This window comes from Drosophila rhopaloa, unplaced genomic scaffold (genome assembly GCF_018152115.1).
Source record: "Drosophila rhopaloa isolate 14029-0021.01 unplaced genomic scaffold, ASM1815211v1 contig_167, whole genome shotgun sequence".
Classification (NCBI taxonomy): domain Eukaryota; kingdom Metazoa; phylum Arthropoda; class Insecta; order Diptera; family Drosophilidae; genus Drosophila; species Drosophila rhopaloa.
The window spans coordinates 2,138,147-3,236,387 of record NW_025335047.1 but is presented as its reverse complement, the minus strand read 5'-3'; the positions used below and the strand labels follow the sequence as shown (position 1 = coordinate 3,236,387).

At 40.8% G+C, this 1,098,241-nt stretch overlaps 157 protein-coding genes, 2 long non-coding RNA genes and 3 pseudogenes across 223 annotated transcripts; 74 read left to right on the top strand and 88 right to left on the bottom strand.

Annotated features, from left to right (window-relative positions):
• Nucleotides 1-23,417: 23,417 nt before the first annotated feature.
• Nucleotides 23,418-27,339, bottom strand: LOC108046815 (protein fork head). Its single transcript, XM_017126724.2, is given in 2 exon segments — nt 23,418-26,518; nt 26,521-27,339. Coding segments are annotated over 2 exon segments (2,094 nt in total). The 5' UTR covers nt 26,635-27,339; the 3' UTR covers nt 23,418-24,538.
• A 14,291-nt stretch (nt 27,340-41,630) lies between these two features.
• LOC108046807 (zinc finger protein 330 homolog) lies at nt 41,631-43,059 on the bottom strand. The gene is made up of 2 exons (XM_017126704.2): nt 42,492-43,059; nt 41,631-42,220 (listed from the first exon to the last, which is right to left on the bottom strand). Exons 1-2 carry the CDS (start codon nt 42,981-42,983, stop codon nt 41,759-41,761), a joined length of 954 nt encoding a protein of 317 aa, XP_016982193.1. The 5' UTR covers nt 42,984-43,059; the 3' UTR covers nt 41,631-41,758.
• A 1,429-nt stretch (nt 43,060-44,488) lies between these two features.
• LOC108046814 (heterogeneous nuclear ribonucleoprotein A1) lies at nt 44,489-49,828 on the top strand. 2 transcript variants are annotated; one of them, XM_017126722.2, is made up of 6 exons: nt 44,489-44,611; nt 45,212-45,689; nt 47,482-47,669; nt 47,731-48,028; nt 48,314-48,404; nt 48,773-49,828. In XM_017126722.2, the coding sequence occupies exons 1-5, from the start codon at nt 44,555-44,557 to the stop codon at nt 48,385-48,387; spliced, it is 1,095 nt and encodes a 364-aa protein (XP_016982211.1). In that variant the 5' UTR covers nt 44,489-44,554; the 3' UTR covers nt 48,388-48,404; nt 48,773-49,828. The 2 variants fall into 2 exon arrangements, with proteins under 2 accessions (XP_016982211.1, XP_016982212.1); XM_017126723.2 differs by lacking the exon at nt 44,489-44,611 and adding an exon at nt 44,892-45,055.
• A 1,141-nt stretch (nt 49,829-50,969) lies between these two features.
• LOC108046799 (protein C12orf4) lies at nt 50,970-52,793 on the top strand. The gene is made up of 3 exons (XM_017126693.2): nt 50,970-51,250; nt 51,312-52,611; nt 52,672-52,793. Exons 1-3 carry the CDS (start codon nt 51,064-51,066, stop codon nt 52,790-52,792), a joined length of 1,608 nt encoding a protein of 535 aa, XP_016982182.1. The 5' UTR covers nt 50,970-51,063; the 3' UTR covers nt 52,793.
• A 1,060-nt stretch (nt 52,794-53,853) lies between these two features.
• On the bottom strand, nt 53,854-83,036 carry LOC108046798 (ankyrin repeat domain-containing protein 50). Its single transcript, XM_017126692.2, has 6 exons — nt 82,346-83,036; nt 55,527-61,075; nt 55,136-55,446; nt 54,886-55,072; nt 54,572-54,827; nt 53,854-54,498 (listed from the first exon to the last, which is right to left on the bottom strand). The coding sequence occupies exons 2-6, from the start codon at nt 61,018-61,020 to the stop codon at nt 54,315-54,317; spliced, it is 6,432 nt and encodes a 2,143-aa protein (XP_016982181.2). The 5' UTR covers nt 61,021-61,075; nt 82,346-83,036; the 3' UTR covers nt 53,854-54,314.
• Nucleotides 64,041-65,555, top strand: LOC108046800. The gene has a single exon (XM_017126694.2). It carries the CDS (start codon nt 64,045-64,047, stop codon nt 65,491-65,493), a length of 1,449 nt encoding a protein of 482 aa, XP_016982183.2. The 5' UTR covers nt 64,041-64,044; the 3' UTR covers nt 65,494-65,555.
• A 432-nt stretch (nt 83,037-83,468) lies between the features above and the next one.
• Nucleotides 83,469-84,057, top strand: LOC108046769. Its single transcript, XM_017126647.1, has 2 exons — nt 83,469-83,858; nt 83,896-84,057. The coding sequence occupies exons 1-2, from the start codon at nt 83,469-83,471 to the stop codon at nt 84,055-84,057; spliced, it is 552 nt and encodes a 183-aa protein (XP_016982136.1).
• Nucleotides 84,058-84,843: 786 nt separating this feature from the next.
• On the top strand, nt 84,844-85,410 carry LOC123037499 (annotated as a pseudogene).
• Nucleotides 85,411-85,615: 205 nt separating this feature from the next.
• On the top strand, nt 85,616-88,478 carry LOC108046821. The gene is made up of 3 exons (XM_017126734.2): nt 85,616-86,801; nt 86,862-87,156; nt 87,209-88,478. The coding sequence occupies exons 1-3, from the start codon at nt 86,338-86,340 to the stop codon at nt 88,472-88,474; spliced, it is 2,025 nt and encodes a 674-aa protein (XP_016982223.2). The 5' UTR covers nt 85,616-86,337; the 3' UTR covers nt 88,475-88,478.
• Nucleotides 88,479-88,562: 84 nt separating this feature from the next.
• LOC108046822 lies at nt 88,563-89,933 on the bottom strand. Its single transcript, XM_017126735.2, has 3 exons — nt 89,812-89,933; nt 89,354-89,749; nt 88,563-89,294 (listed from the first exon to the last, which is right to left on the bottom strand). Exons 1-3 carry the CDS (start codon nt 89,855-89,857, stop codon nt 88,654-88,656), a joined length of 1,083 nt encoding a protein of 360 aa, XP_016982224.2. The 5' UTR covers nt 89,858-89,933; the 3' UTR covers nt 88,563-88,653.
• Nucleotides 89,934-91,502: 1,569 nt separating this feature from the next.
• Nucleotides 91,503-92,952, bottom strand: LOC108046775 (annotated as a pseudogene).
• A 1,516-nt stretch (nt 92,953-94,468) lies between these two features.
• Nucleotides 94,469-96,189, bottom strand: LOC108046770. The gene is made up of 3 exons (XM_017126648.2): nt 96,141-96,189; nt 95,144-95,536; nt 94,469-95,079 (listed from the first exon to the last, which is right to left on the bottom strand). Exons 1-3 carry the CDS (start codon nt 96,187-96,189, stop codon nt 94,469-94,471), a joined length of 1,053 nt encoding a protein of 350 aa, XP_016982137.1.
• A 1,864-nt stretch (nt 96,190-98,053) lies between these two features.
• LOC108046783 lies at nt 98,054-99,691 on the bottom strand. Its single transcript, XM_017126661.2, has 3 exons — nt 99,649-99,691; nt 99,181-99,588; nt 98,054-98,676 (listed from the first exon to the last, which is right to left on the bottom strand). The coding sequence occupies exons 1-3, from the start codon at nt 99,689-99,691 to the stop codon at nt 98,054-98,056; spliced, it is 1,074 nt and encodes a 357-aa protein (XP_016982150.1).
• Nucleotides 99,692-107,126: 7,435 nt separating this feature from the next.
• On the bottom strand, nt 107,127-107,659 carry LOC108046780. Its single transcript, XM_017126658.1, has 2 exons — nt 107,544-107,659; nt 107,127-107,463 (listed from the first exon to the last, which is right to left on the bottom strand). Exons 1-2 carry the CDS (start codon nt 107,599-107,601, stop codon nt 107,276-107,278), a joined length of 246 nt encoding a protein of 81 aa, XP_016982147.1. The 5' UTR covers nt 107,602-107,659; the 3' UTR covers nt 107,127-107,275.
• A 23,248-nt stretch (nt 107,660-130,907) lies between these two features.
• LOC108046810 (ABC transporter G family member 20) lies at nt 130,908-152,697 on the top strand. 9 transcript variants are annotated; one of them, XM_017126712.2, is made up of 11 exons: nt 131,522-131,536; nt 142,427-142,647; nt 146,668-146,874; nt 148,819-149,335; nt 149,398-149,546; nt 149,701-149,842; nt 149,904-150,191; nt 150,625-151,073; nt 151,139-151,199; nt 151,336-151,667; nt 151,728-152,697. In XM_017126712.2, exons 2-11 carry the CDS (start codon nt 142,634-142,636, stop codon nt 151,900-151,902), a joined length of 2,334 nt encoding a protein of 777 aa, XP_016982201.1. In that variant the 5' UTR covers nt 131,522-131,536; nt 142,427-142,633; the 3' UTR covers nt 151,903-152,697. The 9 variants fall into 9 exon arrangements, with proteins under 9 accessions (XP_044314382.1, XP_016982199.1, XP_016982198.1 ...); XM_017126715.2 differs by lacking the exon at nt 131,522-131,536 and adding an exon at nt 138,368-138,868 and having other exon boundaries at nt 149,737-149,842; nt 149,904-150,185; XM_017126713.2 differs by lacking the exon at nt 131,522-131,536 and adding an exon at nt 138,368-138,868 and having other exon boundaries at nt 149,904-150,185.
• Nucleotides 152,698-153,096: 399 nt separating this feature from the next.
• LOC108046801 lies at nt 153,097-192,951 on the top strand. Its single transcript, XM_017126696.2, has 29 exons — nt 153,097-153,253; nt 153,515-153,772; nt 153,827-154,043; nt 154,105-154,234; nt 158,143-158,856; nt 159,240-159,806; nt 163,290-163,601; nt 163,658-164,583; nt 166,168-166,941; nt 167,900-168,493; nt 168,599-168,782; nt 171,699-171,967; nt 172,369-172,899; nt 173,441-173,598; nt 173,727-174,348; nt 176,265-176,960; nt 177,843-178,010; nt 178,106-178,395; nt 178,932-179,013; nt 179,131-180,012; nt 180,095-180,279; nt 182,292-182,540; nt 183,423-183,753; nt 184,011-184,148; nt 184,607-184,869; nt 186,106-186,280; nt 187,375-187,621; nt 190,746-191,014; nt 191,772-192,951. Exons 1-29 carry the CDS (start codon nt 153,180-153,182, stop codon nt 192,186-192,188), a joined length of 10,722 nt encoding a protein of 3,573 aa, XP_016982185.2. The 5' UTR covers nt 153,097-153,179; the 3' UTR covers nt 192,189-192,951.
• A 4,263-nt stretch (nt 192,952-197,214) lies between these two features.
• On the bottom strand, nt 197,215-205,311 carry LOC108046820 (allatostatin-A receptor). 2 transcript variants are annotated; one of them, XM_017126732.2, is made up of 4 exons: nt 204,005-205,311; nt 201,323-201,601; nt 200,644-200,802; nt 197,215-197,747 (listed from the first exon to the last, which is right to left on the bottom strand). In XM_017126732.2, the coding sequence occupies exons 1-4, from the start codon at nt 204,557-204,559 to the stop codon at nt 197,652-197,654; spliced, it is 1,089 nt and encodes a 362-aa protein (XP_016982221.1). In that variant the 5' UTR covers nt 204,560-205,311; the 3' UTR covers nt 197,215-197,651. The 2 variants fall into 2 exon arrangements, with proteins under 2 accessions (XP_016982221.1, XP_016982222.1); XM_017126733.2 differs by lacking the exon at nt 197,215-197,747 and adding an exon at nt 198,764-198,885.
• A 3,494-nt stretch (nt 205,312-208,805) lies between these two features.
• LOC108046776 (putative polypeptide N-acetylgalactosaminyltransferase 13) lies at nt 208,806-212,477 on the bottom strand. 2 transcript variants are annotated; one of them, XM_017126653.2, is made up of 7 exons: nt 212,237-212,477; nt 212,016-212,173; nt 211,512-211,687; nt 210,983-211,446; nt 210,670-210,842; nt 210,358-210,537; nt 208,806-210,022 (listed from the first exon to the last, which is right to left on the bottom strand). In XM_017126653.2, exons 1-7 carry the CDS (start codon nt 212,366-212,368, stop codon nt 209,626-209,628), a joined length of 1,680 nt encoding a protein of 559 aa, XP_016982142.1. In that variant the 5' UTR covers nt 212,369-212,477; the 3' UTR covers nt 208,806-209,625. The 2 variants fall into 2 exon arrangements, with proteins under 2 accessions (XP_016982142.1, XP_016982143.1); XM_017126654.2 differs by having other exon boundaries at nt 212,016-212,170.
• A 3,831-nt stretch (nt 212,478-216,308) lies between these two features.
• Nucleotides 216,309-216,971, bottom strand: LOC108046772. Its single transcript, XM_017126649.1, has one exon. It carries the CDS (start codon nt 216,969-216,971, stop codon nt 216,309-216,311), a length of 663 nt encoding a protein of 220 aa, XP_016982138.1.
• A 91-nt stretch (nt 216,972-217,062) lies between these two features.
• Nucleotides 217,063-218,564, bottom strand: LOC108046777 (seminase-like). The gene has a single exon (XM_017126655.2). It carries the CDS (start codon nt 218,562-218,564, stop codon nt 217,593-217,595), a length of 972 nt encoding a protein of 323 aa, XP_016982144.2. The 3' UTR covers nt 217,063-217,592.
• A 174-nt stretch (nt 218,565-218,738) lies between these two features.
• On the bottom strand, nt 218,739-219,901 carry LOC108046779 (kallikrein 1-related peptidase b21). The gene has a single exon (XM_017126657.2). The coding sequence runs from the start codon at nt 219,899-219,901 to the stop codon at nt 218,825-218,827; it is 1,077 nt and encodes a 358-aa protein (XP_016982146.1). The 3' UTR covers nt 218,739-218,824.
• Nucleotides 219,902-240,098: 20,197 nt separating this feature from the next.
• Nucleotides 240,099-240,983, top strand: LOC108046784. Its single transcript, XM_017126662.2, has one exon. The coding sequence runs from the start codon at nt 240,099-240,101 to the stop codon at nt 240,900-240,902; it is 804 nt and encodes a 267-aa protein (XP_016982151.2). The 3' UTR covers nt 240,903-240,983.
• Nucleotides 240,903-241,879, top strand: LOC108046773 (seminase). The gene has a single exon (XM_017126650.2). It carries the CDS (start codon nt 240,980-240,982, stop codon nt 241,877-241,879), a length of 900 nt encoding a protein of 299 aa, XP_016982139.2. The 5' UTR covers nt 240,903-240,979.
• Nucleotides 241,880-254,161: 12,282 nt separating this feature from the next.
• On the top strand, nt 254,162-254,935 carry LOC108046781. 2 transcript variants are annotated; one of them, XM_017126659.2, is made up of 3 exons: nt 254,162-254,407; nt 254,472-254,642; nt 254,710-254,935. In XM_017126659.2, the coding sequence occupies exons 1-3, from the start codon at nt 254,162-254,164 to the stop codon at nt 254,890-254,892; spliced, it is 600 nt and encodes a 199-aa protein (XP_016982148.2). In that variant the 3' UTR covers nt 254,893-254,935. The 2 variants fall into 2 exon arrangements, with proteins under 2 accessions (XP_016982148.2, XP_016982149.1); XM_017126660.2 differs by having other exon boundaries at nt 254,186-254,407; nt 254,472-254,646; nt 254,710-254,770.
• A 1,486-nt stretch (nt 254,936-256,421) lies between these two features.
• LOC108046819 (serendipity locus protein H-1) lies at nt 256,422-259,812 on the bottom strand. The gene is made up of 3 exons (XM_017126731.2): nt 258,562-259,812; nt 257,288-258,498; nt 256,422-257,134 (listed from the first exon to the last, which is right to left on the bottom strand). Exons 1-3 carry the CDS (start codon nt 259,563-259,565, stop codon nt 256,749-256,751), a joined length of 2,601 nt encoding a protein of 866 aa, XP_016982220.1. The 5' UTR covers nt 259,566-259,812; the 3' UTR covers nt 256,422-256,748.
• Nucleotides 259,813-260,164: 352 nt separating this feature from the next.
• On the top strand, nt 260,165-265,635 carry LOC108046804 (pre-mRNA-processing factor 39). 2 transcript variants are annotated; one of them, XM_017126701.2, is made up of 8 exons: nt 260,165-260,232; nt 260,471-260,562; nt 260,779-261,628; nt 261,692-261,894; nt 261,957-262,082; nt 263,384-263,658; nt 263,715-265,037; nt 265,099-265,635. In XM_017126701.2, exons 1-8 carry the CDS (start codon nt 260,193-260,195, stop codon nt 265,415-265,417), a joined length of 3,228 nt encoding a protein of 1,075 aa, XP_016982190.1. In that variant the 5' UTR covers nt 260,165-260,192; the 3' UTR covers nt 265,418-265,635. The 2 variants fall into 2 exon arrangements, with proteins under 2 accessions (XP_016982190.1, XP_016982191.1); XM_017126702.2 differs by lacking the exon at nt 260,165-260,232 and adding an exon at nt 260,271-260,414.
• On the bottom strand, nt 265,617-268,184 carry LOC108046805 (DDB1- and CUL4-associated factor 10 homolog). Its single transcript, XM_017126703.2, has 3 exons — nt 267,627-268,184; nt 267,199-267,568; nt 265,617-266,917 (listed from the first exon to the last, which is right to left on the bottom strand). Exons 1-3 carry the CDS (start codon nt 267,917-267,919, stop codon nt 265,757-265,759), a joined length of 1,824 nt encoding a protein of 607 aa, XP_016982192.1. The 5' UTR covers nt 267,920-268,184; the 3' UTR covers nt 265,617-265,756.
• Nucleotides 268,185-269,708: 1,524 nt separating this feature from the next.
• On the top strand, nt 269,709-274,820 carry LOC108046802 (RE1-silencing transcription factor). The gene is made up of 4 exons (XM_017126697.2): nt 269,709-270,010; nt 270,062-270,208; nt 270,278-270,489; nt 270,547-274,820. The coding sequence occupies exons 1-4, from the start codon at nt 269,831-269,833 to the stop codon at nt 273,989-273,991; spliced, it is 3,984 nt and encodes a 1,327-aa protein (XP_016982186.2). The 5' UTR covers nt 269,709-269,830; the 3' UTR covers nt 273,992-274,820.
• On the bottom strand, nt 274,170-282,501 carry LOC108046803 (neural Wiskott-Aldrich syndrome protein). Of its 3 annotated transcripts, none has more exons than XM_017126698.1 (7): nt 282,310-282,501; nt 281,072-281,239; nt 277,232-277,459; nt 276,496-277,128; nt 275,963-276,127; nt 275,709-275,906; nt 274,170-275,501 (listed from the first exon to the last, which is right to left on the bottom strand). In XM_017126698.1, the coding sequence occupies exons 2-7, from the start codon at nt 281,186-281,188 to the stop codon at nt 275,250-275,252; spliced, it is 1,593 nt and encodes a 530-aa protein (XP_016982187.1). In that variant the 5' UTR covers nt 281,189-281,239; nt 282,310-282,501; the 3' UTR covers nt 274,170-275,249. The 3 variants fall into 3 exon arrangements, with proteins under 3 accessions (XP_016982187.1, XP_016982188.1, XP_016982189.1); XM_017126699.2 differs by lacking the exon at nt 282,310-282,501 and adding an exon at nt 281,854-282,303; XM_017126700.1 differs by lacking the exons at nt 281,072-281,239; nt 282,310-282,501 and adding an exon at nt 277,562-277,641.
• Nucleotides 282,502-282,915: 414 nt separating this feature from the next.
• Nucleotides 282,916-284,259, bottom strand: LOC108046774 (solute carrier family 41 member 1). Its single transcript, XM_017126651.2, has one exon. The coding sequence runs from the start codon at nt 284,257-284,259 to the stop codon at nt 282,916-282,918; it is 1,344 nt and encodes a 447-aa protein (XP_016982140.1).
• Nucleotides 284,260-284,533: 274 nt separating this feature from the next.
• LOC108046788 lies at nt 284,534-298,546 on the bottom strand. 3 transcript variants are annotated; one of them, XM_017126672.2, is made up of 4 exons: nt 298,405-298,546; nt 290,588-294,507; nt 288,780-288,918; nt 284,534-288,719 (listed from the first exon to the last, which is right to left on the bottom strand). In XM_017126672.2, the coding sequence occupies exons 2-4, from the start codon at nt 294,445-294,447 to the stop codon at nt 285,447-285,449; spliced, it is 7,272 nt and encodes a 2,423-aa protein (XP_016982161.1). In that variant the 5' UTR covers nt 294,448-294,507; nt 298,405-298,546; the 3' UTR covers nt 284,534-285,446. The 3 variants fall into 3 exon arrangements, with proteins under 3 accessions (XP_016982161.1, XP_016982162.1, XP_016982163.1); XM_017126673.2 differs by having other exon boundaries at nt 298,479-298,543; XM_017126674.2 differs by lacking the exon at nt 298,405-298,546 and adding an exon at nt 298,262-298,369.
• A 429-nt stretch (nt 298,547-298,975) lies between these two features.
• On the top strand, nt 298,976-300,110 carry LOC108046795 (60S ribosomal protein L27). 2 transcript variants are annotated; one of them, XM_017126685.1, is made up of 2 exons: nt 298,976-299,031; nt 299,601-300,110. In XM_017126685.1, the coding sequence occupies exon 2, from the start codon at nt 299,615-299,617 to the stop codon at nt 300,020-300,022; it is 408 nt and encodes a 135-aa protein (XP_016982174.1). In that variant the 5' UTR covers nt 298,976-299,031; nt 299,601-299,614; the 3' UTR covers nt 300,023-300,110. The 2 variants fall into 2 exon arrangements, with proteins under 2 accessions (XP_016982174.1, XP_016982173.1); XM_017126684.1 differs by lacking the exon at nt 298,976-299,031 and adding an exon at nt 299,081-299,105.
• Nucleotides 300,111-300,306: 196 nt separating this feature from the next.
• LOC108046791 (isocitrate dehydrogenase [NAD] subunit gamma, mitochondrial) lies at nt 300,307-303,331 on the bottom strand. 2 transcript variants are annotated; one of them, XM_017126678.2, is made up of 7 exons: nt 303,136-303,331; nt 302,961-303,038; nt 302,116-302,895; nt 301,855-302,041; nt 301,714-301,789; nt 300,709-301,012; nt 300,307-300,621 (listed from the first exon to the last, which is right to left on the bottom strand). In XM_017126678.2, the coding sequence occupies exons 1-6, from the start codon at nt 303,190-303,192 to the stop codon at nt 300,985-300,987; spliced, it is 1,206 nt and encodes a 401-aa protein (XP_016982167.1). In that variant the 5' UTR covers nt 303,193-303,331; the 3' UTR covers nt 300,307-300,621; nt 300,709-300,984. The 2 variants fall into 2 exon arrangements, with proteins under 2 accessions (XP_016982167.1, XP_016982168.1); XM_017126679.2 differs by lacking the exon at nt 300,709-301,012 and having other exon boundaries at nt 303,136-303,330.
• A 220-nt stretch (nt 303,332-303,551) lies between these two features.
• On the top strand, nt 303,552-304,949 carry LOC108046793 (S-adenosylmethionine mitochondrial carrier protein homolog). The gene is made up of 4 exons (XM_017126682.2): nt 303,552-303,761; nt 303,816-304,082; nt 304,146-304,561; nt 304,717-304,949. The coding sequence occupies exons 1-4, from the start codon at nt 303,666-303,668 to the stop codon at nt 304,829-304,831; spliced, it is 894 nt and encodes a 297-aa protein (XP_016982171.1). The 5' UTR covers nt 303,552-303,665; the 3' UTR covers nt 304,832-304,949.
• On the bottom strand, nt 304,846-305,524 carry LOC108046796. The gene is made up of 3 exons (XM_017126687.2): nt 305,301-305,524; nt 305,036-305,221; nt 304,846-304,980 (listed from the first exon to the last, which is right to left on the bottom strand). The coding sequence occupies exons 1-3, from the start codon at nt 305,427-305,429 to the stop codon at nt 304,954-304,956; spliced, it is 342 nt and encodes a 113-aa protein (XP_016982176.1). The 5' UTR covers nt 305,430-305,524; the 3' UTR covers nt 304,846-304,953.
• A 2-nt stretch (nt 305,525-305,526) lies between these two features.
• On the top strand, nt 305,527-307,326 carry LOC108046792 (zinc finger protein 431). 2 transcript variants are annotated; one of them, XM_017126680.2, is made up of 3 exons: nt 305,527-305,598; nt 305,658-306,670; nt 306,732-307,326. In XM_017126680.2, the coding sequence occupies exons 2-3, from the start codon at nt 305,658-305,660 to the stop codon at nt 306,901-306,903; spliced, it is 1,185 nt and encodes a 394-aa protein (XP_016982169.1). In that variant the 5' UTR covers nt 305,527-305,598; the 3' UTR covers nt 306,904-307,326. The 2 variants fall into 2 exon arrangements, with proteins under 2 accessions (XP_016982169.1, XP_016982170.1); XM_017126681.2 differs by having other exon boundaries at nt 305,547-305,606; nt 305,712-306,670.
• LOC108046790 (relaxin receptor 2) lies at nt 307,319-319,489 on the bottom strand. The gene is made up of 9 exons (XM_017126675.2): nt 319,402-319,489; nt 315,964-316,245; nt 315,676-315,856; nt 315,233-315,517; nt 314,403-314,474; nt 313,261-313,332; nt 308,881-308,952; nt 308,218-308,661; nt 307,319-308,137 (listed from the first exon to the last, which is right to left on the bottom strand). Exons 1-9 carry the CDS (start codon nt 319,487-319,489, stop codon nt 307,324-307,326), a joined length of 2,310 nt encoding a protein of 769 aa, XP_016982164.1. The 3' UTR covers nt 307,319-307,323.
• Nucleotides 318,527-319,269, top strand: LOC108046794. The gene is made up of 4 exons (XM_017126683.1): nt 318,527-318,589; nt 318,653-318,808; nt 318,873-319,040; nt 319,114-319,269. The coding sequence occupies exons 1-4, from the start codon at nt 318,530-318,532 to the stop codon at nt 319,267-319,269; spliced, it is 540 nt and encodes a 179-aa protein (XP_016982172.1). The 5' UTR covers nt 318,527-318,529.
• A 2,058-nt stretch (nt 319,490-321,547) lies between the features above and the next one.
• On the bottom strand, nt 321,548-325,324 carry LOC108046818 (putative mediator of RNA polymerase II transcription subunit 26). The gene is made up of 5 exons (XM_017126729.2): nt 324,678-325,324; nt 324,250-324,614; nt 323,318-324,062; nt 322,946-323,256; nt 321,548-322,887 (listed from the first exon to the last, which is right to left on the bottom strand). The coding sequence occupies exons 1-5, from the start codon at nt 324,747-324,749 to the stop codon at nt 322,542-322,544; spliced, it is 1,839 nt and encodes a 612-aa protein (XP_016982218.1). The 5' UTR covers nt 324,750-325,324; the 3' UTR covers nt 321,548-322,541.
• A 1,072-nt stretch (nt 325,325-326,396) lies between these two features.
• Nucleotides 326,397-334,992, top strand: LOC108046808 (poly [ADP-ribose] polymerase tankyrase). The gene is given in 7 exon segments (XM_017126705.2): nt 326,397-327,028; nt 329,558-330,340; nt 330,709-332,586; nt 332,657-332,814; nt 332,873-333,165; nt 333,251-333,407; nt 333,469-334,992. Coding segments are annotated over 7 exon segments (4,557 nt in total). The 5' UTR covers nt 326,397-326,832; the 3' UTR covers nt 334,561-334,992.
• Nucleotides 334,993-337,932: 2,940 nt separating this feature from the next.
• Nucleotides 337,933-350,871, bottom strand: LOC108046816. 5 transcript variants are annotated; one of them, XM_017126725.1, is made up of 6 exons: nt 350,691-350,871; nt 341,894-341,955; nt 340,811-341,092; nt 339,069-339,307; nt 338,684-338,996; nt 337,933-338,622 (listed from the first exon to the last, which is right to left on the bottom strand). In XM_017126725.1, exons 4-6 carry the CDS (start codon nt 339,280-339,282, stop codon nt 338,139-338,141), a joined length of 1,011 nt encoding a protein of 336 aa, XP_016982214.1. In that variant the 5' UTR covers nt 339,283-339,307; nt 340,811-341,092; nt 341,894-341,955; nt 350,691-350,871; the 3' UTR covers nt 337,933-338,138. The 5 variants fall into 5 exon arrangements, with proteins under 5 accessions (XP_016982214.1, XP_016982215.1, XP_016982216.1 ...); XM_017126726.2 differs by lacking the exon at nt 350,691-350,871 and adding an exon at nt 350,294-350,674; XM_017126727.1 differs by lacking the exon at nt 340,811-341,092.
• A 12,817-nt stretch (nt 350,872-363,688) lies between these two features.
• LOC108046823 (succinate-semialdehyde dehydrogenase [NADP(+)] GabD) lies at nt 363,689-366,068 on the top strand. Its single transcript, XM_017126736.1, has 3 exons — nt 363,689-363,856; nt 363,935-364,236; nt 364,707-366,068. Exons 2-3 carry the CDS (start codon nt 363,943-363,945, stop codon nt 365,940-365,942), a joined length of 1,530 nt encoding a protein of 509 aa, XP_016982225.1. The 5' UTR covers nt 363,689-363,856; nt 363,935-363,942; the 3' UTR covers nt 365,943-366,068.
• A 260-nt stretch (nt 366,069-366,328) lies between these two features.
• Nucleotides 366,329-382,300, top strand: LOC108046812 (nuclear protein localization protein 4 homolog). 2 transcript variants are annotated; one of them, XM_044458509.1, is made up of 8 exons: nt 366,329-366,407; nt 367,547-367,780; nt 367,843-367,997; nt 368,059-368,587; nt 368,651-368,849; nt 368,911-369,071; nt 381,163-381,578; nt 381,833-382,300. In XM_044458509.1, the coding sequence occupies exons 1-8, from the start codon at nt 366,393-366,395 to the stop codon at nt 381,990-381,992; spliced, it is 1,869 nt and encodes a 622-aa protein (XP_044314444.1). In that variant the 5' UTR covers nt 366,329-366,392; the 3' UTR covers nt 381,993-382,300. The 2 variants fall into 2 exon arrangements, with proteins under 2 accessions (XP_044314444.1, XP_016982209.1); XM_017126720.2 differs by lacking the exon at nt 366,329-366,407 and adding an exon at nt 367,219-367,480.
• Nucleotides 370,873-373,301, bottom strand: LOC108046811. Of its 3 annotated transcripts, none has more exons than XM_017126718.2 (2): nt 371,593-373,301; nt 371,394-371,528 (listed from the first exon to the last, which is right to left on the bottom strand). In XM_017126718.2, the coding sequence occupies exons 1-2, from the start codon at nt 373,198-373,200 to the stop codon at nt 371,502-371,504; spliced, it is 1,635 nt and encodes a 544-aa protein (XP_016982207.2). In that variant the 5' UTR covers nt 373,201-373,301; the 3' UTR covers nt 371,394-371,501. The 3 variants fall into 3 exon arrangements, with proteins under 3 accessions (XP_016982205.2, XP_016982207.2, XP_016982208.2); XM_017126719.2 differs by having other exon boundaries at nt 371,394-371,525; XM_017126716.2 differs by having other exon boundaries at nt 370,873-373,301.
• On the bottom strand, nt 377,755-378,867 carry LOC108046813 (putative uncharacterized protein DDB_G0291608). Its single transcript, XM_017126721.2, has one exon. The coding sequence runs from the start codon at nt 378,399-378,401 to the stop codon at nt 377,979-377,981; it is 423 nt and encodes a 140-aa protein (XP_016982210.1). The 5' UTR covers nt 378,402-378,867; the 3' UTR covers nt 377,755-377,978.
• Nucleotides 382,301-382,891: 591 nt separating the features above from the next.
• On the top strand, nt 382,892-400,579 carry LOC108046787. 2 transcript variants are annotated; one of them, XM_017126671.2, is made up of 6 exons: nt 382,892-383,169; nt 383,237-383,276; nt 383,343-383,413; nt 399,472-399,636; nt 399,691-399,766; nt 400,325-400,579. In XM_017126671.2, exons 1-6 carry the CDS (start codon nt 383,107-383,109, stop codon nt 400,351-400,353), a joined length of 444 nt encoding a protein of 147 aa, XP_016982160.1. In that variant the 5' UTR covers nt 382,892-383,106; the 3' UTR covers nt 400,354-400,579. The 2 variants fall into 2 exon arrangements, with proteins under 2 accessions (XP_016982160.1, XP_016982159.1); XM_017126670.2 differs by having other exon boundaries at nt 382,893-383,169; nt 400,114-400,579.
• Nucleotides 385,496-491,629, bottom strand: LOC108046785 (heterogeneous nuclear ribonucleoprotein D-like). 5 transcript variants are annotated; one of them, XM_017126664.2, is made up of 7 exons: nt 491,411-491,629; nt 487,976-488,442; nt 441,605-441,652; nt 421,006-421,044; nt 396,911-397,421; nt 392,234-392,937; nt 385,496-392,157 (listed from the first exon to the last, which is right to left on the bottom strand). In XM_017126664.2, the coding sequence occupies exons 2-7, from the start codon at nt 488,080-488,082 to the stop codon at nt 391,692-391,694; spliced, it is 1,875 nt and encodes a 624-aa protein (XP_016982153.1). In that variant the 5' UTR covers nt 488,083-488,442; nt 491,411-491,629; the 3' UTR covers nt 385,496-391,691. The 5 variants fall into 5 exon arrangements, with proteins under 5 accessions (XP_016982153.1, XP_016982154.1, XP_016982155.1 ...); XM_017126665.2 differs by lacking the exon at nt 491,411-491,629 and adding an exon at nt 489,236-489,364; XM_017126666.2 differs by lacking the exon at nt 491,411-491,629 and adding an exon at nt 489,297-489,313.
• On the top strand, nt 411,714-413,710 carry LOC108046786 (lipoprotein lipase). The gene is made up of 2 exons (XM_017126669.2): nt 411,714-412,441; nt 412,862-413,710. Exons 1-2 carry the CDS (start codon nt 411,936-411,938, stop codon nt 413,649-413,651), a joined length of 1,296 nt encoding a protein of 431 aa, XP_016982158.2. The 5' UTR covers nt 411,714-411,935; the 3' UTR covers nt 413,652-413,710.
• A 10,156-nt stretch (nt 491,630-501,785) lies between the features above and the next one.
• Nucleotides 501,786-503,803, bottom strand: LOC108041126 (NEDD8 ultimate buster 1). Its single transcript, XM_017118932.2, has one exon. It carries the CDS (start codon nt 503,743-503,745, stop codon nt 501,898-501,900), a length of 1,848 nt encoding a protein of 615 aa, XP_016974421.1. The 5' UTR covers nt 503,746-503,803; the 3' UTR covers nt 501,786-501,897.
• A 543-nt stretch (nt 503,804-504,346) lies between these two features.
• On the bottom strand, nt 504,347-505,107 carry LOC108041125. Its single transcript, XM_017118931.2, has 2 exons — nt 505,033-505,107; nt 504,347-504,919 (listed from the first exon to the last, which is right to left on the bottom strand). The coding sequence occupies exons 1-2, from the start codon at nt 505,093-505,095 to the stop codon at nt 504,347-504,349; spliced, it is 636 nt and encodes a 211-aa protein (XP_016974420.2). The 5' UTR covers nt 505,096-505,107.
• Nucleotides 505,108-505,409: 302 nt separating this feature from the next.
• LOC108041127 lies at nt 505,410-506,252 on the bottom strand. The gene is made up of 2 exons (XM_017118933.2): nt 506,165-506,252; nt 505,410-506,108 (listed from the first exon to the last, which is right to left on the bottom strand). The coding sequence occupies exons 1-2, from the start codon at nt 506,225-506,227 to the stop codon at nt 505,533-505,535; spliced, it is 639 nt and encodes a 212-aa protein (XP_016974422.2). The 5' UTR covers nt 506,228-506,252; the 3' UTR covers nt 505,410-505,532.
• Nucleotides 506,253-508,450: 2,198 nt separating this feature from the next.
• LOC108041128 lies at nt 508,451-509,082 on the top strand. The gene is made up of 2 exons (XR_001769114.1): nt 508,451-508,775; nt 508,828-509,082. It is a non-coding gene; the product is annotated as an uncharacterized LOC108041128 (long non-coding RNA).
• Nucleotides 509,083-509,258: 176 nt separating this feature from the next.
• Nucleotides 509,259-509,787, top strand: LOC108045933 (probable salivary secreted peptide). The gene is made up of 2 exons (XM_017125427.2): nt 509,259-509,447; nt 509,508-509,787. The coding sequence occupies exons 1-2, from the start codon at nt 509,259-509,261 to the stop codon at nt 509,703-509,705; spliced, it is 387 nt and encodes a 128-aa protein (XP_016980916.1). The 3' UTR covers nt 509,706-509,787.
• A 9,447-nt stretch (nt 509,788-519,234) lies between these two features.
• On the bottom strand, nt 519,235-521,023 carry LOC108045943 (fatty-acid amide hydrolase 2). The gene has a single exon (XM_017125437.2). It carries the CDS (start codon nt 520,915-520,917, stop codon nt 519,346-519,348), a length of 1,572 nt encoding a protein of 523 aa, XP_016980926.1. The 5' UTR covers nt 520,918-521,023; the 3' UTR covers nt 519,235-519,345.
• Nucleotides 521,024-523,549: 2,526 nt separating this feature from the next.
• Nucleotides 523,550-527,904, top strand: LOC108045935 (dihydroxyacetone phosphate acyltransferase). The gene is made up of 3 exons (XM_017125428.1): nt 523,550-524,120; nt 524,713-525,992; nt 526,056-527,904. Exons 1-3 carry the CDS (start codon nt 523,565-523,567, stop codon nt 526,386-526,388), a joined length of 2,169 nt encoding a protein of 722 aa, XP_016980917.1. The 5' UTR covers nt 523,550-523,564; the 3' UTR covers nt 526,389-527,904.
• On the bottom strand, nt 527,741-529,738 carry LOC108045936 (putative GTP-binding protein 6). The gene is made up of 4 exons (XM_017125429.2): nt 529,500-529,738; nt 528,958-529,408; nt 528,446-528,886; nt 527,741-528,387 (listed from the first exon to the last, which is right to left on the bottom strand). Exons 1-4 carry the CDS (start codon nt 529,736-529,738, stop codon nt 527,935-527,937), a joined length of 1,584 nt encoding a protein of 527 aa, XP_016980918.1. The 3' UTR covers nt 527,741-527,934.
• A 32-nt stretch (nt 529,739-529,770) lies between these two features.
• Nucleotides 529,771-530,237, bottom strand: LOC108045937 (transmembrane protein 141). Its single transcript, XM_017125430.2, has 2 exons — nt 530,023-530,237; nt 529,771-529,967 (listed from the first exon to the last, which is right to left on the bottom strand). Exons 1-2 carry the CDS (start codon nt 530,135-530,137, stop codon nt 529,771-529,773), a joined length of 312 nt encoding a protein of 103 aa, XP_016980919.1. The 5' UTR covers nt 530,138-530,237.
• An 11,745-nt stretch (nt 530,238-541,982) lies between these two features.
• Nucleotides 541,983-547,055, top strand: LOC108045939 (transcriptional regulator ATRX homolog). 2 transcript variants are annotated; one of them, XM_017125433.2, is made up of 4 exons: nt 541,983-542,110; nt 542,400-544,415; nt 544,500-545,384; nt 545,549-547,055. In XM_017125433.2, exons 2-4 carry the CDS (start codon nt 542,438-542,440, stop codon nt 546,637-546,639), a joined length of 3,954 nt encoding a protein of 1,317 aa, XP_016980922.2. In that variant the 5' UTR covers nt 541,983-542,110; nt 542,400-542,437; the 3' UTR covers nt 546,640-547,055. The 2 variants fall into 2 exon arrangements, with proteins under 2 accessions (XP_016980922.2, XP_016980921.2); XM_017125432.2 differs by having other exon boundaries at nt 541,984-544,415.
• Nucleotides 547,056-550,524: 3,469 nt separating this feature from the next.
• On the bottom strand, nt 550,525-551,307 carry LOC108045942 (mediator of RNA polymerase II transcription subunit 28). The gene has a single exon (XM_017125436.2). The coding sequence runs from the start codon at nt 551,192-551,194 to the stop codon at nt 550,625-550,627; it is 570 nt and encodes a 189-aa protein (XP_016980925.1). The 5' UTR covers nt 551,195-551,307; the 3' UTR covers nt 550,525-550,624.
• Nucleotides 551,308-551,387: 80 nt separating this feature from the next.
• On the top strand, nt 551,388-556,244 carry LOC108045941 (neugrin). Of its 2 annotated transcripts, XM_044458512.1 has the most exons (2): nt 551,388-552,291; nt 555,943-556,244. In XM_044458512.1, exons 1-2 carry the CDS (start codon nt 551,461-551,463, stop codon nt 556,198-556,200), a joined length of 1,089 nt encoding a protein of 362 aa, XP_044314447.1. In that variant the 5' UTR covers nt 551,388-551,460; the 3' UTR covers nt 556,201-556,244. The 2 variants fall into 2 exon arrangements, with proteins under 2 accessions (XP_044314447.1, XP_016980924.2); XM_017125435.2 differs by lacking the exon at nt 555,943-556,244 and having other exon boundaries at nt 551,389-552,593.
• LOC108045940 (vacuolar protein sorting-associated protein 33B) lies at nt 552,735-554,968 on the bottom strand. Its single transcript, XM_017125434.2, has 4 exons — nt 554,861-554,968; nt 554,705-554,805; nt 554,332-554,650; nt 552,735-554,279 (listed from the first exon to the last, which is right to left on the bottom strand). The coding sequence occupies exons 1-4, from the start codon at nt 554,903-554,905 to the stop codon at nt 552,834-552,836; spliced, it is 1,911 nt and encodes a 636-aa protein (XP_016980923.1). The 5' UTR covers nt 554,906-554,968; the 3' UTR covers nt 552,735-552,833.
• A 136-nt stretch (nt 556,245-556,380) lies between the features above and the next one.
• Nucleotides 556,381-558,611, bottom strand: LOC123037494 (vacuolar protein sorting-associated protein 33B-like). The gene is given in 5 exon segments (XM_044458511.1): nt 556,381-557,930; nt 557,983-558,301; nt 558,356-558,425; nt 558,428-558,455; nt 558,511-558,611. Coding segments are annotated over 5 exon segments (1,908 nt in total). The 5' UTR covers nt 558,556-558,611; the 3' UTR covers nt 556,381-556,484.
• A 1,058-nt stretch (nt 558,612-559,669) lies between these two features.
• LOC108045648 (furin-like protease 1, isoforms 1/1-X/2) lies at nt 559,670-698,376 on the top strand. Of its 5 annotated transcripts, XM_044458737.1 has the most exons (14): nt 559,670-560,239; nt 596,027-596,113; nt 604,468-604,532; nt 619,304-619,334; nt 642,301-643,129; nt 685,438-685,683; nt 685,881-686,009; nt 686,074-686,948; nt 687,012-687,185; nt 687,245-687,363; nt 687,526-688,662; nt 689,587-689,753; nt 693,468-693,543; nt 697,202-698,376. In XM_044458737.1, the coding sequence occupies exons 5-14, from the start codon at nt 642,383-642,385 to the stop codon at nt 697,948-697,950; spliced, it is 4,419 nt and encodes a 1,472-aa protein (XP_044314672.1). In that variant the 5' UTR covers nt 559,670-560,239; nt 596,027-596,113; nt 604,468-604,532; nt 619,304-619,334; nt 642,301-642,382; the 3' UTR covers nt 697,951-698,376. The 5 variants fall into 5 exon arrangements, with proteins under 5 accessions (XP_044314672.1, XP_044314670.1, XP_044314673.1 ...); XM_044458735.1 differs by lacking the exon at nt 596,027-596,113; XM_044458736.1 differs by lacking the exons at nt 559,670-560,239; nt 596,027-596,113 and adding an exon at nt 597,810-597,924.
• Nucleotides 638,993-641,686, top strand: LOC108045646 (mucin-2). Its single transcript, XM_017125028.2, has 2 exons — nt 638,993-639,008; nt 639,078-641,686. The coding sequence occupies exons 1-2, from the start codon at nt 638,993-638,995 to the stop codon at nt 641,684-641,686; spliced, it is 2,625 nt and encodes an 874-aa protein (XP_016980517.2).
• Nucleotides 654,195-656,614, bottom strand: LOC108045653 (collagen alpha-1(I) chain; the record flags this gene model as incomplete). Its single annotated transcript, XM_017125039.2, has 1 exon — nt 654,195-656,614. A coding segment is annotated over one exon (765 nt), but the record flags the coding sequence as incomplete, so codon positions are not given.
• On the top strand, nt 657,640-659,320 carry LOC108045652 (carboxypeptidase N subunit 2). Its single transcript, XM_017125038.2, has one exon. It carries the CDS (start codon nt 657,730-657,732, stop codon nt 659,128-659,130), a length of 1,401 nt encoding a protein of 466 aa, XP_016980527.2. The 5' UTR covers nt 657,640-657,729; the 3' UTR covers nt 659,131-659,320.
• LOC108045651 (NADH-quinone oxidoreductase subunit D) lies at nt 683,331-685,408 on the bottom strand. The gene is made up of 2 exons (XM_017125037.2): nt 685,071-685,408; nt 683,331-685,010 (listed from the first exon to the last, which is right to left on the bottom strand). Exons 1-2 carry the CDS (start codon nt 685,261-685,263, stop codon nt 683,629-683,631), a joined length of 1,575 nt encoding a protein of 524 aa, XP_016980526.2. The 5' UTR covers nt 685,264-685,408; the 3' UTR covers nt 683,331-683,628.
• On the top strand, nt 691,193-692,666 carry LOC108045655 (protein Diedel-like). The gene has a single exon (XM_017125040.2). The coding sequence runs from the start codon at nt 692,040-692,042 to the stop codon at nt 692,382-692,384; it is 345 nt and encodes a 114-aa protein (XP_016980529.1). The 5' UTR covers nt 691,193-692,039; the 3' UTR covers nt 692,385-692,666.
• A 334-nt stretch (nt 698,377-698,710) lies between the features above and the next one.
• On the top strand, nt 698,711-700,879 carry LOC108045650 (myogenesis-regulating glycosidase). The gene is made up of 2 exons (XM_017125036.2): nt 698,711-700,508; nt 700,574-700,879. Exons 1-2 carry the CDS (start codon nt 698,735-698,737, stop codon nt 700,771-700,773), a joined length of 1,974 nt encoding a protein of 657 aa, XP_016980525.1. The 5' UTR covers nt 698,711-698,734; the 3' UTR covers nt 700,774-700,879.
• LOC108045649 (cytadherence high molecular weight protein 2) lies at nt 700,794-705,735 on the bottom strand. Of its 3 annotated transcripts, XM_017125034.2 has the most exons (7): nt 705,612-705,735; nt 705,347-705,532; nt 704,843-705,288; nt 704,612-704,683; nt 704,204-704,552; nt 701,130-704,139; nt 700,794-701,068 (listed from the first exon to the last, which is right to left on the bottom strand). In XM_017125034.2, the coding sequence occupies exons 2-7, from the start codon at nt 705,459-705,461 to the stop codon at nt 700,909-700,911; spliced, it is 4,152 nt and encodes a 1,383-aa protein (XP_016980523.2). In that variant the 5' UTR covers nt 705,462-705,532; nt 705,612-705,735; the 3' UTR covers nt 700,794-700,908. The 3 variants fall into 3 exon arrangements, with proteins under 3 accessions (XP_016980523.2, XP_016980522.2, XP_016980524.2); XM_017125033.2 differs by having other exon boundaries at nt 705,347-705,700; XM_017125035.2 differs by lacking the exons at nt 705,347-705,532; nt 705,612-705,735 and having other exon boundaries at nt 704,612-704,714; nt 704,843-704,944.
• A 1,865-nt stretch (nt 705,736-707,600) lies between these two features.
• Nucleotides 707,601-712,624, bottom strand: LOC108045661 (zinc finger protein Xfin). Its single transcript, XM_017125049.2, has 5 exons — nt 712,360-712,624; nt 711,975-712,294; nt 711,839-711,919; nt 710,079-711,621; nt 707,601-710,022 (listed from the first exon to the last, which is right to left on the bottom strand). Exons 1-5 carry the CDS (start codon nt 712,486-712,488, stop codon nt 707,782-707,784), a joined length of 4,314 nt encoding a protein of 1,437 aa, XP_016980538.2. The 5' UTR covers nt 712,489-712,624; the 3' UTR covers nt 707,601-707,781.
• A 24-nt stretch (nt 712,625-712,648) lies between these two features.
• LOC108045662 (zinc finger protein 271) lies at nt 712,649-716,444 on the top strand. The gene is made up of 6 exons (XM_017125050.2): nt 712,649-712,862; nt 712,936-713,438; nt 713,499-713,756; nt 713,934-714,783; nt 715,194-715,742; nt 715,813-716,444. Exons 1-6 carry the CDS (start codon nt 712,743-712,745, stop codon nt 716,344-716,346), a joined length of 2,814 nt encoding a protein of 937 aa, XP_016980539.2. The 5' UTR covers nt 712,649-712,742; the 3' UTR covers nt 716,347-716,444.
• Nucleotides 716,445-716,562: 118 nt separating this feature from the next.
• On the top strand, nt 716,563-718,298 carry LOC108045665. Its single transcript, XM_017125053.2, has 5 exons — nt 716,563-717,012; nt 717,065-717,561; nt 717,616-717,790; nt 717,851-718,042; nt 718,106-718,298. Exons 1-5 carry the CDS (start codon nt 716,838-716,840, stop codon nt 718,294-718,296), a joined length of 1,230 nt encoding a protein of 409 aa, XP_016980542.1. The 5' UTR covers nt 716,563-716,837; the 3' UTR covers nt 718,297-718,298.
• A 443-nt stretch (nt 718,299-718,741) lies between these two features.
• LOC108045664 lies at nt 718,742-720,270 on the top strand. The gene is given in 5 exon segments (XM_017125051.2): nt 718,742-718,917; nt 718,976-719,166; nt 719,169-719,492; nt 719,546-719,912; nt 719,981-720,270. Coding segments are annotated over 5 exon segments (1,254 nt in total). The 5' UTR covers nt 718,742; the 3' UTR covers nt 720,178-720,270.
• Nucleotides 720,271-720,576: 306 nt separating this feature from the next.
• LOC108045619 lies at nt 720,577-724,711 on the top strand. Of its 4 annotated transcripts, XM_044458649.1 has the most exons (5): nt 720,585-720,662; nt 723,274-723,409; nt 723,461-723,954; nt 724,032-724,398; nt 724,459-724,711. In XM_044458649.1, exons 1-5 carry the CDS (start codon nt 720,627-720,629, stop codon nt 724,650-724,652), a joined length of 1,227 nt encoding a protein of 408 aa, XP_044314584.1. In that variant the 5' UTR covers nt 720,585-720,626; the 3' UTR covers nt 724,653-724,711. The 4 variants fall into 4 exon arrangements, with proteins under 4 accessions (XP_016980490.2, XP_044314584.1, XP_016980509.2 ...); XM_017125001.2 differs by lacking the exons at nt 723,274-723,409; nt 723,461-723,954; nt 724,032-724,398; nt 724,459-724,711 and adding exons at nt 720,851-721,344; nt 721,412-721,778; nt 721,835-722,136 and having other exon boundaries at nt 720,577-720,798; XM_017125020.2 differs by lacking the exon at nt 720,585-720,662 and having other exon boundaries at nt 723,174-723,409.
• A 938-nt stretch (nt 724,712-725,649) lies between these two features.
• Nucleotides 725,650-727,187, top strand: LOC108045629. Its single transcript, XM_017125011.2, has 4 exons — nt 725,650-725,877; nt 725,938-726,422; nt 726,485-726,851; nt 726,909-727,187. Exons 1-4 carry the CDS (start codon nt 725,670-725,672, stop codon nt 727,091-727,093), a joined length of 1,245 nt encoding a protein of 414 aa, XP_016980500.1. The 5' UTR covers nt 725,650-725,669; the 3' UTR covers nt 727,094-727,187.
• Nucleotides 727,188-727,878: 691 nt separating this feature from the next.
• LOC108045630 lies at nt 727,879-729,542 on the top strand. Its single transcript, XM_017125012.1, has 4 exons — nt 727,879-728,099; nt 728,221-728,705; nt 728,768-729,134; nt 729,193-729,542. Exons 1-4 carry the CDS (start codon nt 727,898-727,900, stop codon nt 729,375-729,377), a joined length of 1,239 nt encoding a protein of 412 aa, XP_016980501.1. The 5' UTR covers nt 727,879-727,897; the 3' UTR covers nt 729,378-729,542.
• A 300-nt stretch (nt 729,543-729,842) lies between these two features.
• On the top strand, nt 729,843-731,449 carry LOC108045631. Its single transcript, XM_017125014.2, has 4 exons — nt 729,843-730,045; nt 730,100-730,590; nt 730,712-731,084; nt 731,148-731,449. The coding sequence occupies exons 1-4, from the start codon at nt 729,856-729,858 to the stop codon at nt 731,336-731,338; spliced, it is 1,245 nt and encodes a 414-aa protein (XP_016980503.2). The 5' UTR covers nt 729,843-729,855; the 3' UTR covers nt 731,339-731,449.
• Nucleotides 731,450-733,050: 1,601 nt separating this feature from the next.
• Nucleotides 733,051-735,911, top strand: LOC108045699. 2 transcript variants are annotated; one of them, XM_017125092.2, is made up of 6 exons: nt 733,051-733,153; nt 734,173-734,384; nt 734,464-734,954; nt 735,128-735,310; nt 735,374-735,557; nt 735,612-735,911. In XM_017125092.2, exons 2-6 carry the CDS (start codon nt 734,180-734,182, stop codon nt 735,797-735,799), a joined length of 1,251 nt encoding a protein of 416 aa, XP_016980581.1. In that variant the 5' UTR covers nt 733,051-733,153; nt 734,173-734,179; the 3' UTR covers nt 735,800-735,911. The 2 variants fall into 2 exon arrangements, with proteins under 2 accessions (XP_016980581.1, XP_016980582.1); XM_017125093.2 differs by lacking the exon at nt 733,051-733,153 and adding an exon at nt 733,189-733,379.
• Nucleotides 735,912-736,017: 106 nt separating this feature from the next.
• Nucleotides 736,018-737,600, top strand: LOC108045700. 2 transcript variants are annotated; one of them, XM_017125094.2, is made up of 4 exons: nt 736,018-736,944; nt 737,026-737,209; nt 737,265-737,437; nt 737,502-737,600. In XM_017125094.2, exons 1-3 carry the CDS (start codon nt 736,099-736,101, stop codon nt 737,435-737,437), a joined length of 1,203 nt encoding a protein of 400 aa, XP_016980583.2. In that variant the 5' UTR covers nt 736,018-736,098; the 3' UTR covers nt 737,502-737,600. The 2 variants fall into 2 exon arrangements, with proteins under 2 accessions (XP_016980583.2, XP_044314422.1); XM_044458487.1 differs by having other exon boundaries at nt 737,265-737,600.
• A 1,357-nt stretch (nt 737,601-738,957) lies between these two features.
• LOC108045620 lies at nt 738,958-741,010 on the top strand. The gene is made up of 4 exons (XM_017125003.2): nt 738,958-739,027; nt 739,452-739,678; nt 739,786-740,652; nt 740,715-741,010. The coding sequence occupies exons 2-4, from the start codon at nt 739,453-739,455 to the stop codon at nt 740,909-740,911; spliced, it is 1,290 nt and encodes a 429-aa protein (XP_016980492.1). The 5' UTR covers nt 738,958-739,027; nt 739,452; the 3' UTR covers nt 740,912-741,010.
• Nucleotides 741,011-741,998: 988 nt separating this feature from the next.
• On the bottom strand, nt 741,999-744,000 carry LOC108045640 (transmembrane protease serine 9-like). Its single transcript, XM_044458601.1, has 7 exons — nt 743,802-744,000; nt 743,698-743,743; nt 743,428-743,573; nt 742,783-743,373; nt 742,668-742,716; nt 742,489-742,604; nt 741,999-742,436 (listed from the first exon to the last, which is right to left on the bottom strand). The coding sequence occupies exons 1-7, from the start codon at nt 743,929-743,931 to the stop codon at nt 742,057-742,059; spliced, it is 1,458 nt and encodes a 485-aa protein (XP_044314536.1). The 5' UTR covers nt 743,932-744,000; the 3' UTR covers nt 741,999-742,056.
• A 1,057-nt stretch (nt 744,001-745,057) lies between these two features.
• On the bottom strand, nt 745,058-746,790 carry LOC108045626. The gene is made up of 3 exons (XM_017125009.2): nt 746,209-746,790; nt 745,461-745,986; nt 745,058-745,398 (listed from the first exon to the last, which is right to left on the bottom strand). Exons 1-3 carry the CDS (start codon nt 746,761-746,763, stop codon nt 745,217-745,219), a joined length of 1,263 nt encoding a protein of 420 aa, XP_016980498.2. The 5' UTR covers nt 746,764-746,790; the 3' UTR covers nt 745,058-745,216.
• A 331-nt stretch (nt 746,791-747,121) lies between these two features.
• LOC108045634 lies at nt 747,122-748,966 on the top strand (annotated as a pseudogene).
• Nucleotides 748,967-749,807: 841 nt separating this feature from the next.
• On the top strand, nt 749,808-751,475 carry LOC108045622. Its single transcript, XM_017125005.2, has 4 exons — nt 749,808-750,079; nt 750,225-750,727; nt 750,789-751,158; nt 751,217-751,475. Exons 1-4 carry the CDS (start codon nt 749,875-749,877, stop codon nt 751,423-751,425), a joined length of 1,287 nt encoding a protein of 428 aa, XP_016980494.1. The 5' UTR covers nt 749,808-749,874; the 3' UTR covers nt 751,426-751,475.
• Nucleotides 751,476-752,728: 1,253 nt separating this feature from the next.
• Nucleotides 752,729-755,569, top strand: LOC108045701. Its single transcript, XM_017125095.2, has 4 exons — nt 752,729-753,278; nt 753,992-754,491; nt 754,694-755,057; nt 755,112-755,569. Exons 1-4 carry the CDS (start codon nt 753,074-753,076, stop codon nt 755,303-755,305), a joined length of 1,263 nt encoding a protein of 420 aa, XP_016980584.2. The 5' UTR covers nt 752,729-753,073; the 3' UTR covers nt 755,306-755,569.
• Nucleotides 755,570-756,448: 879 nt separating this feature from the next.
• On the top strand, nt 756,449-757,971 carry LOC108045684. The gene is made up of 3 exons (XM_017125076.2): nt 756,449-757,306; nt 757,369-757,585; nt 757,645-757,971. The coding sequence occupies exons 1-3, from the start codon at nt 756,464-756,466 to the stop codon at nt 757,836-757,838; spliced, it is 1,254 nt and encodes a 417-aa protein (XP_016980565.1). The 5' UTR covers nt 756,449-756,463; the 3' UTR covers nt 757,839-757,971.
• Nucleotides 757,972-758,126: 155 nt separating this feature from the next.
• LOC108045681 lies at nt 758,127-759,611 on the bottom strand. Its single transcript, XM_017125074.2, has 2 exons — nt 758,378-759,611; nt 758,127-758,317 (listed from the first exon to the last, which is right to left on the bottom strand). The coding sequence occupies exons 1-2, from the start codon at nt 759,531-759,533 to the stop codon at nt 758,133-758,135; spliced, it is 1,341 nt and encodes a 446-aa protein (XP_016980563.2). The 5' UTR covers nt 759,534-759,611; the 3' UTR covers nt 758,127-758,132.
• A 98-nt stretch (nt 759,612-759,709) lies between these two features.
• LOC108045683 lies at nt 759,710-762,031 on the bottom strand. Its single transcript, XM_017125075.2, has 3 exons — nt 761,441-762,031; nt 760,854-761,382; nt 759,710-760,220 (listed from the first exon to the last, which is right to left on the bottom strand). Exons 1-3 carry the CDS (start codon nt 761,993-761,995, stop codon nt 760,036-760,038), a joined length of 1,269 nt encoding a protein of 422 aa, XP_016980564.1. The 5' UTR covers nt 761,996-762,031; the 3' UTR covers nt 759,710-760,035.
• Nucleotides 762,032-762,477: 446 nt separating this feature from the next.
• On the bottom strand, nt 762,478-763,993 carry LOC108045636. The gene is made up of 3 exons (XM_017125019.2): nt 763,403-763,993; nt 762,817-763,345; nt 762,478-762,761 (listed from the first exon to the last, which is right to left on the bottom strand). Exons 1-3 carry the CDS (start codon nt 763,949-763,951, stop codon nt 762,577-762,579), a joined length of 1,263 nt encoding a protein of 420 aa, XP_016980508.2. The 5' UTR covers nt 763,952-763,993; the 3' UTR covers nt 762,478-762,576.
• A 1,087-nt stretch (nt 763,994-765,080) lies between these two features.
• LOC108045632 lies at nt 765,081-766,576 on the bottom strand. Its single transcript, XM_017125016.1, has 3 exons — nt 765,974-766,576; nt 765,384-765,912; nt 765,081-765,315 (listed from the first exon to the last, which is right to left on the bottom strand). The coding sequence occupies exons 1-3, from the start codon at nt 766,520-766,522 to the stop codon at nt 765,131-765,133; spliced, it is 1,263 nt and encodes a 420-aa protein (XP_016980505.1). The 5' UTR covers nt 766,523-766,576; the 3' UTR covers nt 765,081-765,130.
• Nucleotides 766,577-766,727: 151 nt separating this feature from the next.
• On the bottom strand, nt 766,728-768,389 carry LOC108045628. The gene is given in 4 exon segments (XM_017125010.2): nt 766,728-767,123; nt 767,191-767,359; nt 767,361-767,735; nt 767,793-768,389. Coding segments are annotated over 4 exon segments (1,284 nt in total). The 5' UTR covers nt 768,348-768,389; the 3' UTR covers nt 766,728-766,938.
• Nucleotides 768,390-768,876: 487 nt separating this feature from the next.
• On the bottom strand, nt 768,877-770,457 carry LOC108045623. The gene is made up of 2 exons (XM_017125006.2): nt 769,287-770,457; nt 768,877-769,220 (listed from the first exon to the last, which is right to left on the bottom strand). The coding sequence occupies exons 1-2, from the start codon at nt 770,401-770,403 to the stop codon at nt 769,021-769,023; spliced, it is 1,317 nt and encodes a 438-aa protein (XP_016980495.1). The 5' UTR covers nt 770,404-770,457; the 3' UTR covers nt 768,877-769,020.
• A 1,992-nt stretch (nt 770,458-772,449) lies between these two features.
• LOC108045633 lies at nt 772,450-773,941 on the top strand. The gene is made up of 2 exons (XM_017125017.2): nt 772,450-773,549; nt 773,607-773,941. Exons 1-2 carry the CDS (start codon nt 772,514-772,516, stop codon nt 773,813-773,815), a joined length of 1,245 nt encoding a protein of 414 aa, XP_016980506.2. The 5' UTR covers nt 772,450-772,513; the 3' UTR covers nt 773,816-773,941.
• A 999-nt stretch (nt 773,942-774,940) lies between these two features.
• LOC108045621 lies at nt 774,941-776,522 on the top strand. The gene is made up of 2 exons (XM_017125004.2): nt 774,941-776,030; nt 776,103-776,522. The coding sequence occupies exons 1-2, from the start codon at nt 774,962-774,964 to the stop codon at nt 776,300-776,302; spliced, it is 1,269 nt and encodes a 422-aa protein (XP_016980493.1). The 5' UTR covers nt 774,941-774,961; the 3' UTR covers nt 776,303-776,522.
• Nucleotides 776,523-777,628: 1,106 nt separating this feature from the next.
• LOC108045702 lies at nt 777,629-779,041 on the bottom strand. The gene is made up of 2 exons (XM_017125096.2): nt 777,942-779,041; nt 777,629-777,882 (listed from the first exon to the last, which is right to left on the bottom strand). Exons 1-2 carry the CDS (start codon nt 779,005-779,007, stop codon nt 777,686-777,688), a joined length of 1,263 nt encoding a protein of 420 aa, XP_016980585.1. The 5' UTR covers nt 779,008-779,041; the 3' UTR covers nt 777,629-777,685.
• A 699-nt stretch (nt 779,042-779,740) lies between these two features.
• LOC108045697 lies at nt 779,741-781,282 on the bottom strand. The gene is made up of 2 exons (XM_017125090.2): nt 780,099-781,282; nt 779,741-780,029 (listed from the first exon to the last, which is right to left on the bottom strand). The coding sequence occupies exons 1-2, from the start codon at nt 781,153-781,155 to the stop codon at nt 779,833-779,835; spliced, it is 1,254 nt and encodes a 417-aa protein (XP_016980579.2). The 5' UTR covers nt 781,156-781,282; the 3' UTR covers nt 779,741-779,832.
• A 95-nt stretch (nt 781,283-781,377) lies between these two features.
• Nucleotides 781,378-782,787, bottom strand: LOC108045696. Its single transcript, XM_017125088.2, has 2 exons — nt 781,730-782,787; nt 781,378-781,664 (listed from the first exon to the last, which is right to left on the bottom strand). Exons 1-2 carry the CDS (start codon nt 782,784-782,786, stop codon nt 781,468-781,470), a joined length of 1,254 nt encoding a protein of 417 aa, XP_016980577.1. The 5' UTR covers nt 782,787; the 3' UTR covers nt 781,378-781,467.
• Nucleotides 782,788-783,243: 456 nt separating this feature from the next.
• On the bottom strand, nt 783,244-784,564 carry LOC108045644. The gene is made up of 2 exons (XM_017125026.2): nt 783,494-784,564; nt 783,244-783,440 (listed from the first exon to the last, which is right to left on the bottom strand). Exons 1-2 carry the CDS (start codon nt 784,548-784,550, stop codon nt 783,244-783,246), a joined length of 1,254 nt encoding a protein of 417 aa, XP_016980515.2. The 5' UTR covers nt 784,551-784,564.
• Nucleotides 784,565-784,898: 334 nt separating this feature from the next.
• Nucleotides 784,899-786,348, bottom strand: LOC108045695. Its single transcript, XM_017125087.2, has 2 exons — nt 785,221-786,348; nt 784,899-785,163 (listed from the first exon to the last, which is right to left on the bottom strand). Exons 1-2 carry the CDS (start codon nt 786,275-786,277, stop codon nt 784,967-784,969), a joined length of 1,254 nt encoding a protein of 417 aa, XP_016980576.1. The 5' UTR covers nt 786,278-786,348; the 3' UTR covers nt 784,899-784,966.
• Nucleotides 786,349-787,000: 652 nt separating this feature from the next.
• LOC108045694 (serine/threonine-protein kinase rio2) lies at nt 787,001-789,114 on the bottom strand. Its single transcript, XM_017125086.1, has 4 exons — nt 788,826-789,114; nt 788,392-788,770; nt 788,144-788,335; nt 787,001-787,971 (listed from the first exon to the last, which is right to left on the bottom strand). Exons 1-4 carry the CDS (start codon nt 789,031-789,033, stop codon nt 787,104-787,106), a joined length of 1,647 nt encoding a protein of 548 aa, XP_016980575.1. The 5' UTR covers nt 789,034-789,114; the 3' UTR covers nt 787,001-787,103.
• Nucleotides 789,115-789,585: 471 nt separating this feature from the next.
• On the top strand, nt 789,586-792,054 carry LOC108045691 (probable glutamine--tRNA ligase). The gene has a single exon (XM_017125084.2). The coding sequence runs from the start codon at nt 789,650-789,652 to the stop codon at nt 791,975-791,977; it is 2,328 nt and encodes a 775-aa protein (XP_016980573.1). The 5' UTR covers nt 789,586-789,649; the 3' UTR covers nt 791,978-792,054.
• On the bottom strand, nt 792,027-792,591 carry LOC108045692 (peptidyl-prolyl cis-trans isomerase NIMA-interacting 4). The gene is made up of 2 exons (XM_017125085.1): nt 792,438-792,591; nt 792,027-792,375 (listed from the first exon to the last, which is right to left on the bottom strand). Exons 1-2 carry the CDS (start codon nt 792,511-792,513, stop codon nt 792,059-792,061), a joined length of 393 nt encoding a protein of 130 aa, XP_016980574.1. The 5' UTR covers nt 792,514-792,591; the 3' UTR covers nt 792,027-792,058.
• A 598-nt stretch (nt 792,592-793,189) lies between these two features.
• On the top strand, nt 793,190-794,638 carry LOC108045678 (3-ketodihydrosphingosine reductase). The gene is made up of 3 exons (XM_017125071.2): nt 793,190-793,522; nt 793,594-794,162; nt 794,245-794,638. Exons 1-3 carry the CDS (start codon nt 793,306-793,308, stop codon nt 794,455-794,457), a joined length of 999 nt encoding a protein of 332 aa, XP_016980560.1. The 5' UTR covers nt 793,190-793,305; the 3' UTR covers nt 794,458-794,638.
• Nucleotides 794,639-794,921: 283 nt separating this feature from the next.
• On the bottom strand, nt 794,922-796,797 carry LOC108045680 (protein RER1). 2 transcript variants are annotated; one of them, XM_017125073.1, is made up of 3 exons: nt 796,538-796,797; nt 796,257-796,466; nt 794,922-796,198 (listed from the first exon to the last, which is right to left on the bottom strand). In XM_017125073.1, exons 2-3 carry the CDS (start codon nt 796,323-796,325, stop codon nt 795,656-795,658), a joined length of 612 nt encoding a protein of 203 aa, XP_016980562.1. In that variant the 5' UTR covers nt 796,326-796,466; nt 796,538-796,797; the 3' UTR covers nt 794,922-795,655. The 2 variants fall into 2 exon arrangements, with proteins under 2 accessions (XP_016980562.1, XP_016980561.1); XM_017125072.1 differs by having other exon boundaries at nt 796,257-796,797.
• A 1,031-nt stretch (nt 796,798-797,828) lies between these two features.
• Nucleotides 797,829-807,583, bottom strand: LOC108045657 (E3 SUMO-protein ligase RanBP2). Its single transcript, XM_017125042.2, has 6 exons — nt 807,210-807,583; nt 803,366-806,387; nt 800,272-803,309; nt 799,478-800,216; nt 798,372-799,418; nt 797,829-798,305 (listed from the first exon to the last, which is right to left on the bottom strand). Exons 1-6 carry the CDS (start codon nt 807,279-807,281, stop codon nt 797,959-797,961), a joined length of 8,265 nt encoding a protein of 2,754 aa, XP_016980531.1. The 5' UTR covers nt 807,282-807,583; the 3' UTR covers nt 797,829-797,958.
• Nucleotides 807,584-808,028: 445 nt separating this feature from the next.
• Nucleotides 808,029-809,226, bottom strand: LOC108045635 (nucleoporin Nup37). Its single transcript, XM_017125018.1, has 3 exons — nt 809,006-809,226; nt 808,538-808,946; nt 808,029-808,485 (listed from the first exon to the last, which is right to left on the bottom strand). Exons 1-3 carry the CDS (start codon nt 809,147-809,149, stop codon nt 808,076-808,078), a joined length of 963 nt encoding a protein of 320 aa, XP_016980507.1. The 5' UTR covers nt 809,150-809,226; the 3' UTR covers nt 808,029-808,075.
• Nucleotides 809,227-809,486: 260 nt separating this feature from the next.
• Nucleotides 809,487-810,888, top strand: LOC108045698 (40S ribosomal protein S27). The gene is made up of 3 exons (XM_017125091.1): nt 809,487-809,598; nt 810,401-810,620; nt 810,690-810,888. Exons 1-3 carry the CDS (start codon nt 809,593-809,595, stop codon nt 810,716-810,718), a joined length of 255 nt encoding a protein of 84 aa, XP_016980580.1. The 5' UTR covers nt 809,487-809,592; the 3' UTR covers nt 810,719-810,888.
• Nucleotides 810,889-811,712: 824 nt separating this feature from the next.
• Nucleotides 811,713-813,859, top strand: LOC108045687 (protein bag-of-marbles). Its single transcript, XM_017125080.2, has 3 exons — nt 811,713-812,294; nt 812,360-812,730; nt 812,802-813,859. Exons 1-3 carry the CDS (start codon nt 811,819-811,821, stop codon nt 813,263-813,265), a joined length of 1,311 nt encoding a protein of 436 aa, XP_016980569.1. The 5' UTR covers nt 811,713-811,818; the 3' UTR covers nt 813,266-813,859.
• A 36-nt stretch (nt 813,860-813,895) lies between these two features.
• LOC108045689 (protein takeout) lies at nt 813,896-814,976 on the bottom strand. Its single transcript, XM_017125082.2, has 4 exons — nt 814,893-814,976; nt 814,593-814,830; nt 814,263-814,402; nt 813,896-814,200 (listed from the first exon to the last, which is right to left on the bottom strand). Exons 1-4 carry the CDS (start codon nt 814,960-814,962, stop codon nt 813,896-813,898), a joined length of 753 nt encoding a protein of 250 aa, XP_016980571.1. The 5' UTR covers nt 814,963-814,976.
• A 700-nt stretch (nt 814,977-815,676) lies between these two features.
• LOC108045690 (protein takeout) lies at nt 815,677-817,093 on the bottom strand. Its single transcript, XM_017125083.2, has 4 exons — nt 817,005-817,093; nt 816,697-816,937; nt 816,308-816,447; nt 815,677-816,249 (listed from the first exon to the last, which is right to left on the bottom strand). The coding sequence occupies exons 1-4, from the start codon at nt 817,063-817,065 to the stop codon at nt 815,945-815,947; spliced, it is 747 nt and encodes a 248-aa protein (XP_016980572.1). The 5' UTR covers nt 817,066-817,093; the 3' UTR covers nt 815,677-815,944.
• A 1,331-nt stretch (nt 817,094-818,424) lies between these two features.
• Nucleotides 818,425-820,368, bottom strand: LOC108045688 (protein takeout). Its single transcript, XM_017125081.2, has 4 exons — nt 819,719-820,368; nt 819,419-819,656; nt 818,838-819,083; nt 818,425-818,775 (listed from the first exon to the last, which is right to left on the bottom strand). Exons 1-4 carry the CDS (start codon nt 819,783-819,785, stop codon nt 818,574-818,576), a joined length of 753 nt encoding a protein of 250 aa, XP_016980570.1. The 5' UTR covers nt 819,786-820,368; the 3' UTR covers nt 818,425-818,573.
• Nucleotides 820,369-822,146: 1,778 nt separating this feature from the next.
• LOC108045670 (nucleotide exchange factor Sil1) lies at nt 822,147-824,369 on the top strand. The gene is made up of 2 exons (XM_017125062.2): nt 822,147-822,418; nt 822,482-824,369. Exons 1-2 carry the CDS (start codon nt 822,283-822,285, stop codon nt 823,636-823,638), a joined length of 1,293 nt encoding a protein of 430 aa, XP_016980551.1. The 5' UTR covers nt 822,147-822,282; the 3' UTR covers nt 823,639-824,369.
• Nucleotides 824,370-825,581: 1,212 nt separating this feature from the next.
• On the top strand, nt 825,582-834,654 carry LOC108045668 (protocadherin gamma-B4). Of its 4 annotated transcripts, none has more exons than XM_017125059.2 (6): nt 825,582-825,792; nt 827,579-827,781; nt 830,620-830,921; nt 832,236-833,279; nt 833,396-834,119; nt 834,284-834,654. In XM_017125059.2, exons 2-6 carry the CDS (start codon nt 827,721-827,723, stop codon nt 834,505-834,507), a joined length of 2,355 nt encoding a protein of 784 aa, XP_016980548.1. In that variant the 5' UTR covers nt 825,582-825,792; nt 827,579-827,720; the 3' UTR covers nt 834,508-834,654. The 4 variants fall into 4 exon arrangements, with proteins under 4 accessions (XP_016980548.1, XP_016980549.1, XP_016980546.1 ...); XM_017125060.2 differs by having other exon boundaries at nt 825,768-825,796; nt 827,556-827,781; nt 833,399-834,119; XM_017125057.2 differs by having other exon boundaries at nt 825,768-825,796; nt 827,556-827,781.
• A 110-nt stretch (nt 834,655-834,764) lies between these two features.
• On the bottom strand, nt 834,765-837,248 carry LOC108045669 (alpha-1,2-mannosyltransferase ALG9). Its single transcript, XM_017125061.1, has 4 exons — nt 837,010-837,248; nt 836,589-836,951; nt 836,048-836,525; nt 834,765-835,990 (listed from the first exon to the last, which is right to left on the bottom strand). The coding sequence occupies exons 1-4, from the start codon at nt 837,165-837,167 to the stop codon at nt 835,118-835,120; spliced, it is 1,872 nt and encodes a 623-aa protein (XP_016980550.1). The 5' UTR covers nt 837,168-837,248; the 3' UTR covers nt 834,765-835,117.
• A 191-nt stretch (nt 837,249-837,439) lies between these two features.
• On the bottom strand, nt 837,440-839,643 carry LOC108045643 (synaptic vesicle glycoprotein 2B). Its single transcript, XM_017125025.1, has 9 exons — nt 839,555-839,643; nt 839,330-839,491; nt 839,104-839,266; nt 838,859-838,980; nt 838,374-838,788; nt 838,188-838,314; nt 837,839-838,122; nt 837,652-837,779; nt 837,440-837,596 (listed from the first exon to the last, which is right to left on the bottom strand). The coding sequence occupies exons 1-9, from the start codon at nt 839,625-839,627 to the stop codon at nt 837,550-837,552; spliced, it is 1,521 nt and encodes a 506-aa protein (XP_016980514.1). The 5' UTR covers nt 839,628-839,643; the 3' UTR covers nt 837,440-837,549.
• A 624-nt stretch (nt 839,644-840,267) lies between these two features.
• LOC108045639 (synaptic vesicle glycoprotein 2B) lies at nt 840,268-843,663 on the bottom strand. The gene is made up of 9 exons (XM_017125021.2): nt 843,518-843,663; nt 843,290-843,451; nt 843,018-843,180; nt 842,596-842,717; nt 842,232-842,538; nt 842,069-842,176; nt 841,875-842,007; nt 840,439-840,850; nt 840,268-840,378 (listed from the first exon to the last, which is right to left on the bottom strand). The coding sequence occupies exons 1-9, from the start codon at nt 843,615-843,617 to the stop codon at nt 840,344-840,346; spliced, it is 1,542 nt and encodes a 513-aa protein (XP_016980510.2). The 5' UTR covers nt 843,618-843,663; the 3' UTR covers nt 840,268-840,343.
• A 1,303-nt stretch (nt 843,664-844,966) lies between these two features.
• Nucleotides 844,967-845,986, top strand: LOC108045660. Its single transcript, XM_017125048.2, has 2 exons — nt 844,967-845,184; nt 845,246-845,986. The coding sequence occupies exons 1-2, from the start codon at nt 845,041-845,043 to the stop codon at nt 845,639-845,641; spliced, it is 540 nt and encodes a 179-aa protein (XP_016980537.1). The 5' UTR covers nt 844,967-845,040; the 3' UTR covers nt 845,642-845,986.
• A 114-nt stretch (nt 845,987-846,100) lies between these two features.
• On the bottom strand, nt 846,101-861,738 carry LOC108045658. Of its 2 annotated transcripts, none has more exons than XM_017125045.2 (6): nt 861,518-861,738; nt 849,909-850,291; nt 849,736-849,847; nt 849,537-849,676; nt 847,996-849,229; nt 846,101-847,616 (listed from the first exon to the last, which is right to left on the bottom strand). In XM_017125045.2, the coding sequence occupies exons 2-6, from the start codon at nt 850,222-850,224 to the stop codon at nt 846,503-846,505; spliced, it is 2,916 nt and encodes a 971-aa protein (XP_016980534.1). In that variant the 5' UTR covers nt 850,225-850,291; nt 861,518-861,738; the 3' UTR covers nt 846,101-846,502. The 2 variants fall into 2 exon arrangements, with proteins under 2 accessions (XP_016980534.1, XP_016980533.1); XM_017125044.2 differs by lacking the exon at nt 861,518-861,738 and adding an exon at nt 850,887-851,131.
• Nucleotides 852,603-864,137, top strand: LOC108045659 (tyrosine kinase receptor Cad96Ca). Its single transcript, XM_017125046.2, has 11 exons — nt 852,603-852,801; nt 853,759-853,939; nt 856,369-856,616; nt 856,683-857,489; nt 858,949-859,207; nt 859,994-860,082; nt 862,619-862,758; nt 862,821-862,926; nt 863,065-863,204; nt 863,267-863,408; nt 863,468-864,137. The coding sequence occupies exons 2-11, from the start codon at nt 853,804-853,806 to the stop codon at nt 863,690-863,692; spliced, it is 2,292 nt and encodes a 763-aa protein (XP_016980535.1). The 5' UTR covers nt 852,603-852,801; nt 853,759-853,803; the 3' UTR covers nt 863,693-864,137.
• Nucleotides 864,138-865,433: 1,296 nt separating this feature from the next.
• LOC108045656 lies at nt 865,434-866,216 on the bottom strand. The gene is made up of 2 exons (XM_017125041.1): nt 866,051-866,216; nt 865,434-865,981 (listed from the first exon to the last, which is right to left on the bottom strand). The coding sequence occupies exons 1-2, from the start codon at nt 866,214-866,216 to the stop codon at nt 865,434-865,436; spliced, it is 714 nt and encodes a 237-aa protein (XP_016980530.1).
• Nucleotides 866,217-868,240: 2,024 nt separating this feature from the next.
• Nucleotides 868,241-898,871, top strand: LOC108045685 (coiled-coil domain-containing protein lobo). Its single transcript, XM_017125077.2, has 9 exons — nt 868,241-868,753; nt 868,825-868,953; nt 896,373-896,732; nt 896,798-897,512; nt 897,565-897,746; nt 897,810-898,025; nt 898,084-898,305; nt 898,359-898,553; nt 898,609-898,871. Exons 1-9 carry the CDS (start codon nt 868,337-868,339, stop codon nt 898,864-898,866), a joined length of 2,694 nt encoding a protein of 897 aa, XP_016980566.2. The 5' UTR covers nt 868,241-868,336; the 3' UTR covers nt 898,867-898,871.
• Nucleotides 869,677-878,004, bottom strand: LOC108045686 (protein distal antenna). Its single transcript, XM_017125079.2, has 2 exons — nt 877,231-878,004; nt 869,677-872,447 (listed from the first exon to the last, which is right to left on the bottom strand). Exon 2 carries the CDS (start codon nt 872,392-872,394, stop codon nt 870,361-870,363), a length of 2,034 nt encoding a protein of 677 aa, XP_016980568.2. The 5' UTR covers nt 872,395-872,447; nt 877,231-878,004; the 3' UTR covers nt 869,677-870,360.
• Nucleotides 898,872-931,131: 32,260 nt separating the features above from the next.
• Nucleotides 931,132-932,924, bottom strand: LOC108045625 (protein distal antenna-related). The gene has a single exon (XM_017125008.1). The coding sequence runs from the start codon at nt 932,803-932,805 to the stop codon at nt 931,546-931,548; it is 1,260 nt and encodes a 419-aa protein (XP_016980497.1). The 5' UTR covers nt 932,806-932,924; the 3' UTR covers nt 931,132-931,545.
• Nucleotides 932,925-935,417: 2,493 nt separating this feature from the next.
• LOC108045617 lies at nt 935,418-941,274 on the bottom strand. 2 transcript variants are annotated; one of them, XM_044458503.1, is made up of 12 exons: nt 940,565-941,274; nt 940,054-940,205; nt 939,529-939,890; nt 938,634-939,466; nt 938,367-938,533; nt 937,960-938,306; nt 937,731-937,892; nt 937,471-937,659; nt 937,235-937,364; nt 937,076-937,174; nt 936,869-937,019; nt 935,418-936,770 (listed from the first exon to the last, which is right to left on the bottom strand). In XM_044458503.1, exons 3-12 carry the CDS (start codon nt 939,885-939,887, stop codon nt 936,640-936,642), a joined length of 2,568 nt encoding a protein of 855 aa, XP_044314438.1. In that variant the 5' UTR covers nt 939,888-939,890; nt 940,054-940,205; nt 940,565-941,274; the 3' UTR covers nt 935,418-936,639. The 2 variants fall into 2 exon arrangements, with proteins under 2 accessions (XP_044314438.1, XP_044314437.1); XM_044458502.1 differs by having other exon boundaries at nt 940,777-941,274.
• A 154-nt stretch (nt 941,275-941,428) lies between these two features.
• LOC108045671 (nuclear export mediator factor NEMF homolog) lies at nt 941,429-945,138 on the bottom strand. Its single transcript, XM_017125063.1, has 5 exons — nt 944,894-945,138; nt 944,105-944,831; nt 943,111-943,988; nt 941,923-943,050; nt 941,429-941,735 (listed from the first exon to the last, which is right to left on the bottom strand). The coding sequence occupies exons 1-5, from the start codon at nt 944,947-944,949 to the stop codon at nt 941,537-941,539; spliced, it is 2,988 nt and encodes a 995-aa protein (XP_016980552.1). The 5' UTR covers nt 944,950-945,138; the 3' UTR covers nt 941,429-941,536.
• Nucleotides 945,139-945,451: 313 nt separating this feature from the next.
• LOC108045677 (molybdopterin synthase sulfur carrier subunit) lies at nt 945,452-945,727 on the top strand. The gene has a single exon (XM_017125070.2). It carries the CDS (start codon nt 945,455-945,457, stop codon nt 945,725-945,727), a length of 273 nt encoding a protein of 90 aa, XP_016980559.1. The 5' UTR covers nt 945,452-945,454.
• A 6-nt stretch (nt 945,728-945,733) lies between these two features.
• Nucleotides 945,734-947,208, top strand: LOC108045676 (molybdopterin synthase catalytic subunit). The gene is made up of 5 exons (XM_017125069.2): nt 945,734-945,862; nt 945,924-946,230; nt 946,339-946,614; nt 946,670-946,938; nt 946,997-947,208. The coding sequence occupies exons 1-5, from the start codon at nt 945,734-945,736 to the stop codon at nt 947,120-947,122; spliced, it is 1,107 nt and encodes a 368-aa protein (XP_016980558.1). The 3' UTR covers nt 947,123-947,208.
• Nucleotides 947,166-949,628, bottom strand: LOC108045675 (translation initiation factor IF-2). The gene is made up of 3 exons (XM_017125068.2): nt 949,593-949,628; nt 948,963-949,446; nt 947,166-948,299 (listed from the first exon to the last, which is right to left on the bottom strand). Exons 2-3 carry the CDS (start codon nt 949,432-949,434, stop codon nt 947,437-947,439), a joined length of 1,335 nt encoding a protein of 444 aa, XP_016980557.2. The 5' UTR covers nt 949,435-949,446; nt 949,593-949,628; the 3' UTR covers nt 947,166-947,436.
• A 1,077-nt stretch (nt 949,629-950,705) lies between these two features.
• LOC108045667 (tubulin polyglutamylase TTLL13) lies at nt 950,706-961,821 on the top strand. The gene is made up of 5 exons (XM_017125056.2): nt 950,706-950,819; nt 958,523-958,568; nt 958,664-959,458; nt 959,515-959,728; nt 959,786-961,821. The coding sequence occupies exons 2-5, from the start codon at nt 958,531-958,533 to the stop codon at nt 961,499-961,501; spliced, it is 2,763 nt and encodes a 920-aa protein (XP_016980545.1). The 5' UTR covers nt 950,706-950,819; nt 958,523-958,530; the 3' UTR covers nt 961,502-961,821.
• On the top strand, nt 950,707-957,152 carry LOC108045666. The gene is made up of 2 exons (XM_017125054.2): nt 950,707-950,819; nt 953,209-957,152. The coding sequence occupies exon 2, from the start codon at nt 953,342-953,344 to the stop codon at nt 956,990-956,992; it is 3,651 nt and encodes a 1,216-aa protein (XP_016980543.2). The 5' UTR covers nt 950,707-950,819; nt 953,209-953,341; the 3' UTR covers nt 956,993-957,152.
• A 502-nt stretch (nt 961,822-962,323) lies between the features above and the next one.
• LOC108045624 lies at nt 962,324-966,027 on the top strand. The gene is made up of 11 exons (XM_017125007.1): nt 962,324-962,477; nt 962,546-962,899; nt 963,400-963,796; nt 963,854-964,146; nt 964,211-964,378; nt 964,435-964,518; nt 964,576-964,851; nt 964,908-965,164; nt 965,225-965,280; nt 965,342-965,726; nt 965,788-966,027. The coding sequence occupies exons 2-11, from the start codon at nt 962,657-962,659 to the stop codon at nt 965,885-965,887; spliced, it is 2,259 nt and encodes a 752-aa protein (XP_016980496.1). The 5' UTR covers nt 962,324-962,477; nt 962,546-962,656; the 3' UTR covers nt 965,888-966,027.
• A 1,034-nt stretch (nt 966,028-967,061) lies between these two features.
• Nucleotides 967,062-968,533, top strand: LOC123037498. The gene is made up of 4 exons (XM_044458536.1): nt 967,062-967,166; nt 967,230-967,318; nt 967,373-967,521; nt 968,520-968,533. Exons 1-4 carry the CDS (start codon nt 967,062-967,064, stop codon nt 968,531-968,533), a joined length of 357 nt encoding a protein of 118 aa, XP_044314471.1.
• A 426-nt stretch (nt 968,534-968,959) lies between these two features.
• Nucleotides 968,960-971,741, top strand: LOC108045618. The gene is made up of 8 exons (XM_044458534.1): nt 968,960-969,062; nt 969,142-969,264; nt 969,319-969,716; nt 969,833-970,582; nt 970,640-970,893; nt 970,956-971,138; nt 971,187-971,450; nt 971,511-971,741. Exons 2-8 carry the CDS (start codon nt 969,176-969,178, stop codon nt 971,739-971,741), a joined length of 2,169 nt encoding a protein of 722 aa, XP_044314469.1. The 5' UTR covers nt 968,960-969,062; nt 969,142-969,175.
• A 78-nt stretch (nt 971,742-971,819) lies between these two features.
• Nucleotides 971,820-973,081, bottom strand: LOC108045647. The gene has a single exon (XM_017125029.2). The coding sequence runs from the start codon at nt 972,813-972,815 to the stop codon at nt 971,820-971,822; it is 996 nt and encodes a 331-aa protein (XP_016980518.2). The 5' UTR covers nt 972,816-973,081.
• Nucleotides 973,082-973,328: 247 nt separating this feature from the next.
• On the bottom strand, nt 973,329-975,341 carry LOC108045673. The gene has a single exon (XM_017125064.2). It carries the CDS (start codon nt 975,339-975,341, stop codon nt 973,722-973,724), a length of 1,620 nt encoding a protein of 539 aa, XP_016980553.1. The 3' UTR covers nt 973,329-973,721.
• An 840-nt stretch (nt 975,342-976,181) lies between these two features.
• On the bottom strand, nt 976,182-977,840 carry LOC108045674 (alpha/beta hydrolase domain-containing protein 17B). 2 transcript variants are annotated; one of them, XM_017125066.1, is made up of 5 exons: nt 977,767-977,840; nt 977,043-977,656; nt 976,805-976,984; nt 976,613-976,745; nt 976,182-976,296 (listed from the first exon to the last, which is right to left on the bottom strand). In XM_017125066.1, the coding sequence occupies exons 2-5, from the start codon at nt 977,504-977,506 to the stop codon at nt 976,213-976,215; spliced, it is 861 nt and encodes a 286-aa protein (XP_016980555.1). In that variant the 5' UTR covers nt 977,507-977,656; nt 977,767-977,840; the 3' UTR covers nt 976,182-976,212. The 2 variants fall into 2 exon arrangements, with proteins under 2 accessions (XP_016980555.1, XP_016980554.1); XM_017125065.2 differs by having other exon boundaries at nt 977,043-977,836.
• Nucleotides 977,841-979,030: 1,190 nt separating this feature from the next.
• On the top strand, nt 979,031-987,433 carry LOC108045642. Its single transcript, XR_001769350.2, has 3 exons — nt 979,031-979,227; nt 984,680-985,188; nt 987,007-987,433. It is a non-coding gene; the product is annotated as an uncharacterized LOC108045642 (long non-coding RNA).
• Nucleotides 980,288-981,383, bottom strand: LOC108045641 (fork head domain-containing protein FD5). Its single transcript, XM_017125023.2, has one exon. The coding sequence runs from the start codon at nt 981,295-981,297 to the stop codon at nt 980,470-980,472; it is 828 nt and encodes a 275-aa protein (XP_016980512.1). The 5' UTR covers nt 981,298-981,383; the 3' UTR covers nt 980,288-980,469.
• Nucleotides 987,434-991,708: 4,275 nt separating the features above from the next.
• Nucleotides 991,709-993,670, bottom strand: LOC108045645 (fork head domain-containing protein FD4). Its single transcript, XM_017125027.2, has one exon. The coding sequence runs from the start codon at nt 993,059-993,061 to the stop codon at nt 991,955-991,957; it is 1,107 nt and encodes a 368-aa protein (XP_016980516.2). The 5' UTR covers nt 993,062-993,670; the 3' UTR covers nt 991,709-991,954.
• Nucleotides 993,671-1,003,171: 9,501 nt separating this feature from the next.
• LOC108042932 (U3 small nucleolar ribonucleoprotein protein IMP4) lies at nt 1,003,172-1,004,840 on the bottom strand. Its single transcript, XM_017121436.1, has 2 exons — nt 1,004,610-1,004,840; nt 1,003,172-1,003,954 (listed from the first exon to the last, which is right to left on the bottom strand). Exons 1-2 carry the CDS (start codon nt 1,004,794-1,004,796, stop codon nt 1,003,245-1,003,247), a joined length of 897 nt encoding a protein of 298 aa, XP_016976925.1. The 5' UTR covers nt 1,004,797-1,004,840; the 3' UTR covers nt 1,003,172-1,003,244.
• A 391-nt stretch (nt 1,004,841-1,005,231) lies between these two features.
• Nucleotides 1,005,232-1,007,257, top strand: LOC108042939 (glucoside xylosyltransferase 2). Its single transcript, XM_017121445.1, has 4 exons — nt 1,005,232-1,005,492; nt 1,005,556-1,005,674; nt 1,005,987-1,006,290; nt 1,006,346-1,007,257. Exons 1-4 carry the CDS (start codon nt 1,005,490-1,005,492, stop codon nt 1,007,012-1,007,014), a joined length of 1,095 nt encoding a protein of 364 aa, XP_016976934.1. The 5' UTR covers nt 1,005,232-1,005,489; the 3' UTR covers nt 1,007,015-1,007,257.
• A 7-nt stretch (nt 1,007,258-1,007,264) lies between these two features.
• Nucleotides 1,007,265-1,008,861, bottom strand: LOC108042940 (trypsin-1). Its single transcript, XM_017121447.2, has 3 exons — nt 1,008,342-1,008,861; nt 1,007,848-1,008,234; nt 1,007,265-1,007,735 (listed from the first exon to the last, which is right to left on the bottom strand). Exons 1-3 carry the CDS (start codon nt 1,008,598-1,008,600, stop codon nt 1,007,380-1,007,382), a joined length of 1,002 nt encoding a protein of 333 aa, XP_016976936.1. The 5' UTR covers nt 1,008,601-1,008,861; the 3' UTR covers nt 1,007,265-1,007,379.
• Nucleotides 1,008,862-1,009,149: 288 nt separating this feature from the next.
• On the bottom strand, nt 1,009,150-1,010,739 carry LOC108042941 (zinc finger protein 830). Its single transcript, XM_017121448.2, has 2 exons — nt 1,010,565-1,010,739; nt 1,009,150-1,010,232 (listed from the first exon to the last, which is right to left on the bottom strand). The coding sequence occupies exons 1-2, from the start codon at nt 1,010,648-1,010,650 to the stop codon at nt 1,009,554-1,009,556; spliced, it is 765 nt and encodes a 254-aa protein (XP_016976937.2). The 5' UTR covers nt 1,010,651-1,010,739; the 3' UTR covers nt 1,009,150-1,009,553.
• Nucleotides 1,010,740-1,011,153: 414 nt separating this feature from the next.
• On the top strand, nt 1,011,154-1,014,078 carry LOC108042934 (dolichyl-diphosphooligosaccharide--protein glycosyltransferase subunit STT3B). Its single transcript, XM_017121441.2, has 5 exons — nt 1,011,154-1,012,637; nt 1,012,695-1,012,885; nt 1,012,940-1,013,410; nt 1,013,463-1,013,661; nt 1,013,715-1,014,078. Exons 1-5 carry the CDS (start codon nt 1,011,246-1,011,248, stop codon nt 1,013,784-1,013,786), a joined length of 2,325 nt encoding a protein of 774 aa, XP_016976930.1. The 5' UTR covers nt 1,011,154-1,011,245; the 3' UTR covers nt 1,013,787-1,014,078.
• A 40-nt stretch (nt 1,014,079-1,014,118) lies between these two features.
• On the bottom strand, nt 1,014,119-1,015,092 carry LOC108042937. Its single transcript, XM_017121443.2, has 2 exons — nt 1,014,931-1,015,092; nt 1,014,119-1,014,851 (listed from the first exon to the last, which is right to left on the bottom strand). Exons 1-2 carry the CDS (start codon nt 1,014,992-1,014,994, stop codon nt 1,014,199-1,014,201), a joined length of 717 nt encoding a protein of 238 aa, XP_016976932.1. The 5' UTR covers nt 1,014,995-1,015,092; the 3' UTR covers nt 1,014,119-1,014,198.
• A 33-nt stretch (nt 1,015,093-1,015,125) lies between these two features.
• Nucleotides 1,015,126-1,016,694, top strand: LOC108042938 (protein lin-7 homolog C). The gene is made up of 4 exons (XM_017121444.2): nt 1,015,126-1,015,250; nt 1,015,312-1,015,578; nt 1,016,057-1,016,190; nt 1,016,314-1,016,694. The coding sequence occupies exons 1-4, from the start codon at nt 1,015,214-1,015,216 to the stop codon at nt 1,016,461-1,016,463; spliced, it is 588 nt and encodes a 195-aa protein (XP_016976933.1). The 5' UTR covers nt 1,015,126-1,015,213; the 3' UTR covers nt 1,016,464-1,016,694.
• Nucleotides 1,016,695-1,016,922: 228 nt separating this feature from the next.
• Nucleotides 1,016,923-1,024,702, bottom strand: LOC108042933 (protein unc-13 homolog 4B). Of its 4 annotated transcripts, XM_017121437.2 has the most exons (16): nt 1,024,603-1,024,677; nt 1,023,967-1,024,222; nt 1,023,202-1,023,481; nt 1,020,660-1,021,000; nt 1,020,553-1,020,600; nt 1,020,081-1,020,240; nt 1,019,200-1,020,020; nt 1,018,917-1,019,131; nt 1,018,576-1,018,853; nt 1,018,425-1,018,515; nt 1,018,289-1,018,362; nt 1,017,860-1,018,225; nt 1,017,539-1,017,799; nt 1,017,309-1,017,478; nt 1,017,077-1,017,255; nt 1,016,923-1,017,018 (listed from the first exon to the last, which is right to left on the bottom strand). In XM_017121437.2, the coding sequence occupies exons 2-16, from the start codon at nt 1,024,047-1,024,049 to the stop codon at nt 1,016,927-1,016,929; spliced, it is 3,459 nt and encodes a 1,152-aa protein (XP_016976926.1). In that variant the 5' UTR covers nt 1,024,050-1,024,222; nt 1,024,603-1,024,677; the 3' UTR covers nt 1,016,923-1,016,926. The 4 variants fall into 4 exon arrangements, with proteins under 4 accessions (XP_016976926.1, XP_016976928.1, XP_016976927.1 ...); XM_017121439.2 differs by lacking the exon at nt 1,023,967-1,024,222 and having other exon boundaries at nt 1,024,603-1,024,702; XM_017121438.2 differs by lacking the exon at nt 1,024,603-1,024,677 and having other exon boundaries at nt 1,023,967-1,024,519.
• A 257-nt stretch (nt 1,024,703-1,024,959) lies between these two features.
• LOC108042935 (transforming growth factor beta regulator 1) lies at nt 1,024,960-1,026,470 on the top strand. Its single transcript, XM_017121442.2, has 2 exons — nt 1,024,960-1,025,075; nt 1,025,226-1,026,470. The coding sequence occupies exons 1-2, from the start codon at nt 1,025,013-1,025,015 to the stop codon at nt 1,025,982-1,025,984; spliced, it is 822 nt and encodes a 273-aa protein (XP_016976931.1). The 5' UTR covers nt 1,024,960-1,025,012; the 3' UTR covers nt 1,025,985-1,026,470.
• An 18-nt stretch (nt 1,026,471-1,026,488) lies between these two features.
• On the top strand, nt 1,026,489-1,027,647 carry LOC108043274. Of its 2 annotated transcripts, XM_017121893.2 has the most exons (4): nt 1,026,489-1,026,597; nt 1,026,657-1,026,834; nt 1,027,033-1,027,179; nt 1,027,251-1,027,647. In XM_017121893.2, the coding sequence occupies exons 2-4, from the start codon at nt 1,026,691-1,026,693 to the stop codon at nt 1,027,524-1,027,526; spliced, it is 567 nt and encodes a 188-aa protein (XP_016977382.1). In that variant the 5' UTR covers nt 1,026,489-1,026,597; nt 1,026,657-1,026,690; the 3' UTR covers nt 1,027,527-1,027,647. The 2 variants fall into 2 exon arrangements, with proteins under 2 accessions (XP_016977382.1, XP_044314537.1); XM_044458602.1 differs by having other exon boundaries at nt 1,026,565-1,026,834.
• Nucleotides 1,027,648-1,028,503: 856 nt separating this feature from the next.
• On the bottom strand, nt 1,028,504-1,031,075 carry LOC108043275. The gene is made up of 2 exons (XM_017121894.2): nt 1,029,831-1,031,075; nt 1,028,504-1,028,865 (listed from the first exon to the last, which is right to left on the bottom strand). The coding sequence occupies exons 1-2, from the start codon at nt 1,030,179-1,030,181 to the stop codon at nt 1,028,713-1,028,715; spliced, it is 504 nt and encodes a 167-aa protein (XP_016977383.1). The 5' UTR covers nt 1,030,182-1,031,075; the 3' UTR covers nt 1,028,504-1,028,712.
• Nucleotides 1,031,076-1,031,653: 578 nt separating this feature from the next.
• On the bottom strand, nt 1,031,654-1,033,363 carry LOC108043272 (thioredoxin domain-containing protein). 2 transcript variants are annotated; one of them, XM_017121890.2, is made up of 5 exons: nt 1,033,158-1,033,363; nt 1,032,763-1,033,087; nt 1,032,525-1,032,686; nt 1,032,340-1,032,468; nt 1,031,654-1,031,839 (listed from the first exon to the last, which is right to left on the bottom strand). In XM_017121890.2, the coding sequence occupies exons 1-5, from the start codon at nt 1,033,288-1,033,290 to the stop codon at nt 1,031,677-1,031,679; spliced, it is 912 nt and encodes a 303-aa protein (XP_016977379.1). In that variant the 5' UTR covers nt 1,033,291-1,033,363; the 3' UTR covers nt 1,031,654-1,031,676. The 2 variants fall into 2 exon arrangements, with proteins under 2 accessions (XP_016977379.1, XP_016977380.1); XM_017121891.2 differs by lacking the exon at nt 1,031,654-1,031,839 and adding an exon at nt 1,032,223-1,032,251.
• A 1,396-nt stretch (nt 1,033,364-1,034,759) lies between these two features.
• On the bottom strand, nt 1,034,760-1,036,062 carry LOC108043266. The gene is made up of 3 exons (XM_017121880.2): nt 1,035,845-1,036,062; nt 1,035,009-1,035,485; nt 1,034,760-1,034,948 (listed from the first exon to the last, which is right to left on the bottom strand). The coding sequence occupies exons 1-3, from the start codon at nt 1,035,954-1,035,956 to the stop codon at nt 1,034,872-1,034,874; spliced, it is 666 nt and encodes a 221-aa protein (XP_016977369.1). The 5' UTR covers nt 1,035,957-1,036,062; the 3' UTR covers nt 1,034,760-1,034,871.
• A 1,179-nt stretch (nt 1,036,063-1,037,241) lies between these two features.
• LOC108043279 (inositol polyphosphate-5-phosphatase A) lies at nt 1,037,242-1,041,992 on the top strand. 3 transcript variants are annotated; one of them, XM_017121899.1, is made up of 9 exons: nt 1,037,242-1,037,422; nt 1,037,622-1,037,852; nt 1,038,123-1,038,302; nt 1,038,370-1,038,542; nt 1,038,598-1,038,685; nt 1,038,740-1,038,895; nt 1,038,952-1,039,191; nt 1,039,755-1,039,791; nt 1,041,550-1,041,992. In XM_017121899.1, exons 1-9 carry the CDS (start codon nt 1,037,345-1,037,347, stop codon nt 1,041,825-1,041,827), a joined length of 1,461 nt encoding a protein of 486 aa, XP_016977388.1. In that variant the 5' UTR covers nt 1,037,242-1,037,344; the 3' UTR covers nt 1,041,828-1,041,992. The 3 variants fall into 3 exon arrangements, with proteins under 3 accessions (XP_016977388.1, XP_016977389.1, XP_044314527.1); XM_017121900.2 differs by lacking the exon at nt 1,039,755-1,039,791 and having other exon boundaries at nt 1,041,550-1,041,726; XM_044458592.1 differs by lacking the exon at nt 1,041,550-1,041,992 and having other exon boundaries at nt 1,039,755-1,041,374.
• On the bottom strand, nt 1,041,984-1,043,209 carry LOC108043280 (transmembrane emp24 domain-containing protein bai). Its single transcript, XM_017121902.2, has 5 exons — nt 1,042,940-1,043,209; nt 1,042,756-1,042,876; nt 1,042,470-1,042,540; nt 1,042,281-1,042,407; nt 1,041,984-1,042,219 (listed from the first exon to the last, which is right to left on the bottom strand). The coding sequence occupies exons 1-5, from the start codon at nt 1,043,117-1,043,119 to the stop codon at nt 1,042,098-1,042,100; spliced, it is 621 nt and encodes a 206-aa protein (XP_016977391.1). The 5' UTR covers nt 1,043,120-1,043,209; the 3' UTR covers nt 1,041,984-1,042,097.
• A 246-nt stretch (nt 1,043,210-1,043,455) lies between these two features.
• On the top strand, nt 1,043,456-1,048,975 carry LOC108043269 (YTH domain-containing family protein). 4 transcript variants are annotated; one of them, XM_017121887.2, is made up of 10 exons: nt 1,043,456-1,043,597; nt 1,043,662-1,043,695; nt 1,043,841-1,043,862; nt 1,044,002-1,044,097; nt 1,044,159-1,044,266; nt 1,045,955-1,046,049; nt 1,046,184-1,046,327; nt 1,046,389-1,047,056; nt 1,047,119-1,048,025; nt 1,048,117-1,048,975. In XM_017121887.2, the coding sequence occupies exons 2-10, from the start codon at nt 1,043,678-1,043,680 to the stop codon at nt 1,048,156-1,048,158; spliced, it is 2,100 nt and encodes a 699-aa protein (XP_016977376.1). In that variant the 5' UTR covers nt 1,043,456-1,043,597; nt 1,043,662-1,043,677; the 3' UTR covers nt 1,048,159-1,048,975. The 4 variants fall into 4 exon arrangements, with proteins under 4 accessions (XP_016977376.1, XP_016977374.1, XP_016977375.1 ...); XM_017121885.2 differs by having other exon boundaries at nt 1,047,119-1,048,058; XM_017121886.2 differs by lacking the exons at nt 1,043,456-1,043,597; nt 1,043,662-1,043,695; nt 1,043,841-1,043,862 and having other exon boundaries at nt 1,043,870-1,044,097.
• On the bottom strand, nt 1,044,583-1,045,779 carry LOC108043270 (purine nucleoside phosphorylase). The gene is made up of 2 exons (XM_017121888.1): nt 1,044,865-1,045,779; nt 1,044,583-1,044,806 (listed from the first exon to the last, which is right to left on the bottom strand). The coding sequence occupies exons 1-2, from the start codon at nt 1,045,696-1,045,698 to the stop codon at nt 1,044,771-1,044,773; spliced, it is 870 nt and encodes a 289-aa protein (XP_016977377.1). The 5' UTR covers nt 1,045,699-1,045,779; the 3' UTR covers nt 1,044,583-1,044,770.
• Nucleotides 1,048,976-1,049,716: 741 nt separating the features above from the next.
• On the top strand, nt 1,049,717-1,053,616 carry LOC108043271 (telomerase-binding protein EST1A). The gene is made up of 10 exons (XM_017121889.2): nt 1,049,717-1,050,005; nt 1,050,076-1,050,440; nt 1,050,496-1,050,945; nt 1,051,002-1,051,378; nt 1,051,489-1,051,631; nt 1,051,687-1,051,822; nt 1,051,880-1,051,975; nt 1,052,070-1,052,867; nt 1,052,926-1,053,062; nt 1,053,119-1,053,616. Exons 1-10 carry the CDS (start codon nt 1,049,825-1,049,827, stop codon nt 1,053,259-1,053,261), a joined length of 2,826 nt encoding a protein of 941 aa, XP_016977378.1. The 5' UTR covers nt 1,049,717-1,049,824; the 3' UTR covers nt 1,053,262-1,053,616.
• A 240-nt stretch (nt 1,053,617-1,053,856) lies between these two features.
• On the bottom strand, nt 1,053,857-1,057,855 carry LOC108043276 (nuclear hormone receptor HR96). Its single transcript, XM_017121896.2, has 6 exons — nt 1,056,903-1,057,855; nt 1,056,788-1,056,844; nt 1,055,887-1,056,716; nt 1,054,662-1,054,871; nt 1,054,393-1,054,605; nt 1,053,857-1,054,335 (listed from the first exon to the last, which is right to left on the bottom strand). Exons 1-6 carry the CDS (start codon nt 1,057,567-1,057,569, stop codon nt 1,054,135-1,054,137), a joined length of 2,178 nt encoding a protein of 725 aa, XP_016977385.2. The 5' UTR covers nt 1,057,570-1,057,855; the 3' UTR covers nt 1,053,857-1,054,134.
• Nucleotides 1,057,856-1,057,911: 56 nt separating this feature from the next.
• LOC108043278 (ER membrane protein complex subunit 6) lies at nt 1,057,912-1,058,458 on the top strand. Its single transcript, XM_017121898.2, has 2 exons — nt 1,057,912-1,058,133; nt 1,058,187-1,058,458. The coding sequence occupies exons 1-2, from the start codon at nt 1,058,001-1,058,003 to the stop codon at nt 1,058,393-1,058,395; spliced, it is 342 nt and encodes a 113-aa protein (XP_016977387.1). The 5' UTR covers nt 1,057,912-1,058,000; the 3' UTR covers nt 1,058,396-1,058,458.
• Nucleotides 1,058,445-1,059,675, bottom strand: LOC108043277 (beta-1,4-galactosyltransferase 7). Its single transcript, XM_017121897.2, has 3 exons — nt 1,059,455-1,059,675; nt 1,058,775-1,059,393; nt 1,058,445-1,058,715 (listed from the first exon to the last, which is right to left on the bottom strand). The coding sequence occupies exons 1-3, from the start codon at nt 1,059,549-1,059,551 to the stop codon at nt 1,058,466-1,058,468; spliced, it is 966 nt and encodes a 321-aa protein (XP_016977386.1). The 5' UTR covers nt 1,059,552-1,059,675; the 3' UTR covers nt 1,058,445-1,058,465.
• Nucleotides 1,059,676-1,060,077: 402 nt separating this feature from the next.
• On the bottom strand, nt 1,060,078-1,097,827 carry LOC108043267 (titin). Of its 3 annotated transcripts, none has more exons than XM_017121883.2 (8): nt 1,097,798-1,097,827; nt 1,096,421-1,096,676; nt 1,081,405-1,081,511; nt 1,071,329-1,071,367; nt 1,070,264-1,070,461; nt 1,069,943-1,070,197; nt 1,061,718-1,069,821; nt 1,060,078-1,061,646 (listed from the first exon to the last, which is right to left on the bottom strand). In XM_017121883.2, the coding sequence occupies exons 3-8, from the start codon at nt 1,081,496-1,081,498 to the stop codon at nt 1,061,544-1,061,546; spliced, it is 8,793 nt and encodes a 2,930-aa protein (XP_016977372.2). In that variant the 5' UTR covers nt 1,081,499-1,081,511; nt 1,096,421-1,096,676; nt 1,097,798-1,097,827; the 3' UTR covers nt 1,060,078-1,061,543. The 3 variants fall into 3 exon arrangements, with proteins under 3 accessions (XP_016977372.2, XP_044314639.1, XP_016977370.2); XM_044458704.1 differs by lacking the exon at nt 1,097,798-1,097,827 and having other exon boundaries at nt 1,061,718-1,068,400; nt 1,068,509-1,069,821; nt 1,096,421-1,096,778; XM_017121881.2 differs by lacking the exon at nt 1,097,798-1,097,827 and having other exon boundaries at nt 1,096,421-1,096,778.
• Nucleotides 1,097,828-1,098,241: the final 414 nt, after the last annotated feature.

The window sequence follows — 1,098,241 nt, the reverse complement described above, 5'->3', positions numbered from 1 at the left end:
TTTGGTTAAATATTTTATAATTAAAAAGCTAACACCGACTAACACCGTGCGAGGTGTGTGTGCAAACAATAAACAAACAAAATCCTTTTCAAATATTTACCGTTGGCATATAGCAAACGTTGACGGCGACGGCAACGGCGACAGCGACGTTGACGTCGAAAGCTGCTGACCCCTTTCGACACCCCCTCTCCCCTCCCCCACTCTATCCCCTCTGTCCCACAAGCCCCAACGGGCTAAAATTTAAAATTTCTATTTAATTTCATTTTGTGGCGCTCGAAGGAAAGTGACAAAAAAGGAGGTCGGGTCGTGTGTTTGTGCGCCTTTGGGTCATTTAATTTTGCATAGTAATTTATTTAAAGCAAAAGGAATATTTTATTGTGCTTTATGTTTTAATTTTTTAGCACGCCGCTGCCGAAACAATGGCAATCATGCCCGTAGTCTATTGGCATTTCAATTGTATTGCTTTTTGCTCCATTTGTTTTTGTGTTCCTGCCAGCCGTTGTGTGTGTGTACGTCTATCCTTTATTTATAACTTTAGCCAGGCACACTCACCCACACACGTCCAGCCTGTGTGGGTGTGTGGGTGTGCGAGAGGAAGTTGCCAACGCGGCAAAATCCTGCGCATGTGTCACATTTTATCGCAAATTTTCACTGCGTGATGAATATTAAAAAAGAAGTTTCAAAGCCGAACCCAAAAGAGAAGGAATTCTATATGTATGCATAGAATATGTCAAGGATTAGGGCAGGATGAATTATATATGCTCTAACATTGAATGACCAAAAATCTGGGAAAAGATTAAAAGTAACATAACTAAAGTAAAAGATAGAAAAGCTTAAAGTTTAGAAAAGATTAAGGACAAAAACAATTAAATGTTAGTTTATTAGAGTAAAATGACCGAAGACTAATATTAATAATATTTAATATTTTTTAAAAATATGCAGGACTTAAAAAAAATTCTAATATGTATTTGAAACAATGGTTAAAGGTTTCAATGATGACTTAAAGATAATTTTGTATACTTTGCTATCATGCTTCACTGATTTTCGAACCCAAAACAACTCTATTCGTTTGATTGTAGCGCACATGGGGCTGGTAAAATTCTAATAATTTTTGCGCACTCCAGGCACAAACCGAATCCATCATAAATCTCGGCCCGGCTCGATGACAATGCATCATCCGTGTGCAAACAGAATGCTAAATCTCTTATAATATCCTTTATGTCCAGGATGCGCCATATGCGTGTGTAGGCTAAGGCATGAGCACACACTCATGTGTGTATGTGTACACATGTATTCGAATAGCAGAGAACGATTTTCATTTTAAACTTCGTTATTAAATTCCTGCAAAAATGAGCGCTTTAAGCGGAACTGAAATAGAGGAAAATGGCAAACGTCTTTGTTTCTGTGTTCTTGGCTCTCATTGTGTATCTACAAGATACAATAACTTGGTCCACTAGTGCCCCTTCAAAAGTAGCCGAAAAGTACCGACAAAGTATGTGCAAACAGGAGGCCAAAAAGGAGAGCGCATAAAACAAATGAAACTCTTGTAGCAGCAGCCGAGAAAAGCACAAGAAAATTTCAAGAAAAATATTAAGACAACAACAACGAGGGCAAAAGCAGCAAAGGAAAATGCTCGAGTGTCTGCCTCAGAGTTGGGCGGTAAATCAGGCGATGGAGAAGCCTGGGCAGACTGCCAGCCATTTGTAATAGTTGCCTGGCTGCTTCCTGTTTGGCAGCCAGGCATCCTGCTCCAGGACCTCGCCACCCAACCCAATCCAATCCCACACCCCGAGTCCTAGCAGACAGCAATAAAATGGTATAAAAGTAAAAATCAAAAGTGTAACAAAGGGAGGGAGGGGGTGGAGATAAAAAGGGAGCCAGTTCTTGATCTGGTTGCTGTATAGCTGCTGCTGCTGCTGCGGGCGATTTCACGTAGTCGAATCAATTCAAAACAACTGCGAATGCAATTTAATAAAATCCGTGCACGGGCGAAATTCTTTCCAAGACGAGAGGAGAAGAGTGGTGAAGTCCGGGTGGTTCCCCTGCCGATGGTGGTGGTGGTGGTGGTGGTGGGTCGCGTACGCCTGGGTTGGCTGAAGCTGAAAGTCCGGGGCAAGGAGTAAAGCCAGCCCAGCGCAAAACAATAAAGCGAGCTTGTGTACACAAGGGATATGCTCCTGTCTTTCAGCACACACACACACACAGGCACACACATTTACCCGTCGTACACTGGCATGTGAGTCCTGTGTAACAGTCGCCATATTGGCAGTCCTCGGTCGCTTTCTTTGTTTGCCGAGCGTTGTTAATTTGGCAATACCCGCTTTCAATTATCTTATAAATATGAAAATGCAGCAGCAAACGCTGCAGGCAACACCCTCAGAATCGTAATGAAAAACGTTTCATTTTTCATTAAGAATATACAAAGACCAACTGCGCTGTGTGCCTTTCAGATCAATCAAAAAATCATGACGTACACTCCTTGTCCAGATTGTTTGGCCAAGGACCAAGACGCATGGAAGTGGCAAAAGTCAGCGAGTTTCGCGTACGTGCCACCAGCAACATTCATTGCATGTTGCCGGTGTACGCCGCTGTGACGCAATTGTGGGCATTACCTGGACGGGATTGGGAAACGGCCGCTCACGCACCTTTACTTCTAGTACAGCAAAAAAAAAAATAAAAAAATATACGGTGGCGGCGGACTAGGCGAGGTCGCCACTTCGTTGCGCATCTCTGGCAATGCGCAAATATGTGCACACCAGCAACATCCACATCCACAGCGACAGCAGCAACATCTACACCAGCAACAGCCACGATCACCGCAGCGACACTATTTCAATTAGCAACTGCATTGCACGCGCTAAAATATGCAAAGTGCCTGCCACTCGCGTCATGCCAATACCGATCGATCCTCCTCCTGCCCTCCGAGCTTCTCCCTCGATCGATTCAGCACTTGACCCCGCCATTTGCGATGTTGTTGCTGGCACACTTTGCACCGCACATTGCTTATTGGGCGTGTACCTCTCCCATGTAAATATTTAACGCGAAATACCGCGAAATGGCCAGATACCCGAGTTGCCAGATACTCCAGCTTTGCCAAGGGGAGCAGCCATGCGAGGCTGCGACGCTCCTGCAAAAGATCTTGGGCAATCTCCGGAGCATGCGCATCGATCTGGTCAATTATCGGTTTTGTTTGCCATCGGAATACCGCAACCTGCCATTGGATACTATTTCTTACTCGAGATCGGGAGCAGACTTCGGACTAACGAGATTTGCCCACTCGATGGCGTATTAGGCCTATTTGCCTTGACCGAAAAGCATTTGCTTGTACAAAACCTGTCCTTCTCAGACCCAAAAAAAAGAAATCATTAGAGACTGGATTTTATTGTCACGACTATGAGTTACCCAGTAGTTATTCTTTGGTAAAAAAAATACATTGCAATAATATATCACATAAAGCTAACGTAAACTTCATATTAAAACTTGTCGACATTTTGTTCTCATTTAGATGATTTATAAAGAAACTATGTATTGTAGATACTCAGTATATTTTTTAAGGAATATTTTAATTTATTAAATAATTTATATCTTAAAATCACTTTAATGCAATCTCTAATAATACTATGTATATTTATGTTTTGTGTATCTATGATTTTATTATTTTACATGCTTTTAAGGTTATCGATACCATTTTCATTTAAAAAAAACATCAGGTTATAAAGACCCTTAATAACTAATCGAGAATGCATATACCTTAAGGTCTCTTGAGCGTTTTCTTCCCCTGTTACAAAGATTTAAATAAATTTAACATACCCCTGGACTCCTCGAGTACCGTTTATAAAAACAGAAAAACTCTATCCACCATTTAGAGTCAACCGAGCGCGGCATTTTTGTAGTACGAGTACCTCGTACTCGTTTCAAACACTCATTATAGATCCGAGATGTGCTTGTTTGCGGCGATAATGACGCTTGAGCAGCGGAGCAGCGGAGACCAGAGGCCCAGCAGTCAATTCAACGTTAATCACGACTTTTACTTGTCTTTAATTTTTTTGGCAAATAAGCCGGGACCGACGGGGAAAGAAGGAGAAACGACTCGAAACTCTCGAGCGACTGAGAAATGGGCGCGGACGGATCGGCGGCGTCAGTCGATGGATCGAGTTAACATATACAGCGAAATAGCCATATGAAAAGGTGGATATTTCAGGCTAAGTATATCCAAGTGGTATGTGTAAATTTTCACTGTCGCTTGCTTATTTTTGGTGTTATTGTTGTTGCTTATTTTTTTTTTTTGTTTCGTGTTCGAATTCAATTTAAAATGCACGTAGTTATGTCTGTTTACTTAAGTTTTTGACGGATATTTTAACGATGTGAGCTCAACACAAATTCACTTTAAACGTTTTCGTGTGACGCGGGGGTGGGGAGGTATGGCAGAGGCATGGTCAAAGGAGGGGGGTTGGAGATAATAGGGGGAGGGGGGTTGGAAATGGTGATGGGGCCAAGACAGCGACAAGCATTCGCGTTCGCATCCGCACCGATGACGAACGACAACGACAAACATGTCGAGATATTCACGTCCGAGTGATAATGAGATGCGCGCCTTTTTCCAGTGGGTTTCTCTCTCCTTCTCCGTCACATTTTTCTTCTCCTCGCTGTATTTTCGCTGATAAACAAGATGGAGTTACATTTTTAGGTTAATTATGTGCTAAAGTGTGGGACGGCATACGAAAAGGGGGAGTGGAGTGGGGTAACTGTTCTCCTTTCGAGAGGAGAAAACGTCAAGTTATATAAATATGATATCATAGCCTGAATTTGTAAATCCACCGCATTCTGAATCGGAAATTGGATGCATCAATGGGTCTGACATTTGGCCAATTACAAGGGATGTAATTTTAAGTCAGTCCACTCAGCAACATTCAAGGCCCTCCACCCTCTCAAATACACAAATCTTGTTTGCTCATAAATACATGTACGGACGCATATGCACCTCATAAATTAAGTATGGGTTGAATTGGGCATGGGCAACAGCTTCAAAGTCCAGTTCTAATCTATTCTGTAAAGATTATAAAGTCAGGGGCGCTGAGATTAAGCTTTGGTACGTCTTAACGAGTTCTAAAAATAATATAATATATTTATATAAACAAAAGAATCCACATGTCAAAATTAAAAGTTTTTAAACTAAAATAAAGAAATAGCACTTTGAAGTATAAAGCAAGGAAGTGACCCAACGATTTAATAAAAATGTTATTTCATTTGAATAGCTATACTTAAAAATCGGGGTCACCAATTGCCTATTTCTAAAGGGGCAAACAAGGCCCGACTTTTTTTTCATATACATAGTTATCTTTTAATGAGTCAAATTAAAAGTTGTTCCTCTTTATAAGACATTTTCTAGTCTGAGTTTTAGGACCGCAATCAAAATAGGTACTAACAAATTCGATCAGCTCCCTAAGGATATATTTTAGGCCTTGATTTGGTATCTGCTGAAATTGTGCTAATTTATCAAAAATGACCAAAAACCAGACATGGTTCAACATGGCACAAGACGTTTGCTGATGCGGCAGGTTGTCCTGGAAAGGGAGACCAGATCGCCTGGCCGAGACCCAGAACCCGAAGTGGTCGAGCGCTGGGCTGCTGATTCATTAAATCTGTGCTGGGAAAATGCCTGTTGTGTTGCCTAGTTTATGGACACGGACGAGTCCTCAAAGCGAGGGCAAACCCACAGCAGTAGAAGCGGCAGCAGCAGCAGCAGCAAAAGCAACAACAGCAGTGGCGTTGCACTAGCCGAAAGCTGTGCAAATATTTTATGCAAATGTCCGGGCCCGTCGTCATTGCACGGACCCGGCTATATGGCCATAGCCATACGGCTATGGCTACGGCTTTGGCTACTACGGTTGGGGCCACTGAAACGAAATTAATTTGTGTTTATACATAATATGTCTGGGTCCGGGTGTGTCCTGTTTTCCACTCAGCGCACACACGCACACACGCTGCTTGATAAGGGGGTGGGGGTGTGTGAGGTCCTGCCGCAATGAAATTTCATTATGAATATGCCGGCCAGCATCATTATCAAGAGCGGCAAAACAACGCAGTGCAGCGCACACAGCAAAGGATATGCATACACACAAGGATATGCGAGCGCTTTTATATGAGCTACTGTTGCTGTTGCTGCTGTTGCTGCTGCATTTGTTGCTGCTGCAAATGTTGCTGCTGCTGCTGCTGCTGCGGTGGCTTTACCTCCGACTGTTTGTTGTCGGCACTGTTGTTGCGGTCGGATAGAGAGCGTCCGCCAGATAGGCAACAATAATGCACATGTGTCTAAAATTGAGTTTAAATATACATACAACCGTGGGCGGCTTAAAGAGTTTGCCACAAAGATACATTTGCCCCAAGGATATTACTACAATAAGTAAAATTTTTATTTGTAATGTCTAGCCTGACAACGGATAAGCCCCCTAAGCAAGTAATTTATAACTATTACCCTTATCACAAACACAACTTTAGCTAATTTTATTTTCATTAACATATACTCAACACTCATTGGTATATTGAATTTGGTTTTCATAGATTAAGGCCTGTTTTCTAGTCCTCATATTACGCTAAATATAAGTGTTGAGCTAAGATTTCTTTAAGAATTTCACCCCGTTTTAAGAAAATGGTATTAAATTAGGTTTATAAAGAGAATTTTTAAAACTTTGTACATTTTGAGCCAAATTTATAATCTGCTTATGTTCTCAACCCCAATCATTTTTAACAAATTTTGACCACCCATCTATTTTTAAATAAAAGTCTATTTACTATCTTTACCAAAAATACTACTAATTGAGCTTTACAATAAGTGCAAAGGATTTTAGAAATGCACCGTGTTACTGCTAACCTTTGACCAATCCCGCAGAACTCATGGGTCCATCCTCTAACTATATATACATAGATATTTAATGTCTGTACATATGCAGGCAGCCTGACGACCAAAATCTGAAGTTAAATATTTCGTGTTGCAGCGGGCCAAACTTTGTTGAAGTTGTGCGGGCGACAGCCACGACGCACAATGGCCACCCACACACACTATAATTTGTTGATTCTGCCACTTAAAGTCAGCTACAGTTCCCAGTCCAAGTCGTGCACCATGTGCAGCTCCTTGAAGAGCCATGTCCTGGCTTCACCTCACCGGGATCTGTCTTTTGCGGAGCGGGTGTGTACATTTTTTGGAAATTATGCCGGCACAGCAGAAATCGTTGATTCATACGGTTGACTCCGCTATGCAAACGCAACTGGCTGTAAATCGGGTAAACTGTTGATGCATGTGGCAGTGGTACCCCGGCAAATTCAGTTACCACCCCACGGGAACTGGCCAAGTCATCAGCCCAGGGCCGTATGCATATGCAGGCAACTGCGATATTGCTGCTGCAGTTCCTCGCTACTGGCAACTGGACTACTGCCTACTGCCTACGATTGCAGCAGCAACTGCCGATGCTGCTGTTGCTTTTGAGCAATCAATCAGCGAGCAAAAGTCAAACATTGACTTACAATCCAATCCACGGATTTAAATTGACGTATTTACCTGCGCAACGACTGTGCCGGGGCAGCAGCCCCAAACTGGAGAGCTGGAGAACCGTAGAGCCGTAGACAATGGCGGCAGGTTCCGGAGTTGCAATGGCCTGCAACTTGGACTGCCACCCACCCACTCTCCCCCCGCCACCTTCCTCGTGCTGATCCCCCGCATTAAATTGGGCGATTCGACAAATTATTGAGTTGTCGCCGGCAGGAGCTCAACCAATGGACGGCAAAAGAGGGAGGGAAGGGGAGTGGAGTGGAGAGAGGAGGGGAGGGGGTCGAGAAGGATTTCGAGGGGTCAACTTTCGAGAGGGGTTGCAACTTTGGGCCTCGTGTGCGGGCACGCTGTTTGGCCATTAAAGCTTCATATTTGACTTCTGAATAATTCAAATTACTAATATTGATTCGGGCCACGAGAAAAAATGTAAACGCATTGTTGTTGCCACCGGGCGGCCTCGTTGAGCGACATTTCGGGCATTTTGCTATGCAGGAGGAGCGGAAAACACAGCAACAGCAACAGCAATAGCGACAATAAAACAGTCAACATGACAAACGTCGCGTCGCTGACGTTGACATTTGGTTGATTGGCGCCCCAGTCGTATACGTAATCAACGGAATGTTGACCACGTCCACCACGCACACGCCCACATTGGGCGGACATATAGAGCATATAGGGCCTGGCCTAGCTACAAACGATATATGCTTGATTGGATACGCGCGTATACGGAAAAATGCCAGGCTTCAGCGGCAGCGGCCAACGGTCATCAAAATCGAAATGGAAAATGGAAATGGGTCTAGAGGAACGGGAGGCGACTGGCCATGGAAATGGCTGCTTGTCATGCGAGTGTCAGCTCCATTGGGGCCCCGAGTTCGGGCCTGGGTCCCCGGATCCGGATTCGGATTCGGTATGGATCCAACTGCTTATTTCCTTTTTATTGACAACCCCCAGATGGACGGTGGCGGGGGGTTGTTGGCGGAGTCGTAGCTTTTAACTAGTGTAAATAACGTCCTCATCAAATTGTCATAAGGACTCGCCAACACATCGGCACACACACACAAACTCAGGCGCTCAGAACAGACAGTTGCAGGCGTAATATGCATGTGGACAGGAATGGCAACCAGACACGCTAAGCAGACCCGGTTCAATAATTGAATACACTACCCCAGATGGTAGTTCTAACTCTGTGATTTAATATGAGTCAAGCGTTGGCTTAAAACTAAGTTTTTAAATCAAATGATCGGAGTTAAGGCTGCCTAAACTCTTAACTTTATATGTTTCTTGGCCATATATTACTCCTTTATAATGCTAACATATATTTACATTAACCAGGATTCCTTATAGGTTAGTCTTATTACAGCTTAAAGTTATATTAGGCTCTCATGTATAACATTTTTTCAGAAATAGTTTTATCATGAAACAATCTGCATAAATATGTAGATTTTCAATACCTTGAGGATTTTAGATAAATATATATATTTTAATTTTAGAGTATTCTATATTATGATACATATATATGTGATATCTTTATTCTTATTAAAAGGGAGTTCTTTACTATCTTCTATAAGAACTAACTGATAATTAATACAGAGTGTTATTTACTATCAACTATAAGAACTTTTTAAAATCTGATGATTTTATACAAATATGTATTCTTTTTTACTACCTACTTTAACAACTATTACTTTGAATTCTTTTTTCAGAGAACTGGATCAGAGTAGTGTACCTTACACTATAAAAACTTGGAATACTTAACTATTATTCGAATGCTCACTCATTAGAAAATCATTTTCGTACTTCAACTTGGGCTTGTCATTCGGGTCGCACTTACTGTGGTCGATGTCCTGCGGGAAAGTGACTGACTCTCACCGCCCAACACCCACCACCCACCACCCCCTCACCCATGACGCCCACTGATAGGGCGCGATAAGCAAGGCCAACTATTTTCATTGTCTGTCATGTTTGCCAACTTGTTCTTAATTAAGCCAGGTTGGAGAGCCAGGTAGACCACCCCCCTCCCCCTCGACACTCGCTTGGGTCAACAAGCTGTTCACATATTCCCCAGCACAGAGCCAAAGCGGCCACCATTTTGTATTTCTTGCCTTAATCAGCAGCCATATATAGAGTGTGGGGTGCTCGGCTGTGGACTGGCCGATAAGGGCCGGAGCTGGAGATCGAGTCTGCCGGAGAGGAGGCACCAGACCCGGGTCTGAGCCAACGCTCTATATATAGCCGTGCACACAGGCCCGACCTTTTCGCCAGTGTTCGCCTTATCTGCGCCGTTGGCAGAAGAAAGAATTTGCTCTGTTCTTGGGATTGTTTGCTCGGTGTCGTGTCGTCTCTCCGGATGCATTCTCCGGCGGGCTTATCGCTAACCTCGACAACTGTCTCATTATACGGCTGGCGGTGCCACAAGTATACCAGCGGTGCGATCGTAGCGATCGTAGCCATCTTTCGTTATTTGCATTTATGCAGCGTCAGATTAGATAAGCGATACAGATACAGATATACGAGTGCTTTGTGCGCCGTCTTCCTGTTCTCAGGTACCAAACCTGATCCAGATAATGAGGTGGCTTCCACGCGGACCGCGACTTTATCGTTTGCCCAGGCCAGAGATAAACGACGGGGTCTTAGCGCTGATTCTCCGCCTTGCCTTGTTTACAAAGTGCAATTTACAACTTTTCCGAGAAGTGTACAAGAAAAGTATGCCGCCGCGCTGAGGTTTAATAAATGCCGTAAACTCCACCCAACCCACCTGAGAAAGTAACGAGGGGCTAACTCCGAAACTTCACATGGGCAATCCCCTTAATGCTTTCGCAAATAGTCCCCAAACATCCGGCGAACGGTGTCGATCTTGGACACATTCGAAATCCCCAGTCCCCATTTGAATAACCAAATTATTGTTTGACTTGCTGCGGCTTTTGTAGCGAAAATTAAGATCATATGGACTGGGACAATGCGTCAAAGTAACCAAAACCACTCAATTGGACAAACAAAGCCAAGGCTGAAAAAAGGCTTGACCGACTGAGTGTTGGAAGCTCGGTGTGAAAAGCAAAAGCTAAACGATTCCAAGAAATTCCTGCACTTTTACATGGGCTGGCCATTAACGGCGATTCCACTCGTTCGTGGAATGATAATGCTTCAAGATGGAAGAAGCCAAAAAGTTTCCATAAGAGTATCCCTAAAAGTTTCTGACTGGCTTAAAATAATTAACATAACGTAAAAGGACACCAAGGAGTGTTTATTAATGATCCCAATATCTAAGCACTCACAACTAACATCAGTAGGATATTGTATCATAGGAATGCCACTGAAGTAATAGTTTTAAGATAATAGTTATAGTATAATGCAAATCTCCAGCTAATTTCTAATTCCCAGTAAAATACTAATCCCCAACTATCCCACTCGTATCTTATCTATGACGTTATAGGATTTTCTAAATCCCATGCATCTCCTTGTCTTATCAGCCATTTTCCAACTATCAAGCTAGAGAAAATCCCCCTGTGTAAGACATCACTTTGCTCAACTGAGCTCAGACAGCTGACTCTCCCTAGAGTCTCCAGCTAATTGTAATCCCCATATTTACATATGCATATAGTATGTGTACCTGCACCTCCCACAACCCCCGGAATCACTTCGATTGGCAGTCGTGGGCGTCGTGTTTCGATTGTTTATTATTATCACCTACAGGTGTCGTTCCATAAACATTTTCAAACATGACGACAACATCACAGGCAGCAGCAGCAGCAACAACAATATTCCACTCCAGCCAAAAGCCAGGGAGCTGTAGCCCAAGTTGGAATCGGAATCGGTATTGGAGACGCCGTCTCCAATGCCTGTATGAATTGAACAATTGCTGCGTTCGTTTGCGCAAAGCAAATATTTTACAAATCAAGCGCTTTTCTGATTTTGTAAATGTGGGCTACCAATTTCCCTCGGCACACACACACACTCCGTGTACTCCGTGTGTACACATGGACGAAAGCGCAAGTCATTGGCAATGTGGCGTGGCCTCCTTCGGAGATCTACATATCCACCAGCACCACCACCTCCAACACCACCACCACTCACACTTTAGTGGCAATAAAAAGCAGGAAAAAGAAGGCTCGTGCCGCAGCAAGTTGGCCCTGCGAGTCCGCAAGAGGCATTCTACTAACAATATTTAACTGAAAAATATTTATTATTTACCAATTTGTTTGCTCGACTAATAACAATAATCGTAGCAGCACAAGAACAACAAGAGCAGGCGCAAAGAGAAGCCACAACAGAAAAGAAAAAGTCATTCATAGAGAGAGCTCCCCAGGCTTCCCCAATGCACATAGCCCCACCATCGCATCGATATACCCACTTCGATTCCAGCCAAGGACACTGCACCGCTATGAAAATCGAATACGAAACAATCACAAATATTGGCAGCCAGCAACTGCAGGCGGGGATTCGGAGGAGCTGGAGGAGCAGGAGCAGCAGGTCGCCCCCATTTCGCACTTGGCAGACATGCGCTAGACGGCGGCTTGTGTACACTCTGCCCGCCATTTGCCTGTGACTCCAGCTGCACTCGAAAAAATATCCACAAATGTCACAAAATTCAATAAACAAAAGAAGTAAATATTACTATGATTCACTAATAAATTCCTCTAGTTGAAAATTAATTTATATCAACTATCTCACCTACAATTAACATAAGTTACGACAATTTATTAGAATGTTAAACTCTATTTAAAGTACAATTTTGCATTTTCTAAAATATATTTCACTTTCTAAATAAAAAACTAATTTGTTGATCATGAATTTTAAAAAAGGTATAAAATTAAAAAATCTTGGACATATAAAAAAAAATCTTGAAAATGTTTGAACTAATAAAAGATCTTTAAAACTGTTCAATTAATTTACGCAATTTGGATTAAGACAATTTTCGAAATATATTAGAAACTTATGTTACTATGGAATAACCATAAGGTATTTGATGTTAATGAACAATGTTCCCGAAATAATTGATGTAACTTTAAATACATAGAAATCCGTTTGTATTTATTTTTAAATATATTGAAATCATATACACATATATTTTATATTATATATATTTTAAGGAAACCTATTTTTAAGTGTACCAAGGGAAATCGTAGCGTTATTGCCTCTCGCCATCGACATCCTTACTGGCACAGCGGCATTGTTTTTGTTTGCCTTTTTGTATTTCTATTTACTCGCAAGTTTAGTTTGAGTTTAAATTTATTCCCACCGCCGTCGAATCGTCCTGGTTTGAACTGGCATGCGTGGGCGTTCGCCGGTTGGATTTCTTGTTGATTCCGCTTTGCGATGCGAGGCGACTCTCGCTTCGATCCAATTGGAACGGCCTTGCCCCGCCCCTTGCTCCCCCCTCGCCCCTCATGCCCGGCTGCATTAGAGCCAAAGTTGTTAAGCAGCGCTAGATAAGTGCTCGAATAAACATAAATAATAAATGACATTTACTAAATAAAAATATTTGCGTTCGCATAATATTTGAGCAGCAAACTCAAACTCGACAGCCAGAGCTCCAGAGCTCTCTTCCATGGCTCTTTGGGTTCTGGCTGGGTTTTGGATTTCCCTGTGTGTGTGTGTGTGTGTGTTTTTGGGATGGCCAACACAACATGGCCGACACACACACACTATGTCGCTTTTAGCTTTGGTTGATTTCGGAAGCAATTTTGGCACCAACGACGCGCTTTCCTCTGCCGCTTTTCGTCTGGCTTTGGCTATTGCCATGGCCATGTCTACTATGAAAGCGGAGAAAAAGCAGTAGTGGTATCCGAAAAAAACATCGCAAAATTTGTGCTTTCACTTTCATTTGTTTGCTGTAATAACAAGCGCAAGGTAGCGAGCGCATTTGAAGACTGTATTGTAGTTGGGCTTGGGCACACAAATGCGATTCGGAAGGAGATGATGATGATGGTGCCGCCGCGTTCTCGTTCGCCTTTGTTTATTTTTAGCTTTGACTGTGCATTTGTCAATGCAAATATACACAAAATTAAAACCGTAGTACAGCAAATGCAGGAGGGAGAAGTCATTGACATTGACACATCGAATAGCTGCAAAGTTGGGCGATTTAAATGCGTACTTTCGGGACCTTGTTCCACTTTTATTAGCCCAAACAAACGGCGATTAATATGCAGATTCAATGACAATTAGCCACGCTAATTATGCAAAGTCAATTAAGAAAAACTTCCAATGAGTTTCTCTCCATCGAAAGCGAAAAGGATGTAAATTCAAGCGGTTTTTGAGCCCTCAATTATAATTATTTCCAGCGATTTTCCTTTGGGCCAAGACAGACAGTTGACCCGTCCGTGCAATTAAGCGGAATCGAAAGGGCAGACGAAAGATTAAACTGCAATTGGCCGGGCCCATCAACTGAAGTTGGTTTGAACCCACTTTTTCTTTTTGCCCCAGATTAATGCAGAAATGCCTGCAATTAGCTTGAAGTGTATGCAAGCAATGTGGAGAGCCCGTATTGCAATTGGCTTATCCTCCCGGCAGGCAAACAAATGTCGGAATAAAAAAGCAATCACCAACTGCAACAACTTTGCCTCCTAAGCCGCAGCAACAACCCAAACAAAAAAGGCTAAACGCCGTTTTATATTAGCCCATTGCTGGAATATCAATTGTATTAACGTCGCCGTAATCAAATCAAGATCATCGGGCGGGTGTCAGTCACCCTCCTCCTTTCATTCATTCGGGAAAATCAAAGTTCAGCCCGAGAACCAAACTATTAACTGCTAAAACGGCAATGTGCATGAGAGCCATGAAAACCGAGCACAGTTGGATTAACATCCGTTCAGCACCACCCCTGCAATCAGTGCCGAGCCGTCACCACATCTACAGCACTCCACCCCCCCTACCCCTCCCCCCGAAGGACTTTTCCCGCCTCCCCCTGCACCACTTCAACACCCCTTGCACCACCCGGTGGGTCGACCTGCTCACAAATTGCTCGCCCCTTGCAGTCACACAAATGAATAATGAAACGCTTATTGTCGCAATTATTTTATTGCCCTGATATCTGTAGCCTCAAAACATACACCAAAAACGAGAATACGAGACCAAACGGCACGGAATGGGCTGAAATGTCGACGTCGATGGAAATGACGATGATGAAGAGGAATCAGGCATCGCCGAGCTAAAGCGTCCCTTTCTGGAAAAAGGTAATAGTATAGGAAACTTAATAAATACCCTTCAATTCAATTATTATAATTTTAGGGAATACAAATAATTAGATTACTTATAAATAAACTGCTAAACAATGCGATCCCATTTTTAAACATTTTATTTGTAAGACTACCCAAAGATAAAAAAAGTAATTCCAGATTTTAAATAAGTAAATAAAATTAAATTATTTGGGACCCACAGACTAAAATTAAAATTTATTTTATTGTAGAAATTGCATGTACCAAATAACTATATTGTCTCCAAATCAAATTTGGCTATTTAAAAACATAGTATAAAATAATTAAAATCAAAGTGAATTGATACAAAATATTAAAGGTTTACCTTGGGAAGAGTATTTCCGCTTCCTCACTAAAACCTTTAATTTTTCAGTCCTGCCAGGACAATGCACTCTGTCTCTATCGCTCCTGCGCCCCGTTTTCGCCAGGACCCAGGACCTTCGAGCACGAACCCAAGTCTGAGTCCTGATGTATGGCATAATCCTTGCTATTATTTGGGGTTGATTGTTCGTGAATCGGGAGTGAGCGCAGACGGGCGATTTGTTGTTGGCCGCTTTAGGGGTTGTCCTGGGCAAGAACAACAACAGTGCATTAGCACTTTAATGCGGCTAGTGAGCATAAAATGTAGAAACAAACGCTCGCGCCCATTTCAATTAAATGCCACACGGGGCAAGGGTCTGTTCGGGGGACAAAGACAAGGAGCAGGGAACAAGAGCAACAACAGCATCAGCAACAATAACAGCAACATCCTTCGACATCCTTCCACAACCCACACAATACACATCGCACACCCACCCACTGCCACTTTCATGTCGTGGCAATTTATTTCGAGGGTGTTGATGGGCGGTTTTGTTTTCATTGGATTTCTGTTGCTGTTATTCTAATGCCCAACCACGCCGGCATATTTCCAATCAAAAGGCGTCAGCCACCACCGGACGGATTCTGATTCTGATTCCGGGGCTTATTCTCCGGAACCCAGAAACCTGCGTGTTAAATGCCAGCATATGTGAAAATAAGCTGTGACAAATGGCTTAATTTAGTTGTCAGTCGAAAGGGCCCAGAAAGGGCCGCGACAATTGTTAAACATGTTTTGAGGCATGTAAAAATATTGGCACATTACGCAGAGATAACAACAACCTGGCCGTGGGGGCGTTCTCGAATTGGCCCTAAATAACTAATAAAAAATAATATTTAGAGCTTGCTAGTTGACCTGCTGTTAGCATTTGACCAGAGTTCAAGACTTTTCGATCTGACCCGGGGACTTGCACCTGTCGCTAGAGCACTGACATTTATATTTATTTGCATGTCAGTCAGGTTTAAAAACGTTTTTTGGCCCTAGGACATCTGCCTGAATTTTCACTCCATGATGGGGTTGCTGCTCAAAGACTCTGGCGACGTTTGGGTTCGTTCTTACCCGTGATTGACAGTAGTCGCCTTATGAATGGGCGCCCATTGTGCCGTAGCAGGTACTTAACCGGTATACAGCAGCATTACGGATTTTTATTGGGATTGCACCCGCGGCGACAGTCGGTAAGCTTCGCTCCGTGGGCCGATCAATTACGGAGGATTTGCCAGCTCTGACATTTACATGTGCTATGCGGTGAGCTTTAGCGCCGGGGTGCCCTCTTTTCCCTTTTCCCCCTCAATGGATGGCTTCTGGTTGCTAGTTTTGAACTGCCGGCAGCATTGTTGTGGGCCCTGCTCAATTGGCCAGAAAAACTGTTCGAGCACTCTCGAACACATGACTAGAAAAGTGCACTTCCCACAATTCAACAATCCAACATGCTGCTCATTTGATGTTTTGCGGGGAATTCCGCCTGCTTAAATCTTTTTGACTTGCAATTCGGAAATGATGGCTTATCCTGTTTTCTTTATTGGTTAAAGATGCCGTGAGTCGTCGCTGTCTCTGAATGGGTTTTGTTTTGATGGCTTAGCTGGCTAAACAATTACAGTAGGATCCCTAGGCTGCTCTCATGCCGAATTGATTCTGTTGTCCTGCCCGTCCTGCTCATCTGCCTATCCATTCAAGAAGGACTCAATGAATGAGCCTGCCGGGCAAAGGGATGCTATCGCGATCACCTCTGAGCCGACGACTGAATGTATCTGATCTGCCGGCGAAAAACCTTCACAACAATTTATTTTAATTGAATAATGGTACTTATGTATGTAGTCAATACAATAAGTTTAATTCATTTACATACGTGCTGTTTACTTACCATCGTAAAAATAAATTAAAACTTAGACTTTAGTTCTTGAAAAGATTACGTTATTTAAATTTCAAAATATGAAACCAAACTTTAAAAATATATTTTTTGTTTTAATCGGAATACCCTAAAATAAATAAATTTAAAACAAATTCGAAAGTTTAACATTTCAACAAAACGTGTTCAATTTATTGAGTAAGAGGGCTACTAGAAAAAAAGTTGGAAAACTTAAATCGTATAAAATTAAAAAATAATTTCTTGTCATATTGTAAATTATATGATTTACATTTTAATTTGTAATATTGTTTAACACGTATAAATGTATTTATAACAAAAAACTGATCGTATAAAATAAATTTAGTTTACAATTGTGGCGTACCGATATCGGTGAAGGTATATATCCTGACCAAGTTGGCCAACTCGGATGTTTTTCAGAGTCAAACAAGCAGTGGCTCACATGCGATATGCCAGGAAAAACCATGGAATTAGGGCAGCCGGTTTGTGTGTCAGCCGGAGTCGCCTTTTCCCGGGGCTGTTGCTCAACGGCACTTGAGCAATTTGAAGGACACACACATGGACCCTACGATTGGAGCGGTTCGTTCGGTTTGGGGCCAGTAAAGAAGCCGGCTGTCCTGCTCTTGCTGAGCTATGCAAATCCAGCAGTCCAACAGAGGGATGGTGAAATGGGAGGTGGAGCAGGAGGAGGGGGAGAAGGAGGATGCGGAGGATGAGGGTGTGGCGCCCACTTGACAAATACCATTTTCGAAATTGAAAGACAAACTTTTGAACAGTCGACGTCGGCGTTGCTGAAAATGGAAATGAGACACAATGTGCACCAGCCAGCAGTGGCGACGGCATCCGCATCCGCATCCTGCTGACGAATTTGCTGAGTGTGTTGATTTGTTGATTCGTTTCGCCTAATCGCACCATCACCACCACGGGCAGCAGGAGCAGGAATGCAGGAGAGCCGTAGAGTCGCAGTCGGGCAGCCGGGCAGCCATCCTTCCGTCCGGATGGACGAGAAATGGCAGACAAACTTGTCCAGTTGGCGAGCACATTGTCCCAAGTTGGAAGCGGGCCAGCAGCCCGGCTCCTTTGGTCCTTCGTACGCAAATGTGTTTGTCCTGTGCACGGACATGTGTGAGGAGTCGGAGTCCGGAGGAAAGTTTGACTCTCTGCGTGTGGAAATGTGTTGAAAATTTATTGACATTATTCAATTAATTATTGTGCAAATATTTTCGCTTGCAAACACAGATACACTCGCACACATCGAGACTCGTAAGTGGCAGGGAATTTGTCATTAATTGTGAATTAGATTGCATGAAACTGTTGCCTGTGCCAAATTTGTTTATCCTTGTTTTGTGCCCGTTGTTGTGTGGATCGCATTCAATCACTCACTCGTCCATTTATGCAGTGAGGCGTTTTCCGCAAACAACGGATCGGATGGGAAACATGTTCATGTCCATTTCCGCTATCCGCTATCCGCAATCCGTAACAGGAACTGCCACGCCCACTTCCACGCCCGATTTCACATTAATTTCGCCTGCGTATGCAAATACATTTTCAAACAAATCGAATTAATTTAATACGATATTTTGATTTGATTTTTGCCAAATGTTTTTCCCCTGTTTGTGATGATGTTTGGGCGCATTAACTTAATTGCATTTAAATGAAAAACATAGCAAGTGCATTTCGTGCGAGTTTTAATTAAAACAAAAATAAATAATCAATCAGCCGGAATATTGACCCCTTTCCGGAAACTCTTTTCCGTGGTAGCATATCCAATAAGACTTTCTGCCGCTGGCCACACAGGATCCGCTGCTCTGTGTTCATTCATCATACTCAGCTCCTAATGAGTTACCCCATTCCCTAGATCCCATTTTCCACCCACCACTCGTTGGCCTGTCAAAACGCAATTTGATTATTAGATGCCATCCATGTGGTCGTCTGAAATTTCATCCAATCGAATGGGCTGCTGCTCCACGATAAAGGTGTGTTCGAACTGCCAATCGATAAGCCGCCTTCCCTGGTACATCAGTCACTGTCACCCCACCACCCACCAACCACAAATGGGCAACCACCAACTCCCCCATCCCCATCCCCATCCCTATACCACCTCCACATGCCGAAACGTGATTAATGCGTTGACGTTGCAGCTAAGCCCGCTGTTGCCGGCCATCAACAGCAGATATAGTCCAAGATATCGGCCGAAAACGTATGGCAGCAAGCTTTTAGATAATGCCCACCAGATTTCACACCCAGCCCACAGAGATTTGTAATGTTTTGATTGCCGAGAGGACGACGACGACGCGTGTCACGACTTTTGGTCCATGGCAAGGAACTCTTTACGGCGGACACGTGCCAGCAGTTGGGAGCGTAAGGTTTCGCGGATTAATTTCAATTTGCTAGTGGAAAAACCGGGGTGGAAGTGGGGGAGACTGCAGAGCTTTGCTGCTAATTATGTGTGGAATGTTTTAGATAAACAAAAAGAGTGAACAATGCAGCAAGGAAACAGGCTGCAGCAGGAAAAAGGACAACCGGGGCCACTTGGCCGCTGGATGTTGCTGGTGGGTGTTGCTGTTGCTGGCGCTGTGTTGCTGCTGCTGATGTTGCTGGCCTAATCCGTAAGTGTCGTTCTCAAGCACGCAGCAGCGGCAGGCGCTGATAGAGCACACACACAGCACGGCCGCGCCAAAAGGACACTAAGGACATCGACCCCCCCCCCATTTGCCCATTTCCTTCATAATGATGTGGCGCTGTCGACATCGACGTGTCATCGACAACCGGCAACGGTTTTGGGTGGGGTCACAGTCACAGTCACAGCAGAGCACAGAACAGCACAGCACAGCACAGCACAGCCACAGCCTGTTGGTCAGAGATAACAGCAATTTATTTTCAAGTCATCATTTTAATTATCCCGTTCGCAATGCTGGCATAACCTTGCGTTCTGGGCGCGGCTGGCATTAAAACGTGACAACACCAACACAGCGGATGGCAAACCATCGCATGGATGGCAGCCATTTTGCTCATTAAAATATAATATGTATTTTTTAATTTCAGAGAAATGTTTGCACAAAAATTTTCTCGAAACAAAGTTGAGAGCCACACCGCCACCGCCGCCGACGTTGTCTGTTCCTGCCCTCACGGGGTCCTTTTCCTTTTACCAGAACGTTACCCCCCTCCCCCACTTAGTTTTTCCGGGCCTTGTACATTTCCATCTTTTATTCCCTGTCTGTCTCTGGCTGCAGCTCAACTGGAGCCCGAAAATCCTTTTTTGTTTCATTCCCTTTTTTTTCTTTTTTCTTTTTCCATTTGCCTGGTCCTGGCCCCACCCACCGGGCCTAACCCCAAAAAACCCCGCCATTCCAACGCCCACTCAACCCATCCGCCATCATGCGTTTTTATAACCGGAAGCGTTCATGAGAAAGTTTCCGCTTTCATAACCGAATTTTAATTAACTTTCGAAAACCTAATTACAAAGTATTATTATAATGAAAAAGCAGTGCACAAAGCGAGTGGAGCGCCGAGAGGCGGATGAGGGTCCATGGGGTTCCACGTAGAGACGGCACCATCCAGCCAACCCAGCCAACCGAGCGAGAGCTGCCCCTGCAGCGACATCCACGACTACATCCTCCGCTGCTCCAGCCTGCGACCCACAAGATTTATACACTGAGACAAAGAGGAAGATCTATCCTTAAAGATCTAATTTGTTAGCAAGTAAGACATAGATCACCTTGAAATAGTAATGAACTTTCTATGTTGTTGTATATATGAACTTATAACTTTCATGCAACTAAATATTTAAATTATCTTTACTTTCTGAAAATTAGAATATAGAGGTTAAAATATAAAATAGTAACTTTTTACGTAGGTAGGCAATGTGCATGGAAGACTTAACTTAACTTCTAAGCAATCATATTTTGTAAGTTGAATGTTTAAGTACACTTTAAGTATATATCACTATTAACACGTTAACGTAACCGTAATCACCTTTTTATCCCAGTGTACGTGCGCTGTCTTTGAGAGCCTTGGTTTACGGGGAAACGGGAGAAGGATGATGGAGCTCGGAGGATAGCAAAGGCACTACTTCCTGTGTATCCATCCGGCATAAGCTCAGGAAAAAAGGGTTGCCCGACCACTTTTTCTACGCTGGCAGAGATTCTCCCCCACTTTGTATGCCCCAACTTGGCAGTGTCTCGTTTTAAAATTAAATATTCCATTAGAAAATTACTACAAGATTGTGGTTCTTTATTAGCAGCAACAACAGCAGCCAGGACTTTTGGTTGGAAACTCAACCGAATTCAACTTTGTTGCCACAATCTCTGTGCGGGAAAACCAAGCGAAAACTAAAATTCGGTTGCTTTATAAAATGCCCCGAACAACTGTCTGAAACTTTCGCCTCTGAATGCAATTTAAACTCTGAATTTTTGGTAAATTTAGCTTATGCAAATAATACATTTTATCAAATAAAAGCATGCACATAATATTGAATGCGGGGGTTCACAGACATGCGATGACTTCCATGGCACTGTGGCCATCATCAATTTTTAATGACCAGGCGAATGTCAGGACAATTTTTCCTATTTGCCAATATTCCAAATGGTTTTGTTTTGCAAGTTTCGCATGCAGAGTTTAAGTCGAACTTGTTTATGAAAATAGAATTTTAAATCTGTCCTGGGCAAAAGTAATTGCAAATTGATGGCGGATCGGCAGCTTAGTGAGTGTCTGTGCGACGGGGCATTTATGAATAGATATAGATATGGAATATAGCTGGGCCGCCTTGTCTAGCGAGCTCAACAAACTCTGGAAACCCCGTCATACACACTCCCGTGTATTTCAGCGTCTTCAGCGCGCATGTCTGGCATTAGGGCATCGATATATAAATTGTGGGCAGGCTCGGTGGGGGTTCGAGTGGGTGGTTGGGCGGTTGGGTGGTTGGGCGATTGTCAGTTTAGCCGAACCAACCCCAAAACACAGATTTCCTAAGCCAGCCCAGATGGGGTTGTTTGCTAGCCGGGGCAAAATGAAGAAACTCCGCCACAGCGCTGACAGTCACAATGTCAAGGAAAAATCGAAATTGAAGCGACAACAAACCCAGCGCCATTTTGTTGTCGCTTTTAGAGACCGAGACCGAGACCCAGACCAAGTCCCCAGTCCCCAGACCCCAGACCCATTTCCAGTCCCATTCCCCAACCATCCCCAGGCGAACAACAAAGCGAGCTCTTTATGGAACAGCTCCAGTCGGGTTGGAGGCTATAAAAAATGTATTAAAGCCAGTCGTCCGTCGCCCACATGCACATGTATAAATAAAATGTCGCTTATAGATATATAGAAATGGTGACCTTCCTGCTTAATTAAAAAAGACAACAGCTCGTCAAACATGCCCCAACTCTGCCGTTTCTCCCGATAAGTGAACTCTAATGTCGACGGAATGTCCGAGAATCATAGGACCCGGGATCGTGGATTCTTCCAAATGAATCACACCGATGTTAATCAACGGTGGATGGTTACTGGTTACTGGTTCGCCAGGGGGAATTGCGTCGGATCAGGCTCCGTGGGTTGTTTATACTGCGGAGATAAGGTCCACGATAGGGAAGGCACTCCATACTCGTAGTCGTACTGCTCCATGAATATTACTAGAAAGCAAACAAAATGGAATAGTGGCGGGCAGAAAGTCGACTTCCCTCCCCGTTTTCGGGAAGAGGGCAGGGTTGATGGGTTGTTGGGCTGTTTGGGTTGGGCTGAGATGGGTTAGTCAGTATGTCAGGTCCGGGGGTTCCATCCATCCCGATGTTGTTTACCTTCTTGTTCCGTTGCAATTTATGAGTGCGCTGCGATAAGGGTTTATCATCGGGTCGCATACGAGTGCAGTATAGTGGAAAACTGCACTCTGCATCTGAGTGACACCGATAAGATAGCGTCTCCTGGAACTGTTTGGCTATCGGTCGTTCAATTCGAATTCGTTGCATTGATATAGTCGTCGATGTAGATAGTGGCTAGGCCCAGAGAGGCAACCCAATCAATATATAAATGATTGTTGGAGGTCAGTTGTTTAAATCAACAAAGGTGTCCCCTATGATGGCTGGGAAATGAAAACTAATTTATGATTTCTTTTTTTTCCTTTTTTCTTGTATTTCAAACATTAAAATAGTCGATTTTGTTGTCGTTGACGTTGTGTTTGTGTTTTGCATGATTTATAATAATATTAATTTTTACTAGCTTTAGAGTTGGATTTTAATTCTTGCATTGACATTTATTGAATTTTATATTGTGTATTTTACAATAATTTTCATTTGTTTCTGTGTCAGTGTGTGTTTATATTTAGACTATTTTTTATCAAGTTTAATTAATTAGCTTAGCTCAATGTAAAAATGGGTCTTTGTTTTGTGTTTGCATTTCGTTTTTTGTTTTTTTCATTACGCACAATATAACTAATATTAAAAATTATTGAATAATAATTGCAGTTTTTTCGCTTTTTATGTGATTTTTTTTTCCTTTTGTGTTTTGCTTTCATTATTTATGCTAATTAAATGTTAAATGCTATACAATATTTATATTTATATTATATTTACTTTCAAGTGGTGTGGCATAATTTCATACAATTTGATTAATTCTCGAGTTAGTTAAAAGTTGCAAGTGGGGCCTTAGTTATGTTGGTTTTTTTTTGTTTTTTTTTTGAGGGGGGGAGGTTGCTTAAAGGTATCTATTTATAGATTATTTACAAAATGCCTTAGCCTAACGAATTCGTACAACAACAGAAGACACACAATGTAAATGAAATGCGGGATTTTGCGATACATTTGGCGTATATCGATGCGCGTATATATATAAATGGGATTTTGATAAATTATTCAATAAAAACGTGTCGTTTCCTTATGCATGGCCAGATTTTTGTTGCTTAGATAGTTTGAAGATTCTTAGGGTGTTTGCTGGGCTGCTGCTGAATATGATGATTTAGATTTTAGATTTCTTTTTGGTTTTGATCATTTGCGATTCGAATTCGATTGCGATTGCCTTTGGATAAAGGATTTAGTATTTGTATCTCTCTTTTTGGGACTGCTTTAGTTAAGGTTTTTGTATTCTGAAAGAACATTACACACGATCCCTTCTCTCTCTCTCTCTCTTTCTCTCTCTATATATCTCTATACCTTTCTGTTCTCCACTCGGTGTTACATTTAAAATGTTTAAATTTTTAGTTATAACCGCTTTGATTGTTATTGCTTGTTTCGAAACAACGAAAACAAATGGCACGGAATTATTATTTTGTATTTGTATTAGCAAAACGTAAAAATGTTAACAAAAGTTCTGCTGCACTTACAACTACATCACTTTTTCTTTCGCTCCTCCTCGAATTAACGGATTAACCTAAGCCCCCCGGGAACAGAATGGTGTTTTGTATTGGAACTGGACAACTCAAAAAGGCAGCGTCTCGACCCCTCGGCCCCTCCATATGTACAAGTGCGAGTCGCGGCCAGAACTTGAGAACTCACGTGCTCAAAGGATGCGACTGGGCGGTCGACCAGGTGCTAAAAGCCACTGGCACTGCACTCGCTAATTGGCAGGCCAGCGACCAAGCCGCTGCCCGTCGATCCCTACAGCTACAGCAGATTCTGCAGGGCGGCGGCCCCGTTGAAAGTCAGGCTGTGATTCCAGTTCCGGTAGCCCGCCGCCGCGGCATATTGCTGGTAGTTGTTGTACAACTGCTGCTGCGCCGCCTGGTGTTGCTGCAGTTGCTCCTCGCTCAGATCGCTGGTGATGTTCGAGGAGTCCTCCTGCTGCAGCTCCTGCAGCAACTGTTGCTGCTGGTGGTGTTGCTGCTGGGCCTGCTGTTGCTGATGCTGCTGGTGTTGCTGGTGCAGCTTCTGTGAGTAGTTAGATCCTGAACCCGATCCTGATCCCGATCCCGATCCTGAGCCCGAGCCCGATCCCGATCCCGCCTTGCCGCTGGCCTTGGCTGCTGATGTTGCTGGTGTGTTGGAAGCGGATGTCAGTTGCTGCGCCGCCTGCTGCTGCTGCTGCAGCTGCTGCTGTTGCTGCTGTTGCTGCTGCTGCTGCTGCTGCTGCTGGTGCTGCTGGTGTTGCTGGTGCTGCTGCTGCAAGTGCTGTTGCTGCTGCGAGCGCAGCATCTGCTCCGCGCGTCCTTAAGCCAGCGGGTATTGGTGATGTCACAAGCTCGTGGTTCCGGCGGGCGCATGGTAGCCGAGGCTCTGGTAGTAGGAGTCCTGGCCTAAGGCAGCGTGTGAGTTGGTCAGCGGACTGAGGGCGTTGTAGCCGGCGTACTGGCTCATGTCGTACATCTTGATGTCCGCCTTCGACTCCGTGGGCAGCAGGCGGTTGATGGAGAACGGGTGGCTGGAGGGCGTGTAGCCGGAGGGCTCCTGCTTCAGCGGATGCATCGAGGAGTGGTAGTCGCTGATCAGCGACGGGTGGCACCGGTTGGCCATCATCGCCGTCAGCTCCTCCTGCTGCAGTTGGTGGTGCTGGTGGTGGTGGTGGGTGGGCACGTGCTGCGGCTGCTGGCTGAGGCACAGCTCGGCGTTGGCGTGCAACATGGCCAGTGCCTCCGCATCCTTGCTGTGCGCCGCACTCAGCACATTCACCCCGGCGATCGATGCCCCGCCCGCCTCCTTGTGGTGCTGGTGGTGGTCCAGCCGGCTGTGGTGGTGATGGTGCATATGGTGCGAGTCCTCGTGATCCTTCTTGCCCGGACTGGTCGCTTCCAAACTGCTGTGCGACGGACTCTTGTGCAGCTGCCGAATGGCCTCCTTCTTCTCGTCCTTGAACCGCTTTTGCCGCCTCAGGTAGCACCCGTTCTCGAACATGTTCCCCGAGTCCGGGTGCAGAGTCCAGAACGATCCCTTGCCCGGCTTGTCCGGCGTCCTGGGGATCTTCACGAAGCAATCGTTGAAGCTCAGCGAGTGCCGGATGGAGTTCTGCCAGCGCTGCTGATTCTGCCTGTAGAACGGAAACAGGTCCATGATGAACTGGTAGATCTCCGAGAGCGTCAGCATCCGGGTGGGGTTATTCTGGATGGCCATGGTGATCAGCGAGATGTAGCTGTACGGCGGCTTGGCGTGCGTGTAGCTTCTCCTGTAGGTGGTGGGCTTGTCCACGCGCGATCTGCCCAGCGAATTGGGCGAGCCCGTCTCCATCTCCCGCGATCCCGGCGGCATGGCCCCGTAGGTGCCGCTCAGTCCCGCCGCCGACATGGCCATGCAGCCGCCCATGTTGCCCAGCGGAGATCCCATGCTGGCGTAGCTCATCGAACTGGGGGTCATGCAGTTGCCGCCCATCGAGTTCATGGCCGCCGCACCCATGCTCCCGTTCATGCTGGCGTTCATGCTGGCGCTCATGCTGGCACTCATGCTGGCACTCATGCTGGCGCTCATGCTGGCCACCGCCGCCGCCGAGTCCAGGACGCTGGAGCTGAAGGTGGCCGCCGCCTGTGGCGAAACGGAGGACATGCCGCCCACCGGCAGGCCCATGCTGTTCATTGTGTAGGCGGAGCGGGCCAGGGGACTCATGGTGCCGCCGTTGCTCGTCGGATTCGGGTTCTGGTTGCTGGGCGGCGGGGGCCACCGCCTCCTCCGCCGCCGCCTCCCCCTCCACCGCCCCCGCCGGAGGGAGGACCGCCCGAACTGGCCATGCTCACCGGAGCACTGCTGGGCGGCGGCTCCGCGTAGAGCTTCTGCATGATGTCAATGGTGGTCTGGTGGGGGCTACCCTTCAGAAAGCTGTTCAATAGTTGCGCCGTTATGTTGCCGGCTTTTGGACGCGCTGCCCTCTGGTCGATCGATGGAAAAGGCAACGCGTTGTGCACAACGCGTTATTATAAACGAAAAAATGAAAAGTGTGCGTGAAACGTGGCTTTGTTTTCGATATATAAATCTCAATGCACTAACACTGCCTCAATGGATTTGCATTTTTCTGGCATTTTATCGAGAGCACTCGGCGCACTTGTTTGTCACTTGTTTGTTTTGGGCTGGCGAAAGTTCTAAGCTTTTGTTTGTGCACACTCGAACACTGCGATTAATTTATTTGTGCGGGATATATAAAATAATGCGGCTCTATATATATTATTTGCTATTTTGATTTTGATTCTTTTTCTTTACTTTTCTTTGCTTTATTTTATTTTTGTTGTCTGCCGCACGGCGCGGCCACAAAACACCGACGCACGAACGTGGATATTTAGCTGGCTGTTGGCCACTGAAGTCTGAAGCTGGGAGCTGGAGCACTGAGGTTGCTGTGTGCTGGGTGCTGCTGCTGTTGCTGCTGTTGCTGATGTTGCTGATGTTGCTGCTGCTGCTGCTGGTCCGCTCGAGTGTCTCTTTGGCTTGAGCTCTTGAATGTGACTGTTTGCAGAGGGGAACGCTTGTCTACTATTTGGCTTGCGCTTGCTGCCAACAAATATTGTTCGAGCCGCGCTCAAGTGCCGACGTCGGCAGCGAGCGACGCCGACCGAGGCAGCGGCGGCGGCCGAGGCAGCAACAACTCCGACTCGTTCTCACCAATGGCCCGCTGGATAGTGCGTCTCACCACCGGCGAGGAGTTACCAATGACAGGCGGCGGTTCTCTTACGTACACAGTGGTGCGTCGGCGCAAGCGCATTGGTCCGTTGGCCTCTTGTGACAACAGAGCAGTGCCGGTTGCCAGGCAACTGGCCCAGAGGGGGCGTGGCCAATGGCCAGTGAGCAACGCCCTCCACTCACACACCCTCACAGATGCAGATACACAGATAGGCATACGGATAGAGGCAGAGATACAGACACACATACAGATACAGTTATACTCGGCTAATGCTGAGCGACGCCATGTTACAGTTAACGATTTTCCCTAATGCGATCAATAATCGCTCGCTCTCGTTCTCGCTCTCGCTCTGGAGCGGTAGCCGAAAATGGAAAAAAGTGTAGGGAAAATAGAAGATAGACGGGGTCTGGAGACGGGAATCGGAATCTCTGGGGAGACTGAGACTCCGACGACGCTCTGTTTTGCCAGAGAATGTGAGAAACAAAAAGTACGCCTTGGCTCCCAAAGAAGACATTTAATAATATGTGTGTGCGGTGTGTGTGTGGTGTGTGTGGTGTGTGCGGTGTGTGTTTTTTGTTCTGTCAGTTTTTTCCGCATTTCAGCGCTCGTTCGTTTGGCTTTTTTTGAGGTTAAGGTATGCCAATGTCACTCTCATTCATTCCCATTCGCATTCGTGGCGAGGCATCGCGACCGGCAGCAGCAGCAGCAGAACACAGCGGCGCAGTTCTCCTTTTTGGCCAGTCATTGCGAAAGTGACCCAGTTCTGGAGGCCCAGGTCCAGGTCCACATCTCAGCCTCACATCTCACACATCCTACCTGAGTGCCCGAAATATCCGCAGTTCATTGATAGCGCGTGCTGGCGGATACTTCCTGGTACTACACTCACCCATCCATCCATCCACGTTTATGGCCACGGATAAAACGCATTTTAATTTCGGCCATAAACCAGACGCCTTTCATTGTGCATATTCTCCGCTTAACCCTTTCGCCCAGCCAAGTGTATTTGTGTGTCTGTGAGTGTGTATGTCCTCTACAGTGTGTGTGTGTGTGTGAGCCAGGCTCATTATTGCGGCCATAAACGGACAATTGTCTCGTTTCTCAATGAAAGTTTTTACTCAATTAAGATCTACCTGAGTGGGAGGAAATGCGGGGAATTTCCGCAACACGCTTCCATTTCTCAATGCAGCAGTTCCATTTCCTCTCACATTTTCATAGTCTACATCTAGGCGCATGGTCCTTAGATTCATAACATCGTCTTAAACGCGATTCTTAAAATGTTCTATTTTCATGTAAATACATTTTCCAATTACAATCAATAAGTATTTATGAATTATTATTATTTAAATTTATTATAAAAGGAAAAACCGTTCTGGTAGTCAAATTTTCTTTGTTTTGAGTCTTCGAGTTAGAAGACTATATTATAGTGTTGAGTACTTTCAAATGTATTTACAAATGAAATCACTTGGTAATATCATCTTTTTTCTAGTAAAAGATATGATTCACGATCACGTTAATAAAAACCATTTCCGTTGTACATTAGATCTACTGAGAAATCATCCTCACTATAATGATACAAATATTTAAATAACAATCTGATAATTATTATCAGATCCAAGATAAGATAAAAGGTAAATGAAAGTGATTCAGAAACAATCGCTTTTAAAATCCGAATGAATTACAGGAATCCCCGTATCTAAAATGTGTTTCCTTTCCACTTCATCTGACCTGCCCCATTCGGATATCTATATCCCATCATCATGATCATTAGACACCAAACACTTTAGGCGACTGAACACATATGTACCCAAATGTTTATGTGCACTTCTAATAACCGTAATGTGCTTAAATATTTAATATTTTTATTGTATTTCACAGGCAATTCAAGTGGCTTTGGCTCATTAATGTTTGCGGTGTGGGCGGGCGCATCAAATGTGTGCTTTTTTTGGCGTAGACTCTCTGCAAATAGTAATGCCAGGCAGTCCAAAAATTGTGTATTTATTTACCTTTTAGTCATTTATCTATTTATTTATTTGCTTTAAAAGCGCGCCACTGTAGGTCGGATCCGTTGACGTTTCGGTTTGCGTTTCGGTTGCGTTTTGCAGCGGTACGATTTGATACAGTTGGTTCGGCTGCACTCGGCGGCAAATCGGGTCTAAGCCATGCTCAAACTTTTTAATTCGTTTCAATTGTTTGGCGCCCCAATGGCCCCCTGCATCCCCAGATGGATATTTATGGAAAATATTTGCTTTGCTACTTTTTTCCCGACGTTGTTTTGATTTTGTTGGTGGTGGAGTTGTGTGTTGATATGGCTTTAAAACGCTGCGCTTTCTGTTTGTTTTAAGCATTTGTGTGACGCATGCGCCGTGTGGCAATGACTTTACAAAAATATATCTATCAAAGCATTTGACCAACATTTCTCAAATAGATGACGTCCAACGACCGACGGTGGCATGTATCCGTATCTGTATCTATATCGGTGTATCGCCGTAATATGTATAATATTTATTTTTATTGTTATTATTTGTTATTGTTGATTTATTTGTTTGAACAATATTTTCACACAAATTAAAATACCCGGCCGCATATGAATCCACACCATCGCACATCGGACATTGGACATCGGACGACGAGCATCAATGTCGTTTAAACGGTTTTTCGTTGTTTTATTTGTTTTGTATTTTTTGGCTTAACCCAATTATCGGCGCTCATTAGTGATTATTAAATCATTTGCAACAGCAGCAGATGATCACAACGTTCTAATATGCAGCGCAAACAAATCGAGATCTTGCATTCGTTTACTTGGCGTTTCTCTTTGGGATAATTACATGATTTTACCATATAACGACTTAGATAACAAATGCAAAAAAGGAGAGGGATTTTCCATACATTTCGTTTGTCCCATTTAACATATACACATGTCGACTAGCCGGTTTTGATTAGCAGTTGAATCTTGTTTCTGCTCTTTTTAACTAATTATTCATTCATTTGTATCAACATTTCCATGAAATTGATTAGAGAAAAGTTTTTAAATATGTTTTTAAATTGTCTCTTTTATTGTAAAATATAATTTTTCTCAAATTCATTTTCAAAATTGTGTTCTTTAAATAAGAATTATAATTTAGATTTTTACTTATATTGCATTGATTATTTTACTTGAACATTTTTTATAAAAATTCCAAAAGCAAAAAATTTACCAAGTGTTTCAGATAAGAAAAATATTATTTTCTTACGACTTTGATGTTTAATTTGTATTTGCAGAGTTTATGGGCATTGAGAATTTGAGGTGTATCTGCTAGGTATTTCGCCATGGGTCTATGAATCGGTATCCGTATCTGCGGCTGCGTGTGTATCTAGGTCTTTGCACTGCGTGTGCCGTAATGAGCGTTACCATAAAAGCGTCTTTTGTTTTACGACCGCATTGCGCGCGTGTTTACCGTAGAAACAATGCCAATTTTATGGCTGCCCCTGCCACGCAGACAATTGCTGGAGAACCGCATCCCGGCAGTCCAGCATCCGCCGATATGTATATAGTATATAGTACATACTATATGTTGTAGGTGTACCTCACCCAAAGGTGAAACGAAACTAGAGCAATCGGTTGGGAAAAGGGTGATGGCGAGCGGGACGCTGCATTAATTAGGTTTAAGGATCGGGATGGAATGGGGTGGCGATTACTTTCTTCGGGGCCATAAAACTCGGATGGACTCAACTGGCGGCTCTTATCTAAATTAGGATGTTGCTTGTTTGCGGCTGTGTCTGCACATCGTTGCCACTATTTGCGTAGGTGTTTCATTTCCGTTTCACAATTTATCTGGCGTACTCAGCAGCGCACCTTTTGCCGCCTCGAGATTTTCCTTTTCCCTACTTTCACATGTGATTTTCTTTGTTGTCTTATCAGTTTTTGGCGCGTCAGTCGTCAGCCGTCAGCCGTCGTCGTCGTGATTCACATTTTCCCTGGCTGCCTCGGTGCTGTTTGCCTTCAAAAACTGCACTTCCTCAGGGGCCAAAGACGCGGGTCGATTCACCCGATGCAGTTTTTCTAGGCGAGGGAATTTGGCGCATTTGGGGTGCGTGCCTTATCGGAGACACTACGATATCGCATAAATCACAGCCTAGTCGCGGTTTTGCTTGATTATTTCCATTTTTATCTATTTCGCTGCGGTCGGCTATAAAGTTTCTGGTTTTTATCTTTGTGCAAACACGGGAAAGCTGCGCTATTAAGGCCCTGGCGACCTTATTTCCTCTGGCCCCAAGAAAACAGCAAATTCTATTCTTTTAATTAAAAGACTCAGGCGGAAAAGAGCCCCTCCCACAAAATCCAAACATTGAGGTCAGCACGGCAACGGATTTTAACGATAAAGTATTAAGTTTTTATGGATTAAAATCTGTATTTACCAAAACTTAGAAAGAAAAAAACAATTTTTTAGGATTATTCGATTTTTTCCCTTTCTCACAATTACTATATTATTTTTTCCTGTTCTCCGATCTTTTTCGAAATTCTTATCGTTATATGTAAAATATTTAATATGTTCATTGAACTTCATTTAAACTATGCTAAACAACTATTTTTAAAGAATAATAACAGATAAATAAATATAATTAAATAATAGTCTATTTAATAAAACATATTTCACAAAACCATTTTGAAATCCAGCATAATTACATAATTAATGGATTTTATTGACAAATATTTATATATAATTTTGACCAATTTTCTAAATTTGTTTACACAAAATGAACGGGAACTTTGCACTTCCCGTTTATTCGCTTTTTAAGTTATTTTCCAAACAAATTATTTTTTGGCACAAATCGACTGGAGTGGCTTAATTGATTAGGAGCCGGTTTTCTCCCACCAAACCAGTTTATGCAACCCCAAACTACGGAGGCGATTTCGAGAATGACCAAATGACCACCACCACCGCCCAAACTGATCATGCGAAAGAATGTTTTGTTCAGCTCCCGGCCGAACATCGAGATTTGTTTTTGTGCGCTCCCCTCAAAATACTCATGCAACTTAGCACATGGCTGCTAATTATTTATTCGTTGCCTGAAAAATTAACTTTCCAGCGCTGGGGCATTGTAGTACGCCAGTGGCGACAACGAGACTGCTGCCAGTTTTATAAAGCCCAAAAAATGTGTTTTTTATCTACCTATCTATCTAACAATGTGTTACGGACTGAGCCTGGGCCCAGAAGCCTCCCGTGTTCAATGACGAGCGTTGCGGCAGCCGAAAAGCTGTCAAATTGTCGAAAAATTATTGTTATCGTGCTGCCGCGTTATTGAGTGGCCGTGTTCACACGAAGCTCCAGCTCAAGATACAGATACAGATACAGATACTGCGACAGAGATACATTTGTATCTACACATGTCCGTACAAACAATTCAATTAATTGTTGTGGAGCGGAATATGTCACGTCGGTTAGGGATATGGATGGATGGTTGGCTTTGGAAGGGGCGTATTTCGGGGGAGGTAAGCCCGAAACTTTTCGGTAGTTTATTGATTTACAAGCTCTGGGGTCCCCTATCGCAGATAGATGCAAGTTTATGGGTGGCGTCCACTTCGGGAACTGGAACTGAAACTGAAACTGGAACCGACTTATCGCGGCGGCGTTGTGATTTTTGGAGTGTCGAAACGCCAAAGCAAATATGATTGGAGTTTTATTTACTCAGCCCCGTCCGATTGGGTCTTAATTACTTCCGAAAACAATGACAACCGATGACCAGTGGCGATACGAGCTGTACGAGCCAAGTCCCCGAGCATTAATCAATTTACAACGAGATTTAAGCAATGGCATCGGTAAATAACAAAATAAATACAATTTGAATACCGGTTTGTCATTTTCTGGCTATCATTCATAAACTTTTGCCCGGCTGACATGAAAATTAGCTCTTCAGCCAAGGCAGACAGCGCAGAGATCGCTGAGTCTAAGGCTGGAACTCCGAGGCTGAAGAGCTGCAGACTGTGGAGTTGGAGATGGAGTTGGAGACGGAGTTGGAGTTGGAGATGGCGATGGAGACCTGAAGAGCACCCGTCCCCATGGCTGTTGATCATGGTGATGACTGCGTAAAAACGAAAAGTAAAAACACCAAACTGGCACAGCTTTAGATGCTTGAGATGTGTTGGCCGTTTGTGTTAATCCCATCAAGACCCAGCACATTATGAAGTAGCAACACCAGCAACAATAACAGCAGCACCACCAGCATCGGCCTAGCATAAACTGGAGCTGCACTGGAGAAAAATTGATGACCAAAGCCAAAATCAAATCTCAAAGTTCTCTGCTTAATTTTATTGCATAAAAGGAATGTGGTTATTTTGAAATAATACCACCCAAAAATAAATTTAAGATCTAATAACTTGAAGTAAAATTCTAGATTATACAAAAGAAATAAAACTATTTTATTGATGGAAAAATCAATACAATATATGGATTATACTGTGAGTAAAATTGGGTACACTTTTATAAAGTGAGAAAATAAATTTAATTTATATTTACATATATATATCCCAACCTGTTTCTTTTTAATATTCACAAGTATTGTTATTACTCCATATTGTATTGTAATTTCTCCAAGTACTTCGTTTTTTTCTCTGTGTGGAACCTGAAGCTGCGACTGGAGCCCCAAGTTGGAGCTGGAGTTGGAGCTGCATGTGGTGAGTGCTCATGTGCTCCATTGGAGGCTCCATCTCTACATCAACGGCACAAGTGACATAAGTGGCGCTTACCCGATGATGCGTGCGCATCCAACGAGCAGCCAAAAGTCAGCCCAGAGCTCCGAGCTTGTCTTCATTGTTTTGTAAGAGTCATCACATCGCCAACACGACGATCATCATCATCGTCGGCTTGGTCGTCGCCATCTGGGTTCGCGGTTCCTCCGCTGATAAGAACGTGTGATGTGCCACGGAGTTGTTAAATGCAGCACCACTGCTTCGTGTGTGGTCCATCGATGGCGATTGATAAGAGAATTTTGGATGTACAACTGCTCCATGGATCTGGTCGTCTGGCTGCGACGACTGGCTCTCCTGGTTTTTGGTTTTTGGGTTTTTTGGTTTTGGCCTGGTACGCATGACGTGACGGCCCGCTGACGTGCCAAGTGCCATCGAAAATGGCAAGTCATTGGCATTTCAACTGGACATGCGGCACCCTTGTTAGCCCGAGCTGTCTCTGGGGTTCCAGCTCCGACTGGGACTCTGAATATCTGGCTGTGCGGCGGTGACTGTTCCCGAACGCACATCCTTCGACGCATAACGGGCTGCACAGGATAGCCAACTCCATCTCCACCAAGATGACGCAGCAATCGGTGAAAGCGTTAATTTAATAATGGCCAAAATTGAAACCCAGTCGGTTACAATAATTTGGTGCAATATGGGAAGTATGTGTGGCACCTTTCCGGCACGGGAGGTGTGTTTGTTTTCCCTGTCACTGCTGCCCATAATTGTTACACTCGGCTGCACCAAAGTCAAAGCTACAAAGTCAATGACATCCAGAGCAAATAGCCCAGGAGCCATGCCCGGCAAAACCGAAAGTTTAAATCAATCGATAAGTGAAAGGGAGGGAAACTCAAGGAAAAACTCCTGAGCCAAACTTAGTTACGTTTAAGGAACGGAAATAAAAGTTCTACAAGGATAGGGAATTTTTTGGAGTAAGAGAATGACAATTTTATATTTTGTAAATTTAAGTAATATTAATGAATTCATAATATGTGAGAACCAAGTCTTTCTCTATGACTTTTGATTATAGAACAGACGTCCTGCAGATCTGAGAAATATAGGAATATACATTATGAATATGAGAATGTAATTTTAGGGTGGTGGAAAATAAGACTATAGGTCCTTAAACATTAATTTTAAAATATTTTATACAAATCAATAATTCTTAAAAACGAAATATGGTCAGGATGCAAATTTTCCTTTCGCTAAAAATCAAGTGGCAGTAAAAGCCCGCGACTTTTATTGCCGGCCACAATAATTTGCTAGACAAACAAAGTTCGTCGTGGTGTGGAGCACAACACTTCATAAATAGTTTGCACTTGACAGCTACTGCAGCAGCAGCAGCCGCTGATTTGATTCCTGCCCCAATCCCCTGGTCCCCGGATTTCTGGTGTGAAGTTCTTGTGATTCACTTGGTCGGTGCGAAATCAAAGAGATCTCCAGCCAAGCGGCGGCCAAAAGCATCATAAAAAGATGGTATCTTGTGTCCACCAGAAGAGTTCATTGATTTTCTGTTGGGCAACTCAATCAAAAAGACCAAAAAAGAGAGGTAAAAGAACAAGAATCTGGAAACATAAAACCAAACGAAGAACTTGGGAAAACGCACACGGCGGTGGCACTCTATTAGCACCTTTAAAGCACAATTTACAACAAACATTTACAACTGTCAATTGGCAACAAAGCAGCCGAACAGAACAGATCTGAGCCAAGGCGGAGATCGGCCAAGACCAGCATTGAATTAAGGATACAGGTCACACCGGACGAACAAAGGGACCGCCCGTTTCTGAATCGAAATGGAGATGGTTTTTCGGGAACTGGCCGCTGACGAATCGCCGGCAATTTGTTAGCATTAAACAACAACTAATGGGTGCCATTGATGAGAGCGTGCATCAAGAACCTTTTAATGCCAGTATATATGCACACACACAGTCGTATCTGTCACATGTGTGTGTGTGGTGCAGTTTAAAAACGAAATTAATAAAAATTTCACTTGAATTGACAAAGTGCCCGAACGCCGTGACGTTCAACTGACGACAAGTGCCACTTGACAAGCTGCCGAACTTGAAATTTTTTTTATTATTTCCCTCCGCAGCTCAATATTTCATTGTTGGCCGGCGTATATAGAAGTCTGACTCCTTGTCTGGCTCGATTCGCTGGCTGATTTGTCGACTGGTTGGATGATGTTACCTGTCCCACAGCTAACCTCGTCCCACAGCTGGCGATTAATCTTGACATTGAGTCGCTGTGCGCGGTACACAGATGCAGATGCGGAGACAATAACCCATTGGCATATATAAATTCGATGTCAATAAATAATTTAGCCATCCAATAATGGGGCTCTGATGAGTGTTTATCCTGTGAAGAGGCGACGACGCTCTCACAGTTTGTCCGAAAACGATTGCATGTGAGATCATTATCGTGGGAGCTCACGTGCAGAGCACGCGGCCGATATAAAAGACAAGTGCCAGGACTCGGCAATCCAGGACATGTAAAGGGATGTACAAATAGATTCCCAGGCTGGCGGTGCTGGTGCTTCACGACAAGTGCAGGTCATCATAATCATCGGCATCATCATCGACATCATTACAATGAACCGCAACTACTTTAATTACACTGTTAGCCGCAGGCCAAACTACACTGGCATACACACTTTTTCAAGGGAGTAAATCACAAGTAAAATGTTTGGGCAGCAGTTGGTTGACATGCAGTAAGATTCTTAATATTTACGTTCCTAATTAAAATACCTTTAATTTATAGTATTACAGAACTCAGAAACATCAATTTCAAAAAGAGTTCGAAGGACGTTTATTTATTAAATTATTTCTAAGGACCTATTTGAATATTTCTGTTATATAAAACCATAGAAAAAATCTAATTTAATGTGGAACAAAAATTGTAAAAGTTTTTTGATCCTTGAAGATGTATGTGATTCACAATATCTTTGGCTTATCAATTGAATAAACATTTTAAATGAAAACAAAATCTCTTTTAAATTTTGATAAAGGGTAACATCACTTATTTAAATTAAATTTTTTTCCTGTTTTCAACTTTTAATTTTTGTTTTGTAAGCCCCTAAAAAATACATTCAAATGAACATTTAAATAAATTTCCTATGTAGTCCAGTGTAAGCTGAGGTTAATAACTGTAGCATGCCGTGGGCGTAGGTCGAAGGGGTGGGCGTGCCCCCGCCCGACAATTGTAATGCAAAGCGCGCGCGTGTGTGTGTGTGTGTGGAGTGGACTTCGAACCAGGATCCCCTCGGGCGTATTGCAAAATTCAGTTTCGTTCGATGGCAAAGTTCAGCGTCTCGCCGCTCAAGTGCCAGCCCGCCGGGCTATTGACAGAAATCAAAACGGACCAAGCTGGGCGGGCTCACTGGGATCAGGCCAAATGGCAAGCGTTGCCCAGATTTTTTTTTTGGCTGCCCCCTTCTTCCTTTCCAGATGATGACGTCGTCGTAGTCGGTTGGCGGCTTATCACGGCATCAAAACAAATTCGTTTGAAATTAATGCGGAGATTTGCTTTCATTAGGCGGCTTGCCGGGTGCAAAATGTAGCTGTGTTGGCCAACACAATGGAGAAACCACCAACCCAACACGCTGACGCCCTGAGCTGCGGCTAATCCCTAAGCTAAACTTTTGGCTGGTGGAAGAAGGAAGGTCGTTCCAAGTTTCAGGACCAACCAACCACCCACCCCACCAACACGTGACCCTCGATGGTTAACATGCCACCCCCCCGCCACCCTATTTCGATTGTGTTCCGGAATCGCTTTTTGGGCTGCGTCATCGCTTTGCATTTCGGTGAAGAGTGGCTCTAATGTGACAGTTTAATTGCAGGTGAGGCGCATGGGTCGCGTGGCCAGGGAAGAGCCGCTGATGCAATTAGACAGCCAACGACTTTCCCATTGTCCTGCCGTGACTTCTCCATTGGATCGGTTGTGTGCGGGCGGTATCCTGGTATCGGTTTTCGGAATCCGGTAGCTTCTGCTCTCATTGTCCCATTGTGCGGGTGCAGTGCGGCGTACCTGGATGAAGCTCTTTTCTGACTCAATAGAGATGACTTTCTAACAGCCATTGGTAAGGGTTATTGGAGGTGTTGGCACCACAGGTGGGATTTCAAGTCGTCCAGTTTGGTTCAACCTATTTTCTTCCTTTAAACATTAAAAAAAAATTATTACCTTTTTATAGAGTAAAATACTAAAACAAAGGGTGCATTTTATTCGTTCAAAAGTATTTAATAAAAATGCTCCTAAAACATTAATAGATTAGAAAATATTTTATAAAAATAAATCGTTTGCTTTTTCACCCATTACCCATTGTACCAAATTCTACTTCGATCAGAACAACTTTTTCAATTTCTTTTTTTATTTTTTACGAATCTGGGGACGGGTAATTTGTATTCGAGGTACATCACTAAAGGTTTCTTACATTTTATCTTTGGAATAACACCAAAATATAATTAACAGTTTAATTATTCCTTAAGAATTCCTTGGTGAGAAATAAAACTTCTCATAACTTAAATACTACAAATACTATTAAACGCTTTTAAAAACCGTATGAAACTTATTAAAATTTAGAAAATGATTTAAAATATCTTGTTAAATTTAATAATGTTCCAAATATTTGCCATGCAAAACACCAGCAATCTTCAATAAGTTATAAACCAGTCTGTGACACTTTTCCCTCGGGAAAGCTAAGGTCAATTAACCCGTCGTTATTTTGAGAACTTATTCTCAGGGACTCGCCCTCACGGCCAAATAGATCAAAGGCGTTCCCCTGCGCCGAAAACCCCAGAGCTGAACTCTTCTACCCACCATTCCTATTCCTCCTGCTAGAAACTCGAGCAACGAACGAAAAAAAGTTTCTCACATTACATCACGGACCAGCGAGGACGGTTGAAACAACAAGGACAACTGGAGCGCTCTAAATGGACACCGAACAACATCGTTTAATATTGATGGACATTGTTTGAGGTCTTTATGATGGGAAAGTGAGGCCATCGCTCAGCCACTGCCTACGCTGGCTGTTGTTGGTGTTGCCGGTTCAAGTGAATATTTAATTAAATTGTTTTCTAATAACCACGCGCAACTTTGCTGGACGCGAAACACGCGTCCGCAAGCGGCGGGCGGCGGCAGGACACGCGGCAATCGGGCCGCTACTGGGCCAGGACACACCTTGTTGTGCCAACAACATTAGCAGGGGCCGAAATAAAAAAAAAAACGAGAACGAAAACGAAAACGAGAGCCACCCCTTTTTTGCTGCGTATCCTGGTTCTAATTTTCCAAATTACGCACCATCAATCATCGCAAGCTTTGACGAACGTCGAAGTGGATGATGTTGATGATGACGTTAGAAACTACCATCCACCCAATCCGATCCCCTGGCGCAATCACTTGAAGCCAGCGACGTTGCGGCAGCCGCAAGAAGAAATTAAATTAAACTTCAAGTGGCCGCAAGGACCTGCTGCATCCTCCATTGCGAGTCCTGAATCCTGATACCCGTAACCATGGGAAGCCATGCCGCTCCTGCTGTTTTCCATCGTAATTAACGCTAATTGCGTTTGGCCATAAGCCGGACTTTTTGACTTTTCCACGTGTTTTTCGGATTGTCCACAGGATTTTCCCACCTTAATCCTTAGCCGACCCGTGTTTTTGTTATGGCTTGACTTTGGCTGACAAAAATATTTGCGTTGCATAAATAAGCAATAGATAATGCCGATCGGAAGTGATTACTGTTTATGCGTTTTCTTGGGAAACAGTCTGCCGCACTGTACTGATCCCAAAAAAACTTTAAACTGCGGACTGACCAACGTTAGATAACTCACGAACCCTCCATCTGGTAATTGAGAATGTACTCCGGCTAATGAAAGCGGCCATTGTGATGGGAAGTGGCCAAATTGACTGGACAGTGGGATGTGGGAGGATGCGGAGGGAACGGCTCAAGGATTAATATCGCAGTGCAATTAAGAGCTCAATCACAGTGACTCGACTCGGGCCTTGTTTGCCTCTCTCTGATTACATTTATGAAATTATTATTGATGTTTGGCAGTGACCACCACTGCCCAGTGTCCACTCTGCCCGGCCCCATCATCCACCCCATTTCTAATTTTGTTGAGTAGCCCTAACTCCGATGGCTTGGACATTGCTTTGACCGGCCGGACAGGCCATTTTGATTGAAATGCAGACACAAAATGCTGGCAGGCAGCCATTATATTTAAGCTGGCCCCGATCTATACATAAGTATGTGCAAGTGGAAAAGCACAGAAAAGGATACGTTATTAGACAAACGAATTAGAATTTTAATTATTATAAAACCCCATATTTTAATAAATCACATTAAACTAAAAGTATATTTTAAATATATGCTCCAAGAACAACCAAGCCCACCAATAATTTTTTTTAATGATTTAATACCTTTTGGTCTAAAAGGATTATGCAGATTCGTTTAGCACTCCTTGTCACAAATCAAATAAAATTTTATTGATAAAGAAGTAATTAGTAAAAAATAAATTACTGTTCGTATTTTTCAACCAGTGAAGTTAAATTTTAAGTCAAAAAGAAAATGGCACTTTGACCTTATGACATTATGATAAATTCGTGATCGTTCATTTTACGATATATGTACATACTATATTTTTGAAATATAAGTTAAATGTTTTTTCATAACTAATTTGTAAATACTATTCAAAGGTCCTTTTAATAACTACTAGATGGTTGATAAAGTTTCAAAGAGCTATTATTCCTTTTCGCTCTCATGGTATGCAGATGATGCTTTCCATGCTATTATTTTGACCGCAGCTGTATGTGCATCCCATATCCTCTCACACTAATCTGTATTATGTACACAGTTGATTTGCCTGCCACTCACCCACTCCCATTCCGTATAGATCCCCGACCAGGACTCCCCTACATAAGTAACGCCACATATGATTTCATTCATATGCAGAAGAACTATGCTCCACCCTCCCAACAAGCAGCTCATTGATTTGCAATGCCTAAAATGTTTCAGCCTGATGGTGGGTCTGCCCCAGCCCACATCCCACGCCCCACATCATATACCCCATCATCACCCATTGCTGTTGCTGTTCCGCTCTGCCTAACTGCCAAACATTCCCAAATGCCGAAGTGCGTGTCTCTCTCGCTGTGTGTGTGGTGTGTTTGCCATCGTTTTTGGAAATATTATATGCTCATACCTCCGTTTTCGAGTAAATTGTGTAAATATTTGCGCTCGTAAGTGGATTGGAGATGGATGAGTCTATCAACAGAGAAGTCGGCGTCGGCAGCGCCGTTGGCATCCCCATCATCATATGCGTATGGGCTGGCCCTGCTCTGCCATTCGCATAACGCACCCTTAGTTCCCCAGTTATCCTCCCTCAAGGAGGTACTTGGTACTCTAATTTTGGCCCAAAGCCCAGATGCAGCTTGTTGCATTTTACAGAATTGGTACTCTTCAAGAGCTCTTCAAGAGCTCTTCGATATGACAAAGAATTTATTTCACTATTACATTGAGAGCAACGAGTCCACAGCCCAGAACTCACTTACTTAGTGGGTCGAACAAAATGCCAAGACAAAAACTAGTTCAGCCTTATTTAGAGGCCTTCTTGTCGGTTTCCTTCTCCGGCTCACTTTCCGTGGTCTCATCTTCGTCTTCATCATCATCATCCTCTTCATCGCTCTCATCCTCGTAATCCCCATCGGATTCATCATCATCATCATCATCGCCGTAGGAGTAACCTCCACTGGCCGCACCGCCATAATAGCCACCGCCACTTCCACCGGCTCCAAAGTAGCCACCATATCCCTCCTCGTCGTCGCTGTTGCCACCCTGTTGCTGGCGTCCAAACTTGTGCGAACGCGTGGACATGCTGAGGTCCTTGGTCACTGAGGTGTCGTAGTTGCACTTGGGGCACGGAATGGCCTTGTTCTTGTCGTACTTGAAGCCCTTGCGGCGCACATGATCCTCGCAGTAGCAGGTCTTGCAGCGCAGGCAGGAGTACTGACCCAGTTTGTTGCACGACTGGCACTTGTAGTTCTCCGACTCCAGCACCTGGAAAGGATTAAAAGCGAGTTTTAGTTGAGATCAACAGAGGAGTAACTCAATATAGTTGTAAGCCGTGCAGCTGGAGTCTTGATACAAATGATGATACTAACACTAAATTAACTTATTACAATCAAGATCAACTGGACGATTCCTGTTTCGGAAAACTCTTCGAGACTAAAAAGTTGTCTTAAAGTATGCAGTGAGAAATAATGTATACAATGGAGCTAAGATGCCCCACAACCGCTGCATCGTTTACAAAATGGAAGAGGTTACCCACCTGGCAGCTAGCCTGGTGCTCGAACTGGTCGTCCTCGCAGAGGAACCCGTTGCAGAAGGAGCACTTGAAGATGCGTCCACCGTGCTCCCAGACTCCTCGCTCGCACTCCAAACATGTTGCATTCTGCAGGGGACACGTGCAGGCGTGATTCTGCAGGCACTTGCGACCGTGGCACACCCACGCCTCGCAGAAGTCGCAGATGGCGCCCACCATTCCAAGTCCTGTGGTGTACACCCCAGGATGCTTCACCACACAGTCTCCGGTCTTCAGCATGCACTTGATCTTGCCGCACTGGGCGCAAATGGGCAATCGCTGGAGGCTCTGGCAGAAATAGCAAAAGGCCCGCGACTTTTGCTTCTTCTCGCACTTGTCGCACTCCATCGGCGCGTTACAGGGCACATCCGCCAAGGGCGTCTCCCTGCTCCGGATCTCCTTGAGCCGGAGCTTCTGCTTCTCCGCCTTTTTGCGCTGCCCCGTTTTCTTTTTCGGCATTTTGGCTAAAAATTTCAGAAATTAATTTCCTTACGTGTGCAGCAGTGTGGCTGCAGCAGGTGCGGCGAAAAATACGATAAAACTTTCGAAAGAATCGTCAGTATTTTTCGTTGGTATTTTTCTGACTGCTAGATAACATTTTCCAGAGTACCCTTAACCTTTTAATAACCGTTAAATCAATTTTAACTTGAAGCAAACTGGCTAAAAAACAATACAAATCTTTGTATTCTGGTCGACTTTTCGTAATTTTTATGATGTACCCCCTTTCCAAATTTTCGAAAAATGGATTTGCAGAAAAGTGACCTAAAACCTGCACTTCTCAGCCCATAACTTTTCTTAGAGACGTCCGAATTCAAAGAGTCATACATCTAAATGGTTGTGGTTTAATCCTCTAAAAAACTGTGTTCTCAGCTTCGTTTGTATTTTGGGGTCGATTTTTCGTCATTTTGAGAGTATTACCCCTTTCCAAATTTTAGAAAAATGGCTTTGCAGAAAAATGACCTAAAACCTGCACTTATCAGCCCATAACTTTTCTTACAGACATCCGATTTCAAAGTGGCATACCTCTAAATGATTGTGGTTTAATCCTCTAAAAAACTGTGTTCTCAGCTTGGTTTGTATTTTGGGGTCGATTTTTCGCCATTTTGACAGTGTTTCCCCTTTCCAAATTTTCGAAAAATGGCTTTGCAGAAAAATGACCTAAAACCTGCACTTCGCAGCCCATAACTTTTCTTACAGACATCCGATTTCAGAGTGGCATACATCTAAATGATTGTGGTGTAATCCTCTAAAAAACTGTGTTCTCAGCTTGGTTTGTATTTTGGGGTCGATATTTCGCCATTTTGACCAATTTTCGAAAAATGGATTTGCAGAAAAGCGTCAAAAAATCTTCACTTCTAAGACCATAACTTTTCTTACAGATATCCGATTTAAAAAAGTCTTTCTTCTAAATGATTGTGGTTTAATTCTCTAAAAATCTGTGTTTTCAACTTGAATTGTATTTTGGGGTCGATTTTTCGTTCAAATTTTTGAAAAAGGGCCTTGCAGAAAAGTGATCTAAAACATGCACGTCTAAGCCCATAACTTTTCTTACAGACATCCGATTTCAAAAAGGCTTATTTTTAAATGATTGTGGATTAATTCTCCAAACATCTGTGTTCAAATCTTTGTATTTTATTTTTGGGTAGCTTTTTCATTTTAGCATATGAAAGTAAAAACAGATTAGCATTCTTCATGTTATAATAATAAGTGTATAAGTGATGTTTCACCAATTTAATTAAAATTTTACAATACTAAATTCAATTTGTTCGTGCCTTTTAAATTATATACCATTAAACTATAATAATAAACAAGTATTTTAAATGATTGCGCCTTAACAGTTAAGTGTAACCGTATTCGTCATGCCGGTTTTAAGTAAACATTGTGCAAGGGTCCCTCCCAAAAAATATATATACATTTTAATGTCACTTTTCATTACTTGTTAACTTTTAAAAGACGAGAAGACCTTCCCCAGCTTTACAAAGAAAAAAGGATTTAATTGCAGATATTAGGAAACACTAAAGAACAGTGAAATGGGCGGTCACGACAACTGGAACCACAAACGTAATTCCAACGACGAACACGACGATGTAAGTACCACAAAAATGCAGATATCATTCTTATGAATGAGATTTATAATAACAAAAAAAGAGTGCTTGTATTGTGACTAACTAAAAGTACGGCCAAATATATATTTAATTTGTAAGAAATGTACATATTTAGACCGGTTAAGCTTAAAAATTAATATAACTTACTGGCCAAATCTGGACAACAACCGCGAATGTGGTGTGAAAACTTGCTAAGATTTGTTAACGATAATATCGAACACTCGTCGGATTTTTTGTCCAGCTCTAGTTACTTTTTGACCGTAGGTCACACCGCATTACTTTTCAATTTTTCGACGCGTGTGTATGTGTCAGGGCACTTTCTCCATTTCGAGAAGTGAAAAATAGTAAAAGTACAGCTAATTAAACGCCTAAAATATTAAAATGGTGAACTCGAACCAGAATGGCAATTCCAACGGTCACGATGATGTAAGTACTTGAAAAACAGAAATAAGAATCCTAATGCGTGCTGGTGTCTCACCTCACCGGCCGCCATTTTGAAAATTACGCATGTGTCTCATGGGGGCAGAAAAAGTGAGGTTAGGTCATTAGGTGAAAAAATCAATAATTTACGATTTCTCTTAGGATTGTATCACCGAACCGGAGCATATGCGGAAATTGTTCATCGGTGGGCTGGATTACCGCACCACCGATGAGAACCTGAAGGGTCACTTCGAGAAATGGGGTAACATCGTGGACGTGGTGGTCATGAAGGATCCACGCACGAAGCGATCCCGTGGCTTCGGGTTCATCACCTATTCCCATTCGAGCATGATCGACGAGGCCCAGAAGTCGCGTCCCCACAAGATCGATGGCCGAGTGGTGGAACCCAAAAGGGCCGTGCCGCGCCAGGACATTGATTCCCCAAATGCCGGCGCCACCGTCAAGAAACTGTTTGTGGGCGCTCTCAAGGACGATCACGATGAGCAGAGCATCCGGGATTACTTCCAGCACTTTGGCAACATCGTCGACATCAACATCGTCATGGACAAGGAGACGGGCAAGAAGCGAGGATTCGCCTTCGTGGAGTTCGACGACTACGATCCCGTCGACAAAGTTGTGTGTAAGTACAAGAATTTTATAAAAACTAGACCTAGTATTTCGTCTATTTTAAGATTCTGTTGTAGCATAGAAAACATCCTCGTAAGATAAAGGCAACATTTAAAAGATATCCTTTTTTCGAGATTATCACATCGAATAGAGAAAATAGTCTTTGAAAATAGTCTGTTAGGAAAATAGGCTGTTAAGAAAATAACGCGCCATTTTTTATGAGTAGTATGCAGTCGAACTGGCATAACTCCAACAAATATTAGAGTAGTGGAGAGTTGTTTCATAGTTTACTTATAGAACATATAAAAAGTATGCTTTAAGATACATGGCATAGTTTACTTTAAATAGAAACAATGTTCCTACAGTCCCAGCTCCGCATAGCAATGTTTGATGTGTTCATGCGGCGTTTGCGACTGTTAGATAAAACCGGCGCGTATTATATCTTTGTTGACTGCTCACCGTGCCTTTGTAGTCGATGAAAATGTATGCGCCACAGTGGCCTTCAAGTTAAACAACCCCTAATCTATATACTCGGACAGCACTGACAAATTGTCGGGCTTCATGTAAACGCCCGGGCAGTTTTCTTTTAAACGCTGTTAGATAAATCAAAGCGTCGGCTAAGCTATGTTATGCGAATGTAAATTATAACCCAATTTAGTGTAACACGCAGCCTCGTTACAATAGCATTAATCAGATTAGATTCACAGTCCCAGCTCCGCATAGCAATGTTCAATGAGCTCATGCGGCGTTTGCGACTGTAAAATGAAAACCCAGCCAGTATTATATTATTGTTGTTAGTGCTTTGCCGTGCACCAACGATGAAAGAGTATATGGCACAATACCACCTGGATTAACCATTTAAATAATATCTAAAGAGACCCCCAGATCACAGCACTGACAAATTGACAGGCTTGAAACAGACGCCTGGATAGTTTCCTTTTAAATGCTGTGAGATGAATAGCAGCGTCGGCTAAGCTATGTTATGCGAATGTAAATCTTGACCCTATTCAGTGTAACACGCAGCCTCGTTACAATTCCATCCATTAGACTTGATTCACAGTCCCAGCTCCGCATAGCAATGTTCGATGAGCTCATGCGGCGTTTGCGACTGTAAAATGAAAACCCAGCCAGTATTATATTATTGTTGTTGGTGCTTTGCTGTGCACCAACGATGAAAGAGTATATGGCACACTATTACTTGGATTTATTAACCAGGGTATTGAATGACATCTTAGGAATGGTTAGGAATCGAAAGATCTTCCATATTTTTAACTTCACAGTACTGACAAATTAACAGGCTTAAAAAAAATGCCTGTTTTTCTTAAATACTGTGAGATGAATTAAAGCGTCGGCTAAGCTATGTTATGCGAATGTATATAATAATCCAATTCTGTGTAACACGCAGCCTCGTTACAACTTAGAAAAGTTCTCATTTGAGTTCTTCATTGTTAAAATAGTTTAAAACGAACTAAATGAAACCAATCTATATGATATAAACTTCAAATTGATCTACCTAGATACAAGAATGGTTGATAACAACTCTTTAGATTCTTAATAATAATAGGCACTCACAAAAATATAAACCAATATGTAATTTCACAGTCCCAGCTCCGCATAGCAATGTTTGATGTGCTCATGCGGCGTTTGCGACTGTAAGATGAAAGCCCAGCCAGTATTATATCATTGTTGTTGGTGCTTTTTATGCTCCAACGATGAAAGAGTATATGGCACACTATCCTCTGGACACAGCAGCCGATGTATTTTATTTTTGGACCCTTTTAATAGTATTTATTTTTTCTTTACAGTGCAAAAGCAACATCAGCTCAATGGCAAAATGGTGGACGTGAAGAAGGCCCTGCCCAAGCAAAATGATCAGCAGGGAGGCGGCGGTGGCGGTGGACGTGGTGGTCAGGGAGGACGTGCTGGTGGAAACCGGGGCAACATGGGCGGCGGTGGCGGCAACTACGGAAACCAGAATGGAGGAGGCAACTGGGTAAGTACTTTTATTTGGCCTCCCATTTTAATTCTTATAAACTGGTTAATTGACATTGTAGAATGGCGGTGGTAACAACTGGGGCAACAACCGTGGAGGCAACGACAGCTGGGGCAGCAACAACTTCGGTGGAGGCGGCGGATACGGCGGTGGCAACAACAGCTGGGGCAACAACAACCCGTGGGATAATGGCAATGGCGGTGGCAACTTTGGCGGCGGCGGTGGCTCCAACTGGAACGGTGGTGGCAATGACTTTGGTGGCTATCAGCAGAACTATGGCGGCGGTCCTCAGCGAGGAGGCGGCAACTTCAACAACAATCGCATGCAGCCCTATCAAGGAGGTGGAAACTTCAAAGCAGGTGAGCACCCGGATTTATTATCTATTACCACCAGATAACGACACACAGTACCCTGACACCTAACTGTTAGAACGTCGATAGAGTTTGGCAGTTAGCTTATTGAAATGCTGTGAGATTAACTGACGATGGCCATCGCTATGTTATGCGTATGTAAGATAAACCCAATACAGCGTAACACGCAGCCACGTTACAGTTGTAAAATAGTCTTCCACCAGTGTGGATTAGTTGTTAGAGGAGAAAGACAAAGATTGGATGTTTTCTTAACGATCCTGGGTTTTCTTTTAGGCGGTGGCAATCAAGGCAACTATGGCGGCAACAATCAGGGCTTCAATAACGGTGGCAACAACCGCAGATATTGAGAGACATACCAGACGAGGTGAGACATTTCTTTTACCACCATTAACACATAGTTATAGTCCAAGGCGGAGTCAGACCATTAACCAACCAACTAACCCGTATGACCATTAAACTTTGGTTTGTTTTGACAAACGTTTATCGCTTTTTTTTTGTTTGTTTTTAATAGCGCCCCTATCGGCATTTTTTTGGTAGTCTGTAACAGCATCTGGGACTGAAAAGCAAAACCGGCTCAGACAGTCCGACCCACTTTACTCAACAACCCTAATTAAGCCTTATGTATTTACTCTTAAACGTATTTAGCGAACAAAACCCATCATCCAATTAAGAACCCTTTTTTTGCATACCAATTGTTTTAAATAACGTTTCTCATTTATCGACATTTTATAGGTGATAAAGTAAGAGTCGCTCAGTATAAGCCCAAAATTCAAAGTCAAGTAGACGATACGCAATTCAATGATCAATAACGAGTATGAACGAACGTTCATAGACCTAAGAAGTTTTCCGAGCACCACAAACCAAACCAAACATGACAGAGAAGAGAAGATATTGATCAGGATCAGTGCAGTGCAGTGCAGTGCAGTCGTAAGGAGTTTGGTTCAGACTTGGATTAGAACAGAAAGAGAGATCAGTACCAAACCAGACCAGACCAGTGCAGTACAGTACAGTACAGAGCAGAGCAGTGTGTGAGCTAAGCAAAAAGACTTACAAATCATTCAGAGAGATCGCACACAGCAAGTGGCAGTACACGTACACAGAAGCTGGCCAGGATTCCGTTCGATTTGTGTTTGCACACGGTGATTGATTATTAAGGCGCATCGAAAACTATCCAATTACCCATAGAATTGTAATCTAATTTCACATTGTAGCAACCAACTTAAGTAACATTGTAATTAGCAACAGGCCGACAGGCCAAACATTTGTATCTCCACACAACAAGCAACCTATATAACCGCAGCCATAAATGAATCAGAATGTAAAACTTCAAGGCGGCAGCCGAGAGATATGTTTGTTTGTATCTAGACAGCTCCAGCCCATCGGCCGCTGACAACTTTTGATAATCAGTGCAGAAAACACAAAATATAAAAATATGTATTACATTTTATGACTTCACTAGACTAAGTTCTCATAGATTTAAATCGAGTAGAGCGTGCGGCGATCTTCAGCAGCCGCACGCTGCCCTAGACTTAATTATTTACTATTCAAGTTCTAAGCAAACTTGACCGTGTGTGGAGGAACCTAGATACTTAGATTTCTTTGTAAGTGTCGACATGGAATTAACCTATCCCCGCTGTTTAGATGTAATCGATCAAAAAACAACACTTAATGTAATTTATACCTTTTAGCAAGCAGTCTGTCTGAGGTCAGCGCAATTATATTTAACAAAATTTACATTTTAATGTAGCCAAAAAATACAAGATTCAAATATACACAAGTGTCCAGCAATTGATGTAAACTCCAAACGACCGAACCAAAACTATTTAGCTTAGCCTAAGCCTCGTAGTTTTGTATTATTTTTGTATCAGCAGCGGCAGGCGGATCGGATCGATCAGATAAAGAGGAGGAGTATATTGGAGAGGTAAAAAAGGAGCAGCAAGTAGGACCAAGTCCAAAAGCCAGCCAAGCAATTGTCACTGTAGCGTTTGTTGTGGGCGGGCCATTAACATCCTTCGAGAGCTTTCTTGTTACTCGCTTAACAGGTTTTATTCTCCCCGTTTATTTGAATTGCCCACACCATCTGAACACCATGTCATTTACAACCATGTATATTATTGTAATTTCTGTTGCAAGTTGGCTGTGAAAAGTATGCGGAGCGCTGAGAGACTTCCGCCGCGCTACTAAGCAGCCACGGATCTTCGCCTCCGCACTTGTTTGCAACCTCCGGCGATGGGATTTGGTTCTTCCTGTCCCTCTTGTCCACGGGTAAGTTATCCTCCGCAGATCCCAAAACTGGCAAAAGTTGTAACTTACAGATGGTTTCCGGTCGTCTGGCTTCACTCGAGGATGGAGGAAGTGGAGCGCGTTCCCCTTTAAAGCGGCGTAAATATACGACTAATCCTTATTTTTCATTTTGTTTTTATTTTTCATTTAACATTTTTTAATAAAGAAATTACAGAACGAAAGTATGAATGTTTTTTAATTAAACAGTTTGGGATTTTGTTTTCAAATTTTAACGGGTGGCAGTGTGTGCACACCGGACCATAATAACAGTGTTACACTACCATTACCAGTGACCATGTAACAGCACTAATTTTGGTTGATAAAATAATTCAAATATTTAGTATGCCGTATAATGAAAATGTATTGCCACATAAAATGGCATTAAGTATTAAATTATGGATATAAAAGTGACAACATTTTGGAAGGCTAATTTGCGGAAATACATCAATCTGACGCCGTTAAAATGTGCAACAAAAAGGCTCCAAATAATACGTTAACATTTCAATGCAGATTAATAGGAGTTCAAAGCGCAAAGTGGAGTTTGGGTCACCTTTTTGTATAACAGAATGGGCAGTGTATAACAGTTGATATGGTTGGAGTCCATGATAAATAATAATAAATTATGTGGTATATTTAAGCGGTTGCAGTGTGGTCATACTGTTTGCATTTCTTTTGGGGAGGGGGCGTTAACTTGCGAATTAATGACTCTAACTAACTAAGAGACCACCTAAATCCCCAAAATGGACTCTACTGCCACTCGCACGCTGCCGTTTGTGTATAAATACAAAAACCACGAAGGCCAAGACTGCGAGTCACGGCTGGACATCACTTTTCCGTTCGACCAGGAGAATTTGGAGGAGTGTATCACCCAGTTGATGGCTCCATCCCAGATGGATCCCATGATGCGGTATCTGGACGAAAATATCAGTGAGTACTTGGGATTACGGGCTTAAAGCAACCTCTTAAAGAGATATCCATCCCAAATCAGACCTAGAGAAGCAACTCCAGGAGTTCGTGGACACGGAGCAGCAAAAATTTCTGGACGACCACGCCGAAAAGCTCCTCAGTCAGGCGGCCAACGAGGAACTGGACATTGAGGCCATTGTGCGGGACACGGAGCGACTGTACAAGGAGGAACTGCTGCAGTTTGCCGATCGTGTGGGTCCCAGTGATGCGGATATTTTCGCCCAGAGTTTCCACCGGCTGGTGCACTCCTCCTCGCTGGAGGACATCCTAAAGCGGGAGCGGACCTATGCCAAGGTCGTGGCTGACATGACCGAGCTCATGGACAGCGAGGTGGAGACGCTGAATAACTCCCAGCAGCAGGAGATGGATAGCCAGATCAGCCAACTGGATATCACCACCACCTCGGAGGACATCAATAATCTCCTGGCCCGCCAGTACACCACTCAGAATTTCGTTCGCAAGCGCTACGAATCGGAGTTGGAGGCGATGATGGGGCATCAGAAAAACGAGTATCGCGATTGGATCACCAGCCAAGTCAGTCAGATGTTCCAGGTGTCGCCGGTGTCCACGCCACTGGGCAACCGGTCCTCGATGTTCGTCTCACAGCAACCATCGATGGAGGAGAGCTTCACCATCCACCTGGGATCGCAGCTGAAGCACATGCACAATATTCGCATCCTCAGCGCCAATGTCACGGAGCTCTGTAGTCCCCTACACGCCGAGGAGAGTCTCAATGGCCTTAACATGGCACTGGGCCTGTACTCCAGCTCCCTCTGCGGCGTCGTCGTGTTGACCCCATCGATTCAGGCCCAGGCCAACAAGAATATCATCAAGAACGCCAACAAATCCACCGAGTTTCACTTTGAGCAGATCGATGTTCAACTGGAGAAGATCGAGAAGCAGATTAAGAACCTAAGCACGGGGGATTCTAGCGGCAGTAGCCATAGCAACAGTAGTGCCGAGGGCAGCGCCACACCCTCGCCGACAAAGAAGAGCCTGCCCAGGCTGAAAACGGGCGACTTCTTTATCACCAAGCACTCGAATCTCTCCCAAACCCATGTGATATTCCACCTGATTTCGGACGAACCCATCAACAGTCCCAGTGAGATCAACTCGCGGCATCCGGTGATCTTGGGCTTGCGGAATATACTAAAGACCGCCAGCAGGCATGACATAACCACGCTGACCATTCCGGCTCTGCTGCGCCACGAGATGAGCGAGGACATGACCGTTCAGTGGTGCATTCGAAGAGCGGAGCTGGTTTTCAAGTGTGCCAAGGGATTTATGATAGAATCTGCATCTTGGGGAGGCGCTGAATTAAGGTGGGTTATTGTAATTTTGAATTAAATGTTAAAGGATTGTAAATATATTGGTTATTTCAGCACCTTGCAATTGCTACTGCCTGACGACATATCGGAGAGTCTGTTCACCACTCTGGCGGGAATGGTCCCCAGTGTTTTCCATGTGGCCAATCCCAAGATACTGGTGGACACCAGCAAGTAGACTGCGTCAACATTCCTCAGAGAATATTCAAAAAAGACTTTAAACTTATTTGTATGAATATACAGTTTATTCAGATTCAGAGTTATATATGTATGTATATGCTTCGTTATTCGTCGCTTCGCTCAAAAAGTTTGTTTTTAACTTCAATACACTCAGAATTTTCTGTAAATGTTCCTGTATCAATTTTTGTCAATAATTCATCGCAACCTTTTTCAAAACTACAACACTACGATGTATAAGTACATATTCTCATATATATAGTTATATGTTAGGTATAGGTATCATGTGTATATTACCTCCAAATGTAAATGTTTATCTTTGGTTTCGACCCCTCATGCATTCTGTGTAATGTGTGTATCTCTGTGGATTGTATTTTAGTCTGTTCGGTTATCTATTATGATTATAATTATGATACTTTGAATAACTCTGATCGGTAACTTGTAAATATGCTTTTGAAATATATATTTATGTATATCTAAACAATTGTATTCTGCGGTATTTTTAGGTTTTGTTAACAATTAATTAGGTTTTTTTCTGTTCATTAACATTTCGCTGTTCAACTTTTCTTCGTTTGTTTTTTCTTGGATTTAGCCCAGTGCGTTGTTTGCTGCGTGTCTGTGATTTGCTGCTTTGCAGTGGGGAGTAGAGTTTCAGAAAATATTTAATTAATGCTTCAGTTGTGTATTTGATTGGTTGTCCGGCTTAAGGGTTACATAAAATTAGTGACAAGTGTTAAGGTACAGGAACGGACCGTTTTGAGTTTTAGGTGCGAGCAATATAATACACATATATCGTTTCTCTTGGATCTTTGTGTGCCATTTAAAGCACTTGATGGGAAGGGATATTGGGTTTTTGGTACTTTGGGGAACTGCATCTGAAGGAATTGACATAAACAGCGTAAATAAGTGTTAAAGTAGCACGTATAAATAAATTACATTTCTATAGCCGTTCGCCAAAAAATGCGCATTGGAGTAGTATGGCTTTCAGAACTCGATCCCTTCTGTTTGGGAAGCTCTGTTTCAGCATAAATTATATTATCGTTAAATTATAAGCCATTGCTCTGTCTTATGCAAGGTTATTTAATAAATACTTTTAAATTAATTCTGAGAACAGTGCTGTGGTCTGAGCTCTCTTAAGTATACATTCGTGTCGTGATCTGTTTAAATTTCGTTAGTTTTTTCGCTACATTGAAGAAGAATCTGCCTACAATTCGCATGCCAAAAATGTAATGAAGTATTCTATATATGGGTTTTTAGCTTAATACTTGGCTCGTGCCTTAAACTACTTCGTATGGGTAGTATGCCTAAATATATTTAGTTAAATCAGAATATATGTTAAAAAGTTTACTAAAATTGAAACTATCACAAAAAACAAATACTTTATCAAAAAGTACAAAGGTATATAAACTCAAATAAATTATGGTTTAAAGGTTGAGTATGCAAGTGGGTGTGTTGGTGTGTAAAAGGAGTGAGTTGTAAAGGAATACATTAATATGTAATCCGGTAATTCCCCGCGCTTGCGTTTACATTTGACTCTCCTTGCGCCACTGGAAGGTGCCCGACTTGACGCCAATGCTGGAGGAGCCCTGATTGCTGCTGGAGGAGAGTATGTTGTTGGTGCGTCGGATCAACTGGGAGGCGGCATCGAAGCGACTACGGATGAGCCGCATTGCTGGATTACTGGAAACTCCGCTGCGCTTGCTTTTGCTGTGGGTGAAGAAACAGAATAACCAATAAGTTATTGCGTTCTGAAAACAATCTTTAAAAGCATTCTACTCACCCCGAGGAGCTGGGCTGGTTTTCCTTGAGGTTTCCCAAAATAATACGCATGTGCGTGTCCCGGGCGAAATGATTATCCGGCAGCTTGGCACCTCCGCCACTGCTAGTTCCGGCTCTCTCATCGTCCACGAAGGCATTCAGACCCGGAAGTTGGCCGGGTGAGCTCAACTCGCTGCTGGGCGAATGCGGGGGCGTGGCATACAGCGGCGACATGCACTCCATGTCGTACATGTCCGCCTCGTTGGTCATGTTGGATGCTATTTGGAGACAACTCAAGTTAGCACAAATTGGAGTAGTTCGATTAAGTGGACCTACCAAGCTGATGCTCGCTGAGATCGGGCAGAACCTGCGAGTGCCGCTGGGCACCTCCGCCTCCACCACTAGACTTGTGTCCTGCTGCTCCTCCCGAACTGGAGGCGTGCTTCGAATTGACCATCAGATTGTTGCGTGAGCTGAGTTTGCTTTGTCGCTGCAATTGCTGCGTGAAGGTAAGCGGCGCTTGCTGTGGTGATAAACAAATATTAAAGATTGTCTTACAGAGTCTTAATCTTAAGTGAATACTCACATCATTGCTGCTGCCCGTGGATTGACTAGAGATAACGCTCTTGCGCTTATGCAAACTGCTCGTGTCCGACTGCATGGTGTTCTGGTAGAAGTTGTTCGAGCTGTGCGTGGAGCTGGAGGCATTGAGGACGTGCAGGTGGCTGCCGTTGTGCACCGTGGCCGTGGTGGCGGCCGAACAGACCGACGTGGCGGAGGCGTGCGCCGGATAGGGAGCCAGATTCTGGTGCAGCGGCAGTGCCGGCGGCTGGTCCGGGGACCTCAACATGCTGGCATGGGCATGGAACTTGGGTTCGTTGGGATTGCTAGCTTCATCTAGTTGGGAAATGGGATAGGACAAAAGGGAAAGCGTTAGTAACAGAGCAAGAGGCTTCTCCTGCGTGATGGACTCTTACTTTTGGTGTAGCTCTCGAAGATCTTCAGGATGCTGGTGCGACTCGACTTGGCCGCCAGCTTGATGGGCGTTCGTCCGCAGTGGTCCGACTTGTAGGGATTGGCTCCGAACTGGAGCAGGGCGATCACACACTTTTCGTGTCCCTCCTGTGCTGAGATGCCCAATGCAGTGGCTCCCTGTTTGCAGGCGTGATCCGCCAAAGCTCCGTAGTAGAGAAGGATGTTCATTACGTCGTGGTTGCCCTGCCAGGCGCAAGAGTGCAGTGGCGTTCGGGCCTCCAGGTCCATGGAGTTTACATCCGCTCCTGCCTCGATCAGGGTCTTGACCATATCCGCATGTCCCTGCCAGGCGGCCACATGCAGAGCTGTACGTCCCTCGCTGTCCGGAATGTTCACATCCACGTTGGTCATGTCCAGCAGGTACTTGACAATCTCCAGTTTGTTCTCCAGCGCCAGGATGTACAGGGTGGTGCGCGAGTCCGCGTCCTTGGAGTTCACGTCGCAGCAGAACTTCAGCAGGAACTCCACGGTGTCCATGTGACCCTCCAGGCAAGACAGTCGGAAGGCAGTCTTGCCATCATGGGCCTTTTGGTCCACGAAACTGGAGTGGATATCCAGCAGAGCCTGGACGCAGTGAAGCCGTCCCTCCTGAGCGGCCAGATGCAAGGCGGTCTTGCCCTCATTGTCGCACTCATCGATCTTGGCCCCCGACTCCAGCAGTTGCAGGCACACCTCGTGGAATCCTTCGAAGGCGGCATAGTGCAGTGGCGTCCAGCCGGCATTATCCCGATGCGTTTCATCCAGTCCGCGGTCGAGCAGTTGCCTCACCGTCTCCACATTTCCCTGGGCTGCGCCAATACTTAGCACTGTGCGTCCCTCAGAGTCCATGCAATCGATGCCGCAGCCCCAGAAGAGCAGCAACTTAACCACGGTGGCATGTCCGGCCGTACAGGCTGCCCACAGTGGAGTACGTCCCATAAAATCGGCGAGATCCGGATCGGCGGCGTTCTCCAGGAGCAGCTCGCACACTTCGGCATTGCCCTCGAAGGAGCTTACTAGCAGTGGCGACATGCCATCGTTGTCCAATTGATCCGTGTTGGCACCGTGATCGAGGAGCGTAGAGATAACCTTACTGTATCCGGAAGATCCACACAGGGCGGCCACGCACAGAGCACTGCGTCCGTCGAGGTCCAGATGATTGACATTGGCACCGTTCTCCAGTAGGATCTCCACGATGTCATAGTGACCCATGTAGGAGGCGGCAATAAGCGAAGTGCGTCCCTGACGATCCACAGAGTTGACATCCGCTCCCGACTCGATCAGCAGCTTCAGGATGTCCTCGTGACCGCTCCAGGCGGCGGCCCTTAGAGCTGTGCGTCCCTCCTTGTCGGCGAGGTCAATCTTACAGGCCGGTTGGGCGATCAGTAGACGCACCACCTCACTGTGTCCGCCCCAGGAGGCGGATCTCAAGGGAGTCCAGCCATCGCGATCGGCATGGTTGACATCCACCCGCTTCATCCGGCCAGTTCCGTCGTTGCAGGGCTGGGAGAAGCTCAACAGCAGTTTCACCACCTCAAGGTGTCCGTTCCTCGCGGCTATGTTCAAGGCAGTCTGGCCATTGTAGTCCTCAATCTCCAGGTCGATGGGACTCTTACAGGCATTGAGGGCCCTCTCCAGCAGCTGGTGATTGCCGTCGTTGGCCAGGATGTGGATCAGAGCCTTGCCCTTGTGCAGCTCAATGTGGTGGGAGTCGGAGAGCTGGTGCAGCGTGCTCGATGCATTCTCATCCTGGCTCTCAGCTGGCGGCTCACTGTGCTCCGAAGGACTTCCTGCTCGCTGGGTCTCCATCAGACAACTCTTTTCGCTGGATAATAGCAGATCCGCCAGCTCAAAGTCAATGTTTTGCGATTTCTCAGAGAGTTCCGGCGACATAAGGGAGGATTCACAGGAATTCTGGGATTCGGCATTGTTGATGCCCGTCTCAATGAGCAGCTTCAGCATCTTGGCGTCCGTGGGCAGGCTGGGCTTGAAGAAATCGCACAGGAACTGGGCGAATGGTTCGCTCAGTTCGCTGGACAAGAAACGCTCTAACATCGCACGCGTCTTCGGCAGGAAGTTGACGTCGTACTTGAAGTCATGCTCGCACTGGGCACAGCAGTTCATCTGGTTCGTGTAGAAGCAGTCACTCAAGTTAAGTCGTGATTCCAGCAGCATCAGGATGAGATCCAGGTCAACGTGGCGGCTGGTCAGATACTCTCCCGATCTTATGAGATGGTAGGCAAATCTTCGAACCGTATTCGCACAGAGGGTATCCGCCACCAGCAGGTAGTACATGGAGATCATAACATGGCCCTCATTCACGTCGCAGATGAACTTCTTGGTGGCGAACTTCACGTCCACCAACCAGTCGGCAAAGGAGTTGTGGAAGATCTTCAGGCGCTGGGCATTGGAGTCATAGGCCAGGATGTTCCGCATCAGCTGCAACCGCTTCTCGAACTCCTGGCAATCGATTGTGTAGTTGTGAGTGCGCAGGCAGTTGAACAGGAATAGCTTGTCCACGTATCCAGAGGAGGCCAGCAGGACATTCAGCAGAGGTCTGATCTTCATATACTGCTTCTTGTTGAAGGACTTCTGGCAGATGTACAAGTACAGGCCGTTTAGAGTGCAAGGGATCAGCTTGATCTCTCGGAAACTGAAGAAGTTGTCCTTGATGCCATGCAGCACCTTCTCCAGGTAGAGTATGCAGCCATTCGACTTGATGTACAGCTGGTGCAAGGATTCGATTATCTCCTTGGTCAGCATGATGCTATCCTTGAAGTCCGAATTCAGCCGGTTGATAATGTACTCCTGCACGTCCTTGACCACGTGCGACTTGCGCAGATCGTCTAGGGTGATCTTCTTGAAGCCGGTAAACATCTTGGTGATCTGCTTGGTTTGCTTTTTGGTGGTGCACACCAGAAAGAGCCATTTGGGAAACAGGTGGATGTGATTCGAGAGGAGCTCTGCTACATTACGGCTCTTGTGGTTGGTGACCGTGCCCCTTCCTCCCTTCAAAGTGGAGATCAGGTTGCCCTCGTTAATGTAGTTCTCGTCGATGGAGTCGATCAGCAGGAGTAATGCCGTCTTTGGAGGAGTGAGTTCCAGGAGGGGAAACAGGAATGCCTTCTTGAAGCACTCGTCGGGATTCTTCTCGATGTTGTCCACGCTGAGGCACTCCAGGATCTCCGGATTCGACAGAAGCAGTTCGTAGTAGCCATCAGCTATGACGGTGCGGCAGCTCTTAGTTTTCGGCAGCGGTGGGGGTAGTGTGTTGGTGCTAATCCTCGGCTTGTCGCCTGGTACTGGCGGTGGCGTCTGCCCCTCCTCCTGTTTGCCATTAACTTTGGTATCTGTGAAATCAATGAGGGGCTCAGTGGTGGTATCAGCCGCGCATTCGCCTTGGGGTTCCGCCTCCTTGGCTTCCTGACTGGATTTACTCAACTCTTCTTTTAAAATCTCATCTAAATCCTTATCCGCCTCGGGTTTATCCTCCTCATTCTCTTCGTTGTTGGCTTGTGGTTCTTCAACCTTGTCATCCTTGATGGCCGCTTCGATTTCGTGCTTCTCCTGGTCAGTATTGAGATCGGCTATGTCCTCGCCACCACCTTGCTGAATGGACTGACCTCCGTTGCTGATGGTTGCCAATTTCGAGGGTGAAAGCACACCGCTGCCGGAACGACCGCGCTTGACGGGTATCTTTGACTTGCTTTTTGCGGGACTCGACTTGACGGGCTCCTTCTGTTCCTGAGATTGCTTCTGCTCCTTTTCGCTGCCCATGTCCTTGTCCTGCTCGGGATCACCTCGTTCCCTGGAGGCGCGTTTCGGTGGATGTGTGCCGTAGTTACTGCCAGTCTTGTCATCCGGATCCACTGCAGCAACGCTTTGTAATGGAGCCGGCTCCGATTGCTGGCGCGTGAGACTCGTCCTGGCCGCCTTGTTCACCGTGGAGGTGCGCTGCGACTGGAAATTGTCCAGCTCCCTGGTGTCGCACTCGCTTGCTCCCCTTTTGAGCTCCTCGATCAGCAGCTCCTCGGCATTCTCGCTGAGGCTTATGTTGTTCATGGCCTCGTCCAGCTTGAACTCCTGCTGCTGGGCCTCTTCGCGCAGGAAGGAAAAGCCCTCGTCGATGATTCGCTGGCTCTCATCCCGGCTGATCAGCGAGGCATGGCTGAGCAGCTGCAGCACAATCTTCCGCATGAACAGCGACAGGCTGTGGCACTCCGGATTCTGGGACTCGATCAGATAGCAGGCCAGCAGCTTCCGGTTGAGTATGCCCTTGGTGCCGGAGTTGCCCTTCATGATGGCCTGGCAGATGGAGGTCTTACCAGACCCATTCGATCCCAGAACCAGGCAGCCATTGTAGCTGGAACTCGATATGGCCGCCGCCTTGGCCCTGGCGGATACATAGCTGGAGGAAGCTGCTCCCAGGGCCACAGGCACTGGCTTCTTGCTCGCCGTTCGCTGCTCCAGACACAGGGCAATCTTCTTCAGCACCCACTCGCGGTGAATGTAAACGGTGCTCACAATGCGATTGTTTGGCTCCAGGCCTCCACTGTGAACCAATCCATTGACCTCCTTATCCGGCGACACCTTGCGTTGCATTAGAGCCTCCAGGTTGCCATCTGTATCCTCGGCACCCTCGGGTTTGGCTCCACCTGCCGCCTCCTGGCCATCTTCCTCTGCCTTGGTTTCACCATTCAACTGATGACCCACATCCTGTGGGAAATTCTGCTGCACCAGATTGGCAAAGTGCTCCTCGCGCGCAAGGTTGGAGAAACTTGCATTCGGGCAATCGCGTCCCGTGATCTCCAGCTTCTTCTGCAGCTGTGTGGTGTCCTTGAGGAAGTTGAGGATGCGTCGATCCTCCAAGTGCTGGTTGGCCGTTCCGCCCGGCGGTTGATTGTTGTACTTGGAGCCACCCACTAGGGCGCTAGTTGAGGCACTGATGTCCACACCGTCGCCCTTTCCATTGTCCTCATCGGCATCTAGGTCGGTGATCTGAACGGGATTGCCGTTGCGAGCACTGGCCAAGCGATTAGAGTCCCGATAATTGGACAGCTTTGTCTCTGGGTTTCCTGTGTTTACATGGCGACTCCGTTCGCCGCTCTTGTAGCGATCGGATTTGCGCAGAGGTGTGGCATACAACATCTCCTTGGGCAGATTGCTGGCGGGCTTCGTAATCGGCGGCGTGGAGTTGCAGTTGCTAATGGAGTTCGCATTGGGGTTATTGCCGGCCGTCTGCGTGGATGATTTCTGCTGCTGCATCTTGCGCACCGAATCGTTGTACATCGCCTGACAGGGCAGATTTTCGTAGATGTCATTGCGCAGATTATCGTTGTCCGTGTGCTTGGACATTGTGGCTGCTGCTGCTGCTGCCGCCGGCTGGTTCGTGCGAGAGAGCTCTGCAGGATGTGCGTAATCCGTTTGCCGACTGTCTGCTCCCAGAAGCGGGTTCATTGGCTTCTCGCTCTGTGTGTCTGCCTGCCGCCTTTCACTTAAGCCGCTCAGTTGACTGCAAAGAGAAGACAGGGGAAATGGGCTTAGTTTTATCACTTTAATATGCAAGCAGCTCTCAAAACTAATCGTACGAAGCGAACGCCAAATGGTTTAATTGCATTTTTATGCGGAGATCAGTTGATGTTGGGTAACTCGTTGGGTAGTTCGGTAAATTGCACTTTAATTTGATTACCAAATGTTAATTAAATTTATTAACTCAATTTCTTTGACTATCAAATACTAAGCTCTTCTTAAATGAAGTAAACTGGTAGCCTTACAATCATAAAAATCTTATGAATATGCACTAATCCTAATTGAACTCCTTCTTGTATTGGAGTATTAAAATTGGCCTGTCCAACTGAATTCCTAAGAGTAATGACAAGATAGTTCGAAAAACCACAATATGTAATTTCAATCAGCCATTAAAATAATTAAAATAGCTTCTTCCTCGTTAGTTCCATTACATCCTTAAGATAGCAGAAATTACCTTGCTTCCCTCCTCTTTCGACTTTTATGTGCCTTTACTTGAACTTAACTAGCACTTTCTTCTGCCATGTTTTCCAGTGGCTTCACTTTTTTTAACATCCTGCAAACAATTGACCTGATTTCTATACATTTTAACCCTTTGGCAGCTGGTGGCCTCCTCCCAGCCATTCACCTCGTCCACGCCCACTGCCGCCCTCTCGCTGTGCACACAGAAATACATATACTTGTCATCATTTCTCCTGCGCTTGTCTTTACGCGCAGTGTCTTTTGTTCTCGGGGCTTTTGCCATATCTAAGCTTATATGCCATTTATGTGCGTCGTTGAGGATGACTGTGGGTTGGTGGCTCAGCTCTGTGTAAATAGTGCTCTTCATGCCACAAAGTTTTTATTTTAAACTTCAATTTACTCGTCGAGTCTTGGTCGGCGGTGTGTCCATGTCGGGGGATCGAGGCGGGGGCTTTGCAATGTAACTAATGATACGTCCCAGCACGCTTGTTGTGCAACTTTTAGCCGGAAAATGGAGCAAATTCAGCACGTTCTCTTGGTCCGCTGATGGCGGGGCTGCAAAACTCTTGCCCGTAAAAAAAAATCCGGGCCAAGTGAAATGAATGATTTACGCCTGTGCTGTAAAGGGGAAAACCATTTCCAAAATGACAGCGAGGAAAGGACCGACGACGACGACGGATTACCATAATGTTCAGCAAGTCAGCTGTAAAAACCAGTGATTGAACGGGTGACGGGACGCTTCAGGTGAACGGGATGACAGGAACGTTAGCAGGAGCAGGAGCGGAGGAGTCAAATGGAAATGGTCCGGACGACGACACATCAACTTCCTGACCGCGAAGGCACGTGAGTGCTTTTGCCTCTGCTTTTGGCACTGCGGCCGTTTAAGCGTAATTATTGGATGGATGCCCGTATTGTTAACCCCGGTTTGCCGCCATCGCGGTTTTCCACCAACCATCCACCACCCACCATCACCAAAACCCACAACAATACGGCACGTACGAAGTTGCATTTGACTTTGCCACATTCGAGTATCGCCCCGTTTGCACGTTCTCCGTGATTCTCCTCTTTTATGGGACCAAATTGATTTGCCATTGTAAACGAAATGGAAATGGAAATGGCAACGGCCTCTGATTTCTTGTAGGGATTTTAAAGATTTTGAACTGTGCTGAAATGTGCTAATTATGCAAGTTTAATGGCTTTTCCGAGACGAGTGCGTGTAGCAGGCAATCCAAAAGGAATAGAAAGGGGAGCAGAGCACACAGAGCCCAGCTAATTGGAATTTCCACAGCTCGGCATAAGTTTTCCCTTCGGAACTTGACAAACTGGCAGACCGTGTAACTCTCGATAAAGTTTCCTTGGCTATTACGGCTTCCCCTTTTTCGTAGTTTGCAAAGTTTAATTGATGTTCTGCTGGCAATTATGCTAATTAAACGCAAAGAGCCGATCACGCATTGTAATTGAACCAATTTTCGCCCATGATTCAGACGCTAGGAATTTCCGATATGTTCGCACATTGTAAATGCCAAAAAACAGAGGAAAATGTTAAACAAATAGCGGAAAAGAGATTTAATGAAATGGGCAATGTTTTTATTGCTCTCGGAAAAACACACACGTTTGGAAGTAATCACACAAGTACGAAGACAGACAGACAGCCAGTCGGCAAGCCACATGGGGCATGGTTCCACAGACATCTGGAGCTTGAAATGTATCTGCGGCTGGCAGCTGGGTGAACTTGAGCCATGGCGGCGTGGGAATATTTCGCCTGCTGCCGTGGGCCCACAAAAAAATGCAAATGGAAATTTTTCGCCTGGAAAAACAGCTCTGATGCCTGGCCCCGCCCGAAAAAACCAACCGAAAAGCCAAAGAAAAGGAAGCCAGTGGTCGGTTCGGGGTCGTAATTGAAATGTTGCACCCACAGACAGGGCGTTTAATGCACTTCACATTTACATTTGCATTTGCCGCCTTCCTGGCATTCAAAGGGATGCAGACAGGAAGTACTCCATTAATTTGTATTTACATATTTCGGTTTCGCATTTTACTCTTTTCTGGCCTTTTTATACCCTTGCAGAGGGTATTATAATTTCAGTCTAAAGTTTGAAACGCAGTGAAGGAGACATTTCCGACCCTATAAAGTATATATATTCTTGATCAGCATCACCAGGAGAGTCGATCTAGATGTAGATATTACTGCTTAGAAAAATATGAAAAGACTTTATTTTGCAATACTTCATATGATGCCAACCAAATTGAATTAAGACTGAAATGGATTGACGCGAAACGCAAACAATAATCCGATGAAACCATTGACCTTGGATTTCATCACTGATTGCCTTGACTATTATGTAAGACGTCTGTTTCACTCCAATGAACTGTTGTTTTTTAAATGATTGTGTAGGTCTTCCTGCTTAGTTGATAAGCAGTGCTTAATCTCTGAAGTATTTTGGGGCCTCAGCAACGAAAATCTCTAACAGACTTATTAGTTAGCTATTTGCGATGGCGAGAATTAGACCCCTTTTTTGGATTAGCTGCGTGCTGCTACTTGGCGTGGATCTTAAACTTGCCTGGGCCGATCCCAATGTCGCGCTCTTCAACCAAGTGCTTAGTTACATGGATCAAAGTCTCGAGCCCTGCCAAAACTTTCAAAACTATTCAACCAAGTACGCAAAATGGATAAAGCCACCAACGCATGCAAAGTTTCATACCATGCTCGCCGAATTAAAGGATCAGGACTTTGAGGAGGGTAGCCTGGAGGGAAAAATCCAGCGATTCTATAATATCTGTCTGGCAAGGACGCCAAGACCTTTTTTCATGGAACCAGTGCAACGATTGACTCTCCAGGAACTGGAGATCCAGCATGGGATATCCCTGAGCAAATATCTCGAGTTCAATTTCGATCAAACCGTTCCGCCCAATGCCACTGTACATGTTATGAGCCAGGAGATCTTTCAACAGTTCAAGGAACTGTTGAAAAACTTTAACCCGGATGAAACGCGGAATACTATCCAGTTATATGGTTCTTTTCAATTCTCGCTAAGTTTTCCCGACATCGAAAGGGTTTATGAATGTTCCACATTAACGTCCACTTACCTGGAGTTAGCTTCCAACCTACTTTATGAGGAGCGTGTTTTGGGACCCGCAAAAGTAAGTCAATACCAGTCCCAAGTTCAACCAATTTTCAACGCGATCCGCCATCAAATAATCACCCGACTCAATAGAAACTCAGTTAACTGGACGACGACTGAGATTAAGGATCTTCAAGATAACTTAAAGAGTTTGACCCTTAGAATTGGACACCTACCAAAGAAACACAATCACCGTCAGTTTGTAACAAACCGCTATAAGCACTTAAATTTTACCATTGAAGACGACTACGATTCTGCAGTTCTTAAGGCTCGGCAAGACCTGGGTCTTGAAGAAGAGCGCGAACTGTTTAGCGGTTTCTCTAAAATTCATCGATCTGGAAATATCATTGCGGTGCCTTACAATCTATTGGAAAATTTAGCCTTTGACCTCGAAAGCCATGACTTATTTAAGATGACCCAGCTGGGGATTCAATTAGTCATAGCTATGGTAGATATTGACAAAGGAAAAAGTTGTACCCAAAAAAACATTGATTTTCTAAAAATGTTGGACGGTTTTCAGTTTAATGTACCAATGTACCACCAATGTACAAACCGTTCGAATAGCGATAATTTATTAGCTATTCAACAAATTGTCCTAATCGCCCTGAATATTGTCCATGAATCCTACTTTGCACCAAAATCAAAGTTTACACAGATCCAGCCCAGCTTCACCACAACAACCTTGAAACAGCTCTCTTTCTTGAGGTTGGCCCAAAGCTATTACATCGAATTAACTGGGTTGCCTTTGGACGGAATGCTTAATCAATTGACAAAGCTGCCTTCATTCGTCCAGGCCTTTAACTGTCCTAATTTAAGATAGGATGACAACAAGCTACCTCAAGAGTAATATTCAAAATTCAATATCAAAATTGAATTGAATAATTTATCAAAAAAAACATTGTATACTTAATAAACAAAATTTGATACAATAAAGAATTTGGTTTACTTATTATACCCTTGCATAGGGTATTATAATTTTGGTTATAAAGTATATATATTCTTGATATATTATCCGTCTTTAAAACTAGTCTCCCAGTTTCAAAGATATCGAATTGAAACTTTGCACACAGTATATAAGTCGGAACGGCCGGGATCGGCCGACTATATCCTATAGCTGCCATATAAGTTAGGAAGTTGGGATTTTTTGAGTGTTAAGAATGCATCATATGAATAATTTTGGAGAATATAATTTACAGAATATTCTGCAAGGGTATTTCAACTTCGGCTCGAAGCATATTTTTTTTAATTTTTTATGCTGTTGATTATGATGGGCTCTGCTCATGTTTAAATAATAACTCTCCGGACTTGTTGACTTGCTCAATTATTCAGGCAATAACTTTTCGTAAACAAAATATATTCCATGCATGGCAAACAGTTTGCAGGCGCAAATAAATGTATGCAAACCGAGTTAGATAAAAACATATATTTATTGCATGTCTGGGTGGCTGCCGAACCGAGTGCGACGATTCATCAGTGCGACAATCGAGTGCGCAAATACAAAATCAAATATTGCATCAAATTGTTTGCGAGCCAGCGAATGGAAAAAGGTAAAAAATCAGGCGAAATTCGCTGTACGTGCAGAATCATGTGAAAAACAGCAGCACAAGCAGCTTAGAGGCAACCAGAGTTTGCGAAACTCAGGAGCACTTCCGTATCGATTTTCAGGCTCCCTCGACTGCAAGCCATGACAAACGATGCTGAAAAGAGGGCAAAGTCTGCATACTCTGCCACAAAATCCAGACGGGAAAAAAAGTAACTTGAACAATGATCAATGGGCTAATAATTCCGTGAAAAGAAACTTTATCCCAGGCTTTTCCAATCAATAACCTATGTTCTATACTGATTTTTAAGAGCAAAGCTATCTTTATTATACCAACAACCATTGACCAAATTTATCCCTGTTTAAATTGATATTGTTTTGTAAACCGAAAGGCGTTTTCAACTTTCGGTAATGTATGCTTTATAGGTTATTCAATCCTTAACCGATTTTCCAGGTAACAAGACCCCGGAGAAAATAAGTGCCACCTTCTAAAGCAGAGAATGGAATCGTTTGAAGCTGAAATCAAAACGAATGCTCTGGGCTCCGCTTACAGATGCGCTTAATTTTGTAATACAATGCCGCTGGAGGCTGAGCAATTCCCCACCTCCAAAGCGCTAAGGACTCCCAGTGGGTTGGGATTGCAGCCTGGAACGTGCCCAAAACCATTGGCATTGTGTTTGGTGGGCTGTGGAATGGCTTTTGGTTCCCAACCAACATTTGCGGCTGCACCGGAAGCGGATTCAATGCGGGCATCGGAAAGGACAATGGTGTGTGCACGGCGATGCCGGTGCAGGAGCATCACAAATGGGAACAGGATGTCACAGAGCTGCCGCCAGGATGCGATGTCCGTGGGCCCTCGGGGTGAACGCTTAATTAAACTTAAATTTTTCATGCCTCCGTAAATGCAGTTTATGCATTCACAGGACATTATGGCTTTATGGAGAATGAGAAGGAACAGCGCGCGTATCCGTTCTGCATAAGGGCAAGCATTAACTCTGACACTGCCGTCATCATCATCATCATCATCATCGTTCTTGGCAGGGATTTTTATGTAATATTGCCGGAATGCCTGGCGGCCTGCATCCTTGCCCTCTTTCGCTCCTTGGCACGCCCATCCAACTTCCAGCCATGCATTTTTCAACACTCTCCAAGAACAGCAGCAGCACACAGCGAACAAAAATTTCGGCGAAGAGCAAGAGTTTTTAAGTGCCAAGAGAACAGAGGGCAAATGCCAGCCATTTCGCTGCTTTTATCTTATGCGTTCTCCACACATATAATACATTTATTTACTTTGAAAAGCAACTCAACTCTGCTGAGTGCTGTATGATGAACTGGAAAACGCCCACTTTATCTTTTATTCCAGCAACTTTCTTCTGCGTTTGACTGTTTTTGGTGCCCAAAATGGCAGCTGGCCAAGGCAAAGTCTGGTTATTGTTTTAAGACAAAGTGGCTACCAATTAAATTCACAAACCATATCAATTATTCGAGTCATGCATTCTAACGACTGAAATCGCATTTGTTTTTGCGCTCGTTTCTGTTATCAGGCAGCTGCATTGTATCTACATATTGAAAAGCTGGCCCCTAGCAACTCTCATCTGGTCTATCTGTGTCAACTGCCTTGTTCGTTGTCTGTTTGGCTCAGAGCATACATATTGACATCGTTTTTTGACAAACACTACATGCCCCCGATATCACCTTTTCATCTGAACTACACCCATCCTCACACGTCGCCCTTTTGCCCGGAAAATGCAGGCACACGCACTTGCCTTTTGGCATTTCCACCGCCCCCATTCCGCCCATTGCTCCCTGTTTCCACTTTTCCTCGTTTCCGCTCCATGTTTCTGTGTTTGTCTTTCAATAACTGCGTGCCTGGCCGTCTTGTGTAAATGTCATCAGAGACACTAAGAAAATTCAGAACATTGACAACCTAATAACACAGGTATTTCAAATTTGAACACATTTTCAATTTTGTAAGTAATTAATAGTTAGGAACATGTTTGTACGTTTATTATTTATCCTGTATTCAAGAAATTTCACCTTTTAAAGATAAATTAACCATCTAAAAGCTTCCGACAAAAATATAGGGTAGTTTAAAGCTCTTTTACACTAAATTAAAAATCACTAAAAATAATTTTAAGAACTTTGCAAATGGCCTAGAATATATTTGTATTTATAAAAAAAAAGATAAGTAAAACAATTAATAACAAGGAAGTTTTTTAAGAAGTTCAGAACAAATAGATATCAACCTTTTTGCCTTATTTGACACAAATATAGTATTCAATTTTTAAACCATCACAACTATTGACATATTTTTCTCCGTGCAAGGGCAAAAACCTGCCAAAGAAGACGGAAAAAGTTGTTGGATTTGGGTTATGTTCCATGTGTGTGCCGAGTAACATTTAATCAAATTAATACACACACCGACAGACGCAACTGGGACAGAAGGATCCGGCTGTCCTGACAGCTGCCTGACATTTTACAACCTTGTCCTTTCCGCCGTTTATTGATGAATGAGCAGGAGTGGCTGTGGATGGAAAGGAGGAAGTGGTGGTGGTGCTGGAAGCATGAATACGAAATTTAATTCATGGCCTCTTTTTTGTGTAAACTTTAAGGGAAAATTGTGTTCCCCTTTGGGACGAGTATTCTCTCTGCAGTTGCCTTTCATTACTTTGACTTGCAATCTAATTGAGCTAAATTCGTTGGGAAACCTGACTGGCAGTCTCCGAAAGGATGAAAGGGCATTGGCAAGTAGCTTTTTGGGACTGGCCAAAGAAAATGGAATTAATTCGATCGGGGGAGCAGCCGAGCATGTCCAGACCAAGGACTTTTCTATTGGCCAGACACAACTTCAGTTCAATTAAAGTGAAATGCAGGAACACGTTGTCGTTGTCTGGCATCCTAAGCTCAGGTTTAATTAATGTTGCTGCTGATTACAAAAAAGTGGCAGAAGGAGCAGAAGGACCAAGTCGCTCCTAAGTATGCAGTAACAAATGACCCCCGTTTTGGCATTGATTTACCCATGTTGTCGCCGTTGTCGCTGGCATTGCTCCACAGCGAAAATGGACGAAGAAAATCACAGCGAAAATGGAGAAAATAGGGAAAATGTGGGCGGTGCGTGTGCACTTTGGGTCAGCTTATTGTCGCTTAATTGCGGAATTTCCGCGGCCACTGAATGCAGAAGTGGTCAAGTGCAAGACCGCACATCAACGGAATTAAACTTGACATTAAGTGAGCTGCCTGGCTGGATTAATTCCGCATAACCTCAACCTAGAACAAACAGACAGCAAGGGACAACTGAAGGGCACTTATAAACAATGAGTGCCATCAATGTGATAATAGTTATGGTCTGAAGGCAGTCTACCACTAGCTCTTTAAATTTATAAGGCAGATAAAACAAACACTGATAGAAATTGAACACATTATGTCATTTTGACCAAATACTATTGCAAACTTTGAAAGATAATTGAGCTAAATGACAGGCAGAATTAGGTTTTATTGTGTATTTACAGTTCGCAAGGCAATTAGTCTATTAAAACGCCTGTTAAGTGCTGCACAGAATAAACATTATACAAATAATTGAATCAGTTTGCTAGGCTTTCAACTCAATTATAAAATTAGTTCCGTTTAATTGTGCACTAATCAGTTGCCACTCTAATATTGAAAAAGTGATACAAACACCGGCCCTAATTGGGAAAAGAGGAATAAACCGATGCCCACATAAGCGGGTGCTTATAAATGATCAACCAAAGGGGTTTGCCCTAATGAAGCATGTAATCATAGCGTGGCATCAATTTGGGCCAGCGATGTGTTAACCAGCTGCCTCCACCTGCGTTGTCTTCCCCACTTATGGGCTAAGTGAACTTTCGTGATGGATGACGCTAATTCCGGAGGCAGGTGGCAGCATCATCAGGTGAACGGGATGCTAATCAAAATCAACAACACCCAAATGAGCAACGCACGCCGCACATCACTAAAGTCCAACGCACGGGCCTTAAACTCTTCTGTAGAAGTTTTCAATTTGCCAGACAAGTTTAGATTGTATTTTGTTGGTTTTCCTGTCAAGCGTAAATTGAATCAGAGCGGAAGCTTTGCCAGGATATACAGGAAGCGGAGGAAAAGGCTTAGGTAGATTGAGGCTTTTGACATGGACTGGATTTTCAGTAGAAATTCTGTGCCAGTTTTTCGACAGCAAAATTGTCTAACGTTTACGAAAATTTAATGTGGAAATGCTTCTATTATTTAATCTAAAATCAATTGCCGGTAGAATGATGTTTAGATAATATGTTCATTTGCTTTAGTCATGCTTAAATGTTGTTTAAGTTTGACTTGTTGATACAATAAGGACTTGGAATTTGTCTGCCGGATAGTTGTATAAAATAAACTTCCTCAAGCTAAAAGGATTTGTTTTTCTTTCTTGAATAGTTTCTATAACATCTTTACTGCGTATTTTTTGCCATTCCGGAATATCTCTTGTCCGGAAGTTGACACAGTTTTGACCTTGAGCACGGCTTAACTCGCTGCGCGATAACAACAAGAGCGGATCGCATAAATTACAGCGCTCCTCCATTAGCATGTAAATGCAGCCGGCAGCGCCAACATCGCACCACCGCACCACCAGCCACGCCCCAACCACTCAGTTTGCCCCACGCAAAAAGTGGATGCGACAGTGACAACAACGCTCATATTTAACTCTGCACATTGCATATTTCATTTAATTTATTGCCGCACATATTTCGATGGCAATGCATGTGGACGGGACACGTGTTTCGGGTTGGGACTGGAACCGAACTTAGATTGTGCCGGATCGGAATTGGAAGTGTGTCAGTTGGACGCAGTTGAGCAGCTGAACAGTTGGGCATGGTCATGGCGTTCCATGTCCGGCGCGTGTTGTTGTCGCTCTTGATATACATTTCATGCGGGGAACCAAACGCTCGACAAACAGCGGTTAAGTATAGGGGAAAAATAAAATACACTCAAAAAATTAAATGTATTCTCTAAGTTAAAAGAAAACCATAGGTAAATAAAGCTTTTAACTCCAAACATTTAGTTTGTGATCTATCCAATGTTTTTTGATATACATACATATATGTCTGGGTTTTTATGTGTCTTGGAAACTTATCACTTGTAATATTTGTATGTTACTTATGTAATACTTTATTTTTAGCCTTAGCAGTACTTCATTTTTTTGTCTGTGTGTTGCTGTTATCGACAGTACAATTTAAATGACAACTGAACAATGTTTTGCCACTGTTCGGCCTCGGAGTTTTACGTTTATTTTTGTGGGGTTTCGTTCGCTGGCCATATATTTCAAAGAAACGACAGCCGTGGGAGCCATGCAAATTGCCATTGCAAAAGCTCGCCAATTGGTCACTTGATACACATTTCGACTCGTTCGTTGGCCACCACAATTGCATTTTCTTCCTGGCTTTTTTTATACCATACTTTGCAGGCAGTGTTTGTCCATTGCTGTAGCTAATTAATGCGAGTGAACTGCAAATTAAAATGCTGTTTAGCCAGTGCCCCTTGCAGCTGTCTCCTCGAAATCATCATCGTCATCCGAATCCTCCACGCGACTTTGGCCAAGCCTACGCTGCCTTCTTGGCCGCCTCAGTCAAAGCCAAAGTCAGTTGGCCAACTCGGTGTTTGCTGTTTGGCCGGTTGAGAGTCTTCTGGCTGGCCAGCACTTTGCATAATGCGAAATGAAGTCTCAGCGGTGGCTTTGGCTTGCAGTTGTTTTTCGTGTCGCCGGCGAATGTGGGTTAAATGCTTTTTGCGGCTTGTGACCGCAGCACAGAGAGCCGGCAGTCGAGTGAGTTAAGATTCCTTCCTGCTTTTGTTTGTCCAATGGAAATTTTCAATTTGCCGCAAAAGTTTTTCATTTAATTTAATTGAAACACTCAACAAATTGCGAATGCAAACGTTGAAAAACACTACGGAAAATTAAGAAATTAATGGTTCAGAGTAATAAACTAAAAATAAAGTCAATTATTTTGCAATTAAGAGCAGTTGACTCTTTGCGGTGGCACAAAATGCAATCGAGAGTGCAGAGTGGCGCCTGTGTGGGTGGTTTGGGGTCAATTGGCGTGGCGAACTAATAAGCTTTTGAGAACAATGTTTGGTCAGTCGTAAAAAGACTGGGCTACTCAAGAGCTGCCATTAATCTCGCCTATTTGCGATGAATAGCCGACGAACCTTATCTATGCGAAGTACAAAAAGAAACCACAGAGATATCAGAACACAGCCAGTATATATAAATAATTGATGTAAACGCTTGCGGCTTGTTGGTTTTCCATATAGCGTTAAATAAACAAAGGAAATGCATTACAAATACGCCCTGTGGTGCGTAATATTTTGGGAAGCATTGCCCGGCTATCGTTGATTTAAATCTGTTTATTTGTCATTTCAATTCGACCACAAAAACAGGCTGTTTTTTCGCAGGTCAGTGGGCGATAGCGGGCTAACTGCAATTGGAATTGTTAAAGCCGCAAACGAGTTTGTTGCTCTCTTTGGCTGGTGAATAATGAAAAGCCTGCGGTGAGACACGCTTGTAAATAAACTTGTTTGGTGCTAAGAACTGCTAATAACTACAATCGAATTTACGCCTACCGTCGACCAGTTAGTTGACTTAACTATGTCAACCCGATAAGATTTGCATTTGCATCACAAAGAGCCAGCCAGAGGAGAGTGTCTCGTCTGTCAGTCAATTATTTATGCTGACACTTTGTGCGGTTGGGAGCTGCATGGGTAATTGGCGAGCCCGAACATGGTTTGTAGCACACGTGGCGTATGCGTAATGCCCCTTGTTGCGCACAGCATGTTAATGCTTTGGCAAACAGCATTAACGCCAAATCAGCGCCGAGAATCGAACAGACATGACCATAGACACCGCAAATACCCCGAAACCCTGCTCAATTAAATGGTTTCGATTGGCGCTGCAGCAATTCGCTGATTTGGAGGTCCAATGCCAAAAGCGCTGCATTTAATTGCAGCACTCTGTGGCAAGGCGAGTGGTTAGCGCCAAACTGCAGTGGCAATATTCTCATAATTAAATTTCTAGTTAAGTGTACATTGTGGCGGAAGCACAGGGTCTGAATAATGACGAAATCAGTCGGTGTAGATAAGCGCAAATAGAAGTGGAGTAAGCGGTGAAGAATGCTTCACGTTGAGTCAACAAAAGGAGGAGTGATAAATACTATTATGACGGGAACAATGAAAAGTTTGCGTACCAAGATTCCTTCCTTATTGGCCATTGTTCTTGCCAATTGCTAAGTAAGTTTGTCGACAAACTTATTCAAAGCTTTTTCGGCTTATCCGTTTCGGTTTAAGCCAAGAAAAACAGAGAAGCCACTTGCCAGCGAGCCGTTGCCACAATCAATTAGCCCAAGTGTCGGCGTCGCAGTCATTGGCATTTTCCGACATTGTGGGTTCCGCTTTTAAGCCCCTTTGGACGACGGCTGTGCATATGGGTAATGCCCGTAAAACCTTGGTAAACAACCAAATGGCGCCGTTTTGGGCGGAGGGAAATACGCACAGAGCAATTCATTCATGGAACTTTTGGCCAGATTGTGGCGCTCTCGTTGCTCACGCTTCATTTGGCTTTTATTTTTTAGCACGCTTCATTTGCTGGCTTCTGTCTCCGCCGCTTTTGGCATTTTGGGGCAGGCGGCGCTCATTAACAGTTGGTCCCAAATCGCATACATTAACGTTGATATATTTATTGCCATAATTGTGCGCTGCCTGGCCATAGTTATATATAGATTAAAGGCATTTAACTATAAGCTTCGATTGCCTCACTTCTGTTTGGGGGAAATAGAAATACAAATAAAAAAGGCCAGCGCAAAAAGTAATGAGTAAACAATTTGAGTACTGTGTTTGCTTTGGAATTAGCGTAGTGCAAAATGTGCTTCGAGCTTGTGAGATGTTTGCGAGGGGCTGCCATTCGATTTTTCTTTGGCACAGATTGCACAATTTAAAGTTGTAGCTGGCCCTCGAATATCATCCTAAAGTGCAGCCATATTTTAATAGTGATTGCTGGAACCCTGCGGTCAGGACATGGCTGCTAGGTAATGGACACAAATTTCCCAAGCATGGAGAGCCGTACAACTTCATTGAGGCAATAAAACAAAGCAATTAAAATGGCTGCCCGGAACTGGCAGACGTATATGGGTCAGGCTGGCAAAAGTTTTGGCCTCTTGTCGGCCGGCTGGAGCAGTGAAAGGCCATTACAATGCCAATCGGCAACTGAAGTGGCAGCTCGGCTAATGCAACCGGGGGATGGGAAGTGTTCCACCAGCACTCTAAACTTTTTGCCATGGATACAATGGAGGTTGCACAAAAACTGCGCAGGGTTGACAGACCCGCTTTTCCCCCCATCCTGCCGAATAACTCTCACTTCAAATTACATTTATAATATGCAATAACGAGGCGGAGCATTTTAGTAGAATGAGTCAGCGTCGCTGTTTACGTAAGGATTTCTCCGGTTTATTGTCAACGTTTTCCCTTTCCTTGTCTGTTGTATTCAGCCAGCGACTGGAGCCGTAAATTAAACAACATATCTGTCACTTGACTTGGGTATTCATTCATTAATCAGGCCTCCCCCGTCCATAGAAACAGAAATTGTCGCTACACAATAAAGCTAAATGGAAATCCAAGAGATAGCAAGTTGGACACATCAGATGCGTAGTCAAGAGTTGGCGCAATGGGGGCAAGTATAGGAAAAAATCCTCCAGCTACGACACTGAGTGGTTCGGTGGTGCAGGGGCATGGCAGACCACCCACTCACAGATGGCAACACTTTCCATTGCGTAAATTGCCTGGGCGCCCATCCAGACGTGCCATTTGAGCTCTGCCAGCGATGATAAATGTTTGCTGCATGTTGCACAAGTCTTTGCAATCGGCTATCGATGATGGACTCCGAGATACGAGGAGGGGAAGCATGGTAGAATGTAACCCATTAATAGCGGACACCCTTTAAAACAGAAAACCATTCGATTCTTAAGTTTACCATGGGGAAAAGAATCATAAAAGTGACTTATGTCTTCTGCATTATACAAATCTGTACATGTTTTTCATTTGGTTTTATTGCTTTTTTCATGTAGTAAGTAAAAAATATATAAAATATTTATTTCGTTGACATATTCGCCTTTTAAATATAAACTATACATGAATAAGCAATTCTGCAGCATTTTTAATACACCAACTATTAACTAAGAAACAGGAAAAGAAAGTTATATAATTACTTTTTACTATTAATGTATAATATAACATTTATTTTTCTGAATGGAACTATAGCTAGTCGAAAGTATTTCAGTTTCAGTAGGTGAAAGGTTAAATTGCTGATCATAATAAATGAGGTTTGTAAAAGTTGTACACATAGACAAAACACAAAAAAATATTAATCACCATTCATTAGTCGGTTAAAGTGCCCTAATGGCTTTTCTCTATACCCCAAGTCCTGGGGAAAACGAATTAAGCAAATTGCTGAATTTATGAATATTTAGCTAAAGCTCTAAATAGACCCGCATTACGAGTATTTTCGCTTTCACCTCACGCCTTTTGAGGTAGACACGAAATCCCTGACCTTTGCGGTTGCCTGCCATCTCCTCCCCGAGTTTTCCCCCCGAGTTAATTACAGCCCGCGATCTCCGGATTTTCCCGGGGCAACTACACACCTTACCTTTCCCATCGCCACACAAAGGGCCCCATGGAATTTCCTTTCTGGCAGCGGCAGCTTCGTTAGCAGGTGGCTGTCAAATTTGGGTCAGGCACTAAGTGCAAGTGAGTGTTATGTAAATTATGGTGCGCTGCTTAAAAGGACCTGCAAGGCCTGCCCACACCATTTACTCGTCCCAGTTTAATTTTTAGGAGTATTTCGCTGCCGTGTTGCTGTGTATTTGTTTGCATTCATCTTTTGAGCAAATGGAAAACTAACTGAAAACCCAGCACAGTCCGTTAGTTAAACTAAGCGGCTCTTGGCGGGCCCTCTCATTTTCTTTTCCTATTTCCTTTTCCCCCTTTTTATACCCCTGCAAACGCAGTGAAAGGCACCACCCTACAAAGTATATCTTAAGATTTGATTCTCTACAAATCTGCACTCAGATTTGCCATTTAAACGTTGTTCAGCTGCAAGGGTATAAAAACTTCGGTTTGCCGAAGCTAGCTTCTTTTCTTGTTAATTTAGCCATTGGTACTGGCTGTTGGCACTGACAAGATGCAATGTGTGGATATGGTGAGTGGTTTGTTGCTTTGGGGATCCCAGAACAAATGATGGGGCTGCCACCACAGCAGCAGCAGCACCATGGAAGTCTTAGAAGAAGAAATATTATTCTAGTTGCTGGGCAACCGCAGATTATATCATAACACAGCTGAAGCGCTCGTCATCGCTGACGCCTTGCCCCATGCCACCAATCCCCCAGCCACAGAACCCCACTTTATGCAGCGGATCGGCCATTGACCATGGCGAAGAGCTGCGCCAAAGCGGAATGTAAATAAAGCACAATAACAAGACGTGCTGCGTAAAAGTGCTCATACCCAACAACACACAGTCGCCGTCAAAGCATTAGCACTAAGTCCCAAAAATAAATTGGGATTAAAAGGAACTTGTTCATAATAGTCATTTCCTTGCACTACACAGTTTATATTTTAAGTTTTACGGATCCTAAATTTGGTATGAAAATATTTTTAATGTAGTTTATAATTTAAAATATTTCTATTCTAAATATAATAATAGAAAATCAACTATGAGTTGATCGAAGTAAAAAACTAACAAAAGAAAATTTTTTATTAAAAATATTAAATATATTCAAAACATTCAAAAGGCCCAAAAATTACTTTTCTTAGTTTCAAACTTTTTTGTTTTTAACTGAAGCCCAAACAAACTTGTTAGCCCAACACTATTTATTAGCTTATCTGAACCCCTAAAAGACTTTACTTTTTAAGACTTCCAAAAGAAAAAGGTCTTAACTTCACAGCGCTCTTGTTGTGACAGTCATTGTATTTATTTATAGCGCAAGCCCCATCACTTTTGTGCCCCTTTCCCCAAACACCACGCACAGGAAGAGAAGGCACACACAAGTCAACAATCTCATAATCAGTTGAATTACAAAAGGCAAAGCCAGCACATGGGCAAATACAGAGGGGGGGCGAATCGTCTTAATGGCAATTTCACTTAATGAGTTGGGCCTGTGGGGCAGACAATCGATAGACACATAGGCTGCAAGTTGCAACAATTTAACACGCCAATAAAACGCAATAACCAAATTTATCTGATTCCAGAGCAAAAGGGCCAAAAGGGCAAATTAGTCTTGCAAGTCCATATTTATGGGCGTGGTTCGGAGAGTGACGCAACATGGGCGTCGTCGTCGTCGTCGTCGCCATAATCATGATCGTCATGAACAAAAGGCAGGAAACCGCCTGCCCGGCTTACAATTGCTGACCCATTTCAGAGGTGAGCTGAACCGAGCCGACCGAAAATTGTTTGGCCAATGCAATGAATTAATTATTCCCCTCGTATCATTCCCTCTTGGGTGCGTCCAGCGTTTGTGCTAAAAATAACAAACTACACACACTTGACGCCGGAAAAAAAATACTCCCAACGAGTTGGGCCTTTGAACTATTTGTCATGCGTTTTTTTTTTCGATTTTTACTGTGCCTGGTTGCAATGGCCACAAAAATAGCCGTGTGCACAAATCTCATTTTTGGGAGTTGCGCCCCGTGTGCTCCATTTGGTCCATAGAAAAGCACGGAAGTGTTAGTTTACAGAGTTGACGGCTAGATGCCCTTTATTCAATAAAAACTTGGAAATAAATATATTGTTTAAAGCATGTTTCATGGGGTTTAGTAGAAGCAATAATTTAATTTGGCTGTCAAATATTTTTAACTGCACCCCAGATTCACCGAAGAGAGATAATTAAGCACTCTTTGGTAATGCCTAATTTTAGCATCTTTTACAAGCCGTTTAATTCTCAGACGCTTTTTGATCGTTTGATTTCCTCAATAAATTCTCATTTCGTGTGATTAATCAGTGACCAATCTGCTGCCTGGGAAAACAAACTGCACGCGAGCATCGCCTGAATCATCCTGCCACCCGGGAAATAAAAAGTGTAAAAGATGCTGGATGAGAACGTAAATCTCTGGGGTTTCAGCTGGCTGGCCGATCAAATTGAAACGGTTGGGCTGGCTGGTTATGCGGCTTTTCGCTGGGCCTCTGGAAGTGTTCCAAAAAAACGTTTGTCGGAGAGGAAAATTTAATGCGGTCACTGGCTTTTTGACATGCCGCACAAACTATTTTCGAATGTGTTCGAGACGGAGTCGTCGCATTCGTTTCTTTTATGCGAGTATTATTCATTTCGCTTTGGTCAGCGCATTGGGAGTTTGTTTTTGTTATTTTTAGCGCCGGCTAGAGTGAAGTGTGCCCGGCCCGTGGAGCATCCTTCAGCGTTTCTTATGTAAATTTTCTGTCGATTTTCTGTTTTTTTTGTTTGCCATAAGAGATGACGAAAATGATTATGATGGCGATGATGATGTTCGTGGCTTGTAGGAGTGCGGCTGCTTGGGGGCCCAGTTGGAAACTAATAAAACGTCAAAGCAATTCTGACAACATCCAACTTGGAGATCTCGAGAAGGCACAGAAACACACAAAAACCTACACAGCATCTTCGGTTTGAGTTGGAACAGCCTGCTCCTCTCCCCAAACTAAAAGTTAGTCTGTAAGTTTTTCATCTTCTGCGGGGTTTTTCTTTGGCAATGCTTTCATTTTGCCATATTTCTTTTGGCCCTTGTTTTTGTTACGGGGCAATGTCTAGAGGGAAATTGGAGAGTTGAGCTGGGCTTAAAGCTATCTAACTGGCATATCAGCCATAAAACCGAGCATTAAAGCCGTGTGAAAATTGCGGCTCGAGAGTTGAACTCTGTGGAACAGAAAAGGAGAGCTATAGGGTCGAGAAGGTGTTCTTGGGGTGATAAGCGTTATGTGTTTATAGAGTTGTCAAGTGCCTATAAAATCGCTGTCTTGTTTGACCCGACGACGACTACCTGCCGGGCGGCATTGGACACGCCTATTTTCGGGTAACATGGGTTAAGTGCGGCGTCATTAGCACACACCCGCAGTGGGCCAAAAACTGAGGATGGAGCGGGTTTAGAGGGAACCGCAGCGTGTTGCCGACACATAAACAATACACTCTGCTACAAGGTTGCGGGACAGTCAAGCATGAGCTGTTTTATGGCAGGTCCTAAACGGCGCTTCACACTCCTCAGCACATCTCCCTCACTCGACTGCGAATGACTCAGACCGGATTGTCCCTGCACTGGAAAAACAGTTGTTTAGTTCCTCAGAGGATATTTCTCCTAAAGGATATACAAAATACTACATTTTTTTTAATTCCAGAAATACAGGAAATATTTTTTAATAAAATAAAAGTATGAACAAATTCAGCAGTTAAAACATAAATTAATATTACCTTCGAAATGAAGATAATTAAATCATGAAGAAACTTGGTTTTTCCGAAAAGAAAAATTATTTAAATCAAGCCAATTCTCTCATTTCTGCAATTGAGGAAAGGGCTTTCAAATATTCAGACTTTCCATACAGGCAATACATTTTTCTTAGTGTATCACTTGCGTCTGTCATGGTGTGCGTGAATACCGAACATTAACTGCCAAGGACCTTTCATTTGCCTGTCATTCCGGTGAATGGAAAAAACTCTCCTAATAAAATTATAAATGTATTTGATGTGCCAGCCAGCCGCCCACAAGAATCATTCCCAAAATAACTTCTCTTTTTTGCGGCCACTCGCAAATGTGTCTCAATTCAATTAATTTGTGCTCGGGGCGGCGGAGTTGGTTTGGGCAAGTGTCGGGCTCTAAAGTGGCCCCAGCCAGTAGGCAATTTGGCCGCAGGACCTGCTGCGTTGTTAAATTTTAATACTGCGGTTTATGTGCCTGCTATATCTCGGGGTTTGGGTGAATTAAATTTTAATTGCTTGTGGTCCGCCCAAATTGGCAGTCAGCGCTGCTGCTCTGCGATGCTTGGTCTGCTGGGTTTACTAGGCATCCTGAATTTATCAGACCATTCATTACTTTTGTGCAATTCCGACAATAACACGAAAATTCAGCCGAAAACTTTGCCAAAAGCTTGACAAAAGTGCAACGAACCGTGCTAGCAGCAAGCCGAAAGGAAAAAATGTGCTGGAAAAATCGGAGCGCGCAGCAAATTATGAAAAATACCCGCTGAAAATACGAGAATTTTCCCGGCGACCGCAAATGCAAATTCATGAAAAGACCAAGGCAGAGCCGGCTGCTCTTGAGCTTGAAAACGGCAGACGGGAGCGAGTTGGACATGAAAATGGAAATAGAAATGGCAATGGAGCCGACCCGAGCCGGGAACTCTGGAGTGGCGGTGTCAGACTGACGGTTCAGCTGAGTAGTGTGTCTGGGCCGGGTCTGACAATTACGTCAATGGCGTAAATGTCGAAAAATGTAACAAACAAAAAACCCGTTAAGCGCAGAATGCCATCGCAATTTATAGGAGACTCATCGTCGGGATCTTTGTCATTGCATTTGATACACTCCGCAACCAATGGGTTATTCAGCTGGAACATTGTTGAGTAAATGTAATAGTTAGTCCTCTTTGCAGAGTTCGAAATCGTTCTAAAAAATTATAAATTTATAGTGTATGCATCCTCTGATTGCAACATTAAGCTCCTCCTATTGTTACTTTAAGATACATTTTATATAAGTTTTTATATCCTCTCTATGATCGCAGAAAAAGGTATAAGGCTACTCGTATTGTTACTTTAAGATACATTTTGTGTGTGTTTGTATAACCTCACTATAATCGCAGAAAAGGGTATAAAGATACTCATATTGTTACTTTAAGATACATTTTGTATAAGTTTGTATAACCTCACTATCATCGCAGAAAAGGGTATAGGGTTTCCAGCTATCACTTACGTGTTGCCCGTTTTTTCTGGTTTTTCCTTCTGATTCATTGCAGATTCTAGTGAAACTTTAGTGCAATTGTTTTTGCCGTTTTGTTTGTTGTTTGTTGATAATGGCAACCAGAGAGCTGGGCAGACGATGCGTCTGCTGACTGTTGCCTTTTGGCGCTTTGCCTCCGCTCTCTGATTAACTCATTCATACATTCTGGCTTTTCCAGTGAAAAAAGCAAATAGTGAGGGAGAAGTGCTGGGGGATGCGAGTGGGTGTGGCATTGTTGAAGAGTCTCCCCTTTTGCTCCCAACCCCTTGATTATGATTATTTTCATTTCAAAAGTTGGCGGCGCAGAAAAAACCCCAACCGAAGAGAATTCTGTGTGTAGTTAGGTGAAATATTTAAAGTGAGCCGCGAGTTGGTGTACTATTGCGAGCACACACACACCCACAAAGTTGCACCAACACTCATGAGACTTTGGTAGCCTTTATACAGTTGTCCTTCTATAACATGAATCATCAAAGGATTAAATAGTGTCCACTATAAATAACTTCGCATCTAGGTTTGAAAGAGTAATATTGAAATGTAAAATTGTTTCCGAGTTGTTTTAAGCGAATAGAAAGATTTTCTTTAGGTTTATTTTATTATGATCAGATAAATAGGGGTACTTTTATAAAATGGTTTATTTTGATCGATATCGATCTGATCATTATAAAATTTGTTAAAAAAAAAGGTTCTGTGTTAAGGTCAGAAATATCTATATCTTAATCCTGTTTTCTCGTCCGCATGGTAAGCTAAAAATAGGTTTTAAGCTCTTTTGAATTTTTAAGCCTGAAACCTACTTTTAATAAAAAACCAGTATTTCCCTTAGAGAGTATCTGATTCAAATTTGGCATATGATCTGTCCCATGGGAAGTTCCACTGTAGTTGACGCGTGGTTTTTGTTGTTTCTTGTGTTACTTGGCTCGTTTAACTTTGAGCAGCTCTGAATTGCAGCAGCCGGCATGCCGGTTTTTCATTTCTTTTTTCCCCCGCTGCAACTTTAATTGGACATGGGTTGTTGCTGTTGGCGTTGGCAAACGTGTTTTTTTTATATTTTGGGTAAATTTGGCATTCGTTTCGTTTCCTACGCGATTTGCAGCGAGGTCAAAACTGATCATCGTTTTGTTAAGTGTATTTTTGAATATGATTTCGATTTACTCACCTCCTGGCTTGCGACCTATGACCTTAGGGAGCGGGGGTTGATGGTGGAGAGGACATCCCCTTGGGTTCGACAGTCACCAGGTCTCTCTGCTTTTTGTTATTGCAAAATCGAAGGAAATTATACGATAATTTGTTGTGGACACACAAACACACACGAACGCACTATTCGAAACACAGATACACCAAACACTCCCTCTCTCCTTCTCTCTCTCTCACTTTGTGTATTTTGTTTGTTCTGACTTTGCTTTTCTTCTGCGTTTGCTTTTGCCCTTGCTTTACTTTGCTTTTACTTGGCAATGCAAGCAGCGCGACGTTGCAACATCGTTCACATTTCACATATCCCTGCGCTGAATGCACTTTTTGTCTCGCTTTTCTTGGATTTCCTCTTGTGTTTTGTGTTTTGACTGCGGCAGATGCGGCTCCGCCTTCTGCTTCTTCTTCTTATCCTGCTGCCGCTCCTTCTCTCCTTCCTTTTAATCCTCGCGTTTGCTTCACACAGCTATCCTGCGTCGGCCAGGATATCATGCGTTTTATTTTTAAGCGGTTTTCCGAACGGCACGTTGCGTATTCGCACAGTTAACTCGGATTTTCACTACAACCGCGTCGGACACTCGTCGCGACTAATTTTCCTAAATTTTCCGACCGCCCATTTCAGCAGTTTTCCAATCGAAACGCTCGGACTGTTTGCTCAGTGTGACCGTGGGAAAGTCTGGGAAAGAAACCGTCCAGCTTCAAAAATGTACAATTTCAACCATACCGAAAATACCAGAACTTTATCCGAGATTCCAACCAAGGCGCACAGTGGTAGCAGAGGTCAAAAGTGTAGATCAATTGATCGAATCTTATTCAGTCGAATTGAATTGTTATTATTATTATTATTAAGATTAAGAACCAATTACATATATTTAAACAAAAAAAATGTGCTGTTCGAAACCAATGCTACTATTTAGCGTTTGAATCGGTCAATCGGAACACTCATACGAATGTGAAAATTTTCGCTAGTTTGAATGTTGAATTTCACTGAAGCGGAACCATTAATGTTTATAATGGGTTTTTGGTGATAGCACATTGAATTTTAAAATCGTAGGAATCAGTAATTCAGTAATATCATACACTTTAAAGTGATGAGGTTCGTATTTATCTTATGGACATTTATTGTCCTTGTATCTGGAGATATAGTAACTCGTCACACGAACATCAAGTGCGAAATTAATGATAAGTCCCTTGCCGAAGTAAAAGTGTGTCGGTTAAAAGTTTTGGGCCGCGGTAAAATCGGAGCTAATATACACTTGAAAATTCTACGCCTGCCAATAAAGACGGTAAAAATTGAATATAGCGTTTGGAAAAAACTGTCCGGCTACCATCCATTCCTGTTTAATATCACTACTGACCTTTGTCACTACATGAAGCACCCGAATCCTTCAAATGTGTTCTTTTACTTTTACCGGGCTCTAACGCCCTTCATAAATGTGAATCACACTTGTCCGATCAACGTGAGTATGGTTCGGAATTCCGTCAAAAAATATCTAATAATACGGTTACTACAAACAGCACGACGTCATCCTGAAGGACTTCGTTCTAGACGATAAGATGTTCTCGATATTTACCGGGCTTAAGGGAAGCTTCATGTTTCTGATTAAATTAATTGCTAATGGTGGGTTGGGAGCAACTATTAATTCTTATTTGGACATTAACGTCGAAAATCCACATTAATTACAAGATTAGACCGCTGAAATGGTATTTGTAAAATAAATTTGAACATCCCTAAAAAATAATTTTAATGGAGGTAATATATGATTTAAATTTAGCAATGACTCGATCCCTATTTGATTTGAAATACATGGTGGAAGTCTTGGAAACTTTTAGTAAGTGTATGTAATATTATAAGTAATGTAATATTATCAGTATAATGGAGAGTATAAGTAAAAATAAAGGCTGGGCAACGATGGCAGTCGTGACGTATGTGGGGGATCGGGGCGCAACTTTGGGGGTTCTCACGCCGGGGGGCGAGGTCGGTAAACTGAGAAATTGGGGAAAAACCAGTAAAGTTCAGTTTGACGGTCTGGCAGCTCTGTATTTTGAACAAGGGTAACACGCGCGATACACGAGTGTATTCGATCACTTTCGACGGAAAACTGATCGCGGCGGCCTGCCCCCACCCCCCGGTTACCGTCGACAGCACATTATTTTGTGGTGCACCAGTCAAGAAGAAATGTATATAATTTTAAAATATACATTCAGCTCTTCAAAAACCAAAGCACCTATTTTTCGTTTTAATCGGTAAATCGGAACACGCTTGCGAATGTAAAAGCAAGGGCTTGCTTCAATATTGAGTTCCACTGATGCGGAAACATAAAAAGTTATAATAGCTTTTTGATGGAGAGTACATTGGATTTAAAAATTATAATTGTCAACTACTTATGAAAAATATTATTTAAATTTAGTAATTAGTATATTATACACTTCAAAGACATGAAGTTCGTATATATCGTTGGAATGATGTGGGCATTAAGTGGATCAGCAGCAGGAGATTTACTAACTCGTCACACAAATATCAAGTGTGAAATTCATGACAAGTCCTTTGCCAACGTAGATGCGTGTCGGCTGAAAGTCCTGGGTCGCGGCATTATCGGAGCCAACTTACAATTAAAAATTCTAAAGCTCCCAATGAAGACATTAAAGATCAATTTCAGCGTATGGAAAAAAGTGTCCGGCTACCAACCATTCCTGTTTAATATCACTGTTGACCTTTGTCGCCACATGAAGCACCCGAATCCCTCAAATGTGTTCTTTTACTTTTATAAGGCTTTGACGCCATTCATAAATGTGAATCACACTTGTCCGATAAACGTGAGTATGGCTCGGAATACCATTAAAAAAAATTAAAAATACGGTTACTCCAAGCAGCACGACATCATCCTGAAGGACTTCGTTCTAGACGATAAGATGTTCGCCCTAGTTCCTTTTCCCAAGGGAAGCTACATGTTTCTTATTAAAATTAAAGCTAATAATGTTTGGATGGCAAGCATTTATTCTTACTTCGATGTTAACGTTGACAAACCATGATAATAAAATGGATCAGACCCTGAAAAGGGTTAACAACAACTGTTTACAAACGTAAAAACACAGAAAAAAATATACTTTTCATTGACACACATGATGCTTAGCTTGGAAAATAGTCTAGCTCTGACAAAAGCCGATTGCTGAACTTCCCAAAGTGTTTTACCTCTCGGAACTTGATATCGTTGATATTTATTTACCTTTTATAAATGATAGAATAATTTATAAGACCAAAGCTAACAAAATTAAATTCTAAACGTTTTTATCAGTTAAGTTTAATGGCTCACATGGCTTTCAAGTAATTTGGGGAAAGGTAGGTTCTTTATCTAAGATACCATACATTGAAAAAATACGTAAATAAGTGTTTTACCAACAATTATCAGGAGCTATCAGATGTGTTTTCATGTTTTACATGTGTATTTATCTACGAACAATTTGAAGAAAGTTAAAAAGTTTCTTTTTTAATGTAATTGATTCTGGAAAAAAAAAGTTGATAACGGCAGAACTTTTGGCTGTTGGTTATTATAAATAAGTTAGTGTGGTTTTTAGTCAGTCTGTTAACGAACTCCGAGGGCTGAGAAGCCATGTTCCACTTATTCTATCTAATTCTGGCTCTGCTTTTGCTCATAGTCGTACTAAGACTTTAGACTTGGGGGTTTTCCCTAATTCTAACTTGCTTCACATATATTTATAATACGAGTGCCTGGAAACAATAGCGTAGGTGTGACTGGGTACAAACTGTTTAAACAAATTAGTGCCTAAAATAGATTGCGTTGTTCCAGCCATAGCAAGTGTATTTGTATACGAACACCTTTTAATATGTTGAAAAGCGACTTTGTTAAATTTTTGGCTCTATAGGTCTTTGAAAAGAATTGATAAAATACAGTGCGCTGTTTAGTCAGTCTGTTAACGAACTTAGAAGGCTAACCAGCAATGTTCAACATATTCCATCCGATTCTGAAATGGCTTTGCTTTTTCTTCATAGTCGTAATTGTGATTCTTAATCTGATAGATCAAAGTATCAATACTCGGTACCTGAAGTTCAGAGTTTCGGAACTTAAGTCGAAAATATCAGATGTTCCTACCACTAGTTCACCTCCTACCATTAAAATTCCGAGCACACCTGTGCCTCGTTTCTTTGTGGAATCCGCGAAGTGCAAAATCCCTTATGTGAACCCTTTCGATGCGGATGCCATGGCTATTTTCCATCCCGAGCATTTCGAGGTCTGTTCCAACGAATCCGCTTTGGTGACCCCGATCTATGACATTAGCCGACAGCGATATGTGCTGTTCATCAACAAGACGTTGGCCTCAATTTCTCTCAACTCCAGCGTGGAGGAGTTCAACTGTTATTATCAGGAGATAATGCGCAATACTTGGAACGACAGTTTCGCTGAGTAAGTGTCCATTGCGATCTTTCCTATAGGGCATAATTTTTGAAAATTGTGTTTTTTTAGGGTGGATCGGAAGTATTTTTCGCAGAACTACGAGGTGCCGCTGCATGTGCAGGGCTTGGTTTTGGCCTGCCATCGTCTGGGAAACGATTCGGACATCCTGCAGAGCGATGCATATTCGCTCGTCCAATATAAACCACTCCCCGAAGGACTTTCACAGGAACCGGATAGACGAAAGCCAAGTGTCCTGATGTTCGGCATAGACAGCCTGTCACGGATCAACCTACGTCGAACCATGCCAAAGGTTTATAACTTCTTAACGGGCAGCGGTTGGTACGAACTGCAAGGATACAATAAGGTGAGTGAAGAGCTTTCAATATCAACGGCTTATATTAAAATCTAAATTGTAGGTGGGCGACAACACCTTTCCCAATCTAATGGCCATCTTGACTGGCTATTATCCGGATTCAGCGTTGGAAAAAGTGTGCAACTGGCACGAGAAAGGATGCCTGGACAAGACCCCCTTTATATGGAAGGACTTCCGGAATGCCAGTTATTTGACAGCCTATGCCGAGGATGTAACTTTCATGAACACGTTCAACTTCCAAAAACCCGGTTTTGTAGAATCTCCTACTGACTTTTACCTCAGGCCCTTCCAGACGGCATTCGAAAAGGTCCTGAATACCTGGAAATGCAAGGACTGCTCGATGAAGTACTGCGTCGGCCGGCGGATCACAAGCAGCTACGTCTATGACATGGCCAAGGAATTTGCCAGGCGTTACTTGGACGAGCGTCCCATCTGGGGTCTGTTCTGGTCGAATAGCTTCAGCCACGACAGCTTTCAGATGCCCTCCAAAATGGAGGAGTATGTGCTGCAATACCTGCTGGACTTCCAGGCAGATGGGGTGTTCGAAAAGAGTATTATGGTGTTCCTCTCGGATCATGGAACTCGGTACGGAAAGATCATGACCCTGCCCAGTGCGTTTCTGGAGGAGCGTCTGCCCTCGATGTTCATCTACTTGCCACCCTGGTTCCGGGCTCAATATCCGGAATATGCGAGTGCCCTGGAGGGGAATCGGAACCGCCTAACCTCCAACTACGATCTGCACAACACCCTGAAGCACATCATCGAACTGGGCAACTCTGCCGACAGCCCCAAGCTTCCCGGATCGGTCGACTGTCCCCAGTGCCAGTCCCTATTCTATCCCGTCGACGAGTCGAGAACGTGTGAAGAAGCCGGAATACCGGAGCACTTCTGTACCTGCGTGCCCTTCAAGAGACTCGAGGCGAAATGGGCCAGGCGCATTCCGCCCCTGGTGGTCGCTCGGATGAACGAGTATCTGGCCGGCAAGAATCTCAGCGACATCTGCTCGGAGCTCACTCTGAAATACATTCACAAGATAGAGATGAAAATTGAATTGGAACACGATTTCCACGGGGAACTGCCCGTTGTAGACGTTGCCACCTATCGTACCAAGTTCAAGGTGAATCAGCACAGCGCCGATTTCGAAGCCACCGTTATATTCAATAATATTACGGAGTCTGTGGAGGTCTCGGTGCCAACCATAAGTCGGTTCGATCGTTATAAGGAAGTTTCAACCTGTGTCGACGAAAAAATCGACAAGATGTATTGCATTTGCAAAAGTGATCTTAAAAAATTGACTACCCCCAAATAGTTACTAAGACTGTATATTAAAATAATAAAATGATATTTAAATTTTGTCGTTGGGTATTGCTTTAGAAATTAAACTTAAACGTTATACGTTCGCTTGCAAAAATATTACGGAGAACAAACATTTTACTCGGGTAAATATTTGATTTCTTTGAATGTATATTAATTATGACAATAGCTCGTTTAGCAAACACCAGTCAAATGTGGAACATTTTTTTGAATAAAATCGAAGGGCCTGCAGCAGATCGAGAAACCCACACCTCTGAGGTTCAGATCGGGGTCACATCTGACTATATTGCAGAACGAACTTGGGTTCGGTTGTGTTCTGGTTAGTCCGTCGTTGTAGGTTAACACCACCCATTGTTGTCCCGAGATGTGACTAACGATTTTGTACATCCACTTGGGAATGGGGATTCTGTTGTTATCCAACAGATACATGGGGGTCATCATACCACTTTTGGCTTGCAACTCGTGCACTCCCAATGCACCTGTGCAGACCTTTAGGACATCGTAGTTTCGGTTGACCAGCAATCGTTTTACCCAGGCCTCGATGTTCTTCCAGTTGCCTATATTCACGTTGGAATATTGGGGGACAACATTCCTCAGTTTGTTGGTCGATTTCTGGAGCTGATCGAAGGAATAGTCGCCATTTGGTGTCAGGTGGCCGTGATCGAAGAGGTTGGGTAATCTGTTTTTCACATAATTCTGTCTTGGACCCAGAACATTTTCGAAACGTTGATAAATTCGTGAGTAAAAGTACGCGAAAGCATCGCTTCCGGTCATCGCTCCATCGGTGGTAAAGCTTGAAGGCTGACGAGTGGCGGCTTGAAGGGGATTATTATAATTAACAATGATTTTAAATAAAATATTGACTTTATCTTACAGTTTCTGCTGGGGTACACCTTGTTGACGGAGAATTGCGCTGCGTATCTCAAACTGTCGTAACAACTTCGGTAGACTTCCATAAAATGGTTCTGGTATTTGTAACCCACGCGGAACATCTCGTAATGACAAGAGGGATCTAGTACCATCTCCACAGTTGTTTTAAACACCTTTGAGCACTGTACATTGGGAAATTGCGATTTAAACAATCCATTGGCTTGACAAACTAACTGAATGGGCTGTCTTGAATCGCCGCAAAGCAAATACACTGCATGATTGGTGGCCACATTGTCGCTGTGCAAAATATCGTAGACACCGTTCTCGATGCTAAAGAATAGGTAGTTGGATGACAAGTCGCCCTTATTGATATAACAGCTAGCCCGGGCATTTCCCAGAACTGAAAATGGAATTGAATCGTAAGTTCTGCTGATAATCAAACAATCTGCTATATTTACTTACGGCAAACCAGACATAGGCCGATCCAGAGATATTTCAGATCGTTCATCCTAACCGCTTCAGTTTTCAGCTAGAACTGACGATCTTAACAACGACTGTAAAGCTATTTATATATAATATTTATACCCTTTTATTGGGTTTTATAAACTACGTGCTCAAGCTTAAAACACAGACATCTTCGAACGTATACATTATTATTATTTAATTATACCCTTGCAAAGGGTATTATAATTTTGGTCAAAAGTGTGCAACGCAGTGAAGGAGACATCTCCGACCATATAAAGTATATATATTCTTGATCAGGATCACCTCCTGAGTTGATATAAGCATGTCCGTCTGTCCGTCTGTCCGTCTGTCCGTCTGTCTGTCCGTCTGTCTGTTTCTACGCGAACTAGTCTCTCAGTTTTAAAGATATCGAATTGAAACTTTGCACACACCCTTCTTTCCCTTGCACGCAGTATATAAGTCGGAACGGCCGGGATCGGCCGACTATATCCTATAGCTGCCATATAACTGAACGATCGGAAATGCCATAACTTTGGTGTTTTTAAAGTTAGGAAGTTGGTATTTTCTATGGGTTTTACATTTGGCCAATCAATTTGACGTACCAAATTTTATAAGGATCGGCCGACTATATCCTATAGCTGCCATATAACTGAACGATCGGAAATGCCACAACTTTGGTGTTTGTAAAGTTAGGAAGTTGGGATTTTCTATGTGTTTTGTATTTGGCCAATCAATTTGACGTACCAAATTTTATAAGGATCGGCCGACTATATCCTATAGCTGCCATATAACTGATTGATCGGAAATGCCATAACTTTGGTGTTTGTAAAGTTAGGAAGTTGGGATTTTCTATGGGTTTTATTTTTATACCCTTGCAGAGGGTATTATAATTTTGGTCAAAAGTGTGCAACGCAGTGAAGGAGACATCTCCGACCCTATAAAGTATATATATTCTTGATCAGGATCACCTCCTGAGTTGATATAAGCATGTCCGTCTGTCCGTCTGTCTGTCCGTCTGTCTGTCCGTCTGTCTGTTTCTACGCGAACTAGTCTCTCAGTTTTAAAGATATCGAATTGAAACTTTACACACACCCTTCTTTCCTTTGCACGCAGTATATAAGTCGGAACGGCCGGGATCGGCCGACTATATCCTATAGCTGCCATATAACTGATTGATCGGAAATGCCATAACTCTGCTGTTTGTTAAGTTAGGAAGTTGGGACTCTCTATGGGTATTATATTTGGCCAATCAATCCGACGTACCAAAATTTCATAAGGATCGGCCGACTATATCCTATAGCTGCTATATAACTGATTGATCGGAAATGCCATAACTTTGGTGTTTGTTAAGTTAGGAAGTTGGTATTTTCTATGGGTTTTATTTTTGCCCAATCAATCCGACATATCAAATTTCATAAGGATCGGCCGACTATATTCTATAGCTGCCATATACATAACTGAACGATTGGAAATGCCATAGCTTTGGTGTTTTTAAAGTTAGGAAGTTGGGATTTTTTATGAGTATTAAGAATGCATCATATGAATAATTTTGGAGAATATAATTTGCAGAATATTCTGCAAGGGTATTTCAACTTCGGCTCCGCCCGAAGTTAGCTTTCCTTTCTTGTTTTTCATTCATTTAGTTTTACACACCCATTTAATAATAATTTATACAATATATAAATATATGTAATAAGTCGGAATATATATTTTAATTTAAATTGAACTAATAAAGTATTCTAGTTTCAGCCACTAGCTTCGACTCTGTCTTTAATCTAATCACTAGAGTTCTGGGAATTCCGACATTCATAAATAATAAGCGGCTGATGTTATTGCACAGCACTGCCTATTTGTGTACGAAGTGATTTATTTTATAATTGAAGTGTGAAAATTTAATTAGAGCTAATCGTCTACAAGCTGGTTTTCCGTTGTACTCAGCAAACACCAGTCAAATGGTCAAGGTTTGTATTAATGAAATCGTATGGATCGCAGCAGGCAGTGTATCCCACCCCATTCAGATTAAGACCTGGATGACAGATGGTCGTATTGCAGATCTGAGTTAGATCTTGCAGACTAGGAGGATTCACGTCGTTGTGGGTTAAAATCACCCATTTATCTCCTGAAAGGTGACTAACTATTTTATACGTCCACTTGGGAACGGGAATTTTGCTGTTCCCCAAGAGGTAAATAGGTATCATATTATTATTATTGCTGTGTCTCAACTCATGTACACCCAGTGCGCCCGTGCAAACCTTCAGGACATCGTACGTGCGGTGGTTATCATAATCACCTTTCACTAGATTGTTTACCCAGGCCTCTATGTTTTTCCAGTTGCCAATATTGACCAGTTTATATTGGGGAACGACGTTCAAGTACTTGTCGGTCGACTTTCTAAGCTCTGAGAAAATAAAACCAGCACTTGGTGTCATGTGGCCACGATCAAGCTCACAAGTTCGTCAAAAGGCAATTTTGCATTTTTTTGCCTTGGTAAGCGGCAGCTTCTGCTCCTGTCATAATTCTATCCAAAAAGAAGTAAGTTAGTGGACGAGGAGCGGCTACAAAGTAATGGAGTCATAAAGATAAAAGATAACAATTTAGTATTACAATATGTTTAACTTACAATTTCTGTAGCGGTAAGCCTTGTAGATGGAATGTTGCAATGCTAAGTGATAACCATCGAAACAGTTTCGAAACAGCTCGATAAATTTGTCATTGACGAGGAAACCCACGGCGTATGTGAGAAACGAAGTAGGACAAGACGAATCAGGTATCTTGAAAACCGACGGTTTGGCTGCCTTTGAGCAACTGGCCGTGTCCAATGACGGATTAAAATTATTGTTTGGCTGGCACACGAATCTATTTTTTTTTATTCCTGTATCGCAAAGCAATTGCAGCGTTTGGCCTACGGGCACAATATCACTGCGCTGAATATCTAAGAACCTATTGCTGCCAGTTAAGTAGAGATTCTGGGAACTTAAAAACTTCTCATGGATAATGCAGTCAGCGCAGGCAGTTCCTACAACTGAGAGTCGAATTTTTGTAGTCGTTATCTCACGATGATTGCCTAATCTACTAAATTAACTCACAGAAGAACAGACTCAGACTGAGCAAGAGGAATTTCAGATCGTGCATCTTCAAGCTTCCAACTAAAACTGAGGCTCGACATGCTCGGCTCATGTCTTATAAATTGCGTAACGCACTGGGAAACTTAATCAGCGCCTACGGCGCAGTCATAAAGCGATTTACTAAGAAATCAATTAAGTTTAAAATTAGTTGATTATACGTATACTCTACCATATGATCCATCCTCGGAAACTCTTTGTTGTCTTCTTATCTCGTTCTGAGAATCCCATTCATTAATTGATAAACTGATAAATAAATTGGGCTATTGCCGTGGGCTTTTCTAGTATTAATACATGCCACTTATATGAAAGGTGTTTTAGTAGTTTATAGCGACATGTATTATTTTAGGATAGATGCACTTTCCCACCCTTTTTCGGTTAAAACTTTCACAGGACATGGTATTTCTTAAGCATTTTCAATTATTTAGGAAACGGTTGATCAAATAAGAAGAAAATCATAAGCCAATTCACTTTGTGTAGAAATGCGTCGATAAAGTTGCATGATCGATTATACAGTATACTTTCAAATATAGTCCAAATACCAACTTGTAAATATGATAACACCAATCGTTCAGCTGCTCTTTCAACTTCATAGCTTAGGCTCTAAGAGATGAAATATCAATGACTAGAGCTTATTCCTTATCTCCCTAGCTCTAAAGATCGCGACATTCATCTGGTCATCGGTGATAAGCGGCAGGGTAACTTGCTCAGGGCTTTTAAGGTGGTTGCATGAGGGGGTTAAGGGCTGTGGTCGTGGGTTGTGGGTGGGAAAAGCCCAGCTCACTTTTCTTTGTGCCTTTCACTCTGTCTTATCTGCGCTTATCATCGCCCATCGCCGTGTGGCTTGTGGACTGCGTTGTTTACCTTGCCAGCGCACGTTTGATAACAAAGGAGTTGCCCTTCCGTTCCTTTCAAGCTGCATCCAATGAACTTTATGTGGCTTGCATTTTGTCAGCAGCACTCATAAAAACGTATCTAAAATTGAATCTAAGGTGCAGCAGAGGAAAATAAAATGAGATTCCGCACTTGAAACCGTTCGCCGGGGCAATCATTAAAGAGCAGCTACTCGGGTTTCATCATAAGATGGGGCTAAGTTTACGTGACTCACTCATCGGAGCGGTAGAGGTTCAGAAAAAATATGGATTTCTCAATTGCAAAGACTATCCGAATCAAAATAATATGAATAATTTTTAAACTTTTAATTTTTTTAATAATTTGCGTGAATAAATAAAAATTTAAAACTTGATTTTGATAAAAATATCAACAGTATATTAATTTAAAGAGATAAAATGATCGATATGGTATCAATAATTAATATTAGATACTGATTTTAATAAGATCAACTTGAAAATGGTCCTTTTCACTAATTATTAAAGATTTTTCGATGGGATTGATAAAAAATTCCTATGAAAACAAATAAAACTGAATGTGATTTCAAGTTATCAGTTTAGCAATTCTGTTCTGTATTGAAAAGCCATTAATATAAGATTGCAGCTCAGGAAATGCATTTATTATTTTGCTGCTCATTCGAATTAAAGGGTGAAGGTGGTGGCATTGCAGCAGTAGGTGTATCCCGCGGCAGCCACATTCTCCAGGGTCATGGGGCAGGGAATACTGGTGCAGAATGTGGGGGCAGCGGGACGGGCAGTCGCGTATATGTTGTTCAGGGTGACGAAAACACTGTGTGGTCCATTGGCCGATGTGCGGACCACCTTGTACAGCCACAAGGGCATTATGTTCTTGGTGCCGGCACCCAGGATAATGCGACGTTGGCGCCTGCGATTGTCCGGCAGGGTCAGGTCGCCATTGGTTCCGGTCTTGATCCTCAGCGATCCTCCAGCACTGATGCGGGTTCGCACCCATCGCTCGATCGTCTCCCAGTTGCGATCATTGATGCTCTTCCACATGGGCGCCACATTGATGTACTTGAAGGTGGCGCACATCTGGTCTCCGTAGAGGTAGTCGCCCGACGGCGTCAGATGTCCACGATTGATGACCGTGTCCCGTTCGTTGGGGATGTACCGCTGGGTATTACCGAAAATGGTCCGGAAGGCGCGGAAAATGGTGCGGGGCAGGAAACTCTGGGTATCCGCCTCGCTGATCACGCCATCCCTGGAGAAATCGGCACAAGGACGTTGAGGGACTGCAAGGTGTAGGGAAATTAGTCAATATTATATCCATTTTTAACAACAACCAAAGGGACTCACAGAAGGTCTTGTGGTACACCAGATGGGTGGTGAACCGGGCCCGAACCGCAGCGCCTTGGTAGCAGGCGCGGTAGAGCTCCAGTCGCTGGTTGTTGATGGTGTAGCCCACGGAGTACATGGTTGCCGGGCAGGAGGCGTCGGTGACCACCGTGGCTGAGGCCCCCATGGGTCTTTGGCAGCGCAGTGGGAGCGGTCGACTGAGGTTGGTGTTTGCCTGGCAGGTCGTCTGGACAATGTCGGTCGCAGTGCAGATCATGTGGAGCACCTCGCTGGCGCGGACCCGTTGCAGGCGCTTCAACTCGTACTGGCCGGCGGCATTGCGGTTGGTGAATATCCGGTTGGTGCCCTCGATCATGGCCCTCGATAGCGGGCAGTCCGCCTCCGAAAGGAGCACTGGAAGGGTAGGAAAGATAAGTTATATTGTTATTATTATAAATAATAAATTATATATTATATAAGTTAAATAAACGTCAAAAAAATTGCTTAAAGATATTAGGTTTTTGCTTATATTAGTGTATACAGGCAGTAGTCTATGATTCTATAATAGGTTTTAGGGGGGCACATTTCTAAAAAAAAAAAACTATATTATCTCCAAACCGTTTTATGAGTTTCAGCTGGTGTCACAGAAATATCTAACAATAATATTTAATTAGTTTCTACAGATTTTCCGCAATCAAAAAAAACTTCTCAAAAAAGTAGTACATCATTAATATAGAAGAACGACATAGTTTGAATGGAGGAGATGGTTGTGACACTCCTGAAAAAGTCCATTTAAATTTAGACGGAATCAATATTTAGGCTAAAAATAATTTGTATTATTAATCGTGACAATTCCTTTAGTAATTTAATACCTTTTATTTTCTCCATTTTAGAAGGATTTCTCATAACTGAAAAGTGCATTTACATTTAGCAGGATGTGAATTAAAGCTAAAGTTACTACTGTATCTTGTATCTTAATTGCCAGGAGCCACATTAATCAGAGTTGTTTTATCCTTACCCAGTCCCAGTCCAATGGCAACGATCAGCAGCAGTTGTTGGGCTTCCATGGTAATTGTTGATCGATGAGCTGTGCCTCTGGTGTTTATATACCATTTTGGCCCGCTCGCTTAAACCGACTTCTTTGTTCTGGCCAACACGTGTGTCCATTTAGACAACAGACTATTTTTGGCTGTGAATATATTTCCCCATTTTCTTCTCACTTAAATGCCTGAAAAGTGTTTTATTGTGGCATTGCATTGTGCTTGCACTTGATGGGCGGCTTCAGCTGGAAATATTTTCCACTTCGGATATACGCAGTAGTCTGTACATATTTTCAACTTCGACTCTGACCGCTGACAGTAACCAACACATATACTGGCTTAGAAGGGAAATGTAAACGGTTTAGGCATGAATGAGCATAAGTGTTGCATATTAAACTGGTATTTAGGTAGGAGTTTTATAGGTGTTGTCTTAGACTGCCAAACGTATGTTCTTTGCGGTGCAATTTGAACGAAATCTAAGCCAGACAATGGCTGAGTAATAACCCCGTTTAATTCGTCTGTCAGTCGTTGTCTGGTCATTGAATTGGCCCTTGTTCGACTGCTCGGGAAATGTGTCTAAGTGGCTATGTATTTTAATGTTCATGTTGCGAAATGGTAAATGCTCGACAAAGTATGCTGGGCTTTTGTCTGTCTTCCGTTTGGCCGCCTTGATTTGGAGTGGGCGTAACGCAATTTCCGCAGCTTACGAGCAATTTGGCGCTATTTGGGCACTTTTAATGCATGCTCACAGGGGCGAACCAAATTATGCCGTATAAAATTTGTGACTCAAATCGTGTGGCATGAGTTCGGGGCCGGCTGCTTGTGTTGAATTGTAATGGTCAATAAAAATAAAAGGGGCAAAGCAGCAAAATCAACAAGCCGGCCACAAAACAGGGCATAAATTAAATTGTGCCGCAGTGCAGGATGGATATGGATGCATAGACTTGGGCAGGATGTGGGTGGTTGGGTGGCTGCAAGTGCTCAGCCCATTCGCAATGCCATTGAGTTGCGTGTTTACAGCACAATTACAACTGTTAGGTTTTATGAGAGCCCAGTTCAACGCATGTCCGGGTTGCTAAATTTATTCTGCACTTTTATGAGCTCCCACTGTCCCTATGTTTCACCCCCATTCATTTCTCCTTTCTCCGCCCCCTTTCTCCTTTCTCCATCCATCAGCTACGGCACACGCACAAAACAATTTCGCAGGCGTGCGTATTTAAAAGCAACGCAGCCATGGCCTGCTGAATAATTTATTTAATGTCTACTTTTAGGCGCAACCCCCGGCCAAGCAATTGGCATGGCCTTTATTGCACTCGCACGCATTGAAAAGCGCTTGCCTTCGCTCCACAATCGCAGCTTGAATTTAAATGGGCCGAAAGCAAGTTGCTGGGGGAATTTATGAGAAGCCGCTGAATGACCATTAAAACAAGCGGCTGGAGTCCATTCCGAATGAGGCATGAATTCGCCGAGTTTTGGATGCGTTTTAAACTGCCACGCGAACTTTTACGATTTATGAAAATTGATTCGCGGCATAAAGACATAAAAATATATTTAATTTGACTTTAATTCGTATTAAGTGCTGTATTATGGGGTTTTAATAAGAAAATGCTGTATACATTTTTATAAAGCAAAATATAAAACAAGCAACATGCATAAAAATTATTTAATTGTCCCTTAACTTTAATTTCTAAAAATATATAATGAAAATGTAACTTTAAATCTATATTATTTAATAAGAAACATATTTAAAAAGACACTAGAAAAAATTTTAAATTGTTTTGATTAAGAGATCTAAATAATGAATTGTAGGAAACTATAGGAAATCAATGCTTTTGATCATTAAAAATAATATTCATGCTGAAAAATTTTTTATTTGCAAGAACTTTACAGATTAGGGTCTGAAAGAAGCGGGATTGCAGCAGAAGGTAAATCCAGCCTGCGCTGTGTTGGCCAAGTTAACTGGGCAGTTAACGGGTTGGCAGAAGTTGGGAGCCCCTGGACGTTGACGGGCGAATATATTGTTGAGGGTGAGGAAGGCCACGGTGGGCTGGTTGTTCGCGTTCCTCACTATCTTGTACATCCACATGGGCACCGGGTTCTTGTTGTTGCTGAGGAAGACGTTCTTGGGTCCAGAGCCCGAGGGCAATCCAGGGGGTGAGGGTAAAGAGAGGACATCCCTGGCTCCTGTCCGCACATTCACGAACGCGTTTCCGGTCACCGAGTTGCGCACCCAGCGCTCGATCGCCTCCCAGTTGCCATCGTTGATGCTCTTGAACTGCGGCACTGCGTTCACATACTTGAAGGTGGCGCACATCTGGTCGCCGAAGAAGAAGTCCGCCGAGGCGGCCAAGTGACCTCGATTGATGACCGTGTCCCGATTGTTGGGTATGTAGTTCTGTTGATTACCAAACAGCCGTCGGAAGGTGCCGTAAATGTTGCGAGTTGTATAACTGGCCTCATCGGCTCCACTGATCACTCCATCGGAACTGAACTGCACACAAGGCCGCGCGGCATCTAAGGTGAGAGCGGAAATATATCATTAAATAAAATATAATATATTGAACTATAATATTTAGAGGTCTTGCAATAATATTTTAACGTGTGAAACTTGTTAATAACTTAACGAAAAGTGCTTATGAAATGAAGTCATTAAATGAAAGTGCCATAAAAATGTTGTTAGCATAGACGAGTATAAAAGAAACTTTATTGCCCAACAAAGGAATCATCAACCATTGTAATATATGTTTAACCCACTTTGAAAATATTTACAATAACAAAATAATTATTTAAATGAAATGTGAGGTCTTCAAGAAATCATTAGAAGTTTAAGGACAGTTGGTTTTTAAATAGATTGAAAATTCTTTTGCAGCACCATGATTTCTATTGTATTCATGGTGTTTTGAAGGAACATTTTGCATAGCTTGGGAAGAGAATTATTTTTATGCTATAATTATAATTATAATTTTGATATTTTTTTTAATTTTTTAGAATGTTGTTCAATTGATTAATGGTACTTACAGAAGGGTTTGGCGTAGACTCGGTGCTCCACGAAGATGGCTTTAACGGCTCTGGTGTCGAAGCAGGCGCGGTAGAGCTCCAGGAACTGGTTGTTGCCCGCGTTGTAGCCCACGCGGAACATTGTGGCCGGACAGTTGCGATCCTGGACGGGCGTGGTCAAGGCCGCAGGAGGAGCTCGGCAAGTCATGGGCAACGCGGGCTGAAAGGCCGGCGGCCGGTTCGGACGTGTCTGACCCGGACGACAGGTGGTGGCCACAATGTCCTGCGGAGTGCAGAACATCTGCAGGACCTCGCCAACTGACGAACTGGCCGTCCGCTTGAGCGAGAGCTGGCCATTCGCGGCACGCTGCATGAAAATGCGGGTGGTCTGCTCCACCTGTTGCCTGCTAAATCGACACTGGGCATTGGCTGGGGTAATAAGAATTATACCTTTGTAATTGCAAATAATAATAATAATACTTTACTTACCCAGGGCACAAAGTGCCAGCAGCGGCAGCAGAATTCTCAACATTTCCTTTAAGATTCAACTAGCCAGCTGATGCAGGTCTATTTATATTGTTTGCAAATCGAGTGCTTTCTTATTAAATGTATGCACATCTGTTTCATTGTCGGATTTTTGTATTTATTTTTGCATTCACTTGCACCTGCGACCCAAAATCAAAAGTATTATTACATCAAAACATATGTATCAGGAGGCAACGAATTAAAAGATGATTTAAAATCTGCCCTGGATTATCATCTATGTGCGGCTTAATTACTTGTAGAACTAAGCCCAGGTAACATACACTGGCCTCATGTGGATAATGTCAACTTTTGTGTGCATATGCTGCCATCCGATTGCAAATGTGCCTGGCAGAGTAAATGAAATTAGTTATTGGCCCGATGCCACAACCTGACCAGAGCCAACCGAATCACTTTCCATTTGCCCAGCACCCCATGATTTCATTATCGTTGTTTGTTCCACAAATAACATTAGTTCGGTTTGGCCAGCATTGATTTTGTCCATGTCCAGTGGCCAACAACCAGTCGTGCTGTGGCTGCAGATTGTATTTGTTGCCCAGCTATAACATGGCCAAAACGGTCTGGCTTTCTGGTTTTGTTTGCGGAAAGGTGCAATAGCATCCGAATGGCAATCTCCCGAACAACACTCGATGTGCTCCTGCTTCAGCTTCTGCTCCTGTCGAATATTTCATAAATTTATATTTGCCTGCTAAATCCCTTAACGACTGTAAGCTTTTACTTTTGTACGGCCACGGCCAAAACTAATACATGCGCATATATAACGCCGACTTAGAGAGCTATATGCCAAAACGTGCAAACTTTGCATGTGTGTATTGGCATCAGCGTGTGTGCCAAGTGGCAAGTAGCAAGTGGCGAGAAAGCTTTTTTGGGGAAAGGCGGAGACATTTGACTTTTACGCGCAATTGAGCCCGAGAAGCTTGAGAGCCCGGGATAGTTTTGGATTTGGAGTAGCTCTTAGCAGCAGATCTAGGGCTGCCATCGACGGCCCACTCAAGTCACGCCCATCGCACCGCTTATAAATATTTATAACAGCCCACTCGACACCCACTAAATTATTAAGTTAGTGTGTCGCGCTATTCGAAAAAGGTATGAACCCACCAACCCCCCTTCCCCCCAAGGGGGACCAATAAAATTCGTAAACCCTGCGTAACTGTGGTTGTGCGGTAAATGCGTGTGTGTGTGGGTGTGTGGCTGGCCAAACACTTTGACAATTTCACGCGACCTTCACTTCAGGATCAAAATCGTGAGCCAGGAGACGTGCTCGATGTTTCTGACTGCGTGCGGGCAACGATTAATAAGCCTGTTAATGTTGCGCGAAATAATCGGGGAAATGGGAAAAGTTTTGCAAGTCCTAGATTTATAAATGGTCCATGTTTAGAAGTGCAATTATAAGGCGGCAAGGACATATGAGCGATGGCACATTAAGCGAGTTAAGCAAGTTAAGGACCATAAATCAGAGATGGGTCTTAGGCGGGCAATCTCGCCGGAGACTTATGAAGTTTCCTGATATCAGGGATCAGAGGGCTGTCTTTCTGTCTGTCCTTGTCCCAAATGTGTCACGGGTCGCATACGTTATATTGCATATCTACCACCGCCTCGTGCGGACAATACGTATACGCCGTGGTTATACAAGTATGCATTTCGGAGTGCCACCTTTTCACTAACATTCCCGAATGCGGTCAACGGCAGGTGCAATGTTTGGTCCGTCGCTCCGTTGCCCCTTCAGCTCTCAGTTTGACGTTTATTAAATTTTTCCGCCCGGCCACAGACCACCACAGGAAGCGAAAAACCAAGGAAGCTGCTGGAAGCGGGCAGCCTGAATCCCCAGCAAAAGGGGTGTGTGCACTTTATGCTCCACTGCGCGGCAGCTTAAACTCTTTTATGGCGAGTGGAGTCTTTAAGCTTTTCTCCATTGACTGCGGCCGCTTGAGCAAACACTCGCCAAGTATTTCACTTCATTTTACTGTTTTCCACGCCGCCAGGCGCTTTATTTGATTCGGTTTCTTTTTGGGGAAATATCATCATTAGGGCTACACATGCGACGACGTTCAAAGCGAAACGGCTCCATTACATTACAGTTTGCATGGCCCCAATTTCTGGGGCAATTATTTGCTTTGTAGCCTGCCAAAAAGGCTGCCAGCAGCAGACAGACAAGGCTTGCCGCTTTTACACAATTTCCTTCCGCTTTGCTTTCGCCGGGAAAGTATTACGATGATTTGCATAATTTTAGCGCACCTACAGCAGCCGCAAAAAAAGAACGAGGCCTAAACCACGAATCCTCCAGCGCATCCTTGTGTGTGCTCCTGCCGCCCCTCTCATGTCCTTTTTCGTTTCGGCTCGTCTTTATCTGCTCTGCTTTCACGGGTCCTTTGTTGAGGTGTGGGGTCGGGTTTCCCGGGTGTTCCACAGCGAGGTGGTGGTCTTGAGGGGTAGCCTACATTTTTGTAACTGATGTGCTGCGTTGGCTCTCTGCTCGAATCCGCTCCTTATCTTTGTGCCTGATCGAAATTGCTTTTGTGTGGTTGTGCCGGGCCTGCTGCTTGCCTCCTCCTGCCCCCCAAATATCATCCGAGTCCTCATCTTCTCGGCAGTTGCTGTTGCTATTTTAATTTCAGTCATGTGTGCAGCTGCCTGCGACCCTTCGCAGCCCCTTTTCTGTGGATTCTTTTTAGGCACTTTTGCAATTTTCTGCCTGTTTTGGGCTAGATATTCATATCAGCTCTATACATATTATAGCTATTTTCCGCTATAACTGTTACTGATTGCCGCTTTGTGGCAGCATTTTTTCCCATTCCTATCCCCTCCTTCCTTCCCCCACACCCCCTTTTCCGTCGCCCCTCGATTTTTGAGCACCAATTGAGATGCAAATTGCTTTTGCCTAGAATGATTTGAAAATAATTCAGTTGGTTAGCATTTTTGCCTTTACATATTTTGCTCCTTTTTTATCTGGAATTTCTGCACTCGAATTAATTTGATTCACTGGCGATAATCTTTGGCTTTAAAGTGGGGTATTAAATTTTCAATCATGATTTTGGCTCAGACTTGTTCTTTGATAAATGCCTTTAGTCTTGGTGGAATCGACTTTCATTGAGGAAAAGCTGATAATGAATTCAATTATTTCTAATAATAATCCTTAATGGTTTTGATATATTTTTTCTTCCCTTTAATAAATATATTTAAAGAATATATTAAAGGACTTTAAATTTTAGTCAGTCAATCTTATAAGATTTTAAAGAATATTAAATTGTGCATTTGATATTTTCTCAGCGTGAATAAAATTAAATCCAATAATGAAAAATATTAATTGGACTTTGAGCACACAAAAAACAGCCGTATATTTTCCACGAATTTGGGATAAGATATTGCGGGAAAACATTATTTGAACTTTGTGCAATAAAAATAGCAATTTCGCCACATTTTTCAGCCGTTGAACAATGCACGATTTTTCCAAGAATTTCCTTTGAGGTATTTCGGGATCAGGGTTGCTGCAAATTGTTGTGTGGCCAAACAGCCGCATTTATTATCGTTTCGGACACATATATAAAACGTTTTAGCGCTTGTCGCTGCCACATGGCGCTTCCATTTCCTTGTTCATTTTCATTTGCAAATATTTATTTGTACATTTCCTCCTTGCGCTATTTACCCACTTCCGTTGCACACTGGCACACACAGACACTAAGGGCTTTCATTTTCACTTGCCAGAAACTTGGGCAGGCACACACTCGCAAATTGCTGACCCAGACTCGAATGCAGTTCTGCAGATGTGAGTGCAAATGCGACGTTTTAGTTTTCATTTCGGTTTGGTTTTTGGTTGGGGCAAATGCCTCCCTGCAATTTGCTAAAACCCAGCCAAAATACCAAGCCTTTCAGGCGATGTAAAGAAGGCCAAAGCCAAAACCGAGCCCCAAAAAACCCAGGCGTTAGTTTTAATTAAATTCTTTAAAACAGAGACTTTTGATTAACACTTAATTGGTCGTCTTCTAAGTGAATCTGCTCAGTGTGGCTGTCAAAAATTCCTTGCTGCCCAATTAAATGCAACTTATCAGGGCAATTGATTAATTGTCTCATGATTCTTAAGCCAGACTGTTGAATTAAAGCTGCCCAGGCGGAAAGTCCTGCGCAGAGCAGGTCGCCAGGGAAATCAGTGGAGCGATGGCTCCAGTGAATCCTGCCTGGAGCAGGGATTCCGACGCTGACATGCACATCATAAATGCTTAATGGGCACACACGCACTGCATCTGCATCTGCATCTGCATCCTCGGCTGACATTCGACTGCAGCGAGGCAAAAATTCGAATTGCTCGATATCGGAGCGGATGTCAGGAATCGCATCGAGATAACTCCATGTGCATTGCGTGTCTGTTAAATTAATAAATAATTGCTCGTTCAATTTCCCGCCGGCTGTCCTCCATTCCGGCGACTTCTTTTTCTCCTCGACGAAGTCCAACAGGGAAACATGGCCGGACTACACCGGTTCCTATGCAGGTTTTTCGCGCACACCTGTCGGCAGTTGAGCCAGATTAATTGCCTATTTACCTTCCCCCGTTGTGGACCCCCAGTCCAATCCAATCCATCTGCTGCGTGGCTTTTTCTTTGTTTAATGATAAGCCGTGGCCGAAAATCTCTGACACTGACATGCTAATTAATAAATTATTTTGCAACAAATTAATTAGATCGTTGCGGCTGGTGAAAGTGATTGGTCATGTTGCGGCAAGTCAAAGAGAGTTGGAATACGGAATTTAACGAGGCGATGTGGTATTGGTCTACTGATTGATTGGTGACTGACGTAGGTAAAGTTTCCAGTGGATTTTCAAAAGTAATGAAAGAAAGATTGAAAATATTTTAACTGAGTTTTGCTATATTTTCATTTATATAGTACTTTTTGTATTAAAATTATACCCCGATTTCTCCACATGTTGGCAATTTCACTGGTTACCTGTGAAACACACTTGGCCCGGCTTTTCTTGGCTTTTGTCCTGGCACGCACAGGTCCCTGAGTCGTCGTCTGTTGTTATTAAAATAATTTATCATCCCTGAATCTAGTACCCTTTCCCATACTTTTTTGTCTTTCCCATATCTCTTATTTAATAATAAATATTTTAATTAAAGGAAAGTAATTATTGGCCAATGCTTTTATCGCATGCTCAAGCTTTTGAGTTAATTAAAATGGGTGCTGTTGTTTTTGGTTTTTATTTGTTTCGGCAAAAATAGTTGTTAAAGTTTTATGACAGCCGCATAAAATATGAATTCCGTCTGCTTTCAATTACAAAAGCAGAGCAGCAAAAAACAAAGCAATTTCTGTTTAAATATCGTTTATTACTTTGCGCTCAACCATTAATTAAGGGCAAATGCCGGGCGATTATTGCGTGCCGGGGCGAGCAACCTGCCGCACCCGTGACCAAGCGACTGCCCACCTTGCCCCCTTGACCCCTGACCCCAAATACCCCCTCCTTATGAAAAAACATCTGGCATCTTGGCGAAGGGCGAATGAATGCGGAGACAATTAATTGTTGCGCTGTGTTCAGTTCGCGCTTTCAACATTTCATCTGCAGTTGTCAGTTACTTTTGTCGTAAGCCTCAGTCCGCTCCAGCCCCCCTCCCCTTCCCTCCCCTCTTCTTCTCTTCTCCAGACACCCCCTAACCCCCCCTTCATCCCACTGCACCGCGCTTATGATAAATGAGTTGTTTTCACAATGCGGTGGCAGTCCGCCGCCTTTGTGTGTGCAGCGAGCATTTAATCCTTTGGGCTTCAAGGCATTTCAAGCGGCCATTCATTTAGTTTCCATTCCCAATGCAGGAGCCACTTAGCGCGGATACCCTCGGCAATGGGCATAATGAGCACCCGGTCAGCAAAGGCTGCTCTCAGCCAGCATTTTGCACTCACAAAAAGATCATGACACTCATTAAAATAATTTTATGATTTTGTATATCAATAAGATATATTTAGACATTTTTATATACTTTTTATCATTTATTTTTGTAATACAGATTAATGCCAAGACATTTAATTTCAAATAAATCGTTGCTTGTTTTGTTAACACCAAACTTATTAAGTATATCTATCTAATGTTGTGTACAATAAAGTTTTTATTTTTGAGGGCAATAAAACTATTCATAACATACACATACTTTGAAGTAGCTTCTTCATTTAAAGTTTAAACTTTATTTCTGCAAGTGTGAGTGGTTAGTCTGCCGGTGGCATAAATAGGGACGCTTTAAAGCGATCCACAACCGAACAGGAAAAGTTTGCTGGGCCAAGTTCGCGCCCAGTTGGCCAAGTGGTGGGTGGCTGAATGGCAATGTTGCAACTTGCATGTGCTGCCACATTCAGAGGAAAGTTTACCACTTCGGCTTTGGCCAGTCCTCAACACACCTGGTGGCAGCATAAAGCACATGGCCGTATATTTATTTAATACTGAAAATGCACGCTGCTAAAGGAGCCCCTCAACTTTGCCGTGCACTTGGCCAATTAATGTGTCAAGGGCCTGCATACGATGATGATGATGATGGGTCAGTGGGGAATTGCGATTGGGAGGGCGGCTTATATCCCCTTTGTGTGCATATTCGATTAACCAAATCCCGGCGGAAGCGCGTGCCACAACTTTTGAAATATATTATTTTGCTTATTTTGTCAACAGAACTTACAAATCCCTGCCCCCCGGACCAACAGAGCCCTGACAAGCCGCCGCAATGCGACCAAATCACATATAAATTATTGCGTCAAATTGAAGCTGCTGGCCGACCCGAAAGCCGATTTAAAACTTGACACTGTGACAGATATACACATGTGTATTTATCGCACGCGGCCAGGTCGAATCGAAATCCAGCACATAAGCCGAGGGCATTAAATATTTTATTTTTTTTAACTCAGCGCACTCTTTTTCCTTCTCGGAAATCCTGGAAATAAGCTGAAGTGTGTTCTCGGTTTCTATGGCATCCTTTCTATCGGATACGCATAGTAAACTTTGCCACAAGGACCTAACATTCCAGTCATAAGTCCCATTGAGCTTGGGGGTAATATGATAATTTTGAAAAAGTTTGTTGAGAAAATTCTGACACCAACACACAAACATTTTAGAGTACAATATACACCAAAAGCTTGAAAGAAATCATATTTCGACTTATCAGATTAGCGCTTATGTGATTTTTAAGTTAATTATATTATTTTTATATTGAGCATTTCTTTATTTTCAAATATATTATTTAACTAACATTCATATTTTAATGTTTAATTTTTTATTTCGTATAATAAAACCGAAACCCATGCTTTGTAATAGACCCATTAGATTACCGATTATGTGATTTTCTTGACTGATCCTCTTTATTCTCAAATACATTATTTAATTAAGATTAGAATTAAAATGTTTAATTTTTTATTTGGTATAATAAAACCGAAACCCATGCTTTGAAATAAATCCATTGGACTTCTGGTATAAAAATATATATTTTTTCACATGTCGTGATCTAGTATCAAAATGTCTATTTTAGCGAAACAGTTTTATTCCATTTTATTGATTTGTCACACATCTCTGCGAGCACCCGAAAAGTCGTTAATTTTGGCACGTCACACACTACTACCAAGGGGGCAACAATTTGATGGGTGAAAGAGTTCTTCCGCCAGCGCGAGTCCAATGCACGACGAGTTCCGCATCGCTCTGTCGCTCGAGGAACTGCAGTGGGTTCTTCGCCTCAACAGGTTGCTCCCTCGGCTGTTGCTTGATGGCAACGCCACATTTACCTTTGGGATCCAATTTTGACTTGCCTGCGGGTATGGTACATATATACTCGGCATATACAGTATGCAGTTTATGGCTCAATCAAAGAGTTTCTGGGTGGACTTACGCAGGCATGACTGCTTGGCTGGCTCAAATCCGTAGCGTTCAAGTACTCGACGAGGCATTTTGTTTAACCGAAATCAAGGCACATATATATATGTACTTAACAAATATTTATACACTTTTACACTACGAATATGTTGGGAGTGACACGTAAGTCGTAACAAATCGTGTGCATTGATACAAGCACGTGAATAATCCCCCTCAATTGTTGTGGGGATCATGACGCCTTTGGGGATGGAGGTGTACGAATAACACCCATCCGCAGTGTTGTCATCGTTCCTCTGATAAATCTAAAGAGATTTGTTGCGCATCCGTCAAAGTGAGCATTCTTATTATTCAAAGTACTTACACTTGGAACGTTGATTCGGGCAAGTGCGTGTCCTGTTTGAGCTCCTGTTTGGTGTTGGTGTTGCCTTCTGATATGTTAAGGAGCAACAGTGGCAAATCCAAGGCGCACAGATAAAAAGTAAGCGCCACAAATAGCACACTCACACACACAAAATCCATTAACTAAAGTGTCAATTTAGTGACAGAGATAAAACGTCACACGCACAAAGACTTGGACTTGGACACCCACACACAAACAAACACACACATATGTCCTGGCAATGTGGAGAAAGGAGAAAGTAGAAAGCAGAAAGGAGAGGGGAAAGGAGGGAGGGACAGCAGAATGTCAGTGGGACTGCCTTGCCTTGGCAAATAGCACAGCACAATGAATGACAGCACTTTGTATTTTTCCACGTTTTTTCCCTCTGTATTTCCATCGCCTTGCTCCTTTGGCTGTTGCGTGCTTTCTTCTTTATTTGTTTGCTCATGTCAAAAGATCTTGGGATAAGTTATCGTTATCGGTTTTTTTTGCCATTGTCTGCGTTTGCTTGCCTAGGTCAAATCACCTGTTACGTGTCACATTCTCCTATCTCCTCTAGTCTAAATTACGCATACGCCGCATGGTCCTTGGGTTTCTTAATAAGCGATTTCAGGCTTACATTGCGCTTTGAATAGAAGAATGATTTTTTATCAAAGGTGTACAAAAAGTGACCGGAAAGTAGAGAACTACAAGATCAACATTTAATTATTAGCTTTGATTGTTAAACAAGACCAATGAGTCTAATAATTGAAAACTTACACGACACTCGCTTACTTTTTTTGGACCAGTGTATGTTATCAAAAACATTACACTGGGTTTACAAGCAGCCCAAAATGGAGTGCGAAAACAGAACAAAACCCGTAAGCGAAATGCGCTCAAAGACGAACCGCAAGTGAAAATGGTTTTTGTATCCTTTTTCTGCCACTGACGCTTCCTTTAGCGAATTGTCTTGCAGGCATTTCGTATGCGCCACGCAACACCGCAAAGCGCCACAAAGTGCAAGTCAATATAAGAGCCGGCGGATCGGGGAGCTGCCGTTCCCGATGCAACTGGAGCGGCTTCTTTCAATCCATTGCCTGCCAATCGAGAATGCGGTGCGTGCGTGCCTCTCACGCTGCTGCTAAATTTTCACGACTAAGCAAACACACATACACATAAGCATGGCTCGGAAAATGTTTCAATGGCGGGGAGAGGCAAGCATTTGCTTTTATGCAAAGTACGGCAAATTGTATAAGCTGCATTGAAATTCAAGAGCAGAGCCACTGATAAATGACAAGCTCGTGCAAATGCAGCTCCAGTCCGGGCACTCGAGCTATTCGAATGGGGACAACAGGAGTGCCATAACGATGCCACCTTGTGTGGCAGCAAAAAGGAAAAAAGTCGAACTGGAGGCGTGTAAATTGAGAGAAATTGCCCGACACGTTTTAATTATTGGACCCGCTGGGCCAGCCCATCGGGATGTGAGCACTTCATTAGGCCTCTGGCGCGGCTCTAAGTAAGACACGCATATTTTTCATACTTTACCAAATCCACAAACAGAGCGGGGCTCGATTATTCAAAACAGCTGCACAGCCCCGAACCCAAAAATAAAAGAAAATTCCGAAAAAGGTATTTGGCTGAAGCCACGAATAAAAGACACCCTTTAAATAAATATGTATACAACATAGGAATAGTAAGTGCGTTTATTATTATTATTAGTATTATTTATATGCTAACGCTGAATGTTGGGAACTTATAATTTAGTGCGGTAGTCACAAAAACATAAATATATTTTTTATAAAAATCAAGGGGCTATTACTTAAGATTCCTTTTTGGCACAAGGGTCTACCAAACATATCTATATATAATAAAATTCTAAAAACTATATGGATGAACTATCTCCTTTCCTAAATCTAAATATTCCCGAATGCAATATACCCTCTACCTTACCGATTAACGGGTATGCAAGAAGGGAGATATGAGGGCCTAGACACGGGTACTCCCTTACACGACATTGACTAATGTTGATATGTCGGCGTTTTTTGTTGTCGGTTTTTCCCAGCCTTGGCCTGATGGTTTATTTTTGATGTGTGTGCAGTTGAGCTTTGGCGACGTGCGTCTCCGGTGCCGAAGGATGTTCGGATGCTGGGATACGGTGGAAACGGGGGATGTTGGGGATACTCGGATACTCGGATTCTCGGATACGGGCGGTCGTCCCTTTTGTAGCAATTGCTGTCGTTGCTGCCAATTTGCTGCTGTGCGTTTTGTCCTGTGACAGGAAGCGTAGGCTTCTATTGCGCTCCTCCCTGCGAGGATGTGGATGTGACTGTGTCCTTCGGAGAGAAGCAAGTGGGTGGCGAGTGGGTGGAGGAGTGGGTGGTTGCGTTTTGACGTGACACATGGTCGTAAAGGATTTTCTTTGATGATGTTATCGTTAATGGTGCATGGTCGCAGCTTAGCTCAACTGGGTTCGGTTCGGCTCGATTTCGCATCAGTTTCAGAGTTCAGCTTCAGCTTCAGCTCGACATTGGCAGATCGTTAGCGCTCCCCGAGAACTTTTTCCCAACGTCCTACTGCCTGAATAATGATGCCGTTGATGCCACACCACCACTTCATCGGGCTGAAGGAGAGTCTTTAAAAGCACGCCGGCTTAATTCATCCCACCGGATTGTGCTCAAAACAAAACAACAAAGCAATACATTTTAATTAGCCACCCGGGCCCGAGGACTAAAACTCGGTGCTAATTCAACTGCTGACCATTGCCAGGCAAATAAGCTTGGCGGCTTGTTGTTATGTCATGTTTTCGGTTGGCGGCTTTGTCACAAGAGTGTCGTAGTTGTTATTGTTAATTACCTGGCGGTGGACGTGAGCACTGGGACTGGGATAAGAAGGCCTTCGTCTTCGCTTGCTCCCTCTGCCAACTGGAATGCTAATTAAAATTGAAGGGCCAGGCTGGCAGCAGCCACCCAAAGTTGCTATTTGCCTTGGCAAGTTATTTGGCTTAGCCGAGCCGGTCTTAATTCTTGGCAAACTGATGCCAGACCAACCAGATGGAACAGAATGCACTCAGCTCGGTCATAATGCAGCACTTAATGTCTTATTTAATTTAGCCACACAACATAAATTCATCATGAAACGAGGCAGGAATTCAATTTCCTGCTGGAATGTGCACTCCGTGCCGAGCGTCTGCATTAAAATTCCTATTAAATGATATGCACTGCCCACAGACATTTCCTTCTTCTTCGGGCCAGTCTTAACAACCATGTTTGGCCACAATAATGCAAAACACATGGCAACATAAATATCAGGCGATGTGGGCTTGGGCTTCCTAGCAGCTGGAAGCCACAAAAACCTATGTTGACCGCACATTAATTAACTTGTGGGGGGCTCGGAGATATTCTGTGTGCCCAAAACATAATACGTATACGCAGGGGTGAGTGCGTGTGCATAAATCATTTTAAAATTGGCAGCAGAGCACCTCAAATTTGCAATGCAATCCATTACGAACTCTCGATAGGTGTAATTTTATTGGGTTGATGGCGTAATTTATATGCCCGCCGCGGCACGCCCCTTTGCTGTTTTTCCAGCTAATTAGCCGAGTGAGGGGTGCGGTATATATTGTTTCTGAAAAAGAAAACAGGTACCAAAATGGTTACAACTGCAGTTTGGCTTTCGCTGTCTAGTCAATTAGCTCAAGCGTTTGGTTAATTCGAAACTTGGCTGGTTAAATGGAAATTGCGAGGCCTGTTCAACAATTCGCAGTCGTGTTTAGCATTGCTGTCATTGCTGTTGTTGCATTTGCTGTTGCATGTACCCCAAACAAGCGGACTGCACGAATAACAATTTCGGTTTTACATTTTACATGCATGCATAAGGAAGCACTCCTGGGGGGAAAGTACTCCATTGTGCTTAGTGCCGAATATCGTAAGGGTAGCTCTTAGGGGTTGTAATTTTCTCTTAGCTGGTTTAGAACAGGCGAAAGCTCTCTCTTTTATGGCTAATACTTTCTTTGAGCTTCGTATGGACTCGGTTTTCGTGTCCTGTGGCTGCCCGATTCCTAGGACAACGACAGTTCAGTTGCCTTTTGCCACTCCGTGGTTTGCTCTCGAGCGTTTTACTAGGAAATTATGCCAGGACTTAATGCGTAAACTATGTAGTTTATTAGTTCGGCATGGCCCGTGGGCCAAGCGGAGATTTCCCCTTGTAGTTTCAGCTGTTGCTAAACATCCATCTTGCCAGATGTAGTTGCATCTCCACCCCCCTCCCGAGATGAACTGATTTCATTCCGGACACGTGACAAAATGTTAGTAGTAACCCCAATAGTTGAGCCACCCGCTGGCTGTGCTCGTTCCCTTGTTAAGTTTTATGATATTTTGCTTATAAATAATGAATGCATATCGCCCGGCTCCTCGCAGGACTTAGCTTGGTGTCTGCCGAGCAGTAGGGGTCACGTTCATTGCAGACGTTTCACACCAATTACTCGCAATTTGCATACAACAGAACCGCATGCAAATGACACAATGCAAAGTTATCCACGTCCCGGTTACTGGTTGCTTGTCCCCCATTTGCATTGGCCATGCATCTGAAATGTAATCAACGAAAGCCGAAACCAGAGCAAACTTTGCTCCCTAACCGCCAACCCAGGAAGCCCAGGAAGCCCGGGAAGCCCATCCAGCCATCCAGTCAGTCTGACGTTGACTCTATTAAGTAATGAATTAAGATGCGAATCGAGATCAATTGTTCGAAAAACGCCGCAGCGTCGAGTTTTGGGGCGAGGGTGTTGGAATGGCTGCAAAAATGCATTCGGCAAATTGCAAAAGTTTCCACTTTTCATTGGTTTTGCATTGGAGTTAGAGAGTTCCGGTCGCACTTATAAATTAATGATTTCCCCAAAAACTTTCTGCCAGTGTCAGTGTGGCAAGGACTCTGTTGGCCGATTGCCGTGGCTGACAAGTAATCAATGCCCCGAGTTCCTCGACTGCTGCTGTCCCATGCTTAATGAGGTTTAATTGGGTCCCCGTTAGTTGCGTTTAATTAACAGCCGCATCATATGCACGGGGCGTATAAGTAACTTGTCTTTGGGCCCCCCTGTCGTATGCGTGACGTGTCATTAGCCAACCTATAAATACGAGCGCAGATAACATGGCTCGAAATTAATTTGTCGAGCTGCTGAACTGGTGTAAGTGGCGTTTCAATTTCACTTGAATAATTTATAAAGACGAATCGTTAATTGGCCAAGCCGGAACCATATGCGTGCGATGTCATAAGCCAAGGTTCAACAAGTGCCAAATGAAATTTGCCGCCGATTTTGCTTAGCGTCGTCTTGTTTGCAAGACAAACAGGCGAAAAAAATTGTTGTGCTGTAAACAAGCAGATAAGCCGTTGGTATAAAGCCCCACATACATCGCCTGTACATATAATTTAGAATGCAAATGGAAATTGGCATCGACGGGGGAATACTTTGTACGGTGAGGATGGCCATCTAGTCAGGCCAAGATCGACCACATAAATGCTTAAATCATTGTATTTTATAAATTTAATTGCTTTAGATTTAATTTATTCAGTAATAAAATGAGCCTTTATATGTACTTTTATTTTATAATATTTTTATATGATTCCTTTTTGATATAGACCCCATATACCCTTCCTAAAAAGGGTATCGTGAGGGGTTTCGGGATCATTTGCATACACGATATGGCGGAAAGGCTCGCAAGGAGGAGGAGAATTGGTAGCTGGTTGCTGTTTGCTGTTTGCCGACGCAAAGTCGATTGTCGATATACCAAATTGACGTTTAGTATAATAAATTGTGTGCCATGCCTCGCATTGTCCTCATGTTGTTTGTTGGGGATCCTGGGATCTGGATGAGCACAAGCAGTTGCCATTTCGTATTGTAAATTATATTAAATATGCAAGACAATGCTTTCATATAAATCCTCTAAATGAATTTCAAGCACGCAAACACACGCGCCACTGAGCACAGATACACTCACCCACACAGCGGCATGTGTATAAGTGGGTGCTCTTGTTGTGCTACACACACACACGCACATACACAGACGCACTCGTATTGGGGGCAAATCCTGGACGATTTTCTCCGCCGTTTTGCACGCGCGTCGCTAAAAAACTTTCGAGCTGTTTATTGGAAATTAGTTAAAGCACCCCCCAGGACACAAGTCCTGCGTGTCCCGTTGCCCTGGGCTAGTTAAGCTGCTCTCCGAGCTGCTCAGTGGCTTAATTTCTAGCGGACTCGTAAATCTCGGCAAAATGCTGCAGACTGTTTAAAAATTACCAAACCCGATCACGTTCTGCCGCGCAGAAAGTTTCGACTTCCTATAAACACTTGAGTTGCTTTGTATTGTGTCGTAAACGGAAATGGGAAACAATTGCATAAGCGTTTTTGGGGGGGCAGAAGGAGGATTGATGCGCCTAGCAGCTTGTGCGAAATGCACATGTTGCCAAGGTGAACCGCACTACAAGGCGTATACTTAACCCCGCCAACCCCCAGCTTAACCCACTGGCTGCCTGGCATTCCCATGGACCGGGCTTAACCCGACATGGCATGGCCCATTTGTTGCTGCTGCTCTTTGGCACGCTGTCGCTTTGAATGCTTTACGCTCGATTGAGTATTTATTTGATTTCTCATTTGTGTCTGCCAGTTGACTATTTTTTCTTTTGCCCCCCCTCCCCCGTTCTTCACCCATTTTCTCGACTTTTCTCTCTATTTCTTGGCTTCTTCGTGTCGCATTGCTGCGGGGCACGCCACCCCCTCTCCACCTCTTCCCCCTGTTGTAATTCAAGTTCTGTGGCCAAAAGTTAGCCACAGTTGATTGGTTAGACAGGGCTTTTTGTTCCTGCGAACTTCGATGGCTGTTTCTGGCTTGTCGGGCGCTTATTTTGCCAGAATCGGACGGCACCAAGTTAATGAAACTTCTGCCATGTAACAGTAAACTGCATTAAAGACGCCGGCAACTGCAGAATCAGGGGTGAATTGGCGGTGCCACGTTTCCACTTTGCACCCGCACTCTGTTCATTGTATATTTTTTCCCAGATATTTCTTTCGTGAGAGAGTGGAATATATATGGCCTGCCATTTGTCGCTGTTGCCCCGTTGTTGTTGAATGCACTAAATATTTTTTCAGTTGATATAGTGAGCAATATTGCGCATACGCCACGTGGCCATAAAATACTCAACAAAAAGCCGCCAAAACATCAGCAACAGCAGCAGCATCAGTAGACAACGTAGCAGGCCAATCGATGTTGGGTAACAACTTTAGCGTTCTGCCTGCTCCGCGGCAATATCGTTTAAACGGAACACGTGTCCCGGCTGCCAATGGCCATTGGGTAATTGCTATCGTCTCCGCACTGCCATCAGATTATCTTGGCCATGGCCAATAGCTCTTCATTCCGCGCTCCAGGTTTCAGTACCTACAGTTTAATGTGCCGCCAGCTGAATTCAATTCACTTTGATTGGCAAAGCGATTCCTTCAGTCGACGCTTTTAAGTGGCCCTAAAATCAGAAGATAGCGATAATTATGCCATGAAAGTTTGTCCTGCTCTGACAGCTTATCTCTGCGCAGAGTTGGTAAAGTTGTTTCCGATCTGTCAACGGCTGAAGTTTGGCCCGTAAAATATAGCCTTAATAATCCGGCGAATCCGAGAGCGATCTGTATTAAAAAATGCCTTCTGCCAGCGCAACATGACGCTGGCAAAGTGTGTGACAGACAACATGCCATCACCTGTCATCTCCTGAGCGATTCTCACAGACGTGTCTACTGCGGCCAACCATTGACACTGATTTGCAACTGCCACTCAGAGAAGGTTGAGTTGAAAGCCCCCTTTAAAAAAAACCATTTGGTATACCCGAGCTCAAATTATAGATTCCGTTTTAAAATTTTAATAAAAATGAAGCAGATTTTTTGTAAGCAATTAACATGCCAGCATTTCAATTTGATAGAATTATAAAAGGCTTTCGGTTGATGTTGCTGTTGCATTTTATTTCACCCACAGAATAAACCATTTTCCGTTTTAAAAATGCATTCAGCAGATTTACTGGTTGATTTCATCGAAGCGTAATCTTTTTTGCAAATATACAGTCATGTTCGGAACAATAGTGGTGTTTGTATGCTTTTTTTAAAAAGGCAGTTACTATAGGATGTTTTGTTTGTACTAAATTTACCACAAATTCCAATAAGTAACAGAACTTCCTACTCGAAATATATAAAAATATATAATGCATATCTGTCAAATAAAAGGGATTGCATAGTTATTGACTAAAATATATTTTCAACATTTTTCCGACACTTGCTCATATTGCTTTGAAGACTTGCGTAAATAGAGGGTTTATGTAACTGCTCGGCCAGAGTTCATTGCAGTCGAGTGTGCAGCTGTATGTGCTCACTGTTCTCATTAGACTAACATGGGTTTTTGGTAAAGTTAGCGAATCCCACATAATCATCCTGCCAGGCAGCACCACAAATGTCAAACAAATCTGACAAATTACTCGAGGCGCAGCTGGATGACACGCACAAATTTATATATTTTACGTTTGACAGAACTTGTGCGAGTGCAGCTCAGGATCAGAAACGTTGTCATTTATTTGCGAGCAGCTTTCTTGCGGCAAACAATGCGAATGCAAATGAATGCTGGATGCAAATGAAATGCAATCAGTTTGTGTATTTTTCATATCTCGGCAGTAAGCAAGCTAAATTACAAAAATTCCTGCCATTCCATTTGAGATTCCCAAGGAACTGGGCTCAGTGCAGTCCGAGCATTTGAATATTTAAATTCGATTAGAATGAAGGCAGGCAGGCAGGCAGCAGGCCATCACGTCGAATGTCGAATGCCCGATGTCCAGTGGAGTCCACTGTCTGATGTCCTTGCCCAGTGTTTCTGGGAGATTGGTCCTGGGGCAGCTACACGTGTGTGCATTACCTTTTAGCATCGGCGCCTCTGGGGCTTTGCTACGATTTGGTAATCTGCTTTCGAGCTCCTTGTTCCCGGATACCAATCGACTTTTGTGGGGTTGCTGGTTGCTTGGCTTTGCTTTGAGTGCGCCCTGAATACAATAAAATGTTCCCTTACTGCGTACAATCAACAAATACTTTTCAATATTTAACTTGCACATTTGCGGATTTCCGCCCCCGAAGGCGTGGCACACATCCTGAGTCCTGAGTCCTGGATCCTGGCTCTTGGATCGACTTGCCCGGGTGAGTTGTTTAACTTCTGGGCCGAAAACCCTTTGAAACTCGGTTGAGTGGCTCTCATAAATTTCAGTTCGGCCCCCGAGCACGCCCCCCTATTTACACTCGCCATATAATTTGGCTCCGAATTTATGTGCCATGTGCCACGAGTCGTTTTTCTTGGGCCCTCCTAACTACCAATTTGTTGTCATAATTCATTGACGATATTATTAGGAGACTGGCAACCGCTTTGAATTTAATTGGCACTCTCCGCAAAAGTGGTAAAACATTTGGTCAATGGCCCGATTCCAGTTATTCCGGTTCTTGTTAACTTTTTGCTTACACTAACTGGTGGCCTAGGGGTTTATTCTGTGTATGCTTCATAAGTGGTCTTTATCTCGCATGCAAGCTTTTGGAAAAAAGGAATATAGCTTGTTTAATCTGACAAACAGTTGCCAAACTTTAGCATAGAAGTCGTCGCCCCGAAGCAGTTTGCAAAAATTTCCCCCATCTGTGGGTTTTTCCTCCCCTCCCCCCTCCATCCGGATCCCCCCATCCCCCTCTATCTGTAGTTTTAAATGGCTTAGCAGTTTGGAGTCTCGTTTCGAATGGATCACAAAGACACAATGGAATACTTGCCTCAAGTTTTTCGCGATAAGCATTTGCATCTAGTCGTGCTTCAGTCCCACTTGCAGATGAAATTAGCTGCAGTTTGGCAGGGAAAACTTTCAATTTTTCATTCTGGCACAAAGCTTTGAGATCCGAGAAGCTCTTGCAGCTGAATATTTGAGCTATTAGCGAGCAGAGTGAGACAATGCCGGGCGGCTAAACAATGTGCATCTATTTTTCCCTAGTTTTTCATAAATTATTCACGACAAAAGGACTTTCCAGCTACTGCAGCAATAAATGCAAAATAGTTGAGCATGTTTTATTGCAGTCAGCTAAAAAGATGGCGTACACAGCTAAGTGGGACATGCAGACATTCGGCGGAAAGGACCGGATTCCTGTTGTTTTCACTGGTTTTTCTTTTGTGCCCAAATGCACCTAAAACTGGGTGAGTGGATAATTTCTGAAAAATAGCACTATGGTAAATATACATATTTAATGTTAGGTGATTTATTTATTTATCTGGCAGAAAATGTATAATTTATATACTGCTGAGGAACTAAACTATTAAAACTTATTAGAAAGCTTAAAACTCTTAATAGAATAATAATTTTTCCATTTAGAGCTATGCTGCTAAAAGCTTTTATTCTCTAGAGTTTCTCGACTACGGTAATATATTATTTATAATAAACAGCAGTTAACTTTAGTAAGTGAGATGAGATTTTTTAGTAAGCATACAATTTATAGATTAAATACTGCTAAATTCCAAATTATTTATTTTTATCAGAAGCCTATAGCTGTTTATTATACATTTCCTAAGCCTCATTATTAATTTCTTTAAAAAGTTTTTCCATTGTGAGGTGAAAAAAAAGGGGAAATCTAGTTTCTACCCTGACTTGGCATTTAGAAGTTTTTATCGTCTGGACTTTTCCGGCTGCGGTAATGCATTAACAGCAGGTTGAGACTGGCACTGCACACATATTTAACCAAATAAGTGCATTCATGAACTCACCCACAGGCGTGGCACACATGCTGCAAGTCTCACCATTTGCAGGTGCATAATGACCGCAATAATGGATGATGCGTCTCCGTTCTGCCAGTTTGGGTGCAAGCTTTGGCTTAGCCCACATTCCTCCTATTTTCCTTTTTGTTGACTCTCTCTTTGGTGTTCGGTGTTTTTTTTTTGCCGCAAGTGGGTTAAGTGATTTTCAGCTCAATTAAAATGGCTGGAAAAGTCGAGCGGGCAATGGGGCGTATGAGCGCTCTCACCGCTGACCGGCAAACAAGGCTCTAAGGCTCTGTCATATTAACTCGACACTCCAGCCAGGACATAGAGCCCGACAAGCTGACAGCCTGTCAACCGTAAAACACTAAAGGCCACTTGCGGGTCGGGTCGTTGCTGCTGGTGAGTCGCCTCCAGTCGACTCTACTCGACTCGACTCGACTCGAGTCTCTCTTTGCAAACTTGAGCGTGAATTGCTACTAAATTGCAACATCACAGTTAACTGCTCTAAACTTACGTGACATAATTATGCGTTTGACTAAGGAGTACCAACAACAGTCCCGGAAAAGGGGAAGGGTGGGGGGCAGTGGGGCAGGCATATGGCCGCCCAGGAGTGTCTGATGTAAGAGCGTGTGTGAGGCTGTTTACACAATTACTACGAAATGCATGCACCACGCAGAACGTGCAGACAGCAGGACAGCAGACAAGCACACCAACATGCACACTGGAAAGAAAAAGGTATTAAAAAGATGTGATTTAGACACCATAAATAATTTAAATTCAATTTTTTTAAAATATTTTCAAGCATATTTCAAGAAGCGCGCTGCGGCGGGATAAACACTGTTACAGTTCTCATTTCCCAGCTTGAGAAAAACTTAGCATACTTGTTGTTGTTCGAGAGTGGTAAATATGAAAGAAGGCAACCAAAATTATGATTTCCCATGTAATGTAAGTAAATAAATAAAGTAGAAAATTAAATGTTATGTATTCAAGCACTAGAAATACATTGTTTTTTTAGCCAAGGCATTCCTGTAAGAACTATATATTTATGTAAATACGAATGATGTACCTTCGCAAAGTTGGGCAAGTTGAATTGGCAAGTTAGAAACACAAAACAGGTGTCTAATTTTGTTCAGTGCGTAGGAAATAAACAGCAGTAGCAACCCCTCAGTTCGTGCCTGGCTACATTTACATAAGAGTGCGCTTATGGCCCCCGGAACCCCCGTTGTCTATGCCAAACTCACACATTCGCAGCTGTTTGCCAGCGGAAGATGCTTAATGAGCAGGCACACACTCGGCGTCATAAAACAGATTTTTATTGTGCCAGAATTAACTTTGCAGCACGCACATCCAGACACCCAAACAGAAAGACAGACGGACGGGCGGCGATTTCAATGAAGTGGGCCAAACATTTGGTTGGCCAAAAATCACTTCAAGGTCGCTAAATGGAATTCCCTGGCATGTCATAATGCCGGGCCTGTCTGTGTAAGCCATCGCCATCTCATTGAATTAGTGTAGGTGCGTATGTAAGTGGGTGGGAATGTGGGTGACCCGATGTCGGCATAGGTCGCATAGCTCCCATTCCCAACGAATCACCCAGGCATTGACATTCGACACATGCCAGGCATTAGGCTGCCAGTCGGCTGGATGTGTTGGATTCGGGATACGGGATACGGGATTCAGGATACGCGAGTCTGGCTGCTGGATACTTGGACTCGAATTGGCCCAGACTGGAAAGCATTTTGATTAACGACATTGTGCACTAATGTCAAGAGTCATTCAATCAGCTCGTGCCGAGAGTAAAGCAAAGTCGACCCTCACCAAATGGAACGGAGCGCTCCAATCCAGTTAGACGATGCTTCATTCATGGCTCCGTTGGCATTGTATTTTACGCTGACAGTATCGATTGATCATTGGCACGTGATTGAATTCAATTTGATGAAATACTTTAGCCAATATGTCGTGGCGTTTCGCAAATTTTTAACGATGTGGATTTTTATTTTCCCCCTGAATGAGCGAACAGAAATAATAACAAGAAAGGAAAGCTAACTTCGGGCGGAGCCGAAGTTGATATACCCTTGCAGAATACTCTGTAAATTATATTCTCCAAAATTATCCATATGATGCATTCTTAATACTCATAAAAAATCCCAACTTCCTAACTTTAAAAACACCAAAGTTATGACATTTCCAATCGTTCAGTTATATGGCAGCTATAGGATATAATCGGCCGATCCTTATGAAATTTGGTAGGTTGGCTGGCCAAATATAACACCCATAGAAAATGCCGACTTCCTAACTTTACAAACACCAAAGTTATGGCATTTCCGATCAATCAGTTATATGGCAGCTATAGGATATAGTCGGCCGATCCTTATGAAATTCGGCATGTCGGATTGATTAGCCAAATATAAAACCCATAGAAAATCCCAACATTCTAACTTTACAAACACCAAAGTTATGGCATTTCCGATCAATCAGTTATATGGAAGCTATAGGATATAGTCGGCCGATCCTTATGAAATTCGGCATGTCGGATTGATTAGCCAAATACAAAACCCATAGAAAATCCCAACTTCCTAACTTTACAAACACCAAAGTTATGGCATTTCCGATCGTTCAGTTATATGGCAGCTATAGGATATAGTCGGCCGATCCCGGCCGTTCCGACTTATATACTGCGTGCAAAGGAAAGAAGGGTGTGTGCAAAGTTTCAATTCGATATCTTTAAAACTGAGAGACTAGTTCGCGTAGAAACAGACAGACGGACAGACAGACGGACAGACGGACAGACGGACATGGCTATATCAACTCAGGAGGTGATCCTGATCAAGAATATATATACTTTATAGGGTCGGAGATGTCTCCTTCACTGCGTTGCACACTTTTGACCAAAATTATAATACCCTCTGCAAGGGTATAAAAACGCTCTAAATAGATGATGATGTTCGGTTTTAATGGCTGACACTTGCCAACCGTGATGACATTATAATAAAGCCCTGACGTTGGATGACAAATGTGTTTGTGCGCGGCATTCCAATGTGAGTGGGCTCATCCAAAGTTATGCCGCACATTAGCATTCCTTCCGGCCGATCCATTCCAATTAGAGTTCGTTCTCGTTACGCATCGATGGGCGGTTCGATTTAAACATTGTCCTGGGCCAGAGCTCAACTTTCGGTTCTCATTTGGACGGGGCACATCAGCATTCGCCAAATCAGCGAAAATGTTCAGACATTGGCATTGCAAACTAAAAACCAATGGCCGCATAGCCACACCCACCGCCAAAAACCATCTGCCCCGAAATGTTCCAATGCAAATCAATTAAAATGGACGAAGCGGTCGATCCTGACCAAAAGTTGACAGCCAGCAGAGCGAAATCCGCTTAAAATGTTGTTGCTGCTGCCCTTGTTGTTATTGTTGCTGCAAACAACGAACAACCAACAAACAGACAAATGGATATTATCTTTTTATCTCCTGGGTTTGCCATTATTGTAACTGTTGTTCTTCTTGCTTTTTAGTTGTTGTTGCAAATGGGGCAAAGCTTTTAGGGCAGCAACAGCCGATGGCTAAAAGTACGGATCCGGATGGCTGAGAGCTGGCAACTGGAAACTGGGAGCTGGGAACTGGGAGCTCGAAACTGGGAGCTGAGCTGAACTGGAGCTGTTAAAAATGCCTTAACTTGCGCAGACAGACAGCGAAAGGGAAGTTTTATGTGCCAGCAACGTGGCGTATACGTAATGTGCTTAAGCCTCGAAATTTAATTTGATTTTCCAATTAAACCAGCACCAGGATTCACAAGTTAAAATGTGTAAACCTGTGCAGACTCGCGTCGACAAACACACACATATATATATGTATATATATAAATGTGTACAAAAATATGCAATTCTTAATTGAAAATTGATTTCGCCTGGAAGGCAGAGGCAGCCTCAAGTGCAAATTGCTTCATTTGTATGCAATTTGCGGGTTTGCCTGTGCGTTTCGGCTTTTGGGTTGCTTCGGTTTGGTTTTTCGGTTTGCAAGTGCATTTACGTTCTGCTCTGTGTTTGTGTGCGGTATTTTTCTCGGATCCCCGTTCGCTCTTACCTGGCAGCTGTTTACTTTGCCGTCCCGACGTCGACCATTTAATTTAATGCATTATTTAAGGCAAACAATTTGGGCTCTGCAGGCCGATCCATCTGCCTGCCAACTGGCCAACTAACTAATGCCCAGCGACATGGCCTAATTCGTGACATGCCATGACCCCCGATCCCGATTCGGCCGTAATATCAATCATTGCATACATTAAGGCGCATCCGCTGATTGCACGGCAGATTGTGGGTATTTCGGAATTCCGTATTCCGTATTATTATTATTGTTATTATGGCCAGTGACATGAGACCAGCAACCGCATGACAGGACTCTTCTCCATTCCCGATCCTCCATCCATACTTGATAAGCAGTTAAATGAGCGATGGCTGTGGGAATATGGAATCGACCGACTCTGGCCGTGTTGACGTGGGGATTAACATGTTGCGGCTTGTCGCATGTAATTTATTCAAGCAACATGTCGGGAGTTTACCAATGGACCCATGGACCACAAAAGATGTTAATTAAGAAGCCAAAGTTAATCGATTTGCGGGCCAGCATGTTGATAGCTGTGGCTGCCTTTAATGTTGATTTTGAGTCGAGGTTCGGGGGCCAAAACCAACTGTGGCTGATACCATTGACTCAACTTGGCCAGCTGGCCGGGACAGATTCCATTTTTGCTGGATGGGAAACGCGGCTTATCGCAGTCAAAGCAAAGTCCTGCAAGCTTTGCTTTTCGAAAAAAAAAATATAACTCAGATGCATCTATCTGTCCAGCAGTCAGTGAAACAAAAACTAAGACTGAAAGCACACAAATGACCAGCAGATAGATGGAGCATTTTCCCTTTGGCCTTTACAATTGTTGCAATCTCGGTTGCGATTGCTGAAAAAATAACGAAAACAGAATTAAAAACATTTCTAGCAGTTACAGTTGTTGCCACCGGAAATTCACTAATTCAAAGATGGAGTCCGTTGCTGCAAACTTTAACTTGCACTGTTTCCGTTTCCCCCCCGTTCCGTTTTCCTGCTACAGTTTTCCGCCTCCTCAGCAGTTTTCTGGAGGGGCCAGCACCTCCTCCTCCTCCTCTTCCTCCTCCTTATCCTTCTCCTCCTTCTCTCCTTTTTTCCCCCTCAGTTTCTCTTTCTTTCGAGCGATTGCTGTGCCATTTCTTTCGTGCTACTTGGGGAGCTTTTAATGTTTTATGCCTGATTGAGTTCTGCTTTCGGGTTTTTGCAGACTTTTGTTCTGTTTGCCTTCGCTGGACATTTCTATGAGATTTCCGCCTTTGTGGCTTATGTTTTGAGCATTGCTGTTATTAAACTTACAGCCACTTCAACTGGCTTTGTGCCCCCGTCCGTTGCTAAGTAATGAGATCGATTCTCTTTATTTTCCATTATTTATCCCGCCGCCCTTTGTTTTCCCCTCCCTTCCCTTCCCTTCTCCACTCGCTCCATATTCTGGCTCAGTGGTCACTTTTTAATTGTTGTTCTGCGCTTGATGAATTGGAATTCATAGATGGTTGGCGTTGGCTTTGGCTTGTTTGAGCCGCAACGCTTATTGATTTCGGGGATTTTTTCTGGCCTCATGGAAATAACAATTTCAAAAAAGAATGCAGATTATTCCAGCTAAAAATGTGGATCAAGAATTAAATGTAAAGATTCAAGTGTAGGTGGCCTATTAACAAGCCTATTTCACAAGAGTGGAACCTAAACCGATCGTACGTGCGAGACCGAGATAGACATAGTGTTCGGTTGACAATGAGTTTTGCACAAGATTAAGAGAGACATATATAGGATATAATAACTGTGGAACTTAGCTTATAGTATGTATGTATAACAGGAACCTTAGTTCTTAAGTGTAGGTGTATATGTAAATGTGTGTGTGCTACACAAGAGATCTTGTTGCTAAAAAATAAAGTTACTTTAATATGTTAGTTTTATTATCTTGCTGTTATTACAGCCCATTCCATTATTATTAAACTATGTTATGTCAAGGATAAAATGATTGCTTTGGGCGGACATTCCTGTTAAAGCCCGCGTTGCATGTGAACATATCGTGTACTCAATTAGTCATTACATTAGTCGGCTCCTATGTATCTAATTGATGTATTTGCCCGCCAACGTTTTGTTTCAGTCGTGGCTCGACTTCGCCCTCTGGTTTATTCATTGTGTTGTGCTAAATAAATAAAGCAATTTGTAACTGAGTCACGTAAATTGTAATCTGGCAAATAAATTGATTTGTTTGTTAAAATCGCTGCAAGCCAGCACGAAGGACCAACTGTACCGACTGTCAGGCAGCTGCCGCTTTGATGGAACCGGAACCGAAGCATCCACAATCCTCCATCCTCCATCCTCCATCCACCATCCCACCTTTGGCCCAACTATCTGAAAAATATCGATATCCATTACGGATAGCCTGTCAGCCTGTATTGTTTTGCCGTTTTGCTTAAACAGGTCATGGCAAAGAAACTGGGATCTGGGATCTGGGGGTTCCAGCAAAAAAGAAAAGAAACACAGGAAAAAACCACACAAAGCTCAATGGTGCTTTGTTTGTTCCAGGTTGAGAGTCCTGAATCTGCCAGAGGCATGTTTTTCCTGCCCCTTGCCTTGCCTTTCTGCAGATTGAATTGTATGCCTTTCGACACCTGAGACAGGTTGGCATTTGGCAATGCCCAAATTGTATCTAAATTATTAACCGGATTGCAATTAATATAATTTATGACTGTTAATTTGTTGCATACCGTTTACAAGCGTTTATCTTATTATTACTGATGTACTTCGAATTGTGGCTGCTGCATTTGGACGGTAAATAATTCAATGCAAAATGCCTGGGCTGAGCAAATATTTGCCTATCTGACGTGCGACGTTTGGGCCTGCCAAAATGAAATTTATCTCGGAGAATTTGATTTTAATATTAAACAGGTCTGAGCGTCGGCAGGATGGCCACATACTCCACTCCATTCTGAATCCAGGAGACACATGCAGGTTGGCCGAGGCGAAGCCCATGGACCTGAGGCTCAACTATTTCCAGCTCACTTTCCGATGCGAACTTTTTGGTTTTGGCCCGGCTTGAACCGAACTGAACCGAACTGAACTGAGCCGTCTGTCTGCCTGTGGCTTTGACTCTGATTTACAAGCGTAAAATAGCAGTGGCATAAAATATTTAACTATTTTGTATCGACCGAGTCTGTGAGTCTGTGGCGTTTCTGTCTGTGGGTTCGGAGTTCGTAGTTCGCCGGACTGCCAGTTTGTTTCTGCGGCTGCTGTGAAGAGGCTTCATTTTTGCGGGGTCGGTGGTTTTTTCTCAGCTTTCTGGTCTAATCCATTCGCACGTGTGTCTGTGTTTGCATAAGGGCTTATGTTCATTTTTAATGACTTGTTTTTGCTGGCAGTGTATGGTAATGCTCGCCATTTAAAGCCACAGCACCATCATAATTGCTTCAAATTTCAACGCTAACAATGCCGCCCAAAAAGTCCCTCTCTGGCCGACGCATTTATTAAATTTTCATTAAAATTTATAGTTGCCTCGCTGTGGCCTGGGCGGTCATAAATCAGCAAATTAATATTAGGTTGTGGCAATGCCGACGGAAGGTCGGCTAGCCATTGTGCATAACACGTGGATAAGCATAATTCATGTTCGCCAGTGGGCGGGGTTCTCCACTTCGTTCTCATGCTCCTCGTCTGTGTAAAATTTGTGACACATTCGAAAATATTCCGTCCAAATATGCGGTACCCTGGCATGTGACAAATTGAATGTACAGCATCTAACCCATTCCATTTAAAGGGCGAGAGTGCACTTTAAAGATGTCCCAGCTTCTCATCCATTAGGCCCTTTCTGCCATCGGTATCGGTTTGGTCATGGCTGCCGGCTGGCTTTTGGTGCTCGGTCCTTGGTCCTTCGTTCTGCACCCAGAGATCCTGGGCTCTGAACTCTGGCTGCCATGTAACGTGCAAATAACAAATAAATGGCCAACTAAAACCAACATCAATCAGGTCATGTTTATGCGGGCGTGATGCGACGAGTTTGCCCGATTCTCTGACTCGGAGCACTGATGCAGTTGAAACTGGCCAACAGTTTGCTTGTCCAAATGGCCCAAGCCAGACATACATATAATGGAGTGAGCGTTAGTTAGGCCGACAGCCAAGTTAATATCAGCCAATAACATTAAAAGCCAACTTATTTCAAATTATATCCGAAAAGTATGCATCTAGTAAATATGACCATGAAATGGTAAAGAGAAATGCTCTTCCAGTTCAATATACCCCTCTTCTCAGAGTATCAGGTATCTCAACTAAGAGCAGAGCAGAAGGTAAACAGGAAGAGTATACCTAAAGTCACCTCATTTCTTAGAATCACCGGAATGGATTAACCTTATATTAATTTAGTTTAAATTGAAAGATAAGATATTAACAGATGCAATTCAATTTTGTTGATGGAGTGATTCAGTTATTATCTTATATCTTATTATAGTTATTATCATTTTAAAAAGATTTTTAGTTCTAGTTAGTTTTTCTACAACACAAGCTGCGATTATAATTATTAGTCTAAGTCTGTTCCCAAGTGGGCATTGAGAATACCATTGCAGGTATCCAATATGACCACTTCGTTTTCAGTAAGTGGCTCTTACAGTGTAAATTACATAGACCGATAGCATTTTTAACCGAATTAATAACAATAGCTAAGAACTAAATCAGAAAAAATCGTTTGATATCTTTATTTTTAAATAAAAAAAGTATTGTTCTAAAATTTTTAACATAAAATGCAAATAAGGGCTTTATTATAATATAATAAAAGTGGCACATTTACTTGCCAATATTATAATAATAATAATAATAATAAAAAAACGCTTGCAAACAAATGAGGAGATGAGATACTGTGTGCAAAACCACTTGCCAGGAAGACGGTCAATTTTAGCCACCGCTGCCCAGGAGCAACTGTAGAGATGTTTGTAGAGGTTTGCCATGGCTGACTTATGTTAATATATCAGTTACCCACAGTGTTAACCCATATTCACAAAATTTAAACAGCTAAAACATTATTAATTATTTCTTTATTTTAAATTTATTATTATGAAAATATTATGTTTTATTTCTTAATCATTTTCAAATTTTAGCAAAAAATTTACTATACTTCACTTCCTATACAAATATAAAATAAATATAAAATATTTCTGCATTTTGTATGCTATAAACTTTGGTACTCTTTCTGGTTTTAACATTTGCCGCACAGATGGCGCCTTAAAAAAACATCCAATAGGGGTAGGCATAATTTGCTGGCGCCATCTACCGGATTATGTAGAATGTTGTGCGAGGGAGTACACTATATATACAAATTGAAAGAAAGAGAAGCAACTATGAGCGACTGAATACACCACATAAGCAAAGAGAGACAACTATATGCGCAAGTGCGCGCTTTTTTGAAAAAGGGAAATTTACCAATTTCAAATCAAAAAACAAATGTAACGTAAAGAATCGACTGCATAGGGGGGTTAATTTAAATTTCTTAACAATATTATGCTTTTTATTTTCATTAACCCATTTGGCTTACAAAATCCTCAATATTAAGTCGAAAATTGAGTGGGAAAATACAAGTATTATCTTTGAATAGTAAGCAACTAAATGTAAAGTATATAAAATTAAAAATCCAAAATTCTGTTAATCGCTGACTTATGCCATTATTGTTATCCTACACACAGCTTAATATAAAAATGAATATGTTTCTAAATTTCTGACAACATTTGGGTCACGAAAACAAACGCGGATGCAGTACGTTTTAAAAGCAGGAGTGAGTTTTGTCAATAAACTATATTGGTTAAAAATGATACACGAATAAATATGATATTATGATGTAATTGAATCATATTACCGGCTTCAAATCAAGTCATAATTTCTTTGCACCTCATTTACACTTTAAGCCACTTGAAATTGTTGACAAATAAGGATTTTAAATTAACTTTTAAGTGGCTGTAAAGCTGCAGCGCCATTTAGATGAAAATCCACTTCCGATCCATGACCAACGACCGCAATCAAAGCAAACAGCAATTGATGTTGCTTTTGGCCAATTTACTTATTGGCTTACTCTACATACACCGCCACTGGACGTTGGCCATGTTTGAAATCTGCACGCATTTTTCCCGTCTGCGTCAAATTTATTCAACTAATTTCATGCTCTTGGAAAACCGATTTTCCCCTGGAACTATGTTTTCCCGACTTCCGTCAAGGCGGCTCTGGCAAGCCGGTCGCCCAGTCGTCGAGTCGGCTTATGTAACGTTTGCAAATTGCAGTTTTACTTCTTCGGTGGTGTGGTATTTGTTCGCCATCGCCATCACCATCGCCAACTCGTTGCTCATACGCCGTGTGTACGGTGGTCTGGTGTGTCGGCTCTTTGGGCATTGTGCAACTTGTGACACAAATTCTTTGGCGCAGTCGGTGGTGGTTTTGTAATTTTGGTTATTTACCCGGCATCGACGGGAAAGGCAACCGACCGCGCCACTGGTCGCCGCCTTTATTGAATCACCCAGCTCGAGGTACTCTCGTAATTATCAAATGCAGTTTTACCCATTCGCAGCGTTACTGCCACTGCGGCGAGCACACACACACTCAAACGAAATTCGAATTCAAAACCGCCAACGAAACGATATCAAAAAGCGTGGATAAAAATGTGTGCTTTAAACTTTCTTTTCATGCGCCACTTTTAGCATTCATTTCTTTGGGCAAACATTCGTAGTTGTCTCGATTCGTTTCTTCGTTTGTTAGCCGCTTCATTGATTTTCATTTACGCCGACAACTCGCCGTCGTAATTGTTGCAGTTTAACGACGCCCGCCGATGAGGTAACCCATCCTCCGATTTTTGCGGCGAGTGAAAGAGTATTTTTTGTGGCTAAGAGAGCAGCCCGACTCGCATTTGCATTTTGGGAAATGCTACGACAGCCTGCCCGCCATTTGCATACCAATTCGGCCTATTGTAAACGACATAAATATTTAGATAAGTTTTTATTTAAGTCTCGGCTATTTAGCCTGTGCTGCAATTTGCGCAAGACCTACCTCCGCTTTCACTGACCCCGTCGAACTAGCCGGAAACTCGAAATCTGACCTGGGATCAGGGAAACTGCCTTGTTTTGACTTGGTTTTAATGCATTTGATTGGTCTTAATGCCTGACTAATGCAGCGTGAAATTCCATTGTTATTCGAAATAAATATCTTAAAATATGGTCTCGACTATGCGATTTTCTAATTTGATCGCTGTCACGTTGACGGAAATGTGTGAATTATACAAGTCGTATGTGGAGAAGTTTTCACCGACTCACTTTAATTTCGCTTTTTATTAGCGCTACTAATTAAACTTCGTTTAAGTCGTACCTAAATTTATATTTCACTGGTATAAAGATACCTTTCCGTTGATGGGTAAATGGCCAAGACTTGATAATCGTCTTAAAAGTTCATCACTCTGCTGTGTAGTTCATCATTTGTTGTGGCGCGTAACGCGACAGCAAGAGGTTGTTACTTAGGACGCTCAGGGGGACTCTTAACGGTATCGTGTAAGGTCTTAATTAAGCCGCAAAAAATGCCGTGAAAAATGGGTAAATGAAGCCCAGTGGGCGTAGCCGAAAACTAACTGAAAATATGTTATAGGTATGGCTATAATTAAGCCTCTTAATGTAGAGATTTTCTACGATTTGTTGATTGATGTGTTGTGGAAAATTCGAGGAGGAAGTTTGGGGGCATTCCGTTTGATACTCTTAAAAATAAGAAAAAAAATATAAATATATTTACAGATCATTATTTCATTGATCTCTCGTTCTTGTCTCATACAAATACAACATTATATAAATACTACACAAATGTTGTATATTTAATTACTCCCCCAGCTCATTTATCTCATTAACTGTCGGACTTACATTCCCTCAGCAAGTTCGTTGGCTTGGACTGTTCGATTTTTTGATTTTTGCTGCCCCATGTGCATGTCTATAACCGTGCATGTTTATCTATATGAAAAAAACTATATCAACGCCGAATAAAATACAATCTCCCTCGCTCACGATCGGACTTCGAGTCGGTTTTTATTCCAGCTCTCGGGGCTCTCTTGTTTTGCAGGTTTTGTCGCATTTCGGCAGCTCTTGCGCCTGATGCGCGCGTCTTGAGGTTTCAGTTTCGTTCACGACTTCGGCGCGTTAGGCAGCAGCAAAATTAGCAGCAGCAACAGCAAAAGCAACAGCTAAAGCTACAGCTATAGCCACAGAAAACGATATCACTTTGTGCTCTTTTATTACGTGTACCTTATAAAAAGAAGAGTTTAGCTATAAATCAAATTACGTGTTTTACCTGCACTCTGTGAGGCCTGCTGTTGTCATCGCGCCGTCGCAGTTGTTGTCCGCGTCCACGTTTTAGCCCAAAAACTCGAAAACAGCTGTTGGAAAGACAAAGCTAAAAGGCAAAAAAACGCTCGCTCGCGCCTAATATGAAGTCTTAGTTCGTTGCCTAAGTCTTTTGTTTTGTGCGGAGGCGCACGCGAATTTCTGTGTGAGAAACCGAGCGAGCGGTGTGTGTGTGTGCAGAAACAAATTGAGATAAACAAGACTATTTACTGGCAGCCGCGGCAGCAGGGAAACCAGTTGTGCAACTGCTATTCGCATAATCCATTGAACCATTGACCAGTAGTGCCCAGTGCATCCCTCTGAGAAACCTAAAAATGGCGCCGAAGAAAGAGGCAACCTTGAGCCAGCAGCAGCCGCAGCAGCCCGTACTGGACCTCGAAAGGATAAAGCGTCACTTCAGCTGGTCGGATCCCAGTGCCATGTGAGTCACAGCCATTCGGCCATTACATCTGCCTCACAGTCCCCTTAATGGTCCATGAAGTAGTCGTTAAGACGAGAGAGGCCGAAACGGAACTGCTCAGTTCGGTTCAGATGCGATATTCATCTACTAATCACCTGTAGTTCGTTGCCGAAGTCTTTTGATTGTTTTCTGACTTGAGTTTTTCCCTAGGCAATAACAACAAATAGTGGTTGGCTTCGAGGCCGCAACTCAAGAACATAGTGTCTTCGATTCGATTGAGTAGAGCTGCGACTCATAAGCCAAAGCTTTGTTTAACACATTGCATAACACTCACACGTGCTATCTGCTATTTATTTTTGGTCCAACGAATCGAGAAAGATATTTATCGTTGGGACTCGCCGATCAATGAATGTTTAAATAATCACATTCATTACTGTGCGAGCTGTGAAGTATTTATTTGAATTCCAAACGTGAATGACACTGTGTTAGGGAGCCTCGAACATACTATATAAAGTTCGGTGCATTGCCCAAGGCTCACAAGATGGTGGCTGGGTGAAATGCAAATTTAGACAACTCATTGGGAGCTGATCATTATCGTCGAGCCGGGAATTCGTAAGCTTGTCGCCGTGCAAATTCCCGATTTCGCAGCGCGTAATAGTCTGCGCAAATTCCACGTCATGCTTATTAAGCGCTGGGCTTTAATTGCATTTATTCACATGCTAAGCAACTTCAAAAAGTGACGAGTGAAATTTGCAATTATATAAATACGTAGTAAGGTAACAAATTTATAACAAGTTATGGCTCATGCGCATCGCTGGGCCACTGAACGCCAGTCGAAGGCTTATAAATAGAACCCAGGGTCGCTGTCTATGGGGCGATAGTAAAGAAGCGGCCATTTAGCCTTAGTCGGCAACGGCTGGCTGGCTTTCAGCACTTTGAATTTAATTTCACTAATTGCTAATTTCAATAATTTCCCTAAGCAGTCCGCACAATAAATGGCAAACAAATGAGTTTTCGTACAAATTAACGTCCATCACCGGCGCAATCAGTGCCAAGTTAGCGATTTTTGCAGCTGAGTGGATTGTGGCACATCCGGCAATCGGTCGATTTCGAACGATGTGTCAAAATTATCTTGCCTTAATTCAATACAATTGTTGGTACAGGGGAGGTGTGTGCCTGTGCGAAAGTATCGGCTTTATGCAAATACAAATTGGTCATTCATTTATGCTAAGTCTCTTCTTTCGTTTGGTTTTTGAATGACATAATATTGGCAACACATGCGATGCTAAACAGGGGCGTAGCTTTGAAACCTGATCTTTAAGTGTCTAATATAATTTTCATATTTTTATTGACTTGACCCTTTTTTTACAGTTTCTATTTCAAGCTGGTAAATATATTATTAAATATTTTAAAAGATCAATGCGCAGGAGAATTTTTACCGGAGATTTTAAAATATTCTAGGTAGCTTTAAATTTTGTAAGAAATATAAGAACTTTATTTCTCTATTGTAATGTGTAAGCAAATGTCTGATTTTTTAGTTTTGCAGACAACTATGTGTTTGACAAATATCAAAATCTAAGATAAGAAATCAAAATCTTCAAAGACCTTTAAAATATGATACCCCAATAAATCTTTATCACGTTATTTTTAAGTTCGTTAAGGACCCCTTTTTTGGCGACGACTCTGTAGCTCTTTATATGTCAAATATAATCGTATTATTAGCATCCAAATGCGGCTTTAGGTCGGGTCTATAACCGCCGAATCGGTGGTCCAAATGAGTTTGTTTGTTGCTTTTAACGGTGTTTCTCTTTTGATGGCCTTCATTATACAATATCCACCACTCAATCAGCTACGTCACTTCCGCATGAACTAGTTCAGTTGTGAGTGGCATCGAAATATTGGGAAATCACTCCGGTTTCGTTTCTGTCAACATGTTTTAGTCAAACATGTCGCTCCTGGCGTGCCGTTAATTGTAGCTATTGCTGATTAAGGTGATGATTTGCAACCAAAGCACGCCCCCATAAAGCCAGCACCGTTTAAAACAGTTTAAGCACGCTCTAAACTTAGAATTCTAATTGCTCAATATAATGGGAATTGCGAAAGCCATAATGCATAAGGGGGACCTGCCTGTCAAGCTGCGCATTTTATTTAGAGGATAATTAAAATGTTTTTATTTTTATAGCCCTTTCGACAAAGGCTTCAAGAATATTTATTTGACTCCTACAAAACTGAATCTTCCATTAAATATTCTTAGGAATATATTAAGATTTATCGTAAACCATTATTCATGAGCTTGATTGGAAATCTTTATAAAATCTTTGTAAACAAATATCTTAAACTGTGTTGCTTAGTGTTAAAAGCTTGCTTTTAAGCTTTTGTGCATTTCATGGCTACCAGGTTCGTATTGGCTTATTATAAACTTGGCTTAGTTGTTAAAAGCCCGCTCAAAAGTAAGCTTTGAAATAAATTCGTCAACACAGCTGGATGATTTGAAACTTAAGCTCAAGATACAAAAGCTTTTAAATAATTTTTTAAATCATTAACGCTGTTTAAAAAATGACATTAGCCGAAGCTCAATAACCATTTGATTACCCAGTGAGAAGATTATAACTAATGAGTCTGAGAATTTATAAGCTCGTTGATCTACAATAATAGGCTGCAAAGGTCGTAAACACAATTCATAATTCTGGTTTGGCCCCAAACTATCTTTGATAGAACATTTGCGCTCTTTAGGAACATTTTTCCACGTTCTATGTTGAACTTTAAGTCTAGCTATTAAGGTGTATTACGCTTAATTCTATCCCACTCTGGGTGGAGACAGTCGTTTGCCCTGAAAGGCCACAGTTCTTAAAGGAAATCGCCAAGTCAGCATAATAAAAAATAAAAAAAGCACACGCCTGTCATAAGAACTGGCAATTGAAGATTTATTTCCGCAATGTGCAAGTGTCACTGGCTTTTGTTTTCCTGAGTAACCCACCACCTTTGGAAATCTTTAGAGTTATGATAAGTGAGCTAAATCTTAATGAATATCAGCCATATCACGTAGGCTTAAAGTAATTCCCCGAATAAAGTTTGTCACATAAATTTTTCCGGATTCTTAGGGCTTTTGTTATCCGGTCTTTTCTTCGCAACAATGATGTTGTTTTTGATGTGTTTTGCTGTTTGAACTTTTGCCATACCTCTCGAGTACTTTCACCCTTTTAGCCGCGCTGCAAGAAGCCATATGCCATATGCAACTATTTCAGCGTATTTGCTCACAGTATTAACAGCAATTTGGCCAGCCTGCTAATTGGCTCGAAATGTGGTCGCACAGACAGAAATATTGCACAATGCGGCCAATCAACTTGGCAAAAATCTGACTCAAATGCCGTGCATTGTGTGCCAAAAAGTTTTCCTCCGATAATTATAGACATATACCCAAAACGCTGAGCCCAAAATCCCACAACGCTCGACCAGCTTTCGGTTTCCATTTGATTTGATTTTATGTGGCTTGTTTCTTTTGCTCATTTGCCAGTTTACAAGAGACCTTGACACATTTGGGGCGTGTGTTTTTTGATAGCTTTGGCCAAAATCATCACAAATTATTCAACTCAGAGAAGAGTTGAGCTGGATGTTAACCTGACTGGAAGTGGACCAAGCAATTACAGCAAAGGCAGAGAAAAACCAATGGAGCGTTTGCGTTTGCCATTTCGTAGATCATTGTTTATGGGGCGGTCACAGCCTCTAATTGTAATTAATTAAGCTCTTGCATTAGCAGCTCTTTTGCATGTGGCCGCTCGAAAATAAAGCAAAGTAGGCAAAAGGCTTAGCTCCGAGTTGCAGAAATTGCATAATGTTTGGCAAGTCGCGAAAGAAACCACTTTTGAGTACTGAAAAGCTTTGCAGCAGCTGGAGCTTTCCACTCCATTGCTCGAAATGCAGTGAGCAAAACTAGGGAGCAGTTCAACAGGTGCTAAGCAATAATTCCGACACAAAAAAATAAAGTTAAGAAGGTTGCTAGAATTAAATGTATGCTATGTTGTTTTTGCTTCTCATGTGGTTTATGGCTTCTGAATGGTTATGGCTAAACTTTGGTAATATTTTCATATTTAAATTAAATAATTGCTTGCTTAGTTTAGAAGAGTCACCTTCAGTTGTCTTTTAGTTAGTTCTGTGACTCTTGAGCATTAAATATAAATACCTATTTAACCTTTAAGCTTTGAAATATAATTACAACAAGAATAATTTTTAGTGTGTAAGCTTTGATTTAAAGCAACCTGCTAAAATCGAGTTAAAAACTTGTAAAGTTAAGTTAAATGACTTGTACAAAGAAATAAAGTGCTTAAGATTGACAAATATACAAAATTCTAGAGCGAACAAATATTAAGGTATATCTTTTTACATAAATAAAAACAACGTTTTACTTAATTACTTCTTTGTTTAATTTAAACTATAATTCACGCTGCAGAAATAGAGGATTAGGTCACAGGGCGAGTGTTCCAGCAAAAAACGAGTTTCGAGCGAAAGGGAAATTTTATCTTTAATCGTTAAGTGCAATCCGTTTTATGAGCTTGAAACTGCCGCAGCCGTCGTCTCGTGGCTGGATGCAATTAATTTAAAGTCAGGCTGGAGCTTCTGCTGTGCGTCTGGAATTCCAGCCTCTTTGCACCGACAGCTTCCCAGCAAACTTCCTCCTCGTCGCAACGGCGACCTTGTGCCCGTTTTCACAGCAACATAAAAACACAGAGGAAAGAAGAAACTAAGCTGAGATGAAATGGTCTGTCTGAATGGGGAACCCAGACTGGGAATGGCTATAAATGGGATGGAGTAGACAATACGAAAATGTAGATTCAAAATGTGCACATCGCAAGACAAAAGGCCGAAATTGTAAGTGAAGCTGTCGAGAGGAAATTGATGCCATGGCAAAACACCGAAACATTTGTCAACCAATTTCTTCAATATTTCTGTTGCCATTTTCGCAGTTACCACTTGTTGTTGCTCTCGTTTTTCCAAGCCGAAGTCAACAAACTTGTCCAAGGTGTTGGTGTTGTTGCTGCCGCAGAATGACTGGCCAAAAAAGCCATAAAACAAAGAAAGACGTAGTCAAATGTAGAAAATTGCAAGCTTAGTTTTTGGTTTTCGTATTGAAAGCGAACTGTGTTGGCTTGGATTTCTGTTTGTGTGGGCGTTACCCATTAGTGGAAACTAAAACAACAGTTACGACATTTGCAGCTTGTAAGAGCCAAGAGGCTGAAGGCTTTACATGGTTTTAACTGCACATGTAAGTACACCATGACCCAGCAGCTTACTTATTGTAAATTAGCTGGAAACCAGACGATGATGAGCCGAGTGAATCATAAACGTTATAAGTCTATTGCCACATATCCCAGTTAATGATGAATGTGGAGGAGCTGGAGCTGGAGCTGAGTTTTCAGGGCTCATTAGCACGTTGCCTGTCGTCTTCCAAAAACCATGTCAAGTGCGACGGCGACGCACTTCGTTTATTTATTTCTTGATATTCCACATCTGCTCGCATATGTACCTACACCTGCCTGAATTGCTTGTTTTTCAACTACAATTATGTCCATTGCACCGACTACGAGGATGTTTACAGGCCCATCAGTCAGCCGCGAAATCGGTTTTATGCGATTCATTAAATCCGACTGACGTGCCCCGCCGGACAACGCGGCGTATGAGTAATCTGTAAAGGAAAAAAATCACACCGCTTATTAAATACCGATTTGAGAGCTAGATAAGTCGATGTTTTAGGTCTCGGGAATGCATGACGGGCAGATATTATAATGTATAGCAGGCGACCTTGCCAGTTAATTGCCGTTTAATAGCAAAAGAAAAAAATGTACTCCGCTGTCCAAGACAAACCAAAATCCAACTTGCCATTGTATCGCTGTCCATTGACCACTGACCATTGACCACCTGCTTAAGATGTTCGGGCGCGATTTGTTACAACACCCGATTTGATGGCACTTTTGGCCAGAAACACCCACAGCGCTAAGTTGGCTGTGCATTTTCAATGTCAGCATTGCGCAAAACTGGACAGTTTGGTCTGTTTTGGATTTTTTCTCTTCTTGTACATTGGCTTCGTTTTTCCCTAACTCGGCAAACGCCCTTAGTCACGCCCTTAACGTCGGCTTGTTAATTTTTTTTTCTTGAATGACATTGAAATTGTGCAATAGGCAAACAACAAAATTTTTAATACAGACATGTTTATTGATTTTGCGTCTCGCCTGTCCATCACTTCAGCTCCCAAAATCATTCTTTGGCTTGGTAATTATATTAATTAAGGCATTTAAGTTTGCCTTGAGCAGCTGCAAATATTGGTATCTATTAGCGGCGAACTTTGCACTGGTTAGATTGGCATTTACTTATGTAAAGAAATGCAATCTTAATTAAAAGTGCCTGGGAATCTTAATGGAATTGCGATGGCAATTACGACCAAATGAAGCCATTAACCGATTTAAAAGAGAGCTGCAGTGAATGGGTGAGCGGCCCGTTGGGCTTTTGCAATTCTCGGCGAGGAAGAAGACGGCGTCAAGGTCGCTGACGGATTGCATAAGCCGCATGTTGGCCGCCTCAACGTCACAACAACGACGTAAAAAACCCGAAAACCGGGGCCCTTTTTTTTTAAGAGTTTTCCCCGTCGCCGCGAAGGTGAACCGCCGCCAGGAGCAGAGCCAACAAACCTTGCCACTCGTTCACTTGCTTATTTGCCAGACGCATCGCGCTCATTCGCCGCCAACTAGCCACTGGCTCACTCAAAAGTGAGTGGCTTTTTGAGTGGCCTCTGAGGCGCAGGTGTTTGGCGCTTTGCTTGGGCTTCGCCGCTGGCTAGCTTTTCAGTTGAGTTTCTGGCAGTCAGGCATTCGCAGGTCCAACGTCTAGACGCGCTCAAAAGTCGCGCTTCGAACGCACGTGCAAAAGTGCAGTATCAGTCCGCTCGCCTACCGCTTACCGCGCACCGCTCACCGTTCACCACTCACCGCTCACAGCTCACCGCTCTGTACCGCTCTCCATCTCTCTCTGTCTCTTCCATTGACAAAGTGTAAAGTGCAAAGCCAGCAGCGGCGACGTCGACGCAGCGCCAGCGTCTCAGCATCAAGTCGGTTGAGCTCAGGCCGCCTTTTGGCCAGCGACTCGAAGTCAGTCTGGTCCGTACCTTTCAGCGCAACGCAAGTGCTCCGGTTAATTCGCTCGGTCCGCTCGTGGTTTCTTGTGAACCCCCTCGAACGAACACTCGATCGATCGCGTTCGTGCCCTAAGTCTTTCGTTTGGCGAGAAGTGGATTATAAAGCACCAGCGAAACGACTGAAATTGTGTGCAAATAGATATATATTTGCCCCAGCTAGAACGCGCATTGTAAGTGTAAATTTGCTCATCAAACACGAAAGGGAGTTATTTGGAATTTGCCGAGCTTGAATGGCCAGTGCCGCCACACACACGTTTCAGGAAATCGACCAAAAGGCAGGCACCGCGATATTTAAGCAAACAACAGCTTATTCTTCACAAAAACAAATGGCTGCCAGCCGCTTTGTCGTCAATTACTTTGTTCGCGAACTTCCAACACCATCATAATCATCATCATCATCATTGAGATCCACATCATCAATAACAAAGTGGATGCCTCCGCCTGTCGTTTCCTCCTTCCCCCTAAAATGTTCCAACGCGTGTGCTCCGCGTTTGGCATACAAATAATGGGCGTCATCGCCGCCCCAAAACGTTGTTAGAATATGCTTAATCTGATATTACCTGAGCAACTCCATCATGATGTTGCTACACTTTTTCCCCTGTAATGGTTGTGAATTGCATAAAAAAATGTGGCAAATGTGGCCATAATTTCGGTCATTAACTGCATTTCACATCGCCTCGATGTGTCATTCCTGCAGCCATTGTGCATGGATATTATCGCAAAGCACTTTGCTTAATTTTCTTTTTGCTTATCGGCTTAATGGTGTGGTGCCGAAGCCCTTGAAATAATACCTGTTTCATTTTGTTGCCTTATGGAATTTTTTTATTCTAGACAGCGCTTTCCTTGCGCACTAAAAAAAGCTCTTTGTGACCTAAGACCCCCATGAATATTTTGCTGAAAGACTAGTCACTATCTGAGATCAGCACATTACAGCTTAATCCGCCCTGTGGGAGCAAACAAAGTACCGAGTTTCGGGTAACGCCCACCAGCCCAAAATGGGAAGAGGTCAACGGCAATTATAGAGCAGTTAGCCACTTTTTGTGTACACCACAATTTGCACTGGACATTGCAATTCGAGCAAAGTTCAGCGCAATTAGGTGCTGTGACTTTTTGCATTTTGCATTTTCATTGCACAAGTTGAAAAGCGTCATAATAATAACAATTATATCTTACAATAAACTGCATTCATCGTCGTATTTTGTATTTTGTGCACCCAGAGACCTTCGGCGAGGGCCCTGAAATTAGTTGTCAAGGTTCCCCATTCCCCTCTCCCCCCGCATGTGCATTTCCGCGCTGTGCAGCATTTAAAGTTTAAACTTGAACTGGTATTTTCGACTTGGGTTTTTTCGTGCCGTCCAGTATCTGTCTTTCTTTCTTTCTGCCTTATTATTTGGGGTCTCTGATTCTCTGTTTATCACGTCGCGGCTATGCTTCGAGCAGAGTTCAAGGTGCCTCCAATCCAAACCACTCGGCAACAGAGCGATGCCAACTGAGGTTATATCTCGAGCTGTAGGCACTGCTAAGCCATAAAGCGGTGCGACATTTAATTAATACCAAGGCAGCGCCGCTATTAAGTTAAAGCCTTATATAAATAGCCGACAGAAGTCGAGAATACTCGCCTGGCAATCTGATCCGATCCGATATGATTATGGGGATTGTTAAACTAATTGCAAACAATTTGCATTGCTCTAATCGATTTTAAACGAACGGACGATACTTCCCCCTTGATGATTGCCCTGGGCTAAGCTGCATAACCAATGAAATTAGACTTAAACTGGACTTAATGCTATGCTCTGTTCCATGACGCTGGTCACTTAATAACCGATCAACAGGCCCTAATTGCTCAATAAAGTCAAGTGAGATGCTTAACAAGCGGGTCGAGATTTAATCGGTTCGAAACGACAGTTCGTCATATTGATTTTTCAATTGGCCTTTAGGGTGTAGACCTTTAAGGAGCATTTGTAATTCATACTCGTGGACATTATAAATTCAGATTTGGTAAATCATTCCATGACAGGCCGAACATTTGGTGCGGTTCACGTGACCCCGGCTGAACTCCAAATTGTTTTAATGTCTGGACTCGATTGTGCAACTGTGAGACACACAACAATTGAGAAAATTAAATATTAATTGAGGCAATCGGACATTCTCTTTCGAGTTTTCGCAGGAATCGGACTCCAGACTGGTTTGTAGAGCACAACAACTGCCAATCGATACACGCCACTTGTGAATTGATTAAGTTCGGCTGGCTTTACAGACCATCTGGATTATCTAACGCTGGTTTATGGCCAACACACATTTCTAGCCAGTGCGGGTGAGTGCTCGACTATTTATTTTTGGGCTCGGGCCGCAGAAAAGTCTAAAGACCTGTTGCAGAACCAGTTGCGAACCCCCCGACTGGTTTGCCATTTGCAGAAATGGCCAAAAGCCCGCCTCGAAGAAGTTGCAGTCACGAAACTGTGTCGCACACCGCTGCACCGAAAGCCAGCTCACAGACATACGTGCCTGAAATTATGTCATCGGAAAAGCCAGTCGAAGAAAATGAAAACTGGCCACTAGAGATCGAAAGTAGTGAGTGGCACTGGGGAAGATGTCGTCTTCTTCCAAGGCGGTTCTAATTAGTTTGGAGGCCTTATTTTACCCACTTGCTTAATGCCACACACGTAGCCATCAAACCTTATAGTTTAATCACCAACCAAAATGGTTTTTCCTGTCTGCATTGGCTCAAAAAAAAAGTCATTCGGCGGTTGCATTGAGATTGCCCAATTGAAATTTAAATCGTATATGAATAAATTCATCCAAGCATTGTCTGCAGCTGGTTAAATGGTGGTTAAATGCTTTCATGCTCAAGTGGCCAACTGATGGGGCAATATGTTGCCAATACATGGGAGTTTCGAGCGATGATTCATAGGTGGCCAGTTTTCGGGTTCTCTCTCACATTTAACACATTCGATGACGCACTTGTTAGCGCTTAGATAAAACTTTCCGCTGCACCGGAAATTCACGGAAAGCCATTGCATGCCAGCTACTATTGACCTTGGCATCGCAACGCACTCGGCATGCAAACTAGGCATCAGCGAATCGCAATATGTTGTTAAGAACTCGCCTGTTGTTTTGAAAGCTTTAACTTCAGCGCCTTACACATCTCCAAGTGGCTCCGAAAACAACTGAATTCCAATGTCAAATGCGTACATTGCTTTCGGGCTCAATTATTATTATTATTTCTACTACTTCTATTGTTATTGCGGTGAAATAATGAAATAAGCGGCTTTTGGTACGTTCGCTTATAAAATTGACGCAACGTCCAAGAAACGTTCACAGTTTTCTTTGGATCGTTGATCGTATAATGCTGCATGATTCAGCACTATGGCATTATACTGTGATCACAACAACAGAAGCAAACACCGCAAGGTGTTGATTGTATAATGTTTCGAACGGGGAATTCGATTCAGGTATTAGAGTGGTACTTTCCAAGTGATCTAGAAGCTCGTTTGGCAATTCTTTCGACGGCTTTTCCCGCGAATCGTAAGCTCCTTTGGGAGTACAAAATCATTGATAAATTGATCACCCGCGATGACTGCACAAGATTCCAGCCAACGTGACGCATGCGTAATATCGCGCCACAAAAGTAGGCGAAAAGAGCAGCGGAAAGACAAGCTCGGCAAACTCCAGTGCATAAATCAAACAACAATTTACGCTCAAACATGATTATTATTTATACATTTCAGCAATGTGTGCCTGAAACACATAAAACACAGCCTCACATCCACTTGGGCATTGCAAAAGATTGGCCCGGCAGCGAAGTAAAAGTAAACGCTTAACAAAGTAACTAGCATTTAGACAAAGGCAAATAAAAACAAGAAATAGGCAAAGCAAACAAAACAACACCCACCAGCGGCACAGCAGCAAATCCACCAGTAAATCCAACAAATAAAATGCTGATATCAACGTAAGTAAATTCGTGGGTAAACGTGTAGGGATTACGGCCATAAATTGCAATCAAGGTGCGAAACAGACGCAATAACTTCGTTACTGTTTTTTTCCCCACACTCTTTTTTGACCCACTGATGTTGACCCACTTGGTGGTAAGTCAATCGCCGCCTATGATGGCCATCAGTCATTGGCTGGGATTCGGCTTTGTCTTCCAGTTTCCTGCTGTCAACGCCCGATAACGACTTCAACACTTGTCGACCCATTAACGTTGCATAATCGTGTTGCCTTTGATTTGACTTTTCCAGCGCTTCACCCTTTTGTGTCTTTTTTCCCGCTTTTGGCCATATTTGGTGTTTCTTTTGCCGCTTTTTTTTGCGCTTTGGCCGCTTTTGCATATTTGCCAGCCTGGCTGGGTCGAAAAATGCGACCGCATTTCTCAGCGGGGCGAACAAGTTTGTAATTATGTCAAATACCAAAAGGCTCATTGCATAATCCCAGCCATATCACAGCCATCGCGAATTCGTCTTCTTTCGGCCTCAAAACCACTTGATCCGCACTCGATCCATGTGAAGATGAAACATTGTCTGGGTATCTCCCAGTCATGATTTCAGCACTCACCACCAGTCTGTAAATCATGGAAGTTCGCTGATTTATTTGGCAAATGACAAGTCTGTCATTTCAATGGCTTCCTCGTTGGCCCAAGAATAGAAGGCACTTAATTGTATGCGCGCGCGAAAAGAAAAACGAAGCGAACAGTACGACAAAAGGCAATTACACGACATTTGCATCTTCCTCGTGTGTGGCAGCGACTGCTATGGAAATGGCTAAGAGGTGTTTTGCCTGTCAATAATACCCGCTCTGGCCTGGAATTCCCCCGAAGTCTGGAGGCAAGAACCTATTGGGGATCGGCGTGCTTAGCATTCAGCTCGTTGTTCCCATCGATGCGTGACAGACTCCGGCTGAACGGGGCCAGAAACGATTTGAGTCCCCTAATAATGCCTCTCCCTTTGCTGATTACAGGCGATTAGGCGGCTCGATCATCAATGAAATCGCAGCACGATATGCATGCTCTTTAGCTGTTATATAAATAGCACAGACTGAAAACAGAAGCCTCTTCCATATTATTGCGAGATAAATGTTTAAGAAGGAATGATGAAGGAATGCTTACAAATACTATATCAAATTGATCACCTTATCATAGCGACTTTTCTCCCTCTGTAACCGGCAGTCCACATCTTGAGATGACCTCACTGTCGTCTCGGTGGGAGTCCCTCCGCACTTTGCCTCTCCGCATTCGGTTTTATTTTAAACTATTCGCCACGATAATTACACATTCTAAAGTCCGCATTTAACACGGTGAGCAAAGGGCGGAAAGAAAATGTGTCAGTTATGGCAGAGTGGTGCAGTTAAGCTTATTGATGGTTTCTGGTTAAGGGGAAATGACGACTGTTGTGAAGTATTTTTTCCGCCCATAACTCGGTGTGTTGACAAACCCAGTGTCCCATTCTCACGCTCTGTCATCCACTGGGGCGCGTCTCAGGAGAAATCGGCCGAACAAAAATTCCCCAAAAAAATGTGGACCCGTGCTGGGCAAATCGCTGCATGCATAAATAGCGCTCTAATAGTTAATTAAATTATCAATAAGCATTAACAAAACACAAACACCATCGACGGGCCCGAATTTCCAAGCCATAAATGTCAAGCACAAGAGTGCGGAGAAGAGGAAAAATGTCGGTTTGTTGTCATTATAAAAAACTACCTGGCCTGACCTTGTCCATTGTTGACTGCTGGCACAAACACAGAGACGCACCGATTTACGCAACCCGCGATCGTTGGTTGTTGTCTCTTGTCTGTTTTCTGTTGGCTTTTGGCTGTGACTAACTCCATCCAGCGCACGCAAATCGAAAGACTCAGGCAACGAACTTGAAACTTGAAACACATTTCGTCAACCGGCCAGCCGAAATTGCAGCATGGCATTTCTGAGTGCGTTTCGTATTCAGAATTCGTGCGGCCCAGCCCCAAATGTTGTCAACGCATTATGCTAATATTTGATAGGCCGTCGTCGCATAATAAAGCTACTTAATTTTCCCTGCAAAGCTTGGTATTCGAGGATGTTTGCTCGCCACTCGACCATTGGGCAACCAACCCATCTCGTGCCTTATAATAAATGCAAATATTTGCGGCCGATCGAATATTTATCTTAACGAGAAGTAACGCAATCGATTAGCAAAAACACCGAGACATCGAGACACTGAGACACCGAGCCAAAAACCGTAGCCAAATCGTTTTCGAAAGCGACATCGGTGGAGAAAACAACAACAGATCGGCGATCGAATGCGCTCAATCAGTGACCTTGAACTAGTTTCCCCCTCCAGCATGTTATTTATATTTTTGGTCTGTTTGTCTCGCTTCTCGTTTTCTGGTATGACTTGCTCGTTCGCCAGCGCTAATGATACGAAAACCCCCAAAAAAAAAAAGCTGCCAGCCGAAATATGTTAAGGAGGTGCGAATGTGATTAATTGCAGGCAATTATGAACTTTCTTTCCTCCGCGACTTACAGTGCAGCTAGCCTTGACCCAAAACGGGAGAAGCTTTCGGTGGCTATTTTTACACGTTTTCGATGCGTGCCAAAAACTGCATGGGAAATTGCATAATGGGCGCTGCCAATGCAAATGCAAAATGCAAACTGCAAAGTGCGGCTGGCAAATTTGCTCAATGGCTGATGGATGGATGGCTGTTAAGCAATCGGCCAGAGCTGGTCCAAAACCAGACTTGGCCAACTCCAGCTGGACTCCGACTTCGGCCGACCAAGTGGCCAAATAACCAAGTGGCCAAAAAGCGCGTTGGGCAAGAGACGAGTGCGCCGAGTGCCTAACTATAAATATTGAAATGAAAAGTGTTGCCAAGCTTGTCCATTGTGTGCCCGCTGTTTCGCTCTGTTTTATGCTTTTTTGCAATGTGTGCCGCTGACATAGTTTCGAAGCTGAGTGAAGCATACCCCACAAAACACAAACGCGGACTGAGATGCAAATCCGCTAGGCGATCGTTATGCAAATTGCTATATATGAAACATGCGATATGCGACAGCAGGAAGCTGCCTAAAGCTGGCAAATTAAAATACTATAAAATATTCTATCAATCGAACTCAACGGAACAAGTTTCGCCCTGCAATCGTAGCAGATATTCATTATTATTCGTTAACGATTTGTACAATGTATGTTTATTGCTGCTTTTAGTATCCGGACTTTGAGGAATTACCTCAGAAACCGGGCCTACAAAACTGTAAGCACTTGTTGGGTGGTTAAAAATCTAAAGATAGCCGGCACTCAAATTGAGCACTCATCAGGTTTTTTAATTGAAGTGCTAGCTCATTGTTGACTTAAAGACAGCTCTACACCTACTTTTAATTAATTCGTTGGATAACTATACATTATAGCTTATTTGAGATAAGTAGGTATAGTGATCTCCATGTTTTTCTAGTTCAATAACAGCCCGCATTTAAAATGTTAAAATTTATTCAATTTATTCATTTAAATTGCTTGATCATTGTTTATTTTAGGCATTTGATATACCACCAAAGATTCTAAGAAATCAGCTTATAATTACAAGGTTTATTCAAAAAATGAAGTAAAATTATTTCTTTAAACTGCATCACTTGTTTTGTTTTGAACATGTTTTTCATAAGATTTAAAACATTTGTTTGCAAAGGTTTATATTAGTGTGTTAAACAAAGTTTATACTTGTAAATGAATTGACATAGAATTAAATGAAATACAAAAATGGATGTGTATAAAAGAATGATTCAAAAGAATTAAATATTAAAAAGAATATTCATATATTTTGATCTCTTAATTAAGCAGCTCCATACATAAGGTATATTTTTGATCTATTAATGGAGCAGTTCCACCTGTAAGGTATATATTTTAGGTATATATTTTATTAATCATTTATTTTCTATAAAGAGTATGCTTATATGTTTCCGGTTCCTTGCTATTTTAAATTTTGAACTAATTTATTCTTCTTGATCTCCTTGCAGCATTTCCACAGACACCGCGATGGCGGCCACAAACAATGATGGTGGCACACAGACCAATGCCGTGGCAGCTTGGGGAGCTCCGGCCAATGGACCGAGGAACACACAGGCCGCCGTTTCCGTGCGGCATGCCTTCAAGGCCTACGGCAAAAAGAAGAACGCCAACCAGGTGCTGAACAACCTGAACATGACTGTGCCCAAGGGAACAATGTGAGTTCCATCAATAAAAGTGAAATGTTGACAGCTCAATTTAGCGAGTTCATAAAATAGAAACGGCGAAAGTAATTAGCACCTAATGCTGACTGAACTCGAATTCGGAATTAGCACCGAATGGGCAATGCTAAGCGATTTCCTTGTGACTGCGATTCGATTGCACCGATCTGCGATTTGCGATCTGCGATCTCCGATGTCGTCTATATCAGAGGTCACTCGGTTACGCTTGCGTCTAATTGCGGCTATTATAGACGGCAAACCGGTTTAGTCGTTCGACTATCTTGCAATTGAAACGGCATTTTTGCATGATAACTCGAAGCGGCTAACGAGGGTCGTTATTAAAGTTCGTCGTCGTTGCTCTCGAATGCCGGAGATGCCCCGCAGAGCTGATCCCAATTAAGCCGCTTCCCCAACTGACGTCAATGACACGGCTAAGTCCACACGTTGTGGCAATTAATCCAAAAATCCATTCGTATGCCAGACACTCGGGTTATTCGCGATATTCTCGAATATACCGATCGATTATCGTCTGAAAGATTGCAAATGGCTGGAAAACGATATTTATGTTTGTTCGCAGACCGCAACTCATGGCACATGTGCTTAATGGCGATCCCCAAATAGACCCCTCACGGGGTTCACGAATTTTGGCAAACATTTAGGGGCCATAAAAATAAAATCGTAAATAATATTTTTTTTTTTCTTCGCCGACTTTGGCATTGATATGGCCCGAGCAGAGTTGTTATTAAATTTTGTTTCTCTTTTTCGGCATTCTGAGTGATTTATTCGCCGAATTAATGCTGTGTCGTAACGGAATTTTTTTTATCGAATTTTATTTTATTCTCTGCCGAGTGTGCAGCAGTCTTGACCCAGTTAACAGCCCGGTTCGTTCAGCTTTTTGACCTAGGTCAGGTCGCTGGGTTAGTCACTTTCGGAGGCGGCGAGTCAACGAACTGCTTTTGGGCCCTCAAAGTCAGCGCACTTACGATTGTGTCAATTAAAGTTTGGGCCCAACTTCCAGACTTCCAGATTTCGTATCGTTTATTTGGTTAAATGGCGCAGCGCTAATTATAATAATAGATTCAATAACAGGCCGAAACGTGCGACCTACGTGCTGCAATATTTTGTCAAAGGCCGAAGACCAAACGCAAAACGGACGACAAACTAACAAAGCGATAATCACAATAATCACAGCCACCAAGTTCATCATGATGATGGTGATAATGATAGGAGACTAGCCCCTCCAAAAAAAAGAGGCGGAGTCGCTTTTTGATAGAGACTCGCGGGCATTTCTTACATTTCAAGGTGAACATTTCGAAATAATTCAACTTGAACTGCTGGAATTAACATTGACATCGCCGCCGACATGCCACACTCGTATTTATTTACCCAGCCACAAATATAGTCGTGTTTATCGTGGCGACAGTTTTCGTGCTGAATTGGCACAAAGTTTTCCCCCTTGTCAGCTTACTTTTTACCTCATTGTCATGGCTGGCTTTCCAACCTCTGCGATCCCATAAAAATGATCAAGAACTTGCACTTGTTTACCTTTAAAGTCAATGAAAGTTCGTAATATAAAATTGAGTTCCCTAAAAATGTTATTTCCTATACTACCGTTTTCATGCCTTGCCAATTTGCCATTATCGTAAGTTAAGCCAGATTTAATAGCGCTCAAAAAGATATTTCCAGGTTCTAAAACTAAAGTATTTGATTGATGATCGGTCTTTGGCTGTCAGCAGAAACTGAAACTTTTGTTTACATATTTTAATGTAGGTTCTTAACCACTCCTAATTCGACGTTTTTGTATTAACCCTTTACTTTATTACCCTTTCAAAATGTAATTTATTATGGCTTGCTTCAGGAAATGTCAATGGCGAATGGGCTAGATTAACTTGGAAAACTTTATAACAATATTATAATATAACCTAATATTATTCTTCCCAGTTATGGACTCCTTGGAGCTTCCGGATGTGGCAAGACCACCCTGCTGTCCTGCATTGTGGGTCGCCGTTACATGGACGCCGGTGAGATCTTCGTGCTGGGCGGCAAACCCGGCACTCGAGGATCGGGAGTGCCCGGCAAACGAGTGGGCTACATGCCCCAGGAGATCGCCCTGTACGGGGAGTTCTCCATCCAGGAGACCATGATGTACTTCGGCTGGATCTTCGGCATGGAGACCAAGGAGATCTTGGAGCGGCTACAGTTCCTGCTCAACTTCCTCGATCTGCCGTCGGAGAAGCGACTGGTGAAGAACCTCAGTGGTGGCCAGCAGCGTCGAGTGAGCTTCGCCGTGGCCCTAATGCACGATCCCGAGCTCCTGATCCTTGATGAACCCACTGTGGGCGTGGATCCGCTGCTGCGTCAGAGCATCTGGAATCATCTGGTGCACATCACCAAGGCGGGCCAGAAGACGGTCATCATCACAACACATTATATTGAGGAGGCGCGACAGGCGCACACGGTAAGGAGTTGGTAGAGGTATTTCTAAACTATTATATAACTATTTGATATAATATATTGCAGATCGGTCTGATGCGATCGGGTCACCTGCTGGCCGAGGAGTCGCCCAGCGTGCTGCTCTCCATCTACAAGTGCATCAGTCTGGAGGAGGTGTTCCTCAAGCTGTCCCGCATCCAGAGCCAAAAGGGCGACGTGACCCATGTGAACTTCAGGTAAGGACTCCCATCTGGCATGCACCACGTGGCTAACCCGACCACCACTCTAATCACCACTCTGAACTCTCCACCTTGACTCTTCTCCATCCGACACTCGCATGCTCGCAATCTGTGTTCCACCCCATCTGTTTGTGGTTTTGTTTGGGAGTAGTAACAACATCTCGTTGCACGCCATGGCCTTTGGCAGCAAGATGGACAAGCCCAGTTCCAGTCAGGAGGGCGGCGTGGTGGGCCTCAACTTCCACCAGAGCAAGGAAGTGCTGATCAACGACAGCAATGGATCGATTTACACGGTTTGTTTTTGGGTTTTTTCTCTGTGTTTCCCTGTCTGATTATCCACTTTTTTTGGGACAGCTCAACCAGGAACCTTACAGTCCGCCGCCGTCGAGGCGCAACAACAATCCCAATGACGAGGAGAGCTGCCAGGACTGCTATGCCAACCTGTGCAAGATCACCTCCAAGGGCAAGATCCGAGCCCTGCTCACCAAGAACATGCTGCGCATGTGGCGCAACGTGGGCGTGATGCTGTTCATCTTCGCCCTGCCCGTCATGCAGGTGATCCTCTTCTGCCTGGCCATCGGACGTGATCCCCAGGGACTCAACCTGGCCATAGTCAACGGAGAGATGAACGACACGGTAAGGGTAAGCCACACAATTACACACTACTTTATTCAGGCACACCTTTGAAGTTTACTTAACAGAAGCTCTTTTTAATTTTCTTTGATTAAATGGCATTTTTAAATTTAGCTGATATTTGCGTTAAAAGATTTCTTTGAATAAGTTTCTTTAATTAAATAGATTTGATTGGCTTTTTACTTTTTTTAACTATAACGATTTAAAGAATGTATTAAAATGCACAAGAAAACATTGTGATATGTAATGACCTATTATAAATTAGTTAAATACTATTTGGAAGTCTAAAAAAAAGAGACCAATATTAAGATAAATTTCAGTTAAGGTAGCAAACACAAAACAAATGAAGACTTAAATATTATAAAACTTTAAATACCAAGCACAATTATTTTACATAAAATTAATTATAGTCTGTAACTTACTAATCTGTAACTATCCTTAGGAAAACTGCTACTGGGAAGACGGCTGCCACTTTAAGAACCTGGGATGTCGCTACCTGAGTCACCTGAACACGAGTGTGGTAAAAACGTATTATGAGGACTTGGACGATGCCAAAGAAGCTGTGAGAAAGGGCACAGCCTGGGGAGCCGTCTACATAAGCGAAAACTTTACGGACGCCTTCATTGCCCGGGCTAATCTCGGTCGCGACTCCGATGACGAGACCATTGACTCCTCCGAGGTGAAGGTCTGGCTGGACATGTCCAACCAGCAGATCGGCGTCATGCTCAACCGTGACATCCAGCTGGCCTTCAGGGACTTTGCCATGGGCCTTCTGGGGCAGTGCGGCAGCAATCCGAAGTTGGGCGACGTGCCCATTCAGTTCAGGGACCCCATCTACGGCACCATGAATCCATCGTTCACCGATTTCGTTGCACCTGGCGTGATCTTGACGTAGGTTTCGCATAGCTATTTGTTTTATGGGTGTGTCATTAATGTTTTTTTCTTATATTTAATAGTATTGTATTCTTTTTGGCTGTGGCTTTGACGTCATCGGCTCTGATCATTGAGCGCACTGAGGTAAGTCAAGGAATTAATACTTAATTGCCAGAAAAAATATTAATAACAAGTTTATTTGGTATTTCATATTAAAATATAAAAAATAGTTTTTAAAATTAAAATAAAGTTCAATTACTAAACCCCTTGCCTTTTTCAGGGCCTGTTGGATCGCTCCTGGGTGGCTGGCGTCTCGCCCTTCGAGATCCTGTTCTCCCACGTGATCACCCAGTTCGTGGTGATGTGCGGACAGACGACTCTGGTGCTGATCTTCATGCTGGTGGTGTTCGGGGTCACCAACAACGGCGACCTCTTCTGGGTGATCGTGCTGACCCTGCTGCAGGGCATGTGCGGCATGTGCTTCGGCTTCCTCATCTCCTCGGTGTGCGAGCTGGAGAGGAATGCCATCCAGCTGGCGCTGGGCTCCTTCTATCCCACCCTGCTGCTGTCCGGCGTGATCTGGCCCATCGAGGGCATGCCCGTAGTGCTGAGGTGAGTTCCGGAGGGGATTTCCCGTGCTAGAATGGAATGTAATGTTGTAATCTCCCCCAGATACATATCACTGTGCCTCCCTCTCACGCTGGCCACCTCTTCGCTGCGCTCCATCCTCACACGTGGCTGGGCGATACTGGAGTCGGACGTGTACATCGGCTATGTGAGCACGTTGTCCTGGATCGTGGGCTTCCTGGTGCTGACGCTCCTGGTGCTGCGAGCCAAGCGCGGCTAGGTCCTCCAGATATCACCCTATTTTTAGATGCCTACTTTAGATCACGATTAGTCGTCCTCGTCGTCCTAGTTAGTTTACCCCCTACTTCGGCTCCACTTCTTATCCGCTTCCGAGTTTCACTTCCTCTCGTTTCTGCCCAAAATGTCATAAATTATTTAAGCACATTCGCAGCTTTCCTTAGCTTTCTACTCGGCACTCGTTTCCCTGGGCTAAGTTTTGCACATTTCGTAGTTTAAAGCGTAAGGTTTAGGTACCTAAATGAATTGTTGTAAATATTTTTTGTGTCACGAATTCAGTAATCCGTTGCTAGATGTCCATTTCTTTTGCAACCCTCTGTACAAGACCTTTTCTCCATTCCGGAACGGGCGATTTATTCCACACACAACTATTTTTATATATTTTTCAATGGACTGTGATTGTTTTTTCTACATAATTCACGCGAATACACGTAGGGCAAGCATAAAAAAAATGAAAAAGAAAACACAATGAAAAGCGAACAAAAACAATGGTGGGTTTTGTTAATAACATTAAGTAGCTTAAAGCATTTTTGTATGGGTTTAAGTTTTTTAAGGTAAAACATAATTAAATACAATAATGTACACTACCCTAAAGAGTATGTAAAGAAATCTATTTCAGGAAATATTATGCGCTGAGCATAAGTATTTCACAACGAACAAAACAAAAGACAATGAACAACGAACAAGTGAAAAAACGTTCTTATTTAAGTAAACCATTAACTATGTGAACGCAGTTATGTATAAATAATAATAATAATAAAACGTAAATAAAAATCAACGGTTGGTTGTTTTATTTAATCACATAAATAAATTCAAATGAATTCTTGGTTTATTGGATTTGCTATTTAAAAATGTATTTTATGGGGGAGATTTGCTTATCCATAATTTTTTATGCAAATGAGACAGAAGTTTTTGTCTTTTTTGTTTTTGTTTTTAGATTTTTCAAATCTATTTTAAGACATAACGAATTTTTTTTAAAACTACCATTTTGCTAATATTATAAGCAGTGTCACGGTTGACACTTTTCTCAGCAAGCAGTGGATGTTAGCAGAGACACCAACCGCCTTAACATTTATTTTAAGATAACGTTAAATTTTAACATTTAGTGATGGAAAAACAGCAATTCCCTGGCAACCATCGATATAACCGATGCTTTGAGAACAAACAAATCAGCTGGTTAATCATAACAAAAAAGCGATGTTTTTGTGTGTTGTTTTATTATTTTGTAAAAGCGTTTGTTAACGTTTTTAAGGCAGCGAAATGGATAAATCCAGGTCCAGTGTCTACGACAAGTTCGCTGGCTTCGTGGAGCAGCTGCGGAACACAGAATGCAGGTGGGATTTTATCTGGATTTGTTTGTTTTGGGTTGCATCGAATGTTTTGGGGAGGGGACCGGCAACAGTTTGTTGCTCATTACGGAATAATATTGATTAAATAGCGACTGCAAGCCGATTTCCGAAGAGTAATTGACCCCCTAAATGGTCCAGCTATCTGATTACTCTGCCAAAACATTCGTTCAACAAATAACAAGTGCATCCGCTATGACGTCATGCCACATACCCGCATCTAAAACTAATTGCCTGAAATGCCCACAGTCAAAAGCAGAAGATCACCTGCTTCCAGCAGATTGCCGAGTGCATCATGTCGCCTTCGCTGGCGGGACACATCAACTATGCGGCCCACTGCGGCACGGCCATGAATGTCCTGCTGCTCTTCTGCGAGGATGTGGACTCCGTGGTGCGGATGAGTGCCGAGGAGAACCTGAACAAGATCCTGCGGGCTCTGGAGAAAACCCGGGTCAGCCGCATCCTTATGGATCTTTATGGGGAGATCAAGAGAAATGGTAACCAGAGGTAAGCCTTTAAATCATCACAGCATCACATGTTCTAAAAAGTAACTCTTTACAGATCCTTAAGGATTTGCCTGAACCTGTTTTCCTACTATGCCCCGCAAATAAAGGAAAAACACATCAAGTGGTACGCTGTGAGATTGCTGCAATGCATGACCACCATTTCACAGCGCAAGGAGACACTGCTCCAGGAGACACTCTGCGATTTCGTCAAGCACTTTGGCCACTATATACAGCAGGGTCTAAGCGATAGTGAGATTTGCAATCTATTTGAGGTCAGACCTTTGTCCATCGGTCAGCTTAATACATTACTAAACTCATTGTTGGATTTTTTAGACTTTTCTGGACAATATTGGCTCCGATTGTGCCGTAAAGCGACGGTGCTCGGCCCAAAATTGCATCAGTCTGATTGAGCATGCACGCAATAGGAGCCTCATGGCCAGACACGGAGTCAACAAAGTGACGGGTACGTGCAGCGAGAAAAGGAAATGAAGCTTTTGTCGGGAATGCAAAAAAACACTTTTGTTTCTATTTGTTTATTTTTAACTGGAGAGCTCGGCTTCTTAATTGCTAAAGCCTCTAGATACCAAGAAATATTTCTAAGTTTGCGATGATTTCTAAAAATGTCACAAACAATTGGACTTCCAGAGTCCATAACTTTACCAAATCTAATCAGATTTCAAAGTGACATACCTCTAAAGTCTTGTGGATTCATTCTCTAAAAATCTGCATTCAAAATTTTTAATTTAACGTTGATCAAATTTTGGACTCATTTTCATGTTAGATATTTCCAAGTTTCCGATGATTTGTAATGAGTTGACCCAAAATTGGATTTCCAGACTCCATAACTTTACCAAATTTATTCCGATTTCAAAGTGACATACCTCTAAAGACTTGTGGTTTCATTCTCTAAAAATCTGCATTCAAAATTTTTAATTTAACGTTGATCAAATTTTTGACCCATTTTCATGTTAGATATTTCTAAGTTTCCGATGATTTGTAATGAGTTGACCCAAAATTGGATTTCCAGACTCCATAACTTTACCAAATTTATTCCGATTTCAAAGTGACATACCTCTAAAGACTTGTGGAATCATTCTCTAAAAATCTGCATTCAAAATTTTTAATTTAACGTTGATCAAATTTTGGACTCATTTTCATGTTAGTTATTTCCACGTTTCCGATGATTTGTAATGAGTTGACCCCCAATTGGACTTCCAGACTCCATAACTTTACCAAATTTATTCCGATTTCAAAGTGACATACCTCTAAAGACTTGTGGAATCATTCTCTAAAAATCTGCATTCAAAATTTTTAATTTAACGTTGTTCAAATTTTGGACCCATTTTCATGTTAGTTATTTCCAAGTTTCCGATGATTTGTAATGAGTTAACCCCCAATTGGACTTCCAGACTCCATAACTTTACCAAATTTAATCCGATTTCAAAGTGACATACCTCTAAAGACTTGTGGTTTCATTCTCTAAAAATCTGCATTCAAAATTTTTAATTTAACATTGATTTAATTTTGGACCCATTTTCATGTTAGTTATTTCCAAGTTTCCGATGATTTGTAATGAGTTAACCCCCAATTGGACTTCCAGACTCCATAACTTTACCAAATTTCGAAAGTTCGTGTTCGAATTCGAAAAAAAGAATTTATTCATATTCTTGTTATTCTTATTGTTAAACGATTGAACAGTATTAGTTGAATTAATGCAACAATTTAAATGCCAACAGAGTGGTTATGAAAACAATGGTAATTTTTAATCGCCATACGTAAGACCTTCTAATTTGAAAACACTCCCGCTCTCATAAAAGCCTTTATTGTTCGTCCAGTTTTTGTCCAGATTTGGATAAACTAATCCACAAGTCGGTGTTATTGCTGTTAGTTATTTAACGCATTTACGCTTCGAACACGTCCAACAGAACGCTCTTTATATTCTCATCAATAATGAAAGTGGTGTTTAAAAAGCGTGTAACGGCCAAATGCTAAGCCTCACATAGATCTGCATATATATTGTTGGGCATGCTCGCGCTATTGGTAAAAAATATTTTTAATATTCTAAAAAGCCGCAAAATCCATGAAAAATACCTTACCAAAATATAAAGCCATCGAACTGCAAACTACGTGAACGGGGGAAAGATGGTTTAGGGATTTATTCAGACTCGAATAGCGAATGCAATCACAGCCATGGGTTTGTTTGGATGTGGTGTGTGGGTGCAGCACAATAAAAGTAACTAGACAGTTGATATAAATTATATTTCTACATTGTTGTTGGTTACCGCTCGCAATCGATGGACGAGCCATCGAATATATATAAATTTTTTGTAGATCTGTTTTGATTTTAGACAACGATAGCGGAAAGTTTTTATTTTAGCATTTGCTGACTGGCGGACTGCAGCAATAACTGCAGCGGGAAAAAACAAAAGTCATAGCAACGAGTGCCACGTGAAAATGCTTAAAAATTGCAAACACAAATCATTTTTTATTGAATTTTCATGAAAATATTATTGGCAAACGTCGACGAAGAGGTAAATGCACCTTAGTTACAGTTTCCATAGCTTTTTTATGAGCTGCACTGAAAATCGACGTCCAAAAATGTTATAAATAAACTTCACATGAGATGTCTGAGTATTGCATTTGCAAACAATTAAAGTGAGAAGCCTCGGCTGAAAAACTAATTCATTTACTCGGATTACTTTTCATATATGGCAGGCAGTCTAAATTCTAACCTCACCTGAGTTCATATAAATTAAGCTTCGACTTGACTTTACCTTTGCTCTTTTCTTGTCCAAATGTTTACCTTCAAATCAACTCCTTTAGCTCCTGTTCCTGGCCCGACTGCCCCTTTCCCTGCCCCTTCGGCTGCTCTTCTAGTCCTGTGTCAACGTTATGCCACTTCTCGGCAAAGGCACAATGCCAGGCAACTCTTCAGCGCATCCTTATACAGTCTGGCGCCTCTTTTTATGGGCACCCATCACAGCGGCAGTACTTGGGCTGCCTGTGTCCTGGCATCCCGGCATCCCAGCATCCTGGCAGCCCGGCATGCCCCAACAAACAGACACAAAGTACGGCCCTGGTCCTCTGAACAGGGATCCTAGACCTCAGGCCCGCCCCCGCCATCTCCGTTTGTTTGTCTCCGCCCGTAGACGAAATGAAATTTATGCACTTGGACACTTCCATGCAATAATTCATGCGAAATTGAATCAGATATTCATTCCTGTGCAGCTTTAAAGCGGATAATCAACGTTGTAAGCAAATGCCGCCGAACGAGGGCACCAAAGCCAACAGCTGCAAAAGGGAGCATGCAAAATTTATGTTGCCCACCGACTGATGTCAGGCTAAACAAAAAGAGCAAATTATTTTTCATGTTAGCTGTGGCAGCATAAATAGCCAAATGACCAATTCATTCTCTGAAATCGCTGCAGCCCGTTATGAAAATTTACTTTATGTTTGCTGATTGTCCAACTGGTGGAGGATGTCAAAGTAATCAAAGTTGCATCACTTTCCTATTCAAATCATTTGCATTTGGGAAATCTGAGGCAAATATACATTGTTCGTAAAATGCACTATGTGAATGAAAACTTAAACTTTATCCTTGGTTTCGATTTAAAGCGTTTTGAGATCCTTTCTCCAATTACCTACTCCCCAATAAGTAGATCTCGCACTAAACACCTTTCGGAACGTGCTCAGCATGGAGCCTCCTCGCCCATTTTGGGCTCGCCAATTTTGCAGAAAGTTTCTGCGGCTTCTGCCGCAATTAATTGATACACATGGAAACAGGCCGCAAGTTGTGCTCGGCAAAGTCACTTGGCTGCCATGAGGGCCATGTAAAAAGTTTCTCCGGCGAGAAGTGTTTTCAATTTTGCGCCCCAAAGGAAGAAAATGAAAACTAATTGAGTAACAAACTTCCAACATGGCGTTTTGTGATTGGTGGCGTATACGTAATGAAACGACAAATAAGCGGAGACAACAAGAGCAAGAACTGCGGGAGGTCCCAGTGGGTGGGTGCATGTGTGCATAGTCTATAAATATCAGATGGAAAGTTTTCAACGAGATAAATTTAATTGGAGGCAATTTGTTGCAAAACATATGAGGGAAAAGTTGCCAAGAACACGAAAGAAGTATGAACTGCAATTGGCCGGCCAACGCAAAAGTGGGTGAAGGTATTGCTTTGGCATTGCCTTGGGTATCTGGCATTGGTATCGGCTTCAGTATCGGTATCTGAAGCTTGCTTATTGAGCAAATTGGAATTGCCAGCGCACGCTGCGCAAAAAGTTTGAAGAGCGTTTTTAATTTGTATCAACAGCAGCCATAAGTTTCTCTCCATTAACTAACTTATCCCCTTATCCGCTTTGTTTTCATCCCCAGAACTCCTGCTGACGGATCAGCAAACCAGCAGCGTGCTGGGGGCCCTGGGGCTGTTGCGTCTCCTGCTGCCGCAACTCATACGCGGCTACTCCACCGATAGCCACGAGGATTCCGAGTCCTTGGCCGGGCAGCAGCAACAGCAGCAGCAGCAGCAGAAGAAGCAGCAGCAGCAGCAGACAACAACCTCCGACTGTCGGCAAATTATTGAAATTTATGATTATTGTTTGCACCTGCTGAGCACGCAGCATACCACGAATCACGCCATCATAAATGCCACCCTGGAGGTCATCAACGGCATACTCCAGGCGCTGGACGCCCCCACCGATGGCCAATGCCACGGCAACCAGAGTCTGGGCCAAAGTTTGCGCCAACTGTTGTGCAATCAACAACTGCAGCACAATGAGTATTTGCGGCGAAGGAAATCATTAAAGAATCAAATATTCCAATTGAAAAATTACGAAGTGGCGACAAGTCAACAGCAGCTCGAGGATGAGGATGAAGATGAGCTGGCGGATTGGGCCACTGCAATGCAAATGAAAAAGAATTCAAATGCAAAACTGCAGCAGGCAAAGTGTCAACAGCAGCAGCATCACCATCACCATCAGCAGCAGCAGCAGCAACAACAACAGCAACTCGGGGATGACAGCAGCTCGCTGGGAATTAATGCCGGGGAAGATGCCTCGACCGAGGCTGCAAGTTCCGTCGCTGATGAAGGTATGGCAAATAAGGCAGAATGCAAGTCGAGATGGCTTGTGGGTTTGCGAGTGTGTGCGCGCAGTCATGTGGAAATGTGACATGCTGACAGAGGATCAGAGGAGAAACTGGGGGACGGGGGGGCATGGGGGACAAACCAAGCGGCAGACAGACCATGCCGAAATCAAGAAAATTGAGCAATTGCACAGGCTGATGGAGACACCCACACACAATGCACATATGAAAATTATTAGTGCATGCTTTTAGGCGGCACATGCAGGAACGAGGTCAGGCCAAATTTGCATTTGCATTTGCCGCCAGCGGAATCCTGCACAAATATTTACACAAATTGTAAGGCTAACCCATACCCACACCCCCACACCACCACTTTTTGCATTTTCCAGGGGGAGAGGCAGCCAAGCAGCGCTGCCACATTAGGAATGCCGCACGCAGCATCAGCGAGTGCGTTGCCACGGACGAGGACAAGCAGGGGCAAGGACAACACCAGCGGCAGGACGAGGATGATGACATGGAGGAGGATGACGACATGGAGCTGCTGAGTGCCGAGTGTGATGACTTCACAACCCTGTCACAACTAAATGAACAACAGGCGCCGTCAGCGGCATTGCAATTGCCCGCAACAACTGCAACAACAGCAACAGCAGCAGCATCGCAGAACGATAAACTGATTGATGTTGATGCCGATGTCGGGGGGCTGTCTAAACCGCAGCATCAGTCATCTCTGCAGAATCTGCTCGCCGGCAGCGATGACAAATCCCAGCATTTGAGTGACATCGACAATGAATCTTTCAACAGCATCGATTTCGAAGCCGAAATCACAATTGCCGGCAGCAAAGAGCAGCAGCAGCAGCAGCAACAACATCCTTTGGCGACGGATGATTCGGCGGAATCCGGCGATGCAACAGCAATTGGCACATTCTTCAACAATCTGCTGTCGCATTCGAATGCAGGTGAGCCAGCCATAACTATGAATACATACATATATAGCGAACAAATATTTCATTAGCAAAGTTCAAAGTCAGCGAAGCAAGTTCAAAACTATTTCCATTCGATGTTATTGCATTTCACGGTCTACCGCAGTCGCCACCAAGTTCTATTTTCCCTCTCTTTTGATTTTTGTTTTTTTGCGCCAAACAATTTCGCATTTATTTGCAATATTCGGGCGGTATTCGATGGCATTATTTGCATAATTGCGGCAGAACAGCAGACGTGACTCGCAGGCAAGCAGTTCTCGATTGCCAATTGCACTTGCGATTTAATGAAGCGTAATTGTTGCCGCTGCAACTCTCCCCAAGGTTGGTAAGCAAAATTAGGCAATTTGTGCTCAAGGTTTGGAATCTCAGAAGGAGAAATTTTATTGGAAATAGCATTTAGGGCTACAAGATAAAAAAATTGATGTTAAATGATCATCAACTGGCATTTAATTGCTTGAAAAAACATGATGTTAGCTGTATCTTGCTTTAAAATAAATACAAATTATTCAGTAAGGATTTCCCCTTCGTTTTCACATCCGCGTGCCTTAGCAATCTCTTCGTTAGCTTTTAGCCCGTCACTCGACTTGGTTGCGAAAACATGGGCAAACAAAGCACTTCCCTCCAATTGCAATGCTGTTTATTTCCATTTCATTGCATATTGATTGCATTGTCCTTGATATAATTTATTTTAATATTTAAATCGCTTGCTGCTCGACGGGCTGGAGTTACGGGCGCGGGCCAAGTGCATATGTGCCACACTTTTCCCCTGACCTACAAACGAGGAAGGAAGAGTGGCAGACACGATGCCAGACCCATGTCCTGTCGTTAGTTAGTGCGCGGGGGTGGGGGCTAGTAATAAACAAAGGAAATGTACTGCACTGAGCCGGAAGTACTAATTAAGCGAATGAGTTGTGGGCGGAGAAGAGAGTCCTGCGATGGGGGCATAAAGACAAGTGGTCGGACGGTTGCGGGGGGGTGCGTATAAAAAGCCACATCTACTTGACGTAAATGTTGGGGCTTAAATCCGGCATTTCTTCCGAGCGTGTGTCTGTGTGTGTGTGTGTGCGAGGGATGCGGATTAAGCTTGAAACATGGCAATGCATTTGCGCTGTGCGATGGCCCCAAAAGTCCGCCCACCACCGCGCCAACCTCATTGCTGGTTTTCTTGTGCCGCCACTGCCACTTGGCCAAAGCATCACACTGCAAGTTGGCAACAAAGTGGTTAAGACAAATGGGTTACGTGATAAAATGCGGTTACTCAAATTGCATGTATGCAAGCTTACATGTTGTGTCACAGTATACGTGTGTGTTGTTGGCGGGGGTGTGTGTGTGCGTGTGTGCCGTGTGTGTTACGGGTGTGTGTGTGTACGGGTTTATTTAGCATTGCCAGGAACAGTCAGCCAAAACGAGAGGAGCCAGCCATCAGTTGCTGCACTTTGCCTGGTCCGCGTTTAGCTGTTTTTATTTTCGTCCTTTCCATCGCCTGCTGCTGTTGCTATTGTTGTTGCCTTGTTGCTGTTGTTGTTGTTATCCTTTCTGGGCCATATTAGTTGTTTTTGCAATTGTGCACTTATGCGCTATCAGCCTTTTTGCGCTGCTTTGCTCGTCCGTCCGCGGTAGTTATTGCCGCTTGTTTGTTTTTTGTTTTTTTATAAATATGTACATACAAATATGTTGCGATATATATGTGCCTCAACCACAGCCGCAGCCACCCGTCTTTATCTGCATTAGAGCCCCGACGATTAGTGTACTCTAGCAAGGACTCTTGGGACACACTCTTGAGATGTGATCTCTTCGAAGAAATAAAACATATTTTTGACTTTTAAATTTAATTCTTTCCCTGAAATTATAATATTTATTTAATAAACCTTTAATAAACCTTGATTGCAAACCAACAAATTCATTTAGTTAGTTAGTTATTTTTACTAGACTTTGGTACATCACTTTTGCAAATAAAAAATTACCTTTTTAAGAAATCAAAATATCTTAAGATAGTGAATCTAGACTTTCATTGTGTTTAGGTCATGCATCTTACCATATTTTCATAAACAAATTTTTTGCGACTTGCCGTTCTTGTCTTTCCCCTATTTTTTTGTTCTTTCCTCTCGCTACATCCACATATGTAACTTCGGCTGTAAAAACCATTTGCATGTGTGCTAGTAAGCGGAGAGGTTTGCCCGTCTGTGTGGCAGGCATAAAGTAGCAGCCACGAGTCCTTCCCCCATCGGTTTTTCCGACCAGCCCGCGTTTCCTACGCGGTTTTCATTGTCGTCTAGTTTGGGGTTTTGTTCCTTTCTTTGCTTATGCGCTTCAAAGTTTTATTTGCCCATTTTTGTGTGCTCCATTTTTTGTTTTTATTTTCAACGTGATTTTACAATAAAAAAGAAAACACTCGACAGAAGTTGCAGTGCTGCTGCCGTTTTCACTTTTATGGAGGCGAAACTATTAAAGCATAAAATGGGAGCCAAACCCCCGGCAAAACCCCAAACATAATTACTGGCGAGTGTATGAGCGTGAAAGTTCCATAAAACTGCATGCAGGGCTCTCAGATTTCAGGGCACTTTTATGAGCGTTGAGTTTTCGCTAATTTGAGGGAATGCTAATGTAATTCAAATTGTAATTTTGGTAAATCTGTATCTGAAATACGGGATTACTACATGCTCATTACAAGATGTGCTGATTAAAGTCAACTCCGTCATCGAGTGAATTCATGAGCTAAGTCTTAATAATATGGGTACGATTAGTATTGATTCTTCACATGATGTCCGGGTGAAACACAAATTTAGGGAAAGCTAATTAAATGGAGCTTTCGATTTTTGGTAGTTCTGTAAACAAGTTGTTGGATTACCACTCCTAGTTCAAGAATGTGCTGAAACACTGATCAGCCTTCCTCCACAGTTTATCTCCCCCGAACAATACATGCGAGCACTTTGTCCATAAAGTGCTCTGCTGCTTCCGTTGGCCGCAGTCGCAATCGTGGTTGCTCTAATTTTTACAACGCTTGCATGCGGCCGGAACATCCATTAGAACAATAACAAAAAACAACAACAGCGAAAGCCACAACAAGTGCATCTAAAAGATGCAGCCATTTTTAACCCACTTAAGTGGTCAGTGGGGAAAGCGAGTGGCTGCACTAAACTCGTACTTTCCATGAAATTGAAGTTTTCAATTAATTTTCAATACAAGATGGAGAGCCAGGAAGTTTTCCCGCGGCGGCAAGCTAATAGAACAACATAAAAAGCAGCTAAGGAAAATAGTTTTAGCGGTTTTACCCACACACACACACTCTACCCACTTCCTTTGCTCACAAAGTTTGCCCACGATAGACGAATGTGCCCGGTAATTGGCCGTCTGGAGTGGCCGCAAATTAGCCAACGCCATCGCTGGCATTAGTGTCAAACCAAGTTATCTGCTAGACCTTCGACGGGGCGCACTAACTCTGGGCTTTTGTGCTTGCAGCCTCGGAGTCGGTCAGTAAGCTCTTTCGTCAATCAAGCGGCTCTAAGTCCACGCCCTCCAAGTCGGCTCCTGCCGACAAATCGGATGCCGTCTCGACGGCCTCGCTCACGCTTTCGCTGAGCTCCTTGGCCAGCAGCAACATGGAGCCGCTGGAGCGGCAGCCCTCGATTGCGGAGACGCCCACGCCCGTGGAGGACTCCTGTTCGATGACCGCCTCCCACACGGCGTCCACGGCCCTCATGGTGGATACTCCGGCACTGGAGGTGGCAGCTGCTAAGCCCGAAACACCGCAGTTACGAAGCACGCCCAACGGTAAGTCGCTGGCTGCCGCACCTAGGAGCCACTAATTAGAAGCTTTATCTCCGCAGCTAATCCCTTTCTAGTGGAGAACTCGCCGCTTCGACAGACAGTTGTCGGTCGTGCCCTGATCACCGTGAAAATTGGCAGCATCCTGGAGCAGTCGTTGGTGTACTACACGGCTCGAGTGGTGGCAGCCCGTTTTCTGCTCAGTGGACAGGCGGCGGGATTACAGCCGGATAGCATCAGTAGGGTTTCCATCAAGAGCCTCTCCCTGGCCGTGATTGCCCAATGTGTGCGACTGGCGCCGAGGGTTCTCCAACTGGGCCTGGAGATCAGCGATCGGGAACTGCAGTGGCTGGCAGAGACCAGCTCTCAGGCGGTCAGTGGTGACAGCACTCAGGTGTCCAGTCCCCAGAGCAGCGATAACTCGCAGCTGGGCGGGGAGAAACCGTCGCTGGAAAGTCCGCTAATACAGGCTGGTCTGGAGGAGAGTCTGCTCTTGCTGGACATCAAGGACGATCACTTTGGCCCCAGCACCTGCCCAGCTTATCTGCAGCAGGCCACGCCTACTTTAAGCCGCAGCGCAGACGCTTCTATTCTGCTACTTGGAGGAACCTCTTCATCGCAGGCTCTAAAGATATCGGCTAATGAAGAAAAGCTCTCCAAGTCAGAGATCATTGGCAGCTCATTTCGACCCACGGTAGCAGCTGAGGATGTGCCGCCATTGAGTCTGCCGCCACGCCCACCCAAGCGCACAAAGTCAACGCGCAGTCGAGCGGGTTTTACTGGATCATCTTCCTTATCCGGGATTCCTTCAAACCAAAGATGCCAGGCGCTTTCGGATGTGCTGCTCTTTCATGATCACTGCGATCCCATCCTGCGAGGAGGCGTGCAGCAGGTTGTGGGCTATTTTCTGCAATCCAGCGGAGCAGGACTATTTCTGGAACTCCAACGTAATCTGGGCCTGCAACACTTGTTGGCCATTTTGCTGAAGGTGAGTGCGTCGATAACCTCGAACACGGTATTTGCACAAAGCGTTTCATAGCCAGAGGCACTCTGTAGAAAGTTTCTTTAATGGGTACCTCCCACCTGCCGGAGCTCGGTTAATGGTAAGCCACATTACATGTATGCTAACCCGCTTTGTATATCTGGCGCTATATCTTTGTCATGGAACGCCCACTTGCACTCCCTTCCACTTTCGCCATGTTACTCCATTTTCTTTCCTGCGTTTGCATAACGCATACGCCACGTAGAACGACAGAATATTTGCTTTACCCTTTAAAGGGTATGGAGACTTAGTAAGGAGGTTAGTTTCGTTTTAAAATATATATTATAAACTCTTCATTACTAGAGCCATCAATGAGATAAAAAGCTTAAAACTTGGGGTGCATCTAATAAAGCATTCATTTAGGAATTTCGCTTTAGAATTTATAACTCTGAGAGCATTCCAGCTTCGTCTTATAGACTATTATATACCAGTAGCGTAGCTTACCCTCTTTCTTACCCTCTGCGCAAACATTCTATATCTATAAATATGTGCCCCCACCTTTTCGCTGTACTTTTTTCTATGTTAAACCATCAAGCTAACATATTTTAACACATGCAGGCAAACACACACGGACACGGACACGTGTCCATATCAATGGCTGCTGCCTTTTGAATATTTTCCCAGCTCCGACCACCAACTCAAGCCAGTTGCAGTTTGCAGTCGGAGCTTAGCCGGCGGCATTTTGTGTGGTTGGTTGTTTTTCATTTGAAAATAAGAAAGAAAATTCTTATCGCCTTCGCAATGTGCAAGTGCAAATGCCCCTAAAGGGAGCAGCGCATCCGCTGCCATCTTACTTTCTCCTCGTCCTCATCCGCCATGTCCTGCCCTGCCTTCCGGTATGCAGAATGTGCGCATAAGTTGCACATTGATTTCTGTCTGGGGATTGGCCGTGGCAGTAAGTTGGGGCTCCAGTGCGGGGCTGGTTTCTTATTGAATTCAATAATTTAGTGGCCAGCGCTGAACATTTAAATTGCTGCTGGCTTGCTGGCCTCCCCAAAAGTGCAATTTGATTATGCAATGTTGTTGCAGGGAGATGCACGCGCAGATGAGGGCAAAAGGGATGGAATAGGACGCAGGACGTGCTAGCTGAAAATCACATTAGATGCCTGCTACATAATGGCTGCAAATCCGTCTCAATGGCACTTGCCAGCATACCAAAATTGGAGCCAAAACGAGATGGGGAACGGGCAGATCTTCCCTGGAGCAGGCCATGCCGGGCCAAAGGCAAAGCAACTTTGATAACAATAGCCCTTTGGCCGGGTCTTCGGCTAGGAAAAGCTTGTTAGAGATTCGTTAAAAATGCACACACTCTCAGATGGATGCCCGGATAGATGGCTAGATGGCAGGGTGGCGAAGGGATGCCTGAGAGCTGGCCACTGTGTGATTGTGGAAAAACTTTTTGCTTGTGCAAACAATAAAACACAAATTCGCTTAGCCAACGTCTCGTTTTGGCCGTCTTATGCCTGTTCTTGAGACCCTGTATAAAGAAATTTAGCCGAAAAACTTTTTGCTCTTCTCCACTTATTGCAGGGCTTTGAGGACGAGATCCACACAGTGGTTATACAAGCGTTGAATGCATTCGATAAGATATTTCCGCATGTGGTGTCCAAATATTTGACAGAGCCGCCATGTCATTATCATGCTCATCAGCAGCAGCAGCAGGACAAGGAGCACAAGGAGCAACAGCAGGAGCAGGAGCAGGACCTGCAACGACATTCAAGTGGACAACAAAAGCGTCCGGGCCAGGCGCAAACATTTGGCCAACAAACTTTTGCAAAGGACCAGGATAATGCCTTAAGCAGTCGACGGCAGCAACAAAGGGGTCCTAACGATGCCGGGACATGTGCCAACTCCTCGGCCACTGATAATGATGAGCTACTGGCTGCTCTTTTGAATGATTTCCAATTGCGATCGACTGGCATGCAGCAGCATCGGCAGCAGCAGCAAAAGAATAATGGCAGCGGCACTGGACAGCTGGGTAATGAGCCCGATCCCGATCCCCATTCCGATGCCCAAACCGAACCCCAACACGAACCCTTCTGCGTGTTTGCCATCTCGCCCAAATTGCTCTTGAGCAAACTCCGGCTCTGCCATCACAATAAATATTGGCTGGTCCAGAATAAATACGCCGAAGTTATTTCGAATTTAAATTACGTGCTGCTGCGGTCGTACTACGCAAATTTTCGTTGCGGCTTCGACAACAAAAACAGCGGCGCCAAGGAGCAGGACTCGAGGAGCAGGACGAAGGATGCCTGCGCTGCTGGACGGGATGCGGAGGCCGAGGACATTGTCTGCACTTATGAGGTAAGCAGCTAAACCGTCTTATTACAGCCGGGCCCGCTGGCAGTTCGCCGCTGCTCTCCAGCTTGTTTATTGTGCAGATTATTTTGCGAGTGTGTTTTCGCCCAGCTCCCGAGCATCGCAAAGCAATTCGAGTGCCGGGCGCTCCTCTGACAACTCTTATTGAACATTTGTGCACTCAAGTGTGTGGCTGGGGCTCTTTGTGCATTCTGCAGGAGACTGTGGAGCGCATCCTGCCGAATGTCGAATGCCTCGTGCCTCATGCCGCATGCCCCGTGCCGCATGCATCGTCGACTAACGGACTGACTGACAGGCAGCTAGCAGAGCTTCGGGGTTTTCCGTGGCGCTCGCACATATATTTGTTTATTTATTATTTTGACAAAGCTAAGCAATTTACTAAATGGCACAGAGAGGGAAAACGTACCTCAACTCGAGAGTCTGCAAACAATCGAGGAAAAAGACGATTGACGGATCAAACTGAATACGAAGAAAATGTAATAGCATGAAAAGAGCTTAACTGGTGCGCCTCCCTTCAATCGAAATTTAGTATTCCAATCGCAGTTGCAATTATGGTTGACTGTGTTTTCACAAAGTTCAAAACTTAGGCTTCAGTTTGTTCACTTAGAAAAATTGGGTTTTAAATAATAACTATTTTAATTTCTAAATAAATTAATATTTAAAAGATAATACAAATTAAACTTTAATTTATTTGATAAGTACATATTCCTATTTATAAATGCTCATTTAATGAAGTATGGATTTTGATTCTGCCTTATATTGAAAATCCCAGATCAGTGCCATCATATTTCCTCCAGTGTTCTACGTTCTAGGCCAAATCGACTAGGCGAACCGCATCTGCACGGGCATTCGAAACTGCCAAACTGCATAATGAAAACTTGGCTCACTTTTTGATTTACAACGTGCCGTCAACTGACTCAAAAACACTTTGCTCCCCTTGCAGGCGCAGTTTCTGGCTGAACTTTTACATCTGCTCGGCGACGATGATGCGCGGGTGCGGGAACATGCCGCCTGCTGTCTTTGCCGCTTTATAATGCAAACGGCGCGCCAGGAGCCACCGGCGAACAAGGATGCGGACGATGGAGGACGAGGAGGAGGCCAAATCGAAGGCAATGGCAGTGGCAACGTCAACGTGGAAACTCAACAAACTAATTTCAATTTGCTGTGGGATTTTTTCGACTATCGCATATTTGGCAGCATGTCCGTGACGTTGCGTAATTTATTCCGGGCCAGTTCGACGATTGTGCCGCCGCTGGCTGAGTTGGATGCATTGCCCGCCTACGCCTCGGCCTCCCCGGATTCTGGCAGCACGTCCATGCTGGCGATGGGGGGCAACTCCTCGGGATCGGCATCTGCCTCATCGGCATCCGCAGCGGCAGTCTCCGCGGCGTCGGCCTACTTCGAGGCAAGTTACGGCGTCGGCATCGCCGAGGGGCATGTTTTTGCCCGTCAAATCGCGCAGGAGGAAAAAGTTTTGGCCAAAGTTTTGTATCGCTTGACAAATAAATTGATGACGCTGAATGATAAAAATGTGCAGGTAAATATTTGTGTGCCCAGTCCGCCCAATCGAACTGAACCGAATCGAATCGAATCGAAGGGAATCGACCAGACCACACTCTCACCCTCATCCTCCCCTTTACAGTTTGGCATAATTTACGCTCTGCGCCTCCTGCTGAGGCACTTCAATTTCGTGGACTATCAACAGGCCTGGCTGGAATTCAATTTCGTTGAAATTTGCATTAGCTATGCCTACTACAACAATGCAACAGCTGCCGACCTCAGTTGCCAGAACGATTTGATTGATGTGATGGGCAAATTAATGGCAGGTGAGTTGGGGGGCGGACCCGATCGCAAAGGGGTTTTCGGGGCGGGTCACTCTGTTATTTCCTTGCAAGCGGCATACGTATTTCAGCAGTAATGGCAGACATTCGCATTCATACCGAATTAATTCATGGCTGGCTGGCGTGCTTGATGATTTCTCTTGCGCGCCTGACTGCCTTACCGATATTTCCGATATTTATTGGATTTATTTGACTGGGCCTGTTGGGCTGTTGGCGCTTTGTGGCTCGTTTGGCTAATTTAATTTCAATGGAATTACAAAAACAGTAATTTTTAGTCTCAGACTGCATATTTAATTGCATTATGCTGTAATGAATGCTGCGGCAACGTTTGCATAAATCATTTTAATTAATTGTTTGTCATTAAATAGATTTGCATAAATATTTTCATGCTGCGGTGTAAGTGACTGGGCACAGTCTATTTTTTTAGCTGTTATTATTTTTAAATTTAATCAAGAAAAACGGGAAATTAGCATAAATGGTTTTAAATTTCCGTTGCACTAAATCTTTTTATACATAGCCACCAAAGAATTGACAATTAAAAAATCGGAAATTGTGCTGCACATTGTAAATTGGTCGACAGCAAATACACTTTAACGAATTTAATTGTAATATAAATTATTCAATTGATATGGCAAACATTTTGCCACATGTATGTGACATGCAGACAAAAGCATTCTTTATTGGCGCTGTAATAGGCTTTAGTTCAAATTTAATTTGGCTATTCTTTTATTTATAAAAAGAGTTTACATTCATCAAAACCTCTGACCAGCATAAATAAAAGAATGTAAACTGCATTTGGGGTTAAATTTGTTTTCAATGTAGCTGGGTTTTTTTTTAATTTAATATTTTTCAACAGCATCATTAACAAAGTGCATCTAAAAAATACCAGCAACTGTAACAACAGCGGCAGCAGTAACGTAGATAGTGCGCTAATAAACATTTCAATTCAATTTACGAAATGTTTATAGCACGCAACAAAAAACGCAAACACAAAACCAAACTTCAACTCAATTTCATTAGTGCATTTCACGACCGCCAACCATCGAACTCCACCCTTCACCAGATCGCTCGACGTGCATTAGGATGCTATAAATTTTAGGGACATTATGGGGCAAAGAAGGGGAGTGGGGGTTGGGGCAACGGCGACAGGCTCTTTATTATTTATCATGCTTGCCGCGTATTTGCTACGCGCTAATGTAATCCACCATAATCAAAAAGTAATTAAATTATTAATAAACCATTAAATGTTAAACAATTTTTGTGTCAGTGGCGTCGGCTGCTCCCACACCCCTCCACTCACCTAACCCACTTGCTATTACAATTTGCATTTGCATTTGTGCCGCTTGCATGCGTTGCACATTCAACAATTTAATATTTAAGTCGTGTGTACTTATGCGGCTGTGTCCGTGTGCCACGCGTATCTGGACATCGATTTGAAAACAGAATCACCAAATGTTTTCCGACACTCGCGTGCGCTTCATGATAAGTTTTGACAGTTGCCAAAATGTATGCAAATAGTTTCCAATTCATGCCAGGGACCAAAACAAACCGACGAAAATCCTTTAATTGTAGCCTATGTAAATTCACAGTTCACCGATGGCTTAAAGCCACTGAACCTGCATTACCACGAGTTGTAGGCAGGGATGTAAATTAGATAGGTTAGAAGTGCCTACATATATTAATATAAAAATGTCCTACGTTTTATAACTTAGGAACGTAATAATAATAAAGATAGTTTTAAAGTACACCTAAAAGTTAATTTCATTCTTAACTTAAAAATATTTTAGTTGTGTTAAAGTACACCTAATAGTTAATTTCATTCTTAACTTACAAATATTTTAGTCTAAGCCTAAACTTTACCTTTATAATAAACCTAGTACCTTTATCATCACTGGTTGTAACCAATGCAGCATAGCGAATAAAGTCCAGCTCAATTCCTTAATTTTAAATGAGTTTTGGAGTTAATTAAGTTAGATGAATGATGAGAATAGTGATATGAACCTAGTTGAGAAGCAGTGAAGACTTCAACTTCACCAATAATAAATGAATTTGAAATGCCTGGGGGAATAATTTATCATAATTGTCCGTGTATGACTGGTCCTGTTGTTCCGTGTGGTTTAATTCATCTACTTACACATCGTGAGCAGTGCAAATTCACTCCACCTTTACGTGGCATAATCGAACGTTGCCCTGGCGCCAAACAGGGAAATATAACTGAAATGTGCGATAAATAAATATAAATTGGTAACGGAAGAATGGCGGCGTCTCATTGCGTTTTCAATTAATTAGTAAATGTAATGCAAACGGCGATCCGGGGCCGCAGGCATATCCTCGTGCCCATTGTTGCCCCAAAGGGATTCTTTAAATGGCTCCCTTAACACTTAATTTTTATAAATATTTATGTGCATACAATTTAATTTATTTGTAAATAATAATTTTTTGCATCGGCATTTCCTTTGCAATTACAAAATGCAACTTTATATTGCTTATTGCCGCTGTTCGCTGCATTGCAATGCATTGTTGACACATAAATTGAAATGCTGCGTGTCTCGCAGCGCAGAAGGATACACACACCGCACGCACACATTAATTAATGCAGATAAATCATAGCGTACTTTGAAGCGTTTTCCGCTTGTTACCTATGCAATTTTTGTTTTAATTTCACATTATTATCCCGGTTTCATTGCGGCATACATACTCGTACATATATCGCCATGGCAATCCCATTGATTCGTGCATTTTTCAATTGCAAATCCATTAATGCGTTTTTCATTTTGTGAGCTGCAATTACGCCGCATTTGTATAATTTTAAGAGCTCGTTTGCATTTTAACACAATTAGCCCAGGCGGGATCACTTAATTTGCCATTAATAATCGCCCATCCTCCCCATCCTCGTTGCAGGTGCCATGTTGAGCTCAGGTGAGCCGGCTGCCCCACACCTGGACTTTCTGCTGCGTCACAGCGTCAAGATGCTGAACATCTACTTCCACCTGGTCACCAATCAGCGTCCGCCCTCCGGCTCCCATCCCGGCAGCTCCAAGCCGCCCAAGAGCGAGCTCTTCGCCCGCGAACTGCCAGCGGCACCCCTTTCGGCTCTGGGTTACTTTGCCGGCGATTACGTTTACATGAAACTTTACAACATTTTAAGAGGTGCTAATGACAGCTACAAGGTAAGTCAAGCCACGGACTCGCAGATTCGGAGCGAGCAACCGCCATTAAGTCGCTGGTGGCGCCGAAATGGCAAAAGTTGCGCGGCACGTGCACTGAGATTTCCCCAGCATTCAACATTCGGCATTCGGCATCCAGATGGAGTTGCAGGCTCCTCCGTGAGATGCACGTACAGCGCAATGCGCCGTTTTATATGCAACACTTTCTACCGCTGCCGCAATGAGTTGTAAAAATTCAACCCGCGACGAAATGCAACCAACGTAGCATCCTCACTTGACTTTTGCCACTCGCAGCTCAAACAGAAAACTTCCCCGCGCTGAGTAACTTAATGTGCGGGTTGCATTAGGATGCTACTCCTCTTCCTCCTTGTCACTAAGCAACTCTTCTACTATTCTCTCCCCAGATAACCATAAATCACGAGGCCGGCAGCTTATTAATTTGTCTCCTGAAAACTTGCCTCAACGCATTGAGCCTCTGCCTGGAGGCTATGGCGAGTGCCTCGCCCCCGGAGCTCAAATTAATCGAAGAAATTCTCCACTATTTGACCAAGATCATAAATTATGCGCCCGCCGAGTGCGTTGCATGTCTGCGGCAACTGTTGAAATATTTATTCGCCCAAAATTATGCCAGCCAAGTGCGACTGCAGCCAACGGTCGGTGGCCACCACGCCGCCTTCATACGCCCCTACTTTGTGGCCAAGGGCAGGGGTCATGGCGCCGACTCCATGTGGCTGCCAACAATAAATTCAAAGCCAGTGGAGGGACCAGCGGGGGCAGGGGCAGTAGCAGGAGCAGGAGCAGGTCCAATTGATACTGGCCCACTCCAGCCACTGGGCAAGCTCTTTGTGCAGGGCCTGCAGCCGTCCACTCCGCCGGCGGGTGACTGCGCCCGGCTTATAAAGCTATTCGAGCCGCTGGTCATATACTGTCTGACGGTGAGTACACTCCAAGAAACTAACTTCTTGTTCAGAAACCAAAGCTGAAAAATATCAAGAGTCTAATAAATATTAAGAACAAAATACAGAGTTCAACCTGCCCACAAAAGAACACACAAATGGTTAACAAATGCCTACTTAAACCTATTGCTAAGCTAAGTAAAACCAAGAAACATAAATTAAACACTTCAATTTTCGATAAGCGCTTCTCTCCTGTTTAAAATCATAACTAAATTATAACTTATATAAAAATTTATCAACCTTCAATACATTTATTTATTATTATTCGCATTGTTTCGAGTGTAACAACAAAACGGTGGCCAGCGAATGCTAATTAATTTTAGTTGTAGCCAATTTGTTTGATTAAAAATGCACAGACACGAATACCAACCATCCTCGGGAGCAGTCCTTAATCTATTACGTGTGTGTGTGGGTGGGTTCAGAGTGCAACCATTGATCTTTTATTAATGGCAAAAATTTGCCGACTGCTAGTTTTCCTGCATGTTACATATTACCCATCTCCTCTTTTCCTTGTTTTTAGCTCTTCATGAAATCCAATGCGCTGATTCAGGCGCCCATACTGCGACTTCTCTCCCAACTGCTGGACCTGAATGTTACCTACAGCATACTGGACTCCAAGAATGTAATATTCGAGCAAATATTAAGCAACATGGATCTGATCGAAAGTGGCATAGATAGGTGAGTATTTTTATATAAATAAATCTAGCAGTAAAGTATTGGTGGTGGCCTATAAACACCTTGATACTGTGAACTGTGTTACTCAGCTTTTTTATACTTTTTATAATTTTTTTATTTTCTTCTTTTAGAAACGCCTTTATTATCGTACCGCCAATGCTGAGATTCCTGGTCCAGTTGACGCACAAGAGCGACCGGCAACTGATCACGATACCCAAGATCATCAGCGTTACCAACAATCTGCTGGCCAATAGCTCGATTCGCGAGGTGGCCCTGCTGGCCCTCAAGACCCTCAGCTACGAGCTGTTCTTCATGCAGAGCCAGCTGGAGGAGGCGCTGGACACCGAGGGCCATAACTCAGGTCGGACGGCGTGCCAGAGTCCGTTGAGTGCGGCCCCCACGCCGGAAACCAGAGAGGCCTTGCTGGCGCAGCGACGCGAACTGGACACCCAACGGGAAGTGGTGCTGGGCATGCTGGAGAAGTTCATCGAGGCGCGGCCGAGTCAACAGGTCCTGGCCCTGCTGCTCCTCTTCGAGCGCAGTGTCCAGCAACTGGACCCGTCGCCGTGTCGCAGTGGCCAGGATGCGGACGCCGTGTACGAAGCGCTGTGTCGAGGTCTCTGTTCCCGCCAGTGGCGTCTCCACTCCGCCGGGGATCTGCGGCTACTGGAGAGTTGCTTCCGCAACAACGGCAACCATGTGTTGGCCGACAGCAAGGGATTCCTGCAGCTGCTGCAACTCTTCATCGAGCAGGTGAGTTAAATATGCAGTGGCCTAAAACCTGACAAGGCAAGGCACTCAGCCAATTCACAGCTGCCCGTCAGGACCTCAATTACGGCGCACATTAAGACTGCCTGCCGAAGCTGTCCGTCCTCGATTGAACTCATAAATATGCGAAATGCCTACTTAAATATACATGCCCACACACACTTCGAGGCGTCAAGCAATTTGTAATATTTATGAATGCAGACAGAAACTTAAAATCCAGCCCGACATGCAAATGAACACATAAAGTTGTCTATCAGCCGCCGGTTTGGCAAGCTGCCAATGCAAATGACATATGAATGTCCTGAGTAGGTGTCATCGGGCGTGCCTGGCTTCCACTTAATAATATAATTGAAGTGATGCCACAAATTACAACACTCTCAGTTTGGCAACGATGGCCGTGCGACTTAACTGGTACTTAGGGCCAACGCCTGAAATTGCATAAATTGAACTCGCTTCGATGGCAATAAACTGTCGTGCGGCAGCTGTTCGAGTCGAAAGATGACAAGCCATTGCTGCGATGGCTCATCAGTTTGCATTCACTTCTCTGGCTTCCATCAAATGGTCAATGCCCAACGAGTTTTGTGGAATGTTTCGATGTTATTCCCCGCAGCTAAGGCAGTTCAAAAGGTTATCCAAACACCTGTAGGCCCACACCTCGACCCTCGAAGCTCATCAACGATTTGTCATTGCCGTGGTGGTCCGCTTAACCCTTCGCATTTACATACACACGAATGCACTTAGTTGCAGTTACGGGGCAATTTTTTATTTCGCCCTGCTGTTGTTGCCTCTGCTGCCGTTGCTGTTGCTGTTGCCACTGCTGTTGCTGATCCATGTGGCGCTGTAGTTAATGTGGCACATGTCGTATACGTGACATTTTTAATACCTACGCTTCAACGCCGCACATTTTCAACTATTAATGCGCATTTAAGCTACACATGCATTAACTGTCGGGTCTGCCTGTGCAGCCCGTGCCTTTAGGGCCAGCCACGCCCTCCCTGCCGCCCACTCCGCCCCCACATAGACCAGTCAACCGTTATGCTACAGTTAAAACCAACTTAATTACACAGTCTCACTAGCGCAGCTGGGCGTGTGTTGGCTCTCCGGGATCTCGGGGTTTTCGGGGTACTCGGGGTTCTCGGGGTTCTCGGGGTTCTCGTGGCTGCATGCGAGTCGAGTACTTGTCGTAGGCAGTCAATGGCAGGTGAAGACTCAACTCGCCTCCGTGCATCCACCTGTCTAACGCCCTTGGCCGCTGGTCACACAACTCCCCACCCCAACTTCGCCCCAATCGCTCCTATTAATGGCGACCTGGCACTTTACTGCCGCCGGCAATTCAACTTCATTTAACTTGTAAGTTATGCGCTTAGCTCGACAACTTTAACTAATTATCGTTTATTTAATTTGGACATATAAAAAAGATGAGATGGTTAGAGAAATTAACAGGGTTTAATGCATTCTTTGCCGCTCTAGTGGCATGAGTAATTAAGTTGGGCCCTCCTCCCATTTGGAGGGGTGTTTATGTGGGGTTGCAAGCAGGTGACTAGTTTATGGCAGCAGCATTTTAATTGAAATTGAAATTGCGCCGCAACTTAAATAACATTCTGCGTGTAAACATTGACTCGAGGATGCACGAAGCGTTCGGAAAAAAAGCTTATTTAAAATGTGCACCACAGGCAGCGGTCCAAGGCAAAATGGAATTGCATTCGCCACATGTGCAGGATGGGGCTCCTTTCTAATTACTGCCGGAAAATATGTTGATGTTGGCACTGGCAACTTTGTCACACAAATTTATGCAAAGTTTCTCACTTTACTGCACTGGCGGTCAACAACGAAAGGAGTCATCAGCCGGCGAACTTACATCTGATTCCTCTTACTATTTCCCCTTTCCATTCTCGTTGCAGGGCGTCGGCAACTTTGGTGATTTAGCTCTGGCCATGGTTATGCTGGAGAACGTAATCCTGAAGACCGAGGAAATTTATCTAGTGAATCACATAAAACTTTATTTGAAAAATAATCCAACAGCCGAGCGGCGTCTGCAGGCCCTACTGCCCGCCGCATCTTCAGCTCCTGTCTGGCAGGACGAGGCGCCATCGACGTCTTCGGCGGCGGCAGCTGCCAGAGCGGCCGCTTCCGCTTCCGCCTCCTCCTCCGTCCGCTCGGTCATCAGCGAAATTAACTATTTCGCCAAAGTTCTCAGCGAGAAGCTGCTGGCCTGTCTGGATGCCCTGCTGGGCCTGGATTCCGGCTCATCCTCCCCTCCTGCAGTGGGCCACGCCTACTGCCAGCTGGCCGGGCGTTTTGTGGATGCCATGCACAACGTCTGCTGCCGCTCGCGGCACAAGGATGCACTTCAATCAGTTTTCCGCTTGGTTTTGGCCGAGTCTGAATTTCTCTGCAAATACTATAGCCTGCTGCTGATGAGTGCCGCAGGCCAGGGAGGCTCCGGCTCACTGGATGCAGTGCTACTAGCCTGCCTGAGGCTGGTGCTGGCCATGCGGCTGGAGGAGCCGGTGGCCCTCATGGAGCACGCCGCTCAACTGCCGCTGAAACGGAACCTGCAGCGGGCGGTGCTCCGCGAAGTTTGTCGTGCAAATGTGGTAAGTAAACTGACAGAAAAATGGCTATATAAATGGAAATTACTAATTAGTTAATTATTATCTTTGAAAGAAATTTAATAATGGCTTATATCTAAATTTATCTGCAAACCCCAAAATTAAGTACAGATAAATTTACTTGTTTAAAAAAAGATTATTAATATTTTTTTAAATGTCCCCAAATACTCATTTCTATTTAACTCAATTTTGATATTAATTTTAATTTGTTTTGCCATCTAAGGTGGGTATAAAGAGCACCTAATTTAATTTAATTTTAACAAATATAAGTTTGAAAGAAATTTTAGAATTATTACCCAAAAAGAAAAAACATTTTATTTCCAATTAAATTTGCCCAAACTCAAATAAAATAGTTACCACCCCACCCTCCAAATCACTTTGGAAATTGTCCGATCTTTAATGTTCATTTAACAAAAGCCTAACTTGAAACTTGACTTTATTTAAGCTGTAGATTTTCCCCCAGTGTAGCTGAGTAAAGAGAGGGCCGCGGAGTAATGGCGAATCAGACACATTAGTTTAATTTGAATTTGGCAGACGACAGTGCTGCTGGGCCGCCAGTTTCCCAGTCCTCCGGATGCCCAGCCCATATACGACAATGCGAATTTTTCCAGCTGACAGTTGTCGCACTCGCAATTTTGCGGTTCACCGCATCGGGTTTTTGGTTTCGGCTTTCGGTTCACTGTCCCGCCGGCGACAGTGAGCCTTTAAACGGTTGGCTTACTTTAAGCACTGTTCATTGGCGGGCATAATTTTAAATGATTGCCACTCGAACATGCGCCACTTGTTGGCTAATGGGCCACGCCCACACCCACCAATCCAATAATTCACCGTGAATCCGAACAAATCACAATTGTCCACTAATTGCAGGGCTGCGATTGGAGTGCGCAACAAGTGCGCCGCTTGTTCGACGGCAGGTATCTGAATTTCCTAATTGCTGACCACTTGGAATTCCTCTGCGAGCTATGCCAAGAACGTCCCGAGTGCGGCTCATTACTGCAGGTGGCCCTGCTCCGGAACGCGGACCAATTGAGCAGGGTAAGTTGCGAAAGACTTTTGCATAACAAAGCCCCAGCTGCCGGCTTTTGTGTGCCTCCTTTCATCCGCCGCATGGTCCCCTCTTCGCCCCGCAGCAATCCATTCGCATCGTCCTTCGGCTATTGGGACGTCTTTGTGAGTCCGCCGAACAGGACGCCTCTGGAGACGCCGGCAGCGATGCGGATCCCACACTGCAGGCCCTCCAACTCCTGAGTCGCCTGCACCAGCTGCACGAAGGACAGCGCTCGCTGCAGCTGCCCATGGAGCGGTTGGCCCGGCGACTGAGCGCCCAGAGCGGCCCGTCCGCCAGGAACCTCATCTACGACAGGCTGGTGGAGGGGGAGCTGGCCGGAGGAGAGGACCAGGACGCGCTGCGAACCCTGCTGTAAGTAATACCCCTGCAATTATTTATTCGGAGCAATGGCAATTTGTATTCAGTTGATTACGTTGTTCGATGCAAGGGTGGGTCGGTTTTTAACAGAAAATTGTAGGTTTTATGTTGTAAATATACAACTCATTTTAATAAGTAGTGTAAATCCCTTGTATCCCTTGTAAAAATAATAATATCATCACTTATATTTGGTTTTGCATTATTATATATTTAAATTGAACTAAATCTTTCCAATTCTCTAAGTAATACTTGTTCATTGATTCTTAAATAGAAAGGTAGTTGCAAACGTTTGTCTTTCGGATAGAATTTAAACTTTTAAGGGGTGATATAAACCAAGAGTTCCCAAAGAAAACTATCAGCCCTGTGAATAATTTATAAAATACAAATCGACCCACCCTTCTGAAAGTGGTTTCCGTTGCTTGACAAGCGAGTACCCACTAAAAGAAAACCGAAGAGTACTCCAGGTTCGGATCAGCAGACTCTCATTATCCTTGATGCTTTTATTTATGTTTCATTGCTCCGCATCGCAGACTGAAGGACTTGGAGTGCCGCCAGGACAATGAGACTGCAACGCCGTCGCGCATAATTGATGAGAGCTGGCTCTTTGCGCAGGTAAATGGGACAAGCACTCGACCATTATGGCACTGCCACAGCTAATTTGTTGTTCTTTTCCTCCCCATCGCCCCTCGCCCCCTTTCCTTTGACAACATTTTTCCACCGCCACCATAGCTAATCAAATTCGCCACCCAGCATGCGGATGCTCCGCAACAGCAGAAGCAACTAATGCTGCTGCTCTTGGAGATCCAGTCGGAGCCCAAGCTGCACCGCCTGCTCCGAAGTCTGGGCGCCGAGCAGGAGGCGAGACTACTGCGCCACGCCATTGCCGGTTCACTGGTTGCCATGCTGTCCGCCTTTCGCCAGAAGTGCATCCAGCATGCGCCGCACATTAACTACATGCAACCGCCGCCGCTGGCGCGTGTGTCCTGCTCGTTGCTCCTGGCAAAGGTGGCTGCCACAGAGGCCGCACAACAGACGCCACCCAACGGGGAGCAACTGGATGTGGCCCGGGCGGTGGCCACGCTGATGGCCTGCATTCGGAATGTGGAGCAAACAGCACTCGTCTACATCGATGCCCGGCTGATGGAGAAGTTCGTGGTCGAGCACTTGCTGCGCCCCGAGCATCTGGCACAGTTGCTGGGCTACCTCGGCTGGCTTGCCGGGGCGGCCAAACAGATTTTGGCCAAGCCAACACGACAGGAGTCGGAACAAGGCGCCCTGGGCGTGCTGCTGGCCACCGTGGATGCACTCCTGCAGCAGCCACGCGTCTGGCGGGAGCTTAATGCCAGTGCGGATGGCGCTCTGCGCTGCGAACTGCTCGAACTGCTGGACTTGGTGGCCCGACGGACCCTACAGGACACCATTTTCTATCGCCGGCACCGGCTGGACAGAAGCAAGGCGAAGGGAGCGGCACCGCAGGCGATTTTCCTGGCCAAATTGATTGAAACTCAAATTGAAATCGAGTCCCTGGACAGCGGCAGGGTCTTGGCAGGCGCCGAGGATGCTCGACTGCAGTTCGCAGGCCAGGAACTGGCGCAGCTCCAAGTGCCATTGGTAAGTGACATCCGGCTGGTCATTTGTCAGTCCGAGCCAGCAGCACTTTCCATTTTCCTTTCCCTGTTTTCCTTCCCTCCAGTCGCTGGTGGCCTCCATCGGCATATCGCTGCTACGAACGCACCAGTTTTATGCCTACGCGGTGACTCCGCACGAACTCATCCAGCGGCCAGAGGAGCAGCAGAAGCAACAGGCCGATGGCAAGTTGCCCTCCATTCCAGTGGACAGTCTGAGCGATGTGGATATCCTGCGCCAATTTGTCAAGAGGTGAGTGCGGAGTTTGGGTGAGGGATGGGTCAATGGTTAAATTTAAGGTTACTCGCTTTTAAGAAATTCAAATTACAGGCAAAAGCAATTAATGCGGGTGGAAGTAAAGATATGAACTTCAAAATCTTTGACTTTGGTGCTATTAATACAGCTCTGTGATATTACATACATATTTTAAAAATATTTTGTATGTAATATAATATATTTTTAATTTAGTGAAAATTATTACTTTCCATCGTAAAGTCTCATTGTTCTTAAACTCCTCCTTATTGTTATAAACTCCAATTAATATTTTGGTTTATTACCGCACTACTTTAATCGTTGGTGACCCAAATATTCGCATCCTGTTAATCAAATGAGTTTATCTTTCGGTTCCCACCTTAAACCAGTGAAGGAGCTTAGCATCCTGCTAATTAAATGCGTTTATCTTTCGGGTCTCACCTTAAACCAGTCAAGTTGGAAGTCCGTCACCTTGCCCATGGACGCCATTGTCCGAATGGTCAACTGCCGCTTCCCTTATCAACGGGTCAGGCTCTGTTGCATTGTCCTTGCTGTTGGTGTCGCTCCTGTCGTTGTCATTGTGTCCGACAACAACAACCAGAGCGGCAGCATCAACATAGTTGCTGACAATGCTCTGACAGCGTTGACGAGCGCATGGCAGCTACATGGAGCGATGATGAGGACGGCAACGACGACGGCTAAACCGCAACTGGAAACATCAACATCCTGTTGTTCTATTACAAACACAAGCACAAATCCAAACATCCAAACATCCACACATATGTACGAGTGCGGGCCGTAAGACTTCATTGTCATCGTCATTGTCCTTGGGTTGTTTGCCTCGTCCTTGTCACTTGACAGGCTCCCCAAGCCGCTATTGCTATTGCTGCTCTATTGTTTCGATGGCAGTCGTCATCATTACGCCGTCAGCCGAATGCGGAAAGCTGAATCGTCATCAGCCAGGAATTGGGCGGAATAATTGTACACGGCTAGATGTCTGTGGCACTGGTTGGTTGTCCGGACTGCGGAGCCTAAAACTTGACTTCCCCCGTCCCCAAAAGGCATGCATACTTGCACTCGCACTTTGTCGCCCCAGCCACTTCTGGTTGTTGGCCGCACAAACATCAAAACCACATCAGCATCAGCAGGGATGCAGAGGAGCAGGACCAGGAGCAGCTCAGCGAGGCAGCGCGGAAAGCTGCGAGGATGATAACGACAAAATCCCCCAAAGGGCTGACGGAGCGGAACATCAACAACTCTATTAGACGAAACTCTGCGCAGGATCAGCATCAGCATCACCAGCAGCATCAGCATCAGAATAGACATGCATTTCGGGGGATGCAGGGAATAGAGAGTGGAGATTGGGGCATGTGGCATGGGGAATGGGCTAAAAGCTGGCTAAAAGACAGTGCAGCACACAGCACAGCACGGCAGGAAGAGCCGCCGACGAGGCAGCGAGCGATATAAACAAATTATGAGCAGCAAAGTGAGATAAATGCATGTGTGCGTGTTGCAGATGGCTGACAACAAAAGGCACGTCATGCCAGGATGCGGATGCGGATGCGGACGGCTGCTTTTGCTCCAGAAACATTGTTGCTAATTGCACAGAAACCACCACGATGTACAGCAGCAGCAGCAGCACCTCGGGCTCCCTTCGATGGATGGCATGGTGGCCATGGATGGAACTGCTGCTCCTGCTTCACCGGCTGCCTAAAGTAATCGAAGACTAATTGACATTTTAGGCTACATACTACATATATGCGTGCATGTATATTGCATATTTTAAATATTTGAAGAGGCCGGGACTAATTGAATTAAAATTTCAAGCATTGGCTGAAAACATTTTATGCAGAAATTTCAATTTTCAATTAATTACTTACACATACCTATAAGCACAGCAGCCGACTGCCGATTGCCGTATGTCGGATGTCGGCTATCGACTGTCGACTGTCGGCTGTCGGCCGTCGACTGTCGGTAATTAAATTGACACTCATAGCCACTCTGGATTCCAGGCTCTCCATCTTCGGCTTCACCACCCGGCAGCAGTTCGAGGAGTACTTCATGACCTGCCTGCTGCTGATCAATAAGCTGTACGACGAGCACATGGTCGATCAGCAGGAGCAGTTCCAGATCAAGCAGGTCTGCCTGCAGGCCATCCTCGAACTTTTAATGACGTACAAAACTTTTCCCATTGTGGGCCAGGCCAACGGACAGTTCCATCACACGACTCGCTGGCAGCGCATCACTTGTGACAGCATTAGGTGAGTTCCAGTTGTTTCGCTTTGGTCGGTACTCGGTGTTTGGTGCTGGAGTATGGGTAGAAATTTATGAAAATTAAAATTCAGAGAGCAGTGGGAAAAGTTTTTAATGTGTAAATGGCAAAAAGTACAAATTAAATGCGAACGGCAAAAGTTGAGTCTGTGAATGAGCGTGTATATCCTGATTCTGCTGTGCCACATTTTATATCGTCCCCATTACGAAAAAATCCTTCAACTTTAAATGCGCAACTAATTTGTTAACATGGGAGCGGGCAAAAACAATTTGGTAAACAAGTTTTCGGATGCTTTTACAATGTCTGCGTTTTTAATTAAAAGCGACAAAAAGTCTTTGTCGGTGGGACCACGGATATTGCATATATGGTGTGGCGTGACGTGAGTTGAGCACATGAATTATGAAAATAATTTTAAAAGTTAACGAGTGCCAAACTCTTTTTCATGTCTCTGGTCGACGGTATTCAATTGCCTGGAACGGCAAACCCATGAAAAAAGCGGGCGAGCGTCAAGCCAAAGCTGAAATATCACAAAACTCTGTGGGCAAACCCCTAGGAAATTTGCGAAAACACATATTTTCCGTATTGGTCGACCAGCAGCAATGGCTTCTGGGTAACTCGAAACTGGACGAATCCTTGTCGCCTTGTTGTTGACTTTATAAATTAGTTTTTAATTACAAGCAAATAGTTTTTACAAGCAAATAGTTTTTACTTGCTATTTCTGCTGCTCTGTCAACAGTGCGTATGCGCCATTTAATCGATAGAAGTGGCCAGCAATCAAGTAAGGCTCCCTCTCCCTTTATCGCCACCGACAAACCGACTTTTTCCCACACATCCATCAGCTTTGAATGTATATTTTTAAATGCCATTGTAGCCTGAAGAAACTGCACAAGGTGCAGCTGCTGGTGGACGCGTGCAATGTCTTCTATCACCCCAATCTGGAGCGGCAGCTGGCCCACGACAATGTGATTGGCACACGCACCTTTGCGGCCAATCAATACGATCTCAATTTCAGCTGGGCCCAAATGGAGGGCGTGGGCTTATCCGGCGGGGAGCAGGCCACCATGACGAACATTAAGCAGTCCTGCGATGCGGATGTGCCCGACATGGCAATGCGCAACTATCGCCATTTTACGCAGCTGTCGGGAATTGACTTTCGCAGCAGCACGCAGCTGGTCTTTGACGTACTGCAGCAGATGATCGAGGTGGGTCCTGTCAAACTTTTGTGGGAGTCACGTCCTGTGCATTCGTTCAGCCCTCGCACATCGCATGCCCCATGCCGCACATTCGATGGGTTTTAATTTGATTATGCAAGCAGCTCGGCGGACATTACAGTGCAGCTGGCTTGGATTGGGTTTGAGCGATCCTTGGGGGTACGCGGTGACTCGTGATTTGGCAGTGATTTAATTAGCCCCTGCAACTTGCTTTAACTCTTTTGAAATTTCACTCTATCGCCTGACAGCTGAATCACATCCTGGTGCTGCCCAATTTGGTAAAGTTTTGCGAAATCTGCGAGAGTCGCGACCACATCAAATGGATTAAGGAGCGCTGCCTCAAACTGCAGGAGCAGGTGGCCATGGACGATACTATTTCGCATCAGGTAAGTTGAATACCAGGAATAGTAACCAACAAGATGAGCCTTGACCAGAAAACATGGGTCATGTTTCGATTATTCATAAGTTGTAGGTCCTTTTGCCAATCTTTGTGAATTGTGTGTACAAAAACTGAGAAATTTTATTTATTTACCTTGTTATTTAACATGTTTTCTTACTTTTATACTGTATAGATATTTATAAGTGAGATATATAAAAAAGATTCAATAGTTTTAGCATTTCCAGTGAGAATCAAAATTGTTCAATTCTTCTTTTATAAGCCTATTATTTTGATTTATTTTTGAGATCAGTATATATTTTTTCTTGGCCATTATTTTAAATATATTTTTTAAATTTAATTCATATTGTTATATGTAGGTACACCATTTTCAAATTTTGTTATCCTTTCTGTGCACCATTGTGCAATTTCATTGTTTTCGATGCTAATGCTCTCCGCTCTCTGCAGCATATAATCTACTTACTGTGCCGCAGCCAGGCCCTCCTCATCCCCAGCCTGGGCGAGCTGCAGGTCCTGTGCTCCTTGATTGGCAACATCTACTTGAAGAGCACGCACAGCTTCATACGCATCGCCACGCTGCAGGGGCTGCTCTGTCTGCTGGAGTGCTGCAGCAAGACCAACACGACAATGGGGCGGCTCAGCGAGGAGCTGGCATTGTTGCGAGCCCTAATTGTGGGCTACATCAATCGTCATGGCATCATTGATGAGAGGTGAGTCCGGGGCCTGGAAGGAGGAAGTGGATGTGGAAAGTGGAAAGTAGGAAGCCGGAATCTGCCGTCCATAATTTGGCTCTCTGCGCAATTAACAACCCCTCATCCAGCTGGTCGGTCGGTATTATCAGCCTGTTTGCAGTGCCCTCGGATTGAATTGAAAATGGAACTTGCTGGAAAGCTGAAAGCCATACCTGCTACCATCTTCAATTGAAACTCATCAACTCGGCTTGGCCGGAGTTCCAGACCTCAGACTCCTGCGGCTCCCCTGGCATGTCTATATCTGTTCCACAGATCCACTCACTAATGGCAAAAGTTCTCATTTCGCATTAGTTACCTCGGCTCATCGGCATCTGGGCTCTGTGGTCTGATGTTCTGCCGATGCCGATGCCGCTTCCACCTGGCCACCGCCACCCCTTTGCTGTTTAGGGTGTTATCAAAAAGTTTTCAAGGACTGCGCCGGAAGCAGCCAAGCCCAACTCTCGGCAAAGGATATGTCGGCAGCGGAAGTTGCCATAACTCGACAACGTGCAGAACATCGATGAACCATGGCCATTGAAACTTTGCTCCTGCTTTCGATAGATTTTCCAAAGTCAAGCGCAGCCTCTGATCAATGGAGCCATGGTGTTGTTCGTGTTTGTGTTTGTGTTGCATTTGCTTGTTTATGCTCGCCAGTAAATTCTAATTATTGGCTGAGCAGCTGCCTCCTCGTTCGCGGCTTTTGATGGAATTTCATGTACTGCACCTCGACCGCGCTCAAGTTTCTCTGTTCTCTGTTCCTTGACAAGTCTGGGAAATGCGCCAAAACTTTTGCTTTAACTTGCAACCTTGAAAGAAATAACTTGAATTCCTCGCTTGGCTTTGAAGAGCAAACAACTTTTATTGCGCATACGCAGCGTATGCGAAACCAATAAGCCAAAACCTCAGCGAAAATTGCCGCTCCTGCAGCAGCACTGGTCAAAAATCAATGGATGGCCCTGCATTTGGGAACTAATCAGCGAACAGGCAGAGCTCCCACCATCGCCTCGCCCGAACTAATTATTTTGTAATTTTACGCGCAAAAAGCAATAAGAGGGAGTGTTTGCCTGTTTTGGCCATCGGCCATGGCGGATGCAATTCTGTGGTCGTCAGACTTCTAATTAATTTAGATGGAAACATGCCGAGAGCAGCAGTAGCTTTTCGATATCGTTTTATAATCAGCCCGTTGGACTAAGCATTTCTGGTCTATCTTTACAGCCCGCTGCCGTTCAGCGTGGAGCACACGAAGCTGGTGTGGACGCTCAATTACAGCCTGATCGAGTGGACATCGAAATTCGTGCCGCAATGTCATCTGTTGTCGAATACAATCATTGTGGCCAACAACTTCCTAAAGAAGACCGTCGACGAGGAGCTGTATCTGTGCGTTCTGCATGTGAGTACGAAGGCGGAGGACTTAGCATGCCACTTAAATGGTTGTCAGGCTTGTCTAGCCGCCATCGGGCCACTTACTAACTGTCAGCCGACTAGCGGGCCAACAAATCTGACTGCCATTGACCGGGGTAAACGTTCCCCAGCCGGCTGCCTCGATCCCTTGACTGGTGTGGCTTAGCCGGGTTGGCCCACGTTGCGCTTAATTGGTTTTTTGATTGACAATTTTCAAACGGCACTGGCAATGGCACTGGCAAGCGGACCGAGCTGTCAGACGGGCGGCGAATACCAAACCCCGAAGTCCCGCGGACGAACCGCAACGGGTGCTGTCATAACTGACGGAGGAACAGCCAACAGGGCGAATGGCAGGGGCAACAGCCAAATGTTTATTGGTCTGGTCGGGGAGTTGTGCTGGTCAATTGGCGTCCGTTTCCGAATTGAGCTTAATGAAAAAGAGTACAGCATTTTGTTTTAAGCGCTGCCCGTCTGTCCGCCACAATCATATAAAGGAATTCCTCAGTTGGCGAACGTAATTTGCCACCATTTAATATAGAGTTGAGATTTTAATTGCAGTTTACGACGAGAATGGCGAGCGTCAAGTAATTAAAAACTGTTTTTGCCCTGCATACTTCCGCACTACGCTTCGTCCGGACGAAAATTAAATTCGACTTTTTAAGCAATTTATGAAATTTGCACGCAATTCAATTGTCCCATTTTGTTGCTTTCGCTGTGGCTGTTTCTGTTGCGATGATGATGTCCTTGTTGTTGCCGCCGCCTCTGCCTTTTGCTTTGATGGTGGCACTCGGGATCCGAATCAGCATCATCATCATCATTGGCAGCAGTAGCAGTAGTGGAGAAAGCGGAGAAAGCGCAATGGCGCGCAGCGACAACAGCGGCCATAACAATAACAATTTGCCACTCAATTAGCGTGGCCATTACTGAAAAACCCACTTAAGTATGCAATGATAAAAATTCAAAAGCGAATCGAGAGCCGTCGCATTGCTATTTCTATGAGCTGTTGTCCCGCCCCCGTCCCCCTTCCCCATCCCCCATATATATTGCTTATTGTATTTATTTATCTCTTTGTCGTTGGCACAGGGCCTGGAGCGCATGGTGGTCAATAGCGGAGTGCCGTCTCCTGGTGGCCAGCCTATTGGAAAGGACCCAGCTGGAGCCGCCGGAGAGGCACAGTCGGCGGCGGGATCCGAGGCTGGTGGTGTCGGAGTCGTGGTCACACCGCAGATGCGACATAAAATTGAAAAACTTGCACTCGAATTGCTGAAAATGGAAAATGAGAAATTTTCGATTCCGGCATTGAAATTGCTTTTGTCCTGCATGTATGTGGGTGAGTATTCGGGGGCGAAACAAACGGCGTGCGCCGAAGAAAATAACAAAAATAATACCGAGATCAAATAGGGAAGCAAAAGGGGGAAATCGAGGGGGCAGGGGGAAAGGAGAAGGGGGTTCAGAAATATTTTGTAATTTCATTTAATGCCGCATGGGCCGCGAACGGGTTACTCTGTTGTTATAAGAAAATTTCACAAAAGGACTTTGGGGGGCAAAACAGAGACAATTGAGTGCGTTTGGGGGAGCCGAAATTCCCAATTTCAAATACGAGAGGAGCACACTACTTTAAAGGGACACGCCTGACAGAAGGGCGGCATTTGGCATTAGCAGGACACTCTGGCCAAGTGAACTTTATTCTCTTTACGCGCGCAATATCCTTTATTTGGCTGCTGCCATGTCCTTCGTACACTGTCCCATTTTAAATGCGCTCGCTAGCTGGCCATGGCGCACTTTGTGTGTTTGCGGGTCAACAGTTTGGCGCTGATCATTATGGCCATGAATGCATTGGGTGTGCGAGTGCGAGTGTGACTGCGAGTGTGTGCCCTTGCCAGCGAAAGGCTAATTGCTGTCGCCGGCCAACACACCACCGACTGTTGCTGCCGCGTATCTCTGCTGGCGCTGGCCAACAATTATCCCTGTTGCTGTTATTAGCGCAATTCCAGGACAATTATTATCGTTTCCACTGTCGCACACACACACACACGCTTCTGTCATCCGCTCGTTTCTCTTCTGCTAAAATGTTAGTTCACTGGTTTTCGGGGCAAAAGTTCAGTCCAGTGCGCTTAAACAGGATAATTTGCATAAGATATTCGTAAACTCAATGCTTATCAACAACTTAAATTCGTGGGCGACCTAAAACAACATTTATGGTGTTTAAAAGTGGGGAAAGTTGTTAAAGTTTGTAGTTCTTTAACAAGAAAAGCCAAGATTCCTAGAAAAAACACAGATTAGAATGCATCTTCATTAGAATGAGTCTTCATTCTGGTTTAGTTCATTAGGTGTTCCCCTTGTTTAAAGGTTCATACATGGGTGACTATGGAAATCGCCCTGATACGGGTCAATCGTAATCCGCTCAGCCTCGTTTCATTTAACATCCTAAGCCAATCGATTCTCCAATCGAACTCCACAGCGTCCTCTTCTCATTCTCTAACCAGAAAAAATAACAACCGTCAACCATTTTAAAGGCAAGCAAAAAAATAGAACATTTGCCTTTTGCTTTTCTCCTTTTTGCTCTGGATATGCTCCCAGCTGATTCAGCCCATTCAACCTGCTGTGCGTGGAAACTTAGCACAGCTTTCGACTGGGCCACTTCTGGCCAGAAATTATGCAAGTCGCTCCACAAATATGTCGAAGAATGCCCGCGGCTGGTTGCATGTGTAGGTGAAATTGGGAGTGGAGCGTTGCGTATTTGCCTTGCACTTTGTCAGTGCGCAGGATTGCCGACTGCTGAGTCCCTTTTGCCATGGCCACAGCACGCAAATCCTTTGAGAAACGTCAATGTTTGTGTAGCAGGCCATTCGCGATGCTTACTTCTGCCACTAAATGGCGGCGACTGCCTTGATTTTGGGCCCTGCCAACACACAAATCTCGAATATGGCAACCAGGCAGGATCCTGGCTTGGGACCCACCGAACCACCGAACGAACGAGTGAACGCATCCTAGCGGAAGTTGGCCATTTCTGGGCACGCTTTTTTGCTCTTTTTCCGCCTGCCCGCTTTTTTCAAAGCGTTGTGTGGACTCCCCGCGAAAATAAACAAAAGACCGCGTCGCCGAAGACAATACAGGTTGCGCTGCTAACAAAAAATGTGGAGAGCGAAAGCTTAAAAAAAAGGAGCTGAACAGCAAAACAGGGAAAGTCGCAAAAAGCGTATATATATTCGCCCCCAAAGTTGCAAAACGCAATAATAAATATTTGCGGCAATATTGGTCACCCAGTTGTTGGAAAATGCTCGCAAGGCAAAGGATGGCGAATCCTTTACAAGGACACCCTTTAATATGTGGGATTAGTAGTGGCTGGTTCTGTTATGTTTTGTTGCTTACAAAAAATATTTCAAATAGGAAAAGCAAACAAATAACAAGCAAGAAACTGAATAAACATCTGCAATTAAAACATATTCCAGACAATTGATAATGGTTTACAAAACATTCGACTGGGTATAAATTATTCGTATTATCGACCGTTTCTATTATGGGATGGCCTTTGTTTGCTACTGCTCTTACTGTTGTTTTTATAGTAAATACATATTTTTTTCGCCGCACGTTCTTGCCTAAACGAATTTTAGAGTTTGTTGGGTTTTTCGTATTTTTTTCCTGCATTGCCGACGGCTTTCGTGGCGCGCATAATTGTGGCCAGGCGTCAGGCCCTCCCCCACGGTCACTTGGCCATGCTTCATCCCCGTCCAAAGCCAGTAACAACAATGCCAAAATTGGCAACAGCCAGCCAAACAAGCTGCCCGCAGGCCAACAGCCACGACCAACAATGTTAAGCTGCAAAACAAAGGCCAAAGCCAAAGTTGGCGCGGCCAGAAGGCGGCCGAGTTGGGTTAAGGGGTGGCCAAGGTGGCCAGGTGGATTCAGATCCGGATCCGGATCCTCCCCCGCCCTCCCGCATTGTAAATAATTCGATGCCGCTAAACCACACTAAGCAGCACACACAGGCTGTGTGTGGCTTTCAGCGGTCTCTTGCCGCCATCATTTTTCACCTGGCTAAAGGAACGCACATTTATTTGGTGACCTTCCCCGGTTGCGGGCTTAATCGAACAACTTAATCTATGGCCGTGTGGCCAGCCTTTTGCTCAGCTTCTGGTCCTGGTTTTTTGTTTAGTTTTCAATTTGATGGTCATGGGAGAAAGTTTGCCAAAGAGCGTTTGGCTTCAAAAAATCCATAAAATTTAAATGCAAATTTATGTACGTGTGTGTGCCGGGGGAATCAACGGAAAGGGGAGCAACTAAAAGTGACAGCACTGGCGTGTGAAGGACCCCAAGTATGTGAATAATGGCCATCGGCATGTGCCTTGAAGGCTGCTTTGTTAATTAGAAAGTTTCACTTTCTGCCCTTCCGCAATTCGTTGTGGGTGACTTACACATTTCTCTGTTCTGTTCTGTTTTCTACTCCGGTTCAGGTTCTGCTGCCCAGTTGGAGAACACGGAGCTGTCGAACGGAATTGTTCAGGACGATCCGGAGATAATCGCCCAGCAAAACGATAAAGTCGATATACTTTTGCATTGTATTAAATCATCGAGTCGAGATGCCGCCTGGATTTATGGACAAGTGCTGTGCCAAATTATTCGTGATTTAGTGCCACCGAATGAAATATTGACGAAGGTCATAAAGGAGTTTCTGGCCATAAATCAACCGCACGGCGATGTTATTGCCATGATTGTGTATCAGGTGAGTGGTGGCCAAAGATCTAGCAAAGGTAAAGACGCTGGCCATTCGTGCGTGGCTGCTGCGAGCACACATACATGTGGGTTCATTTTACGAGTCCAGATCCGGGACCTCTTGTCCCCCCCTTTTCCCCATCCCCCCTGCCTGTGGCCTGGAGACCGGAACGGAATGGGGCCAATGCAGCGCTAATGTTCGCCTCTGCCACAAGTCGAAAGGGTAAAATACTCGCCGCCGGCTTACAGTTTCCAGCTGCCAACTACCCACTGCCCACTCTGCACCCATATGTGAGTGCGTGTGCGTCTGCGGAATTTTTGGCAGCTTGAAAATTAATGGAATTCATGGCTACAGCTTGGCCCCTGTCCAGCAGGTCCAGCTGGTCCCGCCGGCAGGTGCGACTACGAGTGCGAGTATGTGGGTCAATGCGAACAGGCTAGCACTGTGGTGCCATAAAATTTTTTCATTAGGTTCAAGGTTAGCCAGTGGGTGCGTGCATGGAAATTAATAAAGGGCAGGGATCCCAAGGATCTGGGGATCCCGGAGCGGCACAATTTGCACTGTCATTTGCAGGGCCGGATTCCCAGGCTGCGGAATTTCATTAGCCAACTTTCTGCCACAAAGTATGCTGTGCTGCAGACTTTTGTGGCCCCTCGAGAATGGCACCTTTTGAGCAGCACAATAAAATTAAATTTCCGTATTGTCGGCTTGGCTTTTATTTAAGCATTTCGTTGCCAGCTCTTAACCCGCTCTTCTCTTCTCGCAGGTCTTTCGCTCCGCCATCGACTCGTCCTACCTGCAGATGCTCCAGGACTGGCTGATCTGCACCCTGCCAACGTTCCTCGCCCAGCCGGAGCAGCAGGGTGTCTGGGGTCTCAGCGTCATCTTTTTATCCGCCTCCATAAATCTGCATTTGATTAAACTATTTCCGCTGGTGCTTGGCATCGGAGCAGCCAACTCTGGGATGGCGACGGCAGCGGCAACGGCAACGGCATCGGCAACAACTGAGGCAGCAGCTCCGGCGACGTCCCGAAAATTGGGTCAACACGAAATTGCATTGTTCGTGACAGCTGCACAAGATTTCCATGCGAAATTGAGTGGCGAGCAGCGGCAGCGTTTCCGCGAGGCCTTCAGCAGCTTCGAGCGGAGTCAGGTCTACGGCCGGATGCTGCAGCGCCTGTGATGCTCAGATGCTCAGTTGCTGGATGCTGATGCGAGTGGCGATAGCGTATAATCATGGGTGAGCTCCTCGGGTCCGACTATTTATCTTGCGTTTAATTCCAATCGCGGGAGCGGGCGTGGTCGCGGCTAAGCAAAATGCAATGGACTCCGATTTGGCAACAGCAACGGCAGCGGCTAAACTTGCTCCAAAGACAAGCGCAAGCGTGAATAACTAATTGCCCCGAGCTGCGGATAAAGTTTAAGCGGATGTCCCTTTTCTTGGCGCTCGCACTTCTCCTTCAACTTGGAGGCCCCTGCGCACGACAAAGTTTTTTAATAGTTGGCGAATACAAAATTAATTTATGCTTTACATTATGTGTAACTAATATTTAAATTATTGCAAACGAATGTTCGCCGATCCACCTCCGCGCCTCCCCGCACTTCTTAATCTGGTCGAAAGTTTAACGAGGCCACCAGCGAGCGACCCACAATTAATTCCTGCGGCTTTCGACAAGGACCCAGGACACGGAAATTATGTTCTTGTCAGTTTTGGGTAAAGTTTATCATTTATTTATTATGACGCTGCTTGCCGGGGCAAGAAACAACCTGGACAGAGGACGCTAGTGGGCATTAGTATGCGCCTTAACCAATTGCTGGCTAATTCCTAATCAAAATTACTTAAAAATTCCATTATGCAAACACCGCCCTCTCCCTTTGTGTACTCCAATTGTAATCAAAATAATAACCATGTTGTTTAATGAAATAAAATCACAAGCTAAAACGAGTTTGAAGGTGTGTCGCCGATTTGGGGGGATTGGAAATGGTATGGTTGATTTCAAAAATGCATAAAAGCTGAGCCAAGCACTTTGCCAACTAACCGAGAAATTCGTTTTTTGGATTACTGAACTATATGCAAATCGGTTCGAACTTTTGCGCTTTTACCTGCTGGCACATGTAACGTGGCTCCTGAACGTTTTCTTCGTTTTACCGTCTTAACAACAAAGCGCATTAAAGTTGACAAAATGTTTCTTCCCCAAACTATCGCCGAAGTGCTGGACTGAAAAAAAAAGTTTAACTAACCGGCTTTTACTTGAATAGCGGATGCCCTGGAAAGTAGGCAAGTAATGTTTGATTTTGGCAAACTTTACTTTTAACTATTCAGGCAAAAATACCTACCTTACATTACACAAGTTAAATTAGCCATATCTGCGATTACAGATTCTTATTTTTGCAACAGATTTTCCGTTTTATGTTGATTTATCTTATCTTATCGACTCATAAGACAAAATATATTTATTGTTCCAGGATCAAAGCAATCTCTTAGACATTATACCCTCTACAGGGTATTGAAATCCGCTCAGTGCGTTACCGTTAGCCGCCTGCGTGAGTTTGTGCACCGAAATTGACAGATAAACTTTTGTTTCGAGTGTGTGTGTGTGGGTGTGCGTGCGACAAGGACGGAAGATGGCTTTTGTGTGCATGGAAAGCTTGCCGGAAATTTGCCAGTTCAACGCGAAACGACAAAAAGCCGGTAAAAAAAGGGAAGTTGCAGCACACACCGAAATGAACTGCAAAGCTGTTCAAAGTTGTATTTCTGTTTTGGCGCGACCGCATTATGCAATCGAGGTGAGGTGGGTGTGTCGATTTCGTCCACTCTCCTTTTATATTTCCCCCCGCCTCCCCGCTCTGACTCAGTATCAAGACAATGCGCCCATTGTCGCCATTATGCCGCATGCCAAGAGGCAATTTGGCCAATGCCTGGGCCATAAACTGCAACATTTGGGCTATCAGCATTTGGTTACGCTTCATTTGGCCAGGAAACCCAACCCCCACTTATAGCCACCACCCCCTGAGATTAGCAGCGTGTGACTGACCGAAAAGCAGGTGAGCAGGTTGCGTATCCGACCCGTTGCCAGACGTGGTGCCATGACCTACGCTCCGGTGTCGAGTGACTCGAATGCCCAAGAGCAGACTGCGAGGGCGGTGTGCCAATTCGCTTCGTTTCCCATTTGCTCTCTCTCTGGCACTGTTAACTGGGAACTCACCACTATTCGGAGTCGCTCTCTTTGCCTGCGCTCTCTTAAATCCGTTGAGCCGCTCTCTCGTCCTCAGAGGACATTATCGAGACTAGGTCAGTAGTGTAACAGTCCCGATTCCATTACGTTTCACAGACGCCCACGTAACGATAAGTGTTTGGTATGCAGCCAACACGCCAGGATATGCCGCAATTTCTTAATACTCCGATGGCTTTAAGCGGGAAAGGACGAAGGACGCAGGAGAGGGGCGAGCGGCTGGCGGCGACAACTGTTACACTCACAGTTATGATTATTGTTATTATGATAATGTCAGCAGCATAAGCAGTCGTTGTTGTTGTTCTACTCGGCTTTGGCGTTATTGTTTGGCTATTTGCTCGGTGGAGAAATGGCTTATCCTTTAGGCGAGCGAGAAAGCCAGGGAAACACTGAAAACAAATTAACAAAAGGAGAAGCAATAAAAAAGCATAAGAAACCAATAAATATAATAACTCCCGAATAAAAAAATTGAACTTGACAAAGAGAAAATTAAAGGAAAAAATTCATGCAGTTATTCTTATTATTTTTTAGAAGTTTATAAGAAATTATTTTCATGGATTGGACATATTTTTAAATGAAAATATAAAGATTTTTCAAGTTAAGAACAATTAAAAAATATTTAAAGTTCTTTTCATACTTTCTGAAATATGTTATGACTTCAGATTAGTACTAGCTCTAATAGAAAAGTTTATTTTTTAAATACAAAACCATTTTTAAACATTATTTTCTGAGTGCAAGAACAGAAGGGGAAAGAAAAGTGTGGCCATCGAAGCGTGTGCGTTTATGGCGCCAATACATAGTTGCCCGGCTTTATTTCGCTGACTTCCAGGAGCCTGCTCCCGGGCCCGAATCGATCCATTGATTTTCCCGCCTCATTTGCAAAGCCACTTGGATGCCGGTCGCCATCTGGGCCCGCACTCCTTGTAGCTCATTTGAAATTTTGATTACATTGGCAACGCGCCGAAGAGGAACCTGTCAGCGACTGATACGCATTAATTACGTTACCTGGTGTAAAAAGCAACGCCTCAACGCTAGACGGGCCGCTTATTAAAATTGAATAAATTATGCAAAAGTGCCGGTGGCCTGGCAGCGCGGAAACCCGAGTCAATACTCGTACGCCCATACATATATACGCCCGGATCCGGAAGATGGACACCGCATAATTAATTCCGGTCAGTTGCCAGCGGAGAGCGAAATGCAATCAGCATCTTGAGCCTGCTGCCAAAGTCGGGAACTCGGTGACAGGACCACCAAGTGGAGTGGTACCCATGGACTTTTGTGTTGTCAGCAAGTGACGTACGCAGAAACCTTCATTTCTTAAAAATGTTTATAGCAAATCGAAATTTGTAAGCGCTTTTCCCGGCTTTACCTTTTTTTCCCTCCTTATTCATTATGATTCATGATTTGCTGCTGTTGTGGGCTTAGAATTGCAGGTTTTTGGACACTTATGTGAAAAGCCATTTTTCGAAAATTTGGAAATACCAAACATAGCTGAGAACACAGTTTTTTAGAGAATTAAACCACAATCATTTAGATGTATGCCATTTTGAAATCGGAAGTCTGTAAGAAAAGTTATGGGCTGAGAAGTGCAGGTTTTAGGTCATTTTTCTGCAAAGCCATTTTTCGCAAATTTGGAAAGGGGTAACACTGTCAAAATGACGAAAAATCGACCCCCAAATACAAACCAAACTGAGAACACAGTTTTTTAGAGGATTAAACCACAATCATTTCGAGATATGCCACTTTGAAATCGGATGTCTGTATGAAAAGTTATGGGCTGAGAAGTGCAGTTTTTAGGTCATTTTTCTGCAAAGCCATTTTTCGAAAATTTGGAAAGGGGTAACACTGTCAAAATGACGAAAAATCGACCCCAAAATACAAACCAAACTGAGAACACAGTTTTTTAGAGAATTAAACCACAATCATTTAGATGTATGCCATTTTGAAATCGGATGTCTGTAAGAAAAATTATGGGCTGAGAAGTGCAGGTTTTAGGTCATTTTTCTGCAAAGTCATTTTTCGAAATGACGAAAAATCGACCCCCAAATACAAACCAAACTGAGAACACAGTTTTTTAGAGGATTAAACCACAATCATTTCGAGATATGCCACTTTGAAATCGGATGTCTGTAAGAAAAGTTATGGGCTGAGAAGTGCAGGTTTTAGGTCATTTTTCTGCAAAGCCATTTTTCGAAAATTTGGAAAGGGGTAACACTGTCAAAATGACGAAAAATCGGCCCCAAAATACAAACATAGGTGAGAACACAGTTTTTTAGAGAATTAAACCACAATCATTTAGATGTATGCTATTTTGAAATCGGATGTCTGTAAGAAAAGTTATGGGCTTAGAAGTGCAGGTTTTAGGTCACCTTTTCGACACCACACCATTTTTCGAAGATTTATGGCGAAAAATCGACCAAAATGAAATTTTTAAGCTGTGAATGCTATCTATTAAATTTTTTTTTAACGAATTTAACGAGGTATGATTTTCCAACATCAGACGATTACTTCCCAGTGTTCTTATAAAAAAAAAGATTTATTTTTGCTATTTTTCCATGATTAGAAGTCAGTTTATTAAGTGGTTGACAGGAGAAACCCTTTTGTTTCTGGGTGTTTCGCTGAGACTAGTGCCTTAGAATAAATTAATGCCTGAGTGGTCAAATGAATGCGGTTCCGAGTGATTGCACAAATGCAACTGGCAAATAACGCCGATATAGATGGCAGCGCGGATATTCGACAAGTATTTCAATTTCATGTTTCACGCGCCACTAAATGCCAATTTAAGTGCCGGCAGCCGAATGCGAATTCGCATACATATATGCGTCTGGCAATTGTTCGGGCAATGCCCCATGAGCCGCAGGCTGACAACTGAATGTTTTGTTAACTCATTTCAGTACAAATCAAATACGCATAATGCCGTGTTTGTTAATTCTTTAATGGTTAACACAAATAACAAACTGCGGTAACATAGTCAACAATATGGCCCTCAGCGAGGGAGTTTGTAATACATTACATTGCGATAAGCATTATCTATATAACAATTATTATAATACCCTTTTACACTGCATTAACATTGAACAAATACGACATTCTTTCGAGGTCAGCGAATGTTTATTATAATACTCTCTAAGTGACATAGAAGCGTTTAATCCTAATATTATAAATAACTAATAGACAATCATTTAATGCTAGGTTATCAATTTTAAAAAATCCATTTTATTTACAAAATACTTATATTTAAAGCTAGACATTCGAAGAGCATCACTTAATTGTAGTGATCGTTTGCAGTCCTTTGGTCTATTGGTCCTCTGGTTCCCTGTTAAGGACATGTGCATCCACGACTGCCCTCGGAGATTCACTCGTAGTGTAGGCCTTCCTCAATTGCCTCTTATCCCGCTTTAGGGATAATTTCCTTAGAGTCCTGTGGTGGAGGTCCTGGCACAGGATGTCTTGCGCGGCGGCGGCAAATCAGATGTGTAGTTCTGATACCGAGACGAGCAGTTAATGGCCTGCAGGAACAGAAGAAGAGGGGTTGAGAAATCAGAGGAAGTGGTGGAAAATTGGAAGAATTTAACGCTAAAAATACATAAAGTGCTGATGGCCCAGTGAATTCACAGTTTGGCCACAATATTTGATTAATGATGTGCTTTGATGCAGAGTCACTTCTGCTGGGCGATGGGAAATGGGGCGAAAGCTATTCCCTTGTCAAGGCCTCTGGCTGCGATTGTTGCCGTCGCTTTGCATTTGAATGATTAGATTTGATTCAATATTCAATTATTAAAGTGGTTTGAGGTGTTGAAATGCCGGCAGACAAGCAGCGAATGGCCCAAACGCCTGCCAACTGACTGAGCTGGGAAATGGGAACTGGGAACTGGGAGCTGGGACCACTGGATCCTGGCCGATTGAGGAGTGGGAGTTTGCATATAAATGATTTATGAATTTGCGCTTTGATTGAACTGCCTGAAATTGTTGATTAGTGCCTCGTCACAGAGGCAACAACAACAGAGCAACTCCATCAGTAGCTCTGGGGAAATGAATTACGGCTTTTCAACCGCCGGCAGTTACGGTCTTTGGCTTCCTAGGTGCGCTGTGCACTCACATTGTCTGTGTTTCTGCTCATTATTCGATTATGGCGAATGGGGAAGCAATAGGGGAAGATTTTAACCACAGATTTCTGCTATATTTATTTAGAGTTTATGCTGCTATAATTTATTTAGTGTTACAAAAAAAGCTTTTTGTGATTTAAAAGGAAGTTTATGTGCTTCAAGAACTTGGAAAAAACATGCATTCATTCAATGGCTTTGTACAGCATTCCACATTTTTAAGGGCATTTTTATTGACTTAAAAAAAACAATATCTAGACTAAAAATTAAATAAGAAACTAAATAAACGACTGAAAATTAATTTAATTATATATACATTAATTAAACAAGAAAACAAACTTAACTGCCAAACTATTTAAAAGTAGAATCTAAATTGCTTTGATATTTTAAAAGCGTATACAAAATATTATTAATAAGAACTTTATTGGAAAAAATAAAACTCAAAATTTACTCCGCCTTACAATTTTGTTTAATAGGTAGTTTTCTCTGAACTCACATCCGGATGCGTCGTTGTCCACATATCAAGCCTCTTGGTTTGCAAACTCTTTAGGTATTTCATAGGATTAGGAAGTGAAAAGGGAAGATAGCAATGGAGAAATGGACACATTCGACAGTTGAATAAATGCTTGACTAATAGAAAGGCCAGTCACACGGCCAATTAATCAGATTGACATATTCCCGACCACGTGGAATCCGGAATATATAAACCAAAAGGCAAACACGTTCCAGCTGCCCAAGGAAATAATAGCAAAAAAAAACAATACAGGAAACGGCACGGCAATTTAATTAACGTAATTAATCTAATTTAATGACTTGACAAACACATCAATTAGCGAAAGACAAACCAAGACAGCAGCCGACCGACCAGGAACACAATTTATATGCAAAGTGCCAAAAGCTTTGCGCAAAACAGGAAGGACTCACGCACCGCAGCGGCAAAACAAATTAAAATATTAAAATTAAGCCACAAAATGATTGAAAGGAAATGTTGTACGGTAAGAGCAAAGCCCTCCGATCGATGAGTACAATGTCCCTGTCTTCGACTCCGGTTGCCCGCTGTTTCTTGAGCCGTTTGTGTCTGTTTGTCCCTAAAGTAATTAAAAGTAAGTAAAGCGAAATCACCCCCGCGGTGGGGGCGGCGAGCGGTGGGCGTGGCTGGCCAGTGATTTGCGTCCCGCAACGCTTTTTTCTGTTTATGCAAATGGCCGCTGACCAAAAGAATTAATGCGTCCCGAAAGTGAGTTGAATTGGAATGAGCCGGCCAGAGCCCAAAAAGCCTGCCTGTCAGCCGTCTGTTTTCACTGCGTGGGCGGAACTTCAACGGATGCCAACGACCGTCAACGAATTCACACGGAATGCTATAAAAAGACAGAGCCAAAAAATAAATCTAAAGCCTGTAATTTCCCATTGTCTCAATGCGTTGCTAATTTGGGCATGTCTTTAAATAGCCCAACCACAAGGAATCATTTGGAATTTAAGGCCCAATCATTGTGCAATTTAATGGAAAATTGTGGAATGCAAGACAACAATGCGTAATTCCTGCCATGCCCCGTAAACTACTTCGATGCACTTCATTAAATGGACAACACAAAAGATTTTTACACACATCCCATAATGGAAAATATTTCTTCCATAACAAGAGTTGCGAAGGGGTTCTTTGTTTAAATGCCCGGCAGCTGCGAATCGTCGGCTATATAAATAGAGAAATCGAGATGGACGGCCGATGATGAGCCAGTTTGATGGGTCTGCCCGCCTGCCTAGGCTGAAATTGTTCTGTAAACTCTATCTATTTATATCGTAAATATAAATTTTGATGCTGATGTGGAGCTGAATTCGGCCCACGCGGCGTATGCGCGTTTTTCGCACTTAACTCATTAAAACGGTCGCCGCTCGAAATTAATGGATTCTTTTTTGCTTTCTTCTGTCCGTTATTATCGTAAATTATTTAATTGCATTTTAGGATTTTGATTTGAAGTGGAAACATTCGCTCATTTAAAATCGAATAAGGAATGAAAATGGAAATGTGGTTGGAGCGGTTTCAAATGTTTATAGATCGGAAAATGAAAGCAAATAAAAGAAATAAGGAAAGGGTATGTTTTTTTCAGTCTATTAATCAATATCAAGCCCCACTTAAAAATTATGACAAATAAAAGTGCCATCAAATAAAATGCAAGCGAAAACAATGCTCTGGAAATATTTCAACCGACATTGCCGCCCGTCGAATCGTCGATATATTGACCGAGCACTCAGATGCCAGCCTTTGGAGGACCCTTCACCCAACCACTCGATGGCACCCACTCACCTTGTAGAAGGCCTTCCGGAAATTCTCGGAGAGAAAGGCGTAGAGCAGCGGATTGATGCAGGAGCTGCTGTAGGCCAGTGTCTGTGCGGTGACCTGAATGACGAGTTTAGTGAGGCTGTTCATCTCGATGACATCCAGTGCCTTGAACAGTAGTATGAGCTGTCCAATTAAAGGGAATACATTAGAGTGTACTCAAGATTGGTTTCTTAACTAACCAAATGTTAAAGGAAAATTTGTTTTTTAAGGAATTAAATTATCTACAAAACTTTTGCATGTTTGTAAAATTTATGAGAAATTATTTTTACTACTTTAAGTGGGCAATTAAAAGCCCGAATTATTTGATACATTCACTAACAGAAATGTCGAATCAGTTAATAATATTTAAATGTCTTTTGGTATTAAGAATAACTATATTTTTATGAAGTACACACAATTTGTTTTTAATTCTGACGAATAATTTAAATAATTAAATTAAAATAAATGAATAATTTAAAATATAGAGAGAAATACTTGTATCCAAAACCTATTTATTAAGGTGAACTTTAATATGGTTTATAAAATATAAAAACATATTTTAAACTTTTATAACAAGTGTTTTATTTTCTGGGGAAAAACATTATTCTCTGAAAATCCAAAATGATCTTTTTTGGCTTAAGATTTAATTAGGTCTTCCACTCACCTGAACGGGCAGCCAGAGTGAGGCGAAGGCGATGACCACGACGATGACCAGGCGGGTGACGCGCTTGCGACCCCGCTGCGACTCCTTGGACATCCGGACACCGGTGCCCTGGCGCCACAGCCGCATGATCATCCGCATGTACAGCCCGCTGATGATCATCAGGGGCAGCATGTAGGAGCTGATGAAGAAGGTCACCTGGTAGGTCCTCGAGCCGAGGAAGTCGTTGTTCGTGAACATGCACATGCCGTAGGTGATGTTCTTCTTGGCATCGTAGTCCACCTGCGGATATCGATGATAGAGGGAGGTATTTTCAGAGAATGGGTGTGGGAATCGAATATTGCGCATACGTCATGTTGCCAGTGACAGTTGCATGGCAGCAAAGCCACGTCAGACGGCCAACAGCCAGACATCGTAAATAAAACTAAACTGTCATACGAATAGTTCGGACGTCGACAACTAACTCGCAATCTCACTTTGTTTCTCTGTCGCTGACATTTGGCTGACAAATTGTTCTGCCGAAGTTTTGGATTTGGAGCAGGGTGGAAGGATTGGGATCGGGGACTGTGGACTGGGGAATTTTGGTTCATGGATTGTTCCATTGGCTAGACGAGACTGGTGTGCTGACGCTTAGGAGGGTCATAAACTGCCTGGCCTATCGTAAAAATATTTGCAGCCTTTGTTTACATTTTGTTTACAATCGCTCGACGAATGCGTGTGGAAAATCGTATTTAAAAAATCTTGCCGTTAATGCCAGAAAATGCTTACAAAAATGTTTGTTTATTACCCGCCCTTGTTGCTGTTGTTATTACACTGAACGAGAGATTTTGGCCCACAAATTGAGTTCAAATCTGGGCAGCGTCAAGTGGCCAAGGCCACCGCGGTAGAGAAATCATGGCCAGACCCTCCGCTGATTTATGGGTTAATTTCGTTGGCTTGTTCTCCACCAAACCCAAAGACTTAATAGACTTGACAAGCCATTAATGCCTTTTCCTCGTTCGAGAGAAAGCAGCCAACAGCTGTCAATCAATGCCATGACCTGGAGATCGCATATCTAGTTACGCAGTCAGACATATGCGCCTTTATGATTATTACTTATCGATTTCTAATAAAAAGATAATGGCGCGCGCTCCACAGAGTGGCAATCGCGCCCTCATTACTTGCATGCACAAGTATGTAGTACGCATGTGTGTTAGCCAGGCAATGTAATATGGAAATAATTAATGGCAAACTGTTAATTAACATGTTGATCAAACATGACTTAATTATGCCTTTTTATCGCCTGTTCCTTTGTATTTGCACACGACGGGCAGATAACAAAGCAAAGCACACATATGAGCATTCAATTTGGCCTGTATTTTTCCAGCTTAATCCTTAGACAAAGCAAAGCAAACACATAAGCAAACAATAATGCGACCCATTGGAGCTCTCCCCAACCCTCAACGTAAACAAAGCAAACAGCAACGAGCGAGAAAAAAATAACGAAGCGTGAAATGCCATTTAATAAAATATTAGGTTGCAATAACAACACCAGAGCAGCAGTGGGCCATCTCATAGATAAAATAGCTCATCGTCCGGGTGACGATGGGATTCGCTTAATTAACCGCGACTCTTTCGCTTTTGGCAAGCAAAAGAGAGAGAGCTCGACCGCACAAATAAAAAGTTGGTCGTGTGTGATGTGGGATTCGCTTTATTGGCAGTGGGAAATCAGTGGGGAAAAGCCCCTCGGCTATTTGGTGACGTCAACAGGAAAATAACCCTATGCCTGGCCATGATTAGGTGTAGCAAATGCCCGTGATTGTGAAATGTAACAGGCGATGTAACAATAAACAGCAAAAAAATATTTTCAAGGTGAAATTAAGTACAATAATTACACTGTGCTACAAATCACCTATTCAATATAATGAACTTAAAATACAAAGAACAATTGGCACACTCTATCATAACTGTTAATTTTTGATATCGCCCGCTGATTCTGGGAAAACAATCTAGATCACCGGCGATTATTCCGCAATTAAATTGTTTCTCGCACTTTGCGCATCGATCATAAAAGCCGAAAGGCCAGAAGGAACGCTTCAAGGTCGCCACCCGCAAAGACATTTATCATACGCAGTGTGCGCCCGAAGTTCGGAAGTGCAAAGTTTCCATAATGACCACTTGTTACGACTTACGACTGGCCGTGATTTACGTGCTTTCAGATCAACAGTTGAAATTGAATTTGAAATTGTGCAAGTGGGTGGATACCGCCAGTTGGCAAGTGTTTCTCGCTGGCTATCTGCTCTATAATTAAAAATTTATGAATTCAAAATAGCAAATTAGTAACAAAAACAAATTGGGCGCCGCGCATCTAGCAAAATTTTTAATATAAACACAAAACAGAAAACAAGATAAAAAGGGGAATCTTTAATAGAAGCGGGCATATAGTAAAAGCAAATGATTTGTATCAGGATCAGTAGAAAAGAAGGGGAAGGCAGAGGTCTTCACCTTCTGGATTACGATCTCCGAGAAGGCGAACTATAGAAGAATCTGTAGAAGAGGCAGCATTGACGTGCAGCGAGAGGAATCTAACGAGGTGACGATGATGGAAAGCAATAAATTTGCCTGGTCCGTGTTCTTCACAGCAGATTTAGGCACAGCAGGGAACCAAACTGCTCCTCCTCCTTTTCCCCTCCCACGACCACTTACCACCACATCGTGGGTGAAGGCTACTGGCATCGAAACGACCAGCACCACGATCCACAGAGTCACGATGGCAATCAGGGTAATGTTCTCCGTTCGCAGCATCCGCGATCGAATGGGATGGACCACGGCCAGGAAGCGATCGATGGACATCAGCACCAGGGTGTAGATCGAGGCGAAGGCCGTCACCACGATCAGGTACTGGACACTGCGGCACCAAAACCGTCCAAAAGGCCAGTAGTAGACCATGTAGTCGGTGGCCGTGAACGGAATGCAGAGGATCACGAACATCAGATCTGCGGCGGCCAGGTTCACGATCATCAGGTTGGTCGTGGATCGCATGTTCTTGTTGAAGACCACCACCAGGATGACCAGCAGGTTGCCGAAAAAGCCCGTGATGGCGATGGCCCCAAAGAAGAATCCCACAATCCAGGGCAGAGTGCCGTTGATGGCCAGCCATTCCTCGTCGGTGAAGAAGGAGGTGAGATTCTCATCGTTTCTGCTGGCATTTATAGATATGTTGCCCAGCATTTCAGCTGGTGACACTGTAATGTTATCCATGTTTCTTTTTAAACTTTGATCACTTAGCCACCGGTAATTTCACTTGATTGTCACGGCACATTTTCAATTTCGGCCTCTTTTCTGTTCACAGTTCATCGAACTTAAATAACAAATTTCCAATTAGGAGATTTCCGCAAAGCAGCCGCCACAAAAATTCAATTATCATGCGCAATACTGCGACCGTGGAGCCCTCAAAACCGTAATGCACCCGCTGGGGAACCGGGGTCCGGTCCGGTCCGGAATTGTTCACTCGTTGCGGGTGGCAAAAGCAATTTGGTCCTCGCCCGATAACGGTAATTGTGGCCCAGGTAAGACAACAATAAAAGGACAGCAGGGCACACAAGAAAGGACAAAGGACGAGGACGAGTTCAAAGGGGGGCACGTGAAAATCGGCGCCGACGCAACCAAACTGGGCCGTGTCACACCCTGACGTCGAGGACACCGGAATATATCTGGGTACGGCCCCAATATCCTCGAGGACCACGTCGCTGCACCTACACCATAAATTCAATATGATGTCTTTCTCTTCGCTCCGTTCGCTTTTCGCTTCTGTTTACGTTCCTATTCGCTTTTTTATTGACAAACGAACGGCATAAAATTTGGGGTTCTACCCGCAAAAACAGACGTTTCTAACGATTCAATAATTTTTATTTTCTTCTAGCATTTTCTCCGGCGTTTTCACGTTTTTCTATTTGGGTTTTGTGTTTTTCTGGTTTTTAGCCAATTTGAAAATCCACACTGCACGCGTTCGTTTCCAGCGCCCAACTGATTGCTGGCAGTTGAGCTTGTTCAGGAATACTATACTCTTCGATGCCTCGGCGGCAGCGGCAGCGCCAAACGCCGGCAGCGACGCCAGCCATCCCAGCAAGAATAATGGCAACAATAGCAACAACACCAGCGCCTCCGTCGCCGCCGCCGCCGCCGGTTGTTGTGCGTGAGTGTGGAGCTTCGGGTGGCCGCCGGGGGCAGCTCCTCCTCCGCCACCGCCTTCATTTACTGCCCCTCAATCCTCATCAGCTGGCTGGAATGTTTGCTCTTGTTGCTCCAACTGTTGTTGGCCCCCAATTGAATGGGCAACGCGGCACAGCAATTGTCGGGGCAATCACTACTGCCACTGGGTTGTGGGTCTCGCCCAGCCATTGTCCTGCACAGCGGGATGTCCTGGCTGATGTCGTCAGCTTTGCACAGCTGCACAGCTGGCGTCGCTGCTCTGCCACGTTCCGAGCTTTGCTTAATTTCTCTGATTAACTGCCGGCAGAGAAAATAACAAACAAAAGGCAGCCAGCACGCGCCCCTTTTTCTCAGGGGGGCGTAGATCAGATTCACTGGGTTAGCACCTTGTCACAACGTTATGTAACCGCAGATGCGAGATTTAGCTTTCCAAGACCAAAAGGCCTCATCTCGCCTCGCCTCATTTACATGCTTTTTATTGCCGCTGCCAACGCAATACTCACCTGTCACTTGCAGACGCCGACGTCGACTGAGCAGCCAGCTTCTGCGTCAGCGGCAGCAACCGACCCCTCCTCTCTCCACCAAACCTCCCATCAAATCTGCGGCGGGCTGTCGCTCGGCATTTCCCGCTGATGTGGGGCCATGGTTCACTGCACCCCTGACGAGGACGTCGCCAACCTGATGAGATTAAATACGAATTAAGCGCCGTGAGCAACAACAAAAGCGGCTAAAAAAATAAACCAAGAAATCGCCAACGACAATAGCCAAGGCAAACAGCAAACAGCAAAAGGCACACTGGCCAGGTGGAATTATGTTTATTTAATGTGCAGTACTGCGGATTTAATGAAGTCTTTAATTCTTAATGCCGGTTCATTGCCCATTTAAATGGCCAACAAAGGCGGTAAGTTGCTCGAATTTTGACCGAAAAGCGGAGACGCCATCTTGCCCATTTGCACATCATTGCATCATTGCGGGTGGCTAACTAAATTGACCGGAAGTGCCAAGGAAAGTAAATTGGATAGGTATCTAAACAATTCAATACTATTTTAAAGTGTAGAATTTGGTTTGATTTACCATTTCTATAATTTATAAACCAATTGTTTTACTTGCATTCCAACTAATAAAAAAAGATACAAATACAATATTTTAATATTTGTAAAAGTTTGATATTTTTGGTTATACTATTTCATGATTTAATTAATTCAGTTCCCTAGGCAATATAGATTAATAATAATAATACTAATATATATTTTAACCAATTTCATTCTATTTTTCAGATTTTTACATGCTGAAAATATGCTAAAATATTTGCTATATTTAAAGTTTACATAATTTAAATCCCCCATTCACCCACATGAATAACCATCACCTTGAACCACAATATCTGCAGCGTTTCAACAAAAATTGAAAGCATTATTCCAGGCGCACACTTAAATTAGCATCTAAATAAATGACTGCCAGACATGAGAGTTCGGGACGAGACCCTTCACAACCACACGCCCTCGAAAATACCACTCGGTCTCGCCCTGCACTTTCCCTTTCCCACTGCACAAGCAACAATTTTTGTGATGTCAGAAAACTTTCGACGTGATTGAAATGCTTTTTAATTTTTCATCAAAATCATTTCATTGCGTCAAAATTGTTTTGGGTGCTCCTGAGCGGCATGATGAGCACACACCCATTAATGGGGGATTGGAGACTCCCCATCTTGCAGGGACACCGAGCTTAACCTTTTTCGTGTGCTGCGATGGATTGGTTCATTTTTGGCATAATCATGCGATAGGGATCACAAGTCTCTGCCAGGGACACGAACTTTTGGTGTCGTCAAAGAAACTACAGTGGGTGAGACGGAAACCTTACCTGTTTAAATTCGAAAGGACTTGAACCATGGGTTATTGCTCCCCAATCAATCATGGCATTTAATAGCTTCAGCTTAACCAAAAATATACCTCGTTTAATACATTTTTCCGAGTCGGGCTTAAAGATTGCGCCACTGTTCGTGGGCCGCAGTCAACCTGTGACGAAAATGATGGATTATCGCTTTTTGTGAAAACGTTCACATGTTTTTATTTACTTGTATACAACCCGGCCAAAAGCTGGCCCTTTTTTCGGCAGCTGCCAGGGGAATTAATAAATGTAAATCCGCATGAGAGTGCCCAAAAAAGGAGGCAACGGCGATGCTTAAGCCACACAAAAGACCACACTAATCGCTTTTTTCTCTGTTTTTTGGACCGACGGGCCTTGGATTGGAAATGGTGGGGTTTCTGGGGTCGATCACGGTCCGGCGACACAACTTTTACACAGCTTTCGCTATTTAATCATTCAAATTGACTTTTTTCCTGCCTGATGGACGTTAATTTTGAAATCCCTTTTTAAACGCTGCCCACCCGCGGATACTCCGCAACTTCGCTCTACGCTCGCGGCTTATAAGTTTTTAGCCTTCGCCCATTTGGTTTTTTTCCGCGAATTTCCTTTTTGTTTTTCCGCCGGCGCACTTAGAATGCGCTGAGTTTGCATTTGGCTTTCATTTTACCATTTCGCCGACCGCCATTCTTCTAGCGCCTAGTCCCTTTTTAGTTTTTTAATCAAGATGTTTTAAATGCGGCCACGCTAGTGAATGATGGATTCCATTTTGTCTTTTTTCTTTTGGCCCCCAACAAAGTAAACAGAAAGTTGGTTGGTTGGTTCGGCAAAGATTTATGCAGATAATAAAATGAGTTTTGCATGGCTGGCTGATGGTCCCGCTCATAATTAAGGACCGTCCTTGAGCCCTGTTTTCAGTTACCAGTTACCAGTCCGGTTCATTTTACCGCGGATGATAGCTCAGATTTTTCCAAACCATCCAGCCTTTCAAAGGCAATACAAATTTGCCGAATCCATGTCAAGGACTGAAGCATTCTAACCAAATGTCGCTGGACCCCTTAAAGTGGTCGGCCAACTTAGCCAGTTTAGTTACCTGGACTGCAAACTTTATAGAATATTAAATTTTGTAGTGCTTCGCCGTTTTATTACCGGGACACGCTTTATTGTTACTTGCCATTGCATTCCAGGTGCAGGACAATAACTTTCCGGAAACTAGGAGAGCCAAACCCGATGCCAAAGCCACTGCAACTTGTTAGACTTCCCGGCCACCTAAGGCTTTTTGTTTTTATTAACTTCCGTGAAAAATGCGATTTTTACGCGCAGCTGCAGATGGCGAGCCGCACCGGCGGCGACTTCTATTGTGAGGGAAATATTGCAGTCGCGGACCTGTCAGCCCTGTGGACACACTTGTTGCCATTGTTGAGATACAAAATTAACTTTTACGCTTTATTACCGCAAGAATGGTGAAACAAAACAAATCTTAAGTTGCAACTGCACTTCGCAACTCCCCGGAAACACCAGAATCAGCGGCATCCACACCATGAACTTCTGTTTTCTGTTGCCATTGCTGTTGCTGTTTCTGTAGCTGTTTCTGTTTTATTTGGTCTTGTTTCCGGAGTCGCCGCTTTTTGTCGCCGGCATCCGGAGGCCATCAAAATTGCCGGAAGCGCGAGCCGGGCAGTCGGCGGCATTGTCATCAACTCAATTACATTTGCGACTCCTTGCAGCCGAAGGGAAGCGCAGCTTTTGTTCGCTGACTGATGACAGGGCCTCCTAAACAAGCAGCACAATACGCGCGGCGTCGTTGGCTTTTATCCTGGCCACGCCCCCGGCCTCTACCGCCCATTGTGTCCTGTCCCGTGTGACGGATGCGACAGGAAGCGCTGCGAGTCTTGATAGTCCGACTCCGCAACAAAGGCTGCGCACAAAAAAGCAGTCGTGAGCAAGGAGTTGGGCGCAGCGGAGCACCTTTCCGTATATCTATGGCGCCATAATTTACTGCTTCCCCTCAGCCGCCGCCTGTAATCTATGGCCATGCCGCTCCGGCAGCGGAAATGTTTCACAGAGATTAGCACAACATGTCAGGATTTTGATTTACCTGCATGCCAAGGATTTACCCCATATCCCCATTCCACTCCAAAGCGCAGGAGCTAAGAGGCTCAGCTCCATCGAATCAGTTTCGGCATAGATTCGGGTATCGGGTATTGGGTATCTGGTATCTGGTATTTGGTATCGGGTATCATTAGCCAAGTTTATGTTCGGCTCTCCATTTCCAATGCAAATTGAAACGACTGCGATACGGCTTGCGAGCGGCAGGGGCTTAGCTCCAGTCGGTCCTTGAGCGGATTATCCAGGCACAGGTGCGTCTCGGCGTGGAGGAGGTGAGTGCCGCGGCGCAGCCATTGCTGAGCCATCCTCGCGGTCCCATTCCTGCCACACGGCGCCAGCGCTATCCGCCTCCCGATTGCCACTCCCAGGCAGAGCTCCCGCTGGGTGCTCAGTTGTCCACTGCTCCGCAGCATCCTCCACTGGGTTATGTCGCTGAGGTGGCAGCTCACCAGGATCAAGTCTGAGTCCTTGTGTGTGGCATGCAGGCAGCGATCCTCATTCCGCAGGGTTCCCGTGGCAGCCAGCTCGTCAAAGTGCATCCTGTGGAATGATTCGGGGTTCGTTATTTTTAAATTAATCATAACTCAAATAACTAACAACACAGAAAGAAAAACGTTAAGAACTCGATTCAAAATTTTTGAATAAATCAGCTTAAATTAAAATCACAATTTGTAAATGTTTTTAAATCTTTTTAAGTGGATTTATAAATATTTTTCTACGAAACAATCTTAAAGGTAGATGAATTGGTAATTCCCTATACTTTTTTTAGAATAGGCAACCTCTTTTAATATTGATTTATAAAGAAGATTTATGTTATTTTTAAGGAATATATATATAAACAATCTTATAGATAGCGTTTTCCTCTGTGTACTGACCTTAGTTCGGGACTCACATGCCGCAGATACCATTCGAATGGATGGCACTGCCACTCGCCCCTCAACTGCCTCATCTCGTCGTAGGTGTGAGCCAATGGAATTCGCCTGGCCGCCGGCCTGAGTGCGTAGAACATACTTTTATACTCGTCCAGCCAGGACTCGGCTATGATTTTGGAGTTACTACGGCGGGAGGAGGGTCCAATCAGCATGTGATTGGAATGTTTATATTAAACGGACGCCGTGATGAAATAAATTGAAAAATACCAGAGGCGGTGCGGCCATTTCACACCTAATCCCCGACCTCGTACTCACTGCAGATAGGTTTCCTGGGCGGAGCTCAACTGATGGTCGTCGAGGTGCGGGGGAAAGTCGAAGGCATGGCGCCGGCGAAAGATGTGTCCGATTCGACTGCAGGGCACGATCTCAATTTGTCCACCGCAAAGCCACAATTTAATGGCCAGCTCGATGGACTCGCCGCCCCAGATCTGCAAGGGATAAAGGACAATTGGACAACTGGGGCACTGAAGGAATGCGCTTGGAAAAGTGTCCGATTGGCGGTCGGAGTCGAGTGGCCTGACATTAGCAATTAGTGCCCACTTGACACTGGCTAATTGGGTTTTCTCACCTTCAGATAAGCGTTGAAGCCGCCAAGCTTAAGGAACCAGTCGCGTGACATCATCAGGACACCGCCGGCGAAGGCAGGACTTTTGTATGGCATCTCCGGCAGCTCCTGGTTGGCCAGTCGCCTCCTCAGCCAGTGGAAGTGCAGGGACCAGTCGAATCCGCCCTTCAGCATCTCATTGCCCCTCCGGTAACTCAGGGTCTTGGGGTCAATGGGGTCAAGAATGGGACTCACTGCCAGATTGGGGTCCTGCGCCAGTCGCTCCAGCAGGGGCTCCAGCCAGCCCTCGTTCACCTCGCAGTGGCTGTCCAGGAAGAGCACATGGTGTCCGCTGGCCAGCAAGGCGCCCCTGTTGCGCGACCAAATCAGGCCCATCCGCTCCTGGTTCACCAGGAAGATGAGCCCCAGGCGATCCCTCGTCCCCAGAAAGACGTCCATCCACCGCCTTAGGTCATCCAGCAGGGTCACTGTTAATTGGGCGATAAGTGCGATAAGTGAGAGGTAAGAGGGAGGAATGGGTTCAATGGCCTACCATCCTCACTGCCGTCGTCCACGATGATTAGCTCGTGCAGATACTCTTTGGGGGTGCGACTCAGCAGGGAAACAATGGTGCGCAGCAGCATCGAACGCGCCTCGTTGTGGAAACTGATCACCACACTCACGTTGCAACTTGAAGGCGGTGGCAGGTTTCGGGGCCGGGAATCACAGCTGAATCAATAAAAAAGGCAAAAATGCAATAGTACAAATATCTTAAACAAAAATGTTAAGTAGCAAATAGTTATATTTCTATCATTGCAGCTCACAACTTTGGTATAAACAAATTGTTTGCTTGCCAAAAAAATAAGTATTTTTAATTTCCTTTTAAATTAACCATTTTTAAAATTTAGGGTACATACAAGACAAATAGAAACTTAATTATTAGACACACACTTGTCCTGAAACTTGGCAACTGCAAATGCAATTCCATGCCAGAGTAATTAAGTAATTAATAAGTAATTAATAATAAGTTGTTGTATATATTCACCTATTTTCTTACCTGCAATGCCTTGTTGATGGCAGTTTACGTATTACCCCCAAAGTATCACTCAGGTGAAGATTGTATTGGTAATACACCTCCAACCCTTTGCGGCGATGAGAGATAAACTCACTCCAGTCCAGATAGTTCTTCCCACTGTCATTATTTCGATGTAACTGCTGAGAAAAAGATTCGATTAAGATAATTGATATTTGATAAGAATATTTATACATCTCACTCACCCCACTTGCCAGTAAGTCATCATAGCTTTCGTTGCGTAACAGTATCAGAATAAAAACCAACTGAGAGATCACAAATGCAAAGATATAGAAAATGCAGCGGCGTGGCCGACCATATCTTCTACATGCGAACATGGCAACTTCATAGACCAACTAAATTGATTCCGATTTCGTTTCCGCATGGCGTTTTCCAAGTAGTCACAAGACGGGCCAGAAAGCGCGACTAAATCGCTGTGGTTGGGACTTTACGCTCTGCCACTGAATTCAGTATTAAACCATCTGTTCGCCCGCCTTTCAAATTATCACTTTCTACGAAAAGGTGGGTTTCATATTAAATTTCCGTCTTTTCTACTTAGCTGGTTTTGATAGTGTCGTCACATGCGGAATGAGTGATGTTGTATCCAATGCCCCATTCGTGACTCGCCCGCCACCTTATCATCGCATTCTGTCACACTTGTCACTGATAAATGTTCATAAGTTTGGCAAATATTTGTGTGCAGCTCGCAAGGTGTTAATTGCACCAAACGAAACTATCTATTACCCATGAGCTGTCAGTTTCTGTGGGAAACTGAAGGGAAGGGGGTCAGAACAGAAGTGAGCACAAGCATGTTATCGATGTTATTTCATTCATGGCCCTTGGCGCAATTCGCTATCAAACATTCCCCGGTTTTTATCCAGCCAATTGTGATTGAATGTTATTGATATACCAGAAACTATTTCGTAAATTGCTCCACAGCTAAAAAAAAACGTTTATAAATAATTAATAAATCGACTTTTGCCGCTCATTTGTTTACATTATTTTTGCATTATAATTGCATTATTTACCTTGTGTGTGTACAGGCGTGGAAATATTTTGCAATTCATATTTTTGCCCGAGCAATTAATTGAGTGTAATGATTTGCACAATTTTCCACCCACTCATTATATACTGATTTGTTTTATTTGGCCGCCCCCCTCGAGCATAATTCGATTCGGGGAACATAATAATGTGAGGGACTCGCCAATATAGACTATTTCCTATGTCAATCAGTTCATGGCAAATAAATTGACGCTGCCGCCGGGAGATCTGCGCCGGAGTGAATTAAATTGGCTACCAAATGGCCAGCGCTTTCATTGAGTCGAGATTCAGTGGCTCACTCGCATATTGGCATTGCCTTTTTATGGCCTTTTGTTGCTGCCATAAATATTTCAGAGGCCAGCGTCGCGTCGGTTGCCCTGCACATCCACATCTACAGTCCCTGCATAACAAAAAAGGAAAAATGGAGATGGTAGCAACTGCCATACACAAACACCATTGTCCATATTGGTTAGTGTCCGAGTTTGTTGCCGGGAACGGATGCCGCTCCTCGTGTGATGTGATTTTATTTAAAATTGTTAGGCAAAGCGGAAGTAACTCATTCAGTTAGCAACAAAATCAGGCGCCATGCCTGGTCCAAATTGGAGTGTGACTTCCGCATTGCATTAGGGTTATACTTAGTTGTTAGGTCCTTCGTCCTTGGTCCTTGGTCCTTGGTGCTTGTTCCTGAGCTGTGGCTGCTGCCCAGTTGCTGATTGACTTACGTGCCTCTCGTTTTCCTCTTCACTCTCTGGGTTTGTCGTGTTTTTTTGTTCCATAGCTCTACACAGTTTTTACGTGCAGCGGAAATGCATTTTTCCAGTCACGTCTCCACCGACCAGACAAGTGTGCAGACAGACGCCACGGTGCTGGAGCTCCGGATCCTGCAGCCTCGCCAGCTCCAATTCCAGCTGGTGCCAGGTAAGACATACGCCCCCACTGAGTGGCAGCGACGGCCAAGGATTCTTTTGTTTTCGGTTGCCGTTGCCGTTTCGGTTGGCGTTGGCGTGGGAATTTATTAAGCCGGGCGTGATCTATGCATTCAAGCTCGAACGAATTAAAGTGCTTTGTAATGAATGCACAGGGCAGGATGAGAATGGCCCCGGGATGCCCTCAGGACACCTAATTGTATGCCGGGTCGCGTGTGCAGCTTAGCAATTAAGTGGCCGGCCAATTCAAGGGCGGCCAAGGCAACAAAATTCGATATTCAATATGTTTTCAATTTGCCGTTTTTCTCTCACATCTTTTGCTTCTGCTTCGTTCGCGTCCTATCAAAGGCAATCGCAAAAGCCGTAAAACAAATAAAAATAAAACGAAATTATGCCAATAAATGAATTATAAGGCGCACGCACCACGCGGCGTATACGCAACGCTAGTCAAAGGAATGGGCGACAATGCCTAAGTGGCATGTAAATGTGTGTGATAGCGTCGCGTCTATGTGGCACGTCAGTGGGTGTGAGTGAGTGGCTGTCAGTGTGTGAGTGTCGGCCATGATTATTATACGGCCACTCACACACTCGCACACACACACACACGCATGGGTGTTGCTGCTGTGTGTGCGTTATGATAATGTTAACAGCCCGGCCCAGGCTTCTAAAATTTTATTAGCAAGCGGCTTATGGAACTTTGAAAATAATAACAAAAAACCAGCAAGGAGTGCCCCTGCCCCCTCTCCATCTACCTCACTCACTCCCACTCTCCCTCTCTCTTTCTCTTTCTCCCACTTTCGCCGACTCCTGTTCGCCATAAAGAATATTGAGGAAATTGCTTTCTTTGCACTCGAAATGCTCAGCAGAACCAGCCGCTCAGCAGGGTGCACTCATTTCGAAATTGTTGCGTATTATCGTAAAATTTTACGCACACCCACAAACATACACACACATGCACAGTCGACGGCCAAGGACGTGCGCACACATACAAATGCGTTTTGATGCAGAGAAGAAAAATCTCAAGGATTGCTTTATGAACGGATGTCGGATTGTTCTAATAGATAAGTATAAATACATATATTTGCATACCCTTTTAAGCCGATTTCAAAGTGACCAACTGTTTTGATTCTCTTAAAATCTGTATTAAAATTTGTCACTTTAACGATTATCAATTTTCGATTAGTTGATTTTTTAAGTGTATGGTAGCATTTTTTCGCTAAGCATTGTTTGAGTTTTCCCTCGAGCAGAGGACCGCATTTTTCTTGTCAAACATTTCCATATCCAGCTGTAGCCACATATTCGTGTATGTTGAAGTGCGTGTGTCATATTTGCAAAAACAAAACAAAAGATTGCGAGGCTCAAATTGTGTTTGTTTGTTGTGGCTCATTTTAGTAACTGCGGTCGCGCCCTTGAATTATTTAGTTTAATTTCCAAAGTGCTTTTACAATAAAGTGATATGCGGCTAATTTGCAAGGACCCCATTGCTTGAGAGGGGGACAAATCGCAGCGAGAAGATCAAAAAGGAAAATCAAAAAAGCAAACAGAACACATGGACGGAAATATAATTTCAATGATTTTCCATTTCGATTTTGAGAGTGGGGGCGGGGACCTTGGAGAAAAAAAAAACCATTTTAATGATGTTTACACAGTTTGTATGCGCCTGTCAACATCAACTGTGGCTCTAGTCCCAGTCCCTCAGTCACATTATGTCCTCTATGGCGATTGACTAGAACTTTTCACTATGCCCGACGGAGTACTTTACTTGATGACATTATCGCTGCAATACAAAAGGTTTTTTGCCACTGCCACTTCATCTCGGTGTTTGTTTGTACAGTTTCCTCCCATTCATTCGGCTGGCTTTTTTGTCAATGACACTGAGCCGGAGGACTTGCCCGGAAAATATTGCTAAGCGTCTGCGCGTTTAATGGCTCTTGTTGGGAACTTTGATTCGGCAGCGGCGGCGGCAGAGGCAGCAATTTTTCATTAATTTGATTGAACCTCAGCCAGTCAAACGGAAATGAGGCACAAGAATTTAATGTCATATTTGAAACACACAAAAATTGTTTTTATTTGATCTCCGCAAGTCTGAACTGGGCTTGGGAATCGTTTAATTTAAAAGAAATGAGCACAACAAGGAAGGTGATTTTGATATTAGCATTCTAAACTTGAGCAACCCAAAAAGTCTTAGAAGGAAAACATATAGGTTATCAAACTACGAATTTTTGGTAGAATTATTTTACTAATAGTTCAGCTTATTTTGACCACCGCCATTTTAAACTGATAGTATAAAGCGCTACCAAAATGGTTAAAATCAATCAGTTTTTAGCAAGCGAACAAAAATATCATTTTTTTCGTTCACTTGACAATTGTGTCCCAGGATGTTAATGCCGCAAAAGGTGTTGTGCCACACGAAGGGAATACCGAAATTCTTCACACACCGCTCCGATAAATCCTCGTTTTTCAGGCAAACAGTGTGATTACCAATTACCACACCGTCGGGGTCATTGATGCGCCGCCTGCAGTCCAAGTTCGTCGTCTGCGGCGTGATCCTCTTCCGCAGAGACGTCCCGTTCCCATTCCAGCTCCAGTACTCCAATTCCTCGGTGGCCGGAGGTCGATCCCGACAGATGGGCGGCGTTTGGGAGAACCTCTGCCCCAATGGGGTTCCCAATTGGAGCAGGAGCAGCAGATCACTGGCATCTTTTGCAGTATAATTCTTGGACACCTTACTGTTCGTTATTGTGTTCGTGGAATTATCGGAAAGCACTACTTGAATGCTCTTAATATTTCGATCAGGCTTGCAAACGCCTGCTGTAAGCACTTGTTGCCGATTCACAATGATTCCGCTGCAAATCAGCTTGTCATTGTCCATCAGGCGCACTAGGTAATCCTCTAGAGGAAGTCCAGGGATCCTTACACCTCTTAGAAGATGGACGTGGCCAAAGCAGACCAAAGCCAGGAAAAATATTCCCATTCTTAACATGGCCTCATTTAAAACTAAATTAAGATGACTTAAATAATGTCTTTTCCTACGATTTGACCCGCCCATTATGAAAACGATCCGCTTTGATTGCTAATGGGTTTATTTTGCATTAATTATTTACGGTATTTACATTTGTTTTATCGTAAATCTGGAAGAGTACATTTTAGAAGTGTAAAATGGCTTGAGCTCTCAAAAAGTCATTTGAAAGAAAACACCAGATCCTGGATTCAACCATGACTACTGGCGTAGTGACTTGGCCTATAACCGAAATGTGGACTCCAGTCATCCAACATATACCTCAACCTATGGTGTTTTGGACCAGGACCAGAATCGTTGATTCGAATTTGGTCTTTGGTTATGTACAGCAAAGCCAATAGCAAAAATATTCCCTTTTTCAACATGGCTTCGTTTCAAACTGACTTCTCAAGACTAACTACCTCTACTTAACTTCCCTTTTTATTTCCAGATTTGTAATGGGTTTTTATAATCAATTGTTATGGTATTTACTTAAAGATCTTAGCAGATTTGGAAGAGTATATTTTAGAACGTTACAAAACTGAATTAAAAGTGTTTAGCAAATAAGTAATTTTAATAAAAACATTTTACAACCCATTACAAAATTGTATCTTCTATTCGGGAGTTTTTTATGAGCTCCATGCCACGTATGGAGAAATCCAGAGCATCGTAGATTCGAATGTACAAGTCGACTCCCGTGAAAGCGGGACAGTTGTGGCCCGCCACGTTGATGCCACAGATCATTTCAGCGTGGATCAGGGGATTCCCGATGGCCAGTTGGCATTGGCTCGTAAACTTCATATTCTTCGCGCAGATCATGGTTCTGGTGGCCACATGAGCTCCGGGATCCTTCATCCGATGCAGGCACTCCTGGAGCGGCAGGACAAACGATCTCTGCGAGTGAATGTTGTGGCGACTCCTTATCCAAAGTGGCAGCTCAATGGGCTCGTAATTTTCCAGCTCGGTGCTGCAAAGCTTAACAGTGTCGTCAATGACACTGGAATTTTTCGGTGGATTGGAAAGCTCAATTGCGACCAGCAAAGGGTCTGCGCCCTTCAGGAATGTCTGGTTCAGGGGAATCCTGTGCCCGTCGAGCGCTTCGTTGTTGTACATCTTCATGGTTACCACATCGTTTGACGCATCCTCAAAACAGGTGGAGGTGGTAACCACGAGCTTCTCGGATATCACCGTTCCCATGCAGATGTACTCGTTATGCTGATAGATGCGAACCATCAACTCATGCAGCGGCACTTTCTTCTGAGATTTGGTCATCAAAACCACGGGTTCCTGGGATGTGCCGTACCGGAGTCTCGGTTTTGGGACATCCTGAGCCGGCTGCTCCGATTGTTCCGACTGTTCCCCCTGAACCGGCTCTTCCTCCTGAGCCACCTGATTGTTTTGCATTCCCGTCCCCGTCCGTCGTCGTTTGTAGTCCATCTGGGTCTTTGGATTGTGCTGCGACCTGTAACTGGCCAGCATATAGCGATGATAATGCGTCTTGGCCGACCTTGCCTCATTTGCCAGGACAACGAATAGAAGGATTTGGAAAATCCAGAGAGGACGCTGCATCATCACTCAAAGAAGTCTCTGCTACTGACCTTATAATAGTTGTTATTAAACTAATCCATAAAATCAATTGGAGACGTTTAAAACTGATTTTTCATGGCTAAATGTAATACATTAACATTTTTATTCTAGAACAATAGTTTAAATTTAAGACAACGAATTCTGGGCTAAACACAATTTTGTTTTATGAGTTTTATTTTTGACAAACCTTTTTGGGACTTAAGGAATATATCCCTCATAAAACTTAAATTGAAATACAACATCTAATAATTCTGGGAATATTCCAATTCATTTACCTGTGGACCGCCGTTTCGGGGATCATCGAAGGGAATATAGGGTACATGACTGCCAACGTAAACGTTGGGGGACTTGTCGGCCAGTGATTGGAGCATGGGTGGAAAATTGGCAGGAATCGATTCGTTGAAGGGGCCGGAGCCTGTGAAAGCCCTCAGTGCGTCCGTGGCCATCTGGATGAAGGGAATGACGAGCCTTATCGGCAGGTATATGTCCATGTTGACGGAGTCGTCCTCCTCGTCGCAGTGCCCTCCGTATATATTGATCCCGGCCAGCTTGTTATCCACAACCAATGGATCTCCGGGCCGGGTGAAGCAGGTGGTCTTCTTCGTGTGCCGCCTGTTACGCACGCAGAAGAATCCGTGTTCGAATGTGGACACGTGGAAGAACTCCTTCAGGGCGTAGTACACCCGGCAACGAAAGTAGTTTAGCACCCGCGTATCGTAGAGTGTGACTTCATATTGAGGTGAGGTTATAAAGGCCATCTTGACCACATCCCCCTCCTTGGGAATCTTGCGGTTGAGCGGTATGTAGCGGAACCTATGCCGATCCAGCTTGTTGGACAGGGCGAGCAGAGCCACATAGTTGGTGAATTCATCACGCCGGTTCACCGGCATGAAGAACGCCAGCACCTGGTGCGGAATCGGCTCCGGGCTGAACTCAATTCCAGTCAGTATGCTCATGTGTTTGGCCGTGAACTCGTAGGAGGCATCATGTCCCGGTGCCTGGAAGCAGTGCGTCGACGTGATGACCATCCTGTGCGAGATCAGGGCCCCCGCACAGATCACGGAGCCCTCGCTCAGGACGTTCACGTAGTAGGTAAAATCCGTACTCGCATTGAAGGGCCTCTCGACGCGAGTTTGCAACGGTGGCGGATTGTCCCGATCCTCGAGAGCCTTGCGATCGTAGTTTACGTGATTTAGATGGGAATGGCGACCATTACGGTAAGTGGGACGATGGTAGTTCTCCTCGTACTTTTTCAACCACCTGGAATCACTGCAGTGGAGTCCTATGATGAGCCAAGTGCATGTGATTAGGAGTCGCATGTCGATAGAAAACTGGCACTAAGCTGGCAATTCATCTGGCTTCTCCGTGGCTAAAGAGTTTTTTTTGACTAACTTGATTAGTCTCACTGTAAGCTAAGAAAGAGAAAAGCACTTGAAAAAAAATATTTAAAATCTCAGTAAAAGAACTATTTTCAAAATATTTGTAGTTTTTTCCCACTTGAATATTATATTATATTGCCAAAAAACGTTATAAAAAAGAATCAGCTAAATATTTTTAAAGATGCCAGAAAGAAAGCCATTTTATATATAAAATGCAGAAGGCTTATCTCAAAATAATACCCAATTTCGTTTTTTTATTATTGTGTTATTACAAATTATTTGCTAAATGCAATCAAACAAATAAATGAAAAATTTCTATGGAAGGTAAAAAAAAGTATTTTTTCAATATTCAGTTGTGTTACCATCCTTATTTCATTAGTAAATAGTAAAGCTGTATTTCCTAGTGCGCCTGCAGCAATATTAATTAACAATTTATATGAATACCAAACGGCAGACTCATCTCGCACATCCCTCTAATCCTTCGAATGTCCTTTATTTGCCGTGTCTATCATTGTCTTGGCATTTGCATTTTTTGCAGACGACTTTTGTTGTGCGCGCCGAAAGTGTACGAAAGAAAGGAAGTCATCGCATTGTGATGTGTGCCGGAGTGCTGGAGTACCGGAGTGCGGCTGCACATTGAATTATAAACCAGGCATCAATGGCCGTCATTTAACTCTTGCCTTTTGCTATTTGCGTTTGCCGTTTGCCGCCATCGAGGCAGACAGCTGAGTGGACCTCAGCTGACAACGGCAGACGACATTGTGCCGGACATGAAAGGCTTGAAAGGTACCAGAATATGGGCAAGATGGCTGAAAAAATGCGCCGCACAACGGAGGACATAGATAATTAATTTGCTTTGATTACAGTTGTCTGGTGCTGCAAAGGAGGTCGGAAAAAACTGATTCCGAATCGGGCTTTGACTCCTTCTCCGTCTCCGAAGTGGACTGACTGGCAGACGGAAATTGAAGTGTTTGTAATGTATGCACCGCCTGCGGCAAGAAAACGGATGAGGATGGGGTTGGGGTTCGGGAAAAGGGTGAGGATGAGGATGAGCCAAAGGCATTGCCAGCCGACTATCCTTCTCTGGCGTCGACAGCAAAAAGTGACAGCCATGTCGGCAGGCTCGACGGCGACGAGTGCGTCAAATTGATGGGCGGCCAAAGGCTTTTCCATGCAAATATAGTTCGGGTGGGCTCTGGAACAGCTGCCGGCTGCCGGCTCGGGTTCGCTCATCAATTATTTAAAATATGTTACACTTGGCACATAACTTCTCTGACAAACATGTGTTCTTCATGCCGTCCTGTAAGCCGATCCAACCGGCCGTAATAGCTGGTCATTATGTTTATGGCCCGACTCCAGGGGACAGGACGCACACCTGACTCGGGAAAAAAGGCCATTCAACGGCCTTGTCGAAATTTATGCGTACGTGACGGTTGAAAAACGTGGCCAACGTCAAGCAACCTCGGGTCATTTATTATTAGCTGTAAAATGCGTGCTGGATCCGGTTTACTTCCGCATTCCGTTTGGATTTCACTGCTTCTACGAGCTGTCTGCTATCTAATAATAATTGGATGAGCACCAAATCTGAAACAAAAGACGAGTAGCGATTTGATAAAGGAGGGTGTGAAAATAACCCGTGCTCTATAAACTGTCTGACATAAAGGATGGCATAAAGGAAGTAGTTAATCAATTTTAATTTCATGATATCCTTACTACAACATAAAATAACTATGAGTAATTAATTGCCATTTGAACATACTTAAATTTCAAGGAATTATTTTTAACTTACTTTTAAGTGGCAGCCAAGATAACATACAAATATACGGCTAAAACTTAAGGCCAGTTGTTTACGCAGTTCAAGTGTAGATTTCCGCAGGACGCTGCTAACAGTTTTATACGAACGCTGTCGACGGCAAATTAAATGTCACTCACACGCCATGTAAGCCGAGCAAAGACTTTGCAGCTCATTATGCAGCATGACGCAATGAAAAACACAGAAGGGGGTTGCTGGCTTAGCTTATTTGAATTTACAAGTTGCCAACGAGCGACTAATGGCAAATTGAATTTCGAGCACAGAACGCTTTAAAAGCAATCAAAGGCAGTTGCCGTCTCGGTGGATCTCCAGATGGATCTCTGGCTGGGATTTGGCTGCAGGGTCAGCTGTGCGAGTACATTTGTCTTGTGCCATTTCAGAGATGGACACGGCAAAAGAGTGAATGCAATGGACACGAATTGCCTCCGGCTTCGAAAAAGTGGAGCAGTGGAAAAGGAGCAGGAGCAGGAGCAGGAGCTGGAGCAGGAAAAAGGAGCTGAAGGAGTGATCTCGGCGGTGGCGGCTTCGTCTTTGATTGCGCTGGCTCTCCGCCTGTCTTCTACTCAAGCACAGTTCGTTGCACATTTGAACATACCCTCAGAAAATAAATGCAAATTTAGCCATGGCAAACACACACTCCGGAGCACATTGGCCATAGACAAGAGGACTGCTCCTTTTGTTGCCCTGCCGCCGCTGCACATTTCCCGAACGCCAAAGCGCTGCTCCAGTTTGCCCGATTCCGCTCTGCCCTGCTCTTTCAACATATTTGTATAAATTTTCGATTTTCTGCTTCACCAGTCTGCTGGAGTTCTATCGCTGCTGCTATAGCTGCTGCTCCTCTTCACTTTGTTTACGTCTCGAGAATTCAATATTTTTTCAAACTATTTCTGCTATTTTTCTCGCACTTGCTTTGTTGTTAAACTCGGTTCTGGTTCGGTATATAAGCATTACTACCAAAGGATTGAAGGCGGACAGACACACACACACACACTCTGCTCTGATAATCCTGGGGGCACCTTTAAGCAGTATATCTGTTCGATTTGAGCTGCAGAATTTACTTTTCACTCTCACATTTTATATGCTCATTAAATTTTATTGCTCCTATATAGTTCTAAGTCCTTCACAGCACGCAGAACTCGTTTTGTTTTGGCATGTACGTGCTTAAACGCTGCCTGCTGCCGTTTGCTACTTAATGGCTAATTAGTGGTATAATTTACACCTTAATGACTCTACAACAATGCTCAGGCAGCTCAAGATGGAGCAGGAGCAGCTCCAGCCAAGAAGCCACAGCCCTGAGCCCAAGGAGCTGCTGCTGAGCAGCTATCTAGTTTAATCCCAGCACCTTGTAGGCCACACCCGCCATCCAACCATCCACCCAGATACCCAGACACATTTTATCGCTCGGCTCATATGTATGTGCTTGGCTGTATGTGCAAATCAGCGTCCATTAATAAAGACAGCTAACGAAACGTTACGCATACGCCGCGTTGCATTAATCACAGCGAACGATACGTAGACCTAGACCGCAGCGTGTTAATTTCATCGCAAATGCCTTTTCCAGTATGAAAATTTATGTATGCCATTTTAGACAGTTTGATTTATGACCTCAGCTCGGAAGTGAATCGAGTTTTGGTGAATTTATTGAACGGGGGCTTTAATCGCCAAGCGGAAATCCCTGAAAATAATATGCCTAGTAAATCAATTTATTAGTTGATTGGGAAAACATGTGTATTTATGCCAACTTTTGTGCCATTTTAACAAAACTTTTAAACCTGGGACATTGAATATTTCTGATAACGCAAAGTAAAATTACTTTTCAATATTTCTCGCCACCAGATTGATTGACTTGCATGCGAGGCGGGGCGAAAAATGTTGTCACGCACTCGGAAATTATTCAAAATGACACAGCTCACACAATGTGTGTGCACCTGACAAAGTCGACCCGCCAAAGCGAACTCCGCGGGTGGCAATGCAATTTGCAAATTGCCATAAAGCTGCAATTGTGTCAAATATTTTAATGCAATAAGGGTCGCAGCACGATAGCTGCATGCACTCACCGACTCGTTCAAAGACCACACTAATGGCAGCGACACGCTGCGTATACGCAATGCGTCAGCAATGACATCAGCAGAAGCAGGGTCAGATAAATTCGCGTTAAAGTCGCCTTGCTATCGGAAAGCTTATCGCCCGGGCAATTTCGTCCAGAAGTTCAATTACGAAGGGGCATAAATCCGTTTAGAGCCACCAAATCTAAGCGGCACTCCTAAATAAAATAGACAAAAAACTAAGGCAACCAGTCGGGCTATTCAATTTTTATTCTCTATTTTTTATTTATTGCTCCAGCAGAGGTCCTTAAACCAAAACTCAAAATATATTTTGACCAGAGAACAGCGGCACTGCAGAGCGACAAGGACATTCGGCAGCGCGTTAAAAAACAAGCGAAAATATTACAACATTTTAATAGCGAAAATGAAGATTTATTGCCCACGACGACGACAGCGACGGATGACGACGCCAAAATGCCACGAAAAAAATGGAGCTCAACTAAAAAGCGCGTTTAAAACAAAAGTAAAGGAAAGAGCCACTGACCAGCAAAATCAGAAGCAGTAAATGCTGTATATCATTGAAAGAATCGACTAGGAAATGCTGTATAAACATTACATTCAGTAATAAATTAAAACGTATGGATTAATGGTTTTTTGAACAAGGGAATTAATAAAATATTTGATAACTTGCTTATTTAATGTAATTTTGACATTCATATAAATACACATATCCCCTTTTTTTGCAATGAAGAATTGTAAAATATAAAGCTATGTACTACATTTCCTATTACTGTTAAACTAACATAGTTGATACCATTAGCAATTAAATTACAGATTGTTTTTCGACAGCATCAATTTTATGTATTTTAAAAATGATTGAAAGAGTTTTGCCCATCTCCTCCAACTCAACTACCTTTCATATTTTAAAATGTCCTGGGTATCGGGATGTGGAAAAAAGTGCAAAGTGTAAAAATCGCTGCCGCGTCACGTCACGTCAGCCGCATGATAGACCAGTCAGGGAGTTGACCGCTCCGCCCCGGTCACTGGGCGTGTCCAGCTCCTGACTCCTGACTCCTGGATCCCCATTCCCTACTCCCGATTCCCGACTCCCTTATCGCACCCATAGTTGCCGCCATTGTATTGCTGTTGCTACTGCCACTGCTGTTGTTGTTGCTGCTGTTGCTGCTGCCAGCGATGTTGCTGCTGTGCCTCCTGTGTTGTTGCCGCCGTGGTTGTCTGAGCCTAGCGCACGTCGCAGTTTGTTAGCTGCATGCCAAACCGTCCCAAAGCGTCCCCAGTTTTGCTCGTCCCATTGTTTGCTCGCCCACTGTGCACACACAACTGGGCGTGTCCAATCAAAATATGCAAATGTTTTATCCGTAAAACGTCGCTTTGATGGAATTTCGGCACATTTCGCTCTCGCACACTCACTTGCTCCAGCTGCTGTTGTTGTTTGCTTTGGTTTGGCTTGGCCGCGTTTGCCTTGTTTTGGTTGTTTCGGATTTTTCCTTTTTTATTTTGTGAGGGGAAAGGGGGCTGAGATGGGGCTCTGGGGGTTCGTAGACCCCTCCGACAAATTAGCAGTAGTTTGCCGGGCCTGGCTGACGGGCACACGTCAATCAGCAAGCGCGGCCACGTTGCCTGATTTATATGCATAAATTTTCGCGTGCGGTTTCAGCCAGTTTACTGGCGCTTTAATTTAATGTTGCCAGCATTTGCGCGTCATTTTCGGTCAACCGTTTTTCAATAGTCATTCCCGGTAATGGGGGCGTGGCATCTGGCAGGCTGATGATGAGCTGACTGCCAGGCACCGGGCTCCGGTGAAATGTGAAATGTGAAAGCTCATTACTGCGGCTATGGGCGTGTGGTTATCGGGGGGCGTGGCCAGTTGCCTTGTGGGTAATGAATTTATGATATTACTGACCAGGCCAATAGTTCGGCAATCACACAGGACATACTTTTAAGGACCCAAGCAAGAATTTCGATCCTTTGCTCTCAGTATTAGTAGTTAGATTTGCGGTTTTCATGTTGACTGCCGCTGCATTTGAGCTCAGTTTACCACTGATTGCACTTCTGCAGCAGTGCTGACTACTATTCAAAAAAAGGTGAAAACTTATACGGAAAAAGTTATAACAAAATAAAAAAATACTTTGGTTTTCATAAGACTTGCTTTTTTTAAATTTAAAGCTTTTATATACAATAATAACAAGTTTTTGGTTATTAACAAATGTATTTTTAAGGAGGAACTGGTTTTAAATTAAAACCAAGTCTCATCAGGTATGAAACCTTATTAAATTACTTGTTTTTGTTTTTGAATTTTTGTGTATAAATCCATTTAAAAGGTCGGAAAAGAGACACATTGTCAGCACTGTCCTGCAGTCTCAGGTTCCAAATCCCGACCATGACCACTGGGCCAGAACCAAAAACTATAACAATGTCGGTGTGCCATGGCAATAGCCATTGTAATTATGAAGTAACTCAATAAACATGAATTACTGTTAGGAGAAACTGCATGCAAATTGCAATTAGTTTCTGTTTTGCATTTGCCATTATTATTGAATTTGGACTAATGTGCAAATAGCATTGGCATAGTCGCAGTCGCAGTCCTCGTCGTCGTCCTTGTCAGCTGCCCAGCAACCTGTAACTCAATCAATGGCCAGTGCGGTTAAATTGCGGCTCACAAAGGGGACTTTAAATACTCGGTGTGTTTAAACTCATTATTGATTCACAATGCACACTTTTTGTTTTGCCAATTAGAGTGGGTCCTCCACCCGCTGGAATTTGCGATATCACCTCATTAAAATTGGTAAACCCAAGCGCAGACATACAGACTTCCGTTCGGGCTAAAATGAAATTTATAATGACAGCTACAGCAAACAAACAAACAAACAAACAAACAAATCATGCCTCTCCCATTCCGTCCAACAATTATGGGCAAAGTTGAACGATACAACTAAAATATAATCAGCCAGGACCTCCGTGTGTATGTATGTGTGTTTGTTAATACCGATCCGTGTAGTTCTCACCATGCTGTGTGTGTTCGTTTGTTCGTTTGTTTGTTTTAATTAAAATTACAGAACCATGTCCGTGGCCCTGTTTGTGTCTTTGTTCCCGCCTTTGTTGGCCACTCTCTCACTTGTCCAGCTTTTAATGCTTTTTTAGTAAATAATTTATATTCAATTTTCAAATAAATTACAAACAAAAATAGTTGGCAAACAAACTGCTACCATGGGATGCATACTTCATTGTTATCAGAGATAAATTAAACTGGAGTTGATATGCATTATTTAATTCTATGAATCCCGGATATTTGGTTATGAAAAACTCAACGAGATGGATTTTCCGACCACTTAAAACTGTTTAGTTTGACAATTGATTTTCCCTCGTCCCATTGTGCCTTCCTAAAATGGTGTGTGTTTTCCATGGACATTGTCTGCATTTAGTGGCAGTGGGGATTATTATAATTGTGTAAGCTATTTAAGCATGATAAACACACGGTGTCACACTCATTTGCATGCGTGTGTGTTTGTGTGATGGGGGGGTTAGAAAAACACACTCATACCTGCACAAACCGAGGAGTTTTCCCCACATGCGTGTGATTGTGACGTGTGTGGTCGGCTTTGATATGGAATTTCCCTGTATGCGGCTGGCCCAAAACCGAATCTCTAACTCCTGCTGTCCACGAAAGTTTCGGCTTCAAGTGTCAAATTAGCAGTGCAAGCCGAACTGAAGCCCTTAAATATTAACTCTTACTTAAAAATGTACACAGCTCGCCTGGTTACCAATTAAACTAAAGTGTTGCGTTTTGCCAACCATCCAATCCAGCCATCTAGAATCCCCGCTCGGCCGCAGCATGCACACAAACTTCAAACTGCAGCTAGATAAACAGTCCGCCCTCGCAGGCGCAAATATTGATAGCCTAACACAAAAGTTTTATGCACTAAAAGAACGCCTAGGATCCCTGCAAAGTCCATTTTCACCCAAGTCGACGTTGGTTGAAAAGTTAGCAACACGAAGTAAGGAAAAAAACCAAAAAAAAAATAACGAAAAAAGGAACACACAAAAAGAAAATGAAAGCCGAAACGTAAATTTTTATCTCTGCGCGGTGCAGTGCAAAAAGGTTTCGAGTGCAAAATAAAGTTACTTTGGCAATGCGATGCATCAAACCGCAAAACAAGATAATTTCAACGGTAAATAAATCACAGCCACGAGTGTTGGTGCAGTGGGAGGTGGGTGGTGGGTGGTTGGTAGTGGGTGGTTGGGAGTGGGTGGTGCGGAGGGATCCTACCTACACGGTTCACTGCCTTGCCTCTTTCGAGAGAAATTCTGCTCCCCAAAGTGAAACAACTGAAAAGTTGCAGGTACACACAAAAAAGAATACGGATTGAAAAAACACAAAGTTGCCTTAAACCATGTTATAATCATTTTTAGTGTAGGCCTTTCACATAAAATCAATAAACTTTTTAAAATATATCCTTTTAAAAAACAAAAGTTGTGAAAAATACATCACAATACACAAACTATTTGAATTTTTTAACCATGAGTGATAGAAAAAATATAAAAATACCACAAACGAATGTTAAACAACAGATTCTACGCGAAAAATTTTCACTTTTACTTTTTGCTTGCAACTTCTCGAATACATCATGTTTTTATATCACTTATATCACTTTATAAAGGGTAACACAAATCGTGTTTTAATTTTTATTGCATCCAAGGTAAGCTCTACCTTAAACTTAAACATTTTTTTCGGACTAGAATGTAATCTCTGTTCATAAAGTAAATTGAGTTTTATGAATACTTCCAAATTAATGGACTGATTTTAAATAATTTGATAGTTGTGAATCTTATTTGTACCTTTTTCTGTAGTGTATTTTGGCAGGCAAATCCGGAGCCAAATCATTCTATTACCACCTCGGGCAACACTCGCGCGTGTTGCACAGAAAGCTGATTAGTTGCCATTGTGGCGCACACTGACACACACAGGTGCATTTTGCGTCAGGTGGGAGCAGTGCTAGGTGTTGCAAATACTCTTCCGTTTGCACCCCGAGGATTACCCCCATTCACGCGATTCCCAGCTCACTCACATTTCCCGTATTCTTATGGCGAAATTATAGAATACTTCATCATTAGCATGCGAGTATTTAATTGGTTCGAGTGCACTCGATAAACTTCCAATCCGATTAGATAAACTAATCCCGTTTTATAGTAACATTGCCTTTATAATAAACCAAAGCTCGGAAAAAGGATTATTATCTAAGGACTCAGCAGCTTAGTGGGCCAACGCAGGCAATAAAAAGCTGGTTCAGGACTAAGCACTAGAGTGGAAACAAAGCCCAAAAGAAACTGGGTAGGGTAATAAATAAAACGGCCTTGTTACCGGGAAAAAGGTGTCACACCCCCACCTGGAATTGCAGCCTGCAGCGAGTGCTTAAGCCAAAGTTGAACTTTAAGTAGTTGCCACCTTAAGTCGCTGCCAGCTGCAGGCCAAAAACCGAAACGTAGCATATTGCCCCATATGGACTGCCAGTCGCAACCCTCCACTTTCCCCCCATAGCCGCTCACAAAAAGTGAACCAAACTTTTCCATTATTTTTATCTGCTTCACATTTTCAAGTAGCAAAAACTTTGATGCTGTATGCAAAAATAAAAACACAATCCGCAAGCTGGGAAAACAAAACCAAAAATTAAATACAATTTTTTTTTTATTCGTTTCTTGCTCGCAGTCAAAGCCAAAGCAGATTTTCATATATAGCCCGGCTAAGACCTTCCCCAAACAGTTATTGTGCTGGCCGGGCCAATTCAAGGCCCCCTCGGGCTGGTGTCTCTGACATTTTATTTAGTTTGTTATTTGTTCATACTTAAGTGTGTCGCCAGCGTCTTGTATTGGTTTTATTCGAAAAACTTGTCGTATGTCGTCCTCGAATCGAAGCAGCCAGTCAGCGATGCCCAAGACAATAGCCCACATGCACACCCACACCCACACCCACTCCCTCGGCCGCAAACACTGATTTCAGATCCCCATCCTTGTATAAGCAAAGTAAGTTGTTGAGTAGATTACGTTTTTGTTACGTCCGCCAGCCATTGTCTTTAAGTTTTTGCCGTCCTTTATGGGCAACGAGGTCCCCAGGTCCCCGGTGACCCTGTAAACTTCAAATTGCTACAAGTGACACAGTCCCATCCCTTCGATCCCTCCGAACTCTTCGAGCATCCGCATCTTGTCGAGGACACTGGTCAGGCGGCCAGGTGGGTATGAGTGTGCGAGTGTGACTGTGATTGCGATTCTGCTTGTCTCGGTGCCAAAGCGCCTTCAATGACACAAAGCTGGCGAAAAAATCCAAAGATAAACAAATTCGAACGATGTCATGTGTAATTTAAACACTTGTCTCGGATGTTGCTGCTTGTTTTTGGCACGGCTACAGTCATCTTAGCTGTGTCTATTTTAAAGGGTGAATACTTTTAGGAGTTATATAATAAGTTCGTTTTGTTCTCTTGGATATTACTTAGTAAGTAAATTGGGAGAGTTGTTTAAAATAAGATTAAGGATTATTGATTTAGTTTTAATCTTATCAAAATGTATTATTGGGGCACCTATTATGTTAATACCCCTGCAAATGATATCCCAAGTTTCTATCAATGTCCACTAATTCCCCCATTATTTTGAGCTAACCTACTTTTATATAGGTTTTCTGGTCTGCAGCACTCATCCCAAATAAATATATTTTATCCCAAACACCGGCGACTCGGAGGCAATTCAATATGGGTGAAATTCCGCGGGTAGAGGTGCGGAGAAAGATGTAAATCCCTTGGGCCATACACATGACATGCCATGCCTAAACCATATTTTGTGCCACAGTCATGTAAGTACATAATTCAACAAAATGTTAATTTAATTAAATTATGAATATGAAATTTTCGGTGGCTGCCTGCCGTGTCAGGTGCAGAGAAGGAGAGGGGGAGGGGAAATTTTGGGGTGGGGGCCAATGGCACCAAAAACTCGACGCGCTTCGACTGAACAAATTCATTTATATTTCGCACACGGGGACGACTCCCTTTGCTCCAGCTTTTTGTGTGGCTGCTCAAAATACGCAAACATACACTGGGTAACTGAAAACAGAAAACGGAAAACTGGTAGCCAACTCAATAACGATACGGCCAGCCGTACAGAATGTGGCCCAAAGCCGCATATGACGTATGAGCCAAAAGGCAGCATGACCAACAGCAACAGCAGCATCCATTGCCACATGTTGATTTTGCAAACTGAAATTATATAATGCAATGCCTGGTAAACAAGCCGCGGCACACATGACTGCATAAATAAACTGAAATTCGAAGAAAACAACATCATTAAAGTAGTCTCTGGGCACGGAGCACGGCGGCGTCAAACATGGAGCAAATGTGTTCCGCTCTCGCCACACACAACACACACCACACACACACAACATACACAAGCCCCAAACCCCAAAAGCATATATATTCCGGTTAAAATACACAAATACACGTGTGGACCGCCACAGCCCGGCTAATATCAGCCAAATCCAGAATTACTAAAAACCAAATGTGCAGCCGCATTATAAACATGCAGCGAGCCAGTTACTAAAAATAATGAGCCCGCTGACTGAGTGTTTGGTCAGCAGCAGTGAAAGGACGGAAGGAGTGAGTGCACTTGGAAAAATAAAGGATAACTAATAAACAAATATATCCTTAAAAAAAAAGTCCTTAAACATTTTTTTTACCGCCATATCTCTTAGATAATTTTTGAAATATGGGAAATTAGTTTCGTTTACAAATTGCAACTTTTCTATGCAAGCAATGTTCATACTAAAGTATTTATAGCGAAAACCAAAAACAAAAACAATATTTAAAACTACGTTTTTCCTCAATTAAAAATATTTATATTGGTAGTTGTTTAATTATCGTAAGCATACCAATTTTTAACTTATCATTCTCAAATTAATAAAAAATTGTTAGTAAATATCATAGTTTTTCATTATTGTCTACTTCAAATATTTTTAGAATCTATATGAATATATGGAAACTAAGTATGGAAAGTAAATCATAATAGATACAAGAAGTGCAATCAAATAAACAAAGTAACATTAATGTGCAATTTGAAGTGTAAGAGCAGCGCTCAAATTAATAAAATTTGAGATTGGAAAGTGCGCAACTCACTTGAAATTTGCAATTCGCCAGCTCGGTCAGTTGGGTTCCCTCAGAGATGGAGCTGAAATAAAATCCGTTGGCAGATGAAGAAGCGGCGGCAGCATTACGACGGAATTGAGATGCTGAGCCAGGCCAAAAGCTATCGGTGTAAAATCTGCGTGGCCAGCACAATGCGAAAACACCCAAAGTCCCATCATAAATTCAATTTTTTATGTGGCTGCTAAGACAAAACGCCAAGAGTTGACATTAAGCAGCCGGATGACGGAGACTCCTCGGACGGGCAGGACAACTCGGAGGACTCCAAGGACTCCCACCAGGACTCCTCCTCGGCACCAGTGACAGCGATGACGACAAGTGGGAGAGGACATCAAGTGAAATGCAACCGAGGCTTCGGCTTCAGATTCAATGCGCGTGACAGAAACCACAGGGCTGTCAGCAGAGCAACCGCCTTGGATGGCCATTACCCCAAGCATCTAGCATCCAGCATCCAACATCCTTCGTTTGACATGGAGCTCTGGACAGGATGGGATGGGACCCAGGACCCGGATCCAATGGGGTTTTCAACTGTAGATGGTAGATGGTAGATGTTCGCTGTAACTGCAAATGTAACTATATATGGCAGCGTTCTTATTGTGGGCTCACTGCTCGCTCTGCATTTGTAACAGAGCTTTTCGTAAATTGATCCAATTTATGCTTATTTTATGGCAAATTACGAGCGAAAGAAGCCAGTCTCCCAGAGAGCTCCTCCCCTGACACCACAGGGAGTGCTGCAGGTCCGAGGACCTGATTAAAGGGCTTTAAGGATCCATATCGTCAGCTAAATGATGTACATCAGCAATCAGAAAATTCTTAAATCGAAATTATAGAAATAAATAAGTTATAGAAATTTAAAGGTTCAACTTTTCCTTTCATTAAATTGCATTCCTATTTTAATAAAATAAGCAATGTCATGATAAAAATAAAAGGACACTATTCAAATTTATTTATTTCTTTTCCAAACTCTTTGGGAAAATTTAATTTTGCAATCATTTTCATTGAAATATAACGCAAAATTGTTTTGACTTTTAACTAAGCAGTTATTTCTGTTGGCAAATAAAATGCAGCTAATAAATAAATGCGAGTTCAATAACTGTCAAAACGGAAAGCGAGCGTCATATTTTATTGAAATGCGTGATATGCAGTTGAATTTATAAAACCTGCCTGAGCTCCGCAGTGTGATTTTGTGATTTTCTGGTAGAAGCATGTATGCAAATCACAAATATAAATGTATATACATGTATATATATAGCCGATCCGGCATCCACTTGAGTCGTCGGGCGCCAACTGATGATTGTTCGCCATTTTCACCCACACAATTTGCCTGCTAACTTGCCTTTATTGGCTTCTAAATGCAGCTCTAAATCCTTTGTACAAATTGCCATATTGCTGCCAGCTGCCTCTTATGCGGAATGTCCTTGCTTGTTGCATTGTTTTCGTATAATAAAATTAAACTTATGCACTGGCTCCTTCCCCCCTGCGTTTCTGGGGCAACTTCCCTCCCCGGGGCGCTTGGGTGAGCATTTGTTAAGTGGCAAAAGATTGAAATGAAGGCAAACACACAATTGCATGCAAGCAGGGACTGACGTGCAGATTATTGGCATGTAAGCGTAAGTGTGCGTAGGTGCACTGAGAAAAAATATTAGCAAAATTGGTCATCAATATTGATATTCTATCAACCCATTAACTGTTATTTGTGGCACATATATATTAAAATTCTTAGATTATCTTATCACTTATAAAGACCTTAAATCAAAATACTACTTCAAAAGGGAATTTTAAATATTTACCTATTTTATGTGAGAATATAAATGCATTAAGTAATATAATTTAGTTGTATAATTTAGTTGTTTGTAAACTCTTTTTAAAATAGTTGATTGCAATATAAGACAAATTTCCATTTAGTGCAATAAGTATACCCAAAACATATTTTATCAAACACTTAAGATTGAAGAACAAATTGCACCAATCTTGTTTTTCAGTGTGCGAGTGAGGGTGTGTAAGTGAAATGAAATGGAACGAATTGGTTGCAACAAAAAGAGGGTTCTGCATGGGGCTTACCGGCTGCCAGATAAAGTTAAAAGGGGCGCCAACGCAATTTGCTCGGGGTCAGTTCTCCAGCAATTTCGTTGATAACTTATGTCATTCAACAAATGAAGTTGACGTGCACCGCACACACACACACACACACTGCCCCCTTTTGGGGTTGCATTTAATATTCGAACTTAACTCTGGCCCTGTCAAATGGCCCACTTACACATGACGCACACCCCGGGCACCTGGGCGAATGCAAACCTTAAACATGCTGCAGCCACCGCCTCTCAATTACCTAATTGAAAGCCAAGCCAAACGAGATGGGCACAAAGTCAAAGCCTGATTCGGATTCCTAGGATTCCTAGGAGGAGGTGGACCGACTCTTGGCCTCTCAAGGCTGTGCGCTGCATATGATTATAAGTTCCAGACTTCCATGCCATTTCAATTTGCTCTTTGACATTGCCGCTCTGTGTCGAATGCAAATTGAAAAATCATCGAATGGCCCTGGAAAACACCAACAGCGCTGCCATTTGGCTGCCGGAAGCGTTTTGCTGCCGCCCCAAACTAATATTGGTGCAGGGGAAGGGGGGCTGCAAACTGTTTCCGCTCCATGGCCGGCGAAAAACTGGGTGGAAATGGAAAGCTCGAGCTGAACCCCAAGCCGCTTTTTTGGCACGCAAGAGCGTACAAGGTTTTGGCACTGCTCCGCTGCTCCAGTGCCCCCTCCACTCCTGTTGTTGCCAAAAGTCGCTTGTTAAACAGCGGAAACGGAAACGCCAACAGTCGCACAAAGGGAGCACAGGCTTTGGCAACAAGACGCCCACCGGCATCCACATCCACATCCACACCCACACCCACATCCATCCATCGGGCGAGTGGCAACGCTTTCTGAAAAGTGTAAATCAAACTAATTGAATGTTTTTCGCCGAGCGCACAGCCGGTGCCAAAGATATAAAGCTGCGACACGCCCCGTTTAACAGGCAGATACAAAAAAAAGGCATACTCAAGCACTACTGTGATGATAAGAAATCCAATTCCGTTCGGTGCACGAGCTTCTGGTTGAGTGATGCACGCTCCTTTGACAATTTGATTTGGCAAATATCGCGCATACGCAGTGTTGCAAGGCCAACTAATCAAAGGCCCATTGAATCAAGGGATCAAAGCCAATTTGCCTAATAGTTGCCATTCATTAACCCCTTACAAGGGAAAACAGGACATATCCTAAGGGAATCAGATTTCAATTTCAACCGTAAGCAATGCTGAAAAAATAAATTAAAGGTTCATTGAGCTTGTTGTGTCAATAGGCGCATTTCATCAGCAATCAAACATCACACATTAGCAGAGTTGCATGTGTGCCAAAGATTATAAACTAATTTGTGTAATCTAGTTTTGTATCGTCTTACAAGAGGATTGTTTGCACTCAAATAAATAGGTAGTTTGAACTAGTTTATTCAAAATGAATACGTATTTCTTCAAAAATTAAATATAGTATTTGGAAGACTGGTATAAAAATATATTTCAAAGTTTGTTGAGTCAATACAGACTATTCATTAAACCCTTGCCATATATGAAAAAACATTTTACTAATCGAATCAAACAATCAAAGGTGCATTGTGCTCCAAAGCAGTATTATCAGAGATATTTGAGCTATTCATTGCCTACCAAACCCTCGAATCAATTTGCAATAAACCCTTTAAGAAGCAGCATTCCTAGTGCAGCTAGAATACAGTTAAGCTTGCTCCAGTTTTAACCTCACCTGGATTTGTCTGCGGCTGCAAATTGGCGTTAACTTAACGAGCATTTTAGCCATAAAATCACTTGGCATGGCTCAATTGCCACGACGCTGGCAGCCGGCACAATTTATTTGACTGTTAATTAGAAATTTAAATTATGCGCTTAGCCTTTGCCCTCGAAGAGCCACTTCCTCGCCGCCGATTACTCTCCGTTCGCCATTCAATAGGCGCTGCACAAAATTAATTGCAGGCAACGGCAGCGCCTTGGAGCATCGTTTGCGCCCTGGCAAATTCGAAATAATTTATAATTTGGCACAATTACGCTCAGCCGCAGGCCGGCCCTCCACTCCTCGTCCTTCGTCCTTCGGCGGCAGCTCCTTGCCGCAGGCCGAGGCCATGAACTGCCCTGATCCGCTCCCTTGGTTCGGGTTCGGTTCGGATGGGGTTTTGGGCTCGGGGTTATATGGGTCATTTGCCATGCAATTGCATTTTATTGATTTTGCTGGTCGCTGGCTGGCTGGCTGGATGACTGGTTGGTTGGCTGGCTGACGGAGATGTAGTAAACTTTCACTTGTTTTGTCGCCGTCGCCTCGAAGGGGGAAATCGGAAAAGCGGGAAAGCGGAAATCAGCGGGTGCCAGGGGGAAGCTGTGGACACTGGTAAACACATTGCTCATAGCCAAAACATTTGGCACTCTGCCTCTGCTAGGATGCACTGTTAGAGAAAATGGGGTCTCTAAACCATAACAATTAGTAGTGTAAAACTATTATTAATTGGGGTCTACTGCACTACAATTAGCTACGAATATTGTAATAATTTATGCCAGTCTCTAATACAAATGTCTTCAAAAATAAACCGTCTAAATAATAAATTGAAATGAATGACAAGCAACACTTTAGAGATAAACCCCCTCAAGTCAGGGTTACAATCTTGTATTGTTCTTAATTTACAAATTTTTTGCTGAAATATGAACCAAAAAGAAATGAATATCAAAAATGTAATCCAGCTTTTAATTTAGATTTTTTTTTAAGTTTTAATCACACAAGCTACTGAGATATTTCAAAGACACCCAGAACCGAAATTCGTCCACAGCAGGAATAGAAATACTTCAGTTAAAAACTGAAATACTGTTACTTTGCTAAGCTGAAGCTTAAATGACCATCAACTTTTGGATTACAGGATTAAAGTAAGATTAATCTTGCATTTTTTCTCTGTGCAGCAGGACCAGCAGATCTAGCTGGGATTGTCAAGTGGTTTTTGGCTTGGTCCCGAGATTTGGCTCCGCTTTTGTGATTTCTTTTCTGCTGGTCCATTGTTTGTCCAGAAATTGGGTCAATAGCCTTTTGGGGGAGGTGTCCTCAGCCCGCAGCATTTGATGCTCCTGCTTTTGCTCCTGCTCCTGCTCCTGATGATGATGATAATGATGGGGATGATGGCGATGGCGATTCCTAGCTCGGTGATGAGCAGCAGTGAGCCTGCCCCAGACTTGCAGCCATTGTTTCAACTTCCGAGCGTGTAATTTCCTCCTGCTGCACATGCTGCATACTACTCCCTCCAGTTGGTGAGTGTTGTTGGCTCTTCACTTTTGTTGCTGCCACACTGATTACTGCTGCTTGTTAGTGCGTTTGACTGTGCGGTTTTTATGCTCGTTTACATGCATGTATTTGTATACCAAAGTCCCTGCCAAGCACTAAGCATCAAGCACCAAGCACCCAAACACCCACCCACTGCACTTTTGCCAAAATACACATTTTAGCTTAATTTGCAACTTGTTAGCTGGCAGCAAAACAATCTCCCGTCGGTCTCGCCAAAAACTCATGTGTAAACAAATCAAACTTGAAACTAAAGCTTACCCCGAACATTTCGCAATAATGAGCACTGCTCGGGGGCCAAAAGAAAACTTGGTCTTGGTCTTCGTTCGCCAGCAGGGCAACAAGTGGGGCAACTTTGTTAAATCAGCTTTAAGCTGCAGCTATTTGTAGCCCCTCGCTGGCAGCTCAAGCTGTTTGTCTGCCAAGATATGCCGATGTTTGCCAAGTTCCTTTTCATTTCGATGAAACAAAGGTCCATCCACTCGTCTCCAGTCCGGATTTAACCGACGAGCGTTGTTTAAAATGCGTAACCATATCCCGGCCATGAATTTATGCAGTCAACTGTGTAAAAGGCGTAAAATGTCCAAAGACCATCAGTGGCATTGTGGGTGCTGGCTTGCCGTGGCACTTGTTTTGGTTGGGGGAAACCGCCGCAAGGACTACTTCTCCAGTCGCATCCAACCGGCAGCCTCTTCATTTATTTCATACTCCATTGCATTGCGATATGTGTCAGGAAGCGGACAATCAGACACTTGGAGAAATAAATTATAAGAAATATATGAGGTACACTGATGTTATTTGAAAGTCTAAATGTATTTCTTTTATCTTTTAAAAATACATACAATTTTACAGTCTTACTTTCTTAATTCGAACTTCTTTAAAAGGAAGACTCTATATTTTAAACTAATTTTAGTGGCATTGGAAGGAATACAAATAGGTTAAATGAATTCTATAGCTTCAATTAATATTGAAATTGTTAGATCTAAAAGTAATATATTGCTATATTAGTGTTACTATACAAAGAAGAAACTGTGTAATAAACATAAATCCAGCTTAAATTTATAACTTTTCAAAGCCCGATTTCATTATGTTAAAGTAGCAAATTTTTGAAACAAAATGTATGAATCGAATTCACTTTCACTCTTATTAAAAACTATTTTTTTCCTCTGCATCTTAAACTCTCAGGGCCTGGAATCCACATAAGACACCAGCTTCTTGAGAGACTCGTTTGGCCAGCACAGTGCTCGTACTGGTTGTTTATGTTCAATTACCAATTCGAATTCGAAGGCTGTCAGTGCCCCACTCCAGTACATCGCGAGCAGCTGCAGCCGTTTGTCTTGCCAATTGGCCGGAGCCATCAACAGACCGAACCCAACTGGAGCATTATTGTAATTCAGCAAGCTACCACTCGCTCCCGATTTTAAATTGTTCGGAAGCAATAAAAAGTTTATCAAGTGTAAAAGGGAAAAACAGCGCACGAAGCCCTTGACTTTCGGCACTCAGTGTTAATTGTTTTGAGCTTTAAGTTGCTAGAAATGGTGCGACATTTCAAGGACCTGGCAGAGCAAAGCATCCAGGGCTTTAGGCAAAAGGCAAAAGTAATACAAAACAATGGCCTCTAACACCCAACACACAATCACACACAATCCAGTGAAAGGGAGGCAAAACGCACAACAAATAAATCAATTGGCTTTGCCTAAAACGTTTGAAATTGATTTCAAGTTCTTCGGCCCATTGTTTTTATATGCAACAAAGGGACAATTTTTCATTTCCAACGACAACAATAAAAGCAACACAAGGTCCTTTTCATGGCGGCACACACTGGAATAGACACACACATGCGGTCGATCCCTGGGCATGTAAATTGGCCGCATTGTTTATGAGCCCTGCTCCGTGCTCCTTGCTCCTGGGCCAGCCATCCTGATTCCCTCGTCCTTCCACAGACTATTGATTGTCAATTCAGTTTAAGCGCCGGCCATAAATTCAGTAAATGAGCAGAGGTCCAGTCGAAGCTGCCGCCATTCTTCTTAATTTGCTGAAATGCACAAAAACAATTTTCAAATTGCACGAAAGACGCCCACATCGCGCAAAACCATAGATTCGATTTCTTTGGTTTATAGTTTGATTGTTTTCTGACATCGTGGCAGTTCTTCAATCTGCGGGTATAAATCAAGAGGGTACAAATGGAGAGGTCATCAGCATATTCATTTTAAGCTTGCAAAATGTTCTTTAATGTTTGAAAATTCATTCAACGTCTATTTATTGAAACAGTTGTATTTTTAGCCAAATCTCTGTTAACTTTAAATTGAACGTATTTAAAGTAGGTATTTTGGTAATTTTAGAACACATTGATCTTAGTTATTTTGCCGAATGGTTATTTACTTTAAGAATGGCACAATTTTTTAATCTCTTTAATTTTTTAGAACTAAGTTTTTTAGCCGTCAGTTCAACTACTGAATTTTTTCAACTCCCAATCTATTGGATTGCACTTGAAATGTTTGTTTGCCTGGCGCATGTTTGGTCATTAGACCTGACACATTGTCAACACGCAACAACTGCCAACTGACAGCCGTCAACTGTTTATGTTTGCCATTTACCAGGCAAAACATTTTGATTACGCATACGCCATGTGGATCGAAGCGACGTTTGTTGCTTTGACAGGCGCCTCGAATTCCATTCGCCCATAAATAAAACTCAGCTGCTGGCCATCAGTCGTTTGGAGATGCATTCCCTGCTTGTTTGTGTTTCAGCGCTTTGCTTTTGCCAGCTTTGCGAGGCGGGGAGTCCCCTTTGCCAGGAATGTCGGGTGAATGTGATGTATCCGGGAATGGGGAAAACCAGCCAGCAGTTGTCCAGAAATCAGCGAATAGTGCGCATCATCAATGAGTACCGGCTGGTCAAAAACAGAGGAATCAGGAAACAGTCCCAGGAGTTTAGCTTTATAACCAAGGTAAAGGTGGGAAGTTCCATACGATGCAGTGCAGCCTTGGTGGCACCAAGTTTGGTGGTCAGCTCTAGTTTTTGCCTAAGGAATAAAACGCCGCAACAATTGGAAATCCTCTTCACTGGCGGAAAAACTTTCGCTGTGGATAACTTAGTAAGACCCGAGTTCTGTCCTGAACTTAGCCTACTCCATTTAAAGTCCCCTTCTGCAATTCATCCGATTACCCTATGCCATCAGGACCTGCCGTTGGGTATTAATGCCTCCATGATGATGGCCAGTCCTGATCTGAGATTTTACGGTCGTCGGCACACTCAAGTCATCTCAAATCGGGCCTGCAAGACAACTTTTTTGGAGGACGATTCGGTTTTTATAACTCCCGACATGTTGTGTGCGAAGAACTCCATGAAACCGGAGAAATGTGCCACTTCGCCGGGAGATGCGCTGCTGATAGGAAATCAATTGTGTGGCTTAAATGTTTATGGATTTCGCTGTTTTTCGAATGCACTCAATGGCGATCTCTACATTAACCTAAATAAACTACAGCCCATGATCAGCGATTTGATTCGGAAACTCAACGGTTGAAGCCGGGAAATTCAAAGCGAAGCTAAATCAATCAGAGACTGATGGGTTTTTTATACTAGCTCAGTCTCGCAGCTATTATGCAGCTAAAGTGCCTGACAATCGTACTAGTAATATCCCATGGGATCTGTACACATTTAGACTCCTGGCATTCGGTGCCACAGGTCAATGTGGGTGAAATACCGCCGAATGGTCAGCCCTTTCAAATAGTTCGGGTCATCGAGTATATAGTGCCGTATCCCTATCAGAGACCATCCAAAACATCTGCCAGAAGTCCAGATGCAATCTCCAGGGATCCAAACAGCCTGGAGATAATTCCAGCTGATGTCGAAAGTCTACTTAGGAGGAGTCAGACAACTGGCAAGCCAAAAGGAGTCCAGCACTTTCTGATGAGAGTGCTTTATGAAAACAAAGTCATCTGCAGTGGGGCTCTAATCTCCAGTCGACTGGTTTTGACCTCTGCCTACTGTTTTCCCAGGACTTCGCGTAATCCTCCAGCACATTTATACAAATTGCAGGCCAGCCGGAGTCGGATATATTCGGTGGCTAGTATTATTATTGGCACCATGGAGGACATGGCCCTCCTTCTGCTCAAATCTCCGCTGCAGGATGCGTTCGTGCAGCCAATTGAACTCTGTGACACTGCTCTTCGGCGAAATGACAATGTCACCATGTACATGTCGCAGCAGCATCTCCGCTTTCTGCGCACCAAACTCATCGCCAATGGGAACTGTAAGCGCAGTTATGCCCAGGACGAGAACGCCTTCATCACGAAGACCATGTTGTGTGCCCAGAACTCGAACCGACTGATGGACTGCCAGACGACCAAGGGGGATCTGCTAATCCATAAGAATCGGGTGTGCGGCGTCGACATTTACGGACAGCACTGCTCCGATGGAGCCGTCAACGGAGAACTCTATGCGGACGTATTCAAGGCCAGGACGATGCTGCAGCGATTAATTGAGCGATATTCTAATTAATTTAACAATTATATCTGTAAAAATTCATATAAAACTTAAATTTTTTACTTGAACATATTTCTATCTTTGTTAAAATTAAAAAAATTATAAGAGTGTCAGCTTGATTATTAATTTATGCTAAGTTATGCGTGATATCATTCCTTTGCCAATTTTTAATGACGGTATAGTACATATTGGGTCCACATAATGTAAGATTTATATTTTAACTTCAACCTTAACTTTATTATAACATTTCTCTCGAGCAATGGCTATGGTAGTGCAATGTTTTTTGGCTTCGTAAAAATGTTCATACTAAAACCAACATGAAGAGATGGCAAATACATTTATTGCCGATGCCCAATGTTCGTGTGGTGCCCAAATCAAATCAATCTCACAAAACAAACACTGAAAATAAAAGGGCGAAAGTGGGGCGGAACAAAAAATGGTAAATGAAGGGATGCCGCCTTCTGTTGGTCGCTGGCAAAATTGAAAGTCGCCGTCACTGGCAACAAAATCAGAGGAACACAAACTGGCGATGTTTTTTTAACATTTTATTTTCTTTCAATTTGCGGCTTAAAAAAGTTAACTGTTCCCATCAAAATGCCCTGAACTGCAATGACTATGATGTATGTAAATTTGAGCGAAAAAACAAATGGCGAAAAACAAAAGGAATATTGTGAAAAAAAACAGACACAAACGCTATCAAACCCCCTAAAAACATCATGACAGCAAAAAGGTGTTACACTTGGCTTGAAATTTACACCATCAGGGGGCGTGGCAACAAAGGGGCTTCTGTGGCGAGAGGAGGGGGGAGAGGGGGCGTCAGCAGAAAAAAAAAACCCGAAGCTGTGCCGGCGGCCATGGATCCGTCGCTGGCTTTTGGCTTTGGCTTTGCGCTAAAATATGCAATTTTGTCATGAAATATGCACATGTCCACCGCGCGGCAAGGACGATTCGCCAGCAGCCGACTCAACCACCCAGCACCGACACCCCACCGCCCACCAACAGCACCACTATCAGCGACAGCAACAAAATAAATTTAAAAAGCAACATACATAAATAAATTAAACATTTAAAAAACCCAACGGGAATAATGAAACAAATAAAAGGCTTAGGCTAAACGAATGTGGAAGTGCCCTTCACAAAGCTTAATATAAATAAGTAAAATAAATCTTACGCAGACAAATTAAAAAAAATCCTAATGTAAGGTAATAAGAAAAAACCATTTATATTGAAAACTAAATTAGCTGTGTTTAAAGCGCATCAATGGTATCACCCTGGCCAAATTCATTTTGTGTGCTTTCCCCAGCCACGCCCACAATTTGACATTTAAATGCGGCGAAGCCTGTCGAAAATGTTGCCAGCAACATCAACGCGAACAACTAAATTTATGTACATAGAAATTAATATTAAAGAAAAAACGAAAAGCATGTATTTGGATAAAATAAAGGATTCAAATGCCGATGATGGTATTAGTGCAACACGGAATAATATGGAAACAGAAAAAAGTACCATGAAAAACTTTAACACTCGTGTGATAATAAAAACAATAAAACAAATATATTCCATTTGACTAAAAAATTGTTTCCCCAGGGGTTGGCGGGGATAATGCGACACCCCACCACTTGATCCACTTCACCCACATCACCCACTTTACCAACTTTACCACCCCCTTTTTCAGCGACCCGCTGACCTACCGCAAATATTTATTGTTTGACAATTTTTATTGCCTACTTTCAGGCGATTGTCGCTAACGCAGCAACGGAAACGCAAAAAAAAAAAAAAAAAAACTTTTCAGAAAAAATTCAAAAGGCGTTAAAATGATTTCGAGAAACTTTTGCCTTACGTGACTTTAGCCCCAGCATCGGCGCCCACTCGCCGGGCCTACATATTGTTCAATTTCCGACCGGGACGCTCTGACTGAATCAAATAGGTGGCATAAACAGCAGCCGCGGCGGCAACAAAAGTGTTCGGGGACCAAGCGGCCTGTGATGGGTATAAAATAAAAGTTTTCCACTTAAGGTTTATGAAAAGTTTAAGTCCGGCCGCCCCAAGGAGATCCTTTCCCCACACATTCACACCTTCCCATCGCCTGCGAATGCGGAAACGGAAACTACGGTCGAAAAATGATGAATACCCACTCCGAACTGCGAACTGCGGCCCCTTCGATCCCCGGCCGATACACAAAAACACACTCCAGAGAGGGAAGCCGGCAATGGGCATAATATCCTTGGACCCGCTCGAAGATTTTTCGCAATAAGGAAACGGCGCCCTCCAGTTTCCCCCCAACTTCCTGGCCATAACCACTTAGGACCCTCCAAGTTTTCCCCGACCGAAGAAAACTCCCCGAATGCAAATAATAATGTAATTGCCAGCAATTTTCCCCGAGTCTGTTTACCTTTCGCTTCAGCGCTGTTAAACTTTTATGAGATTTAGACTGAATTTTAAAGCATTTACACCTGGCCCGCAATGACAAATGAGCAAATGAATTGAACCCGATTGCGGCAGGGCGGAGAGCCAATTTAAAATCCGCTCGGCTAATTGCAGGTCGGACCCTTAATTGAGTGCAAGTCAAGCAAATCGCCTAATTAGCAGCGGCAATCTAAGCGGACTACGAGAGCTCAAAGCCGCTGAAAAGGATATGCAATTTGCGCGGCCAGGACACTTGATCTGAGCGAAAGCGGTGAATTGACAGGCTGCCCGCAGTATTCCGGCTTAATCTGTTATTAATTGGCTGTTTAACAGACAGCAGTGAAAAGGCATATTCCTTAATTTCTATAGCCTGAGGAACTGGAAACCAATTAAACAATGCACTCAACATCATATCATTTGTTAACATCAAATCCAAAACCGTTTATAAGTAATAAGCCCATAATCATCCCCCACCATTTTTTATTCTTATCAATAAATTACTGCAAAATTTAGTAAATTAATAGTATACAAATACTTGTGATATCTTTTCTTAGGCCAGAATTTAATCTCTATTTTTATAATTATACATTTAAAACCTTTGGAACTTGTAAACCAATTTAAAGAAAACGAAAATATTCTAAAAATAATTTTAAGAACCCACACGATTTGTCATATATGTAAATGACCGTGCATATTTTTTCAACTCCACTTACAGTCTAAGTGCTAGGCGGAGTACATTTCGGGAATGCTTTCGGATGTCGCCGGGAAGACCACGTGCCAAGGGGCAACCACGTGCCACCGGGCGCAACCACGTCGCCCGTTGACTTTTCATAGATTTAGGAGTACATTTTTCTTTGGGCCACAGCACCACCACCACTTTACCGCTGAGCCGAACGCACCGCACAGTTTTCCGGTGGGTGGAAGTGGATACGTGCCCCGTCCACGTTCAACCACCACTGTCACATGTGTCGGAGGCATACATATTAACTTGAGCTGCGCATAATGAGCGTTATTTATATTTAAGCAGCTGCGGAGCAGACACAAATCGTAAATAAAACGTTTTAATTTATTAGGCAAATGATAATTCCCGAACGCATAGGCACAGAAAGTGCCATAAAACCGCTATGATGATTGCAAAAACGGGTGGCGACACAAAATCCGAATACGCTTAACCCCAGGGCAATCAATCAAATTAACCCAATGCCCAAGGCCAAGTAGCAAAATTCACAAATTGATTTGTTGGCCTTTGGGCAAGGTAGGCGGGAAACGTATCCAGACGTCTAAATTGAATCAGTTAGCGAGGGCGAAGAAATGTTATTGAGCAAAGTGAAATACTAATTGAGCTTAAGGGGATTGACTTTGTAGCTTAAATACATTATTCGGAAAAATAAATACCACTATTATTACTTTTGTGGCCCTAACCTACTGAAACGTAAAATAATCAAGAACATTTATTATATTGATTTAAAAACAATGATATATGGCCAATTGATCAGCTGCGACCCACTTACATTCCTTTCTTATACAATTGCATCTTGAGGTTCCATTAGGACTTAGCCAGCTCCTTTTGCCCTGAAAGCTTATTATGATAATTGGAAATTATATGTAAAAATGATGACTTAGCGGCCAAGGGCCTCGAGACAATCATCTCGGGCCAAACTAGCATTTGTGCCGCATTAATCAGATTATTAATGGCGCATAAAAGAAGGATACAGCGATGGAGAGAGGCAGCGAACAGAAAGTAATTGAATGCTAATGCAATCAATTAAAGTTAAACTCCGGGCACACGTGCAAAGGACGCGGAGGAGTCGGCAGGATATCTTCTATCTGGGAGCGTCTTCAGGCGGCGGATGGAGATGGAGGTGGAGTTGCGACTGGAAGTGCAGTGACGGATGGTCCGATGCTGATGAGTTCAATCAAGTTGTAAACATGATTCCTTCCACATTCCATTAATGCGCCGCCAGTGACGGCAGTCTCAGTAACTCAATACACAATCAGCGGCGTTTTAGAGTTCATTTGCGTGGTATAAAAAGGGAAATCAAATCATAAAAAATAATATGCCGCTTTGTGGAAGTCGGGACGCAACAGGATGTGTGTGAGCGGGGAGGAGTAAAGGGAATCAACATCGACAAGTCCTTACCTTTGGCATGCTAACGGAGACGGGCAAATCCTCCTCTGTTCAACTTCAAATTGATGCAATTTATGAAAACTTTTGTGCGCTCAATTGCAAATACAAGTGTACAAGTGTACAATCTCTGTCATTTTTATGCTCTTCCCCTAGTTATGCCAAAGCAATTTCTCTCTTTTGGCAAGTTTGCTTTCGTTTTCGCCCGAGTTCCCATCTTGATTTCCTAGCCTTTTTATTTTTACCATTTTTTTGTACCTTTGTGCAGTTGGCCCCGGCATTTCGTTGCCCCCTTGCCGTTCGTGCATTGTGCGGCAAATTAAGCGCATTGCAAGTGATTTGATTTGCTTTCATATAGAAAATACTTCAAATGTCCTTTGCCATAGCAGCAATCACTTTAAAGTTGCCAACGATCTGCTCTGCGACTGCGAACGAAAAGTAATTCCCAGCTAATGACTGTCATTTGTATCTGAAAATGAAATGTGCGCCACTCCTGACGGCGTTTATTTATTTTTATGGCAAGGGCACAGCGCGTGTCTGTAATTACCGCCAAGCATTCAAAAGTTCCGGCAAAGAATTATGGCGTTTAATATTTCTGAGTGAGTGCAGCAATGCCGGAGATCCAATGGCTCAAAGTATTCCAGGCGGGAGTACCCAGGCGGAACTGCAACAGAAGTGTACCCAATGGTTTTGAAAACCAATTCAATAAAGTGCTTTAAAAAATTAATTCAAATTAAACATTGAGCATGGAAGCTCTAATTGCAATTATTTATATAAACATTTTATTTATACAAAAATGTATTCTGAGTTTATTTAAAACGGCTTTCTGAACATATTAACTTAATTAAAATAACAAGAAAGGAAGCAAACTTCGGCAAGCCCAAATAAAATATTTTATAAAACGTATATGCATATATTTTAAAACTGAGGCTATGTCGATTTTCTGTTACTTTTTTCGATAGTTCCTAGGGCAGCTATATTATATGTGTTGCAAAAATTTAATTGAAATTATACCCTCTGCAAGGGAATATAAATATTTCTTTCCGTTTCTTGTTAGCCTTTAAGCTTTAAATTTTATTAATTGATTCAAATGTCATTTAAATTACAACATTTTTAAATATATTACACTTAGAAAATTTATAACTTACATTGAAAAGATTTGAAAGTTTAGTGACCTTTACTAGTTTGTGAAATACATTTTACATTTTTTACAATGCAAAGAACACATTTGCCTGACCAATAAAATAAACCTAACAGGAAACAGAGCCGCACAAAACATAGCAGTAAAAGTCCTTCATGAGCCTGAACAGGACTGCCAACAGAGGCAAAATAACAGGACAAAGTGTAACATTCCTTGTACAAACTGGTAAACAGCAGCAGTCGTTAACATACCAGAGGCAAAACATTTCAGTAACAGAAAGGCAACCCCTGAATTTCCCCCTCCTTTTTCGAACATTGTCCCGTCTGCAGGGGCTCGGCATCTACAAAATGCTAAGCGAGCTCTGAAATCGCACTGCTAATGTTAAGTGAAAACATCTGTTAAGACTGCAGCGTAACAGTGAAATGGTATGATTTCGGTCGGGAGGCTTAGGAGCGTATCCTACGCTTTTCTGAGGGGGTCCCAGGGTCGTGGCGGATGTGGGGGAGCGGGGCGCAACTTTTGGGGGCCTCACTTGGACGACGTAAATCGGTTAAAGGATCACGGCAGGTGTTTCTACTTGATGGTAGACATCATACACCTGACTGGGGTGGGTTCCTAGTCTTATGAATATTTTTTTAACAATTTAATTAAACAATTTACGTACCCAGCCGACGCCGTGACACACGCTAGTCATGATGGTCGCTTACACCGAAGTGGTAAGTATCCCTAAATACCTAAAACTCATGCATATGTATTTAAATATATTACATTTACGGCCAAGCAGGTCCGGGAGGCCATCCCATCAGTGGAGTTGGAAAAGCATTTAATTGCTATTATTGTGGACGATTGCCCCAAAAACGCCTTGCTTCATGTCCACAGTGGCTATCCGGTGGTGGCAGACCTAAACCACCTGGCCAAAATCGTCGCCGCGGACATGAAGCATGTGTTAAGTGAGAAGGAAACCTCTAGCATCCAAAAAGGTCCTGTAACCTGATGTTTGAGGTTGTTCTTAACCAACTAGAATGTGAATTTTGCTGCTTTTTTAAATTAACAGATTGGCTTAACCTAAAATAGCCCATTGAAAAATACGTTAATGGAACCTATATATAAAAATTGTTTTAAGGGAGAAGGGCAACCAATTAAGTAACATTCGTCCACTATAAAAAAATATATTTGACACCAATATAGTGTATTTCATATCTTTATTTCGAGCAGTGTGCATTGGAAAGTTGATTTGGCAAATGGATACTTCGCGTTTAGCTTCTGGCTGATGAGGTGGAGATGTGGGTCTAAGCCAGGCCAGTGGCTTTTAACCCCTTTTAAAATAGTTTTAATTGAATTTATTGATATTTTAGAAGAGCACAGAGACAGGCCCTTACACACGCCCTCGCACAAGTCAAATGCAAACCCGAAAACAGAATGAACTGGGGACTGAAGCTCGGGGCCCTGGGATCTGGGAATTGGAATGTGGGATTTTGCCGAATGTGGCCCAAAAAACTAAAGTTTAGTTAACTTTTCATCAAGCTAATAAAGCGTGCGTCTTTTTGGCAACAAAATGGAGGCAGTGGAGACAACGACACCAAATCAATGCTCAAAGTCTTGGCTCTCTAGTAACTATGTGTGCGACTAATGAATAGAAATGTCGTCCTTCAAAACTTTTCGGTTGCCAGGCCAGGGAAAATCTACCAGTTTCCCTCTCTTGCTCTATTTGTGCGGGTTAATGAAAATCGGATTTTTGTTCCATATCCTGCACACAAAGTCACACACTATTACAAGACATTTTATACTTTCAAGTTGACTTTGAGTTTTGCATTTTGAGAGCCCAAGGAAGCGTAGCAGAAGATTTTCAGTTCACTCGGAATGCGAAACTTAAATGCGTGCCATATGAATCGTTAATTGTGTGGGCGTGGTGGCGAGCGGAAACGGAAGCGGGCTGGAAGAGGAAGAGAGCGGTAGGAAAACTCCCAGAAAATCCAGAATAAAATCGAGTTGGCGTGAGAAATAAGAGGGTTTTTCGACACTAGATTAAACAGCTTTTAAAGATTTTAAAATAACTCCACTTTTTTGACAGCCATTTTCAAACCATGAACTGACTCAAGATTTTAACAGCTAATCAGCATTAATGCAATATCTGCTTGATTAAAAAGAGGAAGCTTATTATTTTGTGTTATAATTATAGTCAAATAATTTGTCTAAAATTTAAAAATAGTTTAAAAATAAGATTAAAGTTCTATAAGAGATATGCTGACTTATGATTTTATATAAATAAGGAATAAATAAATACAACTAATGACAAATATTCAAATTCTTTTACTTCAAATGAAATGTGTAAATCAAGAGCTCCATGTAAACAGCATTAAATCTTAAATTGTGGTTAAATAATTTATATAACCATAAAAAACACACCGGCAATATTTCTTAGACATTAATGGGCTTCTCTTCCCCTGGTAAATACTTTAACATCAAATCAAGCAGCTATGGCAAATATTTTCATGCTCATTCATAAAATTTGACATTAGCATATTGCATTTCCATTGCGTTAATGTGACAAAATGACAAATGAAGTTGGTTTCGCTGCCTCAGTCCCATTGCCAGTCGAAAGCCGTCTGTCTCGTTTCATTTCCTCCGTCTGCTTTCCGGTTCCTCGAATGGTATTTTATGCGTTTCGCGGCAAACTGCACTTGAATTTGCATTTGCATTTTTCCGAGCGTGGCAAAAAGCAAAACACTCTGACAAGCGTTTACAAACTCGCCAGTGCGACAACGCCAGCAACAAGCCAAGTAGCGCGGCAACTTTGAAATTGATAAATTGATTTATGCAAACAAAACAAAAAGAAAGAATCTCCCGAGAAGGAGAAACTTGGTTGACTGCGCCATATATAAGTACAAGTTGTTGGCTCCTTTTGGACCCGCTGAATATGAAAAATGACGATGAGGGGGCGAAAACAAAAATTTCTAGCACACCCACAGGCCGACGTGACAACCTCAGGACACACAAAAAGATATAAGCATTCAACCTGAGACTCAGACAGTACTGGTACACACAAAATCAATTAATAAACAATATGAAACGAAATTTGCAATTGTTCGTATGTCCGCTGCAGACTTGGCCTCTCGACGGCCTTTGTGGCTATTTTTGCTCGCAATGAAGGTTTTTTGTGGATGTCTCGCTTGTTTTTCCCCAGCGTCGCTTAAAGTCACTCTTAGAGCTATTGTACTGGGATTTGGTGCCATTACTGTTGCTGTGGTTCCTGCTGATTGACCCACGCCCCCTCACGTTCCAATAGCAGCCATCAACAATGCCAGCCATATTCACGTATCAATTTCCATTTTTTGCAAAAACACACTTTCAGTTGTTGCTTGTGCTAACATATCTGTATATTTATACACCTGCGGTGAAAATGGGAGCGTATTATAACACTGACATCATGATCCTTTCTTTATAATTCCAGGAGCCAACAGTTTTTTATAACTTATTTTTAAAATGTTTTTATACACTGCTTTTACATATTTTTCGAATGAAACTAAAATATTACTATTTAAAATCAGTACTTGGCACAAATTTTGAAATAAAGTTAAATTTCCCTGAAAAGAGCAATACTATAATATTAGACACAACTGTATAAGCCATGATAGGAGATTTTGATCTGAATTTGCGTGTATATATCTTTGCATGTGCACTGCGACATTTAAACCGTAAAGACAAACAATTCGATATGGTAAACAAGTCACGTGCCACGTGTGTTATTGCTTTCCGTTGCCTTTGATTTTGTGCACTGAGAGGGGGGTTTTGGGTGGTAAGGAAAGATGTCGGCTTAAAAGGGCGGCGCCACGCCCACTGTTGTGATGCCCGCCTCACAAACGATTGCCAAAGCAGCTGGCATTATAAACTTAATTAAAATATCGGCAGACAGTAATAAATGACAGCCCCCAAAAGCAGGCAATGTTTTCTTTTAGGAAGGCAAGCGGCAAATATTTAAACTCACACATATTGTGACGAGGCTCTGGCGCATATGCGTGGGTGTGTGTGTATTTATAGACACACATCCCCGAGCACACACACCCACGCCCACACAATGGCGCTACAATCACAGGTAACTGCTACATGTGTAAATATTTACAAAACGCGCCAAGCGTCGACAAACCGACGCCAGGCATCTTCACTTTTGCCGCAACGAGCGGCTCTTCATTGTTGTTGCAGCGCGTAACTCTTTCGCTTTATTCTGGGTCGCCTCTTGGGCGCCAGCAGGAAACGGGGCCAATAAAAAATGTATGATTGTCAATATAAAACATTAGATTAAGTTAGATATTTGGAGCTTTATCTTGTAGTTGTAGTGCCCATAAAATAGTATTCAATACTTAACATTCGATCATGTAACTAAATTTAGTGAATTGTATCCTGAAAATATATACAATTCAATTATCCTACTTACATTATCTTACTGAAGCCAGCCAAGTCAAGATGGGGTAAGGACAAAAGATTCTTGAAGCACACATTGACTTGAAACTAAATTCTTTTAAACTGTTTCGGTTCAAGCTAAGACCATTTTTTGAACTACATTGAAAGCCACCTGAAGGAGCTGCAGTCTGCTCCTGTCTTTTCACTCTCCCACGCAGCCAAACTCAGGTTTATTTATGCCTTTCGATATTTATCGCTGTTGCTCTATTTGTTTTTGTTGCTTCCAGTGCTGTGGATCCCCTTTTGGATGTGGGTAAATGTGCCTGTGTGTTTTATTCCCTTTTATTATTATTATGCTGTCATTTCTGTTGTCGCGACATTGTCAGCGAACGTTGTGTGCGATTCCCTTTTACGGGGATGTGGGCTATGGAACTCGGAAGCAGGCTCACCGTCTGCGTGTCCATGTCTATCCTTTTACGTCGACATCGAAAGGGTTTTAGTTGCCCCATTTGAACAAACCGTTTTATGGGCCATCCTGACGGTTTGCTATTTGTAAGGCCCCAAATCAAAACGCTTTATTACTCCAAAAGCTGCTCATAATACGAGACAGAAATCAAAGTGTGAACTTCAGTTCGATTACCCAATATACAAATCAATTTCGTAATTTGCTCCCAACGAGGCAATATATCACATGACCTCCGACGATGCCTAGAAGCTTTATGTGTTGTCTACTTGATAACACAAGGTTGCCATAAATTTCAACAGATATGTACAATCCAAAACAAGAAAGTAGGACATCATTTTACAGAATGGTTTTTGCGTAATGCAGGGCTTATAGAAATATGTTTTTGGGTTAAGCAGCTATAAAACAATGTATTTGATTGAACATGGTTTTATAATATATAAAAGTCAAAGGGGGTTGTAATAACTTAGTAAAGACCATAGAAAAAAAAAAGTCCCACTCCAAAAAAATCGTTAAGCCAATCCCTCTTTTGAATGGCACCCCAGACTGAAGCCTCAAACCCAAACCGTATATAGTCTCTGTTCGCCTGCTGACTTTGACAAACAGCCATTTGAGTACTACTCAAAGTAATAGCAAAAAGAACTGGAACAACCCTTAGGGCAATGCATGCATTTTGTGCGGCCTGAGTTTCCCCTCTTGCATTTTCTATAGGAGGATAGCAGAACCAATTTAAAAAACTTATATCAATAAAAACTGCTTTATTATTTAGCTTTGGTAGGGTAAAAGCTGTAAGGGTAGTTACAATTTAATGTGTATTTTTTTTTAAATGTTCATAAATTGTGCTTCGAAATAAACATTTTTTTATATAGTAAAATAATACAAATTTCGTGCTAACGACATAAGGTCCAACTACTGTGCGGGTTTGCGGAATTTATAAATAATTATACACTTTAAGTATATAATTAATTTCTGTTGTTTTATAAATGAGGCTTCTTTTATTAATTAAAAATGCTAAGCATATAATTAACAATTATAGAGATAAAGATAAATATACTCTTACAGAACAGCGTTGAATTGCGCAAGCATAAGGGATCTGTACCTCTTCTTAACCCTTTCAAAAGTTTTAACTTTACGAAGCCAGGAGTGATAGTATTAATGTTTACAGGGTGGGTAGGTTTAAATAATATCCTATTAATATGCATTAGTAAACTATTTTTGAGACTATTTGAGCGCTAAGCAATATACTTACTTCACTAACTGTAAAACCAACGTAGTGTTCCGCGCTTACGATTCCTCCGAAACCAAGAGGTTCACTCGCATGTGCTTCGTAGGAATAAAAGGAACTTAATATAATTAGTAGCATGCCCATCCAGCTTATTGTTATGGTTCTTAACTACATTTATATATAGTCAGCTAAGGGGTACATCTTAATTTAATTTAATTTTCTTTTACGCTTTCAGTCTATCACACTATCGGACCCAAACCCCGCTAAAACAGGATGATAAACCAAAGTTAGGAATGTTTATCCGACTATATCAGTGTTAAGCCCTAAAGCAGCAAATCCACGTGCAATATGATAACGTGTTTAATGTATAATACACATTCAGTTATACAATTAATAAATATTAATTACTAAAGATGGAAAACAAACAGTAGAAAACTGGAGTAGGTTGATGATAATTACTATAATTAGCATAAGCGTTGCGAGCTACTAGAAAGTATATATTGGGTTTCAAACTGTCCGATTTACATTTCGTGGTAATAATGGATCTGGCAGTAATACTACTAACGGTGCTCTCATTGTTGAGTATTGCAAATGGAGCGCAGTACGAACTTACGGTATTGGATGAGGAAATATTCAGCATTTGTCCTAATTCTGAGCCCGGCACACTTGACATGAATGGCTTAATGGATTTATCAGAGCTAAAAACCTCCATGAATGCTGAGGGTATAACTGTCAGCGGAAATTCGACTTTGAGATGGGACATTCAGCTGGAGGATCGCGTACAGGTGATTAAGTCCATTCAACAATAAAATGAATACACCTCAAAATATTTCGATTATATCCTTCCAGATGAACGTGAACCTTCTATATTTCGACAGAGGATCCTGGACACCAACAGTGTTCTCACAGGTTTTTAAGGATTTTTGTAAGTCCATGTACGACAGTAGTCAGTTACATTACAAATATTGGTCCGGGCATATTACAAACGATGTTAGAAACAAATGTGTCAGTGTTCCTGGAGTATGTATAAATGCATTTTCAGTCATTTCTTACTTTAAAAACCTATTTCCACTTCTTCGCATTGCAGACCAAAATGATGTATGAGACCTATTCGTTGAGTATGACAGCTGGATCCTTGGGCCCGCTTCGAGAAGGAAGCTACAAGGCCAACATAATGTTACGAGCTTATGATTCCATGGGCGCCGAGAGAGCAACTCGCATTTGCTTTGAAATAAAAGGCGATTTATTCAAGATTCGAAAGAAGCGATAAAAGGTATTACAGACATTATGTTACATCTTTTAAATAAAATTCAGCCGAAAACAAATAATGTTAATTTTTTTAAATTTTCATAAATTGTGATTCGAAATAACAATTTTTTTTATTTATTAAAATAATACAATTGTAGGAGGTATGAGGCATTTATAAATAATTATACATTTTAAGTATATAATTAATTTCTGTTTTTTTTTTGTAAATGAAGGTATATAAGCAATATACTTACTTCAGGAACTGTAAAACCAACATAGTGTTCCGTGCTTTCGATTCCTCCAAAACCAAGAGGTTCTCTCGCATATGCTTCCTAGGAATTAAAGGAACTTAATATAATTAGTAATATGCCCATCCAGCTTATTGTTGTGGTTCTTAACTACATTTATATATAGTCAGCTAAGGGGTACATCTTAATTTAATTTAATTTTCTAAACCAAAGTTGGAAATGTTTATCCGACTATATCAGTGTTATAACCTAAAGCAGCAAATCCGCGTGCATTAACGTGTTTAATGTACAATACACATTTAGTTATACAATTAACATTACTAAAGATAGGAATCGAGCAGTAGAAAACAGGAGTAGGTGTGAGTAATTATTATAATTAACATCAGAGTTGCGAGCTACTGGAACGTATATATTGGGTCTCAAACTGTCCGATTTACATTTCGTGGTAATAATGGATTTGGCAGTAATACTACTAACAGTGCTCTCTTTTTTGAGCATTGCAAATGGAGAATAGTACGAACTTACGGTATTGGATGAGGAAATATTCAGCAGTTGTCCTAATTCTGAGCCCGGCACACTTGACATTAATGGCTTCAAGGATTTATCAGACCTAACCACTTCCATGAATGCTGAGGGTATAAGCGTCAGCGGAAATTTGTCTTTGAAATGGGACATTTATATGTTGGATCGCGTGCAGGTGATTAAGTCCATTCAACAATAAAATGAATACATCTCGAAATATTTCAAATATATCCTTCCAGATGGACACCAACAGTGTTCGACAGTAGTCAGTTACATTACAAATATTGGTCCGGGCATATTACAAACGATGTTAGAAACAGATGTGACTGTGTTCCTGGAGTATGTATAAATGCATTTTCAGTCATTTCTTACTTTATAAACCTATTTCCACTTCTTCGCATTGCAGACCAAAATGATGTATGAGACCTTTTCGTTAAATATGACAGCTGAATCCTTGGGGCCACTTCGAGAAGGAAGCTACAAGGCCAACATAATGTTACGAGCTTATGATTTAAGCGGTGTCGAGAGGGCAACTCGCATTTGCTTTGAAATAAAAGGCGACTTATTCAAGATTCAAAAGAAGCGATAAAAGGTATTACAGACATTATGTTACATCAAACAAATAAATAAAAAGTAAAATAAATACACAAAAGAAAGAGTTTTTTTAAAATTGATTTTAGCGTATAAGCAAACCAACTGCGAAACACCACATTTTGTAGACTTATCCTTGGCTGCCGAACGGCCAACTTGCAAAAGCTTTAACAATAAAAAAATATTGGCCTTTAAATAAAATATGTACGAAATTTATTATTGGTGTGAAGCGTACAAATCAAAGATTTATCATTATGTTTCTATATATAAACGTTTATATATACACTCAAATACACTTAGGCGCTATGCAGAAATCAGCTTAGGTCTATCACTTAAACAAATTTAGCGTCATACTCTTAATAACCTACGGACACTCATCCGAATTCTTTAAACGATTGCCAGTGGTCAGCGACCGCCCAATTGCGTGGGCGCAACAAAGTCCACACTGCTAACTTAACTAAGACACAGGAGATCGTTGAGGCGTTCATGTTGACGGGCAGCAGACGCCGCCGCCTGATCATGTCATATGCGACGTGGCTGCAGTCGCCGACTTCCCCGCAAAGAATCGACTGCCACCGGTCTGGTTGGTAAAGAGTAGCGTATCCACTGATGGCAACATCTGGTTAGATCTCACCAGCAGCGGCACATTCACCATGGACACGGATGGTGTCTGAGCTAAACTAGTGGTCACAGACTGTGCTGCATTCCCCGTATTGCTGAGCTTGCCGTGCGCATTTAGCGTGAAGGCGGGCAGGTAGTAGTTCCCAGATCTCACCGGTATTGCTTGCGTCGATGTGGCGGCACTTGATGAGGAGACGGCGGTCAGCTCCATGGAGGCGGGCGACGAGAACGGCGAAGACTCTAGTGAGGGACAAGCTATGCGATCGCTGGGTTTACAAGGCACTGCAAATAAAGAATAACGTACATTCAAACACTATTTCTAGTAATACATCTAATATATTTAAATTATCTGGGTTGGTTTTACTTTAAAAATGTTTAACTTTTCATGAAACTGTCATTTTTAAAATCAAGATTTAACGATTTTGAAAAACTTACTAAAATCATCATCCGGCAACATATCGTCCGGTAATTCGTTCTTTATCTGGAAGTGAAGGGCAGCAGCCGAGTCTGAGATTGCGTTGTCAGATGTCCCCATTTCAGTGTTCGCATTAGGGGCATCGTACAGACCGCACTCCTCCATTTCCAGGGCCTGCTCCATGATCAGCTCTTCGGCTGAAGTCAGGCTGAGTCCGTGCAAGTCGAGGAATGGACCCTGGTTCTGCACCGGCTCCTTCTTGATTTGTGGCACCGGAGCAATAGGCTCCAGAGTGGACTGCGGTAATTGAGCCTGCTGCAAAAGCTGCGGTGGTTTTTGCTGCAGTTGCTTGGGCGCCAGCTGCTTGCGTTCTCGCTTTGCTTTGGTCTGCTTGGGTGCTGGCGGAGGCAGCGCAACCAACACAGTTGTCAGCTCCTGCTGATGCGGTTGTGCTGGTGGCGTCGGGTGCACCTGCTGCAGGGCTGTACCCGCTGGCAAAGTGATTCCCAAAGCGGCAAGGGTGGCCTGCTGTGGCTGCTTCTTTTTGCGTGTCTGTTTTGTGGGCGCCGGTGCTGCAGTAGGTGCAATATTGGGCTTCACTTTCAGTTCAGCAGAAGCGGAAAGGTCATCGGGATTTACTGCTGCTGCTGTCGCCGCCGCCGCCGCTGCTGCTGCCGCCGCAGCCTTTTGGGCTTTGTTGCTGGTCGACTTTTTCGAGCAATAGGAGGGAATGTTCTCGAGGTGTTCGCCCGTCTTGTGGTCCACCTTGTGGCGTCGTCTCGTGTGCTTTAGCCAATTGGGAAAGTTTGTAAAGTCGCGCGGACAGTAGTTGCACTTAAAAGGCCGCATGCCCGTGTGTATGTTGGAGTGCTGCTTCAGTTTTGAGTTGCTGATAAAGCTCTTGTCGCACACGGTGCATGCGAACGGTCGCTGCTCCAGATGCACCAGGTTGTGGACCTTGAGGCAGCGTTCCGTTTTATACATCTTGCCGCACTTCTCACAGCGGTAGGAACGCGTCTGCGCGTGGTACTTCTGGTGGCGCTGCAGATGGGAGCGCTCCTGAAATCGCTTCTGACACTCGGGACATTCGTAGGGCTTCTCGGATGAGTGAATCCGAGCGTGGTGCGTTAGGTTTATTTTCTGAACAAACTTCTGGCCGCAGACGTCACACTGGTATTTTTTATTATCGCTGTGGATTTTCCGGTGCATCCACATACTGCCCAATTTGAGGCTAAAGTGTAGGTAAAAATAGTTTAAAAAGTGTGAAAGGTTTGAGATCTCTGACTCTACTTACCACTTGCCGCAGTCGGGACACTTCTTCCAGGTGTCCTTGCGTCCCTCTGTACGGTGCGTTTTTAAGTGCTTCTTTAATCCAGCCAGCACCTCGAACTCCCGCTGGCACTCGGTGCAGCGGTAAGTAAGCCTCAACCGATGGTTGGCCGCTTCGTGCTTGGCCACTTCATCGGGCGTCTCCAACAGCATCCCATTGCAGTCGAGGCACTTATGTAGCGGTGCCGGATCCACCTCGAACAGCTTGGTTTCCGAGGCTGCCGGTGGCGGCATACTAACTGCATCTGCAACTGCCTCTGCAGACTTGGCCTGTTGAAAGATGGTGAACGAGGGTGGCAGGAACTCGGACTCGCACAGCTCGATCTTGGTAACCACTTGTTCTGGCGGATGTTTCTCCTCGGGCGGCTCCTCCTTAAATACCTTTAGACGCACCGCCGTTGCTGCCGGTAACTTGGGTTTGCGTTGCAGCAACTGGGGCATCTGGAGCTGCTGCTGTTGTTGGATCTGCTCTGGCGATAGCTTCACGGGCGTGGATGTGCCACTGGAAGAGGTCTTCTTGAAGGGTGAGTTGGTGAAGGCATTCGGCGGCTCGGGTCGCAGGAAAGTCACACTAAACTCAGATCCAGAGTGGTTATCACTGGCCAAACTGCTGGGCACGGCGGAGGAGCTGGTGGCCGCCAGATCATCGCGGCATACATCCGAGGAGAGATTCAGCTCGGTGTTGTTTTGGGCACTCTCATCCAGGACGCGCCAAAAGTCCGTGGAGGAGAGGCTGTTCCCATTAACCAAACTGGCGGAGCTGATGGTCACGCAGGCGGACAGATCGATGTCCAGCGACTCGTCCTTGATGCTCGATATCGAGTCGAAATTGTTGATCCGGAGCAGCGAGCTGAGGATCTCGTCGTGGGCCGCCTTCGTGGGGGTGCACATATCGCCGCCGTAGATTTTAGGCGGCAACTTCTTGCTTGGCGCCTCCTCCTTCATTCTCTTGCCCTTGCCGCCCTCCATTCGCCTTGCCTTGCGTACACGTACAGGTTATGCGGTCGGCGTTTTCGCTCGCCGTATTTTGGCTTAGTTCGCAGCGCCGCTGGCGCTTCACAATCACTGGTCGTCTTAAACCGGTCACTGGGTCCTTAATTCACTCATTGCAAACGGTTTTGCTGGGTTAAACGCGCCGCAATTGCTCGAAAAACATTTAATTATTGTGAAATGCGCCTCGGCTTTGTTGTTTTTGTCACGCTTACAATTCTCGAGTCGCCATTTTGAGAACAGTGTTGGAAGACGCGCACTAATGGCAGTCCCGCCAACAATGATGGTTGCTGGCGGTTTAATAGCTAGATGTATATGCCTTTCCTGATTGGCACTTAAATGTTGTAAATATATCTTTTATTATTTAAATATAATATTTTTTAGATTAAATATTTGCTCAATATTACAATTGAACATTAGACTATTAATTCCATTCATAGCCGGTTTTCCAAATGCAATTTATTAGCTTGTTTTTCGACTGAAGTATATGGCTATTTTACCGCAAAACTAGCTACTAAGTATTTTTCGGTATGCTTAATTCATTTCAAAATACATAGATGGTATGATTTGGTATTTTTCAGAGCACTGCTCGGCTGTGTAATAAATATGGCGTCAGAGGGCGAAAACGTTTTGATGGAAAGTCCAGGTAAAGTCCAAAATTGTAAAAATAACGAGCTTCATTCGACCGGAACGCAGTGGCCGGCGACTAATTACTCAGTTCTGATGGGACTAGTCCGAAACTTGACATTGCCAGTCGTTTTAAATAGGCTTTAAAGACAGTTCGAAAAAACGCGAACATCACGAGGCAGCGAATCCATAACACCGCACGTACAGTTTATGTAAACCACATGGATTAACTAAGATAGTTAATTTCCGTTTTCCAGGTCGCCGCACACGTTCCGGACGTAAGGCCGCATCGCCGGCTGCATCGCTACCAACTAGGAGCACTCGTCGCACATCAAAGCGGAACGCACAGGTCAGTACATCTTACCAGTTAAGCATTTACATTAGACACACATCAAATGATGTAAACGATTGCAATTTCCAGTGCGGATGTGGCGTTGTTCCATCCGCACATGATCTTCCTCCCAGGAGGAGCATGTGATTACATGCAAGGGCCAACTGATGGGACAGAACCCGTTAATCAACAGGCAATACCTTTGGCAACTATTAATCTCCCTTATCCTTCCAGCTAAGTGACCACGAAGAGGAACCCGAACCCGAGCAGGTGGTTATGGTTCTGGAGGAGGAGGAGCCATCTGCGGGAGCGACTGAGGAGGCTCCCGCTTTGGAGCCCCAGTTCGAAGAGACACAGCACCAGCTGGATGACGATGTGGAGATGTTGACGCCTGCCGAAACTGGTGGCGTGGATGAGAAGAGCTCGTCCTTTCCGTTTAGCACGGTGGCGGAGCAGCATTCGGAGACCAGCGATGATATTAAGGAAAGTCGTGGACAAGCCGGCGTAGACACGCTGCTGGCTTCTATGGCCGGCGATAATGCCAACAGTCTGCCATCCGTGGGTGGAAATGATGAGAGTGACAACGCCAAGAAGGCGGACTTTGAGTACAATGTAGAGGCCCTGCAGCCCCAGGCTGACAAACTAAATTCGTCAGAGGACTCTAGCTCACACCATGCTATAGCTGAAGATCTAGCGGATGAGGCGGACACCAGCAATGCCACCATAGTCAACACAGAAATCATCTCAGAGGACGAACTACCTCCTCCTAGCAAGCCGGAGATCAACGATGCCGAGGAAGTGTCCGACGAGGAGCTGCCGGCACCACAGAGGGCCGAGCTTCCAGCGGATGCTGAGGTGATCTCCGAGGACGAGCTGCCCACCCACAACAACAACAATGCCGCCAGTGAGCCCAAGGCTGCAAAGCGAAAGGCAGCAATAGAAACTGATAAGGGTACTGAAAACAATGACACGATTAGTCGTGAAACGAGCGCAAAAGATAAGTCTGAAGAACAATATAATCCGGGAAGTCCAACGTCGGAGAGCAATGATGCACAGCCATCAGAGAAAAGGGTCAAGATTGAAGGTACGAATTTATAATCTACAACTATCTTGATATAACAAACTCACACAATGTTCAAACCCACAGAATCGGAACCCAAGGACAAAAAGAAGGAAAAAGAGCGCGATAAGGAGAAAGATAAGGAGAAGGATAAGGATAAAGAGAAAGATAAGGACAAGGAAAGGGAGCGCAAAAAGCTCCCCGACCTAGACAAATACTGGAGGGCGGTCAAAGAGGACTCCACCGACTTCACTGGCTGGACGTACTTACTGCAGTATGTGGACAGTGAGGTGGGTCCGCAGTCAATATGATATTTCTGACTGAAAATTCATTTAATTTATTTTTACTACAGTCAGATGCGGAGGCGGCTCGCGAGGCCTACGACACATTCCTTTCCCACTATCCCTACTGCTATGGCTACTGGCGCAAGTACGCCGACTATGAGAAGCGCAAGGGCATTAAGGCTAACTGCTACAAGGTGAGTACCTCCCATACATTTGGTCGTGCAATTAAATACCTTTCGCAATTTTTTGTATTACGCTTACAATTACGATTACAATTGATATTCATATATTTGTTGTTAAATACAATTTATTATAACCTAATAAAAACTACATTAAATAAATGCAACATCTACAAAAAAAAACACCAAATTGAGTAGACAAAATAAACATAGCAATGAGACTAGTAAACCTCCAGTCAGGGTCGTATTCTTTTATAGTATTCGTTTCGGTTAAATAATATTTTTTCAGGGAATGAAATTGAAACTGGTTTCGATATCGGATCATGACATAAAATAAGTTTCATAAGGATTTTAACCATGTAATTTTTTCACATTTGACTTGTCAATATTCAAAGATCATTATTACTTGAACTGCAATTAAATCACCTAGTAAATTTGATTTTTGGAAAAATCTTCAATTACAAATAATTTCCTACCTTTTTATTGTGGCTTTTCCACTTAAATGACGTTGCATTTGAATGGTGCAATAATTAATTTTCGTTTCGGTTTCATAACCTTGGTTTCTAACACGCAATTCATAGAACATTAAATACCTGGGAAGAAAATTATATGTACACTTTTTCTATTTTATTTACCACTTGTACTAAGTACCATTTTGTTCTACCTATGCACATTTTTTGGAGATCTTTGCCCCTAAAATGTAACCATTTTCTTCACGACACGAATTGGATGTTAGTATAATCACCCCAGTGTCGCACAACACACGTTGTAGCCCAGACTACTTTAGCTCAGCTCAGTTAACCTGACCCCTTGAACCCAGACCGACCTGAACCCGAAAGCGACTGACTTGTCTAGTCGATGTTCGATCCGTCTACTTTCTGATCTTCGTACGTTTGTATTACCAGTTTACCTCTTCAGTTACGTTACCTCCATCCTTCTTCAACACGATATAAATAGTGAGCTCGCATCTCGTACATTCGTAAGTACAAATGGCGTTTAAATGAAATTTTTAAGTCTTTTTGTGAAGTTTCTTGTATATCAAACACTTAAAAGTGTGTGCCTAAAAAAGAAAACAACTACAACATGTGTGTTATGTATTCCGTGTATTTGTAAAGTCGCTAAGTTAGTCCTTAAGCTCGAACACCATTCACATCAAACGATAGACTTAAGTTTTTGAGCACGTAATTCTTGAAAGATTATTATAAACCATGAACATTTTTATGTTTCTCTTCTGCGATCGATCAACTCAAAATCAAATCGAAAATCAAAAAAAAACGAAAACTTGTACCGAACATACGAATATGACCAAATCCTAGGTGTTTGAGCGCGGCCTGGAGGCGATTCCATTGTCGGTGGATCTGTGGATCCACTACCTGATGCACGTCAAGTCACACCATGGGGAGGATGAGCAGTTCATCCGCACCCAGTACGAGCGGGCGGTGAAGGCGTGTGGCCTGGAATTCCGCTCGGACAAGCTTTGGGACGCCTACATCCGCTGGGAGAACGAGTCGAAGCGCTACCATCGGGTGGTGCAGATTTACGACAGACTGCTGGCCATACCCACTCAGGGCTACAATGGCCACTTTGACAAGTGAGTTGGGGCACATATCTCTTATCGAGGCCAGAATGTAGCTCTTTTCTTTTTAGTTTTCAGGATGTGATCAATCAGCATGCTATTACCAGCACAATTGGCAACGAGGAATTAGTCCGCTTGCGCAAAGAATTTCACGAGCGCCAGCAGAGCAAGTCCTCCAAGTCCTCGTCCAAGCACCGGCGCGACAGCAGCAGCAGCTCAAAGGACAAGGATTTAAAGGAAAGAGAACGGGAGAAAGATAAGGACAAAGAAAAGGATAAGGAGAAGGACAAGGAAAAGGAGAAACGTGAATCTGGCGGCGGTGCTGGTAAGTCGCCAAAGGAAACTAGTGAAACTCATGTCGATGAATCAGACCTTACAACCGATCTGACCGAAAGCGATTCATCGCCTGCAGCTTCAATGCCGGCGCCTCAGATCGATTTTAGTGATCTTAGCACCCTTAATGACGAGGAGGTGGCTAGCATAAGGGATAGGGCGATCTCGGCACGCCGCAAGATCCACAAGGTGACCGTGAACGCAGTGACCGCCCGCTGGTCCTTCGAGGAGGGCATCAAGCGGCCGTACTTCCATGTGAAGCCACTCGAAAGGGCCCAGCTCAAGAACTGGAAGGACTATTTGAACTTTGAGATTGAAAAGGGAGATCGCGAGCGCGTCCTAGTTCTCTTTGAGAGATGCTTAATTGCTTGTGCTTTGTATGACGAGTTCTGGCTGAAGATGCTTCGCTATCTGGAGTCATTAGAGGACCAGACTGGAGTAATAAAACTAATACGCGATGTTTTCAGTCGCGCCTGTCGCATCCACCATCCGGACAAGCCCAGTCTGCACCTCATGTGGGCCGCATTCGAAGAATGCCAGCTTAACTTTGATGCGGCCGCCGAGATTCTGGAGCGCATCGAGCAGCGTTGTCCCAATCTCCTGCAGCTTGCCTATCGACGGATCAACGTAGAGCGACGTCGAGGAACGCTGGACAAGTGCCGCGAGCTGTACAAGCACTACATAGATAGTACAAAGAACAAGGGCATTGCCGGCAGTCTGTCCATCAAGTATGCCCGTTTCCTTAACAAAATCTGCCACGATCTCGATGCGGGTGTGGCCGCACTGCAGCAGGCGCTGGAACGCGATCCGGCCAACACTCGGGTTGCCCTGCAAATGATAGATCTGTGCTTGCAGCGCCCAAAGGTGGACGAACAGGAGGTGGTCCAGATCATGGACAAGTTCATGGCCCGCGCGGACATTGAATCCGATCAGAAGGTGATGTTTGCCCAGCGCAAAGTTGAGTTTCTTGAGGACTTTGGCAGCACAGCCAGGGGTCTGCAAGATGCCCAGCGCGACCTTCAGCAGGCTCTAAGCAAAGCCAAGGAAGCGCAAAAGAAGGGGTAAGAATACCGAATGCACATTGGCCTTCCTTATATATCTAAATAGTATTTTCCCTTGCAGCGATAGCAGTCCTAGTCGCAAGAATTCGTCAGCAGGCAAAGAAGGTCCAGCCCCTTCCGGATCGTCGTCCGCGGCGGCGGCCTACAACAATGGTGGCTCGGCTGCGGCCGCTGCTGGATATAATTATGGTGCGGCCAATGCCTCCGCCTACTACGGCCAGCAGAATACCGGAGGAGGCCCGTATCCCCCGCACCCGCCGCAGCAGCAGGCGTCCTACGACTCCTACTACAATCAGTGGGGCTACGGACCGGGTGGTGCCAGCGGCAGCAGTAGTGGCGGCTACAACTACGGCCAGTGGAGCGGTTATGGGAACTACTAGTGAGACTTTAGCCTAGATGTAACCCACTCCTCACTGTAGCTCTAAGACGCCCAACTCGATTAATTTCGCCTTGCTGCTCTGTTAAGTTATATACGTCTAATTTTAATTTTATATCGATTTCTAATTATACATATGGATATGTAAGACTTGTTTGCGCCCACACAGCAGCCCCTCAATGCGTAAAATAAAAGATATCAGCTTAATCGGTTCACCATAAATATAGCTGCTTGTATTTCGCCAAGTGGTGCTTGGATAATGTCAAACTACGCCTAAATAGAAAATAAAAAATATACATTTTGTCAGCGAGCGCTCGACGGGATTTAACGGCTCAACTGAAGTCTAGAGATTGGGACGATACCAGGTAACCTCGCCCCCATTGCAGCCAGTTACCAGGAGCGGCTCCCTGGGGCTAAACTTGGCGCACAGCACAACGTCCTGATGCTCGGTAATCTTGGCCAGTTCAACCAGCTTTCGCGGTTGCCGCTTTACCTCCTCGAACGCGTGACATCTGGGATAGTCGCAGCAGTCGTCACTGTAGCCAAGAAGTCGCACCCCGTTTCCGTACGGGGAGCATACGATTCTCCCGTCCGCCGAGAACCCCGGCTCCTTAATGAAGCCTGGCTTGGTGTTGGTCTCAGCGGCGTAGTAGAGCAGCTTCTTGGCATTCACCAGTATGGAATGGCTGTTCTCCTTGGACCTTGCCGCTGCCGCATGACTAGGGATAAAGGGTCGCAGGCGCAGCCGATGGCCGATCTCTAACCGCACGGTGGTGTCGCTGTTGGTACTGTTGATACTGCTGCTGGAGCTACTGCTGCTGGAGCTGCTACTGCTGCTCCGGTTGCCCTCTGAAGACGGTGGGGAGCGATTGGCCATCGAGGGCCGCAGCGGGAGGACTCCGCTGCTGATGGCGTACACAAAGTTGTATCCGCTCACATGGTTGTTTGAGTTGCGCGCCCGGTTCTGACGAATGGCCCGCTCCTGGACGGTGACCTCCGCCGCCCAGATGTCCGGTATAAAGGTGTCGGATCGTGGCGAGGCTGGGGCTGTGGCAGAGGCCAGTCGGCCCGTTCCTGGGTTGTCCAAATGGAACACCTGGACAGTGCCCATGCGCAAGGGTCTCCGCGGCTGTCTGGGCGGCAGGCCATCCGTATCCTGGTCTTGTCCCGAGCTGCTGCGGCTGCCGGTCCCTGTGGACACGCGTTTCTTCTTGGGCAGTGGCTCTTCCTCATCCCGCTCTTCCTCGTTGCTCGCCGGCTCCTCGTTGATGTCGTGAATGCAGGTCCACTCGCTCTGCTCGTCGCAGCTGACGTTCCGGGTCAGCATGCAATGACAGTGCGGGTGGATCTGCAAGGCCATTATCATCTCGGCGTCGTTCTGCTCCGGAAAGTCGGTGACCAGCTCCACGCGGTTCTTTTTCTGGCGCTTGGAAAACACATGGTCGTACTTGGCGGCCTGTGGGATGTACTGTTCGCCCAACTGCATCAGTCGGTAGATACCAGGCTGAAAAATTCGGTTAGTTTTTTAATATCGGTTAGTCTGGAGTCTGCACACTACAGGATATTAACGAATTATCCACAGTCTGACTTCGATTTTCACATTCGCGGTTCATTTGGGAGTTAACATTCTCTTTTTTAAAAGTTCTAGTTCTAGTTCTTTTAGTTTTGGTAAGGCTAAGTAGTGTTGCAACTCTAGTGTTAATACCTGCGTGTTTTGATTTGGAAAACACGCAGTGAGACTTGTGGGAATGCGAGTCAAGTGAAAACCGGAGAACCCTTCCTTACCCTAAATCCGCACAGATCCTTGTGTAGCGTGGTGAGGTCAAGGTGATGGATGATCATGATGTAGCCACCGCTGGTGCAGAGGACCAGCTTGTCGCCGGTGGGCGAAATACGGCAGCGCATCAGACCGCTGGCGTGGAAGACGCGCTGCGAGATCAGGCCCTGTTCCGTCTGGGAGTTGATGTCCCAGGTGAAGATGCTGCCATCGAAGCCGGAGCTAACGAGCAGTTTGTCCTTGGAGGAGTACTCGATGTTCTTCACCCAGTTAGAGTGACCATGGAGAACACGCAGTTTCTGTTTCATGTTCCGCAGGTCCCAGAGGGCAACGGTGAAGTCGTCGGATCCCGTGGCGAACAATCGCTCGTCGAAGAATCTGTGCATATAGGTATTCGGATTGGTCTTCCTGGAATGGCACCGTCTCCTCCACTTACTTTATGCAATTGACACTATCCGTGTGCGCGTCGGGGACCTTGAAGATCTCCTTCTGTGTGATGGCGTCAAAGACCAGGACGCACTTCCTCTCGGTGGCGGCCACCACCACGTTGCCGTCGGCATTGAACTCTAGGTTGAAGATGGCCCCGGTTCGACCCGCCTCCGTCTTTTTGCAATTGGAGTGGTAGCTGTTGAACATGTTCATCGAGCTGTATATCCGCCGCATCACGAAGTTCTCGTCGCCCCCGTGGATGTGGAAGCCACTTTCGCGGCGGCTCAAGTACCGCTCCATCTTCTGGATCTCAAGGACCTTCCAAATAAACGGAATCGGATCGGAAAACCTAAGGAAGTGTGTGGGTGTGTGCAGGCCAATTCGCGATGCCAGTTTCCCCCGTGCCTTTCTTCTAAACGAGGGCTGCAAAATGGTGCTGCGTGTAACCGATTTCTTTTTTACAACTGAGCATTTTAAGATTTTCAAAATTAAGAAATTGTTAAGAAACTATTTTTTTTTGTAACTAACGCCGTCGCTATACTTTCTCCTTATTTTACCGATATTTGTTATTTGACACAAAGGGCTCAGTGAAAAAATCGATTTTTTTTAAGTCTACAATAAAAGGGGAGAATTTTTTAATTTATTTAATTATTTTATTTATTTAACGTTTTTTAATAGTTAAACCACTTTAATCCTTTAAAGTTTTGATACAAATTACATTCGACGTTGACTGAGTTTATACAAAGGCCATTTCTAACAAAACTTCATGAATTCAAACTAGTGCAACATTTAAATAAAAGATTTTAATTAAATAATTCACTTTTCAAAATAGTATTTATGATTTAGTTTTAGGTTTATCATGTGTAGAAATTTCTCTATCTCTTTCAAACTATGTTTCTATACAATTGGTAAACGATGTAGCAAAAGAATCTTTCTTAACCATTGAGCTGCTTTTATTTTGATTTTGAAACAGTACGTCAATTAAAAAATACTAAAATATCGAACCTGGTGCTCAATATTATAATAAATATATTATTTAAATATTATCTATGGTTAAACCATTAATAATTGTACTAATCAAAGAAATCACTGTAGACAGCAGGTGTCGATTCGAAAAGCCGAATACCATATGCATATGTACATATGTGAACGCAAAAATGAGCATCTGCTGTGTTGGTTTGATCGGATCGAGTATATACCGATCGAAAGGTATCGCTTTAACTTAGAGGATTACATACCAAGTCTTAGAGGATTACATACCAAGTTAGTAACGGTAGGAAATGAGGCCGTTCAAAAAGTGTTTTTGGTGTTTTTCAAAAATACAATTTTTGGTTGTCGGCTTTACAAAAATTTAAGGATTTATTTTAGGATTCTGGAATGATTTTTAATGTCTTAAGCAGCTCGATAGAAAAAACTTTTGTTCTACTACTGTTTGACAAGCTAAAAAAGATCGCCAATTCGTATAAATAAAATAGTTGAAAACTCGTTTTTCCTTTTTTATAAGGCGAACTTATTAAAATAGTTCGATTTTAGTTCAAGTATATAGATTCATAAAATTTTGACATGCAACATGCATCTGCTTTTAATAAAAAACGGAAACGGCCATTTTATCAGTTCAGATGAACTAACTTAATGAGGAAATGAAATTTCGCCGAAAAGTATGCACCACCAATTTGTATGGAATAAAAAAATGTTTGTAAGTAAAGGAAACCCAAATTACAAAATATTAAAAATAAAGTGGCACAAAGTAAACTTATAATGCAGGAGGTCAGCAAGGTATACGCAAATACCAAAATAATGTAAAACCATTATACTAGACAAAAAGGCGAGAAAATGACTTAAAAACAACGAAGTTTCGAAAATTTCTACCAATTATTGTATTGGCAGCCAGAGGCTTTACTCGTACATTTTTCATTAAGTTTTTTAACAAAGAACATCTGTTCGTAACTCGAGTTATGGAGTTAGTCAAATGTGGACGGGACAATCAATTAAGGAATCGGTAGCCTACTCGATAGGAAACTTAAGGCAGTGTAGAGTGAACCTTAAAAATGAATCGATTCTATCGATACCAGATCGATTTTTCCATTCTCACTTCCAGCACTTTCCAACACTAGCACCAGTGAAATAAACAAAAATGCTTGAGATAAAACCAATAACTATGAGGATTTTTCGTTGATAAAAGCCGTTGATAACGCCTTAAGCCCGGCCAAGATGGATCGGTTCGCATTCAAGATCGACGCGGCGCTGAAGGCGAATCTCTGCAAGATCTGTCGGCTGTGCGGCATCGATAATCCAGGAAAAGTGCAAATACTGCTGCCTAATGAATTAGAGACCATCGACCTGGACGAGCCCAGTATGTCCCAAAAGATCTACGAACTGGTGGGCTTTACGGTGAGTCTTAATTGAGTTCTCCCTGGCCAGGTTTAACAACGCCCTTTGCAGGTGTCCATGGACGATAAAATGCCGCAGACAATGTGCAGCCAGTGCGTGGAGAAAATCAATGATTTTTATGAGTTTCGAGAAATGTGCTACGCCACAAACAAGCAGACGCGCAACCTACTAGGACTAAAGCAAATAGAGCCCACAAAGGTGAGAAACCTTTTTATAGGGCTGTACGTAGGAAATGTGTGTATTATTATTGTATTTTCTTTCGCGCAGCTCATTGATTTTAAGCCCATTTCGAAGGAGGAACTGCACCTTTCCGGGGCAGCTGGAAAGCGGGGAAGAAAACGCAAGGGAGAGGACACCTGGTTAAGAAGTAATCTTAATGCTAAGCCACAGGTCAAGAAGGAGCCATTCGTGTGGCACAAGAAGCAGCGCCTGCAGCCTCCTCTGACGGCTCCCATAAAGCCAAAAACCGAGCCTGAAATGTAACTAAAATATACTTTAATTAAGCCCACCTAATTCCTTACTTTTTGTATGTCCAGCAAAGAGGAGCCGGCTGAACCGGAGACCAGCCTTAGGTTGCCACCGAAAAAGGGACGCAAGTCCATTTGTAGCGTCTGCGGCGAAAAATTTCTTAGCAAGGAACTGGCCGATGAGCACAAGAGTCTGGTGCATGTGCCGTCGATTCCGCGCTACACGTGCAACGCCTGCAACCAGACGCATCATAATCAGAGCGACATCCGAGCCCATCAGCTGTGGCACAAGCTCTCAAAGACGCCTTACAAGTGTCCCCTGTGCGAGACCAGCGTGGCCAATGCCTACGCCTTTACTCGCCACTTACGGGAGCACACACCGCCCACACCTGTTCAGCTGCTCGTGCTGGACCGGGAGTGCCCGTTGTGCAAGAAGACCTTTGTCACGAACTTCTTCTACAACACTCACCGCTGTGCCATTCGCAAACGCAAGTGTGGCGGCTGCAGTCGCGCCCTAAACACTGAGGCCGCCTACATGCGCCACGCCCCCACCTGCCCGAAGATTTACCTCAATCACTCGAAGCACATAATGCCCGAGGCTGTGACTAATGAGGCACAAATGCCTATCAAGAACGAGGTAGAGGACGATTTGTTGGGCCTCCCTCCGGCCATTGCGTTGCCACCGGACTTCGTGATAGACGAGGGAATGCAGCCGATAGTGGTCCTGGAGCGCCTGTCATCGCCTCTGCTGCGGGCTTCGGCTGGAGTAAACCGACTGGGCGCCACTAAGAGCAGAAATAGCGATCGGGTCTCGGCGAAGAACTACTTGAAACGAGTTGATCAGTTGCTCAAGAATACAATAAACACTCTGGTCAGCATCAAACATGAGCCGGAGGTGCACATCAACGACACGGGGCCAGCGGCAGAGGAGGCACAAAGCGAACCCGAGCCAGAAAGGGAAGAGGAACCTTCTTATTTTGGCGATGATTTCCAGGCAGCTAACGATGACAGTGAGGAGGAAGCGCAACCGGAGGCAGCATCCGATGAAGCTGCTCCACCTGCCAGTGATGATCTGCCCAGTGTATCGGTCAAACAGGAACCCGTAGATGATGCCTATGAAAAGCCAATGGGGGTTAAACAGGAGCCACTTAAACTTAAGCTGAAAATCACCAAGAACCACGGCAAGCTAAACTCTTCGCTTATAGACGATCTTGATGAGGCAGGTCAGGCATCTGGCAGGAGCAACAAAAAGAAAAAGAAGCGAAAGCACAAGGAACGGGAGAAGGAGGCATCGGCGGAGGCAGAAAGCTGCCAACCAGAAGCTCAGAATCAGCCCGTCGTTAGAATAAAACAAGAACCCATTGATTTCGCTCCCATGGCCACTGTCATGACCACCATTCCCATGACCCAATTGGAAAGCAGCTTCAATGAAAGCCAACCGGATGAGGAAGAGGAAAAGGATATGGCCCAGCACCAGGAAGATGTTAAGCCCAATCGCACGGAGCTTGATCGTTTGATGCAGATTTCACATGTGGCCAGTGGCGTAGATATGGCAGAAGAGGCAATGACTTTGGAGAGAGCCGAAGAAGCCACTCCCGATGAACAGACAGCAGAGGAATCGCTGACCAAGAAATCCCCGCCCAAATCAAAGTTTGTAAAGTCCACAGCACGCAAAAGTACTGGAGGCGCTATATGCAAGACTCCTACGCCTCCGAAGCAGGCGCCTCTGCCGCAGATCGTGGCCGTGGAGAGTGGCGAGGCGGTGACGTTTAATATTATGCCAAATATTTCCATCAAGTCTGAGCCAAGAAACCGCGGCTATGGGGATGAGCCCGAAGAAGAGGAAGCAACCACAGAAGAGATTAACCACAACGAGAAAATGGACGAGGAGGATGCCTACATAGGCAATTTAGATTTGAGCAAAGTGACCGTTAAGAAGGAGAAAGACCTGGACATTTCCGAGTCAGAGGCCCAGCACTGCAACGGATTAGGGAAGGTCGATGAAAGCGAAGGCGACGACGAGGGCAATGAGGACAGTGGATCATCGGCCGATGAAGCTGAAGAAGCCATGGAGGAGGACGAAGAAGAGCGCATTTATCGTGAAATCGAGTTTCCCCCTTTGGAACCCCAAAACGAGGGGGATCTAGCCTCACATACGGCCCAAGAGGGGCCAGAAAGAATGGACACGGAGGTATCAGCTGCATTACCAGCTGGAGAGAACTCTCCGCAAACTCCGGAAGTATTTGGTGTGGAAAAACCACCAGAGCCTGCTTTCAGTTTGGTCATAACTAATATATGCAGTCAAGCGATACAGAAACCTGCGACAGCTAATGTTGCCTCTAACCTTGAAAATCCACCGCCTATGGCCAACGAGAGCCAATCTTTAATTGATGCTGACTGTAACTTAACAATGGATCTTCCGCCATCTGGAATGGACATTAAAAATTCAATGGAAGAACAGACAGGGCTGTGCTCTACCCCTGAAAATCCTTCTGCAAGTGATATTCAATCATCGGTAGAATCTCATCAGGCAGTTGAAGCTCACTCCCAGTCAGAGGATGACGTTAACCTTGAAAATCCTCCTTTAGCTGTCATAAACATACAATCTTCAATGGATGCTGCCTCTACCTCTGTTGAATCCCATTTTGGTAATCCTTCATCTGGTCCAAATGAGATTCAATCATCTCACCCGAATTGTGGAAGCCAGTCCCAAACAGAGTTTACAGTTGAACTGCAAACTAACCGTGAGGGTGAACACCAATCCGTGGCAGAATTTGGTTTTTATCATCCAATCGAACGTCACTCCTCGAAAAATGATGGATCTAACATTGAACTGCCACGTGCTCCAGTTGAAAATCAACCCCTGGAAATCACCGCACATCGCACATTAAGCCTGGAAAATCCACCGGCAGCTATAAACAACGAGATAGGATTCCTCCCAAGTAGTAGCTCTGCTGCGGATAATTTTGGAATTTCTATTGCTGAAAACCAATCCCCCGCAGCCACAAATTCACCCCTCTCCAACGAAACCTCGGAATCGCCGGAGAAATGTGTCAATGACCATGACTTGGAAGCTTGCAATGCAGAGTCTCTACCAACGGTTTCACTCAACGCTCTTAAAGACAGTGACACTCAGGCTTTGCCGAGTTGCGATGCAGCTTACGTAGATAATAATTACACATGCGACGAGGAGCAGCAGAATGTTCTCAACCATGAGCTTTCCGAGCAGCAACAGGCTTCATTGGAAGATGTACAGCAGTTGGTTCACGAGGAGCAGCCGGCTATACTTGAGCTTATCCCAACGGGATCATCGGCGAGACCAACTGAGGAGACTGAGAACCGCATCAATGAGCAGCAGCAGGAGCTGGACCAGGAGGAGCAACGGCAGCCACGCTGTCAGGCCATTGACGACTCAAATATCAACGAAATAGCCGAAAACAATAACAATGCCAACATTGAGCGCGAATTGCAAGATGATGCTGCGCTCGGGGCTCAGGAAAACGTAAATCCGTAGACTACAATTAGATAATAGGCCATTTCCAATATTAAATTGCATGTTCTTTTCGATTCGGTTTAAAATTGTAAATATGTATGGATGGTAAATCATGCTTTGGTAATTGGATAAAATCGGAGCTATAGCCCCAGCGCATAACTTATACCATAAATTGCGAATAAACTTTTTACGGATAGCATTAGTGTTAAGTTAGATATACACAACTTTATTACATAAATTAATGGCTTATATATTAGCATAAGTAAGTATTATGTATTGAAATACATAAATCGCACAAAACTCTTTTGACATGCGTACATATAATCCAAAATCTGATCCACATAAATTTCCTGCTCTGACAAGCTTATTGGGTTTAGTAGTTTAAAATAGTCACAAAAACAAACATATACGTAATATTGATTTAATTACAAACACACAGAAGAAAAATGACTACAAGTTTGCATTAAATGCACTCAAACTAAATTGAAAATACTTATGAGTTACTAGGTTATTAATCGATTGGGAGTAACTGGATGTAATAGACAGCTTTTAGCGGACGCATCGGAGCCCGAGGAAGCCTTGTCAAAATAAGTTGCATTCATCTCCTATTTGATTGGTTTAGCCACACTTATTACATTAGTTAATTATTATTTTAACAAGTAGTGAATTATTACTGAGCAAATTTAGTATGTGGTTAATTGCGGGCAATTCTATTAGTTCAAACTTGTGTATTTATAATAATTCTCAACTGTGGCTTTATTAAGAGTAGTCACAGTTTATTTTTGTTTGATCCTTTCGTTTGTTATAGATTTATAAAATATATTCACTATAATAAATTTATATCGCTCAGTTTACAGTTGTTCAGTTCGCAGATAAGGTGAATCTCTAATTTTTCACAAACTCGTTTTTCATTTTGGTGTTCTCAAGTTTTTGGCACAGTAGTCTGAACGGGGTTTTGCAAAATCACCCACATATATTACTGAACTAACATACATGCGTATAGTTCATATTTAATTGAGCAGATTTATGGATATGCAAATGTGATTCGGAACAAATGAAAGCGGGCAATGCTGATACAATTTCTTAATTTGTGGTTATCCTTTAGTACTTTTTGCGTTTTGTTAAACTCGTACAATTAAATTAAAGAGGTATGAAAATTCACTAACAGTATTTACAGGGATTTATCTAACGATAAACCAAAATGCCAAAGCACGAACTAAATTATTGCTTATATTTGGAATAGTGTTTGCTGCCCCGCATCGTGTCATCTGTAGCTCCCTTAGTCCCACTCGCCCTCGTTGTCCGAGGATTCGGTCTCGTCCTCGTCCGAGTGAATGGCGTTTCCGCGTGCTGCCAGCGCCCGACGCAGTGCATCGGCCAGGGCGTCGGTGCCGCCTCCATTGTCGCTGTTTCGCTGGCTGCCCAGCTCGCGTTCCTTGGCCGGTTTCAAAACGGTGCCCTGGCGGATATCCTTCATTAAATCACTGCGAGAGTCGGCACTGCCAGTACTGAGTGCAGCCGCATCCACTTTCTATTTGGATTAAAAATGTTATTAGTTTCCCATTCTGATCTAGCTAAGAATAATGGCCTTTTTTTAAGACGGCCGTAGAATAAATCTTGATTGAACATCATTCACATTTCCACGTGATGATTTTATGAATTTGATTTAAATTCGATCTCTTTTTTCTCTACTTATACTTTGTTTGTAATCAAACAAATTAAACTCTCGTTCACTCACCTTCAGTTGGGTTCCCTTGCGAATGGCGTCCATTAGTGCGTTGCGTGGATCTGGAGCCGCTGGAGCTGCTGGAGCGGCCGGCCGGGCTGCTTGATTAGGTGCATGCGTGGTTGTGATGACGGGGATCTCACCCACCGGCATGGGCGGGGGCGGTGGTGGTGGCACCGCTGCCGGTGGTGGCGGTGGAGGTGGTGGTGGCTGCAAGAGAAAAGCAATTATTAGTCTGTTATTTTAATCGATTTAAGATAACTTACCGCTACAACGGGAGCGCTGACTGGCGGCGGTGGCGGTGCGGTACTGATGGGTGGTGGTCTGCTGGGTGGTGGCGGCGCTCGCGTTGCCCCCGGCACAGTGACGGGCACTGGAGGCGGTGGTTGTCTCGCCGGCGGCGGCGGAGGTGCAGTTCTTTGGTTGCCATTCTGCAATTAAAGATTATATTACATTTACGAGGAAACCATTTTTTATGAGTAATCCATAATTAAATTAAAATAAATACTAAGAAACGAACCCAAACATATATGTACATTCCCCATTTGAATTCGAACACAAAATAAAAATTTTTAAATGGAAAAACTGTTAGACTGAAAGAATTCCCTACTTCCACGGATTCTATTCAACAATATACTTCAGCCCAGGCCGCAGGTTCAATCTAATATTTTTCAAACTGTTCTTCCTATCTTGTAAAAATGCCTCTAGGACTGGACCATGAATTCTCCGCAAAGGCGAACATTTTTAAGTTATTTAGGTAAGAGAAGGCATTGTTTCTTCATACTAAGGGAAAACTTACAGTGGGATGACGGGTTGGCACCGGCGGCGGCATGGGAGGCGTTGTTTCCGTTGGGGATTCCACGCTGTCCTGCTTCACCGACGCCAGGACGTTGTTGCTTTGAATGAAGTCATAGATGAAGGCGCGCGTGTCCCGATCCTTAAGCTCCGACTCGGAGACACCGGCCTTGAGGAAGAACTCGTTCAGCACCTCGTCGTTCTCGTTGCCAGTTAGGTCAAAGCCCTTGTCGGCATCCCAGCCCACGTGGCTGACGTGGACGAAGTTCGTCGGCTGGCTGATGTCCGCCTTGGTCACCTTGCGCTTCTTGTCCTTCGCCTGGCTTCCCAGCCCAAAGCTGCTCGACAGAAAGTTCTTCGTTTGCGCCGGCGCTGGCGTCAATGTCACCGAGTTGATCTTATTATTTCGCAGCTGAACGTTTCCGCCATCCGTTGCGGTCATGCCGCCTTGCATGGGCGGTGGCCTTGCCGGCTCCCGTGAAACCGGAGGCAATGGGGCATTTGGTGCCTGCTGGCTCTTCTGGCGGTTGCGCTTATCTTGGCGCTTTCGGTTGCGCGTCTCTATGGTGGCGTCCACAATACGAAAGAACGAGTCGCATTCCTCTTCGGAGACGAAGTTTAGACCTACATGACCATCCTGAAAAAGATTACAAAAATGTTTGAGTAACTCGAAAACAAAGATCTACTTAAGCATTTTCAGTTATTGTAAGAGGTGAAACATAATTAAAGAGGATACTTACACTGCCCTCAAAGGTGAGCAGGAAGGGTCTCGACTTGACCACCTGCATGCCATCGTATATCTCGTGCTCCCAGATCAACTCGTTCTTGATCAGGCAGTAGGCGCGCATGAAGTAGGATCGAATGGCGCTATCCTTAACGAAGCAAGCGACTCCGGTGTGCCGCTTTTTCCAGTGGGCGTGGGCACTGCCCTCCGTCTTGTAGATCTGCACCACGGCGGTGTTCAGTGTCTGAAAGTGGAGCAAGCAGAGATTGCGTTACACAAATTTTGTCATCGATAGAAAGGCCCCAAGGCGATTATCTAATATGGCCGAACAAAAGCCTCCCAACACCTTCAGTTTGCGCCTCATTTGAATGCAGCTCTATCAATCCGACGACCACGAACTCAATGAACTGTCGCGTTCGAGCTGAAAAACTCATCTGACTTTCGGTTTCGCTAGTTTCTGGCCATCGAGTCGATGGCCCCAGTGAGTGTGACTCTTTTGAATACAGATTAGCCTGTCCAGCTCTTGCAGCAATTGCAACCGGGAGGAGGATGGCCAATCCCGCCGCTTGGCATGGCAAGCACGTAGCTTTAGTTGATGGAGGGCGTAAGTCTAGTCGGTGGACATTAGTCTATTGGAGACCTCTTCACCGATCGGTGCGTGTTCTGCCGAAGTTCAACGGAAACCCATAATGTGCACATAAAAAAAATACCATCTTAGGACCTCCTTTTAGACATTATTGGATGGATAAAAATATTATTATTAAGACTAAATAAAATCCTACATTAATTAATACTTCAAACTTGTGGTATAAAAAGGAAACGTCCTAACATGTTTAGGGTACAGCTATTAAATAGATTCTACCTTCAGAATATTCAAAGTTGTTTGCCGTGTACCCATGTGTGATGAAAGACATCGTTTATGACCCAGACAGGAAATGCTGGCGACAAACGAAGAAGTGCAGGATGCCGCATCAGCTTACTTGCCAAAACTATAATATACAATAAGCCATGCGCTTTGGCGCCAGAAAAGTCAAGGCAAACTGTCCTTTATTTGCTGAGACCGTCGTGAGAATTTCCGCAGCAAGGCCACCGAAATTACTTGTGCTTTTAGGTCCGATAAAAGTGAGTGTGTGATTGGCGGCCCTAACATTTGGCATTTGCCCGAGGCCAACGCGTGACCCTCCGCCCGAATCGTTGCTAATTGATTCAACTTGCCGCCCCTGGGCGATGATCCAAATGTTACGTGCTAGCAATTGAAGCACTGCAGCCAAACAGTAATCCAACATTATCAATTAATGGACATTAGAGATGGATGGATGGGTGGATGGCCATGCAGAAACTTTTGCAGCTGACCTTAGGCGCAAATAAAAGAGAAAGAGACATTGACGAGGCAGTGGATTTTATGTGGCTGTGGATGTGGATGCTTTCCAGCCCACACACTCGCACACACAACTTGTATCTGGCAAGTGCGAAATTGTGAACACATTTGAATTTTTATTGATGCTTAGCTGCTGCTTTTTCCCCGGCGAGGTTTGTGTGGACATAAGTAGCATTGTAAAAATGATGTCTTGCCTTCTACGTACAAGCTGCCTGTTTCTTTTTAAAAGCATTAAAATCGATGGAAAAGCAGCGACAACAAAAAGTGGTCATTGCCACCGAACGTTTGGCCAACACAAGGCGGGTTGAAGGGGAGGGGTCTTAGCGGTAAAAATCAGCCCATATGGGCCAAGCGGTAAACATGCTCATACGCCCTGTGGTCAGTTTATTATGTCACTTTATAAATAAACATTGGCCAAGCTATCTATTGATTCCATTTTATTCGCAATATATTTAAAGAATGTCATTGCTATTTATAGTGTTTTATAAATATATGCAAATTTTTCATGTGACTCGGCTAAACACCTTTGCCACTTCCGTTGTTTATAAAATTCTTTAGAAAGTAATCAAAATTAGCTAATTAAACAGCGATCAGCTTTAACAGCTGCAAAAGCAAGGGTTTAAAGCTGACAAAAGCTAAATTTAGACATAAACACCAATTAGAAAGTCCGGCTTTGAAACTGACAATGTGCAGAAAAATGCGTTAAATAAGTGTATACAAATAAATGCGAGCAAATGTTGCAACAAACGACTGCCAAACCACAATAACAACATCGGGTTTACTAAGCTGCAGCTTTGAGTGTTATCACACGATGAATGTGACACTACAAAGGCAGGGAGTATACACAGAAAAAAGAGATAATAAGATGATTGATTTAATATTTTTACCGTTTTATAAAAGCTTGGTCTTGAAAAATATCAAATATTATGTGTATTAATACATGAAAGTGCATCTTATGAAAAGTATTGGGAATGATGGCATAATTCGTAGATCAGTGTGCCGTTTTTGGTACTTGAATTCCATAAACAAATACAAAAAATATTAATAATATCATGGCAACCATGATCGATTAGTTGTTTTTTGCGTGGATTTGGAGGGGCTAACTACCTTAACCAGCGCGTTTGTTGCATTACTTTGGCAGAGTTCAAATGCATTTGGAAATGTTTTGTCAATGGAAAGTTGCGAATTAGCAAAGCGTGAATTGCGAATCAAAATGAGCGATTTTCTCATGTTGTGCACTCCATAATTATCCGCATAACGGCCACCGTTAAATGGCCACATACCAGGTTTCCACTCCAATTTCAGGGCATTCTTATCGCACTTGGCATTGGCCGGTGATTCCCATCGGGCGGATGGTTTGATAAGATAAGATTCGCCTGTTGTTGGCCACAAATACCTAACAACTTATCGCGACCCAATGGGGCGAACTCAACGGCTTTGGTTTCTCTTTCATTTCGCAGCAGAATTGGCTTTGACAAACCACAAACAGGGAAAATAAAAAACAAAATAACTAATCAAGAAATGCAAACAAAGGCGTTTGTGGCCTATCAATGCCGGCTCAAGCCGTTTGCTGATAAAGGTACTAAGCAGTGCCGGGTAAATATTAGAAATACCAACCAAGTCTAACAAATGGTTCTAGCAACACTGCCCAGCACAATTAGGTGCTTCATCTGAAATGAGGTCTAGGGAGAGTCTCTTTCTTCCATTTGTTGATACAAGAATAACTTAAAGTAAGGAATACAAAATACATATTTATATTCCAGTTTTATCGTTTTTCATATATTAACCGCAATATAAGATTATGTGTATAATTCATAGCTTTTCGTATACAATTAAGATTACTACTGATCCTTGGGTTTCTAATTTTAAATTGAATTTTATGGATTTCACCACTTATAGTCTTATTTCTGAACACAAAATTTTTTTTTTTTTATAAGCAATGAATCATACGCTATTTAGGGAAATACCAACGTCATTCAGAAATATCAGCATTGACTCAAGATTTGACTACCCAGTAAACACTTTGGAGATAGTGGCTTTTAAAAAGCGTTCCAATTCAGAAGATTCCAAATTAATAAAGGTCATACATATACATATGTATATATGTATATACTACGACAACGGATTACGGACGAACTAACGAACATCTAGTAACTTGATAAACCCATTTCCCCGAATTTACCCATGGGCAAAGAAACCAAACCATTAGACTATGTTGAGCAGTGTGCAAGTGAAATTGGGTAAATAAGCCAGCGAACAGCAACAGCTGCCTACCGATGATATAGGGTTACAGAAGTTCTGTTCTGCGAAGCGTCGAATATTCGCACATGATGGGCGACACTTGAGCCGCAGGAAGTGCTTCATCAAGCTCTGGGATTAAATCGGTGGCGTCGGGGGAGGGGGGGACGGAGGTGCAAATCATGTCATTGCCTAATTATTAATCACCCAGACGGGCTATTATGCATCATCACTACTCACCTGACACTTCTTGCCCAGCAGCCTGAAGACGGCTTCATTTTCCTCCTGGGTGAGCAGCGAGCTGGCGGCATTGACCTTCGCCCGCGGACCGTCCTGCGACCTCATTCCGCTGCTCATCTGGTCAGAGTCGTTGGATCTGGGTCTGGAGCTGGATCTGGGCTGCTTTCCCTGCACAATACGACACAACACGCATTTATTGTATGGCGAAAACAATACGCAAATGAACAAAAGCTAAATGTATTAATTTAATAACACAATGCACTGGGGACTCGACTCCGAAAAATAAAGATAACAATAAAGGCACGCAAAGTTACAGTTGAACTTCCATAAATCGAACCACATCTGATTTGGCAAGGGAACACATAAGATTTATGGAGTCTTTGACGATTTTCACAGTGTATTGTCATTAACGATTTTTACAGTGTATTGCCAATGCAAATAATTAATCTTTTAGGGAAGTTTGACTTCTGGAAGTTCGATTGTTTTTTTTTAAGTTAAGCAATTGGATTTGTTTTTTTTAGTTTCGAATGGGTTTAACAATAACTGATTTGTATTGATTTTGGCAATGTAATCCGAGTTACGGCTAAGAGCGCGAGTGAGAGTTATATTTTGAGTAAGGGAAGTTTGTCTTTTGGAAGTTTGGCTGTGTTTTCAAGATGCTAGTCAACTGGATTTGGTTTTGGGGCTTCGATTATGTTCAAAAATCGATGGTTAGTATTGGTTTTGAGGTATTTAAGGGGACTTTAACCCGAATTACGGCCAAGAGCGCGAGCGAGAGAGACCTGCGTTGGCTATGACGATATAGCTGGTTATGATGGGGCTGCGAGCGGATCGGTTTGGATCGGATAGGTTGAGTCACGGGTCTCCGAGTCGGAAATCAGAAACAGAAACTGAAACAGTCAACCAGCTGCGTTTGAATGTGAAAAATGCGGGGTAAACTCTTTGAAAAGACCAGAGCCCTTATCTTTTGGCGAAACCACTGATTAGATGTGCGCATGTATGATACATGCACACTGGTCTGGGTTACTTAATATTTGGCATTCGGAAGCCCAGTCGAAGATGCACCTGTCCGTTTCGCCAGGTGGGGTTAAAAAGGGCTGAGCAGACCCCGATGGAAAGTATCTAAGCTCAAGGTCTCTCGGGGCTTGGATTTCTCATGTCTGCTGCTCTGCAAGGGGGGCCATTGATTTTTTGCGTTAATTTTCGTGCACTTCTTCACTGTTTTTTCCCACACACACCACACAATCTCTGCGCGCTGCTTGAAGCTTTGTGGCCTCGCTGACTCCGGTTATTTTTAAGGAGTCTCTACTGTGCGCGCGTCCGCGTCATCCGTTGCATGGTCGAGGTTTTCTCCGGGAAGATTTGCTTGTTCGCGGACGTTCTGCTAGTTTGTTTATTTGGCACTCAATTCATTTGCACGCCCACCCAGAGCTGGAAGTGGTATCGATAACACGTCGTATCGATACATCGAAGTGGTCAAAATATAGGTGATATCGATGTTTGGCCGGGTGCAAACAAATTTTTGTATTCTCTCCAAGTATCGGAAAATTTATTCGCTTTTTATTTAGCTAAATAAGTTAATATAAACTATTAATTATTATTAAGTAAACCGGTTAAGTATATATTTATATCAGTTAATTTATTTTGGTCGTGGTAATTTCGGTATTTTTAGTAAGTATATTTTATACGTTATAACCAACGTAAGGGGAATACGTTACTGAATCAGTTTAAAATTTGAACCGTTATAGCCGTTTAGTATAAATCAATGCCACGAATAAAACTGAATAGTTTAACTTTAAACATTTTAATTTCTAGATTCATAACAAAAAATACTTTCCCCATTATCAGTAGCTGATCTTCAGCCACGGTTGATCCCTGGGCTCGTACTCCTCCTCCTGCCACCTGAGCAGGTGAAACAAGACCGCTAGCAGGCCCGTGCCCAGTGCATCCCCCACGGCGGTCAGATACGGAATCGCGGCTGTGTCCGGATCGATCTTGCGTCGCCACAGCAGATGCACTAGGGCGTGGGCCAGCCACAAGAGGACGAGCAGCTGCAGCAGACTGGTGACCGCGAAGGCCACCACGAAGACCCACTTTACGGACACATAGGACATGTAGAGATAATCGGCCAGTATGACGAGCACCACGTTGCCCGGCACAGAGATGGCGATCAGGATGCGTGCCACCCGGGAGTAGACGGTGCCGCGCAGGTAGACCCGATGCGGCCACTCCAGGATGCGCGAATCCTCGGGCAAGAGGCCCAGGCTGGAGCGCCTGTACAGTACGCTGCCCATGTGACTGGCCTGCACGGACACCAGGTTGCCCCCAATCCCGTTGATGATGGGTGAGAATATGGCGAATGCCCGGAAGTCCTCCACGGACGAGCTGAGCACAAATCCTGCGATCTGGCTGATGCACAGTGCTCCAATCACCGGGATCCAACTGACCATCAGAACGGGTCGGACAAAGGCATTCCGGAGCACCACCACCAGCCAGATGGGCATCATCACGGCCAGGTAGCCGACCATCACGCAAATGCAGATCCACAAGTGCGCCTTGCACAGTTCGTACATGAGGGCGGCGCTAAAGGAAAGGAGACTGATGGTCACCACGTCGCCCAAAGAGGCCACTATCGGTATGGCCATGTAGTCCGGGTTGAAGCTGTAGCGCTGCGAGAACAGTATGACAACCATTACAATGGAGTCCAACAGGAAGCAGGAGGTGCTGGAGGTGATCAGGGCGGCAGCTGTCAGTAGGAAGTAGTCCTTGTAGCTGAAGTCATGTTTGATTACCGCGCTGATCCCGACGGTCAGGGAGCTCAGCAAAGCGGCACAAACGATGGCCTGCAGTTGGACCAGCGCCATGTTGCCAATGATGATCTGCAAAAGAGCTCTTCGGTTGGAAAGGTTCCCCAGATTCGAGTGGGTGGAAATCCTTGAGGCCACGCACATGTCCAGATTCCCCTTCAGACCACATAGCACCGATACCAGGACGAAGAGCTCGTTCACTTCCCGGTACACTGACCAATCCTGCACGTTGCCCAGCATCAGTCCAGCCGTTATCGTTCCCAGTCCGGCCAGGAAAAACGGAATTCCGATTTGAATGAGCGTGGAGTACCAGGGTTCGTGCTCGTTCTGGTTATCACCAGGCAACGTCTTGGGGACCTGGTCCTCCGGTGCATCCGCCATTGCGTCTCCTCCACCAGGATGTTATAAACAAGCAAAGCATTTAAGGCGAAATTACTAACTCTCATTTGACGTTTTACCAACAAATGTTGCAGATTCAAAAGATACATTTAATTTTATTTTCTGACTTTTAAAACTTAATAAAATTTATAAGTTCGGGCTATGAATCACCAAACTAGATATAAACCTCAAAATGTTTTATAAAGTTTATGTGATTTTCCATCTTGCTTTGGTAAAAATATTCCATTATAAATAAGGGGTCAAATAAACTGCAGAATAAATTTCACATTTCTTTTATTTTTTAATTGCTGACAAAAAGCATATTTCGATTTATTAATATTAAAAATTTAAATCGCGTTGAATCGGTAAAAACTAACTCGCAAATGATTGGCTTAATACAAAAGCTGTGTTCTAAAACGTTTGCCCTTACGTATGCTAAATTATATAAAAGAATACTTAAAAAGCTGTGACTACAAAAAGTGGTTTTCTTCTCTCTTCGAAATATTTGGTTTTTGCATAAGGAAGCTAGGGGCGTATTAAACTTAGAAAATATAATCCCAACAGAATTTCACCTCGGGTCTGTTACGTAAAACAGATGTGCAATTAAACGACTTCAATTGATTTAAGTAGTTGCCCCGTTTTGTGGCAACGCTTTCTAACTAAGTGTGAAAGTAAAATGAAAATACATATTGGACTTGGTGAACCCTTTCTAATTAATGCGTCAAATCGAATATATATCAATTACATATATGCCGGTATACATTTTGTATATATAAGAGAGTTGTACACATGTTGAAAGGCCTGATCTAGTGTATATATGCAATAAATTTGGCTACACACGATCGGGAGCCGAAGGGCTCCTTCTCCGACTGTGACTTGGATAAGTTGAAGTTTCTAGGAGTTTGCGCTAACTCTATGCTAGACTGGTTGCTTACAAAGTTTAGGGACTACGTATACGTATAAAGTAAAAGGAGAGTAGTATATTGATTACATAGTGTATATTGCCTCCTAGCCTAAAAACTCTTTGATTTTACCTCTGACTCTAGCTCTGCTTGTGGAAGTGGACCTGTGCGTCTTCTGTTCCAAAAAAATGCGTGTCAAATACAGTCCTGTTCCTGTTCCAGTCTCCTCTTTTCGAAATCGCGTTGACTTGGCTAATTTGTGATTATGACTCCTGACTAAAACACCTTTTATTTCCGCGCTCCCACCACTGGCAACTTGGATTTGACTCCCACTGATCCTCCTCCTGCTGATGCCGCGGGATTGGGGGTATTATCAAAAGTCGAGCTGCGCAGGAGCGCCGGCTTGGCTGCATTTCCGTTGAGCGTATTGGAAGATTTGGTTGTCTGCGACTTAAGGTTGGATGACGATTGCTTGGTCTTCGCCTCGTCCACTCTCTTCCAGATGTTGGCAATGCGACTCTGGGCCTGGTTGATCTTAGCCGCCGCTGCGGCGGCTGCACTGCTTCCATTCAGGTTGGAATTGCTGCGGGATGGCGGCGTTGTGGCCGACACCCGTGTGGAAACCGAACGCGATGCAGCCGTGGATTTGGCTCCTGCCAAGCGCAGACTGGTATTGGCTCTTTGTGGCGTCACCCTACGCACTGGAGCCAGGGCAATCCTCTTTGGAGAGCCAGCCTTCGATGGTGAATCTCCGCCCGCCGTTGCTTTCTTTGTGGGCAGCTTCGAGGCGCGATGGCCGGGACTGGTTTGAGCCGGTTTGGCTTCCACCACGGGCACCTGCACATTGGAGTTCGTGGGCTCGTCCTTGACAAATGTTCCCTGCCGTTCCAAGCGAGCGGGTTCTGGTGGCTGAGTTGGCTTCTTTTTGGCTGGTAGCCTAGCTCCCGCTCCATTGGGCACCAAACTGCGTTTAGCAATCGTCGGCGATAGTGTTTTCTTTTTGGCCGTGGCGGCATTGTTGCCATTCCGTTGACTCTGCATGCTGTAAGGTGAGACATAGGCTGGTTTCTTGCGGCCCCGAACGAGTTTTACGGCCGTCGCGGGCTCCAAAGTTGTGGGCTTAGTCGCAGGAGATTTGAGCTCCACCATGGGCGGAGGAGGAGGAAGCTGCGCTGGCTCCTGGCCGTCGCAGGACTCCGTCTCCGAGTTCTGATCGCACTCCGGAGATTCCTCCAACTCTCCAGCAGGATCCGCCACTTCACAACTCTCCTGACCCTGCCCAATGTTAATGTCTGTAATGTAAGTAAACTGTTGCATCATTGCTCGAATAGAGGAGAGCTGTTCGCTGGGGCAATCATCGGGTTGGGGTTGAATCAAAGCCCGAGGGCACTCAATCAACTGGGTCTTGTATCGCTCGGCACTGCCCCTCCTCCGGCCGTTGGCGCGCGGCGAAGGCGTGGCTAATGGAACAGCCGTCTCCACAATCTCTATCTGCAGGGTTTCATTGACCTCTAGTGATTCCATCTCGCAACTGGTCGCTATGGTGTAGGTCTTGTAGCGATCCTTGCTCAGGCGTCTCTTCTGTTTCGGAGTGAGGGAGCGACGATTCGGGGAGGGAGTAGATCCTTGCTTGGGCGTGGACTCCGCAGAGCTGTAGTCATTCATCGTGGCATCTTCGTCTTCGTCGAAGCAACTCTGGAGGACGGTCAGGGTCTGATCATCGCAAGCGGCCGTCTCGTAGTTGGACACCGAAATAGTGGTGGCCATGCTGCAGTCCTGCTCGCCATCGGCCACCTCCGATTGGATGCTGTCCACACTAATCATGGAGTCCAGCAGCTCGTCCATCAGCGAGGGCGGCTTAATGTTGTCCAGCAGGTTGCAGCTGGAGTTGACGCTCTCCGCACTGCCAGCCAAGTGACCCAGTGCTCGTCGAGCCACCAAATTGGCTGGGAACATTTTCCGCGCAAATCTGGGACTTTTGCTGGGCAACTGCTGGCGCAGCGAACTCGGCTGGGAGTGCTCCTGATAGCAGCTGTTGAGCGATTCCATTCCCGACGGCGGACGCACATTGTCCAGGTCCAAACTGTTCATACTGAAGGTCATCTCCGTGTTGTCCTCATCGCTGGCAGCGGGCTGGAGGAGATTTTCCGCCAAAGCCCGCGCCTCGAACGCAATCATTGTGGAGTTGGTCATCATGGAGGCACTGGTTCCATTGAACAGCAGCCTTTGGGGCTCCAGTCTAACGCCAGCGTTCTGCACCTGTCCACCCAGCTGGAAGTTCAGTCCTCCAGATGAAGATCCCGAGTAGCTCTCGGCATGTCCATTGACCAAAGTTTCGGTTTCGCCTTCTAGCGATGCCGGCTGCTGTTCATTTGTGGGCGTAATCTCTTTCAGCTCATGCAGGGACCTCGCCTCTGTGACATCCTCATCCAAACTCAAGGAGGCCAAAACCGGAGCCGTTTGACTGACACTGGGGAAGCTCACGTCATTAGGACAGGTGTGCTCGTTCCAGGTGTTGTTGCTACTGGTCGTGTTCTTGTGGCTGTTGCTGCTGCTATGATTGTTGCTGCTACTGCGCAACTGCTCCGCCGAGGTGACGAACTCCATGGTCAGTCTCTCCACTGACTTGAGCATTAGGTCTGGATCCTTGTGCTTCTCGCTTGCACCAGAGATGCAAGTTTCGTCGGGCGCAGTGTCCAACCTGACCATGGTCTCCATTATGAAGGACTGGTTTGACTCATCACTAGAGCGATCTTCCGAGTCCATGTCCTTAGACCCAATAGCGGTCTCGAGACCGTTCTGATTCGCGTTCCCGCTCCCTCGATCTGGAGCTGCTAGACTTCTTGCTGTGTCGGTGACGGTGGCGATGGCGCCGATAGGATTCAGGAGGATGAGGGTGCTCGGGTGCGGGGACGACTGCTGGTGCGGATTGCTGGTGGCGTGCGCTTTCTGCTCTACGTCTGGAGCTGCTGTGCTGTGGGCACTTGCTGATGTAGTAGCTGCCATTGGGTGACACGGTTCCAATGCAGCCGCAGACGTAGCCAGGACGTTTTTTGGCACGGTGTTGATCTTCTTGGAGATGCCCGTATTGATGCACTCCTGCAGCAACTTCTCGTCCTTGCGCTCTCGCTCCCGCTCCCTGTGATGATGGTGGTGATGGTGATGACGCTGCCGCTTGGGCTGTCCACCAGATGGCAGCTGCACCGGCAACGAATCGAACTGCTTCAGATTGGGATTTGACTGGGTGGAGGATGCTCCAACAATCGGTTGCTCCTGCAGCTGCTGGGCTCTAGCTCCGGGTTCCGCGGACTTGTACATTCCCTTCAGAATGCACAGTTCGAAGAGCGACTTGGACTGGTTGTCGTTGGAGTCGCTGGAGTCCACGGAGCTGTACGACTCCTGCTGCTGGTTCTTGCGGACTGTCATCGCTGAATTCAGAGAACTGGCCGAGGTGGCCGCATTGATGGCTATCGGCTGCGAGGAGCTCAGCGAGCTGGAGCGCTTGCCGTTCGAGCTGAAGCCAAGATTCGATTTCGGTCTATTGCAGCCAGCGGCAATAGCCTAGAATATAAAATAAATCTTTTGAAATTCGTTGAATTTTGGGTTAATGTTACTGATTACCTGACTCAGTAAATTGGTATCATCCTCCGAGTCAATGGATAGAGAACTCAGCGAATCATCTTGCCAATGCGGCGGTCTTCGGACTTGGTCTTGTCCAGCGGGCTTTGGGTCAATTCTGCGTTTTGGATCCAAACTGGTTCTAAGGGTAAATATAATAAATAAATATAGTTTATCTCTAATTTGAATGCACTTTTCTAACTTAGACCACCATTTCACGTTAAAGCAAAACATTATATAGTCAGACTTATTATCGTAACTTCCTGATATAGCCCACTTGATGTTAATATAAAATCTGACATTTTAAAAAGGCTATTAAAATAAAATCACTAATTTAATAAAAGCCTACTATTTCTTTATATACGCTTGCAGAGGTTGTTAATTATAATTTTGAGTCGATTTTTTGTCATTTTTAGCATGTAACCCACCAAAGTGTCCAAAAACCTGTACGTCTCAGGCCATAACTTTTCTTACAGACATCCGATTTCAAAGTGGCATACTTCTAAATGATTGTGGTTTAATCCTCTAAAAAGCTGTATTCTCAGCTTGGTTTGTATTTTGGGGTTGATTTTTCGTCATTTTTATAGTGTTACCCCTTTCCAAATTTTCAAAAAATGGCTTTGCAGAAAAATGACCTAAAACCTGCAGTTCTCAGTCCATAACTTACAGACATCCGATTTCAAGGATGCATACTTCTAAATGATTGTGGTTTAATCATCTAAAAAACTGTGTTCTCAGCTTGGTTTGTATTTTGGGGCCGATTTTTCATCATTTTGACAGTGTTACCCCTTTCCAAATTTTCGAAAAATGGCCTTGCAGAAAAATGACCTAAAACCTGCACTTCTCAGCCCATAACTTTTCTTACAGACATCCGATTTCAAAATGGCATACATCTAAATGATTGTGGTTCAATTCTCTAAAAAACTGTGTTATCAGTTTGGTTTGTATTTTGGGGTCGATTTTTCGTCATTTTGACAAATCCCTATCCAAATTTTCGAAAAATGGCCTTGCAGAAAAATGACCTAAAACCTGCACTTCTCAGCCCATAACTTTTCTTACAGACATCCGATTTCAAAATGGCATACATCTAAATGATTGTGGTTCAATTCTCTAAAAAACTGTGTTATCAGTTTGGTTTGTATTTTTGGGTTGATTTTTCGTCATTTTTATAGTGTTCCCCTTTCCAAATTTTCGAAAAATGGCTTTGCTGAAACATGACCTAAATCCTGTATTTCTCAGCCCATAACTTTTGTTACAGACATCCGATTTCAAAGTGGCATACATCTAAATGATTGTGGTTTAATCCTCTAAAAAATTGTGTTCTCAGCTTGGTTTGTATTTTTGGTTCGATTTTTCGTCATTTTGACAGTGTTACCCGTTTCCAAATTTTCGAAAAATGGCTTTGCAGAAAAGTGTCCTAAAACCTGCACTTCTCAGCCCATAACTTTTCTTACAGACATCCGATTTCAAAGTGTCATACCTCTAAATGATTGTGGTGTAATCCTCTAAAAAACTGTGTTCTCAGCTTGGTTTGTATTTTGGAGTCGATTTTTCGTCATTTTGACAGTGTTACCCCTTTCCAAATTTTCGAAAATGGCTTTGCAGAAAAATGACCTAAAATCCGAACTTCTGAGCCCATAACTTTTCTTACAGATATTCGATTTTGGCATACTTCTGAATGATTGTGTTCAGACCAATACTTCGAGATCAGAAACAAATAAATATTATATAATTTGGTTGTTGAAAATAATGCAATTAATAATCCATTGACTTAGTGCAAAAGTTAAACAAAGTATGGGATCACTACTCACGACACGGTCTCCTTGAGCTGCACGGCTGGTCCAACGAGACTGGAACCCACGGTGAGATTTGAAAGGCCGGAGACCACAGAGAAGTTGCAGGGGCTGTCCTCCACCAAGAACTTGTTCATCTCATCGGCGGAGGGCAGGTAGCCGGGCAAAAGGTTACCACCTCTTCTAAGCATGGCAATGGGATCTGAAGCTGCTTCGGACAGGGGCTTCTGCATGCCATCCCGGATACACTGCTGCAGCAGGACACCAGCTGCTCCGCCGCAGTCCGAGGCGTTTGAGGATACATCGTCAGATAGGTGGTGCGCGTAGATCTGTGCCTGGCCAGCCAGTGCGTCCTTGGGGTCAATGGAGCTCATAGAGATGGCTGAAAGATTGGTGTTACTGGCCACCTTCGATAGCAAAGCCGGCGTATCCTCGGTGCAATAGCTACGAATGGTCTCCTCAGCCACGTCCACTTCTGTGTTAACAACTGCCGACTTCGCCACCTCAGTTGGCTTGCGTTGCATGCCCATGTTGATGCAGTTGGCCAAGAGCAGCTCATCTTCGTTGTCTTCCTCTGCCACACTAGCTGGCGCTTTTTCGTCATCCACTATGCTCAGGTTGCTCAAACTGGTGGCCGTGGAGAACTGAGCAGGTGTATGCTCTACGTTGAAGCTGCTTAAATCATCCTCGAAGACGCTACGCAATGGTTGCAGGCTGGCCGGGATTGCAGCTGGTGGCGAATCCACATTGGGTCCCGACCCAGCCACACTGTTTCGCCTCGGCGATTGTGGCATGCTTTGCGTGGGGGAATCCGGAATCTCGGATGGGGAAATCACCCCGCTGGCCAGGCGACTAAAGTCACTAACCACCGAGCTCTTGTCATCGCAGTTGGCCACATCAACATCCGGATCGTGGACTAGGGAATCCATGGAACTGCGACGGGAAAACATTAGAGGGGTTTCCAACGCCGAATTAGCCTGGGTGGGGGGTTTGACCAGGACCTGCTCTGTTGGTTGGGCTTCCTGATCCTCCTGCTTTTCTGATTTGGGTTTGATTTCAGCTTCGTTTCCCACAGTTGCCTGGTTAGCTTTACCGGACTCATCCAAGCTACTAAGGGAATCGTATCGACTAAAGTAACCGGGTGTTCCCTCCTCGCAGTAATTAATGGGTTTCTCTGGAGTATACGAACCAGATCCGCACTGCGATAGCTTGGGCAGCTTCTTGGGAGCCCCTTCCTTGGAAGCCACCTCCCTAGCTTCCGGTTTCACATCTGCTTCAGTTTTAGCAGTGACTCGTAGGTCCGTTACGGAAGCTGCATTGGATATAACATAGGGGGTATCCTCGGTTTGATAGCATTTGACACTGTCGTCTAGAATCAGCAGGATCTCTTGGCCTTCTGATTTTACTGGAACTGTTTCAGCAGGAGGGGTAATGGTACTTTTCTGCGCCCCTGCTGATCCTGATATGTCCAGGTCGGATTCAATTTGGTTCTCCGCATAGCGAAGGCTGAAGTCTGTGGGCTGATCGAGGTCCGTTTCCTGATATGTCGAGGTTTTGGTGGCACTCTCGCTGTACTTGACCGAGTAGTCAATGGGCTGTTCCTCGGTTGCCTCTACATCCTGTTCCATTTCCAGATCGAAGTCCGTGATCTTGGGCTTCACTTTGCGATGGGCATCCGAGGCTGATGCGGAACGGATTAGGTGATCGTAAGCGCAGTCCGACTTGGCCGAGTAAACAGAATCCCTGCTCTCGCTCTTCGTTAGCATTGCCGAGCGTGTTAGGCGTGGCGCAGCCGGATGACGTCTGGATGAACTGGAAGCCCTTTCCTTGGCCAGCTTGCCACCCGTGTCGAGATTGTCACACGTCTCCGCTGTGTGCCGCTCACCCAGTTCCTGCTGCAGTGCCTTGGCCTTTCGCGCCTCCAAAGTGGGCAATGCCTTCAGGCCCATGGAACGGGCAATGGGGTCTAGCTGGTGATGATTTTGGACAGCAGGTCGAAAGTTCAATAGGTTCTTCAAGGCCGAGGAGCTGCCCTCTGAGATCATGGCGTGCTTGGAGTGGATCAACGAACGCAACATGGGCACCGCTCCATTGTCCCACAGAAACTTTTGATCCTCGGGCGAACGAGCTGACAGATTCCACAGAGTTCCACAGGAGTTGCTAACCACCGTCAGGCTCTCGGACTTCAGTTGCTGCAGCAGAATGGCCAGACAGTTGTGCTGGCGTAGGATTTGTCGATACGGCTCACACACCGCAATGTGGCTGGACACATTCCGCAGGATGCCACCCGCATTCTCGATGATCTTTAGCGTTTTACTGGGACCCTCGTAACTCAGCATTCCAACCAGGAAGGCCAAAGCTCCATCCACCGCGCAGAATTCCGCCTTGTTGGTGCTGCAGTGCGCCGAGAGGTTCCACAGGGCCGAAAGGATGGCCTTCAGGGTGTTCTCACTCCTGTTTCGCATGGCTGCCAAGGCCAGCGCCGTCACCGTTCCAATCTCATTCAGCACCGCCTTCATGTTGCTGTCCGCCCGCCAAGAGAGATTGCGCAGCACGCTGGCCGTCACCTGTAGCAGATCGTCTGGAGCTGAGTCCAGTTGGGCCACCAGGGCCTCCATAAACTGCTTCTGTCCGCACAGCAGCGCCTTGTTGTTCTCATCCCCAAAGGTCAAATTAGTCAGAGCCATCAAGGCATATCTCCGGAGTGAGTTGCAGCACTGATCCTCCGGCTTTGGTCCGTGGACAGCGTGATCCAGATGCACCAGGTTGGGGATCGCATGCAGCGCGCCCAGCTCGCACATGGCATGCCGGTGCTCCTCGTCGAAGCTAACCTTCATCAGCGATGAGATCGCGGCCAGCGGATGGCGATCGGAGTCGTCGGCAATGGCCTCTCCGCCGCTCTGGAGCAGCGTCTTTAGGAAGGAGCAGTAGTCCACGATCTGGTCAAGCAGACGCAACACCTTGGCTTCCCGCCTTCCGGCTTTCTCGTCCGGGTGACTGTGCACCACATTGTGCAGTGCCTGTCCGGCACACTTCCTCACCTCCTGGTCGTTGTCCGGGGCGTGCATCATCTGCACAAGGAGGGGCATGCAGCCTGATCGTCTTAGGGTGGCGCAGCTTTGAGCATTTCCCGATAGCTCCAAGAACTTCTTGGCCATCTCTAGCGGATCGTTGGAGCCCAGCATGGAGAGCAGTGAATACACACACTCCACCTTGGAACCCAATGTGGCGTCCACTGCCGAAGAGCTGTACCGCTCATCAAAGCTTGTGGTCCAGGCTGCACCTTTGGGCAACCTCGGAGCAGGAGCAGGCGAATCCCCATCCAGGAACCGGGAGAGCGTGTAAGATGGTTCCTTGCTGCGAGAGGGGCGACCTGCGCTGGCTGGAGATCCGCCTCCGTTCCTGGTGGGCAATTCCTCTAGCTGCTGCTGCTGAGCCGACTGCCGCTCAAAGTTTCTATCCAGGCTGCGGTGCTCCCTCATTTCGCGGAGCTCCTGGGCCAGCATATAGTCCGGCGGAATGGGGTTCTCGTCCAGGAAATGCTTGGTCGTCGGCTTCTTGCCCACGGCCCCAGATACTAATCCTGCTCCACTCTGGGTGAAGTGCAGGGTGTTGTCGTCCTGGGTGAACTCCTTCTTCGTGTAGCCACTGGCGGCCAGCTCATAGTCGCTGACTTCGCCATCGCGCTCGTACTTCTTGTCCATCTTCAGTTGCTCTCCGGAGCTGGCCCCGAAGCCATCCTCGTAGTCCGGCGGAGGCACTGCATCGTAGTCCAGGAAGTGCGGCTTGCGCTCCGGCACCGAGTCCACGTCCACATCGTCTAGACTGAGCCCGGCGATGCCCTCCTCCAGATCGGGCGTCAGCGTTGGCTCCAACATGGCCTGGCGGGGATTGGGGATTTCAGATGTCCAGAGTGTCAACAGTCAATGATCCATGGCCTGCGAGGAGGGGAGACAGGGAAAACTAAGTAAGAGGCGCAATTGAGACTATATAGTTGCTATAAATTTAGTGCCGGACCAGGGCGTGGGCTAATTATAGACGCGACGCCTCTCTAGCCGCCAATGCCTGTAGTAATCCGCTGAGCTAAACTGAAATAGAGACGAATTGCCTGGCTGCATGGATACATTTATCAAATATCAGGTGTGGGCAGCGCTCAAAAATGCAACCGGATAAGGCGGAGATAAGTTTGAGGTGCTTACAAAAGAATTACAATAAGATAAATATATTTAGCTTCGAAAGTAAAAAGTTGGTAAGCCACTTTCAATTTCATTACTTTTTTAATTGCTTTAAACAATTGGTTCGCTTTTCTCAATTGATAAACAATTATTTTTTTTTCGGAAAGTCTTTTATGATATATCAACATTTTGTTTTTGTCGGTTTTTAAAGACATCAGGATATTTGGGTTCAAATTAGTAAAACCAAGGGCCTACTGTGACAGTTGTCTATTGTAGCGCCTAAACTTTACTCATCACGACCATATGACTTGTTTTATGATCGATGGTAACTATGTCAGCCTAATGATACGATGATCCTACCACGATAAATGTTATCTGGAGAAGGTGAAGTCATTTTACAAAATTTAAAAGAATGGTCTCAGGTTCCTTATATTACTCCTCCATAAAAAATGAAACCGAGAGTATTGATTATAATTATCGATCGATTGATTTTAATGATAATCACACTTAATTACTTTTAATTGTTCATTAAGGCACTTGTTAACCCCTACTTTCTGAGCAGATGCACAATGTTCTAGTCTTTTTGAAGAATTCGTCTATTGTGGCAGTTTCTTTTGATTGTCTGCTCTATCGCACTGTAACTTAATCATCGGCCAACTTTCTGGTAGTGCCACAAACAATAGCAAATAATCAGCTTAATCATTATCATGATTAGCTGGCGCTGCATCTTTTAGAAAGTTAGCGGCACACGGCGTCGTCTTTGCGGAATTTCCAGTGCATGAAAAAGATACAGATGCGTTTTCAGCAGATATAGTACTGCTGTTATTGTTGTTGCTACACACACAATACGAGTACAAGACATATTTCTCATTTGAGCTACCGTTGAATTATGTGCAAATGCAATTTGGTGCTGCACTTCTTTTTTTTAGTTGTTATCGTAGCGTAAAATTGAGCATGGACAAACGAACATAAATATGTATGCACACCGGGGGAAATAAGGGCGGAAAGCGGCCATAAACTCTAGACTTTATGATATTTAATTAGATTTTTCAACCTTTAAACAGTTCGGCTCTTAATAGAAATATCATTAAAATAATTGTATCGTACTATTAATATTGAACATTTTAATGTCCTGCACACACATTAACGAAACTGTGAGCCAGTTAAATCAATTAAATTTGTAAAGTACATAAACTTAAGCACTGAGCAAACGACTGCTATAAAATTTTAATGGAAATAAGAAACTTCTTAAATTAAAACAACGATGTAAAAGTGTTATTTTTTCTCTGTGTAAACAATACAAGACAGAGATCTGAAGTGGATTTGGATTGGGAATGACCCGGGTCGTGTACCAGTTCTCGCTCCCCACAAGTCAACTTGTTCAAGCTCCAATTGGCAAATTAATCAAATTTTAATTGCGACCAACATAAAGAGAGAAACAGCGAGCAAAAAAAAGTGGTAACCGCAATTTGAGTGGCTGCGAAATGCAAATCGCTTGTGTAACAGCGGAAATGCATGCATCCAATCCATTCGAAATTCGAATGGAATGCCGGACTGGCCAACAGTGTCCAATCATTCATCAACGTCGATTGATTGTTTGTTGAGGCCTTAACCCAAAATATATATGACTGTCCCTATCAGTCCCTTGATAAGGCGTTGCGCTGATTAACATTTAGCAAGAGTTTTACATGTGCCTCCGATATCTGTTCCCTCAAGACGAAAGAATTTAAAAAAGACGAGCAATGCGATGAATCAACGATCAGCGAATTAGACAAATCAGCCAGCATATATGTAGATCCTATATATACAAGTACCACAAAGAATGCGAAAATATGCGTCACTTGTCTAGCCAAGAGCTTCAAAGTCCCCCCAAGAGACGACTCCTCGTGTCATTAACCGGCCACCAGAACACATAAGGGATTCAGCGCACAATGGACACAATTCAAAACTAAACGGTTTGAGTCAACAGTATTTGCAAATTAAATTGAATTGCTTAATAGCAGGCGATATTTAAAAGTATCCCACGCTTTGACAAAACATTTAAAATTGCCGAGAATAACTGTTATGAGTGGGCCATCAGTTTTTGAAAAGGGAATCTGCAAATTGTAACAAACAATTAAATATTTAAGTGCTTACTATTGTTTTTAAAATTATAGAGATAGCGATTAATATGAAGTGTATTAAAACTGGCAATTTGAATAATTGAAGCAAGATGTGAGCAATTCCATTTATAGTAATCTTCATAAAAATGAAGCAAAAACATATTTGTATTTTGATGATTTAATTTATCGTATTTGGGAAAACACTTTCCCTTTTTTGGGTTAATCATATATAAAGACAAAATCAGAGCTGAGATTTTTTAAAATGTTTTTTTTATGAACAAGTATAAATTCATCATTTAAACTGCAATAGTTTCTATGTTTTCTTAGGTGTTACATTTTTTTGGAAAGTAAACGGTATAGAGGAATTGTAGTGAAAGCCACCTATTGTCCAAATTCGAAACTATCGATCCAAGACGTTGACTATTGACCTGTAAGCTAAATAAAAAATGTACTTAGAAGTACTTGAAAGGTTTTCGGGGTTGTTTTCATTCTACCCTCCCCTATAAGAACAAATCATAAAATTGTACGGGACATCTAAAATAAATTACTTTAGCAACGCAGAAATATCCAATGACCCTGCACTTGAAACCCCCTCAAGTAGTTCAGCGATTTTGCCCCCCAATCCTCGAATTCCACCCACTGTGGTGCTTTTTGGCTTGGCACACATTTTGCATACTGAATAACCGCGCGGCAGAATTATCAAAGAAGGGAGAATTGAAGATTTTGGGAAAGAGGGGGAGGAAAAGCCGATGATGATGATGGAACCAAAAGCCATTAAACAGACACACAGGGGAAAATGCGCAAAAATATATAAATAACAACACTACACATAGCTCAACTACTGATATTCATACATACGATTTTTGTATGTGCATTTATGAGTTGGTTTAATGAACGCCACTTCGTTTTGAGTTGTTTTATTTCGTTGTTTTGTTGCTTTTATGTCTTTGCCGCCGCGAGATGATGATTATGTAAATTGTAGAAAAGTAAAAGGGAAACTAAATACGAGCGCATGCAGTGAGGAACTGTGTTGTGAGTTTTTGTAATGTTCATAGGCATGTAAAACAATCGAGCGTGCAGATATTATTGTATTTTCCTTAATGGCCCAGCCAGCCGAAATGCGGTGATTAATTATGCTGCGGTGAAATGGAAGTGGTCGAAAATAGTTATCAATTAGGCGTGCCACAATCACTTGCAGCAGTTTGAAAATAACGAAAAGGAAAACGCACTATGTGGGCTCGATAAAGGAGCACTAACACCCACGCACTCCGCACACCCACACTCAGGCGCAGCCGCCTTCTGATTGGGCCTTTTATTGATTTTTCCTGTAAAAGGAATCTGCAGGAAAACGGAAATTCGCAGTGGAACTATAGGCACACCATTTTACCATTCAAATCTTTAATGCACACACATACACTTCGCTTCTAGATAAGGTAAACGTATATATTAAGTAAACATTCTCCGTTTAATTGTCACGCCAAAAAAGAACAATTCCAATTGGAAGAGGCAGCGACTATACACTCCCACGCACACAGGCAGATTCTCCGATTTGGCGCACCTTGACTAAAACAGTTTCTCGGCAGCTTCTTCGCCCACCAGCTGACACATTTCACGCTTTATCACTTTGTTTACCCACAGATACTGCGACTATTTGATTTCTGAGTTCATTTCGCGACAAAACAAATACAATACGCGCTAGAGGTGGAGGAACATCGATGTCATTGATTTTTTCAAAATATCGCTGATATCGATGTTTGGGCGGGTACAACCGATGTTTTCCCATCTCTAAAGGTTATTGTAAATCTCACTCCACTTCTTGCGCACTGTTAACGATTTTACTCCAACATTTGCGCGCAATCTGTTAGTACCCGCTCACTGTAAAATATTCCGCTCGAGTTTTTGGGCACTGATAACGATTTCACTCCAGTTTTTCTAGTTACCACTCCATTTTTTTGATATTAACATACAGCACTATTTTTAAAAATATATAAAAATATCGATTGCTACCAATGTTTGAAATACAGTGATAGCAGAGTTACCCACCACTCATAGTAGAGTTAACCTCCACACCAGCGTTGTAGTTTTAAACATCGATTGTATCGAATATACACTGATTTTAGTTTTTGACAGCTCCACCTGCCACAGCCACACTAATTTCCCCTTCTTTTCTTTTCGCCCGTTTCCGGTGAGTGGTGTGCTTCGCGTATAATTTTAGTCCAATTTTAACCAAAATATCTTTTTCTGCTTACCGGCAGACTTGTGAGTAGTGTGCTTTGTGGATTTAATGCCTATTCAAAGGGGACTATGATTTGCAACACAAAAAAGAATGCCTATTGACTCCATAAAGTAGAACCAAAGTCGCTACTGTCCGTCTGTTTCTTCAAATACTTCAAAAACTATGTGGATGTAACCTTCCGCATGGTCTTCTAGCATTAAGAGCACTGCTCTGGCCAGTTCCTGTATCTTCTACAGATAAAAACATACATGATTGGACATCACGGTTAAGTCGGTAAACTGCAACTCAAATGAAGAAAAACGTGTCAGTTTGGAATTGAGTTTGTTGTTACCCGTGATGTTTCAAAAGTCACTTCCAACCAATCCTTAAATAAGAGCTTAACAAGTTTTAGAATTAACATAAACGCATTGAATCATTTTGGCGCCAAAAATGATTTAAAAATGTTATCAACCTACTAACTTTGTGTTATTTCTCTTTTAATTTTATGCACCCATCAAAAATCAACAATGGATTTACAGAGCAAGCCGCCAAGATGAGGAAAATCATGAAGCAGGGCAAGATCGTAATCGTCCTTAGCGGACGTTACGCCGGTCGCAAGGCCATCATCGTCAAGACCTCCGACGATGGAACCCCGGAGAAGCCCTTCGGACACGCCCTCGTCGCCGGCATCGATCGCTACCCGCGCAAGGTGACCAAGAAGATGGGCAAGAACAAGCTGAAGAAGAAGTCCAAGGTCAAGCCTTTCCTGAAGAGCTTGAACTACAACCACCTGATGCCCACCCGCTACACGGCGCACGACATCAGCTTCGAGAAGCTGTCGCCCAAGGACCTGAAGGATCCCGTCAAGCGCAAGACGCACCGCTTCCAGACCCGCGTCAAGTTCGAGTCCGTCTACAAGGAGGGCAAGAACAAGTGGTTCTTCCAGAAGCTGCGTTTCTAAGCTACCCATTCGCTACTTGTGGTTACTGGATTGTCGCTCTTTTTAAGGTTTAATAAACAAAGAAGTAATTCTGATAAAACTGACCGAAGTGGAAACTGTGCCTTCTTTTTGAGTGTTCAAGTGGGGCATTTGCCCATGGAATTATGTGAACAAGGTGGCAAAGATCTTGAATACATGCTTGCAAAACAAGTAAAGTCGTTCCATTCAGTTTTGAAGTCATCCATATCCAAATCAAAAGATCGCATAGGACATCTTCGGAACTTTAAAAAATCAAAAACCAATAATTATGTTGTCTTTCTTACTTTTTTTTTCTTTACTAATAAATATTCGAACAGAATAATACATTTTGTTTGAATTAGCTTTTCAATGTTACAATTTTGGAAAATTTTAAATTACTATTTAATATCGCTTCGCTTGACTATTTGTTGAAACTATTTGCTTAGCTTTTTAACAGGCCAAAGTGTGGTATTCTTGTACATCTGTACAATCGTGGATGCCTTAGGATATATAAGTGAAATAAGAGAAAGGAGTAGGGCTCTCAGTAGGGGGTTAAAAAAGAGTCATAGTGCAGAAACATTGGATAGGGCCGGCAAGAAAATCTGTGAAATATATGATAAAAATAGATTAATATCCATACAAACGGTTTAAAGAATGTAGAGCTGAAAAGTAAGTGGAGTTTGCGTTACCTGATTTATCACACTTGGACATCAAATGAACACACATGGACATTTAGCCGGGGTAACATATTTTGTTTGGGTTAAGCAGCGGAATAGTTCGACCTCGATTTAATTATACCAATTTCTTTCTGGGCATCACATTAATGCTTGGGGTACAAGATGTCTCAAATTGGCTTAGTTATGGGTTAATATAATTTTGATTGGTTTGGTATTAGACTTGGTTTGATTTGGTTTATCTTGCTGAGTTTGTTAGCAGTTGGTTGAGTTTCAATAGTGCGATAGTGCCTATTGGCTGAAATAGTTTCCATGGGGCCTGCGGAGCGGGTAAGCGTTTTGGATTTTCGGGGAAAGGAGAAAAAACAGAATAATTTTGTTGATTAAAGCTGCACAAGGACAATTTTGGTTATACGTTCAAAACGAAAACTACATACTTGTGTACTGAATGTGTGTGGTGGTGTGTTCTACTGGAGCACTACTTAGACAAATATACAACAGAAAAGTTCAACGAAGCAATTGCCTTATTGTGGGCTTGGTCAAAGTTTATAAACAATTTTAAGTACTTCTCTGGGAAAATATAATTATCATTTAAAAGTCCTGTCATTTAGAAAACCAAAACTATTTAATTTTTAAAATATGTTTTTTTCCCTAGAATAAAATACTTAAAATTGTTTACAATTTAATTCCCCAAAAAACAAAGTTGTAAAGAAACCGAAAAGTTAGTAGTTAGGTGTAGTCTGTGGGTGTGCTGGTTGGTTAGGACACAGTTAGGCCTTTTTGGCAATAACACTTACAGTTCTGCTGAAGTAATCAGTAAGTAAAATAATACAATAACAGAGCATGAAATTAAAATACAAAAAGGTCCGCATAGGCAGAACCAATCGCAACAGTGAAGTAAAAGGGGTACAAGCGATAGATGTTTGGTTGATAAAAAACTAAATAGATAATACAACACTTGGTTGTGACAGCGCGATAAAAGAACATATAAACTACTCTAAATGCAGACGATTATTTTACCAATTCACGCGCTTGGAACTCAAGATCTTGAGTATGTTTTGAACCACATCGGTACTAGAGTGGGTGCCTCCAACATCTATAAACAACGGAGATTATATAAATGATTCTGCTGTGTAAAAAAACTACGCTGTTCGGGTTCACCTGGCGTGCGAATGGCATCGTTGACAATGGTCTGGTAGACAGCCTCCTGGATGACATTGGCGTGCTCCTTGTGGCCCAGATGGTTCAGCATGTCGATACTGGCACTGATCATGGCCACTGGGTTGGCAATGTTCTTGCCGGCGATGGCGGTTCCTGTGTTGCGGGTGCCCGGCTCAAAAACAGCGTACTAAAAATATAACAAAAGCCATGTAAAAGCGGAAATGGAGGGTATTTAGTTTAAAGAGAGTCAGCTAAACTCACATGATCGCCGTAGTTCCTGCCGGAAATGAGGCCAGCTCCTCCCATAAGTCCGCAAAGAACGTTGGACACAATGGTACCGTACAGATTGGTCATGTTCATGACGTCGAACTGGTGAGGATTGGACACTGACTGCATGCAGGTGTTGTCGATGATCATGTTATTATGCTCCAGCTCGGGGTAGTCCTTGTGCACTCGATTGGCCACCTCCAGGAAGAGACCGTCGGACAGCTTCATGATGTTGGCCTTGTGTATTGTGGTGACCTTCTTGCGATTGTTTTGGCGGGCGTACTCAAAGGCATATCGTGCCACACGCTCCGCATTATCCACGGTCACCACCTTCATGCTCTCCACGATTCCGGGCACGGACTCGTGCTCCAACATGGCGTACTCGCCATCAGTGTTCTGGCGGATAAGCACCACGTCGATGTCGTGATGACGAGCCGGGATGCCCGGATAGGACTTGCAGTGCACCACATTTACGTACAGATCCAGCTCGTTGCGGATAGCCACGTTTCGTGAGACCTCAGACAAGGTCTGCGACTTGGTCTCGATGTTGCCCTTAAGCGCCACTCCGTTCCGCTTGATCGAGGTGATGGCATAGTCCAGATCATCGTTGCCCTCGGTGGAAGGATCGATATCGATCACCTCGAAATCAATGGGGGCACCGCAGTACCGGAAAATCTCCCGCACATAGCCCATCAGTTCAGGACCGATGCCGCCGCCCGGCAGCATTGTCACTGCATGACGACCTCCATACTGTGCCGAGGGAATATCGGTGCCCTGTTCACGAAGATATATACGAATGCTATAACCTCAATTGGAGTGCGTTCCAGCGGTGGACTTACAGTGACTTTCTTCTGCAGCGCCGATTTGGTGTGGGCGACATCCTCGGTCTTCTCCTTGGTCACGAGCAGGGGATATCCCTGGAAAACGAATAGATAAGACGATCAATAGGATCTGACAGCCGCGCATTATGTAATTTCCATTTGTTGGCCAATTTTCCGGTCGCGAAAATCTTACGCGGGTGAGGAACGGTGTCTGCGTCTGCAGCAATCTCTGGGACAAGCGAAGGGCCATGATTTTGTTGTTAGCTTATTGGTTTTCACGCGACTGCTGGCGAGTTTTTATTATCGGTTAAATCACGGCCAATTGCGCTTTATTCCACTTGGCCAAATCGGTGCTGCTGCTCTTCTTCTTTTCACCCAAGAACGACTGCGACCTAGGGTTGTGAAGTACAAATTAGGAATATTAAAATATTCATATTTTGGAATAAAAAACAAGTTTATCTATATGAAATTAAAAACATTAGGGAAACTTTAAGAAAACTATTTTTTATAACTAATCTTATTATAAGTTATAAATATGTATAGTTTTAAACCCTTTGACAGCCCTACGCCGCACAGCTGTTACGAACATCGTTGCCAGATCACCAAAAAGCAGCTGATTGTTACGTTAACAACCATTTCGCATGTTTTTGTTTATCTAATTAATTTAAACGAAAATCCTGGTATAATGACATAAAGTGGTTGTTTAAACCACATTGTAAGGACATGGCAGCGGAACTAGCAATGGATTCGGCTGCAGGGTCAATGGAAATTAGCATGCAAGAGCCCGTGAACAAAATGAAGTTTTTACATGCACTTGTTGTGAGTACTTAAAATATCTAAGTAAGAACTGAAATCATAAATTAAAATCTATAGGCAGGGGGCGTGGCTGGCTTGGTGGTGGACATTGCCCTTTTTCCCATTGACACCGTGAAAACCCGCCTGCAAAGCGAGCTAGGCTTTTGGCGGGCGGGAGGCTTCAGGGGTATCTACAAAGGATTGGCTCCTGCGGCTGCTGGAAGTGCTCCCACAGCGGCTCTGTTTTTCTGCACCTATGAATGTGGCAAGCAGTTCCTCAGCTCCGTAACCCACACCAAAGATTCGCCATATGTTCACATGGCAGCAGCCTCGGCAGCAGAAGTGGTTGGTTCTACATAGAAACTTTATAATTAATTTATAGATTTAACATTCGTCTGTACTTCTCAGTTGGCTTGTTTGATCCGCGTTCCCGTGGAGATTGCCAAGCAGCGCTCCCAAACGTTACTGGGCAACAAACAATCCGGTCTGCAGATCCTGCTACGGGCCTATCGTACTGAGGGGCTGCAACGCGGTCTTTATCGAGGATTCGGTTCCACCATCATGCGGGAAATTCCCTTCAGTCTGATTCAATTCCCCCTCTGGGAGTACTTTAAGCTCCGATGGACGCCCTTAACCGGCTACGAGTCCACTCCCATCTCGGTGGCTCTTTGTGGAGCCGTAGCTGGAGGAATTTCCGCAGGGTTAACCACTCCACTGGATGTGGTCAAGACGCGAATTATGCTGGCCGAAAGGGAGAGTCTCAATCGACGTCGCAGCGCCCGTAGCATTTTACATAACATTTACCTGGAGCGAGGCTTTGGCGGGTAAATATTTAGATTTTAGGTTTTATTTAAACCGTACTTGTCCCATTTTGGCATTTTTAATCATTTGAGAAGTAATGAAATGAGAATATACAAATGCCATTTAGGTTTAACGATTATATTTACATTTTTCAATGTATGTTTTTGTTATATTTCAGTCTGTTTGCTGGTTTTGTTCCGCGGGTGCTGTGGATCACACTTGGCGGTGCATTCTTCTTTGGCTTCTACGACTTGACGACGCGAGTGCTGGGCACCGCCAATACGGATCATTAACATATAACTATTTTCGTAGTACTTGTAGTAGAGGCACTTAGTTTGCAATAGTAACTTCACCGATGACAACCAACGTGGAGACAACGTGGACAATAAAGTTTATGGAAGTCTTTTGAGATTGGCTAGGCGTTTAAGACATTATGTGGTCGCTGTGGATAAAGTGGGATTATAATCGGAATTAGTCGTTGTCCAGACCTCACTCACATCCTGAATTTGCAGCCGGCCGCTGAGCAGACTGGCTTCAATCCGGTGATCCCCCAGTTCATCCTCACCGGCCATGGGCACATCGGAATCCTCCTCGTCCACGTTTATGTACCCACTTCGGGGGGCCTTCCTGCGTTTCAGACATTCCCAGGAAACTCGACAGCGACTACGTGACATTGCGTAGACCTGGGGACATCCAGATGCATAAATTAAACAAATGTAAATGCACTTGAACAAATATCCAGAGATAAGGAAAGTAACGCACCAAAGCTGCTAGAACAAAAATGACAACGAGCACCGAAATGGGCAGCCAAATGTACTGGGCATCATCCGGATGCAGGATTTCCTTTTCAGGATTTTTAGTGGTATTCTCCGGCTCAGGATGCTTCTCCATTTTCAGGGGACTTACAATTAAAACACAACAACTGCGAAAGAAAAAGTTCTTAAAAATTTAAGCGCTGCTGAGCGCTGCCACCCATCCAACTTTCAAAAGGTGGCAACTCTGCGTTTAGCTATGTTTAGTTTTTCTTGGATTTTATTGTTTTGAGCGGGGACTTTCAATTGTAAACAAGTAATTATTATTAGCTTAATTCCGTTTTTATTAACACTAACCTTTTCCCAGATGAATCGACATAAGCCAGAAGAATGCAAAACACTAACTTACACCATAACAAAGCAAGTTGCAGAACTTGTGTCCCGAGAAGTCTCATGCTCGGGGGCTTCTGCTTTTCCAGGGTTAAGCCACTGCTGCCGTTTGTGTTTGGAGGAGCCGCATCCGAACCAAATGCTGGACATGACTGACATCTATGACCAGGAGGCAGAACTGAGCTACTACGACTGCTACGAGATCTGCACCAAGGAGGATCTCCGCCAGAGTCCCAGCAACGAGCCCAGGACCTTGTGCAAACGTTGCGCGGTGGAGCTGCAATGGGCCTATGATTTTCACAAGAAAGTAGCTCTAGCTAATCAGCAGTTGAGGGAGATCTTTGAGATCACAGACACTAGTGAAGAGCCAGAGAAGGAAGAACAAGAGGAGGAAGATGACATCGATGGATTCATCATAGAGGATATTGAGGACAAGGAGGATGACCAGGAAGATTCAGTCACACACGACGACTCGGTTACCATGGAGGACTTCGTGCCCCGTCATCGCCACACGGGCAAATTTAGCTGTCAATTCTGCAACAAGGTGTTCAAGAACCATTCCCGTATGGCCAAACACCGGTTGATTCACCTGGTCAACCGTCCCCACTTTCAGTGCAGCCAGTGCGACAAGGTCTATCTCACCAAACAGGCTCTAAAAGTGCATGTAGACTCGAAGCACCGACGATCCGGAGAGTCCTGCGACACATGCGGAAAGGTGTTTGCCATTGCCAAAGTCCTGGAGATTCACAAACGATACCACACAAGGGATTTTCCATATGTCTGTGATCTCTGCGATCGGCGATTTGCACAGCGATCGCATTTAACAGTCCACCAGAAGGTTAAGCACACTGGATCCCGATTTATTTGCGAGTTTCCCGGCTGTCAGAAGTCATTTACCTCGTCTTCATCTTTGAGGAATCACGAGTGCACCCATACGGCTATGCCTTTTGAGTGTGCTCACTGCCAACAGAGTTTTCCAGCTCGTAACAAGTTTGTTTTCCTCTTTAAATCATATAAAATCTGTATTAAATATTGTCTTATCCTGTTTTAGACTGCGAGTGCACCTTGAGCGCAAACACAATAAGCGAGTGGAGATGGAGGAGCTGGAAGAGATGCGCAAGTTTCACATTGTGCGCTCCAAGTTGGTCATGGCGAAGGTTTACAAAGAGCACAGTCAAACAGACAATAATCGCCAAAGGGGTAGTGCTGAAGGTTCTAATTAAAAAGAATGTTTAGAGTTTGTTTTGAAAAAAGTGTTATAAAAAAAGGATTAATATCTTAGGTTGTGTTAAAACACTTACAAAATATCCCCAAAAGTATGAGTAGAATGTAAAGAGAATGTTAAAAGTATAATGTATTGTCATTTAATATTAGTTTTGCTTTAAATGTTTTGCATCCGAATTTCTGCATTAATATTGAGATTCAGCTAAGTCAATACATTCGCCTAAATTTTTATCCCACTAAAAACCTTTGAAATGCTCTTACAAATATCACATTCAATTTATTTCACACTTTCGTTTGGTTAACTTGCACATATAAGGTTAGATATTCACACACATATACAGATATTCGATATCATAGACAAAATAAATGCTGCTAAATCTGATGGTATACAAGTTTGATCGCCGCCACAAAAATATGCGTTAGTTTGATAGCGTAAGGGCCAGTGGCATGGCCTTAGCCAGTGCCGTGGAGTCATCCGGATGCTGCGAGGATCCGGTGGCCGTGCCCGTCGTGGTGGTCGCAACGTTGCCGTTGCCCGTCTCGGCTCGCTTCCTAGAAGTAATTTTCTTCCAGCCGCGCAGGAATATCTGATTTCGATACTTGGGCGTGGTGAAAGTGTACAAAAGTGGATTTACCGCCGAGTTTAAGGGCAGCACAAAGACCACCAGCCAGGCGTATATGTCATCGGAGATATTGTAGTTGAAGAAAACCCAGATCTTCATAACTATTATGGGCACCCAGCACAGAAAGTCGGTCAGCACGATAAAAAAGAACCTCACTGCAAACTCGCAATCCAAGAGAGTCAGCGGTGTGGCACTCCGCGTCCGCCATATCGAGATGAGGAGTGCCGTGTAGAGCATCGCGATCATCACCAGCAGCAGCAGATTGACGCCAAGGAACACAAACGCCGAGTAAAGCCAGCCCATGGGAAAGGCCTCGTGGATGTGGAGTGGAAAACAAGTGCCAGAATAGGATCCATAGTAGGGCAGAGTACTCGTCCGCCAAAGAAGGACTGGAACCACCGCCAGTCCCACACCAGTAATCCAGATGCATATCAAAGCCAGCCACATCACCCGACTTCCAATACTGCGGTGGCCACGGAAGGGATCCGCGATCAATAGGAAGCGTTCCAGCGACATGAAGGCCAGAATTAACATCGACACCTCGGAGGAGCTCACGGCCAGGGTTCCAATTAACGTGCACTGCCACGAGCTGATCCAATCCAGCACAACCCTTGGAGATTACAGGGTAGGGTACAATTTTGTAATAATTAGTATGTCCTTATTATAGGTACAGATTCATCACCAACATACTTGTAATACTCGTTCCGGTAGCGGTAGTCCTGCACTCCAATGGTTACCAGATAAAAGCCCATCAACATATCGGCCAAGGCCAGATTTCGGATCACCATCGTCACAGCCACGTTCTCGTCCCGGTAGATAAAGCGTCCCCAAAGAACCAGGACATTCCCAGCTATGGTCAGGGTGGCCATCACCCAGGCGGAGTAACGAAGAACGGGTTTGCTCAGGAGATCCTGGAAGGAGCTAATTCCATCGGTGGAAGGCTTGCACATCCTGACCTGCGGCGTCATCGAGCAGTAAAAGAATCGATCGTAGATAATATAGGTGAGATTGCGCATCGCATTGATGGCCCCAAAGTCGATGTGATCATAGCGAATGCCCGTAAGATTCAGGAACGAAATGTTCAGCGGCTCCACCAGACTGCGGGTGATGTGAATGGGCATGTGGGCCAGAGATCTGGTGAGCGTGTAAAATAAAATTTTAATATAATATTTTTGTAGATTTAATATTATATTTTTGTAGATTTAAATTTACTCTATAATAAGTAAGTCCATACTAATTTTGAATACCTAAATTTTTTTTAATAAAGTAAGCTTAGACAAATTTTTTTTTAAAAGACGTATTTTAAGCTTTTTCTGTATTTAAAGCCTTATTATTATATTTAAGTATACTCACAGTGCCTCCAGTCGAGTGTTGTGCAGAAATGTTTCGCCAGATAACTCCTTAATGGGATTACCGACAAGGCGGCTGTAAAAAGAAATGCACGTCTAAGAATTAAATACAGATAACATGTTACGTATACGCCGCGTGAACCGCCCATTATGACTACGCGTTTGGGGCTGATAAGGCCGACACACTTTGTCGCCTTTAAAAGTTATCAAAAACAATTTTCTTTTTGGTGTGTCTTTAAGCTAAAGCCACAACAAGTTGGCTGAAGCTTTTGAAAGTCACATAATAAAATCCTGCTGGGCAGCATAATAACGAAAATTCTTATTTAATAGCTGGCTGAGTATAAATCAGCGCACAAACATTGTCTATCAATGTGTGGGAAAGATGCAACTGGCCGGGCTTAATGTGTTGGCAGGAAAGGGCGCATCATTCATGGCAGACAGGATGCGGCACAGTGGTTCGAGAAACAATCCAAAAGGGCATATAGGTATATGTACAAAAGTCAAAGTATTCAGATAAATCATATTTTCATTGCAAAGAACAGGAAATCTTTTTTAAGCTAAGTCATACTCTAAAATTCTGTGAACCCGCTTTTTTTCTTAGGTTGTTTCCATTATATGATAGAATAATTTGTATAAGTAATAATTTTACTTTTGAAATAATCTAAGTAAAATAATTTAGTTTCAAGTTTTTGTGAGCCATTAAAACATACAATTTTTCTTTGGCTTAGTACTAAATAAATAGAGATTCCGAAAAGTCAGATGAAGTGGTTTAACCGACAAAATTAAATTCAACCAATTAAATGATTTTTTCGCTACACATTTCCTCTGTGTGGAAAAAGCTGTTCTGCTTTATTATGTTTATCGCGTTGGGGGGATAATAACTTCTATATTTCCTTTGGGTCGGGATTGGGGTGCTTCGGCTCCACCGTGTCACGTCCATGGGAATGCAGCAGATGATGTGAGATCTAGGGAACTGAATCTCATGGATATGGTGTTGTGAAAGCTGACGTTGAGCTCTTGGTTGGAGCTCCATTGCTTGCACTTGTCTGGTCAATCAATGCCCTAGCGCCAACTGTTAACAGTTTGTTTTTATGGATTGTCGCCCAAAGACAATGGCCACGCCCCCCGCCCACGCCCACCAGGAGCTACCACAGATTGCTGGTAATTGCTCGCTGGCTATAAAGTTGCAGCGTTATTTTACGTTGCCGCGGCCGGGAAAAGCTTAAACTAAATATTTAACTCGGCCACAAATTGAGCCGTCGAAAAAATGGGTCCCTGCTCGTCGCCCGAATAATTTTTATTATGTAAATTTCTAATTAATTATTGAGGGGCAGGCCTCTCGGATCGACTGGCATCATGATTTTGTCAGCGGTTCGAGAGGCCCCGAAAGTCCGCACTTAATAACTTCATAAATATCCGGCCAAACCAGACGACACACGAGCACAATTAACATATTTCTCTTCTCCTGAAGGGCAACAAGTTGCTGTTGCCCGGCGGTGAGCCTCCAAATAAGCCCCCAGTAATGCCCATTGTTCATGGCCGAGCACATCCTCCTGTCCACACACACGTGGCCATTCCGGAGCACAAAAGTGGGCATCGCAAATGCGTCAGAATCAAAAGGGCTGAGTAAACGATGGAGGGCGGGTTGGCGGTCAATGCGCATTTAAGAAAATGGCAAATAAATGCCTACAGTTGAGTTTGTGCGCTACGTGCAAGGAGCGAAAAACCATGGCGAAGAAATTTCACAAACAACACAGTTCGTTGAATGCTCTATAAAATCCTGGGATAGGAAATCAAATCAGCGACTTGAATTTGTGGGCAGAGTGTTTTTGTTTTCGCTTCTATAAAACCAAAAACCAAAAACTATAAAACGGAAATAAAAAATATGGGCCATAAAATATAATTTGTATTATTCCCTTAAATCTTAACACAAATAATTGCATTTTAATCTATTATAAAAGTGGTAACAGCTAATTTGTCTATTAGAATGTAGTAATGTGATAAAATCACTGTCAAAAGTGATATGAATAAGTTTAATTTCCTCGCAAAACGTTACACAGGAAAAATTTTGTATAGCTGCAAGGCATATAACGAAGTTTTGTCAATCTTAATTATCCTTAACGCTAATTTATCTCTCAACCTATTCAGTATACCCCATTCAACTGTGAGTTCATATTAACCAAATGAAGCTATTTACGCCCTCCCTGCAAATGGCACGTTTCAGTTGTGGATTCTTTTGGGGCAATGTGCTTCGTGGAGGTACTGTGGCATTTGTTGCACTGTTCACTTGTCCAACGGATGCGGAGCGGGGATTATATTGACCATAATTAACGTCACGGCCATGTCTAACGGACAAAGCGGGACTTGAAGGTCTTTAAAGCCGATGGACTTTCCAAAAATCTCTGTAATGACCTGTCCAGTGGCTCAGTGGTGGACAGCAGGAATCAAATTAGTGCAGCGATTTCTCAAATATTTTTGTTTTCGTTTGTTTTATGGCCACGTCCCCACCCTTGAACCCTAGGGAATACCGAAGACAAAACAAATCAGCAGAAATTGCTGGAGGAAGACAGATACATGAGCAGCATTTAGATGCGTATCTGATAGATACAAATACACGGACACAGATACGCTCGCCAAAGGAATTTTTTGCAATTTCTTTGCTGGGTGCACAAAAAAAAACTATTTCAACTGGTTTAAATATAATGAGAAATGCAATCTGAGAACTAACTTTTTCAACGTCAATACATCTTAAAGTACGTACACTGGTAGTTAATAAAGCAGTGAAGAATTTAAAGTTTCTTTCCTCAATGTTATCGAATCACATTATTTTCTGTTGTTGAACTTAAAGGGATTTCTATCGAAACATCAAAATTGATTGATGCCGAATCGATCGACTTTCAAGATCATTGTTTTCGTTCTGTGTGGCCATAAAAGTCTTACACTTGGCATACGAGCTGCGCCGAATGCTGAGAAATTCCTTGCACGCCAGCAAAGGGCAAGTTATTTGCATAGGAGGACGGGAAGGTTACTGGGAGATGGTTGGAGGTGTCATCAACAGGCGTAAAGGATTCGCAACTAGATTGGGGGAGTGGCAGCATCTAATGAAGCAATGACGATTGGGGAATACCGCCCCGAGTCGATTTCAATAAACTCCTTCATTATTGGTCCACAACGTGGCCCGGAGTTGGTTACACTTACTTTTGCCAAGGCTTTGGCGAAATTGTTTTCACATAAAATACAAATTTATTTGCATTTTTATTTGGCCATAATAATGTTTGTTTATTTGTTGCTCTGGCTGTGGCGGTCAGAAGTCAAAGTCCCAAAAGATACAAAAATTCCAGTGCCGAAATTCTGTTAGCTATATGTTTGTATAAGAACCAATCTGGTCAAACACTGTGGCTTCTTCGTTATCATCCTTGATATGCTGATGTATGTAAACATACATAAAAGCTGGATGGGTTTGGTAAATTTATTAAGGCCACAGCTTGATGCTAGACGATGGATGCAGAGTTGGCGGAGACATTTATTGAATACGCCATTGATATATGGTTATGAAAGCCAGAAAGCATCATCCAATTCTTATTTCAGCCACACACAGCTCTTGCTGAACTTATTTACAAGCCATGCTACATGCTTAAAGCTCTCAGTGGTTTTCACTATTAAATATTAAGCATACGCCATGTTGTCTGAGGCTCATCAAATTCCTTCCTCAAAGCGGTAAACAATTTGTTTTCCTTTTTACGACTGCCGTTTATAGATTTGCCCACATTCTTTTGAGTTGGCCATAACTTGCATTATAATAAACTATGACTATAAAGGTTAGATTAGTTGGCCCAAGGGGGTAAACTTTTTTATAGCGAGGGCGCGGTCAAGTTCATAAAAATATTTATATCGTTGCAATTGAAGGCAATTTTACTAAGTCTCAAAATCAAATTCATCGGATAGAAGAGCATCTTCTGGTTAAATATCCCAGACAACTTTCTTTCCCTTGTTATTATTTATCTGTCTGCGGGCATAAAAGTTTCCAAATTTAATTTTTCATGAACAGAGGACATTCCGTATACTTAATTGCGCATTAATGAACTAAAATTAGTATCATTGAATATGATTTTGAATCACAAAGCAAATGTTCAGTTGAGGGCAGGGAATTAGAGGGGTTGGGCTGCTGTAAATCCTTTGCCAAATTACGATTTACTATAGGGACATTCCTGCGGCTTTGTGCGCTGATTCTTTGACCAGAGCTCGAGTTCATTTACTTGTGTCCCGACATTATTCGTATTATTATGCTAATTAGCTTGGTGTCGCCATAACTCATGCTTAGTGTCGGTGTTAAACTTTCAGAAATTCACAATAAAATTCAATCCCGTCCCTTTGCTATACTCACATATCTCGCATATTGGTTAGACTCGCAAAGGCTTGGCCATGGATGTGAGTGATGAGGTTATGCTGAAGATCCCTGTGAAAATATAAATATATTATTTCCATTCTGTCCCCTTAAATTATGTTTTATTATTTACTTAATTTAATTCCAATTTTGAAATCTATTTAATCTACTTAGTCTTATTGTCGGTAAACTAGTCTACTTTTTCGCTTTTCTTTTAACTCCCATATGCTTCAAATCACCAGTTAAATTGCTTACACATATGAGGAGGTGATGGGCACAAATATTGCGACACAATTTATCCATTCCAAATCTCATCGCTCCCATTCGTTTCCAATGTAAAGGTTAACACATTTATTTACGTTGGGCAATTTGGGTAACTGATTTATTTTCAGTTAGCAGCGAGGCGTCGGGCACCCAGACGACCCATTGACTTATATTGTCAGCTATTGATGCATAAATTAATGATTATGTATGCTCCGCCAGTCGGAGATTTCGAAGGCAAAGGGGGTCCCTGATAAATGCTTCCAAATTGTTTTAGGTGTCTGCAGCGCAAAGAACACTTCTTTACTCTTTCATAACAAAATTTAAAATAATATTTCAAATAAAAATTAAATAATAAAATCGATCAAATTTACCTTGAAATTAAGTTAAACTAATATTAAAATTTCGAATTCTAATGTATTCCAAGGGTATTCGCATCTTCGACTCTCATTGTAATTTCCGCTGCCTTGTTATTCCATGTCACTCGTCTTTTAAATATTTGTTTAGCATATGTAACTTGCGTAAACAATAAACGTGCCAATTTATGGTTATTGGTGCATAAATTCCATTGTTTTTGGATTGCCAGTAAAAAGGTGTCGAAGTATCGAATATCCACCTCAGTGTCATGTCAACAGTGCGTATACGCAATGCTCCATCTCTGTTTTTCACTGTCTCAGCAACAAAGTAACCCACATAAATCTCTCAAAGAATACAAGTACAAAAAAAAACCCAGCGAAAACGAAAGCAAAATGCAACGAAGAGTAAAAATTACGCATACGCCCCATAAAATCTAAGTACAACATATTTCAATAGACTTTTCGACACTTGCTGGCTTCTTCTTCCACTTTTTTTTTGGGGGAAAAGTTGATTGTTTTACTTACAGCAAATGTAAATTATCCAATTGGGAAAAAGTTTCCTTGCCAATGTATTCGATTCGATTGAAATCCAAATAACTGTAAAAGTAAAGAGATATTTATGCAGGCATCCAACAATCTGGCTAAGCTGTGGGCCTAGTTTTGTTTATATATTTTTGGGGTAGTGTTCTAAGTCAGCCTTAAGCTTTTCGTGTGTGCTTGTGTGGACAAGTGAGGAATGATTCTTGGGCAAATGTAAGATAAACAGAGTTGATGCAGGGCCACTAATCTTGGCCATAAGGTTGAGATAAAATCTTTCAAGTTCGGAAACTTAAAGAGATTGGAAATTTACTTTTAAGTCCAAATAAGTTCTATGAAATTTAGAAATTCTTTTAATAGATACTTTAAATTATTAATGACCTATTTTAAGTAGCCTTAATTTAAATAAGCAAATCTAAATAGAAAGCTGTATAAATGCATCATTTATTTGTTAAGCAATAAACTTTAAGTCTTTAGCTTGCAACTTTAAAGCGTGAACTTCAAAACTTGAGTAAACACCAGTAAAGGACATCAAACGGATACTTTGAGAACTAAGTGAGTGCAACCACGTTGACAACGTTGTGCCAGTCCTTAACGAAATCACCCAACAGTTCCCAACGGTAAGGACGAGCAATCCAGCAGGACACCCAATACCCGAGTAACCCAATGAGCGGGGTGCACCATCCGCTTTTAACAGCATTTTACGCTTGAATACATCAGCGGAGCTGGATGTGCAGAGACAGACCCGATTTCTTTTCAGTTTTTAATCTAGCAAATAGAAGAGCAGCCCTATAGCCAACCCAATTGGATTTACTCACACTTCGTAGAGCGACGGGATTTTCGGCATCTGCACATTCCGCAGGGTGAGGCGATTCCTACTCAGGACCAACCACTCCAACCTGCGGTTGAGTCGCAACTGCTCCATGGGCAGTTGGTGCAGGTGGTTGTTCACCAGGAACAACCACTGGAGGCTTTGCAATCCGATGAAAGTTCCCTGTGGCAAGTGGCTGATGTTGTTGTGGCTCAATTCCAGGCGCTCCAGTTGAACCAACCCAGTGAAGCTGTTCAGCGGGACATGTGATATGTTGTTGTACTTAAGCGTCCTGTGGAAGGAAAGTAATTTCGGGTGAGTTGCAGTACACAATATTTTATTAAGTGTTTATTAGGTCATTATTTTTTTTATATTATATATATTTTAACTAATATTTGAAATTACTCGAGCTAATCAGTAAGAATATACTAAAAATACAATTTTACTTACAGCTTTCGCAGACCCGTCAAATTTACAAAGATATTGTCTCTCAAGGTCAGGTTGTTGCGAATAATGATCAGATTGGTAACCTCCGAACTGGTCCGAGGAAATCGTCGCAACTTCGCATAGCGACCGCAGAATAAAATAGTTTTCATGCCACACTGACAGCTTTTCGGATATGTGACGATATCTAAGTTATTAAAAGAAATATAGTTGATTAAAAAATGTAACAATCTTTCCGATTGATTTTTTATTAAATACAGCCATTTTCCAAGCATAATTAATTCATCCACTCACCACAAGTCATGTTTAAAGTTAGGCTCTGATTTCGTGGCGCCGCCGGCGCTGGTAAATCCACGCCGCTTGCATTCGAGACGGAGGAGATTAGGCGCTGTTGCTTCTTTTCAATCGCGTTACGCACAATCTTGTCGGCAATCTCCTTGCTTCCATAGAGGAGTCCGCATTCCACAGGATGTTCGTCGCTGCTGTCGGCGCAGTCGGGCCGACTGTCGCAGATTTGGCGCCTTGGAACGCACAGCGTGCCGTTGTCGCAGGCGAAGCTGCCCGTGGGGCAGGGTCCTGCGAAACGGACAACACATCAACCAGAAGCCAAATTAATTATCGCCCAAGGACAGCGGAAAATAAGGCATTAGCTGTGGTTTTAGCGCAACTATTTTACTACGACTTTTTCGTCGAACCCGAGATATCATTATTTCAAATCTAGATTGATGTCATAGGAACACTGCTCCAAAAAAATTTTAAACTTTTTTAGTTTGCGTCAAGACAAACATATCTTTTCTGAGATAAAATTAAATCGAAATTTATAAAGGTGGTTTTGGCATCGAGCCCGTGTAATATGTTCATTACAGATGTGTGTGTCTGACATATTTAATTACAAGTTTATTAACGTATGAATGTTTTTTTTCAGAGGCTTATCAAATAAAATTAACATTCACAAATGGCAACGCTACGTATGAGTAATTATCTTAATCGCTTGCAGACAAACTTTAAATTTTAAAACAAGATGACAACTTATTTTGTGCGTTCCCATCTTCATCTCATCGCCTCTGTTGAACAAAGTATTTCAGTTCATTGTTTGCCCTTTTGTCAAGACATGGCAATTAAACTTAATGTGCAAAAAAGTTTGGCCTGTCTTTTCATTCACTTTTGAGAGGTTTGCTTTGTTAACAATATGTTTTTTCAAGCATTGAAATCAAGTACATGAATCGAAATGGTGGCTTAAAATTTATTAATATGCCATTGAAGCTAATTTAATTTCAAAAGTTGAACTGACCACAAACAATTGATGTTCGAAATAACTTACTTTTCATATTCTTAGATTTAATTTATCCTGAGACTTTTTCTGCCCGAATGCCTATAACTTTTTGGGTAATTGTCGTAAAAAGAGATGACATTTTTGTTTTGCATTTTATCATTTTTATGATTTGTTTGGGTGCCACCAATGCAGACCGAAAATTCAGCAATTCAAATTACGAGATTATGGAACATAGTTCATTAGACAAATGAGCAAATAAAAGTGAAACTGGAGCACCTTGAGCAGCTTTTAATCCAATTGAAGAAATTGCGTCAGAGGATATTTGTGTGTGTTGTTTTCTAATTTCTTCCAAAAAGTGTTTCATCTTAAACATATATTCTTTCATTCAGTAAAAGCAAGAGCATTGATATAAATTAATCAAAAGGAAGTCAATACAAACTACCAGAATGGAAGATGATAAACACATCGTTTAGCATTCTCTTTAAAATCATTAATGAAGCTGCATAAATATATTTTATTTTGTCGCTTCCTTAAAGATTAAATATCTAGATTCATTAGGAAGGAATTGTACACACACTAAGGCATTGTGCATTAGGCGAGACTTTCAATTTCATTGTGTGCACGACAAGGACATATGTTTACACATGTCCTGGCTCGTCCGTTATTCTTCTCATTTTTCCCTCCTTAAATCTCCTTTTCTATTTCTGATTTAAACCTAAGCCGGACAAATGCTCTCTGGCAGATGGATAATTTCTCGCGATGCATGTACTTGGAATCCGAGGCGGGAAAATGGCATAAATCAAACATGTTTTGCCTGTTCGTATGGCAAATCAATACGCAAATTGGCATAAAAAATATAATATTGAGGCAGCAAAAAGCGGCGCAAATTTCTCGATATTGATACTCGTAAAACAAGATAAAAGCTTCGAAAGAGGAACCAAAACAGCCAGGACCATGGCCTTCTATATGTATATACGTATACTTGTCTATGGATGTGCGAAAATTGTTTTGTGCTCAAGACAAAGTTTGCGCCGTACTCGTATTTATTTTTTTTATGGTCAGCCGTTTCTTCTTTTTCCGCCCCGTTTTTTGTTGTCTTATTTTTATCGTATTATACAACAAATTACTTTCAAATACTTTTGATTATAAAATTTATGGCCATTTTGCAGTTTGGAATTTGATTTCGGTTTTTGTTTGGCCCAAAAGAAACCCCTTCTGCCAGCATAAATTGTTGGTGGATGCGATAATTATATCACTTTAAAGCAAGTATTGCTAACTGAGTGTTCGGCATAAGGTATATTACTTTAAAATCAAACAATGTCAATGATCAAGCTATTGGCCCCGAAGCAAATACTTTATTAATACTTTTTTACGGATCAATAAATTTGGAATTTTTTTACCAAATAGTAGCCATATTCACCCGATCATTTAGTGCCGATGTGGACCATGATTAGGTCGCAATTATTCAGGCAACACAATTATGTTTTTTTATAAAATAGTTTGAGTTTGATTAAATACTAATAGTTTTCCACAGTCTACTGATTTTACATCTCTTCTGTTTTCCGGCTTGTTTTTTTGTCATTCGCGATGAGATTTGAAAACGTACAAGCTGTGCCGATCATTTTGATCATTTGTTTTCTTTCGGAGGTAATTAAAAAAAAATTTTTTTGCAAAGCTCAATTTTTCATGCAATATTTATCCATTTCTTAGATCGTCTCTAGAGTGGAGTTTACCAACATTAAATGTATTTCCCACGACCTTGAATTCGCAGAAGTTGAGTACTGCTATTTGAAATCTGTGAATAGGAGTTATAAATATGCTTCCATGAAGACAAAACTTTATAAGACACCCATCAACGATGCCACAGTGAGTATATAAAACATATGTATTATATAGCACATATGTGCTCATTAACAGGTTGTTCTTCCAGGTCAACCTGGCAGTATTCAAGCGAATGAGTGGCTATAAGCCCTTCCTCTACAATGTTACTGTAGATGGCTGTAAATTTTTAAAGCATAAAAAATCCTATCCTGTCGCAAATTATCTTTATAGTTTATTTGGTAGTCACTCCAATATGAATCATAGTTGTCCTTACGATGTGAGTAAATTAATTAATTTTTATTAACCAATAATAATAATTTAAACCAATATTTAATATTGATTTTTCGCAGCACGACATTATTGTGGATAAACTTACTACCGACTTTCTTAATAGCCAAGTAACTAAGGTTTTGCCATTTCCTGAAGGGGACTACCTCCTCAAAACAAAATGGTTTGTGTATGGCATCCTTCGAGTTTCGATAAACGTGTATATAACATTATCTTGAATGGACATTTTCATTAAAGTTACGCAAAATGTAACGTAATTGCTACAAGCATGCTCTAAAATTTTAAATATTTTTATACTGAATTGATTTATAAGTGCGCAAGTTACTGAAATTAAACTGCGGATTACTTACCCAGACTTAGGTAAAATATTCCGGCGGCCAGCAGCAAGACGACGGTCATCAGAACGACGCCCACGGCGATGCTCCTCCCGTAGACCATTGCGATTTATCGGTTTGGTCCTGTTTCCCAAGCTCGCTTATCTAATTACTTGGCCAGCGTGGCTGCACTGGCTCCTTGACCGAGTTCATCATTAGGAGCACTCAATTCCCACTCCGGTCACGCCCCCACAACACCAATGCGGTGCTGACTCATTGAGTTTTTGTGTTATTATTTCTTATATCGTTCCCTCTTTTTTTCGTTAATTTCTTGTCACTTCATTTGGCTAATGTTCGCAGCGCGTCGAGAAGAGTTTTAAGTGCCAGGATTATACAGCAGATGGAGCGGAAGGAGGGCGACGGGGCGGGAGTTCAAAATTAATATTTTGAATGGCAAGTGCTTTCCACTTGGTGGGGTTTCGATTTCAGCGTTGGATAAAATTGATTTGATGTCCATAAAAAATATGCATAAAATGCTATTTTGATAGACGACGAGCTTAAGTTTCACAGACAGATTAAAGTTACCCATAGATTTTAGGTGATTTTCTCAATGAAAATGTATATTTTTAGTGAAAAAAACCTGAACATGTTGAAATCAACCATAAAAATATTTTTAAAATTTTTTTTTAGCAACCTTTTGTCCAGAACACTAAGGCATAATTTTTTCACTTTTGCTGAACACTCGTTCAATCAAAATGAATTGATTATATAAACATATTTTTTAGATATTGCTTGTTTAAGCATTCAGCATTAAATAATAACTTATCGGGAAAATATTGTCCCTTTAAGAAAAAATCAGCAAAACTAAGTGGTGAGAAAGACATAAAACTTGGCCAAATTTATTTCCCCCGCTGAGAGTAAACAATCAAAAAGAATGATTTCTTTGCAAGCAATGGCAAAAATCATTTGGCTCCAGTCATATGGTTCTATTTTTAAGTAGCAACTTTTATTTCCTAATTTATGCAAGGCATTAGGCCAAACTCAAGGTTATAAAGTTGCCAAATGTACTACGAAATGGAAGTGCAATATGTGACCGGCATTAGTGGGCCCTTTTCTGCGACATTTCATCGCTGGCTGATTAAATTTCACTTAATGGGCCGGGGTAGCCCACCCGAGAGGCCTCAAGGTCAGCAGGAGACAAATCATAATTTCCGCAAAAGGTCACATTGTCTCTGCGATGCATGATCCCTAAACTGAAACAGGGACTCTCATTATCGCAATCATCGCAATTGAACAGCATTTGGTGTGGAAAAGGGCCATAAAAACGGAGCGGTTTCGTTCCTTTTTGCTGCCGGGCCACTTAATGCTCCCTCGACCACTTTGTAGATTGTGTCAATGCGATAGGACGATAGGATGCCCCCAAAACAGACCATTCAAATGTGTGTTCCGTCGCCTCTTTATTTGTTTGGGGCTACTTTCACTGTCCCCTTAAGTGGGCAACACTTTTTGAAAAACGAAAGTCGCGCGCGCTTCTCCAGAGAAAGTGTTTTTTGGAGAAACGAAAACCGGAAAGGATGAAAGGACCAAACGCGTCCACGCACAGCGGCCAACTGAAGCTGGTGACAACGTGTGTTGCTGATTTTGTTTTCCTCCGCAGAAGAAAAGCGGCCGAGGAAAACCGGCAGCGCAGTAGCAGAGCAACTTCGGGTTCCTACAGGACTTCGGCTGACCATTGAGTTGAGCTGCTGCGGTTTTCTTTCCTTTCCGGGCGCTTTTCACTACTCACAAGGGTCGCGGGCTCATTCTATTTCTATTCTACATTTTTAATTTAAATATTTTATTTAAGTCAAATTTGGTTTGGTGAATAACAAGTTTATAACCCTTGAATCTTCTAGAGATTCAAATATCGAAAATAATATTTTGGAGACTATTTCAAATAGGTTCCTTAATTCTCAAATAAAAAGCAACTGAGTTCTGGTAATCGATACTAATTTTTTGAAGGGATTGCTGTATTTTAATTTCTTTTCTAAATTTAAGTCTGAGCTAACTTAACACCTTATATATATCTTATTGTTTTTATATTTTGAAACTCCCCACTATTATTTAAGATTTAAACTTATTAAGGTGGTTTTCCAATACCCCAACAGTAAATACGAAATATCTGATTTGAGTTTTAAAGAAAAAAATCATAAAAATGTATTTATTAGCTAATTAGAAATAATGAAATTAAAATTTGTTCTAAAACCGTTTTAGTTTAAAGTTAATAGTACTGTATATTATTTAATAAATTGCATTTCGGTTGGTGTTTTTGTGGTTCACTATCAATTTGTGTAAATATATAATATTAAATATTGCTAATTAAAAACATAATACACAGAAGCGACTTATGAGTTGTTTTTTAGTTGTATGCATTTAACCCTACAAAATAAGCATCAAATACGAATGCGTGACACTTGCAATTATTAATGCTTCGATCTTATGATTCGATATCCGGTGGCTAAGGCTAAGCACTTTATAAGTGAAACTTTTTAACAAAGCATTGCTAATTTGTAATTTCTTGTTAAAGCTGCGCTAATTGCTAAGTACAATAAGTTTTGTGTAATTCGAACTGTGAATTCTATAAAGAATCATTCTGTGGGAGACAAATCACTAAGTGCACTACTTAAATGGTAAAAAGGCGTTTTAAGTTTCGTTACATTCGAATTATTGCAACAATTAAAGTTCATTGTTAAATTAACAACTAATGGCGAATTGTAGAGATTGGAAAGGGCTTTTGTTAACACGTAGACTAGCAACAAAAATTAAACAGAAGTATAGCACACAAAATTAAAATTAGGGGTATGTGGATTTGGACTCCTTTCCTACATTAAAATGCAAAGTACAGTGCAGAATGTGGAGACATTAGTGGGCTGCGTTTCCCAAATTGTAACATATATCATTGCTTATAGAGATCCATAGAGAGTGGTTGGAATGTTAGCATACTAAAACCGTGATCAAACGTGTTGATCATTGTAAATTTGTAGAGAATATTGTGTAAAATTGTGATATTCATATTGGAATCCGTTTTGTGTCAACTCCATTATGCATTCAAGATATGTTTTTCAATTTTGTTCCCAAAAACATCATTTGTTGGAGGAGGAATATGTTTAGAAAAATAGTTTCGATGCCGGTGTGACTTAAACCCAGACGCCGTGAGGATTTTTACTGGTCGGAACAGCAGTTTCCAGTTGCCTGGGCGACCCAATAATCCGCCGACTGCTTCCCTGCTTGTTGGGTCCCTCCAACAAATGCTTGATCTCCTCCGTGGTGGTCACCGTCAGACTCTGCAAATTCACCTCCTTCATCTCGTTGACCAACTGTTCCACCTGTCGCTTTTTCTCGGCGATGGCATGCTCAATCATCAACAACTCCTTTTTCAAACTATCTGCTGTCTTGTTTGAAGTGTCAGTATTGTGCAGGGCCTGGTCAATTTCGCTCTGTATCCGCTCCATTTCCATTAAGAAGTCACGCTCCACAGTTTGCCTAAAACAATAAAGTGTTAAACAAACTAAGTAAAATAAAGATATATATGTTAACCCACCTATTGGTCTGCTGCTGCTGCTGTTGCTCCAGCTCAATGTCGTCCATGAGCAAACGCATTTTATTCTTGCATTGCAGCAGCTCTGTCTCGCAGTTAGCCAACTTGGAGCGCAGCAGAGCAATCTCAGACTTCAATGTCTTCTCCTGCTGCTTGACCAGTTCGTTCTCCTCCTCCACATACTGCAAAGTCTGTAGCTGTTCGCTGCCTTGCCGAAATATTTGATCTGCTTTGGAGATCTCACGCGATATGGCCTCCAATTCGTGGGCGTGATCGCGTTCCTTACTTTCTAAATAAACTATTTCCGTGTCGAACTAGAAATAAACAGAATGCCTCAATCATACCAAATTATTATAGATTATGTGTATATTCTACCTTTTGCAATTCCATTTGCTGGGCTGTGAGTTTCTCCCGCTGAAACTTGATGATCTGCAGCAGATCGGTGTATTGCGTGGCATGGAACATTGTCTCGCCCTCCTCCATAGCCTGGCTATTATTATTAATGCTGTTGTTATTGTGGTTGCTGTGCTGTTCGTAGTCACTGAGGAACGGATTCGTCGAGGAGGAGGCATTTGACATAGTGTCCGCATTGCTGCTGACCAAACGCTGGCCCTGGCACATAGGACTGTTCCTAGGTGGCGGCGGGTCACGATATGGTGGTGGCACTAAGGCACCATTCGCGGAAATCGTCGGTGTTTGTTTATAGAGCTCCGGGGAGTTATTATTGTTACTGATATTATTATTGTTGTTGTAGTACATCTCGTTGGGGCTGGAGCGTCGGAGTTCATTGCTGGATTTGCTCAGCTGGCTGTAGATATGCTGATTACTGCTGCTATTATTGTTGTAGAAGTCGTTGTAGCCATTTGCTCCACCGGCCACAGGTGGAGTGCCACCCGTGCTGCTCATGTCCAGAGGATTCGATAGCGATTTCTCATGTTTTGGGACTAGCGGCGTTACATTGTTGTTATCCTGCGGTGGCAGCTGCTCCTGGAGAACAACTGGGGGACTCATCGGAGCTCCTGAAGTCGGTGATTGGGAGTGCAACTGCTGTTGTTGCTGCTGCTGCTGGGGGATCCCTTTGACTATTCCAATGTTGTCAAACTGCTTGGCATCGTAGCCCCTGAAAAAAATAGAAATAGAATTTTTATTTGTTTTTAATTTATCGTTCATAGGTTGAAGAAAGAAAAAAAAATTGCTTTTGAAGGCTTCGACTTTTGGTCTTAAGGTAATTAATATTAAAGAAGGTTCGACATAAAACAATAAAAGTTAGCTAAGCGATTTAGAAAATATATATGAGAATCACACACCCAAAACTCTTTTTCAATTCCTTAGTGCGGTAGCTGAGTTCGACGTTCGACTTTTGCTTTTGTAATGTGGGCGCTGGCTTATTGTTATTATTATTATTATTTGGGCCCAGCGGCTTTTTCGTTGTCATCACAGCAAAGTTGTTGTTATTGTTGTTCTGTTGTTGTTGTTGCTGCTGCTGCTGCTGGGTTTTGTTCTCGGATCGTTGTAATATAAACTGCACATCATTTGCATATTCCCCCCATTTGAGCAGCAGCTTCATGGGATTCTCGTTGGGGGCCAAATGGCGTTCATTATTGCGCCACCTTTCGATTAATGTAAATCTTCCCACTTTTCCGGTGGCATGGGCCAAAGCAAAGACCACATCCTATGGGAATTAAAAGAATAATTAGGGAAAAATCAATAATATATAGTCGATGTAGTCAAATACCTGACAAGTGGTGCTCACTGTAACGCCGCAAACAATCCGCTGAATGCCCTCGACCCAAACTTTCAGCTCCATTCCGGCTAATTATCTTTGTCTTTCTAAAAATCGTCCAATTATTTCCGTTTCTTGGTGTTTCTGCTACCAGAAAATTGCTTTCTTGTGCCGCTCCAGCTGGAAATGGGGTTCTACGCTAATGGTTTTTGGCGCTTGACTGGCGTTCTGCTGTCGCGCAGCCAGCGAAGCGTGTTAAGTGCACTCCGCCTCTTCTACTTTCCTCGCTTTTTCCGCCCCGTTTTTTCCACGATTTTACTTAATTTTCCGATCGCAGCTTCTGCTTCTTCTTCACTTGCACTTATTTACAACAACACAACTGGTTCCGTACGAGTGTCGTGTCTGTGTGTGTGCTAGACCTGCCCCTGTGTGTGTACGCTGGAAAAATTCTGATTCACTTTTTTGATTTCCGATTTTCTGTTTACTTTCGTGCTTTCGGCGCTGGAGCTTCGTTATTATTCACTTCACTTTATTCTTGTTAATACATATATATATCTTATCTCGTTAATAAGCACAGCCCTTATTTCGAATTTTACGAATTTTCCAACGAATAAAAGCAAAAAATAAACATTGTTGTTGGCTTGCACTTGTACTCGATGCCAAAATCGATAGCATACCAGGGATGGCCAGACAGGTGGATTCGTATTTTATCGATAACAAGGCTAATTGGAAAATTTCTTGAACTGAAATAAAATATACACATAATTTTTTATTTTAAAAATATTATTTTATATAAATTTAAAATAAAAAAAGTTTTGTACAAAATGTATTTTGGGGGATACAAAGTTATATAAGTATTGGCTATACAAATTGTATAAAATTATTTTAAAGAAAAGTTTAAATGTTTGTCTCTAAATGTGTCTGCAGACTTTAAATTAATTTATAAAAAGGATTTGAAAGTAAAATTAATTCGTGCTCCTGTTTCTTTTTGTTGTGTATAAAATTTATTTTTGGGAGTACAAAGTTATATATTGAAGTCAGACTAAAACAAAAAACTATTAAATATAATTATGTAAAAAAAAAATTTTAATTTGTTTGTCTAAATGTGTCTGCAGACTTTAAATACTTTTTTTTAAAAGGATTTGAAAGTAAAATCGACTGGAACATGTTTGACAAATTTACAATACTTCTAAATTGTATGCTACAAAAATTTAAAATGTTTGTATATTATAAAATGAACAATTTTTAAAGTATTTTTCCGACCCATATAGATAGACCCATTCTATGAATTTTTATAATTTTTTTATTCTGTAGAATAACAAATGACTTTACTAACTCCATAAAAATAATATAATAAATTAGTTAGGTTTTTGTATTAATATACCTTTTACGGAAAGGGGTAAACCATATTTAAACTGAGTAGTTATATTTAACTATAAAAAATTAAATTCTGCTTAAAGCACTGGTTTTTTAAACACATGTTTTGGAAAATATGAAAAGTCAATTAATGGTACAAAAGAAAGGTCTTCAAATATTTAAGAAGTTAAGTAAGTTTAAATTGAAGTGATATCATGTGTTTTTATTTAGTTTTATATTGTATATTTTATATTATATTATATTAAGCAAAAAGCTTAAATTTATTGGTTTCTTTCTAGTATTTTTGAACACCGCTGATCGGTTACACTGTAGAGCATTGCCACGGAATATTCGCCATCCCCGCGTACGGTCACTCTGATTCCGTCACAAAACAATGCAAGATTTCGTTTCGCGGAGGAGTGAAATAATTGTAAAATAATCGCTCGTGCCCATTGCTCTGGAGGCCAAACACCAGAGAGTTAGTCCCCGAGTTAATCCAAATCCCAGTCGAAACCGAAATAAAACAGCCGTGAACTTTATAATCAAACAGTGACGGAGCAAGGAAATCCTATTGATTTTGGGGCCTGCAATTTTGTGCATTAAATATTAAGCGCAAATAGTGGGCTGGTCGCGTGGCAGTCAGTGGCAAATTGTTGCTCCTGCGGCACAGGACACCTGGACACAGGATGCGGGCAGACCAGGGAGCGAAAAACAGGAGGATTGCTTAGGATTGGAGGAGAGCAACCCACTGAATCTGCGCTTTTTTTTGGGGCGTGTGTGTGCCAAAGCGTAAAAAACAAAAACCACAACGATGGCCAACAACAGTCGAAGTAGGGCCATTTTGAGTGTTAATCTCGATGCGGTCATGGCCAACGATCCGCTGCGGGAGCTCTTCGAGGCCTGCAAAACGGGCGAGATCGCCAAAGTGAAGAAGCTAATAACGCCGCAGACCGTAAATGCCAGGGATACGGCGGGACGCAAGTCCACGCCGTTGCATTTCGCAGCGGGTAAGTGATATATCTCGAGATTGGATACCACCCTCCCGCCCAAGGACGGGCTAAAATAGGGACCCACCCCCTCTGAAAGGTTGAAGGACTCACCGCCCACCCAGCCCAGCCCCCCGCTGCAGTGCGGATTTGGCCTTGAGCTAGTTGCGCCTGGGTGTGACGGGCGTCATTGTCGTCGCTCTCGGTCGGACACTCGCCTGCTCCAATGGCGTCGAGAGTTGACCTAGTTTCCATGTTGCCCCTACCACGTTCTATATGTTCGGCTTGTTTCCGGTACCCCCTTCCCCCCCTTTCACCACTGCATTTGTGTGCGTGCTGCATTTTAACATTTTCTATTTTCAAAATATATTCATACACCTGCGGTTGAGATAATAGCACTGAGAGCCCAGGTAATTAGCCATTTGACTGAAAGCTTTGTCTGGTTAGACACTGAAAATAAAAATTTCTTACAAAATAAGCCTTCTAAAATGTTCATTAAAGTCCAGTAAACATCCCAATAAGAAACATAATTCTAACTGGTATTCCGTTTTAAAGGTTAATCAAAAAGCATAGCAAACGTATATTGGTAAAAAGGATTTTCATTATCTACTATTAAATAAAAAAACAAAATTAATAATATCAAAATACATTACCGATCTATTTCTTTAAATGTAAATATTTGTTCTTATTATTCTAATTTGAATATTTGTTTGGGAATATTTCGTAATGCAAGTACATATTTTAGCTATTGTCTGAGCTTTTATTATTATTAAGTGGACTGTGCGTGTTTTTAGGGGTCACAGTTATATGGGCGGAGGGCGGGGCAGTGGGTGGTGGGGCGACTTGTTGTGCTGCTGCTGCGTTGCATGCGCCATCCTGCTGACGTCTTTGGCTCAATATTTTCGCGTCTTTTGTTGTGACTTTGGCCTAGTTAGCATTTTATGCATTGCGATTTATTTTGTCAGTCGGCAGTCCAGCATCAAAAGTCAAAATAAACGGCTTTCCCCTCCGCACAGTCGACCCCCAAAAGCTTTTTTTAACCGTTTCACTCGACGCCCCGTGCATATCAATTTCGCCTTTTGGCCATTTGTGACTTCTTTTTAAGTTGAGCACTTTTTTATTATCTGCTGGTCTATGATTCATTCGGTGGGTCTTTCTTTCTACAAACTGGTTTTCCATTATTATATTCGTCTGTCTTTTTGTCACGTTCTGTGAACAAAAAGTGAGATCTTCAAAGGGGCCTGTTTATTGTCTGGTGTCGTTTTAGTTTAAGTATTATTTGGTGGCATGTTTTCACCTTGTTGAACGCATGAAATTTTGAAGTATTTGGTTTTTTTACAATACCTGTTGCGGAGGAAACAAAATCGAAGCTCACGTTTCTCCTTCCTTTCCCGTGATAATCGTGATACATAATAAAACTCTTTTCGACTATCAGCTATTTTGACATTGCCCCGTTATCTCGGCGGGGTGTGTACATAGTCGATAAACCCGGAGATACAGAGACCTTCCCTCCATATCTTGGCCACATTTGAGACACTTAAACTCACTTTTATCGCTGCCCAAAAAGTTAAGCAAATAGACCTTCGGGCCAGTAATGGCAAATCAAGTTGGTGAAACGTACATATATCTCAGGTTATGCATACTATCCACTCAAGGATCTCCTTTATGGCCCCAACAATTGGCGCTTTGTGGCTCCAAGTGCAACAGTTGGAATTAAGTTTTCCATTCTATTAATTTTTAATGCAAAACTTTCGTAATTGTTTGCCCACAGAAAAGTGAACGGCGCAAATGTTTCGCAAACCACTTTTGGTGGGTGGCTCAAGCTTTTGTTTGCAATTTGCTCCGGTTCTCCTTGCACTTTATTATAAACTTAGATATAAATAAAACAGTAAACATTTATGCTGGTAATCGGTTGTGTGACTAATTCCGGTGCCAAATTAAGATGAGTCAGATCTTTGCCATAGACAATTTCCCCATGATAGTGCAAACGTTTCCAAAAGTTTGTTGATAATAGCGGGATCAGATTCCTCACATAAATATTTATTGATGTCATTTTTTTGTATTAACTATAATGCGATTAACGATTTATTTTTAAGATGTTTGTGGTTTTGGTCTTTCCGATTACTTTTATAGCGTACTTATAATTTTAACTTTAAAAAAATCCCTTCAGTTTTAATTATTTTTTTACCATCAGCACACAAATTTATATTAAAAAGGTTTGGTTTATTTTTGAAATAAAATTCAGTAATTACAAATGATTTATGGCTTTTCGATATAATGGAAATAATAATTTAATTATATTAATACATTTACTCATTTAGAAATGCCTCAGAGAAAATAACAGATTTTATACGGAAACCAATCTCTGTCTTGTCTTATTTGTCTACGTGATTTACTCTTTCAAATGCCACGGGCAAGGCTGAAAGAACCCAAGAAAGAACACCCTGAAGGCAAGACCTTCCCGTACATTTCTAGGGCTTGCCATCAACTAAAACACACAGAGCTTAAATGACACTCATCTAATGATTAATTATTTTCTTTTTTACCCAGGGTATGGACGCCGGGAAGTGGTCGAATTCCTGCTGAACAGCGGTGCCTCCATTCAGGCCTGCGACGAGGGCGGCCTGCATCCGCTGCACAACTGCTGCTCCTTTGGCCACGCGGAGGTGGTGCGATTGCTGCTAAAAGCGGGGGCCAGTCCGAACACCACCGACAACTGGAACTACACTCCATTGCACGAGGCGGCTAGCAAGGGCAAGGTGGATGTGTGCCTGGCCCTGTTGCAGCATGGTGCAAACCACACGATCCGGAACTCGGAGCAGAAGACGCCACTGGAACTGGCGGACGAGGCGACGCGTCCTGTTCTGACCGGCGAATATCGCAAGGATGAACTACTGGAAGCCGCTCGCTCGGGGGCAGAGGATCGCCTGCTGGCTCTACTCACACCTCTAAATGTGAATTGTCATGCCAGCGATGGACGACGCTCCACACCGCTCCATCTAGCGGCTGGCTACAATCGGATCGGCATCGTGGAGATCCTGCTGGCCAACGGGGCGGATGTGCATGCCAAGGACAAGGGCGGCTTGGTGCCGCTGCACAATGCCTGCTCCTACGGCCACTTCGATGTGACCAAGCTGCTGATCCAGGCGGGTGCCAATGTGAACGCCAACGATCTGTGGGCCTTCACGCCGCTCCACGAGGCCGCCTCCAAGAGCCGCGTCGAAGTCTGCAGCCTGCTGCTCAGTCGCGGGGCTGATCCCACCCTCCTCAACTGCCACAGCAAGTCGGCCATCGATGCGGCGCCCACAAGGGAACTGAGAGAGCGGATTGCCTGTAAGTAGTCAGTGGGATTGATGGGATTATATTAGATCATGCTTGCTTATCAATTATCCTCAAGCTATCATATTTGTTTTGCAAATAAATATATTAGATAACTAGATACACATATTTGCTTTCTGTGAACAATGGTTTTTCCACCTCATGTTTAATAGTCACAAGGTTTTGTGAACTATTTTTTTATAATAGAGATTGATATCCAAATTAAAAACTATTTATTTTTACTACAAATTGGTTTTTTCATATATAACTCAAAGACAAATTAAAAACCCATTAATTGCATTTAATTAAAACAAGGTCTATCTTTACCAATCCCATGTCATAAAAATATATTTTTTTTCCCTAACATGGTTCGTTTTTTTCAGTTGAGTACAAGGGCCACTGTCTGCTGGACGCCTGTCGAAAGTGCGACGTGTCCCGTGCCAAGAAGCTTGTATGTGCCGAGATCGTTAACTTTGTGCATCCGTACACAGGGGACACACCGCTCCACCTGGCCGTTGTCTGTCCAGATGGGAAGCGCAAGCAGCTGATGGAACTGCTGACCAGAAAGGGATCGCTGCTGAACGAGAAGAACAAGGCATTCCTCACGCCTCTCCACCTGGCTGCCGAGCTCCTCCACTACGATGCCATGGAGGTTTTGCTGAAGCAGGGCGCCAAGGTAAATGCGTTGGATAGTCTGGGCCAGACGCCACTGCATCGGTGTGCCCGTGATGAGCAGGCCGTTCGACTGCTGCTCTCCTACGCGTCCGATACGAACATCGTTTCTCTTGAAGGACTTACCGCCGCGCAATTGGCTTCGGACAATGTGCTTAAGCTGCTCAAGAATCCGCCGGACAGCGAGACTCATTTACTGGAGGCGGCCAAGGCTGGAGATCTGGATACTGTGCGTCGCATAGTGCTTAACAATCCGATCTCGGTCAACTGTCGGGACTTGGATGGACGGCATTCCACACCATTGCACTTTGCTGCTGGGTTCAATCGAGTGCCAGTGGTTCAGTTTCTATTGGAGCACGGCGCCGAGGTTTATGCGGCTGATAAGGGCGGACTGGTGCCTCTGCACAATGCCTGCTCATACGGGCACTATGAAGTAACCGAACTACTAGTCAAGCACGGAGCCAATGTAAACGTATCGGACTTGTGGAAGTTTACACCTCTCCATGAAGCAGCCGCCAAGGGAAAGTACGATATTTGCAAACTGCTTCTCAAGCATGGCGCCGATCCCATGAAGAAGAACCGGGATGGAGCCACGCCAGCGGATTTGGTCAAGGAGTCTGATCACGATGTAGCTGAGCTGTTGAGAGGACCATCGGCCCTACTGGATGCAGCAAAGAAGGGGAATTTGGCTCGGGTTCAGCGATTGGTCACCGCAGAGTCAATCAATTGCCGGGATGCTCAGGGCAGGAATTCCACACCACTTCACCTGGCCGCGGGATACAACAATTTTGAATGTGCCGAGTATCTTCTGGAAAATGGAGCGGACGTAAATGCGCAGGACAAGGGGGGACTTATACCCCTGCACAATGCCAGTAGCTATGGACATTTAGATATTGCAGCACTGCTGATCAAGCACAAGACGGTGGTTAATGCCACTGATAAATGGGGATTTACACCGCTCCACGAGGCGGCACAAAAGGGACGCACTCAGCTGTGCTCGCTGCTGTTGGCCCACGGAGCTGATGCCTACATGAAGAACCAAGAGGGACAGACGCCCATCGAGCTGGCCACGGCGGATGATGTCAAGTGCCTGCTGCAGGATGCGATGGCCACCTCGTTGAGTCAGCAGGCGTTGAGTGCTTCCACGCAATCGCTGACCAGCAGCTCCCCGGCGCCAGATGCAGCAGCTGTTGCTGCAGGCACATCTTCCTCGTCCTCATCCGCGATTCTCTCCCCCACCACGGAAACGGTGTTGCTGCCCACCGGTGCCTCCATGATTTTGAGTGTTCCTGTACCACTTCCTCTATCCAGCAGCACGCGCATCAGTCCCGCCCAGGGTGCCGAAGCTAATGGGGCTGAGGGCGCCTCCTCGGATGACCTACTGCCGGATGCCGAGACCATCACAAATGTGTCCGGCTTCCTGAGCAGCCAACAGCTTCACCACCTAATCGAGCTGTTCGAACGCGAGCAAATCACCCTGGACATTCTAGCCGAAATGGGCCACGACGATCTCAAGCAGGTGGGTGTCTCTGCCTATGGCTTCCGCCACAAGATACTCAAGGGAATCGCTCAGCTGAGGTCCACCGCAGGTTAGTATTTAAAACGATTTAAAAATGAAATATTAACTTAACTTAAAAATGTACTTATTTAACCATCAAGGCATTGGTAACAACGTGAATCTGTGCACTTTGCTGGTGGATCTGCTGCCGGACGACAAGGAGTTTGTGGCCGTCGAGGAGGAGATGCAGGCCACGATTCGCGAACATCGGGATAATGGTCAAGCTGGCGGTTATTTCACTCGCTACAACATTATTCGGGTTAGTCTTTACTAGAAGTGATTTAGTTGACTGGCATTTAAATCCTTATCATTTACAGGTGCAAAAAGTACAGAACCGAAAGTTGTGGGAGCGGTATGCGCATCGGCGCCAGGAGATCGCCGAAGAGAATTTCGTTCAGTCCAACGAGCGGATGCTCTTCCACGGCAGTCCCTTTATTAACGCAATCGTGCAGCGCGGATTCGATGAGCGCCACGCCTACATAGGCGGCATGTTCGGTGCTGGCATTTATTTCGCCGAGCACAGCTCGAAGAGCAACCAGTATGTATATGGAATTTGCGGCGGCATTGGATGTCCCTCGCACAAGGATAAGTCCTGCTACGTGTGTCCCAGGTGAGTGAACATTGCAGTAAAATTGACGGGAGATTAGAGTAAAATTTATTAACATAATTTTACCATTTGCTTTCCTCGCTAACAGACAATTGCTGCTGTGCCGAGTGGCTTTGGGCAAATCCTTCTTGCAGTATAGCGCCATGAAAATGGCTCACGCACCACCAGGCCACCACTCGGTGGTGGGAAGACCCTCGGCGGGAGGACTGCATTTCGCCGAATACGTTGTCTATCGGGGCGAACAGGTGGGTACTTGGTTAAGCTGTTATCCTCCACATTTTATTATTTATTAAACTGTTTTTGCAGTCTTATCCGGAGTACTTGATAACGTACCAAATCGTCAAGCCCGATGACAGCAGTAGCGGGACGGAGGATACGAGATGATGGATGCCCTCTGTCGGCTCTACGCCCACCACCACATCGCCAGCGCTGCACCAGCCACACCCACAGTATCACCCACATCAGCAGCAGCCGCAGCAGCAGGCGCAACCACAACCACAACAACAACAGAAGACACCGCTGCCGTTGCCACCACCACAACAGCAGACCTCAGCTCCAGTTGCCAAGAGGCGTAAGCATGCCAAACCGTCGCTGCAGTTGCAGTACCAGCACTATCAGCCCCAGCACCACTCGGTGGTTGCATCGGCGGCTGTAACCACTACCCAACCAGCGCCCGCTGGCGTCTTTACGCACAGCAACAACAATAACAATACGAGCAGCGGAAATGTGAATAATAACAACAATGACATGTCGCCGGTGTCGAACAGCAATAGCTACTCTTCGGTGGACACCAATCAGACGCTGCTTAATTCACTGGCCAACCAGCAGCGGAACCATCGACAGCAGCAGCAGCAAAATCAGCAGCAACAGGCGAATCGCAGCCAGAAGTATAGTCAATTTATGATCATCACACCCGCCGTTTCTATAGATCGCGACTTTGAGTACGAATCGCATTTGGACTTTGAGGATTTCGCCAATGCGGCCCACAATAATGGGAATCTTTTCCGGCTGGGATTGCGGCGGAGCGACAGCAGCAGCGACGACAGTGGCCACAGCAGCGATAGCAGCAGTTTCCGCTCGAATTACAATCCGTACTTGCACCACAGTCGCCAGCATTTGCTGACCAAGGGTGGTGGAAATGGCAGTGGCAGTGCAGGTCGTCACTTTTACGCCTTCACCTCGTCGTGGCGGTGGTGCAGTCTACTGTGCGCCGCCATGCGCTGCTTTGGAGCCGGTGGGGCCGGGCACGGGAATGCTCCGTACAGCAGCTCTCTGCAACATCACCGACTAAGACGTTGCTCGTCGTACAATGCGGAGAATGCGTACGAGCATTTTGCGGCCCCCTTCAAGGCGCGAAAGACGCGCGATCACATGAACAACATCACCTACGAGTTGTGACTGTGACGGTGGTATGACGACATGCTGGTGGTTATTGATCTCTTTGTCTCCGTTGGCCTCCCGTCTATTTTATTACAATTACTAGCTATAGATGTCGTGTCCTGTGTGTCTCTCTCTCTCTCTCGTTGTTTATTATATTACTCTATAATATATCACGTAGGGGCGAACTAAGCGAGATTGGTTCGGATCAGCAGACGGATCGGATCAGATTGGGTTGGTTTAATCAAAAGTGACAGCACACTTTTTGAGTGATTTTATTCGATGTACGGAATTTGCGATTATAAGAGGTTAAAAGTTCTTTGACGATGAATGCATTACATTACATTACATTACGCTCGCGCGTTTATTTAAGTGTTTAAGCTTAGTTAATTTAAACAATAATTAAAACTCCAATTAAATTTAAATATACAAATACATATACATGAAACTAAAGATGTGATTTCATTAATAAGTCGGCTTTTGGGTCTAATATACGGCATGGTAAGTAATGTTCTTACATTACTTTAGAAAAACAAATAAAAACAGTAGTTCTGATAACATTATTTGTCTATAAAAAGTTAGACAAGCTTAACTGCTCAATGTTAAATGTGTTTTTAAATTCTTTAAGTACTAATCATTTTCTAAGTGTTACACCTAAGTTCAAAATAATAAACTGAACCTTCCTCAATGGTGCCGACTGATAATGATGCTACATGCCTGTACCATTTTACGAGGCTATCAGCGCAAAGATTAAAACTACACTCCGTGTTCTATTTTTAGACCATCCATATGGAAAAGACTTCAGCTCATGTTATTGAAGTATACGTATATAATAACTTTTAAACTAGCAATCTGCTTGGGAATGCATTTTTTATTTTTCTGAACGCATTAAATGTATTTTAGTTTTGAAGGTGACCCCCTCCATACAAAATCCCAGATACGCCACTGCCTGTATTTATTTTTGTTTTTGAATACTCTTTGTAATTTTATTTTTGTATTTTTCATCGCATTATTAGCCTATTTAAAACTATAAAACTTTATATATTTTTCATGCAGACAACAGCATCATTAGCATCAACATAAAACATTCACAAGTTTTTCGGTTTCCAAATTTATACGCACACTGATTATTGTGAAGATAAACGAGTTTAATTTTACGAAGTTTCTGAAGTAGTTATCCGAGTTGTAAGGCACTAATGTATTTCCTAGGACATTCCGCACTGCTGGCCCATCTATTTCGAGCATTTAAATTTAATTTACTTTAAATAACGCTCTTTTTCAACGTTTAGATGAGAGCTCGCCAGTTCTCTAACGATTATTGCGTACATAGCAGTTAGCTTTTAACCGTCTGCTGATGAGCTTGCAATTTGCAACTGTCAAGCCGCCCTAAAAATTCAAAATGCAACCGCATCGGAAGAATAATGATGATGAATGCTAAAGTACGCAAATATCTCTCTTTTTCTTTTTGCAGACAACACACGCAGGCACATTTCACTGTCAAAAAGGCGGCTATAAACCATTTTGAAGCCGCCAGGAGCTGCTGTTGTGGGCACTTTTTTTATTTCTTTGCCACTTATGTTGGCCTGCATTTGGCCATTTCTCAAGTCTTTCTTCCCGCTCGAGTGCGTCTCTTTTTCGGGCCTACGTTTTTTGACGTTTTCTTTTTTGGCAACATATGCAAGTAATTTGATTAAATTATATAATTACAGGGCCAGACAGACGAGATGGCAAGATGAGAAGACGGTGCTGACTTTGACAGCAGCGCTGCACGCAAAATGCCGCACCACATTATGGCCATGGTTATGGTTTCTGGTGGTGCGGTTACCATTAAGTTAACGTTAATGTTAATGCCAGGAAGCACGTAAAAAAAAGGAAGCATTTTGGTTTTGATAGAAGACTAAAAACTTCAAATAAAGAAATCTTAATACATTTAAAGGGGAATTCCCGTTTATCCTAAACAAATTTCGATTCTTTGTTCCTTATTTTTAATCCTATAATATTAAGAGCGTGATATTACAGCTACAAAAAAATGTTACAATTTATTTTACTCTTGCTTTTGCTTAAAGTTTAAATCTTGTTAATATATTTTAATAGTATTTTCCTCCGTGTAGATCGTTGACTGCGACACTCACTGCAGGCCGGGACTAGTGCAATTTGTATTTCCAAACAGCAACAAATAAGCACTGGGCACGGCCTACATCAGGTGACGTTTTAATGTACCACTGCACTCTCATCTCGAATGCACTTCACTTCACTCTACTCACCTCTGCGGTCTGTGGGCCTTGGCAATATCAATAAGCCAAGTCAGCCAGCTGGGAAAAGAAGCCAGGAATGTCCAAGTCCCACATAAACACTGTAATTACTCGCACACACTCACTCCCAAATCCGAGGAGCTGTAATTTAATTAAGAAATATAGACGCATTATTAAAAAAAAAAGAAAACATGGAGAAACGCACATAGAAATGGCCTGGAGGCCCCACCCAGTTTGGTCAAATGAAGATGTGCCTACTCAGACTTCATTTGGAAATGGACTTGCAGGTTCCAGTTTTCCCGGCATAATCCCGCGTACGTTAGTGCGTTGCACGTCCCACAACATTAATCAGCATCCTACTCGGGAACACCTATGATTCTGGGTGGCAAAAAGTTAAGCATAAATGGCCTAGATGGAGAAAAATGTATTAAGATGGCAATTAATCCATTGAATTCTTCACAGCCCCCAGCCAAACTGGTTTGAAGATGTAACTTTTGTCATCCTAAAAGAATTTTTCCTTTAGGATAACAATATTTAAAGTTCATCTCGAGATGTCGTTGAGAGCTTTCAGAAGCTTTTTGTGTGATTCTGGCATACAGAAAGTAATAAAATTTAAGGACCTTTTTATCGTTTACTTTTCCAGGCCCCCAAATCGCATTTTAAATATATATGGACATTGTCTCTCCGATTTACCAATAAACTGAGCTCACAATCCAAATAAAGTCAGGCAAATATTTCGATTGGGTCCATTAAGTTCTCTAATGGAGATCGGTTGTGAAAAAGGACATGATTCCCAAATATTTGTCTGCTTTCTAGAAATGGGTAAAAAGCTTTCATTTTTTAAGGTCCATACCCGGAGTTAGTTTTATAAAGAGTCCAAAAAATGTATTTTGGACAATTAACTGTAGAGTTGCACCTCAACCCATAGACCTGTTTAGATCCGTATTACAGGTGACGCATTAATGAAACCATCAAATGTATTGTTTAAAATATGTATGGTCCTTTATATAGGATTTATAGGATTCTATACCATTACAGATGTGCATCTTACAGATAGAGTACTATGCTTTTGCCGAATCTGAAAATTGATCAATTTGGATTAGTTGACCCGTCCGTTCCCCTGCCTTTAAAACAAAGCAAATAAGTGTATTTTTCCATTATGTTAATAAATGAAATGCTTCGATCTTCCACCCGCCGTTACCGCGAGGCTAGAAGACTTAAAAAGAGTATAATTAAAACATATATGGAGTAATCGAATCTGTCATTAATGCGGCTATATGCTATAATCATAGATGTAGACACGCGTGCCAATATCCCTACCCGTAATTAAAAAGTGCAACTTAAAATCTACTCGTCCTCCTCTTGCGACTCGCTGCTCTGGTCGACCGGATCGACCTGATCGGGCATCCGTTTGCTGCCGCTACCTTCGCTACGAATGGAGGTCTGGACCAGTTCCCGGGTGAACTTCTGCACCAGACGCAAGGCAGTGGGCGCCGGCATGTCGCACAGAGAGTGGCACATGAACTCGCCGAATCCCCGGAACTTGGCATAGGCCGGCGGCAAGGGAGTTGGAGTCGGAGTGGGATAGAAAGCGGATATCGACAGACTGTCGTCGGCACGACGCTTCGATGGATGATCATCCGACAGCTGTGCTCCACGTTTGAACTTGTTGGGATGGTTGATTATTGGACTACTGATGATGTATTCCGGCTGGTTTTGATGTCGCCGCTGATAGCTTTCCGCATAGTGATTGTAGCCTTTGCCATTGGCCATTTCGCCGTTCATCGAGCGCTGGCTCTTGTTGGCTTCGTCGGAGGTGTTCAGGGGAATCCTAAAAAGAAATCGGGCTTTGTCATTAAGGAGCGGGGTATATCGATGGGTAAGAAACTCACCCCAGCACAGTGGTCACGGGCAGTGCCTGCTCGCAATCGAAAATCTCGCAGTCCTCATCCAGTTCGTCCTTGACGCTAGTCATCTGCCCGTTGCTGTCGCTCTGGCAATCGTCAACCTCGTAGGGCTCCTCATCTTCCTCCTTCATCGACATGTTTTTGAAGCTGCGCCTAGGCCTAATGTGATCCCCTAGAAACTGGAGGCTCTCGAACAGGGGCCATTGTGAAGCCTGTGTGGACAGGCCATTTTCCACACGTCGCTTCTCGATGTTATAGCGATTTCTCAGCGTAGTCATGCGCTCCCTTAAACTTGTGGCTAATTAGAAAGGTGGGAATAATCCTGAATTAATCCCTGCCCACTGGAACTCGATTAAGACCCCATCCTCACCATCGTAGCCCAGCTTGTGGGCCATTTGATCCCATATTTGGGCCACATACAGCTTGTCCTTGAACCGTTTGTTGGTGCGATCGTATAGCACTGGATGCGATCGGTATTCCCGGATCAGTCCCAAATCGAATTCACCCGTTTGGGCGTATGTGGCCCGGGGCCGGCCACGCCCCTTCGGCAGCTGCGGGGGATACAAGTGCGACAGGTGTTCCATTCCTCCTCCAGATACACCTCCAACCCTGTTTTTTTTTAAATCAAAAATTAAGGCTTTTTTTTCCATTTTAATAGAGTATTTTTGATTTGTTAAACTTGCTATAGGATTGTTAAGTTCTCTTTTTAAAATGTTAAAAAATACTTGGTACGATACTATCGATTAAAACCTGGCTTACTTTAATAAATAAATTATGGTTTGCAAAATAATGTAACTACAAAATTCTAGAAGAGAAAGTGTGGAGTATAATAATTTTACTTCATTAATAGATCTTGAATTCCTGTTAAGAATTAATGGTTTTGTTTTTCCACTGAATAGTTTCAAGTTTATACATATGTTACCAATTCATGGCCTGCAATCTTAATTCATTTTCAATTGAAGTTTAATGAACATCAACCCTTGGGTTCAAAAATATGTTTACATGAAGCTGACATTGACTGCTTAAACAATTTATTTTGATATTGACCGTTCTTTCTCTATATCAAACGAAAGATAATTTATATTTCTTTAATGTCTTAAAAAGCATAAAAAAGAAACAAAAGAAAGAAAAGACAAGAAAAAGAAATAATTCCGAGGATATGATATACACACATCTGTACATAGTTACCGGTTTTTCAACATAAGGGAGCAAAGGCAATAAAAACAAAAAACAACGTTTGGTAGAAAAGAAGTTTTTCGTTGTGCTATGTGGATAATATAGAAGCCTGATTTTGAAAACCAAAATCTCCACCGATAACCGCTTTCATAAATCGACGGTTAGCCATCCCCATCCCTAAATTGCATCTGCTTCAGGATACACATACATAGTTACCGGTTTTTCAACAAACAATTAAAAAAAAAAGAGCAACAAAGTCTTCAAAGTAGAAGGAAGAAGCATAATAGCTATACAACAATGTGTTTGGACTTCGGTCGGGCGTTTGTTAAGGTGCTTATGCTCACAAAAATAAAAGCAAAGCCAGGTGGATAATGGTAAATCAATTAAACGATAACCGCTTCGATAAATCGATGGTGCTTGCCATCCCTAATCTGCATCCGCTTTCACGACTTGTACATGCTTTTTACACAGTCGCAGGCCGTTTACATGTATATATACGCGTGCGTAGGTGTGCGTGCTCGTGCTAACTGCATCTTCTCTGCTTCTGCTGCCTCTCCTCTTTCTCTCTTTTTTGGTGCTAAGCGAACGACGCGCACTGTCGGCGTCGGCGGCAGCAGCGCAATAAAAACAAAGTCAGCGAATACCGTAAAAATATCAAACTACCTAAAAACAAAAAAGAAAAGTACAGAAACGCGCTCTCAACTGCTTGATATTAATTTTAAGCGACGCCAGCTGCGCTGCTCACACAGATAAACATAAAAAGTCGCTTTATAAACTTTAAATAAACAATTGCAGACTACTACTAATTTATGGTGTGCGAGCGGAATAAATAATAAAGGTAAAAAAAAGAAAGCCAAGTTATAGAGAAATATTATTTTTGGCAGCCAATTCACAAATTATAAAAATTTCTTAATTTATTTTTATAGATTTACTCACCTCGAAATATTTAGATTCGCCTCAGGTTTATTTTGTGTATATAATTTATTTTTATACCTTTTAAGCGCGCGCTCTTTGTCCGCCTCGCTTTGCTTTTGCTTTCTAGCTGGCTATTATGGCTAACTGTAGCTGTTACTTTAAAAAATCAATATAGACGTAAATAAATTAATTAAGATTGCCTGCGCAACACGACGCTCTCTTTTGCTGCTCGCGCTGCTCTGTCTCTGTCTGTTTCGCCTGCACGCACAACTAGTCGCTGCGAGAATTTTTTTTAAACTGAAACTGAAAAAATTTTTTATTTTTATATTTTACGAGCCAAGCGGTAAGAGAGACGCGAGAGAGAGACACCCACCCTCTCTCGCTCACACAGGCGCCGAACCCCATGTAGTAGAGATGCGAGCGTGAGACGTTGCTTTCGCGCGTTACTGGCATCACAGAAAACTAATTTATATAAATATTGTATTACTCGTAAATCTTCTACATTCAGGGTTTACTTTATACTTTTAAAAAGTGCGCCAAAACGCGAAACATTTTGACAAAATGTCGATAAGCATCAGTACTTTCATGCAAGTTGTACTATAAATTTTCTGGACGAATCACTCTTGCACATATATTTTTCACATATTTTGAATGAAATTTTCCTTATGGGAGCCACTGTGTAAAATAATGTACTTTGGACAGATTAAGAGAAGACGTGCAACTGGAATTTGGCCATTATTTCATTTGATTGTTAAACATTTTATTGCACCAATGTGACACTTTTTATTCATAGCACATATAACTCACATGCACATCGCTAATAGGCGACCAACCAGGTGGCAGCTCTGACAATTCGAATTAAAGTGGCAGCCTCGTGGCGGACATTTTCATAAAAATATGAAAAGTACCAAAATAGCGCGCGCGGTTGGGAAATTTTTAAATGCACAATATGTTATGTACAATGAATGGATGACAACTATGAAGTGTGGGAAAAATATGTGCTTGGATGTGTGGTAAGTGTTTGAATAGTTAAAAAACAAGTTTTGTACATGGATTATGGAAAAACCATTTATGATAATTTAAGTAAAACCAATTTAAACATACCTGAATATATACTTTTATATATTTAAAATAACTTATAAGTCTTATTATTGCATAATTGAGATCTGAAAAGACAGAAAAAAATTTATTAGTAAAATGTCAACAAATTGTTTAATAAATAATAAAATTGGCAAATGTAATCTACGTTGTTTATTACAAACCGCCCATAGGCCGGGACAAGTGCAATGTTTATTCAAAATGCAAAACGTTGACACCTTCCCGTCCTACGGGAAATTCATATTCACCAGAAAACTCATCAACTCAAGATCAGGAATATAGAGTTTCAGCAAGTACAGGGAACATCTTGATAAAAATAATAAAATATTATACCAACAGGTACCGGCAGGTAGTCAAACAATGGGAGCAGTGATCAAAGCCTTAAAATCTCATATTTCAATAACAGAGAACAAAAAATAAGCAGCATTTCATATTAAATTTCCGCCCCTACTTGAGTGTCCTTTGTGCGGGCTTAAAATGCCCAACAATAGTCCTGCCGGAGTAGAAGTTTCGGATCTCATAGGATCGAGGGCAGGTAAAACTAAACCCTGGGCAAAATCAAGCGTTAAATGCCTTTTACTTACGCCTCACATCATTTCGCAAGAGGAAGCTTGTATGGTATATGAAAGTATGCTGCGGGGTCCATTAACAGTTGGCTAACATCAACAAAATTTGAAATCCAAAGCGTGACAAATTCGTAGAAACCAGAACCACTCGGAGGCGGAGATACAGAAAAAGAACAAAGCTGCTGAGCGAAAGAACTGCCAGGGCAGCAGAAAAAAATTACAAAAAAACACCCGCGCAACCCCCTTTTCGGACTTTTCCAGAGATTCTACATTTCTCGGACTATTTCAGAGCCTCAGCGTATTTCGCTTATCTGCCCCAAATGAAAACCAGCAAATAATACTAATAATATCGTTTGGGGGGACAGAGGAGCGAAGCTTTGCTCGTATTTGTTTATTTGATCGCTGCTGGGGGCTTTTCGTGGCCCAAGACGGCATTAGGTTTTAATGTTCTACCCTGCGACACAAATAAAATGAAACCAGCGATGAACGAACGCTGCAATAAATTCATATTTATTTACTTTTGTTAGGCAAATACGCCCCCAACGGCACGAAGACTCTCTTCTGACTTCGGGGCAACTGAAAGGAAAGGCCCAGTCCGAGTCTTGCAGATCGGAAAGCGGAAACGCAAATAGACGCACGATAAAAACAGAAACGGGGCTGTGGGATGAGGAGAAGAGTAGAGAAACAACAGCACGGCACATAAATTTGAAATAACTAATAATTCATTGAAAAAGCTGCCATGGAATGGGGCCTTGATCAGGGGCAACTGGAGTGGTTCGGCGGTGGGGATCGGAATGGAGTGGTGCACAATATCATGTAATAATATTTGCTCAAGCCAACAGCTGACAAGTCAGCAATAACACACTTCTCCCGATATCGCGATCGACAAATCCCCACAGGAATTAAACTGGCGCGAGATCGGAAAGAGGCGGTCACTTGGATTTGGGATATCGAAATATATGGGGGGTTGAAAATTATATAGAACAGCCAGTTTGCAAGTTGCCTTGTTCTTCGAAAAGGTTGATTAATTGTTTAAATTGAATGGCAAATTTATAAATCCAATTAATTTGTTTTAAATTTCAAACCACTCTTTCTTCAAGTAATTTATAACTTATAATTTTTCACTAATTTATTTTAAAATCCCATTTATCTTTCTTAAAGTTTTCTCTTTTGCTCATTAGCTCTAAAAAACGAGCTCATTAAGGGCATTTGCAGTTCGGTTAGTTGGCCTTTCTACTGCACATTTATGATGGCTATTTCTCCTCCTCTGCGGAAGAATAGCCAGCTTTTTCGTTGCCCGTTGCTCTGTTCTAGTTTGAGTAGAATCATTTTTAATGATTCGAGAGGCAGCAAAGGCAGCAGGAGCTGCGATGCCAAAGAAAGCATCGAAGGCTTCGATAGCCAGGGATAAGTGAACGGCAATGGTCATGGATGGCCATGACTTCCAGCCAAAAACAGTTTGCATTTCCCATTGTTGATGTACTTGTTGCTTCTCTGAGAGAAGGAGATACAGTGAAACTTGTATTTATCAACATAAGCTACAAAAAATGCAGTTTTCCTAGAGACTAATGAAGGAATTTGCAATAATTTATATATTAAAAAAATACACCAATAGATAAATTCAATATTAAGCAGCCTCCTTCGCATTAAAATCAAACCAATGAATTTGTATTATACTGCTAACGGTCTACTGCTAAATAAAAACTGAAGACGTAAACAGGAAATCTGAAGAACAGGCTAATAAATTATCTAACTCGAAGAGCTAGTAAATGTTTTATTGCACAAATCTCATTAAGAGTTGAGTAACATTCCGTTAAAGTCAGATTAAAAGTGGGTTTAATTGTTGACTTTGATATTTTTAAGTTCTAAATAAAAGCTTCCTGCATTCCGAATTTAACTTCAAAAATAATGTTTCCAGAATTTATTTATAGAGGGTTACAGCAAGAGGAGTTCTCTTTATAGAATTCCCACTGTAGGACGAGCGAGGGCCGCGAATAAAAATAACTGTATTAAATGGGCTCAGGTCCAGTTCTTGGTGGCAGAGAAAAGGTCCGCCGCCTGAGAACCGAACCTCCGCTCTTGGCTGTTACAATTTCTAGGCTCAGGCGGCACAGGCTCTCGGGTCGCCAGACTTGGCCAGCGTTTTGGCCCTGGTCGGAGGAACCTGTTTGGGGTTCGGGACCCAGCCAGCACACAGTGCATAAAAGGCGTTCCAGAGATGCGGACTGGGCCGTGCCTGGCTGTCTCATCTGTTGTCTATTTGGCAGGCTCCAACTTCCACCGATTGCTGCGGGCCTGTTCGCAAGTGCAACATGTTGCCAGCAACATTTGTTGCCTTTGCCTCGCCAAACACTCGCAGATTTGATTTGCTCCGGCTTCCATTTCCTCTAGTTTTGCCAAGTTATTTCTTTTTTGGTCGGTTTGTTTTTTCAGCAGCGTAATCGAAATGCAATTAAGATGCGGCTCTAGAGTGCTGCAGAATTTTTGACTCGCACTCAGTGAGGAGCGAGAACGTGGCTGCAATTTATATTCCCGGACAGATTTTTAGAAAGTAGCAGAGGAGTTTTCCTCTGGTCCAGACCAAGACCAAGACCAACCCAGAGTGCCATTCGAAAGGCGTTGACGTCGAGAGGTGAGTCCCGAGCCCGGCTTAGAACGATCTGGGGGATTGTAGACTCTGTAGATTCAGCTTGTACTCGTATGTGGCATAATTAAAGGGTTACGCCACGGCCACACCAATCTCCATTCGATATGTGGCGATCTCTTTGCGTCCCCGGCTTTCTTCTGTTCTGTTCTGTGAATTGTGTGGCTGATATGCATAACGGTGGTTTAATATGAGTTGGCGAACCAAGAGCGACTGCACCACAAGTGGGCATGTCTCCAGTGATCCGCCAACCCCCTTTTGAGGTGATCTCTACACTGGAAAAAAATCTCTTTTCAATCGGGAATCACTATGCCTTTAACCTAAGTATAAAGCGGTTCAAAGGACGGATATACGAATTCGTTCAAGGCAAAACAAACCTTCTCAATTGCATAAGAATCTCTTCTAGAATCAAAAAACTGTTCCGAAATCAAAAACAACCTTTTTAAATTGTATTGTAATGTACCTAAATACCCAAAAGCCAAATAGTTTAATATAAGTGTCAACCAGAGTTAAAAACGGCCAACCTAATGGATTTCTACTGAAACTAGCTATAAATCCTAAACTCAAAACTTTTCCCTCAATGTAAGAGGCTTCTTTTTAAATCCCAGCTCACTCATTTGGTTGATATCGTTATGGCATAATATGGGCCACTCTCCCTGGACGTGGTGCAGTCATCAGTCCAAATGGTCGGCCATCAGCGCATCGTTTATTGGGGTTCGCTCTGCGAGTTCTCCAATTGATTGCCCACATCTGTTCTGGCTCAGCTCCAAAAGAATCTGCTCCAGACGCACGAGGATGATCAGAAATTATTGTTCATTTCAAGCGGGTTTTGAGTGTTGGAAAAACTTGGTCTTTCTTTAATGGCACAAACTTTAAAACCAGACTGTGTCTTAGCTAAATAACCACACTCAAATGGATTAAAGGCGTCTTTGCAAAATTAAAATTATATCATTTAATTTTACACAGGTGCGGATTTGTTAACAAATTTGTGCAGCAATATATAATATTATCATCTTGATTATAACTCAGTGGAATATCTGGTTTTCTTGAAAATAAGTGTAGAAACAACAACAGCAAATGTTGCCGCCATTTGTTCTAAGAATTCGGAAATATTCTTTAATTTTTTTTATTTTATTCATTCTTATCATGGCATTCCTTGGAAATGATGAAATTCTGATTTGAAGTTTTCCATTGGGAATAGGGAAAAGAAATAAGCAGAGATAAACTATTTAATAATTGCTTAAGGAATTGTTTGAAACTCCTAACAACTTTTTTGATAATCTTTTACTTTCACGACTAAATTCAATATGAAAATTAATAATTCAGCGTTACTTTTTTTATGTTCTGGACGGAATGTAAGTTTCCACCATAAAATCAGGAAGAATTTTACTTCATACGCTATCGCTGCATCTTCGTAAAAAGTTTCTCATTATTTCTCAAATGTGTAAGCAAATGTTATTATCCACTAATTGCCAAATAGTTTGGCGTATCTCGTTAGCAATGGCAGGCAGATTGGAGGCTTTAGACTGAAGACTGGAATTGAAAGAGGCTCCAAACAGCTCAATTATTCCGCGGCTTCAGTGGCTCACAATCTACGCGCTGAAGAAATTGGGCTTGTTGCCAAGGAGTAGTCTAATAGCTAATGATCGGCAAAAAAATATGCGCCATCTTAATCTCCCCGTCGTACCCTGATCATCAGCTTCTTTATCCCCAAAGAAGACCGAATCAAGCAAAGTTCTCACACAAATTAAAATTGCTGTTCTCTTTTTGTTTTTCGGGGAGTATCTACGCAAATGTGTAGGGTATGAGTATGGGGATGCTCCAAATGGAATCTCTTTGAGAAGAATTTAAGCCTCGAATTTCGCAGCCAAGACACCGAAGCTAAGCAAATTTTAAGCTTGTGCTTCATAGTTATATGGGGCACTGTCTATATATGCAAACTGGTATGCGTGTATGGCCCGTGTTAGGTATTCGATAGCGCCAATTTGATATGGCGGCCAAGGAGCACAAATTAAGTTTCCCAGAAACGAAGAATACTACCTGAACTGAGTAGAATCCCCATCCCCCATTCTTCTGGCACTGCTATTTTCCGTGGTCGCGAGTTTTATGTCTGCTCAGATCGTAAAGCAGTTAGCAACGCTATAAGGAAGAGAATCTCTCAAAAAGAAAGCTGGCAACAACGCTATGTAAAATGCCTTCAATGGAGAAAGAAGCCAAAACGAATAAGATGTTGCGGCAGGAACTTAATTTTGCTCAGCAGTGCTTTTTAATGCGCCGCGATAGTTAAAGGAAATTAATGAGTAGTAAAAGCGAAACAGGCGAGAGAAGTCGCCAAAGTGAGCCGCTCAAAGGCCCCAAATGCAGAGAAATCAATATCCAATCATTAATCGTTAACTAATTCCATGAATTCTGCCAGACTCCGGATCCCGGGATACAGCTTTTTGGTCAGGTTCGTCTGTCTGCCTTTGCCCCATTTACCAAGTTCCAAAAACGCAACCAGACATGCCACACTAAAGACATATATTTATGCCCCGAAAGCAACTTTTGGCGTATTTAGAACAGCAACAACAACAAACAGCGGCGAAAAAAACAGAAATATCAAGATAAAAATATTTTTCGGCCGGCCCTTTGTGGCTTTTGGCATGGGACAGTGGCTACACTACAAAAAAATTTGGTACTCGATTTGAAAAAAAGAGATTGGTCAAAAATAACTACCCACAAATTGTACGATAACTTATATTATCTATCTTTGATATTTTTTGTTGATCGAGCTTAGGGATTCTAAACTTACATGTAACCCTTACTAGGCGTTTTAAAAAATATAATTTAAAGTTTAATAAGTAAAAATCAAATGATATCATTTCTCAATACTGTCACCGTATGATATTAAAAATGTATTGAAAAGATAATATTTTAAATAAAATTGAGGACAGTCATCTTAAATATTAGTTTAATTTATTTGCCGTGTATTTGTCCGCCTAAACCAAGTATTTACTGATTGCTGTTTTGTTGTTGTTATCGTCGTGGCGCGTCTGAAGTCTGCAGTCGTCTCCTTGGGCCCTCTTCAGGGATCTTTTTCTGGGATCTGGGATTTCCTCCCTCCACACACGCGTTTTGAATTCGATTTGCCGATTGCCGTTTGCTTCTTGGCGAGATTTCGATTTCGTCGGCAACAAAAGCAACAACCCATCGACCATGAAACAATTTTATATTTTTGTGCAAAAAAAAAATCGAAGATCAATAAAAATTTTACCGACAACTGTATTTGGTTCAGACCGGAGCCCTAAAATTAGTGACCAAATTGGTAGGGGGGCCATCGGGGTATCGGGTCACATTTTTGGTTACAGTAATCAGTTCAGAATCCAAGAAGAAGTTGGATACAAAGCAGCTGGACAAAATTTGAACTCCATCCTATGTGTATTTGGGTTTCAAAGAAGTCGAAAGTGCTACAAACAAAAATGTGTTGGATTTAATGTGTGAGCAGGGGCCGTTGAGTATTAAAGAGCCTACAGCTCTTTGGGACAGATTGATATGGGTTACGATAAATGCTTACATCTTTACTCAACACTTTAATTGGAAATAAATAGAGAAGTGGTGTAGAAAAATGTATGAAAATGGATTTAAATAAACTTATCTTTAAATGCTTTAAAATTTTGGATGTTAAACTTGTGTAATACATGATTTTTAGAGAGAAGTTAAAAGCTTTCAAGCTGTTCTTAACATTTCTGAAGAGTTTGGTTTTCCTTGTTTTTCTATTTAATTAGTTAGCTAAAAGAGCTTAGAAACAGTCAACTGTAAACAGAAAAACCTACAAAAAGAAAGTCACCCGAAGGCTTGAAGCATAATTCTGCAGAAAAGCGAAGAACGAGGTGGTTTTAAAGAGAATAGGGAGTGAGAAGAGAGGGCTCCGTGTGAGTTCCTGCAGAATCTGCTGCAAGAAAGGTGCCCCAACAACAACAACAACAACGACGATTCCCAGAAACGAGAGAGTGTGGGAGGAGAAGGTGGAGAATTCTCCAAAAGACGCAAAATGAGAGGAGAACAGGGGCCGTTACTAATGAATTTGTATGCAGAGACGGCAAAGATTTGGCACAAAAACAAAAGCAACATTAACGGAAATGCGAAAACCGAGGATCAAAAAACGCGGGTCCAACCAACAACAACATTATGCGAAATTAGTGCAGACAGCCGAAAAACGCACCTTTTATGTTTTGTGTAGCCTCTGCCTCTCCACATTTTACGATTGCCTGTTTTTGGTTCGTTTTGTGTGATTTTTGATTTATGCAAAAGCAATAAAAATTATTATAATGAAGGCGCTGACATGGCTGATGGCCAGGGCAAAAAACCTACACAGAACAAAAAATTAAATATTTTTACATATTATTATGAAATAAGAACCAACACTTGTGTATATTCGATAGATAAAAATGTCGCTGTCCCCAACATGATAAATTCATTTTAAAACATCAAAATGATGGCTAAGCTGAACAAGTATAACAATATTTTTAGGGCATTGGGTGCTTTTGTTGTTAGTCTTTTAGTTATTCTGCACTCAAAGATATTACTAAATAAAAATCAGAGCTATTATTCATTTAACATTATTCACTCACTAAAAGTAAAGATAATATACTCAAAAAGAAAATCGGATATATTATAGAAAAACTTTTCATGATTTTGAATAGGGCTTTGGAGCAGTTAAAGATCTAATCGAGCATCGAGCTACTTTTTTCTGTGTAAGCGAAGTACAGAGCTGGCGACACGTGATGGTTGGGAAAATGAGGAGGAGCAGGAAAAAAGGAGGAGAACTGGGGGCGATGACGATGCTGTTGTTCCTTGTCCGTTACTTTAACTCCGGTCGCTTTTTCTCTCGCGATGGGGCACAAGAAATAAGCGCGGCAAAGAGAATAAGTCAGAGTGTTTGTTTGACTTCTGCACAAAGAAATGCTTCTTATTTCTTTGTGGTCTGCCCCCAAAAAGCAAAAGCACATGTAAATAAATCAAAAGGCGTCGGGAAAATCGCCATTTTTCCCGCCTATACTAATAATTTGGCGCAAAAAGCCACTCTTCTACCATTTTGATGGTCAACATAAATTCTGCACCTTTTGCTGTAATTATCTCTGCTGTGGCTGCACCCAAAAACGGTTAAACATAAAAAAACTAACGGCAGTTTTATAACGCTAGTCTGGAGGAGATTACCTTTTGGGAGGCTGCGCCAAAAATGAGCGGAAAATGCCCGCAAAAAGAAGAGTGGGCGAAGGAGTAGAGATCCCCGAAGATGATACACAAGCAATCAAAAGAAATGCAATGGCCTCCTCAGCCTCCTTCTCCTTTCTTCACCCATTACTTCCTGCACTTGCCGATGCACCGTTACGCGGAGTTGAGCCCGGGTTCAAGATCACCGCACCCAGCTAAATGTTTTTTTTCCATTTTTTTTGGCGCATTCTCCGCCTGTCTCTTTGCACTTTTACACAGATTCTTTTGGGGATTTATCGTTGGATTTTGATGTTTCTTTTCTCTTTTTAGAGGGCACTTGGGGACTAACGGTTCTGTTTCTGCAGTTAACAAATAAAAATAGCGCGCGCACTCAACTCACCGACAGACAAACACGAGCACACAGAAATGTTTAAAACACCATCGTCGTGCCGGGGGCTCAAGGCTTTAACTTCTCGATCTGCAGTAACTTGGTCACTATTTACTTTATTCTTTAGAGTCTGAAGTTAAGAGTTGGGAGGGTTTTTCTGAGCACAACCGTCGCCGCCGATGGATTGCGCGCAATTGAATTTCATCCTCAGCGGCGACTCAGCTCGTTGCTTCAAAACTTCAGAATCCAGACTCGGCTCTCTGCTCTCACTCCTGAAGTTCGCTGCCGACGCCAGCTGAAGCAGCGGCTGCAAGAAGGAACGTATCTTTAAAGGGTCTCGACTATCAGTTACCCCCAGCAAACGGAAGCAAATTTATTAAAAACCATCTAATACGGACTATATTTTATTTAAACTATATTTTATTCTAATTATGTATATACATGGTTAAATTTGAAATTCAATATGATATATTTTGGTTTTCAATGAATTACTTCAAAAAGCAAGACGTATTTATAAAAATTATTCAGGCAAAACGTATGCGAATTAGAAATTGCGTAAGCTTACAACACCTGATAAAAAATAAATTATTTATTCAAAAGCAAGAGTATACTTATCAGCATATGTTCAAAATGTATAGTTCTTGAGAGAACGATCTTTTAATGCTATTCACTGATGCTCATTAATATATATTTATTGTATGGGATTCCTTGTGACTTCTTAATAAATACAATATACCCTTATAATCAAAAGTAATGGGCAACACAACGCGACAGCAGCTACAGGGCGACAGCGACAAGCTACAAAGAGCAGCTTGATCTTATTTTTTCTCTCCCTGTGCCGAATCGCTGTATACTCTCTCAGGACTAAAAGGTTTTCCAATCGAGGGATCTAGAATGTCGTTGAATAGGGGGATGTTATGTCATTCAAAAAGGGGCTGTCTATGGTAAATAAGAATGCCTGGACTGATTTCAAGCGATTAAGAACCAAGTCTCAATTCATTTCTTTTAATTTTAAAATTGTTCCTTTATTATATTTAAAATTTACTTAGAAATATAAACATAAAGTTAAAATAAGATTTGAGAAGAAGAGTTCTGAATTTTTTTACTATTTTTTAATTGCTTATGCGTCTTTTACCCATAACCTACATATGTCATCTTTTTTCCAATAAACTTAAATAGACTCATTTGAATTCCCCAAAATATTAAAAAACTAAACCGTAATTTACGAATTTGAATTCGAAGAAACTGCCTTGAACATCTTCCGAGGCTAACTCAACTTTGAATTCCCAAGATCTAGGCTTTTGTATCCTTCCTAAATTGCCAGGGGACCTACTAAATGCACAAAAAAAGAAAATTAAAATAAAACATAAGGCTCGAAAACTGTTGTCCGGAGAGGAGCCCCTCTGTCAGCTAATGATCGCCCAGAGCAGGCTGGTAAAAGTTGCGAGCCTTGGGCCCGGGGACAACTCCATTAGGGCGGCCCACATTCGGTGGCCAGTTGGTTTTAGTTTTGGTAGGAGAGCAGGTGCATCGGCGGCAAGCCCTCGATCGAGAGTCGCGAGGAAAGTTGCGGCGCGTGGCTAGAGATCGATGAAAAACAAACCAGAAGACCCCCGCTGCCCGCATATCGCATCAGGACAATCGGTGAGGCACGAGGCATGTCCGGACACATATGGAATGGCACAGAGTCCCATAGTCACACCTTGAACAGAGCTGAGCGCTCTGGCTATTTTAATTTTGTAAGCTATCACTAGCAAGTATCTCACGATTCAGTTCCGAAGTTTTGGGTCTTTTATGAGTAAAAATCTCATTTTATGTTCATTATTTATTGCATTGTTTAAAAAGATCAAAAGTATCATTATATGATATTTAATTTTATTGTCTTTATTTTCACTATAGTTTTACCAATGAAAAGGAATTATAATCAGCATAAAAATAGTCTATTCATACATATATAAGAAAAGAACCAACAACAATTAAAAAGTATATTTTTCATTTAATGGGGAGCTAACATAATTATGCATTAAAATATCTGAATAAACTTTTCTTAGAGTTTTCGATTACTTGCCAAATAAATAAGATTTATATTTTAATATATTGAATGCAAACCAAAAGTCAGAAATTTGTCTCTTTTATGATTTTTCTAATAAATTAAAGGTTATTATTTTTAAAAATGTTGTATGCGTTTCATAATAAATGTGGCTAATTTTGTTTAGCTTTTTGGCAGTACTAGCCGAGAGTCGGAGCCGCAATTTAGCATAAATGAAAACAGACTGAGATCGCCGATGGGCAAGGCATCATTAAACACATTAACAGACTGCAGACGATGGCGATGGCAGGTGATGCCAACAGAGACAGGTTGGCAAACTGACTGAGTGACTAACTGACTGACTGACTGAATGACTGACCAACTGAAGGACCGACTAAGCGAACGACTTAACGATCGCAATGGCAACTGTACAAACAGGCTCAGGCTGTTGGGGACTTTTAAACGGGCCCGTGCCTCGGGGTCTCTCCTCGGCCGACTCCATCGCACTCCTTTGTTAATTACAAAGGATGCGCCGCAGGACAACATCTGCCGAATGCCAATTGATTCCCCCACCCCCGTGCTTCCTAACCCTCTGTATTTATAAAAGCTCTAAGGACTATCTGTCATTTTACAAATCATTAAAGTTTTAAAAAAATGCTACAATATTTTTCATTTAGTAAATACTAACTATACAAAAATAACGTTTAATGTTAGTTATTAAATTCAAGATAATCAATGTTCGTGTACTCATATCTTATCTTAGTTTCAAATGGGTATTTTTATAAATTACCTTTTAGAATGTTATATTTAAAACAAAAACATACAGATAAGATACAGGAATTGATAGGAATATTATCAGGTAGTTATTTTTTATTCTTTGAAAATGATTAAGGTAAAGTTTATTTTGAATGAAAACCCATCAACCATTGTTTAGTGGGTTAAGCTCAGATCGTTCCCGGCCCAGCTGTACCTTCGTGCTCAGATCTTTGTGATCCTTGATCCTTACGCACTCCGCTTCTTTTTCTTTTTATCCTGCTCTTGTGTGTCTGTATTTCTAATTTCTATTGTCATGCCGGCAAAGGAATCGTGGTTTTCAGAGGCAGCGAAGGCCAGCTACTCAGCTATCCAGCGGCGAAACTAGTTTACCACCATTTGCGTCTTTGAGAACCGGTAACGGTACAAAGGTGCTGCCCCTGTCCCTTTCCTTTTTTTCCCTTTTGCAAGCGTTGGAAATTATGTTTTGATTTTTTTCCGTTTTGGCCAAGCGGGCACAAACCTCCTAACGAACCATATTAAATTGTCTAATCTCGCCGAGCGTCTTCACACCCATTTTGACGAGTGCCTGCCAAAAAAAGGGAAAATCGGATGGCGACTAGGGGATATGTGTAGCATTTTCCCTTCCATTACATTATCGTTTACATGCCACCACCACCCAGATTCGGGAATATATATGCTTCCCTCTTCCCAGCGATCCCCTCTTCGGCTTGCCCTCTGGCCCATTAAATAACCGTCGAACAGCTTTATTAATTTGCTGTAATTTGTTTATGTTTTCTAAGCAATTTGTTTTCCACAAGCGGCTGCCGCAGTAGCACCCAAGGGGGAACAAGGGGTTAAGGTTAAGTGTGGGACACAAAAAAAAGGATCTTTGCAACTTATCACTATCCATTTCTGTGAACAGGGGAAATTCGTATTATGCCATTTGAGGAAATGAAAACTAACAAGACCACTTATATCCAGTGAATTTCATAGAACCCAATTACTCGATTTGTTTTTCTATGAGTCTCAGCCAAAATGTATAAAATTTAAAGTATAAAATTTTGGTTGCATTTCAGTGAATAATATTACATTCAATACCTGTTAAAGATTTTATCCTAGCCCTGAAACATCGTGGTATTTCTTTGCCGTAATTCAACGTGTCAAGGAACATGCACATAAATGTAGGACCTCTTGTATATTTTTAATAAAGTTATAAATCTGAAATCAAAACATAAATGTGACATTGATCTACAACTGCTGAAAAGGGCTGTGAACCTTTTCTTGTTTCTCACCGAAACTGAAAAAAAAATAACCGAACAGAAGGAGATTTTTCAATATACATATTTTTTTTGGCAATCGTTTACCTTTTGGTTTCGTCCAGGAAGGCAGATAAACTTTATGACCACAAAAGAGCATCTAAAATAAAGCAAAGCAAATAAAATCGGACAGGAACAGCATGTGAACGATTGCAAATTACAAGCCCAACCTCGATTCCGCTGCAAATCGTCTTCGTATTTTGCAGTCTGCAGATACAGATACATCCAAGTATCTCGCGATCAGGACCAAAGCACTTCGCTGCTGTTGTCTTGGCCATGTTTTTGGGACGGCAGCTGCTTCTTTCGGCTCTGTCGTCATTACCAAAAGGAAGCTAAAGACAAACGGATATGCGCTGCACATCAAGCAACTGCTTTTTGCTGGCCTGTTCCTTTTTTATTTTTTCGGTGGTTATTGCATTGCTTTTTGGGCTTTTTTGCTTCTTGGGCGAAAAATAAATTGTGCGACAGGTGCGACAACGACAGCAGTCGAAGAAGAAGATCGGGCCCAAACAGAGAAGATGCATTGATGTTGCAGGGGCGAGATGGGAGTATAAAACACTGAAAAAAGGCATTACAAAAACATGGGTTTTATAAAATTGCTTAGACTTTAAGTATATGAACAAAAAGAGTTGATCAAGAATTACTATTCAGTTATTAAGAAAGAAATTTATCTTAGAAAGGCGAAATTTATATAAACTTATAAAACAAATTATATTTGGATATAGCTCATTTGATAAAATCATTTTAGTAGCTTTAGAAGATTGATTCTCTATAAAACTAAACGGTTTTGTTAGTGTTTTTCTCTGTCTACAATTTTCTTGGATTTTTGGCAAGTGCAGAAAGACGACTGAAACCCCAGGAAGCTTTTGTGTGGGAGCGAAGCTTTTGATGTGATTTCGGTATTATGAGTCTGTTGTTTTTGGGGATTTTACAGCTGCAGCGTCGATAATTGCCAAGCCGTCTTACAAGGACCGAAAAGATGCAGATCAAGACCCGAGAAGCAGCAGCTGTTACTTCCGCCCGAATGGATTGGAATTGAAGAAGCGGCCCTGTAAGGGTTTCCACTTCAACTGTCGATCGGCGAGATCCTTGGCGCATTCATCGATCCTTTTTCTAACTCTAATCCGGCAGACGAGCCGCAGACAGAGGATCTCATCGGCCTACCTGTACCTGTTTTGAGCCTGTTTCTGGACCGTTTTTCGATATTTATTTTGATCCGCTGCGGTGATCTACATGCATGAGCGAACCCACGATCCTCCTTTTCGTGGCCTATTGAATTAATGTGCGGCATTAGGCGGACCAACAGGTTTGGCTTAAACCTTTTCGGGTTGATATATATGGTCTTGAGATTTCGTGAGGGAAGATCGCGAGGCGCGATCACGTAGCTAATAGTGTCCTAAATAACAGGTGTGGAGTGATTGGTTCCACTATGATCCTTGCTGCGATTCCTGGTAGAGCACGTAGCAAATTGATGAGGAATGAGTGCAGTCCAATTTCTCTGTGAGAGATCCACGGGTACAGTTGAGTTCACCGGTGTGGAGTGGTCGAAAAACAAGTAAACAGGGCCAAAGGCAGATGTTTGCATATCGCCAAAAGATCGGTCAGCATTTCTTCCTCTCTCCCTTGAGCCTCTTCTTCTTGCTCACATTTTGCATTTCGAAATGCAAACAGTTGGGAAAAAAATAAAAGCCGAAAGAAAAACAACATTTCGAGCACAAAGGCTGAGCCGGAGACAAAAGGACACTGGTCCTGCACATCCTACCGTGATTTACGGTCCCAAAAATGATCGATCTCGAGCGGTAAACAAATTTGCTTGCGGCTTAGGCGAAAAAGGACAATAGAAGGAGCACCAAAAGAACCATCTCGAACCGTAGGTCCCTTCTCTACCATAATGCCATTTTCAGGAATCTTGCGCAAGAGCGAATTTCACGTCTCATTTGAGCCAAGGTGAAAGTATTTTTGATCGATCCGCTGCAATTTGCGATCTTGTTCACGGTGTTGCAATGAAGTTGTTAGCGCGAATAACCCTCCTCGGGCTGCTGCCCATCCATCGATCGATGGTGTGCAAATTTGGCATGATCGCTCATATATGGCTGTAAAGCGGCGATCTAAGCACGAAATCTTCCAGTAGTGAGCCACTCAAGCATTAAATCTCGATGGATTTGCATTGTCAGCAGGGGGATAAGCAGGCAGATCAGCGGGAACTTGATCTTGAGTGTGGGGATTAAAAGCAGCGCAAGATAAGTGCAGGATTTAAGGTGCAATAAAACAATAACTACAATAAAGTACATAGTTTAGACCTCAAAAGGGGTTTCGAATGGGTTAAACTTTAGTTGTTGTTTTAGACAAATATTCTGTTTTTAATATAATATCATTCAGAACATAATTTATAATTAGTTCCATCTCCAAAGAGTACCATTTTAGTATAGCAAATTCAGGTTAACAGCCTTTTTCTTTGATAATAAAAACGTTATTAATATTCCATAGTTTCTAGTGCAATAAATAAATCTATTTAACTTTAACTGATCACAAAATGGTTACTTAGATTTAATTACTAGATTTACGAGTAAGATGTTAATAAAGCTGAGGCGTCAATGATCTTGTCTCACGCTTGGAGGTGAAGTTTTTCCCATCTCAAAAAGTAGAGCCGCTGCCGATCATCCCAATCTTCTCCTGAAGTCCACCGATCTCCGTTGTTTTATGAGTGCTGATTTCGCTGTTTGCAGTTCGATCGCCTCTGTTTGTTCAATATATACAGAGACCAACTTAAGCTCGACAAAAATGTAACAGAATTCGTATTTGCAGTGACTTGAAAACAAATCAAGTGATCGAAATGGGACGCAAAGTTCAAGATCGCCGCAGATGGGATCCTTTTTTTCTGTTTTATTTTCGGTCCCCTCAAGGGCGGTAAATGAGCTGATTTTTCAGCGCATCATCATTAAGAAAAAATGTAAGAATTTATGAAGATTTGCTTGCAAATTAAAATAAAGAGCAAAGGCCGCCAATGATCTGGTCTTTTGTCTTTTAGACAGAGATTTAAAAACTTCCGGTTTTTACAAAAATTCGATCGTCGTAACTTGATATGTTTATGCGTTTCGGGCGATTCGCATAAACTTGGCAAAAATAAGAAACAACAGCTGCCGGGAGCTTTCGGATGATCGCGATCATCTCGTCCTCCCCGCTTCCTTTTCATTATTTTTCCTTTTCCATTCCCTTTAAGCCTGTTACAATCGCAGACAATTAAGCGGAAATGCGATATGAGAAATGTTGCACTGCACCGGATTTGAATGAGAATGCAATCGGTTGTTCCAGAACGGAGGCATAATTATGCCCACAAAGGCGCAACTGAGGCCTACCCAAATCAAAAACACAACAAGCCACCAAGGAAAAGGAAAGGAAAAAGGACCAGGGATCAGGGACAAGTACAAGGACAAGGATAAGGATAAGGGCAGGGCCAAGGACAAGAACTGGGAAAATCCAGCGTGAGAATACCTCGACGACGCAATTGAATCAGGGAGCAGGACTACGCAACAGATTTTTCTGGTATCCACCAGAAACAGCATCAAGCTTACACTTAGAAAAATCAACATCTAAAATGATAGATAATGTTTTTCTTATAAGTTTGGTATATCATATTAATCTATCTATTTATAAGTTAAATCATTCTCTTATTAAATTACACACATTATGATATTTGCTATATTTTTGATGTATGCTTTTCTAATAGTGTTATCCAAATTTTGTTTTGTGTACCATCTTGCCACCGAACTACCCCATAAATGGAGATGCTGCAAAAGGGGAGGGAGGCGCGATAGAGCCACCCCATTTCCGCCCTTTCGATGGCTTTGTGCGTTGGGGTTGCATAAATTATACAAAACAATGCTAGCTCATATATGATTCCGGCAAGGATCAAATCGAAATGCGTAGTTCCTTGGATTGCTTTGAAACTATGTTTTACGCGCTTTTAAGCGATTTTCGGTACAGTTTTTTCCAATCCGAACAGTTGGTGAAGTGTTAAGGTCTTGATATCTTCCAGTTGACGGTGCTTCTCCTCTACACCGAAAAAATAAATGCCTATCTTAGTAAATTCTAAGTAAGTCTAATAAACAATCCAAAAGACTTAATAAACTAAGTAAGAAAGTTTCTTTTTATTTTTTCCTTAACTAATTATAGTTGGGGTAACATTTAAAGTATTAGATAAATCATGATGAACAAAATAAATTGAACCCGAAAATCTTCAATTTCTGCAGTGTAAAGTACTAGTTCAAAATCCACCCCAATATTTTGGGAGTCCAGAACCAGGTTACGAGATGACTAAGTCGCAATAAATGTACCAAATTTCAACTTTGGTGAGTTTTGGGAAGGAGTAGCGAAAGGAATGCGCAATTTAATATTTTTTTTTGCAGAGACAACCGGAGGTCGAACCAAAGGAATATGCGCAGCCCAGGAAAAAAGATTTATATCTGTGAAAAAAGTACGCAATTATGATACCCTGATTCGTGTATCGGGAGTTATACCATATCCATGAGTTTCTAATATTTTAAAATTTTTAAAATTCAAGAATTCAAAGACTCTTTTGCAATAATAAATGTATTTTATTTATTTACCAATTAAAACTTACCATTACTGAAATATAACACTACATTTATTTGCCCTGTGGGGTTCCTTGATCCCACCAAAATCCATTTAATAATCGGAAATAAGAAACTTTTTGACTTGTGAAATTTCCAAAATAACTTTCTCATAAAAATTTAATTTGATTCGCTTGAATCCGTCATAAATAAAGGTTCTTATCACAAAAGCACTCGTTAGGCAATCACTTTTCACTTCATTTCGAAGGGTATTTTACGCCTAGGTCTTGGAATCTTCAATATTCGGGTGTTCCCTTGTTTGAATTTTTGGGGTTGGCAAGGCATTATTTCGTGTATCGAGGCACAACAAAGGATACGGATAAGGGATCGTATCGTTTTTGCGGCTCAAGGACAACGGGATCGAGTTCCAGTGCATGCCAGGACATGCCGGGGAAAGTAGAGAGGCACACAATGGGCGGCGGAATTATGAAATAATAATCAAGTAGGGCATAATCATAATGCCGTAACCTTGATGCAAAGGTAAACAATAATTAAGCCAGGCTGCGGGGATCTTCTATAAAAACGAAAAAAAAATAGGCTCGCGAAGGGGAACGGATAGAGGTATCCTGGTCGGGATCGGCATCACAATCGCACACGTGTTGCTTCCACCCGGACAGAGCTAATCTGCTGACGCATTCAGGACGCCTCGTTTCGGATCTGGATGGGACATTCGAAATTGAGAATTACCGGCAGCTGCTCCGACTTGGCTTCCATCTTCGTCCTCACTCGATTTCCTTGCGACTTGACTTGCGAGCAGCTGCAAAGACGGTCGTTAAGCACACGTGCCAAGGTGAGTCAGCAGGAGCAGGAGCAGGATCGCCACCAGGATCCGAATCGGAATCGCACCAGAGGGACCAAAAACAGGAGCAGCAGCGCTTATATCAGCGAAGCTATTATCCTGCAGCCCGCAGCCATTTTAAAAGTTAACCCTCTAAAAGTTGTATGTACCAAATCGAAAACACTGCCGCCCCTGATTATCTTTGCACTGAGTCATCATTGTCACATCGTTATTAGGCATTTACAGAAACATTAAACTGCCTTTATCAAAAACAAAAGGCCATAACTTTTCTTACAGACATCCGATTTCCAAGAAGCATACTTCTAAGTGATTGTCTTCTAATTCTCTAAAAATCTGTATTCAAATCTTTGTATTTTTGCGTCTCTTTGTATTTTTGCGTCTATTTTCTGTCAATTTTACCAAGTATCCCTTTCCCAATTCTCGAAAAGTGGCTTTACAGAAAAGTTGCCTAAAACCTGCACTTCTAAGCCCATAACTTTTCTTACATACATTCGATTTCAAATTGGCATACTTCAAAATGATTGTGGTTTAATTCTCTAAAAATCTGTGTTTTCAACTTGATTTGTATTTTGGGGTCGATTTTTCGTCATTTTGACAGTGTTACCCCTTTCCAAATTTTCGAAAAATGGCTTTGCAGAAAAGTGACCTAAAACCTGCACTTCTAAGCCCATAACTTTTCTTAAAGACATCCGATTTCAAAGTGGCATACTTCTAAATGATTGTGGTGTAATCCTCTAAAAAACTGTGTTTTCAGCTTGGTTTGTATTTTGGAGTCGATTTTTCGTCATTTGTATTTTTGGGTAGATTTTTTGTTAAATACGTAAAATGAGAAACTGAAAAATGGATTTACTTCTTTTTTTGTTTCCTATGATACATATAAATTAATTTCAAATATTGTATAGCATTTGTAAGTGTTATAAGTAGAAATGGATCTTATTGTTTTCTGAGTCTTTTAAAGGAATTCTGACCTATCCTGCGCAAGGCCTCAATGGGTTAATTTGTAACCCGGTCGAGGATGGTTAATGCCGAGGAGCAGCTGCTGTTGTTGCGTGAGTCGATCACGACATCTATCTGTTCGGCGGCTGTTTTGTTTTCTTGCCATCTTGCCATCTTGCCGACTTGCCACACTGCCAGGACAATTGGCAACCAGTTTGCGCCCTAAGCTTGCGAGTCCTTTGTCCTCGCCAGAAAGCTGCCAGGCAACCAGATCAGATCCCAACCAAAAGAAACCCAACAACAGATGTTTTATTCTCGCGTTGAGGAACGTGTTCCCAAACATGATTTATGGCTCGGCTGCTCCGCGTTAGAGAGTGGGCTGAAATCCCAAGGAAAGAGACGGGGATGTTCGGGATGAAAGAGAGGGCCTCATCATTGTTCCCACTGACCAGCTGCCAGGGCGGCGTCTTGGGCTTCCAGAGGGCCTCCGCCTCGAAGAAATAGCACCAGAACCGGTCCAGGCCATACGATGCGATCCCATCTCTCCAGCTTTGTGTCGTTTTTATGGCGTGTTATGATTTCGTATTACAATTAGCCGGCACAAAAGGCACACGGCTGCCTATTTCTGGGTTGTCAATTGTTTGCATTCTATAAAAACGAAGGCCCCATAAATTCGCAAGACCATGGCAGCGCATTAAAACTGTCAAAATTGTGCAGTTAAGTAGACATTAGATTGGTTTTGACTGCCGACTGGCTCACTACTTCATTAGATGGGTTTTTGATGGGCCCTGATGAAAAGGCAACACTGGCAAAATTTCAAGCTTAACAAAAGGATATTTGATTAACTGGCATTGATGGATACAAACTAAATTCATATAATTTAATTTTAAAATCTTTGGTCACGTATTAAATTTATAGTTTACTTTGTAAGAACTAAGATGTAGTTATTACTTAAAAAAAGAATATGGTTTTCTTTATCATAACACACAGTCTTTAAGGTTTTAATGTTACTATATTAGTATATTTTCCTGCTAAGAATTGATCCAATTTTATCGTTTAAAAAAATGTTCCCATTGAAATTGAAATATTTAATAGTTTGAGCTTAGAAATATTTTGGGGATTTACAAATAAAAGACTATCTTTCGAATTAGTTTCTCATAGTTTCTCAGAATGTCCTTATTATTAAAGAACTGTTGCTTTTGATTATCAATTTGTCCAGCTATAAATATGTTTTGATCCCAGTTTTGTCACTACATTTCTCCAAGTGCAGCCTGATCTCGATCAGTATGGAATGGGACAGGGGCACACACCTCCCGGCAGCACTTAAGACAAATAACTTAAACACCTATCGACAGCAGCCAGGAGCAGCCACGTTTGCTTCCGAGCTAGACGCATTTTCAATTAGTTTTAAATCACAACTAATTGAATTCATTTCGGAGCCCGAGTCTTGGGATCCAGATCGCGATCGGCATCTAGGCAATCTTATCTTAACAGTTATGATGTCCGCATGGCGGCCGCCTGTTTTGGCATTCTTAGCCAAAATTTATTGACAAAATTTGCAACACTGATTGCCAGGCTCCTTGATGAAGGGAGGCCAAAACCAGGTGAGTCGCAAGCGGTGGAAGCTGCATGACCAGTAGCCCAGTAGGCAGAACCTGCCGCTGTCTAATTCAAGCAGACACAATGCGAAAAACTATACAACAAACTTTATAAAATCTTAAAAATGGAGGAATCATTATCCTAAATAACAAATTTAATTGACAATGATTTAAATGACAAACATTTTTAGACCAATATAACACCTTAACAAACTTAAGCATTAAAAACTATAATACATTGTTAGAAATTACTGCGTTATCTTTAACGATCTGTATTGAAAAAGAATATTAAGAAATCCATTTTTGTTTTCGGTGTTCAGGATGGGTTGGGAGACCCACCTTTTGGCAGAACTGCTGCCGGCATATGTGAAATCTATGGTCGTGATGCCTGGCTGGCTGGAAGGCTGACTGCCTGCAAAGTCATAATAAATGGAGCACACTCCGCTCCACGTTGGCGGCGCATGCAAAAAAGATCGGGCGAAAGGCACCGATTGTCCAGAGATTGCCAAGACAAGTGGCGCTGCCTTAAAATCGTTGTGAGGCAACGGCTAAAAATGGGAATCAGGAAGCTTACATGGACTTTCTTTTTTTTCTGCTTCCTTTTTCTTTTTGAAAGTCATAAGGTTGCCGCGCATTCCACTGACAAAAGGTGGTTGCTGCGAAACGGTCGATTTATCGAAGTGTGAGCGTGATTTCGATTGCTGTGAAAGAAAACATGTACTATATTTCTAAAATAAAATATAAGTTACAAAATGAATACATTTTAATCAATAAAAGAAACAAATATTGAAAATATTTGAATAAGTAAAAATAAGTCGATTTGATTGATTAAACAAATTTTTAAACGAAACTGATTACATAATTCAAATCATTAATTTTTTCGCGGCATGCCCACAGCTGTTTTTGATTAGTAAAAGACGAGTTGGCAGTCACTGCTCGTAAATATCTGCCTATCGTCTATCGCTCTGCTGGTTCGGAGCGTAACAAATTAAAATCAATTAAATTTAATCAAAGCCCTTATTAAAGCTACAGCTATAGCACTTGGGAGCAGCGAACCCTACTGATAACGTAGCAGATAAGATAGACCCCCTAAGCTCACTCAGGTGAAAAAAGGTAATAAGAGAGCGGTAGTGTCAATAATCGATTAGTAGCCATTTGTTAATTGGAGTTTTGCTTGTTTATTATTTTTAGCCGGCAGAATGTGGCGACAGCTCAGCGGCGTCGCACGATCAGGAGGCAACGTGAACTTCTGCAGGATGCGAGGACTTTCGGCTTTGGTCCAGGACAAGGCTTTGGTAGATGGAGCTTGGGTGGATTCCAGCAACTCAAAGGCCACTTTTGAGGTCAGGAATCCTGCCAATGGAGCCCTCATTGGAAAAGTTCCCAACATGACGGTGGCCGATGCCCAAAAGGCCATAGATGCCGCCAAGCAGGCCTACGAGTCCAAGGAGTGGCGATCCCTGACGGCCAAAGATCGCTCCAATCTGCTCAAGGTGAGTGCCGGGATCATTCCCTATCAGGGGTGCTCATTCTCGATCCATAGATCTGAATATACTAATACAATTAATACAGTCAAAACCACAGGCCTTAATTAAAGATTATATTTCATGGCATGCTTTTTATAACCTGAATTTCTTAATCCATGTATAACATATAAAGGTTCGCTGATAAATTTAAAAATTAGACTCATTTAATGGAAACTTTATTTTGTTTAGATATTATATTCCTGTAGTCAAATTCTTTTTCTAGTAGATAGTGAATTATATTCATATTATGTTGGCCAAGTAAAGGCATTTATATTGCATTGATAAATCTTAAGGCTACTTGCTTAAAAATAATTATTAATTAGGATAGAAGCCATAATATTCACCATAGTTACAGATAAGTACAACTGTAGGTCGTTGCCAGTTTTACTCTCATTATAAGTTAACCCCTGCTAATCTTATCTAATCTCGGTTTGCAGAAGTGGCACAAACTCATCGAGGAGCACTCGCAGGAGATAGCCGAGATAATGACGGCGGAGTCGGGCAAGCCCATAAACGAGTCCAAGGGGGAAGTGGCCTACGGGAACGCCTTCGTGGAGTGGTTTGCAGAGGAGGCCCGTCGCATCTACGGCGAGATTGTGCCCAGTGCTCAGCCCAATCGGGAGATCATTGTGATGAAGCAGCCCATCGGAGTGGCGGCCCTTATTACGCCCTGGAACTTTCCCATGGCCATGATCACGCGGAAAGCAGGAGCCGCACTGGCTGCAGGATGTACGGTGGTGGTGAAGCCCTCGGAGGACACTCCTCTGACCGCTCTGGCGGTGGCCAAGTTGGCGGTGGATGCGGGCATCCCGAAAGGCGTGATAAATGTGGTTACCACCAACAAAGCGGCCCCCATTGGCGATCTCTTCTGCAAGAGTCCCGATGTGAGGGGCATATCCTTCACAGGGTCCACTGAAGTGGGTAAGCTTCTGTTCCGAAATTCCGCTGATGGCATCAAGAGGATTTGCCTGGAGCTCGGCGGCAATGCTCCGTTTATTGTTTTCGATTCGGCGAATGTAGAAAAAGCGGTTGATGGGGCCATGGCCTCCAAGTTTAGGAACTGCGGACAGACCTGCGTCTCTGCAAACAGATTCTTCGTGCAGGATGGCGTCTATAACAAATTTGTGGAGCAGCTGAAAAAGCGCGTGGAGGCCTTGAAAATCGGCGATGGCCAGGGATGCGATGTGCAAATCGGACCTCTGATCAACGAAATGCAGTTCAAGAAAGTCAGTGGCTTTGTGGAGGATGCGAGGTCCAAGAAGGCGAATATTATCTTAGGTGGAAAGCCGCTGAGTGACAAAGGTGCCCTGTTCTACGCACCCACAATAGTCACCGATGTCCCGCCCTCTGCTCAACTCTACACGGAGGAGGTCTTCGGTCCGGTCGTCTCCATCATCCGTTTCCGGGACGAAGAGGAGGCAGTGAAGAAGGCCAACGATACCAGGAGAGGTCTGGCCGGCTACTTCTACAGCGAGAACCTGCAGCAGGTGTTCCGAGTGGCCAAGCGACTGGAGGTGGGCATGGTCGGAGTGAACGAGGGCATCATCTCCGCTGCGGAGGCACCATTCGGCGGTGTAAAGGAGTCCGGAGTTGGGCGTGAGGGTTCCAAGCATGGCATCGACGACTACGTCGACATCAAGTACATCTGCATGGGCAACCTGCAGTACGATTGAAGTCCAAGGGAGGAGTCACTTCCGCTGCTTTCATATGCTGTCTTCCACTAGAATGCGATTTGTTGACTGTTGTATAAATGTTGTAGAAAAGCACGCCGCTATTTTAATAAATGTGCACAAAGTCTATTTTATGTAAGCATATTTATTAACTAGTAATTGTATGACATTGTAGAATACCTTAATCAACTAAAGATTACTACAAATATAATTTAGTTATGTGCTTTAAATAAGCATTAGAAAGTAAAAGGGAATGTGCTTAATAGTCAAAATAATATTAAACCTTTGAATTTTTATTTTCAAATGACCCGCCCAACTCATTTATCGATAACTATTTATTGAGTTATCGCCAGAAACAGCTCGGTGAGTAATTTTCTGTTAACCAGAAACGGCCACACCTCACCATCGCCACAGCTGTGCGAGAGAGACAGCGACAAAATTACAATAGCCGCAATGTCCGACAAAATTGTAAGTAAATTATTGATAACAAATTAAAAAGCGCGTTTCAAGTGCTAACCGCATAAATGAGGCGATTGTGCAGTGATTGTGGTGCAAATTGGCGGCGGGTCGATTACACGTAGCCGTTAAAAAAGCCGGCAAACAAAGTCGGTCCCCCAATTCGATTGGGTTTGTTGTTGTTGCGTATATATTGCAAAATATAATTAAAGAACGTTTTCCCAATGGAAAGTGCAGGTGAAAATGTGTGTGACATCTATTTTGATGCACTCCCCGGAAGTGTAAATTCGTCCCAAGTTCTTTAATGCGGCTAAAAGTGCAGGCGGTGAAATTAAATGGTACCATGACTTGTAGATTTTCAGCTGAACGAGTGCAGTCTAGGCGAAAAAGTCGACTAAGGGGATTTTCGGGAGTTTTAGACCCGACCTTAAATCTAAATAAATTATTAATAATTTTTGGAGAAATTATTCCGCCAGGGAAATCTATTAAAAGTTCCATTCTTTCAAATCAAACATTTTTTTATAAAAATGTGCACTCAAAAAAATTACCCTATAATTTATTTAAATTTTGTTGATGGTTTCTTATAAAAAATATACATAAATAATTCGATAATTTTAATTTTAAAAAATCAATTTACTTTTTTTTCGTCTTACCAAAGTTCTAAGCCAAAATGCAGTGTATCTTTACGATGCTTTTAGGTAAAAAAGTGTATGTTTATTTAATTTTGCTTGTGTGCAATATATCTCTTTTAAATATGCACTCAATTTGGCAATGAATTGCATTTGTTTTTATTGCGATGCCAACAAATTTTCACAGTCAAGTTCGCGCCTTCATGACGTACAGTCCGAAACACTAAATAAAAAGCCTTTCAGGCTTTGGTAGCTTCATAGCTACACTTGACAACCCCCCACCCAAGCCACCCACCACCCACTCAACCGCCCACTGCACCACCCACCCAGTGACCTATCCGGAAAATCCACAAAATGGCCTGTGCACCTTTGCTGCTCGAGCAGTTCATCTACAGGAAGCGCAATTTCGCCTACGCCTTTGTGCGCCATCGTCTGTTTGTGTTATGCAAACAATCGGTTGGACCAGAAATTCAATTATTCAGCAGCCTAGTTAATAAATAATGTTACTTATTATTATTACAGCTAATTCGCGTTCAGTCTGCGGAGGGCATCAAACGCATCGAGATCTCGCCCAAGTCGAACCTGAAGCATCTCTACGACAGCGTTCAGAACGCTCTGAAGGTGGATGGGTTCGGGCTCTTCAAGGAGCGCAACTTCCTCACAGAGCTCCAGGCCAGTGGCTCCCAGCTGGTGGGCACTTCCTTGAAGCATGGCGACATGGTCTACTTAAAACAGATGGCTGGCACATCGTCGCGCGTAAGTAGTGCTTTCCTCGATAATCGATCTGGTGTTAACCAGGATATTGTACTTCTTTACAGCGCACTAGCACCACTGTCTTGGAAAGTCAGGCGTTCAAGACCAGCACCAGTAACCCAAACAGCGCACGTCCATCCATCAATGTGGTTGAGGATGACGTGGACCAAACTCTGAGCAAGGCGGATGGCACCATCAAGCGCGAACGCGATAGCAAACTGTAAGCTTTGGGCTATATCTTTTTGTTGTCTGCTTAACTAATCAAACTATATATTTTGCAGGTGCCATCACAATGCCAACGGCCGTTGCGTCCACTGCTCCGCACTGGAGCCCTACAATGAGACCTACCTGAAGGAGCAGAACATCAAGCACTTGTCCTTCCACTCGTACATACGCAAGCAGACCTCTGGCATGGACCAGGGCAAGTACTTCGTCTTCGACGACATCAATTGCCGCATCAAGCCAGGATGCCGGGAGCATCCGCCATGGCCCAAGGGCATCTGCTCCAAGTGCCAGCCGTCGGCCATAACGCTAAATCGTCAGACATATCGCCACGTGGACAACGTGATGTTTGAGAACACCAAGATCGTGGAGCGCTTCCTCAACTACTGGCGAACGACGGGCCACCAGCGCATGGGGTATCTGTACGGCACATACGAGCAGCACACCGATGTCCCGCTGGGCATCCGGGCCAAGGTGGCGGCCATCTACGAGCCGCCACAGGAGTCCACCAGGGACTCGATCAATATTCAGCCGGATGAGGGAGCCGATGATGTGGATGCCGTGGCTAGTGCGCTTGGACTAAAGAAGGTGAGCCTTACTCTTTATTGTAGACCCATCAGTAATCTCTAACGATCTTTATTATATTTACAGATTGGCTGGATTTTTACTGATCTCATCACGGAGGATGCGAGCGTCGGCACTGTCAAACAGATACGTGGCATCGAGTCGCACTTTATTACGGCTCAAGAGTGCATCACAGCCGGCGAGCTTCAAAATCGCCATCCAAATCCATGTAAATATGCCTCCAATGGCGTCTTTGGCTCAAAGTTTGTGACCATTTGTGTGACAGGTAAGCTCTGATTGATCTTTCTCGTTATGTAACATATCTCAATGCTGCTTTCACATTTCAGGAGATAAAACCAAACAAGTGCACATGGAGGGCTATGCGGTCTCCGCTCAGTGCATGGCTCTGGTGCGCGATAATTGTCTGATACCCACCAAGGATGCGCCCGAGCTGGGCTACGTGCGTGAGTCCACGGACAAGCAGTATGTCCCAGATGTCTTTTATAAGGTAAGTCTTGAAATTCTTATTAAACGGAAGCTTGGCTCGTCTTACATTGATTAGTTTTAAGGACATAGGGGATAATAAGAAGTTATAACAGTGATGTTCCCCCTTGAAAGATAAAACAATTGTTGGGCAACCTTTATTGAATTACGTTCACACACAAACAACTTCCATATTTAGACATCAATTAAAATGGGTTTACTTTGGTTTCTTACATGCAAAGAAAATCTGGGTTTAATACCAATATGAATTTAACTGTTTACATGTAACATCAAGACGATTACATTAGGTTCCATTCTTTTCCGCGTTTTGTACTTCTCATCATTGCTCTGTTCTCCTTCAGAATAACATTTTTATACCCGTTACTCGTAGAGTAAAAGGGTATATTGTATTCGTGCAAAAGTATGTAACAGCTAGAAGGAAGCGTTTCCGACCCTATAAAGTATATATATTCTTGATCAGGGTCACTAGCCGAGTCGATATAGCCATGTCCGTCTGTCCGTCTGTCCGTCTGTCCGTCTGTCCGTCTGTCTGTCCGTCTGTCTGTCTGTCTGTCCGTATGAACGCTGAGATCTCGGAAACTATAAAAGCTAGAAGATTGGCATTTTGCATGCAGATTCTAGGAGTTCCTACGCAGCGCAAGTTTGTTTCAAAAAGGTGCCACGCCTCCTTTAACGCCCACAATCGCTTATATACGATTTTAAAAATTTAAATATTTCGGAAAAGTAAAAATGCAGTTTTATTGTGTTTATCAATACCTATCGAAATGTAGAAGAAATTTTTCAAATCGGACCATTCGTTAAAAAGTTATGCGTGATCAAAGTTTCTATCTCCATCTCCCTCGCACTCCCTTTAGCTGAGTAACGGGTATCTGATAGTCGGGGCACCCGACTATAGCGTTCTCTCTTGTTTAACATATAACTATGACACACCGATACACAATTGGTGATAAATAGTGCGATTAAAGTTATTTGATATAAATTATAGCCCTTTGAGCAACGTCCAGTCAAACATAATTTTCAAGATTTTTGCCATTTCATTCTTTAACTTATTAATTCATTGTTTTTTTTTTTAACGCTTTCTTTCGGTGTTTGTTCTATCTAATGCATTCTTCATGATATTCAAATATTTCGAGTAACTACAATTTAATCAATAACTTAATTTAATTAAAAATTCCGAGTTTTTTAATAAATATTTCGAATTTCGATTCATTAACTATTTTGATTTTGCTACTTCTATTTTACTTATCCGATTTGATTCCCTTAATTTATTTACGGATGGCTATTCTTGGCATTTTTTTTTTATCAATCACAAACAGGCCCTTAATTACACAAACAAAATGCATATGTAGACATCGAAAAACTATTCCGCTTTTAGATACTTTTGGCTAAGAGATACGTTTCGTGTGGATAATTGAATTGACTATTTCGATTTATTAGCCTATTCTGATTTCACCTCTTTCTTGGTTTTAATTTCCATGAGCTGATCAAGATGTTTTTTATATGGTTCCATATTATTTTTTGTATTTTATTGTATCTAATTCACTATATCCAGGTAACGTCGTAGCGCTTAAACACCAATTGAGTGCCTTTGAATCCTTATGATAAACCTATCAATTATGTTACAATTTCCACCTTTTCCGTGATTATTTAGTTATTTTAGGGCCATTAATAAAGTAGTTTTTTTTATATATTTTAAATAACCTCCAAAACGTTTGTTCGATTTGTAAATTGTTTATAAAAATTTAGTCTGTGTTAAAAAAATTGGCTTCTGTTACTGGCTCTAATTGTATGTTTCGTAAAAAGAATTCCGAGCGTGTGTTTATTTCTACAAAAATTCGTAGCAAGATTAGTAGATTTGTATACCAAGAATTATTATATCGATATCAGAGAGGGTTGTACATTACGTTTAAAGTGTGTGGGTACTTCGAGTTGCTTAGTGTTCGTTGGATTTCAAAGAGGATTTGGCAAGTGGATCAGTCCGCTTGTGATCGGTTTAAATGGTATTCGCCACAATTCCGGATGAAGCTCCTGAGCGACGGTCGTCCCAAGGCATTGCCACTGGCGGCAATCTTATCCACCAACTCGATGCCTTGCACTATGTGACCGAAGATGGCCGTAAAGGAGCGCATCTCGTTGAGCACCATCCGGAACTGGCTGCCCACGAATCCACTTTTGTCCTGTCGCCGCTGTCCCCTTCGCATGCCAACCGTTCCCCGCTGGGCCGGCAATCCAGTTTCATCCGGCATGAAGTATCTGTTCTCGAAGGCCGAGTGTCCCCCGCGTCCGTTTTGCGACTCGAAGTCGCCGCTAATGATGCTCTCGCCTCCCCAGGCCTGGAAAACCGCACAGCCCCGATAGCCGTAGCCACGGTCGTGCCGCACCAGCGCCCCAAAGTTCTCCGCCATCCGGGGGGCAGCATCCGATCTCACCTCGACTAGTACCCGTCCGGCCAGTTCTCCTGCTATTTCCATGTCCAGAAAATAGATGGGGTAACAGTAAGCGGAGGGCTGGCGAAGAATGCTTACCGGGGAACTGGGATGCTCCTGCAAGCGTTCCTCAAAAATCTTCCAGGGAGTCGGTGTCCGGAATCCTGGTTGCTGTACATGCGGCTGCTGCTGTTGCTGTTCCTGCATCCGGAGCTGCGCCTGTTGATCGTACTGCCCTTGCCTCATCATTTCATTGAAATCCTGCACCAAGCCAAGCTGTCCCGGAACCAGAACATATGTGGTCAACTGCGGCGCCGAGATGATGCTGCTTTGGCTGGTGCTATTGTTGCTGCTCTGGCTGGTGCTATTGTTGCTGCTCTGGCCGTAGCTATTGATGCTGCCCTGGCTGGTGCTATTGATGCTGCTCTGCGAGAAGGACGAGCCAGGTGAATCTTCCTCCGGGCCCAAAGCTCGAGTGTACGCGAAGAAGCCGTGGTGTCGTAGCCATTCTCGTTCCTGATCCCGTTCCGCCTGCTGCATGTGCTGCATGTGCTGCCTAACCTCTGCCTCCTGCCGGCGGTGATTGAAATGCGGAGGCACCACCGCTAGTGGCAACAACTCTGGCTCCGGCGGCGGAGTTATGGAGGGCGGAGGAATTATTTGGCGCTGCACCTCGTTCCAGTAGGCGAACACACAGTAATTGGTGAGGATGAGCGCCTGGGGCGGACCCACACTGGCGGGTATGGGACCCGGACGGGGTTGATTGCGCAGCCGCAGGATTCTGTCGTTCAGGTGCTCGAAATCCAGGATCTGCATGCCGTTCTCCTGGACTGCGGCCCGCATTCTGCACTGGAAGTGCACCTCCACTAGCTGGCCATCAAACTTACGCCGCTGGCTTGCCAGCTGAGCGAGCAGCTGCACCATATCGGCACCCGTGAGATTGCCGGCGGATCGATTCAGATCCTGCTCGGCGCGCCGCTGCCAACCCGTCATCGTGGTGGACACCATGCTGGGCTGGTGCTCCAGAATCAGGCGCTTCACATGCAACTGGACGTGGAAGCTGGCCTCGCACATTTGGTGCAGCAAGTCCATCTCGCGGGTGGCCAGTTCGGTGGCCTGGCCAGCAGTGCGCTTGATCTTGGCCAGCTCCGAGGCAAGTAGCTGGCGCAGCAGGTCGTGGTAGTCCACATGGCGGACCAGGCGATGCTCCAGGTGAGTCGAAGCATCCGAGCAGGCGCGGCACAGCAAACGCTGGCAGTTGTGACACCAAGTGGAGTTGGGCATGGCGTGAATGAAACAGTGTTCGGCGCAGGAGGCCAGGAACCTGTCCACACAGATCTTGTCCAACCAGTTCTCCGAGTGGGAGTCGGGCTCTTCGTTGGGCACTTCGATGGGGCTGCCGTTTCCCTTGGAGAAATCTAACATGGCCCTGCCCAAAACCAAAGCGGGCAGCTCACCCAGCAGGTACATGATGGCCCTGGGTTCGGGCAACTTCTGGCCACACAACTGGGTGACGACACCGCACAGCCGGCAGATGCACTCCGTCGCGTTGGCGATGGCGCTCCTGGCCAGGCACTCCTCGCAGAAGCTGTGCTGGCACACCAGCTCCTTGGGCAGCACACGGGTGTCCATGTTGTAGGGACGATGGCACAGGCCACAGCTCAGCAGCGACTCCAACTCCTTCGGAATCTTGATGGACGTGCCCATTTTTCCTCAGCACTAAAAAATAGAAAATTCTACCTAAATTAATTTGTATTTTAGGGGCAACTGTATGTTGCGTGTTCCTATTCCTATGAAGTACTGATATGTCTGGGGTTGTGGTAGAGCTGACATTCGTAAAAGCGTTTTTCAAGGAGTACTGTGTTCATATATTGTGTTATGCAAGATTTTATTTCGAACCCAACAGTGTGATATAATCAAAATCTTAATCTATGTGGTCTGCATCCTCATTTCTGCACTCATTACTTTGAAAATAATTGAATTTTATTTAATAACGAAAGTAACAGCCTCAAGTATCTTTGATTGATATCATTTTCTGAGTGTTTCAGTGTCTGAGCAAAACCAAAATAGTCCCCCATAAACAACTCCAGTTTAATTTGCGGTTTCCCACAAATCATCAACAGATGCCTTCAACTTTGTTTGCACTTAGCTTGAGCCTCTTATGAGCAATAAATAAATAACCAAACTAAACGAAATTGAAAAGTTCTTGCTTTGACAAAATACATTCTCAAAACAAATAAATACTCAGAGCGACAAAGAACAGACTTGAAATTATTTGATTTGAATGCCCCATTAGAAAGTAACTTACTTGGGATAAGCCCCCTTAAGATCCTTTCATTTATTCTTGATTTTTAATCAACAAAAATTTTTGTAATTTTAGAATTGATTACCCTTTGTGTTGATTGTGATTTAACCTTTCACTTCCACCTAAGACCAAAGCCCACTTCTTGTCACTTGGTCATAAGTTGCTGGCCTAATTCTTTGTGAGACCTTTGAAAAAGTTTTCGCCGTGTGGCATTTATTACGACTTTGTTCTAAGCTGTGTAATCAAACTTTTTTTGGCGTTGGGCACCCGAGAGTTGAAACCCCAATTTAATGTGTAGCAAGTGGTTCCGGGGGTCAAGTAAAGGCGGCCATGGCAACGGACAAAAGTCTGGCCGAAAGGAAATAGCATCGCATCCGAGCCGAAGCCAAAACTTTGTGGGCAAGCAACATGCGTGTTCTATTTATGTTGGTTATTTTGGCTTACGTTTCACTCACAACTAGCTTTGAACTAGGTTAAACTAATTAATTAATATTCCATCGAAGTAATTGCGAGCTCTGTTTAGCCGGTTTTTATACAAATGAGTGGTCTGATTGGATCAGGCTTGGATCTTTAATTCATTCTAGTTATTTACCCTTTATTTGGCAGTTTTTTAGTTATAGAGATGAGAAATAACTTGTTTTGGTTAACCGTTTCTATTGAAATGCAGATATTCAAATATACTCCAATATAAATTTAAAAAATAATATCAAGTTGTAAATTTTGTATTTTGTAGCTGGGAATATAAATTACTTGAATTTTTGTCATAAAATTATAATTTAGAGGGAGTACCAATCCTTGTACATGTACATATCAAATTAAGTCCTTTTTTTGAGCCATTTGTCCGGCATACAAAACAAACAAAAAAAAACATTGTTGAAAAATGTACTCTAAACTGACCTTCTATAATTTTTTTCTTTTGTCTGTCATGCTGTTATAATACACCTGTACAACCTGAATGCTTCAAACGGTTTGGTTTTTTCCACCTCTACTCTATTTTCTTCCATGCCATTGAAACACGTTTCAGGCATTCCTTACGCTTATTTTGTTTTCTGTTTATTATTCACTTTTTGTGTATGTTTGCCATTTGCTTCCCCTACGATTCCCTCCCCCTTTTCTCTGCAATTATGCAAATGCCTTAAGCTGTCTGCGAATTCAGCTGCCTCCGGCAATTATAGAGTGGAGTTCGCTTCGCATATGGCGAGAAAAGCATTGCCTACTTTTTACGGGGTTCCGTATTTTTCACACTTTCCGCCATCGAAGCAAATTTGTAAATTGTGAAAATAAATTCCTTGGCAGGCTGTCATTGTCGCCTAGGCATAAATTCATATTTATGCCAGTTGTTTTGTCTTCCAGGAAAGTTGTGTTTAGAATGAAAATGTACGAAATGTGCGCGAATTCGTTTCGGTAATTGTTTACAAGTCTGGAAATTAAGTTGACTACTCGGTGTAATTCATGACAATTGTTGATGAGCCAGTTGTGTCTTTTAAAAGAGGGAAAAGCCATGTCAAGACAATGACAGATTTCTGTTGTTGCCGTTTGCCCGCTTTATTTGCTGTTCTACAATAAATTAACCGTCCGACTTGTGTCAGTATTATTCAGGCTTAAGTCACATTTAGCCACGTTTACACGAGTTTAGGCCATCAGCCCTCGACACCTAGAATGCCCTAATTAGTGAGCTTGCGCCCAACAAATGTTATCGCTTAATTCTGTTTGCGGAGGCAAATTCTGCAACCGCAGTAATTGTTCCTTTTGTTTTTTCAGTTTTTGTGAGGTTGCGGTAATTGGATAACTTTTGCGAAAACTTATTTGCTATTGAGTGTCAAATGTGGGTTTTGTGAGCAAAGTGGTTATTAAATATTATTATCAAGGGGATGTAGGATGGAAATTCTAATTGGACGTTTGAAATGATATTTGAAAGCTATTTATAAATTAGAAGTGGGCTTTTTATGACCTCACCATAGAAACATTTACTATCTGGAACTACTTTGATGAAACTACCAAAATACTTGTTATTGAAGCTTAGAATAAACTTTTTGGCAAGCATTTAAAGCGATTCTTAGGTTTTGTAACTCTAAATGTTTTAAATCGTTTTAATGAACTGACCAGATTTGTTTACCCAAATTTCCATTTTGTATGTATTTACCCATACATTTTTAAAGGCCTGTTGCTCATTTGTTGGTCGGGTTCCGCCCTGGGAATTGTCTCGAAATCACCTTTTGTCTGAAATAAAATGTATGTTGGTGTGTGCCTATTTATTTATAACACTTGCTGAAGCCTTTGGCTTAACACATGCAATTCCCAAATGAAATGAAAAGTTTTTCTTGCCACGAAAAGGAACTGGCTCACTTTAATGAATTTTCATTAATTTTAAATGCAAATTAGTTTGAAATTCTTTTAAAAAGAGTTTCACACGAATTTGTCATTTAAAATCATTTCGGGAAATTTCAACAAATTACTCTTTCAACGGAATTATTCCGAAGTTAATATGGTGCAAGAATTCATGTGCTTCGCACTTCAATCAACTTTTTCCACGGAGTAATTTCGAAGCTAAAAATGCTCGAAGGGCGCATGCATTCCGGCATTGTCTGTTCAATCAATTTTCAGAACTGCGTCAGCAAAATTCAGGCCAAGCATTTGGCTTAAAATCATAAAAAGTGGCGAAGGCAAATCTGCAAATCGATAAGCAATTTGTGGCCTGGTTTGCTTCAGTTTGCGGCCCACTTCCTACTCGTTGGGCTCATTGTCAGTGTCGACCCTTAGGACATCGTCCTGGCTTTCCGTTTTTATGCCGGGCAATAAAAATTTATTGCGTGTTTGTGTGTCACCTTCGATGGTCAGAACGGCAGGAGGTCTATATTTCTGGCCGGACTACACCGCAAATTCCCCTTTGCTAATTGCCATAAACGGACTTCGTCCAGCTCAATAATTGCTTCCCCCACTTTAATGACAGTGCAAACGTGCTGCGAATTTCCCAGCCATATGGCCAAGTCTGCAATTCATATTTGCAAGGAGGAATCGAAGGATTTCGAGAATTTGTGGCGAGGGAGGGAGCTCTGCTAACTTTATTTGAATAACAGCCTGGTTCAGTGTCAAAGCTTCTTTTGGTTTTGTTTTCAATGCTGTTCTACCTTTCTGCTTTTTAAATTAATTTTGTTAGCAAAAAAAGTTCTACAAGAAGTACTAAACAAAGTCTGTCAAAATAGATAAAATAAGATGAACAATAATTTGACTATGAATTATTACTCCTTTACAAACTACCCTTTTTGTAGGGTATGGAAAAACAAGTCCTGAAATCATTTGGACAATTCAATAAATGTGCAGATTAGTAGTTAGAGCTGCTCAGTTTTTGCACACACAACATATGAAGGTTGCGAGTAAAGTTGACAAATAATTAGCATACTTTTGCGGGAAACCAACCTTTTTTGATTGATGGGCGGCCAGCCTTTCCTGCCTGACTTCAATCATGCAAATTAACCTTCAGCGTGTCAAATCATGTGCTAATCAAAGTAAAACTTTGATGGATGCCAAATGAAATGTGTCGAATCTCTGGCAAATAAGTGTGCCTGAAGGTTTGCATCCGTCGAGATATGATAATGAATCTACTGATTGAAATCATCTAAAGACAAAAAAAAAGAATTTGGTTGTAAAAAATAAAATATGAATTCATCAAAAGCAACTCTAGGAAAATTTTAGACTGCTGTCTTAAAAAATAATTATATTTTATTTGGTAACAAAATTAGTTTACTATAAAATAGCTAGTAAGACAATTACGATATTAATTATTTTTGGTTAGATACGTTTTTCGATTGGGTTTTCAGTTCTTTAGAAACTTCTTATAAGCTTTTAACTTTGTTTAAATTAAAAACAGATTTTTTTTGTGTTTTAATCATTTTCATAACTTTTCGCACTGCAGTTAAAGTAAGTGCTTTAAAAACACTTAAATCTTACCATAAAATAAGTGAATTACTCCTGAAAACTTGCAGCCATTAAAAATTTGTATGAGTTTTCTTCACACTTTAAAATGCACAGGAACTTGATTGTTTTTTACCTGTTATTGTTGTAGCATTATTTTTTTGTTTCATATTTTCTACCTTGAAAATGCATCAAAAAATATTTAATTTCGTATTATTTTACGCTTATTATTGTTTTGTCATTTGTACACTCGCACTCGATGCTTCTCCTACTTTTGGGTGCACTTGCAGGAGGTGAAAGCTTTGAATATTCTACTTTCACTCTTTGGACTGATTTTCTTCTTGATGTTCGCTGACTTTAGTTTGGTCTTTTGCCCCACCGCCTGCTTTTGCTCCTTATTTGTCTGCACTTCCTGCTGGGATAAGTCCTCCGATTGCTGCAGTTGCTGCTGCTGTTGCTGTTGCTGCTCGTGTTGCTGCTGTATCTGTTGCTGGTGTTGCTGCAGTAGCTGTTGCTGTTGCAGGCGCGATTTGAATGCTGCATTGCTAAGCTGCCAGCTGCTGGAGGAGGCTCTCAGCGGCGATGGCTTCGTGTGCTGCTGCTGGTAACTGGGCGCCGCACTGGCCAATCCCGCCGAGCTCTCGGCGCTGTTGGACGAGAGCGTGGAGGAGGCTACCGCCGTCCAGAACATGATGACCCAGCTGGCTAACGATTCTACGCATCGGATGGCACTCCTCCAGACCAGGCATGTTAGCCAAAATAAAAATGGAATGGAGATCGGGAGTTCGGGGCACAAATAACCGAGGATAACGCGTGCCGTTTGACTTTCAGCGCGACTCAAAGCTGGGCTCGTCCTGCCCCTGTTGCGATTCGTGGGCAAATGCAGCCTCGGCCCGCCAGGATGTGGCTTTTATAGTCCAGTGAGAGAGCTTGCAAAGCTCTGGACATTCTGGCGCTCTCTTCGCCTCGCTTCCAATGTCAATGTCAAGCTGCTTTTCCCTTCGTTTAACTGCGTTTTCCTGCTCCACACGGCATGCAGACACATTTGCATACAACTCTGCCAGCCATTTTAATATGTTATGCTGCAGTCTTAAAAGCTTTTTTTTTTGGCTGTTTTACAGGCATCATTGACTACAAAATATCTATAATTAGACACAGTAAAATATGCCAATTAAAAGGATGGCAGTTTCAAAGAAAACTTTAACCTGATATGACAAAGCAAAAATGTATATAAGTAAAGTATATTTAGTTATTAAAATAGGAGGAATACATTTATTCAATTTTTCGCTGTATAACAAACTCTTTCAATTTAAAAATTGTCGAAATTTCAAAACCAAATAATACTTATTTTAACTATGAGACGAAAATGTGTTAAAAAGTTATTGAGGTTTTTCCTTCTGTAAATTTAGAATGCTTATAAAGTGTGGGTGTAAAAACTGGAAGCCCTTCATTTTTAAAGGAGTTATGGACACGAATCCTGATTTGATTTCTAGTACATTTTTGTTTTGTGTTTACTTTAAGCAAAAATCGCTCCAGTTATGTAGCTTGGTTTAATGCGGATTTTTTCTACATGAATACATTTTAAGTGCCTACTTGATTTTATATTTTTAACCTGTTGAACGGTTCTTGAAAATCTACTTTAAATTCTTATCACAATCCACGCACTGTGGGATGCACCGAAAACTATTTTATAATTGATTTAAAATAAATAAAGCGTTTTGACCCTTCTACTTCTGACAATTCACCAGGTGGATTAAGGTTAAGCCAATAAATTACTTGAGAGGTTAGTTTTTGGGACGACAAGTTCCTGGTATAATGGAATTTACTAGCAGGATCAGTAACTTTGCAATGTCCAGCGGGTAATCTGTTTATTGGCAAAAACTAAGTTCTGTTGGTACAGCAACCTGTGGAATAGCCACCCAACTGCATGGTGGACTGATGAATTTTCCTGCAATTCAATTTAAGTTGACAAACTCGATTTTATTTCGCTGACGTAAACGGAACCGGAAATTTGTAATACAACAAATTTGAAGGTGCTTTCATGTAATAACATGGTTACCTGCAGGCATCCTGCTCACCGCTTATTATGTGCGTTCATTGATTTCGTGTGAGCATTTTCCGCTTGACCAGGTCGTTTGCCACCTGCCTTTGAAGCTCCTGTGTTTTCCTGGCTCCGAGGCTAATTAACTTATGCATGTGCAGCTCTGCGTGCTATTTCATTCGAATCGGATGACCTGCCAGCGAGTCCGACTTGTTGACACGCTGACGCCTCCGCGGCTGACACGCCCCCGTTTCGACGACCACCCACCCCCCTCCCCCTCCCCAACATAGTGGCAACTTAATTGCGTTGGTCGCGAATCTGCAATTATAAAGGCTGCGTGGGCGAGGTATGTCCTGCGCCTAAACCGCAACATGCCGTCTTTTTTTCCACATTATTAACGAGATTGCTACTTACTGCTGAAATCACATTTTGATTCTATGAAATCTGCATCGAGTTTCTGCAAATGCAGTCTGACATTCCTCCAGTTGAATGCATTTTAATATTAACAGTTCGCTTAGTTATCAATTTCAATAGAAAAGGTCAAGGCTACGCTTCCCAGTTATATGTCAAATATATTTTGCTTAATAATTTAATATTTATCTTGCGCCTTCAGCTTTCTTTTTAAGTTCAACAGTTTTTTGATAGTAATCAAATAACGCTTGAACTCATAATAGAAAAAAGATAGATAGATAATAATAATGTTATCCATTTGTGGTCAACAAATTTGCTCTATTTTATAGTTTTGGTATGGAATATTGTTTGGTGTATGGTTATAAAAACTTTTAAAAAAAATTTAAGATGACCAATAATTGGATTAAATTTGGCAACTGTTTTATAATGCTAAGGACATTGCTACCCGTAATTACTTAATATTTTATCATCAATTAAACAGATCTTTTTGTACTGATTTTGACCCATTTGACTAAGGCATACATCTGTGACCTTTTTGTCGACCATTGCCATTCCGGGGATTCCCGGAACGGGGTCATCTTTGTAGCAGCATACTTTCAGGGGTCCAGTAAGTCGGGCAGGCTTTAGTGGCCCAGTGGCTCAGTGAAACTTTAGCGAGCACAGTTTTCTGTCTGTCTTGAGCAGTGGATCTGGTGACCCTGGGCGTCTTGCAGCCGCTTTTAGCCAGGTCCAAGACCAAAGACGAGTGCCGCCGGCCTTCATAGACGTTGGCAAGGTCATTGCCGAGCTAACAGGTTGCTCGTCAGCGAGCTTTTAGAGAGAGAGTGAGAGCAAAATGGGGGAAAGTACAGAACAAATCAGACGTCAGCAAGCGTTTTTTTCCCTTGCTTTGTGGCCCAAATCAGATGTAGGTCACTGGGCCAAGTCTAGCCAAGCTAATCTTGGCAAAGCTATCCATGAATAACCTGATTTCCACTCTTTTCTCTTCTTTTTCAACCAGGAAAAGGACCAGTACGGCAACGAGGTGCAGCGACTGGCTCGTCCCCTGCCGGTGGAGTATCTTTTGGTGGATGTGCCCGCCTCGACTCCTCTGCAGCCGCAGTACACCTTCACCGAGTACGACAAGCGCCAGCCATTCCCCATCGAAAACCGATACATCGACGGCCACCTGCAGGACTTCAACGCACTCAGCTGCTACTTGTCCGGCTGGGGCGACGAGGAGTTCCTCGAGGCCATCTCCGACTTCCACCTGCTGGTCTACCTATACAAGATGGACATGCTCCCGTTGCGCCAGCACATGGGTCCGCTGCTGGAGGCGGTGCGCAACAAGAACCCCAACCAGGCCGCCCAGTTCAAGATCGAGGATGTGTGGAAGCTGCTTGAGTCGCTGATTCAGGCCAGTTCCGGCGGCAGTGGGTGAGTTTGCAAATGCCCCCAAAAGCTTTCCCATTTCCCTGAATACAGTCCCCCAAATTCAACCATGTTTTGCTTAACATATTAAGTTTAATAAACTAACAAAAAGATTTTTTTTTTAATTATTCTAACCGAAATCTAATCGGACGGGGATTGATGTTATTTGATAAAGATTCTTATATCAAACAATCTAATTACCAGTCCAGTAATAATAAGCTGATTAAATACGCAATTAATTCGTTATTTTTTCGTTGCAGTGGCACCACCAGCTATCCCAGTGGTGGAGCATCGGCCAATTCCGGAGCCGCAGGCTCGGAGGCGATGGATCTGGACGCCAACACCTGGACGTGCAACCACTGCACCTTCATCAACCGCGGCGAACTAAACTCCTGCGAGATCTGCTCGTTACCCAGATAAGGATCCCCGACGAGAAAGTTCTACGATTTGCAGCCTAGATGAACCATTCGAAATTCCGGTGTAAAACAAACTAAAGATTCAATCATACTTACTTATAGCAGCGGCTGGAAGACATGGGTGTCCCTCCCACACACACACATACACATGCACACTTAGAGGCGCACGCACATACACAAACACACGCAGCGGCTCGTGCGAACTTTGCGCATTGTCTCTATGTAATCCTTGTGTAAGAATTTTATAAAATAAAACAAAAAGAAGGAAGGAAAATTTAATTTATTTTTGAATAAATTTCAATTGTTGTGCAAGTTGTGGTTTTTATTTTAAAAGTATCGCAACCGAAATTGCATTCAGAAAATACCTTCCTATTTCAACATTTTTCAGTGTAACCTGTAACTTTCTTTTTGGACGCAAGGCAACCAATTTTTCAGAGAAAAGAAGAGTTCGTAAGTGTTTTTGTGTTATAACGTTGTCAAAAAAAAAACGCGCAGCTAAAGGATAGTCTGTTTTCACAAATTTCAAATAAGTTCTTTTATATTTGTTTAACCTTAAAATTTTAAACCAGGAGGCGACTGCTGAAAATAACTAAACGAAAATTTGATTTAATTTTGAATTGTGTTATTCCTCCTTGCAAGTGCAATATTTTTCAATTACCAATCAATGTAGCTTACGACATTAAAAAATGCAATCTTACCTGTCCGCTGCAAATATTATTTTCAATTACCACCCTTTTTAGAGAAATGCATTTTATTTAAGAATAGTTATATCAGTTTTATTTATTTAGAAGTTTGTCCTCCAAAAGTCATACAAAATATACATTTATAATAAATTAAATTTGTAATATTTTATTTAAAATATGTTTTAATCATTACTCATAAACAAAGTTAAATAGGTTTAAAGTTTAGGTCGCTGTTGCACTGGCTGTTTTTTCAAGCCCAAAAAATTTAGATAGCACGATAGAAAACAACGTCAAAAATATCTAATTGACAAATATTAGTCTACAACCAAATTTCAAGTGGATTAGAACACACTACTCCATTTCGGAAAATCTATTACGAAATTTTTTCAACTAAATTCCAAAAATTATTTTATTGGATTGCCGATTTTATTAAGAATGGCGCTTCGTCTTACAACTCTTGCTCTCCGAAGACGAGCTCCACTACTTCTAGTGCCAAAGGTAAGCCATGTTTACGAAAGGAGGGCCTGTTCAAATCCTTGACCTCTCCTTCTGACCCAATTTGCAGTTGCAGCCACCAGCATCAAGCCGCACTTTACTACTCAGGAGTAAGTACCGAAATAAGGAGCATCCAATTTAGGTCGCGGCGATCTGAAACTCCGTTTCCTTTGCAGAGAACCTCGTACCGTTCATAGATGATGATCCTTGTGTGTTCTCGAAGAAAGCCGTCATGCACCATTGGGGGGTAAGTGATATGATCTGATGTGTATAGTTAGAAACCCCCAGCCCAGACTTACCACATCCAACCAATAACTGAAAGGGTTTATTATTTGTTATTAATCTAAGCTATTTAAAAGTTGTGGCAAGAGGTGTCAATATACTATCTAGATCTATAGAAGATTCCGTTAGTTAATAAGTGCCAAATTTAAAACAAATTCATAATTTGTGTATTTGTTAAAATATTAATAACGAAAGACAATTTTACCAGACTAACTACGCGCAAGATTCATAAGTACAAAATCATATTATGTGTGTAGGGTGTGGAAAATGTACAGAAATTAAGTTGGTTGAAACTACAGAGCAAATTATTTTATGTGAAACATTTATTGTGGTATATATGTTTATATTATATATATATAATTAATTATATTAATACGCTGCAACATTTAAGATGAGTTTGGTTTGAGTTTCGTGTGGGTCAAACAGCAAATTTTTACGCAAATTCAAGATTACACAATACCAACTGATGTTTGTCTTTCTGTGTGAATGAGTGTGCATGTATGTACTACGCTCTAGTCAAATCTATACGTTATCTATAAATACTTTGTATAATATATAAGTTTCAATAATATTTTATTTATACTGCATAAGAAGCTAAGAGCAACCAACTTTGGGAACAGAATTCCGAAAACTTCTCGAAATCTTAGACTTTATCGCTGCTTTTGTATATAATTTTGTATTGCATAAACACTTGCAACGTAAAACACTAAATTTTGCTTGAGATTTTAACCGTATTCTCCGTATATATGCTTTTCTTATTACGACCAACACAGTGTGTATCAGAGTATCATTAAATTGGTTCATATTTCAACTTGGCGCTTAGGATCTAGTGTTAGCTTCTTGGGTCGTCATTTTAATGTTCAAGATCGCGCTCACGGCAGCACATCTTTAAAATACAAATATATATATTTTTATATGTATCTATTACTTGAGTTTGCCTCAACATTAACACATCGGTATCAAAGTTATATATGTATGTATATATATTGCTTATAAGTTGTCCTCGCTCCTATAATATCTGACTGTTAATTGTTGAATCATATGATTTACCTTTTGCTTAGAGGATAATCTCTAATAAACTTTAAGTTCACACAAAAAGGGTATTGTCGCATAAGTATTTATTTAAATACCGTTTTCTTAGCTTTTTGCTTTCTGATCATTGATCTCAGTTAAGATATTTCTGTATATCATAAACCATGCATTGCCTTCTGTGTGTTTAAGCTTAAGGTAAAGCAATAAAAATATAGATTAAAAAGTAGAATCTGATACCTCAGTTTAATTTATATACAAATCAGAATGATGGATATAATAATGCTGTAAGTACTGCACTAAAAGCATGAGTATCATACACTAGAATTAAATAAAAGAAAATATATAGCCGGTTCTCAAATGATAAATTTGGAAAGATCTAAGTAATTTAAATTAAGGATAATTAAATGTTCCTCCATTGTTTTAAACATCTATCTGTAGAATTTGAATCTAAAAAAGGGTTTTTAAATATTCGGAAAATCTAATAAAATAAATATATATATCTAATTAAATAATATATTGTATACATATATGTGTATATCCATATTCCGAACCAATAAATCTAAACCCAATTCATACAAAAATTAACTTTGAGCACCGGATATAAAATTAAAATAACAAACTAAAGTTCAGAGGCTAGATAATAAAGTGAGTTGTTTATAATCAATATCGATGTTACTAAATGAGTAAATTTACCATTACTTTTACGATTACAGTTACGTGGTACCAAGTTCGAAACGACGTGTACGTTATACGAGTACACTTTACAAAGTCTAATATGACGGTGGTTTCTAATTCAACTATGAACTAATTAAGTACGAGTATATATATTTAATTACAGCTAGTCTTACGCTAAACATTAACAATACAATATGTTATACAGACACTTCAGTTTTTGTGCATTATACAGGAAAAAATTATTTCGTGCAAACTACTTTCAAATTACAAACATACTTTTCCAGATGTTATTTAAATCTTATTCCATTTTATTTCAAATCAAATACAAAGGTTCTATTTGTAAAATTTTCTTTCACATTTCGTTTATTCATTTCAATTCAATTCAAAAAGGGTTTATGCCACGAAGTTTTTCAATAGGAAAATTACACAAAGGGTTCACATTATATTTTTTTGTCAGCAATTTGTTTGAATTTTCACGGTTTGGAACTAGGGGTTTTTGGGCTAAAAGAGTAAATACCGTTTACATGTCCTTTGTATATATCGAAAGAATTCTATATTGTGTTTCAGTATAATATATATATGGGTGTCTAAACATCGCTACAAGTATAGAGCGAGAAATAGAGCGACAGCAATTACATTTTACAGTTACAAGATACAGGGTGTTGTATATAATTAATTCGTTTCTCGTTACAAGCTAATCAAATAAAAACCATCTCGTAAACTAATGTATATAAGGTTGGCTGTTATAGTAGAACTGGATACTTTCTGATCTATGGATACGATTCTCAGCCCAAGCCACTCTCAATTCAAAGGGTTCATACTGCTTATGGCCTAAAAGTTATATCGTTTTTTGTATATATATATATATATGTGAAAACTTATGTCTAGCCCTCAAATTGTTTACCAAATCGTTCAATATAATGCACTTGCTTATCGATTATATAGTTTGTTTTACTTTTGCTTGACCCTCATTCCGATTCTTGGAGAAACAAATTTACAACAGTTAGTAAGAAGAGTTTTCCACCCGTCTGTGCTTTTTGTAGTGAAAGGTCAAAGCGATTTTTGTTAGGGGAGCATAATAAGCGGGAGAACCTGAAATCAAGATCCAAAACAAGGCTCTATACCGTTTACTCTTTAAAAGGTTATTTTCGTTTAAAATTCCTCGTTGCAAAAATTGTACTGATTGATTACGTGTAACAAGTATAGCCAAAAGCTGAGCTCGGTCTGCCCCTTGAAATTGTTTCGAAATCATCGGGGGTGTTCGACAAAATATAAATGAATTTCATTTTCCCTAAATTTTATTTCTCCCGTTGTCACTATTGGTGTAAGAACTTTTTTCATGTCAATTAGTTGCTGGAAGACGAGTCTAAGTTATGTTTTCGTTTAGGAAAGTCTTAGCAAGGCTTTCTGCTAAAATTTTACTCACCTCAGTATTTGATTTTTCTTTTATTTAGCCCTTTTAAAAAAATTATCGGTTGTATTTAGTTGAACTTGGTGTTGAATTCGTTCGTTTCGATTTTCTTTTCTCTTCAAAATATAGCTCAGTATAAGTGATATGTTACGAGCCAGTAAAAGAAAACATCCTTCCTTGCTATATAAGAAAACATGTTTCTTCTTTAAATATATATATATATTTTTGGTTTTTGTGAATTTTTCTGTAGTATATTTGAATTCTTCCTGCTTAACACTTAAATTAGGTTTGAATACGACTTGTTTTGTCTTTGATTTTAGCATTTCGTTAAGCATTTGAAATGAGCAAAAGTAGCCATTCACTGTTTCTTATTAATACATTATGCATTTAATATAATTTTTGCAATCGATAAATATATAGCTTGTTCGTCAAAGTATCCCTCGAATACTTTGTACGCATTGCTTCAAAATTATTTAACACTTGGACTTAATGTTAAGCTTATTAACTAATTCTCAATACGATAAATTAAAGGTTTCTTGGAGCATTTTTAATGTGATTTATATGTTTTGTGGTTTTTATATTACCCAGGGTTAGTCGAGGGAAATAATTGCTTTTAAATTTTATTGTGTACGTTCGATTTGTTGGTTTTTATTTTACCTTATACATTTATTGTTGATTTTTCACATATTACTTACCACTTTCTGCATTTGTTTTTAAAGAATTAGTTTGTGCCTATGCACATCAATTGACTAGCTTGTTGAGAGTGTGTTGGTGTGTGTTTGGTTGTATTAGTGTCAGTTTTTCATAGCGCTTGGTTGATAAGAAAAACAACAACGCCAAACAATAAGCAAGAAGCCAAAAATGCCAGTTCAGGAAATAAAAAAGGGTCTAATTAAACTAGTTTAATTGGGGTTTCACTTTTTTTATGATCTAGTAACCTGATTTGTGAATTTAGCTAAAAATTTGGTCCTCATTAGTCACTGAAATCAACACTACTTATGGGATGCAATCGTAATCGGTCATCTAAAACAATATCCAAAATGAAAACTCGATGTTTGCGTGGTTTTCACAATTTGGGTGATTATTTAGGAAGATTTCCTGGAGTATCCTTCAGAAAACCTCTCTATCCACAAGTTCAGTTTGTGTAGTTTTCTAGGGTAAATCTCGAAAACTTCTGGTTTTGACACCATCAAAGTGATATGCGTTGTTTTGTAGCCTTCACAACAACAGTTGATGAAATGTTTACTTTTCCTCCCTGGTTTTTCCTGGGTATACCAAAAATTCTACTCTTAGTATGCAATTTGACACATTTTGAGAGACGCCTCAATATATAATTGATATATACATATAATATATAATTTTTTGTTTTGGTTTTACTAATTGAATATATCACGGTCTTGCTAAATATCATCGTATGTGTGTATATATATGTATCTGTATCTATCTGTATATATGCATGTAAATATCTATAAAGTTTTCGCCACTTGAGTTGCTCGTGAGAGCATATTTCAAGGCTATCTAAACCAACTATTCAAATTTCTAAAACCGATTTCCAATCGAAATCCAAATCCAAAAGGTTCCCTCGGATTGATTTCCATGTCGATTATATAGTATAAGTACTTTGCTCAGTTTGATAGGTAATTTGGTTTACGAATACTGACACTTGAATGCTGAAACACAGTTGATCTTATTGTCATATGATGTATGTGTGTATGATGTAGGTATACGTATGTAGTTAATGCTAATGCCTTGCTAATGGGGGACTTCTGGGATCTCGGCTGGGGAAAGAACTGTGACAGATGATATGGGGTTCTCTCTGCACTATTTTGGAGATTGCCGTTGTATATATAAAGGATGTTACTCAATTGACTACTGTACATGTTTCATCATGCGTTTTGTTTCATAAATGTGTGTATATATGTATCTATTATATAGGAATAAATAACTATGTTTATCTAAATATGTTGTATGTCAATAAGTTGGTAATCCTACGATTAAAACAAAACTAAAAACTTCAATTCGCAGTGTGTAATGTTGGAATTATATTACAGCAAGTTCTTTATGTAGTATTTGGCCGGCTAAATATTGATTAAAAATCAACTATGTATTTTTGCACAGAATATAAAAACTCTTGACGACGACTTTATACGACACGAAAAAAAGATTTTTGGTGGCTGGCTGATAGGCTTGAAATGGTTCGTTCTTCAAATGTAATTGTTTTTTCAATCAACTAAAAGTCTCATTCAGCTTCCGTTTTCGCAAAGATTTCGATTTGGAATTTTCGAATTTCTTACTTTACATATCAACCAGCCTTCCATATTGAGCAATTCAACTATTAATATTGGTAATCAAAAAATAGATATATGTATATGTATATATTTATAGAGAGGGCGCTATATATGTATGTTCGATCTGGTAACTATATTTCAAAATTAGCAAGCTTCTACTTTGGGTATATATCTTTGGTACGAGAATGGGAAACAAAACATTTCATTGGATATAAGTGGTATGTTGTTTATTATATCGAATTCAGACTGTTGCAACTGTTACAAGAACAAATAACTAAGTAATTTCCTTATTTCTCGCACTGAATAAATGTTGAAGCTAACGGAAAAATAATCATAAATTATAATTTTTTCCAAGTATACAGTTAACATAGGCATTTTAAAAGCATTTTTTGACTTCTTGCTTTATTGGCTAGTATAAATAAGTGAAAAATGCAGTAATTAAATATACTTTTTTTATTTGGTTTGTTTTAAAAATTATGTCAATAGAACAAAATGTGTGTACGTAATCAAAAGGAATTTAACGTATTTTTTTTTGGTTTGGCAGGGTAAAATCAATCTTAAGCTAAAAGCAATTTTTCTGAGATCGAGATCTGACAGAGGAGTTTAAAAAATTATAAATATTAATATTGATAAGTAAATGGCACCATAGCATGTGTGGAATGTGTTAGAGTCTTAAGCATAAACAATAAATAAATAAATTAGTTTCTGCATATGAAGATGGTTCCCAAGACTCGAATTCAGCCCAGCAAATGTTAAAATCATTTTGGTTAATATGCAAAATCTTTGGTATACGAAAACGAATAATACATCATCAATACATACTCACCCCTCGAGGCGAAAGTCTACAGGAATTTAAAACAATTCTGCACAATCGCACATTCATTTACTTTTTGGTACTGGCAAATGCATCGAAATTTAATAAAGTCTACACATGGGTGAGAGGAGCAGATAAATAGAGAGAAAGACAGCACAGCACAACAACAGATACAAGAGTGTGGTTTACGAGGTAAATCAAATCAAATAATACGGTATGTGATCAAATATTTACAATCAAATTAATCAAATCATAAGAAAACACAAATGTTTGCTCAACTCATGGCAAAGTTGTTTGTTGTTTTGTTCGTTGGATTTTATTAAACACAAAAATTACTTCAAATGTTTCATTGTTTTCCATATAATGTTTGTATGAGTGTATATAAACTAGATATTTACATACGCAAAAAATTACTTTCCAAATGATAACTAGGAATTAAAATTAAACTTCAAACATGCAAGCGAATTAAATGAGACAAATACATAACTATCCAGGAAGTTTTCACGGGTTTCTTTTTATTTCGACCTCTTTTCTTGTTTTTCAATTGGTGAAGTATTTGTCGAATGCAAAATCAAATGCAAATGCTACAGATAAGGGTAATTACAAAATAATATTAAGAACTAAAATTGTGCCATTTAAAATAATAAGCTACAGTAAAATAATGTTACCTGGTTTATGAGTTGTTTGGATGGTTATGCAATTGAAATACGAGTTGGAAAAGGTTGGAAAATCTAGGGGATTAGTACTGCCCTAAAGACTTGTTTTCACTTGAATTTCTTATAAACTAAAAATGAAGCCGCTAGTCTCAGGCGGTCAAAACTATAATAATAATAAGCAAATGCCAAAATGTTCAACAAATGTTATTAAGTTACTTGCTACAAATGATTGAGATTGAATGGGAACTAAACTAGTTTTAAATATAAATCAAGAGTCGCACACTCAGAACACCACAAAAATTTGTTTTGTTCATTGTGGTTTTCGTATTACTATATTATTAAGTACAAAGAACAGAGTTGAAGAAATACAAGAATGGAGAATGGGAGGGAGTTTCGTGTAAAAGAGTTGGTGATGTCCGTTGGTGATTGGTTAAATCTGTTCTTTTAATCTATGCTGGGTGAATTAAATTCGAACTCAACTAAACTTCTAAAATAATAGTTTCGATTACGTTTAATCGCTTTAGTTGCGTTAGCTTGGTTTAAACATTAATTAATAACTCTTTGTCTTGAGCAAAATGTTTTCTTTTGCAGTTTCATTCAGTTAATTAATACTGCCCTTGCAGGAGTTTCTCTTTCATTTCAGTTGAGTTTAGGCCTCCAAAACAAATTAGAAAATTCTTCGATTTTCAATTACTGAGTTTAGGGCTCCAAAAAAAATTTCAAAATTCTTCGATTTTCAATTAGTGAGCGCCTTTCTTGATTAAACGAGCGTGAATTAGCTTATAAGATGCATTCCTTGCTCTTGCTTTTTATAAATATGTATTTATATTTACTTTTAGTGTTTTATTTATGTTTATTTTAATTTAGTTTTAGGTTTAATGGTTTTATATTATGCACTAAAAATTATATATTAACGGCTACATTTAAACGCAATCACAATCGGTGGTTTTTTAATGTGTTTTCCTTCTTTTGCTTCTCTATCGCTCTGTAATTTTTGCTTTTTGGTTTTGAATTTTGTTTTTCCTTGAATTCGCTTTGCTTTGCTTCCTTTTGTTTTCTTTTTTTTCGTTGCCTATAAGTAGTCCGATACTAACTAACATATAAATGATTTGTTATATATTTATATGTTAATTAGCATTTATTAAACTCGCCCGAGGGCGCCTTAAATATAATACTTAACTTGCCTTCCGTTTATCGGACTACCAACTAAGCCAAACTCAAAGGAAAACCAACTTCGAATGAGTGTGTTTCTGCGTGGTTCTATGAATATTTATGGATGGGACCATGTGGATTTTGAATGGTTCTACAACTAAGGGGTGGTGGTGTGTGGTGAGTGTTTCATTCAAGTTACCAAACAGACCCGTGTCTTAGACATACATGCCCATGCCGTACATGGTGCTCCAATCGACGCCCTGGAAGCTAGACATGTCAACGTTAGCCAGTGCATAGTTGGAGTAGGCAGCCGCCGGATTGGCAGCAGCGGCGGCAGCAGCGGCATTCAGCGGATTGCCGGCCATCAGCCCCGCCTGCTGGGCGGCAGCGGCCAAGCTGTGGGCTCCAGCACCTGCACCATTCGCCGCGTTAGCCGCCAGAGCGGCAGCCGCTGCTGCCGAGTGCGCCTGCGAAGCGGAATTCGAGACGGCGTTGTGGTGGTTCTGTTGCTGCTGCTGGGCAGCGGCCACATGGGCGTTGTGGGTTTGCTGCTGCTGGTGGTGATGCTGCTGCTGTTGCTGGTGATGGTGGGCAGCGGCGGCCACGCTCTGCGCCTGATGGGCCTGCATCAAGGCGGCATTGGCAGTGGCGGCGCTGGCAGGGATCGAGTAGGGTGCATACCTAAAAGGGGGAAAGCCTTCTATTAGTTGGGTTTTCAAAACGGATTGTGCCAGATTTTACCGGACAGACTACTCACCTCACGCTATGCAGCGCTGTCTGCGGATATGTGGTCAGCAGCTTGCCGAAGCCCGCCTGATTGGCCATCGAGGCGGCCGCGGCGGCGTTTTGTACTTGAAACGGATTCTGTGATATGAGCGCGGCCTGTTGGGCTGCGGCGGCGGCTGCCGGGGATTGCAGCAGCTGTGCGGGGTTCTGCAGCATGGCCAGCGGGTTCATGGTGGCGACGCCAGCACCACGGCCTCCAATCAGCTGGCCCGGAGCGGTGGGCAACTGTACGCCCAATGTGCCCAACATAATGCGCTTCTGGAGGAGCTGAGCGGCTGGAGTGACCGCCTCCTTGGGCTGTGCCTTCTTGCACTCGACCTTCTTGTTCTTGATGGTGTGGAAGTGGATCTCGCAGACGCGATCAACCACATCCTCGTTCTCGAACGTGACGAACCCAAAGCCACGGTGGCGCTTCGTTTGCTGGTCCATCAGCATTACCGTCTCCTCGACGGGTCCGAACTGGCTGAAGTAGGCCTTGACCTCCTCGGCGGAGGTATCCTGCGAGACGCCGCCCACGAATATCTTCTTGGTCTTGTTGGCCTGGCGAGGTCGGTTCTTTGGCGTGGCATGCTTGGGATCGATCTTCTTGCCATCGAGTGTGTGAATGGGCACCTTGAGGACCTTCTCCACGGTGCAGGGTTCTTGGAATGTGATGAAACCAAAGCCGCGACTGCGCTGTAGGTGTTCAATGCAGATTTGTGTGTGAGTGGGGAAGAAAAACAAATAAGCACAGATTCATTAGTTGGGATAAATTATCAACTATAAGACACGGTTAGAGGCGTCTAAGTCTAAGTTGCAAATGTTGTAGTTATATAACTAGGATTAATAATCGTAAAATGTCCTACGTAACGTTAGCAAAGATCCAACAAAGTAAGAATCAATCAAGTCGATCGGAACTCAATCTTCCACAAGTATATAAAAATTATATATATATAGATATATGTAAACATAGATACGGATACAGTTTATATGCATGTATGTAGATGGCTTTATCGACTGAATTGGCGTGGCGTTTTTACGCTTTTTGCTCATCAAGTTCGCATTGTCTTTCCTTTTTTTTATTGTGGTGTAAACACAAACAAGTTTTAATTTAAGTCTAAAGAACACAAAATATGTTTTAACTAAAAACTAAAATTTATCTAAGGATACTTTTGCTTTGTTAACAGAATACCAATATTTTTACGCAAGTAGATCGATCGTTATATGGTCATTTGCTAAACTGAAACATACATATATCACAGAAACATTACGAAATATATGCATTCAACGTGTTCTCCATACTGATGCGACACCCCTCTATATCCCAAATATATTTAGGTAGGAGGCATAGATATATACACGAAAACTGGAGGATACCAAAACTTTCGTTCATTCTGCACTGAATGCAAACTCAACTCAAGGATACAAATGTTTGTGGCAATTACATATGGTGTACGTGATATTAAGGCTTTAGTGGAGAAGTGGTGACAGTGCATTTTAGAACTATAGAACAATTATAATCAGATTTTAAAGGAAATCTACATGGTAAATAGTTTGCCAGAATAAAAGATTACTGCATTTTTAAATGTATTTTTTACAATAAATTACTAAAAGATTTATTTTCAGTATTAAACAAGTTGTCGAATAGTTCTAAAACGCATTGTTTTAAAGATAGGTTATTTGGAAAAAGTGGTAATGCTCTAAATGTGTTCTAAAAATGGTCAGAAGCGCACTGTTGAAACCCGTTTTGCCATACAATTTGTTTTCTTCGGTTAGTTTTGCTTAATAATTACTTAATAGATTTTACAAAGAATGAGTCTTCAATGTGTGATATTGTTGCTTAGTCTAAGTATTATTTCTTGTACCAGTTACGTATATTACAGTAATGGGGAATACATTTTTTCTTAAGCCTAGGGCAAAGTACATTCAAATGGCTGAAATACAATTTATTATACATAATTCCAGAGAGAAATCGAGAGACTATAAGACTACCTACCTAAATAAAATAGTAAGAGTAAAATATATAATTTCTAGATTATTAATTAACCCTCAGGTAAAATCTTTCTTTAAACAATGAGCTTCATTTATTGGCGGGGATTGGTAGGGAAACACATCTATCTACTTACTTATACAGGACCTAGGTTATATCCTAATATTTTCGATTTATGAAATTATGCCGATTTCGTGTTCTAATTACTAAGCATAATGGATTTCTTTCAATTAATATGGTTACAAACAGGGTCTCAAGAATAAAAAATCAACAACGTAACACAACTAAAAATATTTGCTCGAGTGATATTCGAACTACACAACTAAAAAATGTTGAGGTACTTATTTGGTTGGTTAATTTATATGATTTGATATGCCAAAGAAAATTAAAAAGCATTAACTAAACACGCACAAACAAAATGTCGCATAATGGTTATTTATAAGATGGTCTAGCGTTTACGGGGTCTTGTAATATGGTAATAAATATTGTATGTATAGGGTAATTTATGCCAAACTAAGGTTCTTATTTATGTTACACAATCAATTCAACAGTTGCCAGGACGATTTTCGGTTCCATCTTACGCTAAAGTGGGAACGTGGGCATTGGAAAGTATTATTATTGGGGGTAAAGCACGCCTCTTAACTATAGTTTGAATTGAAATCTAGGTTTAAAAGTGGTGGAAGATATGAAAGATATACTCGTTAGTTTGATTTGCTTTGAGGCTTGCTTAAAATCAATGCATGGAATTTTATTTTAGTTGAAAACTTATTTTTTTTTGTGGTGAGAAACGCTAAAACAAACCAAGTACGCAATGCGGAGTACAAGTACGATTAGGAGTACAAGAACGAGTACATTCAATTAGAGATACAAGTACAATTATGCAGTTATATTTATTGCTCAGAGTTATACGAAATACGAGAGTTACGATGCGCCAGTTTTGAGTAATTCAAGTACGCTAAACGTTCTCTTTTTATACAGTAGTTAAAGTACTTGGCGATTGCTTTTTGTGGATTTTGTTTTTATAAATAGTACCTAAGCCGTCGCTGGTTCGTCATCCTGTGGTTGGCATCGTGGCTACCTGGGCCAGGTATTCGCTGGTTCCTTTATTGGCTTCCGGCCACGTCCTTGACTCGAGACTCCTCACTTTCAGTTGTGGTTTTATGTTCATCAAAATTATGTTATGTTTAGTAGTTCGTACATTTAGTTTACTACATATGACTAGCTATATAATTGACTGATCTTAGGTTCTTATGGACTACAGTGCTCCCCCAGCTTATCGCAAGGATCGTCTTTATAGGCGATACGAGGCCTGAAGACAGTTGGTAAACCAGTTTTCTTTCGCTTCTGTTGTTTTTCTTCATTCTTTTGTTTGTTTCTTGTTTTGTATACTCTTTCAAAGGGGGGGAAAAGGAACAAAAGGTGTTTTGTGTGTGTATATCTTTCGGGGTCTACTTGAGGGGACAGGACAACCCCGTTAGTCGATCGCGGCGAATACAACTGCCCTATCATGCAGTCGTGGCAGCCCGACTCATTCCGTAATTGCGCAATTGGCTCGGAAACAACCCCAGGTGTGTACCTATACGTATAGAATTGTCCTGTGCCGAATCCAAATACGTCGAACCCTAGCTGCGGAGGTCGCAGGAACAGCTGCGCCGCAGGAACAGGACTCGGAACAATGCGGCAGCTGCTGTTTTATGGCCCAAAAGCAGCGCGCGCTCTTTTTCGTTGGGGAGCCACATTGTACATAATCGAATTGAAATAAATGTGTATGTTCCAACTAAATGCATGAAGGATGTCTGGGTAATGTCCGCTTATCAAGCGGACAAATTGCTCAAAGCATTAAGCATTTCGAAAAGTCAATTTCCGTTGCAATAACTCTTGTTTTTCGGGGGAAGTCCCCTATCGCAAGAAATCGGGAATGTCGAAATAATTTGTCAGCAGACCTTTGACGTTTCTAAGAAACAAGGTGTTCTGAAAAGTATTCAGGGAATGCATTTGTGTGCAATCAGTAATCAAATAAATTAAGAGCTTTCTGCTCTAAAAATAGTATATCTAATAGTTTACCTAAGAACCTACTTACGAGATAAAATAAATAAACTAAAGGCCACTTAGAAGAACTAATAATCAATTATAGTTTAATTGGAAAACGCTTAAAATAGGCAATTATGATATCTTAACCTTATTCCTTGCTTTTTAAGGTGAATTGTAAGGCCTCAAATTTATCAGGAAATGGTGGCCAGCATGTTCAAAGGAAAATTGATACACCCTGCATACAAATTATGACACGAAAATTGGTTCTTAAGTTTGTGTCTCAATAAACAGTTCCGAGTTGATCAACCCCGACAAGCTGATCTACATATAAAACCTGATTTATTTAAATTTGGATTCGGTGGTCCTTTAGTCGCCCTCTCCCTCTTCCCCTCCTTCTTGGTCGTCTTTTGTTTTTGGCACGTAACGCCGAAAGAACTGTAATTCTAAACCTCTGCTGGAAGGCAGAAAAAAGGAGAGGATGCAAAGAGGGCGACAAAAACCTGCAGTTCTGCAGCTGTGCAAAAGGTAAATCACAAAGAGTAGGGACCGATATCAATGGTAGCTGTAAACCCGAAAGGCAGGGGATTATGGAGGTACATCATATATGGAATAGATATAATAATAGAAATAGAGGATATTTCGGCTTACCTGGGTGACGGGATCCTTCATGATGAGCACATCGGTGACGGTGCCAAACATGTTGAAGTATTCCTTGAGCTTGTCGGATGATGTTTGCCAGCTGAGGCCGCCAACGAATAGTTTCCCGGGTGCGGGATCAGAGCCACTGACTCCGCTCAAACTGGGCGTGGATCTTCCGGAGGAACCGCTCTTGTTGCTGCCATTATTTTGCCCCGTCCCGGCGGAGGCATTCACATTCTCCTTGAGCAGAGCGAGGGCCGCCTGTTGGGCCTGCTCCTGATTGGGCTGATCCTGTCCAGCAGATACTACCACTGAGTTTTGGCTCTGTTGTACCGCTTGCTGCGATTGCTGGGCGGCACTTTTCAAGACCGCGGCTGTGGTCAATCCGCCGCCAATGGAGGCCACACCATTGTTGGCTATCGAGGCCACCAGAGCCTGGTGCAAGTCCCGATTGTGATGCGGATCGATGAGGCCTGCTGCTGCGGCGGCGGCTGCTGCAGCCGCATTCTCCATGGGATTACTGCGGACATAGAAGAAACTATCAGCGGTGAGCAGGTGATCCTCGCCAGAAGTGGGTGGCGGCGGCGGCTGGCGGTGCAGCATAGTGGCGCCCTCCTGAAGAGCGTGCATTTCCTGCTTTATCTGAATTTTGAAGCCGTTCAAAGAACAGTTACTCGCGTTAATGGACTTTTTTAGCTGTTTTCCTTTGTGGTTTTTTTTTATTTGACTTTCTAGCAGTTGTACGGCTTTCCCAAAAAAAAAGTAGAGACGTTGCTTCTTCTTTGGTTTTTTCAGACTGCCTTCACCACTTGCTTTGACTACGCTTCCTTTTTTCGGCTTTACTTTGTGTTGTTGCCAATGGCAATGAATAGTGTTTTTCCGGTTGTTCAACAAGCTCGCGAATTAATGCTAAGGGCTAATGCTATAAATATATGCCCAAAACGTTTATGGAAATGTTCTAGCAACACGAAACTAAATTGTATCCTTTATTTATTCTATTTCGTTCTCGGCCTTTTTGCGGTTGCGACTGCGCAGTTTGAAAACTGAATTCGAAATGCTGTTGGCTGTTCGTTTTCAGAAGCAGAGTGCGCAAGGGAATTCAAAAGACTCGCGACAGCTGTCACGCGAACAGGGTTGCCGAGCAGCCGTCAGAGGACAGCTGCAAGGGTGTCGATAGTTTTTGAAAATTTAGGGTACGATAGGGGATAAAATTAATATTTAATATTTATTGCCATCAAATGTTTTGCAACTCTAGCTGTCGAGCCTTAGGTAATTAATTGGAAATATTGTACTACTGGCGCATAGAAACACCCATACATTTTTAAAACTTATGTTTGTATTTTTACTATCAACGGCTTTTAGGCTTTTATAAAAAGGCTATACAAGTTTTACCTATCCAAATCCCGGGAACTTTGACAGTTAAATTAAAATTTAATTTCTAAATAACACACCACTTTAAAATTTTTCTTTGCATACGCGTGGAAGAGTGAGGGAGACAGGTAACAATAAATAATAGAGTGCAAAGAGATGTTGAGATCGTTTTCATCCACTTGAAAAGTATTGAGATGGTATAAATGTTTATGATTTACGATTGAAAGGTGATTCTATTAACTCATTATCACATAAAATCGAACCGAAAATTCAAGACCAGTTGGAGGCACAGAGGTCATTTAGAGGTGTGCCACTTTAAAATCGGATGTCTGTAAGAAAAGTTATGGGCTTGGACGTGCAGGTTTTAGGCCACTTTTCTGCAAAGCCATTTTTCGAAAATTTGGAAAGGGGTAACATCATTAAAATTATGAAAAATCGACCCCAAAATACAAATCAAGTTGAGAACACAGATTTTTAGAGGATTAAACCACAATCATTTAGAGGTATGCCACTTTAAAATCGGATGTCTGTAAGAAAAGTTATGGTCTTGGATGTGCAGGTTTTAGGCCACTTTTCTGCAAAGCCATTTTTCGAATATTTGGAAAGGGGTAACATCATTAAAATGATGAAAAATCGACCCCAAAATAAAAATCAAGTTGAGAACACAGTTTTTTAGAGAATTAAACAACAATCATTTAGAGGTATGCCACTTTGAAATCGGACGTCTGTAAGAAAAGTTATGGGCTGAGAAGTGCAGGTTTTAGGCCACTTTTCTGAAAACCAATTTTTCGAATATTTGGAAAGGGGTAACATCATTAAAATTATGAAAAATCGACCCCAAAATACAAATCAAGTTGAGAACACAGATTTTTAGAGGATTAAACCACAAGTTTTTAGAGGTATGCCACTTTGAAATCGGATGTCTGTAACAAAAGTTATGGGCTAAGAAGTGCAGATTTTATGTCACTTTTTTGTGTTTTTTTTTCAGAAACTAGACAATGATATTTGATTATATTATTATTATTATTATTTTAAGGACTTAAGTTAATACCCATCTTTAATAAAACCTACTTTTTCAATTTGCTTGATTTCTATATTATTTTTAAATTAAAAATTTAAATTGACCGTTTAAAATCTTGTTCGGAGCGTTTTTTAGAGAGTTTCCTGCTAATCTATAACTGTGCGATTTCATCCCAAAGGTCCTTCCCATTTTGTTTATCACGATAATAGGCGGGATAATTAAAGTTGGCGCAATGATTCGTTTGGCTTTTGTTAAGGACGATGTCTGGTTTACCAAGGACTCAGCGTATTACGAGTATTGTGAGACGCGACAGGGACCGTGGTACAAGCATAAGAGCCGAAAGGTGAGTACCTATAGTTGGTTTAATAAACTAGTATATATATGTACTTTTCTACAGTGGGGTGGCCGCGATGATTATGAATGGCCACCTGGACTAATAATGGCCAAGCAAGGCGATGTCAATGGTCCTTCATGTAAGTTAATAATCAAATCTAAATATAGACTGTTTAATTTTCAATTTAACAATTAGTGAAAGAACTGAAATTATACTACTATTAAATTCAGATTTAATTTTTAACTATTTTCTTTGACTGTTTTCTGAAGTTAAATGTAATGCATTCAATTTCAGCGCTTCCCAAAAACTTTTCTTAAAAATTTGTATTATTTAAGGCTTTTGGCTTGTCTTTTCTGTTACCGCGCTGGCCGTTTTTTGGCGTTTTTTGTCACCGAGCCTATTTTTTGAATGGGAGGCGTTGAAAATTTTCATGATCAACGAATTTAACGATAAATAATGAATATGAAAATTGTCCATGCATTCCAGATTCGGAGGACGGTGACAAGAAAGGTGAAGACGGTCCGAGCGTTCAAGCAGTTGTAGGCCATGCAGTTGTTACAGGGGCAGCTTTGGGCTTGGCAACATTGCTTTAAATTACATAAGACGAAGAAGATTGTTTAACAAATTATGGCGCGAGACGCTCTTACTTCCATCAGGGCACTCATTTTTATATTTATTTGTAATGTATCTCCAACAGTCGAGAATGATGACAAAAAAAAGAAGTAAAATTCGCCTGGATTGGAGGTGGCGAAATTAGCATCGAGACTATGTATTTCATAAATCTGAATATAAGGTTACCATCATGTAGTCTGACCATAAGCTTTCGAATTCATTAAGAGGGACTTCCAATGCTGTTGAACGAGCTCTAAAACGAGGTTTGATGGCAATCTTGAAATCGATTTAAACTAATTTTCACTATTTCACAGAGATATATTCAAGCATTCCACTGAGACTTAAGAGTGTCACTGCATAACTTTCAAATTGACAAGAAGAAAATCGTACTATCCTATTTTAGGTTTATTTATATAGAACTATTTTATATGTATATTAAAAAAAATAAATATATTTCATTTAGTCTCCCTATAATTTGTAACATTTAAAAATTTTTGGCTACTTTTTCATTTAATTAATTTTGTTTTTGCTCTTTGCAGTTAGATACAAATACTTTTTTCAGTAAAAGCTGTTAGTTAGCCCTAGGAATATTAAAACCTTAAAAAATATAGTTTCTTAGATCGGGAATATATAGTTTGATGCTTGACACGCCCACAAATATATTTTCTGCCGCCATACAAAGAAATTAGAAACAATTTAATTTATATTTAACAGTTGTTTTTTTTAATTACTGATAATTATTTGGTAATTTAGACATCTTAGGTAATAATAGGTAATTAGGTAATAAAGGACAAACTTTAAAAACGGCGCCAAAACAGTATGACCACCTTGGAGAAAACGCAGAATGTCCCGTAACGCCTTGCGAAAGTGACCAGAAAGCGCCTATACTTGCGTTCAACGCAAAGGTGGTCACACTGCCCAGACCTGAAATCTGTTTGTCGCGAAATTCTCCGTTCCGCCGCCTTTTCCGCGAGAAAAAAATGCTGTCGATTGGAGCCGGGGGGTGGGGGGCAGGTCGCCGCGAACACTTTTCCGTGGAAAGTGATCGAATACACCAGTTTTCCCGTCGCGTGTGTTACCCATGTGCAAAATACAGTGCTGCCAGACGGTCAAACTGAACTTTACTGGTTTTTCCCCAATTTCTCAGTTTTCCGAACTCGGCCACCAGCGTGAGACCCCCAAAAGTTGCGCCCCGCTCCCCCGCATCTGCCACGACCCTGGGACCCCCTCAGAAAAGAGGAGGAAACGCTCCCAAGCCTCCCGACCGAAATCATACCATCAAGACTGCCAGCGTTGCCCCCCTCAAGACCCTCCCCATCCCGGCACTGCCATTTCGCGGATGTCGTATATTTTTACTTATACTACTTTGTTTACATACAAGGTATCGCTGGCGCCCTCATTCGGCAAGAAGCAAAATATCTCACCGCCATCTAGCGTGTAGTAGACGTGGTATGCTAACACCAGATGGAGCATGAGCGCACATCCGCTACCTCGTGCGTATAATGTATATTAATATAAGAGTCGCGAGGTCCGGGCAGTGTGACCACCTCTATGTTGAACGCAAATATAGGCGCTTTCTGGCCACTTTCGCAAGGCGTTACGGGACATTCTTCCTTTGAGGCTTAAATTATTTGCCATGCCGCACCCGCGCGCCCAGGTGGACAAGCGCCTCCCACAGGTGGATGATCCGTGCCGGACAAGCGGGATTTTAAAAAACCTGGACGGCCTAAAACGGTTAAGAGATCACGGCAGGTGTTTCTACTTGATGGCAGACGTCATACACCTGACTGGGGTGTGTACCTAGTCCCATGAATAATATTTAAACAATTTACCTATTATTACCTATTATTACCTTATATGTCTAAAATACCAAAAATGTATCAGTAATTAAAAAAAATAACTTAAATATAAATTAAATTGTTTTCTAATTTCTTTGTATGGCGGCAGACATGTCTTTCCAAAGTAGTTGAGAATATCCTTTAAATGTAAAATCTTTTAAAACGATGTAGAAAATATAATTGTGGGCGTGTCACGCTTAAAACTATATATTCCCGATCTAACAAATTCTTTTTTTATGGTTTTAATATTCCTAGAGCTAAGTTGAAGCTTTTATTTGTATCTAACTGCAAATAGTAAAAACAAAATTAATTAAATGAAAAAGTAGCCAAAAGTTTTTAAATGTTACAAATTATAGGGAGACTAAATGAGCCCTTCATGTCTTCCATATAAATATTAATAGGAGCTCAACGACAACCGGCTGTATCTAAGTAAAACAAAATAAATAACTCGCTCAAATATGAATATGTTTTGATAATGCCCTCAGCAAATTGCTGTACCTTTTGTGTGGACATCCCCTGCAAGTCCTTCCTTCCTTCCCAAATGTAATCTCATTTTCCAGGGCGCCTGCGCCTTTCACCAAGCCAAAACGAAGGAAAGTTCGGGCGAAAAGAAAAATCCCTAAAAAACATGAATTGGTTGCTGCTTGGGACAATATTCAGTCTTAAATTGGGACCATGTTTTTTTTTGTGTGCTAAATGGAACGCATGTGTGTGTGGGCAAAAAGAAATGGTGGGTGCGTTATGTGCGTTATTGATTTTTGGCTCGGGAAATGGGAAATAATGCCAACGGATATGAAATTTATTAAAATAGATTGCCAAATAATTCAATGAAGATGTTGAAAAGCAAGCTTTGATGGTGGGTGACTGGGGGTGGTATTTCGGGGTGGGGTTTTCTCTGCACGTGTGTGGTTTTTCCTCCATCGGTTGTTGAACTTTACGAAGCGACGTCGTCTGCAGGATTTTTTGCCGTGTGAAAGACGTCTGTCAATTTTATGGCTACTGACCCAGAAAAATGGAATGTTAAAGAAGCCTTTTAATGGAAGGAGCAGGGCGTCACAAATACAGCAAGGATTTACTGAAATTTGTGTGGGAAATACCCAAAAATGGTGATGGCGATGACATCAGCAGTCGTCATCGCGATATGTAATTCGATTAGGCGCACTTAACGTCCGCCCTCTTCATATAGAAACCCCTACTGCTCTCATTCTACGCCTCGCATTTTAATTGCGTCAAATAAACAGCAGGGAAGGTGCTTGGTCACGAGCCTTCATCCAACTTTTTATGGCCTCCCCTTCGCGGAGTGATGGCGTACACACTAAATGAAGCACTTAAAGGTGACTTTATATATTTAAGGACGTTGTTCAAGACGGAACAAGCAGGGAAAACTAATCGTTAAGTAGCTGTTTGGATGGGCACAATATGTATAATTTATCTGAACAATCTGTATAATTTATCTTTGATAAAAAAAAACTATTTAGAAATTTTAACAATGTTTTACATTGAACTTGAACATTATAACGAAAATATAGACAGAGAAATGGATCTATAATTTGCAAAAATTAAATTCATCATTATATTACCTGGCTGGCTTTAAGATATTTCATTTTGAATTGAAAATACATTATTCGAAATGCTAAAGGCAAAACATTTTTATAATTATTTAAACATTTAAACAAAATGATCATAAACAACCTCAAGTAAAAGCTGATAAATTGTTGGCTTGCACCTAAAATCTCCAACTGATTATTCAGCTGCCCTTTAACGACTCCCTCGTTCAAAGCCGGTTGTCAGGACGAAATACTTTCAAATCCGCATCGGCGATCCGGTGACAAGCTGCAATCTGAAAGCAACTCAATCTACGAGTGGTTTTCCCCTGGGCCAAAAATTGCAATGCAATTTGCCGGATCCGTTGCCAGAAACAACAATAACAATCGGGGGAAAACATGAAAGGCTTGCTCCAACAATTTCCCACTCTCTCACCTGCCGTTTATCCTTTGCCCTGCATTCTACACCCACCCACCCAAGTGCATCAAATTTGTGTAGACATAAAACTGCAGTTCAGTGAAAAACGAGAGAGAGCTGTATTTTCATTCAGAAAAATGCCACAAAATGAAAATGCGATGGACGGCAACTCTTTTCGGGCTAAAAGCATATGGCGCAACTTTATTGTTTTTACATTTGATTTTGCCAAATGTGTGGAGGCGGAAGCGGGGGCGGGGGGTAAAAGCACTTGCAGTGGGAAAAGTGCAGAGGGCCACGGAAAACGCCGCATAAACTCGGCTCTGGGAAAAGTCTATATATCATATATGTGCGATTTACGGGGGGTGGCTTTCGGATTTGAGCACTGGAAGCAGCGAAGCTGACTGGAAGCAACCACCCTCGAAAAAGAAGCGCCCTCCCGTACACCGAGCAAAAATCTGCTCTAGTAAAAACGCATTTCCACCGGCGGGACATAAATCCCGCCGTGCGAAAGAGAGAGAGAGAAAGAGAGCGAGACAGTCGAACCAACCCCCTGAAATCGGGGGAGATATATTTTGCAATTGGAATGCGCGCGCAACCCTCGAAAGCCGACGAAAATCGAGACGATGGTGGCCGCTACCCTGGGCTGCCTTTCAGTCAACTTTGGGTTTCCGTACGTGCAATTTCTCCCGGACCGATGACGGATCGCACGGACTTCGAAAGCGGGCCAGAAACTAACCCAAATCCCTTTTGGATAGCCCCCACCTAAAAAAGCGACCCCCAATGTGTTTCAGCTAGTGAATAAAGTGCTGCAAAGAAATATTTGCAAAGGCGAAGAGATCGAAAAAGGATATATGTCACGAAATCGGACGCTTGCCATTGATATTGTCCTGTCACAGCAGTATTGTAACACTATATTATAGCTTACTGCTGGGTCGGGGCATTAACATTGTTGAGCGTCATTAGCAACGAGAGGCGGCCAGGAAAAGCCGACGAAAACGCACCAAGCTTTCTTTCCGGCTTTGTGGAAAACACACAAACACACGATGCGATTGTGTGTGTATATGAGCAACCGGAAAAATCAATTTTCCATTTTTAATTCAAAGCTCACACAGCACAGGACACTCGCACACACGCACACAACGCACGTGCATGTATATATACAGATATATATGTATCGGGCCAAAAAGGGATAAGCAGGATGCTGTAAACTGTGCGGGGCGAGCGAGAGGGAGAGAGAGCGTGAAAGGGACAGAGACAGCCAAGGAGAGAGCAAAGAGAGAGCACATTAGCACACAGGGATAAATCGCATTTTGTATAGACAAAAGCTGAGAAAATTAATCAAAATTAGTTTAGCAAAATTAAACGAAATAATAGTTGTTAGTTTAGGAAAGGATAAGCCATGTTTAGCCTTTTATTATAATTCCCAACTCGTTTTTTTCTCTTGAGATTTTGTAAAAATAGAATCCAAAAGAGCGACCACTCCCTGATTTTTCTCGCTGTTCGTGGGAGTTCCTCGGTGGGCTGAAGAAAATCATTAAGGGGATGCAGAGGCGTACACTCTTTTTTTTTCATGCCCGGAAAATTGTTGCCAGCCTGAAAAGCCGGAAAAGTTCAGGGATATGCCCAAAAGTTGGGCCAGAATCAGCAGAGCATCATCAACCCCTAAATATAATCCCACTGCATCCGAGGGGCCGAGGCCTGCATAAGAATAGCAAACAAAAAAATCCAAAAAGATGACAAAGAAAGATGATGAATTGGGAGATTGAGGGCAGGAACAGCAGCAGCAGGGACAGCTGAAAAATGGCATTTAAATGCAGTCCAAAAAGGATGGGGGGAACCTGAGAATCCCTCGCTAAGGGTTGCTCTCTCTTTCTCCTCAAATCTCACGTTTCTGCAGTTTGATGACGATGATAATGGCCTAGCTATGGGATTAGTCCACAAAAAGGGGGGTGAGATTCGAATTTTGCCGGCCTGCGATTGCACATGCTGTTGCTATTTCCCATTTCCCAGTTGCCATTTGCCATTGCCGTTTTGGGCTTATGTTTCTGTCAGCAAGGATCAAAGCCTTTATGGGCGTTTCTCGGCGGCTGTATGCGTCAGTGTGTGTATCTGTGCCTGGGTGCTTTGCCTAAATACTTCGAAATTGGCTAAGCGTTTGTTGTGTCCATCAAATTGACAATGCTTAGCTGTGCTTGAGGTAGCCAAATTGTTTCTACATTCAAAGGGGTCCTCTGCATCCTTGTGCCATGATTAAGGATTAAGGGTTGCTGCATTTAATATGCACCGACGGAAGTGAAGTGTTCCACGCTTGAAACGAAAATGTATCACTTGACAGTCAGGCATTGAGTTCGAATATTTAATTCGAAGAGGATTACTCATCTGCATTTCACAACATGACTTAGAAATTTTCTAGTTGTTGAATAACTGTAAAAATAAAATTATAGAAAATTGTTTATTTATATTATTGGTTTAATGCCGTAATTAATTGGATTAATTTCTGTATTATGCGTTCATTTTGTTTAGATTTGTAAGTATAAACATTTCTTTTAGTTTTATATTTTTGTTTTCATAAGTTATCTTGATAGCATATTTATATGAATTAATGTTTACGAAAATCAATAAAAATATGAAACAAAATAAACTTTTGAACGTTCTGACTAAAGGTTTGCAAAATGAACAACCCTTACCAAATCCTATTTATCTGTGATAAAGGACAAATCTATTTCCAACACTAAAATAAACATGTCAAAAAGTTGACGTTTTAATTTTTCTCCAAACAATGTTTTTTGTGTCGGCCAGCAACATATATTTAAAGGACCCACCATTAACCCTTTTAAATGATTAATTGCCACAACAATACAAAAAATAGGGACAAGTCGGTTATACAAAAAAGAAAAAAACGGAAGCTGGTGATAAAAAGTGCGGAAATTACGTTGACCTAAAAATAAAACTGCCAACCAAGTTTGCCGGCACGGCCACCTAGACACACACATTTAGAAAGGAACGGGAAAAGAGAAAGAGAGAGTAAGAGAGCCAAAGGATACTGGGAGAGACAGCAGGACACGCACTTGCACTCGTGCACTTCAAATATGATGAAAAGGTAAACGTTCCACTCACCCGGACGCACACAATATCAAGGGACTTGACAAGGATCTCGCAAGGATAAGAAGGATAACACATGTATATGTGGGCAAGAGTCCTTTCGTGGCTGGCAGTGCATATAAATGCGTGGAAGAACTGAAGGGTTAAGGTAAGTGGTTCCTCGTAACCACCGACGTATTCCCCAGCCCACAGACATATGCAAATTGTCGGTGCTTTTGTGAGCTTATTAAGTGCTTGAAAGTGCATTACAAAAAATGCACACACACACACATGCAAGGGCCAGGGAGGTAGATGCACGAGGGTTCGAGGGGGGAATGGAGGAGCAAGGACCTGCAGCCGGAAAAATGCTTTCAAGTCAACCCACTCGGAAATGAGAGCCCGGCAACTGCTGCTCCCTTTTCTCGCTCTCTTGCAAAGAGTGACAGCATCGAAATGAGCAAATTCACAGAGAAAAAAACTAATTATTAATTAATAAAACTAGTAAACTAATAATTTTCCAATTTAAAATCAAATTCAGGAAAGCCCAAATTTGTTTAATTATAAGTTTATTTAAACCATGTAGAATTGTAAAAGATATACTTAAGAAATGGTTAAGCAGACATCATAGCAATCAACAGATAAAACTCTTAATTCGAAACTGTTTATAATTAAATACAAAAAATAAATCCTTAGAACATATTTACAAAAATATATAAAAAGAGTATGTTCTGAAATCTAGTTTATAGGATAAGAGTGGCAAGATTACGATTGAGCTAGTAAAGAGTCTCTCCGCTTATTGTCAAGCTCAAAGACCTACTATTAGCTTACCGTAAAAACGAGCTAGAAACGTTTTAAAAACTTTTTCTGCAATGTACCCGACTAAACAATTCATACTCAAAACCTTTGCCCAAACACAGGTATGGCTTACAAAACTTGTCCCGCTTTTGGTGTAATTTTGCTAATTAAAAGGTGTGACCAAAGTGGGGCCAGCGCCCCATAAAAAGTCTCAAATTACCGAAAGCATCCTTCAACAAGTATGTGGCAAGGACAGTTGGCCTGGAGTCGCAGACCGCAGCCTAGAAACTTGCTCATTTGCATACAATATCGTCGCAGGTGAAAGGCAAAAAGGAAATGCTTTCCGGAGGAGCAAGGGCCAAGGGGCCTCTGAAGACGCCACTTGAGGTTGTCAGACAAACCAGACATCGCAGGCAAGTGGCCACTTTGTCGTCTGAAGGACTCTGTCGAGCCGGAAATTCCTCTCGGCTTTCTGTCGCTTTCAGGGAAATTAACAAACAGGATGCTTGTAAATAGAAACAGTTAGCTGGGAAACACAGCAGAGCTTGTTCAGCGGAAGTTTGGCAATTGTCACATTTACATCTAAGGTTTAAGTTCAAATTTCGGGTAAAAACAAAGTTTTGGCCTTGTGCTAACTCTCAAAAATAATTTTATATATCAGGAAAATAATATATTTGCTTTGAAATTTGCACCAATAAGTTAACGATAATTAAGTAGCATTGGTAGTTAAGCTAAAGAATAGAAGGGAGCCTGAAAAAGCTCTGAGAAAAGCATCCTTTTAGAGTATAAAGTTTGTACTTAGAGCTTTTCACTGGCGGTGAAATAAACTTTGGCTAGCTGGACGCGTAGCCAGGACATCAAGTCAATCAGAGCTCGAAAGCTTTATTGAAAGCTCTCACATAAAGCTTTGCTATCCTTTAGCAGATATAGGATACGTGTTAACAGACTGTTTACAGAGGTTCATCTGCTGCGAAATTTAACATGAACTAAATTGTAATTTAAATAATTGACATCTTTAATATAAGTCTGCTAACCAATCAGATATTTAATGTAGTTTTAATGTCTTGACATACTTGAACAAAATCTCTCCTTTTGAATTTTAAAACATTTTTGTAATTCTATTGCATTTAAATTAAGTAGAATTCCTTATCAGAAATCTTCAGAGCTCCATAAATAAGTAATGAGCCAAAAATGCCAGCTAGCAAAATATTTAAAATAGTTTGCACTCAGCTTGAGCAGCCACCATATTTCACATTCTAATAAACATTTTGAAGAGATACTTCCTTTCCCCAGGCCATCAAATTTGATGTCAACAATCTCACTCAGCCTTAACTGATGTAACAAATTCGTTTATGCCGCTCATTGTTTGCCCACAGCAGCAACAACGCCACAAAGGGCATATGAGGCATATAAGGCTGAGTCAGCAGCTTTGAGGCAACGCATCCTGCTTATGCTCACAGGATGCAGTGCGACAAGTGCCACTTGAGAAAATGCTTCTTTTTTAGGGGTACGCAGCGAGGGGGGCGATGGGATAGCCCGCCAACATGAAGGGTGCACACTCGACTGGTAAATGCTGACACCAAAGACCGGCTCAAGTATTTTGCGGGCAAATAGTCCTGAGGACGGGGCACTACCCATTCCCACCATATTCGCACATCCTCAACCCTCAACCCCCAACTGGTCTGAATATCCTCGTAATAAAAGTCACTCGAGTGACATTTTTGAGCTTGCGGCCATAAAGTAAAAGGCAAACAAAGCTCAGACTGCCGGAGTTCCTTTTTCAGTCACTGTTTTTAATCGATTATTGTCGCGTTATTGTTTTTTATCCCCATCTCTCACATAGAAAAAAAAAACAAATCCTGTCTGAGTGTCGCATTGCAACAACAATGGGGAAGCTGCAAAAAATGCAAATGCAGAAATCCCAGCACAAAAGATTGTACATTGAACTTGTGCCGTATCACCATCTCATCTGTAAGGGGGAGGAAGTGCTTTCGCGGGGGCGAATTGAAATGTCCTCGCATGCTTCGTGACATCATATTCAATATTCCATATTATACAATGTATCCCGATAAGAGCGGGGTCTGAGATATGGTTACCTTCGTTTATCTTTCCCTGCCTGAGGGTTTTCTACCCTACAACTCGCTGTTCTCGTTGTTTTCGTCACGTTTTGTGATCAGCGATAAGCGCAAAGGAAAACAGCTATGTCCCGCAGCAGGTCCTTCGTCGTCGTTCCTTTTTTCCAGCAAGAAATGCACGCGCCGGATGTCGTTAAAATGGCGACCGCCACTTCCGGTCGGCGGAATTCGCGGAAATATGTGAACTTACCTGCAAAGTAAACAAAAACAAATGTGCAAATTTTCGATTAGTATGTTATAGCCGCAGGCATTACAAAATTTTATAGGCGAACGAAATTAAATTGGAAGATTGAGATACCTATTGTTTTCAATATAAAGTATACATTAATGAACAAATCTTGATAATCGACATGTGGCTTACATTCTTAATGAGAAGACATATAATTTTAAGCAGTTTAAGAGCTGGTAAAAAGAAAACGAAGGCAGAAACTTTCCAAAACTGTAAATAAAAGTGTGCGAACACAAAATATATTTAAGGAATTTCAAAAATATTACAATAATCTGACAGATTTCCGGCAGCCAAAGTAAACTGCTTAAAATCTCAGAACAAAGATGGCCAAAAAGAAAGTAAAATCAGAACGCGGCATTTTCGGTCAGCTTTATATGCCTGTGGTTACAGTAAAGCTTAAAAAGCTCGAAAGGAGAAGGTTGTGAGAAGCTGTCAATAATGGTCCCCAAGAAGACGAAATTATTTATATATTTTTTAAAGCGCAAAAAATATGTTAAGCCTTTTAAAAAACTCTAAAATCTGAATGTTTTTATATTATTTCCTTACTTAGTTTTATTTAAGACCAAACATTTTGAAAAATATTCGAAGACTGTTGACCTATCCCGAAAAAGATTTAACTTTCAGCTTCGTGTGCTAAATGGCCAGAAACTTGGTCACTGGAACATATTCCCCTCCAGCTCCCTTTTTCCCGCACCCACTCTCTGCCAGAATTTTTGTTGACCCAAAAGATTAGCAGCTAATGGGAGAGCACTCTCACAGTAATTCCCGCCAACTGAGCCATTAACAATTACCTGTTGTTAAGAAGAAATCAATGAAGACGAGAGTGAGAAAAAGTGTGAAGTTCTGCATATTAATACGCCGAAAAGTAAAGTTGGGCAAATATGCAGGTAAATGCTTCGACTTCGTTCAGTTTGGTTCAGTTGTAAATCGCAGTTCTTTGAGGAAAGAGCAGATATTCAGACTATGTGGAATGCTGTGCACTTGGTGGTCATGCTGCAGGCAGGTGACTATCATCATCATCATAAATTGCTGGAGCATCAGTAATGCACACAGTGAAAAAAAGGCCAAGCCAAGTTTTCCATTCCTTTAGTAAAGACTTTTACTGATATTAAGAAAATAATAAAACTTTGTAAAGGTGTTTTAAAGTGATCAAAACAAACTAAACAAATAATTCAATAAACATTATTAAATCTAAATTGAAGAATATTAAAAAAGAACTAATAAAGATATTTAAAATGGAACTGATAAAGTTATTGTGTTTATTGTGATTTTCTTTAAATTAAATACAAAGTGATATTGTAAATTATGAATTGGTAAAAGTTAGAAAAAGCAATCAAATTGAACACCATATAAGGAAAAGTGGATTACAAATTTAAATACATTGTATTTTTTTAAGTTGATTGAGCCCTAGTTTTTCCCTGTGTGCTTCATTTGCGGATTGGTCTACTTGCACAGTTTCGAGCCTAATGCACTTTCGTTTCGTTGACACCAGTTTGTTTGTGGCTCGCTGCAGCAAAGCTGAAAGCGTCTGATTACAGGGTGGGATCTGAGGACTATAATGCCGCTGCAGACAACAATCAATTGCAGGAGGCAAAGACGAATCCGAGACCCGCAGTGCAAGTAAAAGTGACAAATGAAGTGGAAAGTGCCCTCGGAATGAGAACGATGATGATGCGGATGCGGATGAGAAATCGGGGCGGTGAGCGGCGGCAGACGAACTACTTTGACACACAAATGCCACTGCTGTCTGGCCTAATGAGTCCCGACCTGCTGCCAATATTGGATGAGCAGCAGGAGGAGCAGAAGCAGCCGGAGCAGGGACATAACCTGGCCCACGGGCCCAGTTCGGTTGAACAGCAATTACTCCGCCTGCAGCCGGACTACAAATTGCTGTACAATGCCGAGCACCACACCTATTTCCACCTGCACACCCTCGTCCCGGAGGACACAGCCGCCCAGCCAGGACCCTCGAAATCCGAGCAGGCTCCGCATCGCAGGCTGTTCCAGCAGGTCGTGGGCAACACGCTGACCGCCGCCTTTGGCCTAAATGTGATGGACAAGGGGCAACTGGGGGGGCAGGCGGAGGTCACTAGCGAACAGGTGCATCTCTACGATGCCGCATCGCTGCGCCGGTCGCGCTTCAGTCCCTTCAATCCTACCAGGTGAGTGATGCAGGTGGAAAGCCACACGGCAATTATCCACGATTTTTGAAAGCCATTTTCGGTTTTTGAAAGCCTCACGGGGATTTGACACTTTCAGGAGACAGGCTTTAGAGACATGTGATAACGAGATCTTTGTTAAACAAAAAACTCAATTTATAAAAGGAAATCAAACATGAAAGTAGAGTAAAATAAAATGTACAAAATAGTGTAATGCCAAACCCTTGGGGAATTTAGAATATCGTCCATTCTATTTTCATAGCCCTTTTCATTCATATTTATTTGAAGAAACTAAACTATATCACATTCCATACAGTATTAATTAAAAAATGGTTTAGAATTCCCATCAAAATGTATTGTACTTGATCCGTTGTGATTAATAATAATCTATCAATAATTCGAAACACTTATTGTATTCTTTAGAATCCTTATTCACGGATGGCTGGGCAATGCGAATGCTAATATGTACAGTGCCCTATTGCCGGCTTATTTTGCTCTAAAAAATGGCAACTACAACATCTTCACGGTGGACTGGGGACGTGGAGCCATCGCCGACTATATAACGGCCAGTTATCGAGTGAAGCCGGTGGGTCAAGTCTTGGCCAAGTTCGTGGACTTCCTGCATGAGGAGGCGGGACTGCGCTTTGAGGATCTCCAGCTGGTTGGCTTCAGCATGGGAGCCCATGTGGCGGGATTGGCGGGGAAGCATCTGCAGACGGGTCGCCTTCGGATGATCCGGGCTTTGGATCCGGCCTTACCCTTCTTCCGATATGCCAAGGAAAAGGAGCGACTGACCGCCGAGGATGCCGACTACGTGGAGGTGTTGCACACTAGTGTGGGCAGCTATGGGTTCGATCGACCTCTGGGTCATGCCGATTTCTATGCCAATTGGGGCAGCCAGCAGCCAGGATGCTTTTGGCATGAATGCAGCCATTGGAGGGCTTTCATGCTCTTTGCCGAAAGTCTCCTCAGGGATCGGGATACTGGGTTCTTGTCCCTTGGCTGTCCAGCCGGTGAATGGCAGCAGTTGACCCGCTTCCATCGCTGCCCAAAGGATACTGGCATTATCCAGACCATGGGCGGCGATTTGGCCAACGTTTCTGCCGATTTCTTGGCCCAGAGACAGGGTGTCTATTATTTCCAAACAAACGACCAGCCGCCGTATGTTTTAGCACAAAATTCCAGCTCGCAAAAGGGTGGCACAAATAAATAAAGAGAGAAATGGCTGAGAGAACGTAATGAGCAAAATGCAAGTGCAGTTCGCGTTTTTATTTCTAATTAGTAAGTGCATGTTACACATGTGTGTGTTTGTGTTGTCCCATTTCTAAAAGCCGGCTGGCAAAATTAAAAAACGCTGCCATGTGTAAAATGCTTTTCATGCCAGTAGCAGGCAGCAAAAATAGCAAAAAAGGGAGTAAAATTTATGAAAACATCCATGCAGGAAATATAAGGACGAACACAAGAACAAAGTGTAGTTCAGTCTGGAAAATCAACTAGAACTAGGTATCCAAAAAAAATATAAAACCAAAATATAATCCGATTTAAAGAGACAGCTCAGAGGAAAATATACTCAAAAGCAGTTTATTGTTCAACCTCAAAACTCAATGAAATGTATTTGGTTTTTATATATATTTTTTGCAACTCTCTTTTATAGTAACTACACAGTTCCCCTTTTACTTAAGACGAGGAAGAGTGAAACTGATTCTATTTGGTACTTCATATTACAACTGTATAAAACTTTTGTAAGAAAAGGAGGTAAAACAATAAGGAATAAATTCATAAACTTCCTATAAGTTATTTAATTTATAGATCCGGAGAGGAAATTTAAGAAAAAAAAATTAAAAACTTCTCCTGAGTACCATTAAAAATTACTGCCTGCGTACTTGTACCATAAATTCAAAAACTTGGCTTAGCTCCGCAGTCAAGGTTTAATTGGCCAAACAACCAATACACTCCCTCGGAAAATACAACACACTTTGGGGCATTGAGACCTTGGATCTGGCCAAATTGTCGCACGGCTGCCGCTAATGTGATTTTTACGCATCATTTGAGTGAACAGCCAGCAATTGGCCAACGGGCACAACGGCAATGAAAACTTGGCAGATGCGGATGGATGCCATAGAAAATTACGAGAACAAATATTGGCAAAAGCAAAACAAATGTTGCAGCAGCACTCCCTTGAGTTGTTTAAAAGAAAGGGGAACACAATTTAGAACATTTTTATAATAAGTCAAGTCTATTTGAATTCATTTTTCCAAGAAATTGCATATAAATGTGCTTGGCGAAGCGAATAAGCTTGTCTTGAACTTGTTGTTTTTAGGTATTCATTTTTGCTGCCAAACAAAGGGATATGAAAATATTTAAATGAGTTATATGAAGCTTGCACATTGTGTTTTATGTAAAGTTTTGCTTTCAAGTTATTCAAATGCAAACAAAAACTTAAATGTATTTTTACAATGATTTGTTTACAACCACCACACTTCTATTTCATTATTTCATTTGAGGTGTTTATTTTTCTTACCACAAAATGGTCTCTAAATAATTCATATCCACAGTATTTAGTAGTTTTAATGCAATTATAAACGATTGCACTGATTTGAATATTTTCTGTTCACTGGCTGTCCAAAACGAATTTTTAGTCATTCGTTTACACTTTATAACTTGCAGCAGCAATGATTGAATTAGCTTAAGACAAGACGAGATTTACACTTTGAGACTGGAGAATTAAATTCTTTTTCTTGGCTGATGGTCTTGTGATTTCCTTACGGGCTGACAAAAGAATCGAGTGAAAAACGAATCGAAAAAACCCGACGACTGTTGCCAGTTGTGCACTGCAAAGCAAACTGAAAATGTTCTCAGCCAAATGGAAAGACTGCTAAAAAAGAATGCAGAAAAGATGGCTAATTTGTGTCGCGTCTTCCAGCGAAGGGGTGGGAATCGAGGGGCTGTGGGTGGGAGGTGGGTGGTGGAGGTGGGAGTGGAGGTTACTCTGGGAAGCCTATGAAATGTGGCCCGCACTTGAGCCAAAGAGTTGACGCACAAACTGCAGCAATACTGAGCTGAAAACCCGAACGGAAAACTGAGCTGAGCCCTCAGACAATGCATTCCTAATTCCTGCCAGAGGGTTGGAAATTTGCAGGGGGAGGAAAATACCCCCGCCAGTACACAAAAAGAAAAATAGTTACAAGAACTATACAATTGTCAAGCGATTAACAGTTATCTTTATTATTTATAAGAACAATTGTTTGAGTTCAATGATAAACCCATCTTTTACTGAGAAAAAACTTTTGCTTTGGTATTGTTAAAATAATCCTTAAATATATTTTATAACATACCCTTGTCGAAATTACGTATTTATAAATTAATTTTTAGTCGTTTCGTTAACAGAATCTATATTTTTTCTGTGTATAAAGAGTTTTGTGCCTGGCTGTCTGTTCTTTTTTGGACTGGCAGCACATCAAACCAAGCTGAGTGCAAGTCCTTGGGAAGCAGTCATAAAGTGTCGCGTTCCGTGCTTCCGTTCCGGTAACCGCTCTCCTCTCTCCGCCCTTCGCCCCTCCACCCCTCTGCCCACCATCCACCTGTGAGCTGTCCTTTTACCTGTCGCCCATTCCTTAACCCGCAATGGCTTCCGGCGCACGCATTCAAACGGACGGATAAGTTTGCCAGCTGTTTGTCTTCGGCTGAAAGCGCATATTACTTTGGCCACAAGCCGCTCTTCTTGCAGTAATAAGCAGCCGGATTAGCCCTGCTATTCATCTGCTCATCTCTGGGGAGAGGCAGGAGCTCTAAGTCCTGGGAATCCTACAAGTGTATTGGCAGCCAAGACAAAAAGTGGCTGCTTAAGATAAAGTGGGAACTCATCCTTTACAGATATCTGAGAAGATTGGTTTTTAATTAGTATTACAAGACTTTTCATATCAATCTGTTAATAATAATTAGTAAGTCATTGATTTATTTCTTATTTATTATTATGTTTTAACTTCAAGGAGTTACTGATTATATATGCCAGTTTTCTTTATATTATCATTTGTGATTAAAGACATAAAGATTAAGATTAAAACTAAACAATCTGGGCTATTGGGCTATTATTTAATTCTACTTTTGATACAAAAATTCTCTGCTTGTTTTTAGTTTTGAAATAGAGCTATCAATAACCCAGCTTTTTGTTAGTAACTTGTTATGCAATTCTGCCCCAGTATTTAGGACCCAAGTATGCAGCTGAAACCAGTTTTTAACTGAATGTAGGGCAACCAATGTTTGACAAGATTGTGGCAAAAAAAAAAGTGCCTTCCATGTGGGTGCGAAAAGGTGCCCGACGGCAGCAACAGCAGGTGGCCTTGGGCGGAGGAAAATTGTGGGAGCGAGTGGGTGGGTGGGGCTACGCTGTCAACACACACAGTCGGAGGTCCTCTGTTAGGTGACCAACGGAACGTTTATTTAATTGAAAGGTCAGTCTGCAGGATACAGTTGCCTAAACCGTTTTGGGGCGGGATGTAGGAGAAGCACCACAACACTGAATGGAACAAAAGGTTGATTTAAGGGAAAATGAAGACTACAATGGAAAGTGGGGGAAGGATTAGTTGCTAGAAAGGATTTCAATGGCAGTGGAAATAGTTGAATGGACCAAACTCAATGCTCCTAGATATTGTCGGGAAGATGGCAAAATAAGTAAAAATAGTTGTCTCCAGTTAATGAAAAGAAAATAGCGAAGGATTCTGCGAAATTACTATATACAGTTTTATAAAGACTTTTCTTAAAATAGTTTGCCTCCAAGCTAAGGAAGTATTTTTAGGTTTTGAGCTGTAAAGTTTTTTAAATCTTCTTTCCATAAAAACTTTTTAAAATACCTAAAATAAGGATCATCCCTCAACTAAGTGCTTATTTACTATGACGTTCCATAATTCAAATTAAGTTCCGTTGAACTGCCAAGCTGAATCCATGAAAAGCCACCCCGAAAAAAAAACCCTGGCGCACAAGTTGAGGTAACTATCAAATCAAACTAGCAGGTAACAATTACATCATTTTACAGACAATACCGAGTGGAAGAAGGACTTTTGGGTTTTCGAGGGGTAGGACGCTGCACTTATATCCGAAACTCATTCAAACAATTAGCTCAAAAGGCGAGGTTGAGGTCGATGGGGTGTGAGTCACCTCACCGCGCGTCGTCGTCAACTGAAGCCGTATGAAAAAGTTTCAGTTTTTGCGCAAACAAATTGGATTATTCGATTACGTGTTTGTACAAGCGCATTGGGGAGGGGACGAAGGCGGGGGGGTTGGGGGGTGAGAAGGTGAGGAAAACCAGGTAAGTTGCAGGTGGGCGGGGTGAGCTGAGGTTGGATTGTAAAGCGGCCAAGGGAACAAGTTTTTAAGGGCACCTCTGGGGTTCGGTTTCTTTTTTCATAGGGGTTGCAGTTCTTCTTGTTTGATTTTGATTTATTTGGCATTTGTTTGCCAATTGGCAAATGTTTGCAAATCTATAGAGAGCTGAAATGTAATCTATTATAGATGGACTTCATCTCCATTCGATGGTAAATTGAAGAATTTCTGTATTTTTCATTCTTCTTTGAAGTAAAAATTTAATGGAAAAATTCATATATTTAAAACGGTTTGAAAAAGGTTAAATTAAATGTTTATTTAGTTAAAAAATTTTAACTGGACAAAGTTAGTTGAAAAGTTGAAGAACAACATTTGTAAGACCCTTTTGGAAACAGGTTTAATTTAATTTAAAAATAAATTTGTTTTGCTAAAAATAAAAATATTTCAAAATTTCTGTGTCTGTTTCAGAACTAACTCAAAATATGAATATGAAAATATGAATACAATTAACAACTATTTAGTTAATTTTAATTATTATAAAGAGAAACATTTTTAAAGTTTATCAGAACATCTTTTCCATGAACGTTTTGTTCCATTGAATGAGTTTTAAACAACTGCATTGCTGCCCTTTAAGAGGCACGAAAAATAAAACCCAACCAACTGACCGGCACCCAAATTGAAAGTCAATATAGTGAACAGTTGGCAAACACCTCGTGCTACCAGCAACTGAAATTTATTGTTACAAACTGGCTTAATTGCTGGCCAACGGATGGAAGGGGCTTTTCAAATTCTGCTCGACTCTTTTCTAAGCTTTTATTGAACTCCTCGTTCAGAGTGAGTTGTGTGTGGGATGTCTGGGCACTTTGATTGCTTGCTTTTAAAATGAATTTTATATAGTGGCTTTGGCCAGGTGTTTGACATTTGTGCAATATGTGGATAGCGCTTTTATTTATTTTTCTTTTAATTTCTTGTTCGCAATGAGCGGCCCGCAGCTGTCGGTCTGTCTGTCAGATGGTGCGTATGAGTGATTTAATTTAAATTTAAACCAAACATAAGGCAAAAGGCCAGAAGGAAAGTAATAGAATCTTAAGGAAGCCCGCAGCTAGGCAAAGCTCAAAAATCAACAAACTAGTGGGGAAAATGGCGAAGAAAGGGCGTTCGAGTAAAGTGCGAAGCGCAAAAGTTTGGGAACAACATGTGCAAGTTATGTACAATCGATAAACTCGTGCCGAGTATATTTTGCTGACTGGCTGACAATTAACCCCTTACGTGCCAATTGGTTGATAAATAAATTAACCCACACACAACCATGCATCGTTGCCAACAACAAAGTCAGCAGAAATCTTGGCATTTTAATTGGCCCAGCCGACGCCCTGAAGTCGACCATAAAAAAAGTTTTCTCACAGTCAACTTGAAAGGCTTTAACGGAAATATGGCCTTAATGCGAAACGCCTCAAAACTTGGGTAAACTTGAATAACCATGGCAAAGTAAGGTAATTAAATTAGGCCTTTTGTTTACTTTTTCCACAACTCCCTTCTCCCATTGCTTTTCCCCGTAAGGTATTGAAAATTTATTAAGCATACGCCATGGGTAACATGGGTGAAGTGCTGTGTATGGTCGAAAATGGGTAACCCTTAAAGAAATTAAAGCTTACTGTAATTAAATCATGTTTAAAAAAGAAAATACCATACATTTTTAAAAGTAAAACAATTTTACTTAAGTTCCATTTTTAATCGGCCACTAAAAACAAAACAGTTCTTAAGTAATTTTAAATACTTAAATAGAAGCAAAAGCAAATATCGTCAGGCTGAGTATTTAGTTATAAGCAAACATATAAAGTAATTAAAACAGTTCATGCAATTAAACAAACCACTTAATCCCGAAAAAAAAACATAAAAGTTACTTTAGTTTACATTAAGTTTAGCAGTCATCGCCAGATTGTCATACACCCACATATATAGCAGGCTTTTTTGTTTGTACTTTGCAAATATCCTGTATTTTCTGTCCATCGCACAATTCAAATTGAACGGTTCTACATTATAATTCAACGGGAGCAACGCGATTTTTGGCATTCTTAATTGTGAAGCAATTCCCAGGGAGGGGAAAAGAGAATCCCCGTCTCTTTTAACAATGACATTCGCTGACCCCACTTCGTCCCACAATTTTCAACCCCCCGCTGAGGGCAAACATTGTACAAAATGTGCATATGCCACAGGGCTGCTGTGAGTTCTCTGCGCTCTACAAACTTTCCCCACCGCAATTTTTGTCGTTTGTTGGCATTTCAGTTCCCAGCCCTTCTCTGTCGCTTTTTTTATTCACTCTGATTTTTTTAAATAACAGTTTGTATTCCATTTTATGTCGTACGCACACGGTAACAAACCAAACACTTGGGGAAAAAATTAAGCAATTTTTTACGGAAATATTCTTCTTTATTGCTTAAAAAAGAAATAGGTACATGAAATAACCAAATAAACTCCTCGATTTGCACTAATTGCTTGATTGTTTTCAGCTTGAAATGGATGTTTAATTGTTTTCACTTTATAGCCGTAAATTATTTTAAATGTTCTGCATTTTTGTTTGATAACTTTGGTTTTTCCCAGCTGTTAATTACTTTGGTTTCTTTAAAGAAAATCACCTTTAAATTATTCGTTGAATAATACAAAAAACTCTTAATACTTAATACTTGCAGGCAAATGGAGATATTATAAATATTCAAGGCTTTTCTTTTTAATTTTACCTTCGCCTGGATGATAATTACTCTGGAATTCATTAAAGCAAGCCATTTAAATAATATTATGGTTATGACCACTCAAACTTTAAACAAAACTGAACTCAACTTCAATGTTTTACTTTCCCTGGGGAGCTCAGCCAAACTTTTGTTTCTGTATTTTTTATATGCCAATTATAAAGGCCGCATGAGCTGCCAAAAGCGGGAACCAAGTTCAAGCTGGCTTATACCCATCGCATCCATTTTGAAAGCCACTTCACTACGGTTTTTCTCGACAAAAGTTTGATTAAATTTTTATTTTAATTTTGGCTTTTAAAGTTTGCTTTTAAAGTTTTCCCTTAGCCCACATGATGAAACGAAGATAAATTTAATCCGGTGAAAGGAAATTTCATGCAAGGGAGTCAATCATAATGAATAATTCGATCGAGGCTTAAAACCTTTTTCGCGGTCGCTTTCCATGGCCTTTCCCTTACATTAAATAATAAATGGGGATAATAAAGTTTAAAACCTATGGCTTACCCGGCATATAGAGAAGTGGCGTTCATCTCCGATACTGACCTGCAAAAGACAAAGAGCAAAGCGAAAAAGAAAACACGATTATGAAAAGGTCAATTATAAGTTTTTATATCGTCTAATGCCTATTACGGGAAAAAGCTAAAGATAACGATGAAAAACAGCAACACGAGCAACAACTTGAACTACGTTTAACTAGGAAATTAAGTTGTCTGTTTATTTATTTATTTTTTCTTTGGCATAGAGAGAGAGAGAGAGACCAGCATCAACAGCTCACGGGGTAAAGTCAATTTTTTGCTGTAAATTACATTTCCCTTGGAGGGTTAGATGATATCCCCGGGCTACAGGGACAAAGAAACGGATAAAGTGGAAAATCTGCACGGCTGATAGGTAAAGTGCAACAAGACCAGCTTAATAAAAGCGAAGCGAAAAGGATAAATGTATAAAATGTAAAAGTGGTAGCTTAAGTGAAGGTTGCCCAACGATATGGCTCGGAAGTCTAACTGATGTCCATCAAAAATTCGAGATGAAAGCAGCACAAAACAATATCGACTGCCAATTTTGAGTGGCAGTTTTCTTTACAATATCATACAAAATAAGCAATTTATCAACGGAAGTGATGTTTGCACAGTACGATTTCTGCCATTAGATCCAAAAAATCGACCTAGCTTCATTGTTATAGAATATATTTTGAGGGAAAAACTGCAAAGGGTATATAAACTTTGGCTTGTCGAAGTTTGTTTCCTTTCTTGTTTTCCTAAAATAATGTTTTATATACTTTTTCTATTCGCTTCTTTATGAGGACAGCTCTGAGAACGAACTGCATAACTTAAATGCCAACTTTTTACTTAAAACTTAGCCAGTAATGACAGTCTTAGAAAAGATTTTCACTACTAAGAAGTCAATACTTTTCATGACAGAAAGTTGTAAGAGGGCAGTAAAATTGTGTTTGAGGTAATCTCTGTATTCTGCCATTCTGGCGTCTTCTTCCTTCCCGTTTCGACAATCAATATCACACTTTGACACAAGTTTCATTAGAGAACATATTGATCCTTGGACAGCAGAAGTTATCCTTCGGCCCAACAAGCTGAACAAGAAGCAAAAAAGACCTAGTGACGAGATGCACGTGCCAAAAGTCTCAAGTTTAGCTGTTGCTGTGGCTACTCACAAAAAAATTCGCTCAAGGCGCTGACGGAAAAAGTGGGGGGCGGAAAAGCGGAGGTGGTATGTGGAAAATTGAGGAAAAACCCGAGTGGGATGAGCAGAAGGATGACGACAGCTTGTGCTTGTCATGGTAAACGCGACGTGAGCGTTTGCTTGGCCTTTGGCAAAATTCTTATTGCATGTATGTGGTGCACAAAAAGCGGCGAAAGGGAAAACTGGGCAGTGGCGAAAAAAAATGTGTTGCATATTCATGTGTGCACCAACAAACCGACCGTTTGAAGGCTTTTGTAATTAAAAAGGCAAAAATCTTTACCCCATACAAGCAACAGTGGGCTTTACCGAAACCATAAAATAATATTATTAAATGATCAACTTTGAAAATTATTCGAAACTTTAAATATAATTTGTTTATAAATCAAAAAAATTATTTTTGGTTTTCAGATATATTGGAGTCTTTTTTATATTTCAACCAATTAGTTTTGGCTTAATTGCTTAAATTACTTATTTAAGCTTTAGAAATGTCCATAAACTTGCTGTAAGACTTAAAGCTAAACGAAATCCAGCTCAAATTGAATTTAGCTTAGTTTCATGAGTTCATGACAAACATTTTGCTCAGCATTTTAAAGATTCTACAGTGAATCTACTGCCTTTTATGTGAATGAGTTTCCATTTTACGGAGGCGCCATATGGGGGCGGTGGGCGTGGTTGAAGGATGGAAAAGTCGCAACGCTTAAGGATACTTGTGCAAGATTTATGATGTGTTAGTTTTTTTGGAGTGGAGTTCTTCGCTCAACATGCATATGCATATGCTCAAGCATGCAATTTCTGTTTTCCACTGTTTCACCCTCGGTTTTTTCCCTCTTTTCCCTCTTTTCCCGCTTCGCATTTGGCAAATGGCGCTCAATTTTTTAATGAGCGCGGCGGAAATGTGGAAAATGTCTGTATGTCTGTATGTCTGTATGGGTGTATGTCTGTATGAGTAAGCGGGGTGTGAGCATGCGGGTGTCACTTTGATTTATGAACATCGGCCTGGCATCCGACAGATTTTGTCATTTTCAGCTGTCGCTCTTTGTGGTGGAAAGTGCGCTTTTAGGCGGCAGCAAAGGAAAATTATTCTTAATGGTCACAGCCATGAAGTGTCCTTGCTGACTCCTCCCCGTTATGGATATTGATACGTAAGCCCTTCGCTGGAGCACTTAAACTGTATTTACGCATATGCGTCCATTAATCAAACAATTTATCAAAACATGTCATTTGACGGGGCTCTGTGGAGTGGAAGGATGTTCGACTACTTCTTCTATTATCGAGCCGGCAAACAGGAAGGAATCGACTTTTGGGCTCAGATTGCTGGCATCATGTTTGAGCTGTCAATCATGATGATGACAATGATCGTTCATTGCCACACTTCGTACAGCCAATTATCCGCAGCCAAGTGAAAGCAAATATACATCCATTTACAAGAAAAAAAACGAGTATCCAACTAAAGCCTTAAAGTATATCAACCATATTTACATATATAAGCGGCTGGAGCCTCGGAGATGGCTTTAGTTCACCAAAGGAGGCAACAAGGACTCACAAAGTCGGAAGGAGGTTAATAACCAGACGTTCATACACGCTCACACACAGGATAAGAAACGTAGAGAGATTTTTAGTGGGGCCACTCTTGTGTGCTCTCACTTACAGCAGGATAATGCAAAGTTTGTGATAATGTTTGAACAAAAAGAGCACGCAAACAAGACGAACGAAGGACTTTGGACATAAAAGGATATAAGAGTGTAAGCAGGCATTTAACCTCTCACAAGTATAACCATCCATCACAAGATTGGCTTTCACTCTATTGATAGTCGGGTAAATATTTAAAGTGTATGTAAGTGGGTCAATTAGTTTAAGGAGAAATAGATCAAATGGTTGAATGAGTTCATAACTTATCGTTGCCATTTCACATCGTATATATTTTTATATTTTCTTTTAAGCTTTATGTAAATTATTCACTTTGAAGTATACAAAATTAATTCACTTTATGCATAGGTTACTACAGCGTTGTTAATCTTAATCTTTTTATCTTATTTATTATACGACGAAAATTTAAAATGTTTGAGTTTGTGATAGAGTTTTTGTGACCCAAACCCACACAATTGTAAGAGAACTTTTCCCTTTTAACTGAACTTTTGGCTTCATTTTCATAAGAGTATTCCGAGACTGTTTCAGTCCTTCTCCATTTCCCACTTTCCCGGTTTCTATTTAGTAAACATTTCTCCGTCAGCGCCGCCGGATGATGCTTCGCATTTTCCCATTTTCCATCTCTCAGCATCCGCTTTGCATAGTCGGGAAATTTAAAGCGCACTTTTAGGGGCTGCTCAAGAGGTTTCCTACATTTTGGCAATTCTTGTGTCGCATTCGGCATGGTTGAGTGGGTGTGCGTGCTCTTTGCGTATGCATGTGTGTCAAAGCCATGCAAAAAAGTAAAAGATGGCACATTTTTTCGGGGCGCACTCAGACACACTCCTTTTAAATCAGCATTCATTCATTTTTACGGTCTCTCAGGTTTTTTACTTCTTGTGCTAGCACGCCTCCTTCACATAATTGAATTTTTATGACCAAGGCGACAAGCCAAGGAAAAAGGAGCGAAGTAACCGCTAGGAAAAGTAAGAACAATAAACCAAACAGCCATAAAATAACCATAAATCCAAATTTTTGAAAGCGCCTAGGCCGCGTAGCACAATGTTTTTTTATTAGCTGCCATAATCGAAGTTCGGTGTTCGAGGCTCGAAGTTATCCATGTGTCCGTTTACTGCGTTTAAGCATGCGACAATTCCTTTCCCCAATCGCAATACAAATTGCAACTGCTATTGCAATTCGAAATATTGTAACTGATTGTACACAGACAAATTTTATTTTTTAAAACTTTATCTGAAGATTTTGGTATTCAAAAATAAATAATACAAATTAGTGACCTAAACACGTCAGATGATTCTAAAGAAGAAATAAATATAAGAGTTGACAATAAACTTTTTTTTTAATATAACAGGTCAAAAAATACATATTTTCTCTGTGCAAACTATGATTTTTCGCTTGTGAACTTTTCCGAGTAGAAACTTTAACCGTCTAGCCAGAAAAAGGCATTTCCGGGCAATAAAAGTCCGGCGCGTTGCAATTTCCATTGCACAGGAAACAGTGCAATGAACTGGAGGCCCGGAGACAACAGTACGGCAAACTTTTGAACATGGCGTGATTTGCGCCTAAAAGTATGCACCAAACAGCAAGAACAAAGCAGCCCGATAAGCAGAAAAAGCAGATATTCGAGGGGAAAAGGATAATGGTTGGGGGCGGAGATGGTCAGAGGAACAGGTCCAGACAACGAGACAGATGCAAAAACTGACAGCCGTTGTGGAGCAGACTTTGTTTTGTCCAAAAATTCACAGCCAAATGTCTGGTTTATGTTTCACATTGTAGCAATTCATTTTACAAAGACACTATCATGAATGGGTTTTAAAAATTGTAATTAGAAAATGATTACCCGTTACCTTTTTTCAGAAAGTATTTTATGAATTTAATCCACATTATATGCTTAGCTTAGAAGCCCGGTTTTAGGTAACATTTCTGCAAAGTCACATCTTTAAAATGACGAAAAATCGACCCAAAATACAAACCAAGTTGAGAACACAGTTTTTTAGAGAATTAAGTCACAGTCATTTAGAGGTGTGCCACTTTGAAATCAGATGCCTGTAAGAAAAGTTATGAGCTTAGAAGTGCAGGTTTTTGGTCACTTTTCTGCAAAGGCATTTTTCGAAAATTTGGAAAGGGGTAACATCATTAAAATGATGAAAAATCGACCCCAAAATGAAAATCAAGTTGAAAACACAGATTTTTAGAGCATTAAACCACAATCATTTAGAGGTAGGCCACTTTAAAATCGGATGCCTGTCAGAAAAGTTATGAGCTTAGAAGTGCAGGTTTTAGGTAGCCAAAGCCATGTTTCAAAAAATTATTAAAATCGAACCGAAAGTAGAAATTAATCTAAAAGTATAGAGTTTTAAAGAGCTATACCACAATCTTGCACACATACATATATTTCTCTCAAAATGGGAAACATTTATCGCGTTAAGTTTTTTGAGCATTCTGTTGCTTAATGTTCAAGTGTCGACTATCTCTTTCCATCCTTCTCCCTGTCTTTTTCTGTCTCTCTGAAAGCTTTTTCCAACGAATGTGTGCATATTTGTCTGTTTTGTGCAGCTTGTTAAATATTTATCTGCCCTTTTTTATGACTTCTCTAACACCAGACGAATGTTACAGCAAAGGGAATGTTAGATTTTGGAGGAATGTTGGACTAATGAATCTTTTAAATGTCCAAAGGTTAATTCATTAACAATTTTTTGTGTAAATTATATTAAAAAATGTGAAGGTATTTGCTGAAAGCTTTCATTAGTCTGAGTTAAAGGGTGAAAATAATTATTTATTACTTTAAGGCAACTAAAATAACTTCAAGTCCAAGAAAGACTTTGGCATAAATAAATCTTGTACATTTTGTATCTCAATCATAGAGTACTTTTAAGTCAGCTTACATCCGTTTGTTGCTCCTGTTTCATGATCCTCTTGCTATTTTGCCACTTTTGGTATGCTCTTGCTGTACATTTCTTTTTTATACTGTTTTTTAATTAGCTGCAATTAAAAATTTAAGTGGCCTTCCCGGCACAACGACAAAGAGCGTGGTCAAGGAGCTTAAAGCGCGTCTTAAAGCCATGACAGACACATCTGTCTGTGGCCCAGTAAAATTTCATAACCTAATTAACTTGCAGGTCTGTGGAGCGCCCTCAACTCCTTGAATTTCGACAAAGAAATTTCCATTTCACCGGCGGACCGGAATGGGAACTGGATGCTTTGGAAAGTTTTTCTCTTGTGCCTGTTAAGCGGACTCTGCTAATTGCACTTTTCGAGTTTCCAATTATAGTAGGTTAAATATTTATTTAAAGCCAAATTGTGGAGTAAGCTGCAAATGTGAAACGTGGCCAGGGGACCGCCCACAGAAAATGGAATAACGTGACTTGCTATTTGCGTAACCCGGCCAAGGATCGACGGTGGCAGTTTCATCCTCTTCCACAAAATGTTAAACAATGATGCGGGCTGATGGGGTGTTTTGGGGGGTGGTATGTCGGCAACAAAAGTTTAATTGAATTTCCTTCACCTGACCAACGGCTGGTTGACGTCAAATGGTCCACCATTCCGCTACAGTCGTATTTTATATACTTCTCTGTCTTTCAAAAATATCGGTATGTATTCTGATTAATTCAGGTTACGGCAGTCTTAAGACTATTGTGAAAATTTCGAGACGAGTTATTATTATTTTGTATTTTTAGACGTACAAAGGGCTCATTTATTTTGCGGTTTAAGAGTTTGACGAAGGTTAATAAAATATCAGATAATGGATTAATCGATTGTGCTTAAATCAATTAATACAAAATGATGATATAGTCAGTTAAAATGTCCCCCACATGGGGAGGGGATTGAACCCTCTTTTGTGGTCGTAATGAATAAATTAACATAAGTGTAATCGAATTAAGCGGAATACTGCTCATCACGTCTTTGATGTCAACGCCAAGTTAATTAAGCCCGTATTAACTCCAAAACCATTGCATAAAACTCCCCACAGCAAATGCAAATACCAGCCTCCTCAAAGCACCAAATTATGCCGCCAATATGATACGGTTATAGTTATCGTAAATCGAGAATGTGAGCCCCTGGGTCACCAAATCCATCCGCCACGTCCTTGATCGTCCCCAATTTAACTCATCTCCTATCATTTGCCTCCCGTTCCACCCACATGCAACGTGGCCTGCATATTAAGCACTTGACTTGTGAATCCGTGTATCTGTATCTTATATTTGTATATGTATGTCTATGCACTTGTATCTGGATGCGTGGTTTCTGTGTTTGTTCGTGCAATGCAGAATTTATTAATAGCTTTCGCTTTTTGACTCATTTTCATTGACTTGACTTTGGTAGAATATTAAAGTGTTCTGATTTGCGTATCTGTATGATATAACCTTTGCTTTTGATTGTGGACTTGTGGCCTTTAATAAAACTAAATTATATTAACCTTGTTGCCAACTATTTTATGACTTCTTATTTAAAGCTTAATAATATTTATTAATATTTCAATACTTAAGTTATACCTGAAAAGGTTATCCAATTTGTCTGCAATTGTATGTGCAAATTAACTTTCTCCTTAGTGATTCGGTTAAAAAAATTTATTTTTATTTAATTAACTTCACTTATCACTAACATTTCATAGGTTGCACTTAAAATAGTTCACTGCTCCGATCTTATACTTAATTCACTTATATTGGTCTTTTTCTTTCGGATATCAAAAACGGACTGCCGCACTTGGGCTGAAAGATTAATAATCAAACCTCGGCTTAAGAGATTTTATCTTCAAAAATTGATTAAGAGATTGACTCAAGAGAGTCGGAAAAATAGGATGATGAAATTTGGCAATTAAATCTGAAATCGAGATTCTGCCGGAAATCGGTGTTTACATTATCGAGCTTCGAGGGTCGCTTTGGGTCTCCGATGTTTAGAATATCGGCTGAGGATGTTTACAGAATCCGTTTAATGCGGAGTGTGAAATGATATGGGTGGGAACCAGTCGAAGGCGTAGTTGAATGAAATAGCTGACTACGGGTTTATCTTGGAGTCAAATCTGAATTATTTGGAAATTGGGCTGGGCTCAAAGTTGTTTATAAATCGGGTAAGTGGCCCTAAGTAATGTGCTATATAACTCCCCCATCCTAAATTGAATCGTCCCGATTCATTGGAATTGAAGGGTATATTGACTGTAATTGATTAGTCAGTTCGACAATGATATTTTCTTCTAGGGTGTTTTCATTGTCGGGAATATTGGTATTTTCATTTTCGGGTATAATATTTTCTTCATTAATTTCTACATGGGTTTGCCGTGGTTTGAATATTAAAAAATTTCTGTATTTAATTATAAGCATAATCATTAAATATATAAATGTAAGTATTACCAATATTAACGAAATTGGTATTTGGGTTTGTTTGATTTGAATAAAAGGATTTAGTATGTTAATATTATCGAATGAAAGTTCCGAATTATTTGACATTATATATTCGGTTACTAAAAAATTGGTATGTTTACGAGCAGTGATGTATTCCAATATCTTATTTTCTACATTAGTGTAGGTTACATTATTAATTATAGAAGTGCCATTAAAAGTTACTAAATACGACCCTTCTAAATGGGTGTCATTGATTACATTTTTTCCGTTTACAAAAATGGCTCCTTCTTGGATTACATCTACATTTTTATTTTTTCTCTGATTTTTTTACATTTTGTTTTTTCTCCATTTAATAAATTTGTAAAACACGATCCTTCTGGATTTATTGTGCAGTAATTATTAAACAATTCTTTCTTAAAATTAGACATTACATAATACTTGTTTTTACATTTTGCGACGTGATTGTCGATTAATAATTTTCCATCTTTATGTGAAATTGATCTTGAATTGTATACTTCGCAACGATCGGTAATAATGGGGTATTTTATGTATATAATAAAAAGTTCTTGGTGCAAAGCAATTTTAAATTCAGATATATCCAATAGGTCAGTTATAATTACAGGCTTTTGTTCATGTTTATAAATTTCTTGTAGGTCCTCATTGTTTAAAATTTTGGTGTTAAAAACATCAATTTTTGCAAGTGTAATTGTATCCATTAAATTTGTAAGATCGTAAGTAAGCAAACGTAAACGATATTTTCTAAGTGGATTTTCTTGATTTTTAAATGCAGATTTGAAATCATCAGATAACGTTTTTATTTCTTTAAATAATTTAGAGTTAATAACGAATTGATCGTTGTTATTTTGTATTAAATCATCAATTTTATTCTGAACAGCTATGAAATCATCATGATCTGGAGTGCCAGCTAACCATTTCCAAATAGTGCCTAATTCATTAATTCCTCGCTTTGATCTATTGGGTATAATTTGTGCGATAAGTATTTTAATTATTTTTAAATCCTGTGCTATTTCCCAATGTAAATTCTGGTCAGTTTTTATAAATTCAGATTCAAGATTAATTATTTCTTTATAAAAACTTATATTAGTAATATGAAATAAATCCGCGTATGATTCATAAATAAGAGCATCTTTGGTATCCTTGTAAAGGAAGAAATCATGGTTTGTATAATCCATAATTTCGGCTTTGGATATAGCCACCATCAATAATAAGAATGTTAATGATATCATTATCTGGAATTTGAAATTAAATATTTTTTATTTAGCATTTAATATTGTCTTTATGAATCGTACGGTTTCGATTATTAATAATAACCTTATTAGGATGATTCTCCTTTACTACTTGTTTTTTGTATCTTGAATTAAGTTTGTTTCTTTCCCCGTGTTTTTTTTCAAAAATTACCTCACCTACGTGATAGTTTTTCCCTCGTTTATTTTTATTGTGAAAATCTAACATTTTTTCCTGAGCTTGTTTAAGCAGTTGGGGAGTTGTATCATGCTTAATTTTATTAAATAATATGTCATATGGTCTTTGATTAGTAATTGAGTGTATGGTTAAATTATATTTTTGTGCTGCTCTAATAATAATTTCTGAATAATCGACTAAATTAAGCTCGTCTTTAATGCAACGGGCAATTTCTGTCAGTGTCGAGTGTGCCCTTTCAATTTGTCCATTGGAGGTACTATGCCGTGGGTCGGCGAAATATAATGATAACCCATTTCTTTGTGCAAAAGATTTAAATTGGGAAGATGAAAAACTTGGCTCGTTATCTAACATTATAGTTTTGGCTAGTGGAAATTGTTGTAAAATTTCCGAAACTTTATTTTCTATATTTAATTTATTTTGGATTTCTTTAACTATTAAATATTTTGAATAGGAATCTATACAAGTAATGAATATTAAATTTTGAGCATAATATATATCAATATGTAAATTTTCACCCTCTCTTTCTGGAATAGGAGCCTCTCCGATAGGAATTTGCACTGGGTGTCTATCGTATTTATTCTGATTACAAATTTGACAATTTTTAATATATTCTTTAAGTTTCTTGTATAATTTTGGCCAATAATATAATCTACATATTTGCTTATAATTTTCATCAAGCCCTCTATGAGCTCTACAATGAGTTTCCGTGATAATAAGAGCCTGGTCTTCCGCATTTTCAACATCTTGGACAAATATTTTCGTATATAAAAATGTATTAATAAAATTATCTTTAAGTGGTTTTTGTATTCTATATAAATCTTCTAAAGTACAATGAATTCCTATATTTATATTTGGTGGAATATATTCCCTTAGAATTGATACCAAATTTTCTGGAGTATCATATTCTATTATATGCCTTGTATTTCCAAATGAGTTTATCGACTCATGTATTGTATACCTCCCCGTTGCTATTAGCAGTTGTTGCTTAAACTGGTTTAAGGGCTTTCGGGTTTCTTGTATAACATTCTCAAAACTACTCTCTGCTGAATGCTGAGTGTTTTGATCTGAGACCGATTCATTACTTTCTGTCAAGTTATTTATTTGGATTCTTGATAAGGCATCTGCGACAACATTTGTTACTCCTGGCTTATAAATAATTTTTGGTGAATAACTTTCAATAAAAGAATACCATCTCTTCATTTCAATATTTGGGTTTTTTTGAGAAATGGAAAATGATAAAGGTTGATGATCTGTATAGATCTCAATGTTATTAACTCCATATAAATAATTTCGTAAATTTTTAAATGCCCAAACTATGGCTAAAAGTTCCTTTTTATTAGTAGCATATAATTGTTCAGTTTTGGATAAAGTTTTAGAAATAAAAGTAATTGGTTTTCCTTCTTGAGAGAGAACAGCTCCAATTGCTAAATCAGATGCGTCAGTGGTTAAAGTAAATTTTTTATTATAATCCGGTTGTACTAATTCTATTTGTGCGATTAAATTATCTTTGAGCTCGTTAAAAGCTCTTACAGCTGAATCATCCAACTGTATGAAAGTTCTACGTGAAGCTTTTTTAGATACTTTGCCAGTTTCGCCTTCCAAATATTTGGTTAATGGTTTTGCAATTTTGGCGTAATTTTGCACGAATTTTCTGTAATATCCTGTTAGGCCTAGGAAGCTTCTAAGCTCTCGGATATTTTTTGGAATTGGGTATTTTAAAATGGTAGAAATTTTTTCGGGATCGGTTTTGATCACATTGTGAGATACAACGTAACCAAGAAAATTTGTTTCTAATTTAAAGAACTTTGATTTTTCAATAGAAATTTTCATGTTTGCGTTTAGCAAAATTTTAATTATGACAATTAAATCTTTGTAATGTTGTTCAACAGTATTTGAAAAAATAATAATGTCATCCATATAGACATGACAAATTTTACCAACTTCATCTCTTAATATATCATCCATTGCTCTTTGGAAAATTCTGGGAGCGTTAGTTAACCCGAATGGCAATCGAAGGAATTCGTATTTACCATTATTTATTGAAAAAGAGGTTTTTTTAATGTCTGTTTCTTTCATTAGAATCTGATGAAATCCAGATTCTAAATCAATTGTTGAAAAGTATTTTGCCTTTCCTAGGTTTGACAAAATTACTGAAGGATCCTGCATTGGGTATCTGTCAGGTATTGTATTTTCGTTTAATTTTTTAAAGTCAATTACGAGACGGAGTTTTGCAGTTCCATCTTCGTTGAAGCCCTTTTTTGGTACTACTAATACAGGGGAATTATAAGGACTCCTACTTGGTCTTATAATTTCTTCGTTTAACATTCGGTTTATTTCCGAATTTACAAAATCTGATGCTGACAAAGCATAAGGATATTGTTTACTATATATGGGTCTATCATTTTCTGTATTTATTTCACCTCGAATATCAGTTCTAAATGGAATCTGCATATTTATTTTCGAGTGTTCTTTGTTGATAATGTTTTGAATCTCATTCTCCAAATCATTTAATTGATTGGAAGATGATATTTTTATATTGTTAATTAAATCTTTGTCGGATACTTCTACGACGGCGTGTTCAGGATTTTTGTATCCCAAACTGTTTTCACTTTGATTGCCCACTTCAGAATCGGATCTGACTTGAGTCTCTTTATCAAAATATTTTTTTATGATAAATTCTCTTAACGGAAGAATGGTATTTTCTTCAGATAAAGAATGTTGATTTAAAAAGTTCCCATTATCGTAATTCAATTTTTCTTCTTTTCCATTATATTTTAGTATTCCCTTAGCTGTATCGATTACAGCTCCAATTTTCTTTAATAGATTATATCCTATTAATAAATCTGATTCTAGTCCCTCTATTTCATAAAACGTGTATCGCATATTAAATATAGTTATCATATGATAATATTTAATTATTGAATATCCATTCACGGTGGACACCCTTTTATAAATTGGAAGTTCATTCTTATTTTTATATATTCCTGTCTTTATATAACAAGAAGTTGCCCCCGTGTCAATTAATATTTTTAATTTTTTATTAATTGTTTTATCTGTACGAATTAAGTAGGGTAAGCCTACTCCTGAGCTTCGCCTAAAAAATGATCTTCCTCAATATTGTTGAGCCTCATTGTTTTGTTAACCGGTTGATTAACAGTTCCTGCGGGCATTCTTTTATTTTGTACTTGTTCCTGCTGATTGTATGGTTTCCTATTTTGATTCCATTTATTATAATTATTATTCTGATAATTATTTCCCTGATTAAAGTTATTATTGGGCCTATTCTGAATCTGCAAGGATTCGTCTATTTCCATAGGCTCTGGCTTATTCTGAGGTTGTCTGTATGAATTCCATTGATTTTGTTGATTATAAAAAGGTCTTCCCTGATTGAAATTATTATTTCGGTTCTGATTAAAATTGTTTTGATTTTGCCAATTTTTATTAAAGTTATTATTTTCCTGATTAAATCTAAAGTTGTTATTGTTCCTTTGATTATTGTTGTAATTGTTTAGTTGTCTTGGTTTGTTGTTTAAAAATATTATACCGTTACCACCTTGGTTGGGCTCGGTAATTTTTTTCTGTGTAGTTGTAAACGAATTTGCAAAATGTGCTCTCATGCTATTACTTTGAAGTTCCTGTACTATAGCCATAGCATTAGGTAAATCTTGGGGATTCATAGAAAAGATTGTGTCGGAAATTTGACCGTTAAGGCCAGATATAAAAACTCGAAGGGCGGTTTTTCTATGTTTTTCATTCATTTCTTGAGTAATCGGTTTGTTTCGTCCGTAAGTCATAATTGTTTTGTTAATTAATAAAGTCAATTTACTATTGACTGTTCCATAATAGTCCATTATGGATAATTTACCCTGGCTGAGAACACTTAACTCCTGTTCAATAATATGGATAGGACGTTTGTCACTGTAGACAAAGTCTAGTCTGGCCATTATGGCGTCGAAGTTTAAAACTGTACCGTTATGGGTTAAGGCGTCATTGGCCATCCCTGTTATTTTGTTTCTTAATATTGATAATGCTGAATAAAATTTTTCGCTACCTCTGGTATATTGACCCATAGCTATTTCAGCTGATTCCCTCCAGCTAACATATTTGTCTTCTTCACCCCTATACTCTCTAACAGATTTGATGATCTCATAAGATGTTTCGCAATTAATATTTGGATCAACTATTTCTACTTGATAATCTTCAACTTCCTTTATTTTATTAGCAAGCTGTAATTTTAAACTTGCTATCTCTTCTTTTAATGGATTCAATTCACAATTAACAATGTGTTTAATTAATTCTCCTATATTTATCATTGTGTTATTTGCATTTGTAGGCTCTTGAGGGGTAATTACGTTGTGAGGCCTTTTATTACTTGGACCAGCTTGTTCTGGATTCATTTTTAAAATATTTTCAAAATCTTTAATTAACTCTTCCACTTTTGTATTCTTATATTTCTTATAATTTTTCTTTATTAATATATAAAAAAAAAAATATTCTCGCTCACGACTTGTCCTTCTTCTAGCCGATGATCCTTGTTGGGGTCTTCTATTAGTCTTCCTTCTAAATTAATTTGTCTTCCTTTTTTATTTGGCGAGGGATTGCCCTACAGCCTGGTATTTTTTTGTTTTTTCTTTTTGATGATTTTTTGTAGATTTTTGTATTCAACTTATTAGTTGAATTTTTTATTTTGTAGATTTTCCTTTTGTATAATTAATTGTTCACTTTTTTGAATTGTTTGCTGATGTTGGTTCTTTTTTATTTTATTGTTCACTTTTGTAAATTTTTGGTTGGTAATTTTATTTTTATTAATTTTATAAATTTATGTGTCCGGAGCAGTAAAAAATTTTTTTGACAAGCACTACTTTTATTAGGGAGATTTTTATATTTTTTTTTTTTTTTTAAAAAAATAGATTATAGCATTTATTGATTTCTACTTTTAAAGGTTTATTTAGATCAACACTCACTTTTTTTGGTTTTCGTTGGTTGTTTTGATTTAAGGAGGATTATTACATTTACTGATTTCCTGCCCTATTTTTTATAACACAACTTTTTTTATTTTCAGCGGGTTGTATCTGGGTTTTTTTGGCCGCACTAAATTCCTTTTTCACATAAAAACTTTTTTGAACTTTTTTTAATTTTTATGCCTTGCTTTAGAATATGTTTTAACTATGCGGCCCCACGTTGGGCGCCAATTAACTTTCTCCTTAGTGATTCGGTTAAAAAAATTTATTTTTATTTAATTAACTTCACTTATCACTAACATTTCATAGGTTGCACTTAAAATAGTTCACTGCTCCGATCTTATACTTAATTCACTTATATTGGTCTTTTTCTTTCGGATATCAAAAACGGACTGCCGCACTTGGGCTGAAAGATTAATAATCAAACCTCGGCTTAAGAGATTTTATCTTCAAAAATTGATTAAGAGATTGACTCAAGAGAGTCGGAAAAATAGGATGATGAAATTTGGCAATTAAATCTGAAATCGAGATTCTGCCGGAAATCGGTGTTTACATTATCGAGCTTCGAGGGTCGCTTTGGGTCTCCGATGTTTAGAATATCGGCTGAGGATGTTTACAGAATCCGTTTAATGCGGAGTGTGAAATGATATGGGTGGGAACCAGTCGAAGGCGTAGTTGAATGAAATAGCTGACTACGGGTTTATCTTGGAGTCAAATCTGAATTATTTGGAAATTGGGCTGGGCTCAAAGTTGTTTATAAATCGGGTAAGTGGCCCTAAGTAATGTGCTATATAACTTGCATAACATTCAGAAATGCATTAAAACGTCTCTCTGCCAAAGCTTTCTTAGTTTCCAATAAGTTTAAAAATGCTCTAAATACTTAAATCATCAAATTTGGTCGCTCATAGTTGCGGTAGAGATTTATTTTGCAACTTGGGTCTGTTTGTGCAGTTTCGAATAGATAAACGCATTTAAATTGCAAGGAAGTGCAAACTTTGCCACCAGTTCATGGCTGCTGCCCGAAAATTTATGTTGACAACGTGCTGGGCCACCACGTCACCGCTGCTCCACCCAACCACCCCACCCTGCATCCGAAAACCATCCAAGCACCGCCCCAATTTCCCCTTTCTTTTCCACGGCGCCCAGCTGTGAGAGTCGAATGAAATGACCAAACCAAACGGGAAAGTACCGGGCGCTTATTAATGGGTCATGTGTGCATGGCTAGAGACTTTTTTAGCCCCCATCGACACTCAAAAAAAAATCACAAAATCACAATTCATAAATATTTTGTGGAGTTGACATTTTTTAAATATTCTTCTTTAACACAATTATTTAGAGGTATGCCACTTTGAAATCGGATTTCTGTAAGAAAAGTTATGGGATTAGAAGTGCAGGTTATTGATAACTTTTCTGCAAAGTCATTTTTTGAAAATTTGGAAAGGGGTAACACTGTAAAAATGATGAAAAATCGACCCGAAAATACAAATCAAGTTGAAAACAGAGATTTTTAGACGATTAAACCACAATCATTTAGAGGTATGCCACTTGGAAATCTGATGTCTGTACGAAAAGTTATGAGCTTGGAAGTGCAGTTTTAGGCCACTTTTCTGAAAATTTGAAAGGGGTAACACCATTAAAATGACGAAAAATCGACCCCAAAGTACAAATCAAGTTGGGAACACAGATTTTTAGAGGATTAAACCACAATCATTTAGAGGTATGCCACTTTAAAACCGGATGCCTGTAAGAAAAGTTATGGGCTCAGAAGTGCAGGTTATTGGTTCCTTTTCTGTTAAGCCATTTTTCGAAAATTTGGAAAGGGGTAACATTATTTAAATAACAAAAAACCGACCCAAAAAAACAAATCAAGTTGAGAACACAGATTTTTAGAGGATTACACCACAATCATTTAGAGGTATGCCACTTTGAAATCGGATGTCTGTAAGAAAAGTTAAAGGCTTGGAAGTGCAGTTTTTAGGCCACTTTTCTGACTTTGGAATGTACATTTTTAATTATGTTAACTTATTTTTTATTCTCTAATTAAAAATCACAAGTTTTGTTTCTATTTTTTGTTGTTAACATTTTGTTTTATAAAATATAATTTTTAAGAGTTTTAAATATAAAAAAATTTGTTTGAGTGTTTTAAGAGCCGCAGGAGAAAGCGTGATGTGGAGAAGGAGGTGCATCCTATCTTTTGGTACTTGGTCCGTGGGCTGAAGAGTTTGCACGGAAAGTTTCACTGCCCTGTGGTGAAAAGTTTTTTGGACCGATCCCCTGAAAACCCTAGCCTCCACCAAATTCGGCCGCTTTTCATTCTTCTCGTCGTAGTTCATTTTTGGTAATTTCCCGCCTTTGGCTAAAGCAAATTATGAGCTTCATTTGCATATTCGCATTTCCAACGGTGAGTAGCAACAAAGGGCTGAAATTGAAAACGCGATTTGCTCGAATTTACAATCACAATTTACATAAGCCCTTCCCCTCCCCATTTCAAAAGGTGTTGCCGAATGTATAAATCATCAGACAATATACACATACACACGCATCAAGGACATTTGTACAACAGGGCGTATTGTTGATTTGAATTTGGAATTCCATCGGCGAGTGGATCAAAAATGGAAAATGCCAATGTAAGTCTAACAAAGACAGCTGTTGATGCTGCCGTCGATCCACTGCGAGCAATAAATTAACTTTACCATCGAAGGAAATGAAACCAATATTGCGTATACGCAGGGTAGGAAATTAAGTGGTTTGAGTGGACGGAAAGGCAATAAGGAGTGGGTAATAAACACGGACCAATCTCAGGTTTACATTCTATTAATGTTTAGCAAGAGCAGTTCTTCTTTCAAAGTTCTATTCATGGAATTTTCCGATATTGCGTATACGCAGAGTAGGAAATTAAGTGGTTTGACTCGACGGAAAGTCAATAAGGTACGGTTAATAGACATGGACCAATCTAAGGTTTACATTCCATTACTGTTGAGCAAGAAGAGTTCTTCTTTCAAGTAATATTCAGGCAATTTTCCGATAATGCGTATACGCAGAGTAGGAAATTAAGTGGTTTAATAAACACGGACCAATCCCAGGCTTGCATTTTAATAATGTTTAGCAAGAACAGTTCTTCTTTTAAAGTTCTATTCATGGAATTTTCCGCGTAGCTGATAAAGTCAACAGAGTGTTAAATTCAGCTTCTGTCATTGTAATTGTCAATTCAACGATTGGCCCAACAAACCAACGCAACTTGACCCAAAACGTAGTCGAGTGCAAACGGAAAACGCAATAGGAGGAGATTTTTCTGAAAAAAACGAAGAAAAAACCGCTTGGCCCTGACGTAATTAAAGCGTCGGAACAGGCGGATGTTGCTAAACAAAAAAAAAAGGAGAGTCTGAAAAAATTTTAGAATGCGTCGCTCTACCGTAACAATACGCTTCCTGTTGCAGGATGGAGAAAAAGGAGCAGCTTGTTCGACTGGGAAATTAAAAGTACCAGAAAAACACAGAGAGAGAGCCCCAAAAACAAGACGAATAAGCGAATCAGGTGAAAGGGCGACAATAATTGAAACAGTAGAACGAATCCCGTCGAATGTTGTTGCCCCAGTGCAATATCGCGGCAATGTGTGTTGCGACACGGCAGCAGCATTGCAGCTGCTGTTGTGCCACAATAACCGACTAGCGATGGCGACAGCCGCAGAGCAATTTTAATTGATTGTGGCTTGGTTGGCGAAAGTGTGTTCCCATTTGAAAGGCAGCATTAAACGGCGAAATTGTTCTGTAAATACAAATAATTTGACCAACATTGAGAAGGAGATGTGCCATTTTCGGAAAAAAATATGACGGCATAACCTGAAATTGGGCTACTATAAAACTAAACAAATTTAAGAACTGACAAGATGTAGATTTATTTATTATTTTATCAAGACAGAGTGTTGTGAAAATAATTCAATAATTTATCGATTTATATTGAATGCCATTTGAGTAAGAGAGAACAATTAATTGATAGCCTTCTATTTGCATGTTTGAGCACATGAGTCTGTTTAAAGACCGTGTTAAATTTCCATTTAATTAAACCCCTTGTTTATGTAGTATACTTATCCGCGCAGCAGTTGCATTTGCAGCCACAAAAAAACACGAATGCCCAGTGCCAGTTTAAATTTCTAAACATAAATTTCAGTGCAATTAATTTTCCGCAGTTCTCGTTGTTGTTGCGTGTTTCACGCCATTATATTTTGAGTTTTTTGTTTGTACTGAACAACTTTTTTATGCAATGAAATTTTTAGCACCTTTCTCCACGATTTGCTGGCTTGTCTCGCGTATCGCGTATCGTTTGTCAGTTTTAGAATGTGGCAAATGTTCTGGACTCACGCATTCCACTAACATTTTTGAAAATCCTTCTGCCACGCCCCCTGTCAGCCCCTTTCACTTGGGACAATTTTCCGGCGATTGTTATCGCCAGTCGTTTGTTAAAATTGCACCCGCACAGCGGCAAACACAATGGGTAAAATCATGCTTGCACAATTACACCAACAGACACGGCTTAGTTTTCCCGGCTGCCATTTTTCCATTTTCCCCGCTGCGCTATTATAAATAACAAACAAGAAAATTGTTTATAATTACACATTAGCAGATAAAATATTGCATGTTGCCGATGTTGGCAGCCATTTGGCGCAGCCATGTGTGTGTGACCAATTTGTTGGCCCGACTTTCGAAACATGGCGTTTTTTTCTGGTCGTGGTAATTGTTGCAGTTCCAAGTCCACTCTATTTTTTTTATAATGTGTTACATGGCGCTAAAGTGTTGTCATTATCGTCGATTACGAATGCGATTATATAATAATCGCTTTGAGTTGAGCCCAGTTGGCGAAAACAATTACGATAATTTTCCGCTCCAAGGAGTCTATCCTTCAATTGAATTGTTTATTTTTATTTGAGACATATTTGCAGGAGCATCTCTTAGGTTTTTAAAAATAACAAATATTTCACAAATGGCTTATCATACATAACTAACCAATTTTATAAACTAAAATACATTCAGTAAAATCATCATCATTAAAGATGTTTCTTTATTACAAAACTGCAGCTTAATTTTGCTTTAATGTAAATCATAGAATAATATTCAATTTAATTTTCTCCGTGTGGGAATACATACAGAAAGACAGACTATAAACACGTACGCTCAATTGCCGGCACATTAGAGACATTAAAGGTTCCGCTTCTCCCCAGTTAATGTTCAGCAAATTGAGGAGCAAATCTATCGAAATACATATGTATATGTGAGCAATAAAATATAACATGAGCAAGAAAACAATATAATTGCAGCCCAGAGCACAGCAGGCCCATTCAAGGACTCCCGAATGGCGAAGGCTGCCAAATGCAACAGGATTATCCTTCCCTTCCAACTCTCCATCCCCCAAAAATACCACAGGCCATTGTTTTGCCCATAAATGTGTTTCCATAATATGTTTCTAATTGTTTCAACACGAGGTAGGAGGAAAATGGGTTGGCATAAAGTCATGGCTTAAGTCCTAAATATTGCAGAAGTGAAACTTTTCTTATTTCAATTTTCTAAATTAAATTTAAAAACTGTTTCAAGTGTTTCTACAAAATTATTAAAAATTACAAAACCATAAATACACTTTTCTAGGCACGCCGAAAGAAAAAAGTATACAATACATTATATTGCACAAATACTTTTACTGAATATCAACACTAAATACGTATTTAAATTCAATAAAAAGACAAATAATTTAGTTAAGCCTCAACAATATGCACTTATATTTATATAAGCCAATTTCAAAAATAATCAGTTGAAATACCAACTATAACATTGCTAATTCTAATGTCTACAGTTTATTTTTAGTTTTAGCCAATTAAACAGTTAAGGTTTTTTGGTTTTTTGCTTGGTAGAAAGAGCACACACACAACAGCAAACACAATTTAATTAAGATTTGGGGGTATATTTGGATTGTCGTTATTATATTGGTTTTAGGCTGAGTTATGGATAGGATTGATCAGCTATTAGAGCTTACCTTGTGGCTGCTGTCAGGCAGGCAAACGCTTTAATGGGTGTCTGAAACCTGCAATGTAAAAGAAAACCGGAAAAGAAAAGAAGAAAAATTCGCCACTGGTAAAACAATTTTTAAAATCGATCTCGCTTAAACTGCTCTCACATTATTTTGTATTTTTTGCCTTGTTTGGTTATTGAGTAAACACTGGTTATGGTTTTAGGGTTTGTTTGCTTTTCTGTTACTACAAATGGTTGCATCAAAACTAGGTATGTATATAGGGATATAAACGAGTTGACAACTGTATTTTTATTTGCTTTTTGATGGCCGACCACGTGTCAATTAAAATGCATGGATCGTTATTTGGTGGTTTACTCAATAGGGATGTGGATCTGGTGTTTGTAAAATATTTTAATTGCCAGTCACAAGCACGCAAAAAACTATTTACATGGGTTTTCAAAACTACTTCTTTGGTCTGTCAAGTGGAGCATCATGAATTTGAGTTGTTAAAGACTTTACTTTTTGCTGATTTGTGCTTTCAAGTCCACTGTAACAGATTAAGCAAAAAAAAATGAATGCAACCTCAAAAATGTTTTCATCTACATCTCCAACAACAACTACAGGTTAATCTATGGGTATTTTACCAATATGTATGATGTTCAATGCTAGTTTATTTCACTTTATGCGGCTAGAAAACATGTTTTACGCTTATATTACACATACCAAAACCATTTAATCAAGAAAGTTATTTACACAACAACTGAGGACCATGTTAAAATGCATACAAATAATTACATATATTTATATGCCAATGAAATTAATAAACCAAAGTAAGCCACACTAACAACAACAGCAACAACAAGGACAACAGGATTGAGGGGGATGGAGAGGTTACAAATATTCCAATGATGCCTACCAACTCCGATTTTTGTAAAATTTCCAACTTTATTCATATTATTTTTAATTATTAATGGTCTGTTTCAGTTATTTATTTACGCTGTGACAGGGAAAACTATGTATAAAATATACAAGTATTTTGCTGGGCACACGGCATAAATTACACAGCACTACGACATGCCGGAAGACAAACAATAAAATACAAAAACAAAAATTTATGTGTAAACATGTGAATTGTTTATTTTGGACGTGTGTATGTGTGCGAAGAGTTTTTAAGTTCCAATTTAATTGGCACAAATATTGAACAGTTTGGGAGCCACGGGCGTTTACATAGTTTTTAAACTAATGGAATTAAAAAATTAAAAAGGAAAAACTCATGAAAAACTAAAATTGTAGATTAGGAAAATTTATTATTCATTTAACGTCTGAAATTATTTAAGACACGTTTATTTTGAAAAATATATTTTTAATCGTAATCGATTGTGAAGTCCGTATTTTTATTCATATAAGAAAGGCTCAAGAATATTTTGATTTAATTCCTAATCTTCTCAGCAAAAATGTGATTTTTATATTAATGATTCTAATACCCATTCCCTATATATAAAGTCTAATGGAAGAAAGGATAAAAATATGAAATTTTTCACAAGAAAAAAATGGTTTATCACCTATTAAATTGAAACAAAGTATCCCCTAGCGTTCTAATATATCCAACACCCCTTTCACTTTTCGCAGGCTTTTCCGCCATCACCCTTTACTTGTGTATGTGATGGTATTTTAGTTTTCCGCCCACGAATCTAGGCCAAAATGCAAGTTTCGCTCCTCTAGATGTGACACCAAAATGTCAACAAGTCGACGAGGCGTGGAGGCTCGACTGAAAAGGCTAATGAGAGAACGCATCAGGCGGAATGGCCCGAGGGACGTACTCATTTGTAATTAAGAGCAGAGGCTTCCCACATATATAATACTTGGAATGGAAAAATATCCAACGTAATAGAGAGAGAAATGCAGATTTCAAACTGCTCCTAATTAAGCGACTTTCTGTGGCCATTCTAATTAAATAAAATTCAGAGGGAAAGTTAAATGAATATTTGATAAGGCGCCAGAAATGAAGATTAGACCGGTGCAAACACTGCCAGCTAAAAGTCTATATCCAGTGTTCTTTTGCCCTTAAATAGGGATATTCAAAAACAGACAGCGACAATCGGGCGGAAAGAATCTTTGGCAAATTGTCAAAACAACATAAGCGACGAGGAAAACATTTTTAATTTCCTGTTATAAATTGTATGCAAATGGAATAGATTTTTCCTTGATAAAAACTTGCAGGCACTAAGTATTGTTTTTCAATTTGAATTTTCTGATATGTTAATTCGATTTTGTTGGTGTGGTTGGAAGGGCTGAGGTTTAAATGGTTGTTAAAAGCTACTAAATACTAACACAAAAATGTGGTGAATCGATTACAAATTCGTAATGTGAAGAGAATGAGGTGTGGGTTAAACTTACACATAGATATGCTAATATATATGGGGAGTACATAAATACGAAATTAGTGGGTCTACATGGGGTTAAGGCTTACACACACACACAGACACTTCAATAGTATCTAAAGCTATCCCTTTGTCACGATGTTTTTCAGTTACTTTATGGAGGTTGCGCTTACCTGAAAGAAAAGAATAAAGAATTTAAGTTAAAATACATAATGGAAATATTTCTTTCTTTTATAATTTAATAACTTCATATTTAAATAAACTTAAATGCTCATTAGTTCTTTTTTAATCTTAAATCTTAGATATGCACTTCCTTTTTTGCATATACCAACACTTCCCCAACATTTGCATATTCTGAAGCGCTGAACTTCCTGATCCCCTTGCATTGGCATTAAAAATGTACACGCAATCCTTTTAATCGATTAAGCCGTAAAATAAGGGCTGGAACGGGTTGCAAACCTGAGGCTCCGAAGGCGCCATGTGCTCTATAAAGCGTTGGCTAAACGTTTTTGTCGGTTTGTGCATCAAATATGCATATGCAAGTAGCTAAACGCTATGTAATGAAGGCGTTTTCCCGAGTTGTCGTGGTTAATTTCCCGGGATTTTAACCTTTTACACGACAGCTGAATTGAGTGCGTTTATGGCCATGATTAAGTAGCCCATTTTGATTTAAATTAAACTTATTCAACTGATGTGGCTTAGGAATGGTTAGATTTTACGGAATATTCTACATTTTAAGGTTTTGGTAAGTTCTTTTAAGTTTCTGCAGTTTCCTGCAATTTCTCGAAACTATTTTAAAACCACATCCTGTTACACATTTTAAAAAATTATAAAATATTAAATTGTGTTCAGCACGAAATATTTCGTTGAACATTTTGTAGAAGACATGCTGCCCAATTAACAATTCCAGTAACCGCAATCTATTTAAGCCCGTTGGCATGCAGATTAAAACGGAAAAGTTATCCATTTTTTTCAACTTTTTTTTATGACACAAATCGGATTCGGTATATTTTTGCCAACCGCACGTATGGGAATCAGCATCTCACTCACTTTCGTTTTAGCCCGCCGCACCATTTGACAACTCTGTCGGGCCAAATAAAAGCCGTTGCAAATGTTGGCCTATTACAATTTTTCGCTTTCAATTTTTGCGGCATGGCCAAAAGAGCTTAACTCATAAATCTGACACTCGGTCGAAGAAAACGCGAGGTATGGGGGAACTTAAACATTCATCGATATGACGAATTGTAACTGGCACGAGTTTTGCCCTTTTTTTTCATACCGCGAACTGCATTTTAATTGCATTTTTTATTCTTCATTTTTCAAGTCCACCTCTCGTTCACCTTGGGGTTAAATTCCACCCGAGCTCAGGTTGGGCTGAAAAAAACCTTTGCATATATAATAATTCGCTGCCATCGGTCATATACAGTATATAAATTATATAGTGTATGATTTTTTTCTCGAAACGGAAACACATTTATAATTGCACATAAAACCAAAGCCGTTTACAGAGCTTTTGGGTGTGGATGGGCGTCCCGATTTCCCGCCTGACTTCAATGTTTTAATGATTCACTCACTGCCGGCGGGCTCTACGCATTGAGCCCCGATATGCATACGTAATTTCCTGCTCGATTTTAACGGGGGCAGAGGGACTGATGCTCGACTGACTGTCCATTTTAATGGTGACATTTAATATGCGTTAATTATGCCATTTATGGCCCGTTTCGTTTGGGTTTCGGGGCATATGCGCTAAATGGTTTGTCGTTAAAAGGTCTCATTTATTTTTTATCACAAAGCTACCCAATGTCACACCCTACTCATCTCAAATTGAGTTCGACAAGAGTTTATTTCTTGGCTATTTAGTTTAATAAACGTGAATAAAATGTTGCCAAAAACAGATAGCGTCAAATAAAAGTTTTAGATTGTTAAGGGATCCCCCTTTTGGCTTATGCAAATTGATAGCGAAACTCTGATGACGTGCGTATTTCTTTGAACTGTGCCGAGAGTAAAAAGACGTAGATCCAAATGTATTATTTTCGTTTTATACCCTTCAGAGGGTTTCTACGTAAACTAAAAAATGTATTGGAAAATCGACATAGTTTCAGAAACAAGTATTAACAAGTTGCTTTCCGATTTAAGCAATTTATATTTGACACCATGAATCTATTCCTGAATTTTTCATTTTGTATTATAGCTTTATACTAACCTTAAACCATGCGAAACAAAACCTTCTATACAAATCTATATTGTATAGGATTTTGATTTCCTTTTGTGAGTAAGGGATTAATTAGTTGTAATCTGCCATTTAACTGTCAAACAAAGTACATTATCGTTAAAAACCTTTGGAAAGGTAAGAGTTCGAACTCTAAATATAGATCTAGTAAGCCCTACCATGTCATACCAATTACAACGACAATAGTGGCAAATAATTGAAGTGGGAAAAAAATAGAACGTATCGGAAACACACATGGATACAAACGAAACCTTTTGCACAAATAAGTGTAGTCTAGTTTTGGGCAAAGCTTTCACGCTGTCGGAGCTCAGCAAATTTTTATCCAATCCTGAGATCTTACAAATACGAAAATAGTTTCATTTTCCCCAAGCGCACACACAAATATTTTTATACATTTTTATACATACATATATGTACAAGGAGGAGAGAACGGGAACTGTGGGTCAAAAACTTGGGCTTAGGGCGGAAAAAAACGTGAAACGGAACTGGAGGGTGTTTGTCTGTGTGTTTGTCTGTGTGTGTATCCGAGTATTTGTGTGTGGGTCGAGATATGCGAGGCGTAACGAATTGCCGCTGTGCTTTTCTGTTGTTGCTGCTCCCATTGCCATTATATTTGCGGCAGGAGAATAACTGAAATGGCAGTCCCAAGCACAAAAGTTGGCACAGCCAACAACCGCAGGGGAAGTGGCGAGCCCAAATGTGAAATATAAGTAAAAATAGACAAAAACAAGCGAAATTCACACGGACTTTTGATACTTGCGATTTTTTGTATCTATTTTATTAGGTATTTCCAATATTACATGTTTAGGATGAGTCGAATTTAGCTATTAATTCATTTAACATAATTTACTTTCCATATTGAACATAAAGTTGGTTTATCATTTAATGAAAATTAAATTTGCTTACTCTTATTTTCTTTTTTTTTTTAATTCCTGTTATCTTACTTATTAACGTATACTTTATCTTTGTATTTCCTTTACAACCACACGGTATTCCATAAAAATTAAGTTACCTATTTGCCTCGATTTTCTGACAGGACCCCTTTATAACCTCAACTACCCTTCTTTGTAAATCCCCCAAAAATCGTATCGAATGGCAAAAAGAGAGCTGGCGCAAAATTTTCAGCTATTAGAGAGTGCCCAAAACACCAAAAAAGGGTTCTTCACACATTCAGAAGGGCCACATTTTCGTACACTGTAAATATAATATTTTATTGTACAATACATACAAAAAAACGAGCAAAGGAGCTCAACAAAATACTTAGTAAAATGGCGCGCTACTTTGCCTTGGCCGAAAACGGATTCATAACATGAAATTGCTTTTCATGATGGGGCGCTCATACAAAGAAAGGCCCCCAAACACATGAAGGGATAAAGGGTTGTGTCTATGTTAATGGTTTTATTTCTACTGCATATACTTTTCATAACTATTACATTTCCTACCCATAGCCCCCTCCCTCGAAAAAGAAATTGTGTTTGCATCATTTCAACGCGTCATATTACAACAGAGGTCACGAGTGACTGTATATGTGGATAAGCGTGTTTCTATAAACAAAATGTAATACAAGTTAGTTTTCAGATGCAACCAACTTTGCCTATTAAAATTCTTTATTACAAAGTTGTGATTTGTTTTCAAATTGAAAAGAAGAACTTGTAAGGCATGCAATCTATTACTTGTGCCAGCAGAAGTGAAAGTATACGTAGTTTTAGAATTTTTAAGCATTTTACACTATCTTTCCTGCAGTATTTTTGAAACTTAACTAAAATTTGCAAGTCAAACCATTTTTAAAAGCTAAAACAAATTTTGTAGAAATGTGTACTTATATTTAAACCCGAAAAGCATAGAAAATAAAATATATATGTGCTTAAAATTTCCAATTGCCCTTGGGGCAGCTGTCATTTTCGTTTAGTTCAGTAAACAAAAAATTTGAAAAACTTTTCGAATATTTTGCAAGCCTCAAATAAATTTTGGCAAAAGTAATCTAAACATGAAAATTAGGCAAATAAAATCCGTATCTTCAAAAATAAAAAAAGGAAACAAATATGAATTAAACAAAAATAAAAGTAAGGGATAAATAAAAGTAAGCAAACAAAATGCACAATTTGGACGAATTACTTCAAACATTAATAAAAAAGGACAATAGCACGAATAATAAATAAACATGCCTAGAAATATTTTCTTGGCTTTATAAACTTTAAATAATAGCTAAATATTAACATTTACTTGAGTAATCGGTTCAGTTCGCAAAGCATTAAATTAAATTCAATTTTCTCAGTTTTCTTGGTATTTTTTCGGTTGACTTTCATTTTTGTATTTATCCGCAGCTGGCCAACCAACATGAATTATAGTTTATATTCGTTTCTCATCAAGTTGACTGCACTTTGTCAGATGTTACGGTTGCTTTCATTATTGAGCAAGACAACGCGACAGCATACAGTGCGAATGAGTATCGGGGATAACAATGTTGCCTCTGTTAACTGTGGGCAAGCAAACACTTTGCCCACTTAATTGACTGTTTGCGGTGGTTTATGGCAGCGTCTCGTACTCGTTTTAAACACTTTTAATTAATATTGTTACAGACAACTGCACACCGATGCAGGGCGCGTTGAAAAGTTTAATTGAAATTTAATTATACGTAGCATGTGTGAAGGAAATTGTGTAGCATCTGATACCGGACCCCGAGATCCCTCCTCGGTTCTCAGTTCTCAGTTCTCGATTCTCGGTTCCCGATTTCCTATTCCCATTGGGTGAAGGCGTCCATCCAGAGCATCTCGAACTCAAGCCAATTGAGCGTAAACAACAAATTGTTGATATGTTTTGTTTGGCTCGCTCAATTCGATTCAATTCGATCCGATGCGATACGGTTTGTGTTGGTTTTGGCCGTTGCCACTTGAAATTTTATGCCAGTATTTGACTTTGCGCACGATTGATTGATTTATATGAATGAAGCAGACCCACTGACTGCAGGCTCGATTGCCATTTGATCGCATTACTTTCCCATGGATTTTAAATGGAAATGCGGGAGTTTGTGGAATCGAGCCACAAGTTATGTATATTAAGATAAGTACATTTTGTCTCTCAACCCCCTTTAAATTTGCCTTTGGTTGCTAAGACGCACTTTTGTGACCTTTTTGTGTGCAAACCTTTTTTATGTTAACACGCTTAGGTGAACAGCGCTCGGATCGCTTCACTGAACTCAACTTCAAACTCTAGACGTCTGCACAGAAAAATTGAGAGATGAGTCGAGGTGTGCAGAGTTAGACAAAGGCTTCGCATTTAAACTTGTGATTTATGGAGCACACTACCCTTGAAGCCGTGCTATGAATGATCTCATATATCTCTTGGCGGCACGATTGCAAACATTGTTGGGACCCATCGTCTATTAAGTTCATTCGAAATCTGTTTAAAAACCTTTGCATTCCGGAGAACTCAGCTGAACTCTATGAATGATTAAATTGGGCTTTTTTTCTCAGAATCACAATTTGTTGCAATTTGATGACTGATGTGAGACATATAAAATGATTCACTTTGAGGTAACAATTAGTTCGCCAATTAGGATGGAAATGAATTCACTAAGGGAATGTCATATACTCATTTGGGATTGTTCGTTGATGACAGAATTTGAAGATAAACTTAAAACATGAAATTTATTTATGTGATGAAAAAAATTAACTTGAAATTAATCTAGAAAATTCGATTAGCAATGCAGATTGTATTTACTATTTCAGGATTGGTGAATTATTTTTTGCACGTCTCCCAAATATCTTATCTATGCATTAACTTCCAGGAACAACATTTAATTAACCCTAAAATATCTTCCCCTTTCTGGCTTGAATACAGCATTAATTATTTTGCATTACTTGTCTTTTGCTTGCAGTAATTTTTCATTCCCCTTCTTTTTTGGGTTTTTGTGGAGAAAAAGGAGAGCCGTGTAATTATGTGCCACTAAAGACGGCAACGAAGCAAATGGGGCCAGGCACATAAGGAATGGAATAAAAGGAAGCCACAGAGACGAACAAACACTGCTGGTGACATACGAAAAAAAATGCAGAATCGGGGGAATATACCATCAGAAGATGGAGTTCGCAAAGGGACTGCCAGTGGCCGATTCACCTTGAACTCGAAAAATGAACTTATCGAGACTGGTCTCCTCCGCAAAGGCCCCAACTCCTTTTTTCCAGTTCCGCCGTCTTGCCTGCGAAACTCCACTCGTTGGGGCGTTGGAGCGTTATAACTGGGTGAGCGGAACGGGGAGCCAAGCAGGAGGAGCAGGAACTGGTAACAGGTAACAGGTACAGGTAAGTTAAGGTAAGGTAAGGTAAGGTAACCGAGAGCTCCACACCCGTACATTCGAACATGCCTTTGTACGCTTCCCTGACTGACGGACGGACGTCGACTGGCAGCCAGTTCTGCCTTTTCAGCTGGCTTCCTTCTACTCGTTTGTGATACCCTTGCAGAAAGAGTACTCCCGACTAAGGCAGAAGTTGGTAGTGCCCTTCATGATATGTTTTCCAGCCCATTTCACTTTAAGGAGTGTTTAGTTTTGTGACCAAGACAAAGAAACTGAGAAGTAGTTAACCTTACGTCTCAAAAAATGTTTAACATTTATAAAATGTATAGTTGGCTAGAAAAATAAATGTAATTAAGTCTTCAATATACACTATTGTTTATAATAAAAAAATGTTACATAATTTAATTATTACCTTGTTACCTTATTACGCGATTATAAACTGTATAGCAAACCATCCACCATTTTCGATTATAAAGTGTAAGTGTATTCAAATGTTATTTAAACTTCGGTCTCCCCGGTTCGACTTCCCTTCCTGTTTTTTTCACATTTTTCAACTCAAAGTTTTGTGCGTGGTTCCTTCGGTTTTTCGACTTCTCCGCCGCACCACTTTTCCCTGCCTAGCTGTTTCCTCTTGGCTTTTTTCGCTGCCTTTAACAGGTTTTCATTTAAAGTTGGAAAAAGCCACTTCTGCGGAAATTGTGTATGCATGTGTGTGAGCCTTTAGATTTCACTCGTCAAGGTTAGTCCACAGAAAAATGAGGGTGGGGGCGACCCAGTTAATGGCCTTGGTTCCTTTTGAGAAAACTCTCATATTTATGTCACAGACTCTTGATTGCCTTTATTTCACCTCAAAAAGGGGAGGAACAATAATTAAATTAACATTCATTCCACACATCGAAAGTCAATGACTTGCCAATAATACAAAATTAACCCAAAATATATATGTGCATACATTGCAGTAATATTTATTGTAGCAGGTTCCGTGAGGTGACACGTTGACAAAGTCACCCAAGGGGAATGTCACAATGACACTTTAAATTTGCTTTTAAATGTTTTTATGACTTCATCTGCACTTAATTGCAGTTTAATTTCCCATAAAATGATTGCAGAAAAGGGTTTCAGCCAAATTGAAAACGTGCCAAGCATCTTAAAGATGTCGCCCTGTGTTATAAAAAACGTCATCCAGTCTGGATTTTATCCAGTCAAGTCACTGATCTATTCCCTGGATACCAAACAGCAGATGTTACCCTGGTTTTTGGCTCGAGTTTGTTAACCTGATTTAGGAGGAACGCATGCAAAATGAGTTTATTTTTTCAACTTGAGAAATTTACGCAACTGCTGTTGCTGTTTTCGCTCGTTGAAGATATATTTACGGAATTGGAGTATGAGTAATATTTACGAGTTCATAATGTACTGCCTGAACCTGAAGTTCAATAGCCGTGCGAGGCAAACTCAAACTGCAATCGCAGCTTGAATTTAAAAAGATGATAAATGGCGTGGACTGCGAAGGTTGGTAAAATCTGACTTGCCTTGAGTGTGTGGAGCAAACTCAATCAAGGTTCTTGCACTGCAACTTAAACATGGCTTGGAGTTAAACAAACTCGGAGCAAACAAGAGCAGTAATAATAACAATAATCATCATAGTCAATGGTGAAACTGCGTTTTGTGGATTTTCAGTTCCCATCATCGAATATTTATGCCGACAAAAAATGCATTATGTATGAGCGAAAAATTGTAAGACAAATGCCAACCAGTTTGATCTATTGAAAACGCAAAAGAAATATTTCAAGAATAAATAAAAAAGGCAGGCGAAATTCTAGTTTTAATGGTGTTAAAGTCTGCAATTTTTTCAGAAAGGTTTAGGTAATTAATGTTCAGCCTATAAACTGTAAACACCATAAATATAACTACTTAAAGCTCCAACAAAATAGTGATTATTTTTGGGAAAAACACTAATAAATACAGAAAACAAACCATCTGTTAGGGTATTTGTCGAAAATCCGCTAAAGAAAAACCAGTAAATATTGATTGCATAATGCCCAAAACATCACGATGACAGGCCATATATGGCGGCTACTCCTCAAGCCTCTCCACATTCATTTATACAGATATCAAATGTGCAACTGTTGCACGAATGAATGTATGGTTCCGCCTTAAAGCAGACTTTTTGCGATGTTTGCTGGCAAATCGTTTTTCGGCTTTTAAGGAAAACTCATTGCACAATCGGAATATTCCATTTATATGATGCTTGTTGTTGTGCGGCTGCGGCTAATAAACGTTTGGCGGCATATTAGCCGTGGCAGTAAGTAGTCTTTGATTTGGTTTTTGCATTTTTTTTAGCTTTTTGTTTCAACGGATAATAAAAATGCTGGCCAATGGGTTCGGTTTCTTGTTTGCGCTGCTTTCAGCTTTTGTGTTTTGTGTGGCTGAATGCTGATTTCTGCCTTGGCATTGTTTGTTTTGCAATCATAATGCCACACACCCACCACGCCCCTTATCCAGCTACTTGTCTTGCGTACAATGGAATATGTATGTTTCAATTATGGCGCTCAAAAGCCAAAACACCCGCCTCCCGACGAACAATAGTTGTTGGGCGAGGGGTTTCTACATCTGCAGTGCAAATGGAAATTTATATACATCGAAATGAAAAGCACAAAAGGCGCTACAAAAATGTTTTCCTAATGCATTTTTCCACTTTTCCCTTTTTTATTTCATACAGTTGTGTTTAAAAGAATAGTAAAGTGTTTAAAGACATACGAATGCATTGTAGCCGCTTACATTTTTGTTTAAAATGTGAAAACTGATTAAAATATGAATTTCAATAAGAATAAATAAGAAGACAATTTTATTGTGGCTTTTCTAAAACTGCAGGCTCCCCTTTGTTTTTGAGCACAACTGTATTTATTTTAGTACTCTTGACATGGAAAAAAGAAAAATGAGGATAAATGCATGCTGAAGATATTAATGTGTCTGCCAAGTGCTGAACAAAAGAAAGGCTGCAAAGTATGCTAAAAGGAATCGTAGACCATCAACCAAAAAATCGATTCACAGCTCAATCGATGGAACTTATTACAATCCAATGCTGCTTTCGGCACACCTGGCCGAGTCCACCCTGCTATCCGCTACAATGAATTGCTTTTCTCCAAATAACTGGCCGAGTAAGTCCATTTACGCACGACCCAGACACGGGGTCCAAAATAAAGGGTCAGCCCAGCCAACGGAAGTCATTTATTTCGGCTCACGACATAACAATGAAATTGGCATAACAATTATTTGGAAAGGGCGGGTGAAGTGAAAAGAAGCCGAAGAAAAGCACAGGAGCTACTGGAGGAGCAACAAACTCGGCTAAAATCAGACATCATTATGTAGAGGTGCACTAAAAAAAAGCAGCATACATTTTTGTAGAGCTTTAGAATGTTGTTTATAAAATGCATAATATTTCAAGAAAATTTGTTCTACCTTACTTGTGTTTAAATATAAACATACGAATATAATTAAATTATTTGTTTAATTATCAACTATATACTTTTTTGGTAAAGTGTATTAACATTTATTTCATTGGTTTGCTTCCTGGGCGCTGAGTTTCAGCTAGTTGCTATCTAATTTTGCTTAAAAGCCAAAGTCACTCAAAGCGGCCTGGTTTTCAGCCTTCCTTTTTTGTTTTCTGTTAAATATTTCCGACTGCTGCAACCGTCATTGTTTGGGGCACAAAAACATAATTGCAATGGTGGAGAAAAACAGGATGGGGATGGACCGAAATGAGTTTGGATACAACTACTATTTCCAGTCATTAATTATGCAAATGTTTTTTAATATTGCTGAAAACCTAAAACTGTCAGACTAAAAGAACTGCTGCCTGTCAATTTGTGTAATAGTTGCTACTAGCAATATCCATATTAAGGACACTCAAGGAAGCGACTTTTGGAAATATTACCAAAATTTAAAAACATCAATTAACCTACTTAATCGGAAATAACTCGGGTTACGTTTCAGTTGGTTATTTTTTTGTTGGTGGTACATTAACCTCTAAACCCAGCGAATTTCAAAGCAAAACAAAAGCGAAATCCGTAATATGATTCATGCGGACAATATTCGTAATATCTGTGAACAAACCATGGCTTCAGTTTCATATTTATATGCATATACAATAAATATGTTTTGTCTTGTTTCCCCTTTTTTGTTTATATTGTAATTTATTGCGGTCGAAATGCGGGTTGAGGGGGAGTTATTCCCATTAATATAATTTTGGCCAAGTGAGCAAACCTGAATCTGAATGGATCGAGTCACTTCTTCTTTTTTGTTTTGACTTTTTATATAAACTTATTTTTGATTTACAAAGCATTGACAATGGCTAAAAAAACGATTTTGATGGCTTTTGACACAACGTCATCGTCGAATCATCATTGTCAGGTTTTCATTGTATTTTTGCGAATTTGCTGTATTTTGGTTTGGAAGTATTTCAATTTGGCGCAACACATTTTTTTGTGGGTTGCTGACAAGAGGAAATTAAACGTATTGAATTTAAATGAGCGATTTCTTGCTTTTGGAAAAGAAATAATTTAAAATGTGGGTGGAGCTTATAAAATGTCACGTTTTATAAATCTTAAGTGCAAAACTTAAAAGACTTCAAATCGAAATTCTAACCTTAAATGATTTTTTTTGTCAAAGAAGTTCGTTTCGTTTTATCAAACAGTGTAATATAATGTAGCTCCTGTTTTTTATTCGGCATTTTCAACAGTTTTCAGTTCCTAGCAATTTCATGAAAAATATAAAAAACGGATTGACACTTTTTCTCATGCCAAGATGTACTGCGGAAAGTGCAGCAATGAAGAGAGAGCTTACAAAACGATTTTCCTAGCTGTAAAAATGATAGCTGCATTTTCCTACCGTAAATTATTCGACAAAGCGGGACTTCAAATGCGGAAAACAAGACATTGCATTGCCATTTGTTGAGATAGTCGTCAATAAATAATGCATTGCACAAATCTGATGACTTAATCTAAAAAACACCGTTTTATATAAAACCGCGAAGAGATGATAAATTGTGGGAATAAAACTTTCAGTGGAGTTAAAGGGCGGCATGGGAATTCCTTGGCATTTATCAAATGAACTCCGATTGGACCCTATCTCAACACCAACTTGTTGGCCAAATACAAATACGAATTATAACTAATAAGCGTGCTTAATGCCATTGTTAGGCAAATTAGCAGCCATAAGGCAAGCGGAGAAAAATATAGTTTTTATTCGATTTGCCTTCATTACGGTTTTTATGTATATTTTGCCTTTCCACGCTGCGATATCGCATTTTTCACTCTTGGAATTCCCTTTGTCAAATAAATGAGAAAAGAAATATCGCCAGCTACTTTATACGCCACAATATCTGCAGGAGAGTGAATGGAAAATAAATTTGAAAATTATGCAAATTAGCGCATTAATATTTGTGACCCAAGCATTTGTTTGATGCTGTCGCTTTTGCTTAATGATGATTCTCTTTTAGGATAAGCAAACAACTTTGCTTTAATAAGAAAGCCAATTAGGAAGCCGAGTAAACTAAAGCAGAAAATACAAGTGCTTTAAAGGAAAATACGTTTGATAAGATGTTCAAATTTTAAGCAGGTGTAAAACTAATTAATCATAAAACGCTTTGTAGTTACCTACCCTGACATTGAACTTTTATATAGAACCTATATATAGAAACAACTAACTTAACAAAAATTCTATAAGAGAAGATTCCATAACATAAAGCTCTACGAAAAAGTCCATACAAATTTATAATTAAATAAATATTACCTTTAGCCGCGGCACCAAGGTATTTAAACATTTTCATGAAATTTAAAAAAGTTTTTCAGCAAAAGTTCGGTTATCCAATAAAATAAAAATTAATTTTGGACAGGGCTGTATATGGTGGCGTCAATTAACCCAATTAACTTGATATACGCATAGCATGCATATATAATTTTTGGTCCAAGTTGTCCACTCCATAACAACAATCAGAGCGGGCTCAACATTAAATTGCTTTAAAGTTTTTCTTCGAGACTTTATTTTTACCAATCATTTGCATAGGATTATCATAAATTATGCTATGATTTTATTTATGACAGGTGCGCGTGTTGTGAATTTTGTTGCCACGATTGTGATGATTTGGCGTCTCACAAATGTTTTAATTTGGTGTCTGATAGTTTACACTTCTCTGTCTAATTTTGTCTTTTGAGTCGTTGTGGTTTCGTCTAAGTGAGCCAAAGATCTTGGATTGATTGAAAGATTACGCAAATGAATGTCAAGCGGTGAGACGAACTTTTTAGGTGTAATTGTCTAGCCTTTGAAGTGCCGTTAAACCCAAACTTTGTGGTAGAAAGTTGCCGTCAATCAAAACTAATTAACTTTTCGGGCGGAAGTAGGCCGGGAAAATGTATTCTCCATAAGAAGTGCAAGTAAGTGGTGAAATGGAGGTCTTTTGGTCGGCCGGCAAATGTTTTTGTTTCAGCTGTCAAAGTTGTCTTGGGGGTGGCGTCAAAATATTTGAGTTTCCCTATAATTGACAAGGAGAATTCGAGCTGTGATCTATGGGAAATTTTATTGTAGAGTAGTCGGCATTTTCATTTGCGTTTAGTGGTGGTTTAACATTTAAAGTAAAAAGCAGTTTTCTTTCTGAGGTAAAGAAATTGAAACCAAGACAAACGTGGCTTGGGAACCCATTAAATCTTCTTTTAAGGCAGTTAACTTCTGCGGTAGAGAAGTATTTGACCCATAACTTCTATAACACCATCTCAGTTTCATTCTCTTAGACGAGGATGATGAAACCTGGAATGATGATATTTCAGTTCCCTGGAGTATGTTTGGCATTCACTTTATTGCTTCCACTTCACTTTACACGCACAGCCGCTTGACAACATTTTTCCAACCATCTACTCCCTAGGAAAAAAAATCCAGGCGGTACAAATATTTTATAGTTTTTTGTAGCTCAGTTGTGATGGAAGTTATGCGTGGCATAAGCGCCCTCGGCCCGCTCGGCAACCTGCAACCGTTGACAAATGCATCCCCAGTGGGTGGAAAACTCGGTGGCGAGTGGGTGGTGGTGCTGGAAACCTGAATGCGGTTGCGGTGGCTCTGACACCGTTGCAGCTTCACCGACTTACATTTTTTTTGGGTCAGAGATTGCAATATTTCTGTGTGTTTATTTCCAACTGCATTTGGCAGAGGAAAAGCATTTAAATGCTGGTGAAATGAAGAAAAGTGTTGTCCACTTGGATATTTTAAAGACCTACGTTGTCCTTAAAAAGGTAAGAAAGATAAATCTAATCAACTTATATGTGCTTAAGCCAATAATTTTAAGTCCCTAATTAAATTCAAATCAAATCAATATCAAACACGACTTTTAATGTAAAATTTGTCATCGCTATTTTCGGATTTTTCTTAAATATTAGTTACACTTTTTAGTAGTAGTAGTTGTCAACACTGATGATGCGGGTGAAAAGTGGGTGGCTTGGCGCCTTTTGGGTGATGGTCAATTTGCTTCTAGCTGATGTGAAAATTCCGCAACACTGATTTATGCCACCTCGAGTGCGGCTTTTCCCCATTGCCCCCATTAATTTGTACTAACAAAATGCTCGAAAACAAATTAAAATTCGTGCGTGTTTTCCATATTTTAGAGGGCGGGTGGAGGAGATGGAAAATTATTTAGCTCGCACTTTTTTCAAAGATTTATTTCACTTGTCATGTGGCGCAAGGGATGGGGAAAAGGGGGCAGAAGATCTTTTGCCCGCTCGGTTAACCATGAAAATTGATTGCGACTAGCAGCTGTGGACGCTCTTCCTCATTTCCCCCGTTCTTCTGTTAGTGTTTAATGCTTCTTCCATTTTCCATTTTCATGTTTTGCCGGAAGCATTATGTGTACTAATTTTTCTTTCGCGTTCAATATCGTTTTGCGTACATGCAGCTTAATATATCAAACGAAGAAAATACAAAAGCAGGAAAGTTGTTTTTTCCCTCGTTTACAGCAACAAAAGGGCATTGATGTATGACACTTGGATGCTTAAATTAGTTCATTGTTGCCCAAAAGCTGTCAACTGTCAGCGCTTATTTTTTTCCCCTTCTCAGAAAACGCCCAATGAAACACTTATAAATAGCCAAAAAGTATATTTAAAAAGTCAAAAGTAACGGAGCCCCTTAATGCCTATTGAGGATTTAATCTCTCCGAAGATACAACATACAAAATTCAAGACTTGTGGTTATGCCACTTAATTTTTAACAAATTCTTACAGAAAAATTGGCAAGCCCAACTAATTCACTTATTAACTAAGACAAAGACAAGGGGTAAAAGGGGAGGCACGACCCCGATTAAATTGATTTGAGTTACTAATCGCATTTCTGCATTTAGCCAATTAAGGTGATTACTAAATGTTGCTTTGTACACGTAGAAAGTTTTGATTTCAAAGCGTTTGTGGACAAACAATTTAATGCAATTTGAAGACATAATAAATGAATGCAGTGTTTGGCAAATACTTTTCACAGCATATAGATTTCAGTAAGCCTCTTATTCACTCGTTTCGTTGATTGAAAAGATTGGTCGAGTTTATGAAAAAAGCTTCCGCATAACGCTAGCATTACGTGACTACTCGAAAAATGTTGGTAATTAAAGGCAAGCATCTTGGGAGGCAAACCAATTGAATGCAATCGAAACAAACAGAGGCCTCTGTGAACAGCAAATGAAAGCAAAAGTAAGACAGTAAACGAAAAAAATAAATGAGAAATTACGCGAAAAATGGATTCAAAGATACGAATACCCTCTAAAATTGTTAAATGTCTTGTAATACAAAACATATTTTTAACCACATCTTTTTATAAAAAGTATATTTGGAGTTATTTATTATTTAACATTTTTCGAATTCAATTTTATTATTTTATAGGGTATTGAAATATTTGTAAAATAGATAGATAGAAGCACATGTAAGCTATGAAAATTGTTCATATTATGAAGGGGTCTGTGATCCAGCAATGAATCAAAATGTGGCGCATGTAAAATTACTTCCTCGTAGCAATGCGATCCAATTAAAATGGAAAAATAATGGTAAGTAAATGTGTTTGGGCTCATTCTCAATAAAAACAGACTTTCCCGGCATGTTTCCCCATTTGTGAATGCACTTTCAAGTGCATGAACTTACAGCCACTTGAATTTTTGAGGGAGAATAAATTGACACCGAGAGGGGGTTCCCCCACTCGAAAAGAAACATGATAAACGACATTCACAGCGACATATAGTTTCTCAAGTCTCTCGGACGGCAAATTAATTTAAATGCGTGGAACAAATTGTTTGTGTTGGGCATTTCGACTGAATTGGTAACGATTTCTAGTAGCTGCGACGTCATTAACAGCCTTCGGAAATCACATTCCCAAATCGAATGGAATCCGCTTAGTGAAGACAGCAGCCCACACTTGCCACCAAAAACCCAGACCCTCCACTTAGTCGGTCTGTGTGTTTTTGATTTGATTTGATTTCGTTCGGTTCGTTTGATTGAAAGTCTGTCAGTCAAATCAATTGGAAAGAAAATCACAAAATTAGCCACAAGAAAAAACGGACCGACAAATATTTAATTGCTCGCCAAAGAAGTCATAAAAATCATGTCGGTCGGTCGGTCGGTGAGGAAGCAGAAACATTCAAAAATCGTTATAAGTCTCAGGCAAATAGCAAATATAAATATAGTAGCTTATGAATATGCATGAGCTGCCGACCATATTTGGCCCATAAAACACAGCCACTCCAACTGGCTTACCTTGCCCATAGCGTGGAGCAGGGAAAACGGGAATCGGTTTCTGTTTCTGTTTTAATGGTATCAAATTAATCCACACTTTTACTTTTCCCATTCATCAAATCCAAATTGGTTTAAACTACTTTACTCTTTCATTAAAAATTCGCTAGAAAATTATAAAAGGAACTTTATGCAGGTCAAGGCTAGATAGGAAATTGATCTGCAAGTTTAGTTTTAGCTAAAGAATATTGATAATGTTTAATATACCGTAATGATTCTTATCGCCTTCAAATCGAATATACCTATTATACAGAAATTCGTTTTTTTCTGAAAAGTTTTTATCTATTCTTTAGCTCATTTTACATTCATCCACATGTCAGTATTTAAATTTGATACTCAATCCAGTCAAACTCGATTCATGTTTTGACGAATGTAGATCTCTTACCTGAAAGAAATAAATGGCAGAAATTGTCTAATAAGTAAAGCGATAATTAAAATGGCATCATTAAATGGCAAATTTAAATAAGCATTTATAATAAACATTCACAATCAATTTGATTATTTTTTAAATAGCTATTCCCCTTTGTTTTGTAGAAAAACAAACATTTAATAACTAAAAATGATTTATTTTTAAAAGAATTCAAAAATCTGCCCTTGTACAGCAAATTTCTTGACTTTAAATTTTCGTATTTCAATAAACAACCAGCTCATCGAATTAAAGATTTCTGCTTTCAGATTAAAATTAAATGAGCTTTGTTTTCAAACATTTAAATGTCAAAACTAGACTGCCTATCTTATCATCAGCCTTAATTTAATATCCAAATACAAACCAGTTAAATGAAAAAAAACTTTTAGAAAAAAGAGTTAGCAGACCAAAACTCACGGCTCTAATTGCACATCAATAAATTGTACATTAATTTTCCTCTGTGGTATTTTCAATTAAAACGTCAACTACAGGGCACCTCATTAATTACAAATTTAGCGCTAATATTGGCCATATATAAAATGGCTTTACATAGGTTAACGTAAATGTGTGTGTGCTAAACGACTGCGCAAATTTGCTCACATAACTCAGTGTCAATATTTATGGGCGGCCAAACATGCGGTTCGCCTACACTCATGATATTGCAATGGCACTTTAATTAATATATAAGGCAACTTCCAACATCTAGCGCTAGTTGTGGGCGTGGCATCACTGAAGAACGCTGGTAAAACGTTCTTAACCACTCACAACCAATTAAAGACACATTAAGAATAAATATTTATAACCAGAGAACTGGGTTACGAAGTTGACGAACCGCTTTTGGTATTGAATAGTTTTTTCCTTTTGTCTTTTAACTGAGAACATAAACCATATGAACATTTTTTTGAAGAATTGACTGAAGATTATATACTCTGCTTTCGTCTCTAAATACAAATTATTATTAACATAGGTTGATAACAGAAAATATATCCAATATTTTATTGATTTTAAAATAACTATTAATTTGTGACTAATGACTTATTAAAACATAGTCAATATTCCTCGAGTGTTCTAAATAAATAGGAAGTAATGATCAGAACAAATCCTTTAACTTGTTGATTATATCGAAGATCTCAATTTGATTACGTATATATGCATATTTATGCAATATTATGTATCTGGTCTTACCCACAAAAAGTTAATAATGTTTTCGCCTGCGCCATAAAAACTTTAGTGATCAGGTATATAAATAATGCATAAACGAGACTAGACACAGTCGCTAATTTGATTTTTTTGTGACGCAAAAAGCAACTCATATGTTAAAAAAAATAAAAGCCAATACCACAGAGCGGAATAAATTAAGCAATTTAGTTCGTAGCTCAGATTTCAATGTTGTTTAATTGAAATAACAAAATATTAATGACACTTAATCGAAAGCAGATTAACATTTAGCGTCCAGACTCTTAACAGAGACAAAAAATATTCAATTTAATCAAATTATACATATTTCAATTGTTCTTTTAATCGCCACCCACAATGCCATTTGTGTTTCTGGATAATTTCACTTTTTATGTTGAAACAACGCTTTCCCTCCCAACGTTGAATTAAATGCGATAAAATGGATTTTCCCTTCCGACCGCATTTCAATTAAACTATCAAACTCAATCAACCGAATCAAAGCAGATTAAGTTTGCATTTATAGTTTCGACTGGATTGAGTTGGACAATACTTAAAAAGTAATTTTCTTCAAAGTAATTTTTCAAAGAAATGACAGCTTGGCATTGGGCTTAGTTTGGATTATCTGATGTGAATAATAATGCTGGATAGACAGCATGATCTTCAGTAAAATTATAAGAATGGAAATTTAAAGAAAATCTTTTGATGCGTCGCTGTTTGTCTCCAAATATAATAATACAAACATCAATTAATTACCTTTCTTACATACATCGGCCTATTTACTGTTGTACTTTTTTATAATAACTAACTATAACTATAAATAGTTATAAACTTCTCTCGTAATGTCTCTGTTTAACCATTCGAAATCGCAGTAAAGTGTTTATATCATAGCCCCCTCAATAAAGATAAGCCAACCCAAACTCAGACACTTGATTGACAAATAAAACTTAAAAGACAAAGGTGGCAGAAAACCATCCACACTTGGAAGTGTCGGTGATGGGCTATAAATGTTGAGTGCGTAAATAATAAATATTAATCATTAGAGCCCGCACTCGCTCATTGACTTTAATAATTGAATCGACCGGAATCCGAAATAGGCAAAGTGAGACCCGGACTTGGCACGCCACTTTTTTTTTTGTCGGCCCAAAGCTGTCAAAAGTGGTGTCGTATACCTTATAATTTTGAAATTTATAGTTACCTTTTCACAGGCACATACTCGTATTTTGGTTAAATGGTTTGGTAATGTTCTAATTACGTGGGCGCGTGTCTGTTTTATCGCGCCGCCGAATCAGTTGCTATTATTTATGGGAGGGGGTTCAATTCGATGTCAGTTTCGGGACAGTTGTTGTTGGGCATGACAATGGTTCATGTTCATATCGGAAATTAGTAGTTGGAACTTGTTCTCTATTTGATTACCAAACTGTATGAGGCATTTATAATTGCCGTGTTTCTTGTTTATGCCTCAAAATGTGGGGAAATGAAAAGCACTGAAAAATGTAACATACAAAAACTGACTTACATCGCTTGGTTTTACGTTTAAACAGAATGGTTTTGAAAGAAAACATTTTAATAATACAACATTTAATGCTTCTCAAACTGGAAGCCAGTCATTTGCATTTTCGTATAATTGTATGACATTCAGTCAACCCACTTCCATTTCATTTAGTTTATATCTGACAGATACATTATCCCCCACCAGCGAAAACGCTCTCATGTGGCAAAATCCTCCGTCAAATGAAATGCGAAACTTATAGCGAAAACTTAGGTATTTTACCCAGAAGCCTCAGACTTAGTGTAGCAAATGCTCAAAGACAATGGCGTTCCTGTCACATATCATAAAATAGTCGAGCCAAACTCTTTCCATATAAATTGCATGGGCAAAAAAGAAACACAGCGCGAAAACAAAAGTGAAATTTAATACTCTGCCATAGTTTACACGCCACAGAACGGGCTACTTTCCACTCGAATTACAAAACAAAAAGTGCAACATCTGCTGGGGGCCCAAGTGTCGAGTATTGAATTCCCGATGCCATCCATCAAATGCGTGGAGTACGAATCCAAATTACAGGTTTCAGTGATAAATGTGCAAACAAATTGAATGCAAGCTAAGATTTTCCACTCAATTGCCAGCCAAATGCCAAAGTGCCACGCCAAGCCTTGATTGCAGCATTCATGGTCTTTGGCGGCTGCCAATCTGGTCGCAAACAAAATATCAAAGATAAACGAATACTTCAAACTGTCAACGCCGAAAACGTGTCGAGTGCCATGGGAAATGAATGAATTAATAAATATACTTTGGTCTTCCCAAGCAGAAGAAAATAATTGCGTATAAAAATATTTTTCTGCTCCGGTGGGATCCTCTACAAATATTTTCATTACCACCTGCCTTTTACCCCTTGGCCATCGGATCAATTTACGCGAGTTCCGAAATTACCATGACAAAGCTAACAAAAGTTGATTTATTAATCAGTTTCAAAGTCGCACACTTCTTGACAAATTAAATTCAAATTAAATGATACATAAAACACTACAAAAGTAGAACAAACTGGGCGAAAACAATGACATCAATCAAGCTGAAAAACATACGGAACAAACATAGTAACCATTAACAAATGCTGAAGGCAAACTTAAACAGCTAATTTATACATACACGAAAGGAAATAAATAAAAACTTAAAGAAATGCCGACTGAAATGTTTTACAAGTGGCCAAAACATACATAACATATTTTACAAACAAAAAACAAAATATTTATAAAATATTGCACTAATTGATTGTTGAATTTTTGTTCGAATTCGGGCAAAGAAAGAAACTACAAGCAAACCAATTAGTTGGTTTTATGGGGTCAAGGGTTCACATCAACCACAAATACATCACAGGTAGGGGAAAAAGTAGCAATTGGAATGTTTTGAAAACTTTGTGGCCAATCAGGTAAAGTTAAATAAAATGCAGGTTATATGAACATATTTTTTATACAGCGAATAACACAAAAAACTCATTTAAAGCTGGTGCAAAGTCATGTAAGTTTAACGTCGCTTACAAATAACTCCGTTTTAATTAAAACACAAATTGATTGTCCTAGTTTTCCGCTGTTTATTGTAGAATTTACACAACTGTAGATTAATTAAATATTGAGATAGAAATTAATTAAAGCTTTTTACCAAAAACATGGATGTAAACATACTTTTAAACAATGCACCTCCTTTGAATCAAACGACGCATACAACATATTTAAAGCTTGTTTAAAGTATAAACTTAGAAGAAAAGATTTATTATAGACTTTTACACGTATCACTTATTCAGTGTTAAACCATACTTTTATGAAACCTTTTAAGATACTTAAAGTCTCGCATTAACTTAACAGAAGTATTCACGTGGAAACTACTTTGTTTTTACAAAAGATATCACATTTCACTAAGCATGCATTAAATAAATTTGCATTAATTGCCCACTTTAACTGTTATTTGTCATAAACAAATATGTATTTATCTTCATAAAGCTTATTTATACGCATTTTAGTGCAATTTAATAATGCTCACATATTTATCCAAAATAAAGAAAACATAATTTGCATAAACAAATGTCAGTCGAGCTGTTTGGCAAAGGAAACAAAATTTCAAATTAAATCATATAAAACAAACCAAACATGACGGGCTGGCACAAATACACACACAGTTATGTAGATATATATAAATAAGCGAATGAATGCCCGAGGGGGTGGTATATGGGTGCCAGATAAAGCCGCCAAACTGAACAAAGTGTTGTCAAAAGAGACAACCGACGGAATAAGAACAACAGCCAAATCCCCATAGAAGATAGGTAGATGTGCCAGGATGATGGAGCCCCAGCCCCCATTGAACTCCGCCCATTACGTGCCGACAGGGCAATAAATATTTATATATATATATATATATATCAACATATATATGAGGGTTTTTGAAAAGCCGTAAGGCATTGAAATTTAAATGCACAACGCATAGCGGCTAAAAGGAAAACGGAAGGGGATTTGCAGAGGTATGGGTAAAAACACATGCAAAATGAGTGAGCACACGCAGGAAACGTAACTCACCCCGCCACCCCTTTTTTTGCTCCTCCGAACAGGAAGTAAGGTAAGGAAGGTAAGTCATCGCGGCGTATTAGCAATGTAATTTAACCCAAGGGCAAGCATTTCCAGATATAAATGTTTCTCTTCGCCAAATGGCAAATGCAAATTGCGTACATTTTGTAAAATTTATGCCAACATTTGTATTTATTTTTAATTTTATAACCGAATCGATCAAACGGAATGGGTGAATGCCCCAAAATGGGATTGCTTACTGATGTTTGAATGGTGGCCCACAAAATTCGCCGCACATTTCTCACAATACAAAGCTGCCTTGGGACCCACTCACACATAAGTTTTAATTGTAAGCCTGCCAGGATGCATTTGAAATCCTGATGGAAAAATAACTGAAAGAAAAGGAAGGACAGGCAGGCAGTTGAAGTAGCAGGTAGCACTTGGCAAATCCCTCTAAGCACACCTTAAGTACTATGTAATACTCGTTATATATAACCATAAATAAATATGTGCACTTAAAGAAAAAGATTGCCCATATTATTTTCAAAGGGTTCTAATTAACAAAAAACGAGCCTTACAAATTTTTGTTGGAATAAATATAAAGTACCGTTCCGAGTACCTTTAAAAAAATATATAAATTGTAATTTAAAGATTATGAACAAATTTGTGTGCAAATTTGTGTGCATTTTTCCGCAATGTATTTATTTTTTTTGGTAAACTTTACGGGAGCTTACGTCTTTTTTGCGAGAATTTCCCCAAAGATTCGGCCTGAAGGATCAAGTAGCAGTAGCTGACGTCAGAGTGTCAGACAAAAGCCATAGCAGATTCCGCCGACTTTGGAAAAACTTTTATGCTCCCCCATCCTGAGACAAATAAAAACGCATAAAAGAAAATAAAGCAATACGGGGGATCAAAAATCTGAAAACTAGCAGTAGCCAAAAGACGAATCAACAAAAACCAAATCATATACAGTCACCGAAACTAAAATAGCAACTGACAAACAACTGGAGTTACATTTTACGACTTGTTATGATGCCTAAATATGGCCAACAACTGCGACAACACTGTTACGAAATTGCGTCGCCAATAAGTCTGGACACTCTCCCTGGGACTAGGATTGTGTCTCATCCGAGTGGACTGAAATTTATTTGCTTTTTGCGTTGTTCTTGCTGCTGGCGTTGTTGTCATCAGGCCTGAGCTCCTTGAAGTAGGCAAAGAAAAGAACCTTTCAAAAGGGAAAACAAGTTTATGCCATTCACCGACCGGGAAATACCCAATGATTTGTTCGGTTTATATTACATTTGGTGGTTGAATAAATTAAATGAGGAACTGATTTGACGAAAGCCTAAAATCTAGGTTATAAAAAGGTATGGAGACAAGTGCTTAAGAAATCCTATAATTAAATTTGAAATTGGTAAAAGAGTTCGTAAAACATTGTTAAGCTCCACTAACGTATTTAAAATATTTTACTTTTATGACATACGTAATATAATCGATTATCTAACATGTTCTAAAAAACAAAACATTGATTTTAAAAGCGGACTGACTATCTTTATATAAAGTTTGTCGCCTAATAAATCAAGTTGGAAAAACGTTGAATATCCTAAAATTTTCGTAAGCTAACAAACATTGTTAAGAAATTTGATTTCCTTATGAAAAACATACATTTTTTTCATAAACCTTTTGAGAATGGCGTGTTTCCCAACCAAAAAAAACTAATCGGAATTTTTCAAGCTCGAAAAAAACGAAAATCCCCCAAAAATCAACCCCCTAGCGACGATGCCGATGAAGACTACGACGCCACACGCAATCCCCCAGCAGGGAGTGCTCCAACCCCAAACGCGGACCATGCCCACCGCCCATCCTTGTGCTGATTACCTTGGCGTTCGATGCCGACGCCGTAACAGTTGCCGCTTGGTATTTGGGTATTTTACGAGATTTACGGCGGCGGCGCTGCTGCCTAAATGTATGCTAGCTAATTTTTATTCAAATATATATGGTTGTGCCTGGGTGTGTGTGTGTGTGTGTTTTCTGCTTTTGGGAATATTTCGTGTGCGCAATAAAAATTAATGGGCTCGTCTGGCGCTTCTGTTATCCTTCGTTTCGTTTCGTTTCGTTTTGGCTCCTTTTCTGCAGTTGACGTTGATTTTAGTTTCATTCCCCTGACTCCCTTATTTCGAAATGGACTTTTATGGTCGGCTCCTTGAGGTTTAAGTGCAGATAGATAGATACAAATACATGGTAACGGATTTCCAATGAAATTTAAACGTTAATTGCTCTGGTTATGGTGCTCCCTGGAGGTTCTGTCGAAATCACAGGACATGCTAACAGTCCAAAGAATCTCAGGTCCTTTTGTACCCTGTGTCCTGTGAAAATCAATCAATTCACTAGGGGCCTGGGCAAAACTCCTCTAACGCCTTTTCGTGTGCCCTACCGACCAACAAATGGTTCACAAAGCCCTCAGGCAGGATCTCTTCCTCTGACCGAAAACCCAAAATAGTTGAGCCTTTTCTCCTGTCTTTTTATGGCCAGCTAAGCAAGTGCGTAGGAAAGCATTTGCACCTGGTTGTTATTGAATATTATCCGGTGGCCGCCACAGGTTTTCCGCACGTGATATGGTTTTATGTGCCATAAGACATCTCCGTCATAAATTGTGGTTTGAGCTCGACTTCGTATTTAGATTGCACTTGCCCCTTGGGAAACGAAGTGGTTTTAGTTTACTATATCCCTTATAATGGGTATAAACGGGTATATTAAAATGGTTTTCAAACACTGGATTTGGTTTTGCATTGAAATTATTTCCAATTTGTTTGTCAAAGCTTACAGACACATTTATTTTCAAACTCAACAAATTTGTTCCGTAAATCTTAACAAATTCTTTGAATATGTATCCCAACATGAAATTAACTTCCATATCAGTAGAAAGAACACATTACGTAGAGTTCTTAAAAACTTTACAAATTCAAATATTTCTCCCAAACTCCCACTTCTTAACTTTACATCCATAATAAGTAATGCTCAAATTATTCAGAAATAGAGTATGTCAAAGTTGGATAATAAAATAGGTGCTTCCCCGCTATTTATTTGATGTATAAAAAGCTTCCATTGCCGCTTTCTAAGCCGAGTGCACACGGCAAACATTTTATGGCTTGTTTATTGTTCAGTCAGAAACCTTGGTGTGGGGCGGAAAAGGGGGAGGACAGGAAAGCTCTGGAGAGGATCAGGCGACTTTTGTATTTATACGCATTTTCTATGTTAAACCAACATCCCCGTACTTATTTGTGGGCTTTTTATGCTTTTGTTGATTCTTTATATATTTTTTTTATGTCAACGAAATTTGTTTATTGTTTATTTTTGACCCCACCCATAAGCACACGTGTTTCTTTTGACGGTTGCTAGGCAGCGCCACTCGGCCAAGTCCTTGGAAATGAAAATCCTTTAAGTCAGGCGTCAGAAAATCAAGCGAAAAACACGCCACTCAAGCAAAACTTTCGACCTGCCCCTGCAACGCAGATATGCGGAGTTGAAACTCATTAAAAAGAACTTAGACAAGGTCTAAGTGGAAAATAAAAACAAAATCCATTCCCAACTCTCTTGCTGCAACAATGAAAAATTGTTGCCAGCCATATAAGGGCCTTGTAGGCGTGTTCTTCACTTGGCCCGAAGTGCCTTAGGCCATCTAAACTGCGCCAAAAGCCACTTGAAGGCCCCGACTTTGGGTAACTCGAGAGTCGCTGCTGTTTGCGGCTTAAAAGTCCCACTGTAGTGGCCACAGAAGATGCGGCCAAGATTGATTTTATGATCTAAGACCACGGCGTGGGAAACAATTCACAGCTAGCTAGCTAATAAAATACATCTTTAAAAACTGACGGCGGTCTAAATATAACCAAGGCCTTTAAAAAGCGTTTCTGGGCATGAACAAAGAAAGTTTTCATTACTATAAATTATAATATTGAAACTTAAAAAAGACGTTACACTTACACTTACATCCTTCCTTACATTTAACATGTTTCAAAAACTAAGCTCTATCCTGACAGCAACTTAGACAAAGATTTTGTTTTAGTTCCAAAGCGTTTCTCATTACATGAATGGCAAAGAGCTAAAAGTTTACAAGATTTCAAGTGGTTTCCCCTCCAAAAAGCGAAGAACTTGTCGCCGGTCAGGCAGAAGTTCCATGTGGAAAATAATAAACTTGCTTGCTAATAAGAAAACTTGGTGAAAACCTTGGAGCAAACTTTCGAACAAAAGCAGCCAACGCAATGGCAGCAACCAATTTTAGAAAGTATATAAGACAGAATTATCAATGCTGATTTCCTGTTTTTATAGCAAACTGACCCTTGTTAAAAGTGTCAACGCCTACACAATGCCACTCATTAGGGCCGTACTTCATTTGACTATTCATCTCGAATGGAAAGACTAGCAAAATATGTTTTCGCCTCTTTTCGTCGACATGGTTTTTTTTTTCCTTCGTAGTTTCGGCTGCAATTACGCAGCCGGTAAATATTTACGCAGACAGCAGCCAAAAGCTGTTGACAGCTGATGGTCGCCGACGCCTTAATGTCTCCGCTCGAAACAACAAATACACAAAAACAAAATAAAAAATAAATAAAATAACTGGAAAATATCAGACAACTGACAAACTGTCGGAGGTGCTAACCCGCCTCGACGACCCATCACGCTCCTCCGGCGATCATTAATGGCTGATAAAAACCAAGAGACCCGAAACACAGCCACAACCATATATCATTTTAAATGAAAAAACGCTTTTGTATATTTATGTTTGGGTTTGACAAAGTTAAATGTTTGGCATAAAGTTGGCCATAACTCATTTGGAGAGGGCCAAGTAATTCAATGCAACGAATGGGGAGAAAATGCTCTCAAAATATATAACCAAAAAAAAGAAGGTTATTAGACAGCTAAGATGGCCTGAAATTGTGTATTTCATTTAATTTATCTAAAGTATAATATTAAAGTCAATAATTGCAATGCTTATACAAAGTATTATTTGAATTTAATTTTAAAAGACTTAACATTTGAATGATTCAAAACACAAATCTGTATCCACGCTGGCACAACACTTCGTATACGTAATATGACCTTAATCGATAGTTCGCATTCGTAAAACATACCTGCAAAGAGAGAAATAATATGAAAATTAATTAAAGGCTTTTGAAGGTTGACGGTTTTCAAGAGTGCCACGCACTTTGCTAATTAACTGACTGAACACTGCAGCTATCCATACACAACAAATTCGTTACCCCAAAGTAAACCTTTTCGACTGCTCCTGCTTCTGTGTGCCCATTACGTCAGGCTGCCAAAATGCCAAAATTGTACATTTGGAAGAGTTTTGCAACATTCTTGGCCGCCAATCCAAATGATATGCAAATGAAAATTGACCAATTGACCAGATGCCAGATGGCCAGCTCACCGCATTTCCATTTGGCTTGGTTTCGGCATCAAAGATGCAAAACTGCAGATGCGGCTACTTTAGACCAGCCTGCTGGACAGGATTAGGCCAAGTGTTCGAGTCTGAGTTGGCAAATGGTAATTGATTCGCTGCTCTCAAATCTGTCAAACCTGCCCTGTCTGCTTTCATACTGAGACTGCTCGCTTTGGGAAAATCTAATTAAGAATTTTGTGTCTCTGGCCCGCAAGAGTAATTAATTTTTTATATTTTAAATGACCTGCCTAAACGCCTCTGGGAAGCTTCGCTGGAATAATTCTACGATACAGACTAAAAAGACAGTTTTCCCAGTATAATTGAACTGAATTCAGTTTTCCCAGTATAATTGAACTGAATTCAATGTTATTTTCTTTGTTACAAATGTATTAAGACGGATCAACACCAGTGGCTATTTTCTGAGGCCAATATTCAAATGATTTATGTGATGAAAATTATTCATTCATATGTTTTTAAATCAATCGATTTAAATTAATCATGAACTCAAACGAGAATCGAATAAATCCCCAATAAAGTCGTTCTTAAAGCAAACATCTCAAAGAGCATTCAATTTTCGTTGCTTTATCCGAAATGCCATCCATATTTAAAAGCCTGCCTTACCCTTTTGTCTTCCTGGGGGAATTTCCCAAGCAGGCGGGCCAAGTGGGCGGTTGATTGTTCTGGTGGGCGTGGCCGTGGCAGGACATTATGAAAAGACGTCACCTGCCTGGGGGACATTTTGCCTGATTGAGTTCCGCTCTCCATTCTGCGCTCCTTTCTCTACCGACTGTTGGGGGCTTTTTCTGGGGGGCTTTGCATATTTAATTAAAATTGTAATTGATTTTGTGTTATGCACGAAATTGTGGGCCAAAATGCGTCTGTTTTTAATTTGATGCCAGCCCAATGTCCCAGTGTGCCTCATAATTTTTCAGTTTGCTGGCACAGATTTGTTCGCTCTTCTTTTCCCGCCGTCGTTGTGGCTTTCCTAATTTGACTTTAGCAACAGAATTTCATGGCAATCTCAGGTGAGATTGGCCTCGTTGCGGTTGGCTAATGGTGGTAAAAAGGAAAAATGGAAAAGGGGTTGAAAAAATCGAGCGGCAAGGGAAACATTTTGCTCTGTATATTACGTCAATGATTTGCACTTAGATTGAAAATGTATGTAACCGCTTTCCTCCTGCCAAAGTTGCAGCTTAGACCGAGTTCTATATTGATTTTGTGAAACTGAGGACTGAGAGATTTACTTTCATTCTCGGATATTACTCATACGCCACCGGAGCCCACGCTAAAAACTCCTTTTTTCAACAGCAGCCCAGGCTTTCGTTGGTGGAAATCAATTTTCATGTCGCCTGTCAAAAGCAGGTTTTGCCCTTTGTATGTTTGTTTGCGTGGGAAAAGTCGATGGCGCGGAGATTCGGAGGTGTGTGCAAAAATAGCAGCCAAGTTGCTCTTTTTTCTGGCCATTTTTTTTTTGGAGGTTCATTTCTGTCACGTCACGATTTGTGAGTTTTCCACTCGAATCCATTTCGTTTATTAATTATTAAAGGAATGGATTCCGGGCCAGACCAAAGTAACACAGTGAATAAGAGCCACCGAAACGCAAAAACCAATTAGTTTGGCCATAAATTCTGCTAATTAAACCATTAAAACATAATTACAAATAATCTTTCAGCATCTAAACTCGACATATATTTCACGCGAAACACACCCAAAATTAAATAACATGGCAAGATTTTTGACACAATTGACCTTTCCCCAAAACTGCGCATTGATGCATTAAAACGACTAACTAAACAACACAACAAAAATAAAATACAAGACAAATATAACACAAACATATTTGTTTATATTTTACAAAACTAGAAGAGAAACAACGATAGCGAAAAACCACAGACAAAAGCAAACAACATGAGCATTATCAACAGATTTGGGTTTTGGTTTTTCGATATGATAAATTGCAACCCGAAAAAGAGCACCCAACATGTTGATTTTTGTTGATACTAGTACATTTAGCAGTAAATTGTTTTTTAACCGAAGGTTGACATTGTTTTTATATCAGCAGTTTGTGGGTTTATTTTTGTGTTGGCTTATATGTGCGGGTGTGCCAAATGGTTTTGTAAGTGGTTTTAAAAGAGGCTTAATCAACAATCACGAAGGTTATCAAAAATACCACGAAACAGTCCTTAACCTTTTTGTGGCTTATTTTTAACAAGCAAACTATTGGTGAAACATCAAAAAATTTGAAAAACGCCATTAAATGATATAAATTTGATACCTTTATATTGTAGGTGTGGATTTAATAGCAACCATTCTTCAAACATTTTTTACCAGCGAATCATTCTCTTTGAAGCTTTTTAAATAAATACTCATGTCGCTCAACTTTATTTTAACAAAAACCAAACGGCTTGTGAAATTGAATTTCCAATTGAATCACTGGAAGTAAAAACCAGAAACTCCAATCCCATATAAGTTTATTAAGCTATAAACAAATTCTTTCAACTCCCACGTACTGGACCAAAAAAGCTGAAAATCAACTGCACTTTTTTTTGCTTGCAGGAAATGAAAGTTACTTTATGTATGCGAATATATATGTGCACCGAAAAAACCCAACGAAGTGAAATAATTTATTTAATGCGACATTATTTTTGCCACCAAATAAAGACAACGCAAACGGCAGTAATAACAATAATAATAATAAACCCCGGCCATTTACGGGCAGCTTCCATTTATATAACTCTGCATGCCGAGTCAATTGAACGTGTTTGTGGCTGCCCCAGAGTTGTAATGCTTAGATGCGAACCGAATTTTTCATGATCCGCTAAGCGCAGGAAGAGTTTTGGCCCCAGGCCCCGACAAAATTTCAAGATCTCCGGCTTTAATGCCAGGCCAAGAAACAATAACAACCAGGGCAGTTCGCTGCTCCACTCATTTGGTTTTAATTTTGCGCTCGTAAATCGAAATGAAAACGAAACGAAATGGAGAGCTGAGGCCCGAGAGAGCCTGAAACCGGTTGAGTCGTGGCCAGCAGAGACCCAAAAGCCAAGTCAGGCCAACAATTCAAGTTGCCAACCTAGTACAGTGGTATTTCCATAAGCCAGAAAGACCTCTGGGAATTTCATTAACCTGAAGGAATTCAGGTGCAAAGACCAAGAGCTACTAACATTAAATTTAACTGGGTACAAAAAGGGTATAGCCAATATATTTTCAAACTAAGAATAATGATATATATAGTTAAAAACATTTATTAATTTATTTAATTAAATCTATAAGGAACTCCTATAAATATATAACCTAAGTCCTTCAAAGTTAGTTTGTTCTTCTGGACAACATATTAGTTAAGCACCTTAATTTTTAAAGGTTACGTGATTGCTTTAACTAACTTTAAATTTATAAACTTAGCAAAGCCAAATCGTGATATACATCAGTTAATGTTGTAAGTTCGATTTCCATAGTTTGAACATTTTTTACCTGACAAAAAAGCAAGAACTTGAAAAAAAATTTATTTCCATTTCCTTAAAGTCATTTTTATATTTTTTGGGACCTCAAAAAGCATTCCATTAAGGAAATCTGTACTGTAAATACGTCTATAAAGCCTGAACCAGCGACCGGAGATACAGATAGAGATCAACTCCAACGCTGTGGCAGACAGGCAGCAAAAACAACAACAGCGGACACGTTTTGTGGCACAGCCGGTATAACAAAAACAAAGCAAAAGTCTCAGCGGTAACAAATACAAAAAATAAGTAAAAAGTAGAAGTAGACTGGCAGCAAAAGCTGAAACCAGAAACCTGAAATTGTAACGCAATCAATGCGAAAAGAGGGCGGCGCCACGCCTCCATCGCCCAGTCGTGCTGAAAATGAAAATCAACACAGCTGGCAGAGTGCAGGTACACTTAAAAAAGTTTTTATTATTGATTCTTAAGCAAAAACCATTTTATTATAACAGTTAGAAGAAATATATGTTCTATTAATTACGATCTTTTGGTCAAAAATAATTAATTTTTTTCCGTGCAGTGGTTTTGTGGGAAAAGAGGTTTAAGCAGGGGATCGGGGTTCGGTGTTCGGGGTCAGTCGGGGCCAGCAGTCACTTATAAGTTGCAACGGATTTTCGCTCTTTTTATTGTATCCATTTACCGTGGCGTTTTGTTTTTTTGTTAGATTACCACACGCAGTCGGCGGATTACATTTTATTCACACTCCATAAAAGGGGGTGAGAAATTGTGGAATGGATGAATAGTGGGATATCAAGATGGGGTGTTGAATCGGGACGCAACTGTCGATATGTCGGAAATTGTCAAAGCTCGAAAAAGCGACAACGGCGACACGTAATTTCGATTGAAATCGCTTTTTTATACGGTCAACTCGTACAGATAGCAAAATGGTCGTATAACACAGTAGTAAAGAAGGATTTACTTGAAGGTATGGTAAGTGGAAATATGCATTGAAATGCAGCCCCCTAAAAATATATTATCGCATTTCAAGTATTCTTGTAATTTAATTTGCTTTATAAATGCTAACTTAACTACCAGAATTGCTTACCTACATTTCCAGTATATGGCGTTTAGCACGTAAGATGCTACTTTTCAGATGAATATTTAATTGCACTATTATGACGCCCTTAGGACACGGAAGCTATTGTTATTTTTCCAGCGTTAAACCTTTCATTTAATCGATTTCATGTAAATTCATTAGTATATTATTAGAAGCCTTGTAAATAAACAGTTTGTGCCATTTCATTTATCTTGTATGAGAATTTTTTCAATTATTATAATTTACAATAAAAGTGCGATTTAATATTCGGACCCCTAGAATTTTGCTACTTTAATCAGAAATTTAAATTTTCAAGATCTTTTCTTGGGCACAACTTCACAGGCCAACTTCAAAAGCAAAACATTTCGTCGAAACACATTTTTCGTTCGCTCCCATTCGAGCACCCCCTAAAAAAACGTATTAAAAACCAACAGAAAATGGGATTTGACTTGGCGAAAGGAGCCACACCGAAAATACAAAAGCAAACAGGCATTGCCCACTTTCGGAGCCCCTTTGTGTACGTGTGTTTTCGATTGCTCGTGTGTTTTTCACGCTAGGCCGAGTTTTTTGGCAATTTTTTTTTGCAGCTCTGGCTGCTTTGTTTTGTTTTTCGTTTGCATTTACCAATTTCTTTGTTTATGGCCGCAACACGTGTTTTCATTTCAATACACACGCAATGGGAGGCAGGGAAAAATCGGTAGGTGGAAATGGGGAAGTTTTATGTCTATGTTAATGAAATGGTAATGGGCCTTTTGCCCATGGGGAAGCTCTCTTCCCAAGCTCCAGATAATTAAAGTTAAAGCCAACCGGATGATTGTCGTAGCTTTCCAACTGACCAACCAGCTGAAGGTCGTTGACTGTTCAAACATGGAATTGTTTACAGATGCAGACGGGGATCTCGGTCTCAAGTCCCCAACGCCTATCGCCGACGAGGCATCAAATTTTGATTACCACTGGGTAACATAAATCTGTTCCACAGAAAGAAGCGAGCTGGTCGGAAATTAAACAAATAAATAAAACTTGAGTGGAATCTACGATTGCCTGGAAAGGGTTTCCGTTCCCGCAGTTAAGCTATATATCCCAAAAAAAAGAAGATATTTTTTTTCATTTAGTAATAATAGTCTCATAATAGCCTTATTTAATTATTTAATGAAAATCCAATTCTTATATGTATTTATGCCTTTTTAGGACAACCTTTTTAAACTCATTTTCATTTACTTTACCTTTTTCCAATCAGAAAAGCCACTAGCCTGTACTGACCAAGTAATGCATTTAAGCCTATTACAGCAAACTTTTCGCTTTCACGTAAAAGCCTGGGCTTCGGACATCACAAACAAGTTATTTGCCGGCTATCTCAATACGAGGCTAAAATTATGTGGCAATTATGTGAAAGTGAAACCCATTGTTGGACGTTGCAAGAAAGGTGCTTTCGGGATAAGCAGCTTAATTGGTTTCAATCAAATTCAAACCGAGTATAGAGTGTAAAAGATTGATTGCATAAAGGATAAATTATTTCCAGAGTGGAGAATATAAGTAAAATTAATTATTATTAGATTAATATTACACACAAAATTCCAGCACCTGCTGCAAAACATTCAAAGGCCTGCCAAATCTGAATTGGACCCGAACTAATTGCATTTAGCATTTGCCATTGCCTATTGACATCTTTTGGCCAGTTGTCCGTTGGCCATCGATTTCATATTCCTCGCGCCATTTTACAAGTTTGATTTTAGGCAATATTCATTCCGTTTTGCCAATGGGGCAAGCAATAAAATGTATTTCGCACTCGGTGGGTGAGAGGCCTGCAGCTCTCATAAATCCAAATCCGTTCAAGCGAAACAAATAAGACCCAATCCGCAGAAACAGAAAACGAAAAACAAAAAACAATGCTCCAAAGCCAAGTAAAGCGTTCAGTCTAGGTCTGATTTTGCTTTTGACCAAGTTCTTTGTTTTTGATTATTTTTTTTTCCATTTTTCAAGCGTGTGTTTCGATTTTGAAGGGAAACGCTGCTGCTTAGCACTGAAAACTGGTTTCCTCTGCTCTACTCTTTCTGCATTATTCGGTTTAATAGATCAGGGGAGGGCGGAGATTTGCTAAGCAGATTTCTTCTATTTTTAAGCTCTTCTGTATCTGTATCTGTATCCGACACAGTTGACTGCTGGCTATTGCATAATGCCCGAAAAGAAGATTTCAATTATGATTAGACCATGGTTAAGTGACTCGATTGATTTCCCACGGAGCCGCAAAAGATTCGATTTTATGGCAAGTTGTTGAATATTCTCTGTCTTTCGATTGGCTTTCTATCATTTGTTATGTTAGAGAATCAACTTAATGATCTGGCAGAAAGAAATATTTAAAATAAAAAACTTAAGATGTGAGCATTAATTGGATTTTGATTCAATAAAATTGACATTTTATTAAGAATTATAAATTAGCCGCTTGTTAGTCTTTGTTCCTTGATTAAAACTGGTCGGTTTAACATGAACAAATAATATACAAATTATGAAAAATCTATACAAATTATTTTTTCATTTTAATCCAACAAAAATGTAAAACATTTTTTAGGTATACCCACTTACACCAAAAACTTCGCAAAAACATTTTCAATGCCAAACTCTATTGAATTTACATAGAAACGATAAAGAAATGACCATAGCCTTAACTGATATGAAGACATCTCTCCACGAATTTCAATTTCTTAAACTGGTGCCGGAAACTCAGCAAAAACAGCGCGCGAATAAACCACTGGCAGCAACCCGAGTTCGTCACTTATTTATGCATCCGGTCGCCAGAAAAATATATATGCACGAAATAAAGAAAAAGATAAACATATGATGTATACCGGCTATGACAAGATAATATGACTGAGCTGTGATTTTCTCAGCATGAGCTGCTTGAAAGTTCGCGGGAATGTCAAAGTTAAAGTAAATATTATGAAATTATTTGCTTTCAATTTTCGAGGAAAAAAAGTTTTGCAGGAATTTTATATGCACTGCGAGTGATGAGTATTTGCATATTATTATATGGAATCTAAAGATAAAAGGTTAAGCTTAGCATAAAAACTTTTCTGCAGAGAGGGAAATTTGTATTTCGCAATGCAAATAATTTTAACTCCTTTGAGCAGTTCTCCCAACTTTGCGATTAAACCATTTTCTTGGTACTCGCTATTTTATAGACATAATTATCTGAGAATTCTCCCATAGGACAGGCATCAACCGGAAAATGGTGGAAAGCGAACGGAATATTTTCCAACTGTCAGGCAAATCGACACGACAAGCGGGCGGGGAAAAGTTGATCCATCTCACAGATACATTTCTCATACTTGGCTTACTAGATCTGGCATTTGTGGGGCTTTTGGGCATCGCATGTTTCACAATTTTACGGCTGTTTAGATACTCAAATTGTGCAAAAATTCTGCACAATGGCAAGTGGCTGGCTGCCTTTCCGTTCTGGTCTGCATATTTGTTTGCCCAAACGATATTGAGTTCGACTTTAATAGTTCTGATGGTATGAGAATGGACACTCCTCCTTTGGGTTCGTGATATTTGATTACAAATTATCTATGAAATGGGGAAGAATACGGCTCAATTCGTTGGTGGTTGGGTCGAGTTCATTGCATTTGACATGCCAATTTTTTTGTGGCCCAAAAACTAACAAGAGAAGTCAGCTTTTGGTTTGCTAAATTCTATCTGAAAATGTTGGCATTGTCGGAGAATGTTTTTTTTTGGTTTGATGATTTTCTGTCATGGCTAGAATTGAATTATTGTCAGATAATTTAAACGTAAGCTAAATTACAGTTCGGCTTATGAGGAATAAAAGTTCGATGATATCCTTATCAATGCGCAGCACCTAAAAATATCTATACATTTTTTAAACTGCAACCAACCAATCAAATCCTGTCCATCTTGATCCATTTCAGCATACATTTTTCTTTTTTCGTCAATGGCGATTCCCCAATCGAAAGCAAACAAACCGAAATGATATTTATCATCATCAAAATAATTGCACACGAGCGGCTAGCATCAAAAAGCAAAAAAACAAAAATTTCTGGGCGCAGCAGCCTTCAAGCAATCGGTAGATACAGAAAAAGGTTATTTACAAAAACTATATACGTTTTTGACAAAATAAATTGCCATAAAATTTGTGGCTATTGCAAAAACATTTTGCACAGCTTTTAGTACGATCAACGCGAAAGCCAAAACAGAGATCCAAACAAAACGAAAGCCAAATATATATCAGAAGGTGTAGGTGACAAATCGTATTGGCACCAATAAGCTGAATAAGAAATGGAAAACTATGTTGCCAAAAAATTTGCATTTTAAATATGTACCATAAATAATGTTCAACGATCGATAAAGGGGCAAAATAAATAGAATAGATTTCTATTCATTCTCCATATCAACCGCAACGGTGGAATATGTAAAGAAAACCGGTCTTGAAAATTGAGATATTTAAAGCGTAATTATAGGTTTTCTCCTACGAGTCTAGAATCCAATCCCAATGCATTCGAGTCCGCACACAAACGGGGTCAAAGTATTGCAGCAAATGCCTAACGAAGCACACCCAGATGCCATAATAATGCCCCCCATCCAATCGTCTCAGAAATGCCAATCAATTGATTTCATTGTCTTCAATTTATAACCTATCGATAATATAAATTCCTTCAGTCAGCCAGAAAGCAGCAACAGCAGCCGTCGAACCCGCAGTGACTTATGATAAATATATATATAAAGCGGTTCGTATCTGGGCAGTGTGCATATATAAACTTGAAATATATTTGTGCGCACTAATGTAACTGATAGATACGCATGCCAATAATCAGATACTGTCAAAGCACATACATCAAACTGAGATACACTCGTGCATATCTATATGGTTTGGTGTGTGCGCTTGCTCTTGACATTAATTATTTCGAATTGTTTTGTCACAGTTACCATTCAAATGGGTTGCAGGAAATACAGAAGCAACTATTCTATGGGGTGTAGCTTTTGATAGACGGGGGATGTGTCTTTTAGGTGCAAATTGGCTGCGAATGTCAAACAAATTGTACAACGAATTTAAAGCTCCTTGATCTAAGTTCTTCAAATACAAGCTGAAATTATAAAATTTACCTTCTTAAAATGAAAACTGCATAGTATTTTCCAAAATAATATGCTAAAGTTTGGATAATAATTTAAAGAAAAATATGGAGTATTTAGTTGTAATATAGTTTTATTAAACAAGTCTACTGAGAGCCAGTATAAATAGCACGAAAAAACATTTTCTATTCAACGCGATAAACTTGTTACCACCCAAGAAAACTTCATTCAAACTTGAGTTTTATCAGAAAGATTTTTATGGCCGTTGTACGGCTACTGGCAGCTAATTTTAAGTAATTGTTCGCTGTAACCTTCTAACCAGGCTAACAAAAAGCCAGGCTCCGCAGCCGAGGGAAAGCACACGCCCCCACAACAGACTCAAGACCGGAGAGCTCGGTCGCACTTTAATTGGCATATCAGGCCATGGGTAGCAAACAATTTTGTACTTTTTATAACCATTTTGTTAGGCCAACTTGCGGCCAGCCAGTCTCAGCTTTCTTGCTCCCCAACAATGAACTCCCCGAGCGAAAAATTTACAACAATTGTAGTTGGAGAGGTTAATGAACTAAATGCGCAATGGGCCAAACTTATTTACCAGCTAGCAAGCCAGGCCAACACAAAAGGCCACAGAAAAAATACTCTTAATGAGACGCTCATTACTCGTTTCTTGAGAGTTGTTTGGGGGGTTATGGACTGAGGATTGATAGAAAATCGGGGAGTAGTGGAGGCTACGATGGCTTTATTTAGCTTGGCGTGGGCTTTACAATTTTTATGACTCCCAATTTAATTCGCCAACCGCTCTTTTCTCAGTAACATTTTCAATTGACATATTAATGGGAAAAAGCTACCAAAATGTCACTCTCTTTTTGACAAAATCAATATAATTAATTTGCACGTGCCTGCCAGAGACAACTAAAAATTTACACCATAAATAAAAATATTTCATACATAAAAATTCATGTTCAATTTGTTTTGGCACATCTACAGTAAAAACAAAAATTTCACATATCTTGTCGCTAAATTCGGTTTTAAAAATGCCTCAAAATATTTAACAAATTGACAGCGACACGCGGGCCGAAAATTGTTGTGAGATTGACCCAGTTGGAAATAAAATTAAATCTTTGAGAGGGTGATTGGAAAAGGAAATTGATTGTAATTGATTAAGAAAATGTAGGACAAGTCTTCGAGTGTAATTGCCATATGTTCTTCGTTTTTTTTTAAATAATGTGAAATAAGATGAGTCATGTTATTTGATCTGAAAGAATTATAAATGACTATTTTGATTAGTGAGATCTTTAGAGATTAATATTTATCTTTCATTTGTAGTTTATTCCAAAACGTCTTTCTATATTTATTTCTTTCTTTAAATCTTCCTTATGGCTGCGAAGACTGCTCTTCTTAATGTCATATTTAAGTTCTTGACTTGATGTTAATTCATTTCATTTTCACTTGGTGCCCTCTTTCCTTTCTCGGTGCTAAAAATCTTGAGAATGTCATGCTCGGAATTTTCTCAAATGTTTCATTTCAATGGGAAAGACGCCCTTCGTTTGTGCATAATTTAATGCGGCCCTGCACTTGAGAAAATGCAATTTTCCCCCATTCGTATGGCAAATAACAAACGAAAGAGTTTTACTCCGCATATATGTATGTTCTTCAGCGTGCATATATATTCACCCATATACATGTAGTACATATTGGTACATTTGTACATAAGCTGACTGCTGCTTACACATAAGACGAATTTACATAAAAACCTCTTGGTGCTGCATTTGTACGTTGGAAAGAAATTGAGTGTGGACTTGTGATGCATAAATCAAGAAATATATGTGCAGTTGCGGAGTAAATTGCAAAAGAAGTAAACAAAAACAAGTAAATAAATTCGCAAGCCACCTAATGATATCATTCTATTTGAAGGTTGCGTAAAAATCAAATAGAATTCTTTGTAAATAAACAAAAGTATATTTTCCTTTTCAATTTAAATCAATATGCAGTTTGATAGATTTATGAGGAAATAAAACACTAAAGGAAAGTTCACCTAAAGCATGTGTTCACTGTTCGTGGCAAATAAAAATCAGCCATCAAATCACATGCTACTCATCAGACATTAAATTGTTGATAACGAAAACAAACAATTTATCGTTATGCGACTCAAAATTCAAATGGAAAAGCAACGCAAGACACACATTATCAATGTATCTCAATCTCTAATCTTGGGCAAAATATTTGTGCACCAGCTTTCAACTTTGGAGGTTTGCGGTGATGGCATTTCAATTAAAGTGCAAAAACACACGCAGCTTGAACCCGACCCCCTTTTTCCCATCCTTCAGTTAGCAATTCGTGCAAATAATTGAAATACGCCCACATCGTGGAAAACTGAAATGTTGGTGGAGTGTAAAAAATGCTCAAAAGTTGCCGACTGTATACAGGAAAATTCCATGCAGGCAGCTTGACAGCAAATGCAGACTTGGCAACTTTTACAATTTTATCTGCTACAAAAAAAAAACAATATAAAAAAATATCATATGTGCATTCATTCACTTAGCAGTGTACATCCAGCAGTATTTTATGTGAAATCCAAGCAGATGCTCTTACACATATTATGTTGCACAACTTGATCAAAACAAAGTTAAACTAGAAATTTTACATTTCGACATCACTCCGATAATAAGTTAATTCGTGCAATCCTACATTTATAATCAACTAAAAATCAGGGCAACTTTTTTATAAAGGCACACAGAGAAAAATTTATTAATGGAAACAAAAACATTTTTATATTTTTATCATATGACTTTAATAAATTTGTTCTACTCTTGTAGATTTAATAATATAAAAACTAGGAAGATAACTCTAAAAAATTTCGAAATGTCCAATATTTTGTTTTTGGCTTAATATATTCTTACTGTAATTTAAAAAACTAATAGCTTACATTCTTTACTGGTTTAATGGAACATATTTTGCTCTCTGCAAAAATCTAAATCGAAAATATATGGCATAGGAGTCAAGGAACTTTAAGCTGCTTTTTGCCCTGGCAACTTTTACCCGCACATTTTTCGTTGTCTATGTATTCTTATTTTTATTTTGTCTTGTCATGCTCAATCTAAATGAGAGATGAGTTGTCCATTTGTCCGTTTTCTGGCTGGTCAATTTGTTGCGGCCATTCAAAAGGCGAACATGTGAGAACAATTGAATCGAGACTTACAGTTATAACAGTGCGTGTGGGTAGATAAATTACGATGGCCGGATAATGAGTTTGTTAGATACGTTCGGAGAAACCCAGGAAAAATGAGAAATTAGCACAAAACTTTGTTAAACTTGGCTTCCCAGAAAAAACTTGCCCAAGCTCATGGGGATCTCATTGAATTGTTTAAATGACAATTTAATGGAAAAATGCCTACCATTTATGAAAGATATAAAGTAACTTGAGAGTTTAAGATATAAACTTTTTCAAGATTCTTTGAGGTTTTCATATATGATTCAAATAATTTTGAAATCTGTTTTTAATTGCAACGTTTATTGAATCATTTTTAACAACATAAGTTCCGAAACAACTTCCATGGCAATTGAAAACGCAAATGCTGCACAGAAAACACAAGAGGGCTTAATTTAGAAAATTCCCTGCCACAGAAACCCGCCAGATTTAATCAGCTTAAGTAAGTATCCAAAGAGAGCGGTTCGGATACGCAGTTAAATAAATCTCTTATGTGGGTGGTGTGCCACTATCGTCAATGGTGGTGCTGTATTCGGCAGTGGTGGTGCTACCTTAATAAGAACAGCCGTTGTAGCAGTCAGTCAAACGCCCCGGCACAAATCTCTCGGCGAAGTCTTATGAATAATCACTCGGCGGCAGTGTAAAAACTTGGCAAATGTGCGAGCGCACAAAATGAAACGAGACCAGAAAAGAAAAATGTATTTCAAATGCGCAAAACTAAAAAAAAAATTGTTGAAAAGTGTCTTTATGCCTTAAAGATACGTCTTAATAACGCTGGGAAATAAAGGGAAGAAAGCGTGAAAGGGTTGGGGTGCGGAAACAATGCTCACATGTGTGCCCCGAAAGGTTGAGAATTTCACTTTTACACCTCAAAAAGTGTGGCATTAAATTGTGATACCTCAAGCTAAGCACTTAACTCGATTCTATTGAGTGGGAAGGAAGGTCGAACAAATCACCTGCCGACCACGTATGCCAGCTTATTTCGAGATAAAGATACAAATTACATAGGGGGACTTCGAGGGGTTGCCTCGATTAATATGCAAGCAGTGCAGCAAATAAAATATATATAATTGCTGTCTGATTCTTATTTACCAGACTGTCTGTTGCATAAAAAGTGAATGAAATGATCGACTTGGGGCTTGACTAATTAAGGCGGAACTTGAGCGTGGCTTAACTTCAATGTCAACGACAGTGCGTTCCGAAAGTATTAAATTGTCATTTCTGATTGATTGTCAGGTGATAAAGTAGACAAAGGGGAAAATACATTTGATATTATGACACTGAAAAATGTGTGGATAATTTTTAAGATATAACAAATGTATATCAATTCGTATAATATGGTCTTGCAAATTCATAATAAAGTAGGGTTTATGTATGATATCTTTTCATATTTAATAAAATAACAAAAATAAATATATATCCAACACTGATTTATAATTGCGAACCTTACTGTAAGACCCTTAGCTGTCTATTATTCACAGCCATTTGTAAAGCCAACTATGCGTAAGAAGCCCAAAATAATTAAGTTAACAATTTGGCTAATTACGCCTGCACTAAATGCAGTTAAACTAACGCACAATTAAACCACAAGAACGAGAGCCAAGAATTTGAATATTTTTCAATGCCTCATATTACAGTGGGCACTGAATACGAAGAAAACTATTTGCCTGTTCAGGGAAAAAAGCAAACAGAGCAATGAGATGAGTGGAGGATCTCGAGTTCTAGTTTTCCCGGGTCCGCTGCCATTTGTTTCGCCTGTCAGTGTGTCAAACTGAAAATGTGGCGACGATGTCTGTTTATTTAGCACGTTCTTTGGCTTCTCTTCACCCTCGGATTTCATCTCATCTAGTGCAAGTTCAGTCAGCCAGCCAAGTTCTTTTTCCCCAGCAGCATATTTTTTTCCTAGAGTATTTTTAAATGAAACTTGCCTTTGTTGTCATTTATTACTGTCACTTTAAATCCAATCTACGCTTTGTCTATGTTCTGGCAATCGATGAGCGATTTTCCCTTTCAATTTTGTTTGTTTCCTTTGGATATTTCTTCGATTTTTGGCTTTGGCTTTTGTTCTACATCAAGTGTAATTTGAAATTAATAATTTTTTCCAGCATCTTCGGCGGATAAATTCTGTCAAGTAATTTGATCTTGAAAAATATAACAACGTTGGTTTTTCCGCAAGAAATAATATGTTCTTTAAGAATAAATTCAAAGATACATATTCTTAAAGTTCGTTAAGAAATTATTTTGAAAACTGATAAAACTCTTAAGACAATTGATATATTATTTATTAGTTTATATCACCACAAGTTTCCCGAAGCAAACAAAAAAAATTTGGCACATGGCAGAAGATATAATTATGAAATAATAAATAAAATGCTAATTGGTAAAGCACACACTGAGGAAACGAATAACAAAAACTTTAAACTCTTAATTGCCTGGCGCCAGACGATTGTTTTTTAATATCAAAAGCAAAGCATGTCCCAATGACTTTGACGAACTTGATTATTATTTTATTTTTTTTTGCCGAAATATTTCGCTTCTACCACAAAGGTTCCCCTTAAAACTGTTTACTCTCGTTTTTTCTGGCACGAAATGGTTCATTACGAACATCACTTAAGGCAAAAGCCGGGCATTAATAATCCCGCTGTAGCCTACAATCATTTATTACCGGTTTCGGAGAAATTACGGAAAAATACAAATTTACAACACTTAACAATGACTCAGAATGAAAAAATATTGTGGACATTTTGGACCAGAGGACAATTCATTAATTTTAGTTTTTGGTAGAGGTCTTGGAAATAAGGGGAATAAGGTTGCGTGCACTTGAAAAATATGGATAGGCAATATTTTGTTTCTTATTAAAATATAAATATAAAATCTAAAGATTAGTTTGAAGTATATACAAAATAGCTTATGGACACAGTCCCGTATCCAGTGCCGCCCAAAATGAATATTAATACAGTAACTCACAACGTAAACTTCGCCCTCGATCTCATATAATAAATGAATACAATTTAGGGATAGCAACTTAGTGAAATTATAGGTTGGAAAATTTGCCGCGACTCTAAGTGAGGCTTTAGTCAGGCTGAGTGCCTGATGAAAAATTTAAAAACAAGCAAAGAGCAAAACAATTTTCATAAATATGCCACTGAGGCAAAAGTTGGCCAAAAGCTGTGAGAAAAAAAAGAGAGTAAAAACCTCAAAGCGCATTAACGCCTTTAATGGCCTTGAGACGCGCAGAGTTCTTATTTTTTCAAAGGGGAAGTGGGTGGTTGAATCCACTTACAAAAATATTTTAGGACTTTCATAGATTTGAAAGTAAATAAATATTCTTGGAGAATGTTTCCCTTATATATTTACTATGTTAAAATTTTTTTTATTTTTATAGGTACAAGACCCATAAACACAATACAAATATTTCTAGACAAGTTTTGTTCAATAGAATATAAATCGATAGAGTATGTTTCTTAATATTATACCTTGCTTAAGGCTTATAAATCTAAAATCGCAAACTAATATTCTGAACAAAATATTAATAAAATAATATATAATGTTTTTTGGTTTTTTTATGATTACCTATACACTTTCGATAATTTAGATATCGTTGGAAATATTTTCTCCTACAGCTTTATGGGAAAGAATGTCGACTTCAAAAGATACTCATGGCTTACAATAAAGATAGAATACTAAAACTGAATAAAATAATCATAGCGCCGTCGTTTGAAGAGTTTTAAAGTACTGTTAAAGATTGTTTCCTTAATCATTTTTCCGGAGTGTGAAGAAAAGTGAAAAACTCACCTTAGATTTGGAACAGCCGCCGCTGCTGCCGCCGCCGCCTGCAGAGGCGGAGGCACGTTGTACGGAAAGGGCAACTTGGCCGCAACCGCCGGATTCTCGAACAGCATTCTCGCGCTGTTTTGGGGGTGGTGCTGGTGGTGCAGAATCTGGAGGTGGGTGGTGCCGCTGGGGGGGTTGATGGTGCTGCCGGTGTTGGTGTTTATGTTGAAATCGGAGTTTCCAAAGCAGTAAATTTTGCTGGCTTTTCGCTTATCCCACAGACTCACGCTGAGAAAATTACTTTAATGCGTTTGCACCAAATACTTTTGTTTACTGTTTTTTTTTTAATTTTTCTTGCACTTTTTAGTTGACCTTTTAACTATTTTGTTAAAGATTTTTTGTTAAGTAACCGCACTGATTTATTCTTGTTTTTTTAGGTAATACTCATTTTTATAACACCAAGATTTGCTGGCAACGTTTCAGATTTTCTAGAAGAAAAATGTGAGCTTTATTAGATTTACTTAAAACATTTGGGATATTAGGTACAAAATTAAAAATGATTTTTTAAATTGTAAGCATGTGTATTTTAATAAGCTAAGTATTACTTTTATATTCATTACTTATATTTTTACATAAAATTGTATTATGTTAGTGTATTTATCTTTTAAAAAGATATTACTTAGATTGCTTTATTTTTTCATTTTTGTCATTACTTAAACCACTTTTTCATTTTCCATGACTTTGTTTTTATTATTATAGCATTATTTTCTTGGTCTTCTTTCGATTCTTTAGCATTTCTTTGTTTTTGGCTTTATGCTTTTACTTTCGTTCTTTGGCATTTGCTTTTGCCCTTTGCTTCTGGCTTTTCAATGCTGAATTCTGAATTCTCTTCTGCCATTGCCGGCTTTTTCGACACATACACACACGACACACACACAAGCAGCACTCACACACGTGCGTACCGCTCTCAAAATGGTGATAAAATATTGTTGTTTTTGTCGTTGCGGTTTGATAAAATTTCACACACGGCTTTTAATTAAAGTCGCTTGGGTTTTATAGTTTTGTAGTTCTGTGCCGGTTTTTGTTTTAATTTTTCATAAATTAAATCGATTTGCTTGAACAAAAACACACGCATACATAAACATACATTTGTAGCACAACAACAAATTTCTGCGACGTCATTGAATTCGCCGCAAAAGAATATGCGAAAACGTAAAATGAAAAAAAACCAAAGAAGCGTCCCTCAAAAAAACAAAAATGTCTTCAGGTTGAGTCACTTACACACACACTAGTACGTAATGCCGCACACATTCACAAATAAACAACGCGTGACGAAAATTACATGAAAACCACTCGCAAAAATCCGCGAAATTCGACAATCCGTCCGCTCCGAACAAGGAATTTTTTTCAACTGACACTGAAGGAGCAGTTTTCGCCGCAGGACAAAGGACAAAGCTGCGCTGAAGCTCTCACGCTTGCTCTGGGTAGTTCGCTCTCTCTCCCTCTCTGACTCTCTCCCGCAGGACTTGAATAATCATAAAAAAAAACTTGGATGCAACATGCGGCTGAGTCAGTTAATGACGTACCACTATCTTTTCCTACTCCTTTATCCCCTCTTTCGCTATGCCATGCAATGCTCCCCCCATAATCATTTCCGATGTGCAGTTCCATGCAGTTTCCCCAGACAATAGGCCTATATAGTCGCATATAGCCATATAGCCATCAGACGAGCGTCTTTATAGCTCGCTTTGTTCACCCCGATTTACAGTGTTCCCTGACTAGAGGAACTTAATCTTCAAACCAACTAAACTTATCATGGAAATATCTCAGAAATAAAGATACATATCTGATACTAAAATTTTGTTTTGTATATCTTGTAAATATTATATTATTCTATACCCATTTTGCTATCCACATTAGTAATAGTTGTTCATAGTCACTGTTTATACATTAGTTTAAACCAAAGATAATAGAAACTACTTGCTACCTATTTACGAAAAAGTTGATTGACTTTGTGACTTATTTGCGGGCAAATAAATTAAAAGCGCAAGTTTAGCCAATAATACTTTTTCCTGAGCACTAGAAGTTTGATGTTTTAATATATTTTATGAAGCTTTTATGAAAGTTATTTCACTGGGAAAATTCCAATATAGTTCAGCAAGTTTCAAAATTAGAGCAATGACTGTACTTGACTTTCTGTGTTTATCTTATTTTGTTTGCTCAGCTCGTATTTCTTTTAAAGCTCGGCTCGCAGCTGACGCATTTTGTTGATTTTGATTGCTTAAAGCTGAGAAACAAAGAGTAATTGTTTAATTCAGTTGAAGGGAAGGATTGCCAGCTATTTCGCTTTGATTTATGTGAAATTTACAAATCAAATTTATTTCACTTGCGAAGTGTCAAGTAATTTTATATTTTATTTAAGCTTTATTAATTTAATTGTCACATTTGAATATTTGTTTCCCTTTGGTTGTTTAACTCTAGATTTTGGTTGCGGAATTTTGGTGTATTTGTATTCAGTTTCATGTTTCATATATGGAATTTCGTTTAATTCAGAATATTTCGGATTCCTGGGGTATATTTATTCACAATATTTTTTCTATTTCAAGGGGGAACTCAACTCACATCCCCTGATAATATCTAATTACCCACATCAACAGTTTCTCAGAAAAATGTTCAGTTTCCTTCAAGTGTTTTTCGCCTTCTTTTTCTTATCGTGCACAACACATTGTGAAATATACAAAACCGAAACACAAAATTGTAATTGATAAAAATGAGTTGGTCACCAACAACAATAACATTAATTATTATTTTTTCCGCTTTGAATATTGAATGTTTTTGTGTTCGTAATACTTTTTTTTTAATATAGGAAACCATACACCTAAGTGCATAAATGTAGACCGAAATTAATGCGATTTTTTTAATAATTGTATTCCAGTTTAATTGTATATTGCATCAATTTATTAGCAGAACACTTATTTAACTGCACATGTCTTTTTAGTCGACTTACTGGGCTTCGAGCAGAAAGTTCATTGTTTTATATTTTTAATTACACATTTAATTTATATATTTGTTTCATTATTTTAAACTCGTGTTTTTGTTTTATAAGGGGTTTCTTAGTCATCGCAAGTCAAATTGCATTAGGATTCATTAGTTAAACGTATCATTAGTTAATAAACCATGAAAGTTAATATTAGATTTAATGATAAATTTTGTTTATAATCTTAATAGCCATGAAATACATATTTTATTCGGTCGCTCAAGTCATTGATTTAAATAAAGCTTGATGGGTTTTGCATGCACATGTAGAGATTTCGGATCTTATTTTTAATTAATTTGCATGCACTCTGTTTTTTATGGATGCGGTTTGTTCATTTTGCTTAACAATTTAACACGTAATTAATTTCAGTCATGCAATATCTCAGAAAAAGATTTTCTTATATTTTCTATGGGAATTACTTTCAATACGCGGCAAACAAAATTTGAGCTTTCTTTGTTTGTTTATTTTCCATTAGCCGAGTTCGGTTTCGGTTTCGATTTAAGGCCCAGTCGAGAATCAAGTCAAGTCAAGACTAGGCTTTATCTGGATGCACAAACGGAAATCAACGGCAAAACGACGACGACGATACCACGAATCGGTCCGCTTCGAATCGCTTCGAATCAACTGGCTGTTGTAACGGTCGCAAGCAAACTGAATCCGAAAGATACTGCTGAACCGAACCGAAAGATACAGATACAAATACAAGAGAAAAGTTCTCTCGACCGCCTCTCGCTTTTTTATATCTCTCTCTTTCTCTCGGCTATTTGACGTTTGCGGCAAGCATAATAAAATAAAACAAGTGGTCGAGTTTTCCGACTCCAAGATACCCGGTATCTAGATACATTACTGAAAAGATACAAAAAAAAATAAACTAATTAATATAACCGTACACAAAATGTTTCTTCTTAAGAATAATATTAACTTATGCAACTATTTTGGTTTTTAAAAATTATTTCATTGTAAGTTTGATTGAAAACTAAAAATTCTTATTTCATATGCTATAGAAAACCCATTATAAATCAGCACGAATACAATATACCCTGGAAACTCAAAAAATATAGGGTAATCTCCATGTGCTCTTTCGGTTGACATTTTCCACTCTCTCTTTCTTACTCTCTCAACAACCACCCACAACATAAACGGGCCCCTCGCCCCACCCCAACTCAACAACAAAAACAAAGCGAAATGTTTGCTCCCTCTCTCCCAGAGAGAGCCAAGCAAAGAGAATTTGTTGTTTTGCGGCGAAGTCGCTCAATAAACGCCATTTGGGTAGACAGCAACAACTTTTGGCGCTCGTATTGTTGTCCCTTTTACACACACGCCTTGGCTTACTTCCGGTCTTGAATGCTGCGTCCATTTGTTGTTGTTTTTGCTATATCTTCTTCTTCTTGTTTTTGCTTTCTGTGGTGTGTATAAAAATTAGCATCTTCTGGCATTTCTATGGTATTTTTATGGTATTTTAAAAGTACAAATATATAAGATTTATTTTAAAATTTATTAAGTAGAATAAAATTTCAGCATAAAAATCAAAATCTAAAGCAATACATAAGCTCTAAAAAAATAAACATAGTTTTAAATGAATGTTGTTTAATGCTCAAAAATCCGTGTATTCAACTTGTCTTGTATTGTATTTTCGGTTCGATTTTTCGTCATTCGAAAAATGGCTGCAGAAAAGTGACCTCAAACCTGTACTTCCAAGACCATAACTTTTCTTACAGACATCCGATTTCAAAGTGGTATACTTCGAAAAGATTGTGGTTTAATTCTCTAAAAATCTGTGTTTTCAGCTTGGCTTGTATTTTTGGGTCGATTTTTCATCATTTTTATAGTGTTGCGCCTTTCCAAATTTTCCAAAAATGGCTTTGCAGAAAAGTGACATAAAACCTGTACTTCTAAGCCCATAACTTTTCTTGCAGACATCCGATTTCAAAGTGGCATATCTCAAAATGATTGTGGTTTAATTCTCTAAAAATCTGTGTTCTCAACTTGGTTTGTATTTTGGGGTCAATTTTTCGTCATTTATTTAGTGTACCAAATTTTAGAAAAATGGCTTTGCAGAAAAAATACCTAAAACCGGCACTTTTAAATGATTGTGGTTTAATGCTCTAAAAATGCAACTTAATTTGCAGTTATTTACTTTAAATAAAATACTATTCTAAACTATTTTTTGATATTTAAAGAGATTCAATATTTAGTAATTATCGAACGGAAATATCTCTAAAATACAACAAAAAATGCGTAATTCAGTTCCCCATCATTGATGCCTACAAAGCTTTTTAGCTTTTCCGTCGCCTGTTGCACCCACCTCAATTACCAATTGGCGGTACACCCCCGCAAAATCCAAATTTTACACAAATTAAATTTTTTTCGCAAAATCGCAGACCTGCTCTGGCGGCTGGGCGCTCCCAAATTACAAAAAAAAAAGTAAAACAATAACTTCAACGGCTTATTAGGCAGCCTAAAAACATCAAAGGCTGAATCATTCCTAAGCAATTTTTTATGTCATTTTCTTTTTTATTTCTTTATAATTTACAACAAAACGCGCAACAAGCGCAACGAGTTTTCTGCAGTCAAGCAGCTGACGGCGAAAAGAGTTTTTTTCTGTAATGTTTTGTTCCTTTATTTTGTTTGGCTCATTTTTTTCGGTTCCTTTTTTGTCGGGACACAAGAAACTTGTTTGCAGAGCTCCAGGCGATAAAGAAGGAGCAATATATAACAATAGCAACAACTGCGACTGAGGCAGACAGGTCAAAGGAGCAGTTGTTCCCCATGCCACGTCCCCCTCCGTCTATGTCTTAGCCGCTCCCTGACACGCCCCCGCAGCAGCAGCAATAAATTCTACCAGCAAGCGTCTTCGATTAGTTTGAAAATGGCGGGAGAAGTGAGTGAGACAAATAAAAAGAAAATGTTGTGAGAAAAGACGCTCAATGAGTTTCCCGACTAAGATCTACCATTTTTTTTTGCAAAAAGTATCTCAAAAGATGCGAATAAAAAAACAGAGTTTTAAAAATGTAACTTTCAAGTAAGTCATAAATTTTGTTAAATATCTTAATTCATTTAATAATTCCAAATGTTATTTTTATAACAATCAACAATTGTTTGTTTTTTATTTTGGATCTTTTTAGGCAATTTACATTTAATGATACAAATTGAGAACTTGCAACGCCTTATTATGTAAAACTATTCATTTAGCAAATAAATAAAACATATCACTGAAGTGAACTCGGCTTCGGTATCCCGAAGGAGAAGAGAAAATACAGGGTATTTTTAGCAGAAGAGGAACGAACACCAGCCATTGATGGCAATATTTAGTCTGCAACTGATGTTCTCAGGGTTTATTACTGTTCAAGGTAAGAATTTATAGCGAACTGCACATTCAGCAAATTTGGGTCATAAAAGTAATTAGTGAAATCTGTTCCACTACAGATTGGTATTGTGGGTGAATTTTAATTACCGGCCAGAAGTTCATGAAAGTGCCAAGAAGTTTCCCACTCCTCCGCCATCGGCTAATTGATTTAGTTCCCATTTTATTGATCAGCCGAAAGGAGTGAAGCTTTTGGCCCGCAGTAAAATCGACTACGTTGGGCACTGTGGGGTTAAAGGGCGGTTTGGTATTAACCAGCAATGGGCAAGTTGGGGCAACATCGGTTATTGGCCTATTAATGAAACAGCCATAAAATTAAATAGCGATTTATTAGTAGCTGTCGGAGTTTCAGAGATTAAAGGTAATATACAAGAAATATATGCAACTTTGTTCCGATTTTTATAACATTGCGGGGGTATTTATTTCGGTCAAAAGGTTGAAACGCAGTGAAGGGCACATTTCCGACCCTATAAAGTATATATTCTTGATCAACCCCTTTTCAATTCAGAGCTTCCATTATCAAAATTACAAAATACAATTTGCCATTAATCATAACATGTCCTTGAATTGTCTATATAAAACGACACTTTTTCTCTTCATTTTAGTGCTTAGTCATACAAGGATTCGTACAATTTCATTAATGATTACGTAAGCAAATTTTAGTAGGGACACTTTCTTTATTCCTTACAGAGATTAATGTCCTTGGCAAGCCCTTAAGTCCAATTTGCGTCGTAAAACTACTCTTGGATGAAAATTTTATGACTCTGACATGGTCTTTGGTGCTATATTTTGCTATATGTTCGTGCATGAGTATGTAGGTCTGCAAATCACAGTGCTGTTGATGTTCAGTGCTTGCGAATTGTGCGCATAACAATTAGGCAGAGGCAGCTTAGGCTGCTTTTGCCACCGAGAAACTGAGACCCAGACTGCATTTATCCAATGCCATAAAAATATCAGGAACACATGTTGCCTGCCGCTGATTTTCTGCAGATTTAGGGGGACGGTGGGTGATATGGGGTCGGATGGTATTATTCGGGGAGAGGGAGGCGATATTCTGTCGTCTGCCAGGCCTGCCACGTCTGGTTAATGAGCACGTTTGCATCCGTGGGAAAGAGGCGTAATAAGGGGATATATACCCCCTACAAAGGAGTTTTGTTACGCCAACTGATTGTTCGTTAGAGGCTACTTGTATGTTCCCCAAAAACTTTTCTTAATAATCTGATTACATTTGAATTTTTTCCTTACGCGGAATTAAACAAAGCTTATCAGAGGTGATTAAATGAAATATGTTTAAAAACACACATAGAAAAACAGAATTAGATTTTATTAGTCCAAAATTAAAATTTTGTTATTTGACCCCTAACAGAAAGTTTCAAGTTTCTACGAAAATAAGTTAGATTTTGTATATAAAATAAATCACATAATATTTTTATTCAAGAAGAACAAAAATTTTAATAAACTTCTTTGTAAAAAACAAAAATATATATTGCTACGTTTAAAAGCACCTCCCAAGATTACCAAATGCTATAAAATAAAATTAAAACTTTAGACCGAAACAAAGCGAAACAAAAGTATCTTTTCCTGGCAGCCCCGAAGTATGCTACACTTTCCTCGTGTTTTTCCCTACCTCTTTGAAATTCATTTGCCATGTGAGGAAGCCATGAAAATAGAAGTGGAAAAGTAGTTGGGGGACTTTGGCAAAGTGTGGGCGGTTGACCTTAACAAGCGTAATATCATCAATCAGTGCACAAATTTGCATTTTATTTTAGCCTATTTCTGCCCGGTAACATGCTGCCCCCTGTCCCGACATTATCTACATATATCGTCTATATCTTGTCGCCGTTGTCGGCGCATCAACGCGCTTCATCAGCGCGGACTGATATGTAAATCTCATAAATCATGCACACCTGTCGTCGATGGCAGCGACAGTTCAGCTCGGTTTTGCTCAGGTCAGTCAGGACGACAAGGACATTGTCAGCAGACCGACAGGGGGTGGGTGTGGGTGGGTGTGGGTGGTTGTCCCCGTGTATGTCCAGATTTTGTGGTGGTCAAGCCTTTCGAAAGGGTTCCTCGATTTCTTCGCTTTTCAGGCTCATAAGCAGCTTGTACTTTTAATAAGGGGAGCATTTTTATTTATTATTTTATATTGTATTTTAGCTTTGAGAGTGTTATTTTTACTTAAAATTTAAGAGTCCAGAAAACCAATAATTTAATTTGGAAAACATTTTTTTACATTTTGTCAAACTATTTTTAATTTTCCTAAGTAAATCTTGTGTATGAACTAATTATTTATATTAGTAATATCATTTTTTCAAATTAAGAAAGATTTGCCACTGCGTATAAGTCTTGAATATAACTAAATACTAGGAAGGAGAAGAGAACGTGGCACATCCCTTGTCGTTGCCTTGGGGGTATATCCTGCAACTTGATTAGCCACGTGCAGCCATATTCCTTATCCTTTTGACCAAGTCAAGAGTTGTGGCTTGCTGAATGGCAAATGCTTCAAATCGAATCTGATGGAAATTTAGCTTGGGTGTTTTCTTTATTTTTTCCAAGGCTTAGAAGTGGAAATTATTTATTTAAATAATTTTCGATTAGTTTTTTGGGTTGTGAAAAACTAAATCAATAGTAGAATAGTTGTATGCAAGTATTTCAGAAAAATTTCCATGTCTAACTTTTCTGTTTATTAAAATATACATAAGCTAATTTGTTGCTCTATTTTATTAGAATTTAAATATGGTAAAATAAATTGTGTACTAATGTTTATAGTCTAAATTAAATCTAAACATTTTTGTAAAAAGCCAAGCCATAGCTTAAATTACATTTTAAATTTCCTATATTTTAAAACAGATAAATATTTATTATAACAACTTTTCAGGGGAGATCAACATATTTTAAATTAATGAAAACACCTAAAAAGCCCTAAGCTTCCGGTTCCCCAATTCTTGAGGTGGCCATAATGGAAGTGATTCTGTTCCCCGCTTTGAGCATTCACTAATTGCTCGGCCACAACACCTGCTGCCGGCTGTTTTTAAGGTGGCATTTTGTCCAGGAAGTGGAGCGATGTTCCACCGACGAGGGGAAAAAACCACAAATTTACATAAATATGCCACAAATCATAGAGCTCGCCGCTGCCCCTGCAACTTGCGGTCCATGTGACAGTGTCTCTGGTTATTATGAATGCATAAAAAGTGCTCATAAGTTCATTTTTTCAAACTACACTTCCATTGCAATTAAAATACCAAAAAGGATACAAAAAACGATTCGCTTTAAATATATACATATACCTAGCCCATAAAAAATACCAAGAAAATTTATGTGCAGCACATGGCACGCCTGAAACTAAAGGGTTTCCCTTAAATTCTGCTTGATTTTTTTTGCGAATTTTTGCGGTGTGAAACGCACGTTGCATAATAATAAAAGTTGGAGGGGAGTGGAAGTTGTGGGAGTGGCACTTGAATGCCATGGGCTTGCACCCCACCATCGTGGTAAACGGCTGCAATTGTTTGTCATTAGCAAATGTTGCCCTTTTGGGAACTTTACGAGTACATCCCCACACCCAAAATGCTTTTGTAGGCCTTGTACTATAGCAGACAAAATTTGTGACTGCGACAGTTTGTCTGGTCGTCCTTTACACCAACCCATCGAAATGCACCACCTCCGAAGCGAAGGACTCCTCTCATTTTTAACGCACCATTTGACCATTTTATGTAGGTGCAACATTGCAGCACAAAACACGACTAAACATAACCTCAGGCTGTTGCACGAACAATTGGGGATTCAAACGAACATGACCGCAAAATACCGAAATACTCAGCATAATCCCTTTAAATCAATGGCAGTTTGAGATTATAGACTGAACTGAAAACTATTATTTATTGCAGCGAGAAGTAAATATTCAGAGCCTTTCCAAAACATGAAATATTTGAAAAAGAGATCACACTACAAATAATAAATTTAAGAAAACTTTATACTACATATCTTTTAACATGTTTATCTAAATAGATTTAAAATAATTTTGTTTTTAAATATGCAAAACGGTGAAAATTTAAATGTATTTAACTTATAATCAATATTTAATACAATACAAAATTGATTACTTTTATGACAATAGTTTTATGTAGAAACAAACATTTGCCAAAAAATTCCCCATTGAAAAAATAACTTTAGCTAACTGTTCTGGATTGCGCTTGATGAAATTTCATTAAAAGTATGTTTGACTTTTCACTTTAAAAAATTTGCGAACTCACATCAAATTTCATCAGCAGTTTTCGAAATAAAACCCAACCCCCAAACCCTTTAACAACCCCTTGACATATGCAGCTTTTTATTTGACAAAATAACGAACTCTTTTAATGAGCATAGCCAACAAACTGTATTCCTTTTTTCGCCTGTCGGCGCCAAATTAATTTTAGCAGTCTGAGGGATAAATACTTAATGCACCAGAGGCGACAAAATAAAAGGTAGATGGTTTTCAATCCATCTAGCCAAAGGGACTGTCTATAATGTGCGGCACTCGTTTAATTTGTGCATTTTTTTACTCTCTGCTCCGTGCTAAACGGTTGACATAATGAAAATGTAAATTACACAAAAGTTATGGACTCATTTCGAAACTCCAATACGGGACACGAATGGAGATGGAACTTGACTTTATGAGCACATAAACTTCGCCTGTTGCCACATGAGACTTGGGTCTCATCTCATTAGAGCAACTTTTTGCCGGCATCCAGCGAAACGTAAATAGATTTCAACTCAAATTGCTTGGGCCTAAGTACAGCTGAGCTTTGTGGAATGGTACGACTTAAAAAATACAAAACAGGATTTGTTCAATGGCCTTGGCTATAAAATACCTTAGCTCAGATTAGAATAAGAAACCCACCTTTAAATAAGAATATTTTTAAATTAAATTTTTACTTTTTGTCTTTGTTTGAACTTCCTATTCTGATGTACATACATGTTAGATGGTTTTCATTCATTAGGTGAATGCAAATTAATGTATTATTCGCACATACATTTATCAAATGTTTAGTAAGCTTTAAGTAGATGTTATCTTATATTATTATATGGCATTATTAATCTTTTTTATAAATCATTGCCAGAACTTTGTTCAACCCAACTATACATCCTGGATTAAAAGAAAGAAGCCCGAAAAAATATTAGGCTTGTATTTTTGGCTGCGATTATTTGTCGTTTTCTTATCAACGCACTTCCGCATCATTAAATAATTTTATCATTTGCATTATTTTCACTTTCCTAAGCACAGTTAATAACGATGGCAATAAGGATGATGATGAAGCTCGTTGGTGGAAGAAGGTTACAAAGTTCCCAGGGAAAGTTATGGGGTTCGGGGGTTGGTCACAGGCTGATTTCACTAATTTGTAATTTATGCGACACTTTTGCGGCTAAGTTGCGGAAAAAGTTGATGGGAAATCTTTTTTAATTAACTCAAGGAAAATACTAAACAATTTGCATTTTTACCAATTCGGAATGGTTTTTTTTTTCCCCGGGAAACCATAGATATGTAAATGTAAGCACTGGCTCACATTTTAGTGCAGTTCTTAAGACTTTCAAGATTCGAATCTAAGGCATATATATTTGACAAAAGAAGCAGGAGACTTGAGTTCACTTCACTTACATTACAAACACATTAAAGTTGCCCAGGGAACATGAAAAAAAAATAATTTTTTCCAGGCACGGGGTATGCAAATGCAAATGCCAAAAGACATGAGAAGAGCATGGGACAAACGATAATGAGGACAAACAGCAGAAGCAGCAACAACTGCCACTTGCAGCTACAATGATAATGTTGCTGGCTGTTGATGACAACAACATCTAGCAACAGCAGCAACAACTAAAATCACCTACACTGGGAGATAAATAATTAACATTACTGTTGACAAAAAGAGTGGTGTGTTTATTAGGAAAATATAATATAATATAATATAATATACTATAGGAGAAAATGTCTTTAAAAAATCCCTGAAATCCGTTTCAACAGACATGTTTGTTATTGTTTTATGTTTTATTTTTTAATGATATCGTTAGTTACATATTTATTTGTTAAACTTTTCTGTATAATTATCAGTGTAGGTGCAACCACCACTAACAACCAAACAACCAACGGAAATCAGCTAAGGAATGCGCGCCCCAGTGAAGCATTTTCCCTCCATCTTTTTTTGCTTCTACACCCCCCTCCCGCCTTTAAGTCCTTGGCAAAAAACGAAATCTAAACGCTGTCTGTGCCTGCCACTCCCCCGCCTTTTTTCCATAGAAAGGATATGCCTGCCGCTGCTCATTTTCGCTACTAAATAAGACAGGCCGCCGCGTCCTCGAACAACATTTTGACATTTCTTCTTTTTTTTGTGATTTGCCTTACAAATTTTTACATTTTCGTGCCATAACGCGAGGTCTCAGGAAAAAAGGAAGAGAAATGCATAAACCGAACTGGAAGCAATCCTTTAGTAAGAACTATATTTTTTTTAATTTATGGAGCAAAGCAATTTAACTTTCATTGTCTTCTTTATTGTAAATTCTAGAACATAATAAGATCTTCAACCATTAATTTCATATTTTGCGGAATATACAGTTGAAAACTCGAATTTTTGTTTTCTTTAAATACAAATGCAAATTAATATTTGTCAGCTGCCTAAGGAAGGCAACCAAAAAGCTTTCCCCTTATATTAAAATATAAAACAATCTGCGGATTGGTTTCTTAGTATGGACAGTTTTTTTTCTGCATGCTCGATTTAGCCAAAGAAAAACGAAAGAATTCTCAGTCAAGTGAAAATGTCAGCCACTCAAAATGTGTGCGCCATTCCGCATACATAATAAATCTACCTAAACCGAACAAACATGAAATAAAGAAAAGAGCAAGAAGTTAATTTTAGGTTTAACGATTTGGAAATAACGCCACAAAACAGGACGACAAATTATTTGGCCATCATCTCCAGAAGTTTCGCATGGCATTGGCAGATTGGCGAGGGGCTAAAAACTTATTAATTTTCACAAAGTCAGCCACACGCAAAAAGTATACATCCAAAATTGTGAAAAACTGTGACGTTATGCACATGAGTGAGCAAATAACAGCAGCAACATCAACAACACAGCAGCAACATCAACAGCAGAGCAGCAACATTAAAACCCAGCAGCAACAACAGTGTCCAAAATGCATAGCATACTTTGCCGGGCTTTGGTTGAGTTTTGTGGGGGGACCGATTGGACGGAATTAAATGGGTCGGGAGTTGGCAGCAAAGTCAACAAATTATGAGTAATTGTAATGGGAGAGCGCCTTAAGTGGGAAAAATATATACAAACTATGAGTAATGGGGGTAAGAAGAAGATAGAGCAATCTTATGGAAGTCTGTTTAAAAAATCTTTGGAAAATTTACAAATCGGTAATTTTGTTACTTCACAAATAAAAAAAACATAAATGAAGACATTTATATATCAATTATTAAGATAACATAACTGTCCACACAATATTGGCGCACATTAAAACATAACAATGTTAAACGGAAATGATAAATTGAACACTTCAAAGGATTATCGCTCCAGCAGACGCCGGTACTCGCTGAGGATTTGCTCTTCCTGCACCAATGGCAGATCCAAATAGTTGGAACTATTTTCAGAGAGGTCCTCATTGAATCTCTTGAAGGCATTGTACGATTCCATCTCCGATTTTGCCTGACCAAGAACCGATTGGATTAGGGCCAACTTGCTGCTAGATAAGTTTAACAAAGGGGCAGAGCTATTGCTAGTTGTTCTATTTGAACCCGAAGGACCGTGATCTTCCAGTAACTTTGTCATGGCTCCAATAACTGCCATTAACTCCGTTTCATTTACGAAACTTTTCAGTAAGAATTCCACGGATTTTCGGAAATCATTTTCGGTAGTTTCCAAAGCAGATCGAGCGGTTTGAGTCTGAAAGCCCAGTTGCTGCAGTGTGGAAAGTAACGATTCGTCGACGGGAGGTGTTGCGGTTAGATTGGCCCTAAGTTCATCTGAATGGCGCTGTAGGAGGTCCAGACTTCGATCCAGGTTATTCTTGGTTTTCTTCAGAGCTTCCACCACCAAACGCCTTTCGTAGCCCATCTCCATGAGTCTGCAGACACTCCGTGGATCTACCCAATCCCCTCCTGAATTCGCCTCCCTCATCTCTTGGTTTACTTGCCTCAAGGGAGCCGAGTTTCTGCGCTCTTCGCTGACTTTCTCCCTGCGATCCTGGATAAATTGTATAGCTCTGTCAATATTACCGGCACAGGATCTTAGGGCCAATCTGGCGTCCGATTCCCCATAACCCATCTCCACCAGTGTCAAAAGCTGATCATCGTTGACTTTTAACTCATCCAAGGCTTTGGCCGCCTCCTCCAATCTTTCATATGACTCATCTCTGCGATTTTGGTGAAAGTAGAGCACACCTTGCAGAAGGTGTAGTCTCATAATCAAAGCTCTCTCAGGACAACTGGTACCCTTGATGGCATACAATCGATCAAACTGTTCGCCGTAGCTCTTGCGAAAACTCCTTTCGCAAATATCCAAACGTCGCTGGGCATCAGGTAACTGGGTGATATTCTTCAGGCAAAGATAACACCACACAATGTCCAGATTTATGAGGGCATAGTTGTCTACCGCTTCCAGGAACTTGGAGTTACATCGCGAGAAGAGTTCATCGGTTTCAAGGAGCAAGAGTAATGCCTCATCCAAGTTTTCTTTTCGCATGGCAGCTCTGGCTTTTTCATACATGCCCATGGCCATTAGCAAAGTTCGATTTTCATCGGGAGGCAGGAAGATCGGGCGTCCATCTTGATCCTCCATTTCCATAAAGCGATGATCGGCGTCCGCAACTATCTCCACATCCGCTCGAATCCTTTGGATGCGTTCATGCAACTCCTGACCCTGGTTCCCTCCTCCAACCACCACCATTAGTTGCTGATTGGTTTTTAGACCCTGCGATGCCAAAGTTCTCATACCGTTGATAATGCGACCTCCGGAAATGCACTTTACATGACTGGGATCTGCTAAATCCAGTTTCTTAGCCACCTCCTTTTGAAGATCAGCGCCTGAGACTCCCAAAGAGCACTTAATCTCCATCATTTGTGAAGTGCCCCCTTTGCTGTCCACACATCGCACATTGAAAGTGGCCAAGCCCGTGTCATTGAACTCCCTGCGAGCAGCCAGCTTCCTCAGAGCACCATCCTGCATTTCGACCAGCGCACACCTGCAATCGGAAATGCTAATGTCCAGATCTCCACTCAGATCCCTCGCCAAGCGATCCATCTCCGATTCAATACTGCCCACGCCATCGAAGTAGTACGGCTCCTCCCACAACTTTATATCCCGATCCCGCAGTCGAGCCCGCAGTTTAATAAATGTATTGTCTATTTGAGACATGATCCGTCAGCAACCGTGTCAAACTGAATAATTTTTGAATTTATTATCGATAATTTGATGTATTATGCTTGGCCTAAATTAAAAATTTTTTGATATCTTAAACCACTTTTCATTTAACTCTTATAAATGTTTTTTATTTATTAATTTGTCTATTAAAATTCTTTGAAAAAAGAATTTTTTTATCGGCAACCAAAAGCGACTAGTGAACATTTTTAAATCTACCCAAAAAGTAGCAAAACACTATAAAATATTGACGGTTATATATACAATATCTTATACAAATGTATATCAGTAGAATGGTTCAACAACCCTCTCCTATGCTATCAATTCAATTGCCATTTAAGTACCACTTACTAAACCAGAAAGATAACAACTAGCTTAAGTTGTTATCTTATCTAACTCTTGAACTTAAATTTCATTTTATTAAAATATAAGTTCATTTTGATCACAATAACTTGGAAGTAGATAAAACCTTCTAAAGTTAAGATGTTACTAAACACTCCATTATCTATCTTAATCATTTCATTATTAAACTAGGTATATTAACACAAATGTAGCAAATTTATTAATAGTAATATACATTTGACTTTAAAATGTTTTGTTATACCTTTAGGCAGACATTAATGTTGGGCAAAAAGGAGTTGAAGGAGACCTTTACATCATTGGTTGCCCTCAAAAGGCAGGAGCCGGTATTGGCGGGCAACTTGGCGATCAGTCTCAAGGCTCTGGGAATCTGCCTGACCAGCCGTAATGTGGCCCTGAATACTTTCCAGAAGCACTTGAAAGAGTTATAGACCTTGGTGACTATGGACTTTTCCTTGGCACACAACTTGGATCGCAGGTTTATTATAGAATCGCAGATTTGGATAATCTTGTTCACGGACTCAACAACTTTGGCCACATCCTTGGGAACTTCGGTGCCGCAGGCCCTAATGGCACTCACGTAGTTTTTGCTGGAGTTCAGGATATTGACCACCTCCTTAATGATACAATTGGTGCCAAGAAGAGTTCTCAGAGCTCTCCAAAGGATTCGCCTGCAACTACGAATAAAGCCAAGATCCTCCACATCCATATAGTCATTGTCCATATCCAAATCATCCAGCAACTGATCCAGTTCCAATTCATAGGCGAAGTCATTATCCAAACTCTCTTCGGCTGATCCAATGGTGTTGGCCTAAAATCATAGGTGTTATATTATTCCAATAAACATATTCGTTTTAATTAGTATCATTATATGTTTCACAAAATATATATTCTCTTCTTCAGACTTCAAATCCATAAACTTACCCGAGTGGTTAGCACACAAGTGGCCGAAACCAAAACCAGAAACAAAAGCGTAATAGACTTCATTTTTCTTGACGGTTGAGAAACGAATGTTTGAGGCCCTCACTTTATGCTTCGTTTATATATGCTTAGATTATCTTTTCATAACACACAGTAATCAGATCGTGGGTCCACTCGAACTATGCCTATTAGAACACATAAGTATTTCAAATAATAGATAATTTCGCACGTGGGGACATTTAATCGAACCACAAAAAGTACGCAACTACTATCATTATCTACACAGCCCCAAAATTGTGATTTGTGGGAATTATTGGGGAGTTCTAATAAAACATATTAAATGGAACATTATAAAAGTAAGCAAGAGAAATATAAAAATGTAATGTTTTTTATAAAATATTATAAAATGTTTATTGAGATCTAACTCTTTTAGTAATAGAGAAACCTTTTGGAAATTAGCACAGACAAATCGGTAAACAATTGAAAACATTTAAATTAAGAATTTACATAGACTCAATGCAGACATTGATGTTGGGCAAGAAGGAGTTGAAGGAGACCGTGACCTTATTGGTGGCATTCACGAAGCAGGAGCTGGTATCTGTGGGCAACTTGGCGATCAGCTTTAGGGTCTTATTGATTTTCCTGGTCAGTTTCATGGAGGCCTTGAACAATTTCCAAAAGCATTTGGATGAGTTCTCGATGACCGAGCCCACGGACTTTTTCGCAGCGCAAAGTTTCGATTTAATGTGAAGAATGTCATTGCAGATTTTGATAATCTGCTTGACAGAGTCCACAATCTTGGCCACATCCTTGGGAATGGCAGTGCCACAGGCATCGATGGCATCCACGTAGTTGGTGCAGGAACTCAGGATGTTCACCACCTCCTTGATAATGCAGTTGGTGCCACGAACTGTTTTCAAAGCCTTCCGAAGGATTTTTCTGCAGGTACGAATAAAGCCCTGTTCTTCAACATCCATATAGTCATTGTCATTATCCAATTCATCGAGCAGCTGTTCCAGCTCCGATTCGAAGTCAAATTCATAGTCAAGGTTTTCTTCTCGGAATTCACTTGAATTGGCCTGAAATTAAAAATATTTAATAAGGTATTCCGATTAAATTTTACTCATAAACACACCTGAGTTGTCAGTAGGAAAGTGGCCGAAACCAGGACCAAAAGACAAAGTGTGATAGCTTTCATTTTACTGTCCAATTAACGAATGTTTGTGGAGCGAAATCGATGATCAGTTTTTATACAGCCAGTGCATTGCGCATTATCGCAAATTAATCACTTCGTAGAGTGTCCACTTGATCTATCCTAGTCTATTATAACTGATATTTCTGTTAACTATAGTCTTGAAAATTGTAATCAAATTTACTTTATCTGATAAGCAAATCTTAACTTTTCCAAAATCAATTTGATAAGGATGGTTTTGGTATCAATTTGCATTGAGGTAGCTTTATAATTAACTAGAACTAGTTAAGCAACTATATATTATATATGTGGACTGTTCAAAAACAAGAGCATTTTATAGCCCCACTTAATTTTTCACCATCTATAGTTTTCCCCCAACGACACGAAATTGTCCCCCAAAATATGTCGAATTTTCGCTTGCAATTAGCACACCATATCAGGAAATTTCCAGCGTTAAATCCACTTGGGCACCCTTAAGAATCGAGGCTCAGGACGAATTAAAAGCCGTAAACCACAGACAAAGAGGAAAAGAACCACAATCGAATGGTGGCAACCAACAGATTCCGGACACAATAGACGACAAAAGGAAAAAATTGGTTGCCATTGTCAGCTTAACGCGCTCGGTTCACTTTGTCCGGGTTATAAATGGTAACGTGTGGTTAAGGGTTAATAACTCCCACTAAGGGGGCGGGAAAAAAAAGAGGACCAGGACCAAGACATTTCATAGATACAAAAGAAAGTTGGCACCCCGTGACAACAAGTGTGGCTGCTAATGAAAAGTGCCGTAAATGTCTGTCGTAGTATCGCCTCGAATGGCGAATTGCGAATGTCGAATGGATGGGTCTTCGTGTTCTGTCATTAAGTTAGCTGGGGTCTCCCCTTTTCGATGGGGTGAACTTTGTATGTCTCTCCGGGTGATAAACTAGCTGACTGAGTTGTTTAGGGTTTTCATTTCGGGTTGATTCCACAGCCCTAGTTTTTGTTCTGCAATTGCTCTTTTTGACTGGGAATAGGGATGATAGAGAAGAGTTCTTAAAGGATGGATCTTGAAGCAATCATTAGGAGATATAATTGAAATAAGTGTGCGTCATATTATTTATAGTGTAAAACAAACCATCACTTTTCTAGGAACAAATTGTTGAACTATACTAATTCTATAAAAGTTTTAAATAATTACTTGCCAAACATATTGTAGAAGTAAAAAAATAGGTGGTTGATTTTTGCTATATTTTCTTGCAAGTACTCATCCCTCTTTCCTTCCCTTTAGCCTCTCATCTTGTTACTGTCTGCATCCTATCTGCACTTGGCATAAGTTAAATGTCGAGTAAATGTGGCTGACAACCATGATGATGCATCGCTGCCTGCATATGACACTTTCTAAGATCCTTGTCCTGTCCTTGCTTGTCCTTTTTGCTTTCGTCCTGGGCATGCAGCGTGTATGAAATCAATGACATGTTGTCGGCAAAGTTTCCTCGGCACTAAGTGAGTTTTATCCCCCCTTCGGGCATTAGACTAATATGAACTGATTTACTCCAGAACGAGTTCCACCTAAAAGTTGACAAGTGACAAGTCACATTGTTGTACATTAAATTAATGAAATCATTCCGCAACTTTTACAGGTCATGGCCGTACTCATTGCTCTTCTTCGATTACGGGAAACTTGAAGTGTCTGTCCGGACCTGCGGCTCATAAATATTGAGCGCATTATGTCAGGAGCAGAAAAAAGAAAAAGGGGGCGGAAGGATACGGGCCTGCAGTCAATTGTTGGTCATCAATCTTTTAAACAAATGCGGTTCAGTGCCAGTGACAGCGGCTTCATCGAAGAGGGGTGGAATAAAATTAAGAAAAGGGGCGAAACACCGCTGCTGAAATGCTGAAAAAAGACCAACGGCAGGATGAGTGTTGCAAGTCAAGCTGGACTAGGGAAGTACCCTTTATTTTTTTAATAAGGCTTCATTTTAAAAATTGTTTATAACTTTTGATAATTTAAAAAAAAAATACAAAACTGAGTACAGTCTTTTCCCTCCTTCTCACGGTAAGTGAAGACTAGTTTTAAAGCTATATATTTTGACACTATTTCCGAGTTTAAGACCTATCCATAAAGACGAGAAAAGAAAGCCAATAATGCGCTAAATCAAATTTGCATGGTCCAGTTTAAAAAAATATGGGAAGACCTTAAACAAAATAAATTCTTCTAGTTAGTAGAATAACTCTTTTGCCTTTAAAAAGTTGTGATTAGTCAGTGCTGGAAACTTTATTTTCAGATTTAATCTTTAAATGTTATTTAGTTACTGTCAATATTTATATTTAACTTTGTTAAGTATTCAGATATAATTCAGATATAATTTAGATATAAATGATATCCCCTAAATTTCTGTGGCCATATGTTGCTCTGGTTTTTCTGCTGTGTATGACACACCATTTGACCTCTGCCGTACACACTGCAGTCATTGGTAACTGGCTGCCAACGGATACTCTCCTTCTAAGCCAGGATGTATTCGTTAAAGGGAGAAAAAAGGGAAACATCGCACACAAGTTTTATTATACACAAAAGGTGTTTACCAGCTAGTTAACTTTATACTTAACATTTAATTACATTTTTTTAGACCGATCCGAAAGTGATCAGCGCCATTATACTAAGGAACAATCATAAGTCTGCGTTTGGATCCGACGGAGTTCTTCTCGAAGGTGGGCCAAACAATATTTACTGTGCCATTCGACTGTCGGCAAGAAAAAATTATAATATCGACTACAATATTAAAATATATAGCAATAACAGAAATCTTGAAAAACCCTAAAAAAGATAACCTATCTACAAATGAAAAATTATATGAATTAAAAACTAACAATATGTGAGCACATATTTGTCACTACTATTTTTTTTTTTTGTAATACAATACCAATACCAAGTATAATAAAATTATTATTTTTCTAAGTAAGCGAAACCGTGTTAAGCCGTGACTAAAATATATATTTTTGCTCAGAAACTAAACTAGGAATTTCACTTATTCATTTTAATGACAGAAGCTGGAAGACCATGTCACATTTGGTGAATAGTATTCTTGTGGCGATTGCCATTGTGGCAATTGCGAATGAGGTTTGTGGCGGTGGAAGTACGGTATTTGGAGTATTGGAAAGAGGTGCCAAACTATTACATAAAGACGAAATTGTGGAGCCTCACAAGTTGCTGCGAATCGCCCAAAGGAAAATCACATATAAAGCTCCGGTGAAGTGAACTAATTTAGAATCAATATAGCATAATTAATAACATTTGATCCTTTACCAGCATCTCCAAAAAATAGGCGCAATAGTGATCACTGACAATAGCGAAAGTAAAGGTGGGAAAGCTGTTTTGCTCGAAGGAGGTCCTCCTTCCAGCTTTGCCGTGGTCAGGTTCAAATCGGAACGAAATCACGGACTTAACTTTACAATGGAGATATTCGACACTCCGCCACCTTGCGACAGATGTAATCAACTTGGGTAATTGGTTGAATATTGATCTTTCCAAAATCAAAAACGTAATATCAGGTCACTTATAAAAATAAAAAAAAAATTGTCTAGCGAAATTATATTTTAATGTTTTAATAATATTCTTCGGAGTTTGAAGGAATAATAGGGTTTGAAATATTTTTATAAAATACTTCATCAGGAAATTGAAATGAAGCGAACGTATTTTTCCGATCGATATTGGTGGTAATTGAATATGATTACTTATTCAAAAAGTCTTTCTATATTAATATATTTTTAGCTGTGTACTAGCCAGTCATAGTTCCCCATCCAGGCCGAAAAAAACAGCACCAAACAAATTCCCACAGCAGGACGAGTACAGTGAAGAAGAAACCCTCGTCTGGATTTGATGGCCATGGCGGCGACATATTACTTCCTTATTTGTGGGCCGTGCCCGCCACCTTTCACCTTTTCCCCGTCACGCTCCAAAAAGTGAAACATTAGGCACAGAAACCGCATTGTATTCGAAGTGTGCGTGTGTTTCGCATTAAAACAATGACGCGGCGCAAACATTTTTAGCGCTGACAGCGAGCCAAACATCCGCCAGATAAAAATGTCCGCGAACAAGCACACAAATTTGATTCAATCAACTGCGGCGATGAGTCCTGTGTCTGGTATCCCCCTTTCCAAAGGGTCCTGGCCATTTGCTAGTCGTCCTGAAAAGCCCGCCGCTGGGATGATAATGATAAGCGCATAAAACCATTAAGTGATTCCACTCAAATGAGCACGTAGGATGACCGTGAAGCTTGTTCGGAACGAATTATTCGCTAACTTGCTGAACTACCATCACTCTACACACTGAAAAATATATTGAAATAACAAATTTTTTATACTTATTTCCGATTTTATAATAATATTCTTTCTATGACAATTATATCACTGTAAAAAAATTGATACCATCCGATTTTTAAAAATAATCTTTAATAATAATTAATTAAAATTATACTTATTTATTTTATTTTATTACTTATTTATTAATAAGTAATGAAATAATTTTATATTATTATTATCATTATATTAAACCATTTTTTAAATTTCGTTAAGCTGTGAAATGGAAAACATTTAACAAGTTTTAACCAACCAAAACTATTATATCATTATTACATCCATTAAAAAAACTGTATTTTAATATAAAAGTTACTTTTAAAGGGATATAAATGTATGTTTAACTAATTATAATAACTAAATAACGTGTCTAAATTTGTTATTTATAAATTCAGCTAAGTAATTCTGAGTACACTGCAGTGCAATCGACTAATTGAATCGCTCACAGGGGCAAAATCCTCGCTCTGACCCAACGGAAAGTGAATCTATCAAAAAAAAGAAACAAAAGGAACCTTTTTTGTACTGCTAGCGTGAAAAACACGACATGGGAGGTCGAGAAACGGGGGGAGTGGCAGTAACAGTAACGATGACAGCGATGTCCTTAAACCCCCGGCAAAGGGAATACGGCCTGCAGAGATAAGGGGCCGAGGGGGTGGGCCAGGTGGGCGGACCTGGAAGCCGCGATTCAGGAAAGGACGCCCCGTTCATGTTAAATGGCCAACAAGGTGACAATGCAGATATAATGCTCATAAGCAGACGGCATAAAGCGACAAAAGTGATACGACCAACGACCAACGACCATTATGTCGATGATTCGCAGGACGTTTCGCGATTGATAATGCTCACTTACTGGTAACCAAAATGACGCACAGACGACTCTGGGCGGTAAAAAAAATCGCTTATCGCTTGACTTTACGCACAATATAACAGACAGATGTCAGTAGATTGCTGAACGATGTCGTTTAATGCGAATCAATGACAAATGGAGCATTTCAATAAAGTGAAAGTTCATTACCCACCAACGAACGATACGAAACTTAATTGATTGAATTTTATAAAATTACTTTAACTGGGTATCTTTAGTTTAAGGCTACGAAGTAAAATAAGTTTGAGAAATAAAAAATAACAAATATCTTAAATACTTAAGTAATCTGGTAATTGGGAACGCATAAATAAAATATAATGAAACCAGCTGCAGCCTTTTCATTAAAAACAACTATTTATTTTTATTTTAAGAAAACCTATACCTAATCTATTTATGAGTATTACTAATTGTGTCTTCCAAATTTTGACAAAGAAAAAAATAATAGAGTAGTTTTATTTAACAAAATTATATTTTACTTTTGTACTCCGTTGTTTTTGTAATTTTCAGATGTAGTAACAGAGTACCAAAACCGGAAAAAAGAAACCAGAGTCATAAGTTGAAAAGCCACCCACATCTCCAAGCGAAACTTTGCGCCGCTGACATTAGTTAATTGTCAGCCGCTTCAGTTTGCAAACATGCATTTGGCCAAAAGCCAACATGGCCAACAAAAAATAGGGGAAGCCGGAAAGGAAAAAATAGAGAAATGGTTACAATTTAATTAAGTTCTTGGTACGTAATTTGCGCCAACACTTAAAGTTGTTCCCTTGACTTGTTTTCATGGAGCTGCCGTTGTCTTTTTGCTTTAGTTGTAAGCTTTTACACCTTCGGGGTGCCACCAACGGCGAAGTCGCCTGCTAATTACGCAAATGTTTCAACTTTAAAACGGCGACGCCATTTCACGCGCCCTGCGTGTGAAATTTATAAATGTCAACTGCAAAAGCCAGCCGCCTTCACTTTGCACTTTGTTTTGTCTGTTTAACTTTTGTTCATAGCTGGCTGACTTTTGCTGATTGTGCAGAGGTTGGAAACTGGGTGCAAACTGGGTGCAAACCCACTCCAAGTCCATGAAACCTCCAACTCAGTCCATTTATTCGCTATGCACTCGCAATTTGTTATTTTTGCTAGTTTTTAAAAATTAAAAAATTCTCCATGTTCAGAAAAGGGCAAGTAGGCGAAGACTGCAGATAATACTGAAATAGAGACATTATATTTTATGCAAGTGCAACAGTGCGTATGCGAGTTAAAAATTGTTGTACTCCACTGTTGCAATGTCATTTGCAATAATGAAAGTACATGGAATATAAAAATGGTGGTGAGCTTTAAGGCTCTTTAAGGCTCAGAAAATTAGAAGCATTTAGATTTTAGTTTGTTTATAAAAAAATAATGATATCAATTGTTGATATATTAAAATATTTATTTTAAAATGCCGACCTTTAAGAAGTATTGAATTTCTTAATACCAACCTAACATTCTTTTAAGGTGTCCAAGGTGTTGAAGAAAGAAAAACCAATACACTTTGTTAAAAAAAAAACTCAAGGTTTTCTCAAATATTTCCATTCAATTTGAAACTTAGAGCCAGACTTAGATTTACAAAAGGTAAACCCATGCACACGACCCAATATATAAAAAACCAGTACAAATAAAATTGCATTACACACACGATTACAGGGACGTACACGTATAAAACCCCGGAACACATTTGGCAGCTACTGTCAGTCAATCTCCATTAAGTCCATCCCCAACACCTTATTGAATTTTATTGTAAATTGGAAAGAAAAAATTGCACCGACTGCAAAAGACCAAATGGGAATAGGAAAAACAGGGAAAACAAGAGGCAAATGTCAGAGAAAGATGTGAGAAAAAAGCAAATTGAAAAGGAAAACAAATCGAAGGAGACAGAGAGGGTTTTTGGATTGAGGGTGAAGCTTTCAATTAATTTGCATAAACGGCCAAACGATTATGTAATTTGTATTTGCCACATAAATTATCACGCAGTGGAAATAGTTTTCAAATATGCACCCCAGACATAAAGGAATGAAGTGGGTTGAGGACCTGCGAAGAGGGGTCAGCTTATTAGAAGCGAATGAAACTGCCAACTATCAATAAATTACGAACTGGGGCGTGGCAACTGGAGTGTCCCGAAACCACAAAAAGCACAAACACTAGAGTTGTTTTGCCCTTCGAAGAGGAACTCGACTGGTTCAAATGAACGAACACTATTATTTATTAGGTTAAAAGAGATTTAAGGAATTTATTTTCATAAGCAAATAAGTTATGATTTAATATTAAGAATGATTATCATGAAAAAAAGACTTTTAAAGAAATTTTAAAAGGATTGATTATTTAGCCAAAATAACATTTAAAAAAACAAATTTTTTTTAATAAAATATTTATGTTAAATGTATTGGAGACCAGTAGTATTGTATAATAAAGTGTTTTGATTGGCAAACTTAATAACCTTATGTATTAAAAGAAAGAAGCACGTTTTCAATTTTGAATTTATGCAGAGAATTTTTCCCCTAGACTTTTCACAGTTGCCTTGGCTTGTAATAAAAATAATAATATTAACTCCAATTCCGCTCAGTTAATCAATCACGAACCGAACTAGATCCTCTCGAGGACTCAGCTCCATCCGAAATGCCCTTTGACAAATTTTTGGGGGTCTGGCATTGTGGGGCATGGTAGGTGCTTGCCAGGGACCGCAAATTTTATGCACGTTATAAATCACGGCCAAACAACGACGACAGCGTCGAGGACGACTGCAAAACTGTTCACATTAATTGTTGCAATGTCATTTTCGGGCCTATTGTGCTTGGCCAGCACCACGAACCCTGGCGAACCCCACACAAAACCGGCAGAACCCAAACCTCCCAACCGAAAAACCTCACCACATTTGGTGGAGAAGGCCAATAAAAGGCACTTTCTGTGTGTGCTCCAGACGCCTTTGTGTCACGTGGCAATTTTCGCAAAAGGAATTCCAACAATGTAGACGTTTTTCCTACAGCAAATAATCACAGAAAAAAAACAATATAGAAAGTCCAACTAGTTTTTTTTTATTCAGCATAGGCAAATGTTCCTCAGTTTGGGCGGCTGGAGTCCATAAAAACTGCTGTTTAGTAGCTGGATTTGGGGATTTGTCAAAGGCCCGACGACGAAGCGCGGATACTAAAAATCTGCTACGTTTTTTCTGCCTATATTCATAATTTCACATTTGAGACACAAAAGACCAAAGGATATCACATCGAGTTTTTGTTGTCAGCAAAGGAATGTCTACGTTAGGTGGGATTTCCCCTTAGGTGATGTACATAGCTAATTGACAAAGGTACCTTACAATAAATCAAATAAACTTCTATAACTAAATTTAAAAAAATGATTATATTTTGTATGGTTAGAAAAGATAGTATGCTTTCGATGTAAAAATATTTTTGCTTTAAGATTGGCCCATCCTGACCGCTATTACCACTCATATGTCCATATTTACATACGATATGCAATCGCAGCCACTCCATTGTGAAAAGATAATCCCTGCAAATACATAAAATGCAGACAAAAACACTTGAAAGCAAAGTTATGAACGTAGGAAATGGGGGGCCAGTGGAGGGTCCAAAAAACAGCAAAAGGGCGTCGTTAATATTTCAAAAACAGAAACACAACCGAAACGAAAACAAGGCAAAGACATAAACAGAAGTGACAAACAACAAAAGCAGGCAACGGGAGGAATAGTCGTGATACTTGGACAATTGGCACACGCACCCACACTCGATTTTCTTGGGTCCATTCGAAATATTAAGGCATATTTGCCGCTTGGTCAGCGGAACCGGACGGAAAGGTAAATGAGACAGAGCCAACCAGACGAGACAGGGTGAAAAGTCACCTTCGTGTTGCACAAAATTTATGGCCAAGAAGGAAAGAGCTTAGGATAACCAAGCTAAGGATACCCTCGAATACCCTATCCGTTTGGTATTTAGATATATTAAGCTATAAGCGCGTTGCAATTAACAATATTTAATAAAAGTCTTCTAAAAAATGTATTAACTAAGTTAAGGTTTCTTCCTGAATAGAAATTATAATATAAATATCTTCGTGAAATTTAATTAAGAGCATTTCGACTGTCATTAAAATGTATTGTGTGCAGATCAACAATCTGGGTTAAAAAATATGGGAATTTGGAAAGCGTACTTAATAGATGATTACTAATTTAATGCATGAATCATAGTAAACATGAATCATATTACTATATGGGAAATTTTCTTCAAGTTCAGTTCATAATATGTATAAAAAGATAAATGTTTCTGTTAGTTTGTTGCCCACAAATATTCTTAAAAATATTTCATTCAGTTGGTTTCATACGCTCAGAATGATCGCGTCGCAATTCCTGACCGTGGGGATCTTGTTTCTACTGTTTCTGGGACAATCCGTCTCGCAATTTGACCCCTATAAAATGGATCTCACCCGTGAGCCGAAGACAGTAAAATCTTGGCATATCATATATAAAACCTTTCGAGATGCATGGAACGAAAGAGCTCAGCCCGCAAGGACCAATGGACCTCGAAGAACTAGATTAAGGAATATTAAAAAACAGCCATTGAATCCACCAAATGGCACAAATTGATGGTTCAATAGAATACCACTCGGACTTCACTTTTTTCCACAAATCTTCCGTACTTTTGGACTTAAGCCCACCAATCCTCTTCTTTAATATCCCCCAAAGGTGCTATATGGGATTTAAATCTGGGGAAATAACTTTGATTTTGTGTAATTTAATTAAGAGAAGTTCGATTGTAATTAAAAAATATGTGAATTTGGATGATGAATGTGAATTTGCGTGAATCATAATAAACATGAATCATATTACTATATGGGGAGCTAAAAAATCTTGTCTATCCAAATTTCAACCGAAAGTCTTTTCAAGTTCAGTTTAATTTTCGGATATGTCCCCTTCAGTCCTAGCTGTTGGTCCAATCAACAATACCCTTTGCAAGAAGACATCAAAGGGGAGTTGGAAGTCGGGGTTGGGTGGCACCCACATTGCACATATTCCTTTCTCAACTCCCAGAAAAGGGGCTCCACAAAGTTGTCAGTGTGCGTTGTGTGTGTGAGGACAAATTAATTGTTGACAGCGCGACATCTTCGAACCCACAACTAAACTCCCTGGCTACAGGAAGTTTTGGGTTAAGTGTTTCCTGACACCAGATCCATTTATCACAGGGGCTTACAGGTTCTACATGGCTTTTTGGAATATTATTTCAGATTTCTAATCAATACGGAAAAGGAAAGCCACTCATTTGGATTTTGTTGAATTAGTCTGTATTATTTTAATAAACCGTAGCTAAATATATAATCAATTTTTTGATTATAATGGTTTTTTCTGTTTTTATTTATTCATAATTTAAATAAAAAATGTTTCATTACTGTGCCCATAGATTAACAAATATATTCATTTTTTATAAATACAAAAATATAACAAAAAATTTTTCAATTTTTTTTGTGAATTTGAAAGCTTCTTATCGACTCAATTTTATGTTTCTCTCGTTTAAAACATTGCTTTCTATATTGATAACAGCATGTTGAAGCTTTGAATGGCCGTGAACTAGCCTTAAAAAAATTCCATTGACAGAACCACTTCATCAGACATTCAAGATGCACGCTTCGTCTCTTCTGGCTTTTGGGATCATCTTCCTGCTGTTCCTGGGAAATCTTTTGGCCGTACAAAACACGGCGCCACCGGACCTCTTAGCCAAATTTCCCCTGAGGAAGCCGTACCTAGAATGGTTTTTCGTGGTCGCTATGCTAAGCATCTTCCGGTTTATTTCAACAATATAAAAAATTAGACACGAAAGATTATGTTGTACCACACACGTCAAGGATAAAGTTTGATATAAAAAATAAAAGTTTGAAAAGTAATCTATGAAGTTTATTAGTATGATTTGTACTGGTCCGCAGTCTTGAGGTGTTTTGCGTCTTAATCTTAATGCATAGCCTTATCGATCAAAATCTGTGGCTGGATTTCAAGTTCAGAAACAACAAGGATCAGCACAGCAAATCGCCTTATCAATTCACTGCATTAATGATACGTTCATGTATACATATGTTCTATAGTACTATAATAAAAGCAAAACATAGAAAGGTTATAAAATAATTAAAAATAGGGGAATATGACCATAACTAATGAGGTCCTGTACAGGTAAATTGTAATCCTGGGAACCAGTTATCAAGAACCAGTCCAAAATCCCGTGATCGAGATTAAAATTCAAACATTTGAAAGTGATGCTTTTACTTTGAGCCTGAAAGTATGCAGCTCATTTACCTTTGCAATATCCAAAAACTGTTGAAGAGCATGATAAATGCCCCTAGGCAACTCTTTTTCTCATTCTCTCTCATATTTTTATTTCATAATATATAGTCTATTTATTTTATATATTATTTCGATTTATCTGACAGACAATATGGTATAAATTTAATTGATTTATTTATTTTGATATTTATAATCATTTGTTATGTTTGACCAAGTTAATTTTGTATGTACGCATTAACATGTATAAAAAGAGAATTGTTTCTGTTTTTTTGTTGCCCACAAACATTTTTAAAAATATTTCATTCAGTTGGTTTCATACGCTCAGAATGATCGCGTCGCAATTCCTGACCGTGGGAATCTTGTTTCTACTGTTTCTGGGACAATCCGTCTCGCAATTTGACCCCTATAAAATGGATCTCACCCCTGAGCAGAAAGCAGAAAAAACTTTTAAAGTCGATTATGATATAAAAGTTCCGACTAAATGGAACGAAAGAGCTCAGACAGCAAGGACCAATGGACTTCGAAGAACTAGATTAAGACAAATTAAACAAACAAATACAACTTAAGCTGTTTTAAAGTTTCATTATTTTCATTTGTGCATATATCTAAATGTAAAACCATATCGAAATTTTGGTGACTAAGTCAATTTTGTTGAGTCTTGGATTTCAAGTTCACAAATAACATAAAAAGAAACATAAAAATCCTTATCATCTCGCTGGATTATTTCACAATTATAAGTAAGAATTTCTTATTCAAAAAAAACCTTGTTTGATTTTTATGAAATCCCTGCTTTTTAGGAAAATCCCTGTTGCCGCATTACTCTTTCAAACTGTATATTAAAGTATATACAAGAGTAATAAATAAAAAACGAAATACACCGTCTCAAAATAAAAATGTAAATAGTCTAAATTAATTCACTTTTTTGTTTCTTAAAATACAAACCCTATTACATTAAAATTTATTGAATTCCAAACTTTAATAACAAATAAAATGAAATGTTAGATTCTGTAACAATTAAACATTTCTTTTCATTTGCTTAGGACTATTTTAAAACAGATAAATTTAAATAGTTTTTTCTTGATTCCTTTATATAGAAGAGTGAGCATTTTTTCTTGCAATATTTTTGATACATTTTGGTTTTAAGTTTAAATGTTCATTTTACAACAAAAATCGACTAATAAAAATTGTGTTTTAAATTTTCATTATTTGGCGGCATAATTAAAAATATGTTCAGTCAGCCAGGCAACGCTTTCTCAGCGGGTTGCCAGACTACCACTCAGCTGATGTTTGTTATTATTTAAAATTTGCTAGTGCAATTATAATTTCCCTTCAGAAACTTTATTTAACAACGCCTTTTAATTACTCGGTAATATAGTCTATATGAAACATATATGCTTAAAATCTCTTATATATTGTAGTTTATGAGATGCAATCTAAAAACCCCAGCGAATCATACCATTCAAGATCAAAGTGAAGTATTTTGTGGCATCCCAACAAAAACACAAAAATATCACAAAGCAGTTAGAAAGTGAGTACAATTTATTGAATTCCTGTAACAAAGGCCACAAGCGACAGTCTCCAGCGTTACCGACACCTAAAGTAGTTAAACAATTATTTGATCATAGAAAACATCTACTGTTTCAGAGGAAATGGAGGCACCCAGCCGCCGAAAGTTCTCTCCAGTTCCTCCGCCACCGCCAGACAAAGGCGATCATTATTCGGATTGGAGACCACTTGGATGCCCAAAGGCAGCCCCTTGGAGTCGAGGCCCATGGGAACCTGGGTGGCTGGCAAATGGAGCACATTGAACAGACTGAAGTAGGCAAAATCATTGAACTTGATCAGCGGATAAAAGTGGAACGGCGCTGTCCTCGGAGAACTATGGAAAAATAGCACTCCATCGTCGCCGAGTAAATCCTGGACTGACTTCTTACACTTTGCCGTGGCTTCCCGGATCAGCTTCTCCTTTTCCTTCGGCAGCACACTGTCAATTAGGCCATAAATAGCAGCCATGCTATAGTCACTTTGTCCAAGGATTTTCTTAAAGAGCTCCACAAAAGGATTGAGTTCGGCACCGTTTCCCAACAACAGATTAAAGTTGGCCGGTTCCTGGGTCATCCAATAGCGCCACATCTTGCCGGTTATCTTGGTATTGGGTATGTCAGCATGTCGCACATCTTTGCCAGTCAGATTCTCGAAATGTTTGCGAATCTTGTACATAACCCTCTCCGTTTCCTTGTTTATAGGATTGCATTGAGCCATGCCATTGGAGGCCACATAGAAGTAACGCAGCCGCTTCAGATCCACCTGCTCATCCAGTTTAAGCTTTGCCTTAAGCGATGGTTCTATGAGGACCTGCATCATGGGCAGCAAATCCCGAGCAGAACGACTCATGGGACCGGCGCATACCATCGTATCCTTCTCCTTACCGGTTCTAAAGGTACACCCAGACATATTGACTGCTCCGGAAGAGGGTTTGTGCCCGAAGACGCCGCAATTGAAGGCCGGTATCCGTATAGAACCACCTATATCAGTTCCCAAGCCGAAACCCGTGCAACAGGCGGCGATAAGAGCGGCTTCTCCACCGGAAGAACCTCCCACAGATCGTCGCAGATCGTAGGGATTGTTGGTGCCACCAATCAGCATATTCCTGGACTCAATCCACTTGTTCACCTCCGGAACATTACTCGTGGCGATGATAATGGCGCCACTCTCCTTCATCAGGCGAACGCATTCGGCATCCGTGGACGAACGTTCCGATTTCCGGGATAGTAGACCCAAGGTATGGAGCTTTCCAGCCACAGCGGTACTATCCTTGGTGGAAAAGGGAACACCCAGGAAGGGCTGACGCCGGAAGTCCTCATCGGTGTACTCCTTTTTGGCCAGCCTCCGGTCGATTTCGCGTGCCTGATCCAAGGCCTCCGGAAACGGGCCATCCACCACGGCATTAAGGTCCCGATTAACACTATCGATCCGTTCGCAGTAGGCCTTGACAATGTCGTAACTCCGGATCTTGCGTTCCCGTATCTGTTGGGCCAAGTCCACGGCGCTTTTGCTGAGCAGGGACTGCTGTTCCACGCTCGGTGGACCCGGAACCCGTTTGTGGTCACCCAGATACCATCCCAAAATGAACTCCAGGAGGCGATCGCTTAGGATGTGGACCAGTGCCAGCAGGGCATCCAGTACGTGGCTCCAAAACGACATGATTGCCTGCGTTTTTGCTGAGATTTGCACTTTGCGCAATGCAAATGCAAACTAAAACCAAAGACCACTGAGGTTGCGATAAACCCAGACGTTGCCACCCGATATGGGCGAAAGCTGGCAAGAAAAGCTTTCCCAAAAAACCAGTTTCACTTCGAATCACAGTGGGACCCATTTAACTTGGTTATTCAGTAGAAGCAACTATAGATCACTTTAAACCACTCAAGACACTCCTTTTAACATGATATGTTGACAGTTTTAGATGCACTGATACAATTGATTTTTCAGTTCGTCCAAAACTTTAAAAATTGATTTTTCAGTTCATCTTAAACTGCCAGCATCAATTACGCTTATCAAATAGGTAACAATTTGATATGTTTTTTAATCTGATAAATGATATATTCATATTTAATTCATAATTTTTATTTTTGTTAAAACATTTTTTTATCTATTTTTTTATTAACCAATGGTAAGTTTGAAGATGACATGACATGTTTGGTCATAATGAAAACCAACGATTTCTAATTATTAAATATTAAAAATGTATCATATTTTTGAAAACTTTGAAAAGTTTTTGTTACTGCAAAAACGCCACTTGATATTCCAATGTTTAATGTTTTAAATTAATTGTTGAATAAAATGTATACATTTAAGTCCGAAAAATATTTGTATTACTACAATGACCTTAACCTTTCAGAACTTTTCGTAAGAAAGTACGTATTATAAATTATATTTAAAATAATTAAAAATTAGTTCGATAATAAATGCTCAGAAAAAGAATACCGCAAATATGTTGACTATTCGAACATGCGCATGAACAGCTGAGCGGGGAGTCCCCTTAACCCATTGGTCGCGTCGTGCAAAGACCGCCGCTCAAATATCGACCCGCAGCTGCTTAGATGATTTTCGTCAACAAAACAAAACCAAAAAGTCGGTCAAAGATCCGGGATAAATATTGAAAATTGTAAATTAAATGAATTAAAAGCAGAGGCCTCGTGCAGTGCGAAAATAAAGTTATTTAAATTTCTGCCAAGGCAGCTCGAATCAAATTTAAACCCAGTACGTTGACCGGTAATACGAATCTTAGATACCCTGTAAACACCAACGCAGTTCGATCACCCCGATAAAAATCGCATTACTAATCAAAGTTTACCTCTTATCTCCATGGTGAATCATTTTTTAATTGTTTTTCCATTAAGGAACTCTTATCTCGGTCGAAATTTTGTTTATTCGATAGTGTGTGACACACGTAACTATTTAGTCAGCATGCTTTTCAATACCCAAAATGTATATAAATAGAAAGTTTGCAAAAAAAATGTGCATTTGTCCAGTAAATATGCAAGTTTTTGTTGCACTTACAGCGTATTTATACGGAAAAACAAACATAAAACCCATTTACAACCCGTGTTAAATTGCAATTACCGGCTAAAAGGCAAAACCAAGTGTTAAATGCTACCTGTAAAAATTTGGAGTGTGTGTCTGTTTGCCTGGGAGCCGCCACAACTGTTAATACTAAATACTAAGTTTATTATTAATTTTTAATCATATTTAGTTGCCATGCCATAGTCTTGGCCGATTTAAATCGCTATCAGGTGCTTTTCTTGGCACTATCTTTTCCACTTTACTGGAAAGGGTGTGTGGTTTTATGGCTATGCGTTTTTTTATTAACAACACCTGGTGGAGGTGTTGTTGCCCTACCTGAGAAGTGACGTTATCAGTAGAAATGCGAACGTGTCGTGACACGAATTAAATCAACTTTGTCGTGACACTAATTTATTACACGCGTGTCTTCTTCAATTTAAAATTTGAGATAGGTCAGCAATCGGCATATGTATTTGTTTTTTAAAAGGCCAGTTCTGACACCCTGTATTTGTTGATAAGAAAAAATTGATAATTCAAATTTAAAACAATGAGTTTGTATTTGATGAATTCATAACTTCTATTAAGTTCTACTGTTTGACAAATCTTAGTTTTTGACTTCACAAAAAATATAAATATTTCTTCTATTACTACATCAGATTGAGTTGACAAACTTTTCACTTTAAAGTCTGTGCAAATTACATCAATAGACTTTCATTACCTGTAATTTCGAAGCACGAATTTAGGACTCAACTCAAAGTTGAGGTTTCCAGAATTTGAAACAAAATTTTAAGGTAAACACACCTTTAACACGCAATGGCAAGAGTATTTGTCTCTCGTCTCTGGTTGTTGATTACCTCAACCGTTTTGAATCTGTCAGATAATAAACCTTCGGGATAGCTGTACACTCAAAAGAAAGACTGATTGAAAAAAACTAAACTCTATCTCTTATTTTTAATAAAATAATTGATTTTATCTTTTAGAATTGTTTCAAGAATTTGCAAAAAATTTTTAAAATATTTTTACCTAGACTTAAAGTTATTTTTAAGAACTCATTCGTCATTTCTTTGGCAATTTATCCGTAAATATTGTTTCCGAGTGCAAGCGATATCTCAGCAAACAGCGAGTTTATGGCAGTGTGTCTGTGTGTCATGTCTGTTAAGTGGGGCCGACTGCTTGACAGTTGATTCGTCAAATAGCACCGCACTCGACGCTGTTTTTCTTTCGTTTTCAGTTACCTCCAGAGATTCACGCACGTAGTTTTCCGTTTCCACAGGTGAAGCACAACGCGATGGAGCGGAATCCAGTCACGGTAGCCGGTGGAAAAAGTGGTGATTCCAGTAATCAGGACGAGAAACAGTACTCCAGTGCAGCGGATTACATGAGGAATTTCAAGAACATCATAGCCCCGGGAAATGAGGCCTCCATGACCAGGGAGTTCAATCCGCAGGTGGCCTACGAATTCGAAAAGTATCTCAATCCCCTGAAGCTCAAGCAGCATGTTCTCAAGAGTGAGAAACTGCGATCCATTATAGAGCACTATGCCAAGGAATCGGGACAGCCCATAAAGCAACTGGAACGCCAGGCCAGGGCGATCATTGATGAAATCGGTCTGGAGCGGAATATGGCCATTATTCGATGGTGCGGAATCGCCATAACAGCGATCGGCAAAAGGATCTGCGATGGATTCTACGTCAATTCGGCCAGCATGGCCAACGTCCGCAAGGATATGGGCAAGTGCCCGGTGCTCTACCTCCCGAGTCATCGAAGCTACATGGACTTCATCCTAATGTCGTACATCTGCTACTACTACGACATCGAGATACCAGGAATAGCAGCCGGAATGGGTATGTTTAATGTGATTAAAAGAGTAATACAAGCCATAAGGAGGTTATATATTTTTAGTGTGGATCAAAGAGCACATTCGGCTAGTAATTTCGATAAGTTTTTAATCATTCATGATTGCAGATTGTATATAATTATTTTTTGGACAATTGTTTTTTATGAGCATGTTTGGTACATGTTCGTTATAAAAAAACAATTTTAATTTTCCTTTTTTACGAAAGTGCTAAATTTGTTCCAACGGAACTCGTGTTAAAAATATAAATTAGGTTTGCTTTTCTATTAACACATTGTCAACATCTTGCCATATTTTTTCAACGTGAATATTTAACACTCAATGACATGCTACATTTTTAATATGCTAGCATTTCAATTAGTATGAATTAGCAAAAAAAAATGTCAACTTTTTGTTTACCTGGAGTTATTATGCAATTAAAGGTGTTAAAATTCTATAATTGCTTAATACAATACGAACAAATTTTAGAAAAATAATAAAATTGATGAAGTTATAGATAACAGTAAAGTTAAAGTATAAACACATTAATCTGTTTTGTTTTGAAAAGTTTTTTATATAAATATTTCCTTAATTCGTTTTAGATTTCCACTCGATGTTCGGCATGGGCACCATGTTGAGAAAAACGGGAGCCTTCTTCATGCGACGTAGCTTTTCGAACGATGAGCTTTACTGGGACATTTTCCGGGAGTACATGTACGCCCTGGTGGCCAATTACCACATCGGCGTGGAGTTCTTCATCGAGGGCACTCGCTCCAGAAATTTCAAAGCCCTGGTGCCCAAAATAGGACTCCTTTCGATGGCCCTGCTACCGTATTTCACTGGTGAAGTGCCGGATGTAATGATTGTGCCCGTAAGTGTGGCCTACGAGCGAGTCCTGGAGGAGCAACTGTTTGTTTATGAGCTGCTGGGAGTGCCAAAACCCAAGGAGTCGACCAAGGGATTCTTCAAGGCCCTGAAAATCATCGACGAGCGATTTGGCAAGATGTTCCTGGACTTCGGAGAACCGATTTCGGTAAAGGAGTTCTTCGGACACGACAGTGGGCAGCGGATGCAGCGAGCAGGCGTGGGCGGTCACCTCCAGAAGCTCAACCGCCAGGAGGTGGAACTGGTCAAGCAGCTGGCCAACGAGATTATCTACCAACAGCAGCGACGCATTGTGATCACCACCTTCAATCTGTTGAGCTTGTACTACGCGAGTCAATTGTATGCCCAAAAGAGTGTAAACATCGATGAGCTGTCCCGGGGTGTTCTGCATCTAAAGCGGATCTTCGAGCAGCTGGGAGCCCATGTTAGCACTACTCCTAGTAGCATCAAGGCGGATATTATAGATGCCGTGGAGATACACTCAAATATCCTGCATTTTGCCACCGCCAGATTGCAGTTTACGCCCATGGCAGCCAAACAATTGGCGGAACGGATAGATGTGAAGCGCATGAAAGCCCACGCTCTTTGTCCACAAACCATGGCGGTGGCTGTTCCCATGCTGGCCCTGCAGCTCTACATCAATCCCTGCATGTTTTGGCTGGCCAGACCGGCTTACCTGCTCCTGGCAGCGCTGAAGGAGCAGAGGAATCAAAGGAATCAATTGACAGAAGACATCTCGTACGATGCCAGTTTAAGTGCCCTGCACTCGCATGTGACCACCATGGATGCACTGTTCCAGCACGAGTTCATCATTGAGTCGAATCGCGAGGCGGCCGAGTTTGAGACCCATCTTCAACTGCTCCTGGACGAACGGGTGGTGGAGGTGGAGAAGAGCGGTAGGATCAGGGTGCAGGACAATGAGTGCTCGCATGTCATACTGGCTGCCTTGGCGCCATTCCTATGCCTCTACTACCAGCTGGTGGTCACGTTAAGAAAGGTGAGTAAACCTCAATAACTTACTTTAAACTTACCGATTCTAATTGAATTGTTTCCCTTGCAGATTCCTTTGGATTTCGAGTTCAGCAACAAGGATTTGCTTGTTCGCGTCCAGCAGCATGTGGAGCAGCTACTTCAGCAACCCGGAGGATCTGCCTCCCACGTGCATCCATATTGCCTGGCACTGGACAATCTCAACATAGCTATCTACGCCCTGATCCAGAGGAGCTACATTCTGAAATGTAAGGACTCGGGACAGATGAAGATCGCCGGCACTCCAGGAAAGTGCCTGCAGGAGCTGGAACGACAGCTCCTCGAGTACTGTCAATTAATGCCATTCGCCCAATACTCGACGGCGGCCAACCAGCAGGCGCAGTTTCACATAGCCAAGTTATAACTGGCAAATGGCAAGAGGTCGGCGGGGCAGGCGGCTCCCAGGGAAGAGGAAACCGATCTAAATCCCGATTCAGGATCGAATCCCAAACAGTGTAGTACAATTAGCATTTCATTGCCCATGCAGTTCATCCAGTTTGTTGTCGGCCTGCTCAAGAATTGTCGCATCATCTGCATTTTGTTTTTCATTGTGGTGGTGGCGCCGCTTTGGCAGCTGGTTCACTGGATCATCACTTCCTCCCATTCATTCACGTAGGCTTAGGGGTGTCTAGTTAGGATGGATCGAATTAAATAGTCGGAAAGAAATTCTAAAATATTTAATACATCAAGGTACCTACGAAATCTTACGAATTTTTTCACTTTATTTAATTCAATTAAATTCTCTTTTAAAAACAAAAGATATTTGAACAAAAGTCTCTTTTAGAATGAAGTATTGCTCATATATCAATATAATCCCATAGCTATAATTTGACATTCCCCTTTTTATAGTTTTTTAAATAAGTTTTAAGACAAAAGAGAAAATAAATTAAATTTTTGACTTTCCATGACTTAAAAAAAATCGGTCCATCCTAGAAAGCGAGTGTATCTGAGAACTAAAAGTATATATAAGCTTAAAAACTGATATTTATGTCAAGTTTGCCATAAAATACAAATGAAATTCACTAAAACGCCAAAACACAAACTTGCAAGAAATCGAATTTTGATCAAAAACAATTTGTATAGAAAACCGGTTACTGGTAGATCCCATCGAAATATATATTTCATATATTTTTTGCCAAGGACATCTTAAAATGTTTTCCAACAAAACATGACACAAAAATGCACAATTTCAAGATTTTAAAAGATCAATTAGTTAAGATCTTGCAAAGGTTTGAAGATTTTTAAACTAGCAAGAAACATTTTCAATATTTAGTTATATCGTTTTTTATTTGTTCCAAGCGAGATATTAACTTTTTAAATCATTTCGAATTAATAATCTTTTTCACATTTAACATAATTAGGCACAAATTATTTAAACTATTCTTTATTGGCAAAAGTGTGACGGATTTTGTAATTTTAAAATTCCTTTAAATCGTTTAAGTTGTTGTACAATGTAAGCTGGTGTTACGTTTGTGTTTCATTTTATAATCATAAGTTGGTTATGTTCATCATCCCCGGAGTTATTTTTAAATATTCTATTGTGCCAATACAAAAGTCAGCACCTCAAAGAAAAAATTACAAGGCAACAATAAAACTTGCCACTAGATATTTATAAAAAAGGTTGATTCAGACGTGATCCCATTTGCGTTCAAATCCGCTTATTCCTAAAGAAAATAGCACAAAAATGTCCGAAATGTGCAAAACAAATATTATGTATTATGATATTTTTAGACATTGTTTGGTTTTATTTTATATTTATATAGATTTTAAAAAGAGAAAACAACACCGATCCTAACTTCACCCGCTAGTAACTAAACCAACAAAAAAACAGAGCAATAATAAAAATGTAGTCGGTGTCGATTGCACCCCAGAAACTTAAATCATCTGGCTTTGAATTGAAATGTTGAAGGTCACTGGCAGAACTGTCGTTTAAACTTGTCCAAAGTGCGTTGGCTGATTACCACGTGCATCATCAGCCGCTCGGGATTCTTCTCATCCGCTGTCGTTTCCACCACGGCTGCATTTTTATACAGCCAGGCCATTTCGGGTCCACCGCTGGGCACTCTCATCTGAAGTTTTCTTCGCCCAGTTGCGGTCAGAATTTGTTGCTCGATATCATTTAAAAGGGGTTCCAATCCGGTTTGTGCTCGAGCTGATATATGATGCACGGGATCTGATGACGACTGCGCCTTTAAGGATACCAAATCACATTTGTTGTACACATTAATGATCGGTGGCAATTGGCTGGCCGTGGAATCTCCATTAGCAATATTAAAGGCCAGGGAACGGAGCGTGGCCTCCACATGACTGCGTTGAGAGGCGTGACATGGATGAGAAAGGTCCTGGACGTGCACTATTACATCCTGGGGTGAGAGAAAAGGGTAATTTTAAGAAAAAACTAAGGCAGATTGGTACTTTTACCGCCAGCATTGCATCCTCCAAAGTAGCCACAAAGCACTCGAACAATCCCGTTGGCAAATCAGACATAAATCCTACGGTGTCCATGTAAATCACCTGCAGATTGCAAGGTAAACAACCCGCATGTGCCGTCACATCAAGGGTGGCAAACAACTGATTCTTCGGCTGCAGTGCATCCTCCACAGTCAGAGCCTTTATCAAAGACGTCTTGCCAGCATTTGTGTAGCCTACCACGGCCACAATGGGATAATTTTGTTGTTTTCGTTTTTGGCGAAGCAACTGCCTCTGCCGACGCACACGATCCAGTTCCGCTCGCAGTTTGCGCTCCCTGGTGCGCAGAATCTCCTTTTGCAGATCAGTCAGGGTATATCCTTGGCGCCGTGTCTGTGTGACACTGGCATCCTTGGCTTGCGCCCAAATGTAGGGAAGCTCAGCCATGGCCACCTAAAAAAGTAAATGCAATATTCAGTTTATAGTAAAACTTGATAGTCATTTAATTATCATTTAAAACCTACCTGTAGCTTCGCTTCAGCGCTTGTGGCATGCAGCCTTAAAATCTGAATAACCACAGAGTAACGATCCATCACTGGCAGTCGGAACTCCGCCTCCAGAAACCGTTTCTGAGCGAAGGATAACGTGCCCTTGCTGACAAAAAGGCAAGTGAGCTGCCGTTCCTGTCGTAGTTCGGCGACCACTTCCTTAAGTTCCACCAGCTTTCCGCTGCCAAAGAGTGTCTTTTTCTCGAGACTCTCTAGCGGAACTTTGAGAGCCCTGGCGACCTGCCAATTGGGCAGGGAGTGAATCAGGGCAGACGCCTCCGCCAGCTGATCCTCTGGCCGGATATCGACGGGTGAGCTCTGGCGTTTGGCTGCCCACTTCACGTAGGGCTGTAGGATAAGGACTTGCTGGGAACTGGCTATGTCTCGAGTGATTCGCATAGCTCCGCCTGCCACTTCGTCGTAGGCACTGGAATAAAATGAGAAGAAATGAGATGTCAACATAAAACATGATTAACAGCAGTAGTTAAGTAACTTTATACAGGATTCTGAATACCTACCGATCATCTAGGAACCTCATATCTGCCAGGTATCCACTGGATTCCCGCTCCTCCTCCGCCAAGTCCTCAATATCTTCATTCCTTTGACCAGCCTGCATTTGGGCTTCAAAGAAGCTCTTCCTGTTCCGAATGCCCTTAACTCCTTGATGTTGTGTGTATTTCAAGCGTGCAGGTATCTTTACAACCGCACGGAAAGGAAAACTCCTGATCAACCGATTAAATACCCGTAGACCGGACATGACTAAAACTAATTAGGGTTTGACAACTATAACTAAAAGGTTTTCTCGTTCAGCACGGAATGCTTTTCCTCAAAAGCCATCCACGCCGCTTGACAGGATTTCGTGCGCGAGGAAGTCGTTTGATAGGATACTCCCGTTGCCACCAAAGATGAAATCAGTATATTGTACTTCACAGGATATCGAATACGGGATTGAATGATCTTCTGACCAAAGTAGGTGCCGGAAAAACCTGTAATTTGTATAATTATTATGCAATTATTGAAAAACAAAAGAAGAATACTAACCCAAACAAAATGTGGCGAGTCCTGTGAAAAGGGAGCGGGTCATGCAATCGATGTAACCATCGAATCCTGGGTGCTTCTCGCGCTGTTGATCCTTTAAACGCTTGATATCGTTCATAATAATCGCTTAATAAAACGTTTTATGTACGTTATTTTCATTGGCTTTTTGCCGGCGCGCAAGAAAGAACAGCTGCTTGCAAGAGGTGGGCTAATTACTAACAATAGTATCTGCATGCAAGCATATATTATTGCATCCGATAGTAGTAAAATAAATGATTCTATCTTTTAACGCAGCGAATTTGCGAGAAATCCTAACAAGTTGGTTATAACTTACTTATAACCTTCCAAAAACCTATTTTTTAACGGTTTTTATCTAAAAAAAATTTTCATATATTGGGTACTTTGGAACCCCAAAAATTTTAATAGTCGCTCAGTGCAAAAAACACTTTAATTTTTAGTGCCAGCACTTTGATACAATATTAAATCTAAACTACTATATAAAAGTCTTCGAATAAAAAATGGGTCAGTGGTAAATTCCTACCAGAGCGGATTGACATAAAAATCTAGAAAAATCAGCATAATTCTGAAATAATTAGGAGACGTGTGTGAGGTACAAATTAAAACAATAAACGACCCCAAAGTGCCCCAAAATTCGATTCGTTTTTTTTTAAATTCTTTCTTTTGCCATTTTTCTGTTATAAATGTTGTTAAAATGGTTTCAAAAAATTATGATCATAATCTTATGGCATAGCCGCAACTAACTGCATTTAAATTTTTTGGAAATTCAGCCTCCTTAACCAAGTCCCCAATATTTTCCAATTCTCTTATGCGTGACGTCACGGCCTCCACATATGTTTGTATGTATGTTCTGCTGGCGCACTTTGCATTAAGTCGTAAATGAGTGTATGTAGCATTTTAAGTGTGACCGCGCAGGGGAAAAAATAAAAATACCAGTCACAAAAAATTTAAAATGCGCGGTTAAAAAATCGATTATATCGCAAATCTTTTCATTTGTTTTCAAATGTTGAGTTATCTACAAACTTTGGATTTGTAAAAAACAAAAATAAACAATGATTCGCTCTGCTATGTACACACACACGCACGAAATATGTATATCCAAAAAATCAAGATAATACTGATATCCTTTTGCTAAAAGAATATTTAATTTACATTTCCACAACAGGTTTAAGACATTTTGTAACCGATTTTTGTCATTTAAAATTCAAATCGCATTGATAATATTAAAAGAACATTAAATATTCAAACCAATTGATTCTCACGCTCTTTATTACACGTGCCTCATATTGTTTAAACAAATGCAAATGTTTAAACAATTTGATTCACGGCGTCCCCCACCTGTCTTTATCTAATCTAAACTACTATATAAAAGTCTTCGAATAAAAAATGGGTCAGTGGTAAATTCCTACCAGAGCGGATTGACATAAAAATCTAGAAAAATCCGCATAATTCTGAAATAATTAGGAGACGTGTGTGAGGTACAAATTAAAACAATAAACGACCCCAAAGTGCCCCAAAATTCGATTCGTTTTTTTTTAATTCTTTCTTTTGCCATTTTTCTGTTATATATGTTGTTAAAATGGTTTCAAAAAATTATGATCATAATCTTATGGCATAGCCGCAACTAACTGCATTTAAATTTTTTGGAAATTCAGCCTCCTTAACCAAGTCCCCAATATTTTCCAATTCTCTTATGCGTGACGTCACGGCCTCCACATATGTTTGTATGTATGTTCTGCTGTATGTATGTTCTGCTGGCGCACTTTGCATTAAGTCGTAAATGAGTGTATGTAGCATTTTAAGTGTGACCGCGCAGGGGAAAAAATGAAAATACCAGTCACAAAAAATTTAAAATGCGCGGTTAAAAAATCGATTATATCGCAAATCTTTTCATTTGTTTTGAAATGTGTACTGCTATGTACACACACACGCACGAAATATGTATATCCAAAAAATCAAGATAATACTGATATCCTTTTGCTAAAAGAATACTTAATTTACATTTCCACAACAGATTTAAGACATTTTGTAACCGATTTTTGTCATTTAAAATTCAAATCGCATTGATAATATTAAAAGAACATCAAATATTCAAACCAATTGATTCTCACGCTCTTTATTACACGTGCCTCATATTGTTTAAACAAATGCAAATGTTTAAACAATTTGATTCACGGCGTCCCCCACCTGTCTTTATTATTAATATAATCTTTTACTTTTGCATACTTCTTTACGTCCCATTAAATGACCGTTTGCTGTAATTAATTCAAGTGAAACATAACCTGTTGGTCGTGTACAAATACTTCATTATTTGCCAATTGTTTTTTTTTTTTTAATGTGTGGAAAGAAGGTGTGTAAAGAGGGGTTGGGGGCCCAAAAACGCCAAAACTGTAATTAGGTGATACATGGACAGCCTCTTAAAATTGTTAACCAAGATAAAAATAAAGGAAATTGTATTATTGGGGACGCATTTAACTTTTCCTTTGGCATATTTCTTAATTTTTCTTACATAAATATTTGCTTTCCTTATAAGCGTTGTCTACTGTGGATTCTCTTTTAAACTTCTTCTAAATCGTCAACAGTATGTGATTTTTTATTAACCCTTTCGTTACCAATGTGCATAAAATTACCTTTTCTACATTCTTCGGTTGTAATAGTAATAGTACATTAATATTATTTGTCAAGCAATAACATCACTAGAAGAAAGTAAACATAGCATGGCTTAAATGTTAAAAAAATGTATATTTGTTAAATTAAAATTTTAATTCTTTAATTTCAATTTGTAATTAAAAAAAATAAAAAAAAAATTAAAAATTAAAAATAAAGAGTTCTAATCTAAATATAAACAAAAACAATGAAGAGTCTTAATTTTAGATTGTTTTTGAAAAACACTTTGTTTTTATTTTTGTCCTTCAATATAATGTATCGCCCTTAACTGCAAAACAAAAGATGTGGCAAAATAAAATGTAAGCGATCGGTATTTAAAAAAAAATTAAAATTAATATAATTATAGAAAAAGATCCTACCATATTTAAAATCTTCGGCACAAAAAGGTTAAGTTCAAAGAGAGGGAAGTAAACTGATGGAATACGCACACATACATCCGTAATTCGGCAAATTTGGACTTATATATGTTTTTAGGCAGCAATTCTGTCAGTTTTAAAATGAATCCCCATGGAAATGGTGCTGGGCAGTGGGTTGCATGGCAACCCAATTACACGGCAGCTCCAGCTAGCTATTCGTATCCGTATCAAGCTGCAGTTCCGCCTCCAGTTGTGTGCCAACACGTCCCGCAACCCGTACCCGTCCAGCACTTCACGCAGCATTTCCCGCAACACGTTGCGCAACATGTACCGCAACATGCGCAATGTGTTCAGGTGAAATCAATAGATGAGCAAGAAACTAAAAATTTTATGGGAAAAAACAAACGACAACAAAACTGGGTTAACATTAACCAGCAATTGAAAACGCAAAATAAAACCATAAAAACTTTGACGCAAACGTGCAAGAGGATGCAGAACGAATTAAAAACAATGAAGAAGAAGGTAGCAGACCTGGAAAAAACTCACGAAAACGTATCTCTTATGGAAAGGAGATTTAAGAACCTTCAGCAAGGTCGTAGACCTTCAATTTAATCAAAATTGTTAATTTTTTGACAAAAATAAAATTTAAAAATTTAAGTTTTTTGTTTTTTATTCTTTTTTTTTCTCATCTTTAGCAAAATTGCAAGTGAACAACAATAAAACCAACCATTTAATCTTCTCCTTTTGCATACATTTGTACTTCTCATTAAATGATCTTTTGCTGTAATGCATTTAAGTGGCAATATAGCTCAGGTGTTAGAGGTTGTATATAAATGTAATGTGATCTGTAGGTCGTGGGTTCAAACCCACTTTCAGTTCTTGCCAAAAATGATGTTGACATTTTTTTTTTTTGAAAGTGAAATCCAAGATTGGTAAGAACTCGGTTTGAAAACACGACCCTTAAATTGCAAGGAAACCACATCGTACAACAACACCAACTCTTTAGGAATGCTATTACCTAAGACTACTTCTTCATGAAGTGCGGGGACCAACCTCATTCTTATTTCTTAAAACAGTTAATAACATTACGTATGCTACATTTCAATTGGCATGTAAGGCTTTGGGCTTACTAGAAGATGACACACACTGGGAATATACCCTAAAGGAAGCAGCTTTATGTAAATCGCCAATTCAATTACGTGATTTATTTGCGGTGATGTTAGTAAATTGTCAAATGGCTGATGCCGCACATCTTTGGGAAATGTATAAAGAAAGCTTTTCAGAAGACATTTTGTACGAGTTTTCTCTAATAGTGGCAGAAGTCAATCAAGATCTACTGGATAGAGTGTTTAATAAATGTCTTATTTTAATCGAAGATATAACACTGTCCATTGGAGGTACGTGTCTATTAGACTATGGTTTGCCCGAACCGATTAGAGTTAGTAGACCACTTCAAAATAGGGAATATTTAAACGAAATAAATTACAGATATTAATGAATTCGAATTAAGTAAAGACGAAAATTCCCTTAACGATGGGCAAAGAATGGCATTTCAAAAAATATTACAAAGTGTTCAAAATGAAAACGGTGAAATATTTTTTTTGGATGCCCCCGGTGGCACAGGCAAGACATTTTTATTGAATTTGTTGTTAGCAAAATTACGACATAATAATAATGTAGCATTGGCTGTTGCTTCTTCAGGTATAGCTGCTACGCTGTTAAATGGGGGACGCACAGCCCACTCTGTGTTTAAACTCCCATTGGATTTAATAAATGTAGAAACACCATGTTGCTCAATATCTAAACGGTGTAATATGGCATTGGTTTTTCAAGAATGTAGACTTATTGTTTGGGATGAATGCACAATGGCTCATAAGAGTGCTTTTGAAGCGTTGGATAGAATGTTGAAAGATATTCGTGGTAATGATTTTCTAATGGGAGGTATGACGGTTTTATTATCTGGAGATTTTCGTCAAACGCTTCCTGTAGTTCCTCGAGGAACAAGGGCAGATGAAATACAAGCCTGCTTAAAATCATCATTTCTTTGGCCTACTATTCAAAAATTGTGCCTAACAAAAAACATGCGTGTGCATTTAAAAGGCGATACAACTGCTGGAATTTTTGCACATACATTATTGAGAATTGGAGACGGTCTTTTTCCAACTGTCGAAGGAAAAATAATTATTCCTTCAGGTTTAGGAACTGTTGTAACTTCCCTTGAGGAGCTCACATCAAATATATTTCCGGAAATTTCAAAAATCTCAACCAAATCATTAGATTGGTTTTCGGAGAGAGCAATATTAACTGCTAAGAATGATAGAGCTGTGGTAATAAATAACATACTGTTAAAATCATTTGATGGTATTGAAGTTACGTATAATTCTATTGATTCAGTCACTGAAGTTGATGAAGCAGTTCATTTTCCGGTTGAATTTCTCAACCAACAAAATCCACCTGAACTTCCCTTACACATTCTAAAGCTTAAGATTGGTGCACCAATTATGCTGTTGAGAAATTTAAGACCTCCAAAACTATGTAACGGTACAAGATTGCAAGTAAAAGCTCTTCATAACAATTTAATCGAAGCTGTGGTTTTTACTGGCTGTGCCAAAGGAGAAATTGTTTTTATACCACGAATACCCCTAATACCATCAAATCTACCGTTTCAGTTTAAAAGACTTCAGTTCCCTGTAAAAGTTTGCTTTGCAATAACGATAAATAAATCGCAAGGTCAGACCTTAAAACTAGCTGGACTAGATTTAAGGGACGATTGCTTCTCTCATGGTCAGTTTTATGTGGCCTGTTCAAGAGTTAGCTCCTCTGAGTCTTTAATTATTTTAGCGCCAGAAGGAAAATCAAAAAATATCGTTTATAGAGAAGTCTTGCAAAAATGTTAAACATTTCTAATTAAAATGCACTGTGGAATAGGCCTCATGGGGAAACCACAAAAAAAAAACGCGCCAAAACCTCTACCTCTATGGTGGTGTTGAAATGTGGAATGGTTTTAGTTTAAATAAAGTAGCAAATAAAAAAGTTAATCAAAAGTATAGTTTTAAGCGATATAGTTAGGAAATTGCTAATCTTAATTTCCGCAGGCGAAGCTGCGGGCTACCTTGCTAGTCTAAACTACTATATAAAAGTCTTCGAATAAAAAATGGGTCAGTGGTAAATTCCTACCAGAGCGGATTGACATAAAAATCTAGAAAAATCCGCATAATTCTGAAATAATTAGGAGACGTGTGTGAGGTACAAATTAAAACAATAAACGACCCCAAAGTGCCCCAAAATTCGATTCGTTTTTTTTTAAATTCTTTCTTTTGCCATTTTTCTGTTATAAATGTTGTTAAAATGGTTTCAAAAAATTATGATCATAATCTTATGGCATAGCCGCAACTAACTGCATTTAAATTTTTTGGAAATTCAGCCTCCTTAACCAAGTCCCCAATATTTTCCAATTCTCTTATGCGTGACGTCACGGCCTCCACATATGTTTGTATGTATGTTCTGCTGGCGCACTTTGCATTAAGTCGTAAATGAGTGTATGTAGCATTTTAAGTGTGACCGCGCAGGGGAAAAAATAAAAATACCAGTCACAAAAAATTTAAAATGCGCGGTTAAAAAATCGATTATATCGCAAATCTTTTCATTTGTTTTCAAATGTTGAGTTATCTACAAACTTTGGATTTGTAAAAAACAAAAATAAACAATGATTCGCTCTGCTATGTACACACACACGCACGAAATATGTATATCCAAAAAATCAAGATAATACTGATATCCTTTTGCTAAAAGAATATTTAATTTACATTTCCACAACAGGTTTAAGACATTTTGTAACCGATTTTTGTCATTTAAAATTCAAATCGCATTGATAATATTAAAAGAACATTAAATATTCAAACCAATTGATTCTCACGCTCTTTATTACACGTGCCTCATATTGTTTAAACAAATGCAAATGTTTAAACAATTTGATTCACGGCGTCCCCCACCTGTCTTTATCTAATCTAAACTACTATATAAAAGTCTTCGAATAAAAAATGGGTCAGTGGTAAATTCCTACCAGAGCGGATTGACATAAAAATCTAGAAAAATCCGCATAATTCTGAAATAATTAGGAGACGTGTGTGAGGTACAAATTAAAACAATAAACGACCCCAAAGTGCCCCAAAATTCGATTCGTTTTTTTTTTAATTCTTTCTTTTGCCATTTTTCTGTTATATATGTTGTTAAAATGGTTTCAAAAAATTATGATCATAATCTTATGGCATAGCCGCAACTAACTGCATTTAAATTTTTTGGAAATTCAGCCTCCTTAACCAAGTCCCCAATATTTTCCAATTCTCTTATGCGTGACGTCACGGCCTCCACATATGTTTGTATGTATGTTCTGCTGTATGTATGTTCTGCTGGCGCACTTTGCATTAAGTCGTAAATGAGTGTATGTAGCATTTTAAGTGTGACCGCGCAGGGGAAAAAATGAAAATACCAGTCACAAAAAATTTAAAATGCGCGGTTAAAAAATCGATTATATCGCAAATCTTTTCATTTGTTTTCAAATGTGTACTGCTATGTACACACACACGCACGAAATATGTATATCCAAAAAATCAAGATAATACTGATATCCTTTTGCTAAAAGAATACTTAATTTACATTTCCACAACAGATTTAAGACATTTTGTAACCGATTTTTGTCATTTAAAATTCAAATCGCATTGATAATATTAAAAGAACATCAAATATTCAAACCAATTGATTCTCACGCTCTTTATTACACGTGCCTCATATTGTTTAAACAAATGCAAATGTTTAAACAATTTGATTCACGGCGTCCCCCACCTGTCTTTATTATTAATATAATCTTTTACTTTTGCATACTTCTTTACGTCCCATTAAATGACCGTTTGCTGTAATTAATTCAAGTGAAACATAACCTGTTGGTCGTGTACAAATACTTCATTATTTGCCAATTGTTTTTTTTTTTTTTTGTGTGGAAAGAAGGTGTGTAAAGAGGGGTTGGGGGCCCAAAAACGCCAAAACTGTAATTAGGTGATACATGGACAGCCTCTTAAAATTGTTAACCAAGATAAAAATAAAGGAAATTGTATTATTGGGGACGCATTTAACTTTTCCTTTGGCATATTTCTTAATTTTTCTTACATAAATATTTGCTTTCCTTATAAGCGTTGTCTACTGTGGATTCTCTTTTAAACTTCTTCTAAATCGTCAACAGTATGTGATTTTTTATTAACCCTTTCGTTACCAATGTGCATAAAATTACCTTTTCTACATTCTTCGGTTGTAATAGTAATAGTACATTAATATTATTTGTCAAGCAATAACATCACTAGAAGAAAGTAAACATAGCATGGCTTAAATGTTAAAAAAATGTATATTTGTTAAATTAAAATTTTAATTCTTTAATTTCAATTTGTAATTAAAAAAATTAAAAAAAAAATTAAAAATTAAAAATAAAGAGTTCTAATCTAAATATAAACAAAAACAATGAAGAGTCTTAATTTTAGATTGTTTTTGAAAAACACTTTGTTTTTATTTTTGTCCTTCAATATAATGTATCGCCCTTAACTGCAAAACAAAAGATGTGGCAAAATAAAATGTAAGCGATCGGTATTTAAAAAAAATTAAAATTAATATAATTATAGAAAAAGATCCTACCATATTTAAAATCTTCGGCACAAAAAGGTTAAGTTCAAAGAGAGGGAAGTAAACTGATGGAATACGCACACATACATCCGTAATTCGGCAAATTTGGACTTATATATGTTTTTAGGCAGCAATTCTGTCAGTTTTAAAATGAATCCCCATGGAAATGGTGCTGGGCAGTGGGTTGCATGGCAACCCAATTACACGGCAGCTCCAGCTAGCTATTCGTATCCGTATCAAGCTGCAGTTCCGCCTCCAGTTGTGTGCCAACACGTCCCGCAACCCGTACCCGTCCAGCACTTCACGCAGCATTTCCCGCAACACGTTGCGCAACATGTACCGCAACATGCGCAATGTGTTCAGGTGAAATCAATAGATGAGCAAGAAACTAAAAATTTTATGGGAAAAAACAAACGACAACAAAACTGGGTTAACATTAACCAGCAATTGAAAACGCAAAATAAAACCATAAAAACTTTGACGCAAACGTGCAAGAGGATGCAGAACGAATTAAAAACAATGAAGAAGAAGGTAGCAGACCTGGAAAAAACTCACGAAAACGTATCTCTTATGGAAAGGAGATTTAAGAACCTTCAGCAAGGTCGTAGACCTTCAATTTAATCAAAATTGTTAATTTTTTGACAAAAATAAAATTTAAAAATTTAAGTTTTTTGTTTTTTATTCTTTTTTTTTCTCATCTTTAGCAAAATTGCAAGTGAACAACAATAAAACCAACCATTTAATCTTCTCCTTTTGCATACATTTGTACTTCTCATTAAATGATCTTTTGCTGTAATGCATTTAAGTGGCAATATAGCTCAGGTGTTAGAGGTTGTATATAAATGTAATGTGATCTGTAGGTCGTGGGTTCAAACCCACTTTCAGTTCTTGCCAAAAATGATGTTGACATTTTTTTTTTTTTGGAAAGTGAAATCCAAGATTGGTAAGAACTCGGTTTGAAAACACGACCCTTAAATTGCAAGGAAACCACATCGTACAACAACACCAACTCTTTAGGAATGCTATTACCTAAGACTACTTCTTCATGAAGTGCGGGGACCAACCTCATTCTTATTTCTTAAAACAGTTAATAACATTACGTATGCTACATTTCAATTGGCATGTAAGGCTTTGGGCTTACTAGAAGATGACACACACTGGGAATATACCCTAAAGGAAGCAGCTTTATGTAAATCGCCAATTCAATTACGTGATTTATTTGCGGTGATGTTAGTAAATTGTCAAATGGCTGATGCCGCACATCTTTGGGAAATGTATAAAGAAAGCTTTTCAGAAGACATTTTGTACGAGTTTTCTCTAATAGTGGCAGAAGTCAATCAAGATCTACTGGATAGAGTGTTTAATAAATGTCTTATTTTAATCGAAGATATAACACTGTCCATTGGAGGTACGTGTCTATTAGACTATGGTTTGCCCGAACCGATTAGAGTTAGTAGACCACTTCAAAATAGGGAATATTTAAACGAAATAAATTACAGATATTAATGAATTCGAATTAAGTAAAGACGAAAATTCCCTTAACGATGGGCAAAGAATGGCATTTCAAAAAATATTACAAAGTGTTCAAAATGAAAACGGTGAAATATTTTTTTGGATGCCCCCGGTGGCACAGGCAAGACATTTTTATTGAATTTGTTGTTAGCAAAATTACGACATAATAATAATGTAGCATTGGCTGTTGCTTCTTCAGGTATAGCTGCTACGCTGTTAAATGGGGGACGCACAGCCCACTCTGTGTTTAAACTCCCATTGGATTTAATAAATGTAGAAACACCATGTTGCTCAATATCTAAACGGTGTAATATGGCATTGGTTTTTCAAGAATGTAGACTTATTGTTTGGGATGAATGCACAATGGCTCATAAGAGTGCTTTTGAAGCGTTGGATAGAATGTTGAAAGATATTCGTGGTAATGATTTTCTAATGGGAGGTATGACGGTTTTATTATCTGGAGATTTTCGTCAAACGCTTCCTGTAGTTCCTCGAGGAACAAGGGCAGATGAAATACAAGCCTGCTTAAAATCATCATTTCTTTGGCCTACTATTCAAAAATTGTGCCTAACAAAAAACATGCGTGTGCATTTAAAAGGCGATACAACTGCTGGAATTTTTGCACATACATTATTGAGAATTGGAGACGGTCTTTTTCCAACTGTCGAAGGAAAAATAATTATTCCTTCAGGTTTAGGAACTGTTGTAACTTCCCTTGAGGAGCTCACATCAAATATATTTCCGGAAATTTCAAAAATCTCAACCAAATCATTAGATTGGTTTTCGGAGAGAGCAATATTAACTGCTAAGAATGATAGAGCTGTGGTAATAAATAACATACTGTTAAAATCATTTGATGGTATTGAAGTTACGTATAATTCTATTGATTCAGTCACTGAAGTTGATGAAGCAGTTCATTTTCCGGTTGAATTTCTCAACCAACAAAATCCACCTGAACTTCCCTTACACATTCTAAAGCTTAAGATTGGTGCACCAATTATGCTGTTGAGAAATTTAAGACCTCCAAAACTATGTAACGGTACAAGATTGCAAGTAAAAGCTCTTCATAACAATTTAATCGAAGCTGTGGTTTTTACTGGCTGTGCCAAAGGAGAAATTGTTTTTATACCACGAATACCCCTAATACCATCAAATCTACCGTTTCAGTTTAAAAGACTTCAGTTCCCTGTAAAAGTTTGCTTTGCAATAACGATAAATAAATCGCAAGGTCAGACCTTAAAACTAGCTGGACTAGATTTAAGGGACGATTGCTTCTCTCATGGTCAGTTTTATGTGGCCTGTTCAAGAGTTAGCTCCTCTGAGTCTTTAATTATTTTAGCGCCAGAAGGAAAATCAAAAAATATCGTTTATAGAGAAGTCTTGCAAAAATGTTAAACATTTCTAATTAAAATGCACTGTGGAATAGGCCTCATGGGGAAACCACAAAAAAAAAACGCGCCAAAACCTCTACCTCTATGGTGGTGTTGAAATGTGGAATGGTTTTAGTTTAAATAAAGTAGCAAATAAAAAAGTTAATCAAAAGTATAGTTTTAAGCGATATAGTTAGGAAATTGCTAATCTTAATTTCCGCAGGCGAAGCTGCGGGCTACCTTGCTAGTATATAATAAAATTCTTAAGCTGCTTTAGTAAGTTTACTTTAACCACCGAGGAACGGTACTATCGCAAGAGCCAATCCTCCGATAACCACTTATATCGATTGTACTCTGAAGACCTGGCAACCCTGCAATAGTTTAGTATACCCAAGTTGCAATTGCGGCGGCTTTACGCTGAAAAATAACAATTAAATCGTCGGGAAAAGGTGTTAAATCGAGTAGGTGGACGCAATGAAGCGCCTACGCAGCCAGTAGCAGGTGAAACCATGAGAAGAAAGTTGTCTAGAAGCTTTTTTGATCCCAACATCTAAAGGATTTTGGATAAATAATAGATGTTCAAGTAGTGCCGACGCCACACAAAAAAAAGAGACAGACGCAGATTGCAAAAAAAAAGCGAAGAGAGGCGGAAAGAGGAAGAGCGATAGAATAAAAGAAGAAGAAGCGAAGCGACGAACGCGCGGCAAATGCTGACATAAAAAAATAAAAAAAAAACAGTTTTTTGTAGTGCGAGAAAACCAGTAAAGCAACCAAATCGCATTTCTTGCAGATCTTTGACGTGCTGGGCGGATAAACAGCCGGTTACCTATGGGAAAGAAAAGCCCCAACGCCCGTCAATCAGATGCCGCTACACCTTTGACCACAGACGACTCCAACTTCTCACACGTATCTGGAACTGAATCGGAATCTTCAAAGCCAAAAACAAAGCAGTCCAGATCAAACCGAGATGTCAAGGCATCCGGAAGTAGCAGCTCCAGCGATTCCGAGCAGGCATTAGCCAATAGTTCAACGAACGAAGAGGAGCCCGTTTGCAAGATTCGCATTGTGCCGCTGGAAAAGCTGCTGGCCAGTCCCAAAATAAAGGAAAGGCTTTCCCGCAGGAGTCTCAACCAGAGTATTACTACCATCGATTCCAGCGATAACGAAGAGTCAGTGGAAAGGAGCACATCCCTTCTGCCGCCGAGAAGAAGCCGCAACAAGAACGCTTCTATCATAGAACTAAGCGACAGCGAAGACGAGGACGACGACGAGAACCTATTGGTCCCCATCTCTTCGAAAAAGGAAAGGGAGGAGCAGCCGCAGGCCAAGTCTATCAAATCTAAGAACAAGACATCCAAGAAAGTTCAAGAAGAATTAGCGGAAGAATCCAGCACATCCACATCCAGCAGGACAACTAAGAACACCAGAAGTAACCAAGAAAAGAAGCGGGAAAAAGCCACCTCATCCAGAGAAGCACCAGAAGCCACCAAAAACGGTAACGGCAGACGAAGGGGTTCCCTGACCAGCGAGAAATCTTCTAAAGCCAGCTCTCCACGAGCTGAATCACCACCAAGGCCCAAACGCTGTGTGGTGCGCTTGAAGCGTGTCAGTCTGCCCAAAACGAAGCCCGCCCAAAAGCCCAAGAAAATGAGCACGGACTCCGAGGAGGCGGCCACCACGTCCAAGAAGAGCAGACAAAGGCGCTCCAAAAACGAGAGCGAGGCAGACTCAGACTACGAAGCTCCAGCAGCTGAGGAAGAGGACAGAAAGTCCTCCGAGGGTGAGGAAGAGGAGGAGGCGGCCAACAGCAGCGACAGCGAGGTGATGCCACAGCGGAAGCGGCGCCGAAAGAAAAGCGAATCTGATAAGGGCTCTTCCGACTTTGAGCCGGACGAGAAGCAGAAGAAGAAGCGCAAGCGCATCAAGAAATCCTCCAGCGGTGAGAGCGATGGCGATGGTGATGATGAGAAGCAAAAGAACAAGCGCAAGCATATACGCAAGATCATCAAGACCAAGGACTTGGATCTGACTACCAAGGAGGCGGCCAAGGAGGAGGACGACCGAAGGAAGCGCATTGAGGACCGCCAGAAGTTGTACAACCGCATCTTTGTCAAGTCCGAGAGCGTGGAGATAAACGAACTGGTGCTCGACTTCGATGAGGATTCCAAAAAGGCCCTGCTGCAGGTGGACAAGGGGCTGCTGAAGAAGCTAAAACCGCATCAAGTGGCGGGCGTGAAGTTCATGTGGGACGCCTGCTTCGAGACGCTCAAGGAATGTGAAGAGAAGCCCGGCTCCGGCTGCATCCTGGCTCACTGCATGGGTCTGGGCAAGACCCTGCAGGTGGTCACCCTGTCGCACACGCTGCTGATCAACACGAGACGCACCAGTGTAGAGCGCGTTCTGGTTATCACGCCCCTCAGCACGGTGAACAACTGGGCGCGGGAGTTCACCAGCTGGATGAAGTTCGCCAACCGCAACGACATCGAGGTGTACGACATCTCGCGATACAAGGACAAGCCCACGCGCATATTCAAACTCAACGAATGGTTTAATGAGGGCGGCGTCTGCATCCTCGGCTACGACATGTACCGCATCCTGGCCAACGAAAAGGCCAAGGGACTGCGCAAAAAGCAGCGAGAGCAGCTCATGCAGGCCCTGGTCGATCCCGGTCCGGATCTGGTCGTCTGCGACGAGGGACATCTGCTCAAGAACGAGAAGACCTCCATTAGCAAGGCAGTCACACGAATGCGCACCAAACGCCGGATCGTCCTCACCGGCACTCCACTTCAAAATAATCTCAGAGAATGTAGGTTTTGTGCCCTTTTCTAAAGAAATTGGCCAAGTACACTGACAATATGTTCAATTCCCTCCATTTTTTATTTACTTCTAGATTACTGCATGATTCAGTTTGTTAAGCCCAATCTGTTGGGTACCTATAAGGAGTATATGAATCGTTTCGTTAACCCGATCACCAATGGTCAGTACACGGACTCCACGGATCGGGATCTGCGGCTCATGAAGCACCGCTCTCACATTCTGCACAAGCTGCTTGAGGGCTGCATCCAGCGGCGGGACTACTCGGTACTGGCACCTTATCTGCCTCCGAAGCATGAGTATGTTGTCTACACAACACTGTCGGAGCTGCAGCAGCAGCTATACGGCTATTACATGACCACGCACCGGGAACAGAGCGGCTCGGATATGTGCGGCAAGGGGGCGCGGCTGTTCCAGGACTTTCAGGATCTGCGGCGTATCTGGACGCACCCGATGAACCTGCGGGTGAACAGTGACAACGTGATTGCCAAACGGCTGCTCAGCAACGACGACTCTGATATAGAGGGCTTCATCTGCGACGAGACCGACGAGGAGGAGGCAGCCTCCAACTCATCGGACAGCTGCGACTCCTTCAAGTCGGACGCTAGTATGTCGGGATTGGCAGCCAGTTCGGGAAAGGCGAAAAAGCGCAAGACCCGTAATGGAACCGCTGCTGGTGGCGGCGACAGTGATTCCGATCTGGAGTTAGTGGGCGGATTAAGTGGGGGACCCAGTGTCCAGAAGGACGACCCTTCGGAATGGTGGAAACCCTTCGTGGAGGAGCGAGAGCTGAATAACGTGCACCATTCCCCAAAGCTGTTAATCCTGCTGCGGCTTTTGCAGCAGTGTGAGGCCATTGGTGACAAGCTGCTCGTCTTCTCACAGTCCTTGCAATCCCTGGACGTCATCGAGCACTTTCTGTCGCTGGTGGACAGCAATACTAAGAACTACGAGTTCGAAGGTGGGTTGACAGACCAATTTATTTTGGTTTATTAAAGGTTAAAGTGGAATTAAATTCTAATGATATATAGATTAATATAAATGTTCAAACCATCATTGATAGATCATATTATACTATAATTTGTAAATTTTATAAATCGGTACTAATTTTTCTTTATTTCCCAGGTGATGTGGGCGACTTCAAGGGCTGCTGGACGAACGGCAAGGACTACTTCCGATTGGACGGCAGCTGCAGCGTGGAGCATCGCGAGGCGATGTGCAAGCAGTTCAACAATGTGACAAACTTGCGGGCCCGCCTATTTCTCATTTCCACTCGGGCCGGAGGCCTTGGCATCAATCTGGTGGCCGCCAACCGTGTAGTGATATTCGATGTCTCCTGGAATCCCTCTCACGATACCCAGAGCATATTCCGGGTCTATCGCTTTGGACAGATTAAGCCGTGCTACATTTACCGCCTCATTGCCATGGGCACCATGGAGCAGAAGGTTTATGAGCGGCAGGTGGCAAAGCAGGCTACGGCCAAGCGGGTGATCGATGAACAGCAGATCTCGCGGCACTACAATCAGACCGACCTTATGGAGTTGTACTCGTATGAGCTGAAACCTAGTTCCGAGCGAGAGATGCCCATTCTACCCAAGGACCGGCTGTTCGCCGAGATTCTCACCGAGCACGAGAAACTGATCTTCAAGTACCACGAGCACGATTCGCTGCTGGAGCAGGAGGAGCACGAGAATCTGTCGGAGGAGGAGCGAAAATCGGCTTGGGCCGAATACGAAGCGGAAAAGACTCGAACGGTTCAGGCATCGCAATACATGAGTTATGATAGAAACGCCTTTGGCAACCAGGTGATGGGCCAGTTTGGCAATGCCTCCGGCAGCGTGACCTCCAACAAGATATTCGGCTTCCGGTCGGACATCCTCCTGCAGCTGCTGAACATGAAGATAGCCAAGGACCATCATGAGCTTAACCAGAACCAGGTTATTCAGTTGGTACCCACCTATCTGCAACAGCTGTACAATGAGATGAACAACGGCGATCCGACCATGTACAAGGATCTCCTTAGCCTGCACTCAAACATCGTGCATCCCAGCGGGATGTACATGAATCCTCTGCTCTACGCCAACCAGCATCCTAATGCGGCTGGCTACAATCAGGGCACTGGCGGTCCGCCGGGGGCAGCCGGATCGGCGTCCCTCGCGCCAAATGTAACTCCTGCTCCGGGCTTCGAGCCGGACAAGGTTTACGAAATCGACTAAGCACCCGAATCAAACCAACGGCATGGTTACACTCTTTAATTTAATCGTAGGTAATTCGTCGACATTGTCGATATTTCCTTTGGACTAAAGTTACAAATGTGGTTTATCCTATCTAATTACCATTTACCAATTACCCATAACCGAGCGCATTAGATTATATTTTCTATCAATGCAGTTAAGTTCAAAACTGTCCTAATTCATGTGTAGATTTAAATTAGATACAAACTAAAAACACAATTATCTAGCGTATGATTTTACAGATAATTTACACAATATAGACCATGGCTATATACATACATACATAGTGCTAATCCAGCTAGGAGACGCAGGAAGTTATTTAACACGCAACAAGATAACAAAAATAAATGGCACAGATATTATGAATAAATGCGTAACAATTTTCTCCTCCAATTAAATGTTCTACAGATGTGTGGGGCTATCTGTTTTGGAAAAATGGAAAAATTCAAGCCGATTTTAAAGTGGCATACCTTTTCAGACTTGTGGTTTGATTCTCTAAAACTCTGCATTCAAAATTTTTAGTTTACCGTTGATCAAATTTTGGACCCATTTTCATGTCAGTTATTCCCAAGTTTCCGATGACTTGTAATGAGGTGACCACCAATTGAACTTCCAGAGTCCATAACTTTACCGAATTTAATCCGATTTCAAAGTGACATACCTCTAAAGACTTGTGGATTCATTCTCTAAAAATATGCATTCAAAATTTTTAGTTTAACGTTGATCAAATTTTTGACCCATTTTCATGTCAGTTATTTCCAAGTTTCCGATGACTTGTAATGAGGTGATCCCCAATTGGACTTCCAGAGTCCATAACTTCACCAATTTTAATCCGATTTCAAAGTGACATACCTCTAAAGACTTGTGGATTCATTCTCTAATCAAATTTTTGACCCATTTTCATGTCAGTAATTTCCAAGTTTCCGATGACTTGTAATGAGGTGATCCCCAATTGGACTTCCAGAGTCCATAACTTCACCAATTTTAATCCGATTTCAAAGTGACATACCTCTAAAGACTTGTGGATTCATTCTCTAAAAATCTGCATTCAAAATTTTCATTTTAACGTTGATCAACTTTTTGACCCATTTTCATGTTAGTTATTTCCAAGTTTCCGATGACTTGTAATGAGGTGACCCCCAATTGGACTTCCAGAGTCCATAACTTCACCAATTTTAATCCGATTTCAAAGTGACATACCTCTAAAGACTTGTGGATTCATTCTCTAAAAATCTGCATTCAAAATTTTTAGATTACCGTTGATCAAATTTTGGACCCATTTCATGTCAGTTATTCCCAAGTTTCCGATGACTTGTAATGAGGTGACCACCAATTGGACTTCCAGAGTCCATAACTTTACCAAATTTAATCCGATTTCAAAGTGACATACCTCTAAAGACTTGTGGATTCATTCTCTAAAAATCTGCATTCAAAATTTTCAGTTTAACGTTGATCAAATTTTTGACCCATTTTCATGTCAGTTATTTCCAAGTTTCCGATGACTTGTAATGAGGTGATCCCCAATTGGACTTCCAGAGTCCATAACTTCACCAATTTTAATCCGATTTCAAAGTGACATACCTCTAAAGACTTGTGGATTCATTCTCTAAAAATCTGCATTCAAAATTTTTAGATTACCGTTGATCAAATTTTGGACCCATTTTCATGTCAGTTATTCCCAAGTTTCCGATGACTTGTAATGAGGTGACCACCAATTGGACTTCCAGAGTCCATAACTTTACCAAATTTAATCCGATTTCAAAGTGACATACCTCTAAAGACTTGTGGATTCATTCTCTAAAAATCTGCATTCAAAATTTTTAGTTTAACGTTGATCAAATTTTTGACCCATTTTCATGTCAGTTATTTCCAAGTTTCCGATGACTTGTAATGAGGTGATCCCCAATTGGACTTCCAGAGTCCATAACTTCACCAATTTTAATCCGATTTCAAAGTGACATACCTCTAAAGACTTGTGGATTCATTCTCTAAAAATCTGCATTCAAAATTTTTAGTTTAACGTTGATCAAATTTTTGACCCATTTTCATGTCAGTAATTTCCAAGTTTCCGATGACTTATAATAAGGTGACCACCAATTGGACTTCCAGAGTCCATAACTTCACCAATTTTAATCCGATTTAAAGTGGCATACCTCTAAAGACTTGTGGATTCATTCTCTAAAAATCTGCATTCAAAATTTTTAGATTACCGTTGATCAAATTTTGGACCCATTTTCATGTCAGTTATTTCCAAGTTTCCGATGACTTGTAATGAGGTGATCCCCAATTGGACTTCCAGAGTCCATAACTTCACCAATTTTAATCCGATTTCAAAGTGACATACCTCTAAAGACTTGTGGATTCATTCTCTAAAAATCTGCATTCAAAATTTTTAGATTACCGTTGATCAAATTTTGGACCCATTTTCATGTCAGTTATTCCCAAGTTTCCGATGACTTGTAATGAGGTGACCACCAATTGGACTTCCAGAGTCCATAACTTTACCAAATTTAATCCGATTTCAAAGTGACATACCTCTAAAGACTTGTGGATTCATTCTCTAAAAATCTGCATTCAAAATTTTTAGTTTAACGTTGATCAAATTTTTGACCCATTTTCATGTCAGTAATTTCCAAGTTTCCGATGACTTGTAATGAGGTGATCCCCAATTGGACTTCCAGAGTCCATAACTTCACCAATTTTAATCCGATTTCAAAGTGACATACCTCTAAAGACTTGTGGATTCATTCTCTAAAAATCTGCATTCAAAATTTTTAGATTACCGTTGATCAAATTTTGGACCCATTTTCATGTCAGTTATTCCCAAGTTTCCGATGACTTGTAATGAGGTGACCACCAATTGGACTTCCAGAGTCCATAACTTTACCAAATTTAATCCGTTTTCAAAGTGACATACCTCTAAAGACTTGTGGATTCATTCTCTAAAAATATGCATTCAAAATTTTTAGTTTAACGTTGATCAAATTTTTGACCCATTTTCATGTCAGTAATTTCCAAGTTTCCGATGACTTGTAATGAGGTGATCCCCAATTGGACTTACAGAGTCCATAACTTCACCAATTTTAATCCGATTTCAAAGTGGCATACCTCTAAAGACTTGTGGATTCATTCTCTAAAAATCTGCATTCAAAATTTTTGGTTTAACGTTGATCAAATTTTTGACCCATTTTCATGTCAGTTATTTCCAAGTTTCCGATGACTTGTAATGAGGTGACCTCCAATTGAACTTCCAGAGTCCATAACTTCACCAATTTTAATCCGTTTTCAAAGTGACATACCTCTAAAGACTTGTGGTTTCATTCTCTAAAAATCTGCATTCAAAATTTTTGGTTTAACGTTGATCAAATTTTGGACCCATTTTCATGTCAGTAATTTCCAAGTTTCCGATGACTTGTAATGAGGTAACCCCCAATTGGACTTCCAGACTCCATAACTTTACCAAATTTAATCCGATTCCAAAGTGACATACCTCGAAAGACTTGTGGATTCATTCTCTAAAAATCTGCATTCGAAATTTTTGGTATAACGTTGTTGACCCATTTTCATGTTAGTTATTTCCAAGTTTGGGGTGGATTTTTTTGTCATTTCAATGATTCCAAAAATGGCTTTGCGGAAAAGTGACCTTAACCTGCACTTCTAAGCCCATAATATTTCTTACAGACATCCGACGTCAAAGTGGCGTACTTCTTAATAATTTTTGTTTAATTCCTTAAAAATCTGCATTTTTTGCATTGTCACTTTAACGTTGATAAACTTATTCCGATAACTTATCTATCAAATGTAATTGTTTATTAGTTTTTAACAGATCTTCTATAAGATACAGACATAAAATGACCGATAGCTTAATAATTTTCATATATATAATCAGTTTATTTGACTATACGAGATACAGGTAGACTAAGCCGGGTCTATACAAAATTACATGCTAAAAGGAATCACTGTCTGATTATTTTGGAGGCAGTTTGCCCATCATCCGGAGCTGCTGCATCTGCTGGGCCTGCAGCATGTGCTGCGGACTGGGTTGCATGGGTCCCCCGGGTTGCATTGCTCCCGGTGGCATTCCGGGCATCATTCCTGGTCGCGGGGGACCTCCGCCCATGGGTGCCATTCCGCCTCCGGGACCTTGAAGCATCCCAGCTCCAATTGGAGGTGTGGGACGACTGTGGACACCCTGTTGGATGTCCGAGAGGCACGCCTTCCACTCCTCCAGCCGGTTGTAGTGCTTCTGCAGCAGCGCCTCCTTGCGCTGGATCTCGATGCTCAGATCCTGGTTCTCGTCCTTAATCAGCATGTAGGGCTTCAGCGTGGAGACGAGGAAGCGCTTCTGCAGGAAGAACGCCTCCATCTGACGGGCCACGTCTATGAAGCGATTGGTGGTCTTTTGCACCTCCAGTTCGATTTCCTCCTTGCTCGTCCCGGAATTCGGCTCCTCTTTGGTCAGCGAGAGCAGGCAGGACTGGAAGGCTTCCTCGAACTCGTCCATCAGGTTTCCACCGCCGGGCTCGTTGCTTGCCATGATTCCGATGGGATAGGGAATCGGATAAACAATTGCGTATAAACAATTTAGCCGGTCAGCGTAAACAACAAAAAGCAGAGCAACAGAATAAACGCAACAGGGTTGCCACGTTTTGCAAGCCGTGGTTCTCTTGTGATGGCAATTAAACCGCGCTTATCGATAGTTTCCGTTTGGTAGCGATTGTCCAGATAATATCGATAAAATGTAAAGCTGTTTATGTAAACAAAACGATTCTAAAACCAAATGTCCACGGATTTTCCCACGAGATGTCCGCCCGAATGATCCAACGCACTCTACACACGGCTCGCTCCTGTCTTCTGGCCAGAGTTCCACGCCGCGCTAATCCCGGCCTGGGTTACCAACTGCAGCAGCTGCAGGAGCACCCGGCAAAACCGAGCGAAGCCAGTGAGGATTACGCCGATCTGGAGTCGGATTTCATGGGCGTGCAGAAGACCCATCGGCAGTACGAAAAGGAGCAACAGCAGCAGCGCGATCGCATCCGTCAGTTTATGATCAAACACAAGTATTTCCGGGACGCAAAGTTACCCAATCTGTTGCTCCATGCGGAAAAAGAGCAGATGCGCCTGCTCCATGAACGGGATCCCGAAGAGTGGAGTGTGGAACGTCTGGCGGAGAGTTTTCCCGCCACTCCTGAAATTGTGCAGAAAATTCTGCGGGCCAAGTGGCGACCGAGAAGTGTGCAAAGGATACGCTCCCATGACGAAACAGTCATCCAAAATTGGAAGCTCCTAAGGACGGGAAAAGGGGACTTTGATATACCACCCACTTTGCTCCAGCATCTGCAGAAATTCGCCGAGCGAAGGCGGCAGGATCTGCGGGAATTAAGGACCCAGGACTGGCCCACAACACCACAACTTCCCACTCCTCAACGAAACGAATTTCGGAAGCTGCTGGGAAGTAGTAACTCAAATCAGGAGGAGGTGCCTCCACCACAACTGTCCTCTGGCTTTGAAGCTCCTCCTTCAGCCGCCGAAGATGAAACCTATCTACTAGATAAAATCCGCAACAAGAAAAAGATGCGACTCCAGGAGCTCAAGGAATCACAGCTTGTAAAATCCACACCAAAAGTTCCGGAGGAACTGCAGCGCCCTCTTGAGAATCCCAGTGGCACTGGATTCCTGCCCAGCTTCGTGCCCAAATTCGCCAGCAGCGAGATTGTGATCAGTGCAGCGGATCAGCGAAAGTACGAGATAACCCAGGTGAAAACCCGAATTGTTATTCCCCGGAAACTGCATCGCGAGGGAGCCACTTACCGTGTGGAGGATGCCTACTACGATGATGATGGGGAGCTGCTTTACCGCGTGCCTGGAATGACCGGTGCTGGAGGTCAATAATAAAAGATGGCTTTTGTTTTACAAATAAAAAAGGTTGAATATGATGTTCCATACGTTGTTTCGGGAATGGTAAATAGTCATTAGGGATTATTTAAAAGCATATCTTAAAGATTTAAAAGTTTGTTTTGGTTTTACAAACTCAAAAGATGGTTAAGTTTGGGAAATATAAGAATATATTAATATTTGTCATAAAATTTTAAAATTTATTAATCACACTCTTAAACTTTTGTTTTATATAAAAATATATAAAGCATTTTATACACAGATTCTTAAAAAATTCGTGGTCAGTGGGTGAAGGCGGTTGCGATCAGATCGCTGCCTGCCATTAGAGAGTCAGATGCCACGGTTATCTGGGCGCCCGTGAGCTTGGCCACAAAATCGCAGGCGGCGATTTCTGCATAACTGGCCCCTCCCACAACAAAAACAAAGAGATTCCTCAGGCGTAATGGAAACACATCCTGATCTGCGCCTCCATTAACCTTAAGTTGGTTAGCATAGGCCTTGGGCGTGATTTTTCCACCATCCTGATGCAGGTGCAAGCCCTCAATCATGGCCAGCTTCGAGGATAACTCCTCAGCACTATTGGTTTTCAACAAAATCGAGCAGAGCTGCGCTATTAAAGGGATGTAGGTGCCATTGAACACGAAACTGGGGCAGGATTGCACGCCACCAGCTTGGTTCTTTGAGGAGGAACCACCATCCTGACCATCTCCGCAGGAGGTTAGAAGCTTTAGCCGATTAGCATTGGCTTGAAACTCTGTTTGCTGGAATTTGGGCAGCGGGAGATTGGAAAGCAACTTGGCTGGCGCCTTCTTTTCGGCCACAAGTGGTGGAAGTAATCCCGCCTGCGACAACTGCTGGAAAACGCCCAACTCCTGGTGGCCAAATAGATTGCAGTAGTTTCTCGCAAAGATTTGCAGCTCCTCGGGCGCCACACCAGCACAATGATGCAGAAGGCACATCAATCGTAGGGTATTATATCTCTGACCATCGGTGGTCATCAGCTCGTCAATCTCACTCAGCAATCGTTTCCTGGACACATTGTTCAATATGTCCTCCTCAAGGGTTTGCAGCCTTCTAAAATTACCCATCATTTGGATGACAATCTCACTGGCATTCAGATGCCGTAGGACCTTGCTTTTCAGCTCCGTGAGTTTGGGCAGCTTCCTGGCCACATAGTCGTGCATCTCCTCCAGTTGCATGTCATTCAGTTTCTGGAGCTCCAAGCCCAGGGCTTTAACTTGTGCGTGAATCAAACTGCTGACCTGGGCAAAACGCTTGTAGCGATTATCCCCATAAATTTCATCGGAGGCTGAGTTAAGGCGAATGGAGCAGGGTTTACTGGCTGGGTTAATTCCCTCTTTGGGTTTCTTTCCCTGCAGCAGCTCCACCCGCTGGCTGCTGATCTTGTTCTTCAACTTGTCCACCACAATTTCGCCGGAACGCTGGTCGAAAACCTCCAAAAGGAGGCCAGCATAAATGGCAGGCGTTAGCAAACTGGCAGGGTAATCCTTATCCCGATCGATGATCAGCCAACCGCCGTATTCCGGAGGATTCGTGGGTTCCGGGAGTTTGCCCAGGGCCTTTAACATTTGCAGTAGCTGGGCTGAGTGGTTGCCGTAGCTCATGACCAAAGCGGCTTCTCCGCAAATCATCTGAAGCAATCGCAGGCTTTGGGCCACCGCAGGCAAAGGAGAAGTGTTCCCCTGGAGGTAGAGGCACTCGTAGAGCTGTGTGAAAAGAGATTCATTATCTTTGGCCTAAATTTGTAAACCCACTCACATTAGGCAGCTCCAGGCTAAGAACTCCTTGGTCGAAATAGATGAAATCCCAGTTAAAGTGATGCAGTTGCACCAGTCCCCAAAGACCGGCTTGTTCGAGGAGGGTTTGGAAGTAGGAATAGCAACTGGGTACACAAATTATGTGATACATTTTCAAGGATATGTCCGTCGTCTCCTCCAAAGCCACAGGTTGCAGTTGTTTGAGTAAGGTCTGAAATGTTGCTAGCACACTGCGGATCATATAAATGTGCACCTGATCTGAAGATCGGGGCAAAGACTGCTCCGCATCATGTTTGTATATTCTTTGAATACCCTTTAGCCTGGGGAAGGATTATAAGTATATGAATATCCTTAAAATACAATTCAAATCTTACTTTAACCAGGAGGCAGTGAAAACATGTTCCAGTGGCTTTATCAAAGCTGGCTCCAAAATCAACTCCTTTTTTCCAGGTATGGAGCAAAGAATAGAGCAAAGCTGAAGGGGATTTACAAATAGTTAGTGTTCTAACAATTATGACTCATTTTATTACCTTTTCCTGGGCCACCAGTTGAAATCCCTGCAACTTTTTGTCCATTCTTCCCCAAACAACAAAAACAGCTGATGTTGGAAGGTTGCAAAATATAAGGTGGCGCAGGTGGGAAACTTTATTAACGACGTAGTGAGGACTATATTAATATTTTATAAATCAAGGACTATATTAAATTATATATACATTTTGTTTATTTACTGTACCCATTTAATATTTTTTTATTCAACAGATAAAAAATATATACAACTTGTGACGCCAAGAATACGCGAGTCGCTCTCAAACTCTCTTCTTTTTTTGGTCTCTCGAGCATGTTTAAGCCGCACAGTAGAGTAACAGTGGGGAAAAATGGGCGCATGTTAAGCGCTCACGTACTATGTATTTAAGTGTCTGATAACAAACCGTTGGATCTTCTCGGATGTTCGAAGTGTGGTGAAAACAAATAAACAATTTTATGTTTTACAGCGAAATCTTTAAGATAATAGGGATTTTAAATTACCATCGATTTAATACCGATAACCCTGCCCTTTTTTTTTATAAAAAAAAATACATTTTATTTCTTTTAACCCATACACATTAACCCACTTATACACATTTTTGGTATTTCATTTATTAAAAAAATTTTCTCTGGCTTACTAGTGGGTCTTCCAAAGTTGTAAAAATTGTAAGAACAGTCATATTTCTTAAAAATGTCAAAAAGACCCGCTCAATTTTGGAATTCAACCCTCTAGCTGTACTCCTCTTTCGAACGCAGCACATGTTCGAACAGCTGATGTTTTCACCACACCTTGCACATCCATTCTGCTAATGTTAACTTTCGAGCAAAACTCTCTCAGTCGCTGTTACTTACACGAATACATATAAGGACGTCTCACAGTGGGCTAAAAGAGGACGTTTGTGGGCAATAATGTTAAAGTAGAATTCTAACAATTGCGAGAACTGTTGATGCCTGTTTTAAATAAATAAAATAACAATATTATTTTTTTAATTGATCAGACATATTACAATGGCTACCTCATCATACTTGGTTGATTTTATCTAATTTTTTTTAGTATCTGCTACCCCACTATGCGTCGGACAATGAGGAACTGCAGCGCCCTCTTGAGAATCCCAGTGGCACTGGATTCCTGCCCAGCTTCGTGCCCAAATTCGCCAGCAGCGAGATTGTGATCAGTGCAGCGGATCAGCGAAAGTACGAGATAACCCAGGTGAAAACCCGAATTGTTATTCCCCGGAAACTGCATCGCGAGGGAGCCACTTACCGTGTGGAGGATGCCTACTACGATGATGATGGGGAGCTGCTTTACCGCGTGCCTGGAATGACCGGTGCTGGAGGTCAATAATAAAAGATGGCTTTTGTTTTACAAATAAAAAAGGTTGAATATGATGTTCCTTACGTTGTTTCGGGAATGGTAAATAGTCATTAGGGATTATTTAAAAGCATATCTTAAAGATTTAAAAGTTTGTTTTGGTTTTACAAATTCAAAAGATGGTTAAGTTTGGGAAATATAAGAATATATTAATATTTGTCATAAAATTTTAAAATTTATTAATCACACTCTTAAACTTTTGTTTTATATAAAAATATATAAAGCATTTTATACACAGATTCTTAAAAGATTCGTGGTCAGTGGGTGAAGGCGGTTGCGATCAGATCGCTGCCTGCCATTAGAGAGTCAGATGCCACGGTTATCTGGGCGCCCGTGAGCTTGGCCACAAAATCGCAGGCGGCGATTTCTGCATAACTGGCCCCTCCCACAACAAAAACAAAGAGATTCCTCAGGCGTAATGGAAACACATCCTGATCTGCGCCTCCATTAACCTTAAGTTGGTTAGCATAGGCCTTGGGCGTGATTTTTCCACCATCCTGATGCAGGTGCAAGCCCTCAATCATGGCCAGCTTCGAGGATAACTCCTCAGCACTATTGGTTTTCAACAAAATCGAGCAGAGCTGCGCTATTAAAGGGATGTAGGTGCCATTGAACACGAAACTGGGGCAGGATTGCACGCCACCAGCTTGGTTCTTTGAGGAGGAACCACCATCCTGACCATCTCCGCAGGAGGTTAGAAGCTTTAGCCGATTAGCATTGGCTTGAAACTCTGTTTGCTGGAATTTGGGCAGCGGGAGATTGGAAAGCAACTTGGCTGGCGCCTTCTTTTCGGCCACAAGTGGTGGAAGTAATCCCGCCTGCGACAACTGCTGGAAAACGCCCAACTCCTGGTGGCCAAACAGATTGCAGTAGTTTCTCGCAAAGATTTGCAGCTCCTCGGGCGCCACACCAGCACAATGATGCAGAAGGCACATCAATCGTAGGGTATTATATCTCTGACCATCGGTGGTCATCAGCTCGTCAATCTCACTCAGCAATCGTTTCCTGGACACATTGTTCAATATGTCCTCCTCAAGGGTTTGCAGCCTTCTAAAATTACCCATCATTTGGATGACAATCTCACTGGCATTCAGATGCCTTAGGACCTTGCTTTTCAGCTCCGTGAGTTTGGGCAGCTTCCTGGCCACATAGTCGTGCATCTCCTCCAGTTGCATGTCATTCAGTTTCTGGAGCTCCAAGCCCAGGGCTTTAACTTGTGCGTGAATCAAACTGCTGACCTGGGCAAAACGCTTGTAGCGATTATCCCCATAAATTTCATCGGAGGCTGAGTTAAGGCGAATGGAGCAGGGTTTACTGGCTGGGTTAATTCCCCCTTTGGGTTTCTTTCCCTGCAGCAGCTCCACCCGCTGGCTGCTGATCTTGTTCTTCAACTTGTCCACCACAATTTCGCCGGAACGCTGGTCGAAAACCTCCAAGAGGAGGCCCGCATAAATGGCAGGCGTTAGCAAACTGGCAGGGTAATCCTTATCCCGATCGATGATCAGCCAACCGCCGTATTCCGGAGGATTCGTGGGTTCCGGGAGTTTGCCCAGGGCCTTTAACATTTGCAATAGCTGGGCTGAGTGGTTGCCGTAGCTCATGACCAAAGCGGCTTCTCCGCAAATCATCTGAAGCAATCGCAGGCTTTGGGCCACCGCAGGCAAAGGAGAAGTGTTCCCCTGGAGGTAGAGGCACTCGTAGAGCTGTGTGAAAAGAGATTCATTATCTTTGGCCTAAATTTGTAAACCCACTCACATTAGGCAGCTCCAGGCTAAGAACTCCTTGGTCGAAATAGATGAAATCCCAGTTAAAGTGATGCAGTTGCACCAGTCCCCAAAGACCGGCTTGTTCGAGGAGGGTTTGGAAGTAGGAATAGCAACTGGGTACACAAATTATGTGATACATTTTCAAGGATATGTCCGTCGCCTCCTCCAAAGCCACAGGTTGCAGTTGTTTTAGTAAGGTCTGAAATGTTGCTAGCACACTGCGGATCATATAAATGTGCACCTGATCTGAAGATCGGGGCAAAGACTGCTCCGCATCATGTTTGTATATTCTTTGAATACCCTTTAGCCTGGGGAAGAATTATAAGTATATGAATATCCTTAAAATACAATTCAAATCTTACTTTAACCAGGAGGCAGTGAAAACATGTTCCAGTGGCTTTATCAAAGCTGGCTCCAAAATCAACTCCTTTTTCCAGGTATGGAGCAAAGAATAGAGCAAAGCTGAAGGGGATTTACAAATAGTTAGTGTTCTAACAATTATGACTCATTTTATTACCTTTTCCTGGGCCACCAGTTGAAATCCCTGCAACTTTTTGTCCATTCTTCCCCAAACAACAAAAACAGCTGATGTTGGAAGGTTGCAAAATATAAGGTGGCGCAGGTGGGAAACTTTATTAACGACGTGAGGACTATATTAATATTTTATAAATCAAGGACTATATTAAATTATATATACATTTTGCTTATTTACTGTACACATTTAACATCTTTTTATTCAACAGATAAAAAATATATACAACTTGTGACGCCAAGAATACGCGAGTCGCTCTCAAACTCTCTTCTTTTTTTGGTCTCTCGAGCATGTTTAAGCCGCACAGTAGAGTAACAGTGGGGAAAAATGGGCGCATGTTAAGCGCTCACGTACTATGTATTTAAGTGTCTGATAACAAACCGTTGGATCTTCTCGGATGTTCGAAGTGTGGTGAAAACAAATAAACAATTTTATGTTTTCCAGCGAAATCTTTAAGATAATAGGGATTTTAAATTACCATCGATTTAATACCGATAACCCTGCCCTTTTTTTATAAAGAAAAATACATATTAATTTTTTTAACCCATACACATTAACCCACTTATAGAAATTTTTGGTATTTCATTTATTAAAAAAATGTTCTCTGGCTTACTAGTGGGTCTTCCAAAGTTGTAAAAATTGTAAGAACAGTCATATTTCTTAAAAATGTCAAAAAGACCCGCTCAATTTTGGAATTCAACCCTCTAGCTGTACTCCTCTTTCGAACGCAGCACATGTTCGAACAGCTGATGTTTTCACCACACCTTGCACATCCATTCTGCTAATGTTAACTTTCGAGCAAAACTCTCTCAGTCGCTGTTACTTACACGAATACATATAAGGACGTCTCACAGTGGGCTAAAAGAGGACGTTTGTGGGCAATAATGTTAAAGTAGAATTCTAACAATTGCGAGAACTGTTAATGCCTGTTTTAAATAAATAAAATAACAATATTATTTTTTTAATTGATCAGACATATTACAATGGCTACCTCATACTTGGTTGATTTTATCTAATCTTTTTAGTATCTGCTACCCCACTATGCGTCGGACAATGGGAAACTGTAAACTTTTCACTGCTGCAAGACTCCCTCGCTGCTCTGTTAAGCAAAAGAGAAAACCTCTCTCAGTCGCTGTTACACTCGCATAAAAACACATTCACGAATACGCAGAGTCTATATAGTTGTGTGCATCGTATATAGTAGCATGATTCCAAATCGGACGGTTGGTTAAGGTGGCGCGCGCCTTCTTCGTGGTTTTATCGTGATTGTCGACCAAATCATATGTTTTGCGTGTGGAGGCGGTCGAGGAAAATAAGCAAGGAGAGAGATTAAAACCAAAACAGCAACTAAACGGGCGCAGTTTTACAGTGGAAAAATCGAAAAAAGCAACCACACAGCACAGTGATTGATGCGAATTAATAAAATTAAAATATGGTTAGCCATTCGAATTCTGTGGAATAAAATTGTGAAAAAAACAGAAAACAAAATAGTTATCGCTCTCTCTCCTTCTCCATCGTTCTCTCTGCTCTCCGTGTGTTTATGTCTCAGCTGTGCAAGTGTATGAGTGACGTGCGTGTTTGTGATTTTATGTTGTTGTTTTGCCTGCTTTCGCTTGAAATTCAAAAACAACAACAAAGGCAACAGAAACAGGCAACAAAAATTGAAAATTTTCATTTAATCTAAAATTGCAGGCGCCCATTTTCCAGTTATCAGGTGAGCTCGAGTTTTCTTTGTTCATAAATAAGTGGAATTCGCGAATGTGGTTGAAATTCGTGCGAGAATATGTGCGAAAATATCTTAAATAGTTGATCTAATGACAAAAATAACCGAGCGGTCTTTGTTGTTGTTTAATTTTTGTTATTGCAGCTTGTTGCATGTTCGCGGCTTCCCTTTTGTGCCTCAGATTCGTCTCTTTTTACCGCTCTCTCACTCTTTGTTGCATTTTTACATTTTCGCCTTTGTCAATCATTATCTCTCGGCAAAGTGTTGTTGTTTTCGCTTTTTTTTGTTTTTATTTTAATGCCTAACATTATTTTCTTATAGAGTGTCTTTCGTTTGTTTGTGATACCGGTTTTGGCAGCTGTCTCGCTCTGACGCGTTGCAAGGTAGTCGTGCACATAGTTTACTTTTAGATTTTCTATTCTTTGCGCTTCTGTGCGTTTTAATCGTCTCTTCTTCTTTTCTCTAATCTTCCTTATGTTTGTTGTTGCCCCTCCCAATTATCATTATTTTTTTGTTTTTACCTCCTCTCCCCTTTTAAGTTAATTTTGGTTGGTTACTAATAATTTATTTTGTTTTTGCGGGCTTTAAACTAGTCATTTCATTTAAAAATAATTATTTTTGCAAAGACTGTTCAACTCTTGGTAATGGTAATAATCTTTACGATCTAAAAATGTTTTTTAATTCAGTAATTCGTCTCTTCCTTAAACCCGTTTTTTTTAAGATTACTTTCACCATTTTGTTTTCAAAAGGTTATTAATTAGAACCATACTGTCCAATATGAAATTAAAAAAATAATTAAATTAATAAAACTAAATTAAAAAATGACGATAAAATATCATGGAAATCAATTTACATTATTTCATTAAAAAAATGTATTTTCCTTTTGAATTTGTAAATGAATTGCACATATAAATTATGAGAAGGTACTGAAAAGAAAGAATTGTTAGTAATTCAAATTTTATATAATATAAACTTTTTTATATTTCCCTGTAATTGCTTGAGTACATGGTATTCTTTACTGTCAGGTTTCATTCCACCATGAATACTCTATATTATAAAATGGATCAAAAAATAAAATTAAATTTTATAAAATAGTTAAATTTCAAAACTTGTTACTTGAAAATATAGGGCATTAACTACTTTTGCTTGGTAATTGTAGAATATTGCATTCTTAAAAAACTGAGAGTAAATGGACAATGGAGCACTAGCCGTCGGGGTTTCTCCATTCGATTTCTCATCCAATGCGCTTCGCTCGCCAAATAAAAACAATAATAACCAGCAAAGCAAATCGAAATAATTCATTTGCATTTAGGTAAATAAACAATACTGCCCGAAGGTGATTCCAATCACGCCCCCATAAATTCCCCTGCTAAATTTCGGTACTAATTAAAACCAGAAACGATTACACATCAAGAGGGGAAAAAGGAAGTTCAAGAGAGGCAAGAAATTGTGTAAACAGAAATGATTTTGGAAAAAAAAACAAAAAGAATTTTTGCAACCAGCGTCGCTTTTTTCAAGCTCCCCCCCAAAAACGTTCTCGTTTTTGTGCGTTGTGTGAAGGCGTGTGAATTTTCCTCGGTTTGATGTCTGTTTTTGCCCTGCTCATTTCTACGCTCACACATCAAACCCAATTAGTATTGTTCTTCTGTTGGCATATGGCAAATATTTCCATTTGTCTGGTTTGTATACATATAAATTGCTTTGTATTAGCTCCGGTTATTTTTTTTCGGATCTTGTGTTTGGAGTAAGACTTTGGGTAATATGTTTTAACATTTTATTTTGCCATACTTTGCAGCACATTTCTTTTTTGATTCGTTTTTGGGCACACATGTTGAAAATGTTGAGTTTATTACCATTTGCGGAAGTCGGAATTCATTATGGGTAATTACCTTTAAAAAAGAATGACAATATTGAGACATTTGTTATTAGCTGATGATTTTCTCCTTAGATAAGCCATACAAAATACATAAAACTTACTAAGAAACTGTGTTCTTTAATCCAGGAACAATAATTAACTCTATGCTTTTGAAATTCCTTACGTCAGTACTCTCTCAGAATAAATTTGTAGTTTTAAGATTATTTTATTTCTTGTTTTTGTTTTAGCTCGTACCACGTATTTATCGTAGCTATAAAAAAAGCTTAATTTTTTTCAAAGCATGACACAAAGGAATCAGATAGTTTTGTTATAGCAAAGTCATCAAAAAACCACAAACAATCGCGGCATTTCGTACTCATGCGTTTCTTCCCATTAGGGTGACTCACTCGAAGACATGACAAGTAACAAAGAATTGAAGAAAGCATTGCGCCGAATGTTCATTCTTCGGCATTCTTCGTTCTTCAGTTTTCATCATTTTTTAGGGCGGGAGCACTGAGCCATGTTTGTTTTTCTTTCGCCGAAGAAGAATGGCGAAAGTGAACCCTCCTTGGGATATGGGATATAGAATCTGGGATGGATGACTGGGGCTCACCGACTGACGTATAGAAAGTGTGTGTTCGCCGGTGTGTTTGCCTGCCTTGAGCAAAGTATTTTGGCGCGTGTCCAAGTAGAAACAAAGAAAAGCAAAGAAAGGTGCGGCAAATAAAGCGAATAAATCAGCAAATGGTTATTTGCCACTATGTCTGTGTATCTGAGCATGACCAGGCCTACGAAATTAACTAAGAGAAGAGAGCGAGGGACAGAGAGGCTGAGATTTAACGCTCCAGATGAAATAATTTACAATTCATTCTTTCGAAAATTTGTATATTTTAAGAAAACGAATTTGGGGAAGACGCTTCATAAACATGTGTTACCTCATTTTCTCAATTTTTAAGTTTGATTTTTATTCTTTATACTGCAATCAAACTAATTAGTTTACATTTTTCTAAAGTACAAAAGAAGAAACAGATGACAAGTTAAATATGGGGTAAAAGCTTAAAATAAATATCTTTGTTTATCTGAGAGAAAAAATTATTTTTCAAATATGTAAATCAAGATTGCATTTATTTTTGAGCTAAAGTAAACAAAAACACGGTCGATAGATAAACAACTTTGATCTTGGGTATTGCAAATTTTAGACTTTGGCCTTTTTTAGACGTTGGATATTTTCCAGCTAATTTAATGAAAATTCTAGAAATAATATATGCAAAGCAGCTAGTCAGCCATTAAGTTAACTTGTTTCGACACGGGCCATTCATTTGGACAACCCACCTACCTTTTCACACCAGCGGTTTTCACAAGTCCGGGGTTTTTCACATCTTCGTATCAGCCGCAGCCTAGCCGGAAAATAGCGACATTCAAACGGGGAAAAATCGGATTTTGGTCTGGTCGGGTCGTGCAATCTCGAGTTAAGTTCCCTCGAATTTCTCACCTTTCTCGAGGCAACGTGCCACGCATAGCTGAAAAGGCGGAAAAGCGTTTGACGCGACTCCGTCTCAGTATTTTCTCCCAATTCACACCACTCTCCGGCCTTTGTTTATTCGGTTCAGTTTAAATTTCCCGCGATGTCGCCAGCCAAAAAAAAAGAGAAACAAACCAAACAAAAACGGAACCAACTAGTTAAGTTAGCTCTTTTAGAAAGTGCCGACATAGAAGAATAGTGTTGTTGAATTTTATAATCAAAAAATGCTATGAATGCAAATAAACAGGTAGAATAAACATAGTGTATTAAAAGATTTACTCTTAAAAACTATTAATGGTAAACAATTCCTGAAAATGCGAATTCAAATAAACAATATCGGATCTAAAATTTGTACATTTCATATGTAAACAAAAAATTTGGTCCTTATAAAAAGGTTAAAGATACCTACTAAAAATTTTAAGGTCTGCTGTATCTAATAAGTTCTAAGAAATACAATTTTTGCTGAATCCTATCAAAATGAAATATTTATTTTTAGTAAAAATAGCATTGTCTTATAATAATATACCCAAAATGGCAGCTCCATCATACAATTCTTGCAGATGAATATAAGAAACAAAGACGAGAAAAAAACAGGGGCTAGATTTAAACAATTGAAAAGAGCTGAACTCATTTTTTAACACTTTGACTCAGCAGAAATTTCTTTTGTTTTCATTTGTCTAGTTCCTGGAGTCGACTGCCCGAAAAAACCAAATATTGGCAATCCAAATTCACCGGATATTGCTCATTTTGCGCTTTTTTCAATGCAATTGCAATCTTTGATTTTGTACAGCCTTTTATAATATTAATTTTTTTTTACATTTTTGCCATTAAAAAACCATGTTTTATTTTATTTTAAAATTCATATTCATCTTATAACAGCAAAAAATAGTAAATAAAGTCAATGCAAAATCATTGTTGTGTTTTATGATCCAAAATTCGGTTTATGCATTACACAGGATTTTTCGAAAAATACAAGTACTTTATGCCGAAATAAAAAAACCGAAGGAAGCAAAACTATCGATGCATTTTGTTCAGTCAACCGAGTTGACATTTGCTAACAAAATACGCTGGAAATATGAATAAGGAAAACTGTTTATATGTTTGCATACAGAGCCAGTAGTCCCTTTCCCCATTTCTCCGACGCCGAAGAAATGTTGCACACCAAAATATATTCAAAAAGCTTCTGCATTTTAACACATGATTTCATATGCAAATATGAACAATGCGAAGAATAGAGGGGGTAGTAGCAGAATGCAGAGACGAAAATTTATGAGAAATCACAAAATTTATGGCATTTCTTGGTGGCATAGAAAGAGAGGTAGTTATCTGGGAAAACTCCGTGCAGAGTTGGCAAGAAGTTGATGTTGTCTAAGCTGTTTTCCCCGTTCATTTTCCGCTCTCTCTCGTTTTTCACTTACTTTTCTTGTTTGCCAAAGTTATACAATTTTTTGAGTGTATATGTGTGTGTTTGTACTTTTTGGCACGTGACAATAAATTGTTGTTTGTTGTCTCCCACTGTATTTGTTGTTCGCTGTTCGTTGTCTTGCAAGAAAGCAAGAAGAAAAGTGTGTCATAAATGTCATAGTTAATATTTGCTGCTCTGTAAATTTTTGGTTCTTTAGCTTGTCTTTTTTTCTTTTTTTTTTTGGCAACTTTGGGAGCTTACTGCTTTTATAAATAAAAAGTATATCGCAGCGCTCTGTCAACCTTGACCCAGCAAAAAACAAAGGCGTACGCGATAGAGTGAGAGATGGGGATGTAAGAGCGATATAAATTGCAAAGCCAGCAAATTTATGGATTTAACTCAGTGTGAGCTTGTGTGAGCGCTGGATCCATAACCAATAACCCACAAAAGATTCTGACGGGTATATTGTATATTCAATTAGGGAAGCAACTCACTTTCTGCCAGAAAAAATAGGAATACTAATGAAACTTGGATTGAAATGTAATGAAATCTTGAAAGCAAAACCCAAAGAACATAAAAAGTTTTTAGATATAAAAGAGAACAGACTGAAAAAAATAAATATCAGTAGAATATAGTCTTTTAGGTAAAAATTTATGTTCTTCATAACATCCAGGAGAAAAGCCTATTAAATGTTTGGAGTGATACGTTTGGAATGCAATTAGAATTTAAATTAATAAGTTCATTCTTTTTATAACGAATAATTTTTCAGTAAATATGGTGTTTTCAGTAAATATTAAAACTTAGTACATTTATTATGAGCCAGGTTTTTGTTACCGATATCTGTATCTTACAAAATCTTTACGGTGTCTCCAATGGCTAAGAAGAAACTCTTCAAACAATAGTTGCGATTTTCTAGATTGTTTCGAATAATTACGGAGTTCCAAGAGTTTGTATTTTCCTGTCATTACGTTAATGCACTTCGAACATCAATTTTCCCCAGAATTATTTGTTCCGGTTACATTAATACACCCCATGCAATCAACTTAACCCTGACCAACTACAAACTTTTTCGCAACAATTTGCCTCGATGAAAACTACAAAAGCTGAAATTCAATCGACATATTGCCATAGCTTTGGGTTACCTTGAACAATCAGAACGAGCAGGTCAGAGCAAACGGGCTGATAATACGCATTAATCTCTCACCTGCCGAGCACCTGAAGAGCTCCTAGAACTATGAAAATGAAATGTGCTAGTCGGAGGAAAACGGGAGGAAAACTGTAAAACTGTTCACCTTGCGTGGGAAAAGCACTCGCATATAAAAAATGTTGATTATTGTTTTTGTTTCTCCTGTTGCTCACTGACGTTTTTAGTTTTCTGATTGTAGTCGGTTCTTCTTCTGCTCGTTGGCTGTATTTTATTGTTGGTTGGTTGCTCTTGGCCTAAAGTTGATTGCATGACATTGTTCTTAGCCAGCTCCCTGTGTGTGTGTGTGTGCGTGTGGTTGTGTTTTCCTTTTTGTATTTTTCGTGTGGTTTGTTTACATTTATTTTGTTGCTCACAATCAAAAGGTTTCGATAAACCCCACCGACCAACCCACTCACCATTTGCAATATTATTGAAAAACCACTTGAAACGACCACCTACTTCCCTCATTGTTTGCCTTTCAACTTTGATTTCTATTTCGTTTTTCCCCTTTTTTTTGTAGCTTTATTGTTGGGCAGTTTTTGGTTGAAAATACTTGAAGTGCATTTTCATTTCGTGTTGCAATTGATGAATGCCCGAGTAATAAACTTGAAAAATGCCCATTTCAGAAGATTGTCGGCAGTATCGAAGGAGCTACATTTTTCCGTCTCAGTCGGCTTTTCTTCACGTATTTAGGGGGTCTTTTTGTAAACTTCTGGGGGTTGTGAGGCCTGATGGGGCAAGGCAAATAGCTTTTTTTGTGTGGTGTGGGGCAGTTAAAAATAGTTGAAATATTGAATATAATTTGGGCCAGCGGAAAAGCAATAGAAAAATGCTTCACCCACTGATTGGCAGCCGCTTAACAGATGTTTTTCGCTCGGAAATTAGGTGATTTTAAATGAAACTACTGGAGATTTAAGTTTGATTGGGAATGGCATTCAATAAATAGAACTGTCAGTTTTTTTATAATAAATGGAGAAAGAAAAGTTTTCCAGATTTAAATAATATTAAAAGTTTTATTAATATCACTTGTCCTTCAAAACTAGTTGTTCTTTAATAACGTAGCTAACAAATATGTAAAAAGAAACGTCTTCAGCTTGACAGCTATGACTAATAAAAATCCTAAGAGCTGTTAGCAAACTTTTAACTTATGAACGTTAATTGGCGTCTACTCAGCCAATGAAGAGTTCGTTAAAGAAAATAAACTTTTTATGTTCGAGCTATCCCGTTTCGCGTCCAATGAAGTGTCCATATTGCATTAACCTTGTTGATGCAATTTAACAACACTTTTATGCAGACATTGATAGGATACTAACAAATCTGAAAGAGCGAGCTTGCAACGTATTGTGCGAATCGAAAGATCCACAAATGGGCCACATTATTGACAATAATGCGACAAGCTCAGACCAACATTCTCCAAATGGCGTTTGTGATAATAATCGTTAATATGCGCTGATGGAAAACGATGAACATAAATACGCTGAGAAGGAAAAAGAGGCGAATTGCGAAAGAGGATACCGCCATCAACACTTGACTTGCATTTAATACAACCGTTTTCAATATATAAAGAGGTTCGAAGTTGTGAGAGAAAAAACACTGAAAATACTCTTTGAAATAATGAATTTTTGAGAAATTAGAATTATTATTTCTCTAGATAAATAAAGTAATAAGTTGGATTGATTTCCTCTTTAAAGCAATGTGAAAAGAGGCAAATTCCCTATTTATTGCAAGCAAAAATAACCTCTGGGAAAATAACTTTTTTTGCAACTTTTGCGACATTATGCCACGCCCCCGCTCATGGCGGTGTCAAAAGAGTTGTCAACTCGGTAGACTCTGCATGCATTATTATATAAATACATATGTACTTGTATAAACTATGTATATATATACATGTGCATATACCCGCTGGGTAAAGCGTCTTTGCCATTGTTGTTATTGGGTGAAGTGACATTATTGTTGGCTTTTCGGAGGCTGTCTTCTGTCACTTTGTCGCGTTTTTTCCTTATATTAAACTGTCTATGCTCTTTCGAAAATTGGAATTATTTCTTTCAGCAAAAATTTTTTAAAACCCAAACATTTTTTAAGTGAACAATTTCCTGTTCGATTTAAGGTAATATCCTTTTTAAACTTGAGACAATTATGTTAATGTATAAACCTCTCGACTTATGACAGTGTTTCTTCCTTTTATCACCCTTTCTTTCTTTCACATTATGCATTATTTCATTCGGTTTTGATGCTCCTGTCATTTATGTTATTTCCTCTTTACCAAAATTGCTTATGTCCGCTTTTGAGGGGTTATTGTTGTGCCTGTTTGCCGCTTAATTGGAGTGTCATTAATTTGTATGCATCATTATAATTAAGCATAATTACGAATTAAAAAACCAGACAGCACTTTCAGATGATTCGGAGTTGATGAACATTTTCTTGGGCATCATGACATGACGAAATTAAATGCAAGAGTTACCAAACCGAAAATGACCCGCTCCGTTGACCGCCAGTTTAATCTCCTAAACTGAATGAAAAAATCACTGTTTTCCAGTTTTTTTTTCGTGTTGCGCTTTGTTGATTTTCATAGGTTTTCACGGTTTTCGGGAGCTTTGTCTTCGGGCTCCTTCTATATGAGTGTACTTTCTGGTCAGCTGAGTAAAACAAATATAGCGATTGACCACTACCTTATCATTCATTAAGCTTGCCTCACATTCGACAATGACATAATGGGATTTTTTGTTGACTCTGTGAGTTGCTTTAGTTTGTTTGTCAAAAAAATACATAATTTTGTTGGTTGAACTTCCTGTGTTTGGTGCTCCAGTGTTCATGCATTGATTAATGAGGTCATGAACCTGGCCTTGGATTCTTTTTTTAGGGGAGGCAAAGACTGGTCTGTATAGTTGATTAAAGTTTAAAGTTCAATTTAATTGTATATCAGTTAGCCGATAAAAATGTTAATTACAAAGTATATCTTAACAGCTTCTTCATCTCATCTTCTAAGTTATCTCTTTTGCGTTTATCACAATTATTTTTATACCCTTGCAGAGGGTATTATAATTTCAGTCAAAAGTTTGCAACGCAGTGAAGGAGACATTTCCGACCCTATAAAGTATATATATTCTTGATCAGGATCACCTCCTGAGTTGATATAGCCATGTCCGTCTGTCCGTCTGTCCGTCCGTCTGTCCGTCCGTCTGTCCGTCTGTCCGTCTGTCCGTCTGTCCGTCCGTTTCTACGCAAACTAGTCCCTCAGTTTTAAAGCTATCTGCTTGAAACTTTCCCAAAAGTTGTCTTTCTATTGCAGGTAGTATATAAGTCGGAACGAGCCGGATCGGGCCACTATATCATATAGCTGCCATATAACTGAACGATCGGAAATGCCATAACTTTGGTGTTTTTTAAGTTTGGAAGTTGGGATTTTCTATGGGTCTTATTTTTGGCTAATCAATCCGACCTACCAAATTTCATAAGGATCGGACGACTATATCCTATAGCCGCCATATAACTGATTGATCGGAAATGCAATAGCTTTGGTGTTTGTAAAGTAAGGAAATTGGGATTTTCTATGGGTTTTATTTTTGGCCAATCAATCCGACCTACCAAATTTCATAAGGATCGGCCGACTATATCTTATAGCTGCCATATAACTGAACGATTGGAAATGACATAACTTTGGTGTTTTTAAAGTTGGGAAGTTGGGACTTTTTATGAGTATTAAGAATGCATCATATGAATAATTTTGGAGAATATAATTTATAGAATATTCTGCAAGGGTATATCAACTTCGGCTCCGCCCGAAGTTAGCTTTCCTTTCTTGTTTTTATTGTGATGTCATTCAACAAAAGCTCATTTCTGAGATAATTCATTTTTCTCTGTCACCCAATAAAATGTTTTTAAGTTTATCGTTTTGTTTTTTTATTCTGCAAATTCGCGTGCTTCACAGCTCCTCCTTTAGTTTACTCCATATTATACCAACTCCAGTTCGAAGTCACGTACACCAAATTCAAAAAAGGAAGGCAACACAAATTGATTTTCGTGGCTGCTGTCCGTCGACAAGCAAATAATCAAATCAAACCAGCCAAAGTCATCCCAGCCGAGAAACATCCATCCATTCATCGTTGCCTTTTGAAAATATACAAACATTATATACACGTATATAAATATGCTTGCATGGCATATACCAAAAAAACAATCCTTCAGTAAAGAAGAACGCCCCGAAAATTGTGGTCATTAGTTTTCGGCAAAGAATAAAATTGGAATTTTGTGCATGGGGGGCCGTTCGAAAAATGTTCATGACCAAAACGCCAGCAAACTACTTAGCCAACTTGGCAGCCGAGGATTTTGAGGCCATGGCTTTTGTTTAAAAGTCCAGAGCGCCACAATTCCGCTCTCTCGGCGACTTTTGATGAGCGGCATCAATCAGTTGGCTCTCAAAACTACCCATTGTCTGAACTTGAAATCGACTTTTAAGCAGTCAGAAATAGCAGACAAGTCAGTCTGGCTGCGGAACGAAAACAAACGACCGCAACATAAAAGCCTAATGATCTCAGCCAGCGATTGAGTTACATGCATCGAATCTCAGGCGATCTCTGGCTCCTCGGAAGTCCCTTTCCCCTCCGAAAACCCTGCCGATTGTTGGCTCTCCACCTCTCAACAGTTAATCACGAACTGGCCAAAAGAATGCCGGATTAAGGCGGCGTCACTTTTTTCAAGGGGGCCACCACACTGGAACCAGTTTTACGGAGCGCCGGCTTCAAAGTTGTCGATTGTGTGTGATGTTGAAGTCGCTCTGGAGTTGAGGCATATGGGTTCTCTGGGTTTAAAAACATTTACAAAATGTTATCCTTTTATTATAATGTAATTATCGAATAATAAAATGGAGCAAATAAATAGTTTTAGAGATATTTAAATTTATTGAAGAAATATAAGTTAAACTAAAAAGTGATACTTAAATGAAAATAAAGATTAATTTATTTCTCCTACGAGTATTGAACTAATTTAAAATGATTTCACTATGTTAACATTATTGAGACTGTTTCTATTCTGTTCTTATATAGTTTGATGATCATTATTAGTAAGTTATACTGCTTATTTCCCATGTCTACCTCGCCATAGAGCATCTTAAGTTTATTATTGTTTGCCAAAGCATTCTTCCTCTACCCGCTGCTTGTTTTTGTAAATCAAGTTTTGCAGTTTTGGGAGTCGGGGTCTGCCTTTTGAAATGTTTGTTATTCCGCCAGAGCTGGGGAGCAACTCGTTTATGGCCGAAAGGGCGAAGGGGCTACAGGGGAGCCGGAGTCCCTGGATGAGCCTTGGCTCTAGATGATTGTGTCTGGGGCCGCTTTAACTTCTCCGCCTCGCGGGCTCTGGCTTTTGGCATATTTACTGTGCGGGTTGCGAAGCAACACCAAAAGCAGCAACAGCGGCAACGGCAGCAACAGCAGCAACAGCAGCAGCAACAAGCAAAACGTGCAACGCCAAAATATGCAACTGCAACAAGATCTTCTCCAGCAATGCAACATCGTCGTCATCCCGTCTAGCTTGGGTTATTTTCTTGTTAGCTCCCTTTGCTCTTAACGGGTCGACTTTTGGTCTCTCCGTTGGCCTGGCTGGCTATCTGCCAATTGCTTGGCAAATTAACAGCCCAAAAGGAGTTGCCAGTTGCGAGCTATTCGAGGTTGCTGCTGCCGTAGCTGTTGCAAGTGCCACACTGCTTCGCTGACTGGCAGCGTTTCTCTCCAAATGTTTGGCCAGAATAACATTTAAATATGCCTTTGTTTGGCCAAGTCTTTGGCCTTTCTCTCCTTAATCCCCGCTTGCAGTCGTTTCCCTTATGATAATATCAGTGTTTGTCCTCGTTTGTTGTACGTTCCTACATATACCCTTGCTTAAAGTAAGTGTATGAATTAAAAAGTATCCACCCTCTGCCGACCTAATTTTAAAAACTACTTCAAACAATGTTAATAAAATCATATCATATGTCTTTCTAACAATTTAAAAGAACCTACAAGATTTCATTTATTTTGGTTTTTAACGTTTAACTACATTGTCGACCTACATGTTGTTAATGTCAATACCATTCTTTAAAGACTCTTAAGCGTTATTCTTGCAATTTAAATTTAATATTTTTTATAGGGTATTACCATATTCGGTTCAGAAAATGTGTTGTTTGCCATTGCCTGTATTATCTTTGTTTTTGCTACCATTGGATTTATTTATGTATCCATATTTAGCAAAATTACATGTTTGGCGATAAGCACAGAGCCCCACGAAAAAGTTCCATTGGGATCGCAAAATCCTTGAGTACTCTTTTCAACCTAATAAGAGGAGTATTTGCGCCAGTTTGCTTTCTTTTCCAAGAAAACTTTTTCTTGCATTTCTGGGGTACATAATTAGCCAAGCAGTCAGTGCTTTTTCTGCTGTTTTTCATTTGTTTTTATTTCAGCAGCCTCATTTCTAAACTCTTTACTTGCCTGGCTTTTTAATGCATTTTTCTCCTCTTTTTCTTTGCAGGTAAGCTTGTCATTTGCATTGATTGCATCAGAATTGCAGCATTTTCCGGTAAATAGTTTAGTTCTTTAGAATTAGCAAGTCAAGTGTTTTTAATGCCATGATTGCGTGAGTTAGTTAGAGTTTAATGATAAATTTAAAAGTAAACTTGTAAAAGATTTCCTGAAAATGGTGACTAAAGATCACGGAGAAGATGCTCTCAGCAAAATGCAAATGATGTCTAATTGAAAAACTAGCTTATAAAGTGCTTCGAGATGAATGCAAATGAGCTATAAAATCAAGTATTTATTCTGCCTATACCACGATTTTTATCGCAGTAAAATAGTTTAATTTAAGCGCACATCTGATATGCCTCACATGCATAGAACATTTTAGCTACATGGTGCATTCCTTCCCATTTACTGAACTAAATTCCTCGACTTGCAGTCATAAAACAAGACTCAGATGAAGTAGGAGCGACTGGTATAAATTACATAAATATAGAAAGAAAAACGCCAACTGCCACTGCAAGTGCAACTGCCACTGCAACTACAACTTGCAGCGTCAACTGAGCCAAACCAAATGTCAGCAAGTTTAGTTCGGCTTCTTCGACCGTTTTTCTTTTATGACTCTGCCTTGTGCACTCACATATCGGGTTATATATCTGCAAGTGTTCAGATAGCAGTCTACGTTTTATAGGCTAACTGCTTTTCGCTCTCCGCCTTTGGCTGACTTCACCTTTTTACGCTCGATCGAACTGCGACCGAAGGAAATAAATTGCAAAAAATTATACTTTCAACTGCAGTCAAAAATGGGCAAAGGTTAAAAGGTGTTTAGGTCTTGAAATAATTCTAACCCAATCAATCTAAACCGGAAGTCAGTTCCAATGTGAATGGTAATCGTCGGTTCTGTTTTCTCTACTACTTTGTGGTTACTTCTGTGGCCGGTAAAGTTTTGCAATTAAAATGCCATTGAGGTGTTTGAGTTTCGCCAGCCCTAATCCAGTAATCAGTTAATGAGCAAACCCTTTTCCTTGCGTTTCTGACAACCGGAATCAGTGTGATGGATGCGTGCAGAAATCGTCGTCTGATTGGCTGCCACGCCCCTAATTGAGCAGGTGTGTACTCAGCGCGGATCTGACTCACTTAGGCGATTAATTAATCCCCAACAACTGCTGCACCTGGCCTGTCGATAATTGCAGGTTTTTCCCAATCCCAGTGTTTTCGTCACACTTGGAAATTAAATGAATTGCGATTGTTGAGCGGCGACGGGCATCAATAAAAATGCTCCATTTTCAGTTTCATTTTCATTTTCAGTCCCATTTCCATTTCCCATTCTCGTTGGCCGCTTTCCCATTGCCATTTCCTTGGCGTCTTCTGCGTGTGCGGTGTGTGAAAAATGTAACAATAATTGAAATTTAATAGCCACGCCGACAGCCCGCAACCAAATGTCGTCAACAGCCAGCGGCTGCCGGCAAAAAACTGTTGTAAGCCGCGTCGCAACGTCGTTTCCCCATCAGCAGGACTTGGTTTTCTCCTCAGCATAAATGCATAAAGAGTGGTGCAAACGAGGGGAATTGGCGGGGGACAAGGAGCGAAAAAATCGCATTCACTTTTACTATTATATTCATAGGCGAGCGAAGTGGAGAATCGCCGTAAAAAAAGGGTCGACTAGATCGTTCTCAAAAATAGTTGATTTTAGTTGATTTTAAATTTTAAAACAAGTTTTAATTGTTTTAATCTATGTAGTTTTTAATTTTATTAAATTCATATTTATTGGCTAGCTAACTTAGAGGTGAATTGTTAAATTCATTTTTTTATAACCAGTTTTGGTAAAATACAAAAACATGAAAGTAAATTTTTGTAATTGTGTTCAAAAATTAGCTTGTTTCGAGCTATGCATATAATAACTTGTATTAATAAACTTACTGTCATTTGTATTTATTAAAATGTGTAGAAAAATTTCCTTCCATACCAAGTAATTTTAAATAAATACGGTTCAGATTTATTAAATGCCTATTTCATATATGTTTTATTAACTTCAAGAAACTCTTAAATATATGTACCCCACTAACACGGGGTATCAAAATGCATACGTTGCTGATGTTGTCGTCATCGCCGTTGGCGGTTCATAAAAAGGAGCTGAAATAAAAGTGGGTCAAAAACTGTAAATGATATTTGTTCTACTTGGTTTAAGATGTTGTTGGACACACTCCCTGATGGTTCACTCCTTTCAACCCGCGATTCCGCTTACATATCGCATCATATGGGAATGCATTTGGCAAAACGATTTGTTTGCCAAAGTTCGGGGCACAGGCAACAGGAAAAGGGGGACATTTGAACCATTAAAATGCTAAAATGATTTTCTTTGCTCCCAACAAGAATAAAGTGTAAAATTCAACACCAACCGAATCTCACACTCGACTGCCAGTGTCGTCAGAATGATGTCGATGTCGATGAACTTTGTTTGCCTGCGAGATACAGATACAAACACAGTGGCAGATTGAGATACACGTACAGAGGCTGAGAGAGCCGCAAATCTGTAAAGGGCGATAACGTTCACTGGCTGTCATCTGATCGGGCCAGACTCTGACTCCGTTGGGAATTAGCATACATGTGCTAACTGGTGATCAGTTCCTGAGGTGTACAAAAAACAAGAACCAGTGCCCCAAAAATACCGGAATTTCTATAATATATATCTTGTTTATTCGTTAGCTACCGAGAAGGTCTATAAACGTAAGCTGGGGTTTATTATGGCCTTAATAAATCAAGCAAATTATAAAGATAAAATTATACAAAGAAAACGCAAAAACAATTTCTAAATGGCAGCAAAGGAGCAGATAAACAATAGGAGAAATGGATACTTATTTATGTAAAGTACATGAATAAACAAAGCTTTTAAAAACAAATATAATGGTTTAAAGGGAATGGCACTTCAAAAAAAAGGAGCTTTGGAAAAACGACTCCGATACATAAATTAAAAAAATTTGTATATAAAGATGATATCATTAAAGGCTGACAAAAAAGAGAACGTCTTTTATAAATGAGCTCAGATTAGCCACTTAACCAGTGCTAATTAATTTATTTTCGGGACCAACGCAATCTCTAAGTCTTATCATAGCACTAATAAATAATATAAATAAAACATTAAAACAAGTTAAAAGCCAAAAAAAAGTAAAATAATATATTTAAATGTTATAATTTGTTGGAAAGTTTGTATAAAATTATTTTATTCTGGAGAATACTTTGTACTAAACAAAAAAAAACATTTTGATATGGACTTGCTCGTTATATATTGCTCAATTTTTTGTCGTGCCAATTTTCGCTTGACTATACGAAGTTGGCAATTGGAAAATGTTCATCAAAAAGAAAATGTTCCGTCAATATTGAGGAAAGCGGAATTCAACTTTTTAGAGCAACAGAAAGTCTTCCCCCATTAATTGCCGGAATAAATTCAAAATTTAAAGCAAAGATTTTATGAAAGCAAAGGCAAGTAAACACAAATCGGATTTTCCTGTTTGGGCATTTGGCCTCTGGCCAAAATCATCATAATCATTTTCATAATAACGACTAGGTTAATGATTATAACGGACATTAACATCATTATCAGTTTCTGGGCAGTTTGATAATGTGCAAAAAACCAAATAAAGTTAGAAGCAAAAATTTTAATGAGAGCTTAATTAGGGACTTCTAAGGGAATTTATAGGGTATTTTGGTATTTCTAAACAGTTTGCTTATCCAAACACAACGCGAAATTATAGCTAATTAAAAACAGTTTTTAATAATTGTTGGTATCAATTATTTAAAGACTAAATAAAATAATAAACATTAAAGGGGTATAGATTTTATAAACGTTCTAAACTAAAATTATACACTGAGGTAAAATAACTTAAAAATTTGGCACATTAAAAGCTTAATGCAGTTGTAAAGAGAGCTCCGTTTTTATCACGTCAAAATGTTGACCCTTTTTGTCTCATCATAATGAAATCATTATGTGACCCACCTTAACCCCTAACCGCCAGAAGGCTTAGGCTCGAGCCAACTAATTCCTTTGTATGTTGGGGATTTCCAAAAGGAGTCCAGGGAATGGGACGGTCTGGGGCCTTCGGGGCTGTCTGTAAATCATATCAAAAAGGGGTCGCGTTCATTTCGGTCTGCGCTGCCGTTTAATTTATGTGGTTTCACATTGTTTGTTTTTCCGGTTATATTTTTGTTTTTTTTGAACGAAAGGTTTTTGTTGACTTAATTTAATTAATGAACTGATGATTTTCACTGGCTTAAATGCATTTCACGATATAAAAATAATGCAACCATTTTTATACCCTTGCAGAGGGTATTATAATTTTGGTCAAAAGTGTGCAACGCAGTGAAGGAGACATCTCCGACCCTATAAAGTATATATATTCTTGATCAGGATCACCTCCTGAGTTGATATAGCCATGTCCGTCTGTCCGTCTGTCCGTCTGTCCGTCTGTCTGTCCGTCTGTCTGTCCGTCTGTCTGTTTCTACGCGAACTAGTCTCTCAGTTTTAAAGATATCGAATTGAAACTTTGCACACACCCTTCTTTTCTTTGCACGCAGTATATAAGTCGGAACGGCCGGGATCGGCCGACTATATCCTATAGCTGCCATATAACTGAACGATCGGAAATGCCATAACTTTGGTGTTTGTAAAGTTAGGAAGTTGGGATTTTCTATGGGTTTTGAATTTGGCTAATCAATCCGACATGCCGAATTTCATAAGGATCGGCCGACTATATCCTATAGCTGCCATATAACTGATTGATCGGAAATGCCATAACTTTGGTGTTTGTAAAGTTAGAATGTTGGGATTTTCTATGGGTTTTATATTTGGCTAATCAATCCGACATGCCGAATTTCATAAGGATCGGCCGACTATATCCTATAGCTGCCATATAACTGAACGATTGGAAATGTCATAACTTTGGTGTTGTTAAAGTTAGGAAGTTGGGATTTTTTATGAGTATTAAGAATGCATCATTTGAATAATTTTGGAGAATATAATTTACAGAGTATTCTGCAAGGGTATATCAACTTCGGCTCCGCCCGAAGTTAGCTTTCCTTTCTTGTTTTTTTTGGAACTTTGAGTTTTCTACACTTTATTGAAATACTATGCAAATTTATGACCGATCAAGCTTGAACTTACAAATTTTTTGTTTTCATTTGTTTTTTTTCTCAATAGGAATAATTAATAAAAAAAACAATACATTTTAAACCCAATTCTTTTTAAGTATTCCTGAATAATAATATAGGATTTATCACGCAAGAGGTAATATTGTTACTTATAAGTATCAACGTATAGGATTTTAAAGTTTGAAACTATATTATACGGATTAAAAATATATAATGCGATATAACAAAAATAACAAATATTGAGAAAAACAGAAACAGCTTTGAGTTTTTGAAGAAATTAGCTGATGACAAAATACGGCTCATAAAACACGGTTAATTGGGAAGCAACCTAATTGCCTGTATTTCTGGGAATTTTTCCTGTCTCTGCACCATATGCACAGTCCAAATTTTAATTAAAGGAACTTTGTTATCAGGGTGACCAAACCCTGCTTTCCAAGAAAACCCATTAAATTTATGTTGAAATCCAATTAACTATCGATTTTTGATAAGAGTTTATGAAATGACACCAAATGTTCATCACCTCTCGTCTGTTCTAATTTAGCAATTACGAAGAGCCGAAGAAAATTAAGTAGTTTAATCATATGAAGTCGGTGGGGAGTATTTGGAAAAAGGCAATCCCACAGAGCCACCCTTAGTAAATACATCCAAAAAAACCAGAAGGGACGAGAACAGATGACCGGCAGTAAGGTGACAAAAACGGGGGAGTTACTCAAATAGAGGGTGGGACTGGAACGTCCGCCGTTTTCGGACTCAGACAATACGTGCGAAAAATGCGACAAAAAGAAAAGCGAGGAAAAACTGTGGACAGCTGGTTGACAACCGAGAGCAATTGTTCGTCCTGATGAAGAGGGTGCTGGTCGCTTTCCTTTCATTGATGAGGAGCAAAGGAGGCACATACCCACATCACAACGTGACTAGAGAAGTTGGATGTGCATTGCGGTTCACTTAGCCACGTGTTTTTCCCTGTGGTTTTTCCACGAGAACTATGGTCTATCCTCGAACCCCCGAAAGCACCGTGAAATCCTCGACCTCCGCCGGATACACGCGCAGACAGAAAACGGATGTAATTAAGGATTTTGCGTGTGCCCATTGCAAAATTTTGCCAGAGTGTGTGGTTGGAGTTCCCCGGGGCGAGAGAATTTTCCACTAAAGAAGCACACTTCGAATAATCGTTTCTCATGTCCCTCACTCTCTGTTTCCCAATGTTTGATTAGCCGCCTTCGCAAGAGTCTGTCTTAATTGCTTTTGTTCGAAGGGATAGGAGATGGGCTTCTGATTTGCTTACCCTGGTAAATTACATGCTTAGTTGCCTACATCTCAGGTAGGGATAATTATGGAGCAGTAATGAGATGACTCCGAAAAGGGAATCCCAAACCACACACTGAATGTAGACTCAAAATTCCTTGACAAAGTCAATGGCAGACCCAAGTTAAGCGGGCTAAACTAAATTAAAATTCCTCGCCCATAGCCAACACTCATTTCCTATGCGATCCCAAACTAACCCAGAGGAAAATCCTTGGCTAAATTAATTTCGCACATAAAACACGCCGAGACCCAAAACATATTTCCTTTTTTTCCTTGGGAGGGTGACCATAAAGAATCACAAAATCAAGGCAAAACGAAACCAGAATTAATTTCCAAGTCTAAAACCCATAAAAAGGGCGGATGGAAAATCCTAAAAATCCTTTAAGGGGACTAAGAGATATCTACGCTAAATTAACAATTGTTTCGACCAAAAAGGGATTTGATGAATAATGTATTTCGGGTTATTAAAGGAATATACAAATAAATTCGCTATTTATTTAATTATTGGTTAGTAAAAATACTAAATTATGTTTACATAATTTTTCTCATATTACATGACGTTTGTTCTACTGTAAAACTTTTCGCCACTAATTAAAGGCAAATAAAATAAGGGAAATAATTTAATTTGGCGGAGAGCAGCCCAAGAAAATTCATTGGCCACAATTTGGGTAGAATAACAGACCGCATATCCCGCACTCAAAAGCACAAAAAAGGGACAGATGACAAGAAGGTCTAATAAAATAAAAATCAACAACATGCACATCATAAAATAAATAAACAGTTGAAGGGGACGGAACCCCGACGCGACTTGAATTTCTACGCAATTTAACTTTCTTATATAACAACAGCTAAGGGAACTCTGCCAAAATTGGCATAATAAATGCGATAACAGCGACGAAGCATCACCAAACTTAATCGGAGCGAACAAAAAGTTCGGCTAACAAGCGCCTAACAAGTATATAAGTATGTACAGTATACACTCATGCATGTGGGCACACATATAAATATGAATGGATTCCCTAAGTAGTATATCTTTGATGACATATAGAAAGCACAACTGACGAAACCAACTTCGGAATATTAAACCAATAAAGGCCAAGATTTGCTCTTCCTCTTCGGCGACTGGCAGACTTTTAGCGGGATTTTTTGGGCCTTTGTCGTTCTGGCCAAAAACTCATTTATTTGACCGTATGATAACAACAGCTGAAAAGAAGAGGAGCAGCAAACTGTCAGCAGGCACAACGGATTCAAAGCCGACTTGTCTATAAGCCATTTTGGTACCTCACATATATATTAAAAAAAATTGTATCTTTTTTTTTTAATTATACATTATTTTTTAATATTTTAAATATTTTCTAATTATTAAACAAATGTATTTAAATATACACAATTTATTACTTAATTAAAATACGTTTTTCAAAACCCTTGTAAATTTATTTTCTTAAAAACTCTTTCTTCTATGTTTTAAATTGATTAAAGCTTTGTAATAGGTACTAGTGTCTCGAATTTTATTCCAGCACATTCCTACTTAATTTTGTTTTGTCATTTTATTTTATTTTGCAACATTTTGCACATCATATGGCACATAGTTAATGATTTTGTTGTTGCTTGTCGCCATTGTTATGGTTGCAGCACGTTTTATATAGCAATACAAATACATATATTGGCAGCCAAGTATGTAATGTAATCATGATTTTAAGCAGCTTTAATATTGTATTCCGCCCCTAACATTCCACCAACCCCTAAACAAGCGTCTGGAAACGTTAAGAGGTTCGACACATGGGGGAGAAAAGAAAGGAGAGATTTCGGAAGAAAGTGAAGAAGAGTGTAGCGAATGGAGTGAGAGTCAAGGGCCTTACAGGCATGAAATTTTTATTATTATGTTGAAAGTTTTTCTTTCGGCATTGACAACAGCAAAAAAAAGTAAACTGGGGCTCATGTTATTTTTGTATTACTTGAGAAAGATGAACTGGTCAGCAGATGTAAAAAAAATAAGAAGGAAAGAAAGGATGTTCTCCGAAAAAACGGAACAAAAATCTCAGACTTTTTTTCTCCACTCATTGTAATGTGCTGCATTAATCTTTGATATTGCGTGTCCTTAACTTGCTGAGATTTGGCTCTGGTTTTATGGTACTCAGTTTTGTTTTGATTTCCTCTTTTAACGCTCGTCAGAATGTGACAGTAAATTGCCTTTTGACGTGTTTAATGAGCGGCATTTTACCCGTTTACTTTCCGTGACTCCCTTCGTTTTTTTGGGCATAGTTTTTCCGAGATTCGTTCTCGGGCCTTGTCATAAAACTCCCCTAGTGGTAACGATTACCGAAATGGCCAACAGCGTCAAGCTGTAAATATAAATGAAGAGGGCTAGAATTTGGTTATTTGCTAATCAAGGGCTTTAAATTTTATCTAATAAAAATAATATAATAAAGTCAAATTTAATTACAGGGAAAAGTGATACTAAATAAAATTTGATATATTAAATTTTTCAACCATGTTACCAAAAGGTTAAATAAATTCCCTCTTTAATTAAATATGATTACAACTGCATGCTTATTTTTCGTAATTCAATATTTTGGTCACATTTTGGCCTTTTAACAAGATTAAAAATAATTTTAGCTTCCCTTCCCACAATTTCCGCTGCGAATTTTCTTTTCAATTCGAGAAAAGTGAGTTTTCCGAGCTTTCAATGAAAATGTACTTTCTTCCAGCTGGATGCTTCAGTGAACAGATCAGGTGCAATTGCAGTCCAGTCGGTCCTCCACTTAGTTCGTCCATTTATTTATTTATGATTTATTACGAAATTCTCTCTGCGGCGTCATGTAAATGCCACAAAGTGCAAACAGGAACGCAGGTAAACAGCCAGGAACAGACACACGAACTTATCTAAAACTCATTTTCCTCTATCATTAATAATTATGCATTTGTTTTGGTCGCTGGCACAGAACGCAATTAAATGCCATCGCTTATCAAAAGGCAAATACAAACTGTACAAATAAGTTGGACAGATAAGCCGAGCGGAGCTAGTTCCCTTTGTGAGTAAGTAGGTAGGCCTTGACATTATTTACGTAAAAGCGTTGCCGAATAAAGTTTATCGTAAATTGATTTTTTTTTCATCAAAATATTGAATACATTTTATTCAACTCTTTGTCTTTGTTCATGGGAATTATTTATCGAGCTTTTCTTGCATCTACTTGTTTGTTTGCTTATTGATAGTTTCGGTTGTCAAGGCGGTACAAATCCATATCGTTATATCAGTTTGTTGTTTAATGATAAGAGGTTTTTGAATTATTAAGGCGACTATTCGACTTTAAAAGGTATTCATAAAATTTTTGTACCTTATTGATTTCAGCCCAATAGTTTTTTATTTTACTCTTTTATACATTTCTATAAAAGAAAGACCACTCAGTTCATCTTTCCCAATAATTAAATTTAATGGAAAGTATGTGAGCATTATTAAGTGGTAATTTCCTCTTTCCGTCCGATTTTCTACCTTCCTGCTCTACACACTTATTTCATAAAATATTTATGATTGATGAGAAAATCTCATTAAAAGCGAAAATTCACATTTCGCTAATGGAACGATCAATTAAACTTACAATCCCGTATTGATGGAACACAATAAGCTAATTACCTGGCAATCATACAAATTGTGTGAAATAATTAATAAAAATTGTGTACATGTGTATGCGTCTGTTTACGTCCATCGGGCGATAAGATAACGCTCCGTACACCAATTGATTGCAAAAAAAAAAGAAAATTCATTTAGAAACAAACAATGACTAAGAGTAAACAGAAAACAGAGAGAGTGGGAGGACCAGACACATAAAATAACATAGAAGTTGGCGTGACAGGAAAACACTCAGAATTCACTCGAGACATGGTTCCTGTATGAGCAACCCCTTCAAGGTGAAATAGCCAGGATTAAATGCATGCAGGGGCCAACTTAATTAGAGTGGAAAAGCCTTATGAGGAGCAATAAGGAGAGTATGAAAACTCTAGGAATGACAATGAATACATTCATAATGGCCAGGAAAAACCTCGAGTGGCAACAACACACGAAGCTGGCCACGTAAGGATCATTAATCAAATGTCCAGACAAGTGTAAAGTATGAAAGAAGCCACCAGCAGTCAACTGTTGGAAAGTCTTGAAAATAAAATGAAGTATACTCCTTGAAGGCTTTGCGGAAGTACAGTAGACAATGGCAATAGTTGTCTTTAAAGGGATATTTGAAAGATTAAACTATTTTAAATTATAGAAATAATGTAAAATAAAAACTTAAAAAGAAAATGAAATGTATGAAATGTTGGTGCGGTATAACTACCAATGCCGAATATTCCAACAACCCGGCCATGGTTCTTTTGAATTTTAAATTGTCTTTATTAAAATAAATAAGGAAATATGGAATTCGACTTTTAGCTATCTTCATTTATTTACTTGGAGTAAAATATTTCCGAATAAAATGATTAATTCTATATTGGGCTCTTCACTTCTGTGATCGTTTACTGTATTCCTCCTTTGGTTTCGACTGGCAACTCGAAGATGGCGCCCGGCGCTTCTGAACACGTACACTTTTGAAGAGCTTGGCAGGCCCGCAGGCCCAAACAACGTGGCAGACACTCCTATTTCCCTCCCGTGTGCAAAATGCCACTTGAGGCACCTTTGGCTGTTGACAATAAACATTGCGATTTACCCACGACACCGAGCAACGCAGAAAACTCAGACAACGCACTTTGTCAACCAGCGCCTTGTGGAATAGTATAGCGGTATGTGGGCAGAGCTGCGAGGGGAAATCTAATAAGCGGCTGTTGAAAACAATATTAAGCGTTTAGGGCCAGGAACCTGCTCTCCATTCTGTAATTCTCCTGGCCGCCGTACCAAAAACAGACGCAAACACGCACTAGAAATCCATTCAGGGCCAAACGTCCGACCCGCACCGCATTGTTGACATGGATGACATGTTAGTGTCCCAGGTGGGATTAATTCCCGTATTGTTTGTGGTCGCACGCAATTTGGTACGCAACACTAACATAAAATAGAATTAATTTCTGGACTTGAGGTTACTTCAATCTAAAATTTTAAATCTTTTATAAGTTAAGAGTTAAAATAAAAATATATTTTATTTTAATTTTTAATTGAAATTTGAAAAAAAAATGTTAAAATAGTTTCTTTAAATAATATTATTTTTCTAAGTGTTTAGAATGTTTTGGTAATTGAATTTTCATGGTGTTTTTATGGTCTCTTACTGAATGCATTCAGTTATAATCGTTTTCTGTTTGAAATTGTGTTGATGGTGGGTAATAATGGTGTAGGATGAGGTTCATTTTATAACAGAAGGTCCCAATAGCAATGCAACAACTATTAGAACCTTTCCTATTTTATACATATTTATTTGAACTCATAAATTCCATTATATAACTGTAAAAAGCCAAGCTAAATTTCACTTGTAAAACTTATTAGGTTTTTTTTTATTTGTACCCCAAACTTTTCGACAATTTTCTCTATTATATTATTAAATTTACCCCAATGACTATCTCCACCCAACACAACCCTTTTTTTTAGTAGAAAGCTCAATTAAATGGTATATTAAGCATCGTTGTTCGTTGTACTTCATGGCAGGTAATCATTATTTTAGCGAGTAATTACTAATTTCATGCAATTTGTGAGTGATAAAAGTGACGGAGAGACAGGAAGGGTAACATAGAATCTCATGTTCGTAATTCCCTAGCCACAATTTCCCGCTGCACTTGAATTGCACACTAGCTGTCGCTGTAGTCGCAGTTACTTTGTGAAAATGAAAAATAATTAAACCAGAAATTAGTAGAGCGTAACTCTGCTTGGTCCAAACTCGACTAAACTGGCTTTTGCACCTTTTTGTCCCGACTTTTCATTTATCTGGGCCCTGGGCCCCGCATTTACATCGTCAGGTGTGTGTGGAAATGGGAGCAAGGTTGTTAGAGGTGTTGCCTTAATTAGATGCCTATGTTTCGCTTTGTCTTTGACAAAATTGTGTACCTTGCGGTTTGTTCAGGTCTGCCCCATATTCATTATCTTTATCGTATTTCGTTCTTAAATGCTGCAAATCCCCTGACAACATCTTAATGAATTGATTTTGAAGAAACTTTGACAACCTTATGAACCGAAAGGATTAGCCCCTCAAAACGAGTTTAGCATTTATGGCCAAACTCTATTATGCAACGAAAAAACACTTTAAGAGCTAATAGGAATTAATTGTTGACAGGCTAAGTCGCTCCTTGGGGTGTACTTTCAAGTGGCTTCAAAAACGATTAGATGTTGCTGCTGGCCGTTTAAAGTTATTGCTATTTAGTGTTATTGTTGTCGGTCGTGAACCAAAGGATCTGTGAAATTTCTTGAAAATAACAATTATGTGTTTTTGATTTGCTTCGTTCAATTGTTGCACACAAAAATAATATATAATAAAGAAATGTCTTAAAATTAAAAAAGAAATAAAATATAGGGAAAATTCGAAATTAATGTAATGACACAAATTTAAATAGAACAGTATTAAAAGAAAATTGTACCTGCTTAAAATGAGATTAAATTGAATGTGAAATTATATAAAATTATTAAATATTGTTTTTTTTTCTGTGTAGAAATGGGCGAACCAACGAGCAACAGAAACCATAATAGCAACATTAGCAACATGTGCCGCTAATTGCCGTTTCCAATGTTGCTGAAACTTTTTATGATGCTGTCGCTAACTGTTCCAGACCATCTTTATAGGAATTGTACTGCCATATTGCTATTGGTATTGCAATTGCAATTGCTGTTGCTGGCACGTGTTGCTGTTGTCGATGTTGCTGCTGCTGTTGCTGTTTATGTTGCTGCTGTTGCCAGATGCGATAGCATGTGACATGCTCGATGCTCGCCACGCGCTCTAATTTCCCAGCTGCACTCGCACTTAAGCTCATTGCCCCGATTTCATGGTTTTGTTGCTTGGCCCCATTTTAATTGATTTTGCCGTTCGGAAACACCTCTCAATCGGCCGTTCAATTCGTTGTGCAATGCAGTTAATGCAACTGCAATTGGAATCGCCGCCACTTCTGCTTCTGCTGTTGATTAGTTGCCATCGTTTGACGTTGTTCCTGACATGGCCTCTAATTTTGGCCAATTTCAGAGTAGTTGATTGGTTTTTGGGATTAGCGTTGCATTACTTTCGCTGAAACGAAGTGCAGAGAGTGTGCGGCAGAACTTTAATTAGAAAAGGGATTGGAGTAGGGGATAATTAATAAATAGACTTTTAGGGGATTTTTAAAAGATTGCAGCCCCAATGCATTATTAATTAAGTCTGTCAACATCAATGGTTATATTTACTAAACTTGTTAATTACTCAAATATTTCTCACTCTTGCAGTAGTATGTTAACTTCATCTGATTATGCTATAATTGATTAATTCGCTTTATGACGACCCCATCCCATCTAAAATTTCTCCTTTCTCAAAAACAATTCAAGTCAAACAAAACTAGATAAACAAAACGGCGTTGACTTTTGATTATTTGCTATTTAATTAGGATAACCTCTTTTTGTGCAAACATTTGAGCAATTAAATATTATTTACTTATCATGCCATTCATTCTATTTATTTTTAGGTACGAGATGTTTTATTTTTGTCCAATTGTAACCGGCGTAAGTCAAACAATACTTAACATCGCTCTTCCATTTGGGCAAATAAATAATAAAATTTTATATGTGAGATATATTCAACTGACAAGACAGCAACAAAAGACTGTGCTTCAGTATGCAAACAAAAGTGTATAAAAATATTTCTCTCGTTTCGATTTATGTATGTGAGTTGAATAAATAACATTTGCTGTGTGTGTTGGTTGAAAAATAAGCTTACACTTTGTGTATTTCGTATTTGACTTTTGATAGCCAGCCAATCGTCTTGTTGTGAACTTGACACACTTCGGTCAAGTCAACGAAATGAAAGCGCCACACTTGTCCAAAATGGCATTGCAGCAGAACTTTTTATACCCTTTATATGGGTGCTATAATTAAACAGAAGTTTCGACAGCAAGTATTTTTATTGTGAAACAGACGGTGTCTAAAGCTAAGAGATTTTTAATTACCGATTTATGTAATTAAATACGGATACATTTTAAATTTTATAGAAAAACTACATTTGATTCCTATAAGTTTTTCTTGCTCTTCAAGGGTACCTAAGCTGCAGTTCCCGAATTTAATTTTTCTCTCCCACGATTCCGTTTTAATAACCCACTTGGTGTGGAGTATTCAAATTTCCGATTCCGAACGTGTGAAAAGAGTCCATCGAGAATGCGGTGAATCAGCTTGGTTGAGCAGAATTAGTTTTTTCATAGTCCAGCTGTTGGACACGATTGCGGAATGTTTCCTCGTTTGCATATCAAATGATGCAACAGCTGTGTCATCGCCGGGAATTGAACGGAACAAATGCAAAAATGAAAGACACGTTTAATAAATAGATGCTGATTGGGTGTACTTAAAAAGAGTCGATATGAGCCAGTGGCTGTAAAAAAATATTCTTGATATACTTAGCTTTTTACTATATTATTTTCTTTAAATTCCTTTTTGTGGTATTATAAAATTTAGTGTTTTAAAAGTTGTTTACCCATTTTCTCCATCCCACATCCCCAATTATACGAAGAATACACAAGAGCTTACATATTTATGACAGCGACTCAGGAAGCAGACAAAACACACTCCACCCGAATCGATTACAAAGGTCTGGGATTTATGCGTTTTGAGAGTCACAAGAATAAAGTGATCCGAAAAGCCAAACGGTGGCTGGTGGCTTGCCTCTTCAAACTCGAACTGCCTAACTAATTTCCATAACAAACACACAAAAGATAAGTTTGGTTGCTGGTCTCTAGAGGTGCTAAAAATATGTAGTTCAAGTCCAAAGCGTCGGACAATCTATTATACATCAGCACACAACCATTTCTTGGTTGACAAAATTGAAAACAAATTTAAATGTTAATGTGTGCTCCCAATTTAATATATTCCACAATGTGACACCGCATTGGAGATTAATGAAAACCCAAGCTGGTTCCCCAGGGAGCACCTGTTTTGTTTGTAGATTTTCCAGTGTGCAGGCAAGTGCTTAGCACTCATGGCATTAACCAGATATCTCACTGCTGAATGCAATTTGCTTACAATATTTCATATAAATAGCAGATACACTCGTCATTGGAAAATTGATCAGCATGCCAGAATAGCGCTGGAAAACAGAAAACAGAAAATGTATAATGAATATATTAATAATACCAATTAATTTATTAGCATTTTATTTGGGCTATTTATAAATCATGTTTATATTATATTGTATCTTAGAGGAGATATTTTAATTTCAGAATTAAGAATGTATTTTTCATGGTCAGACCTTCTATATGAATTGACTGTCATCACTTTTATGGCTCGCTACTGTATTCAAATCAATGTTCGACTTATGCGTGCATGTGTGTGTTGATGGGTACATGTGTGGGTGCACACTGTAAACAAAGACTGCATCTTCTAGCTCGTGCAAGAATTTGTTTTCTTTTTGGGTCAGACAACCAAAAACAAAGGGGAAAATCAGAGATCGGGATGGAGAAGGGTATTGAGGAAGCAAAAGAGATAGATAGAGGAGCCTTTAAAGCCAAACCCATTAAACTGGGGATCCCAGCGTCGGCATTGATGTGGAATTAATAAAGCGTGGCCCCACGCTTAGAACAAACAAAAAGAAGGGGGACACATATAGTAGCTGAATGAGTTCCAGAACGGAGAAAGTAAAAAGAGAAAGAGCCAGGGATAATTGCAGTCCGCGGCGCGACGGTTCAGCTGCAGTTTTGGTTTTTCCGCGGACAGACAGCCCCTGAGCCTGGATGCTATAAAAGCGATTTATTAATGTCAGCCAGACAAGTGCCTGCTGGCGTCAGTGGGTGCGGAGCCGGAGCTGGAGCCCCAGGCGGAGTGGATGCGGAGCACATATCGTACTGCACAACTGGAACAGCACCACCGGATCAGCTGCACCACTGCGCGACTGGTGTCTGGGTACTGTGGTTGCAGGCCCACGAACAGTGGGTAAGGGAGATTTATATCGTGGTATTAATCATTTTAATTAGCCACAGAGATAGCAAAAGTGTCTTCCACGATGATTGATTATCCATAAAATTCTTTAACAAATGGCTTATCTTAATTACATTCCAATAGATATTAGGGCAAAACATCTAACAAGTTTTTCATTTGCGTTCAATTACAATATTAATAAAATTTGTGATGATATTTATCAAAAAATAATTAAAAGTCAGAAATCATTATTATATTATCTGGAAAAAAGGCTTACATGGCAAAGTACAAATGTATTGATTATCTTTTAAATTAACGTTTTTTTTTGTATGTTCCCCAATATTATTATTATAATTATTCTACTAAGACACATTTATATAACAGATGTATATAAGACAACTTAGTTCTTTTTGTATTTACCAAGCAACTTTATTAACGTGAATTATATTGTTCATTGGTATTAATGTCTGCATTAGTTGATTAACTAATCAAATATATTTTGCCACACTGTACAGCGCATGTTTGTAATAATGTTGCTAGTGATGAGCATCGGATCATGTTGCTGCTGCTGCTGATGTTGATGTTGCTGTTGTGGCGACGACGGCAGCTGCAGATGTTTACCCTGTGTTCCTTGCCCTCGCTGGCTATCTCTTTCCCTCAGCGTGTGTGGAAGTGTAATGCGTTCGAGTCGTGGACAAAGTGATTCATTCATTCGCCTGGCAACTGCTCGCAGCCAACATTAATGTTGATTACATGCCGACAGTTTGTACATAGACTTGTCATTTGCACCATAAATGGCAGCAAGACCAACATCACCTCACTCCACTCAAATCCCCAAACACATAGGAAAATTGGGTTATGAAATACAAAATATATTCGCAGAACTATGAAATTCTTATTGCTCTTTATTTGTTTCTGTCGATAATACTCGATACTTTGTTTTTTTTATTGGTTACCTGTGAATATACAAATGAACTATTTCTCTATTTTTAGCTCAGTGTATTCAAAATGCATTTAACCAATTGCCATGTTTTATTTTTCAGTAATTCGACTTTTTTATTTGCTACACCTTTTTTCTCTTTTTGGGAGAACTTATAGTAGAATGCGGTAGTTTCTTTTGTACAAAATTTACTTGACGACCGCTCCCTATTTAGAGGTAGGTCTTGCGCATTTTGTTTGGAGTTTGTTTGTGTTCAGTGTTATGTTTGGTAATTATTCTAATTGTTACGCAACGGTTATGGGATGAAGTGGTGTGTCAATGGGGAACTTGATTTTCTCCATTTCTGTGCGATACGGTTGGTTAACCCTTTTGCAACAGCATCAAAGGCAGCCGAGATGTATCTCCTAGATACTTGAGAGTGCCTTTCAGCCGAGCTGAGTGCAATCGAAAAGTTTGCATCGCTTCAATTGCATAGTTTTCCCCACCGCCCACATCCCCTCTACTGGTATTAATTAACCAAAGCAGAAGCAAGTTGATCCAGTTGCTAAGTGGCGAGCGCAATGCAGGTACTTCACTGCCATTAACAGACCGAAAATAAAGTTTTCCCCAAAGTTCGGCTATGGTAAGCTCAAAGTGGAAGATGCATTTAATTTGCTGGGCAAATTTCCAAACTTTCCTTTGAATAAAATTCATATTAATGGTGTTATCAAATTAAAATACTATATTTAATAAGAATTAATAGAAAAAGTAATTTAGGTTTTGTTTTTAATCAATACAAACATTACTTAGAACGTATATACAAGTATTAAACAAAAAGCTAATGTGCAATACGGCCTTGGGACATTTTTGATAAAAAAAATGAAATCATAGCCCAACAATGAGAAACATAAATCTCAGACCACAATCTAACCGCAAAAGTAATGTAATCATTGAAACAAAAAACAGAAGTAAAAAACCCTTGATGTGGGTTAAACAACAGGAAAAACCAAATCAAATTAACGATGTTTTAGAGACGAAACCACAGAACGCATATTTCACGCCAAGCAGAGGAAACGACCCGAAATTCTTCCGTTTAGTGTAACAGAAACAAAATAAAAAATCACCAAAATTATGAGAAAAATGTGCCATTTCATGTTGAACCCGTTTTTCTTCTCTTTTCTAGTGGATTTAGCACTTGAGCCTCGGTATCCAATTCTCAGTGCTCCACTCACCATTCTATACGCCTTTTTTGAGTTTCTGTTTCATATTTCTAGTCATACAGTTGAGTGAATTTGACAAATTGTAAAATGGTCCACAACCCAAACCAAAGGACTACAACAAAAACATCAAGGCGAATAACATACAAGTTTTTGCACATACATATTATGAAGGACATGTTATACAGTGTATACTAATGATTATTAATGTTCATATTTGGATTTGGGCAAAAATTCTCGTTTCGCATTTTCTTTGTTCCCCTTCAGGGTTTTTTCCTCGCTCGAGTTTAATGGTCTGAGAGATGGGCCAGTTGCCCCTTTTTGTGTTTTGGCCCGAAATGTGTCGTGTAATTGAAAAGAAATTTAAATAAGTAAGTATAAATAATGAAAAAAAGAGGCCACGAAGATGTACATTCCTGGAATCGCAAACTCTTCAGCTATGAGTTTTAATAATATATATTTTTTACAAAGTACCTACAGTTTGATTTCTAATTGTACAATTATTAAAACTTGTATCATAATGTAAAACAATTTACCTAAAGCAGTCCAAATTGCATTTTTTTTTATTTAGCTATTATTGGAAAATAATGCAAATAGGAAATGACTTTGTTTACTACAAATTACGCGCAACTGCACGCATAATTGTTGGCTAATTATATCATTATTTCACAGCATCGACTGCAAAACCACAAAAACAAAACAATAAAAATTTGTAAAATAATACAGATAGAACAAATAAATATTTTTTTTGCGCCATGATCGGTTGAAACAGATTCACACAATTTATTGAACACGTCCACAAAATAGGCCAAAATTTAATTCGCAAATTTATGACAATACATTTTTAATTGTCAACAAAACAAAAACAAGCAAATTTAATTGATGTCTAATGAAAATTGGCACAAAATAAAATTTCAAAAGCAATTTACGTGGCTGAAATAAACCATTAATTCTGGGTGTGAAGGCTACCCACAAATCTGATCGTAAAAACAAAATTTACGGCACTTAAAAATAGAGTTGTAAATTAAAAACTAATTTTCATAGAAAAATCTTGATAAGGTCTGAATTGATTCAAGGTGATATATTGATATATAAGCTAATTAAAAACACGACACGTTATATTATTAAATTAACAAAATAGGTTTTTTAATATGTCTACGAACACATATAGATATTACTTAATGTACAATAAAGATTAATTCCAAAACTTAGAATGTTAAACTTTGAATGATAGATCTTCAAAATGATTTAGTTGTTTTCTTCGTTCAGAGTTCACAAAAACAAAACTAGTTGTGCGCTTAAATTGATAAAGTTTAGCCTGGTGACACCAGATTTTGTAGTATTTTTGTACATCTCCTCACTGAGGGGTGTAATTACTAACAAAATCAAGAAACTTTTCCTCTGCTTTTGGCCAGCTAATGATTGTTTGATAAGCTCTTCAGGGCAGGAGGGAATGCAAAGAAAGAAAGGAGTACTGCACGGAGAAACAAAATGCGGTGGATTATTTATAAATAACGGGGCAGAGGGATGGACTTGATAAAGGACCCTGAATAGCGAAGCAACGAGGCGTAAATAAATAAAACAAAAAGCCGGGGAAAGTGCCGAACAAGTTGCACTTGTCGTCGTCCATTGGCCATTGGCCATCCGTCGTCCTTTCATCCTTGCTCGCTGCTGGTTTGCCATTATATATATGTATTTCTTTTTTGGGGCTTCCCTGCTGTGCAGATATGCAAGTTGCATGACAAAAGTTTCACAATTAAAACGGCAACAACAACTAAATTTTAAAGAGAGACTTGTGGCTGGAGCCTTAAATTTTTATATGCTGGCCGAGTGAAATTCATAGTCAAAGTCTATTTTATAGCTGCAACAGAAGTTTTTCCCCCATTCTCACTGCCCAGTGCCCTTTTCGGAAAAGTTTCCCATTTTTCTTGTTGCCTTTTTATGTTTTTGTTTTACAGCCTTCTTTTTTTTTTGTCTGGTGGCAAGCCGGAAGTTGTTAGCATGAAATCTGATTTGGGGAGGCAGCGACGGGGAATTTCTGGCTTTTTGGATTTTGTGCATTGTGTCGGCTTAGGACTGGGAAAGTTAAGGGCTGCTATGTAGTTGAATGAACTATGAAAGGGTTTGGTTTTAAAATAGATTTGCCCGATGATTTGCTCAACAAAAAGTTGTTAAACCTTATGATTGTCTAAATGATAAAATGTGTAGATAGTTTGGTTTATTGTAAAACTTTTAGCTAATATTTAAAGTCAGATTTAATTATATCTTAACTTTAAATATAGTAAACGCAAACTATCTGACATGAAGGAATCCTTCCAAAAGCTTTTAAAATAGTTTAAAATCATCAACTTAATCCCCCATCATCTTTTGACATCTTTCAAACAACAATTGTCAAAGCATCAACATATTGTGGATTATGAATTCATAGCATTGTAAAAGCTTCTGAAACGCTTTTTAATGACCACAAACTAAACTTCATATATGACGATTACACAAATTATCAAAACACAACCGAAAACGAAGTCAGAAAGGGTAATGGGACCTATGAGAGTTTAAATTAAAAGTTGGTCGCTTTGGGACTTTATTCGGGTTTTATTCCCTCTTTTCCCCTTAAAGATTCAAACTCCTCTTCAGAGTGCATAAATTTTACCCTTGAGAATTTTTGTTTTTAGTTTTTCATAAAATAAAACTCACAAAACCAAACCCAAAAGTAAAAATAATGTGTTGCTCCCAAACTATTCCTAGCTTAAGGGTATTTATAATTTGTGAGTCATCACCAAAATATCACCAGTTTTAACATCGCTCATAAAAATGGGTTACAAAACTGAGAAGCTCTAAAAGCCCAACGAAAAAAAGTTCATTAAAATTACTTGTTCCATGCTTCAATTATTTTATTTATCAATTTCATATTAACAGCCTATACGTAAAGCGAGTTTTATACAGCTTTGCCACCTCAATGACCACAAATTAGAACTTTAATAAAATCGAAATGGTTTTGATAAAATCGCTGTTCATGAAATATGTGTACATATGTATGTACATGCGGGTAAATTTGCATACGTATAGATTTATGCTGGAATTTTAAGTCCTGCCGCAATACATCTGCCTGCTTTTTGTTACCTAATATAAAATGCATCAATTCAGTTGCCTAAAGCCCGCCTCTCGAGGGCGTGGCAGTGCCGGGCTAAATATTTCGCGCTTTATGATTTTTACATGGTTAAATCTGAATGAAAAATAGTTAGAACTTAAAATCATTTTTATATTTTATTTGCACAGACCGCAAAACTCAAAAAACTCAATAAATGATGTTTTAAAAAATTAAAAATAATTTAATTAATTTTTAATTTAAAAATAAAGAACAACCATAAAAAACAGAATTGTTCAAACGCTGATAAGATTAGTTTATTTAGCTTTCTGCCTTCTGTTTTACTTTTATATTCTTGTTGTTTTGCTATAATCAAATCATTAAGCAAGAAAAATGCTTTTCGAGCACATATTATTTAATTTAATTAATACCCAAGTATAAATTCTTGTACTCAATAAATAAATATTTTTTATACATTTATATTTCTCATACATTTTCTATTATAACAAAAATTGGTTGATACAATAATGTTCAGCAAATTGTTAAGTTGTTTCTGGCTCAAGTTCTTATTTATACTTTATGGCCACTTTGCAACTGGAATTTTTAATTACACATTCCACAAAATTATTTACAAGGCACGTTTCTACTTGATATATACATTGTTCAGCAAATAAAAATGGGTTGCATTTGTGTTACCCCAGTAAAACTTACACAAACAAATCCTTTACGAAATTTGGAGCAAAGCAAATTTCAGAAAATTGCATAAAAGAATTTAATGAAATGTAATTCAAAGAACAAAAAAATAAAATGAGCTACAAGTAAAAGCCTGAAAACAAAACAAAATAAACTAATTGCTTGCAATTAGTCCAAACTAAACGAACAGAAATAGTTTTGAATGAAGAATACTTTAATTACCCTAAAATAAAAGCTGTAGGCCTTGTTTAAATCACCTACTTCATATCTACGATAACGGACGAGCCGTTTGCAGGCTCAGTACAATTATGTAAGTCAACACATAGACATTGCACATTTAGAGACAATTTGGTTGTTTCTGCCTCTGCCGCTTGTCAAGTCAATTGCGTAATTAACATTCGTAAGCAGTTGCAGGCAACATGGGAAACGCTCAAACTCGAACCCGTGGCTCTACTCAACCTAATTGAAATTTTGGATAGAGGCCAAATATAAACAACTATCAACCAAACTGTTTTGCCCTTTGAAGGGCCATTTCTAGCTGCGTCCGAAAATTATAATTTTAGTAAGATTCGGATTAAGTTGTGTGCCCAGTTCTCTTGTCATAAGCATATGCAATTCTACAAAGGGCAACAGATGAACCCTCTCTTCATTTGCCAAGTTCACCGTCCTGATTTCACCGTCTCAATATGTATTTAATGCCCGGCTCTAAGTATTTCTAATAAGCATTCAAAATGTATGACATTTAACATGCGCAATTCATGTTCAATTTTATTAAATATATATTTATTATGACTCTAATTTAATAGATGCTAAGTTTCCCAGCAGTTCATATTAATTGCTGGTAGATCTTAAAGCTTAAATGTTGTAAACTACTTATTGCGCAACAGTTATTTAATTTAAACACCTATCTTCTCTTTTCCAGGTAAACAGAATTTAAATAAAAAACCAGAACGATGCATATAATTGGGATGACAGACAAATCCTGTGTTTTTTAACTATATTTAAAAGTGTAAGTAAAATTTGGATCTGTTTTTGAATACAAATTTTTATCTGGCTTTGTAAACATTTTTTGAATTGTTATTTTTGTACAGTTTTTGTTTTGTTTAATCATTTAAAATTTTGAGCATCTTGGGGAAAAGGGCAAACAGCTGAAAAATGTATGTTTATACTGATTTCTTTTATCAAAGTCTTGCAGCCAATAAACTAAAAATGTTTTATCAGAAATGGGATATCAAAATCCGAATTCTCAAGGGAAAAGCTCTCATATTTGAAGGAAAGAGCACTTCACATGTATATTTGTTAATTATTTTTAATGGATGGTTTTCAGAACTCGTTAATGCTCATTGGGATTTGCAGTTGTAACGAAATGTAAAGCTTTAGTCACGCTCAAAAGTGCTTAGTGGCATCACGATAATTTTAGCGTCGCCCACTTGCTTTTCCCTGTGGTAATTACTAAAAAATCTAAACCGCACTTCGTGTTCGAGAGGTTTTCAAGCAGGGAAATGATAAATATTTCGATTAGTGTTCAATTAAGTGCACATAACTGTAGATGAACCTGCAAAACGGGAACCTGTCAAAGTGGGAAAACTGTTAATTGAATTGCTCTAGAAAATCACAACCTATCCAGGTTCATTAGGGAAGAAGTCGAGCATGGACATCTTGGTAAACATTGATGTAAAAAGACAGATTCACACTGAAAAAAATTGAAAAAAATGACTAAGAATTTAAGCAGTTACTAAAGCTCGTACTTTTGACATTCCAAAGATGTAAATTTTATTTTCAAATTGAGTTTAAGATACAATTTAATTTTAGTAAATAATATTATTGAACTAATATGTGTGCAGTTTAATATAAGAACAAAGTAAACATTTTTGTACTTTTATAACTGATACAGATTTTTTTTCCTGTGCAGCATCCGTAGCTGAAATTCCAATTTTAGATTGCTTTTCATTAGCACTGTGTAAATTCGTTGGGCAAAGCCCGTGTATCTGCGTATTGGTATCTTGTATCTGTTTTACTGCTCTGATTACCGCACTAGCTTGTATGTTAGGCTAAAGTTCAGTAAACCCTTGCATGTCATTTTTTATATAATAAATATAGTATTACAATTTATTATATAATTTATAATTTTGCTTGCATAATGTGGATTTACTGATAGTACAGAATCTCTCGAGTCTTATCATTTCGACCCATTCCACCTCAGACCCAATCTTTGTAGATCCCAAAAGCAAGCAGATAAGGCTAACTACAAAGTTATATATAAAGAATACGAACTGCAAAATTCCCAGCTTTTTATAAAAATACTAATAGTTGACTGCATTTGTTTCTGTTTGCTCAATAATTGCTCATTTTTGTTCGAATTTTATTACCTCCCATTTGCTGTAGATTTTTATTTTGAATTTTGTTTTTACATTTACACGAGCACTGCATTAATTAAAACTACCTAATTACACTGGCTTACAAAATTAAATCGACAATTTACTCCAGAGATGAAGGTTTGGTTTTTGTGCTATAAAAACAATTTTTGAATGTTCCTAATCAGGAAATCCAACTGCATCGGAAAACTAAACTTTCATCTCTGGAGTAAATTTAATTTTGTAAGCCAGTGTTATTATTATATACGATCAATTGATTATCAGCAATTATTTGAAATTCTGTGTTTACTTCGACCGCTCACATTACCCTTCGAAACTCGCCGGAGAAATCCCTCAATCAAGTGATGAGCAAAACACGTTCTCAGTCGGTTCAGTTGTGTTTAGACGTTGTGCTTAGCCGGTTCAACTTTTTAGAGTGAGCGATAATTTCAGTGCGATAGTGTGGGTACGTTGAAAATTGTTTAACAAAATGTTTACGGTTTTTTGTAAAATTTAAACATTTAACAGTGCATTTTAATTCTCCGCAAATACCATATAAAGTGTGCTTTGCTGCCAAAGTCAAATAAATACGGTTAAAAGAAAATAAATTGTTTAGTAAAAAATGATTCTTAGTTAATTAACATCTGATTTTCGAATGATTTTGTGATCTATAAAAATGTAAATATGTAATTGAACTGAGCTTTACTTCACACAGAATTAGGTGAATGAATTTAAATAAAAAGTGCCACAAAAAAAGATTTATTTCTGGGTTTTCACATTCCCATAAACATTTGAGCTTATTTCAAGCTGACACACTCGAGTGGAATACATTTATTCTTTAGTCAACAAGCAATAAATCAAAGTTAATTCGATTAGCAGCCTTGAAGATGATCGCCCACTTGATTGCCAAATAAATTGCGTATAGTGTTTGAAGACTATAGAGTATTTATTAACTGTAGCTAAATATTCTGCTTGATAATATCTTGTCATGACAGAAAATCACTCGGCATGACGCAAAATGTATACACGAACTGAACTTCCGCTTGAGACACGAGCCACTCGACATTCAATTGCAGAAATCTTCAAACCAATTTTTGGACTCTAAAAGGCTTTTGCCAAGGCCAAGGTGGTGTTATATTTTTAGCAGTTAAAATAGTTTTTTGTAAAACTTATATTTACATTCGATTCGCTTCAGAGCGACAGAGAGGCAGAAAAATAAACAGAAAAAGCGACAGAGCGAAGGCTCCAATTAAGTGTCTCAAGAAGTGAATGGACCAAGAAGCGCATTTCAATGTCAATACAGAGATGAAAATGTTCATAAACCTAGAGCTAAAGCCACAGCCATTTCAACAGAAAGGTCAGTCGAAGTTTGTTGGGGCTCACTCAATTGAATTGTGTAACTTGAAATGTTTAAGTATTATTAAAGCAGCCCCAAGGCAGCGACCAGCGATGTTGAAGACTGAAGCCGCAAGAGATCGCTTTTGAAGTTTGCATTTTCAGTGGAGTGAGTGATGAGTGTGCGAGTGAGCTTTGATCTTTTTCTACAGTCTGACTAATAACAGACATTATGCCCTACAGATGAAAAAACTAGAGTACTAACCAACTGCAAAAAAACGTCTTAGATTAGCAAATCTAAAAATATTCTTTAAAAATTATTGTTTTTTTTCTTTGTTTGTTGCTTCTTTCTCCGTACTATTATTAATCACAAAAACATGGCATCAAGAAAATCGAAAATATTCATTGATACTTGCTATTAAACTACCAACCGAAATCTCCGACTTAAAGTCATACATATTCTGCATTAATAAACATCAGTTTGAACCTATTTCCATATGACCTGTTTTTGTTAGACTTTCACTCGTTTCCTCCGGTTTTCTCTTTTTTTTTCTCCTTTTTTTGTAAACGCCCTGAAACGAGCATGTGAAACGGCATCTCCTCCAACACTCTTGAGTTCCAAGTCCTGTTGAAGTTTCCCACTGCAGCATAATTTTCAATTGCTTTGCGAAAGCCAGAGCCTTCGGTTCAATTCGATTCGATTTTTGCCCAATCCACCACAAACTGTCAGGTGAGAAGGAGAGGAAAATGGAAAAATTTTCCATTGAAATCTATCCGGCACTGATTTTGCTGCACAAATGAGCAGACCTCGATGTGTCTGATTTGACATGTAGGATGGTTGTCAAATCGATGCCATGCTGAATTCTATTCCTGCCTGAACGAAGGAGGTGAAAAACAGTTCTAACTCTCCGGTTTTCGGTCAGAATATTTAATTGGGACAATTGACTTGACTTTGGCTTCCAGCCCTCCTATTTTGTAAGTCAAAATTTGATAAACTCGTTGAAGTTTAATTGTTGGCAAATGGTTTTGCATACTAAATAAAAGGAAATTGGGGTCGAATTGGCCATTGTAAATGAAGGCTCTTTGTTCTTGATAAAAACGATTGTCGTTAGGTGTTGATGGCGCTTCAATGTCAATAACATAAATAAATATGTTGGAAAATTCAAAGAACTTGGTTACTGTAGAACTGACATCTTTAATTACAACGTTTTATTATAATTAAATTATAATACAAAACACTCCTATTTGGACGTAAAAATAAATCATAATTGTGGTTAATTTTTCTCCACTTACAAACCAGAAACATAACTCCTGTGTCTCCCTCCAAATAGGCATAAAAGGCAATTTCGCATAAAAGCCGCAAACAGATGAATCCAACAGGGAAAAGCCAGAAATAAAAGCCAAAAATGAGAGAAGACCAAAGTCAGCCAAAGATTTTCCCACAGGCAGACATATGAAAATAATGCGTGCCATACCAATTTCGATGCAGTTGCCAAATAAACCTTAACCCTTTTTCTAAAAGTACAGAGAAAAACATTTTTGCTTTATCATAATCAATTGGATATTTTGTAGTCCTGGGAATTATACACTATTTTGAAAATGTGTTTTTGTTTTAAAATGCAATCAATATTTGTATCTGGACGCTCCTAAATATTTTATTTGTATGAAAAGGTAAATCTTTTGTTTCTTAAAATGCCTCAGGGCGTCTTGTATTTTTTTGTAAGGTAACATAGGTTTATGTTTGTTTTATTTGATTTATTTGATTAATTTATGTTTTTATTTTGAGTAAATTGAGTTCAACTCACAACGAAACTTTTTTTTGTTACTGTGTGATGGATTTGGTAGGAACAGAGCTGTGCACAAAAATCTCATTTGGCAATGTAGACTTGACCAGAAACCGGGTTCTGTGACGGATTCCTGGGGCCAGTTGAAATTAGCATGCATGTGGCTATGTGTGAGCGTAATTACCAAAGGCAACAGACACTCCCACCGCTTGACAGACACCACCCCTCCAACGAACTCCAACCACTGACATTTAACCCACCTAATTCAGTTCTAGGATTGCATTATCTCTATGGGGCGTGGCGCCATCAGTTCATATTTAAAGTGCCGGCAGGTTTAGGGGCCAAAATTTGAATCGCTTGTCAATCATATAATTATTGGCACACAAAAAGACAAACAACCACCCTTGGCCACCCCACTTAATTGTTTTTGCTTGTTTTGGCTTTTGCGGTTTTGCATTATTTATGAGAAGGAAGTGGAACAACCCTTTAATCCTCTTGTCGGGGGAATTCGGTGGGTGCAATTTCTGAACCCCGTCTGTCGACTGCAGCCGTTTTAATGCTCAAGAATAATTCTCCACTTTTGTTGTCGTCCGGAATTAAGTGAATTGTCAATTTGCTTGTCAATTGCGCATTTACCCCTTGAGGTTAGTCTGGTGGTTTTAAATTTGCGGGTCTCGTTTCGGTGGGTCAGTGTCGGGACTTAAGGATTACATTGGGGGTCGTTTGCTTTCGGTCGAATTAGGTCAAAGTTCAAAAGAATTTTTCACCGGATTTAGGGGTTGTTGTGTGAAGCTTTACAATCATTTACAATCCAGTTTTTCGAAGCACCTTTAGATTATTTACCTACCACAGACTATTTAATTGCCAATTAAAAAAAGGATGGTATTGCAGATTTTGAAGATTTATGTTTTCAAAAGGTTTAATAAAACATACTGTTCATAAATTATTACATTTTACATATGGATTTTTCATTGCGTTGAAGAAAAACTTATACTAAAACGTATAAATCTATGAAACATAGATTTTATTTGATTTCCGTCATTTATTATTGCATATATTTGATAAGGTATAGTAGATATTACCTGCATGTTTTAATCTAATAACCCTTCAACCATTTTCACCGCAAACAGCAATTAGTTTGAATTTACACATGCATTGCCAACTCTCACCAAAATTCCCGCAAAAATTTACAAAAATTCCTATTCTCGCATCCCGTGAACATTTTGCAGTATAATCCGTTTAGCTGGGCTTCGGTTATTTGTTTATACAATGGCATAGGTGGAAAATATAGTGAAAATACAGGCGAACTAAAGCCACACATGCCACCCACCTATCCCGATAACAAATCCCTGTCATAGTTACGTTAGGCGTCGGGGTTCCCGTCTGTCAGGAGTGATTTTAGTTGCTTGGGCCGAGTCCTTTGTCAAAATGCGGCTTAAAATATTTTGCGCAAATATTTTCATGACAGGTGCATGAAACAAATACACCCACAAGCTTGCACCCAGAACTGTATTAGTGTCAGGGCATGTGCCTGTGTATACACAGCCCCACATCCTGTTTTAGTTTCGTGAAATCCGTTAATGAAAGCCAGCTCAACCTAATGGAGATTTATTGTTTTTCACATTTCTGCCATATAAACTGACTGTCACATTTATTAGATTACGTTACGTGTCTTCTCCTGTCAGCATTTTCTGGGTTACTTTTCTGGGTTTTGGTTTTACCTTTTTTATCCCACATCATGTGCATGTTCGTTAATGCGCTAAGTGCATTGTGAAATATCAGGAAAACCAAAATGATTTATAGTTTATTTCCAAGCGGATCACATGATTTTTATGGCCATCACGCAAAATACCGCACCTGTATCAACTACTTCGTTGATGAATAATTTTGGTTTTATTTGGTAAAAGATAATACAATTCTGCTCTGTTGTTGATATTGATATTTATAAAACGGTGAAATAGTTGCTTTATCTCCAACAACGTTTTGAATAATTGTATGCAAAACGTATCGAAATATACAAAATTTACAAAAATTATATGTTTATATTTATCTTCTGAATTGTGGTTAGTCTAAAATGCTAATTATCTGTACAAACTACCATATCAGTCGACGACTAATTGCGATTTAGTTGCCTCTCTTTGAATCCAATCACACGTGGGTACTCATCATGTATTCATATTACATATCTCATTATTGATCAGAGGAGCAGTATGGAAACGCAGCACAGATAGAGTGAGCAAAGCCTTTCAAACTAATTAGCATAGACAGCAATTAGTAGTAATTAAATCATATTCAAAAGACGGCAAACCAAACGCATTTCAGACTATCTCTGACTTGCCTTGTGTCTTGAGCTTGTGTCTGTGTCAATGCCTCCATCCCTCCATCCCTTGCCACCTTTCCCTGTTTATATAAGCGCATTGACAAGGACTTAACCACGCACAGAGCCAACTTCAACGATTTGCCTCTGACCTGCCGCAAGAAGATCCAAATGAATGGCATCCACCAGGTGGAGAAAGTAGGGGAAGGGGCCGACCACTTGACACAGATACAGATACAGATACAGATACACCAGCGGCCAAGACGGTAATGTCAACAATGCGTCAAAGTAGAAAACGGGGTTTTGGGTTAGTAGGTGCTCAGTGCTGTCAGGTCGGTACATTGCCACAAAGGAAATCCGGAAAAGAAATCTTAACTATTTCATAAAACACATTTCTTTACTTAAGTTTTTAAAAATAAATCCTTTTTATTTATTTCCGAAGTTGTTTTATGTGTTTTTTTCCTCAATTAAAAAAGACAACATTAGTTTCCTAGTTGCTTGAATGTCTGTATCAGCTTCAATCCTAGATTTTTTTTAACTGTTTGTTGACTTTTGGTTGGGGCAACACCTTTGGCCTGCGAATAAAACCAACCCTTCAAGTTTATCTAAGAGATTTTTTAAACTGCTTCACAGGATATATCGAAGGCAGACTGAGAAAAATTACATATGGTTAAAGAAAATATAGTTTGTTTCAATACCTAAAGATTTTAATTTGAATTTTCTCAAATTATTTTGAGGCACATTTTTAAATTCAAACTAAAGTTTAGGGTTTTTGACTTCATACTTTATAATTTTTCTTTTTATTAATTTCCTAGAACACCAATAAGTTGACTCAATATCCTGATTTCAGTCACTTAATTTTTAAGCAATTGTTTGTTTTACATCTCCTGTTTTTTTATGTTTATCGTTTAAATTCTAATCACCTGGCAGCTTTCTGGGTGTGAAAAATCCGGCTAGCAGAGCACAGATATTGACAGCGGTTGGCGAAAAAGAGTGAAAACTGCCACTCTTGTATTTAATTTGCTTTTGGCTTTCGATTTCTGCTGTCACGTCTTGTCTCTTTGTGGGCTTGACTTCCATCGACACCATAGCAATCTACATCAGAGCAGTAGTTCACTTTTTTTTATCGATTGCAATGGACTTTCCGATTTTTTTTCGCATGAACTTTGCGCCATTTTTGGTTGGGTTGATTTCATGTTTAAAGTTTTGTAGTTTTCCCCAAAACTTTTTCTTGCACAAAAAGTTTTCCGGAAACTGGCGACGAGCACACAAAAGTAGGCAACAAATTGTACACACAGTATTATGTGCAAACTACTTTAACACAGGCACGATTAAACAGCAAATGTTTGCGTTAATTTCTAACGAAACATATCTAGTCCCGATCTGGCAAATCCCAATAAAAACAGGAATTTTACATGGGAATTTTTCCAGTGGTCGCCTTGGGGCTCGAAATTCTGCCTTTTCACAAATAAAACTAATTGAGTCTGTCGGTCCCATCCTCTCATTCAACTGCCCCTTATAATGCGCAAACTTTATCTCACATACAAATTTTCTCTTCTGTATCTTTTTCCAGTCTGAAGTCGGTCTGAAGTGCTATCCTAGACTTTCCTTTTCTGCCACCGCCTGGCATCATCAAACGTAAGTCTTAATTTATGCTTAAGAGCGGCCTGAGTTGGGCCAGGGACTTTCTTAGTTGAAATGAATGAATAACTTTTTAGTCAATGCCATCGAAAAGTTATTTGTTTAGGACAGGCTGTGTCACTTGGGCGCAAAAGACGTCCCGAAAAGACATAAAGAAAACAAAAGCCAAAGCGATGACAAATGATAAATGATTTTATCCCAGCCAAATGCGAGTGTCTATGACAGCTCAGAAAATGTGAATATAAAATGAGAAAATTACCATATTAAAAACAATAATTATTGTTAGTATTAAAACAAAATATATTTTTTTTTAAATTTTGTGATGTTTAAATTTACTAGTTACGTATACTTAAACAAATTTTCTTTTAAGAATATCTTATTATTAAAAAAAATCATCTCAAAATCGCTGCGATAGACAGTTGAGAAGTGGACGGAAAAAAACATAAAAGAAATAAAAGTAATATGGGGACAGCAGAAAACGTCAAATTTTTTCTTGTTCTCGCTGCTCACAATCTTCTCCTTATTCAACATTGAAGCCAAATATTTGTGAAATGACCATGAGCAAAAAAAAAGAAAATTGTAAGGAATTAGATTTATATTTGAAGCTTGCCGAAGGCAATAAGAAAGGAACATTTTCGGCTTGGATAAATGCCTTGTTCAACTATCTCTTGATGAGCTGCCAAAGACTGTAGACCAAAAATAATTTTTGTGATGCCACCAGAAAATGTTGGTGAATGTAAACAAAGTTTAGGCGACGGAACAATAAGCGATGACACTTTGCATAATGAAATGGAATTTAAACTGAATTGCTTACATAGTAAATTCATGCAAGGAAATGTTTATTTAAAGACGTTAAAGTCAACCAATTTCTATGAGCCACCCTGCGTATGCGCAATATATTTGTAATCAACGTTGATGATCCCGATTTAAACTTATTTTAAATTAAATTATGATTTTAAATTATTTTAAAAAACTTAGGTCCATTTAGAAACGCTATTCGTTATAATACATTAAAATCAAGAACATTTACTGACCAAACATACGTATACGTAATATATCTGTTTGTGGCAATTTTAAAACCATTAAACTAGCGCTGAATAGCCTAAAGTACAGCTGCTGAATTATGGCCAATGATTAGAAAGAAAGTTGCAAAAAAAGAGAAAAATCCGAAAAGAAACAGGAAAATCCTAGCTTTTAGCCCAAAGTCATAAATTAGTTGGAACCGGAGAGCAAAAAGGGCAGGCGAGGGACTGTAACATAAAAACGTCTGTTTTTGCTATAATTGGCCACATATTTTGCTGGCCTGGCCCAAACCGAGCCAAAACCAAACTCAGGTAACGTTAGTCCTCGCTTTGTCCAGTCCTCAACAAATGGGGATTTGTTACAATTACTGAAGCGGAGTGAGCGCGGCCCTTTGTGGGTTATGCATCCTGTAAACTAGAGCACTGTTTTCGGCCATATCAATATATATTTTCCAGAGCATAGACAGGCCAACAAAACGCAAACAAAAATAAAATAGGAGCAAATAAAATGCCTATAACTATCCCAGGTTGATGTTTGTTATGGAAATCCGGACAGGAAGGCGGAATGGTAATAATTTTGTAGATAGTTCCGTTGGGCTTCGCCTGTGGATGGAGATTTCGGGATATCACGTAAATGGAAATGAGCCCAAAGGAGATTTTTTGGATGGAGATGTGACCTGATGAATAAAGATAGAAGCGGTGAAAATATTTCTGTCCTGAAAAAAAGGGAACATGTTTAGATTCATTTAAATATGAGAATCCTGGAATTTAAATATAAAACCTTTGCTTTTTATAAAGGACAATAACATAAAAAACAACTTTAGCACATAAATTACAAGTTGTTATCAAATCTATCGGTTTTTTAGAGAAAATTGTTTTAATTAAGTGTATTGAAATAAATTTAAATGCCCAGTTTTGTTTTACACATTGTCACCCAATTTGAAAAGTTTATTTTTCTTGTTCACAACTTTGTGCTGAAAAAGCAAAAGTTATTGCAGAGCAGTCTAGGTGTAATTTATTTGTTACAATCCCATGCATATGAAAGTCAGCATTTTACCTCCTGCCAAAGCAATCAAAGAAAAGGCCCTACTCTTACTGTGAAAAAGTGACTGCAAAACACACAAATTGGCAAATGCCGATGAGTTTGTTGGTCCTGCAAAGGACATCACAGCTACAGAAAGCTGGCCCAACGAAAATGCCAATTCAATCGCCCGCAAAAGGAGACTCACAAAACACACACACACAAATTGAAAGACGCAATCGTCTAACGATCTCTAGCTTTTTGCCCCATCTTCTCTATTTTCTTTAAAACATATTGGCAAATGTCGTTTGGTAGTCGTTATAAAACAAACACAGACACACAAGTGCAGCTATAAAGACACAGAGACGGCATGCACAATGCGCTCCAGTATGCCATTCTAATAATATAAACTTTACATAAATGTTTTCCTTGCAAATAGAACGGAGCAGCGAAACAGAATGGCTTGAGTGGGCTGCCAACAATGGCGAGGGGGTGGTGGTGTGTGTTTGGGGCCAGGGCGTGTGTTTGAGTGTGTTTGCGCTGGACGCATCTGCTGAGCTGGCAATCGCATTGCAGTTTGTCAGGCGACGAGTCAGTCAGTCGACACAGTTGAGACCCTGTCGGAAAATGCTTTCTTTCTAAGAAATAGTTATTCCACAGTATCTGTATGACATGGAGAATAGTAAACCTTATGTGGAGAATAGTAAACCTTATGTGGAGAATGACAAATGTAAGTTCTTTTATAAAGAAAAATAAAAATAAGTGCTCATATTTTTTTGTCAATATGTATTTTAAATTTGTACACTTTTTAAAAAGTTTATATAAATAATTTTCCAAAACTCTACTCAGCTATTGTAAAGACTTTACGAAGTTGTTACAAAATATCATAAGGTTAAAACAACTTCTACCCCATTGCAATTTTGTTGTGGCTATGTTAAAGTAACAGGTACACATCCAAAAGACTTAAACAATTTATTTTCCCAACAATTCGACATAGTCCAATATTTGGGTTTATTTGCCTTGTGCTTGATGTGTCACACATGTCGTATGATTGATTTATATTACAAAGCACACAGAAAGAATTTGTTGCATTTCTGTGATTTCTCCCTATGCCCTGTTTCTATGCCTGACTTTGGTAAAATTTTTCGGAATGGAAAAACGAAAAAATGAACAAGAAACCACAACTTTGTGACTTATCTCCGTTGTCAGCTGTTGCACTTTTTTTCGGCTCTGGAAAATTCCAAATTGAATAATTAATTGGAAGTGATTGATGTTTGATATGATGTTAAGGGAACAAGAGATGTAGGAAATGCTACACACATATATGGTAAGACCACACAATGCAAGTGCCCTTGCGATTGGCCCCACCGTCCTCTCACCCAACTAATTGAACAGCCTTGAGCTGCTGTCAGACACAGAGCACACACTCAGTCACATAAATAAATATTGCCCAAACAATCCGACCACACCTGACCAATCCTTTGCCTTCCGCTGCCACATCCTTGCAATCGTTTCATGTGGGTCAGGCCGTATATTGACCACGAAATGGCAAACATTCCCGTGGTTATTTCATAGTTCAAATGTATGTGGTCTGAGCAAATAAATAATATATAGTAGTGTGCTGTACTCCTTATATGTACTATACATGTGTTGGTCGTAGGGAATATGTGGTTTAAATGACAAACAAAATAAAATGAAATACAAAATGGCGCATGGCCAAGTGAAGTCAATGATGCACGGCCATATCTTGGTTAAGAAATTCCATTCTGTAAAGGGTATCTAGGTTAAAGGAGAAAGTTTAACCAAAATTAAAAAGAAAGCCAAGTAGATTTGGAAATATTCCCATTTAAGATACCCTAATTAAGGATTTAAGAGAAAATAAATATTATTTTTTAAATTTAAAAGTAAATATATATTTAATTAAAGTACTTCCTCAAGATAAATATATTTTGCGGTTAGTTAGCTATCAGAATAATGCAAACACCAGATCGATCATACATATCCCATATTTATTTTTAAAGAAATGTGTGATTGTCACTCATAAACTGGGGTTTAAATGGTTTTACTGTAGTGAGATGCATGCTCTCATTGAACAAAAAAGTGAAAAATAACTTATCTCAGAAGCGATTTATTTCTTTTGGTAACATAAATTACAAATGTGAACCCTTATTATCCCACAATCTGGGTATTACTTACACCCAACTTTTACTCTAATTGACCACGCCCTAGCCATTTTTTTTTGTCAGAGGGTGGCAGCTTGTATTTAACTTCTCGGCCGAGTAATATTTCAGCCATGCTTGAACTACCCAGGTGATTTATGTCGTGTATGAAGTTGTGTTTTTATTGTTGCCTTTTATATATAGGTGCAATCGTATATATATTTTATTGCCAGCGGTAGGCGACGCCAGGTGGCGCCACCTAAAAACGAAACATAAATCCACAGAGTTGAAAGGGTTATAAAAACGAGGCGGAAAGCAATTTAAGGAAAGACCGAGTTCATCTAGAGGAAAAAACTTTGTAATTTCCTTCCTTTTATGCAGTGAACGTTTGGTCAAATTAAAACGCATAACTCTCTTAATAGTTACGCCTGCCAAGGGAAACCAATTAAAATTAAACCCAGCATAAATGGTTTAATATATGACTGCATACCTCTAGGCGAACACAATTTTTTTCAATTTTTTTCCACACCAATTGAGGAACAGATGTGTGAAATTGTCCCTATACAAGGAAGGGAAAAATCGAAGGAATAAGAAAAAAGTGCCGGTGTGGGAAAAAATTCGTGTTCATTATTTATTTGATGTTTTCCCCGTGTCCTGGTTTTATTTATTTACCTGTGCATTGGTATTTATTTAGTTTTTCAATTCAATTGAATTTCCATTAACAAATTGCGCACTCTGCTCCTCGTCAGTTCCGCATCAACGTCGGCGTCATCGCCATTTTTATTTCCATTGCCAAACGAAGTTTCCACATTTTTCTGCTTGTCCAATTTATGGTCAGGTTTTGTTTCCGTTTATTTATTCTGGCGTGTGCCACATAAAAATAGCCATAAAAATAAATCAACAAAATTTAACATTGTTGCGAATGTATAACTGAATTTTAGATTTTCCTCAGACTAAATTATAAATTTAGAAAATAATTGAAAGCAGCTATTGGTTATGGATGTATATCAAATTGAAGTGGAATTCAGAAATATTGGATAGGAAATATTGATTATTAAATGTTAAATTGTAATTGAATATTTTAAAGTTTTCTGCATTTAGGAAGAATTCTAGATTTCATTTGGGGTTTAGGTAAATAATTAATTTTTTAGATACTATTATTATCTGTAAGGAAACTAGTTTAAGTAGTTCTCTGAAGCCTCAGCCTCTACCTGAGATTTATATTTAATACACACACCTTTAAATTTTCCATTTGGCAAATCAAATTCCATCGTCAACCAGGAAACCAAATTTCAACACTTTGTGGTGTGGCCAAAGTACTTCACTATCAGCACTCAGAAATCTGCCACATGCTTTCCTTTCCCAGGGTTTTTGGCCTTAATAAAGCCACACCACATCCTCCCACTTTTGAGGACTCTTGAATTATAAACTGGCTTCATTACTCATCCAGCCTTGACCGCATGACAAGATGGAAAATGTTGTGTTGAGTAGTGAAAATGGTGAGGCCAGAAAGGGGGCCTCTTTGACATCCCATTCATGCCAGAAATCGTCTCGGTTCCGTTCCATTGAGAGTGGCAATAAATTGTGTACAACTTTCAAACCAATTAACCCACAAATTTTGCACTCAATTAGCTTTTCTCTGCCTGGCTCCTCGGAGACTCGCTGCATATATTACACAGTTGAAATAATTTATTTATCACCACGCCATGTCATTTTATCAAGTTTTACTGTGGCCATTGCACTTCCTCCTCATTTTGCCAATTAGCCAGGGCCAAAGAAAATTATTTACCGCTCTGGCGAAAAAAAAAATAAATAATTGAATAAGTTACTCATTAGTGTGCTGCCTGGAAGTGACTTGTGGATGGAGACAAAGGCGGGTGGAGGTGTAGAAAAAAAAAGTACTCGCAATATCCTTGTAACTGTCTGCGTCGGTGTCTCTTATCTAACCTTAACATGCACATTTTTTCCCTCATCCGCCTTCCCCACTTAACTTGGTTCATAACCCGCCCCCTTTAGCGACCAACTCTGTGTCTTCTTGTCTGTCTGTCTTGCTGCGTGAATTTGTCACCATTTTGCTGCCAACGTAAGTTGCACTAACTTATCGTTGTCCCTTTGTATTTTTTCTACTCTGCTATGGGGTATTATAATATTTCAAACGTCTTTACTACCCATTGAACAAAACTTGAAGAATATGTAATTCAAAAATAAATATTTTGTGTTTTCTTTTTGAATTTAATTATCTAGAAATTAATGTTAATAAAAAACAGCACTTAATATTAAACTTTTTGTTTTTTCTGTGCCATAGTTGTAATAATTTTGTTTGTAATATCCAAAAAACATAGAGCATTTGAGTGTTGGATATCTTGTAAAGACAGACGTTCTTTTCTGTTTGTTGTAAGTCAATTTTTGTTGTTTTATTCTCTCTTTTTTTCTCGCTTGCCCCGTCATTTATCAATCATAATACTGAGTAGTCTCATTACTGTTTTGCGCTTAGGACTTTGCTTTTGCTGGCAACGTAGCTGCTTTTATCATCAGCCTTCTCACAACATTTTTTCGCTTAACATCTATCCATCTCGCCCCCGCTGTTTCTCCGCCTTTACGTAATTGCTTTATACCCTGATTTATGCTTATCTTTAGTCATATTTTTAAATTTACCTTTATCACACCATCATAGACGGTGGGCGGAAAAAGGTCTTGGGGTGGGTTTGAGGTGCAGAACGGAGGTTGACCTAATTTCATTGAACTTAATTTTTTTCCGCTCATGTCTGTGTCAGCATGAAGTTATCTTTCGCTGTGAGAGATGTACAGGGTGTTTTTAAAAAGCTAAAACGTTGATTACAAGCCAAGCGCTAAGAATAAAATAATATTAAAGAACCATAATAATGTATATTTATTTTAATTGTAATTTAAATTATTACAACAAATGTTTTAAAAATGATAAAAAATTAAAATTGGTCACAGTTTTTTGTTACCTTAAATAAATATTGGAGAAACAGCAAAGGACACCATGTACTTACCTTGTGACAATCATCATAAAACTGGCATTAGACAACCTTACCTATGCCACATCTGCATCCTGTCTTCCTCTCACCATTTTAGGGCATTTTTTTTTTGCACAAAGAGATGCCTATCAATGAAATTGACCATCAGGATGGAATTTTTTCTCCCAACTAAGTAGGATGTATAAATTTCTGAAGATACTATCGTAAAGTTTTCATTCCGGAGTGGCAAAAAAAAGTTCTCATGCCCTGCACGTAATAAGGAAGTCACAGAGCAATTAATGTGGCTCATTTATTCGTTTTGTTTTCGCTTTTCTAGCTCATTTCCGTCCTTATCGCTGGAGTGCATGACAAATATATGTTTACACGGCGTGAGAGAAGAACTTTAGATAACAGTTGAGACTCGCAGAAGCGTCGTCTAAAATTAAATAAAAACAAGAGAGAACGCTATAGTCGGGTGCCCCGACTATCAGATACCCGTTACTCAGCTAAAGGAAGTGCGAGGGAGATGGAGATAGAAACTTTGATCACGCATAACTTTTTAACGAATGGTCCGATTTGAAAAATTTCTTCTACATTTCGATAGGTATTGATAAACACAATAAAACTGCATTTTTACTTTTCCGAAATATTTAAATTTTTAAAATCGTATATAAGCGATTGTGGGCGTTAAAGGGGGCGTGGCACCATTTTGAAACAAACTTGCGCTGCGTAGGAACTTCTAAAATCTACATGCAAAATGCCAATCTTCTAGCTTTTATAGTTTCCGAGATCTCAGCGTTCATACGGACAGACAGACAGACAGACAGACGGACAGACAGACGGACAGACGGACAGACGGACAGACGGACATGGCTAAATCGACTCGGCTAGTGATCCTGATCAAGAATATATATACTTTATAGGGTCGGAAACGCTTCCTTCTAGCTGTTACATACTTTTGCACGAATACAATATACCCTTTTACTCTACGAGTAACGGGTATAAATACAATTAAGCTGTAAAACTGATTGGACCATTTGCTTCTGCTGCCTATTTTCCATATTCCCATGCTTCTATGTTTTGGAATGCGGGGCTCAGTATTAATCTGCACGAATTCCGCTCGAAATTTGTTTTGCCACGCAAATTCTCTTTCTTTATATTTTCATTTATGCTTAAATATAACGATCGTGTACAGCAGTGATTAAAGCAATAATATGTGTAAACTAAAAATGTGCTCAAAAGGTTGGCCAAGATATTTTAAATTATATAATAATTATAGTTACAGCGTTGTTCAACAGTAAAACAGGAATTATACTTAAAAGTATACATATGCAATATTTTTAAATTTTACCACTAAACTGTTGACCGAAACTGTGCGTGTGCTTTATGTGTGTATGAGTAAGGGTATTGCTGCATACGTGACTGCAACACCTAAATGCATGCAACAATGGCTTACTGCACAGAAAGAGACGGAAAATGGGGGAGAAAGAGCAACACATGGAGAGACAGACAATGCACGAAGCTCAAATTGAAATTCTTTGTTTCTTTAAGCGTCCCTGGCCCTGACTTCCCCTAAATATATCCAGTCTGACTTGTCCGTTCTAACAAAAAGTTCAGCTCTGAGCCTTAAAGTATGCTCTGGATTTTTTATATTTAAATAGTTTCCCCTATATGGAAGTTTGTTTGAGTGAATGTGCTGCAGACGAAACTTGATGGGCATGTGAGTCTTTGTTGTGTATACAACGTAACCTATGTGGAGGAATTAGAAATGTCAGAGCTGAAATAGGAAATGGAATCGTAAATGCACTTTTCCAGCTATGGTAGTTTTCTTTTCTGAATGTTTAATGGCTTACAAGAATTTGAATTAATTTGGTTTCTACTCTTTCATGGATAAACAAACAGGAATTTTAATCAAGCTAAACTAGTACCTAGTTGAATAATTTATTCTATTGTAAGCAGCTAAAGTTTATTTAAAGTTTGTAAACTGTGATCAATAAAATTAAATTCATATTATTACAGAGCTTATTTAAGTTATGAAAATGATAATCCATCTGAGGAGAAAATACTAGTCATTTTCAATTATTTTCTAAAGCCGACAGCAACTGTTTGTCAATCGGAATTCGACCAGTGGAAATTGCACTCATCGCATACAAATTAAGTGGCATGCAATGTTTTTGTAATTGTAATTTTTGCTGTCATTGTCATTAAAACGCATTATTTTCCCATCGCCTGCATTTTAATGAGTCACATAGGGTTTTCCTGAACTCAAAAACCATGGCACCCATTTTGATTGACAGCTAACACATCACAAAACCGAATTGAAATTGCTTTGCATATGGTTAAAAATGCATTCAGCTTGGTAATCATGCAGATTTCACATTGTCATGATCCATCCGACAGGAAAACAAAAACTTTTTAATTAAAAGGAATGGAGAGTCGGCCACAAAAAAATCGAAAATTTGCATTTGGAATGCAAAGCTGGGGCACCTGACACTTGTCTCGCTGGAAAAAGAGGAAAACCCTTGCTCCCTCTCTTTCTGGTGCATATTAGTCTACTCACTTCGACAGTCTACACACGGCTCCACTCTCTTGGCAATTCAATTAGAATCTAGAATCTAGGCAGAGTGCACGTCACATATACACACATTTTAATTAAATAAATTCAGTGTTTGCCTGATGCTTGGGCGTCATAAACATTTTGGGGAAGAAGCATGAAAATGAAAACATTTAACTGCCGGTTACGTTAGTTTGTCCCAAGGGTCGAAGGGCGTATCCGGCGTATCCGGCTGCACCGGTTTTGTTTGCTTAAAATGCAAGAAAATTGCCTTGCCTGCACTTTTCCTAGGAGAAGGAGCAACACATCGTTTTGCAAAACGTCAACAGATTTGCTTTTCAGCCTTCGTGTGAGTTTTCCCTGCTCGCTTCTCCACATAATCAAATTTAACCTGACTGCAAGCAACGAAATGAGCTCAAGATGATGATGATGATGATGTGGCTTTTGGAAAAGTAGGGAAACTCATTCCTCTGCAGTTGTCCGAATGCTGCAGTATTTAATTGAACTTCCCATGAACTTTTCCTTCTGAATTCCGATCTCTAGAACATGCACATCGTAATAAACTGAACCAATTTGAGTCTGCGATTCGGGCAATAAGAACCCATGGTGCAGCATAAATTGCTTCGACTCTTGAGGCCAAAACTCAGTCTCTGGCTTGCGTAATTAGAAAACAATTTTGAGAGCAATGTGCGTTTGCCTCTAGGATAATTAATTTTCTTAAATGAGCGAAAGAATTCAGAAAGTATGTTAAGAAAACTAATATAGAAAAAAAATAAAACAAAATTTTTAGAAATAATAAAATATTTCTTAAATTAAATATTCTGATAACTAATGAATTCACCTTAAAGCAGAACTTATCCCGCACTGAAATAGTTTTCGAATGCTCATAATAATTTCCTTTCGATATCCCACTTCTTTCCCTCCTTTTCACCAGATGGCTGCATTCCAGCTCTCAAATATTTGCAAAAGCCAACAACTTCAATATTTATCCTGCCATCCAGCAATGGCAACTAATTAAGCCATTTTTTATAGCCCACTCCATCGGTTAGCCAACTCAGAGCTGCAGTTGGCCAACATCAACTCCCGGAAACACCCAAAAGTCTATCCGAAAAGCCACCCGCACCACCGCAGACTACAATGAACGCTGGAATGCGGGTTTGGGTCTTCATGTTATCCTGTGGTTTCGGGTTTCATAGTAAATTATTATTATTATTATTTTACGGGGACGAAGGAGGAGTGCCAGCTGCAGTTTCAGTGTTGTGGTTGCGGACAGTGTTGAAATTAAACACTGTAAGCAGATTTCCTAAGCTCCTCCTATAACGAACGAAATCAAGTTGCTGGCAAATGGTTTTGTGGCTTTGGTCTTTCAACAAAATTAGGCAATGGCAGATAATTATTTATATTTTGCTGCATAGTCGAAGGCATAATTGCCCGTGGCTAGGATGTCTAAATTTGTCAAACTTCTAGGAAATTCATGTGGTCGCAAGAACAAAAAGTAGAAGTAGCATTGCAGAAAATGTTTCATTTGCATTTATCTACATTTTTCTAAGCAATTTAGTTCGTAATAAAGAGTGGGGAGAATATTTCAGCAAAACCTCATCTAAAATGTTGTTTCCACCTGTAGATTGTTTATAATAAGCCCGCTCTAAGCTAACAAAATAATAATTATGGCCAAAGTTTAAGCAAATAAAACTCCTGGAATCGGATGCGCCTAAGCCCATAAACGATGGCGTATCAAAATCAGAAAAAAGAAACTTTGTTAAGGCTTTAATTTAATGCTTGGTTACCTTTCTACTTCTCCAGTTTTTTGTTGTTAAGGCAACCAATTTCCAAACTGTCCAAGTGCCCCCTCGGAACACTTAGGCGGAGAAACAAGTTTAAAGAGTGCTTACAGCACTGCCAAAATGAACGAAATTGAGACCCAAACGCTTACCTTTATTGTAAGGGATTTACGCTTGAAAGCATGTTATAAAACAATAACTAGAAGATTTATTGTACAGCCTACCCGTCGGCCGGAGCTCCTGTTTTTATTAATATATGCTCAAGGTGGTCGCGTCGCCTTTCATAAATTTTCAAAGGCAACTGTACTCCGCATTCAAAATGTTTGCGAAGGCAAAATTCTTAAACGGAATTTTTATTCAACGCTCTCTCACCCTTATGATATTGCTTGTTTCGCTGTACGGCTAATTCGTGGTTATAACTTTAAATCAAAAAGAAATATTGCTGGCTTTTCGACGCAATTGCATTCGAACCAACAATAAAAGGGAAACTGTACTTAGAAATGAAATATTATTATTTTCTAACGTTTTTAAATGGCATTTATCACAGTGAAAGTAAATTTACTTTTACAGATACAGAAATAATTAAATTATTATAAACATTTATCACATTTAACCATATTATTGTTATTGTTATATACTTCTACCAACACAGGCGGTACCGCTTAATTGAAGAGCAAGTAACTTTTTCACAAGTCAACTTTGAGCTTAATTATCCGTGCTTAAGTGAGGGAGATGCTGTGGTCTATCAGTCTGACAAATCCCTGAGGCAAATATCATTTTAACAATGGCATTAAATGAATTTGCATAATTAGCTGCAGCTTAGTCAAGTCCTTGACATCCCGCCCAGCTTCCATTTATCCACGTTTTTCGCTCCCCTTGTCGCCTTGTTCCTGTGGCTATGATGCATGTGTGACATTAGCTCAGACACGTTATGCCAAATGGGTTCGCACAACGGGTGGGCCAAGACTTGGGGGAAAATACAGGGAATAGGGGAGCGGAGCAATTGGTAATTCTGGATGAGCAATTTATGTGGTTTAAGAAATGATTTATAAGGTTCTTTGGTTAAGTTAAGCAAGCTTAAAGTTATATAAAGAAACCTATTCTATAAAAAAGGTATAAATTTATAAACCTTTTATTTAAACTTTTATATTTCATATTGGGTTTAACGGGTTAACTGCTAATTGCGCATTTTCCTTCAATTGGCAATGCATTTAACGCGTCTAATCCCGCCACTCAATTGATAATTCAAGCTTAACCAAATGAAGTAAACAACAATTTGCAAGCTAATTAATAATGGAAATGATAGAAAACGCATGCAAATTGAATGAGGTTAAGATGAAATCGCCAACGACCAAGAAAGACTGCCATAAATCTCTCAACAGCATTAGGGGAGTGAAAGGACTTTGGACGAAGTTGGTCGAGTGAAAGTGAGATGTGAAAAGTTTAGAGGCCAAGTTAAGTCAAGTCCCCGGCGAAGCATGTTTAGCAAAGTTCATTAAGCACTTAACAAACAGAGCGCACCAAAGGAACTTAATGTGCTTTGACGTAATTCAACTAAACAAAGTACCAAAGTTCTTAGCCCACTTTACCGGGGAAGAGGGCAATGAGTTGGTCTGCAGCATAGATGAAAATCAAATGCGGTCGGTCATATCCTTCTAACTCTCGCCCAAATGGCGCCCACCCACACACCTATGCACATTCCACCCACACATGCAAGCTGAATGTTTTGGTCATTCAGGAACGCCCTGGCATTTTTGCATTTACCGTCAACGTCCCCGTCAGTGGCTGCAAAACTGAGCCACAGCACAATGTTGTGGCTGCGGCGATGGATCCCCTCCATTACGACACTACGAAAAACAGAAGGATGCCTAAAACGAAGCGGAAGTTAGAAATAGTATGTGTAAACAATTAATTAATCTGATTAAACAAAATCAAATCAAAATACATTTAAAACAAAATAATTAATACTATCTGATTTAAAGCAATATTGTTATTATTAAAGTGAAGATTGGTTTCCAAAAAGGTAATGCTATCAGTAAATCGTTAGCTGTTGAGTTATTTTTTCGAGTGCATAAGTATGGGAAAATGTAACCGGCTAGAAGGCTCAGAGGGGCAGAGTTTGTTCAAGCGAACATTGTTAGCCGGCGGCCAAAAGGCTTTCAAAGTTTTCGTGGTTTGGCTGCCAAAGGGTAAGGATGGTAAGGGATGGCAAGATGGGCCATTGGCGAGGGGGTGATGCGGGTGTTGCCTTAAATAATTGCCATGCATGGTGGGCTTTTGCCTTGCCCTGCAGAAAGGGATAACCAATCGGCCCATGCTCTTCGACAAAAGGATAAAAAAAAAAATTTAATTGGCAAATGGCCAAATGAGTTCAATTTGAAGTTGGCTCAAAAGACAGGAAAAGAGAAAGAGAGGGAGGCGTCTTTATGTGAAACTGATTCAGCTGAAATGAAAGAACGAGTTGATACTTCTAAAAGTACTCACGTTTTTAAATATTACAGAAATAGTATAAAATGTAATATTCTCAAAAATATATTAAACCACTTAAAAAGTCTTGATATGTTAAACTTGTTTCAGAATATTTTTATTAAAAAAAAATATTTCTTTTCTTTTGTCCATAATTTTTAACCAAAAAAAAGTATGTAACTCATATTTCTTTCACATATATTTTGTTGAAAGAAATGCATTAACGTAATTTGACTGATATTACGTCAGCGTTGACATATATGAAACCCCAAACCCCAACTTGTCTTTGATAAATTTAGCCTGGCTGTCAACGCTCCTTTTTTTTTGGTTTCCCTTATTGTCTTGTTGCTATTTTTAATATGAATCCCATTTGGCATTCGCTAACCCAGATATAGATACCCGTGTATATGTATATTTTAGCTACTTCTCTTCGTTACTTTGAGCGACATATTTCAGTGCGACGTTGTGTCTTCTTCCTCATTTTCCACCATTTCTTTTTTTCTTTGCGTCCTCAGCCATTACCATTAGCATAAAGTGGCTGCCGTTTTGCTGTCCATTTTGGGCACCTCCCACTTGAAAAGCTTCTTCTAATTACGCTCTTAAAACAAAAAAGTTAATGCATAAAAAATAGCTCGTTAAATGTTTCCCCTCGCAACTCAATGACAACTTTGAGTCTTTGTTTTTGCGAACCATTTTTCTCATGCATTTTTAAACGTCTTTTAACCAACATAGATATTCTTATATTCTTAAATATTAAATGATTTGTATTTCTCTCTCTTTGCAGATCCAATTTATCGAAATAGTTTTTATATTTGGTAAGTACTGGACATTTTGCAATAAAATTTTTATTTAATTGCTACGAAAAAATGCTGCCGTAGATTGCATGAGACGAAAGTAATTTAATTGCGTCGGCATTTTCTTAAAGCTTAAGTGCTCAATTTAATTTGTGGAAAATATTTTATCTCTGCGAATAATTAAACTGGGAGAGAAACTTTTCAAGAATTCCTCTGCTTAAACTCCGACGAATGCTGCAAGTGGTATGGCAAATGATTCGAACTTTTTGGGCTATTGCAATCCGCATTATGCTGACCCCAAAACTCATTAACTACACTTTTTTGGGGAGAATCCGAGCAATTTAGCGCCACAGAATATGCAACGCTTTTTGGCTCCTAATTGCTGGGATTCGGCATCAGAAAATTTCCCTGCCGAATGAAGCCTGCCACCCACATCCCCCGAATATCCCTTTTCCCCCGCTATTAAGCAAAAGATGAAGGAAACTGCAGCCGCAGCGCAAGTTGAAATGTAATTTAAAATTTTGTGCGACGTTGGCGGGAAAATACTTTTTCTCTGATTTTTGCCCAACTGATTAAGCAGCATTAAGTACGCTCAGCTTATCGCAGCTTAAATCAGGACTACCCACAACCCGCATCTATGTTAAATTAGAGCGCAAACGTTTGATGCAACATGATTGGATGTTTGGCATTTTGCGATGATTTGAAATCGTGTTCTATTTAACAAAATTACCATCGGGTAATGCTTTTGGTTTGAAAGTTCTGTTTTCGCTTAATTAACTGCTTTTACTGATTCTGGTCGTACCAAAGTACCGCACCCATATATGGTCTAGCATACTTTGGTCTGTCGCCATTTATGGCATTCAAAGGAGTAAAGGAATAAGATTCGAAAAGAAAAAAGCTAGTTCAATTTATATTTCCAAATACTAGAAATTAAAAAATAAAATATTATAAAATTTATACCATCCAACTAAGATCAAGTACAAAACAAAAATTATATGGATGATTACGTTGAACTGAAAATATAAATTTATTTGTCCATCTCTCTTTAGTGGAACCACCCACGTGCCACAACTCCTTCTCCAGTTATTCAAACATGCTCTGATGGGTTAAAGGGGGGTTTGTACAAGGGACTGGCCACTCAGTTTCCCCTGGCTTTGGAAATTGAGCCACCTTAACAATTGTCAATTAAATTTTGCTCCTGTTGCCACATCGCTGGCTTTGGAAGGGGGTGGTGTACATAAATGCCAAGACACGTTCGATGCGGTGGTGGAATTTTCAATCGGTTCACACCTCCCCCATCTGCATAGCCTTCAACCCATTGGAGGACCGCAGACGCGTCTCTAATTTGCATTAAAAGGTGACCCAGCTGGTGCACCCCTTTATGGCCACTGGCAACTAAAAGCTGGCAACCAACTGTTGCATGAGTTGGTAATCACAGTCAAAATGGGGGAACGCAAAAGGCCTTGCAACCCCTTCAACAGTTGTTTATTTAATTTTATAATTTTAACGCACAGTTTCCCCAATAAAATGCTTTTATGGATGGGTAGCAATGATTTATGCTGAAATGTTTGTTGTCCAGGGAAATCCTTTCGCAAATGGAATAAATTACTCATTGATCAGCATTCGGTTTGGAAATCGGACTTTTGTACCAATATGTATTATTATTTGCCACGTTTTCCAATCAGCATTTTACATATATTTTTGTCCTAGATGTAAACGAAGTAGGTAAATTTATACTTTGTTAGTTACTGTCCCTATAAAATGGAACATTTGGTATTTTTGGTGAGTAATGTTCTGTTTAAAGTCAGAGAATTTTTAAGTTGTATAGTTTAAGATGTTTGTCTGAAACACAGAAGTCACTCTTTATGAAGATTTTAACATATGGGTGCACCGAGCAAATATTTAGTCAAGTGTTCGATCTGGAATTGATTGGTAGAAATTAAAACTCTCTTAAGTGACTGAGTGAAAACCATTCAAAGATTTATTTTTTTCTTTTATTTTAAATTTAATTTCCTAATTGAATGGTTTTACCATGCCCCCTTTGGCCATGCTGATGTCTAGGTTCTCTCTCACTGTCTACTACCAATTTCCCATTTAATTGAAAATTTATCGGTTGCATTTGCATATGGTTCGTCGCTTTGTGCTTCTGAAATTGACATTCCTCCATGCATTTGTGGACCTTTTGGACGGCAAAAGCCAACAGGAATTTCTACGCACATTCAACATTTTCAACTTGCTATGAATTGCTTTTATATTTTTTCCTGAAATACGAACTTTTATTTTTATACCCGTGCAGAGGTTATTATAATTTCATGCCAGAGTTTGCAGCACATTCAATAGATCGACGTTTTATACATTTAAACTCATTTTAAACTAGTTTTAAACTTTGTGTATTTAAAAAAACCAGCAAATGAATAAGTTGTTACTTTAAAATGAGAACTTAGAAACTCTCTTTAACCTTTATTGCCACCTCCTTGCAATTTTTCTTAATAACTATGAGTATGCTGCATATGCTGCTACTTGCTTTAACGATATTGTCGCCCTTATTACTTCGCCCTTTTCCTTCACCCTTTCCACATTTAATTTGCTATTGACAACGTGAAAAACTTCACATGGCATCGTTAAAATATTTGCGTGGTTCTCACCCTGTCACTTCCTCCGCTTCCATCAACATTAACTGACTGCGTCGCTTAATTGAGACTGTCGGGGTGTGGGTGTCATTCGCTTATTAATTTATTTTTATGTTTAATAACAGGCGCAGGGTACTGGCGCCATTGCAGCGAGTGACGCCAAAAAAAAGGAAAAAAATACTGATAAAGCCACCCATAACAATGACATTGTGAAGAGGTTGTAAATTAATACACCAACAGCAAACCGAGTTGGCATGCGCCACCCACCTCGTCATTATCTATAGCGTTATTTATCGGATGTCCAAAGTGCCGAGAAATAGGTTCATAAATTTTGCCATTTTCCTGCGCAGGTTTCCTGTTTTAAATGCAAGGCAGCAATTAAAGCTTTGCGGGGACAAAAAGCCACTTCTGGGGGATTATGGATATCGTTCACTTGGGCCCCTATGCCCCATTCGGCGGTCGTTTAATTAATAGCAAGCTGATTAATTAGTATTTGTGTGCGATATCCTTCGCCGCAAGGGAGGGTCACTTCTGGAGTTAAGGGTCGCGTTTCCGGTTTTAAACTGAGCCGAATTGCATTATTTCCGACCACGCCCATGTAAACGCTGTTGCTGCCAATGCAAATTGCCATTAATTTCATTAGTTGATTGTCGTCATGGCAATTCCTTTTGTGGATTTTATAATTGCCCCGAACCGCATGGTGGTGCAAAATAGGGACAAGGGGGTGTGATGTGCCTAGTGGTATTGTGCATACGGTTTTGCTAGTAAATTGATTGGAGTGAGTGTGAAAATGGCAAAAGTCTGTTTGTTTTGCGGTGACTGTCAATTGCATATTCCCTTTTAATTTTCCCGCATTAATTGCTTTTAATTGAATAACGTTAGTTGTATAATTGAGGAAGTTATATGTTGAATAAGCATTTAAAATTCATTTGGACAGGTTGATTAAGAACCACTTATATTCAGGTGAAATTTATTGAAAATGTTGCATTCTAAATTATTGAAATGTAATATTATTTTTCAGATCCATTTGTTTCTTTATCTTCTTATTTAATACTGGCCATTTTGTTCTGCACGAATACAGTTTCAACATATTCATCAAATAAAATCAATTTAATACAAGATTCTCACAGACTGCCTATCTCCTATTTTACGTTTTTCTTTTTTCCCTATCCCGTATCCTTTACCAATCTCTTTGCTGCAATCAAAACTTTTCCGATTACCCTAGACCAAAGCGAAGGAGCATACAAATTTTATATGGAATTATATTGCATTTTTATTACCTACCGCATATAAATTTTTTGTCAAAACAGCCGCCGGGCACGTAACATTTTAAAAAACAATTTTGGCTTGATACAATTTCTTGTATTATCACCAGAAATGTATGCAAACACACGAACGCAGACAAACGGAAAACGGCGCCGCAAAGGAGACCGTTCAAAGGGGCGTATGGGCAATTTTATTTGCATGCGTGCGCTCAACGTTTGCCCTGCGGCTGCTTATCACTTTATATACCGTTGGGTGTGAGTGTGTGTGTGTGTGCGGGATAGAGTGTGTGTGTACGATATAGAATTCGGGACTGCGACTGTCAGACGCGCTGCCAACCAAACTCCGTGTTCCGCAACACGTATACGCCACCGTTCCCACAACTATGAAAAAAAAAGCATACGAGAATTTCAATTCTTCATAAGCTAATAACTAGTTTTCCTTAGAAAATGCAGGCCAAATATTTGGTTTTGGTATGTGAAAAATTTTCGGAATTTTTAAAATCTTCAAATGTATTAAAATAGTATTATTAAAAGAAAATCTGTTGATTTCTGTAATCCAGGTAATATAAAGAGCCCAGAATATTCAGCATAATTTTTGGCCATTTACATAATTTTACTTACACATAAAATCCAAAATGAGGTGGGGTCGTAAATAATGTCAGACCATCTTATCGGATATCAGGGCAAAATGAAGGGTGAGTGTGTGCTTAAATATATATAAAGCCGGAGGGGAAGTTGTTGTTTATTGTCTGACAAGGTGCCGCCGCCCTTAATGCGTTTTCATGCCTTATTTAAAATGATTTTCAGTTTACCACTCAGGAAATTACTTTCATTTATTGCTTTTGTTTTTTTCCGCACGTGAAATGTGGTGTCGCAGGAAATTCCTCTATCCTCACACCTGTTGACGAGGTAAATAATGTCTGAGGTGACTTCATTGTGATGCCCAATTAAGTACAAAAAATGTATAAAGAAAATTTCTGCCACATACGAGAATTTAATTTTCCGCCACCGAAGATGAGGGACGATGGCAACCACAAAATTAAAACTCAATATGTGCAAAAGGGCGGGATATTCAATTAATGGACTGGAATGGCGCACACAGAGACAAACCGAGTTGAATTAGTGGCAAACGGCAAAAGACAAACATCAATGTGTGACGGCGGAAAGTAAGGCAGACAGATGACAGGAGTGACAGGGTGGAGCAGGGAGGGACATGGCCAATTCCCGGGACTCAAAGAAAGCCAAAGCCCGAGAATACCGCCCTCGAGGCTCTTGAAGACAAAAGCGTAAAAGGAAAAAGTTCAACATCTCAAAAGGAAGCTGAGATATAGGGTGTGGCAGAAAAAGCATGACAGCTCAGCAAATTCTGAAATGGGTAGAGTCGGTTCTTGGCAGGAATAAGAAATGGACACATGCTAAAGAGCGATACATATGCATATACTGCGCCGGTGAAAATAATAGAGTCTGGCTGCCTGAAATAATATTTTTTGTCGGGTGGTAAGGGCAGAGCATTTTCTTTATTATACTTTATTTAATTATTAAAAATATTATAATTCAAAAAGCAATTTAAACTTTGTAAAGGGTCTTTAGAAGGTTGTTCGCCTTTATCATTTTTGTAAAGAACTATTTTAGTGAGCGCATCTGTAAATGTCTTAACATTTCAATAGGCAAGGCCTTCGATTGCAATGATGTTGCATAAGATGGCGATTAAGGAGAAGACAATCCTGCCATAGCAGACATATAAACAACTCAACAGCCGGAGAGAGAAATCAATGTCAGTAAGAAGGCCTTTGATGTTGTGGGCGTGCCCGAGGCGAAAGTAAACTGAATCTTATGTGTAATTGAATGTGTGCCTTTGCTGCTGAGGGTGTTCAACTAAGCTGGTTAAACCGCCCTCGACTGTGTCCCGGATTGTTTAGCATAAGTTTCTTACATCCCATTTTCAACCCCACCCCATCTGCTTATGCAAATACGTTGACACTTTATTGCTTTTATTTATGTAATTTGTAGCATCTTCTTGTCATTTACGAAGACAAACATTTGCATTTTCCAACTTAGTTCGAGTGGGAATTCCGTAAAATAGCAAAAACTTTGCGCTTGTTTTTTAATGCCATTTTGCGGGCAAACTTAGAGAGATATTCCCAATTTTATTGTAGCAGGGCGAAAAAGCTGTTAAGAATTCGAAATATATTCCGGAAGTCAATTTATTGCTATTTAATTCAGTTGTAAAATTCTTCTATTTATCCCAAAGATGTACATTCATGACTAAACTAAGGTTCTTTTTTAAGTATGACAAATCTATTGATGAAGGTTTATTTTATTTATTTTAGTTAATCTTAGAATCCAAAGAATTTCACTTTTTTAAAATAAAATGGTTGGCCAATTAGACTCCTTTTCTTTCTCCAACACAAAATGGCTGCCGCAGACATATTTATGCTAGTCAGCAAACTGTTTACAATGAAGCAGACGGGAGCTGGAAAAAAGGAAAACATTCTGATAGAAAGCAGAGGCCGAGACACTAAAAAAAAACGACAAAATAACAGATGGCAGTCAGAGAAGGAGATGGGACCGGCCTGAGTTTATATTGTTATAGCGAGTGTGTTATCCCTTTTTGTCGCCAGGCCTTTTCCTCTTTCGTCTGGCTTCCAATCGAGTTGTGGATCCAGAATCCGAGAAGCAATCTGAAACAGAATCAGCGCCTGAATCTGAATCTGAAACTGAAACTGAACCTGAGCCTCCGGCCCTCTCAGTCCAGAGGCATCAATCACGTTTTTCCACGGACTTCTCGGGCCCAGCACTTTGGTATTTCCACTTCATTTTTGTCGATTTCGTGGGCAATCAAGCGCAAATGCCCACGGTAAGCTTGATTCTACGGCGCGAGGACCTGAATGCTTGGCGTATTTATTAAGTCATGGAAGGGCGTGAAATACAATCCCACTCTTGGCCATTTCGCGATTTTTTTTTGTTTAAGTAAAAGATCTGTGTAAAATTCGTTTTTTTTTTCAACGCTGTCAATTTAATTTTCCGCATTTTATGTGCTTTTTATGCTTCATTGGTCCCGTTTTAACCGTGTCTGCTCATATTGTGGATTGTTTTGGGTTGATGGGAAATCACTGAACAGTTACGCTTATGCTCGGTAAAATTGTGGCTGTAAATGACTTAATACTAGATTGATTGATTTGTTTGGCGGATGTTTAATAATGTTTAGGTTATTAGATTTAATATCTAGGAAGTAACGTTAGTTCCTTAAAAGCAAAAAGGAAAATTTATATCTAAATAGCAACTTTCATAAAATGTTCCTTATAAATATTTCGAATAAAATGCCCGTTGGAGATTGTTCCTTGTGAATTTTTTTGTTAAAGAAAAATTACAACCACCGAAAGCAGAGTGAACAGGTCCAATTCGTGGCCCGAAAAATTTCCGCAACATTTGCCCCATCATAAAAGGACATTTTGCCAACTGACCGAGGGCATTTAAAGTTTTCGTTTGCATTTTCCAGTTCTTTCCTTGCTTTTTTTATGATTGTCACGACTTTTGCCCTGCTCATCTGGCTTGTCCATCAGAATGAGCACCCGAGGCGAGGCTACGACTCTCATTAGTTGAACAACTGAATTTGCCGAGGGGCAAACTTTGCGGAGATGGGGGGAATACAGATATATATGAGTGGATACATGCCTTAGCATTTCAATCAATGAGGCTGAAGGGGAAAAGTTGTTCCTGCACCAGAACGCATACTAAAAAGGCCACCAGCTGATGATGGGGGAAAAGATGATGAAAAACAAGAAAGGAAAGCTAACTTCGGGCGGAGCCGAAGTTGATATACCCTTGCAGAATACTCTATAATTATATTCTCCAAAATTATTCCTATGATGCATTCTTAATACTCATAAAAAATCCAAACTTCCTAACTTTAAAAACACCAAAGTTATGGCATTTCCAATCGTTCAGTTATATGGCAGCTATAGGATATAGCCGATCCTTATGAAATTTGGTAGGTCGGATTGATTGGCCAAATATAACCCCTGTAGAAAATCCCAACTTTCTAACTTTACAAACACCAAAGTTATGGCATTTCCGATCAATCAGTTATATGGCAGCTATAGGATATAGTCGGCCGATCCTAATGAAATTTGGTAGGTCGGATTGATTGGCCAAATATAAAACCCATAGAAAATCCCAACTTTCTAACTTTACAAAAACGAAAGTTATGGCATTTCCGATCAATCAGTTATATGGCAGCTATAGGATATAGTTGGCCGATCCCGGCCGTTCCGACTTATATACTGCGTGCAAAGGAAAGAAGGGTGTGTGCAAAGTTTCAATTCGATAGCTTTAAAACTGAGAGACTAGTTTGCGTAGAAACAGACAGACGGACAGACGGACAGACAGACGGACAGACGGACAGACGGACATGGCTATATCAACTCAGGAGGTGATCCTGATCAAGAATATATATACTTTATAGGGTCGGAGATGCCTCCTTCACTGCGTTGCACACTTTTGACCAAAATTATAATACCCTCTGCAAGGGTATAAAAATGAGAATGCGGGAAAGTTAGGGCAAATTGAATTTTGTGCAAAAAAGTTTGCCGTTTCAGCAACGCAAGAAAATCTTTTAATTCAATCGGCGACGCGAGGAGCTCTAAATATTTCTTAAATTATTGAAGTTTTGTTGTACTAGGCGTATACGTACTGTTTACCATATTTTTCCACCATCTTGTCGTACTAGGCGTATACTTAACATTTTTTCCATAATCGGCGACGCGAGGAGCTCTAAATATTTCTTAAATTATTGAAGTTTTGTTGTACTAGGCGTATACTTACTGTTTACCATATTTTTCCACCATCTTGTCGTACTAGACGTATACTTAACATTTTTTCTTAATTTTTTTTTTCGGCCTCTTCCATCTTTTTTGTTGGACCGGAAGACGCAGATTTGCCTGCCAGCTGCAGCTGCTGCTGCCTCTGGCGAAAACGGAAATGAGAAGTCATGGAGCATTTATCCCAGGATCTGGCCGTCTAGAAAACCCCTTCCATCTCTCATCTTTGTGCTTTGGGTTCTACTTTATTTTATTATTACGTTTTTGGGTCTGCGTCTCCTACTCACATTTGCATATCAATTTGTTCGCATTCGTTCGTGTTACTCCCCAGTTTTCCCGCATTTCCCCAATTTTCCATTTCACCCTATTTCATTGCATACTTTTGGGAGTCCGTTCCAAAGTGCATTTCCCATTGTTGTTTAAGGGGAGAGAAGAGTGCACGCTGCGCGTAATCAGGCAAAAATCTGTCTAGCTTTTAGTTTTGTTTTCGCTTGGGGACATCCTTCGGCTTTCGGGTCTCAGGGACTGAAATCGGGATTTGGAATTGTGGTTTCTTCTCTCCGCATTCTAATATTTTACTGCCTTGTTTATTTGCCATTTGCTGCTATGTTTGCTTATCGCTTCTGACAAATGGCATCTGACTGGAGGATTTGCGCTGCTCAGTTTTTATGGAGACTCTTTCGCTGAATGGCTCTGATCCAAATTTGTCTACTATTTATGATGCATAAATCTTCAGGGCTTTAACTTGATTAAATATGACTGTCGAGTTATGATTAATGCCGCCAAAGATAGTTAACAAAAGTATGTTTACACATTCTAGGCTTATTCAAAATAAATATTTATTATTTAGCTTTGGCTGCTTTCGTTTCAATTAAAATTTTAAAATATATTATATTATAAATAACTCATGAAACAATTTCTCCTAATTAAAATAAACTTTAAAGAGTGTATATACATTTTCACTAAATTCATTTCAAACTCAATTCCGTAAAAATTCTTCCGTGTTTTTACCAATAAACAAACCAAATTTTTTCATAACTAGAATTAATGGTTGTCACCTATAAAAAAATGGTGGAAAAATCTCTAGCTGCTAAATGGAAGCTGTCGTTTGTTTTGACATTTCGCTAATAACTGAAAATTAGTGTTTCCGCAGTCAGCGGAATTGGTCTCAACAAAAAAATGTGTGTAAATGGGAAATAAAAGATAACAGGGAATATTGTTGAGGGTGGAAAAAGTGTGGAGAAAGATAGAGTTTTACACAACTCGAAAAATCTAGTTAAAATTAAACAATTTTGTGTTGATAAATGTTTGTTTAAACAACAAATTTGTAATTTATTTATTTTCGTTTAAAATAATAGATTAATAAACACAGTAATGGGATTTTACAATTTAAATGTTTAGGCTTATATAAGTAAGATATAGAGTTGTTTAAGTTAAACCATAATAACTCATGAACACATTGAGTAAAGTTCATTTTATTGCATTTATTTGCAAACCACTATTTTTGTTTATATATATCTTGACGTTTCTAGGCCACACCGACAGTCTTTTCATTCACAAAAATTTATTTTTTCTGCGACTGTCAAAATGTCAGAAGTATTTTTCATTTAACGGCTTAAACCACAACAAAGCTGCATTAAAAAATTGTTTACTTGTGCAATTTAGCCACTTAAAGCGGGGTTTACCGCAGGATTTTTGCATATGCATGAGAAGGGATCTGTGCAGGCGTCCTTGTCTCCGATTCCCGGATAACCGACAATATGGCGACACTAAGCTCTGCACTCGAGCAACACAATTGGCGCATTGAAGAGGAATTTGCGCGTTCGCGATTTTGCTGCATCAGCGTATAAAGGACGAGAAGGGGAAAATCCAGCCACTGATTATGAAGTATTGTGCAAATATTAAACTACCAACTAGCGTGGTTGTAGACATGTCGGCAGCTAAGCCCAATAAGGTTTCCTCAACTTTTAACAAGCAATACCAGAACATGGTCAACTTTCAGTGCACCTATTTGTCATGCAAATAACAAAGACAAAACATTCAAAAAAGTTTAGCCCAACAATAGAAGTACGAAATGGTTACAGGCGTAAACTTTCTAATTGTCTAAATTACATAGACACCGCACAAACTACACCTACGACCCACTGAAAGGGTGTGGTGTTCGTTTTGGAAGGGAAAAGGTTAAGTGGGCGGTACAGTGTGGCACTCTCTGTTTGTTGTTGCGGCCAGTGGTGGGCTGTGGCGCAGCTTTACAGCTTTTCGTTGTTAATTTTTATTGACATTGCCAGCTTGGTAGCTTTTCCGAAGTCCTTGTTTGCTTTACGTTTATTTAGAAAATTTAAAGGATTGTTTAACATGTTTTGTTCATCTCTATTTTTGGGTGCTTTTTTAAAATAATTAAAATAAGTTGATAAAAAAACAATTTTTTTTTTGTAAAGTTTATTAAATGAAAAAATAATTGTAAAGAAATTAGTATCTGGTATAGTCGTTCATTCCAGATATTTAAAATTCTTTAAAATAACTTTTCAAAGCCCTTTTATTTTAATACAAAAAAATCATCTATATTAAACCTTAAAAAATATAATAATGCTATTTGAAACAATAAAATTCGTATCTTCATTCTCTGTGATATCATGACTTATCCATTATGATTTCCACGAAATTATCGTAAAATATATTTGCCTGCCAAAGGGCAGGCTCCCCAAACAAATGCTCTGCATATTTTTTGGGGCGTGCAAAAATTATTAGCACATTGAAAACTTTGTTCGCCAGTGTGTGAGTGTGTGTATATGTGAGGCTGTTTTGTTGTCCTGTCATTTGCCACTTTTGGCACATTTGTTGTGCGTGAACTGTGCTATCTCACTCTGTGTCCCCTCTTTTCCTCTACAAAATTTTCCAGCGAGCACTTGGCATAATAATGAAAAATTAATCGGTAAAAATCCGCACAAAAAGCATTCATTTCGGCGCCGAGCTTAATTGAAATGACGACAATCGGAAAACGGGCGCCATGCACCCAAAAAGGTGTGAGGGAGATGGGGGATGGAAAATAAAAAGAGAAAGAGTTGGCCTGCAAAAACGGGCGTAAAAGAGACAGAGACTGCGAGCATGAGCGAATAGACACGCATAAATTTTGCTCCAACAAGCGAACAAGGTCCCTGAAAGTATGCAGCAAGCTGTGCATACTAATAACCTGCAACTCGGTTGGCTCTGGATTTTTGGGGGCACCACCATTGCCCCCGCGGGTAACTGATCCCAGAGCCATCAGCACCACTGGTTCCGCAACCACCGCCACCACCAGACTCCATGTGAATTACTCGCTGCTGTTCTCGTTTTTGTGTTTGGCGGTTCTGCAACTGCAGTTGGCATCAAAAATTTGCGCATATTAAGTTGTTGATTTGTTGATTTACACTTGGCTTCGCTGCTTGCCAACTCCACGAAATTCCAACAGGAATTGGACCCCAAAACCAACGATTTAGCCAGAGGTGGGCCGCAAATGTGTAGGGTAAAAGGTCTAGATAAAGGTTACATTCTGAAAAAGGACTTTTTTTAAAGTCAAAAAAGCATTATTTTATTTACTTTTTTATAATTATAATTACTAACTTATATAGAATCATAATGCCAACTGCTCTTTTTGCTTTTATTAAAGAACTTAAAAACGTTTTATTTTCTTTTGTTTAAGCTGTAAAACTATTCCTTTTATTTTCAAAGCAGAATAAAGTTCTCTGCTTAAGACCATTTTCATTATCATTGTCAATGTTAATGCAGTCCATCAAAAGAAAAATGCTGCAAGGAGTAGCACTCTGCCTACCTCGACTCTTTATTGTGTGCCCTTTTGTCGACAGAGTCTTCCATCTGCATCAGCCTCCAGATCGTCTCCACCTCCTTCGACATCAACATCGTCATCATCATAATCGTTGGGCTGCTCGACTGTCTCGGTGTTGCTTTACCCATCTGCATTTCCGCTGCCAGCGTCGTGAGCAACTGCTGCAAGAAATTGCTACTGCCACATCCTGTAGAGTCCTGTAGCAGACACTGACTTTTCTAGATGGCTTAATAGCCTTTGCCGGGGTATAAAGGGTTTCCCGTGCGACTTGTTGAGTCTGGGGGAAATACAAAAAAGTCTGGAATCCGGTAGTGAAGCTTGATTATTGAACTTAAGTTTGTAATAACTTAGAGTTTTGCTTAAAGTAACACAAGTGTGGAAATAAACACGGAAATACAAATGTTGAATAGTTCCTTAAAGATGAAGGTGAAATAATTTAAGTTCACTTTAATTTTTACAATTTGTACTTCTGTTAAGCTTTCTTTGCTTACAAATATTTATACACAGAAGTGATAAAAAAGAATGTAGACTTTTATCTTTTGTATTTTATGCTGTTGTTTAATTGGGTTTATGAATACCTCTTTTATCTGACACCTTTTAGGATATTTATACATTCGTTTACCTCCTAGGCATTAAAATTTTTAAAAAAGCACTCATAACTTTGTCTTGTAACTGCTTTGTTAAATATGAGCAGGCAACTGAAGTTGAGAATTCAGTTGAGTTGAGGAGTCATTGAGTAGATGGAGAGCTGTCAGAAAGGGTCCTTCTTTCTCCATTTCACCATTTCTTTCAAACCCTTTCCCTGTCAAATTGCTCTTGAGGTAGGTGCTGTTGTTGGCTTTTGCCTTGAGGCGTCTTTTGTTTTGAATGGAATTTGTATGGACTTATTCATTTTCGAATACTTTTACGCGCTCGCCTCTTTTTTCAAGCCTGCCAGGTGCTTACATTAAGCGTTATTCAGATTCCGTTGAATGGAGAGCCTCCCCCTACGTTTTCCTCCCGGAGAGTTAATTTCGCAAATGCAATGGCGAAGAAAAGCGAGTGAAACAAAAGGGGGGAAAACCTTTCCATCGCCATGACACATGCTGGGATTGGCGGCACTTTTCCGTTTCCTTCGTTTTTTTCCAACGTATTCTTTTTTCCATCCTTGGTCATTTATCTTACGCCTCGGCCGCAGCAAGTGACCATGCAAAATCAATTAATGCCGGCGAGGCACTCAAATTGCAAGGCGTACCGCAAGGCGCATCCCCAACTCTTCATTTCACCTCATTCCACCCACCTTTTCAGGGCCTCACTTAATGCGCATTCTTGTTTGCACATTAAGAAGCAATCCGATACTTGAGCCCACTCGGTATTTGCATCACGCTGGGATGGTTAATACCTATCAGTGGAATATATATGTACGGTGCACAAACAATAAGAAATAATTAAAAATTCGTTGGTCCGAAAAGCACACGATTCCATTATCCTACAGATGGCCATGGGGAACATTCGTGGGATTCATTACCGCAACGATGTGGATATTAACATAACTTTAACGATATTATTCTCAGGTAAATTTGTTCGCCCGGGAGATGATTGATTGATGCCCGAGATTTTATCATAATACGCCTGGTTGATTTTACATTTAATTTTTTCTTTTGACTTTATAATAAATGCGGGATTATCTTTGAGTATTCTTAATTATTTTAATGCCTTTTAAATATCAGTTGATAGCAGAAGAAATTTTATTAAATAATATAGTGTGGAAAAAGTTGTTGGAATTTTTAAATACACTGTGGCCTTTGAATTCTCTTATTATTTTATTTTTTATTCATAAGTTAAGTATTAACATGTCTGTTTCAGTACAAATGTTTGCTGTCCTACCTTCGAATATATTTTTGTTGCAAACCACACGCAGTATTTTCCCAGTTTTAATAGAAAATTTTTAGCCAACAAGCTTTTTCTAGGCTAACTGTACATCCTTGTTGACATCAAAGGTTACCCTCGAAAGTCCTGCTGATTTGGCCAAACCTAAAGCGACCTGACAGCTCCTGGCCAATCCCCCTACAAATTCTCACACCGTCATCTGTCAAAGCCATTTGGTGTGGCCTGTCCCGGCCTTCTTGGTGCAGTCAACACCGCATTTCTATGCAGTCACAGGTGCAAATGGCAAATGGCGTTTCCATGCATTTGGCTGGCCGCAAAAACGTATGCGACACCTTTTGTTTGGCGATCGTGTGCTAATACGCTGCAAAAAAATGCTTCACCCTTGCGGGGTTTCCCTTTGCCATGGCTTTTTGTTAGGCATTTTGTTTGGCCGGGCTCTTTCCTTTCTAGCCTTCTTTTAGTCTCCAGCCGGGCACTAACCGAGGTTTTTGTTGTTGTTGACTTTGCGCTCCAGTTGCAGGTCGCGAAAAAAAAGGTAGCTTGGCTTGGCTTAGTGGGTGGTTTAGGGGGGAGGGGGTGGGTTGAAAGCCCAGCGCTTGCTAGAGAGAGCATATTTGCCTTTGTGGAACTATCATTAAACAAGTGAAGCCACCAGCAGAAAACTGCGAAAAACTACTACACACAAGCCACCACACAAACAGCTCACCTCAATCCACCACACGAAACACATTAAAAGCGAGGCCAAAAGACAAATGCTCTCACACAAACAAAGCAACAAAGGAGCTTATCTTTCACTGAAACAAAAAATAGTTTAACAAGAAATTAAAGCTAACTTCCGGTGGAGCCGTAGTTGATATACCCTTGCAGAATATTCTGTAAATTATATTCTCCAAAATTATTCATATGATGCATTCTTAATACTCATAAAAAATCCCAACTTCCTAACTTTAAAAACACCAAAGTTATGGCATTTCCGATCGTTCAGTTATATGGCATCTATAGGATATAGTCGGCCTTATGAAATTTGGTAGGTCGGATTGATTGGTCAAAAATAAAACCCACAGCAAATCCTAACTTCCTAACTTCAAAAACACTTAAGTTATGGCATTTCCGATGGATTTCCGGCCGATCCCGGCCGTTCCGACATATATAATGCGTGCAAGAAAGAAGTGTGTGTGCAAAGTTTCAATTCGATATCTTTAAAACTGAGAGACTAGTTTGCGTAGAAACAGACAGACGGACAGACGGACAGACAGACGGACAGACGGACAGACGGACAGACGGACAGACGGACATGGCTATATCAACTCAGAAGGCGATCCTGATCAAAAATATATATACTTTATAGGGTCGGAGATGTCTGCTTCACTACGTTGCACACTTTTGACCAAAATTAAAATACCCTCTGCAAGGGTATAAAAATTTATGATTCAACGCTGGAAAAGGAAATTCATTTATAGATATAATAAGTTAATAATTAGATAAGTAAACTAATGACCCAATGTGTTTATTAAATGTAAGAGCTAAGAACATGCAGGTGTAATTCAAATATTGTTATATGAACGCTTAAAAGTTCACTTAACATATAATTTATTTAAGTTTTCCATTTAAAAGAAAAACCTTTTTAAAGTGCAGAATGTAAATGCAGTTTCTTATCCGCTTTTTCCACAGTGTATTTGCCGCCTTTTGATTTCTCGCCTGCAGTTTTGTAGCCTTTTTAAGCTTCTAACTACCGCTGCTTCATCGGCAGCTTCTTTTTTTTCCTTACTGAAGCAGCAGCAGACCCTTCCTTGGCTTAATGTGTTTCGTTCCGCTTTCCCCGCTTCCGAGTTCACCCTTATCCCGGTATCGGAGCCATCGCTTTTAGCCCTTTCAGTGCTGCATTTGACATGGCATTTTGCATAGAACGGCGACCCACAGGAACTAACAACACTCGCAGGGCAAACAACCACAAAGGATGCCAAAGCAGCAGCCAAGTGTCGAGCTGTTTGCCCAAAAAATGCCTCAAGGACTGTTAAACCGATGCCTGGCATTGTCATCTCTCTATGCTGTGGTCTTTTATTTTCTAGCGTTTGTTTTTCTTTTCTTCCTGCCGCTTGTGGCTTAAGCAATTTAAGGATTTCTGTTGGGCTTTTGAGTGATTTCTGATTGGTGTGTTTGTGGGCGGACAGCTTTTTTGCCGGAATGCCCAAGCCTTGTTTGCTGAATGAAAATAGATCAGTTTATGATGCGAAAACCTTAGGTATGTTAGCCGGGAGTTAAGTAAATTGCTTGGAATACAAAAGAGAGACAAAAAAGTGTGGAGAGTCTTTACCTTTTGGCTTAGAGATGAGGCTGTGGGAAGTTAAGACCACAACATAGAAGAGGTGTAACACGTTTCCTTTTCAATAAATTATTGGAGTTAAAAAAGTAATAGTTAACCTAAATTATCTATTCTTTAGAAGGCACAAATTCTTATTCGTTCCTATTCACTTTACTTTATTTGTGAATTCTCCAACAGGAACTTAACTAGTTTCAGCACTTTATTGGTTGTCAAGCTCTTTCGACCCCATAGGTCCATCTTGCCACGCTCTTCTTTTAAGGAGAAACAACGCTTCAATTTGTCTCAAGTTGTCAGGTCGCGTTGTTGTTGGTGTTGTTCCGCCATACACTTTCAACTCATCGCTGCCACTTTTCTCGCCCTGCAACTTTCATCAGCCAACTAGTGCTGTTCTTGTCGGTGACTTTGACACCGTTTTCCACTTTTCGTTAGCATGTGAGCGAGCAAGGAAGCCAACCAACGAATCCTCTGCCCCCTGCCACGCCTACGTTGACATGGCACTTATTTTCTTATTATTAAGTATACGCTTAGTGGGCCTGGGAGGAGGCAGCGATGTTGCAGCTGCGGAAGTGCGCCAAGTAATGATTACTTTGTGTCTGCCACTGACAAATGCCGTCAGTCAGAGTCAAAGTTGTTGACGAGGGATGCAGGGGACAGGAGACAGGGGACAGGGTGCTGTGGATGGTGTTGACGATGACTCAATGCGGAAGGAAGTTCTAGCACAAAAGGTGCACAGTCAATGTAAAGAAGTCGCCGGTCTCCTGCATACAGTTCCTTCGGCCTGTGCACTCATGTGCATCGGCTTTCGATGGGATCAGAGAGGCGGTGGAGTAGTATGTTGACAGACCATTTCATTGCCCAGAAAGTGAGCGGTGAAAAAAATGCACATTGTCAGTTTTGAAATTCTAATAAGAGTTTTACCTTTACAGCACGCTGAATTCAATGTTGAATTTTCAATGCGAACTTCTCGAACTTTCAAAGCTCAAGTAAATATAATGTGAATTAGACTTGAGAAGACTCAAATAAAGTAAGTGGTTTACACTTTAGCAAATAAGTATGGCTTTTACTTTGTATAGTTTTGATCAGTTATTTTTTATGAATTATGCAATCAGTTCACCTTTCTGAAGATAAACGCTTTGAAACTTGGGAGGCGTATAGAAAAGTTAGTAAACTTACTTCATTCTTAGTCCTAAAAATCCTTCATCATATGGCTGAATCAAATTTAATCTTAACAACGTTCGTCGACGTGTTTTAAGTCAATATAATAAGTTTTTTAAATTGGTTTCTATTTGATTGGTGAACATAAATCAGACCCTTCATTTCGGAATAGATAAACCCTTTTTGATACGCCATCAACTAGCTCTAATAGTGCTGCGAGATTACGAAAAATCATTCCGCATTGGATTCTGCCCGATTCAGAGTCGCCCCCACACAAAATTCAATTTCCTATCCACTTAGCCATTGATTACCATAGCCCGAACACTGCACACCAACAGCTTCCGTCGCCGCCCGTCAAATCCGTCCAAACAACACAGCTCCCACTTCGTGCCCCCTAAGCTATCCATCTCCTTCTGCTTGGCATTTCCGCTGTCACTCGCTTTAATTACGCCCCCACTTCGGCCGACTTTCTGGCCGAGTGACTGGCCAAATCCAGAAATCCTCTATCAATAGATGAAATATGCCCGTCAATGGACTGGCCTCTGGCCATCATCAGTCATGGGCATATTTCGACAGTGGCATTACTCGGAAGCTTCGAGACTTCTATCGGCTCTAGCCTCGCGTTGATTCTTATTTGCAATCGAAACTTGTCCACGGGTGACAATCAATGCGATACAGACTTTTGTCCAGCAGATCCCCCTTTGGGCCATAATCCATTCTGGATTTTAGTTTGGTAACTTCCACATGGCCTTCGTTTGTCATTTCCTCGCTAGCGATGCAAAGTGGCAATCAATATTTCTTTTGTTGCTTCCCCCAATTAATAGCAGATAAAAGTTCTTGTGTGCATATTTTCCCTTTGTCCGCCTGTTCTGGCATATTTGGGCTTTTATATTAGTCCAAAAGTTTTGTATGGCGACCTCAAATGGGATGTGTCAGTTACAGTCGATTTTTTTAGCTTAATTGGGTGGGGGAAGAAAACATCCGCTAGCAAGCTTGGGGTAATTATCTCTCTAATTGAGGATTCAGCTGTTATTTTTCTATTTATGTCCAAAACTTTATGTAATTAATAGTGCAACATTTTGGGAAAACAGTACTGTTTCTAAAATAGCTGTCTGCCGCTTATCGAAGTTCGCAGTGCGAAATATCAAACAACCGGAATTTAATAGAAGATAGGAATGCACGTGTCGGCGGGTCGATGTGAGTGTCGCCCTCGCTTGTAATACATAAAATGAAAGACTTAATTTTGATTTTCAATATGAAATTGCGAGCGTCTTTTAAATAAAAAAGAAATAACAGTATAGGAAAATAAAATGAAAAGAGCACACATTCAACATGTCCCGGAGATAGATGGCGACCATATACAATTTCCAAAGAATTTGTATAGGAATTCCATAAACTGTGCTCTAATTTTAACATTTGAAGTTCACTTGACTGATTTGTGAAATTTGAATTAAATTAAAGTTGTAATTAGTATTTTTGTTTGGATTTTGTACAAAAACCTGTGGTAAATATATTAACATAGTTCTATTTGGTTCAAAGAGTCTAAGAAATTTTAACGAATTAAAAAAAAAGTAAAACTGATAACTTGTTCACAAAAGCTTGCATTGATTGTGATAACGGCGGGTGCGATATAGATCTTGTTTATAATTCAGTATCTGTCTGCATTCGCCAATTTCTTAATGAATATTTTGGCAAATTGAAAATTTAGCACGGTATAAATAATGGGGTCCGTAGCTGCAAATGCCCACAGTACTTTCTCAGTCTGGGAAACGTGAACTTGAACCATCTGCAGACATGAGGAATATATACGGTAACCGAAAACAACCACCACCTAAAGAATCCATCAGTTGGAGCTAACAAATCATCTTTGGTTCCACAGCTTTTGCCCTGCTGCTCATTGCAGTCTCTGCAAGCACCACCAGCGGTGCTAGCGTTTCCGGCCAGGGCAATCTCCTGTGCCGTAACAAGGCCAATGGCATTCGGGCTCTGGTGCCCGGCAGTTGCTCCAGGTTCTATGAGTGCCACAACGGCATTGCCACGGAATACTCCTGTCCCAAATTCTATGACTTCAAGACCCGCAGCTGCGTGACCTACAACCCTGGATGCACCGAAGGCGTTGTGGCGGAGCCAGTAGCGCAACAGTCTGACAGCGGTATCGCTCAGCCATGCAACGGGCCCGCAACTATCGCCCCACCAACGAAGCCTCCATGCTCAGGAACTACTACCACTTGTGCCCCTGTAATAACCACCACTACCACCACGTGTGCCCCAACAACAACGACAACCACCACCACAACGACAACCACGACCACCACCACCACCACCACGACCACGACCACAACTACAACGACAACGACAACCACTTGTGCCCCAACAACCACGACAACCACAACTACAACTAAGGCTCCAACTACAACTACAACCACAACCACTTGTGCCCCAACAACAACGACAACCACAACCACTGAGGCTCCAACTACAACTACAACCACAACCACTTGTGCCCCAACAACAACGACAACCACCACCACCACAACCACCACCACCACGACTACGACCACAACCACGACAACCACCACGACCACAACCACAACTACAACGACAACGACAACCACTTGTGCCCCAACAACAACGACAACCACAACCACTGAGGCTCCAACTACAACTACAACCACAACCACTTGTGCCCCAACAACAACGACAACCACCACAACCACTACCACCACCACCACGACTACGACCACAACCACCACGACCACAACCACAACCACAACTACAACGACAACCACTTGTGCCCCAACAACAACGACAACCACAACCACTGAGGCTCCAACTACAACTACAACCACAACCACTTGTGCCCCAACAACAACGACAACCACCACAACCACTACCACCACCACCACGACTACGACCACAACCACCACGACCACAACCACAACCACAACTACAACGACAACCACTTGTGCCCCAACAACAACGACAACCACAACCACTGAGGCTCCAACTACAACTACAACCACAACCACTTGTGCCCCAACAACAACGACAACCACCACAACCACTACCACCACGACTACGACCACAACCACGACAACCACCACGACCACAACCACAACTACAACGACAACGACAACCACTTGTGCCCCAACAACAACGACAACCACAACCACTGAGGCTCCAACTACAACTACAACTACAACCACTTGTGCCCCAACAACAACGACAACCACAACCACTACAACCACCACGACTACTACCACAACCACGACAACCACCACGACTACTACCACGACAACCACCACGACCACAACCACAACTACAACGACAACGACAACCACTTGTGCCCCAATAACAACGACAACCACAACCACTAAAGCTCCAACTACAACTACAACCACAACCACTTGTGCCCCAACAACAACGACAACCACCACAACCACCACCACGACTACGACCACAACCACCACGACCACAACCACAACCACGACCACAACCACAACTACAACGACAACGACAACGACAACGACAACCACTTGTGCCCCAATAACCACGACAACCACAACCACTGAGGCTCCAACTACAACTACAACCACAACCACTTGTGCCCCAACAACAACGACAACAACCACAACCACGACCACCACCACAACCACAACCACAACTACAACGACTTGCTCAACAACAACGCCAACAACCACAACTTGCTCGTCAACAACGTCAACGACCACGACCACAACCACGACCACCACCACGACCACCACCACAACTACAACGACTTGCTCCACAACAACGCCGACAACCACGACTTGCTCAACAACAACGTCAACAACCACGACCACAACCACGACCACCACCACGACCACCACCACAACTACAACGACTTGCTCAACAACAACGCCGACAACCACGACTTGCTCAACAACAACGCCGACAACCACGACTTGCTCAACAACAACGTCAACAACCACGACCACCACCACGACCACAACCACAACTACAACGACTTGTTCAACAACAACGCCGACAACCACGACTTGCTCAACAACAACGCCGACAACCACGACGTGCTCAACAACAACGCCGACAACCACGACTTGCTCAACAACAACCTCTACTACAACGACCTGCCGAACGACAACAACCGTATGCCCTGGGTCGGAGACAACAACTGTCTGCCCGACGGTCTCAAAGGCGGTGGCTGCCGCCCACTCGAACCGTAATCCCGTCCGCCGGAACCCCGTGCACCGTCTACTCTGGGAAGTGGCTCAACTGGCGGGCATTTCGTCGACTGGATCCGAGGTTCAGCTTAAGGTTTCCTGCGTCGGTAAGCCCGATGGATTCCTAATGGCTTCGCCCGAGCGGTGCAACGACTACTATATCTGTCGCCATCAACGCGCCCTGAAGGTCAGCTGCGGGGATAGGTACTTTAACGGACTGAAGGGCATTTGCGATCTCCCAGAGAACACCAGCTGTGTCCAGTCCTAAGTGATAACTTCCCTAAATGCTGAGACCAAAAACATAATGGAAATTTGACAACAAATGGATCGAAATATTGAACAGTACTTTTTAAACATGCACTTATAAAACAAGCAAAGACCTATAAAAGGCCAACGACAAAAATATTTAAGTTCTTTAATTGTGGGGACAGAAATTTTGATTTCTTAATTTTGGAAACTATGTTTTTAAAAAACACCAAATATAATATATCCAAAAAGCAAATAAATAGTAATAGTTTTTTTTTGGGAGCAAACCGAAATTCCTAAGTTTACCCGACTTGTGGATAATTAACTAGTTACAGTGAGTTGGGTATTTTAAAATTTGTTCTACTCAAATGTCTATCGGACTTACATATGTAAGTAATAACACATTTTAGGGAATAATGACCTTAGGCTTATGAGAAAATAAGGAACCTAGAGTTTTCAGAAATGTTGATTTGATAATTTCAAATGAAAACACTAACAACCGTTTTTTATATATATCTGTTAAGAGTAATTCTCTGATCCTTTTTTTTTTTTTGTTATGACTGTTAAATTATTATTAGACAAAAAATAATTAATAATATAACTAATTCTTAATATATATTTTTCTGTAATTCTCAGCATCGCAGCCACACGTTGGGGCCCTCACAGCCAGAATTTCGAGGAACGCGAACGACAGCCATTGGAAAAATCCTCACGCACAATGAAAAACGACGTCGTGCGATGGAGCAGGCAGCCAACTAGCAACGTCAACAGCAGCAGTAGCAACAGCAGAAGCGGCAACAGCAACAGCAATAGCCACAAACACAGAAGCAAAAGGAACCAATTTAATGCTCGACAATTAGGGCCACATGCTGGCAGAAGTTGTGAGCGAAAAGCCGCCACAGAGCATGAAGAACAACAAACAATCATTGAATGTGATATAGGAAATTTCAATTTCGATTGCAATTTATTCAAAACTAGTTTTTTAACGCAATGCAACACGAAACATAGTGGCAACAGCAAAAGATTAACCAGCCGCAGCAGACACTTGGCGAAAACGAAAGCTGTGTTGCTGTTAGCTCTGCAATTTAGTGCCGTAGTTTTTATATGTAATTTAAATGTCGGTTTCGTGGCCGGAAGTGTGGCAACGGCATCAGCTGGTGGTGCATCACCGGCAGCACCATCCCCAGCGCCTTCATCTCCGCCCGCAGCACCACCGCCGTCATCACTCAAGGTGGATCCAAATGGCCAGTCGCCAGTGTTGCCGCCATATGTCCTCGACTATGAGACGGGCGGCAGGGCCAAGTTGACGCCCAACAGTGGCAAGTACGGCCAATCGGGCAGCTCCGGGAGCAACAATCAAATCACCGGACACTATACACACACCTGGGCGGTGCACATACCGAACGGCGATAATGGCATGGCCGATGCAGTCGCCAAGGATCACGGTTTCGTCAATTTGGGCAAGGTAAGCGAAAAGAGCTACATTTATACATTTATTTATAAAGGAAAAATAAAATCAAACTTTGATAAAGGTAATAAGTAAAAATATATCCTTGAACCCAGTGAACCCCACTTTCTAATTAGAACTAACTTATTCATTTATCAAAGAAGTTCTGGCCAACACCTAAAGCAATATCCAGTGAGACTCGTTAGCCAGTTTAGCATATGATTAGAACACTCAAATGTGAGACTATTAAAAGTTTGTGGCACCGGAGAGAAGTTTCTCGTCATGGAAAGAAGCATTTGGCTCTGGGGCAACCATATCTGTTGATATGGAAGAGCACTGGACAAAGTTTCCCCGGTTGAAATCAGTGAACTCCCTTTGCATCCTCTGCACTCGTGCAATCCAGCTTTGCTTGGTTGCCTGTCAGTCAGTGAAAACATTGAGGGGGAAAAGTGGGTTTGAAATGCGGGCACAGGTGTTGCTGCCGGACAAGTTTAATCTGAAAGCATTTCGACCATGTACTTTCAACTGCTACTTTGATACACACACCTTCGAGTGCTTCGATACCTCCACTCCACTCCACTTCCCAACCCAGACGCGAACCCGCTAAGTGACTGTCAAGTTATCCTGGCAATGGGGAATGGCCAGCACAAATGGAGCTCAAATCGCCTTGCGATAAAACAAGGCAGCTGGAGATGGAGAAAAATGGGGCTCGAGTAGAAGTGGCTCTAAGTATGGATTTACAGATGCTTGCTGTAAACTACACTTCCAAAAATCACTTTACATTCAATGTATTCATTAAGAAATTTGACCCGGTTTTGAATTAAATTAGATTTATTGATTTTCTTCGTTTAGAGCCTCAAGTGATAATATATGTCGTAGACTTTAAGCCATTCATTAAATTCTTTGTAAGGACAAGTCATTTTTAACATTTAAATTAAAATCACAAAACAACTAAAAATAAGAATTAATATCTTCTGCAACTTCTTTTCTACCTTTCTTAAAAATACCCACTGAAATTCGCCAGTGTACAGCAACAACTATCGCGCTCATCTACAATCCAATGGGGCATTTGAAAGTAAAATGCATTCCAAACAGTTATTTTTGCGGCTGTCAAGGGTTAAGTCCTGCTCTCGCTGTCTGAGCTCAAATGTCACGCAGGTGCCGGATGTAAAAAGCCCGAGCCACGAAAAGCCCCACCGCGTGGATTTCCATTATTCGGATCCCTTTTGTTGGCGCATCGGAAGAAGGGGCAGGAAAAATTGAATGGGTGGCAGGCGACTTAAGTAGCCTTCGTGTCTGTGGAAATTAGTATCACTCACAGTGCCGCCCTCACTTTCTCGACCATTGACTTAATTGGCAGAAACAAAAAGCGGAAAATTCAATTTATGAAGCCGAGCACACAAAACTTTTGTTAGCACTCCGCGCTAGTTGAAACGGACGAAGTCTCCGGTGTAGAGCTGCAGATGGCCGGACTCGGGCCGGGCCGCGAAAGTTAATTGAAAATTAATTTTAAATGGCATTGTTAAAATGAATCCAACTTAAGGCCAACCTGAATGTGAACGGACACCGACTCTCTGCAAATGAATGTGCCGTTTTGCATAATTAGATGACGCCCAAAACTTCTGTAAAACTGTAATGAGTTGAGCGCGAAGCGGAAGTGGAAATGAATCCTAGACTTTCTGCATTACTTACGTTTGTTAATTGCCGACTTGATGGCTGGGAAATTAAAAATGAGTATGCTATATAAGCTTTAACGCTTTATTTAAGTTACGTAAAGTGACATAAATAAATAAATGAGTTAGCTGTCTATTAGGTTTCTCTCAAATTGGTTAAAACCTTTATTAGATAAATTTCCCTTTAAGTCATTTTAAATTGCTTTATTCTTAAATCAAAAACATTACTAAAGAAGATAATTTGTTGTTTTGGGTTCTCACCTTTACAATTGAAACTAAATACTTCGGAAACTCTTCAACTTGAACCTTCGCTTTGCTTCATCCAACACGAACTTTCAGCCCTTTGAACTTTCATCCCGCCTTCAAACATTTGAAACATAACTCGTCGAAAGTGTTGCCAAACATTTCGCACTTGTTCGTGTTGCTGCTTTTCCCTTCTGTTTCTCATGTTGTAATTTTTTGTGGGGGCGAACAGGCGCTAAAAGCCAAAAACTAAACTCGCTTCGCAAACAAACTACAAGTGCCAAACAACAAGAGCAACCTAGGGCAAAAACAATTAATAAAAATAAAACTATAAAGATAAAGTAGTAGAACGCGAGACTTTTTGCCATTTGCTGTTACAGCCAGAATTGTGTGATTTCAAATTGCAACTCCCTGGTTCTGGCTGAACTTGTTTGTTTGCCTGAAGGAGGAGTTTGCCGAATGCGGGGCACATCAACAAATTCGGTGTGTCAGAAGTTTTAATGAAAACGATGCTCTATATACACATATATATACCTCTCTAGTTCCAGGCAGTTCTTTGGCTTCCGCCCATCAAGTTTTCAGCGCTGAAAACTTTTTGGCACCAAAATAATGTTGATAAAATATACAACTAAATATTTTCTGGACAACGGAAGGTGGTGAGAAATATTTGGAGACTAAGTCAGAAATGGTAATTGCACTTAGCAGCTAGGTGGCTTATCAGGGGAATTCTAGTAAATAAATAGGGACGGTATGCAATATTTACAATAAGATTGGAAAAACATAACATTTTCCGATTATTATTTCATCTGCACTTTCATTATCGTTTGCCTTTTTGCTAATCAAAGGGGCAAAGAATTCGAGGAACTTACAAAGAGTGCACCTTGAGACTTTACCTCCTTCTTTTGCTGTTTGTCATTTACTTATCTGACTTTGGTATTTCGGTCCCGCCTTCTTTTCCTCTTTCTCCTTCCATTGTTCCACTTTTGTATAGCGTCATTTACATAACACTCACTCATTGTCCGCCTGGTGCAGCTCTTTGGGTTCCTTGGTCCTTAAGCTCCTATTGTCTTTCCTTGCTTTCTGGGCTGGTGCTGATAAATGTTATCCCTCGGCCTCGGCCACTCATCAAATTAATTGGAAAGCAAGAGCAGCCAAAAAGCTTTTACGCGTCGCCCTCTTTACCGAACTTATTTGCCTTTTTGGGCTGATTTTTGCTTTTTTAATTAATTTGCCACTTTCTTGAGCCAGCCGGGTCAATTGAATTATTGATCGATCGGGAGATTGATTGATTTTGTGGTTGCCTCTGGGCCGCGATTGCATCGTACGCTTATTGCATTTACGTAATTAAAATCTCTGCCAGATGGCTGTCCTTTGAGTACATTTGTTTTCCACCTGGAAGCTCTTTACACTTAATTCCGTGCTGTGGGACATCTTTGATAAAGGTCAACGGCTTATTATTAATAAGGGTCTGTTGGGGCTCGGAACCCAGGTTCAAAGACTCGTTATCTTCGTAACATCAAGCGAAACAAGATAGAAAGCGAGCTTTAGCAAACCGAAGGTTTAATAATCTTGCAGATGTTATAATTTTATTTCCCGATTGTTCCTATGGCAGCTATATAAGATTATTACATAACTAAAAGCGTATTTTTGAAATTGCTAAAAAGTACGATATATCGGAGTAAATGGATATATTTTAAGAAATAAGGAAGCTAATCAAGAAAATATATATAATTTATAGGGCTTGAAATGTGTCCTTCACTGCGTTGCAAACATTGACTAAATTTTAATACCCTCTGCTAGGGTATACAAATTAAAGCCTGAACTTTTTTCTTCGTTTTTTGTATTGTCTCAAAGGAAACGTCAGCAGAAAAAGGTTAACTTTTCGATAGGGCTTAATTGGTTAACAATTTGACAAGTTGTCGGGTACTAAGGTGACAAATTTGGTAAAAGGGTCTAAGCTCTGCTCAGCTTAAGCCCCACATTTTCACATTTTTATTAATTAGTTTTTAGAAATAGGTAGAACAATAAGGGATAATTTATTTTAAGAAATTTAAGTTTCATATTCGAAAAGGTTTTTCTTTGGACTCTCCAAATATATTTGAATACTCCAAACATCGATTTTTTCTTCCCTAATAAATGGTAAAAACCTTGCATCGCTATGCCCAGCTGTAATTTGTTTTCCAAATTCCATTTTTCCATTTAACCATGCTGGGTAAGCAGTTTGAGCAGGACTGGTTCAACTTTAACCCCAGTTGACAAATTTTTCAAATATATTTTTGCACTTTTGCATGTCGAGAAGTTTGCCAACCAAAGTTAAACAGTTTAGGTGTCTATGTGTGTTGGTCTATGTATATATTTGTACTTATGCCTGTGTGCTAGCGTGTCCTTTGTTCGGATTTCGCGTGGCTGCAAGGCGGATATCGTTGATAAATTTTAAGTCAAAAACTCGGAAAATATTTATGACTTAACTTTTGTTTAGTAACAAAGCAACACGCAGGCACTCGTATCTGTGTTTGCCACCCCCTGCCCCTTAGCAGGATTTCACAATTGTCACAGAACTTGGATCCCTATGCAAATGGCATTCTAGGGGGAGGGGATTTGCCTTCAGCTTGTTTTGAGAACTTGTACAACTTTAATCACATGACATGGGGAATACCAGAAGTTTACATCATTTTCTGCTTTTTCACCATTGATCCTAGGGACTTGGGGAACAACTTTTTGGTGCAATTTGCCTGCAGCAGACAGCGGAAGAAGTATATCGATACGGAGTCCCGTTTCTAATTGAATATGTAAAACCCAAATGCGATTGAGTGTGAAATGAGCGAATCGACCGCCAGCCAATCCAACTGCCTTTATGTACTCGTACATTCTCGCAAAGTTTCTCAAAAGCAATTGAACAGACAAGTTTCCCGGTAACACATTTTATGCCCCTTCTCCTTTTTATTTTGTTGCATCGAGTGAAATTAAGTTTACTACTTTTCTGCCGCAAATGAATCAATGATTGGAATAGTGCGGAATGAACGTATGTGTGGAAACTTTTTGCCAATAGTGCAGAAAAGTTCGAATACAGCTAATAAATATTTCGCAATTCATTGCAAACTTTTTGCCCAAAAAATTTGCATTGACACCGATTCAATTGCCCTGAAAAGTGAGCCAAGGATTCTGTGCAACCTATTGTGGTAGTTGTGTTACCCTTTCCCGGTTCTGTAATTCAGCTGTCTAACAGAAAAACACCAACAAAGTAGGTGACTTTAAGCAGCTTAATTAACTTGGCCATGTTCCTTTTGATGACCCACCTGATCTTGTGGCAGGAAAAATAAAATTTAACGGCCACCTGACCTGATACAATGTTCAGACAAGCAACTTTGTCGGTAATGGTGATGAAGTTGATGTTTATGCTCTTGTGCGGGCAGTAAAATTAATTAGCCAATTTTATGAGACAGACGCGAGGGAGCTTTTCAGAAACATCTTGTTGTGGCAATAATTTTGCACTTCTAGCTAATTGAAAGGTATGTTTTTAACTGGTCACCGTTTGCTGAAAGAAGCCGAGAGTCTTAAAAATATATTGAAAAGCATTTTTATTCCCACTTGCTCATTTTTCATATTTTTTTGGGCACTTACCAACTACGTAAAGTAGATGTTTTCCATCAAAGTAATCCATATCCTTTGGCTATGCATGGACTGCATAAATATTATAGATATTCTCTCCATCAAAAGTTCAATCATCTGCTTCATCATCAACTTTGAGGGGAGCAGTTCACTTGACTGAATTGACCCGCCTCAAAGGAAAGTTTACTCTTTCGCACTTCTCCCTCCGCCCATTGCAAGTCACTCTCCCTCTTCCCTCTGACTTTTTACCATATTTAAATGCATATTTTTGGGCGTCCCTTTCCGCTTTTCCGTTTTTTGGCTGGCATTAACAAGAAAACATGAATAACGAGGACGAAGACGAAGACGAAGACGAAGGAAAACGTTGCGTAGAAAGTTTTTCCAGCTCTCTCGTTGTTGTTGTTAACGCCCAATAGCATCGTGTTTTCTTAGCTTATCTTTTTGGGCTGCTGACAGTTTTTTGTTCTCGCCGCTCCTAAGGAAAATCCGGGGAAAAAGTGAAAATAAAAATATTTATAAATAGGAATCCAAGGGAGACAAGCCAAAGTAAACGGGCGTTTTTAGCCAGGCTTAACCACGCCTCTAACTTGGGCTTTTTGTCCCAAAAATGCTTTCAGCATGGGGCTGTGCTGAGCCATTCTTTTTGGCATCTTCAGTATCTCTAATCCATTGTCGTTTATATGCAGGCTGAAAATTAGAGAATCGCGCTTTCCCATTGTCCGGTTGTGGATTTCTTTTTTGTTTCGCCTTTTGGACACGCCCTGGCTTTTCCCGATGATCTCCTCCCTTTTGCTGTACGGCAATTGGCGTTTGGGCCCCAGTCGAGTGGAAAATTGCTAATGGCCAGAGACTCTCCGCAACAAAAAAATTGAAAAAGGAGAATAAAAAACCAACTGTGACTTCTTGCAAATGGCCGCTGTGATTTTAATTAAAAGCCCTGGGGAAGTCACACTCACAGGGGACAATCGACGTTGGCCAAAAGTCAAAGTTGACTTGATTTTAGGGTCCTTTTAATTGCCCTCGAAAGCGGAAAATAAAACGAAACTCGTAAATTTATACATTGCTCAATCAAGTGTAGCGATTGTATTGCAAGGGCAAACGGGAGAGCCAAGTGGCGAGGAGAAAAGTTTGTGAAATCACGGTAAATATTTCCCCGGAATAAATATTAAAAATTTTCCGGTTTGTATATTGAATTTGGGACCCGACCCACACCCCAGGTTGGTCAAACAAATCGTTAACAGTTGCAGTTCGTAGGGTGATGGCGAATAGGAATCAAATCAACACTTTCCGCTTGATTAGGCCAATATGGATATTTGATATTTGACCGCTGTTAGTTCGGGTGCAATTAGAAAATATTGTTCAAATACATGGAAACAAAAGCTTTTTGTTTTATCAAATTTAAACGCAAGGGGATTTAGATCAAAATGCTATATGCAATACACTGCGTATACGTTATACGATGTTAGCACATGGAAATCACTTTTGTTATATTGTTTTCAAATGTTTAACGGTAATTAATGAACCGGTAAATACCATCAGAAAGCATAAATATCTGTATGCGCTCCTGCAATGTTCTGTTTTGTGTGTTTAATTAATGTTTACCCCTTTCCAATGCCGCAATAAATTATTGATCGCCCTGATGACCTGGCCTGCAGTCTACCCACTCCTATGAACATGTCCCGCATGCCAAATGACAATATGAGTTATTAGTGCCACATTCATATATCAAGATTGTGTCTGTGGAAATAGATTGGCGTTTTAATTGCCACCGATACATTCAAGTGTCGCTTAGCGTTTATCCCAGCTAAATGGTTTCTTGATTTAGATGGATTCTGATGGAAGTGTTTAGTGAAAATGCATTAAAGACTAAATCATTTCAAAATATAATTGTTGTTCAAGTTTCACATTTTTGGCGCTAACAAATGCAGAATTAAATATGGAGAATGAAAATTGCATTTTAGTTGACATTGACAATTGATTGCATTCACTTTTGCACTTTTGTTCTAAAACGTTGCATTTTTGATAATCCTTGGAGTGTCAATTGCAAAATCACTTTTCAAAGTTTTCCTTTTTATATATTTTTAATTAACTTGACGACAGCATTTGCAAGTTGACACACTGACTATAAATCTGGCAACGATTTTTCCTTTGTGTTGTCCAAAAAATTACCAAGCCATTTCCCTCTCCCCTCAAAACTTTGTCCTCGTCGTGATTTGGCATGCATTCAAAAAGTTTTACACGATACAAAAGCATTTTGTTCAGCCTGCCAACTGACATTGAAAAAAGGCGCATAAAACGGATGGCAATCAACGTTGCAATTATGTAAGTGTGTGCGACTGTGTGAGCTTGTGTTTGTTTGGAGTGTGTTTGTGTGCTGTCGCCTGTATATTGAACTTGCCGCTGACCTTAGCCTGCTTTTTACACATTTCAGTTGCTTAGTCATTTTATACCCTTGCAGAGGGTATTAAAATTTCAGCCAAAAGTTTGCAACGCAGTGAAGGGCACATTCACGGCTCCATTAAGTATATATATTATTAATCAGCATCACCATTAGAGTCGATCTAGACATGTCCGTCTATCCGTTTCTATGCAAACTAGTCCTTCAGATTTAAAGCCATTTGGATGATGGTTTTACTTTTATAAAAACCATACGACTGTATTATAAAGCTGAAAAATCGACCAATCTTCATTGTTCTAAAGTGTGTTGCAATGTTATGGAATTTTTAAATCTTATACATAATAGGAATTAAAATAAATTTCGGTAAATAGATTCTTATATTAATAATCAAACTTTTAAAAACGTTTTGAAATGTTGTAATATTATTTTTAAAATTTTTTATATTGCTTTTTTCATAAAGAGAACTCAACGTAGAGAATTTTGACTGTATGTGGAAAATACTGTATGGCAAATGTGTTGCATATTTTTAGACGCCTCTCGCCCATGCAGTCCCCTGACCCTATCCCCCTCCACCCCCCTCTTTCTCCAACGTTGGATGCAGTCCCCGTTCATGGCCACATCAGCATCAGCTCGGCTTTAGCCATAGGTTTTGCTATAGCTCTACCATCGGCAGCGGCTTCAAAGTCGCGTTCAACGTCAAGTGGCCCACTCGGCATTCCACTTGAAGCGTAATGAAAGCATTTTTGCCACTAACACATGTGAAGGGGCTGGAGGTGGACGGGGGGCATAGTGTGTGCGAAAGAGACAGAAGGACAGAAATAGAGAGAGACAGTAAGAGACTGGCACTTGCTTAGCTTTAGTGTGTGCAACATCAGATTGACACTTGTCAGAATCATTTCTGTCTACACTAAAGCAAATTGCGGCCCAAAGGCTACGAAAAAAGCAGGGAAATTAGCCAAAGGAGCAAAATAATACAGAATTTACCCTTCATCCCTCCAACCTTCAATGGCCAACTGTCCCAACCCGATTACACAAAGTTCGAGATCTGTAATTCCATTAAGATTTCTGTCTCATTGCACAGCAGTGTCAAGTTCATTTGTTTCGACAGACCCTGCAGGTTGTGTGCCACCTGGCTGCCCAAGAACAATAAAACACATTAACACCTATTAGTGGACTGTGAGGGGAGAGTTCTGGGGTGACAGGGGAGTGAAAAGGTCCTGGCCATTGTGCAAATGGGAACATAAATAAAAGCGACTGTCTGCCAAGTTATGAATAATAATGACAACAACAATGAAAGCGACAGAGAGCGAACAGGAAAGCCAAGCTTAGCTGCTTTAACCAGGCACAGGTGTGGTCAGAATAAGTGGATTTTAAAAATTCCAAGAACGTTTCAAATCATAAGGCAACGAACTTAGATATTTCACTTTTAATTTTACTAAAACCATTTAAGTTTAAGTTTTGTCAATTTTTAAAAGAAGAAAAGTCGCAAACTTTTTTTTTAATATTCTTCTAAGCCCTGGCATTGTCCCTATTATCTTGACCTCCCCTGTACGTGTGCCTACATGTGTGTGTAAGGTAATTAAGGATTTGGACATTGCCAAGGCAGTCCAGTTAAACTGGCTCGCCGCTTTGGGCCATTTTTATGGTCATTGTGCAATGGAATGGAAGGACCAAAGAAGGAAAAAAAAGACGACCACACCTGGCTTTTATCTGGCTCTGAGGTGGGTGAACTGGCAAACAGGATATGGTCGCAGATAAGACCAAGTCTCATTGTGTGTGTGTGCTTACAAATCTCTGCCCTAATTAAAAGTCATTAGAGCGAGGTATAATTGCATCTAAACGGAATGTTTTCCCCACACAGTTTAACTCTCAGATAAATCTGTTAGAACTTAAAGCTGATTCAAGGCGATAATATTACGTTATCTAATTACATCATTCCCTCTTTTTTCTTCCAGGTAAGCAACCCGCGAAACATGAAAGGCAAATTTCCAGCAAAGGTGTAAGTAAATAACCTTCGGACTGTACAAGTTCAAATGTAAATCCTACTAATGAACCCGGACGAAAGTTCACAAAAAAAACATTTGGTTGGTAAATGAATATTTTAACAGTCAGTTTCATTAGCACTTAAGCCGCTCGAGCTGTGTCCTGTGTCTCCGCTCTGTGGTTTCCATAAAATATTAATCTGTTCGAGCCGCATTTCAGATGCAAATGCAAAGCGAATGAATAAATAATGGTCGAGTGTGCGAATTATTAGAAGGAATTCGGCGCAATAAGTGTTTTCCCCGTAAGTTGCCGGGGAACTCGATCGAGTCGCGCTGTTCGCTTCTTCATAAATTTCTGCCTCATGAAATATGCAAGTCCCAAGCTGGCATGAAAATGGCGGAGCTTCCGCTGCAGCCGCTCATCCTGTCCCACCCAATCCTGCCTTATCCTATTATCTCTGGCCGAGTTATTTTTTTTTTGGAATCTCCCTTCTGCCTGCCTCGTTCTCTGTTCTCTGCTGTTTTGTTTAAATTGTCAGTTTGCACGCAAAACGCCGTAGTTCCGGCCAGTGTTCATTTCGCTGACTTGGCCTGCAAATTACAGCCAACATTTGTTCCCGCCTTCTCCCCGCAGCTCCCTTGACTATTTTAAGTTTGCGAGCAATATCTATTCCTGACAAATATTTTGCAGCAATTCTTTAATGAACTTGGTTAGTGGGCGGGATTATTCGATGGCGTTGGATTATTGGCATTTAATATTTTCAGCGATGGAACTTTATTGATTGCTTTTAATTCGGTACGGACCTGTGCCAAGGGAAAATCGAAAAAATATACATAGCTTTATTATTTATATGCAAAAATCGTAATATCGCAATTATAGTATTATGGAATATTTCATATTTGAAATAGCTGCAAGGGTATACAAACTTCAGCTTGTTTCACTTAGTTTTTAAATGACACGGTTTTAAATTCAATTTTGTGAAAATAAATAAACTCGAAGCTGTGCTTAAAAATTAATGTTGCAGTAGCATTTTTTTTATATAAATAATAAATAATAATTGAATTATTTAGTTAACATATGTATATATAGAATTGGCTTGCTTAAGTACATTTATTAAATATATAAAACACTTTCTTTTAAACAAAATGGCTGCAACTGAAATATTTTAATTTCTCTTGTTCTCTTGTTACGCAAAAATGGAAGACATTTTTGGGGCACATCAAAGTACTGCATATCTTGGCATGAATCTTCGCCTGCTGAGACACACAAAAACGCCTCGACAACACTTTATTATTTATCGCCATAATCATTTTAATGGCAACAAGCCAAGCAATAACAACAACAACGAGCACAGCACGATAATCATATTTATTAACATTTTAACTTAATCAGCATGGAGTCGTCCGCCTTTTGATGTATGTGCGTTGGAAAACGAGAAGGTGGACCCAAGAAAGCGTACTAATCAGTCAGGTGTTGTCAAGTCATGAGCCAGTCTCCAAGTTACAAACAAACATTTTAATTCAAATATTATTCAGCTTCCACTCTGTTGACTGCAATATTTTCACCCAAACATGTGTTGGCAATTTTTTTCTTTCCATTTTCATCAGCCACAATCTTGTTTGTCATGCTGCCTTTACATTAGCTCTGTCTGGGTTTCATTTGAAATTTACAGATAAGAAAGTTGGCGAACGTTATGAGACGGGAATATTAATGGAACGAGAACGAAGCTTCCTGCAAAGACATCCATCATTTTGGGTCCCCAGTAAACTGCAGCTGCTGTGAACGAGACAAGCACTAAACGTATAAAACATTTTCATTTAATTGAAACAAATGCGTGCTGCGTATCAATTGTAGCAAATGTGTGGGTTTTCGGATAGGACAACTAAAGAACAATAAAAACTAAATGGCAACCAAATGGGTTGAGCTGGTGTGGGTGTTCCTCGCACCATTTACCAAATGAGCAACAGAGATGGCAATCGTTTCAGGTGCCGTCAATGGGGCCACAAAAAAGAAAAACACAAATAATATAAACGAACGGGCGAGCGTACATACAAAAAAAAAAGAACGCTTTATTTGCCACCCCTAGATGTGGTGCCAAGTGATATTAAAATCCATGTAAATTACACACAATCATCATTGTGCTTACGTCTGCATGTGTGCTAGCGTGCCATAAACTGACACCAAACACGAGCATTCCGCTAGACCTTTTATGGCCTGACCACATTGCCAACGTTTGACACACTCGTTACAATAGATACGTAGATATAGTACAGCAGATAATACCAGCGACGTGCTCTTCGAAGTACAAGTGTACTAGCCACATGGATACTATATGGCCGCCTATACTGTAATCAGAGATTAGAGGATGTCATGATGGAGAATAAAGTAAAACAAAATGGGATATATGCGATTAGACCACACGAACGACAGATATGATAGCAGACCACATCCTGTAAAAATTATTAATTACTTACTTAACTTTAACTTTAATAACTGTGGGCTAATATGTTAAACAAAAAAGGGGACAAAGAATTAATCTTATTTATTATGGTTAATGAATTAAGAGCATTTAAAATGAAGTAGATCTATACAAAATTGTATTTATTTATCAAGAAAGTCAATCATGAATAATTAAGTTATGACTTTTAGGTCAAATTTGTATTCAGGTTTTTTTTCTAAAAAAAAATTGTTTACTCCAAATTAGCTTAGTTATTTGTTTTGTGCTCAATATTTTTTACCCACGAATATATTCTCGGTCTGCAGGTTTTCGATTCTCTTAATTAAAAAATACTATTCGGGCTGTCATTTGATTTAATACATTTATTTATTCATTTAACTTTGATAACCTCCGGAAAAGGGTGTGTTGTACTGGGGCTTATTGTTACTGCTGCCTGTTTGGGTGTACCAAATGGTCTGGGGCTTCTGAGCTGAAATACTTCCCGATTCACCGGCAGGACCTCGAGGTCCTCGGGGACCAGCGGGTCCAGCAAGTCCACGTGGTCCAGGTGGTCCTGGTGGACCGGGTGGACCCGGAGGACCAGGCACAGGAATGGGAATGTAGGCAGTGGGTGGCAGAGGCTCCTCCTTCTCGGCGGCCGATTCACTACCAAGATTTGTGGGCAGCAGGTTGAGCCCAGGCCAATTGAAACCCGACTGACCTTGGACATTAAAACCCAATTGGACACGTGGCACTACTACATAGGAAAGAGCATTTCCTGGGCCTTGGATGATTCCATTCTTGTTGTTGATTAATTGGGGACCATAGGCCACGGGATAGGCAGCCACCTGGGGAACCACGTACTTCCCATTCTGATCGCTGACCATGGGAATGGAGTTCGAGTAGAGGTAGTCGGGCACTTTACGACTGTCCTTATCAAGTTCGGGTTCCGCTACTTCCTCCCTGATCTGTGGCTCATGAAAGGTGGGCTCCTGGTCATCGGATCTAGCCATAGCATCTCCAGGTGAATAGATCAGAATTTGAGGGCCAATCGGTTCATCCACATCCACATCTAATCCACTGCGACCGGATCCAACAACCCGACGAAGGTTGGGAACACGCGACTGGCTGCCGCAAATCAGGCCCAAGATCACTGAAAATAAAAGTATTTATATTTAGTTAGTATTCCTTTCAGGATTGATACTAATAGTTCTTTTCTCACCCAATATTTGCACTCTGCGATTCATGTTAGTGGACTGTTGATTTTTCCATTTCTACCAGCCTCTTTTATACCAAATTCTTTGACTTAGATAAGATCTGTAGAAAGGTTCTTGGTAATGGCCAAGTTCAGTCAACTTGCTGGCCCATCGTTGGTAATCAATTTTAACGGCCCAGTTTAAGGGGGTCAGCGTGCTAAACTAGTTCGCTTAATCTGTGGATCTTCGCCATTAGTCATTGGGTGCGGTTTAGCAACGCGAAATCTGTTAGAAGGGCAGATTGAACCCTTTTCTTGTAAGTTGTGATATATTACAATTACTTTTTAACAAACTGGTATTATGGGTCACGTATTCCACTCAAAAACTCTTTCTGCGCGAAAAGATTAAATATATATTAGATGTAGATGAAGAATAGCTTTAATCATTATAATAATAACTGAACAAATTTGTATTACGTTAGTAAAAGAATAGCACAAACTTAAACTTATTTGAGGTGTAAAAATATACATTTTTTCCTTCATATATTGCTAATAATGGTGCATTGTCTCTCTTTTTTGTTTTCCATTTCCTACTTTAAAAAACATTCATTTTCATCAGTCAGACGTGGTCAACCCAGATACAAAGAGCAGCTCCGAAACCCAAATAATAAAATGCAATAAAACAAGAGTGCAGAAAAACGAGTATACACTAATATATAGTCAAATAGTTTGTCGCACGAGAACGAAATTGAAAGTTCAGCATGAAATATTTTGGAATAGAAACCAGGCAGGGGTTTAATTGAATTAAATGAAAAACAACTGCCATGCGACCCCTTCAACGTTGCGTTGCTATATTTGTGCTCTGCTGATCCGTTTGAATTGAAGCACCCGCATCCGCATTTGGGGTCGCCATAGAACATCAGATTTTGGAATTCAGATCTCCGGATCGGTGGATGGTTGGATCGGTTGGTCATAACAGTTGAGCCAGTTGCGCCGTGGCGAGCGCTTCGTTGGCGGCTCCCGAGGTACAGGATCGTGTCACTCGGGAGTCCTGAAATCGGGTCGCGAAATCCGTATATCATGGCGGTACTTTGGTGGCTACTCTTGCTGGTCTTGCCGCCCAGCTACCGACTGGCCACGCCCCCCGGCAGCGGTCAATTGCGCCGCCTTTGGCTGCAGGATCATTGCAGTGCGGGAATTTGCACGAATGTAGTGATCGGTCGCAGTGATTATGTTATCTTGTCGCAGGCACCCATCACGGGCACCACAATGCTCACCTTTTTGAACTCGAGCATTGCCAAGATACCGCATCTGTTGTTCGACACCTTTCCGGATCTTCAAGTACTGCGCATGGAGAATTGTTCGCTGGAAACATTCGAGAAACCGCAGTTCGAGGGTGCCAGCAATCTGATGAGTTTGTTCTTGGGACATAATCACCTAAAGGAGATACCCAAAAATATATTCCTGGGTGCCGACAATCTGGCCACCTTGCATCTTCAGGGGAATCAGTTGAAGCAGTTGGGAAATCATAGTTTCCATGCCCTGAAGGAAGTTAAGGAACTTTCACTGGCCGAAAATCAATTGGAGCAGCTCGCTCTAGGAGTTTTTAGTGGTATGCGGAAGTTAATGGATCTTAATCTAGCTGGAAATCGATTGGAGGCTCTACCAAGAGGAGTGTTCGACCGGAATTTAAACCTCACCAAAATAAATCTGGCCCGGAATCGGTTTACCGCCTTCGAATCGGAACTGTTGAAGCTGCAGCCAGTTTTGACTCAGCTGGATATTTCTGGAAATATCCTACAGGAGCTAACACTTAACTTCACTTTGCTGGATGTGGCTATAGCTCATAGTTGCGATTTGAGGAGATTAACTGTTTACGGTGTGGTTCATGAACTGGATTTGCATAATAATTCGCTAAGGGAAATGCCGCACATTCCACTTTCAGCAAATGTGAGCGTTTTGGATTTGTCTCAAAATCCATTGGGAAATCTTCAGGGAAATCCTTTGCGTAGATTCACCTCTCTGTTGCGACTGAATCTTTCTGCAACCAGTGCCCACGAGTTACCAGAGGGATTGTTCAAGAAACAGACTCATCTGCAAATGCTTGACATATCAGCAAACTCCATATATTCTCTGAAGATCACAATCTTCGACAGCTTGAAGGCGCTTCAGTATTTCTACTTTCAGCAGAACAACTGGAACTGCGATTTCCTGCAACTGCTAATGAGTTCGTTTGTGAAACGCAGGGATATTTCCTTCATGGAGGATATAACAGCTCCCGAACTGGTGGACGATTATGTGGATGGCATTGCCTGTTGGTATGAGAGCGATAAGCAGTCCAAGAAGTGTGAGTCTGGTGGATCGGAGGCTGCCATGGAGCTATCGGTGGTGCGGAATGAGATCAAGGCCTTCACAGAGGTGGTGGAGAAGAAGTTCGTCAAGGTCTACCGCATGTTGGAGGAGCTGAAAATGAAACTATAACACGGATCGGATGAAAATCCTTCCCATATTTATCAAACATATTTTATCCCCATATTTAACCAATTATTTAATCATATATATAAAGCATTGTTAACCTTATTTTGAATTATTTGACACACGAAAGCAACAAATGGATATTTTAGGATATATTACTAGAACCAATAAAGCACTACTTGGAACTCTAGGGAAATAAAGTGTTTGACTGTAATCAGAAGATCAATGAAATCGGGGCTAAGAGCTAAAACATTTAAACTTGTTTTAGTTTTCGGAATTTTATATGCTGAAAATCCAAGGCATTCCCTTTCCAGAAAATATTCTTATTTTAAAGTGAAGATGTTATTCATGATATTTAAGTTTAGTTTAAACAAAATTTTCAAAAGTGAAAATCACAAAATAAGAGCCTTGTTGGTCAAAGCTAAAATCTCAAACGATAATAGAGATTTAATATACGGCATATATTTAACAAATAATTTTAAATATTTCTGCCTACTCAAAAGCCCATTAAAATTCTCTTCTTTCGTATAACTGCATTATAAAACTATTTTCTCATATTTCATAATCAGTTCTGCTCCACCAAAAATATTTTCTGATGCACATATTTAAAATTCTTTTGTGCATAAACGTGAAAACGGTTTATCAAGCGATAAATCCCAGGCTTCACGAAGAGCTCAAAAATCGCATTTAAAAAAATTTGCTAACGCTCAATTTAATGCCATAAATATTTTATGCAAAACACGAGCAATCCAGAAAAAATATTTATGCCATAACAAAATGTTTTTTATTAAATGAAAGTTATCAGCGTAATCGTGCACAGAGGAATCAGACACACTTAAAACCCGACAAAACTTAATTAAATGCAGACACACAGGGATGCCCGCAAAATAAACAAACACCAACGGAATTTTTTATACGGCATGGCAGCGTCAACTGAACATTGCAATGATAATAACAAATACATTTGGTAAGAATTTTTTTCCACCAGACTATTTAAGAGTTTGCTCGGTACTGCGGCAAATAAATAAACACAGTCGCACATGGGAATACCATTAAAATATGGCTTACAGTTGATTGGGCTGAAAAGTGTGGCAGGAAACTTTTTGCCAACTGCCCACAGATATCAAGTTGTGGGAATATTTTTGTGGATATGAATGTTGGTTGAAAAATTGGCACGCTATATGGGGCTCATAATAATTTATAGATGATGTAAACTTTACGGTATCGAGCCTATACCATTTCGTGAACGGAAAAGAGCATTTTCAATAAGCATCATTTGCCTTTTCTATGCTTTCCGGTTTTTGCCTTTGTCACAAAGATGGTTTCCATGCAAAATTTCTGAGAAAGATCAAAGACGCCATAAAGTATGCAGCACATTTTAAAGCTTAAGTCATTGAGACACATGATCCTATCTCCCTCTTTTGTGTGCTCTGCGCTCCTTCCTCGGGCCTCTCTGTCGCTCTAAGAGTCTTACTACGCTTGTAAGCAACTTCCGTTTCCGTTATCCGACGCGTCGTTTGTTCTCCCATTGTTGCCATTGGTGCTGCTGCTGTTGCTGCTTCCTTTCATCTTGCCCCCGGATTCCCGTATCGTAACTCTGCACTGCAAACGTTAAATTTGAATTTTGAAATTATATCCCTGAAATTACAATACAAATTCCTTCTGTTTTGTAATTTTAAAAGCACTTGAATTGATACATTTGAGTTCCCAGACAGCAGCAAAATTGTTTGAGTGATGAATTTATTAACTGAATAACAACAAAATTATAGATTTGTATAAATAAAATCAATTAAAAATTGAACTCCGAATTATTGACAATTCTATTAATTTAAATTATTTCTCTTTTACAATTTATGGAGTAACATATAGTTTTGATATTTCAAAAAGATATAGTTTTCTCTGTAGCAACGTTAACGTGATGGCGTTTTGTAACATATGCAGTACAGTCTGAATGGCCCTCCACCTTACGCTCGTCCGACTTTGTCTTGTCTTGGGCTTAAATGCTTTTTAGCCAAGTTTATGAAATTGTTGTTTGCAGCTTGTTGCTAATGTTGTTGCTGTTCCGATGCCGCAACTCATTAAGAAAACAAAAGCAGAGCACAAAAGTTGCTCGTTACCTAAGCGCCACCACCTCGCCACTTTGTTGTAATTATGTTGACTTTATTACCCAACAATGTTGTACAAATGCATTTAGCCTTAGTTTTTAGTACTTTCGAGGTTACCCGCTGGAACCTTAATCGAACTTTCGAGCTCTCGGAATATTCATTATTTTATGGCGTAATTTTCTTATTACCTTTTATTATTGGAGGATGGCCAGCTGCTGAACGAAAGTTTTTGGCCAAACTTTGGATAATGGGTCAAGGTTATTATTTGGGAGGATATCAAATGGGTAAGGGGATTTCCTTCTGAATTTCCTGTCCATCATTCTTGGGTATCTTTTTATACCCTTGCAGAGGGTATTATAATTTTGGTCAAAAGTGTGCAACGCAGTGAAGGAGACATCTCCGACCCTATAAAGTATATATATTCTTGATCAGGATCACCTCCTGAGTTGATATAGCCATGTCCGTCTGTCCGTCTGTCCGTCTGTCCGTCTGTCCGTCTGTCCGTCTGTCCGTCTGTCCGTCTGTCCGTCTGTCCGTCTGTCTGTTTCTACGCAAACTAGTCTCTCAGTTTTAAAGCTATCGGATTGAAACTTTGCACACACCCTTCTTTCCTTTGCACGCAGTATATAAGTCGGAACGGCCGGGATCGGCCGACTATATCCTATAGCTGCCATATAACTGATTGATCGGAAATGCCATAACTTTCGTGTTTGTAAAGTTAGGAAGTTGGAATTTTCTATGGGTTTTATATTTGGCCAATCAATCCGACATACCAAATTTCATAAGGATCGGCCGACTATATCCTATAGCTGCCATATAACTGATTGATCGGAAATGCCATAACTTTGGTGTTTGTAAAGTTAGAAAGTTGGGATTTTCTATGGGTTTTATATTTGGCCAATCAATCCGACCTACCAAATTTCATAAGGATCGGCCGACTATATCCTATAGCCGCCATATAACTGATTGATCGGAAATGCCATAACTTTGGTGTTTGTAAAGTTAGAAAGTTGGGATTTTCTATGGGTTTTATATTTGGCCAATCAATCCGACATACCAAATTTCATAAGGATCAGCCGACTATATCCTATAGCTGCCATATAACTGATTGATCGGAAATGCCATAACTTTGGTGTTTGTAAAGTTAGAAAGTTGGGATTTTCTATGGGTTTTATATTTGGCCAATCAATCCGACCCACCAAATTTCATAAGGATCGGCCGACTATATCCTATAGCTGCCATATAACTGATTGATAGGAAATGCCATAACTTTGGTGTTTGTTAAGTTAGGAAGTTGGGATTTTCTATGGATTTTATTTTTGGCCAATCAATACGACCTACCAAATTTCATAAGGATCGGCCGACTATATCCTATAGCTGCCATATAACTGATTGATCGGAAATGCCATAACTTTGGTGTTTGTAAAGTTAGGAAGTTGGGATTTTCTATGGATTTTATTTTTGGCCAATCAATCCGACCTATCAAATTTCATAAGGATCGGCCGACTATATCCTATAGCTGCCATATAACTGAACGATTGGAAATGCCATAACTTTGTTGTTGTTAAAGTTAGGAAGTTCGGATTTTTTATGAGTATTAAGAATGCATCATATGAATAATTTTGGAGAATATAATTTACAGAGTATTCTGCAAGGGTATATCAACTTCGGCTCCGCCCGAAGTTAGCTTTCCTTTCTTGTTTCACTCTCCTTTTCTACGTGTCTGTCTCTCCCACCTCATTTACTTAATTTCCTGGCTATGCTCACGTTCCTTCACTCAAATTCCCTTTACGTGCCACAAGTGAAATGCGTGCTTATTTGATTTGTTCAAGTGGCTGCCACAGAAAAAAAACAGATAAACATACGTGTGCTCTAGGGACTCGTTATATTTGCATGCTCCACTCGCAATTTAATTTTGTCAATTTAATTCCATATTACAAGCCAGCAAATCATTCAATTTTTTTTCCCATTAGCCATAAACAATGCACACGCTCCACTGCAATTATGTGCGCAATTAGGCGTTGAGGCTAATTTTTATCAAATTTTTCGGTGTCCGCCCACACAAACAGATTTATATGTATGGAAATGGCTGGCAGCAGGCTCATAAATAAAGCTTAATGGCAAAAACAGTTGGTCAGCCTCTGGGCAGCAAAAAGGGGGCTGGGTGGAATTAAATTAAAAATGCGGAGGAACGAAAGGAGGGAGTAAAAAATATGTTGCCTACTTTTGTGGGCTGTGCATAATTGGGCAGCATGAATAATATAAGAGCGAGCGTTTGAGTGTGTGCGTGAGTTGCTAGTTTGGCAAACGAGGCGTATGCACAACATGCGTTTGCATAAATTCACGCTTAATTAGCTCTCGCCTCCTCACGCCTCTCCCTTTCTCACTTACTCTTAGTCTCATTCCGCCGACCAACAAAACAGGATACCAAGCAAGTTGTAAAGCATCTAATTAGCGGTTGCCAAACGGAATTAAATGTAATTTAATAGGATATGTGGAAATATATAACGGTCAAATCTCCGTATGCAGCTGCGGTCCAATTTTAGGGATTCAAAAAATACAGCCTAAAACATCAAATTATTAACAATAATATACTAACGACATTTTAATTTAAAAGATTGTGAATTTCTTTGATGATTAAATTAAATGCTTTACATTTTGATACACTTAAAATAAAAAATGAAAATAGATATGCGTAAATTTGTGTATGTGTAAACCAAGTATAACCAGTAGTTAACAAATTTTCTACTTCATCCGCTTTTTCGTGGTGCAAAACGAATGCACTTGGCTAATTGAAGACCAAAAAATGTAATCCCGCTCAAATTCAATTTCATTCACCAGCCATTGTTCGTTTGTTGTTTGCGTTTTGCTACCATTATTAACTGGCTTTTTGGCGCAATTAGGCTGCCACGCCCCTTCTCCGCCGCTGCCCCCAGACACACCTGGTCGGCAAAACGTACGTGTCTTTAGCGCAGTTACGTTTAATTTGCAGCAGTAGGAAGACTGGAGCAACAGGAACAGAAAGCGGAAAGTTGCCAAGTATTTGACTGCTAATGCACGCACGTTTCATCCTCGCCGGAACACCACCGAGTGGTTTCCTGTTTGGGTGTGCGCCCGTTGTGTTTTCCAACTTTTAACCAAATTGTTTAACTAAGTAGTAAAAGCGTATAAAAGCACGTAAGACAAATGTACACAGAACGGCAGAAAGAAACATAAATTCAGGAAGAAAGTAGTTAAAATGAGTGGGGTACAAAGCAGAAAGTTTTAACAATGAATCATAAATTTGCGAGATTATATTAAAAGAAGATTTCTTATACATTTTTTGTAGATTTTCAAACGAATATCGTTTTAGTTAAAATGAGTGGGGTGGAAACCAGAAATTTTAAACAATGAATCATACATTTTTACGCGATTTATTTTTGAATCATACATTTTTACGCGATTTATTTTTCATCCAATTTTATTTAGCTCAACTTTAAAAAAGATTTCTTATACATTTGTATCTTAAGATTTTGGAGCGATTAATACATCTTATTCCACTTCAAAAATGTCTGAGCGTATTACAAAATAATTTCCTATATTTCTGTCAAGAACAAAATTCAAATTGAATGATTTATGCAAATAAACCCAGTAATTGAGCACTAAGCAAGAAACGAAAGCACGTCATGAGAAGTGACAGAGATTCTGGAATCTGAACCAGCTATTTGAATCTCCATTTACCGCTGCATTCATTCCCCCGGTCGAACAACTGCATTTCACCGTGACCAGCTCCGGAGAAGCATTTGTCATTGCAAATTGAATCCAACAGAAATGGAGAGGGAACTAAACATGACAAATCATTTGCTTATTATTCCCAGGTCGCTACAGACGGCTGCAGCCGGCCAAAAGAGGAGAATGTTATGCATCCGACAAGGAAAATAGCTGGGAAAGTCCAGGGAAAACAGAGAAAAATCAGAAACAGGGAGGAAGATTAGATAATGGTTCGGTTGGATTTCAGATTTAGTAGGAACTTTGCTTAAAGCCACGTAACATGATATTGGCAGTTGACCAAGAGGTGGCTTTTGGGTGGGTCTGTGGTGCGAACGGTTGGAATCTCAGTTGCCAGTACATGCATTCCACTTCAGTGGACAATGTTCCGCCACCAGCACCACCTACACATCCTTACCCACCATCCATCCATTGCATTGAGCGTTATTCGCATGGAATGCGCAGCTGCACAATTTATACGATATCTGTAGGAGGCCAACTGCTGGGTGTTAAGGGGTGTAAAGGGTCCTGCCGGATAACAAGCTTACTCTGTGACCATCTCCCCCACTCTTCTCCTTCGATTGCGTATAAAATCTTATAAATTGCAAATTGAATTTAACGATAAACATCGTTGGGGCAAGAGCTGCAAACGGCATTGGGCATATTGGAGGGACTCTGTTCATTGTTGGCTCACTTACTCCACTTGTTCGACTGCCGGGACCTGCAATTGATCCTGATTGGGATTGTCTTGTGCTGCTTGTGCAGATACACAAAACACTTAAGATATTGCAGTATTATCTATTGAACTGATTTCGATTGATATTAACCCTTTTTGGGCTATGTATGTTATTATTATGTTTCCATTAATTTCTACATAAAAGAAGTGAATTAAATCATCAAATTATTGGCAACAAATGAATGTTTATCGGTGTATAAATCATTAGCTTTTGCTTTTTACATTTTAAATTCTTCATTAACTTACAAAATTTATGATATTGTCTTCCTAGATATCTTTCTAATCCATTGTATCTTTATTTCTTTACAGGTAACATAAATCTAAATCGTGCAAAATACACAAAAGTTTATACAAAAAGACGTAAGAAACGGACAACTATATTTCTCATTCAATCACCATCTGTCTGCCAGACTTCATCATCTCGGCCCGTGTCTAGACTCTCTTAACTCATTTGCCACTCAAAGTCTGGTGGGGAATTCCCCAGCAACGCATTATGTGTTCAACTTTTACAGCTCCCACATGAAACTTCCTCTCTGTGTCCTTTTTCCCCATTCTGTCGCTTCCACTTTGCAATTATGTAGCAGGAAACACAGCTCACAGCCCAAACCCCGCAAAACTTGGTTCATAATTTATAAGTCACCCGAAAAAATACAAGAACAGAACACAAAGGACCAAAGACCAGACAGCGTGGCGACGACAATGACGACGGCAAACGTTTTCCAACAGCTGGAAAAAAGGGGTAACAACTACAATAAAATGGGGAAAACGAGGGGTGAAAAATAATGGGGATGCTAAGGTGGCGACTATAGGATACCTCCGGACTTGAGAAAGAATAACCTATAAGTAGGGACAACAATTCAAAAATTTTGTAGCGTAATTAAATGCTTAAGAACAAATATAGCTATGTTCTTTCTAGATGTACAACTAGTGGTATACGTAATACATAAAGATCAGATTACAGAAATATGAAATAATGTCCGTGATCATTGAGTTAGTATTGTGTTTCATCAAATGTTTCATTAAAAATTTTACTAGGTATATTAATTAAAAATATATTTTATTTTGAAGTCCTGAAGCGTTTCATAAATTCTTAAATATAATTAAAAAGCCAGCCGACTATGCTATTTGATACCCTAAAGCTTTTTGGTTAAAGAGAAAAACGCTTTCTGGCAGGCAAAAGTCAAAAACTAACAGCCTTTTGTTTGAGACCAATGCGCCATGTGTCCTTTACGGTTAGAAGTTTGTTGCTCTGTGTCCGCGTAACTGTATGTGTGTGGCGATCTGTTGGTGTGTGCGTGACTCCTGCTCTTGCCCTCTGGGTTTTTGTCTCACTGCACGCTCTACGATTTAACCTTTTTTCTCCCCTTGGCCATATTGTTGCTGGCCATTTTCTTGTTCCCGTTGCGATTGCTGTTGTTATTGTTACCAGGATTGTTGTTGTCGTGCGGGCATAAATAATTCACCACACAGACAGACGCAAATAGGCACACGCACACAGGGGAAGTTTCGGACACCGATACAGTTGGCCTCCCATTGTTGTCTTTGGCTTTTTTCATGCCTACGTCTCTGGCCATTTTGTTAAACAAAAGTTAAGGGAATTGTTGGCAGTCCGGGGAAGAAAGCTAAATGATTTGTATACCGGTTCGATTGTGGGTTTTTATTTAATGTAGAAATCGCCAGACTTACACCAAAACAAGAAAAATATAATTAGTTTTTCAACATCTTCTTTTAAACTCTTTCAAAACTTGAGAGTTTTTAAAAATTTGTTTAACCTATAACGAAATCTATAACGAAAACCAAATTTTAAGATTAAATAGTCTTTAAATTTATAAAACAAGCTTTAATTTGTTATATGCAAACAAAACATATTTTTTTCATTCTCAGAAACTCGTGTGCTTGTGAAATGCCAAAAAATAAAGGACTATGCATTTTCGCATTTTTAAAATACTTTGTGAAATTCATCCAAAGTTGCTCAACCAACTTGACTGCCACATAAATTTCTGCCAGTTTTTCGCCTTATGATTTATACACTCTAACATGGGGCCACCTTGCCCCTTCCCCACCATCACTCTTGTTCTACATAGCAATTATTTGGAAGCCAGTTTTTGGCACTCACACATCCAGCCCGCCACCCACACATACTCGCCTAAGCGATTTCTCAATTTGCATATGTTACGCCCACACACGCTCGCACTCTGAAGGACTCTCACTCTCCCGTGGGAGCCTTGAGTTGGCCAGGCTGTGGCAGTCAATTTGTTAAATAAATTGAATTATGTTACAGTTTCGCAAATTCTTTTTGGTCTTTTGTTTTTGCCCTCGAGTTGACCTTTTCTGGGGGTCTAATAGAATTACATATGCGACAACTTTAATGGCCAAATTCGAAACGATATCTCCTGGGAATGGTCGGGCTGCTGCGAATTTATAATAATTAAAAGACCACCCCACGCACACTTCCCTTTAAATCAAAGACCGGAAACGGAAAAACAAAAGAGTAAAACCAACAGAAAACGAACATTCTTATCGTTCAAATTATTCATTTTGCAAGCAAAAATATTTGAAAAAAAAATAAATCGGAAACTGGGGGCCGACCCAAAATAAATATCCAGAGATATTAAAATTCTGGCAAACCATTTTTGTGTTTTCCTCCCTCTCGCGGCTTTTTCCTCCTAAGCCAACACATGCAGGTCATAATTAATAACGAGAGAGCGTGGTAGCAACGCAAAGCAGAAAGCGGAAATCCAATTAACATTTTTTCGGTTACTTCCGTTTCCTGTCCAAATTTAATTCTGGGAATTTCACGAAACACATCTGAGTTACAAAATTAATTAAATTGTATTTTTTCCTAGGGCACAACGTGTGGTATACTTAATATGCCTGTGTGCAACTCATTTTAAGAGGATTTTAGTGCATAGGGTTGGGTCGTAAAATCTATCCTATTCTGCGCTCGGCAATAAAGCCAATTGACAAACTTGGTCCTCGTTGTCGTATCCTATTTTTTATAACCACTCCGGAGCTATTAACGCCTTAAAGGCCGCTTTCGGAATGCTTTGACTAATTGGATTTGTGAGCGAGTATATAATGTATTTACTTATATGTGGGTAGTCAAGTGCTGTCCCATTTCCAGGGAAGCCAATTGCCCACATAAAACGTAAGCGTAATAAACCTTTATTTTATTTTTTGCTCCCTTCAGTTTGGCTGACTTTGGGTAAAATAGCGTCGCTTTGCTAATGGATATTAATATGTGGCCAAGAAAGAGAAGCAAGGAGTCCATTTCAGTAGCACAGTTAGAAGTTGGTTAGGCAAGTTCGTAAATGTTGGACAGTTCAGTTTACTAGGCATATTCGTAAGTTACTTAATTAAGTTTCAGGTGAAGTTTCCGCAACAAGTTGTGTCATGGTGGAAATTCCTCGCCTGAGGGCGGGCTAACCGTTCAGTGAGTTATTTTCTTAATTAGCAATTTAATGAGAAACAGGTTTTTGACAGTACCAAGAATAGCACTCCCATCATTATAAGAGGCGGAGCAAAAAGAAAAGGGAGAAAATGTTTTTGTTTGTTTTTAAATTTGAGGAATTAATTCTTCCATTGCAAATTATTTTTCTTAGCACTCTGTTTTCTCTGTAATTTTGCAACTAGACGAAGATTTGATTTTATACAACATACAATAACATCCTATGAAAGAACAGAACCGCATAATTTATTTATTCTTTTGAGAGGGGAATTTTCATCCACCTATAATACCAACCAAAGCTAGCCACGAAATTCTCCCTGATATGTTTACCTTTCATCGAGTGCACCATGAAATCCAACAGCCCCCAGTAAAAAATAGCCACCGAAAAAATACAGAACAGGCCGGATCAGGAAAAGATAGCAGGGACCAAGGGGGCAAAGATCGAGAGCTGTTAAAACCGCTGTTGAAAGGCGACTTTCAATTAATATACAGTCGAGGAAAAGAGGAAAATTCGCAGACATTCTTCCGCTCTCACATTCCGCCGCTTTCGGCGGCTCAATTCGGTGAACCTTAACGGGCAATAACGAGCAACGGCCACAGGCCAAACACGCACACCCAGAAAAAAATGTTATAGCAGCTGTAGTTATATTTAAAAAATTTTAAATAATTTTGTTTTAAAATAAGAGAGAAGGTTATGCTTATATGTGCCTCCCTTACTATGCCACAATCATTTTAAATTTTTTTTTAGGAATTCCATGAAATTTCAGCTATTTAAAATCATTAATTTTTTCAAGTGTGGGCCATAGCCCATGCCATAGTTCTCTCCACCCAGTGGCCACCATACTTTTTTGTTTAATACCCAGCAGACATTTTTAAAAATACATTCAATGAGCAACCGAGAAAGAAAAAAAATACTTTGTCTCGCCCTCGCACGCACTTTTGACCCGAGGGGCTCGTAAATTGTGCAATTTCTTCATTGTTGCTAATTTATATGACACGCCAGAGTGTCGGCGAGCATTAAACAGAGAGGGCAATAGAGTGGCAAGAGAGACAGAAGATCGGCAGGACGAGCGCTAATCCAAAGCAAATAATGCGTTGCATAGCGTCAGGCGCCGAGCCAAAATGGTTTCATGGCCAAAAGCCAGTCGGAAACAGGAGAATACAAGTGAGAGTGGGGGATTGAGGAAAATAAAAAAAAAGAAAAGCCAACCAAACAAAAGGAAATAAACCGAAGCACGTAACTTTTGGTTAACCAAATGGAATATGACGGCTGGGGTCGCTCTGACCCACTCAGCATGGTGAGGGGGGCGTGGAGTGGAGATACACCCTTATCCCCAGACACAGACCCTCGACCTGGCATCCCCCCTCCCCGCATCCCCGTCTTGCCTGTTGTGCTAGTTCAAATTACCTGAAAGTCCTTTTGGGCTTTCGAGTTGCTACACCCAACAGCATGGCCAAATGGAAAGTGCAGGGTGAACGAAGTAGACCACTGCAATTTGCTGATTTTTTTCGGAACAAGGAATTTGAGCTTTTCATATATACACACGGTCTTAAGTGGCATTAGAGAGAGGTGGTGTTAGATTTCGCTTTGTTTGAGGTAAATCTAATACTACATTCCGAATTGCGAGTTTACTTGCATTCACTTAATTGGAAATAAAATGGAGAATGGTACAATTTTATATTTGAATTAAAAAATGCAATTTAATATGATTATAAATTGGAAGAGAATAGAACAAGTTTGGTTTCTAGTGGTGAATTTTAATAGTTTTAGGCTTATATACCTATCATAAATGTATCCAATTAAATTTACCTTAAAATGTATAACGACTTCCTTAATTCCCAAAAGATTGCCAGCAGTGTGAACGTTTCGCTTAACCGCAATTATCCTGACCACTGAAACGCAGCCACGTATGACAAACTAATTACCAAGTAGGAAAATCTACGACTTTATGGCGTTCGCTGGCTGCTCACTTTTTCCAAGTCAGTTGCTTGGACAATCCGCTTAGTTCCAGAGAAGTTTAGTGCGAATTAAGACATTTTTTATGCTGAATGTGTGTCTGATAAGAGGCGGCCAAAAATATGAAAACTCATTTGGCCATCCGGTGTATGCAACTTCCCTCCTAATCCTGGTCCAACTTTGTGGCATTATTCCAAGCCAAGTTTTAAAACAAAACTATGAGAAAACGTCAGGTTTTTTTTCTGCCAGCTAGACGAATGAAGAGATGTGTATAAGCATGGAAAATGCTGGCACATTGTATGCGGAATATATTTAGCTTGGTGCCCATTTCTGCTCTCGTCCGAAAGTTGAAAGAATATTTAGTGCCTGGCTATAAACTGAACAATTTGCTGTCAAATTATGCCTTTGAAAGGCACAAGTTGGGCATGGCAGGCGGAGGAGGTACGAAGTGTCGTAAAAAGCGCATGAAACTGTGGCAAACACTTGAGGCAACACAGAAGCCCCCAGAAAGTATGCAGCATTTTCGGGCATTTTTATGGCTGACAAAAGGAAACGAGTGTGAAGGAGGAGAAGCCGAAAATGAGACGAAGACTGGACACCATGTTGCCAGCTTTTTATTGAACAACAGAGGGGTGGGCCAGGGGCAGCTGCATCTACAGGGGGGAGCGGATGCACTTAACATGTGTGAATAATGCGTTCAAGGCAAAAGCAGAGAAGCAAGCTTGGGCAGGTATTAGAGTCTGTCCTTCTTCTTTACTTCTTGCACTTGAACAAATTTATTATATTAAATAGCTAAAAAACATAAGGCAATTTTCTTATTAAATTAGTTAGAAAATGTTCAAAAAATATAGAAGATTACTTACAAAAGATACAAAAAATATAGAAGAGGTAAACCAATTGAAATGTTTTCAAAAGTTAAATTTTAATAAAATAAATTATTTTATTTGGCTCATTATACAACATAGAAATTTGCTATGAAAAAAATAAACATTTTAATCAAAGTAAAATTTAATTTTAACTTTCGAAAATTAGTTTTTAAATTTATAATATTTTTAGCTAGTTAAAGATATAATTTTTGTCGAGTGCACATCTCCTTCTTGCTGCCTAGCTTTACCGCAACAATGCGTTTATGTGTATGTTGAGGGTATTTCAGTTCTGTTGTCTTTTCTCGTGCCTCGGTCTCCTGGCAAATTGCCATAAAAAATGTTTTCAAGCGCCACAAAATATGCAACATACACTGCACACGCAACTGCACTTATAAGTGTGTTTGTATATACATGTGTGTGTGCCCTATAAACTATGTTAAAATGTTGCGCATTGCATTTTCTTCGCGGATGGAACTTTTCGGTTTTGAATTAAACAACGCACGTATTTCACACCTGCCAACTGGTAGCATCATTCGCTCAGGTGAGGCGGCAAGTTGGAAGTGTGGAAGGCTGCATCAAAAGCTTTTGCCTTGGGGCGAACAAAACGCGTCTATCCATATGAGTGACTGACAATTGTAAATGAACTTATATGCCTGAGTGATAAACGAGCGATAATTTGATTTTCAAACGAAATGCGGGCAATAATTTTAAAGTGAATTTCAGATAATGAAATCAAGTTTCCAGTCGAATTTAAACAACACCAGCCGTTTTGTAATTGAATTATCTTGACAGTGTGCAAACTTTTCTGGCGGCTAACTAAACATTAACCTAAGGACACAATTGGTCATATGGTGATTTTAACAAACTGCCTTATTTGCTATACACTTCGAATTGGAAGTTTTCAAGTGTCGCGGCTTCAGGCTATTAACTGCCATCCTGCAAATTGAAATCCTTGTTAACACTCATACGTACATGTTGAATTCACCTAACTGTAACTGCTTTTCTGGGGTCTCATTCCCCGTTTTTGATGGAATCGAGTCGAGTAGGGTGAAGTGCGATGGTATTGAAGCAAGTAAGCCAACTCCTTGTGGTGCATTTTCCCTTCTGGTTTTTCCACTTTCGACCCAGCACACGCACAACTTTCACTGATTGTTTAGACTGCCAACGCGTCGCCCCTAACTATGCAACAAATTGTTGATGCAGAGTCAAAAGGGTAGAATCACTCCCACTTTTCTCCACTTTTTTGGCACTTAACTTGACAGTTCGCCCCCGCACTTCCCTTTCCACAGTTTTCACCTTCTGCTGCTTGACTTGTGTTTTAGTTCGCCAACCAGGACTGCATCGTTTGGAAAGCTCCAGAGAGTTGGGCCCATGAAGCGGGCGGCTGGCTTGGCTGTTTATAGAGAGCAACCGCTAAAACCGAAAGCCGTTAACTCGAAGAGTCTGTGTTGGTGTTGACAATGTTTTAAGTGCTTGTGTGGCAGCTTCCCTCGATTTTTGCTTCATTTAATTTCCCCTTTTTCACCCAGATTTTTCATACGCACTCGGTCTATCTTTTTTCCACCCATTTGAAGCTTCCTCTTCCTTACATTTTCCACTTTATGCGCCTTGTCTGTGTTTATTTACTAAAACATAAATTTCCGGCTTGATACCGGAAAACTTTTCTCATCATTCACATTTGACTATTTTTTACGCAACCTCAGCTATTCAAGCTTTTCTCCTTAGGAAGTGGCTAAGGAGATTTTCGTCTAGACGAAAGAATAAACAAGGCTAATACGGAAAAAGATGTATTAATCATCTTTGCACTTGGAAATATTGCTGAAAGTTGTTATAACATTGAAAAAATATATTTTCCACTTTAATTCCAGAAGAGACAAAATTGATTCTCAATAAATTTTCGCACTGGTTTATTGTTGTGTAATTATGTCCCTTATGTACCAATGTGTACACAAAAGCCTGGTTTTCTGTTATCGCTGTTCGGCAGAGACTGGCTTACGAATTTTGTGGTTACATAAATCTAAACCTTTCTTTTGTTTCTTCGGTATCTGATACCCTTAACCCTTGTTTTAAAGGACCGCCATCGAAACACAGACACCAAGATGAAAACTGTGTGGGCGTCCCTTGTTTGGAGAAAATTTAATTATTGTATAAAAAATAATGGATCTAGATAAACAAGCCTTGTATTGTATTTACCTATAAATTTTGAGGGCTCACTCCACAAATATTCTCGTATTCCATTAAAAGCATAGAATAGACAATATTATCGTTCCCGGATGGTTTCATAAGGGGAAGGTAAACATATCTCGTATTTCTCCATTAGAAAGCCACCTCGCCACCCTCACAAAAAAGGAAAATAGGAAAATCATATTTATATTTTCCTCTTTTGCGCTGCATTATTGGAAAAAGTATTGCCTCTGCAGAAACTACCCCAAAATATAGAATCATAAACAAAGAAACGCAGCCCCTCAACAAATTGTGATTAATGCATTTCAATAATAATTTTCCGCTCCAGCTTCGTCTCCCAGCTGCCAATTCGCAATTTGTTTCGCATTTGCACTTTGATGGTTTCATTTTATGCTGACAGGGGTGTGGCAATGATTTGCAATACGCTACCGAATCCAAGGCGAACAATAAGAGAGTGCAATTGCTGAAAATTTGTTGCAAAGTTACTTGCGATTTCTGGCAGAAAAGTTTTTCAATCATGACACGAGATTGAATCAGGCAGATTCTGGGACTGAAAAGAATGATTTCAGTACTCTTTAACGCTTTGCAGCATATTTTTGTTTAATCCTCCTTCTGCTCTCTTTTTTCTTGTCGTTAATTGTTTCTTTGCTGGCAAACTTTTTGACTTTTACTTTACTAACAATTACATTCTTTACCATGCATAAGTTTAAAGTAATTTAACTTCTGACGAGCTTTTTCCTTCTACCGAAACAAAAAACAAAATAGTAAGAGCACGAACTTGCCAAGACTTTTTCTTTGTTCTTTTCGTTCTTAAGCGTTTAAAAATTGCAGGCAAACTGTAAAAATTTCCAAAGTTCGGTGAAGTGTGAATTGATTTTTTAAGCAATAGTTGTTGAACAAGAAGTGGAAAAATATGATATTAATTAATTTTTTTTTTAAAGGTAGAGTGAATATTTTCTCATTTCTTTGAGAAATTTTATAAAAGGCTAAAAACTTTCGGCTCAAAAAGCTCATAAAATTAATTTCTCTTTTAGGGCAACTTTCTATAAACCATTTTCACTTAGAGCTGCACTCTCTTTTGGACTAATTGGCGGGCTTTTAAGAGCGAAACTTATCATTGCTTTGTCTCCCAAAACCCCTTCAAACCCCATTAGCTATTGTACAAATTCGCAGAAAACATAGAATTCCCATGGACGGCAATTGAAGTTGAAAAAACATGAGAACAGAAAGCCCACTCAGACTAAAGTGCCGAGTAGGGAAGTCGAGTGGGTACCTCAGATCTGAACATGCTGTATGCCATATAAATAGGGAGACCTATGACCTGCATTGACACGTGCTGCCAAGTCAGCCAGCCAACCAGCCAACCAACCCTCTCCGAATTCTGTATTTACGATTATTGTTATTGCGCCGGTATATGTTGGCAATATATATTCGCCACCCCGAATCTCTGCCACCCACTCACCCACCTTCCGCACATCCTGCGCACCTGATGTTGTTTTTCCTGCTGTCGAAGTCAATTTGTGTCACGACCCCATCGAAGGCGGGTACGAAAATAGTTTAAGTCGTAGCGAGGGAAAAGCCAAGAAAACCTGAAAAGCAGTCATAAAAATCGTAATTGTAGACTTAAAAATTGACGTGGAATATTACGGTTGGATATTCTAAATATTAAAGAGTTATCAGAAAGGGTAATTTTAAATTGCTATGATAAATTTTATGGTTTTTCAAATAAAACATCAAAAAGAAATTATAAAAAACATGTTAATCTAGATAGTTATGTGCATTATTAACTTATGTTTTAAATAAGAAAAGAATAGGAGAAACTAATATTTTATTCCAGTGAAAGCTGAAGTAGAATATTTACTTTCGAGTTATTCAAGAACTTAAGCCGGAATGCATTTTAACTTCATCAGAGCTTTCATAACTCCGAACGAAGTTCAGGGAATTTCAATGGAAGACAAGATACCATTTTTATATTATTTTGTAAATTGCTCTACTGGCATTTCAGATATTTATTCTGCACTCTTCCTTTTTTTTGTTTCATTTGCACACTTGAATGCCGGTACACCTCTTGATTTGGGCATGGGATTTCTGACTTCTAGGTGCAATAATAGCGCACATCTGCTCTGATTCCTCCTGGAAATTCCCACCAAGACCCCAGGAGTCATGTGGGCGAGCTTTGAGGTATGCAGCATTGCTGGGATATTTTTAGCATATTGCATAGCTATGTTTTGTGAGGCAGTTTGCTGGGGTATACATTGCATTCCTTTTGAGCTCCTTTTAATGAGAGCAAATTGCTGGGGAAAGCGATGTGAAACCAATTACCGGGCTACAAATCCAAGACAAAAACCCGGCAAAGACTAAACCTAATTTCAATCAATTTGGCCTAACAAGCGACAGATTGCCAACCTAGCGAATCAATTTGATTTCCCAAAGAGACAAAAGAACCAGATGACGACGAACGGCAAAGGGCAACAAATTTCGCATTTCATTACGAAACTAAAAGGCAGCGCCCGGAAGATGCGGGCACCAAAGGGTTAAGGGTAAGGGGGTAGCCCAATCGATTTCGACTGAAGTTCGAGGATAGAAGAATAGGGAATTTGGGGATACTAAAGCAGCCATTGCAAGTGGCATCATTACTCAAGCAAATGGGACCATCATCAGTCGATGGCCGGCGAAGTTCGAGCCAGACAACAAGTGCAATCAATTTTCGACAAAAGGCAATGCAATGCGAATGCAACTACATTAAATCCCCTTTCATTTTACCACCCACCGACCCTTAATCCATTCGCTCATCTACATGCAACTGCCTCGTGCCACAAATGCTGATGCCGGGAATTGAAATGCAAAAATATTGGGAAATTCTTCGATTGCATTTGGAACACAATGCCTCGCTTTCGGCTCCATTCGAACTGCAGAAGTAGATATCTTGATGGAGCTGTGAATGCAATTCGTGTGCGGTTAATGAGCCTCTGCTGAGTCTTAAAAATGAAACCCCTTAACTGGGGAATACAAAATACTCCATCGGAGAGCTCTAGGATTCTTCGTTATCCTCAGACATGCGTTTCTGGCTTGTGGCGTTTGGTTTGACAATTTGATGATTGAATTCTCTCCTTTTTAGGAGAAAGGATCAGCAAACTGAAATCAGACGCACTTTAAATGGCTTATAAACCATTGCGTAACCTATTACTATTTATTTATTTCTCACTTTTAAATGCTAAAATTTATTTGTAAAGTCAAATAGCAAATTACCTATTGAAAATTGCTCAATTTCAACCCAAATTATTTTCCCAACTTAAGTTAAGCTTCTTATGTGGCCGAATTAAAAGAGCTCTCTTTTTCCTCAATTTTCGGCCTGAAATGCCACCAAAAAAGGAAAAGATTCCTCCTGCGAAAGCCAATAAATTTCATTTGCTGTGTCCCGGCTGTTTGCTAAAGGACATGCAGGTCCACCCAAGACTGAGAATGACCAAAGCGACCCTTCGTTTTTTATTAAACAGCCAGCTCACGTCGCTCCTCTTTCCGCCAACTGACCCCGCAATGCAAATGGAGGCCTTTTTGGCCTTGCCTTCTTGCCAAATAAGGAATCCGCTTTAAAAATAAAAATGAAACTTTTCGGAATCAGTGCAGCAGCCTCGAAAGTGATTCGTCAAATTCCGTACTGCCATATATTACTGGTGAACATTTTTGTAAAAAAAAAAATCAGAGCAGAGGGTTTCGGGTCGTTTGTTTACCCGACTGCCAGCTGAGCCGGCTCTTGTGTTTTGTTCAACAACTTTTCCAGAGAAGTGGCCTCTTGGTGGTCATCCTGCCAGAGTGATGCGTCTTTCATAGGTCAGCAGCTTGGGTATCTGAATAAAGGGCATTGACGAAGGATTAAATCCAACTTTGATCATTTAACAGCTGCAATGAATTGTAATGGCTGTTATTGTCAATCCATTTGAAACATGAATCTTCACCCATGCAAATGTCAACCGGTAGCAAGTAAAACGATTCGATCCGATCGGAGGCACTAAATGGCATTAATTAAAATAAAACACATTTGTCACCACCGGCTGCTGCTACCATTGTCGCTGGCAGTGTCATTAATATTCAGCAGTCACGCATTGCCGCATAATTTAATACCAAAATGATTTTTATCAATTTTTTTTTTCAATTAATTCGAACAATAAATTGAGCGGGGTGCGAGCATACCTATGCAAATGCATACAATTACATTTTGCACATTCATTAAAGAAAGGTTTCGCATGCAACTGAATCTTTAATCATGAGACTGGTAAATCAATAAACGATTGCAGTTAAATTACATTTTCAATGCAGTGGCTGCTATATTTTAAACTGGACAGTAAAAATAATCAATAATTCTATTCAACAATTTTTATTAATTTTTTCCTATACGATTATACGTTTTATATTATAAAGGTAATAGAACCTCCTGGATTTTGATTTAAACTGACTTTTTGACACCCCTCTTAAAAGTATTCTTTCGTTTGAAAAATAATAAATTACTGTTGATAAGTTAAGGTAATTTGTTTCTGTACTTGACACCAAAAACTGCCTCGTCATTTCCAATCAAATATTTGTAGTTTGAGGCTAGGGTCGAAAGTACCACACAGGGTAAGTGTCTTGCCATTCTTATGTTTCATCAACCCCCGTAAGATAAAGATATGCGAAAGGAAATGTATTGCTCCCCCAATTGCCATTAAAACCGAGAAACTGTAAGGGAAGACCCGTGCAGAATTTACACCAACTGATCTCCTGCTTTATTAACATTTTTCTATGTGCTGTGTGCTACCCTCGTATCCAGGTTCTAACATTTAGCTACACACAGGGGACAGTTTCGGCAATACAAGGGTTGGCTAGCCCACCTGATTGAAAGTGCAAAAAAAAAGTGCTTAGGGGAACCATGGCACAACCTTTCCCTTGGAAACAATTATATATTTTCCGGGTCCAAGATATTTCGGACGGGGGTAGATTTTCTTTGGATAGCCCTCGGGAAACATCTTGCCGAAATCTAGCATATGTACGGCGTGGGAGTGGTATGGACGTTTTATTTATCCACCCACAAAGTGTAACCCTGGGCTACTGCCAATTTCAGTCCTAATGCACCGAGATCATCATGATGTTTGACCTATAGATATAATGTTTTTCCACTTTTTTTGTTTGCCAAGCGTAGGAAAACACACCCAAAGGCAAACAAAAACCATAAATATGCAATGTAAAGTGCGTGGTGCCAAGTGAGCAGAACTTTGGCCTGACCCCCAATTCTTTGTCGCAAATTGTCGCCATTTTCTATAAATATTTTAACAAAAGGCAGGCAAGGAAAACTTATAGCAGAAAGAGAGCCAGTACCCGGAAAAACAAGTACGTTTTTATGGCATCGTTGTGATGATGAGGGAAACAAAAGCCAGCCCAGGTATCCAATATACATATGCAAATAGCAACGTTGGGCACCAAATGATTGGACAAACAACTCGACATGGTTGTGGGATTTCAAAGTGAGATGGCAACTGAGAGTGTTCTGCCCCGTAAATCAGCAAAGAGCTCTGGGGATAAGTTGGGAATCACTTGGTAACCGAATTCAAAAGCTATATTTAATTATTTTTAAAATCGTAATTTTGTTGCCTACAAGGATATGGCTTGTATTTATTTACCACACCAGTTTTGTTTCCAAATTAACTTATAACAAAATTTCAGGCACTTTTAATTCCATTCATTTTTCCTTTAAATTATAAAATCATATTTAATTATTTTTTCCGATTTTTTAAAGATAATTGAATATTATAATGTATGTCCCTTTTGCGGAAAGGGTCTTCCTGTCAGTAAAGCCAACATTGATATCCGACAATTGTTATTTAAATATCTGCTTCTCATTTTTGATTGTTTGATAAAAGGGACCCAGACATAAAAGAAGGATCAAGTCAAAAACAATAAATGTGCATGTATGCAACGCGTTGCGAAAGAGCCACAACAACATTTTAAATTCCCATATTTTTTCGGGATGACATTTAACCTTTTTGGACGGGGATCCCCGCAACCTTGGCTCCCTCCCCTCCCCCGCAACCGCTGCCTTCCGCTGCTTTTGACATCTTTCACAGCTCCTGTGTGACAGCTTACAGCTTTGGTAGCTTCTACCTGAACCCAAGAGCTTCGGGCGCCGGCCCTGCACCTGTCATCACTCTTAACACAGTGTAATATTTTCCACCATACAACCGGTGGGAATCGCATATCCCCAGCATCCGACTTCCTTCGCCCGCCCACTTAATTGAAAATCCAAACTGCATTTCCTCCTTGGCGCTTGGCGGTGACTGGGCGTTGCTGGTTGCTTGTTGGTGAGTGGTTGTGTGTGAGCTAAATTAATTAGCAGCTAATGAAACGGGGCACATATTTATACAGGGCTGCTTCCTGTCTGGCTGTCACCAGGTGCTGTTCCTGTCCCCGTTTCTGGCATTCCATCGCTGCCGCCAGGCCTCCACTTTGGACGCTACAAAATTAACCATTTTCATTGGCAATTGAGCACATTGAGCGCTTTTCTATACACACAGGGGAAAACTCCATTGATTCTTTTCTAAAATTCAATCGAATTTGGGGACTTATACAAATAAATATATACAGTATTTATTGATACAGAAATTTATATATACGAAAGAAGAGTTTATGCGATATTAGATTAGTAACTTAAAAAAAATTCTGAAAAATCTGATTGTTGAGTTTTTCCCCATTTCATTTTACACTTTTCCCAAGTGTATCTATTAATTTAAAACCACATCCAACTCACATTGCTGCCAATGGCTAAGCCAATGTCCTTGTTTGGTCTTTTTTTTCCTTTTGCTCGAACAGCCATTTATCAGGGGCCCCGAGGTGGCCTGCACCCCGAGTTGATTAATTAAATTGTTGACAAATTTAAAAGCTGCTATGGAGAGGGCATTATTCACAGCTTAACATATCCTTCCTTGCCTCTAAGCTGCCTTCTCTCTCACATCCTCACCCACAATTTGTTGCTGTAAACGTTTGCCATGGTTTTATTGCCTTTTTGTAGCATCGTGAGCTGAGTTGCCGATGAATGCACTAGTAAATTAGCTACTTGTGGCTAAAACGCTCAAGTTGGTTAAAATAAAGGGGGAGATTTACTTTTAACCATTCATTCAAATTGTTAAAAATCGTTTAAAAATGCATGAACTATTTGTGTTTTATTGAAATTTAAAATAATCTACGTACCTCGTTTAGAATTTTCTTATTTATTTAGTCGACCATAGAAAATTAGTTCAAGGTATATTTAATCATTGGATTAGAGGTCGTATAAATCACCCGATGATCTTTTTCAATTATTAAGTTAGTTAATTTATACATCTCTTTTGTAAACATGTCATCACTGGCTCAATTTTATGATTGCTCTGGTGCCCTGATGGCTAATAAAAGCTTATATCCTGTCCAGGACCTCCACTCCCTTTCAGTACTTAAGCTTGACAGAAGCGGGGTCGTTTTGAGTTGCATAAGTCAATTTTAATTGAAACCGCAACAAAACAATTAAAACTAAGCCAATAGTACGCCCAGCCCTGGCAGCACTAAAAAATATGTTATTTTTATATTTTTTTTTTTTGCAAAACATAGATATCCAGGGGACTGCGTGCGAGGCATTAACTTAACTTTTCCACCCAACTCAATTAAAATGTTGGACAAAATTGCATATGCACAAGAGCAGGCAGTAAGTAAACAAATCTAAGTGTGTATGTGTGTGCTGCATAAATTAATAAACTTGATAGTGGGCGCCAGAGGAGGGGGCGTGGCACCACTCGTCGGGCATAAAAACTAAACGAGCTTTGAGCGCTGGGCGACACGTACGCAGAGAGTAGCAGCAATTAAAATTTTAGTAGTTGTCCAGCCGTGCCAAGGGGGGTTAAAAACGAGGAGGGGTAAAGGGTTTTGGGGGCCTGTGTCTGCTGCTGTCGGCACATGTGCCCCTCTCCCATCATCCTGTGCCATTCAACTGATCAAATTTCACGACAAACCCTGGCAAACTCTGGGGAGGAGGAAAAGGACGTGCTCTCGTTTTCATCTAGTTTTGAATTTGGCGATTTTATATAAATCTGACGGTTTTGATATTGGTTGGTTCAAGAATGGTTTAAATTTTTTATTTATAACTAAGTTATCTAATAATAAAGCACAGAAAGGCTACAGATTTAGAATCACTTTTGTTGTGCATAACATTTCTGGTTTATATTAGGGATCAATAATTAAAGAAAACCCATAATAATACTAAAATAAACATATGGGTTTTCTTTTAGTATTATTATGGATTTTCTTTTAGTATTATTATGGACTTTCTTTAATTTCTTTAATTTGTCTTTAAATATTTAAAAGAGAATAAAAAAATAAGTAAAAACGCTAGATTTTAATCCTAAAACAAATTTTGGACAAGGTCTTACGAAAACAGAAAGAGGAATGGCCGAGAAAGGTGGTGAAAAGAAGGAAACGGAAAGAGAAAGCCGCTTCCGCAGTTGCCGAATCGACAGCGACATCCTGCTGTGGGCATAAATAAATTGTGCTGCATACTTTTATGCGTTTACCTGAGGTTCCAAACTCTGTGATGGTGTTGGCATAGCCCTTAATGATGCATGTTTGTAGGTACAGCTAGGTCCATGGCAATATGCTGACAATTAAGCAGCAGTCATGTGAAAGTTTTGGCCACACACCAAACACACTTATTCACACAAGATATAACATAAGGTTCCAGTACATCGCTGTGCAAAGAGAATTCCACTGGGAATGTATCTTATTCACCTCTCGAATTGGTTGAACTCCTGTGGCAAACCAGAACAATGTCGCCTAACTTTATGGCCCAGTAGCTGCCATAACTAATTCTGTCAACGCTACTGCACAACTAATTGTAATTGTAATTGCAAAATAGTTCGACCCGCAGTCGGCTTTTGTGCAGCCCTTAAATTGCAATTTGCCAAAGAATTTAGCACAATGAAATTCAATTAACAACAAAGCACACATACAGTTTCCAAAGCTGCGGCAAAATCCCTGCCACTGTTTTATCTTGGTTGCACACAATTGCATAGAAAGAGAGGGGAAATGGCGAGAGAAAGAGACGGAACAGCTTATGCCATGCGTCACTAAATCAGAACAAATTTGCACAAATTTCAAAAATAATAAATGCCAGTTTTAATTACACTCACCCTCCTTTTTGTGGACAATTTTTATGTGTGCGCACTAGAATTCTACAATTTAGAAAAAATATATATTTTTGATATGAGCATACTGGTAAAAAATATGCCTTTAAAATATACATAGTAGAGGGAGAATACTATTATCATTTACTAATTGATATATTAACTAAAAACGGTTTCAGAGTGCAATTTTAATGGCACACTGTGCAAATAGCTTTAGCTTATAGTCGGTTCTACTTCATATTAATACAAGAGCTTTCGTTTAAAATTATCTAAAGTGAAAACGCCTTGCTAACGATCGATTTCACCAAATACGATATCCAGCGATCCGATTATGGCAACTACATCGGCTAGGAAGTGTGCTGGTGCTATCTTGGCCATGAGGGCGAGGTGGGCATAGGAAGCCGGACGAATCTTGCACCGATATGGACGCGTTGAGCCATCGGAGATAAGATACACGCCAAATTCCCCCTTGGGCGACTCCACGGCCGTGTAAGTCGCTCCGGGCGGAACATAGAAGCCCTGCGAAAAGTGCTTGAAGTGGTGGATCAGATCCTCCATCCCCTCTTTCATCTTGCGCCGTGCTGGGGGGCAGATCTTGAGATCGTCCACCTTGATCTCGCCCGGGGGCATACAGTCGATGCACTGTTTGATGATGTTCACCGATTCGCGCATCTCATGCATTCGCACCAAGTAACGATCGTAGCAGTCGCCATTCGAACCCACAGCCACGTCAAATTCCATCTCGTCGTAGGCGTCATAGGGCTGCTGCTTACGTAGATCCCACTTGACGCCAGTGGCCCTCAGAACGGGTCCAGTGCATCCATAATTCAGGGCATCATGGGCAGATATGACGCCAATGCCAATATTACGCATACGCCAGATGCGATTGTCGGTCACCACATCCTCCACCTCGTCCAAACGATCGCTGAACTGATTGATAAACTGGTACAGGTCATGCAGGAAACCCAAGGGTATGTCAGAGGCCACGCCCCCGGGTCGAATGTAGGCGGCATGCAGACGAGCTCCAGAGGCACGTTCCGAAAATTCATACAACTTCTCACGCTCCTCGAAGAGCCAAAACAGCGGTGTTATGGCACCGCAATCGAGAACCGAAGAGGCAATGGCCATGGTGTGATTGGTAAGCCTCATTATCTCGGAGAACATGGTGCGTATATACTTGGCCCTGCGAGGAATCTCCACATTTAGCAACTTCTCCACGGCCAAGGCATAGGCCAACTCGTTGGCCATGCAGGAAACATAATCCAAACGGTCAAAATAGGGCAGTGCCTGCATATAGGTCTTGTATTCGATCAGTTTCTCGGTGCCGCGGTGCAGCAAACCAATGTGTGGATCGGCGTTCAGCACCGTTTCATTGTCCAGCTCGAGGATCATGCGCAATACACCATGGGCCGCCGGATGGGCGGGTCCAAAGTTGATGAACTTGGTGCGAAAAGTGCGATCTACTGGAGGACTCTGTTTGCCCTTGTAAACTGGTCGACGCCTCCACTCATCGCCGGTGGGATACATGACCACGTATTCCCTTTCCTTATAAAACTCGGGATCTGGATACCAGAAACCCGAGTCGTTATCTTCGAACGGCGGACCGGGCGGATAGACTTCATCCCAGTCGGGGTCACACTTTGGCTTAGCCTTTGGCTCCTCGTGGCACTCTGTATACAATAGTGTAAAATAGAAATTTGCTGGGATTAAGGGGTACAATAATTACTTACCTTCCTTATTCGACGAAAACGTTCGATAGTTGAAAAGCTTTCCCAAATCCGGTCTCTTAAAGTTGGTCTTCAAGCCCTCCACGCTCAGATACTTCTGGCTAAGACGATTCTTGTACGCCTGGAAACGACGAATTTCGTTGGGTGTGAATAGCTTATTCGCCAGCTTACGAATTCCATGCATTCCGCCAGACATGATTATAAGAGCTATTAATGAATATTTGGATCTATAAAAGTAGATCGAAGAAATTAAAAATGAATCCTTATATTTCTATGATGCAAAGTTCAAAGACTGCTATTCTGGAAGCAATTATATCAGTGAAGTTCATTTTCTATTGCAGTCTAATAATATACCCTTCCCTCTTTGCAGATCTTTGAGGATCACTACCACTTCGCACATCACAAGGTATCGAAGCGGTCGCTCTCTCCCGCCTCGCATCACCAAACTCGCCTCCATGACGACCATCGCGTCCTCTGGGCGAAGCAGCAGCGGGCCAAGTCGCGATCCAAGCGGGACTTCATCCGCCTGCGTCCTTCTAGGACCTCCTCGCGGGCCATGTCGATGGTGGACGCAATGCCCTTCACCGACTCCAAGTGGTCGCAGATGTGGTATCTAGTAAGTGTCCAAAAATTCTAAAAAAATTTGTTAATTACCAAGATAAAATAGATTACAATTAAATCTAACTATATCCCTATTAAACCTATTTAAAAACTTACTTTGCAACTTTTAAAACCTGTAAGATATGGTCAAATATTCGAGATATAGGTTATTCCAACCAACTCTGCATATGAAACTAAACTCTTTTTTTATAGAACCGCGGTTCAGGCCTGGACATGAATGTGATACCCGCCTGGAAGGAGGGGATCACCGGCAAGGGCGTGGTGGTGACCATCCTGGACGACGGCCTGGAATCAGATCACCCCGATATAGAGGATAATTATGTAAGTCCTAGATGTTTGCTAAGAACGGACCCATATTGACCTATACAATTTCACCCAAAAACAGGACCCCAAGGCCTCGTACGATGTGAACAGCCACGACGACGATCCGATGCCGCACTACGACATGACCGACTCGAATCGCCATGGAACGCGCTGTGCCGGCGAGGTGGCAGCCACCGCGAACAACTCCTTTTGTGCGGTGGGCATCGCCTATGGAGCCAGTGTGGGCGGAGTGAGGATGTTGGACGGTGATGTCACGGATGCAGTGGAGGCCCGATCGCTGTCGCTGAACCCGCAGCACATCGATATATACAGTGCCTCGTGGGGACCGGATGACGATGGCAAGACCGTGGACGGACCCGGGGAGCTGGCTTCGCGCGCCTTCATAGAGGGGACAACAAAGGGACGTGGCGGCAAGGGCAGCATCTTCATCTGGGCATCGGGCAATGGCGGGCGGGAGCAGGATAACTGCAACTGCGACGGCTACACGAACTCCATCTGGACGCTGTCCATCTCCAGTGCCACGGAGAATGGCAACGTGCCCTGGTACTCGGAGAAGTGCAGCTCCACGCTGGCCACCACCTACAGCAGCGGCGGGCAGGGCGAGAAGCAGGTGGTCACCACGGACCTGCACCACTCGTGCACTGTCTCCCACACGGGCACCTCGGCGTCGGCCCCGCTCGCCGCTGGTATCGCCGCCCTGGTGCTGCAGTCCAACCAGAATCTCACCTGGCGCGACCTGCAGCACATTGTGGTGCGCACCGCCAAGCCGGCGAACCTCGCTGACCCCAGCTGGTCACGCAACGGGGTGGGGCGGCGGGTGAGCCACTCCTTTGGCTACGGATTGATGGACGCCGCCGAGATGGTGAGGGTGGCCCGCACATGGAAGGCGGTGCCGGAGCAACAGCGATGCGAGATTAACGCCCCCCATGTCGATAAGTAGGAGAAGCATCAGGTGGTCTCCCAATCACTAGATACTCATTGGATTTCTCTCCTTGACAGGGTCATTCCGCCTCGCACCCACATCACCCTGCAGCTGACGGTGGCGCACTGTCGGTCGGTCAATTATCTGGAGCACGTCCAGGCCAAGATCACGTTGACTTCGCAAAGGCGCGGCGACATCCAGATCTTCTTGAGGTCACCCGCCAACACCAGTGTCACACTCCTAACACCCAGGTAAGTGGAACTCTCAGTGGCCCAAAACTTTCACTTATTTATCGTAAACACTTCGCCAGGATACACGACAACTCGCGCTCCGGTTTCAACCAGTGGCCCTTCATGTCCGTGCACACCTGGGGAGAATCGCCACAAGGAAATTGGCAATTGGAGATCCACAACGAGGGTCGCTATATGGGTAAGTCTAGAAGTCAGCCTAGAACTAGAACTTGTGCCGTCAGATAGATGCTTTAAACCTGTACCGTTTTACATGCTGCGCTTTTGTGGATCTCACCACCGACTCACCCACCTAACACCCTTTCAACCACCCCAAACCACCCACTAACCCACCGATCCGTAGGCCATGCTCTGCTCAGGGAATGGTCGCTGATCTTTTACGGCACCACTCAGAGCATCGACCCCAACGATCCGATCTCGGTGCCCAGGCCGAGTGGCTCGGAGGCCACCACCCCAAATAGCAGCAGCACCACCAGCAATCTGCATCAGGCCTACTCCCCGCAATATCCCCGCATTCCACCCAATAACTTTGGCAGCTCGCCTTCTGGCGGGTCAAAGTTGCCTTTGGGCAAAGTGCCTGCTCCCAATAAATCCAGTTATGTGACCAACAATCCGCTGCTGAATCCTGCACCTCCCAAACAGGGTTACCAACAGATATCGGCCACCTACGGGGTGATATTGGGGAAAGCCAATGGGAAGTCTAGCAATAGCAGTAAGGAGAAAACCAATAACAAGGGAAACAAGGCTAATAATGGTAATAAGGGTAAATCCGGCGGATCGGGTGGTAATCGCAAGGAGCACACCACCCAGAGCACAATCGTCCAAACAACCACCAGTAAAAATAAGTACTACCGCATTTCCCAGCAACAGCAGCAAAAGAACAACAAACATGACAGGAATGGAGTGCAAACACAAAGACCCAAAGCCAATTCCGGGGAGAAATCCTACGATGATAAAAACCGTAAAGTAGTGGGTGAAATCACGACAACCAGCGGCGGCTTCGGCGGATCGATCAAAGCAGCCAAGCAGGTGAAGGAGAGCACCACCTCATCCTCGAATTCCCGGATACCCAAGCTCTTCGAACGATACGAGAAGATACAGGCCATTTTCCCGGAACTGGAACCCTATGAGAGTAGTTCACCCAAGGGAAAGGTTAAGCCGGCCAAGCAGGGCAAACAATTCGAGGTGGATCTGTTTAGACCCACTACCGGCGGAAATAGTCGGCAGGGAAATACGAAGAAGTCACCCTCGGTGCCACCACCTTCGCAAACGATGGCCACCCTTTCCATTTTGCCCATACTGCCCGCCGGTGGCAGTAGTTTCCTGCCCGATCAGAAGATCCTGAAGAAACAGCAACTCCTGATGGCCGCCGCCGGAGTCATGGCTCCCGCCCAGGTGGAGGTGGAAATGGAGGAGATTCAGGCGACACCCGATTACGGGGAAGCAAGGGACCAGCGGAAGGAGGACAACGGTCCAAATGGTAGCCATTCAATTTTGCGATTTTCATCATTGCTTTGTTTTTATTTCAAAAGCATAATTTGTAAAGCTTTTATTGATCTGAAATCCTCATTGACACTTTTCATCTACAGAATGAATTAATGTTTATTATTTATAAAATCTGCTTTAATATGTATTTAAAAAAAATTATTTTATTTAATTTTGTTTTCTTAGTTATCTTGCTTTTCATGTTGTTTTTCAAATGTTTTGTAAAAAATATCTATTTTTAGTAATTTTGTACAATTTGTAGTAAGCCAATAGCTAGGTTCTTAAACATTGCAAAAAAAAAAAAAATTTTAAATTGAAACTGAAACTGTTATATAGTAATTTAAATCAACATTCCACGTTTTGAGTATACGTTTCATTTAACCAGTCTGTGAATAGTGTTTTGATTAAGTGTCCTTATCTTTGTGGTATTCCCGTCAAAGTGCTCTTTATTTCAGAATCCTTTCCGTTTTGAATTTATGATTTTACTCATCGTAGCCTTCAATGAAAGTTTGACAACCACTGAGTGGCAGTTTGTTGTTGCTTTCATCAATCAAAATGAAACTCTAAAATTCGTTTGGTTTGTTTGGCTATTGGTGCCGTTGCTCTGGTTTTCAGCAAAACAATTTTTCATTTTTATCCTTTTTTGCTGATGCTGATGAAAGTTGCGATTAGCTTTCGGCACTTGATCGGCGCCCTATATAACATAGTACGTATATCGTTCATGTGGCAGATTTATTGGCCCTTCACTTGGCTTGTTTGCCCGCCCTTGCAATCTGCAATATATCAAACATTTTAAAACATTTTGCGTTTGCCGTTTGTTGTTGATTTTGTATAGATGTTTCGATTTTATTTGGATTATTGAGCGCTTGGCCAGTCAGCAATAACTAAATGCATTTGATTTCTCTGCTCTGCGTTGCAGCACAAATCACACAATGGGACATGATATTCTACGGCACGGAAACCCCCGCTCAACCCGAGGACCTGGCCAATCCCAGCCAGCCGAATCCGTTCAATCTGTACGGAAACGACATGGCCCACAATGACCTCGAGTACGATTCCACCGGCCAGTGGAGGAATATGCAGCAGGTGAGTACCGCTTTTAGTTTCTACCTGTAAATTTAGAAGTGAAAACCTCTTACCTGCATGAATAGTCACTCAGTCTGGAAGCCCTAATTCATATCTAGATGATGTATAAATGAATGTTTGCATATGGAAGATAATAAACCGTAAAAATATACACATGATTCCAACCATTATTATGAAAATATTATGTTAAATCCTAAAGCTTCTTAACTTATGAGTAGTATATTCAAATTTATTCAATAATAGCTTAGCTTTTAATGCAGGCCCTTTAATTAAATCAACTTTAATCAAATTTCATTTTTTAATAAAGTGCCTAAACTTTTGGCTGAGACTGAAATGTTATTAATTTCCGAAATTTTAAATTAAATTTTCCTTTTAAAAGTTTATTAAGCTACCTATCTCGCGACCATAAAGGATAGTGTACGCAAGCGGTTTTCACACATACAATAACATGTCTGGCTGTGCAAATCTTCCTCTCAAATAGAGGCAACATGTTGTTGTATGGTGTGCCGACCACTGCCTTAAATCCATCTAACCCTAGACTTTGAGCCGGCTTTGTGAGCACTCACTGTATTCATCCGCCCCGTTGTCCTCCGTGTTCTGTTTATTTCTTGGTCTTGCAGTGCCTTGTTGATGCTTTATCGGGCAGTGAGGATATAGGAAGTAGTGATGAGAACCCGCATCAGAATCGCGGAATAATGCAGCGCGCTTGCATGTGGCTAGCTTGATTAAACCAGTCAGTCAGTCGGTGGTTGGACACTTCCAGTGCCTTGCAAACTGTGTAGCCTTGCAAGTTTGTAGTCCTTTGGCAGGTAGCACGCTTACTTTGCTCGAGTTCCAGTTCGTTTTTTTCTGTCAGCATGCCGTTTGTTGTTAATGTACGAATTTCCTCTGCACGCGCCAATGCACAGGCCCAAAAAGTATGCAAAGCACTCGCCCAATAGCGCTCATAAATTTGCAAATACTTATGCAGCAGCTATCTGTGGGCCTGTTGCCGCACTCTCCTCTCTTTTAGCATTTGCCAGCATCTTAATTCCACTTTTGGCAGCCGTTTTTAGCCACGTTTGGCAGTGGGCCAAGGCAGTGCCTCTGTCAGGGCCGCCCGGACATCAGGGGCACAGAGAAAAACTATCACCTGCATTAATTAGTTAACCTCGTTTTTGTGAACACATTCTTTTAAAAACTTACTCACAAAAAATGCTCAAATAGTTGTATCATCGGGTGTGGACTCTACAATACATAGCTCCTTGCTTTAAACATGCGACACATTTTCATTGCACAGAATATATTCCATTTTAAACAATTAAAATCGAAAGAGTTCGTGTGAAAAAAGTATAAAAACTTATAATTGAAAACAAGGACTTCATGTTCTGTTTTTTTTTTCTCTGTGTTCAGAATCAGCATTTTTCTAAACTTTTCCTACGTTTCGCGAGTCCATGGAAGCCTGGGCTTTATTCAAGTGCACTCTTGCCCCGGGCAGGCAGCAATTTTTAACCTTTTGGCACCTATTGTGCTTTAAAAGCGTTGCTTTTTTCCGCCACTGGCAGGGCAAAAGAGGATGTGCGGTAATAAAGGCGAGTGCAGTGACCTTAGTTTTTTACTTTGCACCGCTCGGGCTGGCTGCAAAAAACTTTTTGCATAACAAACACTTTTCCAGGCCCCTCTAAAATCCCTCGTCCATCCACTTTTCCTTCCTTACTAACATGCGACGTCATTGCATGTGAACTTAGATAGACTTGGACAGACTGTTTGGGAAGGGGCAGCTATAAATAAGGACAGACATAGCCACATACATAAGTGCTTAAAATGCCAGACAGAGCGGCAACATGCAATGAACTACAACTACTGGAATCAGACGAGGCAAAACTTTTCAGCCACTTCTGACTTGCCAAAAAAAACCCAATGGCGTTGGACTTTAAGCAAAAATAAAAGCTACGTGTGACTTAAAGTCTTCGTCTTAATTTTTTGAAATTTATATTACCATGGGAAATTTGAGGTGTATTAATCGGGGGAATTCCTCAACGAAAAAGTAATCAACAACATTTTTAAAAAAGTCATTGAATAGATTAATGCTTTTTTGCATTTCATCGGAAATGACCTTTCGCTTCTAAAGTATAAATATACAAATTTCCGTCTTATATTGGCATCACTTGATTTAAATATATTAGTCAAAATTGTGATCTCTTATCAATTTTTTTGAATATGAAAAAACCTGATCATTATGTCGTGCTAAACGTATAAATTCACATCAGTTGTCAGTTAATATCAGTTGCATAAAGTCGTCTGATCATGCGGGCAGCAATCGGTTCCCTTTTGATTCTTGGAGTTTTCTTCATCAGAAATGCTACTTCTGAGTGTTGCAATATGCATTCCCAGCTACTGTATAGCATTCAAGGGGAACCCTGTGAAGCGGTTGGTGGTCAAGAGGACCATCTAGATCCTGAGTTGTGCACCATCTGTATTTGTGGCGATGGGAAGAAGGTGGACGGCTTATATTGCGGCGAAGGAAACTGCGATGATTTCGGCTGCAACTGCCCTGGAGGATGTCGCAAAGGCAACTGGCACTATGAAATCGTGGAGAGAAATAAGCAGTACAATATAAGTATAGTTGAAGTAGTCAGATATCTTTACTAAGTCACTTGACCAAAATAATAGATAATTAGCAATAAATATAATTAAACCTGAAAATATAAATGAGTAATGAAAAAATGCACATAAAGTATTTCCTATTTTGACTTATTTTGTCTGTAATTTTTAGTTTCGAAAAAACTTGGTTTTTTTTTAAGTTTTTTGTTGTAACTTTGTCAAAATAAGACGAACAGACCAAAGAATGACAGTTTTTTGCAGCTGAGAACCTATACAATCAATTCCTGGTGGATTTGGTTAAATTTATTTTTTGACCAATTTTAAGATTTTTCATAAGGGGTAACACTATGATTTTTTGCGAAAACTGGACAAAAATGAAATTTTTTAGCTGTGAATGCCAATCGATTAGAAATTTTATAACGAATTCAACAAGGTATGGCATTCCATCGTGTCACCATTATTTCCCATGGTTTTCATCAAAAAACCGAAATAAAAGTTGATTTTTTCCGGATCCCCAGGATTTTGCCATTTTTCATAAGGGGCTAGCTCATTATTTTTGGCGAAAAATCGGACAAAATTAAATTTTTTAGCTGTGAATGCCAATCGATTGGAAATTTTATAGCGAATTCAAGGAGGTATGGCATTCCACGATCTGACCATTATTTCTAAGGGTTTTGATAGAAAAACTGAAAAATCGAGCTTATCTTTTCCGGATTTTGGCCATCGAAACACACATTTTTTACAGGTTTTTTGTTGTAACTTTGCCAAAATATGACGCACAGCCAAAAGAATGACTGTTATGTGCAACTGAGAACCCATATAATTAATTGCTGGTTGATTTGGTTAAATTTATTTTTTGACCGATTTTTGCATTTTTCATAAGGGGGAACACTATGATTTTTATCGAAAACTAGACCAAATTTAAATTTTTTAGCTGAGAATACCTATAGATTGGAAATTTTATAACGAATTCAACGAGGTATGACATTCCAAGATCTGACCATTATTTCCAAGGCTTTTGATCAAAAAACCGAAAAATCGAGTTGCGTTCCATCTTTGCGTTCGAACCATTACCCCTTTATCTACCTTCTCCTAACATATTTAACCCACCATTATCCTTTTTTATTACAGGTGGGCGATGTGGGCATGACCCGAGATCACAGGAACACCGCCGCGTGCCTTAAGTGGAGCGATCGCAAGTGCTTAGGTTTGTCCTTACTCTTTTTTACGATCATGCAAGTCTTCTTTCTAAACTTTAAACATGCCAACGACAACAACTACAAGAACAACATTATTAAATGCATTAGATAATTTAGCAATTATTTAAAGAGGAAATTGGCAACAGAAAAGAAACAAAATTGAACTATGTAAAGAACGAAAAACGGAAAGGAGATGAAAAGCGAACAAAGAATTTCCAATTAAATGTTTGATGGCAACAGGACGAAGAAAGAAAAAGTAACAAAAATAAGTAATTTAGAGTAGGCGAGATATGGAAGAATCACTGCAAGTCCAAAAAAATATACATACTAAACATTTTTGTAGGTAAATTTAAATGTAAGCCTAGATTTACACACTGACACAAGCAACACACACACGCTTTCAAACGCGTGGCAGGGCAAAAACAAAGGTTGTTTTCTATTGGGTTTCCTTTTTGTAGAGGAACGGGACGCACAAAGGAAAATTTTGTATTATTTTAGTCGAAATGCAATTATACACAGCTATATACAGTATCATAAAATATATATTTTACATACATTTTACACATTAGTAGTAAGAGTTTAGTTGAAATTTTATTTGTACGATTCGTTTTTGATTGTTTTCGTTTAGAATGTTTGTGTTTGTTTTAAGCCTGTTTAGTTTGATACGTTTTCCACTGTTTTTCCAAATGCCTGCTCCCCCACACACAGGAAAAAATTAAGATCACTTCAGACTTGACATTACCGAGATCAATTATTAATATACAATTGTTCGTGTCATTTCAAGCGTTTAACCTTTCAAAATTAATATCGTTTGGCTTGATTTTTATTAATAGCAAATTAAAAACATACACATGATCTTAAAAATAAAAAGATTTTTTCCTGTGTAGCGATCTGTATGTATATATGTGTACATGTGAACTAAATGCATTATTTCAGATATTGCCAAGCCAGCCAAGTAGTCGCGCCTCAATTTAAAAAGCAGTGTACGCAAGCTTTAACTTTTCACTTTTCTTTGCCTAAAGTTTGAGTCCCCTTCCTACCTTTTGATTTTGTATAAGAAATGTTTTTTGCCATACAGACGAACGAAAGAATGTCCAACAAACACAACAACCACTGTTTAGAGTTCATAGTAAAAGACTGTTTCTTAAAATTAAATCTAAATCATGGACAGCGGTAAATTTTAAGGGGTCGATGGAGTAAAAACCAGATGCAAAATAGAAAAACCAAAACTAAGTATATAATGGAAATGTTTCTAGTGTTAAGGCGTCAAGCTAAGAAAACCATTTTTGTATCAAAAAACAAAAGAAAACAAAATCAAGAAAAAGGCATAAAACTAAACGTGAACAAGTTAATAATAATATAAGGTGTAGGGGTAAAGTATAGCGTAATAAATGAAAAGTAGGCAACAACCACTAAACAATTAAAACGTAATTATATTGAACAATTTATACAAAAGTTCCTGCAGTTTTCAACAAAGTTTAAGATTTAATTAAACATAAAATCACACAATTATTACCAATTTACACTGAATTGCATATTTATTTTGTCCACAACGCCAACACACACACACAAAACATATCTTTGTTACAAATTTGTTGCTTACTTAAATCTATAATATTAAACACAAATCAAAAAGCAAATTGAGTGCAATAATTATTATTAATTCTGTATTAAGGAGCAGTTAAAAACTTAACAAGGTTTTCGTTTATTATCAAGCCGACAAACAAAAACATATCATTTTATAGTTTTTTTTGTGAAACTTGGTACAAACTAATAGTTTACCTTAAAAATTCTATCGAAATTGACTTATTTCCAATTGTTTTGACTTTAGAAAAATGTTCCCAATATCTATGCATTTTCGTTGTATGAATAATCATATCGTAACTGCACAGTAAACAAATATAAATGTTAATTTAACAAACAAGTTAATAGCGAAGTAATTGACAAAAGGAGGAGTATCTTTTTGTTGTTGTTGTAATTAGCAAACACGCACACTTTCAAAACAGACACACACACACATATTAGCCAGCGCATAAAATATAAACAAACTAAAGCTAGCATTTCTCTCTGTGCATTGACAAGCAATCGAAAATAGTTGAATTAACCCCTAATTCCCCCCGTATATACTATGGGCACTAGCAGCGAACAAACAAGAAATATTAACCAAGCCAATACATAAACACTCATAAGTATTTACCAAAACTTCGGCAAGTACCAAAATAAATTATGTTGAACAAATTTCTAAGTGAGTTTGGTTTGGAACACAACAAACTTCTGCTCCTTTCCACGTATTCAGATGCTCTTCATCGCACACGCAATTTTGGTTCATTTATCTTTGAGAACCAGAATACACAAGAAATTAAACTCTAAAGCATAATTACTCGATCAAGTAATTAGAGAAAAAGCCAAATTAATATATAAGCCTATACTTAATGAACCATTTGAAAGATAAAAACAAAACAAAATACAAAAACTGGTACTAGGGCATGGGGTAGAAATTAGCAATTATATATATTAACTTTAAAACCACGAAATTGTAAAGTAACATTGGAAAAAAAAACACTAAATTAATGCTTGCAATTAATAAAAAGGAAACGAAATGAAATTAAGCTTTTTTAAATGTAAAGTAAACGAAACAGAAATTAAACACTTAAATTAGAGAAACAACCTCGTAGGTATGATAAAAATTGAGAATGCCGCAATTGAAACTCGATACAATTTTTTATGTACGTTTGTGTATATATCTATCTATATAATATCTATATGATTAATAAATAAATGCATCAAAACCGTAAAAAAAACAAGTTTCGTTGAAGCCATTTATTTCCAACAAAAAATTCAAAGCAGCAAGCAAACATGCTCAAAAAAACTAAGATCTATAGGATGAGGGGAGACGCTCTCTGCCGTATTTTACCCACTGCAGTTCAGAGTTCACAAATTCCCATTGAGGTTTTGAGATTGCAGACAAGGTGAGTGTAGTTCCATCCTAAGTATTGTTTTGTTCTTCTTTTTTGGTTTTAACGGAAAGTTTAATTTCCCCTCACTGCTGTGTGACACTACCCACTTTCTAATTCGTTTATTTCGTTACGTTAACTTTTTAACACAATAAAAACCTACATTCTCATGTTCATGCTTAATGGTTTTTTGGTGGAGGTACAGTGAACACACCTAAGCTGCCATCCTCAATCACACACTGGCTTTTATGATTTTTCCTTCTGTTCTTTTTTTTTCGAGCATGTTTTTCCGGCTGAGCTTGCTTTGAACACATCTTTGAATTTTTTGTTGCTAATAGATGTTTTTTTTGAAAACAGTTTTATTTGTAATTAAATACTTATTACACATGATATAAAAAATAAGATGTTTAAATAATAAAGTAAATAAGTATTTAAATTATCCATTATCGGACTTATAATCTAAATAATTAAAGACATGTAATCCTTTTCGTTGCCATTTACTTTTTATATATGTTTTTTTAAAGCTCTCAACACCCAGAACACAGCTCATTTTGGTTTTGTTAAAGTTCAGCTAAGTTTTCATAACATCTGTCTAACCTACTAATTTCCAACTTTTCTGCTTCCACTAAACTTTCGCTGAGGTAAAGCACTCTTTAGACCTTCTGATTATATATATAATTATTCTAATGTATTTTTCTCTAAACGTCCGCAGAGTGCAATGATTCCTCTTATATGTTTGAGGACCAGTGCTATGATGTCTGCCCGGTGCACACATATCCACTTGATAAATTGGAATCGGATGAGGAAGAACTGGACGACGATGTGAGCAGGGGTCCTCTCAATCCCTACAGCAGGCCCACCACCAATCATCCCTCGTCCATGTCCAATAGTTTGGACGGCAAGCAGGATCCTCTGCAGGCGGAGGATCGTCGTCGTCGTCGTAGAAGTTATTCCGCTGGCGCCCCGCTCACCCAACTGGTGGAAACGCCCACTCGGATCTGTGCCGATTGCGACCGGAGCTGCCTGGCCTGTCATGGACCTCTGGCCTCCCAGTGCAGCACCTGTTCCCCGGGCAGCCAGCTCCGGAAGATCCAGAACGATACCTTCTGTTATGCGTATGTGGTTCGCAGCACGGGAATGGCTTCTGTGGAGGACATTTCCCAGGTGGGTGAGCGAAGTACCCTGCACTACTTTACGGCCACTACGGTGCTCCTTCTGGTCGCGGTGATCATCACCCTAATGGGCGCGGTAATTGCTGCCGGCATAGTCTACCATCGCAGGGCAACGGCGCGATCCAACGAAATTTACTCCCGAGTATCTCTGATGACCGGCGACGAAAGTGACTCTGATAACGAGGACGAACTATTCAGGGCCCATTTTCTGGGGAAAAAGAGGGATGTCATCGAATATCGCGATGAAGCGCCCAGCGAAGAGAAAGAGATCAGCCATTGGGTACACTAGATAATCAAATTAAATTATTAGTTTCGTCATGCATTTAGCCACCCTCATAACCACCAGAAATATTATATAAATCTTCAGCCGAGGACAATCACATTTTCGGTTTATATTATTTTATATTCGACGGCATTACAGCTCCTTGACTTAAAGCCAAAATAGTTTAAGTCTTAAAAAATAAACTAAAGAGAAAATCAAAACTAAATATATGAATATTTATGCATTAATAAAACTATTAGAATTTAATCACTGACCGCTTACTCATTAAAATCCGGAAAAATACCAAATTGTGTATGCATGACGTATAAGCAACAACAATTATATTGTTATTTAGAAACAACTGTTTACAACTTGTTGAGAAAGGTAGCACTTAAAGAAATCTTCAAAATGTTTAGAAAGATAAGAAAAGTGATAAATGGAATTGTAAGATTACTTTGAAGCCGTCCTTGACCATCAGATCCCCTTCTTGAGATATCCATATTCTGTTGTCATTCCGCACTTTCGGAGTAGGTGAACCGCAATCTCAGTGCTAACAGCAATCAATTAGCTAATGGAAATTATACAAGCCCAGGTTGCGCCTTAGTAGGGAGGGCTTATCAGCCGGGTTATCACGGGGCTGTCTAAAGTGTTCTCCCCAGGTGAGAAATGTGTTGACAACACTCAAGAGTTTTATTTGTATAATATGCTGACCATAGGTCTCTTTAGAATTTCCTCGATTTCCTTATCGCGGCTATATTAGGAACATCGACTGGCACCTGCCCGTTAGTTGGGTTTTGTGAAACGGACGAAAATGAGGCTTGTTATATTACCCCTGCTGTTGGTATCTTGCTGCCTCTGGGAGGTGGTACACAATTGCGCCAGCATAGAGCAGCGCTACAAGTTCCCAAACAGCAATATCTACGTGCGGCTCAGGCGAGGTGACAAGTTGCAGTATGAGCTGATGAAGGGAGAAAAGAGCCTGCAGACGGTGACATTCGATAACTTTGAGAGCAGCGCCAATCTGGTGGCGACCAACAGTGGAGGCTACACGCTCACCGATGGCACCACTACCGTGGAGTTCACCCTGGTTAAAAATGGCGTGGTTTCCGGCACCGGCAGTGAGATCACCCATGTCAAGATCTCCCGCGATCAGGTCCTGCAAGGTAGCCAACCCAGGGATTGCTTCCCGCTGAACACCGGAGAAACCCACTGGTTCAGTGGTCCGGAGCAGAAGCAACACTACTGGCCCGTAGAGCGGCAGAGGCACAGCAACTACTCCTACCTGCCCAAGGAACTGGACAACTTTGGAGTCGGTGAGCGTTACTGGCTGAACGGCAACGGAGTCTTCCTGTATGTGGAGAGCAACACGCCGCTGTTTATTGACCAGAATACAGCGGACTATCCGGATCAGCTCTGCCTGAGTGCCACCAGTGCTCTGCCCTACGATCCCCGAGTGACCTCCGCCAAATTCGTGTACCACGTTGCTGTGGCCAAGGATGCCAAGGCAGCTCACAAGTACGCGGTCAAGACTTTCCACGGACAACCGACGGGCTTCCCCGATGAGCGAATGGTCAGACATCCCGTTTGGTCCACTTGGGCTCTCTACAAAGCGGAGGTTTCCGACGATGTGGTCCGGGACTTTGCCAAGCAGATCCTGGATAACGGTTTCAACAACAGCCAGCTGGAAATCGATGATGATTGGGAGGATTGCTATGGAGCCATGACATTCAGGAAGAACAAGTTCCCCGATAGCAAAAAATTGACCGACGATCTCAAGGCTTTGGGCTTCCGCGTGACTCTTTGGATTCATCCATTTATTAACAACAACTGCACGGCCATTTACGAAGAGGCCAAGTCCCTGGGCTATTTGGTGCTGGATCACGAGGGTAGCTCCGATACGCAGTGGTGGAACAGTAAGCCGAAGGATGCAGCCATTCTGGATTTCACAAAAACCGAGGTTCAAGAGTGGTTCAGCAAACGCTTAAAGCGTCTGCAGGATGAGGATGGCATCGATAGCTTCAAATTCGACGCTGGAGAGACTAGTTGGTTGCCCAGTGATCCAGTTTTGCAGGCCAGCAGTTCCATGGTGACTCCTCTCCAGGCCGTGGGAGATTACGTACGAACTGTGGCTGCTTTCGGGGACATGGTGGAGGTGAGATCAGCCCAGAATACCCAGGATCAGCCCATTTTCGTGCGCATCGTAGACAAGGACTCCGAGTGGGCCTGGAACAATGGCTTGCTCACGCTGATCACTTCGATGCTACAGATGAACCTCAATGGGTATCCTTTCGTGCTGCCCGACATGATCGGTGGTAATGGCTACTACGAGAAGCCGCCGACCAAGGAGCTCTTCCTGCGTTGGCTGCAGGCCAATGTCTTCATGCCTGCCCTGCAGTTCTCCTTCGTGCCCTGGAACTTTGACGATGAGGCCATAGAGATCAGCAAGAACTTCACCGCCCTGCACGCCAACTACACTCCATACATCATGAAGCTCTTTCAGCGAGCCGTGGACTCTGGAGAACCGGTGAACGCTCCGCTCTGGTGGATCGCCCCCACCGATGAGGTGGCGCAGTCCATCTACGATGGTGAGTGGTCATCATATTGAGTAATATATTATATATATTTATATATATTTTTTTAACGCCCGCAGAGTTCCTCCTTGGCGATGACATTATCGCTGCTCCCATCGTGGTCGAGGGCGCCACCAAGCGGGACATTTACCTGCCGGAGGGCGAGTGGAAGGATGGCAATAGCGACCAGGGGTACACCGGACCCACGTGGGTGATGGACTACGCCGCTCCCCTGGACACTCTGCCCTACTTTATTCGCGTGGGATTCCAATTGGAGTAGAGCCGGAAGCATTCCTCACATTTTGCTTCTTAACATTTATATTTTTGTACAAAAAAAGCCAACACAACTTATAAGTTAAACTAAATAAAAAAAGGTACACAGTAAATTTGGTAAAATTCAGGGAAATATTTTCTCTTAAGCCGGATGCCAGTTTTTGTTTGGATGTGAAAAGTCACCGGATCCTGACAATGAGTCGAGGGGAAATTTGGGAGATAGGCCACTCTGACGGAACTGTCCGTACTCGCGTTCGAATTCCATGGCGTCCTTCGTCAGGATCTGCCTCAGGTCAATGGGACTGAAAAAAACATTTATGTACTTATTACCAAAAGAGATATTAATGATAGACGAGGACATACTCGACTTTAATGTTATGCTCCCTCTCCACATTCCTTTCGTACATTGCCAGCTTGAGGGCATGCACCCTCTGGGCAGACCTTCGCCACCGCTTTTTGTAGCGTTCCTTCTCAAGGGCAAGAATATTATATCGGCTGTTCTGGGACCTCAGTTCCCCAAGGACCTGCTTCAGATCGCCTTCGTCGGAGCCTCGATCCTTTAGATCTTCGATCTGCTGTTCCATGGCCGCTAGGCGAACCTTAAGTTCGGTTTTTTCGGTGGACAACTGAAGGTTTTCCTGGCGCAGCTCCACACTTCGATCCTCGAAAAGCCTCACCTGATCTTCCATCTCCGATTTTAAAAGGGCTATGTGCTCTTTCAGCTCCTCGAATTTGGCCTCATAGTCAACGCCCAGTAAGTTTGTTTGTTTGCTAATGAAAGTCTCATCTAGATTCGGATGCTCCTTGATCAATTTGTGCTTATTAGACTCTTGGTTTATCATCTCCTCCAATTGATTTTTGTAGTTCAACTCCTTGATAGCCAGTTCCTGCTCAAATAACTCCATTTGTTGACTTCGCCAAGACTTGATTCGCTGACCTACTGAATCTGAAATATTCGTAAGCTGATCCGTGTCATCAAATTCCTCAGAGGTGTTTAAATCTTTGATCTGTCTTCCAGAATTGTTTTTCTTTTCATAATTTAGAGATACTACTTTCTGGGCTTTTGTATGTTCTTTAATCAATGGGTTCTCATCTACGGGATTTGATTTTTTTATAACTACTATCTTTCTTTTAACATCTACTACTTCTTCAGGTGGATTTACGTTTTCGCTGTGTTCTATGTTGTCAAAAATTATAGATTTTTTTCTGATTACTTTCTTTTTGACTGGCTTTACTAATTCCTCTTCTTGAGTTTCAATCTGAGGATCTTCCTTGATGAAAGTCTTTTTTAATTTCTTTTTTTTGAGGACTCTTACATCCCGCGGTTGAGAATTTTGATTAATAAGCTCAGTGGACATCACATTACCCTCTGATATTGAGATAAATTCTTGGGAGCTAGTGAGTTCCACCTGAATTAATTGCTCCTCGCTTGAAGTAGCTCTCTTCTTTGTTTTAACTTGCGCATCCCGCTGATCGGTTCCTGTGTATATCATCTCAGTGGATTTTAAGTTCGCCTCGGATGGAGTATACTTCTCGGACTTTTGAAGGGACAACTGGTTTACGTGGTCGTCGTCTGACGGAGACCTCATCTTTTTCTTAACACTACCTTCTTTAGAATGAGTAAAAGTAACTCGGACATCCCGATGTGCTGCTTCTGAATAGATCATTTCAGCAGATCTTAAATTGCTTTCCGACAGTGAGATATATTCCTCGGAGCTCCCTATTTTCATCTGGTGCAACTGATCGTTGCCAGACATTGCCCTCTTCTTATTTTTTCCCAGATCCCCCTGAGACTGACATATAGTTATTTCCTCCAAACTTGAGTTTTCGTATTGGATGCTTTTTACCTTGTCTTTCGTGGATTTTCCCAGTTTCTTTTTGGGCTTAGAAGGCTTATCCTGACCGAGCGCCAGCTGATCCTCGTAGAGGATCTCGTCAAGCTCGGCACGGCAGGTCTCCTGCAGAAACTGTTCTGTTTCACCCAAAACTTGTGTCTGTTTTTTATTAACCTCTACCCAACGGGCTCGAAGGCCTAGGTCTCCCCTTGATGTTTTGAGACTCCTGGTTTGCTGGCTACTTGTGGATATTTCCTCAAAGTCTTCCAATTCTTCGGAAAGTAATAATTTTGATTTGGTTTTTTCGGTACCTATTTCTTGTGGTTTTATAATCTTTGGGGCTTTAGGCTTCTTAGGAAAAACATGGCCGTAACCTAGATCCTCATCAATCTGTTCGTAGCTATCATTCACGAATCCTTTACTTTCTGATTGTTTTTCATAACCAAATTGGTTTCCTAAATTAGATTGATTTTCATGGGTTAAGGAAACTTCATTAAATTCTGTTTTTGACACCTTTTTTACGTTTTGTTTTATTTTCGGCTTGCTGATGGTCTGTTTTGATGATTCCGGTATAGCCTCACCAATGATGTTAAGATTGCTTTCATTTTGTAATACTTCACTGTCCAGCTTTTTGGTTTTTCGTACTTTGCTTTCCTTTGGCATTGATGAAGATTCCTCGATCTTCCGCCTTCTTATAGACTGCAGTTCAGCTTCCTTTGCTTGTCTTTTTTCTTCCTGCTCAAACAGTTCCAGGGATGTCAGTTCTCCAATGTTATCGTAATCATTTTCCTCCATAGGTTGAATGTGGTTTTTGGGCTTCTTTATTTTTAATTTGGAAGATTCTCTGAGCAACTCTTTCTTGGTAGATTCAAATTTATTCTTCCCCTGAGATGTTGCTTCCTTTTCGAACTTTCTGCTAGCGTACAAATCGGCATGTTCCGTTTCGAATTCATCTGACTGGTTTACCATTTTTTTAAATTTTCGAACAGCTGGCTTTTCTAGACTACCATTCAGATCTTCACGAACCACTAAAGCGGAAAAGGTCTTGTCTAGGAACTGCTCATCCTCGCTGTCCCTTTTGTGTTCCTCACCCTGCAATCGCGTAAATTTCTTTCGCCTATTTTGAGCCCTTTGAAGATCCGCTGAAGCATCGGAGTCGAGGCCACCTTCTTTCAGCGAAGCTGTGCCGCAGGATCCTTCCGATACTGACAGCTCGGCACCTACATTCAGACTGGCCACGGAGGCAGTGTCGTGGGATAGTGAAATGACCTCAGGATCCTGTCGATCCTTTGGCAACTCCCTGATAACGCCGCTCGCGATCGAAGGCGTAGACTCAGCTTCCTCTTGCCCCTGGCGTGATAATATTGTCCTTACGTCCACACTAAAAGAGTACTCCATCAGAGGCGGTTTGGGTTCCCTAGCGCTGTCCGTTCTGCCAAATCGATTGAAGGAAAATGAGCCGTTGTAGGTGTACTTTCGATTGTCGGAGAAGAAGTTGTCTGGCGGCAGCAGATTGCTAAAGTCCATGCGGTAAGTGGCTGAAAAAGAATTAAAATAATCAATAGTTATATCTCCACTAGTTGAACGTATGGTTTTACCCACCTATCGCCGATCCGTTCATGTACATGTTGATGGGCAGGTAGAAGATGCGCTGGAAATAAAGTCGCATGCTGCGCAAGGATGTCTTGAAACGCAGTCCAAGGACGTCGTTGAGAATGTAGGAGTCGGACTCGTTTAGCTTCAGCTCAATGTTGGTCACATTGCCCACAAAGTCGAACACCAGGATAACCGAGCCGGGTCCCTTTCCCTGGCTGAGTGACTTCACCAGCCGGTTCACGTTCTTCAGCTGCTTCAGCTGCAGCACCACCTCGATAATGTCGCAGTCGATCAGCGGATCATTGCCCACCTGCAGCAGGCCCAGTTGCACCAACGACTGCACGTAGACGTTGGCCTGGAATAGACAGTAAACTCTTTATGCCTGAGAAATTGAATTCGAAGACCTGCATTTACCTGCGACTGGAGCATGCTGGCAGTTATCGAGTGTCCGGGCGACTGCATCGGCGGCGTAGGCGGCGTTTTTTGCTGATAGAGCACCATAAATAATTAGTAAAAACTGTATTTTATTAAAATAATTTGATACACATTTAGTAATATATTTTTAATAATAAAAGTTTGCATTGAACAAACTTCAAGCGTAATTGCATGATACCAATTTAGATCTTCGTGTATAGCTTTACTTACTTCGGTGAACTGCATGATGTGATCAAAATCCTTGGTATGCAGGATGGACTTCTTGATGATAGCCAGCATTAGCAGGACCTCCGGCTTGTGAGAGCGGAATTCGCTGCTGATGCAGATGAGCTTGTGCCAGAACATCTTCAGATGGGCGCCATTGTGGCTGCCCGTTGTGCTAAGTACCGGAAGTCCTCGCACAGGAAGAAGCAAGCTGCCAATGGACTTGCGCTCAGCACCACCTCCTCGGCAGCCAGAGAAGGTAATCTTCACGGGTCGGTGGTCCGTCTTGATGCGCTTGATCCCGGCCAGGTCGCACTCCCAAATGCAGTTGCTGTTGAAAATGATGGTCTCGGCCGACTGGGTGCCCTCCACCTCAAAGTCCACCGTGTTCAGGGCGGCGTTCATCACTATCTGCTCCCGCTCGCTGCCATCGCGGCTCACAAAGTTGATCGCTGCACAGAGGATACATATCAATATAAAGAACTATTCAAATTCCAAGCCAAACCATACCTTCGACCACGTGGAGAAGCACACAATAGACCTGGTCCGAATCCTTGTAGCTGCCATTTCCGCTTCCACCATCGCTGGCCGTCAGCGAGCGGGACGCCTTGTAACGCTTGACCATCGTTGTGTTTGGGGATTTGATGATGGCGAAACTTAACAATTTTCGAGCTTGGAAGTTTTAAGCTTTTAAATCTAAATTTAAACGTGGGCGTTCGCGAGTTCTAGTTCATCTAGTTTCTGTTATCAACTGCTCCACCTTTCCTGTATTTACCTCTGATTGTTCGTAGTTTAACGTGGCAGTTCACTATGAAAGGAGACATCAAAGGCTACTTGGTTTGGTCGTCAAGGCGACGTGGCCAGCAGGTGGCAATATCGCAGGACAAGTGAAACAACCCCTGAAAAGACGGAGGGTGTAAACCTGCAGTGCCTCTAATTCTCTTTTAGTTGGTGGGATCCCGCTTTTGGCCAGTTGCAACCAATTAAGTGATAATGTCATACCTTTTTTAAAATAGCTTGGCATTTAAAGCATTTCTGCAAATAATATTTTTGCTGGGTAACTCAGCTTAAATAGGACCCCTAGAAAAATACCGATAATTTTTCCGTTCCTAAACAAGCGATTGCCAACACTTATTCGAATTAAGGGGGTTTGGTATTTAATTTGTTTTTCCTATTTTTTTTCTGAATGTACAACATTTGAAGAATGTTGCGTTAAAATTTTATATTGATCCGAGTAAAACTTCTGAAGTTATGGGCAGTTGAACATATGTATCTCAGTCACTTTTTAATATTTTTGGATGCACATTTGAAAACATATTGTTTAAATGTTGAATTATCACATAGGAATTACCCTTACCCCACTTAATCAATTAATTATTGCTTGCTTGGGAAAAAGTCGGAGAAATTTATTTGTATTATCAATTAATTAAAATTCGTAAAAAAGTTTCTTCTAAAAATAAAAATTGCAAGCAATGCGCCAAAATTAACAAAACTCAGTCCGAAATTAATCATGGCATTTTTCTCTAAAGCAGCAGCAGCGCCTCCAATGAGAATGATCGAAAATCTCGGTTTTGCGCCGCATTTCTATGGAAAATTGAGAGACTTCTGGATTTAATACACCAGGCGACCAGAACCGTCTAGCAGCTATAAAAACAATTCTAAACGACGTTTACTTAGAGATGTGCGCGTGTTTAGTTATTTCCGCTCGCCCCATACAAATATAACGGATATTCGTGCCTGGCGTGCCGAAACCGTGACACGAACAAAGAAACAAGCCGTTCGCCCATCTCTAAGCTCACAACATAGTTTCAAACTAACGGTTGCCTTCCAGAGAGCTGAATTCCTATTGGTCAACCAATAGGAATCCGTGATGTGGCAGCCATTAAGCAAAAGAACAGTTATTCGGTGGACATTCGCTCAGATTTCTAGTTACTTGTTAAGCTTTCTGTTCGCCTGGTACCTCAAAATCAGGAATTGCCTAGTTTGCACGGGAAAAATAAATTTTGTCGGTCCATATTGAATGGCAAAATCCAGATTTTCGATTTCAAACACCAGGCCAACATAAACATTAGTAGGTGTCCTACTTTCAGATTTCTGCTCTCAGGAGGGGCGTAGTCAGAATTTTTACAACAGGGATTAAAGTTGGTATTTGGGAACTTTTGACCCCCAAACCCCTGCTCTGACTGACTACGCCTTTGTGTGCTGGAACAAAACTAACGGTTCTTTCTCGAGTATTCTGCAAGCTTGCGTCCTATTGGTCGACCAATGGGAATCCTTCGTTTGGCAGCCATTATGATAAGAACCGCCATTATGAAAAGAACAGTTGATCGGTCGACATTTGCTTAGATTTCTAGTCACTTTTTCAGCTTTCTGATTGCCTGGTACTTCAAAATCAGAAATTGCCTCGTTTGTATGGGACAAATATGATTTTGTCAGTCCATTTTGACGGGCAAAATGTTAATTTTTGATTGCAAACACCAGAAGAACATAAACTTTAGTAGGTATCAAAATCTCCGATTTCATGGTTTAACAGGGGCTTACCAGAATCTGGCCAAGGGTGATCAAAATCGCTAATTGGCAGTGTTAAATAACAGCAGCCTCACAGAAGTATGTAACAACCAATGCATAAACGCTGCCGAAAATTATTTAACACTTTGCAGGCCTTAAGAAACAGCAGCACAAAAGTATGCACCGTAAATTAAAGATCAGATCGAAACTTAAAATATGAAAGCAAAACCAATAAAAAAAATTAAAAACAAATATATTCGCTTTATATTTAATTATTATTTTTAATGTCGCCTCTTAGATATACATAAAATCTAAGCCAACACTTGAGTTAACTTAACTTCCCACTTTTTTAAAGTTTACACCCACAAAATCCAAACTAAAAAATACTTCTGAAAAATTAAAAATAAATAAATTAAAAAGGGATCCGTTACTCATTTCTATATAGTAAACTGTTCCAGAACCGTGCGTCGCGGCGGCTCCCCTGATTCCTGTCCTTCGTCGTAGTGGCTTTGCTGCATCCGATGGTTCTTGAGGGCCGTTCCCTGGATAAATCGCTCCCCACAGACGCCGCATTGGTAGGGCCGCTCGCCAGTGTGCCGACGAATGTGGAGGGTCAGATCGTTGGACTGCGTGAAGCTTTTCTCACAGTAGGTGCATTTGTATGGCCGCTCTCCGCTGTGGATGCGCATGTGCTGCTGCAGTTTGTAGGAACGGGCGAATCCCTTTTGACACACGGTGCACACATGGGGCCGTTCGCCCGTGTGCGTCCTCCGGTGGCACTGAAGGTCGGAGGATCGGGGAAAGGCCATTGTGCAGTACTCGCACTTGAAGGGCTTTTCGCCGGTATGGCGGCGCATATGGATAATCAGGTTGGAGGAGGAACTGACCGCCTTGCCGCAGAAAGCACACAGGAAGCGCTTGGGCTCCTTGGGCGATGTGGTTCTATTGGAGACCTTCACTAGGTTGGAGCCTTTGCCATCGGGCCCATGGAATTTCTTCGAGTGAGCCGTGAGACGATCTTTGCGGTTATATTTCCTTGGGCAAAGTCCACACTGAAATACCTGGCACTCAGCTTTTGGCTCATCTCCAGACACCTCCTTAGGTTCATCCAGATCTTGATCATCTGTCTTTTCATGTTGCAATTGCATGTGCTGCAGCAGGTTGGACTCCCACATGAACTTATAGCCACACCGAGTGCATTTGAACTGCTTCTCCCGATTTTCGCACTGAGTCTTCTTATGATGAAAAATTATTTCCGGGCAGACGCTTTTGAAGATGCACATGTCACAGCCGTCGGGAATCTTCTCCATTCGGTGCATTGCCTGCTGGTGTTGATGTAGCTCGAATTTGCGCGAACATCGCAGTTGGCACATACCGCAGGTGTAAAAATCAGGGGCTCCAGGTGGTTTTGAATGTGTCCTGCCATCTTCATCATCAGTCTCTGAGTCATCTAGGTCCATCTCGTAGCCCATTTGGTTTGTAATGGAGTAGTTTTGAAGTGAGGTGAGCTCGTGGTGACTTCCTGAGGGCATGGTTTCGAGGTGCAGACGCAAAGCTGCGATTGTGGGAAAGCTAACACAGCACACTCGGCACTCCACTTTTTTGCGACCCCCAGGATTCCCGTAGGAATCTAAAATTGCCTCCGCATAAGGCAATTGGCCAACACCTATTCCATGGCGCGCGATGTGCTGTAGAAGATTGGCCCAGCGATAAAAGCGACGGGCACACCAACGACACCTGAAAATGTTTGACTCCTGGGCGTGCATCAGTGTGTGGCGCGTGAGGTCCTTTTGCATTTTGAAGCTACGATGACACTCCCCGCATTCAAGGTTCCCATCAGCTTGAGAGAATTCATCTGGGTTTGGAATTTCGAATTGCTGATGGGATAAGTTCACGTGGAGCTTCAGGTTCTCCCGCCACCGGAAGCGAAGTGGACATTTGCGGCACTGGAAAACCTTCTGCGGATTGTAGCACAGTGTCCTAGAGTGATGATCAAGCAGAGATTCGTTGACGAACCTAACTTGACAATGGGAGCAAACAAGGAATGCTTCCTCAAACTTGTGCTCTTCCAGTTGGTGGGCAAACAATTCATGTTTTCTTCTTACAATCGTCGAACAGAGGTTGCAGGAATAGCTTCTTACTGATATTTTCTGCTCCTGATCGGATTCAGAATCAGTTTCACTACTGTCGAGACTTAGTTCTAGTCCCGCTTCGTTGGTGATTGAAATAAAACGATCCAACTCCAATCCTTTATCCACATCAGCCATAATTTTTCCGGCCAGAATATCTCTTTCTAAAGCAGTTTCTAGTTCCGGGTAAAAAGATTTTGAGGCACTGGGAATATCTCTTTCTGCGGACAAACTTAATCCGTATTGATGCGACTTTAGGTGGGTCCGTAGATCACTGATTTTTGAGTGGCGCGAGAGGCAGATCATGCACTGAATCAACTTGCAACCATGAGGTCGACTAAGCCGCGACAGAGCCATTCCTTCCACAACGTTGGCGGTGGTACGCTCTTCCTTGAGGGTCTCGGGTTCGCCGGCATGCACTTTTAAATGTGATTTAAGGCCATCTTTGCGGTGAAACTTGCGATGACAATGGGGACAGTCAAACTGGGCTGCCGACTGAGGTTGATGTAAACGCTTGTGACGGGTGAGGTCTTTGTGCCAGATAAATACCTACACAGAAAATTTAAGTTGTGCGATTTAAAAAATATGACTGATAGTATGCTTACCTTATCACATTCATCGCACTGAAGCTTGCTGACCGAATAACCTTGTTTGCCAGCCAGTGGCTCTTCATCTTTCTTTACGTCATGGTGTGTCCTCAGATGCTGCTCATAGTTTGCCTGCCACACGAATTGGAGACTGCAAATCTGGCAGTGAAAGCGAGAGTGTTTCTGGCCGCAGCTGCGCCTACGGTGTTGATGAAGTAGCGCTTTGTTTACGAAACCAGAACCACACTTTTCGCAAGAACATGGCAGATCAATGGATCCCTCAGAATGAATGCGATTTTGATGCTGCATTAAGGTCGTCAGGGTACTCGTAACTGCTCCACATAGCAGACAGGTATGAGAGAGATTCTTAGTCTCCTCATCGCTTTGTTCCGATTCAGAATCAAAGAGATCCAGCTCTTGGCCACTTTCCGTGCAGGCATTGTAATAACGATCGAAGTCCTGGACCTCGAAATCCTCACCAATGCGGGCGGCCAGATCCGCGGTAGTGCAGTCCAATCCATTAGGGTAAAACGAGCGAAAGAAGGACGAATTGAACTCCGGGTTAATGCCATTTAAATCCAATTGGTGTGTGGTTAAGTGAATACGAAGTCGCGCCAGGCTGGGTAGTTGAGCATCACACAAAGAGCACGATATTTGCCTGGGCGTTGTTTCCTCGCGGCTATGGGAACAGGCGTGTCTCTGAAGGTTTTCCGGCCACATAAACTTTCCAGGACACTTACGGCACCGATATCGCTTTATTTTGCTGTGGCAATGGGTTATCAAATGTTGATTGTAGAGTGTTAGGCAGAGGAAACCAATTTTGCAGAAACTGCAGCGTTGCCACGGAAGCGATGGGGACTGTGAGTGCTCCTCCAAGGTGTGTTTCACCAAGCGATGTTTGCGGCTGAAAGAGTCATTGCACACAAAGCAATTATATTTAGCCTCCAAGCTTTCACAATTATCATCTGAATCACTGAGTCCTAACTCATAGCCGTGAAAATTTACAACGCAGGCATATTTTTCTAAATGCCCTTCGGCTATGTTAGCACTGATCTGTTGCTTGATAATATCCAAGTCACACGGCAATCCAGAAAAATGCTCCCTGACCACATCACTATCCTTTCTCAAATTGACTAAGGTCTCCAAGTCCACGTGACTTTTTAGGTGACTTCTTAGCTCCTCTATTTGCTTGCACTTTAGCCCGCATAATTTGCACTCGATTTTTTTTAATCTGCCGGAGCTGTAAAGACGCTCGGCGAAACGCCACTCGTATCCGAGCTGAAGAGCCTTCCATTTGGCTTCTCGTTTCTTGTGGCAGCGAAGGTGGAACATGTACTTGTCCTTGCGCAGGAATCCCTTTCCACAGGTGTCGCACACGTAGGAGACCTTCTCGAAGTGAATCCTAGCGTGGCGCTGCATATCGCGGAACCACGAGAAAGTCTTTCCACATACTCCACAGGCGTGGCGGCCATCTGTGGTCATCGACTGGCTTTTGGCAGGACCAGGCGGACGTCCTCGACGGCGTTTGATGGGTGTTTCAGATTGTTCAGATGGTTTAGCACTGAGAAAAAAAGAATTTAGTTTTGAGATTTACAAGGCAATTGGAACAAAATGTAATATTTAAGACACTGGAGGAGTTAGACTTCGTCTGATTTATGTTAATAGCCAGTACAGCTAATATATGACAGCTATAACATAAAGTCATCCGATTTTGATAAAATGCAAGGTATTGCTTACGAAAAAGATGCTTGATCGTATCAAACACGACGTTTACTTACTCCTCCTTTTCGCTTTTCACTGGCTGCCTGACTTTCCGAGAGCTGCGTCGCAGATGATAGGGCTTATTATCCACTTCGTCCCTATAAGGAAATTTTATATTACCCAAGTTTCCTTGGAAAACTGAAATATACCTACTCTTCGCTTTCCGCTGCATCAGCGAAATCTGCATCGCTGTCGCTTTCCGGCCTCCACTTGAGCTCTAAGGCACCCATTCCGGTGGCGTCCACATTCACCGCGGACTTGTTGCCCTCATCGTCAAGGTCCACTTCGGTTTTTATGTAATGCTCCTGGGGAATATCGATGGGCATTTCATCCAGGCATTCCCTCAGGCGAGCCTGGAGCTCTCCATTGACTTTTCTGGCCTGCTCCACAAAGGCGTGGGCGTTCTTTAATCTTGTCCAGCAATCTGTGCAAAGATGCTGTGGTAGATTGTCTTCAGAGCTGTCCCGCTGGGCCTATAGTTCGATTTTTCAAGATATAGTTGTTTATAATTCCTAATTCATATATGATGTTTACTTACATCGATTTGAGTAAGTTCCTGGAGCACATCGTATAAACTTTTGGAGGCGTCTCTGTCCAGGCAAGTGGATAAGGGCAGTAAATTGTGGCTTTGCAGGGCACACGTTCGGCAAATATCTGATGGAAGCATTTTGCCGACAATTACCTCATTATTAACAATGGGAAATTGATAAAAAACTGGGCAAACCAATGAAAAACTTCCGGAGATCAAGGAAAATGCAACAAGAGCCCTTTTTTTAGGTGTGACCGTTGCGAACCCCAGCTGTTTACAATTGGAAGCCTTCGCTTTTCAACACTGTTGTCTCAGCTGTTTATTTGGCAGTTTTTATCAGACACTTTTCGCTATTGGATTTATCAAAGTTTAAACGAAATAAATGTTTAAACATGACTCGGACATGTAGGATATGTGGCGGCGACGACGGTCGCTACTGGATTGAAACGCCGGTGGAGAAATACGCGGAGAAGACCTTCGGCCAGCTGCTGCTCGAGTTAACGCGGATAGAGGTGGGTAAATTGTCCTTTTGTCAATCAATTGCCGCCCGCATTGATGTTAATTAAATTTAAATGATATTTAAAGGTGGCCATGGCGCAGGCGGAGAAGTTCCCCCAGTGGCTGTGCATTGGATGTGCCGAGAAGTTAGAGAGCACTTACGATTTTGTGCTGCAGGCGCGGCAGACGCACGAACTCTGGCTGCAAAAACTAGAAAACTCTGTAGATCGGATGGACGACATGGAAGGACCAGAGGCCTTGGAGTGCCTCCGCGAAACACCAATCCACCTGTTCGAAATAGAAGGCGTGACCATCAAGACCGAGGAGCTGGCTCCCACGCACCTGGTGACTAAGGCTGATCCTCTAGTGCGCTCGCGCTTTGTCAAACGGAGCATTGTGCACTTTAGCGACTCGGATGATGACCAGGACGATGTGCCCCTGCGTCAGCGAAAGAAAACTAGTTCACTCTGCGCCTCTGAACCGCCAAGGCAAAACGTTTGCGAACTGTGCAACAAGGCCTTTAGATATGTCACCAATCTGTATCGGCACAAGCAGAGGGATCACGGCCTTCCTTGCAAAAACGGAGAAGAGTGAGCTAATCTTCCTTTGAGTTAATATCCCCACCTACAAGATCTGTTTTCTACCTAAAGCTTTGATGATAACTATTACAAGTGCGACCAGTGCGACAAGTCCTACATATACGTGATGGCGCTTGTAAAGCACAAACACAAAGAGCATGGAGCTAGTCTGTTGCCCACCAAGATGTCCAGGAGAAAGTTACCCGGAAGGCCAACGGCATTGCCCGAGGATGGCTGCCCAACTAGTCCAGCCTCCACCTCTGGAAACTCCACTCATCGAAGCAGGACCAATAACGACACCCTCGTGCACAGCATTATCAAAGCAGTAGAGTAAGTCTATTGTTATTATTTATTATGCTGGTTCCAAATGTGTCTCATATTCTCAGTAGTTAAATTCCGCTCAGGAAGTCTATTGTATCTATTATTGTATTGTTCATAAATTACCTTCTTCCCGCATCTTTAGTATTCCATAATATCAACTGAATATTTTATTAATCTCTTTTACAGACTCTCGGATGAAGACGGGAACAGCAACGTGGATAATTACTACAAATGCGATAGCTGCAGCAAAAGCTATAAGTACATCGTGAGCTTGATCAAGCACAAACATAAGGAGCATTCGGACAAACAGACGGACAAGCATTCGGAGACAGAGGACGATCAGCCACTGCCCTCGACCTCCTCCGCGGCAGTTGCCCGAGCCGCCAAACCATCGAGGATTAACCGACGAGTCGATGGCTTCGATTACCATCGATGCGAGCCTAATGGCGCCAAGGAAATTAAATGTATGATATGTTTGCGACGCTTCACCAAATTGCGAGAGCTCAGGGATCACTTGCAGAAGCATCCCACTGACTTCGATTTTGAGGCGCATGGCGAGCCCATTGAGCGCATTGCGGAAGGTTTTTTTAAGACAGCCGTGGAGTCCACGACGGAGGGTTTGAAGCGGAGGATCTTTCGAGATCTCAGGATGGGTGTTTATGGACGCTACTATTCTATAACAAATCAAGCTCGTTATGAAATGACACTAGACAGCTCTGATACGGACAGCGATGGCGAGAGTGAGGAGGATGTCGTTATCCGGCGAAGCTATTCCTGCGAGCTATGCGACTCCCCGGAGACCAGGTGGCCGCGCAAGTATCTACTGCACCAGCACCACCGGAAGGAGCACACCTGGCTGGATGCGCCGCATGTCTGCCAGCGCTGTGACTCGCGGTTCCTCAGTGTTAGGTTGCTGGAGCACCACACAAGCCAGCTGTGCCAGAACACTCTGAAGCGATTCATGTGCGACAAATGCCCTCAACGTTTCTTTTGGCGCCGGAATCTTCGTGCCCATCTCGTCGAGCACAAAAGCAAGGTGAGGAGCTGTACAGATCAGAGGATAATAAGAAGCTATTTTTTAAGAACTACCACAGCATAAAATAATTTTTAATTTCCTTGTTCTCATTTTGTTTTTACTGCTTTATATCGAAGAATATAAGTGACATTTTTTCAACCAAATCTCAAGCACCAAAGAACCATAAGTTAATGGCTTTAATTTTTAGTTGTAATTGGGTTAAAAATCTTAAAAGGGGAAAAATAGTTTTCTGTGATTGGTTTTTAATGTATACCTTTTACAGCTAAGTTATAATTTAAATTGGGTAGGTAAAGGTCACTGGCTTTTATCAATTAAGAGACCAGGAGTAATTTCGTACATTTACAAAACTTTATGGGCTTGACAAAAATACGAAAAATTACTTACAAACCTTACTCTGATCCATATTTCAGCAAGAGACCTACCCGTGCGATCTGTGCTCCCGCAGCTTTCAAGACAAAAGCGCCGTGACCAAACACAAGCTAATGATACACCGGGATAGCAACATGCAGCTCTTTCCCTGCCGCTGGTGCACACGGACCTTCTACCGCCCTGCCCTGCTGTTCAAGCACCTACAGCGGCACGGATTTACTGGCCATGACCTGCCGCTGGCTGAAACTTTGCTGGCTGATGCGTCAAAACCGGCAGGGCCGAAGAGCATCCAGTGCAGGATGTGTGAGATCAAGTTCATAAGCGTGGCGGATTTGCGCCGGCACATATCCATGCAGGGACACAGCGATCAGCCTTCAGCCTACATGATCAGCACTGCAGCTGGATTTGAGCTGCTTCTTGAGGATACGGACGACAGTGATGAGGAAAGCTCTAATAGATCGTACACCTGCGACCTATGTGATATGATCTTCCGGCGCCGACGAGAGTTGAGTGAACACCAGTACTCGCTTCATTGTTTCGACAAGCTTCCTTATTCCTGCGACCACTGCATTTTCAAGACTGTGGATAAAGTAAGATATTTCTTAAACAGTTATGTTTCCCGTGCCTTTTTTAAATTCGTTTAATATAATCTACTTTCAGTACATGCTGGATCAACACCTTCGCACCCAATGTTTGAACAACGAGAAAAAGTTTGTCTGCTCGCGCTGTGGCTACAAGTTCATGTGGGAGGAGAACCTAACCCAGCACCTGGCCACCCAGCATCCCAAGCAACCTACAGTCTTAGAGCAGCAGCCACCGCTTAGGAGGAAGAGACGCTTCCGCTACCCGTGTCCCCACTGCTGGCGGTCCTTCGTTGTGGAGCCAAGCCTGCAGAAGCACATAAGGGACATGCACCTGGCCAAAAAAAACCCAGTCAAGAAGTACCTTTGCTCCCTATGCGGCCTGGAGTCGCTGACGCCCAACAAACTAAGCATCCATATGCGGCGTCACATGGGCGAGAAACCCTTCAAATGCGATCTCTGCGACATGCGCTTCACGGTACACTATGAGCTTAAGGTGCACCACCGGAGACACACCGGCGAGCGGCCCTACCAGTGCAACTTTTGCTCCAAGGACTTCGCAAGGCAGGACAAGCTGAAGCGGCACGTCCTAACCCACAACGTCAAATCGTAGGATAATGATTCGAGGACTAACTGATAAATAATGAATAATTCTAGGGTAATTTTCATTAAGATCTAAGTCTGTTGAAAGGACATTACATACACATTTTACTTTCTGACTTTTTCTTTGGCAAGCAAATCTACAGAAACCATATTTGAAATAGTTGATTTAAAAAAACGATTTGAATGACTTTAATGTGATTGGGTTCATAATTGGGTTTTATTTATTATTATTGTTATATTTCATTATAAGTATATTCCGAAAATGCTGCTTGCAAGTTGGAAAAGTCATTATATTAGGCACCATAAAAATTAAACGTCTTAATAGGTATTTCTAAATACATTTTCTCTCTTAAAAGTTAAGTTCACCTTTATAAAAGTAAGAGCACGGCCGTTAAGAGCGAGCTATAAAGAGCTTTTATTCGGTGAAACATTTTGTGGGGTCAGTAAGTACTTGAAAGGCATAAGTATCAGACGCTAGCGCATCTAAACAAAGATACTATCATGGCAGACCAAACAACACCGAAGTGGGTGAACCAAGAGCTTTTCAATGGGTTATTGGAACAAAATAACAAGAATTTCAAGGCGATACTAACATTTGTTCCCACATCGGCGATTAGTAAGGGCGAGAATTATTTGACGATCGTGCTACGTATACAAATTCAAATGCAGCTAAAAAGTGAGTAGGAACACCGAATGTCTCTTATCAAATGATTTACGAAAAGATTTAGATGACAGCACAGAAGATGTCAGCTTCATATTAAAGATTCCTCTGGTTCCGGATGATCAGGAAAACGATTTCCACGATATGTTCGATACCGAACTAAATATGTACGACCATCTGATACCAGAATTGGAGGACCTATATGCCAAGAACACTTCCCTGTCACCGAGATTCAAGCCGCTGCATTTTAAGTTTCCTGGGACTCCGGTTAAAAGCGACTACATTTTGTTGGAGGATCTGCGAAATAGGGGATACAGAAATGCTGACAGAATTCAGGGCTTGGAGCAGTTCGAAGTGGAGGCAGTGCTTAAGAAGTTGGCCCAGTGGCATGCAGCCTCTGCAAAACGAGTCGTTGAGCTGGGAGAGTACGAGCAGGGTATCCGCGAGAGTTACTTCACGACCGAACACCAGAAATTGTTGGATGAATTCAACATCAATTTCTGTATGCCATTCTTGGAGTGCATGCAGCAATATAATCTGAATCCAGGACAACTGGTTCTAATAGTAAGTTTACGCTAGTTTGTTAAACATTTTTATAACAAACAATTTATTTTTCAGAGCGACTACACATCGCGTTTGACGGATCTGAATATAGAGTTTGGTAGAAATGATTCTATGGAGTTGAGTGTCCTAAACCATGGAGACTTTTGGTGCAACAACTTTATGTTCAAGTACAAAGATGGTTCAGAGATTGAAGATGTTTGTTTCGTTGATTTTCAGCTGCCTAAATTTGGTAAACTAACGGATAGCCCCAAAAGAAATTTATTTAGTATATATATAATTTCATTATTAGGCACACCAGCCCAAGATCTTCTGTGTCTGCTGATGACCTCCCCCAAGTTCTCGATCAAACTGAATAAGTTCGATCATTTCATAGAGTATTATCACCAGCAGCTCGTCCATCATCTCGGTCTGCTCAACTACAATAGGAATGCTCCCACACTGGCTCAACTTCACACCCATCTGCACAGATATAGTCTCTGGGGTAAGACCTCGACCCGAAGCTTATTTCAGGGTGATTTTCAATTCAAACCCCTCGTACTTGCAGCTTTTATATGTGCTCAGCGTATGCTGCCTATAGTGCTGCTCCCGCCCGATGACGATTCGAATATAGGCAATATGATGGGAAACTCGGAGGAGGCAATAGCATTCAAGCGTAAGATGTTTCTCCTGCCGGCTTATGTGGATCAGATCAAGGTCATATTGCCTTGGCTCATTAACCGTGGTTACATAAGATAAACCGGAAATAACTATAAATAGATATAAAACAGAGCTCAAAGTGGAATAGAAGTATTAAAATGAGCAACTTAAAATAATCCAATGTAAAAATCCAAAAAAAACTATACAATTGGAATTATTAAAAAATATTCTAAAATTGCTTTATATCAGGTTGTAAAGATAATTAGAAATAATTTTCTCGTGAAAAAAAAACGTAATAATATTAGTATAGCTTTTAAGTAAACTCTATTTAACCGGGTTTCCGCTAAAATTGCTTGTTGTAAATGCAAAAAGCAGAGCTTTCGAGAGAAGATCGAAAGATAGCTGCCGCGCTCTTTGAAATTGTAAAAGCTCCCCACTGTATAGAAATATCTAATTCCCCGATTTTCGTCAGTCAACGCAACACCGCCAAACTAGGCGTATACGTGTTCTGTTCGTTTTTCAAATAGTAATCCCAATAATCTAAAATGGCTGCTAGTAAAATTCCCGATTGGTTCAGTGCGGAACTTTTCGAAGATGTACTCAAATCGAGTGTCGAGGGATACTCAAAAGTCAGAAGCTTCAAGGCGGAAAGTGGATCCGCGGCTGGGGACAACTACGCCACAATTATGCTGCGAGTTAACATCGAAGTGGAACTGCAAGGTGAGTTCAGGTGTTGGTTGCCAGATAGCCGTATTGATTTTGTATTTCTGGCGTTCAGATGGTACAACTAAACAGGTGTCGTACATGGTTAAGTTGCCACATCAGAACGATGTATACAAGGAAATGATGAAGCACACCAACATCTTCGAAATCGAGCGCACAATGTACAATGAGGTTGTTCCCGAGATGGAGGCTATTTACAGGGCGGCGGGTGTGGAGGTCACGTTTGGAGCCAAGAGCTACGATCTGAGGGAGCCAAGAGCTACGATCTGAGGGATGCCAAGAGCGAATACATAGCTCTAGAGGATCTGTGCACCAAGGGGTTTAAGAATGTCAACCGCCTCGAGGGACTAGATCAAGCGCATACGGAGAGAGTTCTCCGGAAGTTGGCCCAGTGGCATGCCGTAACCGCTGTGCGGATAGACACCAAGGGGCAGTATCCAGAAATCGTGCTGAAGGGCTTCTTCAAGGAGGAAAACAAGCCGATGATGAACGAAATGATGAACGGCATGGGCCAGATATTCCTCAAATGCTGTGCCACCTACGAAGGTAACGAGGCATACATAGAAAAAATCGTAAGTTGTAATTATTATTTTGAAGTCCATTGTTTCTTATTTAATCAAATTAGAAAGCCCTAAAACCAGTCGTAATTGATGAGATGTTCAGGTTGGGTGAGGTTGATCCTACGGATTTTAATGTGCTGAACCACGGCGATTCCTGGTCGAATAACATTATGTTCCAGTACGATGATTTTGGCCAGATCAAGGAGGTGTATATGGTCGACTATCAGGTATCGAAGTACGGATCTGTGGCTCAGGACTTGCTCTACTTCCTAATATCTTCCACGAAGCTGGAAGACAAGTTGAGCAAATTCGACTACTATATTAAGGTGTACCATGATAATCTGGTGGAGCACCTCAAGATCCTGAAGTACTCCAAGCCAGTGCCAAGTTTGCGAGACATTCACAAAACGTTGTTCAAGTATGGTCTTTTTGGTGCGTATATTTTAGAATACCAGTCTAACCTTATATTTTAACTGAGATTTTACTGATTTATTTTCCAGCATACTCCGTGGCCACTGGTGTAATGGCAGCTGTCCTTGTTGATCCAACAGAAAACGCCAGTTTTGAGAACTTTGTTGGCGACTCCGCCGAGGGAGTGGACTTCCAGATGCAAATGTACAACAATGCCCGATACCGAAAACACATTCAGGCAATCCTGCCCTGGCTGCTTAATCGCGGCGCCCTGGATATCAATTAGAAAATGAATTCCCGCAGGAAACGCTCAAATCCGTTATTGTGGCTCATAGAGCTCGGAACCAAGTATTAAAATAAATAAAATATAGACAAAGACTTTTATAAAGAGTTTATTTTCAAAACATCAACATGTTACCTCTCCAATACCAAATAAATAGTTTTTAATGTACTTATACTGAAAAAGTATAAGTCATAATTTTCAACTAATTTTATAGAATGAAAAACGTTCTACATTGACATAGCAAAACTTGTTTGGGTTGGGAGAGAACTAGTTAAAGTACAATTAGCAAAGCTTGTTAGGGAAGACTGAGAAAAAGCCCGTATTCTATAAACTTATGAAAGCTCACCGACAGATATAAAACCATTGATCCTCCCTGCGTATCGTCAGTCAACTCACTCTAGAGCAACTAGGCGTATACTTAATTTACGTATTATTATAGAATAACGTCTATCATGGCTAGTAAAATTCCCGATTGGGTCACTGCAGAGTTATTCGAAGACCTTCTCAAGGCGAATGTTGAGGGGTTTTCAAAAGTCAAGAGTTTCAAAGCAGATAGTGGATCTGCTGCGGGGGAAAACTATGCCACCATTATGCTTCGAATTAACATCGAAGTGGAACTACAGGGTAAGTCAAGGGGGGCGGAGTTCGAGGACAAAGTCTGATTTCCCTCCCTTAGATGGCAAATCGAAACCAGTGTCTTATATGGTCAAGTTGCCTCACCAACTGGAAATGTTCCAGGAGATGATGAAGCGGACTAACATCTTTGACATTGAGCGCTCCATGTACAATCAGGTTGTTCCCGAAATGGAGGCTATTTATAAGGAAGTGGGTGTGGATATCACTTTCGGCGCAAAGAGCTACGATCTCAAAAATGCCAAGACTGATTATGTGGCCCTTGAAGATCTGGGAGTCAAGGGATTCAAGAATGCAAACCGTCTGGAAGGACTCGATCAAACGCACACGAAGAGAGTTCTCCGAAAATTGGCCCAGTGGCATGCAGCATCGGCCGTGCGAGTGGCCACAAAGGGTTCATATCCTGATGTCCTTTTACATGGCTTTTTTAAGGAGGAAAACCGTCCGATGATGACTGAAATGATGAATTCAATGGGTTCGAATTTTGTCAAAAGCTGTCCCACTTACGAAGGTTATGAAGTGTTTATAGACAAAGTCGTAAGTATTTAGTACTTGAAATTTATAATCGGTTTAATACGCCTTTAATTATTTTATATCTTGTTAGAAAGCTCTTCAGCCAGTGTTTATCGACAAAACGTTCGAAATCGCCAAGGTTGATCCCTCGGAGTTCAATGTGCTTAACCACGGCGATTCCTGGTCGAATAATGTTATGTTCCAATATGATGCTTTTGGAAAGATCAAGGAGGTCTATTTGGTCGACTACCAGATCCCCAAATATGGATCCGTTGCCCACGATCTGCTCTACTTCCTGATATCTTCCACAAAGCTAGAAGACAAACTTTCAAAATTCGATTACTATATCAAGGTATACCATGAGAACCTTGTAGAACACCTGAAGATTCTGAAGTATTCCAAGCCGATTCCCAGTCTGCGAGACATTCATTTGGCGCTCTTCAAATATGGCTTTTTCGGTAAGTGTTTTAAGTTATTATTTTTCTGATAAAATACATTTAAACTATTTTCCCAGGCTATACCGTGGCTACTGGTGTGATGGCCGCCGTTCTCTTAGACCCCACGGACACTGCTAGTTTCGAGAACTTTGTGGGTGATACTGATGCGGGTGTGGCCTTCCAGATTCAGCTTTATAACAGTCCCCGGTTCCGCAAACACATTCAAGAAGTTATTCCCTGGCTCTTAAATCGAGGCGCGTTGGACATCTAAAACTGCATATTTTCCAATTTTCACAATAAATAACCAACGTTGAGTCAGAAATAAATGCGACCACATGATAGTGTTATCTGTAACTGCGTGCGATAGTGGACACAAGTATTAATAGCGAGTTCAATTTGAACTAACCAATTCATGTATTTCGTGGGGATAAGGGTTTCCCGTATATGGAAGTAAACAAAACTTCAAAATACAAGACTAACCAGCCCATCAAAACAAAACATTGTGAATCACTCTAAAGTAGTTAACAACACCACTTTACGATGGATGTTTAAACACAAATTATACTGTTTGGGGAGTTCGTGAGCATACAAATGATAATACGGAGAGAGAATACGACTATTATAGCACCCGAAAACCATATATGGTCACAAGAGAGTGTAACAAAACAAAACTCCAACCGCATTAGGTTGAAAAGCGTATCTTCTCGGCTCTCCTAATGTTTGTATCTCAATATTTTATCATACAAAAAAGAACCAGTTATAATGCTGAAAACGATCTCACTTTTATGTGAAAATATGTATACGGTCGTATTTTATTAAATTGTACCAAACCAATTGTTTTAAAAGAAATTTTTAAAAATGAACAATAAATGGTTTTAAATTGAGGTTTTAAAAAAATTATCTTGCTATAATTATTTCTTGTGTTTATATAATTAAATCTAAATGTCGCAGATAAACTTAGTTGAAGACTATTTCTTTATGCAGTTCATCGAAACAACCACAGTGTTTCAACATTTATCCACTTTTGTTTTGTGTACCTTTCTCACTCCATTTATGGGCAAGTTGGCTCACAATAAAAACTTTTTTTGAGAACGGAATAAGTCATATGCATTAACATAAGTTTTGGGTCGTAGCTCTTTGCGCCGAAAGTGATACCTCTACCAACTTCCTTATATAGCCTACATTGCACGATGTTCTAAAATATCAATAAAAAATATTGGACTGCAACGGCCCACACTGACATGGCAAATATTTGATAGAGAAAAAAATTACTGAGAGCATTTCAGTTTGATAAGCTTGTGAGAGAAGACTGAGGAAAAGCCGTGTTGTTTCCTAAAACTGAGTAATGAAAGCTCCCCCACGATTGATATAAAACTATTGATCCTACATGCCTGGCCTCAATCAACACACTCTAGACCAACTAGGCGTATACTTGTTTAAAGTAATATTATAGAATACAAAATAACAAATATCTACTATGGCTGCTAGTAAAATTCCCGGTTGGGTCACGGCTGAGTTATTCGAAGACCTCCTCAAGGCGAATGTTGAGGGGTTTTCAAAAGTCAAGAGTTTCAAAGCGGATAGTGGATCTGCGGCGGGGGAAAACTATGCCACCATTATGCTTCGAGTTAACATTGAAGTGGAACTACAGGGTAAGTCAAGGGGGCGGAGTTCGAGAATAAAGTCTGATTTCCCTCCCTTAGATGGCAAATCGAAACCAGTGTCTTATATGGTCAAGTTGCCTCACCAACTGGAGATGTTCCAGGAGATGATGAAGAGGACTAACATCTTTGACATTGAGCGCACCATGTACAATCAGGTTGTTCCCGAAATTGAGGCTATTTATGAGGAAGTGGGTGTGGATATCACTTTTGGCGCAAGGAGCTACGATCTCAAGAATGCCAAGACTGATTATGTGGCCCTTGAAGATCTGGGAGTCAAGGGATTCAAAAATGCAAACCGTTTGGAAGGATTCGATCAAGCACACACGGAAAGAGTTCTCCAAAAATTGGCTCAGTGGCATGCAGCATCGGCCGTGCGAGTGACCACAAAGGGCTCATATACTGATATACTTTTAGATGGCTTATATAAGGAAGAAAACCGTCCGATGATGACTGAAATGATGAAAGGAATTGGTTCGAATTTTGTCAAAAGCTGTCCCACCTACGAAGGTTACGAAGTGTTTATAGACAAAGTCGTAAGTATTTTGTACTTGAAATATCCAATCAGTCTAATGGGCCTTTAAACCCTTTTTATTGTTTTATTTCTTGTTAGAAAGCATTACAGCCTGTGCTTATCGATAAAATGTTCGATTTCGCCAAGGTCGATCCCATGGAGTTCAATGTGCTTAACCACGGCGATTCCTGGTCGAATAATATTATGTTCCAATATGATGCTTTTGGAAAGATCAAGGAGGTCTATTTGGTCGACTACCAGCTCCCCAAATACGGAACCGTTGCCCAGGACCTACTCTACTTCCTGATATCTTCCACAAAGCTAGAAGACAAACTTTCAAAATTCGATTACTATATTAAGGTATACCATGAGAACCTTGTAGAACACCTGAAGATTCTGAAGTATTCCAAGCCGATTCCCAGTCTGCGAGACATTCACTTGGCGCTCTTCAAATATGGGTTTTTTGGTAAGTGTTTTAAGTTATTATTTTTTTTCTGATAAAATACATTAAAACTATTTTTCCCAGGCTATACCGTGGCCACTGGTGTGATGGCCGCCGTTCTCTTAGACCCCACGGACACTGCTAGTTTCGAGAATTTTGTGGGTGATACTGAAGCGGGTCTTGCCTTTCAGATGCAGCTTTTCAACAGTCCCCGGTTCCGCAAACACATTCAAGTGATTATGCCCTGGCTCCTAAATCGAGGCGCGTTGGACATGTAAAACTGCATATTTTCCAATTATATTTCACAATAAACAATCAACGTTAAGTCAGAAATAAATGCGACCTCGTACTAGCGTTTTCTGTATTTGTGTGCGATAATGGCAACGAGTATTAATAAATGAAAAACTTTGAACGATAAACGGATTCAATCGACTAAGCATGAAAAGTATATTTCTAGAGAGTAAGCGGCTATGATCACAGCCTAAAAATGATCGGTGTAGATTGAACTTAATAGTTTAATAGTAATAACACTGCACAAATAAACTGTAGAACCAGAACTCATTATGTGATATAGACGTCCGATCATTTCTCATTTTCCTTAGTTTTTATATTCAAGACAATAGCTACTTTCAAGGCTTGTCACATAAATTACGTAGAGTAAGGGTGCTATATAACACATACCCCCTATAAAGTCATAGGCGAAACCGTTAGCAAAACAAAACTAAAAACAAAAGCTTCAAAAGTTTCTATTTTTATTATTATTTATAGAGATACATATATGTTGATTGTTTTGTTTACTCACAACAAAATACCTTTATGACACGACACTTTTATACAAATAGACTAAAAAAATCTGCACGTGCCAGTTGTTATCTAAAACATTTCACTGATAATTTAGATTCTATTTTATTTCGCACACTGATATGTATTTATAAAAATTAAAAATAATAAAATTAATATTTTTTGTTTTGCATAGGTTTAAATAGTGTATTGTTAAAGCTAAAGTACAGCTTTAATTTTTAATCTTCCGGTTATATTCCTTAAACTTAAAATCTCTAGCTCAAAATAAAAATGTATTGTGGTCCAGCCAAACTAGTATGTTCATACATAAGCACTGTCCCCGCGATTAAAGTGGGAAAACGTGCATTGTCAGGTTGCAATAAAGACTGTTTGTGGGGATTGAGATAATGTTTATCTCCCCCATCGCAGATCTACATACATCAAAGCTATAATAGGGGGCGCGAGCTAAAAAAGTTCCCAGTACGTGCCGTGAAGTCCAATAGATTTAGCTAAATATGCCGCCGCAAACGAATGACGAAGAAGTTGGCCAGAGTGATGTCCAAATTCCCGACTGGGTTAAACCGGAGGCATTTCAGGATCTACTCAAAAATAAAGTTAAGGATTACAAGAAAACCAAAGCGCTGAGGGCCAAGGCAGGAGTCGCTGCTGGTGAGAACTATGCCACCATAATGCTGAGACTGGAACTTGATGTGGAGACAAAAGGTGGGTTTATTATCGCATTCTATGGAGTACATACTATATACCTAACAATAATATTTTTAGACAATTCCCAGTTTACCAAGGCCTTTATGTTGAAAACGCCCCACCAGTCTGGGGCTTGTCGAAAACTTCTCGAAACAAACAACATCTTTGATGTGGAGCGCGGAATGTATCTGGAAGTCGTCCCGGAACTGGAGCAGATGTATCGGGATGTGGGTGTGGAGGTGAAATTCGGGGCAGAGGCCTACGAGATAGAGGCCAGCGACTACTACGTTCTTTTGGAGGACCTCAAGCCTCGGGGCTTCAAAAATGCTGATCGCCTTCAGGGTTTGGATCAAGCCCACACCGAAAATGTCCTGAAAAAATTCGCCCAATGGCATGCGGCCTCTGCAGTTCGTGTGGAACTCAAAGGACCCTATAACGAGAAGTACACAAAGGGTTTTTTCGAAACCAAAGAAATCATGGATACATTTTGCAAAAGCAGTACTAAAACTCTTCTGAAACAAATCGATCAGTATGAAGGTCATGAGGCATACGTAAATGATTTGGTGTGTAAACTATAACTTAGTAACATTTTATTTGAGTCTTATCTTTTAACATCTTCCTACAGCACAGTGTCTCAGAAAAGTCATTTGATATTGTGAACGATTTGATGGAACCGAAATCTGATGAATTCAATGCCCTGAACCACGGTGATGGATGGTCTAACAACATTATGTTCCAGTACAACGACAAGGGCGAGATATTGAATACTTACTTTGTTGACCTACAACTACCCAAGTGGGGAACAGTGGCACAGGATTTGTACTACTTTCTGCTTTCGTCAACTAGCTTGGACATCAAAACCACGAAATTTGATTATTTTATTTGGTTCTATCACTCTGAGTTGATTAAGCATCTCAAACTGCTGAATTACTCAAAGACATTGCCCACTTTAAGGAATATTCGCGATGCTCTTAACAAATACAGTGGATGGGGTAAGTTGACGCATTCCGACTTCTCAAATAACTAATAACAAATAACTAAATTCACAGCTTTTTTGTGCAGCGCCTGCGTAATGGCATATGTTCTTCTGGATCCCACAGACGGTGCTGATTTAGATAAAATCATTTCAGCGGAAGACTCTAGTTTTAGGGATTCCCTTTACACCAACCCCAGATACCGAAAGCATATGGAGGTACTTATGCCATGGCTACAGCAGCGAGGGGCCCTGGGATAAAATTTTCAAAATCAATCAATACTTAAAAAAAAAATGTATTTGTGTTATTGTTTAATTTAATTTGTTACTGGAATGAATCAATAAATAAATGAAAAAATTCTGATGCTACACACAAAAATATCTAAGTATTCTTTACAAAAAGTATTTAATTAATATAATTTAATTACATTTTGTACCGATGTGACAATTTGACCAACAAAAGGATTGCATTATCAAACAATGACAGACCCTCCACGAACCCATTTTTGTTATCGCATTTTTAAGAGTTTGCTGACTATTACGTTATAGATAAGGTTATCACTTCCATCGAAATTAATTTATTTATTATCGTTACATATTACACTTTTAAAATATTGCATAATAACGTTATTACTTACAAAATTGGAAATTAAACTTACGCAATAATCATTTTCCGGATTGCATAAAACTATATTTGCTTAAGATATAGCTTGTGTTTGGTGTGAGAGATCAGCTGTTCATCAGGTGGATAATTTGGAATAAATAAATAATCTTAAGCTTACAATTAGTTTAGTATTCTACCAGTATTTCACAACTGCTCTGTCATGATGAGAATTTAATACGCAGATTGTTTGATTGAGTGACAGACACACCCACTCAGAAAATGTGCAACTATCTGCCTTGTCACTTTTGCACAAACGAATTTAAAACAGTTTACTGACTATAAGGTAAGAGATAAGGTTTATAGCACAATTCGTTGCATATTTCTCACGAGAGTATTTAAAATATGTGCTTAGTACGCATAGCGTTCAGTTAGTCTGCTACAGTCAACGAGATTATTTGAAAATGCCGTCCAAGACGAAGGATGAAAATAGTAGCCAGATACAAATTCCAGACTGGGTTAAGCCGGAAGTGTTTGAAGATGTCCTTAAAAGAAAGGTCAAGGATTATAAGGAGATCAAGTCGATGAGGGCTGAACCAGGTGTCCCTGCTGGCGAGAACTACGCCACCATAATGCTTCGAGTGGAGCTGGATGTTGAGACAAAAGGTTTGTTTTTAAATCCTTTGGTTAACTAATTTAACTAGTACTTTTACTGGTATAAATTGAAGTGGGATTTTAATAAAACATTTTGTATTTGTTCACATACAAAACTATATTTTTTTCCCAGATAAATCCCAAACAACCAAGGCCTTCATGCTTAAAACTCCTCATCAATCCGAGAAGTACCGCAAAGTTATTGAAAAAACGGATATGTTCGATGTGGAGCGTGGAATGTACTTGAAAGTGGTTCCCGAATTGGAGCAGCTTTACCGCGATGTGGGTGTGGAGGTGAAGTTCGGAGCAGAGGCCTACGAGATAGAGGCCAGCGACTATTATGTCCTGCTGGAGGACCTTAAGCCTCGAGGTTTCAAGAATGTCAATCGCCTTGAAGGCATGGACCAGGCTCATACTGAAAGTGTCCTAACAAAATTTGCCCAGTGGCATGCGGCATCTGCTGTCAGAGTTGATAGGAAAGGTCCTTACGAGGAGAAGTACACGCATGGTTTCCTGAAGAACGAGGAAATTGTGGATGCCTTCTGTAATCGCAGTGTGAAAATTTTCCTGAGTCACGTGGATTTGCGCCCAGGCTATGAGGCTTACTTAAAGGATTTGGTGGGTAAACATATGTTTTCTTATCTGTGTCTCAGTATCTTATCTCCTATTGTTCGCTACAGCATATTGCGTCTGACAAAATATTGGACTTTGTGGAAGAACTAAGTAATCCGAGTCCGGACGACTTCAATGCCCTGAACCATGGCGATGGTTGGGCCAACAACATTATGTTCCAGTATAATGAAAAGAACGAGATAGTTGATACCTATTTCGTCGATCTGCAATTACCCAAGTGGGGATCAGTGGCCCAGGATTTGTACTACTTTCTCCTGTCGTCTACAAGTTTGGATGTCAAAATATCCAAATTTGATTACTTCATTTGGTTTTACCACTCTGAATTGGTTAAGCATCTCAAACTGCTGAATTACTCCAAGACTTGGCCAACTCTAAGGAGTATTCGCAATGATCTTAACAAGTATAGTGGATGGGGTAAGTTTCCGCTTGATTACTTTTACTTATAGTTACTATAAATAAGTTTATATTCCAGCTTTCGTCTGCGCCTCAACCATAATGCCGTATGTTCTGCTGGATCCAGTAAAAGGCGCTAATTTTGAAAAGGTCCTTGGGGATAATGACTCCAGCTTCAAGAAATCGCTGTACTTGAATCCCAGGTTCCACAAGCATATGGAAGTCCTCTTGCCTTGGCTGCAATATGGAGGTGCTATGGAATAGAAGTTCGGGATACATATTTCTACAAGCAAATCAGTTAAAAACTTCCTAATAGATAAATATTTAAATGTATTTAGGAAATCAAGTATTTTATTACATTTGTGAGTGCTACATTTAAAGATAAGATAGATTCGTTTTCTTGTCTAATAATAAATTTCACCCAATGAATTGTTTTTGTTTAACTGCTAATCGATAGAGAATTCTTTCATGGGTCATTTGAGTGTAAGTTTTATTGGTAAACAGAATGCCCATAGTTGGTTTTATATACATACATGGCAATATATATGTATGTACGAATGTCTCATTCGGGAACTTTGAAAACAAGTTGTTTGGGGAACTCTTATTAGCCGGCACTCTCTGTTTATTCTCGCCACAAGCTTTCAAAGCTTTCTGATCGGCCTTTGTTTAACGGAGAGAATAATACAAATATGTTTATATTTCGTGGCCACCAACCGGCGAATCGACATTCAGTTTATTTATAATGTCGGAAGAGATTAGTTCGGTTACACTGCCCGCCTGGTTGAAGGCAGACCTATTTGAAAAATTGCTTAATGAGCGATTTGGCAATAGATATGTGGGAATCAAGGCCTTCAAGCCGGTGGCTGGTCTCAAGCCGGGAGAAAATTACTCCACCATTATGCTACGCCTCCACTTTGAAGTCGAACTGAAGGGTGAGTCACTGATATGCGAAACAATGACGAGATTCACCAATTTTCCGTCACTAGATCACGCCATTGAAAATGTGAGCTATATGCTGAAGACGCCGCATGATTTCGAGTTGTACCGCGAGATCCTGAAGAAGAACAACATGTTTGAGGTGGAGCGAGATGTATTCCTGCAAGTGAAACCCGAGCTGGAAAATATGTACAAGGATGTCGGATTGGATGTCACGTTTGGAGCCAAAGCCTATGATATCGACGTTCCCGATAATTACGTCCTGCTGCAGGACCTAGGTCCTTTCGGTTTCAAGAACGTCGATCGCCTGGAGGGTCTGGACACGGCCCACACCAAAAGTGTTCTGAAGAAGATGGCCCAGTGGCATGCGGCCTCGGCCAACAGGATTCACCTCAAGGGTCCCTACACCCAGAACTACTTGCAACCCACATATGCCGATACTATGAAGGAAAACATCGAACAGGTAGCGGAAACATTGGGAAAATACCTGCTCAAGTGTCTTCCTCTTTACGAAGGTTTCGAGGAGTACAGCGAAGCGGTGGTAAGTAGTTCCAACCTTTATTTTAAAGTCCTTCTATGTAAAATTGGTATTTAATTATTTAATTTGATAAAAGTTTAAACAAGGCCATCGTCCATGACCATTGTTTATCTGATTTTTGCAGCACAAGATCCAGCCAAAGATTGTGGACCTCATGTATGATATGAACAAGCCCGATCCGGAGGATTTCAATGCGCTGAATCACGGAGATTGCTGGACCAACAACATTATGTTCAGGTACGAGGGTGAATGCCCCGAACCAGCCGAAACCTATTTTGTGGACCTTCAGTTGCCCAAAGTGGCCTGCGTGGCCCACGATCTGATTTATTTCCTCCTCGGTTCGACGAAGTTCGAAATTCAATTGAGTCAGTTCGATTACTTCATCAAGTACTATCACGACCATCTAATCGAGCACTTGCGATTGCTGAAGTACCCCGAAGCCAAGACCCCCTCGCTGCGATTCCTGCACACTCAGCTGCTCAAATATGGACGAGTTGGTAGGGTGAAAAGCTCTTTCCGCAAACTTGCAGATAATAATATTTTTGTTTTATTATTTCTAGGGTATCACACTGTCCTGATCCTCTGCCCGCCTGTGCTGCTCGATCGCACCGAGGATGCCAATTTGACCGATTTCGTCACAGAGTCGGATAATGGCGATGGTCTCAAGATGGCTATGTACTCCAATGCCCGCTACAAGAAACACGTTAGCGCCATTCTCACCTGGCTCAACAATCGCGGCGCCCTTCAGTAACTTGAATCACTTTATACCTCAAAGTATTTAGTTTTCCTGTGGCATTCGCTGATATGATAATGCTACTCAAAAAAGATTTTGTACGCTCTCTATATAAATAAATATTTTGATATAAAACAAGAAATTTCTTTAATTTAAGCCACAATCATTTAGAAGAAAGCCACTTTAAAATCGGATGTCTGTAAGAAAAGTTGTGGGCTTGGAAGTGCATGTTTTATATCGTTTTTTGACGAAAAATCGACCTAAAAATACAAACCAAGTTGAAAACACAGTTTTTTATAGGATTAAGCCACAATCATTTAGAGGTATGCCACTTTGAAATCGGATGTCTATGACAAAAGTTATGGACTAAGAAGTGCAGGTTTTAGGTCACTTTTCTGCAAGGCCATTTTTCGAAAATTTGGTAAGGGGTAACACTATAAAAATGATGAAAAATCGACCAAAAACTACAAACCAAGTTGAGAACACAGTTTTTTAGATGATTAAACCACAATCATTTAGAGGTATGCCATTTTGAAATCGGATGTCTGTAAGAAAAGTTATGGGCTAAGAATGCAGGCTTTGGGTCACTTTTCTGCAAAGCCATTTTTCGAAAATTTGGAAAGGGGTAACACTATAAAAATGATGAAAAATTGACCAAAAACTACAAATCAAGTTGAGAACACAGTTTTTTAGATGATTAAACCACAATCATTTAGAGGTATACCATTTTGAAATCGGATGCCTGTAAGAAAAGTTATGGGCTGCAAAGACATTTTTCGAAGATTTGGAAAGGGGTAAACACTATAAAAATGATGAAAAATAGACCAAAAACTACAAACCAAGTTCAGAACACAGTTTTTTAGATGATTAAACCACAATCATTTAGAGGTATGCCACTTTGAAATCGGATGTCTGTAAGAAAAGTTATGGGCTAAGAAGTGCAGGTTTTGGGTCACTTTTCTGCAAAGCCATTTTTCGAAAATTTGGAAAGGGTAACACTATAAAAATGACGAAAAATCGACCAAAAAAACAAAACAAGTTGAAAACACAGATTTTTAGATAATTAAACCAGTATCATTTAGAACTATGCCACGCTTAAATGGGATGTCTGTAAGATAAGTTAGAAGTGGTTTAAATTTGGAATAAATTTGTCGTGAAATTTAATTTTGAAAGTAAGCGTTGAAACTTTTTAGGCTTGGCATTATTGGATATGCAAAAGTAAATTCAACAACTGTGAAAAAAAAAGTATTTTAGTTGTCCCGTTAAAACTCAATTACTTGCAATCGAAAAGCCAAATTGGGTCTTGTTTGTATTTATATTTAGTAGGATTACTAATGATAATTTACGGAGTGGTGCTCGTGAAAATGAGGGAGGCGGTCTATCTAACTTCCCATCACATGTCACGCCCGCAAACAGCAATTAATGAGGAATCACGAAATAATTAGAACGAATAGCGAGCGCAAAGAGGAACGCAATTGCCTGATAAAGAAGTCAAATCAGAAGTGGAAACAAGAAACAGTTTTCGTTATCAATCAAACAATTGACGGCGCTCGCCTTCATATCATATATCACATCACCTCTCGCTCTGGCACACTATCTCTTTCCCGCTCTCGCCACCGCCAATTGCCACTCTTTTTGCCGGTTTTGGCGAACTGAATTACAAAATAAACTTTAATCGAATGCATGCGATAAGGAATTTCTTTTCCCATAGCCTAATCGGGGCAATAGCGCTGGTGCCGAGTGTCGCACTTCGTATTTCCCATTCGACAGTTGCCCGGCCTGCAGTCCATCTATCAGCACGAATCCCGCTCCGATTACCAATTAAGGAAAAAGGTTTGCTACCGATGTGTATTTTCCCAAGATTGGCAACACAGTCCCGATTCGAGGGAACCAATCTCTGACCAACAGAGTGCTATAAAAACGTAGCTCGGATTGGAGAAACTCTAGTATACAAAATAAAATTGTGGTGAAAAGGGCAAATTAAAGTGAAATTCATTGACAAACTGAGTTCAATGAGAAAGAGTTCTCTCACGTGAAGTTTTCTCTTATTAACACACAGGTAGGATTCCCCGAAATCTATGTCGTAATGGACAAAAACTCACAGCAGGTGTTTCATTACCGGACATGTGATCTGATTTATGATTTTTGTTCATTAAATAGCGATATTTCTGATAATTGCCTAATCATTGAAAGCCCCACAAAAGTTCGGTAATTACCGTCATTGAAATGAGCTCGATTTGTTAAATCACGTATTCGTAAATATATTGATAATGGCTTGCAGGGATTTTCCTATGAGCAGATGTATTTCCTGTAAAATTATTGTAATACAATTTTTTAACCCAACTAACTGCTATTAAAAAGGAATCCGAGATTATCAGCAATTTTTCAAGTATTAAAAAACATACTTGAAAGGGAATTAGTAGGTCCGTTTAATAGCTTGAGTCATATTCTTAATGAAAAATATTTTTCACAATGAAATTAAGGTAATATATTTTCTGAGATAACCATGACTATTTGTAGATCATTATTTAATAGAAATCTGTTAAAAATTTATTTAAAACGATAATATCACTTTTTACTGCAGCAATAAGTGTACTTAACTTTATTAAAGATAAAGTTGTTAGCCTCAAATGATGCAATTTCTGGGCTGGGCCCAGAGAAGAACGCATTTTATTATTCAAATATTCCGGGCATTCCATAGAAAACGCAGGGCGCCACCTATGTTTGACAATGGTCTAATAATCGTTATGTATACGACCTGTTAGCCATGTTTGCATCGTTTTATCAGATAGATGTTGGTGTTGACTAAACATTTTTTCTTCAAATAAATAAATCGCATTCCCTTATTCTAGATTCATTATGTCGGAGGCCACCAATGGGAACGGCGAGTTGCCAGCCGAAAGCCTGCCAAAATGGCTGCCCAATATTACTTTGGAGAAGGCGGTACAGGCTCAGATCGGGGACTTTGAAAGGATCATCTCGGTTAGCCCCCAAAAAGGCAGCAGCGAAGGCGAAAACTATTCTTCTCTGTTCCTTCGACTGCTGGTAGAAGTGGAGCTGCTAGGTAAGTGAATGGTTTCTATATAAATATTAAATAAGGAACTCATTGGACAGATTATTAATCTTAACATTATTCCTCACAGATCACAGCACCAAAAGCATTTCCTTCGTTCTGAAGGCCCAGCACAACAACGAGGTGATGGCCGCCATCCTGGCCAGGCTCAAGCTTTTCCAGAAGGAGGAACTAATGTACCACAGCATTCTGCCCAAGTTCGAGAAGCTCTACGCGGATGCCGGCAAGCCCATTCAGTTTGCTCCCCGCGCCTTCAAGGTGGATCGCGATCTCGGAGTGGACTACATTCTGCTGGAAGATCTGCACCGCAAGAACTTCAAGAATGCCAATCGCTTGACCGGTCTGGACCTCGATCATATGCTGAAGGTCCTCGAGAAGCTGGCGGCCTTCCATGCCGCATCCGCCTGCTACGTGGAGCACCACGGACTTTTTGGGGAGGAGTTCACGGTGGGCGTGTTCAGTGAAGCCAACCGCCAGCTGCTGCAGGAGTTCAATGCCTCTGGTGCCTTTTTGGCCCAACTCAAAAAGTGGAAGAATGCCCAAAAACTGTACGAAAAGTTGGTGAGTCATCGGTATTTTGTAAGGAATGTCGAAATAAATCAATCATGTCCATAACAAAATTATCGAAATAAGGTAATCTTTCTACACCTTTTTTTCTTCAGAAAGCAATTTGCTATTTAATTAATTATAAATGAGCTTATGAGCTTATAGCTAATCATTAATTCATTTCACAGGCTGACAGCGATGACTACTTGGTGGATCGCCTTCTGCAGGATCAGCAGTACAATGCCAGGGAATTCAATGTCCTTAACCACGGAGACTGCTGGGCCAATAACATAATGTTCCAGCACGATGCATTTGGAACCATTAAGGAGACCCTGTTCGTGGACTTTCAAGTGGGAAAGTACGGAAGTCCGGTATGCACATCACATATAAATCAATATCTATAATAATTAATATCTTAAACTTTTCTCTAATAGGCCAATGATCTGTACTACCTAATCCTGTCTTCGGCTGCTCCCGAGCTGAAAACCGCCAAGTTCGACTATTTGGTTCGCTACTATTTCGATAATCTTGTCGAGAATCTGAAGCTGCTGCAATACCACCGCCCACTGCCCAAGTTGAAAAATCTGCATGCAGCCCTCTTTCGCAACGGATTGGCTGGTGAGTAATGCGACCTTGAACTTGGAAACCGTGTTTATAACGCTCTGTCAACAGCCTATATGGTGGTATCCAAGGTGCTGCCCGTCGTCATGCTGGACAAGACAAACAACGCCAATCTGGAGAGCTATATCAGCGACGAGTCCAAAATGAAGGCCGCCATGTTCACCAACCCGAAATATGTGCAGGTAATGACGGAGGTGCTTCCATGGTTGGATAACCGCGGCCTGCTCGACTGGAAGTGATTACCTCCCAAACGTCGTGTGCTAATGATGGATTCGTACTATAATAACGAATATTTGATTACTTCATATTCAAATTGTTTTGCCTGTCAAATAAATGTATAATTCAAAACAATCTTTGGCCGACGATTAAATAATTAATTGGTCTGTATTATAGTTAAGTATGTTTATTTACCTTCATAACCAAGTATCAGCATAATTTAATTTTAATTTTTGTTCAGAAATTTCAGTCAAGTTATTCATAACCTACAAAATTCAGGGGTTTATTTTAAATAAGTGCTTTAGAAGTATATTTTAATGCCATGAAAGTACCGAAAATTCCCGAGTGGGTTTCCACTCTGTCCCTAGAGCAGGCGGTCCATTCCATTCTGGAGAGTGGGGACCAGGTCCTGGCGCTCATTCCCAGCGTCCATCTGATCCAGTTTCGCAACTGCACTGTCCTCCTTCCCATTCAGGTGAAGGTTCAGCTGCAGGACTTAACGGTGAGGAAGGTATTCTTTCTGCTGAAGGCGCAACATGGCAACGACTTCCAAGCGAGAGTGATGAGTCAGTTGAGAATGTTCACCCGGGAACACCAGGTCTACCAGAATATCCTGCCCAAGTTCGAGGAACTCTACAGGGAGGTGGGCAAGAAGATATCCTTTGGCCCGAGAGCTTTCAAGCTTGACCACAACATCGGAGTTCAGTACGTACTGCTGGAGGACCTCAAGGCCCAGGGTTACAGAAACGTGGGGCGGCAGGAAGGCTTCAATTTGGAGTGCCTGAAGCAAGTGCTCAAGATGTTGGCCCAATTCCATGCGGCCTCCGTCGTATATGTGGAAAGAAATGGCGCATTCAATAAACTCTTGGCCAACGGAGTCTACACAAAGACCAACCGCCTCGTCCTTCGGGAACTCAACGATCCGGATCTTTTCCTCTCACAGCTGCGACGTTGGCGAATGGGTGACCAATTCCACAAGCGGTTCGTGGACAAGGAGCAGGACCTCGTCGATCGGTTACTGGAGCTCCATGCCCCCAAATCCGATCAGTTCAACGTTCTGAATCACTGCGACTGTTGGGTGAACAACGTGATGTTCAAGTTTGACGACGCGGGTCATGTGGAGGACACCGCTCTGCTCGATTATCAGCTTGTCAAATACGGCTCTCCGGTAGATGTTTTCCTAAGATCGCTAGACTATGAATCAATATACTTCATAATTTAATAATACTAACTAATTTTCAATTTTCAGGCTAATGATCTGTACTATGGCATCTTGTCATCAGCCGAAAAGGAAATCAAGCTATCCCAGTTCGACAACATGGTGCAGTATTACTTCTACCATTTGCTGGATAACCTTAAAATTCTCAACTGCCAAGGGACGCTTCCGCAACTCCAGGATATTCGCGATGACCTGAACAAAAACGGCCTGGCTGGTAAATTAATGGAACACTAACAACTAATATAGAAATAATCTTGATGGGTTTCTAGCTTATGTGGTCGTGACTAGGGTGTTGCCTATAGCAATGATGAATCAGTTCGAGGACGAGGTTAACGACCGATATGCTTCCAAAATGAAGTGCGCCATGTTCACCAATCGGAAATACATACAGGCGATGAAAGATATCCTGCCTTGGATGGAAGAACGGTCCCTGCTCAATTAGGTCTACATCTATTTTATAATTTATGTCACTTTAAGGTACTAAATGCTATTCTTTAATTTTGTAGTATTCATGTTAGCCAATCAAAGATGATAAGCCAGGGAACCATCGAAACTTTGTATTTATGCTGTCTATACAATAAAAATATTATTAATACAATAATCAACTTTCGGTTGAAACATGTTTTTATTAATTTCCAGAAAAAATAAATACACTTACCTAGCCAGAAAATTCTCAATATTTTGCAAATGACAGTCATTTAAATTTTTCCAATCTTGAAGAGCTGACTCTGAACGTGTGTCAACGAGACAGGGTTAGTTTTTTATAATGGTTGGACATTTCAATAACAAAATTAAGAAATTTTAAGTTTTATACCAAAATAAATCGGACATTCCCGCCCCATGCTCACTATTTTGGGGGACAGACCTTCATCGAGATCCACACAAACTTTATTACCCCATTCTTATCGATACTGTTTGAAATGATTTCCTATTAAAAAGCCAGTCATGCCGCTCTTTATTATTTCAAATGGGCCGTATCGGCTTACGTTTGCCATTACTACGGCACTAATCGCTCACGACAAACTAACTTAAATTTAGCCTCAATATTTATTATCAGGCCACCACGAGCACAACCGAATGCTAATGACACACTCCCTGAAATCGGCGAGCCTTATTTATTCCGATGTAGGATGACGGGGCTTGTCCAATAATCATTTTTTAGTTAAATGTTATATATATATATATATATATAGTAAAGCTCTGTAGCAACAATGAATGAAACTGTGCAAAATTCTAATTCATTTGTTACAAAAAAATTGTCTTTATTTGAAGAAAAAAATCGCACTCTTCATTCATTCGAAATTTGAAATAAGTTTTCTAATATTTATTACCCTATTTCAAAGTTTTTTTTTTAAATCAATGAAGGTTCAATTCAGCTTGCGCTTTCAACAAAACCGACCATATTATTTTTCATACCCATCAAATAGAACATTGGTGCCCATTGTAATGTACCATATTGCATGGTGTAATTGCTTGTCCATCAATTTATTAACTATAGTAAAGTCATGCCGCCACAACCAATTAATCCCAATGAATTCTTGGTCATTCCTGAGTGGATATATGAGTACACTTGGCCTTATTATCCAGTTATTCACTACACAGCTAGTGGTCAGTAAAATGCCCTCTGATAAGGATTAAATTATGGAAAACATCGTATAAACCGAATCTGATGCAATCCGCTACAAGACTTTCCAAATTCAACTTTCAGATAATATTTGAAATTGGTTCGTTTAGGGTCAACCAATATGCATTTCACGGTTACGGTTATCCAGAGATATGGAAACCGATTAGATGGGTATGTTGTTACCCTTTGTTCGGCATCGTAGTATCGACAGTCGGTGTCCGCCTAAACAAAAACCAGTTTGCGCTATCAGATCGGCCCAAACACATAGACAAAAACACACAAACCTGCTAATATAAAAGTATGGGAACCGCACGACGAGCTCAGTATTTGTTTGTCGTTAGAAATCGTAGGAAACGGCCGCGGGTGTTCCACCGAGCGGAAATTTAAGTTCAAAATCCACTAAAGTCGGTCAGTAATAAAAAACAATTGTAACACATTTTATGGGCGGTTCATACGTAAACAATTACTGCGAAAAAAACTTTGTTCAGTAGAAACCTAATGGATATATACGTTTTAAGTGATTCTGTCTTTATACACCCAAAAAAACCAAAAATTAATAATTAAAAAAAAATTGACATACAAAGTGAGCCCAACCCATAAAAAAGAAACAATTAACCAATTCCGTTTTAATCCATAAAGGTGTTATTTAAATAGGGCGAAAACTAAATACAATTTTCACAAATAATGGACCTTGATCACAAAAACACATGTTTACTATTACGATTTTAATATGCTTTCCGTTTCGCAAACTGTAATTAAAACAAATTGAAAATAGTTTAAGTGCTTTTATCTTCAACCGCCGAGAGTCAATTAATTGATCTACCGATTACAGCATGAGCATCAGAATGTCACCGAACAGCAACTCCGAAAAGCCACTCAATCCCAACGAGCTCCTTCACATTCCAAAGTGGGTGAATGAGGACTATTTCCAGCCCATTATCGAAAAGGATGTGGAAAACTTTGACAAAATCGTGAACTTTACACCCATTGCGGCCACTGCCCCCGGGGAGAACTACACTTCTATTATGATCCGAGTTATTGTGGATATTCTGTTGAAGGGTGAGTTCAAGAAATAAATAAACTCTGTTGCTAAATGTAAACTTTCGATTCTATTCAACTGAATTATTTTAGAGTGCGAAACCTTTTTAAATTTGTATCTCTTTTAGATGGCAGCGAGCAGAAAATATCGTATATTCTGAAAACAATGCTGGAGGCGGACAGTGGAGCTGATGTGGTCAATGGCATGGGTCTGTTCCCCAAGGAGAGGAAAATGTACGAGGTGCACATCCCGCAGTTCGTCGAGCTTTACAAGGAGGCGGGCTTGGATATTGAGCTGGCGCCCAAGTGTCTCCATGTCGAGGCCAACGCCGAATTGATTACCCTGGTTTTCGAGGATCTGAGTCGGCAGAATTTCAAGAATTGCGATCGGCTCAAGGGCTTTGATCTGGCTCACATGAGCCGTGTGCTCCGGAAACTGGCCGAACTACATGCCGCCTCCGTGGTGGCCAGGGAAATAAATGGGCCCTACGATCCGATGTACCTCATGTCGATGTTCAACGAGCAGAGTCGCGATCTCTTCAAGGCTCTTGGGGAGATGCGGCAGGTGCAGTTTTTCAAGGCGATGCGTACGTGGGACCTAGAGGACATCGACAAATACATCTCCCGGATGTGGGATCCCATGGAGGTATTCGAGGAGGCAATGCAGGTCAATCAGGTCGACGAGAATGAGTTCAATGTGTTGAACCACGGTGACTGCTGGTCCAACAACATCATGTTTAATTACAAGGACAACGGGGAGATAGACAGAACCATATTCGTGGACCTGCAGATCGGAAAGTGGGGCAGTCCGGCCCAAGATCTTTGGTACCTGATCACAACATCTGCCTCGCTGGACATCAAGATCAAGGAGTTCGATCACTTTATTCAAATCTATCACGAACGACTGGTTGAATGCCTTAAACTTCTTAACTACTCGAAGCCCATTCCTACTCTAAGGGATCTGCACATCATGATGCTGAAGTACGGATTCTGGGGTAAATATCTTTGGGTTTTAATTTGTAATTAGATAATTTTTTGTAACAATCATTCGTTACAGGACCCCTGACATCCACGGGTGTAATGGTGGCCACACTTATGCCCACAGACAAGGATGCCAACATGAAAATGATGATGGCCCCAGGACCAGAGGCCGATGCTCTGCGTTACAGGACCTTTACCAATCCCATCTACGCCAAGGCCATGAAGTTGCTATTACCCTTTTTCTATAACAAGGGACTTTTGAAGTCCACCTAGGTTTAATTCCCCTTCCAACTTAAAGTGTAGCCAATTTTTTGTGATATCATATATCATAAGAACAAGCAATAAAGAGTACCTAGAATTGTCTTAACTTAATGCACTAGTCACAATATGGAGTTTATTCATTTTAAACTATTTGGATCACAATATTATTTTGCATTTTGGATTTTTAAAAAGGTTTGAAGAAAAATCTACAGTCAGTGTAACGAAAATCAGTATAATATATTTTATATAATATATTTATTACCAAATAATAACAAAACGAGATACCACATTTTAGTGTTTCTCGGCGCGTTAGTGCCTTGTTTTGGCCATCGGGTTGCAGCATTCTAGTGGAATTTGTGTAGAGAAAGGTGTTAGAGCAATCGAAAGTGCACATTAAAAGTAATATATTCATTGTGTATAAATACATATATTGTGAATAAATAATCGTAAATTATGAAATATTAATTAGAATCACACACCTGCAAATCAAAAAGATCTGTTTAAAAATATAAATCAACCCAGTACTCTTACGTTTACAACCTCCGGTTTCCATAGTAATTTGCGCAGTTTGTGTGTGAAAGATACATGTGTGTATCTATACGCAAACGCAAAACACTTGTTACCATGGAAACTGAAGGATGAAAACAGAAAGGTGCCCAGTTGTTTTTGTTATTTTATTGTGCTCTGTGAATACATACATATATGAGTGTCCTTGTAAACAATTGTAAATATATTGTCTTGCTTTTCAAGTGTGGTTCAATTTTGAATTAAATACTAGAAACAAACCAGTTTACTTTATTTAATATTAATATTGTTTATTTAAATAGTGGACGCATTTTATAAATATATTACAGAAAATGATTTGGTCATAGTTTGCCTAATTAATTTGATAGGTTGCAAAGTACACAATTTGGTATCTTGGGCCTTACCGAGTTCATAGCAACACCCAAAAATAAAAAACAATCACCATGACTGGTCAAACATGAAAACTCATGCGACGACGATTGTGACGAATAGTATGTCGTTCAACTTTTTACCAACTCTCTACAAATTTGTGGAGAAACACAGACACCGAAAATTTTTTTCAAAACTAAAGGTGTTGAATTTAATTATTTTATTTAATGTGAGGGAATATAAATTTTCGGCCATGAACACATTTACTGGGATGGTCGGTTTAGTTGATCTTTGTAAATAATATCCCAAATCCAGTTTGTATGTTTGATAACATTTGTGAAAACGTGTAGGCCGTCTGATGAATAACTGACCATAGCTAACAAAATGATATGACTTTTCTTCATGATGGTTGTCATTATTTCCCCACTGGTTTTTGGGGCTCTATTCATTTCGGGAGGACTTTCCACACAAAACTGATTTTGGTCGAGTTTAGCCCCGATATGATGTTCACATAGGTTGGGATCCGCAGGTCTAACGGCGAAATTTTTAGCTTTCCCATCGTCAAATATGGCAAAAGGCAGACCTTTTTGGGCCTTTTCCTGGGATTCTTCACTCGCGAGCATACAGATGGGTTTTAAACTGTCTGGAATACAAAATCTGTGATCGAGGTGGGGGATAATACTCTAGAAATTTACCATAGCGGTCAAGTTTTCTATCTAACTTTAGCAAGGCTATATCATACTCTGGCAACTTGAAAACCGAGGAAACTTTGTGTTCTTCATAGTTCTGTTCTCCCATCAATGTCACTTCTCTGAAAAAAATAATTCAAAAATATTTGAAAAATGTTCTTTTCTAAAACTTTGGGACAGCTTACAGAGAGTTATGATTTTCTGGCAAGTCTGTGGCAACTGTGATGACAAATTCTGAAAATCAAAGATATTTCATTTTTAGCACCATTATTTTACGAAACTTAAGAGATAGATACTCACGCGAATGGATCAACACGCCTTGTGCCTGGAAACCAGGTCCATAAATAGTAGGCCGTATGACTGATCCCATGGTTTCTTGAGCGCAGTCATCGTAAAAGAATTCCTGCGTATTATAATTGCTTACAGGCGAACGCACTGAGGGAGCTTCCCGAAACTGAAAGGGCACTTCTGGGCCATTTAGTTGTTCATCATCAGAGCTTTTTATTGTTTCCTGAATCCAGTCTACAAAGCTAGTCACATTCGTATAGACTGCTGCTGAATTGCATGCTGCCGTCCCAAAGCTTACGATACCGAGCTGGGTTGTATAAATATTGTCGTATAGTTTAATCTTGTTGATCAACGGACCGCCAGAATCTCCCTTACAGCTATCGCCCTTTTTGGATCCAGCACAGATCTGAGACGGTAAGAGATCTTGAGCAACCAGCTCTTTGCAAATATCCTTATCCAATTGGTTAAGAGTGATAGTTTGCAGAATTTCGCTATCCTTAAAATGTTCTTTTAGGCCCCAGCCAAAAGCTTCGAACGTTGGCAAGCTTGGTATTTTACTATTAATTCTCTTATCCGTACAAATGCAGATTGGTTTAATGTTGACTGCGGAGGAAAGCATTAAAAAGATTGTCTAAATACGTCAAACAGCTTACTTACAATTATACACGACCCTGGCTGACAGTTTAAGCAGGCCTATATCATACGGCGCAAACCCGTTTCTGTATTGAGGGTGCTGTATCTGTTGACTGACAGGGTACTTTTCCAGGGGATTACTTTTACTGTATGCTCCCAATCCGACAAATCTGTAAATAATATAATTAAATATTTTCAGTTGCATATTGCATATTGCATATTTTCAGTTGACTGGATGCAAAGTCGACTTTTAAAAAAAGCTACTATGTTAAAATCTAGTTCGATAATACTTACAGATCCTGTTTAACATCCAAGCAATGAGCTGCAGTCAACACAAAGCCTACAAAAGTAAGAATGATGTGATCATGCCAACGAGTACTTCTATAAAAACCACGAACGTTTGCTTATCAGCGTGCCACTGCATATAAAACTCTTTTTGTTATATATGGCTGCGAGAAAGGAAGCAGATTCTGGTCGTGCGTCTTCGCCTCCGAAAATCCTGGCCTTACTTTCAAGTCCACAGGGCATCTCTAGGAATTGGGAAACGCCCTGGTGGACAAGAAACAAGGTGAACAAAGGAATTAACGCGAAAGTTGACTCCATTCTACTGGGAGCACAAAACACAACTGAAACATCACCGAGTAAAAACAATAAGGATCATTTCTTATCAGCTTTAATTTTAATGTCTTGAAATACTCAATCGGTAGGTGTTATGGCACCCCAGAGAAAATTCAATTCCTCACATTTTAAACTAAATATTTTAGATAGTGAGGTGTTGTTTATATATTTATATATTAATATATTATAAATATATTTATATTTTATCCTTTTTGGAAATAGATTAAATATGTTCATATTCAAAGAAAAGTGTTTTAGTGCTTGAAACTTCAAATATAAAAACATACATTCAAAGATTTAAATATTTAAAAAAAAATTAAAAAAAAACAATTTATTTTTGTTTTGAGTTTTTAAAATTTTTTCAAGTTGCATCGATTCCTAGAAGTTGGAAAAGCCACTAGTTCCCAGAAATATTCTCTATAAAAGCCTTTGTTGTCGAGTTTAGTGTCTCTTTGAGATTATTTTGTTATCAGCAACTGAGTGCGTTGTATAACATATGAAGAAACAATAACATTTGAAATCGATAAGCCGAAGCTCATGTACATGTGTACATATATACCCCTGCAGCTTTTACAAAAATGAAACATTGGTCGGAAGTGTATCCTTTACCCCGTTGAAATCTTTTGACTGGAAATATATATACCCCCTGGAAAGCTATATAAATGAACATATGTACGCAAAAATGAACCACATCCGCCGTTGTCGGATTCGATCTTGACCAATCTCCTATTAAATGCTCCTGGGCTCGACCTTCTTATCCTCTGATCCGTTCAGTTGATTTGAGGAATTTGCAATTAACCGCTCATTTAAACAATAAGGGCACTGCATACAGTTGGCATTGAGCGAAATATGGTTGGATTAGTGCGACATAATGGGGCCTTAATCGCCCGAGGCAGTTAGTCTACACAATTATCGAATGGGCGACTATAGAGAGAGAATTTAGCTATTCAAACGAGCTACACACATACTGTTTAATTTTAAAATAATTTTCTAGCGTTCCATGCGTACTTTTCTAGTTTTTTATATCATTTGGAAATTGTTAATATTTGGTTTTATTTGTAAGCGGGAAATATCTATTAAACAATGAATATTTTAGAAAGTATTTACAACATTGTTAAATTAGGATAAAACTACTTAAGTTTATTATTTATTTCTATTTTTAAATTTTTGTCTATACTACTATTGAAATAATGCCTTAAACTTGGAGTAAGCCCAATTTATCCAATCGGGCTAGCATTATTTTCACATCTTTTATATAGCCCTCAGAAAATGAGCAGTTTCTGCGCTTCTCCTCATTTTGAAGTAGATCTCCAAAGTCGACAGACTTATCCTTCAACGCCCACATTAAAGGCAAGAAGGTGCTTATGAGAAAGAATTCTGAAGGAATAAGGCCAAATATTAGGCAATGTTTACAAAAACATTTAAAACTAAGAACCTACCGAAGTATTTGTGCTGGTGTAGGTGTTCCCAAAGACCCGATTGGGTTGGCATTTTACCCTTATAGCCGATTTTCTTCAAAACATCCTCCAAAACGAAAAAGTAATAGTTCATTAGGTCTTCGCAGTCCTTCCAGCGATGCTCTGGCTCCATAAGCATATATATCGAATACACCAAATCGATTGAAAGTGGAAAAAGATGGCTGATTTGAAAGTCCAGCAGCATACAGTCTTCGAAGGATCCAGGTCCCTTGTACTTAAACATAATGTTTCGAAGGTGCAGATCTCCATGACAAAGTACTCTGTACTGATCTTCTTTGCGGTTGTTACGAAATTCCTTCCACTCGGCCACAAGTCGCTCAAGAAAATCTTCCTTAATGCTTTTAAAATACAACTTGTACTTATTAAGTTCCGGCTCCTTGTCCAAAAGTTCCACGAAAAACTCCATTCCACTCTTTATAAAGGGTTCCTTCAGGAAATGTGGCATCTCAAATAGTCCGTGAGTGTAAGCGTTTAAAAAATTTGGTTGCTTAAAAAACATAACAATAAAAATAATTTATTTAAATCGCATAATTTTACTAATAAGCTTTTAAACCAAAAATAAATTTACGGACAAAATAACCAATTTTTCTAGGTTTTTTCCGTTGTTCTCATTTCAAAACAAAATTAAAGTATGACATTCTATTTTGGGTCCACTAGTTGGGAGCTCAAAATATTATTTTTTAACATTTAATATTTTTCAATAGCTCACCTCGTTCTGTACTTTTAAGCTGGCTGCATGCCACTTGGCCAGTTTAAAGTAGACGCGGTGTACCTCATCCAGGGTAGCATCCCGATCCCTCAAAACAAAATAATCCATTTGCACGAGATCGTCAAATATTAGCACTTGATGAGGTGCCAGAGTGTGATATATGCAATTCACATACAACTTAGTGCTATCACCGGCCAGACGAAGAATCCTCTCGAATTCCGGCAGCACCTTCGTGTACATGCCCATTTCCGTTTCGAAAATAGGCGATCCCTGGAGCATTTCCTTCTTGTGACCCTCCGCTTCGGGCATTGTTTTAACGATCAGCGACTTTACGAAATCGCCCTTTCGATTGGAATACTTCACATTTGCCCGGAACATAATGCTGGCATAGTGATCCCCCTTGGCACTCGCCGGGGATAAGGTCAAATCGATTACCTTTAGCACGGGTTCCTTCTCATGGGAACTCAGAGCAACTGATATGAGCTCTGAGTTTAGCCACTCAGGGGGCACCAATTCGTCATCGTTGAACTGACAGACGTCGGTATTCCCTGACATTTTGTTTATCAACTTCTGTTTCGACCTCCAGAAGAGAGCGTACTAAACAAAACTTGATTTCGCTGCCACTTAAATCAGCTTTTTGCGAGAATTTCGATTTGAAATGCAATAGTGGAAGCTTTCTACAGCTTTTACACTGAGATAAAGAAGAGCTTTTTATTATACCTGAAAACATTTGTATTTAAGCACAATAAGAGAACCAAGAAAAAGAGAGATAAGGAAGTCGATATCTGGGATCAGCTGGGGGCATATTTATTTTAAAATTGGTTATCTGAGTAACAGGTATTTTATAGTCGAGTCACTCGACTAAAGCGTTTCTCTTTATTTAAGACCTCTGAAGTCTTCAAATTGTTTGTTTACAATTATTTTAAGCCTGCGATCACAACTTTTTTAATGAGTTAATGCAAGTAACTGATGAGTAACGCTAACAAACTATATCTCAACAAAGCGAAGTACGCTTTACATATATTAGTAGGGTCGAAAGCAGCTCGACGATCGAAAACCATCAGTTGAAAGACAAACTTTGGCAAGAGAGCACCTCACATACAGAATGGCGAGTCCTACAGAAACGATAGTTAACCCGAACGAGGACTTGGAGATCCCCCAGTGGATCACCGCCGAATACTTCCAGCCGGTTCTGCAGAAAGATGAGCCGGATTACGAGAAGATTTTGAGCTTTAAGCCGGTGGCAGCTATACCGCCGGGCGAAAACTTCACATCTGTAATGTTGCGGATTCACTTTGATCTTCAGATGAAAGGTAAAAACAAAAATATTTTGTAAATCAATGTAAGTTGGAATCGAGAATTATAAAAATTAAGACAAACTTGTGTCGATGGGTTTAGACGGCGATGACAAATCCATTCCAATTTCAGATGACAATTATTATTTTAGAGGAAGAGAATAATAATTTTAAATATATCTCCACAGATGGAAGCACTAAGCACAAGACCTATATTTTCAAGACAATGCTGGCGGAGGAACGTGGTGGCAAGGAGATCCGTGAGGGAGGCATCTTTGACAAGGAACTAGTAATGTACCAGACTTTTCTGCCCGCCTTCGAAGAGCTCTACAGTTCCGCCGGGGAGAAGATTCAACTGGCTCCCAAGTGCCTGCTAACGGATCAGCGTGACAACGGAATCCATTTTGTGATCGAAGATCTTAATGTGAAGAAGTTCAAAAATGTGGATCGCATCAAGGGTCTGGACCTTGTGCACATGAGAAGATCCCTCCGGAAACTGGCCGAATTCCATGCGGCTGCAGCTGTTTACGCCGAAAAAAAAGGACCGTTCCCCTCGGAATTCGGGGAAGGATTCATTGCCAGGGACCAACTGCAGCACCACGAAGAGGGCTTTTTAGTAAAAGCGAGATCTTATCATAAATCCATGGCTGATTGGGGCTTAGAAGATCCAGAAAAATACATAAAAAGTTTTGTAAGTCAGCTATACCCATTTTCCACTTTGAGCTTGTATATTCTCATAGTCTGTTTCCTCAGCCCACCGTAAAACAATATATAAAAATGTGTGAAAAGAATCTGGCCACGGATACGAATTCTTCGACCTTCAACACACTTACGCATGGTGACTTTTGGTCCAGCAATATAATGTCCAATTACCTACCCAATGGCGAAATCGACAAGGTCATCATGCTTGATTTTCAGCTGTGCAAATGGGGCAGTCCCGCCCAGGATCTGCTCTTCTTCATCACTCTCTCGGCGGCCAGCAATATTAAGCTGAAGGAGTTCGACAACTTTGTCAGGATATATTGGGAGCGGTTGGTGGAGTGCCTAAAGCTGTTGAAGTACCAGAAATCTGTGCCTAAGCTACGCGATCTGCAGACTTCCTTGTACGAGGATACAAATACTATATATCGTAAGTTGTTGATATAAAAATCTATTACATGTAAAACTAATTTAGATTTTTTATAACATCTATAGCTTTCATTGCGGTATTCAACCATCTGCCTGTGCTTCTATCCATCCGACAAGGAATCCAATTTGCATTCCCTTATGCGTGACGACGAGGAGGGCGATAAATTTCGGATGCGCATCTTCACAAATCCAGGATTTTGCCGCCTAATGAAGGAAATCTATCCCTTTTTCTACAATCGTGGTATCTTTAATTTCAATGACTTCGAATAGGAAAGGAATTACATTATTTATGAATAGGTTCTAAATAAAATAAAACTTGTTTTTGGGTTCAACAACCAATTGTCTTTTAATCTACGTTCAACGAACTAACTTGTGACGTCTTTTATAAGATCACTCACAATGACTTGCTAGAAATAGATACAAATACAAGCAAAACGAAATTCCGCGTGATGTCAGTAATAATTGCTGTCCCAAACATTCTCAGACTAACAATGATGAGTGAAAATAAAGACAAGTCACTTGTGTGGCTTATTATTATCTAAGTTGTAGAGACAAACGAATTATCTGATTTGGTAAATATTTAATTAAATACGTAATGAGGAAATACTCATACAAAACCTTTTGGTTCCACACACTTGTTCGTATCAAAATTATCTTTATATAGTTGGTTGTGTATCGCAAACAAACACTGATTAATCAGTTGTGTATGTGCGGTATCAACTCAATTGATTGGCAAGGCCAGCAAACTAAATTGGAAAAGGAAAATATTAACCACTTACATACCCTTTAAAAATTAATAAAAAAACGTATATATACAACGCAGATGAGGTATGAGCAATAAAAAATGGCCATAAAATGTACCAAAAACAATAAGTGTCAAAACGTAACATTCTTTATAGGGCAACACCCATTAACATTATAATTACTGAAAAAAAAAAGGAATTAAAAAAAAGTGGATTTTTACAGATAAGCTGTAAAGAATTACACAAGTTCACTCAATAATATAAAAGTATAAAAAAATAAAATAATTATCACGCTACGTTTGTTAAGATTGAGTTGATAGTTTTGATAATCAAAAAGACAAGTCTCTACCACTTGTAGGTATTACGCGCACAAATGAAACTCGTTGATAAGGCAGCATAGAAAAGCCCAATAAAGCTCCGCGGTAAAAATTAGCAAACTCAGTTCCAAACTAGCAACTGCCGGAAAAGGTTCTTTTTGCCAAATATACGAAAGCCGAAAAATGACTGACACCGACGAAATCGTGAACCCCAATGAGAATCTAATCATTCCCGATTGGATCAATGAGAAATACTTTGAAAGCGTACTGGCCAAGGACGAACCAGATCATGCAAAAGTATTAAAATTTACCACAGTTGCCGCTATTAAGCCGGGTGAAAACTTTACTTCCACCATGCTGAGGAACTACATCAAATTGGAAATGAAAGGTAAGTCTGTTATTATAGCTATAAAGAATTTTAGTTAATAGTTATAGTTCTTTACCGCCGAAAACTCTGCTAAGTTATAAATGAAATTGCCGAATGTCCTATGGAGAAAGATTTCATTTTAAATATAATATCTTACTTATTGCAGATGGAAGTGTGAAGACCAAGACATATATTTTTAAGACAATGCTGCCCGATGAGCGAGGGGGCAACGACATCACCGAGTTTGGGCTCTTTCCCAAGGAGGCCAAGATGTACGAAACATACCTCCCTGCGTTCGAGGCCCTCTATAAAGATGCCGGGTGGAACATTCAATTGGCGCCCAAGTGTCTGCTAACTGAGGAGCGTGAAGGGGACATCCACTTCATCTTCGAGGATCTGAGTGTGAAGCAATTCCGGAACGTGGATCGCACGGAAGGACTGGACATGGAGCACATGACGAAATCTTTGCAAAAACTGGCCGAGTATCATGCGGCCAGTGCTGTGTACGAGGAGTTGCATGGTCCCTATCCCAGTGATTTCAACGAAGGATTTGTCAAGCCGGATGTTAAAAAGTTTCATGTGGATGGATTCAACCTGAAGGAAAAGGCCTACAAGAAGGCAATGCTTACTTGGGGCATGAAAGACGCAGAGAAATATGTTAAGGACTTTGTAAGCAAAAATTACTTTAAAGTGAAATTGTAGCACCCGACGTAATACTTATTTTCCTCAGCCCACTACCGACCAGTATTGGGCCCAATGCCTGAGCACCTTGAAGTTGGATCCCACTGAATTCCATGTGCTCAACCATGGGGACTTTTGGTCAAGCAATTTGATGACCTCCTATCTCCCGGATGGCAGTCTCGATCAGCTCATCCTCATCGACTTCCAGATCGTGACGTGGGGAAGTCCAGCCATGGATCTGCTCTTCTTCCTCACCCTCTCGCCCGCTCAAGATTTGCGTATCAAGGAGTTTGATCACTTCGTAAGAATCTACTGGGAACGCCTAATCGAGTGCCTAAAGGTGTTGAAACTGAAAAAGCCATTGCCAAAACTACGAGATCTTCAAAACTCCATAAACAAGAAGCACCATTCATTTTACGGTGGGTCCTGGATGCAATCATCTGTTATATCTCACTAATAACAAGTCTTTTCCTGCAGCTTTCTTCAGTATATTGAATCACCTGCCCATAATTCTGTTCCCCACCGATAAGGACAGCAATCTGCACAACATGACTGCTGAAACAGAGGAAGGCGAAAATCTTAGGCTACGCTTGCTAGCTAATCCCGCCTTTGCAAATGTTATGAAGGATCTATATCCATTTTTGTATAACCGCGGAATTTTAAACTTTGAAGACTATGATGTTTGATATTTGATATATAGCTGGCAATAAACTGCAGACAGGTATTATGAAATCAAGTTTATCTTGGAGAGTCGATTACGTGTGTGCTTTATCAGTATGGCACTTAATGGAGTCAAGTTGATGGTTACTAATGATACGTTTTAGTACCCACAGTACTTCAAGAGACAGATTCATTTTATCAGTTTTATTACGTATTTAATTTTGTTGTCAATCTGATTGAACTAGCAAATTAAGCACAAGACAAAAGTTCTAAAATTTTCCTCCAATCATAATTCTAATAAAAAATGGAGGTATATTAGATGCGATACCTCAGAATATACTGGGAACATTTAAAAAAAACTGCTTGGCCGTGCTAAAGTACGAAAGCTCCCTTCTCCAACTTGGGGAACTGCAATCTGCCATTTTAAAGAAAAACAACACATTCTTTGTTGGCGAAACTGATATGACTTTTATCTTTGACTTATATTCTTTCCCTTTAGCTTTCTTTGTAGTGATTAGCCACTTATAAACAATTCAAGGACGAGGTAAGCAGGAGGTACCGCCTTTGGAGCTCCAATCTTGTCTTGTGGAAATTCAAATTGAACTTCGAAGACTCTAAGTGATTGCAAGTTCGTTTATCTTGCGATGCTATTTGCATTCGACTCGATTAAATAAATTGTGTGCGAATATTGATTCTGGTTTTTCCCAGTTTTCCATGGCGAATGTCATGGCTGCACTACAATTGAAACCGAGAGACCTTGAAATAGTTTTCCAGTCTTTAAGATTGTGCGACTTTGCATTGTGTAAGTCCTGAGAGTTTACATATATTCATGCACGTTGAGATAATACCAAAATACAGTGTCTACTTATCTCGTACCCACCGTATCTTCATCAGTAAACTGATAAAAGATATAGAACGACAATTAAGTAAAATAATCTTCACCTAATAGAATATAAACGAATTTCGAAATACAATGGTAATGGCAATGAAGTTCTGGAAAATTCAAATTCTTAAGAAGTAGAGCTCCCAAAGAAAAATATTTTTGAAATAATATTTTGTTACAATTAAATCAATCAAATAATAAAAACTTGCTTATTTATATACTATTGAAAATCACTTTATGACAAAATATTTAATTAATTTTCCAATCATTAAAGGGTATTTGATAAGTTTCAGTCATCTACCTTTTGTAGATTGTCAGGTATAAAATCGCTTGAGCGACAGAGTATTACACTTGACAGACATAAGAGCTTTTCTGCCCCTCCCGGTGCTAGCTGTCTTGTTATCAGGTATTCAAAACACAACACCGCTGATAAGCCCGGCGCTACTGCATTGCTTGACCAGTCCGGGTGAGCGGGGAAAGCTCCAACTACTGTCACCCACCTGTATCCCGGGAGGGTCTTTGGCAGACGATGCTCAGTGTCCGAGTTGTTGACGAACCAGTTAGACGGGCGACTGGCATTGCTTTCGGGGCGTTGAGAAGTGCGCACCTCACCCACCTCGACTGCGTGCAGTAAAATAAAAATAACATCGCGGGGCCTAAAACAAGAAAAACATTCTCGATAAGGAAAGGCGAGGCAAAACAGTTGCGCCGCACACTTCGGACCGGGAACAACGCATAACCGACCCGATCCGATCGCCGCAGTGAGCTCATTCCGGCGGAATCACAACGACATGCCCGATAACAGCAACAAGTTCTGCGCCTCCAACGATGTCCGCATTCCGGCCTGGATCAACGAGGCCTACTTCAAGCGGCTGCTCAAGCGCGAGTTCCGCGAATTCCGTCGCATCCTAAACCTCTCGATTATTCCGGCCACACCGCCCGGCGAGACCTACACCTCGCTGCTGATGCGCATCGTCATTGACATTGAGATGAAAGGTGAGAAAAAAGGTGGTTGGCATTTACTATATTGAACAGCAAACTGGTATTAGGGAGCACCCCATACTTAAACACCTTAAATTATATACGTGCTTAACACTCATACGCACTGTTGTCCAATTACAAATAACAACTAAGCGCTGCCAGATCCAATCTACAAAGAGCTCATAATTTTGACCACATTTTTCTCAATTTTTATACAAAATATAGTAAGAACTAAAATTGTATCACTCATACGCACTCTTGCCCTTGAGTGCGAAACTTTTCTGTTTTGAAAAAAAATTGTTGTGATGCGCATCGTCATTGACATTGGATGAAAGGTGAGAAAAAAGGGGTTGGCATCAAATAGATTGAGCAACAAACTGGTGTCAGGGTGTACCTAAAAACCTTTACAATTTAAGTATTTAACACTCATACGCACTGTTGTCCAATTACAAAATACAACTAAGCGCTGCCATCAGGCAATCCACAATACAAAGATCACACAAATGTTGACCCAGTTCTTCCATGATTCTATACAAAATATCGCAAGAACTAAGATTTTATCACTCATACGCACTGTTGCCTTTGATACTTTTACTCATACTTTTCTGTTTTTAAGAAAAATAGTTCGTGGCATGGTAAGAAGCTTTCCAATAACTTAATCTTTTAAGCAAGTACAATAACTTCAGCTTTGGGACATCCGGACTAACAATTACCTTTTCTTTTAATAGATGGATTTTCTCAGCAAAAGTCGTACATAGTAAAGACCATGCTAGACGATGCCCAGGGAAATGGTGGCTTCGTGAACACCCTCAATATATTTCCAAAAGAGAAGATGATGTACGATACGATCATTCCGCAATTGGAACTTATTTACGAGCAGGCTGGACTGAGTGTGAAATTCGCACCCAAGTGCCACTGGTCGGAGGAAATTAACGGACGGATCTGCATGGTGCAGGAGGATCTGCAAACAAAAAAATATAGGAACATCAGTCGCCTGAAAGGCTTTGACATGCCCCAAATGCAACGGGTGCTGGAGAAATTGGCCGAATTCCATGCTGCGAGTGCCGTTTGGCGTCAGCGGAACGGACCCTTTCCAGAGGAATTTCAACGAATCTACCTTCCCGCCAACTACAACCGATCCAAGTCTTATCAGGCGAGGATCCAGAGCTATAAGATAGCTATAGCCAGTTGGGGTCTGGAGGATCACGAGCAGTACGTGAGTCGCATCGTAAGTTCCACTATTATAAAGGTGCCCAAAAGTATGCAACAATATTTGAATTCAGAAGTCCAACGGATTTATTTCCAACGACTATGTTTTTCACGGCATATTTTTAGACAAGTTTATAGCTGTTTTCTAAACTCTTTTGTTTCTATAGCACCTGAACTTAATAAGTTTGTAATAAATATTCGTTTTTCCGCTCTTTTTAAAGCCCACGGCCGATCAATTTGTGCAATCCTATGCCCGCTGCTTCAGCAACAATCCGCATGAATTCAAAGTGCTTAATCACGGTGATTTCTGGTCCAGTAACATAATGTTGAATTACACCCAGTCTGGGGATGTCAACCAAGTTCGTTTCGTGGATTTCCAGCTGTGCAAATGGGGCAGTCCGGCTCAGGACTTATGGAACTTTATAATATGTTCCGCCAGACATAGCATAAGGATCCAGAATTTTGACTGCTTCGTAAGAATTTATCATACTCACTTAGTGCACTGTCTAAAGATCCTGAAATACGGTGAGAGAATGCCAATGCTCAGAGAACTGCATATGAACATGATAAAATATGGATTTTGGGGTGAGTTTGGATTATTGTTACAATGAAATTTCATTTAACTGAACATATCCGCAGGTTACTTTACGACCTTCACCCATCTGGTGTTCATCCTGCTGCCCGTGGACACGGAGGCCAGTTTGGTTAAGCTAACGCAGCCTGGAGAGGAAGGAGATCGGTTCCGGGCGAAGGTCTACACAAATCCACTTTACGTCCGAGCTGCCCTCAGTATATTTCCCTTCCTCTACCGGCGTGGCATTCTAGACTTTTGAAGCGTTTCTACTTATATCTAGGTGACCTATTCCGGAATATCAATACACGTTTATTTACTAATAGACGAAATTAAAATTTCTTGAAAAATAATTCCACATTTCACTTTTAAAAGAAAAGACAAATCAGTGAAAGTTTATAACCCATAACTTCCATCTCATTTATGCCGACTTCGACTGAGCTACAATAAAAAAAATGTTTGATGTTATTAAAATAATCCAACATCTTATAATAAAAACTGAGTATTTTATTTTGTATCAAGAAAACGAAGGCTTATCTTTTGTTCAGGCGCGACAAAGTATTTTTAAGAAAATAAGCCAAATAGGTAAAGTTTGTTTTATTTAAATTATTTAGAAGGTTTCTTATCAGATCTCTAACCGAAAAGAAGCCTACCTACTTTAACAACTCATCAGGAATGTATTTGAGCAATTTAATATTACTAGATTAGTATATATTTTTTAAAACAATATATCTTATTTATATTAATATAAAATATTAAACACAAATAAATATTTAAAGTCAACTGATTGCTTAATTCTAAACAAAATATATAGAGCTATCGACTTATCTTTTTCGACGCTTCAATTAATTTTTGTGAATAAGTAGATCAAATATTAAATACTTTTCAAGTAGTGGAAGGTTATCTCAACTGGTGCTTCGATTAGATCACGTTTTATTTATCACTGTTTATTACAGTAATATACCGATAAGATAGGCCTAAAAATATGAAAATGAGCATAATAATTTCTTCCATTTCTTGTTTAACTTAAAAATAATAAAATTATAAAAGTTATTACTTTCTGAGTTTAGTTATTTTGATGTGTCTAAAAATACACAGTCACCACCCACTTCTGTATGTTATCGGCCAACAACATCCACAACATTCGTTCCAAATTTGTCCACAAACTGGTTTCTATGCCATATGCTTGGTAGTGTCCACATGTACAAATTATATATACAAAAATATATTATATACACAAATCAGCTGATAAGCCAGTGTAAAGCTAACAACAGAGAGAGCTTTTTGGAAGCTCTATCTTTCTCCCAGCCGTCACATGTTCGGCTCCACATTCTTGATTCGATAGCCCCCAACGTAAGTTGCTGCTCCGGTTTCTCATTCAACTTGGTCAGCTGACTTGAAAAAAATTAAATAAAATACAATGGGAACCGGCAGCAAGAACTACCAGGCTCCCGAATGGCTTACTGCCGAGTTCCTGCAGGATGTGCTGAAGGAGCACTTCAAGGAGGAGCAGCTGGTGGTCAGTGAGTTGATAGTGAAGAGCGCCCAGGTAGGCGACCAGGCGGCGGGATTTGCCAGTGAAATGCACCGCGCCAGCTTCAATCTCCAAAGGGGTTCGGCTGCGAAGAGCAAGTTCTCTGTGATTGTGAAGGATCATCCGAAGGGACAAACTGGTGCAGTGGCCCAGAGAAGTAAGCTCTTCAAACGCGAAATCCTGGCCTACAAGGAGGTGCTGCCACGAGTCCAGGCCCTCCTCCAATCCATCGGAGATCAAACAAAAATTGCCCCCACTTGCTACTACACCACCGAATCGCCCGAGCCCTTTCTCATCCTGGAGGACATGCAGCTGTCCGGCTTCGAGAATTTCGAGCGGGGTCGTTTGCTGAATCTGGACTACGTACTGCCCACCATCGAGAAGGTCGCCAAACTGCACGCCTGCAGCGCCCTCATATCCCAGGAGAGCCCAGAAGTACTGGAGTTCTTCAATGAGGCGCCCATCTCACGGAATCCCGACCGACGCGACTTCCTCACCTTCTTCCCCGTGAACATCCGTTGCGTCGCGGAGGAAGTGGCCCACTGGAAGGGCTATGAGGAGATCACCGAGAAGATGTTCAAGCTGGCCGAGAACGTGCTTCAGAGAGCGCTGTCCATGTTCGAGACTACTGGCAAGGAGTTCCGCGTCTTCAACGTCACCGATCTGTGGATCAACAATCTCCTGTTCCACATCAACAACGAGACCAAGGAGCCCGACGATGTGGTCACGGTAGGTCATTCATATTGTAGGTGTTCGACTAAAATTCATATTTCTCACATTTTGATTTCCAGTTGGACTACCAGTTGGCCTACGTGGGATCCCCAACCATCGATCTCAACTATTTCCTCTACGCCTCTTTGAACGAGAATGTTCGCAAGGTTCACTTTAAGTACATCGTTCGGGAATACCAGCGGGTGCTTCAGCAGACCCTAGAGAAGCTGAACTACAAAGGACACATTCCCACCCTCAAGGAGATCCACATCGAGTTGATCAACACCAGTCTCATGGGTGAGTTACCCAATCCTTCTGTAAAAAAATATTAATACTAATAGCTCCCGCTTTTTAAGGTGTGATTGGTGCAACTTGTTTGACCCCCCTGATTTTCCGGGAGGGAGCTGGCTTCGAAAACCTTGAAGATCTAAACTCACGCACTGAGAAAGGCGATCTGTTCCGCAGGGAAAATGTCGAGAACCCCAAGTACAGAGCTTTCCTACAGCGTACTATCAAAGAGTTCGAGCTCTCCGGATTCTTGGATGAATAACTTACATAAACGGGGGAGAACGAGTCAAATAAAGAACACTTTAACATTCGATCAAAAGTATTCGGGCTTCCATACAGAATAAGGTTTGAGGAAGAAGCTTATTTCCAGACCAAAAAATCCATGAGTATTTTCAATATGCAAATATAATATCAGACTTTGTTTTACCATTTTATGAAAAGTTTGGAAATTTTATTAACACATGGGTAATTGCACAAGTACGCTCAATTATGAAGCTTATTTTAAAACATAATTTCATCGGCTGGAAATTCCTATATAAAATAGGACATAGGAAATTTATAGATCTTTAAAATATCCGGTTTCTTCGAATTTCGAAAGAAGCTTTTTAATATCTTTCACGATAAAATCAAAAAAGTACGCTTTCTTTCTGGCTTCGGGGTCCTGAATTATGTCGTTCATTTTCAGCTCATTCGCTTTAACGGCCAGGATCATTGGGAAAAAAGTGCTCATAAGAAAGAAGTCTGTATTAAAATAAAAATTGGAGTTAGTATTTCTATCTGAAAAATAAATAATGCACTTACCAAAGTACTTGTGTCGAAAAATTTGCTTCCACAGGCCATTCTGCGTGGGCATCACGCCCTTGTAGCCCACTTTCTTCAAAGTGTCCTCCAACACGGAGAAATAATAGTTAATTAGATCTTTACCGAGATCCCATCGCTGCTCCGGCTCCATTAACATATAGATGGAATATATCAGATCGATTGTAATGGGACACAGGTTGCAGATTTGGAAGTCCACGAACATGACATCCTCGTCGCCCTTGAACATCATATTGCGGAGATGAAAGTCGCCATGACACATCACATAGTATCCATCGGATTGATAGTTCTTTCGGTACTCCTGCAGCACGTCGGTCATACGCTGAAGATAATCCACCTTTATTTTCTCAAAATACGGCTTGTACTTTGTGAGTTCAGGTATCGTTTTGAGCAGAGTTATAAAATCATCCATTCCACCTGTAACCATGGGATCGGTCATTAGGGCCGGCATGTCAATCAAGCCATACTGGAACTCTTTCAAAAATTCGGGTTGCTCATTCATCACCTTCATGCTGACTGCATGCCATTTTGCCAGCTTGGAGAACACTTTTTTTAGTTCTTCCAATTTGACCGGTCGATTGCGGATGACGGTGTATCCCTGCGGTACCAGATCTTCGAATATCATCACCTGTCGCGGTTCCAAACTGTGATAAATGCAAGGCACATATAGCTTAGTATTATCTCCTGCCTCCCGCAGAATCCTTTCGAATTCGGGAAGGGCTTTGGTGTAGGCTCCAATCTCTGTGGCAAACAAATGCGATTCGCTCAGCATGTCCTTCTTGTGACCTTCCTGCTCCGGCATCGTCTTGATGATAAGCGGTTTGGAGAACGTTCCCTTTGAGGTGGTGTACTCGGCAGTGGCTCGGAACATAACACTGGCATAGTGATCTCCCTGGGCACTCGCGGGTGTAATTTTCAGATCGTTTACTTTCAGGTCCGGAGATTTTTCATAGGCTCTCAAAACCTCACCAATAAACTGGGCATTTAGCCAAGTCGGAGCCTCCAACTCGTCGGCATTGAATTGTTCCGTATCTGGGCTATCTGTCATCTTTGCTATTTTTTCGCGGTCTCGGAATATACGTCTAGTCGGAATACTGTAAAAGCTGGTTATATCAAACTCAATTGCGTACCCGCTCATTTAAATGGTTTGCTACGTGAGCTTTGCAAAGCGGTTCAAAGCTTTTCTATATAAACTTTTCGATTTTGTGTGAAATACCCGTTTATCAAATCAAAATTCCTATTAAAGTTTTACTGAAGGATACAAAACTTTTGATCACTTATCATTTAAAAGTTAAATCTGATAAGTAATACAAATTTTAGTGGGAAATCGATATTTATTCAAAACATTTTTTATTGCAAACAGGTAAATAATATAGTCACCACAAAAATTGTTTATTGTTTGCTCAGTAAGCATGACAATCAGTTTTAACTAAAAGCTTTAGAAATACAACTACTATGTTACTTTAAAGCCAATATTGATTACGACTGACAATGTTCTTGAAAAGTTTATAGAACCTCCAAAGCTCATTGCAAATGAATTTGAATTTAACGTAGAACTTATATCTTTTAAAAATCATCTTTTCATAATTACAACAAATTTTATGTATATAATTGATACAAGTTTTTAATTTCTTATTGTTTTATAAATTATTAAAATATCCCATTTTTTCGAATTTAGGCAAAAGCGTCTTTACTTCTTTGAGGTAATCATCTAAGAAGTAAGTCTTTTGTTTTATTTCCGGATCCAAAATTAAGTCAGTCATTTTGATACTGTTCGTTTTGATGGCGACTATCATAGGCAGAAAGGAGGTTAACAGGAAAAAGTCTGTAACGATTTTAGGAAAAACAAGAGAGAACGCTATAGTCGGGTGTCCCGACTATCAGATACCCGTTACTCAGGTAAAGGGAGTGCGAGGGAGATGGAGATAGAAACTTTGATCACGCATAACTTTTTAACGAATGGTCCGATTTGAAAAATTTCTTCTACATTTCGATAGGTATTGAAAAACACAATAAAACTGCATTTTTACTTTTCCGAAATATTAAAATTTTTAAAATCGTATATAAGCGATTGTGGGCGTTAAAGGGGGCGTGGCACCATTTTGAAACAAACTTGCGCCGCGTAGGAACTTCTAAAATCTACATGCAAAATGCCAATCTTCTAGCTTTTATAGTTTCCGAGATCTCAGCGTTCATACGGACAGACAGACAGACAGACAGACGGACAGACAGACGGACAGACGGAGAGACGGACAGACGGACAGACGGACAGACGGACATGGCTAGATCGACTCGGCTAGTGATCCTGATCAAGAATATATATACTTTATAGGGTCGGAAACGCTTTCTTCTACCTGTTACATACTTTTGCACGAATACAATATACCCTTTTACTCTACGAGTAACGGGTATAATTAGCTTAACCAATTCTCTATATTGCAAAATTTTACCCACTTACCATAGTATTTATGACCATGAATGTGCTCCCAAAGTCCACTCTGCGTGGGATACTCGCCTTTGTAACCCACTTTGTTCAGAGTCTCCAGCAAAACAGAGAGATAATAGTCGATTAAGTCCTTTCCAAGGTCGCAGCGCTCCTGCCATTCCATTAGCATGTAGACGGAGTAAGTTAGGTCGACGGTAATAGGACAAATGTTGCTGATCTGAAAATCCACCAGCATCACGTCTTCAGAGGCTCCAGTCTCCTTGTTATTCTTAAACATCATGTTTCGAAGATGAAAGTCGCCGTGGCACAGCACGTAGTACCTGTTCAATTGCGGATTGGAGCGGTACTCCAGCATTATTTCACTCATCCGCTGCATGTAGTTACTATTTATTTTATCAAAATGCGGCTTGTACTTTGTGAGCTCGGGAACTTGGTCCAGCATTTCAAGGAAGCAGGGCAGCCCAGTAGTCACCATGGGATCGGTCAAGAAGGTGGACATATCCCACATACCATATTTGAATTCCTCCAGGAAGTCAGGTTGCTAGAACGAAAACTTTTGTATTAGTCGAGATTTAATCTTCGTTAGAGCAAGTCCATACCTCATCTATAACTTTCATGCTGACTGCATGCCACTTGGCCAATTTGGTGAAGGCTTTCTTCAGTTCCTCTTTGGTGGCTGGACGATCTCGGATCACGGTGTATCCCTGCGGCACCAGATCCTCGAATATCATTACTTTTCGCGGCTCCAGGCTGTGATAGATGCATGGCACATAGAGTTTAGTATTATCCCCGGACTCCCGCAGAATCCGCTCGAACTCGGGCAGAGCCTTGCTGTACATCAGTATTTCCGTTTCAAAGATGTTCGATTCGGACAGCATGTCCTTTTTGTGACCTTCCTGTTCCGGCATTGTCTTGACGATCAGTGCTTTAGAGTGCCTTCCTTTCTCGGTGTTGTACTCCGCCACAGTTCGGAACATGACGCTCGCATAATGATCTCCTTGGGCAGTTGCCGGGGATATTTGCAGATCTGTAACTTGCAACTCAGGTGCCTTTTCATAACCGCTTAGCACCTCTTTTATGAACTGGATATTCAGCCAGGAAGACGGTTGCAGTTCGTCGGCATTAAATTTATGGGAATTTGCGTTTTCTGTCATGCTTGAAGCCACTTTACAGAACTTTAACTAGCTAGATTACTGCTCAATTGGGTTATGACAAAAATGTGTGAGGGGCCGCACATTTTATACTATTCTCAAAAAAGCTAACCCATATTGCTCCAAAAGCTTTTCAGGCGACATATCATTGTCATATTATATTATATATCATTCTCTTAGTAAGAACTATAATTGTAGAATTAAATATCAAACATTTACATGCCGTTTTCCGACAAAATTAAATTGTTTCAGTCGGCAAGAAAATATAATCCACTAATCCACTTAATTGATAAGCAAACAAAGCCGTAAGCCTAAACTTTTATTTGAATTTAAAGCTTTTAATTTATAAAAGTTTTAACTAAATGCGCTTTTATTAAAAAGTCCACTAGTTAGGCGAAGTCACGCTGATATTAAGCAAATCATTTTAAATTTATAAATTGTAAGCTTTGGTTCTTAAATTAAAAATAAAGTGTGCTAAAAATGTGCTATACAAAATATAAATTATTTCCATTTATTAAAACAATTAAGTAAACAATGAAAACAGTCTTCATGTGTATTATATTACAGAATGCATTTGTGAGTATCTACAGATTCTTAAAATATCCCAATTTTTCGTATTCAGGTAATAATTTACTAAAATCCTGAATAACTTTCTCTGAAAAGTAAGTTTTCTGCCGAATTTCATCATTCATAATGATATCTTCAAGTTTATAAGTATTTTCTTGTACCGCCAAAATGTTTGGCAAAAACGTAGTAGCCAGGAAGAAATCTAAAATGAGATGCGTTTTATTAAGAGTTCGTAGCGTAAAAATAGTAGTACTTACCATAATATTTGTGATGTAAAATTAACTCCCACAGTCTGTCTTGACTGGGAATTTTGCCCTTAAATTTAATTTTTCTTAGAGTATGATTCAAAACGGAAAAGTAATAATTGATCAACTCCTCTTTCAGATTCCAACGCTGTTCCGCATCCATGAGCAAATAGACGGAATATATTAAATCAACTGTTGGAGGCGCAATATTGGAGATCTGAAAGTCCAGCAACATAACGTCGTCGAATTCACCAGACTCCTTATTATTTTTAAACATCATGTTTCGGAGATGAAAGTCTCCGTGGGATAAAACGTAAAATCCATCGGGTTGCCGGTTCTTGCGATATTCCTCTAATACTTTAGCCTGGCGTTGCATGTAGCTTTCATTTATTTTCGCGAAATAAGGCTTGTACTTTAGCAGCTCAGGGGTTTTGTCCAGCATATTCAGGAAGTTTGGCATTCCTGAGGTTACCATAGGCGTATCCAAAAAGGCAGGCATACCGCACATTCCATACTTGAATTCTTTCAAAAACTCTGGTTGCTGTGAAAAGGGGAATTCAAAACTAACTGCAATATTTAAACCATAATAATTACTTACCTCATTCAAAACTTTCATACTGATGGCGTGCAATTTGGCCAATTTAGAGTACACTGCTTTCAGTTCCACCAGAGTAGGCGAACGATCTCTCATGACGGAATATCCTTGCGGCACCAAATCCTCGAAAACTATAACCTGACGCGGTTCCAGGCTGTGATAAATGCAGGGCACATAGAGCTTAGTGCTATCTCCTGCCTCCCGGAGAATCCTTTCGAATTCCGGAAGCACCTTGCTGTACATTCCGATTTCAGTTTCGAACAGATGCGACTCGGCCAGCATGTCTTTTTTAGCACCTTCCACTTCCGGCATCGTTTTGATGATCAATGATTTGGAGAACTTTCCTATTGATGTTGTGTATTCGACCTTGGCTCGGAACATAACACTAGCATAGTGATCTCCCTGGGCAGTTCCTGGCGTGATCTCCAAATCAGTTACTTTCAATTCCGGATCCTTTTTATAGGTGCTTAGTATTTCACCAAGAAACTGGGCATTTAGCCAAGCCGGTGCATGAAGCTCATCATCGTTAAACTGATCTACGTTTTCCGTCATTTTTCTGCCGCCCCTTTTACAACCCAATAATGCTTGATTAAAGTGTTCAACGCACAACACTGTTCTAATCAAATTTCACGGCTACGATCGTTTTAAATACAAATTCGGTTGCCTGCGAAAAGCTTTGTACAATCTTTGGTAAGCTTTTATTAAATGCATTACGTTTTTCCTTAACCTTTTGTGAAATTCGTATTTTTTTATGAGATTACAAAAAATTGTTAAAAAATCACTTAACTTAATTGAAGTTATATTTCAGGCGAATAAACATAAAAATTGCAAACAATTAGGTCACAACTTTCTGCTTTTTATAATTTTGGAGAGGGTATTCGAATTTCGGTCAAAAGCTTGCAACTCAGTAACGGGCACATTTCCGTCCCCATAAAGTATTTAAATTCTTGAACAGTATTTATCGCAAAATTTTAAGTTGTAAGTCCTTTTCAATTTTTCTAAAAATAGCTATGAAGAAATATAGCTATGAACAAAAGTGACCAAAAACATGACTTCTCAGCGCATAACTTTTCTTACAGACATCGGATTTAAAAGTGGCATACTTCTAAATGATTGTGGTTTAATCCTCTAAAAAACTGTATTCTCACTTGGTTTGTATTTTTAGGTCGATTTTTCGTCATTTTTATAGTGTTACCCCTTTCCAAATTTTCGAAAAATGGCTTTGCAGAAAAGTGACCTAAAACCTGCACTTCTCAGCTCATAATAACGTTCTAACATTTTAAAAATGAGACGACTATATCAAATAGCAAGCATAGGAACAATCGAAAAACTAATCGGAAATCGACTTATTTTCATTATTTTCAAGCATCGAAATTGAAATACAGAATATTTAATATTTATTTAATTTTTGTAACTGCGGCAAGAGTATATAAACTTCTCCTTCACGAAGTTTGCTTTTTTTCTTGTTGTTCTCTCAAAATACTCACCAGATAAGAACAACATGACCAATTGATATTGAACTTAACCTTGCATTAGACACTTAAGACCATTTTACAATTGTTACTTCAACAAAAAATAACAGATAGCACGGTTTTTTTGTGTAAATAGCGTAATCAATTTATAAGCAAAAACATTTTATTTTCTATCATTCTCTTCATGTCTCAATTTTAAAAGTCTATAGTCTGAGTTTAACTTTTATTTTCTGAGCAAATGTATTTATTAACATTTAAACTAAAGATCCTTAAAGTATCCCAATTTTTCAAATTTGGGCAATAGCTTAGAAACATCTGTTACATAGTTGTCAAAATAATAGGACTTCTTTCGAGCTTCCGGGTCTTGAAGTGCTTCATGAATTTTCAGATTATTGGATTTAACGGCCAACATCATTGGAAGCAATGTGCTTATCATAAGGAAATCTGAAAGATAAATAAATTGTTAACAATATCAGCTTCAATGAAGATTTGATGTGATTTTTTTCACATACCATAGTATTTGTTGTGGTGTATTTGTTCCCACAGTCCATCTTGGGTGGGCACGTCGCCCTTGAACCCAATCTTCTTAAGAGTTGCAACCAAAACCGAGAAATAATCGTTGATCAGGTCCCTTCCCATTTCCCAACGCTGTTCCGGCTCCATCAACATATAGATGGAATAAGTGAGGTCAACAGTAATTGGACAAAGATTGCTGAACTGAAAATCCACCAACATGGCATCCTCTTGAGCTCCTGTCTTCTTGTTATACTTAAACATCATATTCCGGAGATGGAAATCGCCGTGGCACAGGACATAGTGTCTATCATTTCGCCGATATTTGTGATATTCATGCATCTCAACCTGCAGCCTTTGCATGTAGTTATCTTTTATTTTTTCAAAATGCGGCTTATACTTCCTGAAATCAGGAAATTTGTCAAGCATTTCAATGAAGTTCCCCATGCCAGTAGTTATGAAAGGATCAGTTGTGATGGTGGGCATTTCAAATAGGCCATATTTGAACTCCTTAAGAAAAGTGGGTCGCTGATGGATGCAGTACAATTAAAAAGATAATCATTAAACTTGGGTAAGTTAATAAACATACCTCATTAATAACTTTCATGCTGACTGCATGCCATTTGGCCAGCTTGGAGAAGACTAATTTAAGTTCATCCACTGTGACAGGACGATCCCGGATGACGGTGTATCCTTGCGGCACCAGGTCCTCAAAGATCATCACTTGCCGCGGCTTCAGACTGTGATAGATGCAGGGCACATAGAGTTTGGTATTATCCCCTGCCTCTTGGAGAATCCTTTCGAACTCGGGCAGCGCATGACAGTACATTCCGATCTCGGTTTCGAACAAATGCGATTCGCTCAGCATGTCCTTCTTGTGTCCTTCCTGCTCTGGCATCGTCTTGATGATCAGGGGCTTGGAGAACTTTCCCTTTGAGGTGGTATACTCGGCAGTTGCTCGGAACATAACGCTGGCATAGTGATCTCCCTGGGCACTGGCGGGTGTAATTTTCAGATCGGTTACTTTCAGTTCGGGACTGTTTTCATAGGTGCTTAGAATCCCACCGATGAACGTGGCATTAAGCCAAATTGGCGGATGAAGCTCGTCGGCATTAAATTCAGTAGTTGACTTGTCCATTTGTGTTTTTTGTTTACCGCAGTAATAGAACCTTTTGGTTAAGAGTCTAATGTAGAACTGCAATAGTTATACAGGACGATCGCTTTAAGTAAAAATTGGGAAGCAGCTTTTAATCAAGAAATATTTCCTTTAACTACAATATATTGCGAAATTATCTTATCTTATCACCCCTTAAAAAATACGTTGTTCATGCTGCGTAAGCAAGTATAAAGCAAATAGAGTTATTTAATAACAGCTTTTAGAAACACTCTACTATTAAATGATCAATGTTTATACTTTTTTACTTACTCATTTTATTTTCTAAAAGAAATTGTATTGTTCTTTTAGTTTTTCTTTATTGCAGATGTTAGTTCAACAAATAACAGGTTGGCTTATTTTATTATTACAACTTTTGGTATTATGAATCAATTTAAAAATTAAAGACCCTTGAAGTAGCCCAGTTTTTCGAATTTGGGCAATATTTTGGTAACATCCTTTACGTATGTATCCAAAAAATAGGTCTTTTGGCGAGTTTCCGGGTTCTGAATCAAATCGTGCATTTTAAAACTATTTGATTTGATGGCCAGAATCAGTGGGAGAAAAGTGCTGATCAAAAAGAAATCTAAGGGCGTTTTAAAAATATAAATTAGATACATTAGTTCTTGAGGTTAGCTATGACATCAACTTACCATAATACTTGTTTCGATGAATCTGCTCCCAGAGTTTAGATTGGGTTGGCATTTCACCGTCGTATTGAATGCTCTTAAGGGTCGCTACCAAAACTGTGAAATAGTAGTTGATCAATTCCTTTCCCATTTCCCGTCGCTCTTCTGATTCCATCAACTTCTGATTCCATCAACATATAGATGGAATATGTTAGGTCGACGGTAATAGGGCAGAGGTTGCTGATCTGAAAATCAACCAGCATGACATCCTCGTGGGCTCCTGTCTCCGAATTGTTCTTAAACATCATATTGCGCAGATGAAAGTCGCCGTGACACAGGACATAGTACGCATCATTTCGCCGATTGTTCTGGTATTCTTGCATCTCAACTTGCAGTCGGTTCAAAAATGTATCTTTAATTTTTTCAAAATGAGGCTTATACTTTTTCAGCTCGGGTAATTTGTCCAGCATTTCTATGAAGCTACCCATGCCAGTAGTTATAAAAGGATCATTCTGGATAGTAGGCATATCGAATAAACCATATTTGAAATCCTTGAGAAAGGCGGGTCGCTGGAGGGGCCAAAAAAAATATTAAATAATAATAATAAATATAACTTTTAAACTCACCTCCTTAATAACTTTCATGCTAACGGCGTGCCATTTGGCCAGTTTTGAGAAGGCGGTTTTGAGTTCCTCCTGTGCAACAGGACGATCCCGAATAACGGAGTATCCCAGGGGCACCAGATCCTCGAATATCATCACCATATTCGGCTCCAAGCTGTGGTAGATGCAGGGCACAAATAACTTAGTGTTATCTCCTGCCTCTCGAAGAATTCGCTCGAATTCGGGAAGTACCTGGCAGTACATCCCGATCTCGGTTTCGAACAGATGCGATTCGCTGAGCATGTCCTTCTTGTGTCCTTCCTGCTCCGGCATCGTCTTGATGATCAGCGGTTTGAAGAACTTTCCCTGTGCGGTTGTGTAATCCACTTTGGTGCGGAACATAACACTGGCATAGTGATCTCCCTGCAAGCTCGCGGGTGTGATTTTGAGATCAATCACTTTCAATTCCGGGGCGTCTTCGTACTTGCTCAGAATCTCTCCTATAAACTTGGGATTCAGCCAAGCCGGGGCCTCCAGTTCGTCGTCGTTGAATTGTGCCGTGTCTAATTTGTCAGTCATTTCGATTGCTTTTGCACAATCTATTCTGAGTGCAATCGTAGTTGGTTATGGAAACCCCGTTCATGTGCTAGTCCCATTTTAAGTAAAATGGTTAAGCTTTTGGAATGCTTTGCTAAAGCTTTTCGCATTCAGAAATAGCCATGGTTTTTCTAATTTACTATAAATTATTACTTATAAGGTTGGGCTGAACAAGAGAGTGAACAGGTTTCCGCATTAGATTTTTCTTACAGGAATTTAGGCACTGTTACGTTATTTTCTCTATAAACAATTTCATTGCATTTACTAGAAAAATATAACTAAGAATTACTAATAGTCCACTTCAGAATTTTACAACAGGTAATTTAGAAAAAAAACTGATACCAACTCAATCAAAAGGCACACTTTAAGTATCTTTCTGATTAATAAAGTTTCCTACAAACTGCCGGTATCCCAATCGAACTGAGAGATAAGAATAATAAACACGCAAACAAAATTGATAATAATATGATATTATATAATATAATATTTAATATGAATATTATTATAGTTGTATAACGAATATTGATAATATTTTGGATATAGTATAAGGTTGTGAATACATTATTTAGCCTATATATAATTTGTCTAATATTTCTCTATGTACAATTTGCTCTATGGTGTACTATATAACACAGGTGTAAAATAATATGATCCATTATTGATCTACATCAAGCAATCCTTCTGCCACAAAACCGGGCAGGAGTTCACGCAAAATCCTCTGAGAAATCGGGTTGGTATAGCAGGCATTCTTGAAATTTATGGCTCGCTGGTTGTTCTCCATTAGGGCATTGAAATCGGCATCGGCGGTCTCCACATTTCGCTGGATTGGAAACACTGAGATGGATGTGTGGGCAGCTAAAAATTGTATGAAAAATTCCAAATTAATCACCATCTAATACTTTCAAAAGATTCTTAACTCACCATAGAACTTCTTCGTGTGCAACTGCTGGTGGAACTGATGCAAACTGGGAACTGGAGCTTGGTATTGCAGCTTTCTCAAGGTGTTGGAGAATATGTCGAAATAGTAGGCAATCAGTTGTTCCTGATGGTTTTGATGCAGGTCAAACTCCAGCGAGGTGTTCAGGAAGTAGAAAAGATCTAGGGCCGGCGATCCCCAGGCCGTGTATTGGAAGTCAATGATAATGACATCCTCTGGCTCCCCAGTTTCCTTATCGTACTTGACCAGCACATTGTTGGTCCACAGATCGCCATGGGCCAGGACATTAATTTGACCCGGAGTAATGTCAAAGATTCGCTTGCCCAGTTCCATGTAGATGGGGACCAGAGCCTCCATCTTCTCCGCATACTTCTCGTATCCTGGCCACTGAGCCACACGACGAGTGGCCGCCTCGAACATGCCAATGAATGCAGGTGCGTAGTTCTCGGTGTACCGATTGAAGAATCCCCTATCGTAGCCCTCCAGACTGTGCTCCTCACGCTCGTTTAAGACCGCCGAGGTGGCATGCATCTTGGCCAACTTTCGCAGCACAATTCGGGCTAGCTTAAGGTCCAATCCGACCAAACGATCCGGCATTACAAAACCGCGGGCATTGAGATCCTCGAAGATCAGCGCTGAGTTATCAAGGTCCACGGCCATGGTTTCGGCAAAGATCTGCTCGGCATCCCCGATCTCCCGGAGGAGGGACTTCTGTTTGGGCAGGACCTGCTCGTAGATAGTCATCTCCCGATTGAAAATGTCATAGGGCTCCATGGTGTTCTGGGCAAATTCGTTGCCCTCGAAAGTGGACTTCACTATGTAGTGACCCAGTTGGGAGGTACCATCGCTGCTGGTGAATTGGGCCTTCACTCGTGTCAGAACTCCGCCGTAGTTTTCACCTTTGCCCAAGGCAGGATTAACCTTAACCCAGTTGATCCTGAGCCTCTGATCCTTGTAGTATTTTCGCAGGGCATCCTGCAGATACTCCTCCGTTAGCCATTCAGGAGCATCCAAGAAAACCGAACTGGGCTCCGTAGCAGAACTAGGAGCTGTTAGCTTGGGAATGGCATCAAGTGCACCGATCAGATCCGAAACCGACATTTTAAAAGTGATCTTTTAGCAGTGAGACTTCCAAACGAAATTGTGCTCAAAACTAAGAGTACTTGCGCTTATATGGCAAAATCTCAGACGGTGTAGACTGTTCCCAGCTCCTAGATATGGACTGTACATATCCGAGAGGCCTCTCGTCACAATTGCGATTACTATAACCATAAAATCGCAGATTTTGTAGCTCTGAACGTATGCAAACACGGGCACACAGATTACACTTTTTATTGGATGGCCCCCGTGCCTCCAGTCGGCGATTCGGTGATCTGGATCTGGGTCTCACCTCCCACCTCCCGTGGCTACTGCCTAATTGTTTGAGTTTGTCGAAGGCAAGCCAGTTAATCTTTATAGCACTCGCTGTGGGCTTAGGGCTGCGCAAGTGTTTTCTTAGTGATTACCCAGGCTCACAAGCGCTAAACGATTCCCAGCCATATCACTTTAAACCCGAGTGATTTGTCAAAATGCTAACGTCAGACGCTGGGAAAAATCTTAGGGATATAGAAAAATATACAATTGCTAAAGATAACCTTTTCCTAAAGTTCATCAGAATCTTTACCCAGTTCAAATCCCAAAATTGCACAAAATACAAAAATTGCATATATAGTGCATATTTTGGTTAACTTTCCTTTAAAATTTAAAAAAAAAAAATTTTTTAATTGTTTAATATTTATATTTTCTCAGGTAGGAAAGGTGTAAAACTATACTTCAACAAACTTAATAAACTTTATTTAAATCATTTTATGAGTGGGTTTTTTAGCTGTCTTAACTTTGTCGGCCTTTTACTGATAAACTATGTTTGCTTTGTCTAGGTAAATATGAGTACTTAAAATTTCTCAATGGTTTATAGCTCAGAACAAAGTTACTTAAAATCACTCTTTACCCAAGTGAAGGATATTTTAACTAGAAAGAAGTCTTAAAGTCTAAAAACATAGAAAACAATTTTTTCAAAACCAAAACTGAAAACTGAAACTGAACTTTATGGTAATGTTTAAAATTTCCGATTTTAAATAAATTTTTTGCAGGTAAATATCAAATAAATTTTAATAGCTTAATACGTCTTGGTAAATATTGAAAAAGTTACTAAGGAAGTCTGGGCAAACAACGTTGAAAGACGTCATGCAAATATTGACAAAATGCAATTCTGGTGCTCTGGGATAAAATATCATCTGGGACATTGAAAAGGTTTACGTAAGACAATGGAAGCTGTCGATGGGAAATTATGATGATGAATGGGTTTCCGCGTGATAAGGCGCTGACAAAAATTAAAACGGAATACGAAAATGAGCTACTTTGTTAATATTTATGTGTATCTTAATGATAAGGACTTGGAGGCGTCTGTTCGCGTCACAGATGCTTAAAGATATGTACTATATCTGCCAGAGCCACAGTGTTGAGAAATGGCACGATTCTTGGCACACGACACGCTTATTCGAGACCTGTTGCCAAATGAAGATAATGCCCAAAGCAAACATACTAGGCTGTAGCTGCAAATATTAATGCAATTAAATCTGCAAATACAAGCACAATACACTTGGAAAAAATAAATTTTAATGAAATTCTGAAACAGAAAACAACAGAAGATCTCAACTTTAATTAAAGTAAAAGAAAATATCGATGAGGCATGCGCTGATAAGTAGTTTTATACTTGTAGCCAATTTATTTTGGGATATATATGGGAAATAAAAAAATTAGTCTTTTATTTATATTTATTTTTTTTAATAAAGATATATATATTGTTTAAACAAATGCATTTCTAGAAATCTAAGAATTTACGAATAACAGATAACAATGTAATGATAAAATGTTATTTTATAAGTCGATGTCTTTTATACCTGCGCGTCACGTTCACATCTGGCGACCATGTGTCGATCCTTAACTTAAGATCCTATTTAAATCCCTTCACAGTTTAGCTACCTAAGTTCATACAATTGATATAAATAAACAGTTTTAGAGGTATTTCTCCCAGTGCAATACAAGATCACGTACAGAGGGGGTCGTTTAGTGCACCTTGACAAATGTACAGCATTAAGGGGTAGTATAAAAGCAGCCGACTTAGCGTCTGTTTTTTAGTGCTCACTCTGAAAAATTAAGGCAAGCAGAAAAGATGGCTGCAGCACCCGAGTGGCTGACCCACGAATATCTCGAGCACGCCCTTCGCTCTCACTACAAAGACGATGGTCTAACTATAACCCAGCTGCAAATAAATCCCGCCTTGGGACCCGGAGAAAACTACGGAGGTGTTTTGACCCGGACTCGAGTGCAATTTACACTGTCCAATCAGGAAACACATCTGCAGAACCTGATCGTGAAGACGGAAATCGATGATGACGAGTTGACCCAGGAACTGATGGCTCCCTACGATATCTACAACAGGGAGATGACAATCTACCAGGAAGTGCTGCCCAAGCTGAAGGATCTGCTGAATGAAATTGGAGATACCGAAAGGATTTTCCCCACTGCCATATACGTGGATCGCGAGCGAATGGCCATTATCTTCGAAGACCTTTCGGTTCAGGGCTATGTAATGGCCGATCGAGTGCGTCGCCTCAACGAGGAGCACACCCACCTAATCCTTCGGAAATTGGCCAAGCTCCATGCGGCTTCGGCTGTTTTAAATGAAAGGGAAAATGGGAGCCTCGAAAGCTACGATCGTGGTTTCTTCAACCGCTATACTAACGCGTATAAGGGCTACTTTGTGGGTGGTCTTTTGGCCGCCGCCCGCTGGATGAGCCAGGTGCCCAAGATGGCCCATTACGCAGAGAAACTATTCGCCTTGGCTCCCCACTACATGGACATTGGCAGGGAGTGCTTTGCACCCACTGCGGGTCAGGTGAATGTGTTTGCCCACGGCGATGTTTGGACCAACAATGTGATGTTTAAGTACGACACGAAAACGGGACGACCCGTGGACGTCCTGCTCATTGACTTTCAGTATTCCTTTTGGGGTTCGCCCTGCATCGATCTACATCACTTTTTCAACACGTCTCTGAAGGAACCATTGCGTCGAGATCAGCAAAGTGGGCTTTTCCAGTTCTACCACAGTATTTTTAGTGAAACGCTGAAAAAACTAGACTACCGTCAGAACCCCATTCCCAGTTTGCATCAGTTTAAGCAGCAGGTGGAGCAGAAGCGATTCTTCGGTGAGTTATCTTACTGAACCCAGTAAAATCCTCTTTCTAATGAAACATTTTCTATAGCTATGCACTCGACTGTGGTGGTACAACCAGTCATGATTAGCCAGGATCCCACGGATGCCTGTTTCAATGCCTTGATGAACGATGATGAGCGTGGCATTCGGTTCAAGAACCGATTATATAATAATCCCACTGTTCAACAAAATCTTCATTCTCTGGTCCCCTTCTTCGATGAAAAAGGCCTGCTGGAAGTAAATCAGACCTGTGGATGAGATGATTAGAACTGATTAACCGTGTTCCTTAGCTCTATATATAAACTAGAATTAGTTTTAATAAATACTTTTAGTACCAATTACATTTTCCGTTTTATTTAAATAAAGAAAATTATATAAAATATACACTATTTGTTTGAAATCAAACAAATCATTAATTAACATGGCTCACACGTCGTATGAGCAATTCTCAATAAACAAAACGCTCTCAAGATATGCTCAAATATATCTTTATAGTTTACGAAGATTTAAATACGCTCCTAGTTCACTTTCAGTTGTACTTTTTTATCACAATAACGAATATAAATTTTGCCCAAGTAGTGAAGTCTCGAAAGAAGTTTCCATGCCCAAAAGTAAGCAATATTAAATTCTTAAAATCTGCTAAAAGTAAACAGTAGGATTGTTTAGGGGAAGGAATGACAGACATACATTTTAAAGTTTATTTTTATGTTAAAGTCTCAGGAGTGTTGTTATCGGTAACACCTGAAAGTATGCAGGGGACACTTCATTTGGCTTTATCTCCTTAATTTACTTTCAGGTTGTTTGATTTCCACTACCTATTATCAAGGCACTTGAAATCGCTTGCAGTTTTACTTCTTCTGGTACTTTCTATTGTTTCCTTGTGAAATAGCACTGTCCCGATATGTATTTAAACAAAAATAAGTACGTCGACTACTAGCTAGAAACAAACAGAGCCACTGTAAATATGTAAATAGCCCCCCACAAGTGAATCCCACTCAAATCTGTTCACGTTTATGTTAGCTTAACTATGCAAATGGGCAGATGGATTTATGGGTGTGAAGAAGATTAATTTGAGGCGGGAACGAGAGCGATCTTTAAACGCCACGACATCAAGTTCTGGCGTACAACTTACATCATATATAGACGCGTGCACCGATCTGCGCGATGTGCGGTGTTATCTCCCGAGCTTTGAGCACTGTCTGTATCTTGTGCGCTTTAGATACTCGCGAACCTCTAACGTAGGCATCTGAATCAACGGCGAACAACTACGTAATTGTCTGAGTCGGCTTGCTTTACGGCTACCATAATGTGGGATCTGTCGTCGGCGAGATTGCGCCTCCCAGCTGCCTATAAATGGGGCCTTTCGCCGGACCCAGCGATCCAGAACCCAAGTTGAGCATCATCATGGTGGAGCAGGGCAAACAAGACGCTAAAGACTTCCATCCGGCACCAGTTTGGCTGGATGAACCCTATCTGGAACGCCTGCTCAAGGATCTGAAGAAGGATCCGAATCTGAAGATCACCGACCTGGAGATAAGGCCCGCCACTGCCAAGGGTGACAATTATGCCAGTGTTATGACCCGCGTTAAGGTTTTCTACCTCAAAAGCGGCGCCAAAAACCCCGAGATCGAGTACTATATTGTGAAGACCACATATGAGAACGACGCCTTCTCCTCTGGTATATTTTCGCAGTACCAGGTCAGCACTACGGAAATGCGAATGTACGAGAAGATCCTGCCTCAGTTGACTTCACTTATTGGCAAGACCCGCCAGCCGGAGAAGCTATTTGCGAAGACGTTGCATGTTGACTACGAACATGAGGCCATCATTTTCGAGGACCTGGCAGTGCCTGGCTATGTCCTGGCCGATCGACTCATCGGTTTCGACCTCGAGCATACCCGCTTAGGCCTTCGGAAGCTGGCCAAGATGCATGCTGCCGCCGCTGTCTTGAACGAACGTCAACCGGGAGTGCTGACCCAGTTCGATCATGGCATCTTCAATCGTCACACTCAGGGCTTTGCGCCATTCTTTGTAAACATGGTGGGCGTGGCGTCCAATTTTGCCAAGGAATGTCCAGAACTGGGTGAGCCCTATGCAAAGAAATTAAAGGAACTGCAAAAGCGAGTGATGGAGTACTCCGAAAGGGTTTACGATCCTCAGCCGGGGGAGTTTAACACCCTGGTGCACGGCGATTACTGGGTGAACAATGTGATGTTGCGTTATGGGGAGCAGAAGGAGCCCCTGGACATGACCCTGATCGACTTCCAGTTCTGCAGCTGGTCCTCGCCGGCAGTGGACCTGCACTACTTCTTCAACACCTCGGTGCAAAGCGCCATTCGCTTCGAGCAACAGGATGCACTGATTCAGTATTACCACTCGGTGCTGGTGGAAACCCTCAAGGATCTCAACTTTGGTGGCTATACCCCCACATTGCGGCAATTGATCCTGCAGTTGGAGAAGGGAAGATTCTTTGGTAAGTAAAGAAAATGCTTTTCCCTTTTGTTGCCTTCCCTAATTTCCTTTATTATCTTAATATATTTAATAGCCGTCACAGTGGCTCTGGTCTGCCAGGCTATATTGACCAACGATCAGACCGCCGATGCTGACTTCCATGCCTTGATGAAGGACGACGAACGAGGACGTAACTTCCGGAAACTGCTCTACACCAACAAAAGACTGCAGGACAATCTTAAGTACGAGCTGCCACGCTTTGATAGGAGCGGTCTTCTAGATGTCACCGACTGAACGGGATCCATGTGGTTCTTTTTTATCCTTACCGTCTACTATATATCAAATAATAGTTCAACAAATAAATTTTAAAATTATAAATGTTAAATGTGTTAAATGTTAAAAATGTTAACTTAGAGATGCCCACACTGTGACTTTAAGAAAGTATATTATGCTACAAACAAGTGCTTGGTGTATTAAAAACCTTTTAATTCTTACAATTACAATAGTAACGAAATTATAGCTTTAAGTTTGTTCTCGTGCACTTTTTGTGGACATTTAAGCCCCGAAATATTCCTCAACTTTGAGTCACGTTCAGAAGTTATTGATAGACTATTTAATTAATTTGGCTAGGGATGGAAAGTGATCTTTAAAGGCCACGTCAGAAAATGGTACACACTTGCTTTATGGCTTATGGCCTTCTAATGGGATCTGTCGTCGACGAGATTGTGCCATCTGGATGCCTTAAATTGGGAGTCCGACTGGTACCAGCGATCCGGAACTCAAGTTAAACATTATCATAGTGGAACATAAACTTAGATGTCACCGATTGACCGGCACATTTTAAATGGTGTTCGCTTATATCGGTACCTTGTATTATGTTTAACATATTAACTCAGCTTTAACAAATTATTAAATGTTTTAGTTTTGAACAATCATTTTGTATGAGCTGGTATCATAAATGTCTGTTTAAAAACCCAATCAGTAAGCTTAAGATGATAAATTATGGTAGATATTGTGTGCTTTGTAGATAAACCTCTATATTATAACTAATGTGTTCTTACAAATAGAGTCAACTGATAGTAAACTTCGTTTACTCCCCCTTTACACTGTGTTCTGTGTTACTCTTATAAACAAATAGGTAAGCCTCAAGCTTATCAAGAGTTTTATTTTTATTTTTTTGTTTTTTATTTTTCCATTTTACTCTTTAATTGGTTAAAATATGCTATTTATTTAATAATAAAAATGTGTTTCGTCGCAGATTTTTTTGTAATATAAAATATATATATCTTTGTCCAGACATTTGGGATTTATCTTTTTGCGTATCTCGACTGCTTCTATTTCACCATTTTTCAAGGGCTTGTAACTGTTATCACCTGAGATTTTTATTATTGTTTGCACTTCTAGTTTGCCAAGCGCCTTACTTTATCTGGCCGAATTCAAGTAGATCCTTTTCTTATCAGTCAAGAGCCCAGACTTTCGTATGAAAAGGTCAGTTATGGCCCAAATAATGGCAGCAATTGCAATTACCATTATCTCGTGATAGTGCTCTGCAAATAAATATGGCTATTTTTCCAAGAAAGTATATATGTGCAATTAACTTTCAATTAGGAACGGCGTGACTTGTTAAATACGATCTAGAACTAGAACCTTTATTTACTTAAACTATTCGCCCTCAAATCACATTTCATCCAGCAATCCAAACTGATCGAGAAACGGAAGAGTAAGTCCCAACTTCTTTTTAACGGCTTCCGACTCATAGACGGAGTCCTTGAAACGCATTCCGCTTTCGGAAGTGGACAGTATTTGCTCAAGAGAAGCGTTCTCCTTGCCCTCGTACTGCATGACGGGCTCGAAGATCAGGGAACAGAAAACAGCTGTAAATATACATGATTGGAAATAACAAATTTAAAACTGAATGAAGGATTACACCCACCATAGAAGCCTCTCGAACGGAACTGCAGTTGGAAATCGAATAAGCTGGGAATCCGGCCCGAATACTTCAACTTCCTGAGGGCCTCCACCAACTTGTAGTAATAAAACTGGACCAGTTCCGACTGATTTTCGAGGCGGAGTTTGTCCTGCAATGATGTTGCAAAAAAGTAGTGCAGATCGATGGCCGGAGAGTTCCACACGCAGAACTGGAAGTCGATGAAAATGGCATTGGTGGGGTGATCTTTCGCATCGTACTGGAACATAAAGTTGGTGGTCCAAAGATCTCCATGGGCTAGGGTTAAAAAGTCGCCCGGATTATTCGTCGTCGATCGCTCGCCATAATCCATTAGTCGTTTGATAAGCTGATCAATCTTGGTCTTGAATCGTGGACCCAACTCCTGATCCGTGCTAAGGGAACGGGACAGGGCCTCCAATAGATTGATCATAAGCTGCCCGTAGGCGCGAGTATGTTTATTGAAGAAGCCTCGATCATAGTTCTTCGCAAAAATCCCAGGTTGGCGCTCGGCGAGAACGGCTCCTGCTGCATGGAATTTGGCCAGTTTCTCCAGCACCAGGTGGGTGTGCTCCAAGTCCAGTTTCTTCCGGCGACAGGCCACTTTGTACTGCTCCAGAGACATGTCCTCAAAGATGATCGAGTCCCGCTCGCGATCGACATTCAAGGTAGCCGCAAACATCTTCCTGGAATCCTTGAGCTCCTTCTTTACGATATCCGTTAGTTGGGGCAGGACGAAGTCGTATATATCCATCTCACGGGTATAGACGCCATAGTGAATGAGGACATCGCCAGCAGGATCCTTATTCGCGAATGTAGTCTTGACCAGAAAGTTAGTGGCCACCTTTTCCTTTGATTCCTTCGTGGTGTACTGGACATTCATGCGGGTCATCACACTGCCGTAGTTTTCTCCATTGGCAACAGCTGGCTGTGTGTCCAGCTGAATTAACTTTAGAGAACTGTTTTTAAAGTAATTACGCAGTTTTTCCTGCACATAATCCGATGTAAGCCAAACTGGCGCCGGATGAACTTTGTGGGTAGTGCTCTCAGACATGATGATCCTAGCCGTAACTCAGGGAACTTGTTTCTGAGACTTTTAGACAGGGGCCCACTGCTTTTATAGTGTGCTAAGGTATATGTGATAGGTATAGTGCAACTATCTCGTGGCGACTAGCTTTGTCATGGTCAAACAACACTCGAATGATTTCCGAGTCTAGCCGAATGCGCACTTTTATTACAATGTAGATTTAAGCATTCTACTGGCATTTAAAATTCCAGGTAATCCAATTTCTCTGATTTCACTGATAGGCACTCCTATACACTATACAAATAGTGAAACTAAAAGTGTGTGCGTCCTAATTTACTTAATGTAAGAAACACATCTACATTCGTTGAGCTCTGATTATATGTATATAAACAGATTTATTTTGTACACAGTTTCCTATTCTAGTCGCATCTATATCTTAGGCAGAGACAATCAAGTGTTAATAAGTTGCAGACAGTTTTTTGTCTTATACTTATAAATATTTGTGTTCTTCTGAACACATTTTCTATGTGATAATAAATAGTGTAAATGAAAAGTCAGTTAATTTAGGTGTGAAGAAATTCGCCCTTATTATCTGCTGCTAATTTGTTTGTCCATATCCATTAAACAATAAAATAACTAGTTACTTTTTCATGATATACTCGCCCATCCATGATTACCTGTAATCTACGACTACGACCTATTTTCTAACAGCATTTTTTATTAATGTGTATTCACAGTTTGAGTTATTAAAGAAAGCGGATATTTTAAATATATTCATTTATTCACAATTAGACCTTTTCAACATAATGGACCATACTTTTAATGGATTTTATTCAAAATATTAATATAATTTTACATAATGTCTAGTAATCCCAAGTGATCCAGAAATGGCAGGGTAAAATGCATTTCTTTTCTGATTTCCTCCCTTTGATAAATGTCATCCTGGAAACGCAATCCTTTTTCGGAAGTCGTCATAATCTGTTCCATGGATGCCTCCTCCTTGCCATCGTAAGCCATCACAGGCTCGAAACACAGTGATGCAAAGGTGGCTGAAAGATCAGAAAAATTATATTTAATTAAAATAAATAAATAAATAGTTCATATAGTTAAGTACCAACCATAGAAGGACCTTTTACGGAACTGCTGCTGAAAGTCGAATAAGCTGGGAACTTTTCCCGAATATTTTACTGCTTTTAGCGCATCCTTCAGTTTGTAGTAGTAAAACTGGACAAGCTTAGGCTGATCTTTCAAACGGATGTGGGACTGCAACGCGGTTGAAAGGAAATAGTGCAGATCAATTGCCGGAGAGTTCCACACGCTGAACTGAAAATCGATAAAGATGGCATTGATTGGATGTCCTTCACCATCGTACTGGAACATAATGTTGGTGGTCCAGAGATCCCCATGCGCCAAGGTCAAAAAGTCGCCGGGAACAATGGAAGTCGATCGCTCGCCATAGTCCATTATATTATCCACCAGACGATTGATTTTCGCCTGAAAACGCTGGCGGAGCTCGGGCTCCAGATTCAGGGAGCGCGACAGGGCCTTTAGAAGATTCTTCAAAATGGGCTCGTAGCCCCGGGTGTGTTGGTTAAAAAACCCAACATCGAAGTTCTTCGCAAAGATCCCCGGCTGCCTTTCGGCTAAGGCAGCTCCGGCTGCATGGAAATTGGCTAATTTCTCCAGGACCAGTTGGGCGTGCTCCAGATCCAATTTTTTGAGCCGATCGGCGACTCTATACTTCTCCAGGGATAAGTCCTCAAAGATGATGGAGTTCCGGCCGCGATCGACTTTCACGGTGCCCGCAAACAGTTTCCGACTGTCGCCAAGCTCATTCCGCACCAGATCCGCCAGTTTGGGCAGTATCAGATCATACATGTCCATTTCCCGGGTGTAGACCCCATAGTCCATTAGCACCTCCGCCGCCGGATCTCTGTCGGGGAAAATGGTCTTAGCCAGAAACCTAGTGGATTCCTTGGACATTGTGTTCTTCGTGGTGTATTCCACATTGATGCGGTTTATCACACTGCTATAGTTCTCCCCGTTCCCAAGTGCGGGCTTAATGTCCAGTTTCTCCAGCTTAAGAGAGTCATTTTTAAAATATGAACGTAGTTTTTCCTCAACGTAAGGCCGAGTGAGCCAAGTAGGTGTAGAATTGTTGCTTTCCTGGGACATGATTAGATCCGTAGTGCCGGCCCTAGGGAACTGCGACGTTTTCACCGGGCATTTGTCTTTTATAGTGTCATTGCAAGTATTTATTATTCTAGTCTTATCTTCCAATCTATTTCACTTTGACTTGCCTCTTCTAGAAAAAAAAACTGCCTTTGGGAAAATGAGATAAAGCTTACTACTCTAACTACTACCACAAAAAAAACTTGTTAAATGGTCAGCGTGGAATGCAATTCATATGTTATATATTCTTTAATTAAACATAAGTCTTTTGATCTAAAATATGTGTTAGACTAGCACTTTTAATGGCACATTATTTTACATTTCGTCCAGCAGTCCAAACTGATCGAGGAACGGCAGCGTCAGGTGCAATTTCTTTTGGGTTTCTTCTATTTGATAAACGGCATCCCTTAAACGAATTCCTTTCTCGTCGTGGGACATGAACTGCTCTATGGACGGCTCCTCCTTGCCATGGTAAACCATGGTAGGCTCAAAGATCAGTGATGAGAACACAGCTGAGGAGGGGGAATAGTAATAAAAACTTATTCAGATAAGGGTTTTAATTATCACAATAACTTACCATAAAACGCCCTCGCCCGAAACTGTTGTTGGAACTCAAACAAACTGGGAACATTACCCAAATAGTTAACCTTTTTCAGGGCCTCCACCAGCCTATAATAGTAAAATTGGACCAACTCCGTCTGGTTGTGCAGGCGAAGATTTTCGTGTATTGAGGTCGAAAAGAAATAATGAAGATCGATCGCCGGAGAGTTCCAAACGCTGAATTGGAAGTCAATGAAAATGGCATTGGCGGGATGTCCTTCATCATCGTATTGGAACATGACATTGGTAGTCCAAATATCTCCATGGGCCAGGGTTAAAAAGTCACCTGGATTACTGGACGTTGATCTCTCGCCGTAGTCCATTATATTATCCACCAGACGATCGATCTTAGCCTGGTAACGCTCTTTCAGATCCGGATGCAACTCTAGGGTACGCGACAAGGCTATCAGAATATTCTTCATGATGGGCTCGTAGCCCCGAACGTGTTTGTTAAAAAATCCCCGATCGTAGTTTTTCTTAAAGATCTCAGGCTGCTGCTCGGCTAGAGCTGCTCCGGCGGCATGAAACTTGGCCAGCTTGTCAAGAACCAGATGGGTATGCTCCAGATCCAGTTTCTTTAGCCTGCATGCCACTTTGTACTGCTCCAGGGACAGATCCTCGAAGATGATTGAGTCCCGCTCGCGATCCACATTTACAGTAGCCGCAAACATCTTCCTGGTGTCCTGGAGGTCTTTCCTCACTATCAATGCCAAATGGGGCAGGATCTGCTCGTACATGTCCATCTCGCGAGTGTAGATTCCGTAGTTGAAGAGCAAATGGGCCGCTGGATCTTTGTCGGCGAAGGTTGTTTTCAGCAGGAAAGTGGCGTCCTGCTTATCCTTTTTATCCTTGGTGGTGTACTCCACATTGATGCGGGTCATCACGCTGGCGTAGTTCTCTCCATTGGCTGTTGCCGGCTTGACCTCCAGCTTCTCGACACTAAGGCTGTCATTCTTGAAGTAGACCCTTAACTTTTTCTCCACGTAATCCTCAGTCAGCCACGCGGGTGCCTTGTGTGTCGTGTTCTCCGGCATTGTGTTGCGGTTCTGCTGTTTTTCGTCAGAGGTGTAACGCTTTTATATGGCTGCGGAAAGTACATAGTAGCTGGCATTGAGCGTATCTCGAGAAATAAGCTCCTTAATTGCCAGCAATTGAAAAGATTCTGGGACTAGCCGAACGCAAATTCGAGAAAAATGATTAAGATAAGGCTTTAGCTCTATGAATAGCGGCACAAATACTTTTATAGAATAGCGACCATTGTTTGACAAGCTTTTATTCTAACTAGAAGTATTAAATGAAAAGTGTAATATTCAACATTATATGACATTTTTTTGGAATTTTCTTTTCCCTGTATTTAAACAAGAACAAAAGACAAGACAATTTCAAACCAAACATTTTATTAAATATATATCTAAAGCTATTCACTATACCATAAGGGTCAAGCATTCATCATTTTGATATTTACACATTTTTAATGTTTTAAAACAAACTTTACATTTCATCTAGCAATCCCAACTCATCAAGGAATGGCAGTGTGTGAAGCATTTCTTCTCTGATGTGATCAGCCGCATATACGGAATCTCTGAACCGTATTCCGCTCTCGGTTTCGGCCATTCCCTGGGCGACGGAGGCCTCCTCAGTGCCATTGTACAGCATGACGGGCTCGAAAATCAGTGAGGAAAACACAGCTAAGAAAAGTATTTGTTCAAAAAAAGTGTTAAATAAGATTATATTGACTTACCATAAAATGCTCTGGCCCGAAACTGCTGTTGAAATTCAAATAAACTCGGGATGGTTCCTGAATACTTCAGCTTCTTCAGGGATTTTACCAGTTTATGGTAGTAAAACTGAACCAACTCTGGCTGATGTTTCCAGCGCAGATTATCGTGTATCGAAGTGGAGAAGAAATAGTGTAGATCGATTGCCGGAGAATTCCAAACGCTGAACTGGAAATCAATTAAGATGGCGTTGATGGGATGTCCCTTTCCATCATATTGAAACATAACGTTTGTTGTCCAAATATCTCCATGGGCCAAAGTTAAAAAGTCCCCTGGATTATGTGACGTCGACCGCTCGCCGTAGTCCATTATATTATCGACCAGACGATCGATTTTCGCCTGGTAGCGTTCTTTAAGGCCCTCATTCAACTCTAGTGAGCGCGACAAGGCCATCAAAAGATTTCTATTGGTGGGTTCGAAGCCGCGTATATGTTTGTTGAAATATCCTCGATCGTAGTTTACATCAAATATTCCGGGCTGTCGTTCGGCCAAAACTGCAGCGGCAGCGTGGAACTTAGCTAGCTTGTCCAGAACCAGATGCGTGTGCTCCAGATCCAGTTTCTTTAGACGGCAAGCCACATTGTACTGCTCCTGCGACAGATCCTCAAAGATGATCGAGTCGCGCTCGCGATCCACATTAACGGTAGCCGCAAACAATTTCCTGGGGTCATTGAGCTCTTCCTTCACCATCTTTCCCAAGTGGGGCAGGATCTGCTCGTACATGTCCATCTCCCTGGTGTAAACCCCGTAGTCGGTGAGCAAGTCAGCCGCAGGATCCTTGTCGGCGAATGTAGTTTTCAACAGGAATGTTCCGTCCTGGATGTCCTTTGAATCCTTTGTGATATACTCCACATTAATTCGGCTCATCACGCTGGCATAATTCTCTCCTTTGGCTGTAGCCGGATTAATACTGAGTTTCTTCAACTGGAGGGTGTCGTCCTTAAAATAGCGGCACAGTTTTTTCTTCACGTAATCCCTGGTGAGCCATGCTGGACCGTTTTGAATAATTTCCTCCGACATTATGTGATCTCAACGTTAGCTCGGTTGCTTTAAAAGTGTTGCTTTTCGTAAGAATTGCGACGCTTTTATCGTCCTACTTAGGGACTGTATAAAACGTTTTATTTAATCCCTTCAATAAAAAAGCTTTCAAACTTTTTTGTTTATATGCGCGTACTTTTTTTCTGACTTAATTAATGATAGTCGAGTTACTTTAATAGAAAGCTCATTTCAATAAGATATGCTCGACTGAATACTTACGAAAATAACACATATATCGAGGTATTACGGCTGATAAGGACGATAAGCATTTACATTTTATGAAGGCATAAAACTCTAGACATGTGCATGTAGAGATTAAAGTGGCTTCTGTCTCGGTCTTCAGATTTTTTATTTTAAAAACCTTATATTAAATTGTTACTGAGTTCCAACAAAAAAGATTACATATCATCCAATAATCCCCACTGCTCCAGATAGGGAAGTGTAAGATGCATCTTTTTGATGACGTCCTCCTGCTGAAACACATCATCCTTGAACCTCATTCCACTCTTGTCCTCGGAAATAATCTGCTCCAGGGAAGCCTCCTCCTTGCCATTGTACAGCATAAAGGGCTCGAACATCATGGAAGCAAAAGCACCTGCGAAATAAGATCGATTTAGCCCGGAACTGAAATAGATGATGACAGTCTACCCACCATAGAAGGCTCTGGACCGGAACTGTAACTGAAAGTCAAACAAACTCGGAATATGACCCGAATACTTGACTTTTTGTAAAGCATCTTTCAGTTTATAGTAGTAAAATTGGATCAGTTTCGGCTGATCTTGGAGGCGGAGGTTGTCGTGTATGGATGTGGAGAAGAAATAGTGCAGATCGATGGCCGGAGAATTCCACACGCTAAACTGAAAGTCAATGAAGATGGCATTGGTGGGATGACCTTTGCCATCATACTGGAACATAACATTGGTGGTCCACAGATCCCCGTGAGTCAGGGTAACAAAGTCCCCGGGATTGTTGGTGGTCGAGCGCTCTCCGTAGACCATCACGCGGTCGACAAGTCGGTCAATCTTCGCCTGGTAGCGTTGGCGAAGCTCCTGATCAAAGTTGAGGGATCGGGACAGGGCCTTTAGAAGATTCGTCATGACCGGTTGGTAGCCCCGGGTATGTTTGTTGTAGAACCCACGATCATAGTTTTCCTTGAAGAAGCCCAGTTTCCTCTCGGCCAGAACTGCTCCGGCGGCATGGAAGCTGGCCAGTTTCTCCAAAACCAGATGAGTGTGCTCCAGATCCAGTTTCTTTAGCCGGCAAGCCACTTTGTAGTGTTCCAACGAAAGGTCCTCGAAGATGATCGAATCCGTTGTTTTATCGACGTTAATAGTACCTGCGAACAACCTCCGAGGATCCTGGATCTCCTCCTTTACCAAGTCCGCCATCTTGGGCAAAATCCGTTCATACATGTCCATCTCCCGCGTGTAGACTCCATATTTTATAAGCATATGGCAAACCGGATCTTTGTCGGGAAATGTGGTCTTTACCAGGAAGTTAGTGACCACCTTTTCCTTTGATTCATTCGTGGTGTACTCCACATTGATGCGGGTCATCACACTGGCGTAGTTTTCTCCATTCGCAATAGCCGGCTGGATATTCAATTTTTCAAGCTTAAGGGAATCGGTTTTAAAGTAGGCGCTCAGCTTCTCTTGGACATAGTCCTTAGTAAGCCAGGAAGGTACCAGATGGGGCTTTTCCTCAGACATTGTGGGATCCTAACTGTAACGTGAAGGGTTTGTTACTGCTATTGCTTCGTCACTATCGGATAGCTTTTATAGAGCAACTGTGGTCACAATAAAAATAAAAACTTTTATTTAAAGAATCTCTCGCCGACTTGCTTAGTCATTGTCACCAATTGAATAATTTTACCTAAAGTTCACCTCTCCGTATAACGCAAATGCCCTAGGATGAAATAAAGTTAATCTAATGCCATTTTAAAAAATCGTCACCATTCGGAAAGATGGTCTTGTTTCTGAATGGGAATTAGTTTTTTTAAACCAGTTAATGTTTCAAGTCGTTACATAAACAAATTAAATTTATCTTCCAAAGATTTTTTTAATAAATTGAATGTAAAATAATTGTATAAAAAAGTCAAAGCAGTTTAAGCCATTTTTAAGCCATTGTTATAAAAGAACAGCAAAAATTATTTTGAAAGGTAGCCAGCCTGTACCAAAAAACAATTTTAAACCAGCTAAGCATACTTTGAATGGGTATCGTTTAAATACAACAATTTGCTGACTCATGGAAGTGCTAGTACCTAACAATGCCTTGCTAGTCTGAATAATGGCGACATTTGTTTAGCTAGAGATTACAGTGGCCTTTGTATTTTATGGTGTTGTTATATACAAGTTACGAGTAACAGAACTGAGTAATTGGGGATGAGTGCAGTTCACTAGACTTCTACCCAAATATGGACAAGAAATTCAAAATGAAATCTTAAGAGCAGGCTCTCTTTATTTTAAATATACATATCACTATAAGGAGTAAGAAAGAGTTGTCTATTTTCTAATAGATTTTTAGGCTCAACCAGAATTAGAAGTCCCAGCCGGCGTATTCCTTTACCACATCTTTGTTCTCCTTGCGATGACGATGCACAGCACTTGCTTCTCCCTTGGCCACACACTTTTTGCGCTGCTCCCGCTTCTCCTTTATGTCCATGTTGCGCCGTATTCGGTCGGTAATCACAGACGGAGCTATTGTGCTGGTTGTTGTAGAGTAAGAGCGCTGACTTCTTGCATCATTTAGCATTTGTTCGACCATTTTGAGGCGATACATGCGTGAGTTGGGATCCAGACCAACCAACTCAGGCACTTCGTCGGTATCCAGATCGTTGGAACTGATTGACCTGACGTCTTCCGTAGCACTGAGTGCAGCTGGAGCTTCAGCGACGGCTGGAATAACTTCTTGAGCTTCAACGACGGCTGGAATAACATGTGAAGTTTCAACCGGAAGGGAAACATCTACTTCCTGAGGCAGTGTCTGATCGGAAACCTCAGGTCCTACAGTCAGATTACCCAGATATTGCGTGCACGATTCAATGTAGCGACGTACTGCATCATCTGACTTTTGTGCTGGCTTGGTCTCGCTGTAGAACACCTCGTTCTCCACCTGACGTCGACATTCGTCAATCTCTACAGCTGCTGCAGTAACCAAGGTGGGAGGCTCCTCCTCCTCTTCAACATCCTCTCCCTCGTCATCCTCATCTACTTGCTCTACCATGCCGTACTCCTGAAGCAGATCCTGCTCCATCTCCTTGGTGAAGCCATAGCCCGTGCAATGTACCTCGGCATCTAGATCATCTTCGCGCACCAAATCGCTGAACTTGGGGTAGTCTTCGCTTTCGTATCCAAACTTGCGACGAAACATTTCACGCACGCAGTTTACATCGCGATCGAAGAAGCTGCAATGGAATCCCGTATTAATTACACAAAGAAATTTAGAAAAAACTACGATGGTAGATTTAACGCTTGTAGGTATTTTCAGTCAGATTCCCACAAGAACAAATAGAAACTAAAGCTAAATTGATATGGATTTTCATATGAACAAGAGTGCTTAATCCCTAAAATACTCACAACTCAGCATTCTCATGCGAGGTGGACATCATTTGAGGAAAGTCAATCAGTATGGGCTTGCCGGCGTCCGTCACCATTAAATTAAACTCGTTAAAATCGCCATGGATAACCCCGGAATTCCCCAGTCGAACAATCAGATTCATGAGGTCATCGTATACCTGTGGAGCATCAAGCAGCTCATGAACTTGGGTCCTACAAATAAGCAAGCATTATAAAACAAGTAAAATAATCAAAAATAAAAAATTTACATGGGCCAGCCCTTGACGAGATCCATGAGAACGCAATGACGATTGAAATCGATGGGTTTGGGGACAGGAAATCCACGATCGTATAACGCGGACATGTAGGCAAACTCACGGGTGGCCGATATGCGAGACAGGTACAACCATGAGGCCTTGTGCCGGCGACCGTGGTAATCTCTCTTAGCTTTCACGTTTCTGAAGCAAGTGCGACCCAATCGGTGGAGTTTCAGACAAATGGCAGTACCCTCCTCATCAGCCACAACATAGATATTGGACTCCTTGCCGATGCCGATCTGGTTGCCGAAGGAGCTCACCGATCCCCGCAAGGTAAGGGATTTTAAAGCCAGGTAATCGTAGCCCGTGTTGGTCAAGCGATAGCCATCATCTACGGGATAGATTAAATTACTAATTGAAGAATTCCAACCTATAATCATTCTTACACTTCTTGCCGCGCTCATAGGCTAACAGCTTGTGCTTGCAGAGTTCCTTGAGCAACTTGTGGACTCCACCCGTCTTCAGATTCGCAATGGCAGCAGCCAAAGGTCCGGGGACCAGCTCATGGTTTTTCATGCCCATCTCGATGGCCGTGAGGACGCGGAAGTCCTCCTTGGTCAGGTAGCGCAGCACTGTTACGTTTAATTTACCCATTTTCGTTTTATTTTTGCAGTTTTACAGTGCTTTACAATGCATTTATCAATGTTTTTGTTTTACACGTGCAGGTACACTAGAGATGGAAGTATATCGATTTCCACTTGGGCGATATTTTTGTATTTTTTAAATGAATCAATAAGAACCGATAAAATACAACATTTATACTGTTTCAAATATCATTTCTAAACATTTTACTTTAAATATGTTCTTTCGGCAATGGGACAATTGTAGCATGGTTTAAATTATTAGAGATTATACTGATTTGTTCATTTATATACATTTTTCTCGAATTTTTCTAATTTTAGTTATTGCAACAGATCCGTTAAAGTTGAGAAGGAGGAAATATTTCCAAACACAATTTTCTCGTCCTGACTGCAGGATACGCAAAATGCATTTGGCGAAAGTTATAATTTGGCTTATTGATGACAATAACTAAATCAAATTATTTTAAATAATTAACTAACTAATATTTTTAGAAGAAACAATTTTACTAGCCAAATTTGAGAAAATGAAAAAGATAGCTTTAGAGAATGCAACTGGTGTTTTACTTCCGGCCAGATACGGTCTCACTTGGCCTGCACAATTTCATCAGAAAGAGACAAAAGTTGAGGACATGGCTGGAGAGGATCTGATTGCCCAATTCCAGGCGCTGGGGATGAGCGAGCAGAAGGCGAAGGAGACCCTGAAAAACGCCAACGTGACCAAGAACCTCCAACTTGCGCTTGCGGCGGCAGGGAGCGCTCCCTTGTCCGATGGCGTTGGCATGCTGATCTACCACATGGCCACCAAGCTGAAGCCCCAGACGGCGGAACAACTACCGCTCTTGGTTCGCTACATCGTGGATCGCAAGCTGGACAACACCCAGCGGGTGGACGCCGCCCTGGAATATGTGCTTAAGTGCGGCCAAACCCTGAAGGCTAATATTGATGCCCAGGAACTGGAGAAGGAGTGCGGGGTGGGCGTGGTGGTCACCCCCGAGCAGATCGAGCGCACTGTGCAGGCCAAAATCAAGGCCAGCTACAAAGACGCCTTGCTGGAGCAGCGCTACCACTTTAACTCCTTTAAAATCCTGCAGGACGTCCGGGGCGAGCTGAAATGGGCGGATGCCAAGTCCGTGAAGGCGGCCATCGATGTTGAGATCTTCGATCTGCTGGGCCCCAAGACGGAGGCGGACCTAAAGCCACCCACCAAGCAGAACGAGAAGCCAAAGGCGGCGAAACCCAAGCCGGAAGCAGCAGCAGCCGCTGAAGCAACGTCTGATGGAGCCACCACCATTGCGGAATTAATGAAGACAAAGGTAAACTTTCATGCTCCCGGAGAGAACTTTAGGGCCGACGGCTATGTGGTGACCGAGCAAACAGAGCGACTGCTCAAAGAGCATTTAGCGAGGACTGGCGGCAAAGTGCACACACGATTTCCACCGGAACCGAATGGAATTCTGCACATCGGTCATGCGAAAGCCATTAACATCAACTTTGGATACGCAGCTGCACACGATGGAGTCTGCTATTTGCGCTACGACGACACCAATCCCGAGAAGGAGGAGGAGAAATTCTTTTTGGCTATTAAGGAGATGGTGGAGTGGCTGGGCTACAAGCCCTTCAAGGTCACCTATTCCTCGGACAACTTCCAGCAGTTGTACGAGTGGGCTGTGGTCCTTATCAACAAAGGATTAGCCTACGTTTGCCACCAGAAGGCGGAGGAATTGAAGGGCTTCAATCCCAAGCCGAGTCCCTGGAGGGAGCGTCCCATTGAGGAGTCACTGCGGCTGTTCGAGGATATGAAGCGCGGCAAGATCGACGAAGGAGCGGCCACGCTGCGAATGAAGGTCACCCTTGAGGAGGGAAAGATGGATCCGGTGGCGTACCGCATCAAGTTTATTTCCCATCATCGTACGGGCTCCGATTGGTGTATTTATCCGACTTACGATTACACCCATTGCCTTTGCGACTCCATCGAAGATATCACCCACTCATTGTGCACCAAGGAGTTCCAATCGAGGCGATCCTCGTACTATTGGTTGTGCAACGCTCTTGATATCTACTGTCCGGTGCAGTGGGAGTACGGCAGGTTGAACATGAACTATGCCCTCGTTTCGAAGCGCAAGATTGCCAAGCTGATCACGGAGCAGATTGTCCACGACTGGGACGATCCCAGGCTGTTTACGCTTACGGCTCTGAGAAGGAGAGGTTTCCCAGCAGAGGCAATCAACAACTTTTGCGCCCAGATGGGCGTCACTGGTGCCCAGATCGCCGTGGATCCCGCCATGCTGGAAGCGGCAGTGCGAGATGTGCTTAACATCACAGCTCCCCGGCGTTTGGTTGTCCTGGAACCGCTTAAAGTTACCATTAAAAACTTACCGCATGCGAAGCCCGTGCAGCTGGAGGTGCCCGATTTCCCCCAGAACCCGCAACAAGGATCGCACAAGATCACCCTGGACAAGGTGATCTATATCGAGCAGGGAGACTTCAAGTTGGAACCTGAAAAGGGCTACCGCCGTCTGTCGCCGAACCAATCCGTGGGTCTGCGGCACGCAGGTCTTGTTATCAGCGTGGTGGAGATTGTAAAGGATCCGGCGACGGGTAAAGTGGTTGAACTTATCTGCACCAGCCAATCTGCCGAGCAGGCCGAGAAGCCTAAGGCTTTTGTCCAATGGGTATCCCAGCCAATTCAGCTAGAGGTGCGTCTCTACGAGCAGCTGTTCAAGCACAAGAACCCCGAGGATCCTAACGAGGTGCCCGGCGGCTTCCTGAGCGACATCAGCGAGCAGTCTATATCGGTGGCTGTGGCCTTCGCGGATAAGGCTCTCAGCCAATCCAAGGTCTACGACAAGTTCCAGTTCGAGCGAATCGGTTTCTTCTCCGTAGATCCGGACACCACCGCGGACCACATAGTGTTCAACCGCACGGTGGGCCTCAAGGAAGATGCGGGCAAGAAGTGATTAGCATACAGGATATCAACGAACCACAGAAAAAAAAACAAAATCCGTGTCACATTAAAATTCGATTTACAAAATCAGATCTTATTTTTTTCCTTCCACCATGATGATGTGGTAACCGAACTTGGTCTTGACCGGGGGATCTGTGTACACGGGGTTATTGACGGTGGAGATGGGAAGTGCGAAGGCGGCGTCTTGGAAAGGACCCACCATCGCTCCTCGGATTTGCCATCCGAGATCGCCGCCCTGGCGCGCCTTGTCCTCACTGTAAGCCGCTGCCACCTCGGGAAACTTCTGGCCCGCCTTTAGCTTCTCCATGGCCTCGGTGATCTTGCCTTGCTTTTCGCATAGGATGTGGCGCACCTTCACGGCATTGCCTCCCTTCTTCTCCTTGCCGGCAGCTGCTCACAGGTGGGTAAGTCATTGATGGGTCTGGTTTTTTGGGGATTTTATTTGCACTTACACTTGTCTTCGGCGGCTGGCTTTTTTCCGCCTTTCCCCGCGTCCTTGCCGCCCTTTGCGTCCTTCTTAGGTGGCATCTTTCTTTAATATTTCCTAGTTAACAAATTCCAATCAAATAAACAAATTTCGATGGAGCTGTCACATGTGGTCAGTGCTGCGAATTAACCTCAAATCTAGCTTTTTTTTAAATTTATTTTTATAATAAATACCCATTAAATCCTAAAAGGCTTTAATTTTAGGATTTAATGGGTATTTGGGTACAATACTAATTTAATTCTCAGTTTCAAAAAATCTATAACTCTTTTAAAATATTCCCTGATCATATCAAATTAAACTTTAAAAAACTTTGGAAAACAAAGAGTCTATTGGATTTCAACGTAGGTCGCTTATATATGGCTTAAAGAAATAAAATCAAATCAAATGTTTTAGCTTAAGATAAGATAGTAAACAAACTTTCTTCTTTGTTTGTTTGTTAATTATTGTTCAATATTTCAAATTCTAGTTTATACGTTAGGCGTACCTGCGTTTGGTTGTCACAAATTTATTTTAAATTAAATGAAATAGAAATAATTGTTCCTAGTTCTTTAAATCCCGAGGAAGACAAAATAAGAGCTTTATTTTAGACTTTATTTTTTTAAGAAGCTTAACATTTTACAAACTCAAACAACTCCATATCTTTTTATACCTATTTTAATGAAAAATTCGCAGCCCTGAAATAATTAGGAAGCTATCGATATAAATGCAGCCTTACCTGCCCTCGCAGACGGTCACACCTCGCTGCACTTTCTAATCAGTTTTGTTCCAATCAGATTAAATAAACCACCAAAAACAAATTATAGAATCCGGGCATTATCTTGCCTCTTGACCAAATGGAACTAAGCTGGGAGATAGTGCTCTGCGTGGGCATTGCCGTGCTGGTTCACGTTCTGGTCTACCTGTTCGTCATGGGCAAGCGGCCGAAGAGTATTGTTGGGCGTCATGTGGTGGTCACGGGCGGCTCCAAGGGAATCGGGCTCTGTCTCGCAGTGGAGTGCGCCATGAAAGGCGCCAATGTGACGGTGATAGCGCGCGACGAGAAAATGCTGAGTGAGTAATGTTTCGGGAAGGAGAAACCCCACCCAAAACCCACTAATCTATTTTACCCACTCATTTCCCAGGCGGAGCTGTGGCTCTGATGGAAGTGATTCGCCAGAGACCGGATCAAAAGTTCCAGTACAGGAGCCTGGACATTGGCGGCGACTATGAGCAGGTGGCCCAAGTGCTGGGCGAGATCGAGGAGAATTTCGGCCCCATATACACCCTAATCAATTGCGCCGGCATGGCCATTTGCGGGGTGTTCGAGGAGGTCTCGGTCCAGGATGTGCACAAGCTAATGAACGTGAACTTCTTCGGCACCTACAACTGCACACGGTATGTCCTGCCCAAAATGAAGAAGGCGGGCGAGGGCATCATTGTAATCACAGCCTCACAGGCGGCGATGTTTGGCATCTACGGCTATGGACCATATTCGGCCACAAAGTACGCCCTGAGAGCCATGGCCGAAACGATAGCAATGGAGTCCAGGGAGCACGGAGTCAGCGTAACATTGGCAATGCCCTGCGATACGAATACGCCCGGATTCGAGGAGGAGGAGAAATCCAAGCCAAGGGAGACCAAAATAATTTCGGGTGGAGGAGGTCTCATAGAGCCAGAGGTTATGGCCAAAGCTATACTTAAGGATGCCTTGGTAAGTCAGTAGCTATGTATTATGTTGTGGAAAATAAGTTCTTTCTAGAATCACTGTCTTACTAATTTTTTCTTCTTTTCAGACGGGAAATTTCACATCTACGGTGGGAGCAGAAAGCTGGCTAATCACCACTTTGGGTGGAGCTTTACTTCCTTGGGATGGCTTCTTTACCAATCTCCTGCATGCCGCCGTTCTAGGACCACTGCGGCTTGTTAGCTACGGCCTGCACAAATACTTCAACAGCGTCATACGCAAATGCGCTCAAGAAGATAAGGCCAAGGCTGGATCAGAATAGTAAAGCAAGTAAAAGCTTTACTGTCTCAATGCCTTTTAAGTATTCCAAGTGCCCAGTACATTAAATCGCGTGTTCATTGTAAATTATTCCAAAAATGCAAATGTTCCGCAATTTCATCTATTTTTATATATGTATTTTCCAATTGTAATTATTGTCTTTCTAAACTTTTTTCCTATACATATATCTTTTTCTATAGTGTTTTGTAATCGACAATAAGTGCGCTTAAACTTATGGTGATTGCTTAATTTAAATAAAAACTAATTATAACGTTTGAAAAAAAAAAGCCTTTGTCCAAAATTAAGGTGTAATATCGGACAATATAAATGTTGTTCCCTTATCAAAAGTGGTTTATATCTTAATGTCGTACAACAACTACATTGAGTGCTCGAAAGCACGATTAGATAAACACGAATTCCACGCCTCAAAATCCATTTTAAATAGGTCAAAATTAAACAAATGATTAATTTGGTTTTCTTGTGTCTTCTTTTATTCATAAGACGCACCCAGTGTACACTTCCTATAGTTTCAGTTTTTACTCCGCCTTTTAACATTTTTTTATAGTTAACGCTAACAAAAATTGTATAATCATAATGCAAAATATATATGTTTGTTTATATATTTAGGCATACATTGTTATAGCATCTAAGCATGATAATCAAAATATTTGTTTTCAAATACAGTTATTCTACTTTTTGAATCGAAAAATCATTAAATTATATTAGGATTAGGATGAAAAATTAAATTAGAGCTGATCTTTTGCCTTTCGGTATCGTTGGGGATTTACAATAGCTAAAAAAGCATTGTAAATGAATATTAATTTAAACAAGCATTAAACAATTAAACAAGGTATTTTGCACAAGACGCTGTACGACAACTCAACAGAGAAAAGAAAAATGCTACACAAACCGAAAAGGAAAATCATATTATAAGCTTGGTTCTGGTTGATGTTTTGCTTCTGGTTTTGGTTTCCATTCCGTGCTGCTTTTGGTAGCCTTCTCTAGTAGTCTTCAATGGCAATGATCTGCGGTGGTTTGATAGACGATGCTGTTGATCCTCCCACTGTTGGCGACCCCACATCCTTGGTCGCTGCGCTGTCGCTAGTTGTTAATGGTGGGACTGCAGCTGCAGAAGAGGCCGTTGAAGGATCGCCTGTTCCCGCTGCCGTCGCCCGTGTGTCCGGCGTCTGTGCGGCTAATTGTCACTTCGAATTGCCCGCCACGGAGCCAGGTCCGGGTCCCGCCAGGTCATTCACCCGCTGGTAACGTGGCTTGTTGCGCGTGAAGGGCAAGTACTTGTACTTGATCATGTGCTTGATCTGCCGTTTCATCGTGATGCAGAACAGCGTGATGAAGTACATGACCAGGATGGGCCAAAACACTGGCACATTGAAGAATTCGAAGAACGTGCAGATCAGACCGATGAGCGTGCTTTTCGCCACCGATAGCCAGAATTTGAACTCAGGTAGGCGTCGGATGAATGGCCGGAACTCTTCGTTGCTGCGCGTGGGCAGATTGGGACCCTCGTCCTCGTCGTCCTGCGAATACGGATCGAACTCCGGATCGATTTTGGGCGTTAGAAAGGCGATGAAAAGGTTTAGATGGTAGATCCCTAAAGCATAACATACGATGTACCAGCCCTGGTGGATAAAAATCCGCAGCACGAAGAGCAAGAGCAGGAAGCCGGCAAAGACCCAGCGCATCCGCGTGTGCGGTGTGCTCCGGTCTAAGGTGGATTGATAGGTCTGTGAAAGAAAAGTTAAAGAATTATCTAGAGTCCTGAGTCCAGCAAGGATTACATACCTGTGAGAGGCGCTGAAAGAACTTCTTGACGCCACCGCCACTGGCAGCGCTGCTGTCCTCGTTCATCATGGTCGTCTCGCTAGCCTTTCATGAATCTCCAGCCCACGACTTTGTTGACTTTGACGCTGTCACCGTTCCCGCTGCTCACGTGTATCGATTCGGGGGCTGTGTTCTTTTCGGGGGACAGGGGCAGGGGTCGCCAGAAAGGGGCTAACAAAACACAAAACAGGCCAACTGGTGTGCTCCAATCGCTAATTATTCTCTAATTTCATGTTCTGTACCGCCCGTCTTCGCCTTCGCCTCCTTCTTCTTCTTCCTTGTTGTAGGGCTCTTGCCACTGTCAGTGTGTTGAGATTGCTATTTGCAGTGCCTGTTTTCCAAGATTATAGGATCCGTAGGATTTAATTTCCAATGTAGTACGGTTCTGTGCGGTAACTAATTTAATTACACTAGAGATTTGTCGGCAATTTATTGTTCTTTTTTCACACAGAGTTCACCACGTCATTATGCTCTCTCAGTGGCAGGGCTGTCAAACTATCGATGGCGCTTGCGATAGTCGACGTTGGTGATGGGACAATCGATTTCCAAGCGACTATCGCAGAGTATTTAAAGAATTAACATTTAAATAAGTTATATATTTTAGTTAAACTTAAATTATATATATTTATGAAATTAAAATATCGAAAGGCTTACTCTTGTTATGCATCTAGACTTTTGATGCATTTTTTTCCTTAATGTACCGATTGTTTGTACTATGAATATTAGAATTGTTAACATACAGCTGCAAGGGTATATAAACTTCTGCTTTCCAAAGTTTATTTCAGTTTTGGTTTTCTAATTATTATTTCATTTTCTGTACTATTAGTTAAGTGAAATACTGGTTTCAAAAATATTTGTAATTTTTTTAAATACTATCGTCTAGGTGATGGAGATCTCACATCGAATTTTTATACCCTTGCAGATGGTATTATAATTTTGGTCAAAAGTGTGCAACGCAGTGAAGGAGACATCTCCGACTCTATAAAGTATATATATTCTTGATCAGGATCACCTCCTGAGTTGATATAGCCATGTCGGTCTGTCTGTTTCTACGCAAACTAGTCTCTCAGTTTTAAAGCTATCGAGTTCAAACTTTGCACACAGTATGTATGTCGGAACGTCCGGGATCGGCCGACTATATCCTATAGCTGCCATATAACTGATTGATCGGAAATGCCATAACTTTGGTGTTTGTAAAGTTAGGAAGTTGGGATTTTCTATGGGTTTTATTTTTAGCCAATCAATCTGACCTATCAAATTTTATAAGGATCGGCCGACTATATCCTATAGCTGCCATATAACTGAACGATTGGAAATGCCATAACTTTGGTGTTTTTAAAGTTAGGAAGTTGGGATTTTTTATGAGTATTAAGAATGCATCATATGAATAATTTTGGAGAATATAACTTACAGAGTATTCTGCAAGGGTATATCAACTTCGGCTCCGCCCAAAGTTAGCTTTCCTTTCTTGTTATTTTTAATATAAACTATTGGTTCACTAAACTTGCCCGCAAATTAGACAATAATATAAAATGCACTTATAAAGATTATCAAAGTTTTTATTATTAGATGAAAATTTTCAACAATTTCCGATACTTTTTCTTGACATACTATCTTATAAACTCAATCGTAAACATGCTACATATATTTAGTTCCAGTTTCCTTACGAGCTGTCCTGCTCCTCCGCCGCATCCTCCTGATCGCTGTCCAAGGCCTTAGCACGTTCTATGCAGGAGTTGACTTTTTTGAAAAACTCGTCGGCCGTTTCCTCCTTGCTGAATCGACAGGCCAGGCGTTCCAGAACGCCCTCATTGGCCACCTTTCCCTCCGCGTCCACGGCATAGTTGTAGCCGGCCCACAGGAAGCTCTTCTTCTGCTCGTTCATGTAATCCATCTGCAGGGAGCCGGAGATCTTCATGTTAAGCACTAACTTGTGGATCTGCTCTTGCCGCATGACCAATCGGAATGTCTGCAGCTCCTGGTGCTCCAACACCTTTATCTCTCCCACGCCTGTTGATGATTGTAGTTATTAATAAACTTGTTTATTTGGTTTGAAGAAATTTAACTAAAACTTACCCCGTTCTTTCCACTGTTTGGAGTCGGGGTCATAACGATAGAGCTTCGCCCGCTCGCCATACAGTTTAGTCTCGTTCTCCTCTCCCGTGGTGACTACGATCTCATCCGGCAGCTCCACAATAGGATCGTAGTGCGGGTCGTAGTTGTCATCGGTGGCGCCGTCTCCATCCTCATCGCCATCTGCAGCCGTGGCGGAATCGTTTTTGCCTGTCTGCGGCGAAGACCCGAAATTTTTGAAGGCGTTCTGGTGCGTCAGGTTGTAGAAGCCGCCGCTGGACTTGTCATTGGCCAAAAGGTTGCCAAAGTCGTTTTTTGCCTTGTTCGCTATATCAGCAAATGTGCCGCCCGGTTTACTAACCAAATCGGCAAATGTGTTTCCCGCTTTGTTTCCCAAGTCGGCAAATGTGTTGCCCGCTTTGTTTCCCAAGTCGGCAAATGTGGTGGTTACCGGCTGTGTTACAGACACCGCGTCGTTCTTATCTTTTGTCTCTTCTGTCCCCTGTTCTGGGGTGGCACCTTTTTGTCCAAAGATGGACGCACTGCCGGTACCACTGCCAAACACAAAGCTTCCGGCGGGTGTTCCTCCGAAAACAGTGGAGCTACCACCAAAGATGGATTTTTCTCCTTCCTGGCTTGCTGGTGCTTGGGTCTCCACTTTGGGACTTCCAAAAGCATTGCTGCTTCCGAAAATGCTTGGGGTACCACCGAAGATAGACTTTGGCGCTTCTTTACTGTCTAATGGCTGCCACTCAATTTTTGGGACTCCAAAAGGATTAGGGCCTCCGAAAACGTTAGCACCGACTCCAAATATGGATTTGGGGGCCTCTTGGTTGGCTGGTGCTGGGGAATCCACTTTAGCGCCTCCGAAAATAGACTTAGAGGATTCATTCTTCTGTTCCCCACCTCCGAAAATGGATTTCGCTGAATCATCACTCTTCGATGCGCCGCTCCCAAAAATAGATTCCAGTACGTTGCCTTGACCTCCGCTGGAGATAGATTTTTGCAGATTGGTAAAGGGTGCGGCAGTTCCTCCTGACTGTGATTTATCTGAAGTGCAAATTAATTAGCTAAATGTTGTTTTAAAAGAGAGACAATTCAACACTTACCCGTGCTGCCAAATAAGAATGTCGAACTGGGCGGTTTGGTTACCTCCGACGCGGACAAATTACTGAAGCTGGAGAACGAAGAGTTCGTTGTACCCAACGAACTGGCTTTGAATATTGAAGTGGCAGAGGTGGGAGGGATAACAGATGGCTGAGGGAGAGTCAGGATAGGCAGGGTCATAGGGAGGGGTGGGTTTACATCGCTGACAGAGAAGCTTACAGACGAGGCATTGCCGAATTCGAACTTTTCCGGATCGCAGCCCCTACAGTTTTCTTCGCCTATATGGTCCTGAAGCATATTTTCTTTCGAATTATCACTGGAGGACAGGGTTGTAAAAGCGGATGACACTGTTGAATCCGGGCCTTCTTCTAACGCCCTAGCGGTGCCATCGAGGGCGCTTTTAACCGCGTTGTGGAAGCCTTGGGCCACCTCCTGGTTTTTGAAGCGCAATGCAAACCGCTCCAGGACACTTTCACCCTCGCTAAAATCATGGACAGCAAACATCCACGAGGTCTCGGTCTTTGGCTTGTAGACCACATTAGAGTTCAGCACATGGTTGAGACAGATCTTGAACACCTGCTCCCGCCGCATTACAACGCGCAGCTTCTGAGTTTGTCTGTGGCGCAGGATCTTCACATCGCCCAAGCCGCGCTCCTTCCACTCGCCCTCGGTGAGACGATACAGCTTGGCCTTGTGCACGAACAGCAGCTCCTCATCCTCCTCACCAGTTTTTACATCAATCTGAAACAACATTTATCAATAAAAACAATTTTTGTTAAGGGGATGATTATCTTACCTTATCGGGTAAGGGGATCACTGGTGCAAAATAAGTGTTGTTCTCTTCCTCCTCCTCGTGAGAATCGTTATCTTCGCCCTCATTGGCCGCAGGAATCTTTGCCTGCATTTGGGTGGGCTTGGGCATGGAGAATGTAAAGCTGCCAGAGCCGATTAGGCCAGGAGGTTCTACAGGTGCCGCTACGGGTGGAGCCGCAAATTTAAAGCTTGAGGATCCAAACACACTGCTGCTCTTGCTGGGCACGTCGGGTTCCTTATCCTTGTTACCCGCCGCAGCAGTTCCAAAACCAAAACTAAATTGCGTGGTGGCGGGTAGGGCAAGTCCTGACCCCAGGGTATTCTCCTTCTTCGGTACAGTATCATCCTTAGGCGTTTCGCATGCGCTGCAGTAAAGGGACTCCCCGGTATTGTTTACGTAGCAAGCGGAGCATGACCAGCTGCCGACCTTGGGCTTAAAGGCGTCCCCAAAACCAGCTTTAACTTGAATCTGAGGAGCTGAGGCCGAGGCAGTAACAGCTGCCACCACTGGCTTTTCCTTGACCTCCTCCTTGGACTGTGTGACTCCTCCGAAGCTAAATCCGCCGGTGGAAGGAAGAGTTGCGGGTGCAAATCCGAAAGAGAACTTGGTAGCAGAATTAGTTGTAAGATTCAAAGCATTGCCTTGATCCAAGCCCGATTGCTTGGGCGGCACAGTGGCATCTTTGGGCTCCTGGCAGGCCAGGCAGTACAGCTGATCTTGACCATTGGTGGTATAGCAGGACTGGCAATTCCAACTGCCTGCCTTGGGCTTAAAGGCATCCCCAAAGCCCTTTGTTGGTTTCTCTTTATCCTTTTCTTCGGTAGCAGAAGTAGCGTTTTCCTGTTTTTTTGGTTCTTTTTCAATGCTCTGTTGAGCTTTCTGCACGGCATCGAGGAACTCCTGGCAGACATCGGTCGACTTGAAGCGCACTGCAAGCAACGCAGTGGTCAACTCCTCATCAGAGTAATCCTGACCAGCCCATGTTACGGCGGCCTTGATGTTCAATGCTGCAGTGAACTTTGTCTCGGGCATCAGGCGCTGATTGCAGCACAGTTTATGAACCTGCTCGCGGCGCATCAGTAAACGCACCTGGCTGGGATTGGAGCGATCGCGCAGGAGCTTCATATTTCCAAGTCCGCGTTCTTTCCACTCATTGGCCTCCCTGTCCCAACGCAGAAGCTTTGCCCGGTGCTCGAAGAGCACATCCTCGTTCTCCTCCCCCGTGACAACTTCCACCAGTTCGGGCAGGGCAATAACCGGCGCAAACTGGGCAGTGGGCACGTAATCTTCCTCAGCGTCCGAGGTGGCGGATTTGTTTAGTTGTGGTTGCTGCAGCGTCTGACTTTGCAATGTATCGTCCTTGACCATAGCTGTTGTAAAGAGTGTGCTGTCGCTGTTGTTGGAGCCAAGTGCGGACACGCCGCTGAAGGAGAGATTTCCAAACGGAGAGGCTGTGGAACCACCACCGAATCCTGAAACGGCTCCATTTCCCGTAAAACTAAAGTTGGCAAATGGCGCAGGAGCTGAAGGCGCTGATGATGTAGGTGCAATACTGGTCGCTGAGATGGTTCCAAACAGTGATTTGGCCACCGCTGCTGGAGCTGCTGGTACCGGATCGGATTGAGAGGGTTTGGTTTGCTCCTGCGGCTTGCCTAAGAGTGAAATGGGAGCCGGCGTGCTGGTCACAAAGCTCTTTGGAAGACCGAATGCGGCAGGAGCAGATTCAGCTGCTTCCTTGGTGGTCTTCGGAAGCTCCGCTGGTTTCTCTGCCGGCTTAACCTTATCTGACTTGGCCGCCGCCTGGCTCGCATTAGTAAACGCCAACCTGAACTCTTCCGCCACCTCAGCCGTCTTAAAACGCACAAGGAATTTCTCCAGCGTGACATGTTCATCCGCAAAGTCATTTGCAGCCCACAGGAACGATTTCTTCTCCTTGTCCTGGCTGGCTGTAGCCAAGCTCATGTCTGCATTGATCTTGTGATTGGCACACACCTTGTGGGTTTGATCGCGACGCATTAAAACGCGCGACACACCTGTTGTATTATCGCACAGAATCTTTATCAGACCAGTGCCCCGCTCCTTCCACTCCTTGTCCACGAAGCGGAAGAGCTTGGAACGGTTGCTAAACTTGACCTCCTCGTCCTCCTCGCCGGTGCGAACCTCCACTTCGTCGGGCAGCGGGATGATGGCTTGGAAGTCTGGTCGAGCATCGTAGTCTTCCGCTGAGGAGTTGTCTGCTTGCTGACTCTTGTTGGGATCACTAGCTCCACTTTGGTTCAGCTCCGCTGCCTCTCGTTCCTGTTCCATCTGTTTTTCGGCTGCTGCCTTAGCCACCTGGGACTTAAAAGAGAATGGACTTTCGGAAGATTTTGTGCCAAAGTTGAAGACGAAAGCTCCTGTGGCGGGAACCGATGGCTGTGCTGGTTGTTCCGGGGCCTGCACTAAACTGGCCTTTATATGTTGTGGTGGAATGGTCACACTCAGGGTAGGCTGGACACTGGCACTCGTTGGCTTTGGCAATGGATCAGAGCTGGTGATGACAACATTGGCTGGCGGCTCCTTTTCCACGGGCTGGTTGTTCAAGGCCCGGTTGAACATTGCCGGAACACTTACAGCAGCGGGGGCGGGCACTTGGGGTAACTGAATAGGAGCGGTAACAGGAACTGGCACTGCAGGACTCACAGATGCGACCAGTGGGGCAGGAGGAACAGCAGGAACTGGCGCGGATGGAGCACTCAAAGGCTTAGACTGCGGCACCTGAATGGGTGAAGCCCCAAAACCAGGCGCTGAAGAATTGAAAAAACTGGGAGTTGTCAATGGAGCCGCAGGTTTCGGCTCCAAAAGATTTTGAGGAGCCGGGGCTGGCCCTGGCTGAGCGGGGGGCGCTACCAGACTTGGGGGTGGTACAAGACTTGGGGGCGGCTGGGTAAAGTTTCCCATGGCGTCAATGTAGGGCGCTACTAAAGGCCCTGTCGGCGTTGGAAAAATGCTGGGCAGTCCAAAGTTTGGATTCCGGGGACCTACAACAAATTAAACATCAGAAATATGTAAATGGATTTTAATACTGGGGTCTTACCAAACATATTGGGTGGTGGAATCGAACCTGGAGCTGGTGGTGTACGCATGAACTGGGCTTGGGCTTGAGCCTGAGCGGCGTAATAGCTGTACATCTGGTTCTGATTAAACATGGGGTTTCCATAGGGTCCCGGCAGAAAGCGATCCTGAGCGGACGGCGTGTTCGGTACGCCGTTGTAGAAACCAGGAGTGGGTCCCCCATACGGACTAGGAACGAACTGATGCACTGCAGCTTGGTTGTGGTGCTGCTGCTGTTGTTGTTGCTGCTGCTGGTGCTCAGCCAATGCATCCTCAATAATGAACAGATCATCCAATCCCAAAGCGGATGCAGGATCCACGTCCCGCGTTGGCGTGTCTCGATTGCTAATCTTTATCTTCTTGAGCAGATCCTCCAGACCAGTGAACTTCTCTGTAAGGGTTTTGATTTCCTGGCGCATGGCTTCCATTCCCACGCTTACGTCGTCCTTAAGCACACACAGCGACTTGCTGATCTGTTTGACAGCCTGCTCCATCTCCTGACTTGGTTGTGCTACAACAATGGGAGTCACAGGAGCGGGTTCAAGCTGGCGACGCGATCGATTGGCAGATAGGGCAGCTCCAGAATAGAAGTCATCTTCGGCATCCTCATAGGTGGAGGAATTGTTGTGCACATCCGGGCTTCCGAAGCTATCATCTATGGCTTGGTTACTGCGATTCTGCTGGCAACGTCGCAGCTCCCGTTGGATAACCGTGCTGAGTGGGTGTTTAACATCGTTTCGAAGCAGCTGCTGCGTTTGCTGCAGGCACTCCTGCCGACGTTCCAAGAAACGCGCCCGGGAAACGCGAGCCGTCTTTCCGGAATCCTCAAGCAGACGGTACGCCTCCGCTTGCATATAGGAGGCCATGGGCAGGTTAATACCCCGCACCTCGTCCACAAACTGCTCGTACTGGCCCGCCTTGAACATTTTCGCGCTAAAATAGGTAACGGCTTCCTCGGCCAGTGATTGAAGCTCTTGCCAAGCTGCCGTTGAGGCGGCGGATCCGTACTTAAAAACGCGCACAAAGGGATCCAGTTGCTGTGTCTGCTGACGACGCAGCATTGTAAATCCCTGCCGGTAAAGGGTATCAATGCGTGCCTCCAGTGAAGCACGGTCCCCGCGAGACTGTAGGATTTTTCCGAGCTGGAAGATAATAATAGCATCTGCCTTGGGTCCATTTACCCCGCGAACCGCCTCCAATCCTACTTGCAGTTGGGCTCGTTGCTCGGCACGATTGCCCTCAGTGGTCAGCTGGTTTCTGTGCAGACGCAACACCAAATCCCACCAATTGCTTTGATCTGATGCGGCTAGTTGTCCCAGAAGATTGGCATATGGCATCATGTGCGGCCGAGTGGCAGCATTGCGATTGCCCAAGTTGGAGCTATCGTACGTTTCTCGCTGAAGCTGCAATCTCCGCTGGGTCTGGATAACGGTTGCATAAAGGTATATGTCCACATCCAACTGGCTGACCGAGTCGTGACCACAGTAGTTAAGGTTCTGCTTCACGTCCTGCCGGAAGCCCTCGTAAAATAGGACGCGTGGAGCTTCTCCTAGGTTGTCGGGTTCGTTACCCAGCGCTAGGTAGACGTGTTGGGCCAACGACTGCGGCGGCAGCAACAACGCCTGCTGTTCGCAGGTCTCGATCTCAGCTAGATTGGGCCACTCGAAAAGGGGCAGCTGCAGTCGTGGATAACGCACCAGATGCGAGGACTGATCCTTGAGCTTGTGTTCGGCGTGGGTAAAGATCAGCTGGTAGAGCTGACGGCGCCAACTTTTATCCAGACACTGTTGGTGAGCGCAGGACAGCAGCTCCTCAGAGTCGCCAAACAATCCGGACAAGGTTTGGGTGGGGGCTTGGTTCTCAATGAGGTTATTGTTCTCCTTCTGGTTCTCATTGTCCGTCCGTGAGCGTTCCAGACATCCCAGTAGGGTGCGACCAAGCTGAGCGCAACGGAAGGCTCCCTGCTGGCGCCACAGTTGCATCAGCTGCTTTTGCTCCGCGTCGCAGTGCTTCATCCAGTGGTGGGCATGCGTCTCCTGTAGCGGTCGCACCTGGTAGCCAAGCAGCAGGAGCGGCAGCACTGAACGCAGCGTGTTCATCCACTTGTTCTTGTTCCCCAGCAGCTCCCGTTTGAAGATCAGCGCCACCGCGTGCAGTAGCAGTTGACCGGTATAGTGCTCGGCACAGGACTGGTGCAGTTCCCGCTGCGGGGCATCGCCCGCTCGCTCTATCACGTTGCTGAACTTGTGCAGGTACTGATCGAGTCGAAACAGTTGGCTGCTGCTCTCCGCCAGTCCATTTGCCGCCTCCAGTGTGAGCTGCATGAGGCGATCGAGGGCGTGGAGCGCCAGGTGCCAGAAGCGCCAATTCTTCTTCACATCCTTGGTAAGCTCGATTTTCGTGAGCATCACCCAGACCATCTCGTACCATTCGCTCGACTGACTCGTACATCCTTTGGCCTCGAATTCCGCTTTGAAAGCGTAGTTAAAGGCCTGATCCAGTTTCTTCTTCTCTACATAGCTCCGCAGTAGTCGCACTCGTACATGGAAATCCTGGGGACGTGCCTGTAGCTCCTTGTGCATGAGCAACTCCAGGGTGTTGTCGTCGCCATCTACAACACCATCTCCCGCGCCGTTGCTTTCCTTGAGATTAACCCGCATTCGCAAGGCGAAGACCAGTTCGTTGTCGCTTAAATCTTCGCCAGCGGCCAGATCTAGCCAATACTTGGCCTGATCCGTGTTTAAGACGCCCTTCTCGTCGACCAGAAGTTGGCAGGCATCCTTAATCACATCGTGCTGCCTCGGACTGAGCTGGATGCAACGCTGTAAGTGCTGCAGCGCCTTCTGCATGTCGGGAGTCTTCAGTTTGGTGTAGCAGTATGCAATCAGCTTGTGGGCCACAGCCTCGTCCTTGACCCTCAGATAGCAGTTCAGATACTCGATGGCCTTTGGGTACTCCTGGATCTTATTGTACATGCGGGCCACTGCCAGACCTTTTATATCACGCTAAAAATTAAAAAGTTTAGTGATTGTCAAGTATCAAACCCTAATTTTTAAAAAAGAATAATTTTTGGAGACACACGACCCTGGTTTTCAATTCAAAAGCGGGAATAATAAGACTTTAGAGGGTTGGCATTATAATCATATTTTAAGGTACAAGTTTTGATTTTATTTTAAGACTAATATTTTATCAGTCAGCAAGGAAATTAAAAAACACTAAGCTACCAAACAAACTTAAACTAATTCTTAATAGTTTATTGGTGAAGCGGGTTTTTATGTTTAGTTTAACATTTTTAAACTATCGTTTTTTAAACTAAATGTACATATGCATGTAAGTAAAGGTACTTTATACTGGGGTGAAAAGGATTATTTTTTTCTAATACAAAGAATGTCTACTGTAACAGAAATAAACCAATCTAATAACAAGTAAATTATTAAATTTAAACGTTTTCGTTAACAACAAATATTTTAAATATCTTGTGACATTTTACGCAGTGCTACATATTCAGTGCCCACTGTAAATGTAAATTAAAATAACCGACAGCTTGCCGCCTACATACATAACCTCACATCTCTATTTTGATTTAAATCGAGAGAGGACAACAAAAAGCCTTGAAGCTGGGAGAAAAGTTTTTTTGCAAAAATAAGCGAAATGCTGGCGCCGCACGAAAAGCGCGCATTTTTCTTTTCGATTGCAAATACGCCAGCCAAATGACGCCGACTCACACACACAGACGCACGCACACAAACGCGCGAATTCAATGGCGGCGCCTTCGATTTCGCAACTGATTTTTTGGAGATTCCGATGCACGTTTTTAGTTTATTTACCTCATTTCCCGGCGGAAGTTTTCCCAATAGTTTGTGGACATGCTCGTCCACCTCCTTTCGCGTGGTGAACATTTCTCTGCTGCTTTAAAGGCTTATAATTCGCAATAGTTTCGTCCCCGCAAAAATGTGCTTCGCGCTCGATTCTTCTTCACTCGTCATCCGATCGAGTCGGATTCCTCGAACATTAACGCACAACGACCGGAAAATTATTTAGCTCCGGCTTGGCAATCACAGTTGTAGCACTCTGCACGGACTTTTCCTACAGATCAGATCGTTTATATCACTAAATACTACTTTAAAATGTTGCCTTGCAAACTCAGCCAACAAAAAATACATATGCAACACCGGGACTGACAATATAGTGTGGCTGTAATGTTTTCCCTTACAAATACCACAGCATTTAGTTCGGCGGTCAATATTTCAAGATATTGATTTTTAAAGCACAAAAACGAATAACCTTTCTGTTATGCAGGAATTAATATTTAGTTCCATTTCCAAAAATTAAAAATGATGCTCATCTATATTAAAGAACAATTTTAATCGCTTTAGCAATTTTATTATTTTTAATGAACAGAATATTTCTTCTGAACAGATAGTATTTCACATCGAAAAATATGTTAATTTCTTTAGTATACCCTTTTATTGATTATAAACTCCTACTTGTAAACTAATAAATAAATATATTTTTAAAAAAACTTCCAAAATCTACTTTTTACAATTTTCGTAAAAAATTTATAATTTTAGAGTCTTCAAATACATTTTCAGAGTTGTGAAAACAATTTATTTATAAGTAGTAATGTTATAAAAAATAAAGAAATCTTATAGAATGTTAAAAGAAATAATTTTCATTTATTGTATACAGTACTTTACTTCATTTGCACCTTCCAGAAAAGTAGTTTCCTATCAGATACCGCACTGATATACGGCAATCGCTGATGCCAGGCCATTCCGCCAAAAGTTTTTAGGGAAGCCTCGAGCAATGGAACCGTGGATTTGGCTGCGAATACCTTCAGCGTAAGGCCAATGATCATGGCGATGACCATTTCCGAGCTTCCTGGTGCAAATCGTACCACTCGGCCGCAATCTTCGTGAACCTGCTTCACATCCGCAGGCACAAAGGGTCTGTTAAGATCCCAAGTAATGACATCCCCGCCAGCGAGAGAGGTGATAAAAAGCCTATTGCTGTGGGCCCAATCTGCAGACATTAGCGGAAACTTGGGCGACTCCACGGAGATAACAGTCTGCTTACTCCTCACATTGTAAAGATGGATGATTCCTATAAGAAGATTCCTTAGTATTAAGGCTGAAAGTTAAAGGAGTAGTCCCACCTTTCTTCTCCGCCACCAGCACCTTGTTGGGATCCTCGGGGTGGCTCTTAATGGACATTCCTGCGGAGGACAGACCGAAGGTGATCACATTCTCCCCGGCTCCTGTGGTGGTCCAGAATCTACAGGTGAAGTCATCGCTGACGGAGGCCAGCAGCTCGCCCTCGCAAACCCAGGACACATCGTTCACATAGTCTCCATGGCCGAGGAGCAACTGAACCGTATTGAACTGGCCCAGATCGGTACGGAATATATTCAACTGGTTGCCGTGGGCGGCGCATATAGTCACATTGTTGGGTGTGCAATTTAGTGAGGTGTCCGGCGAAAAGGCCAAAGCACTGACGCACCGCTGATCCTTGTCGCCCATGTCCAGGTCCTGCAGGTGGGTGTACCCAAACTCCCCGCTCTCCTCCTGCGGTTTGTAAGATAGCAAACAATTTCATTCAATATTTCGTGGTTCTGCAGACTCACCGGCAGTCCCACGAGTATCAGACACAGGTGTTTTTTAAGGGCCACTGCAATCAGGTTGTAGGCAAAGTCATTGGTGCAGATCTCGTAGCAGTGGATGGCCTCATTTAGCTGGATGGTGTGATCGGGCTCTGTAACAGCTCGCATTTCTTCTTATTTTTGTTTTACTTAGATAAGTGCAACAAATAGCCGGCGCCAAAAAAATGTTTACGTTAGTATGACCGCAGTGGGGTCTACGAATTTTCTAAAAGATTTGTAAGCTCTCATAGTTGAAAATAGTTTTTAAGGATATTTAAAAACTAGTCATTGTGTATTAATAGATAGCAATAGATAAAACACTTGGAATTAATTTATTATTTTGAACGACCGAGAATATATATATTTTTATTCTTTATGAGTTTATACCTTAAACTAAGGAAGTCCCTTTACTTAAATTTTGAATTAAAAAATACCAAATCCAGTGCTGGAAAGTGTTTGCCTTAGGGTTGTCCCGCACATCTTCTCGGTATTTTTTAGTACCTTTTCGGCTAAGTTAAGTTGGCTGCGATTTACCCCACTTCCTTTTCCGTGTTAGCTGTGAAAGAAAAAACATGCCGGTGGGTGCCAAATTGCGTTAAAATTGATTTTAAACACAGAAATCTCATTTGAATGACAGCCAAAAGCGTGCTGAAATTACCCCCAAAGTGTCTAGTGTGAATGGAGCAAGTGTTGGGCGATAATGTCCCTTCAAAAGGCCTTAAAACAAATGTCTGTCCCGCTTCTATGAGTGTGTGTGGTTTACTAGCCACGCATGGCGTGCGATTGTGAAATTTCAACCAGGTGTGAAATTGATTAAAAGTCTCAACAAATTCGAATTTCTTCAGAGAGGAGTTTATCGACATACCAGGAGCAATTCGCGGAAGTCCTTGTACATAACCTAGAACACGCGTCTGCGAATTTATGTTGTTGTTGCCTGGAGGCTGTGCTCTGGATTTGTTGATACACTTAGGAAAACATGTGCCAATTGGATTATTTTCTCTAATGAAATGTCTTCTATTGCTTTTGATTATACTGAAATGTTTGTTCATTTTGTTAACAGGTAGTTTTCTTATCAATGTGATTTTTAACTTATGACATTAATCTAGTAAAGATTATTTCAATGCCAAGTTATGGCAAGTTAATTAGTGTAATCTTACCATTAACAATTAAAAATATTGTTAATTCCAATGCCGCCAAAATTGTCAAACAAATTTCACCCAAAAAATGATACATATTCCATCCTTTTTCGATTTGAATCTCTGTATTTGGATCTGCACACTCATTTGCTCCCTCACACTTTGGTGTCATAATATTACATATGTGATAGACTGCTAATTACTTGATTGTATACTAATCCTCTGATTGATCTCTCATTTCCAGCTAGCAAAAGATCTTCTGCACCCTCTGCCCTCTGAGGAGAAGCGCAAGCACAAGCTGAAGCGTCTGGTTCAGCACCCCAACTCGTACTTCATGGACGTGAAGTGCCCCGGCTGCTACAGGATCACCACCGTCTTCAGCCACGCCCAGGGCGTCGTGGTCTGCGCTGGATGCGCAACCATTCTGTGCCAGCCGACTGGAGGACGCGCCAAGCTGACAGAAGGTAAAGCCGAATTATTTAATGCCCTTTATTTCCTATTAACTAACTAAACCCTTCTTATTTTTCTTTTAGGCTGCTCTTTCCGCAGGAAGCCACAGTAAAATGGGATTCACGATGAACCACAAATTAATTTTGTAATAAAATCTATAAAACGTACCACAGAACCTACCCGAAAGAAAGCTTGTAATTCAATTGCTCCGGTCTTTGGTTCATTGTGCTTTGTGAATTAAAGAATTAACGATCTTGTGGTTGATTAAGTGAAAAAAGAGCATTTGAAGTATTTGTTTATAAAAAGCGGATCGTTGCCAGCAGATGAGGTAGTGCTCAATTGGTTGGTTTTCCAAATAGCAACGCTTTTAATGTAACTGATCGGGAAACTGTTCTGTGCGAGAAATACATATTTGGGTCTTGCAATATACCCTATTTGTGCCGCAAAACAATTCAGAAATTTTTCACTAGTTACGCGTAGATCTAACGATTACTTCACATCAATAAAGTATGTTTCATAGGTTTTAATATTGATTATTTGTGCAGGATTTACTAAATGAAAAATGTTTACGGAACTTGCGATCATAAAGTATTTACCTTCAAATGGTGCAGTTCGAGTTCTTCAGATTCTTATCTTTTGACCCAATATTTATGCAGATAAATTTAAATAAAACGTCATTAATTAAAATAGTTTTATAATTTTAAAAATTATAAAATTAAAGAAAGCTTTGCCTAGAAATGTGTAACGCAGTGTAGGATATATTTTAATGTCCGTAATCCTTAAATATTATTTTTTTTTTTATATATTTATTTTTATTGATAGGGCTTTTAAAGGGCTTTAAGAAAAGGATTTTAAAAAAATAAAGAATTTATTGTTTTCATTCCTTTGCTTGACCAGATTTTAAATCTACATTGGTTTGAGGATGCACTAATTCAATCTGCGTTGCCAGCTGTCTAGTGGAGTTACCCACCCCAGAGGGTGCGCTCCATCTTATTTAGCAAAGACAAACTCCTAACCGGCGATGCCAGACAGTTCGACAAAAAGGAATCGATACTTATCGATTCCTGTCGCCGATGGCATCGAAGCTTCTGCAGACGCCCCCTCCTCCTCTTTCGTCTTTCAACCCCAGACAGCGTGGCGTCGCGCTCTTTTTCAAACGGTAAAAAAACTTTGAAGGCGGCAGACACTTGATTCGTAATTTCGCTTGGAAAGATGTTCCGTGCACCTTCTTTGGGCCATTCGGCCAGCGATGACCAGGAATTGGACCACAATTTGATGGAGCTGCAGAAGAATCTGTCCTGCATGCTGGAATCCAACGAAAATCTGTCGCAAATGCCGGCTTCTTCGGTGTCCGAGGATCCGTTCGATATGCCGAGCAGTTCGCCCTGCGTTCTGGCGGAGATTCAAAAAAACTTCAGGGTGCTCCAACTGGACAATAATGCGCCACGCTTCGAGTTCCACGGCTTGGGTTGCATGCAACAGCTTTCGAAGCGTTCCCGTAAATCGGGTGGCGGCGGTGATCCGCCCAAGAAATCCAGGTCGAGCTGTTTCTACTCCCTGGTTTCCGGCCAGAAGCAGGAGCAACTGCAGCAGGAGAACATTTGGAACAAGCATTGCAAACAGGAAGTGACCTCTGTGCAGCACATTACCATTGAAAGGCTGCGTTCGATTGGTCTTTACGGCGATTGGTAAGTTTTATAGGAAATAGTACCCATAAAAAAAATGCTTGTAATGTCGCTCTTCCCATTTACAGCCTGGAGCACAATGCCGTAATGCGTCTGATGGATCTGTTCAGGTCCCTGCATGATCACCTGACCGCCGATTTGGGCTTTTCGCGCCAAAACTCAATGCCCTCGGACTTTCTGTTTGAAATGCCTGTGAGAAACCCGATGCCCAAGAGTCTGAATGTGCGCCACCAGCTTCAGGTGCTCTGCAGCAAAGTGGACAGATTCCTGGGGCACCAGCGTCGCACACTAGAGACAAATCGCAACTTCGACTACGACAAGTACACCGAGTGCGACAAGTTGCTTAAGGGATCGGCCTCCTATCTGCAGTGCTTCAATCATTTCCTAACCACCGAAATGCGCCACCGACGCGGAAACTTTGTAAACAGTTTTGCCAAATGTAAGTTTTGTATTCCATTACTATTCCTATAAGAATTTTCTGTATCATTTATAATCTATTATAATATATAGTTAATGCCCAGCGCTTGGAGAGCTTGCTGATCGGTCTGCGCGAGTGGCTCAAGGCCTCACATCTCAGCGTGCACGTGTTCAATTGGGAAATGGATCTGGATCACCGGTATTCGGCGGCCATGACCGAAAGTCACAGGTCCTTGAACGAGCGGGCCATTCTGCTGGCCGGTGCAGAGAGAATGGCGGCAAGGCCCCGTGGACTCAGTGCGGAGGAGATGCTTATTGCCAAGAAATACAATCTGGAGAACGTGGTTCAATGTGCCGCCGAGCAGGACGAGTTCCTCACCGCTCTGCTAGCCAATCCTGAGACCTACTTCCCGCCCAATGTTGTGGCTATTTGCGCGCCATCCAAGGTCGAAGTGGACATGGAGGAAGAGTGGATTGAGGAGTACGAGATTGAAGAGGACGCACCATCCTCACCGCCAAGACGCAACGAACGAGAGTTTCTACGCTTCAGAAGCTAAATAGGTTCTGTAAAAATCGAAGAAATAATAGTACCCAAATGATAAAAGAATACCAAATGCAGAGGCAACTAAAAATGGGTTCTGACAAATACTTTACAAACCTAAAAAGGGCATCTGTGTAATCCAAAGAGCAAAAATCAAAACGAAAAATGTTTGATGTTAATATTTTAACACTTAAATGTCTAAGTCAAAAATGATTTTGCCTCAAAATGGCATCCAATTTCTACGTATAGCAATTAGTTTTAGCATTTGTAAAATCAAAAAGAAAACGATTTAGTTAAAGTTTTACATTTATTTGTCAAAAATTGGGTACCAATTTGTACTAATATCAATTACTTATACAAGTCTGCAAATAATTTGTACACCTCAATGACCCAAAATCGAAATGAAAACGATTTTTTATAAATGTTTTAACATTTATTTGTCCAAGCGAACCGTAAAGCTAGTTTATTTTAATTGTTAAGTATTATAATAATCTTTCAGTGCCTGAATCTATTTTGCAACTACATTTAATTTGTAAGAGGAACTTGCCAGTGAATTGTTGGCTTTTCGTTTGTATTTTGAAAGTCAAATAAATATTCACATAACAGATATATAGATTTAAAGTTTAAATGTTTTGTACTAAGGAGATTAGACCACGAAGAGCTGTTCCAGCGGCAGTTTACCAAAGATCCTGTCCAGCACTGACTTGACTATCTGTCCGAAGGCCTCGGAGATGCCTGGTTTTAGTTCGTTGAATATGTCCTGCCAATTCTCGTTGATAAGGACGTGCATATTCTCACTCAGATCCTTCTGGCCGTTGAACAGGTTCTCCAGGTGATACGTGACATGGGAGGGATTCACCTCCACCTTGATGTCAACCACCTCGGCAAAGGTCTGGTGATCGCCTTTGGGAACACGCCTTAATTTGACAGCAGCCCGGATCTTGGTTTTTGCTGTAATTTTAATAAATGAATTTTTGATTGCGTAATCCAAAGGATGATTCGCCACAACTTACCCAATCGGATCTCGGCATTGCCCTTTCCCGTAATGGGCAGAATGAGGATTCTGCCATCAACTGAGTAGGGTCCTTTGACTGTAAGTTCGGGCACATCCATAATCAGTTCAATGGAGCGGCTGAGATCTTTTGTGAATCCGCTGTAAGCAATTTTTAATGTCTTGATTAGATTATTTCGTAGATCAAATTGAAATGCTGGCAGCTAAACTAAACTAAATTAAAGTATCATTGAAATAAAGGTAGAGGAGATAGTAGGGATATCAATCATTTTTCTGTGTAGAGATCATTTTATGCAATCACAAAATGGATTACAGTCTTGGATTATCTTACCTCACTCGCTTTGCAACTGCCTTATGAAGACCCAAAAGGTCCACTTCGCGGAAGCTCAGGTCAATGTTAACCGGACTGTGCGGATTACGGCCAATTTTGAACTTCTTGATGTGCAGCGGGTCCAGCGGGATCAGTCCCAGCTCCTTGATGCCGCTCTTGGCGTATTTCCCCAGCACATAGTTCACCCCGTTCATCAGGCACTGCTCGTCCGATGCCCCGCATTTCTCGATTCCCGAGGCTGCAATTCATTAGGTTGTAAGTTCATCAAACAAATCCTCCACAATTGGCGGCGCAACTCACGCAAATCGGAGGAGTGTCCGAAGACGGAGGAACATCCAAGCAGCAGGACGAGGGCGAGAGTCAGCTTCATAATTGACGCGGGCAAACGAAATTGAATACTGATCCATTAGCCTCGGATGATACTACTTATATACTCACTTCGTCAATTGAACATTCCGAGTGCGGGCTAAGTGTATCATGTTTTTGTTGCCACAAACGGCTTTTGCGTTTCAGCCTGACAGAATTTGACTTTAGACCGTCACCACGTACTATATTAACCCCCTGAGTCAGTTAAATGGATGATAAACCAAACCGGCAGGCAAGTCAGTCCGCCAAAGTGGCCTGTTATGGCCGGCGTATACATTTTACGATTCCCTTTAATGAACCCCCAATTTGAACTTGAACCTGTTGGGCTCCAGTCGCACTGTGAAGCCATCGACCTCAGTCCCATCTCTCCTAATCACGTTTTGCATGTAATTTGCTCGACATATGCAAATGAGAATGGCCTTCCCCAAATCGGACATTAATTCCTGTTCAAACTCCTTCGACACATTTGAATTGTGCCTAATTAATGGCTGAAAGACGTCAAAACAGCTTGTTTTTCAAGGGGTACGACTTGGAAAGTCAAGAACTTTTTAATGTAACGACCTTTTATCTCGATACAGAAGTTTTAGATCATTATCATCAGTTACCCATAACACATACTTTCAGGCGGGTTTTGATCGTTTTATTTTGAAAGTAATGAAAGTATAAATGGAAATTAGTTATAATTTTAAATTCCGAGAAAAAATAATACAATATATAGTTCAATGAAGAACGTTTTAACTTTATTGCCACTCGATTTTGTTCTATTAAAAAAAAGATACCGCTTACATTGTCTATAGTACTTTACTATTTTCCTACTTATTCTAACACTAAAATTGGACTCACGACCCCCGTTAAATCTAATGATGATTGCCAGCGTTAAAACTTATATCTGTCAGTGAACAAACAAACTGAGCTAGAGTGCGAAATATAAACAAGGCGGTTGTTCCCACTTATTAAGTACGGATTACTACACTGAAAAGAATAATCTACTCTTCTGCAAATAACTTGGCATACGGAACCTTAGCGAAAACGGCTTTCACGATGCCCAAATACAGCTCGCTGAAGGATTTGTCGATAGCTGGACCCGTCTCCTTGTAAATGGCCTCCGAGTTCTCGTTCAGAAAGACGTTCATGTTGTCGCCCAGCGCCTTGTCCCCATTGAACAGATTTGAAAAGTGGTAGTGGCTGGACTCCGGCTTCATCGTCATCTTCAAGTTGGTGACATCCAAAAAAGTCTCTCCGTTCTTCTCCACCGGATTGCCCGAGAAGCTAATGATTATCTTGACGTTATCTGGAAATATTTTTTTATAGTCCTTTGTTTCCTGGAGAATTAACTGGAGTAAACCTACCCATAGTTAAGTTACTTTGGCCGGTGCCGCTAATTGGAAGAATTAGCACTTTGCCCTGGATGCTATAGGGACCCACCAGAGCAAAGTGCTTCGCGACGATCTTCAATTCGTGCTTCGTGGCCATATCCTTACCAAATCCCCTAAAAAGAGAATGAAATCGATTAAGAATATTTGGTATTAAGAGCATTTTGATTAAACATTTTCTTTTAAAATTCATACTTTGAAAAACTACTAAATTTATTACATTCATGAGAGCTTATGACCTTGAAAATTATAATAATAATTTAAGCTTTCACATATTTAAAGGTCACTTTCAGTTTTTGAAGATATATTTTCGTTCTCAATTAAAATTTTGTTTAAGATGTATGTAAAAGATGATAGTCACCTACTTCACTTTTACGATCCTTTGATCCTTGATGCCGTACAGCAAATTGTCGGTCAACGTAAGAGTTATGCCCACAGGACTGTCGCTCACTCCTTGGCTTATCACCATCCTGTCCACCTTGAGGGGATCCAGCTGCACCAGGTTCAGGCCAGGATCCTCCGCCGAAAACTTCTCGCTGAACAATGTGTTGACCAATTGCATGATGCACTCGCCATCGCCGTATTTACAGGGTTTCGGATCGTCCGCTGAGAGGATTGTTGGTTATCCAAGGATTCTAATTTTATAAGAAAGTGTAATCCTTTAAAGTCTTACGGAAATTTGCTTGCACCGACAGGGAAAGACAGAGAACGATTGCCAACGCGATTCCGAACATGTTTACGCATCAATAACTAAAAGTAACTAAATATGAACGGGAAAGTCGACTAGTATTTATAGTGGCTCACTAAGTGCATCTCAAATACATCTAATAGCGAACTTTGCTTTAGCTATTATCTATGGGGTAACCATCTGCTGTCAATTCGAAAAATCGTTTGAAGTCCATCATGATTGTATTGTGCTAATAAAAATTAGTTACATTTTAACAATGAATCAATGAACTCGGAGAATCATTAAGCAAACAAATTATAGTAAATGCATAGAGATCAATTTTAAATGCTATTAAATAAATTAAATTAGTTCTATTAATACTACTGATATAGGAGCACTTATTATTTAGTGGATGTTCATGCTTGATTTAGTAGTTACATCTGAATTCTTTATAAAACTGACTCATCTCATCACATATGTGTAACAGACAGATTACAATTAAATACGTTCAATACCGATGTGGAACAATTATGGTATTAACTACTTCAATCAAAATATTTCCTTCGGCGTGTGAGGCTTTTTACACAAGTGCTAGTTCCAAGTATAGCCAAATTAAGTAACGAAAACAACAAAGTCATCGTGACATACAGCTCTCAAGAATCGGAGTTAAGGTGGAGCTCCAGAACAGGTCCCAAACTTCAGTTAACTTAATGGCCCACACGCCCCGTTTTAAGGCCCAGCCTCCGTGGAGAACAAAAGCCGCCTGTTACAATTCGTTTCGCTGCAGTTGATTGACTCGTGGAAGATTTTCACTGACCCAAGGCCAACTGGGTGTCCGATTCCCTGAACTGGGATGGCAGCTATACCGTTGGATACTCTTGAACTTGGTAAGTGAAACTGAAACGAATTCGAAATTGAACATGTCGGGAACGAGGTTGATTTGCTTATAGTTGTGGTCAGAGTTATATAAATATAGCACTAAAATTTTACATTTGTTGTACATTTTCTGTATTTTATTTTTACTTTATTATAATTAAATTTTCTAGGTTTTAAATAGTTTTTAAAAAGGGTTTTCATCTTTAATAAAACCCAATAAATTCTAGCTTTGAAATAAGTCCTATTATTTTAATTTTTAAATACTCAGTAATGTTCGCATTGTAATTTGTTGTTTTGCTGCTGATCAATAAAATTACAATATTACAGAAAACATTATTGTATGAGGAGTATCATCTTCATTGCTAATTTTCTGCCCGCACCTGTCGCATCTAGTGATTATGTATTTATCATGCAAATTTCGGATCAATCGTTCGATCACGTGAGTTGATTGCTGATCGCCGATTACTTGCCAAAATGTGAATGCGACAGTTGTGCGGAAATGCTGGAATCTACGCTTAGTTGAACAATGGCCCCCAACGAGCACAACCAGTTTTTGTATTAGGTTTGTTTATTCTACAATTTAAAGCTTAGCTTAGCAGATACGATGATATGTCAATGGCCGGAATGCAACGCCCCATGAATGTGAAATGCTGGTGAGGAAGTACTCGTACACTAAGTCTAATGGTAAAGGACTAGTGCTCAGTTCTCCAGGAACAGATCCTCGTAGGCAAAACGCTTGAATAGCTGGGACAGGATGCTTTTCATGATCTCGGCGATGGCCACGTGAATGGAGGGATGCAGTTCGTTCCACACCTCCGTCCAATTGTCATTGAGGAACTGGTTGAGGTTGGTGCCCAACGCCTGGTCGCCATTGAAGAGGTTCGCCAGTCGGATGTTCATCCTGGAAGATTACCAATATGGACCCGTATATAACTTATCTATATAAGATTACAATCCACTCACTTTTGTGGCTCCACGAGCACCTTCAGCTTGTCCACGCTCAGGTATGTGCGTCCATTGCGCAGTTGGGTGCCCGGCTTGAACTTCACCGAGAACTTGGGATTGTGCAGCACGATCTCGGCATCGCCATCTCCGCGAATGGGCAGGATCAGGATGCGTCCGTCCGCCACGTACTTGCCCTTCAGAACGATCTTAGGAAACGATCCGTACATCTCGAACTTGCTGGTGGCAGGATCTACGCCAAAGCCACTAAGAAAATATCAAAAAGGATTAGTTAGGGCTTATTTTTTTCTTTTCTTTTTGAAAAGATTCATTTAGATTCAGGTTGGCATTGCAATTAAAATAAAATATAGCTCTCGCTTCAAGGCAATACTTTTAATAATATTAAATCTTTTTAAATTAACGTATATATTTTACATCCCAGCTAATAATGAGTTCACTTTACTAAAACTTACATATTTACTTTAAAACTTAATATTAAATACGATCATTAAGTTGATTATTAAAGAAAGAGAATTGGATCCATGTTTTACTCCACCAGAAGCTTTCAAAACATAACTAATATTTAATCACTCTATACTTACACAGCCTTATCGAACTTGACTCCCGACAGGCCCTCCACATTCACATCCTTGAAGTTGAGCTTGAGGTTCAGTGAGCCTGTGCGTCCGTCGGAGATGTCGAAGCGCTTGATGAGGAAGGGTTCCACCTGGGGGAATCCTGCCGCAGGATAACCAGTCTTCGCATACTTATGGATCAGCATGTGCGAGACGTTGATGATGCAGCTGGTGTCGCCCTGTCGACAGCGCGGCAACTCGGGAGCTGCAAGGACAAAGCTCGGATTAGCACGGCACGAAGGGGGTGAACCACTGCGAAGGACTCACGAAAGTTGGAGGCACCACTGGCCAAGCAGAGGAGCAGGGCTACGGAGCACAGTTGGAGGAGCAACATTATAGCGATGGGTGGATCGACTGGGGTTCTACAGAGGCGCTGCGAAATTCACCCGTCCGAATATTTGGCGAACGCCCGACCAGGTTCAATGGCAAACTGTAAATTGGCTCTGGACAGACGGCGGCATTTATAAAATTTCTGATCGGCCAGAACGATGAAGCGAGGTGGCCGACAACCAGTACACTTCATAGTTTATTCATTCCTGACTTGTCTTGCCCGTTGTTCTTGTTGTCGCTGGCCGCCTGATTGGTGGCTATTTTTATTTATTCGTATTCGTATACCTCTTTCGTTTTGTGTTTTGGCTTCCACCCGTCATCATCGTCGTCGTGGCCACAGCCACCCCTAGCCAACAATGTTATTAATTAATATTATTAGCATGTGCCCGGTTTCGCGGGAACAGCAACAAATAACAATAAACAATAACAATGGCAGCGGACAAAAGGCAGCGAAAAATCAAAAGTGATTCTATAAATTTTAATGTTCGATTTACCAGCCAGTTTTCGAGCGAGTTGTCTACGCCAAGTCTATTTAATTCCCCCTTTTCTTCAATGCATTATAATTCAGACTATTTCGGCCTTTTGTACTTTTTATAGATCTAAGCTCTGTGAAATGGAATCTGCGCTTTGTTCGCACGTATAATGAAGTGCAAATAATAATTTGTACTTATCAGCGATGGCAAACATACATTGTATGTATTTCAACCATCTGATATTTGCTTTGAGATCAGCATTCGGCTTTAGAACTTTCAGGGAATTTCCTAAGTGCGTTTGAAATACCATGTGCTAAATGGCCATGCAGGTTGGAATAGAGTGATAATAAAGACATTAGGATGGTTAACTTTATAATATAATATTTGAATAATTTTGAATTTGATAATTTATTTTGTATTTTAATACAATAAATTACCAACTATCTCTTATGCAACTAGTAGATAAGTTCATAAAATGCAAGACAGAAGAATACGTCAGGATCAGAACAGTAAGTGCATTGGAATGTATAAAACAACATTTGAAACCTACAATATTAATCTTCATTAATTTTGAGAAATACTACAACTACATAACTATAGAAAACTCAAAGAATTTCCGTTTCGCAACATGGAAAGATAGATCTTTTTGGCCAACAACTCAATTCTGAACATAAACCAATTAGACATCATCAGGCATATTAGACGACGTTAAACTGGTTTCAACGACGATCTTAATGGAATCTCCGGATAAAAGTTGCCCACCGAGGTGGCTTCACTTTCAACATATATTGACAGGCGGCTTTTAGAACGGGCCGACTGGATTTAATTTGCCAAAATATGGTTAAAGGCTTCTGGGGTTCGTCATCGGCAATTAGCATATTCGGTGGGATTGCTTTATATACTATAGTATGCGATTGGCATGAAACCGGCATTTTGTTTATTAATTCAATTGGCGCCAGGTGAATCCACATATTTTAGCTCGGGCACTTTGATTTGTTTGCTTGGCCAATTCCTAGACGGTGTCGTAGACAATCGAGATTACAGCGTTTTTGGAGGCGCCAAAAAATTAAATTTATTTATTAAATGCGCACGCGTTTTATTATGAATTAGTTTGCATTCAAAATTAAGTTATGTATGTTAGCATTTGATTCATCTGGCGTAAACATGATTCGGCTTAAAAATTTGGTGTATTTTTAAAAGATTTGTAAATAACTAGTCTATCCACTTTGTAAAGCTGTGGAAAGCTTGTGAATAACTGTTTTATTTAATTTTAAGGAATTCATGATGAGTTGGGAATTTTTCTGGCATTCTTGTTTAGTTTTGGGAGTTCTAAATGCCATTATTGAATCTTGTTTTGTAATTTTACTAGCTTACTATTGGTTCTAAAGTGAAAGTTAACAATGCTGTTTTCAAAAATTAAAGTATTTAGCATGTTTTTAAATTATTATGATAATCTATGTATTATTATTATTAAAATTCGTTTGAGTTTATTCGTAAGTTCTTGAAAATGCTTCCTTTTTTCTCAATTGTAGCTAAAGACCGATAGTAAATTCCAAAAAATCCGTTCTTACACTTATACCCCTTTAAAAAATTCGGAACAGTTATCAAATTTCTGGCCGAACTCGAATTTTTATTTGATTCAAAATAAATTATTATTCCAATGATAACCTTAAATATAATTATATTTTTTTCAATTCACAAAAATTTGACAAGCTGCGATACTCGAAAAATGTGAGCTTGAAATTTAATATGTACAAATTTATAAAAATAACTGATTAGTAAATAGTATAATTTTGAATTTGAAATTAAGCTTTGACCGTTATTAACTGGTTCCACAACTTCTGATTCCCTGCGGAACTTATTCAAATCCAGGTGTGGTATAAATCGTGGATATGCCTACGGGCACACTGCCAAACATATCCACATCAGTGGTCTTAAAAGTTGGGTTTAAAAACTCTCACGAAACTCTTTAATTACCAGGTGAAATACTGTTCAAACACATTCTGGAGACAAGATAGGTGGAACAATATGCGTGGCAAGCAGATAGTAATCCTTCTGGCCAGTGTCCTGATCCTTGGAAGCCTACAAACGGAGGTGGCAACGGAATCGGACAACAAAACAAGTGATTTCGTGGCCACCAAGGAATGGCAGGTGATTGCGGAAGGTAACGGTTTTCCAGGTGACCTTTCCCGATGACGTGTACTAAGTGGTGATTCCTTTATTATAGGTCAGGCCATCCCCAAGGGCCTCCACGTACGTATCAATTTGCAAACCGGACTCAAGGAAGCAAAACTTTTGGACGAGGGTGAACGTGGCACGGCGCTGCAGAGTCAGCCGGACGATCAGAGGGATCAGGATCAGAATCTGGAAGATAATGAACCCCTGGCCCTGGACTACAAGCCGGACATCATCGAGGAGTCCCTGCGCCGCGTCAAGGAGCAAAAGAAGAGCTATGCGGAGCTGCGCAAGGCGTACAAGGAATTCCAGAAGAACTTCCGAACGGACGGAGAGCTGATTGTACAGTTAATTGATCAGTACCGAAACTTCAGCAAGACGCCGCTGCAGTCGGAGATGCGCTCCAAGCTGGACTGCCTGGACAACCTGGAGTATCTACTGCATCAGATAGACAATGCCCTAATGTTCATCGATAATGGAGGACTGGATGACGTCCTCCTGCCCATTGTGGTCAACGATACCAACACCTCGCTGAGGGTCTCGGCCATGCGGGTCTTGGGCTCGCTGGCAAGCAACAATCCGAAAGCCCAGATAAAGGTGTTCGAAAAGAACTTTGGCTCGCATCTGGCCCAGATCCTAACGAGTTCCGGGAATGCTGGAGAGATCTCCGCTGCACTGCATGCCTTTGGAGCTCTGCTTCGAAAGTTTCCGCTGGCCCAGCAGCGAGTGCTCTCCACCTCCGGCACACAGGCTCTGATCAAGGTCCTGCAGAGTGCAGAGGTGGAGCTGAGGAGCAAGGCCAAGGTGGTGACCCTCATCAGTGACCTGGTGCTGGAGAAGCGGTCAGTACTGGAGGCCAGCAAAGATGCTCCCGAAGCCGCCTCTACGATGGCGCAATATGTACTCCTGGAGTTCGAGCCTTGGCTGCAATCGCAAGGCTACTGCTCGGCGGTGGACAGTGTCGTGACCAAGGATTTCCTTCATCTTCTAGAGCAACCAGAAGTGGTGGAACAATTTGCCACTGCTCTAGAGACCACCGAGGATCTTTGCATTGCCTCCTGGTCTCAAAGTTCGGGTCTCAGGCACGCACTTCTAACGATTCGAAATCGGTATACCAACAGCAAGGACGAATACCGACTGGAGGTTTCCCAACTCCTGGCCAAACTGTGCGAAAGATTGTTCAACAAACCCAAACACACCGAACTGTAATCTTAGCCAATTTTACTGTACAATTTTTATTTTATTATAAGCTCAGTGTGAATTTAATTCATAGCCAAACCATAGACCCAAATTATTCAAGTTAAGTCAATATGATAACAAAGTTGCCAAGTACTTGTGATGCGAAAGTAATGCTCCTTCTTCGGAAACTTTTTCCTACTTTGTCATTAATTTAAGACGTTATCTTAAACTATGTTTTTTTAACAGATAGTTTTGATAATAAATCTTATTTAATTTTTTAATGAGGCTGGAGAATAGTTATGCCAATGCTAAGCTAAGAATATATTTATAATACTTTCGGTTTTCAAAAAAGTCGACCTTTCAAAGCTTGAAATTTAATCTAAGGTCAATTTATTTTTCAACCTTAATGTTCGATTTGTTGCAGATAGAGCTTATATGTTAAAACACAGCATAATATTATTATATGTCTTTAAGTACTTATTTTTTAAATTATGGTAACGCATTAATTTATTTGAGTGTCTTATTTTTTAAAAGTCATTGAACTCCAACAATCCCTTTTTTCTTTTAATAACTTACAGAGATGAGCTCCACACTAGACTGCCTGGAGAACCAGGAGCATATGCTTCATCAGATAGATAATGGCTTTACAACCACAGAAACCCATGGTTTTACCACTGTGACTATTTATAACTAAATATATAAAATGCAATAGTTCTTTAACTATTTTAATCTGACAAAAAATAAAATAACTAAACACATTATACTTTTATTGTTAATATTTAACATTTTTTTTTTAAATGTAAACTATAAAAAGCTGATTAATATCAATCCATTCGATTTTGTAATGAGAATAATAAACTAAACTAAATTTCAATTAAGAACTCCAACCCATTAAAAGCCCGATAAGTCGAGCATAATCGACCGGGCCATAAAGTAAGTCAAAAGTGTCGGAAGGAAAGCAAAAACCCATGGGAAGCATGTCCCAAAAAACTACTTGAAGTTTGTGAGTTAAGGAAACCAAGGAAAAACAAGGAAAGCCTGGCACGAAACTGTACAGGAAGAAAAAGGACTTTTTTGGAGCGGGAGAGTGCAATTATGTGCCGACGACGTCCAGCGCGGGAATTACAGCAATTAACGGCAGTCACATGCAAATGCAATGTCACTGGGCCTGAGTCACGAAGGAGGACAGGTGGAATGGAAGGAGGAGAGCCTGGAAGAGAGCCGGCTAGGACGCCGCCTTGGTTCCTATGGCTACGACACACAATGTAAACAGAGAGAGCCCCAAAAAGAGAGTGAGTAAGGGGTTGCAAAGCCGGCTCAGTGGAGCGCAACGAAGGCAGAAGAGAGCCCCAGAGAGGAACTGCCTCCTGCTCTGGAATAAACTCATACTCATCAATTCCAGCTGGGGCGCGTGCGCTGTGGCAGCTAGCCGTTGTTGTTGTCATGGCACTGCCACCGCCGCTTTCCGTTTCTTCTCGCTTCTTTCCAGCCGAAACGCTTGACGAGTGATGTGGAAACATTTTCAACACAAGTAAAAGCTGGCGTCCAGAGAGGCTTCCATCGTTTAAACACAGCAGCGGTCAAAATTATTGCCATTTGAAGAATTCATTCTGCCTCGATTTGAGACTCCGGATATTCAATAAAAGTAAAAATAATAATTCGTACATTTGTTCAATAAGTTTTAATATTGTTTAGAATTTCATTTAAACATTGTCGGTTATTTATTTCTTTTGGAACTAATAGAAGATAAATATAAAACTATATATTAGACCATTAGATACGGAATAATCCGAAGGACTTAAAAAAAACTATTTTAAAGATGTCTACGTACTTTGCAATATTTTTTTTTGATTGTCTAGACACTGCTATTATTTTGATCAGAACCGTAGGCATGTGTGCATGCATGTTGATAGTGAGCACAAGTCCAACGCACACCGGCTTTACAGGCTGTTGCTGCTTTTATTGCTGTCGGTTGTTAGGGGGCACGGCTTTGGCAACATTATGGAAAATCAGTTTGTGTTTGGATCGCGATGCGAGGAGCTCGTTTAGCGCTTCGGAGTGGTACAAATAAAAGCGTTTCGGCCAACTGTGTTCTTTGTGCATTGCAATCGCAATCATAACAATAAATGAGCTTAAGAATTTGTTAGTGCTCAGGTTAAAAACCACCGAAAGGATAAAGTGCGTGTTGGTAAAGCATAAATACAGTGTAACTTACAAAAATAATAATGAATTGTGTTGAATTTAAAATTCATGAGTCATGTGGAAAAGAGTTTGCTATTAAGAAAGTGACAGGATTTTTGCCTAACTTGAAATAACAATTTATGTCAGAAGATTTGCTGCGCCTATTAAAACCTTGCTTTAAAAATTTGATTTTTAAGGGCATGATAATAAAAGATGAAAGTTCCTAAATACCTTTGAAAAATCTTTAAGTATTTATGGCATTACAAATTTAAGTAAATATTGTTTAGGATATTATTTATCAAAATAAAAATTGACAGTTTTTATAAATTAAAACTTAGACACAATTTAGTATACAATTTTATGAGCTTAATGTAGTACTTGTCCTTTCATAACATCTTTTAATGATTCCCGGAATCCCCAATTAAACTTCCCATTTGCTATAAATCAGTTAAAATTTTTTTGCGAATCTGCAAGTGGCGAATGAAAAACCCCAGGGAAAACAAGTTCACAGCCCGCGCAGCAAGCGTATATTGAATATGTAACCGTTTTTACACAGGTGAATGACTTTTTTGTGCGCTTCTGCGGGCTTCCGGTCAAAAAAGCGTTTTCATTTTCGCCATCGGCCATCGGCCAACGGCCAGCGGCTGATTTGTATGCAAATGTTTGTCTGTCCTCCCCGAACCCCTTGATCAGCCACCCCAATGCAACACGCCTCTCACTCCTCACACTTTCCCCACCCACCTGCTGTGGTATGCCATAAATCCTGGCCAGGAGGAAGCTCCTTTGGGCCGTGTAAACGGGCGTTTGAAATTCTTCCACTGGTACGAAAATGCCGGAACCAAGGAAACAAAAACAAAAACATTGCCACCGCCTTTAGTGGCTGTGGTTGTTTTTACACCCTTTTATTTTGTAAAAGGTATTGTAGTTTGATCTTAAGTTGGTAGCCAATAGATAATATCAAGCATAATACATTGAATATCAGTATCATTTCGAAAAAATCTATTCCATTTTTCAGTTTGGTTTTTCAGGATCCTTTTTTGAGGTATCTTATTCTTTTGACACTCAGTATAACTCTTTGCGAAATGCAGATTAATATAATTAGTTAATCCAGTTAGTATGGAATTCTGATCAATAGATTCAATAGGTGTTATGAGAACTTTGCATATATATGTTATAAGTTATTTTAATAAAAAATTAAACAGGGTATGTAAAGCCTCGCTTTTTGAAAGCATCATCCCTTTATCGCTTGTGTTATTCTTGGTGTTGCTGGTGGAATAAAATACCGCCAATTCCGCTGGTGACAACAACTAAGGCAATGTGGCAACCGACCAAGCGACCCGACTCCAACTTCCACCTCCAAACTTCCAACATGTGTGTGACATGTGTGCGACATTTGCTCCACAACCAGAAGACAATGGAGAAAAGGAAGCGGTCGGGGTGAAAAATATGCTAAAGATGAAGAACAACTTTCAGTTGCTAGATGGTTAGGCGGTGAGGAGTGCTAATGTTCCAGTTGCTTTGGTTTCTGTGCCAAAGTGTTTTGTCTATCTAATAATCTTGTAATAATCTAGAAGACTAGTTTTTCCCTATCCAGTTATCCATTTCAAATTGCCATTTTGGTAATTTAAGAAAAGTTGCACGTAAATTTAATTTGAGAACGGTTATGGTACATCAAAGATATATGCAAATTTATTGCTTAAATAAAAAATAGCGGGCAATAACTCAACAGTAATAACCAAACACTTAACACTTTCTGGTTAAAATAGGAAACTAAAAATTTATTATGAAGGAATTTCAAGTGATGTGAACAAGTTTTTACTGCAAAGATTTAACGATCATTTTATGATTTGTGCGGAAGTGTTATGTTGCTCTAAAAAGCTAAAAAACTTTAAATTAACGTGATTGCGGGTCCTAAGATATTGTTAAACAAAATGTGGATAAATCATCATTGGATATGCTATTTGATCTTCGCCTTGTGCTATTTAAATAATGGTGAGTTCTTTCAATTTACTATATGTACTTTCTCTACTTACAAAAATATATAAATCTTAAACATTTTTGTTCTTACACAACATAAGAAAGGACTGCAGTCTTAAACAAATTGAATACAATATTTAGTTCATAGCATGACAATAATAACCTCCTCTTAACAATGTGTATAGTTATTGGCTTGGAATGTTGGTTAAGTAATTGTGGAATCAAGTGTCGTCTTTGATAATCGAAAACAAACAAAGTAATTAACCGCATGTAACCCTCGAAAAGTAAAAACTGAAAATGGTGAAATTGCTAGCGAGACTCGATAAATTAAAAAGAAAAGTCAGCCAAGAAAACGAACGGAGACATCAACGTCGTTCTGGTCCAACGATTTATGACGGATAAAACTTTTTACGTGACTAACTTGGGTTTTACCACCTTCCAGCCCCAACGAAATCCCAACTGATAAATAGTTTTCCTTTTCTGGATATGGATACGCATGGATCCAAGCCGATTGTGGTCATGAAGTTGCTCCAGTTTCAAGTTCCATTTAGTGCATTAATTTCGGTTCATTACATTGTCATACTTGAGTGCTATCGTTACTCCACTTGGGCAAAGAATATATCATGTATCTTTAATGGGCATGTCACAGTTCAAGTTCTTCCCTAACGGGTTTTGCCATAGCCCACATATAGCTTGACCTGTGCCACAAAAATTGATTGCGAAATACTTATGCCGATGCTTACAATGTTTAACCAGACAGAACTCGCATGGTACGGAGCCACAAGTTGTTGTTACTGTCGCTGGCAGGCCCCAATCCGAATCCAAATCGGAATCCCAAAAATAAACCCCTTATACCTTATACCTTATGCCAAAGTCAGTGGCCCAGACCGAGGAGTTTGTCTTTTCGTTGGCGTTTTCATGAAAATCACCAAGCTGAACGGGCACTTTTTCTCTTTTTGGTTTTTTTATGGTGTTGTTTTATCAAAAGAAACCAAAACAAAACCAAATGAAAATTTGTTTTCTGAACTTTTTGATTGTTGAAACTTTTCTCCCCCATATTCATATGTACATTCATGTATTTGGCCAAATTTGTTCAGCCGCCAACTCACTTTCATTTGTTTTACACTCTCCGACTTTGCAAAATAAAAATAAAAGTAGAACTTATGTAATCGGAAGGTGGGCTTGGGATTGGTCTTTAATCTCCACTCTATTTGTGTAAAGCTTCGCGGATTTACGCTCCAGGTATTTGCACCTTATGGATGAGTTTTGGAATCCGATGACTCTAATTAGTCTTGGTTTTTAAATAAAGTGGATTGCATACATGCATTTGCTACTAATTAGTAGGTTAGTTGGGTAATCGAAATATGTTTTTACAGCGGGATTCCAGTGCGTAGTCCCGATTTCAATTTGCGATTTAAAAACTTTCCATTTTCTCCGGAAAGTAGTGCATGTAGTTTATGTACGTGAGCTATCAGCACACATCTGAGAGATTTTGTAATAAATCCGCAGCAATTAGACTAATTTCCAAAACTTTTAACTGTCGAAGAAAGTCCACGAGCAGAGATCTTCATTGCCATGTGCATTGCCCAATGTCACAACAATTAACCTACAACAGAGATCTTGAAAACAAGTAGAAGATTTCACTTCGCCATATCTCATCTGCACGCCACATGGAGAAAATCCCGGAGATGACTGCCGACCCCCAGCCAGGGTCATCGCAAACCGTTTGGAAACCAACAACCAACAACCGTTTACCAGAACGAAATTAAGAAAACAAACAACAATTATGCTGTTACCACATAATAAGAACTTGTTGTTTAGATGGTCAAGGGGTTGGAGGTAAAAACCGGAACATATGATGGGGGATACTTGTAAGAGTTTATAATTGCATTGGCCAAAAAAGGTGTTATGTCATGCTCCCATGGGAGCATGGGCTCAGTTTTATCCCTTATATAATATAATAATAACAGCTCATAGCTCTTTAAAAAAGGTTAGAAAAAACAGAACTGCTAAAGAAACTAGGAAACTCAAGATTTTATTTTACAAAAAAAGTGTTCCATATTTGTAAAGTAAAACGAATATAGGGCTTCAGAAATAAAAAGCAATAGCATAATAAAATGGGTCAAATAAAGTAAATCCCTCAAAAATAGTTGAGCAAATTTAATACTTTCTTCCACTATTTTTTTTTAAATAAAATTGTACCAATTTATTTGCATACGAGGAGGGCAAGTGTTTGCAAAATTTGCATGACCGTCCCAAGTTTACCCATTGCACACTAACACAATTAGATATCAGAGCTTGTCCGGAAACGAAAATCGGCTGCGAATCACCCAAAGAGGAGTCGAGAGATGTTTGATGTGGCCAGTTGCCCACTTGGATCTACTTGGACCCGCAGTGGTGGTCTTCGCCTGTGCAGCGCTGGCCGAGAATTGCAGCACTCGAAATGAAAGAAAACGGAAGCTTAGTAGAGCGTATCCGAGGTACGAGCAAACATGTCTGGCGATTCGGACAGCTGGCTCACTGGAACACAAACACTGGACCAACCGGCACTCTCTGTGGTGGCTTCCTCCACCTGTCGCTGCAATTTACTTTTAATTTGCAATTATCAGGACGGACCGAAAGTAAGCCTGAAAGGGAGAGAGTTCAATTTGTAGCATTTTGTACACAATTTTTTAGGCCAGAGAAACACAAAATGGTTAAAAGGTATGCTTAAGTTTAAGCCCAAAACAATGCAAAAGAAATTGTTTTAGGAAACTGAGTGATAAAATAAGTCTTAGCTGATACGATATTTCCCTTCATTTTCTGAAAATTGAAATTATAAATAACTCTTTCCTTGTTTTCCTATCTTTCTAGCCACTTTTGGAGCTATCCTCGACTCCCGTTGTTATCTCGAGGGTGGTGGTTCCGCGGAAAGTTTCCTGGCGACCGAGGATCTGGCGGTGGGTTCGATTATCGGCAAATTAAGGATCAACGGGGATCCCAATGCTGAGACAGGGGACATCACCCTTTCGCTGAGGGAAAAGAATGCTCCCGTAGAGATCCATGCCGGCACCAAGGAGCTAGCTCTATCGGTGGAACTGGACAAGGAGGGCGTGAGAGGTCCTTCATCCATCTACGTGAATGTCATCTGCATACGACGACATTCAACGGATCCGGTAAGAAATTGTTTATTGCAGTAAAGTATGCATTTGTGCCCCTTATTTATAAATCCATTGGGGTTAATTCTATGGTATGAAGCTTAAACAGTGCATAGGTTGAACCCTAAACCTATTATAAATCATAAAATATCCTATATAACAATATTGGACAAGAAAGTTAATTTTTTTATAAGGGAGTAAAATTAGGTCAACGAGAGCGGACTCGGAAATAATAAACCAGTCTTTTCTTAAGAAATAGCCACAAAAAACGAGGGTAGATTGAATCAGTTAAAGCCAGCATAATGGGAATCAATATAGGTAGCATAGCGAATCGAACCCCTAAAGTTGGTGGCTAAGCACTTGTCGATCAAGTTAACGCCGCAATTAATCAGGCGGCCTGGTCACTGGCCCACATCGACCGCATTTCCTTGAAGTTCTTTCTGCCGGCCACTTTCCAACCGCATTCCGCACCTGCGAAGGACCCTTTCGTGCAATGGCCATCCAATTGACCTATATAGAGGTAAGTTGCCACCTTCTTGAACCTCGTACTCTTCTAAACAGTGCGTGTTCCCTGGGGCCAGCTAAGCATGTTAAATTTCGGCAAACACGATTTTATGCTCCTGGCGTTGCGGCTTTTCGAGGAACTCTATAAACAATTGAAAACTTTTGTTAGACAATGCACGCCCATTTCAATTTTAGAATCAACAAAACGCTGGCTCCAACTTCAACATCAACTTCTCGTATTGCAGCTGCAAGTCAAGGAGCCACCGAAGGAGGAGCACCCAGGAGTCAACCCCTTTTGGCGCCTGTGGTTGGCCCCAGCTTGGTGGCCATAAATTAACCATTAAGGCTTCCGTTTGCGGGTAGAAATGTAGGCATGGGCGTTTTGTGGGATCGGGGATGTCCTAGTTGGGGCAAGAGGTCCGCTAAACATGCAAATGTATGCAGGACATTCGGCGGCGTGCTTGGGCTTTGAACCCCCGGAGGTCAGTGACCAGCACATTGGCTACAAAATAAGGTGTTTGTCTTGAAGTGCACACACTCGAAAAATTGGTTGAACTACACTTTTAAAAGAGGTTTACCAATGCGGAACAAATTAATATCATAAGTAAACTATCAAGCTTTAGACAATTAGATATTAAGAAAGCAGAATTAATGATCATAATGAGAAAATTAATAATCTGTTCTTAAGATAAGAGAACATTTTCAAATTTTTCCGATTTAGCTTTTAGAATAAGGCAATCATGGTTACATTTTTTTTTAAACTGTAAAACCACGGACTAGTACAGCCTTTGGTAACTACATTTTTCTCTGTTCTTATGTTCTTCACAGAGCTTCGTCATCCCCGTGAATGTGCGAGTTACTGATGTGAATGACAATGCCCCCCAGTGGATCGGCACCCCCTACACTTTGACCCTTTCGGAGGTGACGGTTCCGGGAACTCGAATCCTTCAGGGCGCCCGTGCCGAGGATGCCGACCAACCAGGTCCCTTCTCCACGGTGGAGTACCAGGTGCTGCCAGGTCCGTACTCGGAGTATGTGCAGTTCCTCAATCCCCTGGAGGGCACGCTGGTGCTGAGGAAAGCCCTGGACTACGAGCAGCTGCAGAACTTCACTGTGAAGCTGAGGGCTCAGGATCAGGGCACACCAGCCCGTCACTCGGACACTTTGCTTCGGGTGGTCATCACGGATGCGGATGACCAGAATCCGAAGTTCCAGCGGGAGTCCTACACCGCAGAGATACCAGTGGACGGCAGGCCGGGTGAGCTGCGGATGCGGCCGGAGCCTCTGAAGGCGGTGGATCAGGACGAGGGCATCTGTGCACCCATCCAGTACACGATAGTCCAATCGCAGGACGCCAAGTACTTCCGCATCCATCCGCACAACGGAGCCATTAGTTTGCTAACACCGATTGGATATGCGGACGTGGCCAATGGCGCCACTTTGGTGGTGAAGGCCACGCAGATCGATAATCCCGATCGCTATGCTCTGACCACTGTCCAGTTGACGCGACCTGGCAGTCACAGTGATCTGAGCACTCTGGCTTTCGTCCAAAAGAGATTCGTCATGCGCATTCGCGAGGATACGGCGGTAGGCAATCGGATCCTTGCTCTGCCCACCAATAAGCCCGGAAAACACCTTAAGTATACTATTCCCGATCCCGTGAACTCTCAGTTCTTCACAGTGGGATCGCTGGGGGAACTTGTGCTGGCGAAACCGCTTGACTACGAGAAGATGACCAAGCATGAGTTCCAGGTGCAAGCCACGGATGGAATGACCAACAGCACCGCGGAACTGACGCTGGACGTGATCGATGTCAATGACTGGGAGCCGCGGTTCCGGGAAACGCACTACGAGTTCATGGTGCCCAAGAGCGTGAGTAGCTACCCGATTTGATTGGTATGAAACTACTAGCTGGAGCTGAATTCTGGTTATCTTATTCATATCTTATTTAATGTTTATACTTAACTTTTTATCCTTCTCCTTTCCAGCAGTCCTTACAGTCCCGCGTTGATTCCTTTGAGGGCGTGCTCATCGGCAAGGTTGAGGCAGCTGACGGGGATCGCAACGACAAACTGGAACTCTCGCTGCGGGGCCAGCATGCCGGATTATTCGAAATCGACACCACCGGGAATATTTACATGCGCCCGGAGCAGCTGCAGAGCCTTAATGAGTCCACGGTCCATCTGATAGCCATCGCCACGGACACAGGTGTGCCGCCCAGGAGCACCTCAGTCCCGGTGAGCGTGACAATGGAGGGCCTGACCTTGGCCCAATCAGGCTGGAACAGCAACATGCTGGGCATGTTTGGCATGATCATGGGCCTCTTCCTGATGATCATAGTGGCACTCAGCTGCTACATTGTGCGATCCAGAAAGCAGGGCAAGAGTGCCTCCAGCGGATTGGGCCTCGGTCGGAATCGGGTGCACAGCCAGGCGCACAGCAGCGTGTCCTCGGCCAATTTGGTTACCCACGAGAAGCTGGCGGGGAATGGCAACGGCAACGGAGCCAGCGTGACGAGCGGTGGGGTCTCAGTGCTGCACATGAAGCACGGCGGCAACATCACCATGGCCAATCCGATGAACAATGGCCTGCATCATGTGGCCAGTGGAGCCAGTAGTAGCATGGCCCTCGGAAGCTCCGCCGCCTTGTTGGAACGGGAAAGGGAGCGGGATCGGGAGCGTCAACGAGAGAGCTATGCCGCCACAGTTCGCAGTAAGAGGCAGTCAATTTTTATCTACCCCAGGATGCAAGTCTTATTTGATGAAAATGATAAACAAAAGAAATGAATCAATGAATCAGATTTGCATCCCCGATCTTTCCCAATTTTTTACCCCAATCTCACCCGAAACATTCACTATTAAAAGTCTTCTTGCCAGGCATAGTGTCGCGCGCCTCCGCCAATGGACAGCTCTTCGAGGAGGACGAGATCGAGCATGACTCCTTGCAGACAGAGAATAACAACAGGAAAGGAGCAGCCACGGGAGCGGCAAGTGGCGGGGTTACCACCATCACCACCACCTCGGCCAATGCGGGCTCCAATCTTCTATCTGCCACCGATGCCATGGGCTCCTCGGAGAACAACTTGACGGTCTACTTTTAGAACTGCGGGAGGCTGCTCCTCCCGAAGAGCTTGTAAATATCGCTGCTAAGTCAGTTTAGGATTAGGTTTAGGCCCCGCACACGTGTATGTACATTCAGTAGACCAAATATAGCATTGTAAACAGACCCAGCACACGATCTAGGCTAAGTCCAAGCGATTTCCATTGTAAAGTTTTGCTTCCCAGATTTTAAGTGGATCCGTCCAATAAAGTTTTCGACCATTCAAGCGTGTTGGCCCTTCCATGCAAACAGTTTTGCTTACGAATCTCGTTGTTTATATTGTTGAGGCTTACGTTCTACTTCGATTCTGGTGATCTTCACAACTTTGGCATGGATAAAACAAAAATAACTAGGATTAAAAACGGTTCACTCACTTAGAATAGATAGTAGGTAGGATTTTACAGTTCAGTGTAGGATAGAAAGGATTAAACAAAATACAGTATGACTCTATGGGGTGGAATTTAGTTAGAAAATACTTCAGATCCAATATGAATAAGATATTGGAGCTATAGTTTCATAAGTGTTTGGAATTTTACATTTTTTAATAAAAGCAAATGTCTACCACCCCTTCTGCTAAGTATAAAATGCTATTTAAATGGCACGGCCTGCCTTTACCTGCCGTTGCGTTTCGTTTTTCGCTTGAGCAGGTTAAAGTCTCCATACTGAATGTGATTGTCGGTCAGGAATGGCACATAGAAGGCACGTAACACCTTGTGCGACTTCTCCGGGATGAGGAAGGGCAGGCTCTTCATCACCGACCACTCCTTTGATCGTTTCGAGTAGTTCGGTTCCAGAGGCGTATACTTGCCCTCATCGAAATCGACGAGGAAATCGCATTGGTCGTAGTCAAAGTACATGTGTTCATTCTCCTGGTTAAGATCGTTGAAGTACGGATGCACCAATTGAGTGGCATTGTGGCCCATTACATAGTAGGCTGGCAGCATTCCGCGGAACTCGGATTTTAGGAAACGCAAACGGAAATTCCTGGCAGGAAAAAAGAAGCTTCCGGGATAGCGATGCCAGTCCTTGCCAATGCAAACGTTGTATATCAAGTCTGGGTTATATTGCGGCGTCGCCTTAAACTGGTTCAGTTCCAGCATCAAATCCATGGGTGCGTGATAGTTTCTGTACAGAGCAAATACGCGAGAAAGTCCTAGCAAAGTACTGGTCACCATTACTAGTATTGCAATAAACATGCTGTGGTCGAGATAATGAACTCCCGACTTGATCTTGAACACCAGCATTTTGATACGAAAGAAAATGCGTTGATACACATCCACGGTGATAGCTCCACAAAGCGAGATTAGTGGGTATACGGGAAACAGAAAGCGCTCCTCCTTATGTGGTTGGGCGAAAAAGACCAAGAGCCACAGATAGAGGGGAGCCAGCGAGATGTAGTGGGGGAAATTCAGCGTAGACTTCGACTTGGCTGGCACAATCAGATAGTCCATGACCAGCATGATGGGTAGTTGTAGAGCCAAGAGCTGACAGCAAAATAAATTCATATAAGAGGTCCTATAAGATACACGATTTCTACTCACCCAAATAATGTTAAAGTTAAGGAAACCATTGATAATGTAGTAGCTCAGCGGCTCGGTGCCAAAGATGTTGGGTCCATGACTGGTGAACACGTTATACCATACAATGTTCAGAGGAGCAAATGTTAATTTGCCAAAGTAGCTCGTATCGATGGCAATCATGGGTATAGCAATGGTGGCGCCAGATATCAGAGTCCACTGAATGAAGGTCCTCCAATCCCGCTGCCTCAGTAGCATCTCCAGCACCAGCGGAATGCCAATCAGCGCAGCAAAAGGCCAACCTAACAGAGCCGATATAGCCGTCAGGAATATGGCGAAACAATAATTTTGCTGCCACCAGGCGGCCAGGGCAGCACATCCGAAGTACATGGAGAAGGAGGAGGGTAGTAGAGCAGTGCTAGATACGAACATGCCCACACTAAAGAGCTGGAAAATCAGCCACAGACGACCAATGTGTATGCCAAATTCCTGGCAAATGGACCTGCAATACAGTTCTTGCTATTACCCATTCTGTTGGTATTGGTTATTCTCCAGCTAGACTTACTTGTACATATAGCGTTCCATCACGGCACAGGCGAATCCCAACATACACCGCACCATGTAGAAAATGAGAATGGGGCTGGGATTGAACATCTTCTGGTAAAAGTAACCGGGCACGCCCTGCAGGAGTAGGTAAGTGTAGGATCGCAGTCCAAACTGCGGGCTGTATTCCCACGTCTGCAGTCCGTGGCCATTAATGATGTAGTGCAGCGGCTCCCAGTAGTTGAAGGTCTCGTCGCAGTCGGCTATGTACGCCCAAATGGCGCTGCACAACCGGGCACTCACGAAAGTCTTGAAGGCGGTCTGCACACTGGGCATAATGGGTTTGGGGGAGCCCTTCTCTTGACCCCCACTCGCGGATTGCTTGCTGTGGATAAGGAGTAATCGCAATCAGTTGGAATCATGACATATAGAATCGCACTTACCTCTTCTTGGCATCTTTATCCTTCTTGTTGCCGGCCGGTGCGCCGTCCTTCGATTTGTTGTTGCCATTCAGGCCCAGTCGTTTTGGGGGCTTCTTCGACAGAATCTGGTTGTCGGCCTTGTTGGCTATATAGCGAGCCCGCGCAGCCGGAGGCGCCATAATCCGGACTTTCTGGTAAAATATCCGGATACGTATTCAGAACTTGCAAAGATTTTCTAGCTAAAGATTATGTGCGAAATGTTATCGATACCTTCGGAGGTATCGTAATTTATTAAGGGCATTCTTGCCAAAACTAAAGCGCACTCTACACTACCACAAGTCTGCTATCGATATGTATACAGATGCGAAACGGCTTTTTAAAATTGCAAATCATAGGAAAAGTTTTTAAGCCCATAAATAATGGGCCATTCCATTCAATGATATTTCAAGACTTACATTTAAAATAGTTATTTTATTTAACAACATTACTGGAATTATTCATATATTAAGTATAAGAAACATAAGAAAAGATGTTATTAAAGTTGGGGGGAAATCTGGAGACCTAAGCAGAGTTTCGAATCGGCAGGTAATGAACAATAACAATACACACTGAAATTACAAAAAATTAAAAAAATTGTTATGCAAGACAGTTTTAAAAACGTACCAATAAGAGTGCAAGTAAACATGGCAAAAGTTGTATTGCAGTAAGGTTGCAGCATAACTCCCATAAGATTTGTAGCTGCGATGATTCCAAGACGTCCCATGGACATGCAAAAGCTGACAGCCTTCGATCTAGTTGTAAAAATAGAGAATTAATTAAAATAAACATCAGCATGGGGTTTCAAATTTACCTTAGGTGTGTAGGGACCAGATCCACAATAGCGCCTATCATAATTGAAATCGAAAGCCCAGGCAAAAGAATGTAAAGGCAAAAGAGTACAAGAACTCCGGTGGGATTTTCCATAAAGTGTAGTAAAACGCCACTGAATACTGTAACTCCCAGGGCAGCTAAAAGTACATTCTTTCGACCCAAAGGATTTAGTATCAGTCCTTGGATGGAGAATCCAATTAAAAATGCAAAGCCAACAATCAAATTGTCAATATAGGTTTGGTTCGAAATGGTATTAGTGCAGACCTTGAGTAGAAAACATATAAATATGATGAGCATATATTTTGTTATAGAATATTTAGATTACTTACCAAAGTTTCCGTTGCATTGGGGCTTTCTACAGGCACGCTTAGTATTTCGCATACTGTGGAGGAGTTGGTTTGAGCACCTGAAGATCGGTTAACAATTTCTGGAAACCAAAGTTGCATGCCATTTGAACTTGAAAGAAATTAAATCGATTTATAAATTAAGATTAATGTAAAGAGCCCATAACTTACCTGAAAAACATGCCAAACAAAGCCAAATTGCAAAGGATGAAATTAAATCCATGGGGCTTGTGGAAAAGTGGAACTGTTGCCTTGCAAATTTTAGATAGTATACCACATCCCTGGCTTTCGGCCAATAAATTTTCGCCAGCTGGATCTTCAGATTTCAGTGTGAATTCATCGCAATTTATGACTTGATTTATCGGCTTTCCTCGGTTAAATTTACTAATCCATGAGACAGCTTCTATAGCTTCTTTATTCTTATCTTGCGATAGCAATAGCTTCGGGCTTTCAGGATAATTTAATAATATTAGGCCTCCAATGAATCCTGGTAGCAGACTAACTAGCAAGATCAAACGCCATGGTCGGAAAACAAAATCACCTATGGTTATGGCCCAGTTTGACGAAAGTACCAGCCAAGCAGTTGCTAAATTGTTTAAGGGGTTTTGTTACTTTAATACATAATTCACTTAGAATCTATATATAGTCTTGCATACCTGGTACATATATTGCTGTAACACTAACAAACATTGTCGAATAATTAATCGCCACAGCGCGATGTCGAGGTATGTTAAATTCACTTAGATATGCATAAAGTGCTGCTGAAACTGCACCGACACTGTGTTTAAATTAGAATAATTTAAATGAATGCATTGTTAAATCTTGGTAAAGCGAACTTTGCTTTTATTTTAAACGTTAATAAAATATGATTTCCCGTACACAGAAGCTTGTTTACACTCACCTAATTCCAACAAGTAGGTTAATGATGTTAAATAACCAAACACTTGTGACGAACATTAACACAAATTGCAGTGCGTTGCTGGCGAAATTACCATAAAGTAAAACCTTCCGGCGACCGATATCGTCACTGATGTATCCCCATATATAGGTCGATAAGAAGATGCCTGTGCAAATATGAGAATATTCCATTGTGATGCTGTGAAACCCCCACTCAGACCTCGACTCACCTGTAACACTAGCCGCCATCATCACGCCCTTTTCTGCCTGTGAGGTTTCGAATTCGCACTGGGAGGCGATCACAATAATACTCATGGCTTGTTGGGCTGCAACGGACGTGATTGTCAAGAGTCCGCTGACAAGCAGAAGTATCCACTGCGTTTTGCCATAACCTGGTGTAAAGATAATCCATTTTTAAGATCATCAGATTAAGTGGCAAGCTTAAGCTAATTTACCGATCTTCTCCAATATCATGTCGTAGTCCCACACATTGGGACCGGCGGTATTGCTCTCCAGCGGGCTGTGCATCTTGACATACCTGAGATACTTGGCGACTGGACAATGAGCTTGTGAGGCACCTGCTTTTAAGCATTGTATTGTAATAACCCCGCTTAGAACACTGAGAGACATGTGAACCGCAAACCCGTTTTGAGCTCAAAGCATTTTCGATTTAGTTTCAATTTAAGCATTTTACCGAGAGATCTTAGGCACGTGAATGCATTCGATTTTATTTGCAAACTGGTTGAGAGAGAACCCAAAAATGCTTTGTTTATATTTAAATTAATGTGGGGGTAGTTAACTTTATCTTGGTAACTTGACTTACATACAGTGAGTAAAATTGATTTATGCTGCACAAAAAGTCGTATGAATCAAAGTTTCAATCAAGTTAAAAGTTTTAAGAACAGTTTAAAATGTTATCCCAGAATATCACAAATCACCACATTGCCCATTTTAATGTTGTGGTTTGGTTTATTTATCTGGTTTTATTGAGTTAATGCCAATCTCTTTCTTACTGCCTTTTTTAAGAACAAGGTAATAAAAAAAAGCTGCTCGGCTTTATTTTCAATGGCTAAAAGAATCGTAGTAATAAAACCATAGGTAAGGTACTTCCTATCTTCCTTCTATAGTAAGATACAAATTTCTTACTCCAAGCCGAAAAACGAATATCTCTTTTATATATAATATTTATTATTATTAGCCTATATTAAATATAAATTATATTACTTAAATTATGGTGGCAAATCTCAAATGGGTAACAGTAACGTCAAGCTCGCACAAACTGTAAAGAGATAATACAAATATGATCTATCAGAGGAACATTAAAAACCCATATACTTACCCAGGACGAATCCAGAGAAGACCCCGAAGGTAAGAGAGCAGTAGGACTCCAATAGAACTCCAATGATGTTACTACCAAAAACGCTGCCCGTACGTCCCAGCATCAGGCAAATGCAGACCGCTTTTCCGCGAAGGTGCGTGGGTACAAGATCGACGACGGCACCACTTAGGATCGATACGCAAAGTCCTGGCAGTACCAGGTATAAACAGAAGCAAACCACAATCACCACTTCGTCCTTGATGAAGATTAATGCCACTGCACAAGCTCCGGCTAACGAAAGACCAATAGAAATGGAGGCCTTACGACCAATTGTGTTTATAACCAGGCCCATCAGTATATAGCCCACAATAAGGGCGGATCCATAGGTAATTGTGTCTATGTAACTCTTAGTGTTGATATGATCATCACAAATCTGCAAATTATTCAAAGAATGTTTAAATTGCTTATGAGCTTTCCAAACCTAAATCAATCCTAACAAGAAAGGAAAGCTAACTTCGGGCGGAGCCGAAGTTGAAATACCCTTGCAGAATATTCTGCAAATTATATTCTCCAAAATCATTCATAATGCATTCTTAATACTCATAAAAAATCCCAACATCCTAACTTTAAAAGCACCAAAGTTATATCATTTCCAATCGTTCAGTTATATGGCAGCTATAGAATATAGTCGGCCGATCCTTATGAAATTTGATATGTCGGATTGATTAGGCAAAAATAAAACCCATAGAAAATCCCAACTTCCTAACTTAACAAACACCAAAGTTATGGCATTTCCGATCAATCAGTTATATGGCAGCTATAAGATATAGTCGGCCGATCCTTATGAAATTTGGTAGGTCGGATTAATTGGCCAAATATAAAACCCATAGAAAATCCCAACTTCCTAACTTTACAAACACCAAAGTTATGGCATTTCCGATCAATCAGTTATATGGCAGCTATAAGATATAGTCGGCCGATCCTTATGAAATTTGGTACGTCGGATTGATTGGCCAAATATAAAACCCATAGAAAGTCCCAACTTCCTAACTTAACAAACAGCAGAGTTATGGCATTTCCGATCAATCAGTTATATGGCAGCTATAGGATATAGTCGGCCGATCCCGGCCGTTCCGACTTATATACTGCGTGCAAAGGAAAGAAGGGTGTGTGCAAAGTTTCAATTCGATATCTTTAAAACTGAGAGACTAGTTCGCGTAGAAACAGACAGACGGACAGACAGACGGACAGACGGACAGACGGACAGACGGACAGACGGACAGACGGACAGACGGACAGACGGACAGACGGACATGGCTATATCAACTCAGGAGGTGATCCTGATCAAGAATATATATACTTTATAGGGTCGGAGATGTCTCCTTCACTGCGTTGCACACTTTTGACCAAAATTATAATACCCTCTGCAAGGGTATAATAAAATCTAAATTACTTACTTTATTGGTAGTATTGGCTTGCATCTGATCAATTGATGCATCAATCACTTCGCAAACTGTCATTGAATCATCGGCAGTATTCGAACCCAATCGATTTTGTATTTCTGGATACCAAAGACCCATTCCCGAAGAACTGTTTAGAAAATATTAGTTAATTAAATAAATAAATCACAAATCAAATCAAAATTTCTTACCTGAAAAATAAACCGCACATAATTGTACAGCTAATTACGAAGTTTACCAAATGAGGTCTTTTCAGAAGAGGCAGAGTTTCCTTCCACATTTTCTTAATGGTGGTAAACCTAAAATAAACAGCTTAGTTTTCATATCAATATTTGACCAGCAATAAAAACTTACGCTGACTTAGATATAAGTAATATATTTTCTCCGTCTGAGTTTGCTTCCGTTTTCAACTTATGAACCTTGAATTCATGCAAGTGTTTTCCGGAGTTTGTAACTGCAATCCAATCCACAGCTGCAAAAGCCTCTTCATTCTTATGCAGGGACATTAGGATCTTGGGACTCTCCGGAAGGGTCCACAACATTAGAGTTCCTATGACACCAGGCAGCAGATAGCAAATTGTCAGCAATCGCCAAGGACGAAATGAGAAGTCCTCCGTCACATTTACACTCCAATCCATTGAAAGGATTAACCAAGCGGTAGCTGTTATGGGTGATTTCTAATATTACATATTCGTTTCAGGTTTAAAATGATAATTACCAGGAACATAAACAGTCGAAATTCCCACAAAAAGACTAGCATAATTAATGGCGATCGGGCGGTGACGAGGAGTAAAGAATTCGCCAAGATACGCATAGGTTGTTGATGATGCTCCCGCAATGCTGTTTAAAAAATATAACAAATTAATAACAATTATATAATAATTAATGAGAAGTCACATGCATGTGTAGTGCTTCGGTTTTCAGTACTTTGGATCTGTACTTCCATTAGTTTTAGTAATATCTACAATAGTTTTATTAATGGGCTTAGGACCAGGAAAAAAGCGGTTCAGTTGGGATAGGGCTGGCTCGGAATAGACTAACATCCCTTGCATAAAATAATGAAATAAATTTCCCTGATATCAGTTGAGTATTTGAGTAAGTTTTAAGTCACGTTACCCGTTGATGATAAAAAGTACTTACAAAAATCCAACGCCAAAGCGGATAAAGACGTAAAACCAGTAGTTTGGAATAACCGTGGAGCACAAGGATAACACGTTGCCGGCGATCGTTGTATATATCAATATTGGCCTTCGACCAACAGTGTCACTTAGGTAGCCCCAAAAGTAGGAGGAACAGAATATGCCTGGAAAGTAGTTAAGGCACACGTGAAATATAAACCATCAAAACGTGAAAGATAAAGTTTACAATAGCTTCTGCGATGCGAAAGCGAAACGCAAAAACTGCTTTCTCACCAATGAAACTGGCAGCACTCATGATCGCCTTATCCATTGAATTCATTTCAAAGTCGCACTGGGACACGATGGTTATGTATGACATGCCCATGGTCTCGTTTATGACCATCATCAGGAGTAGTCCTGCCGCCAAAAGGACGATCCACTGCACTCGCCCGAATCCTTGTGTAAATAATTAAGAACACAGTTTAGCAAGGGATTTCAAGTTCTGCACGAGATTTAAACTACCGATTAATTGAAGCACATCCTCATATTCGTGCCCAGCGTTGGGATCCTTGGACGGTGCTGGCTTCGACTCAACATCTTGAGGGACCGATTCCGAACTCATTTTGGTATTTTAGATCGACTATTAAGATTTCTGGCATTCCCGAACCTGCGACAAACTAAAACTGAAGAAGACTCCCAGTTGAAGTGCGTATAAAAGCAGTGGCTGTGGCGGAATTTGATTCGAGTGATAGAGGACGCCCCTAGAGGTTGGGTTATCAGTCATAACAATAAAGATAATTGGGGTCTAGATGATATTCTGTTTATTTATCAAATGTGTATCACTCATTCACTACGATTGTCAGTCTTTAAAAAGAAGATCGTCCCCTCTCACCCACCGGAACTGTCTCGTTTATTCCGTTTTTTCAATTCATTAGAGCAAATAATGCAAAGGTTGGCTTCATTCGCCGACAGGTGCTATCATAAATTCGCTTGTAAAGACACTGTTTAACAAATTGTTTAATTGAAAAATGGTCGGTACTTATTAATTACTCTTAAATATTTTAAAACAATACACAACTTTATTTAGAGTCTTTGGCAGCTATTTAAAATGTTATCTCTTGGACCCACAACTATCTGCTTATGTATTATCTTGGGTTAAAAAATAAGTTTAAGTTTGAAAATTTCCTTCAAACGTTTATTTTGTTGAAGAGGTATACTCTTTGGGGTAATAAATGTTGGTGATTATAATCAACTGTAGACTTACTTGCAGTAGCTACAGTTTTTTTTACAAAAAGTATTATGATTATTTGTTTACCCTCTAATGCTTATGGTAATTAAAAGTGTGAAAGCGGAATGCCACTTTGGGCTTACCGACATAAATCCCGGAGATACATGTCGACATAGGTATTTGCTTGGGGTATGTTGACTTACGAGACACCTTGAAGCGACCCTATTTGCATCCAACCAAGGCTTGCTACACATTGAATGTATATATAAATACAAAAAAGTATTTTTGTTTTTATAAAGTAATATTTAAACCTAAACGTATCTCTTGTACGTGAGACTTAATGTAAATGATGTAAACATCACGATACTCAAGAGTATTTTCCATTTCAGAATCCTTTTAAACAGCCATGTAATGCTTTTTTAAATAACTCGTTAAAAATTTAGCAAAGCTTAACAAAAAATATTATTTGTATTTATTTGTATTCAACCGTTAGCTAAAGCAAAAAGAATACCTTTAATTTTAGTTTAAAAATATCGATACTTTAACATGTTAAATTAATTTTTATTGAGAGTTAAATAATCCTTATGCAAAAGGCGTTTAATTCTATTTTTTCTTAATGTCTTTTTAAACACATCATGTGATCAGATCAATTAGAAAAAATGTTAATTCTTATGCTTTTGTAGGTTCACCTTAGCGAGCGCGCTTTGTTATATATCGATTAGACCACTGGAGTTATCGCTATGTGAGTATCGATAAGCTGATGACACGTCCAGTTTAGTTTATTTACAAATTGACCAAATCGTTTTAGCTTTAATTTATGGCTGATTTTCAAGAGCAGCTGCGACAATATCGCCTTCAAAAGAGAAGGAAGGAGACTGTTGACAACTTTAAGGACAAATTGCGCAGATTCTGGATGTTGGGGACTGGAGCTAACAAAGATACAACCATAGAGGTACAACAGGTAAGTTAAAAACTAATCATATGTTCTATGTGTACTATTTATTGTTATTAATTTATTTTAGGTACCAACAAAAGCGGAGGTTTCCACTGAAAACTCCCATGACGAAGCTGCGGCGTCCTCCAGTGACAATGAATTGCTGCCAGAGGAGAGCATCCCCTCCAGATCCACAGATCATCACCATAGGGAAAACAACGTTCTGAAATACACCCTATGGGCAGTCTATCTTCTGTTCTGGATAACTCTCTATGTGATAGCCATTAAGCTGAGTTTCGGATTGGTTTTCCTCATGTTTTCCGCGCTTTTTGGTATCTACTTCAATACCCGAACGGAACCCAAGAAACGGAACGAGATGAGCGCCTATAGTGTTTTCAACAAAAATTGTGAAAGCATCGATGGAACCTTAAAGGCAGAGCAATTTGAGCGAGAAATTCGCTATGGATCGGGAAGTGTACGGTAGGAATAGATTAGGATATCCCACTAAAAACTAGTATAGGCAATATAAAAGTTGTAAACTGTTGATTGTAACTATTAAATCCAATTTGTAGTTGTCTTCTTAACCAATCTATATCTCACCATACTTTATTTTTTGTACTACGTATTGTTTCCGATTTGTTAGCCACAAATAATAATGTAAATACAATTCTAAGGTCTTCATTTTTATTGGTAAAGTATAAATTCATCAATTTTGTTTAAACGTTTTACACAACAAAATACAAATTGAAGTCTTAAATTTTGTATATTAATGGCCTCAATTTGAATATCAATAAATTGATTATTTTAAATAAGTGCAGACAATATTTGAGTGTAGGTCCTATTTATTAGCTAATCTTACAGTCTGCGATTTATCTAACAACAAGTATTTATATACACTATAAATTATTGGATGCACATTTCCATGCGTGCATTTCATTAAATTTAGTAAGGCTGTTGAAATAGTTTCAAGAAATTAAATGTTTGTAGGCCTTAGTGAATAGATTTGTATGGCAAAGGATAGGTAAACAAACATCATAACGAGTAAGTAACTATATCCATCTATATATCCGTGCATAGTGTAACTGAACGTTCAGTGCTCAGGTGATCAATTCCGTGATCTCTTCTGCTTACCAACTACTTCTATGAGTATTATTATGTACAAACTAAGAAAGGGTTTAGTCTAGTTCCGTCCTGGATAAGGTCCTGTAACGTTGTTCGCCTGGGAAGCGAGGGAAAGCTATGATGTCCTGCATCTCATGTAGACACGAAGTCACCAGTCTCACATGTGAAACTCCTGATCCTGGGCCAGCAGGAGCTCCCGAGCGTGGGAACTGTACTCCGCGTGCTAGCACTTCGGCAGGAAGGATTTTTTGGAGGGCAGCAGGCACAAGATGCTCAGAGCCATCACCATGTGCCAGATGGAGTGGACGATGTGGTAGTTCTGCTTGGTCTGCAGGAAAGCATAGCAGACCAGACCGGCGACCACGAGGGTGAGTCCAAAGGGCAGCCACACCGAGAGGTACCTTCGCGAGGGGAACAGCTTGCGGGACTTGGCACATCGCAGCCCCCAGCTGGTCGAGATCAGGCAGATTCCCGTGAGAGCCGGCGCCAGGAATACCCACAAGCTCTGCTTGTTCAGCTCCGTGCCAAAGGCCAGCAGGATGGCTCCGAACATGTGTAGCAGCGATACCAAATCCGGCCGGACATGGGCCATGGCCACCAGGGTCACCCAGATGCTCAGCAGGCCGCAGTAGAAGTCGCAGAACTGCAGCACCCCGATCTTCACCAGGCAGAAACTGTACTCATCCTCGCCAGCGTCGCAGGCATGATAGAAGATCGAGAAGAACATGGCGAAGAAGTAGATGACACCCTCGGTGTAGTAGCGCCTCTTGATGGCCATGTAGATGCTCGGGAAGAAGAGCAGGTTGCTCAGCGTGAGCAGCAGCGTGGCCAGCAGGATGGACATGTTGGTGGGCACCTGGGAGTCCTCCGTGCAATCCCAGCCGCGATAGCCCTTGGAGCAGACGCAAGTGGAGAAGACGAAGCCACCGGACATGTAGTGATAGCAACGCCCGAAGCGTCCACATCTCCCCGCCACACAGGGACTGGAGGATACTGAAAAGACCACCGATGTGTTGCAGTCCTCCAGCACCACGTGCTGCTCCATCGCCGCCTTGTGGTGTTCCACGAAGAGCTGCGTCATCTGCTTAGAGTTGCCGCTGCAATTGCCTTCCATAATGCACTCCTTAACCTTCAGGGTCTCGGTCTCGTTCATCGCATCCAGGCACTCCGGCGATCTTATGCAGGCGGCGTACCGGGGAACGGATGCTGCACAGCCGCAGGGGGATTGCATTTCCGCCAGCATGTCCAGGTGCTCCCTGATAAACTCCTTGACACTCTCCATGATCGACACTCGAGCAGTTCCGGATCCGTGGCAGAACAAGCCCATGGTCACATACCTGCGGAAAGTAAGTATTTTCTTTAACTGCATTGTTTCTTAATATATACACATGTACTCCGAGATATGGTTATTTCTAACGATTTCAAAGCTACGGATTTAATTTTATAAAAATTGGAGGACTGCAAAATATAGCTGCTATAGGAACGATCGAAAAATGTATTGGAAAATCGAACTACCTTTATTGTTTTCAATCATCGAAATCGGAATATAGAATATTTCATTTTTGAATAAGCTGCCAGGGTATCTAATATTCGGCTTGCCGAAATTTGCTTTTAATTTCAACCATTTTCATGTTAGTTATTATTAAGTTTCCATTGACTTGTATAAAGTAAGAGGAAATAGGGTGGGTACTTTTTCTTATAAGTATGTAGACTCACCATCGTCCACTCTCGGGAAAGGGTATGTGGACCAGGCCCATGTTCTCCGTGTGGTTAACAACAATGGAGGCCTGCTTCAGCCGCTGTCCGTAGCGGCACTTGTCCGGGTATTCCGGTTTGCCCGGCTCGCCCAGCTGCATGCACACCACAATCTGCATGCTCTGGTTGCTGGACGTGGGGATGGCGGTAACAACCTCCTCCTTGGGATCCCCGATCAGCCTCTCGGCCAGAATGCCCCCCAAATCCGGTGACTGCGTGGGTTGGCTCATCCTCAAACTCGCGCGATGTGCCTCTTTCATGGAAATAGCAAATGTTAGGGTACCGCCGATATCGGACACCTCGCCCAGGTCAAAGGCGAAGCCCGAAGGAGTCTGGGTCGTGAGATTGAGGGTTTCAGGGACCGTGCCATTGACATCCGGCCGGAGATCATAGTCGAACATAAAGAATTCGCGGTACGTTTGCCGCAGCAGCGAGTAAAAGTTCATTTGGCGGAACTTGGTTGGCTCCCAGGGATTGGGAATGGAACTGTTGGAATTGTTTACCGCACTCTTGGGTTTCTCCAACAGGCTAGCCGGCTCTTCCATATTGTATTCAATTAATAGGGAATAGGATAAGCTGTGATTTGCAGTGCTATTGTAAATCTCTGTAGGTATTTCCGATGCATCCGCCCCATTGACAAAAGTAAGCAGGGCATAATGCCATGAGTTTGGCTGCACGCCGAAAGGAATCGAGATTTCCGTGGTCTGGTTTGGCCGGATAATGGAGCCGTGACCATGATCCGTACCTCCCAGTGGGTATCCATTGGCCCGCACATGGAAGCCCACCGCCGGACAGTCGTCACACACTTGGTCGAACGTTATCCGGGCCGTAGCATCGCCTATGTCGTCTGGCACATAGAATCTGTAAATGATTTCATTGTTTGCGGTCCGTGTGCTGTTGTGGTTTTCCGTGATATTCCGAAATTGAGCAGCTCCGTTGGAATCGCCCTCAGAAATGTATTCGGATTTGACGACAACTGGGGGCTTATGTTTCTGTTGTTTGGGCGGCACTGAACGGAGGGGTCTGGATGCGTTGAGTTCTTCCTTGATATTGGTTTCGTTGGCTCCATTAAGCTTGGGAAGAAAATGGCTCGTTAGATTATCCTGGTGTTCCTGGCCATTGTTTATGATTATCGGACGGAAGCGGGACACCGACATTTCGGCAGACAAAAGTGTGTCACATGAGGCAGTGAGTCCTGAAAACCGGAATTAAATTCATAAATATGTATAGGTTTAAACACAAAACGCAACATCACCACTATCGGTATTTTTGCATATTCAAAAAGGCTTTTATCTGCAGTCTAACAAAGTCAAATTTTGCAAATATGAAAAAAATATATTTGTTGTTTTTTAGTCTGTGGTGTCAAATAAATATTTGCATATTTTAAACAGAACCAATAACGTGCAATAATTTTGTGTTTTAAAGTCTATATAGATATACTCTATAAAGCACAAGTAAGTCCAATCATATATTGGATATTTTATATATTAAAATGAAAATACCTTGTTGTTCAATGCGGTCGTTATTGGGATCTGACCAACTCACAAATGCCACTGCAAACCAGTTGCCTACGTGAGGTCCTTCTATGGTAATACGCTGTTGCTGCTCATCAGATAGAAACTGCAGGTCGTACACCTTGAATCTGAAAGAAGATTAGCTTAGTAAAATATATTTCTTATCACTTTGTCAATTTCTACTTACCTCTGATCTGTAGTGAAGAAGTTCTTGGGAAATGTTATGTTTTCTGGACTTATTACTGGGTAACTGCTCGCCTTTAGATGCAAAGTGACATCCTTGGGCTTACACTTTCGTTCTGGAAAGTAATGGAGTGTGTTATACATATATTTTGAAACATTCCCATTGATTATACTTACGAAAGGCACTTTTGGGATCCTCGAACGCTTTGAAGGTGAAGTAAGCAGTCCGAGAATCGGGTGGAACATCAAAATGTAGGATGGATACATCCTTGTAGGATGTGTATTTGAGCAGTGAGTTTGACGGCAGTCGGACAACCAGTTCCTGATCCTCTGGCAATTTCAGTTCCTCGATCGGTACGTATTTGGTGTATTCATCTGACGGATTTTGCAGTACTGGAACACTTGTATCCACAAAGAGTCGGTGGTCAATTAATAGTAGCATAAACACCACTAGAGGACTGCAGTTGGGACGATGTGTCAGTGTCTGAATCATCGTCACGCTATTCCTAAATCCAGTCCTGATAAACTCGTCTTATATACGCTATAAGTAGTTGTTAGTCCTGCAAATAAATAAGTCCAAATTACAAGAGTTAAAAACACAATATACTATATAGGTTAATTGAGTATCAATTTACAAAAGCTCACATTTGCATTGTGTATGATGTGACTATACTGCTTAAACTTTCATCTGAGTAATTTGTTTTTATTTCGCGTGCCATTTCCATGGGTGAATGGGGAGCAAGCTGGCTCAACTAGAACGCCATGGTTTCCAACCCACGAACAAACACACAGGGCAAAATGCCGGGCCTACGGATGAGCATAAATGTACATATTCCCTCACCCAAACTTTGTGGCACAAGTACAGACATAAAGGCTTTTTGTATGTTGGTGCAAGTAAATTGCACCGTTGCAAAAATGCCGAATTCCGGCCCATTTATGTGGCGCGACCAAAACCAATGTGGAGTCGTAGCTGTGCAAGTTGTCCGACAAAAAGCAAAATAAAAAACTTTTGCACTCGATGCGGTGACGCTTGGCCTGAACTGAGCATTGTTGGCTAACACCTACTATAATTTATGGCAGTCTCGTAGTCCCCAAACACTCAAGAGCATTCTGGACCAAGCGATAGACAAACCTTTAGTGTTGAAAGGGGCTTACCTTTTATTTAACACAAATTGATATCAAGCGCATAATCTACTGGTTGAATTTAGACACCAAAATATAAGAAAGTTAATCAAAGTAAATACTATCTAATGGAAGTAATGTTCTTATCGTTTGATTACTGCAATCTATACATCTAATTTTGTGAGCGAGCTCTTAATTAGCAAACGTATGAAACGCGGAGAGACACGTTGAGTTTTCTGGACGAGAGACGCGAAACAACTGACGCTTGTTGTTTTGGTTTTACTTGTAGCATTTCTGTTTAATTTACAGGGTTATCAGTTCCAATACAAATTTCATTGAAGAACTGAATACATATGTGGCAAGCTTATCAGTGATACCTGATAACCTAATGTTAGGTTAGGTTATTCCCCATATTAATCTGTGACGATGTATTAGCAATTAATTGAATACTAAAAAATTTTAATTGTGCAGCAAACCAATCACTATTACAATGAGTTTTTCAGTTTTCAACGGGTGAAAGTAATGGATGTGTATAAACAATAGAACAAACATACATACAAATATGCAATCAGCATTTCGATCGAACATTGTTCTCAATGAAAGTGAATCATTTTTCATTTGACTCTAAGCTATTTGATATTTGATACAAATTGTATCATTAATTTTAATGGCTTAAATCTCTGCTACAATATAAAATTAATAAAATCTTGATAGATACCTTCTTTTTGCATGCCACTAATTTAATTTATGTTCGATCGAGATATGACATCAAACTTTGCCGGACGGCAATAGACTGAATCACAGCTTGGCTTACCTTGTTTTCAAATTTACATTTCTCGCAAAATGCAGGTTTTGAAATGGCAGAGACTTATGAATGAGAGAGACTTAATACTTTTTTTGGTTAGCACTGGTCCGCGGGAAAATCCGCGTGACGCATTCGAGTTTACGATGCATTCGGGTAAATAAATTAGTATGCTGGCACTTAGGTAAATAAGCTGTCGCGGAAAAGCTTTGTTGACTTGTTTTGGAACTTCCTCGGCGTTGTCATTGGCGACGCTGCTACTGCAATCGACCGCTGATATTGGATAGTATAAAACAGATAGCTGCTTTGATTAATAAATGGCCCTGGGCATAAAGCTTTATTGTTACTGGGAAAATGGGGGAAATTCCAAAACAAAAGCGTGATGAGCTCGGAGCAAATGCTTAGCAACACTTGTGATTATCATTTTGATTATTTGGACTCGAAGATTTTAAACACATTTATAATTTGTTAATCGCTTATACAGTCGTTTTTTCTAATTTACAATTAAGTTTCTAATTTAATTAAAAAATAATTTTTATAAAGCCATTCACATTATTACTTACAAAAAATAAAAATGCTTATCAACAATTTTACCAATCAGTAGACTAAAGTGCTTACAAACAAAGCAAATGTTTAGACATAATCATTGCATTAAATGAAAAAGCCATAATAATGAACTTAACTACAAAAACTTATCAATGAGTCCTATTTGTTTACAAGACCAGACTAAACTAGCACTTACTACTGATAATTCAATTAATCTGGCGATCCACAAACATAATTCTTTGGGAGAGGATTTAGTTGAGAGAGAGAAAGAGAGGGATTGTAATGAAATACGATCCACAAGAGAGCAAGTTCAAGTTCGTTTCTTGCGGCTCCTAAACAAGTTTTTCGTTTTTGAGAGGCAGAGAGCGGATATTCCATTTCGGGGGATCGTACGGGGAGCAGTCTGTGGGTCTGAACTGGGCGATCTATAGATTCAGTTGTCAGTGCGCCGAGTGGTTAAACGCAACGGTCGATCAAGTCCCGCTCTGGGATCGCCCCATACGCAATCCGTGAAAGTTTGTGGATACCAGTTTCAGTGGCTTTGTGAACAATCTATATACATATGTGAAATTCAGCGAAAAAATCCACCCTAAAATAAAAGTAATAATAGCTCGTAATGAAAATCAAATCTTTGTGCGAAGAGGTGACTCACTGTTACTAGAAGCGTGTGAAATTTGTCATTAGCATATTAGAGTGGCCTCTTTCGCTGGCAAAAACTAATATTTATATAATTCAGTTGTTAACTCGAGTCTCATGGCCTTTTCACACAGTGCAAACACACCTAAAACTGCAGTTTTCTTTAGTGTTGAAGCTTTTTTATAAATTATTTAAATACACAAAAGACGGGACAAAGCTAAGCATTCCCATTTTCTCTCTCTTTCACCCCAATCCGTCTGTCTCTTTTCGTGCGATATTAAACTATGCGAGAGTGTACATATACAGTTGCGGTCAAATTAATAATAATAGTTGTATATTTACTTTGGATCATTCTTTTTGTATTTTAGTAGCTTAAGAAAATATTTTGAATATAAATATAATTGAGTTTGAGGCCTATAAATGTTTATAATATCTGAATCATATACTTTTAAAAAATACATGACTCAGTTTATGAAATTATAATTCGCTTTTAAAAAGGGATAAAAAGTACCATCATTGTGACCGCAGCTGTACATATATTGGGGCTCGGTTGCCCAGTTTGTTTTGCTATTGCGCCATGCACCCGATGCCGTATACGTCAAAAAGAGAAATCGCCGACCCGCTTCATGACGCGCAGCGTCTTAAGTTATATTTTCTTTTAGTTGAGCGTGATGTGTGCCCTTCACTCACATATTTCCACAATCATATCCTGGTTCATTGCAGCCAGTTGGAAATGAAAGATTTCCGGGATGAAACATCTGACAGCACTAGTGTCTCCCCATTATTTAATTTAATAAAGCACATTCCTACGCTGGAATCTGCAGGATCCGGACAACGCCAACTCCCACGCATATGTTATTCGATTTTATTTTACCACAGTGCGCAGCCATTTTTAATTAAAATTTCATCACCTTGTCTCAGTCCTCGGACATCTGGCAGGCTGCCGCTTAGGCGGTTGATTGCGCAATGGTTTATCACCATCACAACCACGAAAGTCGGATAATACACTGCAGAAAACAATTAATTGGATGGCGGAGGAGAAGCCTGCTGTTGACCATTATTGTGGTCACAGCCACGCTGGCTTCCATGAGTTCACAAGCGGGTAAGATAAACAAAATGATTGATTTCTTTCCTTTCAATTATTAAAACTTGTATACTAAATGTGATACCTTATTTAGCAAATTGCCCAGAACCTAATATTATAATTATGATGCACATAAGCATTTACTTAAATTGACAAGAAATAAAAAAATAATAAGTACAAAGTACTAATTAATAATAAGCCCTTCAGTTTGGCTATCTTGATTGGCTCTTAAAAGATTATTCAGGAAATTGCATTAGATAAATATCAGGGTACCAGGTCAATAGTCTCCGTCTGTTTTGATGACAAAACACGTTAATAACCACAACACCGATGCGTAATTGGTACCCAAAACAATGCGAATCGCTCTTGAAGTCCCACAATGGTCCATTTGTCCCCGTGGGCGAGAAAAACAAATGAATCCGAGCTCCAGTACATTCAGCCTTGACCGTGAATGTTTCCCCAGCTCGGTGGCTGCTATTTATACGAAGGCGTTTAATTCCCGGTGTTTGAACTCTTAATTCGACTAATGGCCAGGAAATAGATTGAATAGATTTTTTGTTCAATCAAAATAAATCGCAAATATAATTTTTGGTGTCAAAAATTTCTTTCTGTTATCTGAACATATTTGTCTTTCTGTAGTGAGCATTAAGTGTGAATAATTGATAAATGAAATCGAATGTTTGCAACGCAATTAAAAAGATGACTCCGACCTTATAAGGTATATATTCTTAATCAGCATCGTCTGTCCGTTTCAACGCAAAAAAAAGAAAAATAATTAATTTTATGAAAATTTAACGACCAGATAAAAAACGATAACGAAAGATAAAAAAATGTATCAGAAAATGGACAAACCTTCTCTGTTTTTATCCATAAAATCAAAATTTCATTTTTTCATTTTCATTTTTACAAGCTGCAGGTATAAAAACATCGGCTTGCCGAAATTTGCTTCCGTTTTTTGTTTTTCAATAAATTAGCAAATAAATAAATACATTTTTCTGTGGAAAATGTATAAGGATACATTTCTCCCACAACTGAGCATTTTAAATGAAAATAATTTACAAAGCTCTTTATTAATATCGCTGTCGAGCTGAAACTCACGCACATGTCTCATCAGCATATTGTGCAATATTTAAGTGAAACGGAACACTTCTGCGAGCATCGTAAATATGGGAGTCGTGTATGTCTGGATGGGCTTTGCGCGGACAAAGTTAAATCCGCCCGGGAGCGTGTTCCAAGACCTCAGACCTGTTTGGCCACGCAATCCGCGGAGCAAAAACATTCTGCTCACTTAAGCCGCGCCGTCAGACACGCTCTTGGCCAAAAAAAAAAGCTACCCTGACTCTCCTTTAGCCGTTCCCCACACAGCTATACAGCCACAAAGCCATATATCACGTATACGTATTCGTTACATGTGTGCTGTGCACATTTGTATCTGAAGGTCGAGCGCCAGAAGAAGAGATACAAGTGCCAACAACCTAACCGGTTATCACGTCACGTCGCTTAGGTCCATTGAATGATGCTTATGCTTGACTTGTGGGGCGCAAAGAAATCATCTGAATATGCGAATATTTCACGGACATTCTCTGTGGACAATGAACCGATTGATATTTGCTAGAAAAACTGTTTTTCCCCGATGTTGCAATCTGGCCTTTTCCCAAATTGTATCTTTTGTGTGCGTTTTTGGCACTCGTTCAAAGCGGCTCCCAAGTGGGAGACATCCGGGTCAATAGTTGGCACTCGGAATATCTGAATGAACTTGGCTGCCAACTGTTGGGCCATAGTAATGCCAGCAAAGTCGTTGGCTTAACCAATTAATCGCTATGTCGTCATGGGATTGTTTACTGTAGCCCGGATTTAATAAGTGGTTGCTCTGAGAATACAAAACAAGTTAGTCTCTTTACACACACACGAGGCATTTTTAAATGATATCACGTTTTCATTTTGTGTTTATTGGGAAAAAATAACAGTGAAATAAATAATAATAAACATTAGGGAGCAATTTAAAAACCTCAAGTTTAGTTGCCTCAACTTGTTACTTTATGTAAGCAATTATATATAAGCGATTCCAAAGAAATGGCAATGATGTAACTTATACCCTGGTAAAATAATATCGTGACAATTTAGCTAGGGAAAATCAAATGAATTATTATTTTGACCTTATTATGTAAAAATGTTTAACTCAGATAAAACAATCTCTGTTTAAAGTATGTTATCTCTTAAGTATTTTCTTATTATTGTGGACTTTAAAAATTATGCATTGTAACCTGTATCAAGAGATATATTATTTTGTGTTTTCAACAAATTACCCATGGAAAATAAAATGTTTTGAAAACCGGTATTTAAGCATCAGAGCATCTCTGATATGTACGATAACCTGTTGCCAATGAACGTGTTATAAAACTGCATTTTAAACAATTAATATTTAATTTATGTATATGCACTTGCAGTCGCGGCCCACGATCAAAATGCACCTCCGATTCTGGTTGTTCACCAGCGCAACTGGCGTATTTCGGAGGCTGAGAAAGTCGGCCAGATAATAGATCGAGTGCAGGCGGAGGACCCCGATGGCGATGATCTAATTTTTGGAATAGAGCCAAGATTTAGTGGCAATGGAGCAGGGCCACCCGATAAAATCCCCTTTACAATTGATCGGGAAACGGGAGTTGTGACTCTCAACGAAAGTTTGGCGGGAAGAGTAAGTAAAATAAATATATATGTCATTTTATGTAGTTTTCATCACAACGTTTTCCTTGTTTTCCAGGCCGGTGAGAATTTTCTCATCTATATAACTGTCACGGACGGATCGTACACGGCGAAAACCGAGGTATTCATCAATATCTTGGGCGAGCGTGAGAACAGTTCCGGCTATCGACCGCAGACATCAATTTCGAACGTGGTGCACAATATATCGCAATTCCTGCCCCGTTTCGACCAGCTGCCCGGTGTTCAGTCCATCCGGAATGGATTGCCGAACAGCCGGCCGGGCGGTGGGCTGTATCCACCGGTGCCCCAGAACAATATATTCGGACCGCCTTCGTTTGGCAACTTTTACCCGCCACCTCCACCGAATTTCCCCGCTCAAAAACCCGTGGAAAGTGGCGAGGAGGCAGACGATGAGGTGACAGCCACAACAACCGCCAGGCCGAGCTCCACCACGCCGAAGAGTCGCACCAAACTAACGCCGATAACTGCCAATAATTCGACGAGGGGCGAGCAAAGCCCCACGGAGACGACGACACCGGCGAGTGGCAACCAGAACAACACCAGCCCCCTCTACGTTTTCTCCCTGAAGTCCGGCACCATTCCGATTGTGGTCGCCGTTGGCGGGTTTTTTGCCGCCATCGCTGTTCTTCTGGCGTGCCTCTGCCGCCGGCGGCTTTCCGCCATCAGCAGGACCCTCAAGACGTCCAAGGAGAAGGAGGAGCTGGCTAAGAAGTCCAATCCGGGCCAGCTGAGCAGCACGCTGACCGACGACAGCCGCAACTCGATGGTCATGCAGCAGTGGCAGGGACCCGTGGCCTTCGCCAATCGCTATGTTCCCTGGGAGCGGGATCAGCAGCAGGGCATTGTAAGTGGAGTTGCGCTAATTTTAAGGGTCACCTCTTTGGAAACTAATCCCCAGGTGGTTTTCGTAAAAACCTCTCGTATTACGAGACTAGAGTTCTTTAGGGTGGCTTACAATCTCTTTCATTTTGAGATTAGAAAACAAATTTTATTCAAAACACCAAAGTTATAAACATTTTAAATGAAATGTGTTTGACTACTTCATTCATTAAAAAGTAAAATGAAGAAGATAAATATGAGAACGTTTTTGATTTAAAATTTAATCAAAATAAGTGCAATCTAATATAATCTAAAATTGCCTTAAAAACGTTTGTCTAGCTCAGGTATTTTTAAAAGTTCCTCATGTCATATATAACATTACTATTATTGCATCCTAAATTTGAATTATTTTCTTTATACACTTTATTTATCATATTAAACCAACTTTACGACTAGAGAGCTAAAAGAAAAAGAAAAATTTAAGAATTTTGTTATTGGTAAAAAATCATTTTTAAAGTTTATGACTTTCATGAAATATTCGAAAGTGAATGAATAAAATCAATAGAGTTTTCAGTTGGCGAGTCCAGCAATAAGAGCCATTGCATCCTTATCGCGATTTCATACTTCCTGACATACACAGAAGGTCCTTTTGAAATGATTGCATAAAATTAGTGGGCGAAGCACAAAAGCTTATGCAAATATCGATCGATATTCCCCGGGGAGCGATTGGGGCTTAGGGCCCGGAGTCCTTAATCGACAGCTACTCGAGCACAGATTCGAACCTCAGTTGGCTCACTCAACGCCTCTAGAGCGGTGTTCGTCCTGCTTCCCTTCGTCCTTTCGTCCTGTCACCCACAGTGGCCTCAGCGGCAGTGTAATTGACAGGAAAAAGTAGCTCAATGCAGCTGCATGTTGGCTTAGAGCCTGTCTGCCGGGAATGTCCTTTCATTCGATTCCCATTTATTGACAGCGGATGCCAAACTTCAGCAGGCTCCTGCGTCACCATCGTAACCAAAATTTAGCATTCTCTGGTGCTGACAGGAGGGTTTATTTAGAATTCAGAGTGTCATTTAATGTTATGACAATGCATGTTATGTATTAAATAAATTAATAATTTATTGGAGGTCATCAGGTGGAGAACGGTTTTTGATAACTTATGGCCTGTTACTCCAATGCTTAACACTTAGTTATAAGGAGGAAAGAAAGTGATACTTTTAAAACTGAGTGGCAATAGGGGTATAAAGCCCATCACTCGTATGTCAATCCAATATTATCCTAGATTTCATGCCGTCACCGTGACGACATAATGACAGGCAGAAAAAGATCACGGCTAATCAATACTTTTTATCTTGTATTTCTGAAATGAAACCTGTGCCCGTCACAAATATCAACATCGACTGCATTTCCGCTCCCATTGACGTGGCCAACTCTCATCGACATGGACGTTAACTTGCGCCGGACTTTAACAATGCTGTCGCTCAAAGGCAACGTCCCAGTTATCAACAGCCATCGGAGAGTCCTCCGCAGGAGTGGCCAGTCCTGGGACAGGTGAGCCGGGATCCAACTTGGGACCTGGCTGTGTGGCAGGTGGAGCAGGAAGTTCCGGCGCAGCGGAAAGTGGTTTTGCCGGAGAGGCCAACTGCGACCGATGGGAGTTCCCCAGGTACCGATTGAAGTTCTTCAATATTTTGGGCGAAGGAGCCTTCGGACAAGTTTGGCGCTGCGAGGCCACAAACATAAATGGTAAGTTTTGTATCACAAAAACTTGGTAATTAAGTGAGCGGGCTACTCATAAAAATATCTCTGTTAAGATAAATACGAATTTGCCATAGAAACATGCATTATATTGCAATACTTTATACTCTTACGGTTAGACTAAGCTCATTAATAATTAATTGACAATCGATTTTTATTAGTATACCATCCATGATAAAGAATAAAGTAAGGACTACTATAATAGTGTCTCTACACATTCTATTATATATTTGCTGTGATTACAAATGATGTTCCAAAATGTTTTTAAGGCTGTTATTCTTCGTTAGGCAAAGTAAAAAGACTTAAATTTTTTCAAATTCTACAATTTCAAAGGAGTAATTTCATCAATTCGGCTATGATGGCGAAAGGAATTTAAAATGGAGCAGATTGGGCATTCAATCAGCGGAGTTTCACAAAGCTAGTGGCTCATGCAATCCGCCAGTTGTTGCCCCATATTCAAGTACTCAGGTGCTGCAAAATTGTGCATGCACGGGGGCATCTCCCACCCACTCGATATACCACATTCCAGTGCTCCACACTGAGCCCTTTTTTATGAGCACGTAAAATGGACATACAAAACGAAATGCAAGTGATTTCTGGATTTATGTAAAGGCACGAAAATAGCCCTGGTCTCTAGTGAATTGAAAACTATGAATATGTGCAGAGCAACGACGAGTGCCTAAACTTTGTACCTCTTTAACATTTTAATTAGAAATCTTTAAAGACTTCTGCTGCCTGTACTAAAATTAATTTTTATTATTATTATTTTTACAGGCACTGAAGGCATTACAACGGTGGCTGTGAAGACCCTTAAGGAAAGCGCCACCGAAGTGGATCGAAAGGACCTGCTATCCGAATTGGAGGTAAGTGGAATCCGAAATCGCACACTTCTTGTGAATTAGCATTTACAATTTTTTAAGTCATCCGTAAAGAGTATGCAAAATACCGACAAAATCGTTACATCCAAAGTTGGACCAAGTGACGACTTGCTAAGCGCAATTTCTCAGCTGCCTTTTCCTCTGTCACTTTTCATTCAATTGGTTACCATTCACGTCCAAAACCTCCTGGCTGTCTCGCTAACTCGACGACTGAAAACTGAAAAGTGGAAAGTGGGTACTGGGAAACTGGGAACTTGGTACTGAGAGGGCTGCTGGGCAAATCTTGTGAGTTTGTTTTTCTGGTTAGATGAAAAAGTTTTGTAAATTGAAAATTAACGATGCTGAAAAGTTTTGAAAGAATTTCTCTTCTACGCTTTGAGACTGCCCTTCGCTGGCAGCATTTTCCCCTTGAGTTTGGATTTAATGTTTGCCTTTTTAATGAAAACGTAAAGGAGTCTACTTATGTGTCTCCCCCAAATGTTTGAGTACCTCCAGTGAGTTTACAACTTCAGCTGTATTTGGGAAAACTCAAAAAAGTCTCTTCCATCTGTAATAATTTTCCCTAAGTGGCTAAGTTCAATCCACCTGATTTTAGACTTGATTTCTTGACCATTCTCCGTGTTAAAACATCTCCGCCTTCATTGTCAAAAACTGCCCTATTACAGAGTTTTCTAATTTAAAGTTTGCATTTGCCCGGCTTCTCATTTATTCTCCCGTCATTAACTTTATAATATTTTCTGTTTACTAATTAGCTTTGTTTTCTGCACCTCAAACTTCAATGGGCACTGTAATCTAATTAAGGGAAAAGCTTTTTCCGGAATTAAATTTAAAGGGAACTATCTGAAATGCAATTTGAGCATTTCGTTTATTGTCACGATGTAGGTTAAATGCCAATTCCAATATGGCCCGGTCTTATTGCATATTTATGTTCGCAAAAATACTGCGACAAAATTATTAATTTATGCCCTTATAAGTATCCCGGTGTCAGACGTGCATATTTAATGAGCTGAATCCTTGCAAGCTTACATATGCGAACTCCGAAAAATCCAGTCACTGGCTTTAAACATACATTTCAGGGCTCAAAAGTGGAGTTGTGTAAATCAAATTGCCCGTAATCAGTGGGCTAAAAATATTTTCATTCCGTGGCGGATCAATTTATGGTCCTTTAATGTCCTCAACACTTCCAGCCATTTGCATACTGGCGGGGGGCAATCAAAGGAGTGTGTTGTCATGACAATCGAAGTGACAACGTATTTATTTGGCACAAGGACACTGGCCCTCTGGTAAAGAGCCATTTGGATTTCACAAGCAGCAAGTCTCCCCCCCGAAAGTAATTCCGTAATGTTAGTGACACAAGAGCTAGGACCATTTTGCGTATCGATTAGCATTTACATACTATATACCCAGGGTGCATTATTACCTATGCCTTTGCCGGGGTAGAAAAGTCGATGGCTAGCTAATGAGTTCAGCATTTGGGGGCACTAAGAAGCATTTATTCAAAGCACACACACACACAACACATCTCGTGGGCAGAAACTCTTTTTGACAGCAGTTGCGGCCTGTAAACACGAATCTCCCGCAGCCTTGCAAAAATACGAGAAAAAACGCCTCCGCAGGATATATACAATTTCCGAACCGCACACACCGACGCCTTGAAACAAACTGATTCCTGTTGCTGCTCCTGCCACCAAAAAAAAAAAAGAAGCACAACTGACTGACAAACCGCAGCATCCTCTCGCCTGGAGGACAACCGTAGTGGATCTCTCTGAATCCCCCATCTCTCGACCTGCGCACTGGCTTTTTCGGAGTTCGAGACCTATTCTGGCCTAACCTTGCCCCCTGCAATCTGACTCTGACTTTGACTACGAACTATGGACCACCGACCACCGACTATGAAAAGGAATCTGAACGGAATCCAAGGAGCCACTCTAGGGTTGCCGTCACTCAGAAGGCGCTGGGTTGTCGTGTGGGTCGCGTCCTTCATCATTAAAGTCGCATTTGGTCCTGCTGCAGGCTGCGGCGGCAAACACACCGGCAAACGTTGTGCGCCGGCAGTATATCATGTTCTGCGGATTACCCCAGAAACGAGAATAATTGCACTTTAATTTTGGAACAATGAAAAATTATGAATGGCCCTCGGGCTGGGTTTCAGTCTCATTCCTCATTCCTCAAGCGGCATTTGCGCATTTTGCCATTGTGAAGGCGTTCGAGACCTGCAAAATTACCAGGCTCTGTTGCTTTCCCAGAAATGGCCCAAGTTTCTCAAACTTTGGATTTAGACTGGGGTGAGAGAACTTTGGGAAGGACTAAGTTATTAACTGAAATTAATTGCGGTCACTTTTGAAAATCAGATGGTCCAATAAATATTAGACGATTACCTTAAGATACAAATTGACAGAGTAGAAAATTCTCTTTACGCTTAAGCAATCAAAAATTATTGTTTTTAGATTAAAAACACCATTTCACTTGTAATTAAATAGTTAATAACTTATTAAGCAAATAACTTTTTTTTTGCCTGCAGGTAATGAAATCCCTGGAACCACACATCAATGTTGTTCACTTGTTGGGCTGCTGCACAGATAAAGATCCGACATTTGTAATTCTTGAGTACGTAAATCGTGGAAAGTTGCAAACGTACTTACGCAGCTCACGTGCCGAAAGGTAGGCTACATAATATTAAGCTTAACACAAAGAAAGTTTACTAGGATATATTATGTTTGCAGACACTATGGAAACACGCACGGAAAATCAAATATCCTTACTTCCTGCGATTTGACTTCTTTTATGTATCAAGTGGCTAAGGGCATGGACTACCTAACATCGCGAGGGGTAAGTTAATACATAGATAATACTCAGAAGTAGGCGATAAAACTCAAGTTGATACGAACAACTTTAAGGGAAGATATTTAGATATTAATTTCAATGTTCTTGCTTGGTGAAAACCTCATTACGTTACCTATATTTTAGATTATTCACCGGGACTTGGCTGCTCGTAATATTCTTATAACCGACGATCACACATGCAAAGTGGCGGACTTTGGCTTTGCACGAGACGTAATCACATCGAAAATTTATGAAAGGAAAAGCGAGGGCAAGCTGCCAATACGGTAGGCTTTCATCAAAATAAAGTGATAATATATGAAGTCTAAGGAATTTTTTAATTTTACAGATGGATGGCTACTGAGTCACTTTACGACAATATATTCTCCGTAAAATCAGATATCTGGAGCTTTGGCATACTGATGTGGGAAATCGTGACGCTGGGATCGACGCCTTATCCAGGAATAGCCGCAGCTGATGTTATGCGGAAGGTTAGTATAATTTGGATAGTTTTTAATTGAATAAATAAATTTATTGCACTTTTTAATAGGTACGGGATGGCTATCGGTTAGAGAAACCAGAGCACTGTCGTCGCGAGCTCTACAATATTATGTATTATTGCTGGTCGCACGATCCCCAAGAGCGTCCTCTTTTCGCGGAAATAATTCAGATGCTCGACAAGCTGTTACATACTGAAATGGATTACATTGAACTGGAGCGGTTTCCCGATCACAATTATTACAATATCGTTAGTCTTAGTGATGAGAAGTTGTGAGATAGTCCCTTATGCACTGAACCTGAACCCTAAGAGCTTTATTACCTCCAAAAGACTGTGGGATATCTCCTTCCAGTCTAGGCTCAGTAGGAGAATATTCTGCGAGCTATTCACGGGTTAATTCCCCAAACAGAGAGAAAGGTACACTGCCATTATGAATTAGGCTCAGAAAAAGAGTTAAACAAACTGCATCCTGGAAAAAAGATAAGATGTTCGAGCCTCTTATATACTGAACTCAACTTCTCCGTTGGCAAGAATTGTAATTCCTCTTTAATTGTAAGACAATTGCGATTGTGTGTATGTTAGTGTTCACGTTTTATTTATTTGATATGTATTATGTATTTTAATTTATCAACCGTGTATAGAGTTATGAATATAAATTATATTATTGTTAATTTGAAAATAAACTTAAAATATACACCTAAATTCTGCTTGGAACTCTCAACTTTTCTTTGTGTACTTTAATGCTTAAACATAGCTCAAACTTAATCCCTTTGACCCATTGTTATTTACGTTAACTGTGATAGAAGGCTGTGACAGACTTATTGCCATAGCAAACTTTGCAGCTTCGGCAAACAGAGTACGTGCATAAATGATGCCACTGGCGTCAAAAGCTTGTGAGGCTGATACCTAAAAGACTAACTACGTGATGTGCATCCTAAAATGTTGCATACTGGTATTAAATATATCGATTCCTGCACACTGCAGCAACGAACTAGTTTGTTCAACTGGAAATTTGTATTTATTTTTAAAGATACTTAGTTCTTAACCCCATTTCTCAAGATCTCCTTATATAAAGTTACTTTAATTCAGATATAATGCAACAAGTGGGCTGTGTAGTAAAATCAGATTTAAGGGGCTGCAAATAGTTGGCAGTTAAGCCTGAGGATTTAGAGGCTCTACGAAATTGACTTGGAAGCTACGTAGACTGGGATTAGCAACAAGTAATACTATCCAATGAAATTTGTATTTATTACCGACTAAGAACAGCAACAGACTAATTGTGGGTTCAAATGAGCTCGGCTTTTATATCTTCTAGGGATGCCTGGTACAACAGGGCGCATGAGTGCGCTCTTGTGAAGCACGTGTTTATGTTGTTGGGACCAGATATAAGCCATTGTGGAGACATATGTCCGCTTATTATAGAAATATTTGTTGTCATGCGGCAAGTGAGAGAAGAAAGTTAAGCGAGAGCACAGAACAAAAGAATCAGCTGTTTTATATAATCATAAACCAATAATACTATAGTCTTTGACTGGAAAATGGTATTAAATTAAAAATTATTACCTTAGAAACATCTAGAAATAGTAATAGTTTGTTATATAATTATTTATCAAAATAAAAGAAAATAATGAGCATTTAATAATAACAAACGTTTTTCGACATTTCTCTCGAAATAAAGCTTTTTATGAAGAGAGTGCATGCGCAGAAAAGGATAAATGAAAAGCTCAAAAGTGCATAATATTATGAAAAACTCCGAATTTCTAAATTTCAGACCCCAATTTTTCATTCCAATAAAACCAATTCATTTCATATTTGATCTTCTTAGTTTCTTTATTTATTATTTTCGTTTGAAAAAAAATACTAAAGCTATGATATTTTAATAAATATATATAAATGTAATTGCGGTTAATAATATTTGGCATAAGTAACTAGTTTAACCTAAAAATAAGTCCAATGCCAGCATTTGAACCCTGATTGCACAGCCCTCTACCGATTCCTCGTATATATTTCAATGGATTTAAATGAAGTCATCATTGGCCGAGCCGTGCAATTTGGTTTCCTCGTTCTCCAGCTCCCACTCGTTCATTTTGGCCTGCATAATCAGGTCCTGGAAGGATCCGTACTCGGTGTTTTGCCGAGTCTTAGCAGTCAAGCCCACGTCGCCTTCGTCGTCGTAGAAATTATCAGAGTCGTAGTCGGTATCCCTGGGCATGTCCAGATCGGGATAATCATGCTCCTCGGTGTTCTTCGGAATCCCGTGCTGTAGATAAAACGTATTCAGGAGGCTCTCGATCTTCCAGGATGGCATATCGGAAACCATCTTGACGGCGATCTTGCGCCGAGGCCTTTTGTGGGTTTTATGGGGCTTGTCGGCCAGTTCGAAGTTGAGCGAGGTTTTCAGTGTACGCTTGGATGCTGTCAGTTTCTTGAGAATGGATCTGTAGAGTGCCAGGAACTGATCGGGCTGTTTCTTGACCTTCGGCAGAGCTTTGGGGTTCTCTAAGATAAAGCGATTGAGCAGCTCCTTGGTGCCCTGTTGGTCCTTTTGCGATTTAAGTAGTTCAACTAAGGAGAGAAAAGAGTTTCAAAGTAAGTAAGAGTTCTAAAAAGGAATTTTTAGTTTAGGAAACCCACCTTTTTCTTGGCTTAGTCCGAGTGTGTTTTTGAAGACTCCCCAGTCGTCCTTGGATGGAGATGGAGCTGGAGCTTTGGCAGGACTCTTCTCCGCCTTCTTGATGTACAAGGCCAGGCAGCTTTGCTGGATGGTCAGCATCAGAATGATAGCTTTTCCCAACTGCATGTTGAATCTTTCCGGTAGATGTGCTTCGTTCGGAGTGTGAGGCGAAAGTGATGTCCTTTCCACCGGCGAGCTGCCTCTTATACCCTCCACCCAACCTGATCCGCGTTAATTGACATAACCGCAGCACATCAGCATCAGCTTCGGCATCGGCGTTGCGTGGCCGATAATCAGACAAAGGCTGCAAAGGCGCTTGACACTCGAGACATCCGGGGCGCCTCCTGCACAAGGAGTCAAGCGACAGGACGACATGTGCCTGATTGAACGCCGCAGCGCAGCGATGCTCTTTGTTTTTCTGCGGAACACTTAGCGCGAGCCGCGGCAATTAAACGGCAAACTGAGCACACAAAAATTAGTGCTTACGCATCTTGCCTCAGACGGCGTCCAGGTAGCGGGTCCTTGCCGCAGGACGAGCGGGACAGGCGACACCCAACGACAGGCGACGAATGTGGGAATCAAAGTGCGTAATTGAGTCGCTTAAAAGCGCCAAATGGTTTCATGAATGTAGCGATCGCCCAGGTAGACGCTCGCCTTTCAAATGCGAAAGGAAGTACAAATAAATCCTAGCGCCAGCCATAAACGGATCAACTGCGCCGATCTCAATCCGCTGGTCTCCGCTGCTCGACAAGTTTTTCGCTAATTATTCCTGAATGCGGGTTTTATTGATGCAATATAAATAATGCAAATGCAATTTGCGGTACACGCAGACAAGGGGGTGGTCCTTAAAAAATGTGCCACCACTGCCATCTGCGGAAGGCAGGCCGAGAATGTCAGACGGTTAATTATGTAATATGTTAGAAATAATTAAAAATACTCACTAGTAATTAGAAATACTAAGAGAGCAGCAATAATTTCGTTTTTTCTTTTTTAAGATGCATGTGAACTGGCAGGGTTTTTTTAATCACAATCAAAAGAAATGAAAAAAACAAATTGAGAAGAATATTTTAACGCTAAGAAAATATTTAGGCATGTAGGTTTTAACTTAAAGATTGACGAATTGTATACTTGTATTTTTGGAATCTTTTATTCCCAAAAACCAAAAAAAATAGGGATAGAGTGCTTCCGAAAAAGTTCAAATATTAAATGATTTCCTAAGCCTGATAGTGATTTAGTTGTTTTTATGTGGCGCATCTACCACCAGTTTTCGGGATCTTTAGAATAGAACTTAAAATACAATATAAAGAAGGACCATTTTTGTGTGTCTTGTTAATAAAACGCCTACTGGGCTTCTATTAAAAAAAAAGTAATCATTATAAAGTAATTAATAATTATTTTAGGAAGTCTATTAATTTTATTTCACATGCTGAAAATCTAACTTTTGTAAGCTGATATCATCTTGAAAATACGAATTCGGATTAAAAATTGTATCTTGAATTTTTAAAATAAGTATTTTATGGAGTAAGTACACATTTTAAAAACACAACAAGTCTCATTTGTTATATAAAATTTGGCGGTACCAAAAATTCTTGATATGTTGCTTTCTACATTGATATTTTACATGAGAATTACGAAAAGCAGTAGAACAATTAAGCAGGGCAAAGAAGTTCAATTCGGTATTTAAGCAGTGTAAAGCAGTTCAAGCAGTGGTTTACTAAGGACACAAGCCATAGGAAAGGCTCGGATATCTACAAAAAGGATGTAAAATCTTGATGAACTTTTCCGCTGACTTAAACCTTGAATATCCTTGTTGGAAATTCGAAACTTGTAAAACGTAGGAAACCCTATATTTGTATTCTTATATGAACAAATAAAATATAAAACACAAGATCATCAACCGAAAAATAAAATATACAAGCAAATAAAATAACCTTTAGACAGATCCCTAAAGGTTAATAATATACTACAATTTGACTTTAAATGTCTTGGATTGATTTCTCTCAATAATTAGTTAGACATATATGTATATCGGTCAGCAAATTAAAAACGATTGGATCCTTATTATTCCTAAAACATTAATAAAGCGTTCTGTAATAGAAATCTTTATTTATCTAGCAACACACATTAAATTTCTGTCACATCTGCTCGAATAGAAAAATATATTTTTCTATAAACACCGTAGTTATAGAAACGGAATTTCTTGTTTATTATTGTAAATAGCCGGCAAGCGAGCCAACGACGCCAAAATGCCGAAAGTTCTATTCCAGAAGTACAAGAAGGTGGTCAGTAACATCGACCCGACTCGCCATTCTGAAAAATTCAAAGAAATCGACGAGTTTAGGCGGTCGCAAGCCACGGAGTCGGATTTCGCAGACGAAATGGAAGGGGAGTACGAGATGGAAATGGAGGAGATGAAGTCTAGTGAATTCAGTTTGTCGGAAGGCGAACCGGCGCTGAATATCGGAAAGATCGACTTATCCTTTCCGGAGACAATCGAGGAGTTCGAGAACAGTCCGCAGTGCTATCCTCCCTCATATTATACACTGTCACCCAAGGAGCGGTTGCTCCTCCTTTATGCCGAGAATTTCCGGAAGCAATTGGTTCTTACTTATCCAAAAAAAAGGGCGATGGTCTTGGCATTGCCCAACGAATGCAAAGTTCAGGTAAAGTGTTCACCATTTTCTTTGTTACTCGTTAATGTTATGATAAATCGCCCCGTTTAACCAACTTCCAGAAATTTGTGTGCACCACCATCAGGCCAACGGCGTTTATTCACACGCAACTCATATCAAGCGTTGACGAAATTGCCAAGTTTGTCGCGGATTTCATTCAGTACGAACCACTAGATGATCCAATTAATTTGGTAAGAGCATTTTTTATTTATCCAAAATATAAACTACACCCGAAAGATGGATGCAGCAAACAGTTTACCTTTGGATTGAAATTTGCGTTTTGAAAGTGATTTTAGTTGTAATTTGGCCAAATGGCTACTCACAACTAAAAACAGACTGTTTTGCACAGCTGAAGACTTAATCTAACGATCCCTATCACTTTCTGGTTGATTTAAAAAATTCGAATTTTTGCATTTTTTATAAGGGGTAACATCATCTATTTTTGCGAAAATAGGACAAAAATAAAGAATTCCAGATTTGAATGCCAGTTAATTGGCAATTTTGCTGCGAATTTAACGAAGTACTACAATCCACATTTGGACAATTATATGCATTGCATTGTCTAAAATACTTATTTTTGTTTATCCTAGAGTAAATCCGGATTTTTGGTTAAATACTTCATATTTTGATCTTAATTATCCGCTCTAACTTTACCATTGAAGTCTGCGCTGAATATTAACTATCTTGGCCGTTTATATTCAAATTCGTTCAACAATTGCACAACTATTTATTTTTCCTTGTGAGGTCATGGTTATGTTAAACATAATATGAGTTTGCTTAAAAATTTCCTGTAATTTCCCCCAAGAATAAATAAACACAACAACCATTTAAGAGTTTCATAAAAATTATCTAATTATTTTTTATTGAACATGTATTTAAAATTACATTTAAATTTGTAAATGTTTTTATTTAAATATCGCATTAATTTCGAATTAAGAAAATTCTTTTGAGCACATTTCCATAGTTATTAATATACGAAATTTAAAAACGTTTGATATCAAATGCGTGTTAATCGCGCCAACACACCTTGCAGTTCGAAAGGGTTGTTTCTCGTAACAAAAAATAAAGGCTATAACATTTTGTCTAGAATGCATTGGGTGAAACACAAAACAAACCGCTTGTTTCCGTTCGAAAAAGAAATGCATAATAGCTACAAATAGAGATTCTCGATATATACACATTAGCCGTACGATTAATTAATACAATGGAATTGAATTGAAGAGACTGAAAGTATGCTCGATAGGTTGTCACAGCTAGGAGATAAATTCAGTGGAGGATGGAGGGTGGAGTCCTCCGGGACCTTCATGATCTAGGGACCTAAAGACCTAGCTGCTGGAGCTCAGTTCGTCGTACTGCTGGTACTCGCCCGTGATCTGGCAGTCGTCGTCCGGTTCATCGTCGAGGTCACAATGTACAAATTCGTAGGGGGGGAAGAACAGGGAGCTGAGCAGGGTGGCCGACGATCGGTAGACGGCCGGCGCGTAAACGTGGTGGCCCCTGTGGGAGGGATCCTCGCCCGGCGCACCCTGCATCGGTGCATTGCTTGGGTAATCCTCTGTATCCGTGGCTGGCTCCGTGGGCGCCAACTTTGGCTTTTCCTATTTGCGGCGGCGACTCTTGCCCCGGCCGCTGCCCTCCTCCTCGGCATTGTTCTCCTCGTTCTCCTCCGGCAGGAGGCTCCTGGAGCAGGGCTTCTCGATGAGCGGTGTCTCGTTGCCCGACTTGATGGCCGCTATCAGGAATCGCAGCTGCATCAGTTGCACGGCCGTCACCCGGGGATTGCTGCAGTTCTCCAGCCACTGCAGGAACTTCTCACCGTGCCGGATGGCCTCGATGTCCTCGTCCCCGGTGCAGTCCAGATACTTGGCCTTCTCCTCCTCGTCCGTCTTGTTGGAGTTATTGTTGTTGTTATTGTTGCTGGCACTCACATCGTTGTTGTTCGTGTGCGGATTGGTGGTGTCCTGGAAGCTGCCCTCGGATTCGGACCCCGGTTCGGGCACCAAATGGTTACCACTGGCCTCCAAGCCCCCCATCTTGAAGAGCATATTGTCTAGGATCTTTTTGCAGTCATTCGGGGTCTCTGGGTTTTTGATCTTGCCCCTCGTTTCGGGACTTCTGCTGCCTGGCGGTGAATTTGCTATCGGACTTTGCGAGGGGGTCATCACCTTGCCGGCAGCCGAAAGATCCTCCGGCTTTCCCGACGCCTCCGCCTCCACCTCGCCATCCAGATCGGGCTCTCCCAGATCCTCGTCGGCCTCGGGATTCTGCTCGTTGGAGGACAGACTTCGCACCGACGGCGTCTCAGTCTCTTTGGTGAGATGCGAGTACAGGATGTTCGAGGGATCACTCAGGGATCCTCCCTCAGCTGCCGCGTTGGCCACCTGCTGTTGCATCGAGTTGGCTTGGAGGGCGGCCAGAGTGGCTGCATTGGGATTCAGGGTGTGCAGACTGGCCCCGAAGGCCTTGCACCAGTTGTACCACGCCGCATTCTTTTCGTCCATACTGCCGGAGGGCGTGGACGAGGGCGTCAGTGGGGCCGAGGGTATGGGCGGGGTCATCGCATGCTGACTCATGTGCTGCGGCGTGGAGGAGCGTATCGGGGGACTGTTCACGCCCATGGGAATCGTGGGCGGATACAGGGGATTCAGTCCCAGCATAGTCTGCTGCGACTTTAGCCAGTAGAGCAAGGGATCTTCGGCCAGATTGGAGAGCGTCATGGGTCCGCCCATTTGCGAGGGAGCAATCGAGGGACTGGGACTCTTGATGTCGCCTCCCTTCACCTCGTTCTTGATGCTCAGATTCAGACTGCCCTGACCTGACTCCCCTGGCTTTTGCTTGGCCCAGTTCTTCACCGACAAACCCTGTGCCCGATCTCCGCAATCACTCCTGGGACTCTGCACCTGCAGGGGCGTCTGTCCGCTCGGCTTCGCGTTCCTCAGGTTACCAGCACCCACCGGAAAGCTGTTCAGACCCGACATGGCCGCCAGTCCCGGGTTCAGTTGGGCCAGCAAGTTGAGGTTTGTGGTCAGCTCGTTGAAACTGATTGCCAGCGGGGACTGCGAGATGCCCGTGAGACCCGACAGGTGGGTCAGACTCGAGAGCGGACTGATGGCATTGAGGGAGGGATCGGCGGCGGGTCGGTTGATGTCGGCCCCAAAGACCTTGGCCTTCACCCCGCCATTGAAGGCCGCATAGTCCACGGGCAGGCCATTGTATCCCAGCTCGGCCAGGTTCTTGTTTGTACTGTAGTCCAGGCCATTCAAGGGGGATCGCTTGAAGGCCAGCTCGTCGAACTTCAGCTTGTTGGAGAAGTTCAGGGGCAGGGCGGCCTCCAGTCGCTGGCGCTTCTCCGGTGGACCCAGGAGTCCTCCACCTCCTCCGCTTCCTGGGCCATCCAACTTATCGCCCAGGGCGTCGGCGCACAGGTTGTCCGTGGTGGACTGGCGCGACATGAAGCGCAGCTTGTCCTCGTTCTTGCACCAGCCGCGCAGCGTGGACTCCGGCACTCCGATGTCCCGGGCCACCGAGGCCTTGGACTCACCATCGTGGATCCTCTGGATGGCATGGATCTTGTCGCGCGGCGTCAGGCTCCGCAAAGGCCGTTTGCCCTTCGTGCCCATGCGGATGTTCATGTGGGGGTAGCTGGAAATATCCAACTTCAGGCCGTTGTCGAACAGCTTGGCGCCTGCGAGGAGAAGAGAAGAGGAAAAGCGTTTCTTAATTAATTACCGTGACACACTTGGCATATCGCATATAGCATATCGCATATCGCACGGCGGACCGATGCGCTCCCATTCGCCAGCGGTGAAGCACATAGCGGTATATATGTGCCACACCGAATGGCGAATGCCGAGTGCGCGCGTCCATGTACTTTCAAGGGGGTGGGGGGCTTAAGGGGGGAGGGTTGGGTGCTCTTTCGCATGTTCGCACGGGGCTCCAATAAAATCGCCGCGCGCTTTAAAGTTTTACAGACAAGTCGCGGTGTAAATAAACCGCACAGCCGGGCGTATGCGCTATATTGCGTATACGTGTAGGTGGTCCACTGTACAGCCATATCTACATATACATAGGAATATAGGTATAGGTATAGGTATAGCGCTTCAGCCAGGATGACAAAATCTCTCTCTACGCTCTGCAGGCAAATGAGCTGCGTCACGCCCCTTGCCTCTTTTTCGCTCGGCGCACGAAGGATGCCAAATTTGCAAAAGGACACTCGGTATGTGTGTGTGTCTGGGTGTGTGTATGTGTGTATACGGGGAGACAATGGAATATGCTAATTGGTGCGTTGCCTTCGCGCCGCGACGCGCCTGCTCCAAAATGCAGCGCGCAACGCGAGCTACGAATAAGCAACAAGAACAAGCCATTCGTCGGCCGAACTTTGCCGAGTCCGCAAATTTATAACTTGTTTACCTGTTTCGGGCCACTTGGCGCTGCAGCGCAGAACATCCCCCAACTTGGGCCCGAAACTGAGGGACATGACTGTGACTGTGGATGAGGATCCATGCCAATGCCAAGCACGCCTGTTGCGCCTTCCCAGCCTTCCTTTCCATCCATCCGAAACTGAAACTGAAGCAACAGCAGGTGCAGCAGCGTCTTTTGGGCCAAGTCTCTCGAAGTCTTTTTCGACCAGGCCAAAAGTGCGGGCCAAGAACCTGAGCGAGCAACAATATGCTCCGCCTCCATCTCTCCAGAAAGTGAGACATGCAAAAGAGCTCGCCCCATGGTGCAATTTTAAAATGAAAAACACGTTTTGCGCATGACTGACACATGATTTCTTTCCCTGCATACCCGCATATACATATATACAGCATTCAAATATACAAGCAACCCAAGTCGGTGTGTGTGTTTTTTGCCGGAGGAAGAGAAACTTAAGAGAGAATGGTGGGGAATTAAGAGCGCGGACAGACAAACTGGTGGAGTCTTTCGTTTGGCCATCTATCGCAATGCTGTTTACAAAACGTGTATCGCAGCCATTTGAAATGGAGTTTACACGTCGCCAGCTATTAATTGGAGGTTCCTGAATCACTGGACTTATCTCCTCGAGTTGGTTGCTTAAGTAAAGCCAAGTACATGTTTGGGAATAAGCAGTTGGTAAAGCGCCACAAACACAAACTGCATAACTGCCATATATCTGTTCCGAATTTTGATTGGGAATTATCTTTTTGATATCAGATTGTCAGACTGGCTGTTTTTTGTACGGATAAATACTTTCTGTATTATATATATATTTAGCTGCCTAAACAAAAAAACCAAAATGGAGGAATCGGAAAGATACTTGTTCTAATTTTATAAATTTACAAATTTAGATTTTTATTTCTTGAAAAATAATATGCTAACAACATAATTATCTTTCGAACTTTATTGATTTACCATACAACTTTTTCCTAGTAATTTTAATTAATCAAAGTAATTTTTAAATGTTAATGATTTGAAGCCAATAAGTACTATTATTAATGATTAAGTACTTGAAAGATTAACTCCATTTATTGACCCGAATTGCTAATATTAACGCCTTGACAACTAGTTAAACATGTGGCTTACTGCATACTTATCCAGGTGGTGACCCCACACCAAACAGACACACTGGGATGCTCATAACCAATAGAGCAGCAAATAACTGTGTCGACGGTGGTGCATGTGATCCCTGCCCCATTGCCTGGCACCTAAACACCACCCCACGATCCACTGGGCAACCTGCACCCAAACACATATCGAATAAAACTTTTACAGCTGTATAAAAATTACAAGGTCTTTGGCCATTCAGCAGGAGCTGAATTGGATGGGGCAGAAGGAAAAGAATTTTTACTTTCGCTTTCTGCACAGGGTCCAGTATATTCCGTCCTTGTCCTAGCCGGCTCGCCATTAAACTTTTCACGAACCGAACTGGGACAGTGAGAAGTGTGTAAAAAATCTAGTAACAACAGAAAAAGATGAAAGAAATAAATATAAAAGAATTACACCAAGTTTGTCAGAGTGTGTGTAGGGAAGGGGGGGAGGGGGTTCTGTCTGTGTCTGGTGTTGCTGCTGTGCACACATTCACACACACACACACCTAGCCACGAAAGGACATATGTATGTCTGTATGTCTGTAATGGCCAACCGTCTGGCCATTCGACTCCGAGTGTGTGTGTGTGTGTGTGGCTCTGTGAGCCTGTGTGTGGGCTAAGAGCTTCTGATTTTCCTATATACAATTATAATTTTATTGTATTTACTATTTTTTCGTTTCTTTGGCTTCGTATTGAACTCACTCACAGACAAACAGGGGCAATGCATGTGGCAAGGACACCAAGGACCAAGTGGGCGGAGGGGGGTGGGCCAGGAAGGAGGAAAGTCTGGCAAATGGAGGTCAACGACTGAAACTAGTACTAATATGTGCAAGCGTTTGATAGCTCCATTCGTTTGTGCTAATGCAAAAAGAAATAAAACACAAAAAGAGGCAACAAATAAAAATAAGAATTCCGTAGATAAAAGAAAAAGTTCCCTCGGTCTGAACCCAATTGTGTGTGTGTGTGTGTGTGTGTCAGTCTGGAACGTTTCTCACACCGCAGTTATGTGTGTGCAAATACACCATGTGTCTGTTGTAATTTTGGACCTGTTGGAACCAATGATATATGTGGCTTTAAGCACTATTACACCTTTTTATTATGTGTTTGTTTATGATTAGCTCGATTAATGTTGCTCTGGATTATGGCAGTGGAGTGTATTGAGCTTAAGACAGCTATTTTGGAATCGTAAATATATGAGTAGGTGTAAGAATAGATAAATAAGATTAAGCAAGCATGTTATAACTATGAAACTCTGTAGAAAGTGGCAACATGTAAAACATATTGATTGTAAAGACGTTTAAAATTACAAGTTAATTGTTTTAAGAATATAATAGAACATTAATATATTTTCAACCTTGGTCTTATCAAAAGAAACCTTTTATTTTAAAGATTTTAATGAATACTGAATGTATTTTTTTAATAATACAAAATGTTCTTTAAAGTCGTTTTTACCTACTTTATATTTTCTATATTTGGGATCTTCTGAGACTTAATGCTTCCACGCATTTAAAACCATTAATTATTTCTCTGTCTTTTATTTTAATTTTTAACGTCCTTACTATCTGACTAATTTACTTCTGAGGGATATAAACAAAAACAGTTAATAATATAATCAGGGCAGGTTAAAAATTATTGAACTAGAAAAATATCTTGAAATATTTATAGGGCTTTCACAATCTGGAAGTATACCACAACTTTTTCAATTTCAAATTTATTAGCCACTTCCGGGAGTTACGAAATATAGTACCCCATTTCATCTGATCAGGGCAATAACAAATATAAAATAATATCTGGTATTCTAGTCTTTATTATTGTTGAATGAGACTGATCTAAATTAAGTTGATTAAATTAAAAATAATCAAAATTAAATCCTTTGAAGTCCGTGATAAAAAAACAAGTGTGTAAGTATTGTAAAAATATTTGTTGCATATCTCCGGGGGCTTGCTTAATTGATCTTTTAAAATATGCAGAGTTTCCATAATATTCAATTTATAGTATTTATTCATTGTGGATCTTGAAATAAATACTCATATTGTATTATTTACTTCCGTTAATTTCTGTACAAAGCATATTAAACATACAAAGACGAACAATTATATTGAATTAAACAAATGCTGATGGCTATTGAATTGTTTAGGAAAAAGTTATTTTTAATAGAGCTTCGGTCGTCAATTTAAACGTAAGTTTTTATGTTGATTGCCTAATACCGTAAACTTTTAAAAAACTAAATGGTCCGATAAATATATTCATTCGTTTTTAGTGGCGATTTAACATATACCAACTAAACGATTTTTTTATTACTGCAAGGCTGCTAAAACTGTTCGTTGCAATGAATGATTCCCATATGATCGTGGGAGATATTTTTAAAAAGAGTTATCGCTTTTAAAACATTTGAAGTTATTTTAATTTTGAAGGATTCAGTTTACTTTTCTCTTCCGTATTCATTGTCTTTAAAAATAAAACTGTTGAGCCATATTTATTAGTGGGCAATTATTTATAAATATATTCAAAAAAGACACATAGCTAATAACTTTCATTTTTGAATATATATTAGTCCTTCAAACGTTGATTTTGATTACTTGATAACATGTTTTTCTTCTCAAAAAAATTATTATGTTTGGTAATTAAAACTACATACATTGGTTGTAATTTGCTCTTCATAATTTATATTGTACTAAGTGTTCAATTAAAAAGAAATTGATAACAAAAATACGTCATTGAAGACTTAATTTAGCATATTTTAATTTAAAACTGTCAATGATTAAAAAAGTTTCTGGAGTCACAAATTAACGAAAATCTAATTTTACGGGCTTAAATTTTTTAAACACTCTTTAAACTAATTGTAAACATTATATTTAAAGTACATGGACCGAAAAACACTTCCATAACTGCCTATTTCACTAATCAAAGGCACATACTAACCTTTTAATTGAACTTCCGGTCCGAAATGTGATCTGGGCCTTCTTCCAGCGAAGGCGGGAGAAATTCGGTGTTAGCCTAATGAGCCCCGATAGCACAGCTATTTACTCCTGTTTTTTCTTCGACCAGCGATATTAAATTCACGATATAGGTGGTTCACATGGGTAGCAGTAATTGTTATTGTTTATTTTTCTTGGCCATAAACAGGCAAACACAAGCGAACACTTTATACGATTATTTGGCGTGCGAATTTCAGCGACAGGACATGCGGTGCGGCGACCTCTCTCGCGCTCGTCGAAGGATATTGTGATATTGTGACGCTGCGGCGCTGCGACTGTGACGTGGATGTGCGAACCTGAGCGGCTAGCGTGCGGCGACAAACTACCGCGGCGGACTTGAGTGAATTTTGATTTTAGCGCGGCGAATTTCCGCACGGCGACGACGGCGGCGGCGACGTCACGGGAAATTTAAAGTCGCACGTCCACGAAATGCGGCATATCGTTCTCACTCACACACATAAAAACGGGCGACTGTATGGTGGTGGTTGTGTGCTGGTCAGTCCGTCCTGTTAGTTGTAGTTGTAGTTGTCGTTTTTGTTTCTTTTACGTGGCCGTAGGTGTGCGTGAGTCGCTCTCTCTGTCCTTCTCTCTTTCTCAAACGTGCTCTCTCTTTCGCTCCCTCTATAGCGAAATTCGCGGCCTTTTTCGGTGACAGGACAGCCAAATGTACAATGATTAATAACGGCCAAGACGGCGGCGAAGAAGTCCTCTCGCTTTGGCTTCCCCGTTCGCATTGCTTTTCGGCCTTTTCGCAATTTCGCATTTTGGCATTTTGGCCGGCCCAACCACAGGCCACTGTCCACTCACACACGCACACATAAACACACACTCCAGGACATAGCTGTGTGCAACGAAGACGACGCAATACTCGTGCTAGGCTTTTCCAGATTGAGAGACGCACATCCTTTTCGGCCTCCTTTTGCGCGCCCACGTGTGTGTGTGTGCACAGGGACAAATATTTCTTCACAAATTAATATTTACAATTTATAAAATTTAAATGTAGAAATGTAATTTAAATCAAGTATACGTATCAAATAGTCATACATTTTTATATTAAAAGAACTGGCTCCAAAACCTTGAAACCATTAATTCTCATCACATGGGGCATAATATGTAAATACAGAATTGATTTTTAAGCATTGAAATAATATATATATTTTTTGAAAGCATTTGAAGCGAAATATATCTTAGTCTATAATGAATGTATTATTTTAATCTAGTTCAAGGTTAGTCGATTTTATTTGTACTTGACTGTATTATCATTTAAAATACATACTTAAACAAAATATGGTTTGAATTGATAAAAGGTTAGTAAAAATAAAAATAAATATATTTTTATTTTTTAAAAGCCATCAGAAACTTTTTAGAACGTCTACATTAAAGCCATTTTTCCGAGTGTAAGAGTTTGTGTAACCTCAGGAGGATTTTGCTTGCGTTTAGTCAAACTATATTCTCCTTCCTGAAATGCCGGAGAACCAAAAATAAGGATCTCCTCTAAGAACGTGAAAACCTAGCCGAAATCCTTGTCTAATTTTCGCAGTAGGGGTTCCAATTTATCGCCGCTGATAATTCTGTTAGTTTTCCCGCTGTCATGTGCTGCAGTTGTTGCTGTTTTTATTGTGGCCAGTTTTCCTCGCTTTGTTTTGATACATGCCTTCATCACAGATTATGCGGACTCGCCTCTCTTTCGCGCCCGCTTCAGAGAGTCAAATGAGTCCTGAGAGCCAAAGAGCCGCTTCCTTAAGAGAGAGCGAGAGAGAGTGGACAGCTGGGCAGCTTTCGTGTTCGGCTTTTTGCCGACCGAATGAAACTTGGAGGAAGGAGGTGGTGACCCCCTGGGAAACACCCCCTTGGGAACCCCCCTTTTTTGAAAACAAGGCGAATCCGTGGCTTTCTTCTCTCTTTTCTCGCTCTTTTCGCTGGAGCGCGACCGGCGATCGCCGAAGAAACCGGAATTCTCAAACGGGCTCTTGATCGGAACAGCAATCACCCAAGATATAGATATAGTGGTTGTTATACCCTTGCAGAGGGTATTATAATTTTGGTCAAAAGTGTGCAACGCAGTGAAGGAGACATCTCCGACCCTATAAAGTATATATATTCTTGATCAGGATCACCTCCTGAGTTGATATAGCCATGTCCGTCTGTCCGTCTGTCCGTCTGTCCGTCTGTCTGTCCGTCTGTCTGTCCGTCTGTCTGTCCGTCTGTCTGTTTCTACGCGAACTAGTCTCTCAGTTTTAAAGATATCGAATTGAAACTTTGCACACACCCTTCTTTCCTTTGCACGCAGTATATAAGTCGGAACGGCCGGGATCGGCCGACTATATCCTATAGCTGCCATATAACTGATTGATCGGAAATGCCATAACTCTGCTGTTTGTTAAGTTAGGAAGTTGGGACTCTCTATGGGTATTATATTTGGCCAATCAATCCGACGTACCAAATTTCATAAGGATCGGCCGACTATATCCTATAGCTGCTATATAACTGATTGATCGGAAATGCCATAACTTTGGTGTTTGTAAAGTTAGGAAGTTGGGATTTTCTATGGGTTTTATATTTGGCCAATTAATCCGACCTGCCAAATTTCATAAGGATCGGCCGACTATATCTTATAGCTGCCATATAACTGATTGATCGGAAATGCCATAGCTTTAGTGTTTGTTAAGTTAGGAAGTTGGGATTTTCTATGGGTTTTATTTTTGCCCAATCAATCCGACATATCAAATTTCATAAGGATCGGCCGACTATATTCTATAGCTGCCATATACATAACTGAACGATTGGAAATGCCATAACTTTGGTGTTTTTAAAGTTGGGAAGTTGGGATTTTTTATGAGTATTAAGAATGCATCATATCAATAATTTTGGAGAATATAATTTGAAGAATATTCTGCAAGGGTATTTCAACTTCGGCTCCGCCCGAAGTTAGCTTTCCTTTCTTGTTTTTTAATCGACTTCACGCAAATTGCTGTGGCTTACATACGACAGTTGGCCAAATAATTAAACGCCATTCATAGCAAAATGCAATTGCTTAATACTTATGTAGCCGATAGCAAACATTCGTTATTATTATTTTAATATGCTATACAATTTTTCAATTTAAATCTAAATGGACGCTTAATAAATTTAGAAAAATAAAAAATTTAAGGACCCAACCATTTTGTTTTGTTAACAGGTTACAGATTATGCCAAATTAATAGCTTTAAAAGAGTATAAACTTCATTATTGAATCGAATATAATTCGTTCTGAAGTGTGCTTTCTTCATTTACATAAAATTAGTATAATTTCCTTTACATTCATTTTGTGAAATAAATTTTGATAATTTCCAAAAGAACTTTGAGAGCTAAACATCCTGACAAGTATTTGCACCATCGTGGGGTATCCCTGAGATTGCGATCTTATATAATGTGTACACGCATAGGCATTTGAGGTCGTAGACTTTGTAGTTGCTATGCAAAACATTTGCGCAGGGCACACATACATCTACACTTCTCTATTGTATCCTGGCCAACGGAGGCGGCCACTGACCATAATAACAACAACAACAACAACAACAACGACGACGGCAACGAAAAAGACAGCAGCAGTGTCGCCAGAGCAGCCTTTCGGGAAATCGCTAAGAAAGGTTTTTGAATCCATGTCCGAAACGCACACAAACGCACATATAGAGGCCCAGAAATACATATAAGTAGAGGCGTATACACAACAAGGAGCAACAATAACGCAGGACTATGGACTTCGGACCACGGACTACGGACTACGGACTACGACCACGAGTACAGATGGCCGGCATGGGGCCGCATTGGCAAGAAACATATCCTTGCCACTAAAAAGCCAAGCAGCCTGCCCGGGTCGCTTCATTTCGTCACACACACACATCGCACACTATGCACATATACGCCACACACACACAGACCCAGTTTGGCAACACGCTACCCACACAGACGCACATTCTTCTTAGCATCCGCAGGACATCAGCATCTTTAGCGTAAATTTTGCTGCTGCGAAAATTTAGAGTTGTTGCTTTATGCCAATGTGCGTGCTGATGTGTGTGTGTGTGTTTTTGGGTATATATACTTCAGATTTTCATCGGCCAACCTAAAACCCCCCACCCTCCCGATTTTGCGGAACCCAACCCGTCCGACCGACCGATTGTCCATTGTCCATTGTGTCCAGTCCACCAAGGCAACATTTTCCATTTTCGTTCGTCCTCTCTTTGGCCGCCGGACTTTCTCTCATATCTGCAGCTCCTTGCCAGCCGCCTTCGTCCTTCCACCATCTAGCCATCTAACCACCCACCCATTCACCCATTTGCCCACTTACCACCCCCTCAGATGGTCAAAACCCCCTTTTCGGGGCGTGTGTGTGTGTGGGAGATGCCTTAATGTTGCTGCGTGTGTGTGTACAATTACGAATTCGTCGTCCTCGACTAAACTCAATTCACTTTCTCCCCGACTCTGGCCAGCCCGCGTCGCTGTCACCGTCGTCCTGCGATGTCCTTTCACCCTCCTGCGACCCCCCTCTCCCACGGTCCCCCGCACTCAACCCCTCATGTCACACCTCCGGATGGCGAAGGAAATTTTCGCGTGAATTGAAAGATGAAGGCGCATTGGGCTCTGGACGCTGGTCACCCCCGATTGTTGGCTATATGTACACGTACACGCATAGGTCCTTGTTAATGCGTGTGTGTGTGTGCTTGTGAGTTGGTGTGCGTACATATGCTCGAAGACGTGTGCGCTTGATTTTCAGCACCCATCGAACGCCCATCCTCCCTGCGAATCTGCATCCTCCGCACATTGTCTTTGTATAACTGTTCCTAAAACTAAATTTTCAGTTTGCCTTCAAAAAGATAAATGTGTGTACACGAGTTTTCTATGTGGTTCTCGGTGTTTGTGTGCGTTTTCCCCCGGCTACATGTACACTGGGATCTACTCTGAACATATCCTGAGATGCGTGCTTGCTTGCACCTTGCCTTATACTTGATTTGTCCCTGCGTATATCAATCAACTAATCGATCATTTATTTTGATTTCGATCACTATCAGCTCGGTCCATGTTTTCAATTCGATATCAGTTGGAATCGAATCTGACATTGATGGTAGTCGAAGACTACAAAGTATATTTTACCTGCGATACAAAATAATCCTTATTCTATAAAGTATCTTAATCTCAACTACTGATTTGGGGTTCATAACCTTAACATTTCTGGATTAACACCAGTAAGGTCGCACATGTCATTTTTAAACTTAAAAGATAGACAAAATTCAAATAATGAGGATGCATTTAAAATTACTTAAATTTTAGAACTTAATTATTTCTTTTAACTTTTGAAGTGATTGAAATTAAGGTGTTCAATAGATTTAACAAACTCATTTTTAAAGCTAGTAGGTAAATATTTGTCATCTTCTTATACTCATTAATTTACCAAAAGTGATGCTTAGAATATAAATATTTCAAATCCCTCAAATGTTTAAAAACAAATGCATAAAGTCGTAAACCCTTTTGGGGGTCATATTAAAATCATTTGATATTTGTATTACAAATGTCTTGGAGACGTTAAAAATTTATAAACAGGCCAAAGGCTATCTTCGCCAAACTCGGATATTGACATAGGTATGATGAAATGATTCTTTGAATAGGAAAACATATTAAACATAACTATGTTTTAGAACTATGTTTTAACATGGGAAACCATTTTATTTGCAATGGATTCTATAGATGGGATTCCTTCTCAATCCACCTGTTTCACAATTTCCAAATATATATTTGGGAAGACCGCGCAGGGCAAGAGCATCATCGCTCGGAGACAGCCTAATCCGTTGTCCGCAATCGTGCTGACCTGGGCGGTCCTGCAGGATACCCATAGTTATTGTTGTAGTTGCAGTTGCAGTCGCACTCGCAGTTCCTTGCCCGCTCCTACCTAACCCAGCCAGGACTCTGCCTCCTTAGCCATTATCTGCAGTTTTGTCTAAGCTAAGGCGATTTGAGCAGACAAAACCGCAGCTCTCGCAAGTTGCTGGGACCCAGTTCGTCCGTTCGTCCTTTCGCCCTGCTTTCCCTTCCTTGGGTGTGCGCATCGTGCACTCGTTGTATTCTATTTTGTGCCATTGCTGCTGCTGCTGCTGCTGCTGCTCCTATGTTCCTATGATTTGCATATTCGAGCTCGTAGCTCCTTTGTTTTAATGCGCCTCCACCCCTTTTCGTCCTGGCTCTTTTGTCAGCAGCATTTACCTGGCGGTGTGAGTGTGTGTGACACTGGTCTTTGGCCAGGATGCCGCGTAAGAAGAAGGCAAACGGCCAGCCTGGAATTTGTCCTTCCAATCTAAGCCAAATGCAGGCCGCTGGTCGCCTTCGTCTCCGAGTTCAGCAGCAAGCAGGGAAATTGAAACAATTGAAGAGGTAGTCATGGATGGAGCTTGGCAGCCCGGCAGCCTGGCAGCCTGGCAGCCAGGACAACCAGGACGGCCAGGACATCCAGACGCAGCATTTTCGACCATCAACTACTGGCCACTTACGGACTCGCCTCCACCGCATCGCATCGGCAAATGTCCTGGTGCGCGAGCGAGAGAGCCAAGGATTCTGGTCGGCAGCGGCGAGTGCGAGAGAGATGTCCTTTTTGGCCAGAGCTCTAGCAACGGCAGACGAATCCTTTTCAAAATTAAACTATATGCAGCAAGTGGAAGAGCAAGGCAAGAAATGCACACACACACACATACACCACCGCCTCCGCATCCGCATCAGCATCCGCCTCCTTGGCATCCTCCTCCACATCCTCCGCTTGGCTTTCGTATCCTGGTCCGAGAATCAGTCGAGTGCGAGCCACATGCAAATAACGCAGACACATGCACTTTTTCTCGTATCCTTGGTCCGTCCGCATCTTATGTATTCGGCAGAGCTTTGTTAAGATATTCTTTGCACCTAAGATGGACGACGTTAGATACGGGCGGCAGCTAGCCAGCTCGGAGCTTATGTACAGGTTCAATCAGTTGCTAATTGCTATAGGTCCGAAAACAGTCATGTCCATGTGCCCACACACTCGCACACGCCACTATTTGTTTATACTCATATGCCAGGATATATAAATGAGCGGCCGTGTGCACATATGCTTATGCGGCGGAAATATGTAAGTGCAGTGCTGCACTTTCGAGTATTCAAACAACGCGGTAGATTAGTTTTCCCAACTAGACTCTATATCGACAAACTTGCAGATTCGAAGAAGTCAAAAAGAACTACTTTGACCACAACTGATCTATATTTTTATAAGCCCAAGCTGATCACAACGTTTGACCTTTAAAATCTCAGCCCCTCAACTTCGATTTCACTTTAACACTCTTGCAAAAATAATCACACAATTTGTTTGGCACAGTTTTTTCTCCTTTCTTGTCTGCATTCTTTTTCTTTTAAACAAAAAAGGATTTACAAGAGTACGAGAAAAAGTTTGTCTGAGTTTTTGCCCTTTCTTTTCCTTTGTATATGTAACAAAAAGTAATTATTTTCATTTTATTTTTATATGTCAGTCTAGCCAGTTTACTTTTACTCGTATCAATTGCAGGGGATAAACGGGTGCTAAAGAATAATGATTTGTCACAAACTTTTATGTATTGTATTGAAGAAGAGCTTAATTTGGGCAGTATATTACTATATAATTGAAACTTGAATAATTTCCTGTTGGTTCTTTTAAAGTTTTTAAAACAGGAAGATGTTTTGATTATTTTCGACATGCTTATACCTTCATTATCAATTGGTAAAAAACTTAATTTAACGTTTCAAAACTGGACATTTCAGCTCCTGAGAACTGTTTAGAAGGCCCCCGTCGAAATGAAGACGAGGAAAACAAATCAATTCATACGCCCATGCTAACTAGCATTTCCTCATCGCGTATATCAATTCATGTGAACTCACGCCACCACTTCAAAAAGGCTTTCTTTTGCGCCTTTTCTCAAACGTGTTCGACATTCCCTGCACTGCAGCATAAAAAATAAAAAGACAATTGGGAGTACCCAACTACCAGATACCTAATGCCAAGTTAAAGCCTAGAACAAATGTGGTTCAATCTAAATATAAATGAAAGATATACATAATTAAATTGCATCATGTTAGTATTATATTCTTATAAGCCTAAAAATATTAAAAATTGAATATTTCCCGTTCCTTCCATAAAATGAATAAGCCCCATACAACAAGTGCCAAGAGGTATAGTCGCCACAATGCGGTTAAATGATGGCGATATGCGCTGACGCTGTAAACTCAAGAGAGATGTCCTTTGCCGTTCACTTGTCGCTAAGAAATACGAGAACCTGCAAACGCAAAAGGATGCGACGGCGACGAAAAGCGATAAAACGCGATTTTATGCAAGTGTTGAGTGGCTGCCAAAAAGGGCTGGGTACTAACTCAGAATGAATGTGCAAATAGGCTGGGGAAATTTTATGGATTGAACTATAGAAACTGATATAAGTTAAATCATTAGATTAGGAGTTATATTAAACTTAAGAGCATTAAGTCAAAATAGGTAACTCCCAAAGAAATAGCATTTATAGACATTTTGGAAACTACAATTATTTAAGTTTGTTTTTGTATGGAGTCCAAGTGTGATGAAAGTTAAGTGGAAAAATCGTTGTGTTATAGAAGAAATTAAAGTATAACAACGTATGACATCGAGTAATCAAATAGCTACAATTATTTATTATAGTTAAAAAAGAGGGTAACCAAAACCATTATAATATAATGTCACGTATGAGGAGCTTACAATATTGGAGAACTAAAATAAATGGACATTGCATTTCCAAGCCCTGTATAACAGATGTCTAGGGTGAGTCCCCTGACAAATACCAGTCAGGAAATTGAGGCGTAACTTTCTGGGTGAAATGCACATGTCACTAAATTTTCGATGATAGCTTCATAAATAAAGCCATCTAATAACTGGGTCAAATCGATTATAACTTCAAATATACATCAATGTTTCCGGAAATGAGAAGAGCCTTTTGATCTTGTAATATTTCGGTTGTCTTTAAGTTAAAGCCAGCTTTCATCATTTTCGATTTTGGCTTGGGTTACGATTTCAGTGCGAAGTGAGCAGACCCTTCCAAGTCGCAAGGCGAAACCAAATACGATGGCAGCGCGATGTTCTTTCCTCGAGGGGATGAAAACGCTGTCGCTTCCGGTTGAGTGCACAGAGTCGCGGAGTTGCAGCGATGTAGAATAGCGTGTCGTGTTGCTTGGTCAGTTTTGCAATTGCGAACGTTGTCGTCTTTCGACTTCAATGACAAAAACCAGGACTGACGGTGTTTTAGCGAAATTACGGGGGCAGGGTGCTTGGACTTACTGTGACGCTTGAATACCCTTTAATCTCATGGGATATGTGAAAACGATTAGAACTAAGTTTCAGCAGTAGGTGCAGTTTATCTTACACTGTATGGGTAAAGCTCCCAAATATTGCTAAGCTATTCAAAATACTAATCAATATTAAATTATACCTTGTTGGTATTAAATATAAAGACTGCAAATATTTAATAAATGTACTATTTGGTGTTAAGCAAATTAATGTCATGATATTATAACACAACTGAGTTAAGGATGTTGGATAGGGGTAATTAGGAACTATATTAAAATAAAGAAAATATTTATAGTATTTAAAATCATATTTAAGCCTTCTTCCCCAATTAAGAACCAATCTTAATCTTCTAATAATAATTTCGATCAATGCTTACAAATATTTAAGATAGCAAATGTTAAAATCGATTTTACACCAAGCGGAATAGCAGCTAAAAAACTAACAATGCGGCAAGATATCTTCCAGATACTCGTCTTTCGCTATTCCCCGCCGACTATGCGCATATCGATTTCCTTCGGCTCGAGAGCAATTCACTCGAGATCGGGCCAAGTGCCACCGGCAAAAAAAAACCCCACCAAGGGACCCCAAACTGCGAACAGCGAACTGCAAACGGCGCGTTCTCCTTCTCCGTGGATTCCCTATATCTCATTTCCCTGGCTTTGGCGACGGCTGCAACCCTTTCACAAAGAAAAGCGTCTCCCTGACGGAAAACTGGCAGCGGGTCTTCACGTCCAGACGCAGGACTTGGCCATATATGGTCAGACAGGCGAGCGAACTGATGACGTTGGCTGCCCTCTGTCCTTTGCCCTCCTTTGGTCCACCACTCCACCTCCAGCTTCCCGACTTCCAGCCCCGCGGCTGCTGTTTACCATGCCATGCTCGGTTTAAGTCGCAGAACATCCGCAACCCTCGCCCCCCACCCTCCTTCTTCAGCCAGCCCCAACCACCCACCGCCTCCCAAAGCCACCCACCGCTGCCCACCGCCAAAGGTGCTCCGGCAATGGCCAACAGCCTTCGTGGCTACAATAAACTAGACGCCAATTTCGCTGTCGCTGACACGGCCATTGCCGCGGCCATCGAGTGTCGACCATCTACACAGAGAACAATAAAGAGGGGTATGTTATGACCAAGAAATTTAAATTTAAATACAGTAAACATATGTTTTTACTGCCCATGCACACAAAGTGCACACTTATGCATTATACATTGGAGAGCATCATAAAACTCAGAAATTATATTAGCTTTCTAAAGCTTTACTAATCTTGGGATTGAATAAAAAGGACAAACCTACTTAAACAACAGATCTAACCAACTTTCCATTAAGGTTTGCGGGTTACTTTTTATTAAATTATAATTTAATGATTGTGTCAGCAAAGGAATACTATTTTTACAACATTTGGTTATTGTTACATGAATCTGCTTTCTGAAAGATCAAATTCATATTGCTCAAAAGGAAGTGTTTCCAGACAAAAAAGGGCATTACCTTAAGATTGATTGATCCTCATATGTATAGTCTAAAATATTATCCTTTGACAAATAAGTATTTAACTTATTTTACATTAGAAATGTTAATGATCTATAGTATATTATGGTGACAGTTCAATTTTTTGTATAATAATTACCTTTTTTTATAAGATTAGTAAGTGTATAGCAGGATATGTAATATTTGTATTTAATTTAATAAAATTAAGATTCGTATATTTCGTTGTCTATTTATTTATCTGTTATCATCTCTTTATTTTAATATCCTTTATAAGTAATCTAACAGATGAAGCTATGTTTTTTCCCTGTGCTCCATCTAGCTTGTACCGTCGCCCTTTGTCGACTGCAGGACTCGTCGGCTCCACTTACTCGCCTTGTCCGCGGTGGAGTGGCGTATTCCTTTGCTCAAAAGCAGACCAAAACCAAACACACATCGACTTTGTGTCCGAGTCCTCGCATCAGTGTCCGCATCTGTCTGGATTCGCGACCCCCGTCACATCACTCGAGCCCCGAGTCCTGAGTTCCGATGTCCTGCCCCCCCCGCCCCCTGCACATCCCTCATCCCGCGTCCGTTCTTAGCGACGTCGTCTGTCCGCCGCATTTATCCTCGCTGTGGGCAACGCCATGTGACTTGGATCGAATCTGTGATTGTAAGTTGTGCGCCGTCGTTAGGATGCCGCATTGGCAGGCGGCGGTGGGTGCCACTCCGCCACATCCTTCTCTAAGCCCCACACCCCGTCCCAATCTCCCCCCCTGACCCACTCCCTTTTGGCTGGCCTCTGTCCACCGGCTGCACGGGGTCTGTATCCCAAAGACACGGCGGAGTTTAAGACCATCATCGGCGAATACATACTCGCTGGGCTCAGACGGCGCGGTATTGAATAAGAATGCCTTCAAAACAAGGGCTCAAATTTAATACACAAGCAGGCCATATGTGAAGAGGTATTGATTAGGGAAAAATAGACTGATGCTCGAGATGTGTCAATCGAATTGGGTACATCGAACACAATACACCAAAAAATGTAGTACATGAGTTTTATTTAATGAGTCTGAAAACGGGGGGCAGTCTTTAAATGGCTTTTTTATTTGATTTGATACAGAAAAGTATCTTAAATATTAATGCTTAGACCATTAAAATGTATTATTTGGAAATTCAGGTTTTTAAATCATTCCCTAACATTCAAATATTTTATAATTTCGTAATATTATCAATCAAGAGGCTTATGAAACTGGGCTAATATAGCGTGGCACATATTAATAAAGCCGCTGTCTAATTCCTGCCTGGATATGAGTGAAACTATGATGGGAATCCACCATAAGCCATCCCCCGCAGCCCAAACCATTATACTCCAGCTGAAAAGGCACTGGCTTTGACTGACTGTTCAGGGGAATCAGATGTCTTAATTTCGCGTGTTTATATCTTAATCTTGGCCGTTTTTAAGAGCGTCTATTGGCCGGGACTTTTATGTGCCCGGGGACTTGGGTCGCGGAAGCCGGGAAAATAATAAAATCCCAGCGTGGTGAATGACGCCATAGACATTCACGTACATCCAGGGCGCAATATTAAGGAAGACGCGCAAATAGTGAGCGGGTTTTTTGGGTTGGGTTTCCCAACATTAGGCGGTGAAATGGGGCCGGAAAGCGGGGGTGGCGGGGTATTGCGCGTATTATGGCCGCTAGTGCCGACGCCGTGTGTCCTTTTGTCCCCAGGACAATAACACTTCCGTGCAGTACATTATCATAAAGGGGTTAAGTCGCTGATTTTCATCGTGTGTGCTCATTTAAAAACTTACACATGCTGCTGCCCGCAAAAGGCCCGGCCAGGGATTTCCTGGAGGCGCACACCCACACACCCACACACCTACACCCACATAAGACGGGAGTCCTTGCGGTCTCGCAGGCTCAAGGAATCGCGCTGAATTTCACCGCTTTGTTTCAGCGCTCTTGTGGAAAAGATGGCAGCGGCTCATTATGCATCCCGATAAGCGATGTGCCGCCTCCCCAGCGAGTCCTTCGCCCCAGGTTGTTCTAACGAAGGAAGGGCTGGAGTGGGTGGTATACTATATGTGTGGGATTTCGCTGGAGGAGGAGGAGGATGAGGAGGCACTGCCACTGCATTGTGTCAACGAGGGAAGGCCGCCTGTCTGCCTGACAACCCCGTGTCTTGAGCCCTCGCCGCATTGTTTTGAGTTGTGACCCGCGAGCGGTGGCAGTGGCAGCCATTCAGCAGGGTGGCAACTGAAAGTGATTCTGTCTCGGCAGACTCTGTTACTTGCCACCCTTTTTTGCAATTTTTCGCCGCTTTTGGCGCAGTTTTTTCCGATCTTTTTTGTACTTCTTTCTTTAGATGGACGTGGTCGCGTTTATACCCATTAATCTTGGTGTGGTCGGGTATGTCACATCCGTGGGATTGAAAGGCTCTAGTTGTCAGTCACAGGATTCTATCGAAGTTTATATTCAAACGTTTATCATTATTTATTTTTTAAGCTTATTTACTTATGTTAATACGAAGACATAAAGAAAGGCCATACTACTTAATGATAAACTAATTCGAAATAAGATTCAATGGGACAAATTATAGACAAGACATAGACTGCTTAACATGGCTGTAAGCTCATTTTTCAGAAATATGAAATCATTTAAAAACTAATTGTACGGGTTCTATGTTTATAAATAAATAATATTAAAAAAAAAATATTAAAACTGACCTTTAATACAGATTATTTAAGGGGCTGTATAATTAGTTGCCCAAAAGTCCACAGTAAGAAAATAATAATTATAAATGAATTCAAAAGTTTTTGCCGTAGAAATTGGGCTTATATTTGTGGAGTTATGGGCAGTCTATTTAAATGTAGTAAGTGTGTAATCCTTTTGAGGGTGCGAGGTATCCTTTCACCGATCATCTCGACTTTATCCCTTTTACTGGCTGTAATTTGAGCTATGGCCCCTGTTCGAGCAACCGGGCGCCCGTTGCTCCATTCTCGCTGTGCATTCGTCCCTTTGTTTTCGTCATGTTCGCTCCTCCATTGTTGCCACTGCTCAACCAGGCCCGATCCTAATTTAACACGTTCGAATAACCTTGAAGCGTTTCTTATTACGCGCGACCGCAGTGATAGCGGGTCTGGAACGCGGGAACTGGCGGTACAAGCCCAGGGAATCCAGGGAAGACGGGGATTACGGGGAATCTGGGGAGGAGCAATCCGAGGAGGACTCAATCGGCTGCCCAGGTAATGCCGTTTGCATCGAATTCAATTAGACGCCGCTGACTGACTGGTTTGCTGACTAATCGATTCGAGCGAGCGAGAGTGTTTGACCTCGAACACTGCCACTCCCCTCGCCCCGCTGATAACTGATGACTGTGACTGTGACTGTGACTGCGACTATGACTCCGGGCCTCATTCTGATTCTTATGGCTTCACACGGCGATTTTGCATTTTAATGGCCTTCTTCGAAGCGACGGGGCGTATTTGCGCAGGGTGGAAAGGTGCAGGACCCTCCACACGTCCGCAGTTCCTTCAAATCGCTAGAATCCTGTTCAGCGCTATGCTGCGAATAAGTATATCAACCCTGCTATTCGATTTGACGAAAAAGCATATGTTATTTTATATCCCTTTTGGTGCATTCGACTTACTTGCAAGTGAATTCAACGGTTAACACTATTCGTTTTCCTAAATATATTAGGAAATCAAGTACTAAACATTGGTAAATCTATACCCAAGCAATTAAAATACTTGTTTAGGTCTTTTGGTATACCTAAGTGTAAATGACTTATCACCATTTACTTGAGTAAATAAAACCTTCAATCGTCTATAAGATCTTGTTTACATAAAAGCAATTCCTAGTCCGCCAAATTTCATCCAAAAGGAACCCAAAAACAGAGCGCTATGTACTGCATTTGAATTTCCACACGGCACAGGGGTGCTGTTGCAATCTGAGTGTGCGGATATGTCAGCGATTGAAAAGGCAACCAGGCCCACAATAATTGCCAGCGTTTCCCGCGTTAATGGCCGTTTCGCTACGCTTCACAGTTTTAGAGTTTCAGAGTTTCGGACGCACATGCACAGAATTCCTGGCAATGGCGGGATTGTCTCCTAAGTCTTCGCGGAACAGGAAAGAAGATGAATGGCACGGGGTCACGCAGCCACCTACGGGGCAGTCGCAGCTGTGCAGGTAAACAATCGGGACAAAAGACAACCCAAGGCGGATTAAATGGGAGTGGGTCTCACTACCTCACCAAAGATGCAATGAAAACAGACCGCTGATTGTTTCGGCCTCTGAATGACATCCGCAAATCGAAAAAACATAAAAATGAGCGGGCATGAGTAAACAGTATATGCCTAATACCCCTGTTAGAAAACCGACTCTTATTCAGTAGTCCAAGAAGTTTTATTTTTCCGTTGCAAAAGAGATCTAGTTTTTTCTTACAAATTTAATAAAAATACATAAGAACCTTTTATTAATGACATACCTAACAGACAATTGATTTCCATACGGCAAATTTCTAAATGATTGAGGTTTAATTCTCTAAAAATCTGTGTTCACACCTTGGTTTGTATTTCGGGTCTATTTTTCGTCATTCCCAAATTTTCGAAAAATGGCCTTGCAGAAACCTGCACTTCTCAGCCCATAACTTTTCTTACAGACATCCGATTTCAAAGTGGCATACCTGTAAATGATTGTGGTTTAATCCTCTAAAAAACTGTGTTCTCAACTCGGTTTGTATTTTGGGGTCGATTTTCCGTCATTTTTATAGTGTTACCCCTTTCCAAATTTTCGAAAATGGCTTTGCAGAAAAGTGACCTAAAACCTGCAGTTCTCAGCCCATAACTTTTCTTACAGATATCCGATTTCAAAGTGGCATACCTCTAAATGATTGTGGTTTAATCCTCTAAAAAACTGTGTTCTCAACTTGGTTTGCATTTTTTGGTCGATTTTCCGTTATTTTTATAGTGTTACCCCTTTCCAAATTTTCGAAAAATGGCTTTGCAGAAAAATGACCTAAAAACTGCACTTCTCAGCCCATAACTTTTCTTACAGACATCCGATTTCAAAGTGGCATATCTCGAAATGATTGTGGTTTAATCCTCTAAAAAACTGTGTTCTCAACTTGGTTTGTATTTTTTGGTCGATTTTTCGTCATTTTTACAGTGTTACCCCTTTCCAAATTTTCGAAAATTGGCTTTGCAGAAAAATGACCTAAAACCTGCACTTCTCAGCCCATAACTTTTCTCATAGACTTTCGATTTCAAAGTGGCATACCTCGAAATGATTTTGGTTCAATCCTCTAAAAAACTGCGTTGTCAACTTGATTTGTATTTTGGTGTCGATTTTCCTTCATTTTTATAGTGTTACCCCTTTCCAAATTTTCGAAAAATGGCCATGCAGAAAAATGACCTAAAACCTGCACTTCTCAGCCCATAACTTTTCTTACAGACATCTAATTTCAAAGTGGCATACCTCTAAATGATTGTGGTTTAATCATCTAAAAAACTGTGTTCTCAACTTGATTTGTATTTTGGGGTCGATTTTCCGTCATTTTTATAGTGTTACCCCTTTCCAAATTTTCGAAAAATGGCTTTGCAGAAAAGTGACCTAAAACCTGCACTTCTCAGCCCATAACTTTTCTTACAGACATCCGATTTCAAAGTGGCATACCTCTAAATGATTGTGGTTTAATCCTCTAAAAAACTGTGTTTTCAACTTGTTTTGTATTTTGGGGTCGATTTTCCGTCATTTTTACAAAATTTTCGAAAATTGGCTTTGCAGAAAAAAGACCTAAAACCTGCAGTTCTCAGCCCATAACTTTTCTCATAGACTTCCGATTTCAAAGTGGCATACCTCGAAATGATTGTGGTTTAATCATCTAAAAAACTGTGTTGTCAACTTGATTTGTATTTTGGTGTCGATTTTCCGTCATTTTTACAGTGTTACCCCTTTCCAAATTTTCGAAAAATGGCCATGCAGAAAAATGACCTACAACCTGCACTTCTCAGCCCATAACTTTTCTCATAGACTTTCGATTTCAAAGTGGCCTACCTCTAAATGATTGTGGTTTAATCATCTAAAAAACTGTGTTGTCAACTTGATTTGTATTTTGGGGTCGATTTTCCGTCATTTTAATGATGTTACCCCTTTCCAAATTTTCGAAAAATGGCCTTGCAGAAAAGTGACCTAAAACCTGCACTTCTCAGCCCATAACTTTTCTTACAGACATTCGATTTCAAAGTGGCATACCTCTAAATGATTGTGGTTTAATCATCTAAAAAACTGTGTTGTCAACTTGATTTGCATTTTGGTGTCGATTTTCCGTCATTTTTATAGTGTTACCCCTTTCCAAATTTTCGAAAAATGGCCATGCAGAAAAATGACCTAAAACCTGCACTTCTCAGCCCATAACTTTTCTCATAGACTTTCGATTTCAAAGTGGCATACCTCTAAATGATTGTGGTTTAATCATCTAAAAAACTGTGTTGTCAACTTGATTTGTATTTTGGGGTCGATTTTCAGTCATTTTTATAGTGTTACCCCTTTCCAAATTTTCAAAAAATGGCCATGCAGAAAAATGACCTAAAACCTGCACTTCTCAGCCCATAACTTTTCTTACAGACATCCGATTTCAAAGTGGCATACCTCTAAATGATTTTGGTTCAATCCTCTAAAAAACTGCGTTCTCAACTTATTTTGTATTTTGGGGTCGATTTTCCGTCATTTTTATAGTGTTACCCCTTTCCAAATTTTCGAAAAATGGCCATGCAGAAAAATGACCTAAAACCTGCACTTCTCAGCCCATAACTTTTCTTACAGACATCCGATTTCAAAGTGGCATACCTCTAAATGATTTTGGTTCAATCCTCTAAAAAACTGCGTTCTCAACTTATTTTGTATTTTGGGGTCGATTTTCCGTCATTTTTATAGTGTTACCCCTTTCCAAATTTTCGAAAAATGGCCATGCAGAAAAATGACCTAAAACCTGCACTTCTCAGCCCATAACTTTTCTTACAGACATTCGATTTCAAAGTGGCATACCTCTAAATGATTGTGGTTTAATCATCTAAAAAACTGTGTTGTCAACTTGATTTGTATTTTGGTGTCGATTTTCCGTCATTTTTATAGTGTTACCCCTTTCCAAATTTTCGAAAAATGGCCATGCAGAAAAATGACCTAAAACCTGCACTTCTCAGCCCATAACTTTTCTTACAGACATCCGATTTCAAAATGGCATACCTCTAAATGATTTTGGTTCAATCTTCTAAAAAACTGCGTTCTCAACTTATTTTGTATTTTGGGGTCGATTTTCCGTCATTTTTATAGTCCTTTCCAAATTTTCGAAAAATGGCTTTGCAGAAAAATGACCTAAAACCTGCAGTTCTCACCCCATAACTTTTCTTACAGACATCCGATTTCAAAGTGGCATACTTCTAAATGATTGTGGTTTAATCCTCTAAAAAACTGTGTTCTCAACTTGGTTTGTATTTTTGGGTCGACCTAAAAAGTTTATATAGACTCCCGATCTGACCCGTTCCGACATATATATGCAATAGATTAAAGACTTTTGAGAAAGTTTTATCCAGATAGATTTCAATCTATGAGATTAGTTTGGGTAGAAACAGACTGAATGACGGACGGACAGATCGAAGTGTATATGAATTAGGTTAGGATAGAAATATCTATAAAATTCACACCGCTCAACAGGTCAATTTTCCATTTTGGGCTGCTCTTAACTTCTATGCAAAGCGGATATAACTTTTCCAAGGTTGTAAAATATAACCTCCTCGGATTTGACTCCTGCTGTTTTTACAGGGCCATATACAAGGGTACACATATTGTCTTTGGGCAGGTAAACGGTATTAAAGGTAATCGAAGATTTCCTTTTTGTCTCGTGCTGCGCAATAGTTTATGGTAAATTTCCTGGAAATTGGCATGCTGTTTCCTGAACCCCGGTATATCAGTACACCTTTAAACATTTATATGCAGCTAATAAACTCTTGTTCAGAAATTGCATATTGGCTTCCAATGACGTTTATCAGTGGATGCTAACAAATATTTGATAAAATCTTGGAAAATAATAATGAAAATTAGTACATATGTACTAACATGTCAACATATTTAACATGTCAAAATCAAAACATAAATCCGCTGAAATGCGAATATCTTTTTTATAATCCTAAATTAAATTTATTTTTTGTATACATATATAATTTTCTTTTACTTACTATTGTTGAGAAACATTTTCCACACATAAAAATATTTTTGTATTACTTTTTATAAAGCCAAATCGCCTGATTTCGCCGGACACTTTGTTGCGGAGGCGCAAGGGAAACTCCTACGAAATGGCCACTCTGCTGACCAGTATGCTGATTGGAGCAGGTCACCCCGCCTTGGTGGTATCCGGAGTGGCCCGCGACGAGACCATTCTCAATGACCAACTGGCCATTCCCTATCCATATCCTATCGTCGAGGTGGAGGCGGAGGAGATCAAGCCGAAGGTTGAGAAGCCGGGTCAGAAGTATAAGTTGCGCGGATTACCCGATTTGGAGAGTCACCTCGAGGAGGATATGGCCGAGGTTCACAGGCAAAAAGCCGCCGAAGAAAAACGGATTCAGGACGAGATTATCCGGAAGCAAATGGAGGTAGGGATAGACACAATGATACACATTGGTGACCAAGACTTACCGCCCATCCCTTTTCCGAAAAGGATCTTGAGCTGCTGGCCGTGGATCGCCATCACTATCGACGCTGTCATGCCTGGGTGGTGATCATAAACAATGCTCCTTGGAGTGTGAAGCCCAAGACTACCTACACGGATGTCAACGGGGATGTGGTCGAGGCTCCTCCCACGGCCATTTTCATAGAGCCTTCGACGGGATTCATTTGCGAAACGGGTTGCAAGCAGTATATCCTGGTCGACAGTGTGTGGAACGAGTACAACTACTACGTGAACAAGCAGAAATACCAGAGGGTGGGCGACTTGCGATGGGATCTGAGGGACACCAGCGACTGGGAGCACATGCTGCCGGGTGAGCCGCCCGAGATGCGCACCTACAAGGTGGCCTCGGATGAGAACATAACCGACGAGGAGCGCGACATTAGCGAGGAGAAGCACCTGGATTGCATCGGTTCCTGGGTGGACCGACTGCACATTGGACTGGCCGACTTCGAGCAGCGTTTTCCCAGCTCCGAGAAGAAGATCCAATACAAGGGAGCCATCCACGAGCGATTTGCTCCCTATTCCCAGCGCGATGGCAAGGTGATGCAGCTAACCGTTTTCGCCAATGACGAGTGCACAATTCCCAAAATCCGATACGAGTTCTATGAAAATCGCTCCGACCTCATGCGTCATGTGAAGTACACATATGCCACCGACCAATTCGAAGAGATATTCGCCAAAGGCCGTAACGACAGTTTGAAATGTGGGTAAACATCTTAATCTGAACTTGTTTAACTTAAACCAGCTCATTTCAGCTATTGAGTTTTTCTCCGAAACCTCACAGCCGCGGAAAGTGTATTTCTATTCGGCTTCAAGAATAGATTCGTTGGATTTGATGGTGGTTGAACCAGGCTCCCTTGTTCTTCACTACAAGGGTCGCAGTGACAAGTGTTGGTACAAGGAGTTTGACTTTACTCCAGCTGGAAACACTCTTAAGGTTTTTAGAACATAATTGTTTACTTACAAATTTTCCCCACATTTAATTTGCCAAATCTTACAGAAAGTCACTGAGAAATTTCACAAAGCCAGTGCCGATGATGTGGGCACAAATGATATTGCAATTCGTATATTTCTCTTTCAACAAAACAAAATTGTTCTCAAGTTCCATTATACGTTTGGGGCACTTACCGCTACCACAGTGGAATTTACAAAGCCACCAAGACCGGATTATGGCCAAGAACTTGTTTATGATGAGAAGCTAACAAAAATATACAAGGTAAGGGATAATTTAAATACCCATTCGCATTACACCTGTATCTTTTAATCTTCCGCAGGCAAATCCCTTAGATCCCACTCGCACTAATCTGGAACTATACAGATTGTTACGTGACCAACTGCAGTATGAGGATCAGCTGAGGAAAAATTTTGAGAAAATCTTCGAGGACATAAATAATATCTTCGATTTGCGTAAGTCTGAAAAGGCGGAACCGAAGCTCAAGTTCAGCATATTTGATCCACTTCGGAATGGAGCAGCCAGAGCTATAAGAATGAGACAGGTAAGGTGGTTCTAAACTTTTTATAGAATTAATATAAATTGTTTAACTTTCAGTTTGAGGAGGAAGAAGAACTAAAGAAGGAAATAGCCAGTAAGCCCGCCGATTTCCTGGCCCCATATCTGGTACCTTACAAACACCAGGAAGAACTGACTCAAGAGCAATCTCTAAACGCCTACAATGCCTGTCTGAATGACCTGAAATCGCGATTTGTGAGCTTGCTAAATAACCTGCAACGCCATTATGAGGATGTAAGTCACTTAAAATATTTAAAACACAATTTTTTACACCTATTTTGATTTCCAGCTAACCTCCGAGTCGAAGTCCCTGAATCGATTCCTCAACAAATTCGAGAACCAATTCAACAACTATGACTACAAGCGTCTAGTGCAACAGTCGAAGGATCTGGAACTCAATAAACGCATGGTGCAACAACGCTTGACTCTCACCCATGAAGAGTCTCAAAAGAAGTACGAAATAGTCAAAAACTCCTTGCTTAAGGACTCGCGGCTCAACTTTAAAAAGGAAGATTTGGGAAGGAGGGCATCTGAGTCATCGAAATAAAAATAATGTGTAATTAAGTTTATAGAGTTAGAAAAAAATGTATATAACAAATATATATATAGAAATTACGGATTTATTAATAAAAGAATAAACGAAGCAAACACTAGACAATGGTTTTAATATAAATTAAGTTTCAGCTACAAAAAATGTGTATTGACCATTATTCTATAAATCAAACTTTTTGTTCCTGGTCGGAATCTACTGGTTATTAATTTCATTAATTTTTTCCTTTTCATGGCCAGAAACTTTTGGTTATTTATAAATTGAACTAAGATATTTTATGTAAGCTATAATTGCAATTAGCAAATTAAAACAACCGTTTGCGAAATAAATAAATTAAATACGCATGTAGATAATCTGCTAGTTATAACTCGATGAAATTGACCCCTTTGTTTTTGTCAAGTATTCAATTGAATCCTTCAAAGGCGACGAGAATTGGCGACTTTCCGATTAAATCGCAATCAAAGGTTGGCCTTTAAGATGCAGATACTGGATTTCTGAGAGTTTCTTCCCCCGGTGGTTAAGTGGATTCTAAAATGCGAATGTCGATTTCATGGCCTAGAATCATTGCCGCCGCGCGAACAACGTCGCTAAGGGCGGTTGGGTGGTTTTTCTGATTTGGGTGAAGGGGGAGGTGGATGGGTGGATGGGTGGTGGTGGTAACGACGGCGAGGAAAATTCGTTTCAAAAAGTGACCGTTTGAAAATTGGACAAAGTGGCTGATGCTGCTGCCGTGTACGGACCCGCGCCCAAGGCACACAAGCCGTACAGCCGAAGAGCCGTGGTTGGAGGCCACACACACACACACATTGATCTCCACACACACACACACACACACACACATTCACATGGACAAATATCCTGGAAAACACACACCGCCACACACACGAATGTCTGAGCTGGGCGGCTGTCCATTTAGCGCGATACCCACACCCTCAGATTCGCTCACACAATCGTTCACGACCCACGCATACACACAGCGAACTCATATGATGTCCGTGACCCCCACCCACTGCCCACCACCTCCCACCGCCGCCACCCACTGCCACCCCTCGTCCTGATGGGACGGCGAAATTGGGTTCGTCCCTTGAAAGAATCGTCCTAAGATGAAAGTGCTGTCCCTTGTCCGCCTACCGTACGTTAGCTTCGCTGAAAATTTGCTCGTGGCATGAACACATGTGGCGTAATTTCGTCGCAGATTTTTGTTCGCTAACTGGACAAGGAGATTTCGTGCACTGTCAGAAAAAGTGTGGCACTCTACTTATTTGCCTTGTATCGAGATATCTGAAAAACAGTCGCAGTCTTAAACGATGTATTTGTCTAAAGGCATCAATTTAAATTTAAATTAAACTAATTGTTTCAATTGATTTAATTTCTTTCAAACTCTTGTTTATCTCTAGGAAGAGAAAAAAAGATCATAATAGGTATATCTAGATTCCTAATTAAAAATAATTTTGACCACAATTATACCTATATAATTACTATATAGTAACTTAGGGGTATAGTTAAGTAAAGGTTTCCTGACAATGGTAGTTTTTCATACGTTTAGCTTTACATATGTATTGACTTTTAAATGAATACGTTTTTAACATACTACAACTACTTTTATAGAACATATGAATTATGGAAACACGTATGCACTTTGGCACTTTTTTTAAATTTACCCCGACTTTTCTCGCGGTGTCCCTTTTGGACTTCCGAGTCGCGGGACCCTGTAATAGCGGCTAGTCAATGTTGTGCGCCAAGGCGTGGGCCGTGGGTCGTGGGCCGTGTTGTCGTCCCCCGCGGTGGTGGGACTTCCTTTTCGTCCTTTCGCCAACCCCGCCCCCTCGCCCTCCTCAGCCACAGCCTCCATCCTGCCTCGGACTTGGCCAGTGACCGGCTGGGCATAAGTACAGTTGTGTAAATACACTAGCGGCCAACGCCGCGGCCCAAGAATTTGTATTTTATCAGCATCATTCACATCGCGTAGTCAAGGACTCCCAATATTTACGCGAAGTATACACACACACATGCAGGCGGGGATTGTGTGTGTGTGTAAGTGGGTTCTTGCCGAAGCAAACAGGACATGTGATGGCGATGTGGAGGGGGGGTTTTGGTAGCGCGAGGGTTTTGCACACGGGCTGTCGACGCTGTCCGTGTGTGAGTGTGAGTGTGTGTGCACACAAAACAAAAAATATATCTTCGATTTGAAATTTAGTGGCAGTATCTTTATATCTTAATTATTTTTAATCTTATTTTGAAGTCAAAATTAAATGTATTCTTATGAAAATAGAAAAGCTTATTGGTACTAAGTCTTAGATATAAAAAAGTTATTTCTTAGAGTGACTATTAGTTTCGCAGTCTTCAAACTATAATTAAAATATTTAATATTATTATCTATAACTATATATAATATAACTACATTTAAAATATTTAATATTATTATCTATAACTACATTATTTCCAAATTAAAATAACAAAAAAAGTTTGAAGTCAACACATTTTTCTGCATGTGTGCGCGAGGACACACGTTTACGAGGGGCGGAGAGGTGGAGTGCGATCCTTTCATTTTATTCCTAAATGTCCTTCCTTCAATATTTCAAACGTGCTTCGTGACGCGTCCGTTTTGCAAAGGCTGAACTGGGCGACTTGCAAGTGGGCCTTTGTCGCGCTCCGTTCTTCAGCTTGTTGTTATTGTTCGCCGCTGACATGTTGCTGCTGCGCCGCGGTGAATTGAGCGGAGGTGGGTGGGGGGTGGAATGGAACATGGGTGGGTGGAGTGGTCGAGTGGGTGGGGCAGACACGCAGGGACGCTGGGACGCTGGGAGGAAAAACTTTTATCTCGGCGCATTTATTTTTCTATTCCACTTATAATATATGCCAGAAACAGGATACACACCCACATGGGCATATATTGGATATTTATTTTGTATTCGAACGCCGGCGACGGACAGCGAACGTGTCAGCATCAGGAGAAGGACCTGAATCGGCGGCTTCGCCGGGTCGCCGGACGGTTAAGTGGGGTAGCCCGTTATAGGACTTTCAGGACTGGACCTGAACTCATGGGGGAGCGACCATGTGTGTGTGTGTGCGGGTGTGTGTGGGTGTGTGTGTTTGGGCCTTCGTCCGGACAAAGCGACGGACGCTGAAAAATGGCGTGAATTCACTTGGGTGATTTGCGCGACGTCCTGCACGATACACACATTTAAGGATGATGGAAAAAATGTTCCTTCACCTTTTCATTTTCTGCGCTTAGAAGTTCGTCTTGGCACATAGCAAAAAAAAAAAACGCAAAAAGGTTTTGCGGATGGGGTGGCGGCCATGACCACATGACAAAATCTACCCAACTCCCGTCCTTGTACTTCATACTTTCTCTCTACTATGGTATACTATATTCGAAAATACTGATTTTCATATATATTCAAATTGCTATTAGTTCTTTGAATTAAAAAGCTTAAAAATTATATCAAGTACATTAAAATTTAATTTATCAACAAACAACTTTATAATGGAAACCTTCTTAACCTTATTTAAGTTTGGCACTACATTTTAAACAAAACAAAGCTGTAAAGTATTTTAAAGGCTTTCGTTACTTTTGGCCCATTCATATTTAAAAAACATTAATCAAATGTTTCTTCTCTTTTATATTTTCTACTCTGATTTAGAACTTAACATCATCAATTTGTTGTGTGAGCTTTACCATAATTTGTTCTACCTAATATCAATTAAGTAAATATACTTTTTTAAAATGAAGACCAACAATTGTAATTAATCAAAATTAATTCCATAAATTGCTTTATTGCACCTTTTTTATTTATTTTAGATTTAATTGTTAAGTTGTAAAGACTAAATGCCAAGTTGTTTACCAGCCTCTGTATTTAAACCAGTTAAGTAAATGTAATGGTATATTAAAGAACGATTTCAGCGGGAATGTACTTAACTCCCACATGACTTCATGGACCTGATTTTATGCGGACATCAGAAAATAGAATGTTACACTTATTCGGGAGCGGTGGTCGGTGGGAAGTCTTATGATTCGGCCGTGATAAACCGCTGAAAAGCGTTATATGTACACCTGCCGTGGCTGATTGTTATGGCCGAAGCCATTTCCATCAAGTGCTAATATACCGACGTGCCCGTTGACGCCTCTTCCGCGTTCAGAGCCCCAGTTTATGACTCTAATTGCCCCCAACTTGGCAAAGTTGATACTGGTAACTGCTTATCTGTGCCCAGTTGATATGTTGATGACGTGTTTACTGCAGCATAAAGTCCCTTTTACGACCCATTTTATTTATATCCAAGCTCTGGTCATGAGCCTGTCCTGGCGCCAATAAATTTTTATTAGCCATGATGTGGCTGCTCTTGTTCCTTAAGACGGCGAGCAAACTGATTCCGATGTTTTATTGCCCATATTGTGGCCATTCGCATGTAATTCGCGTTTTATTTCCCCACACACGGTGGGCGTGTGAGGAAATTAGTTTTCAATTAGGTTTCGCTTATTTACCCGAGATAAGCGGTCAGTAGCAGACTTTTCACTAACTTCCCCCGAAGGTCGAAGTTCAATTCCTTATATACTCTGCGTACATACAACATAATGAGCTGCTCTATCCGTATGCATTGCGGTGCGCTCTAATTGAGGGATTAGTTAGCCTGATTATCGGGTTCATTAAACTTTCACCAGACAATGGGCCTGTTATAATGCAGTTGGCCCAGCAGGTGCTGGTTAGCCAGTACATAATGTACTTCATTATTGTGCATCCATGTACAGGTGTGTGGACTGCATTGACATTGACTTTCATCTCATTATAATGGCAACAAATGTTTATTTATGATTGTACTTGCCGACACATGTGTGCATGTGTGTTAATAGACCAAATTCCAGCCAAAGTGCCACAAGCATTGGGTTAAACAACTTGTTTTCCTAATTTAATGATAATGAGCTATTTATGGCTGGATCTGGATACATGGCATCGGTGGCATCGGTGTGTGAGTTGGCCAGCTACTTATGGGGCATCGAGGGAAAGTGTTCCGGCCCAAGTGTGTTGATGTGTCTGAGGCGTGTGTGAATGTCCCCGCATTCTACTTATGGATGTAAGGCAACTGCATGCTGCATTATTAATAATATCTGTTAAACACCAATTGGCGTTTATTGTTTCCCCACCCTTTATTTGCCAGCATTCAATTAGGCATTAGACAATTAAATAATTTGCTTCGCTTTGCTTATTTCAATTCATTTTTGCAAGTTAACAAAAGGATAGTTGGTAAATATTGTAATTTGAATTTAATTCGAAAGTTAGCAGATCTTTAAAGTATTGTTTTTTCCCCTTTAAACATTCTGGTGTCATATGAGCTGTCATAAACTTTTTATATTTTTGCTTTAATGGCGTAAGTTTAGGTCAAAAGTCCTTAACCCACACTTCAAATGTATTTTTGGAGTACATATCATCACGTACATGAGCATTCCTTTTTTAACGCGACATTTAAGTATTTGAATCACAAAATTCGAAAGAAGAATCTGACTTTTTAAAGAGTCCTTGAAATAAACGAAAACTGGTTTTCTGTTCTTAGTCTTTAGCATTTGTCGAAAAGGATTTAAAAGAAATACTTATTTTTTAAAACGTGAATAGACTTTGATTCAAAGAAATACTTCATTAACTTAGAAATATTTATCACATTGAAGTAGATGATACACTGCATTCAAAAAATAGTATCAATTAACAAAGGTTTTTGAACTTTTAGCTTTGAAAACCTGTACAACTGAAATGAGTTAAACAAAGTCATTCTTTAAAGACTTTATTATTAAAAACAATTTTATCCAAACGACATGAGATGCCATATCGGAATAATAAGAACTCTGCAATGACAAATGATAGCACGAGATAAGACAAGCATTTTGAAAATTTTCCTAACGACAGCCACTAAGGCATAAATTATTTATCTCAGAATTATCGGTAGCGCATATCTGGGGAAAAAACCGAGATGCCAATTGGCAAACACACAAACACACAAACAACAAACAAACAGACGCACAAATGTATGCTCGTCTTTGGTCGAGCTTGAGTATTTATGTCTTCGTGGACCGCAGTACAATATACGCAGCATGCATTTATGCAAATGCAATGCACACGCACACACACACTCACACACACACGCACATGCTCATGTAATTGCAGGCACGCGCAATTTCTTCAACTTAGCCAAATGTGTGCGTGTGTGAGAGTGTGTGTGTGTGTGTGGCTGGCAAATGAAAGTTATATACTCGCATAATATGCATATTCCAGAGGAATAGGAGGCATGCGCTAGTGTGCGTCTCGTTCTAATTCTAATGTCCAGCGTTTGAAAGTCTTCAGGATGCGAATGCGAATACGTACTGACACACGCACCTAGCCAGGATATACATAGTCTGTATGTCGGTGCTCGGTGGTCGGAGTCCTGGCGTGGTCGTCAGATGGCTAGGATGCAGTCTTGATACATGAGCGGCCATCCAGTCGGGCATCCGTTCAGGCGCAAAATCTGATGTGGCTGCTCCTACGCTGTCCTTATTGCAGCAGCTCCTCCACTTCGACCCCCCTCCCTCTACTTTCGAATCCTTTCGCATCCTTTCCTTGCCTTGCCTTGCCTTGCGAGCCACGCTCGAAACTTTCTGCCCAGGAAGAAGTAAGCACGTACATATGGATGTGTACATGCCGCATACATACGTATGTATCGGAGTAGGTGTGCTTTGCATCATTGGCCGTCCACCTCCACGGATGACCAGCAGTAACCGAAATGTACGATAAGATTTGGCACAGTGGTTCCAAAGAGCCAAAGAGTTGGTAGTTACTCTCCGTGCGGTCTAACCTCGGGGTCCTTAGAAAGGATATGTAGAGTACTCCTAACCAAATTGCAACTATTAGATTAACAACCATCCTTTGATTTTTCCAGAAGATTAAGAGCATTTCATTTAGCAATACAGTAACCAGTACTTGGTACTTAATCAATGAAAAATATATATTTATTTTGAACAGCTCAGGTTGATTTAAACTAAAACTTTGTTATTTCTAAACACCATCTTATCACCAGCAAATTTCACAAAGCAAATGAGAATTTATACGCTAAAATGCCAATAGAACTAGTTAAGTTATTAGTTAGTTATACTACTATACAGACAACGCAATTCCGACTTTTAAACTAAACTTTTTAGGAAGTTTAACATTTAAATACAGCAATTTGTTTTGAATTTATATTAGACTTTAATTGATATTACCTGTAATTGACAACAAAAATTAAACCTATAATCTGTTTGACCTAGTTAATTTTGGTTATTTAAACACATTAAAAATCTTCAACTAGACTGATGTATCGTTTTATATAAAATTGTAATTAAATCAATTACCTTCCACAAATTGTTCAAACAAAAGGTAAGAACTTAAAATATAAAATGTTAAGTAAATGTACTATAATAAATCGCAATTAAATGTGTTAAGCCGTAGGCAAACATTTTGTTAAAAAGGCAAAAGCTTCGAGTATAAATTGTGAAGTATATGTCCCAATCCGTGATATGGCGAATGGCACTTCGTAATTTTATTATCTATTCTCGAGCGGAGTTTTAGCCCAGCGCTCCTTGGACGAGTGTATATACCGGGCGAGTGTATATGCAAATGCTAGCTCCCGAGACTCAAGTGGCCGAATGGAAAGGAGGGTGTGGGCGTGGGTGTGTGTGTGGGAGTCCCAGTGTCCGGTGGTGGCCAGTCCGCCGGAGACGTAGATGTTGGAGATGGAGTTGGAGATGGAGACTCCCTTGTGCGGCAACGGTCTTGGTCAATTGCGACGTCGTCGGCATTCGTGAAATAGCCAACTTTCGTACATACAGCACACACAGCGATGGGAATTTTTGCTGCCGACCGTCTCCGTCTCCGTCTTTCATCTCTAGCTCTTTCGCTCTGCAAATGCACATGTGTGTTTGTGTATTAATTTGCCCACCCACCATGGCTATATGCAAGCTGGCCATGGCAACTTGAAAAGTCGAATTTTCGCCATCTCGTTCCGACGTCTCGCGCAGCTACCTCAGCCAACACAGCTCCTGCTCCTGCTCCTCCTGCTTCTGCTTCCACTTGGACTTCGGCTTTGGCATCAGGATCCAACAACACCAGCAGCATCAGCTCTCAGCCTCAACCTCAATTTTAGTCCTGGCGATGGCGATGGCTATGGCGATGACGATGGCGACGCAGCAAAACGTGACCTAGCCCGGTTAGAACGTACCCCATATAGACTCCATCGCCAGTGGACCAGAGAAAATCTCCTCCCCCCTCAATCCTTGCCGCCTCCTTTTCCCCATTTCCCCCGACTCACCCCCTCCCTTTGGCCGACAAGCAGTGGACCACCGGACACGGAGCCATCATCCTCATCAGCTTTAGCCGCCGATGTAGCAAGCAATCGCAAGCCGTATGCAAACAATATTTTACATAGCTACTGTCTGGAGGTTCTTGCTGCCCGACTTCGTTGGCCTTCCTTCGTGCCGAGGCCTTCTTGCTCCTTACTCCTTACTCCTGCATCCTGCCCGATGTCCGATGTCCGAGCAATCGCACTCACACACTCACGTATCCTTGCACTGAGAAAAGCAATCTATCTCTCAATATGTATAATCAGAGCCCACTTATCAAACTTATTATATCAGAAATGTAAAATAAACTGCAAGTTAAATAAATATTATATGTTTAGTTAATCATTCATTTGATCATAGTTATCGGATGTTGCTAATAAAAAAAAAAGAGAAACTCTACTGTGATAAACAATTCCCAATTTGTTGTGAGAAATAAGTTTTTAAGTGAATATAATACTTTAATTAATAATAATTTGACTAAATAACTAACAAATCCCTCCTTAAACTTATCAACGACTCATAAAAATATGATTACTATTTAAAGATAATCTTACTAATTTTAAGAAAGAAGTCTCTATATACATTTTTAATTAGAGATGGTACTTGGAATTAGGTATAAAACAATGAAATTTTAAATTATTTTTTTATACTGAAGATTAAATATTAAAATAATATTAGACCACCACAATACTTAGAAATAAAGGCACACTTTAAAATCTAATTGCAAATCCCCAATTTCGTTGTTGAGCTGAAGCAAACCTACTTGAATGGAGCACTGAGTAATCTTAGTTAGTAGGTTCTTGACGAAACGTTTTTCTTTGTGTATGGATGGGATGCGGGGGATTCGGATGCGGAGGGCGACGGAGTGCTACGTATGCTGCGATGTTTGTGTTTGTGTAAATGTCCGCATCTAAATTCGCATATACAGCAGCGGTCAACTATGGAAATTATCGATCGACTTGTTTTTGGTGTCAGGTGGTCGGGCGATGGATGCGGTGGCAGCAAGGCAGCAAAGGCAGCATGATGGACACGCGGCTGTAGGGGAGTTGGGTTTGTTGGGTTGTTGGGAGATCCTGGGAGGTCCTGTGTGCCAACGAACTGGATTTCGGGGGCGGCCGATATGCCAAGGCGAACATGGGCGCGCAGCGCGTAGATTGAGATGGCAGGACGAAGTGGCAGGAGTGGCTGCTGGAAGGAGCTTGTCACACTCGGCCCTCGATGCCCAGAAGTTGCCTGCGAATTACCACTGCTTGTTCGTCGCAGTCGTCGTGGTAGAAGTCCTCCCTTCTAGCTGCTTGTGCAACGGACACTGGGCCTCCAGGACAACGGACAACGGACAAAGGACAACGAACGACATCGTCGGCCCAACGACTACGAGATGGCGATGACCAAAGGAATGGGTGAATGCTCTGCATTTGCGAGGCATTCAGCGGAAATATTCATCCTAGCTCGTCTTTTCAGCCAAGGACCCCAGCCCGTGCCCCCCTCAAAATTCACCCCTTCGACTCACACAGGCACACATCAAAAGGTTGTTGGTTGGGCAGCAGCAGCCATGTCCTTTTTAGACCGGCCGCGGCCAACTCGAATGGCTGGAATTCGTCGAAGGGTTAGGGATGCGGAGGGTACGGAGGCCAGAAATTGCTTATGCGACATCCACATCCACATCCACATCCTCAGTTGCTCCTGCTATCGCCTGCAGTATTAGTTATGGCAGACCAGCAAAGGCAAAGACGGCTGTCCAGACGGCAGGCTGGCTCACTGGACGCATCGCATCGCATCGCATCGCAATGGTCGGTTCGGTCGTTTGGGTCCCTTGAGCCAAGTCCGCAAGTCCGAGAACTGAAATATGTATTCCAAAGTGTGTATGTGTTTATTTAAATGGGGTTAGGCTAGCAGGGGGAGTGGAAAGGGGAAGAGGGAGGAAGGGTTGAATCGGGGGGATTAACAAATGTTCGTTAGTGGGGCCGCACTCGTTGCTGCGGTGGAACCCAGCCACGTTGAGTTGATAGTCGCTTTTTCCGACAACTTGATCTGGACATGTTCTCAAGTTGGGAAACACAACCGCGCTGCTCTGCTCCGTTCCATTCTGCCGGAATCTCAGCACTCCGGCGGACTTTCGAGGCAGGAGCCTGATCAGCGAACCATTAACTTGACCGTCAGATGCTGATGGACCGGCACTTCCTACCCACTTTATTTTATTTCTCTTATTTCAACGGCAGGACGCGAACTCCCTCGGTTTTTATTGAATTGCGCCCTGCGTTTTGCACACCGTATTTGTGTATCAAACCTTTCGCTAAGCCGAGTGCAGGTGGCTCCAACTCAAGGTCCACTGGGCACAGAATTAAATTTTAGACTCCAGTATGGAATGGCATTTCGCAGAAACTTAGCCACTTTCAGTTGGGAGATGTTGTATTCATAAAAACGTGGGATGTTATGTATCTGAACCAATATTTAATTGTCTACAATTCAGATTCAAATTATCTTATATATCAAATTTGTTTTTATAAGTCCAACTTCCTCTTCAAAGAATTACCTAAGCAATATAAATCTAAAGCAAACAAATTATAAGTTTGAAACCAAAATCAGAGACTGTAGCTTTGGTTTTGATTTTGTCAACTTGTCATGTTTTCATATTTGCAATAAAAACTAAAGGCTCTCCCAAAAAAAACACATGTTCTGTCATATACAAGTGAAAACACCAAACGAGTCCCGACTAGTCCTTTAAAAAGTGACCTCCTTCCGACTGAATTGTTTGTTTTATTCTAATGCCATAAATGTGCATAAGCGATATCCCTGGGAAGGATAGGTCAGGGAGTGCTATCAGTCGGTCAAAGGGCCTGCCTGGTTTTTAAAGCCAAAAGCAACAGATATCTGTTTGTATTCACCCATTCAGATTTTTATTCATGAACTTTTATTATTTCTGCTCGCTCATGAGCTTACTTCTGCCGGGAATCCCCCTTGCGGAGTGGGACAGGGATGGCGATAGGAGGAGGGACTATGGTGCTAAAGCTTTTTTATGTTTGTGTATAGTATGTATTTTTTTTGCTCTACGCTTCTCTACTTCTTCCTATGTCAACGGTGCAAGTGCTGATGCGGTCCTTTTTATTTTGTGCCCCACTCAAAGTTACAACTTAACTGTTATTTTATTACAACATTTAATAAAAATCAACAAGTGCATGAGTCGGCGAGAAAGGAGTTGGTCCTCGGAGCAGCAGGACTCCTCTCGAGCTCCTCTTCCTCCCTTTTTTCCCCCGTCTTCTTGTAGCCGTGCCCCTGAACAAATGGAGCGTGATTTTGTGGCTCCATGAGGTTTATATTAAGTGTCGGTATTAAAATAAAAATGCTTGTTATTTGTCTTGGCTTTTTATTTAGTTGCCGTTGCCGTTCGCGTTGCCTTCGTTTTTTATTGCTCTTCCTGAAAGATATCGCCGGCGAGGAGCGTGAAGGAATACCTTTACGTTTATAGGATGGATGTCGAATTGAAAGCACGGGAGCAGCGGCGGCAAATCAAGCGTGGGCTAATTACCCTTCGGCCTCAGGAAGCGACAAAGTATCGAGTTTCGATTAAAGCCAGCATGTCTCTAAACAGTGTGCTTAATTTGGCGCCGCTGACCGTAACGGTACCCCGGCTCCAATTGACATTGTCTGCGTCCTGAGATGCGAGTCCTGTTCTTGGACCACCTCACCCCCCTTACCCCCTCCTCACTAAACTCAGCCCAGTATTTAATTACGGGACGGTGCGCGACTTAAGATTGGCGAAAATCCACGGGAATATTGGGGGGCGAATGTCTCATAAAAGAAACTAACAAACTAAGTAACGGAAATTTACTAAAAATTGGATAGGTTAAGCATTAGGCGTTTAAGGCTCAAAATGCTAAAAGAAAATGGTGAAAAAAGGAATGTACTTGCTAAGAATTTCTTATAAAATCGAAACCATAATTCACCACAACATATATTTCATTCATTTTAAAATAGTTACATTGATTTTATATGTAATCCCACAAATTCAAACTCCCAACTCATCTTAAAATTCCTGAACAGTTCTAAAATAACTTACAAAATATGAAATAAGAATACATGTAAATACAATATGTAAATATGTAAATATTATACAATTAATCCAATACGTTTGTAAATACGAAAATCTTGTAAATATGAAAACTTTGTCAACAACTTTATATTAGATCCATAAACATATTTACGCCCCGAGCTGAAGGCCTAAGCTGCTATGGCTCTAACGAAACGTTAGCTCTTAGTTTAACACTAATTGTTAGCTTTAGATAAATAAATAAATAAATATATTTAAATACCAATACCAACGAGCAACTCTTAAAAATGAAGTATCCCTTTCACTGCAACATCAAAAAAATAAACAATAATTTAATTTTTTTTTACTTAACTTGATTTAAATGCAAAAGGATTTTTACGCAAACAAAAAAGTAAACTCAAGACAAGAACTTGACAGGTTAAAAATTAATACTAGCCATTAACTTATTTAAAACTGGCAAAAATTAAATGAAAAATAGTCGGAGATCACACTTACGAGTTGTTTGTAAATTTAAGCCAATAAGACGAAAGCTCGCTTAATATTCACAGGATAATTTCATTTACATATAATTTTATGGCTCAGCTTAGAGTTTCTTCCTTGGAAATAATCTAAAATTGAGTATAACGAGAATAAGGCAGAGTCAGGCACTTTTGCCATAACAAAATTAAATTCCCAAGAAAGGTCCTATAGCTTCAGTTAATTGCATTATCCTTTGGCCAAGACAGTTCAATAGAAATGGGTGGCAGTCAGGTTAGAGTAGCATTTAGACTCCTCTACTTTCACTATTTTCTTTTTGCGACTTTCACTATTTTTTTTTCTTCCGGGTAATGGCCTTGGAAAAGTTTCTTTCGCAAAAGTTGAGCACAGGAACAGGAATTCGCATTAAATAAAGCAAGGCATAACAAATTTTCTTTAAGTAGTCTGGCAGCGACCTACCCCAATGTCTTTCATGTTTGGCCATACATGGCTGAAACGAAATAAAAACTCCGAATGTGGCACAGTATCCTTGCCCCCCCTCCAGCACCACTATTACCACTGGCACAATCAAATATACACATAGATTTCATCACATAGCCATAAGTATGTGTTTAGGGAAAAAATGTGCATACATACGGACCTATACGTATCCCGGCCATAAGGCCAAAGAGTTGGACTCGTATATCTCTGGATGTCTGGATGTCTGAATGTCTGGGTGAAGGGCACACAAACACAATGGACCGACGCCGACTGTCTGCCAAGATCCTCCAAGTTGGCAAATATTACGGCCGTAAACGTGCATGCATTAATGGGGATTCAGCATCAAATAATCGGAAAAAATCCCACTAAGTATGCAAACCCATCAGGATGAGTGTGCGTGTGTACGGTTGTGTGTGTGTGTGCTCGAGAAGCAACAGATATGTAACTGAGAACGATGATGGTGGGTCCTTTTTCGGGGGTCTGGGGGTGTTTGGAACTTCTGAATTGAATATAAAAACAAATATAAAAGTTTGATGCCTTGCCCAGTCCAGACACCGGCACACATATGTATGTACACATCTATGGAATCCCGGCACACAAGCACGACTGTTGGACCGTTCGACTGGCATTGAGTCACCTAAATGGATATTGCCGGCTTCGTCTAGCCCAGATCCAGTGGCTACTGGCTGGTGGCCCTGGCATTGGAGCACCGCACCGCACCGCTCCGCACCCAACGATGACATGGAATATATATTTTTATATAGACAACGTCTGCTCAAAAAAAAGTGCAAACAAACAAAACCGAAGAAGGAAGAAAAAAATAAGGAGTCCCACACACTCCACACACACCACACACTCACAAAAGCATACGGGAGGAGTTGGAAAAAAATTGGTTTTATGATTCAAGGACATGAATCACATTATTTTTCCAGCAGCATGAAGCACACATAGACAGTGGGAGTAGGTTACAAAAAGGTGGTCCTGCCTTGGTCCCGAGTCCTTGGTCCTTGGTCCTGTCCCACTTCTTTTCCAGACATCCTCCTGCGGTCGTCCACTGTTCTCTTTCGGCTCGCTGTGAAGCAATAATTTAAATCCAACATTTTTATTGCTGCACTTGCACACACAAACAGTAAGTATATGGATGGCACTCCCCTCGGAATCACCGACTTCATGGATGGGGCCTTTTATGTACAGTTAGTTGGCCATATAAGTGTAAGCAAGAACACACATAAAATGAAAAATGAAAAAAAAACTTTCGATTTCGTTCAATTGTACTTTGAACCCGACAAATAGAATAAAAAACATTGCGGAATTGGCAAAGAGTGAAAACTTGAAAAGAAAACGCTTTCCATTTTACCGGTCGCTTATAATTCTTTAGTACGTAAGTATGTCTGTGTTTCACATTTAAAGAAACTCCCTGCTTGGATTTAAGTTGTGAACTCGGTAAAAATAAAGAAGAACAACTGCAAGACTCTCTAATCTTTTACAATTAATAAGATTTTAATTAGAGATTCTGAAGAATACAACATTTTCTTGTATTCCATTTATTTATTGTTCATTGTTATTTACTTTTCGGCATTTAAGTTATTTATATTAAAGTATCAAAATAAACATCTGTTGAATGGATATTGCGAAACGTCATTATCTCATTACTGTTATGATAATAAAATCGTAATGACAACTGTGCACTTTTCTTTATTACTTTCATTCAAGCCACCACAATCACAATCGATTTAATTCAAGCTAAACATTATTTCAATATTCTAAAGCCAAACACACCCATTAAGTAGAATGAGACGTGCTAATTAAGCATAACACAATTATTTAACTGACTTATTATGTGCTATTGACACCATATACTATATGTTTTAATTGCAAGGCCATGGAGCTCTCAATTGACAATGAAATCAAACAGCTCATTCACTTAAGCATGTGTTTGGATGCATTTATTTACTTGCTTGAGTGACCAAGTATTTACTATAATTCGGACTTCCTGTAGGGACATGCACGTGTTATGTGGCTAGACGTTATAATGTGCATTATAATTATGTACACATTTATGTCCCTATAATTGCATTTATATAGAAGCCAGTACATGATGTGCGAGTGCGAGTGCGAGTTCGTGTGCTCGAGTGGAGCAGGTTTGTTGGTTTTGGCTCATAAATAGTCAAGTCAACACCAACACACACACATTCCGGCAAATTAGGCCAGCACTCTGCGTATTTAAATGATAATGAGCTGCATTCAGCTGCGTTTATGCCGTTTGCCGGCTTCCATAAGTAGGTACTTAGTTATAAATGGGCATGTGCATCTACATGTGCATGTGCATACGGCTGCTGCACATGGTATATGCTTTGCAATAATGTACGGAAGTACATACTTTGTCGTAAATAATCATAACCTTGAACCTCAAATGAGGATGTTACACATTCAAGGCGTCAACGGCCCTGGTTCAAGGCCACCGAACCGATTAAAGGAGCAATTTTTCGCAACAGGTTTGATTTGGGGAAAAAGCAATACATCTACTCTTCTTTGAAAGCAAAAATATTTATGATTTTCCAAAGGACTAAGGAATTTTTGTAACCTCGCCAGGTTAAACAGGTCGTATACGCGATATTTTAAATCAATTGATAAAATGTGCTTGTACGAACTCTTGCAAAGTATTGAACTGTGTTATGCATGTTTATTACTATTCACCTGCACTTAAAATATCCTTTAGAACAATTAATTTAGTTATTATGAATTAATACAAATGGCAAAAATATAACTCAACATGTCGTATACGCAATTTTTAAGTCTTTTGAAACGAAGTACAATAATTAAATCTAATATAATACTTTACTTACTTATTAATGCCTTTTGATAATTTGGCTTTAAAATTAAGGGTAATTAGTAAAGAAATATTAATGTATCTCCTTGATCTACATCAATAATTCAATTTATGATAGTTTTGCTTTTAAATAACGAGCATTATGTGAAGTATTTGTATTTTTTCCTCTGTTTATTTATCTTTAAAATAGCAAACCTACAATCTAATAAATCTGCTATATACATTAATAGCCTATCAAAGAGATTAGGAAAGTTAAAAGTACATTTACTTTACTATGTGTGTCATTGGGTGTCAAAATCGTAAATACAATATATGTAAATACGGTCATCTTGTGTGGAAAACCATCATAAAATTGTTACGACAGCTCTCAAAGTATTCGATTTTTTCGATGCGAAGGGTTCGGACTGACGGGAATGTTATTACGTTGTGACGTTTTAGGGCGATTTGTTCGACCTTCGTGAATCGATAAAGGTTTGGCCTTATCTGTAATACTTAGTTTGATACCTGTTTTACTAACACCATAAAGTTAAAGACCTAGGCCATGGATATGAAATAAGTCATATTTATGTTGTTATTAATCTATTCAACCTTGATAATTCTCTTTTAAAAGTAAGGGAATGACAATTCAAATATTATTTATATAATTTTATTATTTTATCAAGTAATAATTGCAGTTTATTGTTCCTTTTACAAATAAATAAATAATATTTCAAACTATTTTCATATATTTGTAATTTGATTTTTTTAAACATTTTTAATAAAACAGGCTAAAGGGACCTCTTATGGTAATGAATCCTCTTAGCTGCATCGCTATGCTCTTGTTCTTGCGCCTTAGTAATTATCAGCAAGCTATGCAAAATGAAATTTGATGCAGCATTATGCGTCTTGATGCGGGAGAAGTACTGAAATTAACTGGGGATCCGGCAACCACAAGGAGAAGGTACATTAGACTAATTACAAACGTGTTACAGATGCAAGGCGGCTTGCAAGGATGGATGGATGGATGGATGGCTTGGCCTGCGAGATTGCAAGATGCGGCAGATTTCGAGCAGGCGACGTCTGCCTAAAATCTTAAATATACAGCAATCGGAAAATATTAAAACTGGGCATAAGCTCGATACAGCAGAGATATGTACATGTGTGGGTGATTGTGTTTCGCAAGAGTTTACTCGCAGGCAAATTAATGTCTAAGCAAAATTTTGATATTTTATACATACCCGAAAGGCAGTGGCATCTACTACTTATATACAAGATTCCAAACTTTCGCAGAGCCAAACCCAAAAATACACACATACGTATACGTACGTATATTGTTCACAGGTCTGTACATACTAACGAATACATGCATATACACATTCTTAAATTTAAGCAATAGATGGCCGTATGTGTTTGTTTGTGTGGGAGTGTGTGTGTGTGTTTGTATCCCAGTAAACGTCTAATTCTCTAAAATGTGAAATTTTACAATCGCCTAGCGTACATCTTTGCGTCGTCCACTCACCACCCACCCACTGGGCAGTCAGGCATCCAAGCAGCCAAGCATCCCAGCATCCCAGCATCCAAGCATCCAACCACCCAACCACCCACTCCGCCAAAAGCTGCTCGAGAACCGTAGCCGTTGCTCTGGAAAACCTCCGACTCCTCCGCATCTACATCTAAACATCTCCACGCCACGCCACGCCACTCCACTCCATCTCCATTCGAACCATCAAGTCGTCTATCCCAGCCGCGTGGCTTGACCAGGCCCACCCACCACCACCCACTCCGGTGGTCGTGGCAATTGCCCACGACGAGTCCGAGGTCCCCAAACGCGCCGGACTCCCACTCACGTATTTGCCGCCAACGTCCGCTTTCCCGTCCATCCAAATGCACGTATACATACACGTACACCAACCAACCAACCACCCCCCACTCACACACATATCCTGGCCCACCTCCTTGCCAACACACGCACACACACACACACTCACTCTTATCCTTTTCACATGTCGCAAGTCGTATGCAAACAACATTTTGCAGAAACAGTTCGTTCCTTGGTCTTCGTTTTATCTTCATGGCAGACCCTTACTTATTGTGGGGCCGGCTGACCAGCACCGTTGCTGTTGGTGTTGCTTTTGCTTTTGCTTTTCCCGTTGCCCGTTGCCCGTGCCAACCCAGCAACCTATAACACCCACCCCGCCCACTCCATCCTGGCCACCCCACTCCAATCCCTGATAGCATAGCCATAGCCATAGCTTGATGTCCATGCTGGCCAGGACCGTTGACGTAGATGCTGCCTACAGCCGGTGCCGAAATAATAGCACAAATGAACGTCTATTAAGGATAGATTTTATAAAAAGGATGCATATCTACAATATATAAAATAAATCCTGCAAGGATATCTAGTGTTTATTTCTTTAAGTGTATGCAAATAACAAAAACGCAGTAAAAAAGGTGGCCTTTAAATTATATGCCTAAGCCATACTTAACTACATTTTCATAAACAGATCTAAGCTTATCACTAAAATCGAACCGAATAGTAAGCTTAAAATTTTTTTTTTTTATTATAACAAAATTGAATTGTTAAGCATTTTAAATCTTTATTAATTCTGTATTCCTTTAAACATTGCTTTACAATTTAAAAACTTGTTTAGTTTCGAGACGTCTTAGAAGTCGAAATGCTCCGAGTCATCATCCCTTCATCTCAGTGCTATTTTCGTGGCCGGCACTGTGCGTGTGTGCTACTAGAAAGCTTGGCTCTGCCTTCAGTTTTCAGCTCGCTGCTGTAACGTCTAAGAGTGTGCGGCAGTGTGTGTGCGAGTATGTGTGGCGCTGGGTGGTGGGGAATGGATGGTGTTGGGTGGAGCGGAGGCGCGGTGGTGCGGTGGTGCGGTGGCCAAAGGATGGCTCCGTCCGCTGGCCATGTGTTTGTGTAGATGTCCGCTTCAAAATTCGCATACACAGCAGTGGTCAACTATGGAAATTATCGATCGACTTGCCTTTGGCGCCAGGTGGTTGGGTGCTATGATGGAAAAGTGGTGACGAAGGCAGCGCCAGCAGAAGCAATCTCCGCTGCTCTGCGCCTTCGAAGCGCCGTATTGCCGTAGTGCCGGAGTGCCGGAGTCGTAGTCCGGCGATTTGCGACGTAACGAGGGAACGGGGTGGGGTGAGGCGAGGGGGGCCACATGCCCGTACTCGTATTCGATGCCCAGTCTAAATGGCAAGAACGCAGCGGCAGCTAAGAGATGCCCAAAAAGAAATTGCGGACATTTACATTATGTGTCCATGTATGAGTATGCCCACCGACTCCAAGTGTGTCCTGGGTTTTCGAGAGGGAGAGGGGGGGGAGATTGGGGCTACAGGAGCCTGGAGCCCAGTGGAACACACATGCAAACGGGCATGCGGCGGAATATACGTGAGCTTAGGAGTTGTCGTCGTCGAGATGTCCTCTGGTTGCTAGTCCAGACGTCGAGGTCCGAGGTTCGAGGTCCGAGCAAAGGACCTCCGCCAGCCCCCGAAACCCCCCACCCTACCAAACATCCACATCCTACTCCAGGGCAGCTTCTGCATCAAAGTGAAACGGGCTAATGGGACGGGCCCAAATTCGCAGAACGGTGGGAGCCATAACAACAAGGCGGAGATGTGAGATGCGAGGAAACGAATGACTAACGAAGGAAATTGCTGATATTGTATGGAGCGAAAGTTGTGCATGTCTGGACGCAGGACTCAGAACGGAGGACTCAGAACGGAGGACTCAGTGCGGAGGACTCAGGAGTCTGGTCTCTGGCAGCGGCGCGTTTTAGTTTTGACAGGACCTGGAATGGCAGCAAGACGGAGGAGTCGACTGACCCCACTCACATGGATATATGCCATATATGCCCAGTGCCAGGAGAAAATTCAAATATACTCGAATACACAAACGCACTGACACACACACACATACGCACACACACATGCGAACAATGCCAGATGTCCTGCCGTGTCCGGCATCTTTCCTTACTTCAGATTTCTATTTCCAGCTCACCATCTCATTCCGCCAGCAGGCTGCACCGTAAGCAATTATGCATCCACAGCGGTTGGAAATGAAGGAGCGGCCATCCATGTACGAGAATCTGAATGTGGCCAGGACGAAAGACGAAGGACGCAGGACGCAGGACAAGATACGAAGGATAAAGATGGAGACCCTGCGGATGCAGGTCTTTGAGAAAATGCATTCGCAATACATGCACACGTCTCTCCAATTAACACGCAGCAGTTGCAAAACAATAGATAAGCAATATCGCAAAATATAATAATAGTGCAGATTTTGCAAAAACAATAAGACCTGGTAAATGTTACCTTGTGAGTCTCGAAATTCACATATTGAAACCGTTTATTTTATGGGTATAAATAAGTCGAATCATCGTAAATGCTGTGATTGTTCATCAGTGCTGATTCATTCACAAAGTCCCATAGCATTTAACTAAGATGGTACATGTTCGATATTGGGCTTATAATTATGCCATTAAGATTATAAGAAAATATGTTATTTTATGTCTCAGTAAAATTAATACTAAGAGCTGCGGATGAACATAAAGCATAACTTTGTTAATTGACACCATATTTAATAAATCTCGCGGACTTTTTAAATCGGACTGTATTTATTAATCGATTTAATGATTCTACAAAAAGGTGGGTTCTATTTCTTATTTTGGATCTCCAAAAAGCTTTGAATTTAATTAAATTTAATTAACGAGTTTTAAGCCAGTGTTATTTTCTTTAACTATATTTTATTATAAAATTAACAAAGTAAATAACAGATAATGGAAGCACCCATTTATTTTCTCTCCATTACTTTGCTTTAATTCAGCTGATGAGAAATAGCCTTTCTATAAACGCTACTAAAACGACTAGTTCTGACCAGTTTGTTGTTTATGTATGCCCTCTTCCACTGCCCAATTTTAAAAATATATTTTATTATAAAATTTACAAAGTAAATAACAGATACTGGGAGTACCCATTTATTTTCTCTCCATAACTTTGCTCTAATAGAGCTGATGAGCAATAGCCTTTCTATAAACGCTACTAAAACGACTAGTTCTGACTAGTTTGTTGTTTATGTATGCCCTCCGCATGAATGGAGTGTTAGGAAACAATGTTCACCAATTAAGCCATCAAAGTGCAGAAAAAGTGACCGAAAAATTGAGGTCGCGGACAGCGAAGGCAACGTGAAAAAAACGCAGTTGGCTTGTGGAAAAAATGCGCTTTTTACGCCGCGTCAAAAACCAACCAACATCGAAAACACACTCCCAAAACACTTTTCCCGTCTATAGCCGCCTAATCGGCGACAGTATCGCATGGCAGAGGCAGTGGTAGAGGCCATGTCCATGGAATGGAGATCCCTCCTTTCCGGCGCTTTCCTACGCATCCCGGCCATAAAGAACTGCACGCCAGAAAAGTGGCGAGGAAAAAACGGTCAAGTGCATCAAGCTGCATGCCACCGGGCAAACAAGCAAGCGGTTTCCAACTGACTGCCTAATCCCCTTAAACGGCGCGTTTTTTTCGCAGGACCTGCCTGCTCGTCCGCCTGCCAGGATCCTGCACTCTGGATCCTGCACTCTGCACTTGTTTCCACCGAGGCGGGCTTTTTGTTTCACCGCACTTTCGGCGCATCGGCGAAAGGTGAAATGCGAAATGTGAAAGGCAGCGAATGGCGGTGAAATGCCACCGGCTTGACCTTTGCACACACGGCTGCAGATTTTTTGCGCGACTTCTCGTATCACTGGCGTCAACGGTATCACGGCAGTTGCCAACTTAATTTCCATATGGTGCAATTTTGATGGCTCCAACCGTAATTCAATGCCGTCCGCTTTTTTTCCCCGTTGTTTGCAGCTCGTCCGCGATGGAGTGTCATGTGCAGCAAAAAATGGGTGGTCGCCAACAGCTGCCAACAACAGGAACAGCGATTTGGCCAACATCAGCACCTGCCAGCGGGCCAAGATGGTCAATGAAGAAGGCACCCTAAAAGCCAGTCAGTTTAACAGGCGTTTTTGGCAAGTGAATATACGCGTTTTTAAGAAAATATTTACCCAAGCTAGAAATATAAAATCATATACTACATTTCTTAGGTTTTAGATCTGATAAAGTAGTTAGCTATTATAGAAGAATTTATATGTTTTATGATTTTTACTAATAAAATGAAATATAATTTTGTTATAAAATTAAAATAAACAAATTCATTGCCCTTAAAAGTACTATAAAGTCTTAAAACATATTTCTATACTTGCTCATTCTGCAAATAAGTTTACTAATGCAGCTTACTGCAGATAAAAAGTTGCTTTTCAATCATCTTAACACTATATGAGTAAAGTCAATAACAAACAAGAAAGGAAAGCTAACTTCGGGCGGAGCCGAAGTTGATATACCCTTGCAGAATTCTCTGTAAATTATATTCTCCAAAATTATTCATATGATGCATTCTTAATACTCATAAAAAATCCCAACTTCCTAACTTTAAAAACACCAAAGTTATGACATTTCCAATCGTTCAGTTATATGGCAGCTATAGGATATAGTCGGCCGATCCTTATGAAATTTGGTAGGTCGGATTGGCTGGCCAAATATAACACCCATAGAAAATGCCAACTTCCTAACTTTACAAACACCAAAGTTATGGCATTTCCGATCAATCAGTTATATGGCAGCTATAGGATATAGTCGGCCGATCCTTATGAAATTCGGCATGTCGGATTGTTTAGCCAAATATAAAACCCATAGAAAATCCCAACATTCTAACTTTACAAACACCAAAGTTATGGCATTTCCGATCAATCAGTTATATGGAAGCTATAGGATATAGTCGGCCGATCCTTATGAAATTCGGCATGTCGGATTGATTAGCCAAATACAAAACCCATAGAAAATCCCAACTTCCTAACTTTACAAACACCAAAGTTATGGCATTTCCGATCGTTCAGTTATATGGCAGCTATAGGATATAGTCGGCCGATCCCGGCCGTTCCGACTTTATAATACTGCGTGCAAGGGATAACAAATTATAACTACCCTTGTTTTTAAACCTTTCAGAGTCGGTATCTTTAAAACTGGTCAAAAGTTCGCGTAACGCAGTGAAGGAGACATCTCCGACCCTATAAAGTACGGACATTCTTGATCAGACGGACAGCGGACCTGAGTTTATATAGCTCAGGAGGTGTCCGTCTGTCCGACTGTCTGTCCGTCTGTATACTTTTCCGTCTGTCTGTCCGAGTGTCTGCCTTCACTGCGTCTGCACACTTTTTGACGAAAATTAGTAAACCCTCAGCTTTAAAGATATCGAACTGAAACTTATAACTACCCTTTTTTTTTGCACGCAGTTTATATAAGTCGGAACGGCCGGGATCGGCCGACTATATCCTATAGCTGCCATATAACTGAACGATCGGAAATGCCATAACTTTGGTGTTTGTTAAGTTAGGAAGTTGGGATTTTCTATGGGTTTTGTATTTGGCTAATCAATCCGACATGCCGAGTTTCATAAGGATCGGCCGACTATATCCTATAGCTTCCATATAACTGATTGATCGGAAATGCCATAACTTTGGTGTTTGTAAAGTTAGAATGTTGGGATTTTCTATGGGTTTTATATTTGGCTAATCAATCCGACATGCCGAATTTCATAAGGATCGGCCGACTATATCCTATAGCTGCCATATAACTGATTGATCGGAAATGCCATAACTTTGGTGTTTGTAAAGTTAGGAAGTCGGCATTTTCTATGGGTGTTATATTTGGCCAGCCAATCCGACCTACCAAATTTCATAAGGATCGGCCGATTATATCCTATAGCTGACATATAACTGAACGATTGGAAATGTCATAACTTAGGTGTTTTTGAAGTTAGGAAGTTGGGATTTTTTATGAGTATTAAGAATGCATCATATGAATAATTTTGGAGAATATAATTTATAGAATATTCTGCAAGGGTATATCAACTTCGGCTCCGCCCGAAGTTAGCTTTCCTTTCTTGTTTTTTATTATTATAACAATATTTTTTGAACTCATTGTTGTGTTTCAAAACACAAATTTCCTTTACTTCCTAACTATTTTAGTGCCATTAAATACAACACAATATATAATATAAATAGCCTGGACTCCTTTGATTGATTACAATAATGCAATAATAAGATTAATTAAAAGTTATCATTGCCAATAAGTTTCCTACCATTTTGCAGTCTCGAATAAATCTTTGCAAGTGGTTATCTGTAATGACAGGTTAAATTGACTCTTTGTCCCACTTGTTAGCCAAAGTTCCTGGCTAGACTCCTTGTCTCAATGATACTAAACTAAAGTAAAACTTTCTTCAAGCGTCTGGCATCGGTTAAATTCTTTTTAAGACCAAAGTTCACAAGGTCACAAAAATTGCGTGACTTGGAAATTTCTTTATGCAAGTGTTATTACATATCTGAGCAGACCGGCGAGCATTTGGTTGGCTTTTCCTCCATTGAAAACGAATCAAGAAGGGAAATCACATATGAGAATGTACTGCAAACTGAAGTTGTCTTTCCCTGGAAAAACAAAAAACAGTGCGAATTGTATAGATCCACCCGTCGTTTATCGCCACGTGTAAGCTGTAAAATGTATAAGTATGTCAATTTTTAATTCGGCACTGAGCACTGAGCACTTTACGGGTAACACTACTGGCCCGATTCCGGGCTGTACTGAGGTAACTAAACAAAAAGGTTCTTGTGGCCGGGGTAAATGGACTCACGCCTTTATCACCGGCCTCCGGTGTCCTCCGTAATAACCTTATTTCAGGACATTCGTAGGCTGTAGGCTGTGCCGGGCATCGCAAATCTGTTGACCACTGCCCGGGCACGAAAATATATATTATATGCGGCCATGTGTCCAAAAACTATGTGCACGCGCCTGTAACACATATAATTTTGAATATATAACCACGACGATTCGTATGTATGTACAATATACAAAAGTAAAAGTTTACTTATATATGAGCGGGGGATATGTATGTGCGCATAATATATTCGTAATAACATTTTCGAAACCCGGCGTAAGCATTTTTCAGCCGTTTCATCCCTTTTCTGGACACTTAGGGGTTAAGGCTACAAAAGGTCCTGTCCACTCGTTATATATGTGTGCGTAGTGTGTGTAGTGTGTGTGTGTGCCACACCTCGCGCCCCATCGCCCAGCCTCCGCAAACCGCATCTATCACAAATTTCAACTGCCAGCGGTCCAGGGAAGGTCCTGGGGAAGGTCCTGCGGAGTCCGGTACGGGTTCGTCCTGTCCGGTTGGGTCCGGTTAAGTCCGTTACGGGCCGTCCTGTCCCGTACGACAGGCCTAGCGACACGGTTGACGTGGAAGTCGACCCATTTCGACCCCCTCCACCCCAAACCGCACGCACTCTGAGCAATTATTAAACGAGTCTCTGGAACGTTAAATTCTGTCCACTTTGGAGGCGGTCCAGAGCCATCTGCGGCACCACTCGAGTAGTGAGAGTGACCGGGCCGGCGATGAAAAATAGAAATCGCAAGAGTTTGTTTAACAACAAGTGAAGGGGTTTGTTTTTTGTGCCGCCGTTGCCACACTCCCCCATCTTCTGCCACTAGGCTTAGTGCTCGCATTTAGTATGCCATATAAGCCCGCCAGTATACACACTTCCATATAGGCTATAGGCTATAGGCATTTACATGTCAAAGTATATAGGTGTGTGGCTGTGTATTTCGTTATTATAATAATGACTGTGGAGGAATACAATGTTGGTCGTTAAAAACTGCCAAAACTCATTAGGTGTTTCATTTCCTATATGGTCAGTACCGAAACTAACCCTTGAAGTACTTTTCTTGTTCACTGCAGAGCTTTATAACCATGAATTTTATACAGATTCCACGGCGTTTTTATAAATCGGATATTTTCAAAAATGATTACACCTCTTAATAGAGGTACTAAGAGGTGTATACATTTTTGAAAATATCCGATTCCCAAATTTGTATATATATATGTATCTTAAATGTGTAATCTAGATTGTATATATATAAGCTAACCTATCCAAGGTACCAAACAGGATGCGAATTTATTTTTAAACTTTCAAAATTTGTATCTATATCTATCTATAACAAATATACAAAATTTGTAGACTAGATGGTATGTATTTCTTAAACATAAGCTAAGGTACCAAACAGGATGCGAATTCGGGATGGTATTAGCCATCCTGGTCGGCTTGTGTCATTTGTCAGTGCTGCGGACCGAAAAGTTTGACACTAATACCCGCCAGATAAATACCTCTGCGTAAAAACTTTATTTGCATGTCCTGCTGGACGGTTAACAGCGGTGACGAAGACATCAAGTCATTTGTTAAGATTAGATAAATACCCACACGGCTGCTTAATATTCATATCCGAATATCCGTAGTTGGGAACCCGTTCCCGTGACTGTTTTTGGTCCGAAACAAGTAATTGCATAGTCCCTATGATATGGTGTAAGACGGTTAGCACAACCGGTATTTTGATTAGAATTCCGAGGCGCTATGTACGCGCCCAACTGTCATTTAACCGGACACTGGGATAGATGGAAAAACAGCTTCGCTTTGGGATATTATACCTCGTTTTCTCACGAATCCCGTGTCCTGTAACGGAATTTTCACCAGGCTGATTTATTGACGATGGGACGAACGTTGACAGGGCTCGAAGTCCGGCGACCTCTAATCCAGTTTTCCATTCAGGCGCCGTGATAAGTTCCACTCTTACCACAGACAAGAATAAGGGTTACATAAACATAACAAATCGGGCCGTGTCTTGCAAGCCCATTGATTTTAATACTAAATAAAGAGTTTGCTTTTTATACCCAAACAATAAATGTTTTATGCGATATACGGGTTTTATTTTATTGTTTGTAAAAGTAAATAAGGTCAGGGTCATCTGGTTACGACTGTGCCGATTTCGAAACTTGAGAAGCCTCTATTTTCTTCCTTAATTTTATAGGTTGAGAACATTTCTAAAGTGGTTTGGGAATTCTTATTTTATCTGTGAATGAACTGTATTTAAAGGGAATTTACATTGTCACATCTGTTTATTTAATACTAGAATATTAGTTTTTAATTTCAAATTTTGCAAACACTTTCTCCTTATAATAACTAGTTAAATGAATTAAGACAATTGAGTTCTTTAAATCAAAACCCAAAGTGAAAGTCACACACATTTTTAACTTAAGAATGTTTTTCAATAAAAACCATTCGAGCTAAAAATAATTTCGCAAGAGCTGTTTTTGCGGTCACAGTTCGTTTTTAGATGTTCATGAAAAAAACCATTTGCGTGTCAGAATGTGTGCAACATAATAAGCCCTGAAAGCCAACTTGAATCCGGTTTGAATTTTTGAAATCAAGTAGCGGTATGTCCCTTGAAAACAATGCGAATGCCAATTCGCTTTTCTTGGGAGTCCCTTGGCCCAAAACCTAAGCCTCTTATCACCGCACTTTCCACGTTTGATCAACTCCACTCGTGTTAATAACGAGACAATTCTGACAATAAAGTGAAAACTTTATCGCGCACAATGACATATTCATTAGGATGTCCTTTCTCAGGATGACATCGGTCCACAGAACAGCCTTTCTGACTTGCACGCGCTAATCAAGGGGATGAATATACATATAAATATAAATATAAATACCCTTCCGGCTGTTCAAATCGTGGTTGGGATAAGTTGCTGTGGTAGATGCAGTGGCATTTCTGAGAATGCTTTCACAACATCCTTCAGGTAGCAATCAAAATATTGTATTAATCATGATAATTTCTTGAACAAACGAGACAGCCAACTTTTGCCTCATTTAGAATTTCACAGTTGACCAATAAAATCAAGATTTTCGATTAAATTAAATGCTTGGGGACTAAGATAGCACTTTATTCCTAATCGTTGGCATGGGCCAGAAATACAATAAATAAACTGAAATTTCTTTGCAATTAAACAAGATTTAATAGTTGATTTGGTAACCAAATTGATGTTCATTAATGTTCGAATTCATAAACAAAGTATGCCTATTTATATTGATATTATTAACAGGGGGAACATTTGTAATTGTTTGCATTAAAAATTATTATGTATTTAATTCTGGATTTAAGTTTTAAATTAAAATATCAAAATCCTAATATTGCCCTTTTCTAAGTTCGACTACGTTAACTTTTAAGCCATAATTTTTCAAGAATATCGCCTGGCTGCAAACCGGTTAGTAAAACAAAAAGGCAAAGAGAAGGCTGATGACAAAGTCTCTGGTTCAGCTTTGATGTTCACAAGGACAAAAGAAAAACAATGCACAGTAAAGGGAGCAAAAAATAACTATTGAAACAAAAACACTTTTTTCACCAAAAGACACAATAAATTGCAATTTATATCAAAAGTTGTGTTCATCATCATCCCAAGCCAAAATTATGCAGTATCTGTGAAGCGCAATACTTACATAAAAGGCACACAAATCTTTCTTACTTATTTACTAGGCTTTCATATACAATTCATCGGAATGAAAAGACAAAAGTAATTTACGCTGCAGAGCCTACATTTTTATTGTGCAACTTATATTAAGGGCATAGAAGCTTGAAGACCAAAATTTGAATGGACTTTGAATTTAAATGGATGATTTGATAGGGTTAAATCATTAATAATAAATAAAACTACCTTAAAATAGTTATTTGATTTTAATAATAGGATCCAAATAGGATAACATACATATAAGAGACTGTAAGAAATTACAATTTACTAAGCGATTTTTTTATGGCGCTGCATTTTAAAACTTATAGAAGAATTTAAAATAAGTTGGTTGGTATAAAAGAAATTAAAATTCAATGCTTTTTATATTCTTAATAACTTAACTGTGACAAGATGCATTGCCACAAAACTTTTATAACAAACTTATTTAGTTTAAGATCTATATCAATAGGAAATAAAATGAATTTCGTTTTTTTTTTATCTTGTAATTATTTTAATGAAAGCTGTTATATAAAAAGTACACCGAATTCACTACTGCTCATTGTCAATTTGAATAGAGAGCATATCCTCTTTATTCCAATTATAAAATATTTTGCTAGGATCCCCAGAAATCGATAAGTCCGTGAATGTTTTGGAACAAAGCTGCAGGCTTTTTGGCTTGTCGAATTGGGGGCATACGTTTAATGGATCTCCAATACACAGTGGGTCCCATGTCCCATGTCCAGACTGCTCACCTCAAGTGATCCACAGTTCCTGGCCGCCGAGATTCGTGCGAGAGAGTGCAGCCGGATGGCAGAGAAGAATGGCCAGTCCTCCGTCCTCCGTTCAGTTCGCGACTTAATCTTGCGCGATCGTTTTCCATCAAAGGGTTCCTGCTCACATGCAACTAATCTGATTGTAATTGAGGCATGCTAGAGTACGAGAATGCGAATTCGAAGGAGCCTGAACACGCAAAATGCAGAAGGTTCGCTTCGATCTCGTAAAGGTAACTTGGTAGCCAATTATTCAAACGCGAGGATAAGAAAGCAAATAAATTGACTTCAACCTACATGGGCTTTAGGCGGGAATCAAAAATGCATATGCACTACCCGTCGTATGCAGATCGCTCTTCTGCTGTAAAGGTTAAAATATAGAGTTTATCTTTACATTAACTGCGGCTCTTCCAAAAATGTTGAAGATCCGCATTAAACTCACGCAAATTCCTCGCCATTTATGAACGCCCAAACCAACCGCCACGGGTGCGGATGTGGTATCGATCTTGGAAGCTCCATCCTTTATTTCGACGGGTAATTTCGAAGCCGTTTCAATTGTCAGTCATATGCTGGTAGAATGTCAGTCATTCTGCGTTTCATCTGGGCACTTAAGTACGTTGAACTTTTATGTATAATTTAATGTATAAATTTGGTTTTTCGGGGCACCAAAATATTACGCTTTTTTTATACAGTTTACTATCTTGCGCACATTGAAAATATGAATATATTTTAATCAGAAAAATATCAGCATATATTATATATGGGTGAAATTAAATAAGAACTTCAATATTTGAGTTTCCCCCAACCTCAAAACATTTGATCTGAAAATAGGTCAATTGAAAATGTTGTAGTGGGGACTTAAAAAGTTATACAACTTAATGATTGTGTTCACTTAAGGATGCAACATTGTTACACCAATAAAAAGATACTCTATAAAAGCTAGCATTTATCTGCATAAAGTACAGTTCGTTCCACCTCCTGAGGAAACAACATAAGAGTATGCATGGGTATAGCCACTTATTTTGGGCACTTGTGTTGTGTGCTCTTAGTACCGCGATCAACTGCGACTGGGATCGTGCGGGTTACGAGGCTACGAGGCGACACAATATTGACAGCGGCTGGATCCGTCGATATGCCCAGGGGATTGGTTTTAAGTAATTTAATCCTCGCCCAGAACCAGAACCAGAGTGCCACGAAGATGTCCACAAAACGCTGCCCAGAACACCGCAGAAACGGCCACAGCCACACATGCAATGCGAAATGCGAATGCGAAATGCGAAACATGCATACGGATCACGGCTGGCAGGCCGGATGGTCGACATGGATGCCGATGCCTGGGAGCACTGTCAGTCGCCTAATCATCGTAATAATTCGCCTCAACTTCAGCCGATGGCAGCGGCAATGGGAAGCCAAGCGGAAATTACCAACACGCGATATTTAATTTTTCCAAAAGGCGAACCAATAATTCGTCTTCATGCCGCTGCCGTGGCGGTTTGGTTTGGTTTGTTGGTGCCATTTTTTCGTGTTCGGCTTGACCGATGCCTCTGAAAACGCTTTCCAGGCAATCGCCACCGAAGGGAGGAGAGACTCATTAACGCATAGCCCTGATGCCAGGACTCCAACTCCGACTGCTGACCTCCATCTACGCCACTAACAATGATCTTGCTCATCTCCTCACCATGCCTCATGATAAGTCAAAAAGAAATGGTCAGGAATTGTTATGTTTTCTCATTTCACAGTTTTTAAATTTACGATTTTAAATGTAAGACTAAAAAGCAAATTGGTCTTTATAATAAACGAATATTAATGAATCAATTTATTTAGGGAAGTTTATATTTGGTATCAACGTTAAGGGATCGAGTTCGATTTGAAAATGTTACAAAATATTATTTGTGTTTTAACATAATACAACCATATTGAGATATACATATACAAATTTATATGCATAGTCGATGATCTGGAAAAGTTACAACAATTTTCTTTTAATTTTAAATGTCTATAACTACACTGCTCATGGAAATGGTTACATAAAAAATATTATATTATTACTTTGATCGCAGGTTGCCTTTTATTATTGATTGATGGTCTTTTATTGAATCTATTAGTTTGTATGAAGAACAGTTTTAAATAAGCATCCTTTATTACTTATATTTTCTGTACTGTAGTAAGTAAATCGCATTAAGACAGACTAAGGGGATTGGGCTGGTAAAAAAAATTCACAAAAAAAGGAAATATGGAATATCATACCTCTTTGAACTCTTTATTAAGTTCCCAATTAATTGACATTTAAATATAATAATTTGTATTTTCGCGTTTATAATAAGGCCTTTTGCCAAAATTAAAAAAAAAATACAAAATCGGTTCAATATGCATCGATTTGGAATTGATTTGGAGACTTAACTATTATTTTCAATGTTATATCTAAAATGTTTTAGACCAAAAGTGTGTAATTAGTCAAAATAAGTTTATAAAGTGTTTTTTGATCGTATATGCGACGCAAGATTGTGCCATTAATAATGAATGATATTTAAATGTTGTTTAATTTATTAAATGAAGTTCCCAATCATAAGGCAAACATTTTAAAAACAAAAACCCAAAACAATAGACCAAAAAGGAATTTCATTCATCTTAAAAAAAATATTCTACGGAAAGGTCCATCGTTAAAAACTCCTGGTTAAAATTTGTATATCATCTAAAAGGTTATAAAAATAAACTTAATAGTCGAAGGACTATTTATATTAAACTTTGTCGGATTTTTATAACTTTTCCTCTGTTTCCAATTTTTTTCTAGGTGTAGAAAATTTTCCCATTTGAATTAGTTCAAATTAAAATCCCATTAAATAAACAAATGCATATTTTTATCTTGAAAGATTGACACTTTAAGTTTTATTTTTGTTTTTTTAATAAATATTTATTCGTTTCGTTAGTAATTAGTTTATATGCTTATTAAGAGTTACGGAGATTACAGCAGTACGAAAACAAATCGATTGGAATGGCTGACGAACGTGCCAAATAATTAAGCTACTTAACACAATTAGTATTTGTTATTATAAGTGTAGATGAATTGAATTTGGTTTTCAAACAAGTAGTCACACAGTTGATATTTCTAGTTAATACTAGCTATAGTAAGCTGATCTATTAATACCTGTTGCATTGATATTAATACATTAATTGATAAGTACAAATGGCATTTGCATTGCTAAATGATTCGTGTTGTCGTAAATTCTAAGGTTAACTAAAGTGGCTATTAACAATAAAAATGGAGGTATTTACACTATGAACTAGAAACTAGGATGAGGGTGTCTACTGTTCGGCATCGCTGGACCCGACGCTCTTGTCGGGTGTGTGGGATCTGCTGGAGGCCTTGGAAGCACAGGATCGCACGGACAGATCCTCCGGCTCGCTGTCACAGTAGCTTTCGTTGGAGGCCTCACTGTGGGCCAAAGGACTGAGGCGTTTCAGCAGGCCCTCGTTGAAAGGATATGTCTCTAGGTCCGGCTCCGAGCCCCCAGTTGCCAGTTGGTTGGGGTTGTAGTTGGGTGCACTTCCTCCGCCGCCGGGTTGCATGGATGCTGCGGCCGCTGCAAAGGCCAGGAAATTCAGACTGGCGTTGAAGAGTTTGCACCAGTCCAGTAGAGCAGCTCCCTGGCTATCGGTTCCAGTGGGTGTGGAGTTGCCCGTACCGTTGCCCACTGGTGCTATCACAGGCGCTAGATCCGCGGGATTCGGGAACGGAGCTGGCAGTAGGGGAATTGTGGTGTCCGGGAACATCGATGACTTAGCCTGTTCCGTGGCCAGAACTTGATGTCCCGAACCATTGGCCTCCAGAGCATTGTTGTTCTTATCATTGACTTGCTCCGACTGATTGGGAAGGGTCACTCGTTTGGCAGGGTCCTTTGCCCAGTTCTTGACACTCAGCAGGGGATAAGTGTTTTTGCTGTAATCCTCTGAGGCTGCGGGCGAGTCAACAGCCTTGTTGTCCTCAGATTTGGGTGCATCCACCGGAAGGACTTCTGCATTTTGGGGTGTTAATTTGGAGTTGAGCAAGGCGAGCAGATTCAGCTGGTGCAGCATGTTGTTGGAGTAATCCACCACGCCGGACTGACTTGGATGCATCGCCTCCGGATGCAGTCCTCCATTCTTTTTGACAAATTCCACTAGGCTTAGTTTTTCCAGCAAGGAGTCCCCCTGCACAGGATAATCAGCAGGGGAGTAGGGCAGTGCTCCGAAGCCCAGCTCCTCGTAATTTGGAGGCAGGGCCACGAACTTTGGCGGCAGTTGGAGCTGCAATTCGAACTTGGCGCGTTTCTCTGGAGGAGTGTCGAGTCCCAGGTGATCGGGTCCCAGCTGGCGACACATGAAGCGCAGCTTCTGCTCGTTCTTGCACCAGCCCCGCAGCGTGGACTCCGGAACTCCAATATCCCGCGAAACACTGGCCTTGGTTTCACCGTTGTGGATGCGCTGTATGGCGCGCACCTTATCGTTGGGCGTGAGGTTCCTCAGCGGACGCTTGCCGCGCGTGCTCATCCGGATGTTCATGTGCTGGTAGGCGGAGATATCCATGGTACTAGTCGGCTTGAGGCGCGGATTTCGGATTCGAACTCGTATCGGATGCGGATGCGACCACCGGTGTGCACTCCTCGAACTCGCAAAAGGATTTGATTGTGAATCCGAATCCGCGAAAGGCGAGCTGCGAACGGCGGACGGCGACCGCCGAGATGAGCCGATGATTTTGCGGCGAAGAGAGAGCTGGACTGGTATTCCAGCCAATGGAGAAAGGCGCCTCTCTTTGTCTCACCACCACCATCACCACCACCGGCGCAACAACTTGTTACTCATGTCCCGCTCGCGCCTGGTCTCTCCCAAATTCGCTGTGCTCTGCGGGATGTCGTGGCTCTCTTAACGAGACGGAGAGAGCGCGTTATCCTTGCCATCCTCCGCGTCCCTCTTCGCGGACTGCATGTGTAGTGGTAGCTTTCGCTGTGCACGATGCACGATGCACATTTCCAAATTGTCTCCTTGTGTTTATATAAAAACCAGTTATTTACCTCCCATAAACATTCTCCGGTGCGAGAGTGTGTTTGTCCAACCTTCTCGCCTGTGCGTGAGCGGATCTGATACGGACGTGGACCTGGTTGCACTTTTGGGTCGCGAATATACCAACAATAACAGAACTTCACTCTGGACTATTTGAACTGGCCATCTGCACTTATTTCATCATAACTTGTGTGGCTTATTTATGGTAAATGTTATTTTAAATCAATGAATTTTATCGCCTATCTACCAGCATACCAAACTGTCAGAAGAATAGTATTTTGAAATATCTATAAAAATATTTAATAATCGGACTTTGCAAATATACCAACAATAGCCAATGTTCACCATCTGTGTATTTCCACTCATTTCATTATTATTTTTTGGGCATTATTTATGATACAAATTTTTTTATTTTAGTCGATTCTAACACCTTTAAATGTATTATATTAAGCTATGATCAAATACACTATTAAAATATTTACAATTTTAATAACATTTTCGCAAACAATAACTCAATTTCACTCGGCACTGTTTGCTCTAAGCATCTGTGTATTTCCACTCATTTTGACATTGACTTGTTGGATTTTATCTATATTATGTGGTTATATTAGTCAGAATTATAGAAACTATTTATGTTCGGCATCAAATTCTAATAAAATAAACTCAAGATAATAAAAAACTTGAAATTTGTTGAAATTATTTAATATTAAATGATCTGTTGAATCGGGAATACACCACAACCATACAAAACAATTTCACTCTGTGTTATCTGAAATATTCATCTGTGTATTGATCCTATTTATTTAAGATATTTATTAACTTATGCATCACATCAAACTCTATTAAAATTATGTAATTAAATTAATATGTAATTAAATTACTTTAACATTCGTAGTAAATAAATTAAGTACGAATTAATTATAAAATCACTTACCATTTTTCTCCCGCTTTTATTTTTTAGAAACCAGTAAGCAAAAGTAAACAAAAGAAAAATTGAAGATTGTAGATATGTACATACATATGTAATTCGCTTAATTTATAATAAAAGTTGTATTTGGACGATTTAATAATAAATGCAAACAGACAGCTTAAAAGCCATTTCAGAAATCTTTTTTATTCTTTCGTATTATGTTGACCGAACTGAGGGTAAAAGAGAATACATCACACGTAAATTGATTTGGTTTTAATTTTTAGCTTACAACACAACCTTTATCACTAGGTTTTATATTGCATTGCACTACAAAAGTATTTTGAAGATTTTCGTCGTTTTATCGGGCAACCATGTCAAATTATAACAAATAAATTTTAATTTGTTTTCCGTGGTCAGTTTTTGTATAGCCAAAACTAAAAGCTTTCAGCTTCGGAAGAAAGAATGCAACAGCTGACGGCCAAACAGATGTACTATAGTGAAAGCTCTCTCCCAAAAAATATAGCGAAATATCTATTGATCATAAAAAAACGGTCTGAGAAAATGCACTAGTTGAAAAAATGATGTTTTATATAGTTTGAGAAAATCAATGGGCCAAACAGAAGAACTCTAGTGAAAGCTCTCTCCCAAAAAATATAGCGAAATATCTATTGATCATAAAAAAACGGTCTGAGAAAATGCACTAGTTGAAAAAATTATGTTTTATATAGTTTGAGAAAATCAATGGGCCAAACAGAAGAACTCTAGTGAAAGCTCTCTCCCAAAAAATATACAGAAACATCTATTGATCAAATGAAAACGGTCTAAGCAAACGCACCAGTTTGAAAATTTTTGTTTTATGTAGTACAAGCAAATCAAACCACATTATCGGGAAAACCCAATCAGGGGATTCTGAAAAGATCTTACAGCAAAAAGAAGCAGCTAAAACGAAAGTAAATACTTTCTCCTTTTATATTTAAAAGAAATCTTTTTTATATTCCCTATATTTACAACCTGCTCAAGCTGCCATATAGGTAGCAGTATACCTGTTAAGTTCTGCAATAGATATACAATTTTTTACTTTTATAAAAAAAAAAAATAAAAAAAAATCATTGCCTTCTTTTTGGCGCATAACATGCACCATGGCGCATAATATTGGACTGCAAATTCGAGGATGATTTTTTGTGGAAAATTGGTCCTTTAATAAATCCAAGAACAAAACACATTTACCTTATTTTTTAATACTTTTTTTATTGTGTTATTAAAAGACACATTTTAGAAAGTAAGTAGCCTTTAGTATTTATGTTTGATTTACACATATTTAAATAAATTTTCTATTAACTATAATTTATTAGATTACACCTACATGTATTGATTAATTTCCGTGTTGCTGCATATTATAACTATACCATTATGTATTATTAAACAATTTTTATTTCATTTTTATTTGTCACCAAAAATTATTTAAAAATTAAATGTATTTACTGTAAGTTAACAAAAAGAGAACTACTCATTAAATTAAAAATAACTAAAATTTTGCAAGCGGATTAAAATGCAATCTATTGAATATTTAGGCTTGGAGGATTTAAAAAATTACCGGCTTAAAACATTCTTTAACTTTAATGAATATCGAAAATTAAAAAGAACAGTTAGTGCCATTTTAAAATCGAAAATAAAATTTCTGTAATTTTATAAGTACTTTCTGTATAAATATGAGGAAACGGTATTTATTTTAAGTCTCAATTTATACATACATACAAATTTAAATATATACATAACCTATGTTGGCAGTTAGCCCTTACATTTTGTACATACATTTTATTGTTATTATATACATAATTTGTTTCAGTCGAAGGCTTATTAAACTAATTCTGAACGCATACGTCAAATGCACATATCGATATTTTATATATCTTAATATTTACTACTTGTCTTACTTTAAAGGTAAATAAAAAGAGATAACTATTTGGGGGCATTATTTGGTAAACTTGCATTAATTGTAAACAATTGAATTCGAACAAATGTGAGTGATGATGTTTCGATCGAGGAGTGTAAAAAAAATAAAAATTTCTCGAGGTACAATAATATTAAATTTTCTAAAGCAATCATGCCAATACAAATGCTTTTTCATGTATCTGAGCAAGAACATAAATTTCAGATGGGTTGTCATCTAAGTGCCTTCAATAAAAAAGAAATCAAGTGTAGATCTAAAACTAATTGTACATATCATCGTAATTCGGGATGTGATCACTGATATTGCGATTAAGTAAAATTAAAAAACATTTGAATGTAAAGGAATGCATTATATCGATGACTGTGAATATGTAGATTCCGTTTGCTAAAAATTTATTTGTGAGTATATTTATGGGAATTTATCAACAATCGTGAATACATGCGTGAACTTTTATTTAACACCCCTTAACTTAAATTTATTTTATCGTTAGTAACAAATGTTAATAGCTTATAGATAATGATCCCATTTGCCCAATGCAACGACCTCCCTCTTCATCGAAGGTGGCCAAAGTCAATCGAGACAGCTTATTGCATAACACTCCATTTCCATTATTTTGAATAGGATTTGGCTCTGAATAAAGAATGGAAATGTAGCAAGAAGTTTTATTTTACTTACAAATAATAAAGGAAAAACGAGAACACTTTATTTTCCATATAAAGACGGCTTACCATCGTGAAAAGGTTCTTGAGTGTTACCCTCCTGTTTTTTGTTTCTTATTTGATCCGTAAAATGTGATATAAGTGCGTCTATCATGGCAGCTTGCTTTGAAAATATTTGCATTAGTTTTGAAACTTGTATTCCATTCTCGACAGCATCGAACTGTAAAATAAATAATTCTATGTATTTGTTTTCTTAAGGGATAAAAACACAATTACCTGTAGAAATATACAAGTGAGGCATTCGGGATCATCACTTGCACTTGGCTTTGCATAATCCCAAGACAAATCTTCGTATCGCAAACCCAGCAAGAGAGTCTAAGGAAAAAATGTTATCAAGGTATTCTAAGAAGCACTCACATATTTAACAATACTTACGCATTCATACGGATCTATTATAAATACTCCTTTTTCATTAACTGCGACTAAAACCTCCATATCCTTTTGGTTTACCAAAGCCATAATTCCCCTAACAGGTTGTTCTATTTGTCCATGGAAATATGCGGCACTGTGTAAAAATATTGAAACAATATGATTTTTACAAAATATAATAATATTTTTTTTAAAATGAAATAAATACCTATAATCAAAACCAACTTTAGCGGTAAACTTACCCATAGAATGGCAGTGCCCAGCAAAATTCCAGATATTTTCTCATCAACTTTCGGGTGGTAGCCGTCTGTGGGACTCTTTTAAACTGTTCCAAGAGCTTAACCTCCGCAGAATTCTTCTGGCTTATGGGTAGCCACAACCAAGTCGAGCTCTTGGCAACGTGTGGTGGCAAAAACCGAGCTTGGTTTTCCCTAAAGGGTGTACATAAAATTAAAATTTATAATTATGTACTATATGTATTTCTAAACCATAATATATTTACCTAAAAAATCCTATTGTGTGGGTGTGGGAGTTATACGGTCCCAGTTCGATGCGAGCTTGAATGCCACCCAACATGAGCGAATGCACAGGCTCCATAATATATCTTCCTGTCAGCACATTATTTCTGGCCTCCTCGTAAAGCAGCTCTAAGATCCGATGATCCCTGAAAACAGTTTAAGCAGCTTAGTATATATCTTCTGTTAAATTTCAAGCCATGTTAAAACAATTACTTTATTTTTTCTTCATCTCTTTTGGAGAAGAAAACGTTTCGCTTTAATACCACCATTGGTTCATCAAACTTGCGATCGCTGGGACTGCTATTGCTGAACTTCTGTAGCAAACTGGGCCACGCAACTCGCACTATATAGGGGCAGTGATGGGCCTTCAGCTGCATCTCCAGTAAAGCACTTGTCATCCACAATCCGAAAACGCTCTGTGCCAGCAGTTTATTGGATATTCCCAGTTCCTCGCATCCCAAAGCAGCTGCCAACATCACTTGGGATGGACACTGGGCGGTTCCCTCAATCTCCATGTGAACTGCCACCCGAGACATAAGATACACGCAAGTGGGGATTACCTATTAAAGAAATAACTCTTTAAAAATTGGGAAAATATAACAGTTAACATGGTTTCTTACATTTTGGAGAGCACGGGTTAGGTTGGAAGCAGCTTTCCCAGCATTTGCGAAATTCGAAGTTGAGCTTGTCGCCATAATGCGTTTTTGGATTGCAGGGTTGGATTGGCCATCGTTGCCATTGTTGCACTTGTGATGTTGTGGCATGAATGAGGAATTGGCGAGCACTCCTGAAAAAATATAAACAATCATAACGTTAATATCAACATTTATGGGAAATTGAATTGAATTTTCTAAGTAAGAAAGTTAGGACTTCATTAAAATTCTTACCTGAAGGGCTTCTCAGGTCGGAAAGGGGACAAAGTGCACTTGCGTTGTTCATCATATTGGCGCCCATGTCTGAGATGCCTCCGAGGCAGGCGGCATTCCCGGAGGCGGCCATGGCGGAGGACACCTGCACCGGCGACAGGCAGTCGCCCTCATTCTGACCCGTGCTGACCACACTGGACACACTGGCCGACGAGGCGAAGGTGCTGCCCACGGCCGTTTGGATCTGGGCCGTGGTTACCACCCGGTGCACGGTGTACATGATCGGTGGCACGGGCATGTTCACGGAGCCCAAGGAGACGGGCACCTGCTGGTCACACGTGACCACACTGGAGCTATTCTGATGCGTTTGGGTGGCTGCCACGCGACCACTTCCGGTTGCACTGCCTCCGGCGCTCGGGAAGATCGCACAGTTGTCGAAAGCATCTGGTGGATCGACCACCGAGCTCTGTAATTGGGGCAACTGATGGATTGGTTCTGGGTGGTTCAGCTGATGGTTATGCTGCAGAGATTGTTGGATGTGGAGAAAGTTGGCCTGTTGCTGTTGGTGGTGTAGATGTTGCTGGTGTTGCTGATGTTGCTGGTGTTGCTGTTGTTGCTGCTGATGTTGCTGTTGTTGCTGCTGATGTTGCTGTTGTTGCTGATGTTGCTGGTGTTGCTGATGATGCTGTTGGTGCTGTTGAAGTTGCTGCTGTTGGTGCTGATGTTGCTGCTGATGCAGGTGCTGCTGTTGCGATTGGTGTGCTTGGTGTTGCGGTATTGGTGCTGCGGCATTATTGGCTATATAGTAATCATCGCGACACTTGACGTCCGTGGTGTTGTAATATAAATGCGATCTGAAACAATTTATGTACAGGTGAGTACAAGTATTCTGAAAATTGTATCCCATCACACTCACTCGTAGTCTTGCGTAGATAACTTCTTTCGATTATACTGCAAAGTTCCCAATGGAACAGTCATTATGTTGATATAGTTCCCAGCGTTGGCGGTAGTTTTGCTGCATTGGCCACTGTTGCTGCAGGCCGATCCTCCATACGGGCTTCCCATATTGCCGTTTCCACTGAGCGACTTGTTGTTCCCATTGCGCGGAACCAAATCCTTGGAGTTGTACCCCGACTGCGGTTGACCGGAGCTACATGCCACATATTCCTGCCCCGCGTTCATCCCATAATTGAGTTTGTTCGACGAATGTTGTGGAATTGATGTCGAGGAAGTCTGCTGCATGGCGCTCCGGCAGTAATAATGATTTGGCTCCATGTTCTTAAAATATGAAAAACAAATATTATTTGTTTAAATTAGCTTCCTTAAAACTTAGTGGTACTTTTCTAAAGCCAAATGATTTAAATTTAGATTTATTTTTCGTTACGATCTTCTTATCAGTTAAACAATATTAAATATTTATTGCAATTTGATGTAATCTTACCGTATTTTTAAAATGGTCTGCCGCTAACAAATATGATTAATTACTGTCCACGCCTTTTCGGGGTTCCTTTGAGCAATTAGTATGGCCCCCATTTTATCTGGCAGTTGTGATTGGTTCACAAAGCTCCATCATTATGGTTTCTATTTTCCTTTCTGAAATTCAAATAGATCTTAATAAACTTTATCGTTTTTTTCTTATTAAAACAAAAACCAAAGCATCTTAAAGCTATTAATCTTTGATTTAGTAAATTACACTAACTTCTTTAATATTATTAAACTATCGAAACTTTAAAACATCTCTAGTGATTAATAAATACATTATTTAAACAGAGAGATAAGGGTATAGCTATATTACTGGTAAAGAAAAACCTGTAAATGAGTTCAACACTTTTCAGTATTCAGGCGGAGTTTAATCAAATGTTTTAATGGTTTCTGGTTCTTAACTATAATATTTGATTTTTCGAGCAGGTGCAATAGAGGGTATGGCTGTATACACACATGTCCGTACATACCTACACGAACATCTGTACGCACGAATAAAGTTACTTTTCTGTACGTCATGCTAATTTTAGTGCAGGGAAGTATGTCAGCACGGGCATAACTTTAATTTTATAATTGGAGGCACGTAAACACTATATGTTAATTTTGTTCACATGGTTGAGAAAAAAACGTCCTCAGTCCTTAATCAATACATGCCTTCATATGTATGCATACACACACTTACAGACACACACGCACATATCCTTCTAACTGGGTGGGACTTTGAAGGCCATAGTTTTTCACCGAACCACAGCCTCGCCAATTTAATTTGAGTCCTTTTGAATGATTTCTTTCGGTTAGGAAGCACTTCGAATCTGGTTAAATGTATCTACATATCTGCAAAAGCCTCTAATGCACATAAACGGATGGCATGGAAAAAGTGTGTTACACGGATTTCGCTCGAAAGATACATTTTCCGCTGTATTGTCTTTTGTTGCGGGGAGCTCCGTGATTTGCAAGCTTCGTGCTTCGGATGAATTTATATTTTATTTCTATTTTGGCATGGCGAATGTATATTTTTTACACCAGCGCTTCATGTATCGAACGATGACGAGAAGTTCGCGAACTTTTTAGTACACAAAATGCCAAAACAGGCGACTTAGCACCAAAATATCTACTTATACAACACCACTTTTGAACACAGCCAACCGAAGTAAACAAACACATGCAAACTCGGGCTCCATATGAGGCGCATGCGCCCCAAAATCTCTGCTTTTAATTTGCCCAGCAACAAGAATATCGATAACCCTCCGTTTCAACCGTTAACAAAATCAATATCTACCGCTTTTTGATAAGAACTCAGAACATAAACTTAAATCACCAACAACCTATTCGAGTTCTGTATACACAATCTTCTCTTTATTAAATCAACTTGCATTTTTAAAGCATTTTAAACAATTCTTATAAATATGGCCCAACATTATGTATACATTTTATTTCTTCATTTATTTGTGGTACTTTTGAAGTTGTGGGGCTGATAACTTGACCTTTCCTGGTATATTTCTTGCCAGGGACTCTTCCTTTATACTTTTCAGTAAATCCTTCTCACGAGTACTGCAGCTCTTTTCCTTGGCAAATATGTTAAGAGCTAATTTCGCAGCCTTTCCTCTTTTACCGGTGCCGGGGGTAAGCTTCACTTTGAACCTTAAAGACAAATTAAGTTTTGTTTAAAAAAGGTATATAATTAATGAATTCCCCAAAAACTATGCAAGTGTTGATCTTTCAAGCTTTCGTTTAACTAACGAAATCCATTTAACTTTTTGATTGTTTTCCACTTGTTTCAATAAAATGTTCCTAATGAATAAATATATAAATAAATATTAAGACTTACTTGTAGTTTTGCAAAGCCTGATAAGGAGCCACCACTGGAATCGCGAAGAGCAACTCATCTCCTTCAAGGGGCTGCCCAGTCAGACTGTTAAGAACATCCACATCTCCTCCGACGGGTACTTCCTCAGTATCGTCCAATTCCACTGGGTTTTTGGGAACTGAACTTTTTTCTGGTTTCACAAACTCTTTTATTGCCACACTCTTTTCCACCACTTTGTCAGTATTTACTTGCGGCTTTTCTTTCCCAGAAGACTTAAGAATCATCATACGAATTTCACGCTCTTCGTCGTCTTGATCCTTGTATTTTTGTTTCATTTTCTTTAGTTTTCCCTTTTGACCTCTCTTAATCTGTGATGGATTTTTGGGCTCTGTATCAACTGGAGCGACTTCCTGTTTTGCAGCTTCCTGTTTCGCAGCTCGAGCTTTCTCAACTTTAGTCTTTTTAGCACTAACTTGCTTTATTCGACTTGGACCAGCCAAAATAATGGTCGTTTCCTCATCCACGGTTTTACTTGGAAGACTTTGGACAACATCATCATTCTCCTCAGCCTCCTCCTTGTTTGGATTTAGAGAGTTGGATCGGACGGTTATGCGTCCCGTATCGTGTTCAATCTTTACCTCCGTATTGGGAAAACTAGTAATCTCGGTATTAGAACTATGTTCCGATAAATTTGCAGTAGGATTGGTTTCGGTATCATCACTTGGTTCGGATAAAAGATCATGCTCTACCTCCGTTTCCTTAACATCTTGATCGATATGATCATCATCTAAGCTTCTGACCTTTCGCTCTCCTAAATGACGCTCTATAAAACTGTCCTCCAATTTAAAAAGTAAACTTAGACCCATGGTTAGGTGGCAGGAGGGTAGGAAGTTCTTCTTTCCTCTGATCATAAAGCTTCCAGTCGCCAAATACTCTCCAGTTGGTGCAGTTTTGCTGACTTGGTCGCTTGTCACCCAATACGAATTGGTTACCACCTTGGCATCCCAGGCAACGCTGTATGATATAGCCATGGATCCAGCTTCCAGCAACGTTTTGGGCGGTATATCTTCTCCTGTGGGATTCTGTATAATAACACTCGAGGCACCCTGAATCTCTGCGTGCACATAAATGTCTTTCGGACGCATATATCTGAAATATAATTTTGTATAAGAAAAAATGGTATGTGATTTAGTCATCAAAATCGCTTACCTTTTGACAATAAGTTCATTTTGCTGCGCATCTCTTCCTCCGATGACTAGATAATTCTCTGAGCTTATAAACCAGTAAAACTTTTCGAACCAGAAAACTTTTCGAGCCTTTACTATGTTCGAAATGGTCCTTACTTCTTTGAGGGTTTGCTGTGTTTTCCGCTCCGCGGATTTAAGCGCCTTTTGAGAAGCATCTACAGTTTTTTTTTCCTTTTGAGCAGCCGAACGTTTCATGTCGTAGTATCGACGGGCATTGGCCCAAGCAGATAAGGCTAAATCGACATCCACAACGGTCACTTCCGGAGTCTTTAGATCCTCGTCTTCATAGTTATCATAAGGGTCACTAAGCATAAGGGATATATGATTCGTTTCAAGCTTTAATTGCTTTATGGAACCGGCTACAGCGTCGCCATTTGCCTGGGCCTCCTTCACCAGCTCATGGATATCCGGCCAGGATAATTGACTGGCAATAGCCGACTGCACTGCACGGATGGCGTTATCCACCAGACTTTGGTTGGACGTTATAAGCTCTGCCTTCTTCCTGTCCACATCCTGGACTTTAGTTAACTCCTCCAGACGCTTGGCGTGATCGTTTTTAACATTGGACAGCTTTTTTAACGCCTCGCGTTCCTGGTGCAGCGTTTTCATGTCGATCTTCTGCGATTCTTGCGTCGAGTAAAACTCATCGACAGCTTCCATAAAGCTCTCGAACGTGGCTTTTTCAAAGTTATTGAATTGGGCAAATAGGTAAGGATGGAATTCAATGTTTCTAAAGAAAAACTCCACTTTTCCATTCTCCGTGGGTTTCTCCTCTTTCACTTGAATTATATAGCCTTTAGTTTTCCCGGTGTTTCCCTCAACAATAAGATCATGAGCGCACTAAAAGATTAAACAAAACAATGTAAAATATAACTTCAATAATAATGACTTCGAGTGTTCTCTGTTTCCTTTTACTCTTTTCACCAAAATTTGTTTGCTATTAAAAAAATACACACCTTTACAGCCTTTTTAAGAATGGGCAGGTCATTAACCATATCAAATGGCTTATGTTCCGTTTTATTCTGTTGCTTTTTACGTTGTTTTTTACCGCCTTTCTCTGGCTTATTCTCTGCTTCTGGAGTTTCTTCTGCTCCTTCCTTTTTAATTACACAATTATCCAGTCCGTGTGAAAGAAGAATATGCTCGATGACTGCAGGACCACAGTCCAAATTAGGCGTCAAGATCTGTCGCAAGTAATCGCCGTTCTTGGCATTCTCCACCAGTTTATCCAAGACATCAGGCTGCAGTTCCTCCGTGGCCTGTTTAGCCCGTTCCACGGGATATTTTTCTCGCATGGCGAAACGCAGATTCTCACCTTCCGTATGGGGACGCAGGATGTACAGTGTAGTCAACTCGTAGTCGGTCAAAATTACATTTCCGCGATCGTAGAGCTCCAAGATTACATGGTAGGCGGCATCACCGGTACCAAACTGGAAGTCCACAATACGATCGCCACCCAATTGTTGGATCTTCTCCAGGCGCTTGTTCTTCAAGTGCTTCCTGAGCTTCATGCTGAATCCTGATGGAGCCATATTTTTTGGCCATTCGAAGCGGGTGGTATGGAATCGGGTGCCGGACTCTATCAGGAGAGTCACCTTCTCCACTGCTCCGGTCCCTTGCATCCGGAAGAGATAAGTCTTGTTATCAACGTCATAGATCTGATTCACTCGCCAACCGACCAACCTGGATTGTCCAAATTATTATGCCATTATCCCCACATCGGTAATAATATATTTAATACGTACTTTTGCAGTTCAGCCACTCCGCAGATTATATCAAAAGTATTGAAACGTGTCTTCATGGTTCCGAATCAAAAGTTGACGATGTCAACATGGAAATCGAAAGAAAATTGATGTATTTAACGAACTACCTTATAATTATATATTCACTAGATCGCTATCTATGATAGATAAGTAAAAAAACCCCAAAACAGAAATGAATAAAAACAAATTTTATTCCCTTGCGAAATAAAATATCGGTGTAAACAGTGATGGGCGAACTGCCTTGCAGTATGTATCGATGTTTAGTTATAGTAAAGCCGATGATTAGAATTATAGAATACTTAAGTGCGTTAAATTTTAATATTGACATATATTAATAATTTTTTTAATAGATCCCTTAAGTATTAAATAATATTAACAATTCATTTCATTCTTAATCAGCTGTTCCTTGCTCTGCACATCGTTCCATTCCATTTCGTACCACCTTATTGAATACAAAGAACCACTTAAAATATCGATACATCGAAAGCGAAAGTAGTCGGAATATGAAACGGTTTTGCCATCCCCAATATTTCATTTGTAAATATGAGTACTGAGGGACCTGTTGTTAATGTGCACGTGTTGTTCTTTGCTAAATCCCGAGAGTTAGCCAATACTCCCCGATCAAAAGTGGATGTGCCTGTTGAAATTATTGCCTCCGATTTACTGGACCAACTGGTATCCAGATTTGGCCTAACATCCATTCAGAACAGCCTGATTTTGGCCCACAACGAATCGTACATTGAGAACCTGAGTGATAAGATTCTGCTTAAAGAGGGAGACGAACTGGCCATCATTCCGCCACTCAGTGGAGGATAACTAATCATGGATCACGTAAAGTTAGTTCAGGTTCCCATTGACATCACCCACATCCATCAATTGCTAGCTGATGAAGGATGTGGTGCCTCATCGGTTTTTGTGGGCACCACGCGCAATAATTTTCAGGGCAAAACGGTGGGTTTGCTATCTTAATCAATTAATTGAATTGATACATGTCTACTTTTTGACCTTCCAGGTGGTGTCATTGGCGTACGAGGCATACGATAACATGGCAGTTAAGGAAATGAATAAAATCTGCTCAGATCTGCGAGAAAAGTGGCCCGACTTAAAGCACATAGTTATATATCACCGATTAGGAAATGTGCCCGTTTGCGAGGCCAGTGTAGTTATAGCCGCTTCATCGCCTCATCGTTCGGAGGCCCTAGAATCAGTATCATTTGCAATAGACCAGCTTAAGACTCGGGTTCCCATCTGGAAAAAGGAAATATACGAGGGCGATAACATCAGCGAGTGGAAAGAAAACAAGGAGTCCTTCAGGCCCAGTAAGATCCAACCGTGACATGTATTCTTTTAATTTGTACTCTTGTAAATACAATTAACAATCAAGCAATAACGATTTTACTTGTTTTTCCTCTTCGCATACTTTGCAGAGAAGTCTCTTAGTGCCTTTAACTACGCAGCTTGCCCCTGCAAAGTCGAGGAGTCACATGACGTACCACGATCTCTGGTGCAAATTAGAGTTAATGACGCCGAGCTAACCAAGCGTTTAGAATGTTTTGTCAACAAAAAGCGAGCCGAAATCAACTCGCAAAACGTAATTGACTTCAAATCACCTTTGGTTGACTCAGACAAAGACTTCAGCGATTCCTGCGCTCGAACGCAAAGCACAATTATAAAACAGGAGCAGTCGAATTGCCATTTAAAAGGTGGGTAATCGCATTTCAAATATAAACTATTTATTTTACAAACAACTAACGACAGTTCGACGGGTAAACAATCGCTGTGGTCCCCAGCAAATGGAGTTGCGGCCCAACTACGAATTTGAACTCAACAAACTAATGGGATCGCGTGACGGTGTAACTGACCCATCCAAAGAAATTAGAAAATCGCTGCCTAATTCACGTTTGCAGGCTATTGAATTATACATGGGCCTAACCACCGATAATGAGGAAAACATTTTTAGTAGAATCAAAAAGGTTGAGAATAGAATGCTGCAGTTGGAGTCCATTTCGCCAGAATACAGACATTTTGTAGGTGCAATATACTTTTAAATACTGTAATCCCTTAAACATTATATGTATTTTCCAGACGAATCTAGAGCCGTCTTCTAGGGAACCCCCACTGCCGAAAAGAATCAAAAAGAAATCCTATTCTGCCCACGAACTAAGTGTGTTCATTCAAAAGATAAAAGATGGCCGCGAAATTAACGAATAATAAAGCCGGTTTGACATATAAAATAATAATTTCCATTTTATAATTCCTTGGTTTATAAATGAAGTAAATTTATTTCAACATTCCAACTATTTGTAATAGTTATTTTAAATGCGTAAATGATGAGAGTGAAAAAATTCAAAAATTTTTGTTTACAACTAAGGAATATGGATAAGCGTGGCTGATTTGTTTGTTTGTTAACCGGTCGTCAAGCTTCATAGATTACGGCCGAAAATCTAATGGTTATTCGTTAACCAAAGGAGCTGCTTACTAATTATGTAATACGTGAAATTGTTAAACCTTATTGTTCGCTGATCCTAGCACAGAGTGGGGAATTGAGCTTCATCGTCGACCTTCAGGGGCTTCTGGGCGGAGCGGCGTTTCTCCCCGAATCTGTTGTTTTCCTGTCTGTTGTCAAACCCGTTGGTGGCTCCGGAATTAAAGCGCGGGCCACGGAAGCCCTCGCCGCGAGGACCCTCGTTGCGATAGCCACCCTCTCCACGAGGTCCGTCGTTGCGGTAGCCCTCTCCACGTGGTCCCTCATTACGGTTGCCTTCTCCGCGAGGTCCGTCATTGCGATAGCCTCCTTCTCCACGAGGTCCATCGTTGCGGTAACCTTCTCCACGGTTACCACCCTCTCCGCGAGGTCCATCGTTGCGATAGCCACCTTCTCCACGGGGTCCATCGTTGCGGTAACCACCCTCGCCGCGGAATCCTTCGCCACGAGGACCTGCTCCTGGACGCGGTCCCTTTCGGAATCCACCCTTGCGTCCATCATTGAAGTTAAACTGGATGTCCACGATGCGCTGGAGGCGCCCCACTCGCTGAGGATACAGTGAAGGATCGTACTCCAACTCGTCCTCGCTGTTACTCTCCTTCTTCTTGCTCAACACCACCATCTTCTTCCACTCGGCATTGTCCACGGCTCCTTCGCCAGCCTTGCGCAAGTTGTAGTTGGGCTTGGCACGCTGATCCCTAAGGGCCTTATACTCGTCGAGGGTCATCTGCTTGGACTCATCCTCCTCGGCGACGGCCGCTGGATCAGCCGACTGTTCGTTGGCTGAGTCCTCTTTGTCCGCCTGCGGTGACGATTCCCCGGTCTTCACGTCCTCAATGTCCTGCTTTGGGGACCCCCAGTTGTGGGCACCGCCGCCTTCGCGCTTGTCAATTGACTTGACGCCTGTGGGTGGTAATGATAAAAATTAGTTTTGCTATGGTATAAGGGGTTTGCTCGTATAAAGTTTAAAATACAAGAATTTCATAAAGAAAATAAATTTATAAGAAGAAAGTATACGCATTTCATAAGAAAACGCGTAATACCATTTGCATAAACAGAAATGAAATTCTCAAGTCACAAAAATATTACTGATTATAAAGCATATTCAGAAGCCTAATAATCTTGAAATTACTCACACAGAGTAATGTATTAAATGATTGTAATTTACAAATGAACGCGTTATTGCGTTGTTGTAGGCAAAACATGTGTTTACAAAAGTCGGTGTGAAAGAGAGTTGAAAAATATAGATATTAGAACACAAAAAAGAATATATAAATATTTACAAACACGTTTTGGAATATTTTTCGTATTACTAATCCGAACTGAATTAATAAACTCCGTTTACGAATATTTGTGCCTCACAAAATTAGAAATCACGTGAGAAATGTTTGCTGTAGTAAGCGATATGTAATCTTGTTGCCAAGGGTTTTGCTCTATTTCGCAGCATGTCGCCATTGGAGATTAGCGTTTTACTTGATGGAATCAAGAAAAACGCCGACTTTTTTTTTCCAACTTATAAATAGTAAACAGAAGAACAAAGAAGCAAGATCTATGAGAAGTAATTACCGGTTTTATCAGATCCAGACTGGCGATCGAACTCGCGTTTTCCGAACTTCTCGCCGGCGCGGACGCGTGGTGGTCCCCTGTTATCACGATTGTTGAACTGGCGCTGCGGCAGCTCGTTTCCAAATTCCCCGGACGATGACTCCTTGTTTCCGTAGCGCTGATTATTGTTAAAGCGGCCCTGGTTGCTGGGCCCATTGGTGGCCGCGTTCCTGGGGCGACCCCCAAATTCACCACCAGCCGGCACCTTGCCTCCCTTCACCGGACTCGTGTTCTTCACCACGGGATTGTTGGCCTTGCGAGCCGACGCTACCGGCTTGTTCTCTTTCTCCGGCTTGCTTTTCGGCGCCTTCTGCGGTTCCGGTTTCTTGGGCGGCGCGACTACGGCGGGAATCTGTGGCTGGGCAGGCGGGGCGGAGGAGTCGTCGTCGTCCATGAACAACAGCTCGTAGCGGTTATTTCCAGAATTGTCCATGATGTAAAATGTCTACGAATTACAAGTGAACCAGGTTTGGGGATTACTTTGGTTTCGGTGGGATCTATTTGCTGTTGACTTAATGGCACATGGCCGGTATGGTTCTCAGTCGGAAGATAATCGGTTAAAATTGCGAAAACGCGGAGCAAATTACGCACCTCGCCGGAAACGAAAGTGAAGGGAGAAACACCGATGGTCTCGAGGATTGATCGATGGTTTTCCTTTTTAACAAATATCGATTGTTTTTCGTGACTATCGATTTTCGCTGTTCGAAAAGGTGCTAAAATATCCCCACCTTGATTTAACATATTTTTTATTTATTTCATTGTTAAAATTGTAAAATCCATTTGAATGACCGCGTGATTATCTCTCTTCTTTTATTGCAACACTATTTATTCTTATATAAAATCTAAAAACTTATAGTTCTGCTAAAACGCAAATCCTACACATTACCATTATGTTGTAAAAGCAGCTGATCTATCTAGGCGAGGTAAACAAACCATTATAAGGATAATAACTCAAAACTAAATACAAACCTGATGTTGACGAAATGGTTACCAATTACATCACCTTAAAACGAGTACCAGAATAATTCAATTCGAATAAGTTTTACTTATAAGCATCCACTGCCCAAATAAAAACCAAAGGGTGTGAAAGTGAGCGAATACCAATAGAAACCAAAATTGTAATATATTGAATTATTATTTAAAAAAAATTATTTAAAACAATTAAAATGTACGCGTTTTATATTAAAAATGTATTATCTTTTATATAGACAAAAAAATGGAGTATACACATACATTATAATTAATATTTTCATTTCAGTTGAAATATTTAAAAACAAAAATTATAATAGATTGAATTATGGAACAATTGAAATGGTTACCAATTTCAAAAATGTGTTATCTATTATATAGATAAAAAATCAAATGTAGACATACATTATAATTAATATTTGTATTTCTGTTGAAATATTTTGTTATCCGATAGATACTAAAATAATGGAAACGGGACAAAATACAGCCCCACTAAAACGGGCAAGGGGCTGGGACGGAATAAACGTATCGCAGTCGGCCCATCGCCAAACCGAGAATAACTATTGGGCCCGTAGAGACAAATTTGACATTTGTTTCTTTGATGCGTTGCCATCGAAATTCTCTGTCCTCTTCGGCCTGATGCAAGTAATAAATTCAAGTTACCGCAAATTGTCCTTGTAATCGTAAGCAAGTCCAGCGTGAATTGTGGCCTTTTGCGTATCGAACCGCGTGAGACGAGCGTACGAAATTGGAAGCGAAGAAGGAAGAGGAGAGGGATCTCGAGCACCCAGCCATCCACGGGCCCCCAGTATTAGCAAGTGGTAACAGGGCCGCGTTTGCGTTTCGCCGGTGAGTCCAAAAAAGATAATGCAATCCCTTCCTGTATAAATAGTTATAAGTTATTCATAAGGCTAAGTCTGAGTGCGTGTTCGAGTTGGATTTACTCATGTGAACGCGGGACATGCATAAACAAAAAAATCAATACCATTCGCCTGCTAGCTACATGCATTTTTTTTTTTTTTTGGAGCTCGGTGTTTTACGGTTTCGTTTACGGATTTTACCTTGACCTCATCAATTGCAAGTGTGCACACCCAATATGATATATAACCCCCAAAATGTTTCAGCAAGTAGAACACAACTTGCTTAAAAAAAATAAATGGTAAAAATGTCGTGATGTCATTTTCTGACGTGTTTTCTCCTTTTTGGGACTTCTGTCGCATTGAAATCGACTATATGTATTATTATAATCGGGTCAGATAATAGGGCTCCTTTTGCTTTTATGCATATGTCGGCTTTCATTCCTATCTAAACTTTTTTGGGGGTTGTTCTACCCTGGCTGATAAGTAATGTCTGCCCAAACTGTTATTTTTACACCCTCAACGAGTTTGTTCCATAAAATGTCCTACAAACCAAAAAGAGAAAAACAGAATTTAATATTGAAAACAGAATTTAAGATCTATCCAACATTTTTTGTGATTAAGTAAAAACGTTGAATATCACTTCTTTATTTTTTGTTTATCAGAAAAAATGACGGATAGATTTTGAATTGTAAAACGGCATCCGAACTTTATATGCACATTTTACGGATACATACATACATACATACATACGTTAATCTGTAGAACCGGCAAAATAAAAAATACTTCACACAAAGCGTAAGATCTACAAAAATGCATCGGAAGCAATTGTCGCAATGTCGACAACTTGAATTCTCAGTTGGTTTTCTGCTTCTTTAAGCATATGTATGTGCTTTTTAAGGATTATTTTACTTAAATTTCTATAATGATATGGACAACCTCGACTATCTGATCGTTCTATGCATCAAAAACACACAAAAATAACTTATACCACATTTTTTAAAGAAAATAATAAAGATCTTGATCTTTAGACAATCTTGAAAGGTGCCAAAATAAAACTTTGTTTTATATTTAACACCATTAAGTGTGGCGATACCGCTCTTTTTCCCGATTCCTCTGATTTTTCAAATTAGGGCTCTTTTTTCGTTGCCAGTTAAAAACTTATTAGCTTATGAAGACGAAAAAACGGATATTATTTTGTTAAAGAATCCATTATTTCCAAAATATATATTTTTGAATTATTTCCTACGTAGTTTCTTCTACTAGGTATTCCCAAAAATATTGAACAATGGTCACCATTTTTGTTGCCACTAAACATCTAAATAATGTTTTACTTGTTTCGATTTTAGATTCAGACTTAAGCGAATCAAAAAATAAAATCATTTTGAAATTTTTCACCTAAAAAAACCAAACCTATACTAACACCCCTCGCTTACAAAATTAAAATGGTAATTGACTCCAGAAACAAGAGTTTGGAGTCAGTTTGGCAATTGAACTACCTGATTAAGAAAATTACTCCTACAATTATTTTTATGAATGCTTATTTTATTTTCTATCTCGAGTTCTGTGCAACCAACTACGTTCTTCGATTAAGTTTTCTCGTCCAGCTTAATATCTTCTTTTAGATCTCCATTAGGGCGAGAAAGCTGATTTAACTCTACACGATAATTTAAACGTACTAGTTACTAATTTAGAACCAAACGAGTCTATGAAACTGAAAAGTGTTTGAAAAATATTTCTCAAAGTTAAATTTTCTTAAGACCTCCTTTAAGAGAGCTACGTTATAAGTTACGTTTACCATCTTCTTTTTGAAACAGAACAAATCTTCCAAGTTCCGATCTGTTCTATTAAGCAAGAAATTGATGAAATTAAGAACATCTAAACAGATGTTAATATTCCCATTGTACTCACAAGTTCCAATAAACGACCCACATATCCCGCTCTGTGAATATACAATGCTTTAATCAAATCCTCTGCTTCTCATAACCACATAACAGAGCTGACTTTGTTGAATTAAAATGAATTCACTATTTGCAGATGAATTGTGCTATTGCTAGCTCAAAATTTTAGTGCATGCGGTCCAAAAATTATATTGCATAGTTATTAAACTTTCTTGTTGGCTAAATACTGTAACAAAAATGTTGTCGCTATGAAATGTTCAACAATATTTTTGACAATTCTATAATCCAAAATATAGAATTCGACTACAATTCGAATTCTGATTAATTTCTATATACTGCTGTTTCCCAATAGTTTAAGAAATTTAGTATTTAATTGCTGTTTTTAGAAAAATAGAACAACTGAATAGTATTTTAAGAGTAATATTTTGTTAATAATTGCTTAAATTTGATATAAAATCATTTTTTCCTTCAATTTTATAGCATCTCAATATCTGAAATCAAAACCAAAATCAAATTTGTATCGGTTGATACCCACAATCAAACCGAAATAAAGAATTACTTTCTGCGAGCCACATGACCATTAATTAATGTTTCAAGGTATTACAAACTCAAGATGGATACCAAAAACATGCAAAACAAACCCATGAATGGGTCTAGATTTATTGAGATGCTGTCAACAATATCATTGGAAGAAATATTAAAATTTGAGTTCCGTCTTAATCCAACCAAAAAATGGGAACTGTTGGTAACCCCCACAGATCCACTTTGGAAATACAATTGTAATATTTGCGGTGTTGTTCAGTACGGCGACAAGAATTTGTTTAGCCACCTTTGTGGTAAAAAACATAACGCTGTAATGGTAGCTGAACAGCAATTGCAAATAAGAATGAAGCCCATTGGAGGTCCACAGAAAGCGGTTTCAGAACCCATTAAAAAAGGTCCGAACCCCAATATGAATAACAACAAAAACGTATCTTCCCCCGTTGTGAAAAATTCCGTTGCTTCCAACAAAAATGTTGAAAACAAAAGTAATAGTACTAACACTACCGTCAAGCAGGAAGGTGGAAATTTAGCTGTGAAAGCTCAACCCACTCAACCCACTCAAAAGAAAAGTCCAGCTACGGGCGTTAACACTCAGAAAAAGCCTAACCCAAACACGGTTCAACAGGCTCAAAAGAATATACCGGGAAATGTTACACCCATTCAAAAGAATATTCAAGGAACTATTACATCGCCACAAAAAAATTTACCAACAGAAACTAATCCTCCAGCTCCAAAAAGTATTCCAGGAAATTCTCAACCTATTCAAAAAAATATTCCAGGAAACATTCAACCCATTAAAAAAAATACTTCAGGAAATCAACAACCCATCCCAAAAAATATTCCAGTTATTGGTGCGATTGCACAGAAAAAACCTAATTCAAGCACAGGAAATATTCAAGCAAAGAAAACTGTTGGTAATGTGGCCAACCCAAAGAATCCAGGGATCAAAAAGAGTCCACAAGCTACAACACCAAACTCAACAGCTCCGTCAAACATTTCAAAGAATTTGGGAAGTCCTGCTACCAAAACAACGGGCACTGTGGCTAATTCCACGCCAAAACCTGTTCAAAACTCGCAGCCCCCATCAAAAGTTCAGCCTCAAACACAACTACAGCCTAAAACAAAGCCACAGGCAGCAAAAACTGTCCAGAATACAAAACCGAACAATGCGGACTTTGCTGGCAACAAGCTAAATAATCCAGACATAGTAAAGAATCCTCTTTCCACAAAAATTACTTGTGTTCCGCTTGCCAAGCTTATCTGCTCTACTCCAGAGCCTGAAGCGGACCCCGATGTCATAATTATTGATGATCAACCAAAAGAACAGTCAAAGGAAAAGCCACAGGAACAACCAAAAGAAAAGCCAAAAGAAAAGCCAAAAGAAAAGCCAAAAGAACAGCCAAAAGAACATCCAAAAGAGTTTAGAAAGCAACCGGAGACTCCGAAAAATATACCGATTCAAACAATGAAGCCGAACACCTCGAGTGCGGCCAAAAAGCCAAACAAAAACGTTGCGCCTCCCGTTCGTCCTAATATCAATAGGGTATTACCTTCTTACGTGGCTGCTCCCAAGGATTTCGCACCAGCTAGATCCAGTAGTGGCACATTTGAATCCCGGAGTCAAAGCCACGTAATGGGTCTCGTCGGAGTTGAGTACGTTTTGAAAATAGTACGCAACTTGTCCGATAGAAATGCCAGATACCAATGCTGCTTATGTGAGATCACTGCTGATGAGCAATCGATGCACAACCATTTGCTGGGCTACAACCATCGTCTTAAGTATTTCGACAAGCATTTTCCGACTGCAATGCGTCAGTACCGTCAGTATGTGTCCCGTGTGCCGGAGGGTGAGGTCTGCAAAATAATGATGCCCATTTTTGACAAGCTTGCCATGGCTATTGAAACCCATCACGGTCGAAAAACTGCCCATCTGTGCTATGAACATCTGTATGCCAAAGATCGCCAAGAGTTGTTCTCCCAGGTGTATAATAGAAAGCATTCGTCGGAAAAGGTGGGCCCTTCGTTTACCCACGTCGTTAACGCCGAAGAGGTTGATGAGTTAATCGAAAAAGCTCGAAGCAACGTAGCCTTAATGAACGTGGAAAACCCGAATCCCTATTTCCTTCCATCATATGCATCTCAGGGTCTGGGTAATTATATGGGCTACCAAAATGCGCCGGCTGAAAAACTATCACTGCCTGTTGACGATGAAACGCACAAGCGAATGGTTGATAACTTCCTTAGGGACACCCGTCAGAATTCGGGCGAGGTCCCGAAGTCCCGAAATCTAAAGCGAAACCGTTCACGATCCAAATCGCCAGAGCAAAGGAAGCGGGTTACCCAGAAGAGGCATTGGAATGTGGAGCGCAGGTCGGTGTCGCCTTTGCGAGATGGGGATCTGTGGCAGGCCTACCGTCACATGGTCGATCTCAAGGTGCGTGAGCTAAACGTGTCCTTTGACCAATACAAATCCGACCCGGAACAGCATCCGAGCTATCAGTCCGAGTGGCAAATGTTCTGGAAACGGCGCAAGGATGAACTTATACAAGCTGGCATCAATCATCGTTCATATAACTTCCAAAACGAGTGGATTCACTTCTTTAATGCGCGCATCGAAGAATTGTACAATCAAGATATTGAAAATATAAAAATAAAATGTCGTGAGAGGCTGTGTTTGCCAATGACCAACAATGAATTGACCAACGAAAAGTATCACGTTCATTTGCCCAAAGCAGATGGTCCCGAATCGAGAAAATCGGGAGGAACTACAGGTCCGGAAAAAATGTCCGTGGATGAGGAGCCTCCGAATGTGATCCATGTGCTTCGTCTTTTAACTGCTTTGGAAGATTACCTTGGAAGTTTGGGTCGCTTTATTACCGAAATGCTAGTAAAGGCTTTGCAAACCCAAAAGATTTATCCAGAAAAGGTCCAATCTTTAATTTTAACCACGGAAAACTGTGCTATTTTGGAGACGGTAAAAGAAAAGTTTACGGGTCTCTTGATCTCCCAAATATATGATCCTGCCACGGAAAGGGCATTAAAGAAAGCCGTTAATGATACCGAACTTTTGCTTCAAGAAGCCGCTAAATACAACCATCCAAAACGTATCTTACAGTCTGCTGAGAAGCCGGATTTGCCAATAGCTAACCAAAATTCGTATCAGAACGAAAAACCTTTGGATAAAACTGAGCTTGCGGCAAAGCTGGCTTCATCTTTGGTCTCTCAAGGCAAAACATCTATTAATCGTGAGGAACTTCAGAAAATACTTCAAGTATATACGCTAATAGAGCAGAAGAAACGCCAGGAAGTTCCTTCTACCAGTTCGGTAAATCCAGTGCCTAGCACTTCCAATAACTTGGCCCAGAACTCAAATAACAATGGTAACTTGTTGACACAACACTCAGCTAGAAATTCAAACGTTGCGAATAATGCAAACAACGTTAACAACTCGACCAGTATGTATACTGGTCAAAACTACTCCGGAAATGTGGCTCGCTTTAACAACCAACAAAACACTAACAAACCTAACACCTTGAACGCGTATCCGACTGATCGTGGATTTGGATCCGGCGGATATCAAAACAATCAATTTGGATCTGGAGGATTGGGAATGAATGCAAGCAGCGTTTTGCGAAACGACCTTACTTCGTCGTCGCTTTTCAACTTCAACACCAACTTGAACCCAGCATACAACAACCTTAACCGGAGGAATAATTTTTAAATGGTAGTCCTTAAATTGAATAGACTTAAACGAAATTTACATGAAAACCTATCTTTATTATAACATGTATTCACAACATTTTCAAATTAGCTACATTCATTCAAAATTTGTACAACATTTGAACAATGTAATGTAAATAAATCGATATCATAATTGAAAATATTTTTCTTAATTATATTAAATAATCGGAAAAAATAGTTCGTAAGCCATGCGTTTTTAAAATAAAGATTTTTCTAGAATATCAAGAATGTTGTTTTTTTTTTGTATTTTTTAATAACGATAATTTTTTTATATCCAGAAACTATTTTAGATCCTTTCTTTCTCAAAGAAAAAATTTGGAAAAGTTATGTTTACATTTTTTTCAACTGTACATTTTTGTTTATTTATAATATGTTTAATATAAATAATGTGTAATTGGAGTTAACAGAAAAACAACAATAAGCATATTAAAAGTTAGTAGCTTTCATTGTTAACTTGAATCAAAATTTAAAAGTATTTTGTGATTATCTTGAAGCCCTATTCCATAAATTTGTAAATCATAAAACCAGTTAAGGGGAAAAGATGATGACGATATTTTTATCTGAAGATTCGGTCAATTGGATTTTAAAACTAGAACTGTAAGCCAGTACCCATAAGCGCATGGATTATTTCTATACAAATACGAAGGAACGAACACATACTTTTCCGGCCATTCAGAGAAACCTAAGTTTGGATGAAAGTGTATTGAAAAGGATAACAACTTTAAATGAGAGTGTTGACTTGTCGCTTGTTAAGGTATGTTATATACCTTCCTCAATAATTCTCACCATAAAGGATGAAACGCTCGACGTGGGAAAAGTATTGCCATAAAAACTGTGAATCGATGGAAAACTGACCAAGCCCTTTGTCTTAAGACAAATTTAATTCGCTCCCTTCGCGAATCCCCTTGCTGAGGGGTGCACTACGTTGTAGAAAAAGGTACGAATTTAAAAAAAGTTGTTACATACTTGATTTACATAATTATAGCGATTTATAACTAGGAAAAAAAATATTTCTTAAAAGCCACTGTAGCTTAAAAAAAATTTTTGCACTGAAGGATATCAGTTAATAAAGTAAAATTTGCTGTATTAGACAGCCTACCTGTCACAAAGATTGGAGATACTCCATAAAAGTGGATTTCATTTCTTTTAGAATTGTTTTAAAGTGTACATTTTATTAATTTATTAATAGTATTTGCTCAAGAGTTATTTCTTAAGCTCATGCAGATAAATTGTATAACTTTGCTGAAAGTCAACTATTTTCTACAGCTGGCATACAAATGATAGAGGGAACTACTAAGTTTAACTTCGTTGTTATTAGGAATTATAGAGTTTTCTTTACTCAATTTCGGACGGATCCTGTGAGTCTTATCCAAATCTTTTCTGTCCGTCTACTTAGAATTTTATTTTCAATAATTTCAAATTTATGTGTCCCCTTAATTTTAAGCATTGCTCTTTTACATGAATTATAAAAAGTAATATTTTTAAATTTGTTTATATTTTACCCTTTCAGAAATCGTTATGCCTTCTTCATTATGTGAAGCTCTCACGAATTCTTCGTAAGTTCTGCAATTATTCTTAAGAATTTATTTTTCATTATATTACTATATATTTTGTTTATTAAAAATAATATATTTTTTCTTTTGCATTGTAGAATAAATTTTGATTATCAAAAAGAAGATGATTGGATTACGAGTGGAAAACTGGGCTCACGCGAAGCTGTTTTGGTCTTTAGAACGAACATTCTCAATCCAAAAATCCGCAAGACATTGTCTGAGAAGTCCTCTGCGCAAGCGCTATCGGAGACTAAGGATAATAAGGAGGAGGAGACCGTTCTATGCCAAAAGGATAACAAAAATGAGCAAAAAGGATCCACTTCTTCAGAACCAAGTAACAAGGAAGCTCTAAGCGGTTCCACGCAGCAAAAGATTTATTTATTGAAAAAAACGCAACAATGTGATAAATCGGATAAATTAACCTTTTCTAGCCCTTTTAAGAAGATACTTAACCGATATTCCTCGAGTGATACGTCCATTTCAAGTGAAGGTGAAGAGCCTGCACGTAGTAGTGAAAGCAAATCGCGTGTACTTAAAACCAGTCAGAATACCATAAATATTAAATTAGCTGAAGATATATCGAAGGAAAGTGGATATGAATCCATGACGCCTGCCAAATCCGTTTCAAATACTGAAGTAAGTGAGGAAGATCCGGAGGTGACGAGCGAAGATGACGACGAAAATGGAATTAACATGCCTGCCTTTAAACTCAAAATTACCTACAAATTCCATCAAACGGAAACCAAGTTGCTAAGAAAGCTCTTCAATGTCCATGGCCTTACAGAAATTCAGGGTGAAAGTAATAACTTTAATTTACTTTGGACTGGTGTTCATATGAAATTAGACATTGTCAGAAATTTGGCGCCTTATCAGAGAGTTAATCATTTTCCTAGGTACTTGTTCACATATTGGTATTCAGATTTGTATTAACTTTATTTAACATTTTCAGGTCCTACGAAATGACCCGAAAAGACAGGCTTTATAAAAACATTGAACGAATGCAACACCTTCGTGGAATGAAACACTTTGATATTGTGCCACAAACTTTTGTCCTGCCCATAGAATCCCGAGATTTAGTAGTAGCACATAACAAGCATCGAGGCCCGTGGATAGTAAAACCAGCGGCATCTAGTCGAGGAAGGGGAATATTTATTGTTAATTCGGTAATTATAAAAAGCTTTCTTCGATTTAAAATGATTAATCAAATTCAATTATTTCAGCCTGATCAAATTCCCCAGGATGAGCAGGCAGTGGTATCCAAGTATATAGTGGACCCACTGTGCATTGATGGTCACAAATGTGATTTAAGGGTTTACGTCCTAGTGACGTCCTTCGATCCCCTTATTATTTACCTATTCGAGGAGGGCATCGTGAGGTTGGCCACAGTCAAATACGATAGACATGCGGATAATCTGTGGAACCCATGCATGCACCTCTGCAATTATAGCATTAACAAATACCATTCTGATTACATAAGGAGCTCCGATGCTCAGGATGAGGATGTGGGCCATAAGTGGACGTTGTCGGCCCTTTTAAGGCACCTAAAACTCCAGAGTTGTGATACACGGCAGCTAATGCTTAATATAGAAGATTTAATTATAAAGGCTGTCCTAGCCTGTGCTCAGTCTATTATTTCCGCCTGCAGAATGTTCGTTCCCAACGGCAACAACTGCTTTGAACTGTATGGATTCGACATATTGATAGACAATGCATTGAAGCCATGGCTACTAGAAATCAATCTATCGCCGTCAATGGGTGTGGATAGTCCTTTGGACACCAAGGTTAAGTCATGCCTAATGGCCGACCTGTTGACGTGCGTGGGTATCCCAGCCTATAGTCCAGAAATGCGATCTCATTACGACCAGAAATGGTCGCGTTTCCGCAGTTCAAGCTGCCAAAGGCAGGCAACATTTCCCAGTGTCTCGCAGAAGACCAAGAAGTCGAAGAAGAAGGGAGCTGCCATTAATCTTAATTTAACCGGCGAGGAGCAGCGCATCTTGCGCAATGCTCGCCTACAGTATTCCCGTCGTGGCGGATTCGTACGCATCTTTCCCACGGATGACTCTATGCAGCGGTATGGTAACTTCCTAGATTCTGCTAATGGCATTCCAATTTCCACACCGACTGTACAAAGTCAGACATTCCAAACGCCGATTATACAGCACAACTACAACCAGATGCTTCACCAAAATTTATACTGCAAGGATGGCAGGCAAAGGCAGGACGACAATTCGGAGGCAGACCGCATTTGGCAATACGAGAGGGCCTTGGAGACCGATTCAGAGATACCTTTCGTGAAGAAGCCCGCAGTGGAAAAGTGCGAGGTGGAAGGGCGGAGGTTGCGCAAGGTGATGCTCAAGAAGATCTCCAATGGATCCGAGCTGACCCCATTTCAAGCGCGACAGACTTTCAGTTTATACTTGGAATCGGTTTTGCGGCGCCTAACCGAAGATCCGAAAGACATTCACGAGAAGATAATACTCAAGTTTCTAAACAAGTTCGGAGGATCTGTGAAGCCGCCAGTCATGTTCAGGAACATGCAGAACATCAAGGTGGCCAGCAAGGCCCGCTCGGCAATGGTGGCCAAGCTATTGGGCGACTTCCTGGAGAACTACAAACGGGACACTGAGGCCTATGTGGACTCGTTCGACCACTTTGGGATGATACCATCCAGTGCCTACAATCAATTTTTAATGCACGGACAAGAGTCCGATCTGGAGGCAGTACTGACGCTTCACACCAATGTTACCGGGATCATGCCCTTCCTGTACAATCGATGTGGTCTGTCGGTGCCACCCACTCCCCCGATTCCTTCTGGCTTGTACGGGTTTCTGAGAGCCCTGCCCTCCATGGTGACATCCTCGGGAATGGCCAGGGAGCTTAGCAAGTACGATGGTTATTTCAAGAACTACGACAAGGAGAAGGTATTTCTATGAGGGAGATTTGAAATTATATAGCTAATTTGTCAAGCTTTTGTCCAGTCATCCTATGGTAGTAAGTCTAAATATTTTTGTAATCAAATTTTCGCATTAAGGCAGAGGCTTAAATAAATAAATAAATATCGACAAACAACGATTACTTAATGTAATTTTTGAAACGCTTTATAAAGAATGAAATAGCTTTTTAAATATTAAAAAAGGTCAAATTTTTCAGCCTACACAACTCATAGCTTTAAAATATAATATAATATACTTTCTACGCCAAAGATATATGAAATTGACACTTCGAAAATAAATGTGAAATGCACAAATCTTAACAACCGCATTTGGACTTATTTGTTGGAAGGAGATGCATTTTATGTAGGATAACCTGCATATTATTTATTTGGTTTGGATGAATTTTCTAATTTAGTTGCGAAAGATGCCAAAAGGTGGCGATCAAAAGGATTTACTGCAGATCATTAAAACACATACATATTTGTATTTTCTTTTATATTAAATGTAAATAATGATTAGAGTGAATTATACATTATCAGATATTACTGTTGTTGATTCTGAAATTTAAAAGTCAAAAAGGACCCTTGTTAAAAAAAATCTAGAAAAAAAAAATCATTTGTACAAAATTTATTAGGAAATATGGTGAGAAATATTAACCTTCTTTTCGGTAAAATAAATCTGGCAAATTTTGTCCTCTAACTCCGTAGTGCCAGAATGGACATACAAATATGGAAAAGCTTTTACAGGGACTCTATGTGTTACTAAAGCTTTTTGATGTAGCTTTTGAGAGAATAAACGAGTGTTGCCAGTGGTCATTTCATTTCCTTTTTTGGCAGCAAAGTGAATTTCTTGTTAAATAAATGTAAAGCTAAAATTAAATAAATTTTCTCTCGATTTTTGGACTTTACAAACCCATTAATCTTTTGATCGAGCATACGCTTATCTGTGCTTGTAGATCTCTGGAGACAAATGTGCGGTGAGCAACCAATTGGTATTGATTAATTCCCCCTCAATAAATAAATATATTTTTGGAACTTTCTGCAGTGCTTATCAGAAATCCCCGAACCCCCGCAGTACAAATACACATGCGTAAAAACATATGCCTATGAACGAGCTCGAAGAAAGTAATAGAATTTTCAGAAACAAATCCAAACAATGACAGCTGATTCCAGTGCACGTAATGTTTTTCGAAAGAATGGCGTTGCCGGCTTGGGCAACAACGGTCATGGTCGAAATCTTATTACGACAGCGAATCCATCAGGCGGGAGTAGCGCCTCCCTGCTCCAGAAGCAGTTGTCCTTTAAAACACCCGTCGGCTCGAAGCAAATGGGCAAATCCGATGAAATCGAAATGATAGACAGCTCAAACATCGAAAACTTCAATACCCGATATAATAAGGTACATAAGTAGTTTCCTAGTTGTATAGTCTTCTAGATTAAAATGATAATTTAAGATTTATATTTTATAACGACAAATTTATATTTACAATTATACTTTAAGGTGACGCAAATATTTTAAACCATTTTAAAACCAATTCAATTGAAAATTCACATAATTGACAGGCCACACTGCGTATGAGCTATTTATGTATTCCTTCCATTAAATTAAGATCTTTACAAAAGTTTCTTGATAATTTCAATAATATATTATTATACCCGAATTATTGGAAAAGCAACATTTTTTTACTAAAACTATAAATCTAGATTGATTGGCAACACTGCGTATGAGCAATTAAATTCAGATCATTGCAAAAGTTTCTTGATAGCTTCAAATAATAAGTCAATACTATTAAACTGGATCAGAATTATTGGGAAACCAACATTTATTTTACTATAACAAAAACTTTATAATACTTTATTGTTAAAAAAATAAATGATGGAGTATGTTTTCAATTGTAGAACAGCATCATTGGATGGATATGCTGCGCACCATGCATTTGGCTGCGAACATCGGCAGCGGTGCACAAAATGGCCATCACCTCGGCCACATTATTGGTGACCACATTACTGGTGGCATCGCCCATTCTATTCTTGATAAGCACGGCACCCTCACCTCTCCCGAGAGATTGCTACATGGACGGAGATCGGTGCTCGCCCGCCGTCTCAACCCCGCCGGAGTGCACGGATCCCATTTGCGAAGCGGTGGCCTCCAGCATTCAAGCCAGGCTCAATTGGAACAAGGACCCGTGCACGGAGTTCAAGAAGTTCAGTTGTTGGCGCAACACCCGAAATAAAAATATAACAAACCTCATTGAAATGGGAAACTCCCAGAAAAGCGTTGATTCACAAATGCTGTGTAAGATTTCTCATCCCACACTTGTATACATGCTATTAAAAATTATTTTTTTTGCAGATCTTTTTCAGAACAAGATAATGAACGACAGCTTTAATGTATTGCACAATTTGTACGAAAGCTGCCTGCAGCAAACAACTAACTCAACTATTATGCACAGGATATTCGATTCCTTGGGCGGATATCTACCTGTTGGCTCCGTGGGACCTTCGACTATAGCACCTTTGATAGCAAAGATTTATGATCTCGGTCCTAGCCCATTAGTAGACTTATATTATGATCTAAGCTACGGAAGAAGGCCGCACATTCTTCTAATTATCAGTGGACCCAGCACATCGTCAACTATTCTTGAGGTATGTTTAACCACTGTAATGGAGAATATATTAAACATAAATATATTATTGAAAATGTATTTAGCGTAAAATACGTTGGATGAGCCCCAAAGCACCGCCCAGTCGTATTCGACAAGGGCTACCAAAACTGTTAGCCGATTTAATTGAAAATTTTCTACCGTATTTTGTGTCATACGCTCAAAGAGTATCTGAGAAGGATACTATTTTTGAATTCATTAAGGACCTAAACAAGGTAAGTTTAATATAACTAATTCATGAAGGACAAAAACGAAAGGTCCTATTTTTCAGCTTCAAGTCGAGCACTCTCGCCGAGGATTTTGGGATAGTACTGTATTATATAATGTATCCAGTCTACAAGACTTGTACCCAGTTGTAAGTATCTTAATAAATATAGGTTATCCGAAAATAATAATATATTATTTATTCCAGCTAAATTGGACACTGTTAATCCCACAGAACTGGAGTGGACCCATCGTTGTTAGGAATAGTGATTATCTAAAAGCCTTAGAATATTTTCTTACAAAGTACCCAACTAGAGTTGCACACAATTCACTGCTATTGCTGAGCGCTTTAGAAATATTGCCCAGGGATCATCCAAGTCCCGAGGTGTGCACGCGATCTACAATGTGGGCTTTACCCGAACTGTCATCGTCCTTATATATTGCTCAACACTCCTCCGAAGATTTAAAGGACACAACCAAACGAGTGAGTATGCTATGATAATATGCTAGGTTTAAGGACTAATCCCTTGAATATTTCAGGCTGAGATAATTTTTAAATCTCTAAAAGCACATTTAAAGAGAGCGCCTTCGTTGAAAGGAGCTGCTCTAGTCAAACTATCAGCATTAAAGATCCAGTCACAGACCTGGGAGGGATTCTCAAACACAACGGATTTATTAAAGACTCTTCAAACTTTGGACATAACCGCAGAATGCTGGTTTCAAAACATTTTAGAGATATACAAGAAGAACAAAATGGAAGCAAATGATATAAGCTTGAACGGAGGATCCCACGATGCGTATGTGTATTATTCACTTTATAATAATATCCAAGTTTTTACTCCTTTTCTTTATTACAGTTGGGCATACCCCATTGTGTCAACCATATTTTATGATACGTTGAGCCACTCAATCGGTCTGTATTAATTAGAAGTACCACTCACTGTATACTATAATATTTACGTAAATATTTGCAGTTGTCCCATTATCTGTCATACTCATACCGTATTTTAATACTGTGTTGCCTCCATATTTGCATTATGCTTCTGTTGGTGTTTCCATTGCAAAAGAGATTTTGCGATCCATCACAAAATCGTTCGACGAAAAGGCAATGCGTTGTGTTCCGCATTCTGTAAATATATTCTCGAACTATAGCCGAATGGATATTCTGATACATTCAGGAGGAATGCAGATTTCATACCACTCAATGCTTTCGTTAACTGGTCCTATTAAAGGAATGGCCAGACTACCTGGCCTTAATTTAACGCCGACCCAAATCTTCTTTTTAGTTTCCGCTCAGGAGCTTTGTGCTGAATCGAACTACCTGGGCATCGATACAAACGCTCCCGAGTTTGATAATATGTGAGTTTATAAAATATACCTCTTAATATTTAATATTCTATATATATTTTATACTATTCAGATTGGGTTGGCTCGTTGCCCAGGGTGGAAGTGCGACTGAAGTTTTCAAATGTCCATCGGGATCTATGATCAATATACAAAAAACCTGCAATGTGCTTTAAATATTATTTGATCGTCACCTTCGAATATTTACTTTGTCTACGATCCGAATACAGTTTAAATATTGTAGCTTTAGAGACTTACCTATTAGTATTGTTTTAATTTGAGATGTAAAATGTATATTTTCAATAAATATACTGTTAATAAACTGTTGGTTTATATTTAAATCGTAAGACTATTTGGGATCTCATCAAATCAAGTTGGCCTGCTAAATAATTTTCAAAAAAAAGGAATAAATACAAATTTTAATAAAATGAGAAAGCAAACAGCTCTTATTTCAATATATGGAATTATCAATTATCTATTGATTGCTTTAGCTATAAGTGAAAAAGAATTGAATATACCCGATAATATGAATGCGATTCTAATCAAATGTCCTAAAAGTAGCTCAAACCAATCATGCGAGACGCAGTTGATTATAAATATTCATATGAATCCAAGCTTCGACGTGGATAATGCGGATAAGTTTTGGGTAGTCGATAAAGTTTATGAACCATCTAAAGGAACGATTTCAAAAATAATATCTCCATATTTAATAGTCGTCAGCAGAGGCGAGCCTGTTGTTATGTACCCCCTTCAGTTTTTAAAAGTCTGTAAAATGCAAAGTTTCTAACGTTTCATATGAGAGTAATATATCTCTTTGATCTTAGGCAATAAATCATGATGAAATCAGAAAGAAGCCCTTAGAAGAAGTAACTGATAATAAGGATACTGATGGTTCCGCATCTTGCCACCTTGAACAAAATTTCGTAGAACAAGAAATGGGAAATAAATCAAGATGTGAGTCACCAAATGCTTTTTTGGGCTTTTATAATCTAAATTTTATTTTAGTAAAAAGGAATAACCGCCTAGGCTATTCCAGGGGAAAATCAATAGTATCACACTTTCTCGTTAACGAAAAGCACGATAAACCAAGACAAGTTTGGAATAGTGAGAAGAAAGTTAATAATCAACCTCCAAAGGACATTTCGAGCCTAGGACTAATTCAAGTTATGGATCCAATGTTTAAAAAAAGTAATTATATTTTTTTAAGGTTTGATTATGTTGTTTTAAATATCTTCTGTTGCAGGCCACTTGGAAACCCCTATACAGTTTTCGCATTTAAATAAAGATATAGGTAACGAATATGATAGGCAGGGAAAAATAATTAAGTCGCATCAAAGCTATGATCAGGACATGAAATTCGATGATCGATTGGGGAATAATCAAATTGAAAGCGAACAAAATGAAGATTTAAAGAATAACGCCTTAGACGACAATGAAATACGATTTTTTAATAAGGTACATTAAAGAATCTAATAGTTTTCAATACAACATTTAAATTTGTTCTTTTACGTAACTCAGGATATAAAAAACCAAAAGGATCAACATAGGGAAGAAGAATATAAACCTCACAAAAACTCCGAGTTTGAATCTGTACCCGATTTTCTTTTGTAAGTTTTAATTTTGTTGTAAAGATGAAAATATACAAATTTGTTTATAATTAGATATGATCAGATGTCAGAGGCTGAAAAAAAGAAACATGTGCAGGAAAAAATGGAACATGAATTTAAATCACCTGGGAATGATTTTTCATTTGGAAAAAATTATGAAGATATTCATTTGAAGTCATCTACTAATAGTCTTTCCGATACAAGTGACTTTTTACATAAACATGAATATGAGGACTTCAATAATAATTATTTTCCGCAAAAAAAGGAAAACGAAAAAAATAATTTAATGACACATGTTAAAGGTCAATCAAATGAATATGATTTTACCCTTGAAAGTAAAAATGAAAATAAATTGTTTACGTCACCGAATAATGATCCTATCAATGTAAATGATTTTTCAGAAGCAAGTAAGAACTTTAATATCAAGCCTTTGGTAAATGATTTTTCTCATGAAAGGGACAATGAACAAAATAAGTTTAATGTGCCAGATTCTTATGAATATTCACAGAAAAGCAAAAAGGATAATTTTATTTTTGGGGGACCAGTTAATTATAAATCCAGTGTCAAAGATTTTCCACGTGGAGGGGAAAATAAAAAATATAGTTTTTCCGATGTAAATGGATTTTCAAATGAATTGCATAAAACTAACTTAAATTTTAAGCCGGAAAAGATGAACAACCTTGACAATAGTATATCTAATGTTAATGATTTCGAAAGTGATAAAGAAAAACTGAATTATAATAAACCTCTGTACAGAAACAATGAATTTCCACTTGAAAGAAAATCGGAATATTCAAATGTACCGGTAAGCAATTTTAATGACTTTTCGTGGGCCCAAACAAATGCTGGAACCGATAGCCTCTTTTCTATTGTAAACCACCATATGAAACAAAAACTGCCAAGTGAGTTGAAATTATTTTATATTAAATTATCGTATATAAAAATGTACAATTGAAATTATAGCTAATTTTGATTTTGTGAGCCAAAATGATTTGAATTCAAAATATTTTTCGCCAGATGTAAATGGTTATTCACGTGGAATAAATTCAAACTATTTAAATTTTAAAGCAGAAAATCCGTATGATCTTGGCAATAGTCTATCCAATGGATATGATTTCGCAAATAAAAAATATTCAGATGATTTATACCATACCCAAACGATAAAACCGTTTTCAACCTTCCCAAAAACCAATTATTACAGACCGCGAAGTGTAAAAAGAATAAAACGAAGTAAGAGTGAATCAAAAAATATAGCCGAACATGAAAGTTCTCGATTTCATCAAAAGTATAAAAACGACCTTAATGCTTTAAAAATGTTAAATTTGAAAAGCATTGAGGATAATGGAGAATTTCCATGCGACACTTGTGGTGGGAAAAATAAAAAGAAAGACGAAAAGCCCCGAACCATTTATAGCAGTGTTTCGGAAGAATCCGAAAATCCTAGGAGTAAAATTGAGGATGCTGACTTAAAAATTAATGATCCTGTCCCATGCGATACGTGTGGAGGTAAGAATAAAAAGCCTGGGGAAAAACCCTTGCCTGGTGGTTTTCCATCTGAAATTAAGTCCTCCAAACCTGAAAACAAAGAACCAAGGCGACAAGATTATATGATTCCATGTGAAAAGTGCAGGGGAACCAATAAATGTACTGAAGGAAATCTCGAATCTCAATCCTGTGGCTGTTTAACTAATCCAAGCGTCTGCAATTGTGAATCATCTAAGTCATCCAGAGCTTTAAATAAAAGGTATTATTAGCAAACAATTAAAATTGTATTTTTAAGAGTCATATTTATTATTTTGCCTTTGACAATTGTTTACCTTTAGTGCAACGGACGACATAAACTATACTGTTTTTAATATGAAAGATCCTCTTCCGTTTTTAACGACTAAGCTACGTGTGTTTAGAAGGCGCCATAATACTTGGTGGAGGGTGGTCCCAATAATTACGTAATTATGTGTTACTAAGAACTATTATTTACTTAATTGACTTTTCTTTTTTAGACTTGATAGTATGTCAGGAATATACGCAAATAAAGATTTGTCAGCTGTATTCACTTCTCATGTCGATATGATTCGCTTGGAAAAATCCCTAAGCTTTTCAAACCAAAAACTTGTAATTCCTAGAGCAAATGATAAAAAACGACATTTGAATACTTTAAAAGAATTGCAGAACAACATTGCTAATAGTTTTCTGATTGACACTTCGAGTAAGAACATATCAATTCGTGAAATAAAGAACTCCATTAATTTGAACAAGGAAAAAGATGGAAAAAAATCGGTCTTCATAACTAGAAGCATAGATGGTTTGGGGTATTTTCCAGTCTCCATGAATGCTTTGGAAAATTGTCCTCATAAAGACAAACATCTATGCTTAAATATTCGGGAAGAAAAAGTACCAGGTGACGTTTCAAAAAATATTTGATTAAAAAAACATTTTTAATTAATTTTAAATTTGTCTTTACTTAAGAACTTTGCTTAAAATATAGTAACTATTTTTTTAATTTTGTTTTAATAGAGTTTAGTATAAAGCTTAAGATCCCTTTTCGAGAAAATGCCCTTGTTATCCGAAATAAGCATATGGTTAAAATATCGAGAATTGTTACCGACGCCACGACAAAAGATGCGCTTCAAATCTCGATCGATGTTATCAACAAAGGATTTGAGGCACAGGAATTTACCATATATGTTTGCAATTGTGAACTATCCAAAAGTCCCTCAATTAAAACTAGTGTCAGGAAATTATTGCAACCTGATATCGGCCAAACCGTCACATTTTTACTGCCTTTAATTACAGGCTCAAGGAAAAACAATAAATTTAGTTGTGATGGTAAGGTCAAGGTAGTATCTTATGTACTTGGACCAAGTTTAATTATATTTGTTGATTTACTTATAGTACTGGTTAAAGCAAACCAATTCAAAGAATTTGATGAAATGGATTTGCCGAAAAATAATGACCTAAAAGTTGGAATTGTTGCAAAGAGATCGATGGACATTAAATGCAACTCCAGGTGCTTTTGTGTTTGGCGATGTCGATGCCACTGCATTGGAAAACTGGAAACTTTTATTAACTACAATGCTTGTGAAAGAATGGACCCGAAGTCGGAAAAAGAGGCTGGTTTAATCTACAATTGTCCTCCTGGTAATGAAAAAAATGATGTGTGCATTAAGGACATTTCGAACGAACGCATCGAGGACACCACATGCAATCTTGGTTGCCAAATTTTGGCCATTGCATTGCTAATTTTGACTTTACTATTTATATTGGGTAAAACTATCACAAGGTATAACGATATGGATACAAAATTATAGTTTTTTCTCCCAGGTGTCTTAAAAGCGATTCTTGGAATATGTATTCAATCAATAGGTCGTTGTGGATTCGACACAATCCAACCTGGAAGGACATATGAATGCACTTCTGGGATAAGAGTATTTTTAATCAACTGTTTCTTCTTTATTATATTTCCTTTTGCATGTTGGTGTACATTATTTCGACCAAAGGCCAAAGACATAATCGAGGCTTCCTCGGATTGGTGTGTTACTTCCAATTCAGATGATGAAATTGAGTGCAACTGTGAAGTAAATATGAAAGCGTCATAACCTTTTACACATAAAAATAATTATTTAATTTATTATTTAAGGATTCTAGTTCAACATGTCGACTTCACGGTGGCCAGGACAAGAACATCCACAACGATTTAGTGCTCGCATTTGCGCCACTTCATGAAAACGGTTTATTTAAGGACGAAAAGTCAGATGACGAGGAGAGTCATTTGTTTATTTTGGAAGTGTTGGAGGAGAGCAAGAATTCATTGAATAAAATGGTGAGTTATTTATAAGATCCTGTTTAATATTCAATTTATACCTTGCAGATGAGCCAAGCTTCAGATCCCACTCAAAATGTTGAGCAAAGTAAGGAAAGTAATGTCGATTTGATAGCAGCCGAGGAATACATAGATAGTCTTAGGAACTCACCAGTTGCCTATAGAACAATGAGTTCGCCAGTGGGGGGAGTGATCGACATTCCAGACAACTATCAATATTGTGTGAAAGGGTTCTTTTTACCCACCGTCAATTCTACTTATGAATTCATGAGCTATCATCCATTAACTCAGTTCCTGGGAATCTCAAAGGAGGTATTTATTTTTACCTTAAAATATTACTTATATTTCGTTATAGAAAACATTGTTTATTAGAACGAAGTTAAGAGACTGCCACAACCCCAATATATCTACTCAGATGAGTTCTCTAAGATATATGCTGACAAAACGGAGGTCCTTAAAGCAGGAGACCTTTCAGTGGTTCCTCCCTTAAATGTACCTTGCATAAACATCGACCATTGGAATCAGTTGGAGAATTCCTTTGTCAAACTTTCAACGCAGCAGGAACAGTTAAAAGCTAATAAGAATGAGGAATCAGGACCTTAAATATCTCTTTATAAATTATGTTTATTTTATTAGATTTTAATAATTTACATTCTTTATTAGCGAATCTTTAAGGATATGTTAATTCAGCGGAACGTTGTAGGCTGAATGTTCGTTATAGGGCTTGGCATCCTCTACTTGACTATCCAAAATTTCATTAATACCTGCCCTAATATCTATTAAGCCACTGCCGTCTGAAATCTCATTTACGGATTCGTTTAATTTCTGTGAATCAGGAGAACGGGTTGTGGTGATAATAAAGTACACTTCCGGTTTTTTTGGGTTTACTGCAGCTTGCACATGCTGGGTTTGTGGTACTTCCGGAATATTGGTTTTCAGTATAGGATCTTGCTCTTTCAAAACTTCACCTGGTTCGCTTAACGCTTCGTAAACCGATGTGTTTTCAGAAGCTTGACCCTGGTGTTCGTCCGGGGAATCGTAAAGGTATCCACTGTTGTCCACAGCTGAATACAATGGGTTGACTTGGGGCTTATCTTGATTGATATAATGTAGATTATTTCCATTGATATGGGATGGCTGTGAGACAACAGACGAATATTGTTGGTTTTCCGAATTTACATTGTAGGCGTTGGAGTCAGAATGATATACATAATTTATTATCGGCTTTGGAGAAGTATTGGGAACGATATAATGGTAATGAATGTGCTGAGTTGGTTGTGGGCTCGGAATTTGCAATTGAAAATCAGTAGAATGTGTTGATTGAGTCTTTATGTACGATCCGAACTCCGCCACTGATGGGTTTTCATTGATTTTAGATTCTTGAAAGCTATTAATTTGAGGTATATCAGATGGAGGAGGACAGGGATATCCCTGGTCAACGTTCGATGTGCGAGTAATATCGCCTATATAACTTGCTGGTGGCACTGTGTTCTGATCAATTACTTTGTGATTAATGCGGTTTACAATTCTCCCAATCGATTGAGCTTCAATAAGTGATTTTTTTAATACATCATCTGTTGATGGTAACTCAATGCTTTGTTTTACTGCAGCACACTCTCCATGGATAATCCCGAATAAGATTATAGTCGATGCTAAAATCACTCTTAGCCCAAACATTTTTTAAAAATGTGATAAATGTATTTCTCAAAAGACAATCAACAACTGTCTCTTATTCGCTGTGCATACTGACTTTATATGGATTCCACATTACGTAAATACTTGGATCATATCCATTAATCCCAACTATGGGCTTAATCCAAAGCAAGCTTAATTTATTTATTTATTTGTTTTGGTGAAAGGCAAATTGAGGGTAATTAAGGTGTCAACGTTTTTTGCGTGGGCCTACCCAAATTTTACGCACTTTAGTTGGGTGCTCTAACTTTTACAATCCCTGGAATTAATATGTTCATAAAATCGCGACTGTCTTCTGTGCTATTCAAAATCGAAATACTCTGTGGTAGGGTATACAAATATCTGTTTTTGTTGCGATTATGCAATGCACACAAACTTTAGTGAAAGTATTGTTTATTTATGCGGTATCCCAAGTGGAATACAAATCATAAACCGCATTCGGTAGCTCTTTAAAATTTTTTTTTAGAAAACACCCCAAGAGAAGCCAAAGAACAGGTATTAGATTCTTTACTTAGCTCTTTATAAAGATTTTATTACTAAAAAAATGTATTACAACAAATATGTAAAATGACAATAAAATGAGGAAAAAATACACTATTACACACATATATATGCTTGTGAATGTAGTTAAGCCTAGAACATAGCCCAATTGTTGGCAGGGCATTATCGTGTTACTTAATATAAATGCAAAATCACTGTAAAAATTTCAAACTTAAATTACTACTAAAAATAGTTTTTATTACTTTTTTATTATTCATATTTAGATTCGATTGATATATAAGACATATATGTAATGTTTTTGTGGTTTTATATTTTGTATAATTTCATGACCTATGAATGAGCTATGCAGAGACACATTAATATCGGCTTTCGGCTTCCTAGCGAATGGATTTAACAGGTGGTTTCTAGAAGTGGGTCAGGCTTATAAGTACTCGTAAAGGGGTTTACATTATTAACAGTTGTGGAATCTTTGGGGGCTCGTTTCCCGGAGATGAAGTCCTCCAGGTGGCTTGCACTCTGCACTGCGGCATCCCGACTCACTTGGAGTTTATTCGTCTTGTGGGGGCCAACCAAACGAGTCTCACCCACGCCATCGGAAGGCGGAATTTTACTAACGTTACGATCGCTGAGAGACATAGAAATGTTTTTCTCTAAAGGCGGCTCACGAATCTGCTCAGACAGTCGACGGATGTTCAGAGGAAGTTCCTCCTTGGACTGAGCGGGAATCGATATAGAGCTGTGTCTAGAATGCAATTGTTCTACTTGAAGCAGTGATCTCGCTTGGTCATTTGGACAAAGCAAATTACTATTATTTTGATACACAGATTTTCTAACATGGTTAGGCAATGGACTGGAGAGCTCCTTTACTTTATCGGGTAAAAAACTAGCAGACTTGCTCTGAATGTTTCCTTTTAGATCGTTAGATGGTTGGTCGAGCGACCAAATTTTATGCGATGTATTACGATATTGTGGCGAAAATGGCGCAAAAAGCAGACCTGGCTCGTTTAAAAATACTTGATCATCATCCAGCTCTGTTTTAGAATGCTTTAATTGTGGTTTTACACACTTTGCCTTCTCAGTTCGTGTTGCAACTAGTTTAGTGTTTATGGAAGAGAGAGATTTTTCGCGATAGATATTTTTTTTGGGAAGCCGTGACACTTCTACAGGGACACTAGTTTGTCTCTTGACCCAAGGATCTATGTTGTGATGCATATTTAAATACTTTTCAGCTTTGGGGGATAGGCGATTTTTAATGTGCGAATTCTTTATCCATGGATCCGAAGGATAGACCAAACAACCCGTACTCCTATTGTTCGTATCATAAAGAAAATTGGCTTTGTCTATCTCCACGTTGTTGGGGGAAGTTTGCTCCGATTTGCTTATTTTGTGGTTAAGCTGACGATAAAATTGATTGTCTGAATTACTGGAGAGTTGCCCTGTTTTTTGGGAAGCTAGTCGCGGCGATTTTGTGATTTCGCTTTCGTCTGAAATTATGATGGCCTGTTGAAAGCCACTTTTATGCAATGTCAGTCTCGGAGACAAGGCTCTTTTATCCTTTCCAAGCGCAGTTTTCAATTGCAAGCACCCCTTGGTTGAATCATCTAAAGCGTTGTTTTTTTCCGTTGTTATAGACTGTTTAGGGTCTTTGAATTTACTAATGCTAGCGAGCTTGTTGCCAGTATCTGATTTTAATTTGATTTTGCTTTCTTCGTTTGTTTCCGAGTCTGAACCATTGGATTTGTGGGATTTCTCACAATTGCATGTTATCGTTGATGAAATTGATAAGACGTTTTGACTGTCCTTCAGAGATCTGTTAGATGCCACTCTTTTTATACTATCAGCATCAATTTGCTGGGAAACTTTGTTATTTAAATATCGACCGGAAAGTTGGGTATGCTGGCTATTTAGATATATATTAGCATTCATTGGTGAATGTGGAGAGAGTACTGGAAGAGTTGGAGCAATATTTGGTTGTTTTAATCGAGAAACAAAAAAGCCGTTTGACTTCATTTCGGTTAATGGTGGGTCGTCTTTCCTATTTTGTTTATTTTGTCTGTTTCCGCACGGTTTACTTGATAATTCACTGTTTGAGAACTGTGGCGAGAAGGGTTGGGCTTTTGAATACGAGCCCGACTGTTTTTGCTAAAGAAACTTCTGCTCGAGAGCTTTAGTAGAACTCTGGCTGGAATTTGAGGCACCTGTAAAAAGACCGAACACACACATTAGATATACTCAGTAACTGCGGTGCATTTAGAGAAAAAGTATTAAATTATGAATCGTAAAAGAAGTTCATTTATTCTTTCTAAAAGCGATGAAGCCAAATTATAACGTTGTTTTAATAACAGTAGCAATATAAAACGGTTCACTTTCAAAGTATCAAAAAATTGCTTTATTCAAACTTTTTGTCATTACATATTAAAACCATATTATTGGAGCATTTTGCTAATTGTTCATACTCGAACCCATTGCGGTTACTTGTTTGATTTTTCTACCAATAATTTAAATTATTAGATGATATGACCTATACTTATTAAATTAATACGGGGACCAGGATCACAATGCTGTAAATATGGGGATCTTGGTGCAAAACTCCTGACAACTAGTTATATATATATAATCTTTGTAAAAATGCAATTCTCGAATGTATTGATGTGAGCTAGATAAATAATTACATTGCAATGTTTATGATTAATTACAAACCATCGTTTTCACTCCGTTTGTTATTTGCTTCCACGTTTTTTTTACTTGTTTCGCTTCCTGCAGCGGGGGCAGGATTCGGGTGTTTTGAACTTAGGGACGCACTACCTGCCGCTGGGTTTGAATTAGATATTATACCCGATGTAGTGTCACTAACGCCTCCGTCGACATTATTCTTTAATTGTCATTTGACGAGCTCCACCGAAAGAAATTTGCGCAGTCGCTCATAATACTGCGGATGCAGTTCAACATCATTATGTCCGGCTCCCTGAAAATAGGAATTACGAGTGAATTAAATTCATTTCAAAATAAATAATGTTCTAGGGTAATGTTTAATATAGTAATAAGATCCCATAACTGTAACTCCAAATAAAGTTTAATATTTCAATATGATATCTTATTGCTATTGTCAATGTTTATGCAAAGCTTTGAACTTGCTACGAGACGCTCTACCGATTTCAGTGGCAATGCTAGACTATTATAATTAATAACGATCATTATGTTCGTTATAAAGCTGAATAACGAATGCAATAACCTGCTCTAAGCAGGTAATCAATCAAGAATAGATAAATACAGGTGATTACCTCCACCCAAAACGGCTCGACAGTCTTAGGACACCGCTCGTAGATTCCGATGCCATGGGAAAAGTCAATGACCTCATCGTCGGTGCCGTGAATAACCAGAACCGGAGCCTTCACCTTAGCCACCTTATCAATGCTGCGGGGAAATCCGATAAGATCAAATGGGGGTGATCGCAAATTAACGAATTAACTTACCTGGGAAAGGCGTCGAAGAACCAGGTTCTCTTTGTCTTCCTAAAGACGACTCTAAGGCCAGACATGAGCGGCGAGTGGAGTATCACAGCTCCCACTTCGTGACGCGAGGCCAGATCCACAGTGGGCACAGTGCCAATGCTCTGTCCGTATAAGATGATTGTCTCGGGACTTATGTTGAACCTGAGGATATATATGGGTCACAAAAAGAAATATTGAAAAGGTAAGTTCGTGCACTTACCTGGTTCTCATCGCCTGCCAGGCTGCCTCTATGTCCGCATACAGATTTTTCTCCGAGGGCTTGCCACCACTCATCCCGTACCCGGAGTAGTCATACCCAAAGATGTTACAGTTGATCTGAGAGCCGAGGGTCAAGTAGAAACTGCTCATCTGGCCCAAATCGACGGCATTTCCGTGCGAGAAGAGCAGCGTGTACTTGGCGTTCTTGCTGCACCTCACATAGATGCAGGTGATCAGGTTGCCACGCGATGTGCGCGTGAAGAAGGCCTCCACTTTCGATTTTTCCCGTTCAGAATACTGCCATTCGGCCCGATCGAACAACTGCAGGTTGTACCGGATGTTGGTATCATCCGCCGGAGTCAGTTTGTACGTGGGTTCCGGAGGCTGGAAGGCCAACTTGGCCGCGATTGGACCCGGACATGGGGGGCAGCAAAACATGCAACAGAGCTCGCTGATACTGAACATGCTCGTAGCTCTGTGCCTCGAACAATGCCTCAACGGAATGCTATGGATTTCTTTTCTAATGCGCGATTACCATCAACAAAGGACTAACGGAGTGCAGTTACGGGCTCAGACTTCAGCTATAACTTTCTGGGTTTGCAAATTGTCAATGGGCTATGCGACGGAGTGACGAGATAAACATTACATTTTGATTTCGCACACAAGATTCAACATATTCGAACGTCTAATGGCTAAATTGTCTTACTGAAATTTGGTACACTCACATTTACAAAATGGCAATGTAGATAGGCAAACAACCACAAAGAAGTAAGGTGGCTAAAACGCCCTAAAAATCAACGGCACTTTCGGTATTTTAAGTGTGACCGAGCTCAGGGCGAAAATAAATGCCGGTAAATCGACAGTATATTTTCCTGGAACGGAATGAAATCGGAACGGAAGAAATTATTTTATATAATCATTTTTATTGATATATTAATGAATAAACATATTAATATTAAAATAAAAAGGACACTAAAACTTGTCCTTTGTTATTTATTTTTAATTAAACGACTTTATCGAAACTAGTTAAATCTTATTGGATTCCTCAAGATTATTTCTTTGGAGGTCTAAAATAAGTTATGGGAATATTTCTATGATATTTTTCATTACTAAATGGTATTTTTAAATGTAACTTAATAAGGTTTATAATTAAAGTTTGATGTATTTTCAGGAATTATATGAAAAACAACCACGTTTTTTATAATCTTATTTCTAATTTCTAAATACTTTTGAATATACTATTAAATAGTCCTTTCTAATGTTATTTATTTTTTATTGTCTTCAGAAAGCTTTTATTTAATATCAGTATTCCATGCCACAATTGCTAATTTAACTTTAATAATTATTAAATTATAACAAAAAATGGAATTAACATTTACAATGAATATAGCAGCGAAACTTTAGGGATTTTAAGATCCGAATTTTAAAATTAGTTCTTAGAACGAAAATAATTGATATCTCTTAAGTATTTCAGTTTGAAATTGTAAATACAGCTTTAGATTTCCGGTTTGATTTACAATTTGCTTTTTAAAATCCAACTGAATGATTTAATAGAATATTTAAGAGTAATCAAACTTTTTCCTTTCGGTTGCCTATCGACTATCGATAAGTTTCGAAGCGTCTGCAAAAAAGGAGGATCTGTCCTTTCTGAAATTTCATATTGCTTAAATAAATATACATGTTTTACAATAAAGTCAATATAAACGCTGACCTATTAACAGTACAATACTATCCAGAAATAATGTCGGCCCTGCGTTCACCGTAAATCCGACCGAATCCAGAAAGAAATAATTAAATATACGGATCTCCCAAAACCCGTGGTAAGCGCTGTTGTATATACATATGTATGTATGTATGTTTGTAAGTTTGTATGTTAACAACATGTTTTATAGAGATTTATGATTAGTTATCTATAAATTTAGTTAATTATAAGGAAACTCTAATATATAAATGCTTTATCAAACTTTTCAGCCCTACCGATGTACCTACATATGTATATAAGCCTGTACATATGAAGATTCTGGCCTTGAGATTTGAAGATTACATATAAACTAATGTAAACATATACTTAAATATGTACATATTGGATTCTTACGGATAATAAGGATAGTATGCAAGTAGGCTTTAAATAGACTCCACCTGAAATTAAAGGAGTTGCAATTCCAGATATCTGCATTCAGGATGAGGTGCGTAAATTACATCATTCTATGTAATTAATAACCATGTAATAATTAGCATACTGCCTTGGGTTTAATACATTTTATAGTGAATTTGCTATAAAAATGTAAAATCCTCTACGATTTAAATAACTTACTATGTGGAAAGAAATTATGCGCTTACATAAACCGGGTTTAATATTAAACGTCCAGATGGATATTAAGCAGCTACCTTGTAATGATCGGACCTTGTAAGTTCGAAATACTTTGTTAACTTTAGAGATACTTTCCGTTTATTCTAAAGATATTTTGCTCCCAATCATTGGGTAAAGTCTTTGTCATAAAATCAAAAACAAATTAATAAATTTAGAAAGAATACTTACGTTTCCGAGCGAAGCTACTGCAGCAATTCGCAAGATCCAAGAAACCTGGATAATTATTTATGGAGTTCCCAAAACTAGGCTTTGGACCAGCTTTTTTATATATTTTTTTTAATATTAAAAAATAAAACTTAACATTTGCTATTATTTCTGTTATAACGCACTCGCTTTCCTAGGGCATTTCGAAATTCGGCTTCCGAAGGCAGCCTTCCTTTCTTGTAAGACATAACAAACTACATTTCGCGCCGTATCGACCGGCCCCGCTCTTCCTTCCTCTGAAGGTGAATGGTCTAGGTATGTGGATGGATGGTAACGAGAGCCAAGTATTCCAACTAGGGTTGAAGTCAAACATATGTAAGGATGATTGACAGCTAATGGAAACAAAAGCGATTCGAATACGTGTGTGCATGTGTAAGATGCAAATGATTTGCAAAACAAGGTAGGAAGGCAAGTTAACCATTGCGGACCTATTTTCGACCTGTAATCGAATTAATCGAGGGCTCTTTATTTACAACCTGTAGTTTGTTTTCCAGCTATAATTATCTATGGAAACAAACAATATATTAGATGTTAGACGGTGGTATTACCTCTTTGTGAAAGAAGAGAAGTGCCAAGCAGAGTTTAGACTTTACAAATAGGTAATTACTATTTTTACACACTGAATTCTACCAAACTCAATAAATCAAACTTTGACAACAATAAATCCGGTATAGGCAGTTCTTTATTGATTTTAGAGATCTTCTAAATTCAATTGGTTACAATACAGTTTTGTTTAAATAAAATGAGTACACAAGTAAATAACATAAACTAATTATAATGGGGCCACTAATAAGTTATGTTTTAGACATATCATTTTTAACTCTAGGGATAACTATGGGTAACACTTTTAAAATCAAAAGACGGGCAACGGGCCGTTATGAAAAAGCGGCGGTGATTTATGGTAGCAAGGCATATTGCCATATTGGCTGTTGTACAAAAAACTGGGAAAGTAAAGGTGATACTGCGCGGCGAGTTCGTTAAAATTAAATGGCAAGTTGAACGGCGGCTTTTTCAACGCGACGGCTTCGGGACTTCCGAAATCCATAGGCACTAATCCCTCACTAGCCGCACTCGTGGGTTCCGGCGCCATGAGACTCTCGATGGTGAAAGCACGCTTGGGACGAACCGGAAGCTGGGTTATGGTCGACGAAAGGATCGTAGGAACAGCCTTATAGGTGGGCATTTGGGCAGCAGACGTATTTCCGAGATCAAAGTTGCTGGGCATGTGACCACTCCTCGCTGGATCGGCAAACGCCATCTGTGTTAGCTGGTCGTCCAGGTAGTGGGAGACCATCTCTGTATTGGCGGCGGCTAGTTTCCAGTTTGATATATCCTTTTCGAGCTGCTTGACGCGGAAACGCTTTCGCCTCCTCAGCAGGCTACCATTTTCAAACATATCGAAGGCCATGGGATGGAGGGTCCAGTATGATCCTTTTCCGGCCTTCGTCACATTCCGTGGCACTTTAATAAAACAATCATTGAAACTCAGGTTGTGCCGCAACGAGTTCTGCCATTTCTGGGTGTTTTTCCGGTAATAGGGAAACTGCTCCATAATAAATCGATATATCTCACTGAGCGGCAGCAATCTTTGCGGCGAATGTATAATGGCCATGGCCGTTAATGATATGTACGAGTACGGGGGCTTCTGATCACCGTAAGTCATTTTCAATGGGCGTGGCATTGCGAAGTAGTTTAAAATTTAACACAGTCAGTCCAGTCCGTCCGCACAATCCCTTATTATTTTGAGAGCGATGTTTTCTCGGCGGCAGCAGCGTAAAGACTAATACGAGGGCCAGCAAAACTTCATGTTTTATGGAACTGAAGAGAGACCGGATCGGAGAGTGCGCTCTCTCATACATGCCCAGGTGGTTTATCCAGTATTCCGAGCGAGAAGGCAGTTGTCGGTCTGGTATTGTTACCCAAAACGGGTATCACATCTGGTCGTCCTTGTCTGAATTGTGCGCCAATGGGAAGCGAAGGTGTTGTTTACGGCGAATTTCCGAATGGGTTGCTCAGGGAGTTTTTGGCCAATCATCGCCGATGCGATTACCCATACAATATAGCACCATAACACCAGGAGCGTGGCGGAAAAGCGTTTTGTCCCAGCAACCAGGCCCCATTTTTTCCCTTCGCCATTTTCAATTTTTAGTGATAGTACATGCGTGCTGTAAAAGCACAATTCCGGGGGAGAGCCCCTGATTTGCAAGCTTTTGTCAATACCTGTTTATTTTATATGAATTGTGGGCGTGCCAGAACATGAAATAATAAAGGAAACGCTCGTATTTCACTTCCCATCGCATTACTCCCGTTCATAAAATGATTTAAATTGTTTTGGCTTTTGCATGAAATTGAAAAATAAATTATAGGCACTATCGTATTTGCTCTTTAATATATGTTTACCACCCTTAGTTGAACATATCAGTACAAATAATTGAAGGTGCCTTTGTTTACAAATACAAATCACACATTACCGTTTTATTTAAACTTTGAATTATTTTTTAACAAAACTATTCTCAATTATCTTAAATTATAATTCCGCTTTTAAAGAATTTTTGTCCAAATTCTTATGTTTTGGTAAATTACATTTTTTAGCTTGCATCCTCATCAAAATAAACGTTTATTTTAAAAGTTTAATTAGACATGGAGATGTTTATACAACCCTGCAGACCTAATATTAGATACAGTAATAAAACTTAACGAACTTCGTAAAGGTAATTATTGATTAAGAATATATAAATTACGTGGTCGCAGATATCTTCTTTAGTGTTTTCCAAACCTCTAATAATAATAAAAGTTTTCTGCACGTTTAAATAATAAAATTACAGTGTATCATAGTTTTACATATTCTTATATAATTGGATAGACAAACATAAACATAAAACACAGACAAAACGGCTTTGAATTGGGCAAATTATGGTCTCTTGGGTTCATAGAAAAGCTAGAAGAACCCAACATGAAAAATTACCCAAAGCTAAAAGATAAATGTTTAGAAAATTAACCCACAAAGATTTTATAAGATCCACCCACCAGTCAGCGCTTGAGTATCATTACAACGATCTCTATTATGAACAGTATTGTTGTTATTACTTATTATTATTATTCGTTTGTTTTTAATAAAAATTTAGAGTTTTGTTTTTACCCTTAAAACGAACTACCTTAGATAGAAAATTATTAACTTATTGTTAATTTTACCGGGGCGACAATAAAATATTAATGTTGACGTTTTATTAGCCAGCTTTTTGGTTTATGTTATGATGTTCTTTAATTTTGGTTTCCTCATTCCTAGTAATTTCTAATTTATCTAATTTAAAACTATGACCTTAACTCAATAACTGAATATAAACTCAAAGTGTAGGTATGGTAATTCTCATTAACTCATAGGATCAAGGTAGTACGTACAATAAATGCTTGTAAAACTAACTCTGTAAAGAAAAAAAAAAGTATTTTCAATTTGTTAATGATTTGAGAAGACATTTTATTGATCTTCATAATGATGGTGGTAAACAAATTTGAAACGAGTTCGATCTCTGCGGTCTTTTTAGTGTCAAAGATGCCAGCATTCAGTCCGACAGATGGCCAAAATCGACAGTAAAAGCTGGGAGAAAAAATTTACTCGGCCATTAACGCAAAGCTGTTGAAATCGTTGTATGTGTAAAACCTTTCAGTCAAAACAACTACTCAGTAATCACCAATCGATAAGTTTTTCTCCTCTTTTCCTGTCGACTCTTTTTTAGCACGCCGAAATTCGCAGCGCTAAGATGAAAGCTGTTCGACCCATAAACTAAATCAATTTAGTTATTTCCGTCTTATGGCTGCTCGCCTTGTTAATGAAGTTTTGCTTTGGTGAAGATCAAAAGAGATATCGTAGAAAGTCGAATATAATAGCAATAATGCTAAAATACCTTATGGTACATGATTGTTTAAATATTTGATATTAACCAGCTAAAGCGGATAATTCACATCGAATGTTTCACAGGCCAAATAACATATTTAGCAGTATTATATCGATTTAAAACACTGTACGTCCCGAAAAGGTTCCAAGCGAAGACAAGATCTCTGGTGGTGTCGGGATAATAACCGTCAGTATTTATTTTTCCTATGTGTTGGGATTTTGCCTGCTTTGTATTGCTTTATACTCGTAAGAAATAAATGTTTGAACACAACAGGCCGCCAATTTATTGAAGGCTAACACACTAATTTGAGGAGTTGAGTTGTGTTTACCCCGAGGATGTATGCTTGTATCCCGGTATGTACGTATGAATATACGTATGAATCTTCCCGACAAAGCTTAAGTGCAGTGTTCATGCTTCTACCTGCAATATAAGAAAGCTAAAGAATCCTGCCCTGTTGGAACTTTGCTGCTATAAATGGTTTTTATGGGGCTAATTTATTTTACTGATCAAATTTATAAACTTATTCTGGCCCTAAAAAAGATTAGAATAAATTAGGCAGAAACTTATCAAGATCCCGTTTTCTTCTGCATAAATAAATTAATTTAAATAGATAAAGGATTAAGATTTAAAGGACAATCGTCGAACTTTTTCCAATAGTCTGCGAATAATTACTTATAATACTTTAAAATGTATTGTAATACATGTATTCCATTTTAAAAATGCCTATAAATACTTATTTATTGTGAGTAAATGTATTTAAGTTTATTTACTGATTTTGCAGTTTCATTTATTTATTTTTATTCTTTTTTTCTTCCGCGTTTTAATTTTTTTAATCTGTACCATAAACTGTGGTGTTGATTGAGTTGTATCCAGTTTTAATTTCGTTAATAAATCATATAAAAAACTTGGTTGTACATGCTAGGAAAAGATGAATTATGCATTCATCTGCAGAGCTCTCATGATTTGAATTATGTTTTTTGTATCTGTCGATTACCGCCAGTCATTCGAGTTGGTGTTGAATATATTATTATTATTGCTCTATTACAGAAGGTAAAAACGTAATAGGACACGGAAATGTTTTACATCATTTTTGAGCCCTTTTATATACTTCACAAAAAGTGGTCATATAAGCTGATACTGATAATATTGCATGTCGTTTTTAATCCCCAGATAACGTATGTAAAAACAGCCGGATCCAGATGCTATGGATAGTGCACCCAGCAGCCCAGAGGCGCATTTCCTACTGCCCCTATTAAATGGGCATCGGTCGGCTCAATCGTTAGTGTCGACGAGGTGAGAATGAACATCGTCAGCTCTTTCGCCTGGCTTATATCATTCACACAACACCCATCGCTGCGAATTTAAATCATAACCTTATTCATGACAGAGGGGCCTGGCCGTGGTCCCGAAACTGGACCCCAGATATGGAGCTGGATCTCGGATGGACGTGGGTAAATGATTAGGCCGCCTGGCAGGCCACAGATTCGAGCTTCCTCCGCCGAAGCGCTGAATCGAAATCAAATTAAACTCGGTGGTGTTTCTCCCAGTTGCGTGTGTGTATGAGGACGTCGGACGTAGGACGAAGGAGGAGGAACGCATTGTATATTTTGCAATTTGAACAGCCGCTAGTTGCCGGTACACAGACGTTTATAATTCGCAAAGGTGTGCGTGGTGGTGTGGTAAGTATAATAAGAGGTGTGCTCAGACATCAGGCTAACAAACAGGCCGCGCACAAGCAGCCACAGTAAAAATCACTTCGATGGAAGCCATAATGGCCCGGGCTCGAGCTCCTTTCTACGAACCGAGAAACTGAGATCTGACTACCAATTTAAAAATGCCGCTTTTGACTTGCGAGACAGAGTGGCGGTGCGGTATTCTGTATTCTGCCTCTGCCGGTCTTTCGGTCGGTCGGCCGATCAAGAAATACCTTTAGATGGTGATGGTGCGATGGTAGGTTGGTAGGTTGGTGCTTTTCGCACAGTTCGTGCTTAAATACAAAGTAAGCTGTTAGAAGCATTTGCTTTTCGGCTGCGTCTTTGCACCTTTTGCGGAATTAGTTAATACCAATTTATACCAAAGACACCCATAATACGGGGATAACCGAGAGCCAACCGAGAGGGAAAGTTCTGTCATCGTGGCTTAAATTTTAATCGATCCATTAAATGGCATACGACTGCTATCCAACGACATCAGCAATTACTCGCCTATTTTAATGCCGTGTAATCACTAGAGGGTATCTCCAAATTGGGCAAGACTCTCCGAGGCACTTAAAAACCCTTTTCAATTTTTTAAGTATAAATATGGTTAATCAGCATCAACACCCGAGTCGAGCTCGAGTGCAAACTAGTCTGTGTGTGAAACTAGTTTTCGGTGTTGAAGCTACTTAGCCGATGCTTTGCCCACTCAACTCGTGTGTTTTGCTCCACTGACGGATAAGTCGGAGCCGGAGGGGCAAGATACTTCAACATATGCCTGCACCGAGACTTAGCAGTCGAGCAGATCGATCGCATGGGAATTTCAGACGATCAAAGCGGTTTAGGACTGCTTTAATAAAGTCAGATAAAGCCTACTTTATACATTTTCATCATGCCGCATCGGTCAATCTAGAAGAAAATTAAGGATTTATAAGCATTGTTGGTTAGAGTATCAAGAAAAGCTCGGACAATTGGTTGTTAAACTGTTAAGATACTTAAATTGTGGATACTTAAATAGTTAACGAAATGTTTCCCAATTCGGAAGCCAGTATCTTAACTTTCAGACCCCAATTTTAAATCATTTTACAGAATTATTTTTATTAAGCGTAGCCGTCAAAAAGTTGCCATGAAACATTTTATTCGTGCAAAACATTTTATTGCATTACAATTCAAACTCGTACAAATACGTCCGCTGTTTGTAACTGTTTATAAAAAATAGCAAAGAACGCTACGACCAAATTACCTCAATCAAGTGGACACGTGACACTTGTGGTAATAAATACAATAGCGATGGGTGCTCAAGTGCTATTGCGGCTCATTAGCTTTCTATGGCAATCGGGGGCCATAAAGCCAATTTTCTGGCCTTCTCTGTGGGCATAAGACTTGCGAAATCCGACGGCATCCCCATCGGAAGGTATTGAGCATCCCTTATCGCAAACACCGCAGTCATTTTGTTAATGTTGGCCTACTACACCATGACGATCCTTTTAGGAAGTGATGTTTTACGCTCTGTGTTGATTTATTGTATCATTACTGTTTATGAGTTCGTGCCCCTTTTCACTGGCGATGACTGTGCAGTGTTTGTATGCGAGTTTAATGAAATCCAAATTAGCTCTAATAAATTGTGTATTTGTTAAATCCCATTTTTTGCTTTTGACCACAAGAAAAAGGCAAAATGTTAAATGACTAAGAAATATACAGAAAATAGGTAATTGTACTCGAAAACCTCTCGCATCCCTAAACTGTATTTCTTTGTAGTTTATGCGCTTTTTTATAATTATGCCTTTACCCTTTTATTTACAGAAACAAATTAATATCCGCTTAAATGCTACAAATATCATTAAGCATCTTGTGCACACAAAACATACGTAACAACACTAATTTGAATCGGCCGAAATACGGATGGGCTCGTGACAAAGTACCGATTACTATTCGTTCCGATCACTCTAAGTATTCACAACCTTTGAAATTCCCCTTTGATGTACCGGCAATAACAAAAAACATGATGGTTTTGTTAATGGATTTCTATAAAGGCTTCCGACTGTTAAAAGACCCGACTGGGAGAACACCCGTGGCGATAATTTAAAGCCACTGTCTAAGCCAGCATACCTTTTTATACCCTTGCGTGGGGTATGGAGGCTTTGGCCAACGTTGACTGCAATCAGCATGGCAAGTCATTTAAACTCTGGAAGATTGGGAGTCTTCGGTGGATCCTTTATTAATTTCAAATGGTTAGAAACCCGGGAATGAACTATGCAACGAAGGTAAGATTCATATTATTTTAAGGAACACTAGATTAAACTTGCAAACAATAATGCTTCTACATGTTATTGAACAATTAACATTCTAGAAAAAGAACTCGTTTTATACAATTTCTGATTCTTAAATCATTTGGATACACTTAAATTTATTTTCACTTATTGGGCTTATTTATAAAAATAAGTTGGAGCCTTTAGGCATGGTATAGGTGTGTACATAAACTTCATAAGTATGTATATATGCATGAAAGTCGTTCTGAAAGCAAATTAAGTGTATCGAATTTTATGATTTCAACACGGACCCTTCGTCGTACCTGTAATTTTATACTCTGAATTGATCTCATATAGCTGGTTTCAAAATGTCTTGAAGGGGCCAGAACGATTATGCAAATGAATCTGTGTTGACTCCAAAATACAAAGTATTAAGAATACAACTTTAGTTTGGTAAAAAAAACACGATAACAGATCGGTGGATTCCTGTATTTAAAAAACATTTTTCACTATAATCGACGTCTTTTAATAGTCGTACCCAATTCCCCTTTACAAAATATGTTGCCTACCTTTAATTTTAATATATATACCCTTACAAAGGGTATTATAATTTAAGTCAGAGGCTTGCAACTGAGTAAAGGAGACATTTCCGACGTTAAAAGTATATATATATGTATTCTTGATCAGCAGTTCTTCACCACTTTTTTAAATAATTGTTTATATTTATTAAACAAATTTAAGTAGCAATGATCTCATTTTCAAAACAAATGAACATACAGAATATATATTTGTGCTTTGCATAAATAAAATTTACCCTATAACTAATAACTTTTAAAACAACTCTATTCGACTACCTTGATTTTGAAGGAACGGTCAGTAAGCTAATTCTTACAGAGAAAATAAGAATCGGAGAATTTTTGTTTATAAATCTTTTTTGTAGTAATATTAAAAGATAATTGATTAAGGAGGAAGTATAAAAACCTTTTAACTAGATAAAATTGTTGTTGCTTAAACTACTTGTTACCTAGAAAAATTAAATTTAAAATTTGTTGAGAAGAAATTTTATTTTGCAAGGGTACAATATAAACTTGTATTCTATAAAAAGCGTCGACAGAAAAAGTCGATCCTTAAAATAGATTTTAAAAGTTTACTCAAAATGTTAAAATATTTTTAATTTCACGCTAAAAATTTAGGTAAACAATAATGACAAAACCGAGAAGTCATTTATTACAATGAAGCACATTGTTATGTTTGTAACTAATTATTACAGCATAATTTTTCTCGCAGCTGGAGCTGAAAGTAAAGTTTTGGGCTACACCTTTTATGTTGCCGCTAATATTCCGTTTGTACTAATTTGACTAAAGCAAATATAATTAAAGCGGGTAAAACAGCTGGTTTGTATTTTCCGACGGGCCGGAACCACTATAAAGATTTATTTTTGTTTGATGGAAAATGATATATGAACTTAAAGAGTGAAGGGATGCATAGATGTCATGGTCTGAACCACTTTAAAAAGGTGCGACTGATCAGAAACAATTTATAAAAAACAACAAAATCGAAAAATCAAGAAAGATTTCTACGATCTAAGCTTTCGAATTTAAAATATTTTTGTGATTTCTTTAGCATTACAAATGGTTTCTTTTGCTTTGGATAATGATTATTAAAATGTAAATACATATATTGCTCTGTAGCTTTTTAGAAACGTTTAGGGTAGATATTATTTATTTGCGAGTTGCTGAGAAATATGGAGTAATACCCAGTCTATGTCGCGCAAGTCCCCGATATCGGTAATACCAAGGCCAGGAACACTCGGTTTTTAATCCAGAGTAATAAGTAATAATCGAAAATGGTTTGATTCGCTTGAATAACTCGGCTAAATACATAGATAATAAACACTAAACACTTAAATGTTGGAATCAGACAATTAAAAAATCGTTTAACTTTTTCGTAATTTTTTGCGCGGGTTAATTTCTCATACGAGTTTTTGTCTGATCTTTTACAAAGAAAGAATTTTTGAAATAACATTGCAGAAACAATTTTTATATTCTAGAATTTTATTTAATTATCCTTAAAGAGCTTTCTGTTAAATTTCTCAATTTTAATAAAGGAAATCTGCAAATTTACGCTTAATAAACGCGTAACAAAAAATAAGATAGCTTTATATGTCGAAGCTTTATTTCCGATTCAAGTAGTTGTTTTATGTCTTTTGTTTTCTTAAAAGATGATTTTGCTAAATGATTTTTATTTATGACTCCAAGGTGTTTATACATGGATGACCAATAATATCTAATTATTCTAGCGATAAACATCAATTTCGGACGTCGAGTTAAAGAACGATTAAAAGGATGGCTCAAAAGGAGGCTAAGAAAATGTAACGCCTTCAAGCGATTGATTATATGTACGAGTATGTATTCGTGACCAAATAACTCAGCTGTTGTATTTATTAAGCCTTGTTTTCGTTTATTGCTCCCTTTATGTTAATAACCTAAAAGTGTTTTAAATTTCACGCGTCTTGCTTGTTAAATACAGACATGTGTTTATGGCAACAAGAAAGGAAAGACCGACCCGCTCCAAAAAAAAGGGATAGTGACAATATTTTTCAATATAAGGGAGATCTGGTAGTTTTTGTAGTCTATCGTAGATTGCTTCATACTGAGACAGGAAGATATCTATTTAAAGTCAATATAAATTTGTATTTGTATAACCTACTTTAAGTTATAAAATTGGAATGTAAACTTAAAACGAAAAGAAAATGGAAGAAGGGCAAGCCTGTACCTTAAAATAAAATAAAACAGCAGCTAGAAGAACGTTATAAACGTTAATGATGCCTTACGGATGTTTCTAGCCACTAAGGATCACTTGAATTTAATAAATGAATTTATTATTTAAGTTTTACCGATGGGCAAAATTAAAGTTAATGTATACAACCTGAAATAGTGAAGTGTCAATAAAGATTATTTAATTGACACAACATTTTCATTAACAACGAAAGCTAATTTACTACAGTTTGTACTTTTTTTAACTTTGCAAATAGTATTATAACTTTGGTCAGAAGCTTGTTTAAGTTTTTATAAGTATATGCAGATCAAGTTCGAAAACGGCTGCCACAGGAATTACGAGTCAAATTTGATAAACTTGTTGTTTCTTTCAAGAAATATTTATTTTTGTCAAAAATATTGTTTTTATTCCAATTTTTAACTAATATCTTGAGTTATATCAAAGTAGAAGACTATAAAGGATATAGAGTATATGTCAATTATATTATTGGCGCAGGGTAAAAGTTATTAACATATAACACTCTAAATCGTACACTATGGTGTCCCGATAAAAACCTTACTCTTACCATTTAATACGGTCGATTTTGTTGTGAATTCGAAAACCTTTTTGTTAGTTAGATTAATTATTTAACCAAGTGCCACATACGTATAAGTGATACATTGAGAAGCCAATGCGGAGACGCATTTTTTCAATAAATTCCCCTTTATATTTTCGGTGAAAATAAGACCCTCAAATTCGTTTTTGTTTAGTTTAACAAATTGTTTAACTAGTTGTTTAAATACTGGAAGGGACTCTTCACCAGGAGACTACAAATGTCCGATCCTTTATGTATATGTGTTGTTGTTCTCTTGTTGTAAAGTATTTTTGTGTTAAGCTATTCAAATTCTAAAGAAAATGTTTACTTAATAATCGTTAAAAATGTTTTGCCAATTCAAATCCATCGAGTCCTTTTTATTTTTTTTAGTATGTCCTGGTAAAGGTCTTTGTAAGATACTCTTCTACACCTCAAGAAAGTATAAATCTTCAGCCATGTACCAATTCATTTATCCATCACTTTGTAGCTTTAAGTGATAATTATAGACAAAGCTGGTAGTTCTTGATCACTACAGTTTAAAGAAAATATATTTTGTCAAAACGTAACTAAACGGACGAAAAGGCGATTCTCAGTAAAATTACAATAACTAAAATTTAATAAAAACTGCAGCTTGCCGAAGCTAGCTTTATCCCTCGTTAGAATAAGTTTGCTTAGAACATTCGCTAATTGTAAAATAAATACTTTTGAAACTGCGTTACAAACATCGTTTCATATTCGTTCTAATCAAGAGAAATGGTTGTAGTCTTTATTGATTTATCACCAAACCAGCCTTACTTTTTTAATATCAATAGTTACCAGATTAATCATTTTGTAGATTCGAAAACACTCTTTTTTTTAGTTATTTAAATGTTTATATTCTTCACAAAATGATCGATTTACGCACTAGGTTTAATACAAATAAAATAAATAATTTACTAGTACGGATATGCAATACAAGCTATTAAAATTTGTATAACAAGCTTTTATTTACATGCCTTCTACGCCTAAGAATGTATACCATATGTTTTGGTCCTATTACAATTAACCTTAATACAAAAGGAACTACGTTTGGATGGATATACATATATCGTTCATAAATAATGCTATACATAGGTTTCTGTTTTGTGTTCTGTGTTCTGCATCGCCTTATCTATATCGTACGCATATCGTTGTCTATTCTATTCTGGACCTCGGGTGTCCGATATTGCTGCGCCGGGGCGACGAGGGTTACATTATTGTAGTAGATGTTGTGCATATTGGCAATGGGCGCCGCCATCATGAAGAGCGGATGCGAAATGGCCAGTTCGTAGGTGGTGGGGCTGCTGGGGATGCCCGAGGCCTGCAGCCCGGCCACATTGGCACCCGTGGCGTAGTGCAGGAAGGGCACGTGGGCCCCGGCGTTTATCGTGTGCATCGGCGGCAGGGGATCCTCGGCGCGGCTCGATCGACTGGCGGGCAAATACTCCTCGGAGGCGGGCGTTGTGGGATACCGGCTGATCCCGCTGCACTCCACCACATCGATGTCCACGCGGTCATCGTCGTCGTCCTCGTCCTCCGAAGGATGCTCCGGCTTGTCGGGCGTAATGAGGCTCTCTATCGTGAAGGATCGCTTGGGTCGCAGGCTCAACGGACCCTCGATTTCGGAACTGGTAAGCGCGGGCAGACTGGAGAGACCCATGTCCGAGAGGTTCGTGTGGTCCACACTGGACATGGAGCCGGGCAATACGTGCGGCAGAGGCACACCCTGGGAGTTGGGCATATGGTTCGTGGGTCGGGGCAGAGGATCCAGCCTCATCGACGGGTTGTTCATGTCCAGTGGCGACATGTGCGATGCACTGCCGCCATTACGGGTGGTGAAGAAGAACCTATTGAGGTTCGCTAGGGCCGTGAGCTCCTCGTTCAGCAGATCCTTGTCGTTCTTGTGCAGCTTGAAGCGCTTTCTCCGCCGGAGCAGACTGCCGTTCTCGAACATATCGAAGGCCTGCGGATGCAGGGCCCAGTAGGCTCCTTTTCCGGGTCTGTCCGGCCGTCGGGGCACCTTTATGAAGCAGTCGTTGAAGCTGAGGTTGTGCCTCAGCGAATTCTGCCACCGCTGGGTGTTCTTGCGGTAGTACGGAAATCGGTCCGTGATAAACTTGTATATATCGCTGAGCGGCAGCATTTTCTCCGGCGAACTCCAGATGGCCATGGCCGTCAGCGAAATGTACGAATAGGGGGGCTTCTGTTCGCCGTAGGATTCTCGCGAGGGCCTGGGCATTATTACACAATGTTTGCTTTTGCTTAACACATCACAGTTTTACATATTTGTGTGGGGGCTGGCTTGTAATGGGCTTCTAACACTCTCCTTTAAAGCGCGTAATACTATTTTACTTTCTTGCAGGTATTTCCCTTAATAATATCCTAAATTAGTTGCCTGAGTGCCGCCGAGTATTTGGGAAGAGCACACGCCGTTTCTGCCGTCGCTGGAACTAAACACCCTTTGGGGGCTCGGTGGCGATACGACATGACGATTTGGACGAGATAGCGAAGCGACGGCAAACAAGATCGCGCCAACTGTCGGCAATAAACTCTGCGCAAGAACTACGCTCGTTATAAGCTCCGGCGACGACACTGGCTTTAGCACTGGCTTTTACTGGATGTAAAAGCACTCTCACTGAGGCTTCCCCTGCTTTTCAGCCTGGCAAATTACCATCAAAAGCTGAATGCGAATACGAATACGAGTACGAGTACGTGAGTGGTAGTGGCTTTGGCTGTGGCTATGGCCATACTACCAGAGCGAACTTGGGGCGAAGATAGCGATAGAGCGGGAACAAAACAAACGACAACAAACGAAGAACACGGCACACAAAAAATTTCTGTTTCAGCAGACTGGCAGACGACGTGCCGGTTATTGTACTAAGTGAGCAATGCCGTCCCGTCCCGTCCCTGGTCCCCTCACCCTGTTCCGCGGTCCGCAGTCCCTGGGCCGTACAACCAACCACAGTGAGCAATGCAATCAAAATATAATCACTCACATCATTGCCCCCGTGCTCTCTCCCAATCACCGCGATGCGAACATGCATCATCCCTCTCCCTCCCTCTCCGCCACGGCGAAACTTCAAAGCGGCGAGGAGAGCCAAAGCAAAGAGTCTGAGATTTACTAAACGAATAAACCAGTCTGACCAGGCCGCACTCCGCCGCTCGGGCGAAGAGCTAATGCCCCGCCGGTGGTTGCGGCGGCTGCACTGCCAGAAATACATACGGGCTTTTAAGTTTTAGCCCTGGAAATGGGCCTTGGCTCTAGAGCATGCCTTTGTTTCTTTCATCAGTCCTATCCCATTAACAAAGATTAGATAATTGTTTATTCCGCTTTTCCATCATGATCCTAATTTGAAAACATTCCCATGGCAATTTGCGTATACGTAATTTTATGAGCTATAACTTATATTGCTTTAAATTTGATAGCCGCGAATAGATAAAATTGTCTTGCTACTACTGTCATAATAGTCGAACTTCAATTACCAAAGCTTTCCTTAACTTAAAGTCGTAAAAAACTCGAATAAAGGTAATAATAATACTAAGGAGATATTACATTTTATCACTTCAAGTTCTCTTAAATTTATTCGCTATGAGTTCGGTGATGGAAGTCTTTAATAAACTTTTGCCTAATACCAAATGGCTAATTATATAGCTGTCCTGAAAAATATTTTTACAAGTTAAACTTCCACAACTCAAACCACTCTATCTTAAAACTCAAAGTTTTTATGACTAGATTTTTATTTTTGATAGTTTTTGGTTTGATACACATTATAAGCTTTACACAATAGATTTCTTTCTGTGGTCTTTGATGAATTCAACCCACTCTATTTTTTGTACTGTATCAGGGGAGTATCTCGTCGGTTTTATTTAGCTTTGCCTTTGCAGTCGCCGTTGCCGTTGCCTCAGCTCCGCTCCGGACAAAAGAGCAGCCGCCCGGCAGCTGGTTCTGGCCATGGAGTCGCAACTCTGCCCGCGACTGCGACTGCGACTGCGACTCCGAGTCTCGGGCTCTGGCTTTGGCTAACGGCCCAATGCGAGAGAGGTGTTGAAAAAGAAAATTACAACCACTTTACCGATTTACTGATTTTACGTTTTCATAATCTTGTTAGTTAATTTGCCTGCTTGGGACTCGGCCATGATTCCACAGAACGTAAAAGCCAAAGCACATTGCCACCGCATTCGGCGAACGTGTGGGTTTGGGCCTGTGTTTTTGTGTTTTGGTATTATGGTATTATGGGCTGCTCTGCGATTTCGCGAGAGTCGATTTAACACTAGGATGGATAATTGTCTTTAATAGTGCGCCTGATAGACCAGCAAATCGCAAGCCGCTGGATGGGTGTATTAAATCGCATTAACTATTAATGAGTCTGCATTCTTCCCGTTTCCAAGTGTAAATTAATGAAATACGGGTGGCGAGAAAAAAAAATGAGTAGTTATAATTGAATTGTAATCACTTTAAATGTCAATAGGTTGGCCTTTTTTGTGTTTTTAAGTATATATCAATAATATATGGGAAAAATTAAGTTAAACTAGCAAAAAACAAGAAAGGAAGACAAATATTGGCAAGCCGAAGTTTATATACACTGGCAGCTGTTACAAAAATTAAATATTCTTAATATAAAAAAAATTTTTGATAGTTCCTATGACAGCGATTTGATATTCTAATAGTCCCATTTTTATAAAATTGTAATAGTAATTCTGAAATTGCTGGTAATCTTGGAATATATCCGTATAAGTTTAAAAAAATGGAAGTTATACATATTTTTTTTATTATGCCAATTGTTTTTAAGGGAGGTATATGATATAGTCGCCCGATTCGTTCTTACTTAAATATTACCTGCAAAAGAATTTTGGGACATTTAAATAGCTCTTGAAACGGACCGACGGACATGGCTAGATCGATTCTCCTTGTGATGCTGATCGAGAATATATATATATATCCTTCTGCATTCCAAACTTTCGACTTCAATAAGAATACCCTCTGCAAGGGAATACAAATTTTATAAAGTGATCTATGAATGTACTGATGAGAATTCAATAAAATGTTCCTACTACATTACGTATACGACGTGGTTGCCCTTAGAAACCAAGTCGTATACGTTATGTAGTTCTGTTACATTAAAAAATATGTGAACTATTAATTAAATAATATTACTTGTTAAACCGATTCTTAAAAGATAGTAAGTGTATGCCTTAAAATCCCATACATCTCCCCTAAGTAAAGCCCTAGTTAATTATAGACAAATGCCTCGTAACGGATATTGCAGTTAATTAAGAATTTATTTATCTGTTTATAAATAACAATCGCATTTGGCCATAATTGTGCCGTTCATAGCGATAATTAGGTGCTCGGCGAGCGAAGGTTAACAGCGATGTGCCGCAGTGGCGGTGCAGCACTTGAAGGGCGGCAAACTGGCCCGAAAAGAGAGAGAATGGAATGGATATGGGATATGGGTACTACAACACGGGTATGGAATTTCGAATGGAGTGAGATTCATACACTGAAGCGGGATGGCACGACGACGCTATCTGACATCTCGCTCCCTTGCTTGTCTATACGAAAAAAACCTAGGACGGGATTGGCCATTGCTCAAAATACATTTGTTGGGGCGGAGCCTAATGCGCATTGTAATAAAATTGTATATTTTAATTCAAGTGGACATATGAGTATGCCATCGGTAGCACTTCCGATTAACCATTAACGAGTTTTAAATATCCACAAAAATTCAATCAGCGCGTAAAATTACATGCTATAAATAATAAAATTACCGCAAGATGCGTTGTCAGGCTTTTTCACAACGACATTACATATAAATATGTACTTTGCATAATTTATATAATTACAAATGTACATATTGCGAGTAGTTCTCCTCCAAATGGGTTTATTATTGCAGTTATACCGCTTATTGCTTATGCAAGTGTGACATTAATTGCGCGCTCGCGGCCATACTGTATTTTAATAATGGAGTATCCTCCATTGCAATTTTTTGTTCCTATCCAAATGAACTTCATCCCTAGTGACTAAAATAGTAAACACATTTTATGAGCTTTAGCAACCATTCTGAATCCTTATTACATATCTTTTAGCGGCTCTCCCCATATTTAAAAAATGTATCTTAATACACAAAAATAACATTCATAATTTTGCAGTCCGCTTAGGGTATCATACAAAATTTAACTTTTTAAAGAAGAGAAGTAAGACATATATTTTTCAGTATAGCATAAACCGTAAAAAACTTTCTTAGCACTATGATAATAAAATATTTAAATTAAAAAATTTATAATTAAAAAGAATTCTATAAAACGCATATATATATTGAAGCCAAAAAAAACGAGCAAAAGACAGGGTCCTGATCAAGAATGTATGTACGAAAATGTATCCTATACTGCTTTGAAAAAATTGTAACTAAAATTTTAATAACCTCTGCAAGGGTATAAATATGTCCTAAGGAAAATTTTCCTTTTCAGTGTTAAACCATTTGCACAATTGATAGATAAAACAGTAAAAATAGTATTAGTAGTGTTTAATTAATTCAAAATGGCCTCCCAAAATCATAAAACTGGTACCTAATCAGAAGCGTTTTTAACGCGATCGATTGTAAACAAATTATCACGCTTAGACGGGCAGTCTATATCGGTTCGGCTGTTTATTCTGACTTTTCACATTAAATATTTTTGACAACAAGAAATTAATGGGTATATCGAATAAAAATTGACAATATTTCTATTTTTTAAAACAAATGGTGCAACCCCCTTCTGATTTCAATCGCTTCTAAAGCCAAGTAAATCGCCAATATACGGGCAATAATAGTTAGTCCAAAAATGACCCTCATGGTTATAAATGTTAAAACAAACATAACGTTAAAAAATAAGAAAAACAAATTAAAAAGACCTAAAGATTGGAAAACCCAAAAAAAATGTTGCAAGCAATTGTTTTAGAAAATTCGTAAATGTATTCCGTCTATAAAAAAAATTTAAACGTGCCTTTATAAAATCATCCATAAATTTTAGTCAATTTCCTGGTTGTGATTGCATGAGAACAAACACCTTTTCTCAGAGTTCGGGACGTTCTGCCCTACTTTTGTTCTGCAATACACAGTCTATTCAATTTAACCGTGAATCTTATTTAAAATTTATTTAAAAACCATCAACTGAAACGTGAATAGGCGTTCAAAATGTGCTAGCGTGACAAATGGCAAACATAAATTTACATTTTACCCAGAACCATATTTTTAATAAAATTATAGCCACCGAGGTTTGCTCAATCAAACGCTGATACACACAAACATAGTGCAACAACAGATACAATCACAACAAATTTCACGCCAAACAATTACAACGCATTATAAGAATTTTGTTAACAGAGGGATGGTCAAGGTATTTAACCCGCAACCATAAATCTTTTTATATTCGCCCTGTGGTTGTTGCTACTTGTGCTCAGTACCCACCCAGTAGGTTTGACATTTGCCTTGTAAATGCGTAATAATCAGGACATCCGACAAACACAAAGTTACGCTTTAACTCCATTCGCTCCGGTATACGGTTAACAGTTGTTACAATCATCCATTTAATGTTGAACAGCTCCGAAACGGAAACCAATGAAAATAAACATAAATCCGTGAAATCAAAACATACCCCCGACTCAAATTAAAAATCTGTTTTTCGCTTTGCTGACAAAAATGACTTTTACATAATCCATTTTTCTTCATAACATTTGCAGCTGCAAATCCCCATAATAGACTCCCAACAAATTCACTATAGATTTATTGAAAATCTCGTTTTACCCTCACAAAGACTATTATTAAAATGAATTAATAACCTCTTACGTATGTTTTCTCCGTTTTCACCATCTTTGAACAATTAAAATACCCAAATTGGCCAATGATTATTATCAATAGTCTAAAATATCAAAGAAAGAACAATCAAAATTTGAAAAATCAAATCTTTGTTATTAATATTGAACGAATCAATTATGTATAAGTTTGTTGGCTAGATCTTTCCATGTCTAATAAAGAATTAGATTTAATTAGTTGTCTAATGTTTGAGATCACCCACCAATTTTTAAAGATTAATGTTTGAACATATTTAGTTAGATTGCACTGAAGAAGTTCAAAAGCTCTTTAAAAATACAGCAATAGTTTTAAACAGGCTAGGTAATTAAAACCAATACATTATAAACTTAAATCTATTCTTCTTAGAAAAATTATATTTTATAAATAGACTTGCTGTAGTAGCAACACAACCCATAGTCGAATTATATTTTGGCAATATCTTTTAAGAGAAAAAGAGTTGAATGATTGTTAGCAAACACAACTAAAAACTGAATTGTACTTTTACACGCCTTTTTAATTTGTTATGCCCAAAAGAGCATCATCAAGAAGGCCGCACAAATATAAAAGGTAATACTTCTGTTTGTTTATTTATGGACCATCTTTTTCAAATAACAATGTGCAATGCTGGAGTATATTTAATTTAATATCCGACGTTAGCCGACTAATGCACCACCTGTCCAACTGAGCGTAACAATGCCTCAAGAAGTAGTTTACATTAAATGAAACCCATAAATTAAAAAAGGAAACTGCTGTGCTATGTGTCAGAACCGTAATTAGAGATATTGGCTTTAAATAATCGAGCGGCACTCATTTGTTCACTTTTTACTCGCCGACAACGCAGCGGCACGCCTGTGTTTAAGATCGAACCACAGAAAAGGTGTTAGAAAAGGGCGATCGGCAAAAAGGTAAAAAGGCACAAACGAATTCTCGTTTTCTCACATATGGGTACGGCTGTTTGTCCGAGTGCTCATCCCCTTTATTGTTCCATGGGATCAAGTTGTATGTGGTCCAAACGGAGCGAAATCGCATATTAGTGTACGAGTTTCCATGCTCCGGCCTGCTGATCATCGGCATTACCAGTAATAGGCTGCCAGGTCCAACAGCCTGTGCAGGCAGGCTATTTAGGAGAATGCGTTCCATCATTAACATCGGACAGCTGTTAAATGATAGACGGAATTAGTATAAACACATTTAATTATATGGTTGGTGTTGTCAGGTGTTTTACACCTTATTAGATCGTGTTAACCTTTGATCTAACTCACTGATATGGAACGGCGGATGCAGACCCAATGCGGTTCCTAAAACCGTTTGGCTAAGCCGCCAACAATGAAACAATTGTGCCGTCACATTTATTATTATTATTATTACCGGAATATTTTCTTTTATAAATGGAATTTCAATTATTTAACTTTTAAAATAGTTAACCAATAAATCTAAATTGCAATCTAAAAATGTTCAGATTAGATATTAAAAGTTTGTAATGAAAAACTCTTAATTAATAATTGATTATAATTTATTTATATTTTCTTGATGCAATTGTAGTTTTTAAGCAAAAGTAGAAATATAACATAAATCACAAACCTTTCTCTGTTTTAGTTAAAATAAAGTAATAGTTGTATTCGATTGGTCTTACTCCAATTTATTTTTACATTACCCCGAGATTATTTATCAAAAATAGATAACTATAAAATGTTGTATACTAACAATTCAAACTTATTTTGGCTAAAAAAGTTTATTTGCCTTCTGAGGCAAACTGTGGCTTCCATAAAGCTTCGTAAAATAAAAGGGCGGAAGGGGGCGTGGTCGAAATTTAAAACACCCCTGTTTTTGGCATGAAAGTCGTTTGTTATCGGCAAATATGTTGGGTATAAATATTTAAGAATAAAAGAAAGCATCAAAAGTATTTTTACCACTGCTAATAAGTTAAGTTGCTGAATGCAAAAGGCCCGACGGTTTGGTGCTATTGATATTGGGGGGATAATACATATAGATCGCAAAATTTTAGATTTGTTTTTTTATTTATTTTTAAAAACAAGTAAGAAATTGCCTATCACAAAATCGTGCAAAGTCACAAGCACTTTTAACCATACAGAGAGTACTATAATTTTGGTCAACGCAGTGAAGAAGATATTTCCGACCCTATAAAGTTTTTCAAATTCTTAATTAGCGTGTTGATATATATGTTTGTTAAGGTCAAATTAGCTGTGTTTAACGAAATGTTTGTACTTCTGGCTGTTTTTGTCAAATATAAATAATTTATCCCATATTTGAACCGATCACTTAAGTTCTAACGATATTGGAGGACTATAACATAAAACTTGCCATATCGTATTTTAATATACGTACATATTATGACATTTCAAACATTATTTCTAATGAAATTTTTTATCTGTGAATTTTATAAAAAATTCAAACATTATTTCTAATGAAATTTTTTATCTGTGAATTCTATAAAAAATTAAAGAGGTATGACATTCCAACCATGACCATTATGTGACCATTATTTCCCATGGTTTTTGATCAAAAAACCTATGTAAAAGTTAATTCTCCCGGATCTTCCGGATTTTGCCATTTTCATAAGGGCTTATTTCATGATTTCTGGCGAAAAATCGACTAAAATGAAAATTTTTGATTGGAAGTTTTATAACGAATTCAACGAGGTATGGCGTTCGAGTGACCATTATTTCCCAAGGTTTTGATCAAAAAAACATATAAAAGTAGATTTTTCCAGATCTTTCGGATATCCTTCTAACATGAAAATGGGTCAAAAATTGTGATTAACGTTAAAATGAAAAATTTGAATGCAGATTTTTATAGAATCAACCCAGAAGTCTTTAGAGGTATGCCACTTCGAGATCGGATTAAATTTGGTAAAGTTATGGACTGTAGAAGTCCTATTGAGGGTCACCTTTCTACAAGACATCGGAAACTTAGAAATAACTAACATGAAAATGGGTCAAAAATTTGACCAACGCTAAAATGAAAATTTTGAATGCAATTTTTTAGAGAATCAACCCAGAAGTCTTTAGAGATATGCCACTTTAAGATCGGATAAAATTTGGAAAAGTTATGGACTGTAGAAGTTCAATTGAGGGTAACCTTTGTACAAGACATCGGAAACGTAGAAATAACTAACATGAAAATGGGTCAAAAATTTGACCAACGCTAAAATGAAAATTTTGAATGCCATTTTTTAGAGAATCAACCCAGAAGTCTTTAGAGGTATGCCACTTTAAGATCGGATAAAATTTGGAAAAGTTATGGAGAAGTCCAATTGAGGGTCACCTTTGTACAAGACATCGGAAACTTAGAAATTACTAACATGAAAATGGGTCAAAAATTTGACCAACGCTAAAATGAAACTTTTGAATGCAATTTTTTAGAGAATCAACCCAGAAGTCTTTAGAGGTATGCCACTTTAAGATCGGATAAAATTTGGAAAAGTTATGGACTTTAGAAGTCCAATTAAGGGTCACCTTTGTACAAGACATCGGAAACTTAGAAATTACTAACATGAAAATGGGTCAAAAATTTGACCAACGCTAAAATGAAAATTTTGAATGCAATTTTTTAGAGAATCAACCCAGAAGTCTTTAGAGGTATGCCACTTTAGGATCGGATAAAATTTGGAAAAGTTATGGACTGTAGAAGTCCAATTGAGGGTCACCTTTGTACAAGACTTCGGAAACTTAGAACATACTAACATGAAAATGGGTCAAAAATTTGACCAACGCTAAAATGAACATTTTGAATGCAATATTTTAGAGAATCAACCCAGAAGTCTTTAGAGGTATGCCACTTTAAGATCGGATAAAATTTGGAAAAGTTATGGACTGTAGAAGTCCAATTGAGGGTCACCTTTGTACAAGACATCGGAAACTTAGAAATTACTAACATGAAAATGGGTCAAAAATTTGACCAACGCTAAAATGAAAATTTTGAATGCAGTTTTTTAGAGAATCAACCCAGAAGTCTTTAGAGGTATACCACTTTAAGATCGGATAAAATTTGGAAAAGTTTTGGACTTTAGAAGTCCAATTGAGGTTCACCTTTGTACAAGACATCGGAAACTTAGAAATTACTAACATGAAAATGGGTCAAAAATTTGACCAACGCTAAAATGAAAATTTTGAATGCAATTTTTTAGAGAATCAACCCAGAAGTCTTTAGAGGTATGCCACTTTGAAATCGGCTTAAATTTGGTAAAGTTATGTACTCCGGAAGTCCAGTTGTGGGCCACCTTTTAACAACACATCGGAAACTTGGAAATAAATGACATGAAAATGTGTCAAAAATTGGATCAATGTTAAAATAAAAAATTTGAATGCAGATTTTTTGAGAATGAACCCACAAGTGTTTAGAGGTATGCCACTTAGAAAACGGATTAAATTTGGTTAAGTTATGGACTCTAGGAATCCAATTGGGGGCCACCTTATTACAAGACATCGGAAACTTAGAAATAACTAACATGACAGGCGTGTGTCCGTTATTATAAATATAAAAGTAAATAAAAAATGTTATAGTGAAAAAGAAGACATTTATTTTAACTTTAATTTCCTCGCTCTCGTTTTATTTGTCGCAGAACAATTCCTAAACGTCCGCGTCCTTACTTATTATTCCCGGATCGTTAGAGAAAATAAGCCTCTTCTGCGACGTATTCATATATGGTCGGTTTATCCATTCCGTGTCAGCCGCCTTTATATTCTCCAGCGTTCCAAGTTTAATTTGATACAGCTTCAGAGAGAATCTTGGTCCCACTTCGCTGAGCTCCAATTCCTTGTTCACATATTTGTACTGATGATGTCTAAATATAATCGAATCGTTGTGGTTTAAGAAGGACATTACTCTTTGGGAATTTTCCTTCGGTACTGGGAACAAGTGTTTAAGTATCTTGACAGTTCTCAAACCAATGGGCGTTTTGAAGTTATTAAAAATTAAATGTGGCTTCTGCTCGCTCATATGTCCGATATCGGGAATATCATGACGCATAACAACATCGGATATGTTGAAGAAGGCAGTTGGGCCATAGGGAAGATGACAAACCACAAGGCTGTCCGGTACACCACGATGCTCGTGCACAATTAGGAAATCGGTTACATTATTGGCACGACAGGCATGCATTAAAGTAGCCAGCTGGTAGTTGCCTCTGTTCATCTGTTGGGCATTGGGGAATATCAGCCGAAGTTCCTTCATAAACATTTTCAATCTGGACGAGGGGTTGTGCGAGGTGGTTAGCATTATTTTGGGATCTTCGCATCCAGCATAGTGATATTCATCATTAACAGTGCGGTCGTCGACACCTGAAATACAAACCATTTAAAATGATGAGAAATATTTACGTTTAGATACAATGGAGTTCAACAGATATGAGAAGCTTTTATCCTATGATAAAAAGCGTAAGTTTTTTGAATACATTTCCTGTATTAAGATAACTGTGTTTTTGTGCTTACATATTTTATGAAAATAAAATATAATATATTATAATAAAATTCTTAATAGAATGACCCTATATTTTGAATCCATTAAAGATTCACTAGAAAAGAATATACTCTAATTAAGCATAAGGTACACTAAAAATAGGTTTTAAACTGAGAAAACGATTAACGTTTTGAACACGAACACGAAAAAACGAACTTGTTAAATTTAACGCAGATTGACTGTATGATATATAGACTGAACAATAAATAAAATATTTAAATTCTGATAACCTTAGTATGAGTGCAGAGTACAATTGCAATAAAATCAACACTTTTTGATCACGCAAAGGAAATTGCTATATAAAACTTGTTAGCCCTAAACTCAACTTGTTAATTAAGAGTCGTGAATGCTGGTTGTATATTCCTCTTTATCCTTGTTTGCTGGATTTTCCTATAAACATATGGTACCAATTTGGGATTATTAAAAGAACACTCATCGGGTTACTAAAAATAAATGAATAATGTGCAATATGTTTACCATCATCAACATATTTCAGCGATTTGTAGGCCGTCAGACTTTTCTTCACATTTTTGGAACCAATTGACTTGTTTTCATTGATGCTTTGAACAACGGTCTCCTGAATTTTTTGCTTGGACTTGAGGCGCTCGGTAAGGGCTTTATTATATAAATATTCCCTTCGTTGTCTGGCTTGTTTTCTCAACATTTTTGATTGTTATTATTTTTGGCCTGCACGTGTACGGTTGAAGATAAATGAAAACAATGCCCATACGACTTCTTATCGATAACTATTCGACTGCTGCTAACGAAACAAGTGGAAAAGAAACACGGTGTAAAAATATATACCCGTTTTAAATATTTTAAAATTTTGAATAATGTTGTAATATTAGTTAGAAATATTACCAATTTTTAATAAGGTTTTTGTTAGACTAACTTCTAATTAACTTTCTGATACACTCTAGGATTTTTCAATATATTCATTTTTATTTTGACTATTTACGATGCTAGATTTTAAGAATTAAAAAAGTATTCTTTATTTTAATAGCAGAAGATGTCATTAGGTATAGACCAATAAATTGATCGAATGTATCTCAATGTTTGAACTTCAAATTTATTACATCCACCATTAACATTGACGCTATCTTGACGCAAACAAAAATATTTATGGCTGTTTATAAATGCGCTAGGTGCATAGAGTTTTTGCCCATTTCTTTAAATATTGTGCATTTAATATGATTTTATTTAGTCAAATTAAGCAGTACCAATTCCTTTATTGGTTAAACTTAAGGGATGTGTAAATAATTGCTGTGTTGATGCGGAAAATTATGGCATCTTTGACTACCAACACAGAAAACATAAACATTTTGCGGCTTAAACGTTGCTTGCGCAAAATCTTAAAATGGTAAATAAAAGTTAAAAGGTTGTTTTAGAAAGACAACTACTAGTAATTTTTTTAATATTTTAGCAACATCTGCACATGTGTCTGCTGTGCTTAATTGCATTAGCAATACTTTCCTATTTCGTTCATCAAAAACCTTCGTGGGTCACTGATTATAAAGGAAAGGTAGTCAGCACTAATGAAGCGTGAGTATTAACAGATCAGTATTATCAAGGTACTTTCTTTTGTTCATTTATTCCTAGTAATATTTGTTTACGGTCAACGATTACTTTTATAAAAAGCAGTTAAGTAACAAAGAAATGGGCCATAGTTTTAGAACTCCTTTCAGTTAGAAATTTGTTTTCTTTTATAGTTTTGCATAATCTGGTTGTTATAGTAACATTGCCGGTCGACAAAACTATGCATAAGTAGCTTGTTTATTAAAAAAAACAGTATCTCCAATAACTAAAATATTTTAACTTTCTTAATGTCGCCTACCAAACCAATTTACTTCGCAGACAACCTTGGAGATCCCGAAGCCCCCTTTATATCGTGGTGGTATGCTGCGGCCAAAGAGTCCAGGAGACTCTTGTTATGATCAAATCAGCTATTTTATTTAACTACGACGAGGAGTATCTAAAATTTGTAATTTTTACTGAAGATGGAAAAGGTGAGGAGTTCAAGGAAAAGTTGACAGACTGGCGTGACATCAAGCCATTCACATTCGACTTTGAGATTTTGCCATTAAAGTTTCCTAGTGGCAATGAAGTCGAATGGAAAAATCTATTTAAGCCATGTGCAGCTCAACGTTTGTTTTTGCCGGTAAGTGTATTTTTTTTCAACCATTTTAATTACCAATAAAATTCTTTTGTTCTAGTCGTTGTTAACGAATGTGGACTCCTTGTTGTATGTCGACACGGATATATTGTTTCTATCACCAATCTCCGACATCTGGCGATTCTTCAAAAAGTTCAATGAGACTCAAATGTCCGCATTGACGCCGGAACATGAGAACGAAAATATCGGATGGTACAATAGATTTGCAAGACATCCATTCTACGGTCGACTTGGAGTCAACTCCGGCGTTATGCTAATGAATCTCACACGGATGAGAGAAATGAAATGGGAACAACATATCTTGTCTATTCATAAGGAGTACAAGCTACGTATTATTTGGGGGGATCAAGACATAATTAATATACTATTTTATTATCATCCTGATAAGCTGTACATCATGCCATGCGAATACAACTACCGTCCAGATCACTGCATGTATATGAGCATTTGCAACATGACTCACGCTGGCGTTAAAGTTATCCACGGAAATCGCGGGTACTTCCACTCAGATAGGCAACCGCTCTTTAAGTCTATTTACGAGGCTATGGAGAATTATCAATTGGGGTCTAATGCCAACACCGATTTTTTGGTGCCATTGCATGCAGCACTCAGTATACCATCCGTCAATGACTCAAGCTGTGGAAAGATATCAAATGATGTGTTAAAAGTGGCGAATACAGTTATAGGTAATAGGTACAGGGACGTTTAGCGCTTAAACATACTTATAATGTAATATAGTATTTTAGTGTATTATTAGAAATTGTAGAAATAGCATTTATATCGAAATATAGATAAGTAATAATTTAAAATACTTTCGAATGTTTTATATATACGCAGTGTAAACGTATGTCTTACAAACAACTTAACTCGAATATCAAATTTCAGTACGATCCTTACCTCTTAAAATTCGTAAGTAATTGACCAAAGCGGTCAAGTTTACAATAAACAGAACACATACATTTAAATGAAACTTTAACTTTTATTTTCGATTGCATGGTATGTAACAAAGACACTTTGTATAAACGCGGCTTAGCTAGGCAATAAATAAGTTCGTGTATTTTCATACAGCATTGACTATGAACACAGGCATGTATTTTCTAAATTTGATTTAATCCACGGAATGAATTTGCTCACTCTTGAGTAAACACCCGGGTATCCTTCGCGGCCGCATCCGACGCCCCAGGAAACGATTCCGACGATAAAATACTTAACTCCATTAGATAACAACAGCGGTCCTCCACTATCGCCCTGGCATGAATCCATACTTGGTCTGCCCGCGCACAACATCGATGAGGTAATTCGGGTACTTTTGTATTTTTGATTACGGCATTCCGTGATGGACATAATTGGAACCTTCACTTGATTAACAATGGACGGTAGCTCTCCGCCTTCGGACGTGCGTCCCCAGCCAACAACTGTTCCAATTCGACCTGGAAAAAATGAATATTAATATAGAGAATTATAAGATCGCATAATCCTATAAAAGGGACCTGGGTATTAGGATTCCCAAGAGTGATTCAAAATTAATTTTATGGTATGTACCTGCAGGATCGTAATTAAACCGTGGAAGACAAACAGGCTTTATTATTTTCGAAAACGAAATGGGTTTGCGGAGTCTTAACAGAGCAATATCATTGTTGTAGGTATCTGGGTCAAAGCTTTTATGTTTTATTACGGCTGTGACAGCCCGTTGAATGGCCTGAGACTCGGAAGTAATTTCTTGATCGTGATCTCCAAATATAATTCTTATTTTCGATTTTCTTAGTTTTTTCACACAGTGAGCGGCGGACAACACGTAATCCTTGGTTAACAACGAACCACCGCAATGAAATTTTCCATCATAAACGATTCTCGCCATCCAGGGATATTGGTTTACTCCGGTTGGTTTTCCCCCAACTATTCTTATTTCTTCATTGGAAAAACCACAGTCTGCAAAAGTGAAATTAAATAGGTTAACGACATGTTATATGGGTCAATCATATGATTGTTGACCAAAGCAAATAATATTATAACAAAATCATTTAAAGTTTACGTACCGCAATCACAATTTTTGAGACTGGAATTCTCAGAGTACTCAACATCGTCTTCTGTATCCGAAAGTCCAAAAGCATTTGATACTCCCGAACTTATGCGAAAAATAGTGTCAAATAGAAATTTACTAGTTCGTTTACTTTGGCCCGTATGAATTGTGTTTATAACTGCAGACTCATTAAGACCTTTCGAATATTCCAAGCACATAAGACTCGAAAAATTCATCGTCAACATCCCAAATAAGAATATATATTTTAAATTCATGTTCACGAATTAGATATCATTGTAACAATGGGATATTTTTGTTGATATGGGAAACTTGATCAATAAATTAACAAAATCAAAACATTTTATATAAAACAAAACATTAGTAAGTCTAAAACGTTATTATTGCAATTCTTAAAAAAAAAGTTAACAAATTTTCTGTAAATACGGCCTAAGAATAAATAAAAGTGTGTAACTAATTAATGTAACATAAAATATGTACTAAAGTTGAGCATTATGTAGCGTACGAATCGCTTAACCTTTATACAAAACGTGAGAATTAATCACAAGTGTGGCCGAATATTCAAATGGCTACCTGTTCGATTCACTAGGTCACTTTCATGGTCATAATATGTCAGCTGTTTTGAGACTATTTTGATGTTTAGAAAACCAGGCAGTATATATACATTCAAAGTTTAAATATTTATTCGAAAAAAACGCGATTTTAGGATTTATTTGAAAAGTTACAAAAACGGTTGGAGCACTATAAAATCAGAAAAATTTAGAAAGCGAGTCCTACAGTATTTGTAGTAAAAAAACTACAATAAATAACTTTGATTCTAATATTTTGATTTAATTATTTCTTAAATTGACTCTAGGGTTAAATATATTTTCTATTGATATCAGCTTTGTATAGCTGATTAGACCACAAAAGTATTAAATAAAATCAATTATAAAAATTATTTATACAAAGGAAACTAGATTTTGGATACTTTTATTCATTCAATGATTTAATGATGGCAAAGAATTAATTTTAAAGAAAAGGCTAAAAAATCTGCGATGCTTTTTAATAACAAAACTTTTACTCATACTAAACTACATTTTTGATAATTCCTTTGAGAATATTATCTGGTTTGTTTCATATTTTAGTATCCTTGTATTAGTCCCCTTCGATTATTCATTAAAATATAACAAAAGCGAATTTTAGTTTTTTAACAGTAACATTTTAATTTTTATCTGTGCAGGTTCTTTGTTCTCCAATCGTACAAATCATCTACACTGCAGTCTTCCTCACTAGAACTTAATTCAGGGTATATTTCTACTTTGGGGTTAACTTTCCGCTTTTTATTCAAGAGCAATGTTTTCTGATCATTTATTTTGATGAATCTCTTCCAATTATCAATCTGTTCGTCTATTTCCTTGATGTGTCTCTTGAGATTGATGTCTTCCTGTTCGTCGGCTACGATAACACTGGATTCTGTGGCAGCTCTCTTAATCTCCTGTTGAAAGCGCTGCCATTCCTCGTCCTGAAGACGAGCGGCTTCAGATTTGCTGGTTTTATCCTCGTCGAAGAACTTTTCTGGCAATTTTTCGGAAACAGATTCAATAGCTGGCTTGCTGTTCGTGTTTGTCTGAGGGGGTTTCTCTTGAATGATAGGAGGATTCTTCTCCAGCCCCGTCTGTGGAGTTTTATCTTGGTGAGTGCTGGATTGGACGACCAGAGGGGGAGCAATAGAAGATTTGGCTGACGGTTCCTTGGGGCTAGTAGTATTAACAGGCTTTTCTATCTTGTTCTGCTTGGCTTGATCAACATTCAATTTGTGTTGCTTTGAGTTGATGTGCACTTTCCAAACGCTGGGCTTGATGGGAATCCTGCAAATTATACAGGTCAAAGTTCCTGAGGAGTCATACGTATAGTTTATGTTAAGGAAACCATGTAGCTAGAAGTTTAATTGAAAAGGTTGGTCATTAATATTCAAGTACTAAATAGGTTTATATATGTATGTATATCAAAAGGTAAACAAACGGAAAAACTATGCACCACGTTCCTCTCACAATCAGTGCTTATTTTATCACGGCTTAATATTGCCATTTACAAAAATGCCTTACTCTAATTGACAATAAATAACATATTTTAAATATTTAACTAAAAAATTGCTTATATTAATAGACCAACAAATAGTTTAGTAAACACCGGCTAAACAGTAAAAACAATATCACTCTTGAAGTTTTGTAAAGGATATTTTGCCAAGGGTGAAGACACAGTAACATCTGGCTTTTTGGAGACGCTTGGTTTCTTTGGTAAACGTTTAATATTTCCATTATTCATGTTGATTATTAATTATGTTTTTATTCGGCGACTTTCCAGGGCATCGAATGGGAACGAGTTAACTGAACTAGTTTATTTCATGATTTTGTTGTTCCGTTCCTATCTAGAGATGGTAGAACTAACAATTATTTTAAATGAAACGTTACATACGGAATTGGAGCGGATTCAAACGAAATGGAAAGAATATAATAGAAATTAGTTAAATATATTATTAAATTGATTTAAAATAATAAAATTATTGTTTAAGGCCAGTAAAATACCATTAAATGCAATCATATGAAATCCGGAAAACATCTTTTGAAAGATTTTTACAAAATAAATAATTCTGTTAAAATATATAGGTATATACAACACACTCGCATAAATAAAGATAAACAGATCACATAATAAAAAGCAATATTAGACAGACTACAAAATTCAAAATCCTACCGTGACGTTGCACCTTGAGTTTTTATCGATTGCACTATCGATAACCAACCTACACACGAGTTGGCAGTCTACCCGGCAATTTTTTTAGACTACGTGTCTAAGCAAAGAATGTGTCGTTGCGTTTCATCTCGTCTATAATTTTCGAGTTACCGGCTGGAATAGGGACATGAATCGGACGCCCAAGATGCTGAACAGCAAGGTGGCTGGCTACAGCAGCCTGATAACCTTCGCCATCTTGTTAATTGCCTGGCTGGCCGGGTTTTCCTCTCGCCTCTTCGCCGTAATCCGCTTCGAGTCGATAATCCATGAGTTTGATCCGTGGTTCAACTACCGGGCCACCGCCTACATGGTGCAGAACGGTTGGTACAACTTCCTCAACTGGTTCGACGAGCGGGCCTGGTATCCGCTGGGCAGGATTGTCGGCGGCACGGTGTACCCGGGCCTGATGATTACCTCCGGCGGAATCCACTGGCTGCTGCATGTCCTCAACATCCCGGTGCACATTCGTGACATCTGCGTGTTCCTGGCACCCGTCTTCAGCGGCCTGACCTCCATCTCCACATATCTGCTGACCAAGGAGCTGTGGTCCGCGGGCGCCGGCCTCTTCGCCGCCAGCTTCATCGCCATCGTGCCCGGCTACATCAGCAGATCGGTTGCCGGGTCGTATGACAACGAGGGCATTGCCATATTTGCCCTGCAGTTCACATACTTCCTGTGGGTGCGCTCCGTTAAGACGGGATCCGTTTTCTGGTCCGCCGCCGCTGCCTTGTCCTACTTCTACATGGTGTCCGCCTGGGGTGGCTACGTGTTCATCATCAACCTGATCCCGCTGCACGTCTTCGTGCTGCTCATTATGGGCCGCTACTCGCCGCGCCTGCTGACCAGCTACAGCACCTTCTACATCCTGGGACTGCTCTTCTCCATGCAGATCCCCTTCGTGGGATTCCAGCCGATACGCACCAGCGAGCACATGGCTGCAATGGGAGTTTTTGTGCTCCTAATGGCCGTGGCCACCTTGCGTCATCTGCAGTCTGTGCTGTCGCGACACGAGTTCCGAAAGCTGTTCATCGTCGGTGGATTGCTGGTGGGTGTTGCTGTCTTTGTGGCCGTCGTGGTGCTCACCATGCTGGGTGTTGTGGCCCCGTGGAGCGGACGTTTCTACTCACTGTGGGACACCGGCTACGCCAAGATCCACATTCCCATCATTGCCTCCGTGTCGGAGCATCAGCCGACGACCTGGTTCTCGTTCTTCTTTGATCTGCACATCCTGGTGTGCGCTTTCCCCGTCGGAGTGTGGTATTGCATTAAGCAGATCAACGATGAGCGCGTATTCGTGGTACTGTACGCCATCAGTGCGGTTTACTTTGCTGGCGTGATGGTGCGTTTGATGCTGACCCTCACGCCTGTGGTGTGCATGCTGGCTGGAGTGGCCTTTTCGGGTCTGTTGGATGTCTTCCTGCAAGAGGATTCGTCGAAGCGAATGGGCACAGCCATAAGTACGACCACCGAAGTTGATGAAGCCGAGGATTCCATTGAGAAGAAGACTCTTTATGATAAGGTCAGTCATTGTAGTAACAGATTTCTTGGGTTTGGTTTCACAAACACATATTTGCAGGCTGGAAAACTGAAGCACCGAACCAAACATGATGCCCAGCAGGACACTGGAATCAGCTCAAATCTGAAAAGTATTGTTATTTTGGCCGTTCTAATGCTTCTGATGATGTTCGCTGTTCACTGCACCTGGGTAACCAGCAATGCCTACTCCAGCCCCTCGATTGTGCTGGCTTTCCACAACAGCCAAGATGGGTAAGTAAATATTAATAAGTTATATATTGCGCTTTCTAACCTTTTCTCCTTCAGCTCTCGGAACATTTTGGACGATTTCAGGGAGGCTTATTACTGGCTTTCACAGAACACCGCTGATGATGCCCGAGTTATGTCGTGGTGGGACTACGGATACCAGATAGCAGGCATGGCAAACAGAACAACTCTAGTGGACAATAATACGTGGAACAATAGTCACATAGCGCTCGTTGGCAAAGCAATGTCTTCGACCGAGGAGAAATCCTACGAAATTATGACCTCTCTTGACGTGGATTACGTCCTGGTAATCTTTGGTGGTGTGATCGGTTACTCTGGTGATGACATCAACAAGTTCCTTTGGATGGTTCGAATCGCCGAGGGCGAGCATCCCAAGGATATCAAGGAAAGTGATTACTTTACCGACCGCGGTGAATTCAGGGTGGATGCCGAAGGTGCTCCGGCTCTACTTAACTGCCTTATGTACAAATTAAGTTACTACAGATTCGGGGATTTGAAACTGGACTACAGGTAGGTCGACATATTAAGTGCAATCGAATCGTCTTACTAACACGTGTTTCAGAGGACCATCGGGATATGATCGCACTCGTAACGCAGTCATCGGAAATAAGGACTTTGACTTGACATACCTGGAAGAGGCCTATACAACGGAGCACTGGCTTGTTCGCATCTATAGGGTTAAGAAGCCGCATGAGTTTAACAGACCCTCTCTGAAAACCAAGGAGAGAACAATTCCCCCAGCCAACTTTATCTCTAGAAAGGTATGGTACTGAATAATTCCAATGAATTACAATATTAATTAAATGTCTTTCAGAACTCGAAGCGTCGCAAGGGTTACATAAGAAACCGACCGGTTGTTGTTAAGGGAAAGCGAACCTTGAAATAAACCCAAATAATACTTGTATTGATCTTTCACCAATATATAAAACCTGGTTAAAACACTTTAAACATAGCACATCGTCTGGTGAAAGTGTGTCCACCGCATCCTCATGTTGAGGGCTTTAATTGCCGCCTCAAAATCAAATTAAACATTTTTTCAGACTCGTGTGACACAAATTTTATCGAGTTGCTTCTTTGATGAAATTTCCGGTTCCTTCGATTTAATTGTTTCGCGGCTCCACCATTCATTGTCTTAAGCTAGCAATTCAATAAAGCAGAGTGTACATTTTTAAACCTTATGAAGGGTCTTGTTGCGTGAACTTATTGATTTTACTGCAATTGCTAATTAGAACTATCATATTTCTTTATTTCGACATAATGGCTTGCAAAAATTCTAGAATTCGAGTTGAGTAATCCTGCTAGTTATCATTACGTCGTCGTCGTTGAAGTTTTCGATCCAAGTCCCTTGACTTTTGCTTCTTTGGGGGTATGAAAACCGATGAACTGAATGCGTTCTCCGGCTCATTGGGTTCATTTAGACCAGAAGATTTGGGCAGGACCAAGCTGCTGGAGTCAAAATTGAACTCGTCATTAGAATTGGCCAATTGACGGCGAAACACGGCGGCACTGTTTGTAATCCGGGCTTTTGGGTGTGATGGCGGTAGCCACGAAACGCATTGTGTTGTCGAATTATAAAAGTAATACGCTTTGCAGCCCTTATCGTATATATCTTTCCAACCCGCCTCCATTGGATATTTCCGCAGCAGTCTCTTGTAGCGCTTCAGATACTTGTGGCTTGGTCCAGAGTGCGGGGAGCTGTTAAACTTATTGACGCAGTACAGGGAGCACTTGTGGTAGATGTTGTACTTGTTGGGGCAAAGTTTGTATCCATGGTATGATTCATTCACGCCGATCCGTTCCTTGATGCGGTGCGACCAGAACTGCTCCTCGACGCTCCTGCGCTTTGGTTCCGGTGCTATGTCTTCCTTATATGGGTACGGGCCACTTTTGTCATCGTCGTCGTAGTTTTCGGCTATAATTTCTTCTATAGCTTCCGATATTGGTGTGCTTCCTGGGAAAGGATAATTATATATAGGATTATGGATGAAGGCATAATTGAATTACTTCATGACCGGCAGGTGCATACTTACCCGATTGTTTGGTAACGAGTCCACGCTTTTTTAGGCGCTGCAAAAGTGCTGCCGGCAAACTCATATTAATTAATATTCTTCTATTATTTATGTTTTACAAAAAAAGTAGTAAATAATGTCAATAGAAAATAATATGACCATGGAAGTAAATCTGTTATAATACCAAAGTTTCATCATAAGCATTTTGTTTAGTGAGCACTTGCGGTCACATTATTTTCAGCTCTCAAGAATTGTATTTCGGGTCAGGTTGATTTCATTGGATATATTTAAATTCCACCATATTATGGCCGATAACGCAGAACCACTGACTTTATCTAGGGGTAAGTAGCACTATATATAAGCCAAGTGTACAGAGCTTACTCGTAAATCCTCGAATTGCAGATGTCAAAAGATCGATAGAGCTCCTGGAAAAACTGCAGGCAAGTGGGGACTTTCCCACAACAAAACTGGCTGCCCTGCAAAAGGTGCTCAACTCTGACTTCATGACCTCCGTCCGGGAGGTGTACGAGCACGTCTACGAGACGGTGGACATCCAGGGATCCCACGACGTGAGGGCCTCCGCCACTGCCAAGGCCACCGTGGCTGCCTTCGCCGCCAGCGAGGGTCATGCACATCCTCGGGTGGTCGAACTGCCCAAAACCGAGGAGGGTAAGACACGCCCTTATCATCTACGAATCCGCAATCTAACAAAACTTTAGGGCTTAACAAAGTACTTAAATATTTTAAACTACAACTTACATGTTGTACTTGCATACTTAGTAGAGAAGCGTTTGCTGTCCTTACTATCATCATTCCAAAATTTAAGGGAGCTTCCCTATATTGTACATACACATAGATATAAATGTAGATCCAGTACCCGGGATGTGGGATATTTTTTAATAAATATATTAACAACTAATAGGAAAACACGTATAGGAATAGCTTTAGAAGTATGGGATATTTTCTCGAATGTATTAGAATTTTCTTCTAAAATATCAAAAGCATGTATGGTTTGTTAAAATGTTCTTAGGAGATTATAACAATAAGTACAAAAGTACTTTTACAATTGCATTATTTATTTGATCCCAGATCTTTGTGAAACATTGATTTATTCAACAATCTTTATAATCTATTTGATTTGTTACAGGCTTAGGTTTTAACGTAATGGGAGGCAAGGAGCAAAATTCGCCAATCTATATATCCCGTATAATACCTGGAGGAGTTGCTGACAGGCATGGTGGTCTGAAAAGGGGAGATCAACTTCTATCTGTCAATGGAGTGGTAAGTCCAAAACAGTAGTTGTGGTTTAACAAAGCACACAATTGTTACCATTGAGATTTTATACTTCTTTGATTTAAACCTAGTAATGCTCTTGTCTAATGAGATCACAATTCCATTTTTCAGTCTGTCGAAGGAGAAAATCACGAAAAGGCAGTTGAGCTGTTAAAGCAGGCTGTTGGTTCTGTAAAGCTGGTAGTACGCTACACTCCAAAGGTTCTTGAAGAAATGGAAATGCGTTTTGATAAGCAACGCAACACACGTCGCCGCCAATAAAGCACGGCAGAAACTTAAGCCATAGTAGTTTTTGCCATTCATACTGTTGTTCACGTGTGCGTAAATCAAACCCTATACGAATAATTAATTTAATACAAATACCATTTAATTATTATTTATTACAACCAAATCTGAAAATAACTCTTAAATCGTAAAAAGTCAGTGTTATGTATTTATACCTAAAGTACCGAGTTGGTTTCTGTTCCAATAAAAATAAATAATTGTCAAAAATATATTTTTTCAATAATAAGGAAGAAAGTAAACTTCGGCAAGCCGAAGGGAGTTTGTGTAGAAATGGCTAGATCGTCTCACTTTTAAATCAAGAATATAGGATTTTGTTTTCTCCCAAAAAATACGCACTTAAAATATGTTACACTTGGTTTCTAAGTTTTAAAGCCGTAGAAAAATATATAAATATATTTTATTGTTTTTTCAAAAGATAGTATTATCGACTTTTTAAAATTTAAGAGAAGGATCGGTTTTTCAATTTTTTTAGGAAATCCTTGGCCTGTTTATCACCTAATCTATATTCCAGAGCTCGCAGTGAATCGGAATCTGAAAATAATATGATATATATATTTCCACCGTGTCTAAACGAAGCTAGTTTTCTTACCGGTATATTCTGGTCTGGACAAATTCATCATTATTTGTTCGCCTTGTGTTGCCTCGAGATCTTCGAAGGAGATATAGCTCTCTGCTATATACTGGCTGGACATCCCGAACAAATCTTTATCTTTGACACTGAATAAAATCAAGCTATTTTTTTCATTACGCTGCTGCTCAGTCAAGTTTCTACAAAAAAAAAATATAAATATGTTGCCTTTAATATGAAAACAGTTACTTACATACGAAACTCCTGGTCGTAAAGTGGAAAGCAGCTTTTATTGTGAACGTTTGTCTTGACTGTTATTAAATCATTAAATCTGCTTGTAGGCATGAAACTAGCTTTAACAAATGAATCGACCGAGCCGTTCGAATCCATTGGCAACAGGTTGCGAGCATTTAAAATAGTTAACTATAAAATATAGCAAATGAAGCAAACATGTATCAAGAGTTTAATGCATTAAAGTCTTACCAATAACCCAGAATCAGTTAATTGAGCCGTTACAGTGAGTTGTCCATAGGGAGACGACTCTTGGCTCTTTTGGGTTTCCAGTCGCTCCAAGTAATACTGATGAATAAGATCGGCTGTTTCCAGGGAATAAAGCCTTAGTCTACTTTGAATTGTAGACAATATCTTTACGTCCGACGTTTCAATGTTCCCCATTTTAAAACAATCCATCATTGTCTGAAGAGTATTGTTTAAATTTTGAAAGAAAGCTGGTGGGCGACGTTTCTGAAAGAAAAATTCTTTTTTTTTTTTTAATTGCCAGATGGTGGAGGCAAATAGACTTACGTCAAGATTTGATTGAATCAGATCATACATTATTATTGATAACTCAGACCAAATGCCGTCCAGTATCCTTTGAAAGTTTATCTCATTGAGAGTATCATAAAGCGTGGTTAACGAGGCCTCCAAATACATCATTAATTGGTCCATTGAGTTTGAGTCTTTAGCGAGTACCTCAGCACCTTCGGCCAAATATCGTTTAATTGGCGGGGCCATTTTCCGAGCCACAATTTCTATAAGCTCTACGATCTGATTGCGTTCAGTATCTAATGCGTTCTCGATTACAGTTTTTATGGTGCTTGCGCATCTTTCAGCTTCTAAATTTGAGCGATACTCTCCCAATCTCTTAATAATATCATCAATGCTGAGTTCCTAGTACGAATGAAATGATCTTGATTAGCTTTTCATGAGTAGTGAATGAAATTAATCATATACCTTTATAAATGAAGGTAAAGTCTGGCGAATGTAATCCATGTTGTTAATAGCTATGCACCACTCCTCTGATAAAGCTGTAATTTTAACAAGTTGTTACAAATAAATTACAAACAAGATATGTATAATAAAATCTTACTGAAATTCTTGTTATTATCTCCAAGTAACGTTATGTTTTCGACTCTGCGAGACATCTGCTGAGCATAAAATATGCAGCACCGACAAAGATCCTGTATAAAAACATAATTAAGTAATTTAACACATGATTATAGTAGTTTTTTCAATCTTACATTGACAATTTTGGCTACAAATATGTAGGATCCCTCGACCTCTGGCCAGTCAAGTTGCTGCCAAAATATCTTAATTTGATAGAATATTGAAAGTGTGTCCACTGCCGAAGAACTGTATTTGACTGTTTCGTCAACAGCCTTCAGCTGATCCAAATCAATTGCTTTTTGAATACGACCTAAAGCCTTAATTATTGAGATATCAAGCCAGTGAGTAACTCCCCTTTCAAACCAGGGGTAAAAATTGGCCAATTCCAGGCTTTCGGAACACAGGGATTCACCTAGAAACGAAATACAAAATGATTATTATCTTGAGATGAGCACCAATTTTTACACAGTCTCACCTAGTGTGACGTATCGCTTGAGTATCAAATAGACTTCAAATAACGTTGTTCCCATATTTACATTCTCAAGGTTCGGCAGATATGCGAATTGATCGTCTGGTACATCTAGTCTCTTAATGTTATTGCACACTTCTACTATTATGGATTTACAAATTTCAGCAAGTTTTGAGTCGTAAAATAAATAAAGTATTGCGGAATAGTTAAGCTGAATTTTGCTGAAATAGTTAAGTGAAAATAAATTAAAGTGAAGATATAGATATTGATAATTGAATAAATAACTTACTGGTAAAATATTTTATCGAAGTATTCCATTGCACGTTGAAGGTCCGACCGTACCATTTGTATAAGTTTAATAATGTACTGCAGCTTTTCGTCATCGGTTTCATTGTTTTTGGATTGCCGGCTGCCCTCGACTATATGTTCCAACCATTCTTTCGTTCCGGTTTTGATGGCATCCTCTATGGCAGTGTCAATATTGCACGTTTCGTCCGTATCGTTTGTGTGGATCCAGCCGTACACCGATTTGGGAAAAAGATCTACACTCTCGGGCACTTCCAATTCCTTAATCTTCTTCAAAATATCCAGCACTTCATTGAGTGCTTTAATTATATTTTTATCACTGGTGTTTTTGGATCTTAATTTTCGTAGGACTACGAAGCACGAGGGAAGCAGCCGTCTCACTCCGTCCCAGAATGTTTTAACATCTTCTGAGTCATTCTGCATATAGGTGATAACTGGCACCACTACGTCCAGAATAGAGTTGAATAGGGTAAAATTAAGTTTGTGTGTTTCATGGATGGTGCTGTAAGCGTGCCACTGACTAAGGGCACAATCGAAGGGTGTTAATCCGCTTTGAGCAGCATGCTGGGATCGAATCAGTTCGGCGTTTGGACTGAACTTTCCGCTCCACCAGTAGTTTGCCACCTGCGATGTTTCCAGCTCGTGCATCAGCAGCAGTTTTAGTAAATTCTTATGCTCCTGCACGGCGACACTTTTGTTCTTTTCCGCACTCAAAGCCAGGTTCACCAGAAGTGATCCTCGACTCCGTCCCTTGCTTCCTTTTTCAAGATTATACCAAACGGTTAAGCCAGAAACTGGAATAGACTAAAGAAATGAAGCGTTTAATGTGGTTTCGTTTTGAGAATTTCACGATATCTTACACACCTTCAGCGTAATTGCAGCTCTCCCTATAAGTTCGTTATCATGTTTTCCTGATGAAGCTGTAACAGCTATTTCTTTCATTAACTTACTAAGCCCCTTGACTCCTTTCACATCGAGGATTTTATTGACCTTTTCCTTAACAGTCTCAGCGGCATCAAAGTCCCTGAAAAATAAATACACGATTATTATTCTCATTAAGAAATACATTTATTATATTTTTTACTGGTTATATATCAACACTTATATATTTATTTATTAATCAAAATAAACGTCACTCTACAAGCTACGTAATGGAATATTAAAAAATTTCCAAAACAAAATTTGTAGATTTTAGAAGCCTTTTTGTTTCTTTGAGTCAGACCATTAAAAAATTATTCCACGCTAAGTGCATTTTAGAATTCAAGAAGCGTTATCAGCCAGATAACTTGACTTTTATGAGTGCTTTTTTATTTAATCTTAACCAAATTAAACTTACCACACTTCAACGATAAGAACTTCGTCTCGAGCATTTTCGGTAATCGGCCTAAAAAAAGGAAGTTAATTATTTATAAAAACTTTGTATTTAACACAACAAATTCTCACAGTGAAAAGTGCTCCTCCCATATAGGATTTAACGTGGCAGGTTTAACAGATGAGTTATATCGATGGGAACTATTCGATTCTAGGTAAAGGGTTACGAACGGATCAGATAGGCCATTCGAGTCCTTGGACATTAAGTTCTCGGCCTTTATTATCTCGACATTTAGTCTCACATTGGGCGGTTCTTTTAGTCGCGCAGCCTCACAAATTTCCAAATGCGTTGCGTTGGGAATTTTGAAAGCATCCTGCACGAATTCCACCAAACTGTTTGTGCACTCATCGTTGTTTTCACAGCCAATGTTGTTGAAAATTTCAAATAAAATCTCCTCATACAGATCTGTCACCTGCAAAATAAAGTAATTAAAAACAGTAAGGTAATTAGTTTTATCTCCATTGCCTCCAATTAAATACATGCACCTTCACTGAGTGAAAGGCAACCTCATTTATAACCTATCTATTAATTGTACTCGAATAAAAATAGAAATAAATCTCTTTTCTAAAGGTCAAACCTAAGAAAATATCAGCAAATTCCAGAAAACGGAAATGTAAACAAAAACGTCACAAAGAAAAAGCAAAACCAGACGCAGCTATGTCATGTTTGCTTAGATATTTAAAACACTTATAAAGAATTCAAGTTCTAAGTTATGAAAACAAGACATAAAATATTGGTTCAGCTAAAAATTCAATTCAAGTGGATTTGTTTCCTAAAGGTATTTTTTTGTGACTTTTATAAACAAAAACAATTAAAGAAACAAATTTCCTAGAATGATTTTTATGATTCTCACACAAATGGACTTCATTTGTTACTGAAAAATATGTACATAAATATATCCAAGAACTGAAATACCCAATGTACTTTATTTAAATGACTCAACAACAAACGCAAATCAATGAACTTATACAATCGCTTTGTTTACCTAGCCACTGTGAATAAACACATATGTAGATCTCATAAACATTAAAGAGGATGGACTGTATCTTTTAGTATTTGGTACTCTCAAGCAATGTATTAGATGTTCTAATCGATATCTAAACTTTAAGATCTACTTACGGTCATCGAATGGCAAACCGCCTTCGCATGTGAGTCGAGTAAATGCTTGTGAACGCCCCTAAAGTGTCGACTAGATATGCTTCCATTTCTATTCAATATGCTCATTCGTCGCTCAAATGGCCTGTTGAGTGATTGGGTGGAGGATGCTTTTCTCGAGAGTCGGATATCGTCGCATCCGGTACGCGTTCTGGATCGGGTAAGGCTATTGGTTTTCGAATTTTGGTTAGACGGGTTGTGATTTTGCGATCCGAACTTGCTCAGGACACGTGGTAACGATAAGTAGCTCATGTTTGAATGCTGTGGCTAACTGATCACTCCGCGAAATTCTCCGAAAATATTTTCTTGCAAATATACGATTTCGAATAGACGCACATATCTCTGATCGGAATCGGAACCGGGGGAAAATCACGGAAGCTCTAGAACACCGACCAGACTAGACCCAACCGCTTCGGGGAAGAGTCTGTATCTAAGTACAATAGCGTCCGGACTCGAAAATCTTTGCGATATCCGAAATATCTTGACGTTGACCATGAGATAAAAAGTGTATGCGCTCAATTCGATTTCGTTTGCCTACTGTATTTGTGCATATGTACACGGCGATTCCGAAGTGTTTGTGAGTAATAATAAAGCAATCTTAAGAGAAAATGTTTTATTTTTGGATACAAAAAGGAAAAAGCTCAAGGTGGTAATGAAAAATATATTTTCTAAAGTACATTTAGCTTTCCTCTCGTTCAATTCGCCAGGCTGTATGTTTGCATGTTCGGTAGTGCTTGTTTATGTTGTCAGTATACATTATTCAGTTTGTTTATACAGTCGGTATATATACGTGCATCGGACAATGCTTTAGGCCTCTAGCAAGTTCATTTGTTTATTGTTTAACGTTTCTATGGACACGACTTAATTTTTTTCTGTTCAATTAAACTACACCTTCCCAGACGACAAACATGCAAGCAGCAAAATGTTGGTATAAGATAAAACATTGCACAGGCATTAAATCGCTGAGATCGTTAAGCTTCGCTACAAACTGGAAAACTGACCTATGACGAAATTTCTGCAGTACTTCAGGTCCGGAAATTATGGACTGAATGTGACCAGGCTTAAAAGGCCCCCATATTCACCAATACAGCCAATGGTGGGTTCCCCAATTTGTGATGGTTACTCCATGGTATTACAAAAGTTTCAACTCTTGTGCATAGGCTATTTTATCGGTGGAACTAATACAAACAAACAAAATGTAATCCTTCAAACTTCAGCTATTATTATTAAAATCGAACATGAATTTGAAGTTGATAACAACCTTCTTTTTTCTTTCGTCTTCGAGAGGCTATCTGATCAGCTCGTTATAGGTAAAAAAGAATTTAAGTCAGCTCTAGACGTTATCTAGACATTATCTAGAGCACATGTGGATGAACTTGTTTGAATACATAATTAAGATAGCTAATAGGTTATAATAACGATCCAAACTGACCTTACCGATCGTAAATACAAACTTACATTCATTACAGGCGCTGAGTCCAAAACTGAAGCGCTAATATCCTGTTCAGAAGACGATGCCAGTTCACTATCTGTTGCAAAGGTATTGATACTGATGCACTCCGCATCCTGGCTATCTTGTAGCGTGCCATCAGGACTTTCGTCGACTTCTTCTCCATCGACACTGCCATTTTCCTCGAACGGAGCCAGGGAACTTTTCAGGACGCCCTCATCGATTTGTGACTTTTGCCGTAAGAGGGATCCAAATTTTTCGAAGAATCCATCATCTCCATCCTGTAATCTGAAAGGAAAAAGGAAATTATTTATCAAATACTTTCTAAAATTCATTATAAACGGGCTAGTCAGAGGGGCTTTTTTCTTAACGATAAGATAAGTCATGTAGCTTGTGAATAATATGGTTTAAATTTATTGATAAATATGAGTTATGCGAGTAATAGAAAATAAATGCTCATTTTTTTAATGAATATATTTAAGGAGGGGGAAAAATTCCCTGGAATTGACTCATGTTTACATTAGCTAGTGTGGATTGTAAAATCGATCTGTGGCTTGAGTTCCCTTATATCACTTTTGATGTCTCACGCACACATGATTATTCCACTTGATAATCTTAAATTTATCTGATGACACAGTTCCAGTTCTCTAAAATGTTCATATTTGTCTAAGGAAACACACATGCCTGCGATACATGTACATCTGCGAATTTTAAGTAATTTTTGCAGGTGTGCGTGAGTATGAATTTATGGTTTCATAAATTGGAAAACTTACTGGTGTTCATGCTCTGTGGGTGGATTCATCTTGAGTTCCTGCAGTTTGAAGAAGAACCCCTTCCACATTTGTTCCTCGTCCATTGTGAAGTGTATATTTTAAGGGAGCACAGAATCCAACAAGTGTCACCGGAGTGAAAAAACATACTAACGGCTTATTTGCACCGAACAAACGATGTGATTCATTCCCATAGCTTTTTAAAGCTGCTCTCCTACGTAGATTTTTCTCAGTAGTATTTCATACGCTCTTCCGTACACTAACACACATTATAATTAGGTATGAATGTTTGTAGACCCAATGTTTTGGGCGAAAGTAAGGAATGGGAAAAAGTAGAAACATACAGACAAGCTATTGTTACCATGGTGATCGCTGTGTTTTTTCTGAATATATCGTTTATAACTTTTAAATCTTTTAAACTTTAAATTCATTAAGAACTAAGTGGTAACCATTCAATGATAGTATTACCACACACACCTACATATATACACATATGACGTAGGGCTAGGTGTAAGTGTTGTAACCACTTTTGCAGACCGAGGTGTCTTCCATGGTCAACTACCCAACTTAAGACTAAACATATTATCCATGAGATAGTGAAAACCTTTTGATAACTAGATAGTTAAATTAATAACTTACCTTATTTTCTCGAAAATCCTAGCTTCCGACCGCCAGAAATAAGTCTTCTTCAACATTACTAAGTCCTTTTCAAGGTTAAAATGTGGTTAAATGTGTTTGTTAAATAGGATTAGGGAATATCCATTAATTAATCAAACTCATTTTTTAATAAAACACTCTATTAAGTATACGACTTAATTCTATTGCCAACTTTACAGTTCTATTTATAGCTATTAAAATAAGATAAGATTAGAATTGTTTTGTTTATAATTTCGGTATTTAAAATACCTGTTATAAAAACTATTGAATACCGCAATTTCGATATTTTAAAAATTGCAACCCTTCATTCCGATAACCAAAACAAACCCACGACAATAACAACAATCTGCATCGTATCTTTGGTTTTTGCTAATTTTATAAATTAAAATATCATGAATTTAAAATACAAGCGGCGGTACGAGAGCTTAAAACAATCCGTCAAGAGTTATCTGCTGGTAAGATGCCGAAATTTTTGAAACATGTGTGTATTTGGGAACGTTTGGTGTTTGGTGGAAAACTAAAGATCCTAACACACATAAACACATATATTTTCTTTGTTTTATGTTATATTATACGTTTTATTAACAAATGGAACCCCGTTTTAGGAGAACGCTTCTCTCACCGATGAGATTTGCCGCCTTCAAGCCGAGTTATCTGTCACCCGATCCCAACGGCTATATCTAATAGAACGGCTAATGTTCCACGAGGGCCTGGAAAAATCTAATAATGGACGTGCCAGTATTTCCAACGGAAAAGTCGAGTCCGCAGAATCAGCTTTTGGAGGCATAAAGAGAAACAAACCGGTTGTTTTGCCAAAAAAACAAAGCGAAGATAAACCGAAAAACGTAACCATTATAAGAAAAAAGAAGCCCATGTTTCCGATGAATCTGAATAATGTATTACTGCACTCTCTGGGTGAGATTATATCAGTTAATCCAAATTTCCACACTGAGAATTGGATATATCCAGTGGGATACGTGGCCACTCGAATTTACGCTCATCCCAAAGACCCACGTAAAAAGTGTGTATTCACTTGTAAAATTTTGAATAACGCTGGGATTCCCCAATTTCAAATAATACCCGATAATGATTTGGATGGAGTATTCTTCGGAGAAAGTGCCAACACCTGTCACTTGGAACTTTTGAACTCCATTCAGAAATCTCCCAGTGTAAAAATAAAAATACTTTTTGATGTCCAAGGAGAGGTTTTCTTTGGCTTGTCGAACCAGAAAACCCAATCGCTTCTTATGATGGATCCTGGTTTTCATCAATGCACAAATTTCAAAGGCTTTGCTGTGCAGAATATTCAGTCTTTGAATAGCGCCTCTTTATCGTTCGAGACACTTCAAGGGTTTTTATCTTGATAAGTAATTTTAGATTGCCTTTATTATAAAACTTTCCTGGATACATTAGTTTATAAGTTGATTGAATAAAAAATATACTATACTTAGTTTTTAATAGGGCTAAGGTAATAAATTCAAGATTAAAAACCTACCCAAAACAAATGTATTTTCGTTTCAACACCATTACTCATGTTTCAGTTTACAACTTTTGCAATAATTTCCCATTTTACTTGGTTTCTCTTATTAAAAAATATCTCGTACATTTTAACGAAAATAATCGTGTATGTAATAAGAGTTCTTATTAATATTAAATAAAGTTTATTTGTTCAAGAACCAATTTTAAATTATACGCTTTTGACGAAGTGAAGTTACAAAAATTATTGAATTAATTTGCAAATTATATTTTCCCGTTCTTATTTCACAGGGTTGATTGTATTTAAACTCGTATGATTTCCCTTAAATGAAAGAAAGTGCATTCGTGGTCTTTTTAAATGGAAGGAAAAGTGCAGTTATTTTATTGTTGTGAACTATCGAGTTGTCTATGGAAAATCCAAAATCAAGTTGGCAACCTGCTGCAATAATCGGAAATACAACCCTTGGCTAGAAACATATGTACACAACGCATATCTTGAAAGTATTAATACAATATTTTGGGAAAGTTGTTTTTCGAATTAACTGACATTGCATTAACAGCTAAGGATATAACGATCTATAAGAATCGGTCGAGATGGGGAGCATCGAAAAGGCGTGTATATCTGGGTTTCTATGCCGACTCTGTTCCGAGATGCACCGAACAGTAATTCATATTTATAGTGATCATGGCCAGCGTTTGTGTCTTGTTGAGAAAATCAATGGTTACCTACCAATAACAGTGAGTATTACCTACCAATAACCGTGAGAATTACTGAGTGTAAGATGATAGGGAAATGCAGGCGTTATAAGAATAGGGTTGTCTATGCTTGCGTGTTTCCAAAAGCAGCCATTGCAATGGAGTCCCCCGATAGTTTTATCTATGAACGAATAAAGAGGTATATTTATTGATTTGTCATGTATTTATTCATTGTACCAGATATCTCCGACTGATCCATTGCCAAAAACCATTTGCAAAACATGTTTACATCGCGTGGAGCAACATTATTCGCTGCTAATGCGACTGACACGAATGCGGGAGGAGCGAAAGATTAAATACTTTAAGCACAAATCTCGCAGAGAAATGGTGAGTCTAAATGGTCTTAATAAGAGGAATATGTACCATCCTTACTGGTCCATCCCTTAATAATTTTGCAGGAGAGAAATCCCTCAATTTCCAGCGTGGAGTGTTCGGATGAGGAGGATCAAGGGGCTGCCCCTAACGAGTCAACTGGGAATGCCCAAACCGAAAGCGAAACTACTGCCCAGCAGAACCAGGAGGAATCCCCCATGTCAACAGAGACTGTAGTGCCCAAACCAAACCCAAACAGCGAAAGCCATGATGAAAGTGGTGCTGGGCCCAGCAATAGAGACCCAAAAGAGACTGGCAGCAGCACAGGAAGCACAGGCAGCACCACCCAAGAACTCACGTAGATTAATGACTGTTAGCCTCGATTCTGGTCGGTGGAATTATATATACGAGTATGTATGTATATATAGACGCGACTGTGTGTATGTACGTTTAGATTGGAATAAAATAAGCATTTTATTTAAATACCATGTAATTTGGAATACCTAAGCCATAAAATAACACGGCGATAAATAAGTATAAGCTAGTTTTCTGCGGAACTCTCCTCATAGAGCTTCTATCACTCGGTTCTTGTATTACCAAGAAGCTCTACAACTCACTTTTAGATAGGTCATATTAAGTAGCTGAAACGATGTCCAAAATACACTTTCGCATGCAAAACATTTATTTATTTTATTTATTAATTATTATTTGTTAAGAACCAAAAATAAGAATAGGTATTTTTGCAGTCCCTGAAAAGTCGCAAAATCGATCCAAGGCAGTGGCCAAAAATGTTGTCCAAAATACACATTCCGCGCAATCGCTCAACGTGGCATATCCACTTTGTTTACCTTAATCTTATCGTGCCACTTTTTTAGTGGCTACATTCTTTTGGCATGATAGCAGAAAGTCTGCATCGTACATTTATATTTTATACTACTTCTTCAATTAACCGATTGCTCGGAGTTGCAACAAAGATGTGCTTCTTTCGACAGCTGAGCACATTCATCCGACGATTGTAAGAGACGTGTGCTTCCCAATATATTTTGGTTTTGCAAACACCAACCAAAATACAATTTTTCAGGTGGACTGCAAGTCTAGAAAAAGGTGAGCATTCATTTTGTCCATTCCACTGGAGGTTTTACATACCTAAAGGCACTCCATATTTAAATTATTTGTACGGGTAATTTATTAAAATACAACTTTAATCACAATTGAGGGACATGGTAACATAGGGAATTCTTATTTGAACATGCTTAGATAAAAGCAATTACATAGAATTGAATTATGATATGTTTTTAGAGCCCCATAAGTCCCGTGCCAAATTCATTAAAACCTTGTCTGTCTTATGAAATGTTCTTTTTATTGAGCCTAACAATACGCACGAATCGCTGAATACTTAAAATTGTCAATCAGAATGGTATTATGATAACTTAGTTTATCTTGCTTTTCCTATCACTAATGTTTCCTGCCATATATAAGCACACAGTGGTGGGTGTTCCTATATAATGGGGAAAACACTTGTGCTTGCAATTGTCGTTACATCTTAAGTTAGTAAACGTATATTGTTTTTAGTTGCGGCTTCAATTCTGGAGGTATCACTGGAGTGTGTTCCACTTTTCGAGTAACTAAGCGCTTAAATCTTCCACTAAATTGCTTGCGAAATCCTTTAAAGCTGCTTTTATCACTTGAGGCCATCATGTCCTAAAAGAAGGAAAATTTTTAAAATGTTTTAGTAATATGTATAATAATAACTAGTGAAATAAAATAATCATCATTTAATTATATTCAGTTCTTGTTAATTGCACAAGCTAAGATATATGGTTTATATTAATCATACTTTGGGTTTCTTTGCTTTGCTCATTGTGGCTAAGACAGCAGCTACGTCTCGGCTTTTCCGTAAATTTGAATTTTTAGAATGTGTTGTGAAGTTATTTTTGTAGAGTAATTATAACCCAGGTTTCATAAATTAGGTATATATTACTTTGAAAGCCTTTTCTGATTTATTAATATTACTGCTATACAACAAAGGTGCAAGTGAAAGCAGGAAATGGCATACCAAACTGATTTAGCCCTTCCTTTAAGTTTTTTGATCTTTACACTTCAAGATTTTTAAACTCCTGCTGTTGACCCGTGTATGTATGTACATATGTATGTGCGATCTTAATCTTATCGCTAAAATTATTTCCTAAAATAGATCTATCATTAATCATTGATTAATGCGCTCCGTTGAATGCCTAAAATACACTGCCAATTGTCCGTATGTCTGTTCATACTTCCATACATACTAATGATTTAGGCGGCAATTGCTGAAGTGCAAATAATTTGTTTCCTCTTTATCTTCCGCCAACACACGAGCACACAAAGACTAGGAACTATATATACTATATAAATGGTCACCCGTGGGGTATCTAATAATCGTTACGTCATGGTAATCTGCACCGACGGGGAAACATGTGCCATTCGCAAGTTGTGGGTGTCTATTGTAAAAGAATAATGTTTGCGAAGCAGAAAAAAAACAAATGTTCAATAATTTTATCAGCTTATATGGATTTCATACTCAAATGTTTTTTAAAGTATCAGTTAAATCTAGACGAATTCTACATGGGTTCAGGTCTTGCTTAAATTTACCATATAATCGTATATATATTTTTTCTGTGTGGACTTACGGGACTCAGGCAATTGTAGATATGCGGAGTGGGCGCTTTTGGGGGAAATGTCCATTCGGTTTGGGTCGAATTTCCAATTCCGTTTCCATTCCCGTCGCAAACAGCTGGTGCATTACTGGTCCCCGTACTCCTAACGAACGTAACGCTCTGGGTTTGTTTGGCAGGTGGTGATGATGATGATGATGAGGAGGACTTGCCCCTGGATTCGCTAGACTCCTTCATTTTTATGTGGTCGTCCCAGTAGCGCGTAAATATATTTTTGGTGTGGACTTCAGACGATGGACGCGGGGTGCTCAGATAGTCGGATACAGATACATCACGTTGACAACATTTACTGCGGACAAGACGCATGGTTAGTTTCCCAGAGATACCCTCGATCGGAGCAAAGTTAGTTCATTTCGGAAACTGTTTAGGTTTAGGTACACGCGTATCACAGATGGTATATGTAGTTTTCGGGGCTATATGATATGTATAGCTATAGCAGATATGTCGACCATTTGCGGAAGAGGTTTCGGTATACTACTAATGTCTCGCCTGTCTGTTTTACTCAGGTAGGCGCTACCCAACGTTACAGCGCGACTAGAATATCGATTTTCTGTACATGGGCTGGCCTTTTGGGTGGTGAGTTAGTCATGATGGGCTGCGCACTATACTTTTTAGCTCGTCCAAAGTGGGGGTTCGGTTCCTTTATTGTGCCTTTATTATTGCGACTTTCCTTCCCGAGGAGGTGTATTTATAGGAATGACACTTTTCATCTTTTCAATGCTAGATACAACTTACACAATATCAATTTTGCTTTTGGTTTTTCACTACTAGTCGAGTATTTTCTAGTCGTCGTGCAGGGGAAAATAGCGATTAATGCTGGCACTCTTCACCACATACATATGGTAGTATGTTTGCACATTTTTTTCAACTGCTTTACACGTAAGTACGCACATTAGTGATTTTGACTTCAGTTCGGTTTGAGTATCTGAATCGAAATGAACTGAACAAAAGCAAAATATTAATCTGACTCATGTGCGCTTGACTACAGCAAAATAAAACACAATACAGCCAAAATATCAACGAAAGTCGAATGTGAATGTGCTCTCTTGATCTCTCTCCCGCTCTCTGTATTCTCCCTACACCATATTCGACATATAAATATATAGAGGTATATACATTCGTATGCCAGTCGTATGTGCACTCCTCGCTCTTTTTTCAAGACCTTCTGACGTCAACTGACTTTTAGTATGTATGAAGTGAATATAAATAGCGGGTTTTGAGTGATTTACCCAAGATAAAATAATTCCCGGGAAACCGCTAACGACTGCAGAAATTTCCAAAAACCAGGGGGAACGATCGCGAAAATTACGTTTTAGGAAACGAGAGGATTCTTCAATCTAAGTGTTCCACGCCAAACTATCATCGCACTTAAGTAATTGGCTAGATTGCCAGCTGATGAGTTAGCCTGTGAACTCAGATGGTAACTGGGTGGCACCAGTCCCGCTCTAAATATTTTTGTTTGTTGGCACGCTAATTAATTGAAAGCAATTAAAAGATTGTGTAGGTACTGTTTGCGATACAAATGAACAATGGATCTTTTGCGATATTAAGTATCTGCATGTTTCGATTCCACTATTCCACGGCAGAGCTGGCAGTTTGTGTGGCGTTAGGAATTGCAGTTTTTGATATTTCCCGCTCACCTTTCGTTTGCAATTATTTAAATTTAGAAGTTGTTTATTTTGTTTATGAGTTAAGGGGTATTTGTGATTTTTCTCTGCCTTGATGATGATTATAGAAAACATTCTCATTCCATTTTTTGATTTAAAACACCATTTACATGTGTTTAGTAATAATATTAATTTTATTTAGATTTATTTTTCGTTTTCACTGGGTCTGAGCTAAATATTTTAGCTAGCTTTTTTGTGAGATAAAAAACTGCAACCAATGCGAAAATTCCTAAAGTCGCCAACGATGTTGTATTTTCAAGTTTGAAATAACTTTGGAGTGGGCCCAATAAATCGTTTCTGAAAAACACGAAAAATGTATAATCAATTATTTTAATATTAATAATTATGAACATATTTCTAGTTGTATTAAATTCGATCTTCTCAAACCAGGAACTCTATAAACCAGGGTAATATTGATTATTATAAAAAGGCTTATGTACAAAATAACGATTATGGATATTATACAACGGTTACAATTAATATTTGTTTTGATATTAATCAATGCAGTAATATTAAGCATTTTAATGCTCAATAGTAAAATCAAGTCTCTAACTGACGTTATATGCCACCTTGCACCTGGGACTAAATTCATTATTTGTTAAATTAAATAGTAATATTTATTTAAACAATTAGTTTGAACTCATTAATGGGTTTAAAAAGGTTTATCTTGGCTCACTTACTAAGACATGTATCAGTTTCTCACAAATCCCTATAAAAAGGTCATAATAATCGACTTTGAGTTTAATATTTGATCGAAACAGATTTTCAAAGGATAGCTAAGCCTAAAGGATACTTACACGGCACTGGGTATTTCTGGCACTGGCTGTGGATGGCTCTGGGTTAAGTATCCCTTCTCAGCAAACTGGACAAAGGCCTCGGGACTGTATTGCTTGGCCAAGTACCGGTACATCTTTCCCTGCCGCAAGCTAAAATTGCTAACTTTAATATATGCTTTGATATAAATAAATCTATAGGAACGTACAAAATAAAAGCCGGCGATTCCAAAGCTCCCAGCCTCTTAGCGGTTGAAGATCCCGACTCCAAGCTGTTCATTCGGGCAATATTCAACTTTCGCTTCAGCTTTCCACCCACAGATTCCCAGACGGCATAAAGACGCTGACAGACGGTACACTCGGCGGAATAGCTAGAAGTGGGTGTAGGAATACATGTTTTAAACGACTGAGCCGACCTCAACGCATGACTAATATTGCTTAGCTTACAAGAAGACAAACCAGTCCCCGGTCGTGGCCCCCGATGAGGCCTGAGTCAGGTGCTCGAAGTTGTCGTCGGAAAGCTCTTTGACCGCTGGCTCCAAATTGTCATTGAAGAAGTCTAGGATTTCGTCATCGTTGACTTCGCCGTGGTAGAGGATGGGTATTCCTCGCCTGAAAAATACCAGAGCCGGTTCCTTGCTCGGGTCGTAGATGGAAACCAGGTTACCGTCCACCGACTGCACCACAACGGCAGACAGAGTCTCCTCCAGTTGTGGGTGTATCTTAGTGACCACATTCTCGTACTCCAAACAGCGCTGGCAATTGTTTTTGTCTATTTAATAATAGTTTGTTTAATAGTCCACGTAAGCTGGATTTCCATATATGCACATATATATACTTACTGAATAGGACGACCACATTACTGTTGCCGGTGAGAAGCTGAATTAACTCAGTGTCGTCCACACGTCGCAAATCCTGGGCTGCAGCATTTCCCAGACTTAGACCTATAATTACAACGAATATAAACTGCAGCATTATCTTGCTGTGGAGGAGCGGAGATGATCATCGATCAGTGGCAGTAAGCAGATTTGATTGAAACTTTTAGTGTGGAAAGTAAGTGAGCCCGGCTATCGATATTTCTCAAAATGTATCGCACACAGTGATGAGACGCTTTTGTACCTAGGTGAGTTCGGAGGTACACAAAACGTGAAAAAAAAATTACTTTTCTGTACAACTCGTTAGCTTCTGCTGCCAATTTAGTAAAAAAGAAACCCAAATTTTTGTAAATACATTTTTTTAAATTTTTTAAGATGTCTTTAAGAAAAGTTATGGGCTGAGAAGTGCAAGTTTTAGGTCACTTTTCTGCAAAAGCCATTTTTCGAAAATTTGGAAAGAGGTAACACTATAAAAATGTTGAAAAATCAACCCCAAAATACAAACCAAGTTGAGAACACAGTTTTTTAGAGGATTAAACCACAATCATTTAGAGGTATGCCACTTTGAAATCGGATGTCTGTAAGAAAAGTTATGGGCTGAGAAGTGCAGGTTTTGGGTCATTTTTCTGCAAAGCCATTTTTCGAAAATTTGGAAAGGGGTAACACTGTAAAAATGACGAAAAATCGACCAAAAAATACAAACCAAGTTGAGAACGCAGTTTTTTAGAGGAGTAAACCACAATCATTTAGAGATATGCCACTTTGAAATCGGATGTCTGTACGAAAAGTTATGGGCTGAGAACTGCAGGTTTTGGGTAATTTTTTTGCAAAGCCATTTTTCGAAAATTTGGAAAGGGGTAACATTATAAAAATGATGAAAAATCGACCCAAAAATACAAACCAAACTGAGTATGCAGTTTTTTAGAGAATTCAACCACAATCATTTAGAAGTATCCCACTTTGAAATCGGATGTCTGTAAGAAAAGTTATGGGCTTAGAACTGCAGGTTTTAGGTCATTTTTCTGCAGAGCCATTTTTCGTAAATTTGGAAAGGGGTAACATCATTAAAATGAAGGAAAATCGACTCCAAAATACAAAACAAACTGAAAACGCAGATTTTTAGAGAATTAAATCACAATCATTTTGAGGTATGCCACTTTGAAATCGGATGTCTGTAAGAAATGTTATGGGATGGGAAGTGCAGGTTTTAGGTCACTTTTCTGCAAAGCCATTTTTCGAAAATTTGGAAAGGGGTAACACTATAAAAATGACGAAAAATCGACCAAAAAGTGCAAACCAAGTTGAAAACACAGATTTTTAGAGGATTAACCACAATCATTTAGAAGTATCCCACTTTGAAATCGGATGTCTGTAAGAAAAGTTATGGGCTGAGAACTGCAGGTTTTAGGTCTTTTTTCTGCAAAGCCATTTTTCGGAAATTTGGAACGGTCATAAAAATTACGAAAAATCGACCCCAAAATAAAAACCAAGTTTAAAACACAGAATTTTAAAGAATTAATCCACAAGCTTAGAAGTGCTGGTATTAAATAACTTTTCTGCTAAGAAGCGTATTTTATAGATACATTTTATTTAAAAGAACAATTTTAACAAATAAATAATCAAATGTGCATGTAATACAATTCGTAATAATACATTTTTAACTACTTTTGGTATCCGTCTTTTACCTTCCTCCTTCAAAATTTTCAATAGAACTTATTACAAAATCGTAAAGATCTTCAATTTGTTGAGCTAATTTATCTGAAAAGCAAGAAAAGCATATATTATTTTCAGCTTAAACAGTCCTCTGAAATACCTCACCTTTGTCTGTTTCTACAAATTTACTTTCCATTCCATCGCTTTCACCAGATCCCGACATCATATCCTCCTTAAAAATATTTTTAAGCTTTGGCAAAACCAAAAGCAGGAAAATCAAGCCGATAAACTTGACAATTTTCTTGAATATCAAGAGCTTTAACAATATCTTTCCAAGCGTATATAGGTTGATCTTGGACTTCAGTTTCTCCAGAAAAGATTCGTGCGAATGGTAGGGCATAGGAGGAGCTGGCTTATAGAATGGAGGAGGTGGGCCATACACAGGATAACCAGGAGGCGGTCCATATTCAGGTACAGGTGGTAGATAGTTGTTGTTCGGAGGCGGTAGGTAGTTGTTGTTTGGAGGCGGATTGTATTGATATCCGTTATTCGGGGGAGGCAGGTACTCTGGTGCGGGGGTTGCTGGAGGTAGGTAGTTGTTGTTGGGTGGGGAGCTATACTGATAGCCCCCGCTATCGTTGCCTAATAAATATAAAATAAATGAATTAAAACTCCTGGCTGAAAAGGATATTCTGTTAGTTTCACTTAAAAGGTTTACACATTAAATCGACTTTACATAGCGGGTTTGTTAAACTTTTTGATAAATCCCTCCTGGCTTTTGTCTATCACTCATCAATAAAATTACAGGAGCATATTTCAGAATTAGTTTTTTTTCACAGGTTGTGGGTTTACTTAGATTTATGATTATCCTTAAATATCAGAACGTTTATTTTTAAGTTCACTTTGGAAAATATGTTTCAAATGGTATTAGTTGTTTCATTTCATGATCGTCCTTTTTAAGTTGTCTTATTTTCGGTATATCCTTTTGTAAATTCACGCACCGAAATCCAGTGAATTCGAGTTCTGGATATCGCCATTATAGCTGTCCGGAACCGCGGTGCAAACACAAATGCAGGAAGCGCATATAAGAACGGCAAGGTATTTATTACGCATTTTTTTTCGATCGCGGTAAGATATGAGTTAAACGGTTCCTAAAAATACAATAAACGATTTTCTTGCCGTTCTCCTCTTTATAAATTTCGAACCGAATGCCTTGTTGTAAAGAAAATATCTGGCCAAAGTATGTGCAAGTATTTATAACTGCCGTTGCGTTTCCCCCGAAAGGTTTTGGCCCCTATAGGGCATATGTATATATACGTATCACTTGTGTATTCTTGCAAGAAATGTGGCTACCGTCTCACGTGCTGTTCAGTATTCATGCTACGTGCAATCGCTTGGATTGTGTTGGAGATTTCGAAACAGAGGCAAAAAGTTCAATACAACTTTCACTACCTAACTTTCAAAAAGCCTCAAAATAGCAACCGCCAATATCTGCAGGTTTGCGTTTTTGACCACTTTTTTGACAAATTCCTAAACTTGTTTTGTGGGAACAAGCGATTTGCATAAGTGACATAAATTGATAATATTTTAATGTAATGTAATACATTGCGAGCCTTTGGAGTTTATCCCAATGAATCTATTAAATTAAAAGCAAATATGTTGGCAATATAATATAGTGAGTATGTACCGTAGTAATTAATAGTTTTACCCCGGCGGATATGCTCATAATGAAGACGACGGATCTTCAACTTGGTTAATGGGGCACCACATAGCTTGAATTTTTAATTCCGGAATGCATTTATTCATATTTAATTGTAGGTACACTGAAAAACTGCTAACTAAATTATAAGCTACACTGGAAAGTAACTAACTAAATTTTAAATAATGTTATTTGAATGGATTCGGGACTACAATCACAATAAACAATTCATATGATCATATAACTGGAGCATAAGCAGATTAAAAAGTTTAACTCAAATATTTGACTTCGGCTGATTTATTGAAAGGGATCTTCAAGTATACTCTTAAAGGGGTTTTTAAACGTATCTCAATGATATCGATGGACCAAAAAAATAGTTTTAGTTAGTACTTAAATTTTTCGTTTATTAATATTTGAACAAGATTATTTGTAGTCCCAATCAGAAGCGGAAGTGCCCTAATCTGAATTGTTGACACTTTACTGGGAGGTTCTTTTGAATTTCAAAACCTTAAACATAACTAAATGGTAAATTATATTTTAAATTGAAGTGCTAAAATTTGTTTTTTAATTTGTTATTACAAATATAAAAGATAGTTTTTTTATATGAAGTGGATTCAAATTTGAAACATAGACAAGCCCTCAAAAAAAACGGTCACTCCGCAGCAGCTTTTCGATATGGCCTAGTTTATGCCAGGCTGTACGGTCACACTGCGCTTCTTGACTCAATTAGTATTTACATTTTCAACTGGAACGCTGATAAAAGTGAATAAAATTGTTGCATCGCAGGCGAAGGCAGGATAAAATGGACTCAGCACAGGAAGACGGGTCCAGCACGGATATATTTCTGGTCACGGCGAACGTTGGCAGCTTGTTCGAGGACGTACGTAGAGCTGCATAGAAATGTCCATAGGGCTAGGGAGTATACATGTTTATACGGTCCATACATACACAATGCGTAAATACGCATATTTATGTATGGACCCACTGACATAGATATGTATATGCGAATCCGTGTTCCCAAACAAATTGATAGTCCGTACACCCGCCCCCAATAATCGAATTTCCAATCGACCTTTCAGCCGGAGAGGCTTCTGCAGCTATGGCTCCACGAATTCCTCGCAAAGATATCCATCGTTCAGCCCAAATTCCTGGCCCTCCATCTCCAGGAAGTGGGCGGAAAGACCTACGAAAAGTCTATGGAGTACGTCCAGGAGTTCATCAAATGCCTCTGCGATTCCCCCGAACTGGCCGACTTCACCTGCGTACACATCTTCATGGACGAAGACTTCAAGTCAGCCGAGCATTTCACGGTGAGTGAATCATGTTTCCAGGTTCATCGGAGCATCAAAAACAGCTTGGATAAGCTATGTAGCTCTCCGTATTCCAAAAATATTTAAAAGTATAACACAATATACATACATATCTCTATATTTAATCTTCATATAATTTCAAGAAACCACATTAATAGGATAGTATGGTTTTGTGGTTTATGATAAGTTATATAGGTATACCATAATATGGTACTGCCAAAGCTCTTTTCAATAAAATAATATTTTTTATTTCAATTCATCGTTTTGCAGGCTCTTGGAAGTCTTTACTTTGTCCATCAGGATGTTGCTTCTTTAAAAATATGGAATTTCCTAACCCACAATTGGGAGGAAAGTCTTCAAGATACTAAAGATAAACATATCTATTCCGGAAATATTGAAACTATTGCCACCAAGGAAAAGTCTAAATTTCCACAGCATTTCTTTCCGGAAGTAAGTTTAAAACATGTTATTAACTGATATTATTGAATATTAATAGATTTTGTATATATTACTTTAGTGTAAATGGTCCCGAAAAGGTTTTATGCGAACACGATGGGAAATCAATGGCACAGTCATCGATCTAGTCAACATTCACTTATTCCATGATGCATCCAATTTGGCTGCATGCGAGAATTTTCCTTCTGTTTATTGCAAGACACGGAGAAGAGCCTTAGTTCATACTATTGAAAGGTAATTTGCATTTTAGTTATCTGAAATCAATCCTTACTTATTAGACCCAAAACAGGTTCCATTTGGACGAGCAGAATGGCACTGTGCCCTTTTTCGTCTTTGGGGATTTTAATTTTAGATGTGACACCGAAGGAGTTGTGAAAGTAAGTTTACCATCTGAATTATCAAAAAGAGATTATATTAACATGTTCTAATAGGAATTAACTGAAAACCTGACTCCTCATCGCGTTCAAAATGTTAAAAATGAAAATGATAAGATTCATTATCGCAACTCAACTGGAAACAACGTTCTTACCGTTGGAAAAAAAGAATTTAGTCATGCCGACCATCAACTCAAATTTAAAGAAGACTGGGTAAGTATATATTCAAATTACATAAAACTTAATCACCAATTTATGCATTTGTTTAGCTCAAGAAATTTGACAGAGAGCTGGAGCCACTTAAAGACATCCTAGTCGAATATCCCATTATGTTCGTTCCGTCTTATCCGTTCGAAGAAGACCCAGAAATGCCCACCGACTATATGTCCACTCGCTGTCCGGCTTGGTGTGATCGGATTCTGATGAGTCCCCAAGTCCAAGAGATTATTCGTAGCGATGATTGGACATACGGAATGATCGGTGAAGCTGTCTGCATGGGCGACCACAAGGTAATGTTACATTAAGAGCTTCAAACTAGTTTTCCTTTCTATAACTACAGGAGCAATCTAAAATTACTTACAAATTCCGATTGTTCTTTAATTTGCACCACTTTTGATAAATATTCTTGCCCTTCGCTATTAGAGGCTTCATATTGTTTCCGAATGTCTTACATGAACAGGCTGTTCCTAATTCTGCTTCAATCCCTAACCAACTATGTTTTCTCTCGGCATGATGTCGCTCAGTTCACTTGTAGTGCGCTAACTATATCCTCTATGTAAAATATATAAAATATAATATATAAAATATATTCAAACTAGCAAACCACAACCCCACAACTAGGAAAGTATCAAGTACTTTTTGTGAAATCACTACTTTACAATTTCAGATCAATTTGCAAGGATATTTAAAGACTTCGGTGCATCGAAGTTAGTTAGTTTAAAGTTTATAATTTCATAGTATCGAATTTGAAAAGCGGATAGCTATAGGACTCTCATATGTATATACCATTTCTAATGGCATTTTGTATTTCAATCGGTCTAATAATTATTATCTCTTCTTTTTTGTCATGTAGCCTGTTTACTTAACTGTCCGTCTTAAACCAAACAAAGGTACTTATAGATCTTGTGATTGCAACTACACGAATACTTACGCCAAACCCAACAATATCTCAACATCACCTCTGCCCGCAGTCAAACTGAAATATTGTCCCTATTCCAATAAGCTCTTTGAGGATATAGCCACCAATTCAAAGTTGATTAATGAGACGGAGGCTCGCAATATGTACAATTCTCTGAAAATTAGTCAAGACGAGGAGGCGAGCAAATCGCCTTCCTCAAACTTTCCGAATATTAGTATTAACATAATTGATTCCGATAACATCTGCATGTGCTTGTGCGCACACCTTTCTAGTAATAGTCTGCTGCAGTTCGACGATAGCGGCCTAACTGGCGAAGCCATCTGCCCCATGTGCCGGAACATAATCAAGAGGCAGCCCGTGGCTCACCGATATAAACTGCTGTCCAAGCGCCTGATGCTAACGCAGGATATAATAATAAATCGAATAGATACTCAGCATTTGAGCACGGATTCTGAGCGACAATACGAAGATCCCTACACGCCGGAGAGCACTGAGTCGCACTCGCCGTATCCGGAGGTTACTAGCTCGTGCACCTCCACCTCGAGCAGTTCGCGCAGTCCCCTAGAACGTAGACTAGAGCCGGACAGAATATCAGAGAGCAAAGCTGGTGAATCGAATATATGTCCAGAGGCGGCAAATCCTTTGGCTGAAAAACCTCCCAGGGGCGCCGTAACTCCTGGTCAGCTAAAGTCCCGGCTAGAGAACCTTAAGCGCTTATCCATCAAAGACGTGGACGACACAGTTGACGAGCCGGCGGCGGTGGGTGATGTTGATCAAGTTGACGCTGTTTGCCCCCCAAACGCTGCTCTAACTCGCTCAAAACGCAGCTCCAGTGTTATTCCTACGTGTTGTACTATCAACTAACCACTTATTCCAGTTTGTTGTTATTTTGATTTATATTTCGTTGTTAAGAAAAGTATTTTACAGCAGGCAATTTAGAACCCGCTTGCTAAAACGCTATGCATTATTTGATACTTATTTCACGCCTAATATATAGTATAAAGGACTCAATGATTCCTTTCGATCTGCATGCTTTTAACAGCGTGGATTTACCAAAAAGTTACCGGCTATGTTTAAGTCTTAGTTTCAATATTTTTTTAATCACACGAATCGTTTGTTATTTATACAGCTATCTTAAGTAATTGAAATCTCTTAAATCTGCATTATTGAAACTCACTATTTTACATGAATCTTTCTCCAAAATTATACAATTCGGAGTGTAAAAACATAAAACAATATATATAGTCTTAATTTAACTTGTCCCAAAGGCTTTAAGCGGCGAGATGCATAAGATATCTTTGAATTAACTTAGTGTAAATACATTACAGCTTCTGGAATCATTGTAAATATGTAGGCTGAAGTATTGCAGTTTTAATTTGTATTTTGAGCGCATTTTAAGAATTTATTGAATATCAATCTAATGTACTTTGTTCCTTTTTGCAGTAGCAGCTTAAGGCCGTATTAAAATATTTCTTTGAATCTATGTTTTTAAAATGTATATTGTTTATTCTGTGTTCGTCTTCTTTAAGAAAATAAACTACGTTTTTTACCTCACTTGTCTTCTTTTCTTTTTCTTTTTATTTGTATTTTTTTGTATCTTTTTCAGTTTTTTACGCCTAATACCAATGCTGCAAGCCGACCAAATAAAGTATTGTGGTTCGAGAGTCGGGCTTGCAGTCTAGTTTATAGTGTCTATAAATCGTGTAATCTTATGTTTGTATTTTTGTAGGCCCTGCGGATCCCACCGGCATTTCGAAGTTGCCGGAGAGCTTGGCGAACTTGGTGAATCAAGCGCTGAACGACGACAGCCTCTGGATGGAACAGTCCGTTGTGGAGGATACGAGTGCATCAAACAGCAGCTCCGTGGCCAAATCGCGCTATATCTTGATGAAGAAAGCAACCACAAGTCCCCGCAAGGAAGACCCCGATGAAGCCGGGGCATTGGATATCAAGGGAGATGGACTCGATACAGAGAGCGCAATGCTGCTGAAGGAAACAACCGTCTAAGAACTTCAGATCTATCAACTAATGCCAGCTGAGCCAATAACTTGTACCGTGTGGTTTTGTGTTATGTACCTGTTATGTTAAACGCGTCCAATACGAGCTATTTATTTGTCACACCGCCAAGACATGTGGGAAGCAGTCGCAGTAATAAAATATACATACGTGGTAGTTGCATTTATTTCAGAAAAACGTTTAAAAGATGAAAGATGAACTCTAAACCAGGCATTTAAACACAGTTCCACACACGCATTAAGACTACTGCTAGGCGACTGATTATTCGATGAGTTTTTTGGCTTTGAAGTATCTGCGGAGGTACAGAACTTGCCACGTCGCCAAGCCGAGCAGGCAGCACATACTGAAGATGCTGAAGAACAGGACGCGGCTGTTGGTTTTCTCTGAGAAAGGATAAGAATAAAGATCAGATGGGCTTATTGGTTACTAAGGTATAAACCATACCATTGGTATCGCGCATTTCCTCTTCCCGCTTGCGCATGAGAACGAAATCGCGAACAATGGAGTCAGAAAGGTCCTCCAATCGCTTAAGATCCACTTCCAATGGCTTCAGCTTGGAGGCTTCGCCAATCTGAGTTGAAAAATATCGGTTTATAAAATATGAAAGATAAAGGGCTATTAAAGTGTACTTACGCCTTCGTAGCTTTTGGTTTCCACGCCCTTCTTCGTTTGGAGCGATACTTCCTGAACAACGCCGCGTTGATCTGATAAATCATAGGAAAATTTTATATGTTATAATTATAATTTGAAATTTAAAGTTAAATATTAAATGTTGCAACTTTGGCAGAGGAGTTTTTAGAATCCAGTCCACTTCGTATGTGTATGATAGATGTCATTATTTAATTATAATTTTGTACAGATATTTTCTGTGAAGCTCAGGTCAGCCTGTGTAATGAACATTATAAAGCCCATGACTTACGTGCAGGAACTTTGGATGTGAAGCAGATCTCGTAGGCGTCGTACACTTCCGACATGAAGCTGAATTTGCCCTTGGTGATGTGCTCCTTCTGCACCAGGATGTGTCCCTTAGTGTCGCGAGCCTGTAGGACACAAAGCCCGGGTTAAATCCGTGGGGAAATATATACATCAAGTAGAGTACTCACTATGTAGTCGATGATTTGGCCGGGCACGTCGGACACCTCGTACTCGCCCATTACCAGTTGGTTGGCTTGGATGTCCTCCTTGAGGCACTTCTGGGTGTTCGGGTTCAGCTTGAACATCACGGCGTTGCTGCTCCAGGCACTGGCCATCAAAAGGCACACGATAAAAGCCGCCCTCGCCATCTCAACAATTTAAATCTAATAAAATCTACGGCTGACAAAGATGAGGTGGCTACTTGTCTTCTTCTTCCTAGCTGGGAGCTAGTATCGATATCGATAGTCGATCAGCCCTGGTATGTTTGATAATCAGTGTTGGAAAAATACCGCAGCTAGCTTGTTTAAAATTTAGCAATTAAAAAGTTTAAAACAGAGCTAGACATTAAAACAGATTTTTTAATTTAGATATATTTTCCCCAAAACCAACCGTTCAATCCAACAGCCGTTATTTTAGTGTTGTTAACATCGCATTTTGAGTCCGCAACGCCGTTCGTAAAAATACACGGCTTCGGAAGCGTTAAGAATTCTATCAGTGTATTGGTTAATGTGCGTGTGGTGTCAGTGTATGTGGTTCTTTAAGTAAAAAATATATCGGAGTTTATTAAAACTTTTAAGCAACAAATTCAGCCTGCCTTGTGTTTTTATATCATTTATTTTAAAAGGGGTAATATAGTGGATCCAAGTGCATCGAAACCGAACGGCAATATTAAGTTATTTCCTATTTGCAGGCAAAAAGTGCAGCAAATGTCAGGCGTGGATCAGGTAATTGTATTTTGCATACATATGTACATACATATGTTCGATTCGATTTATTTGGGTTCCGCAGGAAGATTTTCGACCTCAAAATGATGTACACATAATGCATACACTTGAGTTATATTATTAACCTGCCGTGTTTTTGTTTCAGATGAAAATACCAGGAAACACAGGTATATAACAACCTACCACCACAGACAGAGCTCTCAGTTTTCTCAAACAGGAACTACCTTCTTTCGATCGTATTTCCTGCTTAATGTGCGGTTTTAATGCCATTTTCTCTGTTTACCCCAAAAATGCTCCAAAATGCAGCTAAATCGGTCGAGGAGCGCAACATACCATGGAGCCAGCAAGTCGATGAGGCCTCTTATGAAAATCTACCCTCTCCCACTCACGATGAAGTCTCTGGTAAGTAGGCCTCTGGTATAATTTAACCCACCAGATCTCCAATCCATTCCCCACTCCCCAGTCAATGAAAGCTCCATGCAATTCCAATATCCGCCGTTCAACTTTAAGGAGAACTGCAACACTCCATGGAATAATATGAACAAGGGCCGAAAAGCAAGCGCCAACCATGGTATGTATAGTTGTTTTTATGCAGTACTTACACCCAGTGTGCAATCGTTCTCACTAACTGGTTTTTCGACTCTGCGAATATGCAAAGTCGGTGCATCGGGAAGTCGTCCGATTAGCTTCCGATTGGACTCGCTGAGGTTTTATATATCTAACTAAACCGCCACCCATGTTAATATTTTACCACCAAAGATCCCCGGATCAATACAAAAGTTTTATTTAAGTTAACATATTAAACCAGATTTCATTCCCATTTTTGGACTCACATTTTTAAAGATTTTTATTTTCTTGAAAGCAATTGATTTATTAAAAGAATATACTTTACAATTTTTAAGAAGATTTAATTGTGTAATCTATGCTACAGTTTTAAGGCATATACTTGTGAAAAATATCCAAGATGTTTTAATTTTCATCTGATAAATATCTAAAAATAACTGAAACGGCTTGTACTTACAAATTTAGTTACATTTTAATTTGGAAACGAAATATTTAAAAAATGCTCATGTTATTATTTGTTATTTGCGAAGTTACTGCAAACAAGAATCTGTAGGGTTTTTATTTTAGATTCATTATCATCTTTAAGCGTTCAATAGCAACATTACCTTTGCCTTCAATATATCCTCAGCCCAATCCTCTGCGGCTATTGTTTTAATGGCCGTGGTCAGGACCTTTTGGAGGTTTTCCGATTGCTTCTTGAAGATGTAGAATATTTCGTGTGTGGTTGCGTTCGGCTGCTGGGCGCACCAGCACTCCATGTTGGTGACCAGGCCCAAGGAGGCGTAGAGGATGCCGGCCTCCTTGGCCAAAGTGGCCTCGGGACACAGGGTCATGCTCAGCAGATCGGCGCCCCACTTGCGGAACATATTGTTCTCGGCAACCGTGGAGTAGTGAGGTCCTTCGAGGGTGAGAACCGTACCACTGTATCGGGTGGGGAACTCCAGCTCTTTAGCGGCACTCAGGAGGTGCTGCCTAGTGCGTTCGCAGAAGGCAGGATTCATGGGAACGTGACAGACGCCCAAAGGACTCCCAACAGCACCGTCGTAGAAGGTTTGGGCCCGCCTTGTCGTATTATCGATCACATCGTGGGGCACAACAAGATGTCCTGGTTGAAAGTTCTCCCTCAGGGAGCTGTACGTATTGGTCACTAGGATGTGGGTGCACCCCATCTTACGCATGGCCCACACATTAGCCCGGTAGTTAATGTTGCTCGGCATGATGTCGTGGTTTCGACCATTTCGCGATAAGAGAGACACATTCACGCCTTCTATCTGCCCATCTATGATCACATCCGATGGTTTTCCGAAGGGCGTGCAGACAGCATATTCCATGCGCTCTGCCAAATAGATGGGCCTGTCCAGATTGGCTTCCCCAATTATGCCAATCTTAATTGGGATGGTCTCCCTCTCCTCCTCGCTCTTTACCTCCAATTCTTCCATCGAAAACGGAAATTTTGATATTTTCTTAAAATCTGCCTGAAAGTGAAATAAAATTCAAAATGTAATTTCAAGTTGCTTTGCCTACTTAAATTTGTCAAAATGCATATAAACTCACAATCTACGCAAGTTTGTTTGCGTATTATAATATATTGCATATTATATATATATTTATAAGGACATGATTCCTCGAATAATTTTGGAATATTTTTATTTATTGTACAAATGATTCTGAAACATAGTTTCTTACCCTTTTTAGATTCATATAAAAGACATGGCCATAGTATTCCCAACAACACAAGACGCGACGAGCACCAAGTAAATCCTTGGAATTCCAGGAAACCAGCAGCACAGGTACTTTAAAAGTATTTTTTAAAAAATATTTGTTTAACCCATTTTTGTATTATCAGTTTGTAATCAACTTTTGTTTGTTTTTACAAGTTTGGGGCTAGCACTTAAAAAAATCTTTACCTCTTTATTTTCTTAAGTCGATTCGAAATGAGAACGACCACCCGTCTACAAAGCTGGACAACAGAACAAGCGATGAAGCACAAAATCAAGAAGTTGTCGCCGCTCCCAAGAAGACAACCTGGGCCTCTATTGCCTCCCAGCCGGCCAAACTAACATCCAGAGTGAGTACTCTCATACCTTTCCCACCACCTGAATGCATTTATATCCCGGCTACGTAAACAGGCAGCGTCCACCACTTCCAATAACAAGAAAAAGGGTCCTGGCATGCCACCACCACCAATGGTTCCAGGAAAGCACAATTTAGACGTTAACGTATGGGACTTGCCGAACAATAAACCTCCTCCTGTACCTTCTCCTCCCTCGCCGATCGACTTGGGCTACTCTGACTTAAGTTCTGACTTCTCCATATCGGGCAACACAGCACCGCCACTGGGCGGTCGAACCGAGAAGGTGCACAAGGACACGGAGAACTTCCAGAAGTACGAGAACAAGGGATTGGGCAGCAACAATAATAATTTTAGCAGAGCCAAGGTTTCGCCTACGGGTCCCGTTCGCCGGAATCTGGGAGCCCAGCAGCCGGTCATCCATGCAGCTCCTCGTCCAGCAACCAATCCAGGTCCCTTTGGGCCACCCAACGCCAGGCGACACGATGGCGTGCCACATCCAAGCCGGAACTCAGAGCGCTCGGGCAACTATAACAGTTTCCGCAGCAGCGAGTTTGAGAACGCTTCTAAGTTCGAGTACCGGGACGAGAACCAATCACGACCGGTGGAAGCCACATCTACAACCGAGGAGGTGCCTGTCGATCCCCAACTTCTGTTGGATGAGTTAAAAGACAAAAACAATTATAACCCGAAAGTGGTGGACTTAAACAAAGCCACGGCAGCCAGGTAAATATTCTACATGCGATTGAACAAAAATGCAGTTCCAATTAACCCTTTTAATTTCTCAGGTTCTTTGTCATCAAATCGTATTCCGAAGATGATATCCACCGCAGTATAAAGTATGAGATTTGGTGCTCAACCGACCATGGCAACAAGAGATTGGACGATGCTTTCAAGGAACGGCACAAAGAGGGCGGCAACATCATGCTGTTCTTCTCGGTAAACGGATCCGGCCACTTTTGTGGCATGGCACAAATGATGACGGCGGTGGACTACAACTCAACGTCAAGCGTCTGGTCGCAGGACAAGTGGAGGGGCAAGTTCAAGGTGAAATGGATTTATGTGAAAGATGTGCCTAATGGAAAGCTGCGCCACATTCGACTAGAGAACAATGACAATAAGTCGGTGACGAACTCGAGGGACACCCAGGAAGTGCCCAACGACAAGGGCATTGAAGTGCTCCAGATATTGCACTCATACAACCATTCAACGTCCATATTCGATGACTTTTTCCACTACGAAAAAAAGCAGGAGGAAGAGGTCTCCTCGAAGCGTCCGCCAATGCACGTTCCCGATGGAAACAACCAAGTGCAGGCCCCACTTGCCCGCAGTTTCAACCGCCAGGTGGACGACAAGGATAGGGATCGTGACGGACGCATGTCACAAAAACACTTTAACGCTGGAGGCGGAGCAGGTTTCCGTAATCCAGGTCACAGGGGCGGTGCCGGAAGCGGCGCATCACACAGCAACTACAGCGAGTATCGCCGGGGATTCGACATTCAGAAATCAGGCGGCGACTATCAGTTTAAAGACCGAGACGGCTTGGACTTTGACAGAGAAAATGACTTTGGAGCCCACTACGGATCCAATAACCGAAAAAACGAATATCAACAGAACAATGCTAACAAGACCAGGTTAAAAACCCGTGATCGTGATTTCAGTACTGAACAAATAAAAATCGGCGTGCGCTTTAAGGTGGGTTTGTCCGCATCTAAGGATTTGGCAAGAGTGAGTTCATTGATCTTTCAATGCATTCGGTTATTAACTACGTTTTTTCCTTTTACAGGACACCGACAAGGATAAAATGCGAAGCAATGAATATTCATAAATTAACTGAGCTGCGGTAGAATTCTTTTTTAAATGATATTGAATGGACCCCCACAATCCGTTGAATTGCTTAGAGACGTTTAACTATAATTTTTAGATTTTTTAACCATTGCGTGTACAAGATAAAATCCCGATTCATGAAGAACATATAAAACGAACATGTGGGAACTAGGATTAATGATTAAAATATGATAACATTTTTACGTAATTATTTATTACAATATTTATATAAATCTATTGACGCTCACATTGAACAGTTCATAAAAAATTAATGATCGATTTTGCCGATATATACAACATTTATAAACACCAAGGAGTCTGCTTCAGCCATTCCTTGTAGTTGCACTGTAACAATTTATACAACTTATTTGAATCTAAAGTGTACACGACTTATGTATGTATAATATAATTAAAGTAACCAATCCATCATTTACTCATTGACTAAACTACCTACATCTCTTAATATAAATCCGCTATTTGTAAGAGATTGATCAAAAATTTTCTTTCCAACAAGCTTAAAATAGTATTTTCTAAATAATACTTAAACATAAAGCAATATGGGCCGAATACTATTACTTTCACAGCGCTATCCAATAATTATACGTTAGTGGAAGACTGAAACACTATAATAAAAAAAGTCATGTACGTAACCAAATTAAACCCGACAAAAGTTATAATCATAAAGCGAACTCATACTCTGAATGCGAAGACATATTTGAATAATAAGCTACTATTTTTAGATTAAGCAAACACGAAAAGTAAAAAGGGTTTGTTCAAAGTGGAGTAACAATTGAGATTATATGCTAATCGATAACGGAGTTATAATTAATTTTTTAGTCAGGTTATAAATTATTTAACGGTTAATAGTATTCGGATGTTTACTGCTGGGTCTTTTTGTGCTCAAGTGGTAAGTATTTAGTTGAGTCCTCAATATTTAAACTGAAATATTTATTCAAAAAAACTTCGCATCCACGAAAACATTAATTTTTATTTAACTTAAATTTTGATTTCATAAAAACCTTTCTTAGGCCTTTCTTTAAATTTAAATTTAAAACATACTTGAACGATCCTTGCTTCAATCGAGTATGCCGATAAAGTAGAATCATCTGTCAATAATTAAATTTTCTTATTGCGTGAATACTCGTCTATATTGAAATATATTTTGAACTAAGTTTTTACCATTGAACTAAGTTTTTACCATCGCTCGTTACGCGAAAAGAATTAAAACTCGATGTCGAAGCAACTGACTGCAGGCGAAATAGCACAATCTGCCGCCTGGTCACACTTCCCGACAAGCGTGAGTCAAGTGGTGCGTAAAGAAACATTGCTCACGCGCCCATCTTTAATCTTGGATATTCGTCTTTCCCGAAAAGGGGTTTTCCCCCTAGTTTAGGGGTTTTTCATCATATAATAATATCATTCTATTCTGTCCCACTGCATTTTCTCATTGTTTCTATTCCCATAAAGACTTTATAATGTTTTACTTTATTAACATGTTTGAAACTAGGCGCGCCTTTAAATTAAGCGATTTTTTAGTGCGAATTCATGGAAAGCGTTTGGGTGATTTTAATTTCACCATCTGGTAACACTGTTCCCACTACACATTTGACAAAATTTCAACAAAAAGGTATAAATGCAACAGCAAAAGCATCGCTATCGCTTCAAATATGAGTCGAAAGGGAACGCGAGATCAAAATGACATATCGCTGATAATTGGGACGCTTCCGAAACGTCTACAGAATAAAATCGCGGCCAGCTGCAGCCACGCAGCAAAAGCAACAACAACGGCGGAGACAGAAAACGCTGAGAATGCGGAGCCAGTTGCTGCGACTACGAACCCAAGGCCAGGTGAGTCTACATATATACAAACTTAATGCGTCACATCTGTAGTATTCCCCGATTTCACCACTCATTGCAGTCACCATCCTGAGCAATGCAGCTGCAGGAAAACCGAATCAGAATCCGCAGCCCCATCCCGTTTTGGTTACCAGCGGGAAACTGCCGCGGGAATGCGGGATTCCGGGCATCCTACGGGTGGCCACCTCAGTGGCCGGCGGGAACGCCAATGGCCAAGGTAAATCTGGACATAATGCCCGTCGCAGGGGTCGCAATCATCCCGGCAAGGACAAGGAGCACGCTCCGCAGTCGCCAGTAACGCGCACCCGCTTGACCACCGAGCATCCGGATTGGTTTGAGCCGCTTTTAAACCTACCCCATGCCAAGAACATAGTACAGTTGTACGATCAGTTAATGGTTCTTCATCAAAGAAATCTCGTACTGATAGTAAGTATATATTATACACCCATAGGAGATTTCCTTATCGTTATAACCTTTCCAGAACTGGAAGAACTTTTGCTACATTCACGACCAGCTGCAGGACGCCTTTAAGCAGCTTCTTCTGGAGCAGCTAAAGTTTGTGTGCGAGCACAAGGTTGATGTCTTCTTTTGGAAACTGCTCTTTTACAATGTGAGGGATTACCTGAAGCGTCAGCAAACTGATCAAGCGCACGCACATATATTGCTGCTGATCGAACAGGCGATTAAATTTTACCGCCTGGCCTACGATAAGCTGATGGCCAAATGCGTGGCTTCGTCGCGCTGTGAGAGCGCTCTTAAGGTGGTGGCCCAGCGGCTTCTCATCTGTCTGGGCGATCTGTCGCGTTACCGGGTGAACCATGTCAAGGCTACGGACTACATGGAGGCGGCTAGATACTATCAACGTGCTCAGGAACTAGTCCCCGGCAATGGAGCACCTTACAACCAACTGGCGGTCATTTCCATTTACCACGTAAGAATAATTGAAAGGTTTTCCTTTTGCCTTTCATTTACCTATATCTTCCGCAGCACAAGCGGTTCGACGCCGTTTACTACTATGTACGCAGTTTGCTGACTTCGAACTCTATACAGACGGCCAAGGAAAGCCTACTGGATCTGTTCGACGAGATTCGGCGCAAGTACGAAGAGACCGAGATGAAGCAATCGCCAATGCACTACATATCGGCCAAAAACCAGAAGTCCAAGCAGATGCGCAAGGAGGTCTGGATTTATCCAGACGGAATTCGACGACTACATCGCACCGATGACAAGGGGAACAAGGCGAAGGGCAACAAGGCTACATTGGCCGAAGTCAGTCGCTACGGTGAGATGATGTCGGAGGAGCTGCTCCCGCGCATTGTGTCCCTTTATCTGTACTTGATAGGGAAGCTTTACACAGGCACAGAGTGAGTATATTAAATCGTCAAGTCTTTCACTTTCGGCTTCAAGTCGAACTCATTCTGTGAAAGCTGAAAATACAGGTTTTCATATCACCAAACTTTAAAATCATTCACAGTGTGGACTCGTTATACCCGCTGTTGAGAAAACTGCAAATTCAAATGGGAGCGGCGGTCAAGCATGACAACCTGTTGACACGCTCAAAACTGCTGAAAATAGTGGCACTGAACCTGTTCGTCGTGGAACACAACAAGCGGAAGAGTATGATTGATAAGCCTAATCATGGCTAAAATTAATGGCTTGTTTTTTTCTACAGCGTCACGTCGCGAGATGCGTTATCACAGCTTCAATTTTGCAAACTCATTCTTTGGACTCATGCTGAAGAAAACAAACCAGTTAATGGCCGGTTTTGTGGAGGCCTCTACAAATATCCAGTGTCTTCCAGAAGAAGAGTAGGAAATACCAATGCTGACCTAAAGATTGGTTTGTTGATTTTCTTTTTATTTTAGCTTTACAAGTGTCAACACATATCTGCAGTATGTTAAGGTTTATGTTCATTGGCTGAGCATTAATGTGGACATATGGGAACCAGTCAGAACAGAGGAGTAAGTACTGTTTCTAGCAATAAGGATGTATTGTTTGAATTGTATTATTGGAATATAGGAATATTAATTAAATCTTAATCCTTTTGCCCCACAGACACTCTTTCGTCGATTGCTGGGCGGAGCTATCAACCCTCTTTGAGCACATTGAGTGTGTGCTAGGAAAGCAGAAGCTTGAAAAGAAAGAAGTAGTTTTGGATGAGGATTTTGCACTGAGCGGTTTTAATCCTTTGGGGCGTGAACCGTTGGGCAAAGATTGCCTCAAGCGAGGACCCGAACGAATTCAGTTTTTAGAACGCTTGCGTAGGATTTCCCAGTTCCAGCACTGCTACGCCGAACATCAAAATGCATTGCAACAGCCACTGGACTCGAGTTTCATTATTGAAGATCTCAACGCAGCCATGAAGAATGCTCTGGAAAACTTCGATGCTGAAAGTTGTGGCCTCGTGACTAATGTACCAAAGATTCAGTGTCAAGCAGTTGAGGAACTGTTGTGTCCTTCCACTGATGCAGATGTTTCGCAACTGTGCAAGCTTAAGAAGGAGCTGGAGGCCAAGGCAAAGGTTAAGCAGATATGCACCACCAAGCTGGAGGAGATCCTTAAGTTTGTAGACACTAAAATATATATTGAGGTTCGCCCGCGCTACCTCCTGCCCGATACCAACTGCTTCATCGACTGTCTGGAAGACTTTGAGAAACTGTCAACAGAGTTCAAGCGCTACACCCTCATCATACCGCTGACGGTTGTAAAGGAACTGGATGGCCTCTCTAAGGGCGTTAAGCTGGACTCGTACCGCAATTCCAAGCAGACTCAGCGCATCCACCACTTTGACGAGGTGTCATCGCGGGCCAAAAAGTCGCTTGAGTTCATTAAGTCGGCCAAGAGTAATGTGAAGTAAGCTATTGTTGATTTCTAGCCATTCGTATGCCATGCTTAACAAACTTCTTTTCAGGTGTGCTACCACAAAGGGCTCATTTGTTAACGCTTCGGTATTTGCCTTAGTTGAGGAAGAGTATCTTTCCAACGACGACAAAATTCTGGCGACTGCAGTGGCTGTATCGAAAACAGCCAAGTCTGAACAATGCACAGGTAAGAATGCTTCAACTTTCTTTTCAAATTCAGTGCTAACAGTATGCCTTCTTTAGATGGGAAGTGTTTTATTCAAACGGAGCTAGTGCTCATTACCACCGATCGCAATTTGCGAGTCAAGGCATTGTCTCGGAATTTGGCTGTCAGCGCGTTGGATGAATTCCTGCAGTGGGCAAAGGATTGCCGCGAATCAACCTGAAAGTCGACTTATATTGCAAGTGGACCGGCTAACAATGTAAATGGACTTGCCCACCGTTAGATGCGGTGCGGAGCGAGCCCGAACTATTATACTACCTACATTATACACAAATGACTATGTATGTCGTGGTCGGCAGATTCGGACACATACGCTGGCCGCGGATACGTACACGACGTGGGTTCCTGAGGACTGGACACGGGTAAACAGCCGCGGATGGTCTGGTTTTTCCCCGCGGTGATGCTTTTTCGAAGCACATCACGTTGGCTTCCACTTATCTAATTTGTCCTTTCTTACTTCTTCAACTGTACATTTTGTGACCTTCGAAAAAATTAAATCATTTTGGATTGTTGTTCAATTGCTTTTCTTTGCTGTGTGGTAAATATAAAAATCAACAATATAGGAAAGCCTTTTCAGATCTTGACTGAGAACCATTTTTTTTATTTAGCTATTTAAAGGTTTATTAGGCAGTTGGATATAGAGAAAAATATTTATTTTTATTTGTGTTTGCTTCAAGACATAATCTTCACAAAATCTACACAAATTAAAACTTGGCAGTTAAAGATTACATCGAAAAAAATTTGAATTAAAGGCTTTATTTATTGCATCAGTGTTTAGTTTATTTGAAACTAGTTAAATGGTGTTCATTACATATAGATTGTGTTGCTTTGCACTTGGTATCCTAAATATGCTCTCTTTGATGTAGAAATATAAAATCTATGCAGTATATGCAAATCTAACAATCACATTCGATTAAAATCTAACATTATAAGCGACAGATAAAACAGACATCAACAACAACAACTACAGCTCGCTGATCATTTATCATTGGGCATCGGCGTCGACATCGGCATTAAATGCCCGACACGAATTGGTTTAGTGATTTTTCAAATCAAATATTTCACGCAGCAAGGGCTCCACCTGGGATGGGTTAACATTCAAATAGACATTAATTATGAACTTGTTCAGACGCTCCACATCTGAAATCTTTTGGATTAGCTTGATAAACGCGTTTTTCGCCTCACAGCCAGAATAAACACTCTCCAGATATCTTCGCAGAAGATAATAGTAGGAATTCTATAGTTAGAAAGGATTGTAATACATTTGTAAAACGAAACGAAAGAGAACACTCACCTGTTCCAATCTAATCACGTCTTTGTGTATCACTCGTGATCGAGCCGAGGTAAAGAGCACAATGGCGCACATGATCAGGATAATGTTCTCATCCATGCGCCACTTTTCGTCGAACGTAGTGATGAACTTCTGGTGTTCTTCGTAGATATTGCCCTCGGCGAACTTGAGCAGGTCAGTGCGTATGTTGCCCATGTTTTCTTTGGTGTGGGGTACCTGTTAATCACATCATATTAAAGCAATCGAATAACCAGACTTCCCACCTAAGTTACCTTCCAGGAGTCGCGATCGTCGTCGTAAATCATGACAGAGCGCATTATCATCATTTCTGTGCAGCCGCCTTTGAGTAGGGCCACCTGGTCCTCCTGGCACATGTCACGGAATGCTGTAATCTTTTTGGCCATCTTGATAAGCCGCTTGATGGCCACCGCCGTCAAATTGATCAGCTGCAATAGCTTCGGGTTGTGGCGAGTGTCGTCGGGCTGTGGTTGACAAAACAAACAAAGTGGAACAGAATGCACAGGTGGCCATTATTATCGCTATAATCGTAAAGGCTTCTCCCTGGAAGGTGAGTCAATCGGGTGGTGGAGCACCGCTTATCATAGCGTCCAACACCTGGCTGCTCCATATTTCGTCAAAATTGTATCGTTTTTCCTAATTAACAATACTGAAATGTGCTAATTGCGATGAGGCGCAAACGGTAAACAGTCTAAAGCGACAATAAACGGCCAAGTCGACGGTTGGAACCTCATGAGCGCCTGTTGGCGGTCTTGATAATGGTTGATAGTGTCACAATTGGCACGCCCAGCACGAGGCTGATAAAGCCACTGTCTACCCTGCTCTTGATAGCCCAGACGCTCTGATTGAATTGAAGCTAGGGTGGCTCGATTTATTAGACAACAATTCGGGGAATCGGTGAATCATGGTTGGATAACTAAAACCCACTTCGCCTGGGGAATCCAAGGTCTAGTCGAATTGTTGACACATCTCCAAACATAAAGATAAGCAAGTACTATTAATAAGTATCTTGTTGTTTTAAATAAAAACTTTGCCTAATTTAAGTTCAAAGTTTTAGGTCAATTTTCGTAAACAAAATGTAAGTTTCTTTCGCACACAAACAAAATTAAAATTCTAATAAAAGCAGACCCAAGTGTGCATAAACTAAAATGCTTTTAACCCTAATAAAGAGCTCAAGGAAAAATAACTTATGAATTTCTTTCCCCAACCAAGATTCTTTGAACTATAAAATCTGAGCCACCCTATTGAAAATGATGTTTGCATTTGGGGGAGACGCATTGCTGGGAGCACAGAAATGGCTGGCTGAGACACACTGGCACACAGGCCATCATCAAGATACGCACTGAATCACCGAGTGGCCACAAACTGCCAGGTGCCGAAAGTACATATATCGTCGCTCGCACACTCCGATTAGATAAGCCGTGGTGTTGGAGCTATAAATGAAAGAACGATAGGCTAATACCGTAGGCTGGTGGTTACCTTAATGCGATCGTCGCCCATCATCAGGGCGCTGAGGTCCTCGTCCACGGGATCGTAGAGGGCCTCGCTGGCCAGCCGCAGTTCCCTCAGCTTATTCTGCTCGGCCTCGTTAAGTTCTCGATCCATGTGCAGAGTAGAGGGGGCGCAGATGGGCTGTTGCAGGTGCCGCTGGCTGGTATTTCCGGCAGCATTGCAGCCGCCGTATGAGGACTGACTACCGCCCACGTAGGACTCTTCCTTGACCCGCGATGGCATATGTTGTATGCTGTTGAAGGCCTGATACTCAATGCGGATAACCTCAGAGAGCACGGACTCGATCGAGTTGATGCTGAAGTCGCTGTCCAGACTGGGCTCGTCGTTGTAGTTGGTCTGCATGAAGGTCTTCAGGTCGAAGTCCGGCGAGTTGGCTATATAAGGCAAGGGGTGGCTGCTCGAGGTGCTGGGTTGCTGCCCGGTACTGGGCGAGTGGTACTGCAGGTCCACGGCAGCGTCATGGGGCGAAATCGGCGGGCTTCCACTGCCTAGCATGCTATGGATAACGGTGTCCACCCGCTCCGCCGGCGGAGGAGGCTTTACCGCCGGCTCCTTTTCCAGAAGTGGCTTGCGATCTGCGGCCTGCTGGGCTGTGTTCGCTCCACCGCCGCTCAGGATACGGTTAAGGATGCGCAGCGCTTCGGCCGGTGTGTTCATGAATTTATTCATTATGTCTATGGCATCCTCCGGCGAGTGCATTAGGTTCTGCATAAACTCCACCACGTCCGCCGGCGAGTCGACTATCTTCGAGATAATCTCCACGCCATCCGTGGGACTGCTCATAAATTTGGTGAATACTACAAAATAAGAATCAATTAATTAATTGCTAAGTTATTATGTTGAATTATTTATGTTTAAGTAAACTAACCTGTCAGCGCGTTAAAAGGCGAGTTCATAAACTTGCTGATGATCTTGAGGGCGTCGCCTACAACGAATTAACAAGTGTTATGGAGGCCAAGCCGCCAATTGAGTTAAGCACCTACCTGGGTAGTCGATCAAGTGCGACACCAGCCTCAATGCGTCCTTTTGTGAGCTTATCACCTTCTCCATCACCGAAATAGCCTCCTTCTGGGTGCGCATCAGCCGGTTAATGGCCTGGGAGGCCCGATCCGGGTCGGATACGATCTGGTCAACGATCTTCTCGGCCGTCATCTGCAGTGGATTGACCTGTGTGCCCGTGGAGCTGGGCTGCCCGCCAGAGCAACCGTTGGCGCCACTGTCCGCTGAGCCGCAGCTTTGCGAGTCCTGTGATCCGGAATAGAGCTCCAGGTTGCTGCTGCTGCTGTCCGCTGGCGCCTTGTGGTCATCTCCGTTGCCGTCGTCAGCATCACCGCCATCTGTGCCGTTCTCCATGAGGCGACGCTTGGCTCGGTTCGTCTCGATCTTGCGCCTTTTGATCAGCTTGTCCTCCTCGGACATGATGTTCTCGCTCTTCATCCCAATGTCCAGGCACTTGCGCAGGCGGCATTTCTGGCAGAAGCGGCGTGTGACCACTGTGATGTCGCAGTTCTGGTTGAAGGGGCAGGTGAACTGCTTCTTGGCCAGCGCGTTCCTCCGGAAGAAGGCCTTGCAGCTCTCGCAGGTGACCGCGTTGAAGTTGTAGCCCAGCGCCTTGTCCCCGCACACCGCGCAGTTCTTCGGCGGCGACATGTCGACTGCGGAGGCAGCTTTCAATTAGGGCCCTCTGATTGATTTTTTAATTGCCCTCCTGGTGGTGGAGCAGCTGGCGGAGAAGGAGGTACTAGGTGGGTGGTAGGTGGTGTGTGATGGGGCAGGAACTCCGCGAATCAAAGCAAGTCAGGGAGCGACAACATAGTAGTTAGCAGTACCCACGTCAAACGCACGAATCGCACGCAGAATTCGTCTGCTCGCGTTATCACCACATATTTTAATGAATTACTGTCCGTCCGAGCTCCAGTCCAATCCCAATAACAACAAGCTACGTGCCCGGGCGAATGGCAAACGCAATTGTGAGCCACTCAGACATTTATCGGTCATCGGCACTGCCAATCGATACAGCAATCGGAGTTCACAGCCGAAGAAGATTTCACAGAAAATAGGATATAAATTAATTAATTAAAATGAACCGAGTAAAGACCACACAGTCCAAAACGGGAGAGATAATCGCCTACAGCGAGGTCGCCATCCGGAACAACATTTCCGCCGTGGAGTATTGCCGGACATCGATGGCCGCCATCTCGGGCTGCGCTGCAGGTAATTGGTCTTAATTTGTGGTTGATCAGCTGAATTAACACCACCATTTGCAGGTATTCTGGGCTTGAGCGGAACCCTAGGCTTCCTGTTCTACTTCCTATCCGTGTTCGTGCTCTGGATCCTGGTGCTTCTCAAGTCTGGAACCCAGTGGCGCAAGTTCTTCATCAACCGCAGAAATCTGCTGACCAACCAGTTCATGGGCGGCCTTTGCACCTACGTGCTCTTCTGGACATTCCTCTACGGAATGGTTCACGTGTACTAGCGCATTTACAAAACACAGAACACTTATTTAGCGAAATAAACATAGGATCTTGGTTAAACACAACCCATCTTCAGGTTTGTACCGCCGAGGCCACTGCTGCCGTTCCGGAGCAGTCGCACCACGGCGTTTTATTAACATCACAATCGAGCAAAATGTTGAGGATGGTCACCGACACCTGGTCAATGATCATCTCGTGCACCTTGAGTATTTTGTACTTGACGTTGTCCAGGCCCGTCTTGTGGTCCCGCTTGCGGGTCATCTCCTTCTGGTTGAAGCACTTCTGGGTGTCCCGCTTGCGATGATAGCGGTTGTGGATATGGCTGAGGGAAAATAGTACTTAATGTCATTGCTAATTTGATTGCTGTAAAGCTTTTATCACCTAAATGTATCATTAGTGCCAGTCTTAATGTTCTGTGGCCGCGTCACCTGCAGTCCTGCATCCCGGATCCGCACAAAGAACTCATCGTCCTCCAGTCCCCAGCCCCAGTACTGGTTGGACATGCCGTTCATCTGCTGAAAGTGCTCCCGGCGCACCAGCAAGATACCGCCCACGAAGTTATCGTAGTGGTACTTGGGATGCAACTTGGGTCCGGCGATGTGGAGCGGGCCGAGACTGCTGGGATACTCGTACCTCAGATTGTCGTTCAAGGGGAGCAGATCCACGTCGTGCATGGCTATATAGTCGTAAACATCGCTGGCAAACTGAAAGCCCACGTTGATGAGGGAGGCGCGATTGAAGCGGAACCTGTCCACCTGGTTTAGCACGAAGATGTGATGCGCCACGCCCTGGCGCCTCAGGAAGGAGGTCATGTGGGGCACGAACTGGAGGAGCTCCTCGAAACGGTCCCGGAATGGCACCAGCAGGGCCATCTTGTGAGCGGATGCACCGTGGTCATGCGGCTGCTGGAACTTCTCCGCCAGTGGTTCCTTTTGCCCCGCACCTGCTCCTCCGACGCCCGTCAGCCTGGTCAGCGGATTAGACAGCGGGCAGACGCAGTCTATAAAAAGAGCAGTGTCAGGTCAGTATGTATAGCAAGTCTTCATATTTCGCATACGCACCGGATCCCAGGGGCATGAAACTGAGCACCGCAATTCCGCCCAGGCAGAAGGACAGGCCGCAGACAAAGAGCCAGTTTATGGTGGATATATTCACCATTTGGAGGAGCTTATATATAGAGAAGTCCAGGGGTTTAATCGGATTGAGGCCATAAGCGGAAAATATTAAACACTATTTGGCAGCCGGCTAGAAGTGTGAACGCCGCTGGACTGATAGAAAATACCACACGGAAGTAACCTGCACAAAAGATAATTTAAATATTGCCGAACGGTACATCAAAGTCATCTTGGTGAGTAACGTTTTTTCAAATACTTAAAAAAGTTTAAAAAAGTTGAACTTAAGTTGGTATATTTGGGCTTTAGACATTGTTGTCTCCCACGGTACATCATTTTTAACGTAATCAATATCTTTTTTATGTGGTTTTAAAATTTTTTTGGATAAGCAAAATGATGTTTCACAATTTAACCGTGTTAACAATTATGGCCTCCCATTTGTTAAAGAAATATTCCCGGTATACATTTCAATAAAAAGCGTTGTATTTATTTATTAGATTACAAAGAATAGCTGCATATAAATTATGATAAGGTATGGAAACACAAGAGCTGTTCTTAAAAGACATATCAAATAAATAAGATCTAAATTAAAATTTATTTATTTATTTTTAAAATTAAATACTTAGAGCTACAACTATATTTAGAGATTATATAAATCTAATTGATGTTCGTATTCATTCGGCATCGATGAGACGCCTCAAGATTACGGCGCATTGCTAAGGCTCAAGTGACTGAATATTGAATATCCGGGCGTTTCGTTCTATTAAAAAATAATAGCCAGCGCGGCAGCTGGCGGCTAAAAAAATAGTTTACAAAGTTAACTTCTCTCCGGTCTGTGCGATTTTCAGTCAGTCGAGCAGTAGCCATGGCCGAACAGTGTGTTTTCGGTTCCGTATTTAGTTTCCGTTTCAGTTTCAGTTGATCTAAAAATTCTATGTAGACTACGGTTTGGCCACCTCATTTGGAGGTGCAGCGGGCGAAGTACAAATTCAATCCGTTAAAACTATGCAATTTGTGCGTTCGTTTGTAAAATTGCTATAAAAACTAGTTCGTTCGTTTCTCGACTCTACACGTATTTTGTATATAAAAGTATAAAAGCTTGGAATAGTTCATAGAAGATACAGTTTCTCAACTCAACTCAACTCAACTCAATTTGATTCATATGGTCCGATCCGATCTGATCTGATCTGATCTGATTCGATCGATCGATCGATCGGGTTGTGCGCGTGTTACAGGCGGATTCCGTTGCTCTTGCAACAAAAGAAGACTAGAAGCAACAATTATACACAAAAATAATAATGTTTAAAATAAGGTGACTAAAATACTATAAAAGCGCATTGGAGAAGAGTGAGCCGCCGGAGGGGGCAAGTGTAGAAACCGGTCCGGCGGCCGAATGCCGTGGCTTCGTAACGCCATTGATTGCGATCCGGGTCCGGAATATGTTCGCTATACATATGTCAATATGTGGGGTGCTTGAGAGTCTCCTGAAAGCGATTGTATGGCGGCGGGCACACAATGAACGACCTTACAAGGCACGCGCTACGTCGGCTGCTGTGGTGGCTATATGTCCTGTCACTAGGGTCACAAGCCCAAAATACTAGTACACATACAAATAAGTAATCGTTTTAAGTGAGCGCGTCTAAATTAATTGCACCTATACTATGTATACAGTACAATATCACTGGTTGCTTCGTCACCGTAACCTAATCCGAAACAAGTGGTCGTAATCCAATTGAAAGAGTGCGAATGTGTCGGCAAACCCAAAGTTAACACTATTGCATCAGGTTCTGGTCATGGTTCACTATTGCTTCTGGCACCTATTCTATTTCGATTTGTTCCTGTTCGATTTCCTGTTCGGGTTTCGAGATTCTGTTTCTGGTTTCTGGTGTCTGGTTTCTGGCTAAAATAGTGATCTCTATTGCTATTGCTGCTAGTTGGCGAGTGGTGCTATCTGGGCTGGTTGGTTCGTCGGTTCGTGATTGTTGTCTGCAGTGCTTAAGAATTAGTTAAATTATATTTAGTGAGCATGGCTGGTGGTTCATCTCTTGCGTCCCGATGCCACGGCGGCCATCACCTGCTGCATGGTGGGTTCGGGGACGCACTGCTGGGGATCGCACTTCATTTTGCCGTCGCCGCCGCATCTGAAATGGGTGCAAAGAGATCCAGGTTAGTTATGAATCAGGTAACTTGGGTTCCTTATAAGGATACTTACGTGCAGCTGATGCAGGGACCGCTCGTGGACTCGATCTGCTCGCCCACGCGGTAGGATCGGCCGTTGATCAGGCAGCCGGTGTGCTTTACCGCCTCGCCGTGCGAGTAGTGGAGGAAGTGGGGCGGCAGGGTGGTGCTGGTGGTGGTCGTGCTCGTGGTGATGTTCAGCACGGCGGCCATGGACACGGGGCACTCGTAGCGCGGACAGCAGAAGCCGGAGATGGGCTCCTCGTGGCAGCCGGCGATTGGCGGCGGGCATGACTGCTGCAGGCAGATGATGTCGCTTCGGAAGCAGAAGCAGAAGTCGCAGGGATCGTCACGTGGAATCTGCTGGGCGGACACGTACAGCTTGCCGGCGTAGCGGCAGGTTCCGGGTCCGAAGACCTCCTCCTCGTCGTACTCGTCCTCGTACTCGGAGGCGTGGCCGTAGGGCGGTGGAGTGATGGGCTGCTGCTGGCTGGCCACCGTCGTCGTCGCCGGAGCACTGCTCACAGGAGCCTCGGTGGTGCTGGAGGTGGTGGTGCTGGTGGTGCTGCTGGAACTACTCAACTTCTCGGTGGTGTTCTCTTCATCCTCCTCACCAACGCGGTCGTCGATGGCTGGCTTTGGAGTGGAGCTGCTGGGCAGGTGGGAGAACAGTGGGTGCACAGTGGTCGGGACGGCCTCTTCACTTGGCTGGGGAATCTCCGACACTACGGCGGGCACCTCGGGCTGCTCCGGCTCTGGTTTCTTGCCGGCGTCGGCCGCCTCCTCCTCAGTCTCCTTGCTCTCGTCCTCCTTGTCAGCTGCCTCCGTAACTGGAGCATGCTCCTCCTCAGACTCAACGGACTCCTCACCCTCCTCGGTGGAATCTAAGCTGGGCTTCACGACTGGCTCCTGAGTGGTCTTCTCGTCAGCCGCCTCGGGCTGTTCCGTGGTCTTTTCTGGCACCTCCTTCTCCAGTTCTGGCACCTCCTTCTCCAGTTCCGTCTTCTCCGTGGACTTTTCTGGCACTTCCTTCTCCAGTTCTGGCTGTTCCGTGGTCTTTTCTGGCACATCCTTCTCCAGATCTTGTTCATCCGTGGTCTTCTCTGGAACCTCCTTCTCCACCTCTGGAGCCGCAGTTTCCGGCACAATCTCCGCCTCTGTGACTGGAGATTCGGATGGAACGGCAGGCGCGTGAGTGGGAGGCTTCAGTTTGGCATCAGCCTTAGGCTCATCAGTGGTATCCTCAGCATCATCGACAGCTGGTTCGGTGCTCTCTTCACCAACATCCTCAGATACAGAAGGCTGCTCGCTGCTTGGCTCCACATCAAAAGCAACGGGAGCAACTGAAGCAGGAAGTTTCTCACCATCCAAGGGAGCCGCTGTAACTGGAATCTTCTCATCATCCAGAGGAGAAGCAGTGGCTGGGGTATCATCAGTTTCTTGGGAAGAGACTGAAGCTGGGATTTCGTCAGCGGACTGAGGAGCCACTGTGACTGGAATCTTATCTGCATCTTGAGGAGATCCAGTAGCTGGAGTTTCCTCAGCCTCCTGGGAAGCGTCTGAGATGGGAGTCTTGTCAATTTCAGAAACAGTAGTCTTATCAGCATCCTGGGGAGCCGTGGTAACTGGAGTCTTGTCAGCATCCTGAGGAGACACAGTAATGGGAGACTGCTCTTCATCCTCAGAGGATGTGGACGCAGACTCGTCGGCATGCGGGGCAATAGTCTGAGACATGACTTCTTCCATGGGCTTCTTGTCGATCTCCTCGGCAGAAGGAAGATCCACTGAAGGAGTGCTAGAATCAGCAGTAGAATCGGCAGCAGGCGATGCAGTAGGAGCAACTGTGGTGGGTGCAACAGGAGCATCGGTTTTCTGTTCCTCATCCTCTTGGGCAATGGGAGAATCGGTGGACACAATAATAGGTGTTTTGGTGTCGTCCTGGGGAGCAGCCACTTCCTTATCATCAAACACTGGTTGTTCAGTGACGGCACCCTTGGTGTCATCTTCTTGAACAGCAGGCAAAGCTGGGCTAGCATCGGTAGTAATATCAATATCCTCCTTCTCCTGAGATTGAGTGCTGGATTCCTCCTTGGCAGGAGCGGCTGTGGAAGCTTCCTCGATGGGTCCAGAAGTTGCGGACGCAGGTTCATCAATGGGTTGCTCGTCAGACTCTTCAGTGCTGGGCTTAGTTGTGGACTCCACTTCTTGTTCATCCAAGGCGGGTTCCTTTTCGGAAGGTTTCGAACTTTCGGCAGCAGGGGCGATAGTTGGCTTGATTTCTTCTCCCTCCTCCTGGGCAGGAGTGGCATCCTCCTCCTTTTCGATATCTCCGCCAGCAACTGGAGCTGAAGTAGACGACGTTGCCACTTCCTCAGACAGATCAGGAACTTGGGTTTCAGATTCAGGTTTATCTTCAGCCTCCTTTTCATCCACGGGCAGCTTATCAGTAGTATCTGGTACTTTCTCAGTGGAAGATGGTGCCACTTCCGACGATTTCTTGGTGTCATCATCTGCAGCCTGGGGAGAGTCAGTAGTGACCTCTGGAATCTTGTCTTCTTCGCTAGAATCAGAGGGAATCTTTTCTTCAGACGGGGCAGAGGTAACTTCATCGGCGGCAACAGGAGCAATGGTTGCGTCCTTGTCGGCATGTTCAGCTGGAAGCTCGGTGGAGATTTCGGGAATCTCTTTAACAGGCAATTCGGTAGAGATTTCGGGAATCTTTTCAACAGGCAGTTCTGTGGAGATATCGGGAATCTTTTCAACAGGCAGTTCGGTGGAGATATCGGGAATCTTCTCAACTGGTGCCTGGGCCGTGCTCGAGGGCTGCTCATCTGCAGTTGCATCAGTTGATGAAGCAACTTCTTCAGATGATTCTGATTCTTTCTCGGGAGCATCAGTAGATACAGCAAGCTTATCTTCTGGTGTGGCAAACTTGGCTGGTGTCTCAGTTGATGTCTCCTGTTCCGTGGGCTTCTCCTCTTCCTCAGATGACTCCACTGGCTTGTCTTCTTCAGTTGGTCCTTCGTCCTTCTCAGAAGTAGGCGCAACTGTGGTGGCTTCCTGATCGATTGCAAGCGATGGGATTGAGGTGACAGCTTGTTCCTTCTCGCCAATGCTTGGAGCAGCACTGGTTTCCTTTTCAATGTCAGTTTCAGTAGAGGATTGCGGAATCTCTGCAAGGACCTCTTCGGGCAGCTTCTGGATTGGCACCTCATCGGCGGCCGTTGGGGCTGTAACTGTGGTTTCCTCCTGCGGAGTCTGGGCAGGAGCTTCGGGTTTCTCTTCGGCCACCTGGGAAGGAGCCTCATCCGTGGATGTTTCCTTATCCTGTTCCTCAGAAGAGCCAAGGAGGCCTGTAGAGGTTTCGATGCCGGTTTCCTTTTCCACATCTTCGTCCGGATGGGCAATAGGAGCAGAAGTGGCAGGGGATTCCTCATCGGGAGTGATACTGCCCGTAGGAATCTTCTCACCAGCGGGAGCCACAGTTGTGGGCACATCAGATTCGGGGGTTTCCTCGCTCTCATCAGAGGCAGGAGCTCCAGTGAATGGTTCGACAGACTCTTCCTTAGCAGGAGCAGCAGTGGTTGCACGATCAGATTCAGGCTCGATCTCATTTTCAGCTGGAGTAGCTGTAGTGCTATCGTCTTCAATTGGCTTTTGTCCATCTTCAACTGGCTTCTCCTCTTCTTGGACTGGTTTCGGTTCACCTTCGACTGGTTTCGGTTCACCTTCGACTGGTTTCTCTCCTTCCTGGACTGGTTTCTTCTCATCCTCGTCCATCGTTGGAGCAGGGGTAGTGATTGCGGCTGGAAGTTCCTCTTCAAAGATATCCTGGGGTAGCTTGGGCAGATTGGCCTCCTCCTCAACGTCCTCGATAGTCTTATCAGTGCTTGGGGTCTTCTCGTCATCAGCAGATGCAGAAGGAGGAGCAGGAGTAGCATCACCCTCAATTTCATTGTCGGCCTCCGATGTCTCATCAGCGGTTTCCTTTTCACCTCCAATGCTTGCTTCAGTGCTGATATCAGTTTCAGTAGAGGAGTCCTCCTCGAGTGGTTTCTTTTCTGGGGCCAGAGTTGGTAGTGGTGGTCCCTGCTCGACTGGCTTCGCGGTACTAATTTCAATTTCGCTTTCAATGGGTACAGATGTAGCAGGAACGATATCCTCATCCCCAGCAGTTTCCTTTTCGTCAGAAGCAGAAGCCTTTGATGGAGAAACAGTGGTGATTTCCTCAGATTGTTCAATCTCATCTCCAGCTGGAGCACGGGTCGAAACCTCGGGAATCTTATCAGACTCTGGAGCCTGGGTGGCTGGAGCTGGTTCCTCCGCCTCTGGTTCCTTGCCGATATCAGCAGTTGGCACTTCAGTCGAGGACTCTGGAGACTCCTTCTCGGGTTGAGCAGTGGTGGCAAGGATTTCATCATCAGGGATTGGCTCTGCCTCAGCAGGTTTCTTCTCTTCTGAAGGTGTCTTTTCATCGACCGGCTTGGGTACTTCTTCAACTGAAGTGGGAGCAGATGTGGTGGCCAGTTTGTCTTCAGTCTCCTTCTCTTCATCGTCGGCAAACTGGGAGGGAGTTGAAGTCTCTGGCTGCTTAGTGGCTGTAACGAAATCATCATCGGTCTTCTTTTCGTCCTCGGGCTTGGGCTCCTCAACTGGTTTCTTATCCTCTTCGGATTCATCAACTGGCTTCTTGTCCTCCTCGGATTCTTCAATTGGTTTTTTATCCTCCTCGGATTCCTCAATTGGTTTCTTATCCTCTTCGGATTCATCAACTGGTTTCTTATCCTCCTCGGATTCCTCAATTGGTTTCTTATCAGCCTTAGCAGGCGAAGATTCATCAACTTGGACAGGAACTGAGGTCACTGGCTGGATCTCTTCATCGGGTTTGACATGAGAAAGAGGCTGTTCAGTAGTGCCAGTAGGTATGATAACGTCCTCGGGAATTTCCTCGGTGCTGATCTCGGAGACATCCTCGTCGATCTTGTCGTCAGGCTTGGCAGTAGAGTCCTGCTCCTTTTCAGCGCTTTCTGGGCTCTCATCGCAGTTGTAAGTGGGACAGCAACCATCCAAAAGATCGGCAGCCACGGTACATTTCTCCAGGTTCTCGGGCAACTTGCACTCCATCTGTTGGCAGGCCACGAGGCTGCTGACACATCTGCAGGAGACGTCGCAGGGGGCGGTGGCGGGCACAATGGTGTTGTTGGCATAGGTCTTGCCCTCCACCAGGCAGTCACCTTCGCCGGGAATGACGGCGGGCAGATCCATGGCGGGCAGGGGCTCCTCGCCACTAGGGGCTTGGGTAGTCTTCTCCGCTTCGAAGTCGTTACGGTTGTCAACTGCGGCAGTGCTGGATGGGACATCCTGGGGCACTGGACTGGTCTCCACTGGCTTGGATGGCTCCTCTTGGACAGAGGATTCCGTTGCAGGTACCTCATCCTCAGTAGAATCCTTTTCTCCGGCAGGCGGCAAGTAAACGGCGGTGGGCTTATCTGTGGCGGATTCATCACTGGTCTCGGGCTGACTGGTAGTTGCTTCGGCTTGTTCAACCGGAGGAACAATATCAGATTTAGTTGGAAGCTCAGTGCTTGTCTCCTTAACATCCTCCTCCTTGTGATCCTTGTCTGCAGGCTCAGCTGTTGGCACTTCCTGCTTGTCGACGGGAGCACTAGTTGATGACTCGACTTCAGCGGCCTCAGCTTCCGTTGAGGACTCCTCTTCGGTCTGCTCGGTGGCTGTGGGCTTAGCAGTTGTGCTCTTGACAGCATCATCGACTGGCAGATCTGTGGCATCCTCTTCGACTTCTCCGGACTCTTTGTCATCTTTGTCGGCAGGGACTCCGGCTTCCTCCTTGTCGCCAGCTCGTGCAGGTGCACTGCTGGTCGTTTCAGCCGAAGCATCCTGGACACCTTCGGTAGAGGAGGCAATTGATGGGACACTGGTAGAGCTGGGAAGATCTCCCTCTTCCTCTGGCAACTCGGTAGACTGCTGGGCAATTTCAGGCTGCTCTCCCAAGGACTTGGGTGTAGTGGCCTTAACAATCTCCTCTTCAGCACTGACATCTTCAGTTGGAATGGGTGTGGCGGAAATGGCTTCTTCCTCAGTTTCAGCGACTGGCGTTGTGGGCTTAGCCAAGTCCTCGACTTCTTCCGCTGGAGCATCCGTGGCAGAATCTGGTTCCTTCTCGCTGTCGCCGTCGGTCTTAGTAGCTGGAGTGGTAGCCTTGACGACTTCCTCTTCGCTGACTTCTTCGGCAGGTGTGGTTCCCTTGATGATCTCTTCTTCATCCTCACTGCTTGTTGCTCCGGCAGGAGTGGTGCCCTTAACGATCTCCTCCTCGTCTTCGCTGCTGGCTTCTCCGGCAGGAGTTGTTCCTTTGACGATCTCCTCTTCGGCTTCGCTGCTAGACTCTCCGGCTGGAGTGGTTTCCTTGGAAATCTCCTTTTCGGCTTCGCTGCTGGTTTCTCCGGCAGGAGTGGTGCCCTTAACGATGTCCTCTTCAGCCTCACTGCTAGATTCTCCGGCAGGAGTGGTACTTTTGACGATCTCCTCTTCGGCTTCGCTACTGGCTTCTCCGGCAGGAGTGGTTCCCTTGATGATCTCCTCTTCACCCTCACTGCTGGATTCTCCGGCAGGAGTGGTGTCCTTAACGATGTCCTCTTCAGCCTCACTGCTGGCTTCTCCAGCAGGAGTGGTACCCTTGACGATCTCCTCTTCACCCTCACTGCTGGCTTCTCCAGCAGGAGTGGTTCCCTTGACGATCTCCTCTTCGACTTCACTGCTGGATTCTCCAGCAGGAGTGGTTCCCTTGACGATCTCCTCTTCTCCCTCGCTGCTGGCTTCCTCTGCCGATTCTGTAGGCTTGGCTGGCTCCACTTCATCGATTTCTGATGGAACTGGAGTGGGCTTGCCAGCCTCTTGTTCCTCACTTTCCTCGGGAGCCGGAGTTGCTTCCTGTTCAGTTTTGTCGCTTGTCGTGGGAGCCGAAGTGGGTTGGACTTCCTTGTCCTCCTCAACGCTTTCCACTGGAGCGGCAGTGGGTTTGATTGCCTGGTCTTCCTCACCGCTTCCCTCAGTAGGCTTGAGTTCCTCTTCTTTTTCGTCGCTGGCCACTGGAGCGGAAGTGGGCTTGGATTCCTCTTGAGACTCCTCTGGAGCTGCTGTGACCTTAACATCCTTCTCCTCGTCCCCGCTTCCTTCCTCCGTAGGCTCTTCACTGGTTTCGCCGGCTGGCGTGGGCTTAACTTCCTCTTCTTCGCTTGGCGCCGAGGTGGTGGCCTTGACCACTTCCAGTTCCGGACTGGCCTTGGCTGGAGCGGCAGTGCTGACCTTAATAAGTTCCTCCTCAGTGACTTCCTTCTCGGGAATCTGGGCAGGCTTGGCCACATCCTCTTCGCCACTACCCTCGGGCTCCGGAGTGGTGACAATCTTGACAATCTCCTCATCGGCGGCTTCGGTGGACGATTCCTTGGACTCCTCGGTGGAGGATGGCACATCGATCCTGGAATCGGAGGCAATGCCAGCAGTAGAGGATTCCGGCTCGAAGGAGAAGTCCTTCTCGTCCGTGACTTGGACTGGAGCAACCGTGGTGGCCTTAACCTTCTCCTCCTCCTCTTCGTCCTCAACATCGCCGCTTCCCAGTTCCACGGAGGGAATATCGGTAGCGCTCTCCTTATCCTTATCCTGTTCCTTCTCCTCGTCATCGATGTGCTCCTGCAGGTCCACATCCTCCTTGGGGATCTCAGCATGAATGCCCTTGGCTGGCACCGAAGTAACACTCTCCGCCGTGGTGACCTCAACAATTTCAGTGGTGGCACTGTCGTCCTCGCAGACGTAGTTGCTCGGGCAGCACTCGCCCTCGGCAGCTGGCATGGCACGGCAGGACTTTCCATTGGCGGCCATCATGGGCACCTCGCACTCCTGGACGGCGCAAACGATGTCTCCACGCATGCAGTAGCAGTGCTCGCAGGCGTTCTTGCCCTTCAACGAGGCTCCATCGGCGTACACTTCGCCATCGTGGATGCAGTCGGTGGTGGTTGGTGGTGTCATGGTGCTCTCCAGGATGAATCCGGTGGTGGGGCGCACTGTGGTGGTGGTCGTGGTGGTCGACTGGTCTACAAAGTCCAGTTCGTTCTCATGGTCTGCAAAAGGAAATTGTTACATTTAATACATTTTACAAATTAACTTGTTAAATGGACTTCAAACTCCGCATAACTTAACTCAAATGGATTTTCTGCGAAAGGCAATCAACTGATAACTTACCGCAACTGTAGCGCACTGGGCAACACGATCCCTTGTTGTAGATGGGCAGGCAGCCGTCCACGTGCAGAGTGCACTCCTGCATGACGCACTTGGTCTGGTTGTTGATGCAGTAGCACAGCTCGCAGGGTTTGTTGGGGTTTGATGGCACCTGGGCGCCCTCCGGGTAGAACTTCTCCTCGATGCTGCAGCCGAACTTCTCGGGGATGCTCAGCTCGGTTCCGGGTTCGGGGGAATGGTAGGGCACGTCCACGGGCACTACGGGATAAAATGGGAGTATAAACACTCTGGGGTATTGAGAACACTCCTCCTATGCAAACTCACCTTCTGGGCAGGTGATGATGGGACAGCACTGGTCCTCCCGCTTCTCCACGATGCAGTCGTGGCCAATGGGCTTGGTGAAGGGGCAGACGCGCAGGTAGCACATCAGCATGCGGTTGTGGCAGGTGCAGTTCAGACACGGCTCATTGGTCATGATGCGGTCGCCCTCTTGGTAGTGCGCATAGTTGTAGTAGCAGCCCTCTGAAAGTATAGGATTGGGTTCGATGTTGAAGCTCTTGCAATCTGGGGCGCAGCATCTGGGAACCAAAAGCCCCAGACAATGCCACTCTTCCGGCTAATAAATTCCAGGCATTAGTTATGCAAGCGGGCCATCCATATCTAACTTTGTGTGTGATTTTCCCCGCGATGTGTGCTACTGTGTCGTTCGGGCCATAAATCGGGGCTTAGCGCCAGTCGGCTGTCATAATACGTGCGGCTATAGACAAATTTTATTGCTCATCAGTGTCGTCAAAACCAAAGTCAACTGTCGTCGTCGTCTAGCTGAGTCTTAAAATATGCGCACGTCGCAAGTCCAGTGTTTCTAATTTAGTGACGTCCACCCGCAATAAATTTCACATCACATCATTAACACGTTAAGCGCGCCAGTTTCCCCAACTACTGTGAACCCCGACTACTAGACCGTTTTCTGATTGAAATCTCTGGGTCTGGGCCTCTGCTCACGTTTCCAGCATAACTCGTAAAAAGGCAGCGCTTATTTATTTTTGTCTCCATCTGTCTTCACACCTCACTTTAATGCGGCTTTATGACGGCGATTGGCCGATAATTGGACCCCGATTAGCGGCTTATGTCAAGTGGTTAGCTAATTAACCATTTAGGCCCCGAATCGATCACAATATTGATGGCTTTCAATTATAATATTGATTTAAAAAGCGAGCGGGAGAGCACTCAAAGTAAATATGAAAAGGCTGAGTACCATTAATCGGCCACTTCCGCATTGCGAAACGAAAACGTAATCACCATAAAACAGTGATCTGAATGCAATTTTATTAGGCTCCTGCTCTTTGACGGTTATGGCCGCCAGTTAATCAGCTCTAGACTCCGACTTACCCGAATACTGTTGGATCTCCGTGTACTCCTGCACTGGGGCTGCAATGGGAAAAGGTGGAAGGAATGTTTATTATTTAATGAAATGCCATACTTGCAGTTCCCCCATTACGGCGGGATTTTTACGATGGCCATATCCGTTAGCCATCGCCATCGCCATCGCCATGACCATAATTAATTAATTTATCCATTGCCGCGAATGCCGAACTCTAATTGTGCCAGCATGCAATTGAAATTGGCCGGGAAGCTGCGTAGGCCAGCTTTTCTTTTAGCCTTGATAGCCTTGTCCGGCGTGATAACAGGGTCTACAAGCCAAGAGCAACACCAAATTGCAGCAGCAGCAGCAGCAACAACTTGGCTTTGTATGCATGCAACGTGTTATTACCACATCATCAAAATGCAGCCTGGCTTGCAAGTTGCAACATCCACCGACCAGCCAGCAGCAGCTTTAGAACCAGGAAAATGGCCAAGAAAGCTGGCTGCGTGTGTCCCACACGATTCCCCCCTGCAAAAATGGCTCAAACAAATTGTCTAAGCTGACAGTTGGCCAGGAAGGCCAGTTGCTGCTGCTGCTGCCACTTGTTGCTGCAGAAATGATTTGACAAATTGCTGTTTTATGAATTACTGCTGGCGGCCTCAACTTTGATTAATTGCGTCTAGTTGAAGGGTTGACAATTTCTCGAATATTTCACATTTTAATTTCCGCATACTTGCGGGGCCCATTCCCGATGACTCGACTCTTTGCCGGGATCCACATTTAAATCGAAGCTGAAGCTGAACTGAAGCCGAAGGCAAAGGCAAAGACCTGGCCCATACAATTTGGCAACAAATTGCAGGCGAAACAACAATGAAAATCCTAACGGCAAGTGCTCATAAGCATGAATTTGGCCGACTCTTGGCACTAGAATCCAGACTCAAAGTCAGACTGAAACTCAGACTCAGAACGGCAGCCGCAAATCAGAGTAGCAATTTCGAGCTGTAGCAGATGGAGGAGCCTCCGTCTCACTCGAAGCTAACGGATGTAAATTACATTATATGCGGTAAGAACAACAACACGACCGAGCCTGGCAACGCATAAAAATTCACACATTAACTGTTAAGGATTGCCGGCGAGGGAAGTCTCTCCACTTGACTGAACTCGAGCCTTGGCAGTGCGCAGAATTTGGCTGCGAACTTGGCAATGGGAGTCAATCATGTGGCCAGCAGCAACTGGTAGTAGGCCCAGTAAGCCAACCAAACCAAGAAAACCAGCAAACCTAGACAATCCCCAGTTGCCGCGACCGCCTTGTAATGCAAACTTATGCAACAATTCTGCGCTGCACAAGTGCAACAACTAAAACAAGCCACATATACATCATCATTACGATCGGATGGGGGACGCCTGAGTTCCTGGCTGGCTGGCGAAGATGATGATGATAATGATGACTATGGTACACATCAAACATGGTCGTGTCGGTCCAACAAACAGAAGTCAGTCAGTCAGTTAGTCAGCCAAGTTGCTGCTGCTGCTGCTGCCGCATGTTGCTGGTGTTGATGTGGAAGCAGCAACAGCACACTGAGGGAATAAATCCCAACTGAATTTTAAACTGATTTTGTTTTGCAGTGCAGGAATTGAATCCTTGATTTGCTGTCCCAGTAGTTTCTTTAACTTATAGCGAATATTTTTAAATAAATAAGTAGAATTTAAACGAAGCAGGTCATCAAGAACAATGGTTTCAGTTGGAGTGCCAGAAATTAATTCAGGCTATCGGCTGATTTTCGACACTTTATTAAGCTTTCTAGTTTATTATTTTCAAATGGATTTTTCTCTCAGTGCAACGGCAGCAACTCGGCTTCTTCGTGTGCTCAAGCAGGAAAGCAGCCAAGCAGCGGGCCAGGCCAAAGCCAAAGCCAAAGTTGTTGGCGGCTCTTGGCAGAGTCGTGCATTTTGTTTATTCTAGGAAAGCGCGCGCGCACCGCCTCCGCTCCTCCTGCCCCGCCCCTCCTACCCCGCCCCTCCTGTCCCGCCCGGTGATCCCCCACCCACCTGACCATGGCCATGGATTTCTGCCACAACAAGTTGAATGACCCGGCGCGCATGTGTGCAAAAATGTGTACACAAACCATAAAATACAAGCCACAAGCACTGGCAGAGCCTTACTTACATAAGTAGGCCTAGGTGCTCTGGCATCGGGGCTCTGGGATTCTGGATTCTGGGATTCTGGCCAAAGCCACTTGGTCCCATGGCCCAAACCCAGACCCAAACCCAAACTCCGAGTGAGGCACGCCTTTTGCTGGTTACGCTTTATTATTTAGTGCTGTAGGTGGACTTGCTGCCTGGGGCAGATGCGAAAAAGTGGAAGTTTTCCCAAATGTTACCGTTGATAGCCATACTTTCCCCATTCCCAGGCAACCACTTCTGGCTATGCGGAAATGCAGGCGAGTGAAAATATTTGTCATGCCACAAATATTTCAAAGATTACAAAATAAACACAAATCTTTGCCGTCTCGTTGTCCCCAAATGCGTTGTCGTTGCCTCTTTACTTTTTAACTTTTTTCTTTTTTTTACCGCTATTCTGCAGCTGCAACATCAGCCACTTCTTGACCACACCCACCTCTCCGAAAAAAAAAAAGTTGGAATAGGAGGAGTTCGACTGGGTCTTGCAGCAATTTCTCACCCAGCCTGACTGCGTTTATCTGGCTTCTAATTAGATGCAGCCCAAAAAAAAGAGAAACAATGCTTCGGGCAGAGGAGCAATAAATCGATCTGTAATTGCCAGACTCCTCTAGCGAAAACAATTTCCATTTTCCCCGGCCTTGATCACATAATTTCCATAATGCCGAGCAGATCAATATGGAGTGAGCGACAAGCTAACAACAGACTGGGGTCCCAGTATCATGTCCATGCATCAATGCTGAAAGCAGCCGCCAGGCAGCAGCAACTTGCAACTAGCAACATCAGCGGGCAACTAGCAACTGGCAACTGGCAACTAGCAACCAGCAACTAGCAACATCGGCAGGCGCCCTAACAATGCAACTGCAACTGAAAGCGGCGGAGGAGGCCTCACTACCAAATGAATTTGCGAGTAATTTAACATGATTATGTCGGCGACAAGGTAGCAATGTAGACATCGAAGCTGCTGCTGCTGTTGCTCCTCGATTGCGTCCAAATTGGACGCAGTTGCGCAAGGCTAAAAAGTCCAAGAAGGCCAGCAGGCTAGGGCGCTACCTTGGCGTGACGCTGTGTTTTATTACCAAACTGGAGGAGCCTCCTGCCGAGACCATGATTCCTTCTAAGTAAATTATGCCCGATGGTCATGATGCCGGGAATGGAGATGAGGATGGGGATGGGTATGCCATGAAATTGCACCAGTCGAAGGCTGTTCTTGCTGCTGCCGGCGTGCATATGAAACAATTACCAAGGCTAGGGCAATATCGGCGAGGTATAGGCCTATTCCGCCCGTCTATATGTGGACATTGTAATTGCGAAGGCTCCTCGAGCCCATCTCATATGCATATTTATGGCTGCTCGGCTGCTTGGCTGCCTGGCTGCTTCTCCAATGTCATTAGAGAGTCAGCGTCTGTTTGTCAGTTTGTCAGGTCGGTGGAACTAGCAACTAGTATTCCTGACTGCTTAATAGATAATAATGAGTCTGGCCTTGGGCGCTGTAATTAAGCAGTTAAGGGAGGAGTCGAAGGAGCCGACATTCTTTCCCACAGTTCCCATATTCCTTGAGCCCTAGAGTGCTCGAGTGTCCTGTCTTTGATTTGTTTTGATGGCTTTTACATGGTTTTTGCATTGCCCCAGCATGGCTTTAATGAAGGCCCCCTCCCATTCTCCTCCCTCTGTCCTGCCAGCAATCAATCTGTCCGGCTGTCAGTATCCAGCACTCTGCCCTGACTCCAGCTAATCACTGCCTTTGGGAGGACCAGCCAGTCTGAAGAGGATCTTGTATCTAGTGCAGGAAAATATATCATAATTTTGTTTGCGCAATTTTAGACAAATTCTTATGGCCCCAATTTGCAGATGGGAGGAGCCGTTTTCGCTACGCTACCCATTCAATTATTACAGCGCTAGCTGTTATTGATAACAGCGCATTGATTACAGCAATTGCCAAAATAATAGTCCCGACCAACGGGAGATTTCGATGCAGATTCAGATTCAGATACGGATGTTGGATGGTGGAGAGATGGAGGTGCTCCACAGACAGGTGATGGATGCCTCCATGGAGCGACCGTTCCCGGCAATCAGCCAACAACAAGTTTTCCGCCGCGCATGCGTAACTGTTTATTAATTTGCACTGGAAAAACTCTCACGATTTGGTGTCCTTCCTGGCTGAAGAACCGCGATTCAATTAAGTGCCACTCCGAGCGCTAATTGCTCGCTGACTTTTGTTTCCCGGTTCTCGGTCTCCCTTAGCCGATTTGTATCTGGAATTCGCTATTCCGTATCTAGCATATAGTATCTCCTCCCACGCCGGCATGGCATTTAGCTAATGATCGGACACCGGAGATAGTGCAGGTTCCAGGTTCCAGGTTCTGGCTGCGGAAAGCTGCGTGTTCTGTCCCACAACTCCAGCCGAAAGCCATAAAACTCAATGGCCCAGCTAGCTCACACGGGCACTCCATACATCATGTGCAGAAGATCAGCAAAGCGATAATTATACAAAGTATTAGTTCAAGCGAGAGCGTCTGACTTGGCATGACCCGTCTCGGAGTTGGAGACGGGATCGGATCGGAGATGGAGCTGGAGCTCTATAGAGAGGTGGTCCGTCTGTGGCTGCCATGCGTAAAGGTGCCAGCTAGTTTATTGAACCCGGCCAGGCGTTAGAATAGGGCTAGTGCCGGGTCTAGGGCTAGCTGCTAGGGCTAGGTCTACGGCTAGGGTTACGTTACACAATTGAAAGAGAACGCTCCCAGGCAGCCGAGTCATTGCACCTGCGATAGAGATCTCTCTTTCTTTTCATCTTTCCCCGTCTCTAAATTTGCTAATTACCATTGGTTCTACGAGGAGCTCTCTTCTTAATAGCCCCAAAATGAATTCTAACACGCCAACTTTGTTAGTCTTGTCTGTCAACTTGTACATTAGGATTAATCAAGTTTCGCAAATTAAGACACTTACATGAAGTCGTTGACAACGAGATCCCTACATTATGATTTGAAAATGAAAATATTTATTATTTGATCGCTAAGTATCACTTTCAAAGTGCAATAAAAAAAAAAAAAATTTTGTTACTTAAGTATATAATTTAGAGAAAGTAAAGTAAAATGAATATTTAGTCAAATAGCTAGGAGTGCTCATACATATATAAGGTTACCTATGCTGTTAAGAAGTTCTTGTGAGACCACACAGAATTATCTTTCTTAGTGTAGTTAGTAGGCAGGCAGCGAACCGAAAAGTTCTGCACTGGTCAGGGTGGTGTCCGCCTACGTCTCCATTACATCACCAGTGGTATAACCATCATTGTCTTGACTCTGGGCTTGTTAGCGTGCTGGCCATCCTAGCATCTTAGACAGCGATTAGCAGCTGGCGCCAGGCAGAATGTCTAATTGAGTGCCGAGTTGCATTCGCAATGGTCGGGAATGCAGGCAAGGGAACGGTTCACTCCGATTCCATCCGAATCCGCATCCGTCCCGTTTCAGCTCCACGACCGTCATAAATGGCAATTAGCGGAGACAAAATGGAAAATTGGGTCAGGGGGCTGCTAATTGCCTTAAATATGAATAAAAGCCACCAGTGTTTGCCGTTTAATTAACATTTCGAACACGTTTTTGGACCGGCAACGTGTTATACAAATCCGAATTAGCATATTCACGCCGAGAAATTGCATAAAATGCCAAAACAGAAATAGACAGCTGGTGTGGTGTGGTGTTGCCGGCGTCCACGACAAGTTCAAGTTCAATGACATCAAACAATAATAGGAAAATAGCAGCAGCATACATAATATGAGCCATGATTATGGCATCCACAGCCACATCCACAAACAAACACAGACGATTTAATATAGAGGTGTCTGTATCGTGCTGTATCGGCCTGAGAAATCTCGACTTGTATTGTGTTACGTATGTATGGGCCAGCTCAGCCGGCGTTTTGCTCTACTAAACAGCAAGATATTCATTTGCATTTCCAGCTGCCACTGTGGGTTTCTCCAAGCCTAACAGAAATTACAGCAATCATTGGCAACCATTTCATTGTCAAGGTGAAAGGTGCACGAGGTACCATAGGCATGACGACTCCCAGAGCCGAGGCGTTAATAGCCAAATTGTGTAATTGCAATTGTAATTCCATTTTGGCCGATACAGCATGGTTTTTGGACGTAGATCTGAATGTGAATGTGGATCTAGATGTGGCCACGTTACCGTTACACTTCAAATTGCCGACAGTTAACCGCAAAGCTTATTTACTTAAATGAAATTAGCCCCCGACCTTGTCGCAGGAAGTCGGGAATTTAATGCTGATAAAATCAGAAAGAACTCCGCCTGCCACTCTGCTGACTGCCTTCCAGGTTTCCGAGTTTCCAAGTTTCCGCCTCCGATTCTGGTTCACACGCTGCTCCGACTTCTGACCATTTAATTGGAGAATCAAGTGCAGCGGGCCACTTGGAACTTGGAACTCGGTGGCCCTTTGGCGGCCTGGTCATTGCCCTAGCCCCCTCGAAAAAGCGCGACTTGCGTGGGTCGGATCAGCGCAAACTAAGTGGCTCTGTGGATGGGCATTTAAGCCGTACAAATGCGTCTTTTATGAGTGTCTCGAGTCCATGGTCAATTTATCCTATCAACTGGGAGACCGACTTGCCAGTCACACTGCTCGAAAAACTGATTTATTCTTCGTTTATGCTTAGGAACTGGATGAAGCAACCCTTGTATTTATTAATATTAAATGTTAAAGTGCTGTAAAGCCTTTTTTCTCAGTGCACCGCAACATTTAGAGCTTAAATTTGGCTTCACACCGAAGTGATTTTGACAAATAGTTTTAGATTTTCTGAGGGAGGCGACGTTGGTGGGCCGAGCAAAGCAAAATGAAATGAAAAGAAAGGAAAGTCGTTTGGGCGCTTAGCATAAATGCTATTTATGGCCGAGAGTCAATTGGAGTTTGGAGTTGGATGGGCGGGGGCCTCCAATTGTGTCATTGTCGAAAGTTTTTTCGCCCCTTTGGCAAATCTCACGTTTGGCAGTCACATGGAGTCTGTGGATCGGGGATTTTGGATACCAGATCCCAAATCCCCAATCCCAAATCCAAAATCCCAAATCGCACAGAGACCCGTTCTTGGGGTTCGTGCGGGTTGGCCCGCAAGTTCGTGATCTCCGGCTGGCGTACTTGTTCTCTAAGTGGCTACGAAATTCCACAGCCACGCATCCGCAGCCAACACATCTTCGGCATCGCCATCGCCACATCCCCACATCGCCATCACCACATCGCCATATCGGTCAATGGTCAGCGACTTTGGCCGGTTTCTGTTTGCCCAGCAAACAGCTTGGACTCTTGGACAATGTATGGAATGGGATGGCCCCCGGTGTCAGGGTGTTTGCATATATGAAATATTTACGAGGAGGTGGAGTAGGAAGCTGTGGGTAAACCGTTGGTACGAGTGACCAGTATGCAGTATCCAGTACCCGGTGCTTGGTGCTTAGTGCTCAGTGCTTAGTGCTTAGTGCTATCAACACGATAAGCCCGATAAGCCGGATCCGCCTTTCCACTTGACATTGAACCTGGGCCGTGGCAGAAATGTTAATTATATGCGCGTGGCTAAGCCGATGACTGGATCTTGATTAACGCTCGTTCTGAGGCCCAGGGCCCGATGACGATGATGCTGATGCTGCTGATGACATCAGCGGGTCGTGCAATTAATATCAAACCATAATGATTGAGTTCTTGGAGCCTGCTGCCTGGCTAATACAAGCTAATTAGGCACATCGGCGAACATCATCGCATCAGGGCCCAGTCGAAGTTAGAAGTTAGATGCTTCCGCAAAAGTGCCATAAAGATGGGGCCTTATTGCGCAAAGCGGCGACTTATATGCGCAATAAACAAAAATATTGAAGATCTCCGTGCGGCGCACTAATGCCTTTGTAATTGGTTATAAATTAAGAAATCAGAAAAACAGGCAATGGGCCACATAAAATACATTTGATGGCCGAAATCGGATAGCTTGGATAGGTTCACTGACCATCATCGCAGTGGTGTAGGTGTCAATTGAAGACGAAGAATCTGGAAGATCGAAAGATCGAAAGACCTGGAGATCTGAAGATCTGAAGACCCCAAGAGCAGGTGTTCTTTCCCCCGAGATTCTTTAATAAGCATGAGAAAAACAAGAAACGAACTCACGTTCGAAGTTGATTGATGAAAACGCCCCAGCGCGCAAAAAGCCAGAGCCAAATTGAAATTGCCGTCTTCGCGTCGTGTCTTATAAAATAATGATAATGTGTGGCGGCTACCGGTTGCGAAGATGGTCGTTTTTATCGACCTTGAGCTTGAATTAAGGCTCGAACTTGATGGCCAGCTGGAATTGCATAACTCTCGAAACGATTCGGATATCTGAGTTGATGGCTGGGCAAACAATTGGCATGGATCGATGGGTAGATCGATCGATCGATGCTTTTGTTATGACGCAAATGCCACTTGTTGTGAAGTACGTGTATCGCAGCGAGATGCTTTATACTCCTCTTATGATACTGGAATACCTATACCATCTGACATTTGCGCTAGTCCCATTGATTTATGGCTCGCAGCTGTCAGCGGCGGGGTTAGAACTAGTCGAGGATACAAATGTATCTGTATCTGAATCTGTATCTGTATCTGTTGAGTCATGCTCACATTTATAATGGAACAATTCAATTACCAGGCCCTGCTGGGAAACTCTTCTCATGCCGCTGCGGCCCGGAGTTCATCAAACTCGGGGAGTCCGAGGCAAGTCCATTAGGCCGTTTTGTTGGCCCGGCTTGTTGGCTTGTTAGTGTTACCGATTTGTGACTGTGTGTAATAATCAATAAGTAGGTGAGAAACCCTGGCGGGGCAATCTATGTTTAAAACACCATGGGTTGCCCATCAGTGCTTTCCTCTTCGCTCGCCCCGTCGCCCATTCACAAAATTCTTTTCCACTTTACTTCCCTCTTTGTCAGAGATCCATTTCCATATGCAGCTCCACAGTTCGGACATGTGTTAATGAAAATTCCAAGAATTCTGAATGCAGGCTTCGTGGAGTACCGCGAATGTGGGTCAACGAGCCGACTATTGTCGCCTATCGTTTTGACTGGGCCAAATCAGTCAGTCAGACTCGGAGCTTGGAGTTTGGAGTTCGGAGCTTGGAGTTTGGAGCTCCGCCATTGCCTGTTTATTGGAAGACCATTAAACAATGGCTCTGGCTGCGGACCTTCTCCGGTTATGGACCGGATGATTGGTGGGTACCTCGAGTGGCAGTAACTACGTTTCGGTTTTGGCATTCGTTGACCGATATTCCTAAGGCCCAGCCCGTGGAGTTCTCTCTTCTTTTTTTGGGTTTATTTGACTGTAAGTTCTGTTTAAACAAGTCGTTAAATCGAACACGCCCAAGAACCAGAAAGACACCGTTGTTGCATCGCCTTTTATACTGCCGTGGTAAATGTGAAAGTTAACACATTGCTCACTTTTGGGCAGATGAGGTGCAGTTGCAGATGGGTAATGATAATGATGGTCGAGGCCATTAGCACTTGCTTTTAATTATGACCCGACTGCCTCCACTCAGTTCCACTCGATTTCAATTTAAATGGGGAAGGGCATGGCACAATTGAATTTGAGACACCCCGTAGAAGAGCCGCTCCTAATTGGGTTTTCTCCCCCCCGCGAAATGCAACAGACTTTCGGGCTTAGATCGCTGGTGAGTGTAGCAGTGAGTGACCCCTGACCCCGGACAAGTGGAAACGGCAGCTGTTGCCAGCTGATGGCAATTTGCCACAATGGCTTTAATTAGCCCGAAAATCCATGGATTCGCCGGCGATTTATGGCAAAGTAATCAGAGCAGACAAACTCGGGCAGATGGGCAAGGTACTCTGTACTCTGTACTCTGTACTTAGTACTTAGAGCTGGCTAAACATAATTTATGTTGACATAATAAACCACTTACCGGCTTGTGTGGGTATCAGGGCCATGGCCAGCAGGACGAGCGCCAGATATGTTAGCTCCTCGAGTCCCGGCGGACTCGAACGTCTTCTTGTCATCTTGTGGTTGTGGCTGCAATGGAGAAGAATGCGGGAAAGCTGGGGTTAATACGTGATAACAAAGGGAAGTAGAGGGGGACATTCTTGCGGACAGTCCGTTTAACCCTTAAATAACAATCAAATCGGGCGGCAATATGTTCCTTAAACGACTGGCACTTCATTAAAAAAGCATGACAAGGCACATGCCGCCCGTCTCAATTTATTTTCTTCCTTTTTTTGGTTTTCAAAATTTTCAATGGCCTCACAAAAGCAATTTACGTGCACAAACAGCACGAAAGCAGAAATTTCGGGGGCGGGTGGGAGAGTTGACATGTGAGCCACCAAAAAGCAAAACCACCACTAGTGGCACCCCTCCTCGAATGTCCTTTGCTGTCCCGTCCCGTCTCGTTTCGTTTCGTTTCCTGACTGGCTGTTTTTCTTCAATTGTTTGCGGAAATCACTTGTTTGCCGATTTGACAGATGTGCAATTTTCCCTGACATGCCCGCTGTCCCGCCGCCCAACCCTCCGGCCACTTCCTCCTCCAACTCCTCACCGCGGAGGTCATCTGTATCTGTATCCCTAAAGAATCCTGCAAGTTTTTTCGCGCTGCTGATTGAAAATGTCAGGCGCAGGCAAAGGAAAACTTTCAGAAAGAAGGACAACCCCTCCCACTTCCATTCCTTACCCCCCGGAGATGCCCATCGTTATAATTAGCAGGCGGCAACCGCCACATATCACGGCTTATCGGTCGACAACTGGCCAACTAAGTCGGGCTTATTTTATTGTCGCCCGGTAATGGCATCGAATGGCCGGCGACACATACGCTTCATATTTTCATTTATTAGCCCAGTTCGCTTGTCGGCTTTTATTTGCTTTATGTTACTTTAATCAAGTCCCAGGAGATGCAACACGTGATTCCACCGAGGGGTTGCTTTTCCGGAAGGTGAGGGGTGGTTGCTGAGTGCTTGTTTTTGGGGGCGTGTCTGGTGGATGTGTTATCCAATTTTATACATTCCATAAAGCAATAAAACTTCCGCCTAAGCACAATGGAGTAGGAAATAGGAGAGTATTGAATTTAATGCCTGGATTTTCTACAGGGATAAGGGACATGTATCGAATTTGATTCCCCAAAGTTCTAGTTGTAACAAACAATGTACTTTTTATTTAAAACATATAAGAAGAATTTCTTATAAAGCGTGATTATTGAACCCCATCTGGGTTCCTCTTTGGGGAGGGGGTCCTACATCCAGCTTCCCCTTCCTCCTTGAAATCTGAGTGGCTTCGATTTCCCCCTGCGGCTGCAGATTGCTAACGAAACAGGCAAATAAAAATCGGCTAATGCTCGACTCGGGCTGGGGCTCATCATAAATGCGCAAATTGTGCTCATTAAAATGCAGGCAGAGAGGCAGAAAGGTAGAAGGCAAAAAGGGGGCTGCCCCAAGAGCCGCAAATAGCATTGCTGTGCGCCGTGGCAACAGCAGAAATAACAAGTAACTGGGGGTATGCAACACACGAAGCAGCCTCGGTCAGGTTGAAAGATTGCTCCATGGAGCCGGGAAGCTGGTTGCTAGTTGCTGAATGTTGGATGATTTCTCGTCTCGGCTTTTCAGCCGGAGAACGCGGCATGTTGATGACGAGTTGACATGACGAGCGACAATAACAATAATGATAATCTCACACTGCCGCGATGGTAAGGATGATGATGATGATAATGATGATGGTGAGCCCGACTGACTGACAACGGAAGCGACACAAACTGGCTATTAGTTGCCGGCCAAAATGGCACTTGTTCTAAAGCTATTAGCAGCACACGAGCAACATGTTGCTGCCAGGCAGCAACTAGCAACCAGCAACTGGCAACCAGCAACAGGCAAACATCAAGCAGCAACTTGTTGCGGTAATTATTCCGCCGTGGCTAAATGGTAAACAATTTTTATTCTTTCGTATTTCTGCGGCTCTCAGTATTTGGGTTAAGACCAAATAAAGGGGTGGTCACCAGCTGCAAGAGGAGTAGCCGTGTGTGTGACCCAAATTCAATTTGTGAATGAAGTGGCCAAAAGAGCTGCACTCGGGAGATAGAAACTTTTACCCAAAACGAGGCAGGCGCTTGTTAACTTGGCCGACTTGGCCCGGGGCGTATATCGGTCATGGGAAATTTGCAAGATTTTCGGAAGAGCAAAGAGGAAAGAGGCTGGCAAGGGCAAGGCGAGCAATGCATCTTCATCCAACAATGGCTGGAATGGCCATGTGCGTTATGAGAAATGCATTCAGGTTCGGGAACAGATGGCTGGCGATGCGTGCATTTGCATGGCCAACTGGGGACTTGGCCAACTCCTCCTTGGCCAGGTCGAAATGCCCACAAAGGGTAAGTTGCTGCTGCGCATGCGTGGAGTTGCAAATGCCAGCTCTCGTTCCCCATTTCTCATCCACCCAGTTGCACAAATTGCGGCCCAGCTGCAGCTCTAATATAAATGTGTGGCACTCGGAGCGGCAAACAAACGAAAATTTACATTTTACCAAGGCAGACGGCCTCAATGGAGGGTGGGAAAATTTCCCAGCCAGGCCATCCCATCCCATCCCATCCATGGGCAGCATTTTGACAGTCGGGGCACGAGTTTCCAGCGGGGGAAAAGGCAATGCCAATGGCAAATGCAAAGGCAATGCCAATGGCAATGCAAAAAGAGAAGCCTTCGTTAGCATATCAAAAGGTGTCTCTTGTCAGAGAGCTATCTTGTGTCGGCTGTCGTGTCCGCTGTCCGTGTCTCCACGAGATTTGTACCATGACCCACAAATACACTTTGGCGCACGCATCTAACGACGACCCATCGACATCGAAAAGATCGCAGCCAGAGATCGATGGCAATTTGCAATTTGCAAGATGCAGGCTGCCACTGCAGCTTTAATTGGATTCTGCCCGGTATCAAATTGACATTTAGCACACAGACTTTGTCTTGGGTTCGAGCCCCATCACCAACCCCAACCCCATTCTCAATCCGAACCCGATCCCATCCTGCGATCCCCATCCCAGGTCCCGTCAGAATGCCGCAGTTTTGACCCCAACCTCACGCGTTCATCTGGGAGATGGTGATTGTGATGGCGATCCAATCCCATCCCACCAAGCTTATCGCATTACACTTCTTCGATTGCAATTGCAATTGCAATTTCTGTTGCTGCTGCTGCTGTTGCTGCTGCATGGCGTTAATTTGGTCTTGTGTTCCTCGATCGCCACACATTTAACGGTTCAGCGGCAGCAGCAATTGCAAATTCCATTTTTTTTGTTTTTCTATTTTTATTTCATTGGGACTGCTTTTGTTCTATGCACTCAGAAAAATGTTATGTCCAACAAATTTTGTTCATTAGGAGCATAGATTTTCTGTACACTAAAACAAGCTGTCAAAATAAGGGAAAAAAGTTTGAAAAGAGTAGTTTTATTTAGGGCCTTATGATTCCCATTAGAAAGGTACTTTAAAACTGAATATATATATTACTTTTCATAGCTTTTAAACTTGGTGTGCATGGGATTTTTTCATTTCTGGTCAGTTTTTTCCAAGTGTACCATTCTGTGCGGTTGTGCATGTCATCCTCATAAATCTGCTGTTGCTGCTGCAGAACTTGCAGAACTTGCAGCTCTTGATGTTGCTGTCCTGCACCCTAACACGTGTGCCTATCGCCTCTAAGAGTCGATACTCAATCGCATAGTTGTGGCCAATTGTTGGCCAAATTGTTGCGGCTTGAACTTTTGAGTTCTGCCAATTTGCAGTTGGCCTCTAGGAATGTGCGACCTTGCAGTTGCATCAAACATTCAATGTCCGGTAATTGTGTAGTGGCAATTACAGAAAGTGTGATAGAAATGAGATTTGGATAGCTGTGGAGATTGTTCTGTCCAAATTGTTAGATGCAAATCATCGACCCCATGAAAATTTGAGCTTGTCCTTAGTATCCGTCGACCTTGTGGCACTTTCAGCACCATCTTCAGCGGCCAAATTGAAGCGGTTTGCTGGGGATTAATAAAGTTCGCTCCGCCGATGAGCACGATCTGCAAATATAACGGTGTCGAGTGGCCAACAAGCAAACAAACGCACCAAAACCGAACTTCTTTGGAGACCGACTTGTGAGTCACTTGTCGGCATGCGGAAGCTGCCCAGCACGACTCCATGGAGTTGCAGCTACACTCCTCAAAAAATTAGAGCTACATTTAAAGAATATATTACCAGGTCCATTAAAAGATTTAAAAAAGTGGTCCCCTTTTTCTCAAAGTTCGAGAATTTTGTTTAGCTTGAATCTAAATAAAACACCATTTTATAAAATCCCAATTGCAGTTCCCCAAACTTCTGTGCTTTATAAAAGGAATTTCAAATTTGATTTGTTATGAAAACAATGAAAGTCATTTAAAATGATAAAGAAATATGTAATACAAATATTTGTTTAATGGCTTGTATATATTTCTGTAGCTTAAAGAAATATTTTCTTGCTGTTCAAAATATTTCTCATTATTAAGAAATAGTTAACATTCAATAACAATTAATATTGGCTGTTCCTTTAGACAAAATCTTCCCAGTTTTTTGCCTCATTTTCTGCGAGTGTATAGCCTGGGAGCTGCAACGCCAACGCCAACTTGCAACAGCAACTGGCAACTGGCAACCGGCAACAGCAACTCCTTTTCCACCGCCAGCAGCGCGACGGCAATTTGCCATTTTCGCTGTGTCGGAGGCAGCACTTGAACTGGATTAGTTGCCTGCCCGCCTTGATTTGTGACAAATCTTGATGACGCTGGCTACCGAGTGCTCGAGCGCCTGGGGCATGCAGCATGCAACCAGTAGCCATATGTGGACTGACCCAGCAGCAACACCAACAGCAACACCAACAGCAGCAGTAGCAACAGCAACTGTGGAAGATCGTGAGCTGATTTTGTTTCGAGCCTCATTTTTTCGCTTGCCACAAATTTCTCTTTTTCTTGGGGTCAAGTTTGTTGCCGAAGAAGCGTTCTGATTTCCCTGAGTTGCAACTGCGAAATGCAGCTGCATGCGATTTCCAGCTCGCCACTGACTAATGAGCTTCCCCATTTGCGCGATTTGCTTAATTAAAATCAACATCACAATTAGGCATTTCGCCCGGGGCACTCCACTTTTCGGGGTCACTTTTCAGCGCGGTTTTCCAAACGTGATTATGAATTTGAGAGCAGCAGCTCATTCTTGGCCATTGGACGCCGTTTGGCCCAAAAACCCAGCAAAACCTTAACGACGCCTAGACGTGTCAGTCGACTTTACAATGTTATACAATGTCCGAATCGATTTGCAAATTTGAGCCATAAAACAAAGAAACAGCCGAATCAAGGTGGTAAAAAACCGAATGCCATACGCTCTAGGAATTTCAATATATCCCCCGAAATGGTTAAGAAACTGCACTGAAGCTAGGTACTAGATCTATAAATAAAAGTGATAAAAGTGAATCATTTTCACTTAAGATTATGATTTTTGAAGAGAGCTACCGCAAATAGCCCAGCTAAACGCCTTCGATCCCAACAAACTGGTTCTAATTATGCCAAAGCCACAATATATGCGTTCAATTTGAATAGAGCCGGGCCAAAAACAGTTAGCCAAATAGACTTAAACGTAAAGCACTTTTTTTTGTCTACGTGATTTGGGAGTAGATTTTGCGAAAAGTGGATCAATGAGCGCGCGCTTTTGGCGCGTTTTTGGATCGAGTTGAGTTGAGTCTGTTTAATATGATTACTCATGGCCATGTAATTTGGCATGTGAAGTGCTGGCCAAAATTAGAGCCGGGATGCTGCCGTAGACAGGCATGGGAAAGGCCCGGATGCGACTCTATTTCGCCAGCCGTGATGTCATTGGGTTAGGCATTGTTTTCGCCTCCCGATCTGCAAGTCAGCATCGATCATTCCCAGTGACTCATTGGCCGCGCTGGATAATTACAAATGCCCTGGGCGAACTGGCTGAAAGTCAATGCGTTTCATACATCGATTGGATGTGTCCCCCCATTCGCGGGCAGAGAAGCAACCAAGTCTGGAGGCCATCATCCTTGGTCTTGGCCGCTTCGAGGAATTCACTTGACTTGGCCAGTCTAATGCTGCCAACCAGGAAATGCCAATCAATGGGGAATACATATACATGCGTTGTCCGCCGATAGAGAGCTGTAGCTGAAGCTAGAGCTGGAGTCGCTGTCCCTGTCGCTGCCTCGGCAAAACAAATAAATTAAAAATTGCATTAAAATGTAGAAAATGAAAAACGTTGCCTTTTCCAGCTGATTTGAGGTAGGCAGACAGGCGGAGTGCCAGTGCCAGTGCCGCAAGAGGATGGGCCGGGTTCATGGCATAGCTGTGCTGTCAACTTGAAATCGCACGTTTTCCTACGCGCTACAAAGTCGCCTCGCGATGCCGATCGAGGAGCTTGGAGCTGGGAGTTTAGAGTTTGCAGTTTGGAGTCGTACTCCGAGTTGGACAGAGCAAAATGTGCTAAAATATGCGCAAACAGCCGGCAAAACAGCGAGGGAAGGCTGTGGTCTTAACCTGGCCCAGACCAGGCCAGACTATAGCATAAAGTCATGGCACTCACACTGCAGCTGCAAACTGCAAACTGCAAATCCAACTCGAAGCTCTAAACTCCATCGCCGCCACCGCCGCATATGAGTGAGTGTTTTAAATCATGCTGCCTGCCAAAGTCATGATTCATATACCGTTAGCTGCTCATTTCCACACAAATAAATCCCGAAAAGCCTGGCCAAAAGGCGATTCCTTGTGGCCCATTCCCACTTGAGAGCCCGAAAAAGCCATCGAACGGCGCCCAGAACAGCCTGAGATTGGGAAGCGGGATCTAGGGATCTCGGGATATTGGGATATTGGGATCTTTGCCTCCTATGATCAATTTCGCAGGTGCTCCAGGCCAGCGAGATTCGATTTATCAGAGTCTTAGATTGAAAATGGTTAAAAGTCGAACCCCCATCGAAACACTTAATTATGCTTAAAAGTGCCCTTTCTTCGCTGGCATTTGTACACGTGCGGGCAAATAATTAAAATGATGTGCCGTCATTAAGAGATGAACGTGAGATTTGGACCAACTATGCTGCTCATTGAGAAAACAAATTTTGCCCTGGAAATTTCACTTTTATTTGGCCAGGTTTTATTTGTTTGGTAATGCCCCCTCCCCCTCGCCTGAGATAAAGGAAAGTGTTCTCCGAGCAAAATTAAAAGCAACGCAACGCGTATAAAAACCTATTAAAAGACCACCGTGGAAAGTGGTTGGTTGACTGGGTAAAAGTTATGCAGGTGTGGTAGGCCCTGGCAAACATTTCTCGGGGTTTCGGGTTCTTTATCTAGAAAATCCAGATCCGGAGTTTGTACTAGTCCCTTTGGTTAGGCGGTTACTGCTCTTTATACTTTAACCCCATCGTAAACCCATCTGAACTAAAGTAAAAACTCACGCGTTGCGCACTTCCGAGAATGTTCCGAAAAAAAAAGAACCGAATGAGAGATGAAATGAAATTGAATTTCATGGCTGCTCAACTTGGCTATTACGCTGGCAGAAGAATAAGCCAGTGGGGGGCTATTAAACCCCAACCAGTTTTTGTTCCTATTAAACGAGGCGGGTTCTTAGAACCGACCGGCACTGCGAGGCATTTCGGGTAAGAGTTTCCGCATTATGATGTTCGTATAAATATAAATAGTTGCCATAACACTTGACGGAATGACTGAGCCATCGAGCACACGTATACCTAATTAGAAGCGCCCACAGCGGACTCTGCTCTGCCGCTTGATAAACGATCTTTAGTGTGCACTCGGAGAAAAGTACCCCCGAAAAGGGGGAATTCTCTAAAATAATGAACACTCCTTCATGAATTTAAATACTTAATTATGCTGAGCAACTTCTAAAATGTATTATTAATTGTTTTCCAAGTGTTCGCAGGGGGAGCAAACTCCATCCAAACTCCAGGGAAGTCTCCCCCGAGTAAGAAATTTATTTTTCAAAATTTTTAACTCAATTTATTAGCGCCTGCAAATTGGCTTCAAATTGATTTTAGTCTCGCGGGCGCTTTCAACCCTGCGCTCTTCTAGATAATTGCATGAGCTGAAAATAAATTGACTGCTCGATATATGGATTTTCATTCCCGACTGCCGACTGCCACTCCACATAAATTATGCAGCGACATTTAAAACACGAATTTCAACTTTGCCATCAATTTCATGGCCATTGTGTTCGGCCAACTGCAAGTGTCACGGCACAATAGCCGCTGACCTGTCCACTCGGAAATGGCAAAACATTTATTTTGCATTTCAATTAGAAGGCATCGCAGCGTATTGTCCGCCTCTCAATTGAAGCTGATCTCGTTGGGCTTTAAGCTGCGGCTCTGCCTTCCAGCTCGAATGGAAAAAAGGGTTGCAAAAAGCCACACTTGAAGGCAATGAAGTCAAGTGGCAAAGGGAAAACAATGCAGAAGCGTCGGAATTTCCCCCACAAGGATATGGGATAGCGACAAGGATGTGCCGGATAGTCAACCTGTGCCCGTGCCCTCTTCAATAATGAGCGCCATGTCTAAGGATGAAAGGAGCTGCATGTTGCCCCATCAGGACTCAAAGCCCAGGCTTTTGTCACGCACCTTTACTTCGGTGGCCACCCAGGATTCAGTACTCAGTACTCAGTCCTCCCAAAAGGACCACCTCTGATTGCTTCCCTGCTGCATAAATTAGATGCCTGGCATTCGCTACTCCCCTTTTTCCTTCTGCTTCATTTTGCGACTCAATTTGCTGACTTTTATTGTTTCAGCACCGAACGAATGCACTGCTAAATTATTTATTTATGCAAATTGAAGCAGTTAAGCAGCGCAGCGGAACAAAAAGTGCAGCCATTTGTTTGCTGTCCAATTTATCATTGCATACTTCTGAGCGTCGACAGGCTGACGGCTCAATTACCTTTACCTAAGTAACCAGGTATCCAGGTTCTTGGCTAAAATGTCACAGGGATTTCAGTTTACATACCTGAAATCAGAGAGAGAAAGGGATCGATTAGCAAAGATCAATTGAGCCCACATAGAATCGAAATCGGAATGAGGTGGAATGTAAATGAGAAGAAAACCAGAGTCAAGACCGCGAATTTGGGTCAGTGAGCAGCTAGAAAGACACGAAAGCCCCCACAAAACCAGATATCCAAGCTGAAATACGTGTGTCAGACCATCAAAACTCAAACAAACACTCGTGTGCTGTCGTCATCGACGAAGGGTGGGCAAACTGTTTATTATGCGCACCCAACGTTTAATTGAACTGATTTATATTTATTCGCGCGGTTTATTATGTGACTAAGCCGAGTGAAATTCCTGTGTGATCGCTGATTAAACAAAACACACACAAATTCTACCGAAAGCTGGTGATTCGGAATTTATATGACGGCGCTGAAAGTGCCAATAAAACCCCAGCTCATTATAGATTTCGGCCAGCTTCTATGTGAACCGCAATAGGAAATCAACATAGGCCCGTAATGAGCTCAATTTTATAGACCACTCGACCGATCAATCTCCATATCATCGCCCGTTTCTCACATCCATTTTTATTTGCAATATTTCGCCGCCCTAAAACGTAACTGTATTTCTTTTATGGCTTACTTATTTACTTGCCATACAATGGAAATTAATTTCATTCACGAAACGCAAAAACATCTTCACCTCTCTTTTTTTTTTGTTTTTTCTTTCTGAGCCCGCGGCTCTCACAACTAGTTTTTTTTTGGATTTTGCCTTTTGGCCAACAGATTTCTTTTGGCCTTTGAATCGCTGACGCAGGTGACGACTTTTCGCATATTTTCTCACAAAAAAAGAAAAGAATTTCTCGATCTCTCGAAGACAGAGAAGAAATGTTCGGGGCTTGATTTGCCTATTTGGTTTTTGGTTTCTGTTTGGCCTCAGGGTAATTGCAGGCGATTGAATTAATTTATTGGCTCTGGGCCCTGATATTCGCCGGCCATATTCCGTTGGCTTAATTGTGCTGGCCCCATAACTGTTTTTGGCTTTTTGGACCCGTTTTCGGGCCAACAGCAGTAGATAATGGTAATAATAACCAGCGAAACATATTTAATTTGTGCAGCAGACAGACATCGTGCGCGTTGACACCTTGACCGCGTTGAATTGGCCCTACTCCACTTGGCCTTATGGGCCATTAAGCGCGCCAATTTCAATTGAATCAAATTATATTTTCTAGCTCTAAGAGCCATGCCAAAATGCCTGCCAGGGTTTAAATTCGAACGGCCGCGTTAATGGCCCTGGAATGGCCATCCTGTGGTTAAAGTGGGCGGGTTGCATTAGCACCCCAGAAATGGCCATTAACAGGCACTTGCCGAATGCAGTTTGTGGCTGATAACAGGCATTACGCATACGCCAGGTGGGCCAGTGGAAATCTATGTCGCCATTTGGTTCCGCTCGTTCCGCACACTTTTTCTTTCTACCGTCTGACACTTTCTTTGGCTATTGAACTCGAAACGCGAAAGCATCGGCTGCAAACCAGATCGCAGCAGCAACTTCACCAACTTCTGAGGCGGCAACAACAATTTGGGTTAGAGAAATTCGCGCCCCACCACGACACACTTTAAAGTCGGAGTTCTTGCCACCAGCGCCACGGTTCTAGACCACGATTTAACCTTGGCTACTTGGTACTTGGCCACTTGGTAGTTGGCCACTTGGTACTTGGCTACTTGGGCGTAATGCGAGACAAGTGTCGTCGCTTAGTCGTAATGTGCTTAGTTGCGCTTACTTTCTTTGCCGGCGAGTAGGGTCCATAGAAGCGAAAGAGTCACACAATGCTAATGCCGCACATAAACCGATTTACTCAATTAAACTTTAAAATCACAAAAAGTAGCTGGCGGGAATGATGTTCAGTTTGGTTCGGTTTGGTTTCGTTCAAGTGCCTTTGAAATGCGCAGAAAATGCCCAAGGTGAAAATAGGCGATGAAAAAACTGCCAACGTCACAATTTAATTTGTTAGGATTGCCTTTGTCGATCTCTTGAACATGCATCTTTGGTTATCTCCAGCCGATAGATAATATTTCAAAACAGCTAATGGATCGATATACATTTATCAGGGGCAGGGAAAAAACCATTAGGCTATACATTTGTCATTTGTCTAATCTAAAATATTAGCTAACCAATAGTGTTCGTTGGGCTTTAAGTTGCAGAAGATGTTTTGCTATGGACATTTAATTTTGTATTTAATTAATTTTGTTTATTAGTAGTTAAGAGTGATTCATATTTATATTAGTCATTTGTTTCGATTTATTGGCAGTAAAAACAGCTACTTTGATTTTGTGTCATTGGAAATGGTAGAACTTAATCATTTGTTAAGTTCTATACGAAGTGTATGATGTTTGGATAAAAATTATAAATAAATCTTTAAAACAACTTGTACCCATAAGAGTTTGGCATAATTGCTGGATTTTTAAAGCCATAAACCCTGGCCAAAATCCAATGGTATTGGCCATTGACAGGCTCGGTTTTTGTGTGTTATGGGTTCACAGACACGGTCGTAATCGGATTAACTGATAACCGAGTGTGGCAGTCACGCTTGCATCCGTCAGATACGAGATACTCACACCAGATGGGTGATACTACCCACTAGATACGAGATGCATGACCCGGCTCGGCTCATTAGGCTTTGGCACAGCTTTTCACTCAATTAGCGCAGCATATCATTTGCATACAGTGGGCCTAATTAAATTATGCGATGTGACGGGGCTCCTCCCCTTGTCAGTTCTTTTCTGGCCAAAAGCAGAACTTGGCTAACGGCGAAATGGAAGCCCAACAATGAGACATTAGCCTGGGCCATCCTATCATTATGTAATTTGTCGGTTCTCGGTGGCTCCTTTCTGTGCGATCTTGTGATGTTCTGGTGTTTTGATGTTGCTGATGTCAGAGCCAAGGTGTGCCGGGCCCGCATCATAACTTAAAATAGTAGCTTCATGCCAGCCAATTAAATATTTTAAAGACTTTTTTCTGCGCATTTCGGCAGAACGCGGAGAAGGCGAGCTGCCCTCCGCAGTTGCTTTTATCTTTCTTTCCAAGAGACGAAAATTAAAATAAATTAACATAAACGTTAAACAGCCCAAGAAGCCGAATAAAGTTTCAGCGACTTCGGGCTGCAGTGGCTTTTAATTGTTATGATAATTTCCTTCGAGGAAGCCAAACTCGGTACCACATATGAAATCACAAATCAAGCCACAAAGAAAGCATCTAAACAAAGGCATGATTTAATGCGATATTGAAAGTGACTATGGAAAGTCGCGGATCTGCTACAGTTCATCAAACCCTCAGGTGGATGAAGTTAAGCATACGCAGCGTGCGCCGGCGATAAGCTCGTAAAACTTCGCTGGCAACAAAGTGTCGAACTTTCCGATTCGCTCCCCTGAGTGATGGAGTTCTGGCAAAGTTTCAGCCTATCTATTTTTCTATTCCTATCCGACTTTTTAGCCCGGCGGCAGCAGAAGTGCTCACATTGAAGCCTCCGCTTTTATTCAATCCCCAACCGCAGCCACCACACGACTTAAAGTGCCCTAAGTCGAGGCATTTATGTCATTATTGGCACTGCCTGACTCCGCGGGAGACATTTCAGTTTCAGGCATTTTTAATTAAAATGCTGCAGCAGCTGTGATGTGCCGTGGAATCTGGAAAAATGCTGAAACCACAGAAAGAACCCAGCCGCAGCCACAACTAGACTCCGTTTCCGATACTCGTATTGGCCATGTTTCCTGTTGGCTCATCAATAAATCTGTATTCCTGCTGGCGCCGCTGCAGACAAACCCAATGTCAAATTTGGCCCTGTCCTGTTGTGCCCCCCCTTTCAGAAATTGTCTATAAATCACACTATTTCCGACCAGAGGACACTTTTACATGGCCCGAAATAAAAAAGGGACCCACAACCAAACACCTGCTGCTGCGGAGTCCAGTCATGGTCAGGGCCCTCAAATGTCAGCCCGAACTCTCTGGCCAGCTGCCAATGAAATCTCTGGCAAACCAAATAACACTCAAAGTCATTTCAGGTTGAAAATGTTTGCCAGCCAGTTGGAGGATGGAGTGGGCCCGATGGTCACATATTGCGGTAGCGTTTTATTTGCATTTTTTATTGGGCCCCCGGCTACGAGGAGCGGGGAACAGGACCTCGACTAGGACGAGGACCAGGACCACGACCAGGACCAGGAGCCCATCCTCCCTGTGCACTTGTAACTACTATAAATATATCGTTTTGGCTCTTATTTCATGGGGCTTTTTCGTCGGGCTCGTGGCCCAGCCATAGTTTGTATTATTTATGGCTAACTAAAAGCTTTTACATTCGGGCAATTTTAGTTTTTACGAGTTGGAAAAATGTCGACGCTGGCCTGCTGGCCATTTAAAGCTCCGCGCCAGTTGGTGTGGGCATAAATTCTAATTAGAGTTGGCTCTTTGCAGGAGCAGGCATTTTTTGTAAATTACCCCAAAAACACACAAGGAAAATATTCTCATAGTTGTGAAGATCGGTTTATTAATTGCCTCTTAAATGTCCTTGCAATTAATTTAAGCTTAGATTTAAATCAGTTTAGGAAGAAGTTTTAAAACCAGAAATTCCAAACTCTAGTAAATAAGGATTTACATTGATTTTTAAATCGAATACAACTAAAATAGCAAAACGGATTTTAATTCTATTTTCGCACTTTAGAACTTCTGTGGCAAGAATAATTTGTTTAGTACCTAGCACCATAATTAAAGAGTTCTCATTTTAATATGCACAACATCAAGATGGCAGAATGCATTATTAAATATGGATTCTGTAAAGAACACATTTTTGCCCGTGCATGCGGAAACTATTTGCACAATGGCCGTGGCCAAAAGACCGAAAGGCCAAAAGGCAGTCTGGGTCTGGGCCTCGGCGCGTGGCAGTTACGTTAGCGGTGCAGTGGTGCGGTGGTGCAGTGGTGCAGCCAGTGAGTTGTGGATGAATGAGCTGGCCACCGACTGAATGGCTGCAATTTGCACCAGCAGCAGCCGTCGAGTCGAACCGAACCTCCTTTTTTATGAATGAATGACTTTGAGGTCGTTTTAACGCCTGGTTAGCTTTCGCTTTAATTTCGTTGTAGGCAAATTAATTTTTATTAATTGGCAGCCGTAAAGATTAAAGGCCGCTTATGCAGGCGCGCAACTGCAGTGACCCTTCCCCCTGATCACCACTCTCTGAAATGGCCCTAATGGGAGGTCTGGTCTGGTTTTTGCCCTAGAAAGAGTTGACAACCCGGTTCGAAAGGCCCACTGTTGTGGGGACTTATCAATCGATGGCGAGAACCCCATGCGGGAAAAGTCGCGGAAACGAATAATTATTGAATCGGGCTTCAAACAATTGCGCAAAGCGTCACACATGTGCATAACACCGGTTTAAATTGCCCGTAAATAAATTATTATTAGAAGCGATGTATTTTTTTAATTTACTGAAGCGATGTTAGTCATCTCATCACCTTTTGCCAAATTATCTTTACTAATTAATTCTTAAGAAGTTCCTTTGAGATCTGTGCACATAGTCTTAAACATTGAAATACAAGAAATCTAAAAATAAAATCTTAAAAAATTTAAGACTTCAAAGATTTTAAAATTGTTTAAAACCATTCGATGTACAGAAGGTTTAATTTTAAAAAGCATCAATAAATGTATCACTCAAAAAAAATATCAATTTAATTTTAAGTGAATTTAAAAGTATTAAATGTTCAGCAAAAATTTGGATATTATATAAATTTAATGTTTTCAAATTAAAAAAAAAATAGTTTTTATTGCTACTCTAAATTCTTTTTATTCACATTATTTCAAAAATTAAAAAAAAATGGTTTGGAAAATATTTCAGCACTTTAAATCACACTAAACTCTTCTTGTAAATCTCCTATGACAAGACATTCTAGAATATCCTGCAGGAAGGACACTCGCTGGTCGCAACTCACCTTTTTCACTCAAGTAACAGAACGATTGGTCGTCGTTTAGAACTCTCAGAATTCAATGGGATCACTAGCCACTTTCTATCCCGATTTGTATCTTTGATTTGTATCTCACAGAGTTATAGGATCCTTTAAATCGCTTTTACACGTAGCTCAACATTTCGCGCACTTTATGGGTTTGTTCAACTCGTTATATTTTTGGATGTTCACTTGACAGTTTTTTATTTCTGTTTTTTAAGGGCAAAGGTAATCCGCTGTTCCGCTGGAGAGGTAAAAGGCAAAAGAATGGTTTTGGCCAACTGAGGAGGTTCTGTTGGCGGTTCGTTTCGGCTGCTTGGGGCACCACCAAGATACAACCGCTTCATAAAATTCAAAGAGACTCGGACCCAATAGCTTCTCGCTGCTTATTTATATAGCCTACGTAGCGCGGCGATTTTTTTTTGTTTGAAAATCAAAAGTACGAAGCTACGCGGGCAGCTGCGCCGACCGCGACGCGGCAGAGGCAGCAGCAGCAGGCGGCAGCAGCAACAGCAACAACTTGCAGCGGAGAGAGAGCGACGACGTCGAAGAGAGCGGCTAAGAACCAACAGCAAATACACTCAAATGCTCTGAGCAAACTGCTCATCAATTGGATCTCGCTACGCGCTCTGCTAACGCAGACGTCGCAGTCGGCGTCTCTGCTGCGGCGCAGTCGCTGCTTGGAAGCCGGCTTTCTGCGACGCCGACTGCGACGTCGACTGCGCAGCGAGCATGTAACTTGGTCCAAAAACCCGACTCTCGACGCTCTTCAACTCGGCAAGTTCTTGGTCTTCGTCGGCCACTTCGTGGTCATGGCCAGCAGAAGAGGAAGAATTGGCCAAGAAGACGCCGATGATGATGGCTGTGATGATGATGATGACGATGCTGCCGCTTTTGCTACTCAGTCAGTTGGCCATCAAGCGGCTCTTTGCGGTTTGGGCCAAAAGACAAAACATGAAAAAAAAGGGGGGAAACTCTGGAGTGAACCTAGTCAAAATCCACGGTACAGGTGTCTAAATTAAACAAGCCACACACGACAAATATGGTTTGAAGGGCCAACCGGTTCTTGGCCAACAGCACTGCGGATAAATTCCCCCCAACAGAAAGTGCGTGACTGCCGGCTCTGAGTATTGACCTTTCCTATAATTAAAGCCAGTTAATTGTTTGCCAAATTCCTTTGTTCGTTTCAATTAATTATTTAATTACTCGCAGCCAAGTTGGTAATTTCGCACTTGGCTTTGTCTCCCCGCTTTTTTGGCCAACAAAAATTGAAGAAGAAGTCGCGCGCGCGCTCTCCTCACTCACTCACTCACTTTGCTTTACTTTACACTCGAGATTAGATGGCCAAAAGCGAGTGCTACCAACCGTTCGAAGATACTTTTCAGAGCCAAATGGGAGCCGGCACGTCCATTACACGACGCGCACGTTTCGCTAATGAACTGAACATTTCCGCTTTGCCGGCATCCTTTGGCCCAGCTTCTTGTTCTTGTTCTTGGTCCTTGGTCCATTTTGGCCACTGCGCCGGCGCGTGTCGAACATTTGAGCGGGGAATTTGTCGCATTGCCAGCTTGGAACACCAATCACCACAACAACAGCAACAGCGGCAACACCAAGGGCAGCAGCAGCAGCAGTCGGCAGCATCAGCCATAAAGAAAAACCAGGAATAAAAACCACCCGCTCCCAGCAATCCAACTATACCATACAGTCCAATAGCAATAGCAACAGCACTCAAAGAAAAGGAGATCCTTTTAGGTTTATTTCACTTGAAACCGGGGGTAAATTTTATTTTATTCGGAAATCTTTTAGTTT

What these genes read in the sequence shown, in the direction of transcription:
- LOC108045649 (XM_017125034.2), bottom strand. Translation starts at nt 705,461, where the DNA reads ATGGTCAAGCGTTACAAGGCGTCCCGCTCGCTGACGGCCAGCGATGGT. An exon ending in ACATCATGCAGTTCACCGAA is followed by an intron (nt 704,684 to 704,842) that starts GTAAGTAAAGCT and finishes GTGCTCTATCAG; the next exon opens with CAAAAAACGCCGCCTACGCC. An exon ending in CCAGCATGCTCCAGTCGCAG is followed by an intron (nt 704,553 to 704,611) that starts GTAAATGCAGGT and finishes TGTCTATTCCAG; the next exon opens with GCCAACGTCTACGTGCAGTC.
- LOC108045678 (XM_017125071.2), top strand. Translation starts at nt 793,306, where the DNA reads ATGGAACTAAGCTGGGAGATAGTGCTCTGCGTGGGCATTGCCGTGCTG. An exon ending in GCGCGACGAGAAAATGCTGA is followed by an intron (nt 793,523 to 793,593) that starts GTGAGTAATGTT and finishes CTCATTTCCCAG; the next exon opens with GCGGAGCTGTGGCTCTGATG. An exon ending in CTATACTTAAGGATGCCTTG is followed by an intron (nt 794,163 to 794,244) that starts GTAAGTCAGTAG and finishes TCTTCTTTTCAG; the next exon opens with ACGGGAAATTTCACATCTAC.
- LOC108045655 (XM_017125040.2), top strand. Translation starts at nt 692,040, where the DNA reads ATGCGGGCAGCAATCGGTTCCCTTTTGATTCTTGGAGTTTTCTTCATC.
- LOC108045700 (XM_017125094.2), top strand. Translation starts at nt 736,099, where the DNA reads ATGAAAGTACCGAAAATTCCCGAGTGGGTTTCCACTCTGTCCCTAGAG. An exon ending in TTGTCAAATACGGCTCTCCG is followed by an intron (nt 736,945 to 737,025) that starts GTAGATGTTTTC and finishes TTCAATTTTCAG; the next exon opens with GCTAATGATCTGTACTATGG. An exon ending in GAACAAAAACGGCCTGGCTG is followed by an intron (nt 737,210 to 737,264) that starts GTAAATTAATGG and finishes ATGGGTTTCTAG; the next exon opens with CTTATGTGGTCGTGACTAGG.
- LOC108045933 (XM_017125427.2), top strand. Translation starts at nt 509,259, where the DNA reads ATGTCACATTTGGTGAATAGTATTCTTGTGGCGATTGCCATTGTGGCA. An exon ending in AAATCACATATAAAGCTCCG is followed by an intron (nt 509,448 to 509,507) that starts GTGAAGTGAACT and finishes ATCCTTTACCAG; the next exon opens with CATCTCCAAAAAATAGGCGC.
- LOC108045650 (XM_017125036.2), top strand. Translation starts at nt 698,735, where the DNA reads ATGAGGCTTGTTATATTACCCCTGCTGTTGGTATCTTGCTGCCTCTGG. An exon ending in GGCGCAGTCCATCTACGATG is followed by an intron (nt 700,509 to 700,573) that starts GTGAGTGGTCAT and finishes TAACGCCCGCAG; the next exon opens with AGTTCCTCCTTGGCGATGAC.
- LOC108045620 (XM_017125003.2), top strand. Translation starts at nt 739,453, where the DNA reads ATGAGCATCAGAATGTCACCGAACAGCAACTCCGAAAAGCCACTCAAT. An exon ending in TGTGGATATTCTGTTGAAGG is followed by an intron (nt 739,679 to 739,785) that starts GTGAGTTCAAGA and finishes TATCTCTTTTAG; the next exon opens with ATGGCAGCGAGCAGAAAATA. An exon ending in GCTGAAGTACGGATTCTGGG is followed by an intron (nt 740,653 to 740,714) that starts GTAAATATCTTT and finishes CATTCGTTACAG; the next exon opens with GACCCCTGACATCCACGGGT.
- LOC108046799 (XM_017126693.2), top strand. Translation starts at nt 51,064, where the DNA reads ATGGACTCTACTGCCACTCGCACGCTGCCGTTTGTGTATAAATACAAA. An exon ending in GTATCTGGACGAAAATATCA is followed by an intron (nt 51,251 to 51,311) that starts GTGAGTACTTGG and finishes ATCCCAAATCAG; the next exon opens with ACCTAGAGAAGCAACTCCAG. An exon ending in TGGGGAGGCGCTGAATTAAG is followed by an intron (nt 52,612 to 52,671) that starts GTGGGTTATTGT and finishes TGGTTATTTCAG; the next exon opens with CACCTTGCAATTGCTACTGC.
- LOC108045696 (XM_017125088.2), bottom strand. Translation starts at nt 782,786, where the DNA reads ATGCCGGAGAACACGACACACAAGGCACCCGCGTGGCTGACTGAGGAT. An exon ending in TCGGGCGAGGGCGTTTTATG is followed by an intron (nt 781,665 to 781,729) that starts GTAAGTTATTGT and finishes CCCCCTCCTCAG; the next exon opens with CTGTGTTCTCATCACTGATC.
- LOC108045630 (XM_017125012.1), top strand. Translation starts at nt 727,898, where the DNA reads ATGCCGTCCAAGACGAAGGATGAAAATAGTAGCCAGATACAAATTCCA. An exon ending in GCTGGATGTTGAGACAAAAG is followed by an intron (nt 728,100 to 728,220) that starts GTTTGTTTTTAA and finishes TTTTTTTCCCAG; the next exon opens with ATAAATCCCAAACAACCAAG. An exon ending in AGGCTTACTTAAAGGATTTG is followed by an intron (nt 728,706 to 728,767) that starts GTGGGTAAACAT and finishes TGTTCGCTACAG; the next exon opens with CATATTGCGTCTGACAAAAT.
- LOC108046773 (XM_017126650.2), top strand. Translation starts at nt 240,980, where the DNA reads ATGCAGCTAAAGTGCCTGACAATCGTACTAGTAATATCCCATGGGATC.
- LOC108046820 (XM_017126732.2), bottom strand. Translation starts at nt 204,559, where the DNA reads ATGGATAACATTACAGTGTCACCAGCTGAAATGCTGGGCAACATATCT. An exon ending in CCTTCACCCACGATGTGGTG is followed by an intron (nt 201,602 to 204,004) that starts GTAAGTGGTCGT and finishes CGATATCCGCAG; the next exon opens with GTGGACTACGATGCCAAGAA. An exon ending in TCCGGAAGGCCTTCTACAAG is followed by an intron (nt 197,748 to 200,643) that starts GTGAGTGGGTGC and finishes CTGTTCCTGCAG; the next exon opens with GCCATTAACTGCTCGTCTCG.
- LOC108046770 (XM_017126648.2), bottom strand. Translation starts at nt 96,189, where the DNA reads ATGGAAGCCCAACAACTGCTGCTGATCGTTGCCATTGGACTGGGACTG. An exon ending in TGCCATTGGACTGGGACTGG is followed by an intron (nt 95,537 to 96,140) that starts GTAAGGATAAAA and finishes CTACCCTTCCAG; the next exon opens with TGCTCCTTTCGGAGGCGGAC. An exon ending in GGTGTACCACAAGACCTTCT is followed by an intron (nt 95,080 to 95,143) that starts GTGAGTCCCTTT and finishes TACACCTTGCAG; the next exon opens with TCCCTCAACGTCCTTGTGCC.
- LOC108046812 (XM_017126720.2), top strand. Translation starts at nt 367,379, where the DNA reads ATGGCCTGTGCACCTTTGCTGCTCGAGCAGTTCATCTACAGGAAGCGC. An exon ending in TCCCAGATGTCTTTTATAAG is followed by an intron (nt 369,072 to 381,162) that starts GTAAGTCTTGAA and finishes TTTTTCAACCAG; the next exon opens with GAAAAGGACCAGTACGGCAA. An exon ending in GCCAGTTCCGGCGGCAGTGG is followed by an intron (nt 381,579 to 381,832) that starts GTGAGTTTGCAA and finishes TTTTCGTTGCAG; the next exon opens with TGGCACCACCAGCTATCCCA.
- LOC108046780 (XM_017126658.1), bottom strand. Translation starts at nt 107,601, where the DNA reads ATGCCTCGTCGAGTACTTGAACGCTACGGATTTGAGCCAGCCAAGCAG. An exon ending in AGCCAAGCAGTCATGCCTGC is followed by an intron (nt 107,464 to 107,543) that starts GTAAGTCCACCC and finishes CCATACCCGCAG; the next exon opens with GCAAGTCAAAATTGGATCCC.
- LOC108045667 (XM_017125056.2), top strand. Translation starts at nt 958,531, where the DNA reads ATGCCTTCTTCATTATGTGAAGCTCTCACGAATTCTTC. An exon ending in AGAGTTAATCATTTTCCTAG is followed by an intron (nt 959,459 to 959,514) that starts GTACTTGTTCAC and finishes TAACATTTTCAG; the next exon opens with GTCCTACGAAATGACCCGAA. An exon ending in GAATATTTATTGTTAATTCG is followed by an intron (nt 959,729 to 959,785) that starts GTAATTATAAAA and finishes CAATTATTTCAG; the next exon opens with CCTGATCAAATTCCCCAGGA.
- LOC108045670 (XM_017125062.2), top strand. Translation starts at nt 822,283, where the DNA reads ATGCGTGGCAAGCAGATAGTAATCCTTCTGGCCAGTGTCCTGATCCTT. An exon ending in ATGGCAGGTGATTGCGGAAG is followed by an intron (nt 822,419 to 822,481) that starts GTAACGGTTTTC and finishes CCTTTATTATAG; the next exon opens with GTCAGGCCATCCCCAAGGGC.
- LOC108045632 (XM_017125016.1), bottom strand. Translation starts at nt 766,522, where the DNA reads ATGGACAAGTCAACTACTGAATTTAATGCCGACGAGCTTCATCCGCCA. An exon ending in GCATGAAAGTTATTAATGAG is followed by an intron (nt 765,913 to 765,973) that starts GTATGTTTATTA and finishes TGCATCCATCAG; the next exon opens with CGACCCACTTTTCTTAAGGA. An exon ending in ACACCACAACAAATACTATG is followed by an intron (nt 765,316 to 765,383) that starts GTATGTGAAAAA and finishes TTTATCTTTCAG; the next exon opens with ATTTCCTTATGATAAGCACA.
- LOC108046811 (XM_017126716.2), bottom strand. Translation starts at nt 373,200, where the DNA reads ATGGGCACGTCCATCAAGATTCCGAAGGAGTTGGAGTCGCTGCTGAGC.
- LOC108046791 (XM_017126678.2), bottom strand. Translation starts at nt 303,192, where the DNA reads ATGGCCCTTCGCTTGTCCCAGAGATTGCTGCAGACGCAGACACCGTTC. An exon ending in GCAGGAACTACGGCGATCAT is followed by an intron (nt 302,042 to 302,115) that starts GTGAGTTTAGCT and finishes TTATATTTTTAG; the next exon opens with TACGCTGTTTTTGAGCCGGG. An exon ending in CGATGCCATTCGCACGCCAG is followed by an intron (nt 301,790 to 301,854) that starts GTGAACCCGAAC and finishes CGTTGTTTATAG; the next exon opens with ATGTTGGAGGCACCCACTCT.
- LOC108043278 (XM_017121898.2), top strand. Translation starts at nt 1,058,001, where the DNA reads ATGAACCGAGTAAAGACCACACAGTCCAAAACGGGAGAGATAATCGCC. An exon ending in CATCTCGGGCTGCGCTGCAG is followed by an intron (nt 1,058,134 to 1,058,186) that starts GTAATTGGTCTT and finishes CACCATTTGCAG; the next exon opens with GTATTCTGGGCTTGAGCGGA.
- LOC108045641 (XM_017125023.2), bottom strand. Translation starts at nt 981,297, where the DNA reads ATGCCACGCCCATTGAAAATGACTTACGGTGATCAGAAGCCCCCGTAC.
- LOC108046810 (XM_017126708.2), top strand. Translation starts at nt 131,430, where the DNA reads ATGGCGCCGAAGAAAGAGGCAACCTTGAGCCAGCAGCAGCCGCAGCAG. An exon ending in AGATGAACGACACGGTAAGG is followed by an intron (nt 150,192 to 150,624) that starts GTAAGCCACACA and finishes AACTATCCTTAG; the next exon opens with GAAAACTGCTACTGGGAAGA. An exon ending in GGCATGCCCGTAGTGCTGAG is followed by an intron (nt 151,668 to 151,727) that starts GTGAGTTCCGGA and finishes AATCTCCCCCAG; the next exon opens with ATACATATCACTGTGCCTCC.
- LOC108045633 (XM_017125017.2), top strand. Translation starts at nt 772,514, where the DNA reads ATGGCTGCAGCACCCGAGTGGCTGACCCACGAATATCTCGAGCACGCC. An exon ending in GGAGCAGAAGCGATTCTTCG is followed by an intron (nt 773,550 to 773,606) that starts GTGAGTTATCTT and finishes CATTTTCTATAG; the next exon opens with CTATGCACTCGACTGTGGTG.
- LOC108045662 (XM_017125050.2), top strand. Translation starts at nt 712,743, where the DNA reads ATGACTCGGACATGTAGGATATGTGGCGGCGACGACGGTCGCTACTGG. An exon ending in AGCATTATCAAAGCAGTAGA is followed by an intron (nt 713,757 to 713,933) that starts GTAAGTCTATTG and finishes TCTCTTTTACAG; the next exon opens with ACTCTCGGATGAAGACGGGA. An exon ending in TCGTCGAGCACAAAAGCAAG is followed by an intron (nt 714,784 to 715,193) that starts GTGAGGAGCTGT and finishes TCCATATTTCAG; the next exon opens with CAAGAGACCTACCCGTGCGA.
- LOC108045697 (XM_017125090.2), bottom strand. Translation starts at nt 781,155, where the DNA reads ATGTCCCAGGAAAGCAACAATTCTACACCTACTTGGCTCACTCGGCCT. An exon ending in CCGTAAAAGGTCCTTCTATG is followed by an intron (nt 780,030 to 780,098) that starts GTTGGTACTTAA and finishes CTGATCTTTCAG; the next exon opens with CCACCTTTGCATCACTGTGT.
- LOC108045658 (XM_017125045.2), bottom strand. Translation starts at nt 850,224, where the DNA reads ATGATTCAGACACTGACACATCGTCCCAACTGCAGTCCTCTAGTGGTG. An exon ending in TTCTTCACTACAGATCAGAG is followed by an intron (nt 849,677 to 849,735) that starts GTAAGTAGAAAT and finishes ATCTTCTTTCAG; the next exon opens with ATTCAAGGTGTACGACCTGC. An exon ending in CGACCGCATTGAACAACAAG is followed by an intron (nt 849,230 to 849,536) that starts GTATTTTCATTT and finishes TCCGGTTTTCAG; the next exon opens with GACTCACTGCCTCATGTGAC.
- LOC108045624 (XM_017125007.1), top strand. Translation starts at nt 962,657, where the DNA reads ATGACAGCTGATTCCAGTGCACGTAATGTTTTTCGAAAGAATGGCGTT. An exon ending in CGTTGATTCACAAATGCTGT is followed by an intron (nt 963,797 to 963,853) that starts GTAAGATTTCTC and finishes TTTTTTTTGCAG; the next exon opens with ATCTTTTTCAGAACAAGATA. An exon ending in TACAAGACTTGTACCCAGTT is followed by an intron (nt 964,519 to 964,575) that starts GTAAGTATCTTA and finishes TATTTATTCCAG; the next exon opens with CTAAATTGGACACTGTTAAT.
- LOC108046814 (XM_017126722.2), top strand. Translation starts at nt 44,555, where the DNA reads ATGGGCGGTCACGACAACTGGAACCACAAACGTAATTCCAACGACGAA. An exon ending in TCCCGTCGACAAAGTTGTGT is followed by an intron (nt 45,690 to 47,481) that starts GTAAGTACAAGA and finishes TTTTCTTTACAG; the next exon opens with TGCAAAAGCAACATCAGCTC. An exon ending in AGAATGGAGGAGGCAACTGG is followed by an intron (nt 47,670 to 47,730) that starts GTAAGTACTTTT and finishes TTGACATTGTAG; the next exon opens with AATGGCGGTGGTAACAACTG.
- LOC108046798 (XM_017126692.2), bottom strand. Translation starts at nt 61,020, where the DNA reads ATGAACCCGCTTCTGGGAGCAGACAGTCGGCAAACGGATTACGCACAT. An exon ending in CCACGGGCAGCAGCAATGAT is followed by an intron (nt 55,073 to 55,135) that starts GTGAGTATTCAC and finishes TTATCACCACAG; the next exon opens with CAAGCGCCGCTTACCTTCAC. An exon ending in AACCAGCCCAGCTCCTCGGG is followed by an intron (nt 54,499 to 54,571) that starts GTGAGTAGAATG and finishes CTTCACCCACAG; the next exon opens with CAAAAGCAAGCGCAGCGGAG.
- LOC108043276 (XM_017121896.2), bottom strand. Translation starts at nt 1,057,569, where the DNA reads ATGTCGCCGCCGAAGAACTGCGCGGTGTGCGGGGACAAGGCGCTGGGC. An exon ending in ACGATCGCGACTCCTGGAAG is followed by an intron (nt 1,054,606 to 1,054,661) that starts GTAACTTAGGTG and finishes TGTGATTAACAG; the next exon opens with GTACCCCACACCAAAGAAAA. An exon ending in ACGTGATTAGATTGGAACAG is followed by an intron (nt 1,054,336 to 1,054,392) that starts GTGAGTGTTCTC and finishes TTCTAACTATAG; the next exon opens with AATTCCTACTATTATCTTCT.
- LOC108045659 (XM_017125046.2), top strand. Translation starts at nt 853,804, where the DNA reads ATGGTTTATCACCATCACAACCACGAAAGTCGGATAATACACTGCAGA. An exon ending in CGCAGCTCACGTGCCGAAAG is followed by an intron (nt 862,759 to 862,820) that starts GTAGGCTACATA and finishes TTATGTTTGCAG; the next exon opens with ACACTATGGAAACACGCACG. An exon ending in ACTACCTAACATCGCGAGGG is followed by an intron (nt 862,927 to 863,064) that starts GTAAGTTAATAC and finishes CCTATATTTTAG; the next exon opens with ATTATTCACCGGGACTTGGC.
- LOC108045943 (XM_017125437.2), bottom strand. Translation starts at nt 520,917, where the DNA reads ATGTCGTTTTGGAGCCACGTACTGGATGCCCTGCTGGCACTGGTCCAC.
- LOC108045942 (XM_017125436.2), bottom strand. Translation starts at nt 551,194, where the DNA reads ATGGCAAGCAACGAGCCCGGCGGTGGAAACCTGATGGACGAGTTCGAG.
- LOC123037498 (XM_044458536.1), top strand. Translation starts at nt 967,062, where the DNA reads ATGAAATTCGATGATCGATTGGGGAATAATCAAATTGAAAGCGAACAA. An exon ending in AAATACGATTTTTTAATAAG is followed by an intron (nt 967,167 to 967,229) that starts GTACATTAAAGA and finishes TACGTAACTCAG; the next exon opens with GATATAAAAAACCAAAAGGA. An exon ending in TCTGTACCCGATTTTCTTTT is followed by an intron (nt 967,319 to 967,372) that starts GTAAGTTTTAAT and finishes GTTTATAATTAG; the next exon opens with ATATGATCAGATGTCAGAGG.
- LOC108042934 (XM_017121441.2), top strand. Translation starts at nt 1,011,246, where the DNA reads ATGAATCGGACGCCCAAGATGCTGAACAGCAAGGTGGCTGGCTACAGC. An exon ending in AGAAGACTCTTTATGATAAG is followed by an intron (nt 1,012,638 to 1,012,694) that starts GTCAGTCATTGT and finishes ACATATTTGCAG; the next exon opens with GCTGGAAAACTGAAGCACCG. An exon ending in CCAACTTTATCTCTAGAAAG is followed by an intron (nt 1,013,662 to 1,013,714) that starts GTATGGTACTGA and finishes AATGTCTTTCAG; the next exon opens with AACTCGAAGCGTCGCAAGGG.
- LOC108045660 (XM_017125048.2), top strand. Translation starts at nt 845,041, where the DNA reads ATGGCTGATTTTCAAGAGCAGCTGCGACAATATCGCCTTCAAAAGAGA. An exon ending in CAACCATAGAGGTACAACAG is followed by an intron (nt 845,185 to 845,245) that starts GTAAGTTAAAAA and finishes AATTTATTTTAG; the next exon opens with GTACCAACAAAAGCGGAGGT.
- LOC108045684 (XM_017125076.2), top strand. Translation starts at nt 756,464, where the DNA reads ATGGGAACCGGCAGCAAGAACTACCAGGCTCCCGAATGGCTTACTGCC. An exon ending in AGCCCGACGATGTGGTCACG is followed by an intron (nt 757,307 to 757,368) that starts GTAGGTCATTCA and finishes TTTGATTTCCAG; the next exon opens with TTGGACTACCAGTTGGCCTA. An exon ending in GATCAACACCAGTCTCATGG is followed by an intron (nt 757,586 to 757,644) that starts GTGAGTTACCCA and finishes CCGCTTTTTAAG; the next exon opens with GTGTGATTGGTGCAACTTGT.
- LOC108046807 (XM_017126704.2), bottom strand. Translation starts at nt 42,983, where the DNA reads ATGCCGAAAAAGAAAACGGGGCAGCGCAAAAAGGCGGAGAAGCAGAAG. An exon ending in AGCACCAGGCTAGCTGCCAG is followed by an intron (nt 42,221 to 42,491) that starts GTGGGTAACCTC and finishes AATCCTTTCCAG; the next exon opens with GTGCTGGAGTCGGAGAACTA.
- LOC108046823 (XM_017126736.1), top strand. Translation starts at nt 363,943, where the DNA reads ATGTGGCGACAGCTCAGCGGCGTCGCACGATCAGGAGGCAACGTGAAC. An exon ending in ATCGCTCCAATCTGCTCAAG is followed by an intron (nt 364,237 to 364,706) that starts GTGAGTGCCGGG and finishes CTCGGTTTGCAG; the next exon opens with AAGTGGCACAAACTCATCGA.
- LOC108045618 (XM_044458534.1), top strand. Translation starts at nt 969,176, where the DNA reads ATGAAAGATCCTCTTCCGTTTTTAACGACTAAGCTACGTGTGTTTAGA. An exon ending in GACTTTACTATTTATATTGG is followed by an intron (nt 970,583 to 970,639) that starts GTAAAACTATCA and finishes TTTTTCTCCCAG; the next exon opens with GTGTCTTAAAAGCGATTCTT. An exon ending in AGAATTCATTGAATAAAATG is followed by an intron (nt 971,139 to 971,186) that starts GTGAGTTATTTA and finishes TATACCTTGCAG; the next exon opens with ATGAGCCAAGCTTCAGATCC.
- LOC108045937 (XM_017125430.2), bottom strand. Translation starts at nt 530,137, where the DNA reads ATGAACGATATCAAGCGTTTAAAGGATCAACAGCGCGAGAAGCACCCA. An exon ending in ACTCGCCACATTTTGTTTGG is followed by an intron (nt 529,968 to 530,022) that starts GTTAGTATTCTT and finishes TACAAATTACAG; the next exon opens with GTTTTTCCGGCACCTACTTT.
- LOC108043270 (XM_017121888.1), bottom strand. Translation starts at nt 1,045,698, where the DNA reads ATGGAAGAATTGGAGGTAAAGAGCGAGGAGGAGAGGGAGACCATCCCA. An exon ending in AGGATATATTGAAGGCAAAG is followed by an intron (nt 1,044,807 to 1,044,864) that starts GTAATGTTGCTA and finishes AAAACCCTACAG; the next exon opens with ATTCTTGTTTGCAGTAACTT.
- LOC108043275 (XM_017121894.2), bottom strand. Translation starts at nt 1,030,181, where the DNA reads ATGCGTCTTGTCCGCAGTAAATGTTGTCAACGTGATGTATCTGTATCC. An exon ending in TCTACAATTGCCTGAGTCCC is followed by an intron (nt 1,028,866 to 1,029,830) that starts GTAAGTCCACAC and finishes TCCTTCTTTTAG; the next exon opens with GACATGATGGCCTCAAGTGA.
- LOC108045671 (XM_017125063.1), bottom strand. Translation starts at nt 944,949, where the DNA reads ATGAAGACACGTTTCAATACTTTTGATATAATCTGCGGAGTGGCTGAA. An exon ending in GGAGTGGCTGAACTGCAAAA is followed by an intron (nt 944,832 to 944,893) that starts GTACGTATTAAA and finishes TGGACAATCCAG; the next exon opens with GTTGGTCGGTTGGCGAGTGA. An exon ending in CAGGCTTTGCAAAACTACAA is followed by an intron (nt 941,736 to 941,922) that starts GTAAGTCTTAAT and finishes TTTGTCTTTAAG; the next exon opens with GTTCAAAGTGAAGCTTACCC.
- LOC108045619 (XM_044458648.1), top strand. Translation starts at nt 723,235, where the DNA reads ATGGCTGCTAGTAAAATTCCCGGTTGGGTCACGGCTGAGTTATTCGAA. An exon ending in AAGTGTTTATAGACAAAGTC is followed by an intron (nt 723,955 to 724,031) that starts GTAAGTATTTTG and finishes ATTTCTTGTTAG; the next exon opens with AAAGCATTACAGCCTGTGCT. An exon ending in CTTCAAATATGGGTTTTTTG is followed by an intron (nt 724,399 to 724,458) that starts GTAAGTGTTTTA and finishes TATTTTTCCCAG; the next exon opens with GCTATACCGTGGCCACTGGT.
- LOC108045647 (XM_017125029.2), bottom strand. Translation starts at nt 972,815, where the DNA reads ATGTTTGGGCTAAGAGTGATTTTAGCATCGACTATAATCTTATTCGGG.
- LOC108046818 (XM_017126729.2), bottom strand. Translation starts at nt 324,749, where the DNA reads ATGGAGCTGAAAGTTTGGGTCGAGGGCATTCAGCGGATTGTTTGCGGC. An exon ending in CAGTGAGCACCACTTGTCAG is followed by an intron (nt 324,615 to 324,677) that starts GTATTTGACTAC and finishes TAATTCCCATAG; the next exon opens with GATGTGGTCTTTGCTTTGGC. An exon ending in CAGCAGCAGCAGACCAATAG is followed by an intron (nt 322,888 to 322,945) that starts GTGGGTTAACAT and finishes TTATTGTTTTAG; the next exon opens with GCAAACTGTGGAGCGTGACT.
- LOC108045935 (XM_017125428.1), top strand. Translation starts at nt 523,565, where the DNA reads ATGGAGCGGAATCCAGTCACGGTAGCCGGTGGAAAAAGTGGTGATTCC. An exon ending in AGGAATAGCAGCCGGAATGG is followed by an intron (nt 524,121 to 524,712) that starts GTATGTTTAATG and finishes AATTCGTTTTAG; the next exon opens with ATTTCCACTCGATGTTCGGC. An exon ending in TGGTGGTCACGTTAAGAAAG is followed by an intron (nt 525,993 to 526,055) that starts GTGAGTAAACCT and finishes TTTCCCTTGCAG; the next exon opens with ATTCCTTTGGATTTCGAGTT.
- LOC108046822 (XM_017126735.2), bottom strand. Translation starts at nt 89,857, where the DNA reads ATGAACGATCTGAAATATCTCTGGATCGGCCTATGTCTGGTTTGCC. An exon ending in CGGCCTATGTCTGGTTTGCC is followed by an intron (nt 89,750 to 89,811) that starts GTAAGTAAATAT and finishes TTCCATTTTCAG; the next exon opens with TTCTGGGAAATGCCCGGGCT. An exon ending in GGTGTACCCCAGCAGAAACT is followed by an intron (nt 89,295 to 89,353) that starts GTAAGATAAAGT and finishes ATCCCCTTCAAG; the next exon opens with CCGCCACTCGTCAGCCTTCA.
- LOC108043271 (XM_017121889.2), top strand. Translation starts at nt 1,049,825, where the DNA reads ATGAGTCGAAAGGGAACGCGAGATCAAAATGACATATCGCTGATAATT. An exon ending in GACTACGAACCCAAGGCCAG is followed by an intron (nt 1,050,006 to 1,050,075) that starts GTGAGTCTACAT and finishes CACTCATTGCAG; the next exon opens with TCACCATCCTGAGCAATGCA. An exon ending in AAGCTTTACACAGGCACAGA is followed by an intron (nt 1,051,379 to 1,051,488) that starts GTGAGTATATTA and finishes AATCATTCACAG; the next exon opens with TGTGGACTCGTTATACCCGC.
- LOC108045643 (XM_017125025.1), bottom strand. Translation starts at nt 839,627, where the DNA reads ATGCACAGCCCGCTGGAGAGCAATACCGCCGGTCCCAATGTGTGGGAC. An exon ending in TTGTTTGGCATGTTTTTCAG is followed by an intron (nt 838,315 to 838,373) that starts GTAAGTTATGGG and finishes ATTTCTTTCAAG; the next exon opens with TTCAAATGGCATGCAACTTT. An exon ending in GTTTACTTGCACTCTTATTG is followed by an intron (nt 837,597 to 837,651) that starts GTACGTTTTTAA and finishes TTGTAATTTCAG; the next exon opens with TGTGTATTGTTATTGTTCAT.
- LOC108046785 (XM_017126664.2), bottom strand. Translation starts at nt 488,082, where the DNA reads ATGCTGTTCGAGAATCCGGCGGTTGCGGCCAAGTTGCCCTTTCCGTAC. An exon ending in GCCACTTCTCTATATGCCGG is followed by an intron (nt 397,422 to 421,005) that starts GTAAGCCATAGG and finishes CTATGTCCGCAG; the next exon opens with TAATCCCATGGAGAATGCGG. An exon ending in TGAAGGATCCCGTCACCCAG is followed by an intron (nt 392,938 to 396,910) that starts GTAAGCCGAAAT and finishes GAACACCTACAG; the next exon opens with CGCAGTCGCGGCTTTGGTTT.
- LOC108045698 (XM_017125091.1), top strand. An exon ending in ACGCGCCAAGCTGACAGAAG is followed by an intron (nt 810,621 to 810,689) that starts GTAAAGCCGAAT and finishes TTTTTCTTTTAG; the next exon opens with GCTGCTCTTTCCGCAGGAAG.
- LOC108041126 (XM_017118932.2), bottom strand. Translation starts at nt 503,745, where the DNA reads ATGTCTCAAATAGACAATACATTTATTAAACTGCGGGCTCGACTGCGG.
- LOC108043279 (XM_044458592.1), top strand. Translation starts at nt 1,037,345, where the DNA reads ATGGACTCAGCACAGGAAGACGGGTCCAGCACGGATATATTTCTGGTC. An exon ending in TTGGCAGCTTGTTCGAGGAC is followed by an intron (nt 1,037,423 to 1,037,621) that starts GTACGTAGAGCT and finishes TCGACCTTTCAG; the next exon opens with CCGGAGAGGCTTCTGCAGCT. An exon ending in TCTGCATGGGCGACCACAAG is followed by an intron (nt 1,039,192 to 1,039,754) that starts GTAATGTTACAT and finishes TTTGTCATGTAG; the next exon opens with CCTGTTTACTTAACTGTCCG.
- LOC108046803 (XM_017126698.1), bottom strand. Translation starts at nt 281,188, where the DNA reads ATGAGCAGCGGAATGAGGTCGCAGGACGGTCCGCGGGCGAAGGTCAAT. An exon ending in TGCCAACCCGTCATCCCACT is followed by an intron (nt 276,128 to 276,495) that starts GTAAGTTTTCCC and finishes CTTTAATTGCAG; the next exon opens with AATGGCAACCAAAGAACTGC. An exon ending in GCAAGGGAACCCAACTGAAG is followed by an intron (nt 275,502 to 275,708) that starts GTGAGTGAACGA and finishes TAATCCAAATAG; the next exon opens with AAAGTGGATGCGGCTGCACT.
- LOC108042940 (XM_017121447.2), bottom strand. Translation starts at nt 1,008,600, where the DNA reads ATGAATTTAAAATATATATTCTTATTTGGGATGTTGACGATGAATTTT. An exon ending in TCTCAAAAATTGTGATTGCG is followed by an intron (nt 1,008,235 to 1,008,341) that starts GTACGTAAACTT and finishes TCACTTTTGCAG; the next exon opens with ACTGTGGTTTTTCCAATGAA. An exon ending in GTTTAATTACGATCCTGCAG is followed by an intron (nt 1,007,736 to 1,007,847) that starts GTACATACCATA and finishes CATTTTTTCCAG; the next exon opens with GTCGAATTGGAACAGTTGTT.
- LOC108046804 (XM_017126701.2), top strand. Translation starts at nt 260,193, where the DNA reads ATGGCGTCAGAGGGCGAAAACGTTTTGATGGAAAGTCCAG. An exon ending in CGTTTTGATGGAAAGTCCAG is followed by an intron (nt 260,233 to 260,470) that starts GTAAAGTCCAAA and finishes TCCGTTTTCCAG; the next exon opens with GTCGCCGCACACGTTCCGGA. An exon ending in TGCAGTATGTGGACAGTGAG is followed by an intron (nt 261,895 to 261,956) that starts GTGGGTCCGCAG and finishes TTTTTACTACAG; the next exon opens with TCAGATGCGGAGGCGGCTCG.
- LOC108045673 (XM_017125064.2), bottom strand. Translation starts at nt 975,341, where the DNA reads ATGAAGTCAAACGGCTTTTTTGTTTCTCGATTAAAACAACCAAATATT.
- LOC108045687 (XM_017125080.2), top strand. Translation starts at nt 811,819, where the DNA reads ATGTTCCGTGCACCTTCTTTGGGCCATTCGGCCAGCGATGACCAGGAA. An exon ending in ATTGGTCTTTACGGCGATTG is followed by an intron (nt 812,295 to 812,359) that starts GTAAGTTTTATA and finishes TCCCATTTACAG; the next exon opens with CCTGGAGCACAATGCCGTAA. An exon ending in TGTAAACAGTTTTGCCAAAT is followed by an intron (nt 812,731 to 812,801) that starts GTAAGTTTTGTA and finishes TATAATATATAG; the next exon opens with TTAATGCCCAGCGCTTGGAG.
- LOC108045622 (XM_017125005.2), top strand. Translation starts at nt 749,875, where the DNA reads ATGACTGACACCGACGAAATCGTGAACCCCAATGAGAATCTAATCATT. An exon ending in CATCAAATTGGAAATGAAAG is followed by an intron (nt 750,080 to 750,224) that starts GTAAGTCTGTTA and finishes TACTTATTGCAG; the next exon opens with ATGGAAGTGTGAAGACCAAG. An exon ending in GAAGCACCATTCATTTTACG is followed by an intron (nt 751,159 to 751,216) that starts GTGGGTCCTGGA and finishes CTTTTCCTGCAG; the next exon opens with CTTTCTTCAGTATATTGAAT.
- LOC108045629 (XM_017125011.2), top strand. Translation starts at nt 725,670, where the DNA reads ATGCCGCCGCAAACGAATGACGAAGAAGTTGGCCAGAGTGATGTCCAA. An exon ending in AGGCATACGTAAATGATTTG is followed by an intron (nt 726,423 to 726,484) that starts GTGTGTAAACTA and finishes ATCTTCCTACAG; the next exon opens with CACAGTGTCTCAGAAAAGTC. An exon ending in TAACAAATACAGTGGATGGG is followed by an intron (nt 726,852 to 726,908) that starts GTAAGTTGACGC and finishes CTAAATTCACAG; the next exon opens with CTTTTTTGTGCAGCGCCTGC.
- LOC108045656 (XM_017125041.1), bottom strand. Translation starts at nt 866,216, where the DNA reads ATGCAGTTGGGAAAAGCTATCATTCTGATGCTGACCATCCAGCAAAGC. An exon ending in CGGACTAAGCCAAGAAAAAG is followed by an intron (nt 865,982 to 866,050) that starts GTGGGTTTCCTA and finishes TTCTCTCCTTAG; the next exon opens with TTGAACTACTTAAATCGCAA.
- LOC108046779 (XM_017126657.2), bottom strand. Translation starts at nt 219,901, where the DNA reads ATGCGACTCCTAATCACATGCACTTGGCTCATCATAGGACTCCACTGC.
- LOC108045626 (XM_017125009.2), bottom strand. Translation starts at nt 746,763, where the DNA reads ATGTCAGGGAATACCGACGTCTGTCAGTTCAACGATGACGAATTGGTG. An exon ending in GCTTAAAAGTACAGAACGAG is followed by an intron (nt 745,987 to 746,208) that starts GTGAGCTATTGA and finishes ATGTTTTTTAAG; the next exon opens with CAACCAAATTTTTTAAACGC. An exon ending in ACACCAGCACAAATACTTCG is followed by an intron (nt 745,399 to 745,460) that starts GTAGGTTCTTAG and finishes TTATTCCTTCAG; the next exon opens with AATTCTTTCTCATAAGCACC.
- LOC108045677 (XM_017125070.2), top strand. Translation starts at nt 945,455, where the DNA reads ATGAGTACTGAGGGACCTGTTGTTAATGTGCACGTGTTGTTCTTTGCT.
- LOC108045941 (XM_044458512.1), top strand. Translation starts at nt 551,461, where the DNA reads ATGTCCGCCCGAATGATCCAACGCACTCTACACACGGCTCGCTCCTGT. An exon ending in CCACACCAAAAGTTCCGGAG is followed by an intron (nt 552,292 to 555,942) that starts GAACTGCAGCGC and finishes TCGGACAATGAG; the next exon opens with GAACTGCAGCGCCCTCTTGA.
- LOC108045688 (XM_017125081.2), bottom strand. Translation starts at nt 819,785, where the DNA reads ATGTTGCTCCTCCAACTGTGCTCCGTAGCCCTGCTCCTCTGCTTGGCC. An exon ending in GTCAAGTTCGATAAGGCTGT is followed by an intron (nt 819,084 to 819,418) that starts GTAAGTATAGAG and finishes ATATTTTCTTAG; the next exon opens with TGGCTTTGGCGTAGATCCTG. An exon ending in GTGCTCGTGGAGCCACAAAA is followed by an intron (nt 818,776 to 818,837) that starts GTGAGTGGATTG and finishes GTAATCTTCCAG; the next exon opens with GATGAACATCCGACTGGCGA.
- LOC108046784 (XM_017126662.2), top strand. Translation starts at nt 240,099, where the DNA reads ATGCATTCCCTGCTTGTTTGTGTTTCAGCGCTTTGCTTTTGCCAGCTT.
- LOC108046793 (XM_017126682.2), top strand. Translation starts at nt 303,666, where the DNA reads ATGGCAGCGGAACTAGCAATGGATTCGGCTGCAGGGTCAATGGAAATT. An exon ending in CAGCCTCGGCAGCAGAAGTG is followed by an intron (nt 304,083 to 304,145) that starts GTTGGTTCTACA and finishes TGTACTTCTCAG; the next exon opens with TTGGCTTGTTTGATCCGCGT. An exon ending in CTGGAGCGAGGCTTTGGCGG is followed by an intron (nt 304,562 to 304,716) that starts GTAAATATTTAG and finishes GTTATATTTCAG; the next exon opens with TCTGTTTGCTGGTTTTGTTC.
- LOC108043274 (XM_017121893.2), top strand. Translation starts at nt 1,026,691, where the DNA reads ATGGGGAGCATCGAAAAGGCGTGTATATCTGGGTTTCTATGCCGACTC. An exon ending in ATGGTTACCTACCAATAACA is followed by an intron (nt 1,026,835 to 1,027,032) that starts GTGAGTATTACC and finishes TCATTGTACCAG; the next exon opens with ATATCTCCGACTGATCCATT. An exon ending in ACAAATCTCGCAGAGAAATG is followed by an intron (nt 1,027,180 to 1,027,250) that starts GTGAGTCTAAAT and finishes ATAATTTTGCAG; the next exon opens with GAGAGAAATCCCTCAATTTC.
- LOC108042935 (XM_017121442.2), top strand. Translation starts at nt 1,025,013, where the DNA reads ATGAATTTAAAATACAAGCGGCGGTACGAGAGCTTAAAACAATCCGTC. An exon ending in CCGTCAAGAGTTATCTGCTG is followed by an intron (nt 1,025,076 to 1,025,225) that starts GTAAGATGCCGA and finishes ACCCCGTTTTAG; the next exon opens with GAGAACGCTTCTCTCACCGA.
- LOC108045617 (XM_044458503.1), bottom strand. Translation starts at nt 939,887, where the DNA reads ATGGAGCCAAATCATTATTACTGCCGGAGCGCCATGCAGCAGACTTCC. An exon ending in TGGGCACTGCCATTCTATGG is followed by an intron (nt 937,365 to 937,470) that starts GTAAGTTTACCG and finishes ATTTTTACACAG; the next exon opens with TGCCGCATATTTCCATGGAC. An exon ending in TCACTTGTATATTTCTACAG is followed by an intron (nt 937,020 to 937,075) that starts GTAATTGTGTTT and finishes TTTATTTTACAG; the next exon opens with TTCGATGCTGTCGAGAATGG.
- LOC108045686 (XM_017125079.2), bottom strand. Translation starts at nt 872,394, where the DNA reads ATGAACATCCGCATGGGCACGAAGGGCAAACGGCCTTTGCGGAGCCTG.
- LOC108045936 (XM_017125429.2), bottom strand. Translation starts at nt 529,738, where the DNA reads ATGTCCGGTCTACGGGTATTTAATCGGTTGATCAGGAGTTTTCCTTTC. An exon ending in ATGAGGTTCCTAGATGATCG is followed by an intron (nt 529,409 to 529,499) that starts GTAGGTATTCAG and finishes ATTTTATTCCAG; the next exon opens with TGCCTACGACGAAGTGGCAG. An exon ending in TGGAGGATGCAATGCTGGCG is followed by an intron (nt 528,388 to 528,445) that starts GTAAAAGTACCA and finishes CTCTCACCCCAG; the next exon opens with GATGTAATAGTGCACGTCCA.
- LOC108045694 (XM_017125086.1), bottom strand. Translation starts at nt 789,033, where the DNA reads ATGGGTAAATTAAACGTAACAGTGCTGCGCTACCTGACCAAGGAGGAC. An exon ending in CTATGAGCGCGGCAAGAAGT is followed by an intron (nt 788,771 to 788,825) that starts GTAAGAATGATT and finishes TCTATCCCGTAG; the next exon opens with ATGATGGCTATCGCTTGACC. An exon ending in TCGCATGAGAATGCTGAGTT is followed by an intron (nt 787,972 to 788,143) that starts GTGAGTATTTTA and finishes ATTCCATTGCAG; the next exon opens with CTTCTTCGATCGCGATGTAA.
- LOC108045668 (XM_017125059.2), top strand. Translation starts at nt 827,721, where the DNA reads ATGTGGATAAATCATCATTGGATATGCTATTTGATCTTCGCCTTGTGC. An exon ending in GACGACATTCAACGGATCCG is followed by an intron (nt 830,922 to 832,235) that starts GTAAGAAATTGT and finishes TGTTCTTCACAG; the next exon opens with AGCTTCGTCATCCCCGTGAA. An exon ending in CTATGCCGCCACAGTTCGCA is followed by an intron (nt 834,120 to 834,283) that starts GTAAGAGGCAGT and finishes TCTTCTTGCCAG; the next exon opens with GCATAGTGTCGCGCGCCTCC.
- LOC108045623 (XM_017125006.2), bottom strand. Translation starts at nt 770,403, where the DNA reads ATGTCGGTTTCGGATCTGATCGGTGCACTTGATGCCATTCCCAAGCTA. An exon ending in GCACACGAAGAAGTTCTATG is followed by an intron (nt 769,221 to 769,286) that starts GTGAGTTAAGAA and finishes TACAATTTTTAG; the next exon opens with CTGCCCACACATCCATCTCA.
- LOC108045674 (XM_017125066.1), bottom strand. Translation starts at nt 977,506, where the DNA reads ATGTTCAGTATCAGCGAGCTCTGTTGCATGTTTTGCTGCCCCCCATGT. An exon ending in TGGCAGGCGATGAGAACCAG is followed by an intron (nt 976,985 to 977,042) that starts GTAAGTGCACGA and finishes ATATATCCTCAG; the next exon opens with GTTCAACATAAGTCCCGAGA. An exon ending in TTCTTCGACGCCTTTCCCAG is followed by an intron (nt 976,746 to 976,804) that starts GTAAGTTAATTC and finishes ATTTCCCCGCAG; the next exon opens with CATTGATAAGGTGGCTAAGG.
- LOC108046800 (XM_017126694.2), top strand. Translation starts at nt 64,045, where the DNA reads ATGGCGAGAATTAGACCCCTTTTTTGGATTAGCTGCGTGCTGCTACTT.
- LOC108046802 (XM_017126697.2), top strand. Translation starts at nt 269,831, where the DNA reads ATGGATCGGTTCGCATTCAAGATCGACGCGGCGCTGAAGGCGAATCTC. An exon ending in ACGAACTGGTGGGCTTTACG is followed by an intron (nt 270,011 to 270,061) that starts GTGAGTCTTAAT and finishes CGCCCTTTGCAG; the next exon opens with GTGTCCATGGACGATAAAAT. An exon ending in AGCAAATAGAGCCCACAAAG is followed by an intron (nt 270,209 to 270,277) that starts GTGAGAAACCTT and finishes TCTTTCGCGCAG; the next exon opens with CTCATTGATTTTAAGCCCAT.
- LOC108045665 (XM_017125053.2), top strand. Translation starts at nt 716,838, where the DNA reads ATGGCAGACCAAACAACACCGAAGTGGGTGAACCAAGAGCTTTTCAAT. An exon ending in TTTTCAGCTGCCTAAATTTG is followed by an intron (nt 717,791 to 717,850) that starts GTAAACTAACGG and finishes TTTCATTATTAG; the next exon opens with GCACACCAGCCCAAGATCTT. An exon ending in GCACAGATATAGTCTCTGGG is followed by an intron (nt 718,043 to 718,105) that starts GTAAGACCTCGA and finishes TCGTACTTGCAG; the next exon opens with CTTTTATATGTGCTCAGCGT.
- LOC108043266 (XM_017121880.2), bottom strand. Translation starts at nt 1,035,956, where the DNA reads ATGCGTAATAAATACCTTGCCGTTCTTATATGCGCTTCCTGCATTTGT. An exon ending in CTCGAATTCACTGGATTTCG is followed by an intron (nt 1,035,486 to 1,035,844) that starts GTGCGTGAATTT and finishes TATATTTATTAG; the next exon opens with GCAACGATAGCGGGGGCTAT. An exon ending in ATTTGTAGAAACAGACAAAG is followed by an intron (nt 1,034,949 to 1,035,008) that starts GTGAGGTATTTC and finishes CTTGCTTTTCAG; the next exon opens with ATAAATTAGCTCAACAAATT.
- LOC108046769 (XM_017126647.1), top strand. Translation starts at nt 83,469, where the DNA reads ATGAGGTTCGTATTTATCTTATGGACATTTATTGTCCTTGTATCTGGA. An exon ending in TGAGTATGGTTCGGAATTCC is followed by an intron (nt 83,859 to 83,895) that starts GTCAAAAAATAT and finishes TACTACAAACAG; the next exon opens with CACGACGTCATCCTGAAGGA.
- LOC108045621 (XM_017125004.2), top strand. Translation starts at nt 774,962, where the DNA reads ATGGTGGAGCAGGGCAAACAAGACGCTAAAGACTTCCATCCGGCACCA. An exon ending in GGAGAAGGGAAGATTCTTTG is followed by an intron (nt 776,031 to 776,102) that starts GTAAGTAAAGAA and finishes TATATTTAATAG; the next exon opens with CCGTCACAGTGGCTCTGGTC.
- LOC108045640 (XM_044458601.1), bottom strand. Translation starts at nt 743,931, where the DNA reads ATGCCCTGTGGACTTGAAAGTAAGGCCAGGATTTTCGGAGGCGAAGAC. An exon ending in AGGCGTGTTGATCCATTCGC is followed by an intron (nt 742,717 to 742,782) that starts GTGAGTATCTAT and finishes TTTGATTTTCAG; the next exon opens with AATTTGTCATCACAGTTGCC. An exon ending in CCAGAAAATCATAACTCTCT is followed by an intron (nt 742,605 to 742,667) that starts GTAAGCTGTCCC and finishes TATTTTTTTCAG; the next exon opens with AGAAGTGACATTGATGGGAG.
- LOC108045644 (XM_017125026.2), bottom strand. Translation starts at nt 784,550, where the DNA reads ATGTCGGAGGAAATTATTCAAAACGGTCCAGCATGGCTCACCAGGGAT. An exon ending in TCGGGCCAGAGCATTTTATG is followed by an intron (nt 783,441 to 783,493) that starts GTAAGTCAATAT and finishes TACTTTTCTTAG; the next exon opens with CTGTGTTTTCCTCACTGATT.
- LOC108045625 (XM_017125008.1), bottom strand. Translation starts at nt 932,805, where the DNA reads ATGGATATCTCCGCCTACCAGCACATGAACATCCGGATGAGCACGCGC.
- LOC108046792 (XM_017126680.2), top strand. Translation starts at nt 305,658, where the DNA reads ATGAATCGACATAAGCCAGAAGAATGCAAAACACTAACTTACACCATA. An exon ending in AGTTTTCCAGCTCGTAACAA is followed by an intron (nt 306,671 to 306,731) that starts GTTTGTTTTCCT and finishes ATCCTGTTTTAG; the next exon opens with ACTGCGAGTGCACCTTGAGC.
- LOC108045701 (XM_017125095.2), top strand. Translation starts at nt 753,074, where the DNA reads ATGCCCGATAACAGCAACAAGTTCTGCGCCTCCAACGATGTCCGCATT. An exon ending in CATTGACATTGAGATGAAAG is followed by an intron (nt 753,279 to 753,991) that starts GTGAGAAAAAAG and finishes TTCTTTTAATAG; the next exon opens with ATGGATTTTCTCAGCAAAAG. An exon ending in GATAAAATATGGATTTTGGG is followed by an intron (nt 755,058 to 755,111) that starts GTGAGTTTGGAT and finishes ACATATCCGCAG; the next exon opens with GTTACTTTACGACCTTCACC.
- LOC108045680 (XM_017125072.1), bottom strand. Translation starts at nt 796,325, where the DNA reads ATGATGAACGAGGACAGCAGCGCTGCCAGTGGCGGTGGCGTCAAGAAG. An exon ending in TCTTTCAGCGCCTCTCACAG is followed by an intron (nt 796,199 to 796,256) that starts GTATGTAATCCT and finishes TTTCTTTCACAG; the next exon opens with ACCTATCAATCCACCTTAGA.
- LOC108045940 (XM_017125434.2), bottom strand. Translation starts at nt 554,905, where the DNA reads ATGGACAAAAAGTTGCAGGGATTTCAACTGGTGGCCCAGGAAAAG. An exon ending in AACTGGTGGCCCAGGAAAAG is followed by an intron (nt 554,806 to 554,860) that starts GTAATAAAATGA and finishes AATCCCCTTCAG; the next exon opens with CTTTGCTCTATTCTTTGCTC. An exon ending in TTCACTGCCTCCTGGTTAAA is followed by an intron (nt 554,651 to 554,704) that starts GTAAGATTTGAA and finishes ATCCTTCCCCAG; the next exon opens with GCTAAAGGGTATTCAAAGAA.
- LOC108043280 (XM_017121902.2), bottom strand. Translation starts at nt 1,043,119, where the DNA reads ATGGCGAGGGCGGCTTTTATCGTGTGCCTTTTGATGGCCAGTGCCTGG. An exon ending in GCCAAATCATCGACTACATA is followed by an intron (nt 1,042,877 to 1,042,939) that starts GTGAGTACTCTA and finishes TGTGTCCTACAG; the next exon opens with GCTCGCGACACTAAGGGACA. An exon ending in AAACCAAAAGCTACGAAGGC is followed by an intron (nt 1,042,408 to 1,042,469) that starts GTAAGTACACTT and finishes TTTTCAACTCAG; the next exon opens with ATTGGCGAAGCCTCCAAGCT.
- LOC108046813 (XM_017126721.2), bottom strand. Translation starts at nt 378,401, where the DNA reads ATGTTCTGGACGGCGGTAGCCTCCTCCACGCTCTCGTCCAACAGCGCC.
- LOC108046816 (XM_017126725.1), bottom strand. Translation starts at nt 339,282, where the DNA reads ATGGAACACCTGTCGCACTTGTATCCCCCGCAGCTGCCGAAGGGGCGT. An exon ending in CCACAAGCTGGGCTACGATG is followed by an intron (nt 338,997 to 339,068) that starts GTGAGGATGGGG and finishes CTTTCTAATTAG; the next exon opens with CCACAAGTTTAAGGGAGCGC. An exon ending in CCCGTGACCACTGTGCTGGG is followed by an intron (nt 338,623 to 338,683) that starts GTGAGTTTCTTA and finishes ATTTCTTTTTAG; the next exon opens with GATTCCCCTGAACACCTCCG.
- LOC108046819 (XM_017126731.2), bottom strand. Translation starts at nt 259,565, where the DNA reads ATGGAGGGCGGCAAGGGCAAGAGAATGAAGGAGGAGGCGCCAAGCAAG. An exon ending in TGTCCCGACTGCGGCAAGTG is followed by an intron (nt 258,499 to 258,561) that starts GTAAGTAGAGTC and finishes CCTACACTTTAG; the next exon opens with CCTCAAATTGGGCAGTATGT. An exon ending in GTTGCCGGATGATGATTTTA is followed by an intron (nt 257,135 to 257,287) that starts GTAAGTTTTTCA and finishes CTTTATTTGCAG; the next exon opens with TGCCTTGTAAACCCAGCGAT.
- LOC108046774 (XM_017126651.2), bottom strand. Translation starts at nt 284,259, where the DNA reads ATGGCGGATGCACCGGAGGACCAGGTCCCCAAGACGTTGCCTGGTGAT.
- LOC108046772 (XM_017126649.1), bottom strand. Translation starts at nt 216,971, where the DNA reads ATGGGAATATTTTTCCTGGCTTTGGTCTGCTTTGGCCACGTCCATCTT.
- LOC108042933 (XM_017121437.2), bottom strand. Translation starts at nt 1,024,049, where the DNA reads ATGGACGAGGAACAAATGTGGAAGGGGTTCTTCTTCAAACTGCAGGAA. An exon ending in GAGCTGCAATTACGCTGAAG is followed by an intron (nt 1,020,021 to 1,020,080) that starts GTGTGTAAGATA and finishes TCATTTCTTTAG; the next exon opens with TCTATTCCAGTTTCTGGCTT. An exon ending in TTCGATAAAATATTTTACCA is followed by an intron (nt 1,019,132 to 1,019,199) that starts GTAAGTTATTTA and finishes TAACTATTTCAG; the next exon opens with CAAAATTCAGCTTAACTATT.
- LOC108046821 (XM_017126734.2), top strand. Translation starts at nt 86,338, where the DNA reads ATGTTCAACATATTCCATCCGATTCTGAAATGGCTTTGCTTTTTCTTC. An exon ending in TGGAACGACAGTTTCGCTGA is followed by an intron (nt 86,802 to 86,861) that starts GTAAGTGTCCAT and finishes GTGTTTTTTTAG; the next exon opens with GGTGGATCGGAAGTATTTTT. An exon ending in AACTGCAAGGATACAATAAG is followed by an intron (nt 87,157 to 87,208) that starts GTGAGTGAAGAG and finishes TCTAAATTGTAG; the next exon opens with GTGGGCGACAACACCTTTCC.
- LOC108045702 (XM_017125096.2), bottom strand. Translation starts at nt 779,007, where the DNA reads ATGTCTGAGAGCACTACCCACAAAGTTCATCCGGCGCCAGTTTGGCTT. An exon ending in CCGTTCGAGAGGCTTCTATG is followed by an intron (nt 777,883 to 777,941) that starts GTGGGTGTAATC and finishes GTATATTTACAG; the next exon opens with CTGTTTTCTGTTCCCTGATC.
- LOC108045666 (XM_017125054.2), top strand. Translation starts at nt 953,342, where the DNA reads ATGGATACCAAAAACATGCAAAACAAACCCATGAATGGGTCTAGATTT.
- LOC108046776 (XM_017126653.2), bottom strand. Translation starts at nt 212,368, where the DNA reads ATGTTCGCATGTAGAAGATATGGTCGGCCACGCCGCTGCATTTTCTAT. An exon ending in CCATCAACAAGGCATTGCAG is followed by an intron (nt 211,688 to 212,015) that starts GTAAGAAAATAG and finishes TTATTGATTCAG; the next exon opens with CTGTGATTCCCGGCCCCGAA. An exon ending in GCTTCAACGCTTATCTGAAG is followed by an intron (nt 210,843 to 210,982) that starts GTGAGAAAACCC and finishes TATCCCTTGCAG; the next exon opens with ATCTGGGGCGGCGAGTCCAT.
- LOC108045661 (XM_017125049.2), bottom strand. Translation starts at nt 712,488, where the DNA reads ATGCTTCCATCAGATATTTGCCGAACGTGTGCCCTGCAAAGCCACAAT. An exon ending in GTGAAAAGCGAAAAGGAGGA is followed by an intron (nt 711,622 to 711,838) that starts GTAAGTAAACGT and finishes TTTTTTTCTCAG; the next exon opens with TGCTAAACCATCTGAACAAT. An exon ending in AGTGCGATGAATGTGATAAG is followed by an intron (nt 710,023 to 710,078) that starts GTAAGCATACTA and finishes TTTTCTGTGTAG; the next exon opens with GTATTTATCTGGCACAAAGA.
- LOC108046795 (XM_017126685.1), top strand. Translation starts at nt 299,615, where the DNA reads ATGAGGAAAATCATGAAGCAGGGCAAGATCGTAATCGTCCTTAGCGGA.
- LOC108046805 (XM_017126703.2), bottom strand. Translation starts at nt 267,919, where the DNA reads ATGGAGCGGTACTTGAGCCGCCGCGAAAGTGGCTTCCACATCCACGGG. An exon ending in GATAGTGTCAATTGCATAAA is followed by an intron (nt 267,569 to 267,626) that starts GTAAGTGGAGGA and finishes CTATATGCACAG; the next exon opens with ATTCTTCGACGAGCGATTGT. An exon ending in AGGATCTGTGCGGATTTAGG is followed by an intron (nt 266,918 to 267,198) that starts GTAAGGAAGGGT and finishes CGAATTTTTCAG; the next exon opens with CCTGGTATCTACCGACTGAT.
- LOC108045681 (XM_017125074.2), bottom strand. Translation starts at nt 759,533, where the DNA reads ATGAGCGGGTACGCAATTGAGTTTGATATAACCAGCTTTTACAGTATT. An exon ending in TTTTCGACACAAGTACTTTG is followed by an intron (nt 758,318 to 758,377) that starts GTAAGTGCATTA and finishes ATTTTAATACAG; the next exon opens with ACTTCTTTCTTATGAGCACT.
- LOC108045652 (XM_017125038.2), top strand. Translation starts at nt 657,730, where the DNA reads ATGGCGGTACTTTGGTGGCTACTCTTGCTGGTCTTGCCGCCCAGCTAC.
- LOC108046787 (XM_017126670.2), top strand. Translation starts at nt 383,107, where the DNA reads ATGGCGCTTCGTCTTACAACTCTTGCTCTCCGAAGACGAGCTCCACTA. An exon ending in CACTACTTCTAGTGCCAAAG is followed by an intron (nt 383,170 to 383,236) that starts GTAAGCCATGTT and finishes CCCAATTTGCAG; the next exon opens with TTGCAGCCACCAGCATCAAG. An exon ending in CCGCACTTTACTACTCAGGA is followed by an intron (nt 383,277 to 383,342) that starts GTAAGTACCGAA and finishes TTTCCTTTGCAG; the next exon opens with AGAACCTCGTACCGTTCATA.
- LOC108046777 (XM_017126655.2), bottom strand. Translation starts at nt 218,564, where the DNA reads ATGCAGCGTCCTCTCTGGATTTTCCAAATCCTTCTATTCGTTGTCCTG.
- LOC108045669 (XM_017125061.1), bottom strand. Translation starts at nt 837,167, where the DNA reads ATGGCGCCTCCGGCTGCGCGGGCTCGCTATATAGCCAACAAGGCCGAC. An exon ending in ATGGAACGCTATATGTACAA is followed by an intron (nt 836,526 to 836,588) that starts GTAAGTCTAGCT and finishes ACTGTATTGCAG; the next exon opens with GTCCATTTGCCAGGAATTTG. An exon ending in TTAACTTTAACATTATTTGG is followed by an intron (nt 835,991 to 836,047) that starts GTGAGTAGAAAT and finishes TTTTGCTGTCAG; the next exon opens with CTCTTGGCTCTACAACTACC.
- LOC108045648 (XM_044458738.1), top strand. Translation starts at nt 642,383, where the DNA reads ATGAAAAACGACGTCGTGCGATGGAGCAGGCAGCCAACTAGCAACGTC. An exon ending in GTTTCGTCAATTTGGGCAAG is followed by an intron (nt 643,130 to 685,437) that starts GTAAGCGAAAAG and finishes CCCTCTTTGCAG; the next exon opens with ATCTTTGAGGATCACTACCA. An exon ending in GGAGGACAACGGTCCAAATG is followed by an intron (nt 688,663 to 689,586) that starts GTAGCCATTCAA and finishes TCTGCGTTGCAG; the next exon opens with CACAAATCACACAATGGGAC.
- LOC108045636 (XM_017125019.2), bottom strand. Translation starts at nt 763,951, where the DNA reads ATGACGGAAAACGTAGATCAGTTTAACGATGATGAGCTTCATGCACCG. An exon ending in GTATGAAAGTTTTGAATGAG is followed by an intron (nt 763,346 to 763,402) that starts GTAAGTAATTAT and finishes CCCTTTTCACAG; the next exon opens with CAACCAGAGTTTTTGAAAGA. An exon ending in TTTACATCACAAATATTATG is followed by an intron (nt 762,762 to 762,816) that starts GTAAGTACTACT and finishes ATCTCATTTTAG; the next exon opens with ATTTCTTCCTGGCTACTACG.
- LOC108043267 (XM_017121883.2), bottom strand. Translation starts at nt 1,081,498, where the DNA reads ATGACAAGAAGACGTTCGAGTCCGCCGGGACTCGAGGAGCTAACATAT. An exon ending in CATCATCACCTGCCCAGAAG is followed by an intron (nt 1,070,198 to 1,070,263) that starts GTGAGTTTGCAT and finishes TTTATCCCGTAG; the next exon opens with TGCCCGTGGACGTGCCCTAC. An exon ending in CCCAGTGCGCTACAGTTGCG is followed by an intron (nt 1,069,822 to 1,069,942) that starts GTAAGTTATCAG and finishes TTCCTTTTGCAG; the next exon opens with ACCATGAGAACGAACTGGAC.
- LOC108045676 (XM_017125069.2), top strand. Translation starts at nt 945,734, where the DNA reads ATGGATCACGTAAAGTTAGTTCAGGTTCCCATTGACATCACCCACATC. An exon ending in ATAATTTTCAGGGCAAAACG is followed by an intron (nt 945,863 to 945,923) that starts GTGGGTTTGCTA and finishes TTGACCTTCCAG; the next exon opens with GTGGTGTCATTGGCGTACGA. An exon ending in GTCGAATTGCCATTTAAAAG is followed by an intron (nt 946,615 to 946,669) that starts GTGGGTAATCGC and finishes AACTAACGACAG; the next exon opens with TTCGACGGGTAAACAATCGC.
- LOC108042941 (XM_017121448.2), bottom strand. Translation starts at nt 1,010,650, where the DNA reads ATGAATAATGGAAATATTAAACGTTTACCAAAGAAACCAAGCGTCTCC. An exon ending in GTGTCTTCACCCTTGGCAAA is followed by an intron (nt 1,010,233 to 1,010,564) that starts ATATCCTTTACA and finishes CATAAACTATAC; the next exon opens with GTATGACTCCTCAGGAACTT.
- LOC108045651 (XM_017125037.2), bottom strand. Translation starts at nt 685,263, where the DNA reads ATGTCTGGCGGAATGCATGGAATTCGTAAGCTGGCGAATAAGCTATTC. An exon ending in GTTTTCGTCGAATAAGGAAG is followed by an intron (nt 685,011 to 685,070) that starts GTAAGTAATTAT and finishes TATTGTATACAG; the next exon opens with AGTGCCACGAGGAGCCAAAG.
- LOC108042939 (XM_017121445.1), top strand. An exon ending in GTAGTCAGCACTAATGAAGC is followed by an intron (nt 1,005,675 to 1,005,986) that starts GTGAGTATTAAC and finishes TTTACTTCGCAG; the next exon opens with ACAACCTTGGAGATCCCGAA. An exon ending in CTCAACGTTTGTTTTTGCCG is followed by an intron (nt 1,006,291 to 1,006,345) that starts GTAAGTGTATTT and finishes CTTTTGTTCTAG; the next exon opens with TCGTTGTTAACGAATGTGGA.
- LOC108043272 (XM_017121890.2), bottom strand. Translation starts at nt 1,033,290, where the DNA reads ATGCTGCAGTTTATATTCGTTGTAATTATAGGTCTAAGTCTGGGAAAT. An exon ending in GGGGACTGGTTTGTCTTCTT is followed by an intron (nt 1,032,687 to 1,032,762) that starts GTAAGCTAAGCA and finishes ACCCACTTCTAG; the next exon opens with CTATTCCGCCGAGTGTACCG. An exon ending in CCAGAAATACCCAGTGCCGT is followed by an intron (nt 1,031,840 to 1,032,339) that starts GTAAGTATCCTT and finishes CGTGTTTTTCAG; the next exon opens with AAACGATTTATTGGGCCCAC.
- LOC108041127 (XM_017118933.2), bottom strand. Translation starts at nt 506,227, where the DNA reads ATGAAAGCTATCACACTTTGTCTTTTGGTCCTGGTTTCGGCCACTTTC. An exon ending in CTTTCCTACTGACAACTCAG is followed by an intron (nt 506,109 to 506,164) that starts GTGTGTTTATGA and finishes TTTTAATTTCAG; the next exon opens with GCCAATTCAAGTGAATTCCG.
- LOC108046790 (XM_017126675.2), bottom strand. Translation starts at nt 319,489, where the DNA reads ATGGTCTACGGGAGGAGCATCGCCGTGGGCGTCGTTCTGATGACCGTC. An exon ending in AATATTTTACCTAAGTCTGG is followed by an intron (nt 316,246 to 319,401) that starts GTAAGTAATCCG and finishes TCCGTTTCGCAG; the next exon opens with GACCCTGCCCCACGGGCAGC. An exon ending in TTGGATAATTTACATTTGCT is followed by an intron (nt 313,333 to 314,402) that starts GTAAGTAAAACA and finishes ATATTTTCACAG; the next exon opens with GGATCTTCAGCATAACCTCA.
- LOC108045690 (XM_017125083.2), bottom strand. Translation starts at nt 817,065, where the DNA reads ATGTTCGGAATCGCGTTGGCAATCGTTCTCTGTCTTTCCCTGTCGGTG. An exon ending in GTCGGTGCAAGCAAATTTCC is followed by an intron (nt 816,938 to 817,004) that starts GTAAGACTTTAA and finishes CAATCCTCTCAG; the next exon opens with CGGACGATCCGAAACCCTGT. An exon ending in CAAAGGATCGTAAAAGTGAA is followed by an intron (nt 816,448 to 816,696) that starts GTAGGTGACTAT and finishes TTCTCTTTTTAG; the next exon opens with GGGATTTGGTAAGGATATGG.
- LOC108045639 (XM_017125021.2), bottom strand. Translation starts at nt 843,617, where the DNA reads ATGAGTTCGGAATCGGTCCCTCAAGATGTTGAGTCGAAGCCAGCACCG. An exon ending in GAGTGCTGCCAGTTTCATTG is followed by an intron (nt 843,181 to 843,289) that starts GTGAGAAAGCAG and finishes ACTACTTTCCAG; the next exon opens with GCATATTCTGTTCCTCCTAC. An exon ending in TTCGACTGTTTATGTTCCTG is followed by an intron (nt 842,539 to 842,595) that starts GTAATTATCATT and finishes CACCCATAACAG; the next exon opens with CTACCGCTTGGTTAATCCTT.
- LOC108045675 (XM_017125068.2), bottom strand. Translation starts at nt 949,434, where the DNA reads ATGGACAATTCTGGAAATAACCGCTACGAGCTGTTGTTCATGGACGAC. An exon ending in GTCTGGATCTGATAAAACCG is followed by an intron (nt 948,300 to 948,962) that starts GTAATTACTTCT and finishes TACCACCCACAG; the next exon opens with GCGTCAAGTCAATTGACAAG.
- LOC108045657 (XM_017125042.2), bottom strand. Translation starts at nt 807,281, where the DNA reads ATGTTCACCACGCGAAAGGAGGTGGACGAGCATGTCCACAAACTATTG. An exon ending in AACTTCCGCCGGGAAATGAG is followed by an intron (nt 806,388 to 807,209) that starts GTAAATAAACTA and finishes TTTAATTTTTAG; the next exon opens with CGTGATATAAAAGGTCTGGC. An exon ending in TGATCCCCTTACCCGATAAG is followed by an intron (nt 800,217 to 800,271) that starts GTAAGATAATCA and finishes ATGTTGTTTCAG; the next exon opens with ATTGATGTAAAAACTGGTGA.
- LOC108046794 (XM_017126683.1), top strand. Translation starts at nt 318,530, where the DNA reads ATGAGATTTGAAAACGTACAAGCTGTGCCGATCATTTTGATCATTTGT. An exon ending in TCATTTGTTTTCTTTCGGAG is followed by an intron (nt 318,590 to 318,652) that starts GTAATTAAAAAA and finishes TCCATTTCTTAG; the next exon opens with ATCGTCTCTAGAGTGGAGTT. An exon ending in ATCATAGTTGTCCTTACGAT is followed by an intron (nt 319,041 to 319,113) that starts GTGAGTAAATTA and finishes GATTTTTCGCAG; the next exon opens with CACGACATTATTGTGGATAA.
- LOC108045699 (XM_017125092.2), top strand. Translation starts at nt 734,180, where the DNA reads ATGTCGGAGGCCACCAATGGGAACGGCGAGTTGCCAGCCGAAAGCCTG. An exon ending in TGGGAAAGTACGGAAGTCCG is followed by an intron (nt 735,311 to 735,373) that starts GTATGCACATCA and finishes TTTCTCTAATAG; the next exon opens with GCCAATGATCTGTACTACCT. An exon ending in CTTTCGCAACGGATTGGCTG is followed by an intron (nt 735,558 to 735,611) that starts GTGAGTAATGCG and finishes CTCTGTCAACAG; the next exon opens with CCTATATGGTGGTATCCAAG.
- LOC108043277 (XM_017121897.2), bottom strand. Translation starts at nt 1,059,551, where the DNA reads ATGGTGAATATATCCACCATAAACTGGCTCTTTGTCTGCGGCCTGTCC. An exon ending in TTTCATGCCCCTGGGATCCG is followed by an intron (nt 1,059,394 to 1,059,454) that starts GTGCGTATGCGA and finishes CTCTTTTTATAG; the next exon opens with ACTGCGTCTGCCCGCTGTCT. An exon ending in GGCACTAATGATACATTTAG is followed by an intron (nt 1,058,716 to 1,058,774) that starts GTGATAAAAGCT and finishes ATTTTCCCTCAG; the next exon opens with CCATATCCACAACCGCTATC.
- LOC108045683 (XM_017125075.2), bottom strand. Translation starts at nt 761,995, where the DNA reads ATGACAGAAAACGCAAATTCCCATAAATTTAATGCCGACGAACTGCAA. An exon ending in GCATGAAAGTTATAGATGAG is followed by an intron (nt 761,383 to 761,440) that starts GTATGGACTTGC and finishes TTTTCGTTCTAG; the next exon opens with CAACCTGACTTCCTGGAGGA. An exon ending in TCATGGTCATAAATACTATG is followed by an intron (nt 760,221 to 760,853) that starts GTAAGTGGGTAA and finishes AAATCGTTACAG; the next exon opens with ACTTTTTCCTGTTAACCTCC.
- LOC108045635 (XM_017125018.1), bottom strand. Translation starts at nt 809,149, where the DNA reads ATGCGAGCTGTTACAGAGCCCGATCACACCATCCAGCTAAATGAGGCC. An exon ending in TGATACTCGTGGGACTGCCG is followed by an intron (nt 808,947 to 809,005) that starts GTGAGTCTGCAG and finishes TACAAACCGCAG; the next exon opens with GAGGAGAGCGGGGAGTTTGG. An exon ending in GCTGGTGGCGGAGAAGAAAG is followed by an intron (nt 808,486 to 808,537) that starts GTGGGACTACTC and finishes ATCTTCTTATAG; the next exon opens with GAATCATCCATCTTTACAAT.
- LOC108046781 (XM_017126659.2), top strand. Translation starts at nt 254,162, where the DNA reads ATGGATCTGGCAGTAATACTACTAACGGTGCTCTCATTGTTGAGTATT. An exon ending in AGCTGGAGGATCGCGTACAG is followed by an intron (nt 254,408 to 254,471) that starts GTGATTAAGTCC and finishes ATATCCTTCCAG; the next exon opens with ATGAACGTGAACCTTCTATA. An exon ending in AATGTGTCAGTGTTCCTGGA is followed by an intron (nt 254,643 to 254,709) that starts GTATGTATAAAT and finishes TTCGCATTGCAG; the next exon opens with ACCAAAATGATGTATGAGAC.
- LOC108041125 (XM_017118931.2), bottom strand. Translation starts at nt 505,095, where the DNA reads ATGAAGTCTATTACGCTTTTGTTTCTGGTTTTGGTTTCGGCCACTTGT. An exon ending in CTTGTGTGCTAACCACTCGG is followed by an intron (nt 504,920 to 505,032) that starts GTAAGTTTATGG and finishes CTATGATTTTAG; the next exon opens with GCCAACACCATTGGATCAGC.
- LOC108045685 (XM_017125077.2), top strand. Translation starts at nt 868,337, where the DNA reads ATGCCGAAAGTTCTATTCCAGAAGTACAAGAAGGTGGTCAGTAACATC. An exon ending in CCGTAACGACAGTTTGAAAT is followed by an intron (nt 897,513 to 897,564) that starts GTGGGTAAACAT and finishes AGCTCATTTCAG; the next exon opens with CTATTGAGTTTTTCTCCGAA. An exon ending in AGCTAACAAAAATATACAAG is followed by an intron (nt 898,026 to 898,083) that starts GTAAGGGATAAT and finishes AATCTTCCGCAG; the next exon opens with GCAAATCCCTTAGATCCCAC.
- LOC108042932 (XM_017121436.1), bottom strand. Translation starts at nt 1,004,796, where the DNA reads ATGTTGAGAAAACAAGCCAGACAACGAAGGGAATATTTATATAATAAA. An exon ending in GCTGAAATATGTTGATGATG is followed by an intron (nt 1,003,955 to 1,004,609) that starts GTAAACATATTG and finishes TTTGTATTTCAG; the next exon opens with GTGTCGACGACCGCACTGTT.
- LOC108045939 (XM_017125433.2), top strand. Translation starts at nt 542,438, where the DNA reads ATGGGAAAGAAAAGCCCCAACGCCCGTCAATCAGATGCCGCTACACCT. An exon ending in TCAAAATAATCTCAGAGAAT is followed by an intron (nt 544,416 to 544,499) that starts GTAGGTTTTGTG and finishes ATTTACTTCTAG; the next exon opens with ATTACTGCATGATTCAGTTT. An exon ending in TAAGAACTACGAGTTCGAAG is followed by an intron (nt 545,385 to 545,548) that starts GTGGGTTGACAG and finishes TTTATTTCCCAG; the next exon opens with GTGATGTGGGCGACTTCAAG.
- LOC108045692 (XM_017125085.1), bottom strand. Translation starts at nt 792,513, where the DNA reads ATGCCACCTAAGAAGGACGCAAAGGGCGGCAAGGACGCGGGGAAAGGC. An exon ending in GCCAGCCGCCGAAGACAAGT is followed by an intron (nt 792,376 to 792,437) that starts GTAAGTGCAAAT and finishes ACCTGTGAGCAG; the next exon opens with CTGCCGGCAAGGAGAAGAAG.
- LOC108045631 (XM_017125014.2), top strand. Translation starts at nt 729,856, where the DNA reads ATGTCGGAAGAGATTAGTTCGGTTACACTGCCCGCCTGGTTGAAGGCA. An exon ending in CTTTGAAGTCGAACTGAAGG is followed by an intron (nt 730,046 to 730,099) that starts GTGAGTCACTGA and finishes TTCCGTCACTAG; the next exon opens with ATCACGCCATTGAAAATGTG. An exon ending in AGGAGTACAGCGAAGCGGTG is followed by an intron (nt 730,591 to 730,711) that starts GTAAGTAGTTCC and finishes TGATTTTTGCAG; the next exon opens with CACAAGATCCAGCCAAAGAT.
- LOC108045691 (XM_017125084.2), top strand. Translation starts at nt 789,650, where the DNA reads ATGGCTGGAGAGGATCTGATTGCCCAATTCCAGGCGCTGGGGATGAGC.
- LOC108042938 (XM_017121444.2), top strand. Translation starts at nt 1,015,214, where the DNA reads ATGGCCGATAACGCAGAACCACTGACTTTATCTAGGG. An exon ending in ACTGCCCAAAACCGAGGAGG is followed by an intron (nt 1,015,579 to 1,016,056) that starts GTAAGACACGCC and finishes GATTTGTTACAG; the next exon opens with GCTTAGGTTTTAACGTAATG. An exon ending in TTCTATCTGTCAATGGAGTG is followed by an intron (nt 1,016,191 to 1,016,313) that starts GTAAGTCCAAAA and finishes TCCATTTTTCAG; the next exon opens with TCTGTCGAAGGAGAAAATCA.
- LOC108046796 (XM_017126687.2), bottom strand. Translation starts at nt 305,429, where the DNA reads ATGGAGAAGCATCCTGAGCCGGAGAATACCACTAAAAATCCTGAAAAG. An exon ending in TTTTTGTTCTAGCAGCTTTG is followed by an intron (nt 305,222 to 305,300) that starts GTGCGTTACTTT and finishes GGATGTCCCCAG; the next exon opens with GTCTACGCAATGTCACGTAG. An exon ending in GCCGGCTGCAAATTCAGGAT is followed by an intron (nt 304,981 to 305,035) that starts GTGAGTGAGGTC and finishes CTTTATCCACAG; the next exon opens with CGACCACATAATGTCTTAAA.
- LOC108046801 (XM_017126696.2), top strand. Translation starts at nt 153,180, where the DNA reads ATGGATAAATCCAGGTCCAGTGTCTACGACAAGTTCGCTGGCTTCGTG. An exon ending in ACGCGGACCAATTGAGCAGG is followed by an intron (nt 178,011 to 178,105) that starts GTAAGTTGCGAA and finishes TTCGCCCCGCAG; the next exon opens with CAATCCATTCGCATCGTCCT. An exon ending in TTGCCATGATTGTGTATCAG is followed by an intron (nt 191,015 to 191,771) that starts GTGAGTGGTGGC and finishes CTCTTCTCGCAG; the next exon opens with GTCTTTCGCTCCGCCATCGA.
- LOC108046786 (XM_017126669.2), top strand. Translation starts at nt 411,936, where the DNA reads ATGAGAACGATGATGATGCGGATGCGGATGAGAAATCGGGGCGGTGAG. An exon ending in AGTCCCTTCAATCCTACCAG is followed by an intron (nt 412,442 to 412,861) that starts GTGAGTGATGCA and finishes TGTATTCTTTAG; the next exon opens with AATCCTTATTCACGGATGGC.
- LOC108045695 (XM_017125087.2), bottom strand. Translation starts at nt 786,277, where the DNA reads ATGTCTGAGGAAAAGCCCCATCTGGTACCTTCCTGGCTTACTAAGGAC. An exon ending in CCGGTCCAGAGCCTTCTATG is followed by an intron (nt 785,164 to 785,220) that starts GTGGGTAGACTG and finishes CTTATTTCGCAG; the next exon opens with GTGCTTTTGCTTCCATGATG.
- LOC108042937 (XM_017121443.2), bottom strand. Translation starts at nt 1,014,994, where the DNA reads ATGAGTTTGCCGGCAGCACTTTTGCAGCGCCTAAAAAAGCGTGGACTC. An exon ending in ACTCGTTACCAAACAATCGG is followed by an intron (nt 1,014,852 to 1,014,930) that starts GTAAGTATGCAC and finishes ATCCTTTCCCAG; the next exon opens with GAAGCACACCAATATCGGAA.
- LOC108045645 (XM_017125027.2), bottom strand. Translation starts at nt 993,061, where the DNA reads ATGCCCAGGCCCTCGCGAGAATCCTACGGCGAACAGAAGCCCCCCTAT.
- LOC108045689 (XM_017125082.2), bottom strand. Translation starts at nt 814,962, where the DNA reads ATGAAGCTGACTCTCGCCCTCGTCCTGCTGCTTGGATGTTCCTCCGTC. An exon ending in CGGACACTCCTCCGATTTGC is followed by an intron (nt 814,831 to 814,892) that starts GTGAGTTGCGCC and finishes AATGAATTGCAG; the next exon opens with CCTCGGGAATCGAGAAATGC. An exon ending in GCAGTTGCAAAGCGAGTGAG is followed by an intron (nt 814,403 to 814,592) that starts GTAAGATAATCC and finishes AATTGCTTACAG; the next exon opens with CGGATTCACAAAAGATCTCA.
- LOC108046783 (XM_017126661.2), bottom strand. Translation starts at nt 99,691, where the DNA reads ATGTTGAGAATTCTGCTGCCGCTGCTGGCACTTTGTGCCCTGG. An exon ending in GCTGGCACTTTGTGCCCTGG is followed by an intron (nt 99,589 to 99,648) that starts GTAAGTAAAGTA and finishes TTATTACCCCAG; the next exon opens with CCAATGCCCAGTGTCGATTT. An exon ending in AGTCTACGCCAAACCCTTCT is followed by an intron (nt 98,677 to 99,180) that starts GTAAGTACCATT and finishes CTCTCACCTTAG; the next exon opens with ATGCCGCGCGGCCTTGTGTG.
- LOC108046788 (XM_017126672.2), bottom strand. Translation starts at nt 294,447, where the DNA reads ATGTTGGAGCCAACGCTGACGCCCGATCTGGAGGAGGGCATCGCCGGG. An exon ending in CAGCTCAAGGAGACCGTGTC is followed by an intron (nt 288,919 to 290,587) that starts GTGAGTAGTGAT and finishes ATTTACCCTTAG; the next exon opens with AACCAGTTTGGATCCAAAAC. An exon ending in ATACCAATTTACTGAGTCAG is followed by an intron (nt 288,720 to 288,779) that starts GTAATCAGTAAC and finishes TTTATATTCTAG; the next exon opens with GCTATTGCCGCTGGCTGCAA.
- LOC108043269 (XM_017121884.2), top strand. Translation starts at nt 1,043,959, where the DNA reads ATGCCATTTTCTCTGTTTACCCCAAAAATGCTCCAAAATGCAGCTAAA. An exon ending in AAAAGCAAGCGCCAACCATG is followed by an intron (nt 1,044,267 to 1,045,954) that starts GTATGTATAGTT and finishes TACCCTTTTTAG; the next exon opens with ATTCATATAAAAGACATGGC. An exon ending in CATCTAAGGATTTGGCAAGA is followed by an intron (nt 1,048,059 to 1,048,116) that starts GTGAGTTCATTG and finishes TTCCTTTTACAG; the next exon opens with GACACCGACAAGGATAAAAT.